We start from the raw sequence: 1153433 nt of genomic DNA, 5'->3' as shown, positions 1-1153433 counted from the left end.
TGAGAACTGAGAGAAGACTCCAGCAATTGGACTCAGGTTGCTTAAGTTAAGAAAAAGTTTGATGTCTTCAGTTTGCAAAGGGGGAATAGAGAGAGTAGATCTGAAATGTAAGACTCACTTGTGGAAGGTGACAAGGATCAATCTATCTAAGATATCTTTATTGAGAAAAAGGGTCATTACTAGAATTTATCCAATATCAAAGCAAACAGAAATATAAAACGATCTAGTACACACACATTTTTCTAGGAGAACCTCAGGGATTCCAGTGATGCTATTTGTTTCCAGGAAGGTCAGTGGACATTGAGATGACTGTACCTACATTCCCATATGCCAGACTCAAGAGATGAACTCCATATCTTCGGATAAATGGCATTTTCCAGGCAGCCAGAATCATTTTCCTAGACATTTCTTTCCTAACCTTGGTTGAATCAAAAACAGTTTCATCTCCAAGGCTTGCAACAACAGCATGCACGTGCTAAAAATATTTTCTTTAAAAAGAAAAAATCTAAGTGAAAGACAAAGTGCTATACTTCTGCTTTTCAACATAACAGAGGTATTTCTCCTTGATTTGGTTATGCATTAAGTGTCTTAAAGTTTATTGTCTCCATAGGAGGAACTTTTTTTTTCATAAGAGGAAATTTTCATTATTTTTTGTCCTCTCCACTTTACCATTAGAGACAATGATTTTTTTATTTTAAGGAGGGTAATAATAAATATCGAGCACAGGGAGTGAGCTAGACACTGGAAAATGCAATCAAGATTACTGCAAACAATACTCTTTTCTACACTAATAATTGTACTCAGACATGTGAAGATAAGGCTGGAAAATTACTGTTCCCCCCTCACCCCCAGCATGTAGCTCCCATTTCCATGTGCCAGAAAGATGTTTATCCAACTTATTGAAAGTGTATTGTGGTTTTAAGAATATATATGCCAGGATCTTTTCAAATTTCACTCCTCCCTACAGTTTGGATTTACACAGATAGACATTTCAACATGAAACTGTGGACTCTAAGGTGATTAAAAAGGGATGGTTTGCAAAGGCCAAGGTATGATCTGGAGTAAAAGGGAAGTAAAACCCTATGAAACCCTTACAGTGACTTGCAAAGAGGCATTGCTGTGCTCACTAAGCTATGATTTATTAATTTTGGCTCTTCAAATAGAATTTGAGTAATAGAGAACTCAGACTGCCTCTACGTTGTCAAATTAAAATAGATATTGAGGTCGTTATCTGTACATTTCAGGGAAAATCCTTTCTTCTCTCGTTTGCTTTCCCTGAGCTGTGGTACTCTACCCAAGTGAATTGTGAAACAAAAACAGTCCTAGAGTTGGTTTTTAAAAAGTTTGAATGTCCGGTTGACAACGGCTTATTCATCTATTTTATTCGGTTAGTATAGAAATGTATCAGGAATAGACAATTTAAAGTCTTTGATTAAAAGATATTTATAACATTTAGAAACATACAGGAAGGTGGCAGAAATCTGACCTTTTGTTTAGAATTTAGGTCAAATTGATTTTAATCATTAATTCAGTCAAAACGTGCTATTTATAAAAATTCAACCAATACAGGAATGTTTACAGGAGGAAAAGGTAAGGTTCTTCATAATTTAATCTCCAATATTAACAACTTAAAACACTGAAATTAAACACAATCTTTAATATACTGTTTGCTACCTAATAATATGACCTGTACATGCCTTACTTTTTCAAGGAGGATCTGCCTTATTTTTTTTAACAGTCATATAATATATGTACAGGACTATGAATTATCATATTGTGCTGTTCTGTATGTTAGGTAGTGAAGGTTCTATAATAATTTTCCCCCATCCAAGTACTAACCAGGCCCGACCCTGTTTAGCTTCTGAGATCAGGGCGTGTTCAGGGTGGTATGGCTGTAGACTATAATAATTTTCTAAATAGCCTCACGCTAGTGGACATTTTGAATTTATATACTCTGGGTCATGTTACATAAGTTTTGTTAGATTCTTATTAGGTTTCTTAATTCCCAAAATGTTAAGATTTACTAAACCCCATCACTTTGGTGACCTAGTGCTGAAAATGGAAATAAGAGCTGGGTTCTAAAAGTTTCATTGAGACTATTTTACATTTTGTCCAACATGATAAAACCAGTTGACAATTCCTCCCTCTACCCATTACTTACCTCATCTAGTCTCACACCCAATGGCGACATAGTAACGAATATTCAAGTATCAGTCCCAGCAATGAAATGTTATTTCCAGCACCCTTTCACTTCTATTTGTCTCCATTTTGTGTCCAATGGAACGCTACCCTTTCACATGTTTTTTTTTTTTCCCCTAAATCAAAGGCAATATAAAGCATCTCTGTCAATATTCAGCTATTTGACCTTGGACGAGTCTCATGTGTTTCTGAGCTTCAGATTTCTCATCTGCAAAATGGAAGAAATAAAAGCACCATATTCATAGGATTGTGTGTGTGTGTGTGTGAAGTTTGAATGAGATGATGGAGTATATTGTACTTGTCATGGTGCGTGAATGTAATTGACAATTACAGGTGCTATAATATGTGAACTGTAAGGAGTTTCAAAAGCTCACAATTAAAGGTGTAAGTCTGATTACTAAAGTTGATTTTAAAAATCCAAACTCTTTTAGAAAGTAGATTTTAAAGAACTGGAAACAGGCATATTCTATTACTATACAGTTCTGTCAAAAAGTCCCCCAATCAAGCAGTTATTTGGTCATTTTCTGTTATTGCTTACTGTCATTTCATTATTCATGTAATAACTGGCTTCACTAAATGCTCAGGGTAGGCAACTTAACAGAACTCTTGCTGGGTAGGAAATTCAATATATATGCCAGATTATAATGAAATAAATAGTAATCACTTATGCATATAGAACAAAATACAATCTCCTTTAAACCACTGAAAAGGTATTATCCTGTCGGCTTTGGAATTGTAAATTTCCAATTCTTTAGTGATTAATATCACCATAAATAAACAAATCCTTTTTGAGAAAATGTCTAAGACACAAGAAAACATTGTACATTTTATTTAACTAGGAACAGTTTGTTGAACGTATTTATCAGCTGGGGATAGGAAAAGTACCCTTTATCGTCAGCACATATAATGTCACCCGTGTCTCCAATGCTTTGCAGGTGACTGGGAGATTAATCACACAATCTTCAAGCTGTATTTGTAACATGACATGTAAGAATTCATTTTCCGCACAGCAACCAGGTATCTTTCAAAAGCATAAATCAGAGCATGCCACTCCTCTGTGTAAAGCTCTTCTCCAACGGTTTCCTCTTGTACTTAGTCATATTCAAACCCCTTAACCTGGCCCACAAAGATGGACGTCACCTGGATCATGGCCACTCCTTTGCTACCATCATGCCCACTTGCTTCTTTCTCTTACTAGAATAACGCCCCGCCACCCACCTTATTCCCAAGGTCTTTGGATTAACCTCCATATTGTCCATGGCCAGCTACATAAGGGAAGGTGATGTTTAGTGAAGTAAATTCTAGAGAGTGAAAAGCAATTAGTCAAGTACAGTGTCTAGGGCATTGAGGAAGGGTAGGGGACGAGGGCTACTTCCTGCTTATCCAAGCCAGTGTCCTGAACTTCTTTCTCCAGATAAATTACCCCAATTTGGACACTTTTTCAATGAAATGCAGTTTTATACAAAGTCTAGCAAGGGTTTGATAGGAAAGACTGGACTTTTTAATGAGGTCAATGACACTGATCTAGTCATAGAAGGGTCAAAAAAGTCTTTGTAAAAGAAAATGGTATTTAATTATTGGAAAGGGCTCAAAAACAAAAACAAAAACAAAATAACCAAAACAGCAAGCAATTCCTTTCACCCACAGATTAAGACCTATCTTCTACTGATAATTTTCCTCTTGATTAACAGAATATTTAAATAGAACAGAAGCTAAATTAAACTTCCTCTCCTGATGATTAAAAATCAATGTCTAAATCATGTGACTATATGCTACAAATAAGTCTTACAAGTAATTTAATATTCAATAATTTTGTTTGGCTTCCTAGAAATTCTTAATGCTTCTGACAACTCCAAATCAGAGATCCTCAAACTCTAGTTTGGAATGTCTGAAACTCTTTCGAGGGATGCATTAGATCAAAATTATTTTCATGATAACACTAAGATGTTGTTTGTCATTTTACTCTCACTTTCTCACAAGTGTATAGTGGAGTTTTACAGAAGCTAGATGATGTAAGAAGCAGCTATTATTCTGACAGTTCATGGAATGTGCATTTGCATATTTTTGTATTTAATAAATTTATTAGTTATGATTTCTAATATGATAAATATCTATGGATATAATCTACAAAAATAAAAAGCTCTTTGTGGTCCTTAATCATTTAAAAAATGTGGAGGGGTCTTGAAACCTCACATTTGAGAACTGCTGATCTAGATGATAAATTTTGACTTCCCTCAAATTACCTCATTTTACTTATGCCCACTTTTGGTAATTCAGGTAATATGGGATAGATGGCCTGATTCACCATTTTACATAGGTATTTCTTTTCACTTAGCAGGTATTTACTGAGTATCTCCTATATGCAAGTCATCACACTAAGCAATAGTTTTTATTGTCATCATCATTCAAAAAGTATATGGCAGGTGCTCTCTGTCCTCAGTGAGTACTGAATAAAATGCTCTTTTATCCAAACTAAAACTGCCTAGATATTCTCTATTCAACTGATTGTCCATGCCTGACTCAGAGAGGAGCCCTGTCTAAAGTTATAAATGCTCCTTGGTCTTTGACCATTTTACTTCTCCAGATTTCTCAGGCTAGAGGTAGGAAAATAGAGGTCAGACTTAGACAGCCCACTGGAGTGATTACTCAGTATAAACATTACCTCTCCAATCCTTTATCTCATTCCTAAAGGGAAGTCAGAGACTGAGGCTTAATATGGGGAATTTACAACACGAAATTTGCGAGCAGTGTTACTTATCTTAGTATCCCCAACGAAGGGGGCATCTGATGTTTTTGCTTACCTGTATGTATTGTTTATTTTCTGAACAGTTTCTTGCTTTTCAGGTTTGAAACTCAGAAGTAGATCTGATCAATTATCATGTTTTAGCCACTGCGCTTGAGGATCTAAGGCATGTATACTCAATTCTATGCCAAAATAATGAGGCCAATACAGAAGAAAACATGGGGATAAAGAGAGAGAACGAGATTCTAGTTTCTTACTGTGTCTCTAGCGCCCAGCACAGTGACTGGCACATTTGGTGCTCAAAATTTTTATTGATTCAGTTGACTTTCACCTAGCTTCTTTATAAGTGACTGGAGCATCTCAGATAAAACAATGGCTCATATAACTTTTATTTGGAATAAGCATCAGCTGTGGAAATACCCACTGGCACCTCAAAGTTTGATAAAATCCATTTCTTCTCTGTCTTTCCTCTTTTTGCTGCTACCTCGTGCCTCTATTTTTAGCTTGTTATTTTCATCCCAAGTGCCCTCTTGAGAAGACAGTTGTTTTATATCAGGACACTGGATACTGCATGATTGAAAAGCATTCTTTTCTGAAATTAATTTTAGTTTTGCTTTTTCTATGTTTAGCTTCTCTGGGCTCCTAAACCTTGTGAAAGAAATTTCACATGTGGGCAGCCTATGCCAATATTCATAGTCTGGATTTCAAGCCGAGGAATATGAACTAAAGAAGACTAAGTGAGTGAGTGGGAAGGGAAATAATTTTATAAAAAGAGGATTATATTAGCAGGATTTAGTACGCAATAGATTGGCTCCTTTAATGAAGAAAAAATTCACCCTAAGTTAAGATTTCCATCTTAAATCTATGTAACTATTCCAGAACTCCCCCTACTATTCAGTGGGTCTGATGGCCTGTGATAACTCAGGTCAATAGAAAGAACTGGTGCATTTTGCTGTCCCGGAGAATGACTAAGGTCAATAGATTGTAATTCTGAAACTGTGGTTGGTTGAGTCTTATAAGAAGCCATGTTAAGAAAATGAAATTTGGTTACCTAATCAAACTCCCTTCTACCATGTGCAATTAGAGGAATGTCTTCTGAGAAATTTGAGGTAAGATGTGTCTCTTGTTTATTGTCAAGACTGAGTCCAAGAGGTAAAAAAAAAAAAAAGAATTGGCAGTACACTGGCTGTCTCTTCCTTAATTCCTTAAAGCTGCCTGCCTCTGCTTGGTTTTATTCTTTCTCTCTGCGGTGGGCAAAATGGAAGTCTGACATTCGCAACTTACCAGCTCAGTAGCCCTGACTAGCAGAGGCCATCGTTCTCCCAGCTCCAAGAGAAAAACTTCAAATTAGGTCACATGTTCATCTCAAAAACAATCACCAAGGCCAGGGAAATAGATGTACTAATTGGCCAGGCTGCAGTCAGGTACTATGTATATGTGTGTGTGTGTGTGTGTGTGTGTGTGTGTTGGGGGGGGGATTGTGTGTGTGTGTGTGTGTGTGTGTGTAGGAGTGATAGGAGGTGAAATTTCACATGAACCTCACTGAATGGGTTCTTCATTAAAAAGAAGGGTTCAATACTAAAAAACGGAAATAACACATGTCTTCTGTATGTGTCTCTCCTCTAGCAAATCATGTCTGGGTCTTTTAAAAAAAATCTTGCCAAGTATGAAGTAGATGCCCAATACATATTTGTCTAGTGAACATAGAGTTATACACAATATTGTATATGCCTTACTGCATAGCAAGGGCCAACTCTGTGTATGTCCTGAGGTGGACATTTTATTGAATTCATGCCCATTATGTTACAACCATTTCCCCTTCCCTCTTTTTCCTTCCTTAACATGCAGAGGCTCGTTTCTTTTTCTGCATGTCTCCATTTTATCAATCTCAAAGTACTACTCGAGTATATTTCCTCCACGAAGCCTTCCCTGAGGATTGTATGATTCATTATTTTCCCCAACTTTGAGGACCTTGTTTTCTGCACCTTGCCCCTTCAGTAGTAAAGTGTTGCTTAGACCATGGCTCTATGTTCAGACTACTCACGTTAAAATCTCCACCACTTCCTTGCTGTGTCACATGAGCTAATTTCTTAATTTCTTTGTCTATAGAAGATGATAATTAAACACAATCTTTAATATACTGTTTGCTACCTAATAATTAAGGTGATAATAACATGACCTACTTCATAAGGTGATAATAACATGACCTACTTCATAAGGAATAAAATAATAAGGTGTCTGTAAAAAGCTTAGCACCATGCCTGGCACATAATAAGTGTTTAATAAATACTATTATTATAACTGATGAAATAAATAGCCGTACTCCTCTAGCAGACACATGTGGTAGCTCCTGTAGATATTGATATGCCTCCTACATTAAGCTCTTTTTTCTGTTTGAGGGCCTTCCTCTATCCAAGCAAATTTACTATGCTGCAAGCAGGCACAGCTGGAAGTGTGGGAAAGTTAACATTTTTGGATTCAGCCCTAAAACCCTGGAGGGTGGAAGTCAGTGGGTAGATGGCCCAGCCTCTCTGCCCTCTGTCCGGGGATTCTTGGGTGTGTTCCATACAGTTTCTCAGAGGATCCCAGCAGGACTGAGCCCCAGTTGCCCACAGTGATAACCTGCTCATTAATGCAAACTTTACTGGCTTGCTCCCTTCTCTGTCTCGCTTACCCCATGTCTTTCTTGTGCTTTCTGAAATCACCTCCTATAAAGGCTCCTTGTGCCTAGGTCTTTGTTTTAAGGTCTGCCTTAGGGAAACCCAAATTAAGATAGCTCAGAGCAGTCTCCATTTTTAAAGTTGTTACTCAGGATATTTTCACTGTGGGCAAGGACCATACCCTTCTTTTGTGGCTCTGTATTGCTTGGCATGTTTTGAGGATCTACATTCAATAACTACTTGCTGAATAACTGATGTTTTGAGGACAGTTTTAGTATTTAGATACCAGAGAAGGAAGTTCTATGATATGTCTGATGAGATTAATTTTCTATTTGCATTCCTGTTAGGTTCAAGTTTGGGACACACATGCATAAAAGCCTGAACTTCCTTTAGAAACTCGAGCCCAGGAATTAAAACTTGTGAAAATGCACCAAAAATTGGGTTTATTTATAAAAATAACTTCACACCTCCCTTCATGGATTCTACTTTGTTGTGGAATCACCCATCTATTGAATGACTAATACTAACACACAGAGATGCCAAAATATAAACTGTAAGCTACAAAGTTGTATATTTTTTTCAGTGATGCAAAAACTTCAAACTGAAACTGAAACAACAGATGTCCTGGTGCAGAGGTGAAAGCAGAAGAAGGGAAGAAAGAAAGGGCCTTTGCTTCCTTGAAACTAAGCAAATGATGAGAGCAAATCAGGAATCTAGTTAAGTGAGGCTTATTTCTTCCGAATATAGTTAGCTAGGCTCCTGTTTGTTTTTATCATTCCCAGGGATGATTTGGTTACTATAGACTATACAAACAATAAAATCATATTTAAAAAAGTAAGACATAGAAAGATATATTAATAATGTGTGAGATTCATATTGAAGATTATATCAGTTAGCTATTGCCATGATAATGCAGTGTAATTAACCACCTCCAAACTCAGTGGTTCAAAACCACCACCATCTATTCTTGCTCTTATGCTTATGGGTTGGTTGAAGTGGCTCTGCTTCATGCATGTCCATTCTAGGACTCAGGATGAAGAGGGATCCCTCCACGTGGAGGAAGCCTTCTCTTGCTGATGGTGGGGGCACAGGATGGCAAGCAGAAACATGCAATGCTTATTAAGGCCTCATGTGGGAAATGACATCCTATCACTTCTGCCCACTTTCTATTAATCAAAACAAGTCACTTACCAAGCCCAAAATCAATGGGGCAGATAAATATACTGTTTTTATGAGATCACGGCAAAGGTGGCTTTGCAAAATACTAGTTGGAGGAAGGGGAGGAAGAATTGTGACCAACAGTTCTGACTCCACCGAGAATAATATTAATTATCATCAACTGCTGTGTAATGTTCACTATATCCCAGCACTTTGGCCTCCTTCCATTCACAAAACGTATTCTCACCATTACATTAATTATTCTCTCTGCTTGAAATTATTTTCCCACATATCTCTTCTGCTATAATGTAAGCTCTGTGAAGGCAGTTGTTCAGGGTTTGTTTTGTTTACTTATAGTGGTTTCTTATCTCTAGTAGGATGCCATCAGCTTCTTAAATACTTGGATTTGTGCATCAAAAAAGCCTCACGATCAAATGTCATTGTAAATTATTAATCCTTTTTGTCTATGTGATAATCCCATTCAAATGTTTCAAACCACAGTGTGCTTAAGTGGTAGGGCAAGGAAATATTGTTTTGGAAAGACAGTAATCTGGGTTAAATTTATCCACCAGAGGCTGTATGTCCTATGGCAATAGATTCATGATTCAACTCTTAACTTTCTCAGGTTTATTGACAACCAGGGGTAGATGTCCCAAAGAAAAGTTTTAGGATCCTGTAATCTAGATGGTTAGTTGTACAAGAATATTCCACAGAGCAAGAAGAATTTCTTATTCTTCTTAGGAAGCTCAGCTTACCCTGGGTCGCTTGAGGACTGACTTAAAAGCTCACATTTAGAAGGGAAATATTTATTAATTGTAGCATGGATTTCCACAGGTAATTTGAATTCAACATATGAAAGTATTTAAGGCTGAACTCTAAGACACTTTCTGTGATTAGAATATATCCTGACATCGTAGAATCTTTCCACCAGAAGATATTATTTTGTTCATTTTTCTGCCTTTAAGCATTCATTCATTCATTTCTTCAGTAAACATTTCTAATTGCCACCAGGTGCCAGGCACTGTGCCAGACCTCAAAACACAAAGACAAATGCTTCAAGAAGCTTATACACTAATGAAAGACTGACACATAAACAGAAGATTACCATGGAGTATGATTTGTGCCAGAATAAAGATGTCTGTATGGTTCAGCTGGACCTTCAGATAAATGCAATTCAACGTTGAACTAAGGATTCAGAGAGATTTTCTAGTAGAGATAAAATCTGAGCCAACTCATGAAGGAAGAATAAGAAATTTGCAGGGCACGAAAGGGGTTGAAGTGAGATGGGAAAGTAGGTAGAAGTTTGTAGACAAAGGGTAGAGTGTGTACATAGTTATAAAAGAGTCTGAAAATGGCAAGTTTGGGGAGGTACAAGTCATTTTGCAAGTTTACCATCTCAGAGAAAGGACGACTGACCCTAATTTTTTTTTAAGTAATAGCTTTATGGAGATAAAATTAACATATCGTCACCCTTTTAAAGTGCACGTTTCAGTAAGCTATCATATATTCATAGTTTCATGTATTCACAGAGTTTTAGTATATTTACAGAGTAACCTACATACTATCTAATTTCAGAACATTTTCATTTCCCCAAAAAGAAGCCTCATACCTATTAGCAGTCGTATCCCATTCATTCATCCCTCAGCCCTGGAAATTCTAATCTACTTTGTTTCTATGTATTTGCATATTCTGAAAATTTTATAGAAACGGACTGGCATATTTTACTTAGCATGATGTTTTGAAGGTTTATCCATGTTGTTGCATGTATCAGTACTTTGTTCCTTTTATATTGCTAAATAATATTCCATTGTATAGCTATATCACCTTTAAAAAATTCATTCATCAATTGGTAGATATTTGAGTTGTTTCCATTTTGAGCTATTATAAATAAAGCTGCTAGGAACATTCACGTACAGATTTTTGTGTGGACATATATTTTCACTTCTCATAGGTGATATACTTAGGAGTGGAATTGCTAGATCATACAGTTTAGTGGTAACATAATCATATGTTTAACATTTGGAGGAACTGCCAAACTGTTTTCCAAAGTGGTTTTACAATTTTACAATCCCACTAGCAATGTAAGAGAAATTCAGTTTTTCCACAGCCTTGTCAATACTTGTTATTGTCTGTGTTTTTTATTTTAACCATCTCACGGAGGCTGAAATAGTGTAGTTTTGATTTGCATTTCCCTAATGAGTAATGATGCTGAGCACCTTTTAATGTGCTTTTTGGCTATTTGTATATCTTCTTGGATGAATGTCTACTCAAGTTCTTTGCCCATTTTAAAACTGGTCATCTTTTTATTGTTAAGTTATAAGAATTCTTCATATATTCTGGATGTAAGTTCCTTTTTGGATTTATTATTTGCATAATTTGTCTTCCATTCTGTAGATGGTTTATTCACTTTCTTGATGAATTACTTTGTAAAAGTTTTTTCATTCCTTAAATTTTTAAAATTTTTATTTTATTTTTTGTAGAGATGAGGGTTTCCTTATGTTGAGCAGGCTGGTCTCGAATTTTTGGCCTCAAGTGATTCTCCCATCTCAGCCTCCCAAAGTGCTGGGGTTACAGGCATGAACTACTGCACCTGGCTGATAGAGTCCTTTAAAATACAAATGTTTTTAAAATTTGTGATGAAATCCAGTTTATCTATTTTTTTGTGGTTGTCTATACCTTTGATACCATTATCTAAGAAATGATTGCCTAGCCCAAGGTCATAAAAATTTACTCCTATATTTTCTTCTAAGTGTTCTGTAGTTTTAGCTCTTACATGGTCTATGTTCCATTATGAGTTAATTTTTGTAAATGGTATGAGGTAGGGCGCCAACTTCATTTTTTTTTTTTTGCATGTGGATATTCAGTTGTCTCAGCACCTTTTGTTGAAAAGACTATTTTTTTCTCCATTAATATGCCTTGTACTCTTATCAAAAATCATTTGATTATAAGTGTAAAGTTTTATTTATGGACTACCAGTTCTTCTCCATTGGTCTATATGTCTATCCTTATGCCAATACTATGCTGTCTTGATTACCTAGATTTTATTTAATGTTAGAGAAATACATTCCACCATCTCTATTAATAAGGTGTTCCAGAGCAAATAGACACAAGGGTAAAAAATATTAATCAGTTCTTTTTTCTTCTGTATGTAGTCCTACTAAAACAACGGAAAATCATTTTCAGAGTCAGTAGAAGGAATCACAGGTTATTGTAGTCTATATCAAAAGGCCTTTTATGCTGATGATCTTTTTTCCTATCCACAAAAAATTTCTTGGAAGTCATATTTTTAGTATCACAATATAAATTCCTGCCTTTAATATATATTTATTGAGGAATTGTTCTTTGTAAGGATAAGTAATTTAATTACTTCAGAAAATAATTACTAAAGTAATTAACCACATCTGTAATTGTATGTATGCATGTATGCAGAGTGTATTTATTTTCCATGCAATTATTTTCTTTACTTTAATTCTGCTACTTATCAGCTGTGGAACCATAGGCAAGTTACTTAATTTGTTTGATCCCTAGTTTCCTAATACTGACAGTAACTACTCTCATTGGGTTCTGATATGATTGGCTGTTTGTCCCCTTCACTTTCATATTGTAATTTGATACCCAATGTGGCAATGTTGGGAGGTGGGCCTGGTGGAAGGTGCTGGGGTTATGGGGGTGGATTCCTTATGAATAGATTACTCATTTTCTCACCCTGGGGAGAGAGGGGATGAGTGAGTTCTCACTCTATTAGTTCCCATGAGAGCTGGTTGTTAAAAAGAGCCTGACCTTCTCCAACTTTTGCATCCTCTGTCACCACGTTACCTCATCATACACAGTGGTCCCCTTCTGCTTTCAACCGTGAGCTGGAGCAGCCTGAAGCCCTTACCAGATGCAAATGTCCAATCTTGCATTTTCTAGCCACTAGAACTGTAAGCCAAATAAACCTCTTTTCTTTATAGACTACTCAGTCTCGGCTATTCTGTTATAGCAACACTAACTGTACTGACAGGTTCTTATAAATTAAATGAGAAATGTAGGTAAAGATCTTAGCAGAGTATCTGATACACAGAAGCACTTAAAAACCTTAAATGATTAGCATTAGTAAGAGAGGTACAATAAATATCTGCTGACAAAATGTGACTTTTATGTGTTAATTTTTAAAGTGAGATATTGCAAATGAGAAAAAATGTAATTTCTAGAACTTCTACAATTTCACTAAACAAAACCAGTTTATTCATTTTTTCTTCTAGCTATAACTTGGTTCTGTACCCACATGAGAAAGCACAAAAATGTTGACAGAAATTCAGTTACCTTAATGTTCTCATCAACTCCAGTTTCAGATTTAGCCATTATTTGATGACTTCTTCTGGGATTTATTTGGTCTTTTTTTTCTATTAGAAAACATGGCTTTCTAAGCAATTTAACAAGGTAATAAAGCCCTGACATACATGAACAACATCAATGGTGGACAAGCTATTTGATAGTATTTGTCTAAATGTGTTGTACTTGAACTTCAAGTTGGATCTATTTAAATACAAGTTTCTAGGGTCACATATTTCCTACTAGCTGTAAGAGTGTTCTGGTCCTTAAAGTAGTTTTCTAATTTGGATATTTTCCAAGGGAATACTGTCATCGACAGTAGCAACATTATCAGTGCTTTGGTTGCCAAAACACTCAATCTCTCTTCTTTTGTTAATGGCACCTTGATTTCCTTTTGGGAAATCACATCTCTTGGAGAGACTGCATTTCTTTTATGGAAGGGTCTATTCGATAGCCAAGGGATGGGCATATGTCCAAACTCAGACCAACAAGGCTCTTTTTCTAGATTTTGAACCCTGAATAGCATGGCTGGTTGAGTTGAATCATGCCTATAACAATGCACGAGTTGAACTACAAATTGAAGCAATTTGTTAGTTTCCACTGTACATGTGCCTTGAGCCGCTTTGTTTCCTGTATGTTTTGGAGGCCAGTTTTCAGCCTTCCCTTTCATTATGTGAATGTCTTCACATGTTTACAATAAATCCCTTCTCTGCTTTTATTACCCCAAGGTAATTTCTGTTACTTGTAACCTTAGGACTCTTGGTGATACAAAACCTATCTCTATCCCTGATAATTCTCAGAATCTTTAAAACAAAAAGGACTAATTGAAATGAGTTTTCCATATGCACGTTTTTGTTGCTTCTTTAATCTCCCAAAAGGCTCACTCCTAAATTCCCTTGAAATTCTTCTCTTCCTTCTAAATTCCAGAATCTCTTAAGTATTCCAGAGCTCTCTTCCAAGGGATTTGATTAAGACCTTGTGTAAGAGGAGATAGTGACATTTGATAATGATAGAGGTAACCATTAAATTCTTCTTTCATTTCCATCCTTCAGTTCTTCAATAAATGTCTATTAAGGACACACCATACCCTGTCCCAGATCCTAGAAACACAAAAACCACTAGGACAGAGTCTTGTTCCTTAAAGAACCTGCAGTCTAGTAAGGGAGATAAGATCACAGAAATAACGGTAATGCCAGAGAGACTGTGCTAAGTGCTATAATTGAGGTATAGGTCAAGTGCAATGGGAACACAAAGGCGAGAGATTAATTCAATGCTGGAAGGATTGGGGAAGATTTCAGGGGAGGAGATAAAACTTCAAGTGGACTAATCCTCCTATAAGTACCCAGTGACCAATTATCTCCAGGAAATGGAGTTTGCAAAATTAATCCTGACCTGTAGAGGATAGTTTAATTTTATCTTAGCATGGTGTATTACAATTTCATTGGGCAATGGACTAAATTGCTTAGGACAAACCTGAGGACATAAGGATGTAAAACCTTGCACGTCTGTGCCTAAGCGTCTGGGACCTATTGTTTGCGTCTTATGGACGTCAGTGGGATTTAGCAGCAACTGACCATGGCCTGGATTGGGGCCAGTGTGTTTCTTAGCAGTCTTTAAATCTGGTTTAAAATTAACTACCTACTTAAACAAGCTGCTTGGGCTTATTTTCTCTAAAAGGAGACAACAGCAAGGACAGAAGCCTGCAGCTTGTTCTCAGCTGCCTCGAAAACAGATACTCATTTTATGTTCTTTTATTTCCACACCATCCCTTCTCCTGCCCACACAGTGCAGCCAACTTTCATCTTTATTTTAGCAGAGAAAGGATGCTCTGAATTAATCTGGGATGGATAATCAGTCTGACAGAGTGAGCTTAAAAAACTTATTATTGCTCATGGCAATACTTGCAGGGGTTTAGTGTGAAATGCTTCTTTCATGCTGATAACCTCTAAGACATTAGGAAGAACTGTTATTTGGAACATAAAATGTCGTGTAGCTAGGTGACAATGCCTTCACTATGGAGCCAGGGAACATACGATTGAAAGAGGGAAAGCCACTTAATTTTTGAAAGTTCCAGTTTTTCAAAGAGGATGGTTTAATTTGATAGAATAATTAGCCAATGCTCCTTTCCATTTGCCTACAAAATTCATATTTTGTTTACATTCGTCTTCTATTGAGCAAGAACAAAGGGAAAGAATGGAAGGCCACTGCTTCTCATAAAAGTTGGGGAGAAAGATATCGTAAGTCATTATTTTATTGAATCCTGCTATGTGAATGAATGCATTAGGGAGCAACCTGGTAGACTTACAGTCCCAGAAGCTCCTTGGGAATGACGTAACCTTCATATAGAAGTAGGTAAATGGAGAGAAAATTTCAATGGGATTTCTAATGCTACTCTCATTTCCCCAACACCAGTGCCCTAAGTTTACAGCTAGGTTCAGTGAAGCCCAGGATGCTCTAAAGATCTTTGTTTATTTGGGAGGAAGTAAATATGGAAAAGGTAGAGGGTCTCTGGATCCTCATTTGTTCCCAGGGCTCACTGGGCAGAGGCCACTTTTGAAGTTTATCTGATAGGGCAGAGATGATTACTTGGGCCCAATGAGTGCAAACATATTGGCTGTTGCGGACTGAATTACATCTCCCAAAAAGCTTTTGTTGAAGTCTAGACCCTCAATACTTAAGAATGTGACCTTATATGGAAGCGAGGTCATTGCAGATGTAACTAGCTTAGATGAGGTTATACTCGAGTAGGGTGGACCTCTAACCTAATGTGACAGATGTAAGAAGACAGTTATGTAAATAGACACACAGGGGGAGTATCACTTGTTAGCCGAGGTAGAGCTTGGAGTGATGGAGTTGCAAGCTAAGGAACATCAGAGATTGCTGGAATCTCTGATTCCACCCAAAACCAGGAAGAAGCAAGGAATGACTCCCCTATAAGTTTTAGAGGGAGCAGAGCCCTGCTGTTACCTTGATTTCAGACTTGTATCTTTCAGAATGATGAGACAATAAATTTCAGTTGTTTTAAACCACCCAGTTTGTGATGCTTTGTTATGGCAGCCCTAGGATACTAATACATTTGCATAAAACTACCCTGGACTGTGTTCTGTTGATACTTGTGACAGTCTTCCAGCATCGCGGTCCACTATGTGCCTGCCTCCTCCTCTTCACCACACCTTAAGCTTTGGGCTCTGTAGGGCTTTCAGCATCTCCTTAATTTCCTGCATGTTTCCCACTTCCATGAATGTTTCCCTGCTGGCACAGCCAGGACCAGAGCCCAGGAGTCAAAACCCACTCAAACTCTACTCATCATTCAAATTCAGCTCAAATGAAAACTCCCCCACAAAGCCTGGGTGAGTGACAATGAGAGAATAGCTGTCTCTTTCAAGGCAATTTGTTTATACTGGCACTCTGCTTTGCCATTTAGCTAGCTGACTACATGTCTAGTTTCTCCCCATAAAACTTATTTCTCTCCATAACTCCTTAAAACTGGAGACAGTTGTGTTCATTTTGTATCTCTGAGGGGCTTGCTTCTCAAAGTATGGTCCTGAGACCAGGAGTGTCAGGTCACAGACCATTAGTGCCCACCGCAGAGCTTCTGAATGAGAATCTGCACTAAACCAAGTTCCTGTGAGATGTGTATGTGCAGGAAAACTTGAGAAGCACCCCTAGAAGACCTTGCAATATAGCTACTATTAATGGAACGCATGCTTCCCATCTGCTACTTTGCTGAGTGTTTTTACTTACATTATTCCAAATTAGTCATCACAGCAATTCTGTTAACAATCCTGAGAGGCTGGTATTATTATTCCTCAATATACAGAAGAGAACCTTCCAGTGAAGATAGATTGGAGACTTTAGGGAGTGCTCCTACATCTCCTTCCACTTGAACACAACTCCCTAGTCAAAGGCTGGGAAGCACCATGGGCCACCCAGGAGCAGTGTCCACCCTGGCTAACACAGCCGGCCATGACTGCCAGGTTAGGTGTGCCCCCTCACCCTACAAAAAAGGCAGAATAGGCTGCGTAATTTGCTGGGCCCAGTGAAAAATAACAATATGGGAGTTCTTTGTTCAAAAAGCAGGAAAAAGAGTTTTTTTTTCCCCTTCCTTTATCTCCTTCCAGTCTCACATCTCCTAGGGTGTTTTTACTTGTTATTTAATATCCTCCCTTGGTCATGGGAATACTCACTGGCCCTCACAGGCATGGGGGTCAGGGTGCAGGGGTGGGGAGCAGCAGCCCAACAACTTTGCTGAAGTGTCCCTTCCCGCTAGCTGCTGGACTATTAGCAATGCACCATGCCAGAGTGGGGAAGTCAAGTTAGGGGTCTTCCCTTCCCACATCCCCTCATCCCTACCACTAACTAATGGTGGATGAGTGACTCCCAAAGATATTGTATCCTTTTCGCCTGAGTGTGTTAGGTACCTAAATTGGGAGCTTCAGATGTACAGGAGCCACTTGTCTTAGGCCCAGGCTGTGCCAAAAAGGGCCTCCTAGTTCATGGCCTTTAGGGACAGTTGGCTTCCAAAATCCAATCCCTTGAGTTTAAATCTTTACTTAATTCTTTTGTTATTACTTAAATCCATTTACTAATATATTCTCTTTTGAATTATCTTTTATATTTTTCCTATCTGTCAAGACATCAACTTCTATGGATTTCAATTACAGTCCAGTTGGAATTTGCATATCTCTTAACTTTTCAGGTTCAACTGTCACATTCTAGGATCATTTAGCTTCTGTGGTATGGAGCACGGGGAAGCCACAGAATCTCTGTGATTTCATTTAGTTCCAACAAACATTTTAGTACACTCAGACCTCCCTGTACCTGGGCTCCACATCTGCAGATTCAACCAACTACAAATTGAAGATATTCAGAAACACCCACCCCAATTTAGAAATAACAGTACCACAATGAAAATAACACAAATAAAAAACCCAATACATTATAACAGCTATTTACATAGCATTTACATTGCATTTACTATTATAAGTAATCTAGAGATGATTTAAAGGTTATGGGAGGATATGTGTAGGCTATATGCAAATGCTACTCCATTTTATGCTAGGGACTTGAGCATTGGAGGATTTTGGTTTCCCCAGGGGTCCCCCATGGATACTGAAGAATGACTGTCTTCCTTCTATGTGTGTGTATAAATGCGGGAAAAAAATCATACACAGACCCTAGAGTCAGGCAAGCTAGTGATCAAACTTTGTATCGCCCACTGTGGGCAAGGGGGTCAGTTTGACTGAGGATAGCTGTAAACAGGAGATTCATGAGTTCTTTAATCCAGCTTTACCTTTAACAACACAGATATTTTGGTTTCTTTTGGGTGTCAATTCTATGGATCACTTATTTCTCAAATTATTGGAGGGAGTATGATTGATACCTCTAGTCATTCAAAGGATGAAGACATCATATATTTCAGCTCTAGAGGAAACAGAATTGCACCAAACTCTGGGCAGACCTCTCTCTGTGGGTGTCTCTGGTCAAAATGGGATGAGGAAGATCGCGTAGTACTCCATCAGTGCTGAGTGGTGCTTATATGTTTGTGGGCAAAGGTGATTTCTTGTTGTGAGAATGAAGTAAAGACAAAACCCTGGCCTTAATTTTCCTATATGTATAAGTAAAAAAAAAATGCATCTTCTTACATACAAACTGGAAGAATAGTAAGTGTGAATAAACCCTGACTCAAACAACACGTTTTAGTGTTAGAAACCTAGTGGTTTTTTTAGGCAACAATGGTAACCGCCCTGGGAGTTGCAGTTTCAGGGTGACATTTGAGTGTCTGTTGCAGCCAGAGATAGGCAACTTTTTGCTAGTTTAAGTCTAGTCTCTTGAGATGCTCCATCAAAAAAGGGTTTCATGGAAAAACAGTAAATCTGGAATTGTTGCATATTGCATGGCCCTCTTGAATATTAACAGTGCAGAGTTACTTATTAAAAGCTTGGACATGACCTCAGAAAAGATACCTGCTTAACTTTGCTTAACTCAGTATTCCCTAAAGTTTATTTGACCCCAAATTGAGGTTGCATAATAGTCATTAACATTCTGTGAAACACATTTTGGTTTAAAATGAGATGTTAATGATGAGGGATGATCAAGAGGGAGACACACTTCATGGATTGCTTTTTGATTCAGAGAAAGAAAGAAAAGAGAGAGGTCATTTATCTCCTGTAGTTATCTTCCAAGTGGGATTTTTCTCAAAATCAGATATGAACATGTGGGAAGGAGGTGAGAGACCAGCAGGAGTTTTGGAACCACTGGGAAGACAGGTTCATTTCTCTATGCATTATTTAATATAATCAAGACCTCCCTAGAATATTCTGTTCCATGCTGTAACTCAAGACAAAGATCTTTGACAAAATTAAGTAGAATGTTAACTCTGATGTACATTGGGAAGATAAAGTGCCACACTACATCACACCAACTTTAAAAAATGAACACTGAAGTTATAAACTTGACACTTGGGGATACAGTATTGAAAAATAGCATAAGGCCACGCAAAGGACATTCATTACCCATCAGGGGGTTGCTGGGCTTAAACAGCAGGGGAAGGGGAAACAAGGAGGCTTATGCATTTGGCTATCAGGGGAAATCTTTTCAAGGATAGTTTTCTCTCTTGAAATAGATGAAGAGGGAAAGCGCCTTTTTGCTTGGCCTGGACTCTTGATAGTTCTAAGGGTAGATTTATTTGGATTTCTGGTGCTGATGGAGGGCAGCCCTCTGTCTGCAGAGGTGCTCAGGATTCTGGCAAAGCAATGTCACCATTTTTCAGGGGTTTTCTCAAGGACAGGCATCCCATTAATGCAAATTAGGGCAGCTACTGATTGCTGCTTGCATATTTATTACGGGAATGACAGGACAGTGCTTTCTGAATTTTTTTTTTAATGGAAAGGAAAGGGAAGACTGTGGTTGGTAATTTGGAAGTAGAGATGTCTCCTAGGATCTCCTCTCCATGAGGACATGGACACTATCATCAGAAATGCCTTTGGGATGATGCCTTGGGAATAAACAGGCAAACAGAAAGTGTTACATAAATTTTCCACTGGAGCCTATACATTCCATTCAGAATGTCCTGTGATCATTTCCCTAAATCAGTTGCTGCTACTATTCCGCCTGGGTTTGTTCTGGCTGTCCCTCAGTCTAGATTGCCTTGTCCACCATTTCTGCCTATTCAAATTGTCCCTGTTCTTCAGAGCTCTACTCAAATTTCTCTTCTTGGAAGGATTTCCTGATTGTCTCTGGGCGAACAAACACTGCTCTTCTCTGGCCTATTTGGAGCTTTATATATTTTGATTTCTACTATCGTGGTGCCCATGGCTGTCTCACCGTGAATGCTTTGAAGATGGGATTGGATTCCAAATCCCACTCACCATCTGAGCTCTGAGCACACAGCTAATGCTCAGTAAGTGCTAGTTGAATCGTACCTCAGCCAGCATCCTGATTTAGACTAGGTAGTATTCCCCTCATTTCCAGGCTTGTTCCTTGGTCTTTGTTTCCAGACCTGCTTCCTAGACTAGTGTTTCCCAAATGTCAGTCATTTACTTATCATTCCCATGAGTGATGTCACATCTATGCACCCCTTAGGCTTCTATTTACTTAGTATTTTTCTGTAAATGGATTTCCCTTTTTCCTTATACTAACTCATTTAAAAAGCAGACTATCTCTACTATAAACAGAAATCTAGTGTCGCTTGCCCTTAATAGATCATAAACATACACCTTAATACAATGAGAATAAAACATTATTAAATTCATTCATTGAACAAATATTTATTGAGCATCCAGTATGAACAAGACACTGGGCTAAGTACTGAGGATATAAGCAATGAATAAGAGGGAAATGATCCCAGTTCTCTTTGGTCTTATGCTGTAAGAGGAAAACAAAGTGAACAGGTGAACAGCTAAACAATAAATGTAAATGATATAATGCACAGAGGTGCAGAGCAAGGGGATGGAGAATACTTAGGCAACTCCAGCAAGCTGCTATTGCTGTCTGGGAAATAATGCGTTCGCTAGTGAAGAACCAAGGAAAGTCTCCTTTGACCTTTACAATGGTTCGGATGTGGTTTGACCCCAGCAAGTCTCATGTGGAAATTTGATCCCCAATGTTGGTAGTGGAGCCTTGTGGGGGCAGATCCTTCAAGAATGGCTGGTGTCATTCTCAATCTTAGTTCCTAAGAGAACTGGCTGTTGAAAAGAGCCTGGCACCTCCCCTCTCTCTGTCTTGCTTTTTCTCTTGCCATGTGCTCTCTAAGCACACTGGCTCCCTTTGCCTTCTACCATGAGTAGAAGCTGCCTGAGGCTCTCACCAGAAGCAGATGGTGATGCCATGCTTCTTGTACAGCCTGCATTTATTTAAATGGCTCATGGTTCTGCAGGCTGTACAAGAAGTGTGGCTTTTCTTTCCTAAGTCACCCAGTCTCAGGTATTACTTTATAGCAACACAAGTGGACTAAGAGAGCCTTCTAATTAGAACTTCCTCCCTGGTTCATGGCCAAACCCTTCCATCAGGCAGGCTTGTCTTCAAGAGATGGTAGAATTCCCAGAGACCTGGAGGATTCAACCATTCTCTCTGGTTCTCTAAACCATGATCCCTCTTGAACTGTGCCTAGCACATCGTAGAAATGCCTTTATGTTTTTATGGAATGAGGAAAATGTCTATTGTTTCTTCCTCCCAGATTGTCTCTGCTTTGGATCTGGCTAACTCTGTGTCCCTGTGACCCTGCTACTCACCTGATCCTACCAGAACAAGCAGGGAAGGGAAATATGGTCAGGGAAGGTGACTTCTCTTGCATCCTTTTTCTAAAGCATTTGTTCTTAGTCAAGGCTGTCCATTAGAAGTTCCTGGGGAGCATTGCAAAAATACTGAAATACCTGGGCCTCAACTGCAGAGATTTGGGGCTTAATTCACCCAAGTAAGTTCTGGGTATCTGTGGTCCAAAAGTTCCACAGCTGATTCTAATGTGAGCCAGGTGCAGAACCACTGTTTGAAGGGAAGCCTTAAAGGAAGTAAGCAGTTTTACAGAAGAAAAAAATCAGGGGTTTCAAGTTTTTAGGATCACATGAAAACTAGTATTTTGATGTGATATACATACATGGATGGGCATGGAATAGAAACATTTTGGAGGTGAAGTAGTCAATTCCTTGCATTGAGAAGGCACTATTTTTGGCCTTTTTTACTTTTGTCGCTCTCCATCATGTATTCCCAGGGTGCATTTAGTGGTGCTATCTGAATCTAGCTATGGTCACATAGACACAGCTCTCAGGTTGGAATCTGGAAGAACTATTAGTTTCTAACTTCAAAGACCCTAAAGTTACCTGTCTTGTCTCCTACGTCAGTGACACATTCAATTAAAGATGAGCTGACTTCTCTCTCTCTCTCTCTCTCTCTCTCTCACACACACACACACACATGCACACACACACACACACACACACACACTTCTATTATGATGCATTTTGAACTCCATACTTGGAATCTGCTGGGAGTAAAAAATAGCATAGCATTGGATATTGATAGTTAAAAGCAGATTTTCTTAAGGAGAAACTTCTTGGGCATTCAGAATGGTGTCTAAAAGCCTTGAACAGGCTGCAAATTGAGGATGACACCCCTCAGTGTTTGAAGATGGCTTTCCCAGACTGCTATTCAGAAGGTGGGCTAGCAAGGCATCAGGGCGAAAGGGTCATGACCATCAGTGAGCCATTGCCCAATCTATGCTCTGAGACATTGGGAGACAAAAACAGAACCCAGAATGCCACGCTTCAAATGTGTGGCCAATTGTTTAAAATATAGGATGATATGGTTTGTGTCACCCCCATCTGCGATCCTGCCAAACTTTCTCCTTCGTAGCCATCCTGAAAGACACTGAACCAGGGGATATGGGTAGCACATGCCCTGCAGACATTCTATCTTCTTAATCTTATTATTTATTTTTACAGAAGTATAGCTTGTCGGAGCTGAAGAGATTGTAGACATCATTGAGTACAGTATTTCTCAAAGTGTAGAATGTGAGATGATTTTTTTCGGTGATATTCTGCTACCTTTTTTGTATGGTTTTTGATTATTATTATTACTATTTGGTTACTTTTTATTGACAGCAAGTAATGCTGGCTTTCTACTTATGACTGATAGGAAGCTTCCTTTAGCATGAATTAACTTAGAAAGTGAGTCATTTTTTTTTTTACAGAAATGAGGTAAATATCAGGAAGGTGATGCATATGTGGATATGGTATTTTGGATGCAGTTATGGAAATTTGGGATGTGGTAGATGATGGATTAATGTGTGGGAAATGCAGTCTACTAAAAATCTTTCACTAGTCCACAGTAGAATGACATACCCTGGGTCCTTCCTCAGTGAGTGGAGGGCAGATTCCTGGTTTATGCCTGTTTATCTGGCTGTTCATCCTAACTGTTGTCACTTTAAAAGGGAAATAAAACACCTAATAGTACATTACAGACTCTGACCTGAAATCATAGTGAGCAGGGGTGATAGATTTTTTTAAATTCTAAGACTCGACATGCAAAACAAACAAACAAACAAAACCCAAAAATCAACCTTAGCAAAGATTTCTTCTTTCTGCCTGGCAGAGACACAGGTAAGATGGCTATTTCTGACATCCCCAAGAAGCATGAGTGGCCCCCATCACAGTGCTCCCTAGGAAGGCTCACATTGAGCATCAGGGAGATCTGCCCTAGTGGGATTGTCAGCGTGCATCTGTCAGGGTTCTGATGGTTACTACCTTTGGTGATTAGGGGCAAAGGGAGAGAATAATTCCTGGGATGAGGTAGGGGGTGGCCAGGGGAGACAGAGAGAGAGCTGATGGGGCTGTGACCACTTTTCAAAGAATGCAGCCAACTGGCGGTGACCCTGCTTGGAGGACCAGGAATAATCCCTTAACATCCCTCAGCAACTGCCAGTGCTACCCTTTAGCCAAAGACAACAGGAAGCCAGACGTAAACTCCTCCCACACCATAGTGCAAGGTGGAAAAGATGGAGAGTGGACTTGGAAGGGCAAAGGGAAGCATCCAGCACCCTTCTCCTTTTCTGTTCCAGTTACTCTGCCCTCAAGCCTCCAGCTCAGTCAGTGAGATGGCATTTTCAGAGGGCAGCACCGCCCCACCGTCACGTGTGCAGGGGTCCCAGGTTACTATGATTCCCCTAATTCCCACTGTTTTCCAACCTCCAAAATATATGCTGAAGGGGTCCACTTCTACTTCTCTGTTACAACCTGACTCCAAACCAAAACTATTCCTTTCTGGACTCACATCAGCCTCCTCATGCTCCCCCATATTCCACTTTCCTCACTGCAGCTAGAATGGTCTTTTAAAACACAAAACAGAGTCTGTCACTTCCCTTCTAGAGCCCTCCAAGAGCATCCTGTGCTCTTAGGGTAAAATCTGAACTCCATTGCATGGCCCACAGACCCTGCATGATCTTCTCTGCCTCCGCTCAGACCTCCCCTGGACCCCTTGCCTCCCTTTCCATGTTTCATCCGCTATGCTCCCTCTGCTGTTTTGTGCTGGGGATGCTTGGTTGACTCTCAGGACTTTGTCACTTACTCCCTTGCCTCCCATTCCACACATCCTCGAGCTTATTTGTCTTCTGTTAAGACAGTCCTTCAGCAGGGCAGGTTAGAATCACCTGGGAAACCTAAACAAAAATAACTGAAGTCTATTGCAACCTTTGGGACTGGAGCCTGGATTTGTTTAAAAGCCAATGTGCATATTTAGTGGAGCACCACAATCTTGAAAGAATGGTGATTAGTAACAATCATTATATGATGTAGTTTCATTGGCTTTGCTTTCAATAATCCCCTTAAGGAAGTTTGGTGAGATGCCTAAATATAAGAGGTCCAAAAGTGTCCAACATCAAGTTACATAATAATGGTGAATACGTAGTAGCAATAATAGTGGTAATAGTTATTGTTGTTCTTTTTCTCACAGACTAAGAAACTGAGGGTCAAAGAGAAGGAAATTCCTTGGATAAAGTGAGACATAGGAAGCAATAAAACTGGAACGATAGAGGATGGTCCTACATTTTCACGTTAGCCCTTTTTTTGAGAGCAATTGATAACAACCGCAGCAAACATTTCTGCTGTGCTCATCTGTGCTCAGCACTTTACAAGCATTATGCTATTTACTTAACTCAGTAAGTCCATGAGTTTATGTACAATTGTTATTCTTAAATTAAATTTGACAACCTTGAAACTCAGAGGTTGAGAAACATGTCCTTTGTCCCTCCAGATCTACTTGCCCCCTTCTCCTCTGCACTGTGCCTGGAGAGGCTGCCTGCTTTGGACTGCCTCAACCTGCTCTTTTGTCCTCTGGTTTCTGGTTGCCTTTGGCCAGTCGGAAGCACTGGCAGGAGGGCTTGGGGTGGTCAAGGAGCTATGGCCAATGCCAGCCCTCAGGCATGCCTCTTGAGGTTTCCCTGCACCCTGCCCACACATTTGCAGAGAATCTCTTTATTACTTATCCTCAAATTGCCCACTTGAATGTGCCAAGTGTTTCCTGCAAGGGCCCTGACTAATACCATTATGAGTTAGGAACTTAGATCCAGATTTGCCTGATCCAATGTGGGTTTCCTGAACCACTTTGCATATTGCCTCCAGAGTATTGGCTGCAGGAGCACTTTGTGAGGGATCCAAGAAAATACTCCAACGTAGTGACTAGGAGCCTGGCCTTGTGGATGTACCCTTCCCTATTGGTGTAATTTGTGCTTCTGTTTTCTTATCTGTAAAATAGAGATAATATTAGCACCAATGTCACTGGATTGCCAAGTACGCTCCCTGACTTAATATTTGTAAAAGTGCTTAGAACAGTGCCTGGTACTCAGCACGCACTCAGTAAATGTTAACAAGCTCTATTATTAACAGCATAGAGTTGGATTCTACAAAGATACTCAGGCAGTTTCCTAGAGATGAGATTTTAAACAGTGGTTCTCAAATTTTTTGATCACTTGCTGAGGTCACTTATTATATTTACCAAGAATCCATCCCAGATTCCAGCTTTATAGGTAAAAAGTGGTTCCAAGAATCTGTATTTTTAAGAACTGGGGACCTCCAAGTGATTCTGAGAGAGGTGGCACCTAAACCCACTGGAAGAAGCATTGTCTTCAAGGGGTCTAGTGCCCTAGAAAGCTGGATTATGGAGAGAGCAGACACAGCAGTAGCTGGGGAAGTTCTGCTGTGTATCACCCTCTTTTCAGGCATAACACTCTACATATCCCTTTCCTTCTAGCACCTCACTTGCTTGTTTCTTTCTCCTTTAACTGAAAATGTTTAGAGATTTCCACACAAATGGACACAAATGTGCAAACATTTGGCCTTACAAAAAACGGGGCCCCAAAGAGGCACAATGGACATCTCTAGTCAAGCTAGACTCTCACTCCCTAGAGCCTGTGAATTTTACATTCATCAGCAAAGTCATGGGCAGGCAGACCCTGCAGGGTAGACAGGGCCAAATCATGGCTTTGCTGTCAGACATGACTTGGATTCAAATTCTGGCCTCACCTCTCACTAGCTGGGTACTCCCTTTCTGCCTGTTAAATTGATGGCGATGGTGAGGATGATCACTCTGATTTTTTTTTTTTTTGAGATGGAGTCTTGCTCTGTCACCCAGGCTGGAGTGCAGTGGCACAATCTCAGCTCACTGCAACCTCCGCCTCCTGGGTTCAAGCGATTCTTCTGCCTCAACCTCCTCAGTAGCTGGGATTACAGGCGCGTGCCATCACGCCTGGCTAATTTTTGTATTTTTAGTAGAGACAGGGTTTCACCACGTTGGTCAGGCTGGTCTCGAACTCCTGACCTCGTGATCCACCCACCTCAGCCTCCCAAAGTGCTGGGATTACAGGCGTGAGCCACCGCACCCGGCCGATTACCCTGATAATGGTGTGTGCTGGTGGAGAAACAGGCTGCTGGGGTATAAGTTATACAGCTGTCCTGGAAGATGGTTAGACAATCAGGACTGAAGCCAACTGGACCCCAGAATTCCTTTCCCAGAATTCCATTTAACTTCCTTCCTGATATATCATTGCAGCATTGTTTATAATGTTAAAATACAAAAGCTACCTATTTGCTAATGAGAGAAGAAAGGGCTTAAAGTATTCATGACTTATGTGTGGGACATGCCGGGTCACATATTAAAATTATGCTGTAAAGAATATTTAATGACCTGGAAAGATGTTTGTAAGATATTCTGTGAAAAAAGCAGGTTAAAATAGAACCTACCATCTGACTCCAAATTTGGAGATTTATATGTTTAGATATATAAATTTGGAGACACATATGTGTTTATATATGTTTCTTACACACACACATATATTGTCTAAAACAATATGTTAGAAGTGGTTATCTCAGGGTGATGTGAATTATGATAATTTATACTTTCTTTTTTGGTTATCAGAGTTTTCCTAATTTTTAAAATAAATCTCATATTTCACTTTTTGTAATAAAGGTGCCATTAAAGAGCATACTTTTTCGGGGGACAAATACAATGCATTCAACTCATTATACATATTAATTGAGCATGTTACTGCTTAGCATCAGGTTTGGGGAATAGATGTAAAATACTGCCCTTGCAATGTGGTTGTACAAACCAAAAACCGCTATGATGCAGTTGGGAAATAATCTGTCAAGTGTGATTCAGTGGCAATGGGAACTCTGCCAACCTTGAGGATGTCAGAGAAGAGGCATCACTGATGCTTGGTTGAGGGTCAAGGAGGGCTTGAAAGTTGGTTATAGATTAGGTGAGCTGAGGCAACAAGGAGCACAGCTATGGGCAAGCTCTGCTCTGCTCACGAAGAAGGGAACTCAGGGAACAAAAGAAGAATTCACATTTACTGAGCACTTAATAAAAGACTTTATCTCTATTAATCCTTTTAACAATCCTATAAGGTCACTATTATTATCATATCCTATTTAGAGATGAAGAGATGAGATTAAGAAAGGATGAATGACTCTTTCATGGTTTCACAATTATATGGTGCCAGAATTAAAGTGAGGATCTGATTTCAGAGCTTAAAAACCTGTGTACTCTATGAAAAAAGAAAACTTGGGCCAATATCCCTGATGAACATCGATGCAAAAATCCTCAACAAATACTAGCAGGCCGAATCCAGCAGCACATCAAAAAACTAATCCACCACGGTCATGTAGGCTTTATTCCTGGGATGCAAGGTTAGTTCAACATATGCAAATCAATAAATGTGATACATCACATAAACAGAACTATAAACAAAAACTGCATGATTATTTCAATAGATGCAGAAAAGGCTTTTGATAAAATTCATCATCCCTTGATGTTAAAAACCCTCAACAAACTAGGTATTGAAGGACGTTTATGTTGGCTCCATATCTTTGCTATTTTGAATAGTGCTGTGATGAACATATGCGTGCATGTGTCTTAATGGTTAGAATAATTTATATTCCTTGGGTATATACTCAGTGATGGGATTTCTGAGCAGGTTGCTTGTCCCCCTGAATTTCACTATCTGATGGTAATAATAATAATAATTCCTTCTCCAGAAGGGTGTTGTGAAGGTGGGCTGAGTCCACATGTAAAGCACTCAGAACTGTGCCAGGTATAAAATCAGCAGTCAGTATGTGTTCTCTGAGTGTTCAGCAATGTTAGGTAACTTGCCCACAGCTGGCAGGTATAGGGCTATAATTGGAATTTAGGTGTGTCAAAAGGAAAATATTAAGCAGTAAAGGTCTAATGCTGGTGGAGGTAGCAATGCACTTGAAGGGAGAAATTACTCTAATTTTGTCTCCCATGCTCACTCAAGCATCATTGAATGGGCAGCCTATTTCCATAGTACCTTCTCTTTCTTGCTTGTTCCAGGCCTGGGACACAGTTAGAGCCCATAAACAAGGTTATGGGTGTGAGGGGTCAAGCATGTCTGTTTCCTTCTCTGGATATTTGCAGTCAAGAATTCAGGACTCTCAAGGCTTGGCGTGGGTAACATAGTCTTTAGAGAGTATTACAGGTGAATAAAACCTATTAAACAAAGGGTGAAGGCATGTCTCCTAACAAGTTTCCATTTAGCCCCCCTCCCCCTCTGCCTCTTCTTCATCTCATAGAGACAAGGGGGATAGACTTGGTGTGAAAGGATGTAGGTGATTGTTTGAGTTACCTCTGATCTGGGACTTTGATTTTGATATTGTGTATGGTCATATAATCTGTAAAATCTCCCAAAATTCTGACACACCCTGGGGCCACTGCTGTACTTGTGAAGTCAGCCTAAGTGGGAGTTGTTTTCATGGTGTTTGTTGCCTTCTTGCCAACCTGCATTATGAAATCATTCCTTCCGTACATGCACGTATTGTTGCCCTTGCCATACTATGCTATAATTTTATTTCCCTATTTGTCTTCCTTTCTACATTATGAATTCTTAGGGACAGAGAATGTATCCAGTAAACAGCAATGATTAGGATTCTGGCTTTGGGGTCAGGTACACTAAACTGGAGCCCTGAGTTGGCTATAGCCTCTCCCTTCTGACCTCATTCAGATAAACGAAGTGTGACCTATAACCTCTATGTTTTTGGGTAGTATTGATCTAGAATAGATGGGTTTCCCTAAAATTGAGAAATGTGGTATGAATGTGCATATTTCTTTGGAGAACGCAAAGCTTTTCTCAGATTCTTAAATGAGCGCAAGGGCAAGAATATGATTCTAAAAGGAGTAAAACATTGTTCCTGTAATTGGTTAAAATTAAGCTTATGAAGTAATTCTGGATTCTGCATGGCACTTTTTATAATAAAAAAGGGATACTATCATTGATGTCTATACTAGAAGTGTCCGTTTTTCTATCTTTTTTGTGCTTTTCAGTACAAATTCACTTAATGATACTGTTCTCTACTTCTTAAAGTATATTTTCCTCCATGATCATCCACTGAGATCAAACTGATGTGCCAAGCACTCTACTAAGCACTGGAAAACACATTAGCTCATTTAGCCGCCACAATGAATCTCAAGCATTAGTATCTCCCCATTATACAGAGAAGGAAACTGAGACAGAGTTAAGATTGGTTCTAAAGCTGCCTGCCTGTGCTTAGAACCCCTATGCTATGTTGTCCTTGTTGTTGCTAGAGTCCTCAGTTTGTGATTTTAAGTGCTTCCGTCCACTGTTTGGTTTACAAAACATCTAGGTCTAGGAATTTCAGAATTCTCCTTAAGAATTCAGCCAATATCACATGGATATAGATCACCCTGAGGCCCACAGGTTATGTTCATTTTGAATCAGAATGTTTACTTCCTGCAAAAGTAGGTATCGTTTTTATAAACAAATGTTGCAAGACAGGTTAAATAACATCACATACAACATTATTCAGAGGCTTCATGAATATATATTACATTTTTAGTTAAAGAGAAAGAATAATAATACATCAAGGATTCTAATGAAAACATGAACCACATGTAAAGCAAGAGAAAAGTTGCTTCCTAACACTTGGATAGGCGAATGCATATCAAACAGATATTTAACAAGAAGAAAAAACTAAAGATGAATAGATGCAGATTCTCCTCTGCTTTTGGAACTCTGCTCTGAAGAGTTGTATATAACTGAGTATTAGAGGGAAAGAAAGACCGTAGTCTTTGGTGTCAAATAGAGAAGTCTTTGGATCTAGGCTCTCCTATGCCTCGGCTACTTGATAGCTTAATTTGATAAACTATAAAATAAAGGTGAGACTTCATTTGTCTTACAAGGTTGTTGAGAGGTTACGATGTCTGCACTGTATAATGGTCAAGGAGCATTAATATTCTTCCTTCCTTTAGAATTTTCCTTGTAATTTTGTATAACACCAGAGTGATTGTTTTCTAGTGGCCAGTTCTTTGAACATGAAGTACTTGATCCTGAAACAACTGATTTCCAAGAGATACAGGACTTTGCTTACAAGAAGCTCCTGAGTATTCTATAGAACCTCTCTAAGAATCCAACTTTGGCATTTCCAAAGTATATCAAACCAGAAAGCCGATTGATCCAGTGTGAGTTGCCCAAGATAAGCAAAGATGGGGCAAGAGACTCCCCAAGATGGAATGTCATTTTCTAACCAAAACCATGATGGGCAGCAGGATAGTGAGCACAATGTTCTGGGTATTTTTCTAAATAGCCAGTGCTAATGGGTTGGATATGCTTATATATGATATCACATATGGATATACTTTGAACCAGTAAAACTAATGAGAAATTTGCCTTGAAAATATAATTTTTTTTGAAAATTATAATGACTGTGCATAAAGAATGTTGACTGTACCATAGTTTATATTAGCCGAATTCATTGTTGGAAATCAATAACCAGTCCCCTTCATCTATAGGGGACTGGTTAAATAAGTTATGCTCTATATGTGTAGGAGGGATCCTCATGATTGTGATAATGTAAAAAAAATAATTTAATGTTATTTAATGCTCAGCAGATTAAGCTACCTTTTTCGTGTGAAAAAACAGTAATATGACTATAGTATATATACACATACAAACAAATTTGGAAGGTAGAAACACACAACATGTCTTTTCATTCAGGTGCCTTCTGAATTATCCAAATTCTCTATAATAATTTTGTGTTGGTTTAGTAATAAAAACAGAGTCATTAAAAAAGATCCAGATCATTTACAATACACATGTCTTAACCTTCCCTGTTCTTTTTTCTCAGGCCAAAACACATGAATATACCCCAATTTCCATTAGCAGGCAACATAGGGAAAAGAACTCTGTGATATTTTGAATTTTCCACTTGAGGAAAGACTGTTTTCTTTATTCATACTGAGCTGACTAGGAGGGAGAAAAAGAATAAGAGAGAAGTAGCTGATTAGGGTGATGTGAGGCTTCAAGATAATAATTATGACAATTCCACTTAGCACCAGGATAGCACCTAGTGTCTTCAAAGTTGTCTCAGATATTATCTAATTAAGCAAAAGGAGGAAGACAATTACAAGAGTGGGAGATTTAATCTGAGAAGCATGAGGGGGACTTTAGATACTGAGGAGGTGAGAACAACAGAGGGGGAGTAGGAAGAGTAGCCACATAGAAATGTAGGGCAAAGTCTGATATATCATAAGCTCGCAGATGTTTTGAAGGCTGAAAGCAAAAAGCATAAATTGAAAAGATGGGGGGGCAGAAATAATAAAACTGACGGAAATGCAGAAAGGGAAGCTGCTGGAATATTTAACAAAACCATATTGTTTCTAGAACCCCACATCATGAATCCGTTGAACATTGCTTTGTAAATATTTCAATGTATTATAATTCCCATGACCCTGGGACTCACATAATTCCAAAAGCCTTAAACATTGAGCCTGCCACTCAGGATTACTGACAACATTTATCTCTGTAACGGAAGGAAAGCATTAAACTTACATCACAAATGTTTTTGTGGGAAACCTTAGAGGACTGCCAAGCTCCTGCCCCATGATCCAAAGTAAATGCGCCGAGAAAACAAGTACCTCAAAGGCTATCAAAAGAGCAAGTCTCAGGCATCCTAAGAGAGGAAGGTTATTCATTAAGAGCTTGGAGAAAAAGCTAAAATACAAAATGCTAATTTCAGAACCTGCAGTTCTTGGTTGATCTGATTCTTGTTAATATTGGTCTGTTTCTTCACTTTATTACTTACTCCAAATGGCCTCATTCTACAATATATATTAGTGATTCTAATTTAATAAGATCAGTCACATGTTCCCTAGTCATATGTTCTTCCTAGGGTAGAAAGAGAGAAGGCCTTGAAGGATGAAGAGACAAGCTGTTTATCTGCCTAGATGACGGGAGAGAAACCCAGGAAAGCAAATGGTGGGAGCCAACTGCTGAAGAGCCAAAAGCCAGAGATGGGATCTATGCTATGATCCAGCAGGGACAACAGGCAGAGATTTCAATGAGTTGTTCCATTTTCCATGATGTTCCATGACTTGCTCTGTCTTCTTCAGCAGGTGTAAAGATGTGCAATGGCACGTTACTCACCCTGAAGACAAGCATCTCAACACCTGCTTTTTTTTCCCAAAAAACATTCAAGCCTACAATGTAAATACAGCTGCCAATGACCAAGTATGAACTGTCTGGCCCAATGGTGACTTGCACATGTAAAAGGCCATATGAGAAAAAGTCTAATGCACCAAACACATTTGTGTGCTTTGATTATACCTACATGCCTTATTGAATTTTTTTAGTGCTTTACTGATCTAAAAGAATCAAAGAATCAGACTCCTAGCTCTCTACTTTGGATATTGCTCACTGCATTTCTAACATTTGACTTGAAGCAGCAGTGGTGGGGGTGGTGAGCATGGGAAGAAGATCGGCTTGTGTCACTGCAGTCAATGCCAGGCAAATTATGGGCACTTCCAGAAGGTTTATGAATTAAATATAAAGGGCTTCATTTTAGCAAGATGCCCTCCTGGGATTTCAAAGGCTCCTCAGTTGTCATAATAGTCTACTTTTTCTTTTCTCTCTCCCTTTCTTTTTCTCCCCTCTTTCCTTCCATCTTCCTCTCCTCATTCCTTCCATCATTTGTACATTCATTTGATTATTTACTCAGTTCTCTTATGCAAAACCACTCAAGTTCTTTGATGCTGTGATCACTGTAGGGGAATATATCTTTTGGGAGGCACAATTCAACCCACTATACCAGTTTTGGCTCTATTCTCCCTCAAATTACCTATGTTGAACAATAAATAATAAAGGTTACAGCATGTGAAGTGATATATTGAAGGACACAGACTTCTCTGTAAGCAAATATTGGAAACAACTTAAACTTCCATCAACAGGGGACTTGGCTAAATACATTTGGTTCATCTATCCTATAATACCATGCAGCTATTAAAAAGGACAAAGTGGGATCTACGTGAATTGATATGTAAATATCTTTAAAATACATTTTAAAGAGGATTAAGCAAGTCACAGAACAAAATATAAGTTACAAATTCATTTTAAAACAAACAAGATGGGAGCAATGGCACATGTCTGTAATCCTAGCTACTCAGGAGGCTGAGGTGGGAGAATCCCTCAGCCTAGTTCAAGACCAGCCTGGGCAACACAGTGAGATTTCACCTCAATAAAACAAACAAACAAAAAAACAGAAACAAATGGACAACAAATTCTCCTTATGTGTAGGAGTGTGGGGGTGGGGGGGAGGGGGGGATATGTGGAGAATTTTTATCTGCCCCCTCATGATCTTTTTCTTTGGTGTATTTCTCCTTTCCCAGGCCAGTTATACGATTCTGGGGAGGAAGACTGGCCCTCAGTCTCTTAATCCCCCTTGCCTGCAGTAAGCAGTATTCAGATCTAGACATTTGTGGTATCCTATTGTGCTAACCATAGGACTAAAATAGAGGCTGGGTTGAAAACTAACCAAGAAGCTTTCCAAGGACTTTTAAAATTTAGATTTTCAAGAGAACAATTCTTTGCCTTTTGAACCCCGTATTAGTTTTCTGTGGCTGCTTGAACAAATTAGCACAAACTTAGTGGCTTAAAAAAGCATACATTTACTATGCTATATTTTCACAGGTCAGAAATAGGACACAGGTGTCAAGCAGGGCTGTGTTTTCTTCTTGAGCCTCTGACGAGAATCCATTTTCTTGCCTTTTGCAGCTTCCAGAGGCCACCCACATTTCATGGCCTCTGGCCCCTTCCTCCAGCTTTGAATTCAGCCACAACCACTTGAATCCTCTCATGTCACATTTCTATGACCTTGTTTCCATCACCACATCTTTCTCTGACTCTAACTCTTCTACTTTCCCTCTTTCACTTTTAAGGACCTTTGTGATTACTTTGAGCTCACCCAGATAATGCAGGATAACAGCTCTATTTAATGGTCAGCTGATTAACAGCCATAATTCCATCTGCAACTTTAATTCTCTTTTGCCATGTCAGGTAACATATTTATAGATTTTAGGGATTAGGATGTGTATTTTTGTTGTTGTTGTTGTCAAGAGGATATTACATATTCTGTTCCAAATCTAGAGTAAACCCAGGGCTGCAAATAGCATAATCCATTGAGAAAGCCCACTGAGGTTGGGAAAATGAGGCAGACACACAGAAAGAGGCAGTGCCAAAAGATAACATGAGACGAGAGAGAGAAACTACCCTGTTGGGACCTGTGTATCCAGCCATTCTTGAAGGTAGTATACCTCACTTCAGAATTATTATGTAAGCAAAGAGATTCTTCCCATTTGTTTATAAAATTTTGAATTGTGTTTATCTCATTTACAATTCAAAGAGTCCTAATTACTCGCTTGTGTATGTGTGTCTGTGTCAGTAATCAGATATGTTCGTATATGTCTAGAAAAATCTAGAAAGAATAGCAGGAATAAAATTAGGGTGGCTGGTATGGGGTAACTTCATTTTTGAGTAAATACATCTGTATTCTTTGAATATTTTACAATAAGCATATGTTACTTTTATAATCTTTAAAATGAAGAAAAGAGAAGAGACTACAGCATAAAAAGTAAGCTCCTTCAGGGCTCCAAGGTCTAATTAAAGCAGCAGAAACCTCATAAGTTTCTCTTTCTTTTGGTGCTTTTAAGTAGTGCACGAGTCCACTTGAGAGCCAATAATTATAAGTTTCTTCTTAGGCCCTGAAAACATAATTTATCCGTTAAGAAAAGCTACTCAGATGGGGCCATATATGATAAAAGGCCCATGCTCAGAGAGACAAAGAACTTACTGGCTCGCCTTTGTAGGCCTGATATCTTCCGGTCCAGGTCCACATGGCAAGCCTTAAAAGCACAAGCTCGTCCTAGTTCTCTTTCTTGCCTTCTTGGATTATAAATACGTGCATTATAGGGATCCAAGTTAAAAGAAAAGAAGTAGAAACAAATGCCTGTGTTCCCTTTTGCAAAACAAGGACACAAAAGCAGCCTCGACTCCAACTGTATTAAAACATGTGAACAGAATGGTTTGTTAAAATGTCACAATGCAGAGCTCTGAAGAATTCTGCTGGACTTGGCACAGTGGGGCAAACTATGCTGGATATGAACTCCTCCTCTTTCTTACAAGGAATGTTAAACAGAGAAACTACCTACTTGGAGGGAGCATCTCAGGGTCACTTTCTTAGATGAGAACCTCTGAGCACCCCAGCCCGTGAGCAGGAGCATCAGGATTTTCATTCAGGCCTTTCTAGGCCCATGATTCCCAGTACTCAGGGTCCATGATTCCCAATACCCAAAAAGCATAAGTATCACTCAATAACCTTATTAACTACCCAGATTTTTAGGCTTCACCTACCAAAAATTCAGAATCAGGAGGCCTGGGGCTGAGTCCAGCAATTTGCATTTCAACAAGCATCCCACATAATCAGATGCAGGAGACCACATTTGCAGAACAAATGAAACACACACACACAACGTGCGCGCACACACACACACACACACAGTTGTACCTTTTGCCTTTTCATTTACTTAAAGTTTCTCAGGCCCTGAAAAGCAGAAGTCTTGGATACTTACATATTTCCAGTCTCCATTCTTTTCTTGTATCCCAGAGCATAAAGAACTGAGACTGGGAGGTATTTAAATGAGTAACTGTTACTGATCACAGGTTTAAAAAACACACAAAAAACCCCATACTCTATTACAAGGAGAGTAAACAAAATTCACACGCCTTGAGAGAGAGGTAATCAATTTTTTAATATGTTAAACTCACCAGGGTATAAATAATTATTCAAATCTCCGGGAAAGTAAGAATCTAACTTTATTGATTTAACCTTTATGGCCTCATGTCAAAAAATTGCAGTGGGTTGCATGATTTAGGAACCCTCTCTTTTCTACTGAGATGTCCTTGTTCCCACAACTGGCACGTTCATATTTCTGCTTTATTTATGTGAAGGACTGTTGGTTCAGAATGCTGTCACCTCCTTTAAACCACACATTGAAAATGGCAGTCAAGTTCAGTCATCTATGGCTCAGCTGGACTTGAGCCTGTTAAGTATCAAACAAGTAAAAACACAGCATTGTTTTAAATTTTCCATTGTTCTCTCCATTCAAAACCATCTGTTGAAACTAAAGGGTGGAAAGAATCATTATACAGTGATAGGGTGACCTGGGTTTGAATGTTCTGCTTCTTTTAACAACCTTACCTTGTGAATATCTGCTTTGCTAGTTGGAAGGCTCCCAGCTCAGCCACTCTATCACATAATCCTTTCAAATTAAGGTAATTTTTGTTCCCCCCTTATTTATTTTTGTTCCTTGCCTTCTACTGCCACATACTCACCATCAACCCCACTCTTAAATATAAGCCTCCAAATAGTACCGCTGTGTCTATAATGGCTAGAATGATATTTTCTGGTTAGTAGTCATGAGAAAGGAAGGAGGAAGAAAGGAAAAAAAGGAAGCAAAGAAGAAAGAAAGGAGGGGAAGGAGAGAAGAAAGAATTCTATCTCGCATACTAGTAATAATTAAATGAGATAGTCCATGTGAAAACTGCGTTATAATGTATGTCATTTTAAAAATGCTTAATTTTAACAAAAAACTTTCTAGAAAAGATGATTTCAAGATACCATGCTAAGTTTTTTGCTTCAGATTATGCTGTACAGTTTTCAAAATATAATAACCTTTATTGTCTGTCAAAAATAATTATCTTTCTGGGGACTATCAATTTAGTTGGAACTTAATTAGTATTAGTTTTTATTAGCATTTCTGAATGAACTGACAATTTTTCTTTAGTATAACTAAAGACGTTGAGGTTCTTCTGAGGTGTATTCTATTTTTAACTCCCCAGAGGAAAATAGCCTTAGTTAGCAACTCCAAATCAATGTGTGTACGCTGTATATCTTTATGGGCAAAAGCAAGGAATGTGCAAAGAAACTGGTAAAAAGAACAAGAAAAGGGCAGCCACACTTATTTTAAGAGATATTAGAACTTCCTTAGAAAAGATTTATTTTTAGATATGAGATGTTTTTCAGGCTATAAGAATATGTATATTCTTTTAGTTATATACATGTGTGTATATATATAAGAATATGTATATTCTTTCAGTTATATATATGTGTGTGTATATATATATACACACACATATATATAACTTTCAGCCTTAATTGTGTGTGTATGTGTGTGTATATAGATATACCCATACATATGTATATACACATACATATATATATAACTTTCAGCCTTAATTGTGTGTGTCTGTGTGTGTATATAGATATACCCATACATATATGTGTGTGTGTGTGTATATATATATATATATGCTGAAAGGTACATGAGTATTAAGGAAATACAGCTGATCTTGGAAGAACTGGGACTTTAAACTAGGACCACATAGCCAGAAGTTTTATGTTCTTTCCATTTACTTTCCTATTTGTTAAAAGTCTATAAAGTTATGAAGCAAATTGACAGGGTAAACATGGACTTTGTCTAGGAAGTCACAGAAGACTAGAGACAAGGTTCTTTTGAAATTCCAAAAACTTAGTGAATGAATATTTTTCTTCCTGCCTAGTACCTTCTTTTCTTCTGGGAATAGCTTTCCCTTTCTAAGGGATGAAGAGGGTGGGTGGGATTGTTTCTGCAACTGGTAGCTGCCATCCTTTAATTTGTACTTTTTTGATTAGTGGTTCAGGTTGGACCAATCAGAATGGTTATGTTCCACCCTTCAGGCCATGTGATTGGTCACAAAGAGGTAACATGACCCTAACCAGGCCAGTCATATTACTTTCCTGGGATTCGTCTAACTGAAGCCAGGAGGAAGTCACTTTCTGCTCTGATGGTTGAGTTAGGGAGTTTTGTCTTTCCACATTGGTCTTTGCTCCAATGTCAGCTTCTCAATGACATCACATTATTTGAGGTTGCAATTCCACCCCCAGCATATCTGAGTCACTTTACATCACCAGAGTCACCTTACATCACCTGAGTCACCTGACATCTGAGTCAGCTCTGTTTTTACTCCCCTGGCACTTATCACTTCTTACTATAATTTACTTATTTACTATAGCCACTGTTTATGTCAATCACTTCCTCTTGAGAATGAGAGCTCCAGAAAGTTAGGAATTATTGTCAGTTTTGTGCATAGAGCAATACCTGGAATATATAAATTCTTGTAGGTGAATGAATGAAGGAAGGAAGGGTGAGTCTACAGCAAGAAAGAACAAAATCCTCACAGAAGGAAGCAGAAATAGAAGATGTATAGAGTTGATAGTGGTGGAGCTATGCTATTCGAAAGAGTAGCCACTAGCCACATGTGGCTATTGAGAATTTGAAAAGTCTGAATTGAATCTGGATTTTGAAGACAGTACAAAAGAATGTTGACGATATCATTAACATTTTTATATTGATTACAATGTTAACATCTTAATACTTTGGATATATCAGGTTAAACAAAATATATTACTAAAACTAATTTTGCCATTTTCATTTCCTGTAAGTTAGCTACTAGATAACTTAAAATTATACCTGTGACTTATATCCATGGCTTGTACTATGTTTCTATAGGTCAGTGTTGTGTTGGAGTTCCTGAATCCCATCATTTTTTTTCTTTTCTTTGTTTTTCTGCTATCATTTTTTAACTTTTTATTTTGAACTAATGTTAAACAAAATTTTGCAAAAATCACGGAGGTGATATATACTCTTCCTCTAGTTTCCCCTGATTAAATGTCCCACAATATTTTTAACTGAACTACAGACTTTATTCAAGTTTCGCTGCATTTCCTAATAATGTCCTTTCTCCATTCCAGAATCTGATCCAGGATCCTACACCGCTTTTATAAAATAATATGTAGTTGCATAGTTGTTGTGTTTCCTTAGTTTCCATCAATCTGTGACAGTCCCTAATTTCCCCCAGTCTTTTATGACTGTGGCACTTCTGATAAACACTTCACAGAATGTTACTTACACGTTACTTCTCGGAACATATGAGTACTTCACAGATTGTCTGTTACTTCACAGAATATCTCTCAATATGATTTGTCTGATTTTTTTTCCCATTATTAGATTGAGGTTATGCACTTGTGACAAAAAGACTACAGAAGCAATTTTGTGACCTCAGTGCATCATACCAATTACATATTATTTTTCCTTTTGTAATTTATAAACATTTGGGGCAGATATGGTTAAAATATCCAGTTTCTCCTTAAACTTTTTATGCACCGCTTAGAGCATCTGTTGGTAAAGAGCCCAATTTCTTTTTCTTTTCTTTTTTTTTTTTATTTTTTGAGACAGAGTCTCGCTCTGTCACCCAGGCTGGAGTGCCATGGTGCGATGTCGGCTGACTGCAATCTCCGCCTCCCAGGTTCAAGTGATTCTCCCACCTCGGCCATCATTTCTGAGGCTAGTTCTTCATAGGGCTGAGTAGCAGTGGGTCTGTCTATTCATTCCTTTTGCACTGTGGTGTTTTATATCCTGTCTTCTTCATCATTTATGCTACTTGCATGGCACTATTGGTGTTTGAGTCTGCAGTCTATTTGGTATCAACTCATCACATATAAAGCCAAGGTTCTCATAGCCCAGTGCTCAGGGGCCGTCATATGTTTCAGAGGCAGCATGGAGGTTTTTAACTTTTAATTTAAAATGATCCTTTTAAGATTATACCTCCTCTTTTGCAGTTAAAATGAGAAAATTTGTTAATGTCTAACTCCGCATTTCCCAAAGTATGCCATATGAAAAACTAATTGTGTGACGTTAAAAGATCTTAACACTTTAAGAAAAGTTTCTATGATCAAATGAGTTTGGGAAATGCCAGATGAACAAAAATAAACAGATTTTTCTACTGTAGGACTTCTCAGAGCATTTACAATTTCAACGTACATCATAAAGGGGGCCAGTAAATGGTGTTTCTCAACAGCATTTAAATCCTTTCTTTGAAGAGCATTTCACAGGATTAATAGTTCTGAAAAATCACTTTGGGGATCACTGGCCTAACTCATTCACCTGGAGGAGACAAAATAAGCTTTCTCAAAATAAATGAGAAAATCCATTAGGAAAATTTTGTGGCATACAATTAATAACTATTAGCTTTTTGGGTATCATTAACTGAGAAGTAGAAAGTGCAGATTTGGAAAGAAGCATATGTACTCCATCAGTCACCTTAGGCCTTTCCCACTGTCCAATCATGGCATTGGGGCCCATGTTCAATCAATGGTTCATATTGCAAATTTGCTCTGTAAGGCTAAGTCAGGAGAAGGAAAGAAAGGAAAGAAGAAGAGAGCGGAGGAAAAGGGAAGAGAGGAAGGGAGAGAGAGAAGGAAAAAAGCAAGGAGAAAAGGAAGGAAGGAAGGAAGGGAGGAGCATCTAAGTTTGAGTGACAACAAAGTGTGGAGGAGTAATCTAGGTGCTGCCTTAATACTCAGAAAAAAATGAAATAAGTCCAGAACAACAGACAGAGCTATTTATCGGCGGGTAGAGGTTTCAGCCCAATGAGGAAATCTTAGAGGACATAAAAATACAAAAATCAATAAAAGGGTTGGCAAAGAAGGCCCTTCATAAGGCATTAATGTCATTGATTGAACTCATCTAGCTGTTAGAATATTGTTGACTAAACCATGCAGCCAATTGGAATGAAAATCACAGCCAGTTCCAATGGAATAATTTGCATAAAGATGTTAGCTGTTGATAACCAATAAAACCCTGCTTTCTTAGGGTGAAAGGAATAAAATATTTATCTTGTATATAAACACATTGCAATGTAAGCATGCTGTTGCAGGAATGGTCTTCACTTTATCAATTAACTTTTTAATACATATAAACTATTTACTGTAGACAACCTTCAAGCTGCAAAAGCAGACCCACAAATAACCCATACATTCAAATAATTAGTTCTACTCTGTTCCCTACCCTCCACTTGGCTCCAAAAAGCATTCCTTCTTTGATGGGACCATTTTCATGGCCAGAATGAGGGCTTGTCTGACTCAAGCTTCTCCCGTAAGATATTTTTACTTCTCACCAGTATTGTTGTGTGGAAGTGTGAAAAGTAGGGGAAATAACTAGTGTTTTGGAGCCAGGTATTTGAGGCATTTAAAACCTCATTCCAAAATTTACTAGCCCTGTGGCCTTCGGTAAGGTGTTAAGTTGAGGTCTTTTCACATAAAATTGTCGATATTCACCTGGTTTTGATCTATAAATGTGTCAATTTCATATGCTTCAACCTAACATTTAACCTTCTGGGCCTTGGTTTTGTCATTTATAAGTGAGACTTTCATTGTGAAAATTACATGTGTCTAAAGCGCTTGGCACAGTGCTGGCCCAGTGTGGGAGCTCAGTAAATGAGAGCTGTTAACACTGATCACTGACAGTATGCTCCATACATTCTCTTTTCTTCCTTCTGTTTCCAGTTCACTTACCATCTTTCACTCACAGACACACTCTTGATTCACCTCCCTTTTCTGACTTTCACCTCTTTCTCAGTCATCTCAGAAATCTCTCTACTCTGATTTGCTCTCTTTTTATCACTTCCCCTACATCCCTCTGTCCACGTGAGTCACACAGGACCCTACCGTGGCTAATGCATTTAAGGGTAATAAGTCTGACATTTGGAAATTCTACTAGATGCTATACAGAATCTTTGCCATTAACCTCGATAGTCTTTGAAAGTTCCCAAACCAACTTTCAGAATGGCCACAGAAGTCTCTCCCATTTTCTCTTCATTTGCTAATTAAAAACTGCCTTTTTTCAAGCATAGATCAAGACATATTTTAAAATAATATTTAATTTTGTGGCAATCTCTTTTCATTAATTATGTTGCATCTGGGTTGTTCAGTGTAAATGCATAGCATTTTAGCAATATACGGAGGTTTGGTGGGCTAGCCTTGGAACGTAATACACATTGCACTCGAAGGGGCAATGACTGACTTGTAGATAAACTTTGGAAAAGCAAATGGTTTGTAAATTTGGAGGAGGGTGGATTGTTACAAACCTGCAGAGTGAAGAAGGAAGATGGAGGTGAGTAGATTACAGAAAGAACATTTTATTTCTTCTATTCTGTGAATCACCAGTTCTAAGCTAAAGCAAGTTGGTACTTAATATCTCTTTATAAAAAATTATTTTGCGAGCTTCAGACAGTTGTTGAGATTTTCTTTGCAAGATCTTCATGAAGTAAAGCAGTTCGTGTTGACTCTTAGCTTACCAGGGCTCCTAATTTTATAATATTCCCAAAAGTCTGAACAGTCAGACCTACATGTGGATGCATAGATGTATATGATAATTTAAAACATTATCAGCATATTCTTTGGTAAAATATTTTAATTTCAACAATTAATATAAAATAACTCATTAAAAGGTTATCCTGTTATATATAGTACTTGCTAAAGATTTGGAAATGTGCGTATGAAAATAACGTAAGGTTTTCAATAAAAATCCACTAGATTCACAAATTAATATGGAATACTAAGTAGGAAATGGTAATCTTCTATAATCTGTTAATGCTGGGTATAAATGGCATTACTAAAGGCAATATCCTATTCATATAAATTAATTAAAATATTATTGATATCTAAATAATTCATTTTTTTCAGACTCATCACCTTAGCCACTGACTGTCCTTTAAGATTATACATATAATTCTAACATTATTTGTTGTGTATTTGGTATTTTGTTAGTTTGTTAGTTTTAGGAGGTACTGTTACTCTTCTATACTTTTTAATCCAGTAGAAACAACCCTTAAATGTTTTGTTAGAAAAAAATACATTTTAAATAAAATGAGATGTAAACAAATGACAAAACTGGAATAGATGACTAAACCCTACCTCCTTAAAACTGTGACTTTCTACAAAACAATAATTGGAGAAAATAGCTTTAACAAACAAAAAACAGTAAAAAAGAGTTGAGATTAAAAGTCTGAGAAGAATTTTGCTACTGTTTTCTGTTCAAAAAGGCCATTTTGATATTGTACAATTATAAGACGTGCCACAATATTTTGCCAGCACTTGAACTCTTCAATGGCCTAGATTATAAAGAGAATGAAGAAGACAAGCCATAGACTTGGAGAAAATATTTGCAAAAGATACATTTCATAAAGGACTGTTATCCAGGATACACAAAAAACTTCTAAACCTCAACAATAAGGAAACATTCTGATTAAAAAATGGGCCAAAGACCTTAACAGACACCTCACCAAAGAAGATATGCAGAGGGCAAATAAATATATGAAAAGATGTTCCACATCACGTGTCATCAGAAAAAAAATACAAATTAAAAGAATGAGATACAATTACATACCTCTTAATATTATAATGGCAAAAATCCAGAACACTGATAGCACCAAATGTTTATTTCTGGTGGGAATGCAAAATGGCTCAGCTACTTTGGAAAGCAATTTGGTGATTTCTTACACAAACTAAACATACTCTTACCATGTGACCCAGTAATTCCATTCCTTAGTATCTACCCAAAGGAATTAAAACCTTATGTCCACATGAAAATCTGCATAGAGATGTTTATAGTAGCTTCATTCATAATCCTAGAGACTCGGAAGCAACTTAGATGTCCTTTTGTAGGTGAAGGGATAAACTGCAGTACATGCAATGGAATATTATTAAGTGCTAAAAAGAAAGGAGCTACATCCAATGGAATATTATTAAGTGCTAAAAAGAAAGGAGCTACATCCAATGGAATATTATTAAGTGCTAAAAAGAAAGGAGCTACCAAGCTAAGAAAAGACATGGAGAAAACTTAAATGCATATTACTAAGTGAAATAAGCCAATCTGAAAGAGCTACATACTGTATGACTTCAACTATATGCCATTCTGGAAAAAGCAAAACTATGGAGACAGAAAAAGCATCAATGGTTGTCAGAGGTTGGAGGTGGTGAGGGTGGTGAATAAGCAGATCACAGTGGATTTTCAGAGCAGTGAAAATACTCCATATAGTACTATAGTGGTGATTATATGTCATTGTACATTTACTCAAACCCGTAGAACATACAACAACAAGAGTGAACCCTGAGGTAAACTGTGGACTTTGGATGATAATGATGTGTCAGTGTAGGTTCATCAGTTTTAACAAATGCACTACTCTGGTGGGGGATATTGATAAAGGGGGAAGGTATGCATGTGGCGGGGAAGGGGGATTATGAGAAATCTCTGTACTTTCCTCTCCATTTTGCTGTGAGCCTAAAATTCCTCTAAAAAATGAAGTCTAAAAAAGTCCTAGATCAGCACTGCCCAACAGAACTAGAATGCAAGCCACTAATGGGAACTATATGTGCAATTTTAAATTTTCTGGTAGCTACATTAAAAAAATAAAAAGAAACAGGTGAAATAAATTTTGATAACATGTCTATATAAACCAATATATCGAAAATATCACTTGCATCTATGTGTAATCAATATAAATAATTATTAATGAGACTTAAATATTATTTTCTTCATACTAAGTCTTTGAAATGTAATGTGTATTTTACACTTACAGCATACCTCCATTCAGACCAGCCACGTTTCAAGTGCATGTAGCTAGTGTATAATAGCACAGGTCTAGCTCTTTATCAATAAGAAGTTTTACTTGTTCAAATCAAACCATAGGCTAATCTCTCCTGTTCATCATGTAGTATCTTTTAGGTATCTATTACTTTCTAACATTGTGTTAAATTCTTAGAGTATTTCAAAAAATAGATAACAATGTAGTCAATTATGATTAGATACAGAATTTTCTACAACTCAAAATTCTTAAAGTCATCATATCCTACTTTATCCAAGTAAGACTTACAATAGTAGACACGGAGATAACAAAAGCTGATGATGATAGCAAAGGCTCATCATATTTATTAAGCACTTATCATGTGCCAGACCGTGTTTACATGTGATTACTTTCATTTTCTTTTCTTTTCTATTCTATTATTTTTTCTTTTTCTTTTCTTTTTTTTTTTTTTTTTTTTGGTTGGGGGAGGGTGGGGGACAGAGTAGCTCTTTGTCACCTAGGCTGGAGAGCACTAACAGAAACTCAGCTTACTGCAGCATTAACCTCCCAGGTGCAAGTGATCCTCCCATCTCAGCCCAGCAAGTAGCTGGGACTACAGGGGCATGCCACCATTCTCAGATAATTCTTGTATTTTTTGTAAAGACGAGGTTTCACCATGTTGCCCAGGCAGGTCTCCAACTTCTGAGATCAAGCAATCTGCCCACCTCAACCTCCAAAAGTGCTGAGATTACAGGCGTGAGCCACCACTCCCAGCCTCATTTAATTTTCATAATAACCCTATGAGGTGAGTATAATGACATTTAGAATTCTAGACCCCTAATACTGGTATGTCACCAGTGCGAATAATAATGCTCATCACTCTTGCAATAATAATGGCTATTTTTTTTTACAATTTGCCATGGGCCAGGCACTGTATTAAGCAATTAACTATCATTATTTCATTCAATGTCACAGAAAACTTGCAAAATAGGGATTATTAGTTTCATTTTCCAAATTAGAAAATAGGTTCAGAGAGATTAATAACTTGTACAAAGACTCAGCCCATAAATAGCACTAAATCCTTGTCTATACCACACTATGTACTATAATGTATAGTTTATTTTATAATTGTTAACTCATTTGAATGAGTTCTCTGGGGACTTTTTAATATATTTGGGAAGATGAGGCTTGCTTGCTAGAAATAATTGGAAATACCACAAAAGCAGTGAATGAGCAGTGATCAAATTGTGTGAGTGAAAACAAGTTTTGAGAAGATAAGAGCTGGAACATCCTGGGAACATAGCTTAGAGGAGAAACCATTCTTTTTGGTTTTAAAATGCCAGCATTTTCCCAAGGGACACTCATTTTAGGAAGCCACTGTATGATCATTACAGTCCACATCTACATCCATAATAAGCACTGTCATATATTCAGTACTTTTTCTTTTTTCAACCATTTTGACACACTTTGGTTTGTTTGATCTGTAATCACCTTGTAAGGTGGGCAGGGCTGATATTGTACTCATTTTATTGCGGAGATAAAAACAGACTGACTCACCCAGAATCCCACAATTGCTCGGTGAGGGAGGCAAGTCCAAAGTCAGATCTCGTAACCCTGGATTCAGCTCTTTTTTCTCTAGGACAGTGTTTCCAAGAATCTAGTACATGTAGCCTTGATGATTGAGATGACTGCGGAGGCATAGAGGACTGCTCTTTATTTTCACATTGTTTCAAGGGTATTATCGTTTAGGATGGGGTAAAGTGTGCATTTCAATTACAAAAGTGAGTTTTTACTCAAACGAAAATATTAAGTAAATAGTCCAGGTGGTATGCAGGTATGGGTAAAAACCATGCTCCAAACTGGGAAACCCTTGTCTTATTTAATACCATCTATTTCCTGCTAGAAATTGTCACACTTTCTATTACTTAATGCAGATTCCAGTGAGCAAGTTGCATATTTTTTGTTTAATTTTAAAAAAATTTAATCCCAATGGCAAATAAATAGTGTTTTAACACCTTTAGCCTTCCATTTTGACTTTACAAAACAGTTTTTGTGTGTGTGTGTGTGATTATCTTTTCTTCTTCACTGAACTGTGAATTCCTTGAGGACAATGAATTTGTCATACTAATCTTGGTGGTCCTCAGTGTGCCTGTGTATTTATTTCAAATAGGTTAGTGTATTAGAAAGAAACAGAGACCCATTTAGGTTACATCAAGAAATGAGGGTATTTTTGGAAGGATACATATGAACGGAGCTAGAAAGTAAGAAATACAGAGGCAGCTCTAGGATTAACTCACCTCCCGTCTCTGTCACAGGACATGCATCCTGCTGGTTTCTCAAGGTGTCTTTGTTCCTCTGATACTTTCCTTCACCTCTGAAGGAAGTGGCCTCCTTCTTGATTCAGAGTTTTCTGCTTCCTTATAATTTTGGCTTATATAGAGTTCTTCATTGCCTCTTTGGTCTTGACTGTACCTCATCAATGATGTGAAACTCTATCCCTCCTTTGTTCCTACTCTCTCTAGCTTCTTGGTGCAAATTCCCCAAATAAGAAATCGAGTTGGTCTGGTGCAGCTTTCTACAACAGGTCATTTCCTCATTTATTAAGAAAAAAACTATTGCATCTAATAAATATCACAGATTTACATGTCCAAAATAGAACAACCAACTGATATCCCACCAACCTCCCACCATCATCCTTCCAGTTCTTGGACCCCAAAACTTCATTCCTTCTTTGCCTAACCTTCTCGCCCATATATGCTTTCTATTAGCCAGTTCTATGGATTATACCTTTACATATATCCTAAATTATTCCAGTTTTCTCTCTCTGAACCACTAAAACCTGAATTAAGCCACCATCAACTGTTGCCTAGATTATCTGTAACCACCATTTAACTGGTCTCCTCACTGCACCAGAAAAAATTTTTTTTCACATAGCAGCTAAAATAATTATTAAAATATGTAAATCAGATCATGGCACTTGTGTAGTTTTTTTTTTTTAATTTTTTATTCTTTTTTTTTTTTTTTAGAGGTGAGGTCCCACTATGTTGCCCGGGCTGGTCTTGAACTGCTGGGCACAAGCGATCCTCCTGCTTCAGCCTCCCAAAGTGCTCAGATTACAGGTGTGAGCCACCATGGCTGGCCTACTTCTGTAGTTGTAAGTAAAAGATGCCCCTTTCATCTAGAAAAAAATTCACACGCCTTATCGGGCCCACGAGGCCATGTCTGATACTGGCTCCTCCCCGCCTCACTGCATCACACTCTGCACTTACGCACTGTGGTCTCGCCACACTAGTCTTCCTTCTATTCCTTTACCACACCAGGCCTCTTCCCGCCTTTGCTCCTGCTGTTCCATCTGTAAGAATCTCTTCTCCAGATCTTTGCAATCGTTCATCTTTCTTGCTATTCAGGTCTCTGCTCAATGTCTCCTCATAAAAGGGATCTCTTTGCCAACGTTTCCCCAATTATTCATCACATCACTCTGTTTAATTTTTGTCATGGTACCTATTTTAATCTGACACAGTCTTGGTCTCTTGCTCGTTTGCTTGTTTATTTTCTCCCTTCCTTCCTCCCACTACAACATGAAGCTCCATGAGAAGGCCCCAATCAATCTTGCTCTCCACTGGATTCCCGGCACCAAGAACAGCTCCTGGCACAGTGCAGGCATTCAAAAAATGTGCTCTATGAATGAACGAGTCTTTTTGCCAGGAACCATTTATAAATTATTGACTGGCTGATAAATTAGTGCCCACCTCCCATCCAATTAGCTAAGATGGTGGTGCCCTTAGATCGCAAACATAGCTAAAGATGGACTAGTTCTGTTGCTGAGGGCAAGCACCCTATCCTCATCTGGTTACACACTTGACACAGATGGACTGACCAAATGAGTGAATGAACGAGGGCTCAAAAGTTCAACACGTCTCTGAGTATTTCTGCTGATGTACAGTGAGACTTTGAAAGAAGAGCTGAGTGTACTTTTTTTTCTTACTCCCTGTATTTCTCTTCTAAAAAGCATTATAAAAAGCACCAGAGACACACTGTTTATCTGGCTAGCAGCATTTGGTTGAAAATTGAAGTGATTTTTAAAACTACAGAAACACATAGTCATCTGGCACCAGTGATGAGCCTGAGTTAGGGAGGAATTCACATTACATTTTCATTTAGTCTTGCACAACATAAGGAATTTACATTCATTTTCTTCTGTGCCACTGTTTGTTCCCATACGGAATATTTATGCTTTACTTTTTAAAAATCTGTATAAAGGAAACACTAAGCTTTATCAGTCTTTAAAGAATATTCACTCTGCAGAGCGACTGAATTCCATCTCTAAAGACCATGGTAATCAGAGTAGTAATTTCAGATTTGGAAATGGCAAAGTTTGTGTCAAAGATGGTGGTTCACACTGACAAGAAAAAAAAAAAAACAGCAACACCCCACAACATATATAATGGCATATTATCCATGGCATTTACTCTCTCTTGACAATTGTGATGACTTAGAAGAATATTGAAGGAACAAGTCCCTTCTCATTTTAGCAAGACATAAACTAAATCTAGAGATAAATAAGAATAAATTGTTTAAAATTAAACCTGAAGACAAACTCTTTCACCATACGTTGTATCTGTGAGGAAACAGGGACTAGAAAATGAGTTTTCTTTGTAAGTACTATGAAACAAACTCTTCTCAATGCCAACATTTAATGAGGGTTGTTAAGATGAGCACCATGATGTAAATTAATTCAATATACAAATTTTCAAAATGTTCGCTCACACTGTGTAAATATTAATTTGTTAATTTGGGTGATTTGTCATAGACTTCTTTGTCATTAGTAAAGATTAAGAGACCTTAATTCTAATTATCTGCAGTGTGACTCTGTGTGATGGTCATATTGGGTAAGGATTTCAGGAATATTTATGCAAACTCCTGTACAACCGAGGACTTGCAGTGGGTGATGGATGAGCCATGGAATTTCTCTGTGCCTTAACTTGATCAATATCAAGCTATTCTTAAAAAGGATGAAGCTCCATAAAAAAAGAGCCCATTCCCTTTTCATTTTTAAATTCCCTTCATTGCCAAGCATAGTGCCTGGTACCATACTGAAAGTGAGTTGCATCAGTTAGTAAATCAAAGGTATGCATTGAGGAATATTGACATAAAACAACTGGGGGCAGGTGGGCAAGAGATAAGGTGGGTATGCCAGTGATTAGATATAAAGAAATGTGAGCATATTCTTCTTAAATTTTTTTTGGCCAGGAATACAGATGCCTAATAATTATGTAAAAAAGTATTAATTCTCACTAAAGTAATTAAGTAAATGCATTTGTAGTATTCCATATTAGGAAGAATGGAGAAACAGGCACTTTCATATCTTCCTGATAGGCATATAAATTGTCTTTTGGAGAGGAATTTGGCAAAATCTATAAAAATTTAAGGTGTGTACACCTTTTGGCCCAGGGACTTACCTGACAGATGAGCTTACAAAATTATTTTAATTGTACCATTGTTTGTGATAGTGAAAAACCAAAATAACCTAACTGTCCACATAGGTAACTGGCATCATAAACTATGATATAGTCATACAAGAAATTATAGTATAGCTATGAGGTCCAAAAAACAGGTGGTAGAGACATAAGGGTTGACATGAAAATATATTTATAATTATTCTTTTTAATAAAAATGACTTGTAAAATAATATTTACATCAAAATTATAAAAATGAATGCATAAAAAGAAAAGTTCTGAAATAACGTACATCAAAACTTTTGTGGAGATTATCTCTGAGAAGTTACATTAAGAAGGATTTTAATATTCTAATTCATTTCTATATAATAGGATTTTTAAAAAATAAATACTTTTTTTTAAATATCAGTTTTAGGCTCACAGAAAAATTGGGAGGAAAATACAAAGAGTTCCCATATAACCCCTCTCCTCCCCAGGCACAGTCTCCCCTGTTATTGACATTCTGCACAAAGGAGGTACATCTGTTGCAATTAATCAACATATAGTGACATACCGTTATCCAAAGTCCACAGTTCATATCTGGGCTCACTCTTGATGCTGTACATTCTGTGGGCTTGGAGAAATTTATAAGGACATGTATCCATCATTATAGTATTATACAGAGTAGTTTCACTGCCTTAAAAAAATCCTGTGCTCCAATTATTCATTCCTTCCACACCCCACATCTCCCTCAACCTTTGGCCACCACTGATCTTTTTACTGTCTCCATAGTTTTGCTAAAAGGATTTTAGAACAGAAAAAAACCAAAAAAAGTGCTACTTTTTCTAATAAAAAAGGATATTTTAAAATGTGGTTATAAACAACAGAAAATTTAACTTAAACAACAGAATGCAAGACGGTGGAAGAATAGTGGAAAGTGAACCCCCTGGTGCATGTACTAAAATAAAACACGTGTACAGAGATTGTTGAGCATAATTCATAGCTAATTTCTAAAGATGCCAAAAGGTAATCAAGCATACCTTGGAAGAAGCCCCAGCTCTGTACTTAGGAAAAGTGATTCTCTGCACTTTACACTTACTTCTTATATCACAGCATTAAGCCTAAAGAGATGATAACTAAAGATCCTTCATTGCAATCAAAGATGTTCAGGTTTTTTGATTAGTATCTGGGACCCCTCAGCTCATCTCCTTCTTCCCTCCACAATCCACCCCTTGTCAGGGAAAGGAGAATCAGCTATAGCATTAAACCCTTTGGAATAGCTTTATTCTTAGAAAACCCTGTCATTTGTGTGACTCCTTAACAGTCTCTAAGTGACAGCTGCTAGTTTGGCAAAGAATCTTTCAAAATGAAAAATGAGAAATTCTACAAACTGTGTCAGCAACAACTTATTTATTTCAAATTCTAGCCAGCTGCAAAAAGGAAAAAGAACAATCATTTCAGTTCCAGCCTAGAGTTGTTCTTCCTTCACAGTTTATTCCTGGACTCAGGAAATCAACTGGAAAATTAATGCCAGTGATTCTGAGTCCCAAGGAAAACAATATCTCTGAGAACCATTTGCTAAATTCCTCTTGACCTTCCTGGTTTGGCTGGTATGAGGAATAGGCTATAAATGTAGGAATGAGGAGGAAGTCTCTGCAATTGTGGGGACTTGTCAACTCAAGGGCATCATTGCTGCTCTTTACAGTATGGTGGTGAAGGGCATGGTCTTTGATGTGAGTCAGATCCAGACATTCTAAGTATGGCCTTGCCACTTACTAGCTATGTGACCTAGGGCAAGGCATTCAATCTCAGTGAGCCATAGTTTGCTCACCTGTCAAGTGGAGTTTAGAGTAGCTATCTCATAGAGGTGTTGTTAGCGCTGATGGGTATAATATGTGTTATGTGATTTCCACTGTCCTGGTATATGGTAAACTTATCAATAGTGGCCTTTTTTGATGATAATAATGATATCGATGACAACGATGATGATGATGATCTTTGCCATATATATATATGTATATATGTATATATGTATATATGTATATATATGTATATATATGTATATATGTGTATATATGTATATATATGTGTATATATATATACGTATATATATATATACGTATATATATATATATATATATATAAGAATTAACATATCCACCCTACTTTTTGATCTCTACCTTCATTTGTATTTGGCTGAGGTGGAGAAGGCAACTAGCACTTCAGCCTTTTTTAAGGGGACATGCTCAAAAGCACATTGTTGGCGGGGGTGTGAAAGTGCTACTGTTCACCTATTACTACCACATTTAAATTACCATTTGCTTTCTTTTCAAGTTTTTTGTTTTTCTTTCTAAGAGTAATGTATGTCATAATAGAAAATTTGAAAATAACAAAAAATAAAAACATCCATTTGTTTTTTATGGTACCTAAAAATTTTTTATTGTGTTAAGTATAATAAATAAGGTAATTGTTTGCTGAAATCAAAGTGTAATCCCAAATTTAAAAAAAAAATCAATCAATGTTAAAACACAACATATCAGTCTATTGGAAATCAAAGCTCTGTCTGATTCTTTTTAGGTCAGCAGTTCTCCAATTTCCACAAGTCTAAGGCTTACTTGGGGATTATTTAAGATGCCAATCCTTGGGCTTCACCCAGATACTGATTAAATGTGTCTCTGGGGTAGGGTCTTGGAATCTCCATTTTTTTTTTTTTTTTTTTTTTGAGACAGAGTCTTGCACTGTTACCCAGGCTGGAGTGCAGTGGTGTGATCTTGGCTCACTGCAACCTCCGCCTTCTGGGTTCAAGTGATTCTCCTGCCTCAGCCTCCCAAGTAGCTGGGACTACAGGTGTGCGCCACCATGCCTGGCTAATTTTTGTATTTTCAGTAGAGATGAGGTTTCACCATGTTGGCCAGGCTAGTCTTGAAATCCTGACCTCAAGTGATCCACCTGCTTCTGCCTCCCAAAGTGCTTGGATTACAGCAAGCAGTGTACCGTGCCTGGCTGGAATCTCCATTTTAAATGAGCTTTCTACACGTTACCATGCAGGTAGGGGAGCTTTCAACCTATCATTGAGAGAGTCTAAAGTTCTGATCACATCCAGGGTCTCTGAATTCCCACAGTGGGATACTGGAAGGGGAATTAAGAATGTGAATCCTGGTTTTCCAGTTGTCACTTCATGACACTCCAAGCCCTGATGGTTTCATGTCTCGGCTCTGGCTGCCAGAGTATCTGACTAGCGAGTCAGTTTGAATACTTGCCAATCCTCTCTGTTTGAACCTCTCAGCCCTGGAGAATCTAAGTCCTCTCATGGCTCACAAAATGCCATTCTATTGGGGATGGGCTGGGGTTGGGGAAGGAGAGGGAACACAGGTCTCCACCACTCAGTTGACACCAGCTTGACCCCATAAGGTATACCGTGGGACTTCCAGCCACCTGCTTGAGGGGACGCAAAGCATGTCCTAACATTTCTTTCTTTCAGGAATAGAAGGAAGCAGAGAGGGTGGTTAATGGGACCATGGTGCAGGCACCACACATTTTCAAGGCACATGACATAACATACAGATAAGAGTGGGCTGTTTCCTTCTGCCATTCCGAGGCTGTCACTACAGCTGGATTTTTTTGTCCTTTTCTAGGCAACTCAAAGTCAGTCTCTCTATTTCTCTTTCCTATTCTAGGAAAGAAAACAGATGTAAGGAAAAAACTAGAACTTATTTTTATAACTTTGAAAACAGTAATGTTTGTGTTCTTCTAGGGTGTAAAGCTTCTCCCTGGTAATGAGGTTCTTCCCACCACACTCCCCCATGCCTGCTCTGTAAAATTACACACAGTGAGACTGAGAACTACATAAAAGGCCCACTCAGCATACAATGATTTAATCTCTGCCGCTTGTCACTTCCCTATGGGAGCTCAACAGAAACAACAGCCTTGATTACATAACCTACAATCATTTTCAGTAAGTGCCCCAATCCTGGTCTTTAAAAGACTGTTCAGATCTTACCTAAATAGAACAAGCTTCAGAGCAAGCCCTACGAGGTTCAAAGAGTCTTATATAAATTAATGCTTTGAGTCTTTACATTTCCCTCTGTTCTCCCTGGAGCAGCAGTGGCTGGGGCACTACCAGGTTCCTGGCCAAGGTCAAGTTCTACTGTTCCTCTGTATTTTCGTAGAATTAGAGGTCTAACTCTCTCTTAGGAAGCCTTAAATCCAGCTTTCTCATTTTGTAGGAAACTGAGGTTCAGCAAGGGTTTCTGTGGTAGTCATCATCTGGTTGTTCTGATCCCATGCCCTACTCCTCCTGTGCTCTGGATCTCAGTCAGGGGCCTGATCCTGTCCAACTGGCTTCCAGTTACATTCAGCCATTAGGAAGCTCTGGTGGGAGACTGGAGGGTTAGAGCAAGGGAAAATCTAGGGGATTTCACTCCTTTCTCTTGTTGCTTTGGTGAACATCTTTCATAGTAGCTGCATCTCTTCCTTGGTTCCTGAACTCACTAGACGCCTCCTCTCACCATATTCTCAGCTTCTGATAGACAGGTTCCACCTTGGGCTCTAACAAGACCACTTCCTCTTATCGTGCCTCTTGCCTAGGAGTCAATACATTTTTGAAAAAAACAAAAAAGGGCAAGAGAGTAAACACTTTAGGCTTTATGAGTCAAAAGGCAAAATTGAGGATAGTATTTTGTAAGTACTTATGTAGCATTTAAATCATACACATTTAGGCCGGGCATGGTGGTTCATGCCTGTAATCCCAGTACTTCGGGAGGCCGAGGGAGGCAGATCACTTGAGATCAGGAGTTCGAGAACAGCATGGCCAACATGGTGAAACCACGTCTCTAGTAAAAATACAAAAATTAGCCGGGCATGGTGGTGTGTGCCTGTACTCCCAACTACTCGGGAGGCTGAGGCACGAGAATCACTTGAACCCAGGAGGTGGAGATTGCAGTAAGTCCAGATTGCACCATTGCCCTCCAGCCTGGGTGACAGAGCAAGACTGTCTCAAAAAAAAATTATATATATGCATATACACATAAACCTTTAAAAGTGTAAAAGCCATTCTTCACCTGTGGGCCATATACAAACAGGTAGGGGGCCAGCCAGTTCTACTCAACAGATTTTCTTTGTCAATCCTTGCTCTACCCTTAGGGGTGTCTTCCCTCCCTTGCTCGTCTTCAGATTGCCTTAAGGACCCTTTCCAAATCATCCAAACCCTGTGTAGCTAATTGTCTACATTAACTTTTTGTAATTGAACCACCTGGCATGAGCTCTTGTTTCCTGAATGGACCCCTACCGATTTGGGCAATGACTTGTTTAAAATCATATTCCATGTAGTGGGATTATTATCTACTTCATAAATTTCTTATTGCTTTCTGGTCTTCAGAAATATGTTCCCAAACACATCTCAATGGAATTGTGTAGATTCATCATTCAAGTCAAATCCGCTGGTTGTCTTCTTGTGTTTTGACTGCTGACACGGTGATGGAAATCTAGTGGCTCCACCTGTAACCCCCTCACTTTGGAAGGCTGAGGTGGGCAGATCACCTGAGGTCAGGAGTTCAAGACCAGCCTTGCCAACATGGTGAAACCCCATCTCTACTAAAAATACAAAAATTAGCTTAGTGTGATGGTGGCTGCCTGTAATCTCAGCTACTTGGGAGGCTGAGGCATGGAGAATCACTTTAACTAGGGAGGCAGAGGTTGCAGTGAGCTGAGATTGCACCACTGCTCTCCAGCCTGGGTAACAGAGTGAGACTCCATCTCAAACAAAACAAAACAACCCAAAAAACAAAAAACCTAGTGGGTCCAAGGGGTGCCCATGAACCAAAATCAGGAACAAGAAACTTAAAATATTAAAGTTGGTCCCTAGACTGTCCAACACTACTCAACATCACTGAGAAAAGTGATGGAAAAACTAATGAACAGGACTGGACTATAGATGCACCATTGGAAGTGGGGCATGGAAGACCACGCATGGCATGCTATATACCATGCCTTCCCTCTCTGCTGCCTCCACCCTGGGCCAACCCACCACCATCTTTTCCTTGGACGGCTGCAGCCACCTCCTTACTGACCTTCTTGACTTCACCCCTTAAGTGAATTTACTTTCATTAGCCACAAGCAAGATCTTTTACAAACAAATTGTATGGCTCCTTTCCAATGCCTTCCCATTTCACTCAACATCAAATCCAGTTTCCTCCTATGAACCCACAGCACCCTACAGGATCCAGCCTCTGCCTCCTTTTTCAGCTTCATCTCCTGCAGCTCTCCTCTTCCTCATTCCAATCCAGCAAAACTGGTTTCTTTGCTGGTTCTCAGACTCTCCCCAATCTCAGATTTCAGGCCTCTGCTCTTGTCCTTTGCTCTCCCTGGAATATACCCCTCAGACATCTTTGAGGCTCTCCCTCTCCTAATTCTTTCAGGTCTGCACTCAAATTTCATTTCACCAGCAAGGTTTTCCCCCAACCAGCTGATCTAAAATAGTACAGCTTCTCTCTTTATCCCTTAACCTTCCTAATTTCCTCTCAAGACTTTTACCATTACCTGATACCTACTGGGATTGCATCCCTGCCTCTTTGGTGTCTCATGTCACTCCCCGCTCCACTTAGGAGCCTCTCTTTATTCCCCCAGATTCCAGTCTTTTCTCTCTAAAGGCCATGCCCATGCTTTTCTCTTTGCTTAGAACATTCTAAGCGATGTTCATTCTGAGTATGTATTATTTGATCCTCTCCACTCCCACTAATTCTTATTTTACTTCTCTGCACAATATTCATTTTCTTCATAGAAATTACAACTGTAAAAATATGTACATGCATATATGCATATATATGTATTTATTTATATTTCTCACTTCTTTGTCTTTCTCCCGTCTCCAACTAATTGTAAATTTTGTGAGGGAAGCAGTCGTGTCTACTTCACCAACAAATACATACCAAGTGCCTATATAATTCAGAGCCTTATACACTGCAGGTGCTTAATAAAAAATTAATAAGAATAATTAAATTATACAGAATGGGGTCATTCACAGATCTAGGAAAAATGATTGAAGGGTCTCCTTATTGTATTAGAAGCTGTTGGTTGCCCACCCGTATCTCTCTTGTTCTCACCATTTCTGTATACAATGATGGCTTTCTAATGTCAGCATTCATTAATTTGCAAGAAGACTTTCTTCAGCTGTAGGCACATGCTAGGTCTGCATGCAGTCCCAGGGAATTAACACCCCCAGGAGCAGCTTTTGGCCAGTGACCAATTGGATTGGGGGTATAATTATCCAGCCTGAACACTTGCCGGATGGATTTACTGTTGGAGCATGTCGCCCACAGTTTCCTAAAAATCTTAGGTGCCCCAGTTGCCAATGGTGGTATCTTGCCAATTAATCTACTTCTTTTTGGCTTTCTTCCCTTCCCTGTCTCATGTCCCCATTCCTCACCGGTGCTTCCAGGATCGTCTTCCAAGAAAACTACTTGCACTCAAATCCTGGTCTCAATATGTGCTTTTGCAGAAACTCAAACTAAAATATCCATTCTACCCAATTCACCATCACCACTCTCCTTTTGGGGAAGTGTTGCAACAAAAGTTTTCCAATCTTGCAATTATACAGATTGAGAGGGGAACAGTGGGGTGGAGATGGGGTAGACTAATTTGTCATTCACTAACTTTTTTCATTTAACCCTTTTCATGCCAGCAGCCATGGCACATATTTGGATCATTTTCTGTGATCCCCAAGACATTCCCTACAAATGATAGCTCCTCTCTTTACTGCAGAAACTTCCAAACAGGACTGTCATACTTGGTCTACAGCTGAATTCTGGTGCCAATTTCTTTCACTAGACTTCCTTAATAATAACAACAACAACAATGATAGCAACTCAGGGAATATTCAATGTGTGCCAGACTCTGTACTACACGACTAACTCATATTATCTAATTGAATGGTTGCAACCACACTATAAGGAAGGTACTGGTATTACTGCCTTTTTATAATAAGGAAGCTGAGGCCCAATAAGGTTATGGGCCCAGCGTGCTTCCACTGCACAATTCACTACCAGTTAGGGGGTTATGTCTTGCCCATCCACTAGGCAGCAGAGTTTGGATTTGGCTAGAGATTCACCATTATCCCTTTGGCCACACCACCTCTAAGTCTCCCAAAGTCTCTGCCCCATAACACCATCAGGTCTCATCATACACAAAATTTATTTTAAGGCAAAACATTAGAATGAGATACTGTAGTTATAAAGTTTCTGAAATTTTAGGCAAAAAGAGTGAAACCCTTTGGTAATGAGAAACAATAAATGAATACTTAAATGTAATTGCAAGTGCAGCATTTCCTGAACACAAGATATAAAAAATTGCAGCCCTTCACACTTTTATTTTCCCCAAATTGGCTATTATGGTAAAAACCGAAAAAATAAAAAATGTTTCTCATCACTGCTCTTGGCTACGCATCTTAGGGACAAAATTCTTTCTGCCTGGCAGAGCTAGCGTTACTAGATAATGGCCCAAACTCCACAGCTTTCCTGGCATCTACTTGCACCTGCCCCCGTGTTCCAAACAGGGGTGGGGGAACGACAGAGCAAGTGGCTAGAGTCATGAGCGGGGGAATGGTGCTTATTCAGCCAGTGCCCAGCTGAGCAGCACTGGCTTTCCTTTCCTTCAATGTGGAACCTCTCGTTGAATTGAATTTCACAGATTACAAAGATCAGACTAAGCCTCAGTCTCCTACTCCACCGATGCCAACCTCCCAAGGATTATGCTAGTGCCACTAAGAGTTCTCCATTCTGTCACTTTGAGGGGGAGCTTTCATTCTCCCATTAGTTAAATTTTTTTAAAAAGTCTTAATACATCCTAGGGCAACCTAAATAAACATTAAATAGTTAAAAGCACGTTAATCAAGAGACAGTTAAATATGTGCACCCTTTAATGTTTTTATATAGGCAGAGGCAGGGTTGGGGAAGATCCCATTCTGGGTAAAATATAACAAACTGGCCATTTGTTTTCTCAAGGGTAATTTTGCTAATTAACCAGAATAAATATCTTTTCTAGCACTCTAGTTGATTTTTAATTGCCCTTACTTGATAATGAAATAAAAATAGTAGCCAAAAGACAATGTATTGAATGTCAGGTCTTGTTTTAAGCATTATTTATATTTATGTCTTATTTAATATTTATAACAATACTATGAAATAGGTAACATTGTTTCTGTTTCACAGATAAGAAACAGAAGTGATAAGCAATTTTCTCAATATCATACAGCTAATAAGTAGCTGAGTGGAAGATTTGAATCTATGTAGTCTGTCTCTAGAGTCCAAGCTACACTACATTGCTTCAGCTTTAACCGTGTAAAAAAGTTTGCACAAGTGTGAAAAGAATATTTGATTGACTCATAATCTTGCCACCTAGAAATAAGTATGTTAACATTTTGACGCAGTGGTTATGACATAATCTTTATAAATATAACTAGTTTTTGTAGTTTACCCAAACCTTCGAGGAGAAAGGTTGTAAGGTTTATCACCAAATTTGGAGAATATATTTGGGATGGGCTGATCTAAAATACAAACTATGTCTAACCAGATTTCATTTCAGAGGCCCCATGCAGCACCTCCAAAATCTCAGCCATCATCTCATTTTCAGAAAATCTGAAGCTGACATTGAAGGACACCCTACTATGACTGCCAACTGGGAAAAACCTCCCATATATACTAAGATTCTTTGTATAAGACCTGAACTGAAAACCACCAGGGGAAGTATTGTGAACTGAAGTAACTGATTTCCAACCAAGCTATTTGTTTGTTTGTCTGTTTTTGAATGAGTAATACTATATAATATGATTTAGAGTGAGAAGAAGTAGGGATTTACTCTATCGATTGATCAATCAAGCAGTTGATCAATCTATCTACTCATCTATCTATCTTCTTTAAAGATGGTAATGTTCTCACACAATGCCAGTGTCTTAGGTTGGACTTCTCAGAGGCAGCCCCTGAGATCAAGATTTGAGTGCAACTCCTTAGAGGATTCAGCTCTGAAAACATCAATAAGGCAGTGGAGAAGTGAGACAGAAAAGGTAAAAAAGATAATGAAAGGTGTGTTAATGTTCCGGTTTGCACTGTGGGTGATTCTGTCCTGCTGGTGCCTCTGGGAAATGGTATAATACATGACTTAGTGTTATGCCACATGAGGGGTGAGAAAGTTGGGATTGTCATCCTCCAACTCACATTTGTCATTGGGTAAGGGCTGCTCCAGGAGACATTACTCCCCAGCATTTCTTGCCTGCTCTGCCTATAGACCAAACAGGTTCCAGCGGTGAGAGAAAGCCCTTTAACAGTCATAGGGACTTGTGGCTAGGCATGGTGGCCCACACCTGTAATTCCAGCACTTTTGGGGGCCAAGGTAGGTGGATCACTTGAGGTCAGGAGTTTGAGATAAGCCTGGCCAACATGGTGAAACCCTGTCTCTACTAAAAATACAAAAATTAGCCAGGCATGGTGGTGCACATCTGTAATCTCAGCTACTCAGAAAGCTGAGGCATGAGAATAAACAAAATTTATGAAGGACAATTTTGTTAATTATCTAGAACAGTGATTACTAATCTCATATGTAAAATAATGCTTAAAATTGACAGCAAACAATAATTTTATCTTGATGAGGTCTCAAGACATGGAAGTGACATAGCAACTACTTTATTTTTTATTGTAAATCTTCTGTTGTTCCCTATATTTAGTTGTTCTCAAATGAAGGAAGATTTTTACAAACTGAAAATCTTTTTTATTAGTTATTTGTTCAACCAAGGTCGTAAATTTATCATCATGTCATTCAATGAGCTGGTTACTTCCAAAAAACAAGAGGTGAGCACCTTCTCTATTAGAAGGTCATTAACAAACTTAGTCTCTTTCTTCACAAATATCATATTTTGAAGACTTAAGATAAGCAAATTAGGGTCCTTCAAAATTTGCATTGTATTGGTCTGTGAGAAAATATACTGAATTCTATTTTCCATTCCCCCACAGCTCGACACACTTTCTCTCCAACTGAAATGTCCCATGAAAGCTTTTAATAACCACCATTAACTATATTCGATGGCTTTTTCTTGGTTTTTCACTCCTTTCTTTCTTTGAGGTACTCAATGCTGCTGAATGGTAGCATACATAAAGTTTTCTTTTTTATATTTTATTTTATTTCTGTTTTTATTTATTTTACTTTAAATTCTGGGATACATGTGCAGAAAGTTTTCTTACCTTCTGAAAAACCTGAACTTTCTGGGTCATCCAACTTCTTTTCCATTTGGTCTTCTCCTTTTGGTGTCTTTCAGTGACCCCTTTCATTCATTTTTTTACAAGAACAGGCATCCTCCATAGTTCCCATTCTGTCTCTCTTGGTGACCTCTCTTCATCCAGATGTGACTTCATGATGATGACTCTTAAAGCTTCATTTTCAGTCTTCACCTCTCTCATCTTATATAGGGTTTAACATGAAACTCCCTGATAGAGAATTCCCCTGTGCTTCTAACAAGCATCTCAAACTCTGCATGATCAAATCCTAACTTGTACTCTCTACTTCAAAATAGATTTCCCTGTTATTTTCCTTTTGTCATCTTTAACTCCTTCTTCCTATTCAACTTATAAGGAATTCAAGGTCTTCTATAATCAGGGAAAAAAGTGGCCTTTCTAACTTTATCACTTTTGTCCTTGATAAATTTTCGTTGTATTCACCATGCTCCAAACAGTCTGAACTTTGCTTTCTTCTTGTTTTTATTCAAATCACAAAATTTTAAAAATCCAAAAGTTTAAATTTAATTTCTGTGTGATGTCAACAAAATTTTTCTCAGCCCAATCTTCTCAATCAGTAAAATAGTAGCCTCCTTCACAGAATCTGTGTAATGACTACATAATCTAATATATGTCAAGGTATCTAGCACAGTGTTTGGCACATTGTACCCTTGCAATAAGTGTTTGCAGGTCTGTTCATTCATTCATCATTCTGACCCTTCTCCATTGCCTTTGCCATGAAAATTTTTGTTCCTATAGCCCCCTAACCTCTGAACTCTGCCCTTCTCTATCTTTTATTCATGTATAAGTTCAAAAGGTTACTTGGCATTCCTAGAGTAGGCTTTCTACAAATATATTAAATACCTTAAAATGAGAAACCCTACTTTCCACTTCTATGCATAAAGGAAGTACCAAAAATATGGAATCTAGAACTACTCTCCTCCTAGTTATCAAGTAAATTTCATACCAAATTTAGTATATTATTGCAGATGAGAAAACAGTTAAGTAATAGTTGTTCATTGTAATCACAAATAATAAGGAAAATAAGGTGACAAATGGTTTATTTCTATAACAATATGATACATTGCTGCATGTCAATTATTTCTGATAGGAATCAGGAACACATACATATGGTGCTGTAAAGGAGATATGCACTTCGGCATATTTATTAGAAGAAGCACATTATTACTTTGTGAGTTATCTAGAATTTTTAACACTGACATTATCTTACATCCTAAAATATGTGTCTGATAACTGGTTAAGTAGCTTCCTTTGATGTATCATTTACAAACTAATTGTTTTTGTTCAAATGACTTGAGTTTATTGTCCTTTTGCTCTTTGCAATACACTGAATAGTTAAAAGCTACTGAATGTTCTTACCTTATTTCTAAGATTATCATCAAATCATTGGCATTGGCTTGTGACATTTTAGAAGAAAATAACTTTTTTAAGCATAAGCAATGCTTTTATAATCTCCTACTTCAAATTGCTGAGTTGTCTCAACAGCTGCTTCTTGCCATTCACCTTGAAAATACAGATTTTTTTCACCTACTTCAATCCATTTGGAATTTCAGATGGGGTTCCTGTAAGTTATTTCTCTCCAGAAGCTGTGTCTTATCATTTCATCTCACTGGAAGCCATAGGATGACTCATTTTTAAAGAGCGTTTTTAAAATTACCAAGGTATCATATGTGTATTTTAATAAATTCAAATAATACTCAAGTATGTAGAGTTAAAAGTAAATGTATGACCTCTGCAAACCAATGACACATCCTTCCCCAAAAGTAATCCCTGTTAACTGTTTGTCTGTATCCTTCCAGAATTTATATTTTACACACATATACATACACATACACACACATACATATAGGTGCATAAATTTAAAATTATATTGTGCATTTACTATTATATTTTTTCTTAACATGCTGCTACTTACTTTCTCTTTAGTAATACATTTTAAACATCTTTCTATATCTGTACATTCACTTTTAAAACTTCTGCCTAGGACATATGTAAATCATTCACTGAGCCTGCTTCCTGCTGATGGACATTCAGGTTTGTTTCAGTCTTTTATTATTAACAACACTGCAGTGCACATCATTACATGCATATTACATGCATTACATGCATATATTTGTGTATTTATATGAACATTTTTGAAGGTAGATATCTAGAAATGGTATTGCTGGATTAAATAGAATGTACATTTAAATCTTGATACCTACTTCCAGTTGTCCTCCAAAAAGGCTTTATCAATATACATTATTTCCAACCACATGTGAGAATCTACATTTCTCTCCACCCTTTATAATAGTGGATATTATCACTTTTTACTTTTTAATTATTTATATTACCAGCATCTTGCTAACCGTACTTCTTCTGAAACAAATGTCTTCATAATAGTCTGTATAAATCCTGGCTTATTACTGAGATTTTCCCCATAATGGTACAGGTTATGAATATGTACATGGATAATGGTACATGTTAAAATATACAAATGTAAAATTGAAATTGCAACCCTAGTAAATTAAGCTGTTTTGGAATGGTGTGTATATCTCCTAGATGAACATTAATGGGGGCAAAAGTACAAGACATTCTGTAAAAGGAGATTGGCTAATACTGCTTCCTTAACAGTAGACAGTAAATGTAAGATGTGGTAAGCAAAGTGGCAAACGATTTCTTGCTAAATCCTAGAACAGTGGTTTTAAAATTGTTTCTAGGAGACCTAGGGTTCCCAGGAGATCTTACAGGGGCTGTACGGTGGGGAGTGGGCAAGGTGTGTGGCAGGGAGAAGGTTGAGGAGGACTGGCTGGTGGCATTAAGCTCCCTTCTTCTCCTGCTCCAACTTTCTCAGTGACTCATGTCTATTTTATACATGGAGCTTCTGAGTGAGATAATGTTAGAAAGAAAAGCTGTGCTACTAAAAAATATAATGATTAACTATATTTGTTTCAGAACCCAGGTAAAAATCTTTTAAATGAGGGGGCTGCTATAGATGGCAATACATTTTGATCTAATTTCTCTAGTTGCCTTTCACTGGGCCAATCATTTGAATTTGTAGTCTTGGGAAGAAATTAAAGAAGCCCAGTGCAGGAAACTGTGCTTGAAGTGTCTTCTCACATTGTATCCTTAAGCAGGGATTTTATGAAATTAGATATTACCCTGCTCTCCACCGCCACACCAGCTCAGGCACTCTTCCAGTTCAGATAGGTCTCTTGATTACTCTCCTCCAGTTTGAGGAAAAGACTGAGAGTCCTGGGCTCTGGTAGTTCAATGTTTAGAGACTTGCTGACTTTTAAATCTTGAGAGATTGACTTTTAAGTTACCTGCTCCTGCCACATCTCTTAGTGGGAAATCACTGTAGAAGCCATGCCGAGCTTATGATCTCATGTATAATGTTACCAAGCATCCCAGCCCCGCTGCCCGGCCATTGGCAGTTTTCATCTCCTGTCCTAGATCCTGCATGTTAATCTGAAAGCATGCGTTGGCTTGGCCACTCTCCTCCAGAAGCCAATGGGTTGGTCCAGAGCTTTCAGAAGTCATGCACTTGCACGTCCACTTCCACCAGCACAGCACAGCACTTTGTACTAAATTTTCAGGGATTACGTGCTTAATATTTCTGAGCTTTCTACTCTTTTATTAGTTAGTTAGGAGAGTATCTACTTGAGCAAGGTATTTGCAACTTTTGTCAGCTCTACTCTTAAAAACTATTAAGAATATTGGTATCAATGCTACGTCTCTATGATGATTCATCACCTATGAACTGAGTCATCTTTGTCTTAGACTAGGAACAGTTCACTTTATATGTATACACACACACACACACACACATATATATATATATATACACTTAATATATAAATATTAAGGATGTGTTCCATAGTATACAGATCCTCTTGGATACTCAGTGAAGAAGAAGTTTCTACAGTCAAATGTATTTGGGAAACAATCTGTCATTCTTGTTGATTTCAAAATGTGCATTAGAAAGGCACAGTGCTAAAAATATTTCTTGAATTTATTTGATCGTATTTTAAAATTACTTCTCCAATCTCCCTTTCTTTTTCCCTCCCTCCTTCTCTTTGTAGCAAGTATTTTTTCTTTTTTTTTGAGGAGAGTCAGTTCTGTCTTGAAGGCACAACTCATAAATCCTCCCAGTGCCCACACTAGGTGGTGAGTGGGCACTGTGTTTGGGCATTCCGTGGGTGCAGGCAGAATACTTTCTGTTTACCCAGAAGTCCCTGGAAGACTGCATTTTTTCTGAGACAAAGCACAGAAGAAAGAAATAACCCCCTGTGAGGCTAACAAGCATGAACCACCATTCCCTACCTGAATGGGTAGGCAAACGCTATGTCGATGCTGAGGTTACTTTCTGTCTTGTTGACGCAGTCCACACTCAGCCGCAGGCCTCCAGAATAGCCACCGCATGTTGCAAATGCAAAGATTGCAAAAAGCTGTGGAGAACAATTAAACAAATAGAAGGCAGTTATTAGGATGATGTTGCTCTAATGAGATATATCAAAAGGAGCTTAATGTCTGGATTGAGGGAATTTATGGTCCTTCTGAAGAAGAGCATTGCCCTTGGTTCAGCTGGAAGATGAAGGTAGAATGGAGTGAGGACTGGGGACATGGTGTCTAAAATAATTGTCTGGCAAGTGAAAGAAATGTGGCTTGGAGAATAATTAAAGACAAAGCCAAAATAGCTGTGTTTGAGTGTGTAAAGAGCTGTCGTGTCTCAGAGGGGAGAGGCATAATCCCATAGTCAAAGGCCTGGATAGCACTACACCAACTAGTTAATAATGGATGTCTCCAGGTAGGAAGATGTGGGGGTGTATCCTTGCTTTCTTCTCTTTGTTTGTCTTTATTTTCTACCATAATATGATTTGTCTTTTGGAATAATATACATCAATATTTCAAAGTCATGGTCGGAGAATTCTAGAGCTGAGTTTGAGGAAGAGTAGGTGAGTTTCTAAGAGGTGCTATTTTAGAGCACAAGATCTCAGTATATTTCAGCTTCCAACTTTCACTGGTGGTTACATCTCTGTGTTGGTTGCTGTTTCTAAGTCAACTATTAAAAGTTTCAACAGTTAATGTCATGGTCTATCCTGGTGTAGAATGTGAATCTGTGGGGAACCAGGCACCAATAATTAGGAGCAGGGACTCTGAGAGGTCTCCTAGAAAGAAGAGACACTTGGAAGACAGGATGGCCTAAGAGGGGACATAAGCAAATGCTAAACTTTGTTCATTTCATAATTTGGCTAAGCTCAAAAGAATTTCTTGGTCATTTCTAAAGGAAGTCGATCAAATGCACCTAACACTAACATGCTGCAGTATTCCAATTTATCTTAACTTTGGAATTCAGCTTCTTACAATAGTTTGGGGTCACTACTGGAAACACCAGCTCATTTTGCATAGTGAGAGGAGTTATTGCACAGAAGTCAACTGGGGTCAAGGGCTCTGGAATGTGACCTTGGGAAAGCTGCTTAATTTCCTCATGTCTTGATTTCCTCACTGAAAAATAGCATTGATGTTAACTCTTCTGGGTCATTTTGCTATTTGCGGTGTGACACAGACAGTTGCTGTGGACAAGAAGGCTGCTGGAGCTGGCAAGATCACCAGGTCTTTCCAGAAAGTTCAGAAGGTGAAATGAATATTATCTATAACTCCTGCCACCTCAATCTTAATCAAGGGTAGAAAAAAAGCCTCAGAATTGTTTTGTCTCAATTGGCCATTTATCTTTAATAGAAAAAGACTGGCTGACGATAACAAGGCATTGTGAAACCTTCACAGGCAAAGCAATATTTTGTGAGTCACGTGTGTGTGTGTGTATGTGTGTGTGCATGTGTGTGGCAGTTTTAAGTGACTAGTTTTTAAAATCTGTATTTTTAAAATGGAAAGAACTTGACCAAAAGATATAAGGATTGTAGTAAGAGTAAAATGTGTTAATATGTGGAAAGAATTTAGAACAGGTCCTGGCACTGCGTAAGCTCTCAATCAATGTTAACGAATATTACTGTAAATAGCAGATGCTCCTTAATAAGATGTTCCAGGCCATAAAATAGGAAATTTAGGCTTAATCCCTAGCCAAATCTGTCTGGCTGTCTGCCCCAGTGAGCCAACATCCAAGCAGTCCAGAAAAACTGATCTTTTTAACTTTGTTAGCTTTCGTTGCACAGGATTTGATGAAGCATTCAGAAGCTATTCTAGGTCGCTCCACAATCTAGGGTTGAGACACAGAATGCTGAAGCTGAAGGGAACCCCATCTTTAGGCCCCTGGTGTGGACTTGCTTACTCCTCATGACCAAATGCTCTCTTCCTGTAAGCAATTAGTATTAGTAGTATTAATAGAAATAAAGAGAAGGTGATTTTAATGGTTCAATGCTTAATTCTAGTTTTCATCAGCCAACACTGGATGTCCCAACCCTTTGGGCCACGTCAAGATAGTGTCTTTGGTAAGAAAGAATGGAATGATGGAGTCGAAAGCCCCATGCCGTGGCAATGGAGCTAGCCCTTTCTGTCTCCAAGTTTCCTCATCTGTAAAACAGGGATAACCCCTATGTCTCTCTGAATCGCTGAGAAAACTAAGTGAGACGGAATATGTATTTACATGCTACCCTCTTCCAATTCATGCAGAGATTTGTGTGATATTTACATTTCTCTGGGGGCAGGAGTCATAAGTGTGTGATAGGCAATTGTGCACATAAAAGTAAGAAGGGATTGTACATTGTGACCATTTTAAAGTGCCTACTATGGGCCAAGCATTGTGTCCAGCATGTAACATACATGGTCATATTTCCTAGTGGCAACAATATTGTGAGGCATGTGTGCGTGAAGCTTAATATTCCTATAGGAAAGATATGGTAGAATAACATAATTGTTTCAAAATGCTTCATTCAAAAAAATCCTTGAGACGTTAAAATGTAACAAATTGGAATTGAAGGATATAAAAACAAATCTTGTCCATTTCAGTGCTCAACAGCTATAAAGAAACTACCTTGGCTTTTCATCTTATATTAAGTGCTTTATATACAGTAAGGTATTATTAATACCATCATATAATAAACTTAAGAAGGAATGATAGTTATGTATTTAACTAGTTCAAAATGTTAGATACGTGGAAAGGAGGTGTCATGACTATTGAAACCACATACACCACAATTTTTTCTTTTTACTTCTCTTGACCTCTGAAAACACAAGGCATTGTAATTGAGTTAAATATGATACCTATGGGCTTCCAGGTTACATTTCTCCCTTCCCCATAGTCCTCACTGCTGTAAGGTACATGGATGTACTTTGATCAACGAACAGGCTGAGGCAGACATCCAGGCCTGCATGACTTAGCAAGTTTAGAGTGCAGGCGCATACTCCACTAGTTATATACCCTATTTGTGTAAGCTCATACTTGGCTCAAAGCCGCTATTGTCTGGAAAAGGTGTAACTTCCCTGCTGACATGCTCTTGGGCCCAACATGGCTCTTGTGCAGGTGCAGGCACCCAGAGAAAAAGTGAAGCTACTGATCCCTGTAAGGGAGAATGAATATCTAGCAGATGGACAGTGGGGAGCCAGCACGTGGCTCGGCTTGCTCGTGCCCAGAAATAGAGTTAAGCTGCTAACCCTAGAGCTGGCCTTGCAGGCTGGCCATGCAGCTGTGCATGGGAGCCAGCTGCTTAGACGAGCTGAAGAGCCAGAGCAGGCAGCCGAGATAAAGGTGTGAGTAAGCTGCTGATGAGAGAGCTGCTGAATAAAGCCATGTCTCATTTACCTGCTATCTCTCAAGTGTTCTTCTAGCTCCCTGCCTCACATCCACCCACTCCCCTCTGCCCTCAGCTGGGGCAGGAACCTGACCCTGAGCATGACAACTGCTTAAAGGGAAATCATACTATATGATTGATATTAAATTCACATGGGTTTGGTGAGGATTGAACATACGATGTCTGTATAACACTGGAAGAGTCAGATCCTTCTGTATTTTGGAGCGTGAAATCAACTCCTCCAGAGAAAATCTGCCAGTGGCCTGGTCCCGTAATTGGAATACATCAAGACACAGTGAGGAGAGGGGACTGGAGGCTCTCCAGGGGCCTGAGATTCTCTAGGTGTTGCCTTGAAAGAGTGGGAGGGGACTTCAGAAATCTTCCCACTGATTCCCCTCCCAGTTACTCGCCCAACCATTCCTCCTTACATGGGGGAGCAGAGCAGTTCTGGGGTGAGGCAGACCTAAGCTTGAGCCCATTTCCTAGCTGTGTGACACCGGGCAAATCACTTCACTTCTCTAAACCTCAGTTCCCACATCTACCAAATCAAGACTAACATGCTTCAATCATTGGATGTTTAATGACAGATTTGCTATGTGCCAGCTGTTGGGGAACAGAAAAATTAAATAGTCACAGAAAAGACAAGGATAAGGAAGTTTCCCACCCACCATGGGGCTTAATGCTAGATATGGGAGACACAATCAAAAAGCACATACAAATAAAATAATCTCAAATTGTGTTTCACGTTTTGAGGGGAGTTATTCTGGACAGGAGGTTATACCTGGGGGGGTGTTACATTTAAGCTAACACCTGGAAGATGAGTGAGGGGAAGCCCCGCAAAAAATGAGAGTTGAAAGTAGGATCCTGGGTCTCTAGACTTCCCAAGTTAGGATTCTAATTAGCTCTATGGTTGGGGGAAGAATGATGTTTTTTTGCCACATCGGTAAGAGTTGATTCTCAAATGGTCCAGTCTTCTTCACCCAGAAATGCACCATGGGTGCTTTGATGACCTGAGGTTCTCCATGTTTCTCCTGAGTGTCTCAAAATCACATTATCTGGAAGCTCATTACCAAAGCAGAGTAGGTGATTTGTCCTTTTTATCTTTCTTTCCTTCCTTCTTCTCTCCCTCCCTCCCTTCCTTCCTTCTTCTCTCCCTCCTTTCCTTCCTTCCTTCCCTTCCCTTCCCTCCTTCCTTCCTTCCCTTCCTTCCCTTGCTTCCCTCCCTTCCCTTCCTTCCCTCCCTTCCCTTCCTTCCCTCCCTCCCTTCCTTCCTTCCTTCTTCTCTCCCTCCTTTCCTTCCTTCCTTCCCTTCCCTTCCCTCCTTCCTTCCTTCCCTTGCTTCCCTCCCTTCCCTTCCTTCCCTCCCTCCCTCCCTCCCTCCCTCCCTTCCTTCCTTCCTTCCTTCCTTCCTTCCTTCCTTCCTCCCCCCTCCCTTCCTCCCTCCCTCCCTTCCTCTATTCTTCCTTCCTTCCTCTCTCTCTCCTTCTCTTTCTTCCTCCCTACCTTTCTTCCACTTTTTACGCTTGGTGGGGTGGAAGAATTTAGAAGGAGGACCTTGGAAGACATAAAGAGACATGGTATTCCTTGCTTGACCACTGATGCTCGAGAGGCCATTAATGCTAGCAGCTGAGAAGGTTTGTCTTGCAGATGCTCAGTTCTGCAAAACTAAGTGCAATTCCTAATGTAGACAATTTCCCCTTTGGAGAGACAGAAAAGATAGAATAACTTTCTGTTATATAGCCAGGATGGAATGAAAACTGGGGGTGAGACCTGGAAGGCTAAGGAGTGAGAAAAGCCTGAGGGGACAGTGTGAGGGGGTTGGTGTAGAAATAAGTGAGATAGAGGAACTAGAGAGACAGATCTCCATTTGAGGATGACTCTGTAATACTATAAGCAAGTTGATGAGAGATGTAAAGACATGGTGGTGTGTGTGCGCGCTATGCTCTTCAAATTCTAGGCTCCACACATCTATCTTCAGCCAGCACAGTGCCTTCTTTCTGTTAATGTGGTGCACTAGCTCACCTTACCAGACATTGAAGGTGTAACCCAGGGGCAAAAGTCCATTTACCCATTCAAGTAGAATTATAAAACCTCTGTATTCCCATCTTTTCTTAAGCTCCTGATACTCCTCAAACAAAGCAGACACCTCACCCTCCAGCACATTCTAATATAATCAATATCATAACCACTGGCCCAATCATTCACCTCCCTTGAGTTCAGGAGACCAAAATAAATCACCTGCAATGAACTCTCATTTCACTACTGTCTTAGATGATCTACGGCTCTGTTCCTTACAAAAAATTACTCTCAAAATTGACAGGATCAGCCAACAGAGAATCCCCTTCTATGCAGCCTGATTAGAAATGCATTTAGGTGGAACAGAACAAAATTGTCCTGTGTTTTCTAGCTTAATAGTCATCCATAAACCAAAATCACCCATAGCAGTAACGATATCTTTGCAGTTAGTGACATCAAAGGTTTTCCCCTGGGAAAAGGGCAAGCAGCTCAATCCTTGTGTGCTAATAGAACCACACACGGAATATCAATGAAAGGTGATATTAATCCTTCTGGTTAATTTGCAAGTCATAGTTAAATGCAATAGGTTGGAGGAGGACAGAAAATCAGGCTGATTAATGGCACTTGTAGGGATGCTTGGTCTGCAGTGAAGTCAGGGAGGGGACATCTCCCAAGGCCTGGTACACAACCTTCATGTACCAATCCTGGAAGAAACAAGAGTCAGGAGACTGGTAGGTAAGGGGTTGGGAGATTGAAACCAAGTAGTTGGTACCACTCAGTTTGGAGACTGAGACCAAGTGGTTGGTACCACTAAGTTGAGTTTGCCAACAAACAAATCTCCCAGGAATAAAGCTGTGTTTTATAGCATTTGCCAGTTTCCACAGTGCAAGTATTTCCACCATGGCCAATTCCAAGCTATGAACATACTGCCTCTAAATTTGGACCAGGAGGAGATCTACACAACTCCATTGCCACCAAGGTACTCACTTGGGCCAGGGACCTTCATTCACTTTGGGCTTGTTTTGTTGATTCACTCCTTTTCCATTAGGTATAATCATTCATTCACTCATTCATCCACTCAATTACTTACTCACTTATTTAGTTAGTTATTATAGCAGAGGCTGTTGATGCCCTGCTGATAGCTGCAGCTTCATGGGGTCAGTCCTCATACACACCAAAGACTTCCTTCCTCACATACCTGAATTTCTCTGCCGAGGGCATTCACAGCTAGCATACGTGTGCTTGGCCTGAGACTGGAGCAAGGTAGACGTCCCCAGGAGCTAATTCCCTGGCAGCTTTCAAACAGTGTGAGAAGGAAATTGGTGGGTAAAATCTCCAATGTTCTTGCCCTTTTGGGGGACAATTTTGAGGTGTGTTCAGAGGGTGCTCATTGAGACCGAGCCCCAGTTTCCCACAGAAGCAACCTGCTCACCACACATCGTTGGCTGGCTTTCCTTCCTTCCCCATCCCACCGCCCACTTGTCATTGTGCTTCCCATCATTGCTCCCCAAATAAACTTATTGAACCAAAATTCTCGTCTCAGAATCTCCTTTTGGGAAACATGACTAAGACAGTTATCAAACAGTAACTGAGTGGGCACATTTTACTTTGCAGGCACTACAAGTACCCAGGACTATGATAACAAAGGAGTCATATTTCCCTAACCACCTGATCTCAGCTTCTAGCTTACCGCATTCTAGTCTCTCTGGCTGTCTCCAAATAAACTGAGCTCCCTCCAGCTGTAGGACCTTCATGCTGTCTGTCTCCTTCAGCTGAAACTTCTGTCCTCACATGGTTTGCACGAAGGGTTTCTTCTCATCCTTTCTTTTCTTTTTTAAGGAGGAAATCTTTGACTACACTAACTAGGCTTCCTCATTTTAGTACACACCCACCTCGGCTCCCATTATTCTATTTTTTAACACGAGCAGACTTTTAAATATAGGTATGTGTTTGGTATTATTTAATCCTTTGCTTATGCTTTGTTTTACCACTTCCCTAAGAAAAGGCAATACACTTGTTTTTGTTTATTGCTGAATCTCTACCACCTTGCACAGTGCTTGGCATGAAGTTGGTGCTCCCTAAATGCTTGTTGAACTAAAAAGAAATACAATCAATCAATCAATCAATCAATCAATATCCTTCCCCTACCTCCAGGGAACTTGCTGTCTATTTCAAGACACAGACAAGCTAATGAACAGGCACTGCAATGGTGCTTTACTGTGGTGGCAGAAATTGGAGCACGTTAGGGGAATATGTGGTATATAATTGCAGGGGAGGGAAGGGGGACATAGCTGTCTGGAGGAATGGATAGCTAAGCAGAAACCAGGAAAATGGGCCTGAGTTATCCAGGTAAGAGGGAGAAGGGTGTTTTAGGCAGAGAGGAGTAAGTCAAAGACACACAAATGAGCAAGTGTGGCACATTTGGGCTGTGCATTTGGTAAGTCTGCATATGTTGTAAGAGAAAAAGAAGAGAGTTACTCAGTTTAAGAGGCAGGCAGAAATATGTCAGGTATGGGCTACCAGGGATCCAAAAACGACAGCCCGTGGCCATATCCAGCCTCATCTCTTCATCTATTTATGGATGCTTTCATGCTCTGATGACAAAGTTGAGCACTTATAACAGACAGCCTGTGGTCTGCAAAGCCAAACATATTTACTATCTGACTCTTACAGAAATAGTTTGTCAATGTGAAGACACGTGGGTCTTGCAAGCAGAATAGGTTTTCAGCAAGGGAGAGGCATTAAAAAAATTGCAGTTTAGAAAGGCCACACTGATTACACTGGTAAGTGGATTGGCGGAAGGTGGAAGATAAGGAAGTGTCTTACTTCCCCAGACAATAGGCAAATCCTTTGCCAACAGGACCATGCTTCAGCATCTTTGTATTCCCCATTTGGGCCAAAACATTGTCGGTGGCTCACAAATTTTATTGAGTAAGCAAATATATGAAGGAATGGGCAATAGAAGGATGAAGTGCTTGAAAAGGGGCATTTTAGCACTGTGTAACTGAATAGTAACATTGTAATGATGATGATGATAGTAATAATAAAATAATTATATTTAGTTTTCTGTGTCAGTCTCCTCAGTAAGTCCATCATTACATTGGCTTATTTAATCCTCTCAACAACATCCTAAAGTAGAAATATAACCCCTCATTTTACAGATGAGGAAACAGAGGTTAAACAGCAAGTCCAAGGTCACATGATCTACTCCTAAGTGAAGCAGTCAGGTCTGCCTTTCTCTAAAGTGTCTTCCTTCTTCCCAACTCGCCCAGGAGTGTGAAAAGGGTCTCTCTCTGATGGAGCACACTGTGGAAAGACTCATACAGAAATATTGAAGATGGGCTTTCTAACTGAGGCCTTCTCTGTCACATCAATGTTCAGAAAGTCAGATGAGGGCTACATGAAGCATCTGTAAGACAAAGCCCTGATCGTCCCCATTGCTGCAGGTGGTAGCTCACGTACTGTGCCTCAGCAACACCCAAGCCTCCACTCCGCAGCATCGCAGGCTGCCGTGGGGAGGGAGTTAGTCTGGCATGATAGGAATATTTGAAAAGCCTGATGTGAGTAGGTTATGCCAATTACACTTGACAAGTTCCTCCTCCTAATTGTCAGCCACCCACAGCTAAGGGTGCCAGGTTCCTCACTTTCATGCAGCTTCACAATTCAACAGCTCATAGGTTAAAGAGGCCCAGAGCCTCCCCCTCCTCCCTGCTTTGATGTCCCCCTCTTGTCCCATCTCCTTTCATGATTTGTCTTGAACTGATGATTAGTCCTCAACACCCCCAAAGGGCATTTCTGGGAACAAAGCTGATTACCTCAATAGTAGCCATAAAAAAGCGAGGAATATGTACTGTCAGGATATTTTCCAGCGCAGAAAGGTTTTGTTAACTGCGGCCTCCCTCATGCTCCACTCCCTATACAGGAGGCCCCCAGTAGACAGATGAATGCCTCTAAAGCTTAATGTTCCATTCCTACTGATCTTTGTCTAATTCTTTCTTTTAGTTTTTCTTCTCCTACTGATAATCGTATTTTTCTAAGGAAATTGACCAGTCATTTTCTCAGCCATCAGTTTATGGTTACTGCTATGGGTGTATAATACTTTGACCCAGAAGGCTTTTGTGAATAACCTTGTAAAACCTCAGATGGGAACTTCATGTGAAGATAAAAACTGCAAGTTGTCCCTGGAAGACATGCAATTGTCTTTTATTTGGAGGCACTGAGAAGTATTGTTAAAAGGCTTTCCTCCACAGAGCTATGTGTGTTTTCCTGTCTACAATATATAACTACCTGTGCTCTTAAATGGCCCCAATGTGGTCCATCCTGCATTCCATTTCATGCTACCTGTCAAAAATTGAATACCGTGCCCTTCTAACTGCTTTGTGATTTGTGTGAAATCTTCTCAGGCAAAAGCAGCCTTACAGAATTGATACTTCATGCCATCAACTGGGGAATTCAGAATAGGCCCTACAGAAGGAAAACTCCAAGTTACTTACATGGCAAAAGAAGTTTCTGTTTTCATTTTCTGAAATGACTAGTCTGGGGACTGCACCACATGGCAGAATATTTGGCTGTAGATAACAGAAAGTCTGACCTACGGGGCCTTAAACAAATAGGGGTTTGTTTTTCACACATATCAGGAAGTCTAGAGCTAGGTGACTACTGGTATTGATGATGTCTGGGTCATTTCTTTGATTCTTACAGTCTTTGCCTCATTGTCACAAAATGGCTGCTGTGTTCCTGAACACCTTTCACTGCATAGGAGACTAGGAAGTGAATCTTCAGCTTTCCTGAGTCTTATAGGGGAGGTGGGCAAGAGGAAGAGGGTTGGGATGATTGTTGAGTCAGTTAGCCTCCACTGTCTGACACAGAAACTGATGAGAGAAAGCTGGCAGAAATAAAACAAGCTTCCAAGTCATATTATAAAGGAAACACAGCATTGTCAAGCCCATGCAAGATCCAGTCATTTCTTTTTCACTAGATACTTCCTAGACAGCCCTGTGCCTTTATGCAATGAGCTAAATTGAACTCTTGCCTATCAATTGAAATTTAAATTTCTGCTTGAATTATATTTTTCCACATGAAGCCTGATACAAATCTTTAAAATAAAACAACACATGGCAGAAATGGTAATAACAATTTGGAAGTGATTTTCATTCCTATAAAAAAATAGAGTAATTAAATTATGAGGTATCCAATCAATATTATGCAAGGGTTAAAAAGAATGAGTAGCAGTACAGAAAAGTTGGAAGTTGTTTATAATCTTTTTAAAGCAAAAAAAGTAAATACATGTATTGCATTTTTGTAAAAGAAAATATTTCTACATATACATACAGTATATACTTTTTTACAGAAATTTAAGAGGTCTAGAAACATAATGCTGAAGTGTTATTAGTTGTAACCACTAAGGAGTAGAAGTTAGAGTCAGAATCTCGGTTTTAGTTATTTTTGCATTATTGCAATGTCTTCCAATAAGCATGTATAACTTTTGTAACTAAAAACTGATTTTCTTAAAATCATAAATGTAGACAACATCTGGGTAACTTGAGAAAAGTAAATTCAGAACTGTCATTAGATGGATGTGCTGTTTTCACTTTCGTTTGGATGAAAAATGTAAAGTTAAAGAAATCCACTCCCTTTGGAATTATCTTCAATAGTACTTTCAAATTTATTATATTTACAGAGACTATAAAGTGGAAGAACATTTTTGACCTGCTTATTTAATAAAATATTTTGGCAACATCTCTCTTTAGAATCAGGGTAAAAATATTTCAAAATACACCATCAGAACATATGGCTAAAGTATAGCATCAATCATTCGTTGATTAAAAAGGGCAACTTCCATCGGGTTGAATAGGAATAATTACCTTTAAAGGAATCAACTCCAATTCTCTCATATTTGTCAAAATGGAATAATAAGATAAAATAAAAATTCAGCAGAGCTGACACCATTTCTCTGACACCTGATTAGAGAGAGTCTTCTGAATTAATTTCTTGCCTATGGTAGTGTTTTTGAACTTGGTATTTTTCTTGGGTAAATTTGTGATATGGACTTCCTGAAGTTTCTAACCTACCATAACCATATCTTAGTGCATTGAAGAAAATCAGTGATGATAGATACCTTAACTGTATACTTCTGCTTGATAGAAAAATTAGAGCATGATGAGCTCATGCACACAGCTACTGTTCTGTAGTTAAATAGCATGCATCGGATATGCTGGAATGAACTACCCCTTGCCAGAAGCTGTGCTTTCATGATAATACAGAATGACTGAATTTTTTAAAAACTGAAGATAAGTCACAACCCTCAACTTCCTCCTCCCCTTATACTTTAGAATAGGCCTCAGATTGCCATGTGCAGCGTTCTCTGAATAGGAAATAAATTCCCATCGGGATTCAGTTCTGGCTGAATTCAATACATTTGGCATGTCTTTTTTAAAATTTAAATATTTTATCAATCACAGTTGTATTTGTATCCATAGAGCAATTTAGAATACCATAGGGTTATTCTGGAAAAAAAATTGATCTATAATCAATTGGCTGTATTCAATTAATGCCTTTTCACTAGACAATAAGAGTCATTAAGCAAAGAAATGTCACTTATCCTTCCTCCTTTTTTTAAAAAAAAATGTTTATTCAGCTTTACCTTAGTGAAAGATAAGCACAGCATCCATTATCAGAATAGTAGGAGGTTTGTTTGTTTGTTTGTTTGTATGTTTTTGAGACAGAATCTCCCTCTGTCACTCAGCCTGGAGTGCAGCAGCATGTTCTTGGCTCACTGTAAATTCTGCCTGCTGGGTTCAAGCCATCCTCACGCCTCAGCCTCCCAAGTAGCTGGGATTACAAACATGCACCACCACACCCGGTTAATCTTTGTATTTTTAGTAGACATGGGGTTTCAACATGTTAGCCAGGCTGATCTCAAACTCCTGATCTCAAACGCCTGCCTCGGCCTCCCATAGTGTTGAGATTACAGGCGTGAGCCACCACGTGGCCCTTAAGCATTTGTGTGTGTGTGTGTGTGTGTGTGCTTTGCAGGTATATTAAATAGAATCCAGAGCTTACCAGCTACAGGCCACAAGTATAAATAACATCACACTTAAGCTCATAAGCTAAGAGGTAGCAACCCAGAATCATTCATAGGACCATTTATTATCAGAAGAATTTTGAAACATGCAAATAAATGTGTCTAAAGATTTAAAAACCTTTCTACATTCTACCTCCTTTGAACACCATACTGGCAAGTTGCATCTCTACACTGCTTCTACTTCGAGACATTCATGGACTCGTTTTGATTATTCTGATTCTTTTTTTTTTTTTTTTTTTTGAGATGGAGTTTTGCTCTTGTTGCCCAGGCTGGAGTGCAACGGCACCATCTCTGCTCACTGCAACCTCCACCTCCTGGGTTCAAGCAATTCTCCTGCCTCAGCCTCCCACGTAGCTGGGACGCATGTGCCACCACGCCTGGCTAATTTTGTATTTTTAGTAGAGATGGGGTTTCTCCATGTTGGTCAGGGTGGTCTCAAACTCCCAACCTCAGGTGATGTGCCCGCCTCAACCTCCCAAACTGCTGGGATTACAGGTGTGAGCCACCGTGCCCAGCCTGATTATTCTGATTCTTAACCTGAAAATTGATGTTTGAACCTCTCAGACATGATGCGTGGTCATCAAATCATCTCTCTCCAATAACAGGAACTTGTTACAATGCATTTGGATTGTGTAAAGGAGAAGAAACGAAACTAAAATAGACAGTTAAAAGGCAGCGTTGATATTGAAAAATTTTCAAAATACAAGAGCAGACATTCCAGATGAGCAGGTTTAAGCATATTGTTATGTGGTATTTTCTGCTTATAATTCTTATCACAATAACCACAACAACTGCTGCTGCTACTTAGTGAGCTTCTGTTTGTATCTGGCAATGTGCCAAGTGCTTTACAGACATCATATCATTGAAATCTCATAACTCTGTGAGGTGAGTACCATCATTATCACCATTTTAGAGCTATGTAAACCATGGCTTAGAGGGATTAAGTGATTTATCCAAGGCCACACAGATAAAGATAGTTTAAATTCATGAGTTTATAACTATACCAAAAGGAGCAAGTAACCCAAAAAATTGAATTGGTCGCTGTTAGAAAATACTAGGGAACAAATTCATTAGTTTAAAAACTGGTAAATTAAGGAATTAATCCTGTATCTTGCTCATTCTTTAAGAACACTACTGGCAGGTGACCAAAGTGTAGAAGAGAAGACATTCTCTACATAAAAGTCTTCAGCTCAGCCTGAGCAACATAGTGAGACCCCCATCTCTACAAAATAAATAAATTAAATAAAATAAAGTAAGTTAGCTCAGCTGGGTGGCATGCGCCTGTAGTCCCAACTACTTGGGAGGCTCAGGTGGGAGGATGACGTGAGCCTGAGGGGTTAAGGCTGCAGTGAGCTGTGATTGCACCACCACACTCTGGCCTAGGCAGCAGAGTGAGTCCCCATCTCAAAACAAAAATAAACAAATGAATAAATAAATAAATAAAAGTATTCAGCTAATAATGAAGAAGAAATAATAGAATATCAAGGTTTTGCAACTTGTTTTGGACTGAGTGTTTGTATCCCTCCCAAATTTGCATGTCAAAGTCCCAACCCCCAGTGTGTCTGTATTTTGAGATGGGGCCACTAAGGTAGTAATTAAAGTTAAATGAAGTCATAAGGATGAGGCCCGATTTGATAGGATTAGTGCCCTTATAAGAAGAGACACCAGAGAGCTGACACTTTCTCTGTCCCTCTCCACAGGCTGAGAGAAGAGGCCTTAGCACCTTCAGCTTGCCAGCACCTTCAGCTTGGATTCCCAGTGTTCAGAACTGCAAGAAATAAATTTCTGTTCTTTAAACCACCCAGTCTAGTATTTTGTTATAGCAGCCTGAGCTGGCTAACACACAACCTTTCATGAATTAATAAGTCTAAGCACTGATGTCTAATATCACAAAAAGAGAGGCAACCAGATGTTACATACCACTAAAGGAAGATGACCACACCAATAATGAAGTATTCTTAGCAAAAAGAAAAAAAAAAACAAATCCTGAATTTGTGCAAGCCTCTATGTCCAACAGTAAATTTATAGGGAATATAGGAGAGAGAAGAAGATGTGAAATGACACCGCAAGAATGAAATCAGCAAAACCCAGGCCCTGAGAAGTTCTCTAGGGGAAGCACCTTGTTTATTTAAGTACAACAGCAAACTACAGAAAGTCCAAAAGAGAAAAGAAAAAGAGAAAGGAGGTGAGAGAGAGAGAGAGAGAGGAACGTCTAGATTAAAAGGAGTAGGAGGCTATCGTCCTTAGCAAACTAACACAGGAACAGAAAACCAAATACTGCATGTTCTTACTTATAAGTAGGAGCTAAATGATGAGAACACATGGACACATAGAGGAGAACAACACACACTGGGTCCTTTCAGAGAGTAGAGAGTAGGAGGAGAGAGAGGATCAGGAAAAGTAACTAATGGGTACTAGGGTTAACACCTGGGTGATGAAATAATCTGTACAACAAATCCCTGTGACACAAATTTACCTATGTCACAAACTTGCACACATACCCCCGAGCTTAAAATAAAGTTAAAAAACCAAAAAGGTCTTAAGGGACGTATCAACCAATTACAATGTGTGAATTAAAAAAAAAATTTAGATTCAATAAACTATAAAAATATGAGATTAAGTGAAACATTTGGAAATGTGTAGATATTTGATGACATTGAATTATTGCCAATTTTTGTACGTGATATATTGTGGTATTTTTGTTTTAAATACCTTTGAGAGATACATAGCAATTTGTTTATGGGAGGAAAGATATATGCCTGGGGAGAATGTAAGGATGACAGTATAAAAGGAACAACATTGCCTGTGAGGTAATTATTTTTGGCTAGACAACAAAGAAGCAGAGGCTCATAATATTATTTTGTGTTTCTTTATATATGTTTGAAATTTTTCATTAAAATTTTTTAAAATTAAGATCAGATTATTAAGCAATCTATAAGTGAATATATATGTATAGACAAAATCCAATAGTTTTTTGTTCAATATATATAGTTTTCATGCTTTTTAAAGAATATTCAAAAATAGTATTAATCTAGATTCCCTAGAGGAACATTCCTTAAAGTAAGGAAATTTCACTCTCTTCTATTATTATACTATTGTAGGATGTAGAAGAAAATTTATTCTCTTTTCTTTAACAAAATTTTCTTTGTTAATAATCTTTTATTGATTGTGCTAAGGACCCATTTAGTTCTGCCTCATTATGGGAGAGTAGCTTTTTCTCATTATATTTTAATGAAATGAAGGATCACCATAGCCTAAAGGGCTTTATATTCCATGTAAAAGACATTATTTTTTAGGCAATAAGATGAAGATCCTCGCCATCTTTCAATAATGTCTTTCTATTGATTAAATCTAAGAGGCAATAAAATGTATCAAATTACTTAATGTTTAATATATTGGTTTTAGTTTCTGAGTACCAGTGATAAGTGGAGTTCACATGGAACACACTAATGAGCATAGACATAAGTATCCCATCAACTCCAGCACTGCAGAAGAGACTGCAGGGATGGAGCCATCTAGTGATTCTGTAACTAAAAGACAGAGTCACCTTTTTAAAATAATTTAGCTTTGGGCTCCCAAATTAAATGTATACTGCTTTTTAACACATCTAGCAAGGTTAAAATACTGTCAGAGACATCCTATTTGTTGATGGGAACCAAAGACAATGATGCAAAAATTAGTGACACAATTCTAAAAGAAATGATTTGCATGAGCTGGAGAAAACTGGAAGATGTGGGAAAAGAAATGTAAGTGGGAAGTGCCTTGCAAGTAGTAGTTGCCCAGAAAGTATGTGTCTGATGAAAACATGAGAGATAATTCTTTCTCTAAGAGATAAGAAGGAGGCATTGGATGGGGCTCCGAGAAGTTACGCTGAGTTGGAAAAAAGGGAAATTGAGGGTCTTATGCAAAAGGATCTTATTCTTAGTAAAGGAAGATGTGAAGATTAGGTATTTGAGGAAGTAGAAAAAAAGTGGAATACCTTCGGAAGAGGTGAAAATAAATTAAGTAAAAATGAAACAATTAAGAATTACAAAGAATGCAGGATGCAATTACATAATTTTCCTTGCCTGGTTGAAAGCCCTTTGAGGCAGGGACCATCCTTTGTTCATCTCTGCAACCCCCATACAGTGGGAGTGTTTGTAAATTAAATTCTTCAATGAGGGCCAGTAAGCCCAGAGCAAAACTCCAGTCAAATAGGCAGTAGAGGTAAGTTAAAAAGTAGGAAAAAAAATTAGAGAAAAAGTTCTTTGCAGAAAGTAAATAAAAATCAACATGACAGAACTAGCATCAGAGCAAACACAATGCACAACTCATAGCAAGCATTTAATATTAATTTGTTGAATTGGAAATGCATCCCTTCTTTACTCTAAACAGGGTGAAACTCACAAGTGTATATGAAAGTGCCTTAGTGGTACTTTGGTCTACTAGAAGTGGTTACGTAAGAGACAAAAGTAGAACTAAATGTTACGAAAAAAGGCATCTACATAAAATGTGAAGACATATAAGTGAAAGGAAGCAGAATCAACATTACAAAAAAATAGATAAATAAAATTTACAAAAATTGAATGACAAGATTCCAAGGTGTGAGATTATCTTGGAAGTTGGAATAAGATGAACTTGTTTGGGAGAAAATTTGATGGTGGTCATCTAGGAAAGTCCTGATGAGAGGAGATGAGGAGTATCTGTGGGCTGGTGTTTAAGCTTAGTTTCCCCTTTGGAAACCTCCTGAAAGCTATGGACTTACTCCATAGAAAATTTTTCATGTGTGCATATATTAAAAAATTGTCATGCGGACATGGTGGATTCAGATACTTCTCAGGATTCTCTAACAGACCAACCCAGAGATTCAAGGACCTCAGCCTAAGAACTTCTGCTCTGACAGAGAAGCACAACTTATAAGGTGACACAACTGGTGATGGACTATGGATGCCTCCTTTGAAAACCTATCCCTCACATTCATTCACAGCTACTTTTGGGGCAGCTACTATTTCCAAGGAACTTTCCAGATCTACTGTCCACTTAGGTTTCTGATTTCACACCTTCCACTTTTCTTGGATATTTACCATAAATCAGGTCCTTTAGAATCATGTCACCAGTTCCATTTTTGTTATTTCCATGTGCACCAAAACTGTATCTATTAAGAAAATCCAGGATCTGGATTTTTTGAGCCAGTCTGCTTCTTAGAAGGGAGCTGTCCTGAATGAAAATCACTTCATTGCAACGGTAAAATAAAATGTTCCACAGTAAAGTGACATAGCTGTACCTTTTTCCCTCGACTGTAAAAGAAAGTGACAGAATCCTTCTGAGAAACCCACTGGCACACATGAGACCTCAGTAACTATGGGTGGCATAGAATTTATTTCTAATGGAATAGCCTAGTCTCTGAGGACTGTGATTTGTAGTGGCCAAAACATCATATCAGTGGCAGCTGAATTGTGCATCTGCAGAGCAAAGGAGCCTGACAGGAACAGTGGAACCCAACATCCATTCACCACTCATTTCCCTGGTGGCCAGGGCCTGTATGTTCACACAAGCACCTTCCCCTTACAGGAAACTGAAAACAATGCTCAACAGGCTGGTTGAGGGCATCAAAATTTTATGGTGTTTTGACTTCCTTAGCAGAGATTGGTTGTAACTGCATATTATAATGGATGCACACTGAAGTATGCAAATAACAATTTTCCAGTCTAATGTTTTCATCTCTTCCCAGTCATAATAGATGAAGAGGATATCATCATTCCAAAGAGATAAATCTCAGCCCATTTTATATCAGTGTACAATTTAGGAGGGGCATCTTCCCATGACCTCTGTTATCAATGACTTTAGGAAGCTAGTACTCATGTCCTGGGAATAAAGTATAACTCAGCGACCTAAATTGGAGGTTAATGAATGTAAATTCACACCACTGACTTCAAGGTTTTATTTGATCTATGGCTCTTTTGGGGACAGTCTGTATCCAATTTGTTTTATCAGAGGTATGCAGACATTTTTCTTAAAATAAAAAATGAACATCTTTTCAGTGTAAATATTTATTGACTGCACACAAAGTAGGAGGCATTGTGTAGGTACTGGGTGTATGCGTATTTATTTATGTATATAGCAAGAAATGAATAGGCAAATAAAAATAAAATTGTGATAAAGGAAATTAAGGTACAAGGAGGTACAATGGTAGAGAACAACAGTGGGGTCTTCTCAGATAAGGTGAACAAGGAAGGCTTCTTTGAGGAAGGGTCTGTCTGGCCCAAAAGACAGAAAAGGAGCTAGTCTTGAAAAGAGTTAGACATAGATGAATGCAGACTCAGACAGAAAATTCTGTGAAGGGCAAGAACTTGACAGGCTTGGGGAAAGGAAAGGAAGCTACTGTGGCTGCAGTGGCCAAGAGGAAGCATAGCATGAGAGGAGGCTTGAGGCAAGACGGGATGGGTCTTCCTAAGGATTCTGGATATTTGTTATTTCTTTATAAGTCACTCTTTGGTAATTATTAATAATAAAATACTTATAATCAAAAGAACAACTAATGTTTGGGGAGCATTTACTATGTTCCAGGTCCTGAAGAAACTGCTTTACATCCATAATCTCAAACGATCTTCCCAACATACCTGCAAGATGGGTATTATCTCTGTTCTACGGCTGGGGAAACTGAGGTTCATAGCATGGTAACTTCTGTAACATCACATGCAGAATAAGTGGTAAAGCAAGGAGTTGAGCCCAGGACCACCTCTCTTGAGTTCTTAGCCAAATCCAGAGACACCCTTCTTATCTTGAACTGCATCCATACATTGAAGTAAAGACAAGCAGAGCCTGGCATAGGGTGAGAACTTGGAGGGACCTAGATTTCTTTGGATGCCACTCAGCCTCACCACTGTATTTCACAGATGCTGGGATGGGATACAAATCCCTAACAGAACCAGTGGTTTGTGGGGATAGAATTAGAAGAAATGTTTTGACACAAATTCAGAAAAAGCCCAGGACAAAGATGTAAGAAGATGTCAGACTTGCTCGAGTAAAAGGAGGCAGCTGCTGCTTGACTTTGATTCATTTATGTGTTTACGTTTCCTGGAAAGAACTGGTAGACAAATGCCAGAGGGAGTAGGAGGAGCTGGGTAATGTAGAATGTGCTTCATAGGAAGTGGATCTCTTTAATGATAATGATTATTATAATGTTCTCATTTCTTAATGCTACAAGTCCAATGAAACATTAGAAATGAATCAACAAACCCATTTATCATGTACTATGAGAATTTCTGCCTGGGTATGGCATTAGGATGTAAGGTTTAAAAAGCATCTAAAGGCTATGCTCCTTTTAGGATATTTCCTAGAAATCATGGGAATAGTCTTATTTGAGATGTGCCCAAGCGCAGCCCATGGTACCTCCCAAAGTAAAAAAAAAACAAACCTGAGAGTCATCCTGCATGTCTCTTTCCATCATCTCATTCAGTAAGTTACCTAGCTTTGTTAGTTCCACATTCATAATATTGATTATATCTGTGTACATCTCTGTATTTGCCTGCTAGTGCCTTAGTTCAGGCCACTATCATCATTTGCCCAGAGTGGTGGTCTTGTCAGCTGTACCTGCCTCCAGCCTTGCCCCCAAACATCTATATCCATGCTGCCACAAGGGCTGTCTTTCCAGAATACAAGTCTGACTGTGTCGCCTCCTTTTCCCCACTTTTCACCATTCAGTTGTCCTCCATTGCCTGCCAGATAGATTCTAAGTTCCTTAGCATGGCATTCAAGGCTTTCGGTCTTCAAGTCCTTGCTTTCCCCTCTAGCCTCCTCTCTCATTGTCTTTGCAAATAGCAAATTACTTGCAATATTGCCTTACAAACCAATCTTGGCTTTTTTTTTTTTTTTTTTTTTTTGGTCTACCAATCCTCACCTATGCTGTTGTCTTTGCCTGGATTATGTTCTTCATCTTTGGGTTTTAAGACTCAGTTCAAGTGCTAAAAACCAAAGAGGCTTTCTGGCTTCAAGGAGGTTATAGTTTGATGGAGGAGAGACATTGATTAAGTAATCAGCAAAATAATTTGAGTTGCCCAAAGGATGCATAGAAATGAATGAAGGGCAGTCAGGGTGAGAAGAGTGTTCTGGTGGAAATTACGGTACATGTAAAGACTCTGTGGGAGGATGGATCCTGGTGTATTTGAGGAACTGGGCTGCATAAAGCAGTGATGTAAGGGGCATTACAGGAAGATATAATCTGGAGAGACAGTCAATGGCTAGATGCTGCAGGGTTTTATGGATCTGCTAAGGATATGACCTTTAATCTAACAGCAATGCAAATTTACTCAAATGTGTTAAGCAGGATGAGCAGACTTGAATTCAGAAATGACCTCTCTGGTTGCTATGTGGAGAATAGCTTGGAGGAAGGTGTGAGTGGGCAGAAGAGTAGAAAACAGTGAGAACTTTTATGGGATGTTGCAGTCATCTGAGACAGACAGCGAAGTGAGAGTGGAGATGAAGAGAAGTAGACAGATTGACGGAAATTGTGGAGGGAAAATGGACAGGATTTAGTGCTGAACTGGATGACAGTGGATGAGGGAGGTGTCAAAGATGACTTTGCTGAATGACGGATGGCAGCATTTTCCTCTGTCTTGGTGTAATAGAAATCGTTTTGTCAGTATTAAGAGACTACAGAGTCTGTGTAAAGAATGTGAATCAGTTCAGAGTTTAGGGACCCATATTCCTTTCCGGGGCCCCTAAATATTGAACTTGATGAATCACATAGCTTTTCTGCTTCTTAAAATGATAGGAAAAATCATCTTCACAAAGGGGATGATTAAATGAAATTTGAGATTTAATTCAATGAAATAAGTTTTGTTGAATATCTATTTTGCCCATACCCTGTCCAGTGAGTCCTGGATAATCTAAAATGAAGATGTGATGTGTTTATTCTCAAGGAGGCCAAACTTTGCTGCAGGAGCCAATGCTAGTGCCCATGAATATTGGGATAATTTAGGATGAAACGTAATCACATGGCAAAATATGTAGTGCTGCTTAATTACCTAACAGAACAGGAAGGAGAGAAATCTCTGTGACTATTGCCTTTGGCTCTGTGCAGAAGGAAATGTGGTCTGAGTTATGGAGGTGGGTCAGAGTTTAAAAGTCAAAAAGGATGGAGAAAAACATAGTGTGAATAAAGGCATAGAAGCAATTATAGAGTGATTGAGGCCAGTGAAATGTCTCATTTCACTGAGGTATGAAAATCCAAATTGGTGAATAGTGGGAGTAAATCTGGACAGGTAATTTGGGCCAAATCAGGTAGTGTATCTGGCAGAGAAGGTTGAATTTGTCATAGTGAATTAGTGGAAAGTTTTGGAGCAGAAAAGAGAAGAGATAGGTGAGATTAATTGGGAGGGGGTGTGCTGGAAGTCTTGAATGAAAGAACAATGGGAGACAAAGAGATCAAGGAGAAACTTAAGTGACGGGAGAGGAGAGATAGAGAGATACTTCAGAAGGATTCTTATAGCATTTGGTGGTTTTGGCTATAAAGAAAGTGGGGAGAGGAGAGTGTAACATGAATACAGGACTTTCAGTTAAGAGCCTGGGAAAATGACACTTTTTACTGACAGAAATAGGTTACAAGGAAAGAGAGACAATAGTTAGGCCTGTTTTGAAGAGGTTGAAACTCAGGTAAGATTGAGATAATCAGGTGAGTGTGCTCTGGCAGTAAGGTAAGAAGATTGGACTCATAGAGATGATGACTGAGTGCTAGACAGATTGTAAAAATAATTGTAATACTTTGGAGCAACTCCTGCCAAGAAGTGGAATCTATTTCCTCAACTCTTGAATCTGGGATGGGCTTGTGACTTGCTTTGACCAACAGAATGTGCAAGTGGCATTCTCTGAGTTCCAAGCCTAAGCTGTAAGAGATCTTGCAGTTTGCTTGCTTGCTTAGAACCTGGTGATTGCCATGAGAACAAGCCCAGGCTAGTTCACTTGATGACAGGTAAGGGGTCCAATTATCCTCATTTTTCTAATCAATACATAGCTAATCCTTAGAAAGAACAACCACTTTATTAATCAGAGAATCGCCATAGATACATGAGTGGGCCCAGTCAAGATCAGCAGACATGCTACCCAGCTAAGCTCAGGCCAAATTGCTGACCCACAGAATCATGAGTTAGATAAATAATGTAGTTTTAAGCCATTAAATTTTGGGTTGTGTTGTTATGCAGCAAAAGCTAACTGATACATACACTCCAAGAGAGAGTGTCAAGATAGTGAAGCAGAGAAGAGTGCCATGAAAGTAAACTACATAAATTCAAGGAGGAATTAATTTTGCTAGCAGATTTCTGAGACTTTATTAAATGCAACAATTTAATTACCTTATCGTATATCAAAAGCAAAGTTTAGTGCCCAAGATACCCAGATTTTAATAATAGCTGAATGAATAACTGGGATTAGGAAGACAAGGTAAGAATAAAATTAAATGAGAATCTGGGAAAGAGATTAATTCAAAAGAAGAGGGTTAGAAAATTCTATCATTTCAAGTAAACAAAGGCAAAAAGAGTAAATCAGTATCAAATTTATCATGTCTGAGTTATCAGTAATATCCAAAGCATCACCCAAGATTAAGGTAATCATGTAGTCTTACACTTCTAAGGCATGAGCTCAGACAAAGCAGTAGGGTCTTCTCCCTTCCTGGACCAAAGTTCGCTAAATATTCAATGTGTCTACAATATGGTTTGAGCTCTGTGGGTCTGTATAATTTTTCAGGTGACCTTCTCCCTCTTTTGTAGGTAATACAAATTAGAATTTTTCTCCACTGAGACTTCTGATCTTTCACTAAGTACACAAATTTAATTTTCTTAAACTTCAGTTCTTTTCACTTTTTCCTGTTATCTAAATAATAAAATCAGTTTGTTAGGTGTTGCAGCACTTGAAGATCTCTTCAATCTTATTTTGATCTAATTTATTTCAGCAGATGCAAGACAAATCCTGAAGAGCTCATTAAAATGAACCTTCTGTACTTCTCAGTGCTAATGCTTATTGGTGAGACATAAATATCCTAGAAAGTTCTAGGGGAAAAAGAGTGACATCTTAAGATCGTAAGGAATAAAAAATAAAAAATAAAAAAAGGATCATTATAAGTGGAAATCTAAATTCAATAGAATGGCATGACTAGAATAAAAAGTATCAGCTGTCTGGAATTGAAAACTGTCCTTGTGGGAGGGGTAGTCAGAGTTTACTCAAAGAGAAAGCACTGAAGAGTTCATCAGGAAGTTAATTCTTATCTTGCGAGAAGGAAAACAAGAGGATTTTAAGTATGCATCGTGGCACCAGATAACTTCCCGAGAGGTACTTCAAGGCAAGCTACAAAAGGCATTCTTAGCTTGGAAGGTGATAGCCCCACTTAGGGAGAAACAGGCAAAGCTTATGACTATATACAGCGACTTCTTACCACTCAGCTAGGCCACCCACAAGACAGCCCAGGTCAGAGGCCCCGCTGCAAAGAGGAGAGCTTCTCTGGACCCACCAACTCTGATAGAAAATAAAAGGCAGTTTTTGTTGGTGTATTCGTGTTTGGTCCTCATTTGAAGTGGAACACTTCAGTTATCCCAGGATGGATTTGAGGATGAGGACTTAAAGGCATCGGAGTGGGGAGAAAACAAAAAACAATGAGAAACTAGCCAGGATGAAGAGTGGGTTCACCAGGATGGGACAAGCGGCAAGACCTCAGGGAAAGAGGCGTGATCATGAATCAGATCTGCTCCTTTCCAAAGAGTTTGTGCAGTGGTTAAGAGCATGGATGGTGGGTTTGAGCTCACCTGGGAGTAAAGTTTACACCATCACTTCCTAGTTCCACACTCTTAAACAAATTTCTAAACCCATCAAGTCTTCTGTTTCCTTCTTTGTAAAATGAGAGGGTGATCCCCTGTCTCACGGGGCTGTTGTGAGAATTCAATGATTAAATTTATTTAACATAGTCTACCTTGTGCCTGAAGGGCTCAAAAAAATGGAAACTGTAATCCTTACCCCTCCCATCCCATTCCCATATCCTTATGACCAATTTCATCAAATTATTTACTCTTCACCCAGCAAGTTGGCCTGGAGAGGCTTAAAGGTACTGATGCAACAGAATGCTCCTTGCTCGGAGTGTGAATTCTAAATGATTGTCAATTATTCAACAAATACTTAAGGGCCTACAGTATGCCAAATGCCATGTATTAGACACTAGGGAGGTGATATGATTTGGCTGTGTCCCCATCCAAATCTCATCTTGAATTCCCACAAGCTGTGGGAAGGACCCAGTGGGAAGTAATTGAATCATGGAGATAAGTCTTTCCCCTGCTGTTCTTGTGATAGTGAATAAATCTCATGATATCTGATGGTTTTAAAAAGAGGAATTCCCCTGCACGAGCTCTCTCTCTCTTTGCCTGCTGCCATCCATCTAAGATGTGACTTGCTACCCCTTGCCTTCTGCCATGATTGTGAGGCCTCCCCAGCCATGTGGAACTGATAGTCCATTAAACCTCTTTCTTTTGCAAATTGCCAAGTCTTGTGGAAGGTCTTTATCAGCAGTGTGAAAATTGACTAATATAGGAAGAAAAGAAGGGCCTTGATATTGGAGGTCTGCTTTGGAATAAACTTAACGGGAACAGGATAAAGCAGTTGACATTTGACTTTGAGAACATCTGAAGATCCACACACACACACACACACACACACACACACCCCAAACATGACTATGTACAGAAGCAAAATCAGAGAGGGAAATTGGGGACTTTTTTAGGCTTATTTAACTAATAATCTTCAACCATACTTGTCAACTAAGTTGACCCATTTCTGGGTGAACATCTGCCCTGTCAGAACTTTGGAGCCACATACGTTAGGAAATGATTTGTACTACCACTTTAGCTATTTGTATCACTATCAAGGATGGCCGAACATCCTAGGGTGTTTCTTATTCTTTCCCAAATTTCATACTCCAAACATAGTTGGGGGAAAAATGTAGCAGCATGTGTGTGAAAGAAGCAAAGGCATGACCAATTATGATAGTTTAAAATGTCATTATTTCACTGTAGAAATAATTCCAAGTAGAGTTTGAACAGTGTAATGTGAATTTTAACCTCAATAAGACTGGAAAATTAATCAGGCCATTCTAGAGTCCAGGGATGGACACTGCTCTCTTGAAGCCCAGTGGTATTCTAATTGTCCTATAAGAGTTATAATAATTAGAAATGATATTTTTGTCTCCTTTAACATATTGGCTCAAATATTTCAATTATTAAGTAATAGCATTGTTTGTGGACCAGAGAGAATAAGGAGAGAGGTAACATTTTCAAGGTACCTATTGGACACTTAGCTGGTAGAATTCACTAAACTATAACGTCAAATTAGGGCCAGTAAGAATAAAATTATTCCTAAATTAAAATCAGAAAGTATTAAAAAAGATCTTATTTGGATTGAATGTTTAAACTTTCCATTCTAAAACTTAAGTAAAGTTGAGTTTGGAAAATTCCGTTATAACCTAATATGTTTTCCACATATAAGTCTAACATTTTCTTGAAGCTGATGCTCCATGGCTCATAAATTCCATTTGCCTTTATATCATTTATTTTGTTTTTATCCTCAACACCTTCATATTTAGGCAATGGTAATAGTTTAAACCTACAATAACCTCAACCATTCCCCACCATGCAGAATAATCACATCACATCACATCACATCACATCACACAGAGATCTCTGCCACCCCAGAGCCCTCACCTTTGTTTTATGGGAGGTTTTCAAGGGATTGACAAATAAGTAGAGATCCTGTGGTAAAGTCCAAGTTGAATTTGGAGAATGAGGACCTTTGTCTGTGTCTCCCACATCCCTATTAACCAGTGGTAAAATTCTGATCCATTGGAAATGGCCTTCCTGAGCCATAGTTTCTCTCCCTTAATGGAAAACTCAATATGCAATTCACCTGTTTGTTTCATGGGGCTATTGTTAGTATCACATAAAATAACGAATGATTTTGTTAAGTATTAAGGGTCATAAACCTGCAATAGTTACACATTCTCTGGGAAGCAGAAGAAGTGGTGTTGGTTGGTCAACAAGCTTCGAATCAATTTAAAATTTTCAAATACTGAGTTTCATTTAAAAGAAAACCTAGAGAGAAAATTGGAAAACTCACAAAGGTAAACATAGTTATTTCCAAAATTTTTCTGTAAGTTTCTTCTGATAAATTTACTGTTTAATTCAATTATTAAAATATGTATTTGAAAGAACAGCCCATCCCCTTTACCTGATTTGTATTTTTCTATAGCTCTTATTCTATCTAACATTTTCTGTCCCTCATTTCACCCCTCCATATAGCATATAACACTACTGCATTCCCAGTGTTTGGGCAAGCTCCTGGTACTTAGTAGACTATTAATAAACATTTACTGAATGAATAAATTAATGAATGAAGTAACAAGAACTGTATGCTAAATTAAATTAAACATTACTTCAAAAGTTATTCTAAATAGGTTTCTATCTACTGCAATAATGATTATATCATGATAATACAGATAATTTAAAAGTAACTTTTTGTGAAATCTCTTTATGTTGAATAACCAATAATAATAGTTGTGATTTATTTATTGTAGTACTGTTTACCACATACTTATTTACGTTATAAAGAACCTCAAAAGAGCTGCTCTCTTTCCTGAATGGTGAGAATTTGCTCCTCTTTTAACAGACGAGAAAACGGAGGCTCAAAAACGTAAGTCACTCAAAAGTCACACAGGTAGTGGGTAATGGGAGCAAGGATTTGAACTTCAAGTTTGGGTGGATCCAAAGTACCCATTCCAGTGTCAGTTCCTCCCAAAAGGAGATTAATCAAATGTGAAGTTTAGATGTCATTTAATGTTTGTCTGATAATGACTTTATTGCATCCTTATCCCAGATAAACACCTTGGGAGAGATACTCAATTCTCATCTAACAGCCATTTTCTCTTGGTGTTTGAAGACATTATGACACCCTATTTTTGGCATTTATTGCCATTCTGACAGGTCTACTTTTAATCTGAACATCATTTTTAATAAACTCCCCAGATGATTTTCATGTAGGTGGTCCTTGGACTACTTAGTGAGAAACTGATTCCAGAGGTAAAAAAGAGTCTCTGAGTTTCTGTGGAATCTTCCTCCCCAGGCTCTTCTGTTGGGGGGTTCCTGACTCCTCTGTGAAGAGAGCTGAGGTCATTTCCACTGAAAAGGCAAAGAAAATCTGGGCAGGTCAAACAACTGGTCAGTTAGCATCACAACCAGGGCTGGAAGCCTATTCTTTTAACTTGTGCTAGATCTGAGCTTCTCAAACATAAGTGTGTATGCAAATCATCTGGAGATCATTAAAACGTAGATTCCAATACTCAATAGGTCGGGATGGAACCTGAGACTCTGCATTTTTAACAAGCTCCCAGGTGATGCCCACGCTGCTGGTCTTCAGCTCACCCTTTGAACAGGAAGCTGTTACATGGAAATATGCTTAAAGGTTAAGGATTCGACACTCTCAGTACATACAAAGTTCCATTTTATTTCAAGAACGATTATTGTGGCTCTAATTGAGATACACATAAAAAGATCCATTTTTTCCCTCCATTTTACCAGTATTTACCAGGACATAAACTGTATGAGGAATATTTAATGTCAACTTTTCACAGGTTAACATAATGGGTGAGAGCCTAGACTTGGGGTCAAACGCACCTAAGCTATACTCTCAGAGTCACCATATACACAATGTGTGGCTTTGGACTAGTGGCTCAGGCTCTCTACGTCTCATTTTCCCCATTCTTAAAATAATGATAGTGATCTTTCATGGTGCTGTTGTGAAGGTTCAAGTCCTGTGTATGAGGTATAGAGCATGGTGCCTGGTAAACAGAAAGTGCTACATAAATGTCATCTATGCAAACTCTTAGCATCTTGTCCTGGTGTATCATCCTCATTCCAATATTCACAAATTTACTAATGGAGTCTATGCCCTTCAGGTTTTATGGGCACTAATCCTCTCCTCTTTTAACTTCCTCAAAGCATAGTTGCGAGGCTTAAATGAATTAATATGCATAAAACACTTGGATCCGTGCCTGTCACATAATTAGTACCCAAGATGGCTTAGCTTTTATTTTTAGCACTTACTATAATGATAATTAAATCACTTTTGAGGGATTTTTAAATTGCCTGTCCCCCCGACTAGATTGCAAGTCTTACGTGAGACCATGTTTGTTTTAGTTACCTCCGTATCCCAAATCTTAACCCGGCACCCAGTGGCTGCTCAGTATTACATAGAATGCACAAATGAATGAACATACGAACAAATGAATGAGTGAGCAAATAAGAAAACATTCTTGCCTTTTTGAAGAGATCCAGAGAAAAAACGTTTGAGAAACCCTTTCTTTGAGTGTGAAGGCAGTGGGAGAAAGAGAAAAAAATTATATCAGGGAACTGGTCTGGGGGAGGAAGAAAGGAGGGTGTCTTCCAAATGCCTCAGAAGTTGAGGAGTTTATAAATACCACTCAGAGTGAAGAGGTGAGCTGAGGGAAGGAGCCTGGGAGAGGAATGCCAGCAGATAATGGTCTTCAAAAAAAATTTGAGCTAACCGAGTTTTCTGATCAAATGTATTAGGAGATGCTTTGAGGTAAATAAAACATGAGAAATGAGAAACCCTTGAATATCCTATAGTGGGGGCTAATGAGAAACCCAGAGCAGGCAAAGAGAGGCTTTCTCCGAGCATCTGTACTTGGGGAGAAAATTATGACTTGTCAATTCCCCTGAGGAGCTTCCAGGATCATGTGGAGAGGGGAGAGCGTTGAAGTCACAGTGTTAGAAACTGATGGGCAAGGTCCAGGTCCTGTAAGTCCCTGCCGCCTCTGCCCTGACTCCACAACAAATGGGTAATGGCAAGACTGATGGGGGTAACAGGGTCTTAAGAAAGTGGAAAGGAAAATTCAGGGGCACTACTAAGATGAGCTAATCATAGGGAATGGCTTTATACATATTGCATTTGGTTTTATTATAGTTATTCTTCAGTGATGATTCTCTCTTCCTGCAATTTATAATAAGGCATAAATCTCCCCTTGAGATGGAATCACCCAGCAAAGCATTTCCAGACTACTTTAAACCCATCCCATAACTGCAGTGAGTTTCCTGGTAGACTGGGGAAATGGTTCCCCTAACCTCAAGCACTCATCGAGGGCATGGAATGAAAACTGATAGCAAAATGGACTTTGACTTACAGAGGAAGAAAATAACAATGCTATTGTCCAGGCCTGCACAGTTTCAACAGTACTTTCCTATTTCATCTATGACAGCAATCTTCTTCATAACTCTGGGAAGTTACTCATTATTACTCATAATGGTACTCATTATTTCCATTTTGCAGATGAAGATACGAAGGCCCCAAGATGGCAGATGAATTGTCTAAGGCCATACATACCCCTATATCGCAGAGCCGGGATTTGGACCTATTTCCTCTCTTTGCAAGTTTGAGTGCTCTGAGGCAATGCAGGTAGAAGATAGTTTTCTTTTTGGGAATGCTGCCAGAGCAATATACTTGAAAGGCCTTTTATCTTGGCAAATGTGCCAAGGGTCTCGATAATTACAGATACCTTTTAACAGCTCATCAAAAGATCAAGGATATGGGCCCACAAACAGTGTGAGCCCCATCTCCTGGCAAAGCCCTGCATCTATCCAAGCTCAGGAGCATGTGTGACAAGCCCACTGCAAACCACCACCTGCCTTTTATGTGTTTTTCATGTCTACCAGTCTTCTAAGAGCCACCTAGGAGTACATGCTCTGCATCCTTTAGTGAGGCTGAAACTGGCTAAAATAACCCCCAAAGATGTTTGGGTACGTCCAGTTGAAAAACCAGGAACCTGTCTCAGGTACCTAGACATCTGCTTATAACCCAAAACACATACATTTCTGATTTGAGCCAGATCCATATGCCAGCCTTCCTCTGTTTAAAATGGTTCTTCAGCTCACTAGGCTGGAAGGACATTGAGCTCTTCTGTTATCTTCCTTTTGTACCAAATTCACCATAGAGCTTGGGCAATTCAACTCATCTCTTGGGGCTTCAGTTTTCTGACTTAAATAAATTAAGTTTTAATGGTGTAGAGTCACCAGCAAGAGATCAGATAGTTTGAAGGTGTTATCTGCTTCCTGCTTGGATGCTGACTCACACACCTGATCCATCCGACTTCAAAACCCGCACTCTCTCTACTGTGGTAGGCTGATCTCTAGGGCTTCTTGCAGCTTTTGCAATAATCACTCTACATTCCGTGAACTACTGGGGAGACTCTAAGAATGTATGTGGGCAGTCCAAAACCACTCAGCTAATAAATGCTGAGTAAGAAAGCCAAGCCTGTAGATCTCAAATTCCCTAACTACTGCTGTGCTGCCCTTATTGAACTGCTTCAAAGAGTAAAAGTATGCTTTAACTCTGCTTACCTTTTTCCCCATGAAATAGTATAATTGTGTAGAAAAACACTGGTTTTTAAGCCAGGACATGTGAGTGTGAATCCAGGTTCTATCCTTTATTAGCTGTAAGAATTTGGGCTTGTAACCATCTAAATGTCCATTTATTCACTTGTTGAAGGTGATAATATTTTAATATTGTCTTACTAGTTGACTGCTAGAATCAAATGAGATAATGTAAGCTACACAAATGTGGTAAAGTGTTATGCAAAGGTAAGGGATAGTAATAGTAAAAGGACTTAGAGATGCCTTACTTGTCTTTGTTGGCAAATGGCACTAGTATATTCGGGGAAAGCAACTTAAAAACCCTAGGGTAAACTGTGCAGCAGAGTATCTGAAAGAAAGAAAAGTAGAAATATGGTGGGAGGATTTGGTCAAAGGTGGTGGCAATTACTGCGTTTCCTGTACTGTTCTCAGCCAGGGGCAATTTGGCAATGTCTGGTGGTAATTTTGGTTGTCACAACCTGGGGGTTGGGTGGGGAGATTGCTACTGACACATAGTGGGTAGAAGGCAGGGATGCTGCTTAACATCTTATAATACATAAAACAGCCCCCTAACAATAATGAATTATCTGCACCAGAATGTTAATAGTACCAAGTTTGAGAAATCCTGGTCTATTAGAAGTTCCATGAATTCAGGAACTAGTGTATCTTGTTTATTTCTGTGCCCTAGCATCTAGTAGTGTACTTGGCTTAAAGAGGGTACCCAATATATAAATTTATTGAATAGATAGATGAGTGAGTGAATACCCACAAAAAACCAGATAATACAAGTTAGATCTATTTCAGATTGCCAGGGAAAATCATAGTTTCTTTAGGCACCTTCTCTGTTTATTCTTTATCTTCTTTACTTTTCTTTCCTTTCAAAGCTTTTTTCCCTTCTTTCCTCTCCCAATACTGTCCAAGAATGAGAATGGCCTATCAAATCTGAGAATGCCTCGAAGCAATAAATAATGCTTATAAGACACACACACTACAAAATCTTTTCCAGCTCCCTGCTTCCTACCACTCCATTTCAGCAGACAATAATCACATCAGTAAATAAGTGGATTCACTCTTGTTCCTTCACTGAGTGTGAACATATAGGACCAAAAGCACACATTTCCTGCAAATGCCTTACTAGAACAGTTCAATTATGCTTTTAAGAAAACACATCCTGGGCCATGAAATAGAAACTCAGTTTAGGTGAGAAAATGGAAAAATGAAGGCATTTAGTTCTGGGAATGCAGAAATTATATATATTTGTTCATCATTGTATCTCCCATGCCTAGCATGGTGCCTGGCACATGGTAGGCATCCTTAAATATTTATTAAATAAAAAAAAAGTGACATCCACATTCCAGACTTTTTCTAAAATCTTCCCCCAATTAAAAAAAAATGTTTTTCCTCTGCCATTCAATTTCATATGAAGGTAGTTTGAATGTCACAGGTTTTGGAAAATCTTATCCATTTTCCTCCCTCATGGAGATCTAAAGCCAGATAAAGATGTGTGGGTTCAACATTGAGAAGTGAATGTCAATATGGTGACTTAAGAAGTCCTTGCAATAATAATTCATATTTGACACATATATTCTGAAAGCCATATTTTACCAGAAATAAAATGAGCCCAAAATATTTGTTATATCTTTGCCAGTAAGTCTACATTGAGACAAGGTGTGGTAATTTGGGAGGATTTAAAGATTGTGTAAGGTTGGGAATGATGGCTCAGGCCTGTAATCCCAGCACTTTGGGAGACCGAGGCAGGAGGATCACCTGAGGTTATCAATTCAAGACCAGCCTGGCCAACATGGTGAAACCCCACTTCTACTAATAATACACAAATTAGCTGAGCATGGTGGCACATGCCTGTAGTCCTAGCTACTCAGGAGGCTGAGGCAGGACAATCACTTGAACCCGGGAGGCTGAGGTTGCAGTGGGCTGAGATTGCACCACTGCACTCCAGCCTGGGAGGCAGAATGAGACTCCATCTCAAAAATAAATAAATAAATAAATATTCTGTAGGCAAGGCTAAATAAGTCCCCTGGGGAATACCAGTAGAAACCTTTTATGCCCAACACATCATTTACTCCAAAAGAAAATAATGTCATGATCATCCACTTAGATTGGCCAACTCAAAGCTCCATGGTAAACTGATAGCCTGTGTTGTGAGTAAGCTTTCTAGAAACTATAAGAAAACATGTTTGGAGTTGCCCCTGAACAATTTTCCAATAGTACTTTTGGCTAGAATTTGTGTTAAAAAAAAAAAAATCACAGTAAAATATATTAATTATGCAGATCCATTAGTCTGCAGAGTGGAGAGACTGAGGTGTTTCCATTTTCAAACCCTGAATCTTTAAACATTTAAAGACACACTGATGACCAAGAGCCTCTTCTAGAAGATTTAGTGCTTCATGTGCTGATTTCAGGCTCAAAATATTCACTGACTTATTTTCTTACACAAGCATGTAACAGGACCACCAGCTCTATTTGTACACCAGCCTAGAATGTTTAACGAAAAATGCAAGATTAGTCCAAAACTAATTATGTGTTAACACCAGCTGCTTTCTCCATACTTAATAGATAATTTTTAAGTGCTTAATGATCAATATGTTTAAGTACACACATCTGTAGCCAAAGAAAGGGCAGGTTGAAACATAGGCAAGATGGAGTACAATCCTCAGTACTATTGATTTGGAATTTAGTCACCCCTCTGAAGAAAGCAGCATCTTCTAGCTAGGGACTGAAATATGATATACTTTATAAACTTGCCTATAAGATTAGTTTTTAGGGATAGTCTATATTTGATGAACACTGTGGTTGAGCACAATATATTTTATTAAAGTAAAAGTTTTCGTTTGATGGCCGTTAGTATATTTAGAACTCTCATAAATGCTGTTGGAAAAAGCAAATTGATTTGAATTTATTTATCAGTATTGGCTCTAATACCACACTTTCTGATTAAACCACCCAATTATGACTTTTTTTTTAAGAACAAGAGAAAGACATAACCCAGAATTGAGGAGTTAACCAAGCTTGCCTCTGACAAAAATGACTATCATTTTGGAAATGTATTTTATTGTGTACTGCACTCTGAACTTTTTTTAACTAACTGGGTGCCTAACCAAGAGTAGCTCAAAAGCTGTTGCTTATTAGACACAGCAGATCACACCAAGAACTCAATATTGTGTTAACCACTTCAAAACTTGACTCTTAGTTCTTCCAATTTGTGGTGGGTGGTTTTTGTTTGCTTGTTAGCGGTTTGTTTGTTTGTTTTTAAGATCCCTCTGAGTTTGGGTAAATTTAGCAAAGGTGTTGTGAGCTAGGTTCTATCTTCTAGCAACATTTTCACCACTCATAATCCTTTCTCATAATGCAGCATTTTACAGGCTCACTTTATGACTAGAATGCCCTGCTTCTCATCCAGAAGCTGCCACTTGAAGAGAAATTTCAACCTTATTGATTCTATGTCAGTTGCATTTTCCCCCTATAAAATCCATCTGAATTTTATTGGCTCAAGTGGATTTAAAATGGGGAGCCCACTGCTCAGGTGCAAAGGAATGCATTTGGGGACTCTGAATTTCGTCTTTGTCACGCTTCTCAGCATGCTTATTGACAGCTGTGTTCCTTTTTAAATTACCCAGGTGAGATAGACACTTTGCAATATTCAACCTGAAGTGCTACCTCAGCCCTTTCCAGCTAGCCAAAGAATAGAAATTAAAAAAAAAAAAAAAACATGGTGGGAGTGAGTAAAGGGAAGGTGAGAATTTTGTAAAGCTCTCCAAAAATGATTCCGTTGGAATTGCTTTTTATATTTTGCACCAATGACGAACCAGCTGCCTTGAGATATTGATATTTCTAAGCTGTCATCGCATCTTTATTTTGACTATGTCCAAAAGACTGAAGGTCAAAGGAATTGATTTACTTTGATCAATTAAAAGAACTACTACCTTGATTTATCCACTTCTGCATAAATTTTACCCTAGGTGGGCTCATTTAGTCACACTCATATCTTTGTATCTGCTCAAGTTGAGTGGAAATAAAACACATATTCTTCAGTTTCAAAGACATACTTAGCTTGGAATCATAAAGACATAGTCTGAGAGGAAGGAGACTACCTTGTATCAGAATGGGGAAAAATAGGATGTTTAACTATAGGTCCCTGGAAATCATTTCAGTCTAGGCGTTTGTTGTAGATTGTACCAATGACAGATGGGAGGTAGGAAGAGCAGGACTCTGGAATGAGCCTGCCTGGTTCCGAGACTCATCCCGCTCACTGTGTTTCCTCAAGTAAGTTACATACTTGTCCTATGTCTCCATTTTCTCATCTGTAAAATGGAGAGGTAATGTTATGGCCCTCATAGAGTGCTTGTCAAGATTAAAGGGGATAAGCCATGTAAAATGCTTAGCACAGTGCCAGGCATATAGGATGTACTTACTAAATGGAAATGACTCTTGCATTCTTCATTATGCTAAAAAGAAGAGAGGAGCTGATTATGAAATTTTAAAAATCCCTTTATTGTTTTCCCCCAAATGACAAAAGTCTTTAATGCTTGGAAGAGATTATGACAGATTTTCTGGTTATGATATTATGGACCTTTCAGAAGTGATACTTGTAAAAACTGTGCACATTGGCTCTAACTCCAACTAAGGATCCCGACCTTTTAAAGATACAGATGCCTTTTTGTTCTTCCTTTGTGGGCCTGAGTATGCTTGGAGCCCTAACACTTCTGTAAACTAACAGACTGGAGGAAAAGGCATAACTTTCACATGCAGAATGCATGCTGCCACCTCAAGTTTCATTAATTTATATTACTGAATAGCTTCAGATGATGATAAGCTCTGTCTATAGCAAATGACTTCACATACAACCTGTTACAGCCATGAAAGGAGAATGATTATATAAAATATATTATATAAAATATTAAAGGACGTTGAGGGATTGGATGTGTGTGTGTTGGGGAGGGGAAGAGGTGATGTTCCATGCTGGTGAGTTTACTTAGCAGTAATTGGCAACAGCCCAAGGATAAAAGTTTTGTTTGTGTTTTGTTTTGTTTTTTTTCCAACAAATTATCTGCTAAGATACACTTGGCTCCAGCTAAGGTTTGTCGTCTAAGACTGACACTAGGCACATGCTTATTGGGACCAGTAACAAGGCAATATAATAACTTGGGTGGGTTTGGGGGATTAGTGTATTTTTGAGGCTGAGTTAGATTGATCAAAATTCAGTCTGTTTGTCAAAATGAGTAGCTTCATTGGAGTGTGCACAGCGTGTGTGAGTCGTGGCACGTCCAAAAGGGAGTAGATATGAAGGTTAGTGCACTCCCAGACAGGCATTCTGAGCTGTCATAAGACTACTTCAAAATCTGAAAAATTGCTATCCTGAAAAAAATCTATGCCTACGAGCCCTAGGCCTGCATGATATTCCCAACTTTACTCTCGAAATCTCTGAAAAATGTATAGTCAGACCTCGTCTTGCTTCACATGCCATGGTGCCTTTAACTTTCATCACAAATCTATTCTCCAGCTCGTTTCACCATGAAAAAGACTATGCAGATTTGTTGATTGTATAACAAAAAGAGAAGATTAAAGCATCAGTTTGTTTCCATTAAAGCAATTATTTAATCATCTTCTCATCCCTGTCTAGAATAATTATATTAAAATACTTTTCCCCAGACTTCTGAATTAACAATGAAGAATTCAGAGCATCTTTTACTCTCGAACAAAAAGAACGCAGCTAACCAGGTAATGCATTTAAAAATCATTTCCAGCAACGGTGACCGGACAGTCATTTTGCAGTAGTTAAATTTAATAACAGCAACTTTTCTCCTGATTAGCTTCACATATAGAAACACAGGAGCCCGGACTGGGCATCTGACAGATGGTGGCAGAAATACACAGTGCAAAGAAAGACGAAAGAGAAGCAACAGCCACTTGTGATTGTAGCTTTTCATGGCATGCTAGGACTTCATTTAGTGATCTGAATACTTTTTCTAAATTCAGTCCTTTTAAAGGTGCATGCATCCAATCGTAGGGGAAACTCATTCTTTCTACATACTGCTATAAGACCTTATAAAACTAGCACCTTTCAGCACAACATATAATATTTGGTAGCTGTATATGGAGTTTAAGTAATTTTCACTCTGACACTGATGAAGAAACTTTAATTAAAATGGTAAGCAGGTTGCAGCACAATGAATGTATTTAGGATATTAAACACTCCAAGGAAGGAGGGGTAGGGTAGAATGACATTACAGTTTTATAAAGCAAATATAAGTTTGCTTAAATAGTTTCCTTACTATGTTCAAAGAAACCCAGCACATACTTAAACAGCTAAAGTAAGCATTTCAGTATCAACACAGCCTCTTTGGTTTAAACATACAAATTACAAGAAAGCAAAGTCAAGAAAAATAGAGATTATTACTAGAGACTTAAAAACTGATACTTGGAAAGAAAAGTGTACAATCCAAATGTGCCTATGGAGACACATACATGCACACACATATCCCCACAGCCAGCTGTAAATCAAGATAGCTGTAAACTTACCGGAGCAAATATCACCATACACATTTACAAAAGAATTGATAATCCAACTTCCCTCTCCTGAAAGAAAATAGAGGTTGTCTCATACTAAAAATAAAGCTTCTCTGTCCACAGCACCAGCCACTTGTCCCTCTTTTTATGAAGCAAAGGAGGAGAAGAAGAAAATCAATGCAGAGGGAAAGTGAGATGTTATACCAATCAGATAGCAGCTTCAGCCTCATTTGCAGAGAGATGGCAAAACGGTCATATTATTAGACAGTGACAACCCACAGCTGAGTACAGGAACCTGATACTCCCCTCTGGTGAACGCTGCCTGCTTGGTGGGGAGGTGGCTGCCACCATGGTGAGCTCCCACACTTGGCTCTTGGCTCACAACTGGAAGTGCAGGACTGCTTTGCACGAGCAGGCTGCATCACCAACAGAGGCACCATCTCCCCTTTACTCTGCCAGCCCCCTCCTCCTGCAAGCACAGTGCTTAAAAACAAACTAGGAGATTTTTTTAAAGCCAGAATTTTGTGTTTTAAGGGTATGGGGAAAAATGGTGGTTTTATAAAATCTTACGAATAGATTTGCATAGATTAAGTAAATGTTGTTATGTTTGTTAAATAAATTGCCCTCATTTTAATGTAAATGCATAGCTGTTATGCATAATCCCCATTTGGGAAACTCGTACACTGTCCATAAATAATCATTAAGGTGATGTACTGGAAGACAGGCTTTTAAGGCTCTGGCAACTGTAGAAGGGACAGATTACAACTTGGTTGCTCACTCGTCACAGGAGTGTTACTTAAAGACGTCTCCTGCAAAACCTCAAAATTAAAATGGTTTCAGAGGCTTAAGTGCGACATGGATCTGCTTTCTTCTTCAAATAAACCTCTGTAGGAAGGAGTTCAGCTCGACTACTTCGAAGGGCCGAAATCATAGCACCTTGAGGCAATGTGTGTTGGGGGCATTTGTATCAAATTCTTGGAGAGGCTGCCACAGGTGACATGTTCTCACACTGGCATCGTGGACAATGTTTCCCCAAGGCAGATACCGCAGCACAGGGAGAGGAAGTCTGTGTGCCTCTCCTTCCCGCCCCCTACTTTGGGTCCCCACTCGGTGCGGGAATGTTGAAATGCACATAGGCTGGCCACATTTTTTATAGGTATTAATTTGTTGTTAATTTGGAGTTGTCCAAAGTCTTTTTTTGAGGTCCCTCTCTCTGTCTCTCTCTCTCTCGCTTTCCTTCCTATCTCTGTCTCTTTGTATCTCTGTCTCCTTCTCTCTCTCTCTTTCATGCGTGCACACACACACACACACACACACTATCACTACCATATCATAGCCACCACCATCATCTCTCTTACTCCCTTTCTTCCTTTTCTTATACACACAGTAACAACTTGGTGGATAGGGGGAGGTTGGGGGACCAAACCAACCAACCAAAAAACCATAACGAGGAGTCAGGCAACTTGGGTTCTAGTCCTGGTCTCCCACTTACTAGTCATGTGGCCTGCGCCTGAGCCTTGGTTTCCCCTTTGTAAAATGGCTACACTTATGCCTCATAGAGCTGTGAGTGGGAAGGTGTGGGGAAGAAATGAACAACGGGCAAGGCAGTGCTTTCACCTACACTACACACCTGCAAACTGGGCTCAGGGAGTCCAGCTCCCTCTCTCCTCCATCTCTTTCGATCCGCTTGTTGCCTATGCCTGAGCTTTTGGGGTGCTTACCAATTCTTCAAACTGTACATGCCCCATGGCCCCTTTGAAATTCTGATAGGAACCTTTTCCTCCCCACTCCCCTGTGGCCACCCCTCACCTGCTTATTGACAAATCTCTGCACTTCAATGAGAGAAGTTACTCAGGGGAGTAAATTAAGCAAGTGAACACATCTGAAGCAGGGAAAAAAAGCCTTAGAATCACCCGGCATTTAAGTGAGCACTCAGTAAACATTTACAGAATAAATAAATGAAGGATTGACTGAAAGAATAGTGTCTCTGTGCTGAAGGCCACAGTTCCTCCAGGTGGCTGATAAGGGGCAGAGTCAGAGTAGGGTCAAAGAGGCAGCAGTTTCCAGCAATGCACCTGTAGGGTAGAACCATACTTAATTGTTTCTTCACGGAGCCCAGTGAGTAATTCTCATTGGCTCTGAATATTAAGAGTCCCATTGCAAGTAAAAGGAAAAAAGTTCTGTCTTCTACATAATAATAGTGAAGATTTCTTGAATATTTACTCCTTGCCAGATACTATTCTATGTGGGTGTTTTTGGTATATCATTTTATTTGAGCCTTACAAAACTACGAGTTACAATTTTTATTCCAGGGTATAGGTGAAAAAACCAAGACCCAAAGAGTTAAGTAACTTATCTGAAAGTACAGAGTCAATACCTGGTAAAGCTAAAATTTGAGCCTAATTGTATGCCATTGTCTAAGCTATTAACCACTCTGCTTTGGATGCAACGTGATGGCACTTATACTTTTGTTTATTCAGTGTACAGGGTATGACAAATCCACATTTGGATGCATGGACCCTGCAGTAACTTCTCGGCTGTCCCCATTATGCAGATTTGCACCAGAGATTGGAACTTGCTGGTGTAGAAAGAGCCCATGAAATCCACGCTCAGGCCCTGCTGGTTTCTGTATGGCCTTGGGCACTTTAACATTTGGGAAGATAGGAGGTATGAGGCTCAGTCTTGGGTTTGCTAGCGGTTTGCTCTGTGACCCTGGCTGTGTCCCAGAATTTGTCCACGTCTCTGTTTTTCTCAAGTTTAAATTGAAGGGTTTCTACTGAATTATCTCTAAAGGGCTTTCTGGGTCAACTTTCACTAAATAAGGTTCTAAGGCTAATAGGCAGATTCTAATCTGCTGGTTGGGTTAGCTCTTTCTGCCTCGTATTTTTTTCCAGATAGAGCATTAACATTTTCTAAGTCTCCCCTGCTACCACCCTTCTGTCACCTCCCTGTGGACCACTGCAACAGGCTCCCTTTAGGTCTCACTGCTTTCACTCTTACCCCTAGAAATCTCTATTACCCATGTTGAGCCATTTAAAGCATAAATTAGATCATATCACTCATCTGAGAAAAGTTCAATAGTTGTCCAGTAAGTTTACAGTAAGTAAAACCCAAACCCTTTCCCATGCATTTAAAGTGTTATGCAGTCTACCTCTCATCTATCTTTTTGTTTTATTTAATTTCAACCCTCTCCTTTCCTACTCTTCAGCCACACTCACCTTCCATGCCTTTGCGCTAGCTATTCTGCCTGCTTGGAACATTCTTTCCTCAGATCTTTTCCTGCCCTCTCTTCCTTTGCCACTCAGTTGTTAGTTCTACTTTCTGTTTCTTAGAGGGTCTTTCTTCCCCAACCACCTAACCTAAAAACATCTTTCACTTTCTCCAGTAATTCCTCTTTTTAGTTTTTGCACTTTATTGCCTGATACCTTCTTGCTTATTTATTTGTTCATTTATTATTGACTATCTCCATTTACTAAGACGTCCACAAAAGCAGGAAACTTGTTTGTTTTGCTTAATACCATATCCTTGGTGTTTCAGAGAGTACCTGCCACATAGTAGGTGTTCAATAAAGATTTGGTGGATAAATGAATGAATGATGAAATCAGTGAATCAACTTGAGAACAATTTAGGTTTGAGATGGTGGTGAAGAAACCTAATTTTTTCAAAGGAGGTTAGCCTTGAAATACAGAACAGATGAATAAGGGCAATTGATTCATTCATATTCATAGCAGATACAGATTATTTTTACCTCTTCATTCAAAGAACATTCTGGAAGGGTTGCAAATTTCAGTGTCATATTGATTTAATTGGAAGGCATGTAAAAGATGGTGGAAAGCTCCTTTTGTAAACTATATTGATCAGTTGCTTTTTTAGAAGCTTGGGTTCCCAGGGTTTTGCTTAGCTAGGCCCACATACAGTAGCTGATTTTTTGATACTTGCCCATATATTTGTCATTAGAGAAATAATCTTGTCAGCTAGCCACTTAGACTGTCCTAACCTTCCAATTTATCAGATAGCTCAGACAGTCGGCTACCACTCTCTATCATAGAATTGGAACTGACAAAAATAAAGTGATATGCCAATATTTGATAGTTCTTGTTTGAAAAATGATATTCACATTGTTGCTACTGCCTTTAAAATAACATTTATCCATTATTAGATTATCAGAAATAGAAGTACAATGTTTTCTAAGTCAAGTATTTATAGAGAAGGTTAAGTAGATTAAAATAATCTGTGATTCTCTAAAAACCTCATTAGCAATGCTAATTTCTAATATGGTCAGAGCTTCAACTGTGATCTTTCAGTTGAGCAATGGCCTTCAGACAACTTCAAAAGAATTTTTTTTTCCTCTGAATGGAAAAGCTTCTCTCCCCTTTGGTGGACACACCTTCTGGTAAATGCAACAGTTCCTTTGCCTTATAGCTTCTATTTCTAAACATCTGGCCTCTCAAAAGGGGTCCTTTCAGGCCTGTCTGCTGGCCAGTGGGAGGCCTAGCTTTCTAAGCATTTAGCAAACACAGAGAGGAAAATCCAGAGCCAGAGGATTTCTTCATTGCAGTAGGAGAAAGGAGGCAATCAAAGATAAGGCTACTTTGGCCATACTAATAAATGACCAAGAGAGTTAGCCAAGCCTCTTCCATTTTGCTTCAGGAACAATTTCAGCTCTTTCAAGCTATAGCAGTGAGAGCACTTACATCCAATTCACTTATGGAACAACCTTGAAATCTTTAATGGTGCCTTCCTTTCTCTGACTGAGCACAGCTCCTAGCATGGGTAAAATGCAATGTATTGTGATGTGAGCAGGTATATAGAATCAGAGCAGAACTTTCTAGACCTCTTATCTTTTATTTTCCTTGTAAGAGAAAGTTGTTTTCTCCAACACTGTCTCTATTCTTTTTCAAATACTAACGAGATAAAAATAATATTAATATCACTTGAAGATTTATTAGATCATTAGCTTTCCTCAGTAGGCTTCAAATCTGTCTGAAAGAATTCTAAACTGAAGCTGAGAGGTACAGTAGCTCAGGCCTGTGGTACTGGAGCATAAGGTAGGCAAGGCCGGGAGTTCGAGACCAGCCTAGGCAACATAGCAAGCACTCATCTATATGACAATAAAACATAATTTTATTAAAAAATTTCTACACTGAAGCTGAAAGTAGAGGGAAAAGTTTGTGGATGCAAGAAAAGCTAAGGAATATAGTGGAAGAAGATTGAGAAAATTAGGATTTTTGGATGGAAATGTAGTCATGCTTGGGAGATAAAATGAGAGAAAATGGTAGTTAAAATAGCAGGTAAAAATGTGCAAGACATATTTTCTGAAGACCGTGAGTCTAAGCTCTTCAAAGACACAATATCTTACTATCTCTGTATCCTCAGCCCAAAGCAAAGTGCCCAGCACAGAGCGGCCAAGCAATGACTATTTGCTGAATAAGGGATAAACAGAATTATTTGGAGACAGAATATATGTGGCTAAGCATGCTCCCCTTTAGGCAGACATTGTGCTGGAGAGCTTTTGTTTGTCCCTCTAGAGTCACTTTCTTGCCTAATCTGTGTCCCAGCAGGCTGAACTAATGGACCCCATCAATAAGCTCCCTTTCTTTGAGGCATCCTAATGGGAGGTGCTAATAATAAGAAATACTGCCAGGTAATTAGAGGGTGAGAGGAGACTGAGGTCAGGGTATTTATTCCCTTAGTCCCCGTGATGGGTTCTGAAGTTGGCTACATTCCTCTAGCGAAGGCCACAGGTGCTGTGAAGTGGCCCTCTCCATACTTACAGCTTCTTTCTCTTTCTTCTTTCTTTCCTTCTTTTTCTTTCTTTCTCTCCCTCCCTCCCTCCCTACCTCCCTTCACTTCCTTTCTTCCTTCCCTTTTTCCTTTCTTCTTTCTTTCTCTCTCTCTCTCACTCTTCTTTCTTTCTCTGTCTCTCCTCCCTTCCTTCCCTTTTCTTTTTTGCTTAAACCTTGTTTACCTCTTTTCAATTTGCCCCTTCAAAAAACTCCCCTCAATCACTCTGTGTGAGTGTGCCAGCTATTTCCTGCCTGAAACCCGACTAACACAAACAGGTGGATTCTAGTTCCAGCTCTGTATATTACTACTTGTGTGGTCTTGTCACTTGCCCTAACCGATAAAATTGGGCGCTTGTAAACGAATGCATACAAGGTGTTAAGTGCATACCAAGCATTTAACATCTAACAATAATAAGGATGAGAGTGATACCCTTTGCCAGGTTGTTTGATAGAGATAATACTACATGCTGTTTTATTTTGTCTCTAGAGGAAAGAGCTGTTCATGTTTTAGAAAGAAAACGGGCCAGGCACGGTGGCTCATGTCTAATCCCAGCACTCTGGGAGGCCGAGGTGGGCAGATAACTTGAGGTCAGGAGTTTGAGACCAGCCTGGCTAACATGATGAAACCCCATCTCTACTAAAAATACAAAAATTAGCCGGGCGTGGTGGCAGGTGCCTGTAATCCCAGCTACTCAGGAGGCTGAGGCAGGAGAATTGCTTGAACCCGGGAGGCGGAGGTTGCAGTGAGCTGAGATTGTGCCACTGCACTTCAGCCCGGGCAACAGAGCAAGACTCAGTCTCAAAAAGAAACAAAGGAAAGGAAAAGGAAAGCCCATACCCTGTAGAGAAAGATTTAACAGTCTTCCCCCGCTGGAATATCAGGGAGTATGGAAATCCGATTGAGGCACATGGCTTGAGGCAAATAAAGATTTGTTGAAACTACTGGCATTTCTGAGTATTCAGAGACTCAGTCTATGGATTGGGTCCATGAAGAGTTGCTTGTTTTTGATTCTTGCTGGAGGGCTGTCCATGGATTCCTGGATGTCCATCCACAGGCCCTGGATCTCAGGCAATAATTCCAGATCATTAAGTGCTTTCATTTCTGTCCTAAATATTTCAAGCTAATGGAGGGGCTGAGTCCCTTTAGAAACTCCCTAAATATCCCAAAAAGACTTTGACTCAGGAGACAAGGCGACTCAGGTTTTACATATCACAGCTAAAACCATCATTCTTAGCAAACTATCGCAAGGACAAAAAACCAAACACCACATGTTCTCACTCATAGGTGGGAATTGAACAATGAGAACACATGGACACAGGAAGGGGAACGTCACATACTGGGGCCTGTTGTGGGGTGGGGGGAGGGGGAAGGGATAGCATTAGGAGATATACCTAATGTTAAATGATGAGTTAATGAGTGCAGCACACCAACCTGGCACATGCATACATATGTAACAAACCTGCACATTGTGCACATCTACCCTAAAACTTAAAGTATTAAAAAAAAAAAACTCACCTGGGGGCTCACGTCCTCAATAGGAAACAACAATTCTCAAATCCATGAGAAAGTTGTTAATCTTCTAAAGTAAAAGGGCAACCATTCATTCACCTAAAAATTTCAGTTCTGCAATTGTTTATGGCGTATGTGTTATATGCCATGCACATGCCATGTACTGTATCACTCTGTGGATACAGTGGTGAAACAGGTAAACATGGTCCCTGCTGAAAGGAACTTAGAATCTTTCTGAGTTACTGTGCAAGCCAGGAACTTACGGGCCTGGTATATAAATAATTCTCAATACACATTGTTACATGAGTGAATACATAATGCTGAATTACTCTGACATATTTCTTAATTATAAAGGTAGGTATATGAACATATTGGCCTAGACTTTCAATGTTCAAAATGTAAAATACAACCATCAAATATTTTGATGAAATTTGTGTATATGTGAGAATATAGATGGTACATTCAAATAACCAAATCATCTCAGCTTACAATGTAATTACAGGCATAATATTTAATAGCTTAGTTTTTTAAGCCGAACGCCAGGAATTCCATGGAGATGCTCCAGGGCACACCATGAAGATGGGAGGGTGTGCTAGGGGCAGTCAAAGGAACCAGGGTTCCACATCCCTTCTCTGCTTCAACCAGCCCACTCCACTGTTTTCTCTGTATCCCAGGTTTCTGAACATGACTGCATTTGAACAAAATGTTTTAGATCTTAAATGAAAAACTGTGGAGAACCACTTACGTAATGGAGAAATTTGGCAGTTGTGATTTCCTACCATGGACCTTTCTAATTCCAATAATGGTGCTAATATTTGTTTCTGGGTATCAGCCTAAGCGCTGTTCATGGATTATGTCATTTGATTATCATTCAACCTGATCTACTAGAATCTATTGTTATCATCATTTTACAAACGAAAATGATAAGGTTTAGTGCGGTTCAGTAAGTTGCCAAAGTCTGCCTGGATAGTAAATATTTGAACAAAGGCTTGAACCTGGGTTGTCTGTTTCCAAAGCCCAGGTTATAAATCTCCACATTACCCAGTCTTGCGAATGTGCGCAAGTTTAGCATATACAAGGTGGGAGATGGGCATTTCCTTCCTGACAGTTGTTTAGAGATTAAAACAATGTTGTATTTCAGTTGTATAATTTCTGGTGATAGATATAATTATCTACTCTTCTGGTACAGGGGATTAAAAGTGGTCCCACCATAAACTGCTGAGCAGTAGATTCACTCTTTCTGCCGTCCTGCATAGCACACAATATTACATTGTTCATAGTAGGCACTAAATAAGTCTTTGCTTATTATTAAAGAAGAGAAAATAAATGACTTTTATGATGCCTATTTTCATAATTCTAGTCAAAAATAGCAGAGATACATCTGTTTGTTTTCCTTCTATTATTTTTTATAACAGGGAGAGCTCTATCAGCAAATTGATGGCTTAGGAGTTTGGCTGTTCCTAACACACATTTCTTAAAGCCTGGTATGGAACCAGAAGATGAATAGTTGTTGCTATGATTAAGGATTAAGACTTTATATCAGAAAGAATCCCTGAGGTCCAGTTTTTACAAGAATCTTGTTAGTACTGTAATAAGAGTGAAAGAAGAAAAACATGGAAACCATTTTCAATAATCTTGCCCAGTACACTGAGATATGAATAGTAAATTTGATCAAGAGGTACTTGACTTTTTCGCTGATCATTTCCCCATGAAGGGGGGGTGTCATAGCCAACTGAGTGTATTGATGAGACTCTCTTAGCCTTTCCAAACCTCTGTTTATTCACCTATAAAATGGGAATAAAAATGCTGAGGTATATAAATAATACACAGCTGAGGCTGATGGAAATTACAATGACACAAGTGAAATGTACTCTCTCTCCTAAAGCTACAGGCAAGATACATTTCAGAATCAAACACTTACAAAATGGCTTTCTGGTTTTTCTTTCCTTTTCAACAAATTGAGTTAAAAAAACCCTGTTAAACCACTATGCCTCCAGAACCCAGACCAAATTACAGCTCTTAATAAAATAAGGCGTGGGTAGGAAAGAGGATGAAAGTCTGTTTCTCCCCATGTAGTTTATGAAACGTAGAGTGTATAACATTTGAGTGTTTTCATGGAGCTCCAAAAAGCCTAGTCATGATCTGCTTGTTTAAGATTCCATCTGAAAGCACTCTCCCCACTCTGCTCTCAGCTCCTGACCCACCCCAGTCTTAGGGAGGTGTGTGGTGATGATGCCCTGCAGCAAAGGAATGGAGTTGGTCTAAAGGGATCTGGGGCATTATTTTAATTGGAGTGCTTATAAAATATTTGTAAAAACCTCTCTCTTTTGATGAGTATGTCTTACGCCAGAGGTGTTTCTGCATCCCTATGATATGAGGGTAATCCATTTAGCTGGCAAAATTTCTACAATTTTATTAACCAAAAAATCCCTCCTATCTGGGTGAGGCTTCTTATATTTCTAATTTACACCTTCCCGAACCCTCGGATTCAGGGCTGCAAGGGGAGGCGCTGCAGCCCTGGTATCCGATGGGGCAGTGGTGAAGCCACCACGAAGCAGCTCATGCGAAAGTACTTTGAGAACCGAAGCGTGCAGTACTAAGTACAGTTATTCTTAGTTTCTGTGTTCAGTGTCCCCTCCATAAATATAAGACAAAACTATCTTTCCTCCAATAGTTGATTATGTATTACTGCAGGCCTGTTTAGAACAGTCCAAAATGCCATGTGAACTGTTCATTCTCACGCAGAGAAAAACCAGTTTTCTTTCTTCAGCTGTGCCTCTATTTTTAAAATAGAATGTCTTACCAATGTCTTCCTTAAAATGTTAGTTCCTTCTTACACCATCCCCAAGTCTTTAAATGATACAAATTAAGAGAGTCAGTCTGAAGAACAGGACATTCTGATATTTCCAGAATGTCACTTATCTCAACTCTAGGAGCAACACTTTTCCTCTCATTTTGCTGAAAGTGTGGAGACAAAAACTCCCTGTAAGGGGCTGTAGCGCCACTTGTTCTGACATTAGTTAGAAAAGGAAAGTCAGCCTTAGACCCTATTCAGAAAAAGCTTCCACCCTTTCTGTTATAACACGCAATACTCTGTGATATGGATCCTGGGGAACAAAGCCACATAGCAATGTGGTTCTCAGATTTGGCTGCCCATCAGAATCACCCGAGCAGCTTATAAAAGAACGTGGATTATCAGTTCCAAACCCTGACCTCTCCTGAATCAGAAGCCAGGAGGGTAGAGTACTTAGAAATCTGGAATTACCAACTCCCCCAGCTCCCTTTTCCCACAGGGAACTTGACAGGGAATCTTTGTACAGCACATGAAGCTAGTGATTACATTGAATGATCATGAAGAAGGCCACCATAACTTGTCACACAAGGTGAGTTCCATGTTCAACACAAGCTCTGAGCAGGAAGGGGAGTCTCACCAAAGGTGAGAGAAGCTGCCTGCAGGCATCAGCTCCACAGTGTGGAAACAAGATCAGTGAGGCCTCAGGACCATCTCTCCCTCTCCTACCTCTTTCTTATCTGGGTCTGCCTCTTTCAGGGAGCATGCTGCCACACACCAGAACAAGAGGAGGGGCTAATCTAAAAACAATAAGAGCAATGACAATGTTGAAATGTATGCACCAGGCCCTTTCCTAAGCAATTCATAGGAATTAACTCATTTAATCCTCCTGAAGATACAATTAAATTTACAAAAATTAAAGTTCAAAAGCACATGGAAATACTCCCAGAACCACTTCTTAAAATCAGCTTCGATTCTGCTGTCTTACCTTAAACCATCCCTAATCTTTTCCATGTCAGTTCATCAACACTGCTGCCCTGTGTACCACCAGAAGGCTTAAACAATGCTGTCTTGGGGTTGCCTCTCCCCGAGAATGTCCTCCTGAGAGACAAGGACATAAATGCAAGTAGTTTATTTGGGAGATGATTCCAGAAAAGAGAGTGGGGAATTGAGACAGGGAAATGAAGGGATTTGATAAAGAATGCATCCATGAGCAGGTGCCTGTGGTAGGCAACTGGGGCTACCTCACTGGGGTGCTCTGGAAGATAGTGTGAACATGCTTCAGAGGTATTATAGGAGGTGCGGGAAGCAGGTGAATTTATCCTCCAACTCCTTTCTCTTATTGGCTCCTGCAAGCATCAAATTCCCTGCCTTTCTGGTCTATCCCTCTTCACAGCCTGAAGCCCTCAGTTAGAGAGAACTGGCCTACAGACAGAATGCTGAAGGCCTGTGTGGTGAGTTCTGCAGGTTTAGGTGCATGGCCTTAACAGTGCCTGCTGCAATGCATACAGGGGCTTTGGAAAGGTCTAAGTCACAAACAGGGAAGAAAAAAAAAAAAAGAAAAGGGAAACTATGACTTTTTTTTAATGAGGACTCCAAGGAAAGATTATGTTGGTTCTGGCTGTACTTCTCAGTGATTTTTTTTTTCTTTTCGTTTGTTGGTTTTGTTTTTAATGGGCTTGATGATTCGTGTAACAGTTCACACTTTCTTTTTCTTTCCTTTGCAGCCATGTGCTTTCAAGCCTCTGCCCTTGGTTTATGCTGTTCTCTCCACATAGAATGCTTTGCTTCTCTCCTTGGCCAACCATGACTCTACTTTTCCTTCAAAAAACCAGATAAATTACCACTTCCATCCTTTTTAGTTTTTTCTCATGTATAACCCTCATTTCATCCTGTGTCATAGTTAGCCATCTTCATGTTTGTCTGTTCTCTTAACCCAATATTTTGCAAGTGAGAGGTGATAAATATATACCCATTGAATGAATGGACAGACCTAATCTAAATAATGAGATCTCCAGCTTCTTATTTGTAACACCTGATTTAACTTCAAACCCTGCGCACTTGATTGTGGAAGAAATATTCCACTCCCCCTTGTACATGTTCAAAATTCTGCTAGGTCATTCAATGTTATTGATTTCTAGTGTTTTCTTCTCTGTCCTTCCTATCAGGGTAAATTCCACATCACTATTAGGTTGAAATGAGACCTCAAATATATCTTGTTAGTGAAGTAGCACCAGTGAGTTCATAAGTCCACTAGGTTAATGAGCCAACATTATTAAATACAGATAAGGAAATAGAGAAGTGTTGGTGGCTCTGCTGCCCAGGAAGCAACAGCTTCACAAATCATCTTCCAGTTTTAGAAGCAAATGCCCATATCTCACTCTGCTGAAAGGCCACTTTCCCTGTGGGGGATTCATGATTAGGTTTGTGAACTCCTACTCATCCTTCAAAACCCAGCTCAGTTGTCACCCACTCTGTGAAGAGGAAAAGAGGAAAGAAGCTGATACTCATGGAACACTTACTTTTCCAGCTACTGCCTGTGACACTTTACTTGTGTCATTTTATTTTATTCTTCCAACAGCACTGCAAGGTAGAAGTTATCCCCATTCTTCAGAAAGAAAAAAAAAATGGAGCTAAGCAAAAATCCAACAAATAAGTGATGAAAATAAGCTCTGAATCTAGGTCTCTCAGATAGCACAGTGTTATACTTTCTGTTAGTTTAGATTGCCTTCCACATTGTCTATATAATAAACTTTTTTGAGTACATATGACTTCACCCTGTGTCACAATAAATCCTCAGCAAAACATCTGTTAATTGGATATTACCAACCACATTTTACAGGGATGCAAAGGTCTAGGAGGTGCTTTTCTTCCTCCATCTTACGTACTTCCACACTGGCTGATCTGTTTCAGTTATACTGTTTGTCTTAAGACTTCACAATTATGTACATCTATTTCTATCTTCCAAACAAGAACACAATTTCCATGAGGATAAGGTTGTGTGTGTGTGTGTGTGTGTGTGTGTGTGTGTGTATTCTCAGTGTAGGAGTGAATGAATGAAAATATGGAATGAACAAACTCACTGATACCCTAAAATAAAATGTAAAGACGTGTTAATGCTTTGAAAAAGCCTTTAATTTATTTGAAAAACTGACCTTTGACAAAATAAGGTTATGGAATATTTAATGTCCTAAGTACAATTAGCCCACATTGGATGCATTTTATTTATTCACTCAGGTCATGCATATCTGTACTTCCTTCACATCTGGCAATGTGCCAAAGTTTCAGATTCCCAACAACCTAGCTCTTGTCTATGTTTTGATACAGGCAAGAACCAAGAAAAAAAAATCAGACGAAGGATATGTCACCAAGCCTTTCATACACTAATGACCATGTATCTTACTCAGATGAGAGGCTCCCTGGTCCTTACCTAGAGCCTAATTCCTCTTCCTTGACAAATAGTCCTAATAAGGTTGGTTTTTCTAAGTTGACAGCATATTAGAAGAAGCCAAGTAAAACAGAACAAACTGTCAGAAGAAGGCACACTTAGAGCCCCATGGGAACAAGAGAGAGCACAAAAACAATGAAGGAGCAGAAAGAAGAACTTGAAAGCATGGCATTCTCAGAATATTTTACATAAGGGCAAAGAAACCCTGCTCTGCTTCACAGGTTCTGAGGATGTCGTTGCATTCTGGCAAAGAGCAATGTTGTCAAAAAACTGTTAAAATGTTTTCCATCAACTCTATTTTAAAACACAAGGATGTCAACAAGTTATACATTTAACTAATAATTTCTATTTAAAATAGTTACAGTCTTTTTTAAAACAACTTGAAATTTTGGTTCTTAAATGACAAAACTTTGACTATCAGAAATCATGTCTATTAAGGAAGAATTGTTCCCTAGGGATTCCAAAGATGGCTAAAATGTTGCAGTCCTAAGATGGTGCCAGTCCTGGTAATACGCAGAGTGAGCAGAAGTGCTAAGAATAATTGGGTATCTCATGACTAAATTCCACTTCAGATCCACAGCCATTGGATATATTTTGGAGACCTATTTAACTTTAGTAGTTTGAGGCTCTTTCCATTGTTACCCACCTACATGCTCTACAGAGAAGAAGGCTACATTGGTTTATGATATGCAAATTATTGATACAATCCTTTCAGCATAGTAATGTAGTTGTTGATCTTATGCTTGCTCTGGCTCCTCTTACTGTTTTTTGCTCTCAAACATTGTTTGTTACACCGGCAGGATTATAACCACCTATATGAAATAACAAACATACAAAGAAAAAAGAAAAATCTTTCACAGCCCTAACTTGCCAACACATCAGTTCTCTGCATTTTCCATATGCCTTCCAGTTCTCGTTCATGTGTGTAGCATATTGATTGAACAAAATGACCCTATTATTCCTTTTCCTGTGTCCACACTCATTCTATGTGACTTTGTGGCTTTTCTTATGCAAGAAATAGAGTTGATTTTCTCACTCCTTGAATCTGGAGTCACCTCATATCTTTCTCTGGCCAACAGCATACGGCAGAAGTGAAATCGTGCACATTCTGAGCCTAGGTCTTAAGCTGCCTTGCAATCCCCAATCTCCTGGAACTTTTCCAAGTCATCATGGGAATAAGCCTAGGCTAGCCTGCTGGATGACACTGAAGAGACACATGATCTATTATCCCGTTGTTCCAGCCAATAGCCAGTTGACCACTAGACATGTCAGCAAGGCTGTCTGTCCTAGCCTAGACCAGTCAGTATCTGGCTGACCCAAATGCTGACACCCAAAAAGCCCAGCTGATCAGCAGAACCACTTGTTTTCCCATAGACAAATGAGCAATAATAAACGCCTACTGTTTTAAGCATTGAGTTTTACATGATTTATTATGCAGCAATAGTTGATAAAACATGCATACATAGAGTTGACCTAGTCATATTCATATTGTAAATCATGCTTCTAATAGCTATCTTATGTTTCATACAGTGAACATACAATAATTTATTTTAATATTTCCCCAAGTTGGGGATATTTAGTCTACAATTACTAAACAGAGGCAATAATGTGATATAAACAGCACATGTTATTGATCTTCTAAGAATGATTTCAAATCCTGAATTTTCTGATCATGAATTCTGTGGCTTTGACCAACTTAGCCTCAATACACCTGCTTTTTAAAATCTGTGAAAAGAGAATAATGACTCTTTGAGATTTCATTTTTAATACTCAAGATGATACATAACAGTCTAGTGTCTGAACACAGTGTAGTTAATCAATAAATGGAAGATATCATGTAAACAACGCTGCAATTCATTTAATTCCCAACTATGAAATTGTTGGTTCAAAGATAAGGACAATAAAAAAGATAAGGAAATTAAATGAGCAGACAGAAAATACATTTTAAAAAAAACTAGTGCTTAGAGGTAATTACTGACTTATTCAGTTTCCATTTCTGGAGTTGAGAGGCACTGAAGGAATCATTATTCTGCCACAGTACACTTGGCTTGGACCTTGGAAATCAGAAATCATCACTCTGGTGGTTATTAAACAAGAGTATGTGGTGAGAACTCAGAGAACTGTATGAGAAAGAGCTAATGAACTTGTTTAATATGCAGGTTCTCAAGCCACATATCCAGAGGTTCTGATCCAGTAGATCTGGGTTTGAGCCCAAGAATCTCTGTATGCTCTGAGCTCCCCTCTAGGGGATTAATCAGAATCTACCAGTTTGGAGAACCACTGCCTTATTTCCACCCACTCCTCCATTGTGGAGGGAGACCAAAGGCCAAGAAGGGTTAAATACGAAGCTTCTGTCTCCTCAGAGACAACCAGTGGCTGAGCTGGGGCGTGAGGGCCCTGTCCTATGGATTTCTGAGCAGTGGTTCCATGTGGCTTACCTGAGCTATCCTGAGCTCATCAAAGGACAGAAATCTGCTGAGACCCTTGTTCTAAGTATGTACTTTTCTTCCCAAGGTCAGTCTCTCTCTCATCCTAGTTGATACATACTTTATACACTGGGGAAATGATTAATGTGAATACATTATTTATTCTTTACTGAGAACTTGTCCTTTGAGCTGTAACCAAAGTAACTGACTTTCAGACAAGTTGAAATATGCCAAGAAATGGTTTGTCTTGTATATCAATATATAGCTCAGTGTTGGCTTTCAAAAAAAAAAAAAGCAGTAAATAAAATCAAGGTAACAGATCCTTTTACATTTTATTGTCTCCTTGGGGCTTTGTAATACTTTTTTTTTTTTTTAAAGATAAAGAACATGCCATTTTATATAACTCATCCTTTCAAACAAGTAGCTTGAGACCGGTTGGTCTTCCAAGTTTGAATTTTAGGAGGACACTCTTCTGTCATGTCATTTCTTGAAGAAATGCAGCTGTCAGTATGGATATACCCAAGAAGCATATTTATTCTGGTAGAACTACAAGGCTCGACATAGTTTTAGAGTTATTTTAAAATTATTTTAAATTAATTTTGAAGTTGAATTTGAATGAAAGCAACTTAAATTCTTTGCTGAGACAAAAAAAGAAATTCTGTCACCAGAACTGCCCTGCAGTGGAAAAACTTTAGCTGTTTTTTTTTCTTTTAGTCTCTTTATTGATAGGCACAACAGCTTGAAGAAACCAAATGGACTGGATGCCAAAAGCAACTTTGTGACCCCCTATCAGAGGAAGTCAAGACTGGTGAGAAATTGGTGCAGACCAAAGGAGGTGACCTCTAGTTACTTTTGAATGATTAACATATCATTATCATACTAAAATCCCCTCTGCTAAGTGAAGATCACCGCCATTTTGTGTACATGCAATGTATGGAGAAGTATGTTCATGAATTGCACCTACCACTTGGAACTCCACCCTATACGTGCCTGCATACCTCCCCCTACATTCAACTCCTTAAAACTCCCATACCCCCCATTGCCTGGGAAGAGGTACTTTTAGATCATGAGCTCCCCTTCTTTGGCCACTGAATAAAACCTGATTGCCTTTCTAATTTGACATTCTTTCTTTGTGGCTGACATAAAGTAGGGAAAGAATGCAGGTTACTGGTGACAGTTCCAGCCCAAGTCAAATGTCTGCAGAGCCTTAAGCTTCATGTGCCTAATTAGTGAAAGTAATTTGTGGTACAATGATTAAAAGAATAACGTTTGAGAAGACAAGGGTTTGAATGCTTCCCCACTTACAGGCATATAACCTTGGAAAATCACTCAGCTTCTCTAAGCCTTATCATCTTCATCCACATAATGGGCATACTTATAGCAAACTTTTGTTGAACACTTATTATATGCTAGGACATTTTTAAAAGTGTATTTCTGGCGGGGCATTGTGGCTCATGCCCGTAATTCCAGCACTTTGGGAGGTCGAGGCGGGTGGATCACAAGGTCAGGAGTTCAAGACCAGCCGGGCCAATATAGTGAAACCCCATTTCTACTAAAAATGCAAAAAAAAATTAGCTGGGCGTGGTGGCGCATGCCTGTAATCCCAGCTACTCAGGAGGCTGAGGCAGGAGAATTACTTGAACCTGGGAGGCGGAGGTTGCAGTGAGCCGAGATTGTGCCACTGCACTCCAGCCTGGGTGACAGAGTAAGACTTCATCTTACTAAAAAAAAAAAAAAAAAGTCTATTTCCATAAGTTCATTTAATATTTATAATAATTCCATGAATAAGTGTTATTTTTATCCCTGTTTCACATATCTGAATACTGCGGTTCAGAGAGATTAAGTAACCTGCCTAAGGTCACACAGATAGTAATGGATGAAGCCTGAATTTGAACCTAGGCAGGCAGATCCCAGAGCCTAAGAATTCAATGAAAATAGTCCCTGCCAAGAGCTTGGAAGTGTGCTTATAATGAGAGCTCAAAAATGGTATCTTAATATTGTTATTGGAGAAGAGCACCTTGAATCTTATTCCTACATGAGGAGTTATCTCCTGGGACTGTAAACCACCTTCATATCATTGTTTACCATTAATCATTTGTAGCATGTATACCCATAATAACAAGTTAACCTATACCTCCCCTATCTCTTTTCAGTCTCTTTAAGTAATGTCTATTATTGTCTGAAAAACACAAAAACTATACAGAATAAAGTTTACTGTATACCACCAATCAGCTGACTACTCTTTGGGTGGAGAGTTTATCCTTACAGTGTTTTCTCTTTGCACATGAATATTTGCTCATTTCCCCCCAAAATGTGAATTACTCTATAGATAGAGTTTAATCCTGCTTTTCCTCCCTGATGTTTATATCGTGAGCATTTTTCCATCTCATGCACTGTTCTGTGAAAACAGGATTTTTGTGATGGCACAATATTTCATTTTAAAGATAAAATGGAGAGAGGTAAGGGCAGCAGGAAGACCACACTTTCCCCTCCTCCCTGCTAACAGGATGGATCTAATGTGATTGGGATTGGGCACATATGCTAGGAAGAAGGATCATTGTGCTAAAAAAATTTACACACAAGGGTTGTACTTTCTCTTCCTTAATTTAGTTGAGGAAAGATTACTGTCTTTGTCTGAAGCTTTTCCTTTCTGTCCTTCCCTCTCACTGAATAGTGGTGTAATGAAGATATTTTGGTCTGAACTTATGAAGAGTGGTAAGGAAAATTCACCTAAGAATAAAGAGAATAAAGTCCAGTAAACTTACTAATAGCTCCCCTCCCTCCAAAGTGCCCCATATTATCAAAGGGATTGTCGATATTGTGTACATTTTGGTGTGTGCTAACAGAGTGATTGCAAAGCGAAGCTTGTTTATTTTTTTTAATCCGGAAGGTTTAAAGATACTATGGTTTTCTTACCTAATAATCAAAACAAACACATTTGATATATATAATAATACAATAACTACAATAAAATGGAAATAATAAGTAATTGTTATTGAGCCTTTACTATGTGCTAAATGCTTTATGCATTCCTATTTAATGTCTCAATCATTCTCCAAGGTAGAGATTGTTCTCATTTTGCAAAAGAGGAAATGGAAGCTGAAGTAGTCTCAAAGGTGTTGTGGGCATGGGTGGAGGGGCCAGGATTTCAATATAGACTGGCCTACCTTCAAAATAGTATTTTCCTACATGACACCCCACCAAGATGTTTTCTTTGAACTATAGGTGATGATTTTTTCAAAAAAATAAGCTCTTCATTTTAAAATAGCTTCAGATTTACAGAAAAGTTGCAAGAATATAACAGAGAGTTTCCATATACCTTGCACCCAGCTTCCTTTATTTTCGACATTACTAGGGTACATTTGACACAATTAATGAACTAACATTGATATGTTATTACCAACTTAAGCTCATAATTTATTCTGAGTTTCTTAGTTTTTAACCTAATGTGCCTTTTCTGTTTTAGAATCTTACTCAAGATACCACATTACATTTATTCATGATGTCTCTTTAGACTGTTTCTCAGATTTTCCTTGTTTTTAATGACCTTGACATTTTGAAGAGAACTGGCAAAGTATTTTATAGAATGTCTCTCACTTTGGATTTTTCTGATGTTATTCTCATATTTAGACAAGGGTTATTTATAGGTGATAATTTAAAAACAAAATAAAGTGAAACTTTATGTAACTGCCAAACCAGCCCAAACTGGCCCTGGCCCTATTCTGCTGGTAACAGAATGTTGCATTGGCTTATAGGCATTAACAGAGCCAAGACTGCAAGTGATACAGCCTAGGCATGTGTAACAGAAACAGCTTTGACCTCTAACAACATCCAGAACCAATGATTCCTCCTCATGGAACCAAGAAGATGGGACATGACCAGAACCTGCTGCAATATGACCGCCGGCACTCTTTCAAAGCAAGGGGTCTGTTGGCCAGGAAGATCTGGGACTAAAATCTGCGTCAACATGCCTTACTGTAAATGGTCAAATTTGAAGACCTCCAACTGGACCTTGCCAAGCCAACATTTGTAAATCCTTTCTCTTGTCATCCAACCCCTTAATACTTGCCCCAGGCCCCAAGTGAGGGAGACTGATTTGAGTCCTTCTCCTGTCTCCTCGCTGGCCAGCCTTGTAACAAAGCCTTTCTTTTCTCAAAAGCTGGTGCCATAGTATTAGTTTCTATGTGTGTGGGGCAGGGAGTCCATTTGCTGTATAACAGTCGCTCAATATCCACCACCAGCATGAACAAACACTAATGTTTTCCATACTTGCTTCTGAATCCTTTAAATGAAAAAAATAGATGATGAAACTGAGCTCCCTTTTAGGTCTGTCTCCAATTTTATTCCCTTTTCTCCCAAAGTCATGAATGTGTATTTTTTCTCATCCATGTTGTTATGTACATGTGTTACCTATATTTTTCAATAAATAGCATGCAGCAATATTTTGCACTTTTATTCCATAGATGTTATCATAATGAACAATCGATCTGCAATGTGTTTTTCTAGACATTAGATTTTTAAGATCTATGTTGATATATAAAGACCACTTTATTCATTTTTAACTCCTGAATGGTGTTTCCTTTTATGAATATGTCATGCTTATTCATTTGTCTAATGATGGACATTTAAGTTGTTTTCAATTTTTGTTATTGCAACAATATACAATGAGTATCCTTGTATTTATTCTTGGTGGAAATGGGTGAGTTTCTCTGCAATATCTATATAGCAGTGAAATTTGGGGGTATTAAAAATATAGCCATATTCGTCTTTTTTTCTAGGTAGGACCAAAACCATCTGTAGTTTATACACTCCTGCCCCGGCACTGTGTTTCCATTATGTCCCATCATTGCTTATACTTGGTACTTTTAGACTTTCAATATTTTGCCAATCTGATGGGTGAAAATGTTTTTATTTAATTTATGACTTTATTGAGGCATAACTGATGTATAACAAACTGCATATATTTAAAGGGTACAATTTGATGAATTTTAAGAAATGCTTATACCCATAAAACCAGCACCACAATTGAGATATTGAAGATTTCCGTCACCTCTAAGTTTCCTTGTGCCTCTTTGCAATTCATTTCTTTCTCAATTTTTTATTCACTCAATGCGCTGTAGACGTTGATCATCTTGTTCTTAAAATAGTATTTTTTTTTCATGTGTCTACATGATGGAACAATGAAAAAGGAAAACCAATTGACATTTCCATTGTATTAGGGAAAAGGTCCCATTTTAAAAAGAAGGGAGAACACATAGCAATGTAGAAAGTAGTTAAGAACACTGATAAAATGAGACTGCCTTATTTACATCTTTCCCTCCACTTCTGATCCTGGGTGTGGTAAACAGGAGATGGCCTCAAGTTTCCCACCCCTTGGTGTACAAACCCTGTGTAATTTCCTAACCTGAATGTGAGTGGAACCTGTAAAAATAATGATACAACACTCACTGATTAGCCTACATTATGTGGCAAAGGGGAAGAGTTCTTGCAATATGTAATGAATATCCCTAATCAGTTGACTTTAAGTTAATCAAAAGAGAGGCTATCCCAAATGGGCCTGATATAATATATGAGCTCTTTAAAAGAGGTTCTAAAAGTCAGAAACAGAAGCCACAAAGATTTGAAAAAGCAGGCAAGCTGTCCTGGTAGCCTGGAAGAACCAAACTGCCATGTGTGAAGAGGGCCCTGTGGCAGAGAAGGGCAGGGCCTGTAGGAGTGTGGGGCCTCAGTCCTCCAGCTGTAAAGAACTGAATCCTGCCAACAACCAAAGAGCTTGCAAGAGGACCTAAAGCCTCAGATGAGATTGCAGCCCTGATTTCAGTCTGAGCAGAGTGCCTGGGTAACTCTTGCCCCATGGAAACTAGGAGAAAATAAATGTGCGTTGTTTTAAGTCTCTAAGCTCAAGGTAATTTAATATGCAACAATTGGAAATGAATATACAAGGCAACAACTGATCTGTTTTCTTTTAATATAGATTAATTTTCATTTTTTAGATTTTTTAAACAAATGAAATAATATTATATATATATATTTAGTCTGAATTTTCTCACTCAGCATAATGATTTTTGAGATTCATCCATCTTTTTGTTTATCAGAGCTTAGGTTTTTTTTTTCAGTGTATGGATATACTATATTTTGTCTATATATTTATCTTTTAATTAACAGTTGGTGGTTTCCAGTTTTTTGGCTATTACAAATAAAATTGCAAATCTTTGTGTGGATGTATGTTTTTATTTCTCTTATTTTAATTTGACGTTTCCTGATTACTAGTAAAGTTAATTATCTTTTCATATTGTGTTATCTACCTGAGCATCCTCTCTTGTGAATTGCCTATTAGAAGCTGGGCATAGTGGCTCATGCCTGTAATCCCGGCAATTTCGGAGGCCAAAACCGGGGAATCACTTGAGCCCAGGAGTTTAAGACCATTCCTGGGCAACATAGGGAGACTCCATCTCTACAAGAAAATTTAAAAATTAGCTGGGCATGGTGGTATGTGCCTGTAGTTACAGCTAGTTGGAAGGCTGAGGTGGAAAGATTGCTTGAGCCTGGGAGGTTGAGGCTGCAGTGAGCCATGATCACGCCACTGCACTCCAGCCTGGGAGGCAGCAAGACCGTGACTCAAAAAATTAATTAATTAAATTAAAAAATTGCTTCTTAGTATCTTCTGCCCATTTTTCTATTTGTATTTTTTCTCACTGATTTATAAGTTCTTTAAACATTCTGAATACAACTCCTTTGCCCATTATAAATGTTGAAAGTATCTTTTCCCAGTTGACTATTGTCTTTGTTTGATATCCTTCGTCATATAAAAATTTAAAATAAAGCCTAACTTTATCTTTAAAAAAATAACATTTGCTTTTATTACTTGTTTTAAGAAATTCCTCCTAGATCTGAAATTATAAAGATATTTTCCATTTTTAAAACTATAGTTTCAGAGTTTTGTTTTTCACAATTAGGTCTTTAATTCTTTGGAGTTTATTTTTGCATAAGGGAAGGTAGGAATACAATTTTTTTTCTATAAAGAAAGATAATTTCTCAGGTCTACATATCAAGTAGTTCATTTTTGCACTGATTTGCAGTTTCAGATACAGCAATTTCCATATATGCATTTATCTATTTTCCAGCTTTTTGTTCTGATGCACTTGTGTATTTGATTACTGCTATACCAATACCTTGCTGTTTTAATTATAATATCCTTGCTATAAGCCTCATATATATTATAACATTGCCCTCTCTTTTGTCTTCTCTCTCAGAATTATCTCGGCCTTTCCTGTATTTTATGCCTTTAGATTAAGTTGAAAATAAATTTACCAGGATACCTGAAATATTTGGTACATTTTTAATTAAAATGTCATTGAATTTATAGACTAATTGGGGGAAAATTTGCATCTTTACAATATTGAATCTTCTCATCCATGATCATGTTATATCATGCCATTTTTCTTGTCTTCTTTTTCAATGCATAAATAACATTTTACATATGTTTCCTATAAAGATCTTGCACTCCCTTTGTTAGATTTACTACTAGGTAGATAAGGTCTGAACATTTTATGCAAACCATCATAGCTATTTCCCTATGAAAGTTATAATGTGAAAAAACTGGAATCTTCACCAAATAGACTACTTTCAACAAAGAAAATGAATATAGAACTAGTATTGCTTATGAGCTGATGTCTAAAATGATATGTTCTCTGTTCTGTGTTAAGAAAGAAGAGCCCTTTTTGATCCTTCACATGAGAGCTTCACATGCCTTTCATGGAAAATCACCTTCTGCAGTCTGTGCTTAAGATATCAATAGTCTCTAACTTCCCTGACCCACTTCATGGGGCAACTGCTACTCAGCTCCTGATCATATTGCAATTGGGAAATGTGGGGGACCATAGTTGCTAGATTTTTTAGTTTTTCAAGAAAAGCTGACAATCCAGATTTTTATATAAAATCTTCTTACCTTTAAATATTAGTAAATTAGAAAAAAAATAAAAAACTTTATATTTTGTGGGACAAACTAAGCAGGCCTTAGACCTGATAGGACATGAGGGCTGTCTGAGTTCAATCTTTGGGGTAGCTCTGTCACCAACAACTTCCAGTTCAGCTTCTTTCCCTTAGACCACAACCCTTTGCCCAAGAGGGACATGCTTTCCAACTCTAAGTATTTGGTATCACAGAGTGTGAGCTGTAAGGGATATTAGAGTTTGTCTGGTCCTAGTTCAGTTTTGATGGCTATAGCAGTTTTGAGGCTGGGGCAGGGAGGCAACTAGTCTGGCTTCACACAGTGACCTGAAGGCAAGGCCAGGCCTAGAACTCAGGTGGGCTGAGTCCACATCCAGGGGGCTTGCCATCACTTACACTGCCTGATTACTTTGCAAAGCCTTCAAGGAACAGGCTGTGACCCTTCCCATGATGTCTCAAATAAATAAGAGTTTGTTTGACAAGTGAGACACTATTAAGATACCGTTCTGTTTGAGGATGCCTATGGAGGAACTCTAGAAAAAGTGGAGAGAATGTACAGTCACATAAATGTTGCCCTCTAAGAGGAAGTTAAAAATTCATGAAAATTATTAAGACTCTATTAAACCAAATATTCTACTAATTCTTAGTAGCTCCTGGGCCTAAATTCTAAGCAGTTGTGACCAGACTTTCCAGATTAAAAGGTGGAAAGACTGAGTGATATGATTCAGCTGGGTCCCCACCCAAATCTTATCTAGAATTCCCACAAGTGGGAGGCACCTGGTGGGGGTAATTGAATCATGGGAGGAGGTCTTTACCATGCTGTTGTGATAGTGAATAAGTCTCACGAGATCTAATGGTTTTATAAGGGAGAGCTTGCCTGCAAAACTCTCTGCCTGCTGCCATGTTGTGTAAGACGTGGCTTGTTCCTCTTTGTTTTCCACCATAGTTGTGCGGCCTCCCCAGTCACGTGGAACTGTGAGTCCATTAAACCTCTTTTTCTTCATAAATTACCCAGTCTTGGGTATGTCTTTATCAGCAGTGTGAAAACAGAATAATACAGTAAATTAGTACTGGTAGAGAGGGGCGCTGCTGTAAAAATACCCAAAAATGTGGAAGCGACTTTGGAACTGGCTAACAGGCAGGGGTTGGAACAGTTTGGAGGGCTCAGAAGAACACAGGAAAATGTGGGACAGTTTGGAACTTCCTAGAGACTTGTTGAATGGCTTTGACCAAATTGCTGATAATGATAGGGACAATGAAATCTAGGCTGAGGTGGTCTCAGATGAAGATGAGGAACTTGTTAGGAACTGGAACAAAGGTGACTCTTGCTATGCTTTTTCAAAGAGACTGGTGGCATTTTGTCCCCACCCCAGAGATTTGTGGAACTTTGAACTTGAGAAAGATGATTTAGGAAGAAATTTCTAAGTGGCAAAGCATTCAAGAGGTGACTTGGATGCTGTTAAAGCCAGTCAGTTTCATAAGGGAAGCAGAGCATAAACGTTTGGAAAATTTGCAGCCTGACAATATGATAGAAAGAAAAATCCCATTTTCTGAGTAGAAATTCAAGCCAGCTGCAGAAATTTGCATAAGTAATGAGGAGCTGAATGTTAATCACCAAGACAGTGTAGAAAATGTCTCCAGAGTATGTCAGAGGGCTTCACAGCAGCCCCTCCCATCACAGGCCCGGAGGCCTTGGAGGAAAAAAGTGGTTTCATAGGCTGGGCCCTGGGTCCCTCTGCTGTGAGCAGTCTAGGAACTTGGTGCCCTGTGTCCCAGCCACCCCAGCCATGACTAAAAGGGGCCAAGGTAGAGTTCAGGCTGTGGCTTCAGAGGGTGCAAGCCCCAAGCCTTGGCAGCTTCCACATGGGGTTGAGCCTGCCAGTGCACAGAAGTCAAGAATTGGGGTTTGGAAACCTCCACCTAGATTTCAGAGGATGTATGGAAATGCCTGGATGTCCAGGAAAAAGCTTGCTGCAGGGGCAGGACCCTCATGGAGAAGTCTGCTAGGGAAGTGCAGAAGGGAAATGTAGGGTGGGAGCCCCCACACAGAGTCCCTACTAGGCCACTGCCTAGTGGAGCTGTGAGAAGAGGGCCACTGCCTTCCAAACCCCACAGTGGTAGATCCAATGACAGCTTGTACTGCATGCCTGGAAAAGCTGCAGACACTCATCACCAGCCCATGAAAGCAGCCAGGAGGGAGGCTGCACCCTGCAAAGCCACAGGGGCGGAGCTTCCCAAGACCATAGGAATCCACCTCTTGCAACAGTGTGACCTGGATGTGAGACATGGAGTCAAAGGAGGAGATCATTTTGGAGCTTTAAGATTTTACTGCCCTGCTGGATTTTAGACTTGCATGGGGCCTCTGGCCCCTTTCTTTGGGCCAGTTTATCCCATTTGGAATGGCTGTATTTACCCAATGCCTGTACCCCCACTGTATCTAGGAAGTAACCAATTTGATTTTGATTTTACAAGCTCATAAGTGGAAGGGACTGGCCTTGTCTCAGATGAGATTTTGGACTGTGGATTTTCGAGTTAATGCTGAAATGAGTTAAGCCTTTGGGGGACTGTTGGGAAGGCATGACTGGTTTTGAAATGTGAGGACATGAGATTTGGGAGAGGCCAGGAGTGGAATTAGATGGTTTGGCTGTGTCCCCACCTAAATCTCATCTTGAATTTCCGTGTGTTGTGGGAGGCACCTGGTGGGAGGTAATTGAATCATGGGGGCAGGTTTTTCCTGTGCTGTTCTTGTGATAGTGAATAAGTCTCATGAGATCTGATGGTTTTACAGGGGGGAATTTTCCTGCACAAGCTCTTTGCCTGCTGCCATCCACGTAAGATGTCACTTGCTCTTCCTTGTCTTCCACCATAATTTTGAGGCCTCCCCAGCCACGTGGAACTGTGACTCCATTAAACCTCTTTTTCTTTATAAATTACAGTCTTGGGTGTGTCTTTATTAGTAGCATGAAAACGGACTAATACACTGAGGAGCATAGCAATAACTTCTGTGTTTTTTTTTGGTTTTTTTTTTTTTTTTTTTTTAAGACAGAGTCTCACTCCGTCACCAAGGCTGGAGTACATTGGCACAATCTCAGCTCACTGAAACCTCCACGTCCCGGGTTCAAGCAATTCGCCCACCTCAGCCACCAGAATAGCTGGGACTACAGGCACGCACCACCACGCCTGGCTAATTTTTCTATTTCTTGGTAGAGGCAGGGTTTCACCATGTTGCCCAACCTAGTCTCAAGCTCCGAACCTCAGGTGATCCACCCTCCTTGGCCTCCCAAAGTGCTGGGATTACAGGCGTGAGCCAGAGTAGCCAGCCAAAGGCATTTTTGATCCAGATTCTGTGTATGGGTGTTTACATGTGACTGCACGTAAACACACACATATAAATAGAATGAAATACAATAAAATGCCAGCCTTCTTACTAAAAACAGTCTTGTGAACTGAAATGTAAAGTTCAGTGATTCAACAGAAGAGTCTCAGTCAAATTAAGTGTATCTTACTCCAACCAATTGGCTTCAGCTTATTTGAAAGATCATCAGTGGGTTGATGAATAAGTAGATGCCTTGTTTGTAATCATCTGTTGCTTTCTGAGAGTAACAGTATGGCTAAGTGAATCAGGCAACTTTAAAGTGCTTTAAAACCACACAACTTCATTTCACAACTGCCATTACATGATTGACCAAAGAGCATTCAGAGATGGAATTTTCCATTTAATATAACTGCAAAGTGATTCAAATTAGCTGTGTTGCAATTTGCTGCAGGGAAAGGGTATTACCTAGATCTAAATATTTATTACAATTATAATTTATTGATTAGAAGGACGCTTGCAGAACACAGACTTAATTATTTGTGTTTGCAACTTACACCACTGGTTGGAGAACTATGGCCTGTGGGCCAAGTAAGGCCCACCAGCTGTTTTTCTTGAATTTTTATTGGAAAACAGCCGCGTTGATTTGGTTACATATTGTCTATGGCTGCTTTTGTGCTACAATGGCTGAGTGGAGCAGTTGTGACAGGTTCTACAGGGCCCATGAAGCCTAATACATTTACTACCAGCCCTTTAAAGAAAAAAACTGTCACATATGATCTGTCACATATTTTTCTTTTCTTTTTTAAATAACCTTTAAAAACGTAAAAAAAAAAAAAATTCTTAATTCTCTGAGACAGGATTTGGCTTTTTGGGCCAAATTTTTGGCCAGATTTGCCAGTCTCTGGTCTAGACAATTAAAACAATAAAGCAAATTTTAATTTATGGCATTTGCCTATTTCCATGGTGTAAATGCTATCAGCATGATTGGTTTTGAGCTACCAGCATGCTGTTGTTGAATGCTGTGTTGTGAGGGGATGTATAGGAGCACACCATTTTATAGTATTTTAACCATAAAGATACGATATGCATAAAGAACTGCAAGAGCATAGATAACAGTAAAAAGTAGGAAAAGAATTCATAAATAATATATTTTCAGCATGTATGATTTTTTTGTTATAACTCATTCAATTTTAAGTTTATGTAATTTACTTTTTAATAGTGAACTTATTTAACAACTGGATCATAAAATCCTTGAAAATTTAACAGTGGGCTCTGGTGAGCCAGTAAAAGCCTGCAGTAGCACATTCCTGAGTTTAGAAAATTTTGCACTTTTAGAGATAAAACGAAAGTATACAAATGACCATACTGTAAGTTAGAAAGTGGTAAGATTCAAAATATACATATGTATATAAGGAGAAGACTTCAGCATAAACACATTGGCTGACTAACTTCATTATATGTGCAAATGATATTCATTGCAATTGGGATCTATATAGGCTGGAAAGCTTCAGTTTATATAGACAGTTGGTAATGAGACTTACATATTCTCCTCCTCCAAATAAATTTTCTTTTAGCTTTAAGAAAAATAGTCAGTAGCAGGTAGATTTGATCTTGACTGATTCAAAATATTTAGTGGAAAAAATTCCCTATCTTTTTGTTAGTGAAGGTTGTTTCTGAAAGTTTTTGCAATCAATCTGAATATTCACAATATTTCTGAATTGCAATAATGAAAAGACAAAGACAGGTTTGTTGCAGCATTGTTGACATCTCACTGTCACTGTTTTCATGCTGAAGAAGACACTTGGCCCATTTGTTGCAGGAAGTCCTATTTTACATTTCTACAAATTCAATACACTTGGAACCAAGGCTGAAGTGACACATTTGCAACCTAATAAAACTCCAAAAAGTAAGAAATCCATCAGATGTGCCCCTATTGTGTGTGAGGTTTTTTCAAAAGATATTTAATGTTTTACATTTGTAAGAAAAAAGCCCACAAAACTAATTACTGTCAACTACATTTTAAGTTTTCAGATATCTAGCCAGCAGAAAGCTGTTATTAAATCACTGTAAGCCTTTTTTGCCTTTCTTCCCACATAAGAATCATTATCTTATTCACAATATTGGCTTCAAAACAGAGGTTGTCAATCAAGATACCCAAGCTACTGCCTGAGAAAGAACAACCAGGGGCCTTTGTTTTTCAGATCTCTCCCTCTCTGTCTCTCTCTCTCTCTATATATATATATATGTATATATATTTATATATTTTTTTCCCTCTCCTCTTGGGGTTTCTTATACTCACACCCAACTGTTACTAAGAAAATAAATGGAGAAAGGCTCCTAATTTGAGGATACTTCAGCTCCTAGCTTCTAAAATATCATTTTTTTTGATAATGTTCAACTCCTCCATTATCCTTCTAGGGCAGTGGAGCCTTTCACATCTGGGCAGCATGGAAAACAGTTGGTAAGGGATCTTTCTTTCCAGTTCCTCTTCCCCAAGCAGCAATCACCATCAGCAGCTGCCAGCAACTTACATGTAACAGCAGACAATAAAACAATAGCTCATAGTGATTTCAATGGGGTAAGCCAAAAGTATGCAGAGTGTTGCTATTTAAAGTTCTAGCTTAGCATAACTGTACTCTGCCAAAGTGGTATTTGAGGCTCTATTTGTTCTAAGGGTCTTTTCTTGATTTTTGTTCTCATCACTCATTTTAATGAAGGAAAATAGCTTTTGTCTAACTAGCAGAAACTTGATTTCCTATCTCGCTTTTTATGTGGATCAAATAAGCTATTACATAAGCCTTCAGGGGTTCCTTTTTAGAATTCTTTCTCAATTATTTACTCATTATTTAACTTAAGACCAAACGAATCTTAACTTTTACGTTAATAGTCTCATTGGCCTGTTAGCCTGTAGCAAACTGTGGCAAAAAGGTAACAGACTGTTACAGTTCAAGTCAGCTATAGTCAAAACATGGTGAGTCATGGAATATGATAAAAAGCAATATGCATCAATTAAAGAGAGATTAAAGACACACTGTACCTTGTTCCAAATTTGCTTCGTGATGGAAAAATGGTTTTTTAATGAGGAAGGTTATTTTATGGTTTCTAACAAGTGAGCAAGCCAATGTCATTTTTTGATCGTTATCTAATTTAACCATAAAAAGAATAAAGTATAATAGTACACTGATTTGTGTATTTTTCAATTGTTGTGCTTCAAATGAGATAAGATAATGACGTGAACACTTGGAACCCTGAAGGCACCAATAAACATAAAATCCACCTGCTAAAAAGATGCAATAGCAGGTTCCGAATTTGAGTGACATTTCTCAGATCTCTTATTAAAGCCATCCACCACGACTCCAGCAGAGTTATCTACCTAAAACACAAATCTGATCCTATTATCCCCTTGCACGAAATGCTTCAGTGGTACCTGGTAATCTTCAGGTTCAAGTTCAAAAGGTTTATAGGATGGCTGATCCCAGCCTTCTGCCTACATCTCTGGCCTTATCTTTTAATACTGCTCAGTTTCCAACTCTCTTCCTTCATCCAAATTTAATATTGATGATTCCTCAAGAACAGTGCCTGCTTCCATGACACTAAGTCTTTGCATTACTGTCTTCCCTTCCTAGAATACAACTCATCCCTGCGCCTCAACCCTAAAATCTACCCTACAATATTTGCCTTTTAAAAGAACCTTCTACACACCTTCATTACTTACAGTTTGTCTATTGACTTTTATATGTCTCAGCTATACTATAAACTCCTCTATGTCCATGTCCTTCTCTTGATTCTGTATCTCCAGTGCTTGGTGCAAGGTAGATGCTTGACAAAACTGCATGGAATAAATAGATGAATGTTCCAAACTTGAGCTTGAGTCTGGATTTGCTCAGATTCTAGCTTCAGCAGAATCCTGCTTTTAAGATCAATAAAGAAATATTTTCAGTGCAATACTCTTCCTGAAACTTCAGACCCTCATATCTGTCTACTTATTGTCTTCTCTTGAATGCTTCAGAGACACCCCAGTCTCAGCATGTGCCAGACCTGAAGACACTATTCTCACTCTTTTGCTGCCAAATCTGATACTCTTCCAGTGGTCCTTGTATCAGTTGCCCATCAGAAAAGCCAGTCACCACCCATTCTATATCTAACTTATTGTGAAGTTCCATTGATTTGCTTCCTAACTCTATCTCCAATCTACTCTACTCCTCTTCATCTCTCCTGCCAGTTCTGTATCCTGATCTAGTAATCCACTCTTGGCCTGCACTATCACAATTGTCTCCTTAGTAACTTTTTGAATTCATTCCATTCCTCTACCCCATCCACTGTTCCTACTATGGTCAAAATGGCATTTTAGAATGCACATCTGACAATGTTATCACAGGGCTTAAAACTCTTCAATAGCCTCCTACTGATTTTAGGAAAAAGATCAAAATCCTTAATAGATCTTCAAGACTCTGCATGTTCTTCCCTGACTCCCCAGTACCACCAAAGCCAGATCTTATTCCATTCTTCCCTCTTCTCTTCACTTCAAGTTCATCAGCTTTGCAGTTCTTCAAATGTGCCATGTTTACTCTGTCTCTAGGGTCTTTGAACATGCTGTTTATGTCTCCTGGAATACTCTTCTGCTCTCTTTCACCCGCTGGCTGTCTCTTGGCCTTCAAATCTCAACTGTAAAATCACTTCCTCAGGAAGGCATCTCTGACCTCCCACACTTGGTCGTTATGTGTATATAACTTTCTTTTATTATCAGTTTGTAGTTATATATTTGTCCATTGGTATGATCAGCCTTCCCATTATATAAAACTATTAGCTAGTATGAGAGCTGAGATTATGCCTGACTTACCCATTATTATATCCACCACTGCCTAGCGTGGAGCCAGGCATGCAGTATGTGCTCTGTAAGTATTCATTGAATGACTGCACAAACAGATCTAAGAGGACATAGGCCAGCAGAAACATGCTACCCACACCAATATGTTCAAAGTAGAACTGAAGCTCACCTCCTTTTCAAGCCTTACCACCTTTGACCTCAGACTCCTCAGACTTTAACTTCCCACCCACCCACACACCATTAAGTTAGTCATTTGTTGTTCTCTTTACCCAGGATCTGGCTTGAAACTTTTCTGATTCAGTTTCCACATTGCATCGGATCAGGTTTTTACTTAAAGAAGCAGAAGCTGACTGCAGCTCATTAAGCAGAAAACAAGTTCATTAAAGAACAGTGAGTAGTTAAAAGATACTGGGAAGTTGTTTAGAGAACTGGGCTTAATGCCAAATTTCTAGGAATAATGCCCCAAATTATGCTCCAAAACTAGCCTAACAAGATGAATTCTGCTGCCCTGCCATTGGTACTATTGAACAACTTCCTGTTCACACTGCAGCCTCATAAGTCAGGCACTCAACCCAACCATCACTGTCCTCCTCAAAGTCAGGGGCTTCTGCTGCCCCTCACCAGCTAAGTAGATACCAGTGTAAGCATTTTTCCTCAGATTACTCATTTCTGAACTGAAGTCTAGTGGGGGTGAACCTGATTGGTGGAGGATGGTCACATGCATATGTTCTAGCTGCAGAGGAGGCTGGAAGTGAGTTTTTAGGTTCCTACTTTGGAAACCCATCAGTTGGAAAAATTCTGCAAACATAATAGGGTGTTTAAAAGATACAAGGCAGACACAAACATGAGGGAAAACATGACCAATGCCTACTCCATAAATCATGATCAAAATTTTGGTATCTTGCTCATCTTCCTTTTGGTAATGAGCCTATGGCAATTTGCTTTACCCATTACACCTGAACTGATAGTGCATTAGGAAATTAGCCTGCTATCTGCCTGACATAGAGCAGACCCAGACCCAGAAAGATTTTAAAAACCAATTGTAAACTCTATGAAATTTCTATTTGAGATGACAGAAAGCAGTATTTCAGTGCATAAGCTCTGGAATCTCATGACTTGAATTTGAAACTCAACTCCATCATTTAATTAAGTTCATGATTTCAGTGGACAAAATACCAGAGATGATAAAGACAATTGTCATGTCTTGTTTTTGCAGTACCTAGTCCACATCTGGCATACAGTAGACAGTTCATAATTGCCTGTTGAATGAATAAATGGATAAGTAATTGCATGAATGAGTGACTTCCATATTAATCACAATGAGCAAGGTGAAGCTGTGTTAACAAACAATGTGTAAGTCAGTGGCTTGAGACAACAAAGTGTTTTTTTTGTTCTTGTCCACTAAAGAATGGATGGGGTTCTGCTCCATGTCACCTCTTCCCAGGATGCTAGTGAATGGAGTTTCTACTCTCTGGAACGCTGTTGGGGCACAGGGAAAGAGAACACGAATTGTGCATTGGCTCAGAGCTTCCACGCTGATGTGACGTCTGTCACTTCTACTCATACTTTATTAACCAAAGCAAATTATGTAGGCACACCTAACTCCAGGTGGGTAGAGCAGTGCTCAAAAAGAGAGCTTGAAATATATAATGGACAGCAGAAATGATGGCCTTAACTTTTCTGAATCTCAGTTTACCCATCTGTAAAATAAGGACAATAATAACATCTACCTCATAGGGTTGTGAAGACAATGAATCACACATAGTAAACATTCAATACATATCTGAAGAACAATATATAAGCTTTGTGAAATTTATAAGGAGCATTATGATATAAGGAGTGTGTGAATTTTAGGAGAACTTGACCACCATGGTCCTCACTGTACATCTTCATGGTGGCAAGACAGCAGAGCCCAGGATTAATGTCAGCCAAGAGTCAAATGTAGGAATTAACCTGCTGAAACCTGAAAGTAGGACTCATAGTGAATGGATGCAGCACAGCAAGATGTGATCTGGAAGCATCAGTTTGTGTGCTTTTCTTCCCATCCTTGTTTATGACCCTGCCTCCTATCACTCAGAGGCATCACTATGCCTCAAGGAGAACTGATGTAGTTACAGCAGAAATGTAAAAAGAACAAAAAAAAATCGATGTTTAGTTTTTCTGAATCCTAAAATATGTTCTTAAAGCCCACATGAGAAACAAAAGCTTTGAAAGCCAAAGCTTTTGATATATAAGGAGACTTGTTGGGAGAAAAAAAGGGCTTTTGAGAATGAAAATAGAAGGCCCTGAGGAATGAACAAATGATATAGGGTTTATGCCATGATAACATTGGAACAAGAAGAAAGAAAGCTGCAGATGGATTGATCTTTAGGGAGTCAGGACAAGGTTCACCTGGTTTGGAGGGGTAGAAAAGGGAGGAAGAGGGTAGAAGAACTTAAGATCTTATGGAGGTTGGTAGGGTTACAGGAGAGACTCCATGAAGAAGAGTGGAGGGCAGAGTTGGCTTGGAGACTGTGAAAACACTCCGTGGGCAACTGTTAACTTTAGGTGTCAACTTGAGTGGATTAATGGATTCCCAGATAGCCGGTAGAGCATTATTTCTTGATATATCTCTGAGAGTGTTTCTAAGAAAGATTGGCATTTGAATCAGTGGACTGAATAAGGAAGATCTTTCCTTGCCCCATGTGAGCAGGCACCATCCAATCCATTGAGGGCTCAGATAAAACAAAAAGGCAGAGGAAAGGTGAATGTGTGCTCTCTCTCCTGGAGCTGGGACACCCTTCTTCTCTTGTCCTTGGGTATCAGAATTCCAGGTTCTCCAGCTTCTGGACTCCAGGACTTGTACCAGCAGGCCACAAGTTTCTCAGGCCTTCTGCCTTGGACTGAAAATTACACTATCAGCTCTCGTGGTTCTCAAGCCTTCAGACTTAGATTGAGACATACTACCAGCTTCCCTGGTTCTCCAGCTTGCAGATGGCATGCTGTGGAACTCATCAGCCTCCATGATCACATGAGCTCATCCCCATAACAAGCCTTCCTTCCTTTTCTTTCTTTCTTTCTTTCTTTCTTTCTTTCTTTCTTTCTTTCTTTCTTTCTTTCTTTCTTTCCTTCCTTCCTTCCTTCCTTCCTTCCTTCCTTCCTTCCTTCCTCTTTCTTTCTTTCTTTCTTTCTTTCTTTCTTTCTTTCTTTCTTTCTTTCCTTCCTTCCTTCCTTCCTTCCTTCCTTCCTTCCTCTTTCTTTCTTTCTTTCTTTCTTTCTTTCTTTCTTTCTTTCTTTCTTTCTTTTCTTTCTTCTATTGGTTCTGTTTATCTGGAGAATCCTGACTAATACAGCAGCCAAGGAAAAGCCAAGGCAAAGCCTGCAGATTTCCACTGCCATTAGGGAAACCACTGCATGTCACCATATTAAGGAACCATGCTAGCTAGTTTTCTAAAGATGCCCGTGAATCATTCAATAGAAAGATGGCCTTAGTATGTCCAGTATCTTTGCCAAGCCCCAACACAACTGGACATTCCAATTCCTTTCAAATGTCTCAAGGTACTGTAATCTTCAGAAGACAGGCAGTTGATATCAGCATGGTAGTGTTGAAGTGAGAGCCCTAGCATCTGTACTTGGGTGGGAAAACAGACACCCACTCTGGGTTAGTCTAACTTCTGAGAACTCTTTCTACTTAACCCACCATTTGTCTTGCTCTCCAACAAGATAAAATTGTACTCCTGGATCCACCTCTCAAGGGAATAATTTCTACGTGGTATATTTTTTTCCTTGAGCAAAGATATTGTTGAAAAAATATATATGATTACAAAGAAGGCATTTAACTTGTATGATATTAATGCTGATAAATAAGTAACAGCTAAGACATATTGAGCATTTACTCCTTGTCAAGTCCTGTTAAACACTTTAAATGGAATATCTTACAATAGCATCATCTCCATTTTACAAATAATAAAATCAAAGTCAAGAGAGAAATGTGAAACAGGAAGCTAGGATGATTTGAATCTGGATTGGCTGATTTCAGCATCCACAGATTCGACCACTATATTACATTGCTCCCTTAGTATAAAATGATAAGCTGTTCATAACTCATGTAATCCTTCACTCATTCAAGCATTTTTTGAGCTTGCTGTAAATTAAGCACTGTGTTAATAACAGGGATAAAGAAGTCAATTGGACACAGTGTTACCACTCTGGAGCCAATCCTGGTCTATGCTGTAATGGTTCATTATTACTGCTGTCCTAAACTGCTTATGTGATTTCTCCACGGAAAATCAAGATGCAATGGAAATATCTTTGTTCAAATTTCACCACCAGGTACATGTTTGATCCAGGGAAGTAAAGAAATCATTTAACTTAATTTGTTACCTGTTAGATATTTTCAATCCTCCAATTATAAGGTCCTGGGACTAGGACAAGTAGCGCATGAACTCAAAGTATTATAAAGTCCAAAAAAGTTCACAGGCGAGCTAATATTCCTTAGATTCTCGATAGTCAACATGGACCGATCTGTGGCCATCCAAAGGGCACCAAATCTATTCTATCAGCAGTAAAAATTTTTAGACTGGAACTTATGTTCTGGTCATGACTTCTCATTGTTGTGGAGTTCAGTGTGGGCCTCTGAAGTTAATAGAACTCATTCCTGCCATCAAGGAACTAGGCAACAATGTTAAGAGAAGAGACTTCTTCTGTTACTCCAGTGAGACCTCGTTGTAAGATTGCTCAGCTTCAAATTCTACATCCAATAAAGCTTTCCTTTGTCTTTTCCACTTTGGGAACTTTTGTTTCTTTCTGACCAAATGCCTACCTGCCTTGTGTGTCTCTGTCTTCTTTTCCTCTCTGACAGGCAGTAATGTGCCACGGAGAGAGAATCAGAGTCAGGCTCGGCTCTGGCCTGTCCTAACTTGGACATAAAGCAAAATCTTTCTCAGTCTAGGTTCTTAATTTAAAAAAAAAAAAATGGAATCACATCACCTACTTCCTAGAGTCCTTGGAAGATTAAAAATAATACATTCCCTAAACCTGGCACAGTGATGAATAAAAATAAAGCATGTACTGAATACCTAGCCCATGCTTAAGTGTTCATTATTTGATTTCTTCCTTCTTTTTTACATTTCTTACCCCAAGCCAATGTTTTTTTCTACAACAAAAAGAATAAATCTCACTGAAAATACAGGGATGTTGGTCCTGAAAACTATACAGGGCATAGGTGGCTTTTTTTTTTTTTAAAGCTGCATTCTAAACCCACGCACCTCAAGACTTGAATGTTATCCTCATCTCGTTGTTCTCTAACATTGATTTCCAGTGAGAACACAGGCTCTGGAGTCAGACTGCTAGTGCCCAAATCCCAGCTCTGCCACCTTCTGGTAGTGTGATTCTGGGCAAGAAACTGAACCTCTCTGATCCTCGATGTCCTCTCTACAGGACAGTAAGAATAAACTGAATATACCCATCTCCAGGTGGTGTTGTGAAGATTAAATGAGAAGCAATGACAGAGTGTCTATCATAGAGAAAATGTCCAACCAGTGCTATTATTTGCACCATTGTTACTAAGTTATTATTGCTATTGGAACCAGCATGTTGGCATGTTCTCCAGTAACACAGCATTCAAACAAGGCTTTGTGGATTCTATTATTTAATGTTCTTTTCAAATCCATTTATGCTCTTCTATCCTCTGGCACATGCCACCCCATCTCTGACTCAGAATCTTGCAATAGTCTTGTAACTGCTCTCCCAGCCTTGCTTCCTCCACATCACTGTCCACATGGCAGCCTGAAGGGTCTGTTTTAAGCATTAATATGATCATCTCACACTCTTGCTCAACACCTTTCATCTGCTTTCTACTGTTCTTAAGATTAGGTTCTTTCTTTAACACAGTCTATGGGCCCTGTGCTATCTGGGTCTCATCTCTGTCTGTAGCCTCAACACAAAACAAGGCCTTCTCCATCCTTTATGATTCAGCCAGACACAGCAATTTACACTTCCTTGAAGGAGTGGAAAGCACAGAGCCTTCTGTGCTTTGCTGTTCACTCTTGCCTTACCTCAGCATTTGGTACAAGCTTCCTGTCAGTTTGTAGAACATTTCTTTGGAGAAGGTTTCCTTAACCTGTGTTGTGTGTTTTCCTTGTGGTTTCATAGCCTCACGTATTTCTTCTGTTAGACCACTCATTGCATGGTTTACTATTTTCCCATTGAATTCTGAAGCCCCTTTCCATAGACAGCTACAGAGAGAAATTGAGTCTACCTTGTTCATCACTGCATGCAGCCATGCTTCTCACTTGAGAAAGGGGAAGGACAGAGGAGTAGCTGGAGGCAGGGAGCCAGTAAAACTGATGTCCTGTTCCTTAGGAATGTCATCAAATAATGGGATGGATTGTTGTACCTGCTTGGTTCTCATCATATATGACACACAGTAAGTACTCAACAAATGTTTGTTGAATAAGTGACCAAATAAATGATCATATGTCCACCTACACTGCTGGCTGGTAATTTCTGACTACATAGAGTTAGTGCAATGCCACTCCCTTCTGTAGACTTTTAAATTCCAGCTTGAGAGGGGAGGTTAATTTTGTCTAACCCCTGAGATTTATGTGAAACGTGTTAAATACATGAAGCAGATATTCTATTTAATAATCAGGTAGCAATTGTTTGTATTAAAAGGAGAGTACTTTCAAAATAATAATAGGATAAATATTTAACAAATAACAAATATTAATCCTATGAATTATGATTTTTACTTGAAAATAAATATAATTAAAATATCTTATAAAGTAGAATGATCATGATCATACAAGTTATTTGAAGCACAGGGGTCTCTGTAGTGAATAAAAAGCATGTAATTAAAATTTCATTGAAATGATAGTTTATAAAAATGGCAGTCTGACCCAGTTCTAAGGAAAATCAGAAAGATACAGCTTAAAATGTTCCAGTGAAACCATGAGGCAAAGCTTTAAGATAATTGATAATTGATTTTCTTTTAAATAAGGGATCTTGTCTGAAAAACATTTTTTATGATTTTCCTTCATATATACTACATAATTCATGTGAGACTATTATCATTGTTGTAGTTCTTTGTTAAGAAATCTATTTCACTATAATTCTATTCACTGTAATTTCCTTAGTAACAGGCTGCTCTCTTCTTTTAAAAACTGTTAAAACATCATTCACATCACATTCTAGATGTGGATCCAGCTATTCCCAATAGCTATTCAAAAAACGTAATCACCATAATTATTGTTGACATCTAATTAACATTCAGCTTCCTTTCTACAGCATCTACAGCTGGACAAACCATCTATTCCAGGATAAAAACGAATGCTCTGTTGCCTTCTCTTAAAAACATAAAACAAATCAGGATCCTAACACCTGGGCTCAGTGTTTTTGTTCTCTAGTAAATGGTGGTTGGAGGTAGGGCAGCTAACATGAACACCTTTCTAAATATTATCAACTGATAAATTGAACCCAGTCATATGAAATTAAATCCACCCTACATGTGATAGGAATGCTGATGTTTACATCCAAGGTAGGTGTTGTGGTCGATCAAGGATGGCTCCCAGAGCCTCTCAGTGCACAGTTTTTTGATGAGGCTTCCCTTGATCCAGCTCCTTTCTCTCTGGCTTACTTCATCATTTGCTACCCTCTTCCTTGTTCTCTCTTAGGTTACATCCTGGTCTCCTTCCAGCTCCCCCATCATGTTCTCTCTCACCTCTGTGGCTTTGACTATGCTACACCTCTGTCTTCTTTCACTATTGTGATGGTTGAGGGGTGTAGGCCCTGAGGCTAGAACCTCCAATTTCGTGTTTCAGCTCTCCATACTGCAAGTATGACCTAGAGCACATTAGCTTAGCTTCTGGGTTCCTGTGCTGTCTCATCTGTTAAATGAGGATGGTATCCAATAAATGTACCCACTTTGTGGGGTTATTGTGAGGATTAAATATGCCTCTGTCTCATCCTCTCTCTCTATGTGTGTGTGTGTGTGTGTGTGTGTGTGTATGTGTATACATACGTATGAGAATGTGTGTGTGTGTGTATATATATGTATGTACATATATATATATTTATATAAAAGCAGTAACACAGTAATGCAGTAACACAGCACTCAACCAAGGCTTCGTGGACTCTATTATTTAATGTTCTTTTCAAATCCATTTATGCAATATTTAGGCAATTCATTTAGGCAAACTCATAGTCCAGACTAGGAACTGATAACACTTTTACTTCTACCTCTTTCAATCAGCCAGAGCATGTTATATGGTTGAATACAAAGACAAGATGCAAGAAAATACGCTTTAGTGGGAGGAACTACAGAATTAATGGCAGAATGTGGATATATAATTATGTTACTCGGGAAGAAGTAAACTATTGACACAATAATATATATAAACATTCTCTCTGTTAATGTTTACTGTATGGTCTCTTCTCCTGTCCAGAGCCCCTTGGTCTCATATTTGAGATCGTTATCTCTAGAAAGGCTTCCTTAGTGTTCCAGGACATTTTCTCTAGAGAATCTTCATGTTTCAGAAAAGTTTAGTTCTCCATCCTGTGTGCCCCCACAGCACCTGGTACTTCCACACTTGCATCACCATCACACTTGCAATGACTATGTCAAGTGCGCTATGCTTTATTTATTTGTGCAACAAATATTCCTCCAGCTGCCACTCTGTACCAGGAACTGGGGATATAGCAGTAAACGAAAAGAGTTCCAGGCAGAGGGAACAGCTAAAGCAAAGGTTTGCAAGATGGGCCTGGATTAGGCCTCTGGATTCACCTCTTTTCCTCTCCTTCAGTGAATGGCCACAAAGCACACTCCCACTGCTTCCTTCATCTTGGAGTCATCCTAGCTATGCCCACTGTCACAAATAGGCTGGCCTTTTTTCCTCTTAAGTTTTTGTCATACAGAGGGGTCAATCCCGATGAAATAGCAAAAGGACAGTGTTTCCAGAATCCTTTATGGTTCTTGTCATCACAGACCCTGGATTATAAAATACTAACTTGCTTTTGGGATAAGAACTAGAATTCATATTGAATTTCTATCCTCTGATTTTTATCATTTAGAGCAGTGGTTCTCAACTGGGGGAGATTCTGCCTCTCCCCGTTCTACCCTTAGCCCCAGGCCCCAGGGACATCTGACAAAGCCTGGAGACATTTCTGATGGTCACCACTTTGCAGGGAGCGCTCCTCATGTTTAGAGGCCCGGGATGCTGCTAAACATCCCAGAGTGCACAGAACAGCCCCATAATGAAGAATTATCCAGCCCAAAATGTCAATAATGGCTGATCTAGAAAGTGTCTTCTTCAAACCTCTCCTTCCTCCTTCTGGCTGCAGGGCCTCCTTCCTCTGCAACATTGCTCTTCATTTATGAGCATGTAGGCTTGAGTATATGAAATTAAGGATGAACAGCAGGGGCCTATTTGTCTTGAGAGAGAAATGCATCTCTCTTAGGATCAGCAAACTGGAGAAGACTTTGTTCTCTAGGTGTCTCTCTGGCAGAAGACATTGCTTTCTTTATCTCCTACTGGCCTCATGTTTCTCAACTTTCAGAGATACTGAGCCCAGGGATGACAAATTGGGTTCATCCTGCACTACCACTTCATTAGATTGGTAGCAGCTGTTTGGAGCACAATTTTGATTCCCACAAGGATTCCCAAGGCCACATTCATGCTCTGCAAAAAAGTACAATCAACTAGTGATGTCCATCAAGAATACAGGCACAGTACCAGGTATATGCCATCTCTTCATGAGAGAATAGCTCTGTCTTTTTTTTCTGTCATTAACCTGATTCCATAGTTCATTTTCTGCTCTGGGCTAGACACACGACTCTAAAAAGTTCAGCTAATGCCATTCAAAACTGCACAGACCTCCCAGGGCAGCCAGTGTGCAGATAACGAAGCTTTTCTGTGTTTTCTCCCTACCTTCTCATTCTTTGTCCTTAGGAACAGCATGGGAGGGAGGTAGACATGACCACTGATGTCCTGTGATTGGAGTGGCACTTCCTAGCCACGCCTTATACAGTTCTATTTGGCAATAGACATAATGATCATCACTGTCCTTTTCTTCTTACTTCTAATTGACCATAGCAATCGCATGCTCTTAACTAAATGGCTCTCATCAAGCATTTATTTGATTCGTGGATGGCCTGAGTGCATATACACCTGCAGGCCACTCATAAGAAAATTCAGCTATCCTTTTGGGTACTTACTTTGTTGTTTCCCTTACCCACCCCTGCGCCACCAATCTGCCTGCAGACTTCCTTCTAATACCTTTATGAGTACATGAATGCCATCGTTTTATCTCTTTTCCTTTTCCCACCTGCATTATAGGCCTCAAAGATGTTTTTGTAAACCACCTCCCTCTCGAGCTGGGTCCTCTTGTTATCATCATAAAAAAAAAAACCTTTTTTGTGTATTGCATCTAATTCCTATACCCCCATGTTGCCTTTGCCATTTGTTGCTTTTGTGCCAATTTTGCTTTCCTTCTGGACACCCTCAGAGGATTTTCCATCATATGTATCAAGCCATTCTGTGTTGCTATACCTCTTCACACACTGGCCCTACTGCTATTTAATTAATTTAGATTGCTCTGCTTCCCCTTCCTACAGAATCCTTGTTTTATTTTGGGAAATTACGTCTTCCCCATTTTGTTCAATTTGATGAGTTAACCTAGTACTTGCCTGTGGTGGGTTTGACATATGTCCACAAATTCTTTGACACTCCTGTCTTTGAGTGGTGGAGCCTAATTCCCCTCCCTTTAAGTGTGGGCTCAGTTCGGTGACTCATCAATGAATAGAATGTCATGACAGCAATGGTGTATGACTTCCCAGGTTATCTCGAAAAAGGCACTGTGGCTTCCTCCTTGATCTCTCTCCTGGGAAGTTTCTTGCTGTGTAGAATATCAGCTGCCATGTTTTGAGGACATACAAGCAGCCTTGTGGAGAAAGCCAATAGACAGTGAAATAAGGCATTCTGCCAACAGGCAGCTCTGACGTGCCATTGGTGTGAGTAACCCATCTTGGAAGCAAATCACTCAGTCCTTCAGGTTACTGCAGCCGTGACTGACATCTCGATTGCAGTTTCATGCAAAAACTCATATTAGACCCTCCCAGCTAAGCTGCTTCTGGACTTCTGACCTGCAGAATCTCTGTGGGATAATAAATGTCTATTGCTGTTTTATGTCTTTATGTTTTGGGGTATTTTGTCACGCACCAATAGATAACTAACATGGCGTACCTCACTAAGAAGATAAGAAGTAGAAAAGCCCATGTATCCATTAGCTACTGCTGTGTAAGAGTCGCAAAATCTTATTTTCATACAAATATCAGCATTCTTTTCTTTGTGCATCTATAGGTCATGAGGATGGCTCTGTTAACCCTGGTTGAGCTTGCTCATCCTCTGCAGAATGGGCTGGGGACTGGTTCACTTAAGTGGCTCTGCTTCATTTGACTCTCATTTCCACTGAACAACAGTCTGTTGTAGGCGCTTTTCTTTTCATGGAAATAGGATACGCACAAAATAATGAGCAAAAAATGGGGAAGCCTTTTAAGGTCCAGACTAGGAACTGACAACACTTTTACTTCTATGTCCTTCAATCAGCCAGAGAAAGTTACGTGGTTCAATACAAAGACAAGATGCAAGAAAATATGCGTCAGTGGGAGGAGCTACAAAGTTATATGGCAGAATGTGGATGTACAATTATGCTACTTGGGAGGGAGTAAACTTGGCACAATAACCTAGTCTACCACAGGCAAGGTCCACCTGCTATGGTCTGAATGTTTGTATCCCCCCAGATTCATATATTGAAACCTAACCTCCCTTTTGGGAGGTGATTTTGTCATGAGAGAGGACCCTTATGAGTGTGATTAGTACCCTTGTACAAGAGGCCCCAAGCTCCCTTCCACCATGGAAAGACATAGCAAGAAGGTGCCATCTATGAGGAATGGGCACTCACCAGACAACAAATCTGCCAGCACCTTAATTTTGGACTTCCAGACCGCCTATAGAAATAACTAAAGTTATTTCTAAATAAAGTTATTTCCCAAGGCCACATTCAGGCTCTGCAAAAAAGTGCAATCAACTAGTGATGTCCATCAAGAATACAGGCACAGTACCAGGTATATGCCATCTCTTCATGAGAGAATATCTCTGTCTACAAGCTACTCAGTTTATGGTTATTTTGTTGTAGCAGCCAGAAGGGACTAAGACACCCTCAATGCAGCAGGCACTGGGACTAAAACTGATCTAATCAGATGGCCTCTTGCAGGAATTTGAATCTTAAATGGTGCAAAGTCCAACATTTTGCATCTCCTTCATTCTAGCCATAGGTCCTGATGTAGCTTTTCCTACCATGAGAACATTGATGTATTCCTGCCTCCTAGCCCAAGAAATGTCTTAGTTTCTGCCTATTTTTAAGCCTGAGTCTCTATCCTTCATGTCAATTCCATGAGCATCAGATACTTTTTCAGTAACTGTCCTTCTGCTTAAGTCAGTTGGAGTCAGTTCTGTAGCTGGCACCAAAAGAATCCTTAAAAACTGCAACTTCTCTTCAGATATCTGAAGCCAGCTATATCCCAGGCCTTACCTTCTTCCCAGTTCACCATCTGTGGTCCCCTCAGATATTCCTCAGGGACTGTGGTTTAGATTCTCCCACCATTTAGTTACTGTTATCTGTTATCTTCTGAATACATTCCTCTGAAAGTACACTTTTTTTTTTTTCTTTTTTGAGACGGAGTCTCGCTCTGTCTTCCAGGCTGGAGTACAGTGGTGTGATCTCAGCTCACTGCAAGCTCCGCCTCCTAGGTTCACGCCATTCTCCTTTCCTTAGCCTCCTGAGCAGCTGGGAGTACAGGTGCCCACCACTGTGCCCGGCTAATTTTTTTTTTTTTTAATATTTTTTAGTAGAGATGGGGTTTCACCATGGTCTCGATCTCCTGACCTCGTGATCTGCCCGCCTTGGCCTCCCAAAGTGCTGGGATTACAGGCGTGAGCCACCGCGCCTGGCCAAAAGTACACTGTTAAGTGGCAGATTCAAATACAGGTCTCTATGTATATTTGACATGGCAGAGAATAAAGAGTGCATATCTCTTCATTCTAGATACCATGCTTTTATTACTGGAGCCTAAGATTCCATTTGCTTTTACTTCCAACCCAAAATCAGAAAACTTAACCTTTTTTTAAGGCAGTGCTGCCAAGTGCCAGCTCTTACGCTCTATCTATGCAGTTACTTTGTCTTCTTTTGAATTGGAAACCCCTTCTTAATTTAGGAGTTGACTTCATTTACAGAAGACAAAGAAGGACAATCAAACTTGGGGTGAGCCATGTCCCCAGAAGTAAAGTATTCACTTGATCATTTTGCAGCCCAGGCTCTTCTAAAAGGTTCACCCTCTTTTCTTCACCACACCACCCTACAACAGTGACCAGCTTTTCCATCCTCTGTCCATTCCCAAGAGTAACAGGAGATTCCATTTCCCATTATATCGTGAGTATTTTACATATATCAAAATGATTTCTTTGCTAAAGCTATTTCTATACTTGTCTCAATGTCACTTTTTATTTTCTTTAAAGGCAATTCTTAGGCCCCAAAAGATAAGAGAATTAATGTCTCTTGAATGCTTTTATGAGCCATTATCGTATTTTTTGAGGAAGCTATCATCTCCATTTTTCAGATGAGATGAAGGTTTTTATAGAGAAAGTAACTGATTTGTTCAAAGTCATACAGCTAGTCAGTGGCAGGGTATAGGTTGAAACTGAATCTGCCTAATGCCAAAATTGGTAGTCTTTCTTCTGCACCATATTAGATGGTCTAGTATTGACCTGGCTTCTGATATCACAGAACTTCAGAGCGAGTAAGACCTCAGGAATTGCTGAATGTAGTGGTTTTATAACTGTCATTCTCTGGGTCCAGGAGTTTCTCAAAAGTGCCTTAGAAGCTGCTAGAAAAAGGAGAATGCAGGAGGAATTAGGGAGAAAAAAAGAAGTAAGGGAATAAGTGAAAGGGAGGCAAAGTAGGTAAAACTCTAGACCACTCAGTTCTGTTTTCATCAGATTAGCTCAATTTCTGTTTTATACCAGAGTTTCAACTAAGATTTTTTAAGTTCTCTGCATTAAACAAAGTTTAAAAACTACCAGTTTAAATCAACCCTTGCATTTTCCTGACCTATGATTCTGAAGACAAGTTAGGTGGTTGGTTCCAGATCTCAGTAAATAATAGTCCCAAGATACTTTGCATCCCAATACAGCACTTTCTCTTCTCTGCCTCCCTACAGCCTTCTTGAATTAACTCCTCCCTTCCCCATCACCATATTTTTAATGTGAATTTTTTTTTTTTTTTTTTTTTTGAGACGGAGTCTCGCTCTGTTGCCCAGGCTGGAGTGCAGTGGCGCTATCTTGGCTCACTGCAAGCTCCGCCTCCCGGGTTCACGCCATTCTCCTACCTCAGCCTCCTGAGTGGCTGAGACTACAGGTGCCTGCCACCACGCCTGGCTAATATTTTGTATTTTTAGTAGAGACGGGGTTTCACCGTGTTAGCCAGCATGGTCTCGATCTCCTGACCTCGTGATCCACCCGCCTCGGCCTTCCAAAGTGCTGGGATTACAGGCGTGAGCCACCGCGCTCGGCCAATGTTAATGTTTTTAAAGTTTTAGGCTGTTCCCTCTTATTCTGTCTAGTACTCAAGAAGCCTGAAGTTATAGGCAGAGAGTTCTCTCAGGAAATAAAACAAAAGAAAATGCAGGTATGAAATATTTAAATGCTCCAGTTTGCATCTATGTCAGATTTTAAGTATTGATGGTCCCTGAGCTGAAGGAAGACCTCGGGCCTCCATCATACATCTTTTCAAACTAAAGACCTGATAGTCCAGAGATTTATCCAGGAGTGTTCTTGACATGTTAAGAAAAAGGATGTTGTCAATCTGGCAGCTGAAGATGTTGGCTAAAAAAGAGGTGATACCTGAACTAATACTATTTCTGAAAGGGATACTGATTTAGGATGTCTTGGGAAGGAGCGACTGAAAACTTCTCCCCTCCTTCCTCCCCCTAGACATGGGATATTGACTTGCTCACAGAGTTGATTTTATAATCTTCTTCCTCAGGTTTCACTTCTACAAAACTCATTTTGTCAGAAACGGAGCTCTTGAAGTTTCATTTTTAGGCTAATAGCTTTTCCAAGAAGCAAGATCTTGAGGAACCTTGTGATATGGATGAATCACTGATTTGAAGGGCAATTAGAGAGTCCTTTTATAGTGAGGGCATACCAACTCCAGAATTAATTGTGGAGCGGATATCATACAAAAGACTATGCAATGTGCAGGGGTAATCACTCCAAGGAAATAAGTTTATAACACGTCGTAGCTGTTTTCTGTCTGGTCAAGAGTTCAACCATGGATGTTGGTTGTGCCTGTGTGGTTATTATTAGGTAATAGCTAACATGATTAGGCTGCTTTCTATGGGCTAACCATTGCTTTGAATCCTTTCCATGTTCTTATTCATTTAATCTTCAAAAGAAATGAGGAATTTGAGGTAAAGAGATTAAGTAAAATGGAATGTTTTAGAACTTTTAAATCCCTCAAAAAAGGAAAAATGTAAAATTCCAAGGAATGACTTTGTACCCACCAGATGAGAAAAAAAAAAGAACATTTAAGTATGATCCTCAATGCAGATAAAGTTACAGTGATAAAGCTACGTACACTGAAATAGCTAACATATATATAATATGTATATACGTACAATACTTGGCATATATTAAACATTCAAGGTTTGTTATCTATCATAGCTAGTTATTACTATTACCTCACATGTAATGGGAAGACAGCACTAGCACAGGTAAGGTGAGCTGTGTGACCTTAGGTATCTTACTTAGCCTCTCTGATTCTCTGAACCTCATCATGTCCATTTGAAAATATATATAATTATAGTATTTTCCTCACAGGATTGTTATGAGTTTCAGGTAGGATACTGTGTATAAAGTGCTTAGCACAGTGCCTGGCACACAGCAATTACTGAATAAACAGAAGCTAGCATTTTTGTTACTGTTATTATTACTACACGTATTTTGCCAGCCACACTGAAAATGTGTGGAACCCTTCTGGAAAATCAGTAGGATAAATTCACATAAAGAGTCATAAAAAGATTTATTTCTACTTCTCAAGATTTCTTATAAGGAATAATTCAATAGAGGCAAGAATCAATGTGTAAATTGCATTTGGTAATATTATTTCCAATAACCTTTTGGTTTAGGCAGAGAAGAATAGCTATCCAACAGCTTTCTCCCTGAAAAACATGGAAACTGGAGCCAGAAACTAGCAACTGGTAAGTTTTTTTTTCCTAAAACACTGGAATTGTTTAATGATCAGTAGTCAGGCCCTGAAGTAAGTCTGTTTTAGGGCTTTTAAACCTATTAATATCTACCCTGTGTGAGTTAAGGGAGCACGCTGCTTTTCATAGGGTGGTATATATTAGTAGATGCATAATAAGTCTATTTTGATGGATGTATCTGTTTATACTGAAGATTTCATTAGATAAATTATGCCCTATAAATATGAGATAATTGCAAACCTTATCTGATACTAATACTCAGTATTCCTTTAGTAGTTAATATTTGCTTTTAGTGAGAAAATTTTCTAAAAGAATAATTGCTTAAGGTACTTTTGCTTCTCTGAACATATTGATATTCCCTCAGAGCTAAAATTCTGGAGAAATGATTCTGAATCAAATGAGACTCAATGTTTTAGCTTTGTATGGTTATATCTTGGCAGTGTGGCCTACAGCAAGTTAGCATACTTACTGCTTAGGGATATCTGGGGAGCATTTTTTCTTTGGAAGAAAGCTGAATGACGCCTCTGATCTAGAAAAGTTGAGAGCTATTTGCTGAAAAGGTAACAGATTTTGCCATTTTGAAGGAAAAAAAAATACAGATGCAATTGCCAGATTCTTAAGAAAGCAAATACAAAATGTTAAGTACATTTAGAGTTTCATTTAATGTCTGTGCTCAGGGACCAAACCAGGACAGCCCCATTGTGAGCGGAGCTGTCTGATTTTTCTAGTAATAATCCCTTGGAAGAGCCAAAATCAGATTTAATTTACAACAATTTCTGGATTAGAGTGAGTAAGGTTAAAGTTAGGCTCTGATATCATCTTAAAAAGAAAGAATGAGCAGAAAATAGAACTAAAAAATGTATTATAGTCAAGGAAAGTTAGATTAAAAGAGGTTAAGAGACTTGTTCAAGGTCACATAGGTAAGAAAGGATAAGAGCTAAGATTTGAATTCAGGTCTGTCCTATTCCAAAGCTCATTTGGAAGTGGAGCAAATATTTATTCTGTACCTACTATATATTAGTGCTACCACCTGGTAGGGGGGAAGTATTGGCTAAAATAAATATAATTCTGACCTTGGGAGATTACATTCTGACAGGGAAAATAGATTTGAAATATATCTGCTTATAAAATATTTGTAATAAAAGTGAGTACAGCATGTAAATAACTACTACAAGTCAATAACAAAAAGAAAATGTTCAGTAGACAAAAGATATAAACAGAAATGTCTCTCCAACAACGAGGCAGCAAGAGAATACCATTTATTATTCACTAGATTAACAAACATGAAGTTTGACAAAAGTTCCATAACAATATCGAGAAACAAGCCACTGCGGCTCACACCTGTAATCCCAGTGCTTTGAGAGGCTGAGGTGGGAGGATTGCTTGAGGCACGGAGCTCAAGACCACCCTGAGCAACACAGCAAGACCCCTGTCTTTACAAAACAAAACAAACAAACAAAAGATATTGGCCAAGTGTGGTGGAGCACACCTGCAGTCCCAGCTTCTCACAAGGCTCAGGTGGGAGAATGGCTTGAGCCCAGGAGGTCAAGGCTGCAGTGAGCCATGATCACATTACTGCACTCCAGCCATGGTGACAGAGCAAGACACTGTCAAAAAAAAAAAAAAAAAAAAAGAGAAGAAAGAAAGAAGGAAGGAAGGAAAGGAAGAAAGGAAGGAAGGAAGGGAAAACAAGAAGGAAAATGAAATAGTCATTCTCCAACAGTCCAACACTAATGAAAAGAATACATACAAAATAAGCAGCTACTTTGGAGACCTATGTACTCTGTGATTCACTAATTGTACTTTTTAGTATTTACCCTAGAATAACCCTCACATACATGCACAATGAGACATGTATGAGACTGTTTTTTAAGCCTTATTTGTAATACAGGAAAAAAGTAAAATATCTTAGATATTCATCATTGGGGGAAGAGAGAAAATAAGTTTTGGTGTGTTTGATTCTGTGCAATACCATGCAACTTTTTCAATGAGTGCTTTAGGTGTGTAAGTAACAAGCACATAAAGAAAATATATTTTTCAGTGACTTATTGTTGAGTCCAAGTTGTAGAACAATTGTTAGGGAATGCTATCATGTGTGTTTGAGACTCCCATCCACACCATTTAGTTTTCCACGGCCATAGGTATGTACAGAAATGGGAAAATACATATAGAAGAATCATAATACACTACTAGAATGAGTATGTTCCTTGCCCCTGAGGAAGGCAGGCAGGTGGGAATCAGGGCATGAATTGAGAAAACTAGAGATTTACCTTTGAGCCTTCAGTGCAGTTTTTTTCCAAAAATAATTTATCCAAAAATCACTTGTATAAACAAAAGTTAACTATAATAATAATAATAAAAAAGAAAATGTGTCTTACTGAGTTATAGCATTATCCGGTAAGAAATGGAGGCCTAGCTCATTACCACCTTCTGGAAAAAAAATGACAGTTTCCCTTTGGGCTGGATATTAAGGCTGAACCACCAGGCATCTGGAGTATAACCGAATTCCAGGGACGATAATGACAATACTGCTTTCTGTGTGTTCAGCACTTTGCAGTTTTCAAAGTACCTTCCCCATACATTATCTCCCTGGATTCTCACAGCAGCCTTATGAGGATGCAGCTCTATTTCCCAGGTGATACTCAGGTGGGTGAGAAAGATAACAAAATTCCATAAAAAAATGCACACACACACTAGCTGTCAAGGATTATGAGTAGCCTTATTTTAGAGGTTCTTTTGCGTGTATGGTCATTCCTTTTTTTGGCAAATGTGGGACAGAAAATGATAATTTGAAGAGTTTGTGTACAATGGCGTAACCTGAGAATCTATTTGACTTTTGCCTCTGAAACCAGAGAGAAGTAGCATTTCTGAAAACCTCACTCTTACTGCCTGGAATTAGGCAACCTAATATTCCACTTTGAGTATACTAATGCATGACATTAAAGAAGGAAGGATATGTGGTGCCATTTCTGGGACTGATTCTCATGTTTTCTCTTTTCTATAATAAATGTATCGTTACACAAATATTAATTATTGATAATGTATTTTAGTTAGGCGGTGGAGTTGCTAGTCCTAATAGAGTTGAAGATTACTTATATACAAGCTCACACCTAGAATGCTGGCTCACTGCTCATGTCTGAGAAGAGGTTGCGCAGCTTAGGAAGGGGCAATGGGATCTGGTCATTAAGAAAGAAATCACTAGAGTAAAGCACATCTGAATTATTATTTTGCTTCTGCTGTTTACTAGCCACGAGACATCGGGTACATACAATTACTTTCATCAGCTCAGTGTCCTCTTCTGTAAAATGGGGTTAGCACAGGAGTTAAGTGAGCAGACTCCAAACCCAGTCATCTGGGTCCACCTCTCAGTCTGCCACTATCTTCCTATATGATCATAGCCAGCAAAATCTTCCTTTGTCTCAATTTTCTCATTTTTATGAGAGGTAATAATTCTGCCAATCTTATAGGGTTGTCATCAATAGGTATGTATTATACCTATGGATACTGAGTATAGTATGTATCATACCTATGACAATTGGGTCAATAGGTATGTATCATACATGTATATATTTTGTGTGTGTGGCACATAATTCTCATAGGTGTTAGCAATGATTGGTATGCAGCACACACAATATGGTAGTGGATGCTTATGGTGCTATTGACACAAATGACATTCAGAAAGATAACTTTTCCAGTTCAGACAATGGTGATTATAGATTCCTTCATCCAGGGAAAGGCACAAAGTTGATGCTCAGTGGATGCCCATTACTTGACTAAGATACGAACATCCTTTGGAAGCCAAAATAAATGGCTATATGAGACTTAGAGTCACAGAGACACATTGGTGCAAATTTTATGGACTTCCTATGTCACAGTGAGGCAGATTCTGCAGTGGTCTAGGGTGAGTGGGCCCCCAGGGAGGGACCAGGAAGGATGAGTGGTAGATAGCTCCATTCTCAAGCCTGGCTAAGGCCCTGAATAAAGATAGAGAGATTTCCAGGAAGAGCTATCCCTAGATGTCTTCCTGTATAAACAGGCCAAAGATTATTATTAAGAAGGAATTGAGTCATGATGAAACCCAGTATACCTTATTTTGATGATGACTAATTCATTCAACAAATATTGAGGACTTACTACGGCCCTGCACTATTCTTGGCATTGGGTATCCAGCTGGGATCATAGTCGGAGTGATTTCCAGCTGCATGGGGCTGATGGTCTAACAACAGATGCAAAGAAGAGCGCGGAGGGCTCTGGAGGAGTTGAGTGGGCTATGAAGGTGCAATGAATACAGGAAAGCAGAGACAACTTCCAGGAAGGAGGAGGCCTTGGCTGAGTAGCCAGAGAAGTTAGAGATGAGCATTCCAGGCCAAAGGAACAATGTGGGGGAAGGCCCCGAGGAGGGGTGCATTTTTAAGACAGTTAAAAAAAATAATCGGTTAGCCTGGAGCCAGAGCATTACTGGGAATGTGTGAAGGAATGGGGAACCCGAAGCCCTAGGAATTAAACGTTTTTCCCAAGTTCACACAACAGGATGCATATCCAGGTCTGTCTGACCATAAGATGCACAACGGGCTCTATTTCGTCTCACATGGTACTATTGGCATTGCATCCCCACAATAGCAGATGAGATGTGTGTCCTCAGGAAGCAGTTGGTGATGACACCCTATCTTCTTTTAGGGGTCAGCTCAGATCCCTTTCTGTTAGGTGTACACTCTCATTTATCTCTAACCTTTCAGTGGCTCACATCAAAAGGCATCACACTTGAATTTCACATTCATTCCTCCTTTCCTGGGTTCCCTGCCTTTGATGTACTTAACAGCCACCTGGGTACCATTTAGAGGGTGTGTTCTTGCTATTTGGGCTTGCTAAATGTACCCTGAAGAATTCTATTTCTGTTCCATCTTTGGATTAAAATTCAAAAATAGGCAACAGGCACATTTGTTTATCATGATCCTTAGAGACAGAATGATTTTCTTGTTCCCAATTTGTGTGCAGGGTAAGAATGCTGAGATTTCACGTGGTTTTCTCTTCATGGTGCTAGGATAATATTAAATATCCTGTGAAAAGGTGGAAGTCATTTGATGCTTGGTCCAATTTAAAGGCTTTCATAGGTTTCTAACTGAAGTGAATTAATACTTGTGGAAACACCAGCACAGAGCCCAGAGTGGGCTTGCTATTAACTACAATGATAGTTTTTAGTTAATGAGCACCTCCTATAGTCCAAAGAGCTTTTATTTATACATTAACAACTATCCTCACAACAATCCTGCAAAGTCAGAATCATCTGCTCCACTTTATATGTGAGAACAGTGAAAGAAAGAGAATAGAAATAACTTTCCAAATAAAAGTGGCAGAGGGAGAATTTTCACCTTGGTCTGAAAAGATAGTACATGCCAGGTGTTCTTGACATTCGTTTATCCATTTTATGGTGGCAGCATGTTGATTTTCCCTCGGGAATCACCCCTACTGGATTTTCAATCTTCGTGGTTACAAAGGGGCTGATGGGGTGTCTCAGCTTCAGGGTGGGCACATAATACCCACGTGGTCAATGCAGATACCTTACCTGCCAACCTCAGTGATTGGTTCAGGGATGGGCATAAGACTCAAGTGAGCCAATAAAAACCAAAGAGTATCAGTCTCACAGAGCTGGCTGGAATTACTGGTAAGAGAGACACCTTTCTGCTCAGAACTGAATCTGGGATGATAAGTTTGCCACTTTCCATCGTTGGGAGAGCCTGCCTGAGAATGAAGCCAATGTGACAACATCATTTTAGACTGTGCTGCAGATACGTTGACCCTAACAATTCCTTCTTTCCCCACTTTTTTGCACTTAAGGTGTTGGTTTTGGTATTTTTTATGCTTAAGGTAGATTTTGTTTACTTGATTTATTCCATCCACTCAAATATACTATTTATTTTTTATCAACTTTTAAGTTCTGGGGTACATGTGCAGGATGTGCAAGTTTGTTACAATATACTGTTACATAATGCATTACGCACAAGAGCAGGCTCATTAAAGCACATTCTTTTATTCCTAATTTATCTGACTGCAACTCCAAACGGATCACTACTTTTACTCTTGCTGATCAAAATTCGATAAAAATAAAATCCAGATGTGGCCAAAACTCTAAATCTCCTTATGCAGAGTCCAAAAAGATCTAATTTTGGAAGTCAGCATGACTGTTTTATGAAAATATAACAAAAGCCACTTTTCCCCATCTCATTTTTTTCCTGTTTATGGGAATTTGTGTTGTGTGAGCAAGTATCAATTAAGGGCTTTGGAAGCCTAATATTAACTTTCTGGGTATAAATCTAATAATTTCTGGGGCCTCATGTGGCTTGGTCTCTGCACACTCTTACTTTAAATGCACCACTTAAAAATATTGTTTAAAAAGGAACTCCAGGCTGGGCGTGGTGGCTCACGCCTATAATCCCAGGCGTTAGCAACTTTGGGAGGCTGAGGTGGGTGGATCATGAAGTCAGAAGATCAAGACCACCCTGGCCAACATGGTGAAACCCCGTCTCTACTAAAAATACACACACACACACACACACACACACACACACACACACAAATTAGCCGGGTGTGGTGGTGTGCGCCTGTAATCCCAGCTACTCAGGAGGCTTAGGCAGGAGAATCGCTTGAACCCAGGAGGTGGAGGTTGCAGTGAGCCGAGATTGCACCATGGCACTCCAGCCTGGGTGACATAGTGAAACTCTGTCTTAAAAAAAAAAAAAAAAAAAAAAAAAAGAGCTCCAAACTTTACTTGGGTTTTGAAAAATATTAAATGAGGTCCAGTTTATAATTCACAGGATAGGGGATGCTGTGATATGCCTTCCAGATATCCCTCAGGAATTCAGGAATAAAGGACATATTATCTTAGCTTCTGGTCACACTGCTTGCTGGGAATGCTCTGCCATCAGCTCCTTCAGGAGTCACCTTAGTTGAGGAGGGCTGCCTCACTCAAAGTCACTCACTCTTCCTCGGACAACCCACATTCAGTAACTGATAATGGGTACCCAAGTTCAGGCCCCTCGCCCCAGCTGGAAAGAGCTCTGAGGGTCATCCTGCCTTTAGAACTCCCTGCAGGGTCCGCTCAGCTGCTATCTTTCCTGTGACTATGCTGTGGCTCACCTTCTTCCTCTGCCCCAGCCTGCTCCCATCCCTTTGCCCTCCCCAGGTGTTGATCCAATGATCCAAGTTTTCTCTGATCCATTTCTTCAGTCTAGTCTCTAACTGAGGGTTGGCTTCCTAGGCAACCCAACCTGTGCCACATAGCAGTCGGTCTCAGTAGCTTTGTCCCTCCGCCACCCAATTCTCCCGCACTTCAAGGCTGCTTTGTAACCTCTTATCTCAAATTCCAAATACCCTCAATAGCCTCCACTACATAATGCCTTTCTTGCTATTTCCCTCACTTATTCTTTTGGCCTAGAAGGATGAATCACCAGTGGTTAAGTGGTTCAACTTGACCTCTGTAGCTATGACTGAGTGTTCCTATATTCTTTCCCACTCTGCCTTTCACTACCCATTTTCCAAATTCTGAAAGAGGATTTTTTGTTTTGGCTGCTGAAGAGATGTAAAAAACTTAGAAAAGTACATTTTAAGTTGTTTCAATCACATAGGATCATAATGGTGCTAAGGTTCTCTTTAGATAGCAGTAAACTCAAGTATCAAAAGAGGTAGGGGCTACAGAAACTAGTGGCATTTTGAGGTCATTAAGACAGACATGCCAGTGGAAAATTCTAAAGGTTAAGAGATATGAGGTCCATTTACGGACCTCACAGATTTTTACCCTCCCTTCTAAACATTGTGGAATTCTGACATAACTGTATGGTAAAACACTTACCTTTATTTAAATAGAGTGATTGAAAGAAAAATATTGAGTTATATATTTGGATATAAGAATGGATATGGTGAAAATTGTAATGGTCATATGCAAATAACTAAATTATAGAAAACTCTTATGGGGTTGTTGTGGCGATCAAGCTAGATCATTATGTGAGCATAAACATTGTATGTCAGTGGAAGACACTTTTGCTCTTTGAAACATTGTATCATCTATTAAAGGATAGTCCTGATTCAAGAGAAGGCAATTTTCCTGATAAGACTACGAAGCCAAATAACAAACTGATCCCAGAGAAATGAGATTCTTGAGAGATCACTGCCATTTGTTTTGAAATATCCTAATTATCTGGAAAGAAGAGCAGAGGCCACTCAGCAGAGTCCCCACTGTCTTGGTGAGGCTTTCCTCTGACCTGAGCCACACCATTAGCCGCTGAGGGAGGCAGCGTGCTTTCTGTGCTGACCTACAGCAGTGCCATGCTGCTCTTTGCTCTGCGAGGTGCCTGAGCAGCCTCACTGGCTCCCACCAGGCTGACCCGGGCTGGAGGCACAGCTCCTCCCCTGGAGGCTGATCTGAGGTCATTCACCCAGAACTGAGGCTCATCAAAACCTAGTGAGTCATGATCAGATTTGTGTGCTAAGGAGGGAAAATAAAGAAAGGAAGGAAGGAAGGAAGGAAGGAAGTAAATATAATCCAACTCTGCTCTTACTCTCATGGAAGATAATTACAAACAAACAAGAAAATTAAATGTCAAAGTGCCAGACTATATTACAATTAAACAAACACAAAGCAGGTTTCGGGAACATTAAGAATGCCATCTGAACAATTCCAACAAAGCTTGTTGATGAGGAAGGCAGACACCTTTTCATTACTCCAGAACTTGGCACTGCCCATGCCTTCTAAGATGGCAGGCGGCAATAGAACAGGGGAACTCCTACAGAGTAGAATACATTTATTTCTTTGTGTTTGGAGTAAGACAATAAGGCTCAGTAGCTACAGCCAAGATTGTGGGGTCAATTGAAGCAGGGTTCAAAACTCACTTGACCAGTTAGCATGTGCATTCTCTGTGCCTCCATTTCCTTTCTATAGAATAAGGATTAATTACAGACAGTTGTGAGGAGGGTGTGATGCTGACGCCCATGGACCCTCATTTGTAGTTAGCACTCTATATGTCAGCTGAGTGCTACCAAAATAATTAGCACTGACCATAGTACTTGATGCATTACTGGGACCCAGTTTGTGTTGCAGGAGATAAAATAAAGATGAATAAACATCTAGCTATTCAGAATTACCCAAATGTAATTCAACACTTTTCTAGCAAGGTCTTGACAAGACTAACACTTGGCCTTGAGTCTTAGCTTCGATAGTCTATGCAAAACTTTTAGCTCTCTGAGGTTAGAACCCCCATTTGTTTTGTCTCAATAGAGTCCACAGCACATTGGTATGTGTTACATAAAGAGCTGTTGACAGCCCCCATCATCAGAAGCGTAAACAGCATACTGTACGTGTTTCCTCACATATGTAACCAGTGATTTCTCTTCCACCTGACCTCACATAAAGTTTATATACCTTCAGTCCTCAGCTACTAAACATTTTCTAGTTAGTACTGGAAAAAAACTAAATTAGTTTTAGGAGGGAGAACAGCTAGAGGTGCTATTAATGTTACAGCCAGGTTATGGATTGATGTTTCTTTAGTCCAAAGGGAAGAGTTGCAAAAGAACTTTCCAGTTTGCTGAGTGAGTTCATATCCATTGTTTCATTAGATTTTCACAAAAATGCTCAGAGTTCAAGCCAGTGAATCTCAAATTGTGGAGCACATACTTAAAATGAGAGGTGATATTAGGTGATGTACAATATTAAATCACATTGAATCACACCATCGGAAAATTACTCCCTTATCAATTATTTTTTAAATGTTTTTTAGTACATCAAGAAGAAAGTCTCAGTTTGGTGCCACCATGTCCTTAATACCTCCGTAACACTTGCTAACCTCTGAAAGAGAAAGGAAGGAAGCAGGGCGGGAAGGAGAAGAGGGAAAATAATAGTCCTGTTCAAAGCATTGTGGAGTATTTGGGAAGAATTTAATGCTATTATCTTCATTAGACTTATTTTCAGAGCCATCTTCTTAAAGAAGGATATCTAGTGAATATTAAGTAAATAATAGTACAGGAGGTATCAATACAGTGAAAAAATTGAGAAAGTAGGGTAGATGACTGAAGTTTGTAAGCATAGTTTGTATTAGGTCATAAAACTGTAGTTGTAAGAGCTGAGGCCATGGGGTCTTCTTAAATTGGAATCTCATGGTTTTTCCACCTCAAGCATGCCTCCTAAACTATTAAATTCAAATATAGGTCTGAATAGAGGGTAAGAGCTCTTCTTTCTAGTTGGAAAAATCTAAAATTGAATCCAGCCTCAACACCATGGCTATGCTTCCTTGGACAAGTTATGTAACATCTCTACATCCCAGTTTTTATCTTTTAAAAGAGGAGGAAATAAAAACAACTAACTCATAGGATTGCTATGGTGTTTTGATGAGAAAAATCAATGTACAGCATTTAACACAGTCCCACACACATAGTACGAGCTCCATAAATGTCTGCTAAAAATATTAATGGAAAGGCTTAACATAAGAACTCTGCCAAATGTTTGTATATTCTATCATTTCAATGAATGGTCTTTTAACTATCATGAACTGGTTTATCTTAGTCAGCACATATTGTTCGTTCCTTTTCTAGGATAAAACCTAACCATGGTTAGGGAATTATAAGGCTTGTTCCTGAGACTGACCGGTTGAGATAAAAGAAACATAAAATTACACACTGTAGTCAAAGAAAGACATTATCATAAATAGCTAGACTTTGGGAAAGGGAGAGAGCTGACAAATTGTTCTTAATTGAATCTCAATAAAGGATGCTCTGTGTAGAGGTAAAAAATGATATTCGTGGAGGATATATATTAATATCTAAAAAACCTCTAAGAATGTTTATTGAGCACTCATTCCACTAGATGCTGAATATACAGCAATAAATAAGAGATTTAAGCCCTGCCTTCATAGTGTTGCAATAAAATGTTTAGGACTCTAGCCTGAGGGCACACAATCCTCTCTGCACTTGTTCAGGAAAAAGTATAGCTGGAAAGGAGCAAATGAGTAGGCATTAGATGACTGAATTTCAGATCCAGCATTGGCTGCCCTCAAATTGATGTGATACTTTGAAGAAGACATTTTGCTTCTCTGAGTATTCATATTGATACAGAGATGTCATTAGATGTTTGATCAAGGTTTCTGAAATACCGAGCCTTTAAATATACTTACAATTATTGCCATATCTATATTCCACCATATTAAGCAACACATTCATCACCACACATAGTTACCCTTTTGTGTATGTGTGTGCATATGGTGAGGACATTTAAGATCTAGTACTTAGCAAATTTCAAGTAAGCACTACAGTATTAATAACTAAAGTCACCACTGCCAGCCATTTATTAAACTATTATAGAGGAGATTTTTATGAAGCAAAGATGTTCTTCTTGGTGTCATCATAGAGAGGAGTGCTATTTCCCACTCCTGTTCTTAGCTTCATACAATAGGAGTTCCATTAGTGTAGCTCCTGGCCTCTTTTATTTTTATTTATTTATTTGGAGACAGAGTCTTGCTCTGTTGCCTAGGCTGGAGGGCAGTGGTTCTATCTCGGCTCACTGCAATCATGCCTGGCTAATTTTTTGTATTTTAGCAGAAATGGGGTTTCACTGTGTTGCCCAGGTTGGTCTTGAACTCCTGAGCTCAGGCAATCTGCCCACCTTGGCCTCCCAAAGTGGTAGGATTACAGGCATGAGCCACTGCGCCTGGTCCTGGCCTCTTTTATTCTTTTGCTATGCTGCTCCAGGAGAGGTGGAGTGACTTGTCTGCTTAATAAATATGGAAAAGATAAAGGACACTCTTGGCTCAGCTCTATTCTTTTCTCTTGGGAGGTATTGCATCTTATTTTATGCTCTTTTCCAATTTAACCCTTGACCTCCAGTGCTACTACTTCATTTTATTATCAATTTGTTCAGAACGTGTTTGGGAAAAGGGTGTGCTCTTTTATTATGGCTGAAATAAAACTGAATACAAAAACCATCAGAGAAAGTTGATGGGAAACTATGCAATGAATAAGAAAACAAATCCTTAAGTCATGTAAACCTTAAACTCCCTAGGAGTGAAATGACTAAATGTTTCGCATCTCCTAGTGTGAAGATCTCTACAACACTTTCCATAAAATAATCTTGTAAAGAATTAAACCTGAAGTAAATCAAGTCTCTAGTTCTAATGAGCAGATTGTAGTAACAGAGGAGATAGAATAATGTATTAAGTGATACAAAAGAATACAACCATCCAATCCAGAATGTTGGAAATTCTTTAAAACAAACAAAAACCAAAACCCCTCCTCTCTTCAATAAGTAAATGAGAAAAAGGCAAGAGGTGGGAAAGTAAAAAACAGCACAGAGGGAAGATGGAGTGGACATAATTTTCATTGTTTCTCCTTCTAAGTACAACTAAAAACCCTAGAAATTATATATAAAACACACATAAGACGACTCCGAAAGGAGGAGAAAAAGGCAGATTGGCCAGGGACCTTGGCACCGATGAATAGACACAGTGGTGTGTTCCCCGAGATTTCTTTTTGCCTCATACATCTCAGATATGGAGATGGAAAAGCCAGCAATCTGGAAATACCAATGAGGGCAGACAAAGTTCCAACAAAAGCCTTCTTTTTCTAGACAAAGCACCACGAAAAGAACAACCTGGCAAGGAAACTTTAAGAATATAGCTAGTCTATGCCAGTCAAACACCACTGAAAACAACTGTGGCCTTACTTCTATCTGTGCCAGCAAAGGTCAAGTGGGAAACCCAGGCTTCCAAATTCACCAGGCTGTAATGGAGAACCCTAACTACTCCCTCACTCTCACCTCCAAATCCAACCTGGGTGGTGTCAGAGAAGGGTGAGTAGAGAGCCAGAACTTTCATGCCTTTGGGCAGTAACAATGGCCCTGGGAGAATATGAAGATCACCTTGGGAGCCTGGATTTCCATCCACACTCAGCAGTAATGAGGCACCCCTCCTGCTGGAGTTGTATCAGTGGAAACCTAGTACAGTCAGATTATGGGCAAATATAATACAGTTTCCTTCCCTTCTTGAGTTTTCTAAATTATGTTTGATGGTGAAAATAATAACATTGTCTGATGTAGTTGTAAGTGTATTTAAAAGAAATGTTTAAAAAAATTATAAACTGGGGATATAAAAGAAAAGCAGGAGGTAAGTTTTCTGTACTTTACTTGAAATGGTAAAATGTTGACACTAGTAGATTTCGTTAAGTTGTGCGTAAATAAATGCCTGAAGGAACCCCTAAAAAAGCCATACAAAGATGTACACTTAAAAGCATTAGTGTAAATCAAAATGAAATTTAAAGAGATGTTTCAGTAATCCACAGGAAGGCAGGAAAAAGGAAGAAGAGAATAAACAGAGGGAGTCAGAGAAACAATACACAGAGAGAATGAACAGAAAACACGAAATAAAATGGCAGGCTTTAACAGATGGATAGTAACATTAAATGTAAATGGTCCAAATATACCAATTACAAGAAAGAGATTGGAAGAACAGATTAAAATACATTACCCAACAATATGCTATCTAAAAGAAATTCACTTCAGCTATAAAAATGTAGGCATGTTGAAAGTAAAAGAATCTTTAAAGCAGTTTTTTCCAGTTCTGTGAAGAAAGTCATTGGTAGCTTGATGGGGATGGCATTGAATCTATAAATTACCTTGGGCAGTATGGCCGTTTTCACGATATTGATTCTTCCTACCCATGAGCATGGAATGTTCTTCCATTTGTTTGTGTCCTCTTTTATTTCGTTGAGCAGTGGTTTGTAGTTCTCCTTGAAGAGGTCCTTCACATCCCTTGTAAGTTGGATTCCTAGGCATTTTATTCTCTTTGAAGCAATTGTGAATGGGAGTTCACTCATGATTTGGCTCTCTGTTTGTCTGTTATTGGTGTATAAGAATGCTTGTGATTTTTGTACATTGATTTTGTATCTTGAGACTTTGCTGAAGTTGCTTCTCAGCTTAAGGAGATTTTGGGCTGAGACAATGGGGTTTTCTAAATATACAATCTTATCATCTGCAAACAGGTACAATTTGACTTCCTCTTTTCCTAATTGAATACCCTTTATTTCTTTCTCCTGCCCGACTGCCCTGGCCAGAACTTCCAACACTATGTTGAATAGGAGTGGTGAGAGAGGGCATCCCTGTCTTGTGCCAGTGTTCAAAGGGAATGCTTCCAGTTTTTGCCCATTCAGTATGATATTGGCTGTGGGTTTGTCATAGATAGCTCTTATTATTTTGAGATATGTCCCATCAATACCTAATTTACTGAGAGTTTTTAGCATGAAGGGCTGTTGAATTTTGTCAAAGGCCTTTTCTGCATCTATTGAGATAATCATGTGGTTTTTGTCTTTGGTTCTGTGTATATGCTGGATTACGTTTATTGATTTGCATATGTTGAACCAGCCTTGCATCCCAGGGATGAAGCCCACTTGATCATGGTGGATAAGCTTTTTGATGTGCTGCTGGATTCGGTTTGCCAGTATTTTATTGAGAATTTTTGCATCAGTGTTCATCAGGGATATTGGTCTAAAATCGACTCATCTGACAAAAGGCTAATATCCAGAATCTGCAAAGAACTCAAACAAATTTACAAGAAAAAAACAAACAACACCATCAAAAAGTGGGCAAAGGATATGAACATACACTTCTCTAAAGAAGACATTTATGCAGCCAACAGACACATGAAAAAATGCTCATCATCACTGGCCATCAGAGAAGTGCAAATCAAAACCACAGTGAGATACCATCTCACACCAGTTAGAGTGGCGATCACTAAAAAGTCAGGAAACAACAGGTGCTGGAGAGGATGTGGAGAAATAGGAACACTTTTACACTGTTGGTGGGACTGTAAACTAGTTTAACCATTGTGGAAGACAGTGTGGTGATTCCTCAGGGATCTAGAACTAGAAATACCGTTTGAGCCAGCCATCCCATTACTGAGTATATACCCAAACGATTATAAATCATGCTGCTATAAAGACACATGCGGATGTATGTTTATTGAGGCACTATTCACAATAGCAAAGACTTGGAACCAACCCAAATGTCCATCAATGATAGACTGGATTAAGAAAATGTGGCACATATACACCATGGAATACTATGCAGCCATAAAAAATGATGAGTTCATGTCCTTTGCAGGGACGTGGATGAAGCTGGAAACCATCATTCTCAGCAAACTATCGCAAGGACAAAAAACCAAACACCGCAAGTTCTCACTCATAGGTGGGAATTGAACAATGAGAACACTTGGACACAGGAAGGGGAACATCACACACCGGGGCCTTTTGTGGGGTTGGGGGAGGAGGGAGGGATAGCATTAGGAGATATACCTAATGTAAATGACGAGTTAATGGGTGCAGCACACCAACATGGCACATGTATACATATGTAACAAACCTGTACCTTGTGCACATGTACCCTAAAACTTAGAGTATAATAATAAAAAAAAGAAAGCAAAAGAATCAAAAAAGATATACAAACAGTAATCAAAAGAAAGAAAGAATAGCAATATTAAAATGAGATAAAGTAAACTTCAAAGTAAAGAAAATTAACAAAGACAGAAAGAGACATTATGTAAGGCCAAAGAGTTTAATCCAAGAAGACATAGCAGTTCTAAATGTGTACATACCAAAAAACAGAGCTACAAACTTCCAGTTGAAGCAAAAACCAGTAGAACTGAAAAGAGAGAAAGGCAAATCCGCAATTGTTTTTAGGGACATTAACACCTCCTTCCAATAATTGATGAAACAAGTAGAAAGAAAAAGGGCAAGGATAATAGAATAACTCAAGAATATCACCAACCAACAGAATCTAATCAACATTATGGAACTCTTCACCAAACGACAGCAGAATACATATACTTTTCAACAGCAGGATATACATACTTTTCAAGTTCCTATGAACACATACAAAGACAGGCCATATCCAAGGCCATAAAACAAAACTCAACAAATTTAAAAGAATTAAAATTATACAGAATACTCAATGAAACCAAACTAGAAATTCAATAACAGAAATGTAACATAAAACTTCCCCCAAACACTTGGAAACTAAAAAAACACTTATGCATGCTACATTTATGATTTTCAAAAAGTCTCAAAAGAAATTTTTAAAATACATTGAATTGAATGAAAATAAAAACACATTATCACAATGTGTAAAACACATTTTGTGTATTCTTAGCACGCAGTGCTAAGAAACATACTTATAATACAAACCACTTACATTAGAGAAGATTTTTAGAATCCTAAATCAGTAATCTAAACTTTCACACTGCAACTCTTAAAATAAAGGGAGCAAAATAAACCCAAGACAAGGAAAAGGAAGCAAATAATTAAAATAAGAATATAAATAAATAACAGTAGAAAAAAAAAGGAGAGGTGGCATATATTACTAATACTAGAAATGAGACAGGGTATATATCGCTACAGACCCTGCAGACGTCAAGAGGATAAGATAATACAGGCGTATCTCCAGCAAGATTTTATGTGGAAAGGCAAAGGAATGAGAATAACTAAAACAATGTTGAAACAGAACAGAATAAAATGAGAGAAATCAGTTTACCCAATTTCAAGACTTATTACATACTCATAGTTATCAAAACTCCAATATTGGCAGAGGGGAAGACATATAAATAGAATACAGTAGAGAACCCAGAAATAGACCAAAGCAAGTATGTTCAACTGATTTTTGACAAAGTTGCAAAAGGAATTCAAAAGAAGAAGAATAGCCTTTTCAATGAATGGTGGCAGAGCAACTGGGCATCCACAGACAAAAAATGAACCCCAATCTAAACATAAACTGAATGATTAATATAGGTTGGTTTATAATTCTACTGTCTCTATTTTTCTGTGTATTTACAAAGTTCCATAATAGAGTTTAAAGAGAGAAAATGTGAAGGAAATACCTTTCCCACTGTATAATTGAATGTTATTTAATGCTATAACTCTGGACACTCAAAGTTACATTACAAAATATTATACTAGATCAATTATAAGCATTTGTGTAGTTTATAGCATTATTATACTAAATACCTATAATTTATGTACAAAAATACATATGGAATTATCCTTTGTTGAAAATATTTCACTATATTATACAATTTTCTTTCTAAAGTTTTTATGCTCTTATAATAAATGCAATATGAATTTATAGGTCAACACTAAAAATTCATAATCTGAATTTTTATTCTTTACTTTCTGAACCAATACAACTTCTTATTGAACTTGATCTATTAATATTTAATGTTTAATGTCCTGGGGAAAAAATAATCTTATGCTTAATTTATTCTTATATGCTAAATTTCCTATACTCTCCTAATTTCCATTATACTTGTTTTATTAAAGATTCAACTTGGCAGTAAGAGGAAAAATCATGAAACATAGAACATTCTGAATAACTCTACAGTGCTCTGCTAAATATAAAACCATGTAATTAATGTTTTTGTTTAATAACACAGATCCCAATTTTCTAGAGAATTGTGTCTTCATGAAGCAGGGTTTAAAAAAAAACTAAGATGTATCTCACTTGGATTGTTCCATCCTTGCTGGTTGATTCTAATTTTTTTAACCTTTTATTTGGTAGCATACTGAAAGAAAGATCTTAACTCAAAGTATGGGATTCCATAAAAGATGATAGGTTGGCATGACGTACTGAAATTTGCTATTGTCCTGAAGCTATTTTACTGTACCTTTCCAGGCTGTCAGTTCTGCTTAAACCTGATAATTATAAAATAAGGCTTCTTTTCTTATCTTAAAGTGACTTCTAACATAGGAGCAAGTACCTCTTAAACCTAGAACTGTACATTTCATCTATTTAAGCCTCAAGAGCCTGGAGAACCACTGGCTAAAAATCCAGTAATAAAATGCCACATCCTGTTAAGAAATTTTGGAAGAAAACTTTATTTCTGCTGCTTTTAAGTAAATTGAGATTTATTTCTTATGTGCTCTTTCTTGAACGTTTAAGTCATTTAGCAGCAGATATGTTTCAGAATCTATTAACATTAATCTTGGATTTTATTTTAACCTTTTTGATAAAAACTTAAAAATGAAATCATTTCCTCAACTTATACATAGCTACATCAGTTGTACTTGGGAAAAACGGGATGTTGAAGAGAGAATGCTAAGGAGAGAAATTAGTGTAAGGCATGAAACTCACTGCAATAAAAATACAATGTTGGCATGACTCTTTAAGGTTTTGTTATGCACCAGGAGCCATTTTATGCTCTAGGAATACAATAGAGAATAAAACAGGTATGGTTCTTGTAAAGCACACATTTTAGTGGGGGAAAGAGTCAATAATCAAATAAATAAAGAAAAAATATCAGACAGTAACTAGTGTCATGAATCAAACAAAAAGAAAATGATAGAGACAGGGGCTACTCCAGATGAGACAATCAATAATAATTACTCTAATAAATTAGCACCTTAACTAAACCCTGAATGAGAAGAAAGAGCCTTCTTCTCAGAAGAATCTTCTCAGATTCTTCACAGAATCATTCTGTGAAAGAATGATTCACAATCACGTGAATATCTTGGGAGAGGTGGGTGATGAACAGGTCTGAGAGTTCAGCAACTGCAAAGGCACTGGGGTAGAAGCTTTTGCCCCTTTACAGAGACAAAAAGAAGCCCAGAGTGGTGAAAGAAAAGTGACTAATGTAGAGAGAAGCCTATAGTGAGGTAGAGAGATGAGAAAGCAGTCTTATCATATACGATGTTATAGGCCAGGATAAATAGTATTTTATCCTAAGTACGAGGAAGCCATTAGAGGTTTTTGAAAGGGGATGTTAACTAATGCAAGTTATAACTTACGTTAACTAATGCAAGTTATAACTAATACAAGTTATAACAAGATCATTCTTGCATATGTGTAGAGAACAGATTTTAGAGAGGTAAAACCAGAAGTTTAAAAGCAAAATTAGAGAAGACAAAACTAGAACGACTTAGAAGATTGTAGCAGGAACCTTCTTGAGAGATGGCAATGGTTTGGGCTAGGATGAGAATAGTGAACACACAGAGAAATAGATGGATTTCAGATGGGCCCAAAAAGTTCTATTGAGAATATTTGCTGATGAATTGGGAAGACAAGGGAGAAAACAGAAGAGAAACCAAGGCTGACTCCTAGGTTTGGGGCTTGTCTAGTTGAGTGGTTGGTGGTGCTACTTACTGACAGCAGAAGAATACTGGAGGAGAAGCAGGTTTTAAGGTGGAAAGCAATACTTTCTTCTTCAACATATTAATTCCTAGATGACTTTAGACACTCAAGTGGACATGTTTGGTGGATCACTGCACACTCATAACTGGAGTTTAAAGGGCAAGTAAAGGACAGAGATAGACATTTTGGACACACTGACATCTAGACAGTAATTTTTAAAAGTAGGAGTAAATAAAGTCACTATACTAATTATTATTATTATTATTATTATACTTTAAGTTCTAGGGTACATATGCACAACGTGCAGGTTTGTTACACAGGTATACATGTGCCATGTTGGTTTGCTGCACACATCAACTCGTCATTTATATTAGGTATTTCTCCTAATGCTATCCCTCCCCCAGCCCCTACTCTATGACAGGCCCCAGTGTGTGATGTTCCTTGCCCTGTGTCCAGGTGTTCTCATTCTTCAGTTCCCACCTACGAGTGAGAACATGCGGTGTTTGGTTTCCTGTCCTTGTGATAGTTTGCTGAGAATGATGGTTTCCAGCTTCGTCCATGTCCCTGCAAAGGACATGAACTCATCCTTTTTTGTGGCTGCATAGTATTCCATGGTGTATATGTGCCATGTTTTCTTAATCCAGTCTATCATTGATGGACATTTGGGTTGGTTCCAAGTCTTTGCTGTTGTGAATAGTGCTGCAGTAAACATACGTGTGCATGTGTCTTTATAGTAGCATGATTTATAATCCTTTGAGTATATAACCAGTAATGGGATTGCTGGGTCAAATGGTATTTCTAGTTCTAGATCCTTGAGGAATCACCACACTGTCTTCCACAATGGTTAAACTAATTTACACTGCCACCAACAGTGTAAAAGTGTTCCTATTTCTCTGCATCCTCTCCAGCATCTGTTTTTCCTGACTTTTTAATGATCGCTATTCTAACTGGTGTGAGATGGTATCTCATTGTGGTTTTGATTTGCATTTCTCTGATGACCAGTGATAACCAAAACAGCATGGTACTGGTACAAAAACAGATATATAGGCCAATGGAACAGAACAGAGGCCTCAGAAATAACACCACACATCTACAACCATCTGATCTTTGACAAACCTTACAAAAACAAGCAATGGGGAAGGGATTCCCTATTTAATAAATGGTGCTGGGAAAACTGGCTATACTAATATTAAACATAATTTGAGGGAGGCTGTGTAGAGTAGAATGTAACTGTAAACTTATTAGCAAATTTGATGTTAGGCTCTTTCATTTTCAAAAACTATATCCAAAATATCATATGTATGTAACTGGAAACCCTGAAAGATTTGAAGACTTGGGATATAAAAGTGATTGATCATACAATAGAATTTGGATTATTTAAATTCTTTTTTTAACTTTTATTTTAGGTTCAGGGGTATATGTGCAGGTGTGTTATATAGGTAAACTGTGTGTCACAGGGGCTTGGTGTACAGATTATTTAATCACCCAGATAATAAGCATAGTACATGACAGGTAGTTTTTTGATCCTCTCTCTCTTCCCACACTCCACCCTCAAGTATACCATGGTGTCTGTTGTCCTCTTTGTGTCCATGAGTTCTCATTGTTTAGCTCCCATTTATAAGTGAGAATATGCAGTGAGAATAAATGTGATTCATCACATAAACAGGACTAAAAACAAAACCACATAATTATCTCAATAGATGCAGGAATGGATTTGGATAAAATTCAACATCACTTGATATTAAAAAACCCTCAACAAATTAGGCATTAAAGGAACATATTTCAAAATAATAAGAGCCATCTATGACAAACCCACAGCCAACATCATACTGAATGGGCAAAAGCTGGAAGCATTCCCCTTGAAAATTGTAGTGGCTGGTATTGGCCTTTCCTTTCCATATTTAGCACTACTTTGGAAACTTGTAAGGTAGGTCCAGTGGTAACAAATTCCCTCAGCATTTGCTTATCGGAAAAGGATCTGATTCCTCCTTCATTTATGAAGCTTTGTTTGACTGAATATTAAATTCTTGATTGGAAATTTCTCTCTTTATCAATTCTGAACATAGGCCCCCAATCTCTTCTGGATTAGACAGTTTCTGCTGAAAGGTCCACTGTTAGCCTGATGCGGTTCCCTTTGTAGGTGACCAGCCCCTTCTCTCTAGCTGCCTTTAACATTTTTTTTTCTTTCATTTCAACCTTGAAGAATCTGATGATTATGTGTCTTGGGGATGGTCTTCTTGTGTAGTATCTTGCAGGGGTTCTCTGTGTTTCCTTAATTTGAATGTTGACCTTTCCAGAGAGGTTGGGAAGTTTTCATAGATATCCTGATACATGTTTTCCAAGTTGCCTGCTTTCTTCCCATCACTTTCAACGTTACCAATGAGTCATAAATTTGATCTTTTTACGTAATCCCATCATTCTCAGAGGTTCTGTTCATTTTTTAAAATTATTTTTTCTTTATTTTTCTCTGACTGAGTTAGTCTGGAGAGCAAGTCTTCAAGCTCTGAGATTGTTTCCTCAGCTTGGTGTATTTTGCTGTTAATACTTGTGATTGCATTATGAAATTTTTGTGGTGTGTTTTTCAGCTGTATCAGATCAGTTTGGTTCTTTCTTATGATGGCTGTTTTGTCTATCAGCTTTTATATCATTTTATTGTAATCCTTAGATTCCTTGAATTAAGTTTTAACTTTCTTCTGAATATCAATAATCTTTATTCCTATCCATATTCTGCATTCTATTTCTGTCATTTCAGCCATTTCAGCCTGGCTAAGTACCCTTGCTGGGGAACTAGTGTGGTCTTTTGGGATTAGAAGACACTCTGGCTTTTTGAGCTGCCAGAGTTATTGCACTGATTCTTTCTCATCTATGGTGGGATGATTTCCTTTAACTATGGTGTAATTTGAGTAGCCAGTAGACTTCTTTTCTGGATGTTTTTAGAGGGCTGGGGGTTTTTGCAGGGGGTTTGTAGCTGAGTTCTCACCCTTGGTTTCACAAGGGAGTACATTATCAAAGGATTTTTGGTGTTGAAGTTTGGGCTGTGATCCAGTAGATAAGCTAAATGGCCAGTTGGTAGGCTCTTGTTCAGCCACATGGCTCCTCTATATTTCCTCATGAATGCAGCTGTACTCTTTCTCAGTGCTCTGAGAGTGTGGGCTCCTCTCCCACTCAAGTGCTAGCTGCAGATCTTTACTTGACTCTTCTGGGCTGCACTTTGCAGCCCTGGGGCGAGCTCAGGCTTTATGTTTTCACCCCAGCTTGGAGGCAGCAGGGGAAGGGATCTTGGCAGTGGTTGTGGCAGAGGACTTTTCACCTATCTCATGGGGCTCTATCCCAGAGAGATTCAGAGCTGCTATTAATCAGTGTGATCAGCCTGGGGTGGAACTGCTGTGCTGTGGGCCCAACCCAGGGGCAGCTGTGCCTTGTGACCAGTGAGGGTTGTGGGGGAAAGGGGGATGGGGGAAACAGACTGGCCTCTCTCCTTAGGACAACTGCAGCTTGCTGGAGTCATGGTTAAAGCACCCAGTGTCTTTGCTACTTCCCCAATCCAGGGGCAGCAAAGGCAGTATCGCTGCAGTGGCAGTGGCAGAGGGGCTTTCAGTTGCCTCTGGGAGCTCCCTCTCAGAGATACACAGAGCCATTGCTACTGGAAATGTTCAGCCAGGGATGGGGTGGCTGTGCTGCTGGCTCAAGCTGGGGCCTTCACTTGGTGAGAAGCAGGGGGTGGAAGGCTCACAGGGAGGAGTGACTGGACTCTTGTCTATGGTGACTGTGTCATGCTGGACATAGTCTTTGTTTTTATGTGTTTTTGTTTTTTCTCAGACTGAGGGCAGCAGTGGCAGAACCACTGTCGTGGCAGTGGCAGAGGGGCTGTTGGTCACTCTAAGATCCCTTTTCCAGGGAAACATAGAGCCTCTACCTGTGGATATACTCAGCCATGCATGGGATGGCTGTTCTGTGGTCCCAAGCCGGGGGCTCAGTCTGGTGAAGAGTGGGGATTGAGGGCTTGCAGGGAAGAGAGACTGGGCTCCTCTCTGCATGGTGGCTGTTGTGTGTGGGAAATGCCAGCATAGCAACCAGGTCCTTTGTTCCTTCCCCATCCTGAGGGTGGTTAGGGTGGTACTACTGCAGTTCCAGTGGCAGACGGGCTGTGGGTTGTCTCTGTGATTTCCTCCTCAGTGAAATGTAGAACCGCCTCCGACTAAAGTGTTGAGGTGGGGCCAGAGTGGTTGTGCTAGAGTCCGAGGTCCAGGGTCCCACTCAGTGAGGAGAAGTTGGAACGAGGACTCAGGTGGAAAAGAGTCTGGCCACTTCTCTGTGGGGCAGCTGTGCTGCACTGGGGAGCTGTATCAGTCTCAAATCACCACGCACCTTCTAGAACCTGAGGGCAGCAGCAATTAGGGCTGCAGGGCAGCAAAAATAGTGGCTTGCATCTCCCTCTGGGAGCTCCGTCCCAGGGAAGTCAGAGCTGCTACTGGTCTGAAAGCCCAGGCAGTAGGTGGCTGGAGTCCCAGGCCAGTGGGCCTTATCCTGCAAGGTGAAACCTGAAGTTCATCACTGCTCAGCCTCATGAAATTTGCCTCTTTCCCGGAGACGTGCAAGGGAGCCTGACCTCCCCCACTGCCAGAGCTGCAGTGGCTAATGCCAGGATGCCTGGGGATCCAAGGCTCCTAGGACTCCATGTGTGCATGAGTGACTTCTCTTACCAGACTCCACAGAGCTCTCGGTGTCAGTCTGGAGGCCCCTGTGGGGTGGGCTCACAGGGGGATCTCCTGAGCCCAGGGTTGCAAAAGTCCATGGTAGAAGTGTGGGTTCCTGGGGACTGTCACTCACTCATCATTTTTCCGAGGTATGGGGGCCTCCTCTGGCTCTATGCCATCCCAGGTGGGTGGTTGTCTTGTCTCATTCCTCTCTTTCATTCGTGGGTTGTTTCCTTGATGAATCGCAATGTGTCCACCTGAATGTTCCAGTTAAAGGTCTAGGGTTTACTCACCACTGTTTCTTCTGTCCGTGAGAGCAGTGCACGCTAGCTCCTTCTAGTCAGCCATCTTGGCTCTCCCCCATATTTAAATTCTAATTCAACAATAGGGATTAGAGGATATTTTCTGGGTTTATGAATCCACTGTGTTTATATAGGGGTCTTTCTCTAACTCAGTACTCTAAATTTTTACAAGGTTCTCACCTATGAATTCAAAGTTTAACCTGATAGCATAAAATATAAAATTACTCCTTACTGTCTCCAGCGGGTCTGGATATCTAAACAACCTCAAAATTGCAGAAGAGTAAAAGATATTATTTTGTAACCCACAAAGTGCTGAGAGATCCATCTAGAAATTATGCCCCCAGACTAAAAATTTCCAGCTATGCCCACAAATCATAGACAAAAGGCCATGTGGTATTTGTCCATTTTAAACACCACAGTATACAATTACCACAGTTAAGTTTCAGCATAATTTTTTGGGCGAGTACAAATTCCACTTTTCAGACATCTACAGAAGTAAGATTATGAAGTTCTATTAAGAGGAAGTATCCAATAGATTCTTTATTGGCACACTAGACAGCTTGTCAATGTGTTTTTTGAAAACTCACCTAAGAAACAATGAAAGGATTAAATAAATCCCAGATGGGAGCAGAGTCAATCCTTTCAGAGCAGTCTCAAGGGCCTGATTTTCTAAATGAAATCTTGCCAAGTTTAAAATATCATTGTTCCCATCTTGGGCTAGCTTTGGAAAAAAACATCTTCCACAGGGCAGAGAACTGCCTCCCCTAGGGAAGCTTTTAGAGGATAAAGGGGGATTAACATGTCCACTTCATGTGGACATCTACAAATTTCTCTCATTTACGTATCTCCTCCAGCTGTCTAGCTGCTTGCTGATTATGTGCACTATCAAAAATCAGAAAGAATGTGGATTATCTACAAGGACAGAGCCTCACAAACAGGTTTTAAATTTTATTCCCTGCTTTAGATAGTAAGATTCAAATGAAGTAACTCAAAATGGTTCATTCATGACCCTCTTTTCAAAATGGTCATGAGATAAGACGAGAACCTGAAGAAGCTCCAAGAATCTTTGGATTCCTTAGGTGAGGAAGAAAATTCTTCTTAGTCTTCATGAACTCAAATCAACCTCAGAATTCCATACAGTGTTAAGGAAACATAAAGGGAGTCTAAAAATGTTCTAAAAATATAAGCAAAATATGGTATTAGCTGATTGATTGTTGTCCCAATTACAATTAAATAAAAAATAATGACATGGAAGGCTTTGAGAGCAATGTCAAAGCCTCTCTGCTTCGCCTTCACACCAGTGGGTAGTGGTTTGTTAAGAGACAACAACACAAAGACAGCAAAATGGAAAATTGATTCCATCTTACGAAGCTTGAACACCAGGTTCCAAACTTTAAAGCATTGGATTGGTGCATCCAGTGGGAAAACACAAATATTAAAATGTTTTAGAAAAGTAAAAGATAAAGAAATATCACATAGCTTATGTTATTTGGCCATAAGCATTTAATTGTTTTAACTTTTCAATTGATTTTATGTTGTTTTTGCAGGTACATATATTCTCTGAGATCTACTTTCCCTATACTGGGTGCTCCTCTTTCCACACTTAACCCCCTCCTCCATTTTGCAGACTCTATCAGTTTGCTCAGGCTGCCAAGGCAAAATGATTTTGACAACAGAACTTTATTTTCTCAGAGTTCTGGAGGCTGGAGTCCAGGATCAAAGTGTCAGCAGAGTTGGATTCTCCTGAGGTCCCTGTCCTTAGCTTGCAGACAGCCACCCTCTTGTTGCCTCTTCACATGGCCGCCTTTTGTGCATGCATGTTCCTGGTGTCTCTTTCACTTCCTAAAAGGACACCAGTCATATTGGATTAAGTTCCCACTCTAAGGGCCTCATTTTAACTTAAACTCCTCTTTAAAGACCTTACCATTAAATACAGTGACATTCTGAGATATTGGGGGTTAAGACATCAAATTGTGAATTTTGCAGACACATGATTTAGCTCATAACACAGACCATGAGTACAGAGGATTTATTTCTCCCTATCTTGACAACAACAGCATCTTCATGTAAGGTGTCCTTCTCAACTCTAAGAAATGTCCTTGTTGAAGCTTTGTTTGAATGTCTATCAACAACACAATCACTTGTCAAATCTTCACAATCTGACTTGAAGCAACACTGTATAAATAAAATACCTCTTTCCAAAACTGTCAATAAACTTCTTCAGCCAAAATCAAAGGCCATTTTTTTCATTCTATCTTTCCTGGTTCAGTCTGTAGCACTGCACACCATCACTGCCACCTCTGATTGAAAATATGATCCTTCCTTAATGACCATGGCTTTATACTCCACAGAACTCTTTGTTATTCCTTCTCCTAATTTTGCTTCTCTGAGGTCCAGATTCACTCGTCTGGCCTGTTCCTTCCCCATTAATCTTAAGAAAATCTTGTCCCTTTAAGTAACTCAATCATCGCCTTTTTCACAAGTGACCCTGCAGTGACATCTCCAGACTTGAATTGCCTCAGAACTTGGGTCTTTTACATCCAACTTGAAGCTCTTCATCTTCAATTTTCTCAACTGGAACTCAGCATATGCAACATCACATTCCTCTTTCATTCAAACTAGCGCCCTTTCTTGCACTCTTTCTCTGCTTCCCTGTAGGACACTCAGCTCAAAGCCTGGCATTACCACTGGTCACTCATTAATGTATTATCCAAGTATTTACTGAACCTCTGCTGGGAAGCAGACAATGTGCTAACCAAGGCAGATATCTGTGAATGAAACGTGCATAGTTCTCAGCTTTGCAATTGCTCTTGGTCCAGGCAAACACCTCTCTCTTTGATGCTCCATAGCCTGTCACTAAATTCTATAAATCCTCCTTCTAAACATCATGCAGGCTCATCTCTACTTTTTAAAAATTTCTTGCTGCCAAAATCAATGTCTCGTTTCTCAATACATCAGTTTTTATCACACTGAGATTGCTGTAATAACCTCTAAACTGATCCTATGCCCCTAATTTCCATTTTACTTGATCCTTACCACCCAATCTCTGTAGAATATCACGGCAATACTAACCTTTAACTACTAGTATTATCACTGTCACTTCCTGCAGAAAATCATCAGTGATTGTGCTTGCCCTCTTAAAAATAAAATCCAAACTTCAGATCTGGGGAAATGGGAAGAAACATGTAGGTGTGAGTTATTATTTTATTACTTAAAAGCTTTATGTTCCCAGGAAAGTCACTTACCATCTCTGGGCCTGTTTCCCTAGTTGAAATATTAGTATTAAAATTGGTAACTAGCTCATGAATTATTTAAATTATAATTCAAGGCCAGATGCAATAGCTCACACCTGTAATCCTAGCACTCACTTTAGGAGGCCGAGGCAGGCAGATCACCTGAGCTCAGAAGTTTGAGACGAGGCTGGGCAACATGGTAAAACCCCATGTCTACCAAAAATCTAAAAATTAGCTGGGCATGGTGCATGTTCCTGTAGTGTCAGCTACTTTGGAAGTTGAGTTGGGAGGGTTTGAGCCTGGGAGGTGGAGGGTGCAGTAACCCGAGATCGCAGGACTGCACTCCAGCCTGGGAGATAGAGCCAGATCTTATCTAAAATTAAATAAATAAATAAATAAATAAATAAATAATTCAACAGTGATGCTTAGAGGATATTTTCCAAACTTCAGAATGTACTGTATTTATGTAGGAGTCTTTCTCTAACTCAACACTCTGAATTTTTACAAGATTCTCACTTATAAATTCAAAGTTCTACTTGGTATTATAAAATATAAAATTACTCCTTACTTTCCCCAGTGGGCCTGGATAATATCTCAACAATCTCAAATTTGCTGGGGAGTTTGTAACCCCAAAAGTGCTAGGAGATCCATCTTGAAGTTTCACATCTGGCCTAGAATTTCCAGGTATGCCCACAAATTATAGACAAAAGGCAAAATGGTATTTGTCCATTTTAAACATATAGTGTGCATAGCTCACAGGGTTGTTATGAAGGATACTGGCACACACTATTGCTACTGCCACCACCACCTGGTCTATCAGCTAATGTTTATGAAGTACCTAATATGCCAAGCACTGTGATTATTATTGCTCATTTAATCTTCAGTCTGTACACTAACTGTGTGACCTTGGGGCAAGTTTCTTAACCATTCAATGGCTCAGGTGTTTTTATTTTCAAAACTAGGTGTTATAAAGAATGAATGTGATTTATGCAAAAATTACAGTGCCTGGCACAGAGTCAGTTCTCAGAAATGGCACTATGACTCTTACTCAGGACTACTCATTGTAACTCTTTGATAGAAACTATAAAAATAAGGGTCTCACAAGTGTAGCCATCTCCTACTTTCTAAGCTGGATTGGTGACCTGTCAGCAAGAAGGAATTGTGTCTTATATTGGTTTATTTTCTTAACAGGAGCAAACAACATAGAAAACCATTCCTCAATAAATGACAAAGGATGAATCACTAGGTAAAACTGTTATCTATAAAAGTACACATACTTTATATGAAATTATGCTCCAGAAAATTTCCTAGAGTGGCTTTTCTTCTCTGGTTTATATTACACTTGGCCTTTTTCCTTACATAACATAGTGAAATTATTTAATTCTAGTCTTATTATTGTAGTGATAAAGATCATCTAAGCTTATTTAAAACCATAAATATTCCTCTTATCACCCCTCCCAAGAGAAAATTAGCATTTTAGGAGAAAAATAAACCTATAGGGAAAAAAACCCCTCGGTTTTGTTCCAAGAATGTCTTGTAAAGATTTAGATTCTACTTGAATTCAGTACATAACCAGAGATTCCATATGGGTTAATGAGTACCAGAATTAAAGCTAATTAAGATTCTGTCTCTTTTTCAGAAAATAAAATGGATTCAGCATAATTCAGTCTTCCAAATCTTTTATTGATATAATTACTAAATGCAAATATTTATGAATTGCACAGGCAGTGTTCAGTATTATTTAAAATAGCAAAGAGCTATTGCTGCAGCAAAGGAAAGAAGGGAATAGAACATCAAAAGCTTCCCACAGATCATTTGCTCACCATGTTTATGTGAGAAATAATCAGAATATGAGGTGTGCCCCTATTAATGGACTCATCACTCTGAAGTGGTTCCAAGGTCAACATGTTCACATTGCTTTTCAGCTGAATAGAAAATGTAATAAAAGAATGTTTTTGTCTATCCCATTTTACACACACACGTGCACATACGTATATATCGCCTTAGAAAAAATATATATCTTTTGAATAAATACGGGTCCTTTCTGCCCTGGATAACATTCTTTTCCTCAAATTAACGAAAAGAGAACTGAATATATTTCTTTAAAAGGGAACTGAATTTATTCCTTTCCTCTTTCAGTATCTTTCAAAGAACTATATCCTTGTGATATTTTTGTCAACAAATTATAAAGCTGAAATTCTTGTCAGTAATTCTTCAGTTTTATTTCCCCGTGTTAACTTCTAATTAACCAAATTTAAAATTAAACTTCTTATGCGAACCTCTATGTAGACACCTACAATGTAAAACAGATCATAGCAATAGTGCTCAAATCAAAGCTTCCTTTGGAGTGGGAGTGCTGAACTGTCGCTACTCTCCCCCACCACAACCCACCCCCACGTCCAGTCAGGAAGAATCCCTATGGAACCCTGGGGACCATAGAACCCCACTTAAATACCTTCAAGTTTGAAACTATATTTTTCTGGTTGTTGAACACAACCTTCAAAGTTATGATGTCATTTGGTAGAGTCTGAGAGGTAAATTACAAATTATACAGTTGAACTTCATCCCTTTGCCAATATCCTGCACTTCAGCTGACATTAGCTCTGTTGGAAAGCCACAGCCCTCTGCTGGTATGTGTGTACCCTGCAGCCAGCTAATCCTCCCTAAATAGTTTCTGTAATTACTGATCATAAGTGATCACTCCCTTTTCGTGGACTTGTGCAGGTTGTTTTTAGACTCTCCAAAGTCAACCTTTTCATTTATCTTTATTCTTAATGCCATTTATTAAACTTGGCCCCTATTTCAATTTATTCAGGTCACTTGAGACCATATTTCAGCCACCGAGGATATTCATTTACCCTGTAACCTAATTTCATTTACTAGATTGATGAGGTTAACTTCTTTAACATAGAGCACATCCCACGTCCCACATCCCATCTTATGCCTACTGAATCATAATCTCCAATGGCACATCCAAACAACTATTTTTTTACATTCTTCTCAGATGACTCAGATCCACTCCTAAATACAAACCACTTCTAGAAGTCTTAATAATACAAGTAGTTGGTGGCAGTGAATAGGTCAGGACCAAGGACAGAGACCATCAACACTCCAGTTGATTTTAATCCATAATTTATACTGGATAATTCAACCAATTAAGAATTCACTGACTCTATCCTCTTCTAACTTACTTTTACTCTTGGGTAACTTCATCTAAACTCTTACTTGCATCCAGATATAACTGTTTACAATGTTTTTGACTATTCGAAGCCAAATTTTAAAAAAAGAAATAGCAAAATTGATACTTCTAGTATGACTTCTTCTTTCTCCATGAGCTCATAAGCACTCTATCTATTTGAGTATTTGTCCTACAATTTGGCTGTGAATTGACATTAAGCTCCTGAACCTATATGTTGTTGTATCCACTTATCTCATTACCCCACCTTTTTAAAAGCATCACCAATATCTGAGCAAATTGAAAATCTCTCTTAATACCTTGCACAAAAGTGAAATTTATTCAGAATAAGATAAATGAACTGATTTATATTTCTGCCTTTCCATCTTTATGAAGCTTCAATATTTTTAGAAGTGGTATGTTTTATATTTCTAGACCAGTGGCCACTCTCTTTGACAGGATAAATAGAAAACATGAGTTTGGTGTAGGAAAGATTTTGCAGATAGTAACTCCAGTATTATTGTTAGTCAATACTATTTGTTAATATTTTCTCACCCTTCTACATCAGGGGATCTGCATCGTCAGGGGTAGCAGGGACAATAGAAGTAATAAGGTTGTGGTGATAAATTTCCTTTTCATACTTAATATTCTTCCTCATTATCATGCACAATTTTATAATTATGCAAGCAATGAATCCTTTTGGGAGGTTATAAAAAGAGTCTGGGCAGAAGGAAATGGTATTATATGAGTCTTATAGCACTTTCACTGTAACCTGAAAGTATGAACATTCTAGGGTTGTGTTCTTAGTATCTAGACAGTACCTGGCACTAGTGAGATTCGAGTAATATTTCAATGAATAACCAAATAAATTACCACATGAGTAAAGAACAGCTCATCTCATTTAATCCAAGTAATTACCCCATGAATTAGTTATCTTTCTTTATCTGACAGAGAAGAAAACGAGGATCAGAGATGTTTAGTGACTTGCCTAAGATCACACAGAGTCAATGTCAGAGCAACAACCCAAACCTACGTGTTTCAGCTGCCAGATCATGAATACATTTCCTCTTGTTCTAAACTGAGTTATCACCAGTATTGAGTTTGCTTCGTGGTTCAGCCACCTACCAGCTATAGATCTTGAGAAAGTCTCAGAAGCTCTCAGAGACAATTCTTCTCACTTAAAAGGAAGAAATATATGTTACCAGCCTTGCTGATCCTGAAAGGTGGTTTTAACATGCAAGAGAGATTATGCATAAATTGTGAAGTACAGTCAAACCTGAGGAATTATTATTATTTTTTCTGAAATCTTCCCTAGAAGAAAACAATTAATTTAAAAGGCTGATAACATTAAGAGGCTGATATTTTCTACTGAAACATATGCCGGGCAAAGTAAAAAATTTTAAAATGACAGCACCAAATAGCAATAAGGTAAGTGGTAATTATGGGAAATAATGCTGGCTTCCAATAGTAAGGTACACAAGAACATTATTCTAAATGGTACAAAACCCAAAAGTACTATTTGCTACCATGTAGATTATTTGCATAAGAATATTACAGACATTCTACTTACTACAGTTCAGTCTCCATATTCCTGCAATTGTTTGGATAATTCTAGTGGTGGTGGCAGTCTCCTTCCTCAGGAATCATTTAGATAATGGTTTTTGCTCTCCATGAAATTTTTTCTTATTATATGTCTAGTAAAAGACTGAAGGTATAGAGCAATTTTAGAATCAAGGTACTAAAAGGAACAGATTTTGGAAAGTAGGATCAACATATTGGCATCTTTGGATAGAGGCTGAGATCTCTGCTCATTATTTCAGTGTCAGCATGAAAGGCCTCTTCTCATGGAAGCCTTTCCTAATACCCACCCTAATAAAGTTAGGTTAGGCCTCCCTGTCAGCATGCAGTACTTTCACCCTATAGCATTAATCACAACTGTGATTATACAGTCATTGCTATATAATTATTCAGTGTTAGTCCACCAGACTCTAAGATCCTTGAAGATAAAGGTTACTTTACTTGCTCACTTTTCTTTTCCTAGGGCTTAGTGTTGGGCTTGGCAACATGGTAGGCTCCATTTTTTTTTCTTAATAAACCCATCCATGAAGCTAGAATAGAGAGATTATTGTACTATTTATCTTAGGAAACCTGTTTCCTAACATGGTGCCTGTCACTTAGTGGTTGCTCATATGAGAAAAAGACAGTTAAAACTTCCTGTTTGGGTCAGGATAGGCTTGAATATACTGCAGTAGCAAAACAAAAACAAAAGCAAAAACAAACAAACAACAACAACAAAACACACCAAATCTGATTAGTTTTAAAACAACAGAGGTTTATTTCTCACTCATGTTGTATGTCCATCACATGCTAGGCTAGTTTTTCTTCACGCACACATTCAGAGACACAGAGTGAGCATGGCTTCACCATCTGAACATCTCTGGTTATGGCAGGAGGGGGAAGATGGCAGGGAGATAATGCACCAGCCCTTAAATGGTCCTGTATGAAGGAGCATGTATCACTCTCACATTTTATTGGCCATAACTGGCCAATTGGCTACACCTAAAACCAAAGGGATAGAGAATGGAATTCCTTCTATAATTAATTAAATAATTGCATATGGGCAAACATTAAAAATATTTAATCTATCCTCAAAAATATTCTAATAATATTAGCTATTTTTTCAGGAGTTGCCCCATAAGGCCACCAATTTCTTATTTTACAGGACAATACAATGTTTGTGTATACTCATGCATATATATATATGTGTGTAGAAATATGTATATATATATTTGTAGAAATATTTGACTGAAGTCTTAAGTTAATTAGCACCCTATAATAACTATAACTGCAATCACAGCTATCATCTGTATGTACTATGCGGCCCATATCACCCTCACAATAATCTTATGAGGAGGTAATATAAACTGAACACCTGTTGTGTTGGCTTTATATCCCCCCCTCCTTTTTTTTTTTTTTTTTTGGAGACAGAGTCTCGCTCTGTCACCCAGGCTGGAGCGCAGTGGTGCAATCTCTGCTCACTGCAAGCTCCGCCTCCCGGGTTCACACCATTCTCTTGCCTCAGCCTCCTGAGTAGCTGCGACTACAGGAGCCCGCCACCATGCCCAGCTAATTTTTTGTATTTTTTTTTAGTAGAGATGGGGTTTCACCATGTACCTTGTTGGCCAGGATGGTCTTGATCTACTGACCTTGTGATCCACCCACCTTGGCCTCCCAAAGTGCTGGGATTACAGGCGTGAGCCACCGAGCCTGGCCTATATCCATTTTTCCTTCTCCTGGTAAGACCACTCTAAGCTACCTTCAGGGAACCACAATTCCTTCATTGCACACCATCCTGCAGGTGTAATTTTAACAGAAACTTACCTTGCCCTGATCAAGATGGGCATATAACCCAGCATAGGCCATTGAGACTCTTGGAGATTTTCAAGATTCTGAATCTCCTGGATATTTCCAAATCACTAAGAAATGAAATGTAAAAGATAGTTGCAACTGTATACCTCAGTAGTGACATTATAATATAGTCATTAATTTATTCCGATATTTATCGATTGTCCATTACGTGCAGGAAGCCATCTGGTATTTCAGCAATGTACCAAATACATGTATCTCCTGCCTTCATGGAGTTTACATTCTAATGATTAAACAGACAATAGACGCAAACACACACACATCATGGGTGATCTTGGATAGCAATAAGTGTTATGGACAAGAATGTAAGGAGTTAGAAAATATGGTGAAAAGATATATAGGGGGAATATCTTAGGTAGTGCAGTCAGTAATGCTCCTTAAGGGGGCACTCTGCATCTGAATGAAGTGAGGAAGTCAGCTATGTGAATATCAGTGGCCAGACAGTGTTCTAGGCCAAGGGGAGTTAGAAAATACCAAGACCCTAAGATGGAAATGAACTAGTATGTTCAAAGAACATCAAGGAGGTTAATGTGCCAAGCAAGGGGTGGAATGCTACGTAAGGAGTTTGGAGATGTAGCTAGTGTCCAGATGATATTGTGTCTTATAGGCCAAGATCAAGACACTGGGTTTTACTTTTAACGTAATAGAAAGTCATTAGAGGGAGCAAGAAGGCTAGACATGCTTTAATTTTATTTTTGAAATAATTCCTCTGGCTGTCATGTGCAGCACAGCTTTGAGACAGGAACAATGGTTGAAACAGGGAGAAGAGAAAATAAGTCATCACAATGGTCCAGTTAAGATAGGAGGGCTCTTGGTTGGCAGTCCATTGTGGGAGGTGAGCAGTGGTCAGAATCAGGGTATAAGTTTGAAGGGATCATGGGAAGAATTTGCTGATGGACTGAACATGGTGTGTGAGAAAAAGAGAGTGAAGATGTCTCCGAGATTTTGGGCTACAATAACTGGGTGAAAGGGTGTATGTTTACAAGAATAGAGGCTGCTGGAGTTTGGAGAGATAATTACATATTTTATTTTGTAAATATTAATCTGAGACACTTATGATCCATTTTGGTGGAGATGTCACACAGAAGTTTGATGCATAAGTCTAGATTTTCAGGAGAAAAGCAGTGGCTGTGATGTATGTTTGAGAATCAGATGAGACTGGCTATAAATCGCCTCTTGATAAACCACTAGGGCTGCTTGATTCTGATTCTTTCTGAGTCTATTTCTTTAGATTTTTATTGAACCTGCAAGCTACCCATAACTTCAAATAAATTCTTACATTTACCAAAGTTATTTTATGTTGTTTATAGCCAAAGACACTAATGAATGTTATTATTATTTCCACCATATCAATATGGAGACTGAGGTTCAGAGATGTTAGGAAACTTGACTAGAATCACAAAGATAATAAGGGGCAGAGCTGGGACTTGAGGCCAGATCTGTTTGTAAGATACCTCCTGTTTAAAGTCAGAATACTACAGAGCTGCTGCCTGCATTGTCTCCTTAACAAGAAAGCTCCAAAAGTCTGGGGCCATGGAGTACTGCTCAAAGTGACCTCACAGTGGCAAGAAAAGGCAGGAGAGAGAGGCACAGACTTCAAATGGAAAAGGGCATCTCTCTGGGAGTGCTAGCAGTTGCCAACCTTAAATTTCAGGAGGCATCTCAAAGTAACAGAGAATTTGCTTTTTATTTTCTGGTAGCACAGTGTGATTTTACACTGAGCCTTTGTTGCAATGTGCAAACAACTCAACTCTTGGTTAAGTTCTCCTAACGGTAGTGTGGTTGGGTTGATAAGGTGAGGGGAAGCTGTTATTCTGTGAGTGGTACAGAAATTTAATTCACATTCAAATTCTCTCATGCAGGTAAAGTCTCCTGTTTGGAGAATCTGGTCAGATTTATCTACATGATATCAAAAACATGGTCCTGTGAATTCCTTATTTAAGGTCAGCCTCCCCTTAGGTCCTTACCTAGAAAGAGGAAGGTGCTTCTCTTGCTCACTCCCATGCTCCCCAGAGCCCAGCACAGTTTCTGGTACTCAGTAGAAGTTTAATACACATATTTTGAAAAAATACATGGAAAATATTTAAATTTCTTAATAAAAAGTAAAACGTTTCAACAATACTTAGTATCATTAAAAAATAATGGAAGACTATTAATTGGTATTATAAGAATTTTACTCTAGAGACTCAGGGAAGAAGAGGATTTTAAAGTGGAAGAGGCGGATTTTAAAGTGCTTATGTTCAACAGTTCTAATGTCAGACTGCCTGGGTTACTATCCTAGCTCAGCCACAAACTAGCTATGCCAGTTCAGGAGAGAATCTTAACTAGGATTAGTTTCCTTATCTATAAAATGAGGACAATAGTAGAACCTACCTTAGAGTTCTGTTTTGAGGATTAAGATAATACATGTGAAATATCTAGATGAGTGCATAGAACATAGTATGTGTTAATTAAACTTCAGTTCTAATTAATGTTGCAGTCCCTCCACGCAACTGAACAATGTCCTCATTCTTAGGTTTTTTTTTTTCATGTATTATGAGGATATATAGAATAATAGCTCCCTAAAGATGTTCATGTTCTAATCCCTGAAAGCTGTGAACCTGTTACCTTACATGGCAAAACTGAGTTTGCCGATGTGATTAAGTAAAGGATCTTGAGATGAGAGATGATTCTGGCTTATCCAGGTGGACTCAATGTTATCACCTGTCCTTATTAGAAGAAGCAGGAAGTCAGAGCTAGAGAAGGGGATGTGATGACAAAAGCAGAGATTGGAGCCATGCAAGGAAGGGGCCATGAGCCAAGAAGTGCAGGCAGCCTCTAGAACCTGGAAAATGCAAAGAAATAGATTCTCCCTTAGAGTCTCCAAAAGGATCACAGCCCCGTGAACACCTGCATTTTAGGATTCTGGCCTCCAGAACTGTAAAATAATTAATTTGTGTTGTTTTAAGCCACTAAGTTTGTGGTAATTTGTTACAGCACACACAGGAAATGAATTCATCATTCAACAGCCATTTGTTGATTGCTTCCTAGGTGTAACAAGATGTGTAACACCCAGTGCCCAATCTCAAGGAGCTTACCATTGAATGTGGCACCCTATACTGCAAAAAGCTGTCATAGCACAGATTTTACGCGAATGAATCACTCCTCAACCCTCAATTCTGTTTATTTGCAAGAAAAGATTTTCCTTTTTCTTTAGTACAACTTTTTCCTACACTATAAGATGACAATTAAATGCTACTCCTTCCCGGAAAAATGTGGCTGTGTCACAAAGTGAATGGAGATGTCAGGTTGCCAATACATTCAGTCATAATGAAGTATAGGGAAGTTTTAATTCATGTAAGCATAATCTCCTTAGATGCTAATCAAAATGCAGATCCCTGGGCCTCAAATAGACTAATTGAATCTGAATTTTAGGAGTAAGGCCCAAGAATATGCATTTTATAAAGCCCACAGGTGATTCATGTACACACTTAATAGTTAAATCTCCTGAGTCTCAGAACCTAGAAAACTCCTACCTCCCTCTCCCCTGAACAGACACACAGACACCTATGCTCTGCCAATGAGAATCCAGCAGGCAGGGAATGGGGATTCTTGTGGCCTGGTAGATGAGTTAAAAGAAGGAACTCAGTGGGGAAATGCTTTATCTAGTTGTCCAAAAGACCTGATGGATAAAAGCTACATAAAAATGTGACGTCCTTAGCTACTGAGGGAAACCAAAGACTCATGGCTAGCTGAGATGGAAGAAAAGCAGCATCACTGAAGGGTAAAAACCATTCGAATGTCAGGACATTGATTATTCTTCAAAAGAGAGAAAAAAAGAGAGAGAAAGGCCATGCTCCAGGGCACAAATGGAGATTCCTGAGATGTTGGTAAGGGGACGTCTGGGGTGGGAGGGGTCTCTGGTCTCAAGCAGGGATAGTGTGAGCACCAGAGCAGCTGTGGAGCTCACCTTACACGTACAGCGATGAACAGGGATAGCAAATGGGCCCCAGGACTCTGATAAAGCTGAGAAACCCAACTCCAATTCCAGGTATGTGAGAAGCTAGGGCACTAATGTTTAGCATTAAGTAAAGGATCACAAAGAGTAACAAAGATTTGTAATAATTATTGTCATCATCTGTGGAGCATTCAGCATTTTTCATGTGAGGAATGGAAGGCTAAGAGTGGTTAAATATGTCGCCCAAGTTCATATAACTAGAAGAAACAGGCAAGATTACAGCCTGGATATTTTGCTTCTAGAGCCAGCCTGCTTAACTTCTGTATTGTAATACTGGACTTCAGATTTGCTCACATATATTGACTTATTGCTTTGTTTTATTTGCCTTCATCGTTGAGAAAAATTCTTCCTTTTCCATTTCTAAAGCTGCCTATAAGTTTGTGTCAGGGAAATATGTTTCACATTCAATAAACATTAACTGAGTACCTAGTATGTGCCAGGAACATATAGACATGGGGACCGGAAAGGTGAGTGTGACCATTTGGCTTTCTTAGTTTCATAGGAAAAGAGCAATGATGACAATAATAAATGCAATGAGTTATTTGAGGGCACAGAGAACTGAGGAGGGCACTGACCCAGTCTGGGATTCAGGGAAGACACCACTGCTGACTGACCTTGAGCAAATTGTTTAATCTGTCTCTCTGTTTTATTCCCTCATCTGTAACAGAGGTAATGACAACAGAATCTTAATAGGGTCATTGTGAGGATTAACTAAGATAGAATTTGTGAAGCACTTACCATACTGTCTAACACATAATGAGTGTTTAATAAATGCCATGATATTGGTGGACACCTTGAATAAAGGCCCAAGGAACACCATAGAAGTTGTCCAAGTAGACTGTGGTGGTTAACACATTCTTGATGCCTTCTGATCCCAGGATTATTTGGTAAGATAAGCTCCAATCAAGCTTCCTCACCCCAGGTACTGTACTAACTGCTGGAAAGTACAGCGAACATGGCCTTCATGCCAAGTTGATGGAGCTTCTGGACTTCCACAAAGGACAGACAGTGAAAAAAAATTTAAAGTATAAGTAGTAAGAGGAGAAGAATGAGCCATCTTAGGATGAACAACATGATGTCTTATTCCCTGAGGAGATGAGCTTGAGCTAAGGCCAAGGATGAGTAGGAGGGAATGTGGAATTCCAAAGACTGAAAAGGGGCAGAGAAGATCACAGGCAGAGAAACCACATCATATCTGCACTAAAGACTCTGAAGCAGATGTGAGTTTCCAAGACACTCATAATCAAACAATACCAACACAGGGTTACAGCTGTAACAAGTGCTGTTAAGAGAACGTGTGCAATGAGGAACTGATAAGTTATTTTCCAGCTCAGACATGGTGGATGAGTCAAAGTTAACTAGGTGGAGAGCAAAGGGGAGAGGGAGAGGGAGGCCCAGGCACTGGCAAAGGCTGTGTGGCAGAGAAGGGGGCTGAGCACTGGCTGGGGGGGCCAGAGTACTGAAGCACTGGGAGGTGACGGAGAATGGGAGGGCATGGAGGATGAAAACGAAAGCAGGGACCGGTGCATCAGAAGTTATAGGGAAGATTCAGAACCTTTAAGATTTCTGAAAGTGGTAGGAGTCATTTGGGATTTCATGCAGGTGAATAGTATGTTCAAAATTGCATTTTCAAAGGATAACTCTGGCTGGTGAGTGTGAAATGTGAAGTAGGACCATGAGGACGTGGAACAATCAGTGGGAAAGCCATTACCAATGGCACTTACCCTAGCTCTGGAAATCTGAATGACCTGGAAGTTGGGGTGTTGGGTCCTTCAGTAGCCTCTAGTAGATGCTGGTCTTAATCTCACTGCAGCAGACTCTGATGTCAAACATTGGGTGAAATCGAATCAATTGCCCTGGGACTTTTTTTTTTTTTTTTGACAGGGTCTCACTCTGTCACCCAGGCTGGAGTGCAGTGGCATGATCTTGGCTCACCGCAACCTCCACCTCCAAGGCTGAAGCCATTCTCTGCCCTCAGCCTCCTGAATAGCTGGGACTACAGGTGTGTGCCACCATGCCCGGCTAATTTTTGTATTTTTAGTAGAGACGGGGTTTTACCATGTTGGCCAGGCTGGTTTTGAACTCCTGACATCAAATGATCCACCTGCCTTGGCCTCCCAAAGTGCTGGGATTATAGGCATGAGCCACCATTCCTGGCCTGCTCTGGGACTTTAGGTAAGATACTCTTCATTTGTTGAACTTCTGTTTCTTTATTTGCAAAAGGCAAAGCATACGTACTCCCCAGCTTTGCTACAAAGATCAAATTAGATAATACATGTGAAAGTGCTCAACAAATTCTGATAGTGGTTACTATAAAGATGCATGTCAGTAGCTCATAAAGCAGGCTCTATTCTGCCTGAAGATGCAAATGATCATTTCTGCAGTATTTTCTACACTCAGAAGACATTTGAACAAGAATAATGATGAAAAGCAAGAGTTGATATAGTATTTACTATGTCAGGCGTCTTTGTAAGAACACAACATACATTAATATATTTAATTCTCAAAATAACCCTCTGTTACATGCACACTTCACTTCTCCCTTTATCTACTCCCTTTGCCTTGTGAGTTTGAAGTTCTTCCTACTAAGGGATCCAAGGATACTTCTCATGTGCTTCCACTTGCCCTTGTTATGTCTTTGCCATCACCATGAGAAGAGCATCTTTACTAGTCTGTTGGTTCAAAGAGGACAAGGGACTTGCAAAGCAAACTCTAACCTGCAGTTAGGTTTGACATTCATGATGAATTATAAAGGCTTTGCCCACACAGCCCTAAAGTGGAGGTTTGGAAATTAGCCAGCAGTTGGATCATGATGTGGACGGATCCACTGGATGATTCAGGAAAGCAAACCCTTACCCTGCAGTTAGGGTTTGCTTTACAGAGCCAGCCCAGCAAAGCTCAGAGTGGTCCACTGAAATCCCAGTTGCCCCTTATTTATGCAAGCAATAGCAAATGATCATTGTTTTGATGTTCTGAATTTTAAGGTGGCTTGTTATGCAGCATTTTGTGGTAATCACTAATGAATGTACTCTATAAGACAGTTATTATTATTAATGCTCATGTTATTTGTGAGGAAACTCAAGCATAGAGAGGTTCTTCAGCAACTTGTTTAAGTTCTCTGGCAGCTTAATAAGTGTCAGAGCTGGGATATGAACCCAGACAGCCAGATTTCAGAATCTGTGTTTCTCCCTTTCATACATACAGCCTCCTAAGGAAACCAAGTCCTTCACATTTAAAGCATTAGTTGATCCAAAAGCAACACAAAGCTTGAAGTGCAAATAAATGAAAAACAAGTATCTGACAGCACTATATTTTTGTGCATTAAAATTCACACAAAAATTGGATATCATCTCACAAAGAAAATGTCTGTGCATGGAATCTTATCATATCATCACTCCTAACATTAAGAAGCCTGCTTCATTTGCCTAGCTGGAGGTGTTAACAGCTGAAAACGATGTAAAACTTAAGTTTTATAAGTGGAGGGGACAGTTTGCTTAAAGTGGCACTTGCAAGAGGAGGATCGGAATCATCAGTGAGTCAGGCAGGACTGTGACTGCCTAGGACCTGAATCATCCGACTGATCTGTCCACATCACGATTCAACTACTGGCTAATTCCCGAATCTCCACTTTAGGGCTGTGTGGACAAAGCCTTTTTAATTCATCATGAATGCCCCAAAAGCCCAGAATGTGATGCTTAAAACATAGTAGGTGTCAAGCCAAAGTCAGAGTTTCCAATTTAGCAGGTGGCCTGTGGCATCACTCATTCTAGGCAGCTTCACTAGATCCCCCTCCCTGTGGAAGAAGATAAATAAGGGAGATCCATCCCATTCCTAGGAAAGACATTGTAATTACTGTGGGCTGATAGCAACCCCTTACTCCTCTGAATTCCTGTAACACTCTATTTGTGTTTTTCTTACAAAATTATCCTCTCCTGTTTATCAGTGTATCACCAGTGCCTTGCACACTGCCTGGCACTTGGCAGATGCCAAGCAACTCTGTGTTAATGAATGAGCAAGTAGTCTGTACTGAGAGACAAAGAACCTGGAATGGAGTTGCTCTCCAGATTGCAGTGTCTTGTAAAGATTCTCCACCATCTTTACATAATATATACAATTATTATTTGTCAATTAAAATAAAGTTAAAAAGACAAAGTGATATGGTTTAGCTCTGTCCCCACTCAAATCTCATGTTGAATTATGGCTCCCATAATTCCCACATGTCATGGGAGGGACCCGGTGGGAGGTAATTGAATCATGGGGGCAGGTCTTTCCGGTGCTGTTCTCATGATAGTGAATAAGTCTTAGGAGATATGATGGTTTAACAAAGGGGAGCTCCCCTACACATGCTTTCTTGTCTGCCACCATGCAAGACATCCCTTTGTTCTTCCTTTGTCTTCCCCCGTGATTGTGAAGCCTCTTCAGCCATGTGGAACTGTGAGTCAATTAAACCTCTTTCCTTTATAGATTACCCAGTCTCGGGTATTTATTTATTAGCAGCATGAAATGGACTAATACATAAAGGATTCTCCATTGTTTCTGCAAACCTAGGTGCCTGAAGTATATTTGGGTCTTGTTCATCAATGTCCCCTTTTTTCTATTTGCTTCCCAGTTGCCTTTTAACAAATTCTCTGTTTACATCAGTTAGCTGGAACTGAATTCTGTTGCTTGTAGACATAGAACCTTAACAGATAAATAAGTGTTTTCCCAAGAGGTGATCTGTGGACTACTTGCATCTGAACCATCGAGCTTTATGATACTGATCCACAGTCCTCACTATAGGCCTCTAAATCAGATTTTCCAGCCGAATCTGCCGGTTTGAAAAGCTCCTCAGGAGATTCTTTTATTCACTTCGAGAACTGGGTGAGAGGATTTTCAAGAATCCTTCCCACATTAAAATTCTAAAATTGTACAGGAAAAAAAAAGAACAGCTCCTTGCAAGCCTTCAAGTCTTGATGATCAACTCCTGCTCACCTCTTTGGCCGCATTTCCTATCCCTCTCCCCTCAGTGCACACCACACCCCAGCTTTACTGGCATTCTCTCTGTTTCCACCCCAGGACCTTTGGACTTACTGTCCTCTCAGCCTGGCACTCCCTCCAAGGTCTTCACAGGGCTGGCTTCTTCCTTTCCTTCAGGTCGGCTCCCCAGAGAGCAGGTTTCATATTTTCCATCCCACATTGCCCCACAGCACCCATGCTGCCGATCCTAGCATCTTAGCAGTTCTCACTGTATGAGTCGATTATCATTCATTCTTTAGCAGTTCTCAGTATCTGAGTCAATTATCATTCATTCTTTCACTACTTCTTTTATCTCTCCCCCACTTAGAACTTCTTAAGTTCCAGGACAGGAAGAATGGGCTTTATCTTGTCACCACTCCATCCCCGTTGCCTGGAACTTTACTTGTGACATAGCAGGCAGGTTCTTAGCAAATATTATTCAGTAAATGAAATCTATAAATCTTAGATAATCTTTGAACGTTATCCTACATATGCTATTACTATAAAAGCAGTCTGAGAGTAATAAAACCAAATGTCACATTTACCTTCAGGAATTTGTCATCTCAGATAACATTCCTCAGTGTTATCACCCACTGCTCCCAAATTTGATCTCTATTGCCTGAAAAACTAAAAAGAGCTACTGTTTTAATTTCAATTTCCTTGTCTAAGGAAAACCTGGCCTAAATTTTCTTAAAGCAACAAAGAACCAAGAATCTTTGCTTCTTGGAAACGGGAAAGCGAGCTAGAATGATTCCCTACTAGGGTGCACTCACACTTGATTTGAAAAGCACACGTACCCTCTACTGGAAGTATGCAGTATTGCAACTTGAACTCAAACTGTCAAACACATTAAGCAGGGAATGTCAAATGTCCTGTTACCCCTGAAACTGGATGAAGTAAGCAGAGGAAAAGAGCAACACAACAACAAATAAATGAGCAGTACTTATGGTGCTTATCTGTTCTGAGGGTTAAATCGGCCAAGATCAATTGGGCGGATCACTCAGAATTCTGGCTTCTGAGATGTTCAGTGCATTTCCTCCTGTAAAACCAACGAAGATCAGGGACAACTGTTCACTTTAGGACAGTCTACTACGTAAATAGGACTAACTAGAGAAAAAAAATGCAAGAAAGCATAATGTCTGATAAGGGGCACACAGTCAAGAGAGTGAGGATATGACCTAAATGGAACCCAACTGAGGGTCAGATTCCTCATTGGTAAAACAAGGAAAGGATTTAGAATAAGTAACCATAAAGGAGCTGCACCTTGAACAGAGGTCGAGAAGTCACTAACTGATGGGCTCGGGGGCCAATTCAAGCTATAGACATGATTTGGCCCAACTATTAATTGGGAGGGACAAGGGTTCTCCAGTTTGCTACAGCATGTTTGTCTGTCTCCCCTGCACATACATGTATATTTCTGATTGTGGTGTCCATAGCAAGTGCAAGTGTCATTTCCATTTAGCACACTGCTGATTTTCTAACAGCCAGCCTGCTTTATGCACTCATTTTATTTGCCTGTTCCCTGCAGGCATTTGACTTACACTTTTGCCTAGTCCCTTTGGCTGTTTTGCATAATAGTGCAGTGTCTCTTCTCTTCACTGCAAAGTGCATGTGTGCATATGCACGCACACACACACTACACACACATACACAGGCATACACACACAGCTTTAGCAATATGGCTTTTCTTTCTCCTCCTATCACGATATAGTCTGAAGTCCCACTTGCAAAAAAAATATGAAGAAGACAGAGCTGTTCATCACTTGATCTCAATCCCCAGCACAGGGCTTGTAGCAGGTCCAATGAGAGTGAGATGTTGGTGTCTGGCAGCTGCCTGGGTCTCTATGAGTCATCTTTTCTATAAAGGCTGTATATATAGGGAATAGTCTCCCCTATAGAGTTAATAATTGTGTTTGTATGTGTGTGTGTGTGTGTGTGTGTGTGTGTAGAATAATATTAACCTCTACCTGTTTTCCCTTCCCCTTAATATTTGAAAATACTGTGTATAATTATAAGTGTGAAAATGTGTTCCTATTACTAAGATTCCTTTCCTAAAATGTCGTAGATGAGACAGTATAATGTAAGATCATGATATGTTAGCTCTTCTTATCAGTTAGCTTTAGTTTAAAGAGACTGCAAAAGACCTGCATTTTAGAAATACAATGCCAGGATATTAAGAAAAGTTATATTTAAATTTTGATTACCTTAAATGTACATGGACAACTCAGTGGATTACCTTATTTTTTGCATTTGCCTTTGTTAAAAAGACAAAAATAAAAGAAAGCAAATGAAACCAAAAGACAAGAATCAAAATTAAGTTCAAAACGGCAGTCTGGTACTCAGACTAGGTACAGCTGTACCTTCTACGCTTTCGCCACCTACTGGGCAAAGGGAGTTGATGCTCAAAATGAGTAGAAGGAACTTGGATTCTCCAGATAACAGAAAACCCTAAAGACTCCTCCAAAAAACAAATTTTATAAATTCAGTAAAGTGTCAGGATGCAAAATCAACATACACAAAATCAGTGGCATTTCGATGCACCAATAACAATAAAGCTTAGAACAAAATCGAGAAGGCAGTCCCATTTACAATAGCTACAAAAACAATAAAATATCTCGGAATATATTTAATCAAGGAGGTGAAAGATCCCTACAAAGAAAATTATAAAAGAAATAATTTTAAAATGATGAAAGAAATTGTAGATGTCACAAACAAATGGCAAAACATCTCTTGATTATGGATTGAAAGAATTAATGTTGTTGGCCAGGCGCGGTGGCTCGCGCCTGTAATTCCAGGACTTTGGGAGGCCGAGGTGGGCGGATCACAAGGTCAGGAGTTAGAGACCAGCCTGACCAACATGGTGAAACCCGTCTCTACTAAAAATACAAAAATTAGCCGGGCGTGGTGGCGCGTGCCTGTAATCTCAGCTACTCAGGAGGCTGAGGCAGGATAATTGCTTGAACTCGGGAGGTGGAGGTTGCAGTGAGCCAAGATCTTGCCACTGCACTCCAGTCTGGGTGATAGAGAGAGACTCCATCTCAAAAAAAAAAAATTAATGTTGTTAAAATTATCATACTGCCCAAAGCAATCTATAGATTTAATGCAGTCCTTATCAAACTACTCAATGTCATTTTTCACAGATCTATTCATATGGAACTAAAAAGAGACCAAAAGTCAAAGCAATCCTAAGCAAAATTAACAAAGCTAGAGGCATCACATTAGCTGACCTCAAATTATACTACAATGTTACAGTAACCAAAACAGCATAGACATATAGATCAATGGAACAGAATAGAGAACCCAGAAAAGAAACTACATATCTACAGTCATCTGATTTTTGACAAAGTCACAAAAAAGACATACTGGAGAAAGAATGTCCTTTTCAATAAATGGTGCTGAGAAAAATTGGATTACCACATGCAGAAGAATAAAATTGGATATCTATCTCTCACCCTATAAAAAACGAATTGAAGATGGATCAAATACTTAAATGTAAAACCTGAAACTATAAAAGTAGAGGAAGAAAACCTAGAGAAAGCTCTTCTGGCCATTGGTCTAGGCAAAGAATTAATAAACTAAGATGTCAAAAGCACAAGTAACAAAAACAAAAAATAAAGGGGACTTAATTAAACTAAAAAGCTGCTTCACAGCAAAAGAAATAAGCAACAGAGTGAACACACAACTTGGAAAATGGGAGAAAATATTTGCAAACTATGCAACCAACAGGTAACTGATATCCAGAATTTACAAGGAACCCAAACAACTCAAAAAAAACAACAACAAATAACCCCATTAAAAAGTGGGCAAAGCATATGACTAGACATTTCTCAAAAGAAGACATGTAAATGGTCAACAAGCATATGAAAAAATGCTCAACATCAACTAATCATCAGAGAAATGAAAATTAAAACCATGGTGCGATATCATTCTTACACCAGTCAGAATGGCTATTAAAAAGTCAATAAAATAACATGTTGGTTAGGACATGGAAAAAAGGGACCACATACAATGTTGGTGGGAATGTAAATTAGTACAACCTCTATGGAAAACAGAATGGATATTTCTCAAAGAACTAAAAATAGAACCACCATTCAATCCAGCAATTGAAATCATTACATCAAAAAGATACCTGTACTCAGATACCTGTATCATGTACCAGCACTATTCACAATAGCAAAGATAGGGATTCAACTTAAGTGTCCAGCAACAGATGCTTGGATTAAGAAAATGTGATATATACATACACACACACACACACACACACACACACACACACACACACACAATGGAATACTATTCAGCCATACACACGCAGACACACACACAATGGAATACTATTCAGCCATAAAAAGAATAAAATCATGTCTTTTGCAGCAACATGAGTGGAACTGGAGGCCATTATCTTAAGTGAAACAACTCAGAAACAGTCAAATACCACGTTTTTACTTGTAATTGGAAACTATATGATGTGTACACCGGGACATAGAATGTGGAATAACAGACTTTGGAGACTTGGAAGGCTGGAAGGGTGGAGGGTGAGGGATGAGAAATTATTTAATAGGTACAATGTACACTATCCAGGTAATGGTTACCCTGAAAGCCCAGACTTCAGCACGACATAATATATCCATGTAACAAAACTGTACTTGTATACCTTAAATTTATACAAATGTTTTTAAAAGAACAAAGATTGGCATATATTTAGCAATAGTATATGAAAAAGAAAAGGATGAGTGTTGAATTCAGACAAAGAATAAACAGGTTTTTATAAACCATCTCTAATGGTTCAAAAGTAGCCTACCTCCTACTAAAAATCACATAGAAAATTCTAGAATTTATCAATAGCAACCATACGAAAATGTTTTTCAAGCACAATCTTTGCATTCGTTATTGCCAAATCACACCACTAATCTATTACCTGCAAGTCTGAATAAGAAAAGAGTAATCATCAGTTAAGAAAATAGTTGTTTAAGAAAATGGATTACTTAGGGTCATTTAGAAACTTTTAAAATAATTGATATAAACTAGGTGAAGTACTTACTCTGTCCCAAACATTGCATTAGTTACATTATCTCAGTTAATTTTTCTCAATTTTGTGAGGTAAGCCCTAGTATTATTTTTATTCTGCAGATGAGGAAACTGAAGTCTAGATAGATTTAGCACAGTATATGGCTGCACGAAAGACTGTTTCCTTCCATAAAATTATTCCTTAAATAAAAGGAAATAATCTTATACTCATATCCATAGAATATCTGTCAACTTATAGATTACTCCATCGCCCAGTGCCATTTGGGGAAGACACAATATTTCTGAAATAACCTCAATTAATCCTACTTAAATGTTTATTAAGGCAAGCCGACAGAGTTGGTAAAAAGAGAGGCAAATAAATTAGCTGGGTGTGGTGGCTCATGCCTGTAATCCCAGCACTTTGGGAGGCCGAGGTGGGTGGATCACGAGGTCAGGAGATCAAGACTGTCTTGGCTAACATGGTGAAACCCCATCTCTACTAAAAATACAAAAAATTAGCTGGGCATGGTGGTGGACACCTGTAATCCCAGCTACTCAGGAGGCTGCGGCAGAAGAATCGCTTGAACCCAGGAGGCGGAGGTTTCAGTGAGCCGAGACCACGCCACTGCACTCCAGCCTCAGTAACAGAGCAAGACTCCATCTCAAAACAAAAAAATGAAAAAATAAATGGAGTATGCATTTCATCATACTTTTCATTAGTACAACTTCTCAGTTGCAAGGAACAAATACAGTTATAAATAATCTTTAAAAATTATTTTTAGAAAGTAAAACAGCGCATACTTCAACAGTGGTTTATATAAACATAAATCTACCAAAAAAATGAAAAAAATTGTCATAATAGTATATGATTGTGTATTTGTGACTTGGGTAAAAATTCCAGTAACAGGATCACAGGAAGACTGAAAAGTTCTGCATGTAAAAAGTGAAGAGCTTTTAAAACTGTGTTAGATGACTCCAAAATGGCTCTAATGATAAAAACAAAATTGATGTATGAAGAGTTTGAATAAAATAGTTCCATGGTTGGGCACGGTGGCTCACACCTGTAATCCTAGCATTTTGGGAGGCTGAGACAGAAGGATCATTTGAGGTCAGGAGTTTGAGATCAGCCAGGCCAACATGGTGAAACCCCAACTCCACTAAAAATACAAAAATTAGCCAGACATGGTGGCGCATGCCTGTAATCCCAGCTACTTGAGAAGCTGAGGCAGGGGAATCGCTTGAACTTGGGAGATGGAGGTTGCAGTGAGCTGAGATTGCGCCACTGCACTCCAGTCTGGGCAACAGAACAAGAGTCCATCTCAAAAAAAAAAAAGTTCCAGAAAATTCAATGTTAGACGAAAGCAACATTTCAAAATTGTTATTTTAGGGTATGCATCTTTAAATATATATAAATTTGTCCCTAAAGATCCACTTCTCACCTTTCTCTCCCTCCCTTCCCCTCTCCTCAGGAAGCTGCCTGGCTTTGGCTTGGCTCTGGTTGGGGTTGGAGTCAGCCAATGCGAGACCAGCAGGAGAAGAGAGGCTAGGCGAGAGGGAGAAAGTGAGGTCCCAGCTTCTTTCCCTGCAAGGTCACCTCAGCCAGGCTCTGCCCCTCACTGGAGGTCACCCCTCTTGTCATGACAATTTTCTTCCTTCCTTGCAAGTTCCTGTGAGGGCTTCTTCTCTTCTGCAGCCCGACAGGCCCAGGGATGGAGACAGCCCTGCTGCTGCTAATGAAACTGACTATGCAAAATTATGACGGTCAGAGAAATCTAACAGAGCTGACTCCATATTGCTTCTAACCTCACAAGCTACCTTTGCTCATTCCTGGCCATAGGCCAAGTTAACTATGGAAGGAATGCTATTTATGATTTAATCTCAAAGCAAGGATGATACTAGCCCCTTCCCAAAACTACCCTCGCCTTGTTCTGAGACTAAAACCACCTTTGTAAAACTAATGAAAGGTCACGAGATTAAAATTATGTGAGAGCATGAATTCTGCTAAAACCTAGGCATAGTTAAATGATAACAAGTCATTGTTTACTGCTCAAGAGTCGCATGGGGTGGTCACAAGATTTGTAATTTGCCTAATTGTCCCTTTAGATAACATCAGTATTCTAAGACCTAAGACTAGTATTTGAGATACTTTTCAGACTTTTTCATTCTGGAAACCCAACTGACTCCACCCAGACCCATTACACATACCAAGAAACTGGCTTATCTGGTCTGGTGGCCCCTACCCAGGCAGGGAGTCAGCTCAAGAAGATAGCTTTGATCCCCTACAATTTCATGCTGAACCCAACCAATCACCATTCCCCCCATTCACCAGCCCCCTGCCCATCCTTGAAAAGCCCTAGCCTCGGAGCTCTGTGGGGAGGCTGATTTGTGCAGTAAACTCCCTTCTTTCCACTTGGCCGGCTCTGCATTTATTAAACTCTCTTCACAGTAATACTGCTGTCTCAATGAATCGACTCTATCTGTGCAGTGGGCAAAAACAACCCACCAGGCAGTTACACAAATCCCAGGTTATTGCACTACCTCTTGTTGGTTCCCTTACACACTAACTACTCTTATTAATCTGTAAAAAAAAAAAAAAAAAAAAATCTTTTTTGAATATGCACCTGTTTCTCACAGGGATTTTAATACATTAAATAAGGAATTGAATTTAATTAAATATTTTAAGTAGACATTTTACAATTTCTCCTATATTTCTAAAACTTTATAAATAGAAAACCTCTTTGTTCCTGGACCTTTATATTAAAATTAAGAAAAAAAAGCAGCACTTCTGAAATTTGTATCCAGAGCTTTCTGACTTGTGAGCTCTAGGGCTGCCTCCTTCCTAATCATAAGATAGGTAGGAGAGAAGAAGTGCAGCAGACAACTGGGTCAAATGGAAAACTGTGTATTCTGTTTGTAAAGGGCTATTGATACTTTGGGTCTTCTTTTTTTAATGCCAGGCTTATTATTATAAGCACATTCTGCTGAACACAGAGGTTTGGTTATTACCTTTTATCAAAATGTCAGGAGGGCAGATTTTAAACTGAGCTAGACAATGTGAAAGAACATTCTTCCCATCCACAGTCTTTGAAACTGATTGCAAATGAACCGCCTCTGAACAGCATATGAGCGAGGCTGAGAGCTCTCCTAATGATGTACATCTGTGAGGCTTCACTCGGGGGTTTGGCTGCATTTACATCACTATAAACTGCAATTACAGCTCAAGCCGTTTCCGGCATAGACACAGAGAATACGAATTGCAACAGCAGGTTTCCTGCCTTGGATTTCTGCCAGGAGCCTGAGTCACCGTCCCAGACATCTGTAGCACATTAAACTGTACCCTTGTTATCTCTCAGCACTTTGAATAATCGCCCAAACCTCTGACAAAACAAATGGTCAAAGCCTTCTCAAGAAACCCTTTAAAGTTAGGCAGGGAATCATGAGCCTGCAGAAAACAACTTCTAGGGTAATTTATACTGTCGAAGAAAAGCCACAATAGAGCAGAGATGGTTTTTGATAGTCTGAATGTTGTCTAAACTTCATGGACTTAGATGGTCTGAAAAAGAGGTAGCTGCGTTGGAAGCTCAACAAAAAAAGGAGGGTTGTACCCAGTCCTTACCAGGAGTTCAGTCCAGCAGGGCAAACATGGATAGAGGCAGGACCTCCAAACAATGTCCTCACTCTGCCTCCTTCTCTCCACCAGTGCCATGCCCCTGGGATGCACACCACCACCCTCTTACAGAGAACACTGCAAAAACTTCATAACATGACTTCATAATGTTATCTTCATAATATGTTCCTCGGCTCTCCTAGAATCCATTGTCCATACAGCAGCCACAGTGATCTTTTATAAATATAAATCTGTGCATGATTTTTCCTGCTTAAAACCATGAAAAGCTGTTGCAGCACACCTACAGTACCTAAGTGCCTTCCCATGACCCAAAGCTACTGCATCCCGTGGTCTCTGTCCTCCTCTCCAGATTCAATTCCTTGTTGCTCTTTCCACTCCGGCTAGTTTTCCTTCATCCTCAAATATGCCAAACTTGTCGCCTTCTCTGGGCCTTTGTACTAACTTCTCCCTCTGCCCGAAAAGCTCTTTCTCTAATGTTTTCCATGATTGATCCCTTCAGGCCTTAGCTCACATATCACCTCCTCCGGCAGGCCTTTTCTGATCATCCCCATTTTTATTTTATCAACATAATTTATCATTATTTAAAAACACATACAAAAGAATAAGGAATACTAGAAATAACTTTCAACCCATAAATTCTACAACTTAGAAGAAGTGGATCAATTCATTTAAAACAACAAACTACCCAAAATCAATCAACATGAAATAGACAATCTTGATAGTCTTGTAACCATTAAAGAAATTGAATTTATAATTAAAGAGCTCTTAATAAAGAAATCTCCAATCCCAGATGGTTTCATCAGAAATTCTACCAAACATTTAAAAAATAATTACCATCAATTTTACATAATCTCTTCCAGAAAATAGCAGAGGAGGGAACACTTTCCAACTCATTTTATGAGGCCAGCGTTACCCTGATACAAAAACAGATAAATCCATTACAAGAACAAAAATTAAAGACCAATATCTCTCATGAACTAAGACATAAAATCATCAACAAAATATTAGCAAACTGAATCCAATGATGTAAGAAAATAACTACACAACATGACCAAGTAGGATTTATTCTAGTATGCAAATGGGATTCAGCATTCAAAATACGATCAATGTAACCCATCACATCAACGGACTACAGAAAGAAAATCATATGAGCATATCAATTGGTCCAGAGAAAATATTAGACAAAATCCAGTAATGATTACAGTTTAAAACGCTAAACAAACAAGAATTAAAGAGGAACTTCTTCAACATGACAAACAATATCTACAAGAATCAAGGCAGTGTAGCATGGAGAAAGACTAGGCAAACAGATAAATGGAACAGAATATAGAGAGCCAAGAAATAGACTCACATCAGTTTAGCCTTGATCTTTGAAGAGGGAGCAAAGACAATTCAATGGAGGAAGACAGTGTTTTCAACAAATGGTGCTAAAACAACTGAACATTTATATGCAATATTTTAAAAAATGAATCTAGACACAAACTTCCTAACTTCCACAAAAATTAAAATGGATCATACATCTAAACGTAAAATGCAAAATTGTAATGCCTCTAGAAGATAATACAGGAGAAAATCTAAGTAACCTTGGATTGGGTGATGGCTTTCTAGATGCAACACCAAAAACACAATCCATGACAAAACAAAATAGGTAATTTGGACTCCATTAACATTAAAAACATTAACATTAAAAAACATCTGCTTTGTGAGAGATACTGTTAAGAGAATGAAATACAAGCCATGAAGTGGGAGAAAATATTTGCAAAACACATACCTGTTAAATGACTTGTATCCAAGATACATAAAGAACTCTTAGAACTCCATAATAAAAATAAGTAAAATTAAGCAAAAGATATGAACATTCATTTCACTAAAGAAATTATACAGATGGCAAATAAGCATATGAAAAGATGCTCAACATGAAATGTCATTAGAAAATTACAAACTAAAGGAGCAATGAGATACCACTACATAGCTATTAGAGTGGTTAAAATCCAAAACATTGACAATATCAAATGCTGATGAGAATGTGGAGTAATAGGAACTGTCATTCACTGATGGTGGAGACACAAAATGGTACAGTCACTCTGAAACACAGTCTGGTAGTTTCTTTCAAAGCCAAGCTTAGTCCACTATAGGATCGAGCAATTGTACCCCTATGTGTTTACCTAAATGAGTTGAAAACTATGTCCACACAGAAAACTGTCCACCAAACTGGAAGCAAACAAGATGTCCTTCAATAGTTGAGTGGATAAACAAACTGTGGTACATCCATACAATGGAATATTTTATAGTAATAAAAAATAAATGAGCTATCAAGTCACAGAAGACATGGAGTAACCTTAAGCGCATATTGCCAAATGAAAGAAGCCAATCTGTAAAGGCTGCAAACTGTATGATTTCAAATATATGACATTCTGGAAAAGGCAAAACTATAGAGACCATAAAAAGTCAGTGGTTGCCAGGAGTTAGTGGGGAAGAAGGAAGAGAGAGATGACTAGATAGAGCATAGAGGATTTTTAGGGGGATTAAACTATTCTGTATGACACTGTAAATGTGCATACACGACCTCATGCATTTGACAAAACCCACAGAACTGTACAACACAAAGAGTAAACCCTAATATAAACTGTGAACTTCAGCCAATAATAATGTATTGATATTGCTTATCAATTACACTAAATGTAGCACACTAATGCAAGATGTTAATAATAGGGAAATTATGTACAGAAGGAAGGGGGGATATGAGAATTCACTGTACTATTAACTTTTCTGTAAACCTAAAATTGCTTTAAAAAATAAAGTACATTGGCCGGGCGCGGTGGCTCACGCCTGTAATCCCAGCACTTTGGGAGGCCGAGGCGGGCAGATCACGAGGTCAGGAGATCGAGACCATCCCGGCTAAAACGGTGAAACCCCGTCTCTACTAAAAATACAAAAAATTAGCCGGGCGTAGTGGCGGGCGCCTGTAGTCCCAGCTACTTGGGAGGCTGAGGCAGGAGAATGGCGTGAACCCGGGAGGCGGAGCTTGCAGTGAGCCGAGATCCCGCCACTGCACTCCAGCCTGGGCAACAGAGTGAGACTCCGTCTCAAAAAAAAAAAAAAAAAATACATTTTTTTTAATTAATGGTAGAATCTAGGTGGTGAATGTGTGACTGTTCACTGAAAATTTTTCAACCTTGCTTTATGTTTAAAACATTTTATAGCAAAATATTGAGAAAAAAAATCTTATGGCCACACAAAACCTGTATATGTGCATTGATAGCAGCTTCATTCATACTAGCCATAAAATGAAAACAGCATAGATATTCTTCAATGAGTGAATGGTTAACAAACTATACACCATTCATGCCATGGACTATTACTCAGCAATATTAAAAAAATAACTTGGATAGATCTGAAGGAAATTATGCTGAGTGAAAACCTCCAGTCCCCAAGGGTTACATTATGTATAATTATATTTATATAAGATTCTTGCAATGGCAAAATCATAGAAAAGGAGGAGTGATTACTGGTTTACAGGAGTTAAGGACAAGTTAAGGAAGGGAGATGAGTGTGGTTATAAAAAGGTAGGCTTGGCATGGTGGCTCACGCCTCTAATTCCAGCACTTTGGGAGGCCGAGGCGGGCAGATCACCTGAGGTCAGGAGTTCGAGACCAGCCTGGCCAACATAGTGAAACCCTGTCTCTACTAAAAATACAAAAATTAGCTGGACATGGTGGGCATGCCTGTAATCCCAGCCACTCAGATGGCTGAGGCAGGAGAATCCTCTGAGCCCGTGAAGTGGAGGTTGACGCGAGCTGAGATCTCGCCACAGCACTCAAGCCTGGGTGACAGAGCGAAACTCCATCTCAAAAAAAAAAAAAGAACACAAGGAATTTTTATGGAGCTATTCTTTATCTTGATTATAGTGGTGAATACATGAACCTATACATTCATTAGAGTACAGAACTAAATACACACACACATGTGCACAAATTAATACAAGTAAAATTGGAGAAATCTGAAAAAGATAGGTGGATTGTGTCAAGGTCATTATCTTGGTTGTAATGTTATACTATAATTTCCCAAGACATTAACATCAGGAAAAACTGAGTTAAAAGGCACATGGGATCTTAATGTATTATTTCTTACAACTGCTTATGAATCTGTAATTATCTTAATAAAAATTCAATTAAAAATGAAAACACACCACAAAATTTGTTAATTTGCTTCCTGTCTGTCTCTTTCCAGCAGAATGCAAGTACCATGTGAGCAGAGATGTTGCCTCTCTTTGTTTACTACTTGTGCCTGGGACATAGTAGGTGCTCACTAAAAATGTGTTTAATAAAGACAACTATGACATGTCAACATGTCAAAATAACTGATATGATTAGAGATGTTATTTCATTCATTCATTTATTAAACAGCGCTTTACCAAGCAATATCAAAGCACCAGTGTATCAGGTAATAGAGGTGAATCTAAGAAAATTCACCATCTCCAAGGAATTCACAAGCAAACGCAGCAGGCAAAGATTCCTGAGGAGGAAATGTCTGCCTTACCTAAAAGCATCAGTAGTGTCTCTTTTAGGGAAAAGAAGAGGACAGTCCAATATTCGCTGACATGGTCCTTTACTTTGGCCCATGAAGGAGCTACAACATTGAGTAAGAGTTGAAGGAGACAAGGTAAACCAGAAAATGAGTAGGCATGTGTTGGGATTGCTGGATTCTGAACATGTCCCTGCTTCGGAGAAACCTGTGAACAGCATAGTGACAGTGCTCATTGGGGACAGCATGGTATTTGTCTCTAGAGTATGTGTTCAGATCGTGGGTCACTAGCTATGTGTCCTTGGACAGGCTTTTCATCTCTTGAGCTGCAGCTTTTCTTGGTTGTACAATGAAATGAATAACATGACCTAATACAATATAGTATATAATCATTCTATTAGAATCTGGTCCACAGTTCTCTATTGGCTCTTATATTTCAAGCTGTTGGCAAGGATCCACTTGGATCTGAAGCTTCTGAAAAATACTCAGAAGGGATTTGAATCCAAAGGCAGTCAGATTTCTCACTTTGAGACTTAACTCTATTGCTACCAAGTTGATTGTTTATTTGAAGATGTCCAAAGGGGAAGACAAGATGATCGAGAAAGCTAGACACTCCTCCCCAGGACTTCCATTGCTATTTTAAGGAAACTAGACACCTAGACTTCCCACTACTTTTAATTCATCTTCTCATGAACCTTCTCATGGGGTAGTGACTAGACGAGAAGCAGAACTACTTAGCCATTGTGGTCAAAGTTCAGAAGAAATTCTGCCAAGAATTTATTGGAGGCTAGATTCCTTTAAACAAATAAACTTTATTTATTAGAGCAGTTTTAGACTTACAGAAAATTTTAACAGAAAGTACAGAGAGTTCCCATATACTACCCCACTCCCATCCCAAACACACGGTTTCTCCTATTATTAACATCTTCCATTGGTTTGGTATATTTGCTACAAGTGATAAACCCATATTGGTACATTATTATTGACTGAAGTTCTTGGTTTGCATTAGAGTTCCCTGTTTGTGCTGCATGGTTCATTTGTCAAATGTATAATGTCATGCATCCACCATTACAGTATCATACAGCATAGTTTAACCATCCTAAAACTCCCCTGTGCTCCACCTATTCATCCTTCCCTTCCTTTCCATTAACCTCTGGCAACCACTGATCTTTTTTTGGTTTCTATAGTTTTGCCTTTTCCAGAATGTCATTTATTTGGAATCATACAGAATGCAGGCTTTTCAGGTTGGCTTCTTTCACTCAGTAACATGCACTTAAGATTACTCCATGTCTTCTGTGGCTTAATTGATATTTGTTTTTTATTGCTATAACATATTCCATTGTACGGACGTACCACAGTTTGTTTATCCATTCAACTATTCAAGGACATCTTGGTTGCTTCCGGTTTGGGGATATTATGAATAAAGCTGCTGTAAACATTAGTGGACAGTTTATTTGTGTGGACGTAGTTTTTAATGCATTTGGGTAAATATCTAGAAGTATTGCTCTATTATATGGTAGACAAGGTTGCACTTTGTATGAAACTGTGAAACTATCTTCTAGAGTGACTGTACCATTTTGCATTCCCACGATCAGTGAATGAAGAGTCCCTGTTACTCCACATCCTCACCAGCATTTGGCATTGTTAGTGTTTTGCATTTTAACCATTCTAATAGGTAAATAGGTATGTAGTTCTTATTGTTGTTTTAATTTGCAGTTCTATAATGACATTTTATGTTGAGCATCTTTTTTTTTTTTTTTTTTTTTTTTGGAGACAGAGTCTCACTCTGTCACCCAGGCTGGAGTACAGTGGCACAATCTTTGCTCACTGCAACCTCTGCCTCCTTGGGTCAATCAATTCTCCTGCCTCAGCCTCCCAAGTAGCTGGGATTACAAGTATGTGCCACCACACCCAGAGAATTTTTGGATTTTTAGTGGAGACAAGATTTCACCATGTTGGCCAGGCTGGTCTCGAACTCCTGACCTCAAGTGATCTGCCCACCTGGACCTTCCAAAGTGCTGGGATTACAGGTGTGAGCCACCATGCCTGACCTTTCATGGACATATCTTCTTTGGCTCTAGGTGTCTATACAGTTTTTAATTGTTGAGTATTAATAATTTTTTATATATCCTGGATACAAGTGCTTTATCACATATATGTTTTACAAATATTTTCTTGCAATCTGTGGCTTGTCTTTCATTCCCTTAACAGTGTCTTTCACAGAGCAGAAGTTTTTAATTTTAATGAAATCTAACTTAATTTTTTCCTTTCATAGATTGTGCTTTTGGTGATGTATCTAATAATCATTACCAAATCCAAGATCACTTAGATTTTTTTCTATGTTGTCTTTGAGAAGTTTTTTAATTTTGCATTTTACATTCAGGTCTCCATCTATTTTGAGTTAAATTTTGTGAAAAGGGTAAGCTATTGTATAGAGTCTTTTTTTTTTTTTTTTTTTTTTTTTTTTTTTTTTTTTTTTTTTGCATGGGAATGTCCACTTGTTCTAGTACTATTTATTCAAAAGATTATCTTTTCTCCATTGGATTGCATTGAGACTAAATTTTAAACATAAACTTTTTAGATTGTAAAATAGTGCACGTTTGTAACTACAAAGTTCATCATTGTTAACATTTTGATGAATATTTAATTAGCCTTTTATTCGTGTGTATGTGTGTTGTATATTTGAGATCCTTTTATGCATTGCATAATCTCTTCCCTGTACTATCCTGATAGTTTTTAGTTTCATCTTCAAGCAGAAATTCATAGTTGTATCCTCTAGAAAATATTATACATACTCTTTTATAATTATTTTACCTAATTAAATAATGTAAAATTTTCCAAGTAAATATTTTTTGTCACTGCATATTATTCCATGATATATTTAATCACATTCGAATGGTCAGACATTTAGGTTGTTTTTAACATTTCTATTTTCTGCTAAATGAGACATAAAAAAGGAAGCTAATGGGAGGCCGAGGCAGGCGGATCACCTGAGGTTAGGAGTTCAAGGCCAGCCTGACCAACATGGAGTAACCCCGTCTCTATTACAAATACAAAATTAGCTGGGTGTGGTGGCACATGCCTGTAACCCCAGCTACTGGGGAGGCTGAGGCAGAAGAATCGCTTGAACCTGGAAGGCAGAGGTTGCGGTGAGCTGAGATTGCACCATTGCACCACTCCAGCCTGGGCAACAAGAGCAAAACTCTGTCTCAAAAAAAAAAAAAAAAAAAAAAAAGGAAGCTAATATGGACTTGAGTGTGTTAGAAAAGTGGCCTTTAAAGACTAGGAGATAGGCAAGCAAAAGGGAGAGTGTGTAAAGGACAGTGGCCAGACAGAAGTACAAGGTCAAGAGGAACAAGGGAGTATTGTATGCCAAGCGAATACCTTGGTTAAGGCTACCAAGATCAGAGGAAGCTCTCAGGTTAACAGTTTCTCAAAGGCATGACCATTCATTCCTAGGTCATGGCTTTAATGTGCGTTAATTTGGTTAAACCAAATTCAAGGAAAATGGAAATCTCCTGGACTTTCAGGTACAGTGGCTTCAATTGGCCCTGATTTTCTTCACGTGCCAGTGCACCAAACCCAACACTTATATTATTGGCCCAAAAGTACTTGCAGTTTTTGCCATTTTTTTTTTTTTTTTTTTTTTGAGACGGAGTCTCGCTCTGTTGCCCAGGCTGGAGTGCAGTGGCGCAGTCTCGGCTCACTGCAAGCTCCGCCTCCCGGGTTCACTCCATTCTCCTGCCTCAGCCTCCCGAGTAGCTGGGACTACAGGCACCCGCCACCACGCCTGGCTAATTTTTTGTTTTTCAGTAGAGACGAGGTTTCACCGTGTTAGCCAGGATGGTCTCGATCTCCCGACCTTGTGATCCACCCGCCTCGGCCTCCCAAAGTGCTGGGATTACAGGCGTGAGCCACGGCGCCAGGCCTGCCATTTCTTTTAATGGCAAAAACCGCAATTACTTTTGCATCAACCTATTAACAGTTGTCTCTCCCTGGACTCTGTACCCCAGAGAACAGAGCTGTAGCCCAGAGACCACACAGTGCAGGGTGCATGTGAGGGGCTCATTCCTATTCTGTAATTAAGCCTTCTTCCAGTATCAGGTTTTAAAAGTATCTGCTAGTGGAACTATTAGGTTGGTGCAAAGGTTATTGCAGTTTTCGCTATTGAAAGTGATGGCAAAAACGGCAATTACCTTTGCATCAACCTAATAATTTTAGTAGCTACAAAAAAATCAAAGAAAATGCTCATCAGCAGTAAGCTGAGTCAGGAGAGGCTGTAGGAAAATATCAATCGCCAATGTACCCAAGATTCAAAAGATACCCAATAAGTTTCCAGATGTAGGAGAAGCATTTCCTTTTCAGGCAGCCAGCTTGCATTCTAAGTGCTTGTGACTAGTGAAGTGGTCTCTAATCACCATCATCTGCCTGTCCACGTGTGTCCACACACACACACACACACACACACACACACACACACACACACTTCATTGAGACAACTGCCTGGAAATTTTAGGCTGAACTTCAACAGAAGGGCTGATGAAAGACAATAATGACAATGGCTATTATTATGTGTACCTGATCTCTCTTGACTAAATCCCAAGGCAAGCAACCTTCACCTCTTGTCTCACAGGACTCTTCTTTGTAGCAACCACACCCAAGTCATACTCTCTCCAGGTGGGCCACTTGCCAAAGCCACCAAGGTTGACCTTCTGATTTTAAGTATTGAGCCAAAGCCAATTCTTGAGAGGTCTTACAAGCACATAGATTTGCCTCTACTCCCTAGTTCCTGCCTGCACTAGGCTTTTACATGCTGAAGAAAAAAAACATGTAAGAGCTATTCTGAATTCTATAGCTAAACCATTTGCAATTATATAGTCCTGCCCTGCTCATTAAAACAGCTGTGAGCCAAAAATACTTTATGGTACTTGACTGAAATAGCACAGATTATTCTAAAAAATATTAATCACCTTGTTTTAACTCTAAGAAGTATTAAATGGTCCACCACCAGGTGTCACCAATTTCTCTATTACTATAGACCATCTTTTCATTCTTAATACAGTTTGTTTAGAAACTCTCTTAGTAAGACATTTCGGCTTTTAATATATTTTCCTTTGCATTGAATGAGAATAGACATAGAGGCTGTTTCCTATTTTAATACAAATGGATAAAAAATAAATTAGATGGAAAGGAAAAAATTTGGTTGCAGATTTAATTTTAAAACTCTTTGGACTGGTGCTATGAATGAAAAAGGGAGAACCTGGTAGCAAATAAGAAATTCCTGGGCCAGGAATAGTGGCTCGTACCTGTAATCCAAGCACTTTGGAAAGCCAAGGTGAGAGGATGGCTTGAAGCCAGGAGTTTGAGACCAGCCTGGGCAACATAGGAAGACTCCCATCTCTACAAAAAAATAAAAAATAAGCTGAGCGTGGTGGTGTGTGCCTATAGTCCCAGCTACTTGAGAGGTTGAGATGGGAGGATCACTTGAGCTCAGGAGGTTGAGGGTGCGGTGAACTGTGATCACTTCACTGCACTCCAGCCTAGGTTACAGAACAAGGGTCTGTTTCAAAACAGAAAGAAATTCCCCCTGTTCAAATCTGAGCCATCGGTTTTATCCTTTCCTTCCCTTGAAATTGGGGCTCTTCTCTTTGCTTTTTTTTTTTTTAGATTCAAAGTTACAGGATCACTGGGAGATGACCCCAGAGAGGGAGCAGGAGGGGGTGTGGAAGGTGGTGAGCAGCAGGAACTCACTGTTGATTAAGGTTCTGAAAAGCCTAACTGGAGATAGAGGGCAATCAATGAAGAGTTCATCAGATTCAAAAGCTTTCTTAATTTGAATTCAGAAAAGGAAAGCTAAGATGAACTCAAAATTTAAGAAAAAAAACCTGTTTTTGAGAAAGTCTGCATTTTAATATGCTGTTTTTAGGATATGACTTATTATTCTAAGGCAGTGGTTCTCAGCCAGTGATGATTTTTGTCTCCTAGGAGACAGTATCTGGAGACATTTTTGGTTGTCCAACTGGTGGCGGAGATGGGGCAGGGGGATGTATTACTGATATCTATGAGCAGAGGCCTGGGATGCCACTGCCATCCCACAAACTCAGGGCAGCCTCCAAACCAAGGGACCAGGCAGCCCAAAATGTCAACTGTGCCAACATTGATTAACCATGCTCTTGGATAATATAGACTAAAAAGAACCTTGCAGTCACACAGACTGAATTCAGATCCTTGATGCGTCACCAAATAGCTGGGTGACTTTGGGGAAGTCACTAAACCACTCTGGGCTTCAATTCACTGTTTATAAAACAGGGATGATGGAACCTATATTCCAGGGTTGTGCTTAAGACCAAATGATCGAAGAAGCCTGAGACATCAAAAGTGTTCAATAAATGTTTCATTATTATTAAGGTTAAAACCCATCCACCCATACCTTCTCTCTTCTCTCCCTTTCTTCCCTCCTTCCTTTCTTCCATAAATATACTGAGTAAGTAGTCTGTGCAAAGTACTGACCTAAAGTCTAAGGATGCAATAGGAGAAAGGGCAGATAGGGCAGATATATTTTGGCCCTCATGGAACTTACATTCTGATGTGAGACGCAGTCATTAATTGATCAGTTACTTCCGAAGTATAAACAAGTGAGCTGTACAAAGCCATGCAAGGGTAAAGGGATCAAACCTGAGGATGGAGGGTGGCAGAGCACAGTCAGGGAACACTTTCCTGTGCAAGGGAGGTTGGATCTGAACACACAGGGTGAGCTAGGGTAGGGAGTAAAGAGGGGTGAAGAAGAGAAAGCCAAGCCCAGGGAACTACAGCCTGAAGTTTCTGAGGCAGAAAGGAGCATGTGACTTCATAAAGTCCAATTATAAAACTCAGGCATCCTCCACACTATAGGTCTTCTTCTGAAATGTTTTTTCCAGATCTATATGCTCAGCATGTTTTGAAAGGAACATGCCTCAGAAAAGATGGAAGCATTGCCCCTCAAGAACTGCCTACCAGTCGAAGACAACTTTGGGATTCATAAAGCAACTGTTTTTAATCCCATCATTTTCAATTTTTCCCATCTAGCCTACTAGAAAGTAAATGCCAGAAGAGGCATATCAACTTATGCCTCTTCCAAACCTCAGCTCCTGGCACACAGCCTGGCACATTAAAACTCAGTAGATATTTGTTGATTTGTTGTGAGAAGTCTGAGGTCCACGGTCCAATTCTGTGTGACTTTAGAAAAGTTTCTGAACCTCTCTCAGTTTCAATTTCCTCATAAAGAAAGTGGGAGAGTGTACTAACAGCAGGTTCTTACTACTGGGCTGCTAATAGCAGGTTCACATCCTGTAAATAATTTTTTTAAGTTCCTCAAGTAAAAGTGTTAGCATGGACTTATATTTAAGCCCAAGCCCCTTCTAGACTACTGGCCTTTCAGAGTGGTCTTGGTGGAATGAGCTTCAAAGCGTTAGTATAAAGATACGTGAGCATTTAAGAAGAGAGGGTTATGGTATATTACTACTCTTCCTTTTGTTATTATTAGAGGAAAAGGAACAGAACAAACCAAATGGTTTAGCAGGATGAATTGGGACACAGACAAGAGGATTCTTGAAGAATTCTAAAGACTGCACTTGCTCATGAGCATCTAATAAACTCCTGTGGTTATGCTTTATTATCTAAAAGGCATTTATTTGTGGCTGCCTTAGAAGAATTCTGAAATGATAGTCCCAGAAGTATGTTGAGAGATCCTTTAATCCTAGAACGGCAATAGGTTTCATTTTCACCTGTAAACTCTGTTCAGTTTTAAGGTTGCCTGGATCAGTGTGTTGGGAAGAATCCTGAGGCTTCATCTAGATTTAAGGGACACATAATGCAATGATCAATTAGTGATGTCTGTCCTAGGCACAGTGTGGTCATAGTGGTGGTAATGATATATGTGCTGTGTATTTTCTGACCCTCATCTAGGCCAATACCTTCCTTACAATGATGATGAAGAATCAGAGTTCAGTTACCTGTACAAGTGTGAACTAGGTCTAGAGGATAAGATTAGTAGGTCTCTCTTACTGTTAATTTTTTTTGTCTGAACAGACAGTTTCATCGTAGAAACTTTTCTTCCTTATCTAATGGGGCTATTCATTACACGATTCTATAATGAGGTGGATCATCAAGAGCATCTGTTCCATTCCTAGACTCCCATAGCTAGCTCTTCAACTGCAAGTTATACAACCTTGGACAAGTCACTTAATCTCTCTGGACCTCAACTTTCTTATCTGTAAAACAGAAATAATAATAGTAACAATAATAATAATTCCTCTTTTATAGGGCTCATACATAGATTAAAGGAATTAAAACTTATAAAGTATTAAATTGTGACCAGTATATAAGAATATTTTATAAGTGTTTATCATCTCCTCTTTTTATCCCTACTTTGGTCAGAGCTTTTATTTAAGGACTGAGATGCACACTGAGAGAGAAATAGTCTCTCTCTTTCTGCGGTCTCAAGCAGGAAGAATCACTTAAACTTGAACCCGTGGCTGCATGAGGTGAGACTCTTTCTATAAATAAAAAAAAGAGGGGAGACAGAAAGGTAGATCCCCAATTACATCATTTAAAATACTTGATCCAGCCACAGATTGAGTAGGAATTTGAACATACATTTTAAAGTTCTCTTGGTGGTAGTGTTATTTTCCTTAAGCAAGTTTGAGTAAAGCTTTTGACACTTACAATTAGAAAACTCACATGTAGAGGTCTGTCCTTGAAGTCATGTATTCCAGAAGAATGCACCAGTAGAACCTAGAGGAAACTGACCCAGTCCAGTCAACAAATAACTGATTGGATCAAGGACTACTTTTCCATAGGGTACATTTGCTGGAGAAAAGGCTCCTGAGGGCTGAGAGGCACTTCTGAGTCCAGAAAGAGTCACTGAGCTTCTTGACACCAGGCACAGGTGAGCCTACATAAGCCAGAAAACAAGTTGCTCTCAGCCCAGCCAGCCCGAGTTGATGCTAAAATACCTGCAGGGATGTCCAGACCCTGGGAACAAGGGGTTACATGCTCTCCTGTACACAACCTGATATCAGAACACTGTGCTGTGATATTTACTTTCCTCCTTTAATAAGGGGCAGATAAGAGAGGCAGCTGCTAGGCCAAGCAAAGGACCCCTTTGTGGGTAAAACCCAGAGGTACCTGGACAGCGAATTTCTAGTCTTGAGTCCTGGGTTAGATGAAAAAATTGATCTCATCCTCGAATTAGTCTCTATTCTAGCTTTACTTGAGAAAGTTTTGACATTTCTGGAAAAGGCAAATGTGTTCATAGGGTAGCCATATGATTTATTACCCAGAGACACATTCGTGAGTTGAAGGGGACTCTTTCAATTGCCTCAGGATGCAGGTGTAAAAATAGTCTTAAGACGTATGGCCAACATTACTAGTCATCAGAGAGCATAGTCCTCTCCTCAAGAAATGTATTACATTACATTTTGAGATTTTCTCTAATTCAGGGAAATTAACTGGATTAGGAACAAACTCATTCCATTTTCTCCAATTTTAATTGCTGTGTTGTGATGTCTTGGGTGAGGGTTTGCATTGCAGGTTGGTTAAAGGACTAGATTTAGATTCCGGGTTCAAATCCTGGCTCAACCACTAAACAGCTGTGCCACTTTGGGGTAGTTACCTCTCTGTGTCTCAGTTTTCCCACCCGTAAAATAGGGCTAAGAAGAGTAGCTACCCCATTAAATTGCTGTGATAATTAAACTATAATGTAGGTTAAGTGACCAGCTTTGTGACTGATACATAATAAACTCTCATAATAAAATAATGTATTAAACATAAATATTATTTTTAATATTTAAACAATGCCATGTTGTCACTTGAGAGGCAGTTTGCTGAATAGTCAAATTCTTTCATTTGTTTACGTGGAGAGAAAGTGTGTTTTTCTTGGCTCGTTGATAATAGTTATTACTTTTATACCACCTAAGAACTAGGAGACTGCTCCTATTTTTAGAACTGTGATAGCTGAGATAACTCTCAGGCTAGATTTGACTTATAGATTGTATTCAAATAATTCAAATAAACATATTGTGCGATGACTAGTGTACAGCTTTTTCAATAACTGCTGGAGATGTGGCGGTCAATTTGAGAAAACAGGTCCTGACCTCTCATGGACATTATAATCAATAAAAGGTAGAAGAAAATAAAGCCACCACTGTAATACTCGTGTTTAAACAGAAGCCACCAATAAATGTGGCAAGTTTATTTAGCCATAGTAGATTCAAGTACCAGCTCTGGGGAATTCAGAGCTGTGGCCCCCAGGTTCCTCTGAGGTCACATCAACTCTCCAATTGGATGTTTATTTTTCAGGTCCACAGTGTCCAGGCATCCACAGCTCTCCTGCTAAGCCCCAGAGCACTGCATTCTTCCCAGGGCTGCTGGCTACTATTCTTAGTCACCAGCAATTTTGCTTTTATGTTCATTGCCTTGTGCATTTACAAAACACATGATTGTGAGTCAAAGCCAGGGAGACAGGCATGTTAGGGGAACTGGGGCCTGGAGCACTCAACCCAGTGATTAAACTCCTAGATCACACTGGTACATTATGAATTCCTTCTTTTAAATATAGACCAGTCTCATTTGATATGAAATGGACTGACTCAGGCTAGCAATGCTAAACAGGTCACCTAATTGTGGGGAAATGTGCAGCCTGAATACAAGATTCTGGACATTCCCAGAAAGGGAGATGAGGCTCTGAGCTTTTGCAACCTGAGGATAAAGGGAAACCTGAGAAGGCACTCTCATTTTGTGAATATCACAGTTTTTCTGAGAGTGTGTTGAATTTTTTTTAATGGCTTAGTACTGAGCATCTTGAATTATATAACTGGTCTTGTGGTAGATGTGAGATTTGTAGAATTTCTTAAAAGTCATGTTAAAACCTAATCATGGGGACACTAAAATGTATTTTAAATTCAGCATATGTGGCATTCCTCATTTAAATAATATTTTGCAATTTATGCCCAATTAATTTGCTAACAATATTTACTTTGTCCTGCTTTTTCCATCTGTGCCTCTCCTGATCCTTTTCACACATTGCCTTTTTTAAGGTGAATTTCTTGATATATTACATACATGCAGAAAAGTGTAAAACAGCTCAATGAATTTTCAGAGGGTGAACACACCTATTACTCAATCCCTAGATCAAGAAATAATATATTATTGGAACCCCAGAAGCCCCTTCCTTAACCTCTAACCACCAAAAGTTAGCTACTGTCCTAACTTCTAATACCACAATGTGTTTTTTAAAAATATTTTTGAACACAAATTGAATTATATATTGTACTGTCTTTTGTATCTAGTTTCTTTTGCTCAGTTTTTTTGGGTGAAATTCATTCATGTTGTGTAAACTCATAGTTTGTCCATTCTCATCACTGTAAGTCAAATGCATAAATATACCAAAATGTATTTGTTCATCATGCTACTGATAAGCATTTGTGGCTTTATAAATTCTGTTATGAACACACTTATTTGTGTCTTTTGGGAAACATACCTAAGAATGGAATTGTTTGGACATAATACATTTATAATACATATAGCTAGATATAAACACACATACACAATACATAAATAGGTATTACATGTACCACATATACATGATAACATATATGTACATTTCATTTCAACATATACATATACCCACTTTAGTAGGTACTGCTGAGGTTATCCAAAGTTATATCAATTTACACTCCTACCAACAGTGTAAAAAAGTTCTAGTTGTTCTATATCCTTGCTGTCACTTGGTATTGTCCTTTTCATTTGGGTTATTTTGGTGGGATCACATTTTCTTTTATAATGTATATATTTATCTCCATTCTACTTTACACTTCCTTCATTGCCAATAACTATTTCCCCTCCCAATTTGCACTAATGATTGCAACTTTTACATAGTTAGTAATTAATATATATCTAGTCACTAACAAAATGAAACAGGAAATCTAAAAGTAAAGTGTCAGTGGTTCATTTTTTTTTTTCTATGAGGAAAGTAGTCTTTTAATGGATTGAGAAAGTATTATTATTGGCTTTGGTAAAATTTAGGAACATGGAAATGAATCTGATGGCCATTGAAATTAAGAACATTTCCAAATTACACTTCTTAAAATTTGCCCAATGTAAACTTAATTAGAAAGAGTACAAGCACAACCCTTCAATTACTTCCATGAGTTACTAAGTCTGATTCTTACCAGGAACTTGGCTTTCTTTTGAAGATTTCAAAGTTACCAGCAATCACAACTCCCTTTCTTGGTGCTGCTATTTAACAGAGAGAGAAACTGATAAATAATGCAGAAGACACTGATTTCAGGCCATCACTATGAGAAGATAGAAGACCAAGGACCAGCATCTGGCTTCTGGGCTTCTAGATAAGACTGGACACTCAGTGATCTGGAATGAACAAAGTATGATTCCAACCAGTGGCCCTCTGGAGTTCCTTTTTATATATAAGGAATGGTGATGCCCATTGCAATCTCAGTATAATCCTATTTGTTACGAAGGAGACCTTCCCAATGCAGACATGGCTTCATTATTGTCCCTAACAGCTGGTGATGGAAGAATAAAGTAGACTTATTGTAAGGTATTTTGATTCACACACAATCCCTTATATATAACCTGAGAAATGAATACTAAGTGAGGTCCTGTGGCCAGCTTCAGCCTCTGCTGTCTGTTGGGTGTTGGTTAAGAGCTCATCCTCCACAATCAGGCAGATATGTCCACACTCCTACACTGCCATTGACTTCAATGGGATCTTTAACATGTCCCTTAACTTTTCTAAGCCTCATTTTTCTCATCAATAAAGTCATCATTCCTGCTACCAAGAGGTGCTGTGAAGATCAAATAAGATCATGTGTGTGGGTATGGCAAACTTGAATTGTCAACCAATTTCTTCTTTTATTCTCCCACCTCATCCTCATTCAAGCAGAGAAACATGGGGTCACCATTTGCTCTGGGACTGGGGTTCTTCAGAAATGGACCAATGAATAAAAATGACAATTTCTCATCTTCTGGTTCTATCTTGGACATGCAGGGATGTGGAGACAGAATGAATCCACTTTTATAGCCCACGTCTCCTAGAGCCCCAGAGTGTTGTGGAGATGAGGTACCCAAAGCTTCCCTATCTTCAGCAGGAAGTGAAAGCTAGTTGAGAAGGAAAGATGCATGGGCTTGCACAGGGTCCAGTTGTGGGGACAAGGAGCTCTGTGTCAGATGTCAGCTGTGTGGATGGACAGTTTCCACCGAGAATGATGGGAGGACAGACATTACTTTCCAAGGTTACCTAAGCCAGGAGTCAAATGGGGACAAATCCAAACTGGGAATTTGCTCAGTCTCCATTTGGAGTGTGTTGAAATCTGACTAAATGAATTTACACTGAGTGTAGGAGGCCAGCAGGGGCCCTGCCAGGTCCAGATGGAGAACCAGCTAGCCACTCCCTACTGTCACCAGGTTGGCACCTCAGTAAGATCCTGGGCTTAGGATCTTTCCTGGGTAGAAAGGGGGAATAAATTGGAGAAGGTGAATATGATTACATTTTGTACCTGAGTGACTAACACATGCTGCATCGGACCTTTCCTGAGAGTGTGTAGATGATGTTCTGACCACTAGGTAGGTTGTAGGTTCAAATTATTTTATTAAAGAAACTAATGAAAATTATGTTTCTTGTGTACCCCAAGTGAGTGATGCTAAGAATTCATACCTATTACATGTGAGCAAATGCTTGGTACATGTGAATGGTCATTACTATTATCTGCAAGATCTAATTAACGTTCTGTCTCTTGTCACCTAAGAATTAAGTTGTAATTACAGTGGCTGTTCTGCCATACTATAAATAATTTCTACTAATACTATACTAGCAGAGAATTTTTCAGCTTCTAACCTGTTGGGAGAAGAGGATATAAATGCAGAAGGCTCACCAGATGGCCTCATTAAAAAACAACTCTGATTTTCATAAAGCATTCTTCACCATTCTCAACCTGAGTTAGTGTAACTGAGGCATTATGAGGGAAAAATGCCTTGAGAGAATCAGAAACTCTCAAAGAAAATTTTCTGATATGTTCATAGGAAAACATGTGCCTCTTGCTTGTGGTATTTGTTGTGCTCTCTCCTGAGGTCCGTGTAGAACAGTCAGTTACCCGTCACCATCTGGCCAGGCTAATTCTGGGTGGCTGCAGCTGCAACCCAGTGTCTGGTAATCACAGCTCCAGGTCCTCTCCATACTAAATAGCTAGCTCAACTTGCTGCCTGGTGAGCAGATTCCACTGCAGGCAGCTTCCCTTTCTAGTAGGAGATCCAGATTTCAAAGCACCAAAGAGGACTCTTGTAATTTATAAACCCAATACTATATATTTCCTTTCTCTCCTCTTAGTAGTCTATATTGGGCTTTCAAGACCACTCACCTGGACCACACATCTCACTGGATAAGTCGTCTTACATGGACTGGTGCAGTAGTCCCATAATTGGTCCCTCTGTTCTGATTTTCCATTCTATAATCTATCTTATGCTGATTCCAGATTAATCCTCCAAAAGCCCAAATCAAGCCATGTCACCTCCCAGCTCACAAACTTTCAGTGTTTCCCCGTTGGCTACAGGATAAATGCAAATTTCCTGGCTTAGCCTTCAAGGCTCTTTATTGTCTGATCCCAGTCTTGAGAAGCCATACATTGTAATGGTTAAGAGTTCAGGTTGAGGTCACTGATACTAGTTCAAAGCTCAGGTTCTCTGCTTTCTTAATATCTTTTCATCAAGGTGGCCACTCTTTCAGTTCACTCATCTTAAAATGAGATTAATAATACTTACACAACTGTTGTAGGGATTGAGTTAAATAAAAATAATTTGCCTAGTACCTTTGCACTGAAAATACTCATTAGACACAAGTGACAGTTACAATAATTGCAATTAAATTTTCAGCATCATTTTTCATTATTGGCCAATATTCCAGCTGCCATGCTTATTGAAGCAGTATACTATAGGTGGCTAAACATTAGGACTTTGTAATAAGACTGAGTTTAAATGCTGACTCTGCTACTTATTGTGCAAGTTGGGCAAGTTATTCATCATGCTGGGCTTCACTGTCCTTCTCAGTAAAATGGAAATAATAATAACTGCCTCATGGGAATGTTGTGAGTATTAAATGAGAGAATGCATGTGAAAAACAACAATTCTTGGAACAAAGTGCTAAGGAAAAGTAAATATAATTTCCTGTCCTATTATCACCTTATTTTAATATACTCTCTTTGAATGTACATTTTAAATTTTATTTGCATTTTTGCTTTTGTTTTTCTTTTCTTTGTCTATTCTAGAACCACCCTATAAACCTTACTCTTTTATTTGTAATTCTCCAGGTCCTACAGTCTTTGAACTCTGATCAAATGCTCAAGTGTTTCCTTCTCCAAAAGTCTTCCATCATGTCTCAGCAAAAAACAATGCCAAAAAAAAATTATTTGGGGAGTATAAAGAAGTACTTTCCAACACACCTGAGATTTTCTGGCCTGTGTATGTTTTATCTTATCAACTAAGTAATGAAGTTCAAGGATTTAATCTTCATATTAACTCCATAGTAGAAACTCAATAAATGCCTGTAGAATTGAATAAATTTCATCCAGTTTTCCCTCTCCCTTTTTGCCATAAGGCCCAGAAATTTAGGAATTAAAGCTGTGAAGTGGAAAGAAAGAAGGTTGGCTTTCCATTGGAAAGTGGATCAGTCCATAGCATTACCTTTGGCTCTTTCTTATTTCCTCTGGGGCCAGTTTTGAGTATTATGCCCTTATGAGAAAGGATTGTTGACTCAAAAGCGCTCAGTTGGGCAAGAAACAAACATCAAAAGCTCTTCCCCAGCAAACTCCACAGTCACTCTGCAGCTTGAGCCCTGCTATTTTCAATTTTACTGATGTGCTTAAACTAGTCCTGCTTTGTGCCTTTTCTGAATCTTGAAAAAGAGGCCTCTTGGGAGCTTAAAGTCTTATCTTCTACTCTTATCATGGCTGTGCCTACTGGAAGAAGCTCTCACTGGGCAACCCTCAATAAAAAGCCTCTCCCTGTCCCTTAAGAAAATGTCTAAGCAGGAGAAATGCCCTATAGCACAGAGAGCCCTTAGAGGCTGCTGCATTCTTGATTTTGTAGTCTCTTCCATAAAATTTTACTCTCAATGAGTGAGTGGGTCTTACATAAGAACTTACAAATTCCTTTGTATATGTTTACATTTGCCTCAATGATGAGGTTCTCAAAGGCAGAGGACTGAATGTCTTTGGCCCCACACAGACCTAAGCTCCAAAACTGGAAGGTCGAATGATTGTGAACAAGTGACTTTGTGTCTTTGTGCTTTAGTTTTTTGTTTGTAGAATGGGGACAGGACCACCTAAGTCACAGAATCATTGTGAGCATTAAAGACCTGAGACCTTTACATAAAAGCCTCCATATAATCAGAAATACTTTTAATTAATTTACATTTGTGAAGGCAGTATAGGCTAGTGGTCAAGCGTATACATTTTTGGTAGCAGGCCAACCTGGATTTAAGCCCTGACTTACTCACACTAAACTATGTGACTTCAGGAGAGCCATTCACCTTTGTGCCTTTGTTTCCTGATCTGTAAAGTGGAAATAACACCACTCCATGAACATCTATGGGAGATTAATAAGTTTGAGAAAGTAAAGTGCCTAGCACAGTACCTAGTCCACATGTGGCACTGAAATGTGTATGTCTTCCTCCTCTGTTTATATGCATTATTTCTCCAGTATCTACATTGTGCTTTACAAACTGTATGCTCATCACAAAAGTTGCAAATGAAAACTCTATATTCCTGTAGGCACTAATGCAGAACATTGCTGCACACCCTCCATCAGTGTTGGGTGTCATCCTATTCCTCCATCAGGAAGCTTTTCCTAACATTCTGGCCAAGCAGGGACATTTCAAGAGGCTGTTTCTCCTCACTTACTGTTGCAATAGACCTAATTGGGCTGGTAACAACAGTGGACTCCCTTGGTGACAGAAGAGTGGTAAACACCCAAGAGGAACAGTTACAATTTCAAACTTGTAAGAGCTGAGAACTGCTAATTTCCTGCCAGCAAGACTGACATGGCTGCTTTTTAGTTGACCTCTTCAAGGGAAACCTCAGAAGGCCCATTGGGAGCTTTATAATGTACGGTGCAAAGAGGCCCTGAACTGATTTTGTTCAAGGGGAATTTTATTTGTGTTTATATTGGCTACTCATGTGGAGAGGTGTTTGTAAACACACAGAGAACTTCTGTGCAAAGACATGAGGTTATAATTTCAGACTTTACTCCCTAAAGGAGGAACAGAGAGCATTATCTGTGTCTCTATGTGATATTGAATAATAAGCACCTGCTATGTACTAAGCAATGAATTGGGTATTCAGACTATAGAGAGAATAAAGTACAGACTCCATTTTTAAGGAACTGGCCAATTTACAGGGGATATTGACACACATGGTATTCTGTATTCAGGGGCTTAAAATTAATTGCTCTTTCTTCTGTGCCCACATATAACTTGACTTTCATAACCCGCATAATAACAGTAATCACATTATTCTATTCCAGAAATAGAGATCAGTTTTTATGGGAATATTTGACCCTCACAATTCTCAACAGAGCAAGAATAGAGAGAGAATAAAACATACTTTCTTCTTTGGACTTTTCTCCAGTATCCACATGTTCTACTATAAAAAATGTTTACTCTTATACTAAGATGATAAATAAAAAGTGCTATTGTAGTTAAAGGTCAGAAATGGACTAAGGCCCTTGAAGTCATATTTTGGCAAAATGAAAATGCTACAATAAAATATTGATATTTTCTAAAACTAAGTTTAAAAGTACGTAAGGTCCTCCCTTTATTTGAAAGAAATATCTTGGGGGTATAAACTAAAATTGTAGTCTAAATACTTAGGCTGCCCTAGGTTAAGAATGACATCCATGTCTAGCATGCTTATTCAAATGAATGCTCCTTGTTGTCCTTGATTTTTCTGGAATACATATTTTCTAGCACTGTTAAGGCTTCTGGCTTTCAAAAATTAATAGATTGACATAATCAAAGGCAGAGGAAAGAGAACAAGTTTTCGATGATAATTTATTTGAGATGGCAGTGTTTCTGAAAAACTGAGTAGTGTAACTTCATTTCACAGATAACTCAGAACATGAAGGCCACATAGTAAATCACAAAACTAAGATTAAAATTTGTATCTGCCCCTCAAAGTGGTGCCGTTTCCATGAATAAAGTCACTAAACAAATTAGGAATCACAGTTTCTGAAATGTACAAACGAACTGTTAGGGTCTGAGAGTTCTATTACCCCAATGAGTTAATAAAAGTTTATTCATTCACACAATCATTCATTAAATATTTTCAAACTTATTGCTATATGTCAGGTAATTTTCTAATTTCTGTGGACATAAGTGGGGGAACTAGAACTGGTCCCTGCCTTCCTGGTCTAGTTGCACACTGCAGAAGAAGTACTTGGATCTCAATATCAGGCTTTTTAATTTTTTACAAGGTGTGGCTTTACAATGTTCCACTAAAAAACTGAATATAGCTTTCTTCAGCTTGTTCTGCAAGTATCTACCAGAAGGAATAGGAATGTTTTCAAAAGATATGGTGGCCATAAAATGATTCTGTTCTTTCTATTTTACCTTTTTAAAGGACTAAGCCTCGTTATGCTGACTTCCCATTGATGCATCAACTTCATTTTAAGAAATTATAATCAGGAAATAGTGAAAATAAATGTAGGCCAGGCATGGTGGCTCATACCTATAATCCTAGCACTTGGGGATGCCAAGGCAGGAGGATCACTTGAGCCCAGGAGTTCTAGACCATCCTGGACAATAGAGTGAAACCCTGTCTTTACTAAAAACAGAAAAAATTAGCCAGGTATGGTGCTGCACATCTATAGTCCCACCTACTCTGGAGGCTGAGGCAGGAGAACTGCTTGAGCTCAGGAGTTTGAGGCCGCAGTGAACCATGATTATACCATTTCACTGCAGCCCGGGTGACAGGGCAAGACCCTGTCTCAATAAATGAATAAGAAAATAGATACATATCTAAATATGTTCACTATAGCCTCATTTATAAGACAGCAAAAGAAAAAGCAACCTCCATTCTTCATAATTAGAGACTGATTAAATAAAGAACAATACAACAACATGATATAGTACTTTCTAATTGGTAAAAATAATCTTTTAGACAATTTCTTTTTAAATTTTAGGATTATTTTTCCTGTCTCTGTGAGGAATGTCATTGGTATTTTGATAGGAATTGCATTGACTCTGTAGATTGTTTTAGGCAGTATGGGCATTTTAACAATTTTTTTTTCAATGCATGAACATGGACTATTTTTCCATTTTCTTATGTGTCCTCTTCAATTTCTTTCATCAATGTCTTACAGTTTTCATTGTAGATATCTTTAACTTTGTGAGTTAAGTTTATTCCTAGGTAGTTTATCTTATTAATATTAGTTGCTATTGTGAATGGGATTACTTTCTTGGTTTCTTTTTCAGATTGTTTGCTGTTAGCATGTAGAAATCCTAATGACTTTTGTAAGTTGATTTTGTGTCCTGCAACTTTACTGAAGACACAGAATAGCCAAAGCAATCCTAAGCAAAAAAACAAAGCTAGAGACATCACATTACCTGACTTCAAATTATAATACAAAGCTATAATAACCAAAATAGTCTGATATTGTCATAAAAACAGACACATAGACCAATGGAACAGAATACAGAACCCAGAAGTAAATTCATGAATTTACAGACAACTCATTGTTGACAAGGTACCAAAAACATACATTGGAGAAAGGACAGTCTCTTCAAAAACTAGTGCCATCTCCACTAGAACAAGCACTGGTATCCGTGGCTGAAAGACCCACAGATGGTTCACATCACAGGAATCTGTGCAGACACCTCCCAGTACCAGCCCAGAGCCAGGTAGACTCGCTGGGTGGCTAGACCCAGAAGAGAGACAACAATCACTGCAGTTTGGCTCACAGGAAGCCACATCCATAGGAAAGGGGGAGAGTACTACGTCAAGGGAACACCCTGTAGGACAAAAGAATCTGAACAACAGCCTTCAGCCCCAGATCTTCCCTCTGACAGAGCCTACCCAAATGAGAAGGAACCAGAAAACCAACCCCGGTAATATGACAAAACAAGCCTCTTCAACACCCCTCAAAAATCACACTAGTTCACCAGCAATGGATCCAAACCAAGAAAAAATCCCTGGTTTACCTGAAAAAGAATTCAAGAGGTTAGCTATTCAGCTAATCAGGGAAGGACTAGAGAAAGGCAAAGCCCAATGCAAAGAAATCCAAAAAAATGATACAAGAAGTGAACAGAGAAATATTCAAGGAAATAGGTAGCTTAAAGAAAAAACAATCAAAAATTCAGGAAACTTTGGGCACACTTTTAGAAATATAAAATGCTCTGGAAAGTCTCAGCAATAGAACTGAACAAACAGAAGAGAGAAATTCACAGCTCAAAGACAAGGTCTTTGAATTAACCCAATCCAATAAAGACAAAGAAAAAAGAATAAGAAAATATGAACAAAGTCTCCAAGAAGTCTGGGATTATGTTAAATGACCAAACCTAAGAATTATCAGTGTTCCTGAGGAAGAAGAGAATTCTAAAAGCTTGGAAAACATATTCAGGGGAATAATTGAGGAAAACTTCCCTGGCCTTGCTAGAGACCTAGACATCCAAATACAAGAAGCACAAAGAACCCTTGGAAATTCATCGCAAAAAGATCTTTGCCTAGGCACATTGTCATCAGGTTATCCAAAGTCAAGATGAAGGAAAGAATCTTAAAAGCTGTGAGACAGAAGCACCAGGTAACCTATAAAGGAAAACCTATCAGATTAACAGCAGATTTCTCAGCAGAAACTCTACAAGCTAGAAAGAATTGGGGCCCTATCTTCAGCTTCCTCAAACAAAACAATTTTCAGTCAATAATTTTGTATCCAGCAAAACTAAGCATCATATATGAAGGAAAGATACAGTCATTTTCAGACAAACAAATGCTGAGAGAATTCACCATTACCAAACCACCACTACAAGAACTGCTAAAAGGAGCTCTAAATCTTGAAAAAATCCTGGAAACAAATCAAAACAGAACCTCTTTAAAGCATAAATCACACAGGACTTGTAAAACAAAAATATGTGTTAAAAGCAAAAATAAAAAACAAACAAAAACCACAAAGTATACAAGTAACAAAAAGCATGATGAAAGCAATGGTACCTCACATTTCAATACTACCGTTGAATATAAATGGCCTAAATGCTCTAGTTAAAAGATACAGAACTACAGAATGAATAAGAACTCACCAACCAACTATCTGCTGCCTCCAGGAGACTCACCTAACATATAAGGACTCAAATAAACTTAAAGGGTTGGAAAAAGGCATTTTGTGCAAATGGACACCAAAAGTGAGCAGGGGGTAGCCATTCTTTTTTCAGACAAAACAAATTCTAAAGAAACAGCAGTTAAAATAAACAAAGGGACATTATATAATGGTAAAAGGCCTTGTGCAACAGGAAAATATCACAATCTTAAACATATATGCACCTAACACTGGAGCTCCCAACTTTATAAAGCAATTACCAATAGACCCAATAAATGAGATAGACAGCAACACAATAATAGTGAGGGACTTCAATACTCCACCGACAGCACTAGACAGGTCAACAAAATGGAAAGTCAACAAAGAAACAATGGATTTAAACTACACCTTGGAATAAATGTACTTAACAGATATATACAGAACATTTCATCCAACAACTGCAGAATACACATTCTATTCAACAGTGCATGGAACTTTCTCCAAGACAGATCATATGATAGGCCATAAAATGAGCCACAATACATTTAAGAAAATTAAAATTATATCAAGCACGCTGTCAGATCACAGTGGAATAAAACTGGAAATCAACTCCAAAAGGAACCTTCAGAACCATGAAAATACATGAAAATTAAATAACCTGCTCCTGAATGAGCACTGGGTCAAAAATGAAATCAAGATGGAAATTTAAAAATTATTTGAATTGAATGACAATAATGACACAACTTATCAAAACCTCTGAGATACAGCAAAGGTAGTGCTAAGAGTGAAGTTCATAGCCCTAAGCACCTATATAAAAAAGATTGAAAGAGCACAAACTGACATTCTGAGGTCACATCTCAAGGAACTAGAGAAACAAGAACAAACCAACCCCTAACCCAGCAGAATAAAGGAAATTACCAAGATCAGAGCAGAACTAAATGAAAGTGAAAGCAAAAAATACAAAAGATAAATGAAACAAAAAACTAGTTCTTTGAAAAGATGAATAAAATTGATAGACCATTAGCAAAATTAACCAGGAAAAGAAGAGAGAAAATCCAAATAACCTCACTAAGAAATGAAACAGGAAATATTACAGTTAACACCACTGAAATACAAAAGATCATTCAAGGCCACTATGAACACCTTTACGCCCATAAACTAGAAAACCTAGAAGAGATGGATAAATTCCTGGAAAAATACAGCCCTCCTAGCTTAAACCAGGAAGAATTCGATATCCTGAACAGACAAATAACAAGCATTTAAATTGAAATGGTAATTTAAAAATTACAAACAAAAAAAAGTCCAGGACCAGATGGATTCACAGCAGAATTCTACCAGACATTCAAAGAAGAATTGGCACCAATCCTTTTAACACTCTTCCACAAGATAGAGAAAGAAGGAACCCTCCCAAATTCATTTTATGAAGCCAGCATCACCCTAATACCCAAACCAGGAAAGGGCATAACCAAAAAAGAAAATTACAGATTGATACCCTTGATGAACATTGATGCTCCTTAACAAAATACTAGCTAACTGAATCCAACAACCTATCAAAAAGATAATCCACCATGATCAAGTGGGTTTCATACCAGGGATGCAGGGATGGTTTAACATATGCAAGTCAATAAATGTGATACACCACATAAACAGAATTAAAAACAAAAATAACACAATCATCTCAATAGATGCAGAAAAAGTATTCAACAAAATCCAGCATCACTTTATAATTAAAACTCTTAGCAAAATTGGCATACAAAGGACATATCTTAATGTAATAAAAGCCATTGATGACAAACCCACAGCAAACATAATACTGAATTTGGAAAAGTTAAAAGCGTTCCCTCTGAGAACTGGAATAAGACAAGGATGCCCACTCTCACCACTCCTCTTCAACATAGTACTGCAAGTCCTAGCCAGAGCAATCAGACAAGAGAAAGAAATAAAGGGCATTCAAAGCTGTAAAGAGGAAGTCATACTGTCACTATTTGCTGATGATATGATTGTTTACCTTGAAAACCCTAAGGACTCCTCCAGAAAGCTCCTAAAACTGATAAAAGAATTCAGCAAAGTTTCCAGATACAAGATTAAAGTACACAAATCAGTAGCTCTTTTATACATCAACAGCGACCAAACAGAAAATCAAATCAAGAACTCAACCCCTTTTACAATAGCTGCAAAAAATAAAATAAAATACTTAGGGATATACATAACCAAGGAATTGAAAGTCCTCTACAAGGAAAACCACAAAACACTGCTGAAAGAAATGATAGATGACACAAACAAATGGAAACACATCCCATGTTCATGGATGGGTAGAATCAATATTGTGAAAATTACCATACTGCCAAAAGCAATCTACAAATTCAATGCAATCCTCATCAAAATACCACCATCATTCTTCACAGAATTAGAAAAAACAATTCTAAAATTCATATGGAACCAAAAAAGAGCTCACATAGCCAAAGCAAGACTAAGCAAAAAGAACAAATCTGGAAGCATCACGCTACCTGATTTCAAACTATACTATAAGGCCGTAGTCACCAAAACAGCATGGTACTGGGATAAAAATAGGCACATAGACCAATGACACAGTATAGAGAAACCGGAAATAAACCCAAATACTTACAGCCAACTGAACTTTGACAAAGCAAACAAAAACAAAAAGTGGGGGAAAGGATACCCTTTTCAACAAATGGTGCTGGGATAATTGGCTAGGCACATGCAGGAGAATGAAAATGGACATTCATCTCTCACTGTATAAAAAAATCAACTCAAGCTGGATTTAGATGATTTAGGACTCAAACCTAAGACCTGAAACTATAGAAATTCTAGAGGATAAGATTGGAAAAACCCTTCTACACATTGGCTTAGGCAAGGATTTCATGACCAAGAACCCAAAAACAAATGCAATAAAAACAAAGATAAATAGCTGGGACCTAATTAAACTAAAGAGCTTTTGCACGGCAAAAGGAGCAGGCAGCAGAGTAAACAGACAACCCACAGAGTAGGAGAAAATCTTCACAATCTATTCATCTGACAAAAGGCTAATATCCAGAATCTACAATGAACTCAAACAAATCAGTAAGAAAAAATACAATCCCATCAAAAAGTGGGCAAAGGACATGAATAGACAATTCTCAGTAGAAGATATACAAATGGCCAACAAACCAACACACATATGAAAAAATGCTAAATATCACTAATGATCAGGGAAATGCAAATCAAAACTACAATGTAATACCACCTTACTCATGCAAGAATGGCCATAATCAAAAGAATCAAAAAACAGTAGATGTTGGCATGGATGCAGTGAACAGGGAACACTTCTACACTGCTGTTGGGAATGTAAACTAGTAAAGCCACTGTAGAAAACACTGTGGAGATTGCCTAAAGAACTGAACTACCATTTGGTCCAGCAGTCCCACTACTGGGTATCTACCTGGAGGAAAATCAGTCATTATTTGAAAAAGATACTTGCACAAGCATGTTTATAGTGGCACAATTCACAATAGCAAAATCGTGGGACCAACCCAAATGTCCATCAATCAATGAGTGGATAAAGAAACTGTGATATATATATATATGGATATATATATATATGGATATATATATATATGGATATATATATATATGGATATATATATATATGGATATATATATATGGATATATATATATATGGATATATATATATATGGATATATATATATGGATATATATATATATGGATATATATATATATGGATATATATATATATGGATATATATATGGATATATATATATGGATATATATATGGATATATATATATGGATATATATATGGATATATATATATGGATATATATATGGATATATATATGGATATATATATGGATATATATATATGGATATATATATATGGATATATATATGGATATATATATGGATATATATATATGGATATATATATATGGATATATATATATGGATATATATATATGGATATATATGTGTATTAATTTCTGTTAATTCCTTTTTATGGCTGCGTAGTATTTCATTGTGTGTGTATATGTGTGTGTATACACACACACACATATATGTACGCACATACACACACAATGGAATACTATGCAGCCATAAAAAGGAATGAATTAACAGCATTTGCAGTGACCTGGATGAGATTGGAGACTTATTCTAAGTGAAGTAACTCAGGAATGGAAAACCACACATTGAATGTTCTCACTTATATGAGGGAGCTAAGCTATGAGGATGCAAAGGTGTAAGAATAATACAATGGATTTTGGGGACCTGGAGGAAAGAGTGGGAGCGGGGTGAGGGATAAAAGACTACAACAGTGCAGTGTATACTGCTCGAGTGAAGGGTGCACCAAAATCTCAAAAATCACCACTACAGAACTTACTCATGTGACCAGATACCACCCGTACCCCAGTAAAAAATAATACAATAATAAAAAAAATCAGATCAACCTTTCTTCAACTGAAGTGGCCACTTGAGTTAGGAAGATACTCATTCATTTATTCATTCTTTCAATAAATGGTATCAGTATCTGGGACTCTGTGAGACCTTGAATGTATTATTAGATGAGTGATTGAAATAGAGTTTCTGCCCTTATGAAGTTGCTGTTTGTGAAGGAACCAGGCAATAACAAAGGAACAAACTAGAATCCAATAGTTTCTGTTGTGGTCAGTGCTACAAGCATGTTGCAGAGATATCCACTGAGATGGTCACAGAAGCAGTTGTAAAGGGAGGACATCTAAATGTAGATTTGGAAAAGGAGACTCATCTCACCCTGGGGAGAGTGGAGGAAAGAATATTCCAGAACAAGAGCAAGAGTCCTAAGGCAGGAGAGAGGTTGGGCTGTTTAAAAAACTGAGATGAGGCCAGTGGCCCTGGTATGGAGCAAGCTTTAGGGAGCTTAGTGCAAAAGAGTTGGGTGGGGCTGTGCCACCATGGAAGAGGCAGGGATCCCAGAACACAATGGACAGGTCATCATAAGCAGGATAAGGAGCTTATTCCATTACGTCAGGAAGGAAAGAGGAAAGCATGTGGGTAGACACAGGTAAGTCATGTAAGTGGGTCTGGCTGCAGGAAGTTGAAAGAAATGACTTTCTCTTTTTTTTCTGAAAGTAGAAAATGAGTGCATCTGCTGACAGAAGGGGAAGATGGATGTAGCTGAAGTTTAAAGAGATGTGGCAGTGTTTGAAATAGCCCCACTGAAAAACTAGGGAAAGAGAGAGAGAGGGAACATGAGCAAGAGAGAGAGCTGACTAAGGAAATAGAGATTGCTGAGCAGCACCTAGGTCCCAACTGGTAGGAGGCTGTGAATTTATAGTTTTAATAATAGAAATTTAAGTCTTTGGCCAGCAGGTTATAGAACTGCAAGTATGGTCACTCTTATTAATGTAAAATCATATGCATATATCTTGGAGCACATAGGCAAAAAGGGATGTCTAGAAGAAAATTCAACAACATGTCAAACAGTAGCTACTTAAGGGTTGAGTGTTTTTTAAATGTATACATTATTCTTTGTTGTTAGAATTATTTATTATGACTCATTTCATTGCCGGATTTATTTCATTTTTGCACATTAGAATTTGTCATATTGCTAATGGAGGGGAATTTAGATCATCACAGATTTCTAGGTTCTAAAAGGGACCATCCTGTATTACCCTCTCCTTTAAAGATGAAGAAAGTGAGGCTCAGAAGGCAGAATTTCCTTTTTTAAAGTTTTAGATGAATTAACTACAAGGATGGGTATGTCTTAGGTCTCCTAATTCCTACTCAAGGTTCTCTCCTCTATGTTTTGCTGAGTTCAATAGGGTATTAAATTTAAAATAATACATAGAAGACTATGTTTAATATGGATATTGAAAGCACTTTTTACATAATGACATAACCTGTTTGATGACAATACTTCTAAGTATTCATATATGTACTTATTATATATACACATATGTACAGAAATATACATACACACACAACTTTAAATCCAGATTGCATTCTCTGCAGCAGTGGTCCCCAACCGTTTTGGCACCAGGGACTGGTTTCATGGAAGACGATTTTTCCATGGACGGGGTGTTGGCAGGGAGATGGATGGTTTTGAGATGAGACTGTTCCACCTCAGATCATCAGGCCTTAGAGTCTTATAAAAAGCATGCAACCTAGATCCCTCACTTGCACAGTTCACAATAGGGTGAATGCTGCTGCTGATCTGATGGGAGGCAGAGCTCAAGTGGTAATGCTCATAGTGGTCTTTGGCCCGGGGGTTGGGGACCCCTGCTCTACATTATCTACTTTTATAGATAAAAGCTGGCTAAAACTTTATCTAAATTCCACATCTAGAATTTCCATGGAGAAGTTGATCTGGTTATTCCCTTACCACCGTTACCCCCATTATCAGCCAGTGGTTGTCAGGGGAACAGATAAAATTTCCCAAACTGACAATTGAGATTCACAAAATATATTACATCTCATTTGTTTTTATATTGAGATATTAAAGGGAAAATCATAGCTAATTAAAAACACCCAGAAAGCAAATAGATTATTAACCAAAACAACAACAACAAAAAAAAGCCACCACTTTCTCCTGGCATCTGTTCATTCACTAGTACACATTCAACTTGACATATCTGATTTTTTGAAAAATGTGGGAAGGATACCACATAAATGACATCTATGTGTTTTCTGAGTGGTTTTAAGTTAACAGGACACACTGAGAGTACAGGGAACAGCTCATTAATATCCCCTCTACCACATTGGGATAAGTGTTTTTAAGCCAAGCATCCAAAGCAAGATACTCTTAGGGTCTGAGCATGCACCAGGAGTCTCCTTTCTGATTTCTTTCTGGGAAGCCAGCCCTCCTGACTTTCAAGCCATGTGGTTCATATAGGGCTCCACACCTTGTTCTAGGGCTGGAATTCATATCCAGGTCTCAGCCAGCTAGTGCCCCCACAGTAACCTCAGGATTGGCTCTGTGTTGGACATGAGAGGCCATCAGAGCCACTGGGACAGCATGAATATTTTTCTGAGGCCTTGGAGCAAGGAAAGATATTCTTCCCACTGGCCTTGGATCTGAGAGGACATAGGCTGAGGCTGCCCTAGTCATCTTGACAACATCAGCAAGAATCTATATGAAATAGGAAGCTACACAGGTGAAAGCAGACCTGAAAGACTGAGAAAAAAATGATGAGGTTAAAAGTATGAGATTTCCAATTTTTAAAGATCAAAATTGCCAAATAATTTTAAATACATATGGTTCAACTCAGTCAATTTTAATGACTATGATTTGAACTTCCAACCTAAAGGCGGTTATATCCTTGGACTTCTCAATCATGTAAGCCAATAAATTCCCTCATATGTAGGGAGGTTTGCATCCTTCACTTTTTTAATTGCATAAAAACAATAAGAGTCTACTTTCCTCCTCAAAGCTGTCTTCTGAGAAGAAAACAAAACAAATAAGGAGACCAAAGGTGAGAGAGATGAGAATGACTTTGTCTCAACTATACCAATGGAAAAAAGAAGAGTATACGAGGCAGTTGGGAGGGATTCTGGGGTGGGGAGTTGGAGGCAGGAAGCTTGCAGGGCTTGGTAGGGGGTAGCTCTTCCCTAAACTGAGCTGGGTATGGGGTATCTGCTTGAGAAAATATTTACTCAGCCTGAGGGCTGAAGAGTGGGTACACAGAAGAGGGCTTTAAATACAGTCTGTTGTCATGCAAATACCGTCTCAGACACCCACAAAGCAGGCAGAAGATGGCCACTTTACTTATTTGTGTTATACACACAATGCATATGCATGTCTGGGAAACTAGAACCCCTGTAGTTTGCAGGATAGAACAAAAATGAGGATAAAGTGTGTAGCACAGAGAGAACTCTGGAGTAAGCAGTGTAGAGGGTGCTTCTTGAGTATTCAGCATAGGAGTGGTCAGCACATGCATGTGAGAAGGCTGCCCGTGTCTAGGAGAGGACCACCCAACAGATTAGATGGGGGAATATCTGATGCTCACACAGGGCTGGGGTCACCAGCCAGAATGGAAAACCTGTCACTCACAGGCATTTTGTAGAAGACCCAGAAGGGTCTTGCCTCAGAAGCAGGGAGTAATTAGCACTAGACTAAACACCTCTCTGATCCTACTTAACAAATATTAAAAGTAAGACCTGAACAAATGGAACAATTTCCAAATAATTTAACTAATTCTCAGAATAAAGCTTAATAATATTCATAGAAATTTTTTAACATCCAGAATCAAGCAAGGTAAAAATCAAAGTATCTGGCATCCAATCAAGGATGAGCAAACATGCAAACACACAGGAAAATACAACCCACAATGAGGAGAAGAATCAATTGAAATTGATCCAGAAGCAAAATAGATGTTAACATTAGCAGACAAGGACATGAAAACAGCTGTAAGTGTATTACAGATGTTCAAGAATGTGAGTAGAGACATTTGAAGATAAAAACAACCAACCAACCAAAAACCCAAATTGAACTTCTAGGGGTAAAAACTGTAATTTCTGAAGTTGAAAATAGATTTGGTAGAATTAATAACAGATTAGAAGTGTAGAAGAAAAGATTGGTGAGTTTGAAAACATAGCAAAGGAAACTATCCAAAATGAAACACAGATAGAATAAAGAATTTAAAAAATGAACAGCGCATCAGTGATCTGTGGGACCAATTCAAGAAGCCTAATTATGAGAAACTGAAGTCTATAGAAGGGGAGGGCAAAAAGGAAATTCGGAAAATAATGATCAAAACTTGATGAAAACTATAAAATTTATAATTTAATGAAAATTTATAATTCAATGAAAATTATAAAACTATAATTCTATGGATCAAGGAAGTCTAATGAATTTCCAGGCACAATAAACATGAAGAAAACCATACCAAAGTACATCATAGTTAAATTGTTCAAAGCATATGATGAAGAAGAAAATCTTAAATGCACCCAGGGAGAAAAGACACATTATGTACAGAGGAACAAAGATAAGAATTACAGAAAATTTCTTGTTAGAAGTAGTGCAAGTAACAAGACAGTGGAGCAACATCTTTAAAATACTTAAAGCAAAACCCCTTGCAATCTAGAACTTGATACCCAACAAAAATTTCTTTAGAAAACAAAGATGACATAGACTTTTTCAGACATAATAAGGCTGAAAACATATACCACCAACAGACATACACTACAAAAGATGTTATAGAAAGTCTCAAACAGAAGGCAAATTATTTCAGATGAAATGTGGATCTGTACATAGAAATGAAGAAGATTGGAAATGATAATTAAGTAATTTATTATGTCAATTATATCTCAATCGAGTTGTTAAAAAATAAAATATGTCTAAGTCAATAAAATTTGCTTAAGAGAACATCCATTGAATATCCGCTGTATGTTTGATATTTTGTGTTGATGACGTCACCATTAATTAGATATATTTCTTGTCCTAGAATATCTTATAGACCACCCACAATAAATGAGCCCACAATAAAAAGTTCCAACAATTACAAAGCAAACAAACAAAAAATAGTTAAGTTTCTTTTCATCTCTCAACTTAAATGCCAAAGCAAAATTAGGGATTTATTCAAGTATTTCTTGTATTTAATTCATACCCAGACCCTCTTCTTCCTATTCCTTTTTTTCTAATGTTACTGAAGATTATCTTCCTTTTCTCTTTGTCCTTCAAATTCCTTTACTTGGATAAAAGTCCTTATTCATTATTTTCCTCTAATGTGAGCAAGATTAAAAGCCACGAACTATGTTCTTCTCAAGTCTGATATCAGATCTCTATTAGTCCCTCAGTACCAAATGCAATTAGACGAGAGTCCATGTTTTTTTCTCTAAAGCAGCTTTCTAAATAGGCTTCCCCCTAGGAATCTTTTCAACACAGAAATTCTCACTTCATCTCAATGTGTGACCTCTTTTACGAAAACTTAATATATGAAAATCAAAATTTACAGAACTTGTAAATTGAAGGATGATTATCTGAATTAGAAAAGACTCATGAAAATTTCCTTCAACTTTAATGAAAAAATAGATTATTTGACAGAAAGGCTGAGGTGAGGGGATGGCAGGGAAAGGAAGGGTGGTGAAACTGCCTGCTACAGGCTGACAAAGCTGCTAATTAAAGAGCAAGCCAAGAGGAGAAGGAAACATTGCTGAAATTACAATGTCAGTCAATGCTAAAATATGAACGTATTATTATTACACAGCTTCTGGGGAAACATTAAGGAATGAAGGAATTAAAGTAAACTCAGCACTTTGTTAATAATAGTAGTGACCATTTTAAAAGTGATTTTTCAGGAAGACACTTGGTTTGAATAGAAACTTCTCATTTAAGAAGGTGATAAGGGTGATGGGGAACATAATATAGGAACCCCATAATATAAGAACTGGGGATGGGAAGTCAGACTGCCTGAGTTTGAGTCCTGGCTCATTCTTGTAACTTGTGTGTGACTCCAGGTGAATAACTTACCCTCTGGGTCTCTATTTCCTCATCTGTAAAATGCAGACAATAATTCTATCTCCTCTTCTGGATTATTGTGAAAACTAATTTGGACACTGTAATATCCAACACTGAATAAAGTGCCAGATTACTTTCAAGCACAGTTACATGAGTATATTGAGAAAACTCACTAACGAGAGATGTTTCACTCAGCACAGTGCCTAGCACAGACCAAGTATTCAGTATATGACAATTATTATTCTTATTGTCTCAGAAACTTCTTCCAGTTATTCTCTTTACCAAGGAGAATGTAAATTTTGTAATTTAAGAAAACAAGCACAATACAAAGATGACAGTTGAAAAAAAAGGCAAAGCCCAAACAACTCTATCCCTTCCCTAGACCAATGGATGTGCCTTCCTGAAGTCTAAGCCAGGTTGATGTCAAACTGATGATTAACTTCACCTGCCTCCCAAGTGCAAAACCTTTCATTTGTATGAACTCCATCTAAAATTGGGCAAAGAAACTTAATCCTTTTCAAGGATAAGGGAGAGAGAGCTTTGATTGATTTCTTTGCAGTTTGAAGTCATAATTAAGCATATTGAGTTCTCTGCTAACTTTGATCTTTATCATTATAATGAACTCCTTGGTAAATTTTAATGGACCATCTACAAACTAATTTTATATTGTTTTTTTTTTTAATCACTGGTAAATCTGATAGAAAGAGGCAGGGTATGTATCAGTGAAAATTCCTAGGGATCTGTCAGTAGGCTCTGCTGGTGAAAGAGCTGTCAGAAAAGAAGCCACCTGCCTTAGTACAGCTATCCTATTTATAATGACAGCCTCTTTAATCTTTCGAGAGTGAGGACCACAGGATTGCTTTAAATTCAAACATATTGAAAGGGAGCATATGGAGAACCCTCTCCAAGGAGTGATGCTTTCCTCCTTTCCCCAAAGGCTTTGTTCCTGTGGGCTGCAGTCAGCTGGTACCTGAACCTGAAGTGACACCTCGAATCAAGGAGCCTGACATACATCGATGAGATGCATAAGACAGCAGTCCTTGCCTCCTGGGACTTACAAAAGATGAAGAAGGTACAAATGTTACTCTTATAAGATGCCGTAAAAGAAAAGGTGCTTTGAGAATCCAAAGGCTCTCGGGTTAATGGAGGAGAAGCTGAAAATTTGTTGGAGATGGAGAAGTGGCATCTAAACTGGGCCTTGAAGGATGGGTTAGACACTGGTCGGTGAAAATGCAGAGATTGTGGTGGATGGGGCATTTCTGTTGCAGAGACTGGCATGGGAGGACACTGAATGACCAAATATGGTTTTAACATCTTTAGCCATTTTTCCAGGACTGAGGGATTTCTTGAGACTCAGGACTTTCCATTTTATAACGAAGGAAGTCCATGGCAATCCAGGATAAGTTATCATCCTAGGATATGCAAGAAGGGCTGGAAGGGGTTCTGAGAGTATCTAACAACTCGATTTGACAGGGGCGGAGTTTCTGAGAGGTAGTATGTCGGTAGGACACCTGCATCTCAAATACCTGGGATGCTTGTTACAAATAAAAATGCCTAGGCCCCACCCCTAATGTACTAAATCAGAATTTCTGGCGGTGAGACCGAAGTGTATATGTATTAAACAATTTCTCCAGGTTGTTATTTATCACAATGTAGTTTGAAAACTGGTAGAAAACATAAAATTTTTGTAAGGGAAAGAGTCTAAAACAAAAATCTCTTATATGCACTGCTTAAATATTCAACAAGCTTTCAATTGTTTGGAGTACAAGGAATAAACTCTTTTTCCTGTCATAATGCTTATTGGTTGTCAACTGCTGGGTAACGAATTTGTCCAAAAATTAGCTGCTTAAAACAGCAAACATTACTATTCACATAATTTCTGAAGGTCAGGGATTAAGTACTAGTTTAGCTGGATGGTTCTAGCTCAGCGTATCTCATGACATTGCAGTCAAGCTGTCAGCTTGGGCTACAGTCACCCCCAGGCTCAGATGAAGCTGGAGAATATACTTTCAAGGTCACTCATGAGATTGTACATAGGCTCATTCCCTCCCTGGCTATTGCCTGGAGGCTTTAGTCTTTTGCCTCATGAGCCTCTCCATCAGGCAGACCACCAAATCAGTGCAATGTGGGAGGGGACTGCATAAAGATTTGAATACCAGAAGGTCACTGGGATCATCTTGGAGGGTAGCTACTACATGTCATTCTCAAACTGCACACATTATATAGCTCTGGAAACTGAGGCTCCGACAGAATATAACTTTCTCCACTGTTCTATAAGTAATATGGCAAGCTAGGACTGAAATCAAGATCTGTTTGAACCTCAACTTGTAGAAAATCTTTTAGGTTTGCAGGGATACTGGTTTGTCTCATTGTCGTGTAATGTAATTATAGATTTAACATTAAGTTTAAGATTAATATTAAATAAAATTAATTAATCAAATAAAAGAACAGAAATTTAGCTTCTAAAAAGGCCAACTGTTCATGACAAATTCTTTACTTTTCTTCCAGTGAGACTGATGTTTTTACTTAAAAAAAATATTATGGTACTTATAGTCCCAAGAGAAAGAAAATTTGAGTATTCTGCATGAGTCATTCATATGATTCTCACTTGTGATATTTTTAAATCACAGAATTCTTACTGGGAGGCTCCAGGAGAAAGACAAAAATCTTTTCACAAGAAATGAAAGGTTGTAGCATACCCTGCAATTTAGAGAATAAATTCCTTTGTAGGTTATGCCATTTCTTTGGCCTGGTCTCTCTTTTGCTCATAGCAATTCAGACATTGTTAAAAGAGGAAAAATACATAAAAATGACCGGTGATTTAAAATTTCTTACACACACACACACACACACACACACACAAACACACACACACTTTCTTTTTCTTGCTTACTTAGCTCTCAAGGTGATTGAAGGTCTTACTGTTTGGGGAGCTGGACTAGAATCAGTTACGTCTTTCTTTCTCCCCTTAGTTTCCAAATGCTTTCCCTATAAGAGAACCCACTTGCAGAAAAGGATCTTCTAGCAGTCATTTACAACGCAATATAAAATTAACCCAGCTGTTGCTTTTTTCAAAAAATTTTGCCATTTAAATGTATCACTGCTGCAGAATAAACAGCTTTTTAAAACAGTCCTAGAATAAGAAAAGGAGCAAAGGCAAGCCAAAAGCACTCATAGGAGAATTCATGTGATGTCTCAAGGTAAATTTGGAGCAGGTTTTTATAACAGATCCGTTCTACAGCCCTTGGCAACAGTATGATTTTAGCCCTCAACTGCCCAGAATTATCCACTTGGAGGGTTTCATTAACTACATTATCTTGGTAGAACTCAAAAGGACCATTCCGCTCTATGGGAGAAGAACTGGCAATACCAATGATGTAGCTTTTAAGAAAATCTCACCAAAAATTGCTGGCAGAGTCTAAAAGATCATGTTTATGAAGTGATAATAAATTTTTTTTAAAAAGGGGGAATAGAAGAAACAGCCTTCTTCTAGTATTTTACACACGTTTAAATTTCATAGTCAGAATAAATCTATGAGATAAGCATTTCTATCACAGCTTTACAGATTACAATAGTTACAAATATCTGTCTTTTAGGTATAAATATTTACAGATTCAGTAACTTGATTACAGGTTAAGCTGAAACTTGAATGTGAGTCTGTCTGACCCCATAGGATAAAGTACTCTTTGTGCATATAATGAGTTATTGTTTTGTAGACATATTCATACACATGGTTCACATACTATTTGATTTTCAAAACCAGGGAAGCAGGCTGAGCAGGTACTGACGTGTTCATTTTAGAGATAATACCCTGAAGCTCAGACATGGTAGTGGTTTGCCCAGTGTCTCAACAGCTAGTAAATGGCAGAGTCAGGACCTAGATCAGGGTCTTCTGACAAACAGACTCAGGCTCCCTCCCTCTACACCACCCTGCTTGAAAGAAACATTAACAAATGAGGCACTATGAAAATAGCAGTGATATTTAGAAGTGATAAGGTCACATAAGAGCATTTTATTCTCATTTTTTTTTTTTTACCCTGAGTTCAGAATTACCAGGTAGAATATTTCCAAAGCCAGTATTTCAATACAAATGCTTTGCAAATTTTTGTAACCAACAATCTTCACCTCTTAAAACATATGTTTATGAAAATGAATTCTTCACTGTACTTGCTGTTAATTTTTTTATTTAATTTTTTTGGAGTACACTTGATAATTTAATACATTCGCATGATTTGTAAAGATTGAATCAGTATATTTGGGATATCCATCACCTTAAATATTTGTCTTTTCTTTATGCTAGAAACATTCAAATTATTCTATTCTAGCTATTTTTAAATGTACAATAGATTAATGTAAACTATAGTCACCCTACTGATTTATTGAACACTAGGTCTTATTTCTTCTATCAAACCATATATTTGTATAATTAATCAATTTTTCTAAGTTTATTATTATCCATTAGGTTTGTATTTAGAAGAAAACAAAGATTATTTTTAGAGAAACAAACATTTAAAGACATGTTAAATTGCAGCTATTTATTAAATGTGGCCATTAAATATTATTGGTGCCTTATTTCATTAATGAAAATAAATATGTAAAAATTTTAATAAAATGTATGTTTTACAGAGGACTGTGATATATCATATGCCTGGATAATTTGAAGACCATTGAATTAAAGTGAGATAGAAGAAGGCATACTGAACTTGGAGTCAGGCCTACTAATATTTAAATCCTGTTTCTGCAACTTATAATCCATGTGGCTTTAGACTTAATGGTATTTCCAAACTCAGGTTCCTAAGCTATAAAATAATAGCAACCTCACCAGGGTGAGTAGGAGACATAGAGACCTTCACATATTACCTGGCATAAGGAAAACTCTAAAGTGTTTAGTTTTCTTCCTACTTCTCTGTCTGAAGGATAATGGGAATGGATCCCTGCTGTAAAGCCTAGTTTATATCGGGAAACAATGGCACAACTCACACAAGGAGGGCAACTGCAACTCTCCTAAAGCTGGGGAAACATTTTTTTAAATTAAAAGTTCAAATAAACAGAGGAATAACTGGAGAATTTGAAATAATCCTGAAAGATGGGGTAAAATTTCAACTGGGTAGAAAATGATGAAACGAGATGCTGATGAGGAATGGTATTCAAAGTGAGAAAACAATTCATTCATTTATTCATACGTCCATTTATTTAGGAAATATTTGGGTGCCTACCATGAAGTAGGCATAGTTTTAGGTAATGGAATTGCAGAGGTGAAGTTAACAGACAAAGTCCTCATTGTCATATATTCAGTGAGGCTTGTAGTAAGATTCAATAGTAAGAGTGAAATTAATTCATTTATACAACAGGTGAACTCCTGAATCTTTTTGGCTGGAGAAGACAAGATGAGAACTTTACAAAACCCAGAAGTATGAAGAAGTGACACAAATTAGTGTCATAAGCATCCAGCTGCTAGTTACTGCTAAGCTTCTACAGAAAATTCCCTAAAACAGTTCAACTCTACTCATTAAATCATATGTATTTAAGCACAAGCTTGCTGCCATAGATTTGGAAGAACTGTACAAATTATAATATGTCATTTTCAGAAGATTCATACTTTTACTTTTGTGGAGGAATAGTATAGGAAATTTTAATTGTTCATAAATTTCAGTCCAAAATAGATTTTTCAAAATAGTGAATGTTGATGTAGACATCAACTCAATATGAGATTGTAAATAATGCCTTCTACCCATTTCTTCCATACCAATCCAACTTACAAAAATAGCTAAAGCCTTATAATGGAGTCTTTTATAAATTTTGTTCTGTAGTTTGGACTGTCTTTTAAGTTAGCCAATAGTTATAAACATCTGTCTTTTTAGGTATAAATATTTTAAAAATAGCTTCTCAAAATTCACAACACTTACTGAGGGCCCACCCTATATTAGGTACTGCGCTGAACGCATTTTATACCTAACAGTCACCCAAAATATTATCTAAATATCCAAAGTCATTTTTCCAACTTATAACGGTAATACTACTGAAACAAAATATCAGATAAGTAACAGATGATGAAGGAAAGATTAGTATTCTCATTTTTCCAATGAGGGAGCTGAAGCTCAGAAAGAGATGTAAGATGACATGACTCAAAAGTAGGGGAAGAAAGATTCAAGCCTGAATTTTCAAATCCAGTTCTCTTTTCCAAATCATATTTCATTGCATTTAATAGAACTATTTCCAACACTCTACGTCTTCCTTTGCCAATATGGTTTTTTTTAGAAAATAGGGTTAATTTTTTAAAAATACGGTAACATTTATCCTATCTTTGATCAGATTGTCTAGAAGCAAATCCTGAGACAGATTCTAGTGCTCTTAATTTATTGGGGGAGTGCTTTCCAGGAAATAATAGAGAGGGAAGAAGGATAGAGCAGGGGAAGGAGCTAAGCGAGGATATGGTTTCAGATACAGGCTAGCTTCATCCTGATTTCACCAGTTATTCTAGACTGTAAATTATACCAGAGTTGGTCCCACCCTGAGGCAAGGAAGCTAGGCTTTTGTATCCCAGTATTAGACTGTTACTGGCTATGGGCTACCCCTGGGGCAGGATATAAGCTTGGGGTGAGGTGGTTTCATTCAGCCAAAGGCAATTCTCTAGAGCAGGGACTACCTTTTGGTAGTCAACATTCACAACAGCTGTGGGAGGGAGAAAAGGCTATGCAGTAACCTAGTAAAAGGATCTGAGCAGGGGACCAACAAAGTCCCTCACAATTATTTTATCCTTAAAGCATATCTGAATGTTGGCACCAGGTTGGTGAATATCAACACTATGCTACATTCTTTTAAACAAAGTATGTGGCACTACCCTAGGATGAAGATGATTGGTAGATAGATAGATAGATAGATAGAAGCAAAGAATGTTCTAGAATTCACACTCAGAACTCAGAATATAAGCAGTATTTGAAAAGGGGACCCTGAGTAATAAATTTTATAAAAAGCCAATTGCCAAAGTATAATTTGCAAGGTAGATCTGGAGGCAGGTCATACTCCTTCCTTCCCTCCTTCCCTATCTTTTCACCCTCGCCAACTTCTCCGTGAAGAGCTCTTTTGAAACTGACAGGGAAGCTTGGAACCATTATCAAAAACATATCCAAATCACTCTTGAGTACCATAGTGAATAACACATCCCAGTTCTGTAATCAAGGACACTCATCATTTGCTGCTAATTTTAATACTAAGTACCTCTAATGATTAATGAATTCAACAATGCTAAGTTAAAAACATGGAAGTGCTTCATCCTGCTGCACAGGAGATAGTCTAAAGATTAGTATCCCCAACATACAAATGACTGTCACCACCTATAGAGATACCCCATTTGTGCTAGGTTTTCAATTATTGTGAAACTACTATCATCACTCTTCTGTGAGTTTGTGAGTCAGCATTGATTACAAACTGCCTAGGACCACATTTCCTTACAAAATTTGCATTTTCTCACATTTGAAAAAGTTAGTATCAATGTCATTTGGTTAATATCAATGAGACAGCTACCATTTTCTTTCTACCCATTGTTCCTTCTTGAAGAATCTGCCTTCCCCACAACATTGGCTAACCTCTGTGAGCTATGTTTTTCTGCCTGTCTCCCTGTATCTGGCTGTAGGATCCTAGCTGAACCACGTGATAGGTGAGGCTGAGGTAGCCATTTTCTCTCTCTTGAGAATCTGAGTCAAGAGAAACAGCACTGGGCCCTCGAACTGTGAGCTTAGAATCAGGTTTGAGACAGATACTGTCTTCCTTGAATACAAAAAACAAAACAAAACAAAAACAGAAAACAAAAAACGAAACAAAACAAAAAAACAAAAATTGTGTAAGACCTTCACAGTAAGAGTCAGAGAGATTGGGCAGAGACAAAAAGAGTAGCAAAGAACAGATATAAAAAGGGCTGGAATAATGATGCTAAAAAAAACTCTTCTCTAGTTTTCCAGCTTCCAGATCTTCTCTCCCTCTCCCTATCCCTCATGAAACCTAACTTAACTCCTTGCCTTTTGATAACTCCAATTCTTTCCAATATATCCTTTCTTTTCCTAAGCTATTTTGAGCTGATTATTGCTTCTTGCAATCCCCAACATATTGAAGGGTCAGAATAGATTTATTCTATTTTTTTAATATAAGCTCAGACAAAGCAAGGTGGAGAATGCAGCAACTATTTGAGGAATATCTGTTGTCTATGTGTGTCAGAGAGGGAGTTCCTTCCCAAAGATTTATTCTCTACCTCTTTCTTAACAAGTTTTGTTGGAGGTCTCAATATGCCAACTGAAAATTACATTTTCCTGCTTCTTTTGCAAACAGGGGCAGCCAGGTGACACAATTGTAGCCAAGGTATGTTCTACACCGGTCCCAGAGTCCCCAATGGGATTAAGAGCCAGTTGCCAACATTTTAGATCAAGTACTCACTATTGCTTTACTTCCATTCCCTGTCTCATGTCTCTACTCCCTTACCAGTGTTTCCTGGGACTACCTCCCAAATAAGGTACTTGAATCCTTACCTCAGAGTCTGTTTTTGGGGAATCCAAACTAAAACAGGAGTTAACTTCCACCAGATCACTCTTGACCCATAAGGAATGGAAGTGGAAAGCTTACTGTGTACCTTTTTGTCCCTAAGGCAGAGAATTCTGACATGCATTGCTCAAGGCTGCTCAGGAGGCCCTGTGAGTTTCAGCACACAGGGAACAACTACTCCATCATAGGCTCTTGTATTGGTTTTGTCTCATTCCCTATTACATCACGCTGGTTCTTCATTCCTATTTCCTGGGATCATTTCCTAACAAATTACCCTCATCGGTGCTTTTAACTTAGGTTTTGCTCTCAGGGAAATTCAAAGTAAGGTGATGTATATAACTAGATCACTTGGCAATCTCGAAAATTTCATTTGAAGGAGAGATGAAGATGAAACCACCTTTGCAAGAATTACAACAGTGAGATAAATCTAACCTAACTGACCCCATCTTGCTTCTAACCTCCAAGTTGCCCTTGCTCATTCCTGAGTGTAGGCCAAACCAACAATTGGAGGAATTTAGTTTATAGTTTAACTTTAAAACAAAGAACAAACTCCTTCCTAAAACTAATGATAGGCCACAAGATTAGAATTATGGGAGGGGCCTGAATTCTGCTAAAATATAGGTGTCATTAAATGATAACCAGCTATAGTTCCCTAGCCCGCTTTCCTATAATTCCTTGCTGCTTGGGAGTCATACGGCCAGAGGTCGCAAGGTCTGTAACTTTCCTGCCATTACCAAATTGTTCCTATAGATAACATAACCTAAGATTGGTCTTTTGAGATGTTTTTCAGACTTTCACATTCTGGCAACCAACTGACTCCACCTGGACCCATGACTCATGACTCAACCAGTCCTGTGGCCCCCAGCCAGACACAGATTCAGCACATGAGGTCCATTCACCCCATGATTGCATCTCCAGCCAATCAGCAGCACCCATTCCCTAGCCCCCTGCCCACCAAATTATTCATAAAAACCCTAGCCTTTGAGTGCTTGAGGAGGTACTACTTAAAGATAACCGTTAAAGTATTACCAGACTATCTTGCTAATTATAGAATAAATAAATGTCTCAATGCGCTTTTCTGATAGCTAAACCTTGATGAAACTATTTCTTTGTATCACATAACATTGCACAATCTTTGTGACTTTTAGTCTGCTTCCCAAATAAAAGTATACCATTATTAAAACATAACTATTTTTATGGGATATACTGCTAACAAATTAGCACCAATTTTGACAAATGTCATTTTGCTTCCTATCAGAGACAAATAAAAAAGGTCATTCGTTTTATATTTTTATTTTGATGTTTAAAATGATCTATAAATGCATAAAATTCATAAACATATGGAAATGCATAGAATGCATGTAAAACATAAAGAACTGGCAAAGTCTGGAAAATACAGGGTCTTATAAATTTCTAGAAGTTGCCTTGAAAAACTCACTGCCACCAATGTTGTGTGATGTGTTGAACAATAAATGTAAAAATGAATGTTTTAAATAACAGAGCCACTTCACAGTGAACATTTTCTAGCGCATAATAGCTAGTCCCTAATCTAAATTATTTGCTTAAGTTTAGCACATTCCCCTTGAAAACCAGATGCATGGGGCAATTCTCTACACTTTTGCTGTCCAATATTGTAACCACTAGCTATTTAATTTTATTATTAAAAATAAATTAAATTAAAAACTCATTCCCTAGCTTGCTTGTTCCCTAGCTTGCTTAGTCACACTAGCCTTATTTTAAGTAAAGTATAGCCATATGTAGTGAGTGGCTATGGTTTTGAACAGTGAGGATATAGAATATTTCTATGATTGCACAATGTTCTATTAGACAGCCCTCTTTATATATAAATAGAGTCATACCTCACTAGGATTCATTTATTTATTGATTATTTAAATTATAAACAACTAAACTGTACTTTTAAAGAGTAGAATTAATTATTTGAGATTCCACTGGTTGACTGAGAAACTCAGTTCTTCTCAGTACATTACATGGTACCTGAAGCTGTATTACTAACTCAACTTTTATTGCTAATATGGGCCACTGCCCCCATTTCCATTAAGGTTTGGGCCCAAGATGTACTCCCAATGTTTTTATGCTTCCTAGATGTTTATCTGAAGTCAGGCAAAGGAGACCTTTGGAGTCACTAATTCCATCATCTCAAAAACCAAGCTAAGGTTAATTTCCAAACACCAAATTTCTCATTCATCCACCAGACTAGGCTCCTGAGAACCTCTTGCGTAAGAACGGGGCCAGGTCCTTGAAGATGCAAACACAGTCCCTGGGGAAGGCAAGATGCTGTGGTGCGGAAGGAACAAGCTGGAGACTGTGGGCCACGTCCAGAATTCAGCCACATTTTGTTTATTCTGGAAAGGATGGACCTCACAATGTTTGAGAAATAGCATTTCTAACATTAAAACTTCATACTATTAGCACTAAAATCCTTGTTTCTTTTTTCTTAAGAAAAGTGGAAATATCTGGAAGCACTGGGCTTGTATTACCACTGACCAACAGCTGGCCAGGGTGGAAGCAGCTACTCCTATAGGCAAAAACCCCTATGCTGTATGCCACACCTCTTATCACTTGTGTTGCCTCATATGATGGCCCCATGCAGGTTTCCTCCTGCATTACCTGCCTGGCTCCCAACAGGCCTGGTTTGCATTCTGGCCCCAACATTTACTGGCCAGATGGCCTTGTGCATGCTACCCAGGTTCTTCAAAGGCAGGCTAACCAACCTGGGAGAGGAAACTGAATCTCTCCCAAAACAAATAAAAAAAGCAAAAGATATACAAGCTCAAGGTGCTTTGCAGTTTCATAAGTAGATGGGGGCAGGGTTAAGGAAGGCAGGGAAATTACTGATGGAGAAAAACTGTGGGAAACATCTAATCTCATGGCTCTAAGTATTTCCCATCATTTGCCTAGGCAACTGTGGTTTCGATTTATACAAATAAGATCAATTCAGATCAAATCAAGATCATCCTTTCATTTGTTGTTTTATCAAGTATATTTATAAGAAAAGAAGTTTTAAAAGTACTTGCTTTGAACTTCAGAGAAATTCTCTCTGCCTGCTCATGACAGAATTCACCACCTGATTGAGACAGGTGATAAGCAGTTTCTGTGAAACCACCACCTTGGTTGATTTTGCCCTGCCAAGTACTGGCTCTTGACAAAGGAATTGAATCTCTGGGAGCGGTTCGGAATTTTTCTTCCTGTGTTAAACTGCTAGGTTAACCACGGAGGGTCTTTTTTTGAAGCTCAGCAGACCCAGGATTAAATCTCAGCTCTGCTATTATAAACCATACACACCTAACCATTACTTGTTTTTCTAAGCCTCAGATTTCTTGCCTGAAAAGAGGGAAAATAATGATGCATACACTTTAATAGAGTTGTTAGAACTAAATGGCATAACATGTAGAAAATACTTAGCACAGGGCCTGGAGCTCATTAAATATACAATGAATGTTAACAACTGCTTTATCATTCACAGGGAGGCCGACATAGCCCAAAATAGCAATATGTGAGGCAGAGGCTAAGCGAATCCATAATGCTATCTCAGTTAATTGCAAGTGTGGTCAGGAATATGATCTGAGAAAGAGAGGAAATACCCTTGACATCAGGCAGCTTCTGGATTTATTTTATTTTATTAATAGTCTAAAAGTCAGATATGCCTCAGATTCCGCAGATGGTGCAATAACACTCTATCTATTCTGCCTTTCTATCAAAAGAATTATTAAAATTTCAAGTGCCTCAAATCCATTTCCAAAGTAGGCATGGTATAAATTTGCATATATGTGTCTCAGCCACATATATACATGAAGTGCAATTTCAGAAAAGTACTGAATATGCACTAACATTTACGAGTATTATTTAAAGTAAAATAATAATGTTTCTTAGGATACATTAATAAATAATATAAATAAGACACGCAAATGGCAAACTTATGTTATAGCATTGTTTAGCTTATGAAAGATTTATAACAACAGTAATTACCTTTGACATTCTAAAAATTACATCTATTTTTATATAATGAATTCAGAGAAAGAAAGCCTCAGTACTTGCCTCTCTGCCCAAGTCAAAGAACAACAATCTAAATAATTTCCAAGTGGTGGAGTAGTACGATGACCTAGAAAGAGATTAAGGTAACAGCTTATGTAAAAGTCCACGTGAACAGCATCATGAGTTTGGCAGCCTTGGCTATTGCTTTATGAATCCGTTCTGTTCATTAAAATATTTCCAAACGAAAATAAGAATATAAATAATTTTACCCAAAAATGTACAATCTCATTGCAAAATTAGAGTACAAAGTCAATCAAGATTTCATTTCCACTATCAAACTGTAAAAACATTTAACTGGTAATACCCAACTGATAACACCTCATTGGAGGGTAATTTGGTAATTCTTCTAAATACCTTAAAAATGTATAATCTTCTGAGCCAGCAATTCTACATCTAAGTTAATAACAATAGAGGCATAGTAATTATTTATCTTTAAAGAGGAATTCCTTGCAGGTTTTGAAAATAATATACATTTGAAAACTACCTAAGTTAGGAATTAGTTAAATAATCTCCAAGAGAGGCATACAGCATAATCACATATAGACATTAAAATTATGGGAAAAAAATATTTTATCTAATGGCATAGAAAAACAATTCACAATATATTAAGGAGAATAAAGCAGGTGACAAAACAGTGCCTCTTCTAGGAACCCATTTGTTAGGGGCTAAATTGGGTACTCCGAAGATTCATATGTTGAAGTCCTCACTTGTGGCCTTACTGTGAAAGAGGGACACTGCAGATATGATTAGTTAAGATGAGGTCATATTAGAGTGGAGTGGGCCCCTAATTCAATATGACTGGCGTCATAGAAAAAGGGAAATTTTAGGCACACACACACACACACACAGTATAACCATGTGAAGAGGAAAGCAGACATCAGGACAATACTTCTGTAAGCCAAGGAACACCAAATATTGCCAGCAAACTTCCAGAAGTTACAGAGAGGCATGAAACAAATTCTCCCTCAGGACCCTCAAAAGGAACCAACCTTGCTGGCACTTTAATCTCAGACTTCTAGTCTCCAGAACTGTGAGAAAATACATTTCTGTTGTTTAAGCTACTTAGTTTGTAAGTCTCTAGCAAATTAATACATTATGTGGTTTGCCCTAGCAAACTAATACATCATTTTTGTAGACAAAACATTCATGAACGTAAAAGATATCTAAAAGTATATTTCAAAGTATTAAGGTTATCTCTCAGTGGAAGAACACTGGGTAATTTTAATTTACTAATTTTTGCTTATTTTGTGATTGTTAATAAACATTTCACTTATGCATAAAACGGCTCTACATAGCATGTCCAAAAAAACCCTCCACCCCAAAGACAAATATTCTTATTATATTTGGCAGCAAAGCAGACATGGGAAAGGCAAGAAGTCAGATAGATATGATTTGAAACCCTGCCTTGGTCACTTACCACCTATGTGACTTGAGGCAAGTGACCTTATAAGGTCATTACAAGATCTGAATGAAAGTATGTAATGTAGGTAGCACAAACATGGTACAGCCTGGCATGTAGCAAGAACTCATTAATGTATAGCCATTGTAGTGAATTTCTACTATTGTGGGGCTTTTTTTTTCTCTGAAACAGACAATTATGTTATCCCCTTCAGAAAACAGCTTCATAAATTCATGATCCCCTTGCCAAAGCCTACAGACGGCCTGAGGCTATGGTGTGTCTGGGATGCTGATCTAGAACTTGACACTCTGGTCTAATCATTCTTTCCTTGCCAACCACACCTGCCTAATTTTACTGTCCCACTCAAATTCATTCCAGTTACGTAGAACTGCTCTTTATGACCTTTAGTACAAAGAACATATGTGTGCATGTGCATGTGTGTGTGCATGCGCACATTTAAGAGATAACTGGAGAAGCAGAAGACTCTCGTGAATTTTCCAATGCTTTCTTTGCAAAGTTTTGCAGTAAAAGAATATTTGGAGGAAAAGAAGGAAAATACCTTGTTTTAAATGTTTCCTATGTGCCACTAATCTTTGCGAATGTTATTTAATGAACACAATAATTATGCCTGCTAGTTATCATTATTTCTACTCTTATAAATATGAAAGGCCCAAAGAGGTTAAGTAATGTGTCCAAGGTCACATAGCTTGTAACTAATGGAGCTGACAGTCAAATCCAAGTATTTTTTCTATTACTAAATGAGAATATAGTGAATAAAATCAGGCATTTTTTAAAGGTAGCACTACAGGATGACTATAATAAATGACAATTTATTGTGTATTTTCAAATAGCTAGAACAGATTTTGAATGTTCCCAACACAAACAAGTGACAAATGTTTGAGGTGATGGATATGCTAATTACCATGATCTGAGCATTACATGCTATATACATGTATTGAAATATCACATTATATCCCCAAAATATGCACAATTATTACATGTCAATTAAAAATTTTTTTAAAGCACTAGCAAGTTAAAATCATGCACTGCATAATGATGTTTTGGTCAATGACCAACCACATATATGATGATGGTCCCATAAGATTATAATACTAAATTTTTACCATATCCTTCCTCTGTTTAGATACACAAATACCATTGTGTTACAGCTGCTTACAGTATTCAGTACAGTCACATGCTGTACAGGTTTTTAGCCTAGGAGCAATAGGCTGTACATGTAGCCTAGGTGTGTAGTAGGCTATCCCATTTAGGTTTGTGTAAGTACACTCTATGGTGTATGCACGATGATGAAATCACCTAATGATACATTTTTCTCCAAACCTATTCCTGTAATTAAGCAACATGTATTTATATATGCACATGAGAGAGAGAGAGAGAGAGAGAAAGAAAGAAACTACAATATTTATACTTCAAATTTACGTACTGTTGCTGGTAAACACAGCCTTTTCCCCCAGAATAGCTGGAGTTTAATGCCACTATCAATTTCACAAACATTCTTTTTTTTTCACCAATGAAGCACTTGTCTTTAAAAATAAATTTCAAATTCATCTCCTGGGTGAATGGTGGTCACATAATAATCATGCTTTGCTTTCAACTGCTTCAAAATAGAATCCATGAATCTGACAACAAAAGTTCTTACCTAAACTCTAGTTGATGATTATGACACAGAAAACATACCTCTCTCCTATCCTCACAAACCTCCAGCTGTAGATGGACATTAAAGGTAGCCCATCAGATATTTCTCATATGGGAAAGATTTCCCAGATATCTGAGCTTTAATTTTCTGGGTTTGAGGACAGTCAACCTTTACCGAGCCCTCTCTGATAAAGTGGAGGGGAACTTTCATACACATAAACTCATTTTATTTCACAACTCTGTGTTACAGTTGTTTATTCCCATTTTATAGTTCAAGAAATTGAGAGGCAGAAAGATAAAGACATTTACCCAAGGTTTCTCAGCCATTAATCCATTTTTATCATTAAAAAAACACCTTTGATGTAGGTAAAATCCCTGAGAAACTTGAGGTTCAATGATGTTGATCTGCCCATGAATATACCCAAAGTCTGTGGTTGAGACTTAGCTTGCATGGCTTCAAATCCAGTACATTCTAAATCACAATAATAATCTCTATTCATCCAGCTACCCCCTTTTCCCACTGAAATACCTCTCAGGATCTCCATGCTTCACTCAGATCATGGGTTTGTGCTCAGTAATTTTCTAATATCTCCATGCCAATCTAACTCTTCTATCTTCTCAAGTCTCAACCGGAAAGATCCTGAAAAGTGTGCCAACTGTCCATCAGGTGTAAGGTGAAGCCAGTGCATAAAAGGCCAGCCAGAAAATCTCAGAGTAGACCAGATGGATGAGTGAGAACTTCCTGTTAAAGCACACAAATGCTTCCAAATAACAGATCCAAAGAATGACGACTCACACACACACAATGGACAAAGTTTATTTACTTCTCCATCATCCATGATGGAAGCTGCCTGACTTAGGAATTTGGATGTTCATAATCTTACTAAATATCCATATCCTTCCTGAATTCTACAGATATTTTTGTTTGTATCTGCATGTTTCAACAACGTATTTCTGAATTTGAATTTTTTATACAACGGATCAGTGAATAAAGATTTTGTTAAAAAAAAAAGATACACAAGTTCAGTAAAATTTTCTCAAGGAGTGGGAGTGTTTTCGAGAAATAAAAAGGTCACTGAGAAGGTATGAACATCCTTAGTCATGAGGGCATTTAAGCTTTGCTTTGTCTATTAGTAGCATGAGGTAGCATAAAGGGAACTGAATTAGGAGTTAGAAGACATGACTTTAATAAGAAATTATGTATATTGTCCCTGCTGTTTTCAGTGGGAAATCATTTAGCTCCAAGACCTAGGAGTAATGAGTGATTACTATTAATGGAAGACAATGCAGAAAAATGGTTAAGAGCATGGAATCTGGCATCCAGTTGCCTGGGTTCAAATCCTGGCTCTCTTAACATACTAGCTATAGCTGTATGACTTTAGGCAAGTAGTGGGATCTCTTGAGGCCTTAATTTTTTCATATGTGAAAAGGAGTTTTTTTGTTTTTTGAGACGGAGTCTTGCTGTGTCACCCAGGCTGGAGTGCCATGGCGTGATCTCTGCTCACTGCAAGCTCTGCCTCCTGGGTTCACACCATTCTCCTGCCTCAGCCTCCCGAGTAGCTGGGACTACAGACACCCGCCACCACGCCCGGCTAATTTTTTGTATTTTTAGTAGAGAGGGGGTTTCACCATGTTAGCCAGGATGGTCTCGATCTCTTGACCTTGTGATCCGCCTGCCTCAGCCTCCCAAAGTGCTGGGATTACAGGCGTGAGACACCGCGCCCGGCTGAAAAGGAGTTTTTTATTAGTCTTTTGAAAGTAACATGAAATTATATGAAAAACATGTGCATAGCACTTAATAAAGCACTTGTCTCTACATACTATTTTAAACATTATTGTGTTTACTTTATGATCGTCTTATGCTATAGTTTGGATGTTTGTCTCCTCCAAATCTCAAGTTGAAATTCGATCCGTAATTTAGGAGGTGGGGCCCAATAGGAGGTGTTTGAGTCATGGGGGCAGATCCCTCTAGAATAGATTAGTGCCCTCCCTAGGGGAGGGGTGTGTGAATGAATTCTCTCTCTGTTAGTTCCTGTGAGAGCTGGCTATTAAAAAGAAACTGGCACCTTCTCCTCACCTTTTGCTTCCTTTCTCACCATGTGATCTCTGCACACACCAGCTCCTCTCTGCCTTCTGCCATGAGTGGAAGCAGCCTGAGGCCTTCACCAGAAGTGGATAGTGACACCAGGTTTCTTCTACAGCCTGCAGAGCCATGAACCAAATAAACCCATTTTCTTTGTAAATTACTCAGCCTCATGTATTCCTCTACAGCAACACAAAGCAGACTAAGACATCTCACAATCAACATTCTTCCAATGGAGAAATAATGGGAACAAAAAACAATGTAACAATGCTATATTGAAACCCTTTATGTTTATTCCAGTGCTAGAAAGTTTAGGAATGCTTGATTGTGTTTGTAGATACATCATCAACTTCAACAACCTCTTCCTCAGTTACAGTTAGAGAATCTTGGTATAGACCAGACACTGCTGGAGGTTTTACTAATATTATCTTACTTAACCATCACAACACCAAAAGACATGACTCTTATGGTCCTCATTTGATAGTTATGGACCCTGATTTATGCAATCTGCTCTGTGTTCCATGGCTGAAAAGAAGAGCAAAATTTTTGGTATAAAATGGACCCCAAAACTGATGCTTCTTTAAGTTCCAGACTGCCTTCTACATTTTTCCAGAGGTATTTGCTCATCAACAAATTCCTCTTTTTCCCCTCCTCAAAGAAACAGCACCTATCACACAAGGCAATCCAATGACTCTTCCATGAGTAATTAGTTTCCTACTACATTAGTAAACACTTACACACAAGAAATGAATATAATAATTAATGTAGTCTTCTAACATAAAGGGCCAGAGCTGAATTTACCAACAAATATGTGAATAAAAATGAAGTACATGTGGGTTTGAGGGAATACATTTTTATTCACAAATCATCTTATCATTAGGCAAAACCTAATCATTTCTCTTAAAAAGAGGTTTTCAACAAATGGACAAGATCACACAAGCTAGTGGAGGCCCATGTGCTGAAGAGCCAAAGGTGTACCTCTTTGGATAATATTATCAGTGTGAATCCACTCAGCTATCCCCTAATCAGAGAGCATTCCAAGAATACTGATGCCAAAATCTCAAAGGTGTAACATCTTGAGAAAATTACCAGTGCTACTTCAATAAAAGAAGTACTGGTTTAAAAATCATTTACTTTTAAACCAGACATGTACACTTCTCACTGGGTCTGTCCTCTTAATGACTTAAAGGATCGTCATGATCGCTGCTCCAGCTGAAAGAAGAGACAAAAGGGGAATGTTTCGAATATCATGACCCTTTTTATTCAGGCCACAAGTGACAGGATAGCAGTGGGCATTTGATCTATGGCAACCAATTTGTAGACTGGCTATTGACTTATGATATTGCCTGGGGTTGATAGTTGTGTCCAAACTAAAATAATTTTTTTGTTAGTTGAACCAATCATATTCTTTCTGTTAGGACATTAGATAAGAATAATGACAAGAATAAATGGGAAACAGAAAGGGAACACAGAGAGAGGGCAGGCAGGACAGTGACAAAGACATAATAATAGTGGCACTCTTGCTAAGGCATTCTTGCTGCTCATTGACGTGAACCCAAGATATGAGACCTGAGCCTGTTTCAGTCCTTGAACTTTTATTTCTGTAAAAGTTCTCCACCATTATCATGCAGTGGGTATCCCTATAATAGCCCTGTTTCCTTGACAGCGGTGCCTATGTGACTTACTCTCCTCCATAACCAAGCTAAACAATTGTTTCCAGGGAAAGCTTCACAATTCCACTTCACAATGAAGACCATTAAGGGGAATTTACATCTCATCCAATGTGTTACCAATAATTCATTTACATATTCTTTATTCCCTTTCTTCCCTCCTTCTTCTCTCATTTTCTTAACCAATACTTTCTAAGCACCTACTGCCTGGGTGTTTTGGTGGAGATTGCCGATGTCCCTGATGTTGGCCTTACTGTGTGTTAAGCACTGTGTTAGAAACATAAAATGCGCTGATGAGCAGGACCAACAAGATCCCTGCTCTCACACTGCATTTACTCTGATTGAGTAGCTAGAATGAAAAGTCATTAAAAAGTGTGGTCTGGGAGCCGTCAGAAGGCTGACCTTATCTAGTAAGACCTCCCTAGACAGTGGTATCTACATTGACACTGAAGGGAGAAGAAGAATTCATCAACTAAAAAAAGGTGAGCAAAAGGGAGAGGGAGCATTCTGGGCAGTGGAAGTGGCATGTACAAAAGTTCATGAGAACAGCAAGAAACCGTCACCAGGCCCCTAAAACATCAAGAAATGTGAAACGTGTACAGAGCAAGAAATTGTCTCTTGGTATGAGAGTTAAAAGGGTGAGGATGGACCACATTCCCCTCTCCTAAGGAACATTCCCCAGTAAAGTTTGGATAATTCATTACATTCGACTGGCAGCATCATCCTTTCTTGTAGGCTTCAAAGAGACCAAAGAGACTGGCATGGAAGGCAGAGGGTGATAAGTGGTTGGAAGGACTTAGTTCCTTAGGGAACAGAGATCAAGTTCTTACACTTCACACCTCACCCTGTGCTCTGTCCAGTAACTATATTACGCTGCCCAGAGTCATTTAGGTTGGAAAAAGGTATTTCTTTATCATCACCATCATCATGGTCACAATTATCATTTACTTTAGAAGGATAGTTAACAGTTTGCTAAACACTTTTTCATGCTTGATCTCACTTAAAATTTTCAACACTATAGGCAGGAGATATTGCCCCCAGTTTTCAGGTTAGGAAACTGAGGTCTTTAAAGGAGCCTAAGCTAGTACATTGAACAGGAATAATAACAAATACAACAAAAGTCAAATACATCCCCACAGAAGATGAAGACTCAAAGGAAGACCGTGGTTCTGTGCACATACTCCTTAGAGATTTTCTACTTTTCTTCTACTAGCACATGACTGTTTTTCTTCTGTCCCCATACCTCAGTCAGTGAGAGATGTGGGTCGTCTGCAGAACAAAGAACTAAGGATGGTGTTTCTACTTCAGCATAACTCCAGGGTTTTCCCCAGTTTCTATGGGGGAACACCCAAGGGCCTGGAGCACCTGGGCATTACAATGTGGTTAGTAAGTGCCTGTATCTGACCCTATAAGGACCCTCAGCACATCCTGGAGAATTCAGTTGGGGCCACTGTGTCTCTTTCAAGTGTACGAAATTGTCTATGGATTGTTATTTGAGAAAGACCAGGAAAAGTATCTCTTCACACCTCTACGACAAACCCCTGAAGGCCAAGTGCTTGCAATTCTTCCATTAGACGTTCTCGTTTAGGTTCAATACTGGCCTTGCTGGAATTTTCTTTGAAATGTGAATATTCCAAGGAGCAAGCGCCTGAAGAGTCACTCATACTATGGTAAAAATAGACTTGCCAGTTTGAGGGCCCTCCACAGTGGAATATAGAGATAGAGGGGCTAAAAAGAGGTATGAGCAAGTCTGGATACAAATTTCTACCTCAGAGTTTTGCCAAGACTTTAACTTGCAAAAAGTTATCTGTAATTTCCTAAATTATCCTTTGATGAATTTCTACTTTCTCCCTTTTCATCACCGTCATAACCGCTGGCATCGTTATCATCATCACCTTCATAATCTTTTATTGAGCACTTATCACAGTGTAGGTACTAAGCAAGGTACCTTACTTGGATAAATCATTAAATCATGATAGCATCACTTTGAAGTAGGAACTATTATTAGCCCTATCTTATAGATGAGAAAAATGAAGCCTAGTGAATTTAACTTGCCCAAGGTAACAAAGCTAGTAAAAAATAAAATCTGAATTCAAATCCATAAGAAGCATTCCTGACCCTTTTCTCTTTTTTTCTGTACTTGTGAGGCCAAATACCAGTTGTCTTAATACACTCAGGAAAGCATTAAGTGATGAATCCATCTGGACACTGAGGAGCTGCTTGTTTGTTGTGCACTTATTGATTCATACTCCAATTGCACATGATTGTTGTCACCAATTGAGAGGCTAGAAGGTTGTAATTAAACCCACATTAATATAGCTTTAAATTACATCAAACTGTCAATCGTAGATTGCTGCTCACGATTTAAATAAATTTTCTGTAAGAATTCCCCGTCTTGTTTATACACAGGAAGAAAATGAGTTCTCTGACTTATGCACACTTTTTTTAACAAAAGAGGAAAAGATAAAAAATGAGATTAAATTATTGCCTTTGTAATCGAAGTCTTTTTCTACATATTTAAAATGAAAAGTACTGGTTTTTAATTGGAATCAACTCTACCTTGATTAATTAATAACTAACAGAAAATAGAAGCCAAATATAAAAGACAGTTGATGTCTGTTGAATTCATCTCTAAATACAAATGTTCCTTGGCATTTTCAGAAAAGACCTCAAATATGTAAGTTGATGACTGAGATAAACACTGTAAAATAGGATAACATCTGCTTTTTAAAGCTTCTTTGAGGATCAGGGATAAGATATGGCAAGTGCTTGCCACATTGGAAAAAGCAGGAGTGTAGCATTTAAGAGAATGAAGTTGGGAGTGAGGCTGCTCAAATCTTGGCTTTGGCATTTCCCTCAATTTTGTCCCTGATGAGTTGGTTAACATCTTTGAGCCTCCTGGAGAAACGGGAATGTTAAAGTTACACAGATTCAACACAATGATGTAAGAAAAACACAGTAATATAGTCCCCCATATGATGCCTGCATGACAAAGGTAGCTGTTATTACTTCTCTCATTAGGAGTTTAAAATGATGGCTACTATAAAATTGTATTTATTGTATGTTATGACGACACATTTCACTTTGTTGTTATCAATAGCATAAATTATAAATGTTATTAATATTAAGAAAGCAGTATGATATTTGCTTGAAAAACGTGGCTTAGAATTTAAATTCAGGAATGAAGATTATATAAATGCTAGTGTCTCCATTTAAATCAAGTAGACCTATACCTCACATATCGACATGCTGCATCTTTGGATTCACTGGCCGCCTTGGTTAGGCAGGGAGGTAGGCTGGAAAGGGAAAATGGTGATGTGAAACCCAGGGTTATAGCAGAAGGTATTGCAAAATTAGGGATGAATGTCAAAAATAAGGATTAGAAGAATTAGGCAAATTGAGTCAGCAGTTTATTCCATAGGCACAGAATCTAGGGCTGCAGCATTGTGTTGGAGAACTATGCAAGCCACACAAATATTGTTTTGGAGAGTTTAAGTTCTTTTGATGACCTTAAGTCTGCACCAGTGTAGTTCTGAACAACATGGATGTGTGGAGTCCTCCACTTTTCATTTCACATAAATCTACAGGTACAAATTCAGTGCATTGCATATAGTAAAGAAAGAATTACTAACATCATTTTTTAGAAGAAAAGGGAAAAAAAGAGACCAAAGGTCAACTGGCAAAATACTAAAGTAGCAAAATAAGAATTACCTGTGGGTCGGGCATGGTAGCTCACGCCTGTAATCCCAGCACTTTGGGAGGCCGAGGCCGGCAGATCACGAGGTCAGGAGATCGAGACCATCCTGGCTAACACGGTGAAACCCTGTCTCTACTAAAAATACAAAAAATTAGCCAGGCGTGGTGGCAGGCGCCTGTAGTCCCAGCTACTCGGGAGGCTGAGGCAGGAGAACCCGGAAGGCAGAGCTTGCAGTGAGCTGAGTTGGCGCCATTGCGCTCCAGCCTGGGCAGCCTAGCGAGACTCCGTCTCAAAAAAAAAAAAAAAAAAAAAAAAAGGTAATTATCTGTGGAAGGACTATACCAACTTAGTTTTCCAGAGTAGTCTGAAAATGGGGTAAGTTTAATATGTACATTTTGCCATTTCCAAATGATAGTTTAAGAGATTTGCTGGACCTATTTTATCACTGCCCTCCATCGTGGGTGACAGAGTGAGACTCCGTCTCAAAAAAAAAAAAAAAAAAAGAATTATCTGTGGAAGACAGGACTATGCCAACTTAGTTTTCCAGAGTGGTCTGAAAATAGGGTAAGTTTAATATATACATTTTGCCATTTCCAAATGATGGTTTAAAAGATTTGCTGGACCTATTTTATCATCAGGGAATAAATGTAAAAGACCACCAGAGTCAGTGCTATGTCCCGACTTTTCCGTTTTGACCTAAAAGATAGTGAAAAGTACCCTGACCTCATTTAAGTAGAGATTAAGGATGTGGGAGTTTTGCCTGCAAGTCTTGAAATTGGCTAAAGCTTTCCCCTCAAGGCTGGACTTTTATATGTTATTAAGACTTTAAATCTACTGTATCCGTGAACCCTTCCTAAGGAAAGAACACGTAAATAAAGTGGATTTTTTCCCCAGGCTATAAAATCCAAAAGTAGAAGATGACATTAAAGGTAATACCAGTTCATGTGGGTAATCCATAGAAAATAATGTAAAATATGAGCTATTTTAAAGAATTTCTTGTGTGTGTGCACAACTGTAGACAGGTGATAGGCCCACAACTCTTCCTGCATACCACAGTTTACCATCAACCTCTCCCGTTCTCTACCTACTGCATCTCAAATTACACCCTTCTGAAAAAATCAATTTTAACAGTTCAGTGCTTTATATCTACACTTCCCTCTGTGTTCATACAAATTGCACACACGCACACTCACTCACATACAAAACTATATTTTTTATTTGTGCAAATACAGGACTCTGTATATTATTTTGAAATATGATTCAATAAATTATCTACATGTTTATTCAAAGGATAAATACTGGTTTTTCCATTTAGCAATTTTATCAAATACAAAGAATGAAACTTATGTTTTCTCACTTAACAATTTTATCAAATACAATGATATATTTACCTGCAGGTCAATGCATATTAATTGAATTCATTCTTTTTTTTTTTTTTTTTTCTGAGACAGTGTCTCACTTTGTCGTCCAGGATGAAGTGCAGTGAAGTGACCACAGCTCACTGTAGCCTTGACCTCGTGGGCTCAAGCGATCCTCCCACCTCAGTTTCAGAAGTAGCTGGGGCTATAGGCATGCACCACAATGCCTAATTTTTTAAATTTCTTTTCCTTTTTTACAATCTCACATTATTTTTATTTGATCATAGTACGGACAATAAAAATGTATTCCTATTCTTTTTGATACTAACAGTTTTACTAAATTTGTTTTCAGTTTCTCTCAAATAACACATAGCATATCTTGTTGATATGGAACTTCATATTCATTTAGATCCAGTATGTTCATTAGAATAATATAGCCTTCTGATTTTAAAAGCAACTGATTGCTTATAGAAAAATGATATGCATCGACATTTAGTCAGAAAAAGAAACATGAGAACATGTCTTTTATGTTTGATATCACTTAACTTACAAGATGATGTGAAAATAGTTTGGTTATAATTTTAACAAAACTAAAACTCACTTCAACTAATGAAAAAAATCAAACACTGAAGAATCAAATATCTACTGACTTAGCTGGTATTCCTGTCAAAAGACATGTCTTCTGCTGCACTGAATATTAGAATTAGAAATTCACTATATGTTAAGCCATATTTTAATTAATATGTTCCAGAATTGCACAGCTTCCCTATGTTGGCTAGGCTGGTCTTGAACTCCTGGGCTCAAGCAATCCTCCCATCTCAGCCTCCCAAAGTGCTGAGATTATAGGCATGAGCCACCATCCCTGGCTAATTCATTCTTTTTGATGGCAATATAATATTTCATAACATGATGAATCATACTTTAATTATTTTCTTATAATGGACTTACTAGTTATTTCCAGTTCTTTTCACTACAGATGATGTTGCAATAAATATTCTTGAGAATATTGCTATTATCTGAATGTTTATGCCTCCCCCCAAGTTCACATGTTGAAATATAGTTCCCAAAGTGATGGTCTTAGGGGGTGGGGCCTTTGGGAGGTGATTAGCTCATAAATGTGGAGCCCTTGTGAATGGGATTAGTGTTCTTATAAGGGACAGACGAGATCAGAGTTCTTCCCTTCTGCTATGAGAAGACACAGCAAGAAGGCTCCATCTGTGAACCAGAAAGTAGGCCCTCACTAAACAACGAATCTGATGGCACCTTGATCTTAGACTTTCCAGTATTCAGAACTATGAGAAATAAATTTCTGTTGTGTATAAGCTATCCAGTTTATGGTGTTTTGTTATAGCAACCCCCAAAACTAAGATACATATATCTTTACATGCATGTTTATTTCTACAGCATGGGGAAATTGCAGCTTAAAGACACTGTCAAGTTTAAAGCTGCTCTCCATTGCTTTGTAAAACTTTCACAGAAACAGGATAAACTGGGATATTTTAAGTGCTCTGTCATTACCGGTTTACAATTTTTGCTGATTACTTGCTGTTTAACCAAGCGCTATGAAAGGAACCAGTGAGGGAAACAGAGACAAACAGAAGAAATGTTCTACCATCTATAAGAAATCACATTTCCTGTCATTGTCAATATCTCCTACAGAAAAAGATACCTCAGAGTGCCTCCTCAAGCCATTGTGTGCACACAAAATGTATGTTCTTTCCCTCTGTTCACTACTAGCTTTTTCAGCAACTAGTACTCTCTCCTCATGTCTCTAGCTCAGCTCTTTTAAAATGTAGGTCAACCAACTAACTTATCTAACTTTTAAAATTTGCTTTGTCCATTATTCATGTTCTTTTCCACAAATGAGAGTCTAATTACTGAGGTACAAGCAAAAAGCCCTTCCTCCTTCGAGCCTTAGAATCCTGGAAGAGAGAGGGGAAGGACTGCAAATAATTTAAATGTAGTAACTTAGTAACCTTTATTCTATTTCACTCTTTCTCTCACACACACACATCACCTGTGCACACACACACACACACACACCCCTCCCCCAAGGGGGGGAGCTATAAAACGGTATTTTGCAGTGTGATAAATTCTTATGAGTGAATGAATAAAAATCTAGTGGAAGTTCAAAGAACGAGGTGAATCATTCAGCTTGGGATAGAGGAAAGAGGAAGGAATAAATACGAGAAAAGTCTTCATTGAGGAGGTAACATTTAGTTGAGGTAAAAAACAAACATTTTTTTTTTTTTTAGGCTTGGAAGGTGAGGACATTCCATACAGTGTGAATAGAAATAGCAAGGGCACTGAGGTAAAAGGGGCTTTTGAGTTTTGGAGGGATCTGGTATAGCTTAGAGTGGTGGTTCTCCAATTATAACATGGATAAGAGTTACGCAGGGAGCTCATTTAAAATGCAGATTCATGGGCACCCATCTTATCAATATTTTGATTTGGTAGCCTGAAACCTGTAATTTGAACAAGTTCATCCAGATAACAAACACCTTTTTATATAGCAGTAGAGGCTGTGTGAGGAACAATGGCACAAAATCATGTTGCCACAGTATTGGTGTGTACACGAACTAATATTTCAGATAGGTGAGCGTGTGAGACAATAAGAGATTATGTCAGAAAATGATGTCAGCTCTTTGAACTTGGTTTTGAGAGATAATAGCTTGACAATGGAGCTATTATTTTCTTCCCTAAAGGCCACTACTTCACAGGAAATATTTATTGAATGGCTGAATGAATGAATGCGGGCAGAATTCTGAGAAAGCAAACTGAAAGTTTCCAGAACTGTGAGGATTGCTTGCTTGTTTAACTTGACTGTAAGGGAAACAGTTTCAGAATAGCCAGCTCTGAACCACTAATTCAAGCCTTCCAAAAGCTGTCCTGGTGTATGCAATATTGATATACGCATACATTTTCATTCAAGTCTACAAACAAGGTAAATGTAATTATCTTGTAGATCATCCGTGTAAACAATCATCACAGTTATGTAGCCACTGCCAGATATAAGCCCTTGGAGCTAAGATCTGGGAACAGAGAACAGGCTCTTACATAATTTCCCAGCTAGTCAGTGTTAGGGACTCTGATTAATGCTACATGACAGGCTTTGAACTTTCTATTCAGATAGGTTTGCTTGCCTTTTGGAGTTCCTAGCAAGACGAAACGTGTGACCTGCAGATTTCATTCTGAATAACCATCATCCAGCCAACAACACTGACATGGCTCTGTGGCCCTGTGGGTAACCGTTTCTGTGCCTCACTCCTCTGCCCATAGACAAATTGCAATAAGAGCGTCAGGGTGGTTTCACGGAAGTGGAATACAACTTCCTAAAGCCCAGTCGCTGAAGAAAGCCATGGCAAACAGGCTGGTGGGCTCTTCTGGGTATAATCAGAAAAGCCCTAGAGGAGTGGCCAGAGAAAAGAAACTATAGTAGGGAAGGAAGGAGTTCTGCTCTCTACCCGCCGCCGTTTATAACAGTCTGTAATAGCTTCGCAGCATCTTTCCCTCCCTGAAGCTCCCGCGGAGCAGTTGAACACGCGCTTCCAGCATCCCAGTCCCGCAGAGGAGCTGTCTCAGTTCTGACCAACTTTCTGAGCTTGGCCAAGTCTTCCCGGCTCCTCCGCTCAACTATGGGTCCCTCCACCCATCCCCTCATCCCCACGAAGGTCCAGGTGAGGGGCCAGAACCCAGCGGCAGCCCTTCCATGCGCCCCCCTCCCCTATCTCCCAAGGGGGAGGTTTCTTTCCACAGCCCCTGCGCGTCTGCAAGCGGTGAGGTGAGACGACACTTGTCTAAGCCCCTGCAAAAATGCGTCCACACTCCCGCCTCCAAGCAGGGTGCCTCGATTTTGTCCTCACCACCTTGGAACGGCATCTTAGGAGGGGGCAGGATTGAAATCCCCGGCTTGAGGGTTGAATCTCCGGCTTGGAGCAGAACTGAGCAGGGAGCACCCCATCCGACCTCTCCTCACCTGATAGCTGGCTGCCTGGCGCCCCTCCCTGCACACACACTGCTACTCACCAATTCCAGGGCTCGCAGGAAGGCAAGGGGCTCCTTCAGCACCCGGAAGGTGCCCGCAGAGGCCAGCTTTGGGGGAATGAGGCGAGAGAGAGAAAGCAAAGCGTGAGGAAGGGGCTGGGGGCGCCTCTCCCAAGCCGCGGCATCCCCCGCCCCCTGCTCCCAGCCAGCCGCCCTGCCCAGTTCTGTCTCACCTGACTCACAGGGTCCATAGCTCGCCCTCGCTCGCTCTTCTCATCCACCAGTTCTTTTTAAAAATGAAGTTCGCTTGGCACCACCGTCCTCAGGGCCAGAAGCCCCTTCGGGAGCAGCCAGAGGAGCGACACCCTGGAGCAGCCCGGCGAGGGCAGGGGGCCTCGGGGAGCCCACCCGCTAACGCTGGGCTCTGCGCTCCGGGAACCCAGCGCGTCGGGGAAGCGAAGCGAGTCAGCGAGGGGTGGGCAGGGAAGAGCTGGGGCAGGGTAGATACAACAGGGGAGGGGGAAACCCATGGAGCCAGGGGAAGGCTGTCATTGGCCAGCCGCGCTCCAGAGGGGAGGGCGAGGAGGTGGGCGAGGCAGGGCCCACAGACATTGGTGCAGGCTCAGCCGTGCGCCCGGTGCCCTCTGGCTCCGGGGAAACTTTGGGTCTGTTGGTTTGGGAAAGCGGGCTTGGCACCATCAGCAAGACGGCTGTCCACCTGAAGAAGGGGTTTCCAGGTAGGAGGAAGACACCCACACTTTACCTGAGACATCTGTGTGAGTTCTGATGACTTCCAAACAGCAAAATAATAATAATGATAAATACATAAAAATAAAAAAATAACTATTTGTTGGCTCTTTCATTCATTCCTTCAAGCCTTTATGGAGCATCCTTCCTGTGGGCAGGCAGTGCTTAGGTGCTGGGGTACATCAAAAAAACAGGATAAGCATTGTCACTTCCCCCAGGGGAAGCAAAAGGGGAAAAATAACTTGCAATGTGGTCTGGACAGTGGCGCAGAGCAGAGCACAGGGGCCATGGGCACAGGGCAGGGGATCCATCTTGGCCTGTGGATGCCAGAGAGAGGACCAGGACAGAGGAAACTGCCTGGAGAGAAGAGGTGGAAACAAATTAATCTTGAATGTGGGACCATGCGCCAGTGGAAAACAGATTTAGCAAGGATGAAATGGCCAAGGTAAAACATCTCATGAAAGGCTAAACAGGGAATGAAATTTAGGTACCTTTCAAACTCATTTTATTTCTACTGAGATCTTTTGCCTGATATCTGACCCCCAAATGAACTCCCTTGTCAAACTCATAAATATAACACTGGGTCCCTCCTCCAAAGTTAGACTGTTTTCTTGAAACTTAGTGAAAGGTGGTTCACGTTGTTTACTCTTAGTGGGCTAATCTTGCTGAATATAATAAAAACAACAACAACCAAACAAGTGAGTTCTTTCTATGAGCTGAAAACTGTGCTAAGGGCTTTACAAACATTACTTCATTCAATATTCACAAACCCCCATAAGTTAATAATAATATTATTCCCATTTTAGAGATGAGGAAATTGAGGCCCATGGAAGGATAGTGGCCTGCCCAAGGTTGCCCAGCTAGCAGGTAGTGAAGTCAGAATTGATTTTTTTAAAATCAGAAAAACAAAAGAAGAAGAAGGGGAAAAAAGGAAGAGGAGGAAGAAGAAGAAGGAGAGGAGAGCTCTTAGCTACTACATCAAGTAGTGATATGTCCTCTTCCTTCTCACTCCCTTTGGACTGGATTCCATTTATGAGTGGTCTCCCAGCAACACAGATAGTCCATCTGTTTACTATAAAGATTTGCCAAAAAGGTTTGGAGTTCATGGGTGTGTATGTGTGTGTTGGTGGGGGGGGTGGGTATTTGATATGTAGAAGTAGATGAGAAATACGGAAATCAGTAATTTGCTGTCTGGGAGGGGGAGGCAGCTTCTAGTGTAAATGCCCCCTGCTCATGAATTTTGCTGCAGAAAAACTAGAAATTTAGAGAGTAGGAACTCCAGTGGACTGGTTGCACCATCTGCAGTCAGCCAGTTTTGTTCCTACTGCTCTTCCTACATGCAGATAGAGCCTAAAACAATTAGAAACAGTTGTTTCAAAAATAAGCCATTATGCAACTATGGGGGAGGGGTGGGGGGAACTAACACTATCAATTACTTAGTGTGTACCCTACCATGTATGTATATGATCTTATGGGGGAAGTTACTTAACCTCTTCAAGACCTCAGTTTGTTTCTTTGTTTTAATCTGTAAAATGGAGCCAAAATACCTATCTTAACTGTTTTTTGTGAGAACCCAATGAGATTTTGCAGATAGCCCATCTAGGGCAGTCTGCATTTCATAAGCCCTCAGCATGTATTAGTTACATATCACTTCTATAGAAGCAAAGGGGAAGACTCAGAGGTCCATATCAGAGGCAGGGTAGATTGTAGCAATGTCCTGCTGCCCTCAACAGTGCACCTCAACATCTATATATCCTTGCCCTTTTGGACCCAGCAGTAGCCATGTGTCTTGTTTTGACCAGTAAAATGTGGGCATTTTATTGGTAATGTGTGCATTTCTGGGCAGAAGTTTTAAGAACCACCAAGTGATTTGCCAACTTATTTCCTTCTACCACGATGAATATAATTTCTATATAGAGGTTACTCTGACAGCTTGGGTCCCAGTGTAAGGATGACATAGGCAGATCTGCAACCAGACCTTGATGGACATGAAGCTGAGCAAACAAAAAATGCATTTTGGGGTGTAAGCAACTGAAAAATTTAGGTCTTTTGTTACTGCAGCACAACATAACCTAAGCCGACTGATAACACAGCTAGTAAAGTAGCCGAACCAAAATTTCACCCTAGGTTCGTATGATCTCATGGTCCTTGTGTTCATCCTCTTTGCATGGTAGTCAACCAGCTTACAGGGTATGACATCTCCTCCATATGCTTAATAACGATAATTATTATTGTAATACCTATTACCAGTTTAGTTCCTGCTACCTGCCAGGCATTGTGCTAAGTGCTTTATATACATCATTTAAGTATCATAATAATTTCCCCTTTTCTAGATAGTATATCCAGCCTTAGAATGGCTATGTAACATGCCTAAGGTCATCTACATATTTATATCTCTTTATACAGGGAAAGAGACTTATTTAAAATATTGCCTACTTGCAGATTATTTGAATTGAAAACTTGGCACAGAGGAAGTGTGATTACTGAGCCTATTCCCTCAGGGCTCTCTTCACACCCAGTGTTCCTTCTGACTAATATGGTGGCATATTTTTTTCCAGTTCTCCAAACACCATGTGAAGGAAGTCAGAATTGTGGCAAATGGCAGTGTAATAGCTTAGACAACAATTGCACATTGTCAGAGGATGCTTTTCCTATTCCAGAAATGTATGAGCTTCCAACAGCTGCATCACCAAAATAACCCAGAGTTTCATATCACATTTGCAATGTTAAATATTTTGTAGACTTTGGGTTAGAACCTCTGTATTCAGACCTGGAAATAACATTGGGTTCCCTAAAGAACTAGATTAGGGGAGATAGGACAGATGATATAAACACTGCCACAATATTACTATCAGTGGTTAAGGGTGACCCATTATCTTTTGCCCCAAGATGATGAAAGATAATTTCCCTCTTACTATGATGAATCTATCATGATAGATGAAGGATAAAGTTAACTTTGGTGGGGCATAAATGATCCATTTTAGTGGCCAGTGTTGATTATGTAAATCAAATAATTTCCAAATTCTCTTTTGTTTTGAGCCAGGGACCCATAGCTATGAATACTTCCTTTGATATGCCAAGGCAATCCATTTATTTACTGCAGTCCTCTGGTTCTCAATAGAGGGTGATTTGGGCCCTTCCCGCCACTGGAAAACATGTAACAATGTTTGGAGACATTTTGATTGTCACAACGAGGTGGGGGCAGGGGATGGAGATGACACTACTGGCTTCCAGAGGGCAGAAGCAAGAGATGCTGCTCAATATCCTACAATTCAGAGGACAGTTACTCAAAACAAAGAATTATCTGGAAAATGTCAATGGTGCCAAGGTAGAGAAACTTCAGCAAGTAAGGGCTGAGTGCCTATTGTGCCCTGGTACTGTTCTAGATACTGTAAACAGCTTGCCAAGTTTCCTGTCTTCCCAAAGCTTACACTGTAGTAAGAAATACATTCAGCCCAATTTAGTAAAGCTCAACATTTGCTAAATCAGCAAATGAGAATCAAGTTACAAACCAACCATTTTGAATCTCAAAGAGGGTTAATCTTGAGTCAAACTATACAAACCAAAGTACCAATCTGCAATAGAAGAACTTGCATTATTCAGGCAAATTAAATCTTGTTCTCATAGGAAAATATACCTTGTTCGCAAATGAAAATCAAGTAACAAAACCAAGCATTTTGAATCTCAAAGAGGGTTAATCTTGAGTCAAACTATACAAACCAAACTACCAAGCTGCAATAGAAGAACTTGCATTATTCAGGCTAATTAAATCTTGTTCTCATAGGAAAATATACCTGGGTTTCATATTCCCATGTCTTTTGTGACAAAGACAAAAAACTAATTTAAAACTTTATCTGCAGCAACTTAATACAGGAGGAAACACTACCCGTATGTTATGAAATCTAAAATAATGGAAATGAGTGGAAGTCTGTCAAAATGTTGTATATTTAACTCTCTGCTCATGCTGCTAACCTGAAATTTCCAAATCTTTCCTTAGGTAAGTGAATATGAAAGCAAAGGCCAATAGCATGCCTGTGCGTTTATTTGTTTGTGTGTTTGATCTTGCATAGGGCCACTGGTACACAGGACAGGAGATTGTGTGGAAATATTTTCAAAAACTCTAATGTTAGAATAAGTATAGCATTATCTCTCAATCCAAAGATGAAATAAAGCATTTTTACTTTCTTATGTTCCTGTGTCTTAATTGGATGCAAAAAAACATGCAAGAATATGTATACATGTTTGTTTAGTTTAAAAGTTCATCACATCATAAGATTTCATAGGCTTCTTATGAAAATCTTAGCATTCAAATAGGATCATTCTTAATTAACAAATACAACTGATATAAAAATTCATATATGGATGGCCAATGTGAACTTAAATTATAAAATGCTTTTACTATTTCTGTTTCCATATTTGTTTCAAATGAAATAGATTTTTGTAAGTTATGTTAGGCTTGAATACATGCAAATCAGAGGACCAAAACTAACACCAAAGGATTGGATCCATTGACCCCAGAGAATAATAATAGCAACAGTAATTATAATAAGGGCTCTAATAATACATTAAGTATTAATATTAAGTAGATGCTGGACAGAATGCTAAGTGCCTCTATAGGCATAAATTCTTTAATTTCCTCATCAGCCTTGTAAGTATATACTACTGTTACTTCCATTATGCAGATGAGAAAACACAGTTCAAAGAGACTAAAAATCTCAACTAAGGTCTTATAGAGAGTAAACAGCAGAGTCAGGATTTTCCTCCTACTCCCGTAACTTTCCAAGAAAAAGATGATTTGCAGTTTTCATTGCAATTTTGAAAATGTCACAAGCTTTAGGCAAAAATATTTTTCTTGCCGAAACATAAACAAAATTTCTCTGTAGAACTGAAGTAAAGATGGGCACCATTTTCTACAACTACTGCTAGTATTCCAGGAACGTACTAGAACACAATTAGAAAAAAATCTCTTCCCCCTTCTCAAATGCTCAATCATTGTAATTTTTATCTTTCATCATTAGCTGTGTATTTCCAAAATGCTCATCATTTTTAACATTCTCCTGAGATCACTCCCATGTTTTTGCAGATTCATGAAGCACAACATCTTTGAGTTAGTCTCACATTGTTACCAAAACACCAGAGGTTTGGTCCAGGTCCTGCTGCTTGCCACACAAAAAGCCAATCACTGAGACAATGAGTATGCCAAGGAAGAAGGCTTTAATCTGGTGCTGCAGCCAAAGAGATGTGAGATTAGTCTCAAATCCATACCCCTGACCATTTATATAGCAGGGAAGAAACAAAGCTATGTGTGGGAAAACAGAAACCAGGGAGGGATAAGGACAGAGGAATGAAGGTATGGCATTTCATTGTCTGGATGCAGTGATCTGGTGAGTTTCAATTATTTGATACTTTTATTGAGAGGCCTGTGGATCATTTCCTGAGGAAGAAACCTAGATAAAACAAGTGTTACTTTCAAGCTTTAAGACCACAAGGGACAATTTCTATGTTTATCCAAAAAAAAAAAAAAAAATGCCCATGGAACGATTGGGTCAGTTTTAACACCAGACACTGCAATTTTTGAGTGATGTAAACAAAGCCCAAAGAATGGAGGCATCTTGCCTAGTCTTCATCCCAAGGAAACAGTCTAGCATAAAGGTGTTGACACAAGTCCTAGAGTCAGTTCAGCTGAGTTCATCATATCCTGGCTCTATCATTTCCTAGTTGTATGACCTTGGGAAGTCACCACCCTCTTGTCGTTCAGTTTCCTTATCTGTAAAACGGAGGTAATAATTTTTACCAACTCCATCACTTAGCAAAAAGGAATTAATGAGTTAATGCAAGTAAGGTACCCAGAAAAATATCTGGCAGCAGATGAGTTAATGTAGACATCTACTAAAAGTCTAAGAAATATGACCGACAGCAATGGAAAGGAGATGGTCTATGATATTAACACCCTGTGTGGTTATCAAACATCACTACTGACAACATATACTTTTAAGAAGTCATTTATTGTCTTTTCTTTCCTTCTTTCAAAATTCTCATTTCTTACTTGTTCCCCCAATTCTCTTTTCTTCCTTTCTCTTTGAACCCCTAGGCCATCAGTTGATCTGGGAATTTTCCTTGGAGGTTAGCAAGAATATTTGGTCATTCAAAACATTCTTTTGGGGGATGTACGGATACACATACACATACATTATTGGATAATCCTAAAACTATAGATTAAATATATAGATATATATAGATGCTATATAAATGAAATACATATAATCCTAGGATTATATAATACAGCATATTTTTTTATTTCCCTGATGATTATAAGTTGAGCTTTGGCAGAGTTTTTTATGCTTTTCTTAAAATGAGTTTTGCTTTGCAATATGTACAATCTCTAATAATTTTACTTCTGTTTTAGGGAAGATATATTTATATATGTAAAACATATAGATGATGAAGATAGGAAAGATCAATGGATTCTACCATATACTTAACAAAAGTATGTAATCCAAAGTATACTGCATGCATTCACTTTATTATATTCTCCAGTCTTTAGACCTTGCACTTTAATATGACAAAATAGTTTTTGCATCTGCTCTGAATGAGGTAAAAGAAAACCTTACCCTGCTCAGCAATTAAAAGGATCATTTCCTTATTCCTTCCTAACCTAAACCTTTAAGAAAAGTAAAATTCACCTTAATTTAAATATGAAGATATTAGAAAATGGACTCCTTTGGCACTCATGGTTATAATCTCTGCCTGCCTAAGTTCTTTCACATAGCTGGGCTAACGTGAGGATACTGCCTAATCCACCCACACACAGAGAAGACGCATGAATCCAATACCTAAAATTAGGTTTTTACTAAATTATATTGCACTGCAGTTTTACACCTGCTTGGCAAATAGTACTCAGAAGAAAGGTACAATTACATAGGTTCTTCGCCAGAAATAGAAAACAGATTAAAATGATAAACACTTAAAAGAGAGAAGGTAGAAAGGAAGGAAGAAAAGAAGGAAGGAAGGAAAGAAGGAAGGAAGGAAGGAAGGAAAGAAAAGGAAGGAAGGAAGGAAGGAAGAAAAGAAGGAAGGAAGGAAGGAAGAAAAGAAGGAAGGAAGGAAAGAAAGAAGGAAGGAAGGAAGGAAGGAAAGAAAAGGAAGGAAGGAAGGAAGGAAGGAAGGAAGGAAGGAAAGAAGGGAGAGAATTTTTTCTCTAAACCATGATCAAAAGATATTATCAACAGTCTCATTGTAACTCACTTTTATTCAGAATTTACTACATGCCAGGCACTGTGATAAGCTCCTTATAACACTATGAAGTAGTTATTATTATCCACATCTTATAAATAATGGAACTGAAGCATAGATAAGTTAAATTACCAGCCCACATTCATACAACTAAAAACCAAGCCAAGTATGAAGTCAATATTTCTCAAGAATTTGAACAAATTTTATACCTTCTAACTGTACAAAGTATAAAATATACATCTCTCAGATCACAACTGGAATCTGAAGATATTGATGAGGCTTTTATTTAGCTACCAGTCAGTCCCAACTGCCTAATTAAATATTAGGGAACTGGTTCACCCACATTCTCAATCGGTGTATGTCCCTTGGTTTGATTTATTTTAATCTTACTACGGATGATTTTTGCAAAATCATTTGATCTTAAGAAATGCATTGTTTTCATTTTGTTTTCAAAATATCTTAAGGAGTGCTTGTTTTATCTTAGAGCTATTCTCACTCCCTGATAGCTGGGGAGCAAGAGCAGCCACCTTGGAGCCAAAGATGAAAGTCATGTCTGGTGGTCCATAGGTTTATCTGACACTGTATTTGTAATAAGGCAGTACTTTGTTCATGCTATTATGTTTTGGAATTGGTTTTTTGGTTCCGAGAGTACTTTAGACTATCCCCTAATACAAAGCCCCTCAATGCTCAGTTCAAATGGCATCTGCTTTGTCCAGATTTCTACCTTCTTTAGTCATTTTTATCCTATGCTCTTTGTATCTGAAAATATTATTTAAGCATTTATAATCCTCTGGTTTTACTACAGTTATCTTAATTTAGTGTCTGTTTCTAATCTTAGAAGCCTTACCTAATGCTCTAGATTAAATTAGGTACCTCCAACTCCCATAAGAAATCTGGCACATAATAGGCACAGAGAAAATGTTTGTTGAATGAATAAATGATCTCCTTGAAGGTAGAAAATATGGACTACTTATATTTGCAGCCCATTAGTTGCTAAGCTCAGTGTCTGGCACATATTAGGTGGCCAATAAATGTAGAATGCAACAAACTCAGTTTGAATAAGATGAAATAGGATGAAATACAATATGGAGTGCTTAGAATATCGGTTCTGTGTAGAGCAGTAGGTAGATATTTGTGGTACAGAATGTCCTTACAAAAGGCTTACCTAGCAGTGTTTCTATGAGCAAATATTTTTAAATTCCTTTTCATCTGAGACACAATTGGTGCTAATAACAATAATCACATTAAAAGAGCCAAAGAGGAGTGGCTGTTACATAAATTCTAGGATTGGTCTTCATTTCTTTTCCTTTTTTTTTTCTCCTTTTTTGAGATGGAGTCTCACTCTGTTGCCCAGGGTAGAGTGCAGTGGCTCACTGAAACCTCTGCCTCCTGGGTTCAAGTGATTCTCCTGCCTCAGCCTCCCAAGTAGCTGGGATTATAGGTGCCTACCACCACGCCAAGCTAATTTTTGTATTTTTAGTAGAGATGGGGTTTCACCCTGTTGGCCAGGTTGGTCTTGAACTCCTGGCCTCTAGTGATCCATCCACCTTGGCCTCCCAAAGTGCTGAAATTACAGGCGTGAGCCACTGCACTTGGCCTGGTCTTCATTTCTTAGAAGCAGTTGTACACATATTTGTTTCAACTTGAACTCCCACACCCACCTTTCCATGGTCAAGCATTTGTGAGAATAATTTTTTTATTCATAAGCAAATTATATACTTATGTTATTAGGAAAATAGAATTTATGCCTATATCATAATTGAGGAAATAAATATGAGGGATACTTAAATATATAATGGTTTCTCAGTGATTTCTTACTATTGAAATTATAACAAAAGTCTCTTCACAAATATTTCCTGTGAGTAAAATTACCTAGAAATTGAAATAAATTTCTAGCATTCGCACAGTGCAAAAATGTCAAAAGATAGTACAATTGGAAAATTCACTTTCAGTGCCAAATAATTCCATAAACTTCCTTGTAATAAAATAAGTTTGATATTAAGTTTTCTAAATTTTCAAAATACAGTTGATCCTTGAGTAACATGGGTTTGAACTGTGTGAGTTATTGTACATGTGGATTTTCTTCCACCTCCACCACCCCTGAGACAGCAAGATCAACCCCTCCTCTTCCTCCTCCTCCTTCAGCTTACTCAACATGAAGAAGACAAGGATGAAAACCTTTATGATGATCCACGTCTACTTATAGTAAATGTATTTCCCTTCTTTGTGATTTTCTTAATAATATTTTCCTTTCTCTAGCTTACTTCATTGTAAGAATAGAGTATATTATATATTTAACATACAAATTTGTGTTAATAGATTGTTTATGCTGCCGGTAAGGCTTCCGGTCAACAGCAGGCTATTAGTAGTTATGTTTCAGGGAGTCAAAAGTCATACATGAGTTTTGGTGGGGGGTCAATACTCCTAACCCACATGTTATTCAAGGGTCAACTGTTTTCCATATTTTCTATAAATATTTAAATAGAAACAGAAGTTATCACAATTAAACACATATGCTGTATGTATCAACAGTGGATCAATTGATTTGATCAGCTATCCACAACATAACCTAATGATTTCCTCATGTCATCTATGACTTTCCTTTTATTGTCTGGATGGCATGTAATCAATGAATCTTTAATAAAGGCTGTCTTTGGGGACTTCCCCTCTCACTTACACCTTGGCACACAGAATCATAAGTTAAATTCTGTGCTCATTTTGCTTGCTTTTTTCCATTAAGAGCAATTATTCCACAGTGTGAAACAATGAATATTCAAGTGACTGGAAATCTGAATTTGTGAAACCATGTCTGAAGTTATGAACTGTTTTAAAATATTTCTATTTTTGCTGAAATTAGTGATACTGAACAAGTTGCTTTTTTTCAGACTTCCATAATTCTTTCAAAATTTATTTAGCAGGGGACTCAGGGAGGGAAGTTTCCTCAGGCTCCTGAAAAAAACCTCAGGCATGACTCTTGATTACTGCCTTAATAAAAAGGTGTACGGTCATTTAAAATGATCATGAATCTAAAATGTGTAATTCTCAGTCCTATATAATAATCAACATTGCAAAACTGATTGAAAGTTAAATCTTCCCCTATTCTGCAGCCAGGGCCTAATGGAGGCAAGAAGCCTGCACATAGTAGAAGATGCTGGGATTTGCTTCTTTCTCTCCTGGTGTCTCTTCCTGTCCCTCTTAACTAACAGCTTCTGATAGGAATAAAGAAGGGGTGGTGGAGCAGGAGGGCCCTTAGTTGATTGACACTGTCATAAATTGGCTCCATCCTTTCCCATCCTAAAAGATTTTCTCTTATTCAGAAAGATGCTCTCAACTTCCACTATTGGGGACCACTTACCTGCCCCTCTTTGACTTCAGCAAAGGTTATTCTGCTTCACGGTTCACTTACTCCTTCTGCAGCTGGAAGTCCCCTCAGGTTCTCTTCTTTTGAGGTCCTATTGACACTCCAGGAAAGCCCTTTAAGGCAGAACCTAAGAGGACCCAAGATGGTTCCTTGACATGTGGCCCATGGTGGTTGGTGGGAAAAACTCATGTATCCTTTTCCCCAACAAACTGAGAGAGCAAGTCACTCAGACTTTCCAACTCTCCTTTGATTAGTCCACCATTAGTTAACCTGATACATTTTCAAACATCAGCTCACTTTTTCCAACTTCTGGGGACACACATTGAGCTCCATTTTTATGCCTATAGGTTCTCAACGAGCTCAGTGCACTTCTATAACTTTGCACATCAGTTCTTAAAGCACCCAAGAAAATCCCAGGGCCACATTATGACTTTCATAAGGCCTATCTCCACAAAATTATATTAACAGTTGCATTTTTTGACTGTATTGGTAATAAAGATGAATATAACCCAAGCTGATTACATTCATTTTTTTTCCTTTGGACTTACAAAATGAAAATATCTTAATAATTCCCTAAGAGTACCATGGACTCCCGGCACCATGGCTACTGGGTCTCGTGGAGAAGCCAGCCCTGAGTGAGCCTCCATAAATATAACCAGCATGTTGACAAGTGAGACACATGCGGATGCTACAACAACACGACTTTATTTTTGTGGTTTTTTGTGTTTTTTTTTTTGAGACGGAGTTTTGCTCTTGTCGCCCAGGCTGGAGTGCAGTGGCGTGATCTCAGCTCACTGCAACCTCCACCTCCCAGGTTCAAGTGATTCTCTTGCCTCAGCTTCCCGAGTAGCTGGGATTACAGGCACGCACCACAAAGCCCGGCTAATTTTTTTTTGTATTTTTAGTAGAGATGCGGTTTCACCATGTTGGTCAGGCTGGTCTCGAACTCCTGACCTCAGGTGATTTGCCCACCTTGGCCTCCCAAATTGCTGGGATTACAGGCATGAGCCACCGCTCCCGGCCTTTATTTTTGTTTTATTCCATTAATAATTTATTGAGCACCTACAAGATACTAGGCACCATAATATTAAATACAACAAACACCTGAGTTTTCAACATTTGAATGTTCTAAGTCAAATAGGCAATGTAACAATAGTGAAAATAGTAACAGGGCAATGGTGCTAAAAAAAAAATAGAAAAAGAAATCAGAAATAATTAAACTAGTTTATAACTTCTTCTCTTTCCTGTGCCAACTTCTAGTTAGGGAACATGTGCACACTTTGGTTTGTTTCCCTTTCACATCAGCAATGAGTATTATTTTGTTCACTTGGATTGGGAGTTACCTGGTTTGGATCTTTGCAGCATCTGTGAACTTTGGCCAGGTTTGCTAGAGTCTGTGTTTCTAGAATCAATTTTTTCACTTGTAGAAAAAATTTAGGAGAGATGATGTTTAATACTCTTCCTGCTCTATAGCAAATAAGGGAAGTGAGGTAAAACGCAATATTAAATATTGATGCATCCACTTTAAATCCATTAAGTGGACATGGACTATATGTCTAAATATCATTTCTTAAAACAAATGAAAAATCTCATTCATTCAATAATGGTTTATTGAATGTCTACTCAACATAAACACTTCACTAGGTATTAGGACAACAGTGGTGATATTCACAGCCCACATGGAATGTGAAAGTCTAGTGATGAATAAATTTTCCTGCTTCCTACATTCTAGTGTATGGAACATTATGAAAGCATATATTTTTATTACTAGAAAATAAAACTTGTCCTTATATTGTTTCTTAAAGCTAAAGAAGGAGGAAAGGTTTTGTTTGTTTTTGTTAATGTATATCTTTTGTTAAAAGGTATACATTTCAAACTTAAAGAATGCCATTGACTGGGCGCAGTGGCTCACGCCTGTAATCCCAACATTTTGGGAAGTTGAGGCAGGTGGATCACTTGAGGTCAGGAATTCGAGACCAGCCTGGCCAACATGGTGAAATCCCGTCTCTACTAAAAATACAAAAATTAGCTAGGCATGGTGGCAGTTGCCTGTAATGTCAGCCACTCGGGAGGCTGAGGCAGAAGAATCACTTGAGCCTGGGAGGCGGAGTTTGCATTGAGCCAAGATTGTGCCACTGCACTCCATCCTGGGCCACAGATTGAGACTCCATCTCAGAAAAAAAAAAAAAAAAAAAAAAAAAAGAATGTCATTAGAAACCAAATTGCCACTAATACTGTATACTTAAAAACACATTTAAATTATTTCTATAGTTTTGAAAGACTCATATATCTTCTTTCTTGGAAGAAATGTGTTCAATCAAAAGCCAGTAATGTGCCTGCACGCTACAGAATTTTAAACTGTTTTTTATTTTCTTTTAGAGAGCAAGGGCTATTCTCATAGGGTAGAACTGAGTGATATGGTTCGGCTGTGTCCCCACCTAAATCTCATTTTAATCCCCATAATCCCCACGTGTCAAGGGCGGGACCAGGTGGAAGCAATTGAATCATGGCTCCCCCATGATTCTGAGAATCAGCTGTTTCCCCCATGCTGTTATCGTGATAGTGAGTCTCGGGAGATCTGACGGTTTTATAAGCGTCTGGAATTTCCCCGGCTTGCCCTCACTCCGTCCTTCCACCCTGTGAGGAAAGTGCCTGCCTCTCCTTTGCCTTCCGCTACGATTGTAAGTTTCCTGAGGCCTCCACAGCCATGCAGAACTGTGAGTCAATTGAACCTCTTTCCTTTATAAATTACCCAGTCTGGGGTATTTCCTCATAGCAGTGTGAGAACTAACTAATATACCGAATTTCTGTTGAATGTCAGGCTACCACTTACTTCACGGAAAACAAAAATATTAGGCCCTATTGAACATTTAGTTCTGGAGACACAATTTTAAAAATACACACATATGCCTGCTATGTGCTGATAGGAGTTGTTTCCGTTTATAATAAAATTGCCCTTCATATAGAGCACTTTCTCTCTTAAAAGCTCGAGGAGTTTCTCTGCATGCTTAATAGATATGTGCATCTCTATTTGAAATGATTTTTTTCAAACAGGCTTGTAAGAGTGCCTTTCAGGTATATTATTGTTTCGCTTAAATTCAGGCATCATATTCATCACCGATCTGCTAATCTTTTCACTGTTTCTTTGGCAGATTACTGAGCTTCTTCACTTTTTTTAATCTACCCAATATCAGATAGAATCTTTACCTATATTTTTCTCAATGTATGGAACCCCTGGGTTCTTTACCCTCAGGCAGCAAATCCATGCTATACATTCTGAACTATGTGGAGTTTTATATACACTAATCACAAGAAGACATAGAACAGCAGAATCACCGGAGCCTGGGCTTTGTGGAGACAGAAAGACCCAGACTTAGGCCTTAGATGACATGTAAGGGCTGTGTGACTTTGGGTAAATTACTTAGTCCCTCTCTGTGTCAGTTGCCTTGTTTGTAATATTGGGATGTATTAATAGCCAGTATTGTGATTGTTCAAAGATGTGGCAGTTTTGAAACACGGCCCCAAAATTGTATGACACTTCCCATCAGGAAGTGCAGCTGATTTCTTTTCCTATTTAATCTGGGCTCTGTGACTACTTCACCAATGGCATATCTTGGGCAGTTTCTAGGCTCTTAAGAAATGGCAGCTCCCACTTGCTATATCTTAAGATGCTTTTTCTAGGAAACCCACTGCACAGCCAGGGTAAGAAGAAGTCCTAGATGCTCATGGTGAAACCAGGAAAAGTATCTGGTGCCCTTGCCCTCAGCTGTGGCCAAGCTACTGGCTGGCAGCCAGCACCAACTCACCAACTTTGGAAGTGTGACTTCTTGGAAATGGATCCTCTATCCTTGGTAAAGCTGCCCCAACTGACACCATGTGGAACAGACGTGAGCCTCCTCTGTTGATTGCTGCCCAAAATTCATGAGCTAAATAAATGACTGTTGTTGTGTTCAGTCACTAAGTTTTAGAACGGTTCATTATGCAGCAATTTTAATTGGCATAAAGATTAAATGAGATAACCTATGTAAAGTGCTCACACAATTCCAGTACACAGTAAGCACTTAAAAAAGTATCATCTGGCAGGGAAAACCATGAAAAGGATATTACACTTTGGGGAATGTGAAGGCTAAAGAATCTTTGAGATCATCTAGGTGAGAGATGACCAACTGGTGGTCCAAGTGGCTGACAGATGTATTTTGCTTGGCTCATACAGTGTTTTCCAAAAAATTGAACAAACATTTATAAATATGGATACATCTCATGAAAATGCAGACTTCCAGCTTCTCCCCTTAAAAAGGACTGCATATTTGGCAAAACTAAGTCCGTGTTCCCATCAGGAGCTGCAGCTATGTAAGGCTGCCCTCTTCATGTAAACATTCACTCAAGTTTACTCCATCTCCAGCCTAACACATTCAGAGGTAGCCAATCCTTCAATTTGTATTTATTGTCTGGCCACTGTAAGCATTTGACTTTTCAGTCTCTTCTCTTATCCAATTTTATTAGTATGCAAATAAACAAATGGAGACCCAGAGAAAAGAGAAGGTGTATTGCAGTCAAACCTGCCTTGGGTCAGATCTTCTGACTGTGAGCCCAACATAAGTGTTACCATTGGAGTTACGGTGGTCTCTAACTCAGCTAGGCAATCCATATCATTTGTAGTGAACCTTGTGTCTGTGCTTCCTTGGATATACTTGGACCTACTTGGCTCTGGACTTTGGCTGCTTGGCCACTGTCTCCATACATTGGTGGCTGCCTCTGTCTTCTGTGGGACTAGGGCTGGGCTTTGGCACGGTCCCCATCACTCTTGCCACAGGGAGGACCACAGCACTCAGTCCACCTAAGTGGACTCACATTTCCACCACTGTTGGGCCCAGGTAACACCCTGCCCTGTGGAAAGTAGGATCTATTCTCACCATCAGTGTCCTGGAAGGATACAGTATCACAGTCTAGAAGTGCAGGGGAGTTAATGCCTTATGGAGCAAAATTTGACCAGGAAAAAAGACAAAGGAAGAAGCCACTAGATAACTTCCTCATGGTTTCTCTCCCTACCACTCCCAAGCACATTGGGCCTCAGAGCAATGATTCTTTTTGTCTCTCAAGAAAAGCCTTGCATGACCAACCAACCAGCTGTGCTTTCTGGCAAGCTGTGGCCAGCATGGTCATGTATCACTTTGTATTTGCTTTTCCACCTATTTCTTCCTCACTTCCCTTTCCCCACTGTTCCAGTCCTAAAATTGCATACCCCAATTCAGCGGTGGCATGTAAATTTTGCCTCAGGCTTTGCATTCTAGAAAACTTAGGTTGAGTAACCATCCTTGTAAAATGGTTTTTTTTTTGTCCTTAAGAAACAACTCTCTAAAAATGAAAACTGTAATGGTAAATCCCTAATAGAAGTCATGAGTTTGTTTTTTTTTTTATTATACTTAAAGTTTTAGGGTACATGTGCACAACGTGCAAGTTTGTTACATATGTATACATGTGCCATGTTGGTATGCTGCACCCATTAACTCATCATTTAACATTAGGTATATCTCCTAATGCTATCCCTCCACTCTCCCCCCACCCCACGACAGTCCCCGGTGTGTGATGTTCCCCTTCCTATGTCCTTGTGTTCTCATTGTTCAATTCCCACCTATGAGTGAGAACATGTGGTGTTTGGTTTTTTGTCCTTGCGATAGTTTGCTCAGAATGATGGTTTGTTTTACTATTATTATTATTATTATTATTATTATACTTTAAGTTTTAGGGTACATATGCACGATGTGCAGGTTAGTTACATATGTATACATGTGCCATGCTGGTGTGCTGCACCCATTAACTCGTCATTTAACATTAGGTATATCTCCTAATGCTATCCCTCCCCCCTCCCCCCACCCCATGACAGTCCCCAGAGTGTGATGTTCCCCTTCCTGTGTCCATGTGTTCTCATTGTTCAATTCCCAGCTATGAGTGAGAATATGCGGTGTTTGGTTTTTTGTTCTTGCAATAGTTTACTGAGAATGATGATTTCCAATTTCATCCATGTCCCTACAAAGGACATGAACTCATCATTTTTTATGGCTGCATAGTATCCCATGGTGTATATGTGCCACATTTTCTTAATCCTGTCTATCATTGTTGGACATTTGGCTTGGTTCCAACTCTTTGTTATTGTGAATAGTGCCGCAATAAACATACATGTGCATGTGTCTTTACAGCAGCATGGTTTATAGTCCTTTGGGTATATACCCAGTAATGGGATGGCTGGGTCAAATGGTATTTCTAGTTCTAAAGCCCTGAGGAATCACCACACTGACTTCCACAATGGTTGAACGAGTTTGCAGTCCCACCAACAGTGTAAAAGTGTTCCTATTTCTCCACATCCTCTCCAGCACCTGTTGTTTCCTGGCTTTTTAATGATCACCATTCTAAGTGGTGTGAGATGGTATCTCATTGTGGTTTTGATTTGCATTTCTCAGATGGCCAGTGATGATGAGCATTTTTTCATATGTCTTTTGGCTGCATAAATGTCTTCTTTTGAGAAGTGTCTGTTCATATCTTTCACCTACTTTTGATGGTTTTTTTTTTTCTTGTAAATTTGTTTGAGTTCATTGTAGATTCTGGATATTAGCCCTTTGTCAGATGAGTAGATTGCAAAAATTTTCTCCCATTCTGTAGGTTGCCTGTTCACTCTGATGGTAGTTTCTTTTGCTGTGCAGAAGCTCTTTAGTTTAATTAGATCCCATTTGTCAATTTTGGCTTTTGTTGCCATTGCTTTTGGTGTTTTAGACATGAAGTCTTTGCCCATGCCTATGTCCTGAATGGTATTGCCTAGGTTTTCTTCTAGGGTTTTTATGGTTTTAGATCTAACATTTAAGTCTTTAATCCATCTTGAATTACTTTTTGTATAAGGTGTAAGGAAGGGATCCAGTTTCAGCTTTCTACATAATGGCTAGCCAGTTTTCCCAGCACCATTTATTAAATAAAGAATCTTTTCCCCATTTCTTGTTTTGTCAGGTTTGTCAAAGATCAGATGGTTGTAGATATGTGGCGTTATTTCTGGGGGCTCTGTTCTGTTCCATTGGTCTATATCTCTGTTTTGGTACCAGTACCATGCTGTTTTGGTTACTGTGGCCTTGTAGTATAGTTTGATGTCAGGTAGCGTGATGCCTCCAGCTTTGTTCTTTTGGCTTAGGATTGACTTGGCGATGCGGGCTCGTTTTTGGTTCCATATGAACTTCAAAGTAGTTTTTTCCAATTCTGTGAAGAAAGTCATTGGTAGCTTGATGGAGATTGCATTGAATCTATAAATTACCTTGGGCAGTATGGCCATTTTCACAATGTTGATTCTTCCTACCCATGAGCATGGAATGTTCTTCCATTTGTTTGTATCCTCTTTTATTTCATTGAGCAGTGGTTTGTGGTTCTCCTTGAAGAGGTCCTTCGCGTCCCTTGTAAGTTGGATTCCTAGGTATTTTATTCTCTTTGAAGAAATTGTGAATGAGAGTTCACTCATGATTTGGCTCTCTGTCTGTTATTGGTGTATAAGAATGCTTGTGATTTTCACACATTGATTTTGTATCCTGAGACTTTGCTGAAGTTGTCTATCACCTTAAGGAGATTCTGGGCTGAGACGATGGGGTTTTCTAGATATACAATCATGTCATCGGCAAACAGGGACAATTTGACTTCCTCTTTTCCTAATTGAATATCCTTTATTTCCTTCTCTTGCCTGATTGCCCTGGCCAGAACTTCCAACACTATGTTGAATAGGAGTGGTGAGAGAGGGCATCCCTGTCTTGTACCAGTTTTCAAAGGGAATTCTTCCAGTTTTTGCCCATTCAGTATGACATTGGCTGTGGGTTTGTCATAGATAGCTCTTATTATTTTGAGATACGTCCCATCAATACCTAATTTATTGAGAGTTTTTAGCATGAAGGGCTGTTGAATTTTGTCAAAGGCCTTTTCTGCATCTATTGAGATAATCATGTGGTTTTTGTCTTTGGTTCTGTTTATATGCTGGATTACTGTTATTGATTCGTGTATGTTGAGCCAGCCTTGCATCCCAGGGATGAAGCCCACTTGATCATGGTGGATAAGCTTTTTGATGTGCTGCTGGATTCGGTGTGTCAGTATTTTATTGAGGATTTTTGCATCGATGTTCATCAGGGATATTGGTCTAAAATTCTCTTTTTTTTGTTGAGTCTCTGCCATGCTTTGGTATCAGGATGATGCTGGCCTCATAAAATGAGTTAGGGAGGATTCCGTCTTTTTCTGTTGGTTGGAATAGTTTCAGAAGGAATGGTATCAGCTCTTCCTTGTACCTCTGGTAGAATTCAGCTGTGAATCCATCTGGTCCTGGATTTTTTTTGTTGGTAAGATATTAATTATTGCCTCAATGTCAGAGCCTGTTATTGGTGTATTCAGAGATTCAGCTTCTTCCTGGTTTAGTCTTGGGAGGGTGTATGTGTCCAGGAATTTATCCATTTCTTCTAGATTTTCTAGTTTATTTGCATAGAGGTGTTTATAGTATTCTCTGATGGTAGTTTGTATTTCTGTGAGATCAGTGGTGATATCCCCTTTATCATTTTTTATTGCATCTATTTGATTCTTCTCTCTTTTCTTCTTTATTAGTCTTGCTAGCGGTCTATCAATTTTGATGATCTTTTCAAAAAACCAGCTCCTGGATTCATTGATTTTTTTGAAGGATGTTTTGTGTCTCTATTTCCTTCAGTTCTGCTCTGATCTTAGTTATTTCTTGCCTTCTGCTAGCTTTTGAATGTGTTTGCTCTTGCTTTTCTAGTTCTTTTAATTGTGATGTTAGGGTGTCAATTTTAGATCTTTCCTGCTTTCTCTTGTGGGCATTTACTGCTATAAATTTCCCTCTACGCACTGCTTTGAATATGCCCCAGAGATTCTGGTATGTTGTGTCTTTGTTCTCATTCGTTTCAAAGAACATCTTTATTTCTGCCTTCATTTCGGTATGTACCCAGTAGTCATTCAGGAGTAGGTTGTTCAGTTTCCATGTAGTTGAGTGGTTTTGAGTGAGTTTCTTAATCCTGAGTTCTAGTTTGATCGCACTGTGGTCTGAGAGACAGTTTGTCATAATTTCTGTTCTTTTACATTTGCTGAGGAGTGCTTTACTTCCAACTATGTGGTCAGTTTTGGAATAGGTGTGGTGTGGTGCTTAAAAGAATGTATATTCTGTTGAATTGGGGTGGAGAGTTCTGTAGATGTCTATTAGGTCCGCTTGGTGCAGAGCTGAGTTCAATTCCTGGATATCCTTGTTAACTTTCTGTCTTGTTGATCTGTCTAATGTTGACAGTGGGGTGTTAAAGTCTCCCATTATTATTGTGTGGGAGTCTAAGTCTCTTTCTAGGTCTCTAAGGACTTGCTTTATGGATCTGGGTGCTCCTGTATTGGGTGCATATATATTTAGGATAGTTAGCTCTTCTTGTTGAATTGATCCCTTTACCATTATGTAATGGCCTTCTTCGTCTCTTTTGATCTTTGTTGGTTTAAAGTATGTTTTTTATCAGAGATTAGGATTGCAACCCCTGCCTTTTTTTGTTTTCCATTTGCTTGGTAGATCTTCCTCCATCCCTTTATTTTAAGCCTATGTGTGTCTCTGCACGTGAGATGGGTTTTCTGAATACAGCACACTGATGGGTCTTGACTCTTTATCCAATTTACCAGTCTGTGTCTTTTAATTGGAGCATTTAGCCCATTTACATTTAAGGTTAATATTGTTATGTGTGAATTTGATCCTGTCATTATGATGTTAGCTGGTTATTTTGCTCATTAGTTGATGCAGTTTCTTCCTAGCCTCAATGGTCTTTACAATTTGGCATGTTTTTGCAGTGGCTGTTACTGGTTGTTCCTTTCCATGTTTAGTGCTTCCTTCAGGAGCTCTTTTAGGGCAGGCCTGGTGGTGACAAAATCTCTCAGCATTTGCTTGTCTGTAAAGGATTTTATTTCTCCTTCACTTATGAAGTTTAGTTTGGCTGGATATGAAATTCTGGGTTGAAAATTCTTTTCTTTAAGAATGTTGAATATTGGCCTCCTCTTTCGTCTGGCTTGTAGAGTTTCTGCTGAGATATCTGCTGTTAGTCTGGTAGGCTTCCCTTTGTGGGTAACCCGACCTTTCTCTCTGGCTGCCCTTAACATTTTTTCCTTCATTTCAACTTTGGTGAATCTGACAATTATGTGTCTTGGAGTTACTCTTCTCGAGGAGTATCTTTGTGGCATTCTCTATATTTCCTCAATTTGAATTTTGGCCTGCCTTGCTAGACTGGGGAAGTTCTCCTGGATAATATCCTGCAGAGTGTTTTAACTTGGTTCCATTCTCCTCATCACTTTCAGGTACACCAATCAGATATAGATTTGGTCTTTTCACATAGTCCCATATTTCTTGGAGGCCTTTGTTCATTTCTTTTTATTCTTTTTTCTCTAAAGTTTTCTTCTCACTTCATTTCATTCATTTGATCTTCCATCACTGATACCCTTTCTTCCAGTTGATCGAATTGGCTGCTGAGGCTTGTGCATTCGTCACGTAGTTCTCGTGCCGTGGTTTTCAGCTCCATCAGGTCCTTTAAGGACTTCTCTGCATTGGTTATTCTAGTTAGCCATTCGTCTAATTTTTTTTCAATGTTTTTAACTTCTTTGCCATGGGTTCGAACTTCTTCCTTTAGCTCAGAGTAGTTTGATCATCTGAAGCCTTCTTCTCTCAACTCGTCAAAGTCATTCTCTGTCCAGCTTTGTTCTGTTGCTGGTGAGGAGCTGCGTTCCTTTGGAGAAGGAGAGGTGCTCTGATTTTTAGAGTTTCCAATTTTTCTGCTCTGTTTTTTCTCCATCTTTGTGGTTTTATCTACATTTGGTCTTTGATGATGGTGACATACAGATGGGGTTTTGGTGTGGATGTCCTTTCTGTTTGTTAGTTTTCCTTCTAACAGTCAGGACCCTCAGCTGCGGGTCTGTTGGAGTTTGCTGGAGATCCACTCCAGACCCTGTTTGCCTGGGTATCAGCAGCAGAGGCTGCAGAACAGCGGATATTGGTGAACAGCAAATGTTGCTGCCTGATCCTTCCTCTGGAAGTTTTGTCTCAGAGGAGTACCCGGCCATGTGAGGTGTCAGTCTGCCCCTACTGGGGGGTGCCTCCCAGTTAGGCTACTCGGGGGTCATGGACACACTTGAGGAGGCAGTCTGTCCGTTCTGATATCTCCAGCTGCGTGCTGGGAGAACCACTGCTCTCTTCAAAGCTGTCAGACAGGGACATTTAAGTCTACAGAGGTTTCTGCTGCCTTTTGTTTCGCTATGCCCTGCCCCCAGAGGTGGAGCCTACAGAGGCAGGCAGGCTTCCTTGAGCTGCGGTGGGCTCCACCCAGTTGGAGCTTCCTGGCTGCTTTGTTTACCTACTCAAGCCTTGGCAATGGCGGGCGCCCCTCCCCCAGCCTTGCTGCTGCCTTGCAGTTTGATCTCAGACTGCTGTGCTAGCAATGAGTGAGGCTCAATGGGCGTAGGACCCTCTGAGCTAGGCGCGGCATATAGTCTCCTGGTGTGCCGTTTGCTAACACCATTGGAAAAGTGCAGTATTAGGGTGGGAGTGACCCGGTTTTCCAGGTGCCATCTGTCACCCCTTTTTTTGACTAGGAAAGGGAATTCCCTGACCCCTTGCACTTCCTGCTCACACTCGGTGCACTGCACCCACTGTCCTTCACCCACTGTCTGACACTTCCCATTGAGATGAACCTGGTACCTCAGTTGGGAATGCAGAAATCACCCATCTTCTGCGTCGCTCACACTGGGAGCTGTAGACTGGAGCTGTTCCTATTTGGCCATCTTGGCTCCTCCTCAAGTCATGAGTTATTAATCTCACCTCTGCCACTGATGGAATGAATGATAGCAAATGATTATTTAACTAAGTTACTTCACATTTTGCCCATCTAAAAAGTGAAAGGGAGTATCATAAATCAGTATTACTCAGCCTTTTTTCCTTCACAGCATACATAAAATTTGTATTTGTGTAGTACCTTGGCATAACTGGTTCAAGGCCTGACATGGCAGGCCCAGGGATACCGTCTTTCTAGGCTATTCAGGCTAAAGGATCATCAATATCTTAGTACATCTGCCACCCAATCATTATGTCCCAGAGTGTTGTGGCAGGGTTGAAAGCTGGAAATTTTCAAGTTTTTTGACAGCAACACACAATGAGAAACTCACTTAAATATTATTAGCAGTACAATCAGATATGTCTAGGTGATGGTTCTCAAGCTGGAGGTTATTTGACCGCCTCCCCAGGAGAATTTTTGGTAATGTCTGGAGAGATGTTTGTTTGTCACGACAGGGGAAGGTGTGCTACTATCACCCAGTGGGTAAAAACCAACAAGGGCTGCCATAACAAAGTACCATGGACTGGTGATCTTGAACAGAAATGTATTTTCTCGCTGTTGTGAAGGCTGCAAGTCCAAGATCAAGGTGTCTAAAGGCAGGTTTCTTTTGAGGCCTCTCTCCTTGGCCTCTTCCATGGATGGCCATCTTCTCCCTGTGTCTTCACATGATCTTCCCTCTGTTCCTGTCTGGGCCATTCTTATAAGAAGACCATTTATATTGGATTAGGGCCCACCCTAATGCTTTCATTATAACTTAATTATATGTAAATTATACATAACTTAATTACCTCTTTAAAGACTCTGTGTCCAAATACATTCCAAGGTACTAGGGATTAGGACTCCAACGTACAAATTTTGGAGGAACACAATTCGGCCCATAGTACCAAGGATGCTGCTAAACGTCCTATAATGCATATGACAGACCCCCTTCCCCACCAATCATATACACAATAAAAAATTATCTGGCTTGAAATTCCCACAATTGCAAGACCCTTGTCTAAAACCTTGGTCTAACACGTACTCAGTGCTCAATAAATTTTCACTAAATACATAATATATCATAAAATTGTTTAACTGAAACAATTTTGATAAAATAATAGTGCAGCAGCTTATGATGTAGTCTGTTATTTTCTCTTCTAATTTTTTAATGTTGGTTGCAACTACTAAATTGATCTCACGACGTACTAGTAGATCTTGACCTACAGTTTTAAAAGTGCTGATTTAAAGTATTAACCAGCTTTAAAATGTTTTTTTAATTATTATACTTTAAGTTTTAGGGTACATGTGCACAACGTACAGGTTTGTTACATATGTATACATGTGCCATGTTGTTGTGCTGCACCCATTATCTCGTCATTTAACATTAGGTATATCTCCTAATGCTATCCCTTCCCTCTCCCCCCACCCCACAACACGCCCCGGTGTGTGATGTTCCCCTTCCTGTGTCCATGTGTTCTCATTGTTCAATTCCCACCTATGAGTGAGAACATGCGGTGTTTGGTTTTTTTGTCCTTGCGATAGTTTGCTGAGAATGATGGTTTCCAGCTTCATCCATGTCCCTACAAAGGACAGGAACTCATCATTTTTTATGGCTTCATAGTATTCCATGGTGTATATGTGCCACATTTTCTTAATCCAGTCTATCATTGTTGGACATTTGGGTTGGTTCCAAGTCTTTGCTATTGTGAATAGTGCCGCAATAAACATACATATGCATGTGTCTTTACAGTAGCATGTTTTATAATCCTTTGGGTATATACTCAGTAATGAGATGGCTGGGTCAAATGGTATTTCTAGTTCTAGATCCCTGAGGAATCGCCACACTGACTTCCACAATGATTGAACTAGTTTACAGTCCCACCAACAGTGTAAAAGTGTTCTTATTTCTCCACATCCTCTCCAGCACCTGTAGTTTCCTGACTTTTTAATGATCGCCATTCTAACTGGTGTGAGATGGTATCTCATTGTGATTTTGATTTGCATTTCTCTGATGGCCAGTGATGATAAGCATTTTTTCATGTATCTTTTATTTAAAAATCTTATACATCAATATTTTTAAACAAATACAATATATAGAATGCTGCTATAAATCAGTTAGGCTTATTTTTAACAGACTAGGATTTATTCATCAAAATTATTATTTCAAGGTAGTCTTTAGGAAGGCAATGCAGTTGTCCAAATGATGCTACAGTTGTTTAAAACATTCAAGAGTTTGTTTTGGAGGATATGACATTGTTTCCTTCAGAGCTTGGAGAACAATCATGTTTTGTAGTTACTATATATGTATTTTTTTTTACTGTGAATTTATTATCCAAATTGAGTGACTTTCTTATTTACCATACTTGACTCTAAATGGCCTTTAGCTGCTATTAAAATTTAAATCCACCCTCAAATGGTGATTATTTGGCATCTGAACATTCAAAAGAATGTGCCATAAACTCTAAAAACAGTTCTATAAATGGACTTGCCAAATATTTTCAGTGGTTTAGAATAACTGAAAAAGAAAAATGGAACTATTCTTTTTTTTTTTTTTTTTCTGAGACAGAGTCTCACTCTGTCACCCAGGCTGGAGTGCAGTCACATAATCTCAGCTCACTGCAACCTCCACCTCCCCATTTCAAGCAATCCTCCCACCTCAGCCTCCCAAGTAGCTGGGACTACAGGCGAGCGCTACCATGCCTGGATAATTTTTGTATTTTTAGTAGAGACAGTTTCACCATGTTGGCCAGGCTGGTCTTGAACTCCTGACCTCAGGTGATCTGCCCTCCTCAGCCACCCAACGTGCTAAGATTACAGGCATGAGCCCCTGTGCCCAGCCTGAATGGAACCATTCTTATCTGCATATATAAATTCTGGTGATTTGCTCAGTGTCCATTAACTGCATGCATGACCATATGCTAGGGGGTATGAAAACGCAGGATTTTGTGCAGCTTTTCAAATCATGCCTCCTTGTTCTGTTATCAGCACATTTTTAGAAATGTTTTCTGTACCTTTGTGGTGAGAGAAGTTGCATGTCCACGCTTACAGGAATGATGAAGGAAAGTTTTCCTTAAAGGCGCAGTGTAACACTCTTTGTAACTGAAAAAAGAAAACGAAATTAATTCTCTCTGGCAGATTTATGCTACAGCCAAAAAATATTTAAGACACAATGTTTTCATCCTTTATTCTGAAATTATAGAAATAAATGCTTCATAAATGGAATTCAAATTCAATGTAATGGATCACTAAACATGATGTAAAGACAAGAAGGATATTTTATTATGTATTATAAAAGGAATACGTGATTTTAGTTTATAAGAAACCTTTATAAAATAATATGAAATGAAACATCTCAGTCTCTAGAGAAATTCACAGTTGACTGTGTCATTCATATCCTTGAAACATTTAGAACACATAGCATTTTTCTGCAAATAGAATACACATTATTCAAATTGTTCTTCACCTTGTCTTTTTTAATTTAAAATTTATCTTGCAGATCTTTTATATCAGAGTATATTTACTTGCCTCTTTATTTTTAATAGATACATAATACTCCATGGTACCCCCATACCATGGAGTATTATGTATCTATTAAATTGATAGAGACTATCTCATTTCACTAACTCAAGTATGGAAGACATTTAATTGCCTTTATTTTTCTTTTACTCAACCTGATTTTATCTTAGGATTCTATTCTCCTGAGTAGTCAAAACGTGATCTGTGTGAGTTCAGGGTTTTCCTTCATGGCATTTGTCTGAGTTACCTGAGGTTTATATAGAACAGAGGGTATAGGGCATGAGTATGGCATCTTCTCCTTGGTTGTTGTCTTTCCAAGCAGACGGATGCAGAGGTGTGTATTGTCCTATCTGGTCCTCGGTCACTGATTACGTAGATCTTTGCTGATCATCCCGGGATCGCATTTCAGTCCTGTCAGAACCTGCAGATCTCTTTGATATGTCTACGTTGCTCTCAGACACAGGGAATTACTCTGCCATGCTGGATTTGGGGGAAATCTTGCAAGCTCTGTCAGATTTTAGTTACACCACACAGCTCTTCCTACTCTATTCTTTCAGCATTATGTCAGGACACTGCCAAAATTGTGGATCTTGTCATTTTCCAGGCAAAAACAAGAAGCAAGTTTTCTTTTCTCTCAGACTTCATTACCTCCCACTCTTGAACCCCTGAATTCAGTCTTAAATTGAAGGCTCCTTTCTGGGGCACATATATGCTTTCCTTCTAACTCCTCTTCTCCCAACCCAGGGATTTTTTTTTTGATACCAGGATTATTTTTTTATTTAGCAATATGTCTTAGAGACTTTTTCGTGGCAGGACAATAAATCTGTCCCCATCTTTTGGGCAGCTGCTTAATATTCTATTGTGTGGAATTTCATGCATATTTATTTCTTCTTTCGTCCTTCAATTTCCTTGTTTTATTTTTGCTTTCTTTAATTTTTTTCTCTGAACGAAACAATATAGATGCAGAAAATGTACCCAGTAGTACAAAGTTCAAAATATGTGAAATAAAAAGTAAATTTTTCCTTTCTGTCCCACTCCCCAGAGACCACAACTTTTAACAGTTTCTTATTTTTGTTCTTTTGGTGGTTTCTATTGTAATTTTAAGTGTTATGCTTCTATTTACTTTTAAGTCTTTATCAAAATACTAGTTTCCATAGCTAAAAAAAAGAAAACAGCCAAAAAAATACTTATAATGAGTAACATTAATTTAATGGGTCCATAGGATGGATCAGAAGCTTAAACACATGCTCAGCACATCATCTTGAACCAAAAGTCTGAGTAGGCAGGTTGACATCATGGTTAACGTGAACTCTACAGGCAGTCTGAGTTGTAATTCTGGCTCTGTCACTTTCTGACTGTGCAGTCTTGGTCTCTGTGAGACTCATTTTCCTCATCTTTAAATTTAAGCTAAAATCATACCTAGCTTATAGAGTTTTCCTCAATTAAAGAAAATGTTTTGTGTAAAATACACCAAAATTTGGATTCCACTTATGGCACCTACTAACCACATGTTGACCATGTCACCTTAGACTTGTTCTCAGACATCATTAAAACTGGGACTCGTAAGAGCTCTCTCCCAAAAAGTTGTGTGAGGATTCCCTTAATGAAATATGGATATGTAAAAGTGCCTGGTATATAGCAGGCACTTCAGAAAGGCTAGTTTCTATTTTTCAGTCCTGTTAGGAATGAATAATTGCCCCAGGCGTGGAGATCTTGGATAATTTTATTTTTATTTTATTTTATTTTATTTATTTTCCTTGTATTTTTAGTTGACATGTAATAATTGTACATATGCATGAGATACTGACTGGTATTTTGATACATGTATATCAAACCAGAGCAATTAGCATATCCATTACCTCAAACATTTACAATTCCTTTGTGGTCTGAACATTCATAATTCTTTCTTCCAGCTTTTTTGAAAATATACAATGATTTATGGTTAGCCATATTTATCCTACAATGCTATAGAACCCTAGAACCTATTCCTCCCAGCTATATGTAATTTTGTATCTGTTAACTAACTTCTCCCTATTCTCCCCTCTTCCTTACCCTTCTGGGCCAGGGAATTTTTAATCCATGGTTGCAGGTAGGTAAGTTTCTCTTATTCACTGTTCAAGCTTCCAAATATTTTCTTGATGTCAGAGTCTAGGCTTTTGGAACTCAAAAGCCAGACATTCTCTATTTATGTGTTATTTGCATTCTGCTGTGTCATTCATCCCCCAAAGCAAGGCATGCAATCAATATACCAGCTGAAAAAAATTCAAGCAAAAAATAAAAAAGCTGACATTACAGAATGTTACCTTATTACACGTATATATGTCCTATTTATGATTCCCTACAGGAAGTCACTTATGTTGTTTCCATTTTTGTTGTAATTATTTTTCCATAAGTTATTGGGGTACAGGTGGTATTTGGTTACATGAGTAAGTTCTTCAGAGGTGATCTGTGAGATTTTGTTGTGCCCATCACCCGAGCAGTGTACACTGCACATATCTGTAGTCTTTTATCCCTCGCCCCCTCCCACTCTTTCTTCTAATTCCCCAAAGTCCATTGTATTATTCTTATACCTTTGCATCCTCATAGCTTAGCTCCAATTAACATCCTTGCCCACATAGCTTAAGAATTTATGTAAGAATATAGACAATAAAAATCCTAGCATTGGAATTCCTGGGACAAAGGGTAAGTGTTTTTAAAATATTGATGAATATCACCACATCTCCCCTTCAAAAAGACTACACTATCGCAATCTTGTATAGAAGTGCCTGTCTCTCCATAGCTTCATTTTCTAGGGTTTATCACATATTTAAACTTCTTTCACTCTGATAGCTGAAAATATGATCTCTTGGTTTTCTGATTTTCCATGTCTTTAGTTATACGAGTGATTGAACATATTCTCACAGATATTCTGGCCTTTTGCGTCTTACATTCCCTGAACTCCTTACTGATGTGCAAAATGTTTTGTTACATAATCTTAAAGTGCATTAAATAGAATTTTAAAAATCATATATTTATTTACTTTTGTTTGGGAAGGCAAATTACACAGAATTTAAGGCAACTACTTCCCAGTTTCTCCTTCATTTGACAGCAACTGAATATTATATAGGGATAGGTAAAAAAAACAAAACTGAGGATGAAAAACTGAGTCACTAACACAGAGCTAACAATTATGCGTTGACAATGTTATCATATCTTCACACTGCAAATGCAGAGCTAATTCTCATCAAAATGGGATTTGTTCTAATACTCACATGATAGCAGCCATGAGAGACAGCTAACGTAATCAGTGAATGTCCCTTGAGCATGTGTAATTATGCCAAGATTCCAATAACTAATTAGCACAATGGATTTTGGTTTCAATTCAAATGTTGCAGAGCATCTATTTCACATATCTTATGTTGTCACTGTCTCAAACAGTTTCCACAACAATCGATAGAACTCCACAAAGAGAAGCTAAAAGAACACACATATAAACTTCAGAATGAACAAATGAGTACTGATTACCAACTGCATGATTAATTTTTTCTCAACACCTCGATTCTGTAGCATCTAAAATATCTGATTTCTCACTCTTTCAACCTTCTCTGTGTCCATTTATTATATTTTGTAATTCATACTTATGCATCTCTTACCCAAATTAGCATACTGTCTTCCAGCTAGAAGGCACCTTAAAATCTGAGAAACACTTAGGTTCCCTGCAACCACCACACTTCACCCGTATCTTCATCACAATTGCTACCATGTCCTGAAGCCATACCAAGTGCCAGGCAATACTGCGAGGTATTTATTGCAAGTCCTATTTTATAAATGGAGCCTCATGTTCAGAGAGGTTAAAAAAACTTGCCCAAAGTCAGCATTTGGTAAGTTGCAGAATCAGCATTAACAGGTTTTGGGGGTCTGATGAATTCTGCAGGGAACAAGGAGGGAGTTTTTAATACAAGCTGTGGCATTTCTTGGAACAGACCTTTCTGGAACTGCTACTTAATAGCTCTCAATCCCAAGGCCCCTCTGTGCATCACCTTTCCCCTGGGCAGTTAGGTATCCCTTCAGTGCTCTGGCCAGCTCTGTTTAATCCTACTTACATTGTAAGGTGGGTGAGGCAGCTTGTGTTAAATAATTCAAACACCAAGGAAGACACCATATGAGGCATCACCTGGGTTCCTGATTCTCTGCCCCATGTTTTGGCCACATTCTCTTCATGATGGAAATGGCCCTAGATGGACTCCTTTCTCTGCAGCTGCTCCTTCTTCGTCAGAAACTGCACTTCCCAGTGTTCTGACCCTTCACCTCACGGTATTTAGGCTGACTCGCTGAGAGAGCGGGTAAAATGCCTTTCCCTTAAGAGGCAGAAAGGGAAGAAATGAGGTTTGGGAAAGAAGGATTGGAAGGAGAATTAATCCAGTGGAAACAGACCAGTGGTCATCCAAGTGTTAGAGCTGGATGACGGAGCCCTTTGAAAATATCTCAAGCCAACAATTTGGGGAAAGCAACACTCTCAGGTATACATACACTGGGCGACCTTTTGGGATAGTGCCTTGCCCAGCTCAGCACACTCCATAGGCAGAGACGCCCTAACCACTGAACTTTATGCTTCATAATTCAGCTCTAAGCAAGCCTGATAGTTGAGTTCTTCCTTATCCTTACCAGAAGTAAGTCTAAAATTTCACCCAGGGATTTTAAAACATGGGGAGTAGCTGTCATCCTACTTGGAGGCTTTAGATTGAACATCCCTGATTTTATTTAATTTCCTAATTTGCAAAACCTAAGGTTCATAGAGGAAAAGCAAGTTGTGCAGGACCAGACAGGAAAAAAAAAACATTTCTTATGTAATAATAGTCAAATAGTATTTAGAAGACTGAATTTGGATCCATTTTAACATTAATGATCTATTTTATGTCTAAATGTTGCAGAAAATTTGTTTCTTAGAGAGGCATTTTTCCCCTAAAAATAGCTAACATTTATTGAACTCAGCACAATGTCAGGTATTATGCTAAACTTTTTTTTTTCCAACTTCTAAGTTCAGGGGTACATGTGCAGGATGTGTAGTTTTGCTACATAGGTAAACATGTGCCATGGTGATTTGCTGCACAGATCATCCCATCACCCAAGTATGAAGCCCATATGCTAAACTTTTTGCCTATACTATGTCATTTAATGTTTACGATAATGCTGGGAAGAAGAAAATTGTATAAATCAATATTGTGTAGGTGATAAAATAAAGGCTCAGAGATTACAAATCATTTGTAAATTGGTAATATATAAAATCTTATCCAAGTTTTGAATTCCAAAGCTCAAGCAAGTTCTCAACTACTGTGACATCCTGAGGCCCCGTACAGCATTTCAAGTATTTACAGCAAATAAAGGGCCCTGCTTCAGAGGGTTTGCATATGCTATTCCTTCCACCTGGAATGCTCTTCCTCCAAATACCTACAAGGTTTAAACTCTCACTTCAGGTCTGTGCTCAAATGTCACTTTATCAATGAGAACTTTTCTGACCACTTGGTATAAAATACCTACCCCCTGCATCTAGATTAGGAGATTCTTATCTCCTTCACTCTGTCTCATATTTCTATATAGAATTTATGATCATATCACTAGAAATAAAATCTCCATGAGGTCAGGAACCTGAATCTGTTCACTGCACCTCCAGTGCCAGAAGAGTGCCTGCTACACAGTAGGTGCTCACTAAATATTTCTAGAATGAATGTAGGGATGAATGAGTAAATAAATGGATCAAACAAGTACAATCACACCTCCAACATCAGCTCTATAAGATGTCAATAAAAGGAGTATCTGGGGGACTCCAGGGAGTTTGATTTAAAAGGTATTTGATTTTGTAAAGAAATCTAATTTAACAAAAGAATATTTAATTATGTCAGTGCCTGCTATTAAAGCATGCAAGGGGATACATTTTTTCTTTGAGCCTAGACAGCTGGGAGAAGAATGTACCAGTCTGTTCTCCTTGTCTGCCCTTGTGTTCCTTCTTTCTTGCATAGCTCTGTATATTTAAAAGTCATTGGAGGCACTTATCCTAAGAAATGTAGAAAAAGCACTTTTTTCCTTTTCATAAGCCAAACACTTATTCCCAGTGGGTAACATTTAGCAATGAAATGTTTTTGACTCCAGCACTTATCAGTGTTTCTGAAATATACAGGATAATTAAATTACTCAGAGGTCGTGCTTTAATCAGGAGCAAATTTAATGAATATTCAGACTGTTCATTGTTAGAAAATGGGAAAAGATTGTCAGAATATTCCCATTACAGAATCAAAAGTCACCCAGAAGAGGGTGCTAATGTTCTTTATAAAATATACCACACACACACACACACACACACACATACACACACACACACACACACACACACACACTCTCTCTCTCTCTCTCTCTCTCTCTCTCTCACTTGACAAAGCTTTCTTAGGTAACTGATCAATTGGCACTAACTATGTACTGAGCATTAAGTAGAAAATATAAACACAAGCAATTCAGAAAGTCAAAATCATTGCCCACTGATAGCACTAAAGTTCTTAAAAATTAGGGCAGTTTATAAAATTTACCCCAATTCTGGACAGGTTAGTTAACTGTATCACCACTGAAAATAATATATTTTCTATCACCAAAAATGCCCACCAGAGTTAATGTTGTAATATTTCATTAAAATACAAACCTTTATCAAAGCTAAGAGAAGATGAACCAAATATAAACATTTTGGCTAACATTTATTATTATAGTCAATGACAGATTTTAAATAAAAATAACATTTCTTTCATTTGATTAATTGCATATTCTTTATTCAAAGGTGTTTCTTTTGAGGGTAAATAAAGTTGATTACCAAATATTGCTTTATTGTGATTCAGGAAAAATCATATTCTAGATTCTGGTTATGTACTCCAAATGAAAACAGAGATTTGACACTGGCATCTTTTCTAGTTCACACGGTCAAAAATAAAATTTTGGAAAGAATAAAGCTTCTGCAAACCAAGTAATTCTCAAAATCCCTTTCCTTATGCTTTGGAGATGTAAGTTGAAGATAGCCATGGCAGAAAACGTCTTTCTTTTATGTTTAAAATGTATCCTAATGTCTTTTCCTTATCCTAGTTTTTCCGAGCTCCTGTTTTTATAGTTCAAGCAATTTGTATTTTGATTATTTCTTTGAAGCAGACCAGTCATGTGAACTGTACATTTTCTGTAGGCAAAATGAATGCAAATAAGAAGAGCTTTCTATGTCTGCCTAAGTGATTTTACTTAGAATACAAATAAGAAAAGCCGTGCAGACAGCGAAAGCTATTTTTACATTCCACTATTAGCTTCTAGGCATAGCAGATTTAAGAGGACATCTGTATTCCAAAAAGCTCAATAGATTGATAGTCCTAAATGAAGTTGCCATCTTGCAGAGCTTGTGGAACAGGGCTATCATTGGAAAGAAGCAGTGCCTTTGCATGAAAAGAGTCAGCTTAGTCATTCACACACAAAATGCATGCGCCATTTTCAAGCCAACACTGACTACCAAGCTCAAGTGGAGAAACACAGGCAGTTGGATGAGTTAAAGAATAGAGCAGGGATTGAACAGGCCTGTGACACCAAACAAGTCTGTCCTTAGACTAAAAGCCATTACAGCATCTCTACTCAATTCACAGATTGCAGTGAGTTGTCATCACTCGACTGTTCTCAGATCCATTCTCTGTCCTTCTCTAACTGGTTGTGTATTGCAGGAAACTACATTTTCCAGCCTCTGTTGCCTTCTGATTCCAGATGGGTTTAGCTAAGGGAAGACTCTAATGGAAGTGGGGAGAGCAGGGGAAGGATAAGATCCAGCATATCTACCCCACCTCAATCCATATTAGATACATTATCTGTGTGGCTCCAGTTCCTTCAGGTTGGTCTCTACCTCCATGGCCTCAGTTCCCACCATGCAAGCCCATCAGGTGACCTTGCCCCCTGAGCTCTGATGCTTTTCTCACTCCATTCCTAGGTTGGTGGTGGCTTCTTTGCTTTCACTAAATTCAGGGTTGCCTCATAATGCTACATGGTTCCTTAGCTATTCTATTACCTTTGTAAGCAAGTCCTTGTATTAGATTCCTTTGGTTTGAAATACTTAAAGGGCTCTTTTCCCTGATATAAGAATCTATAGTTTGTGTTATAAGAATATTTTGAAAGGACTCACCTTCCTAGCTTAGCCTGTTTTTTTGTTTTGTTTTTGTTTTTGTTTTTTTTATTCCACAGCTCCTTTAACTCAATCTGGGTGGGCAGTAAAAAACAAAAGAAAAATTGGTTAAAAACATAGCTTTTCCAGCACTTTCTATCCTTTTCATTGCACACACAAAATGACCATATACGTAATTCTGAGGAAGTTATGACAATATAATACTCCTTACATGGTTACACTGAATGCATATTTTGCATTATTATTTAAAACTCTTTAAATGGACTATCAAATGTATCAGTCAGGAAAGAAACAACCAACCTCCAAGCTACATGCTTGATAAAAGTTTGGCAGGAGTTAGCATTATTGGAAGAATCATTTATGACTCACCACTTTCAATACACTATTCCATTGTCTTTTTCCCATTGTTCTATATCTATCTGAAATAGGAATAGCAGAAGTATCTCCCTCATTAGATTGTTGAGAACACTAAATAAGACATGCTTACAATAATGTCTTGTCCACAGCAATTACTCAACAAATATTAGTTATTATTGTTGACTCTGTCTTTTGTCAGTTTAACAATCATTCTTTTGTAGAAATATGTCTTTTAATTTTGGTAGCCTTAAAATTTTTTACCTGTTTCTGATATTCTGCAGTTTAACTATGATGATTCTTCTATATGTAAGCTTGTTTTTCTTTGTGCTATTTAGAGTTTAGGGTGCTCCTTGAATCTTAGAATTGATTACTTTTGTCAATTCTGGACAATTCTTGATTATTTTCTCTTCTAACATTAGATATCATATATTCACTTTACTCTCTCTCCCTAGAATTTCCATTAGACATATATTAGATGCTGTCTTCCTATTTTCTGCCTTAACTTCCCTTGCTTTTTCTTCTCTTCCATATTCTAGGTCATTACCTTGGATCTATATTCTAATATGTACATTTTTCCTCATGGGTATATGCGCTATTGTTCAACCAGTTAGCTGATCTTTTCTTTCAGTGAGTTATAATTTTTATTTTCAGATTTCCATTTCATTCTTTCCCATTTTTCAAACCTGTACTATTCATACTGTTTTGTGCTTGTTTTATCTTTTCTATTTCCTTTTTTACCTATTTAAACATCTTAAAAATAAAGTCTTTTTCAGATAATTCTATTTGTTCTTATTAGTGTGCAAATTCTTCCTTTTGGTTGCAGCATTTCACTCCTCATCCAGCAATTCACTTCCTTTCATGTTTTGAATCTCCAACCAGGGGCTCATCTTTAGCTGAGACTGATTTCTGTGTGTAGTCTGGGTTTTGGAGATATGAAGTATCTCTACTGGGTGACTTTGTCTCTTCTGAGGGTCTGTGAGTTTCACTCATTTGAAGTCAGTTGATTTTTCCACCAGGAGTTTCTGTTCCATACTAGTGGTGTTAATTCACACCTGTTCATTCACATAGTGATGGGTTCACATTTCCAAGGTTAATTTTTTCTAGCCTCAACCCTGGATATATAGCAAGTTTTCTTGCTGCTTCCCCTAGCTGGTCGGGGCAGAGTTTTCCCAGTCCCTAGGAGTCCTGGTTTGTTGCAAGTATCTCAGCTCTAGTTCCCTGTATAAATAGGACCTGTGTCCTGGGGTACCCTCTCGGTACAGGCATGCCAACTCCCATATCCAGCCATTAGGGCCTGTACCTGCTTCTCATAGCACTCTGATATTTTTAAGCAAAGCTCTGCTCATGTCTTTGATTTTTGAGTTTGCTTTCCATTTCTGGAAATGGGTATTTCTGTCTTTTGGTTTTGAATTTGAATTCACATTATCTTTTATTTTCTTATCTATTTTATGCATTCAGATTCTAATTAGAAGGGGTTCTTTCCTCGCTTTTATTCCTCATATTAATCATGTTGAAAGAAAAAGTATGCTTATAATTACAGAAAGATTCTTCCACAATGTATAGTTTCTGTAATTTCTGAAACATGTGAAAGGGGGTGTAGCTATAGTCCATTACCAGGAAGAAAATAATATAACTTTTAGCTGATTATGAATCCACAAGGAGTCTGTGACATGATCCAAAAACTTTTTAAATTTTCCATCAGATTATTGATTCTCTTGGTATGCTTTTGGCTGGATATAACAAAAAACCCAACTAAAATTGGCTTAAAAATAAAAAAGATAAATTTTCTTATCTAACGAAAAGCTAAAAATAGGATCATTTCAGGATTGGTTAACTGAGTGGCTCGTTATTGCCTGAGTTTAAATTCTTCATAAATCTCTTAGCTTTCCTCTTACACTTATGAGATGATTGTAGCAGTTCCAGGCGTAACAACTTTAATGTATATCAAGATATAGGAAAGGAAGGAAAATAGTTTATTTATTCTTTAGGTCTCTTTTTTTAAGTGAAAGGAAGAATTTCCAGAATTCCTGGTGGTCTTACCCCCAAATCTCATTGATTAAAAGTGCATCATATACCCATTCTCAAACCAATTAATGGCAAGAGAAATAGAATTACCATAAATGGCAAAGATCAAATTAGTCTCATTCTGGGGTTGGTAAGAAGTCCAGGCTTCCCTGAAGCACAAGGCTGCCCAACAACTGAACAATATCAGGAACCTGTTACCTTGGTAAAGAGGAAATAGCTGTTGGGTAAAGAGCCAATAATATTTGCCATTTTCACCTTTCACCTTACTCAGAGTCAGTGTTAGGGGAGAATACGGAGGTCCATTCTCTGGTCTCCTTGACCTCTCCATTTGCCATCCCTCTTTCCTCCTTTGACCTTTCCAACGCAAGCTCCTGCTAATGCTCTTGAGCAAGGTGGGAGACTGCAATTGTTTCTGTCTCTGTCCTGTAACGGTGAAGGTGGATCCTGATAGTGGGTACCTTCTTACAGCCTGTGCAAAGCATGGATTTTTTTTTTAATGTCTTCAGACTGAATTACCTATAAGATAAATAAGGGTCATTTTACTATCCTGCTTTAGAACTTGGTCTTTCTGATGTTCCATGGCGCTGTCAAAAGATGCATGCATGGGTGTGGTCAATGGGGAGAATACAAAGTCTCATGGCACAGTGGGATTCTACCACAGGGCAATTAGCTGGTGATGTGCTGGCATGAATGGAGCAGAGTTTCCTCCTTGTATAGACTGGAGTCCCAGCTAGGACAGGCTGCATGACTTGTATTATGAAAAATGGGATATTCTCACTCACACAAAGAGTATGCGTGTAACTGGCAATGACTCCAGCACAGTGCAGGTCATGGCCCTTGCAATAATGTCCTTCGCAATGATGGATATCTCCCTTCATTCACAGTGCATGTTATGAGTTACAGGACAATAGCTTCTTGGATAAGTCCCCTTGGGTGAAGTAATTGTCATTTATCAATCCTCTCGCTTACTCCCCCACCTCCAGACATATTGCCACACCTTATTCATTGCTCCACACAAAAGACCGGTCTCCTCTTTCATTTCCTTCTAGACTTCGGAGGCCCCCATAGCAAGAGCACAGATCATTAGCCACAGGAAAAAGCCTCTCCCTTCTCATGAGTGTAGGGAATGCTGTAACATTTTCCAGATGGTGAGAGAAAACATTTGCTTTTTTTCCTAGAATGCCGTCTATGAAGGCAAGTGCCCTGTTAAAATGGGATGGGTGCTTCTGATGCAGGAAAAAAGTAAAACATATAATAATATAATTAACTTTACAAGTTAAAGCAGATTGAATGTTTTTATCCTGTTAAATAAACCAATTTATTGTCAGTTTGAACTCTCTGTTTCTGTCTCATCAGTTTGTACTGCTTTGCATGTTAAGTCTCTAATGTGTTTTATATTTTCAAAAACTAACAAAACTCATGAGGAGTAAGGAGATAAGATACAAAGGGAAGAAAGGGATGCAGTAGATCAAATAACCTCCCCTGTCTCACATATAATCCCAGGCTAATTAAGCTGAATTACTTAGCCTTATAGAGATAAGAAGAGATAAGTAAGATTATCAAGGCCTTAAATCCATCTGATAATCTATTTCCATCTTATAAATCTTTTCATTGTTAAACAGTTGCTTGACAATGGTATGATGGGTGACAATGGTAGGATGGGTGCATGACACACTTGACAATGGTGGGATAGATGACAATGGTAAGGTGGGTGTGTGACACATTTGACAATGTTAGGATGGGTGTGTGACATACTTGACAATGGTAGGATGAGGGTATGATACACTTGACAATAAAAAGAGGGGTGACAATGGTAGGTTGGGGGCATAACACATTTCACAATGGTGAGATAGATGACAATGGTAAGGTGGGTGTGTTACACATGACAATGGTAGGATGGGTGTGTGATACACTTGACAATGATAGTATGGGTGACAATGGTAGAATGGGCACATGACACACCTGACAACGGTAGGATTGGTGACAATGGTAGGATGGGTGCCTGACACACCTGATATCCTACCATTGTTACCCATTCTACCATTGTCAGGTGTGTCATGTGCCCATTCTACCATGCACTCATGGTAAGGTGTGTGTACATGACACACTGGGCAATGGTAGGATTGGTGACAATGGTAGGGTGGGTGCATAACACACTTGACAATGATAGGATGGGTGACAATGGTAGGATGGGTGCATGACACACCTGACAATGGTAGGATGGGTGACAATGGTAGTATGGGTGCATGACACACTTGACAATGGTAGGATGTGTGTGTGACACATGTCACACTTTACTAGTCAAGGGTCAAGAAATGTAAATTTTGAAGAAACTGTGCCAGAGTGTTAGATGAAAATGTCAGCAAAGACATATGTTGAATCCACATCTATAATGAGAGTGCTAAAACAGATATCACAGCTCAGTCTCAGTTGAGAGGAGCCTGTGCACATACAACCTAATTAATGGTCAGCTCCATAGGAAGATGAAGTTTGCGTCATTTCATTATCCAAAATAATATTGCTCAATCTTGGTTGTGTTTAAACCAAAAAATCTTACTAATTCCTTTATTTTTTAAATTAAACAATACAATATTATGACTTAAAGTGTAATACAGCAATGACAATTTTAGAATCCATTCTTTAAAGATAACACAGCCTCCTCCAAGATACAGTTATACCGAATTACCCTACTACCACACATCAAAATCACTGTTATGAAATAACATCCTCACTTACTAGCTCTCTGAAATTATGCCTTCAGGGCTCTATTTTGTTTCACTTTGATCTGTATTAAATACAAATAACCACAAGAATGTCAAAACATATAAGCTCCATTAGTCATTAAAATTAAGTGAATGAATGTCAGATCTCTTCTTATTTTATATCACAGAATTAATTTAGTAGCACTAAGAAAACCGTGAAAATTTGCTTCCTATTTACAGCTCCATTTGTGTTTAACCTAACAAGAAGGTTCTCCTGTTCTGTGTTTCTGCATTCCCTACCACTAGTTTTTCATGTCTAAAAGTCATTCCAAAATTATATCTCAGCAGATGGGAGAGGGAAGGGGGACGCGGAGAGTAGAGGGTGGAGGGGAAAATAAAGGAAATGCTGAGGAGAAAAGAAAGCCCGAACCAATCAGACCCTCTTCTCTCTGGCAGGTAGAAACTGAATCACAGAAAAAAAAAATTGAATGATTTGTTCAAACTGAGTTTCTTTCTTTCATTAAAATGAAATAGGTTCATTTCTGTCAGGATAAAATGACAAAGAGTTTCTCCCTGCTCCTCTCCAACTGTGCACAACTATAAACCCTGGAAATGGCACAAGGGACAACCAAAGGTGAATGCTGAGAGATAGTAAGCAGGAGGCAAGACAGCTTCAGACCTCAGGACTTAAGGAACTACATAGTACCAGGGTGTCATGCCCCTCACTCAACTTAAGAAGCTGACCCACACATCATATCCCAACCCCTGACCTAACAAGATAAAGCATCTCAGGTTGGCTGATTTTTCCCCTAGACCAAGAAGGAGTCCCACCAACAACATCAAGCAAGTCCAGTGGCATAGGTGGGGAGGAGCAATTGAGAATTCTACCAAATATTAGCATCTGGGAGCAGCACTCTCCTTCTCTGCCAAGCCTTAGATGCTCCAACCCTCCCAGAGACACCTGAGGCCAGGCCTGGAGAAATCCCTACCAGGTCCTCAGGAAACACCAACCAGAACCAGTGGGAGCTTCTCAGGCACCATTTAAACCAAGCAGACCAAAACATCACCTCAAAAGCTCTGAAAATTAAGCTGTCATTGACATCACAGCCGACAAAACGAGGCCAAGATCTCTGTATTAAACTTAAATGTGATAAAATGAAGATTTAACTAGGACCTTGAGTCCCCTAACATAATAGACAAAATGTTCACAGTAGGATTGAAAGTCATCCGTCATACTAAGAACCAAGAACATCGCAACTTGAAGGAGAGAAGACAACCAGCCGATGCCAACGCCCACCGCGATAAATCAGGTGTTAGAATTAAATGACAAGGATTTTAAAGCAGTCATCATAAGAACGCTGTAACAACAAATTATACATTCTCTTGACGCACATGAAAATTTCAGCAAAGAAATAAAATTGTCAATTAAAAAGAACAAAATGGAAATCACAGAACTCAAAAATACAAACACACGAACAACACTCACTGGTTGGCCTCGGTGGTAGAGTGGAGATGACAGAGGATAGAATCAGTAAACTTGAGGACACAGAAATAGAATTTCACTCAATTTGAATGAGAGAGAAAATAGGCTGAAAAAATATGAACAGAATATCAGGGACCTGTAAGACAAGAACAAAATACCCTGTATATACAACATTGCCATATCAACAAGTCAAATCATGATCGTATGAATTGACATAGAAAAAGCATTTGACAAGCATCTGACCCATTTATAATAAATGTATAATAAACCCCAAAAACCTAACCCATTTATAATAAACACTGTTACCAAGTTGGGAGTAAAGGGGAATTGCCTTGATAAAGAGCATCTGTGAAAAATCTACAGCTAACATCATACTTATGGTGAAGCACTGAATGTGTTCCTCCTAACATCAGAAGTAAAGTAAGAATGTCCACTCTCACCACTCTTCTTCAACATAGTATTGGAAATTCTAGCCTCTGAAATGAGGCAAGAAAAAGAAATGAAAGGCATACAGATTGGAAAGGAAGAATTAAAACTGTTCATATTAGTGGATGACAGAATTATCTACATAAAACTCCCAAATAACCTACAAAAATACTCCTAGAACTGGAAAGTGAGTATAACAAGCTTGCAGGATATAAGATTAACACACAAAAATCACAGACATTTTTATATACTCACAATGAACACAGGAAAATCAGAATTTAAAACAATACCTCTAAAATCAAATACAATGAAATACTTAGGTGTATACTTAATATGTACAGGATGTGTATACTGAATATTACAACATGTTAACCTAGGAAATCAAAGAAGACCTAATTAAATGGAGAGGCATACCATATTTGTGTAATAAAAGATTGAACATAATAAATACATCAATTCTCCCCAAATTGAACTATAGGCTTAACACAGTCTCTGTCACAATCCCAGCAAGGTTTTTGTAGATACAGACAAACTTATGCTAATATATATGTAGGAAAACATAGGCCCTAAAATGGTTGAAAGTATCTTGATCAAAAAAAATATAGTGGGAGGAATTACTCTTCCCAATATTAAAGATTACTAGATAGCCACAGTAATCTGAACAGTGTGATATTGGTAGAGAGACTGATGTATAGATCTATGGAAAAGAATAGAGAACCCAGATCTATACCCGTACAAAAGACCCAACAAATTTTTGACAGAGGCAAAAAAGCAATGCATTGAAGGAAGAACAGACTTTTCAACAAATGGAACAAATGGTGCCAAACTAATTGGGCATCCATAAAGAAAAAAAAAAAAGAAACCTCAGCTTAATATGGCTTGTACAAAAATTAACTGAAAATGGATCATGGAGTTACATGTAAAACACAAACTATAAAACTTTTTGGAAAAAAATATAAGAAAATCTTCAGTATCCAGGGCTAGGTAAAATGTTCCTAGACTTAAAACAAAAAGCATGATTAATAAAAGAAAAATTGATAGATTGGACTTCATCAAAATGAAAAACTTTTGATCTGTTAAAAGACAAGCCCATGTGATGAGAATGAAAAGAAAGTTTACTAGACTGTGAGAAAATATTTGCAAACCTCATATCCAACAAAGGGCTAATATTTAAAATATAAAGACCTCTCAAAATAAAATTTTAGAAATGAGACCAAATAAGTGGTCGCTAAAGGTTAGGTACAGAAGGGAGTCCATGGGGGAAGGAGAGAGGTAGGAGTTATTAAAATTTTGTTTAAATCATCTCAATGCGTGGTTCAAAGACTTAGGGCCTTGCAACTAAGTGGTTAAACACACAGCTTCCTGGAGTCCCCTCAAGACCAAATCAACCATGCTATTCAAGAGTGGGGCCCAAAAATCTGTATGGTTAACAGACAATCCAGCAGATTCGTAAGCCCAGTGGAATTTGAAACCACTGTTCTAGCTCCCTAGAAGATATAGTATGGATGTGGGCATTATCATAAATCTAGTAAATTCAAGTTCTCTTTTCTTCAGCTCAAGGTTTAAAATAGGTGGACAGTAAATTCTCTAATTGTTCCGTATGAACTTCAGGATAAGGATTATGTTCCTTAGCATAGCACACAAGGCCCTCCATGGCCCAGACCCTACATCTCCAGCCAACAGGCCTGTTTCCTGTTATATTATAAACAGGAAATATGAAAGATCCTCACTGTGTTGGTGCTATTCAGTATCTCAACTGTGGTGATGCTAAATGTTGTTTTGCTTTGATCTACCCAGGTGGTAACATTGTAAAAAACTTAGTACACACACATACACACACAGATGAGTACAAATAAAAACAGGGAAAATCTTGATAAGTAGATGGTATCAATATCAGTGTCCTGAATGTGATGTTATGCTATAGTTTGCAAACGTCCTCCATTGGGGGGAGATTGTAGACAAATTGTAAAAGGATTTTTTGTATTGTTGGTGACAGTTGCACATGAATCTATACTTATCCCAATAAAAATGTCATTTAAAATATGATAGAGCCTCTCATTATTTCCTTAATACATTTTCCCCACTGCGTTAAACTATGTCATATCCTGTTAACAAATACAAAACAGCATCTTTTATGAGAAACAGCAGATTGGCACAGGCCCACTGGCCCCGAGCAGAACATGCTACTTTCTAGTAACAAAAACTCTGACTACAGGCAAGCCTTCATTTCAATAGATATTGAAAAATACATTTTGGAGCTTAGAAAGTCTACTTCTTTCATTTTTCATTTCCACACAGGGGCAGCACACCAGAATTTCTGTATAGCTGAGATTTGCTACGGACAATTCTTGTTCATTTTCTAAACTGGGGAGAATTAACCTACTGAAAGGGTATACAGCATTAGAATATGATTCATTTTCTTCCATCTTGACCCCAAAACAATGAAGGCAGCATTTCTGGGTTGGTGTGCCTGCTATGTAGTTATAAACCTTTCCTCCAGTGGGAACCCAAAGATCCAGTGGTTGTGGAAGAATGCAATCCCATTGATATGATTTGGCTGTGTCCCCACCCAAATCTCATCTTGAATTCCCACGTGTGGTGGGAGAGACCTGGTGGGAGGTAATTGAATCATGTGAGCAAGTCTTTCCCGTGCTGTTTTTGTGATAGAATAAGTCTCATGAGATTTGATGTTTTTATAAGGAGGAGTTCCCATTCACAAGCTCTCTCTCTTTGTCTGCTGCCATCCATGTAAGACGTGACTTGCTCCTCCTTGCCTTCCACCATGATTATGAGGCCTCCCCAGCCATGTGGAAATGGAAGTCCATTAAACCTCTTTCTTTTGTAAATTTCCCAGTCTCAGGTATGCCTTTATCAGCAGTGTGAAAACGGACTAATACACCCATTTCACCACACACCTAATGTATGTGCTCCAGAACAGGCTCTTGTCAGAAATAAAGTTGACATTTTAATCTTTGTTTATCTTTCTCCTGTGTCTGTCTCCTCAGTCATTTCTAAACTTAGGTAAAGAAGGAAGGGACTTTGGGTCAGGCATATAATTGGAAGGGGAAAAGGCCAATGGCAACATTTCCTAAGGCTATCTCATAACATACATACTGTTTTATTTGGATTGCATATCTATACAGGATGACTTGAGGAAAGTGGCTTATAGAGATGGAATAGGCTAAACACAGCCTGGGAGACAACTCTTAGCTCTGTCATTTATCTCAAGTTTACGTAGTATTATTCTTTTCAGTTTTACTGATAATTACTAAAAATAATGTGATGTTTCTAATCAAACTTAGGTTGAGTGCAGACATATTCCATGCAGAGTAAAAGAGCCTCTTCAAAAATGCAGAATCAATTGCATAGAATCTTTTAGGAATTCTAGAGTTCCACATGGAATTTAGTAATGGCAGTGGTATCCATATGTGGTAAAGTCAGAGTAATGGGAGTATCAAGGCCTGTTGGCTGGAGATGTAGGGTCTGGGCCATGGAGGGCCTTGTGTGCCATGCTAAGGAACATGATCCTTATCTTGAAGTTGACAAGAAACAATTAGAAAATTTACTGTCCACCTGTTTTAAACCTTGAGGTGAAGAAAAGAGAATTTGAATTTACTAGATTTATAATAATGCCCCTATCTGTACTATATCTTCCAGGGAGCTAGAACAGTGGTTTCAAATTCCATTCGGCTTAAGAATCTGCTGGGCTGTCTGTTAACCATACAGATATTTGGGCTCCACTCTCAAATAGCATGGTTGATTTGGTCTTGAGGGGACTCTGGGAGGCTGTGTGTTTAACCACTTAGTTCCAAGGCCCAAAGTCTTTGAACCACATTTTGAGATGATTAAAATTTAAACAGAACTCTCCTTACTTCTGTCCTGTGAACAAAAGATCTGAATGCACTTTCAGATGAAATTAGTAAAGTAAGTTCTAGTCACCACTAGAGGGTAGCATATCAAAATTTTTAGTTTTGAACAATTCTTTTATAAGAATCACAGTTTAAAACATTTTTAATACGATTTTTTAAAACATGGAAGTATTCAAACAAAAAGCATTCTTTGGAAAACTCTTCCGCATCTTTGTTTTTTTCTAGTTTAATCAAATGACTATATCAAATTAAAATATTTCTTCAGTTACTAACACATCCTCATTCTGGGTGATGACAGCAATTATAGGATGTTAAAGATAACTGAGCCCATTCCCGTTTTACAGACTAGGGACATGAGCTCTGAGAGGTAGCTAGCTCAAGGACTCTACACTTCACAGCACAGTTGGGCCTAGATTCCAGGTGCCCTATCAATTCAATAGTATTTCCTACAAGCCATCCTAAAAACATTAGATAATTTTGGAGGTGCTGAAGATGGAGAAAATAATTCTGCATTATCACATTTTAGTTCTTTTAATATACTCAGAATCTGGGGCAGGGCACGGTGTGGCTCACGCCAGTAATCCCAGCACTTTGGGAGGCCAAGGAAGGCGGATCACTTGAGGTCAAGAGCTCGAGACCAGCCTGGCCAACATGGCAAAAACGCTGTCTCTACTAAAAATACAAAAATTCACCGGGCCTGGTGGTGCATACCTGTAATCCCAGCTACCTGGGAGGCTGAGGCACGAGAATCATTTGAACCTGGGACGGGGAGGTTGCAGTGAGCCAAGATCACGCCATTGCACTCCAGCCTGGACAACAGAACAAGACTCTGTCTCAAAAAAAAAAAAAAAAAAAAAAAAAAAGTCAGAATCTGAAATACTCACTTGAGACAGCCCTTGAGAACTTTATGAAGTAACTCTATTTAACATCTTTCTAAATCCCATATATCCTCCTGCAGATGAAGTACCTCATATCTCCTGTGCTTTTTTCCACTGTATTAGACCAGCTCTGAGTTATAACTCTTTGATTTCTGCCTTTTCATCTTGATCACAGGTTTGTTTTTAATGGTAGAAATATAGCTTCTCAAGTAAGGACAAAACAAATCAGGATTAAAAAGAACAACAGCGGGGTTCACTGATCTTGTTAAAATAAGGGAAACTGCTGTAAATGCTCCAGTAAATCAGCCAGTTTATATTTTAAGTGAGCTTGGCTTTGATAAGAAAAATCTGTGCAAAAGGGTTGAACTTTTTCTTCTTTTGTTCCTGACATGTGGCATTTGTTTCACTGAATGGCTTAGCTTCTGGTGAACCATGTGCTTTTTTGGCAGCTTCTCTCCTTCGAGTGCTGCTAAAATTTAAAAAAATGGCCTTTTCTTAGAAGGATGCTGACTGCTTTTGACCTGGGGCCTAGAAGTTGGAAGGCCCAGCAATGGTGCTAGCCCTGTGAGAAGAAGCAGTAACATTACTTATTTATCATTATGGAAGTAATTTCCTGAGATGGAAGACTTAAGAATTTAATTGGGGAATAAGGGGCAGTCACTAAGCAGTAGTTGAATATTTCCCCCTTTTTAAACTTTTATTTCAATGGTTTTTGGGGTACAGGTGGTTTTTGGTGTACAGATGAGTTCTTTAGTGGTGAATTCTGAGATTTTGGTGCACCCATCACCTGAGCAGCATACATTGTATCCAATATGTAGTCTTTTAGCCCTCATTCCCCTCCCAACCTCCTCCCACCAGTCCCCAGAGTCGATTATATCATTTATGCCTTTCCATTCTCATAGCTTAGCTCCCACTTATAAGTGGTTTTACATTCCTGAGTTACTTCACTTAGAATAATGGCTTCCAGCTCCATCCAAGTAGCTGCAAAAAACATTATTTTGTTCCTTTTTATGGCTGAGTACTATTCCATGGTATACATATACCACATTTCCTTTATCCACTTGTTGGTCGATGGGCACTTAGGTTGGTTCCATATCTTTGTAATTGCTAATTGTACTGCTACAAACATGTGTGCATGTGTCTTTTTTATATGATGACTTTGTTTCCTTTGGGTAGGTACCTAGTAGTGCATTTCTCTCTTTTTAAGGGGAAACTATGAGTCATTCCATGCCTTTTAAAAAGGAGTCTCTTGACATCCTCCTTATATATAATATAGGCTATGAAATTCCAAATTTCCAAGGTACAAGCCAGACTTACAGTTATAATAGTCACTAAATTTGCCAATCTCCCAATAAGTTTCAGGGACTGAGATAAGAGATTTATCCGTAAAATCTTATTTATCCTTCACAGCAACCCTATGAGGTAGTTGCTGTTATTATCCCCATTTTATAGATGATGAAATTGAGGCTCAGGTGAGGTCATTAGTTAATATTACAAACTAGAGGTAGAAGTCTTTACTCAAATCCCGGTAGGCAAAGTCCAAGTGCTGGCTCTTAACCACTCTGCTCCACCATGCTTAATTTATATACAGCCCCTGCCAAGGCAACTCAGAAAGAAATGTATTCAGCAAACGCTATGTGGATAACCTCATTTAGTCTTGGATAGTCACATAATATGCATCTATCTTCTCTTTAAGGTTAAGGTGCTGTGAGAAGGTGAAAAGGGTCAATTATTAGCCACACCTTAGCTAGTGAAACTAAGCCTTTAAATCTGAGGTAGGGTTAATGTCTAGGAAAAAATTCAAGCCAGACCTGATTTTCATGCTCTATTTACTGTAGCAGATCAGAATCCTTCCTTCAGAATCTCTGTAAACAGAAAGAATAAATAGCAAATATCTAAAAAGGACCAGGACCTAGACATGCTGTGCCTATTCACATTAGAGACAAAAGTGTTATTTCAGATATATATTAAATTTCATTTCTGGGACATCAAAACCTATGCCTCCATTCACAACAGTTTAAAGCTCCAACTTTACCAGATTATCCTGAGCACCCATTGAAACATGCAAGAGGGAAAACAAAACCACTAGAAGGAAAGAAAAACATTAAAATTTCTACTCAAGGGAGCAAGGAGGTACAGGGCTGGGTTATGTAATGCATGGTCCATATACCACTGGTGGTATCTGAGTTGATTCTAGGTAGTACATGAAAACATTTTTATAAAGAAAATTTAATAGTTGTAAATTAATGTAATGGGTATTAAAGCAAAAAAGCTAGACTTTAAAACTAGTGATTTCATGGATATTACTAGGTTGGTGCAAAAGTAATTGCAGTGTTCACCATTAAAAGTAATGGCCAAAACCATTACTTTTGAACCAACATAATAGTTCTTAGAACAAGGCTAAGTGTTAAGAAGTGAGTAAATTTGAATTTAATTTGAACACAAGTATTGAGTGAATAATAATAATACTGATAAATATGGACAAAAATTTGGAGATATACACAAAAGATTAGAGTCTCATAAACTTCAGTATGGCAGAATCAGTAAATGATAAAGGCATAAGACATTTGAATCCAATTTCTGGTTCTGAATGGACTAGCCAGCTATTAACACAGTTTACACTTCCAAACCATACAAAAATGCAACTGTGTACATTGCAAAAGGGTGTCCCAAAGGATCATGAATAGAAGATAATTAGCTCCCTTGTTTCATGAGAGTGATGTGGGGTAAAATATTCTCATTTGATCTGTTTTCCTGACCTAGAATATCTGTACACAGAAGAGCCACAATCATCCTAACGGTCTCATGCATCCAAAAAAGTAAATTTGTCGACAATAGTTTTTGATGAAAATTATATTAATAATAACAATGATAATGTGAATTGCTCTCATTTAACACACAGGATGTGTGTGTACATCAGATGCTATGCCCAGTACTTTAAATGTCTCTTTCAATCTTTCCAAAAATTAAGTATGAATATCTCTAATTTGTAGTTGATGGAACTGAAGGTTAGGGAAGTCAAGTTTTTTGCCCAAGGCTATAAATCTATCAGTGGTCATATCAGGATTTAAATGCAGTAAAATGCCAACCTATTTCTACTATGCTACCTTGCTTTTTGATATAATAAAAACTGAGTATTCTGAACAGAGGCATAGGAGAAAGAATTGTAAGTAGGAAGTTCTGCAGAATGCTCTTTAGAGAACATCTAAATGTTTTTTTCTGTTTGTTTGTTTGTTTGTTTGTTTTGGAGAAGCGCATGAAATAGCATCATTTCAAGATGGCGGCCATCAATAGTTTCCGGTTTTCTGCCCGGGTCTCAGATGGCGTGAAAGCAAAACTAGAAGTTTGATTGTTTTTTCCCATGCACTTTCTGAAGTAGCCTCTTGGTGGTGCCAGATGGTTAATTCTATTTTTGTTGACACAGAGTAAAACACCCGTAAATGAGTATTTTTCTCTACATAAGGCTACCAGGAAATTCTCTCTTTCTTTGTTCTTTAAAATTATTTTCAGCATAGGTTTAACCCATGAAAAAGGGGGTGGGTCTAGAAATCTTGAGAGTGTGGTAAACTGAAGAGAAAATAAATGAAGAAGAATACAGCTAAGGAGAAAGGTAGAAACTATCTGAATAGAGGAAAGAAACAAATACAATACCCAGAAAAGTTTCACAAATGTGAAGTTGTGCTGTAATCAGATTCAGAAGCAAACTCAATTAATTGTCTTTACTTATAAGTTAAAGGAGTGGCACAGCTGCTTGCAGCTTCAACTGTTTGCTATGTAAAATGAAGATAATTCCTTACCTGCCTGAGTAAGAATGACATGATCATTTAGACTAGCTTCCTTCTCCAAGGCCACTGAATCTGTTTAAGGACTGATCCAATTGATACTACATTTACATATCAGTATCCTCTCCTCCCATGTGGTAGATAGATTCTTAAGCAGCATGGGTTTATCTAGCCAAGCTGGCAGTCACATGTTAAAGCTCAGGTAGTCTTCATAAACCCCACAGACACTGCTATCCCAGTCATCAAAGGCAATTTTTCTTTGTTGGCCTCCTACCGGGCCTCCCTTCTTTTTCTGTATAATCCATTCTGCTTCCAGCTGCCTGAATAGATTAAATCAAATCACCCTCTTCCTTAAAACCCTTCAATGACCATTCATTGCATTTAAAATAAAATCCAAACTTCTTCCTGTGGATGGCATACCCTGGCCTGTGGCAGATGCTGCTGGTTGACTGTCCAATATCATATCAATTTTCCTTCCTCCTTAGGAACAGAATTCCACTTGTGTGTGACAGCACGAGCTCAGTTACAAACTCAGCTCTTCTAACTCTTGGAGTTAGAAGTAGCCATGTGACCTATTTCTAGCTAATGGAATATAAGTGGAAGACTACTGCTGGAATCCTGGAAATGCTATTTAAAAAAGAAATCATTTTAGAATAGGACAGACTCAGCTTGCATGCGCATTTTACCCTTCACCTTTCCTCTCCCTGCCTCGAATGGTAATGAAATACCTGTAGATAGAGCAGTTATTTCATAACAATGAGGACAAAGCCTACATGCCAAATATAGAGAAGCAGAAAGATGAAAGGATCTTGAGACCCTGATAACATGGAATGTGATGCCAGCTTGGACTGCCTACCCTCTACATTTTTTTCCAGTGTGAGAAAAATATACCTATTTTAGATTAAGTGACCGTAGTTTGGTTTCTGTTTCAAATCGCCAACAGTAATCTTCTGTAATATACTCTCTCTCTGATTTTATCTCCTACATTTTCCCCTTACTCATCCTACTTGTTGTAGATGGGCTGTGTTGTGTATCCCAGATCCTCTATTTAAAACAGAAAGATCTATTTTCCCAGATTCTGGGAAGATTGTTTACTGACAGATCTTAGCTCTTAGACTTTTTGGGGCATTGCCTCACACGAAGACAGCCATCTTGCTCAAAGGAGCGCTCTCTGTCTGGAGCAATCCATATGTAATCACTAACAGACTGTGGGATATATGTGCCCGGCCCTAGCCCCTCCCAAAAGTGGATAATTATGAAGGACTATCCCAGTTTTGAAGTCCCTATGGGGTGAATGAGGCCTTTGTTGAGATGTATTATAGTTCAACTGTTCTCTTTTTCCAATCCTGCTTTTTTAAATACATTTTATTTTATTTTGATTTTTTCTTTTATTGATACATAATATTTTACATATTTATGAAGTACATGTGAGTATTTTTTACATGCATAGGATGTGTGATGATCAAGTCAGATCAGGGTATTCAAGGAATACATTATCTTGAGTATTTATCATTTCTATATGTTGGTAACATTCCAAGTCCTGTCTTCTGGCTGTTCTGAAGTATACAGTATTTTTTTGTTAACTATAGTTACCCTTGTCTGCTATTGAACTTTAGAGCTTATTTCTTCTATCTAACTGTACATTTGTACCCATTCACCAATCTCTCTTCCTTTCCCCCTCCTACTCTCCCAGCATTCCCCAACTCTGGTATGTATCATTCTATTCTCTGTCTCCATGAGATCAAGTTTTTTATCTCCCACATATGAGTGAGAACATGAGGTATTTGTCTTTCTGTACCCAGCTTGTCTCACTTAATATAATGACCTCCAATACCATCCATGTTTCTGCAAATGACATGATTTCATTCTTTTTATGGCTGAATAGTATTCCATTGTGTATATATACTACATTTTCTTTATTCATTGGTCTGTTGATGGACCCTTAGGTTGATTCCATATCTTTGCTATTGTGAATAGTGCTGCAATAAACATGCAAGTGCCGGTATTCCTTTTTTGTACTGATTTCTTTTCCTTTGGATACATACCCAGTAGTGGTATTGCCAGGTTGTATGATAGTTCTATTTTTAGTTTATTGATAAATCACTATACTGTTTTTCCATATTGGTAGTACTAATTTACATTCCCACTAACAATGTATAAGAGTTCCCTTTTTTCCACATCTTTTCCAGCATCTGTTGTTTTTTGTCTTTTAAATGGTAGCCATTCTAACTGGGGTTAGATTGACTAACCCCATTTCATCGTGATTTGGATTTGCATTTCCCTAATTATCAGGGATGTTGAACATTTATCCGTTGGCCATTTGTATGTCTTCTTTTGAGAAATCTTTATTCTTGTGTTTGCCTTCTTTTAATTTTTTATATTTTTCCTTACAGAAGTGATCAAGTTATTTTGCCTACTTTTTACTGGGATTTTTTTTTTCCTGTTGAGTTTTTGGGTACCTTGTATATTCTTGATGTTAGTCCCTTGTCATATTAATAGTTTGCAAATATTTTCTGCCATTCATAAGTTGTCTCTTCACTCTGTCAATTGTTTCCTTTGCTGTGCAGAAGCTTTTTAGTTTAACATAGTCCCACCTGTATATGTGTGCTTTAATCGTCTATGCTTTTGAGGTCTTTGCTATAAAATCTTTGCCTAGACCAATGTCCAATAGGAATTGTTTTCTCTGTGTTTTCTTCTAGTAGTTTTATAGTTTCAAGCCTTACATTTAGTCTTTAATCCATCTTGAGTTGGTTTTTGTATATGATGGGAGATGGGTTCCAGTTTACAATCCTACTTCTTTCCCTTCCCTTCCCTTCTGCTCCCTTTCCTTTCAAAGTTTTTGATCCTAAAAGTGCTCCCTAATAAGCTTCCTGCTTGCCAGTCTCTATCTCAGGGCCTTCTTCTGAGGGACTTTAGCTTTCAAGAGTTGATGCCAGGGTGGTTTGGAAAAGAGATGTTGAAATGAGATTCTGTAATTGGATTCCCTGCCAGCCAGATAGCAGTGAGAATCTCTCCACTGTTGGTAAATGCAGCACAGATTGCCCATTGGTCATATCACATGATGTGCCATCCAGAAGCTGGTAGCTCCACAGAGCAATGGAATGAATGGCCTGCAACTCAGAGACCATCCTCCAAGTCACAGTGTATATACTAAACCAATGACACTTATTGATGCTGTGTCAATAACACACATAGAATACATTAAGTCCCTGCTTCCGTCACTCCCTGTGACACACTTGGGAACATTTTATCTCACATCCCTGCAATTGTGGGTTTTGTGGGCTCAGAGGTCCTGGCTCCCACAGGTGAAACTTCTGCCAGGGGACATAGCGAGAGTCTCCTTAAGCAAAAGTTATGGCTGCAATCTGGGAACTTCAGAATCCTCATGCCAAGGGATCAATAGCAAGAACATAGCAGGACAGGCTATCACTGTCCTGGCAGGACGATCCACCCTGTTCATCAGGGAGATCTGGGGCTGTTACACAATGAGCACAAGAGGGAATATGCTATGTCGTCCAGGCAATCTACCTTGATGACCTCTTGAGACTCTGTTGCTCAAAATGCTGTCAAGGACAATTGTAGTAGGCATAGCCTGAGGAGGGCATGACAGCCAGGGTCTCAGACACCTGGTTCATGCCACCCTGTTATCCTTCTCTCCTCAATTTCTCCAGCTTCTTCCCAGCTTAGAGAATAAAGCCCAAACTCCTCTGCATAATTTTCAAGGAACCGCATAGTCTTGTTCCTGATTAGGTCCCAGGCACAGACTCTGTGCTATGGCCACTCTGGACAAACTGAAGTTTATTAAACTTTCCAAGAGGTTTCATGCCTCCTTTAAAAAATGTAGGTTGTCCCTTTATTTCACCTTTTTCTGCCTAAGAAAATGTTAATTAGTTCAACTGTGCTGTATTAGACTTTATTTTTCCTTACTTCCCTCTCCTGGTAAAAATTAGTCATGTCTTCTATCACAGTGGTCCCCAATAATTTGGCATCAGGGACTGGTTTCACAGAAGACAATTTTTCCATGGACAGGGATGAGGGGGTGGATGGCTTTGGAATAAAACTGTTCCACCTCAGATCATCAGGCATTAGTTAGATTCTCATAAGGAGCCTGCAACCTAGATCTCTCACATGCATAGCTCACAATAGGGTCCGCAATCCTATGAGAATCTAATGCTGCAGCTGATCTGACAGGAGGCAAAGCTCAGGCGATAATGCTGGCTTGCCTGCCACTCACCTCCTGCTGTGTGGCCCAGCTCCTAACAGGCCATGGATCAGTACTGGTCCATTCTGTTATACTCCTTCAACAGAAAATTCTCATTTCTTTCCATTTTGAACCATAAACAATTTGCAAGTCTAGCTTCACTAATAGACTGTAAACTTTTTAAGGGCAAGGACTATATCTTATTCACTTTTTGAAGTAAATAAATTTTATTTATGCAACAAGAAGATACATGGAGCCTCTACCACAAGCAAAGCACTATGATACATGCATCATGAAGTGGGGAAAAAAAGAATTCAGACACAAATTCTGCTCTCAAGGAACTAAACCTAGAGTCTAGTGGAGGAAAACCATTGTATACACAAAACACCACAATAGAAAGTAGAAAAAGTTAAATGACATAGTGAGAGAAAATATGGTGCTATGGGAATATAGAAGAGGGGGGCAGTCCTTTTAACTAGATAGTCTCTATCTGCATAGCACATATAACATGGCGATGCTAGTCAGGTTCTTGGATGTAAGCAACAGAAACCAGCTCTAAATGATTTATGTTTTAAAAAGGAATTTCTTGAAAGGATCGTGGCTGGCTGACAAAATGGACAGGAAAAAATGGGGGGCAGAACCTTAGCTAAAACCATGGCGATAGTCTGTTAAGAACACCATTGTGGCTGCCACAAATCATGAGATGTCTCAGCTGGTACCAAGCCCGTCTCCCACCAGGTCTCATCAGGTGGAAAACTCAAAAACGTGGGAAAGCATTCAAGAGGCTAAGCAACCAAAATCTTACCACTACCAGGGAAAAACCTGGAGGAGCTTTGCAATGAATGTCACATACATCAACAAAGAATAGGATTTCTATACTGGAGATTGATGTCCAAAAACCTCAGGGTCTTTGGTAGACATTATGAGGGCTTGCTCCTATCACTGAGCTCTTTCCTGTTTGGGCCAGAGAAGAGTAAACTTTGTAATCACTGGGTATTTAAACAGGGCAATGTGACTGATTCTGCCAATGAAATGGAGTGGACAGGATGAGAATCCCTTCCAGGCCCAAGCAGTAAAACCTCCTTGCACAATTCTTGACTCTCTCTTCCTCCTCTGTGAGTAGCGTGGAGCCCATGTGCTGAGATGACAGTTTCATAAGATCACTTAGGTGACCCCATGGAACACAGCAGCCTGGGAGAGTGCCTGATCTACAGCAGATTTTGAGGAATTGAGATATACATTTTTATATGTTAAACCATTGAGATTTGGGGGGTGTTACAAATGCCTAAATCTAGCCTAACTTGCCAAGTACAAGATTCTGGCAACAAACACAACAAACACTTGCTGGCACTTATTTTTAAAATGTGTGTTTTTCTCAGACAGGGCACGGTGGCTCATGCTTGTAATCCCAGTACTTTGAGAGGCCAAGGCAGGTGGATCAACTGAGATCAGGAGTTTGAGACCAGCATGGCCAACATGGTGAAATCCCATCTTTACTAAAAATACATAAATTAGTTGGGCATGGTGGCACACACCTGTAATCCCAGCTAGTCAGGAGGCTGAGGCAGGAGAATCATTTAAACCTGGGAGGCGAAAGTTGCAGTGAGCTGAGATCACACCACAGCACTCCACCCTGAGTGACAGCAAGACCCTGTCTCAAAAAACAAACAAACAAACAAAAAACTGGTTGTCTCATCAAGGAAGGGAAAAATAATGGTACTATCCTCTCTTAAGCCACCCCATATACTCCCCATTACACTTTGAGTGAGAAATCAAGGAAGTAGGCATGTTTTAAAAGATAAAAATAATTTTAAAATTTGAAATAAGACTCTTTTACTCAAACTCAAGGCATAATGCCCATTCTTGCCTCTTCTGGATCAGTTTATCTAAATTTTCATATGATTCTATTCTTAGGTTCTGTCATTTATCACCTTTATATCAGGGTTTTGCTGAGCCATGAATCATTTGGATGCTTTGCAGTACACTGTATCATGAGCTGACCTCTTTTGTCCAAGGTTAGGCTTACAGTTGCTCAATTCTATTCTATCAGGAAGAATGTGTTGCTTAAAGGGTCTTCTCAAAACTATCAGGGACCTGACACATCACTTGCCGTTAAACCTGAAGTTTATGTTAAACCACTCTCTACTCAGCATTTCACAAAAAAAAAAAAAAAAAAAAAAAAATTGAGCATGGCCTCTTGCACAGAGACATGTAAGATAATCTTCTACTGCTGCTTTGATTGCTACAACTACTATCATCAGCCACCATTTATGGATCATCAACAACGTATTTGGTTCTATGCTAAACCCTTTAGAGATATTTAATTTAGTTATCCCTATAGCTCCTTGTGGTATAAATTTTTGTACCTAGTTTTACAAGCAAGGAAACTGAGGCTCAGAAAAGGTAAACTTTCCTGAGGTTATACAGCTAGACAGTGTTAATACCAGGATTCAAACCTGGTGTTGCTGACTAAAGAGTCCATGCATTTAGTCACAGAACTCTGCTGGCTTCCAGTTGTGAACCTGGGAGAGTCACAGGCACAGCGCTGAAATATTCTTCCTCTCAGCCAGGTCTGCATATTTCCTGGCTGTGTACTACTTTTCTTAAGGTCATAGAAGGTACAGCATAGGAGACACCTGGGCCAAATATACGCTTTCTATTCTTTGCTGGGAGTTCTACTCCAACTCCCTGCTTGTTCTCTATGCGAGTGAGCTGAGGTGCACACTCTTGCACTTTATCCTCAAAGATTACATCAGTATTTCCTAACATGTATTAGGAAACATGTTTTCCCATAACAATTATTGATGTATAATGAATCATGTATAATGAATATAAGCATATTGAATGCTCAACCCTAGAGCCCCCTTTTCTTCTCTCTCTAGATGAAATCCCTTTTAATCTCTTTATATATTCTTTCCCTAGGTGAAATCATTCCACCCTGTGACTTTACTTACCATCTAAATTCTTGAATATAATATTATTTATTATATTTCAAGTTCAACCCTCCACTTAGAACACTAAAGTCATTTACCCAAGCGCCTGTTTGACATCTCTACTTGTTATCACAGGCCTCTCAAATGTAAGATGTTCATATCCAAATTCTTCATTTCTTCCCTTGTACTTGATCTGCATCTCTCTGACTTTCCCATGCTCCTATCAATCAAATCAGAACCCTAGTGCATTGATCAGGGTCCAACTGGGAAAGAGAAGACACATCAGTTACTTGAATCTAAAGAGTTTAATATAAAGAATTGCATATTGGTTATAAAACTGTTAACTAAGTTAACAGAAAAGACCAAATAACACTAAGTTATGACAGAAGAAGCAGTTGAAGGAACAGCAACCAGCTCTAGGCCTGGAGAACAAGGGGAAAAGGCCAGAGTTTATTAAAACATAAAGCTTAAATGGGTGGGACCTGCAGAGCTGAAATTCAGGTATCTGAAGAGGGTGGACAGCTGGTGCTGGTGTCTCTGAGAGGAATGCAATGAGGCTGGTTCTATGAGTACTGGAAAGCTGAAAACTGGATTTATTCTGACATGGGAAAGAAGTGCATCTGCTGGAGTGAAGAAGAGGGAGGCTGGGGTGACTTTCACGGCACCAGAAATCCCACAGAAAGTGACCAGGAAAGAGCAAGTCTTCTCTCCTTCTTTCTGCTATTCAGTCTCTTTTACACACCCCTACAGTGACAGAGCCTAACAGGGAGCAGCTGGCAAAGGAAAAATGTGATTTTCAAACCCCCAGCCCCAGCATCACATAGCAGAGTGCAGGAGGGAAGACTTCAAGGACAGCCCCAGGAATCTAGTAACCAGCCTATCAGTTATTAACCATCTCATAACTGAATTATCCTTAGTCCTTTCTCCTTGCTTAGTTCCAACATAAGATCCATCAGAAAGTCCTGATATCACTATCTGCAAAATAGTTTTTAATTTTGTTGACTGTTTTTCTTTCTTTCTGACCATAAATTTGAGTCCTATGTTTTGTCACCTCTAACCTGGATTACAGCAGTATCTGTCTCACTAGACTTCTTAATTTCACCTTGCTCACCTCCACTTATACATTTGTACAATAAATGTTTATTGAGCACTTGCTCTGTGCCAGGCACTGATTCAGGCACTTGGGTTACAACAGTGAACAAAATGGACAAAGTGCTATGTTGAAGCTTGAAGAGCTTCAATTGTGGCCACTCACATTGACACAAAGCAGAAAGGTGGCTTTTTAAAAAATACAGTTGACCTTTGTACAACACAGTTCTGAACTGTATGGATCCACTTATATGCAGATGTTTTGCAATAAAATTTATACCAAGTGTGCCTACCTCCCTTGCCTCCCCTTCCACATCCTTCACCTCCACCTCTGCCACCCCTGGAAAAGAAAGACAAACGCCTGCCCTTCCTCCTCCTCCTCAGTCTACTCAACGTGAAGACAATGAGAATGAAGACCTTCATTATGATCTACTTTCACTTAATGAATAGTAAATATATTTTCCTTATGAATTTTAAATAATATTTTCTTTTCTCTAGCTTACTTTATTGCGATAATACAGTATATATAATCCATATACCATACATAAAATGCATTAATCAAGTTTATGTTATTGGTAAGACATCTGGTCAGCAGTAGGCTATTAGTTAAGTTTTGGGGGAGTCAAAAGCTATACTTGGATTTTTGGGTGTGGGAGGTTAGCACTCCTAACTCCATTTTGTTAAAAGGTCAACTGTATATTTCTGTTTGTACTTACTTAAAACTCTTCAAAGGTTTCCCATATCAAATAGAAGAAAAGCCAAACTCTCCATGATGTATAAAGCACAGCATAACCTGATGACAGCTGCCCCACCTTGCTACATAGTAGTGTCCTCCGCCTCCTCTGTACTCTGGACGCACTGGCCAACTTTCCGTTTCTTGGACGTGCCAAAATCTTTTCCTGCTCGCAGACTTACAACATTGTTTTTCCTCTGGCTAGAAAGATCTTCCACTCACGCTTGGCACGTCTCCATCCCACTACTCAGGTTTGGGCTAAAATGTCAATACCCATTTCTGACTACTATACATGTACAAGAAGTCCTCTCCCTCATTAGTCTCTGCCACTTCTTTCTCTTCAATTCCTTCATAGAACTTATCTTGACTTAAAATTTTAGGCAAATATCTTATTTGGTTATTTTCTTGGTAAGCAGATGTCTCTCTCACTAGACTCTAAGCAAGAACTGCTGTAAGAGCAGGGATCATGTCTGTATTCCTGCATATAGCATCATACCTAGTGCTCCATAAATATTTGCAAAATGAATTAACCAATTAAAAGCTCCAAGGAGTCAGGTTAGAGTTGTTTAACCCAGCAATACTCACACTTGTTTAGCCGCAGAACCAATCTTAACATAATATCTTTCAGCCCTCCCGGAGAGCTCATGTCCTGTTAATATAATTTGGGGAACACAGACTTTCAGTTGGCATTCTCTCTGGCCCTTTGTATCGCTTTATGAAAAAACACCTTTCAGGCAGAAGGCACACACCTGTAATCCCAGGACTTTTGGAGGCTGAGGCGGGACGGATCACGAAGTCAGGAGACAGAAGCTTTACTTTCTTAAGAGGCAAAAAGCAAAGAGTTTACAGGTATTTCACTTTATAGCCTGAGAGGCATCCTAGGTTAGAGGCAAAGGTAGGATTTCAGAATTATAAAGAGATTGGATTTCAATTCTAACTCTCTCCTATAAAATAAAGATCATAATTCCAACATTTCAGGAATGTTTGGAGGACACAAAGAAGTAGAACATACAGAGAACTGGGTGCAATGTGAGGCACATAGTGGATTCTCAATAAATGTTCCTCCCATACCTTAACTACTCCCTTCATCCCTCTATTGGAGAAATATATTTCTAGCAACTTTTAGAGAACAATGGGGAAACAGCAAAACGCTGGTGTGGATTATATTGACTGCCAGTGAACAGGGTTATCAACTAATATATCATTTATAATTTTTCATTTCTAGTATTTGCTCCACCCTCCTGTAAATATTAGACATAGCCTTGCCCTTGAGGATATTTTATTTTATTATTTATTAATGTATTTTTGGGACAAGGTCTTGCTCTGTTACTCAGGCTGGTGTGCAATGGCACAATCTTGGGTCACTGCAACCTCCACCTCCCGTTGCCCTTGAGAATTTTAAAACTTAGCTGTGGAAGAACAATCAACCCCAAAGAAATAGCTAGAGAGAAATAACAGTAGTCAATAAGTGTTGTAAGAAATCCTTATAGACATAAGGATTGAAGTATCTAAGGTTTCTCTTATTAAGGATACTGGAGAGCATGGATTTGCAATTCCTCTTAAGTGGGCCCAAATACTAAATAGTTTACCAAATGCTTTTGGGTGGAGTTGGAGAACTCTACCCAAAATTTAATGAACTTCTCATTTAACAATGTGCCCTTCTAGGACCACAACACATTTTAAGGAATCTGTCCTCATAAATCCCCAACTAAAGAAAGATTCAAGGAATAGGAACAGCTCCGGTCTACAGCTCCCAGCGTGAGCGACGCAGAAGACGGGTGATTTCTGCATTTCCATCTGAGGTACCAGGTTCATCTCACTAGGGAGTGCCAGACAGTGGGCGCAGGCCAGTGTGTGCGCGCACCGTGCGCGAGCCGAAGCAGGGCGAGGCATTGCCTCACCTGGGAAGCGCAAGGGGTCAGGGAGTTCCCTTTCAGAGTCAAAGAAAGGGGTGACTGACGCACCTGGAAAATCGGGTCACTCCCACCCAAATATTTCGCTTTTCAGACCGGCTTAAAAAACGGTGCACCACGAGACTATATCCCACACCTGGCTCGGAGGGTCCTACGCCCACGGAATCTCGCTGATTGCTAGCACAGCAGTCTGAGATCAAACTGCAAGGCGGCAACGAGGCTGGGGGAGGGGCGCCCGCCATTGCCCAGGCTTGCTTAGGTAAACAAAGCAGCCGGGAAGCTCGAACTGGGTGGAGCCCACCACAGCTCAAGGAGGCCTGCCTGCCTCTGTAGGCTCCACCTCTGGGGGCAGGGCACAGACAAACAAAAAGACAGCAGTAACCTCTGCAGACTTAAGTGTCCCTGTCTGACAGCTTTGAAGAGAGCAGTGGTTCTCCCAGCACGCAGCTGGAGATCTGAGAACAGGCAGACTGCCTCCTCAAGTGGGTCCCTGACCCCTGACCCCCGAGCAGCCTAACTGGGAGGCACCCCCCAGCAGGGGCACACTGACACCTCACACGGCAGGGTATTCCAACAGACCTGCAGCTGAGGGTCCTGTCTGTTAGAAGGAAAACTAACAACCAGAAAGGACATCTACACCGAAAACCCATCTGTACATCACCATCATCTAAGACCAAAAGCAGATAAAACCACAAAGATGGGGAAAAAACAGAACAGAAAAACTGGAAACTCTAAAACGCAGAGCACCTCTCCTCCTCCAAAGGAACGCAGTTCCTCACCAGCAACGGAACAAAGCTGGATGGAGAATGATTTTGACGAGTTGAGAGAAGAAGGCTTCAGACGATCAAATTACTCTGAGCTACGGGAGGACATTCAAACCAAAGGCAAAGAAGTTGAAAACTTTGAAAAAAATTTAGAAGAATGTATAACTAGAATAACCAATACAGAGAAGTGCTTAAAGGAGCTGATGGAGCTGAAAACCAAGGCTCGAGAACTACGTGAAGAATGCAGAAGCCTCAGGAGCCGATGCGATCAACTGGAAGAAAGGGTATCAGCAATGGAAGATGAAATGAATGAAATGAAGCGAGAAGGGAAGTTTAGAGAAAAAAGAATAAAAAGAAATGAGCAAAGCCTCCAAGAAATATGGGACTATGTGAAAAGACCAAATCTACGTCTGATTGGTGTACCTGAAAGTGATGTGGAGAATGGAACCAAGTTGGAAAACACTCTGCAGGATATTATCCAGGAGAACTTCCCCAATCTAGCAAGGCAGGCCAACGTTCAGATTCAGGAAATACAGAGAACGCCACAAAGATACTCCTCGAGAAGAGCAACTCCAAGACACATAATTGTCAGATTCACCAAAGTTGAAATGAAGGAAAAAATGTTAAGGGCAGCCAGAGAGAAAGGTCGGGTTACCCTCAAAGGGAAGCCCATCAGACTAACAGCGGATCTCTCGGCAGAAACCCTACAAGCCAGAAGAGAGTGGGGGCCAATATTCAACATTCTTAAAGAAAAGAATTTTCAACCCAGAATTTCATATCCAGCCAAACTAAACTTCATAAGTGAAGGAGAAATAAAATACTTTATAGACAAGCAAATGCTGAGAGATTTTGTCACCACCAGGCCTGCCCTAAAAGAGCTCCTGAAGGAAGCGCTAAACATGGAAAGGAACAACCGGTACCAGCCGCTGCAAAATCATGCCAAAATGTAAAGACCATCGAGACTAGGAAGAAACTGCATCAACTAACGAGCAAAATCACCAGCTAACATCATAATGACAGGATCAAATTCACACATAACAATATTAACTTTAAATATAAATGGACTAAATTCTGCAATTAAAAGACACAGACTGGCAAGTTGGATAAAGAGTCAAGACCCATCAGTGTGCTGTATTCAGGAAACCCATCTTACGTGCAGAGACACACATAGGCTCAAAATAAAAGGATGGAGGAAGATCTACCAAGCAAATGGAAAACAAAAAAAGGCAGGGGTTGCAATCCTAGTCTCTGATAAAACAGACTTTAAACCAACAAAGATCAAAAGAGACAAAGAAGGCCATTACATAATGGTAAAGGGATCAATTCAACAAGAGGAGCTAACTATCCTAAATATTTATGCACCCAATACAGGAGCACCCAGATTCATAAAGCAAGTCCTGAGTGACCTACAAAGAGACTTAGACTCCCACACATTAATAATGGGAGACTTTAACACCCCACTGTCAACATTAGACAGATCAACGAGACAGAAAGTCAACAAGGATACCCAGGAATTGAACTCAGCTCTGCACCAAGCGGACCTAATAGACATCTACAGAACTCTCCACCCCAAATCAACAGAATATACATTTTTTTCAGCACCACACCACACCTATTCCAAAGTTGACCACATACTTGGAAGTAAAGCTCTCCTCAGCAAATGTAAAAGAACAGAAATTATAACAAACTATCTCTCAGGCCACAGTGCAATCAAACTAGAACTCAGGATTAAGAATCTCACTCAAAGCCGCTCAACTACATGGAAACTGAACAACCTGCTCCTGAATGACTACTGGGTACATAACGAAATGAAGGCAGAAATAAAGATGTTCTTTGAAACCAACGAGAACAAAGACACCACATACCAGAATCTCTGGGACGCATTCAAAGCAGTGTGTAGAGGGAAATTTATAGCACTAAATGCCTACAAGAGAAAGCAGGAAAGATCCAAAATTGACACCCTAACATCATAATTAAAAGAACTAGAAAAGCAAGAGCAAACACATTCAAAAGCTAGCAGAAGGCAAGAAATAACTAAAATCAGAGCAGAACTGAAGGAAATAGAGACACAAAAAACCCTTCAAAAAATCAATGAATCCAGGAGCTGGTTTTTTGAAAGGATCAACAAAATTGATAGACCGCTAGCAAGACTAATAAAGAAAAAAGAGAGAAGAATCAAATAGACACAATAAAAAATGATAAAGGGGATATCACCACCGATCCCACAGAAATACAAACTACCATCAGAGAATACTACAAACACCTCTACGCAAATAAACTAGAAAATCTAGAAGAAATGGATACATTCCTCGACACATACACTCTCCCAAGACTAAACCAGGAAGAAGTTGAATCTCTGAATAGACCAATAACAGGCTCTGAAATTGTGGCAATAATCAATAGTTTACCAACCAAAAAGAGTCCAGAACCAGATGGATTCACAGCCGAATTCTACCAGAGGTACAAGGAGGAACTGGTACCATTCCTTCTGAAACTATTCCAATCAATAGAAAAAGAGGGAATCCTCCCTAACTCATTTTATGAGGCCAGCATCATTCTGATACCAAAGCCGGGCAGAGACACAACCAAAAAAGAGAATTGTAGACCAATATCCTTGATGAACATTGATGCAAAAATCCTCAATAAAATACTGGCAAACCAAATCCAGCAGCACATCAAAAAGCTTATCCACCATGATCAAGTGGGCTTCATCCCTGGATGCAAGGCTGGTTCAATATACGCAAATCAATAAATGTAATCCAGCATATAAACACAGCCAAAGACAAAAACCACATGATTATCTCAATAGATGCAGAAAAAGCCTTTGACAAAATTCAACAACCCTTCATGCTAAAAACTCTCAATAAATTAGGTATTGATGGGACGTATTTCAAAATAATAAGAGCTATCTATGACAAACCCACAGCCAATATCATACTGAATGGGCAAAAACTGGAAGCATTCCCTTTGAAAACTGGCACAAGACAGGGATGCCCTCTCTCACCACTCCTATTCAACATAGTGTTGGAAGTTCTGGCCAGGGCAATCAGGCAGGAGAAGGAAATAAAGGGTATTCAATTAGGAAAAGAGGAAGTCAAATTGTCCCTGTTTGCAGACGACATGATTGTTTATCTAGAAAACCCCATCGTCTCAGCCCAAAATCTCCTTAAGCTGATAAGCAACTTCAGCAAAGTCTCAGGATACAAAATCAATGTACAAAAATCACAAGCATTCTTATACACCAACAGACAAACAGAGAGCCAAATCATGAGTGAACTCCCATTCACAATTGCTTCAAAGAGAATAAAATACCTAGGAATCCAACTTACAAGGGATGTGAAGGACCTCTTCAAGGAGAACTACAAACCACTGCTCAAGGAAATAAAAGAGGACACAAACAAATGGAAGAACATTCCATGCTCATGGGTAGGAAGAATCAATATCGTGAAAATGGCCATACTGCCCAAGGTAATTTACAGATTCAATGCCATCCCCATCAAGCTACCAATGACTTTCTTCACAGAATTGGAAAAAACTACTTTAAAGTTCATATGGAACCAAAAAAGAGCCCGCATCGCCAAGTCAATCCTAAGCCAAAAGAACAAAGCTGGAGGCATCACACTACCTGACTTCAAACTATACTACAAGGCTACAGTAACCAAAACAGCATGGTACTGGTACCAAAACAGAGATATAGATCAATGGAACAGAACAGAGCCCTCAGAAATAACGCTGCATACCTACAACTATCTGATCTTTGACAAACCTGAGAAAAACAAGCAATGGGGAAAGGATTCCCTATTTAATAAATGGTGCTGGGAAAACTGGCTAGCCATATGTAGAAAGCTGAAACTGGATCCCTTCCTTACACCTTATACAAAAATCAATTCAAGATGGATTAAAGATTTAAACGGTAGACCTAAAACCATAAAAACCCTAGAAGAAAACCTAGGCATTACCATTCAGGACATAGGCGTGGGCAAGGACTTCATGTCCAAAACACCAAAAGCAATGGCAACAAAAGCCAAAATTGACAAATGGGATCTAATTAAACTAAAGAGCTTCTGCACAGCAAAAGAAACTACCATCAGAGTGAACAGGCAACCTACAACATGGGAGAAAATTTTTGCAACCTACTCATCTGACAAAGGGCTAATATCCAGAATCTACAATGAACTCAAACAAATTTACAAGAAAAAAACAAACAACCCCATCAAAAAGTGGGCGAAGGACATGAGCAGACACTTCTCAAAAGAAGACATTTATGCAGCCAAAAAACACATGAAAAAATGCTCATCATCACTGGCCATCAGAGAAATGCAAATCAAAACCACTATGAGATATCATCTCACACCAGTTAGAATGGCGATCATTAAAAAGTCAGGAAACAACAGGTGCTGGAGAGGATGTGGAGAAATAGGAACACTTTTACACTGTTGGTGGGACTGTAAACTAGTTCAACCATTGTGGAAGTCAGTGTGGCGATTCCTCAGGGATCTAGAACTGGAAATACCATTTGACCCAGCCATCCCATTACTGGGTATATACCCAAAGGACTATAAATCATGCTGCTATAAAGACACATGCACACGTATGTTTATTGCGGCACTATTCACAATAGCAAAGACTTGGAACCAACCCAAATGTCCAACAATGGTAGACTGGATTAAGAAAATGTGGCACATATACACCATGGAATACTATGCAGCCATAAAAAATGAAGAGTTCATGTCCTTTGTAGGGACATGGATGAAATTGGAAATCATCATTCTCAGTAAACTATCGCAAGAACAAAAAACCAAACACCGCATATTCTCACTCATAGGTGGGAATTGAACAATGAGATCACATGGACACAGGAAGGGGAATATCACACTCTGGGGACTGTGGTGGGGTCGGGGGAGGGGGGAGGGATAGCATTGGGAGATATACCTAATGCTAGATGATGCGTTAGTGGGTGCAGCGCACCAGCATGGCACATGTATACATATGTAACTAACCTGCACAATGTGCACATGTACCCTAAAACTTAAAGTATAATAAAAAAAAAAAAAGAAAGATTCAAGCTTCTTCTTAAAACCTGATTTCTCAGCAGAGTGCTTCATTACAGACCCTGGGAAGCTGATATGGCAGGCTAATTTTTCTCCTTCCTTAAAATTGAAAACAGCTTGAGCTCTCTAAAGTCCTTGTCATCTACCGAGGCAGATGGAAACTAGAGGAGAGAACAACTTTATAACAAAATAATAGCAGGATTAGCCTATAGAGAGATAGTGAGCACTTGCAAAGATTCAACAGAATACTATTGCTGCAAAAAACTGTAAACTTGAATCTCCTTGCTCTTGTGCCATGGCATCATTCTAAAGCATGAAGAAAAATTTGAAGTAAAAGAAGGTCTTGGCCGGGCACGGTGGCTCATGCCTGTAATCCCAGCAGTTTGGGAGGCTGAGGCAGGTTGATCATTTGAGGTCAGGAGTTCAAGACCAGCCTGGCCAACATGGTGAAACCCATCTCTACTAAAAATATAAAAATTAGCCAGGTGTGGTGGCGGGTGCCTGTAATCCCTGCTACTCAGGAGGCTGAGGCAGGGAACTGCTTGAACCCAGGAGGTGGAGGTTGCAGTGAGCCAAGATCGCGCCACTGCACTCCAGGCTGGGTGACAAAGTGAGACTCCATTTCAGAAAAAAAGAAGGTCTTATGGTACCTTTCCCAACAGCCTAATTTATAGAAACAAATCTAGTTAGATTAGCAGAATCTGGAGAAGAGGCTAATAGTGGCAGCAAGCGTTTATTTGTTGAATATTAAATTTGAAGAACCAGTAAAGGATGTGTGAAGGTGTCAGGTATGAAGGTGAATTGCCCAAAGTGATATTCAACTACAATTAGTATACAATTAGTTTAGTAGTTTTTAAAAAGGAAGTGAGGAGAACAAGAGAGGAAGGAAAGGAAGGAAGGAAGGAAGGAAGGAAGGGAGGAAAATGGGAAGATGGGAGGGAGGGAGAAAAAGGAAAGAAAGGGAAAGATAGTTTGAAACAACTTATAGAAGATAAATATGGATGGCATAATTTTTGTTTAACAGTTACCAGGTGTTTTTACTTCTTCTCTTCATCATTCCTATTCTTCAGCCACTCTTTTGCTCAGTTTTCTGGACAGGAGCATCAAAAGTTAGGAGTGGTGATTGTGAGAATAACTAAGAAGGGAAAGAAAACGGAAAACAAGTAAGGTTTGTAGGAAACCAGACCAACCAACCAAATCAACTTTGCTTGCAGCAAACATTATTTAAAGCAACTAATAATCCTCAGATAAAGAGGAAAAAGAATCAAAAAGGAGAGTCCTGTGTAAAATCACTTTTGTCCACAATCTATTTCAGTTAGATGGAATCAAATTTCTTTTAGGCTCTGATTGGTTCTAACTCCAGTGAAGACTCTGCTGGCTTTCTGCTGTGTTACCTACTCCTTGAGGAAAGAAACCACTAAAATTAGCTTTTCCTCCATTCTCAGCACCCAGCATACAGTAGGCCCTGCATCTAAATTAAGGGAATGTAGTTAACAACTAATACTGGCCAAGATATATAAGTAAAGAATTATTCTCATTAATGAATTAGAGCTATATAGTGAATTGAATCTCTCTAATTACACAAAACTAACACTCTTAATTTAGTTAAATACTCCAGTAGTTTCCACAATTATATTCACTTGACTGTTCTCTTAGTAAGAACAATGTCCTGTTTGGAAAAAAAAAAATTTTAGCTAATATGGACTCTGTGAGGTTTTCTAAACCTCATTTAATTACAAAATACAGTCTAAATTCATCCAACAAATATTTCTCAAGCACCCATCCAGCATACAATTATAGGGAGCACTGAGCAAGACCAACACCTTCCATGTTTCATGGAGCTTCCAATCTTTAGAGGAGACAGATGCTAAGCAACTAATTGCCTAATTAGCTATTTGACTAAAATTGTGATGAATGCCAATATGTCAAAGTTTAGGATGCTATGAGCGTGTGTAAGTTAGAGACATGGGAACTCTTCCTTGAAAAAGAAATTATGCTTGAACCCATATGTGAGGGTTAAGGAAAAATTAACGAGGTAAATAGGGAGAGGGAGAATAGTTTTATAAGCAGCTTATTTAAAGACTTTAAAGTGAGAAGGAGCCAGAACATGCTGGTAAAACCAAAGAAAGGCAATACGGCTAAACCCTAATCATGAGGATTAACTTAAAGGATGGCACAGACCTATAGGTTTTTGAAGGCTGATAATGACTGTACTTTGTTGTTTAAATTAACCCCCCCAGACTGTTCAGAAAATCTTTAGTAAGCTCTGGACTGTATATGAAAATCATCAAAGACTTGAATTTGTGACATGGCTGATTCTGGGATATAAGGACTTGTTCATTTTAATTCTTTCACTCACTGTTTACTGTTTCCCAACCTTTTTTTTTTTTTTTTTTGAGACGGAGTCTCGCTGTCACCCAAGCTGGAGTGCAGTGGCGCGATCTCTGCTCGCTGCAGGCTCCGCCCCCCGGGTTCATGCCATTCTCCTGCCTCAACCTTATGAGCAGCTGGGACTACAGGCGACCCCCACCTCGCCCGGCTAGTTTTTTGTATTTTTAGTAGAGACGGGGTTTCACTGTGTTAGCCAGGATGGTTTAAAACATAAAAGGATGCCTATATTTCCAGATGAGTGATATGTTTTTAATGATGATGAGTTTATACATTTTTTTTCATTCTTTTCATCAAGGAATAAGGTAAACGTTAGAGGAGAATGGAGTGACAATGACCTGGGAATTGTATCCTGTGGATACTATAAAAGTGTCACCTTAAAAAACAAAAGATTTCTATAGTCAAACCTTTGAGGGAAGTAGTACATTGTAAAAGGTAAATAGATTTCTTTATTGAGGGATTTCTCAGAGCCTTTAGTATTCTACCAAATCAATGTTTCTTACTAACCGGCTATGCCAATCTTGTGCCGAGCCCAGGAATATAGGATGACTTTGAAAGACATGGTCTCTGACTTCACGGAGCTTACAGTCTCTGCAACAAGGGTTGTGATCCCCCAAGAGAGAAACAGAGTTTGCAGGCCTTCCCAAACCTATTTGAGTACAGAATTCTCTTTCAGCACAGCATCTCCTGGAACAGTATTTGAGAAACCCTTGCTAGTCCTATCTAGAAGAATCAATACCAGACATCTCCAAAACATTTAGATTGAGTTCTGTGGGAAAGTACTTTTAAAAATGCCAGACACGGCTTTGTTTCCTAGAGGACAAACCAGATGACTGTGGTAGGATGGCCTTTTAAAATAAATGAAGCATCAGCAACATTAGAAGACCATATGTGCCCCAGAGTGAGAAATGCTCACTCATTCTGTGCCAGATTTGACAGCAGCATCAGGGAGTTCTCAGGAGGAGCAGCAGAAGCCCACATCTTTCCTCATACCCCAATTCAGGAGGCAGAGCAGTTAATCTTTCCCAAACAATTTAAACCTCACTCCAGTCATAAAATAACTGGGTCTTGTAGTAGTATCTATGCTGATGAAGTTTTAATTCAAAGAAGGGCATCACTCTAAGTGAGAGGCTAATTAACACAACCATCTCTTTACTATGGAAGAGATGTATATTCTGGAAGTTACTGACTTTCAGAAGTATATTCTGGAAGTTACTGACTTTCGGAAGTATATTCTGGAAGTTATTGACTCTGTGAGTGTGTGTGTGTGTGTGTGTTTGTGTGTGTGTTTGCACGTAGAATTAATGAAAAATTTATTATTTATTTATTTCTGACCATCTCAAAACCAAGATCTTCTTTGAAGTACTCTTCTAGGAGGATGAATACCAAATTGGCTTTTCTCAAATAACTGGAGAGAATGGACATCTTACTAGAGCTGAGCAGTGAAGAAGCCTCTTGGGTTTTATATTATTTTAGGTTCATTAAAGTGCAACATGCTTGATTCTGAGATTTACATCAAAATATTTTCTTTCATTTTTTTTAAAAAAATGCAGCAGATGGTAACTGGACAGGAGATTTTCTGTTATTGGGGTTAGAAAGACGAGAAGATGACTTTCCTTTTCATTCTAGTATCTCAGAGTTTTCCTTTCTAATGAAATATTTGACTTTCAAGAGTTCTGTTCCTTGTAGAGCCTCATGATTCATATTATACTGAGTTATGACTATTGTGTTGTGATTTTGTTTAGAAGGATACAGAAGATGACTTATTTTAGATAAGTCCATATAAAGAAGTTGTTCTTAGTACATAAAATGTACTCATGAATACTTACCAAATTGTTCAATCATGTTAGTGACAAATGTTTCCTATGAGTCATTTTCCCTTTGGTGACAATACCTTCATGAGCTAGTCAAACCAAAGATTAAATCCACCTGCTCTGGTTCTTGATTTCAAATCTACTTGTAAGAGAATTAGCATTATCAGATAAAATGACAGGAGAAATCATGCCAGAATGCTTTATAGAGGAAAATTAATATTGAGTCAGAACATCTGAGTATGTGTCAAGCTGACGTGGGTCCCAGCACACGTCACTGAATGTAAACACTCAGTGAAATTTGTTGATCCTCCAGCCTTCCCACCTCATTCATCACCCATTAAATTCTGCACTTTTACTAGCTATAACTTGGGTTAAAAGAATGACAAGAATACAAGAACTAAGTATAATTCCTTTACCAGAAAATACTGCACATTGCCAATAGGACCTGAAACATCAGGAACCAAACTTCCTCTCTCCTTCTCCCTGAGAGCCTGGTGCTTCTCTTTATGCATGCACGTCAACTTCATTCTGTTCTGTTTCTGCAGAACCATTTTCTCTACTTTAGGCAATTAGAGCAAGATAATAGCCATAACAACAACTCCAGGCACAGCCCCAGATTCTCATAACCCTAATTTCTGCTCTTGACCTAATTTCAATCTTCTAGAATAGAGAATTTGATTGGCCCAGCTCAGGTGTCTACTTCTAGTACCATTAGCTATGGCTAGGATCAATGGCCCATGTGTTATGCTGTCCACACAAGGAGAGGCAAGGAATGCTAAGTGACTGACATGTCCATTATACTTTTCATGCCTTTTCACATCTAAATTTGAATACATCTCTATGTCACATTCAAAAAGCTTTATGTCATATAATGCAAAATTTAAATTAATAGAATGAATCACATAAAACCTAAATATTGTGTGATTTTTCTTTTCTTTTCTTTTTTTTTGAGACACAGTCTCACTCTGTCACCCAGGCTGGAGTGCAGTGGTGTGATCTCAGCTCACTGCAACCTCCGCCTCCTGGGCTCAAGCCATTCTCCTGCCCCAGCCTCCCAAGTAGCTGGGACTACAGGCACCATGTTGGACAGGCTGGTCTCTAACTCCTCACCACAAGTGACCTGCCCACTTCGGCCTCCCAAAGTGCTGGGATTACAGGTGTAAGCCACTGTGCCCAGCCTATATTGTGTGATTTTTCTATTGGGATATGTTCACAAATGTCCCCTGGAGAAATCTTTTTCAGAGCCTTTCCCCCCCTAAACTGGTAATTCTAAGCAAGTGGTTCTTAAATTTTAGGGCACCTAAGAATCCCCCATAGATCTTATTAAAAATGAGAATTTTCCCGTCTCAGAAAGCCTAAGTAAGTCTGAGGAGAACTTCAGTTGTAAGTGGGTCACAGTTTGAGAAACACAGGACTAGATTGCATACAAGCAAAAAAGGAACAGGGGCTACAAATTTGACAGAGGGTCTTCTATAGAGGGGAAAACAGAAGAAAACCAGCATCGTTTCTGAGGAATCCTTTCCTTGCTATAAACTTCCTGAACCAACAGAACTGTCAAAACTTCATCCTGGAAAAAAAACTTCTTCAGTAGATTTTCACCGCTGTATTTAACATGCTCTGGGGATTCATGGCCAGAAATGTCCAGTTATTTCCATAAAAAGATGTGCAACATCATATTTCAGATGAGGGTATTTTCTAACTGAGGCAAGTAATACTTTGCATACTCCTATCAGCAGGTAACAAAGTAGAGAGCGCTATCGTGCGTACAGGTTATGAAAATATGAAGCCAGTTTCACAAACAGAGCTCAGTTATTCTCAGAGATCAGCTGAATAATACAGGTTTTCTTTCCAAGTGCCTGTCAAGGGAAGAATATAGACATTCTACAAAGGGCTATGTCAATGAGCTTTCACTCAGCAGCAGAGCAGTGTGACGATGATTTCATTGTTTGGCGAGAGCCAACTTTAACAGTGACAGGGGTTTAACAGCAACTCCAAAATTTCAGAGGCACCCTTCTCCCTATAAGTGATGGGGAATATATCATACAAAGGGAGTTTTTGTTTGCTTCACTTTAGGCACTAGGCTAAGTATTACATGAAAAGGTAGAATTGGTGTTACATGAAAATGGTAGAAGAGAATATTTTGGACAGGTAGGGACATCTGCTTGGAAAAGTTCTGAAATTTATTGATTTGTTTGCATATTCAAAAATGTTACTGCAAAAAATATTAAGGGATCATTTTCATTAAGCTTTCCCAGGTACTGTCTGCTAAGTGTTAGGGATACAATAGAATGCAAAAACTGACATGGCCCCTGTCTGTGAAAAAGGAAGGTGAGAAAGATAAACACAAAAACAATAATCACACACATAGTATAAAATTACAAGTCTGGCAAGGTCTGTTGAATAAATTTGGGGGATGCTACAAAATATATAAAGTAGGGAAATGACCCCGTTATAGAGGTCAGAAAAGGATGGTGAAACAGAGGTGAGGGAACAGTCAGAGTCAACAGATAAAGAATTACTCTGGCTGGGCGTAGTGGCTCATGCCTGTAATCTCAGCACTTTGGGAGGCTGAGGTGGGCAGATCACCTGAGGTCAGGAGTTTGAAACCAGCCTGGCCATGATGGCAAAACCTCATCTCTACTAAAAATACAAAAATTAGCCGGGCATGGTGGCGCATGCCTGTAGTCCCAGCTACTCAGGAGGCTGAGTGAGGCAGGAGAATCAGTTGAACCTAGGAGGTGGAGGTTGCAGTGAGTCTAGACTGTGCCACTGCACTCCAGCCTGGGTGACAGAGCGAGACTGTCTCAAAAAAAAGAAAAAAAAAATCACTCGAGGAGTATTTGCAAAGATCTTAGGTGAGGCTGTGGTAGCGAAGAATCTAGGTAATTCAAGAAGTCGATGAAGACTTCTACTAAAGGAGAGAGCAAATGTGTTGTTACTAGTTGAACTGTATCCCTCTAAAAAGATAGTTGAAGTCCTAACCCCCAGTACCTCAAAATGTGACCTTATATGGAAATAGTGTCATTACAGATAGAACTGATTAAGATGAGATCATGCTGGAGTAGGGTGGGCCTTTAATCCAATAAGACCAGTGCCTTTATAAGAAAAGGAGGTAGAGACACACAGAGGAAATATGGCCACATGAAGATGTAGGGAGAGGTCTGAGTTGTGCTTCCACAAGCAAGGAATGCCTGGGGATGCTGGAAGAGGCAAAGAAGGACCCCAACCCTAGAGTCTTCGGAGGGAACATGGCCCTCCCAACATCTTGATTTTGGACTTGTAGTCTTTACAATTGTGAGGAAATACATTTGTGTTGTTTTTTATCCACCTGGTTTGTGGCAATTTGTTATAGTAGCCCCAGGAAAGTAACATGGGGGTGAGGTAGGCTGATGTTAAACCAGGTTGGAGAGTAGAGCAGGCCAGGCCCCACAAGGTCTTGATGATCTTATTAAAGGTGATTCTCTTAAGAGCAATAGCCAGCCAGCAAACTTTTTTTTGTTTTTGTTTTTGAGATGGAGTTTTGCTCTTGTTGCCCCAGGATGGAATGCCATGGCGCCATCTTGGCTTACTGCAACCTCTGCCTTCCAGGTTCAAGCAATTATCCTGCCTCAGCCTCTGGAGCAGCTGGGATTACAGGCATCCACCACCACTTCCAGCTAATTTTTTGTATTATTTAGTAGAGATAGGGTTTCACCAGATTGGCCTGGCTGGTCTCAAACTCCTGACCTCAGGTGATCCGCCCACCTTGGCCTCCTAAAGTGCTGGGATTACAGGCATAAGCCACAGCACCCGGCCCAAAGAACACTTTTAAGCAATGAGGCAGTAGTGTCTAGGTAGCATGTGAGAGGATCAGATTCACCTTTAGAAAAGGTCACCTGGACTTCTTTAGTGAATGAATTGGAAGGAGGCAAGAATGATAGGCCACCAACATTCCAAATCATTGATGTCTCAAAATAGTCACCCAGCTTCCGGTTCCCAGCGTTGACTGCGACCGGGGTTCAGCACTCGGGTGAGGAATCTGTGGCATTGGCAGATTCAAGGTGATTTGAGCTTTAGCTAGGATGATGGAGGTTGTTTGCAACAACTGTCTGGGCTTCAGGTCCATGTTAAATGCAACATAGATGACGCCACTGGAGACCTTAAGAGACCGTAAGAAGCTGATTGCAGCCCAAGCTGTCACCCATTGTAAAAAGATTATCCTGAAGAAATGGTACATGATTTTTAGGGACCACACGATACTGGGGGACCATGAAATCCATGATGGGATGGACCTGGAGCTTTATTTTCAATAGATTAGAATCCTAATATTTCTGCTGCCCCACTGTCCTCTCTCATCCTCACATCCTCACCCCCAACACTGGTATAGATGCTTGTTTTTAAAAACTCACCCAAGACTTAAACGTGGCAAATATATATATATATATATATATATATATATATACACATACATATATATATGTATTTATATTTATAATTAAAAATTGAAAAAAACAAAGAACCAAAATAGCTACCCAATTAGATCACATTTTTCTTTCCAGCTACCATAGATTAAAGAAATCAAATTTTCTGTATTCATTAATACTGGACAGCTAAAACAAAGTTTCCCAAACTGTGTTCCAAGAAACCCAAGTTCTGAGAAGTCTGTTTTGGAAAACATTCCATGGTCAAGTAAATTTTGGAAGTTCTAAGTCCCTTGGGAGCTTTCTTCTTTCTTGGGGAGTCAAAACATGTTTTAACATGTTAAAATCTCTAGGAAGTCCTGCGATAAAGAAAGAGCATAGCTCCAATGCTCAAATGTGTTTGATTATGAAATATCCTTGGGCCAAACCCAAACCAAACATAGTTGGGATTACCTGTTAACATTCTAAAGAATTCACTTTTGAAAATTCAGGGCAGAGAGGTTTTTTAAAAATAATCTTTTCATATCCTCAACCCACTTTTGGAGCCAGGAAATTCTACCCAATATTTAGTTTAAAGTTTGCTCTGCAATTTTCCTCTTGCCTGTGTTCACGGCCCACTGAGGGATAACTGCTGACAATCTGTGAAGTGATGGTTATTTTGAAGCTCAAATCTCCCTTCCCCTTCTCTTCTCCCATCTGGGCATCATTTGAGAGATCTTCCCTGAAGCAATTCTGCAAGCAGGGTGTGGAGAAAATATTTATGAACCATTTTTAAAACACCACTTTAAAAAACATGGCATATTCAAATGTGATGTGAAACATATATCCCCAAACTTCAAAATGTTGGTCATTATCACCAATACAGAGAATGTTATACCTGGAAAGGAATCTAGGAGTCATTTGGTTTAAAATGCTCATTTTGCTCATAAATAAAACTAAGGTCCAGATAGCCAAAGAGAACGGGCCAAAACCACACAGCTGATCCTATCACACAGCTGGAAGGAGATCAGAGGTGTTCAATCCCAGGCCCACTTTCTTTTGAATATATATTCTGGGGTTTTTAAAAAACTTACTGAACTCCTGGCAGCATTTGAATCTAGATATTAATAGTTAATATAAAGATTATCAAAAAGGCATTCTAACTAATTCAAGAATCTCAACCAGTACATACCTCTTTTTGTGAGTGAAAGTAACCAATTCAGTAGAAAAAAAGGGGGGAAGGGTAAATTTGTAAATAGTAAAAATAGTAGCCTATAATTCAAGTTTTATGTTCTGGTTATCTCTGTTCCACATATATAATTTTCTTGAAATTATCAAAAAATAATTCCTCTTGACACTTTCATGTATTTATTGTAAATTCTTTATTTTTGGTGTAATTTTTTTTCTTTTAAATAACAAAACATTTTAAAATGTTTTAAACAGTAAGATTTTTTTAAATGACTCTGAAAAATATCTCCCTTGGCTTTTGTTTTTTATTCTATCTCCTTCCCTTCCATCAAGTATCTGTAAATATAAAGCAGGTAGAAAGATATCTCCCAATCAGTACCACACATTTAAGGCAGGAAAATCATGTTTTGCTGTCTCCACTCTTTATAGTGTTATCCTACTAGTGATCCTTATTAATGCATTTATGGAAGTAGATTTCAGCTTGCCTTGTCATTGCTGTCTGTCCCACAGAGACACATATTTTGCAGACATGATTCTGTACCTAAGCAGCAGCCTTTCAGACAATGTGATAGGTAAAGGCAGAAAGAAAGATGGCACCAGTACAGATGACTTTGCCCAGAATGACTTTGAGCTAGCAGAACTAAATATGATGCCTTTGCTGGTGAACACATCTTGCAGACACTTCAAGAAAGGTAATGTTCATGCAACATGGCCCCTTCCCTCAAGACATATTCTTTATCTTATAATCAACTGAAGAAAAAGTGATCTGTTACAATATTGAAGCATAAACAGGCTAAGGAGAATCTTGAGACAGTTGTTCAGTCCTTATTTCTCTTTTTTAGGGAAGTTTAAAGGATAATTTTGGCTCTATGCTATATTCTACTTAGTAGCTAATTTCAGAACCTAATCCATACAAAATACATTTCCAGGTGTAATTTCCAGATTAAACAGGAATGGCACTGCCTGGGTACATCTAGATTTACCTCTCCCCACGAAGCTCTTCTCTGCCCATTTTGCTTCTTTTGTTGAGACAGCCCATTGATATCATTACACTTGGGCTAAACTAAAAACACATCCAGCTCCCAGTATTCTCTCATCTCAGAAAAGAGATAAATCTTTTAGAATGCTTAGGGAGCTGGCTTCAAAATGCTGCCACTCCTTTCATGATAGTATCACAAAGAAGTTAGAGTCAATATCCTTTCTCTAATTCAGGAAACAGCTTGATGTAGGGAAAGATTGAGAAATTAAAAAGAGAAACACCAGTCTATATCATGATCTCACCATGTATTTGCAGAGAAACTTTGGATGAGTTTCTTTGTTTTCATGAGTTTCCGTTTCCTCACCTGTAAAATAGGATTGATAAAATGTACTGAAAATGTTGAGAAGAGCAAGTGAAGTTTTACAAAATATCCTTCATGGTTTCTGGCACATCAAAGCTCTCAGCCTATACACTTTACCTTCGCTTTTCTGGCTCCTTTTGAAATCAGCATTCAATCCATGGTAACTTCAGAAATCAAATGCCAGCTGTGTGTCTAAAAGAAAGTTCTTTGTGACGATTTAACCTAAAAGAATCTCTCAACCAGAATCTATTTAATATCTAGGGTTCAATGAAATGCCTTTAAAGCAAAGCGTTTGGGGGAAAATACAGAATAGAAAAGAAGTGCACTCCATAGAATGTCATAGTAGGGGCTATGTCCATGCATAAGGACATAAGATAAAATCAAAATATTCAGTCCAGCAAGTAGGTCACATCAATTCCACTGTTACCTACAGACAAGAAAGTCATGGGGATACTGGACAGACTTGACAGGCAATAAAATGTGATGGTTAACAGCAAGTCAAATACAATTATTTCCAGTTCTGGCTCTGAAATATACTAGCTGCACCATCTTAAGTAAGCCATTGTATTTGTGAGCTTCAATTTTCTCATCTGTGTAAGAAGGATAATAGTATCTAATTTATGGGGTTGGTGTTGTGAGTAATAAATATTCTAATTAATACATAGTGCTCTGCACAACATCAGGCAAGGAGCAAATGTTGAATAGATGGAATCAATTATCATTGTTCTTTTTTTTTTTTCTAAACACTTAAGGTCAAGTCTGAGTCACTTCTAATCAGAGTTTCTGCCCTCCGACACTCAAAAATGCCTAACAGGAACCCAATGATTAGGTACAGAAACAAACAAAAGAAGAAGAAAATCCTTATCTCTGATGAATCCTCCCCCTCCATTAAGCAGTCAGGAAATAATGCGCTGAGTACTGGTAGGGTGGGACAAATCCAAGGAAATATTTCCAGCTGTCAAGACATCCACAGTCTATGCCCTGTGGTCTTCACACATGAGATGTGAATTTTGTAAAGTATGCTTATTTCAGCTCAATTGCCGATTTTTCTTCTAGAGCAAAACTAAAGATACTTAGGCCTCTGACCAGTGGGGAAGCTTTTGTCTTCATCCTAACCAACTGGCTGGCCTGACAATAATAGCACTTTTCAATGTCATTCTTTTTGGATATCTAGAAAAGATAGGAATCCGGGATTTGTGTTCAGTGAAAAGTACTTAAAGTGAAATCTACCAGATGTACCAATAGTTTCCTGGGTAAAACATAAAGTACTTTTTTCTGAGGGTCCTCTAGTTTTTCTTTACTCCACTGGAACATCAACAAAAAGCTGTAAATCATCAAGATTGAACATCTCAGCTCTCAGTCTAGAGCAGCACAGGGGTTAGCAAATAAGATGAATGTGATATGGAATGAAACAAAAGGGAAGCATTTATAATATTACTGGTTTGTGTGAATATCAGTTGGGAAAGGAATATTTGAGGAAAAAAAATCTAATGAATGAGCTAAAAACCCCAAATGGTTAGCTGTTGCTGATCCTGGACTAGATGTTATAAAATCAATGATGAAAAATATTTTAATCTTTTTACATATTTTTAGCAGGTGTATATGGGTATGCATGTTATTTACATATGTGTGCATGTGTATTTATATACATATATACATATATACATAATACATATATATACATATATATACATATATACATATATACATATACATATATACATATATACATATACATATATACATATATACATATACATATATATACATATATACATATATACATATACATATATACATATATACATATATACATATACATATATATACATATATACATATATACACACATATATACATATATACATATATATACATATATACATATATATACATATATACATATATATACATATATACATATATATACATATATATACATATATACATATATATACATATATACATATATATATATGTATATATATAATTTGACACATTGGGGAGGCCAGTATAACATGTAATTGAAGTGTTGTGGAAATACAGAATTGATTAAATTAAAATTAGAATGCTTCTGGGTTTTGTACACAAATGTTTACTACAGCTTTATTTGTGATTGTCAAAAACTGGAAGCAATCCAAACATATTTCAGCTAGTGATAAAGAAAAGTGGGAAATCCATACAGTGAAATACTAGCCAGCAATAAAAAGAACAAATTAGTAATACCCACAACAACATGAATAAATCTTAAAAGCATTAGGCTGTGTGAAAAATGCCTTGAGTCAAAAGGCTGCACACTCTACGAATCCATTCATAGAACTTTCTGGAATAGGCAAAGCTGCAGGGATAGAAAATTGATTGGTGATTTCCAAGGATCAGGAGTGGGAGTAGGAGATTGTCCATAAAGGGGCATGAGAATTTGGGAGGAGGTGTTACATATAGAACACCATAGAACTGTATACTAAAATGAACTTCACTGTATATAAATTATATTTCAGTAAAAATAATGCCTCTGGGCTCAACACAATTCCTTGAAGGAATGCAGCTTTAAAGAGCTGAGGTCCCTATCTGAGGCAACCTCATTGGCTAAGTGAGGCCTTATTGAGTTGCTGGCCTACCAGGCCTTAATCGCCTCCATGTGGCCTCAGCATACAGCCATGAACATCATTGAAAGCTGCAGCAATACCCTCCTGAAACAGCAACTTTCTCTCACCTTCCACGTTGAGTTCCCCTCTTACCCACCCAGGCCCAAATGAGCACTTCTTGTCTCCATGTCACAGCTTCTTCCCAGCCTCAACAGGTGAGTGATGCAGTTCAGATGCTGCCCTGGTTTCTGGGCACTTTCCTCCTTGAGACTTCTCTTAGTCTTTGTATTTCAAAAGCACTGGCAGGAGAAACCAATGCTCCACAATTGCAAACATTTCTAGGACCCTGCCAGGCCTTAGACTCAGCAATTGTTGCCAAAGATCAGCTTCTTTGCCAGAATAAATCACAGGAAGAAAATAAGAGCAGAGTTAAGGATCAGGTTTACAAGAAAGATGAATTCCCAAGGCCACTCAATGAAAAATGTACTAACTAAGACTTAGTGTTAAGTAACAGACATCAGTTTGAGGTGGAGAGGTAATATTATATCTCAGCACCTTAGTCCATGCTTTTTATATATTCCATTCTCCTTCTAGAATTCCCAGGCAATCATCTTCTTTCTCCTACTCCATACAGAAGCAAAATCAAAGACTGAAAAATGCCCCTGGCCTAGCCATGAGGCAGAACTACCTGAAGGCATGTTTTCATCCTCAACAGTGGCTAGTCCAGATTGAGAGGTGCTGTAAATGGAAAAAATACAAACTGTATTTTGAAGACTTGGCACAAACAATGTAAAATATCTCAATTTTATATTGATTTTCATATTGAAATGCTAATCTTTTGGTTATATTGAGTTAAAATATTTTAAAAATTAATTTCACCTTTAAAAAATACTTTTTAATGTGGCCCTAAAAAATTTAAAATTGGCTGGGTGCGGTGGCTCATGCCTGTAATCCCAACACTTTGGGAGGCTGAGGCAGGTGGATCATCTGAGGTCGAGAGTTCAAGACCAGCCTGACCAACATGGAGAAACCCCGTCTCTACTAAAAATACAAAATTAGCCAGGCGTGGTGGTGCATGCCTGTAATCCCAGCTACTCAGGAAGGCTGAGGCAGGAGAATCACTTGAACCCGGGAGGCAGAGGTTGAGGTGAGTTGAGATTGTGCCTCTGTGCTCCAGCCTGGGCAACAAGAGAAAAACTTGGTCTCAAAAAAAAAAAAAAAAAAAAAAAAAAAAAAAAAAAATTAAAGCGTCCCAGTGCAGTGGTTCATGCCTGTAATCCCAGCACTTTGGGAGGCAGAAATTGGGGAGATTCATGAACTCAGGAGTTTGAGACCAGCCTGGGACAACATGGAGAAACTCATCTCTACAAAAAATAAAAAAATGAGCCGGGCTTGGTGGCAAACAGCTGTGATCTCAGCTACTTTGGGGGCTGAAGTGGGAGGATCACTTGAGCCTGGGAAATGGAAGTTGCAGTGAGCTGAGATTGTGCCAATGCACTCTAGCCTGGGTGACAGAGTGAAACCCTGTCTCAAAAGGATTAAAATAAATTTAAAATTACCTGTGTGACTCACGTTGTATTTATGTTGGGCACCACAACTCCATAACCTTGGCAAATTACCAAAGTTCAGTTTTCTTCATTAGTAAATGAAAGTTAAGAACTTAACATAGTGTCTGGATCATAGGGGAGTTTCAGAAATGGTTGAGATTAATATAATTAACACAAAACTATACATTTAAGTAATCATTTATATGCTGCTCAGGGCATTCAAAAAATTACAAATTATTAAATGCCCATCATATAGAGAAGTGAGTTTAGTTAGAGTAGAGCTAGATTATGTAGTCCAATTACCTGGTTTTATAATTCATTAAAAAGCTTATTCCTTCAAGAGGTCTTATGGGCAAGAGTGAGTTATCATCCAAAGAGCATAGTGGTCACAGTGGTTTACATGGATATATGGAATGACTTTATTTGAGGAAGAAAGTCAATACTCCAGAGTTTGGGCAAATTGGGTATTGAATGGGTATAGGAATGGTAGGGACCTGCAGCCCACTCCTCTGAACCATCCACATGTTACAAAATCCTGAAAGAGGAAAGCTACAGAAATCTATGTCCCAAGGAGACTGGTTCTAGATCATGGAGCTTGAAGTCCTCAAGAGCCTCATGCCAAAGCTTGGCATAAAAGGTGGAGCTCAAGAGGACACAACAAGGAGAGGTACACTGATGGAACCAGGCATGCTTCCCCTTTCTCCTGGACAAAATAAATCCAAACATTTTTGTATGATTTCAGGGTAGAAAAAGAAAGTCTCAGCTGGGTGTAGTGCTTCACACCTGTAATCCCAGCATTTTCAGAGGCCAAGGCAGGAGTGACACTTGAGGCTAGGAGTTCAAGACCTGCTTGGGCAACAAAGTGAGTCCTCTTCTCTACAAAACGCTAAAAAAAAAAAAAAAAAATTAGCTACGCATGGTGGCATGCGCCCATAGTCCCAGATACTCAGGAGGCTGAGGCAGGAGAATCACATGAGCCGAGGAGATGGAGGCTGCAGTGAGCTCTAATCACACCACCACATTCCAACCTGGGTAACAGAATGATACCCCGTTTAAAAAAAAAGGAGAAAAATAAAACTTCCCCAACTTATCACCTTCCCACCTACCCCCCACCTCCTCCAAGGAATGACATCAAAATACCCAAGACCAGATATTGTATCAACCCTGACAAGTGGCCGAATTGGGTTAGAAAAATAAAGGAATGTGATATTTCTTGCACCTTAGGTTTTGTACTATAATTCATGGTAAATTCCAACTTATAATTTGGTATACTCATGGGAAATTATTTTGGAATGATATACTTGTAAGTGTTTGGTGGTTGTCTCTTGCAATGGGATAGAAATTAGGAAGGGCTTCAATTAGTATTGTGTTACTTTTCCATAGGATTTGAGAAAAGTGCAAATATGCATTGCTTTTGTAATAATAATATCTTATCATTGGGGAAAAATGATAAACCCACAGAAATAGCTCTTTCTATTTAAGTTGTCAGTAATCCTTCAACAACCTCCCAGACTTGAATAAGAGCCCGTTTGTTATTCTCCTGATGGTTCTAGGACTATGTCTCCAGGTATACTGGAGCTACTGATGAGTCGGTAGCTGCTGCCTATGAAAATTGCCCCTGTCTCTGGCCCCCTCCTAAGTGGCCCCACCCATCAGAGCATTACCTTTTCAAGAGCTAGCCTGAAATGGAGCAGCGGGGCTCTCAGCTTCACAAGCTCTTCCTCAAAGCACAAAAGAAATATGCTTTCACAGGCAGTTGTTCAGGTAGCTCAGGTGTCAATTTTTGGGTCATCTGTCCAGAAAGTCTTTCCAGGAATTGTCTGAGGAGTAAGCTCCATGTTTCTGCTATATCACCCTGTACCTCTGGCCATATCTGCTCAGGACCTGACACCTAACTCAAGGCAAACTGATTTTGTCTACCAGGAATTTGTAATTGAAATGAAAAGAGTGGGCCCCAGTGGTCTCAGACCTGCAGACTTAGAATTGGAGGCACCGGAGAAAACTTGAAAGCAGAAAAAGAAGACAGCAGCCAGGCAGAGGAAAGCTGAGTGAGAAATAGCAGGGATTGGAATATTAGTCTTTATGGCAAATGGTGCCAAATTCCATTGTTTGCCCAAGGCCCACGGTCTTTGGGTTCTGTGAGGAACCCCTGTGCTTTGTAATAATTTCCTTTATTTTGCTCAAGTGAAGTCTAGTTGTTTTCAGTTGCTTATAATCAAAAGATCCTTAAAAATGTGGGTAAAATGTTCACCTACCCATGGTTTAAGTAATCAAGGAATTCTCACTTAGAAGGGTCTATAAATGGAAAAAATTGGTCTCAGCTTTCTCACATGTAATAATGGTATCCTAATACTCTTCTTCCCTGCCATATTATGAATTTATAGAAAAAAACCTAAGGCTATTAAGATATTTGCCAGAGACAATGAGCAGTATGATTGTTGTGGTGGTCTGACAACCCTGTGTAGACCATTTCGGTCACCCCCTGTCCTTAGGCTCCCTGGCCAGCCAGAGTTGATGCTACACTATCCCACCTTAATACATCTCCTACAAAGAATAACGGCATTAGACTTCCCAGACTAAAATAAAAATAAACTACACTGTTACTGTCAGGAAACAGAAGGGGGCACCCTAAGAATATTTAGTAGTTGCAAACGGCAGCTCTAAAGTCTTTAAATACAATGAATGCTTTCTCTCAAGCATAGAAAGCAAAGCATGGTCAATTTTACAGGTAAAATTTTTCTATGGAGCCACATGACTAAGGGATAAAGATTAAGAGTGCCTAAGTCAATCTCTGAGAAAAAGGTAAAAATTAAAATGAAGCTTCCTATCTCACGTGACAGATAGTATGATAATAGAAACAAAATATTCCTCCAAACATAACCTAATTTGATTGTCACAATGGTTTAGAGAAAAAGAGTGATCAGAAACTATTGCTTCTATTGACTGAATATGAAGAGAGCGTCAGAGAAGGAAATAATAAAACTAACTTTTATGGAGCAATTTCTATATGCCAAACACATGCTTTATGAACATGATTTTATGTTCTATAACAACCTAAAAAGTAGGTACTCAAAATTTTCCTCAAACCTCCAGTAACTAAGCAATTCTCTCTCCCAGTCATTTTTAACTAGCAGTTAATCCAGATGGTTTTCTTAGTATTAATAGACCTGAAATAAACAGGAAAGTCATTTAAGAAATCATTATTAAATTAAGCAGATGGAATAAAAAAGGAGGCAGGAAAGATGAAGGTAAAATAAGGAATAATATGGGGAAGGATAGAGGAAATGGAGGAAGGAGGGGTGATATGGTTTGGCTGTCTACCCACCCAAATCTCACCTTGAATTGTAATAATCACCACGTTTCAAGGGCAGGGCTAGGTGAAGATAACTGAATCATGGGGACGGTTTCCCCATACTGTTCTCATGGTAGTGAATAAGTCTCACAAGATCTGATGGTTTTATAAATAGTAGTTCCCCTGCACAAACCATTTTGCCTGCCTCCATGTAAGATGTCCCTTTGCTCTTCCTTAGTCTTCCGCCATGACTGTGAGGCCTCCCCAACCATGTGGAAATGTGAGTCCATTAAAGCTCTTTCCTTCATAAACTACCCAGTCTCAGGTATGTTTTTCTTAGCAGTGTGAGAGCAGACTAACGCAAGGGGGAAAGGGAGGAATGGAGAAGAATGAGGGGACAGAACAGAGCATCAAAGAAAAAGGGATCGGAAGCAGAGGAGTGGGATTGGAAAAAAAACAAAAAAACAAACAAACAAAAAAACTTCTCCTGAGCTGTCTTTAAAAAACCCTTCATGAATCTGAGTGACCAACCTTTTCTCTATTTTTATACACTCCAACAGTCCAAATATACATATTTCAGAAGCCGCAAAATGGCATCAGACAATGTCAACATAGGCTACAGTATCCACTTCTAGGAGTGAATGTTTAGGAGGGAAGCAAATGCTGCTGTGAGATAGGAGAACAATCGAAGGAGGGATATTGACTTAGCAAGCTCTGAAACCAGCCTTCACTGAAAGGTTTTACTGTCTACAGCTGTTCATTAGTTAATGAATATGAAATATTGACTCACGGGTGGCCCCACAGGTAGTTAGGAAAGCAATCTCTTTTCAAACCTGTCAATTGAACAGAGACAGATGGGAGGGTGGGTGGGTGGGGGAGGGAGATGGCCCTTTATCCCTTCCTTTACTTCCAACCACAGCCTTAGACTAAAGTAGATTTTTGGATATAGATTCTTCCCCCTACTAGGTGGGGCAGGTCCTGAAATAAAGACAAGGTGGATTGGGGGGTGAGGGCATCTGTTTCCCTGCTTTCTAAACACTTCAGAACAGGAATAAATTTAATCCCAAGGTTTGCTAACCATGGTAGATAAAATATTTTTTAAATGAACTCATGAATTTATTTTAAAGTATATTTGGAGAAAAATTAACTTGCTTATAAAGCCCTCAATTTTGCAAATACTAGAATGAAGCCAAAAGAGACATTTATATTTTTAAAAGTAAAATAGATACGTGAAAGTTAAAAGAAGGCAAAAGCATGCAGAAATAACTATAAATATTGAAGCTAGAGTATGAATGGCTGAAGTCTGAGAAACTATGATTTAGGATATAGCACAGTTAAGCCAAGTAATCATGCTTGATAAAAAATAATTGGTGAATGGATGAGTAAATTAATGGTTGGTTGAGTGAGTGTGTAGATAAATTAGGAGTGTTGAAGTAATGAGGGAATGGGTAGACAAATATATTGGCAGGTGTGTAGATGAATTGGAAGTGTTGAATAGATGGATGAGAATATGAATGGATGGTTGAATAAATGGATGGTTGGGCATTTAAATGGTGAAATGTGTCATAAATCAGGAGTGTCCATGTGAGATATACCCTTAAGTTAATTATTTGCTAGTGCAAACTGGGTGCCATTGGGTTGAAGGAAAATGGAAGTAGAAATGAGCCTGTCTGGTTCTCAACTAGTGCACCTCAATAGTAGGTACAGGGAAATCGCTTCACAGGTGAGCTGGCAACCTATGATTAACTGAAAAGTTTATTTTGCCAATGATCTTAGGATTTCAGCAAAATTGTTAAGAGTGCTGCTTCTGGAGTTATATTTTCCATGTTAAAGTTCCAATTCTTCTATTTACTTGCTGTTGACCTTGGGCAAGTTGCCTTGCCTACTCATCCTCAGTGCCCTCAGTTGTAGAATGAGACCAATCAGAACCTGCTCTGAAAGGTAATAGAAAGATATTTGCATATTTTAAGTTTCACTTGTCAGTTTGAATCTTTCAATTTCAGATTAGCATTATTATTCTGTTATTTTTACATTTTAATAATGAAGTTATTTTTAACTCTAATCACTTTTTAATGAACCATTCAATTGAATCATGAACTCCAAAGTGTAATGTTAAATTTTTTAAATAGTTGTCTGATAAAAAACTTATTTTGACTTACATACTTGTTTAAAAACTTTTTTTTTTAGGCAGGCTCTAAAAACAAAACAAAATAAAACAAAACAAAACAAAACAAAAAAAAAACATTTTTTTTTAGGCAGGCTCTAAAATTGTTACCAGTCACCCATCCTTGTACTCATGCCTTTGTATAATCCCTTTTCCTTGGATATAGGTTGGACTCAATGACTCAGATCTAATGAGATGTCGCTTCCATGATTAGATTATCAAAAGATTCTGGTTTGCTTCTTGCGCATGTGTTCGTTCTCTCTCTCTCTTTCTCTCTCTCTTTCTCTCTCCCTTTCTCTCTCCCTCCCTCCCTCCCTCCCTCTTTCTCCTTCTCTCTTTTTGGTTCTTAGAGTCCTTGCTCTTAGGAAAGTAAGTTGCCATGTCCTTGAGCAGCCCTGTGGAGAGGTTCACATGGCAAGAAACTGGTATCTCTGGCCAAGAGCCCATAGGACTGAAGACTATCAAAGTGAGTGAGACTGTGGAAATGGACCCTTCCGCAGTCAATAAACTGGGAAAAGTCAAACAACCAGAAAATAATTAAAACAACAGAAGTAAATCCTTGCCTATCAATAATGTCTGATGTAAACCATTTAAATTCTCCAAATAAAAGATATAGACTGACTGAATGGATTTTTTTAAGACCCAACTATATGTTGCCTGCAAGAAACCCACTTTGCCTATAAAGACACACCTAGACTAAAAGTGAAAGGATGCAAAATTATATTCCATGTAAACAGAAACCAAAAGCAAGCAGGAGTAGCTATATCAGACAAAATAGATTTTAAGTAAAAATAAAAAGGTAAAAGGAGACAAATAAGATTATTATATAATGATAAAGATATCAATTCAGCAAAAGGGTAGAACAATTGCTAATTCTGTGTACGCAATGGAACACCTATATATACAAAGCAAATATTATTAGAGCTAAAGAGATTGCAATACAGTAATTGTTGGGGACTTCAACACCCTACTCACAGCATTGGACAGATCATCTAGACAGAAAATAAACAAGAAGCATCAGACAAACCACACTATAGACCAAATGGACCTAACATTTACAGAACATTTCATCCAACAGCTACAGAATACACATTCTTCTCAGTGGCAGATGGAACATTCTCCAAGAGAGACCATGTGGTAGGCTACCAAATGAGTCTCCACAAATTTTTAAATATTGAAATCATATCAAATACCTCTCACACCAAAATAGATTAAAAGTAGAAGTCATTAACAAGAGGAGCTTTGAAAACTGAACAAATAACATGGAAATTAAACAACATGCTCCTGAACAATCAATGGTCAATGAAGAAATTAAGAAGGAAATGTTTAAAAATATATAGAAACAAATTTAAAAAACACAATATACCAAAATCTAAAAGCAGTGCTAATGGAAAATTTTATAGCAATAAACATATAAATCAAAAAAATAGATTTCAAACAAACAACCTAATGGTGCACCTCAAGGAAGTAGAAAAGGAAGAACTAGAAAAGGAAGAATAAAACATACCTGAAATTAGTAGAAGAAAAGCAGTAGTAAAGATCAGAGCAGAAGTAAATGAAATGGAGACAAACACACACAAACACACACACACACACACACACACAAAGATCAACAAAATGAAAGTTTTTTTTTAAAGAGAAACAAAACCAAGAAACTATTAGGTAGACTAAGAAAAAAAGTGAGAAGAACCAAATAAAATCAGAAACAAAAAAAAAAGGAGACATTACAACTGGTGCAACAAAAATACAAAGGATTTTTAGAGATTTCTATGAACAACAATATGCCAACAAATTGGGAAATATAAAGGAAATGAATAAATTCCTGGACACATATAACCAATCAAGACTGAACCAAGTAAAAATAGAAAACCTGAACAAACTAATAATGAGTAACAAGATTGAATCAATAATAAAAGTTTCCCAAAAAAGAAAATCCCAGGACAGGATGGCTGCTGAATTCATTTAAACTTTTAAAGAAGAACTTAAACCAATTATTCTCAAACTATTCTAAAAATATAAAATATAAGATCTTGTCCTTCTAGCCTTTCTTAAAAGAAAATAGAAGAGGAGGGAATTCTTCCTAACTCATTCTATGAGGCCAGCATTAGCATTATCCTGATTCCAAAACAAGGTAAAGACACAGAAAAAAAAAAAAAGAAAACTACAGGTCAATATCCCTTATGAATATAGATGCAAAAATTATTAATAAAATACTAGCAAACCAAATCTAACACATCAAAAAGATAACACCCCATACTCAAGTGGCATTTATCCCAGGGATGCAAGGATGGTTCATCATATGCTAGTCAAAAAACTTGATACATCATATCAACGGAATAAAAGGACAAAAACCAAATGATCATTTCAATAGATGCAGAGAAAGCATTTGATAAAATTCAACAGCACTTTGTGATAAAAAACTCTTAACAAAGTAGGTATACAAAGAACATTTTCAGCACATTGAAGGTCTAAAATGACAAGTCCACAGCCAACATCATAGTGAACAAGGAAAAGATAAAAGCTTTCCCTCTAAGATCCAGAACAAGACGCCCCATTCTTATTACATAGTACTTATACATAGTATTGGAAGTCTTAGCGAGAGCAATAAGGCAAGAGAACAAAATAAAAGGCATCCAAACTGAGAAAGAGGAAGTCAAATTATCCTTCTTTGCAGACAGTATGATCTTATATACAGAAAAACCTAAAGACTCAACCAAAAAAACTATCAGAACTGATAAATGCATTCAGTAAAGTTGCAAGACACAAAATCAACATACAAAATTAGTAGCATTTCTATATTCCAATAAAGAACTAGATGAAATAGATATTAAGAAAGCAATCCAATTTACAATAGCTACAGAAAAGTAAATACATAGGAATAAATTTAACCAATGAATGGAAAAACTTCCACAATGAAAACTACAAAAAACAGAGTAAAGAAATTGACTAAGACACAAAAAATGGAAAGACATCTCATTTTCATAGACTGGAAGAATTAATATTGTTAAAATGACTGTACTACCCATAGCAGTCTACAGACTCAGTGAAATCACTATCAAAATGCCAATTACATTCTTTACAGAAATAAAAATACAATTCTAAAATCTGTATGGAACTACAAAAGACCCTGAATAGCCAAAGCAATACTGAAAATAAAGAACAAAGCTGAAAGCATCACACTACCTGACTTCAAAATATACTACAAGAAATGATAATCAAAACAATGTGGTATTGGTATAAAAATAGACACATGTACCACTGAAACAGAATGGAGAATATATCAATAAATCCACTCATTTTTAGTCAATTGATTTTTGGAAAAGGTGCCAAGATTATACACTGGGGAAAGGATCACCCCTTCAGTAAATGGTTCTGGTAGAACTGGGTATCTATATGAAGAAGAATGGAACTAGACCCTTATATCTTGCTATAGACAAAAGTCTACTCATAATGGATTAAAGACTTAAATGTAACACACAAAACTATAAAATTACTGGTAGAAAACCTAGAGGAAATGTTTCAGGATATTGGTCTAGGCAGGATTTTATGGAAAAGACTTCAAAAGCACAGGCTACAAAAACAAAACTGGACAAATGGGACTACAACAAAGGAAAAAAGTTCTACTTAGCAAAGGAAACAATAAACAGTGTGAGGAGGTAACCTGTGGAAGAATGGGAGAAAATATTTGCAAACTATTCATTTGATGAAAGCACTAATATCCAGAATATATGCAAGGAACTCAACAGCAAAACAAATAAAACAAATAATTTGATTTTAAAATGGACAAATAACCTGAATAAATATTTCTCAAAAGAATACATACAAATGACCAACAAGCATGTGAAAAAAATGTTCAACATCACTAATCATCATGGAAATGCACATAAAAACCATCATTTGATATCATCTCACCCCCATTAGAATGGTTATTATCAAAAAGAAAGAAAAAACAATGCCGGTGGGAAAGTTGAATAAAGGAAACCCTTATACAACATTGGTGGGAATGTGAATTAGTATAACCACTATGGAAAATAGCATGGAGCTTCCTCAAAAAACTAAAAATAGAATTACCATATGATCCTGCAATCCCACGACTGAGTATTTATACAAAGGAAATGAATCAGTACATTGAAACAGTATTTGTACTCTCATGTTTATTGTAGCACCATTCACAATAGCCAAGATATGAAATCGACCTAAGTGTCTACCAATAGATGAATTAATCAAGAATATATGGTATATATACAGAATGGAATACTATTCAGCCATTAAAAAAGAATGAAATCCTGTCATTCACAACAACATAAATGAGCCTGGAGGACATTATGTTAAGTGACATAAGTCAGGCACAGAGACATAAAAATACCACATTGTCATTTATATGTGGTTGCCAAAAAGTTGAGTGGATAGGAGTAGAGAGTAGAATTATGTCTATTAGTAGCTAAGAAACGTAGTGGGGAGGGAGGATAGAGACAGGTTGGTTAATCGGTTCAAAATTATAGCTAGATACAAGGAATATGTCCTAGATTCTATAGCACTGTAGGGTGACTATAGTTAATAATTTATTTTATATTTTCTGCTAGAAGAAGATTTTGAATGTTTCTAACAGAAAGAAATGTTAAATATTTATGGTGATAATATGCTATTACCCTGATCTTTATACATTATATATGTATCAAAATATCACTCTTTATCTCATAAGTATGTATTAATTATTATGTGTCAACTAAAAGTAAATGAAAATAAAATGAAGATATCATCTTCATATTCAAGTTAAGATTTTTCTGGTTTTCTTAGAGTTCAGATTGTTTATGGTTGAAGGGCACCGGATGGGAGGCAATAAAGAATTGTAGAAATCATTGCAAAATCTCTAGCCCCAGAAGCTTTAGAAAGTGAGAGATGAGTCCAGGTGCGATGGCTCACACCTATAGTTCCAGCAATTTGGGAGGCCGAGGCGGGCGGATCACCTGAGGTCGGGAGTTTGATACCAGCCTGACCAACATGGAGAAACCCCGTCTCTACTAAAAGTATAAAAAGTTAGCCGGGTGTGGCGGCACATATCTAGCTACTGGGGAGTCTGAGGCAGAAGAATCGCCTGAACCCGGGAGGCAGAGGTTGTGGTGAGCCGAGATCTCGTCACTGCACTCCAGCCTGGGTAACAAGAGCAAAACTCCGTCTCAAAAAAAAAAAGAAAAGAAAAGAAAAAAGAAAGAAAGTGAGAGATGAAGTAAAACATTTGAGGTTCTTCTACCTGCTAGCAACACCCTTTGAAACATTCACATTTCAAAGGGGCAGTTACCTTGTTCTCCCTGTCATTGTTATTATTCACTTAGGAAATAGACCCATTACTGGCTCATGGGTGACTAAACACAAACTTTCAAAACCTTCTACTGAGAGTACAAGAGCCTAAGTTCTGAAATTATTTGGACAGCATTAATTGCCTTCTACTAAATTTCCATTTATTCTTCTACTAGAATACATTGTGTGTGTGTGTGTGTGTGTGTGTGTGTGTGTGTGAGTGAAGGTTCAGAAACTGTAAAAGAATGAAAGGAAATGTGCATGTATTCACACTTTTTAAATTTAAGTACCACACACCATAGTTAAAACGTATTTTCATGTAACATTCTGGGAAAAGTGCACCACTTATTTCACTTCATTTGCAGCTCTGAAAGGATAACATATAGTCACATTAAATTGCTTTAGAAAGATGGTTTAAAAATAAACTCAGTTTTTTAATATATACATATTTCCTTCTTTAGTTAAAAAAGTAACGTATACTACACACCTTTTTATTGTAGTTTAAGTTATGGGATGCAAGTGCAGAAAGTGCAAGTTTGTTACATAGATATACATGTGCCATGGCGGTTTGCTGCACCCATCAACCCGTCATCTACATTAGATATTTCTCCTAATCCTATCCTTCCCCTTGCCCGCCCGCTCCCAGACAGGCCCTGGTGTGTGATGTTCCCCTCCCTGTGCCCATATGTTCTCATTGTTCAACTTCCACTTATGAGTGAGAATATGCGGTATTTGGTTTTCTGTTCCTGTGTTAGTTTGCTGAGAATGATGGTTTCCAGCTTCATCCATGTCCCTGAAGAGGACATGAACTCATTCTTTCTTATGGCTGCATAGTATTCTGTGGTGTATATTTGCCACATTTTCTTTATCCAGTCTAACATTGATGGACATTTGGGTTGGTTCCAAATCTTTGCTAATGTGAATAGTGCTGCAATAAACATACGTGTGCATGGGTCTTTATAATAGAATGACTTATAATCCTTTGGGTATATACCCGGTAATGGGATTGCTGGGTTAAACGGTATTTCTGGTTCTAGTTCCTTGAGGAATCACCACACTGTCTTCCACAATAGTTGAACTAATTTACACTCCCACCAACAGTGTAAAAGCATTCCTATTTCTGCACATTCTCTCCAGCCTCTGTTGTTTCCTGACTTTTTAATGATCGCCATTCTAACTGGCATGAGATGGTATCTCATTGTGGTTTTGATTTGCATTTCTCTAATGACCAGTGATGATGAGCTTTTTTTCATGTGTTTGTTGTCCACATAAATGTCTTCTTTTGAGAAGTGTCTCTTCATATCCTTCGCCCACTTTTTGATGGAGTTGTTTGTTTTTTTTCTTGCAAATCCGTTTAACTTCCTTGTAGATTCTGGATATTAGCCCTTTGTTAGAGGGATAGATTGCAAAAATTTTCTCCCATTCTGTAGGTTGCCTGTTCACTCTGATGATAGTTTCTTTTGCTGTGCAGAAGCTCTTTAGTTTAATTAGATCACATTTGTCAATTTTGGTTTTTGTTGCTATTGCTTTTGGTGTTTTAGTCATGAAGTCTTTGCCCATGCCTATGTCCTGAATGGTATTGCCTAGGTTTTCTTCCAGTGTTTTTATGGTTTTAGGTCTTATGTTTAAATCTTTAATCCATCGTGAGTTAATTTTTGTATAAGGTGTAAGGAAGGGGCCCAGTTTCAGTTTTCTACATATGGCTAGCTAGTTTTCCTAACACCATTTATTAAATAGGGAATCCTTTTCCCATTGCTTGTTTTTGTCAGGTTTGTCAAAGATCAGATGGTTGTAGATGTGTGGTGTTATTTCTGAGGCCTCTGTCCTGTTCCACTGGTCTAATATCTGTTTTGGTACAGGTACCATGCTGTTTTGATTACTGTAGCCTTGTAGTATAGTTTGAAGTCAGGTAGTGTGATGCCTCCAGCTTTGTTGTTTTTGCTTAGGATTGTCTTGGCTATGTGGGCTCTGTGTTGGTTCCATGTGAAATTTAAAGTAGTTTTTTTCTAATAGGAAGAGAGGAAGTCAAATTATCTCTGTTTGCAGATGACATGATTGTATATTTAGAAAACCCCATCGTCTCAGCCCAAAAACTCCTTAAGCTGATAAACAACTTCAGCAAAGTCTCAGGATACAAAATCAATGTGCAAAAATCACAAGCATTCCTATACACCAGTAATAGACAGACAAACAGCCAAATCATAAGCAAACTCCCATTCACAATTGCTACAAAGAGAATAAAATGCCTAGGAATACAATTTACAAGGGATGTTAAGGACCTCTTCAAGGAGAACTACAAACCACTGCTCAAGGAAATAAGAGCGAACACAAACAAATGGAAAAACATTCCACGCTCTTGAATAGGAAGAATCAGTATCGTGAAAATGGCCATACTGCCCAAAGTAATTTACAGATTCAATGCTATTCACATCAAGCTACCATTGACTTTCTTCACAGATCTTCTTAATCTCAGAAACTTAACCAAGACTTTAGTCTTAAAAGTCTAGCCTTTTCATTTGTTTTAACTTCTAAAGTAAACATTACAAGAAAAAATTAATTTCAAGTTTTCATAGAGGTAGGAAAAAGCGGGGAGAATCTGTTTTCCTTCTTACTTAATCCTTCTTCCCTCAGGCATGATGCTGGAGCTAAATAGAGATGATATGTTTCAAATTGCCAATCACATTAGTCTCTGTGTGGGCTCCTTAAAACATGCAAATGGTTCTGAAAAAAAAATGTCTCTCATTCTACAAAGATAAATGAAGGTGCACATCACCATCAATTGCAATGGAAGTCAAAGGAAGACAGAAAGCATTGATAAACGAGGAAACTTTGCCTTTCCTCATAGACAAACATCCTGTAAGGAAACACAAGTATTGATGGATTACATTGGCCTCCTGACTGCATGCACCCTGTAGCCTTCACTGCAACCTATCCTCCCTAGCACTGCCAGACAAATATTCCTTCTAAACATTGTTCACTTCACTTCTAAGCTCAAACACCTTCAATGACTTTCTATTAAGTAAATGATAAAGCCCTCTCTCTTCACCTCAGAGTTCAAGGCACCAATCAAAGTTGCCAACCTTATTTCCCAGAACTTCTCAACCTGTTTCTTATATCCAGGCAATGTCAACTACAAGAGATTCTTATTACTGAGTATTTATTATCAAAAATTGTCGATAATAATGAGTCCTTTCTGATAACAATAAAAGTGATCATACTGCAAAAAGAAGTCGAAGCTATAACTGTCGATAAAGACTTACCAATGAAGAAAACATTTATAACTTAGGACCTCCTCTAACATCTCTGCACATTGAGTCAATCTCTTGGTTTCTCCATGATTGTTTCTCCATGATTATCAGTTCCTTCAGCTTTTCACAATACAGAGTCCGTACAATATGAACTGATTGCAAATGGAATTGTCAACATTGCCAAAGATGTGATATTTTATGAGGTTGATAAAAAGTGGTGTAGAAGAAGTTATTCTAGCTTTCAAAATATTTTTGTAAGTGTCATCACTTCATGGTGATCCATTAAAGTCAAGTAAGAAGTGAAAGAGGTCATCTCATGTTACTGCACAGTTGTATCAAAAGTATTTTACTCACATGGGTGCATGCACACACACAAACACACACACACACACACACCCCACCCTTGATTCATTGTTTAAGATTAGGTTGATGCAAAAGTAATTGCATTTTTACCATTACTTTTAATGGCAAAACACAGTTACTTTTGCCACAGCCTAATAACATATAGCGATGATTATAACTGACAAGTAGTAAAATATAATTTAAACTTATTTTTGTTTTTGTTTTATTTTGAGATAAATTTTCAATTAAATCTCATTTCATTACTTACTATGAAATTTTAGTCCCCATTTAAGTGAATTCTCTTTAATGAGATAGCACTTTTCTTTGGTCCTTGTTTATGTCTCAAAATATTCTGTAGTTTTCTGCTGATTTGCACATCATCCTGTTGTGATTCTCCTTATCCTACCAGGTGCAATTCAAATTCTACTTCTTCTAAATATTTTTCATCACCTTCTTTTATAAAAAGGGAATAATGTTTCTTTCCCCTCAAAATTTATATGTTAAAACCAAATCCAAAGATAATGGTATTTGGAAGTGTGGCCTTTAGGAGGTGATGGGGTCATGAGGGTGGAGCCCTCATGAATGGGATTAGTGCCTTTATAAAAGGGACCCCAGCGAGCTTCCTCACCACTTCTGCCATATGAAGATGCAGCAAAAAGGTGTTGTTTATGAACCAGGAAGCAAGCTCTCACCAGACACCAAATCTGCCAGTGCCTTAATCTTGGACTTCCCAGACTCCAGAAGTGTAAGAAATAAATTTCTGTTGTTTATAAGCCACCCAGTCTGTGGTATTCTGGTATAGCAGCCTGAATAGTCTAAGATAAACCTCTTCATGAACAACCTGTAAAAGTCAAGTATAAAGTGAAAGAGGTCATCTCATGTTACCATAAAATTGTATCAAAAGAGTTTCTCTCTCTGTCTCTCTCACATGCACACACACACACACCCCATCCTTGATTCACGTGTTTTAATATTTAGAATATACCTGTGATTATAATTGAAAAGTTGTAAAACATAAACTTTAAAAAAAGTTTTTGTTTTATTTATGAGATAAATTTCCAACCAGATTTTTCTGCATTACCTACTATGAAATTTTGGTCCTTGCTTTAAGTGGATTCCCTTTAATGAGATAGCAGTTTCCTTTGGTCCTTGTTTACATCTTAAAATATTCTGTACTACTCTATTCCTGCTGATTTGCATATCTTCTTTTGTGACTTTCCTTATCCTTCCAGGTGCAGCTCAAATACCACTTCCTGCGAAAATTATTCTCAACCTTCTCTAGTGAAAAGGAATATTTTTCCTCCAAAGATGTGGCAGATTTTGTTTGTAGCAACTATGAAACATTTCAGATAAGCAGCCTTGAGGAATAGCTGCTTGAGTACATAGGCTAGACAGGGAAGATTCTATATAGTTCTCATTCATTCATTCAGCTAATATTTGTTGAGATTTTTTAGGTATGAATTAATGTTCTGGGATCAGTAGGGAGACAATGTTGCCACTATAAACCATGTTTATATTGAATTCTATTTATTGAACAAAGAGCAAACAAGAAAATGAAGATTTACATTTCCTTTCTATGGACTCTCCAAAAGGGAAAGTAAAAATGACAAAGTTTTATGTTACTTAAATAAGGGGAGATGTATTACTTTCCATGTGGACCTCTGTGCAAAAGGAGTAAGTTTCACATGGGAGATGATGGCTGCCCCCTTGCAGGGGACTAGCACTCTGGATGGCTCTCTCTGCCTCCCTCTTGTCTTACTTCTGCTGTGCAATTGTTGATGATCCACTGCTCAACCTCTGTGGCTAAAAAAAGAACCAGGCAGCTGGTACTCTGATGAGGTGATGTCAAATGGAGCTACAGGCCCTGTCCCTGGTGAATCTCAGAATTTGTTTGGGTTAGTATCTATAAAATCGGAAATCTGTTCTCAGAGTCACATTGGCCAATAATTCACAAGCTGGTCCAAGCCTGTGTCCACACTTCTTCAAGGATAGAGAAGTTGGCTCTTAGCTGGAATCTCTGCAACACTGATTAGTGTTACATGTCAACCGTTGCAGAGAAGCCAGAGTTAAAAATACCATGGCCTTGCACAGTGGCTCATGCCTATCATCCCGGCACTTAGGGAGGCAGAGGAGGGAGGATAGTTTGAGCCTAGGAGTTCAAGACAGGTCTGGGCAACATAGTGAGATCCCGTTCTCCACAAAAAGGGAAAAAGAAGCCAAATCACCCCCACAAGTTTGAAAAATACCAAGAAACAGAGAGTTTGGTGGTCATCAACCAGACACTCAACGACAGTTGAGGCTAAGCATGTCACACAAATGCTTCAAGTGGCCTGGGGGTAGTAGTGAGGACTGTGATGGGATGGGATGGAGACTGCACACCTCCTTTAAAGGGATTTAAATTCAATTTTTTTGTAAATATTGTGTGTGCTTACCATAATACATTTTGGGCTTGATGTGGCATAGGAATGCCAGTTTGCAAGTCTTCATTTAGGGGAGCAATGAATCTCCACTTTACAACAATTTTCAGTTTATTTCATTAATTCATATTGCTATTGAGCCATCTTTCCAATATTTCTTTGTACTAACACGAGTGCAATTGTTCCTTATGACAAAGATCCAATTATTCTACTGAAGCAAAGGGCAAAGTGGATATGTTATCCTGGAGTTTGAAATGTTGAATTCCAAGCTTGTTTGTGCACTTGGGACCAGTTTGGGGACTATGAAATGACTCTTGTAAATCTAACATAATAGGGAATTTGTAAATCAATGTGGCTGTAAACCTAATGGCAGGCTAAGGCCTGAAACTTAGCTGGACTCCCCAGGACATGTCTTTAGCTACCTTTGGGGAGGGGACTATTAAGAGGATAAGCCTGGCTCATTTTCTAGCTCTTATCCATGATAAGGGTGGCTTCTAAAGTGGGAGGGCTTTGGTAAAACTGCACTCCTCTTTCCCAGGATATAAGTTGGCTGAAAATTTAAGCAGTTATTCACTGAAGGGCTCCAGATATTGTTTCAAAGCTCTACTGATAGGGCAGGATAATGGAATGAGAAAAGAAATACTCAATGCTATGACCTAATTACACCCCTTCCTTGTACTGCACAAGGGGTGAGTTCTCACTGTTAAATGTCTTTAATCAGGTTCCCAAACTTGGCTGCATATCGGAGTCATCTAGGGAACTTTAAAAAAATGCACCTGATGACTGGGTTTTAACTCCCAGAGACTATGATTTAATGGGCTTGATAGAGACACAGATCAGAATGTTTAAGATTATTTCTTTTTTTTAATATATATATTTTTATTATACTTTAAGTTCTAGGGTACATGTGTACAACGTGCAGGTTTGTTACTTATGTATACATGGGCCGTGTTGGTGTGCTGCAACCATTAACTTGTCATTTACATTAGGTGTATCTCCTAATGCTATCCCTCCCCACTCCCCCCACCCCACAACAGGCCCCGGTGTGTGATGTTCCCTTTCCTGTGTCCAAGTATTCTCATTGTTCAACGAAATACCACATGTTCTCACTCATAGGTGGGAATTGATCAGAATGTTTAAGATTATTTCAAGGTGCAGATAAGATTGAGAACAACTAGCCTAGATCTTTAGACGTGTGTGTATGATAGAATGGGGGTGGGGTGGGGGAGGTCTCTGTAAATGCTCAATCTATCCCGTAATTCATTTTTTCCCCTTATTTCCCAGTGTATTTTCTTTGACTCTTTTGCATTTTCTTTCTGGTTCATGTCCCCTCATCCTACATAGATAAATAAAATCTGGCTTCCTTTTTAGAGCTTTCTATTATATGTAGCAAACTCAGCAGCTTTAGGCATCCCTTGAGTGTTAAAGCTTTTGCCTCAGCATTAGACTGTGCAGTATTTTCTCCCTTGCCAGTAAATATTTGTCATAAATGTAATTGTAATGACTGTAATATGTGAGCATGTGTATACATTATCATTTATTAAAACAGTTCCTTACAGTTATACCTTTTTGGTTATTTTCCATTTTGTGATATTGTAAATGAAATAACTACATTTAAATATTAATATGTGTCCACTTCTCTGATTATTTCTTTAGAGGACCTACCTAGCAGTGAAAATTATTGGTGCAAAGATAAATATTTTTCAGGCCCTTGGCACATATGGCCAAGCCACTTTTCACAGCTGCTACACTGATTTATGAAACCAACTGGGATAATATAGTTAATTATCTCTAAGTTGCAGTGATGGGTGCATTTCAATTTTCTGGTATAATTTAAACAGACTTTGATTAAGGCCTGTGTTTTAGGCTGTAACTTTCAATAGCAAGTATCAAACATGCTGTAATAATAATAATTATTTATTGTATATTCCAACAAGAGCTGTATTTTTATTACATCACTCTACCCTTCAAGTCTGTAAATGCCTTAATTTATTTTCATCTTGTGTAATTTTCTTTACAACTATGGCAAGCTAGAATATACTTGTACGTTATAAACCAGGTCTGTGGACATACTGCAGAAGAATCATCTGAGCAAGACAGGTTTCTGGATTCCTTCCATAGGAGACTCGCATTTATTAGATTTGATCTAGAGGCTGAGAATCTGTATTTTAGCAGAGGTTGCCCAGATGAGTCCAGTCTGTGATCAGGCCTGGGTACCACTGTAATGTGTAATTGTGAGACTGTCTTTATGACTCTCACGTACACACCTATCAGCATCTTTCTTAAACTTTGCATCTCTGATTTGTAGCCAACAATTCAAGATTTGACCATAGAACTCCTAAAATGAAAATGAATTGCTGTAGCATCAAATGCTTATAAAACATAATTCATAATAATATTAAAATGTTCTTGCAGATAAAGTCATTATGGCAAGAAACTATTATCATTTGCTCATTCTGTTAATATATAGTAAATGTTAAGTGACATCACAAATATGTTAAAATGTAAAGCAACATAACATAATAGAGATCAGTAGGATGGGATACCAGTCTAGAGTGAGCTAGGAAGTATGTCTCAAGCATCAATTTACAGACTAATATCATGCATTGGTGAATTGGGTGCAGCCTCTCATTATTTTATTTTATTTTATTTTTGCTGTTCTTGGAAATAGCCTAACATTTTACATGTCAGTTTCCTCTATTTATTATGAAATATATATGCTTATATGTGTGCATGCATGCATATTAGAAAAACTTTGAAGGAAATAATTCTATAAGTTTATTTTTTAAATTTTATTTTAATTGTAAGTTGACAAATTATGGTTGTACATACCTGTAGAATGCAAATTAATGTTACTATTTATGAATACAACATGAAAAAGTTGAACCAAGATAATATATTCATCATCTCCAATATTTATTAATTTTATGGTTAGAATATATAAAATTTATTCTCCTACCAATTTTGAAATGAACAATGCATTATTCTTTACTATATTCACTACACTGTACAATATTGAAGAAAAAATTATTCTTCCTGTCTGAGATTTTGTACCCTTTGACCACCATCTTTTCACTTCTATTCTGTTCCATTGGTTGATGAGTCTATTTTCATGCTGGTGCCATGGTCTTTTAATTACTACTGCTTTGTAGTATAATTTGAAATGATGCAGTGTGATGCCTCCAGCTTTGTTATTTTTGCTCATAATTGCATTGACTATTTCAGGTCTTTGTGGTTCCATATGAAATTTGGAATTGTTTTTACTATTTCTGTCAAAAAATTAACTTTGATATTTTGATAGAAATTACATTGAACCTGTAGTTAGCTTTATATAGTACGGAAATTTTAAAATATTACTTTTTCTAACCCAAGAACACAAGATAATCTTTCTACTTAATTGTATTTTCTTCAGATCTTTCATTAACATTTATAGTTTTCAGGGTATAGGTCTTTCACTTCCTTATTTAAATTTATTCCTAAATAATTTATTTTTCTAGCTATTGTAAATGGGATTGTTCTTTTGATTTCTTTTTCAGATAGTTCATTGATGGTGTATAGAAACTACTGATTTTTGTGTGTTTTTTTTTTAATCTTACAACTTTACTGTATTCATTTCTTAATTCTAGCAGTTTCTTGGTAGAACATTAAGGGTTTTTAATGTATAAGATTATATTGTCGCAAAGAGTGACAGTTTCACTTCTTTATTTATCTGTTTGCGTGCATTTTACTTTTTTTTCTTTTGCCCAGTTAGTCTGGCAAAGCCTTCCAATACAATGTTGAATAGAAGTGGTGCAAGTGAGTGTCCTTGTCTTGTTATGGATTATGGAAGAAAGGATTTCAATTTTTCACCATTAAGTATAATGTTAGCATTGAGCTTATTATATATGACCTTTATTGTGTTGATGTACACTTCTTCTATACCTGATTTGTTGAGTGCTTTTCTCATGAAAAGATGGTGAATTTTACCAAATGCTTTCTCTGCATCTAATGAGATGACAACATGTTTTTGTTTTTCATTTTGTTAGTGTGATGTACCACATTTCTTGATTTGTGTATGTTGAACCATCCTTGCCTTTCAGGGATAAATCCCACATAATCATGGTGAATGATCCTTTTAATGTGTTGTTGAATTCTGTTTCCTAGTATTTTGCTTAGGATTTTAGCATCTGTATTCATAAGGGATACTGAGCAGTAGTTTTCTTTCTTGTTATGTCCTTGTTTGGCTTTGATATCAGGATAATGCTGGTCTTAGAGTTTAGAAGTGTTCTCTCCTCCTCGATATTGTGGAAAAGTCTGTGAAGGATTGGTATTAGTTCTTTCAATGTTTGGTAGAATTCAGCCATGAAGTCATTAAGTCCTGTGCTTTTCTTTGATGAAAGTGTTTTTATTACTGATTCAATCTCATTACCCGTTGTTGGTCTGTTCAGATTTTCTATTTCTTCATGATTCAGTCTTGGTAGGTTGTGTGTATCTAGGAATTTATCCGTATTTTCTAGGTTATCCAATGTCTTGGTATATAATTGTTTATAATAGTCTCTAATGATTCTTTGTACTTCTGTGGTATCAGTTTTAATGTATTCACTTTCATTTCTGATTTTTTTTTTTTATATGGAGGCTTATTCTGTCACTCAGCCTGGAGTGCAGTGATGTGATCTCGGCTTACTGTAACCTCCGCCTTCCAGGCTCAAGTGATTCTCCTACCTCACAAGCCTCCTGAATAGCTGGGACCACAGATGTGCACCACCAAGCTCTGGCTAATTTTTTGTATTTTTTGGTAGAGCATTTCTGATTTTATATATTTGAATCATTTCTCATTTTTTCTCAGTCTAGCTAGAAGTTTGTCAATTTTGTTTATCTTTTCAGAAAAAATTTAAATTTAAATTTATTGATGTTTTGTATTGTTTCTCTAATCTCTATTTCATTTATTTCTGCTCTGAACTTGTTTATCTTTTTTCTGCCTCTGACATTGAGCTTACTTTGTTCCTCTTTTTCTATTTTAGTGAGATATAATATTATTTGAGATTTTTTTTTGCATATACTTTGTTTCTGTCTTCCTCTCTTGCTGTCTTCCAAAGTGGTTTGAGGGCTTTCTGTTATATGCTTTGAATTGTTCCTATTTTCATTTCATGCATCTATTATGCATTTTTGCTTTGTGGTTACTGTGAGGCTTACATAAAACATCCTATACTGATACTACTTAATATCAACCAGATAACAACTTAGCTTCAATTGCATATAACTCTATACTTTTATTCCCTTCCTCCATGTTATGTTTTGGATATCAGAATTTACACCATTTTATAATATGTATCCCTTGACAATTTATTTTAGCTATAGCCGTTGTTAGTAGTTCTGTCTTTTAACCTTTGTACTAGGGATAACATTGCTTCATACAATGCTATTATGAATTTCCTGCCTTCATCACTTTTATTTTATTAAATAACAGCCTTTTATTTCAGCTTATAGGACTCCTTTTAGCAATTTCTGCAAGGCAGTCCTAGTAGTGACAAACTCCTTTGGCTTTTGTTTATCTGGGAAAGTTTTTATTTTTCCCTCATTTCAGAAAGACTAATTGGCTGGGTAGAGTATTCTTAGTTGGTAGGTGTATTTTTTCTTTCAGCACTCTGAATATTGCATTCCATTCCCTCCTGGCTTTAAGACTTCTACTGAGAAATCCACTGATAATTATATTGGAATCCTTTTGTATGTGATGTGTTTCTTACATTTTGCTGCTCTAATAATTTTTTCTTTGTCTTTATTTTTAACAGTTTGATCATTATGTGTCTTTGTGAACATTTTGGGTTGAGTGTGATTGGAGACTTTCAAACTTCCTGTGGCTGGATGTTGGCATCTTTCTCCAGATTAGGGAAGTTTTGAGCTATTATTTTTTAAAATATTCTTTCTGGCCCTTTATCTCTTCTCCTTCTTTAATTCCCAGTATGTGTAGATTAAATCTCTTGATAGTGTTCCATAATTCCCATAGGCTTTATTATTTTTCTTTTTTCTGTATTTAAAAAAATTGATATAGCTGTACATAATTTGGGGATACATAGATATTTGATACATGTATACAATGTGTAATGATCAAATAATTTATCTTTTCATTGTGTTGGAAAATTACAATTGTTCTCTTCAACCTATTTTGAAATATACAATAAATTATTTTTAACTATCATTGCTTTTTCATTCTTTTTTCTTTTTGTTCCTCTGTTAATGTAATTTCAAATGTTCTGTCTTCAAGCTCACTGATATTTTTCTTCAGCTTGATCATGCCTGCTTTTGAAGTTTTCTATTGCATTTTTAGTTTAGTCATTGTATTCTTTTTTTTTTTTTGACAGAGTTTCACTCTTGTTGCCCAGGCTGGAGTGCAATGGTGCAATCTTGGCTCATTGCAACCTCTGTCTCCCAGATTCAAGTGCTTCTCCTGCCTCAGCCTCCCAAGTAGCCGGGATTACAGACATGTGCAACCATGCCTGGCTAATTTTTGTATTATTAGTAGAGATGGGGTTTCACCATGTTGGCCAGGCTGGTCTCAAACTCCTGACCTCAGGTGATCCGCCCACCTCGGCCTTCCAAAGTGTTGGGACTACAGGCGTGAGCCACCGCGCCCAGCGTAGTCATTATATTCTTAATCTCTAGGATTTCTTTTCATTTTTTTCTTTTTTAAGATGGAGTCTCACTCTGTCTCCAGACTTGAGTGCAGTGGCTTGATCTTGGCTCACTGCAACCTCCATCTCCCGGGTTCAAGTGATCCTCTTGCCTCAGCCTCCCGAGGATTTCTTTTTTAAAATTGTATCTACTTCTTTGTCAAACTCTTAGTTGTGTTCATGTTTTGTTCAAAATTTCATTTTATTTTTTGTCCATATATTCTGTAGTTCAGTGAACATCTTTCAGAAGGTTATTCTGAATTCTTCACCTGTCATTTCCTAGGTCCTATTGTTGGAGCTTTGTTAGTTTCTTTTGAAGGTGTAATGGTTTCCTGAATCTTTGCAATTCTTGCATCTTTGCATTGGTATCTGTGCATTAAAGGAAACAGCCACCTTTCCCAGCTTTTATAGATGTGCTCTGGCAGGGATACACTTGCATTATTTAGTCTAGTCTATGATTCAAAGTGGGCCAGTTGGTGACAGTCCTGAGGAGCTAGAACTTGCTTTCAGGTTCTCTAGATGCCTGGACTGCTGCCTTTGCTCTGAGTTCATATGGAGAAGCTACCTAGGCTCTGCTATCCAGCGAGACAACTGGCTGAATTCTGCAATCAGTCTGAGCTTCTGGGTAGGCACTGCAATTACCTCAGATTGGACCAAACCACAGGAAGATCATTCCTTGGCCAGGTAGTATTACTATGTGAGTTCAGCAGTTGATCTGGGTTGTAGGAGGGTGTCTGAAATTAGGTGGAGATGTTGATTGGGGTGAACAGAACCAGCTGCTTTGCACAGTGGAAATGCACAGTTCAGCTGTGTCTCCTTGCTTATGAGAGGATTTGGGGTGGACTTTGAGTCCAGGCTGAGCACTGCTTTAACTCCTAGGTGTGGCACAATTAGCCACTGCCCTTTGCTGAATCTTTCTAATACTGTGATCTTTCAGCAGAACATCCAGCAACAGTACAGAGAGCACTAGTTCTGAGAAACACAACTGGGAAATGCTGACTGTCTTAATTAGGATATATACTATTACAAATGGAAATATATTCAAGCTAACTAATGCAAGAAAGAAGTTTAAGGGAAAAATACACGAATATCTCCCATGAATCAAGAACAGAAATCACAGCCAGACTTTAGCAGGCCTGACAGTCAGGCCACCTCCATGTATGATAATCTCTAGTCTGCCTTCTTTGACATCCAGCAATTAACTCATTTTGTATCTCCCTTAACATGTTACCTCCCAGGACAGTCCCTGCTGTGCATCATGACTAGCACATAGTAGGCCCTTTCTCATTGTCTGTCATTGAGACCGTGAATGCATCTGTCTAAAGACCTGAAGTTGAATGTGTCAAGCTGCCTAAGGTTTCAGAACTGCAATCTATTTCATAAGTGAGACAAGCAAGTGGACTCCAAGACTCTAAGTGAAATGAAGTCTGATGCATTGGCCTAATAAATGGGAACAGCATTTGGAAGATTATTAAAACCCATAAGAGTCAGATAATTAAAGCGGCAAACAAAGATTTTATATGATTTTTGAATTCAGACACACACACAATGCCTCATGGCAGTGCGCCCTGTTTTTCTTTTAGACCTAATTGTTTGGATACAATTGGGAAAAAAAGAAAACAACTTCTGTTAATAGAAGTACTTACTAATAAATAATTCAGCCATGATCAAACAGTTCTTTACAACTTTGAGGTTTTTATTCCTAAAAGGACATGGCATAATTTTTTCTGTGATAATCAATGATTATTATAAAAAGTGTCAATAACCTAGTGAAAATCTCTCACATTCCAAATCGACCACTCTCAGAAATAACTACTATTAATAGTTTGACATATGTATCAAATACTTTCAATATATTCTGTGTTTTTCACTTGACATATTATTGACACCATTCATATCAATACACAGATATGGCTTGGGCACTTTCCATCATATGGATGAATAATAATTTGTTTGACTACCAGCCTTTTCATAGGCATTGATTTTCCTTTTAACTTTTTGCTGTTATAAATATCTGTGCCGTCAATTCCAAAGCATAATACTTATTATTTTCTTGGATAATTCCCAAAAGTGGAATTTCAGGGTTGCTCTCCAATTAGTTTGTTCCAGCATCCATGTGGTGTGCAGAATTATGTGCAAAGATGTTCACGTCCTAATTCCTAGAACTTTAGAAAATAATAGGTTACATGGCAAAGAGAAATTAAAGTTGCTAAATCAGATAAATAAAAAAGAGTGAGAATATCTTGGATTATATGGGTGGGCCCAGTGCAATCTCATGGGTTTTAAAAGTAGACTAGAGAGGAAAAAGAGAATCAGTGGAAGACATAACTACAGAAGAAAGGCACAGAGATATGTGAGATTGTTGGCTTAAAGATGCCAGAAAGGGCCGTGAACCAACAAAGGTGGGCAGCCTGTAGAACTGGGAAGGGCAAAGAAATGAATTCTCCCTAGAGCTTCCAGAAAGGAACACAGTCTTGCCAACATCTTGACTTTAGCCTAGTGAGATCTGTGTCAGACTTCCAAATTACAGAACTGTAAAATGATAAATTTGTGTTGTTTTAAGCCACTGAGTTTGTGGTAATTTATTGTGGTGACAATGGAAAGCTAATACAGTTTACTCTCAGATTAATATAGTGAGAGTCAGCATCAGTTCTCTATTTGTTTAAGCTACTGTTAGCTATTTGTTCTATAATTTGCAGCCAAAGCAGTTCTAATAGAATCTCCCTTTAGTCCTTACTCATGTCCTATCCACTTTCTCTCCTCTATTCTAATCCTATCCATCCTAGTTGAAATCCTTCATGAGGCTTCCTTCACTGTTGCAGCTAGCCCCTCCAGCATGCATCCAATCAAATCGGTTGCTACTTTTATGTTGTATATTCCTCTGACTGTTTAATGTTTGTCAGCCCTGGCTGCTCACTAGAATGACATTGTCCAGTAGAACTCTCTGTAGTGAAGAGAATTTCTTTTCTTTTTTTTTTAATCTTCTAAAGGCTTTGTTATTTTGCCTCTAATACTCAGACTCATAATCCTAGACTTTTTTTTTTTTTAATGGAATGAGGTAAATGTCTATATTACTTTTTATCGTAAGGATAACCAGTTGTCCCAGTACCTTTTATTTTTTATTTTTATTTTATTTTATTTTTTATATTATTATACTTTAAGTTCTAGGGTACATGTGCACAACATGCAGGTTTGTTACATATGCACACATGTGCCATGTTGGTGTGCTGCATCCATTAACTAGTGAAGAGAATTTCTATATCTGTTCCCAACATGGTCATCACTAGCCACATGTAGCCACTGAGCCCTTGAAATGTGGCTTGTGTAACTAAGGAACTGCAATTTTAATTCTATTTAATTTCATTTTAAATAACCACATTTGGCAAGTGGCTAAAATGTTGGTAAACACAGCACTAGAATTTTAGTCTTTTTTTTGTTTTGTTTTGTTTTGAGACGGAGTCTCGCTCTGTTGCCAGGCTGGAGTGCAATGGCGCGATCTCGGCTCACTGCAACCTCCACCTCCTGGGTTCAAGCGATTCTCCTGCCTCAGCCCCTGGGGTAGCTGGGACTACAGATGCACGCTGCCACACTCAGCTAATTTTTGTATTTTTAATAGAGATGGGGATTCACCATGTTGGCCAGGATGGTCTTGATCTCCTGACCTTGGCTTCCCAAAGTGCTGGGATATACAGGTGTGAGCCACCCCTCCAAGGCCCGAATTTTAGTTTATTAAAGAAAACAGTAATGAGTAAAGTTCTTTGCCTCTAGTAGAGGGGTAGGTAGTAACTACATAATAATTCATTCTTAGATGGCCTTTAATGACTCCATATTGCCCACAGCAGTCACTGGCAATTCATACACCTACAGGAAATGGACAGGTAATATAAATGAGGGAAGTTTCCTGAGCACAACAATAGGGAAGGGTGGGAACTGCAGTAAGCTATCTAAAGGGGCAGTGGCTTTTCAGCCCCAGATGATGTTGCCATATTGAAGAGAGGATCAATATGGCCAAATAGTTCCATTTTTTAAAGAAATGCCAGAAATTGGGTATTTAGATAAAAACATCATATTTTAAAATGTTGATAATTCAAAATTTTTTATAAAAGAACTCTGGATAGTACAAACAAAAGATATATGTTGGCCAGATGTGATCAAAGGCTCACCAATTTGAGGCCTGTGACCCACAAGATAAATTTCAGATTTTTTTCCAATCTAGCCCCAGGAGGTCTGCAGATAGCCCAGGCTGGCCTCCTGCAGTTCCTCTCTAGTGTACTCTGCTCTAGCAACCTGGGACCGCGTGCAGTTCTCCAAACACATCCTGCACTCTTTTGCCTTTATGCCTTTGCTTCTACCATTCTTGCTGCCTCTACACCTTCACCCTACACAAACCTTGACCCTCTTGTCTTCATAGGAAAATCCTAATTATTTTTCAGTGCTCAGCTCAGATGTCCTTTCTTCTATAATGTCTTCTCTGAATCTCTACAAAATCAAAAGACTAACATTTTGCACAGAAGACTATTTCTCATGTGGTATTAGAATAAGTTGCTTTCCAACTAGCTTCATTAATAATTACTGCTGGTTTCTGAGCACTCAGCTAAATGACTTGTGTAACTAACTGTGCTTAGAGACTTATTTAACCTACTACCTGTTCACCCCAGGGATAGGCAAATAAACCCTGGCTGCTACTTCCTTCTCTGCATAGGATGAGTAATGACAATAACCACCTTCTGGCATGGTGAAGAGTAAAAGAGATATAACATGTAAAGTGCTTAGTACAGTGTTTGGAGCACAGTAAATGCTCAGTGTGTGTTTGCCCTTATAGTCACTTCTCACCCTTGGAAATGCCATGGAGAGAGGCCCATATGCCAGGCAATATAATCACAAATCAATGTCTGCTTTTAGGAGAGTTTGCCCTGGAGAATTTTAGGTGGTGGGGTGGGGATGGGGTTCATATTTGATACTACACAGTTGGGTTTTGCCGTTGCTGTTTTCTGTTTTTGCATTATGCAAACTCACAAGGTATGTCCCTAAGCTCAGCAGGCACATGCACCTTTTATTCCTCAATATCAGATGGTTGGGCAGATGATGACTTTTCTCTCCTAGTTGCTCCTTAGTACTTCCCAAAATGAATCTTGCATATGCCATATAGCTTACATTTTAAATCAGACCATCTAACTAACAGACCATCCAAATTGTGTGGAAAATCCATGCAACTGTTACAACTTGAAATAGCAAGGAGACAAAGCATTTTGTTTATATAGGATTTTTCTTTACAACAATGCTGTGACTTAGCATTATGAATTTTATAATACATATTTTAAAAACTGAAACAGGCTGAGGAGTCAGCCCAAAGTCACATGAGTGTTAGAGCAAAGATTGACACTCTGATCTGTTTAAAGTTGAAGCTCAATGATGCCAAAGCACAGCCCAGCCCAGAAGAGGGGCCGACCCCGAGTCTCCAGGTGGGGAAAGTAACTGAAGCCAGGACTGGCTATGTGATGTGCAAGGGTTACACTGCCAGTGCAGGGACCCAAGTCGAAGTCTCTTGACTCCAGGGGCTTCTTCTGTTCTAGGTGACTGCCTCTCCCTGCACGAAGAAACAGTTTGCATCCAAGACACACTAAAGAAGGGATGAAGCAGACCAGTGCTAGTGGCAGCTCATGAAAGGGTCTTTGAGGCAGCCTGGGCATTTCCTCAAGACACAGTCATTGGGGATCACAGCTGGAGCAGACCCAAGGAGCATCTGCACAACACTCAGACCACAGGGGAGGATCGCTGGAGGGCACAGCTTCCCGTCATGACAACCAGGCCAGACTAGCCTTTTTCAAAGACGACCAGCAAGGCTCTCAGGAATCTCAACCCAACTCTTCTGTGTTTCTTCACAGGCCTTTGAAAACCTAGACTATCCAGAAAGATACATTTCATCTACAAAATAGCAGGCCCTGTGCCTCCCTGAGGAATACCTGCATTTCTTGGAAGAATAGTTTTTGCCATACTGTGAGGCCCATGGCTTTTGAGAATTCCTTAGAGTGGTAGAAAGTCATAATTAATCCTTCTTTTTTTTGTTTCATTTCTCTGGGGAAAAATGGATTTAAATAAACTCATAATGTGATAACACAAAACATATGTTGATGTGTACATTCTGAAATGTAATGTTCCTACTGCAATACCTCCATATCTTAGAAAAATAGTCGCAGTTTTCTGACTAAAAATGTCTTACCGACACAGTCGCTGGAAAACACTGAGGATGTACACACCAGCACAGAGGAAGATGTAAGTCAGCTACCATCCCAGCACTCAGAGCCAGCCAGGCTTAATTTCTTGGTGCTTACATGTCCTGTTTGTTTTTAAAAATACATATAATACTATTTTCTTAGTTGATTTTTTTTCCTTTAAATATTCTGAATACCTTGTGATAGAGCTGTCCTGTATTTTGACTGTGATGGTGGCCACACAAATCTACACATGTGACAAAGTTGGTCAGAACTCAACACACACACACACACACACACACACACACACACACAAGTGAGTGCATGTAACAATGGTGAAACTTGAATAAGGTTGGTAGACTGTATCAGTGTAAATTTCTGTAATATTGTACTATAGCTATGCAAGATGTTACCATTAGGGAAAACCGGAAAAAGAGTACACAGGACCCCTCTATATTGTTTCTTACAACTACACGTGAATCTAAATTATCTCAAAATTAAAAGTTTAAAAATAACTTGAAACATATGATGACGTCCTTCCTTATCAACATTGCTATACAATATCATTTTCAATAGCTATTTAATTTTAAACTCCATGGATATATCCTGATTGAGTTAACCGATTCTCTAATAAATTCTGGTCTTAGGGACCAGAAAAGCTACTCATTGCAGACATTAACCTAAGTTATGAATTTATCAAATCAGAAAAGATCTTATTAATCATCTAATTCTAACAGATCATTTTATAGAAGGGAAAATTAAGGCCCAGATAGGCAAAGTATTTTGTTCAAGATCAGAGAGGCAGTAAATGAGAAAGTGTAGCCTAGATCCTGGGCCTCCAGACACTCAAGCCTTAGTGTACCACCTGTGAAGAAGACAAAAACTTAGTTTAATGGATGACAGACTAATATGCAGCCACCAGATATAGTTAAGTTATGTAGCTTAAATATGAACTGACATAGCAAAATGATCTGAGTAATTCCAGAGTTGCACTCAAAGACAGTTAATGCAAATGGGTGAAGCGGCATGAATGGATTACAGTACAGTGGGATGAGAAGTATGAAAAACTCAAGTGACAGCAGTTACTTACTTCCAGTTAATCGTTGCTACCTCAGAATGCCAGCTGTGTTGCCACAAGGAAATTTGGATCTTTATGTAATAATATTGTAATTTATAAAATATTCGCACCAAATTCTTTAAAATGAACCAAAAAAATCCCAAAGAACTATATAAGCCAAGCACATATTTGTGGGGGTGAATCAATTTGTAAGCTCTATGTGTAAACAGTTTGTAACTGCTCAGGTATAATTCAATTTGTATTATTAAAAAAATATATACAGTTGACCCTTGAACAACATACAAGTTAGGGGTGCTGACCCATCACACAGTTGAAAATCCATGTATAATTTTTGACTCCCCCAAATCTTAATTATTACCTTCTGTTGACTGGAAGCCTTACCAATAACATAAATAGCCAGTTAACACGTATTTTGTTTGTTATATGGATTATATACTGTATTCTTATAATAAGCTAGATAAAAGAAAATATTATTAAGAAAATCATAAGAAAGAGAAAATATATGTACTATTCATAAAGTGGAAGTGGATAATCATAAAAGTCTTCATCCTTGTCTTCACATTGAGTAGGCTGAGGAGGAGGAGGAAGAGGAAGGGTCAGTCTTTCTGTCTTGGGTACAGAGGCAGAAGAGATGGACTAGGTGGCAGAAGAGGCAGGAGACGCAGGCACACTTAGTTTAATTTTTATTGACAAAAAATCTGCATGTAACTGGGCCCACACAGTTCAAACCCATGTTGTACAAATGTTAACTGTACATAAGAAAGTAAATCTGGGTGAATAAACAGATAGCATCCATTGCCACTGAAACATGGGTGTTTTGAACGCTTGCCTTTCTCCTTCTTCATCATCTTCTTTTTAATTTATTTTTTCTTTTTGGCTGCCCAGCACCTATGATCCATTATTGTGATTGGGAAAAATCATCCTCCTTCCCCATGGCAGAGTCTTTACCAAAGGTATCTGAAAATGCCAGTTACTGGCTTTCCTAGCCTTCCTTGGAGCTGGGACATAAGCACATGACTTAGATCCCACCAGTCAGATGTGATACCCCAGACTCAGAATCTTGGTACTATGTGGAAGAACTGCTCTGACACCTTCCCAGGAAGGTATTGTAGTTGTGGTAGCCATTACCATTTGCTGGAGGCCTCAGTGACAAAGGTAGAGGCAGTGTCCAATGGTACAAGTTCTGGGGTGTCCATGAGACGAGGATGTGTTTGCGGCTAGTAGGGGCAACTGCAACACCTTGTGGGATCAATTCCTATTTCGATTCCCGATTAGTTTTCTTCCAACTTTTATTTTAGGTTCAGGGGTACATGTGCAGGTTTGTTACATGGGTAAATTGCGTATATCTTGGATTTGGTATAAAAATGATTTCATCACCCAGGTAGTGAGCATGTTACCTGATAGGTAGTTTTCCAATCCTCATCCTCCTTCTACCCTCTACCCTCAAATAGACCCCAGGGTCTATTGTTCCCCTCTTTGTGTTCACATATACTCAATGTTTAGCGCACACTTATAAGTGAGAACATGCAGTATTTGGTTTCCTGTTCCTGTGTTAATTCACTGAGGATAATGGCCTCCAGCTGCATCCATGTTGCTGCAAAGGACATGGTTTCATTCCTTTTTATGGATGCATAGTATTCCATGGTGTATATGAACCACATTTTCTTTACTCAGTCCACCATTGATGGATATCTAGGTTGATTCCATGTCTTTGCTATTGTGAAAAGTGCTGCAATGAACATATGCGTGCACGTGTCTTTGTGGTAGAATAATTTATATTCCCTTGGGTATATACCCAGTAATGGGATTGATGGGTCAAATGGTATTTCTGTATTTAGATCTTTGAGAAATCTCCAAATGGCTTCCACAATGGCTGAATTAATTTAGCCCATTAGCTAAATTAATTAATTAATTCCCATCAGCTGTGTATAAGCATTCCGTTTTCTCCACAACCTTGCCAGGATCTGTTATATTTTGACTTTTTAATAACAGTCATTCTGACAGGTATGAGATGATATTTCATCATGGTTTTGATTTGCACTTCCATAATGATTAGTGATGTTGAGCATTTTTTCATATGCTTTTTGGCCGCATCTATGTCTTTTGAGAAGTGTCTGTTCATGTCATTTGCCCATTTGTTAATGTGGTTGTTCGTTTTCTGCTTGTTGATTTTGAGCATTATTCCTGAGCATTAGTATGCAAGCCTGGTTCTCTTGGTGATGATCTGAACTTTTCAGTATCATTTAACAAATTCTAATTTTGCTGAAGTTAGCCAGAACTGCTTTACACTGCATAAAATGGGGACCCTGACTGATACAATGAAATTGGGTTGGTATATTTTTATGTATATACTGTTGTGTTTACATTTTCACATCAATTTATATTAACTAAACAGACAAGGGCTCAAACATTTACTGTACAAGTAGACAGTAATCAAGAGAAAGAGATATGGAGTATAATCTTGCAATGAATTGTTCTCACCCTATCCTTTTGCTCCCTCAAACATATACTACCCTAAACAACCATTTTATTTTGCTTATAGTGGAAAGACTCTGCTATATATCAGCTGAGTGGCTGGGGCAGGGAGGATCCATTTCCAAGATGACTTCTTTACTTACATGTCTGGTGTCTTGGGGTTCCTTGCTGTCTCTCTCCACATGGCTTCTCATCCTCCATGACCTCTCCACATGTCTTAGTGCCCTACACTTTTGCTTATGCCAGTTCCTCTACCTGGAATGCCTTTTCTCCTTTTTATCTACACAAATCCTATTACCTTCTTAGGATATGAACAGACACTTCTCAAAAGAAGACATTTATGCTGCCAACAAACATATGAAAAAAAGCTCATCATCACTGGTCATTGGAGAAATGCAAATCAAAACCACAATGAGATACCATCTCATGCCAGTTAGAATGGCAATCATTAAAAAGTCAGGAAACAACAGGTGCTGGAGAGGATGTGGAGAAATAGGAATGCTTTTACACTGTTGGTGGGACTGTAAATTAATTCAACCATTGTGGAAGACAGTGTAGCGATTCCTCAAGGATCTAGGACTAGAAATACCATCTGACCCAGCAATCCCATTACTGGGTATATACCCAAAGGATTATAAATCATTCTACTATAAAGACACATGCACACGTATGTTTATTGCAGCACTACTCACAACAGCAAAGACTTGGAACCAACCCAAATGCCCATCAATGATAGACTGGATAAAGAAAATGTGGCATATATACACTATGGAATACTATGCAGCCATAAAAAAGAATGAGTTCATGTCCTTTGCAGGGACACAGATGAAGCTGGAAACTATCATTCTCAGCAAACTAACACAGGAACAGAAAACCAAACACCGCATGTCCTCACTCATAAGTGGGAATTGAAAAATGAGAACAAATGTACACAGGGAGGGGAACATCACACACTGGGGCCTGTCAGCGGGTAGGGGGCAAGGGCAGGGAGAGCATTAGGACAAATATCTAATGCATGCGGGACTTAAAACCTAGATGATGGGTTGATGGGTGCACCAAGCCACCATGGCACATGTATACCTGCACGTTCTGCACATGTATCCCAGAACGAGTATATATATAAATCCTATCACCTTCTTAGTCTAGAAGCTTAAATGCTCTCCTGAATCCCAAATCCACAAATGCCCATCAGCAGTCTACCACCAACACCACCATTATTTTCCCATAAAGGTCCCATCTGGGCTTCAGGAACAGGATTAATAGAAATGAAAAGTGAAGGAAGGAGATCAAGAGAGAAGACAGACATCCCTGTCCCAACTCCAGACTAATGTTCATGTGTTTGCCAGTCTATCTTTTCTTTGTCTACATTCCTGCTTCTCCAGCATCTAGAAGAGTACCTAGAATATACAAGGTACTCAATGGATGCTTGCATAATGAATAAAGAAACCATTTCAAGGGAGGGCCAGGAATTAAAGATGCCTTCACACTGCCAGCGTCTCCACTCTTTTTTCCTCTTTATTTTTATGCCTTCCACCAAATGCCCAGATGAATCTGAGTATAATCACAAGAACACTTAGATAATTTGGCCATTTCCAGGTAAAACAATTTACAGTCTCCCCTTCATCACATTGGGTTCTCCTGCTGACAGCCTCTTAAAGGAGAAAGCTGTATACCATTCTGTACTTTGGTGAAGCATCTCTGGTGCAGTTAACAGCTGGAAAAGAAATGCCAAGACCCCCTACTCAGAGGGCCAAGTGATTTCAAAGATCTGCCCTGAGAGATGAGAAAAGGTAACCACAGTCCTTCAGAGATGAAAATCTTTTGCTAAAAGTCAGAAAAGCCATTCCTTAGAGGAGCAGACATTTGACAGGAGCTGCAAAGTTGGCAAATCTAATTTCAGAACTACCTAGAAAATAAAAATAGGATCTTGAGTTCAGCTGGAACAGTTTTGCGGAGGATTCAGAGGGCCTGGCAAGCTCAAGTGTTTATGGGAGTTGTGACCAGTCAGGCAGCTCCTTCCTAGTCTAGCCCAGAACTTGAGGGGCCTCTCTTGCCTCCACTGGGAATCACAGCACATCAGAACTAATGGGAACTCAGACTGTCACATCTAACCCCCTCATTTTACAGACAAGCAAGCAAAGGACAGGAGAGAAACCACTTTACAAAGAAGATGCAGCAAGATCCATTACCAGACAAGAACATCTGCCTGACAGCTAATGGGTACCTTTGTTTCCCCAAAAGTGACATTGGGTTGTACAATTCTGCTTCTCTGGCTTTTGGTGAGGCCACAATGCTGTTGACATAGGAACGTGAACGCTACAAATATATAAAATGGCCCAACTTTCAAAAAGTCTGATCAGCTTTCCCAAGGAAGAATCATTCCACATGAAGTGCTAAATTTCTGTATGGTATCGCTCATCAAGAAATCTTGATCAACCAACATTAGTTTAAGAATATTAATTCATCCATTAATATTCACTCAGACACTGTGATTAGAGGGAGTGGGCATCTTTTAGCTTATGTATTAAAGTCGCAGAGATATCCTTTCTCTGAGACATAGTCCTCCCCACAACCCATAGGGCTGCCATACCCCTCCTCTGCAGGCACATTTGTATCCTGTGAATGTTTTCCTGATCACACTTTTTTTTTCTATTTGGACAGGGTCTCATTCTGTTACCCAGGCTGGAGTGCAATGGTGAGATCATGGCTCACCACAGCCACGGCCTCCTAGGCTTAGGTGATCCTCCCACCATAGCCTCCGAAGTAGCTAGGACTACAGGCACATGCCACCATGCCTGGCTAAATTTGTTTGTACTTTTTGTAGAGGTGGGTTTTGCCATGTTGCCCAGGCTGGTCTCAAACTCCTGGGGCAATGCAATCCACCCACCTCAGCCTCCCAAAGTGCTAGGATTACAGGCGAGAGCCACCACGCTAAGCCCCTGCTCACATTTGACTGGACCAGGGGTGATACCTAGGTCAAACTGGAACAATCAGATCCCCTTCTATGGATTTTGAAATCTGAGAGACTTGGGGACTTAGGGAACTAACCAATTATCTGAGCTGGTCTCTTAAATGGAGGAAATATAATCTGAAGAATTGTGAGGAAGGCTTTACATGAATAAGAAAAAGCAAATACAGCCAGTGGAAAGGATAATGAAAAAGAAGGAGAGAATGAGAGAGATAAGACAGAGAGAGTGGCCAACAAAGGGAAAAACTGGCATATGGGGAGGAAGGAGAGGAATAGAGGAAGAAACAGAGAGAAGTAACAGACAGAACCAGAGGCCAAGATTAAGGGAGAGGTAGGGGCAGGGAGGAGCAAGACTGAGAGACTGAAAACTGCCTGAGTTTCAAATGTCTGTTTCAAATCATTTGAGACGCCCAGCTGCTTTGGGGTTTCATGCATAACACAGTGTTCTTCGGTAATTCTCCCTCTTATAATTTGAGTTTCATTGTTTTCTATTAACTACAAGTAAGAGTTTTTAACTATAAACAGCTTGATACTCATTCAAAAAGCAATGTTAGTTAAAAAGCCAAAAGAAAAAGACTATAAGCCAAAAAGTGACACATGATGGATTTTGACATATTTAGAGACTGCCTATACTTCCACATATCTATTCAAACACTGGCTAATTATCTTTGGTTAATAAAACCTTCACAACTAAAAGCAATTTAACTCAGCTCTGCAACTGGGAGAGTCAACTAAAAATTATTTTGTTATAACCATATGACGGGTAGAGCAAATAATTAATATATCCAGGTTTGAAGGAAATAGAACAGAGATTGCCAAGGAGAACTGCAGGCTTAGTCAATGCACTAAAACCCAGCCAATGGTGCTGAGACTTTCTTGATAAAGTGCCTTTGGAAAATGAGGTGGCATTGGGGAAGGTGGGTGGGGCCCTGTCAGGTGGAAGGAGATGAGCAGGAACTGACACATTGTATCATAGCTATAGATTGTATGTGCTGGCATCACCTTGCCATGCTACATACTGTTCACAGTTACTCTCCTCAACTCACTCCTGGCTTCATCACTGCCTAAACACATCATACACTTTCATGCATCCCTCCCTCCGTTTCTACCTTTCCCTTTGCCTGCAATGCTCTTGCCTTACTCCTCCACAAAGTGTTGTGCCTCTTCCAAGTCCCTACTTGAAACATTGTTTCCTCTGGTTCCTTCTCCAGCCCACCCTGGACGAATCTGCTTACTTCTTCCCCTGTGGCCTCCATTGCATTTGGCACTAATACTTATTATATTATGTATTCTAGGACCATTCTAGGTACTGGAAACAATAGGCAAAAATCTTTGCTTCATTGGCCTTTTCTTTCTACTTTGGGAGACAGATGGTAGGCAAATAAGCAAACATGTACACACACACACACACACACACACACACGATTTTCAGTACTGATGAGTCCTATGTAAAAAATTATTCTTTATAAGATAGCAATTGATAGGGAAGGGAATGGGATCTTATTCTAGTAGTTTTTATATGCTAGATCTAATAATCTCTATGTTTGTTCACCAAGCTATGAGCTCTGAGAAACATCTTTGGCACATAGCAAGTGACCAATAAATTTATAATAAAAGTAGAACATATAAGAACCACAGGTTTCAGTATTTCACAGCCAACAGAATGCTCTTCTAGATTTTATAGAAAGCAGGTGAACTAGAGTTAACTGATTTCCCAGTGAATGACTGAAAATTATTTTGTTCCCTGAAAAATGTAAGTATCATATTTTTCTCTGAATTCACCCAGGAATGTAATTAACCAGAAAGCTCTCAGTTCTGGTACAAAACATCAATATTCCATTTCTCAGTTTCATAAATAGCTGTGTGGACTTGGCCCCACATTCCACTTTCACTGGCTTCAATTATTTAATGCCATGCTTTTCTGTCCAAAATCTGCTGTTTATTATCTGTGTGTCTCATATTATTTTTCCAGCCACACCAGCCCAGCGAGGTTGTAATTTTTAATCCAGTGCACTGGGGTTTGTTGTCTGACTTCCATTCCAAATACTGGTTAATTTGGTTATGAGGAATCTTGGGAGACTGAGCTACTTGGCTGGAATAGGATGCATTTTGTTGCGCAAGCATATTCAACTCATTTCTGATTACAGGCATGAGGGTAGAGGTATAGAAAATGCTCAGTAAGTGGGAGAATTGCATTGAAGAAAACAGGGTCTTGAATTTGGAAGGCAGCGAAGAACATAGACATTGGAACCAGCTTGAGATTAGTTTGAATTGCTGTTCTGATATTTATTATTAAGGGGTTCTAGAACAAATCAATCCTGAGTTTCTCCTCTGAAAATAAATAAAATAATACCTACTTTGCAATGTTGCTGCAACAATCAAATACATTGTCTGCAAAACACCTAGCAGAGGATCTCACGCACAGCAGGCATCTACCAGATACATTCTTAAGACCTACTTTGATCAAAGCTGTCTATATCGTTAGAAGGAAATTTATATTCAATAGACTTTTCCTCTAGATCAATTATTTCAAAACTGTGTCTGGACACAATGTGATATAATTCACTGTTCCCCACACTTTGCATCCAAGTAGAGATTTGTGTTGAAGAACAAAATGTGGAACCAGATAGCCTGTGTCTGAAACCTGCTTAACCTCTTCTAGTTATTTAAATGTGCAGCGCCTGTCTGATCTGCAAAATGGAAATAGTGCTTATTTCACAGGATTACTGTCAGGTTAATTGAGTTAATATATCCAATTTACTAAGGTTTGTTTTGGGTATAGTGTTTGTTATTTTTTGCTTAATACTTTCCTTTAAATTAAATTGACCTTTTTTAAAAAAGCTTAGATACATTCATCTTAAAAGGAGACTTTATACCATGTCTATAAATGAAAAACCATAACTGTTAAAAATAAACACAAAATCAAAGCAATGTTATAAAAATTCAGCTAAATGCGATTACATGCTGAAGACAATAAGCTTGAGACCTGCCTTATATTTTGTTCAAAGGGATTTTTTTCTTTTTTTTTTTTTCAGAAATAATCTTATTCTTTAATTTTTATATTTGCCAGCCTTTAAAAATCATTATGTAAACCTAAGTTTGAGCTCTGGCTCTTAAAATTCTTTTTTTTAATTACTATTTTACTTCAAGTTCTGGGATACAAGAGCAGAATGTGTAGGTTTGTTACATAGGTATACATGTGCCATGGTGGTTTGCTGCACCTATCAACACATCATCTAGGTTTTAAGCCCCTCATGCATGAGCTATTTGTCCTAATGTCGTCCCTCCTCTCTCCCCTAAGCCCCCTGACTGGCCCCCGTGTGTGTTGTTCCCTTCCCCGTGTCCATGTGTTCTCATTGTTCAACTCCGACTTATGAAAGAACATGTAGAGTTTGATTTTCTGTTCCTGTGATAGTTTGCTGAGGATGAAGGCTTCCAGCTTCATCCATGTCCCTGCCAAGGACATGATCTTATTCCTTTCTATGGCTGCATAGTATTCCATGGTGCATATGTACCACGTTTTCTTTATCCAGTGTATCATTGATGGGCATTTGGGTTGGTTCCATGTCTTTGCTATTGTGAATAGTGCTGCAGTAAACATATGTGTGCATGTGTCGAAGAGAATTTTTCAAGTACCCAAGAAAGGTTCAAAGAGATCTAGAACTAGACGGAGACTTTCTTCATAGAATCGGAACAATGCTTTCACTTTGTGATTCAGTCTTAGGTCTATGTACTTCCTAAAAGCAGCTCTTCTACATCTAGAGGAGAGCACTGGAGAAATGGAATTAAGAACACCAGGCTCTGGCCACACGGACACTATTAATTAGAGACTGGCCATTAGACAAGGTTACTTAGCTTCCCTGGACCTTGGTGTTTCCTGTGTGAAATGAAGAAACTGGGCTCTAAAGATCCCTTTTATCTCTGGAATGCAAGGATTCTGATACTGCTCGAGATATAATATTTTATTGTGTTTCTGTTGAGCACTGTCACAGAATGGGTCACAGTGACCCATTCATTCTTTGTGGAATTGAACTGACCACTTTGGACTACTCAAGATTTCCTGGTTGGGTAATGTTTTCATCTCAGCTAGGTGGACAGTTACATAAGGGCAGGGAGAGTGCTCATTTTGTATATCCTCCAGTGCCAGGCTATGAAAAGACTTGATGATTTTATCTTCTTGATCTAAATAGGATGCTCAACTGTATTTACTTCCTGTTAGAACAGTGGGGGACAGAATGAATGGGCATCATTGACAGAAGTAAAATCTTTTCACTATAGAAGAATAGACTCTGAGACCCTCACATAACCCCCGGTTCACAACAAGAAATGGTGGGCACAGACTTCAAAATTTCCAACATGAAAAGCTCAAGTTTCCTAGGATTAAACTAGACCACAAATAAACCTCATTTTAACATTTTTTCAGCTTTTTTAAAGAAAACATTTTATTTATTTATTTATTTATTTTTTTTTCCTGGGTGGGCATATCTTTTTTTTTTTTTAATTATACTTTAAGTTTTAGGGTACATGTGCACATTGTGCAGGTTAGTTACATATGTATACATGTGCCATGCTGGTGTGCTGCACCCACTAACGCGTCATCTAGCATTAGGTATATCTCCCAATGCTATCCCTCCCCCCTCCCCCCACCCCACCACAGTCCCCAGAGTGTGATATTCCCCTTCCTGTGTCCATGTGATCTCATTGTTCAATTCCCACCTATGAGTGAGAATATGCGGTGTTTGGTTTTTTGTTCTTGCGATAGTTTACTGAGAATGATGGTTTCCAATTTCATCCATGTCCCTACAAAGGACATGAACTCATCATTTTTTATGGCTGCATAGTATTCCATGGTGTATATGTGCCACATTTTCTTAATCCAGTCTATCATTGTTGGACATTTGGGTTGGTTCCAAGTCTTTGCTATTGTGAATAGTGCCGCAATAAACATACGTGTGCATGTGTCTTTATAGCAGCATGATTTATAGTCCTTTGGGTATATACCCAGTAATGGGATGGCTGGGTCAAATGGTATTTCTAGTTCTAGATCCCTGAGGAATCGCCACACTGACTTCCACAATGGTTGAACTAGTTTACAGTCCCACCAACAGTGTAAAAGTGTTCCTATTTCTCCACATCCTCTCCAGCACCTGTTGTTTCCTGACTTCTTAATGATCGCCATTCTAACTGGTGTGAGATGATATCTCATAGTGGTTTTGATTTGCATTTCTCTGATGGCCAGTGATGATGAGCATTTTTTCATGTGTTTTTTGGCTGCATAAATGTCTTCTTTTGAGAAGTGTCTGTTCATGTCCTTCGCCCACTTTTTGATGGGGTTGTTTGTTTTTTTCTTGTAAATTTGTTTGAGTTCATTGTAGATTCTGGATATTAGCCCTTTGTCAGATGAGTAGGTTGCAAAAATTTTCTCCCATGTTGTAGGTTGCCTGTTCACTCTGATGGTAGTTTCTTTTGCTGTGCAGAAGCTCTTTAGTTTAATTAGATCCCATTTGTCAATTTTGGCTTTTGTTGCCATTGCTTTTGGTGTTTTGGACATGAAGTCCTTGCCCACGCCTATGTCCTGAATGGTAATGCCTAGGTTTTCTTCTAGGGTTTTTATGGTTTTAGGTCTACCGTTTAAATCTTTAATCCATCTTGAATTGATTTTTGTATAAGGTGTAAGGAAGGGATCCAGTTTCAGCTTTCTACATATGGCTAGCCAGTTTTCCCAGCACCATTTATTAAATAGGGAATCCTTTCCCCATTGCTTGTTTTTCTCAGGTTTGTCAAAGATCAGATAGTTGTAGGTATGCAGCGTTATTTCTGAGGGCTCTGTTCTGTTCCATTGATCTATATCTCTGTTTTGGTACCAGTACCATGCTGTTTTGGTTACTGTAGCCTTGTAGTATAGTTTGAAGTCAGGTAGTGTGATGCCTCCAGCTTTGTTCCTTTGGCTTAGGATTGACTTGGCGATGCGGGCTCTTTTTTGGTTCCATATGAACTTTAAAGTAGTTTTTTCCAATTCTGTGAAGAAAGTCATTGGTAGCTTGATGGGGATGGCATTGAATCTGTAAATTACCTTGGGCAGTATGGCCATTTTCACGATATTGATTCTTCCTACCCATGAGCATGGAATGTTCTTCCATTTCTTTGTATCCTCTTTTATTTCCTTGAGCAGTGGTTTGTAGTTCTCCTTGAAGAGGTCCTTCACATCCCTTGTAAGTTGGATTCCTAGGTATTTTATTCTCTTTGAAGCAATTGTTAATGGGAGTTCATTCATGATTTGGCTCTCTGTTTGTCTGTTGTTGGTGTATAAGAATGCTTGTGATTTTTGTACATTGATTTTGTATCCTGAGACTTTGCTGAAGTTGCTTCTCAGCTTAAGGAGATTTTGGGCTGAGATGATGGGGTTTTCTAGATAAATAATCATGTCGTCTGCAAACAGGGACAATTTGACTTCCTCTTTTCCTAATTGAATACCCTTTATTTCCTTCTCCTGCCTGATTGCCCTGGCCAGAACTTCCAACACTATGTTGAATAGGAGTGGTGAGAGAGGGCATCCCTGTCTTGTGCCAGTTTTCAAAGGGAATGCTTCCAGTTTTTGCCCATTCAGTATGATATTGGCTGTGGGTTTGTCATAGATAGCTCTTATTATTTTGAAATACGTCCCATCAATACCTAATTTATTGAGAGTTTTTAGCATGAAGGGTTGTTGAATTTTGTCAAAGGCTTTTTCTGCATCTATTGAGATAATCATGTGGTTTTTGTCTTTGGCTGTGTTTATATGCTGGATTACATTTATTGATTTGCATATATTGAACCAGCCTTGCATCCCAGGGATGAAGCCCACTTGATCATGGTGGATAAGCTTTTTGATGTGCTGCTGGATTCGGTTTGCCAGTATTTTATTGAGGATTTTTGCATCAATGTTCATCAAGGATATTGGTCTACAATTCTCTTTTTTGGTTGTGTCTCTGCCCGGCTTTGGTATCAGAATGATGCTGGCCTCATAAAATGAGTTAGGGAGGATTCCCTCTTTTTCTATTGATTGGAATAGTTTCAGAAGGAATGGTACCAGTTCCTCCTTGTACCTCTGGTAGAATTCGGCTGTGAATCCATCTGGTCCTGGACTCTTTTTGGTTGGTAAACTATTGATTATTGCCACAATTTCAGAGCCTGTTATTGGTCTATTCAGAGATTCAACTTCTTCCTGGTTTAGTCTTGGGAGAGTGTACGTGTTGAGGAATGTATCCATTTAAAGAAAACATTTTAAATCTCTCTCTTGATCATTTAAAAATCCCTTTGAAAAACTAATTAAAACAGTGTTATAAGCTCACCATTTTTTATTTCATTTTAAAGGGCTAATTCAAATCATAGAATTGAGCCACTGCCAAATTCAACTTTGTATTTTTTAATTTATCCTAAACATCTGTCTGAGGACCATCTTCTTTTCTGTAGACTCTTCATGTCATCATCTTTACTTACATCACTAAGCCTATTTATTTTTCCTAAGACACTGTTTTATCAACTGCTTCCCAAATGTTATCCCAAATGCTGGTGGGAAGCAAAAAGATTAAGCTTCACTGGTATGTGGATGTTAGGTACTCAGCTAGATTCACTCATTAGCCAAGAGGCTCACTCTGTATCAGTTAGAGTCCTTTGGTGGCAAGCAGCAGAAATTAATTCTGACAACATTGAATAGTAAAAGAAATTTGCTTAAAAAATAAATGCGGAGCACACAAAAAGGAAGAGTTGAAAAACTAGACTCAGGAAAGAGCAGGAATTGATATAGCTCTGAGGCTCTAGGTTTCCAAACTGTGACCCAAGGGCAAATCTAGCCTGCCATCTGTTTTTATAAATAAAATTTCCGTGGAGTATAGGCTTACCCACTTGTTTGCACATTGTCTGTGGCTGCTCTCACTTTACAATAGCAGAGCCAAATTATTGAGGCAGGGACCTTATGGCCACAAAGCCTAAAATATTTACTATGTGGCCCTTCACAGAAAAGGCTTGGCAGTCTGTGTTCTGTGTAACGGGAATGAATAGACAGCACTTTCACGGTATCATGGCAGGGCTAGATCTTCCCCAGTCATTTTTCAACCCACATGTCTCTATTTTCAAGTTTCTAATTCTTTGGAGAGACAGTCTGACTGACTAAACTTGGGTTACATGGCCAGACTCTTCCCAGGGGAGGGCCAGGTCCCTTAACTGACACTCCCACTGCTTAGGTAGCAGCCAATGGGTGAGAAACAGCAAAGCAAACCCAAAGAGCTCTTACTGAAGAATGGAGAATTGGTGCCAGGCAGGGAAAAACAACAGCTGTGCCATACACACTCCCACACAGCAGCCTTGCATCAATTCAGATGTGTGCTTCAGCAAAATTAAAATAAACACACACACACACATACACACACAAGTCATGGAGCTTCAAGTTGTTCATAAGTAGTCAAAAACTCAAATGATAACTTTGAATCCCCATAGTGTACTATATTCCATTCCTGCTAGTCCCAAAGGCATTAGAAATGGTACTGAGAGTAAAAACAAAATGATGGTACTGAACAGACATGACACTGATAAGCAAGTCGTGTCACTTCCTGAGACTCAGTTTCCCCAACCTGCCCTGCCTACTAACAAAACTGTGGTGAGGTGCAGATTTAAGTATAGAATAGGTGCTCATTTAATGTTTGTAAGATAATTAAGGATTTCATGTGAATAAAAAGTCATTATGAAGGGAAAATCCTTAAACAAAAAGAAGGGGTGATGAAAAATTTAAATAGTGAACAGGGAGTGGGGAGATGTTGTTCCATTGGTACAAAATTTCAGTTAGACAGGGGGAATAAGTTCTGGTGTTCTACTGCACAGCAAGGTGACTGTACTGAATAATAATGTATTATATATTCCAAAATAGCTACAAGAGAGGATTTTAGATGTTCTCGCTAGAAAGAAATGACAAATATTTGAGGTGATGGATATGCTAATTACCCTGATTTGATAATTCCACAATGTATACATGGGTTGAAATATCACATTGTAGCCCATAAATATACACAATTATTATTTGTCAATTAAAATAAAATTTAAAATATCCAAATTGTTTTTTATAGCAGATTATGGCCATTTCTAACTTCAATATGCTATAGATCATAAGGAACTCTTTGCTTGTCTGTCATTTCTTTTCATAGCTTACTAGTGTTATGGGTCTTCTTTCTTCCTCCCTGTGGTTACCAGGGTAACATGGTAAACTTGCATACCAATCCGATTTGGAGGATCCTAGGAGACAGTACTAGCTTCAAGATGCCAACTGCCTTCTTGGGAGTAGGCAATGCTTTAGTTCATTGGAGAAAGTTCTCAAAAACTATACAGATTAGACTTTTCTGATTATCACAACCTCTTTCACTATGCCCTCCCAAGTCAGCCTCGTTCCCATCACCGTAGCAACCTACTTCACATTATTCACTGATGGCTGTTAACCTGATGATTTTGTGCTCCTTACCAGAGTTTCTAATATCCTGAAATATGCAGCCCCAGAACTAATCACTCTCTTAGGTTCCATCTAATGATAATAACCATGAACTCCTAACACTGTGCTAAACATCATGCGAAGACCATGTATATTTCATTTCTTTGGTGCAAGGTACTTAGCACCATTTCACAAATGGGAAAACTAAGGCCCAGACATACTATACAACAAAGTGCTTGAGCTTTGATCCAGACCAAGAGTGACTCACATAGGAGTTTTGTCAAGGACAAAGCTTTGTCATTTAAGTCCTCAGCAGTATGCTATAAAGAAAAGCACCAATGTTAACTGGATCAGGAAAAAAACAAATATGGGAAACAATCAAGTGCTCCCATTCAAATCAATTTTCTTCAACTCAATCATAAAATAAGATTAGCAAAAGAAATGCAGACCATCACCAAGTGGTACCTATGCACAGATAAATACAGAAGGCTATAATTATTTTCTACCCCAACATACAGACTCAGAGAATGGGTAAAACATGTTTGAAATTTGTATAGCATGCGTCTGCCTTTACACTCAGTGTCCAATAGAGCTTACTCTTGGCCTTTATAATCAGCCACCATTTTTATTACTTCTTAACCCAGTGCCCTTGGGTTCAGAAAAAAACAGATGGAGAAGTTCCACCATTTGCCTGTTCCACAAACAGAGCAATGCTACACTTACCTAAAACCTATGCCCTACCCTGATGTCAATGGTATATGAATAGAGGTGGCAACTTGGATAGCGACATTTGAAAGTAAATGAAAAAGGCTTGATCCTGGCCTGAAAAGAAAACCACTTACTCGGCCAATCATGCATGGCATGTCTAAGCTTGGCAGCCTAAAGTGACATGGGTTGATGGCTTTTCACCCAATCTAGGCCAGTGGGCAGTTGGAAGAATGAATCTGTACTGTCATGACTCTCATATTTCTTTAGCTCATTCTTTGATTGCCTAGCTAACTGCGTTGTTGATAGTTTCATTTGGATGTCAAAATTTAACATGCCATAAAGGTATATTTTTATTTCCCTTAGAAACATGTTCCAGCTTCCCCATTTCTGTAAATAGCAGAATCCCCCTCCTAGTTGCTCAAGCTAGAAACCTTAGAATTACCTTTTTCTCCTTCCCAATTATTATTATTCTATCAACAAATCCTCTTAATTCCACCTCCAACATGTGTCTTGAACCTAATTCCTACTATTTCTACTGCTTATGAGAGAATTATTTCTAGTTCTCTTACACCTCAATGCCTCGACTCTTCTGTACAAGTGGTTAATTGTTATTAACAAAGAAATTAAAATACATTGAAATGCAAGAAAAGGCATACGTTCTATTTAGACTTAGTTTATTAGCATTGCTTATCTTATCAGGGAACAAGCAAGAAGGCTCTAGTTTCTGTCTAGTTTTACTAGACAGAAAACTAGACAGAAAAGCCTGTCCCTTAATCTAAGCCATCATCATCACTCTCCTGGTCCTCTGCAGTAGCTTCCTCTTTCCATTCTTGACCCTCACAATCAAAGAGTAAAAATGAATTTTCTAAAGCATAATTCTAAATCCCGTCACTCTCCTGCTTAAAAGCCTTCAGTGGCTTTCCTTGCACTTAGAATCAAAGTCAAACCCCTTTCATAGCTTACATGTCTGCTATCACAGGTTTCTGTTAAGTGCTCTTGCCACACTTGTCATCCTTGAGTTGTTTTTGCTTTGGACATTCCTGCATACCCCTTTATTTGCTGGTCTAACTCCATCCCACCCTCCAGGCTTAGTTTCCTCAGCCAGAAAAATTTACTGTGTTGGTTTTCCTTGTTTCTTTCTCTCTTAGTGTCCTGCTTCTTTTCTCCATAGCACTTTTTATAGGGATATTAACTGTTTGCTTACATGTGTAACTTATGTCTCTCCTGTCTGGCAGCAAGATGTGGTGAGTTGTGGGAGCTCATCTGTCTTGTTCATCACTAATCTCCCGCCCTGAGTATGGTACCTACCACATACAAGCTACTCAATAAATATTACAAGAGTAAATTAATGAATGTCCAAACCTACCTTTGGTTCTTTATGTTTATTTTTATTGTTTCATCAATAAATTTATTGTTTCATCAATTCCTTTCCTCCCATCTGTTTAGAGATTTATAGTTTACAAATCCTTTTCATTTTCTTTCTCTCATCTGTGAAGAAAGCAGAGAATCTGAGCTCATCCCTTTTACACAACTGAAGAAAATAAGGTTCAGGGAGTTTAAGAGACCTGCCTAAGGCTGAGGAACAGCTAGAAAGTAGCAGAAACAAACTAAGAACCCAAGATTTCAGATATTTTCTCTAGTTCTCTTAAGCCACAATCAATGCCTTGACTCTTCTGTCCAAGTGGTTAATTGTTATTAACAAATAATTTAAAATATATTGAAATGCAAAAAAGGATATTCAAATAAAAATAGGAAATGGCATAAGTTCTATTACTTATTTTATTTGCATCATTTGTCTTACCAGGTAACAAGCCAGTAAGGCTCATTTATGCATTCAGCTCCAAGCAAAGCTAGGCAGAAAAGCCTGTTGCTAGAATTTTAGAATTGGAAACTCTTTTTAGGTTTTATAAAGATTTATTACAAGCAAGGCATTATAGTGGGTAATGAAGCTGCTTCATTGACTGCAGCAATGATGGAAAGTAATTAAAAAGCTGCGTCCATACTATATTTTATTTTATTTTATTTTGAGATGGAGTTTCATTCTTGTTGCCCAGGCTGGAGTACAGTGACGTGATCTTGGCTCACTGCCACCTCCTCCTCCAGGGTTCAAGCAATTCTTCTGCCTCAGCCTCCTGAGTAGCTGGGATTACAGGTGCGCACCACCATGTGCAGCTAATTTTTGTATTTTTAACAGAGACAGGTTTCACCATGTTGGCCAGGCTGGTCTCAAACTCCTGATCTCAAATGATCCACCTGCCTCGGCCTCCCAGAGTGCTGGGATTACGGGCGTGAGCCACCACACCCAGCCCATACTAGATTCAAATTAGTGTAATAGACATGTCTAAAATGCAGGTATAGCCATTCATTATTCCGTTAGAGTTCCATATTTTCTAAAATATTAATGTGCAAAAGTATGTCCCCGGACAGACTGGCTGAATATTATGGATTATTTTAAACATACACATTATTTTAAATTTTGGCTGAAGACAGTTAATATTTTCAGAAATCTCATTTAGGTAATTTTCAGTGAAAAGTTTCTTCTATCCTAGAGCCACATTAGTTGCTTCTTTCTCCATTAGCTTTCTACAGGAGCAAATCATCTTATAATTTGCAGAAAAGTGCATCAGCACCATGGCTAAGCATCGCTCATAAAATATCATGATTCATTGATTGATTTTTATCTTTGAAGTTAAAATACAATAACAATTTCTACAAAACAAGGTGCCTCCGCCTCAATCACACTGCTTGACTTACATAGTGATAATCTAATAATGTAATCCACAAAAATAAATATTTTAGTTCAAACATTTAAGATTGAAATTATCTGATTAAGCTACACAATTGAATTATCAAAATTAGATTGTCAGGATGGATGCAACAAGAGCTGCCATCCTTGAATGCACATTTCTCTCCTCCCACCAGGAGCTGAAAACTATTATTCTCTCCCTTGAATCTGGGCTGGCCTTGTGAGTTGCTTGGATCAACAGAGTGCAACAGAAACGACACTATACATTCTCAAATGAGACCTTAAGAATCTTAGCAGCTTTTTGTTGTTGTTCTCTTGGGATCCCATGTGAAGGAACTCAGGCAATATAACTAACTGATGGGGGACCACATGAACCCTTATGGACAGGGAGATGGGGCCAACCAGCCTGTGCCATTCCTGCCATCCCAGCTGAGGTGCCAGACACGTGTGTGAAACTATTGCAGATGTTCCAGCTCTCGCTGAATTCTCAGCTCAGTGAATCCACATGTGTGGCCCCAGCCAACACCACATAAAGCAGTGACAAGCTGTACCCACTTGCCATGCCCAGATTTCAGAATCATAAGAAAATGAGTGGTTACTGTTCGTATTAGTTGAGGTTCTCTGGAGAGACAGAACCAACAGGAGATACATAGAGGTAGATAGATGAGAGAAGATTAAGGAAATAGGCTTACATAATTATGAAGACTGAAAAGTCCCATAATAGGCCATCTGCAGACTGGAGAACCATGGATGCTGGATGCTGGTAGTGTGGCTCAGTCCATTTGAGGTCTTCAGAACCTGGGAAGAGAATGCTGTACTTCTCAGTTTTGAAGCCAACGACTTGAGAAACCAGCTGGCTACTAGTGCAAGTTTTACAGTTGAAATGCCACAGAGCCTAGAATTCTGATGTCCACAGGCAGGAGAAACAGGGTGTCCAGCTCCAGGATAAAAAGAAAATTCACCTTTCCTCTGCCTTTTCATTCGATCCAAGCTTTCAGCCGATTAGATGTTGCCCGGCCACGCTGAGGGCAGCTCTTCCTTATTCAGTCCTGTGATTCAAGTATCTTCCAGAGACACCCTCACAGACATACCCAGAAATAATGCTTTATCACTTATCTGGATATTCCTGAATCCAGTCAAGCTGACACCTAAAATTAACCATCACACTGTTTTAAGCTACTATATTTAGGGGTGGTTTTTCTGCAGCAATAGATAACTGAAATACCAACATAATCACATTCATCTTTGCTGTGTATACACAAGTTAAGTTGTTCAGTTTAATACACACTTATTGAGGAACAACTACAGGTGCTGGGGGTACGAAGATGATTGTTTCACAGTTCTAGTCTTTAAGAAGTTTTTTTTGTCTAAAGGAAAATACAAAAGTAGAATTGCAAAATTATAATGCAATGTTTTAAGTGCTAACACTGAGAGTTAAGGCGAATTTACTAAATCAGAGAAGGCTGAGGGAGGGGACAATTCAGCTAAGTCTGGAAAAATAAGTAAGAATTGTCTATATGTAAAAAAGAACAGTGGTTATAAAAAGCATGGTGATGGTGAGAGTGGGGGAGGATATAATGGGGATAAGAGCAGGAATGGGAGCAGGGTCAGGGAACTGAAAGAAGTTCATTGTGGCTGGAGTGTGACATGAGATTAGGAATGATGGGAGGTAAGCCAGGGGAGGATGCCAGAATATGGCTAACCTCATGCCATAATAAGGATCTTGGTCTACACAGTATGTAGAACAGACTGTGCATTAGGCATGGATCAGGACTAACGTTTTAAATAGAATTGTCAGGATAGATACATCAATGGGCTCCACATCGATCATTGCAATAGCTTGGGCTCTTAATTATAATGGAATTTTAATTCAAAGTGGATTAAGTGGAAAAGAATATTTTAGGAATCATCAGGGAAGAAACTGAGGCAGCTCACAGAATTAGGAGAAGAGCTTCAGAAACCTGGGACTCAAAGAAGAGAACCAGAAACCCCAAATCACCAAGACATACTCAACACTCTCAAGTCACATTTACTTATTATCTCTTGATCTCCTAGGGGCAATGACTTTAAACCCTTTAGCTGTTTCTTCTGGTCATTACCTTATATTTCTTTTTACAAAAATTCTGACACTGTTTTCTTGAATGCACAAATTTAGACATTGTCTACTGACTTCTTTTTAGGGAGATGAAGATTTTAGTTCTTTTACATTCCATTTTCCTTGTCTCTACCGTTTCAATCATATTCTATCACAATTTTTGATTACATATCAGTGTTTTTATTATTATGACTCTATAAATATCTCTCAATGCTCAGTCAAATGGTGTACCATCATTACATTTAATTTCTAATACCACTTTTATTTCACCTGGAGTTAAAATTGACTTCTCAATTTTTATTGCTCAGTTTTATGTAAATCAATAAACTCTTTCCATACCTTCCAACAACTCTTCAATTCAACTTTTCCAATGTCAAACTTGTAGTGTGTTGGTTTCAATCTTTTCTTGAAGGCATTTCTTCTTGAGCCCACTATTCTGCACTAATCTGGAACACCATCTCTGTAACATGACTTGAACCCCAGGTTTTGTCTCAGCCACCATTTTGGAAATTCCTTTAATCTGGATTGGAGTCCTCCTTTTCTGGATTTTCTTCCTCTGTTTTAGTCCATTCTTTCTTTTTACTAGAACAAAGAAAAAGTCTGCATCAAAGGTAATTATTTTGAAATATGAAAGTCTAAAAAACTCTTTTTTTTCTTATCCTCATGCTTGATTGTTTGGAAGGCATAAATTTCTAGGCTGAAAATAATTTTCCCCAGAATTTTGAAGCTCTTGTTTCATTGTCCCAGCTTTCAATGTCATCATTGAGAATCCTATGTCATTCTGATCCCAAATAAATACATACATATGTATTGTGTGTGTGTGTGTGTGTGTGTGTGTGTGTGTGTGTGTGTGTGTGAAATGTCTCTGCATTCACTCTGGAGAACTCCATTCTCTTCTTTTTATCTCTGGTGTCCTGAAATTTTATGATAGTGACAACCTAAATAATAAACAGAGAGAGGCTCTGTTTGGATTGTAATGGAATTAAAATTCCATTATAATCTATTTTTTTAATAAATTTAATTTATTTAATCTACTTAATTTAATAAATGTATTTAATAAATTTAATTCTAATCCTTAGGATTAGAATTAAATGAGAGTCTCTAAATATATATATATATATATTTAATTGTAATGGAATTTTAATTCTAATCCTTAGAAATTAAATAGAATTAAATATATATACATATTTAGAGAGCTTCTCTCTGTTGTTTATATGTATTTGTTATATATGTATTATATATGTTATATGTATGTTATATATGTATTATATGTATTATATATTATATATTATATATATATTCTGTATTATATATAATTATAATCTCTTTGTTATATATATATGTATTTAGGATTAGAACATTGCAATGGGAATACACATGCCATGGTAAACTTACTAGAGAAGTATAGGAAAACAAAGGTTTTTAAAGGAAAAACCTAGGAGGACTACACAATTGTCTTGAAATAATTATCCTTAGCTATAAAAATGGTGATGCCAGTCTGAGGTTGAACAGGCGGTTGCTGGGTAGACGTCCTTGCAAAAGTATTTTTGTCCTTATATCAAAAGTATTTTTGCTGTAAGTTTGCAATGGCCTTTGTGCAAGGTGGTGCTTTTTGCAGTCTTTCATGATAGTTTGTTATCAGGCAAACAAGCATGGGAACCCTCTCTTTGTAGCCTTCCCTGGCTCTATGTGTTAGAGTTTTCTTAACATTAGTGACTCCATTTGGATTCTGAAAACTTTCACCATGGTATATCTCAGCGAAGGTCTGTTTACCTCTGTTGTGATGTGTACTTAGTGAATTCTTTAAATCATGTTTTCACAAGACCTTGAAAATTTCCTCACATTATTCTTTGATAATTTTTTGTAGCAGGTAGTATTTCCCTGTTTATACCACCTCAGCATCATCACCTCCATGCAAAAGGCGACTATAGTGAGTTTAATAGTATTCTCTCAAAATACATGTTCACTTGAAACCTAAGAAGGTGACCTTATTTGGAAATAGAGTCTTTGCAGATGCAATTAGTGAAGGATCAAGATGAGATCATACTGAATTAGGATGGGCCCTCAATCCAATGACTGCGGTCCTTATAAGAAAAGGAGAGGGCACACAGAGATACAGAGACACACAGAGAAGGCAATGTGACTCTGGAGGCAGAGACTAAAGTGATGTATCTACAAAGCCAAGGAATGCCTAAGAGTGCCAAGAACCACTAGAAGCAAGGACAGAGACATGGAATGATTTCTCCCTCAGAGCTTTTAGATGGAACCAACCATGCTGACATACTGATTTTAAACTTCTGGCCTCCTGAACTGTGAGAAAATAAATTTCAGTTGTTTTAAGTCACCTAGTGTGTGGTAATTTGTTACAGAAGACCTAAGAAACTTATCTATTTGCTGATTTTGGACTCCTGTAACTCTGCATGCACAAGGGATTTTTTCCCCTACTGGCCATGGGGAGCATATTCCACCTGCCTAAGAATGAGCCAAATATCCCTGCGAGCTTCCCTCAAACAGTGGCATAAAAGAAGTGGTGGATTAATGCCACACCTTCCTTATCTTTTGTTTTGACAACTCTCATGTTGTTCCAAACTCTCCTAACTCGATTGAGCTCCAGTTGCCTATTGTAATAATTGGCTTTATAGCTTTCTTTCCTTCCCAATTGGCTTTATTAGCTTTCTTTCCTTCCTGTCTCACTGTCTTACAATCCTACTGTCGTTCCTGGGATCGTGTCCCAAAAATGACTTGAACTCAAACCCATAATTAAGAGTCAGTTTCCAAGGGAACCCAAACCAAGTGTCTTTCTACTATATCTTCAATTCTCTTCTTCTAGAATTTTAATTAATCAACTAATGGGGCTACTGAATAGGGCTTCTAATTTTCTTATTGTTTACCCCCAGATGTCCACTTTTATTGTTTGTTGCAATTGTTATTGGTTTTGGAGGGAGAGATTTCCTGTCTCTATATTGTAACCCTTTAACTATTTTTTTCCCCATCATAGATTTTATTTCTGAAGAAATGTTCTTTTTTTTTTTTTTTTAATTATACTTTAAGTTTTAGGGTACATGTGCACATTGTGCAGGTTAGTTACATATGTATACATGTGCCATGCTGGTGCGCTGCACCCACTAACTCGTCATCTAGCATTAGGTATATCTCCCAATGCTATCCCTCCCCCCTCCCCCCACCCCACCACAGTCCCCAGAGTGTGATATTCCCCTTCCTGTGTCCATGTGATCTCATTGTTCAGTTCCCACCTATGAGTGAGAATATGCGGTGTTTGGTTTTTTGTTCTTGCGATAGTTTACTGAGAATGATGGTTTCCACTTTCATCCATGTCCCTACAAAGGACATGAACTCATCATTTTTTATGGCTGCATAGTATTCCATGGTGTATATGTGCCACATTTTCTTAATCCAGTCTATCATTGTTGGACATTTGGGTTGGTTCCAAGTCTTTGCTATTGTGAATAGTGCCGCAATAAACATACGTGTGCATGTGTCTTTATAGCAGCATGATTTATAGTCCTTTGGGTATATACCCAGTAATGGGATGGCTGGGTCAAATGGTATTTCTAGTTCTAGATCCCTGAGGAATCGCCACACTGACTTCCACAATGGTTGAACTAGTTTACAGTCCCACCAACAGTGTAAAAGTGTTCCTATTTCTCCACATCCTCTCCAGCACCTGTTGTTTCCTGACTTTTTAATGATCGCCATTCTAACTGGTGTGAGATGATATCTCATAGTGGTTTTGATTTGCATTTCTCTGATGGCCAGTGATGATGAGCATTTTTTCATGTGTTTTTTGGCTGCATAAATGTCTTCTTTTGAGAAGTGTCTGTTCATGTCCTTCGCCCACTTTTTGATGGGGTTGTTTGTTTTTTTCTTGTAAATTTGTTTGAGTTCATTGTAGATTCTGGATATTAGCCCTTTGTCAGATGAGTAGGTTGCGAAAATTTTCTCCCATGTTGTAGGTTGCCTGTTCACTCTGATGGTAGTTTCTTTTGCTGTGCAGAAGCTCTTTAGTTTAATTAGATCCCATTTGTCAATTTTGGCTTTTGTTGCCATTGCTTTTGGTGTTTTGGACATGAAGTCCTTGCCCACGCCTATGTCCTGAATGGTAATGCCTAGGTTTTCTTCTAGGGTTTTTATGGTTTTAGGTCTACCGTTTAAATCTTTAATCCATCTTGAATTGATTTTTGTATAAGGTGTAAGGAAGGGATCCAGTTTCAGCTTTCTACATATGGCTAGCCAGTTTTCCCAGCACCATTTATTAAATAGGGAATCCTTTCCCCATTGCTTGTTTTTCTCAGGTTTGTCAAAGATCAGATAGTTGTAGGTATGCAGCGTTATTTCTGAGGGCTCTGTTCTGTTCCATTGATCTATATCTCTGTTTTGGTACCAGTACCATGCTGTTTTGGTTACTGTAGCCTTGTAGTATAGTTTGAAGTCAGGTAGTGTGATGCCTCCAGCTTTGTTCCTTTGGCTTAGGATTGACTTGGCGATGCGGGCTCTTTTTTGGTTCCATATGAACTTTAAAGTAGTTTTTTCCAATTCTGTGAAGAAAGTCATTGGTAGCTTGATGGGGATGGCATTGAATCTGTAAATTACCTTGGGCAGTATGGCCATTTTCACGATATTGATTCTTCCTACCCATGAGCATGGAATGTTCTTCCATTTGTTTGTGTCCTCTTTTATTTCCTTGAGCAGTGGTTTGTAGTTCTCCTTGAAGAGGTCCTTCACATCCCTTGTAAGTTGGATTCCTAGGTATTTTATTCTCTTTGAAGCAATTGTTAATGGGAGTTCATTCATGATTTGGCTCTCTGTTTGTCTGTTGTTGGTGTATAAGAATGCTTGTGATTTTTGTACATTGATTTTGTATCCTGAGACTTTGCTGAAGTTGCTTATCAGCTTAAGGAGATTTTGGGCTGAGATGATGGGGTTTTCTAGATAAACAATCATGTCGTCTGCAAACAGGGACAATTTGACTTCCTCTTTTCCTAATTGAATACCCTTTATTTCCTTCTCCTGCCTGATTGCCCTGGCCAGAACTTCCAACACTATGTTGAATAGGAGTGGTGAGAGAGGGCATCCCTGTCTTGTGCCAGTTTTCAAAGGGAATGCTTCCAGTTTTTGCCCATTCAGTATGATATTGGCTGTGGGTTTGTCATAGATAGCTCTTATTATTTTGAAATATGTCCCATCAATACCTAATTTATTGAGAGTTTTTAGCATGAAGGGTTGTTGAATTTTGTCAAAGGCTTTTTCTGCATCTATTGAGATAATCATGTGGTTTTTGTCTTTGGCTGTGTTTATATGCTGGATTACATTTATTGATTTGCGTATATTGAACCAGCCTTGCATCCCAGGGATGAAGGCCACTTGATCATGGTGGATAAGCTTTTTGATGTGCTGCTGGATTCGGTTTGCCAGTATTTTATTGAGGATTTTTGCATCAATGTTCATCAAGGATATTGGTCTACAATTCTCTTTTTTGGTTGTGTCTCTGCCCGGCTTTGGTATCAGAATGATGCTGGCCTCATAAAATGAGTTAGGGAGGATTCCCTCTTTTTCTATTGATTGGAATAGTTTCAGAAGGAATGGTACCAGTTCCTCCTTGTACCTCTGGTAGAATTCGGCTGTGAATCCATCTGGTCCTGGACTCTTTTTGGTTGGTAAACTATTGATTATTGCCACAATTTCAGAGCCTGTTATTGGTCTATTCAGAGATTCAACTTCTTCCTGGTTTAGTCTTGGGAGAGTGTATGTGTCGAGGAATATATCCATTTCTTCTAGATTTTCTAGTTTATTTGCGTAGAGGTGTTTATAGTATTATCTGATGGTAGTTTGTATGTCTGTGGGATCGGTGGTGATATCGCCTTTATCATTTTTTATCGTGTCTATTTGATTCTTCTCTCTTTTTTTCTTTATTAGTCTTGCTAGCGGTCTATCAATTTTGTTGATCCTTTCAAAAAACCAGCTCCTGGATTCATTCATTTTTTGAAGGGTTTTTTGTGTCTCTATTTCCTTCAGTTCTGCTCTGATTTTAGTTATTTCTTGCCTTCTGCTAGCTTTTGAATGTGTTTGCTCTTGCTTTTCTAGTTCTTTTAATTGTGATGTTAGGGTGTCAATTTTGGATCTTTCCTGCTTTCTCTTGTAGGCATTTAGTGCTATAAATTTCCCTCTACACACTGCTTTGAATGCGTCCCAGAGATTCTGGTATGTTGTGTCTTTGTTCTCGTTGGTTTCAAAGAACATCTTTATTTCTGCCTTCATTTCGTTATGTACCCAGTAGTCATTCAGGAGCAGGTTGTTCAGTTTCCATGTAGTTGAGCGGCTTTGAGTGAGATTCTTAATCCTGAGTTCTAGTTTGATTGCACTGTGGTCTGAGAGATAGTTTGTTATAATTTCTGTTCTTTTACATTTGCTGAGGAGAGCTTTACTTCCAACTATGTGGTCAATTTTGGAATAGGTGTGGTGTGGTGCTGAAAAAAATGTATATTCTGTTGATTTGGGGTGGAGAGTTCTGTAGGTGTCTATTAGGTCCACTTGGTGCAGAGCTGAGTTCAATTCCTGGGTATCCTTGTTGACTTTCTGTCTCGTTGATCTGTCTAATGTTGACAGTGGGGTGTTAAAGTCTCCCATTATTAATGTGTGGGAGTCTAAGTCTCTTTGTAGGTCACTCAGGACTTGCTGTATGAATCTGGGTGCTCCTGTATTGGGTGCATATATATTTAGGATAGTTAGCTCCTCTTGTCGAATTGATCCCTTTACCATTATGTAATGGCCTTCTTTGTCTCTTTTGATCTTTGTTGGTTTAAAGTCTGTTTTATCAGAGACTAGGATTGCAACCCCTGCCTTTTTTTTGTTTTCCATTGGCTTGGTAGATCTTCCTCCATCCTTTTATTTTGAGCCTGTGTGTGTCTCTGCACGTGAGATGGGTTTCCTGAATACAGCACACTGATGGGTCTTGACTCTTTATCCAACTTGCCAGTCTGTGTCTTTTAATTGCAGAATTTAGTCCATTTACATTTAAAGTTAATATTGTTATGTGTGAATTTGATCCTGTCATTATGATGTTAGCTGGTGATTTTGCTCGTTAGTTGATGCAGTTTCTTCCTAGTCTCCATGGTCTTTACATTTTGGCATGATTTTGCAGCGGCTGGTACCGGTTGTTCCTTTCCATGTTTAGCGCTTCCTTCAGGAGCTCTTTTAGGGCAGGCCTGGTGGTGACAAAATCTCTCAGCATTTGCTTGTCTGTAAAGGATTTTATTTCTCCTTCACTTATGAAGCTTAGTTTGGCTGGATATGAAATTCTGGGTTGAAAATTCTTTTCTTAAAGAATGTTGAATATTGGCCCCCACTCTCTTCTGGCTTGTAGGGTTTCTGCTGAGAGATCCGCTGTTAGTCTGATGGGCTTCCCTTTGAGGGTAACCCGACCTTTCTCTCTGGCTGCCCTTAACACTTGTTCCTTCATTTCAACTTTGGTGAATCTGACAATTATGTGTCTTGGAGTTGCTCTTCTCGAGGAGTATCTTTGTGGCATTCTCTGTATTTCCTGAATCTGAACGTTGGCCTGCCTTGCTAGATTGGGGAAGTTCTCCTGGATAATATCCTGCAGAGTGTTTTCCAACTTGGTTCCATTCTCCTCATCACTTTCAGGTACACCAATCAGACGTAGATTTGGTCTTTTCACATAGTCCCATATTTCTTGGAGGCTTTGCTCATTTCTTTTTATTCTTTTTTCTCTAAACTTCCCTTCTCGCTTCATTTCATTCATTTCATCTTCCATTGCTGATACCCTTTCTTCCAGTTGATCGCATCGGCTCCTGAGGCTTCTGCATTCTTCACGTAGTTCTCGAGCCTTGGTTTTCAGCTCCATCAGCTCCTTTAAGCACTTCTCTGTATTGGTTATTCTAGTTATACATTCTTCTAAATTTTTTTCAAAGTTTTCAACTTCTTTGCCTTTGGTTTGAATGTCCTCCCGTAGCTCAGAGTAATTTGATCGTCTGAAACCTTCTTCTCTCAGCTCGTCAAAGTCATTCTCCATCCAGCTTTGTTCCGTTGCTGGTGAGGAACTGCGTTCCTTTGGAGGAGGAGAGGCGCTCTGCGTTTTAGAGTTTCCAGTTTTTCTGTTCTGTTTTTTCCCCATCTTTGTGGTTTTATCTGCTTTTGGTCTTTGATGATGGTGATGTACAGATGGGTTTTCGGTGTGGATGTCCTTTCTGTTTGTTAGTTTTCCTTCTAACAGACAGGACCCTCAGCTGCAGGTCTGTTGGAATACCCTGCCGTGTGAGGTGTCAGTGTGCCCCTGCTGGGGGGTGCCTCCCAGTTAGGCTGCTCGGGGGTCAGGGGTCAGGGACCCACTTGAGGAGGCAGTCTGCCCGTTCTCAGATCTCCAGCTGCGTGCTGGGAGAACCACTGCTCTCTTCAAAGCTGTCAGACAGGGACACTTAAGTCTGCAGAGGTTACTGCTGTCTTTTTGTTTGTCTGTGCCCTGCCCCCAGAGGTGGAGCCTACAGAGGCAGGCAGGCCTCCTTGAGCTGTGGTGGGCTCCACCCAGTTCGAGCTTCCCGGCTGCTTTGTTTACCTAAGCAAGCCTGGGCAATGGCGGGCGCCCCTCCCCCAGCCTCGCTGCCGCCTTGCAGTTTGATCTCAGACTGCTGTGCTAGCAATCAGCGAGATTCCGTGGGCGTAGGACCCTCCAAGCCAGGTGTGGGATATAGTCTCGTGGTGCGCCGTTTTTTAAGCCGGTCTGAAAAGCGCAATATTCGGGTGGGAGTGACCCGATTTTCCAGGTGCCTCCGTCACCCCTTTCTTTGCCTCGGAAAGGGAACTCCCTGACCCCTTGCACTTCCCAGGTGAGGCAATGCCTCGCCCTGCTTCGGCTCGCGCACATTGCGCGCACACACTGGCCTGCGCCCACTGTCTGGCACTCCCTAGTGAGATGAACCCGGTACCTCAGATGCAAATGCAGAAATCACCCGTCTTCTGCGTCGCTCACACTGGGAGCTGTAGACCGGAGCTGTTCCTATTCGGCCATCTTGGCTCCTCCTCCGAAATGTTCTCTTTTTTATAGGTATTTCTTCTTGTTTCATAGATGCACTGTCTTATCTATTTGAAGATTTTTTTAAAGTTTCTTTTAAGTCCTATTTGTTTGCATTGTCTTTGTTTATTCTAATATTTGTTAGTTTATCTTTCCCTCTCTTTCATAAATTAACAGCTTCTCTTGAATATGTGGTGATCCTTGACTTTCTTTTTCCTTCTTTTTTAGTTAAGTGCTAAAAAAAGTGAAGAGAAATGTTGTGTGCATGGTTGAAACTTATCATCTGGTGGGCTAATTTTAGATTTCATGGCCAGCTGAATATTTCATTTGGGATTCCCCCAAGCAAATCCTTCTAGGGGGTCATTCAGTTTCTCCAGATAAGGAATCCTCAGTTTTATGTGTGGGGCTAAGGGTATAAGACTGCTTGTAATAGCTTTGAATTAGACAGAGGTATGGGGCTGTGAAGCTTATTGTAAAAGGCAGGCTTTCACTTAGCTCTCTATTTTCCATTTACACCTCCCCTCTACCCTCTTTTGTCCCTGGGATTCCAAGTCTAAAGCCTCTGTGGTTTAATTCTATCAGGGGCCATTCTTTCCATCTTGTGAGGGGGTCATGAAGGCAGGAGTCTAGAGAACTACAGGCACAATTGCTCCTCCCACTGACTTTCAAAATACCTCCCTATTTTTAGCCACCACTTGACTACCACCATCTGAAAAATCAGATTCCTTTAATTCCTGAGCCTTTATGAGGCTCTTCAGGGCAATCTGACACCTGAGTAAATGACTACTGTACTCTGCTTAGTCATTTACCATTCCTACATCTGCCTTCTGTCTTCATACATTATACTTTAGGAGTTATATATTTAATTTAATGGAAGATGATTTGATATGAGATGGAATTTGTATTGCTGTATTCCATGATGTTCTGGGAGTGATTTTCAAAAGGAGGAGGTTGATTTTACATAATTACCTTAAGGCTAGAAGTTCAGAAAATAGACTTTAAGTGGCAAAGGCAATTGATTTCCAAGCAGGTAATTCTTAATTTTTACATTTATTATAAATATATCTAAACTAAAAATAGGAAGATTTAAATTATCGTATTCCCCTCATTACTTTTTGCATGTACCCTTACAATCATAAGGTCTTTGAGGGCAGGGAACAAAAACACCCCTTATTATTTTCCACACTATCTTTAGCATAATGCTGGGTATAAGAAATGTTTGATAAGTACCATCTAAAGTTAATTGAGAATGAATTTTTAAAAATCATACCTGCCCACAATTTTCCTTAAGGATTAAATATTCCCAGACCATCATTCACATTCACAACCTTTGCAAATTCATTTTTCCTATTCTTTCTTCTGTGGTTTGAAAGAGGGAGAGCATAACTGATCTCCTTTTTCAGACCTAAGCTGTATGTCTCCTAAGAAAACAGACAACCACTGCCTCGTATGTTAAGTACAAACTATCAGTGACTCAATTCTCTATAAAAAGCAATTCACACTTCCTTCTATCCCTCTTAGAGACGACAAACATGAAGTTTGGGGAAAGAGAAAAAACTTCATGGCCTGTTAAAAGATGATCAGGCAGGCAATACATAAGCAGAATACAAGAGCTCTGCTTCATCAGAGAGAACAGACAAGTTAGCATGCAGAGAAGGGCAGAATTTCCCAAAGACATGGCCAGTAGAGAAAGCATCCCATGTCAGATACATTTGGCAATCACTGAATAAGTGTCCCCTTTTTGGAGATTCACAGAGTCCACTATCATATTGAAGGCTCTGAAAAGTACTGCAACCAGCTCAACTTATTTTTTATCCTAGCTTTACTGAGTTATGATTAACAAATGAAAATTTTATATACTATAGGTATATGATGTGATTTTTTGTTATACATATACATTGTGAAGAGATTACCATAATGAAGCCATTAAATAATTAACATATTCATCACCTCACATAGTTACCATTTGTGTGTGTGTGTGTGTGTGTGTGTGTGTGTGTGGTAATACTTAAGATCTCTCTTAGCAAATTTCAAATATACAATGTATTATTATCAATGACAGTACCCATGCTAAGCATTAGATTTCTAGAATTTATTCATCTTATAATTGAATGTTTATACCCTTTGATCAGCATCTCCCCATGTCCCCTTTTCCCCCAGACCCTGGTAACCACTCTTCCACTCTCTGCTCCTTTGATGTTAGCTTTTTAAAATTCTGCATATAAGTGAGATTATGCAGTATTTTTCTTTCTGTGTCTGAATTATTTTATCTATTTTTGTGAAAAAATGCCATTGTAATTCTGATAGAGATTGCCTTAAACCTGTAGCTTGCTCTCTGTAGTGTGGACATTTTGATTATATTAATTATTCGAAACCACGAATATGGGATATCACTCCATTTATTTTTGTCTTGTTCAATTTCTCTCATCAGTGTTTTACAGTATTCAGTATACAGATCTTTTACCTCCTTAAATTTATTCCTAAGTATTTTGTTTTTGATAGTATTGTAAGTGGGGTTGTTTTTAATTTTTTTCAATAGTGAATTGTTAGTATAAAGAAACAGCTGATTTTTTAATATTGATTTTATATCCTGCAACTTTACTGAATTAACTTATTAGTTACAACAGTTTTTTGGTGGAGTCTTATCTGTGCTCTCTTGTACCGCTTTTCATTATCCTATTTGTACAGAAGGAGGAACAACCTCAGAATTGGTTTAGGATTTCCCCCAGGTCGTATTAAGTAATACAGCTAGCTGAACACATTTAAAACAATTATTTTGAATTATTTTCAGTCAGTTTGTAGATCTCCATTTCTTTGGTGTCAGTTACTGAAGCATTATTAGTTTCCTTCTGTGTTTTCATGTTTGCCTGATTCTTCATGATCTGTGTGGCCTTATGTTGATGTCTATGCATCTCAAGGAGCAAACATCTCTTCTTATCTTTACAGATGGTTTTAATAGGTAAAAATGTTCTTATGCCAGGTCCCCAGACGAGTGGAACTGCTTCTGGGATCACATTTAAGTGGGGCTGGAGCCAGGGCATGGGGCTGTTGCCAGGTCTGAGTTGGTAGGCCTGTTACTGGAGTCATAAATGGGCATGGTTTCTCCTGAATCCCCGTGTGGACAGGACTGACCCTGGGACCTGGGTAGAGCAAGGCTGGAACCAAGTCTTTGGGCCACTTCAGGGTTCACAGCTAAGGCTGCATTCAGCATTCACAGTTGGAACTGAAGTCAGTCAGTCTGTTACTAGAGGCAGAGATGCGTTTCTCTAGGTCCCTGGGTGGGCAGGACAAAGAGCAAGGCTAGAGCTGCTCACAGGGCGACTTCAGTATCTGTGGTTACGTCTGCCACGAGTGGCCCTGTAACAGGTAATGGACAGGCATGGTTTTTCCAGAGCCCTTTGGTAGATGGGACTGGTTTTAGGACTACAATCAAATGGAGGGGATGGGACTGCTTTCAGTCTGTTGTTAGGACCATGTTTGGCAAGCCTGATACCAGGGTTACGTGTCCCCATTCTCAAATCAGCTCTTCTCAGTTTGGGGCTTCATCAGGGTTTCACAACCTTTACCCTAGATCCAAAAGCTCCCACAAAGGCACTCTTGCTTGTGAATGGCTGCCAGATTGTTGTCTGTGTGGGAGATGTGAGCAAGAGACCAACTATTCTATCATGCTGACATCCAAGTCTCAACTTGGTTTAATTAAATTGGTCCAAAACATATTTGAGAATGTAACTTACTTTTCTCAGATGAATAATTACTCCAAGACTTGTTTTTTTCTTTTATAAAATGAAGATAAAAGCATCTACTTCAAAAGAGCATTTTAAGTATTTAATGAGATAGTCCATTTAAATCATTTAACCAGTGCCTAGCTTATGATAAACCCTCTGTAAATTTGGATTGTGGAGTTTAATTGTAGTTTAATTGTGGCAGTTGTAGTTTTTGTTGTCATTAATAATTATAGTATTTTATGGGATATACCTTAGAAAATGCTATGTGGAAAATGTCAATGGTTGCACACTACAACCAATGAAACCTGGCAAGTGGGAAATTCTAAGATTATTACAAGGCTTACAGTACATCAAAAGTTTTAATATGTTCCCTAAACTTATCTAGTTTAATGGTTTAAGCATGTTATTTATAGAATTTAATCCTATTAGTGTCTGAGTTAACCTGGGTCTCAGAAGAGTCATGATATAATCAAACTGGAATTTCAGGAATATAATATAGATGAGTGGAAAGAGCATCAACTTTGGAGCCAGAACACGTCCTAGGTCTACTCTTTGCTCTCTGTGTGATTGTAGATAGTCTACTTAACCTCTCTGGGCCTCAGTTTTCTCTGCTAGAAAATGAGGAAAATGATTTCTAGTTGGGAAGATTAAGTGGGGTTATATTTGGGGAAAGTAAATGATGTAGTACCAGACACATAGGCAGTTATTCCTGGTAGTTCCTTGTGTATCCAGGCCTTTATGTTACTTGTGCTGATGTAGCCCCTGCTCTACTGCTAGAATCCAGAAATTTACTCCTGCCTGTTACAGAAGAGGACATCAATTGTTCACTTTACCCTCTCCCTGCACTTCTGTCACTTCCTCACCTGTGTCTATGGAGCTCAACCACATGAAGCATTATCCAGGAGACTTTAAGTGCTAGAATTTCACCACCTTAACACAAGTCAGTGGTGAATGTGCCAGCCAGTGAGGCAGGGTACTAGGAGAGAGAAATGGGGACAACAGGGCCTTTTGGTACAAGTAGGAAAATTTATATTCCAATTTACTCAAAACATAAGACTTTTACATCCAAGCATTGCCTAATCTGACACACAACAGCCTCATAAAGTAGTACTTTTCATTTATCCTATTTGTACAGGAGGAGGAACAACCTCAGAATTGGTTTAGGATTTCCCCCAGGTCATATTAAGTAATACAGCCGGTACTAGAATCAAGCCTTTTTATCCCAAATAATTCATACCAGTAATACATAACTACTGCTATGCCAAGTACTCCTGGTAATGTGCAAGCCCCTCACCTGTGTATCACATTTAATCCTGAAAAGATCTCTGGAAGGTGGGTAACATTACTTCCCTTTCATGGACAGGAGGATGGGCAGTTGGAAAGTAGCAGAGTGAAGATATGAACTGAGGTCTGTGTGACTCCAAAGCCCCTGCCCTGCCCACTAAATTACGCACACCCTGATAGAACCCTTGAATCCTCTTAGCAGCATGAAGACATTAGTAAAACACTAGCACCCGGGGCTGCAAATGAATTTTAATAATTACTTACTACACACAAACACATAGTTGGCCTTTTTTAAACACAGGTTTTGATATGCCTGGAAAGAATGGCAGAGGGAGCAACCCTTTCATAAGGATTGAGTCAGCCACGTTGCAAAGATTTGCCAGCACCGAAGTCGGTATTTGCCTACTCCCCTTCATTTTCTGGGTTTCACTGTCAGCCTCTTACTATCCTGCTGTGCCCATTCTCTCACAGGACATTTAGCATGCTGGGTTGCTTTCATTGTTTCCTTCTTAATTTCCTTTTCTAATCCTTCAGATTAGAAGTGGGCAATAGCAAAATAGTTAATATTTCTGGAGAATTTACCATGAGGCAGGCATCATGAAAAACCCTTTACTTTCATTATTTTGTTTAATTTCCCTCCATCTTCAGGGAGGTTTTCTAAGCAGCCCAAATTTATCAGTGGGAAAACATTATTGGGGATGCTATGTAACTTGCACAAGGTCACACAGCTTGTAAGTGTTGGGGGCACAATTTCATCCTGGTCAGTTGAATTTCAAATTGCACCCCTTTTGCTATTTTGCTACACTTCCTCTCCTTTAGAGAAAATGGGAAAAATGCCACATTTCAAACTACCTCACAAGAAACACCAGCTGCCTTTGTCATTTATTCTCAAACATTGATCGCAGTTAACCTAGACAGGGGAGCCAAGAGTGGTTTAGATGGCTTTGGAAGTATACGTTAGAAGTGAAATGGGTGAAGATTTTACCAACTTTGTTTATTTATTTATTATTATTTTGAGGCAGAGTCTCACTCTGTCACCCAGGCTGTAGTGCAGTGGCACGATCTTGGCTCACTGCAACCTCCGCCTCCTGGGTTCAAGCGATTCTCCTGCCTCAGCCTCCTGAGTAACTGGGACTACAGGCCTGTGCCACCACGCCCAGTTAATTTTTTGTATTTTTAATAGAGACAGAGTTTCACCATGTTAGCCAGGATGGTCTCAATCTCTTGACCTCGTGATCCGCCCGCCTTGGCCTCCCAAAGTGCTGGGATTACAGGCGTGAGCCATCTCGCCAGGCCTTATTTATTTATTTTTGAGACGGAGTCTTACTCTGTCACCCAGGCTGGAGTCCAGTGGCATGATCTAGGCTCACTGCAGCTTCCGCCTCCTGGGTTCAAGTGATTCTTCTGCCTCAGCCTCCTGAGTAGCTGGGACTACAGACACTTGCCACCACGCCTGGCTAATTTTGTATTTTTAGTAGAGACTGGGTTTCACCATGTTGGCCTGGCTAGTCTCGAACTCCTGACCTCAGGTGATCTGCCCACCTTGGCCTCCCAAAGTGCTGGGATTACAGGGATGAGCCACCATGCCCAGCCAGATTTTATCAACCTTTACCTTCAAAGAGGTCTTCCTGACTTCCTATGGATCACAATAGCCTATAAGAGATTCTGGAGATGCATCCATTAAGCATCATGCCTTCCGTTCTTAAACAGCTCATTCCCAGGCTCCTCAGAGAAGCATGAGTAAATACTCCATCTCCCGATGAGTGATTGCTTCACTTCCCATGACAATCCTACATATATTTCTTGTGGATTATTTTGATTAGAGAGTGTATTAGTTTTCTGTTGCTGCTATCACAAATCATTACAAAGTTGGTGACTAAAAATGACTCAAATTTATTATCTTACATTTCTGGAGTTCAGAAGTCTGCAATGGGTTTCAGTGAGCTAAAATTAAGGTGTCGCCAGAGTTATGTTTCTTCTGTAGGCTGTAGAGGAGATTCCACTTCTTTGCCATTTCCAGTTCTAGAGATTGCCTGCGTTCCTTGGCCGTGACCCCTTCCTCCACCATCAGAGCCAGCAATGGTCAGTCACATATCTCTCACGCCACATCACTCTGACATCGACTCTTCCACCTCTCTCTTCCACGTTTAAGGACCCTTGTTAACGTCAGCTGATTACCAACTTTAATTCCATCCGCAACTTTAATTCTCCTTTGCCAAGTAACATAATCACAGGTTTTAGGGATTAGGACATGGACATTTGTGAGGGATAATATTTTTCCTGCCATACAGAGTTATTTGTAAATTTGCAGTCTATGGATGGAATCCTTCAGAAGTGTCCATAATTAAAAAAACATAAATGAAAACCTAAGCTATAGAGGTATTGATTTCAAAGAGGTAGACTTTTTAAAATTGATCATTACCAGAATCCATTGTATTCAAAAACCTTTCAGCATTCAAAGCATCAATGCATGTTAACTCATTAATTTACACTGCAAAACTCTAAGGGGCTCACTACCCAACCTATTTTAAGGATGAGAGGAACCAAGGCCGAGAGGTGACACAAGAGTTAGTGACAGAGCTGGGTGCAAACCTAAGACTTCTGGCTCTGTGATCTGCATCCTGTCTATCACCTACAGCTACTCTAAAGACAGGTTCCCACTTCAGAAGGTTCATGTATTGACAAAGGCCACCACCTGCTGGGACTGAAAGTGCTGATTAACTAAAGCATGTCTTCTAGGCGCAGGAAATTTGGGAACAGATGTTCAGGGCATCTTCATCACTGGAACACCCCCAGGTTCAACCTTTTAAGCGTATCCTGTAGATGAGCTATTAAGGAAGCCAGGCTTCTCTGGGTTTCTTGCCTTTCCCAAATCCTAAAAGGAGGTCTGTTCTCTCTCTTGATTGGGTGGGAAGCGGTCTCTGGCCCCTAATTCCCTTTTTAAAATATCTGCCAACAACGGACAAATGTTCTAGTCTCCTTCCATTTGCCACTGCCTGTGGGAGGTGGGGTGAACAGCTTACCTTTCAGTTTTAAAACTGGAAAGGTCCTGGGAAAACTGAGATAAGTTGGTTATCCTAATAGGAAATATTTTAAAAACCCATTTTGAACTGGATCCCAATGTTCTTTCTAAAATAGCCACAGACTCTATTAGTTGAATCATGACTGGAATTCAAGCAAATATTTGTGGACTCTTGTCAGATATATCTGGGTCAAAACTATTCTGACCGTCAGGTTCCTCATCTGTGAAATGAGCATGGTAATATTTCCATCCTAAAGTCAACGTGAGGATTGAGTGCGACAATGCATATAAGTTTCGCAGAAGACCAGGGTCTGAGTAATTGGTAGTAATCACTACTCTTACCTAAATAATTGGATCAGTAGGTTTTTGAAAATTCCCCAATAAATATGGGCAAGGCGGCACAGTGATGAGAGTGGCTTCCTAGTCACACAAGACTTGATTCTCATTCCAACTTATCTATTCCTTAGAAGGATGATTGATGACAAGTGTCTCACCCTCAGTGAACCTCATCTTTAAAAAAGAATAATAGTATCTCCCTCAAAATGTTAAGAAATAAATAAGATGGTATTAAGGTCTTAGCACATGTCCTAATATATAATAAAAAGAGAGAGATATTATTACTTGTAATTGTATATTTGAATTTTTATTGCCACTAAAATAATCAAATTAGGAATTTTATTGGCTTATGGCTTAAAAACTCCAGCAATAGAGCAGGCCTGAGTCATGTTAGATTTTCTAGGTGTGATTAATGATACCACCAAGACACACCCACTCTTTTTCTGTCACTCTGTCTTTTTCTCTCTGTCTGTCTCTTTCCCTTTCCCCGTTTCTTGGTGCCATTTCTCCTCTGTGCTGACTTCATTATCAGGCAAACCCTCCTAATACGATAGAAGGAACATAAGAAACCCTACAGAAAGAAAACTGCTCCCAATAGTTCCAACACAACTTTAATTGAACCCATGTAGTTTCTATGCCTGTCCCAGTATTAACCACTATGGCCAGGGTAATGGAATATGCTCATTTGTCAGGCCTGGCTCACATGTACATCTTAGGAACTGAATGAAGTGGATTCAAATAATCAGTTCCATATAGATTAAGAGAAGTGAATGGAGGTTCCCCAAGGTAAAATTGGCAGAAAGGAATGGATCCCAAGAAGGCAAAAACTGCAGGTGTCACCTACCATTGCATTATTTCTATGGTATTGTCTGAATTTTTTAAGAAACCAAGAAATAAAGAGACCTGTAAACTGCTATCTAATGTGACACCTGCATAAACTTCTTAGGCAGTGAAGTTTTTCTAGCCTGGTTCACTCTTCTGGCTTGAATTTCCTGGGGGAGAAAAGCACTTCCCACCCTTAATATGGAAATTTTTAGCCACCCAAAGAGCAGAGCTGTGGTCATTTTAACACAGTTCAGAAATTTTTTGATATTATTCCTTTCAAGATTTGGAGCTTTATTCTACTCCTCTTGAATATGTGTTGGACTTAGCAAATCATTGCTAATGAATAGAATATGGAGAAAGTGCTGATGTGTGATTCTGAGCCAGGTCATAAAGGGCACTACAGCTTTCTTCTCGTTCTTCCTCTTGAATTGCTCATTTTTGGGGAGATCAATTGCCATGTTGAGAGCACACTTGAGCAGTCCTATGGAGATTCCTCTGGACAGTGAGAAATAAAGGCCTTCGGTCAACAACCAAGAGAGTATGCCATCTTGAAAGAGGATCCTTTAGTTCTAGGCAAACCTTCACAGCTGCAGCCCCAGACAACATCTGCTTATAACCCCTTGAGAGACCTGGAGTCGGAACCACTCAGGTTAAGCCTCTCTTCGACCCCCTAGAAGGTGTGTGAAATTGTAAATGTTGGTTATTGTAAGCAACTCGGTTGTAAGGTAATTTATTATGTAGTGATTGATAGATAACAATACAAGAACCTCAGGCCAAAAGGAATCGAGTAGTAGTATAGGAAAAGCACTAGAAGAGATGGGAGGAAATCTGAGTCTGTGACCTGGATCTTACATTAAGTGGCAATATTTTCACACTAATAACTTGATTTCTCTGAGCCTTGGCTTATCCAAATGTAAATTGGGGAAACAGTACATCATTACATATTTCACAGGGGACTAAAGATAATCCAACTATGCAATCTAGGTATACCTTAAGGTAATAAAACTAATTTTGCAATTACCTTATTAATGTCATATCATGATGTCAAAATTAATGTGGAAAAATACTTTAAAATTATTAATTCTATAAAAAATTTGGAATCTTAAAATTGGAAGGCACTTCAACATTTAGTTCATTTCCTTGCTTGTTCGGCATCTTTTGGTCACAAGGTCCAAAAAATTAAATAAATATTTCAAGGTCACACAGAAGCAAAGTGGATCCTAAAATGCAGCCTCTCTGTGCCTCAGTTTCTTTACCTATAAAATGAGAATAATAACACGTGATGTGAAGGTTGTTATAATTGTAATCCTGTTGCAACCATGGCCCATATAGCCTGAGTTAAGAATAATGTCATGGTCCAAGAACACAGTCCAGCAATTGAAAAGTAATTTTAAAACAAATCATGGGAGGCCGAGGCGGGCGGATCACGAGGTCAGGAGATCGAGACCATCCTGGCTAACACGGTGAAACCCCGTCTCTACTAAAAATACAAAAAATTAGCCGGGCGCGGTGGTGGGCGCCTGTAGTCCCAGCTACTCGGGAGGCTGAGGCAGGAGAATGGTGTGAACCCAGGAGGTGGAGCTTGCAGTGAGCCAAGATAGCGCCACTGCACTCCAGCCTGGGTGACAGAGCGAGACTCTGTCTCAAAAAAAAAACCAAAAAAACAAAAAAAAACCAAAAAAACACAAATCACCTACTTGTTTTTTAAGTCACTATAGCAATACAATACATGATGGAGAAACAGTCACTTCCTGCACCCTCCAGGTAGTCTTCAGTCACCTAGCACTAGGCCTGCAGTGCCCCAAATGTTTTCACCCCTCTCTCTTCCCAACTCTTCTTTTTTGTGTCTGTGGTAGTGGAGGGACCATCTCCAAAGAGTGAAGAAAGAGAAGAAACTGAGTGGGCAAGTCCAAGACCCTTTTTAGTGGTAAATGGAAAGTAAGGCAGGGAAAAGTGATGTCCTTTGTTTTTATCTGTTATCACTGTCACAGGTTGGGTTCTCCTTGAAGCAGACATCGAGACAGAGTTTAACCTGTTACATGTTTATTAAGGCAAGTGCTTGGAACAGACACCGTGGAAGGAAAGGGAAGAAAGAAGAAGTGGGTAGAAGGAGAGGTTGGGCTGCATGTAGGTCTAATGGCTCAACAAAGCTGTCCTAAATTGGGCTGAAATGATACGGGCTTTATGGATTCTTCTGGATCAGCCATTGGTTGTGAGTCCCCAGGGAAGGGTGTGATCTTGGGGAAGGCAGCTCTCTGCAACTGAGGCAAGTCCTGAAGGGGCTGATGAGAGAAGGCTGTCTGCCAATAGGACTTCCATCAGCTGCAGCAGCAGCTTGAAGGGGATCCGGGTGGCTCACTGCAATCACATATGGTCTAATATGTGCGCCTGGCACCTCACAGGCAATTAATAAATAATAACCACTAGCTGGCTCTGACTTCAGGCCTCTTTCCATAGCATTCCTATGATCTCTCCCCCTATAACCATGGGAGAACTTCACTGTCTGCATCCTCAAAGTGCAGAGAACTCAGACTGAAACCAGTGGACACAGACTGAATGAGCCTCAGGAAACCAAGACAATCAGATGAGACCCTGCTCTTTTAATGTTCTAATGTTTTCTGGGCAGCGAGTTTTGCCCTTAATGGGCTATTTCCAGGAGCCCTAGATCATGCAGAGATATTGCTGCAGTGCCTGGGATCTGGCCCAGGGCAGGAAACACCTGAAGAAGGATGTGCTGCCTGGCACTCTGCTTCCTCACTCAGCTATTCTTCCTTAGTGTTCACAGCTAGTGCAGAGCTCTGGTACTGGCTGCATCTGACTTCGCCAGTGACAAGGCAACTCTCTACACCCTGAGCCAATAAACTGGGTTAGTGTTCATGCTGAAAGTAGGGCTTTCTGTAAGGAAAGTCTCAGCCATCCCCCCAAATGCAGGCAAGGGCAAGTCTGCTACTCGTCAGTTGCAACACTGTGCAGGAGAAATCAGGTCAGATGAGTATCATAGGCAGCCTAGAAGAAAAAGAGAAATGATCAGAGCTGAGCCTCAGGGACACACAAAGGGAGAAAGAACAGCTTGATTTACTTTCCCTGGGAATGAAGAATTTATGGGCTGATGATGCTTATAAGCTCATTATTTCTCTATTTTCTCTGCCTTTCTCAGGCATTGCTAGGAATGTATGGATAGAATTGGAGCTATAGTCATTTCACAACAGCCAACAGGCAGATTTGGGTACACCAATAGCAGTAACATTCATTCATTCATGCACCAAATATTTGTTGTAGTGCCAGGTGCTGTTCTTGGCCTGGGGGTACAACAGTAAAGAAACAAGAGCCCCTATTCTCAGTTGCCAGACTACAATATTATTGGTCATATGTCTAGCAATTGGAATTTGGACCCCAAGTTAAGAGCATTCACCTAAAGTCTGTAACCTTAACCACCATACCACACCATCTACCCCTCCCTACCTCCCATCATACATCCCCTGTCCTCTCACCATTGTATTTATTTTTTATTGTTTATAACATTTAAATCCTGAAGATTTAATGGATGTAAAATTCAGTGTAGGAAGACAGGCAACTTTAAAATTTCCTAGAAATTAAAATAGCTTCATTGGATATTTGTTGGAATAATGGAATTACAGACCTTTAGCACTGGAAGAGACCTGATATGCCATATGCTTGTCTTTCTTCCCTCCTTCCATCCTATCTCATGCTTCATTTCTTGAATGAATGCTCTTTTCAAGGGTCTTCCAGCTTCTGCTTACACAACCTTGGTCATCAGAAACCAAATCCATTTTAGGGCAGATCCGTATGATAGAACTGTATTATTCACACTCAGCTAAAATTGATTTGCTCTAGCATGTCCTACCTCCATGGTCTGGCTCCTGCTTCATTCTAAACTCTTCTGTAAGTGTTCTTCATGCTACTTAAGCTACCTACTGCTTCCTTCCACGTCCTGGAATATGCCCAGTTTGTTTCCACCTTTCCTGTTCCCTCTGCTTGGAATGCTTATCTTCTCTTTTCATCTGGCTAACGACAGAAGCCATCCTTCAGGTCTCAGTTTAAATGTGATTTCTAAAGGAAAGCCTTTAATGAACCCCCAAATCATATTAAACTACTGATTATCCTGATTGCCTACTTTTCTTTTACAATTTGTTGGGTGTCTGTATGGGTAGATAGGTAGGTGGATGGCATGGGTAAAATGATTTCTACTCATTGCTTTTGACTCCACTCTTCAGGCTTTACCAAAGAGGCTTAGTTCCACTTTTCACGAGATCCCATTCATTACCTACATAATGAATTTAGAACACATCGAACTCTCTTGTAATCCACACAACTTCAGTTCCTTTTGTGTTCCTTGAGCATGGCCTCTGTATTGTCCAAAAGGCACCTCCTATAGTTATATTTGATTCAGGTTGATTCTGAATGGAATAGAAATTAATGCATAGAAGGAAGAGAACCCCTGATAGAGGCCAGCTGTGAATGAAAGCAGCAGTGAATGAAAACAAAGACAGGAAATCAATACAGTAATATTGCCAGAAGCAGCTAAATATAGAAGAACCCACATTTATGTTATTTGTACCATCCTTGCAAATACCTGTGGACATGTTACCAGCCAGCCCATTCCCCAGGAGGGCCAAAGTTCATCCTGATATGGGGGTGAATCTATATGTAAGGCTAACTTACTCTTTAAAAAAGTGGCTTAGAGCCATTTTCATCTTCTTTACTATTAGTATTTGTAAAAGTGTTGAAATCCTAATGCCATGACCTACCTTTCTTAGGTCTCAAACCTTGCTTGGATGAGTCATTTTCTCTCTCTGAGACTCAGCTTCTTGTCTGTTAAAAAGAGGATGATAGCACCTGCCTTACTTGACCCTCAGAATCAAATTACATGTAGCAAAAGTGCTTTGTAAGCTGTGAAGCACTATACAAATATAAGGTGTGTTTAGAGAGATGACTTTACTTAGGGAATAAGAGGGAGTGTGTTTTAAATGAACCATGGAATACATCTCTGGGATGAGTTTATTGTAAACTCCAAGCAGGTCACATTTTACCAATGGGATATTAAGAGAGATCTCAAGGGATATTGAGATACATTTTCTTGTCATAAAAAAGAAGTCTATGGTTCATTTTCAGGAGGCAGCCCATCTGTGGTAAGATCAGCAACAAATACCTGTGGATGGTGAATTCTGTTTTATGGAGGCAGGCATTTATACCGGAAGTATGGCTTTTCCCAATGCATACAGAATCAGATTTGGGCAGAGGAATGCTTTTAAAAGTTATATTTTGTACATGTTGACATGAAAACTCTCTTTTCTATAGTTCAAGAAAAAACAAAGGTGAAAAATGATCTTTGGGCAACATATCTTAGCGTTTCAAAACAAACGAGCTTTGAAATCAAGTAAACATGGGTTTGAATCCTAGATTTGTATCATATAAGTGGAAGGATCTTGAGCATGTTCTGAATTGTTTAAGGCTAATTTTTCTTACCCAAAAAGGATCTCTCTCTCTCTCTATTAGTTACTCTATTGGTATGTGTAGAAGTGTAGTATTTGTAAATACCATCATTACAACTTGTTACAAATATTTAAGAAGGACACAAAGTACTGTGAGAGAGAGTAATGGGATTGGGAACTATTTTAGGTGGGGTTGTCAGGGAAAGCCTCATTAAAGCGGGGGGTATTTAAATAGCTGAATGCCTATCAAACATATAACATAGTACCTGGCATATAGTATCAGCTCAGTAAATCACAGTGGTTGTAGTGTGTTTGAGGCATAGAGTTAAGAAAATTTAACCAGCAGTTACAAATATTGAAATGTTAAGTGATATTTAAATAATTGAAATTTTAAAAATTAACAAAAATAAAACAATGGGAGGCATTTCAAATCTGTAATATGAACTCATAAGTATTGTTTATTAAAGCTGCCCTCAAATACACTCTGAAAAAGATGCCTTATTAGATTGTAACCCTAGAGCAACCCTAGCTGTTGCTCTTGAAGCCACTGAACTCTACTGAAAAATGTTATTAGAAATATTTCATGTCCTCTCCTTCTGTCTGGGCCATCTACCCAACACCAGATCTCAGGATTGAGCCTGCTAACTGGTCTCTCCACTTCTCCTCTTCTTTTCCCTCAATCCATTCCATACACAGTAGCCAAAGTGATACCATTAAAGCATAGGTTAGCTTATGTCACCTCCACCCTCACCAGCGTCACCATATTGCTTATGATCCTGCCATGCCTTTTCCTTTCGTTTAAAATAGAATTCAGGCTCCTTGCCATGGCCCACAGGATCTCCATGACCTTTCCACCTCTCCAAAATTATTCTATGCTTGGATTCCTCTCACTCCGTGTGCTCCAGCACACCAGGTACTTAGAAAAAACTGAAGATGCCTAGAAAAAAGTTAGAAAAAACTGAGGACTTCCCTCCACCTGGGATACTCCTTTTTCTCCTCCCTATCCTCCCTTAATCCCCAAAATTCAGCTATTTAAGTACCCCCCACTTTAATGAGGCTTTCCCTGACAACCGTACCTAAAATAGTTCCCAATCCCGTTACTCTCTATCATAGTACTTTGTGTCCTTCTTAAATATTTGTAACAAGTTGTAATGATTGTATTTATTTATACATTCACTGGCTTTTGATCTATCACACCTCATTAAAATTCAGGCTCCATGAGAACAAGAACCAGGTCTTGTATCCTGAAAACTGGGCATTGCATAGTGCTTGGCACATAGAAAAGCACTTAAGGAAAATCGTTGTATAACTAACAAAATGAAGAAGCCCAAATTTCACCTGTTTTCCTAAATGGTAGGTCCCTAAAGACAACAGGCTGGCAGATTGATGACAGCCTTGGTGGTGTTTATTCACTCAGTGTTTATTCACTTGAGAGAAAACACTTTTGCATCACAGCCAAGCTTTCTCAGTGAATTTTAAAAGGAAAGAGAACGCTGTGCATGTGTCATGTGTCCCATGAATTGTTACTGAAAATTCTCAAAGTTAACCCTGGTGGCTGTCAGATTAATTCCCTCTCTCCCCAACTCAGTTATGAATTCAGAGGAGGGATGGATCCAGGTTTGAGGTATGAACTTAATATATAAATGGGGGGTGTGGTGACCATGGAGGTGTGTCACTCAGATCTCTTCTTGAGAGAAACTGGCATGGGATCCAGGGTGTATTAATAGCCTCCAGCTGCAGCACCTTCGCACCCTACCCACCCGCATCCCCAGTGACATCCACTGAGCAGTGATGCTTCCTCTGGTTATTTCAGCCACTGACTGAGCAGAGGAAAGGTTTCAAAGCTCAATCATTTGCTTTTCTTTCTTTTCTTCTTCTTTTTTTTTTTTATTTTTTATTTTTTTTGAGAAAGGGTATCACTCTGTCAACCCGACTGGAGTTCAGTAGCATGATCTTAGCTCACTGTGGCCTCGACCTCCCTGGGCTCAAGCTCTCCTCCCACCTCAGCCTCCAGAGTAGCTGGGACCACAGGTGCATGCCCATCATGCCTGGCTAATTTTTTAGAATTTTTTGTAGAAACAAAGTTTTACCATATTGTCCAGGCTGGTCTTGAACTCCTGAGCTCAAGCAATCCTCCTGCCTTGGCCTCCCAAAATGCTGGGATTACAGGTGTGAGACATAACATATTGCTTATCATTTGTCCTTGATACAGCACTCCTGTGGTGACTACTGTTGTTCGTGGACTCCCCTTTGGCCAGGCCAAGACCTTCTAAAAACTTCTCTGGAGTCTGAGGCTCTTCCTACCCAACACTGACTCCCATTCCTTCTTTCTCTCCTTTCACAGAAGCCAGACTGGTACCACAATCTAAATGCTCTCCCCCACCTACTCCTGCTGTCTCTCTCCTTCATCCTCCCTTCAATGAATATGTTATATACCTAATTTCATCTTGGTGTCTACTTCTCAGAAAACCCAAACTGACACAAGGGGCCTGGCTTGAGAAAAATAAATCACAATTCCGGCTACAAATTTAAATATTGGTCCTTGTACATAACCCATGCAATATGAAGATCCCTGAGGCTGAAGCTTCATTAGCATCACAGTAAATCCACATGTAGCAGAAGCTCTACATCCACGGATTCCCACCCTTGGATGCACACGGGGAGATTTACAAAGTACTGATGATTGCTTCTACCTGAGTATGGAGTGTGACTTGAGCATCAGGATTTTCAAAAGCTCCCAGGATGATTCTGATATTAGCCAGGATTCAGAACCATAGCTCTTCATAGATGGCTGGAGAGGCAGCTGACCTTCAGAAGCATTTCTGATTCCTGGCCTTCACTTGTTTTGAAGATATTACAAGTTCTGCTTCAGTGTTTCTCCAGCAACCAGCTACGTGATGCCCATCAATTACTATCTCCAAGGTTTTCTATCCAGGTCTGGAAAATAGAGTTTTCATGACCTGTTTGAAACTCTTTGAGATTGCTTTCCGGTTATTAACAACGGTTACCCGGTGTGGACCTTGCCAGATACAGAAGTCTTTACAAGTATGGTGTGGAAGTAAGGATCTTTAGTAGAGATCTATAAAACACCCTGATCACTTAAATCATTGAGACTATAACCTCTTAGAAGGCAGGGACCATCTTACCTTGTCTGTGTGTTTGGTGCTATTGATTAGTAACAGGCAATTACTTACATTATAAGAAGGCAATTCATTTTTGCCAAAATGAGCTAGACTGGTATTTCTCAATTCTCATGGATATTTCAAATGTGTCACAATCTCTTGGAGGTGCTGGTTAAAAATGCAATTGTCTTAGCCCCAAGTAAGCCCAGTAAGGATGAGGTAAGGTGAGGGATAGGTAAAATGTCTGCATTTTTAATAATTATTCCAGACAATTCTTATGCAAACCAAGGTGCCTCCTCATCTCTGGTGTGCTATACAGAGCACAGTTTTTCTCTGAGCACAGTTTGGAGCTACAATTTGTCCGCAGTTAAAATGACAATGCTCCATATCCCTGTGAATACTTTCTTTCATCATAAACCTGTCTTAGCACTGAATTCAGCCCACTTGAAACTACCACTTGATTGCAAATTATTTGATCAAGAGTAGATTTTGCAGGTCAAAATGAAAATAATTTTAAATGGGCTTTAAGAATGCAGTAGATATAAAAGTAGACACTCAGCAAACATATTGCGCTATTAAAGAAGACAATTTTAAAGTTCTCCATTATTCTGCAGCACAAATCCAGACAGAAGCAGGAAAGGAAGAATACTCCTTACTGTTCCCTAGCACTACACACTCAAGTTCACATATAGTGAGTCTAATTCCTGCCTTCCTCAGTTCTCATGTGGATCTTGAAATAGCTTCCTAACTGGTCTTCTGCCTTAATGCTTCCTCACATCCTATGCCTAATATGACCATCCCACTATATTGGGAGATCATTCTGCAGTGCCATTTTATTCCCTGCTTAATAGCCTACAATGCCCCATTGCTTAAAGGCTTGTTACTCAAAGTGTGGTGATCTATGTACCAGTAGCATTGCCACTATTACAGAGCTTGTTAGAAATGCAAAATGCTAGTTCTATCCTGGACATACTGAATCAGAATCAGTATGTTAGCAAGTTCCCAAGATGCTTCATATATTATGTTGACTGAAGAATTGCCAGATTCATAAATTTGGAAAGGAGAGCTTTATTTATCCTAAAGGGTTGCAGCATGCAGGCTGGTCATCCCACAGGCTGGGAAGTGTACTCTTGAACTCTTGAGCAAAAGCCAAGAGCAAGCATTTCTAGGAAGGGAAAAATGAAATAGGAATTTATGCCTAATGGGGTGGCCAGGTATACATATTTAATAAGCTATAGGAGTCATGAATATTTATGAAAGGAGAAGCATGCATATGTGCAATTGAGCTTCATGCCTCTTCATGGGTGGTGTGTTCAAAAACGACAACATTAGCATGATCCGAGGGTGGAGTTCTTGACCCTCTGACATCAAAAGGTGAAGCAGAGGACATGAAAACCGTCACTGCACATCCTTCAAGAGTTGGCCAAAACTGGCCCAGAGATGGAGGTCAGTCTTTAGGAAGGGATGCATTGTGAAGTGATGAGCTGTCACCTGGAAACTGTAAAGAGGGAGGGAGAATCTGGTCACAGCCTCAGATGATTGGCTAAAGGTGACAAAGGAATAAGTCATCTGTTTCTTGTTTTCTAGAGCTGGTTTCTGTGTACCCCTTAGGAAAGAATTCTGGTTAAAGGTTAATAAGGAGGAGTGATGTGGTTTGGTTCTGTATCCCCACCCAAATTTTATCTTGTAACTCCCATAATTCCCATGTATTGTGGGAGGGATTGAATCATGGGGGCAGGTCTTTCCCCTGCTGTTCTCACAGTAGTGAATAAGCCTCAAGCAATCTGATGGTTTTAAAAATAGGAGTTTCCCTGCACAAGTCCTCTTCTCTCTTTGCCTGCCACCTTCCTTGTAACGCATGACTTTCTCCTCCTTGCCTTCCACCATGATTGTGAGGCCTTCCCAGCCATGTGGAGCTGTAAGTAAGTCCATTAAACCTCTTTTTCTTCCCAGTTTTGGGTATGTCTTTATCAGCAGTGTGAAAACAGACTAATACAAGGGGCATGTTAAGGAGTGCCCTACCTCCTATCCAGTCATTACTGGGAACTCAATTTTTAAGGTCCCCTTGACCAAAAGGGGGCTTGTTCAGTCAGATGTGGAGCTTAGGATTTTGTTTTTATTACTCAGTTATCACAATGTGAAAAGCTTTAGTTTACTGCATAATGTACAAGCTCTTTAGCCTGGTATGCAAAGCTTCTTGTGATTTTGCCCCTGCTCTTTTATTTATTACCTCTTTCCACCTTCTGCAACTGCAAACCATCCACATTTCTGGAAACATACTATGCTATTCCACTTATACTATTTTTTTTTTTTTTGAGATGGAGTCTCACTCTGTCACCAAGGTTGGAGTGCAATGGCGTGATCTCAGCTCATTGCAACCTCTGCCTCCCAGGTTCAAGTGATTATCCTGCCTCAGCCTCCCAAGTAGCTGGGACTACAGGCATGCACCACTACACCTGGCTAATTTCTTTGTATTTTTAGTAGAGATGGGGTTTCATTCTCTATGTTGGCCAGACTCGTCTTGAACTTCTGACCTCGGGTGCTCCACCTGCCTCAGCCTCCCACATTTACTCATACATTTATACATGCTGTTCCTACTACCTGGAATTTGCTTAGGCATTGCTTCTCTGTGAAGCCTCCCCTGATACTTCCTGAGGAAGTTATTGTATTTATGTTCCCCTCTGAAATGCTTCTTTGTCGTCTATATCACATTATGTTGTGATTGTTTTTTTGTTGGTCTGCTTTCCTAGACTGTGACCATGTGGAGAGTAGGGCCTGTTTTTATTTTTAATCTTTGCATCCTATAACTAGTACAATCTCTAGAATAGAATTTATTAAGTAGAATAGGTACTCAATCAATATTTGATGAATTAAGCACTCAGGAAATATATTGCTCAAAAACTCAATGACCATACAAGTCAGGACTGCATGTGGTTATATAATGCAATCAGTGATATGACTGGCACTCCCCAGTGTTATGCAGTGTACAACTGTACATGACAACTCTGGTAAAGATTGTTCAGTTTATGTATCACTTAAGTGTCAGTGATGACAAGTAACAAAAATCAACTCAGGCTAGCTTATGGCAAGAATGGGAATTTTTTATAAGAATAAAGGAATGACTTGGGGAATGACTTGTAACCAGAATTTATGAAAACAGACTAGAGCCAGAAATCCAAACATTTTCATGACTTTCTCTTCATTTCTTATGGCTGTTTCCCTTTGCACATCAGTATTTGTCTTTCCAGATACAGACAGGCTTTCTTTGCTCCTTGACACATACACATTAAAGGCTATCCCATTGCCCTCAAGTTTAGGTATTACTGGTTTAACCACTTGCAAGAACAGAGGTAAAACATCTGAGAATCCCAGGGGAAACAATCTGGTTGGCTTGGCTTGGGTAGTCTTAACCTATTGACTAACCAGCCATGGCCCATAGGGCTATGCAGTTCAAACATGACTTCTAGGGCCTATTTCTGTAGATATGAAGACAACAGTATCCCCCAAAAGACAGGGTTATCAGCTGGTGACTGGAGCCATACCTCAGATAAATGGAGATCATTATACTTTAATTAGGTACCAGACTGGCTTCGCCTACTTAATACTAACAAACAGTACTAATGAGATAGAGGCCATAGGTTCTATCCCTATGCTGGTCAGGAAAACTTGCTTGGTATTTTGCCAAATAGCAAAGAAACTGAGTTCTAAATAGTTATGTCAATAATTCTTTGGGTAAGACTTGCTTTCCATTACTTTCCTGGTCCAACTTCCATAAACTGTAGTGAGGAAATGAAGAATAGAGTCATACATGCAAAGAAAATAAGGACTAGCATCGCCTAATAGACTGTGACTTCATTGAGGGCAAAAAGTGCTTCTTTTTATTTTTGTCTTCTTTTCCCTCCCCAGAAACTAAAACATTTCGTGGGCCATGTGAATCTTCTAGTGGATTGAATTAAAATGGACTGGAACATTTTTAATTCTCGGCACAGAGGCTTATTAGAACAGTGTCAGAAGTAATGTATAAACAAGATGTTGTGAGTTGCTGAAGATGCAGCAGTTATATTATAAACTTTTAGTGGCTTCCAAATGAATGGAATCTTAATTTATGATGAAGGTAATGGTGTTACAGAGCTATGTCTCTAAGGCAAATTATTTAACCCACCCAAACCTCATTTTCCATGTTGGTAAAAGGGAAATGATGATAACATCTACCTTATAGAATACTTGCATAGCTTAAGTGGGAAAATGTGTATCAAACATTTGGCACACTGCTTAGCACATAGTGAACACTCAGTAATTGTTAACTATTATTATTATTTATGGATTTATTTCAAACACTGGCTAGCTAACTAAGGGGGACTTTGCCAAGACTCTAGGCACCAACATGAGGGAGTTAATATTTCTGGGTTACATCATAATCCCAAAACAAACACAATGGCTTGGATGCCATAATAACTTCTTAGACCTAGCTAATTTGCCACTAGGGAGCTTAGAAAGATAATGGTTAATGAGAAAATATACAACCAATCTATATATGTTATTTCTAGAGCCTGTCCAATTCCCAGGGGACAAAAAGTTCAACTCAAAGTGTTTTGGGGAGATAAAAAAATTGCTGAGTAAAAGATAATGGGAGAATAACCCATTTTCTGCCTTTAATATGGCCCAAGCATCCACCTCTCTTTCTAACCTCCTCTAAATCACCTTGACTAAAACGTTGCCACTGTTTGGGTCAATAGGAAATAAATACCATTTTTGTTGTTGTGATTAGAAACTCAGGTATTGCAGAAATCTTCACCAATCTTGGCTTCTTTGTCAGCTTCTATCAGCCAGAAGGTCCTCAGTACATTCTTCAGTCTTTTCAATTACATCTCCAAAATAGATGTCCCAATTGCCAGTGGGGATGTCTAAAACCAGGAAGCTGCAGTCTGAATGATTTTCTTAATAAAGAATGAGGAGGCAAAAGACAAAATTCACTGAACTGAAAGAAATCCCACTGACAACTGGCTGTCCAATATTCTATAAGAAAATTCTGTCAAAAGATGCAGAGTAAAATTGCTTGGGTCATTTTACTGAAGGTATACAAAATACCAACTAGTCCACAACATAAACTAGAGGGCTTCCAGTTGATTCACCCATCCATTTTCATTTGTTTGGGTATGATTTGTCAGTTTCCTCCAAAAGACTGTAAGCTCCACAGGACCAAAACCACAGGTGTATCACTTTACTGTTGTAATCCCACTACCTAGTACAGTGTCTGTCTGGCATAGAGTAGGCACTCAAAAATGTAAAGAATAAGCATGGATTCTTTTATGTTATGGGAACATAAGTCTCTATTATAGATTATGTGCCCCAAAAGGAGATGCTGAGTAAGATTTGAGGTGCAGACCCTACACAGCCTTGGCCAACCTGACGGGAAATCTTTAGAGCAAGTTTAGACTTTCAAAGTGTTTTATTAAACCAAACTAGTTGTCCTTTTATGTCTCCACTTAGCTCAATACAATCCAATGGATACAGGCTTCTTCAGGAAAGGCATGACTTTGGGCAGGGAGGCTCTGCAGCTGATGGCAACCTTGAAGGAGCTGACACCTAGATGCTGTCTGCTGACCCTGTTCTCATAGGGCTGAGCAGCATGTCCTTCCTTGAAGGGGTCACAGGATGCTGTATTTTGTGGAATTATATTACTTTGCTCCCTGGTAGAGATGAGACAAAGGGTAAGACCTGGAGAAGAAGGTTCTCTGTTGGCTGAGGACAGTGATGAATATCTGAATGTGCAAAGAGACCTCAAAGTGAGTTTAGAGGTGATCAAGAGAGAGATGAACTGCCTTCATAATACAATAGGAGAGGTTCTTTTGTTTGTTTTTAATTTGCTGGAGGATGGTGGTGAGGGTCAAGAAATTGAGCTAAAGACTTATGCCTGAGGCCTAAATTACCACACATTATAAGATTTTTTAAGCCCTGAGAGACAATTATTTATCTGCTTGTAAACCTACAGCATCACTTCCCACCTCTAGTGCCTATTACTCTGTACCCTTAGTAAATATATGCTTCATATCTGCATGTATCTATGTTGTCCATTGGAGTACATTCTTAAAGTCAAGCTCTACACAAATTAACTTAAGCAAACACACAATGCACTTAGTGTTAAGAATGTGGAAAAGAGACCTAACCAGAAATATTAAAAAAGTACTCAACAAACCTAGAGGAGCTTACAAGTCTATGGATGTAAGCAAATGAAATGGTCCAGGCACAGGGGCTCACGCCTGTAATCCTAACACTTTGGGAGGCCAAGGTGGGTGGATTGCCTGAATTCAGGAGTTTGAGACCAGACTCGGCAATATGGCAAAAACTTGTCTCTACCAAAAAAAGAAAAAAAAATTAGCCAAGCATAGTGGCCAAGTGCCTGTAGTCCCAGCTACTGGGGGGCTGAGATGGGAGGATTGCTTGGGCCTGAGAGGTCGAGGCTGTAGTGAGTTGTGTTCATGCTGCTGCACTCCAATCTGAGTAGCAGAGTGAGACCCTGTCTCTGAAAAAAAAAAAAAGAGAGAAAGAAAAAGAAGAAAGAAAGAAGGAAAGAAAGAAAGAGAGGATCTTTTTAAGTGAGCAAAACTAGAGCATACCTAACTAAACCTGGTAATTATCCAATCTGACCAGTCTACATTCTACTCTCCCTTCCAGTTTGTGAAGCCCAGGGGATATTAGTCAATGTGATAGTCTCACCTGGACCAAATCAGATAACAAAGATTCATACCCAACAATGATAGAATACATGGTAAGCACACATACCTTGTTTCTATCCTTTATTACTCAATTCTCAGCCTTTTGGCTAAGATCAAATGTCTTTCCTTTCTTGACTGCCCTTTGTAGGGTTGCTCTCCATGCCTGCTCCACCCTCAAAAGTGATTTCATGGAAATCAGAAAATGAGAACAGAGTGTCATGTGGGTTACACAGAACAGAGAGAAAGACACACATCAAAGTTAAACATGCATTGGGAATAGAAACTTTGAGCACAAGCCCATTAGAAACCATGCCAAGAAGTTCTGGGGATAATACGGAATGTGGGTTTTGAGATGACATTTATGTTATGATATTCTGCAAAGCAAGAATCCAGAGTCTATTCACTTAAGGAGCAGTATCTCAAGGATAATCTCCTTGATTATGGACATTTTCTGCTAAGAGAAACTTTTTGAATCTGTTAATCTTAGTAATATATACCAATGCTTGAACACGTACAGGATCCATTAAATATTTATAATGCCGGGTCCAAAAGCACAGGTCAAACCAGTTGAAACTCTAGAGCCGTGTTTGTTGACTATGAGTGATTTTTGCTCCCAGGGGACATTTGGCAATATCGAAGACCCCTTTTGGTTGCCACAACTAAGGGGCTGGGCTGATTGATATCTAGAAAGTAGAGGCCCAGGATGCGGTTGAAGCCTACAAGACACAGGACAACCCTCTACAACAAAAAATTATCTGACCCCAAATATCAACAATGCTGAAGTGGAAAAACACCTCTCTAGAGTGAATTTATTGGGACATGTGTATCTGACAAGTCCTGAGTCAGGTGAGCTTGATCCAGCAGCTTCAAGGAATCCACCAGGCCTTGAGTTCTGCCTGCCTTTTTGTCTTGCTTATTGTGGTGTTGGCTTAGTCCTCAGGATCTTGCCTCTCACCTGCCAGCTCCAGACACTCCCCTTGTGGTACCAAAACAGCTGTGGAACTTCCATCTTCACACCACACTACTCAAGAGAATTATTTTCTGCCAGCTCCCACACAAATCCTCAATTACTTTTGGTCATTTGTACAATAGGTTAAGGACCAACACTGTGGTCAGTCAATCAGCTACTCTCTTAATCCAGTGGTTCTCAACTTCAGCTCTCATCAGAATCACTGGGAGGGTTTGTTAAAATATACACTGCTAGGGTGTACTTCAGTAGGTCTTGGATGTTTTTTTCTATGAAGGATCAGATGGTATTATTTTAGGCATTGCAGGCCAAATAAGCTCTGTTTTCCTTCTAGTCTTCCTCCTTTTCTTCTCATTTGTGGCCCCCTCCTCCTTCTCTTCCTCCTCCTCCTCATTCTTTAAGCAATTCTTTACAAATGTAAAAACACATTCTTAGAACATAAGCTGCACAAACGCCACTGGCTGCATTTGTCCCTAGACTGTATTTTCATTGACTCTGAGCTTCCCCCCGTTTAACTCACTACATTGTTTACAAGAAAAGTTTGCAGAATCCAAGTAAAAAATGATAATTATGACAGAACTCTAAATGGTAGCAGAGCTGAGGGAGAGTATCCAAAAGAGGACAAACTTGGAAGGGGGGGCCACCTTCCCAAGGCTGGGATTCAGACCTGATTAGAGAAGGCTGCAACTCACTAGGTGGTAGAGAAATGTGCTGTTTTGCTAGGTCAGAGCCAGTCCGCAGTTGCTGGACAAGCCGGAAGTAAACCTTGGGGCATAGGTGTGATATGGCTGGTAACTGGACATGCAGGCTTGCAGAGGGTGTTGGATAGGTGTGGGAAGAAAGCTTGAATGTGCAGTGCCCCATTGGAAAGACCATGGACAGGTGAGACTAACTGGGGCTGCTGAGTCATGGAGGGACTCATGCTCTGGCTTCATGATAAGGGCAGAGCCCCACCACATGTCTTCCCCTCCACACCAATGACTGTCAGTGCAGCTTCTGGACAAGAGAGTCCCTTTTCTCCTCTGATGTGCATCCAGTGCCTGCTACTAAGAAAGCTTAACATCGTGCTTATAGTAAAGGAGAAATGCTTAAAGTCCACCATTATTACAGAGCAGGTATCGAAGGGTAAATTTGGAGATGAAAAGCAAAAAAATGATAACTGGTACACATGTAATTTTGTATAATCCTTATAATAACCCTATGAGGAAGGAATAAAAGTTACTCACATTTTATAGCCCAGGAAGCTGAGATTCACATAGGCTATATTGTCTTCCCTAAGTTCCATACATAGTGACTGGGAGAGCCAGAATTCAAACCCCAGGAGACTGATTCCAAAATATAGCAAGTACAATCTACACCCAGCCAACCAGATTAGCACTGGGCTCTATTATCCATGGCTCCTCTCCTTTCCTTATGTGTTTGATATAGGCAGGGACAGTGAAATTTCAGGAAATAGTTAGAGACCAGAATTGAAGATCACATCATCATTCTTTTTTCCTCTTTGATATTCAAGAAAGTTAAATTGTTTCATCAAAAACATTGAGATGCTTAACATAAAATGTATAACCTCTTTGAAAAGCTTTATCCTACTAGAGTTCCAAGGGGAAATAATGAAAGAATGCATTATAAATTCTGGCCACAAACACATCTATATTTTTATTCAATTTTGTCACTGTCAAAAATATTGAAAGTATTGGGGAACATTTGATGGATTTTCTGGAGATTTTAGCATCTTTGAGCTTTGGTCAAAAAACTAATTTATCATTATTACTTGGCCCTTGGACATTTGTATTCTGTTTTGCAAACCTCACAAAATGATCATTTCCTTGCTTCCTAAGTACCCTTTCCTCATGAATCCTGTTTTATAATTACCAATAGAACCTGAAAGAGGCCCTTGGGAAATACCATTTACATGGGATAAAGTGATTGTCAAGGCCCCACAATTCCCATGGCCACTTTTTTGTTCTGACATTTGTATTAAATAGACATTTGCAGAAAGTTTCTGTTTCTGAATTTGGTGGGATTGGGTCCTCCTATTTACTTCTACTTTAACAAAATCAATGTTTTAAATAAAAACTGAACATGTTAAGATATATTAATAAATGCAATGTATGCACATTGCAGAAAATTTAGACAATACAGAAAAGCCCAAAAAGTAAATCCAGCCACATTTCCACCACCCAGAAGCAGTCATGGTTTGGAATGTTTCCTTTCAGGCTTGTTCTTTCTACATGTATAGCACATTTGCAATAGGTTTGTCAATACAATTCATATACTGCCTTTCTACAAATGACTCATTTTTTAAACACCTCTGAATCTTTTATACTGGCTATAACAACAGACACAGACAAGCGCTCAGCTCCTAAGTATACGAGCTTGTGAATTTCCACAAACTGAACATGCCTATTCAACCAGCCTCCAGATCAGAAACAGAACATCACCAACTCCTGGGAGTGCACCTCCCCAACCCCTACCCCTGTGCCCGGCAGTCACTATCCTGCCCCAACAGCAACCACGGTCTGGTCTTAACGTCCATCTCCATAGATCTTGATTTTTAAAACTTTATATAAATGGAGGCATGAAGTATGCTTTGTTTTTCTCATGCAACACTTGGCATGTGAGATTCATCACTATGTGTAGTAGTAGTTTCTTCATTTTCCTGGCTGACTACAAAACTTTTTGAAACTATATGGGATTAGAAGAGTGAATTTCATATATACCCTAGTTCAGGAAACTGATCTCTGCCATCTCCTAGTGAGGAAACGTTATTCAGAATTACTTCTCTGATGAGAATTGTAGTGATTTTTAAAAATCTCAGTGGAGGGTTAAGGGGAAAATTATGTAAGTGGCTTCTATAATAGCCTCCAAAGTTATATATGTATCCAGGACTACTGCGAGTCCCTCTAAATGCAAGTGTCCCAAGTCAGAAAGGGTTTTCTTTCTTAGGAAGATGTGTTAAAAACAGAATGAGCAAAATATTGGGATTAGACAAAGCAAATAAATGAGCTCACAGGAACTTCTTTTATTCTGATTATTTATGGAGTATAGCTACAATTCAAAGGGATTTCTTAATTCATGAGAACATTAACTTCTTGATTGCTTAGAGCAAGCAGTACTACTCAAAGTAGCAAGGACCAAGTAGCTTTGGACCTTGGACTAACAGCATCAGTTTCACAAAAGAGCTTGTTAGAAATGCACATTCTCAGCCTTATTCCTGGGCCTACAGAATCAATATTTCTGAATATAGGGCCCAAATATCTTGGTTTCAATGAGCCCTGCAAGTGATTCTGATGCTGACTGAAATTTGAGAAACCTTGTTTAGGAGCAAGAGATGGTAGTGGTAAAAAGCTTGAGGGGGAAGGTGAGGGAGCTGAGAGCAGTGGCTCACGCCTGTAATCCCAGTGCTTTGGGAGGCCTAGGCAGGAGGATCACTTGAGGCCAAGAGTTCAAGACCAGCCTGGGCAACAGAGCAAGACCACATCTCTACAAAAAATAAAATATTGAAACAAAAATTTAGCTTGTTGTGGTGACAAACGCCTGTAGCCCTAGCTACTCAGGAGGTTGAGGCTGGAGGATCATTTGAGCATAGGAGTTTGAGATTGCAGTGAGCTATGATTGTACCACTGCACTCCAGCCTGAGCAACAGAGTGAGACCCTGTCTCTAAAAGAAATAAAAGTCAGTGTATGATCCTGGGCAAATTACTTAACTGTTTGAGACTCTGCTTTGTTACATAGAAAATTAGACTGTAATAGCAACCTCATAGGATTTCTATGAACTTTAGACAAAGACAATGCCCATGAAGTGCTCACCACAATGCTACCTAAGGAGTTCTTTTTTCTTGGGGGTCCACATTTGGCCTTTAGGATTTCCAAGAAATTCCTGATTAAACCATAGGTAGATAAAATGGGCCCAACTGGGCTGATCAGAGACTCTTTCCTAGGAGCTTGAAGAAAAAGATGTGAGAGTTTTAGTCTTCACTCCCCGCTTGACATGTGAATGTCAAGGGCATGTGAATAAGGAAGCCAGGGGCAGCTGTCTTCTGCCATATGGGCAGAGATGGAGATTCAGCAGGAGTGTTGAAAATCAAGAGAAGAATGAAGCGGAGGTGCAAAACTGAAGGAAAATGAGAGACCATATGGCCTCAGAGAGAGAGAGAGGAGAGACAGAGAATAGATACTCAATTTTTCAACCCAGACTCTTCAGAGGTCAGACTACAATTAACACCCCCTAAAATGCTCCTGTATCCTTATAGCCTCTTAATATTTCAGCTCATTTGAGGAGACACATGATAATTGTAACAAAAAACAAACCTTGACTAAGACAAAGTACAGCTTCAACATTGTCCCAGCAAAAGTCCCATTGCTACCACTGTCTAAACCAAGACCCTGGCAGCCAGGACAGTCTTACCCCATGCAGTGTTTCTGATGCTTTTATCTTCCTGTATCCACATCTTTAAAATAAAGCATCTTTGGGCAGCTGCAGTAATACTCACAGCAGGGAGAATATTTACATCTTCAACATAACCACCTGGAAGAATGAAAATGAAGATAAGATTGTCTTATAGCTCTTGGAGAAAAAGCTCATAATTTCCCTTTTTATGATAATAAGAGACATTTACTCCCTGGAGTCTAATAACAGCAAAGTGGCAGAAAAGCCTCATCATTAGGCTATCTTTTGATGAATTCATTTTGGTAGTATCAGGAAAAAAAATTCTTAAAGTTGCAGATCACATATAAAAGTAACAAGTATTCTTCATGAATCTATCTCCTATGTCTCCTTCATGCCCTCCCTACTCTGATTGACAGCTGGGGGAACAGAACACTTGAGCTCCTGGCTGGGCTTTGCAGAAGCTGGTTTTTAGCCAAACTTACAGGTAGATATTGATTACAACTATTTATCATGCATTGAAGGGATAATGGAGAGCACTCCCTCTCCACACCCCACCACCTGTGGGTTCCTTGAGAAAAAGGCTTAAGGCTCTATCGTTAGAATTCAGAAGAGTGTCTGGGTTATTCAAGAAGACCTGCTGACATCCAATGTTACTTCCTATCTCCTTGCAGTGATGGAAATAAAATATGAGTATTAAACTCTATAGGCACCACCAAAGAAGTTTAATTATACACATAAAAAGAAAGAATCTATATGATATTTGTAGAATCTCTCTAATAATGTTCTCTTTGTTTATGCTTATTTGCTGTTTAATGTTTATATTCAGAGAGGAACTTGCCCAGGAGCCTCAAATGAGATCCAAGAGTTATGATTGAATACCCACATTGCCTCACATTTCTGTTTCTGAGAAAGTCATTAAAAAGAGGGTGGGTGGGCCGTTAACCCTCTGTGCCCACCTGTTTATCCAAGTTACTCATAACTTAGGGTAGTAGTAGTGAGGAGAGAGGGCTTCTAAGAGTGCTCAGGCATTCAAAACAACAAGTTCATCAGAGGGCAGAGGTAGTGGCCATAGTATATCAATGATGATTTGCATTGTCTGGGAGCCAGGATAGATAAGCAATTTAAATAATTTTTTTGAAGTTTGATTGGTGTCTATCTTGTCTGTTTTTGTATGTCTCAAAATTGTGTTTAAAAGGATGAAAGTAAGGCTCATCCGTAAAGTGAAATTTAGTTTTATTAAGTTTTAAGGCATTTATTTATCTTCACATTCACTTGTCATACTATTTCAATAAAAAGCGTGTAGTTCAACATCTTCATTAATAATATAAATTAACAAATTGAGGTCAAGGAAGGTAAAGCAGCCTTGTCCAAACTAGCAAATGGCAGACCCAAACCCAGTCCTCTTCATCCTCAAGCTAATGTGCTTTATCCCTGGGTCAAAGTTTTACTTCAGAATACCCCCCGTTTTCTCCAAGATATGAGTAATACAGTTTTTAAAAATCCTGCAAATAGGATTTTTTAAGGGATTGAAATGCTCAGCAAGGGCTAAGATATTATAACACCAGGTACTTTCTTCATTATATCTGAATCATTCTCTAGATATAGGTTAAGCCCTGGAACAGCAAGTTTCCTTACTTCCAACACAGAAACAGGGCCATGCATCAGGAAGAAAAGCTGGAGGTAGCCCCAAGGGCCTTGATCATTACCCATCGGTCTGAAGCTACATTCATTAAAGGAATCATTAAAGGAATCATTTTATATCAAGCGGGTACCTATTTCTAAACTTTTTAGAAAAATTGCATATGTTTTAAAGTTAAATTTTTGCCCTTGGGAAAGGGTTTGTTCTGTTTCAAACAGGCAGTGTATACTCTTTTCATACATGTTTTTGTTTGTCTTTCTGGTTTCTCGGCATCCTTTGAGAATTTGACCCTGACTCTGACCCTGTGTGTTCTGGAGGGACGTCAATCATGGAATCCAGAGTCCCTGACCACAGCTTAGGTAAAGGACTGAAGATTTGACTTGATGACAATCAGAATCTCCCTCCAGAATTTTGAATCTTGGGGAGTCACATACATGAGGTGGCTGAGGATGAAAGACCTGATTGCAGAATCATGGAGAGACTACTTGTGAGTTCCTGCCATCAAGACCCCTCAGGATGCTTATCCATGTCTTTTCCAAAACCTAAACCTTAAGCTCTACCTTCAATTCCACAAATTGTCTAGTATCTTCTTACTTGTCTGTTGATTTATCTGCCTATTGCTTAAGTTACTGCAATGCATAGCTGTTGCTTGCAATCAAAGAACTCTAGCGTTACTCAATTACTGAGTAGGGATGTAATCCTGAGCAAGCAAGTTCCTTCCCCTCTTTGAACATCAATATTCTTATCTGCATAATGAGCATGATAAATTAGGTTGGATGTCTCTGTACGTAAATAGATGTGAGAATATAAAGGAGATGATCAACACATTTTTTTGAAAGAATCAGTATGTTAAGCTTTGTGCTAAGCCCAGGGAACCACAAAGATAAGTGAGACAGTGTGTTAAGATTCCATTCTGTTGTTCTGGGCATCTAACTTTTTATATAATTAGGATAGCAGCCAGTAATTGAAAACTTTCTCTATTGAAATAAGAAATTTTACCCTACAGTTGGACAGAAATGGTGGGAGACCACAAAAGGGCTCATAAAGGGAGATGTCTTGACTGTGAGTATCTGCTGCAAGCAAGCCCCTTGGCACCTATGAGCACCCTCTGACATCCCTGATGAAAGGATGAGCACATTGTTGCTGGCTTGCTGACTCTATAGTCAGTGATTCTTTTTCCCAAGAACAGCTCCTAGCACATATCTCAAAGCCTTGAGCCTTGACTGATCAATGCTTGGCTAAGCCAGGGCAGTCACTGGTGGTTTGGCACAGTTTTATTCTTGGCACTGACACCAATGATACCTTGCAGATTTCAAAGCTCTTACACACAGCTAGATACTTAGCCTGAATTCAGAAAATAAAGTAAGAAATGCTCCCTCATCACCTTTTCTATTCTTCTATGCAGACCCCAGGTAATAACCACTGTGAGTGTATAGTTGAAAATGTGGTTTATGGCCCAGAATCACCTCACCTGACATCCAGTTCTTTATGCACCGTCAGCCTTAAGAGGGGGAATATATAAGACTGAGCTTTTCTTCTGAATTAAAAAGAAAAATTAAGCTATATTGAACATCATATTTTACATACCTTTTCTTCTTTTAACTCACAAGAACCCAGTAATGTAAGCATTATTACTACAGTGTTTCAGTTGGGGAAACTGAGGCCTAGGATGTACAAAGAGGCAATACAAAGATTCAAATCCAGATTCCCTGATGCCAGCCTCTTGGCTTATCTTAACCATCACACACTCTGCCTCTTGCCTCTCTTCTTGGTAATGGGAAGGGGGTAAGGAGATAGCTAAATAATCTGATACAATATTAATAACTGTTCTTTTGTGCTGTTTGGCATCATTATGCAGGATCTGTAACTCATGACCCTGATAACATTCTCACCTGAGTATAGGCATAGAAATAATGTCCCCCTTAGCCTTCCATTTTCTATACCTTCCGATATTCAGCTGTCAGTTACCTACAATAACATTTTGAATTCCAGATGGTCTCACTCTAATATTTGGGGAATGTTGGAGCCGAATTTCTCTTGGATCCGATTTTCTCTCTTCCTCCTTTCATGCTAGGGTAGAAACTCCATTTAATATTGAACTGTGCAGGACCTAAATAGAATATCAAACCAGACACTCAGGCTAAATCTTATGCATTATAAAGTTGAACATATTTTGAGCAACTAATTCTCTGCTAGTCAGTTGTACTGGCAGAAAATATTCAATCACACCTCCAGGCTAGAATAAAATGAGTGTACAACTGAAGAAAGTCCACGAGAGTTATTATGATACTAGCTATTGAGTTTTCTTGAAGCCTTCTAATTTCCTCCTATTATAATAATTACCACTTAGAACCAACTATGTGCCAGGCACTGTGCAAAATTCTATACAAATACCATTGTACATATTCAAAAGAACAACAAGAGATAAATAATAGATACCTCTATTACCCTGAGAAAATTAGGACATAGAAATTTGCCCAAACAAATGGTGCAATCAGGACTTAAACCCAGGTGACTCCAAAGCCTATATTTCTAAGCACTGATCTAGATGACTTCTACTCTCCCAAGAAAGGAAGCATTACTAGTTTCATAAATCATTCCACCTATGTGCTCAGTGTCATGCACTTTACAAATATTCAGATAAATTCCACCTCCCTCACTCCCACTTATCAGTCAATAGAGGAAATGTATAAAAATATCCAGCCACATTTGTCAAACATGATCTGTTTTTCACCAACACAGTAGAGACTCAGTAGATTTCCACTGATATCAGCTGAGAAAATAATCAATTCTGCTGCAAACTCACCTTGCACATAATGTCATTCATTTGCCCTTGTAAATGATTTAATAGACTTTCTGGGGACTGAACTATTCATCCTATAAAAGGCCAACATTAAGAAATGTGAGAAAGTGCTAGAAAGGTTAGACTTTTCAAAAGTAAGTAGAATCTCCTTATGCCTGTGTGAAGTGGATGATTTAATTAATAGAGCAGGAATACTGGGAGCTTAAGTTAGACCTAGAATCCTCAGGGGCATGAATTCTTGAGTCAGCAAGAGAGAGTCAGTGCCTCAAGGCTGAGATATCAGTCAAACCTCTGTCCTCCACTTTTCTGGGGTATAAAGTGTTTGTTTGTTTTTTTTTTCTCTTTTCCCTATGCAACAACGCAGCAGCAGATCCAAAATAACTATCCCTAGTGTAGAGACCCATCAGCGATGCTAACTCCACTCATGACGTAGCTGCTCGATATTTGGTCAAAATTAGCTCTTTTTCATAGAATGTAGCTTAGATTTTCCTCCTATGCATTCGCTAAAAGCAAAAGTAACCACCTTAACACCTGTCATATAAAGAAGACATTTTATTTGCCTCAAACAAAATAATACTTATAATAGAAAAAAACAATCATAACAAAAATAAAGCAGCCAAAACCCAATAAGAGCAAAACCACTATGTGCTTTAGCCATGCTGGGTCCTGACTAGGATTGCTTTAAGCAAGTGTTGGTATCTCACCTTACATCATCCCCTTTTTCCTGTTAGTTGCTGTGTTGCTGAGTCTATTATTCAACTATCAAAAAGCCAAAAAGAGAAGTTATGAGGCAGTTTCTGATTACACAAATATCTAATGTCCGCATTGTCTCTGTTTATTCAGATTGCCAATGACTTTAGAATTTAGAAGCTATCATTCAAAATGACCTAGGATTAGGGCCTAGAAGACCATCATTTCCAAAGTATCCCTAAGAAGGGTACACTGGATAAGCTACAGAAGTCTGAGGGTGCAAGGAAAACTAAAAAGCTAAATTCCAGAAAATGGTAAGACCTTCCTAACAGAGGAAAACAATTACTTTAACCCTGGTAGTATTGGGGGAGGAAGGAAAATCTAGTAAAATGCTAATGAAGATAAACTAGGCTAACTTTCAATAAATTTTTAATGACTGGATGCAAGCATCATGAGAGATTATAATCCCAAGAAGCCTCAAACACAGAGAAACTTTGCACCGATTCTCCATTTCTTTCCCAGAGGCTTTTTCTGGGTGCTCGAGTGTGTTATTCTGATGAATAACAGCAGTGCAGGAGAACTAAGAGAAAGTCATCCAGGTGATCTCAGGTTTTCAACAAGTTGGTTCTCCAACTTTCAGTGGTGCTCCAAAGGCTGAATGTGGGGCAGGAGGACTAAGAGAAATTCCATAAAGTTTATGCTTTAATCAAGCATAAACATTTCCTTTTATTTTTCAACTCTCTCTCTATTATGTATATACATAAAACACTAAACTGTATATTACATATTTTACATAACATATATATTATCATATACAACTTAAAAAGTCCTGGCTGATAAGGAAGATATTTTTAAGACATGTGAATGTGGTAGGAAATAAATTTCTAAACAGCACCCAAATTCAAAATGCCAGGAGAGGCTCTGAGACAGAGATCCCAGAAGTCTTACCAGTACTCACATCTCAAGTCCTTGTGAAGTTAAAATTTTTCAGGTGAACTGAATCAAACTAATGCTTCATCAAAGCTAAAACTAGATTAGATTGACTCAGCTCCCAACACATTAGCCTCACAGAATAAGGAACATGTCATTTTCTGGAGGCAAATATTGCTTACTTATGTCTCACCTGATCTTTTGCACGTAGTACATAAGACACAGTAAAAAAAAAAAAAAGAGAGAGAGAGAGACACTGAAGAAGGAAGAACATGTGACCCATGGTCAATATAAGAAATAATCAATAGAGACATACAGTAGTATAACATAGAAAATTTAAAGAATGATAAAATGTAGGTTAAAAACTAGAATAAATGACGGACAAGATGTGTGAACAGATGGGGAATTTCAGCAAAGTAATAGAAACAATAAAAAAAATTCAATTTCTTCGTCTTTCAAATGAAGATGCCCAAAGTTATTAAGTAATTTGCCTGAGGTCACATAACTAATCAGAAATATAACCAAAACTTTAAAAAAATCCATTTTTCCCAGATGATCTGCCTCCTCTCACACCTCAGCCTCCTGTTTTTCCATCTGTATTTTCTTTCAAGACCTTGTTTCTTCCTATAATAGGGAGCAGAACCCATCCAATCATCTTTTGGAGAGATGAAGAAACTGGGCTTTCCTGAAGCCATCTGACCTACTGTACCTGTTCATTTCAGCTGAGGAGCTGTCACACTACTAAGTTCTGAAATGGAAATCATGCTGTAGGTCATATACCAAGGTTTACATAGGAAAAGTCTCATTTCCTTTATCTCTACTAATTTTATTAATGATAAGGCTACTGGTGACCTAGAATAGGAAGCATGAGTCTTTACTCCCGTTCCAGGCTCAAAACCCAGCATAGCAGGTCCAAGCTGTGATGGAAAAATCTGTAGGCCCATGACTCATTTGCTCTTCAGAGGGGAGCCCCCAATTTTCCTCTGAAAAATCTCCCTTATCCTACTTACAGTCCAAAATGTTTATATAGTATTGGTTTCATCTCAACTCCAGCTTCTATGGGGGACAAGTTATTAATTTGGCTTGTGTGAGCATTTCATTGCCTCCTTACTCACCCAACTACTACGGTTGGATCAAGAATGAGTCCATACCCAATATGAGCCTTTGAGACACAATCTGGGTTTTATTACTAGGACTTGTGTATTTTGTTGAAAAATAGAGGCATAGTTCCTCTTTTTGCTAAACCTGGACACGTAGAAATATAAGGTCTCAGTTTCCATGAGCTGTATGTAGAAGAATTTTACTTGAGAGTGATACTAACAGAAAGGGAAGATAAGGCTAGAGGAAAAGAAAGAAAGTCCCTGTTACTTGGTAGCACTGCTGAATCAAGCATAAACATTTCCTTTTATTTTTAAACTCTCTCTCTATATATAATATATATATATATAAAAAACATTAAACTATGTTACTTATTATTTTTTTACATAAAGTGTATATTGTATACAGTTTAAAAAGTCCCAGCTAAGCAAGCCACATGTAGACGAATGAAACTGGGTCCCCATCCCTCACCTTATAGAAAAATCAACTCAAGATGGATAAAAGACTTAAATCTAAGACCTGAAACCATAAAAATTCTAGAAGATAACATTGGAAAAACTCTTCTAGGCATTGACTTAGGCAAAGAATTCATGATTAAGAACGCAAAAGCAAATGCAACAAAAACAAAAATAAATAGATGGGACGTAATTAAACTAAAAAGCTTCTGCACAGCAAAAGAGATAACCAACAGAGGAGTTAACAGAGAACTCCGGAGTGGGAGAAAATATTCTCAAACTATGCATCTGAAAAAGAACTAATATCCATAATCTACAGGTAACTCAAACAATTCAGAAGGCGAAGACAAATAATTCTATCAAAAAGTGGGCAAAGGAATGAATAGACAATTTTCAAAATAAGATATATAAACAACCAAAAAACATATGAAAAAAATGCTCAATATCACTAATGATCAGGAAAATGCAAATTAAAACCACAATGAGATACGACCTTACTCCTGCAAGAGTGACCATAATTAAAAAGTGAAAAAACAATAGATGCTGGCATGAATTTGTTGAAAAGGGAACACTTTTACACTGCTGGTGGGAATGTAAATTAGTACAACCACTATGGAAAACAGTATGGAGATTCCTTAAAGAACTAAAAGTAGAACTACCATTCAATGTAGCAGTCCCACTACTAGATATCTACCCAAAGGAAAAGAAGTCATTATATGAAAAAGACACATGCACACACGTTTATAGTGGCACAATTTGCAATTGTATAAATGTGGAACCAATCTAAGTTCCCATCGGCCAAGTGGATAAAGAAAATGTTGTATATATACACCATGGAATACTACTCAGCCATAAAAAGAAATGGAATAATGTCTTTTGCAGCAACTTGGATGGAGCTGGAGGCCATTATTCTAAGTGAAGTAACTCAGGAATAAAAAACTAAATACCATATGTTCTAAGTGGGAGGTAAGCTATAAGGATGCAAAGGCATAAGAATGTTATAATGGACTTTGAGGACTTAAGGGGGAAGGGTAGGAGGTAGGTGAGGGATAAAAGACTACATATTGGAGCAAGAAGCAGCTTCTCCACTCCTACTGGAATTTCTGCCTGGTTCAGCCCGCTCAGCTCCTCGAACTTCTCTTAAGTGGGCAGCAGCAGCTTCCGAGGTGGCCTGGGTGGAGGCTATGGTGGGACCAGCGGTGTGGGAGGCATCACCACCGTCCCGGTCAACCAAAGCCTGCTGAGCCCCCTTAACCTGGAGGTGGACCCCAATATCCAGGCCATGCGCACCCAGGAGGAGCAGATCAAGACCCTCAACAAGTTTGCCTCCTTCGTCGACAAGGTAAGGTCCCTAGAGCAGCAGAACAAGATGCTGGAGACCAAGTGGAGCCTCCTGCAGCAGCAGCAGACGGCTCGGAGCAACATGGACAACATGTTTGAGAGCTACGTCAACAACCTTAGGTGGCAGCTGGAGACTGGGCCAGGAGAAGCTGAAGCTGGAGGCGGAGCTTGGCAACATGCAGCCGCTGGTGGAGGACTTCAAGAACAAGTATGAGGATGAGATCAATAAGCGTACAGAGATGGAGAATGAATTTGTCCTCATCAAGAAGGATGCAGATGAAGCTTCCATGAACAAGGTAGAGCTAGGGTCTCGCCTGGAAGGGCTGACTGACGAGATCAACTTCCTCATGCAGCTATATGAAGAGGAGATCCGGGAGCTGCAGTCCCAGATCTCAGACACGTCTGTGGTGCTGTCCATGGACAACAGCTGCTCCCTGGACATGGACAGCATCATTGCTGAGGTCAAGGCACAGTAGGAGGAGATCGCCAACTGCAGCCGGGCTGAGGCCGAGAGCATGTACCAGATCAAGTATGAGGAGCTGCAGACGCTGGCTGGGAAGCACGGGGATGACCGGCGGCGCACAGACTGAGATCTCCTAGATATACGGGAACATCAGCCAGCTCCAGGCTCATGTTGACCAGAGGGCTTCCCTGGAGGCCGCCATCACAGATGCCGAGCTGCACGGGGATTTGGTGGTTAAGGATGCCAACGCCAAGCTGTCCGAGCTGGAGGCCGCCCTGCAGCGGGCCAAGCAGGACATGGCGTGGCAGCTGCGTGAATACCAGGAGCTGATGAACGTCAAGCTGGCCCTGGACATAGAGATCGCCACCTACAGGAAGCTGCTGGAGGGCAAGGAGAGCCGGCTGGAGTCTGGGATGCAGAACAGGAGTATCCATAGAAGACCACCAGTGGCGGTGGAGGTGTGCTGAGCTCAGCCTATGGGGGTCTCACAAGCCCGGTCTCAGCTATGGCCTGGGCTCTAGCTTTGGCTCTGGCGCGGGGTCCCCCTCCTTCAGCCGCACCAGTTCCGCCAGGGCCGTGGTCGTGAAGATGATTGAGACCTGCGATGGGAAGCTGGTGTCCGAGTCCTCTGACATCCAGCCAAAGTGAAAAGCTGTGGCAGCCCCTCTCAGCCTGCCCCTCCTGCGGCTGCCCCATAGCCCATAAGGGAGGCTGCTGTGCAGGGGAGCACAGGGAACAGAAGACCCACCTCAGGCTCAGCCCCAGCCCTCAGCCCAGTCAATGCATACACAGGCTTCCCAGTAACCTAGGCTGGCCCCCGAAAAGGAGCTGGACTAACTGGATTCTTGCTCTTGATAATTTGAATTTTAAAACTCATAAGAAATGAGGTGATTGGCAACAGGAACTGAAGCTTAAAGTATTAAATAGATTTTTTTAAAATATGAGAGTATGAGATAGATTTAATCTTCTGAGACAGAGTTAAGATGCAAGAGGTCATGGCAATCCCAAGTTATGAAGAAGCAGAGTCCATAAGGAAGAAGAAGTCATAGTCTGAATAGAAAACTTTCAGGGAAGAAGGAGGGAATAGGCAAGTCAAGAGTGAGAGAAGAGAAGAAAATTAGTAAAAGCAATAGAAGACCGTGTGTGGGCCATGAGACAGAAAGAAAGACTGAAAAAGAAATAAGGTCTGAGATAATACTAAGCATCTCACTAGATCTAGCTTGTCTCCAGCAGCTCATGTTTTTGGGTTCTGGTAGTGGCTAACGGCACTGGCTTTTATATCTGTAGTTCTATAATTCCATCTCAGTTCCTTTACCTACTAGCTATATAATCTTGAGCTGGACATTTACTAAAATTGCTATTTTTCTCACCTGTAAAAATGGGATAATACTACTAGCTTCATTGGACTATTAGGAGGATAAACTGATCTATGTAAGGGTCTTGGCATCATGATTGGCACATGGTGTGCACTCAATAAATGGTAGCTATTTTTATTCATACTATTGTTTTTATTATTCATTTAAATATATGTTAACATTTTCATTCACGATGATGAATGAAAACAAAACCTCTGCATCATGGAAGCAAAACAAAGCATCTTATCCATGGAGGTTACGTGTAATCTTTCCTATTGCATTTATTACCTTCACAAAAATCCTTATGACAGCTTGCTATTCACTTTATTTGAATTGTCTTAATTAAGACTCTATTTCTCATATCCAAAAATGCATAGTCAAAGCCAGCAGCCTGGTAGAGTGGAGAAGATAAAGAATTCAGAGTCATGCCTTTGAATCTAAAGTGTCTTCTTTTGACTTACATGCAGCCAATAAGCATATGAATAAAAAAAAAGCTCGCATCACTGATCATTAGGGAAATGCAAATAAAAAGCACAATGAGATACTATCTCACACAAGTCAAAATGGCTATTATTAAAAAGTCAAAAAATAAGAGATGCAGGCGAGGTTGCAGGCAAAAAGGAACACTTATACACTGTTAGTGGGAGTGTAAATTACTTCAACCCTTGTGGAAAACAGTGTGGTGATTTCTCAAAGACCTAAAAACAGAAATACCATTTGACTCAGCAATCCCATTACTGGGTGTACACCCAAAGGAACATAAATCATTCTATCAAAAATACACATGCATACATATGTTCATGACCACACTATTCACAATAGCAAAGACATGAAATCAATCTAAATGCCCATCAATGGTGGACTGAATAAAGAAAATGTGGTAAAGATAGCCATGGAATACTAAGCAGCCACACCAAAGAATAAGATCATGTCTTTTGTGGGAATATGGATGAAGCTGGAGGCTTTTGTCCTTAGCAAACTAACGCAGAAACAGAAAAGCAAATACAGCATGGTCTCACTTATAAGTGGGAGCTAAATGATGAGAGCACATGGACACATTGGGGGTGGTAACAACACACAGTGGGGCCTACTGGAGGGTGGAGGGTGGAAGGAGGGAGAGGATCAGGAAAAATAACTAATGGGTACTAGGCTTAATACATGGATGACAAAATAATCTGTACAACGAACCCCAATGACATGAGGTTACCTATATAACAAACATGCACATGTACCCCCCTGAACTTAAAAGTTAAATAAATTAATTGATTATCTTCTTTTGAAACATTTCTCAAACTTTCCATGCCACAATTTGCACACCTGGGAAATAAATAAAGTACATGAAAAATAACATAGATTATGGAAATCTTTTTTGAGATCATTAGAAGAAAAATACTAAATGGAGTCATCAAGGCATTATATTTATTTGTTCATAACACTATGAGCATTATTTCTATCATCCATGATTAAAAATTCTAAAGCATTCATATTTAAGAAAATATGTATACCATAGTGGTGGGGCTGAGAATTCAAAAATATTACTTTTACTAATAACCTCAGTTAAGAAGTCAGACAGCCAGGCATTGAGCCATCAGCAGAATATATTCCAAGTTAGGTATTTAGACAAAGAAATCTGATGTTCCATGTACTCAAAATTTATTTTCCTCTTATTATTTTTGATGAGCTGATGAAAATAAAAGGTTGTGTCCCTGCCATTTTTCAGTCATTGAAAAATTGTGACTCAGAGATCTTAAGATCCAAAGAGAATTGTGCATATGGTGATCTTTCAGCCTTCTATTCCATTTCATTAATTTATGTCTGGAAAAAAATGAATGAGAAATCAATGGCAAAGTCTAGACTGAATTCCAACAGCAGTCATAATTGTGAAAAATAATGGGCTGGGCTATTACTGTTTTATAACCATACATCAACAAAGCTCAGTAAAGAAGCATGTCAGTCATGAAGTTCACTACACGGAAGAGCCTCTGAGACTTAAAGGGAGCCCCCAATGCCCACATACTCAATAGACTACAAGGCATCGTTTCCCAGTGGAGACAAGCATCAGACGTGGGATCAGAAGAACTCAGTTTGATTCTTGGTGTTACCCTTTCTCTTCCTGATTTTATAAAATTCACATCACCCACTGAACCTCCACCTTTTCATATAGGGTGAAGATAGGGATACCTTCCTTGCTGTGAGGTTCAAAATCAAAATGAGAATGTAAACATGTCTGAAAAACAGTAATTATGTAATGAGTATATGTTGAATGAACTAGGCTGTAAATGAATTGGAAAATACTATTAAAAATATTTGAGAGAGCTGAAATTTCAATAAGAGATTTCAAAAATAGAGCTAAAACATCTATATTTCAGCCATGGTATTAATTACCTATTGGGATTGATACAAATTCCCTAACTACTGTGCCTCGATTTCCCATATGAACAACAGGAAGAAATGACAGGCCCTGGTTATATTGTAACACACAGATACACAGACACACACGATAACCAAATTAGTGCTAAATTTCATTTAAAATTCCCATATTCAGTCATTCAGTCAGCCATTCAACAAATATTTCTCTATCTTCTACTACATAGTTATCTTCTACTATGTGCCCAGCACTGTGCTAGTCACAAAGGGCAAAGCAAAGCACAAGACTCAATGTCTGCTTCTCTTAGAGTTTACATTGCAGTGTATTTGAACAAATAATTTGAAGACCACCTGATAAGTGGTGACTAGGAAAGTACATGAGTTGTGCGTTATTGCACAGAGAACCCTCACCCTCCTATTTATATTACCATGAGAATCCCACAAACCTAAACATTTCAGTGCTTTGGCTTTTGTAGGTAAGAGTTAAACCTATTGTGAGAGCCTAGCGGTCTCCTTGAGCTGAGTTGTCTGCGGGGAATGAGAGTCAGAAGTGACATCTGTCAACGCAGATGACACTGGCTGTCAGAAACAATTGCATCTTTAAGAAAGGATGAAGAAAATTCTCCTGCATGCTCCCAAGTGGGTGTGCCAGGTGTAATTGTTATGCAAGAGGGGACTTTTCAAATCAGCAGCTAAACCAGAGCTCAGAACAGCCTGGAAAGAAGCAACCCATCGTCAGGTGGCTGGCAAGCCTCCCTTTTGGAAGCATGCATATTCCTCCCCAGAAAGGAAATGCACCTTATTTGTATCCAGTAGTGCATAGATCTTTTTAAAAAATGTATGTATAGAATTCTGTTTTTTTTTTTTCCTGCCTACAATTTATCAACCCCATCTTTAGTAAAAGTACTCCAACTGTCTCTAGGAAATCCCTTTCCTCATACTAGCACGATGTGATTTTGCAAGAAATGGGGCACAGTCCTGGCTTCTGGAACACCCCATCCTCTTGACTCCATGAATGCTTATAGGGATGTAACAGAGACCAAGACAATTGATTCAATCAAACTTAACCCTAGTACTGTACCTTGAAAAACTAAGAAATAAGGTATTCCAATTCTGAACTTAAAACTGAATCTAAGACTGAACTCATTTGCAACCATCCTGACATCCCATTAGGACAATCATCTAAGAATGGAGCTAACAAAGAACAAAAGGCAGTCAAGAGATAAAGGCAGGTTGCTGGATCCTGATGAAATAAATTTTAGCTTGGAGCTAGCTCATGATGCTTAAAGCTGAACCAATTTTTTTTTTTTTCAAATGAGTTTGAATTGGATTTTCTGTTACATACATTTGTGAAAATTTTGATAGCTACTTATGGCACATATCTAATCATGACTAGGGCAAATGCTTTGGATTACTGGATAGCTTGAATTGTTTTATTCATCTCCTTTCTATATCATCACCATTTATGAAATAGCAGAATTCATACCTAGAGTGGTATAATTCTACAGCCCGGATATGTAACCATTCTGTTAAACTTGCCTTCCCGTAAACTAACTTCATTAGTCATTCCACCCAAGGACATTTGAGTTTTAAAAGATGACATTTAGTTAGGAATTAAATATCCCAATGCATTCTCTTAACATTATTTGTCAGATGATTGAAATGTCTTCCTTTTCTCTCTTCTTGTTTATTGCTAAATTGAAATATATTTGAACAATCTTAAGAGAAACATTATAAAATGGTTTTCTAAATTGTACTACAGCCAGAACTTCTCTTCTCCTCTTGTACTTCAGGCCAAATATTTACAAAAAGGCTAGATTTTTGACAGTTTAATAATCATATTACTAATTGACCATTCACTTCTACTTTAACGTGAATGGATTTTCATAAAAGCAGGTAGTGCTAAAATACCTAGGGGGTTGAAGAAGTCTCTGACTCTACTTGGGACTGGCTGGAGCCCTCTATCTCTATGCCAGTCAAAAAATTGATCAGTGAGAGCTTTCGGACTGCCCATAATGGCTATAGCATGACATATGGTTTAAACACAGAGACTTTGAGGTTAGACCGTCCTTAGCTCAAATACCTGCTCAGAAAACTAATAATAATAGAACCTGGACAAGTTACTTAACCCTCCTAAGCTTCAATGTCCTCATCAGTAAAATAGTGATAATCATAGGGGCTATCACATGGGATGTTGGGAAGATAAAATGAGAAAATATAGGTAAAGAGCTTAGGAACAAAGGAAGGGCTCAATGAAACTTTAACCAACATTAAAATACACAAGAGGCTGCCCTCTTAGTGTAGCCAGCAGTGCATCAGTCTCATAAGACATGTAATCTATGCTTACGGCCTTTAAAGAGTCTCACTTCACCACAGTCACACATTTCATCACATGTGATTATTTTGAAAAGATAAGAAGGCTCTAAGCCCTGACTTCGATGGCCCATTTGCTGTGAATCTGAGACTGGAACCTTTATCTCTGAGCTCAGAGTTTATCATCTGTCTCTGTGCTGTAGCAGCTCCACAACAGGACTCTTTTACAGTCAGAGAAAGTGCAGACTCCTCCAATATTTTCATATGTAAAAATATAAGAAATGCCAATGTATAATTTTAAGTAGTGATGTGCATATGAGTATGTATAATTTTTAGATTAACAATTCACAGTGTACTTCGGGCTATGTGGTTCAGTGCTGGGACAACTAGCGCAAAATTGATAAATGAGCCTCCCTTTTGATCTTGAAACTGTACGTCTGTGACTATAAGATAACCTTAGTTCCACACAATCTCAAATGACCAAGTTTCAGATCCTTCATGAACGTGAACCCCAGGTACCATGGCTTTTCCCCCAACTTCACTTCCCTTACCCACCCCATGCTAGTTCCATATCACCAGAAACAGAAATTTGGGTAAAGGAAAGATATTGTTGCATCACAAATTAACTGTTTATTAACCAAATATACAAAACCCTATATTTTTTCTCTTTTCTTCCTTTAAAAACTGTTGTGTTATGTAACATTCAAAATAGAGCAAAAGGTATGAAATATAAAACACAAAGAAAACTGTATACTTATCCTTTGGCATAAGAAATAAAACATCACTAATATACTCGAAGCTTCCTTTCATTACATTTTCTTCAAGTGGGTCTACCTGAGTTGTGGAGAAACAGAAGGCATAGTAGGGGGGCATTTCATTCATTCCTTCAAAATTATTTAATCCACAGAGAAAACATCTGCATATGAAGAGAGATAAAGGTTTTGTCTAATACTGCTGGGGCCCCCAAGGCTTCCTGGCTCTACAAATCACACTGTCTTCTCCAGATCTCCCTCTTTTCCCTGTGGCTGAGTAAACACCCAGAGCTGCCTTCCACCCCCACTCAGAGAATGCAGCCTGAAACACTGCAGTACGAAGTATTGATCCTATGGCAATCATCTCTCAAGCTGAGACAGATCCTAGTAGGACTGCCTGAAAATGACAAATCATCAAATAATAGGACTGGAACTAGAGTTTAGGTGCCATCTAGATCCAAAATTCTATCCATAAATCCCTTAAGTTCCTTTCAGGTTTTTCAAAAATCCCAGTGTGTCAGCTACTATTACAAAAACAACTTTAGCCTGGGAGATTAACCTGAAAAAGCATATCTTCGGGCTGGATTCATCATGATCCCCATCTCTGGCTATCAGGAATGACTATAATTCATTAGATATTGAAGTTGCCTGACAAGTCCTTAGTCACACTCTTAAGCTTTTGTCTCAGCTGGTGGATGAGAAATGAGTACAAACCTAGGGTTCAGGGTGAGTGCTTAAATCAGTGTAACCATAGCATTTTTTTGTTCTTTTTTTTTTTTTTTTTTTTTGAGATGCCACTCTGCGGTTTCTAGGTCCTGGTGGGTGGACAACCTTATTTACCGAGAACCCACTAAGAACAGTTTACTCAGTGCTATCTGACATACCAAAATAAATGGAGAACTTTGTTAATCTTTTTTTTAAATTTGTAGCCACAGAGTTTTAAGCCTCTTCAGTTGGCCTTGGAAATTGTGCAATAACATCTGTGAAATCAGTTTATGGACTCAATGTGTCTATGCTAATGCAAGGGATTTTCCCTGTTATCGAAGGCCATTTTTGTTGACTTCTGTGTAACAAATCCTCTCTGATCATGCTATGCAAACATCCTGTGGCCAAAAAAAGTAGGAGAGTGGTCAGATTTGTGAGCCCTGGGGAAGCCAATGAAGCGAAAATGTGTCTCCCAGGATATAAGTTTCCGAAAAGGCCACCTAAAGTACAATTATCAAGTGTGCCTGTGCCTTGCTGAAAGTATCTAAGGGCAGTATATATCGCAAAAAGAAATAGTAAACTCCTTTTGTGATGATTTGCCTATGAATTCATTTCTTTTTAGTAAACAACTGGCTCTTTGTAAAGATGCTTAAGACTATCACACTTCATTAACATCTGGCCCCTTCAATTTGACATTTGTTTAACACCTACTATGTCCCTATCATGACGCTAGGCACTACAGGCAACGCAGCTATGAAACACACATTTCTCAAAGTCAAAGAAACAAGTTACACTCTAATAGTTACATCCTAAACCAAGAATACAAATGCCTATAATTCAAAAAGGGATGTCCCAAATGCGATTAGGGGTTCAAAAGATGAAGAGATAGATCATGCAGTTGATGGCTTCAGGGGAAAATTTAAAAAGCTTAATGAAGGACCTTTATGTAACATAGACTTTGAAGGATGGATAGAATATTGACAGACGAGGAAGAGAGACATTCTAATCAGAGCAAAAACCATGAGCAAGATGCAGAGATTTGACATGTGGGATACTTCCAAGAAAAAGCAAATAATCCATTTTAATTAAATCACAGGCTATTCACTGGGAAGAAATGGAAAATAATGACAACATCAAGAAAACAACAGTAATAGAATAATAATGACAGGAATCACTGTAGCTAACATTTATTGTGTGAGGCATGGTTTTAAGTTCTTTTTATTTAGTAATACATAATCATAGAATATATGAGAAAATAAGTACATTTGTAAATTGTGTAGATGTAGATGTGTCCTTTCTTGGTGTCAATTTGTCAGTATGAATAGACAAAAAACTCCCACATTCATATATGCATTTAGACCCACCAGTCCCACGTAAAGAAATTTGCTCTAAGGTAATAGTCATCCAAGTGCAGAGAGATATATATACAAGAATGTTCACTATGATATTGTGTATAAAATAAAAAAATTGTAATCCTAATTGCCCAACAATAGACAATGGTGACATCAAACTTCAAAAACTTTCAAAATATATGGTTGAGTCAAACAGAAGATTTATTCATCTGTTTGTTTAACATAATACCAAGTTATAAAACATATTTCCTATTTGTATATCAAATGGGAAAAAATTCTGGAGGAAAATAAGCAATAATTCTAAAACAATTATATATGGGTATTTTATATAAGTTGGATATTTTGTTCATCTTTATTTTCTCATTTTTCTTCAGTAATTGTGTATTGCTTTTCTAACAAAATAAGATTAAAAGTATGTAAAGAAAATAACTAGATAAAATATGAACTTAGGCTATTGAGCAGCTAGATCTCACTCTGTATGTTTCCCTGAAATCACTAGTAGCTTATCCAAATGATCTTAGGGCTTCATTGGATTTGTGGACCTGGATGGCAAGGGACAAGGAGCACTTAGACTTTTAACTTAATAGCAGGGAACCTGAACCAATACATCAGGTGAACTACAGCCTTTGGCATTCTTGAAACTCTGTGAGTTCCATGTGTAGGTGATGCAAAGATTCGATGGGAGGTGTAGGGGGATGGTCACCAAATAATTTTGATAAAATCTGAAAACTGAGAAGAATTTTGGAAGGATGGTAGATTAACAAAAAGACTTTCAGATTGGTGAGAAAATGGTAATCTACAGAAGAAAAAACATGTAAGGACCTGGGGGTGCTCATTGTTTGACATGGACTGTTTTCATTTATTTCTTACCCAAACTGAATGAACTAGATACTATTATCCCAATCTTGGAGGTGAGAAAACTGACTTTGATTATATCACGTTCCCAAGGTCACCCAACAGTAGGCATTGACGTTTGCGAAGGATCCTGGCAAGAAGAAATGTCAGAGAAACAGACTGCAGTTCTGTATAGGGAAGAACAAGTACGAAATGGGTCTCTGCTGTGCATAGCGAGCTCCACACCATTGGAGGCAAGCAAGCACAGCTTAGGTGCCTAGCAGGCAGTGATTCAGAGGAGACCATGTCACTGCTGGTGGTTGCATCATTTGAACATACAGTGCCGTACAACCCTAAGAATCCTATATAGCCTTCTAGCCAGGAAATAAAACTAGGTCTTCTCATCTTAACATTCAGGCAAAAAGAATTCAGAACCTCCCTCAGGGGCCTGAGAGTCTTAGAACTGACAAAGGAACATTTTCCACAAATTTCCCCTTTATCCCCACTACTGTAATCTTCTTTCTCTTTCTTTTTCTTTTCCCTTATTGTCCCTTGTCCAAATTGCTTTATTTCATATCTGATTATCTTACTCTCCTCCCACTGCTGTGTCTCTTGTTCTGCAAGAGACATACTCTAAGATGATTTCATTTTTCTCTTCTCACTAGTCTTTTGAGATACTTTTAACCAATACATATTAGCAAGGATACAGAAAACAGTATACAATGGAAGAAATAATGTCATAAAACACTATTAGAATCTGTTCAGAGCTTTTTTTTTTCATAGGACTCAAAGCCGAGTTCTGTTATTTTCTCCCAGCCAACGTCCTGGAAGCCATTTTGCAACACTATAGCAGGAATGGTAATCAGAGGCCTAATGTGATCTTACAGATTAAAAAAAAGACTAATGGGTAACTGGGACCCATGAAGAAGTACAGCAACTCACAATCTTCTCTCAGATCTTCTCCATAGAAACAAGAGTTCAGGGTGGTCCTACTCCATTTGTTCATTTATTCATTAAGCATCACATGGCCATCTATCATGTATGTAGCAGATTCTCTGCCAAAGAAACAGAGATAAGTAAGACTTGGAAGAACAAAACTGAACAGAGAGGTTGGAGAAGAATGGCCTCCAGTAATAAATTTATAAATGAATAAATCTCACAAGTAGAAAAGTTGGAGTTTGTGGCAAATTTTGAACAGTCATAACATGAATGTGTTCAATCCTTCCAGTGATCCAAGGAAAATATTAATCCCCATTTACAGATGAATTAAGTGAGATTCCAAGAGGTAAAAAAAAAAAAAAAACAATCACAAGGCCACACATCCCAGAAGCACAAGGACCTAGATTAGAATCTATCCCCAAATTCTAGGCTGTTTACACTACAGGTGAGATGAAATGAAAGAGAATTTCCTTCACACTTAAGGGAAATTTGTTTTCTTTTCATCGCTTCAGAAAGGTATATTTTATTAGTAATGCCCCATTTGATGCCTTGAGTAAGCAGAAAAGCAAGATGAGAAATAAAGGGCCATACACAGTGGCTCACACCTTTAATCCCAGCACTTTGGGAGGTTGAGGCGGAGGATTGCTTGAGGCTAGGAGTTTGAGACCAGCCTGGGCAACATTGTGAGGCTCCATCTCGACAACAACAACAACAACAAAATACATTAAATATTAGCAATGAGCAGTGGCTGGGAATAGCCTATAGTTTCAGCTACTTGGAAGGCTGAGGCAGGAGGATCACTTGAGTCCAGGAGTTTGAGGCTGCAGTAAGCCATGATCACGCCACTGCACTCCAGCCTAGGTGACAGAGTGAGACCCTGCCTCTGAAAAAAAAAAAAAAAAAAAGAAAGAAAGAAAAAATACTTAAAGAAAAAAAGAGAGAACTAAAGACAGGATGGAGAGTCAAACAGAAAGTGAAGAGAGCATGAATCGCTCCTGTTTTCGTTTTCCCAAACCCTTCCACCGTGTGCAGTGCTACACGGTGGCACTCCATGCTCATGGTCTCTCTGCTCATGTTGTCTTTTTTATCTTCCTAGAATATTCTTCCTATGCATTTTCATCCTGTTAATGGAGGAAAATCCTGATTAAAACTCTGATTTTAGTCAAATCATCACTTAGATTATACCCGATTGTTTTAGTTCATAGTGACACTATTTTCTGAACCAAAGTTCTAGTACACGCTGTTCAATCCTGCCATTCAAACCACCTTAAACTTATACACAAACATAGCATGTCTCAACTCAATCTGAATAACTCAGAAAATAGACACCTTGGTTTTTCATGTTTTTAATTATTTCCCATTTTGTAGCAAAGTCCTGGGCAAAGTGATTTGTAATATCTATATCTATATCTATCTACTATCTATCTATCCAGTTGCAGGCTTGTTCAACCAAAGTTTGTCTCCAAAGGCACTTGCTATGATTGGTTTCAGGAAACAAACTATTCCCTTTGCACTAGTTAGTTTTTTCTCATTATGTTGAGATAATTTTCATTATAGTACTTATGAAAGTCTAACATTATAGCATTTATTTTGTACTTTATTGTCGGTTCCCCACAAGCCAATAGAACAGACATTCAAGACAGTGGGAAACTTGCCATTTTTTACTGTTGTATTTCCAGTGCCTGGAACTGCCTCTGGCACCATAGTACATGCTCAATAAATATTTACCAGATGCTGAATACAAAATATGTAACATCTGCCAATTTCAAATAAGCTAATAGAATCTGGTATAAGGAAGTAACTGGCATTTCACAGGCGGAAAAATTTTGAGGCCAATAAAAAGGTAATCAATCTCAACTGGAATGAAGAAAATGTCTGTATTACTAGTACTATACACCCTGTCCCTACTCTGCTCATAGATGGGGACTATTTCTCACCACATCTCCCCATCTGAAGATGGAGCTTGTTCTAAAAGAGTGATCCTCCCATGTGAGAGTTCTTAAGAGAATCTGACTCAGGAGGCCCAGGAAAGTATGTTTTAACAAGCACCTTAGATGACTCTGGCTCTGGCCATTCAAGGATCTCTCTTTGGGAAGCACAGTTAACTGACATACTGCTCTTAACTATAACTAAGCATATTAATTGGGCAGGGTCAGAGGAAAGGTACTTGTTAAAAACAGAGATTCCTGACTACTGTTGCTTCTTGTCATAGGTGCTCATTAAAGATCTTTTTTCCCATGAGCTTTTTAAGGATCAATTTTATAATGATTTTTTTTTCCGCCTAGGGAAGCCAAAAGTCTAGTGAGATTATAAGAAAACAGCTCTAGTTAGCAAACCTTCCTGCTTCATCTTCACAAACATAAATACTACTTAAATACTGCAAATAAAATTAAATACCTAGGAATTAACCAAAGAAGTGAAAGATTTGTGTAATGAAAACTATAGAACACTGATGAAAGAAATTGAAGAGGACACTAAGAAATGGAAAAATATTCTATGTTCATGGATTGGAAAAATCAATATTGTTAAAATGTCCATACTACCAAAGCAACCTACAGATTCAGTGAAATCCCTATCAAAATACCAATGACATTCTTCATAGAATTAGAAAAGAACAATCCTAAAATTTATATGGAATCATAAAAGACCCAGAATAGCAAAAGCTATTCTGAGCAAAAAGAACAAAACTGGAGGAATCACATTACCTGGCTTCAAATTATACTAGAGAGCTATAATAACCAAAACAGCATGGTACTGGCATAAAAACAGATACATAGACCAATGGAACATAATAGAGAACCTAGAAACAAATTCACACACCTACAGTGAACTCATTTTTTACAAAGGTGCCAAGAACGTAAACTGGGGAAAAGACAGTCTCTTCAATAAATGGTTCTGGGAAAACTGAATATCCATAGGCAGAAGAATGAAACTAGACCCCTACCTATCACAATATACAAAAATAAAATCAAAATGTACTGAAGACTTATATCTAGTATCTCAAACTATAAAACTACTACAAGAAAATATTGGGGAAAATCTCCAGGACATTGGTCTTGGGCAAAGATTCTTGAGCAAAACCCCACAAGCACAGGCAACCAAAGCAAAAATAGACAAATGGGATCATATTAAGTTAAAAAGCTTCTGCACAACAAAGGATACAATCAACAAAGTGAAGAGACAACCCACAGAACAGGAGAAAATATTTGCAAATTATCCATCTGGCAAGGGATTAAAAACCAGAATATATAAGGAGCTCAGACAACTCTACAGGTAAAAAAAATCTAATAATCCAATCAAAAAACAGGCAAAAGATTTGAATAGACATTTCTCAAAAGAAGACATACAAATGGCAAACAGACAGAAGAAAAATTGCTGAATATCATTGATCGTCAGAGAAATGCGAATCAAAACTACAATGTAATATCATCTCACCCCAGTTAAAATGCCTTATATCCAAAAGACAGGCAATAACAAATGCTATCGAGGATATGGAGAAAAGGGAACCATTGTACACTGTTTGTGAGAATGTAAATTAGTACAAACTACTATGAAAAATAGTTTGGAGGCTCCTCAAAAAAACTAGAAATAGAGCTACTGTATGATCCAGCAGTTCCAATGCTGGGTATACACCCAAAAGAAAGAAACTCAGTATATCAAAGAGATACCTGTACTGCCATATTTATTGCAGCTCTGTTCACAATAGCCAAAAATTGGAAGCAACCTAAGTGTTCATCAACAGATGAATGGATAAAGAAAATTTGGTACTTATGCACAGTAGAGCATTATTCAGCCATGAAAAATGAGATTCAGTCATTTGCAACAACATAGATAGAACTGGAGGTCATTATGCTAAGTGAAATAAGCCAGGCACAGAAAGACAAACATTGTATGTTCTCACTTATTTGTGGGATTTAAAAATCAAAACAATCGAACTCATGGAGATAAAGAGTAGAAAGATGATTACTAGAGGCTGGAGAGGGTAGTAGGGGGATGGGAGGGAGTGGGGATAGTTAATGGGTACAAAAAAATAGGAAGAATGAGTCAGGCCTACTATTTAATTGCACAACAGGGTGACTACAGTCAATAACTATTTGTACATTTTAAAATAAAGAAAAGTAAAATTGGATTGTTCATAACACAAAGGATAAATACTTGGGATAGATACCCCATCTTCCATGATGTGATTATCACATATTGCATGCCTGTATCTAAACATCTCATGTACCCCATAAATATATACACCTACTATGTACCCACAAAAATTAAAAACAATTTTAAAAGAGAGTGAGCTTAATGAACTGAAGAATTATAAAGTCGTGTGTGTTAAATATATGTTTCAGATTGTTCACCATTTACAGTGACCTTTTCCATTATCTCTTTTAAAATGTCTACACATTAAACACACAAATATGTCTTTAGCTTTGTATAGATAGTTGACTATAACTGTTGTGAGCACAGACTGCCTGGGGTTAAATCCTAGCTCTGCCTATAGCCGGCTGTGTTGATCTTGAGCATGAGCCTCACGCTCCCCACAGGGTTGTTGTGAGGATTAAGTAAGTCAATATATGTAAAGTCTTTAGAATATTAATGAGTCTCCTACTAGTGTTTCTGTTATATCATTAACCCTGAAGGTAGTCATAGCCCCAGAAATACATATCCTCAGAGGAAATAAAAAGGCAGATATTGAAAAAGACAAACCGATGATTTTTAAAAATTGTACCAATGCATATCAGCATCTGTACTAGCTAGATCTTGCTCACATAATAGTGACTGATATTTAGCATTTGCATAGTCCACATGATGTGTTACCTAGGTTCTCAGTTCCTCTCCAAAATAAAAAGATACTCTTCAAGCCATCCAGTGAGATGAACTTTGGGTGATTTTTTTATCACTCTGGAACAAGTAAAGAAAATTTCAAGTGGCAACCAGCACTATCTTTCAAATGACTTCTCAGAAATGGAAGAAATTACACCATTTCCATTTCAAATCATTCTCTAGTGAAGTGAAGCCAATTCTAAAAATAAAACCAGGGTCACTAGGAGAAACATTCTAAAAGCCATATATATGACACTTCCATGATCATCCTAAAGATAATTGATCCAATTCTCCCACATTCCTCCAAAGCTGCAGAGTTTTGATAATTCAGTTTCTAAAGTAAAATTGCAATATGGCTTATCCTAAACAATATTTTTGGCTGCACACAGGTTTTATATTTTATATAAATGGAATCATACAGATATATTTCTGCTACTAGTTTTCTTACCCAAAATTATATTTTTGAGATTCAATCTTGTTGATTCATATAATTGTAGTTTATATCACTCGTGCCTAGTTTTCCTTTGTATGAATTGACTACAACTTACTAGTTATTTTCGTTTTGGTGGACATTTATATTATGTCTAGCTTTTTATTATTTCAAGCTATACTGGTAAAATCTTTCCTGTACATACAAGTGTTAAAATTATTTTTAAACAAGAGAATGAAAACCACAAAATTCAGAATAGTGTTTTCTCTTGGAGGTGAGGAAGGGAAACTGGCATCAGGGAGAAGGATGCAGACCCATTAGAGGTATAATGACACTACTTTCTTAAGACAACTGCGTAAATGGGGTTTACTTAATATGCATGTATTGTGTGTATACATACAGATATACATAAATAGACATGTATATAACACATATATACTTTTATTTGGAGATAATTCAAAATAATTCATATGCAGTTGTAAAAAGTAATCCAGAGATTCCTTCCCCAATTTTCCTCCAATGGTAACATCTTATGTTTCTATGTAGTACAATAACACAACCAGGAAATTGATATTGATATAATTAATACATCTGATTCTGATTTCACCAGTTTTACACATACTCATTTATGTATGTGGATGTATATTTTCTTCTATGCAATTTTATCATCTGTGTTGATTTCATATAACTACTGCCACAGTCAAGATACAGAAGAGTTTTACTGTAAAGATCCTTCACGCTACCTCTTGCACAGCCATAGCCACCCCCCTCCCTTCCCATCTTCCTAACACCTGGCAACCACTAATATATTCTCCATCTCTATACTTTTGCCATTTTAAGAATGCTAAACACATGAAATCATACAATACGTAACTTTTTCAGACTGACTTTTAAAACTCAGCATTATTTCCTTGAGATCCATCCAAGCTGTGCGCATTAGCAGTCAGTTCCTTTCTTATTGCCAAGTAGTATTCCATACACATACTTTTAAATATACTGTTATAAAAAAAGGCAAATGTGATCCTTGCATCAGAGGGTAGAGTTAAAAGAGTGAGATATACCAATGAAAGAGAAGCTTCTCAACCATACTTGCTTTTTAAATCACCTATTTTAAAGCAAGAAAAAAATGTGTAATTGGTTGCCTGGGGACCAGTGTGAACTGAGAAGAATTTCACATAGCTCAGCAGTCTAATAATTTCATGTCTATTAATATATGATCAGGTCACTATTACTAAGAATTGTTCACCACTGTGATCTGGAAAATAAAAACAGGTTTTTCAAAGAAAGCAAAGGATAGTGTTCATTATCTGGATTCTCTAGGAAGGTGAGGTGGTAAAGTATATGGGCTAGTAACTTTAACACAATTTGGAAGTCTTGATGACAAGCTTTAGCAAAGGGGGGAAAAAGTGCTCTAAGGCTTCTGCCATCCCATCATTTGTATTCATTCATTCATACAAGAATTTGTCCATTCATTCATTTGGCAAACATGTCTAAAGTGCCAGCTATTTACCAGCGTACGATCTAGTTCTTGCCACCAGGTAGCTAAGGAGCTAATAAAGGAGAAGGACTAAAACAGTTTCAATTCTCTTACCAAGCCATATGCTCTTTGCCAATACCAGTATTTCTCTCTAGTTTACAGATGAGAAAACCAAGTCACAAAGAAGGGAAGCTATTCATCCAGGGTCACATAGACGGAAATTATAGGTAACTTAAATTACCAATGCAATATAATATTTGCAATGATAACCTTTTCATAGAAAAGTGGTTTTAGAGAAGTGTTCCTCAGACCGAAGCCTCAGAAACCTTTAGACACTTGTTAAAATGGAATTTCTGGGGAAAGCCGAGACTTTTATTTTGTCATGCTTTTTAGGAGATTCTCATGCACATAAGTTTGGGCACTGCCTCTGGAGAGTTTCTACTGCTATTCCGTTGTTGGAAATGAATTTCCTTTAGCAGTATATGAGAACATTAGCTCTGGTTATGTTTTTATTTAAAGGAAGAAATGAAAAAGCCAATGTGAACCTACATGGGCCTTCCCTTACTCCATTTTCTCCCTTTTTATTTCATCTCTTTCTCAAGAAGACAATGAAAACGGCTTCCATTCATTTCTTTCTTTTGGCATTGCATCCATACAGCCCGATTTCTCACTACATGAACATCTTGAGAAGGAAAAATAGAGGGCATCGCACAAATGTAAAAGGAAGAAATCTTAACCAGGTTGCCTAGGACAACACCTCAGTATTTTAGGGATTGGGGTGTGGATCTCTGTCATCTGCTCCTATCTAAAATTCCTATAGGAATATTTATCCAGGATAATAGCTATTGCCCCACCCAGAACAGCATAGTCTACCCAGACTGCCTACAGAAGAGGTTTTGTGTTTGTTTTTGTAAAATCTCCTCTGAATCTCTTGGGTGGCACAGTACCAACTGTCATGGTGCCCACATCAAGCCCATGCAGGCAGAGCTAAAAGAACCAGACCACTTGCTCTGTAATTCAGTCAGTTGCAAAGTACCAAACCACAGAATGAGAAGGCTCATCTCTTTTGTGCTTTCTTGGTCAGAATTCTGTCTGTCTTAGTTATATAGTTTTTTTTTTAACCAACACCAGTATTTCTTCAGTTATAGATGAAAATATCAAAGCACAAAAAGAATAAGCAATTTATCCAGGGTCACTGTCAGATGGAGATGATTAATCATTTAAAATACAAGGAGTTTAGCACCTGGGAATGTAAGCCAGAAAATGAAAGCAGCATCTAATCCAGCACTTTTATATTAAAGACGAGGAAACTGCAGCCCAGAAAGAGTAAGAATATTGTCCAAGGTTGATTTGGATGGAGACTGGAAGCCCTGGTCCTGAACAGACAGTACTTTTCCCACAAGACCAATGACTGTCAACTATGGCTACACATTACAATTACCAGGGGGAGCTTAAAAATTAAAAAAAAAAACAAACCCTAAAGACATTGATTATCTTGGTCCAACACCAGGGATTCTGATCAGCTGGTCTGAAATAAGTTCTGAAGATCAGTGTTTTTTAAAGCTACCCCAGGTGATTCTAATGTAAAGCCAACGTTGAGAAACATTGAAGGACACCAGTGGTTCTCAAACTTTAGCATATTTCAGAATTGCTCGGAGCTGGATCCTGCCCTCAGAATTTCTAATTCAATATGTTTGAGGCAAGACTCAAGAATTCACAGTTCCAATACCAGGAGATGCTGATGCTTCTGGTCTCAGGACAACAATTTGAGACCGCACTGCACTGGATGAGAATGTAATAGTACATATGGTCAAAACTGCCTGAATTAAAACCTAATTCTCTTGTTTTCTAGCTGAGAGAAGATGGAGAAGCTACTTATCCTTTATAACAGTGGTTCTCTAACAGAGTGAGGAATGAGGTTTACTACCCCCCTTTCCCCTACTGTCAGGAAACATTTGGTAATATCTGGAGACATTTTTTGTTTTCACAGCTGACAGTCTGACACAATCTAGCATCTTGTGGGTAGAGGCCAGAGATGCTGCTAAACATCCTACAATCCACAAGACAGCCTCCACAGCAAATAATCATCCAGTCTAAAATGTCAATATTGCCAAGGTTGGAAAAATCCTGCTTTATAGCCTCAGTTTCCTCATCTGTAAAATGGGGATTATGAGTTATCTGCCTCATAAAATTTATGTGAGGATTAAATGAAATATAGCATTTAAAGAAACTGACACCATGCCTGGCACATAGAAAATGTTTAGTGAGTGTTAGTTATTGAAGTAATTTTTTATGCATAGTCACCAGCCTATAATTTAAAGGCCAAAGATTTTGATGATAAATGTGGAGAAAACAACTTCTTTAAATGGAGAAATGGTCCTGATGGACCTAGTGTTGGGGGGCTGGGGGAAACAGGTGCAGACTGCCCAGGTGCTGGCACTAAGAGGGTGTGTTGCCTGTGAGCAATTTAAAAACAATAATGAACTGGACTAAAATCAGCCTATTTGTTATCATCGAGCATCAGAAATTCTAAACAGTGTTATCAATCAAATACTTCTCTCCACCCCTGGGCCATATCACATCCACAGCCTCTCCCACCCGTATGCCACTGCGTGTGATAGCTTGTTAAGAACCAGGCACTTGCATAAATGCTTTACATATATTAACTCGTTTACTCATTTTAGCAACAAACTATGAGGAAGGTATTAATGTTACTCCCATTTGATAGATAAGAAAACCGAGAACCAAAGAAGTTTATAAACGGACAGGCAATCACACAGCTAGTAAGTGGTAGTGCTAGTGCTGAGACCAGAACCCAGGAGTCATGCTCCAGAGTCTGTGATCATAGCCACAAAACCAGATGGCTTTCAGTAATATGCCACTTGCCATCCCAAATTACAGCTAAGAAAACCTTTTGAGGAACCATATCTCAATTCTTCTAAGGCACTAGGCTTCTTTCAATCAGCAAATAGAGCAACTCCAATGTTGAGTAGATTTCTTTGTAATGCTAACACTGGGAAACTTTTACAGTGTGGTAATTGGCAACCCAGTCTCATAGGCCTATAGGTCAGAGCCATGATTCGGTTGACCAGATGTCTATCTCCAGCCTCAGACACAGAGTAGATAGCTGAATAAATATTTGTTGACTGAATTAGTGTTTGCTGATTTCAAGCAGAGAAATGCTCAAAGGTCTGGCTCTTGCAGATGTGTTTGTTATTTGTAGGCACAAAGCAACATCTGTCAGCCAGATCCCTGGGATTTTCCCAGATATTGTGGGGGACTTTTATCCGGGGTTAGTTTATCTCAATGTGAGCAAATATGTGCTCCGGCTTCTTATGCGATAAATAATGGCTTCATGGAGTCTAATTTTACAGAAAAAGAGCAATATTGATCATTCTATTTTAGAATTTGGTATAGAGGTATTGGGGCAGAAATTGGTGAAATGCAGCTCCAGGGAAAAATAATTCAGTTTCCCATGGAAATATTCTGCTTCCAAATTTGCTTCTGAAGACAACGTAGGGAAATCAAATGAATGAGTCAGGCAAGATCATAACCATTAAGTCGAAACCATCTAAATGACAAATAAGGCTATAAAGAAAAGGGTTAAATCTGGGACACTCACTCTTCAAGAGATGACTTCAGATGTCCTCCCTCCACCTCCTACACACACACACACACACACACACACACACAATAGAGCTGTGCAGGTGGTATTTAATAGCATTTTCTCATAAAGTGTAATAGAATGAGACAGGTTTGAAAGGGCTTACCTCTTTACCCAATGAGAGGTGGTAAATGAAAATACCATTTGTCTAATATTTCCAGGAGATGAGCAATACCATTTTAGTGTATTTTTCAGAGAGCAGAAAAGCCAAAATTCTACCTTAGTTATTCTTTTTGAAAATTCTTTGAAATATGTTACTCATTTTTCTGCCATCTTTGAAAAAAGCACACAGCATTTTGTTTTTGGTGCTAATATGAAGCTTAAATACTGATAACTACATATGAAACTGTGTGTAATAAAATAATCCTCTCCAATTTTATGTCCCTGATGCATTTTGCTCCTACGCTTACACTAAATGGCCCCAGCCTTCTATTTTTTAAGCTCTTTTGTCTTTGCTGTTTCTGTCACAGGTGCTTTTCTGAAGTTTATGGGTTTATCTCTGGTGGTCTTGCTTTTATACTATTCTTCTTTCCCTTTCTATTATGTTGAAGTCTGGAAATTCTGATAACCAAGCTAGCTAGAATTGTTTAGAACATAAGCATAAACAGGGCCTATGAAACATAGGAGGGGCTGCTTATGAGTAAGGGAAAAAGTCACATAGTCTTGATGACTGCTATTTTTACTCTTCAGAGTTTTGAGGCCTCAGGCTAATGTGATCAAATCAAATTAGTTCAGTTTTACCATATTTTATAAATAAAGTTAATTTTGCCATCTACCATTAAAAATAAAGCATCTAGGTCAAATTATAATGCTTCTGAGTTTTACATTCAGCATCAAATTAAAAGCAGAATATTCTTGAACTGGTGAGGCAGATAATCTTATTGCATGTTTTTAAATAATAAAATGATAGCTCCAAGGGTCAACTGATTTGCCTAAGCAGGCAAAAAGATACATCTACAATAGAAGTGCTCAAAACTTGGCTGTGTATTACAATACTAAAGCTAATTATATAAGAATCTCTAGACCACATGGCATAAGCATTGGCATTTTTAAAAAGCAACCCAGGTACCATTTAGTAGCATCAAATGTATCAAATACCAAAGAATAAATCTAACAAAAGCTACACAAGACTGTTTACCACTAAAAACTATAAAACATTATACAAGAAAACCTAAGTAAATATGCCATGTATATGAATACAAAGAAGACAAAATTCCAAGTTGTCAGTTCTCCCAAACTGATCTATATATTCAATGTAATCCCAATTAAAAATCTCAGTATGTTGTTTTTGGCATAAACTGACAAGATGATGATAAAATCAAAATGAAATGCAAAGATCTAAGCATAACCAAGACAGTCTTGAAGAAGAACAAATCTGTAGGACTTACACTTACTTATATAACAAAACCTATTATCAATCTATAATAGTTAAGCCAGTGTGGTAGGTACTGGTGCAAGGATATACGAAATGAAAGATGGAACAGAATACAGACTCCAGAAACAAACCCACACATAATTAGTCACCTGATTTTTGATGAAAAAATACTACAGTACAGTTGGGAAAGATAAATGAAGCTAGGTCAACTGGACATCCCCGTGGAAAATATAACTGTATCTTGACTCCAACTTGATACTATAAACAAATGCTAGTCCCAAATGTATTGCATATCTAAATAAAGAAGGTAGAATAATAAAGCTTTGGGGAAAAAAAGGTAAGATCATATATCTATGACCTTAGAATAGGTAAAAATTTCATGAATATACACTAAAAGCTCTACCAGAAAGGAAAAATCTGATGAAGAAGATTATATTAAACTTAAGAAGGTCTTTTCGTCATAATATAGCATTAAGTGAAAAAACAAGTCTTAGAGTGAGAGAGGAGATTTACAATACATATATCCAACAAAGACTTATATTCACAATGTATTAAGAACTCCTACAAATCAAGAAGAAAAAGACAAAAATCTCAAAGGAATATTGGACAAAAGACTAGAGTAATGATTTTAAAACAGTGGTTAAACAAATGATCAATAGGCACAGGAAAAGGTACTCAACTTCATTAATCATCAAGCAAATGCACCTTAAAACTACCAAGTAATACTAGTAACACACCTACCAAAATGATGGCAATGACAGACATGCAAAACCAAGTATGAACAAGATATGGAACAAGTGAAACTCTTACACACCAGAAGTACACATGTACTGTGGTTATAACCACTTTGGAAAAGTAACTGCCAATATATGTTAAAGCCGAACACATACATGCCCTGTGACCTAGAAATTCCACTCCCAACAGAAATACATCCCCAATACAAATGTCCCTATGCACACCAAAAGACATGCCCAAAAATATTCACCATAGTACTATTCGAAACAGTCAAAAATGAAAAAGGAACCAATTCCCTGCCTATCAAGAGTAGAATGGATATGTTTTATACTCACACATAGGAACACTATAAACAATGAGAATAAACATGCTAATATACATACAACAAAACGAAAAAATCTCAAACAAAATGTCGAGTGAAAGAAGCCAGACATCGAAGAATATATTCTGTATTACGGCAGTGACATAAATTTCAAAAACAGCCAAAACTCATATGTAGTGTTGGAATTCCAGAGAGTAGTTATCCTTTACTTGGGGTAGTGACTGGAAAGGGACACATGAGGAGCTTCTGAGATGCCAGTGGTGTTCTGTTTCTTGTGATGTGTCAATCAAGCTGCACACTGACAATGTGGGTACTTCTGTTTGTGTGTGTTACACTCTAAAACCTAAAACAGAAAACTCCCTAGGTGATTCTAATATGTAGCTAGAATTGAGAACCACTGGTCTAGAGCTCAGATCAGCTTTCTTTCCTCCCTTTCTTCCTTCCTTCCTTTTCTTCCTCCTTCTTCACCCTGCCCACCATGCTTTCCTCTTCCAAATTCTCTGCCTCCAAATTCTCTGCCTCCAAAGTGCCAACCAGTGTTCTGGGTGCAAAAGGCACAGAAAATAAAAAGCTATCATCCTTGCCTTCAAGAAGCTAAACATTTTCTTGTGAATTAACTTCAGCCTGTCTCCTGACCATAACACTCAGCTGTCTACACTGCAGTGGTTAGAAGATTATCCCTAATTATGAAGTTATCACTAATTGTAAGTGCAAACAAATAGTCACATAACCTTCTTGAATAATTGTAGTACTGGTGCACAGGACATGACCATATTATGGTCAAACTCTATTGTAACAGGTATTAATTGCCTAGAATTATATTGGGTTCCATTTGACCCCAGGAAAAACAGAGTGTGTACAATAATGAGCTGAGTTACTGGCACCAGGATTCTAGAACCTGCACAATGCTTCAGTTGAATCTGACATAATTACCATTCCACTTCCAGTCCTATTCTCTGTCAACACCACATGCTTTCCTGAGCATAATTATTATAATCTTTTTTCAAGTCTGTCTTTCGACAGAAGTATGAGAAAATTAGGCTTTCTTCCCTCCCCTTTATTATTTCCTCTGCCTCTCTTAACACTCTTGCTCTGAAGTAAATAAATAAAGCAAGATCTCTGCAGAATCTAGACTTTGTGGATTTGCAGAACAGGTCTGTATGCTCATATCTTTGTCCCCAGGCACCTTCGATAACCAAGGCGCCGGCTGACATAGAAAGTCAAAGCAAATCATCTTTATCTTTCACAGCACACTCTGTCCCTTAAAAATGTGGCTATTGATTATTTGACCATGGTCATTATGCCAAGGTTGCCTTTATAAACAAACAAAAGATGCACTAACCTTGGCCCGCATCCTGCCTTTAGTTCTCACTCCCTCTGACTGCTGTAACCAGAAAAATCTAAAAGCTCAGATGGCAAACTTTGCCTTTGCCTCAAATTCCTTTCTGCCTATACCTTCCTTCTAACCCAGATAAGCCATCCTGATGAGAACACTTATAATGTTTCAAATAAAAGGACATTGATTAGTTCACTGATTCCAACTCATCCTTCAGGTCCCAGACTAAATATTCCTCAGGGTAGCCTCTCTAACCCTTCCAGAATAGCTTACTTCCCCATATTACAAAACTTCACAGGACCATTTAATATTCCTTTATAGGATTTTGTCTAATTCCAACTAATCATTTTTTGTGGTTGTCTTTTTCACCAATGTATCTCCATCACCTGGCACAATGCCTGGAACGTAGTGGATGCTCACTAAATATTGTTAATGTGTAAATAAAATAATGAATGAATGAATAGGTGAGCCTCATAAACAGCCTGTTACTTTTTTCATTGTTGGAAGATATTTTTTTTTTCTTCTCTAAGAAGTTTTCTCTTACAGTACATAAAACACATCACCACTTACTTTGTCCTCAGTAGAAATGTATGACAAACAGATGGCTAGAAGCTTCAATGTCAGAGCCCTTTATTTAACCATAAATCATGATCAAAATGCTTATTTTGAAAATCTTGCTGAATTTCTCTAAAAAGGCTTAGGTCACAGTGTCAAACTCCAAAAGCAAGGAGGGGTAAGAAATAAAGTTGTCTACATCCTCTGTTCATTGGCATTAGACTAGTACTGGGGACCCTGATGTGTCTGATGATTTTGTTTATATCTTAACCAAGTCCTTCCGGCTCTCTGCTCTTTTGTCTCCTCTCTACAAATCATGAAACCGGATGGACCAAACAGAGAGTACTCAACATATCTGTAACTCCGTGTCTTTCTTTATTAATTCATTCAGCATAAATAGTTTTGAGAGCATAGATTGAGCCCAGTCTTTTGCTAGGCACTGGAGACCCAGCAATGACCTGGAGAAAAAGGTCTTGCCTTCAAGAGATTCAATTAGAATTGGAGAGAAGAGGATGGTTAGGGGATTCTTTCTGGCATAAGAGTTGCCTAGATCAGTGATTTAATATGCATCATAATCAATTGCAGGGCTTGTTAAAACACAGATTGCAAAACCCCACTGTAGATTCTGATAGTCTTGGGTGAGTCTGAGTTTCTGCATTTTTAACAAGTTCTCAGGTAATGTCGATGCTACTGGTCTGAGGACCATACTTGAAAAACCACTGACCTGGAGGAAGTAGAATATTAAACAAGAACACAGTTCATAGAGCTTAATAAATATTGGTTGGATGGATAAAAGAATGGATCAGCCAATTCGTACAAATTTATCATCACATCAATCACATAAAACCATTATAAAAGGAGGCCATAAAGATGGATTTTACAAAGGTTTATTTATTGCTTAGCTATAAAAGATGCTACCTCTTCTTTCTCTGTGGTCACTAACATAACTCATCATTAACAAAAATGGTACGGCTAAAATTAATCAATCTCCTTTTCCCTATGTATGTCTTGCTCTATCTGGAGTTGCAATGGGCATTGCCTCCTCTGGAGTGTAATTCAGGCTGACTCATTTTCCAATTCACTGACAAAAAGGTCAGCTTTGTTCCAATTCACCACTGAAGGCATATCAGGAGCTAATGATCAGGAGTTGCACATCAGAGAGATTAACCCACTTTATCTGGGTTTTCTTGACCCCCTTGCCAAGGATTTGGCAGGTCAGTTGGAGTAAAGGTTGAAAACTCAGGTTGGCATACGTCTATGGATTAAATAGGCAGTCAGCAGCATAGAGAATTATAACACTGGCCCAATAGAGAGTGCTTAAGTGCATTAGCTTTGTTTGCACTCAGCAGAGGTGGGGGTAAGCCCTGATTCTGTCACCTGATTCTGAGTTACATGATCAGTGCCTCTAGTCCTCAGTTCTTTCATCTTGAAAACAGGCACGACAGTAATAAATAATTCTTAGAGTTGTTGCACATAATGCACATAGTGCATTTAGAACAACACTGACATCATATTAACCAGTCAACACATTTTAGCTAGCTTTGTTATTCATTAGCTTCTCAAACTTTTTTCATCACATTTATTAATGTTTTGTACATTATTTTTTGTAAATCATATACCTAGAGTTGGCATGTACCCACCAGTTACCTTTAGCTGGGTCAGTAGGAGGAATTTTACTGCTTGGATTTTTAATTCTGAGCCAGAGAATGTAGTGACTCATACGCAGCTAACTTCCCTTTGCCACACAGTATAAAGATTTGCACATCATGCCAAAATTCATTCCCTGTTAAAGGTACCAAGAGGAGAGCTGTAGAGGAAGACAGTTGTCTTCTTAAAAATCAGCTTTAAAAATTAAGTGTAATACTTCCAGTTCCTCCCCTCCCCAGGCTCCAAATCTTTTTTTTTTTTTTTTTTTTTTAAATCTGGAAGTCTTGGCTGGGATATGAAAGCTGAATGAGGAATGTTTTATATCAGCTCAGGGGTCAAACACATCTGGTTTCCAGTCCTGAAGTTACCATTATAAGCTGTGTGATCTTAGAAAAGGCACTTAAATTTTTTATGTTTCTGTTTAATCATTCTTATAATAATTACTTATTAATGGAATTATTGTGAAGATGTAATCAGTCAATTCATTTTCCAGTATCTGAAAAATGCTAAGTGCTGCATGTCAGCCATGTGAACTCTTAGCATCTTATCCTATTGTGTGACCCTTATTATAATATTCCTACATTTGTTAAAGGAACCCATGCCCTTTAGGATTGGAAAGGTTTCAATTACATTCCCTTTCAACCTCTATTTTTTTTTAAATATAAAACCCATAATCCTTTTAGAAAATCTACATTTCTTTCATCCTTCAAAATGTTGTAGTCACCTGGCAACTTCTCCTAAAGCTACTTCTTCAATCTTTCTGGCAACACTTAATAAGACCTTTTTAAGATAGCCCTTTCATCTACATTGCCAAGTACAGGGCCTTGTCCATAATAGGCACTCAATAAATATTTGCTGAATAGATGAATGAATAAATGCAGCCAAGACATGCAAAAGTATTCATAGCATTAAGCTAAAAACAAGGCAGCTTTGATTCTCTGTAGACATGAGTTGGGGCTCAATTACCACATCCCTTTCAAAGAATTGTTCCAAATCAGTCACTCATAAGGAATTATATAAAGACCTATTTATCATAATGCTATTAGAAAACACAAGGGTGGGAAAGGGGACTGTCGCCTCTGCATTGAGTGTCTTTTGGTTCTTACTCTGGCCAAAAATCCATGTCATCTAGACAGAGCCAAGATCAAAGGGGAAACACCTAGGCACTCATCTCCAGGTGCCTTTGTTGGCTGAAAATTGGCAGCAACTCAAGTGTTTAGAACTGCTTAGTGAGCCCTTAAAAGTCAATTAGATCATTTTACTCCCTGTTTAAAACTACCCAATGATATTCTGTGACACTTAAAACCCAAACTCCTCACCATAACTTAAAAGGTCCTATTTGATCTGAGTCCTGACTACCTTTCTACTCAGCTATTGTTTTCTCAAAGAGCCATCCCCTTTCACTTCCCCATCCCCAGTGGATGCTCTTTATCCCTTAAGACAGAGGTCTGCAAACTTTTTCTGTGAAGAGCCAGATAGTCAATATGTTAGGCTTTGAGGGCCATACTATCTCTGCCACAACTACTCAGCTCTGCCATTGTTGTATGAAAGCAGTTATAGACAATGTGTAAATACATGATTTCCGATTGGCTGTGTTCTAATAAAATTGTATTTACAGAAACAGGAGACCAACTGTAAATGGCCTGTGGACCATAATTTGCCAACTCCTTCCCAAAGATAAGACTCCTCCCATCACTCTCTATCTTCATATCCTACTTTAGTTGCTGTAGAATATTTTCACATTTGTTACTTACCTGGTTCAGCTACTAGGATGTAGCCATCATGAGGACAGGATCTTCGTTTTGTTGACTGCAATATATTCAGCACCGAGGACAGCTCCTAGTGCATAATGTCTGTTTGGTTAAGTGTTGAATTGAATGACTTCAATTTCTATTACTTCTGCTCTCATTCACTACCCAGACCTCCTTTCAGTTCTCTAGACACTTCAGGCTCATTCTTGCCTCTTAGGCTTTGCATCCTCTTCCCTTATATTTAGGGAATGAAATTCAGATCTCAGATCAAATGATATCTCTTAGCCCTTCCTGATAATTCTAAACAAACCTTCCCAGAAGCCTTAGCCTGTTTTATTTTCTCCATAACATTTATTAACAACTGGAATTTTTTTTTACCTGATTCTTGTACACCCTCCCCTATGATTTCAGAAAGATTCTTGGCCTCCTCAAAAATCTCGAAAAGTATATGACACATGGAAGGTTTTCAATAAATATTTGTCTAGAACATTGCTTTTCAAAGCTTAGTGGGTATCAGATTCACCTAAAGATACTGTTTAAATGCAAATTCTGAGTCAGTAGGTCTGGGGCGGGACCTTGAAACTCTGCATGTCTTACAAGCTCTCCAGAAATGCTGATGTTGCTGGCCCATGGACTACACTTTGAGCAGTGAGGGTCTAGTGAATATTTTTGACTGCCAGAAAAATGTACTCACCTCCAGGACAGAAAGTGGAATGTACACTGAGGATCCTTCAAAAGCCATCTGAGGCAGCCTGAGCCAAAGATCAAAGTGAGAGACCAATTCCATCCTTAACAGGCACATCCAATGCAAAATGATAAGGACAAATTTTCCTGACTCACTTAAGTGATTTTGGCCTCAGGCACCAGGGCTTCAATGAAACGGAATTGGCAACATTCTCCATATTAAATTCACCTTGAAAATGCTGAATCACTCATGGGGAACCAAAATAAATCTGTCTTCATTCCATGTTCAGTCATGTCTTTCTTTCAACCATTCTATTACATATATTAGGAGAGTTACCTGCTCTACACCTCAATGTGATAACTCTGAAAGACCTTATATTTCTGCAGGGCCACGAACCATACTGCTAGTGTTATATGGTGCTGACTTGACCTGAAAGAGGACTCCGTACCTCACAACTGAAAGGGAACGTATCCAACAGGGAAACACAATATGGCAGAGTAATTAAGAGGTATTGCTCTGGAGTCTGATTACTACTTAATCTTTATGTGACCTTCACCATAGTACCTACAGTTTTAATGCTTCAGTTTCTTCCTTTTAAATGGGATAATAATGAAACCTGACACTTAAGGTTGTTGTGATGATTAAGGGAGGTAATCCCTCTAAAGAACATAGCCCAGTGCATGGCAAATGTGCATATTAATGAATATTAGCTGGGATTCTTATTCTGCTCCATCATAGAATATTGTTGTCTTATTTATTGAAAGTTATCTCACATTCTAGAGTTTGCAATGTGGCTTTGAATACAATGATTAACACAATTATTTTAACATAATAATTAAAATATAGAATGCTTACTGTGCATCAGGCAATATATTAAGTGCTAATTTGTCTCATCTAATCCTGAAATTAAATCTATAAAGTGAATATTGGTGTCTAAATTTTGCAGATGGGGAAACTGTGGTTTAGGATAGTGAAGAGAGTTTTTAAAGATCATTCAGTTAATGCGGTTAAAGACCTGAGCCCAGGTCTGGCTGATCTTCAAGCTCCAGCTCTTAACCACTATGCTCTACTACCTTGCTTGTTATTTTATACATATCAATATAGATTTATATGTCCTGGCTCCAAAACAGTATCTATTTCCCTCACAGCACCAACTCTTTGGGTGTTTTTCTCTCCTGTTAGAGAGAGAGTTCTGACCAGTGGCCATTAAACATACTTCCAGTTCTGGCAACCAGATTTCCAGTTCTATTCTGATTGTTCTGATGGTTTTTGTTAGTTTGTTTTCTATTTGTTTGTTTAACTCTTGCCTTTATAAAAAAAAAAGTCCTGTTTGATAGCACTTGGGTCCCATGAACATCATGACTTCCATTCCTAAGGATGCTTTTTGATGGCCATGTTGTCTCTTGTGTTGCAGTTTTCTGTTGACAATTATCAACCATTCCAAAATTTAGTGGTGTAAAATGACAGTAGATTCTGTGTGTCAGGAATTCTGAAAAGGCAAAGTAGGCACAGCTGTTCTCTGCCTACAACATCTAGGACCCCAGTTACAAATACTTGGGATTAAGGGACAACTCTAACATCTAGGAGCTGGAGTGGTTTAGCAGCATCTCCAATCATGCCTGGCACATGAACAAGGATGAATCAAAAGCTGAACTGAGCTAGGAGTGTGGACCAGAGCACATACATGCAGGCTTTCCACTTGGCTTGGTCTCCTCAGAACGTGGCAGCTGGGTTCTGAAAGGTGATATCCCAAGGTGGATGAGCTGAAGAACAAGCATTCTCAGACTCGGCAATCATATGGTGTCACTTTTGTTTTGTATTCTATGGTACAAGTAAATCACTAAGAAATGGCTAGATTCAAGAAAAGAGAATTAGATGCTATCTCTTGATGGGGGAAGTAAGATCACAGTGTTGAAGAGCATGTGTGATCGGAGGTATTTTTACGGAAATCTTTGAAATATATAATTTGCTACAACCTTCAACTCTACACTTTCCCCATTTCATCATATTTCATCATATTGAACATCAAATGCCTTGCAATAGACTTTCCTGCCAGCCTCGAATTTCTAGAAATGAGGAGAAAAAGAACTTACCTAATGTCTTGAACACCCCTCGGAAAAAAAATACACTTGAAGGTAGCATGCCTTCAAGACATGACCCATAGTATTTAATAGAGATTTTTGGAATTTCTAAGAGGTCTTTCTTAGATAAAACCAAGGAAGTCCTGACATCTAAAAGAGCCTTACTGAATAACTACCACATATGAGTACCTATAAGGCTACTCTTGACATGTATAGAATTCTCACAAGCCAATGGATTCAATTATATTCAAAGTTCTTTATAATAATGAGAAAATTGAGGATTAGAGACCCTAGGTAGCAGGTCAAGTTTCATTCAGATAAAAAGTGGTAGAGCAAGGATTCTGGTCCAACTTTTTCAGACAACCATAGCCATTCAGTGATAATCTTCCTTGGAGATCAGTTAGTTTCAAACTCATTTTATCAGTCAGGACTGTTGGCTTCGGGTGACAAAATAAACAACCAAAGTTGGTTCATGTAAGTGGCAAGTCATGGATAGATCCAGAAGCTCCAATGATATCATTATAAATTTTTCTCCATCTCTTATTCTTCTTTTTCTTTTGGTTTTATTCTTAAACAGGCACTCCTCATCTGATAGAGATGGTCACAACCAGCTACAGGCTTATATTCTACCACTTAAGCAAAATCAACATACATTCATCTTCCTTTCCCTATAAATTTGAGGAAGTGTCTCTTTTATGTCTTATCTGGATTAAACTCTAATTGTTCTCAGTTGGCTTACAGCCCATTTCATTCACACCAATCTCATGGTGAGGAGGGAGATAAAATAAAGTGGTTGGCCAGGCCTGAGTCAGGCCTTCAGAAGCAATGCAGACTGCATAGAGGAGAAGCTTCCCAAAAGAACACCAGAGTGAAGTATCCAATGGCAAAGTAGTGGACACTAGGCAGGAAAAACATCAGGTGCTGACTACATCCTCATTTTGCAGATGGATAAGCTTGTAGCTGGCAAGACTGATTCTCATTCCATTTTTATCTGTTCCTTCCCTCTGGCTCCCAGTGTTCTATTATTGCATCTGTTCCTCTTTCCTTAGAGGAAAAGAGTTGACAAATTTATTCACACTAAAGTGTGAGTCACTCAATCACCAAGAATCCTTGCATTCTAGTTTCTATAATGAGAATTCACTCATTTGACTCATATCTATTAAGCATGCACTATTTGGCAGGCTCGTGCTAGGAAACCACAGAAGATACAGAGGTGAAATAAGACAGGCATTTAAGGGGTACCAACATGCAGTTAGCTAGAAGAAGTAAGTTCTAGTATTTGATAGTACAGTAGATAAATATAGTAAAACCAGTTTATTGTATATTTCAAAATTGCTAGAATAAAAGAATTGTAATGTTCCCAATGCAAAGAAAAGACAAATATTTGAAGTGCTGGATATCCCAATTACTCTGATTTGATTATCACATGTTGTATACAGGTATCAAAATATCACCCCCAAAATATGTACAACTATTATACATCAATAAAAATATAAATAAAAAATAAAGCAATGCCTTAAAAAGGCATATTTTACAAATGTATTAATATTGTAATAGAAAAAAACAAGCTATATTTTCATTTAAAAAATGTTAAGGTCATCAGGGAGGGGGAAAACATGTCAGTATTTTCACACTTAAGGAGTTCATTAAAATTGCTTGGAGCTGATTTCTGTCACCTCACTCCAAATCCAGAGTTCTATTTCAACAGGTCTGAAGAAAAATCCAGGAACCTGAATTTTATGAAGCATTCCGAGGTGATTTTGATGAAGATGGTCAGAGGATCTTACTGTGAGTTCCTCTGGCTTAACCCAAAATGATTATTCTCTAGAGGCTACATTTCTGGAACCATTGAGTCTCTCCTAAAAAAGGCAAATCTTGGAGCAATACCTTACCCTTCAAAACATACTGCATAAGCAACATGGAATCCTGCCTCTTCATAAAGCACCCACTTCCTCCAAGTTGGGATTTGCAAGGTGGATGAATGATTCCTTATGGGCATGTGACATATTACAGCAGATGCTCCTGGTGCCCTGCCCACATCCCTGTAGTATCAATCTCTTCACAATGGGGAGTGTTACTGTGAACACATGTGCCTCTCTGCCTGAGGGTTTTTTCCTGGCCATGCGAGCACATTTGGCCCATACAGGTCCAGGTGAAAGGCTGGACCGTGAATGCTCCTAGGATAGCCTTCAACCAATGCCTACGATTTTCCTTTCCTTTGAGAGATGGGAGAAATGTTCTCCATGGTCTCTGAGTTACCCAAAGGTGTTAAGCTTCAGCTGCCCACAGTGGAAACTGGCTTGTGAGGTTCCCTTCACTGGCTTTCTTCCCTACCTCATCTCACATTCCACTCTTCTCCTAGTGTTTCTTGTCATCACTTCCTGTGTAACTGACCAGCACCTTAATCCTTGTCTCAGGGTCATCTTTGGAAGACCAAAGTGAACACCCTTCAATATCTAATTGTAAAAGTCATGTGGTTATGTGCTGTGTTTAACATAGTTCTTAGAAAGATTAAGTGCTGACAATTGCCCTCAGATTACATAACCAAAGAATTCCTTCCAGTCAAGTATCTAAAGAATCAAGCCAAGGCTTAAATTAGAATAGATTCCTCAATATCTCTAACACACAAACAAGCACACATGCCATCAGCTATCAAGCAGAAGCTGAAGACCTTATTACCATTGCAATTATTATTATTACCATTAACTCTGGAAAAAGTACTCAGCCCAAATCATGCTAAGCAGTTATTCCAAAAAGGAAGTGGGGAAGAAACAAACTAATATTAAAATGTTGTTGTACATTTTAATAGTCATAGAAAGTGCAAAGAGTGGGTTTATTATGCAGAATGCATTCAAACATGATTAGCTGTTTGGCAGTATAGCAAGAAGAAAAAAGTGGAAAAATCCCAGCAAAGAACAGCCAGACCCAAAGATGTACTTAAAGAATAGATAGAAAACTGCTTCTTGGGATTTAGATGTTGAGGCAGAACTGCATCTCCCTTCTTTATCTACTTTCAAATGGTAACAAATCATTCTGATGATAATTGCAGAATGTGTCTATTTATGGAAATCTGATAGCCATGGAGATCATCCCATTTTGCATTCTATTGATTACCTTCCAAAATGATTAATGGGTTTTCAGAAGAACTCAGAGAATAAATAGTAACTTCAATGCTTTGTCCCCTGATATGAAGAGAAAAAGAAAATAAAAATACTTGTTGAATGAATACATAAGGAAGAAGACAAAATTAGTATTCAGAGAAGGAGGTTGGAGGATAAGTGTGTGTGTGTGCGCATGTGTGCGTGTGTGTGTGTGTGTGTGTAGGAGAGCTGTTTCAGACAAACACTCAGAATTTCTGTTTTCGCTTCCTGCTGTAACTTCCAGGGAGAGATCAGTTTAGAAATTTGTTTTCAGTTCAACAATACAGACCTCAGTTGGGCTGGAAAAAAAAACACATAGTTGCAAAGTTTGTAATAACAACCTGCTGTGGTTTTTTTTTTTTTTCCTGAATTTCAGATAGGTGCTACTCTTCTGAAATCATTTATTAGATATTTTCAAAAATATATCACTAAATCCATTCTTTGACATCTCATTGTAACAAAACCAACTGTTTCCATTAGGATCCTTGGTTTTCAAACAACAGAAATATTGATGAGTCGGGCTAATTTAAGCACAAAGTAATTCATTGGCAGGACTGGGGGAAACTCAGAATTAAGGGAAAAACTGAAGAACTGTACGGAAGTCTACCAGAGGCCAGTGATACTCTGGGAATGCTGAAAACAGGAACAGATTGAAAAACTCATCAGCCACCACTGCTGGGACGAACCAGTTCCACTGCTTTTGCTGCCCTCCCTCATGCCACTTCATTAAAGATGAGGAATACCAGGAAATAATCACCTGTCCAGCTTCGGTCACAAGCCACCTCTTTGGCAAAGGGACAGCAGGGTATCTGGAATGTGAGTTACCAAGACGGTATGCAATGGGGGAGGAATTCTCCAGAAGAAAATTAGGTACAGGAGCCAGAAGAAGGGGAACCATAGAGCAGAGCCTCGGGACCAGGCTAGAGGTATTGCAAAATGATTAATGATTACTGAGTAACAGGTTTTTTAAAAGGGTACCACCAGCCTTCGACCACTTCATGTCACTATCTCATGGTCTTGCTGCTTTTCTGTCTTGTCTAAAATATTTTCTTTAATGCCATAATAGCCATCATGCCAACATTAAAATGTTTGCAGAAGGGCATCATTTTGGGAAATATGATTCCTCATCCCCCTGTCACCACTAACTGTCTTCTGCCCCCCGAAACCTGAAGCTCTGCTTTCCCTTCCTGTTTATCCCTCCAAACTCTAAACACAGGAGCAGCCCTGCCAACCTGCTCTGCCTCTACTGTTGCATATGGTGGCTAAAGACTTGGGTTTGAAGATCAAATTGCGACTCTCTGAGTTCTAATACAACACCAATTGTTACATGCTAAGAATCTGATGTTATATTCTCCATGTTAGGTATTTTACATCTATAGTCACCTCTGTGCAGGTAAGCCCAACAGTTTAAAACTAAAAATAATAATGGTAATACAACAGTCCTTGGCGTCCAGTTGGATATATTCCAAGGCCTTTGTAAACCATCAAACTATCAAATATATCTCTTCAAATTATATCTTCCCCACAAAAAGCAAAAAAACCATCACTGGTAAAATGTAAATAACCCCCTCAGTCTTTAATGATTCTGTAAATATGGGACTAAAGTAATTGATAAAGCCATTAAAATAAATCCTGGCTGGAACACTCACTGAAGCAATTTCACAGATTACTTTTTCTTGTTTTCATAATAGTGTAGAGATCTGACTCACTGCTGAATATAACATTCCCTTCTTTGATGTCTCCAGTACATGTAATGTCCACATAAGAACTCCCAATTTTGCAAACCTTTTCAAGTCCCCCACCAGTGCTGGAGGGTATATGGGCGGGGAGTAGATAATGAGCTGGGCTTTGGAGTCAGACTTCCCAGATTCAAATCCTGGCTCCGACACTCAGTACTGCATGAACTTGAGAAGACCTCACTTTCATAAGCCTTCTTTATATGACTTCCCTCATCTGTAAAATGGGGTAATGACAATATTTTTGTGTGCTAATTCATTTAAAACACTTAATAAACTGGTATTTCATAAATGCTTAATACATATTACATATTACTTTTTTTCAAAAAACTCTTGAAAATAATTACATTAGGAAATTATTTTTTTCTCAAAGGTGTATAGAGAACAGCAAAGTACCTTGAAATATATACACTGTACTGAGTATTCAGCGAGGCTCCCTTACTAACTAGGTGGATCCTTCCCCAACACAATGCATATTTGTGTCTTAGCAAAATTAAAAATTTCTTTATGGCATCAGCCTTCCCAGTCACTTACAAATAAACAACTGAAATGCTAAATCCATATGCACCAAGGATCTAACACAGACTTGACAAAAAACTGGGGAGTCAGATAGTAAACTTTTAGAAGGAATGTTCCTGAAATAGAACCTTGCTTTGTGACAAAGATAAAACAAGCATATTAAAGTTTACAGCAAAGTAATTCAAACATAACTGAGCTACAGAATGCTGTACATGAAACTATGTAATCCTCTGACTGACTTAAAACTTCAGGGTCAATACAAGACCAATTAGTTCAATTCACTGAAGCGATCATTCCACAATGACGATGTAGAGTTTCCCAGGAAACACATTGAAGCTGCAGAAATGGAGGTAGTGCATAAAAAATAAATAATAGTCTCATGATTTCCTGTTCTCATCAGATGGTTGGATTTAAAGTATGGAAAACACATTCATGGTAAAGTCTATATTACTACTAATAAATTAACACAATAGTATCATAAAAACACTAACTGATAACAGCTATTTGGTGGCAGGATTTCCCATTCATTTTCATGGGAAATACTCCCCCAAGTTCATAATGGGAAGTTACAAATGCTAACTCAAACTCAGAGCCTGCTTATATATGAACGTGCATTCAGTAGAAATGTGGTACAGTTTATAAATGGACTCAGGGAAGATATGTGACTCCAATTAAATAAGGAAGCAAAAGATGTCAAATAAATATTCCTCTCAAGGACTCTTCTCAGCCCAAGAGGCCCTGGAGATTTAGCGAGAGGGAAATTTACTAGTAAGCATTTTACCTCTTTGGCAACACTATAGAGGAGTATCTTTCTATCGGTGGAGATGTACTTGATCTACTACTGAGCCCTTCCACATGGCCTTGGGTTTTATTAATTAGGATGATGATCAAAAGATCTCTCTGCCTCTACACTCAGGTATTATAGCACCAAAACATAGCAGCATTACTCATTCAGTCCTTGAAGTTACCCATTCTCCTTGCATTAGATCTTTATTTAAAATACAACTACCCCTGGGAAGAGGAAACACATTATTACCATTGCATTATGAGTTAATTCAAGGCAACCAAAAGCCATTAACACATGGGGAAAATATATAGAAATACATATATCTGTGGTATTGAGGGGAGGGGTGGTGACACTGTAAAGCAAAAAGAAATGTAGTTGAGATAGTTGAGTGGATACAAAATATTGTTACACTTGGATGGCACATTTTCAAATTATGATAAATGAGACTATTTTCAGCAAATATTTTCATCCTTCCTCTCACCCCACTTTAAGTGGAACACTTCCCTGTCCCAGCGACTTTGGACCTGACCGTGTAACTGACTTCTCCAATAAAATGTGGTGGTGACAGAAGTAGAGGCCTCCCTGATGTTTTCGTGTGTTGGCTTGCTGTCTTGGTCTCCCGCCATTCATCAGGAGAGGAACATTCCCAGGTAGGCACTGACCCAAAGACTGTGAGCAGAACTGAACCAAACCCACAACCTTGAGTGAACCAAGCCCAGCCAGTGCACAGCAGGATACAGAGCCATCTCTCCTTACCCTTAGGCCCTGGAAAAGTAAACTAAATGTTTATTATTGCAAGCCACTGAGTTGTGGGGTGACTTGTTATGCTGCCTTATTGAACAATAATTGTTAATAATTAAACATAAATTGACAGATGAATAACAACAGCCTATGCCAGTTGAGCCCTGACCTTGTGCAAGGCACTAGACTAAGGACTTGAGATTCGTGATTTGTTTCGATTCTTACACAGTTTGGAGGGGTGGGTTCTGTTTTCCTATTTTAAAAGTTAGATGACCGGCCTAAAGTGACACTATTAGCAGGTGGTGAAATTGAGATTTAAATCCAGGGCAATCTGATTCTAATACCCATTTTCCAACCTACTACACTGCCTTCCTGAGTTCTCATTTATGTCAGTGTGGAAGGGTTAGGTCCCATTCTTCTACTCATCTTGACTTCTTTTGTATTACATTAATAACTATTTATTGAGTACTTACTACATCGCATGCATTGAATCTGACATACAGTAAACATCCATTGCTTAAATGTAAGTTAGCTACTATTATGAGTTTTACTATGTGGATATGTGAAAAAATTTTAAACAGACAATGAGATATTAAAACAAAAATGGAGAAAAATAATGTGGTCCTACGAATAATATATTTTATGTAACTAAAGAAAGACATCACCCATAATTGTTCATGTTACATAATTGATTGCCAACAAATAAAATCTCAGAGGTTTAATTTTGTTTTCAGAGCAAGGAAATTAATTTAAAACCTAGGAAACATTTTACCATCTTTCTCACTGACATCTTTTATATTCCAAATTACCTCTTGAACCCTAAGCTTGTTTTAAAAACAAAACCAAAGAACTCCCCCAAACATAACATATAATCCTCTCTTTCTCTCTTGTTCTCTCTGCTTCTAATCCTTCTAACCTGAGAAATTAAATGGAGAGCAGAAAGTTTTTGGATAGAGAAAAATTCCTATATGCTAAAATAATATTCTAGAGTATACAAGGAAAACATTCTTTTTCATAAATAATTTTTGAAGGTTTTAACAATAAAAAGGGACAAAGTATCTAGATACCAACCACTAATTGCCTAGTTCTAGGAATCTTAACATCATACATTTAAGTAAATCACAGAAAGTGTTTGCAATGTCCCTGGTTACACAGCTAGTAATGTTCAATGGAGACTTAGAATCAAGGTTCTCCTGACCCAACAAATTGGGCATCTTGTTTTGCTGGCATCAGGTCAGAATTAGGAAAGTGATCAAGTTATTCTGGGTCTACAGTCATAAACAAAAACACCTACAAAGGTCATTAAGGTGAGGTAAATTAGTGGAGGTGGCTGTGATCAGACCACAGGGAGTGGAGAGGACCATGGGGAAATGGAGAGGCAATTGCTGTGGCAGGCACCATTGACTGCCCATCCACAAGTTATTCCTGACTTGCTAACACAGACCTGATTTTATTCAGGTGATAGTGTTCCCAACCCCAGGGAATAGATCAGCACTAGTGTAAACAAATCATGGGTAATCCCATTATGTTTTGCTGATAGCTAGAGGTGGCCATCTGACTTAGCTCTGGCCAGTGAGAACAAAGGAAAGACCATACCTTAGTTCTAGGGAAAATTTCTCTTCCTGAAAAATAAAAGAATAGATGGGCAAGGAGCACCCCCACGTTTTATTTGTTCTTTTTTTTTTTTTTTTGCCAAGGTCTTAACTCTGTCACCCAGTCGAGACTGCAGTGGCGTGATCACAGCTCACTACAGCCTTTACTTCTCTGGCTCAAGCAATTCTCCCACCTCAGCTTCCCAAGTAGCTGGGACTACAGGTGTACACTAAACTTTAGCCCATCTAAAGGTTTTTGGGGTTTTTTTGTGTGTGTATTTTTGGTAGAGACAAGATTTCACCATGTTGCCCAGGCTGGTCTTGAACTCCTGAGCTCAAGCCATCCACCCCTGCTTCAGCCTCCCAAAGTGCTGGGATTACAGGCATGAGCCACTGGGCTTGGCCAGAGCACTCCTGCAGCACTCCCTTGAATGACCTCTTTTCCTCTTTACTGATGTGGTAAGAGATTAACCAAAAAAAAAAACAAAAAAACAAACCAATAAACAAAAAAACATTGAGGATGGCAGCAAATGATTGATAGAAGATACCACTGTTAAGCTCTTGAATGAAAACTGGACAAACCCTATCTCCAGAGTCTTTGTTGAACAAGCAATGAATATCCCTGTGGTTTAAACCTCTATTACTTGCAGCAGAATATATTCCTAACTGCTCTGTTTCCCAACAAAAATAGGTTTCTCTGACTATTGAATGTGGAAACGCAGGCCCAGAGTTGCCACATTTTCTAATAAGCTTAAAGTCTGGATTTTTTTTAACATGTAAAATCACCTGTTTTAAAAATACTGGCAACTAAATCAAATTAGTAAAATATTGTGCATACCCCACAAAAGATACCATCAGGCCAAAGAGCTGTAATTCTTGAGGGCTGTGCATATCAAGTTTGTAAACTCTGCCCTAATTTAATCACCCTGTTTGTTGGTTGGTCTTACAGCAACCTCACAGAAAAAAAAAACAATCAAAAAGCAATTATTATGAGCGCTGAATCCTGCAGATATAATAATCCAGATTTGCCTTCCTAGACTCAAGAAGAAAAGGAATGGCTTCTCCATAAAACTAGGCTTGGATTTAAAAAGAAAGTTGAATTATTCAGTCATAGAGAAGATTGAATCTGTTCAGACATTTCAGTGGGTCTCTTTTCCAAATTGATTTGTCATTCTTTTGATAGGATCTCAGAAACTGATTACAGAGCTACTTGGAACTCAGGGTTCATGCAACTCTCATCAAAACAGGAAGGATAGAAGGCTCTTTATATGTCAATAATCAAACCAGAGACCTCCTGCTACTGCCAGGTTTATTGTGTGGCTTCAGATACTGCCCTTGAGTGGAATAAAAATAGCAGCAATGATAGCAACAGCAAATAATAACAACAATGACCTCCATCCAATCAAAGTATTGAAATGTATCTCTGTTGATTTTATACTGGGGGACTGCCCTCTCCTGCTCCATTTGGTACTGATGAAACTGTAAATCCCAAGGACTTGCCTATCTTCTACACGCAGGGGAAAGCACATGACCCAGGTCTGGCCAATTATCTTCCTGTGTGATTGGTTGGAGAGATGCACATATAGAAAGATGGGCATGGTCAAAGAGATGGGCACATGGGAAAATCAGAGTCCCTTTTATGAGCATCATTGTATGAACAGAGAAGCATAATCTCTTGCCTCCTCTATCATCTTAAACTGTGAAGAAGAGTGCTGTGCAACACCAGACACCACGTAACCATCACATGCATAAGACGTGTCTTAAAAAAAGAAAAGCCAAGTGATTTGTGTGTAGCCTAGAGTTAGGGACAGAGCCAAAGCCCAGATGACAGCACTTAAATTCCTGGATCTAACTGTGCCTGAAAGAAGCTTACCTCTTGGATGTTTCAATTAAGTAAGCCAATGAATTGCTGGAGAAATATTGCTAGAGAATGGTAACAAAAGGTAATGATTAAGCAACTGAATGTAAACCATAATTAATGGCATAGAATGGTAGAAAAACCATTTTAATCTATATGCCTGCTAGACAACACTCAAGAAAAGGACAAGGAGTGTTTTTAGGAGCTACAACCAAAAGAAATAAGTAATGCAGTACATAGAGATGATACATGATAATTAAAGAAACTCAAATACCCCTGCTTCATATTTTTAACAAGTGACCCTATCTTGAACTATCTGTCTTCTTTCTACTCTTCTTTCCCCCCTCTACCTCCAAGTAAGATGTGTATTTTGCAGACACAAGGATATGACCTCCAGTGGGTGAGCTCCATGAACAGGCATCTTACAAGCCAGAAAAACCTTGACTCTTTCTTAAGTCTTGTTCCTTGTTCATTGTTAACAAATTATATTATTTCACTGGCAAGGAGGAACAAACATTTTATCCATTCTGAACACAGGCTTTAGGGTCAGGTAGATTTTGTTTGGCTCTGTACATAACTAGCTATGATACTCAGATAAGTTACTTAAAACCCTAGGATCCTCAGTTTTCTCGGAAGCAATACATGTTCTGGTGAGTATTCCACAAGGTACTGTGTGTAAAAGTGTGCAGCACAATGCCACGCATATTCTACAAGCTCAGTCAAGAGGTGTTCAGCACTTAGTCCCCTTTTCCTCTATTATCTCCTCTTTGTTCTCAGGTTGTTTCTTAATCTCTTGATTTGCATTTCTAGTTATTCCCTCCTTTATCAAAGTTTTGTCTGACCTTATTTTGTGTTCCATAGATATAGTGTTTATTTTCTTTTAATTTTTATGTATTTATTTATTTTTATAGTCTGTCTCTGTCACCCGAGCTGGAATGCAGTGGTGTGATCTTGGCTCACTGCAGCCTCCACCTCCTGGGGTCAAGCGATTCTCCTGCCTCAGCCTCCTGAGTAGCTTGGCTTACAGGTGCCTGACACCATGCCCAGATAATTTTTTCGTATTTTTAGTAGGGAAGGGGTTTCATCATGCTGGCCAGGCTGTTCTCAAACTCCTGACCTCGAGTGATCCACCCTCCTTGGCCTCCCAAATTGCTGGGATTCCAGGTATGAGCCATCGCTCCCGGCCTCCCATAATATATTATAGCATGCTGGAGAACACATGCTTGATGGAGTGGTGTTCACAAAATCCTCTTCCAAGACTTATGCCTTGAGCTCCCAAATTGTATCTCCAGCTGCTGCTTTCAAATTTACACTTAGATGTCCACTATGCATATCAAATTTAACACAAAAGAAATAGATCTCTCAATTTTCTCCGTATCCTTGATCCCATTATTTCCTTGGTCTTCTCCATGTGAGAAAATGGCACCAAAGTCTACCCCGTGTCCAACGTATTTTCTCCTCTATTCATTTCCCATAACCATCCAAGTCATCAGCACTTTTCCTAAATATATTATGTACCCCATATTCTTTTCTTACTGCCAATGTCATTATCCTAGTTCAAGCCACCATCACGTCTTACTTGGTCTCCTAAAGTCTCAACTAGTCTATTATGGAGTTCAGAGTTGGCCGAAAGTGGTTACCATGAGTTCTTTCTGATATCAACAGGACTGACCTCTAACATCATGACTGTTTTTTCTTTTTATTGCACACCTTCAAGATTATATTCAACCAAGGAAAATTTGCTGCAAGCTAGAAAAGTCAAAGCACTATGTCATGAATTTTCTTAATGCAGGAAAATTTCTACTATCAAAAATCCGAGCGTCATGCTGGAAAAGCGTGGGCTGACATCACATGGCACCAGGTCACATATTCTTCCAACTTTAGCCATTCTTTCTAATGTTATTTTCCCACTCCTGCAACACCAGGAGGGAGACCAGCTTCTTAAGCTTATGAGAAGTTTAGGGGAACATGGTGAATTAATTAGACTCTTGTGAAGTTCAATCAATCACTGCTGAAAGCCCTGAAAGGAAAGGCAGCAATCAATCTCAGGTTTCTACAGCTCAAACAAAAGAAAAGCATCTAGGCTACTGGGTTACTAGATATAGAATTTTGAAGACAATAATTCTACCCTCTAGGAACAATAATATTCAATAGTAATTTCTATTATATAACCTATGAATAACTACTAATGTTTATTCATTATTTACTATGTGTTAGGAATTATAAAATGCCTGGCATGCATTATATGAAAGTGTTCAGCAAAATTAAACAGATTAATAATTGCTGGTAATAATTACAATAACTAATAATGTGTCACACAATCCCACAACAATCCTACAGAGCATTATGATCCCATTTTATAGACTAGGAAACTGAGTGAGACACGCTAAGTAACTTGCCCAGATCCAAACTACTAGTAAATGGCAGAGTCAGAAATAGCTTCAGGTCTCTCAGAATCTAAATACCACAAGTTTTTGCTTTATCGAGTGCCTACTATGTACTGGCACTTAGAATACATGATTTTTAGCTTTCACAAAAGTGCACAAAAAGTAAAATGTATGCACATTTTAAAAAGGAGGAAATTGAGTCTCCAAGAGGTTAAGTGGCCTAAAGCCAGACAAAACATAGTTCAGCTGTGATTTAAACGTAGCGCAGTCTGATTCCACAGCACTTTTTTTAGTAGATTATATGTCTATGTATACACAGTAGCTTTATTTTTTCAGTAGATATATATGTATACACATGCATGTGTATGTGTAGTTTGTTAAAACTATTCAGCTGAATTTATTAAAAAGAACCCTATTTTCTTTGACTGCTGGAGACCACAGGATTTGTATCATTCTCCCGAGAGTACAATGTCTATGCTAATTAACATGGAGCTCAGGAGTGAAAACCAGAACGCTGAGCCCCAAATTTGTGCTGGATAAAAGTGCTGCTGACCTGCTTCCTGTTCCCCAGTGAACTTCCAAGCCCTTCACTCTCCCGGTGAAACCTTCCTCCTCCTCCCACCTCCCCTCTGGGAACCAATGCCAGCAATGTGTGTGGAATGACTCACTGAAACGTTGTAAAATGAACAGATCTTTCTGAGGCTGTCAGCCAATACTGAGAAATTTGGTACAGACCATCAACCAAATGGAACTTGATTCATTTATATTAGGATGACGGGAATGAGTCAACTCTCAGGAGCCTCAAATCTTTTATTTCAATTAGTTCAAATAATGTAAAGCAAATGCTTTTAAACCACTAAAATTCAACAAGCTGCCCACGTCTTCCCATAAATACACCACCCCATCCCTCTTTGCCTTTTCACAGACACAGGAAATTGCTGAGGTCCAAGGATAGCCTTTGACTGGGATCATCTTCCTACTAATAGGGGAACTGACGCCTACAGTTGCCAATATTCTCACTCTGTTAGCCACAATCTTTTTCATAAGACTACCCCAGGTGAAGATCTCAGAAAATTAAAATTAGAAATCACCTCTAGAATGGAAAACAATGTGGTTTGGAGTAATTCTTGCATCCTGGAAAAAGCCATGAAATTCCAAATATTTATTATTCATTACATGAAGAGTTTTGCTCCATTTTATTAATTATAATGTAGAGGTTAAGAACACAAATACTAAAATCAGACAGACTTGGGTTCAAGTCCTGGGTCTACCATTTACTAGCTGTGTAGACAGAGTTTTCTTCAAAACATCTCACATGATTTCTCTCACTTATAAAGTGGGACTAACATTAGTTCTTAGTTCATAGGCTTTTTTAAGATTAAATGCGATACATAGCTTGTTAAGCGCTTAGAACAACATCTGGCACATTATGAGTGCTCAACAAGTGTTATGTATTGTCCTTGTGATCATCCAGGTATATGACAATAATCTCTTTGCTGTAAACAAGAGAATCCAGCATAAACAGAATTAAGCAAAAAATAAAAATAATAAAATAGAATTTGGTGACATTGATTTACAGGTCTAGAAAATTACCAGGTTCAATGACAGCTGGACTCAGAAGCTCAATCTATATCATCAAAAATCTGAGTACTCAATTAGCAGCTCACATTTATCCTTGGAAAGAGAATCGTCATTTTCTAACAGTTTCAGTAAAATCCAGAGGCCTATCACATCCTGGGCTAAAAGTCTTACCTAACCATCCTCTACTAATCGTTGTGGCTCTTACTGACCAGGCCTGGATAATCTCACAGTGGGATAGAACAAACTCCACTTGAACTCTATGGTCTGAGAGTAGGAGAGAAATGCATCCCCAAAACAAAATTAAGATGCCACTACCAGGAGAAGTGGGGGACAGAAACGCAAAGTTAGCAGATGTTCACTCAAGTCCCCAGTAGTCAAAACCGGCTTGAGATGTAGAGTGTAAGACGGGTAAGTGATTCATCATGTAGAAATCAGAAAACTTTAAAGATGACAGGAAGTGTCTCCTTTTTCTAAAAGCCACTCTCCGTTCTGAATTCATTCGTAATACACTGAGTCAAGTAAGTCATCTTTAGACTATTTTAAATTATTTTCAAGGCCGCTGCTATAATATGGCTGGCCACATACAGGATGGCATTTCACAGTTCAGTTAAACTCACTTCTAAATGTATAAAAGTCTGAAGAGACAGTTCCCCTGTGGAAAGAAAGGTTACAGCCTACATCTCTGTGCACATTCTTTATTTAATTCTCAACCCTGAAAAGAGTAGGTATTATTACAGGCTGAGTATGTCTTATGAAATACTTGGGACCAGAAATGTTTCAGAGCTCAGATTTTTCCATATTTTGGAATACTTGCATTATACTTACCGGTTGAGCATCTCTAATCCAAAAATCTGAAATTTGAAATGCTCCAATGAGCATGCTCAACCTGTATCACCATTTTACAGATGAGGAAACAGAGGCTTGGCAAATTTAAGTGAATTACTAAAGCCATGGAAGTGTGAATGTGGTCCATTGTGTTTCTCATCCAAACCTGTCTGACTCCAAAATTTATACTTTTCCTACAACAGTTGGCCATCACGTTTCTCAGCAAGAGCCATGAGTAGTTTTCTCCCTTTTTTTCTTCCTTTTCCCATATTTGGAGTGCTTTGTAAAGGAGGTAGAATGGTTCTGAGTGAATCTGAGTCTCCACACATGGAATCATTTGTAATGACACCAAGTACAGGTGAAAAAGCAATTTCACAATTGCTGAGGCTCTGCCACTTTTAGCAAGCAACCACCCTCTTGGAATTGGAATGTCTACCTCTCCATCTCAGGTCAAGGCTGGGTGCTTTTAAAACAGCTGAAGAAAATTCTGCCATTTTGAGTTAAGCAAGTGTGAGAAATCCAACATCGTCCATTCACAAAGAGCCTGTATGATGTGTGTGAGGTGGCATAAAGACACACACACACATACACACAGTGTATCAGCTAGCTACACTGCAAAATTAGAAGTAATAGCAAATATGATATTTTCAGCCTACAGAGTTTTCTCTCAAGCCTACAACCAACACAAGAAGTAACAATGAATAAAAATTCCCATTCTTTCCTCATTTTAAAGCAGTCCATGAAGTGCAGAAATTGGCTTTGTAAAACGTTTGGTGTCCAGTGCATAGTAGTATATATACATATAGCACTTGCTCAATAAATAATTGTTCAGTGAGAGAAAGAACAACTTATACAGCTATGCAATTCCTTAGAGTTAGGCAATTTCTTCTAATATTGCTGTCATGTGTAAGTAATGTTTAATGTTTAATTTCTTAGTTTCCTCATAAGCAGTTCATGAGACAAGGATTAGAATTAAGTAGCTGGAGAGGCAATTTCAGGCAGCACCAAATAAAAAGAGAGAGTAAGTAAAATATGGCAGGCAGAAAGCTAATAAATGGTGCTTTTGTGCACAAGTGACCACTGTGGGCAGGTGGAGTTAGATGCCCCCAGGAACACTGAGGAGCAGTGCAGACCCTAGAGATTCATCTCCTCCCATCCTTCCTTGCTTGAGACCTGTTCCTGGAGGTGTGGCATTCACTGTCCAGCACTTGCAGTCTGTCCTATGCATGAGCCTGGCACACTCCTGTGGCCAGAGAAAGCCCTCGGGCAGTTGCAGGTTCCCGAGATAGGATGCCATCACTTGTACCAGAATGTATGCATGTTTGCTATAGCTTCCAAAATGACCCCAACAGTGTCTCCATCTCCCGGTGTTCACCCTCTTGTATGATCTTCTCACCTTGACTGTGGGTTAAACTGAGTGACCTGCTTCTAAGGAATAGAATACGGCAAAGTGATGCAATGTCACTTCTGGGATTAGGCTACAAGAAGACTGTGTACTCACTCTTGATCACTCTCCCAGGCTGGGAAAAGCTAGCTGCTTTGTTATGAGCTGCCCTATGGAGAGGACCATGTGACATGGTGAAAAACCAAGGCTCTCAGACTAACAGCCTGGAGAGACTAAAGCCTGTCAACCACCATTCAAGTGAGCTTGAAAGTGAATGCTGTCAGCATCAGGACAGTCTCAAGATGACTGAAGCCCAGGCTAACAGCTTGGAGGCAGCCTGTGAAGTATTCTTAGCTAGGGGCACCATGCAAAAGCACACCCAGTTTCCTGACCTACAGGAACTATGAGATCATAAATATTTGTTGGCTCAGGCTGTTAAGTTTGAGGGTAATTTGATACACAGGAGTGTATTACTAATATAGCTGCACTATGACAACCAAAACTTTGATCATTTTCTGATGATGAAGTAAGAGTTTCAGAAGAGGTCTTGGCTTGTCTATACTATCAAGGCACACTGTCTATAGTTTTTGTAAGATTTTCTTTTTTCATTTCGTTTTGGTTTGTGTTTGAGGCAGCGTCTCACTCTACCACTCAGGCTGGAGTGCGGTGGTGCAATCTCAACTCACTGGGCTCAACCTCCCTGGGCTCAGGTGATCCTCCCACCTCAGCCTCCTGAGTGCTGGAACTACAGGCATGTGCCACCATGCCTGGCTTATTTTTGTATTTTTTGTAGAGGCAGGGTTTTGCCTCTTTGCGCAGGCTGGTCTTGAACTCCTGGGATCAAGCAATCCACCTACCTCAGCCTCCCAAAGTGCTGGGATTACAATGCATGAGCCACCATTCTCTGCCTGTAAGACTTTCAGAGAAGAAATTTAAGCAAGTCAGTGGAGATCTTGCTCAAATTTCTGTATTTTTTATTGATTTAATTGGGTCTAACTTACCATCTAGAACAATGACTTGTGTACTGGTCACAGTAACTGAAGTTATAACCTGGACAAAAATATTTGAACTAAAATGTGTTACAGCCAAATGAGAATCAATTAACTTTACACAATTGATTCCTGACTCTTAGTGTTTAGTATGTGCTTGTCAAAGCTATTGAGTAAAACCTTTAGTCCTGCTACTTTTATTTCTGAAATAATTAAAGCTAGGCAGTCATTAAATGACACGAAGTCTGGATGTTTACAGTACTGAAATACAGTTTGAGAAGTTACAAGTTTGAGGCCAGAGAGATTTGTTTCTTAACGAAGCACAGAGTCACCCTTATGTCAAGCTTGAACATACTACCCTGTGCTGAAAGGGTATATTTAGTAAGCCAGTATTATGGAATGTACCTACTTTGATTGCCTTCTCTTCACTTTGTTACTGAGGGAGGGATTCCCATCTTAGGGTTATGGGGATGGTCAAACAGACGTCGCTTGACACTGGACAGGTGAGATTGACAGCAGTTTACTAGTGGTATATACTCACAGCCCAGGGGAGGGGGACACCATAGGCCACACAGGGCCACATGGGCTACACTTGAGAACAGAGTGAACAACTAGGGGCTGTGGAAGGCAGGCTTTGTAGTTTCAAGAGGGTGGGGTGACCCTTGGTTCCTGTGGGAGGGTGGGAGGGTGTGGTTAGCTTGTTTGAATATTTCCATGCACTGCAAGGAACTGAAACCTGATACTCAGTGATAAGCAGGAACTGCATTTGGTCCATTTAACAAGAAGGATTGTTTGGCCAAGGGACTTTACCTGCAAGAGAAGAGTGCGGAGTATAACTTGCATTGAGGCCATTTGAGGCCTTCCTGATTTTACCAGATGTCAAGAGAGCACATAATGTTAATTTTAGGCTTTGCCTTGTAATATCCTTGGGAAATTTCCACTCAAAGTTCCCAGGAGTCTCTGTTCACAGTTCCTCTTGAGACGTCATGGGATAAACAGACCCTATAAGCTGTTATATTTAAGTAAGCCATAATAAAATTTACATACCCTTTACTTGAAGTTAGGTCAAATACCTACAAAAGGATACACACGTTGCTATTACAAATTCCCTGCTTAAAGTCCTTCTTGGTTTAGAAAATCCACTTGCTCAGTTTTTATGACTTTACAGAGGAAAGTCAAAGTCACATAGTCATCCCTCAAGGTTGTAAAAGATAGTAAAAATTGTGGTTTCAGTGCATGCAGGCCCACAATTTCCGCCCTGAAGGAACCTGAAAGGGAGTTGGGATAGCTCCTCTGCATTTACCTGGTCTTGTTCGCAGTCACAACTGCAGAGTGAAAGGCAACCCTACGTTTCCCACTCCCCACATTGAGACCACTCTGCCTGCCCTAGTGCCCAAGACCAACTGAGAACATGAACAATTTAGAAAAAAACAGCTTTAGAAAATTTCTAGATATTGCTGAGCACTGGATTTGATAGGGAATAAAGGTATAGCAAATACCTTTTGGCAAGTCTCTGTTCCTTCTTAATGCTTTTGAGTACAATAAACAAACTGTCACGTACAATATTGCTCCAAGAGAGGAGACATCCTTAGTTGGGATAAAGGACACCTTGATTATATAGTCAAGGAAACAGAAACCCGGAAGGGCAAAGTATTGCTCAAAGATCCCACAGCTGATTAGTGGCTTTAAAAAGGTTCTATTCCCTAGGACACTTGGCAATGTGCTCAGAAGAACAAGGTGTCAATGTTGGAGTAAATTTAATCTGAATTCTAATCTTAGCTCTCCTATCCACCAAGAGTGACACACAGAGCAAGTGATTTGAAGTCTCTGAGCCTCAGTGTCTTCCTCTGTATGAAAGACTCAACAAAATACTTCTCCTGACATATGATATAGAATATATGTGTATACACATATATTCACACTTACATCTATATTTTTTACTTTTATCGAGGTAAAATTAGAAACAGTAAAATGCCCAAGATCAACATAGTTGAGCCATAATTTGATGGCTAGATGTGCGCGACTCCAAATTCATGATGCACGTAGTTTCTCGTTTAAGGGCAACCACCCTACAAATATAACCTTTTGGAATGTTTTAGTACCTACACAATCACAGATAGAGATATATCATTAGAAAAACATACTAGCAATATATTAGGAATTAGAAATTAATAAATTTTCACCAGTAACACTGACAGTGTCTTTATAGAATTTTAAAAATTAAATCTTTTATAGAATTTTAAAAATTTATTTAACAAATAATTGCTACATGTCTATTATGCCTACCATGTGCCAAGCACTGTTCTAGGTGCCAAGAATACAGCATAAACATAAAGAAACAAACAAAAAGACAAAATGCCCTACCCTCACTCAGCTTAAATCTCAATGGACAGGGAGAGATGCTATAATAAATAAGAAAATAAATTCTATTAAAACACAGATGGTGGATAGGAAGTGCTACGGTTAAAAAGCAGGGAAAGAAGATAAGGGTTGCTGAAGGGGGGTACAATTTAAAATATGGAGATTTAAGAAGAATTGTCTGAGAAAGTGACATTTAAGAAAAGACCTGAAAAAGTTAAGAGATCAAGGTGTTCCAGGCATAGCCTACAGTAAGTGCAAAGGCCCTGGACCAGAAGCAAAGCTCTGATGTTATGACCCAGGAAGAACAAAGAGATCAACGTGGCTGAGGGATATTAGCAGAAGAGAGTAATAGAAGAGGCCAGAAATGTATGGCAGGTGCAGATTGTGAGGGATTTGCAGGCAATGGTGAAGGCAATGGCTCCTAGTCCAAGTGAGATGGGAAAGCTAGAAAAGAGAAGTGGTATGGTCTGAAGTATGTGTTAAAAGATCATTCTGTCATTCTGGTTGCTGGGTTGAGAATAGATGGGGGGATGTGGGATAGAAAAAGGGAGAACCAGGTGGAGAGCTACTGCAGAATCCGAGTGAGAGATAATGTTGGCTTATCCCACAGTGGTAATAGTGGAGCTAGTGAGAATTATGAAAAAATTTTGAAGGTAGAACCAACAAGACATGATTAGTTGGGAGGAGTAAAAGAAAGGGAAGGGTTGAGGGTGACTCCAAGTTTTTGGCTGGAGCAACTAGAAGGAGGGAGCAACACATATAAGTACTATGAGAGGGGCAGATTTGCATGAGCCAGGTAATATGGTTTGGCTGTGTCCCCACCCAAATCTCATCTTGAATTGTAGTGCCCATAATTCCCATGTGTCATGGGAGGGAACCAGTGGGAGGTAATTGAATCATGGGGAAGGTCTTCCCCATGCTGTTCTCATGATAGTGAATAAGTCTCACAAGATCTGAAGGTTTTATAAAGGGCAGTTCCCCTGCACAAGCTCTCTTGCCTGCCGCCATATAAGATGTGCCTTTGCTCCACAATTGCCTTCCACCATGATTGTGAGGCCTCCCCAGCCATGTGAAACTGTGAGTCTGTTAAACCTCTTTCCTATATAAATTATCCAGTCTCAGGTATATCTTTATTAGCAGCATGAGAACAAACTAATATACCCGGGATGGGAAGTTAAGAGTTTTCAGATACATTAAATTTAAAATTCTTATTAGTCAACCAAGTGTAGGTTTCAAAGATGCAGTTGTGTAGGAGTCTGAATTTTAGGGCAGTGGGCCAGACAAGAGATTTAAATGTGAGGAGCAGGACTTGAGCTCTGGGGCTTTCACTGTTAATGGCAAAATGAGAAGGAACCAGCTCTAACAGCCTCATTTGTCTCTTCTTTATGATCTACAGAGATCTTAGACTTTGTATTCTCCCCAAAGTGTGTTCTCTTCTGAACTGTTTCTCTGTAGGGTTGAGGAAAGGCCCAGATGGAAAGCCTGGCTCTTGAAGAATGGTTCTTGGGCAAGACAGAGGCAAAATAGCAGACACCTATGTTAGTTTTCTGTAGCCCAAGTCCAAGCTGCCACTGACTTAGTGCCCCTTAACTTCAGGCACAATGGAGGGAAAATGACTTGTTTATTTAGGTGTGGGGGACAAAAAGAAAGCAGCACCAGTCACCCAAGTGCCCATTCTCCCACTCCCGTACTCAGGACTTATGCTAAAGCCCTGTTTTTTTCCACTAGAGAACTGCTTATAGTGGATGCAGTGAAAAAAACTCCTCCTTGAGGATGACTCAGCTTCTCTGGTCTTCTGCCAAGCTCCTGTTGAAGAGGGAGTTGGAGGAGGCTCCAGACAGTGAGGACAGAGCACCTGCACAGGAAGGTTCTGTGATCAGGACTTCCACCTTTAGCAGTTTTTTTTCCCCCAGTTCACCTACATACTAATGGCTCATCTTTCTCCAGCATGCATTGTGCATCACATACACAAAGTGCCATCTTATAGCTGAGAAAAGAAGCCATAGAGCTGTCAGGTAATGCATTCAAGGCTGTTCTGAGCTTGTGCTCTTAACCACTACAGGTTGTTACAACTTTGGCCTTTCTGATCAGAAACAGATTCTTCCTGGTGCCTCCAAGAAAGAAGGTCTTTACAGTAAAAACTCAAGGCTCGCTCTCTCTCGCGCGCGCTCTCTCTCTGCCTTTCTTCCTCCTTAGACCTTTTCAGAGAAGAAGGATAATGGCTTAGCTGCCCACTCTTTTCTAAGGAGACAAGTTCAAGGGGGCAAAGGGCAAAGGATAGTTTTAGACAAATTGTTTGCCCTTTATAAACCTACCTTTGATATAGAGTTGGGAGCTGCAAACTTGCTTGTATTTTGAACCCAAACCGTGGTTAGTATGAATTTGCTTCTTTTCTTAGGAGAGAAAAACCAGTGTTATCCAGATTTAAAAATCCCTATGCTGAGCCCGATACATATTTCACCATTTCGTCTCAGCTCCCCAGTGTATATAATTGCTGTTGGAAAGATACAGATTCTCCCAGGTGAGAGCATCTGCGTTGGAAGCTACAGGAATGCAGGGGCCTCCTAGCTATGAATCCCCACCTTCTCTGTCACCACCAGGGCCCTGAGTCATACTCTTCCCACATCCAGAGTAAAGAATGATTTTTTACCCCCAAAGGAACAATGTTTCTGTATTTATAAATCCAAGAGATTCAGACACATCTGCTCTTATTTACACAAATTCTGTTGTGGCTGTTAAATTGCATATGCTATTTTCATGAAACTTTATCTTAATTTCATTACCAGCCTGAGTAATCATGTGATAATTGCCTGATTTCCAAGTAACTGGGCAAAAATGTTATTTAGCTTTTTCTTTTAACTTTTTTCTAAGACTCATGATTTTAATAAAATATTGTGCATCTACTCTCCTAAATGAAAGCCAAAGTAATATATTTGCAAGCTACTTAGGTGTCTATGTTTGAAGAGAAAATGGTTGACTTTACCTTACAGAGAGGGTTATTAATGGTCATGGGTGATGGTCAAATTCAGGCATAGAGAGTCACATGAAAGTACATTCGAAGTTAAGAAAGACGCCCTGGAAGAAAGAGCTCAGGATTTGGCATCAGACAGACTTGAGTTGGCAGCCAACTGCCTTCATGAACTAGCTAGTTGCATTATCTTCTCTGAGCCTTACTCCTCTCATCTAGAAAATGTGTTTAAACAACAACAAAAAATCAATCTTCTATAAATCTCAGAGGTGAGTGCTAGGGATGGTGTCTAGCACATAGTATGTGCTTGATGAATGGCAGCTCTTATCATTTGTATTAGCTTCCAAACCAGTGCATACTGTGTTACATTCAAACTACTTGAAGAAAATGGGCTGTGGGCTATTTTCGTTGTTGTGAGAGATTTCATTCAATTCCTCTGACTGGGACAATGTTCTATGTTTTTGATTGCACTACAATTCCCTTGTTGGAAGAGGAAACCAGAGCCATTGTGTTGCACATCAGCATTCCAGAATATGCAGTTCCCATCATAGTCTATAGGAAGCACCTCCCTTGAAAGTAACTGGGAGGAACTTACCCTCAACTCAGTAACCTACATAGACCTCAATAGTCTCTGTCTTATTTTCCAGGCTGACACCATTCTAAACACCCAGTTACTGGCAGGATTTGGGACCACCTGGAATCTTGATGCTGTCACCCTATGGCTCCAAGAAGTCACAGCCTGAAATTCTACTATTGTCATACGCTACTCACCAGGCTTAACCTCCTTAGATATGACCTCGGTTTAAATTATCCTGAGTCTGTTATGACCCATTGAAGATCTTCCTTGAAATTGTCACTGGGAATGACAAGTCCTACATCCTACAATCTGATTGGCTGCTGTCTAGCCCCAGCTCTGCGAAGCCTGTCCTACTTTTGAGATCCAAATGTCCACCACAGGCTATATGTGCATGACACTTCCTTTGGTTTCTGTTTCTACTTTGAATTGAGAAGTAAGCAATGGATTTCTAGTCCTAGGTCTTCTACAAACAAAATGTGTGATTTTGGACAAGTGCTATACATGGCAAAATGATCATAAAGTCCTCTCATTTCTGTTTCCATACTCATTTGTAATGTGATGTTATCACATCAAGAGGTGTAAATCTATTTCTCCTAAGCATCATGTCATGGTTCAATCAATGGAACATTAGCAAAACAATGCAAATAGAGGCTTGAAAAGTGCTTGCCCATTGGACTCTGCTCCCTCTGGCTGCTGAGACCCATTCTGCCATGTATGAGCAATTCAGACTAGCCTGCTGGATGATGCTGAATTTAAACCTATAGCCAGACTGAGTGAATGATGCCCAATGGACCATCCATTCTTCCAACTGCCAAGAATGTGAATGAAGCTATTCTAGATGACACAGCCCAAGTCAAGCCAACCGAGGTCACAAAATTTACCCAGACAACCCATAAAATTATAGGTAAATAGAAGGTGGTTGTTTTAACCCAATAATGTTGGAATAGTTTGTTAAGTTGCTAAAGCCAACTAAGAGAGTAAGTCAGGTTTTTCCCCCTCTGATTCTCTTCCTACATCTTGAAACTGTGGGTATTGAACTAGATCTGTACTGGTAAGTACAGGACACAGGTACCATCATCCTCCTAACAAAGACCATATGAAGCATTAATAACAGATTACAGTACACTTTCTCATTGAACCCAGAAACCTGATAGAATGCTTCTCATTCCAACACACTGGGGGCTACCCTTAATCCATAGTGTTGGAAGTGGGATGACACCATTTGCCAACTGTTTTAAACTAGCAATTCCCAACCCTGACTAATTATTAGAATCACCCAGGGAGAGGTGTAGAACTTCATGTTGCCTGGTTCTTGAAAATCACATTCAGTAAATTTGGATCAGCCTAGAAATCTGTATTGGTTGAAAGCTTTCCAGGTGACTCTTACGTTGAGACAGGTTTGGAAACAGTAGACTGAGTGATTTCTGAGGTGATTTCCAACTGTATCCCATGATTATTTTGAGTGAAGCATTGTCCTTAATCTTTTACTGGATTAGATAATGACAATATGTTCTATCCATAAGTATTCCCATGTGAACATGCATGTGAATCTTCAGATGAATCACCCACACCACTTAGAGTAATCTAGGTTTCTCTGTTTATATTCTCCTATTAGTATGCAATAAGTAAGCCAGAAAAAGAAGATTCTCTTAGGCATTCAGAGTAAATAAAGGAGAGAGGTGAAGGATTCCAGATTCAGGGAAAGGTAATTTAACTGGTATATTCCCTGGGGCATAAGCCATGGATCCTGTTCTGAAAGACTTTGCAGCATTATTAAAACAATACATCCATACAGTCATCTGCAAACCAAAGCTCCTAGATTAAAATATTGAAAGATAACCATGGATCACCAATAGTAATGATGACAACTAATACTTATTAAGTGCCTACTATGTGTCAGGCAATGTGCCAAGGTGTTCCTGCATTATCTCACTGATACATCATAATAACCCCATGAGATAAGCACTGATATTATCCCCATTTAATGGATGAAGAAGGTAGGTTCCAGAGGTGTTAAGTAACTTCTCAGGGATCACATAGCTAGTGAGTGTCAGAACCAGTCGGGGTCCACGTAGATCAGACTCCAAATCCCCCACCCCACACTAGTGTGCCATATAACCTCTTGGCGAGGCATTATTAACACAAAGGAAAGATAAGCAAATTCCAGAAAGACATTCTTCTAAGAAACAGCAACTATGACACAGTGTTAAATCAAATTTAAAACCACGCCAAAAAAAAAAAAAAAGAAAAGAAAAAGAAAGAAACATTGGTTCTTTCTCCTTACATTTTTTCATCAAAACTCACAATCCCATTATGCTTATTGCTCCTCTTGTTCCAGTTCCTTCATAAACAGAAGTTTCAATTGCCAGCTTCTTGGAAGTCACTGTAATTAGATTTACTTATCTTCTCTTTAATCGTTTTATATTTTTCCTCTCTCAACTTTTCTATACAAAGGAAGAAAAGTATCACTTTTCTTTTACTGTTTATTTCTTTTTCAGGAAGCCTTAGAAAGTTTTATATGATTTGTCTTTACTTTCTCAAATTCCACCTTTTCCAGAAAAAAATATAGCATATTCAAGAGGAAGAAAAGCAGGGGAGTTTGGCTTCAATTATTTGTCTTTTAAATGAGACTGGAGAAGATATCACTGAAGGTGGAAGAATATTCCCATTCATTCATGCATTAAACACATATGATCACAAAGCTCTTGGTCCTTTGATAGGTTTATTGAAGCATTCAGTCTAATGGAGGAGAAACATCAGTCAGGTAATCATGTCAATGAATGTATAGTTGCATTGAGAGTTGTGGGGAGGAGATTTTCAGGGTTCAGTAAAAAAATCATAAGCTCTGATGAATCATAAAGGTCAAGGGGGCTTTTCTGAGAAAGGGACATGAGCTAATTTAACTAGAAGAAGGGGGAGAGGACAGGGTCAAGAATGTACTGGGCAGTGAGATCAGCACATGCAATGGCCCTATGGGGAGGATTTATAAGAAGACAGATATGGCTAGGGCAGAAAATGAGGAGTATGCTATGACTAAAGCAGGAGACAGGGACTGGGCCATGCCTGACCATCCAGGCCAGGATGTGGATTTTGGATTTTTATCTCCAAAACAATGCACACACTGAAGGATATGGATCAAGAAGATAGGTCACAAAGATTAGGGTTGTGAAAGGATCGTTGCAGTGGTTATGATTTACAAAAAATAATTCCCCATAGAAAGACTTTGTTCATCATCTTGGCTTTTGACACTACTCAGCAAGACTCAAACAAATTTTTTCCAGTAGGTGGAGAAGATGTTCGCTTCAGTGGCATGATTTCAGGAACCCTAGCCCCTAAAGTCCTTGCCATTGAATTGTGCAGTGAAGGAATCTCCCCAAATACTATGTCATTAGCAGAGAAGTCAGTGAACAGACAACCTACAGAATAGGAGAAAATATTTACAAATTATACAACCAACAGAGGACTAATATCTAGAATCTACAAATAACTCAAACAACACAACAATAGCAACAAAAAAACCAATAACCCCATTAAAAAGTGGGCAAAGGATATGAATAGACATTTTTCAAAAGAAGATGTATAAATGGACATCAAGCATATGAAAAAAATGCTCAACATTACTAATTATCAAAGAAATGCAAATTAAAACCACAATGAGATACCATCTTACACCAGTCAGAGTGACTATTATTAAAAAGTCAAAAAACAACAGAAGTTGGTGAGGATGTGGAGAAAAGGAAACATTTGTACACTGTTGGTGGCAATGTAAATTAGTACAACATCTATGGGAAAATAGAATTAATATTTCTCAAAGAACTGAAAACAAAACTAACATTTGATCAAGCAATCACCTTATTGTGTATCTACCCAAAGGAAAATCATTATGTTAAAAAGATATCTGCCCTCATATGTTTATTGCAGCCCTATTCACAATAGCAAAAACATGGAATCAACCTAAATGTCCATCAACAGATGACTGGATAAAGAAAATATATAAACACAATGGAATGCTCTTTAGCCATAAAAAAGAATGAAATTATGTCTTTTGCAGCAACATGGATGGAACTGGAGGGCCATTATCTTAAGTGAAACAACTCAGAAACAAAAAGTGAAGTGCCTCATGTTCTCCCTTAAAGTGGGAGCTAAATAATGTGCACACATGGACATGGAGTGTGGAATGATAGACATTGGAGACTCCAAAGGGTGGTAGGGCGGGAGGTAAGTGAGAGATGAAAAATTAATTAATGGGTACAATGTACATTATTTAGGTGATGGATATTCGAAAAGGCCAGACTTACAACTATGTAATATATCCATGTAACAAAACTGCACTTGCACCCCTTAAATTTATACAAATAAAAAAACAGGTATGGTATCCTAAGCTCCCAAGACCTAAGAATACTTTAGCATGAATTCATTTCTCAATCTTTTGTAGTGAACAAAACCCTTTGGGAACCATCATGATCAGCAGCAGTGGCATCTCTACATTTAAATAGGTCTTCCAGAATTTATGAAACACATTCATAAACATTATTTGAAGTTAATAATAATAGTAATTACTTGCAAATGCTAGCCAAGTACTCGTGATTTCTCTAATTTGATCTTTACCACATTCTGTAGATAGGTAAAGAACAATTATCTCATTTTAGAGATGAAGAATCTGAAACGCAGAGAGATCCAGTGAATTACTGAAGGTAATTCGCAAGTGACCAATCTGGGGCCTGAACCCAAGAGTGCTGAATTCTAGTCTGGTATTTCACAACTGCATACTTGGGCAGCTTAGCAAATGACTGCCTGGATTTAATTATTGGCTTCACCACTTACTAACCATGTGAACTTGGACGAGTTTTTGACTTTTCTGAGGCTCAGTTTCCTGATCTATAAATATGAATAGTAATAGAACTACTTAAAAGAATAGTAAAAATTAAGTCAGTACTTTTAATATGCTTAGAACAGCCTAATACATTGTAAAGGCTCAATAAATGTTAGGCATTATTATTACATTATTTTTATATGCTCCACTATACTGTGAAGTTTGGGGTAGGCCAGGGAAATGCTTAAAAATAATAACACTTTTAGATGAAGAGCTAAAATTTATCAGGCAGATATTCTTAGTGTTTTAGATATTTTACAATAAAGTAGGGATTATTATTATTTCCTTTTTTTTTTTTTTTTTTTTTTTTTTTTTTTTTTTTACTGACAAAGACATTGAAGCATGGTATATTAGTCCATTCTCATACTGCTATAAAGAAATAGCTGAGACTGGGTAATTTCTAAAAGAAAAAAGTTTAATTGACTCACAGTTCTGCATTGCTGGAGAGGCCTCAGAAAACTTACAGTTATGGTGGAAGGCACAGGAGAAGCAGATCTTACAAGAAGGCAGGCAAGAATGAGCATGTGTCAGTGCAGGAAAATCTACCATTTATAAAACCATCAGATCTCATGAGAATTCACTCACTATCAGGAGAACAGCAATGGGGGAAACTGCCCCTATAATCTAACCACTTCCCAGCAGGTCTCTTCCTAAACACCTGGGGATTACAATTTAAGATGAGATTTGGGTGGGGACACAAAGCCTAACCATATCACATGGAGATTAAAGTGACTTGTTCAAAGTCCCCAAACTAAAATGTGGCAGTGCCAATGTTTGAAGCCAGGTTAATCTGATCTGTAAGGCAGCATGCCTGGGAGCCTTGCTGACTTGCTTGAAATCATTGGAACTTATTGAGAAGCCCCAGGTGGCAAAGGTAACAGGAAGGTACCAGGAATTTAGGGTTGGAGATAAAGAAGATAATTGGAAACAGATATTCTTTCTGGCTAGTTGAGTAGACTGACAAAGTTTTTAAGGACTGAGAATTTAAAAGACACATACATACACATCTGCAGAGAAAGAAGAAGGTGTTAGTGGAAGCATAAAGTATCTTTGTCAGTGACATGCTGGACATCTTTAGATGAAAGTATTACAGGGTAAAGCTTAGAAACTAAGATCTATAAGGCGGCCCAGCCAAGAAAAACAAAAACAAAAAACAAAACAGATTGTGTTTCAGTTGAAGAGATTATCCAATGATTTAGTATAGAATTTATTTTATTTCCAATAAATATTTTCCATATCTTTATTTCTTAAAACCATTTCTGACCAGGTGCAGTGGCTTGCACCTGTAATCGCAGCATTTTGGGAGGCCGATGTGGGTGGATCATCTGAGGTCAGGAGTTCGAGACCAGCCTGACCAACATGGAGAAACCCTGTCTTTACTAAAAATACAAAATTAACCAGGAATGGTGGCGCATGCCTGTAATCCCAGCTACTCAGGAGGCTGAGGCAGAGAATTGCTTGAACCTGGGAGGCGGAGGTTGCAGTGAGCCGCAATTACACCACTGCACTCCAGCCTGGGCAACAAGAGTGAAACTCCATCTCAAAAAAAAAAAAAAAAAGTTTCTTGCTATTCATCCTGGTTCATCCATGCCTCGAGTGAAAGGGTTAATTATTAATGTTCAGGGAAACTACTTTTGTACCCAAGTTTAAGGGTATCCGATAATACTAGTCCAATCTTTTAAATGAATAGGTAATATAAAATATGTTCAAGGAGCAAACAGCATATTCATTTGATTCAAGAATAAAATTTGGTCTGTCAAACTGAGGCTTGTGTGTTCTCTATTTGGCAATCCAAAGCTGAGATCATCTTGTGGAATTCCTGTCCATGCTCCTCAATTTTAGAAGTATTTCCATCTTCCATCTGCATGATGCCACCAAATTTAAGATTTTTGTTTCAGACATGTGAGCTTCTCTTTATGGTGAGAAATGATCACCAATACCAGGTAAAATAATTAGATTAGAATAAAATGGAAAACAAAGAGCTCTGTTACCAAAATAAAAAAAGAGTCCTTATAAATTTTATGCAGCATTCCCATGTGGTCAAGATTTGTTTATTTAAAAACGATATTGGGATTAGAAATCAAATAAATATTGCATATTGTACCATTCAGAGCTTTCACAAGACCATATTATATGCTGGCAATAGCAATAGTATCATACCCTGTGTATTTATTTGATTATCATAATCATATTGTCACCTTGAAATCCTACCCTACCTTACTGTGAAGTATAAATGACTAATAAATAAGGAGGCATTTCATAAAACAACCCAAATAATTCTAAATTATGCCATTAATGTAGCAGGGAATGCTTGACTCAGAAAGATCATACTGTACATGTCCATGTCTGATTCCATTTACCATTCATTTGATCTGGCACCACAGCTCTGTGATAGAATGCAGGACCATCTCAACCTCACCTAAAGTAGATAGTCTTTCCTAAATAAAGACAAAGCTAAAGACCCATTATTGTAACCAATACATGTGTATTGAATGTTTTTTCATTAGTAGTTATAGATCACAAAAATGTATTTAAATTATTAAATTAGTTTAAGCTTTCTGAAAAGGACTTGAACTGCCATGACAATTGTTTGGTTTTCAAGATGGCAAGCCAAGGTTATGGAGGTAGTGAGGGGTCACGAAGGCTTAGTCTTTGTCCACGTGGATCTTACTAACCATTCAAAATGTCAAATTCAAGTTTCAGCCACATCAGAATTTATTAGCTGAGAAAGATAATTCTGTAGGCCCTTCTTGCAATCTAAGAAAAATCCTAGATATCTCTCATTCTACCCGGTCATTACCAGTTGCTAAGTTGGGTTGTATGTATGTAAAAATAAAAAAGGACTGAATTTGAGTGAGGCTAAATATAGAAGCCCAAATCCAGATTCTATTGTATTAGAATTCCACATGACTCAACCAATTCCCATAGGCTGACAAGCAGTCTAATTTTAAATCTGGAGGACTTTATAAAGTAAAAAAAATTTCCTAATTAGGTAAGGCATTTACTTGTCATTCTTCACTTTTGGTAGTTATCAGTAAAAAGTCATTTACATTTTGAACTCAACATTTTCAGAGTTTCCAATTTTACTCCAAGCCCCATTTGACTTCCAAGAAATGAACTAATTATCTTAGATGGGGTACAATCACCAAACGACTGTGGTAACTGAGCTGGAATTTCAGTAAGCAGAGCTTTAGCTACAGTGACGAGACTTAACTGTCACTCACACTGACCAAATCTCAAAGGCAAGATAAATGATAGAACCTCATTTAATTACCATTTATTCTTCATGAGAGTAGAAATTATTATAAATTATGCAGATAAGTAATTCATCATGGGGAATATGCCAAAAACACTATGTCTATGATATTAAATAACGTTGACTCAAGGCTTCAAGAAAATTAAAATTGTAAAGCAACAGGATAAAGTTTGCCCTAATACTTAGTACAAATGAAGTCTCCCTTCTTGTTTGAATATTTGTAGTCCTACCTATCCTACCTATTCTTTGATCATTGTTCAATTATGCAGTGCAAAAAGATACTAAAAACTTTATTAAAATTTATTTCAAACCAGTTCATTAGGTATTTATTCTGTGATTACTATGCACACAGCCTTGCTAGTTCACAGGGCCATTTTGGTGTCACTGGAATTCAAGGTTGTATTCCCAGTCCATTTTTTAAAATAGTGAAAATAGTAAATGAGTCATTCCTTTATCCCAACACTACTCTCCTAAATTCTTGAAACTTCAGGTTTCCAAATTCATAAGAATTTGTTTTTTTTTTTTTTTTTTGTCTTATCAAAATCTGAAGTTCCGGCTTGTGTGCTGATGAATGAGATGACAGCCTCTTCTAAAATTGTACAAGTAGAATTGATAAGGTCAACCCTATGACACAGAGCTAGCCATGAGATAAACAAGCTTTGATAAGGGGTTACAGAGGTTTGTGAGAGGGAGGGGGGTTTAGATGAAGCACTGTAATAGGGAGTACAGAGCCACCATCAGAAGAAGCAATGTGGGGGCACTGGGATCCTAAAGAGCTGGGAGACTCCTTCAAGAAAAAGAGAGAAAAAAAATGATGACAGAAATGACTAGTTCTACAGTCATGTGTTATTTCATGATGGGGATACTTTCTGAGGAATGCATCATTAGGCAATTTTATCATTGTGCAAACACCATAGGATATACTTACACTAACCTAGAGTGTATAGCCTGCTACATACCTAGGCTATATTGTGTAGCCTCTTGCTCCTAGGCTACAAACCCAAACTGAATACTACAAGTAACTATAACACAATGAGTAGTATTTGTTTATCTAAATATATCAAAACATTGAAAAGGTACAGTAAAAATACAGTACAAAAGATAAAAAATGTTCTACTTACCTGGGGCGCATAATGTGACTGGAGCTTACACAAATGCAAGTTACTCTGGGTGAGTCAGTGAGTGAGTGGGTGCATGAAGGTGAAGGCCTAGGACATTACTGTACACTACTGTAGACTTTATAAACACTGCACACTTAGGTACACTGAATTTATAATCTTATGGGACCATTGCTGTATATGTGGTCCATCCTTGATGAAAACATTGTTATGTGGCAAATGACTATACTATACTACCATTTTTGAATGCATAATGTCCCAGGAAACACACTAAGCACTTTACATACATTAGCTCACTAAATCCTCATCATAATAACCATTCTGTACTGCTCCTCAGGTTTTAGCTGAAAAAACTGAGCCATGGAGAAGTTGACTTTCCCAAAGGCACATAAAGCTGGGAAGTGGCAGAGCCACGAAATGAAACAAGAGCTACATTCTAGTCCCTCACAAAAACAGATTTCACAAATCTGAGGGTTGATACTGCTTGGATCATGACAGCACAGGTGTGTGGAGTTAGTTTCCATTCAGTAAATAGCAGCTCAATTGGCTAGAGACAAAACCCTAGGAGTAATCCCTAAGTGACCCTTTCTTCAGCCTCCAGTCCATCTTGTCAGTTCTACCCACAAAGTGTACCCCAAATCTGATACCATTCTCCAACTCCACTGCTTTGCCCTGGCTCCAAGAAGCCATCATCTCTTACCTAGACTATTACAATAGTCTCCAGATGGTCTCCTTGCTTTCACTCTTGACCTCTTACTCATTCTCCACTTAGCAGCCAGAGTGACAATTTTTTAAAGTACATCTGATTATGACACTACCCTGTTTGGAACATTCCAAGAGCTTCCCATCACTTTTAGAATAAAATCCAATATCTTTTCCACAGCCTACCAGGTCCTTCAGCATCTGTTCTGTCTACCTCTTCAAATTCATCTGCAATAACTCTTCTTTTTTTTTTTTTTTTTTTTGAGACAGGATCTTGTTCTGTCACCCAGGATGGAGTGCAATGGCAGGATCATGGCTCGGCTCACTGTGGCCTCAACCTCCTGGACTCAGGTGATCCTCTCACTGCAGCCTCCCAAGTAGCTGGGACTATAGGCACATACCACCATGCCCAGCTGTATGTTTTTGTATTTTTTTGGAAAGATGGGGTTTCATCATGTTGCCCAGGTTGATCTCGAACTCCTGAGCTCAAGTGATCTACCCACCTTGGCCTCCCAAAGTGCTGGGATTACAGGTGTGAACCACTGTGCCCTGCCCATCTGCAGTAGCTCTTATCCCGTCACACTTTCATTTGTTTATACTGGCCCTCCTCTTCCTTGAATAACCCAAGAATTTCTCCATCCTGGGGCCACTGCTCCCCCCTGCTGCTGGGAGTGCTTTTCATTCAGGTCTTCTCAACATGGTCTCTGCTTTTTTACCCAGGTTCCACTTAAAACATCTTTTCTTCCATGAACCCTTCTTTGAACCCTTAATCACATTGGCCCCATCCCCTCTAGCCACCCTGTTTTTGTTCTTCATAACACTTGTCACTATCTGATAGTCTAACATCTATTACTTACTTATTATCTGCCTCTCCCTATCTCCAATATAATTTCCAGCTGTCTTTTCCCTTCATTTCCCAGCATTATGAACATGACCTGGAGCATATTAGTTTACTCACAAAATATTGATGATTGTATGACTGAATGAATAAAGATTGAACAAAGTGAGGCTCAGAGAAATTATATGGAACTTAATCTGTGGCTTCTGTGGCTAGTTCAACATGAAGTCAGCATCAGTAAGCAAGATCCAGGAAGTGCTGAAATCTCTAAGTGTTGGGGAACACAGATGAGTACAGCTCAAGGAGTCAAAGGAGAGCTGGTATTTGAGCTAAGTCTTAAAAAGGGTAGGATGCAGACACGAAGGTGAGGGCAATCAAAGCAGGGTACAGCGTGGGCAAAGGCAGAGAGGTGGAGACATTCAGGGCAGGCGTGCTCCCCTACACGAACAAAATATCAAATTGGCAGAGATAAGCAAAGAAGAGAAAAGCGTTGACACATCAGCTTCCCACTCTGCAGCCTTCAAGACTGTGGGAGAGTTTTTGCAACTGACACTAGAGTTAAGGGATTCTTAATTGTACCTTTTTTATTTTTTAGCTCGGCTGCTGCAATGCCTAGCCTATTTCTACTCTGCTTCCATTATGAAGTTCTCACACAGCTCAAATTTAATTACTTTTATCTGACTTATACTCTAAGAACACAGCTACAGTAGTACCTGGTGGTGGGTGGGAAGTAGTGGGGATCAGGAGGTTAGGCTTTTAACTCACCTTGCGACCTTGGACCTGTAATACAAGTGTGCTTGGGAGGACATTTTTATTTCCCCCCTGCCCCTCTCCCTCCCCTCCCCCTCCCCTCCCCTTCCTCTTCCTCCTCTTCTTGTTCTTTTGTGATACGGTGTCTCTATCTCTGTGGTCCAGTGGCATGATCAGAGCTCACTGCAGCAGCCTTAACCTCCTGGCTAATTATTTATTTATTTATTTTTGAGACAAACTCTCACTATGTTGTCCAGGCTGGTATCAAACTCCTGGCTTCAAGCTATTATTTTGCTTCAGCCTCCCCAAGTACTGGGATTACAGGCATAAGCCACCTTGCCTGGCCAGTTTTCAATTCTTTTATAGCTCAGTTTACCCACCTGGTAATATCTCACCACAACACTACATTTCTAGAATTCTGTGGTTTGACCCAGAGAATTGATTGTCACTCACTGAGTCCTCAAGCAATTCACTCTATTGTTCAGTCATGCAGTGTTTATTGGTTGTCTGTTTAATGTGCCAAAAACTGTGTGGCTTAAAAACAACAGGATGCAGCCATAAAAAAGAATGAGATTATGTCTTTTGTAGGAACGTGGATGGAGCTGGAGGCTATTATCCTTAGCAAACTAATGCAAGAACAGAAAACCAAATACTACATGTTCTCACTTATAAATGAGAGCTAAATGATAAGAACTTACAAACACAAAGAAGGAAACAATAGACCCTGGAGCCTAATTAAGGAAGGAGAGTAGGAGGAGGGAGAGGAGCAAAAAAGATAACCACTGGGTACTGGGCTTAATACTTGGGTGATGAAATAATCTGTACAACAAACCCCCATGACACAAATTTACCTATATAACAAACTTTCACATGAACCCCCGAACCTAAAATAAAAGTTAAAAAAAATCAGGAATTTATTGTCTCACAGTTCTGGAGGCCAGAAGTCCGAAATCAGGCTGTTGACAGGGACACACTTCCTTCAAAGGCTGTAAAGGGGAAGAATTTTTCCACGCCTCTTCCAGCTTCTGATAGCCCCAGGCATTCCTTGGCTTGTGGTAGCATAACTCTGATCTCTGGCTCTGTCTTCACAGGCCTTTTTCTCTGTCTCTCTTTTTATAAAAATACCAGTCATTGGATTTAGAATCCACCCTAAGTCCAGGATGATTTCATCTTAAGATCTGTATTTAATTACATCTGCAAAGGCCCTATTTCCAAATAAGCTCACAGTCATAAGTACTGGAGTTTAGGACTTGAATATGTATCTTTTGGGGGGGCCTCAATGCAACCCACTACAGTGAGCTGTAAAGAGTTCAGGTCCTGAGTCAAAAAGCCTTGACTCAAAATCCACTTCCACCACTTCCTCAATGTTGACTTTGAACAATGTACTAAAGGTAATCATCTAGCATTGTCCAGAGGATTAAATAAAAACATATATGGCACCCTGGAATATGACTGGCACACAGACAGTGATATGGTTTGGGTCTGTGTCCCCACTCAAATCTCATCTCAAATTGTAATCCCCCCATGTCAAGAGAGGGACATAGTGGGAGGTGATTAAATCATGGGGACAGTTTTCCTCATGCTGTTCTCACCCTTGTGAGTTCTCACACAATCTGATGGTTTAAAAGCGTGTGGCTTCCAGTATCACCCTAATACCAAAATCATGAAAAGACATAACAAAACAATAAAACTACAGGCCAATATCCCTGATGAATATAGATGCAAAAATCCTTAACAAAATACTAGTTAACCAAATTGAACAGTATAGCAAAAATATAACCTGTTCAAGTGGGTTTCATACCAGGGTTGCAGGGATGGCTTACCATACGCAAGTCAATAAATGTGATGCACCATATAAATAGAATTAAAAACAAAAATCGCATGGTCATCTAAATAGACACAGAAAAAGCATTTCACAAAATCCAACAACAGTTTTTGATTAAAATCCTCAGCAAATTGGCATAGAAGAGATATACCTTAATGCAATAAAAGGCATCTATGACAAACCCACAGCCAACCTAATACTGAACAGGGAAAAGTTAAAAACATTCCCCCTGAGAAGTGGAACAAGACAAGGACACTCAACCTCACCACTTCTATTCAACATAGTACTGGAAGCCACAGCCAGAGCAATCAGACAAAAGAAAGAAAGAAAGGGCATCCAAATCAGTAAAGAGGAAGTCAAACTGCCGCTGTCTGTTGTTGATATGATTGTATACCTAGAAAACCCTAAAGACTTGTCCTAAAAGCTGCTAGAACTGATAAATTCAGAAAAGTTTCAGGATACAAAATTAATGTACACAAATCAGTAGCTCTGCTATATCCCAACAGTGCTGATAATGAAATCAAGAACTCAACCCCTTTGGCAATAGCTGCAAAAATAATAATAATAAAATACTTACGACAATACCTAACCAAGGAGGTGAAAGACCTCTACATGGAAAACTACAAAACACTGCTGGAAGAAAGCACAGATGATACAGACAAATAGAAACACATCCCATGCTCATGGATGGGTAGAATCAATATTGTGAAAGTTACCATACTGCCAAAAGCAATCTACAAATTCAATGCAATTCCCATCAAAATACCACCATCATTCTTCATAGAACTTGAAAAAAAACAATCCTAAAAGTCATATGGAACCAAAAAAGAGTCTCACTGTTGTTGCCCAGGCTAGAGTGCAGTAGCGCAATGTCGGCTCACTGCAACTTCCGCCTCCCAGGTTCAACTGATTCTTCTGCCTCAGCCTCCCGAGTAGCTGGGACTACAGATGCATGCCACCACACTTGGCTAATTTTTGTATTTTTTGTAGAGACAGGGTTTCACCATCTTGGCCAGGCTGGTCTCACACTCCTGACCTCAGGTGATCCACCCGCCTCGGCCTCCCAAAGTGCTAGGATCACAGGCATGAGCCACTGCACCTGGCCAGTATTCTTTATAGTAGTGTGAAAATGGATTAATACAGAAAATTGGTACTAGGAGAGTAGGACACTTCTACAAAGATACCTGAAAATGTGGAAGTGACTTTGGAACTTGGTAATAGGCAGAGATTGGAGGAGATTGGAGGGCCTAGAAGAAGACAGGAAGATGAGTGTAAGTTTGGAACTTCCTAGAGACTTACTGAATGATTTTGACCAAAATGCTAATAGTGATATGGACGATGAAGCCCAGGCTGAAGTGGTCTCAGATGGAGATGAGGAACTTATTAACAATGGTGTAAAGGCACTCTTGCTATGCTATAGCAAAGAGACAGACAGCATTTTACTCCTGCCCTAGAGATCTGTGAAACTTTGAACTTCAGAGAGATGATTTAGGGTATCTGGCAGAAGAAATTTCTAAGCAGCAGAGCATTTAAGATGTCACCTGACTTTTCTAAAAGTGTACACTCGTGTGAAGAAAGAGATGGCCTGAAATTGGAACTTACATTTAAAAGGGAAGCAGAGCATAAAAGTGTGGAAAATTTGCAGCCTGACCAGCAGTAGAAATGAAACACCCTTTTTCTGGAGAGAAATTCAAAGCCAGCTGCAGAAATTTGCATAAGCAATGAGGAGCCAAATGTTAATCATCAAGACAATTGGGAAAATGTCTCTAGGTCATGTCAGAGATATTCACAGCAGCCCTTCCCGTTACAGGCCCAGAGGCCTAGGAGGAAAAATGCTTTCAGGGGCTGGGCCCAGGGCCCTGCTTGTGCTCTGTGCAGCTTCGGGACTTGCAGCCCTTTGTGCCAGCTGCTCCAGCCCCACCAGTGGCTAGAAGGGGCCAAGGGACAGTTTGGGCCATTGCCTCAGAGGGTGCAAGCCCTAAACCTTGGTGGGTTCCATGTGGTGTTGCACTCGCAAGTGTACAGAAGGCAAGAATTGAGGTTTGGGAACCTCCACCTGTATTTCAGGGAATGTATGAAAAAGCCTGAACGTCCAGGCAGAGGGTCTGCTGCAGGGGCATGGCCCTCATGAAAAGCCTCTACTACAGCAGTACGGAGGGGAAATCTAGGGTTGGAGCCCCCACACAGAGTCCCCACTGGAGTACTGCCTATTGGAGTTGTGAGAAGAGAGCCACTGTCCTCCACATCTCAGAATGGTAGATCCACCAGTAGTTTGCACTGTGCACCTGGAAAAGCTGCAGGCACTCAATGCCAGCCCACGAAAGCAGCCAAAGGGGGTGTACCCTGCAGAGCCACAGGGGTGGAGCTGCCCAAGGCTGTGGGAGCCCACTCCTTGCATCAGTGTGCTCTGGATATGAAATATGGAATCAAAGGAGATTTTGAAGCTTTAAGATTTAATGGCTTTCCTGCTGGGTTTTGGACTTGCACAAGGCCTCTAGCCCCTTTTTTGGCCAATTTCTCCCTTTTGCAATGGGAGCATCTACCCAGTGCCTGTACCCCCACTGTACTTGGAAGTAACTAATTTGCTTTTTATTTTACAGGCTCATAGGTAGAAGGGAATTGCCTTGTCTCAGATGGGACTTTGGACTTGAACTTTTGGATTAATGCTGGAATGAGTTAAGACTTTAGGGGACTGTTGGAAAGGCATGACTGCGTTTTGAAATGTTAAAAGAATATGAGATTTGGGAGGGGCCAGGGGCAGAATGATATGGTTTGGCTCTGTGTCCCCACCCAAATTTCATCTCCAATTGTAATCCCCATGTGTAAAGAGAGGGACCTTGTGAGAGGTGATTGGATCATTGGGGCAGTTTCTCCCATGCTGTTGTCAGGATAATGAGTTCTCAAGAGATCTGATGGTTTAAAAGTGGCAGCTTCCTCTATGTGCTCTCTCTCTCTCCTGCCACCCTGTAAGACGTGCCTTGCTTCCCCTTCACCTTCTGCCACGATTGGAAGTTTCCTGAGGCCTCCCCAGTCATGCAGAACTATGAGTCAATTAAACTTTCTTTATAAATTACTCAGTCTCAGGTAGTTCTTTATAGGAGTGTGAAAACAGATTAATACAGCCGGTTTTAATAAATGTTATGCTTATTGTAACTATTGTTCTCTTTAGCAAAGTATTTCCAATGATGGAATTGTCTGTTCATCAAGAAAACAAATTTGTGTCCATAGCAAATCACTACAGGGGAGAGTGGAGGTAGTTAACTGGAAAATGAAAACCTAAAAAACCTACCATAGAAAACATGGGCTTTAGGGCCAGGCCTGTTGCTCATACCTGGAATTCCAGTGTTTGGGAGGCCATGGCAGATGTATCACTTGAGGCCAAAAGTTTAAGGCTGCAATGAGTGGTGATGATACCACTACACTCCAGCCTGGGGAACACAGGGACAGAGCAAGACCCTAGTTCTAAAAAAAAGAGGGAGAGAGAAAAAAAAAACATGGGCCTGAAGTACCAAAACTGACTCTCTGCATTGATTGCATTATCCAGATAAATGTTCAGTTGCCATCTTAATGGGATCTAAATAGACAAAAGCTGGATTTAAGGTTGATTCAGTATATTTTTACTTTCTAATGGGCAATTTCAGGTTCAACCTGCACTCTTGGAAAGATGGCTAATTCAGTAGATTTCTTGGTGTAAGAAGCCTATTACACTTAAAAGGATCATTTTTACTTCTTGAAATCTTGACATTAGAAACAGGAATGCAATTTGCAGATATTTTTGTCCTTAAGTTTCCATGGCTTATATACCTCAAAGAATGCATACTCTTATTGCAATGGCCTGAGGCTTTCCACTCTGCTGCAACACTGCAGTCTTCTTCTAAGATGCATGATCTGTTTTCTGCTTGCTTTCTGAGCTTCATTATTCATGCATTCATTCCATAAATATTCTGAAGCAACAAGGATCATCTACTATGTGCCACACATTATTTTAGATATTGAGTGCACTTCCAGTAATTCATCAGGTTTATATTAAATGTAAGAGTTGTTTAGATCTGGCACAAGATCCCAAGGAGGCTGACCTTGGCCTGTTTATGATATTAAAGAGCAAATTATGGACTCTCAGGGTACGGGGAAAATGTGACAGCAATGATCTCTTTCTGCAAAATTATATGTTTACGATGTTGCATTAAGAGTGGATTGGGATTGCTGAGAGTAGAATGGATGAAGCTGTTGTTCTGAAGCTTCTCAGTTCTCTCTGGTATTTCAGATTTGTTCTGTGTCACTGTCTATGTTGTATACCCTAAGATTCTGTCTTAATTTTATCCCATGACTAGAACTAGGTTAGAACAAGGCCAAGGTTAGAACTAGGCTGTGGTACTAATCTATCGAGTTCATTTGACTGGAACTTTCATAATGATAGCTGCAACTGTGTCTGTCATTGTATGTCTGCCTGCTGGGATACAGTAAGTGGGCAATAAGTAGGTGTCAGAAGAAGAGAGGAAGGGAGGGAGGGAGGGAGGGAGGGAGGGAGGGAGGGATGAATTCATCATAGTATATGAGATACTTGTGACTGAACTACATTCCTTGTTCAACTGCACCTTGCTAACTCTCTGTCTTGTTGATATTGTCTTTATCTTATAGCTCATGCTTAGCATGGTTTTAAATCAATCCCTCCCAGCTATAGCTTACCATGTTCTAACCATATTAGGACTTCTATATTCAACCTTTCACCCTGACTCCAACTAATTGCCGCCTTCTGTCTCCCAGTTTAAACTCCCAAGAGATTTTTAAAAAAATTTATTAAATGTTTTAAATTTTGCCCCACCCCTACCCCACTTTTTTTTTTTTTTTTTTTTTTTTTTAGAGATAGGGTATTGCTCTGTCACCCAGGGTGGAGTGAGTGGCACGATCATACCTTACTTTAGCCTCAAACTCCTGGACTCAAGGGATCTTCTCACCTTAGCTTCCCTAGTAGCTGCAACTACAGGTGTGCACCACCACGCCTGGCTAATTGTGTTGTTGTCGTTGTTGTTGAAGAGACAGGGTCTCATTTTTTTTTGCCCAGGCTAGTCGTGAACTCCTGACTTCAAGCAATCTTCCTGTCTTGGCCTCCAAAAGTGCTTGGATTACAGGCATGAGCCACCATACATGGCTTAGATTTATCTGTCTTTTAAAAATATATTGGCCAATGGCTTCTGATGCTTATTTGGAAATGTCTATAGCCAATGTGGTAATGAGCTGTTGGTGCTAAAAAATTGGTATGCCATTGGCAAAAGGGACGAAAGCAGGAGGATCACTTGAGGCCAGGAGTTCCAGGATGTACTGAGCTATGATCATGCACACTGCACTTCAGCCTGGGTGATCAAGTGAGACCCTGGCTTTACCAAAAAAAAAAAAAAAAAAAAAGATACATCTGAGACCAAAATCATCTTATTAGAATGACAGTGAAGCCAATAAAATACATCATCCATATAGCTTAGAAGACCAAACCTGACTCATTTCAGGAAAACTGTCTCAATGGGAGTGTCTATAAAATCCTCCCTGTTCCTCCACTCTCCACTCTGCATTATCTCCATGTCAGTGAATTATTTTTGCACAATAAAAGCATTCATATAGAACATATTTCTAGATGTAAATATGCTCAGTTCCATTTGAAGAGACATTATTTGCTTCATTATTTCACAGAGTGCAATTTGCACCATTCTCCCTGTTGCTCCAGCACCAGTGGAAAGAAGCAGGAATGAACTAACTTGTCATTTTCCAAAGAGATCACTGTCCTGTGCTAAGGTGATTAAAAGGCCTTGTGTGTTGGGCCAAAATCGCGGGGGAAACGAGTTCTTTCTAATCTTTTGACATCAGAATATATGTTTAAGTGGAGAATTTCTGATATTAAGGGATCAACAAAGTTGAAATGTTGCAATGACTATGTTCTTTTTGTAATAATACTAGAGTCAGTTCTCAGCACACCACTGAATCTAACTCTCCAAGCCTCCCTTAAGCTTACAAATGATATTCCATTTATTTTAAATCAATCAAGTGTCCTTAGAGGATTTCACCAGAAACCCAAATATAATTACATAAACACACAGGCTTCCTAACTATGTGTGTGTTTTGCCAACAGAAAAATATGTTTTCTGTGCAATGCAGACAGAGTGAATGAAGGTTTATAAAATACATTTTAATGTCTTAAGAACAACAATATTAGACCTAGAACTGGGCACATATACCTTACCAAGAAGAAAAAATAAACACAGAAGATGTGATTAGGGCCTTACTGTGGTTGAAATTACCCCACAGTAGCCTCTCCTCATTTAAATGAAGTTTACTCTGTTTCATAGTCTACATTTCAGTAATATACTTATTCAAATCCTAGAAAATTGCTAACTTCATCAGCACTAGGCAACACAAGGACCTGAGGGTATGAGCTAGTCTTTTATTTATTCATTAGATTTCTATAACATCTCTTTTCCAAAGAGCCCCAGGCACTGCAGAGAATGTTCAACTGATGTTAGACCAAGGATTCATGGAAATGAGAAGTGGAACTTTGTCTAAGGAGACGTGACAGAAGAAAGGAAACCAGGAGGCAGAGTAAAACGAAGTGGAGAAGAGTCTGACAGGGAGAAGACATATGCAGCCTTTAAAATGCCAAAATAAAAATGTGAAGTCTCAGCACCAGGCCTCTGTCTTTAGTCCAGGTAATATGATTACAGAGGACATGCTTCTGAGAAGGAATACTGTTCGCAACCTCTTAGAATTACACATGTCAGGAAAGCTCCTAAAAATCTCATTTTTAACAGATATGTTGAATTGACATGCTACAGGCTGACAAAATTTAATGTTCAAATTAAAAGATATTTATTTTAACACATTTTAATATGCTCTTATTTAATAAAGCTCCCTCTCATTCCACCTGTGTCTGATGTAACCACATTTTTGTTATTATTTATTTTTTTTCATAGTCCACACCATTTGGAAAGTACTGAAAGTCATAGAGGAAGATGGGTAAAAGGCAGTGGGGTTTCTATTTATCAGATTGCAGTATTGTGTAGTTAGCTCTAAAGGCTACTGTGGCAGGCTCTCCACTCTTGCCAGGCCCTCCACTCTTGCCAGGCCAAGGAAAGATGGGAGAGATCCGGAGGACAAGTTCTTCAGACATAACAATTGGCCATCTCTACAAAACACACTGAATAGTGGATCCTACCAGCTTCATGCCGATTTTAACACTAAGAATAAAAAAGTAAGAGAGTGAATTGTAATGAGATCATGGACAATACATGACATTTTTGAAATTTTATTTTGGAGGCTGAGGTGGGTGGATCATGAGGTCAGGAGATTAAGACCATCCGGGCTAACACGGTGAAACCACGTCTCTACTAAAAATACAAAAAAATTAGCCGGGTGTGCTGGCATGCACCTGTAGTCCCAACTACTTGGGAGGCTGAGGCAAGAAAATCGCTTGAACCTGGGAGGCAGAGGCTGCAGTGAGCCGAGATCGCACCACTGCACTCCAGCCTGGGCAAACAGAGCAAGACTCCATCTCAAAAAAAAAAAAAAAGAAAAAAGAAAAAGAAAAAGAAAAACAGGGGGTCGAATAGCTTAAACATTTTACTCCTTTGTTGGTATTAAACATTATTATGTATCAAATCACTAATCATCACTAGCTTTAAAACTTAAACACTGACATTCCAACAAATTACTTATAAATAATTAAGTCTAGTGCTGATGGAGGGGAATCAGAAGGGATAATCCTGAATTTTTACTTTAACTCTGAGAGCCTGGTGTTGGACAAGGAGCAAGTGGCAAGTTACATTTGATCCCAAACGAACGTTTCTTTCAGAACTGCTTTGAGGAACCACAGAAAGACAGTATTTTCTCTTGGTTCAGCATTTTAGGGTCAATTCAATTCAATTTAGGACAATTTACTATTTGTTGGACAGCAAGCAGTGTTGTGCTTGAAGCTAAAACATGTCTCCAGCCTCATATTGCCTACAATTGCATGAGTGGTGCTAGATAGAAGCTTGAAGCTGTCATGCTATATTATTTCTTTCTTTCTTTTTGTTGTATTTTCTTTTTCTTTCTTTTTTCTTTCTTTCCTTCTTTCTCTCTTTCCCTCTTTCCCTCTCTTCCCATTTCATTTCTTTCTCTTTCTTTCCCTCTCTCCCTCCCTCCCTTCTTTCTCTCTTTCATTTTTTCTTTATTTTCTTTCCTTCTTTCTCTCTCTTTCCCTCTCTCCTCCCTTTTCTTTCACTTTCTGTCCTCCCTCCCTCCTTTCTTTCTCTCTCTTCTCTCTTTTTCTTTCTTTCATCTTTCTTTATCTTTCTTTTTGTTTGGCTCTGTTACGCAGACTGAAGTGCAGTCGTGCAGTCATAGCTTACTGCAGCCTCAAACTTCCGGGCTCAAGTGATCTTCCCACCTTAGCCTCCCAAGTAGCTGTGTCTTGCTAATGTTTTTTATTTTTATTTTTTTTTTAAGAGATGGTGTCTTGCTTTGTTGCTTAGACTAGTCTCAAACTCCTGGCTTTAAGTAATCCTCCCACTATTTTTTTTTTTTTGGTATTTTCAAATCAGCTCTTTTAATAGAAGATTACGTGAAACCAGTGAAACATGATTTTTTGCCATCCATAATCATTTGAAAAAAGTGGTTAAAAAAACTATAAAGAATGACATTTTTATTCCTATTCTTTTGGAGAACGATTTTATCTTTAGTGACTGGCAAAAACTCTTACTTCTAACATCAATAACTGAATTCTAATTCAGGAGAATTAATTAGTAATGGATTATTTATTATCATTGAACACACACATTTCCAGTTCATTATCTGCAAACTTATTGATCCAACAAAATAAATGTTTAAGCATATTGATGGCAAATAAAAGGCAACTGAAACAAAATAAAAGGCAACTGAAACAAAAGTACGAATCTTTAGCTCTTGCCTTTAAAAAGAAGAACTTAATAGAGTCCTTATAACCAAAAGAATCAATTAGAAAGTTGGACTAGGCTGAACAGTTATGTTACTTAAACTCAGGCATTTGGACTTCCTGTCCAGTTTAAAGCTTGAGTAAGTGACAAAAAAAGCAGAAGGAATGATTGATGGTGACTCAGTCCAGGAAAGGTTCTGTGACAGACTGTCCCTGCCTTACAATGAGGCACCCTGAGTCCTGGCTCTCTGGAATTGCCTTAGAGCAAGCTTGTCCAACCCACGGCCTGCAGGCCACATGTGGCCCAGGACAGCTTTGAATGTGGCCCAACACAAATTCATAAACTTTCTTAAAACATAAAAATTTCTGATTTTTTTTTTTTTTAGCTCATCATCTATCATTAGTGTTAGTTTTTTTTATGTGTAGCCCAGGACAATTCTTCTTCTTCCAATGTTGCCCAGGGAAGCCAAAAGATTGGACACTCCTGCCTTAGAGCCTCCTCAAGCCACAGATCAGTTCTGCAAACTTGCAGAATTTTCATGAACCTCTGATGACCCTCCAATACATCTCCTTCTTTTGGACATCTCATTATTTGGAAGCCATTTAAGCCTTCATTGAGATCCACTGGATTCTGTGGAAGCCAAATAATGAGATGACTAAAATAAAGGATCCTCTTTTGTTTATGGGCTTCCCTATCGTGTTTTGGGGGAACTTTTTTTTTTTACCTAGGGTTGGGTGAGTCAGGAGAAAAAGGGGTCTTATGTCTTTACTGACAAGTGTTATTCTGGAGAATGGTCTTTGAAAGAGACAAGAAAACTTTAGGATGTCACCCAACCACCATTCTCCTTGTTTGGGATTGCTGGTACACCTGTCTCTTGCAGTCCATCCTGCTTTCAGGACACTGAAGCAAATGATTATTGTTTAAAGAGATCAAAACTTACTGCTCAAAGCCATTTATTCAGAAAAGCCTAAATCCAGGTTATGCTGGATAGGTTGAAAATTAAGGAACAACCCTTCATGCTAAAAACTCTCAATAAATTGGTATTGATGGGACGTATCTAAAAATAATAAGAGCTATCTATGACAAACCCACAGCCAATATCATACTGAATGGGAAAAAACTGGAAGCATTCCCTTTGAAAACTGGCACAAGACAGGGATGCCCTCTCTCACCACTCCTATTCAACATAGTGTTGGAAGTTCTGGCCAGGGCAATCAGGCAGGAGAAGGAAATAAAGGGCATTCAATTAGGAAAAGAGGAAGTCAAATTGTTCCTGTTTGCAGATGACATGATTGTATATCTAGAAAACCCCATCGTCTCAGCCCAAAATCTCCTTAAGCTGATAGGCAACTTCAGCAAAGTCTCAGGATACAAAATCAATGTGCAAAAATCACAAGCATTCTTATACACAAATAACACACAAGCAGAGAGCCAAAGCATGAGTGAACTCCCATTCACAATTGCTTCAAAGAGAATAATAAAATACCTAGGAATCCAACTTACAAGGGACTTGAAGGACCTCTTCAAGGAGAACTACAAACCAATGCTCAATGAAATAAAAGAGGATACAAACAAATGGAAGAACATTCCATGCTCATGGGTAGGAAGAATCAATATCATGAAAATGGCCATACTGCCCAAGGTAATTTATAGATTCAATGCCATTCCCATCAAGCTACCAGTGACTTTCTTCACAGAATTGGAAAAAACTACTTTAAAGTTCATATGGAACCAAAAAAGAGCCCGCATCGCCAAGTCAATCCTAAGCCAAAAGAACAAAGCTGGAGACATCACGCTACCTGACTTCAAACTATACCACAAGGCTACAGTAACCAAAACAGCATGGTACTGGTACCAAAACAGAGATATAGACCAATGGAACAGAACAGAGCCCTCAGAAATAATGCCACATATCTACAACTATCTGATCTTTGACAAACCTGACAAAAACAAGCAATGGGGAAAGGATTCCCTATTTAATAAATGGTGCTGGGAAAACTGGCTAGCCATATGTAGAAAGCTGAAACTGGATCTCTTCCTTACACCTTCTACAAAAATTAATTCAAGATGGATTAAAGACTTAAATGTTAGACCTGAAAGCATAAAAACCCTAGAAGAAAACTTGGCAATACCATTCAGGACATAGGCATAGGCAAGGACTTCATGTCTAAAACACCAAAAGCAATGGCACCAAAAGCCAAAATTGACAAATGGGATCTAATTAAACTAAAGAGCTTCTGCACAGCAAAAGAAACTACCATCACAGTGAACCGGCAACCTACAGAATGGGAGAAATTTTTTGCAATCTGCTCATCTGACAAAGGGCTAATATCCAGAATCTACAATGAACTCAAACAAATTTACAAGAAAAAAACAACTCTATAATGAACTCAAACAAATTTACAAGAAAAAAACAAACAACCCCATCAAAAAGTGGGTAAAGGATATGAACAGACACTTCTCAAAAGAAGACATTTATGTAGCCAAAAGACACATGAAAAAATGCTCATCATCACTGGCCATCAGAGAAATGCAAATCAAAACCACAATGAGATACCATCTCACGCCAGTTAGAATGGTGATCATTAAAAAGTCAGGAAACAACAGGTGCTGGAGAGGATGTGGAGAAATAGGAACACTTTTACACTGTTGGTGGGACTGTAAACTAGTTCAACCATTGTGGAAGTCACTGTGGCGATTCCTCAGGGGTCTAGAACTAGAAATACCATCTGACCCAGCCATCCCATTACTGGGTATATACCCAAAGGACTACAAATCATGCTGCTATAAAGACACATGCACATGTATGTTTATTGAGGCACTATTCACAATAGCAAAGACTTGGAACCAAGTCAAATGTCCAACAATGATAGACTGGATTAAGAAAATGTGGCACATATACACCATGGAATACTATGCAGCCATAAAAAATGATGAGTTCAAGTCCTTTGTAGGGACATGGATGAAGCTGGAAACCATCATTCTCAGCAAACTATCGCAAGGACAAAACACCAAACACCGCATGTTCTCACTCATAGGTGGGAATTGAACAATGAGAACACACGGACACAGGAAGGGGAACATCACACACCAGGGCCAGTTGTGGGGTGGGGGTAGGGGGGAGGGACAGCATTAGGAGACATACCTAATGTTAAATGACGAGTTAATGGGTGCAGCACACCAACATGGCACATGTATACATATGTAACTAATCTGCACGTTGTGCACATGTGCCCTAAAACTTAAAATTAGAAAAAAAAAAAGAAAGAAAACTAAGGAACGGAGCTTCCTAATTTTGCCCATCAAATTCTCAAAAAAAGAGAGAAGTGACAAAATGGTAGGCCTGAAATATAAGTATGATGCTTCTGTGTTTCTTGACAGTTAAAATTGTGTCATTTTACACTCTTGTTATGTCTGAAAAAAACATAATGTCAAATTACATAAGAAATATTTAATTCTGGTAAGATAGTTGGTGTGTCTCCGGGGTATTTAAGGACATTTTTACACACGTGTCTTTAAAAAGCAATCCGGGGCTGACTACAAGCAGTGGCGATCTTAGGTGCCCATTGAAAAGTATCACAATAGCATGTGAATCCTGCACTGGCAACCGAGCTATCCAGGTTCTCTCATCAGAACTGACTAGGCAGCTGGCGTGATCTAAGGAGAGGAAGGAAGAGCAGTGTGGTGTGGAGGCCCACCTGAGAGCCACATGGGGGAGAGGAGCTCCTACCCCCCAGCCAAGGGAGGTGTGAGTGAGCGTGCTACACAGCAGGAGAAACTGCTTTTCGCATGGAACCATGCAACCCACAGATTGGGGTGAATTCACACCACCGGGGCCTAAGGTCCCAACCCCAAAGCCACGCAGATTCTCAACAGTCTCTCAGCTAAAATGTGCTTAAGGCTGCCTGGTTCCCTGGGGGAGGGGTGACCAGCACCACAGCTGTGACTGCCTATTGTCTAAGCTGTTTGAGGTCCTTGGGGGAGGGGCAGCAGCCATCACTGGGACTAACAGCTGCCTAACACGCTAAGCTGCATGGGTGGGGGAAGGGTGGCAGCCATCTTTAGCTGTAGGCTGCTGTTTTCCCCTGCTGGAGCCAGGGAGGCTGGACAGCTTGGTCCCAAGAGGTGTCCCCTGCTGGCGGACTGCAGCCAGAGTGCCTCTTCAGGCCTCACCCTGACCCATCCTTCCTCAGCGGGCAGGGCCTCCCTGCAGGAACTCCAACTCCAGCCACGGGCTCAAGGACAGAACTCTGATCTCCCTGGGCCTGAGCTCCCAGGGGGAGGGATGGCCACAGTCTCTGTGGACCAGCAGACTTAGCCTTTCCTCCTGTTAGTTCTGAAGAATCCAGGCAGCCCAGACAAGTCGGTTTCCCCCCAGCAAAGAACACCCCCTCCACCAAGGGACAGTCAAACTGCTTCATTAAATGGGTCCTGCTCCCTGTGCCACCCGACTGGGTGAGACCCTCTAACAGGGTTTGTCAGACACCCTATACAGGGGCAATCCTACACATCAGGTTGGTGCCCTCAAGGTCAGAGATTTCAGAGAAAGGAGCAGGCACCCATCTTTGCTGTTCTCCAGCCTCCTTGAGTGACAACTCCAGGCACAGGAACAAACCAGACAAATAGGGCCTGAAGTGAACCCCCAGCAAACCGAAAGCAGCCCTGCAGAAGAGGGACCTGATCATTGAAAAAGAAACAAACAAACAAAAAACAATAAAAACAGCATCAACAACATCAAAAAGGCCCCACAAAAATCCCATCCAAGGGTCAGCAGCCTCAAAGATAAAAAATAGACAAACTCTTGAAGATGAGAAAGAATCAACAGAAACATGCTAAAAACCAAAAAGACCAGAGCGCCTCTTCTCCAAATGATCGCAACACCTCTCTAGCAAGGGCATAGAACTGGATGGAGGATGAGATGGATGAATTGACAGAAGTCAGCTTCAGAAGGTGGGTAATAACAAATTCTGCTGAGCTAAAGGAGCATGTTCTAAACCAATGCAAAGAAGCTAAGAACCTTGATAAAAAGTTAAAGGAGCTGCTAACTAGAATAACCAGTTTAGAGAGGAACATAAATAACCTGATGGAGCTGGAAATGAACAAAACACCTGAGAAATATGGGACTATGTAAAAAGACCAAATCTGTGATTAATTAGACCTGAAGGACATGGGGAGAATGGAACCAAGCCGGAAAACACAATTCAGGATATTATAAAAAAGGACTTCCCCAAAATTTCAGGAAATACAGAGAACACCGCTAAGATACTCCATGAGAAGTTCAACCCCGAGGCATAATCATCAGATTCTCCAAGGTCAAAATGAAGAGAAAAAAAGTTAATGGCAGCCAGAGAGAAAGGCCAGGTCACCTACAAAGGGGAGCCCATCAGACTAACAGAGGACCTCTCAGCAGAAACCCTATAAGCCAGAAGAGAGCAGGAGCCAATATTCAACATTATTAAAGAAAAGCATTTTCAACCCAGAATTTTACATCCAGCCAAACTAAGCTTCGTAAGCAAAGGAGAAATAAAATCTTTTCCAGACAAGCAAATGCTGAGGGATTTCATCACCACCAGGCCTGCCTTGCAAGAGCTCCTGAAGGAAGCATTAAATATGGAAAGGAAAAACCAGTACCACCCACTACAAAAACAAACCGAAATATAAAGACCAACGACACTATGAAGAAACTGCATCAACTAGTGTGCAAAATAATCAGATAGCATCATGATGACAGGATCAAATTCACACATAACAATATTAACCTTAAATGTAAATGAGCTAACTGTGCCCAATTAAAAGAAGACTGGCAAATTGGATACGGAGGATACAGAGTCAAGACCCATTGGTGTCCTATATTCAGGAGACCCATCTCAAGTGCAAAAACACACATAGGCTCAAAATAAAGGGATGGAGCAAAATTTACCAAGCAAGTGGAAAGCAAAAAAAAGCAGGGGTTGCAGTTCTTGTCTCTGACAAAACAGGTTTTAAACCAACAAAGATCAAAAAAGACAAAGGCATTACATAATAGTAAAGGCATCAATTCAATGATAAGAGCTAACTATCCTAAAGATATATGCATGCAATACAGGAGCACCCAGATTCATAAAACAAGTTCAGAGAGACCTACAAAGAGAATTAGACTCCCACACAATAACAGTGGGAGACTTTAACACCCCACTGTCAATATTAGACAGATCAATGAGACAGAAAACAAGGATATTCAAGACTTGAACTCAGCTCTGGATCAAATGGATCCACAGAACTCTCCAGCCCAAATCAGCAATATATACATTCTTCTTAGTGTCACATGGCACTTATTCTAAAATTGACCACATAATTGGAAATAAAACACTCCTCAGCAAATGCAAAAGAACTGAAAACATAACAGTCTCTGAGACCACAGTTCAATCAAATTGGAACTCAGGATTAAGAAACTCTCTCAAAATCACACAATTAGATGGACATTGAACAATCTGCTCCTGAATGACTCCTGGGTAAATAATGGAATTAAGGCAGAAATGAAGAAGTTCTTTGAAACCAATGAGAACAAAGAGGCAATGTACCAGAATCTCTGGGACACAGCTAAAGCAGTATTAAGAGGGAGAATTATAACATTAAATGCCCACATCAGAAACCTAGAAAGATCTCAAATCAACAACCTAACATCACAATTAAAAGAGCTATAGAAGCAAGAGCAAACAAATCCAAAAGCTAGCAGAAGACAAGAAATAACTAAGAACAGAGCTGAATTGAAGGAAATAGAGACACAAAATACCCTCCAAAACATCAATGAATCCAGGAGCTAGTATTTTGAAAAAAATTAACAAAACAGATAGACTGCTAGCTAGACTAATAAAGAAGAGAAGAGAGAAGAATAAAATAAACACAATAAAAAAATTATAAAGGGGATATTACCACTGACCCCACAGAAATACAAACTACCATCAGAATATACTATAAACACCTCTGTGCAAATAAACTAGAAAATCTACAAGAAATGGATAAATTCCTGGACAAATACACCCTCCCAAGACTAAACCAGGAAGAAGTCGAATCCCTGAATAGACCGTAAGAAGTTCTGAAATTGAGGCAGTAATAGCCTACCACCCAAAAAAAGCCCAGGACCAGATTCACAGCCGAAATTTACTACAGTTACAAAGAGGAGCTGGTATCATTCCTTCCAAAATTATTCCAAACAATTGAAAAGGAGGGACTCCTCCTTAATTCATTTCATGAGGCCAGCATCATCCTGATGCCAAAACCCGTCAGAGACACAACAAAAAAAGAAAACTTCAGGCGAACATTACTGAGGAACATTGGTACAAAAATCCTCAATAAAATACTGGCAAACCAAATCCAGCAGCACATCAAAAAGCTTATTCACCACGTTCAAGTTGGCTTCATCCCTGGGATGCAAGGCTGGTTCAACATGGGCAAATCAATAAACGTAATCCATCACATAAACAGAACCAAAGACAAAAACCACACAATTATCTCAATAGATCCAGAAAAAGCCTTTGATAAAATTAAACATCGATTCATGTTAAAAACTCTCAGTAAACTAGGTAGTTGATGGATCATATCTCAAAATAATAAGAGCTACTTATGACAAACCCACAGCCAATATCATATTGAATGGTCAAAAGCTGGAAAGATTCCCTTTGAAAACCAGCACAAGATAAGGATGCCCTCTCTCACCACTCCTATTCAACATAGTATTGGAAGTTCTGGCCAGGGAAATCAGGCAAGAGAAAGAAATAAAGGGTATTTAAATAGGAAGAGAGGAGGTCAAATTGTCTCTGTTTGCAGATGGCATGATTGTATATTTACAAAACCCCATCGTCTCAGCCCAAAAACTCCTTAAGCTCATAAGCAACTTCAGCAAAGTATCAAGAAACAAAATCATTGTGCAAAAATCAAAGCACTCCTATACACCAACAAAAGACAAGCAGAGAGCCAAATCATGAATGAACTCCCATTCACTATGCTACAAGGAGAATAAAATACCTAGGAATACAGCTAACAAGGGATGTGAAGGACCTTAGAGAACTAAAAACTGCTGATCAAGGAAATAAGAGAGGACACAAACAAATGGAAAAACATTCCATCCTCATGGATAGGAAGAATCAATATCATGAAAATGCCTATAGTGCCCAAAGTAATTTATAGATTCAATGCTATTCCCACCAAACTACCATTGACATTCTTCACAGAACTAGAAAAAAACTACTTTAAATTTCTTATGGAATGAAAGAAGAGCCCATATAGCTAAGACAATTCTAAGCAAAAAAAAAAAAAAAAAAAAAAAAAAAAGCTGGAGGCATCCTGCTACCTGACTTTGTACTACAAGGCTACAGCAACCAAAACAGCATAATCCTGGTACCAAAACAGACATGTAGACCAATGGAACAGGACAGAGTCCTCAGAAATAACACCACACATCTACAACCATCTGATCTTCAACAAACTTGACAAAAACAAGCAATGGGAAAAGGATTTCCTATTCAACAAATGGTGCTGGGACAACTGGCTAACCATATGCAGAAAACTGAATCTGGACCCCTTCCTTACACCTTATAGAAAAATTAACTCAAGATGGATTAAAGACTTGTGTAAAACCCAAAACCATAAAAACCCTAGAAGAAAACCTAAGCAATACCATTCAGGACATAGGCATGGGCAAAGACTTCATGACTAAAACACCAAAAGCAATAGCAACAAAAGCCAAAATTGACAAATGGGATCTAATTAAACTAAAGAGCTTCTGCACAGCAAAAGAAACCATCATCAGAGTGAACAGGCAACCTAGAGAATGGGAGAAAATTTGTATAATCTATCCACCTGACAAAGGTCTAATGTCCAGACTCTACAAGGAACTTAAACAAATTTACAAGAAAAAAACAAACAACCCCATCAAAAAGTACATGAAGGATATGAACAGACACTTTTAAAAGAAGTCATTTATGTGGCCAATAAACATATGAAAAAAAAGCTCAACATCACTGATCACTAGAGAAATGCAAATCAAAATCACAATGAGGTACCATCTCAACCAGTCAGAATGGCGATTATTAAAAAGTGAATAAACAACAGATGCTGACGAGGCTGTGGAGAAATAAGAATGCTTTTACACTGTTGGTGGGAATGTAAATTAGTTCCACCATTGTGGAAGACAGTGTGGCAATTCCTAAAAGATCTAGAACCAGAGATACCATTTGACCCAGCAATTCCATTACTGGGGAATCCCATTACCAAAAGGAATAGAAGTCATTCTATCATAAAGACATATACACATGTATGTTTACTGCAGCACTATTTACAATAGCAAAGACATGTAACCAATCCAAATGCCCATCAATGGGCATTTACTGGATAAAGAAAATTTGGTACATATACACCATTGAATAGTATACAGCCATAAAAAGGAATGAGAGCATGTCCTTTGCACAGACACTGATGAAGCTGGAAGTCATCATCCTCAGCAAACTAACACAGAAACAGAAAACCAAACACTGCATATTCTCACTCATAAGTGGAAGTTGAGCAATGAGAACATATGGACACAAAGGAGAACAACACACACAGGAGCCTGTTGGAGGGTAAGGGGTGAGGGGAGGGAACCTAAATGACAGGTCAATAGGTGCATCAAACCACCATGGCACATGTATACCTATGAAACAAACCTGCACATTCTGCACATGTATCCTGAAACTTAAAGTAAAATAAAAATACAAAGCAATCCTGAGAGTATTTTCAGATTGCGTGGTAATACAACTGTTTGAACAGGTAATGAATTCTATTTTTAATTTTGATGGCTTTTACTTTTCCCAGTGATTTCCTTTTTAATTTGCTGGAGGCTTGTTTTTGTCTTACCTATAATTATTTCTAGACTTTCTATACTTTTTTTTGAACAGAATCAAATTCAAAGGCGAATAGCATTTCATATTCCTGGATTGTTCTTCATTGCCTCTTACCTGCAATGGATCTCAGTAAAGGCTTAATTAGCCATTAACAAGCCAACATGTTAAGATTTCTAATTAATAGTGGCTTGCCTATCAAGTTAATGTCCTTGCAAATTATCTCCTTCTAGAGATTATTACAATTCACAGATGCAAATCCATTATTTATGTAGGGGGCTTAGTAGACTCTAAATTTAAACATAATGCAGGGGTGTCCCTTACCCTGAGAGACTGTGCTTCCAAAGTAAGTGCATAAGATGAAAAATATGCATAGTCAAAATTAGCCCCTTGACAAGTCCTTAAATGACACTGCATTAGAGACTGACACATTGAAGTCCATTAGTCCTGCACAGCTTTCCAGATGACCCTTTCTTCAGTTGAGTACCAGATCCTTGGCATTTTGGGGCATGGTAAATTAAAAATAATGACTTTTAAACACTAGAATTACATTATGCATGGCCATGTGCCCACAGTGTGAAATAAACATGAAAACAGTAGATACCCATCATATGTCAAGATCACCCTCAAGCAGACACTGTGATGGAACATGGCCTGAACTTCCTGCATTGTTTAAATTGCTCACTCTCTCTGTGGTCTCTTTCCCACCCACCCCACTTTTGTCTCTCTTTGCCAAACATATATGCAGGTAAATTTAGGTAAGTTAACACAGTACATGATATGACTGCACTATCTTTTTAAGCAACAATAATATTGATAGTTTCATAACCTAATTCTAGCTTTCAGTTGTTTCCATATTTTTATATTTTCATTGTTTCTTGCATTGAAAAAAAATCCATACCCCAATTTCAAATTCCCTGGCAAGACCCTTTATGTCGAAGTTTCCAAAGAAACCAAAGAACTTTACTTGAAATCAATCGGGATGGACACCCAGTGGATTGCTCAAGATCTGAGGTCTGGTTAATACTCACCCAGGGTTCATCTAGCAAATTCTTTTTGAGACTGTAAGTCATCTGCATCTGGAAATGTTTCCTTCATCTTTTCATTCTTCCATTCCCAAGATCTAGAAGATACTGGCATTGTGTAGGTTCTTAGAAAATCCTTGTTGAATGAAAAAGGAGAAAAGGGAGAAGGTGAGGGAAAGAAGCAGGGATGAAAGAAGGAGAAAGAGTATGAGGGAGAAAAGTAAGGGAGAGAAAGAAAGGAGGAAGGAAAGGACAAGGGAGGAAGGGAGGGAGGGAAAGGAGCTGATAGGACGCAAAAGCATGAGTTTGGCTGGTTCAATGCACTTGGAACTCTGACCTTGAGCAAATTACATTTCCGGTAAGATCATCAGTTTCCTCAGCTCAGTGTAGACACGGGAATAAAATATCTGCCATGTAGCGATTCAAAAAAAAAAGGGAGCTATACCGGCTAAGCAGTTATCACTGGGCAAAATTTGGCATTCTGACTGTTTTGAATCATCACATATATCTGCACTGTTCTTAAAAAGTAAATATATAAATGTTTATGTCTGGAGACTAAGGAGTTGGCTAGTAAGTAGTCATGTTGTGAACAGTCTGCCCACAAGGACCATCACAAAGCAGGCAAAATCTTCTGAAAGGCCTTCAGCAGATGCTGTTCTCACAGGCAAAAGCAAATAACAAGGAAACAATGATGAAACAAAGATCCGAGGTTTGTTAAATTATGATTAAGAAGGCTGCCTCTTTCTCCTGTGTGCCATGCATTTACTATGCACAGTAGGCATCCTCACATCATCTGAGTTAGGAAAATGTTTCTATTCTCATTTTTCAGATAAGAAAATGGAGTTCGGAGAAGTGAAGTAATTTGCCTAAAGTCACACAGGTCTTAAGCACACTGGGCCTGGATTCAATCTCACCCCTACTTGACTATACGACATCCAGGCTTTTTATTTTTCTTTTTTTTTTAATACTACCCTCATGCTCATTACTGTAAGCCAGCTGATTAACTCTATAGGAAGTGTCCAAAGTCATCTGAAGTAAACTGTCTATTGGTGTAGGAACAAACTAGTAAAATATACTCAGTGTAGATTTAAGTGCTGAAAGAGGGACATCCATGTGAGACAAAGGGCATTCACTACCAGATATTCCTCAGGGACTTTTCTGTATTGTATGATATGAAGCCCTGGCAAGTAATAGCAAAGAACGCTGTACAAATGGGGTCTTTGAATACATATTATGTGTCAGGCACTGTTCTGAGCACTTTTAGAAGTGCTTAAAAGTGATTAATTTCATCTGTACCGTAGCAGCTCCTTGGGGCAGGCACTAAGCCCCAGAGAATTTAATATAACCCGTAAGTAAGAACTGGAGTTGGTATTGGAACAAATGCAGTCTGGCTCCAATGACTTAGCTCTAAACAGCTACACAGGTTGGTCTGATGTTTGTTTTTCCCATTCTGGGCTTGACTTAAAGGACCTGTAGGGAGATGGAAGAGCACAATATGGGTAGTGAAGCTTAGAGGTGAGTCAGGACTTCCTGAGTAGGCTGATGTGGAGCTCAGAAAATCTGGGACCTGCCCTCCTTCCCTTCTCTAAGCCTTAATTTCTTCATTGTAAGGTATGGCTGATGATGCCTGAGTAAATAGCTTCAATGAGGATGATCTTGCTTATGAATAACTCAGTTTAAAAAATAGAAACAATGGTGGCATGCACCTGTAATCCCAGGTATGTGGGAGGTTGAGGCAGGAGAATTGCTTGAACCCAGGAGGTGGAGGTTGCAATGAGCCGAGATTGTGCCACTGCACTCCAGCCTGGGCAACAGAGCAAGACTCTCTCTCAAAAAAAAAAAAAAAAAAAAAGAAAAAGAAAAAAAGAAAAAAGATAATAACAGTATCTACCGCACAGGGCTATTGACAGCATTATACACTCGGTGGCTGTGGAATAGGAGGAAACATCTAGTAATATGGACTACCATCACCATCCTGTGCACTATGAAGGATGTATACATTTAGAAATGGAGCTCCATCATTATTTCATATATAATTCAAACTTAGATCTGCAGTGTAGGCATCCCCTATTGCTACCTCATGATGAGTAGCTTTTTCCAAAAGCATCTGAAGATAACAGAATTGAAAGAAAGAACACAAGGACAAACATAGTATATGAAGATCTTTCAAAGGTGGATCTTTCATCTGCTCTCTGCTTTGTTGCCTGAAGGAAAATAGTTTCAAATATATGCTCTGCCTGTCGGTGTTGGCAGTCATGAAAACCAAGTCTATGTCTTGTCTGGCTTATGTTAACACGTTTGCAGTGTCTCCCTTGATGGTACAATGAAGTGATAGCAGCCTCTGGGTTCCCCCAACACATGAGTTATTAGGAACTCATTTGTAGTGTGAGAGCAGAATGACATCACAAGGAAAGAGGGAGAAAAGGGAAAAGAAACTTCCAAATAAAGTAATACAATCTTTCCCTCTTTATTTAGAAATAGCATCCCAAATTTGTTCAGCAAATTATCTCCTTCCCCACTGGCCATCAATATGGTATAAGTAAAGCTGACATGATTTATCACTTCTTCCCTGTTTGAGAAGTGGGAATAGACCCCGGGCTAACCAAGGAGCACTTTTTATTCCATGGTGACAAAGATTGGTTCATAAATGGGCACTTGAGCACGGTCAGGCCAAGGAGAATCAACTCTGGGTCATTTGTTGATGGAATTAGCAAAGAGAGGTTTTCATTTCTACTGAGGCCATTAGCTGTGTGGAGTAGAAATGTGGAATGTTTGGCAGTCATTATGGCACCATTTTAGAAGCAACCTCATTGAAAATAAAACCAAGAGGGAAGTGAAGCTTAGTGACAGAGCAAGTGAGATGACATCATTTGAACCCCTATAGCAAACCATACCTGAGCCAGACCCACCTCTGGAATTATCAGTCACAGGATAAGTAAATCCTTTGTTGCTCTCTGTCTCTGTCTCTTCCTCTCTCCTACTTTCTCACTCTCTTTCTCTCCCTCTCTTGGTTCTGTCGACAATTCTTGTCATAGTGCTGTGTATTTTCAATTTCACCTTATGTCTGGCTCCAAGCTTCCCCAAATTATAGAAACGCTGCATCTTTCTGTAGGCCCCATAGGCCTATTCAACAAATCCAAGCATAAGTCTTCAGAACTATTGAAAGACAAGCTGAACACTCAAGCAGAATCTCATTTGCCTGGGGGAATTGGCTCTCTAAATTAATAAAAAATATCTGTGTCTACATTGTGGAACACAAACTCATTTTCCCAGGTTTATAAACCTCCCAATAGATACCTGACTCTATTAAAATGTTGATGGCTCTTATGAAGCTATTCTAAAAAAGGGAGAAATCGATGCCTCTCTAAGTGATAAGCTCATGTGGCCCATGGGTCCCATTGTCATACTGGAGGTAACACAAGGAACATTGAGGGAGTCAGAGAAGTGAAAGGTACAATGAAGGTTCTTTACAAATCAGTTCACTGTTCAAACAGAAACAGGAAAACAATAAGCCAAGTCTTCATTGTGTCCAGCCTGCCTTTCAGATGGAAAATACAAACCAAATTAGATTTGGAAAATGGTCTATTATCCTGCCCTCATTGGGGAGAGAAGAGATTACAGTACATGGGGCTTCCTGGGAGTCAATTATTTCCTAATGAAATAATCATAGCTGCTGGGTAACTTCATTGTGACTTTTATAGAAGTTCAGTACTATTACTTCTCTCTGTAGATTTTTTAAATTCTAGATAAATTAAAAACTGAAAGTAAGAAGTAAAAAAGGAGAAAGGTTAAACTTGGAAAATTTTGTAATTTAGGGTTCCCTCTTCAGTTTGCTGTCAGACCAAGGAACAACAAACAGAAGGCTCCAGGTTTGGGGAACAAAAATACAGGATGCCCAGTTTAATCTGAATTTCAGAGAAACAACAAACAGTTTTTCTATATCCCAGGTAACAAACAGCTTTTTAAATCTAGCAACTCTAAAAGTAGAAAGGCTCAGAAGTAGGACAAAGCTTGGTGTAGTTGAGGAGAAGCAGGAATGGCACCGCTGGAGTTTGGGGGCGGGAGGAACATGGGGATACGGGACTTGAAAATAGAGGCAATCAAGTGAGAGGTTGAAGATTGAGTGTTAATGTGACGGGAAGCCATTGAAGGACTTTATCCACTGGAATGGGCTAATCTGACTTGCAGATTTAAGTGGTAGCTCAGTGGGCTGCAGGAAGCCACGTGAGAGTATAGAGCCAGACAAGGTGAGATCATGGAGCCGGAGCCAGAGCCAGGCAGAGGCTATTGCACTGGTCCAGTCATGAGATGATGGGAATTCACTCCATGGTGACACCAGCAGAGGAGAAGAGAAGCAGCCTGGGTCTGCTGGGTTTTTAGTTGCAAGTACCAGAAACCAACTCTGTCTTCATCTGTCTATTTTTAGCACAAACAGGATTTTTTTGTAAGTACAAGCATACTCAATTTCATTATGCTTCACTTCATTGTGCTGCTCAGATACTGTGTTGTTTTTTTTTTTTAAACTGAAGGTTTGTGGCAGCCCTGTGTTGAGCAAGTCTATTGGCACCATTTTTTTCAATAACGTGGTCACTTAATGTGCCTGTGTCACATCTTAGTAATTCTTTCAATGTTTAAAACTTTGTCATCATTATTGTATCTGTTATGATAATCTGTGATCTGTGATCTTTGGTGTTACTATTGTAATTGTTTTTGAGCACCACAAACCAGGCTCTTATAAAAGGGCAACTTAATAGCTAAATGTTGTGTGTGTTCTGACGGTTCCACTGACCAGCCATGCTCCCATCTCTCTTTTTCCTCTCCAGCCTCCCTATTCCCTGAGACACAACAATATTGAAATTAGGCCAATCAATAACTCTGCAATGGCCTCTAAGTATTCAAGTAAAATAGAGTCACCTGTCTCTCAATTAAAATCAAAAGCTAGAAATTACGAAGTTTAGTGAAGAAGACATGTTAAAAGCTGAGATGGGTAAAAAGGCCTCTTACACCAAACAGTTGTACATACAAAGAAAAAGTTCTTGAAGAAAATTATAAGTGCTACTCCAGTGAACACATAAATGCTAAGAAAGTGAAACAACCTTATTGCTAATATGGAGAAAATGTTATTGGTCTGGATAGAAGATCAAACCAGCCACAACATTCCCTTAAGCCAAAGCCCAATCCAGAACAAGACCCTAACTGTCTTAAGTTCTGTGAAGGCTGAAAGAGATGAGGAAGCTTCAGAAGAAAAGTTTGAAGCTATCAGAATTTGGTTCATGAGGTTCAAGGAGAGAAGCCATCTTCATAAAATAAAAGTGCAAGGTGAAGCAGCAAGTGCTGATATAGAAGCTGTAGCAAGTTATCCAGAAAATCTAGCTAATATCATTGATGAAGGTGGCTACACTCAACAACAGATTTTCAATGTAGACAAGACAGCCTTATACTGGAATAAGATGCCATCCAGGACTTTCATAGGTACGGAGAAGTCAATGTTTGGCTTTGAGGCTTCAAAGGACAGGCTGTCTTATTAGGGGCTAATGCAGTTAGTGACTTTAAGTTGAAGCCATTGCTCATTAACTAACCCGTAATCCTAGGGCCCTTGCGAATTATGCTAAATCTCTGCTGCTTGTGCACTGTGAATGGCACAAAAAAGCCTGGAAGATAGCACATCTGTTGATAGCATGATTTGCTGGATTTTTTAAGCCCACTGTTGAGACCTACTGCTCAGAAAAAAGATTTCTTTCAAAATATTACTGCTTGATTACAATGCACCTGGTCACCCAAGAGTTCAGATGGAGATGAATAAGAGATGAAAGTTATTTTCATGTCTGCTAATACAACATCCATTCTTAGCCCATGGGCCAAGGAGTAATTTTGATTTTCAAGTCATATTACTTAAGAAATGCATTTCATAAGGTTATAGATGCCATTGACAGTGATTCCTCTGATGGATCTGTGCAAAGTAAATTGAAAACATTCTGTAAAGATTCACCATTCTAGATGTTATTAAGAACATTTATGATTCATGAAAGAAGGTCAAAATATCAGCATGAACATGAGTTTGAAAGAAGTTGATTCCAAACCTTATGAATAACTTTGAGAAGTTCAAGATCTCAGCAGAAGAAGTAACTGCAGATGTTGTGGAAATAGCAAAATAACTAGAATTAGAAGTGGAGCCTGAAGATGTGATGAGTTGCTACAATTTCATGATAAAACTTAAATGGAAGGGGAGCTGCTTTTATGGATGGATGAGCAAACAAGATGGAAACTGCTCCTGGCGAAGATGCTGTGAACATTGTTGAAATGACAGCAAAGGATTTGCAGTGGCAGGGCTTGAGAGGATTGACTCCAGTTTTGGAAGGAGTTCCACTGTGGGTGAAGTGCTATCAAACAGCGTGACATGCTGCAGAGAAATCTTTTGTAAAAGAAAGACTCCATCAGTGTGCCAAAATTCATTGTTTTCTTATTTTAAGAAATTGCCACAGTCATCCCAAACTTCAGCAACCACCATCCTAATCAACAATGAGGCAAGACCCTTCAAGTCAGCAAAAAGTTTATGACTTTGCTGAAGGCTCAGATGATCATTAACACTTTTTTAGCAATAAAGTATTTTTTAATTACATTATGTATAATATATTGGGTTTTTTATACACAATGCTATTGCATACTCAATAGACAACTGTACAGTGTAAACATAAATTTTATATGAACAGGAACAAAACAATTTTTGTGACTCATTCTATTGTGATATCAGCTTCATTGCAGTGGTCTGGAACCAAATCCACATACCTCCAAGGTATGCCTGTATACATGAAGGCTGAAGAAAAATCTCTGAAGATGATCAGGGATGAAAAGGTCATAGGCAGCAGGAATCATCCAAGATCACGTCTTGACCCAGCACAGGTGCCAGCCATATAACTTGGTCCTTCAAAGCTGCATTCTCCATGGTACTACCTTCCTGTGAATATGTGCGCACTGAACCTGAGATTCCACATCATTCCCTTAAAGGTCAAAGCCCTCAGCAGGATCATCTGAACCGCCAGTGCAGTCAAAGGCCCACAGTTGTACCTCAGCTGCCAGCAAGCAGGGAGAGGGACTCCACGCCTCCCTTGGGTTTTGTAGTAAGAGGCTGAGGAGCCAAGAAGTATTCATCCCAAGGAGGAATCATGTTCAAACTGAGTAATTCAAAAAATAGTCAATAACCCCTTCATGCTTATTTGCTCTTTAGGATTAGGGATGCGACCTGATAAAACTTTGTAATTCTTGGGACTGTCTATAATTCATTGAAGAACAAAAATTAGAACAATTAGACGGATACTCTTAACTAAGATATAATTCCAGCACTTATATCCAAAAACTTCACCTGTGTCCATAGAGCAAGAAGAAAATAAAACTTATCAGTTTCATGTGTTATGAAGGCTGAGGGTTTTAATGGCTTGTAAACATAATCTGAATTAACAGTGAGCTGTGGCTGATCAAACAGCATAGCTCCCCATAGAAACAAAAACAAAAGGGATTAGAAGAAGGAACTGAGGGGAGAAAATATACCTGAGGCTCTCTGCTGGACTTGAAGTAGACTCAGGTATTTTTCCAGGGTTTATTTTTTATGGATGACATAAATGATCATAACGTTCTGACCATCGCTAAGCCCCTACCTTTTCTGACATTATGAAGTTATGTTGTTGCCATGAAGCTAAAAATGAGTTGAAACCCTTGCAAGGAGGTTAAAGGTACTACAGTAAACAGACCTAGATAGGGTAAGAAATTCATCCTAAGTTTTAGGTTAAAGTAAGAGGAAAATTAACCAGACTGATATAGTTATGGCAATAATTAAATGAGGTAATATATGGAAATTAATAGCTGATGACTAGCATGTGGTAAGTGATCAATAAATGTTAGCAATTGCCTTCACAAAAAAGGTTTCACAGCTTCTAAGAGTAGCCAGTTGTGTCTCAGAATTGGGCATGACAAGTCAATTAATAGACACTCATTGAGTTGAAATAATGGCTTAAAATTGGCCCATAGAAAGAAAATAAGGCTTTAAAACACATACACAGGAAATACACAGGAAACACATACACAGGAAATACATACACATACATAGGAAACACATACACAGGAAATAATCTGAATAACCCAATGCAATTCATTTCTCATCTCAGTACAGAAGAATCTTTTCTCATTAACAGGACACTGTTAATGTCCTGTTACACAAACAGAAAATTTGAAACCCAAAATCTGTTTCTGATTCTACTGAAATCAGTAGAAGCTACATAAACAGTTAAACTGGATGTAGCCATTATCAACGTGGATGTTGGACCGCAGCATTGAGCAAGTCTCTGGTCACACTCCATCTATTTTTTATCCACTCACTACCTGACCTTTTAACCAGTTACCTAGAAGTCTAGAACCAAATAATCATAAATAAAATTCACTATCTTCCCCTACATGTTCTGCTGAGACCTCATTTTATGAGTATATTAGAAAAAAAATGAAAAGGTGGTTGTTAAAAATTTTATGCAACAAGGAATATTTTATAGAAGGGAAATACACCCCTGTTACATCAAAACCAGAATATTGATGCCATACTTTATCATATTTATTTACTGTCATGTGTATGGTTTATATATTCTGCTTGATACTCTATAAAATATGTCAAACAAATCCTTAACTTTATAAGAATTAAACAATACTTGTCTTATTCATCTTATATTTTAATTTTTCATAAAAGCGAAAAAATAATCAGTAGAGCAACTGGAGAGGAAGTCAGTAGACAAGCTTTGCAAGCTTGGGAGCAGCAGACATTCACAGGCGAGATAAAAACAACATGCTTTAAATTCTAGGCCAGAGCTCTGTGAAGTATGTATGTTTTCTTGGAAAAAAAAATTGTCTTTAATAAGCCATAAATAAGGGCATGCTTGACTTGGCTATCTTTCTGTGGACTATCAAGTAAGCCACCTTTACTATCAAGCTTATTTTTTATCTCCTACATTCAGCCAGGGCTTCTACTCCTCTCTGCAGGGCACTTTGATGGAGCCAATGAATTCAATTTTCAGCATTAGTAAGGAGCAATCAGAAATCAGATCCAAGAAAGACTGTATCTCTATTCAGTTCTAAGTCAGAGAGCTAGCAGGAAGCAGTTTAGTTTTGCTTTGTTTGGTTTGTTTTAATGTGGTTTCTAGTGGATGATAAGGCAGTTTACCTGAGTTCAGCTTATTTATTCCTGAAATAGTTTTCCTCCATGTTATTGTGGCCTTCTGAATGATGACCTCTTTGTCCAAAATAGAATGATTTCTTTATTCAGTCATTTATTTATTAAATATACTTAAGAATATGATTATGATGAGGGCTATGATGTATTCTGGACAGGTATGGAATAGGCTATGCCCTCCAGGAATTCTAGAAAGTAGATTTTTAGTAAATTGAAAACTATGGTCCTGATTTCATCGTCATGACCTGACCTACTGAAAATTATTCTAATTGCTTTAGCCCAAAGTTACAATTGAGGCAGAGTAGAAGAAGCAGTTAGAGCGGCACTGGGTAACCATGAGAACTGGGAGTCTAAACTTTGTTTCAAGTGCCAGCTCTGATATCAGCTTCTCCTAGGACCTTAGACAAATACTTGATGCTACTCAGGCTTCAAGTATCTTTATCTCTAAAATAAGTAGGTAGGACAAGATGGTCTCTAAATTCTCTCTATTAAACTTCAAATCAGTTTGTGTCTCTGATGCAAGTATTTTTCTTATAGATGAGGACTTGTCCAAGTCCTCCCCAGCTAGTAAAAGCAAAGTAGAAATTGAAACCTAAGCCTTCTGCCAGTGGTTGCCAAGCCAGAAGCAACATCCTACTAGGGAGCTGATTAAATACAGCCCACAGACAAGAACTTTTAGCGAGGAAATCATTCTGTTTGCTTGTTAGTTCATTTAGTTGAATTAGTTGACAATATTCCAACATAGGGAGATCTCGTAATACACATGGATTCATAACTCCTCTTACAAAATAAGATTTTGAGAAGGTAATACTGTGTTATATTCTCATGTGTCAATAATTGGCTGGAGATCATTAGGGGCCACCCTTTCCAGTGAGCTGCTTAGCCAAGTTTGCCACAGTCCTCACTACTCCCTATTGTCTTATACAGAGCTTTCTCTCTTCCTTTTTATTACTTGCTTTGTCCTTCAAGGCAATGAGTTTGCAAACCCTATACTAAACCATAAATACATAGATGAGTTTGTGTGTGTGCAGGAGTGCGTGGGAGTGGAGAGGAAGAGGATACATTTTTATATAGAATTTACAAGTGTGTCTAAAATAAGAAAAGAACTGGACAAAAACCACTGGTATGTTTTATTGCCACTTAATAAGTAATTAAATTTTTGGACTTAATCTCTACTTATGTCATTAAATGGGCAAAACAAATTGAAATGCCATTCGCAACTTAGTTATCATTTAAATTACTCATCAACATTAGCTTTGCAGATATTCTTCTTCCTTTGTTTTTGTCCAATCCGATAACAACGATATGTATAGAGACTTTCAGATGAAACACACACCACAAGGGTAGAAAGCTTGGTCATGAGAAATGATATTATTTTCTTTAATGCCTGTGTAAAAAAGATCACACAGCTAAATTGAATCATTTTCAATCTTTTTAAATACTTTAAACTCAGCTTATCTTGCTGCCAGCTCAGGTTGGTTAAAGAAGAAAAAGAAAATGTCTTTGTCTTGTTTTAGTTACGCAGTTCTTTTAAAGTGCAAGCCATTTGCTTTATATATTTATTTAGTATTTTACTTCTGGATGATTTCAGCATGATTTAGTATTATTTTCCTTCATTTTTAATTTTTCCTTTGCTTAGTGGAAGATAAAATAGTTAATTATGTGTTCGTATGAAAGGTTGAAAATGTGTTTGAGAAGAAACAACTTTCTTCTCATTTGAATTCTCTCCATTCTAATCATTTTTCTTCATTGTTCAAATGAAAAAGCAACCATTCATGTCAGCTTATTCCTCCTTACTTATATACATTTTTCTTTCTCCAAGGAAAACTACATCCGCCACTCTCAATTTCCCAATGGTGTTTAGCCTTTACTGTGCTTCAGCTGACTAAAGGAGTTAAGATCAAAAGAAATTAAAATATCATCAGTTTACCAGGCTTTTTATTAACAAGTTGTCAAAGCAAAGAACCTAGAAAAGGCATAACTTGAGCAGAATTATTTTCTATCCAAGAAAGTTTTTTCTTTAAGATAAAGATACTCTTCTAGCTATGTAAAAGTCAGTCATTTGAATTCAGTGCAATCTTTCTCAAGATGACGATTTCTGCTTTGACGCTGAGAATTTTTACAAATGTTATGCAAGGTCTTAAATGTCCCCTGTCTTTCCTCTGACAGCTTGTTGTTCTGCAGCATTTACTGCTTTCAAACCATGATTTTTAAAGAGATGGTGGTTTTGCTGAGAAAAAGTGACAGTATATATAAGACATTTCCCCCTCATCTATAGATAAGAAAGGTGTAATTTTGAGATTGAGTTTCTTTCCTCTAGCTTCTGAAAGATGAGTTGCTCACAATATGCAATTATGTGGCTCAAGACAAATAATTTCACAGATATAGCAGTTACAGACTGACTGGAGGAGACATTGGTGACATTTTATGAAGATGTACATGATACATAATTCAAGAAATATAAGGACATTGGAAAGAATTTTAGAAAGTACGACTGTTTCTATTCAACTGTAGTCAATGTTTCTGTCCCTACCTATCGATTTGTTTGCTCTTCCCTCCATCATCATAAAGAATTTCTGGAGCAGATCAAGATCCACTGGTAATGGGGGAAAAATGTGTTTTCAGATTTTGGAACAGTATTCATTTCTGTTCATTCTTGTATTTTAATTCAAGGAATATTTATTTTCAAGGCAGAAGAAAAAAAAAGGAGCATAGTACCAAAAAAAAAAAAAAAAGGAAGAAGAAAATGATAGTAAGTTGATATAAATACAATGCTTAACAAAAATAAACAAAAAATAAATAAATAAATAAAATAAATGTGATTTCCAAAACTAGGATTCTAGAGTTTTATTTGCTGTAAAGGGCCTATGTTCCATTCTTTTGTGAAAATAATTTTAAAATAATTTGTATATGGTATTGTTTCTAATTATTTAATGGTATTCACTTTTTTCCTGTATTATTCAAGTTAGATTACACATGTGAATATTTATTAAAATTATTTTTTATTTAAATTCTACTATCCCTATTGATTTTATTTCTAAAACCATAAAATGTTTATGATTTTAATGAGTACATATGGGCACATATTTTATGTAGATTTTTTTTTTGTCCAGAAATGAGCATTTGGAAACAATCTTTGGATTTTAATTGATGAAGACTATCAATCCATATTACTGATAACCTGCTCTGGCTGTCTGTGTGGATCAGACATGCTGACAAATGAGCAAGGCTTCTGTGCATTTACTGCCAATTTTTCTGATTTTATCATCCCTCTGAGTTGTACTATGTCCCTCTGCCTGCCTTCTTTCCTCCCTCCCTCTGTCTGTCCGTCCGTCCGTCCCTTCCTCCCTTCCTTGCAAAGAATACTTATCAAGCACCTGCTATGGGCCAAGATAGGAACAACAAAAAAAATCCTCATATGTATGCAGTTCACAGCCCAGTAAGAGAGAGATACAAAAAATGAATACTTGTATCATGCTAGGTTAAAAGTGCGTGTTTGTTTTTTTTTTTTTGAAAAAAGCAGAGTTTGGTGATAAAGAATGATAGGGGCTACACTTCTAATAAGTTACAGAAAATATCATGTTGTCCCAAGGGAAAAAAAAGGAAAAGAAAAATAAGGATACCAGGAAAATTTTTTAAATGAGGGGTACTATTTACACACAAAAATCAAAAATAAAAAAGGGACAAAAACTTTCGTCAGTTATATGAAAAGTTCAGATGAATGAGAATGTTATATCCTAAACAGTATTCTTGAAAGTACCTCAAAGCATCTTTTTCATGATTATACATGCAGGCAAAATTATTATATAAGTGGTATATATTCCAATAATCATTTTAAAGAGCTTCCTTTGTGTTGGGCGCAGATCAAGGCTTTGGAAACACAGCAGTGAATAAACCAAGCCCTTTGCTTGATTGCAGGCTTACCTCATATGGCTGCTCAGGCTGTGCACTGCACAATAATTTTCAGGAGCACATTCACATAAACTATTATGTGCACCCTCTAGGGTTGTACAATACGGTAGCTCTGCTCTAACTGCAGCATGCATTCCAGTGAAGGGAAGACAGATCATAAACAAATAAGAATATCTCATGGAAGTGCTTTGGGGAAAAATAAAGCAAAATGAAAGAAATAAGAGTTAGGACAGCAACTTCAGATTTTGTGGTCAGAGCAAATGTCCCTGATAGGGTAATATTGTGTGACTTTATCTGACTCTTGTTTTGTCAGAGTCATTCTAGCTTCTGTTTTAACAATAGACTGCAGAGGGCCAAGGAAGAAACAAGGAGACTATGACAATAGGAGACCATTGCAAAATTTGGGTGAGAGATGACCCTAGCTGTGACCAGGTGATAGCAGGAGAGATGCTAATGTATTTAGAAGGCACAGCAGGATTTGCTAATGGATTAGAGATGGAACATGAGAGAAAGGGAGGAGTCCGGAATGACTAAGAATTTTGTCCTGAGCAAATGAAAGAATGGAATGCTGTTTACTGAGACATGGGAGGAGCAGTGTGCGAGTTCTGATTTAAACACGTCAAGTTTCAGATGCCAATTACAAATTCAAGTGGAAATGCCAAATAAGGGGTTGGAGACCCAAATATGAAATTCAGGGGAGAAATGGGGACTAGAGATATAAGCTGGAAGCTGTTAAGATATAGTTTATAGAAAGCCTTGAGAGTAGACAAAAATCACCTACAGTAATAGTTCTGAATCCTGGCTGTACATTGTAATCACCTGGGAAACTTTCAGAAAGTACTGAGGACTGAGCCCTATGCCAGACCAATTAAATCGAAACTTCTGGGGGTGACACCAAGGCAGTGATATTTTAAAAAAGCATCCCAACCGATTCTTCAGAGCAGCTGGGGTTGAGAACCCCTGACCTAAGGAATCAATGAAGAGATGACGAATGTCTAAGAACTAAGCCCTAGTAGATGGTAGTGTTCACAAATCAGGAAGATGGGGCAGAATCAGCAAAGGAGACAGTGAGATGTAGAGCAGTGGTCCAAAATCTTTATTTATAAAGGGAAAGAGAGTAAAGATGGTGGTTTTGTGGACCGTATGGACTCTGCTGCCACTACTGAACTGTGCTTTTGTGGCATGAAGGCAGCCTTAGACAATATGTAAATGAATGGATGTGGCTATGTTTCAATCAAACTTTACTTACAAACACAGGTCATGGGCCAAATCTGGCCTGTGGACTGTTGTTTGCCAACCTCTGCTGTAGAGCATCACAGGAATGGCTTTGGTGGCCTCCTAAGTCAGATTACAATGGTGAGCCTGGGAGGTAGGAATAAACAAGGAGCCCATGGAGCAGGAGTTCTCTCTTCAGTGACAGTCATGAAGATATCAAAGCCATTGGAGGGTCGCTAGACCAGGTGGGCAGTCCTTACTTATGTAAACATTTTTAAACTTTCTAATTGAATCTGTTGTGCCTAATAATACCTATAGATAGGGATTCTCTAATAGACATAGCTTTCTACAATTTCACAAAAGCATTTTTCAAATAAAATACAATGAAATGAGTAAAATACAGTTCAAAATGAATCCATAAACAAATTGGTTATTGTTTTTCCCTGAGTATACTGCTGCTTTCAACATAGGGTAACAGGGGTTTGTTAGTCTCAAGAGCCCTCATCTGGGGTTTCCCTGAAGAATTTAATTATTCTTTTCACTGCACGTAAAAATGAGGCAGAATGTGTTTTACCTTATGAGTTATCCGTGTCACACATGTGTAGAAGAGTATTACTGATGTTAAAAGCAGAAGCCTCTAGAAATTGTAAAGGACCTATTGAAAGTGCAACATTCTACGCAAGAAAAAAATTACAAAAACAATTTTTGAAGACCCAGACTGTTGCTTTTATTTGGTTAGCAGCTAAATAATAGCAATAATTATGACAATTTACAGTTTTATAGGACCTCTAACTCAGACACCTCAAAGGGTTTTGAAAATCCAAATTCTATTATTCCTTGGTTGCAACAAAGCATGAAGTTTATGAAAACTCAAACAACAACAACAACAAAAAACAGCAACAAGTGAAAATAAACGATTGCTCTAAAAAGTCAGAAAAGGTAGAAACAAATTCCAGGATCAGAAATCCAGAAACTTGGCCAACCCTAGAATAACTGAGGTGCCATGCCTATTTGGGTACTAGGATTCAATACTTAGCCTAGAGACTTCTGCTCAAAATTGTGAGAAGAATTCTACTGTAGAGAAGAGCTTCAATGGAAAATGGCAAATTCAAAGAAGATAACCAAGTTCCAACCCTTCAACAATGTGTAGATGGGTCTAACTGACCAAGACTTAGATTCCAGATCAACCAGCATTTACTGAGCACCTACTATGTGCCAGCTCTCCGTTGGGTTATGTTATTCAATGTTGATATGAAAACAGAATGGAGAAGACTTCCGGTTGTGGAGAAGATGGAGTAGTCCCACTCTATTCAGGTTTTCCCTCATACAACTAAAAATTCCTGGACATAGCATAATAAACAGCAAGGGAATGCTCTGAAAAATGGAGAGAAGAAGGAATACAGCCTACGAACTTTGGGCATTGAGGAATGACACAGTGGTGAGGTCCCTGGGCTTCTTTGTTACCTCTTTTCTATCTAGGACAGGGTGCTGCAGAAGCCTCTGCTCTGAACCACCAACTAGCATAGACAAAGAAGCTCCAACAAAAGCCCATTTTTCCTAACCAAAGGACCAGGAAAAGAGTAAACTAACAACAGAAAACCTTTCTGGTAATGCACAGCCTACGCTAGCCAAACACCAACAGAGCCACTGCACCCTCCCCAAGCCTAACCTCACCCCCACCCCAGGGTTACCAGGGTCAACCAGAGAGCTATGCTTACACTCCAAGGAAACAAGCCAACCTCTCATTCTCCCACCCAGTGGTGGTAATGGGGCCACAGGAAAAAGCTCAATTTCCATCCCTCAGCTGGCCCAATGGAAGCAGGAAGTACTCAAATCTTCGTTGGGGTGTGTCTTCAGGCCAACAGGGAAGCTTGGTTCTGATTACTATCACCATGGACTAGTTTTACCTGTTCTTGTACCTCTGCTAAATGAAACCATACAGTATGTATCCTTTTGTAGCTGCCTTCCTTTGTGTAACATAACATTTTTGATATTTATCCAACTAGTTGTATGTATCAACAGTTAGCTCTTTTTTATTAGTTAGTGCTATTCCATTGTGTGGATATACACAATGTGCTTATTCACTCTCCTTTTGATGGGCATTTGCACTGTTTCCAGTTTGGAACTATTCTTAGTAAAGCTTCTGTGAATATTCTTGTACAATCTTTGTATGGACATAATTGATTTTGACTTTATTATATAGAAAACATTTCATATATATATATCAATCTCTTGAGTATAATATATTCATCTATTTTAGCCATCTTCTCTTACTCAATTTATCAGATAATTGTTACATTTTATCTCATTTCATGCTGTTTAAGATCAGCCTCAATAACAAGGAAAAGAATGGGGAAATTGTGTGGTATGAATCCCGAGTGTTTAAAAGATGATAGTTTAGATTAATTGGATCAAGTAGAGGTTTATATTTCATTTATTCAACCCACTTATGGAATCTAAGTAGCAACACTGAAGATGAATAGAATGCCGTCCTTGCTGCTGATGTGCTCACAGCCAAGTTGGTTGATAGTATAAAAGTTAAACCATTTAACTTGAGGGAGTTTTGGGATGAGTGGAAACCTTATTGAATTCTCAGTCTTTGAATATTACCTCTGTATGACACTTTTCTGAGATTGGAAGTGATGAAACTGCATGCTGAGCAAAGCAATTGATAAACTTCCACAAACCAAAGGAAATAAGAATTTAAATGGTCTCCATTCCTAGGAAAGCACAAGATGATGTTTTGTGATGGACAGAATGCCAATTCATCTTCATTTTCAGAAGATTTCTAAGATGTTCTATTCTCTCCCCCATTAAAGAAAAAGAGGTGGTAGGTGAGTCATTTTTGAAACAGACCCAATGATGGAGAATCCATTCTTCCTAACATTTTAGAAAGCTACTGTACCTTGTCATAATTTAACCAGTGCCACCCATTGCAGTTAGATGAGAAATTGGAAAGCTAAGTTATTTCAAGCTGAAAATGCAAGCCAATACTTGCAAGAATGTATTTTGAAGTAGAAGTTAAAATAACACAGAGCCTATGATCCCCCCCACCACCAAAAAAGCTCTTAAATAAAAACCTATTAGGAAAGTGAATACCCTTTGTAGTCTCATTCCAATTTCTATCTTCATCCATAACTTTCAGTTTTATCTCTGCACCCTCACCTCTTCCCTGGGGCCCCGCTAAGCTTTCAGTGTTTCTAATGTACTAGGTTCAGAGTTTACCTGGCATTTCTCTGGAAGGCTCAGTAAATATCTCATCTATGGTGGTGATGAAGGTGGTGCAGAAGAGACAAAGGGCCCCCTATTAGATGCTGCTAAGTGCTTCTCATTTTTACTGAGAGACACGGTTCAGCTGTAAGAGTCCTAAGTAAAGGAGCCTAAACACAATGGGCCGCATTTCTAAAGCCTTTAGACTGATTAGGCAGATTCTCAAGGGAACACTAAGGGAAGAACTTAAATTATCTTGTTTCTGAGAAACTCTGGGGACTCAAGTCCTCATTTCCTTTATTCTGAGCTTCACAATATGCTTTTCTATTGATATTATGAATCTTTGTGTTGTAAGTTCACTTGAACTACAATAACGTCTTGATCAACTAAATTAAAAATGAGCTTGCTTCCCTCTCATGCATTCTACAAGTTGCTTTTTTCCCATTAGCTAGTAATGGTTTCCCTTTCAATGTGCATGACTTGACAGTTTTCAGGATCTCTCTGAGCCCTCCCTGGCACCCTACTTCTATATTCTGTTTTTGGTCTGTCACCTCCACATTGTTTTCTTTGTTGTTGTTTGTTTGCTAGGAAAGATAAATCTGCAGTTGTCACAGCTGAAAGATTATCCCATGTCAGGCAAGAATATGGACACCATTTACTTCCTGTGTAAAACCATCACATACCACTCAGCCTCAACATCCTCGAAGCATACAGTTCATTATAGTCATTTAACTCAACCATCAAGGAATGGCATGATAGTGAGTTCCCTGGGCTCCCATGCTGGTCACAAATGCTATAACTGATTCTCTCTTTGAAACTTCATGTATCTATGATATTTCAAGTTCCTAATAAGATATCTCTTAAACCTCTTTTCTAAGCCCCTGGAGTTTAAAGGTCACTAGCTTCACTGTTATCTCCAAATGCCAGAGTCAGCTGCAGCCATTCCAGCCTAACAGAACTGCTACTTACACGTAACATCTAACAATGAATAGACTGGTACATACTTGAAGATAAATCTAGAATTCAGAGGGCCCCACTGTATTGCTGTCTTATTCTGCCCAGAGCTGAGTTTGAGCCCAGGACGTGCATGGCTACCGAAGCTTAACTCATGGGTACCAGGTTTCCCGAGCAGGCCTGAATTGATGACTAGTTCTGCCATACCCACTGCTTCCCAAAATAGAAATGCATTCCTTCATTTGAGTTCTACCATGTATCAATTACTAGAGAGTGATTAACAAAATAAACAAGATCCCTACTCAAACAGAGCTTGCATTCTGGAGGAAGAAAAATACTATAAACAGATAAACAACAAATGAACAATATACCTCTAGACTTTAATAAGTGTTATAAGGAAAATAAACAGGATGAAATAGTGGAAGATCATGGCAGGGTCCCTACTATGGATAAAGTAGCCAGAGAAGAGCATGGGTTGTTTTGAGGAGAAAAGGAACGGCAAAAGCTGTATAAACAGAAGGTGTTTTATTGTTATTTTAATGTCATAGTCAGATCTTGGAGCATTTGTGAAACAGAATTACTAGGAAACACTTAGGTGAGGGTATTGGGGAGAGTATAATGAGGGACTACAAAGTTGTGAGCAGAATTCATGATTTAAATGATTCGTGATTCAAACCAAAATGAGTTTGTGACTATCCCTTTACCACATCTAGTCATGAAGGCACAAAAAGAGGGAGGAGTTTCTGGAACTTGGAGAGGGTTTCTATAGTTGTAAGAGAGATGCTCAAAAGTACCTGTGGCTTTAACAAGAAACCACAACTGGATCATGTTCTAGCAAAGTATGAGCCAGGGTAACAAAGACCCCAAACTCACTCTCCTCTTGTTTTTCATCCTCCCTCAGTGCCCCTTAATTAGTGAAACCCAGCCAGAAGCCAAGAACCAAGGGACCTTAGATGTTTAAGTCCACAGAGATCAGCCTCCCAGGGCACAAAGGTAAGTAGTGAGGGTAGAGACGTATTTGGAGGGCCAACAGAGACTAACCATCATGAAACAGAATGAGTCAGGTTCTGACAATGCTATGTGGTTCACCATTGCTGAAACAGCAATTACTACAAATATTCAACTGAAGATTGAAGAAAATCAATACACGACTAATGCCTCACCGTAAAACCGTCCTGGGACAGCCAGTTCATGGGGTAGGACCACCAAGACTGTATGCTTTACAAGAAGATACAATTGTCTTTGTAACTCAGCAATCAAAGTCTTTTTTATGAAGTGTCATTCAACAGAAAATCCTGTAATAATGAGATTGTAATTTTAGAAAAATCAAGACAGCATGACAATTGTAATAAACATGCTAAACAAGAGTGCACCAACAATTTGAGTGACTATTGGAGACATTCAAGATGACAGGCTTTGGGAGCTTAAGCTCTGGTTTATCCTGGATAAAATGAAAATTGCCTTCTGGCTGATCTTGCATAAATTTGGATTCCAGGTAATAAGTGACAAGATGAAATTTCCTTTCTAATCAAGTCACTTGTCACCCTTCAGTCCACCTTCAATTACTTGTGCTATCTTTAGCATTCAAGATACATTTCTATATATACACCAAATTGTAGGCAACTATGTAAGGGCAATAAAGCAATTTTCTTTTTCTGGTATGTGGTATCCCCTCAATTTCGAAGTCATACAGTATTGGTTTATTTTAATTCAAATCAACTCCACAACTTAGTAAACGTTTATCAAATGCCTATTGTGTGCCAGGGTCAGACATAAATTGCATATAATAAAATCACCTTTAAAACAATCCTAATGTACCATTGTGTGCCATACTGTATGTACGACTCTTGTGTTTAGAGCCCTGTATCAGTTTATCTATCTCTTTCTTGATCAGCATTACTCTATGACTCACAATTAATACCCGAATGTCTTTCCTTGAAGATATTGATATAGCATCACCACCTATTCACATGGCCACTAGACCAATATGCTTTACCTCCGGCCACTAGGTAGAACACCTCAGCCTGTTTTGACAAATGCATTGACTGGCAGGCTTACTTGCATCTGCTGACTGTTTAAAGCAGGAAATATGATGGTGGCATTACAAGCTGGCGCAGTTAAGATCCTGGAAGTCAGGTTTGCCTATGTTGTAACTGCACTATGCTGTGCCATGCACCGTAGAGACACAAAGAGGAGCCTTGTGCAGTTCACAGACTCAAGGAGATCCCCATCTTCTGTGGAAGAAACATGGTACAGAATAACTAATGCGTGGGTAGAAGGCAGTGTGTGTCTGCAGCATAGCAGAGAAAGGGGTTAAATTGGAGGGCTGAGGGAGGAGATGGCTTTGAGCAGGAATTGAAAAGACAGGTAGAATTTCAAAGAGCATAAATGAAGGGAAAAGAGGACCCGAACAGAATAAACATAAGCAAACTGAGAGCCATGAAAGAGCGGACGTGTTCAGTCAAAATGAAAATGCTCAAGGTCGTGACTGCTAAAGTAAGGAGACAGGGGGCGGGTGTTACAGTGGCAAGACTAAGACCAATACTAGGATGACACAAATCTAGATGCGAATCCCAACTCTGCCCGCATGTGACCTTGGGCATGTCATTCAACCTTGCTAAGACTCAGTGGCCTCATTTTTGAATAGGAAAACAGCGCTATCTCATAAGATAGTTGTGAGGATTAAAGGAGCTGAGGTATTCCTTTAATGCTAATACCCTTCTTCCACATATTATTCTTCTGAAAACATTGTACCTCCAAAGAAAGCAAAAGAAGAATTTGAATACTAATTTTTTTCACTTATAATAACAGTTAACACCTACTGAATGTTCAGTAAATGCCAGACACCAGGCTAAGTATTCTGTATGCATCTTCTCCATGAATCATGTTCTTTGAGTATACCCATTTTGCAGATGAGGAAACTGAGGCTTACGGAGGTGAAGTAAATGTCCCAAAACTATCTAGTGGTAGAGCAGAAATTCTGAGAGAGGCAGGCTGATTCCATGGCCCAGGTTCTTAAACACTATACTAAATTATGCCCTGGATAAATGGATGAAATTCATACATTTATTTGACACAAATTTTTTGAGCACATTGGATGTGCCAGGCACTGTCAATAAACCAAAGAGGAAAAATATCTCTGGCCCCATAAACCTTACATTCTGTACAGGAAGAAGGCCAATAAATAAACAAATAAGTAACTTGTATATAATAATTTGAAAGATGATGAGTACTATGGTGCAAAAAAAAAATGTTGGAACAGACAGTGGAGAGCATAGAAGGGTGTTACCGCATTTAAATATGGCCATCAGTGAAGGTTGCATAGTAAAAGCAACATAGGATGAAGACTTGAAGGAAGTGAGGGAGAGACCCGTGAGGATATCTGGGGTAAGAGCTTCCTGGAGGGAAGGACTGCAAATAAAAGGACCCTGAGGTGGGAGCAGGTGGAATCTGTTGTGGAAGCAGCAAGGTGGTCAGTGGGGCTGGGGCAGAGTGGGCTAGGAGGAGAGGAGCCAGGCATGAGAGCAGGGAAGTAATAAAGGCCATGCCTTACACCTTGTATAATGTGCCCAGTAAGGGCTTTGGCCTGTCTAAGAGTGAGCTGGGAGCCATGGGTAGATTTTGAACAAAAGAATGACATGATCTCTTATTATAACAGCATCCCTCTACTTGTGCTTTTGAGGAAGAGGGATCCGTTTGCAGGCTACTGCTGCCACCCAGGCAAAACAAAGATGGCTTAGATGGTGGCTGTATTCTGGATGTATGTTGAAGGTGGGGCCAATAGGGTTTTCTGATAAATTAAATATGGGATAAGAGAACAAAGTAGAGTTGATAATGAGGCCAAGGGATTTTGGTAACCTCCATAACAAGATTGTGCTGTGGTACTCCATTCATTTTCTTCCCCACTAACCAGCTTACTAGATCAAGAGAGGGAAAACTTCTCTTCTAGGACTCTCACATTTGCAGAAATAACCTGGGAACAGTAGAAATAAGGAGCAAAGGATTACAGGAGTACCAGTGTAGAATGCCAGCACTGACAGTAGGGAATTTCTGCTGCTATATTGGCCCAAATAGAACAATAGACTTTTTTCAGGCTCCCAGACACATGCAAAGCTGTTCAGTCTGAGAGGGAAGTGGGAGCCACTGATAGAACGTGGAATATCTATCTTGGGAGTTTTGCTACCAGTTTTGCTTTAATTACTCTACATTTTTTAAGCTGCAGAAAATATAAAAGCTTACCCACTCAGCCTAGATTTTCCTCTATGTCTGGGAAAAAGCCATTTCCTCCTCCTAATCTCTCCCTCTCCCTCTCTACAAAAATGCATGCATTTTCTCCTTAAGGGGAATCCTGGGTTTCTGTATGCATGAGCATGTGGCTACATATTCAAGGGGATCCCTAGTACCCACCACAACTCAAAGAAGGAGTGATCCAATTTGGGGCCAGGTGCTTTCACACAGATCATTAAATGAGGGTGTGTGTGTGTCTGTTTGTGTGTGTGTGTGTGTGTATGCTCTCCCAAGTACCTGCTGTGTGACCTAGGCCAACTTATTGAACCTGGCAAATCTTCTTTCCTTATCTGTATCATGGGGGACACATTAATAAGACCAATCTCTTAGAGTGATTGGAAAGTGAATATGAAGAGTGAAATAAAGCATGTAAATCCTTGAACTAAGGACCTGGCACGTAAGAAGTGCTCAATAAACATTGTTTGCCAATTTATTATGATTATGGTTAAGTCTGTGATTAGCCTTATCAATAAGCTTAATTAAGTGCATAGAATAAAGTAGATGCCCAATATTGTTCATCTGTTGCCCTCCTCTCTCAACAAAACTGGCTTCAGAATCTTTCAAAACTGGAGCAAATTATAATGATGCTTGGGAGGGAAGTACACAGTTGTATACGACAGCATGAGAAGTTTCAAGTGGTGAAGATAACCAGGTTAGGTGAGTGGCAGGGACAGTGATGAGAAGGGAATGAATTAGAGATATTCATCCAGGATATAGGATGAGTAAGACCTGGTGATTGATTAGAAATGGAAAGTGAGCACACATCCCCTACTCTTCCTGCCAAATAAAGCTGTTCTGCACTTTGCATCATTATCTAATGCTATAATAATGTACCACAACAAACAGCCAAAAAACCTCAGTGGCATATAATACATTAATTTTTGCTCATGATGTTGTTTGTCCATTGGCTAGCACTGCTGACCTGGGCCAGACTCAGGTAACCCAGCTGGGCTCACTTACGCATGTCCAGTCAGTTGGCAGGTCTTCTGGGACCTACCTGGGGGAAGATAACTGCATGTTACCTGGAGCAATGAAGTGACTGGCCCACTCTCTCTCTCATCACTCAGCAGATTCACTGGGCTTATTCACAAAGGGTAAGCAGAGTCCTGAGGGAAAAAGCAGAAGCAGGTAAGCCTAAGCCTCTTGAGGCCAGATTTGGGGCTGACACACATTCCCTTCTACCATATTCTATTGGCCAGAGCAAATCATTGACAACAATTGGCCATGCAATAGGTGTCGCTACAGGGAAAAGGCAGATGAGAACGGAGGTTATTTTTGCAATCAATCTACCACACACATCAATTTATGGAAGTCGAAGTTTGCGTGGGGAGGAAAGGGTATCAGCCCATAACCCCAATCTCCTCTTGTCCTCAGATGAATCTCCCTGCTACAAATTTATGACAGACTGACTGCCCACCATCAGTTATTTATATCCCCTCTAATGACTGAAAAATTGAGTGTTCAGCTTTTTGGATGCAGGGTCCCTGTCTAACCTTCACCACAATATCAGAGATCCCCGCTTTGCAGAGGCAATCTGTAAAAATTTCGTGCAGATTTGTAAACCAATCCTATTTCCCCAGAGACTTATTATTTTTGTTATCATTTTTGATTGACCTTGGCAAGATCTATGAGTCTGCTATCCTCTAACCCTTAGCTTCCAAATTTCTCTGATCCCAGCCTCTCTGACAAGCTGATTTGTAAACAAATACTTCCATTTATTGGCAGTGCTTATTTGTAAGGCAATTCAGTGACCAATCCTTTCTTAAGTCTGTTGTCTATGTTGGAAAGTTAGATTTTAAAAAACGGAGGCTCCCCTGGACATAGTCACTGGTGGACATGGAAATCAGAATAACAGTTTGAACAGTGTTTCCACTGAGGCTTTTAGCTAGCGTAATAAAAAATGCCACCCTTAAATAAACAAACTATTGCTCAGTGATTAAGCAACTGATTGAACAGTTCCTTAAGTGATTGTGCAGAAACCACCTTCCAAGTTGACTAACTAGGCAGTCTTCTTACAAGCTGTAATTTTAGGGCTGCGGAAAACACATCTATCCATCTGCTCAGTGATAGCTGAAATTGACAGTGTACGAAGTGTCTTATCACATAATTAAAATTAAGGGTAAAATTGCAAATATTTCTGTTGGCTCTAACACAAGGATTTGCATTCATGTGAATATGATTAGACAGGAAGATAGAGATTTGATCATTTATTGATTCATTCATTCATTCATTTATTTTTTAGAGACAGGGCCTCCCTCTATCACCCAGTCTGGAATGCAGTGGTACAATCATAGTTCACCGCAGCCTCGAACTCCTGGGCTCAAGAGATCCTCCCATCTCAGCTTCCCAGTAGCTAAGACTAATTTTTTTTGACTTTTTTTTGTGGAGACTGGGTCTCGCTAAGTTGCCCGGGCTGGTCTCCACCTCGTAGCCTTAAGCAATTCTCCTGCCTTGGCCTCCCAAAATGCTGGGTTTAGTTGTGAGCCACTGTGCCTGGCCTGTTTATTTATTTATTCATCCATTCATCAAATATATTCTGGGAACTTACCTGAGCTTTGTTCCTTTCTTTCCACTACCTTTTATCCTTTTAAAAAATATTCTTTCTTTGCTTTTCCTTTTCTTTAGTTCTTTCATCTTTCTTTAAATTTTACTTTTCAATATAAAGTAGTATTATGATGCTAGCTACAAACCTCAATGCAGAACTCTTAGCAGTTGGAAAGGACCAAGAAAAGGTGTCATCTGCTGAGTTAGTTGGGCCTAATATATTAAGCAAAGTTTTTTATTCTGATGTCTTCACATCTCGGGGCCTTTCTGACACTAGAAGGGACTGCCCCTCCCAGAGCTAGCTAATTCCTAGAGACAGCAGACAGCTGGCCCCAGGGAGGGCACCTTTCATATGCAAACCAACCAATCCAAAGCCCATACTTTCCAGTCTTCTTTATGGAGCTCTTACGTTCTGGGCTAATATTCACCTTCTATAATCACCCCAGGGCAAGGTACCAGACAACTAGGAACAGCTCCCAGGCCCAGAGCCCACTGAAAGTACCCCAACTAGCCAGTTCTAACCCTGTTTACCCCACCTGTCACATTTCTTCCTGCAGAAACCACAATAAGGGTGCTTGCCTTGCCATGTTCCTTCCTTACTCTGCCTCCTCCTGACCCTACGGCTTCCTCATGTGGCCCTATGTGGAATGCTGGGCTTCCTGTTTCTAGGTATCTGAATACGTACAGTCTTCCTGCCATTTCCACATCTGCATGTATCTCCATGCTTGATTAAAACAAATCCCAGTTAGATTTTAAAACACCTAAATACTTGGAATTAAACAAGAGATGAGAGGTGTCCATTTGTCCAGATCCCCTTCCCACACATGAGTCAGAGCTGACCACTCTGATATGAAGAAAAGTGAATCCAAAGGATACCTATCAGTGACAAGGAAAATAACAAAAGCAAGAGATGGGTTAAAAATCCTTCATGCTCAGCCCCTGAGCTGCCCAATCTTCCTGCCCTGAGAGAGGAATCAAGATCCTGAACCTCCAGGCATGGCAGCAGCAAGCAGGGACCTGCTGAGTGTCAGATTCTGTTCTCTCTTCAGTAAATGGTTTAGAGATAGAAAGTTGAACAAAATGTGTCCTTGCTCTGAAAAGGACTACCTGCTAGTGAGGGGGAGATACAGTACATGAATAACTGCTTTGAACATATTAAAGTTCTCCACTCAGCTCTCAAAGAAGTCTTTAGGTACCGGTGACATTTGCGCTGAATCTTGAAGAATGAGCAGAAGTTTACTTAAAGAAGGTCAGGTTGTGGGTCTTTGATAGAGGAACACGATTCTCTGCATGAATAAAAGGTGTGTGGAAGGGTATGTTGAGCTTATGTTTAGAAACTTGATCATGTTTCCATGGTTTTGAATTTTTCCTGCTTTGGTATCTTTTCCATCAGTAACTGTACCTAGTCAGCAAATTCCAAGACTAGAGCAGAGCTGCAGAGTTGTGCTGTCAGGATAAATCATCCCTGGGGATTGCCAATTTGAAGGCAAGGGGACAGAGCCTTCTCTCTCCTCTTCAGAAACCAGATCATCTGAGAGCCAGGCAAAGGACAAAGCACTATAGTTTGCAAGCATGGGCCTTTTAAGCACCATTTGGAGTAATATCAGGGAGAGAAAAAAATGAGCTGATGAGTAGAATTTTTAGCAGCAGATTTATATACTACATCACTGCACTTTATTCCTTAGCAAACTGTTATGTGCCCAACCGAAAACATTGAAAAATGAGGGTGGGAGCACAGGGGCTACCATTCTCAAGATGCCAGCTACTAAGCATGGCAATCTTATTATTACGGTGGCCCAGATCCTTGGCAGTTATTGATGCTCACCAGTTCCCAAACTTCAAAGGTTTGCAAAATGTAGCCCTCTTTAAAAACTTAAGGCACTCCATTAACTTCAAATTGCTCTACTCTGCCCAAACCCAAACTGTACTTGTTTTCAAAGGAAACGACTCCTGAGAATCTGAACAGCCTCAGTTATTCTAAATCACTCTGCAAGAAAAGCACAAAATTAATCGGGCCTCCAGTATGTGTGTGTTTGGCAGCAGAAATGCGGCAGAGAATGCCATAAATAAAAACACCAAGTTCGGCTGTTGTCCAAAACCTCAGGAAAGTCTGTTTTCAATTGGGCAAAATAAAGCTTCACCAACCTGTTTAACACATTATACTGTGTGGGAGGAAAAACTGGAAAATGTCTCAAATAAATAAAGCCCTGATGAGCAGGGAGGTGCTTCTTTACTATTAACCTATTAGCAGAGACATTTGCTTATTTTCTTAAAATGTTAAAATAATTATCCTTATTTCCTGGTAGGGGGTCAGTACTGTTTCCAGCTAGACAATATTCAAGGTTTTCATGCACATGACCCCTGTAGGAGCTAAAAAGTTCTTTCCTAGTTTGCTTCCGCTTGTTCTATGTTTTAGAATCCAAGGATGCTATAAATGGAAGAAATCTTAGAGTTTCCTTTGTAGAGGAGATCAACATAAAACAAAACATTCTAAAGATAAATCATCATTATCATCATCCTGAGCACTTACCAAGCATTCAGCATGTGTGAGCCGCTATGATAAAAGCTTCATATGATAACTCTTGAATTCTCACAACTCTGAGAAAAGGCCTTTTATTGGCATCATTTTTGATATGGGAAACCCAGAGAGACTAGGTAAACTGTCCAGGATGACACCGCTGAGAAGCGGAGCAGGGATTAAAACCAAGTTCTACTGGACTGCAGACCCTGCCCTCCAGGCACAAGGCTGGACCACAATGCAGGTGGGGCCAGAATGAAGACTCAGTTCTTCAAACTCCCTTTAGTTATCCTCATACAGAATGTTGGCTGACAGAGTCACGGGAAAAGAACATAAGTACCTTTCAGCCCATTCCAAGATGATGAGTTTCTTAGGGAAGACACTATGTTTCTTCCTATTGTATACCCAACACTGACTACAGTCAGGCCTTAGGTTATTGATCAATTGATGTTACTGGATAAGGGAATGAATGAGTTTGACTCAAAGTCATGTTCCCATAGACAGTTTTCAAATTTGAAGTAAACAACACAATGCTACCAATTTCTAGATATATCAAAAGTTCCCAAGACAATTTGGCTTCCAAAAATATCCATGCATTCACTTAAAAGGAAGAGTCATTCCAAATTGTCATTCACATTTCACCCATCCTAACATGTACATCAGGCAACAAGTGGACAAAAGGAGTTCAAGGTAATTTTAAGGTTGTCCTGGACAAAACACTTGAACTTAAAGAGATTCCTGCCCACTAATAACAGCTTCCCAGCCTTTTTCTTAGACATAATCCAGTTAAGGGATAACGAGGAGAGCTGCAGCTGAAAATACTTACTAAAATAACAAGAGAAAATTGTGTAAAGTGACTGAGGCCAGTAATCCCAACATTTTTGGGGGCTGAGTGGGTGGATCACTTGAGCCCAGGAGTTCGAGACCAGCCTGGGCAACATGGAGAAACCGCAACTCTAAAGAAAACACAAAAATTAGCTAGGTGTGGTGGCACCTGCCCGTAGTCCCAGCTCCTTGGGAGGCTGGGGTGGGAGGATCACCTGAACCTGGGGAGGTAGAGCCTGCAGTGAGCTGTGATCGCACCACTGTATTCCAGGCTGGGTGACAGAGCAAGAGACCCTGAAAAGAGAGAAGAGGGGAGAGACGGGGAGAGACGGGGAGGGGAGGGGAAGGCAGGACAAGACAAAGAATGAGGCAACAAAAATCAGACTGCCTGAGTCCAGATCTTTGCTTTGTCATTTAACAACTATGGGACTCAGGCAAATTATTTTGTATCTTTGTGCCTTGTTTTCCTTAATGGTAAAACGGAGATAAAAATAAGAAATCTGAAGAACCAGAGGGATGCTCTAAAGACTGAATGAAATGGTACATACAGAGCATATAAAACAGTGCCTGGCTCATGGTAAATACTTAAGAAAGGTTAGATATTATTAATTTTTATTTCCAATTTATCCATGTCTTTAAATCTCACTTGGAAAAATGTGAGTTAAAGAGGGTCTACCATTCAAAGGATAGCCTTGGTAATGAAGCTGTCACCTTATTTGCCAATTTGATCTCTTAAAGATGCAGGTTCTATTTCCACAGCCCGGATAAGATGCTATTACTATACTCTCAATATAAATGTACTCAAGTTGCTTGAGATAAAACTGAATAAAACAAACCAAAAAATTTTACCTATATAGCCTTAAATATAAAAATAGGTGGTGATCAATTATGATTAACCTACTATGTATTGGCACTTCATGTAATTTTTAATGTTCACCACCTTAAAAGAACATTATTATCCTATTTCATAAATGTGAACCCAAAGGCTCTGGGAGATTAAGTAATCTTCACCAGGTTACACAGCTAGAAAGTGACTGAGATAGGTTTTGAATCCTGCTTTCTGAACAAAAGCCCATCTTATATATCATTTCTTCCATTGACAATGGTTCTCAGTCCTGACAGAACATTAGAACCACATGGAAAGCTTTTTAAGCTATCAGTACCCACAATCCATTCAGAACAACTGAATCATAACCTCTAGGGATGGAGGCAGGCCCAGTCACCTGTAATTTGTAAAGCATTCCCGTCAGGGCTGAGAACACTCGTCTAGACCCTGCTATCTCTCCAAAATGTCTAAAATAAAGGTTAACTTAAAGGTTAATTCACCTTTCACACTATCTATTCCATTAATTAGTTGAAAGTAGCTTAAATGAAAACTCATTTGCATCATTTACTCAATAAACTGAAGTTCCTTTCTTAGCCATCCATCCAAATTTTAATGAAGGACTCTACATCACTTAACTTGTTTCTAGATGATGAGCCATAGATTTTTTTCTAGTGATTTCCTATTTTCTTTCAAATAGTATTTTTGAGAGCCCCTCTTTGTGTCCTTATTGTGAGTTATCGGAGATATAAAGAAAAATAAGCCACCGTTCTCCTCAAGGAGCTTGCGATTATTATTGCAAGAAATATCTATTGAGCATTTTATTAATGCTGGACACCATATAAACCATTGGGTATATAGTGGCAAACGATGAACACGTAAGTCCTGCCCTTTGGGACTTATAATCGAGTAGAGAGACAGTTGATCAGCATATAAATCAATAAATTAATCGATAATTACAAATTATAGTAAGTGTTATGAAAAAATACATCATTTTTAAAAATATTTTTTCTTCCCCATTTATGTTTATATTTCTTATTATTGAAATATCCGGAATCTTGTCAAGTAAGAATAGTGGATATCCTTTGAGATCCTTGGGATATTCTTATATTTTACAAATTTCAAAGAAATTATTCTACAGGTTTCTGTTAAGTATGACATTGGCTACTGGGTTCAGAGAGATCATCTTACTCACAAGAGTTAGTGAGATATTCTTCTACATCTACTAATATATTTATATATTTTAAAATCAACAGTGACATCCATCTAGTCTTTAGAACATCTACTAAGATGGTCAAATCTACTTTTCCTTAGACTTTTTCACATATTGTAAATATATTCTTTAATACTAAAACATTCTTGGATTCCTGAAATTATCCTTTATCATATTATAGTTTATTATATTATCATTTAATCCTTTCAATATAATGCTGAGTATCCACTTGTGAACATTTATTTGGTGTTATTATTCTGTTTAAAAAATTGTGAGGCTTTTCTAAAAGTAATGTTTTATATCTTAATTATTTTTCTTATTGTAAAAGTGCTACTTTAGTATGGGAAAGATTGAAATAAGGCACATAAAAAGAAAAAAAAAAACTGGAATTCTCCCATGATCCTCCAACTCCTCCTGTGGAAATCATTACTATTAATTCTTCAGCTTATTTTGAATTTAACTAGTCCCCCATTGTAACATAAAAATATTACAATATTCATTCCAATATTGTTTGTAATAGCAAAAAGCCTGCAAGTTTTTTGCTATTATAAACAATATTGCAATGAATAATGTTCTATATTTACATATCTTTGCATACATGTAGGGATATTCCTTTTAAAGGAATTCCTGGATGTAGATGTGTTATATTTTAATAAATATTGCTAAATTGTCACTTTAAAGTATTGCACCAATATAAGCTGCCACTAAGTAATAATGCGTAAAAGAGTAATTGTCTCTCCACATTTTGGCACACTGGTATTATCAATATTTTAATCATTGACAATGTGATAGTTACAAAAGCTATTGCATTGTTTTAATTTGTATTGCTTTAATCAATGGGAATAAAGATCCTTTCATATATTTATCAGTAAAAAAAAAAAAAAAGAAAAAGAAAAAATAGAGTCTCCTTTAGATTGTATGGCCAAGGATAATTTCTCACAAACCAGCTTCAAAATTATGAGACTATTTGATAGTTGTCTGGTTTATTCAGTTATTAATTACATAACAATGAACATACCCAATGTATAATCTTTAGTGTCTGACTTTGTTCTCAGCATGTTCTTGAGATGCATCTATGTTGTTGCATGTATTAATAGTGCATTCCTTATTATTTCTAAGCAGAATTTCATTGTATGAATATAGCTTTAGTGGCTTATATGCCATATACATTCATTGTACTTTCCAAAGCTTAGTCCCAGTTTTGAAATATATGGCATGTTGTAGGTATTTAATACACATTAGCTGATTGGGTGAATTTTGATGTTCATAGATAACACCTGTTGTTCTATCTTCAATGTCCCTTCCCACAACATTTATGTGATTTTTTAAAAATTTAAACTAGGCATTAATATGAGCCAACAGGAGACAGCAGTGAGTAAGTATTTCCATGCAAGGCAAATAATTTATTTGGGACAGGGGAAAGAAATCATATCAACAGCACTATACCAATGTAGTCTCAGGATCCTTTAAAATCAAATGTGTCTAATGAGCAGACATTGCCCTAATTGTAAACATGTCCATGGCTGGATATTACTCTTAGCACTAATGTTAATTAATACCAAAAACTCAGATACATGAAGAGCTGAGGATACTACTACTGTCACTTCCTAGGAAAACTTGGCTTAGGTTTATTCATCTCTGCCTCCACTGTAGCCTGGGTCACAGCACTTAGAAGCTAGTAGGTGCTCAATAAACATTCCCAAAATTGAACTGAATGTAGATAAATTACTTTAATACCAGATATGAATGTTTACAATGTGCAGTTGGGAACAGTTAAGTGAAACCCTTACCCAGCCTGCATTTTTATGCAGGGCACATTTCTGAGCTGAGATTGACGTTCTCCTTAGTGTCTCCCATGAAACCAGACCAGCATTTAAAACAGTTAGTATGCCAGGAGGAGTCTGGGAAATGTCAGTGTGGTTTGCGATTACAAGCTGGTCTAAGTGAAGAAAACAAGCTCCCCTTAATAAACCGAGCTTTGTACAGGCTGCAGAAACCTATTAAAATGAAGGGAGACTGACTTCACTAAAATACTTAGACATATTATTGCCTATTAAAATGTATTCATTAATTAGAGGATAAAGCCATCAAAAGTGATTCCATTTTGATGGGAGGCAGTTAAAAGATAGTTATCGAGCTTTCAGGTTCTGGAGTCAGATAGAATTAAGTCTGACATTTCCTACCTGAGACCTATGGTAATCCACCTAACCTCTCCGAGACTTAGTTTCTTAGTTATAAAGAGGTAATAATACTCATAACCTTATTGAATTGCACTCTGATTACATTATATATTATAGTGTCTTGCCAGACAAACTGTGGTTGAAGTCCAGCTGGACTTCAACAGAGTATGTTGGGTGGGGGACAACAATGCTTTCCTCGTGACTTTTTCTCTCCCTGCATCAAACACTTGTGTGTGTTGTCTGAAAACCTCTAAGAGAAATAAGTAGTTGAGCATTTGGCCTTGACAATTCTCCATCTCCCTTGGGTAGAAAGCTGGGAGCATAGGAAAAGCAATGCATTCTTTATGAGCTTCAAATAGAAAGTTCAAAATGTGGAAATTTTTCAGAGCAGCATGCTGGCCCCAGAGCAAATGGACTGAAGATGGTGTCAGGCTGTAAAAAAGTTAATTTACTGGAGTCTCTTCTAAGAACCATCGAGTTATTTTAAATTCTAATGCAACATTTCTATCCTTCTACAACCATACCTGAACTGAAGGAGAAGAAATAGGAGGCATTTACAATGGAAGGTCTTAAAGGTGGAATCAGAAATTTGCCCTCCTGTTTGTGTGCTGACCTGAGTTGTTATTTCTCTCTGCCTCCATTGATCATGCTTTCTAGTCTCCTAAGAATTGTACCAAACTACTACATGGCGATCAGGTCTCCCTGCACATTTGTACATCATTTGGATAATGTTATCTGACATCAAATTGAGAAGGCACAACTTATCTTCAGTGACCGTTCCCTACCCTACACACACACACACACACACACACACACACACACACACACACACACACACACATTCTTCCTTCTTGGGCTGTTTAGACCCATACTTAACAAACTTACCTTCATAGGGCCCTCAAGGTTCCATGAGCCTCTCTTATTATAGAAGATAAATGTAATAAATCAACTCACATTACAATATTAGTGTCTGATATCACTTTTCTATTTTTTAACTTACTATGAGATGTTGAAGGTATATACAATTGACACAAAGGTAAAGACGTTTCTACAATATCCTCAAAAGACTTCCTATCTCATAGAGAATAAAATCCAAATTCCTGACACTGGCCTTGCAATCTTACATGAAATGCTGTCCCTACCCCCTAACCACTCTCCTCCTGGCACACCTGTGTCCCTGTGTCAGCCCCACAGCATTGGTGCTCGACGCTCCCTTTGTCTTCAGTACTCTGCTCCTAATTATCTGTTTGACTCCTTCCCCCAGTTTCTTTGGGTCTCTCTGAAATGTCGTATCAGAAAGGCCTTTTTCCTGGCAACCCTGAGTGAAATAGTTATCTGCCTCCCACTCTGGTCTCAGCATTTCATCTCCCCTTAACTGTCTTTGTTTTTCTCCATAGAACTAACCACAACTTTATAGAGCATAATTTGTTGTGTGTTTATTTATTATCTGGTCACCCTAACTAAATATTAGTTACATGAAGTCAGGAATTCTGTTTTTTTCCTTGTTACAGCCCCAGAACCTAGAGAACAGTCTGAGACTGGGCAGGGGCTTAATCGATAACTGTAATGAATGAATGAGTTCAACCTTTTCTGTGTTCACCATCCAGCTTAACAAAAATATAAAAAACACATCTAAAATAAATAAAAGATTATACAAAATTATGTATGTGTGTGTCCTGAAGTCACCCACGTATCCTTCCTGTATTCAGTACCCTCCCTCTCTCCCAGAAGTACTCACTATCCTGAATTTGGTGCTTATGATTTCCATGTATTGCTTTACATTACAAACATATGTATTCTCAAGCAATATGTAACATTGAAATAGTTGTACACTTTATTATAGCACAGCATTGCATAGTATAGTATGATAGTATAGTTTAATGGTATAGTAGAGAACAGTGATTCTCAAACTTTGATACATATCAGAATCACCAGGGGAGCTTTAAAAAATTCCAGTGTCCGGGCCCCATTAGAATTTCATCTGAACATCTCTGGAGATGGGACCCCAACATTGTTTCTTTAAAGCTCCCAGGTTCTTCCAATGGGCAGCCAGGTTTGAGAACCAGTAGATATTACCCATGATAGAATGTAGTGGTCTTGAATCAGCCTCACAAACCTGCTGGGATCTGAATCCTGTTTCCAAATCTATAGAGTCTCTAGGTGTTCCCCAGACACAAGACTCGGCCACCCAGGATGAATAGCACACAGAAGTTCTTCTCAGATATAATGCTACCTCTTCAGTCAGTATGTCTCCCGAGATATTGATCAGAACACAATGCTACCTCTTCAATTAGCCTAATCTAAGGTGGGCATTTTTTTCTGAAATATATTTCACTTAGTTACTTTAATATAACCTTCCATTTGCCTGTGACGATGTCCAAATAAATGGTAATTCCTTGCTTCATTAATTTGTCTTAATTTGTAAAACTTCATTGAAGTGCAATATATATATATAGAGGAATGCACAAATCATAATTGTGCAGCAGAATGAATTTTTACAAACTGAGCACACCCCTGTAACAAGCACTTAGATCAAGAAACAGAACATCACCAGCCCCCCAGAAGCCTCTCTCAGTCTCTTACACTCTTTGCCCTCCACAAAGCTAACTACTCACTTGACATCTAAGTTAATAGGTTAATTTTGCCTGCTTTTCAACTTTACATAAATAAAATGCTAGAATATATAATCTTTCATCTGGCTACTTTATTTGATGTAATACAAAATACCTTACTTACATTGTTTATGTTTTTTAAAAGCATTAAAAGAAAAACCATGCGGAAAAGAAGCCAAAAGGCACTAATTATAAATAATGTATTTGATTCACTACATAGGAAAGTCAAAAAAAATGTAAAATGTTCTATAATTTATTTTTTTAAAGACAGTTACCCATTTCTCTTCAAAGAATAGAGAAACTTTTAGATTGCCTATTTTACCAACTCATTCACACACCTGTCAGTGTGCTTTTGCATAATGCATATTTCTCAGAAAACAACATGAATATAGATTATTTGTAAAGGCATTGTTGCAAAGGCAGGTGAGGCCAACTCTTTGTGCCTTACTAGTAAATTACATAGTCCAAAATCTAAAATTCATTTTTATTTCAACTGGGGGTGTATGGTTTAAGGACTAAACGTGAACTCACAGTGATAATTTTAGGCTAATATTAATCTAAAATACTTTGTGATTCATTTATTCAACAAATTTTGAGTTCTAGGAACGTAATGTTGAGCAGTGCCAAATTCGGTCTCTGCCCTAATAGATCTTATAGTCTGGTGCGAGATAGACACTAATCAAATAATGCAAATAAATTTAAATTTAATGCTAAGGGCTGAGCAGAGGTAGGTACATTCCTATTGAGAGCATATCAAGAGGAGAACTAACTTGCTTGGAATAGTCAGAGAGGGTCTCCCCAAGGAAGTGACGGTAGAGTCCATGACTAAAAGCAAGATAACAAATGAATGATGGTGAGATTAAAAACAACCTCAAAACATTACAAACTACATATACAGCAACTGAGTGCAACACCTCAGGGTTCCATTCGTCTGTAATATTCTCCACCATTTACACTATTATCCACCACACACATATACACACATACACACACACATGTACTTTGCTGTATAGCTGTTATGCAACCTTCAGATGTCAGCTGAAATTTCTTTTCTTAAGGAAGAAGTCCCTAGATATTCTCCATGCATCAAAAGTAGGTCAAGGCTCTCCATTATATGCTATTATATCATTCCTCATATCTTCTTCATTGCATTTGTAGATGTTTCCCCTTTTGGTAAAGACACCATTAAGATGATGTAAACCATGAGCTTCACACAATGCCTTGCACATAAGTATGCAATACACATTAGCTCTTAATGCATGTAAGGTGTATAATCATTTTCTCTTGTTTTAAGTCTGTCTCTACAAAACGGTCTTCATGCTATGAAAGCAGGGACCCTATGTCACATTTTACCCAGTAACCCCAGCACTGGACATGGTGCTTGTCCTCAGTAGGCCACCATAGTACAGTGTTAAGTCCACCGGAGTTGGACTGTCTGTGTTTGAATGCAGTGCTAGTGGTGAGACCTTGGCCAGGTTGTCTAAACCCTCTGCCTACACGTCTCATCAGAAAGTAGACACTGTGACAAAACTTATCTGAGGGTTATGAGTGTCAAATAAGTAATGTTTGTAAACCAAAAGGAACAGCGTTTAGTTCATGGCAAGAGATTTATGCATTAACTATCATTATTATTTAGGGATTCAATAACTACTACTATTCTACCATGTCTCCTTTAAGAACATCTTAGTGCCATGAGGCCGTCTCTATAGAATCCAGGACAATGAGAACAAAATGTTATGACGTGGTTCCCACAAAGCCCCTTCATGCATCTGGAGTCCTTCTTAGTTGAGTTAACTGAGCCTTGGGGTAGGTTCATGAACCTCAGCAGGACTCATCAGAAAAAGTCCTAGATTGAGAGCCTGTTTGAAGAAACTTGCACTATTAAACACTGAGCTCTGATTTTCCTCTTCCCACTTTACCAACTGGGTTTCTCTCTAACTATATATAGCTCCATGCTCCTCAATTTCAAAGAAATTTCAGGACTTAATATCTGAAAAGAAATTTAATAATTATTCAGCACAACATCAGTGACATATATAAAGAAACTGAGGTGCAGAGACAAAAGGTGAGTGAAACAAGGTCGCACTGTGAGACTAAAGCAGAGGAGGGATGCATGGAAAGTATCTAGGGATACTCTTCCTTAAGAGGCACATGCCTGGCCAGGCGCAATGGCTTCCGCCTGTAATCCCAGCACTTTAGGAGGCCGAGGTGGGTGGATCACAAGGTCAGGAGTTCGAGACCAGCCTGACCAATGTGGTAAAACCCCATCTCCACTAAAAATACAAAAATTAGCTGGGCGTGGTGGTGCGTGCTTGTAATCCCAGCTACTCAGGAGGCCCAGGAGGCAGAGGTTGCAGTGAGCTGAGATGGCGACACTGCACTACAGCCTGGGCGACAGAGCGACACCGTCTCCCCCGACAAAAAAAAAAAAAAAAGAAAAAACAAGAGGCACATGCCTTGACTTGACTCCAAGAACAGTATTCTTTCAAACACACCATTCTATTTCCTAATTGCTTGAATTAATATTGTATTGGTCTTCATTTTTGAAGAAAACCACAGGAATGTGGCCCCACAATGGAATTAAAAATATGGTAACAGTATCTTTGTATTTCCTCAAATGAAAGCTGTGGCATAGATTTTTAAAAATATGCAATGCAATAAATTTTATACAAACTAAATACATTCAGAGCTAATATTTAATGCATGTTATGTTCTATTAGGCATTGTGTGAAGCACACGGTATATATTATCTCACATTAGCTCTTAAAAAATAGAGAGCAAAGAATGAACATTGCTATTATAAATAGGTCTCACACAGCCCAGAGCATTTAAATGATTTGCCAAAGGCTACACAGCTTATAAGACGTAAGATTTGAACTCAATGGTCCTATTCTAGAGCAGTTCTGTCCAATAGAAATGTGTTTGGAGCCACACATGCAGTTTTTAATTTTTTAGTAGCCACATTTAAAAAGTAAAAACAAATAGATGAAATTAATTTTACCAATATTTGTTATTTAACCCAATATCTAAAATATTATCATTTTAATATATAATCAAGGTAAAGATTAATAAAGTATTTAACATTTCTTTTATCATATTAAGTGTACCTTTCACACTTGCAGCACATATCCATTTGAATGCTAAATATTCAACAGGAATACTTATTAGATTTGATAAAATTTATAGCTGGAAAAGATTTCAGTTATTCTAAGCATACCTAAAAGCTTTCCAATTGCTGAACTCAGTATTCATTTTTTAATTTTAATTTTAATTAATATTAAATGAAATTTAAAATTCAGTTTCTCAGTTTCAGCAGCCACATTTCAAGTTTTCAGTAATTGCATGTGACTTGTAGCTAGCCCATCAGAGAGCATAGCTCTTGAGCCCAGGTCCTAGCCACTTTGCCTCTTTCGATATTACACTAACATAAGCACTGTGCTGCAAAGTCAAGTCTATAGAATCTAGGAAAATAAGAACTAGATTCTATGATATGGTTCACCCAGGGCCACTTCATGCATCCTAGGTTCTCCCTAACTGAGCCTTGGGATATTCCCATGAAACTCAGGGGACTCATTTGGAAAGGGTTTAAACTGAGAACTCAGTGAAGTCAGTTAAGGATAGAACCTCAGTAGAAACAAAGAAGATGTGCTATTGAAATGAATTGTTTTACAAAGATACTAATATCTGGGACTTCTGAAGCAGATAACAGAACTTACTAGACAAAAGAGAGGCCACGATTTTCTCTAGAGTTAAGGAAAATGATGGGTCACTTTTCACCTTTGAGTCAAGAGAATGTTTAGATAGAAATTTCATGTAAAAATGCCAACATGAAGTAGGGATGGGGGCAAATGGAAACACAGATGTTACCCATAGAGCATTTAATTCATCACACGAATTGTCCAAAACTTTAGATAATTCCTTCTGTAATTCATTTATTCAAGTACTCTTTTTTTCTTATTCAATAAACATTTACTGAGAAGCTACTATGTGTTATATACTTTACACTTACTATTTCATGAGCATCGTTATAATAACCCTATGGGGAACTTGCTCTTATTAATCCCGATTTACAGATAAAACTGCAGCTGTATTTCTCTAGATCTGAAGATATGCTATACAGATGTGTACAAAGAATATGTAGTGCTTTTCTTCTTACAAAGCGCATAGGTAAGAAAAAAGCACAGCACAATGCATTGGAGGAATCCAAAGAAACTGAGCATCCCCAGAAGGAAAGTATATATGAATATGTGGCAGAAGCTGAAAATAAGAAATAAAGATCATATCTTGTGCTTACTTAAGCAAATACTTTGAATTTATCCTGAGAAAAATGTAAAGTTATTAGGGGACATTTGAACAGGAGACTGACATAATGTTATTGGTGCTTTATAGTATATTAAGAATTAATTTTTGGGAAAAAAAGAAAACCAAATTCAACTGCAGACATTAACGAATATGTGTTGGCTCATGTAATCAAAAGTCCAGCGTGCTACAAGTAAGTTTTGACATAGGTGCTCAAAAAGTGTTATCAGAATTCAGTTTTTCTTTCCATTCCTCACTACTGGATCTGTTGTCTGCAGGCTTTCTCTACATACTCCCAAGGTAAGTATCAGCAGTTTTGAGAATACATGATTCTTTGTTTATGTCCAGCGGAAAAGAGAGAGCTTGCTTCTCTGGAAGCGTATAAGGCAGGCCTTATTTTAACCTCTGCTTGATTTGGTAATACATCCATTTTCGAATTTATAGGCCAGAGAAATGAAATCTATTAACTGACTTAGGCCTGAATTATAAGATCAACACCTAGAGCTGGGGGTAAAGTCAACTTCACTATGAAGCACTCAACTGAAATTGGAGAGAAGTCTCAAAGAAAACTGAGAATCCTGGCCTAATGAGACATTTTTCTCTTAAAGAAATCTAAAGTTACTCTATACTCCCGGACAATACCAGGCTAGGCGTGTATCTTTGCCTCCAGATACCAGATGCCAAAGCTTTTAAGTTTTAATGTGACTTAAAAGGAGAATTTTCAGAAGTAGTAAGTGTTCCACATGATACTGGGGTTGATGAGTCAATGGCTAAACAAAGGGCAGAGGAAAGGCATAAGTGGTAGAAAACAAAGGGAGAATTATGCTGGATGCAATTTATCATAGATACTAGTCAGAAGAAGAAATTCATTAATCTTTCCTCAAAATTGTAGCCATGGTCAAAGGAGACATTCCACCATTTTCCATCCCCGTAATTGGTTGGCCCTTTTCTATACTGACAGTAAAAATCTCTGTGTTGGGAACTTATAGCAAAATGAACTGCCATTCTCTGCTCTTATAAGTAGCAATAAATTTCAACAGGACAAAAATAAGGTTATTTCTGTAAAACAAAACCAGCAAACATTTCCAATTAGGGAAGTTAGCTCTGAAAAAAAAAAAAAAAAACACAGGAATTAAAATTTGAATTTCAGGCTATGAATTACATCTTTTATTTTCTATTATTGATTTTTGCTAATTAGAATGAGTCCTATGAGTCCTTATTAAATAAAACATTTCCACCAAGCAATACCATAAATCTTTACTGTGCCTTTTTATCTTTCTCCACAAATAAATTGTATTTCCTTGTGGTACTGCTTTTACTTTTAGTTCCTAATATTTTTCATAGCAAACGCTTTTATAAACTGGTAGTTAATAAAACAGATTAAAAAGAAATAATCTAAGAACAGTTTCTAGTAGGATCTAAATTTCACTGGATTGAGAAATTTAAAATTAAAGTTTAAAAATACAACTTTTCACAGTTTTGACCTGATATTTTAGTCTCTGCGCTTATGCAAAGTAAAACTTCTTGTAGGTTACTCTGCCTTCTTTCTTCTCCCTGCCTTCATTCTTTCACTTGCTTATGTCTGTAAGGGTAAAATTAACAGATTACACCACATCTTATTTCACCTTGATGTTAAGAACATCTGCTTGATGAGCCTGTATAATTCATATTTAAATCCCTCTAGGCTAGAACATTAGCTCAATGAGGACAGGGGTGGTTCTGCTTATTTCCATTGTATCCATGTCTCTCCCATGTAAGAGTTTAAGAAATTTGTTGAACAAATAAATTTAGGGTGAGAAAACTGATGTTCTAAGGGTCAAGTGAGTATGCAAGTCTTAAAGCTATGAGCAGATCAAAATTATAGCATGGGTCTTCTGATTTACCCTTACCCAGTGTTCTATTATTTAATTAGAATGAGAATAATCAAGGATAACATCCCTGGACATATTGCTTCCATCTCTAGCATCATTTCCCCTCAGCTATCCCATCAGCTCCTAGTTTTCATTGGAGATCCACAGAATCTTAAAAATGTTGACACCATGTTCAACTCCAGGGGCACATGGCCTGAGTTATGTCAATATTTGCATTCTACCTTCTGGTTGAAGTGATTGGTGCAGGGTAGGTATGTGTCCTAAGCTAATACAATGTGACTGACCCTCAAAACCTCTACAAGTGATATGGTTTAGATTTGTGTCCCCACCCCACCCAAATCTCATGTTGAAGTGTAATCCCCAATGTTGGATGAGGGGCTGGATAAGAGGTGGCTGGATCATGGGGACAGATTTCCCCTTGCTGTTCTCATGATACTGAGTGAGTTCTCATGAGATCTTGTTGATTAAAAGTGTGTAGCACCTCCCCCTTTGCTCTCTTCCTTCTGCAGAACTGTTAGCCAATTAAGCCTCTTTCCTTTATAAATTATCCAGTCTCAGGTAGTTCTTTATAGCAGTGTCAGAACAGACTAATACAACAAGAACTGCTCTTATATATGCTTTCTTTCTCTGGATAGAATGGAGTGTGGGCGTGAGGCCTGGAACACCTGCAGGGGCACACAGACTAAGGCCTGTGGCAGCTGAAGCCATCTTTGTCCTTATGTGTGGAGCCAGTCCAATGAAATACAGATTCACCTAGAGGATATAACTGAGAGAAGAAGGGAATGAGAGCCAGAGCCATAAATGCCTGGATCAAGCCACCCCGAAAAGTTTAACTCACCCTAGAATGTTCTGACACATGAAACAGCACATTTTCTTTATGGTCTGAGTTGGGTTTTTTGGAGAAAAAGAGTCATTACAAACCCAATAACATATGTAGGGCTTCTATCATGTGCAAGTATGGTGATAACACACAAGATTTTCTTTAATTTTTACCACATCCATGTGAGGTAGTAATTATACTATCCCATTTTACAGGTTAAGAAACTGAGGCTCTGAAGGGTTAAATGATGCACCCAAGATTATAAAACTATTAAGTGATAGATTCTGCCTCTAGAGCACACAAAATTAGCTAATGTATTATAACCCCTAAGATCACATGTCTCCTTTCAGATCCTCTAACACAACAGGCCCTTTCCCACTCGGAGCCTTTTAACTTGAATGTCCCTATGCCTAAAAAGGTTCTTCATATCATTCGTGTCTCAGGCCAATTAGCACTTCTTAAATGGCCTCCTCTGCCCACCTTATCTAAAGTAGGCACTCACAGAAACACTTTATCCCATCACCCTGTTTATTTTCTACATGATACTCTTCTCATTCTGTATTTATTCCCCACTAGAACGTAAATTCCATGAGGGCAGAAACCTTGAACTTGGTTCACTCCTACGTTTTCAGTACCTAGCCTAGAGTTTGACATAGGCAGGCTCTCAATAAACATTTGAAATTTTTGAATGAAAGAATGCCTCAATTAATTAGAAATGATTATGATTATTTAGATCGTAATCTCACTCCCATTAAGTGTATTAATGAAATAAAGTAGGGATGGAGAGAAATGGAGAGACAAAGATACTTTAGAGCTCTTGCAAGCCATGATCACTGATGGCTTTGTTTTGCTGGCACCTAAGCAATTTGATGAGTCAGCAGGTCTGCATTCATCTGTGAAGAGCCAACTTATCATTTTAAATGTCCGCTGGATCCAGTCACATGCATGGCTACCCAGACAGCTATTTAAGGGAACAGAAGAAGTTGACTTCAGGTTCTGTGATTCATGGGCACAAGAAGACCAGGGGGAGAGGAAGTGGAATGAAAATGAGGGCTGAGTAAGAGACCAGTCCTTGGCCAGGCCTGCATAGATTCAGAGGGCCTCCATAGCATGCCCCTTCCCCAATCTCAATTCTGCTGGAGCATTCTTGGCAGAACTCTCAACCCACATCTGTGCCCTGAGCCCACCTAATTTCAGAACTGCAGAGATGGACACTTCTATGTACATTGCCAATGTTCCACCTCAAGAGCAAACCTGGGGAAGTTTACCCACTTTTCTGCCTCAGAAGACAACTCAGCCCTAAAATGTGGAGTAACTAATGTTCCAGGGGCAAACCCCAGCCAATGGAGGACAGAAGTCAGTGACTAAGTGCCCCAATCCCCCGTTCTTTGATTGACAATTTATCCAAACTTTCCTCAGAGGGGCCCCAGCAAGACTGAGCTCTAGCTGCTCACAGTGGGAATCCACTTAATGTAAACTTTATTGGCTTTTTCCCCCTCTGTCTCACTCTGTCTTATTTTTCACTTTGCTTTCTGGTAACTCCTTCCTGCACCCAAGTCCTTGTCTCAGGATTTGCTTTCAGAGGTACCTTTGAGCAAATTACCCAAAGATCCTCAGAGATGTGTGAATGCAAAGAGGAATCCTCTCTGGTGGAAAAGTTAAAGAAAAAAGGCACTTCTTTCTTTGTGCTGCCATAGGCCCTCCTCAACAAGCATAACCTGTATTTCATTCAGCCCATGTCTCCTGCTGTCTAGCCCAGGTGATTCTGTGCAGCCCAGAAGTACACGGCCTTTCTGCCCTAGCCCCTAGGCACAGAAAGTGTCTAATGTAACAAAGACATTTCTAAGGTTTACCAAACATGTCAAATCCTAAAGCAACCTATCCCCCAAAAGTCAATTTTCTCCCATAGTAGTGGGAACATTTCTGTAAACCTCTTATACACAACCACAATGATCATAGTAAAGGGTACATATGTTTAAGTTTTGTTTCCAATATCATACATTACCTCACAGGTTTCTCACAGGTAGATACTATTCCCATTGGACCGATGAGAAAACTGAGGCTCAGAGAGGATAAGTAACTTGCCTGAAGCAAAACTAGCTATTAAACTAGGATGTGATTAATCCAATATTTAAACGCAGGTCTCATAATTCCAATTCTTAAAATCTTTTCAAAGGCGTGGTGCAGTGGCTCATGTCTGTAACCCTAGCACTTGGGGAGGCTGAGGCGGGAGGATCATTTGAGCCCAGGAGGATGAGACTGCATCGAGCTATGACGGAGCCTGGACAACAGAGCAAGACACTGTCTCAAAAACAAAACAAAACAAAAAACAAAACCAAAAGCCTTTTCACCAGCCCAAGCACCCTTGTAAGCAGCCCATGAGACAGACATTTTAGAAACCTAAATAGTCTTTCTCTTACTTTATTGAGTTCTATAAATTTCCTACTGATTTGCAAAGTAATTTAGAGGAATAAATGCATGGCATATATAACTCAATATATCTTTTTTCACTGAATGGATGAATAACTGAAAGGATGAGTAAGGAGAAAATGGAATTGCTTCTTTATTGATTCCCTAATACTGCTAATTAAAACCAAAATGACTAACTTATGACAACCACCACCATTTTACCAAAGAGACTCAGTTAGAGTAAAGAAATAGTGGGTTTCAAGTCAGACCAAGGACTGGAATCTTGCCACTTATTAACCTTGAGACCTTGAACATCTCATCTCACAGGGTTGTTTAGAGGATCAAATGAAAAAATATTTTTTTTAGTACCAGGGACAATTTCAGAAACATAGACTTTCAATAAAGAGTTGTTTTATTAATTAACTAATTAACATATACAGATGGTTCTCAACTTATGATGGGGCTACATCCCAATAAATCCATTGTAAATTGGAAACACCATAAGTCAAAAACGCATTTAATACACCTAACCTACCAAACATGACAGGTTAGCCTAGCCCACCTTAGACACACTCAGAACACTTACAATTAGCCTACAGTTGGGCAAAATCATCTAGCACAAAACCTATTTTATAATAAGATGCTGAATAGCTCATGTAATTTATTAAATACTGTATTGAAAGTAAAAAAACAGAATGGTTGTATGGATACTCGAAGTACAGTTTCTACTGAATTCATATAGCTTTTACATCATCATAAACGCAAAATTGTTCAGTCGCACTATTGTAAGTTGGAGACTGTGTTAAGTGCCTGCTCTATGTCAGTCACTGTACAAGCAACAAGGCAGGGAGGGACCCAATAAAAGATAGTGCCTGGTCTCAAAAAGCCCCAGCCTGTGGGGGAGATAGATTTATAAATCACAGGGTAGATTTGAAATGCTCTTGAGTTCTGACTGTCCCCTGGCCATGGGTTACAGTGACCCTCATTGCCTTGCCACTCTCCTATGAGTTCCAGGAAAATCACTTAGCCACGGCTTTGTTTAGGGTAATATGTGAATCATGGTCTGTGCTGAGTTTCTCTGTCCCTCTCTCATTTTGGATCAATCTGCATTTATCAAAGCCAAGTGATTCAGTAAAGTGCTGGAACACAGAATCAAATAGGCAGAAAATTTCCCACACTTCTAAGCTGTGGACTCTCACAAGAAGAATGTAGGCTAAGTGGACAGAGCCAGATATCCAGAGTTTTAACTAGTTCCTGTCCTGTGGCTAAGGCAGCAAATATGACTCTCAGTTCATGAACTTAGATGTACAAAAAATAAATAAAATAAAAACCTATATTTCTTTATCTTCTTTAAAGCCAAATTGGTTCCATCTCAGAGTCCACACCTTCTGGCTGACTGGTAGTAGCATTGGTTATTTGGGATTCTTTGAGATAACCAACACGCTGGAGGCTGTGAGCATTACATCCTCAGAGAAGCCTCTCTGGTCATTGACTTTAATCTTGCCCTGGTTACCACCAAGAGCCCACAGTGCCTCCAGTCTACATAGACCCCCATTTCTGGTGGCAATGCTGCTTCAGGGCCATGCTTAGGACCTGCGACCCTTGAAATGCTGGAACCTCTACTGTCTCCAGGGAATCCACACATTCCTTCCCCTTGGAGGTCTGGACATCTCTCCAGGGCTCTTCCGTGGAGGACAGAGGGAATCTCTGCTGCTTAGGGCACACACACACACCCCTGTCTCTCTTCAAGCTCCAAAAGTCCCTTTATCCTTCAAAATATTTTTTTTTCCTGCTTTCTACTCTTGTTCTTTTGTCCCCCCATCCCCTTCTCTCCTGTCTCTGCCGGAAGTCCAACATCGTCTACTAAATCCAAAACCCAAAAGGGAACTGTCCCCTCTGCTTTCTAGTTTGCTGCTAATCTGCCCTGAGGCAAGAGAGCAATCCTTGCTGCCTGCTTGAGTGAGGGAAAGGAAAAGAAAAATACTTGGGGAAAAAAACATGCAAATTAACATGTCTGTAAGTGATTCCACCACAGCTCTGGGCTACCTGAGTTTCAAATGCAGTAAGCTGGTAGTCAAGTAAGGCTTTGACTAGCTAAACGTCTGATATCATATATCAAACGATGACCTCCATTTCATAAAGGCATGTGTTTATAGATAATTAGAAGTTAGACATAAAGGGATATTGCTGCTGCAATGTTCATATTTGAGCAGAATTTATTATGATGAGATGCGAGAAAGACAAGGCTGCAAGAAGTATCACAGGCCATCCAAGCCTTTCTCAGGAGTGCCTGCATTGGCATCAAACAGCACAGGAGAAACAAAGAAACTGAGTAGTTGCCATTCATGGGGCATTTACTACATGCCGATAACTTTATTATATGATATTTAAACTTCACAAAAAGGTGGAATGTGAGCTATTCAAGGGAAGAGATTTTGTTTCTTTCACTGCTGCATTCCACAGCCATGAACAGTTCCTGGCACATTGCAGGTGCTCTACACATATTTGTCTGAAAAATGAATATGTTGGGGGAAAAGGATATCATAGTGGCAAAGGAATATGGGAATTGTATTTTTTAGCTTCCTTAACCTGAGAGCTCTTACTATGCTAATGTATGCTATCCGTTTCCAAAAAATGGAATACAGTCGTCCCTGATGCATGGGTTTCAGGACCCTCTCCCCCACCTAAGGATACCAAAATCCACAGAAGCTCAGGTCCTGTATATAAAATGGGGCAGTATTTGCATATAACATATGCACATCCTCCCATATACTTTAAATCATCTCTAGATTACTTATAATACCTAACACAATGTAAATGCTATGTGAGTAGTTATCAGTATAACTATACAGCATTTATTTATATTATTTAGTATTTTTTAATTTTTGAATATTTTCAATATGTGGTTGGTTGACCCTGCCAATGCAGAACCCAGGGATATGGAGGGCCAACAGTATAGGGCATAGCAATTTCTGAACATAATTACTTATCGACCCCTATTTTCAGCGAGCATCTTGAATGAAGGCCTAGAACTAAAACTCTGGCTTCCAATTTCCGACTCTGTAACACAAACCTTATCTCTATAGAAGAAAATAACGTTCCATACTCAGGTGTTTAACATAGCTATCTTCTAAGAATTTAATCATACTCACAAATGATATTTGATACTGAGTTGCAGTAAAAGGTAATTTTAACTTTTAAATAAATGTATGGTTTAAAGATGACTTTATAACAATTATGTGTGCTTTTTTAAAAGAAGGAATGAAAAAATGATCAGAATAAAATGTCTTCAGAATTTTTTTAAGTAATGGGCCAATTGAATTATCTTCATTTTCCAAATTAAAAACTAAGGTTTGAGAAGGCAATTACACAGTAGAAGAGATATAACTTTGACCTAGATCAGCTTAGTGCCAAAGATCATACTTTTTCTAACCTAAATCCTGGGAACTGACCAAAAAAAAAAAGAGAAACAGAGAAGACAAATTATGAAAGTCAGGAATGAAAGAGGAGTATCTCTATGCATCTTACAGAAATAAGAAGGATTGCAAAGAAGAGCTATAAAAAATTTTCCTCCAATAAATTGCATGACAGATGAAATGGACAAATTCCTGGAAAGTCACAAACTGGTGGAACTGACTCACTCAAAAAGAAATGAAAATTTTAAATAGACCTATAACAAAGAGATTGAGTTACTAATTTTAAACCTTCACATGAAAAGAAGCCCAAGCCAAGATGGCTTCACTGGTGAATGTTCCTAAATAGTTAAAGAAGAATTAATAACAATTCTCCATAAAATTCCAAAGAATAAAAAGAATGGAGCAGTGTGCAACTCATTCTATGAGGCAAATTCTACCCTGATACTAAATCCAGACAGAGACTACACAAGAAAAGAAAATTCTTTTGTAAAAATAATTTCAATCTTTACTTTAGATTCCAGGGGTCCAGGTTCAGGTTTGTTACCTGGGGTATGTTATGTGATGCTGAAGTTTGGGGTATGATTGATGCAGTCACGCAGGTACTGAGAATAATACCCAAAGGAAAAGAAAATTATAGGCCAACATTCTTATGCCTATAGAGACAAAAATCCTTAACAAACAATTAGCTAACTGAATCTAGCCAAAATTGCTTTAAATAATGATTGACCATGATCAAGTGGGATTTATCCCAAATGTGCAAAAACTGAGTTAGCATTCAAAAATCAATGTAATATAGCAATACAGTAAAAAAACAAAAAACATAATTATCTCCATAAATACACAAAAAGCATGACTCCAATCCCCTTTCATAATAAAAATACGCAACAATCTAGGAATGAAAGGACACTTCCTCAACCCGACAAAGTATATCTATGAAAAACTCACGGCTAACATTGTACTTAATGATGGAAGTTGAATGTGTCCCTCAAGATCAGGAACAAGACAAAGAAATCCATTTTCACTACTTCTATTCAACATTGTATTGGAGGTTCTAGCCAGGCTAATTAGGCAAAAGGATGAAATAAAAAGACGTCCAGGTTGTAAAGGAGTAAGTAAAACTATTTCTATTTCCAGATTAGCATGATTTTGTGTATAGACAATCCTAAGTATTCCACTAAAAAATGATTAGACAAAAAAGAACAACTCATCAAGGTTGCAGTGTACAAGATGAATATACAAAAACCAATTGTATTCCTATACACTAGTGTTATGGACTAAGTGTTTGTGTCCTCTCAAAATTCATATGTGAACACACTAACCTCCAATGTGTTTGGAGGTGAGAATTTTGAGAGGTAGTTATTTTTAGATGAGGCCATGAGGGTGGGATCCTCATGATAGGATTAGTGCCCTTATAAAAAGAGACCAGAGAGCATGTGCTCACTTTCTTTCTCTGTCATGTGAGGCTACAGCAAGAAGGCAGCTGTCTGCAAGCCAGAAAATGGGTCCTCACTAGAACCCTACCATGTTGGCACCCTGATCTGACTTCCCAGCCTCCAGAACTGTGAGAAATAAGTGACTTATTTAAACCACCTGGTCTTAGTTTGTTATACTAAACTAAGAGAACTAGCAATGAACAATCAAAAATGAAATTAAAAAATCAACTTATTTTAAAATAGCATCCAAATGAATAAAATACTTAGCAATAAATTTAACAAGCAGGGAAAAACATATGCTCTGAAACTATAAAACATTGTTGAAAGAAATTAAAGAAAACAACATAAATTCATGGTCATGAATCAGGAAACAACATGGTTAAGATGGCAATATTCTCCAAAATGATCTATAATTCCACATAATCCCTATAAAAATCTCAGCTGTCTTTTTCTGTGGAATTAACAAGCTGACTTTAAAATTCATAAAAATTTAAGGAACCCTAATAGAAAAGACATTCTTAAAAAAGAAGAACAAAGTTGAAGACTCGTGATTCTCAATTTCAAAATTTAGTACAAGGCCACAGTAATAAAATAGTATAGTACTGACATAGGAGAAACATATAGATGGAATAGAATTGAAAGTCTAGAAATAAATCCTTACATTTACAGTTCATTAATTTTTGACAAAAATGCTGATACAGTTCATTGACAGAGAAGAGTTATCTTTTCAACAAATGGTGCTGGGAGAACTGGACATACACACACAAAAGAGTGAAGTTGGATCAGCTTCTCATGCCATACACAATACTTAACTCAGAGTGGTCATAGACTTAAATATAGGAGCTAAAACCGTAAGACTTTTAGAGAAGATATAAGAGTAAATCTTTGTGACCTTGGGCTAGATAAAGCCTTATTGAATATAAAACTCTCCGTGGTTCCATGTGGTGGAGCAAGACTCTGTAAACATTTCCCTTCTTCAAGTTTGGTCCATGTTGATGTATCTCAGCCTCTGTTCCACTTGGTACTGCTCAAGTTTTAGCTCCAGCTCTTCTTGGGACCCTTGTACTTCTTCTCCTAGGCTAAGTGTCCTACCCCCAACACACACACACACACACACACACACACACACATATACATGATAGCCATTCCTGTATGCTGTATACTCGATTTCATAGAATTCAAGCTACTCATTCACACAGCCTTCAAGCTAGTTCAATCTCCAGGAAAATGAAAACGGTGGTGAGATTTTATGATCTGTATTACAGAAGATGTGGTTTCTAAACACAGACCACCCACTCAGCCAACTCATCATGGTCCAAGAGGATGTAACTAAGACTGTAGAAATCTGAATATCAGGATTTGGATGGCAAGAGTAGCAGATTTTAGGTTTCTATCTGCCCCATGTTCATCACAGGTGATCTACTGTGATGCATAATAAATCAAGCCTCCAACAGATCCATAATAGAATCCTACAGCACCAAATATTGGTGAGAGTAGAGCAGATTCCAAAAGAAATGAAAAGTGAAAAGTCATGAAACTAAATGACTGAAGTATGAGAATCACTTCCAAATTTAAATCATGCATGCCTGGTGGTCCAGGGCAGAGAATCTTAGAAGCCTATGGTAGAGGCAAAGTATTGCGAGAGTGGGAAAGCTGAGAAGATACAGTATCGTGAACACTAATGCACTGCCAGGATCCCTCTTCAGTGAAGGACTCATTGCCTGAGCTGCTAGGGCACACCAGCCTCAGCTGCTAGGAGTGCTGTCAGAAGGTGGCCTTCAGCTGTTAGCTCCTTCAAGATAGCCTCAGCTATAGGAATATCACCTGACCTTCCTGGGGAAACCTATATCCAATGGCCAGGTGTACTAAATACCTGGCCGTCTTAAACCAGAGGCACAGTGGCTCAAGCCTGTAGCCCCAGCACTGCGGAAGGCTGAGGCGGGTGAATGGCTTGACTGCAGAAGTTTGAGACTAGCCTGGGCAACATGGTGAAACACTGTCTCTGCAAAAATACAAAAAACTAGCTGGGCATGGTGGTGCATGTCTATGGTCCCAGCTACTCAGGAAGCTGAGATGGGAGGGTCACCACCCGAGCCCAGCAGGTCGAAGCTGCAGTGAGCCATGATCACACCACTGCACTCTAGCCTGGGTGACAGAATGAAGCCATGTCTAAAAAAATAAAAATAAGATAAAATAAAATAAAAATGCCTGGCCATCTTAGCCCCTTAGCCCCACTTGGGGCAGCTAAGTACTGCCTTTCTAGTTTCTGAGCTCCTTGTAGAGTTGGCCAGAACTGTTGTCAGGCCTATATTGCAGCTCAGTTTCTCTATCTGTTCAATCCTGCTACATTTTCCTTCCTTCCACAAGTGTTGATCCCAAGGGCACTCCTTAGATAATCCTCGAATGATAAACTCTATCTCAGCAAATACTTCCCAGAGAACTCAACACTTGACACACAGATATTCAAAATTCCTGTCTTTGATACACAAGCCCTGATCACTTTTGCACCACGTCCTCCTATATTATCTGTTGGCTGTCATCTCTAATGTCAAATATAACATCAAGTATGACATTTTACTTAGGAAAAAATACATAGTTGACTTGGGGAACTGTGAGGAATTAGAACTTCAATTTATTTGTTTCATTAGGGTGTCAGCTTCTTCCTCTTCTACCTAGAGCATCAGAGTAATTTATTCTTTCTCTTCAAAATCTCTATATAATGAAACATTCTGTCATTCATTTCTCCACTGATGATTAAATTTACTTAAACTGCAACCCTGTCACACATGCAGCCCTCCCTCCCTGTAATTGATTTGCATGTTTAGATTCATCCAGAATATGACAACACTTAATAAGCACCTTGTTGTACAAATGTCAGGCACTGGAAGTAGAAACAGCTAAACAATCCAGACATTCTCAGGGCCCTGTGTATGTATACCTCTTGCCTTACCAATTCAGTGTCCTCTGGCTTCCTCTAATGGATAATAGCTGCTTCCCTTCAGTCAGAAACGCCAGCAAACCAACACACACCCTACCATGAATCTTTAACCATCCAATGAGGGATAGGAGTTGGTATATAAAAACTCCCACACCCTCAGCGGGATAATTCTGAGGTTTGTTGTCCACACCATTCCCCAGTCCCACGGCAGGAACAACCAAGAATACTCTAGGGGTAACTAGATGTTACCTATCTAAGGATAATACACGTGAATTTCACTACCTTACCTTCCCTATCTTGTTTTTTCCACTGCCCTGCTCGTTACTGCACCTCTCAAACTATGTACACTTGAACCTTTGCTTCAAGATCTGCTTCTTAGTGATCAAAATTAACGCATATGTCATTCCTGACTGTGAAGACTGTATAAACTATTAAAGATCAATATAGACACAAAATGACAAAAATACATGCAAGCTTCTGTGATCCAAACAGAATGTTCTATTTCTGTCTTTGAGTAAATAATGAATTAAAATTTTACCTCAGTTGTTTTTTCCACTGCCCTGCTAGTTACTTCACCTCTCAAACAAACTAGGTACACCTGAACCTTTGCTTCCAGATCTGCTTCTTAGGGATCAAAATTAAGGCATATGTCATTCCGGACTATGACGACTGTATAAACTATTAAAGATCGATATAGACACAAAATGACATAAAAATACATGCAAGTTTCAGTGATCCAAACAGAATGTTCTATTTCTTTGTCTTTCTTTGAAATTGAGTAAATAATCAATTAAAATTTTACCTCAGTTGTTTAGCATAATGGCTGTCTGTGGTTACCATAGAGAGTTGTTCGTTAATCCTATCAAAGGCTGTCCTCTTGCTGAAAGAATAGCCACCCCTCCCATCCTCTACACCCTTCCCCACCAGGGGCCAGATCACCATTAGCACCTCCCTGACTGCAGATTAAACAACTAGAGAAACACAGAAAGACTCATTTTGGGAACCAAGAACACTGTTCCGCTTTGGTTTCAGAATCAAAGAGACGTTTCAATGTCAGAAGCTTTGATTAAATTATTAAAGCTTTAACGTTGAAGGAAAAGTCACTTTCAGCTCTAGTTCTTTCTGAATAGCCAGGGAGGAAATATACACATACACAACACGTAGAAAGCTAACAAGTGTCAAAAAAAAAATTGTTCGTTGTCCAGAAATCTTTAGAGTAAGAAAATAACAAGAATAATGTACTAACATCTAACTTTTCTTGAATATTTTCTGGGTGCCTAGCACTCTGCTCACAAGAATCTGCTAAATTTAGCCCAAAGCTGCCTCCTTACATTTAAGAACAGCCCAAAGGTTTCTCTGTATATAGTGAACTGCAACCTAACTGGATGTGTAAACAGACAGCAACCCAGTCTTGGAACAAGTAGTCCAGTCTCAGCCAATCACAGTGGCCGTACTTCAAGCACTCATAGGCAGCCAACTATTCAAAGCAAGTTCAAATAAGGCAAACCACTGAGCTGTAACCCATATGGCTGTTTCTGTACCTCACTTCTGTTTTCTGTCCACAAATCTTCTCTAACCATGCTCAGCTGCTCCAGAGTTGCTTTGAACCTATTCTGATTCAAGAATCATTCTTTGCTGAATTAAACTCTGTTAAATTTGTCTTAAGTTTTTCTTTTAACATACACTAAGAGTTAGGTATTTTTAAGCCCCATTTTATGGATGAGTAAACGGAGACTTACAAAATGCAGTTGCCCAGATACTGAGGGAGCAAACAAATATAAGCTCCATGAGAGTAGAAATTATATCTTGTTCACAACTGTATTCTCTTAGTACAATGTGCAGTGCAAAGTAAGTGTTAGATAAATGTTTTTCTTTCTTATTTTTTGTGACAGTCTCACTCTGTCACCCAGTCTGGAGTGCAGTGGCACAATCTTGGCTCACTGCAACCTCTGCCTCCTGGGTTAAAGCAATTCTCCTGCCTCAGCCTCCAGGAGTAGCTGAGATTACAGGTATGTGCCACCATACCAGGCTAATTTTTTGTTTGTATTTTTAGTAGAGATGAGGTTTCACCATGTTGGTCAGGCTGGTCTCTAACTCCTGACTTCAAATGAGCTACCCACCTTGGCCTCCTCAAGTGCTGGGATTACAGGAGTGAGCCACTGCATCCAGCCAGATAAATGTTTTTTCAATGTTGGATGAATGTTGAAAGTCTATCTTGAGTAGCAAGTATTCAAAATCAAAGGAGTCATCTAGGGCAGCTGCAGCAAACATTTTCTGTAAAGGACTAGATAGTACATATTTTAGGCTTTGCATGCCATAAGGTATTTGTTACAACTATTTGGCTCTGCCATTGCAGTGGAAAGCAGTCACAGGCAATACATAAGCAAATAGACATGGCTATTGTTCCAATAAAACTTTTCATGTATAAAATTGGCAGAAAGCAGGTTTTGGCTCACTGACCGTAGTTCGTTGACCTCTGATGTAGGAGCTTGTTACCCAAAGTGGTGTCTGGGAGCCAACAGCATCAGCATCACCTGGGGTGGAAATGCAGCCTCTCAGCCCCATCCCTGACCAGTTAAATTTAAACCTACCTTTTTATAAGAGACCCAGGGATTTATATTCCCAAAAATATCAGGCAAGCACTGTTCAAGGAGACTTGGATAGTGCTGTCTGTCAATTAGAATCGTTATATGACTTTTTAAATAAACTGTTACGTATTTCCATTCAAAATATCAGGTATGTGATGGCAAAATTTGCTGGGTTTCATGTGATTATTCAGGTCTGCACTGGTTATTGTTCCTCACTGGTGAAGAAGAGAATAGGAAGAGCTGAGGAGGATTCATTCAAAGTCTACAAAATTAGAACAGACCACCAAATCTGAACAGTCCAATTTAGTACAACTTACAGGTAATCACACTATACCAGAGAACCAAGAAGTCCCCAGGCCTTCCTTTCCTTTCCCAACTCAGTAGAAATAGCTTCTATTGAACCAAACCCAAACCAATCAACCCTGAATCTGATTGGTCAGATGTGTGCACAAATAATTTAGATGTCTTTGCCATCACAGGTCATTAAATACCCACAAAGTGCAGGGCTGTTTCCATAAACATCCGGCTCAAAGCCTTGAAAAAAAATAAATGGCTGTCTCCAAAGACTGAAATATCTGATTATTAAACTCACTGATCATTTTGTGTTTCATCAAAGATAAATCTATAGCAGAAAGAACCAAGAGGAGACAGTGCGGGGTTGAGAGTACTGCCCTAGAGTGAGAAAGCGTTGCCAACTCGCTCTTCCTCTTATTAACCATGGGAGCCAGAGCAAGTCAGTTGAGTCCACAAAACCACAGTATTCTCATCCAGAATATGGGGATTAAAAACATGGGATCCTCCCAGCAATTTGGGAGACCACGGCGGGCAGATTACGCGAGGTCAGGAGTCTGAGACCAGCCTGGCCAACATGGTGAAACCCTGTTTCTACTAAAAATACAAAACTTAGCCAGGTGTGGTGGTAGGCACCTGTAATCCCAGCTACTCAGGAGGCTGAGGCAGGGGAATCACTTGAACCTGGGAGGTAGAAGTTGCAGTGAGCTGAGATGGTGCCATTGCATTCCAGCCTGGGTGACAAGAGCAAAACTCCCTGTCTGAAACAAACAACAACAACAAAAAATTGGCTCCTAATTTTTCAGCACCTATCAAAATTTTACTGGCTGATTGTATTAGTCCGTTTTCACACTGCTGATAAAGACTTTCCTAAGACTGGGAAGATAAAGAGCTTTTAATAGACTCACAGTTCCATGTGGTTGGGGAGGCCTCACAATCATGGCGGAAGGCAAGGAGGAGCAAGTCACATCTTATGTGGATGGTGGCAGGCAAAGAGAGAGAACTTGTGCAGTGGAACTCCTCTTTACAAAACCATCAGATCTCGTGAGGCTTATTCACTGTCATGAGAACAGCATGGGAAAGACCTATCCCCATGATTTGATTACCTCCCACTGGGTCTCCTCCACAACACATAGAAATTGTGGGAACTACAATTCAAGATGAGATTTGGGTGGGGACACAGCCAAACCATATCATTCCACCCCTGGCCCCTCACAAATCTCATGTCCTCATATTTCAAAACCAAGCATGCCTTCCCAACACTCCCCACACTCTTACCTAATATCAGCATTAACTCAAAAGTCCACAGTCCAAAGTTTCATCTGAGACAAGGCAAGTCTCTTATGCCTATAAGCCTGTAAAATCAAAAGCAAGTTAGTTACTTCCTAGATACAATGGGGGTACAGACATTGGGTAAATACAGCCATTCCAAATGGGAAACATTGGCCAAAACAAAGGGGTTACAGGCTCCATGCAAGTCCAAAATCCAGCAGGGCAGTCAAATCTTAAAGCTCCAAAATGATCTCCTTTGACTCCCTGTTTCACATCCAGGTCACACTGATGCAAGAGGTGGATTCCCATGGCTTTGGGCAGCTCTGCCCCTGTGGCTTTGCAGAGTTCAGCCTCCCTCCTGGCTGCTTTTACAAATTGGTGTTCATTGTCTGCAGCTTTTCCAGGCAGACAGGGCAAGCTGTTGGTGGATCTACCATTCTGGGGTCTGGAGGATGGATGGTGGCCCTCTTCTCACAACTCCACTAGGCAGCACCCCGGTGGGGACCTGTGTTGGGGCTCCTACCCCACATTTCCCTTCCATACTGCCCTAATAGAGGTTTTCCATGAGGATACTGCCCCTGTAGCAAACTTCTTCCAGAACATCCAGGCATTTCCATACGTCCTCTGAAATCAAGGCAGAGGTTCCCAAACCTCAATTCTTCACTTCTGTGCACTGGCAGGCTCAACACCACAGTGAAGCTGCCATGGCTTGGGGCTTGCACCCCCTGAAGCCACAGCCCAAGCTGTACCTTGGCCCCTTTTAGCCATGGCTGGAGCAGCTGGGACACAGGGCACCAAGTCCCTAGGCTGCACACAGCAGGGGGGCCCTGAGCCCAGCCTACAAACCCATGTTTCCTCCTAGGCCTCTGGACCTGTGATGGGAGGGGGCTGCCTTAAAGGTCTCTGGCATGCCCTAGAGACATTTTCCCCATTGTCTTGTTGATTAACATTTGGCCCCTCATTACTTATGCAAATTTCTGCAGCCAGCTTGAATTTCTCCTCGGAAAATGGGATTTTTCTTTTCTACCACATCGTCAGGCTGCAAGTTTTCCAAACTTTTATACTGTTTCCCTTTTAAAACTAAATGCTCTAAACAGCACCCAAGTCACCTCTTGAATGCTTTGCTGCTCAGGAATTTCTGCTGCCAAATACCCTAAATTATCTCCCTCAAGTTCAAAGTTCCACAAATCTCTAGGGCAGGGGCAAAATGCTACCAGTCTCTAAAACATAGCAAGCATCACCTTTACTCTAGTTCCCAACAAGTTCCTTATCTCCATCTGAGACCACCTCAGCCTGGATTTCATTGTCCATATCATTACCAGCATTTTAGTCAAAGCCAAACAAGTCTCTAGGAAGTTCCAAAATTTCCCACATTTTCCTGTCTTCTTCTGAGGCCTCCAAACTGTTCCAACCCCTGCCTGCTACCCAGTTCCAAAGTTGCTTCCACATTTTCGGGTATCTACAACAGTGCCCCACTCTACCAATACCAATTTATTGTATTAGTCCGTTTTATCACTGCTAATAAAGACATACCCAAGACTGAGAAGATAAAGAGGTTTTAATGGACTCACATTTCCGTGTGGCTGAGGAGGCCTCACAATTATGGCAGAAGGCAAGGAGCAGCAAGTCACATATCACGTGGATGGCAGCAGGCAAAGACAGAAGTGGTGTAGGGAACTTCTCTTTATATAACCTTCAGATCTTGTGAGACTTATTCACTATCGTGAGAACAGCATGAGAAAGACCCACCCCCATGATTCAATTACCTCCCACTGGGTCCCTCCTACAGCACATGGGAATTGTGGGAGCTGCAATTCAAGATGAGATTCAGGTGGGGACACAGCCAAACCATATCACTTATGGTCTTTAACCCTTAGGTATGCTTTTAAGAATATGTTTTCTATAATTTTCACATATGTATGCAAAGGGTTATACTGACATATGTGCATTCAATGCTTCTTTAATAGTAAATCTGGAAGCAAACTAAATGTTCAACAATATGAGAATAGCTAAATAAATTATGAGACAACTGACTATAATAGCCAGTAGTTTAAAAACAGGTGGAACTATTTGCCCTGAAGTGAAAATATATCTGTGCTGTTCCATTAAACAAAAACAAAAGATGGCATGGTGGCACACACCTGTAGTCCCAGCTACTAGAGGATCACTGGAGCCCAGGAGTTCTAGGCTGCAGTGAGCTGTGATTATGTCACTGCACTCCAGCCTGGATGACAGACAGAGACCCTATCTCAAAAAAAAAAAAAAGAAAAGAAACCAACAACAATAAAAAAAAAAGCTGCCATATTTCATCGATTTCAAGATGTTTATTTTGCACATTTTCACATTATTATGAGTTCTATAATTGCTATTGTCTTACAATTTTTATTGGCCAGGCAATAGTCTTGATGCTGTACATAAAATAATGTCACATTGTACAATCAGTGGTATCTTATATTTAATATATTTGTGCAAAAAGAACCACATATATATGTGAATAGATGTGTTCATATGTTTCTTTACACTGTGTATGTCTATGCTTAGAAACATACACACATGTATAAGTGTACATATGAGAGCACTGAGAAATATCTAGGAGTGTGCATACCAAATAAGCCATAATCAGTTCCAAAGAGAAAAATTAAGTAAATAGGGTTGGAGACTGAAATAGGAAGAGTAGTTTTGGTTTTTAGGTTTTATATTTTTTACACTTTTTGTATAGTAGTGACAGAAAATATGTTTTAATTTCAAACTAAAAAAAAAAAGAATTATGTCTTTATCCCTAATCTCACAAGATTAAGGTGAAAAAAATGCTATCATCCACATGTAAGTGCTATAGAGCTGGGTGACAAATCTACTTACTTTTTTTAGCTACAGAGACTATGCATAAGACACAGAAACCGGAGACATTTAGGGCTGCCACCTTTTTTTATTTTCCCTCAAGTGCAACATTTATTCTGTGAGAAAATGAGACAGGATGCCCCATGGCAACAGGAGAAGCCAATCTTTGGCTCATTGGGGTATTACTTCCGATCAGGAAAGTATCACCAGGCACTCATTCATGAGGCAAATCAGCAAGGAAATGTCAAAACATCGGCAAATTGTGAGTAAATAGACTCAGACGCTTTGGTGCAAACTTGCTGAGAACAGAGACTGTGGTTTCCATATGCCCCAACAAACTCCACTGGGTAGAAGGCCTCATGAATATTAACTAATCATACATTTCAGGGTGAATAACAGTGGCACAACCTAGCATGCCAGCCTCACTCCTGGAGAAGAGCCTGGCCCTGGGGCAAGGGATGCCGGGGACAGTGCAGGGGGTGCGCAGAGCACTGAAAGGAGGACAGTCCGGTTTGGTACCACAAAGGCTTTCTCTGGGGGCTAGAAATATGATGTTCTGAGCAAAGCAGTTTTCTCAAAAAGGGACATTCAATCATGTTTGATGAAAGACATGACTGTGGCTTGTAGACCATACAGCACCCTGTTCATTCTTACTTTGTAGGTGTATAAGTAAATTTCATGGCAATGTCTACATTTTCAGCTCCTTGAACTCAGTTCCTTCTATTAACCATGCGCTTTAGGGTAAACAGAGTTTAGCCCACTCCAACATGCACAAGGCACATTTTTTTTCAGACCAAATTAACACAGATTCTGAGCCTCCTTGAAAGTACTGGAATATTTCATCTTTATTCCTGAGGATCTGCAGGGTGAGTTATCCTCAAATGGTCTATAGACGGAGAAGTCCACATGGAAAATTAGAGCAAGTGGACATGAGAAAAAAATGGATGGGGTTATCAACGAAACAAAATTGATGTGTGTTACTAATTATTGAAGCTGAGTGATGGGTGCATAGAGGTTCATGGTGCTTTTTCCTCTACTGGTGGGTAAGTTTGAATTTTCCATAATAAAAAGTTAACTAAAGTAGAAATTAGTAGGAGACTCTTAAGAAGGATTGCTGAATTTCTGTATCAGGAGGGAGAGGCTAGTATGTCAGCAAAATTCCTGTTATTATATTCTCAGTTCCTCTATTCTAAAAAATAGAGATAATACCAACTCACTGGATTGTGACAATTAAAGGAAGCACTGTGCCCAAAAGCGTGCTACTGTTACTAAGATAAAAATACATTTAAAATGCCAACATATTAACAATAATTGAATGGTGGAATTATTTGTACTTGTTTTCTTTTAACTCTATTTTTCTCATTTTCTATATGGAGCATGTATATCATTTACGATTTGGAACAAATAAAATAATCTTTATTTGAAATCTTTATTGACATTAATGTTGGCTCATTTTTATCCATACATGGAGGAGTCTGAAAAACTTGGACCTCAAAAAGATTTAAAAACATTCCTAATGATTTAACTTTAATTCCTCCCAGCCTGAAGTTAAAGGATTTTGGAATATTATCTTCGGTTTGATGTTCCCTTGAAGAGCAATTAAAAAGAAAACAAGCCAAATTACAATATACTGATCTCTTCTACCTGTTAGTTCCAACAGTGTTTAAATTAGCTGTTGGCCATGCCTGTGTAAAGTTAGTTTGTGATTTTATTTGACAAGTGATGGGTTACAGTAATTCACCCTGCAGTTCCCTCAGGGATAAACATGAAGTATTCTACTACTGTCAAAGAATCTAGATTGCTATTGTTTTTTGTTTTTTTGTTTTTTGCCTAAAAAGCATGTATCATGTGCCCGTTGCCTCTGCTTTTATTAGGAACATAAAATAAATAGAAGCCATTGACTCCCAGGAGTTTTTGATGTTGATGCTGCTATGAAATGGTCACATCTGCTGTATCAGTGATTAATTGTCACAATGATGCTATGTAACTAGGCAAAATTGACATAGCAACATAGATTCCTTGTTAACTATTCCTTGAAATAATAAAATATTTTTTGTTTTTCCCCCAGGCTACTGCAAGGTCAGCTACTGCAACCCTCAAGCTATCTGTAGGTAGAGGAAATCCTCATGGAAAACTCAGTAGCCTACAATAATAAGCATTGGTTTAGTTTATGAGTCTGCAGGGTGCAGTTGATTAGGCTGGAGTTGGCTGATCAGGATTGGACTAACTCTTGCTCACAAGCCCAGGGAGTCACTGGCTGTGGTTCCTTCGGTAGTGGTGTTGGCTGAAATAAAGGGGCCAGGGGCTTGGCTCTGCTCTGCTTTTCATGTTTCTCACCCTGCAGCAGGGTATCCTAGATATAGTTTCCTGATGGGAGAAGAGCAAGTACAAGCAAAAATGCCCAAGTGCTTTTTTGTTTCCTCATATTTTGCTCAAAATGCATCTTACATTTTCCCCTCATTTTTTTTTTCCAAGGGCCTTGTTAAATTTCTGTTTGTGCCCTATCTGCTAATATCCTATTAGCCAAAGCAAGTAATTAAGGCATCCCAGATTCAGGATGAGGAAGTAGACTCTGCCTGTTTAGCGAAAGGGACTTCAAGATTACACAGCGAAAATTGGAGTTACAAGAGAGGATAAAGAATTGAGGCCATTAAAGCAAACACTATGCCTTATAAACTTAAGTAATAAGAACTAATATTTCTCTGTGATGTTGTGCCATTTGCAAAGCATTGTCATACATCTTCATATGTCTAAATACATCCCTAAGGACTGAAGAAAGTTAGTCCTTTCACTAGGACAGCTGTTTCAATGCTGAAATTTAATTTTATTTCTAGTATCTTGTCCCCTAATTTGAACATATATGTTATCATAGTTTGAAGTTAAATTTCAGAGATCAGTGAATAAAACTGAATAAAACCCATCTTTCAAGTTCCATCTATTATGTCACCTTTTCCAGGAAGCCTCTTCGGTCTCTCTAGATAAAATTAATCACGCCCTTTTCTGATTTACCTCTGTGCCGTATACCTAATTCTGCTTTCACTCTTCTCTGTTTGTTTAAGCTAGGATCTGCCTCTCCAGAGTCTCAACCCACTGAGAGGAGTAAAGAGCATAGGTTTGGAAATCATTTGCCAATGTCCAAATCCCAGGTCTGCCATTTACTGCATGTGCAACCTTCAACAAGTTATTCATCTTAGACTCTAGGTGCCTCCATTTTCTCATCTGTGTAATGGGAGCAATAATTGCACTTTCTTAAAAGGCATATTGAGAGAATTAGGTGAGCAATAAAAATGTATAAAACACTGGACACAGAGTATTCTAAATTAGCTACTTGCAATTATAGTTTTATTATCTTTAATTTTATTTAGATGACTTTATACCACCTTGAAGTAACTTTATAACATAAGGTCTACACTGAAAAAAAAAAAACCCCACATAGATCTTTACATTCTAACCAGGTCCTTTCAAGTCCATTGCTTAGATTCAAAATATTAATGATATTGCAACCAAGACCTAAACGAGAAGGGGGCAAAATATTAATAGCAGGGCAGTAGAACAAGCCTCCATAGATAACCTCATTCTGACCCTGATACATAATTCCCTGAGGATAAAGAAAATACAGGAGGATCAAAATGTACCCAAATAATATTCATCTTCATATATCTCACTTCTAGGTCTTGTATTTCTGTGCCTCTGAGCACAAGATTCACTTAAATCATTTCAATAAGTTCAAATAAGACAATGTGAGGACAATGGGAAATAAAATGAAATGGAATAACCCATTCCCGAGGCTAGAAGAGGTAATGAAATAGAATTACATAAGCTCCCTCTAAGTCCTCAATTTGAATGATTAATTTACTTTGAGATGTCTCATCTTCAAAATGGGTGAACTGAGGATTAGAGGAATTGAGCAGATGGCACCTTGATAAATGGAATTAATACTCTGAAAATGAGGGAGGAGAAATTGTATATAAAAATCAGAAAGTATTAAAAGTAGTATCAAGTGTATACTATTAATATATTTTGAAGCATCTGAACATTAATTTTAATATTTGTGTCATCACCATTATTTTAGCACATTTTGAAGGAAAAGAATCTTAACAAATGGAAAGATATACTACAGCGTTTATGTACTACCAAATATTAAATTCAAAAGATGAACTTGTTATATGGATATAAACATGTCGATGTTGTCTTTGGCCAGGGATAGTGGCTCATGCCTGTAATTCCAGCAGTTTGGGAGGCCGAGGCAAGAGGATTGTTTGAGGCCAGCAGTTTAAGACCAGACACTTGGCAATGTAGCAAGACTCTGTCTCTGAAAACAAACAAAGTGTCTTCCTAGAAACATACAATTGGGATTTTTAATAGGTGAAACACACACATAAAAATTTAAAACTCAAAACTCAAATAGTACAAAACAATACATAGTGAAAACTGAGTCTCCCTCCCAATTCTAAGTCCTCATTCCTCAAGTGAAACACATTACCACTTTCTTATATATTCTTTCTTTTCTTGTATGTGCTTATACACTTATAATTGTATACAGCTTGGGAGTACTAAAGTTTTTTTTTAGATTTTTACCCTTATTTTGCATATACCTTTTGAAAAATGAAAACATTGCAGCCTAGAGAATTTACATGATTTGGGCAGGTGCTCAGTGAATCAATTAGGATTAGTTTGGTTTTAGGTGACTTAAAAAAAAAGAAAACTGTTTTAATCCTATATATGCTCATGGGAAAATCTCCAGGGCATAGATGTGATAGCTTCAAACTCAGCTTGAGTTTGCAGAATGACAAAATAGTTGTCATCAGGTCTTGCCCCACCTTCCTCCTAGTTTCAAATCCAGCAAAATGAAAAAGGACTCCTCTAGCTATTTAACAAAAGTCTGAAAATTAATTCTTACTGTTCTAAATTGTCTCATTCCCATCCAAAAACCAATCACTGTGCTAAGAGGAATGTTCTCCTGCTCTCACCCTCCAACTCCCAAAGTATGTGGTCAAACAGGGAGGGAAGTTGTATCACCCAGAGGAAAATCGGGGTGCTATTATCAGAAGAAGGATAAATCGTAGGCAGATGGGAATCACAGAAGTTCACTGCACTCATCTAATTAGGAGAAAGATGGGAGTCATTATCTCTTGCTGCACAGTAGAAACTAGTCATGCCTAAGATTGGGGAAACTATGTCCTCTATAACAACACACAGTTGTTTATTTTCAAATCTTATTTCTTATTACAGGATAAACCTCAGTCAGACGTGGTGTATAAGTTATCTATCTAAAAGCCAGTTCAATGTTTTTGCTTTCTACAATACTGACTTGAATTCAATAGTACAATAATTTAGATTTTGGTCTTTTTCCAATTGCTTTTCAAAATCATTCCCAGCAAACACATGGTGATAGCTTTATATTTTTCACCCTTTCAGAAAGCCCATTACTGGAATGCTGTTAGCCACTAAACTAGCAGCTAAATTTTCCCATCACCCAGATAACATGTATCCTAAACCCTATCAGATGACTTCCATCAAATTAGAGAAATAAGAGGTAAGACTCAAATAGAAGATGTAAACTAAAAGGTTATACAAGGCAAAACATCTCTTCCTTAAGATGAAAATTCCAAGCGACATATTCATACATATATATTCACTAACTGTATTGACTAACATTGAAAATATATTCTTTTTAATTGACATTAAAAGTGAATATATATATTCACTATATTGACTAATACTGAAAATATATTCTTTTTAATGTCAATATTACGGTAGATGCAGACTGAAATAAAGATCACCTAGTCTAGTCATGTGGATATGTGATGGACCAGATCATTGGGAATAGAGTCAAATTAAATGCTGGCTTAAAATGCAAACTGCTGGCCATAACCTGGATCTAACGATCTAATGACCTGCAGGTGGGATTTGAAAACCCGTATATGAATTAGCTCAGGTGGTAATGCTTTTGCAGACTAAACTTGAAAAAGGTGGATGATCCAACCCCCTTATTTTATAAACAGGGCTGTTGAAGCATAGAAAAGGGAAATTATTTGCCAATAAATGGCAGAACTGGGATTAAATTTGCACTTAAAACCATACTGATTGTTAGACTTTCTTACCTCTTCTCTTGCTTTCCACCTTTCTGTGTACCCATTTCTGTAGGGTTATTGAGAATGAATCTGGCTGACAATCAAAACTGGTATGAAATTCTATTAGAAACATGTCTGGTTGTCAAATTACCATATCAGTGGGCTTTAACTGTTCCTTAGAGAATTCATTTTTTTCTGGCCATACAAAGCATCTGTTTGGTTTAATGCTTAGTCAGTTGGTTCTCAAACAAAAGCATCCCAGATAAGGAATAGTGATTCCCTTAGTCAAAGAGCAATATTCAGAAGATCAAAATCCATCAACTCTTGAACTTTCCAGTTCAGGAAACACTGGACCTGAAATGGTCTACTTCATAGCACAATTCTTTCTTATTGTGTTCTCTACAATAAAAGCAGAGAAGAGACAGGAGATTATCATACTGAAACCTTCCAGATTATACATTTTTGCGGGTATCTTAGGTCTTCTTTTGCCATACATACAATTGTACCTGGATAATTTATTTGAAGTGATGCTTTACATTTGAATTATTCAGCCTCCAAAATCTTTCAATTTCCAGTGGGTGAGCTTTCCTCTTCCTTATTTCCACTGTGACTGATTCAACTTTGCATCTTCTGCATTCAGCATGAGGCCTGTACATAACATCACAGTATTTGTGGAATTTATATGCCTTGGTAGTCAAGACACAGGGTCACTGGTATGCTGCTAAGTGTTTAACAACCGACTCTTTAGGGCACAGAAAGTCTCTATTTGTAGTACTTGCCAATCTCCATGGTGAAAACAGTCAACCGTGGCCAATTTCAAACTAGCAGCATGGTGTCACTGAATGCAGAGTTGTAAAGAGATACGTCATAGCCTGCCATTCTATAATAATTCTGTCATTAAGATTCAGAAGACAGAAATAACCTCAAGATATGGATAAAGTAGAATGGTATAAAATAACTCCAAAGTGATCATTTTAAGTATTTATTATTTTGTTTTTAATGTAGTTTAATCAAAATTTGTATAATTTAATTTACGATAAGGACTATATTTAACAAACCAATACTCAAAATTCCTGAACATTTAACAATTGGTTTCTTGTAAGCCAGTATGACATGACTTCAGTTGCTACTGGAAAGGGGTATAGAGTCAAAAAGATTTGGATTTGAGTTGTGTCTTCTCCAACTACTAGCTTTGAGATTGAGCAAATCTACTTCACCTCGTGCCTCATTTTCCTTACCTATATAAGGAATAATAGTGTCTCACTGGTTACATGAAAAATGAATGAGAGAGTACAATAAAATTAGTTGTACTTGGAAATTAGTGATTTTTTTTTAGAGTTCAATGAATGTTAGCTTTTAGTAATAATAATAATAAATGTCAACTCAGTGATAGATGATGAGTGAATAAATGTGTAGATACATGGATGAATGAACAAACACAGGGGTGCTTTTAAAGTGAGAGGGGAAAAAGCTTTTTTGATTGCAAAAACATAATAATAATAAAAATGATCTGTGTTTACCCCAAAAAATGTCTGAAGAAGATATAAAATCCTCCATTCCAAAATGCTGGGTGGATTTAAGCAACCTCTCTGCTTTCTGTGGACTTCGGTGGCTTAGCATTACATAGTAAGAGACACAACATGACTTGCAATTAGTGGTGTCAGCAGACACTGAAAAAGCAGGGAACAAGCAGTGCCTGTTACTCACTCCTAAATACAGTAGCCTTCCCTTGGGAGCACAAGTGTTAAATCCCCTCTTTCAGACATTATTTTTGTGTGCTCACAGCCTCTTTTCTTTGGAAAAGGGCTGAGTCAGTCTTTTTCAGAATCACACCTCAGCTAATATCAAGTGTCATTGTGTTCCCTCCAGCTACTTGCTTCTGAGGTCCTAAGACCTCCGAAGGAAACATCTCTTTCCTGCTCACAATAGCTTGATCCCAGTACGCTTAGCAGTGCCTTGTGGGATTGCCTCTCGCCCAGAAGGAAAGTCTGACATTTTGGTAACTGTGCTTCCTCTCAGAACGAATGGAGCCCTCTCTTTCAGAACTGCCTCTTCCTCCTGAATCCAGTTAGGGCTTTAGTTTGCTTTTATGTGCCAGGAGAGAGGAGGGAAAAAAGATCTCCTGGCAACTGAGGGTCCAGGATATGCTGTGCAATCACGTCGCTGGGAAAAACTAGCTTTCTGAATAATTCAAACAAATCCCCAAAGGGTGATGCAACCAACGTGAAAATAGGTGACTCACAAAGAGGTCTTTGGAAGAGTCTGTGTCAGTGTCTCAAGAAGAGAATACTGGGCCCCAATATTCAGTTTCGTATTCAAAGTAAGTCTATAACATTTTTCAATTAAACTCTGCTGCCTTTTTTTCATGGGGTGGGGAGAGTTCTTGACACATAAATAATGTGCTTATTTTTGCTTAGTTCATAAGCTAAACGCTAAGAGTATTTATGTGTCTGAGGGTACAAATCTACCTAGTTCTTTTATCCTAAACACTTTAAAATGAAGTAAAAGTATTTTTAAAATCTCTGACAATACTGGTAAACAAAGAAAAAGGAAAAGTTTCTTCAAAAGACAACAACAGAAAATGAATGGAGACTTGGAATAGAAGGAACACCTTAACTTGGTAAAGGATACCTACCAAAAGCCTAGAGAAAGTCCAAACTTAGTGGTGAAGTATTCCTCTTAAAATCAAAAGAAACACTAGGTAATTCACTCTGATCGTTTCTATTACCCTAGAGGTGTCAGTGATTACAGCAAGATAAGAAAAAGAAAGCAAAAGTATAAGGATTAGAAAGGAAAGAATGAAATTGTCATTCAAAAATACAAAAAAGCTCAAAATAATCTTCAAATAATTAGAAATAATGAGAGTTAAAGAAAGGTTATTAGATATCAAATCAAAGCATTAAAAATAAATCTATACGCCAGCATCAAACATTTAGCAAATTTATTTTAAAAGTCTCCACCTATAACATTTTTATGGTACTGGGGAATAAAGCTAAGAAGTGCCACTGTTAGCAGCAGGGAAGCTGTATGGGTCTGCAGCAACTTATTTCTTGCCTCCATGAAGGAAAGCATTCACTCGAGGAGCATAAGGCAAAGTGAGAGACTGAGGCAAGTTTTTGAGCAGGAGTGAAAATTGATTAAAAAGCTTTACCACAGGAACAAAAGGAAGTAAAGTACACTTGGAAGAGGGCCAAGCCGGCAACTTGAGAGATCCAAGTACGGTGTTCGACCTTTGACTTGGGTTTTATAGGTTGGCATAGTTCTGGGATTTGCATCTCTTCTTCCCTTAGGGTGGGCTGTCTGCATGTGCGGTGGCCTGCTAGCACTCAGGAAGCGCTACACGTGCAGTGTGTTTACTGAAGTTGTGCGCATGCTCACTGGAGGTGTTTTTTTTTTTTTTTCCCTTACTGGTCCAGTGTTCCTAGAGGAAGGTCACATATCAGTTAAATTCTTCCATTTTGCCTCTTAGTGCACATGCTTGGGCCCACTAGCCCAACTCCTGAGATTTTATCAGGAAGCTGCTCATCACCAGTTTCAGGTGTTTTCTATCTATTGAGCAACTGCCTTTTCCTGGTGCCGGCTGTGACCAGTTATTATTTTAGAGAGACAATTTAGCAACCACCTTAGCATCACCTGATGGTCGTCTGACAATCATAGGCTAGAGGGGAGCCTCTCCTGCCCCGTTTATGTCTGCCTAGCTATTTACTCTAACACTACCATGTTAATGGATAGGAAGATTCTACACCATAAATCCATCAATTCTCTCTAAAACGACTGATAAGTACAATTCCAATCTAAGCTCCTGTAGGGTTTTTTAAAAAGTATTTTAAAAGCTGATTCTAAAATGTATATAAAAGAGGACAAAGATAAGCCATGACACTTTCGAAGAAACCAGAGTTGGGAGAGAGATGTCGTCTAGATATCAAGACGTAGTATTAATCTACAGTCATTATGACAGTGTAGTTTGTCTTAGTTATAGACAAAAAACATAACAGAATAGCAAAACTAGAAACACCTGGGAATCGTTGTGGGTTGAATTGTGTCCCCGAGAAAGATATGTTCAAATCCAAACCCCTGACACCCGTAACTAACTTTATTTTATAAATAGGGTCTTTACGGATGTAATCAAGCTAAAATGAGTTCATACTAGATTAGGGTGGGCACTAGACTAGTTACTGGTGTCCTTATAAGAAGAGACACAGAGGCACAGAGAGAAAGAGAGACATGCAAGGGAGAGGGCAGAGATGGAATTATGCTGATACAAACCAAGGACTGTCAAGGCTTGCCAGCAACCACCAGAAAGAAAAAAGCAAGGAAAGATTCTTTCTCAGATCCCTCAGAGGAAATATGGCCCTGCTGACACTGTGATTTCAGACTTCTAGACTCCGGAACTTCGAGAGAATAAAGTCCTATTGTTTTAAGGCACCCAGTTTATGATCCATTGCTATGGCAGCCCTAGGGAATGAATACAGGGCTATATACAAACAAAACCCTAAAGTAACAAGCCATAAAGAGAAATGTCAACAAATGTTCTTAATGACTTTAAAATGAAAAACAATTTTTTAAATATTTTGGAAAAAACTAGAAAGGCATATCTCTGTTTCCTCTTATAGGAATTCTTTATGTATTTTGAATACTAATCCATTATCAGATCTATGCATCTGTTTTATTGTTCCCAACCCCCTTTTGGTCAATGATTCATCATCTACTCAATTATTTAAGTCCCAAATCTAGGAGATTTTTTTAATTCTTCTGTTTGTCTTGCACTGATATTCAATCCTTCAGCAAGTCCTTTTGATTCTCCCACCATATATATCCAAATCTGATGCTGTCTCACCATTTTTGCTGCTATCTCTCCAGTCAAAGCTACTATTCATCTCTAGGCCACTGTTTTAACTCAGCTCCCTGCCACTGCTCTCCAACCCCCACTCATCCTGAACAGATAATTCTCCAGCAAGCTACTTGCTGTGGACTGAATGTTTGCACCTGTCTCCCCATTCACATGCTACAGCCCTGATCCTCAACGTGGTGGTATTTGGATGTGGGATTCTCATGATGAGATTAGTGCTCTTGTAAGAGACCAGAATTTGGTTGTTTCTCTCTCTGTCTCTCTCTCTTTGTCTCTCCCCTCTCCACCACCCCAGTAAGAAAGAGAGTAGGAAACAGCAAGAAAGCAGCTATCTGCAAGCCAGAAAAGGAGTGTTCACCAGAACCAACCATGGTGGCACCTTGATCTCAGACTTCCAGCCTGTAGAACTGTGCAAAAATTAATTCCTGTTAAGTCACCTAGTCTGTAGTATTGTGTTACAGCAACCTAAGCTGACTCAAGATACTACATAAGTAATCTAAAAAAATTAAAAATAATAATAGAGGTTATCACACCCATGCTTACAATCCTGCAGTGACTTCTAGAGGGCTTAGAATAACATCTAAGCTTCTTAACACATCCTATAAGACATTATGTGGCCTTTGGCTCCCTGGCTACTCCTCCTACTGCCCCCTAAGGTTACACAGAACCATCCCAAACAGTCTTCCACATCGTAGCTCTGTAATAGATGTATCTAGAAGCTAATGCCACCTATTCATTTGTGCCTCTCATCTTCACATTAAACATCCAAGTTTTGTCAAAAGTATCTCATGGGACAAGGTTATATGCCCCTTAATCTTGTAATTGTTTAAAATTTTTATTTATTTCTTTATTATCCAAATAACACATCAATTCTTATTATTTTTAAAATTCAAGCAATGTGTTAAGTATATAGAATACAACTTGAATGTCTCTTTTCATATTCCTTAATCTAACTTCTCTCCCAGGCAGTATCAACTACAAATAATTTGGCATGTTCTTTCAGATTTTTATCCCTTTATTTATCTACTTATATAAACACATGTTACAGTAGGTAGCTAGTAAAACATGAGCAGGGCAGGAGAGTGCCCACCCTCCCCCCAACTAGGAATGCCAGGCAACCATCAGGTGATGGTCAGACGGCTGTTAAACTGTCTCTTTAAAATAATAATTAGTTGCAGTTAGCACCAGGGAAAGGCTGTCTCCCACTAGATAGAAACACCTGAAGCTGGTGATCAGCAGTTTCCCAGTAAGACCTCAGGAGTCGGGCGAGTGGGCTTGAGCATGCGCACTAAGAAGCAAAATTGTATATGTGAGTGGTGTGTGGCCTTCCTCTAGGAACACTGGAGTGGTAAGGGAAAAACACCTCAAATGAGTGTGCATACAACTTCAGTAAACACACTGCACATGTGGCCCCTCCCAAGTGCTGGTAGGCCACTGCACATGCATACAGCCTACCCCAAGGGAAGAATCAGGGGAGATGGGTTGCAACCACCCAGAAGCATGCCAACATGTAAAGCCTCAAGTCAAAGGTCAAACAGCACACTTGATCTCTCAAGTCACCTGCTTGGCCCTCTTCCAAGTATACTTGGCTTCATTTCATTCCTGCTCTAAAACTTTTTAATAAATTTTCACTCCTGTTCCAAAACTTGCCTCAGTCTCTCACTCTGCCTTATACCCCTCAGTCGAATTCTTTCTTCTGAGGAGTGAAGAATTGAGGTTGCTGCAGACCTATATGGATTCACTGCTGCTAACACACATACGCAGTTTTTTAAAAAACAAGTAGAATTACATTATTCCGATTATCATACAACTTAATTTTCCCCTTCTCTGATATCTTCAGGACTTTCCATGTAGTACATATGAATGTATTTTATTTTTTAATATTTCATAGGATGAATATACCAACATTCCCACTATATACCAAAATGTAGTTAATGTTTCACCTATTAAAGGAATTTAATTTTCTTTTCTTTTTGCAACAGCACATAATGCTGCAATGAACATCTGTGCACACACAATTTTGTGCAAATGTAGGAGCATCTCCTATGGAGGTATCATAACATACACATCAATACTTAATTCAAGTCTGATAAGAGAAGTTATATTGGTGAAACCCTATAATATGGTCCAGAAAATTCACGATGTAAAATCACAAGATCTCTGAAGATTCTCTAAACACTGGAAGCAAGTGTTTGTCAAATAATCATGTTTTCATGATAATTTTGTCCTCTTGTTTTAATCTTTTATTAAAATCACTTACTGTTTGAAAGGAAAAGTCTGTATCAGGAAGCAGAAGCAGAAACTCTCAGGAGGGCAGTAAAGTGATAAGGAGAATGAGCTTTGGAGTAAAAACAAACTTGCTTTGTGTCCTAGGGCCAGTGAGTTAAACTCTGTCTCTGTTTTCTTGTCAGTAAACTGGGAAAAATAGTAACTACTTGTAGATTTGAGTGTAGGTAGGAGTAGGGAGAAGAATAACATTATGAATGCAGAGTACTAGCCTAGTGCCTAGGCTATAGTGAGGACTTATAAATAATAACTGAGAATCTATTCATAGTATTTTATTTATTATTAATGATGTAATTATTATCATGAAGTGACTCCATTTGACACCAATCATTCTACACACATAGTTTTATTTAATCTACCCAACAGCTATCCAAGTGCTTGTCATACAACAGTCTAAGCAGCCTTTGTGCTGTGTGTACTAGGAAACATGTGGTTTGTATACAGGAAAGAGAGAACACATTCAAATTTGAGGAGAAATTAAGAAAGATATCATTAACAAAGGTAAAGTAAGCCCAGAGTAACAAGAGGAAGGAAATGGTCATCAGAACCTGGAAAGAAGGAGAGAGTGAACTAAGAGGAGCTATAGCCTTCCTTAGAGGTGGCCAGAAGGGAGGCAGCTAGAGAAATAAACACTCTGACCTCATGCTCCTCTCACCTTCAGGTCTGCTGGTGCTTCCACTGGACAAGCAGAATTCAGAGGGTGAGGGAGCCCATTGAGATAGTCTGTATAAGTCAGTCTTGCAGGTTGAAAAGGGGGAAGAGCGGGTCTGAGGGGGAGTGGTTCTATTTTGCACACGTAGCTGATTTTATAACCTTTGCCACAATTCTAGGGGATGTTTAGAACTCTTCTCCCATTTTCAGAGGAGGAAACTGAAGCTTAGAATCGTTATGCCAATTGTCATGGGCTCTGAGTCTAGACAGTCCCAGTCATAAGCTATGGAGTTCACTTCAAACGTAAAGATGACACCTCTCCTAAAGGTAGAGACTAAGTCTTTTTGGTTTTTTTTTTTTTTTTTTTTTGGAGTTGGCGTCTCGCTCTGTTGTCCAGGCTGGAGTAGTGCAGTGGTGCCAAATTGGCTTACTGCAACCTTCACCTCCCAGGTTCAAGCAATTCTCCTGCCTCAGCCTCCCAAATAGCTGGGATTACAGAAGTGTGCCACCACGCCCAGCTAATTTTTGTATTTCTTAGTAGAGGTGGGGTATCACCATGTTGACCAGGCTGGACACGAACTCCTGACCTCAATGATCCACCCCCCTCGGCCTCCCAAAGTGCTGGGATTACAGGCGTGAGCCACCACCCCCAGCTGAGACTAAGTCTTAATCAGGTAAAAAGCCTGACCAATCCCAAAAGAAAGGACTAGCATTTCCCAGTTCTGCCATATGAGCACCCATGACATAGGAATCCACGAAGAGCAAACACTTGATATTTTTCCTCATAATAACAAATGACGACCCCAATAGTACTAATTGAACTACTCAACTGGTTATCACCTGAAGTAGGGGAGCAGACATCTTTAGAAATTGTGGAAAATCATCATAGTGGCACAGAAAATAGCAAGGAGAAGACTAGTGTTTGCCAACCTGCATTTTATAACTACCTGGGGGTGCCTAGAGATATTCTGAGGGTTTATGTTGTTATAGATGTTGAGGTTTTGCTTTCATATTTTATTTATTTTATTTTATTTTTTTGAGATGGAGTCCTACTCTTGTTGCCCAGGCTGGAGTGCAATGATGCCATCTCAGCTCACTGCAGCCTCCGCCTCCTGAGTTCAAGTGATTCTCCTGCCTCAGCTTCCCAAGTAGCTGGGATTACAGGCATGAACCACCATGCCGGCTACAGTTTTGTATCTTTAGTAGAGACAGGGGTTTCACTATGTAGGCCAGGCTGGTCTCGAAATCCTGACTTCATGATCCACCCGCCTTAGCCTCCCCAAGTGCTGGGATTACAGGCATGAGCCATCACGCCCGGCCTCATTTTGATTTTTTTGAAAGACAAAATAATTAGGTAAAGCTTTTTGTGTTTAAAAAAAAAAAAAAGAACAGTTTGAACACTTGCAGCTCTTATCATTGGTAATTTTAAGGTATGTAGTTGTTTTTCACTGAGCTAAATGGTGTTGACCAACAGTTACACAGTTTCGATTGGCTTCACTTATTTTTTATTCACATATTGCATAAGTTATACTCTAACAAAACAGAATAAAGATAGGAAGCATGAGAAAAGCGGGAAATTAATGGCCATGAAAAGGACAAGCTTCTTAGAGCCTAAAAGATTGATGCCTTCTAGATTCATACATTGATCTACTTGATCAAATTCATATCTTCTAGATTCATGCATTGATCTATCTGATCATAATTTTTAAAGAACTCATTGGGGTGTCTCTACTGCATCCACTCCCACTGCTCAATAAAGGAAATTCTGTGGTGATTTAGTTAACTTGGCTTTTGATTTATTAGAGATAATAAGAACTATCCATATAATGAGTTATTTGCAGAAATATGTTGCAAATAGAAGCCCTGAATTTTTTTTATTAACTTGTTGTTTGGAAAAAACCACAAAACCATTAAAAACAAAACTGCTAGCTTTATTTAAAGTGAAAAAATTCAAGCATTCCAAACAACCGAGTCATGAAGCCGTCTTAGAAAATCTATTCTGATGCTGGAACACCTGTTAAATTCTAATCTCTGTTTTAATAACTATACAATCCCCAAACAAAATAAGATCTGATATCCTTTTACAATGTAGTTTGCTACAGAATTAATTCAAAGTCAACTAACTAGTGTTTCTGCCCTTTTCTAAAGGAGAAAAAATGGTGTTTCTTTTTTGCTTATAACATGATTACTATTGATCACTTTGAAATTATTTTATTATATACGATAGATCTAAATCTTTTTAAAAAATAAAATCACTTTTTATGATATGCCATGAGGAAATAATGACGTTATTTATTAACCTGACAAAGGATTTATGACACATTGCTGTATGTAGTAGAAGTTTATTGTTTTTGTCCATTATTCATCAACATTGTTTTCTCTCTTTCTGGCTGCACTGGCTGGAGTTTCCTCTGTTTACTACCCTTTCCCAATTATAGTCCCATATGGCTTAAGTGAAGCCGGACCGACTTTGCCTTATTGATGGGGCACCCTGACCTAGACCAAGAAAATCTGGACATGGAATGCCCTGACCCCAGTGGTTGGTTCAGAACTAGACCATGACCTACACTGGGCTAATGACTTTTACTGCAACCGGTAGAATAAAGAAGCTCACTTTTGGCTGGAGCCACCAACATGGAAAGACATAAGACTGGAATTACCTTAGCACTGCATAAGAAGAGCTGCCTGAGAAGAAAGCAACACAGAGAAAACTAGAGCCAGGTGATGGATAGATATAGATTACTGATGACATGTTTGAGCACCTGGATCCAGCTGTTACTGAACTCTGTTGGATTTCACTGCTGGAATTCTCAATTATGTCAAGCAATAACTTGATAGATGACTTTGAGTCAATTATTTTCTCTGAATTTCAATACTCTTATCAGCCAAAGTAACGAATAGAGAGAAGCTCTCTAAAAGAAAAAGATGTTTACTTGGAATAGAGCATTGCAATGGGAATACTTGTTCCGTAGTAAAGGATTTGCATATTCAGAGGAAGACAGAGGTTTTTAAAGGAAAAAAAAATGAAGAGGATTACATAATTGTTTTGAAATAATTATACTTCACTACAAACATCAATAATAAGGATGATGCCAGTCTGAGGTTGGACAGGGAGTTGGTGAGCAAATGTCCTCGCAGAAGTATTCTTTCGTATTAGGTTGCAATGGCCTTCATGCAAAGTTGTGGGTTTTGTAGAGCCTTTTTATTATCAGGCATACAAGCGTGAGAACCCTCTTTTCATGGCTTTCCCTGGCTCTATATGTCAAGAGTATTTTTTAACACTAATGACTCCATTTTGATTCTGACAACTGTTACATCCTCATCTATAAAATGAAGGCATGAGATAAGATGACTGCCTAAGATCTGTTTCAAGTCTCACATTTTTTGATATTGTAATTGACCATTCATTAGTGTTTATGTTCATCAGTGCCTGTTCCTTTTCCTCCTGGCACACAGACTATATATATATTTCCCTGCCTCCTTTGCATCTGGATGTAGACATATGACTGACTTCTCTCTGGTGAAATGTGAGAAGTGGATTTGTGTCATTTTCAGACCAAAGTAGTTAAGTCGTGAGTGTGCCTTCCCTGTGGCTCCATTCTGCCCAGCTGAATGGAGAGGACACTGAGCATTTAGAGGAAGAAGGAACCACAAAATGGAAAGTAGAAGGCTGCCTGGTCAGGAGTACTCTTACTGGGCTGTGATGGGAGTGAGAAGTAACCTTGATATTTTTACACCATTGCAATGTTAGGGTTACCCGTTAATGCCTCTAACTCAACCTGAAAGGCTATGTAAGTTGATGGTGGGTAGAGAGAGAAGATAGAGCAAAGTAAAGTTGGATTCCAATTTAGGGAGCTCTCTGCCACCTACATGGATATGTGTTTCTCAACCTGCAGGTGAAAGTCGTAATCCCTTGACTTATTCCCTCTTCCTGGAATCCCCATTGATCCATACTAATTTCCATCAGAGTTTTAAAAAGTCCTGGTTTTCACGGTTTTCTTTCTCCCCATATGACTTAATTTCTTTTTCCACTTCATCCTAAAGCAGAAGGAACTTGGAAATCGAGTCATATTTTTAAAATCTGCCTTTTGGAATTTGTCCAAAATCTTTGATTAGCCTGAACCCATGCTATCACCTCTCAAGCTCTCTTTTGTTATAAGTCATATCTTGCACTTTTAGAAGTGAATATTTTCCCTCCATGCCCACAAATTTTGGTGCTAGACAAGAATAAAATATGGTAATTTCCTGACATTGAGTTTGTTAAATTATGCACTGATGAGGCTTCATATTTCTTCTTCTAATTAGAGGGTAAGATTTGAGTAATAGCAACTAAATTGCTGCAACATGTCTAAACGTATTATTTTATTTTGAATGACACGCTAGTAGTAAAAAGAACTAGTTTCACAACAAATCCTTTTTCTTTAAAGGTCAAAATATTATATATTTTTGAAAGCTTTCCTACCTGTGAAACATATTCTGGGAAATTTAATACCCTGCCTTACGGGGAAAATAATTAGCAAGGGATATGGATGCTGTCTATCAAAGGATTATTAAAATAGGAAGGATTACATAAAAGAACTTTTTCTTTGCATTTACTAAATTGTACAAGTAGAATTTCATCAAATACATGGGAAACTGAAGTAGATAACTACCAGGGTAATTCATCAAATAAGGGCAAGAATACTTAGGATCATGATATAGGTTGCCAGTGACATCTTTGATTAAGTTAACATGAACATTTGCCTTTGAGTTCCATAAAAATGAGGATGCTATGTATAAAACAATCTTTGTAAATTTTTTGTTTAGGGTCAGAGACTCAGGAGGATGATTAGATGATCTCTCAATACCCCTTCAATTATGACTAAATTAAGATTCACTCTTCGTTATCTATAAAGAGAGCAAAGATGTTCAGTGCTATTTATTTTGTCAACCGAAATTGGGTCCCTTTAAAAATTCTATATATGGTGTGGGGTGCAGTGGCTCATGCCTGTAACCCTGGCACTTTGGGAAGCTGAGGTGGGAGGATAGTTTGAGCCCAGGAGTTCAAGATCGGCCTGGGTAACATAGGAAGACTCCATTTTTATTTAAAAAAAATTTTTTTTCCAATTCCCTAAATTGGAATCCAAGTTTGCTTTGCTCTGTCATCTCTCTCTACTCACCATCAACTTAATATAGCCTCTTAGGCTTAGTCAGAGGCATTAACGGGTAACCCTAACATTGCAGTGGTATAACAAAATGAAGGTTATTTCTCACTCCCATCACAGTACAATAAGAGTACTCCTGGCCAGGCAGCCTTCTACTTTCCATTTTGTGGCTCTTCTTTCCTCTAGATCCTCAGATTCCTCTCCATTCAGCTGGGCAGAATAGAGCCACAGGGAAGGCACACCTATGACTTAACTACTTTGCCCTGGAAATGACACAAATCCACTTCTCACATTTTACCAGACAAAAGTCAGTCATATGTCTACATTGAGATGCAAAGGAGGCAGGGAAATATATATAGTCTGTGTGCCAGGAGGAAAAGGAACAGGCACTGAATAACATGTTATATAGACTCTGCTGCACTGCCTCTCTCTCTTTCTCTCCTTCTACTATCCTTACAGAAGCAATATTGCAGAAATGTTAAGATGCAGAGTTAAGTATGCTCTAGCATCAGACTTCCAGAATTGAAATTCAGGATCTGCTCTTAGTAGCTGTGCGATCTCAGGCAACCGTGTGAGCTTTCTGTGTATGCTTCTCTGTAAAACAGGAATAATGCAAGTACCTTCTCATAGCATTTTTGTGAACAGTAAATAAATGAATGCCCATAAGGAACTTAGAATATGCCTGAAACTTAAGTTACTTCTCAATATCTGTATCAGTGAGAATTCTGGGTTGCAACAGAAACAATTTTGTTGACTTAAGCAAAAAAGAGTTTATGAAGAAATAGGCTTAGAGGCCGGGCCCGGTGGCTCATGCCTGTAATCCCAGCTCTTTGGGAGGCCAAGGCAGGCGGATCACGAGGTCAGGAGATCGAGACCATCCTGGCTAACATGGTGAAACCCCGTCTCTACTAAATATACAAAAAATTAGCCGGGCGTGGTGGCGGGCGCCTGTAGTCCCAGCTACTCGGGAGGCTGAGGCAAGAGAATGGTGTGAACCCGGGAGGCGGAGCTTGCAGTGAGCCGAGATCGCGCCACTGCACTCCAGCCTGGGCGACAGAGCGAGACTCCGTCTCAAAAAAAAAAAAAAAAAAAAAAAAAAAAAATATATATATATATATATATATATATATATATATATATATATATATATATGCTTAGAAAACAGGCAAAAAGCGAGCAACCTCTAGAGGGCCAAGCCTCAGGAACCAGAGCAATTCTCCCAGCAGACCAGATCCATTTATAGATTCACAGGTCACTTCCGCTGCTGCCTTCCTCCAGTTGCCACCACACCCTGGAACACTTATTCAGATTCTAACAGGAGACTGTCTCATTAGCCAAGCTGAAGTCGATTCCCTGCCCCTGAACTAGAGAAAATGAATTTGGTTCCACTTGCTTGCCAGGTCCTAGGAATGCACACAATGGCACACTTCTAACGTGAGAAGAAGTTTTAATTGTCATGGTACCTTGTCATGATTGGATACTGGATAACCAAAATAATAATAGTAATAATAACTATTCATTATATGATCCATCTCCCCATCCATGCACCTTCCCCCCCATCCATCTATTCATCCATTCATCCTTCCACTCACACATACATACATACATATTTGCCAATAAACACACATCACCAGATTTCAATCATGTTCTTTATATCCAAGAGCCCATAAAAAATGAGACTTTCAGAGACAGCTTTTATGGACCTAATTTTCCCCAAGGCTTATGTCTCCCTGAGCAGTAGATAAAAAACATTGCAGCCTGAAAAGAATTGACTTGAAAGAATTAGAGCCCCTGCCTAAATGCCTAACATAATACAAAGGAGTTGACTCCAGCCCCAGGGTGAATGGGATCTTACGTTTTATAAAGCAAGATATCTGTTATGATAACAGGACAAAATGGCTTTGGTCAAATCTCAAATCTACTGCATCTAAAGCAAGAATGTCACTCTCAAATTCAGATTAAAAATTCATACAAAATGCAAACAGTGTGTACAAATTCTGTTTAAAATTCTCTTTACAGAACCAAATGAGTTGCCATTGCTACTAAGCTCCTGTTCTACCTGAGATGTATTTAACACTTTGAGCAGAGTTTAAGTCTTTCTTCTGGAACTAATAACCTCACTTAATTTGTAATTTCCATATGAGAACTGACTCAAATTTTTTTCTTAAATCACATTATAATTCAGTAAAATTCCAAATTGGCCCTTGGGATCCCCTATTATGACAGCCTCCACAAAAGATTCTGTATTTTAAAGGAGTTCATAGTTTTGGCATTTTAATGTCATGTTTTTCAGGAATCAAAATTCAGTCACCAAAATGTGCTATAATGCAGTTATAACAGACACACTCTTGCATCTACCTCCCACCCCTGACTGTTTAGGTGCAAGGCACCATACTAAGATATTTACATAAATCAGTTCATTCAGTCCTCACAACAACTATGACATAGGCTTTTTTTTTTCTTTTCCATTTTATACATGGGAAAATTGAGACTTGCAACATAAGCTATTTACCTAACTTTACACATATAAATGATGATACGGGAAATCAAACCCAGTAGTCCTAGTCTAGAATATATGCTCAACCACTCTACAGCCTTGCAGATCCATTTTTCTGTCTCTCTTTAACAGAGTTGGTTCATTGGCAGCCATGACTGGTATATTTGTCCTCATTATCTTGATTAATATTATCAAGGTTGGATGCCTCATCCAAGGACCAACTGGGGTAGTTCTACTGGAAATCTGGAATTGAGATTAACAGATTGCTGTTTAGTCTGTGTTATCTTCAAAACATGGATGAGGTATAATCTGAGAAGTGTTTGGGTAGACATAGTCTCCACATGATATGGGGCTGAGTAATAGGAAAATCTGAATGGCAGACAGCAAAAGAATTAACAAGACATGCCAAGAAGAGCTTTGCATATTTCTTACACCATTTTTTAATTTGTTTAATTAACAGTTGGTAAAACAAGTATTTAATGGCAACCTCAATGATAATAGCAATATTAGAGACACCCCATCCCAGATTTTCATAGGTACAACCATTTCAGTACACAAGAAAATCTGTAGAATCCAATAAATTAGACAACACTACCGGAGCATATAACTGTTATTTGCTTTGCTATCGTGCTTCTAATTGACATTTTAAAGCACTTTACTTAATTCATGTTAGCAGCCCCAGAAGTATCTTACTTGTAGGTTATTATTCTGAATAAAGTGCTGGTACTTAATTGATTATTTTTAAGGGTGTCCTTTTAAAATAAGGTGCATTTTTCTATATGATAGAACTTTGTAAGTGGCTTCCAATTTTTTTTAAGTTTTTTTTTTGCCTGTAAGTTTATTCAATGCAAAATAATCCTCTCTGATTTTACTGAGGTAGCTGACCACATCCATGACCAAATCTGCCTCTAAACTGGAATTTGGTTGCTGACCCAGCCCCAGCCTCAGCTTTCTCATCGGCACCAGGGGGCACAGCACTCCGTCTGTAGGAATGCTATGGCACAGGAAGCTGTCGGCTTCCCCTCTTGTGAGTCTTACAGGTCGCTCACCCTCCAGACCTTTAGGCTGAGGCCTGCCATTCTCTGGATGGCTGCAGCATAGAGTAACAGGCACAGTCTCCAGGGGCAGATGAAGGTAATCATGGAGATACTGGATACCCTCATTGGTAAGGTACCAGTAGAAATGCCTCCAGGCAAAATGTTCTGTGTTGTAGCCTCGGGACTTGAGAGACTGCATGGCCTTCATGACATGAAGGTTGGGCACATTCTTGTCTGCCAGCTCCAGGTGCTTAGGCATGTGGACATCCTTCTTGGCCACCACGACTCCTTCCTTAAAAAGGAGTTCATAAACGACAATGTGGTTCTTCTTAGGCACCAACATCTCAGTGGCTGTAGGGTCCAGGGCCGGGTTTTTTATAATTACGTTTAAGTATTATAAACATTAAGTTAAGAAAATACTACCCATGCTGTTGTTGGGTTTTCAGCAGTTCAAATCCCTCATAAACCTGGTTGCATTTCTTCCTTTGAGTCCTAGAATTTGTCCCTGTACCTGTACAATGTATTTCCCACTGTGTTTAAGATCACTGGAATTGCTTGCTTTTCTTTCTTTCCTTCTTTCTTTCTTCCTTCCTTCCTTCCTTTCTTTCTTTCTTTTTCTTTCTTTCTTTCTTCTTTCTTTCTCTCTTTCTTTCTAATTTTTATATTTTTGAGACAGGGTCTCACTCTGTTGCCCAGCCTGGAGCGCATTGGTGTGACCACAGTTCACTGCAGACTTGACCTCCCAAGCTCAAGCAGTTCTCCTGCCTCAGCTTCCTGAGTAGCTGAGACCATAGGTGCATACCACCATGCCTGGTTAATTTTTATATTTTTTGTAGAGATGGGGTCTCACGACGTTGCATACACTGATCTCAAACTCTTGGGCTCAAGCAATCCTCCTGCCTCGCCAGCCTGGAATTGCTTTCTATTGCTTGCAACCCAAAATGTTCTATAAGAAAGAGAGGACAGATTTTGTATATATTAAATGTTAACTACCTGGTAGGATATTTAATTTTGTTAATTTAATTCTCATGACATTCTTCCCTGGAAGTATCAAGTTCAAAGTGTTTAAGCGATTTGGAGAAGTCAGGATTTCAGCTCTGGTCTCCTGAACTCCAGAGCCCAAGCTCTCTCTCTTACTAAAAATCAAGAGAAAGAAACTGTCAATTGTCAGAAACTCAGAAATATTGCTCAAAAGCTAAACTTTGACATCTGTAAATTATAAAGGTACAAACAAAATATGACAGTTGCTTGCTTCTAAAATTTATCTCTGTCTCCTCTAAAGCATTGAATAATAAATGCCTATTTTTTTTAAGACCCTGCGTATCAGGATTCTAAGAACCTATACAGTTACTGTCATACCTCGCACAAAGCGAGTTCTCTGTGCAAGTTACGACATTGTTCTTACAAGGCTCATTGTTCTTACAAGGCCCATCATTTGGAAAATAGAGGCAACAAAGAAGAAATGAACGAAGAATAAAGGAAAGAATAGTGCATGCAAAACTACGTTTATATTTGGTGCTCGCTTTACTTTAGCTTTTTGTCCACAAGGAAGATACTCAAATTAAGACAGGAAAGTTTATGGTTATTCAGGGAAACAGGGATCACAGAACAGAAACCTAAGTATGAATGGGCATCAGAGAGTCAAGAGCAGAAGCCAAAATGACACAAGAGAGCTTGGCAGTGGGTTTGGCAGTTATTCCCACCTATGCTCCACCCAAAAGGGGACCTGGGTACTCTTTGTTCCTTCTTTGTATGTTTGTGCTTCTCCTCTTACCGCCAGCCAGCTTCCCTGCCCACTAATCTATGTTTTTCTCTACCTCATAGCTTGTTGCTCATGGTTTCTGCTTCTCACAACTTCTGCATACAGTGCTCATAGCTTCTCCTACACACTTATGGACCCCATGACTCCAGCTCCTCTTAATAGTACCTTTCCACTTCACCTTGGACTCTTAGCAGCCTGGCTGACTTCATACTTTCCAATTCAAAGCCCTGGAGCTACAGTCTGACTTCCTGAGCTCATCTTTACTTGGACAGAGCCTTGTTTATTTGTTTGTGGGTTTGTTGGCCAGTCCCTGTCAGTCAGAGCTGCCCAGGGGACCAGCTGCCCCTGGGTCAGATGCTCATCCCTGATCCATACACTTCTAGGTATTGTGTGTGTGTGTATTGGGGGGCTTGTAGGGAGAGTGGTAGAGACAAAACACACATTATAGAACTCACCACAGCCATCAGGGGCAGAGGTGGGCTGGTTTACCTTAGGAAAAGCTGTGGTAGCCCCCAGAATGGACATGTTTAGTTCAGGTTTTACCTTAAGTCTCTGTGTATTAATAAAATAATAGCTATCATGTGCCAGCCCCCTACTATGCGCTTAATACTATTCTAAAGGCTTTAACATACATAGTTCTGCACACTGCTACATAATACCTTTATCACATAGGCCCCCATTTTGAGGTGCTTTATGAAGTAGGCAGCCATTATGGAGTATTATTTCAATTTTGGAGTTGAAGAAACTGAGGCACAGACAATCTTCACTCTTAACCATGACATACATTAGAAGTAGAAAAGGGTTGGGGTTGTGGAGTTTGTTAAAGGAAGAAGGAAAGATATCATTCAGAAAGAGGAACTGGGGGAAGTTATTGTTTCTCTTTGGAATTTCTGATCCCTGATAAACTAAATATTTTTCAAGCTCCTAAACAAACAAACAAACAGCCAAGGATGGAGGGTGTTCCCCATTAAAACTAAGTGGCAGCACAATATTCAAGATGAAATTAAAGTGTCTGACCCTGGAGATACTCTAAAGAAGTCTTCTTTAGAGTCTTCTTTCCAAATGGAGGTTGGGAAAATAAACTCTCCACAAAGCGATGAAGGAGTACATTGACAAAAACAATACAGCCTCTCTCTTGCAATCTGGGTGCTTAATTGTCAAAGGGGAACAGCAAAGGCCAATCCAGATTTCATCTGATATTAAGATGTGAAAAATTCCCCTCCTCCAAGAAGATGTCCTTGATCATTTCAGGATCTCTCTTACCCAAGAACTCTTGAACTCCCATTGCATTTATTTTGTGGCTCACACCAGAATGCTGTCTGCAAAAGAGAAAAAGAAGGAATGAAGGAAGGAAGGAAGGAAGGAAGGAAGGATGGAAGGAGGGAAGGAAGAGAGAGGGAGGGAGCGGGAAGGAAAGGAAGGAAGGAAGGAAGGAGAAAGAAGGAAGGAAAAAAGAAGAAGAAATAATTGTGGTCCAATATCTAAGCCACTTTCTTGCAGCTATCTGAGCCACTTTCTTGCAGCTTCAACTGTGCAAGCAGCAGAGGCAACAGCAGCTGCCAAAATATTAGCATGAGTAACTTGTACAGATGCTAAAATCTAAAAGCAGACGTGCATCTGGGGGCCTTTAAAAATCCTTGCTGTGGGTGGTTGCCATGACCTCTTCCTTCTAGTGCTTTAATCTCTTTGCTCTTTGGAGGGTTTGTTCCCAGGTTCTGAGGAAGCTGGTGTATCTTTATGGCGTGGTCAAAGGCCATTATGTGTGGGTGAGTCCACTCAGTGATCAGAGGGAAGGGAGGGTAAACACAGTGAGGAAACAAGCTGCCAAATGAACTAAAACAAAACAGAATGGCATAGAGACCTCCTTGGTGACTATGCATTTGAATATCTCCACCTAACACAAACTGAAGAGTTCAAGGTGACTGTCTCCCTCTCAACCTCAGCAAAGCCCTTCTGTGGCGCATGGTGCTGTCTCTTGCTCTCTGCCTTGGTAAGAAGAAATGTGCAAATATGTTCCAAATCCATCCCCCATCCTCCTGTCTTTCCCTGCCAGAAAATAGTTACTACACTATTTCTATCACTATTTCTAACTGCAATTCTTCTATAAGGGAAATGCATAAGGGCTTTTTCTTTGTTTCTCTCAAACTCCAGCATATTCTTTTTATGTTTGTGTGCATAGGTTTTCAGGGAACAAATTCCCTGCAGAAGCAGGGTCACACACTGTATTAGTCAGGGTTCTCTAGAAGGATAGAACTAATAGGATAGATGTATATTTGAGGAGGAGTTTTTTAGGAGAATTGATTCACATGATCACTAAATGAAGTCCCACAATAGGCCATCTGTAAGCTGAGGAGCCAGGAAGCCAGTCCTAGTCCCAAAACCGCAAAAGTTTGGGTTTACAAAGGAAGTGGTTTCAGAAGAGGCACAAGCCATATCTGATTGAGAAACTTAAAGAAGATGATTCAGAAGGTATAATCAAAGTTGAGTCTTGAAAGGGAAGGCAATAGTGCAGCCTTCATCTGTGGCCAAAGGTTTGAGAGACCTTGGCAAATCACTGATGTAAGTCCAAGAATCCAAAAGCTGAAGAACTTGGAATCCGATGTTCAAAGACAGGAAGCATCCAGCATGGGAGAATGATAAAGGCCAGAAGACTTAGCCAGTCTAGTTCTTCCACATTCCTCTGCCTGCTTTAATCCTAGCCACGCTGGCAGCTGATCAGATGGTGCCCATCCAGATTGAGCATGGGTCTGCCTTTCCCAGTCCACTGACACAAATGTTAATCTCCTTTGGCAACACCCTCACAGACACACCCAGGAACAATACTTTGCATCCTTCAATCCAATCAAGTTGACACTTAATATTAACCATCATACATACTTTATCAGATCTGTGTTGAATTCTCCCCTATCAGTTATAGAATCGGAAAATGTAGACTTGAATGTTAGAGCCACTCTGTGTGTATTTGTGTGTGTGTGTGTGTTTTATTAAGGCCAAATTCTTTGTTAGCCAGAATTTGACTGTCTTTTAGAAAAAGAAAAACAACACTGATTCAGTAAGTTTTGCTTTTTTAATAGCACAGTGGTTTTCTCTTTGGGGGAATTTCTTTCTTGGGTGGGGTCTTCAAAAAATAGACACACATATATTTTCTTCACCTAGCCCAGGGTTTCTCAGCCTCAGCATACTGACATTTTGGGCCTACATTAGTCCGTTTTCACACTGCTGTAAAGATACTACCTGAGACTGGGTAATTTATAGACAGAAGAGGTTTAATTGACTCACAGTTCCATATGGCTGGAGAGGCCCCAGGAAACTTACAGTCGTGGCAGAAGGCAAAGGGGAAGTAAGGCACGTCTTACATGGCGCAGGAGAAGGATTGAGTGCAGGGGAAACTGCCACATTTAAACCATGAGATTTCGTGAGAACTCCCTCACTATTACAAGAACAGCATGAGGGAACCACCTCCATGATCCAATCACCTCTCACCAGGACCCTCCCTCGACAAGTGGGGAGTACAGTTCAAGATGAGATTTGGGTAGGGAGACAGAGCCAAACCATATCAAGGCTGGATAATTTTTTGTTGTGAATGACTGTGTTGTGCATTGCATATACATATACACATACTTGTTTAAGACAGAGTCTCACTCTGTCACCAAGGCTGGAGTACAGTGGCATGATCACAGCTCACTGCAGCCTTGACCCTCCTATGCTCAAGTAATCCTACCACCTAAGCCTCCTGAGTGGCTAGTACTACAGGCATGTGCCATCACACCAGGCTAATTTTTTAATTTTTTATAGAGACAAGGTCTCACTATGTTGACCAGCCTCAAGCAATCCTCCCACCTCAGCCTCCCAAAATGCTGGGATTAGAGGCATGAGCCACCACACCCAGCCTTCATTGAAGGATATTTAACAGCATTTGGGACTCTACCCAGTAGATGTCAATTCACTCTCACCCCAATATATAACAACCAAAAAGTATCCCCAAAGGTTGCCAAACATCCCCTGCAGGGAGTGGGACAAAAGCAACCCCAGTTGAGACATAGAGAAGAGACACAGGGCTCTCACACAGTAAGTACTCAATCTGTGGGTTTAAGTGTGAACAAACAAAAGTGTTTCCCACTGCTCTTGAGGATAAGGCACAGCATCTAATCTTGGGCTTTATCACTAATATGGTCTGGCCACAGCTTGCCAGGTAATTTGGATTTCAATCCATCCATCCCCTGCTTCTTTCTCTCCATCCACACTCACTGCTCTTATGGGGTTTAGCAGCAGTTAGTGCCTCTCTATATTATGACCTTCTTTCCTTTCTTGCAGGAACCTAGTTCCTGTTTATCCTTCACAGCTCACTCAAGTGACACATCCTCAGGGAAATGACAGTGAGATCCTCCCTTTATGGGTTTCACCCTCTGTTACAGCCACTCTTCATACTTTGTCTCTCCTTAGCTCATCTTGGTTGAAAGTTTGTATATGGCTGTGGATTTTTGATAAACGTCTCTCTTCCCCACTAGGCCGTCTGTTCCTTGAGGACAGGGACCACGACCAGCTTTATTTTGCTCTTCGATTCTCATTTTTCCCAACTGTTGCCCAGCATCCAGCACAGTTCCTGGATCACCCTGGATACAAGTATTTGAATAAATGAATATATGAATAAATGACTCAAAGGGCTGTTTCCTAGCAGACTATTTTAAATATCCTACTCCCTTGTTCCAGTAGGTAAAGACATTTGAATTCAGATAGTTGCTTACAATCAACAAGATGTCCTTTTATTTTAAAATCTTGACTTAGCTTTGTCCATTCAATCGATCCCTCAAAGATGTAGAAATAGCAATAATTTACAAGTGATAATTTGAATTAAAATCACCTAAATCAGAACACCCCAGAACAGTGGTTCTCAAAGATGAGTGCATTGAAATCACCAGGAGTGCTTGTAGGACTAAGGTGAGCCCGCCTCCAGAGTTTCTAAAAGTAGGCCTGGGATGTGGCTCAAGAATTTGCATCTCTATTCGGTTCCCAGGTGATGCTGATAACCCTGGTTGGGGCACCACATTTTGAGAACTTCTGTCCTAGAACAAGCAGAATCACAGAAAGCCTGTGGGGGTCTGAGCATCTCTCAGTTGTAGCTTTTTTGCAAAAAACAAACAAACAAACAAACAAACAAAAACTCTTCTAACTATTCTTATAACCCTTTTACTGAAAATTGAGGTTCAGAATGGTAAATCAGAATTAAAGTGGCATAACCACCCAGCTATCCAGTAAACAGCAGAGTCAAGAAAGGGATCCAGCCCTGATTACAAAGCCTGTGCCCTTTAGCTGTTCCTCTAACTTGCCAAATGGGAAGAATTGCTGAAGGCATTTGTTAATTGTACAGGCAAGTCTCCTGATGAACTGGGTTTGAAAAACCATGCACTGGCTTTACTTACCCAGAGACACAATTGCTGTGACTGGGACTACCCCTGGCCCCATCTTTTGCCTGAGCTACCCCGAGGCTGTTCCATCACTGAACTATGACACAAACCAACTTACCTGGTACTTCTTCTACTGGGATCTCTCCAGAGATGAGCAATAGTGTGCTGCAGTTATGCAAAGTTGCAGAGCAAAAAGGGCCCTTTTGATTTTTTTCCTTTTTTTTTTTTTGAGCATCAAGTTTTATTCCTTGGTGAGCAATTTAAGACACTTTTTAATTAAAAACAGGGCTATTATAGACTGTGTGTGTGTGTGAGAGAGAGAGAGAGAGAGAGAGAGAGTGTGTGTGTGTGTGTGTGTGTGTGTGGTGTGTTTAAGGTAAAACACAGACTTCAGCCGAGCCTCATGCTTGAGATAAATGAATCATTCCTCACCATCATACAACTCCAACCAGAAGTATTACAATATCTTTTCTACTGTTGGGGTAATTTGGTGACAAGTTTAAAAGCTTGTTTGAATCAATACATGAGAAAGTTCTAATATCAGTCAGGGAAACAGTAAGAACATCAAAGGATAATCTACTTTTTATCAGGGGTGTGAAGGTCAATTTCATTCCTGAATGGCAGATAAAAAGGTGAGTCAGACATCATTCGTACCTAACTTCATGAAATCACAATCCTTTGGGGCTAGGGTTGCCAGATAAACTACAGAATGCCTAGTTAAATTTGAATAACAGATAAGAATATTCCATGCAACACTTGGGATTATACCTATACTAAAAAAGTTATTTATTATTTATCTGAAATTCAAATTTAACTAGGTGTCCTGTTTTCTCTCCACCTAAGTCCAACAATCCTAAATGGGGCAGTAAGCGAGTATCTATGCGGTTATAATGCATTTCTGATACTGGTTGGACAATGAGAATTACTTCAAGAGAATTACAAAGGAAGTGGTTTCAGAAGAGGCAGAAGCCATATCTGATGGAGAAACTTAAAGAAGATGATTCAGGAGGTATAATCAAAGTTGAGTCTTGAAAGGGAAGCAAGATTTAGAAGAAGCAAGATCTGGGAGAGTGTTCCTGTCTTGAAAGCAAAGGTACAAAGACAGGAAAATATATAGTAGATTTAGTTAAAGGGAGTATAGATTTTGCATCAAGGACATAACGCTGGAAAGGGGTGATGAAGCCAGGGTACAGAGGTCACAGTGAGCTAAGGCACTTAAGGTTAATCAGTTCCATAGGGACTGGGGAAACTCTGATGGTTTCATTGGATCTGGGCTTCAAGGAAGGTTAATCTAGCAAGAGTTTACAGAATGGATTAGAAGGGCAAGATCAATTAGATGGCTATTTCCTGGTCTATGTCAGTGTTTTTCCAAATATGGGTTACAGCTTATTTAGCAAGTTGTAAAATCAAATAAATTGGTTGTGGCCAGCATTAAAAACACACAGGCTTAATAAAACATAAAAAAATTAGTGTATATCAGCAATCATCGCAGTTTAGTGTTGCTTTTAAAAACACTTGTTTGTTTCATGAAGGGGTGGGTGGTAAGTGATAGATTGTGATATAAAATGTGCTTCTTATGGAGTTGGGGTCCAAAATATTTGAAGGCCATTGGTGTATGCTGTGGATGCGTCAGTTGGTTTCTTTGCTTCGTCCATGCTACCTTCTCAAGGAATCAGTTCTCTCCCACTGATTTTGGCAGTGGCAGCTCAATGTGCTCTATGATCCCAGCTCAACCGAAGACACCTAGATAAGGGTGAACATCTAACCCAAGAGAAAGGAATATATGAACAACCTGAGCCAATCATCCCATCCTGAGGAGAGGTCCAAAAGACATCCCCTGAGGTTATGTGCAATTGTGGGCTGCAGCTGTAAGAACATAAGAAGCACTAGCCAGTCCCCAAGAGATGGAGAGAAGCCCAGTGAAGCTGTTTATGCGCAAAGAGAGTGATTTTGAGTTCTAAATTTCCAACTCTAGTCCTTATGTGGCCAGGCTCTTATTGCTGACCCGTGGATATGTGAGAGATTGCCTGCAGTGTCTGTGTTTTTATTTGCAATAAATTTCTTAAGCATGCTGGAGTAGGTTCAGTTCCTTGTTACCAACTGCTCTCTCACCAAGGCAGACTCTTGGGGAGTGATAATATCAACAAGTAAATATTTATTGTGTAAATATATAATGATAACTATTTGGTGCCTCTGTGTGCCCAGAAACCATAGGCATGACAATCCACTGGTCATGGCCACCGTAAATGTGAATTCTACCAATATCCTATAGGTTCTATATCTTCAGAAATACAATCACTAAGTCACTAAGAGATTAGGCAAATAGCCTTGGGTCACCTGACTACTAAGTGACAGCAGGGACTTGCCTAGGCTCATCATCCTCCACAATCAGTACTTTTGCCACCATATCATTTGATGTGGTGAGTAAAGAGCAAAGACAAGGCCAAGATGGCAAGATCGCAGCCCCTTGACTATGAAAGCTGTTTAAACTCAAGCCCTGTTGTTCTTTCCCTTTAAGTTTCTCCCTTCAACTTTATATTCTGACAGCAGTCAATCCATCCTGCAGCATGAGACTATTTCCATAAAACCCCAAATGAAGTGGAAATGACTATAATACAGTTAATTTGACCAACAGGCAAACCACACAATAATTCAGATTTTAAAAACAAACAAACACTTAGCCCAAAATCTCATTAAGCTGATAAGCAACTTCAGCAAAGTCTCAGGATACAAAATCAATGTGCAAAAATCACAAGCATTCTTATACACAAATAACAGACAAACAGGGAGCCAAATCATGAGTGAACTCCCATTCACAATTGCCAGTAAGAGAATAAAATGCCTACGAATCCAACTTACAAAGGAAGTGAAGGACCTCTTCAAGGAGAACTACAAACAACTGCTCAGTGAATTAAAAGAGGATACAAACAAATGGAAGACATTCCATACTCATGGATAGGAAGAATCAATATCGTGAAAATGGCCATACTGCCCAAGGTAATTTATAGATTCAATGCCATTCCCATCAAACTACCAATGACTTTCTTCACAGAATTGGAAAAGACTACTCTAAAGTTCATATGGAATCAAAAAATAGCCCACATTGCCAAGGCAATCCTAAGCAAAAGGAACAAAGCTAGAGGCATCTCGCTACCTGACTTCAAACTATACTACAAGGCTGCAGTAACCAAAACAACATGGTACTCATACCAAAACAGAGATATAGACCAATGGAACAGAATAGAAGCCTCAGAAATAACACTACACATCAACACTACACATCTACAACCATCTGATCTTTCACAAACCTGACAAAAACAAGAAATGGGGAAAGGATTCCCTATTTAATAAATGGTGCTGGGAAAACTGGCTAGCCATATGTAGAAAGCTGAAACTTGATCCCTTCCTTACACCTCATACAAAAATTAATTCAAAATGGATTAAAGACTTAAATGTTAGACCTAAAACCATAAAAGCCCTGGAAGAAAACCTAGGCAATACCATTCAGGACATAGGCATGGGCAAGGACTTCATGACTAAAACACCAAAAGCAATGGCAACAAAGTCAAAATAGACAAATGGGATCTAATTAAACTAAAGAGCTTCTGCACAGAAAAATAAACTTCCATCATAGTGAACAGGCAACCTACAGAATGGGAGAAAATTTTTGCAATCTACCCATCTGACAAAGGGCTAATATCCAGAATCTACAAAGAACTTAAACAAATTTACAAGAAAAAATTAAACAACCCCATCAAAAAGTGGGTAAAGGATATGAACAGACACTTCTCAAAAGAAGACATTTATGCAGCCAACAGACACATGAAAAAATGCTCATCATCACTGGTCATTAGAGAAATGCAAATCAAAACCACAATGAGATATCATCTCACACCAGTTAGAATGGTGATCATTAAAAAGTCAGGAAACAACAGGTGCTGGAGAGGATGTGGAGAAATAGGAATGTTTTTGCACTGTTGGTGGGAGTGTAAACTAGTTCAACCATTGTGGAAGACAGTGTGGCGATTCCTCAAGGATCTAGAACTAGAAATACCATTTGACCCAGCAATCCCGTTACTGAGTGTATAACCAAAAGATTATAAAACAAGCTACTATAAAGACACATGCACACGTATGTTTACTCTGACACTATTCACAATAGCAAAGACTTGGAACCAATCCAAATGTCCATCAATGATAGACTGGACTAAGAAAATGTGGCACATATACACGATGGAATACTATGCAGCCATAAAACAGGATGAGTTCATGTCTTTTGTAGGGACATGGATGAAGCTGGAAACCATCATTCTGAGCAAACTATCGCAAGGACAGAAAACCAAACACCACATGTTCTCACTCATAGGTGGGAATTGAACAATGAGAACACCTGGACACAGGGCAGGGAACATCACACACTGGGGCCTGTCATGGGGTGGGGGGCAGAGGAAGTGATAGCATTAGGAGAAATACCTAATGTAAATGACAAGTTAATGGGTGCAGCAGACCAACACAGCACATGTATACATATGTAATAAACCTGCACGTTGTTCACATGTACCCTAGAACTTAAAGTATAATAAAAACAAAAAACCAAAACAAAACAAACAAACAAATAAACCAAAAAACCTTCTTTAGAAATGGTTTGTCTTCCCTAATTGCTGGTTCCAGTTCAATACTGGCTGCATGTGTAAGACCAGCAAGACCCTGGGGAGGCCATCAACAGGTGCAGAATGGCAGGACCCTTCAATCCTCACCTATTCCCTTGGTCCCTTTAGTACTGTGTCCACCTTTCTTCCTTCCTCCCATGTGGATTGAGGGTGACCCAAGGCTGCTGTGTGCTATCTTCCTGCTCTAAACCATTAATGGTTCTATTTCCTTCAGGACACAATTCACATTATGATATTCAGGACCCTCCAGAACCTGGACCTGACCTGAAATAGAAGAACTCCCAACTTACATTCCACAGCTCATTCTTACATTCATGCATGCATTTATTTGTGCATGTATTTGTACAAAGAACGTTTGTGTTTTTACCTTGTTCCAGATCTGTTTTAGCTTATTGGACACTCAAAAATTTAATAATAATAAAATGAACATTTATCATGTGCCAGACATGGGCCAAGTTCTAGGCTAAGCGATTTATCTGCACTAACCTATGTTGTCTTCATCACAAATATAGGACATGAGTAACATTGTCTTCCATTTTACATTTGATGAAACCAAGGCATAAATAAGGTGTTTACCTTCCTTATTGTTCCCACTGCATCTCTAGAATGAGACCTACCTAGCTCCTGTCCATAAGCAGCTCATTGTCTAGAAGGAGAAACAGATGTGAAAACACAATTAAATGCAAATGGAGAGTATTATAAAGAAAGTATGAAAAAAAGGGTCAATCTCATCATATCAGTTTACGTATTATACCCCAAGCACCAGTAGCAAATTTCTACCCTTTGCCTTTGCTCACAGATCGCCCTTGACTGGGGTCCACTTCCTACCTACCTAGTTTGTCTAACCTCATTGCTACATTAGGACATATGCACCTTAGAACCCTTTTCAGAATGCTTATCTCAGAATCCTTCTCAGCACTACCCTCAAGGCAGCTGCTATCAATCACAGAAGTCCACCTTTCTCCATGGTTTCATTTTCCTTGGTTTCAGTTACCCACAGTCAACTGTAGTTCAAAAATATTAAATAAAAAATTCCAGAAATAAAAAAAATTAAGTTTTAAACTGTGCACCTTTCTGAGTAATGTGCTGAAATCTAATGCCATCCCACTTCGTCCACCCAGGGTGTGAATCATTCCCTTGTCCAGCAGCTCTAGGCTGTCTATGCTACCCACCCATAGTCACCTAATGGTTATCAGATTGATTGTGAAAGTGTTAAAGTGCTTGTGTTCAGGGAATCCTTATTTTACCTTTGTTTCAGTGTATTATAATTGTTTTATTTTATGATTAGTTATTGTTAATCACTTGCTATGCCTAATTTGTAAATTAAATTTTATCATAGATACGTATGTATAGGAAAAAAAACAGTACACATAGGTTTCAGTCCTATCGGCAGTTTCAATAATCCACTGGGGGAGTCTTGAATCGGTTCCCCTGCAGATAAGGAGAAACTACTGTAACTGGAATTGGCACATAATATAAACGTATTTTGTCTCTCAGAGTTAAACTACCTTGACTCATTTTATAATTGAGAAAGTTGAGGCTTGGAGAGCTTGAATAACCAGTCTAAGTTCACACAGTGAGTTAGACAGACCCAGACCCAGAAACAAGCGCTCTTCCCTGCCACTCCAGGGCTCTTTCTCTTGCCTCACATCCTCCCATTCTTAGCCTGCCCATGTCATCTATTGCCAATCATAAGAAATGATGGTAAATGAAATCCAAGTAAGCCAAGAAGGAGAAGGGAAGTAAAATGCCAATTACTCAGTCCTGACAGACTGGGCGCCCGCTTGCAAGCTGCAGAGGGATACACCTACAGAAAATGTCTTTAATTAGAGACAGATTCTCATGAAAGGTTGGCAGTGTCTCTGAAATCCTTGTTTTCATTTAAATGCATGGAACACTATTCATTTATATCATTTCCATGCCATATTTGAGTTGAGGAATATTAAATATTTATTCCCCATCAGTTTCTGAGTAACATGCTGCTCAACTTTCCTATTTACTAACACTACTGATGTATTTAGTCCATCGCTACATTTCCAGTTGCATATTTAAAATATTACTTTAAGTCAATTCTTAGGTATTTAAAGAAAATTTAAATTTACAAACAAAAGCATAGGAATTATACACCTGTAAGATAAAGTACTAGGCTTCTCATGGTCATTAAGTTCCATGGTGTAGTGGAAAGGGCCTTTAGAACCAAGACTGGAGTTTTCATCAAAACTCTGTTTTTGCCTGCTGTGTGGCCTTGACAAGTTAATTAACCCCTCTGAGCCTGGTTGCTCATCTCTCTCAGAGATGCAAGGTTGGTATTTGACAAGAAGAACTATATTATGTCTGATTCCAAAAATGGTAGCTATTGTTATTCTTCATCCCACCCTCCACATCTTTGCTTATGCTATGCTACGCTTGGAAAGCCCTCCTGGATGCTTAAATTTTCCACATCCAGCAGGTCTATTACAAGTCCCTCTTCAGTAAAGCTTACCTTGTCCAGTCCCACCCACGATGATCACTCCCTCCTCTGAATTGCAAGACTGCTTATAATTTTAGCCAGTCATTTGGATAACTGATATATATTTCCTTAGATTGTTATTTAACTTACAATGTGTATTTCTGCTTTCATGCTAAAAATGTTGTCTTTTTTGTCTACTTTATGCTAAGATCATAATAGCAAATAGTTAGTAAGCACTTACCCCATTGCCAGCTATATGGGCCTCTTTGTGTGGTCGCTGCACATGTGTGAGTTTGGGCTTTCTCACTGAATGGTGGTGGAGTCCCAAGGACAAGTATCTTGGCGGAGTTAGAGCGCCAGGCCCTGATCCCTCACCTGGAACTTACATGGCATCACTTCCACTATGCTCTATTGGTTGGTGCAGTCACAAGCTCATCCAGGAACAAGAGGAGAGGCAACAGACTCCACTTTAGATTGGGGAGTGACAAGGTAGTAAAAAAACATGAGAGACCAGAAATATTGCTGTAACTATATGGGGGAAATACAGTATGCCACAGAATATAAGTGCCATCAGGGCAAGAAATTCTGTCTGTTTGGTTCTCTAGTTGGTTCCCTTGTCTAGGGCAGAACTAACCCCCAGTATACACAGTTCATTTTTGTTGGATGAATGAAAGAATACCAGTTTGCCAGACCTGTGACTCATCAAATGCCTTGACCCCCTGAAGAGAATGGATCTGTCTGAAGACAGAGCTAAGACTAAACCTGGAATTGCTGCTTCCAATCTCACATTCTTTCCACACCCCAAATTCTGAGTCTCTTGGATGAAGTTACTGGGAAAAGCCAAGAGTAAAAACTACATTTTGATTTGTTTTGAAGCTCCCAGAGAGCTCCTACAAGTAACAACCCTTCTCCCAACAAAATATCAGTACTATAAATTGCTAGTTGTTAAGAAACTTGTAGGAGTGCGCTATAGTCATGGAAATAGCCGAGGCCTAGAGAACAATTATCACAGAATTGATTGCCTATGACTCAATCCAATGAGATTTGGATTGTCCTGTGTTATGAGGTGGCAATGAACCCAGTGCTGTAATATTTTGGAAGGACAATTCATTGCCCTCTAAATAGGATTTCAAGCAATTTAAGCCAAAAGAACTTCTGCATGGGACTTCTGATGGAATTTTGTGCAGCTCCTTTGCAATGTATGTTTAGAAAGTAACTGCGAGGCTGGTTGCAATGTGTTAGTGTTCTGGTTTCAGAACATTGTGTAGTGTTTATATCATCTAATTAAACCAATTTGTTAGCAAGTTAGTATTAGATGATACTGTTAAACATCATCTAGAGCAGACAGAGAATAAATCAAAGGTCAGAGCAAAGCCTGCAACATTTCCCAGTTAGAATACTGATAAGATGAAGGAAAGACAAGACAAAGCTTGAGAGCAACAATAGATCCAAGTGGTTAGAAACATTAACTTTGCCACCAGGTTCTCTGATTCAGACAGCCCCTCCATCATCTATTACCTGTTAAGACTTTGCAAATGATTCAAGCTTCCTATCCCACAGTCTCCAAAATGAAGATAATCATGTACCCATGGCTTTGTTTGAAGCTCATGAAAATTCTCAAATATAAAGCATTTAGAAGAGTGTTTTGGACATGACAATGCTATATACGTATTAGCTGTGGTTATTCTTATGCAAGAGATTCATCCACTAAACATTGGTGCATCCCTCAGCAAAGAATTATTTGCATCAATAGCCATGAACCTCTGCTTCTAGAGCAGAAACACAAACTCCAAAGCCATATACCCAGCCTCTATGCCTTGACATCTCCATCATGAAGGCTCTTTATTTTCCCTTTTCTAAGCACTGCATTTGCAGTTATCGTTAGCTGAAGGAGCCACCCAGAATCTGCTTTGACAAACCATTTTCCTACAGACACTGGAGGAGGAGGAGAAGCAAAAGCTGAACTTCCACTATAAGAACCACGGTCTAAAGCGTACTGAGCTGGGTAGTTTCCCTGCAATGAGGCTGTAGGGAGAGAGATGACAAGGAAGCAGCCCAAAGGATGCCCAGACTTGGAAAAAGTAAAGCTTGGCAAAAAGCATGAACTATCCTCCCGCTCTTTAAGAAAGGAGAAGGCTCACTACTCCTGCTCCCATCCCTCACCATGGCTGGCTTGATGATTTCCTCTATGTTTGCCCCATAATGTTCATCTAGACAGACAGAGGCCCTTTTTCCCTGACTTCTCTGCTAGATCTTTTTTATATAGGGTAGCTATAGAAAGCCAAGTGAAACCCCTTGTCTCTTCCCACAGAACTACTTCCAGATGTGGGTGACATTAGGGTGACATCAAGCCTTGACATTGTCTGAGCAGAAATCTGAGTTGTTGGACCCCTGCTGCTTTACACAAAATGTTACTGAGCTCCCCTACCTGCTAAGTGTTCTGTCAAATCCTCACCACAACCCTATGAAGTAGGTGCTATGACTGTACCTATTTCCTAGATGAGAAAACAATGGCTCAGAGAAATTAAATAACTTATCCAAGGTAGCATAGGAAGATCAAAGCTGAGATTCAGACTAAGACCTACCTGGTTTTAAAACCTATGCTATCAAGATTTGTGGGAAACTGGGTGCATACTCCAGAATCCTGGTGGCTGCCTGCAGGGCCTAGGTTGTTCTGGCCTCTGGTTTCCTCTCTAAACCCTTCTCTCTCCCTCCCTCATGCAATTTCGACCACACTGGCCTCCTCAATATTCCTTAAAGATGCCAGGCATGGCCTTGCCTTAGGCCATTTTTCTAGATATTTTCTAAGCATGGAACATTTCAGCCAAAAATATCCCTCGAATCACTGTCTTACTTCAAGATTTTGCTCACATTTCACCTTTTATTGTTTTTTAAAATAGCAATGGATCAGATTACTGTATTCCTGTTGAATCTAAAAATTTTTTAAAGGGGGACTTGACCTTATATATCTTTTAAAATTCTATGTTCCTTTTTTAAAAAAAAACTTTTAGGTTCAGGGGTACATGTGCATGTTTGTAATATAGGTAAACTCATGTATGGGAGTTTGGTGTACAGATGATTTCATCACCCAGGTACTAAGCCTAGGACCCAATAGTTATTTTTTGTGATCCTCTCCCTCCTCCCACGTCCACCCTCAAGTAGGCCCCACTGTCTGTTGTTCTTCTCTTTGTGTCCATGTGTTCTCATCATTTAGCTCCCACGTATAAGTGAGAACATACAGCATTTGCTTTTCTGTACCTGCATTAAGTTGCTAAGGATAATAGCCTTCAGCTCCATCCATGTTCCTGCAGAAGACATGATCTCATTCTTTTTTATGGCTGCAACATCTCAGCTCTTCAATCAAACATATTCTGACCTCTTCAATACTACAAACTGCCTCCCTTCCTCCACTCACCCTAATCTCTTCAACCAGGTTGACTTTCTTTCTTTCTTTCTTTCTTTCTTTCTTTCTTTCTTTTAATTTTTTTTTAAATTATACTTTAAGTTCTCAGGTACATGTGTACAACGTGCAGGTTTGTTACATATGTATACATGTGCCGTGTTGGTTTGCTGCACCCATTAACTAGTCATTTACATTTGGTATTTCTCCTAATGCTATCCCTTCCCCATCCCCCCCCAACCCCACAACAGGCCCCGGTGTGTGATGTTCCCCACCCTGAGTCCAAGTGTTCTCATTGTTCAGTCTCCACCTATGAGTGAGAACATGCGGTGTTTGGTTTTCTGTCCTTGCGATAGTTTGCTCAGAATGATGGTTTCCAGCTTCATCCATGTCCCTACAAAGGACATGAACTCATCGTTTTTTATGGCTGCATAGCATTCCATGGTGTACATGTGCCACATTTTCTTAGTCCAGTCCATCATTGATGGACATTTGGGTTGGTTCCAAGTCTTTGCTATTGTGAATAGTGTCACAGTAAACATACGTGTGCATGTGTCTTTATAGTAGCATGATTTACAATCTTTTGGTTATACACTCAGTAACGGGATTGCTGGGTCAAATGGTATTTCTAGTTCTAGATCCTTGAGGAATCGCCACACTGTCTTCCTTTTATCTTTTTCTTTTTCTTTTTTTTTTTTTCCCATGATCTTGGCTCACTACAACCTCTGCCTGGCTCAAGCCATCCTCCTACCTCAGCCTCCTGAGTAGCTGGGACTACAGGCACGCACCAAGCCCGGCTAATTTTTTTTCTTTCTTTTTTCTTTTTTTTCTTTCGGAGAGACAGGGTCTCACAATGTTGCTCAGGCTGGTCTCAAACTCCTGGGCTCAAGGGATCCTCCAGTCACAACCTCTCAAAGTGCTGAGATTATAGGTGTCAGCCACCAAGCCCAGCCGACCTTTCTTTCTTCTCTATTCTTATGCTTGCAGGTTTTCACACGCCTGAATCATGTTTCACAAAAATCTTTCCAATATCTCTCAGTATTTATTTAGAATTTGACGATATTATATTTACATTCAGCATTTTTCTCCACAATCTTTAAGATTTCCTTCCTTCCTTCCAAGATGTGATGAGCCACCTACTACAAGCCTGGCACTCTACCAGTTTCTGGCAATGAAATGATGAAAAATGTACCATCTTTGACCTCTAAAAGATCATGTCTTCGAAGAAGATGCCCAGTCCTAGGTTCATTTGCTAGTGATTTCTTCAGCCCTCCTGGAAGAAAATCAGGAAAGGATTTGGAAAATCAGGACAGTGGGTGGAACAAATTCAATCAAAGATGCTATTTTTGGCAAAATCTCAGCCTAGAACTGATCCTGTCAAGGAGGTCCGGAGTCTAATTTGCCTCTGAGAATGTGTCCTACCTACAGGCCAAGGAGCTGGGCTTTCCTATCCTCAGCCCAGTCAGTCCTGAGCTAAGCACTGCCCTGGAATTGAAATAAACCCCCAGGCACTTCCACCTCTGTACCTGAAGTAGCTCTAGAAGCCCCAGGCCAAAGAGAGCTGCAGGTGCTGGCCATTAGGAGCAGCAGCACAGGAAGATGACCTTGGGGGATGCAGTAAAGGAGAGTCTATGGGACTTGGGTGGGGCATAGATAGTGTCCCCTCTGCTTAACTCACTTCAGGAATCAGTTTGGAACTTGATTGTTTTCTATTTTTTGTTATGTTTCTCCCACTCCCACCCCCACCCCTGTGTCTTCCACATTTCTTCCTCCCTACAGGTGTGTTTGCTGAGTACCTGTACTGGACCAAACACTGTGCCAGGGGCTGAACACTCATCCTCTGTTCTCACTGAGTCGCCTGCTGCCGCTCACTGAAACACACCATGCACCTTTACTACATGGATGTTTGTAGCATAAATAACTCTCATTTCCCATTTATTCTATTGAATATTTACTTAAACCAATTGGAGGATTCCCCATTACCTTTCTTTAAAATGTATTTGATTTCCTCTTCCCAGGTACTCAGCATCTATAAGGTGTTTAGAGAATTCCTCCCAGTTTTGTGCAACCCATGAATCTAGTCAGTAACAAGTCACCCACAGAATCATACTAAAGATATGTCTAGAGATAAATGTCTAGATTGGCACAGGTACAACTGACCAGTACTTCTGGAAATGTGTGCTTAGTCAGTTCCAACAGGCTTTACTCTCTGGATTATTTTTTTTCCCTTTTGGGATTTCATAGAAGATTCTGTCACATTCATTTAACATAATCCAGTCATGCCATATCTGTGGCATTCTCCTGAATTGCCTAGAGCTTCACGGAAGGAATGCCTTGGAGTCAGAATACTTAGTTCAAATCCTTGATTCATCACATCTCACATGTTACCTGGGGCAAAACACATTAAATCTCAGGTGTTTTGTTGTTCTTGTTATTGTTGTTGTTTTTGGGGTTTTGTTTGTTCATAAAATGGGGGAAATAGACTATCTCATAAAAATATTCTGAGTAACTGTTACATACCCAAAAAAGTGGTCAATAACTTGAACCTGGGAGGTGGAGCTTGCAGTGAGCCGAGATTGCGCCACTGCACTCCAGCCTGGGTGACAGAGCAAGACTCCATCTCAAAAAAAAAAAAAAAAAAAAAAGTCAATAAATTGTGGCCATTTCTTACACTTTTCTCATTAAAAAAAAGAAAAAAAACTACAGTTTTGCATCTTTGTCCATGAGGAACAATACTATCTCAGTTATCTGTTGCCACAATCATAGTGAATACCAAACAACCCCCAAACCTCAATGGTATACAACAATTAACATTTATTTGTGCTCATAAGTCTATGGGTCAACTGGGTGATTCTGTGGATCTAGACTGTGCTTGGCTGATCTAATTTGGTCTCCCTCACATGTCTGAGGTCACTGGTAAATTCACTGGGTTTGACTGGTCTAGGATGGCCTCCTCTGGCCCAGCTGGTCTCGCCTCCATATGATCTCTTCTCCTTCAGCAGCCTAGCCTGAGCTGGTTCTCATGGCATGGTAGGAGGACAAGAGAGACAACAGAAACTTGGAAAGTGTCTTGAGAGGCCCAGACTCGGAAATAGCATACCATCAGTTCTGCCATATACATTGGCCAAAGCAAGCTAAAGGACTGCCAATACTCAAGGGAGTGGGTGTACCTGGCTTCATCTCTTGATAAGAGATGCTGCACAGTCACATCACAAGGCAGTAGACACAAGAAAGCCATTAATCAGGGTCAAAATGTAATCGACCTACTACAAATACATTTATTTTTCCTTCTTCATACATGTCCTTATGCAAAGCCTTTGCTACTCTGTCTTAATCTTGCTGATCTGATGCCACTTGCCTTTATTCCCCAACATGTGCCTTCTATCTTGGCTAGCTCAGGCTCCAGCCTTTGCCTCTGTGGCCTCAGCATCTTAGCTCTCAGGAACAGTGCAGTCTTTCTCTCTCTCACCATTCAAGCCCTACTGATCCTTCCAATCTTAGCTTAAGTCTTATCTCCTTCCTGTATCCATCCCAGACTTCTCCTGAGTCTTCTGAAACACTTATTAACACTGGCTAGTAAATGCAAGTAATTCAGGTTAAGTATGTTTCTAAATCTAGGGGTTACATAAAAGTTAGAAGGTATTAGGAATTGTTTTTAATTGACTGGCTACCCCTAGGAGAAGATTGCAGAGAGGAAAGACCACAGAGGGAGGTAGTATAGAATACTTAGGCAAAGTCCTGGCAGTCAGACCAACTCACCCATTCACAAGCTGTGTGACTGGATAAGTCACTCCAGCCCTCTGAATCTAAAATGTATAATCTGTTAAATAAAATACTATCTCATAGAGCTTTCTTGGGGATTAAATACAATAATGTACATAAGGCATGCAGTACAGTGCCTAGCACATAATATTCAGTAAATGTTAGCTACAGCTATAGCTGCCACTAGGAATCATATTCCATGATAATAGTAATTTATTCATTCTTCCCTCCTCTCCCCAATGTCTCTGGCTGAATGAGGTAAGTCAAATTCACCAACCCATTCTTTGGCTTTTTTACTTGGACTACACAGGTGAGTTACTCTAGAAAGAACCCTTTGCTTATATGATGAAAGTGTTATCCAAAATGTCAAGGTTTACTATTTAGAAATGGATAAATCAAATGTGTTTTTGTAATGAGTATTATATTTAGTCTTCTTGGCTTACTTAATCATATTTAACTTGGCTCTTATCTCCAGTCTAACCTTAGCTATTTGGAAATCTGAGCCATGATGGCTGCCCACTTCCTGGGAGTTGAATCTTCCATTTATCTCATAACCTGAGCAATACTTTCCTGATATAATTTGTTTCTTTCCAAAATATTGCCACCTTCAGATGCTTAGAAGCTCATTAGTGTTCTGAATCAAAAAAAGTTGTTAAAAACTGTACAATGTGCAACAGGTTTAGCTTAAACCCAGGAAATTACAAAATGGTACACAAAATTTCTCATCAAAAAGAACTGGATTGGATTGTATGCTCCGAAGGCACCAGGACCATGATCACATCATTAACAAATATATACACAACATCACAGTGCCTGGCACACAGTAGGCCATCAATAAATATGTGTGGGATGAATGAATGAATGCACTAGATTACAACGAATTTCAAATTTTCTAGTGAAAAAAATATTGCAGGTCTTAAGCCAGTTTGAATTTGTGAAGGATCAAAGCAGGATATTAATTCATTTACTAAAATCCCCAGTTTGCCAGTCTAGTGGCTCTCTCAAGAAAAGGAAATCAGATTAGATTACAAATAATTACCTTAACGATTTTCCTCTGGGGATATTTTTTCTCTCTAATCTATACTACAAATTGCCTCCAAATTAATCTTCTTGAAATTTAATCTTTTATTAATTTATTCCTAGCATCAACTATCATATCTTTTTCTCTCTCACTTCTTAGAGTCATTCATCAAGTATTTTAATTAAACAATAATAACATTCTTTTAAAGTCTAATATTTCCATTTCAATGGGTGTAGGTAACTGTTGTGATTTCTATGCCTAAGGTAGAAATGTCTTAGAAATATGCTATTTCACCAGAAAGAAAAATGTCCCTCTCAAGCCATATATATTTCACTCTTTTTTTATTACAAGTTATTTAAACAATCAGGAGGAGAATGGGGATCCCAGGGGCAAATAGCATCATTCAGCCTGTTGAGATCCTTCTCTGGCATGTGGCGGCAAAATGCATATATGCAGCTATTTTGAAAAAAGAACATTTAGACTAAGATAACTACCTTGGAGAGCTAAACTTTTACACAACCCTCTTAGAGAAGCTTGTTCTACTCTTAAGACCTTATGAAATTGGTAACCATTTTCCAGAATATAATATTTATAATAATGATAATATACCTACTATTTATACAGTACTTATTTGTATGTGCGCCACAATGCTAAAGGTTGTACATGATCTATTTATTTACTCTTCACCTCTCTATAAAGTACTTACTGTTGTAATCCCAATTTCATAGATGAGGAACCTGAAACTTAAAATGTTAATTAACTTGCCCAAGGTCACCCACGTAGCAAAAAGCAGACTGGGATTCAAGCAGCCAGCTGACATGACCACCTGCTCTTTTAATCCCTGGTTATACTGACCCTATATATTTTCTCTAAATGGCAGAAGGGTGGAAAGAAATGTTTGTTTGTTTTTTTACTGTTTGCTTAGCATGAGTCTTTCAATATTTCTTCTTTGATTCATTCTATAGGTATTGCAAGCCTCTGCACTGGACACTGTTAAGAACTCTGACTGATAGATTAATGAAAGTTGACAATGTTGGAGAAGGGGAGTGAATACAAAAAAAAATTAGCATCGAACATGTAACAAGTGCTGTAGTACATGTTTCCATAATTATTTCTTTGAATCAACACACCAGCACCACCCCCGACAGAGTGCCTACCACAGAGTAAGTACTGCCAATCTGAAATAATTGAAAGGATCAGAATCTAGTTTTAAAGGGTTTATTCAAGAGAAAAACTGTGCTTGGCCCTCTAGGAAACACAAACTTTAGAGAAATGGAGTCAGTGCTCCAAAGTTAAAAGTTAAGGTCTTGCTTATATAAGCAGAAAACAAAGAAATCTAGTAGGATTATCACATTTTCTATACAAGGTTGGTTTATGAGTTACACAAATTTAATTAGTTACAGTTTGTTTCCTTTTTCATACCTCTTGTTTTCTTTTCTTTACAGTTTGTTTTCATTTCCTTTCCAATTTAAAAGAGTGTACTTAATGTTCCATCTTAGACAACATGATAGTCATGAAGATTTTGCGTGAGAAAGGTAAGAAGGAACTTTATCTATAATGAAGATCAATAATGAAGAAGGAAGAGGTCTTCCTTGGCTCTCTTTAGTCACTTACAACATTTTACCAAATAATGTGTGTAAGCAAAAGGCTAATCTAATCAGAGAAAAAAACTTTACATCTGCCTAGGTTACAATTGCCTGTCATGTGACTGGGATCTCATAATCACATTCCCTTAAGACTCAAAACATTTTAAAGTTCCAACAGCTTGGATTTTTAATTTCTTATTTTCACAGTACCCCATAAATATATGTTGAATCAAACAGTCAAACTCCTTCTGCAAAGTAGGGAGCATAAGGTGACAGATCTGGGGATGTATTAGTCGGGGTTCTCTGGAGGGACAGAACTGGGAGTTTATTAAGAATTGACTCTAACAATCAAGGTGGAGTCGCACGATTGGCTGTCTGCAAGTTGAGAAACAAAGAAGCCAGTAGTGGCTCAGTCCAAGTCCCAAAACCTCAAAAGTAAGGAAGACGACAGTGCAGCCTTCAGTCTGTGGCCAAGGCCTGGAGAGCCCCTCACAAACCACTGGTGTTAAGTCCAAGAGTCTAAAAGCCAAAGAACATGGAGCCTGATGTTCCAGGCAGGAGGCATCCAGCACGGAAAAAGATGAAGGCCGGAAGACTCAGCAAGTCAGCTCCTTTCACCTTCTTCTGCCTGCCTTTTCTAGCTGCACTGGCAGCTGATTGGATGGTGCCCACTCAAATTGTGGGTGGGTCTTCCTGAGGATGGGTCATCCTCTCTTAGTCCACTGACTCAAATGTTCATCTCCTCTGGCAACACCAGATACACCCAGAAACAATACTTTGCATCCTTCGATCCAATCAAGTTGACACTTAATATTAACCATCATGGGGGCTACCCAAAGGACCCACTTTTTGCAAAATTTGTAATGACTCAACCTCCCAATCAGGAGAGCTGTGAAAATGGATTCATGAACATGAATTTTTCAATAGAAAGACAATAATGTAAAAATGTGAACATGTTTTTCAGACTAGATATAGCTGAAGTTTACTTCTATAAACCACCAGAAATAATGGCCAAGAATGTGTTAGTTAAAATATTACACATAAGCGGGATCTGAGACAGGGTCTTGAGTCAAATTTTATAGGTTATTTATCAAGATAAGGGTCCCAAAGTACAGAGAAGATGGTGGGAGTAGTCCCGTGGACACAAAGAGATAAAGGGAGAGAATCCAGAGACCAGACTTATCATAGATAAAAACTTAAAGCAGGATTCTGCCAGATGGAGCAGATCTGCTAACATTTCCCTTAAAATTTAATGTAGAATGCCCCTCACATCTGCCTACCAGCAGTCCCAATACCTTTCCAGATATCCTTTCAAAGCCATCCTTTGCAAACACTTGGCTAACAGTTTCACATCCCTCTTGCTTCTGGTGTTTTGGAGGGTTGTGGGAGGAGATAGAAAGCCAGAAACATCAATCTCTACTTTTAGATTGCTTCTTTTCTGCTAACCTTGGGGTAATAGCAAATGGCTAGAAAGGGAAAAACTCCAGAAAACATTAAGGGCTTTGAAAATCAGATCCAGGAGAGAAGCTGTCTCTTCCCTTTCGCTTAGGAGGAAAGGAGACTGGGAGAAGATAAGTAATTTGCCTGAGGTCCTATAGTGGGTGGTAGGTCTGGAATTTGAGCTCAGATCTCTCTGCCTCCAAAGCATGTACCCATACTCAAAATGAAGAGGATAAAACTGAAAGCTTTCCAAAATAAGTATTCAAATTAGAATTCAGGACAAATCTTATGGAGACATGGTAACAAAAATCAAGCAGCAAGATTGACTACGGACATTCTGCTTCAGCAAAGTCTTGGGCTCTTAAACAGCAGGGAACTAAAACAACAGATTGGGGTGTAGAGTTTGTGGTGGGGCACGGAACAGATTGTTTAAAGAACCTTGTTAAAAGAAACTACTATCTATTTTTAGAGTGCCAAAAGGTGGAGAGAAGGGAAAAACTATTTTACACAATATGTCATGGTGGTGCAAAACTGTTTGAATATTTTGGAATTGGAAATTTAAGTTATTCGTAAAATTTATTAAGTCAGAACTGAGATTATACATTTAGCAAAAGGAAAATGTTACCTGCTAGAAACATTCCCTTCTTAGTGGTCATGACCTCCTAGAGTTAAAGAATTAATATGAAGAGGACAAAAACCAAAATATTATTTGTGGAGTTATAAGAGTTCTGAGAGATATTTTGTCTTCATAAGAGCCTCTAAAAATACGAAGGAAGGTAGTCATGCAACAAATCCAAACCCAGTTCAAAGGAGTAGACTTTGATACATTTTTGTGTGGGTTAAAACCTTTCTAAAACAAAGGAAGAATCAGAAACTGTCACAGGATGCAGAAGATTTGAAAATATAGAGACTTAGGAAGCATAATAATTAAAACCAACATAGTTCCCTAAATTGGAGCCTGCAACGGAAAGAAGACATTAATGGAAAAACTGGTGAAATTCAAATAAAGCCAGAGCTTAGTCCTTAGTTGGTTCAGTAATGTACCAATGTCAGTTTCTTAGTTTTGACAAGGATACCATGGTAATGTACCATACAAGAAACTGGGTGAGGAATGTACAGGAACTCTCTGTACTATCTTTGCAACTTTTCTGTAAATGTTAAATGATTGTAAAAATAAAAAGTCACTGTAAAATACCCTTTATAGCCCACTACAATATTTTTGCAATGTTCATCTAATTCAGTGTTTTCTTCCCTTATCACCATAGTAACCTGCATCCTATAACATGTGGTGGGGTTCCAAGAGAGGAGGAAGAGGCAAATGTGACCTTGATTCACAATCAGGAGACATTGTCCATAAAGGGCTCCTCCAGCAACTTTGTCCTTGTATTGTCAGTACTTGTCACCTTGGGGGATATGTAACACCCACCCATGAACATGGGAAATATTCCAGTTAGTGTTCCTGATTTTCTTGGCATTTAAGGATATTTCTTAGTCCATAAGCATTGTGCCTGGTTTCAAGAATCTACAACCATAAAAATATTCAGAATACATAAATGTACATATCCTGTAGGGAGGAAGAAGGCCAAACTTTCTGAAAAATAAAAATAACATCCTAAGCACCCCAACTGATTGAATGGACTCCTCTTGGCCAAGGAGACGCCAGAAACACCTTAAAAACTGAATTCCCAGCCATGGTAGGACAGGAGTTCAGACATGCTTCAGTATGCCCCTTCTTTATTAACCTTTGTCCAGAATTCTTTCCTAAGGAGTAGGCAGAAACCAGTTCTAGAAAACAAGAAATGAACAACTCATTCCTTTAATAACATTTAGCCAGTCATCTGAGGCTGCAGTCAGACTCCCCACCTCTCTTTGCAATTTCCAGTGACAGCTCAGCAGTTTCACAATGCACCCTCTCCTGATAAGAGATTGACAACCCTGAAGCCCTTCTGGATAGTCTATGAGGATGTGAGGATGTACAGAGAGGGCTTTCATGTCCTCTGCTTTATCTTTTGATATCAGAGAGCAGAAAACTCCACCCTCAGATCATGCTCACACTGCTTTTTTTTTTCTCTCTCTCTCTTTCACTCTCTGTTTCCCAGGCTAGAGAGTATAGTGGGAAAATCTCAGCTCCCCTTTGAACTCCTGGGCTCAAGTGATCCTCCCACCATAATCTTCCAGGTAGCTGGGACCACAGGTAAGCACCACCACACTGGACTTTTTTTTTTTTTTTTTTTTTGGTAGGACTAGAGTATCACTATATTACCCAGGCTGGTCTCAAGCTCCTGGGCTTAAAGGATACTCCTGCCTCAGCCTTCCAAAGTACAAGGATTACAGGCATGAGCCACCACCCTTAGCATAATGCTGCCATTTTTTGAACAGGCAACCCATGAAGAGGCATGATACTCAATTGTACATATGCATGTTTCTCCTGTCATAATTATTCATGACTCCTTCTATAGCTTATTGAATATGTATACTTAGTTAACGTGTTCAGCATACATCCATATCTTATCTTTCCTACCCTCGAAGTGTCTGTCTCAGACTTCTGGCAGGAGGCTATGCTTCCCAGCCTACAGAATGGCTATTCTGAAGACTGCAATTCTTTATGAGAAATAAAGCTCTCCTTTCTAAACTTATGAACCTTGTGATTCCTCAGTTGAGATTTCTAAGAAAAAGCTACTATGGAAAGGCCCTAACCATAAACATGGAGATCTCAGAAGGTAGAAAACTGTTATGGCACTAACTTAGAGATCAAAGAGAAAAACAAATTACTGACCAAATTCTAACTCTCTTTGGGAGACAGGAAAAAAGACACAAAAAGATCCCACGATTGGGAAAAATCCAAAAAGCATTTAGAACATTGGATGTTGTTTTCTGAAATTTTTATTATTTAGCATCGATCAGTTACTTATTAAATCTCTACCATGTGCTAATCAGAGTTGTGTATATACAACATTCCTTCACCTAAAGAGCGATTAACACTTTTGTAAAAGTACCTATAATAAACTGCCCAACAGAGACACCAAAATTGCTGAAATATATGTAATTCCCCCAAACATGAGCTGAAGCAAAAAAATCATGATGCAAGCTGAATTCAGCATAAACTGAGGAAAGTAAGTTCTAGCATATGATAGAAATGTAAAACAACTTTTGATTTTAAAGGTATGATACAGAATATTCTGTGGCTCCCTTTGTAGTATGTCTGTGATAGACAGGGTAAATACTCTTCATCATTATGTGAATATATATACATTATAATTCTTACAACAAATCAATGAAGAAGATAATTTAAAAGACTAAACCACTTAATTCTTCACCTGCAAGCCAGAGAATTAAGTCCATTAGTTTAACATTGTCTCAGTTTGAAACATCAAGTAAAGAAAATAATTTTCTTTAAAAGAAAGAAGAAAAGAAAACAAAAAAGAGAGACAGAAACAGAGAAGGAGGAATAAGGCAAGGGAGAAAGGGAGGAGAGAAGGAAGGACGAAGAGAGGGAAGAACAGGTCTGCTAAAGACAGATAGTGCCAGGGGCTTGGTTTAATATGCCAGCATTTTTTCTCTCACTCAAAATGCTTAAGACTGTGTTCCTTTTCCAGAAATACTGAGTTTAGGAAACATTCCCATAGTTACATGATGCTTTCTAAGAGGAAAAAAAATAATAGATTTGTCTATTTGGTCTTTATTAAACAGTAACCATTCTACTGGCTCCTTAATGAAAATGCCATCATAAAGGAGAGCTTTGGAAGAAAACATCTAGTCTCTTCCCTTTTCTTGGGGTTTGTTATTATTTTTATTGATAAGATGTTGATTCTAAAGATCAGAAGAATCTCAGCAGTACCTGTGATAGCCTACCAGATAATTCTGTCTGGGAGCAACATACAAGCACAGTCTGCCTTAAAGCCCTCCCTTGCCACTGCCCTTATTATTGTGTTTATTTTGGGAGTGGGATTTTTCTTAGGTATAAATGTAAAATGTATTTATCACAATAAGCCAAACAAAAGTTAATAATATTCCCTTTCCTCCAAGCATCCTTCCCTACATCCTCCAGATCATCAATCCAATGTTAATAGTTTAATGGATACTGTTCCACATGGTTATCTATGCTCATTCAAGCATATAAAGACATAAATTCTCATAAATAGGTTTTGACACAATATTTTATAAGAATGGGATCATATCCATCACTCTACCCTGCAACTTGCTTTTTTATTTGACAATTATATCATAAATATCCCTCTAGGCCAATACATACACATCTAACTTATGTTTTTCATGTATGCACAGTGCTATAATACATCATGGTATAAATGTGTCATAATTTAATCAATCTTCCCTCTATTGGTGGGCTTTTTTCTAGTATTGCTTTTCACTACAACAATGTTACAAGAAATATCTGTATCCATCTATGTATATTTATATATGAAAAGCCTACATTTTTATATACACAGATGTGCATAGATGCATTATTTCTAGGAGAGATACCCCAAAGTGAGAGAACTAGCTCAAGGAGAAAACCCAATTTGCAATCCAGATGTAGAGGCAATTAGAAGTATTATAACTAAAAACTCTATTTTTTTCTTCTTTTCATATTTGAGAACCCCCAATAAGAGTCATACAGTCACATAAAGACTGATTAAATCCAAATTAATTTTATTGGCATAAAACACTAACCGTGTCACAGGATCAAAGTCTCCAACTAAACTTGATGAGCTTTTCACAGGATTTTATAACCAAAGTGTGATGGTAACTCCACTAGGTCCTTTCATGGCCCACTCTCATCACCATGACAACTTCTTAGTAAAAGGGGATAGGAAAAAAGGTTTCTAATTGTACTGAGGTAGGAGGCAGGCAGGACTCAACTCTGGAGGCAGGACTTGGACACTGGACCAAATTGAGGATAGCTAAAACAGGGATGAGGTGAAAGCACCGCCCTTTAAGACATACCTACCAGTGTGCCGTGTCAGTCTACCATTGCCATAGCAACAACCAGAAATTACCACCCCTCTCTCTGACAATGGTCCAATAACCTAGAATAGTTGGAAGCTACCACCCTATTTCTGGAAATGTCTGCATAATCCACACCTTAATTTGTGTATAATTAAAGGTCAGTATGAATATGACTGCAGGACTGCTTCTGAGCCACTACTCTGGGCACACTGCCTGTGAGGTAGCCCTACTCCACAAGATGCCATACCTCTGCTGCTGCTGTACACTGCTGCTTCAGTAAAATTTGCTGCCTAACACCACCAGCTTGCTCGTGAATTCTTTCCTGGTGAAGCCAAGTACCCTCCTGGGCTAAGCCCCAATTTGGGGGCTCAGCTGTCCTGTATCAGTATCTTAACCAGGGTGCATATCTCCTCCTTTGAAATGCTAAGATTTACCATCACTAATGATACTTATCTTGAAGAATCAAGGTACCTATATTAAAAAAAAAAAAAAAAAAGTAAGGCTAAACCTTTCTTTTTTTATGGGTAGGGATAGCTTTTAGAACTAGTAATTTCCTAAACAATTAGTTGGAGGCAATTCAAATAATAAAATTTATGATAATAAACTTTATCTGCACAGCTATGTAGTACTCTTTAACTTCCAGAAGCCTTGCTAGGGAAAGGGGAGATTATTCTCTTAAATTGGAGCTCAACAGAGATTTCTAATAATAAATGTCAATTTCTATATGATTATTAATGTTACACCTCAACAGAAGCCTTGGCACAGAGATGGCTATGAAAACAGATCAGCCCTCTAAGGGCTTTTCAAATGCCCAGTGGAGAGGAATTTGTATTATGAAAGCCCTAGTTGGAATCCTAGCTCAGCCGCTTGCTGCTCAATGGAAACCACTTTGGACTAGAAGTCAGGAGACCTAGGTAACATTGAGCCAGCTATGTAAACTCTCGGAGCTTCCATTTCCTTGTCTTCAAAATAGGACTAATACTTCCTCTGCTCTCTTTCTCTCACATTGACCAGTAAAATAACATGCCTGGAAGAACTGAAGCCAACACAAGGATACAGGTTGAGAACTCAGACTCTAAGTCAAACCAAACTCAGATCATGGCTTTACTGGTTACTACCTGGATAATCTTGATCATGTTACTCACCCTCTGAACTATAGCTTCCCAAAAGGGGATAATATACAGTAATAGCCACCCCCGAGCTCCCTTATCTGAGGTTTCACTTTCCAAAGTTTCAGTCACCCACTGTCAACTGAGATAGGAAAATGAAATCAACCCAACTGTCTCATGTAACCAATAGTTAGGGTTTTTTGAATAAACATAAAAATTGACCCTTTCCCTGGGCACGGTGGCCCATGCCTGTAATACCACTTTGGGAGGCGGAGGAGGTGAAACACTTCAGGTCAGGAGTTCGAGACTAGCCTGGCTAACATGGCAAAACCCCATCTCTACTAAAAATATAAAAAATTAGCTTGGCATAGTGGCAGGCGCCTGTAATCCCAGCTATTTGGAAGGCTGAGGAAGGAGAATTGCTTGAACCTGGGAGGCAGACGTTGCAGTGAGCTGAGATCACACCATTGCACTCCAGCCTGGGCGACAGAGCAAGACTCTGTCTCAAAAAAAGAAAAAAGAAAAAAAGAAATTGACCCTCTGTGGTCATAAAACTTGAGGCAAAAACATTTGCCTCATCTGAGTTCCTTCCTCAGGAAATCATCCCTCAGGCAAGGAACTGAAACTCATTAGATCACTGCATCCAGACAATGAGATGCCAGACCTCTCATCCATCATGATTCCTTCCATACTCTTCCCCAAATCCTATTTTCCTGCCTTCCCTGTTCTATAATCCCCCAATTTCAGCTGGTCAAGGAAATGGATTTGAGACTTTATCTTCCATTCTCCTTGGCTGCAGCACCCAATGAAAGCCTTCTTCCCTGTCAATATCCATTGTCTCAGTGATTGGCTTTCTGTGCAATGAGCAGCAGGACCTAGACTTAATCCCTGGCATGTCAGTAACAAAAATATGAAATAAAAAATTTCAGAAATAATCAATTCATAAGTTTTAAATTACATGCCATTTTGAGTAGCAGGATGAAGTCCCCTATAGTCCTACTTCTTCCCACCCAAGATGTGAATTACCCCTTTGTCCAGTGGATCCACACTGTCTACACTACCCTCCCATTAATCATTTAGTAATCAGCTCAGTTATCAGATCACTGTCGTGGGACTGCAGTGCTTGTGTTCAGGGAACCCTTATTTTACTTAATAACAGCCTCAAACCACAAGAGTCATGATGCTGATGTATTGTTATAATTTTATTTTATTATTAGTTATGGTTGCTCAGCACTTACTGTGCCTATTTTATTTTATTATTTAATTTTATTTTTTGAGAAAGGGTCTCACTCTGTCACCCATCCTCAACCATCCAGGCTCAAACAATCTTCCCACCTCAGCCTCCTGGGTAGCTAGGACTACCTATTCACTCCACCATACCTGGCTAAATTTTTTCTAGTTTTTATAGAGATGGGGCCTCACTTTGTTGCCCAGGCTGGTCTTGAACTCCTAGGCTCAAGTGATCCTACCAATGTACTGAAATTACAGGCATGAGCCACATGCCTGGCCTAATTTATAAGTTAATCTTTAATGTAGATATGTATGTATAGAAAAAAACATAGTATATACAGGGTTTGGTACTATTCAAAGTTTTGGGCACCCACTGAGGGTCTTGTAATGTATCCTCCATGGATAAGGGGGACCACTATATCTACTTTTGTGACTGATTTAAGAATGAGATGGGATCATGCCTTCAAATGTGCTAGCATGGTGCCTGGCACATAGTGAGACCTAATAAATGAGAACTATTGTTTGTAAAGTGCCACTCGAATGTGATAATTTCTTCAGGAAGCTCTAGCTTTTCTCACTAAAAGGTCACTTAAGCTTTTTCTTCCACTGGGTAGCTGTAGTTTTTCCCTCTCCAGTGCCCACTGTTCTTGCTAAGGCCCATTTGTCCTTTCTCTGAGAGATAAATAGGGGCCTCAGTGCTAGAATCAAGGATGCAGAAACGTGTTGATAATAGGAGATCCAGCTTGCGGTCTGAATGGAAGCCAAGTACTCAGGAGCCCCCAGGCACCTTCCACCTTTTCAGGTCACAGCATGAATGCATTAACTTCTAATTGCACTGCATCCCAGGACAGACCAAGAAGTCAAAGAGCAGCATATAGGACTGGATACAGGTAGAGAAATTTCTTCAGTTCACTTTGAGATAAAGTGTGTGAGTTTAGGGAGGTTAAGGAATCAGCAAAATATACTCCCTTGCCTTGGCCTTTCATCAGCTACATGCCATCTTGCTTTCTACCCATTGCCCTTAAGATTCAGAAGTAGAAGTTATTTGTCCAAATCAGTCATCCCAGTGCAAGAATGGGGGCCGGTTTGTATTTAGCTGGTTTGGGACAGGATCATTCTACACTGGCTCTGGAGTAAGAGACAGTTCTAGCTTTAGATCATGCATAAGAAGATCATGGTCAAAATAATTTTCATATGAGAGAGGTGGGATGGCCCATGTAACATGGTGATAGACCAGAAAGCTGGGAGACCTCTCTAGAGATGCTCATGTACGGGCTCTACATTTAGTAATAGTTACTATCCAATATTACATTTTCTTTTCTGCTTTGTAATCCCCTTAACTCCAAGCCTCCAGTTAAGTCTGTTAAATACCACAACCTGGCTGTCATTGTGCTTTGAAGCACTAAGGGAAGGGTTTGTGGTGGTGCTTGAAAGGAAGAAAACATTACTAATGAATAAATATTGCAAGATAACAAATTTGATCCATGTTGTTATGAAGTTGTAGTCCAGAGTAAAGTGAAATTTTGGGGGTGCCATGAAGACTCCAAAATAGATTTCAGTGTGTTCCAGAAATCATCTATAGGGAGAAGACAATGGTCTACTGAGAGTTGGCTCAGGATATTGTCATGACAGTTTTAAACAAAAGGGTGACCCCCAAAAGCTGGAGAACTACAAGCCATTTGACTTACGTCATCATCATAATAGTGACCTCAGCAGCTGCCAATTCTTAGCCAGCAGGCACTATGCCAAGGACATATGCTGATATGAGGTACGTGGAGTTGACCCCATTTTCAGGTAAGGCTCAGTCTTGAGCCTGTCCTGTCATTAGTATGTGGTGATCTGGGATTCAGACCTCAGGTCTATATATTTCCAAAGACTGGGCTGCTTACCACACAGATAGTATCTTTTAGGATATCAAACCCAGAGTTGTGTTTCCAACCCCTCTTTTGCCAGGGTTTCCCACCAATCATGCAACCAGATTTTCTGCCGTAAAACTTCTAGTAGGGGCGGGGCGTGGTGGCTCTCACTTGTAATCCCAGCACTTTGGGAGGCCAAAGGGGGCGGGATCACTTGAGACCAGGAGTTCAAGACCTGCCTGGCTAACATGGTGAAACCCCATCTCTACTAAAACCACAAAAAAAATTAGCGGGGTGTGGTGCTGCATGCCTGTAATCACAGCTACTCGGGAGGCTGAGGCAGGAGAATCACTTGAACCTGGGAGGCGGAGGTTGCAGTGAACAGATACTGCGCCATTGCACTTCAGCCTGGGAGACAAGAGCAAAATTCTGTCTCAAAAATAAATAAATAAATAAAAAATAAACTTCAAGCAGGACTTGAGGGGGTAACAGTTATGAGCTTTTAACTCCCACCTGGCATGACTAGAGAGGTGCCCCAAGCAGAAGTGTATAAAGCGGGGAGGCACAGAAGGGCACGGGTTGTGTGTTGTGATGATGGAATAGGGTGCACATAGGCAAGGGCAGCCAGCGTGCTGGGCAAGGTGGGCTTGACTGGGGATGCCCCCATAGAAAACGGTAATTCCTACTCCCCATATCAAGATTGAAAATGACATTTGGAATTCAGCTCCCACTGCTATCCAAAAGAATTTTCTGGGAGAAGAGACTTGTATATCCGCAAGCCACATGTGTTTACTGAGCACTTGAAATGTGGCTAGTGTAACTGAGGAATGAACTTTCAATTTTATTTATTTATTTTTTTATTATTTTTTTGAGACCAAGTCTTGCTCTGTTGCCCAGGCTGGAATGCAGTGGCACCATCTCGGCTCACTGCAACCTCTGCCTCCTGGGTTCAACCTCAGCCTCCTGAGTAGCTGGGATTACAGGTGCCTGCCACCAAACCCGGCTACTTTTGTTTTTCTAGTAGAGATGGGTGATATGATTTGGCTGTGTCCCCACCCAAATCTTATCTTGAATTGTACTCCCATAATTCCCACATGTTGTGGGAGGGACCTGGTAGGAGATAATTGAATCATGGAGGCAGTTTCCTCCATACCGTTCTCATGGTAGTGAATAAGTCCCACGAGATCTGATGGGTTTATCAGAGGTTTCCACTTTTGCATCTTCCTCATTATCTTTTTGCCTGCTGTCATCCATGTAAGACAGGACTTGCTCCTCCTTGCCTTCAGCCATGATTGCGAGGCTTCCCCAGCCACATGGAACTGTAAGTCCAATTAAACCTCTTTCTTTGTAAATCGCCTAGTCTTGGGTATGTCTTTATCAGCAGCGTGAAAATGGACTAATACAATGGGGTTTTGCCATGTTGGCCAGGCTGCTCTAGAACTCCTGATCTCAGGTGATCTGTCTGCCTTGGCCTCCCAAAGTGCTGGGATTAGAGGCATGAGCCACCACGCCTGGCTTCAGTTTTATTTCATTGTAATTAATTTTATTTTAAATAACCACATGTGGCCAGTGACATATTGGGCAGTGTAGGTATGGACCATCCTTCTGCCCCGTGCGGATTTGCCAAACCTTGAGTGACAGAGCTAGATCCCTACTTCCACATTTACATGGATGAGAATTAGTATATTCTCTAGGAGTATATCAGTATACTCACACTGCCTGGGCTTGAGTGCTGGCTTTTCTATTTCCTGCCTGTGTAACCTCTCTTTGCCTCAGTTTCCTTGTTTGTAAAACAGAGATTAAAAACTACAACCACTTCACTGGGTTGTGGTAAGGATGAAATGAATTAAGAGTTAAAAAGTACTTTACATAGTGTCCAGAATATAGTAAAAACCAAATGGATGTTAGTCAGGCATGCATTAATTCAGTCAACATTTGAGACTCTCTTACTGGCCAGACCCTGTGCTCAGTTAAATAATATGGATAACGGAAATGAACAAGATATATTTCCTTCTCTCAAAAGCTTTTTTAAAATCACTGCATCCCCTTTATCATTTTTACTTCTTCGACTTCCTCTAATCCCAATGAGTCTAAATGGTATGCCTAGACCAGCAATATCTGTCAGTGGGGAGGCAGCAGCACGAAGCATCGCACTTGTACATGGTAGGCATGCACTAAATAATTGCATTTTTTTCTCTTGAATGAAATTATATGATGTGCACAGCTAGAATGGACTGAACTTTTGCTGTATTCTCAGCCTCCTGCACACTGGACTCTTGGGCAGGACAAGCAGGTGGTATCATGATAGGGTTAGCTTTTCTACTTCTCTTCCTCTGGTCATATTTCAGAGGCTTCCTGAGATTTGAGGGTGTGAGGGTCCTGGGGATAGTGGCTGTCCCCCCAAATCCAGCAAGGCACTCATAATTATTATTTGTCCTATCTAATCAAGTAATACACAATAAGTTTTTTATTTTTTCCCCAACATCCACTGATATTTTTTGTGAGGATGAAACCCATATTTTCCTTGAAAAACAATTTATTCCCCATCTCAGTTCATGTCCTTCAGGGAGGTGACTGTGACTGTAAGATTGGCATGGGATTTTGGATTGACTAATCAGAGCACTGCATGCCATTAGTCAAGGTGATCGAGCAAAAGTGGCACTTGGCCCAAATAAGTCCAATGAGTTTCAAATCAAAATTTTGGGAGATCTAGAGAAGAGATAATATTTCTTTGCAAAGCACTTAAACGAAAGAACATTGTCTGGAGTTGCCAGGTTACATGAAGAAGGCCTGACCTGGAATAAGATCTACATGAAGTAAAGCAGAACTGAAGGGAAAGGGTGACTTGGGGACATGTCTTGAGCCCTGGACCAGACCGTGCCTGAAATGCTATTGCTGTACTTTGGTTATAGGAGCCAAAACATTGCCTTACTTGATTTGGCCAGTTTGAGTTGAAATTCTGTTTTTCATAACCAAAGCAGGATGCTCCCTCTGCCATTTCCTTGCTGCTACTAGGGCTGTGCCCAGCAACTCTCTAGGAATAGTAGAGAGGCCAGATGACCTGCACTCTCCTTCTCAAAATAGCAGCCTCTGGAGCCCTCATCACAAAAAACTAAATGGTAAAAGCTTCTCACATGCTCATGGTAGCAATTTTAAGGATGTCCTGTGTGGGACTGACCCTAAGAAGGGATTCTAAAAAGAGCCTCGCTTATGTAATTTAAATTCTTAAAATAACTACAGATTGAATCTGAGAATCCCACAGGGGCTCATGACTGCCTAACCTGGGATGGAGAGGTCAGAGCTTCTCAGTAAATGAAAAATAGGCTAAGAACAAAACCATCTCTTATCCTCAGCAGAGGGTAAGAGTGGGTCACGACTCCAAGCAGCAAATTAGTGACTGCATTTATTTAACGACTTCTCAAAAATACCTTCAGCTGTGCAGGAGGAAAGCTGACCCATTTTTAAGTATGGAATCAATAGACTAATAAAAGTAATTCTTAAAAATAGCTTTCTCTTCTTAAAATATATTTCCCATTGAGCAGCAACCAGAAGAAAATTTTTATGTGAGCGGATTAAAACAAGAGTGAGAATGAAGCCTTGGTGTAGTGGGTGATATTCACCTGAATGCTGTGGTGCCTAGGAGTTCCCACTCCTGAGCTATGCTCCAGTCCAGGTTTGCCAGCTGTCCTTGATGAACAGCTTTTCCTTCCTCAGGTGGGGATAGAGAGCAAGGCTATAGAGGCTCCCAGACATCACTTCTCTTCTGGTGTTCACGTTCCGTTTCCATCAAACTGAAACCCAGAACCTTAGAGTAAGAAGCAGGATCAGGAGTGCTGATAGTGAGAACTTGGAGCAGAGCAGGAATTCCTCTGGGAGGAGTAGTACTTAGGTTATTCCATAGCTGAGCAGAGAAAAGAGAGGGAGGAAACCAATTCTTCAGAAAAAGGGAAACCCTTCAGGATTGGATGTGATTTGACCTGTGTGGACAATGTCATTTTCTTGGGCTTGGATATTTCCTCATTTTAAGTTCCTCAGAATGCCACTGTCATTAAGATTCCATTTTTTTTTCCCATGGATTTTCTTTTCCTACTTATGTAGAGGAAAATATCTTTCTTCCAGGTTCTGTTCAGCACTTGCTGCACCAGGAATAATTTGAAGTCTATGTCCCTTCTCCTCCATCATGTCTCATGGGAATGAAAATTCCCTAAGGAACATTTCTTAAACTGGGGACATAGCCATAGGAACAAATTTCCCCTAAGGTAAAAATGCATATTCCAGAAACCTATCTCAGACCTACTGCATCAAAATCTTAGGGAATAGAGACCAGAAATTTCCATGTTTAAGACAGTTCTCAGGCATCCTTTATGCACACTAAAATTTGAAAACCATAGTCCAGTAGTTACAGCAGATAATGTCTTGAGTTGCCATGGGCAGATGGCAAAGTAAAACCTCCAGCCAACATATGCCCTGTGATCTCCAAGGGAAGGCTCCACATAAACAGCTGTGCTGTTCAAACTTGATTGAGGCGGGAAATAAGAAAGGACAGAAGTAGCTGGAATCCTATATTTTCTCTCCCACTTCTTTGTCCAAGCAATAGGTCCTGGTTCCCCTAGTTCATGGAGAGAGACTTACCTTGAAAATCTTAGAGACTCCAAGCTCCTTTCTAAACTCAACTCCATCAGTTTCATGGAATCTTTTGTTTATGTTGTTTTATGGGCTTGGGAGTTTCGGCTGTCCCTCAGGCCACCAGGGATGGTAGTGTGTTGTGAAAATTATTTTCCTATTGACCATCATCTGCATCTTAGGTGATGGGAACAATGGTTACTTTGAAGCTATGCCTTTTGAGCTCTGAAACTAAATAATGCCCATGGAATAATGCCTTTAATGATGACCTTTATAATGAAAGGAATTCAAATTTCAAGCTAGAAGTACTCTTAAAATCTCATTTGTCCTACAGTATGCTGAGGTGGCCAAGAGCACAGGTTCAAATCAAGACCATGAATTGAGCCAAGTGCAGTGGTGAGTATCAGTAGTCCCAGCTACTTGGAAGGCTGAGGTGGGAGGGTCCCTTGACCAGGAGTTTGAGGTCAGCCTGGGCAACATAGCAAGACTCCATCTTTAAAAAAAAAATCAAGACTATGGGAAATTTGTTAGAGAAAAATGAGAGAAAATATTTAAAGCACGGTATTAGTCAGGGTTCTCCAGAGGAAAAGAACCAATAGGAGATTATATATTTAACTATATATATCTATGTTTATATCCATACAAAAGAAAGACATTTATTATCAGGAGTTAGCTCAGGTGATTACGAAGGCTGAGAAGTCCCAAGATCTGCAATTGACAACCTGCAGTCCCAGAAGAGCCAAAGGTATAAGTTCTAGTTGGAGGGCGGGAAAAGACCAATGTCTCAGCTTAAGCCGTCAGGCAGGTGCCGTTCCCTCCAGCCAGCCCTTTTATTTTACTTAGGTCTTCAATAGATAGGATGAGGGCCACCCACATTAGGGAGGACAATCTGCTTTGCACATTCTATCAATTCTAATACTAATCTCATCCAAAAGCAGCCTCACAGATACACCCAGAATAATGTTTAACCAAATGTCTGGGCACCCCATGGCCTAGTCAAGATGATACATAAAATTAACCATCACAAGCTCTTAGTGTCTGCATAGACTAAGCAAATACTTTATACATGAACATTGTGTATATTGTTCTCTTTTTTATTATCATCAGTATTTTTCATTATTATGACTATAATTATTCTCCAAATAATGGCAAATCTTAAAGGTTACTTAATCTCAGAGTTTGCTAAAGCTAGTAATAAAAATCTAAATTAAAAGTAGCACGATAGCAAAGCAGATTGTTAAGTAGATTCACCTGCTGTAGAAAATTTCTACATGATTCGATGGTAGCTAAAGAGTGACAGTCAGGATTTGAACCCAAACCTATCTGGTTTCAGTATCTGAGCCTACCCTTTTATGTACATACTGTTCTTTGCCCCTGAGCCTCTGTTCCCAGGGTTCTCCCTGCCTAGAAAACTCCCCCCTACCCCCGTCCTTCTTCAGGAAATATATCACTTTAAAATGTTCCTGGCACTATCATAGAGACATGTTTCAACTGGACAGAGATTCTCCCCAGATCACGTTCTTTGATACAATTTCCATCGTTCATACATATTTCACAGATATTGGCCATTGTCAACACCTCTTCTCTATTTCCTCATGATGTTTCACATACCAACTCCAAGTACTCTTCCTCAGTGATCAGGTAACCCCCAAGACATAGCTTTATCCTTGGACATTCCAGAAAACATTATCATTTTTCCTTTTATTGTCTGTATTCGCAACTACACTGTGAGCTCCTTGGAAGCAGAAAACTTGGCCTGTTTCACTTTGTATTCCTGGGATCTAGCACAGAAGCTGGTATAGAATAGGGGCTCAATGTGTATTAAGTCAATGGAAAAATAATTGAACTCTAAAGGCAAGAGTCATTTAACAAGTCCCCATATACCTGCCATAAATAAGGATTATCAGAGCCTCTGCTCACAAAATCTAACTTAAATGACAGTGATGCTATTTCCAGTTGCTAAAAACATATCTACATTTTCAATTAGTAGAATCGAAATGCCTCTGAGGTCCTGGAATGCACTTTCAGGGTATATACACCAGAACTCTTGGCTCACTGTATGATTTCACATAGAATTCTTGTCACTTAGCATCCTCAGGCATGAAAATTGGCGCATGCTGAAAGGAATCTCTGGGGTAGGAGAAAATCCTGATTCCCCTATATGTTCCAACAGGGACAGAAGGATTGCAGCTTCATTTCCTGCCAATTTTAAAATTATGAATATTTTGGTATGATTATAAGTAAGCAAGACAAGCCTACCAGAAAATCAAATAATCCCAGAACATGAAAACATAGATTATTGTTTTCCTTCCCTCTTCCTTTCAAGTTTATTTGTTTTGCCTTTGCAAAAGAAAATAAGGTCAGGTGGCAGGAAAATTACACTGAGAAATTTAAACCTACAAAATCATAGCAAAAGAAAATCTGTTCTCTTTTACTGAAGCAAACCACTCAAATGCACAGCTCTCCTCTGGTCTTCTTGAAATTATAAAAAAAATTATTTGACTAATTCAGGCCTTCCTTTCTGTTAAAAATAATCACCCTGTTTGACCCTCCAAATACCTCTCCAGGTTAGGAAAACTCTTTAGTAACCATGTCTTTGAAATATTCATAGTAAAATATCAACCGTTCAAAAAGAATTTCTAATTCAGAACAATAATAGAGGTGAGAGCAGACTTTCTTTCAAGTTTCTGGAGTGAAATTTAAAAAGCTTAGGTTTTATGGCATATTTCTGAGGCAATCTGAAGCCCATTTTTTGTTATGTTAATGAAACACACACTACTATTTGAGGACTCACTATATTTTCCTTTTATAATAAAGCACTTTCGAAATCCAGACAGATTAGTTTAGACCAAGACTACCTTTCCCATCACCACTTTATAAACAAATCTTCCAACATCCAGCATATGTTAGTTGAATTAATGAGAGCAATAAACAAAGAAACCAAGATTAGCAATGAACACACTCATTGGAAAACTTCATCTTACTCCAAAATTGTCTCTCTTTTTTTGTCATTTGAATGTCATTGCTAAATATAAGATGAGAGTGCTTTCTTGTATACTTCCCTTTATCTTTCAGTCTCGTTCAAACTTTCTGACTCACCCCTATTCATGATCAAACACAAATTTCACAAAAGGTTTAATTGCATCTAGACTTTAGTAAATATTCTACTGGGGATCTGCAAATAAGACTATAGGAAGGTGGAGGAATCTTTTTGTTATGCAAATACAAGCTAGTGGAAGCTCTTTCTGAAAGCTATTTAGCTGAGCCCTCAAAAAGCAATGTTTGAATGGCCTTTTCTTTCTTTTTTCTTTCAGGAATGTCAACCTCATTACAAGTCTGTTTGTAACATCTTATTTCATGGCCATGTGGCAAATAAGTTCTTCCTGAGATGAATTTTGATAAAATACATAATGATAACTTCATGTATTTTTATAAGCTATCAAATGCAGCTCTTTGTTCAGGGATAGAAGGTTAAGTTCTTGATAACAAAGTAGAATTTTTGCAGAGGCCTTTCCAACAGGACTTGACTTCTCTGCAGAAGGCAAATGCTGGACATATCTCTTCTTGTAGTTATCCTAGTCAGTGGGACACAAGTTCAAGCATAATATTGATAATGGCCTCTATTTCCTGAATATGCACCAGACATTGTGTTTAGCATTTTATTTGTTTTTTTTTCTCTGTTCTAGTGTGCAAAGAGCTTCAATGTGCCAAGCATTTTAGATGCATTAACTTGATTCATCTTCACAAAACCCCTATGCATCGTTGATATTTTATTGCCAATTTCAAGATTGAAGAACTGAGAATCAAAGAATCAGCTCTCTTTTCCAAGGTCACACAGCTAATAAAGTCAGGATTTGAACTCAGGCCGGCCTGATTACAGTGGCACAATTTGTACTATTTTGCAATATTGAGTGTTTTAGAGTCTTGGGTCAAGTGACCTTTTCCTTTCTAGAGACAATTAAGTGAATAAAACAGGAGGTACCTGGACAGGTTTTATCCAGGGAGCTTTGTCTACAAGAATTAAAAATCAAGAAACAAAGCATGGTAATAACAAGGGTAATTATGGGGACAAAGAGACCAGATAGTCGATGTTGGGACTGTAGTGATCATTATGGAATATAAAGGTGATCATGGGGATGTCAAAAGTTTGTCTTTATTATCTAGATGACACCCAACCTGGAAAAATTTAGGGGGAAAAACCCTTATCAGGTTACAATACCTGTGTATTTTTGATCTAGTTACCCCTAAGGGAAATTACTTTTAAAGTCACATACTTTGTGTCATGAATTTGGGTACAGTTTGAACATTCATCAGTTTTTATCACCCAACCAGTAAAATGTCAGCAAGGAACTGAAGACAGTTACCTGCAATAGCCCTGAATACGTAATTGAACCGTAGGATGAAGTTACTCCATGATGAGGTCATTTCCACTGCCTATGAAGTCACCAGAGGTTATGCATATGCATGGGTGGGAAAGAAAGTGATTACTTCATTTTATGTGATTACTCAATCTACTGTCTGAAGGCATCAACACACACATAAAGTTTTCCCTTTCCACACATTTTCTGAAGTAATCAAATGGATTAAGGATACTGCGTGGTAAATGTGCTGCTTAAATACTTGGCAATACAAGTGACCTGGTGACTCAGAGGGCTCTCATTTTGTTGGGCAGTATAAATAATAAGGCAAGGAAAGATAAGGCCATATGGTTTAGAACTAACTTTCTGCAGCCTCTTCGCTGAGTTGACTTTGGGTACAGGATATTCTTTAAACATTTATTGCCTTTCCTATGATAAGTTGATTTAAATGGAGATTGATTTTCACCAGTCCAAGGAAAGTCTGCATACTGGTCTTTACATGGCATGAAATAATGCCCTGCAAGCAAAAGGCAGAAAAGTATCTCCATGGCAGTTGATGTACCTCCTCAGACACACTCCAATGGCTTCCCCTTAGAGTCCTGTTCAAGTCTTCCAGCCTAACTAGTTGTCACTTTCATTCACTTAAATCTCTTCCTTATGCTGGTCCCTTCTAAAAATGTAAAAGTAGTCTAGGATATCAGAATGGATAAAGAAGAAGATATTAAATCTGTCCTGAAAGAACACATCACCCACTCCCTCTAAGATCTGTGTTGCAGCCCTGGTGTTGACCCTCATAGCCTACTGCATGTTGTAAGTCCTAGGTGGCCTCCCTTTTACGGGGCAAAAGGTTTCTCACTGACCTTAGTAAATTCAGCCCCTCTCCTTTCCAAAAAATAAGAGTCAGCCTTGTTATCTGAAATAAAAGATAGTATTCAACAGTATCACCATCTCCACTGGCATTTATCAGAAATTTACTATGTGCTATACATTGTTCTAAGCAAATGCATGCATTAGCTTATTATCTCCTTCAAAGATATTGTCAAGCATAGGGCCAAAATTCCAAATAAATACAGCTAATGAGAAACCCATTCTTTCTTGTTTGCAGAATAATCAGAAGTCCAAGAGACTAACCCACTTAGTGAAAAGTAGCAGCTTTGGTTATGATTTTTTTTTTTTTGAGATTGAGTCTCACTCTGTCACCCAGGCTGGAGGTTCACTGCAGCCTCCACCTCCTGGGCTCAAGTGATCCTCCTACCTTAGCCTCCCAAGTAGCTAGGACTACAGGCGCATACCACCATTTCCCAAAATAGAGTTCAGAACACGTTACCCCAGAATATGGCACCTTGGCTTTTGAGAAACAGCAGAGGCAGAAGCAGGAAGGTCAATTTCACCTTCCCACACCCTTTTTCCCTAAAGCAAGCCATAAAACTTGGAAAGAATCCTTTGAACTTCCTTTAAAGCAGGTGATAAGATCCTCATGTGAAAGGACCCATCGTATATTCATAGGAAATGGATGTCCTTATCTTTGAAAATGCAGTGAAATAGAGAAGAATATGAACCAACAGGTTTTCTAAGTCCTTCTCGGTTTACTACCATTCAATAATACTCCCTTTGTCCAGTTATACTTCTCTATGACTATCCACTCTTAATCAAAACTAAGCATAAAAATGTACAGGTTTCCCTGTTTTTTGGGCCCTCATTTCTTTTCCTTATTTATTTATTTATTTATTTATTTATTTATTTATTTATTTGAGACAGTCTTGCTCTGTTGCCCAGGCTGGAGTGCAGTTGTGTGATCTCAGCTCACTGCAACCTCTACCTCCCAGGTTCAAGTGATTCTGCTGCCTCAGACTCTGAAGTAGCTGGGATTACAGGCATGTACCACCATGCCTGGCTAATTTTTGTATTTTTGGTAGAGACAGGGTTTTGCCATGTTGGCCAGGCTGGTCTCCAACTCCTGGCCTCAGGTGATCCACCTCCCTTGGCTTCCCAAAGTGCTGGAATTACAGTCATGAGCCACTGCACCCGGCCTGAGTCCTCATTTCTGAAGGCTCCTGTGTCATGTAAAATGTGTATTAAATAAACTTGTATGCTTTTCTCTTGTTAATCTGTCCTTTATTAGAGGGGCCTCAGCCATGAGCCTAGTAATAGGTGAGGAAAAAAGAAATATTTTCCTCCCGTTCAAAAGCAAACTCTTGATTCTCTGTCAGCCTGTTTTTCTATCCTCTTCTATCTCCTCCTCAAGAAGAGGGAATATAAATTAGATTTATTAGGTGACATGTGCCAGTTGAGGCATGTCTGCTAGTGGGTAGGACTCTGTTCATTAAGGAGGTATGTCATCCATGTTTGTCACCCCATGTGACTGGGGTGAGTGGATTCAAGACCTGCAATCTTGGGGCAGACCCTTCAATTTCTCTCTTTTTGCAGGCATTGCCTTACTGAACTGTTATTTCCACTTCCTGTACCTTGTCACTGAACAGAGGATAATAAAACATGAAGATATGAATTCTGGCCAATGAAGGTAGAGATTCTGCTTAGATATAAAGCCAAAAATACATGACTCACTTTCAAATTATCAGAGTTCTGTGTTGGGGGAGTTTTGAGCCCCATCCCAGTTATCATAATTCCATTATGATTTTTATATGCAATTGTTCTTTGTATATCTCTCTCAAGACCCACATGGGATAACAGACAATAAAAGAATAGGATTGGTACACTCATAAGTGCCTGGTTGGAATATATGAAACTTTATCATAATGCGACTCCAAGTTCTTTTAGAAGTCCCTTGATTCTCATGGTAAATCATTAGGTACAACTTCTGAGTGAAAAATAACAGCATGTCAGCATCTCCACAAATGTTATTTTGGAAAAGACTGGGACAGAAAGCTCTTACAGATGAAAGAAACAAGAGAAGACTGATGGAGTTCTTATGAAAATGGGCTGGAATAGTGGACTCTAAAATGGAAGGTCAGTGTCACTCTAAAAAGAAGAAGGAGAAGAAGAAGTACACTCCTATGAGCAGGGCTCAGGCCTTAATCAATGAAGTTCCCTTTTGTTAGTTTAGTTTGGCACCTAGGTGACCAGGGCTGGTTTAGAGAATTTCCCCCAGTATATTTGCCCTTAATGTCCCCTAACCCAGATGACAGTATCTACTCTTTGATCAGGACTCATCCTTACATTTTTCTTACTTTCCCTTTACTCATGAAGCCTCTCTCAATCTCCTTTTCTTATTTATTTTCTTTCTCCAAAAAATTGGGTAAGACCCCTGTGTTTTAGGGCAGCCTAAAAAAAGGAACTCTCCATTTCAGATATTTAAAACTGAAAACAAACTGATTATTATGAAAATACCCTAATTTCAGTTATTCCTATTTACAATCTGAAGAAAGCCTCCAGACTAAAGCCATTGTAGTCTGTGAAAATAACTATAACCCAGACAATCAGCTCAGAAAATTCTTTTCAGAAGGTGAAGATGTAATGTTAGCATTTATCAAGGCAAACCTAATTGGTGAGTTAGGCTACTTAGGCAGATTATCTACGTAATATTTTATGATGTGGAAACAGCCACTTGGGTACTTTTTTTCCCTTTTATTTGATGGTATGTCACTGTATTTCAGAGTCAATGCAAAATGACAAAACCCTCCATCTTGTCCATGTAAATACCAGTATAAACTGCATTTCAATCCATACCACATCTAGTTCTCACTTCTATTAAAAGAAATTGTGTACACAAGAAACATGATTACTCTTGTGAATAGTTGGCTTTCAGAATTTGACTTAAATATTTATTGTAAAATGTGTTGTCCCACTTTTCTTTTTCATCTTCTTAAGTAATGAGAGTGATTTTCCAAGACCAATTCTTGCAAGTAATATTATTTATCATTCCAAAACATGTTTTGTTGCCTAGAGTGAAAGATACTTTGGTGTGGCTCGATTTTTATTATTTTTAGCCTTATGATGATCCTTTAATTTCATCCTAACCTGCTTCATTTTACTTTAGTAAGAATCATCATATGATATAAAGAGTAATGATGAAAAGTAGGTTTCTCAAACAAAATAGACCATTTCTAATCCCTGACAATACTATCTAAAACCAGACAGGCATCAAGTAAACAAATAAGCAACTCTTCTATTTTTCAGGATCTAGTTCTGAATTATTTGATTTCTTTTATGTTCGTTTCCTTCTAATTATTTGTGTCCAATTTCTTGTCATCTCATTTATGGCACATCCCTCTCAGATCACTGGAAAAAAAATGTAAAGCTAAAATTGGTTGAAAATTGCTTTTTATATATCATCTATTTTTGTTGTCATTCCAGGGGAAGTGAGTACTATTATCCCCCATTTTACAGATGAGGATACTGAATGTGAATCATTAGTTCGTTCAGGATAGCTCTACTATTAAGTGGTAGAGGCAGAACTGTCTGGGTTGAGAGGCCAAGCATTTAACTTGACCTAAGGCACACTGTAAGATCAAATTAACCCATTTTTGGAGCTTGCAAGCTAGTCTTATAATTTAAACAAAATTAAATATTGATTAGATGAGATGATCACATCTAGATAATATGAAGTTTATTGAGATTTTTTAAATATTTAACTTAGCTAAATTATTTTTTAGTAACAAACCCACAAAAGCATCAAAGTGGGCATTAAACTTAGTTATATTTGATGGAAATGTGTTTTATGTGTGACATAAAGAAGAGGTTTGTTTTTACTAAACTATCAATTGCCAGCGAGTCAGATATTTCCTCATACTTGTGGCCTTTGACACATCGAGGCAAACACTTCATAGAAGGATGGAGATCATCTAGGTTTAGATTAGGAAATCCTGGCTTAGTGTCTCAGTCATTTCCATTTTCTGCAGACTTTGCTTTTGGGGGTAGGATTACAAAATTCAACGGTATAGCTTCTACTTTCATGATATGGTCTCCAGATAGTTGATTAAAATGTATTCCATCATCTTGAGGTTATCCAAGTTTTCTACAGAGCAGAACTGGATGTGGGGCAAACATGCAAGCACATAAAATAGCTTAAGGACATAAATTCTTAGGTGTATAAGAATCTATGGTGGAATTCTACTTTTAAAAATAAGAACACAAATATTTACAAGAGGTAGACAAAAGTTAAGAGACTTTGCATGTGTTCTGTGGTCATCTTTTCCCCTGTTTATCAAAATGTACATTTAGGGAAGTCACAATCCCTACTTCAGATGCCTCATAAGTTCTGGTTGGCATATCTTATCTTCAATACTAACAAATATTTAGAATATCTCCAAGTTGACTTTCGGCTAAGGTAAGAGATGTCTTCGAAAGGGTGTATATTTTGAAAGACAGCAATGTTCACCATTTGAAAAAAATATGGAAATATTTTTGGTAAAATCTATGTAAGCCTCTTTGATTGAATACTCTTGGGGGGGATTGAGAAGATTGTTAGATTTATGTAAGCAATGTTATGTTTAACACCCAAATCATAGGTTTATGTAATTTACAAAAGGTGGATATTAAGTTTCTATATTAATGACTATACCTGGAAAAAACCCACATAATCCCAAAGGAGTTTGTAAAAATATGAAACAAAACTTTATTACAGCAATTGTGAAATTCCAAGTGTTTTTGTAGATGGAATTCATGGCCACTTTGCCACCAATGTCTGATGTGACAGTATTTAAATGCCTAAAGAGACCTTAGAAGAAATATTTAATCTGTGAATGACCTGTTTCTGGCCTTCAACAGCATCTCCTCCCCAAATCATCACATACTCCTTAATTTGTGTCCTAAACATGGTCCCTTTATTTCGCCAAATGGATTATAATTTCAGCTCTTTCCTCCTCCTGTCACCTACCCATACCCTGTTTCCATAACACTCTTTAACCTTACTTGATCCCTTGCCCTATTACTCTGGCATTGCAAACCACTTATTCCACTTGCAATACCTTCTCTTTTCACCACCCATGTATATGGTATGTTCCCTTAAGATTTTATTCTCTTCTTTGAGAAATATATGATTCCCTTCACTTCAAGTTGCTTCATTCACGCAAGCTTTTTGCAGTTTACTGACCTGGATTTGTTGATATGTTGCCTCAGAATAAGTGCTGTCAATCTTTTTCACATGTTTATGTTGTAGCTCCCAAAGGAGATTATAGACTCTTTAAGAGAATGCCTTCTAAAAATTCTATCTATCCCAAGCACCTAGAACAATGTGTTACTTCATTAAAAGGTGCTGGATAAAGGTTGTTGATCAATTGATTGGCTTACTATATTTTCTGTTCCAGGAAAACCAATACCACATGATTTGAACATCCTTTACTTCTTGAGAAGAATTAAAAAGTGAGGCTGCAAAACTGTCACAATCCCCGCACTGCTCAATTTTTTTTAAATTTTGTGTTGTTACCAAATGTGTGATGGCCACAAAAGTTGTGTCCTTGAGGTATGGTGGTGAAGTCAAATATAAGCCATCCAAGTACTTAACTCAAAAGATCAAACAGAATTGTTGAGGTTAATGTGAAACCAGTTGTTCTGAGTTCATCTGCAGGTCTCAAACAGGTCACTTTACTATCAAAGCTAGTAAAACTCATGGTAAATTATAAAATACGTAAAGACAAAAGTGATTTAAACTTTAAACTCATGCTACACTATTAAAATCACTCCCACGAGTATCTACAGATAATTAGAGAACTAGAAAATACATAAATATAGGCGATGAAGTGGAGAGGTCTCTAGATAGCCTAAGTTCTGAAGGTGGCTGGCTGGTGGTTTGTTTTCATCCATCTGCGTGCGGGTCGCAGGTTACATTCAGCACGTTGGCCAGCTCCCTCGTTTACCAGGTTTACTGGCCTAAGTGAAAGGAGCACGGGGAAGGCAGGCACCATCTGCTGCTTTGTATTAATAGTTTACCCGAGAGGCAGGGGTGAACAGAGTGCGACAGTCGACGCATTAGATGTTGACGCCGCTGAGTTCTTAGGGTGTCTTTGTCTGATCGCGGGGTCCCCAAGCCTCCACCGAGCCAGAATGGAGGGAGGGTTAAGCAACCAGAAACCCTTCTATTTTTCTGGTAGGCTCACCTCAGCAGAAAGCATTCCCAGGTCTTGGGAACTGAAGAAGATTCATCATAGATTTTGGGGGTGGGGGTAGGCAAGGTCGGGGGCGCTACATAAATGGTTGAGTTGCCTGGTCGAAACACCAATCCATTCAAAATTTGATTCACTTTTATTTTAATTAGACTGGGCGCATGCGGAATAAGTTGCTGGAATCAGAGTTTACACAGGTGGGACAAACACGCTGCCCAGCCCCCACGCCCCCCACGCCCCAGGTGTAAAGAAGCCTGGGGAAAGGAGATGGACCCTTTCTTTCCCGTATAAGATCTCACGGACTTCCTCCTCCTAAGTAAGACCTCTCGATTTAGCGTCTCCAAACAGCCCGCTCGGCTGGTTTCTGGATTTCTCCCTCCCCCAAGAACTTTTTGTCCGCGGGAGGGGAAAAGGGGTTGAGGCAATGAGAGCCAGATATCAACAAAAAAATTATCCACGAAGCCGGCAGGGGAGGAGGGTGGCAAGGTATTGGGGTCAGAAGTACTGAGGCTCTGAGGACGCTCCGCGCTCTCCCCCCTCCAGCCCTCTGCAGCAGCCCTTTACGCCGCGGACACGGGAGAGTTAAGCCAATAAACACGTAAGCGCCGCTCCCTCCCCAATCGGCAAGATGCCTCTTCGGCTCTTGGCTGCATCGACAGCTTGCAACACTCGGCATCTTTTCTGGAGGCGCCTCCTTCAGCAGCCGCAGATGGCATCCGGCTGCGGGCTCGGGGCTCGCAATTGATTCTCCCCCTTGCCCACCTCGAGTCCACGGACGCACCTCTCCCTTCCCCTCCTCCCTTCGCGCTTCTGGGTCTGAGCCCAGCTCGCGACCGCCGGGCAGAGGATCAGTCGCGGCGGCCGAGGCTGAGCAGCAGCGCTCTCGCTCCCTGACCTGGGGAGAAGCGCCCACCCGGGAGAGCTGATCCCCGGCTGCCTCCAGCGCCCCCCACCTTTTGCACTCCAAGCCGGGGGCTCCAGAGACCCCGCTCCCCAGGCGCCACTATGCTGGACCCTTCGTCCAGCGAAGAAGAATCGGATGAGATCGTGGAGGAGGAGAGCGGCAAGGAGGTGCTCGGCTCGGCCCCGTCCGGCGCGCGCCTGTCTCCCAGCCGTACCAGCGAGGGCTCGGCCGGCAGCGCCGGGCTGGGGGGCGGCGGCGCCGGCGCCGGAGCCGGGGTGGGTGCAGGCGGCGGCGGGGGCAGCGGCGCGAGCAGCGGCGGCGGGGCCGGGGGGCTGCAACCCAGCAGCCGCGCTGGCGGCGGCCGGCCCTCCAGCCCCAGCCCGTCGGTGGTGAGCGAGAAGGAGAAGGAAGAGTTGGAGCGGCTGCAGAAAGAGGAGGAGGAGAGGAAGAAGAGGCTGCAGCTGTATGTGTTCGTGATGCGCTGCATCGCCTACCCCTTTAATGCCAAGCAGCCCACCGACATGGCTCGCCGGCAGCAGAAGGTAGGTGCGCCTGGGAGGCCCAGGGAGCAGCACCCGGACGTCGCCAGGCGGGCGGGGTGAACAATGGGAGCTGGCGGCGCAGCTGGCGAGGAGGAGCAGGAGAGGTGGAGACCGCGCCCTGGGGAAAGGGCTACGAGGCCCCCTCCCAGCGGCCGGGCTCGCCCAGGCCCAGCCCAACCCAGCCTGGAGCGCTCCTGGAGCTGACTGGGACCGGCGAGGGCCGCGGAGCGCAGCGCCGCTTGCTCGAGCCCCCCCAGCCCGGGAGCGTTGGTGAGCGAGGCAGGCAGGTCCCGCTTTGTGGACCGAGAGGCTCGGGGAGTGATTTGCTGCCCGCGGCGCCCAGAGAGGCCTTGCTCGCTTGCAGGGCTCCCAGCGCTCTCCAGCGGCGGGCGGCTGCGCTCAACTCCGGGCCCGCCCTCCTGGGCGTGCGTTCGGCGGGCGGGGGCAACGGCAGGTGGGGGCGCCGAGGTGGAGGGAGAAGAGCGTCTTGGAGCAGCGCTCCGCTCGCTGGGGCAGAGAGCAACCGCAGGGGCAGGCGGGAGAAAGCAAGCCCAGAAGGCGAAGCTTCCCGTGACTCTGCGAAGGGCACCCTCCTCTCCCTGCCCGGGTCAGCTGATCACCGACTAGCGTCGCCAAAGTGTCCTCGGGCACTGCTTCCTTATGGCTGGAGTTCTCACCAGTCCCCCTGACCCTTCCTCACTGACCCCAGAGCAGGGGCACGCCCTCTGGTCCTTCCGTCCGGGTCAGCCCCTCCGCCGTCCTGTCTTTGACCCTATTCTCCTCTTCCCAAGGTGACTTCGCCGCCACCTTCTGGCTCGCCTGGGTCCTCCAAGCCCTGCCACTGCTGCCTTGATAAAGTACAGCTGCAAAAAGCTTCGCAATCTGAGGCATCAAAAGCTTTTTCTGTCTGAGGCTGGGGCAAGGCTGACATAGCTCTGGGCTGCCTTTGATGTTAAAAAAAAAAAAAAAAAGGCGCCTATTTCTATCAGCTGTTCTTTAGCTGGAGAAAGGGATGAGGGGTACTGCAAGATGAGGGGCAGTGGCGGGGGGTGGGGACAGAAGAAAAGCAGGCAGGAACCCAGCTGGAGTGAGTTAGTGAAGAAAGTCAGCGTTCTGTTCTCTTTTAAATAAATTTGCAGCACTTGAGCTATCAAAAAAGCCAGTCAAGCCCCACACAGAGGCAGTGTGAGGCCAGTCCTAACCCCATCAAGACTGTGAGACTAGTGTCTGAAAATAGTGAATCTTTCAGTTGCTGCCATTTAAGAACAAATTACATGTTGCTGTAGTAGCATTAGGTTTTCCGTATTTATCCACCCTTACCTTGAGTTAGCACAGATTTCTCTGTTTGTTTTGCTTACATGTGTACACACACCACCCAGCACTGATGATTTATTTCAGCCATCACGAGCTTGGATATCAGTTTCATTAAAAGATAAAACTGATTTCCAGGGTGAGAGACAGGAGGTGGGTTACACACAAGACTCTCCATCTTTATCTGTGGCCCCTTGTTTTTTCAATTCGTATTTTTGACTGCAGTAGAGCAAAAGTATCCTCAGAGAAGTAAAAGTTTTTGGGATATTATTTTAAGGCTGGATGTTGAGTCCACGGGGCCTAATAGTTCACATTTCAGTTTGGAATTCCTATTGTAATTGTGCCTTTACAGCATAGGAACTTCAACCTCCAAAATCTATCCCAGTAATAACAGCACCAGCCAAAAATATTCCATTCCTTTGACAATGAAAACTGTGACTTTAAGTGTTAGGTCGAAAGGGGTGGGGGAGATGTCTAGAGACATTTATCAAAGTCTCTAGAGGTCTGTCCTTTAAATAGTTGCTTAAGTCCAGAGCTAGCATGGAGAAAGAAATCCCACAGAGACACAGTTCTTCTAAACAGAAACTTCAGTTACTTTAGAGATTATTATAAGGCCAGATTTTTCTGATCTGATTGTATGCTTTACCTGAATCCACTCAAAGCTGTGGTTTTGAGGGGCATGCTGTTTGCATTTTTACACGGGAGCTTAACCTCAGAGAGACTCCAGGACAGATTGATAACACTGACATTTGGTCAAACTATTCTTAGTTATCACAGCAAACTGTTGCTAAATACATATCCCAGTGAAGCTATCCCAGAGCTTTTGGCTATACTGGGAAGCTAAATTTAAACAACAACAAAATATATATATATATCTCCTTATTACAAAAAGAAGCTTTTTCACTGCTATATCTGTAAGTTTTTAATGCCTTTCTAGAGGTGTGTTTTGCTCCTTCAAGTAGAAAGCTTAGAACTCTGATTTTTTAAAAATAAGCAATGATTGAGAGTAATTAAAAGGTTTGCATAATCACTGTGGTAAAGTTTAAAGCCAACAAATAGTTGATGAGCTAAAGTTAGTCTTGGAGAAAGATAAACTAGTTGTAAACTAAACATGAGTTTGCAGTAGAATAGAAAAGGATGAACTAGAAAAAGAGGAAAAATGTAGAGAAAGGGATAGGATGATATGGAGGTCAGAGAGAGAGAGAACGAGATCTATGAAAAGGAATTGCTGAATTGTGGAGAAAAGACCATATTGTACAGAGTATAATGCACCATATGAAACCAAATAATCTATATCACAATACTCACACCACTTTTTCAAGTATCTACTATGTGCACGGCACATAGATCATTTTTTGAAGAATAGATTTTATCTTTCTGAACAGCTTTCAATTCACTGAAAAATTGATATACGGTACAGAGAGTTCCTATATACTCCATATCTAATTTCCCTTCTTAATATCTTACAGTAGTATGGGACATGGGTTACAATGAACTAATATTGATACATTATTATTAACTAAAGTCTGTAGTTTATTCAGATTTCCTTAGTTTTTAGCCAAAGTTATTTTTTTCTGTTCTTAAATCATTTTTTAAATCTCCTAACTCTAACAATGTACAAATTGCCATCCTCGTTTTTAAAAAACTGAGACTTGGAAATTTTGTTATTTGCCTAAAGCACCACGTAGATGGGTAAAAGATGGCAATTGAAGTGTGAAACATTCTGATTCCAAATCCTATCTTTTTAATATGAGATACTGGCTAGAAATAGTCTAGGATAAAAAGAGCCCTAGAATCCTAACAACATGTCAGGTGTACTTCTTTACCCAGAGTTATTTCTCTCTGAATTGAGAGAGGTCCTCCTTTCTTCCCCTGTACACCCATCAAATATAGTCACTATGGGCAAAGTGGATGCTTAAGTATAACTTCTTAAAGAATATGAAGGAGAGGGATGGGCTTTTAGTGGGTAAATTTAACACTAGACTGTATCAACTTTACTATGTCGTTTAAACTGAAAGGAAAAAGATTTTAGCTCGGAAGAACACTTCCGAAGGAACAGAAGGAGACAGTACCATCATTTGGATAATTTTGGTAATTACTTTGGTTTCACTTTTACTGAGAAAAAGAGCATTCCAACAATCTTCCTAATTAAAGAGGGGACTTTAAACAGACTATCTGAAAAAACATTTTATTATTTACCGATATATTATGTTACATTACTGTGAATTGAAATATAACATGGCGAAATAATTTATGACCAAAACAAAAATCTCCCCACCAGAATGTAACAATGTATGTTTCAGTAGCTCAGAAATGACAGTTTGGAAAGCAGTTCTTTGCTTTTTCTTCTTCTTTTGTCAGAATGGTAAAGTGAATACCTAGAAGTTGGCATGGCAAAGCTATACCATATGTTTCTAAACTATGTAGTAACGGTGATGGGTGGCTACCTTGTGTGAACTAGCTACTTATAGTGAGGGAATGTAAAAGCAGGCACTGTTAGCAATTCATGTAATATTTAGATTGACATGACCATTTTTTAAATGATGTAGGAATTATTCTAATAGTTTAAAATGAGCATTGTGTCTACATACATAGGTATAGTGTACATGTGTGTCTGTGCATGATGGGGGAAAAGGGTAATCCTTAAAACTGTCTATTACACAGCAATTCCTATTTCATTCAAGAGGACAAATGTCTTGTAAGTTCAAGCTACTCATTTCTGTATGATTCAGCTTGTATCTGCCCATGAAATGATGGCTAATGTTGAGTCATAGCCATAGAAATTCTTTCCTTATTCATTTACTTGGGCTTATTTGGGCAAGACTAAAAAGCCATACCTTACATAAAAAGACCTAGTGCTAGCTAACTATATATGTGTGTGAGAGAGAGCGCAAGTATGTGTGTGTTTTGAATCAATAATAAAGTTGTCTACTCAGATATATTTTGAGGCACTTTGGTCTACTCAAAATTCTTAAGGTTTGCTTTGTTAGTGCAATATATGACTTGCAGTCTAAAAAAAAATTCTACCTTTTGAGAGAACAAAGTGACGATTAAACCAATTTTTCTTTAAACAGAATTGTTTCTCTTCATCAGGGGAAGAACTGAATTATTTAAATGGGCTTGTTGGCATTCTCCCCTCCCCATTTTCCTTGGTACATTGGGAAGCCGCTGTTATGCACTGATAGCAGAGACTTTCTGAAGATGCGGAATACCATGAAAGGTTCTTGCCTCATTACACCCCTAGCATAGGCTTATGATTCCCTAAAACTGGACCGAAGAACAAAGGAAATTAAATGTTTCATTCCTGAAGAATTGCACTGAGTAAAATGATAAAAGTCAAATGACTTAGGGATCTTCCCACTGCAAAAGCAAATTTAATAAACAATCGTAAGCTATCATGTTGAAATATAACCAGCATCTGTGATTTGGGGACAGGTGTCTATAAAACTTAAGCTGGAATGATGAGAGTTCTAACCTAGAAATAAGTTCTAAATAACTGACCAGTTACTCATTGCACCAAGCGCTCACCCAGGCTTGATGGCAGAAGAAATTGGTACTTGTGAGATGTGGTTCCTGAACTGGGGGAGCTTCTAGTTTGGAAGATAACATATATGTCAAATAAGCTGAATAAGAAAGTTTTAGTTGTAAGACGCTGATTAGAAGTACTAAAGTGGGGAAGGAAGAAAGAAGAGTGCATGCACACACAGGATTGGATACAGTAGTAGAAAAAAATCTTCATAGAGAAAGTAGACTAGGGTTAGGTCTTTAAAAGTTAATTTCATTTGAGTAAGCATAGGAAAAACAGGTATTGCAGTCTGGAGAAGAACACTAGGTAGCAGAAATGTGGAAAAGAGTCACTGTTAGGCAATGTCAGTCAGATTCTGTTGGTTCTAAGTGACAGAAACCCAGCACAAGTGGCTAAATCAAAAAAGAGGTTGAGTGACTTACTGGTTCATGTAAGTGAAGAGACTGGTACAGAAGTGACTGCAGGAATGGCTGGATCTAGGAGGCTAAATGACTTCCATATCAGAATGAAAAAAGCTAGATGATGAAGGGAAAGGATATACAGATTTAGCTTCCATAATCCAAAAACATAATATCTGAAATGCTCTAAAATCTTTTTGATCATGACATGATGCTCAATAGAAATGCTCATTGAAGCACTTTGGATTTCAGATTTTTGGATTAGGGATGCTCAACCAGTATGACATAAATATTCTAAAATCCTTTAAAAATTCAAAACACTTCTGCTCTCAAGCACTGAGGATAAGGAATACTCAACCTATATTTTGAAACCTGTGTTTTAGCTCAAACCCTGCCACTAATGAACAACTGATTGTAGGCAAGACTCTGGGATAATTTCTAAATCTCTCATGTGGAGATGGGGATGGACAAGCTTTGGATAATTTCTAATGTCCTCTCCAGATATAGGAGTTGATAGTTCTTTCTGGACAATGAGATTACTTTTTACCAAGACTTACAAATTCATTCAAAGTTGTATTTGGTATGTTTTTACATTACAAAATAAGACAGTGTCTTAAAGAATCCAAGATGGTTAGAGATGAAGTTAGATTTCATTAGTCCAGCTCTCTAAATCTTCACATAAGGTGAAATTTCAAAAGGTTATAAGACAGCAGACTACATGAGAGATTGCAAACTGTGGCCTGTGGGCTGAAACTGATCTACGAATGCATTTTGTCCACAAAGCGCTTTTCAAATTGTGAATTAGTTCTCAACATTTAAAACTATCAAAATATTTCACATAAAAAATCTGGATTTCTGGCTTCTCTTACAAGTGGAAGATATGACAACACTGGGCCTGAGTTTTTATGGATTTGCAAAAAGGGATGGAAATAAGACTACCCAACCATCATTTAAATAATAGAATGTTAATCACTTTTAACTAAATTGGTCCAAGATACCCATCCACCATATAAATCTGGATGGTAGGATATAAGCTGTCTGGTTCTTGCCAACACCATCTCCTTTTACAATTGCTTAACAAGTATCACTGATCTGACCCTGGCCCCTGTAAAGCATCCAAGAGAAGGACCTGAAATTTAGAACTGTGTGTTCCCTGTCTTTGGCAACTGCAGTACTTTTCTTGTTTTATAGTTTTTGCCAAATTGGAGGGCCGATGATCAAAATTATTACTTTTTCATTTGTCAGTCTAGGCATGTGATATGATTTCTGTTTTTAACAGATGAGGAAAGGGGGATGAATTCAGCCAATGCATTGAGTCTAGCCCTTGCTATTGATATATTGATGGACAGTGAAGGACAGTGGTTAAGGGTATACACTGTGAAATTAGAATGCCTGGGTTTGCTTTCTTGCTGTACCCTTATCTCGCTCTGTGATCTTAGACAATTAACCTCTCTGAGGCTCAGTTTACTCATGAATGAAATGGGAATTGTAGTGGTACCTTGATCATTGGGTTTTTGTGAAAATTAATTGAGATAATATAGTAAAGCTGTTAAAATAATATCTGGAATGTGTAAGTGCAATACAAGTGTCAGCTCTTGTTATTGCTAAGTTGATATGTGCAGTGTTTTTATCTGAAAGGACTGGGCAAGTTAATATATATGAAGTACTAGCCATCACAAGCCTTATATTCATTATTGCTATTATCATCATGAAACAGTATGGAGGAGTTTGGTGAACTAAAATGCAAGAATACCAGAAGGCAGGTAGTTATCATTAGAGTGTTACCTATAAACCAGATGGGGGTCCAGGCTACAATACATCTCTGTTCTTTCACTTTTGTTGAGACATTTCACTTGTATTTCTTTGAACAAAAAACAGGGACCCATTTGTCTGGCTTCAAAAGCTCACTTTGAACAAAAGTAACATGGATAGAATTCATAGGAGATATTTTAAATGGCTAATGCCAAGCACATGTACATGGGAAGATTTGCCACAAGCTTATCAGAAGACTCAGATAAAGGGGTCTTGGGTCACTCAATTGGTAAATGATGGGATCCTCAGAGTTCCTTATTTTCTTCATAGCCACTATGAGGAAAGGCACTATGCTCGTTATCATTGAATAGGTCACCTGCCTTTTTCAAGTCCTAATATTTTTGTCCTCAATCCAAATAGCTCTTTTAAAAATGTTGGTTTACACTAATGATACTGACTATGATATTGACTATTACCATATTGATTGTTACCATTAAAAATGAACTCATAAAATGCTTTTATGTTTGTGTAGAGAGTAAATTCTAAGCATATATATATATGTTCAAAACTTTATATATCTAGATAGAGTAAGACTCGCATAAGTAGGTAATATGCAATAGCGTACAGAGACTAAGACCTCTAACTCTGTGGACTATCAGTCCCTGGTTCAAATTCCTGGTCAGCTCTGTGACATGTTGACTTTGTGACCCTGGGGACATTATCCATGTCTTTACTTCTTAGTTTCCTGATCTGTAAAATGGGGAAAAATTATTAAGCATTGTAAGAGAAAAAACATGTTAGTTGCTTAAAATCTTTAATATGGGGTACATGGACAAATATTATCAGTAACAGTAAAAATAGTATTCTTGCATTTTAGTTCACCAAACTCCTCCACAGTATTTCAGACTACAATATCTTTGCTCATACTGTTTCTTATTGCAAAATGTCGTCCTCACCTTTCTTCATGCGATTCACTCTTGTTCATCCTTTAATTATTATAACTCAAGTGTTATCTCCTTTAGGAAACCTTACTCAAAGCTTTGTAGTGGGCTAAGTATTGCCATAAGTCCTTAGTCAATCTTTTCTTTTACCTCCTGTAGTTTATATTTAAATTACCCTTTTTACACATGCCTATCACTCACTAGACTGTAAGATTCCCATCTCCCAAAACAGTACCTGACATGTAGTAGGTGTTCAGTAAGTGTTCTACTGTTGAGACTTCACACTGATGCTTTATTTCCTAGAGAGCTTCTAAAGAGAGGAAATAGTCTAAAATACAGTCACCTTTATTACAGAGACGTTGTCTCTATAATTTTTACTTTTATAAAAGCTTCTCAGAGTGAACCAATTACCAAATGGCTTCAAAATAAGTTATGTTACAGAAACATGCTATCTATTACCTTTGACTTTGTTTGTTAATACCAAAAAGTGACAAATTTCTAGATCCATTGTAGAGAAAAGCCTTCTTTATGAATCCCTTGCAATGGGTGAATCCTAGTTGAACTTGAATCACCATAGTGTGTGTTTAAGTGATCAAACATTAAAATCAGCAGAAGCCAAAGAAATAAGTTTTCATATTGGGTGTGCATTTTTTAGTGCATTTCATTTGGGTTAGTGAAAATTAGGCTGTTTAATTTACCATCAGCCACAATGTTGCCAAAGTTGTATCACAGAACCTGTAAGTTCTACATATTTTAGGCATAAATAAATGTGCTCATTTTCTCTACTTTTATTCTCTTACAGGATTTTGGCATTATTTTCTGTTATTTTATTGTAAGCTGCCTAAAGTCCTTTCTGGGTGTAGTTAAGGTATAAATAAATAATAACTACAGAGCTACTGCATATTGGATATGGTAATAAGAATATGCTATGTAGAAAACATCAATAAAAAGTAAAACTGCTTCTTAGATATGGACTTTTCTGATACATTTCACTAGTCAAAGAAAATTATTTTTGCTGTGTTATTCCTTTTATTTTAACAAGTGGGAAAAAGGTTTGAAAATAAATTGAATTATCAAGCCCTCAAGTGTTCCCATCTGCTGTCTGCCATTCTAAAATTGAGAGATATGAAATAAATTGATAATATATTGATGTCTTTTCAACAGCCCATGGGAGGAAAATATTAATTCATCACGTGCTTCTCAGAATTACTTCTGTGCAGTAAAAAAGTTCTGGGATAATTAGAAGTTAACTTTTTTTTTTTTTTTTTTTTTTTTAATCCTTAAGTGTTCCAGGAGCACATGCTAAGTTACAAACCCTAAGGAAGTGGTGATGCTTTTAAAAAGACAATGGGATTTTGGCAAACATGCCAAGTGGTCCAGAGAATCTACTATGCCTCTTAAGAAAGCAAAGGGAAAATACTGAAAATTCCTGCAAATAATTATGCCTTCTGTTGCCCATGTAGAAAAACAGCTTTTTGGTGAGGATGGTAGGCATAGAGTTGTTTAAGCAAATGAGTTGAAGTATATCCTGAACATCTACATTGGCGATTTTTCTGACAAGTATAGCAACTGTTGTCTATAAGGCAGTGTGTCATAACATACTGTGTTCAAAACATTTCTTGGGGGTTCTTCCATATTCAAGTTTTGTTTGTTATACATCATCAGACAATGTTGTTTGAGCCACTTCTATGTATGAGAAACTCACTAGATCCTGTAGAAAAAGTATGTAAAGTCATTTTAGATGGCCTTCCTGATCTCTAGGAACCTAGCAATCTGGTTGAGAAGTTGAGATACACTGACGTAGACTAAGTCAGGATAGTGTGAGTGTCTGAATTGTAAATATTGGTGTTTTCTAGATTTCCATTCTTGGCTCTTGTTATGGGTTTATTATGTTCCCCCCAAATTTATATGTCAAATTCCTAACCCCCACTGCCTCAGAATATGACTTTATTTGGAAGATTAAGATGAGGTCATTAGGGTGGGCTATAATCCATTATGACTGATGTCCTTATAAAATGGGGAAATCTGGACCCAGAGATATGCACACACGGAGAAGGCCACGTGAAAAGGAAGACAGATTGGGGTGATGCTTCTACAAGCAAGGAACACCAAAGATTGTCAGCAAATTACCAGAAACTAGGGGAGAGGCATGGAACAGATTCTTACGCCTCAGAAGGAGCCTACTCTGATGACACCTTGATCATCACCTAGCCTCTGACAATATCTGTTGCTCAAGCTACCCAGTTGGTGATTCTTGGTTATTGCAGTCCTAACAAAGACAGCCCTCTTCTTCTGTCCATACCATCTGTCTCAGCAACTTCATCCCTAATCATGACTTTAGCTACTAACATCTCTACACTTAAAATTTGCAAATCTTTTGTCTCCAGCATAGGCCTCTTGCCAGACTGCCAGACCCATACATTTAGCCATTTGCATCAGTGCTGCTAAAGGTGTGGCCACAGACAGGTGCAGGTCAGTGAATGCTTTGTAAAGAGCTTGGACTAGAATGTAAATCAACTCATTACCTTCTTCTGCTAGGAAAGTCTTCCTATAAAAGTTGTCAGCTGTATTGAGTAGTATGCATAGTGACTAAATTGATGTAATTTCTGGTATAAGCACTTTATCTCAGTGAGGGCCAATAAGAAGTAGTTCACAGATGACACAGGTCTACAGAGCACACTTGGAGGAGCATTGACCTCCATGGCATCTCCTTTCAATGTCCTCACACCATTCAATGATACAATTTTTCTTCTCATCCAGATTCTTTCCCCTTATTTTCTAACTCTGTGAATGGCCACCCAGTGGCGCTACCATATAACTGAGCTGGCCAAGGCACAAATGTGCAACTCATCTTAAAATCTTTTATTGTTCATCCTCACCACCAAAGAATGCATGTGTTTGCAAGTTGTTTGATACCATTGTTTCAAACAATGGCTGAGAATTCTTCTGTAGCTTTCTGTTGCCTGCACAGGATAAAATCGAAACTTACTTCCATGGCGTAAGTAGATCTTTGCTCCCCATCCATGCTTAACTACTTCAGTTTTCCTGCACACACCCTTCACTTCAGCCCATTAAGCCACTTAACATCCCTGTGCTGTCCATTGCTCTTTGTGAGCCTCAGTGTCATTGCACTCCTGCTTGAAAAGCCCTCCCTTGCCTTTCATTACTTTCCTAGGTAGAAGGTAACACTCAGTTATAAAGTATAGGAATAAATAGTTAGCATTCATTGGCCCTTTACCCTGTGTAGTCACTGTTCTATATATTTACAAGCCTTATCTCATTTAATCTTTATAACAACCTTATAAGATAGGTGCTAATCATCCCAATCCTACAGAAGAGGAAACCAAGAGGAAAAGCAGATAAGAAATTTGTCTTAGGTCACAGATATAGCACATGGGTTGGGGCCAAGGCAGTCTGACTCCAGCCTTCACACTTAACCATGTGCTATGTTAACTACATTGAGGCATTCATCACACCTTACTTCAATGTATAACTGTTCTTTTTCTTTCTCCTGACTGCAGAGATCATTTAGTCTCCCCAGGTGTCTGACAGATTGTATGTATATATAATAGGTGTTCAATAAATAGGTGATACATGAGTTCATGATTGTTGGTTCATAACTATTCAGAATAGTAATATATATTCTCTACAATTTGTAGCCTATCCACTGAGATTATCTCATTGCTTCATTAAAACAGCCCTTTGAGTATATGTGAGACGAGTTATAAATTCCTGTTTTGTAACAAGTAAAAGTTAGGTCCAGAGAAGTCCCACTGGTTGGAATGGGCTACAGAGCACCAACCTGGGCCACTTAACTGCAACTAGGGCTTCCTCCCATTGCACTGTCAGACTTGAATTTACAGTAAGAATGGCCTGGGCCATTTTAGACTTTTTAAAAAATTGCTTCATTTTATGTAATCTTTATTTTATTGCAGAATTGTGAAAGTCATAGTGATTCACGCTTTTAGAGGGTCCACCCCACCTCATAAAACATTTAAATGTATGTCACATTTCACATCTACTTGGTTATTGAAAAAACTGGAATGTATGTTTTTCAATCTTGCTTTTGAAGCTATTTGTCTATATAATAAATGACTATGATTTCTCAGGAATCATGGTGCATTCAGAGGAATCCCTGAAAACTTAAACCTTGGCAGGGCACAGTGGCTCACACCTGTAATCCCAGGTCTTTGGGAGGCCGAGGTGAGTAGATCACAAGAGATTGAGACCATCCTGGCCAACGTGGTGAAACCCTGTCTCTACTAAAAATATAAAAATTAGCTGGACATGGTGGTGCGTGCCTGTAACCCCAGCTACTCGGGAAGTTGAGGCAGAAGAATCACTTGAACCCGGGAGGCGGAGGTTGCAGTGAGCCGAGATAGCATCACAGCACCCCAGACTGGCGACAGAGCAAGACTCTGTCTAAAAAAAAAAAAAAAAAAACCACTGTTTTCAATGCTATCAATATTTTTATGAGGACTAAATTTAACAATTAATGGAGTCAATATGTGTTTGGAAGTCACTTAATTGAATATTTAGATTTTTCATGTTTATTCCTACATTTTGAAGACTATATTTAGGATCTTGGATTTTTTTTTTTAGCGCCTTGGAGAGTTCCAAGGCTCCAGTCCCTATGTCTCTCCTGCCTAATGAATGAAATAGCCTTTGGCCAGGCTGGGTGGAAGAAGTGGTATTTGAACTAAGCCTCAAGCTGACTGAGATCAAGTGATAGCAGTGTGATACATTTTGAGAGGAGGGAAGGATACTTTCAACTCTCTTTAGAGATGAGATAATGCAAAGCAAGTTTGAGGACATATGAACAGACAAATATAATTGTATAAGATTCCAGTATTGGATAGAAAATAAGAACAAAGGTTGGTTCATGATGGTAGATGCCCTTCACCAAGGTAAGGGGATTAAGGAGTGGGAGACTTCACACTGTAGGCAATGGAGAACTGCTGAAGAATTCTGAGCAGGACAACGACATGACCATTGTAGCATTTTAAGAAGATTAAGTGAAATGTGTGGAAGCTATGGGGAAAGGAGAGAAAAGAAGAATATAAATGTCTTCACACTGTGAGAAAAGGTCATGAATTAGGCTTGAATGTTTTATCCAGCACAGATCAGTTTTATAATTTTGTGGGGAGATTTGTACAAAAATCTTAGAAAATCAATGCCTATATGTAGAAGTATCTTGAATCAATAGTTCAAAGGCATTTCCCTACAGCAATTGTTGATCTTTGTCTTCATTTTATTAGAGTAACTTTATGTACTTGTCACAATGTGTGGGCTATGAATGTTCATTTTTTTTTACAAATTCTAAAAATGTAAAGCAAGGTGCCTGCCCTTTAAGTTATATTTAATTTCAGTGACCGATATTCTGATATGCCCCTGCAGGTGCAAAAACTCTTCTGCATAACATTGTGAACCACATAATGACACTTGGACAAAGCTCATATGGTTGAACCTAGCATAATTTCAGAAAATGTACATGTGATTCCATCTGGCTTCCAGCTGACCTAAAGGATGCAGATGGAGTTTAATTTAGCCCCAAGAAAGCATAAACCCCACAATAAACCCAGGTTTATGTCAAGCCCATAGAAGGAGAGAGGAGGAGGCATGACTTCTGGTGTTGGTTTGGAATCTGGGGAGAAAACTTTCAGTGTGCCCAAGCACACTAAAATAGAATCTTGGATTTGTCCTTTCTCCAACATGATTTCATCCCCCAAACCAACCTAAATTTGCATAGGCACCCAGAGAATAAGGAACGTTCAAGCTCCCTGCCCTTTCTCACTCCTCCCCAAGTGGAAAGAGTCTTATCTTAGTGGTAAGATTACAGAAAAGTTATTGTATGGACCACATGTAGTGGTTAGAGTTATTTGCATAAATAGGAAGCATAAGATTCCTGATCCTCTGTCTCTTCTTGCACATTCTTTGGTACCATCTTTTCTATCTTTTATGTGTTAATAGAGGTGGTAAGATTTGGATCTGGGCATAGGAGTAGAGAAAGGCTCCAGCCCAGTCTTTGAAAGTTTTAATATAGTGATTTTACAGCTGGCCCTTGACCAACGTGGGTTTGAACTGTGCAAGTCCAAGGATTGAAAATATAATATTAGCAGGATGTGAAACCCACACATAGGGAGGGCTGACTTCCTATGCAGGTTCCACAGGGCCAACGGTGAGACTTGAGCATATGCAGATTTGGAGATTTTAGTGTATGCCAGAACGGGATGGTCCTAGAACCAATCTCCTGCAGATACTGAGGGATGATGGTATTTTCCATTTGTCATCATCATCTGTCATTATAGCTCTCTTAAGAGAATAGGAGATTTTGGTTTACGGTAAGATTCAGATATTCCTGGGTCACCAGGTCATTACATCATCTGAAAGGCTTCAGAACACTACACTGTTTACCAAAGGCTTACAGCCTGCTTCCTGGAGGAGGCTGCATTTGCAGCTGAGGAACAAATAGGATTTGAACCTGGGTAGGAAGGAAAACAGATATGCTAGGGACAGCATGAGCAAAGACAGAAGCCAAGCAAAACTACAGTAAAAAGCATATAAAAGCCACATGATCGGAAAGGTAGCTTAGGATCAGGTAGCGGTAAACACTGAATGTTACTAGACTGTCAGTTGTCCTTTATTTGGTAGGCAGTGGGGAGCCTTTGAAAATGATCTGTACCTCTGAGTAGCTCCAGTGGAAATAACACTAAACCAAGGCAGAGGGCCCATCAAAGATAATGTAGACTTCTGGGTGATTGGCAAATAGAGAGTGATTGGCCTTGACCTTGTCTTGAAGTGATGTGTTTTCCTATAAGGCACTTTGAGGCTTTATTTTCTGAAGAATATTGTCAACACAAACCAATATCTCATTTGCAAAGGACATGATTTGCTCCAGCATTTTTCCATGGCCAGATTAGAAACAACTCCCTATGAGTTTTGACAAAAGCCCCACATAATTTGTCAGCCTTCCTGTTTGCCTGGCAGTGGAGAAAAGAAAAGGATTTCTTTCTACTGTCTTCTTTCCACAGGCAGCCTATGTACTGCTGTTATTATGATTCAGCAGTATAGACCTTCAAAGTAAACAGACACTGGTTAAGATGTGCACTTGTTTCAATTAATCAGAAGCACGTCTCCCCCCGAAGCAGCAGTTCTAGACAATTGTAGATTTGCCATTTAGTCCAAAGAGCTTTTCAGTTTTCTTTCTATGTGGAGAGCCCAAAGCTATCTTTCAGTCAATATTCAATTAGTATTTGAGTCGGAAGGCCATGCTGAGCTCTTAAAGAGGGGCGTAATGTGTCACTTGTTCCCGCCTCCATTTGCTTGTGTGTGGAAAACAATCCATTACTTATCACTAAAGAAATACAAGTCTGCTGCAGCATAAGTTAAATATTAGACCAAATTAATAATATGTGTTTACTTCCTTATGACCTGGCAATAAATAAATTATAGTGTAAGAATCACTGGAAAGGACAAACCAAATTCAACATTATATATATTGTATATGCCCAAATTTAGGGAGATTTGTGATGCAGAACATTTACCCTTTCCCTAATCGCAGCAAGAACTCTGTGCATTTCTGTCTTGTGTACTCATCCAAATGCTTTTATATAAAGCTTTCTCTAATTACTATCCTTTGGCATAGTCTTTTGTTTCCAGCACAATCTACTACTCAATACTATCTTTGTCATTGAGCTATGGTTTCAGAACAATAAAAATTCACTCCTAAGTTTTTTTAAAAATCCAAACATTTTCTATAAATATGATAGCAACAAAGGTATCTAGAATACAGTAATTTTTTTATTTGCAAATTAACCTGCCTATCATAAAGCAGATTTTTAAGGAAAATAGTGATATGAGACATTTACGTTGGATGAGAATTTACACTTGTTTCATAACCTTGAACTCAAGCAACACATATCATTAAAGTAATGTGGATAAACTACAAATTTACGCAGTGTGTTTAATCAGCATGAACAGCCAATTGAAGTTCAAATGAAGCTTTTGATTGTACATTTTAAATATAATATCTACATATCCCATTTTTAGTAGACACAATTGGTTACCTAATTGTTATTCATTCCCCAATTCCAAACAGACTTGTAATTTTTTCAGGTATGAAAAATTATACCCCATTCCCAGCTTTAGAAGTAGATACAGCTGAGTTCAGACCCATCAACACACAGCACTATACTGGAATACAGCTGGCTCACAGGTGCCCAGGTGATCCAAGTTGATCCAATCAGACCAAAGTGGAGGACTTGTATTCCATGCTTAGGGGAGAAGTTTTGGGGCTCCTCTCCTGATGGACTATGGAAGGAAGCATGTATCATAATTGGTACTGGCAGCCATCTTAGAACCATGAGGAGACTCAATTTAGGCTGAAGCCAAGGCTGAATATAGTGAAGTTGCTGAACTATGGAAATAATTTGAGTTCCTGATGACAATAATGGGCCACATACACCATTAAGCCAGATCTGGAGCCCACCTTTCATCTGGACTTCCAATAAAATAGTAAATTTTCTTGTTGTGTAAGTCAATTTGAGCTGTAGTTTTTCTTATTTACAGTAAAAATTTGTTGACCTCCTGCTGTATTTCTCTTTAGAACAGGAATTCTGGGATTTATTAATCTTAACTCTTTATTTTGAATATGTTTAGACAAAAGTGGAAATCATATTTGTAGGAAGCAGCTTCTTATTTCTTCCTAACTCCCTAGATATAATTTAGTTAAAACCAAAAAGCAAAAACTTCATTGTAGATGTAAATCATGTTTTAGCATAAAGTAACTTTTATTATAACTGAAGAGATAAGCAAAATGAATTCATTAAAATATTAAATTTTACAGTTTCTATAAACAAAAATAAACATTTTTATAGAAAAGTATATGGAAATACATAAAATAAAAATTTTAAAAAGTCACCTAATTTTACCACCCAAAGACATCCATTATGCACATAATATATATTTATACATCTGCATGGATATATAGAGGTTAATATTATATATGCTTTTATATAAAAGTAATATTTCTACATATATTGCTTTGCAACCTACTTTTTTGCACAACATTATATATAGGAAATGTTTCCATGTCAGTAAATATGAAAAACCATGTCATTCTTCTAAATGACTTTGTAGCAATCCATTTTATGGATGTAACATTATTTAACTGGTTGTATTGATTTCTCTTTCTTTTTTTACTACTCTATACATTCTGCAGTAAGCATCTTTGTGTACTTACCTTTCTACACTTCTTCAAATATATGTGTCTTTAATATTAAGAATATATAAATTTAAAATGCTGTTACCAATTTCCAAAGCATCTGTAGAAATTTACACTCCCACTAGTGGAGCATGAGTGAGTCTCATTTCCCATGTTAAAACTAGACATTATTTTCTGCTTTGCCAACTCGATGCGTTATTTTTAAAATTCTGTATTTGCATTTCTTTTTTACATATTTATTGTCTCTTTATATTCTTTGTTTCACAAATTCTGTTACCTTCCATCCATTGTTATGCTTATTTGTTTTTAAGAGCTATTTCTATTTTAGTGGTATTAACATTGTCATATTTGTGAAATTTAAGTTTTGTCATTTGTGATGGACCGTTTTTATGTTTGTTATGTTGTTCGACATATTTATGTCTAGCTGAACAGAATTTTTGAATGCAGTAAAATCTATCTACTTTTCCTCTTTATAATTCCTGGGTTTCATGCAATGAAAGACCTTCTCTATCCAAAGATTATAAAACTGCTCATACCTATCTTCTTCTACTACTTATAGTGTTTTTTTTTTTTACCTTTATATTTTTTACTCATTTGAAATTTGTATTGGTGTAATGAATGACGTATGAATGACCTTTCAGTTGACTAGCCAGTTCAATATCATAGATTAAATCTATTTGCTCTCTAGTTGTGTTAAATGCATAATGCAAATGTCAAATGCACTAAATTTTTATTGTATTAATATTATTAATATTTGAATTTATTTTTGAGCTCCTGGTAGAAAGCCATTGATCTAATTTTCTCTTCCTGTACCATAACTATGGTGATTCAATCATTGTAGGTTTATGACAGTTTGGCTACATTGATAAAGTTCCTTTTATTATACTTTTCAGAATATCCATGACTCTTCTTGCATTTTTTTATTCTTTGGAAAAATAATTTTTAATGATTTTATCAGTTTTAAAATAAAAGATTGCTTGGATTTTCACCTAAATTCCATGGTCTCTGTAGATTAACATAAAGAAAGCTGATATCTTTATGACATTGAAACCCCATCCAGGAACTAGGAATATCTCTGCATTGATTCAAAAGGTTTTGATGTGCCTCAATTTATTTTTGTAGTTTTCAACATACATGGCCTATACATTTATTGTTAAATTTATTCCTAAGTAAATTGTAACATTTACTAGTTGATCTTCCTTCACTGACTTCTTGCATTAACCAAAGCTCTCTATTCCCTCTGCAAAACATGGGAGCTCAGGGCTAATGGACTACTCTCTAATACACCTGAGCACTTCTGTCCCTATCAGCTGAGGTATATGCTCACCAAGAATAATTATACTTTCCAAGTGTGTTCCAGCTAGTTTCTGTTTCTGTTGTTACTGAAATTCCATAATTAAATATTATATAACTTAATGACATATTATTGTGAAAACAAAGAATAGTCTTTGTTTATATTAAATAAGTTGATTACTTTGGGAAGATTCAATTCTGTCTAAAAATATATTAAATTGCAGTTGGGCAAAACTACAATAAAATTTTTAGGGAAAAAGTATAAAAATCTAAAGGAGTTTTTTATCATATTGCCCCTTAAGCACCTTAATTTTTTTCTCTTCTTTTAAGAAACAAAAACTGGAAATCATAGCCAGATATGCTGTGTGTTAAGGAGGATATGAAACTTCAATCAGCGAACCCATGCATAAAGGCAAAGTTGAAATCCTATACCCCCAAAATCGGCAAATAATTATAAATTATAAGCAAAACTAGACATTTGACAACTTACGTTTTGTGACTTGCTACTTCAGCTAAATATTTTTAAGTTAACCATAATTTTAAAAAATATTTATTGCTTGGCATTCTAAATAGTTTTAAGCTACTCTTGGTGCTTCCTGATAATCATTTATGGTAAATGAAATTAATAACTTTGCTTGGTTTCTAATATGTTTTTACCTTTTCTTCTAATTCCTTTGGCTAATATTTACTTGTCTATTACTACTAATCATGGCATGATAACATAGTACGTAAACTTTAAAAAATTTAAAATCAGGATAATTTTATTATGGGGTGTTTTAAAAAATAATCAGAACTTACATTTAGTGAAAATCAAGGATGTCTTAAGAGAGAGGAATCCAACTTCCATGCTGAGATATATATTTTGTTTTGAATAGAGCTCATTCTAAATAATCCATTTTAGGCCAAGCACAGTGCCTCATGCCTGTAATCCCAGCACTTTGGGAGGCCGAAGTGGGCAGATTGCCTGAGGTCAGGAGTTCCAGATCAGCCTGGGCAACATGGTGAAATGGTGAAACCCCATCTCTACTAAAAGACAAAAAAAAAAAAAAAAAATTAGCCGGGCATGATGGCACGTGCCTGTAGTCCCAGCTACTGGGGAGGCTGAGGCATGGGAATTGCTTGAACCCAGGAGGTGGAGGTTGTAGTGAGCCAAGATCATGCCACTGTACTCCAGCCTGGGTGACAGTGAGACTCTGTTTCCAAAAATAAATAACACATCTCAGACTAAAATATTTTGTATTGAATACATATTTCCATGTTTGAGTCTTTGAAATAAAAATATATGAAATATAAAGGACAGTCAACTTTTTAAAAAAGTTTAGAAAACTAGCACTCCATCTCTATTTTAATTTTACTCTTTGCCTTTTTAAATAAAGAATTTATCAAGTACAAACAGGAAATATTTTTCAGGCTCAATGTAGATGTTTTACATTGGGAAGAAGATCAGAAAAATAGAACTTCTTGTTACTTACGACTACACAATCCCAGCCAACCAGAAGATAACATGCAATCTTTTGCAACCTAGATTTTTCTCCACCCAGTGATAGTTCTCACCCACATCACATAGGAAAGCAACTATAAAGCCCTTAAGATAGGCATTAGTACTTTCCTCATTGTAATATGGAGATATTCCTTGACAGCAGAGAATACCCAATCCTATAGTCATTTCCCAACATTGTTTTGTCTTTAATAGGAGTGTCTTTCTTCAGAGAAGTGATTTGAAGCTTAAAATTACACTCTTTATATTTGAAACGATAGAGCAAAATTGACTGCACCAAAAAAGATGAATGTTCCTGCCACCAGATACATTGATTGCTTGCCATGACCTTCACAAAGCAAAACTACGAAAGGAATGCATAGAGAGAAAGTTACTTTTTTAACGGGGAGGTTCATAATTTTAGTCTATCAATTCCAACCACACAAATTCTCTCTTAATTTATATAACTTAGCAAGTGTTAAGCTTGTGAGTTGGAGTTGATGGCAAGCAAATAACTTTAAAAACCTTCTGAGGTGACATTTCTGCATTTTAGTTCATTCCAAATATATATTTTTTAATGGCCTTGAAAATGCTCAGATGTAGGGAATGGAGCGGCAGTAGGTTCAGCATGAAATGACACCAACATGAGAGAATTCAATCTTTCTTTTTACTTACTTTGTCATGTATTATTTATTTATTTATTTATTTTAATGTGACAGGCTTACTGTCTGTCGCCCAGGCTGGAGTGCTGTGGAAAGATCACAGGTCACTGGAGCCTCAACCTCCCAGGCTGAAGCGATCCTCCCACCTCAGCCCCCCAAGTAACTGGGAATACAGGCACGCACCACCACACCTGGCTAAGTACTTTTTGTAGAGACAGGGTTTTGCCATGTTGCCCAGGCTGGTCTCAAACTCCTGGGTTCAAGTGATCTGCCTGCCTCAGGCTCCCAAAGGGCTGGGATTATAGGCGTGAGCCACTGGGCCTGGCTGTCATGTATGTTTTAGATGCTTTCTTTTCTTTTCTTTTCTTTTTTTTTTTTTTTTAGTGGAGTTTTGCTCTGGTTGCTCAGGCTGGAGTGCAATGACACGATGCGGGCTCACTGCAACCTCCGCCTCAAAGGTTCAAGTGATTCCCCTGCCTCAGCCTCCCGAGTAGCTGGGATTACAGGCACCTGCCACCATGCCCACCTAATTCTTTGTATTTTTAGTAGAGAGGGGTTTCACCATGTTGGCCAGGCTTGTCTTGAACTCTTGACCTCAGGTGACCCATCCACCTCAGCCTCCCAAAGTGCTGGGATTACAGGTGTGAGCCACCACACCTGGCCCTAGATGGTTTCTCACAAGAATATCACTATATTCTTGACCATAGGCCATAAAGACTGAAAACAATGTGATTAAATATGATAGAACTCATTCTGACTTGACCTGGTAGAATTATATTTTATTTTCTGGAAGTTCTTTCTTTTTCTTTTCTTCTGCTTCCAGAAAGACATGATAAAAGTGGTATTGATCACAGTGACATTTCCTGTTTGTCCTACTGTTCACTTAGGAATTCAGCTCATTTTCTTTGTGCAATATTAATATGTCAAGTGCAAGATAAAGCATTTGAGCCACTGCTTAGATGGGCTTTCTAGGGGCTGTAGCTCATTTACATCTCACTGGAGAATTGGGAAACAGTGCCAGAAAATGTTATTAGTCAAGTATCTTTTAAACATTTTTTAAAATAAAGGAGTAATTGAATATTGGAAATAACAGTAACATATCTCTGATCTGAGTTATTTTATGTTTCTAGTTATTCATTCAATGCTACATAGACATGTAAATAGATAACTCAGATATGAAGTGTTGAGGGAAAAATGTCAGAAGAAAAAAGCAAACAAGGATGGTTCATGGCCTGTAAAACTCCTGGAGGGAGGTGGCTTTTGAACTGAGGCCTGATAATGTTCCTGGAATTTTCAGAAGTGGAAATTATGGATCATCTTCAACAAAGTCATGAAGGTAGAGACAGGTGTCAGGAAATTCAGAGTAAACTGGGGACCACCTGGGCCAGCTTTTTTTTTTTTCTTTTTTTGATAAGTCTCTCTGGTGTGGGTAAGGAGAAAAGATTTTAAAAGGGGACCAAGTAAAGGAGGAACTGTTAACAGTCTCATGATGGGGCCATTATGAATTGAACTTGACACCGGGCAAAGGAAAATGAAAGAAGAGACGGATGCAAAAGTAATCTCAAAGAAAATGCTGATGGGGGAGGAGCCAAGATGGCCGAATAGGAACAGCTCCGGTCTACAGCTCCCAGTGTGAGCGACACAGAAGACGGGTGATTTCTGCATTTCCATCTGAGGAACGCAGTTCCTCACCAGCAACGGAACAAAGCTGGATGGAGAATGATTTTGACGAGCTGAGAGAAGAAGGCTTCAGACGATCAAATTACTCTGAGCTACGGGAGGACATTCAAATCAAAGGCAAAGAAGTTGAAAACTTTGAAAAAAATTTAGAAGAATGTATAACTAGAATAACCAATACAGAGAAGTGCTTAAAGGAGCTGATGGAGCTGAAAACCAAGGCTCGAGAACTACGTGAAGAATGCAGAAGCCTCAGGAGCCGATGCGATCAACTGGAAGAAAGGGTATCAGCAATGGAAGATGAAATGAATGAAATGAAGCGAGAAGGGAAGTTTAGAGAAAAAAGAATAAAAAGAAATGAGCAAAGCCTCCAAGAAATATGGAACTATGTGAAAAGACCAAATCTACGTCTGATTTGTGTACCTGAAAGTGATGCGGAGAATGGAACCAAGTTGGAAAACACTCTGCAGGATGTTATCCAGGAGAACTTCCCCAATCTAGCAAGGCAGGCCAACGTTCAGATTCAGGAAATACAGAGAATGCCACAAAGATACTCCTCGAGAAGAACAACTCCAAGACACATAATTGTCAGATTCACCAAAGTTGAAATGAAGGAAAAAATGTTAAGGGCAGCCAGAGAGAAAGGTCGGGTTACCCTCAAAGGGAAGCCCATCAGACTAACAGCGGATCTCTCGGCAGAAACCCTACAAGCCAGAAGAGAGTGGGGGCCAATATTCAACATTCTTAAAGAAAAGAATTTTCAACCCAGAATTTCATATCCAGCCAAACTAAGCTTCATAAGTGAAGGAGAAATAAAATACTTTACAGACAAGCAAAGGCTGAGAGATTTTGTCACCACAAGGCCTGCCCTAAAAGAGCTCCTGAAGGAAGCGCTAAACATGGAAAGGAACAACCAGTACCAGCCGCTGCAAAATCATGCCAAAATGTAACGACCATCGAGACTAGGAAGAAACTGCATCAACTAACGAGCAAAATCACCAGCTAACATCATAATGACAGGATCAAATTCACACATAACAATATTAACTTTAAATGTAAATGGACTAAATTCTCCAATTAAAAGACACAGACTGGCAAGTTGGATAAAGAGTCAAGACCCATCAATGTGCTGTATTCAGGAAACCCATCTCACGTGCAGAGACACACATAGGCTCAAAATAAAAGGATGGAGGAAGATCTACCAAGCAAATGGAAAACAAAAAAAGGCAGGGGTTGCAATCCTAGTCTCTGATAAAACAGACTTTAAACCAACAAAGATCAAAAGAGACAAAGAAGGCCATTACATAATGGTAAAGGGATCAATTCAACAAGAGGAGCTAACTATCCTAAATATATATGCACCCAATACAGGAGCACCCAGATTCATAAAGCAAGTCCTGAGTGACCTCCAAAGAGACTTAGACTCCCACACATTAATAATGGGAGACTGTAACACCCCACTGTCAACATTAGACAGATCAACGAGACAGAAAGTCAACAAGGATACCCAGGAATTGAACTCAGCTCTGCACCAAGAGGACCTAATAGACATCTACAGAACTCTCCACCCCAAATCAACAGAATATACATTTTTTTCAGCACCACACCACACCTATTCCAAAATTGACCACATAGTTGGAAGTTAAACTCTCCTCAGCAAATGTAAAAGAACAGAAATTATAACAAACTATCTCTCAGACCACAGTGCAATCAAACTAGAACTCAGGATTAAGAATCTCACTCAAAGCCGCTCAACTACATAGAAACTGAACAACCTGCTCCTGAATGACTACTGGGTACATAACGAAATGAAGGCAGAAATAAAGATGTTCTTTGAAACCAACGAGAACAAAGACACAACATACCAGAATCTCTGGGACGCATTCAAAGCAGTGTGTAGAGGGAAATTTATAGCACTAAATGCCCACAAGAGAAAGCAGGAAAGATCCAAAATTGACACCCTAACATCACAATTAAAAGAACTAGAAAAGCAAGAGCAAACACATTCAAAAGCTAGCAGAAGGCAAGAAATAACTAAAATCAGAGCAGAACTGAAGGAAATAGAGACACAAAAAACCCTTCAAAAAATGAATGAATCCAGGAGCTGGTTTTTTGAAAGGATCAACAAAATTGATAGACCGCTAGCAAGACTAATAAAAAAAGAGAGAAGAATCAAATAGACACGATAAAAAATGATAAAGGGGATACCACCACCGATCCCACAGAAATACAAACTACCATCAGAGAATACTACAAACACCTCTACACAAATAAACTAGAAAATCTAGAAGAAATGGATACATTCCTCGACACATACACTCTCCCAAGACTAAACCAGGAAGAAGTTGAATCTCTGAATAGACCAATAACAGGAGCTGAAATTGTGGCAATAATCAATAGTTTACCAACCAAAAAGAGTCCAGGACCAGATGGATTCACAGCCGAATTCTACCAGAGGTACAAGGAGGAACTGGTACCATTCCTTCTGAAACTATTCCAATCAATAGAAAAAGAGGGAATCCTCCCTAACTCATTTTATGAGGCCAGCATCATTCTGATACCAAAGCCGGGCAGAGACACAGCCAAAAAAGAGAATTGTAGACCAATATCCTTGATGAACATTGATGCAAAAATCCTCAATAAAATACTGGCAAACCGAATCCAGCAGCACATCAAAAAGCTTATCCACCATGATCAAGTGGCCTTCATCCCTGGGATGCAAGGCTGGTTCAATATACGCAAATCAATAAATGTAATCCAGCATATAAACACAGCCAAAGACAAAAACCACATGATTATCTCAATAGATGCAGAAAAAGCCTTTGATAAAATTCAACAACCCTTCATGCTAAAAACTCTCAATAAATTAGGTATTGATGGGACGTATTTCAAAATAATAAGAGCTATCTATGACAAACCCACAGCCAATATCATACTGAATGGGCAAAAACTGGAAGCATTCCCTTTGAAAACTGGCACAAGACAGGGATGCCCTCTCTCACCACTCCTATTCAACATAGTGTTGGAAGTTCTGGCCAGGGCAATCAGGCAGGAGAAGGAAATAAAGGGCATTCAATTAGGAAAAGAGGAAGTCAAATTGTCTCTGTTTGCAGACGACATGATTGTTTATCTAGAAAACCCCATTGTCTCAGCCCAAAATCTCCTTAAGCTGATAAGCAACTTCAGCAAAGTCTCAGGATACAAAATCAATGTACAGAAATCACAAGCATTCTTATACACCAACAACAGACAAACAGCCAAATCATGAGTGAACTCCCATTCACAATTGCTTCAAAGAGAATAAAATACCTAGGAATCCAACTTACAAGGGATGTGAAGGACCTCTTCAAGGAGAACTACAAACCACTGCTCAAGGAAATAAAAGAGGATACAAAGAAATGGAAGAACATTCCATGCTCATGGGTAGGAAGAATCAATATCGTGAAAATGGCCATACTGCCCAAGGTAATTTACAGATTCAATGCCATCCCCATCAAGCTACCAATGACTTTCTTCACAGAATTGGAAAAAACTACTTTAAAGTTCATATGGAACCAAAAAAGAGCCCGCATTGCCAAGTCAATCCTAAGCCAAAAGAACAAAGCTGGAGGCATCACACTACCTGACTTCAAACTATACTACAAGGCTACAGTAACCAAAACAGCATGGTACTGGTACCAAAACAGAGATATAGATCAATGGAACAGAACAGAGCCCTCAGAAATAACGCTGCATACCTACAACTATCTGATCTTTGACAAACCTGAGAAAAACAAGCAATGGGGAAAGGATTCCCTATTTAATAAATGGTGCTTGGAAAACTGGCTAGCCATATGTAGAAAGCTGAAACTGGATCCCTTCCTTACACCTTATACAAAAATCAATTCAAGATGGATTAAAGATTTAAACGTTAGACCTAAAACCATAAAAACCCTAGAAGAAAACCTAGGCATTACCATTCAGGACATAGGCGTGGGCAAGGACTTCATGTCCAAAACACCAAAAGCAATGGCAACAAAAGCCAAAATTGACAAATGGGATCTAATTAAACTAAAGAGCTTCTGCACAGCAAAAGAAACTACCATCAGAGTGAACAGGCAACCTACAACATGGGAGAAAATTTTCGCAACTTACTCATCTGACAAAGGGCTAATATCCAGAATCTACAATGAACTCAAACAAATTTACAAGAAAAAAACGAACAACCCCATCAAAAAGTGGGCGAAGGACATGAACAGACACTTCTCTAAAGAAGACATTTATGCAGCCAAAAAACACATGAAAAAATGCTCATCATCACTGGCCATCAGAGAAATGCAAATCAAAACCACTATGAGATATCATCTCACACCAGTTAGAATGGCGATCATTAAAAAGTCAGGAAACAACAGGTGCTGGAGAGGATGTGGAGAAATAGGAACACTTTTACACTGTTGGTGGGACTGTAAACTAGTTCAACCATTGTGGAAGTCAGTGTGGCGATTCCTCAGGGATCTAGAACTAGAAATACCATTTGACCCAGCCATCCCATTACTGGGTATATACCCAAAGGACTATAAATCATGCTGCTATAAAGACACATGCACACGTATGTTTATTGCGGCATTATTCACAATAGCAAAGACTTGGAACCAACCCAAATGTCCAACAATGATAGACTGGATTAAGAAAATGTGGCACATATACACCATGGAATACTATGCAGCCATAAAAAATGATGAGTTCATGTCCTTTGTAGGGACATGGATGAAATTGGAAACCATCATTCTCAGTAAACTATCGCAAGAACAAAAAACCAAACACCGCATATTCTCACTCATAGGTGGGAATTGAACAATGAGATCACATGGACACAGGAAGGGGAATATCACACTCTGGGGACTGTGGTGGGGTGGGGGGAGGGGGGAGGGATAGCATTGGGAGATATACCTAATGCTAGATGACGAGTTAGTGGGTGCAGCGCACCAGCATGGCACATGTATACATATGTAACTAACCTGCACAATGTGCACATGTACCCTAAAACTTAAAGTATAAAAAAAAAAAAGTTAAAAAAAAAAAAAAAAAGAAAATGCTGCTGGGATTTGGTAACTGGAGGTGGCGGGTAAGAACATTTTGGCATGTCAAAAAGCAAAGTTTATTCTCTCAGGTTGATAAGAAAAAAGTCAAAAAATTAACAAAGTCATCAAAACTACTAACGTCCTGTCAAAAGGACTTAGGAGGCTACTAGAAAAGGCTCTCACTGCCCAAAGAAGGCACAGACAGTTTGAGCATTAGTCAGGATAATGACTAAAGTGGTTTAAAACACATCAAATATATTCAAATTCAAATGTTTTTAATACTAACTAAAAGACCCACCTCCAGCCGGGCGAGTGGCTCATGCCTGTAATCCCAGCACTTTGGGAGGCCGAGGCAGGTGGATCACTTGAGGTCAGGAGTTTGAGAATAGCCTGACCAACATGGCGAAACCCTGTCTCTACTAAAAATACAAAAATTTTTAGTAGAGGCGTGGTGGCAGTCACCTGTAATACCAGCTACTCTGGAGGCTGAATCAAAAGAATTGCTCGAACTCTGGAGGTGGAAGTTGTAATGAACCAAGATCGTGCCACTGCACTCCTAGGTGACACAGCAAGACTCCGTCTCAAAAAACAAAAAGCAAAACAAAAAAATACCAAAAAACAAACAAAAAAAGACCCAATCTTTGGTCACTTTTGGAGAATGACAGAAAACCAACATATTTTGCAAATTGATTAATCACGGGAAAGAATCAAGCGTTTATCATGTATTTCCTCATGACTGTACTTCAGACCAACCAGATAAGGAGAAGTTTCTTCTTGTAAGAGCACTTCAAGTAACACATGAAGAAGGAATGATAGAATTGGAATATTACCATTTGCAAGCCCTAAAGAACGAATAGGTCTAGGCAACGATTATAATCAGTGACATCATAAAAAGAGAAATAACTAAACATTATACATTTATACATTACACATGGAAGCACAACACGTTGCTTATGGAGTAGTCTTCCCAGAAAATTGAACCTGAATCTGATCACTTACTGTATTAGTCCGTTCTCACACTGCTATAAATAACTACCTGAGACTGGGTAATTTATTTTTAAAAGAGGCTGAAGTGACTCACAGTTCCACGGGTTGTACAGGAGGCAAGGCTGGGGAGGCTGCAGGAAACTTACAATCATGGTAGAAGGGAGAATGGGAAGCAAAAATGTCTTCACATGGTGGCAGGAGAGAGAGAGAGAGAGAGAGAGAGAGAGCAAAGGGGGAAATGATATACACTTTCAAACGGCCAGATCTTGTGAGAACTCACTATCATGAGAACAGGAAGGGGGAAATCTACCCCCCTAAACCAATCACCTCCCACTAGGTCCCTCCTTCAACATTAGGGATTACAATTCAACATCAGATTTAGGTGGGGACACAGAGTGAAACCATATCACTCATCTAGATATAACTATCAAAGCACAGGAAATACAGGGAGAGAAGCATGCCACATGTCAAATGGGGAAGAAATCAATAAAATCTTGGCTATCGGAAATTGTTCAAAATAAAATACCAGGTTTCTTCAACAATAACAATATCACAGGAAGAGATAGATGATAGTGGGAGGTGGGAGGGGAACAGAAAGATAAATTGATAGATTAAAAGAAATTTAAGGGACATATCAACAAATCACATGCCAAAACCTTCAGGGCAACAGAGAATAAATGGAATTTGGAATTTAATCCAAATCCTCCAAATCCCCTCTATAATTATGATAAAGGCTCTTTCTTCACAACTGCACTTTAGGCCAATATATTGAATACTTGCTGTGGGCCTCATAACTTTATTTATATAATCTTATTTCATCTTCAAAATGACCTAATGAGAGATGTATTATCCCCTTTTTAGAGGTAGTGGAACTGAGACACAGAGTTAAAGTAACTTGTTCAAATCACACATCTGGTAAGTGGTAGATTCTATGTGAAGGGCTCCATTTTTGGCTGTTCAACACCTTAACACTTCTATCTGGGGAAAATCGTGATGATGTGAGCCTTGGGATATGCAGCTCGGTCTTCCAATACAGAAGCTCAAGAAGCCAAGTTCTTGTTCTCTCAGACTCTGACAGAGCCTGAAAATCTGACCTAAAATTGGCCAACCTGACAGATATGTCCTTCTGAGATGAAAAGTGTGGAATAGTTGAAACAAAGGAGCAGGAACCACTTAGAACTTATTCTACCCACAGTGATAGCATCCTGTGTCCAGTGGAGCTAAAGGTAGAGCTAAAAGTACCACCCTGTGATGACGAGTTTCCGTGACAGTTTCTAGTTATAATATGGCTCTTAGCAGCCTAGCTTTGGTTCCTGGCTGCTTTCCAAACCTTTCTGCCTTCTTGAAGACCCTGTGGTCTAGCCAATATTTTTTCAACAAGCTCCTTTTCCTGTTTAATTAACCAGAATTAGTTTCTCTTGTTTGGAACCAAGAACCCTAATTAGCTTAGCCAGAGTTTGACCACAACTTTCTCTGAAAATGGGCCTGTCACTTTGTCTCACCATTAAAAAAGTAGTGACTGCTTTCTCTAGTTTACACATTATACTAAGAATCGATTTTCCCAATCGCATTAGTGTGTTGAATAACCTACTGCACTGAGATCTTTAAGTCTCTAGTTTTGGTCTTCAAATAGTTCACAGGTCATGATAACTATAGACCCCGATACCTACGCTTAAATTTGCATTCAAGCTTAGATTATTTGTTTTTCCTCACCAAGCTTGGATGTTGTGTGTCCTTGGCTTTCACAGGCATTCATGAGGGTTGGGGAGTGGTGGTTTGCTCCTCAGTAAAGTGTAAAAGGAAAGGAAGAAAGAACAGCAGAATGTACATGTGAGTTGATCATGAAAAAATGTGAACTAAGCCATGGGAACAGGCAATTATGTCAAAAAGTAGGTGTGTCAACCTCAGATTTTCCTTTGGTTGTTTATTCCAGCCTGAATTCTTGTTCTCAACCAGATGGTTTTACTGTTTCCCATTTCCCCTTCCCTTAGAGTTTAGTCAAGTCTAAGATTTCTGCTGTTTGTCAGCTCGATGTTGTAAACTAAATGAACTAGTTTGTGCTGATGGGAGATGTTGATGCCGGTAAACTTCACCAGAAGAGCTCTTACCTTACAACTGTGATTTGTCTCTGCTTTTTCCCCCATCCTTTCCTAGACATTGGTGGTAGAGGCTCAACAAAAGACCATTTTTAAACAGCATAACAATAATAATCACTCCTCTAGAGAAAAGCCTATCTTTAGTTCTGGATTATGCAATTTGGATTAAGGTTTCAAATTTTATATACTTGCCAAGGGACTAGATTTTGGGGTAAGGATACCTACAGAGCCTTAGGGTAATGTCTCACTTTAAAGTATTGATCTTTTTACATTTTTAAGCCCTGGTAGTCTTTTAATTGCTTTCTAATGATTCATTTTCCTCTTCTTTTTACTGATTTTTTTTTTTAAGCTGGCAAAACTTCAGTCCTACTCTTGTAGTTGGATATTGCATTGGGACTAGGTTCTGGTCAATGGGATAAAGCAGAAGTATCTGAGTGACTTCCAGGAAATGTCATTTAAGGAAGTGGCCTCTGCCTCCTTCCTCCTTCTAGCTGGCTAGAAAGCAGGACTGACTGGCTGGAGCTTCAGTGGCTGTCTTGTACTATAAGGCAGGAGTTTTGTTTTGAAAATGGAGCAACATAATGGAAGTAACTTGGCACCCAGATGAGGTTGAGTCCAACGTTATGCTGCTTTCCTCCAGCTTTAGTTTTCATGTGTACACACATAGACACACACACACACACACACACACACCCCAACTGCCATCTTGTATATATCACTATTATTTGGGGGTATTTTGTAATTCAGTTATATTTCTATTACAAAAACACACAAGATAATTGTCTTTAACATAGAAATCTCAGATATTTCTGTTTCATAGCCTCGAATCTTCAATATTTAGTAACTTCACTAATAATGCAGAAATACTTGTGGCTTTAGTTATAAACAAAGAATAAGAAAATATCATTAAATCTTGTTTCTGTTTAATATTATTAACCTTCACTGAAATGTTTGAATATTTGCCTACAGTATTTGGAAGATTATTTCATTTTGACTTTAAACTGCATCATTTCTGTCATAGGGAAGATCATTCTTCATAAAATCACCTGTTAATGTTTTCACAGGTCAGGAAAAAAATTGGAAGTTAATTATCCAGTGAAACATACATGAAAAAAAATTATACCAGAGCTTGATAGTGCCACTAAATTTGATAATGAATCATCATTTTTATTTTAAACACATTTGTTATGTGCTTTACAAAATACCATGCTTTCCAGAGACTAGAAAGAAAATGAACTCTCAATTATGTTCAGGGTTAGGTCTGTGAACCTTCAGGGAAAACCTTGGTTACGCAGTACAGATATGTTTGCATAAGTACCATTAATCATATATATCATGAAAATGATTATAAAACTTTTATCATAATTTGAAGCATCATTCAGCATGTCTAGAGAGTGAGATAGGGGCAGTGCATTCTAATCAGAGGGCATGGGTCATAAAGCCCGGATTCTGGCTCTCTATCACCTTGTATTTGACTTTAGGAAAGACAATAAAACTTCCTCTCTGCCTCAATTCTTCTCTCTGCAAATTTCTGCCTTCATGGAATTTTTAAGGGATTCAGCTAAATGAGATGATCAAGGCAATGTGCCTATTATAGTGCAAGGCACATCACTGACATGCAATAAAAACACTTTGATTATCGTTATTGTTAATATGGTGATTAAATGGATAATTGAGGCAATCATGAAGAAAATTAAACACATAGTCTTGCTGTGAAATTGAAAACAAGATTATCTTGATTGGCTGCATATTGGACAGATTACTGAAGAAAATCCTCACTCCATAATGGTTAGGGGTACAGATTCTGGAACTTGACAACCTGAATTCCAATCCTATCCCTACCATTTATCATCTATGTGACTTTGGATGAGTTACTTAACTTCCCTTTACCTCAGTTTCCTCATCTGAAAAACAGGGATGATAGCGCCTACCTCACTGGGTTCTTCTGAAAATTAGATGAGATAATATACGTAAAGCGTTGGCACTGGTAACTGTTGTTAGAGTTCTTGTTCTTGCCAAATGGATACATGAGCACTCTACCCTCTTGACCCATAATGAATGAGGTCCATGTAGATTTGTCTTCTGTATAAAACTTCCCAAATATCTTGGTTTATTTCAAATAGAATTATTTGCTGCTTAGATGTGGTTTCAATAATTTTTAATGTTTAGTTTTAGTTTGAGGATGTATGTGGCTAAATCTACATTCGTGTCTAAGATCCACAAATAGAACTGTCATGGAAACATTTTCAGTATGTGAACAATAGCTTTCACTTGAAGAAAATCTTCTTTTTAACCCTCATTTTTTAGCGAGAGAGAACCATAAGCCAGAGGGAAATAATATATTGACAAATTTGGCAAACAGAATTGTAGTTGGCAGACATAGTTCCAAGGTGCCTTCTTAGGGAGGTACCAGTATTACAAGGGGATGTCATGTGGCCATAGGATTTTCCATCTTATTCCCTCTTGATATGAAATACATATTTTTGAGACAGGTTCTCACTTTGTCACCCAGGCTGAAGTGCAGTGGTGCCATCAGGGCTCGCTGCAGCCTCGACCTCTTCCTGCCTCACCCTCCTGAGCGGCTGGGACTACAGGCACATGCCACCACGCCCAGCTAATTTTTGTATTTTTTTGTAGAGACAAGGTTTTGCCATGTTGCCTAGACTGGTCTTGAACTCCTGGCCTCAAATGATCCACCCACCTTAGCCTCCCAAAGTGCTGGGATTACAGGCATGAGCCATCATGCCCAGCTTTAATATGAAATACTTTGTATTTTGCAGACTCAAGTGCCAAAATAAGTACCTGATAGTAAAGAATTTTTCCCTCTCTAAGGGGAAAATACCCATGCACTGTGTGAATGTGCACATGTCCTCTGCACATATCACTGTGAGGAATATACAGTGAGAATCTGACCTAGTGGACTTCTGTTGTTTGTTTTAGACTAAAGAGTTTTCTTCTCTTACTTACTAGTCAGTAATTTTTCTCTCAACATTTCTAGCTCTGGTTGGTGTCTAACAATGGATTTAGATGAGACTCAGAGGACATATTTGCCAATGATGAGGACTGTTAAAGAATAAAACGTGTTACAGGGAGAAATTTAGGAATCTCTGCCTGGAAATGGGGAATGGAGTAAATGAGGTCCCATTTGCTCTAACAAAAATGGACTTTTAGATGAATGAATACAAGAACTGTCTGATTTTTGGAGGCACCAAGATTATTAGTACGACAAGACAGGATTCCAACTAACTGTTTCTATTGTGATTTCCTAATCGGTATATCACAAGAGATTAGCAGTAATTCAAAAAATTAGATATGCAAACAAGAATCTGTATCATTTGGGACCCAAATGGATTTCTCCAAATAATTTGAATAATTGTCAGTGCTTAATTATGATTTTTGATTATTTCCTATGACACAGTTCTGCTGCTCCAGGATATCAATGGTTTATATTAAAGTCTGAAAACATTTTATAAAAAGTATTACTGCCTCAGCTTTATTATAGCAACCAACTCCAGGGACTCAGGCTTTTGACTAAATTGTTTATTTCCCATCTGTACATATGAAAGTTTGCACAATTTTAAGCCCAAACACACACACTTTTTTATATATACATATATAAAAAAGTATACACATACAAAAATATACACAACATTTTGTCTTCTGGAAAAGAGTCCTCAAAAATAGACATATGTCAGTTCAAAAAACTAAGTTTTCATTTATATGATTGAAAGTATCATGGTGATCTGGTTCTTGTGTTAAACCATGTATTTCAGAGCTATAACTGTCTTCTCATTATTAAACATTGTGTAAATCATTGTTGTAAACTGTCTCATCTCTTTGAATTTAATGCCGTTTAATAGTATGATGTCGGATTTGTATATCTTTCCCAGAAAGAATGTGATGTTTCATAGACAATTTCATTTTATATCCATGCATACTTATGAATTAGAATTGGAAAGTGATTATTATCCCCATTGAAGTAGATGGAAAATTTAAGGGTGAGAGAGGTTAAATAAGAACTTGCGAGGCCCATACTGTAAGCTAATGGCAATAATAATGAAGATAATTAGCTTTTTTGTAGTTTATGAAGCAGTCCATGAACATGATCAAATTTAATCTTTGTTAGAGACATATTCTGGATTCATTCAATATGTCTTACTCAGTTTAATTCAACTCAGTATGTCCCCGACTGAGCTCATCATTCCCTGCCCATCCCCTAAACACACACTTCAGCTCTCCCTCCCAGATGGTGAAATCACCATGCATCTGGTCATCCAAGCTAGAGATCTCAGCAATTCTATTTGAATGTGTCTCCCTCTCATCTCATGTTTAATCAATCACCAAGTCATTCCATGTTTATCTCTTAACTGTTTGATGCATCTGCCTTCCTTCTTGGAATGAACCCTGAGCCATGAATCCAGTTGATGCTTTGGCCCTGGTTCTTGCCGTTTTCCATCCTCTATTTGTCGACTTCACAGATCTCACTCAATTAGTTTCCTTCCCTCCCATCCTGGCCTTCGCCAACCCATTCTTCACACTCTCTGCCAGAGTCATTCCTCTACGTAAACCCTACAGGTGAGTCTTAGCTCCTCACCAAGGCATTCAGGCCCTTCGTGGTCTAGCCTCACCCTACTGCTCACTTCTCACCACTCCTGATCCCATATTCTGAACTCCAGTGACAGGGATCCACTATGGCCCTTCACACTTACAGGGGTGTTTCACGTCTCTTGACCTTTGCATATACTTTCTGCTTGAAAGTCCCTGACCATGGAGTTCAAGACCAGCCTGGCCAAATGGTGAAACCCCGTTTCTACTAAAAATACAAAAAATAGCCAGGCGTGGTGGCTTGCATCTGTAGTCCCAGCTACTCTCCTGAGGCAGGATAATCGCTTAAACCCGGGAGGCAGAGGTTGCAGTGAGCTAAGATGGTGCCACTGCACTCCAACCTGGGTGACCGAGCAAGACTCTGTCTCAAAAAAACAACAACAAAATAGTCCCTGACCATTTCCTCCCCTAGAAATACAACTTAAAGCAAAGCTTTTCTGGACAAATGTTGAAGGTCATCATCCCCACAACTGAATAAGCATCTTCATGTGTATCCCCATAATCCTCTGAATAAATCTGTCATTGGACTTACCAGTTAATTATAATTATCTGTGTTTATTTTACACTTATCTGCCTGACCCAGGCCATGAGTTCCTTCAGGGAAAGAACATTCTCTTATTCACCTTTATCTTTAGAAGGACTGCCCAGAGCCTGGAGCAAAGCAGTGTTCAAATGTATTTGAGCTGGGAGGCATTTCATTTTATATATTGGACATCTGATGCTCAGATTCCTCAAATGATTTGCTCATTAATTTTAGGGCAAGATTTGTCCAGCATCCAGTAATCTGGGACCTAAGCAATTCCTTCTATATTCAAGATTATAATGATTATTAATAAACACTGACTATATCTCAGGTACTTTTCTAAGTGCCTTAGAAATATTAACTCATTTATCATTACAGTCGTATGGAATACGTTTTACTATTTTTTCCAGAGAGGTTACAAACTAACAATTACACAGTTAGAAATTAGCAAAGTCAGGATTTGAATTTGGAATCTGTGTTCTTAACCCTTTTGAAAATCTAGAGAAGTAGAGTTTCTGCCCCAAAACCACACATACCCACATACTGTTTCACACAGTTTTAGGGATTTCACAGATTCCCTAAAAACTGTGTAAGAATCCTTTGAGAACTCCAGCTAAATGACCTCAACGCTAGATTTTCCTACCTCTGTCTTAGAGTTCTTTGACCTTGAGAATATCATATGGCTTATACTCATTCCCTCCTGCCTCCTGACTTTGACTGCTAAAGTTACCTTCTATAAATCAAGTGTTGTCTCTCCATAACACTTTCAATTGTGTAGCCCACCTGTCAAATCAGGAGACATGCATTTCTGACCTATCTCCAAGCCTCATCATGTCATTACCCATTCATTAGTGAGGTCAGTAATATATGCGCCGAATGAAATCAGCCCCTGGGCTGATCTTGGGGGTGCCCCACAAGTAGCCACATCTTTTCCAGTGTGGACACATGTAGAGATCTCAGAATTCACTCCTGATGGCATACTTGAAGAGCGTATGGATGGATTTCTTGCCTGTATCAGAGAATGACATTTGTTTTCCTAAAAGCTAACCCATTCATGTAAAGCCAGTTCCCTCTGTCAGCATGTGCATTTTGAGGGCTGTTTCACTAATGCTTAATTAATCCATCTTTAATCACATTAGAGAAGGAAATTCTATATTTGTTGAGGGCTCATTGTGTGGCAGTACTTGGACTTGCATGCATTATGTCTTATAGTTACAATTTTCCTTCATTTTTACAGAAGAAGAAACAATCAGAATGGGTAAATCTTTTACCCCAAGTCAACTCAGCTAGTAAGTGATGCAACAGAGATTTAAATCTGTATTGACTTACAGTTCATACTCTTTGCTCTATGATAGGATGTGCTGTGACCTTCTAATGTTGATATCTATTGCTTGGCAATATCTTCATATACTGGCACAGGGTCACCAGATAATTCATTGTGAAACATGACATAGGGCAGCACTGTATCAAAACGAAACAGCTGTAGAAAGAGGGGAGGGAGGAACACTGAGTGCCCCAGCCATGAATCAGGGGCCATTCACCATTGCTTCTGGAAGAGGTGCCCAGTCCACGGCTATGCTTTCTCCATCTTTCTTTTTTGGACTGACTTTCGTAGGGCTATTAAGTGCCCTGGCACATTGCTGATGCTGTAGTTCTCTCAACTTAACCCGTCCTGTGAGGTCAGTGGGAGCAAAGGGTGTTCTCCATGCGGGTTGGGGAACTGAGCAGTGTAAGATGAAAGAGCCCTAACTTTGCAGTCAGATAGGAGCTTTCATCACAGCTCAGTCACATACAAGCTGTGCGATTTTGGGGAAGTTACTTGACTTCACTGAGCTTCAGTTTCCTTATGTAAGATGGGAATACAAACATCACCTTAACAAAAGTTAGTGTAAGGATTAAGTGTATGTTAATTCCTTGGCACATAGAATGTGATAGAAGTTATCAATATTAACATATTTATTAACGTATTATTACTATTATTACCTGCAAGAGGAGCTTTAATGTCTTTCAGTTACTAAGAAAAGGTGTAAAGCCTCTCCCTTCATTGGGAAGAGTTACCTACAAAAATATTGAATAAATTCAGGCTGAGCAAGCAAGGCATCTATATTGGTAGAAAGATGGGCTGAGGGAGCTATATTCCAGAAAACTTAATTACTATAGACATCCTGGCAGAGAGGAATGTGTTCCTGATTCTTTCTTTTATCAAAAGAAGATTCCAGTCACTTTTCTGATGACAACGGGGGGTGGGCGAAAGGAAAGTTCCAGGATTGGTCTCAAAGCCCAATCTTATTGGTTTAAAATTCTTCAGAAGCTTCTCCACAGCCTTCAGGATGAAGCTTCACCTCCCAGGCATGGTACAGTGTACTTTAAAAATAACCTGTATCTACCTTCTCCAGCTTAGCTTCCAAAGACACCTTTTACTACAGCCCCATTGATTAACCTGTGGCTCAAGAGATGCACATGCTTTCTCACCTTTATGCTTTTGTAGAGACACACACACACGGGTTAACTTCAACTCAACCTTGAAAATTTCCATCTCACATTACCTCCTTAGGGGCACTTTTCCCTTAACTTGCATCCTGGCTGGCCAAGGAGCCTTCCTTTTGTGGTCCTTTTGCATCTAGTGCGTATTTTTCTCCCTGTCTTATTTTTATTGCCTGGTCCTCACCAGACCAAGTGCTATTGGAGGACAGGGACACTGTCTTGGTTGCCTCTTTTTCTGGCTTAGAATAGAAGGAAGGCAGAAATGGTTCCAGGAATATTTTAGCTTAGGTTTTTGTTTATTTGGGTCTGGATTAGTTTGATAATTTAAAAAGTTCCCTGAGAACAAGAGAGATGCCTTATTTCTCTTCAAAGTTCATATTAGACCAGTGAGTCTCAACCTTAGCTGCATGTCGGATTCACTCAGGGGCTCTAAAAGCCCAGGCATCAGTAAGGGTTAACATTTTTCCCAAGTGATTTCAACATGCACATCCAAGGTTAGGAAACACTGGATTAACCAGAGGGTGCTCAACAAAACTAGTGATTCAGTCATTTGATCAATACATCTCACTTGGGCAATATGCCTAAACACATGCAGTTGTAGATAAATAAGGGAAGGAGAAGCTTGAAGAGAAAAAGAGAAGGGAGCTGCATTAGCTTTAGATGAAGTCATCTAATGTGTTTGACTCCCCCAGTAACAAAAATATTTTTCAAAAATAATTTAATGTAAACAGTTTCAGTTTCTGTTTTCTCTTTCAATTCTGCTGGGCATTGTCAAGTCTGGGCTCAGAATAGGGAAGCTGTGTTTCCCTGAAATGTTGTGAGTATATCTTAAGAAACATCACAGTATACAGGAGAATGTCTGACACTTTTTCCTGGCAATACTACGCAGCTCAATTTTTGCCCCTTCTGTGATTTGCCACGTCCCCTCTTTGAGGTTCATGTAGCTGCTCTCTCTCTCATAATAAGACAGCCAGTACTGGCCTGCATAATTCATGATTACAAGGTGTATACACATGATGATAAAGGGAACTGATGTTTAATTTACAAGGCCCCATGTTTTCTCATAAAAGAGCTAAGCACACCCAATCACAGGCTCAATTATGAAAAATAACAAGAATGTGTTTGAGTATCATTTTGCAGACACATCGTGAAAGAGAATTGAATTTGAAGATTATATGAATACCTGGATGAAAATAGGTTTTTTGATAATTTGACTGAAGTGTGGCACTTTACAAGAATTTTCTAGATTTAACCCACCAATCTCCCTGTTGTTCCCTGATTGTTTTAATTTGCTGCAAGGTAGCCTGCAATATCAGTTCTTTATTTTTTATTTTGAGATACTACTTAATGGGAAAAGGTAATTTTATCTTATACATCTTCATTTATTTGCATGAAACTAAAAAAAGTGATCTAATTTACATTTTTCCAATTCAAAAGCTATTACTGGGACAGTTTCTTCATAAAGTGAATTTATATTTTGCAAAGATTTAGAAAATTTTCCATTTAAATTATATTAAAGTCTGTTTTCTTATACTTCATATTCCAAACAATGAATCTGCTCCTTTAAATATTATCCCATCTTCCAAACCCATGGAAAATGGAAGTAAAATTCCATATTTGAACTCTGATAACAGGCCAGATTATGATACTACTCAATGTTACCAGTGCATATTTGTGTAAGAATTGTAATTGGGAGAACATTACAGTTTCTTGCCTTAGTTTTCCCAAAAGCCAAGTAAGTCCTTTACTGTAGCATTAGATCATCCTCTTCACTTGGCTGGACCTAGAATTAAATACAATTTTGATGCCTCCAGGGAAAGCAGACAGAAAGGAGGAGCAAATAAAATTTGATAATGATAATAATACTTATACTACTGAATACTTGGTGAGCCTGGACTAGGTCCATCATATGTTAGCAGACATATGTAGGAATATTGTATCTAAGCCTCACAGGAACTCTCTACAGTAATAGTATGACCTTGATGTTTCTGATGAGGAAGGATAAGGTGTGGAGAGAGTAAGTGACTTACCCATGGTTCAGCTGGTTAGGGTAAGGCTCTGTCTAACAAACGTCTAAATCCAAAGTTGATGTCCTTACCACTACGTTCTTGCCTCAGTTTATCACTGATGAAGTGCTAGTACCCACTTGATTTACAGGAACTCAGAGGACCAAGGGTCTAGTTCTAATTTTCTATAAGCAGTGAGGAGTTCCCCATCTAGTTGGAAATGAAGGTCAGTCATTCTAGGGATGGTAGATGGGGCCAGTTGAAAGCCACCAGCTTGTCCCACTTATGGAAATGTAAGCTTGGAGGTGCCCCAAAGCAGGTGCTTCCAGGCCTGAAGTAGGGTATTATCCTCAACTGGCATGTCTAGAAGAGCACCTCTTCATGTTGTATGGGGTCTGAACAGCACCCCACCTTTACTTCACTGAGGAGTTCTCAAAGGTCCACATTTGTTGAAAACATGACTTTTACTGATACGCATGATTTTCTTTTTCTTACAAAGACCCATGACAGAGAACTTACAAAATACAAATGTGCAAAACAGCAAAAATATGAATCATTATAATCACATCAGGAAGAGATCATTTGGTGCACATGTTTCTAGTGCCCCTTTTTCTGTGTGTTATAAATGCACATGTATGTGTACCTATTTTGAAAAATGAGATTGTACTATACACATGGTTTATAATTTGATTTTTCCCAATTAGTATTTTTTAGTAACCAGAGTAGTTTTCTCAAAAACAATCTTGTACAGAACCCCAGCAGATAAACAGATAAAGATGGAGACACTCTGTTTTGGGGCAAGGGGTGTGGAGGGAGAGCAGTGAGCCCAGGTTCAGCACCAGCTTCTCTGTCTCCCTCATGCCCCCTAATGGAGGATTTGAAAGCACTGCAGTATTTTGCAGAAACCCAGTTTGAAAACTCTTGTTCTTTAATATCAGTTAAGATCCCATTCTATATTATACCAGTGTAAACCCCAGAACATTGATAATGAATGTCTCCTCCAGGATAAAAATAGTATTAAAAGGTACCAGTAGCCATAAGAGTTGAAACTATCATTTGTTAAAAATCTAAGAATAAGCTGGCCGTGCCTCAGCTTCATCCTCCTCCCTCCTCAGCCTCCCAAAGTGGCTTCCACCTGTAATCCTAGCACTTTGGGAGGCTGAGGCAGGAGGATTGCTTGAGGCCAGGAATTCAAGACCAGCCTGGGCAACATAGTCAGACCTCATCTCTATTACAATTTTTTTAAAAAATAAGTTAGCCAGGCATGGTGCTGTGTGCTGTTGTCCCAACTATTCAAGAGGCTAAGGTTGGAGGATCCTGGGGAGGTTGAGGCTGCAGTAAGCTATGATCATGCCACTGTAATCCAGCCCGGGCAATAGAGCAAAATCTTGTCTCAAATCAATCAATCAAAGAATAGTAGAAAAGTATGTGCCATATAGTCTCCCAGTCTAGAAAAGTGGACTGGACTTTCTCTAAAGCCAGTCATTAAAAGAGAACTGGGGCCAAAAAGAAGGCACCGTGTGGCTTTCTTACCCTTTCCTAATTTCAGACATACAACTGTGTTTAAAACATTCCATACCTAGAGGAGGCAATTCCTCCAAAAATGAACAAGAAGTTGTTGGTTGTTGTTGTTTTCTAAAGGAGTGGAGGGGTTCTTCATTCCATCCAAGCGGAGCCAAATCTGTAGCCAGCATGAAGCAGATGGCCCCCTTCTTCTCTGCCTTTTAGTTTTATGACTGCGAGATTGGGAGATTTTTCAGCAGTTGCAATAGTTGGCTTCATCCATCACGTGAGGCAACGCCTCAGCGGCAGCAGCTTGTGTTCTTACATTTAGGATCTATAGATATGGACTAAGCAAAGCTTTGTGTTTTCACATCAGAAGCTGATGATGAGCAATGTGAGGAGAGGCAGCGTTAAATAGATTCTTCTCTGCTCTCCGTTTCTTAGTCCTACTGGTAACAAGTGTGCATCAAGCTGAAATTTATGGTGCTAGGTGAAAACTCTGCTCCACAGGTCAAATGTATTCTCTACAATTTCCTCTGGTGGAATGAAACTACCTTCCTGGTCACGTTTTATGCTGTCTAATGCAGTGGTAGTGTCTTTATCTCACAAATGTTCCCTAAGATCTAGGCATAAGATTTCTGGATTCTACTTTAACTTTGACATTATTATTCTGTGTGGCCTTGGGGCAAGCCCTTTAAGCTCTCTATTCCTCTGAGATCATAATGCCACTTTATCCCTTAAAGCTTAACATAAACACTTCTCAAAGAGATTTGCATGGATTGGTGGCTCTCAACCTTAACTGTACAATAGGATCACCTGGAGTATTTTTAAAACTAGTAGTACCAAGCCCCAGTGATTCTAAAATGCAGCCAAGATTTAGAAACACCAGCCCTGACAAACCCATTCAGAATTACTCTCACCCTCCTGTGTTGGTTCTGTTTTTCTTGTATAACTCTTAACCCAATAGGTCTCAGTTTGTTATTTCCATGCATGCTTACCTATCAACAATGAAATGTAAGCTTCTTAAGGAAAGAGACAGATACATAATTTATCTTTGTCTGCTTAGCATCTTGACCAGAGGGAAGCTGGGTTCAAAAATTAGCTTTGATACTTGTTAGCCAAGAGATCTTGGTCAAGACTCTTAACTAGTCTGTATCCCTGTTTTCTCACCTGTTCCAAATGAGCAAGAATTCAAATACATTGCGTGGTGTGGTACTACGGTTTAATACAAAGATTTAGTTAGGCTTATAGCACTGTGTAAGTGGTCAATTCAGATCAGCTGTGCAAGTTTTGCTGAATTTACTGCTTTTTATGTAGTGATTTTTCCTTTGTTGGATCACTCATTTATTCAGCAAATATTTTTTAGCACTTCCTACTATAGTTTTAGGTATGTAGGATACTGTAGAGAATATACTGATGGAATTTACATTCTAAAATGCTACATCTGTGACTCTATTTAATTTTTACAAATACCTGTGTTTCGTTATACTGAATCAAATGAGATCCTGAAGGTTAAAAAGAGATTGAGTGATTTAGCCAAGACCTCGCAGTAATTTGGTAATGGAACCATGCCAGCAGTCCAGGTTTTAGTGCTCATTCCAGAGGACAAACCCATCATCCTGATTCCCTAATCAGTGACTGTGACAATGGAACTGTTGTTACAGAAGCAGCCTCATGCAGGGGATAAAAGCACGGTTTCTGAAGTTGGTCTGCCTAGATATGATAGTGTCTCTGCCAGTTATTAGCTGTATGACTTTGGAAAAGTTATTTCACCTCTCTCTATTAGTTTCCTCATCTGGAAAATGAAGATAATGTTTACTTCGAAGAGTTTTCATGAGATTAAGTATATGTAAAGTGTTGCACAGCAACTGGCATACAGCACACAAGAGATGTTAGCTATTATAATACTTATCTATGGTTAGAAGTGAGTAGTCTGTTTTAAGACTTCCCAGGACTTTAAAGAGGTCCATGCACTCCTCCCCTTAAAGTGGTGGTGATTTATTATCAAGCAAATTTCCTGGGTTATAATCTTTGAAATGTACATATTTGTCTATAACTCTATGTCTAGGAAATGGAATAATTTTGACATTTGTGAGTATGATGGAATAAATCCTCCCCAGCAGATTGGAATTGTTCCATGGCTGACAGTTGGCAAAGTCCACAATTTGCATGAGGATATGTGAGGATGTTACATATCCACTTGTAAAAAGACTGACTGGATAATAGAAATATCCTATAGTGTCTGTAGCCCAGAATTTGATGAGAAGGTAAGAATAATCTAATCAAGTCTCCACAAAACGTATCAGGTCTTAGAAATGTCTGGGCCCAGCACACCCCATCAGTCAGTGTGACAGTTTTAACATCATTGAAAAGGCCGTGTATTGAAAGATTTCTTAAGTCAGGTCTGTACAGCTAGCTATAAAGCTCCAATTTTCTGTAGGGAGACTTTGTTTATGACTGAGTGGCATTGTGGGGTTTCTAATTACTTTAGCTTCTAGCACCTGTAGCCATTATCCCCTCAACTTGCTTTTCTTGTATTTATTCTTCTAGAGAAAAACAAGGAGAACAAAGACACAGCACAAGTATTTTCAGCATTTTTCTCACCTGGTGTACCAATTTGGCTGATAAGTATATCCAAGAGGGAAAAAGATTGTCAGCAGCTGATTGCTATTAAAGTGGACTAGGAGAAAGCTTTTAACTCAGATGGGGGTAAATTTTCTCTTTAATGTTGAAGAAGATCCTGATTTGTAAAAATGTCAAAACCCGGAAAAGCAACTTTGATTACTTGCTTTGCTGTGGGCTAGGGGAGGGGGAGAATTATTTTCAAAGATGAGCACTAGTTGGATCTTTCAACAGATTTCAAAGGTGAAGATCCACTAGGCGCCAGACCTCCATCTAAGACATATATTACCTGAAGATGCTTGTGTTCTCCTGTAATGGAACAATTTCAAAATGAGGTGATAGGAGTCTTCATAGAGCTAAGCACAGGATGGCATGGGCAGTGGGGGTGGAAACCAATCACCCACTGAGCCACCCACCTAACTACCCACCCACTTACCCACATGGTGGTGGTAGACAGAAGACAGGGAAGAAATCTCAGCAGAAGAGATGCCCCTGTTTATTGACAACAAGTTGGCTGTTGGTCAGGGATAGGTCCTGAATGTTACAGTCAAGTAGGAGGTGGAAATGCAGCATATCCTCTGACTTCTCTTGTCTCCATTTTGCATTCTTCTCAGTAGTTCCTTCTCAGTAGGAACTATTTTTTGGCTCTGTATCAAAGTGATGGCTGTCAGAAATGAGTATTCATTAACATTGAATATAAAGCCAGAGAGCCAATAATAGCCCAACAAAAGCTTGACCTGTTTATTATTTTTGGCCCAGAACCCAGAGAGTGTCTAGTAAATGGTAGATCATTGGTGGGTAGGGTGAATGCTGCACTTTGATACTACACCTGGAAGAGTGTCTAGTAAATGGTAGGAACCATGAATAGGTAGACAAATGCTGTGCGTTGAGCTTTATCAGGATGTTTTTACCTTTATTCATACAATATTCACTATAACCTGTGACATAGATGAAATTATAGTCATCTCTTGGTATCCATGGAGGATATAGCTTCCAGGACCCTCCGCAGATACTAAAATCTATAAATGCTCAAGTCTCTTATATAAAATGGCATAGTATTTGCATGTATCCTACACATAGCCTCTCATATAATTTAAATTATTTCTAGATTACTTATAATACCTAATACAGTGTCAATGCTATATAAATAGTTGTTACACTCTATTTTTAAATTTTGTATTTTTGATTGTTATGTTTTATTTTTAAAAATATTTTTGATCCATGGTTGGTTGAATCTGCAAATGCAGATTCCACCAATACAAAGGCCCAACTCCATGAGCCTCATTTTTTATGCTGGGAAACCAAGGTGTCAGAAGGTGAAAAGCTGGCATGCTTTTAAACCATTAGTCATCAGGTCCCTAAGATGTTGATATGCCACCATTTTTATTAATCCTGAAACTTCTTTTCTTGGATAATTAGCCCTAGACTAAGCATGTCCACAGGCCATCAAATTCAGTACAGGGACTACCCATGTAAGGTAAGAGTAAGGTACACTGAATGTAACACAGTTGGAAGTGGTATGAAATGGAGTGTGCTTATGTCCACTAAAGAAAACCAAAATCAAATTATTAAAGAGAAAACACAGGTAGGCCAAAGTAAGCATCCCATTTATTGGTAGAATTGGGTCCATAAGCAGTCAATTTGCAACTTCATAAGCAAAATTGAAATTTAAAATAAGTCCTAAGCAGAATAAGTCGAAGATAATTTTTTTAAATCTGCTGGTATATATTTACATGTTATTAAAAGCATATTTAAATAAGTATGCTTTTTTTAAATAAGTATGCTTTTGATAACATCAAATTTGGCCCTCAACTGTGAATATATAATTAAATAGAATATTAAAATGTTCTGATGTGCAAGATAAACCTAGGCATAACCCTTGTGTTATACAAGGCTCTTCTGTGTTTGTTTGCCCTTTGGTGCAGATTCTGGTAACATGTTTTTTTCTTTTTCAAGCCGTTATGGCAAAAGCTATTATCTCAGTTACTAATTGGCCATTTGCCCAGTTCCTTGTCAGTAGTTCCACGTTTTTGCCCAATTACTTTAAAAGAATTTCTCTGATGATTGAAACAATGGGAACAGTTTTGTGAAGACCACCCCAACCCTGGTTAGGCTACTGCACATTTGATAGCTTAAAATAGTGCCATGGTGGGAAGAGTGCTGGAATTGCCATCTGGAGCCCTGGCTCCACGACTTAGAAGAAGCGTGACACCCAAACCCTCTTACCTGCACCATGTGTCAGTAGATCTCCATGGGGAATGGAGGGTTTAACTCCCAGAGGGCACAATTATTAAAAATGTTGAATGACCATGACTGGGCAGAGCTCTTGGCATTTAATGGTTGGGAACCCACCATTGCTACCGACCCCACAAGGCATAGGACAGTCCCACACAATGAAGCAGTGTCCTGGCCAAAATACAGAAGTTCTCTTTCTGAGACACAGTGCTGTAGGCAATTTATTTGCCTTCTGTGAACCACATTTTCCTTATTTGTAAAATGTTCTACTGAGTTTATAGGATCATGATGAAGATCAAATGATATATGTGAAAGTGCTTTGTAAGCCCTAAAACACTGTATGCATGGGAGGTATTACAATGATTACACTAAGTGGCAAAGAGAGACAAAGCTCTTTACAACAAATTGTGAACTGTACAGATCTGTAATCTCCCTCTTTTAAAAAAAATATGGCTTAATCTGGACCATCTGTAACAAGATGGTTGTTTTGATTCATTAAGGGCTTCTGGTTCTCCCAACTCTGGAAACCCCTCAGTGTATGTGATTGTATATCAAAGCTATTTGAAAGATCAGTTTCCTGATTATTCATAGAGTCTTAGAAATCTAGGCTTGGAAAATCTGCAGAACATACACAGCATAACTGCTAGGAGTATGAATTTAGAGACCAAAGGCATCTCATTTGAAACCTGACTTCACCCCTTCCTTACTGGCTTTGGGACCCTGGGCAAATTAATTAACTTTTCAAATCCTCAGTTATCTATGAAATGGGTATTAAAGTATGTGCCTCATGGGGGTTATAAGGGTTAAATGATAGTCTTTGGCATAGTGAGTGTTCTCAATGAAAATACACTTTCATCTTGTTCATCCCCCATAAGGTATTAGGTGTCCCCCAGTATCCAACCATCTTTACAACTTTTGCTTGAAAAGTGGCCATCCTGACTTGTTTTTCACACTTCACTACCAATGGAAACATCCCATTTTCAGACTTCTTGGAAAGATCTAGTTAGGGATTATATTGTATTTCCAGCTATGGGATAGATTTCTTTACACACCTGGGTGGGGGGAATCAAGAAATAGCACCCCCACACCCTCTGCAGTACATTGTCTGATCTTGTCTGCAATCAAATTATCTACTGGGATGTGGTGTTTCATATCAAGCCTTCCATCAAAACCATTAACAGGCAGTTAACAGTTGATGTGAAATTCTTGGCTCCCAGCAGCAGCTTAGGTGTATTTTTAAATATTCCGTCTGGCAGCTCAGAAGGGGAAAAAAAGCTAAAAAGGCAGCAACCAGCAGATTTTCTTCCAACAAAGATCTTTTCCCCACAACCTGTCCACCCCTTTCAAGGAAGGAATAGGTTAGAGATGCTGCACCTAAATAGCAGAGTGACCATGTTACCTAGCAACCAAACCTAAGGATGGGTGCTAGACCTGCCCACTAATTACCAGAGCAAGGAGACCCTCCCTCAGAGTGTCACTTAAACTGTAAGAGCGTTATGTTCCAGTGACTTCCATGAAAGGTTAAGAATGATGTGAAAGCCCCCTGTGTCATGAGTTTCCTTTCAGTTGCTCAGGAGCTATGGAGACTTGAAGACCCATCAAGGATGATATTTAAAGATATGAAATAGCAAGGTTACAAGTTACTTTTCCCAGACCACTTTCTGCCCTTCTTACCATCACACCAACTTCTAAAAAACCTTTTATTTTGAAATAAATGTACATTTACATACAGTTGTAAGACATAAGACAGAGATCCTATATCCCCTTTCCCCATTTTTCCCCAACAATAACATGTTGCATAGCTATCATACAATATCACAACCAGGAAATGGACATTGATACAGTCCATCAACCTGATTCAGAGTGTGCCAGTTTTATGTGTAGCATGACACCAATTTTCAGGAAAACATAATCTCCTGATCTCTACTGAAACAAACCCCTCTCCTAACTTCTAGGAGGATCTCCTTTCTCTTTTTGATAAGTCTGATCAACTGAATAGATGACCAAAGCAAAAGTCCTTATGTCTCAGAAATTCTCAATAGTTCCACAAGAAACTGACTGTCATCTGCCTCCACTGCATCTTCTACCACCTGCCTCAGAATTCTTGGGATAAGGCAAAAGCTATGTCCCAAGGTCACATTAGGATTTAGGATCAGGCACAGCAGCCCATTTTTCAGTTATTTATAAGTCCATGGCCTGTGCATAGAAAGACTGGCAAAGTCTACATTCTTTGAGGTCAAGGAATTTGAAGATCTTATTGTCACCCTCGCTTCTCCCCTGATGCCTTAAGTGCTGCGAAAATCTCCCAGCTCAAGTGTGTGATTCCGTGTCTCAGAATGAATGATGGCTGAGGGTAGGAGAGAAAGCTTGACTTGGAGGTGTAGTCAGAGGAAGGACTATTGTACCTCCATGCATAGGAAGCTGCTTTGCTTTCGGACAAGGCTATGAAGAGCTGTTTTCAAAGTTTAAAGTTATTTTCTATGGCCAGCAGTGATGATATGAAAGGTTGCATGGAAAAGGGCTTAAGGCTAGAAGCCGGAACAATTGGAGTTTAAATCTCAGCCCCATTATTTACCATCTATGTGACAAATGGCCTTACCTTTTGAGCCTCACTTTCCTCACCAACAAGGGATTGGAGATGGAGATAACAGTGCCTACTCCATAAGGTATTCTGAGGTTTACCTGATAGAAGACGGTGGTTTTCAAACTTGAGCATGCATTGGAATTACCTGGGGGGCTTGCTGTACCTCCACGCCCGGAGTTTCAGAGTTAGTAGGTCTGATGTAAGGCCTGATCATTTGCCTTTCTGACAAGCTCCCAGGTGCTGCATTGTAGCTGCTGGTTTGCATACCACACTTTGAGAGCCTTTGGGATCCCGTTTATGATTACACTTTGGGAACCCCTAAAATAAGGACATTAAGTGCCTAATAACATATCTGACTTTGGGTATTCACCCAAGGGAAGCTAGTTCCCCTCCAAGCTAATAAGGAAAAGGTGCCCCTCCCACCCATAAAATAAACTGAGTTCTCTGACTTTCTAGAAACTGACGGAACTTCCTGGTTGACAGAAAGCCATGTCTAAACAAGCAATGTAGAACAAAAGGCTGTGAAATTATCAAGCATATATGACAAGTGTCCATAGCCAATTTTCTTATTTCCCAGTATGACAGTGATTTTCTTTTACAAAATAAAGCAAATTTAGGGTTAGGGGCTTTGTCCTGGATATACGTGCCTGTGTATGTGTGTGTTGGTATGTAAAGCTGACTTCATCTCTGACACGTAATATTTTAACCAAGCAGAAATGTAATACACAGTTTTGTAGCATGTGTATGTGGGAGAGAATGTGGGAGAAGGAAGCTTGGGAAAACAAGCGTTCTTAGAAGAACTGCAAAGAACCTCTCATTAGAGAGGCAAATTAAAATATTTCAGTCCCTGGGCTATTCTTTTTAAATACACCAAATTACACAGCAGTTCGTAATGGAAGAATAAACTGCAGACTTTATAGAATTACCTTTTTTTTAAAAAGTGGTGATATGCTTCACTTGTGCTGTGAGCAATATAAAGAAAATTACTCAAAATATTTTCTTTACCACTGTGGATTTTTGTTTGTTTGTTTTGTTTTTGTAAGGGTGGATCCCCAGGTATAAACCTGAAGGATTATTTTAATAATTTCTGGTGCCCTAAATTTCTTGACACTGCATGCAACCCTTGATTTCTTTTTATTAGTTCGCTCCCCTGCAGTCTCCTTACATTCTCTGACTTCTAACATTGGAGGGAATACTCTCACAACTGATGATAAAGCTTACATTTGTTCCCATAGCCTAAAACATGACTTCCAGATTCAAGGTGCTATTAAATCTGTTGCTGCCACAAAGTTTAATTGACTCCATTTTTTAGCTGATGATAACTGTTGAATATTCTTACATCAAACAAACATCACTAACTCTAATTTTCTATCAAATATCTGGGCTGTGCTTTGAAATGTGTCTATGAAGACATTCTTTTTCTTTCTTTCTTTCTTTTTTCTTTTTTTTTTTTTTTTGAAGTTATAGCAACAGGTACCAAAACACAAGCTGAGAAGTATTTCAGAAGAGTAGTTGAATGACAGTGGCAATCTCAGCCTTGGATTATCAATTTGAATTTGTTTTTTTGTCCAAATCCTCTTGATGTGAGATTATTTCAGGCTGTTTTTCCCCTTGCACATTATGTAATGCCTGCAAAGAGGAGAAGTCAGATGGAGGATCAGAGCAGGAGCCGTGGCAGAAAAACATGGGCCGTGTTAACTTAGGCTGTCATGCAACTTGTAAACCTGCAGCCCCCTAAGGTCCAGCAAGATGCAACTGACAGGACTTCTGATCCCCAGTCAGTTTATTCCCAGGAAAGGCAACCAGCAGGAATTGAAATAGTAATTGCTTTCCTTTATTCAAAGACATCATGGATGAGACGATTAAAGAGATTAAGGCTTACCTCATTCAGTGCACCGGAATAAATGTAGTCTGCTTTTCTGATAGGACTGTAACTGTCAATCAAAGGATTAGGCCTTTGGGAGGTAGAAAAAGGAGGTGGCCTTAAAATGTATTTGAATTTGCAAACTACAGCTGTGTATTTTAATCCTGGAGATACGCATTGATCTTTCCCCCTCTTTGAAGTCTGCTGTTAGCTACAGGCTCTCTGGCCCCAACCACTTTTCTTATATTTTTTTAAAAAGAATATTTTAAAAACTCATTTAAAAATCGTACTGCATTGAATCACCCAAAGGGAAAATATAATTAAAGTAACCATTTGTATTGCCCTCAATGAGGAAAAACTTTGGAAGTGTGCTTAACTTTGGAATATACAAGTCTGATTGTTTCATCAGAAATTGCAGCACTGTATGCCTAAAAATATATTTTTCCAGCAGGTTTGGGATTTTGTACTTATAAGGAGGCTGTTTATCCATTTAGCAATTTAGCTGAGGGCCTAGTATAGGTTTTTAATCTTAGCAGCACAAGTATTCCTGTTGGTTTAAGTCTTACCACCTGAGTTAGTGCTGCCACAACACACACATTCTGTTTTCTCATTAGCTGTCACACAATTGTCTGCATCTATTAATTTTTGAAAAGATAATAGATATTCTTGGAGAAACCAAGACAAAGTGGCAGAATAAATGGCAGGTCATTTCTCATGTGGTGGCAGAACTTAAGCATTTGCAATTTTCTGACTATTGTCAGTCAAGGTTCTGGGTTCATTATCTCAACCTTGACATCTAGGTTCCTTATCTGCAAACTCAATTTCTTTCCATCATTTCCCTGCCTGAAATGTCCGATCAGCCAAGACGTGTCTCTTTTATTTTTTTAATTTAATTTTAATTTTTATTTTTATTTTTTTGAGATGGAGTCTCACTCTGTCGCACAGGCTGGAATGCAGTGGTGCGATCTTGGCTCACTGCAACCTCCACCTCCCAGGTTCAAGCCGTTCTCCTACTTCAGCCTCTTCAGTAGCAGGGATTACAGGCATGCGCTACCACGCCCAGCTAATTTTTGTATTTTCAGTAGAGATGGGGTTTCACCGTGTAGGCCAGGCTGGTCTCGAACTCCTGACCTCAAGTGATCCACCCGTCTCGGCCTCCCAAAGTGTTGGGATTACAGGCGTGAGCCACTATGCCTGGCTGACCTTGTCTCTTAATGTTTCTATATCAAATGAGCAAGCTAATAGGTCTGTTAGAATATTTAGGAGAAATCCATCCGTTTTCCCATCTATTCATCCATCCATCCATTGATTCATTTATTCAGGTGCCTACTCTGCCTCATGCCTGGTGCTCAAGACACCAGCTGTGAATAACATGCATTTATTCTCTACCCTCATGGAGTGTATAATCTAACATGGAAAGAAAATGTTTAATAAGTAATTAGGCATTTGAGGGAAGGTGAAAAAGATCAAGGGTGATGTGGTAGGCAGAATTATAAGAATGCCCGCAGTGACACTTGCCCTTAAATAATCCCCTCTGCTTTGTGTGTGAGTAGAACCTGTTAATATGATAGCATTCCCTTGATAATGCTAAGTTCTATGGCAAAAGGGAAATTATCTCAGTTGTCCTAATCTAATTATAGGATCCCTTTCAAAGAAGAGCATTTTCTCCAGCCTTTAGCTGAGAGAAAGAGAGACTCCAAGAATGGGAAGGATTTGATGCACCAACACTGGCTTGAGGATGGATGGTCATGAGATGAAGCATGTTGATGGCCTTTAGAAGCTTAGAGCAGCCGCCAGCTGACAGCCAGCAAGGAGGCAGAGACCTCATTCCTAGAACCACAGAGAACTAAACTCTGCTAACAAACTGAGTTTGGGAATGAATTCTTCACTACAGCTTCCACATAAGAGTCCAGGTCTTATGATACCTTGAGTTCAGCCTTGGGAGACTGTTATGGGTTGAATTGTGTCCAGCAAAAATTGAACTGTGTCACCCAGTGTTTATGTTGAAACCCTAACCCCTGATACCTATGACTGTGTCATCATTTGGAGACAGGGTCTTTGTAGAGTTAATCAAGTTAAGATGAGATCATTAGGGTGGACCTTAATCCAGCATGACTCTGACTGGTGTCTTTATCAGATGAGGTAAATTTTGACACAGACACAGAAACACAGGAAGAATGCCATGTAAAGACACAGACATAGAGGGAAGACAGCCATGAGAAGATGGAGGCAGAGACTGGAGATGTGCTACTGCAAGCCAAGAAATTCTTGGAGCTACCAAAAGCTGAAAGAGGCAAAGAACATTCTTCCCTAGAGCCTTTGGAGGAAGCTTGTACCTGCCAAGACCTTGAGTCTGGATTTCTAGACTCCAGAATTGCAAAATAATATATTTCTGTTGTTTTAAGCCACCCAGTTTGTGATATTTTGTTAAGGCAGCCTAGAAAACCAACACAGAGACTCTAAAGCAGAGAACCCAGGTGAGCCTGCCCAGACTTTTGACCTACAGAACTATGAGTATAATAAGTGGTGTTTTAAGCCCCTAAATTTGAAGCTATTTGTTATGTAACAATAGCAAACAAATACAGACTAGTATGAAAAGAGTGTCTAATCTACCTAATCTGAGGGTGGTTTTCCAAGAGGGATGTTTAAGATGAGGAAGAAGGCCAGGCATAGTGGCTTACGCCTGTAATCCCAGCACTTTGGGCGGCCAAGGTGGGTAGATCAGAAGGTCAAGAGATTGAGATTAGCCTGGCCAACATGGTGAAACCCCATCTGTACTAAAAATACAAAAATTAGCTGGGCATGGTGGCACGTGCCTGTAGTCCCAGCTACTCAGGAGGCTGAGGCAGGAGAATGGCTTGAACCTGGGAGGCAGAGGTCACAGTGAGCCAAGATCGCACCACTGCACTCCAGCCTGGTGACAGAGCAAGACTCTGACTCGAAAAGACAGAAAAAAAAAAAAAACCAAAAAAAAGAGGAAGAAAGAGTAAGTAGGAATTGTCTAGTAAAGAGGAGAAAGGGAAGATTGGTCCAAACAAAGGGAATGGTATATGCAAATGCCTTGAAGCTGAAAAGTGCCAGCTGCATTCAAGGAACTCAACTGTTCAGGCTTTCACCCTTCAGATAGTATTGTTATTAATGCCAGGCCTAAACTAGGTGCTAGAGACAAAATAAGGACCTGCAACTTCTTCCTTGTCCTTACCGAGCTCATATTTCAGTAAGAGAGGTTAAAAACACATAACCAGCCTAAGAAATAATAATTCCACTTCATACAGTAGGCTCTGAAGGATAAAATATAGGACTGAGGGAGAAAACCCCAGAGTATTGGATATAATATTGAAAATGAGAGGGAGAGTCATGTACCATGAATCTGGAGGGGTAGGCAATTCCAGATCAAGGAGGGTGTTGTGAATGTCTGTTTCTCTATTTGTGGAATATTTCAGAAAAGTGCTATCTCCCTTACTGAAAATTCACAGTAGCTATCCTGCTGTGATCATCTCGGCACCTTGTATGGTATACACCTGTACATTTTCAGATTGAGCCCAGTGTACCAAATTCTAGACCATTCCCCTAACCCAACACAGGATTATACCCCTGGGGTTGAAATTATGGCTTGTTCAGGATCATTGGGCTTTTATGAAAACTCACTGCTCCCATTTGCATTGCATCTTTTTATGGCTTCTTTAATTTCAATTTATTTGTATCGTGTGTGCATGTGTGTGTGTGTGTGCACACATGCATATGTGTGAGGTCCCCAACTATCCTCAGTTCAATGATGCACTAGAAAGACTCAAAGATATCAGAAAAGCTGTTATACTCATGGTTACAGTTTATTTCAGAAGAGATACAGATTAAAATCAGCAAAGGAAAAAGTGCACAGGGCAGAGTTCATGGGAGACCAGGCACAAGCTTCCAGTTTTCCTCTCCAAGTGAGATCACAGGACAGTACTTATTGTTCCCAGGAACAATGTATGACAACGTGTACAGAATGCTGCCAACCAGGGAAGCTCACTCAAGACTTGATGTCCAGGATTTTTAAAATTAGGAATTGGTTACGTAGGGATGGAGTGCCCATATGACTGACCTTAGTTACATAGTCTCCAACCCAAGAACCCCATCGTTAATCACATCATTAGCATAAACCATCTGCCATGGCCCAATGCCCCAGGTATACAAAGACACTGTTATCAGGCAGGATATTCCAAGAGTTTAGAAGTTATCTCTCATAAGCGGATGAAGGGGGGGCCATGCCTTTCTTTGGAATGTGTAGAATTTGGACATCATAGACCTGCTGAATCCACCCTTTACTGTAATACACACACACACACACACACACACACACACACACACACGCACACAGATTGTCATTGCTTTAAACCTTACCCCAAAATTTGGTCTTCCAACATGTTGTGAGCATCATCACTAAAACCTTGGGATTGTAGCAAAAAATAAAAATCATTTTGCAGTGTTTTTTTAATATTCCTTGATGTAGTGGTTTACAAACATAGATTCACATTGTAAATATGTAACTATGCTTGGGGACATTTTTTCATTTAATTTTACTTTATTGAAGAATAATTTACATCCATTCAAACAAACAGATCTTAAGTGTACAGTTCACTGAGTTTTGACAAATACACACATAACCCACACTTCTTTTAAAATATTGACCATTTTCATCACTCTAGAAAGTTCCCTCATGCCCCCTACAGTCAATCCCTGCCCACCCACCTCCACCACCATCCCCTGGAGCCAGTAACTGTTCTTATCTCTTACTAAACATTAGTTTTGCCTATTATCATAAAAGTGGAAACATACAATGTATGATCTTTTGTGTTTGGGTTTTTTTCCCACTCAGAATAATACTACTGAAGTTCAACTATGTTGTGTGTATCAGTAGATTGTCCGTTTTAACTGCTGGGTACTTTTACATTGTTTGGCTATAACACAATTTACGTATCTATTCTCCTTTTGATGGACATTTTGGCTGTCTCCAGTTTTTAGCTATTAGGAATAAAATTGCTATGCTCATTCTCATATACGTTTTTCTGTGCACATATGTTTCCATGTCTCAGGTAAATAGCTAGCAGAGAAGTTGCCATCTTGTAGGTATATGTTTATCTCATCTGCCAAACCGTTATGCAAAGTAAAGTGGTTGTGCTATTTACACATCTCCCAGCAATGCATGAGAGTTACGGTTGCTTCACATCCTTTCCAACACTGGTCTGTCTTTTTAATTTTAGCTGTTCAAACAGGTGTGGAGTGGTATCTTATGGTAGTTTCATTTGCATTTTCCTGATACCTATTGATGTGGAGCACTTTTTCATGTGCTTATTAGCCACTCGTGCACCTGCCTTTCTGAGGTGTCTGGTCAAGTCTTTTGTCTATTTTACAAATTCGGTGATTGGACTTTTTGCTATTGAGTTGTAGGAACGCTGTCCCTGATTTTGCCTCCCCTGAGATTTTGATACAGTAGATGTAGTGTGGGTCCCTGAAGGACTCTGACATACAGATAAGTTTAAGGACTAATGGATTAATGGGTCTGATGTCAGTTTGCTAAGACTTCAACTGTATCTGGCAGCCATAACTTGAAATTTCCCCATCCAAAGACTTGCTTGGTGATTATTATAAATTGTTAAGGAAGCATTAAAAAAACAATTCTCAGTAGGTGGTTTCTGTCTCACTCTGGACTTGGCGCTGAATTTTAACATCAACCTAAAGCTAGAAAATTCCTAGAATTGGAGAAAGTCACTTAAACCAAATGTGGGCTCCACACAGGTATTACTATAATTATTAAAGGGCCCTTGAGTTGATTTGTAGCAGCATCCTAAACCACATCCTGTTTTTCTTCCCTCAAAGGGAAATGTGGTAATATAGACATTTGAACTTGGAAGGCCACATGCAATCTGCATTCTTTTCTAAATAAAATTGATTTGGAAACTACTTGAACCTTGTGTTAATGTTCACATTGTACCAATTTATCTAGCAGACAACCTCCCTGACCCAAAATGTTGGCTTCTTTCTACTAGGTAATTTCTTGAATTTTCATACTGATTTACACAGTACACCGAATAAGCTACCTGCTTAAAGACAGAAGAGATTAAACAAATAATTTTATCCAATTACTGAGTAAACCATGGACGTTTTCTCTTTAAAGGAAACTCCAGATTTGGAAGTTGTTTTGACTCATAGCTCATGGTTCTAAGGGATTAAAGGAATAAAAAATCAGAGAATTAAAGAATCAAAAAGTTTCTACAAACTTAAACATCCAAACTGTGCAGTAGATTTTTTCCTTTTCCAGGGAGCCCTGCTGCCTTAATTAAGGCAATACAAAGATGGCATGTAGATTGTATCTCATATGACAGTGTTGAATGGTGTGACAACCTGAAAAATCATGCAGAGACCCTTCCCTCTTCCTCAGGAAAGTGTGCTGAAATTGATTTGCGATGCTCACCATCATTCAGCAAAAATATACCTTTCTCAATACTGTGTATCTGACCTTTCAAGATATGAGGTTCTGAAGTTAGCCAGAGAGTAAACTCAAACAAATGGTGCAGTGTCTATCAAATATTCTGTTATCGTGATGTTTACAAAGGCTCTTCAGTCAACTTTTGATTCTTCATGTAATAGAGAGGAGATATTTTAAATCCTAGTGATGTAAGGTGTTCAAATCCTTAGAGACTCCAGGTAACCTCTGCTCTAGGGACTTCATATGCCTTTGCTCTTACTTCCTGGCCTTGGACTATTTTATCTGATTCCTCCTAGGTTGAGGTGGAGAAAGGCCAAAAAAAATTTTAACTAGATCCTTCACTTCATTCACAACTCTGGTTAGAACATTTTGATGAGGAGGAGGAGGAAAACCTGGGCTTCAGCGTAGCTTCTGGATCACTAGTAGATCTTTGTCACTGTGGACTAAAGAGATTTGAAAACTAGGGGGATTAGCACAAGATACTGAAATGTGAAAAGAGTGATGACTACATGTCAGCTCTGTTTGGTTTGCTCTAAGAGAAATTGCATTTTTAAAGCTCTCCTGTGAAAAATGTGAGGCTTTCTGAATACACAACTTCTTACAGTTCTGCACTAAGGTAGGTTCCTGCAAAGGTAGTGAGGTCATGTTTATCTAGTAGTGCTGGGAAGGCTTCATTTAGCCATGGCTGCTTTAAATATATACATAGATATTTAAAGTTACCATCAAGGGGAAATTTTCTTCCTTTTTCTCACCATGGAGTAATGTGTTTTCTCTAAATGGCTGTCCTAAGCTGCACATTGATTTTTTTGTTGTTGTTAAGTCATCTCCTGTAATTTCTCTATGATATTTGCAAATGAAGTTGTTTTAACACAAGTTACTTTCCTGGGTGGGGGAGAATAATAACATACCCACCTTTGTAAACAAATTTATTTGAGGATCAGTGGGGGTGGTGAGTGAGAGACAACCTCTAAGCCCACAAGTAGTCAATTCCTTGGGGACTGCCTCCAAAGCCTTCAGTTAGCTAAACCTTTTCCTAAAGAGACACCAGTTCAGAAACAGTTAAAATGGGAAAGGATTTTTTCCCATTACATATAGGCTTTGGTATGCATAACACATTCTGTCTTCCTTTTGGCCATAACAATATTTCTTATAAATATGCTAAGTATTCATAGCAAGAGCAGGTCAGAGTATCATGAAACTGTTAATTTAAAGCTTTACTAAAATATATGCATCCCCCACAGCCATACTCTACAGGAATTTGATCTCTCTTACAGCACAAATTGGAGAATGAAATGAGAAATCAACAATAAATATTTTAACCATTCAAGTTCTTCATATCATCATAAAAAGAACAATTTGAAGATTTCAGATATATCCCCAAGCTGTTCTAATCCAATCAGAAAAGTATAGTTATTACTCATCTTTCCTTCTTTTAAGTAAATTTGCTTGAAGAAGAGAAAGACCTGGACCTAGGGAGTGCAGGAAGGCATGGGAAAGAGAAGGGAGAGTGAGAGAGAAGGAAAGACACACACACAGAGAAAAACATGCCTTTTACTTAAAAGCCCTATCAGTTGTTTTGCCTTGATTTAGTTAGAAACTCAAAAAGGTAGAAGCAGGAAGCAGCACAATATGACCAATTTTTAACAGAAACACATGGGGCAGGAGTGTATGATAGCAAGCTTCTGCCTTTCTCATGTGTCTGATTATTTTTATGGAAGTGGTATTGAAGCATAATGAATGTCAGAGAATTCTATAAATCCTACATGCACACACCCATGTAATCTGCACCCAGATCAAGGAACAGAATGTTATCTGTCCCCCAGGAGACCCATCCTGCCCCCTGCCAGTCACTTCTCCCCCACCCCTGGTCACCATTATCCTGATTTCTCGGACCATAGATTAATTTTTCCTAGTTTTGAACTTTATATAAATGAAATCATTGTGTGATGTCTAGGGGACTGGCCTCTTCACTCACTAATTTGTGAGTTTTTTTTTTTATGTAGCAGTAGATGATGTTCATTATGTGTAGAATTCCATTGACTATCACACAATATTTCACCCATTCTACTGCTGATGGGCATTTTGGTTGTTTCCAGTACAGGGCTATTATAATCTGTATTGCCATGATTAATCTTGAACTTACCTTGTTAGTGAATATTTACCTACATATTTTATCTTCATTTATTTTAAGAACAGCAGTCTCTCAGAATACTAAGAAGTTGACATTTAATTTGTTTTACAAAACTATATACATGTAAAAAGGACAGAACAATTTCAAAAGAATTGACTAGCTCTGTTAAGAGAGGGACCAAAAAGAAGACGGAAGTCCCGCAAAACCTGTCCTGTGAAGTTTGTGTCAAAATGGAGTTAACTTTTAAAATGTTATAGTTTGTTTAGTGATTCATTTCATTGACTAATTGCTTTGATCTTTAACGTAATAAAAACAGCTGAAAGAGGAAAAGAGTGGGTACTCCCTGTGCTTAACAATTAAGTTTCATGGAGGTAATTCGTAAGGATGGCGGAGCATAAAGCATACCCTAGCTTCATTTGAAACATGGTCTTGCAGCAACAAATTTGTGTTATATTTTCAGAATATGGCTTGACAGTTTTTAAGGAATTGTAAGTTTGAGAACCACTATAATCCAGGTTCTCTCATAGAGTAACTTCTTCCCAGGATTGAATTAGAGGTGTGGAAATTTATAAACCCATACCAAGATGCACCGTACATGTGAAACACACAGATTTAGAAGAGATTATATATTAAAAAAGTAAAATATCGCATGAATAGGTAAAAGAAATTTTTATATGAACCGCTTCACGAATTTATGTCATCCTTGCCTAGGGGCTATGTTAATCTTCTTTGTAATCTTTCCAATTTTAGTATATGTGCTGCCCAAGTGAGCGAGCATGTGTACTGATTATGTTTTTAAATGATAATGTTGTGGCTATATTGAGTTAAACATATTATGAAAATTTCACCTGTTTTTATTTTATTAAGGGAGCTATAAAAATTTAAAGTTACATGTGTGGCTTCTGTTACATTTTTACTGTGTTTTTAGATCTTCACATCACCTTTCAAAGACTGGTGGTTTGGCCCAGAAAACAATGAGTTTGACAGGATTGGGGAAATGAGTTTCTCAGGTGATATATTACAAGTGCTTACTTTCAGCATCTACCAATAGATTTCAGGGCCTATGTAGATTTAGTGCAGTTGCAACTATCTTTTACCTTATTATTTCGAAGTTTCTATGGTATCATTAATATACATTTAGTAAGTGCTGTGTGCAGAGATAAGAGAGATATATGGCCACTGTCTGTCGTTGAAAAGTTCCACATATTTCATTCATTCATTTGTTCGTTCAATAAAAATTTATTGAGCTTCTACTCTGTGTTGGAAACAAGGCAAACATGTGAGATTTGGTAGTAAATAAAGCACAGCCTCTGCTGTTTGTTGGCCACTTGTATGTTTTCTTTTGAGAAGTGTCTGTTCATGTCCTTTGCCCACTTTTCAAGGGGGTTATTTGTTTTTTGCTTGCTCAATTGCTTAAGTTCCTTATAGATTCTGGACGTTAGACCTTTGTCAAATGAGTAGTTCACAAATACCTTATCTTATTCTGTAGGTTGTTTGTTGATAGTTTTCTTTGCTATGCAGAAGCTCTTTAGTTTAATTAGGTCCCATTACCAATTTTTTTTTCTTGTAGCAAGTGCTTTTGAGGACTTAGTCATAAATTATTTCCCAAGGCTGATGTTCAGAATGGTATTTCCTAGGTTTTCTTCTATGATTTTAATAATTTTAGGACTTACAGTTAAGTCTTTAATACATCTCGAGTTTATTTTTATATATGTAAAATGTAGGGGTCCAGTTTGGTTCTTCTGCATATGGTTAGCCAGCTATCTCAGCACCACTTATTGTACAAGGAGTCCTTTCCCCATTGCTTATTTTTGTCAACTTTGTTGAAGATCAGATGCTTGTAGGTGTGTGGCTTTATTTCTGGGTCCTCTATTCTGTTCTACTGGATTATGTGTCTGTGTTTGTAGCAGTACCATGCTGTTTAGGTTACTGTGGGCTTGTAGTATAGTGTGAGGTCAGGTAATGTGATTCATCCAAATTTACTCTTTTTGCTTAGTATTGCTTTGGCTATTTGGGCCCTTTTTTGATTCCAAATAGATTTTAAAATAGTTTTTTTTTAATTCTGTAAAAAATGGCTTTGGTAATTTGATAGAAATAGCATTGAGTCTGTAGATTGTTGTGGGCAATATGACCATTTTAATGATATTCTTCTAATCCGTGAGTATGGAATATTTTTCCATTTGTGTTTAAACGTTTTTGTCCAGTGCCCTTCTACTCCTGTGCTTTATCCATCAACCGCCATCCACAGCCTCAGAAAACAGCTCATTTAATTTCCACCAGAAAGTCAGAGAATCAGGAGGGTCACTAACTAAAAGGGTCTTACACATATATAAATAAATCATTTGCCTGGAGAGGCATGCCCTTGGTCTGATGCTCTCTCTTATGGAGAGATGCATAATCCACTCACTTGTAATTCAGAAAGGGGTCCAACATCAATTTCCTAAAAGAGCTTTCTTTCAGAAGATAGAGAGGATGCATTTTGAACCATTTAATTGCTCCTATGAGTGACTTGCATAATGCCTGTAGAACTATCTAGACAGCACATGTTGCCTGAAGCAGCACATGCCAGTTGTTTTCTTTGCTGCCTTTAAAATGAAATTGCATGCACATCTGAAGCTGAATGACTCTTGATGTGTGATTGTACCTTTACCCCGATTCTAAATAGAAAAGATGGCTTTTTTATTAACTCATTTTCTAGCAGGAAGGGATCATTTCTAAGGAATGACAGTTTCTGTTTTCAGATTTCAGCTCTAGTACTCACTAACTGATGAAACTTGGACATATTAGCTAGACAGCTTGACCAGTGTCACCTCACTTGAAGGCCACCTTATGTATTAAGGCAAAAGGACTTTTTAAAAAGTGGCATTTTCTTGATTATATAGTAAAATTATGCACATTGTATAAAATGTACACATGCAGGAAAGTATATAAAAGTAACTTAACAATCACCTGTCTTTCCACCACCAAAAATAAATATCATATGTTAATATTTTTGTGTATCTCCTTCCAGTTGTTTTTGAATATTTTTAATAGTGGAAGCCATACCGTATATAATTATGTATTTTGCCTCTTTTACTTGGCATTACTGTGTAAATACTTTGCCTCATAATGAAAATCTTTTTAATGTAATTTGATTTTATATATACCATTACATAAGATAAACATATTATTTAGTCTTAGGAGGAAATATACATAGATAAAAGACATTTAAGCCATTAAAAAACACTGAGGTAGATAAAAGCAGTCTTACCATATTAAAGCCAAATAAATACTAGTATCTGTAAAGTTTAATTCATACTCCCACATAATGTCCTTTTTGTTGTTTTAAGTTTATAAATTAATTTGCTTAAATTACGACATTTAGAGACAATGGATGTCCTCATTTTGAGAAGATACTTTCTAACAAAAATCAGCTGATGAGGATTTAATACGCACCAGCCCTTGCCCTGTATGAAAGAATTGTGAATTACCAATTACAGCATTGATGCCATTGTTCAGCTGCCTGAGCAAAACATTAGGTGGCACACCTGTCAGAGAAGGAAGAGAAGTAACTGCTGGAGAAGGTCTTAGGAAGCCTTAAGCTGGGCTTTGAATGATGGGATAGGATTGAGATAAGACTTTATAATGCACGGCTTTTAACAGTCATATGCCATATTCCTTAATCTACAAATGGTAGGTTTGCAATTATTTCTAAACAACAAATATAAATCCATAGTGCCCAATGCATGCATTTTCTTGAGGCTTCTGGTGTGGATGGTGTGTGCTTCTGAGAGATGGAAATGACAAGCAGATAACTCTAGAGGTGATTATGCAATGAGCAGCTCTGAAGGAGTGCAGGAGAATGTTGGCTTACAGATTTTTTTTTTTATAAGATTGGCTGGTAGGAGGAGTGGGTGGAATATGTGGAAAAAAGAGGAGAGAGCAATTAAGTAAAAATGTTAGGCTACTCTCTTAGTTAAATATTAACAATCTTGTGGAGCATTTGACTTGATTTATTCAAATGTGCTTTCCCTCCAACTCCTTTTGCAATTTACATCACTGATTCAGCTTTTGTTGGGGCATCAACCTCTAAGAAAGCTTGATGAAAGCTAAGAACCACGGGTCCCAGTTTAAGAAGGGCTGGTTTATAAACAGAGTCTGGTTCCATAAACTACTATTCCTCTATTCTGGGTTTGTTTCCCCACCACCAGTACCAGTTCCTTTGGATTTTGTATCAGGTTCATTTGAATTGGAAGGGGAAAAGAAAGCTCAGCTTAACTGATAGCCTCCTTTGTGCTTTGTGCACAGCTCTGTGCTAGGCACCAAACACACGTAAGAGCCCTGCGCCCTCACAATCGCCCTAATGGGCAGCATTTCTACTTGTGGACCGGGAGTGGAAAAGCAAAGAAATGACAGTGGGATATTCAGCAGAGGAGGCTCACAGGGAACAAAGACACTCAAGAGTGAAGCTATGGTTTTAGGATACAGCTATTCAGTTTTCTATGACTTAGCATGCAAAGACATGGATTAATTCTGCTACAGAACTGTATGTTAACTGGATAATGGAAGTCATTTTGTTCTCTCAATGATTATCAGAAATTCATGCTCTGGAAAAGAACAGACAACAGACCATTTGTAAAAACAAATCCGAGTAATAAAGAAATTAATCAGATACTTTCATGAGAATTTCCCCAATGATTTTAATATTTAGTGGGCATGTACTTGAAAAGCTGCTTCTCAGAAATTGATACTCATGAATGATGATGATGATTATATTAATAATAATAATATATGACCACTACTACTAATATGCTTTGAGTGCTCATTATAAACTGGTAGTTATATTGGGTGATTATGTGAATAAAATTGCTCATTTATTTGGCCATAGATAACATTATCGTCTTTACCTTTTAGAGGAAAAACTGAGGCCCATGTTCTCCTACACAGAAAATAGTTTTTAGTTCAAGTCCATCTGGTACCAAAACCATGCTTTTGAGGACTACTCTCCATTGCTTGTTTAGAGCTGAAAGGGATCTTAGGGAAGGTCATTTCCCAGATTAGGGGCCCGTAATGGTAGTGGCTTGACCAGCATCACATAGGTCCTTAGCAGCAGAGTTAGAATTGCATCCTGGCCTGTGGTTCTAATTAGATTCAGAAAATATGCAGGCCAGTGTGGACCACTTGAAAATAATCCTGGTATTCAAAGATTATTTGTGAGTGATATGGCTATATTGTGGCAATTGCAGCAAAATTAAAAGGCAATGTTTTATGTTAAGACGTAATTGTATGTGTTCAGAATGATGGGGGTGAGAGTCTATTAAATAAACACCTACAGTGTCTTTATATTCTGATGTGTATGGTATTACCATACACATATTCATTTCATGGATATTATGCATCATCTACTGTATGACAGGCACTGTGCCAGAGGATGAAAATACAGCAATAGGCAAGACAAACCTCATCCCTCCTCTTGTGGACCTGACGTTCTAGTGGAATAAGACAGAAGACTGTTCAAGTAATTAATAAGAAAACCACCAGAGAGTGATAAGTGCTTTGTATAATGTTAAAGCTGGGTGATGCAACAGAGACTTCCTGGGAGCTACTTTAGACTGGGCAGTCTGGGGAGATGACAATTAGGCTGAAACCTGAACAACAAAAGGAAACAGTCACATGAGATAAGAGGAATGAGTATTCCTGGCAAATGTAAGGATGATTGCTGTGGAAAAGCTCTGAGAAAGGACAAACCCTGAGATTGGCTTGCTTGAGGAAGAGAAAGAAGGCCTGTGGCACTGGCATCCAGTAAAAGAGGGCAAAGGTAGTGACATCACAGAGGTGCCCAGGGGTTTGCTCTTGTGGGTATTTTTGAGCCAGAGGAAACAGTTTGAATGCTATTCTAAGTGCAATGGAAAGCCATTGGAAGTTTCAGGCAGGAGGAGCAACGTGATTCAATATATTTTTTTTTAAAGATCACTAACATCTAGAAAGTATGAAAAGCAACAGTGGGAGCTGGGATTTCAATGAGGAAACATGACAATTGATCAGCAAAGGACTGTGGCAAGGATTCAAGTGGCAGCAGTGCAGATGTACAGAGGTAGTAGGATCTGAGCTATATCTGGCAATAGACTCAACAGAACTTGACGATGGATTAAGTGAAGGAAAAAGAAAGAAAAAGCTAAATCAAGAATAATGTCTACAATTTTTGGTTTGTGCAGTTGAGTACATGGTGGTATTGTTTATTGAGTTGGAGGAGGAAGAGTTGGAGGAGGAAGAGGTTTAGGATGGAAAAGTCCAGAATTCTGTTTGGGTTGTGTTAGGTTTGAAATGCATATTGTACTCCACCATCCAGGTAGAGGCATCCGTTAAGCATTGGATCTAAGAGTCTAGTGCTTAGTGGAAGGTCAAGGCTAGAGATACAGTTTTGAGTGGTATTTGCATAGAAGGTGGCACTGAAGGCCACCTTTTAGATGATAACATCGAAAGAGAAAGGACACTGAGGAAAGGACACCCAGGACAGGGCCCTGGCACTCCCCAACATTTGACATCAAACAGAGGAGGAGGAATAAACCATGGATTCTGGGAAGGAAGGTCAGGGAGTCAGAAGGAAAACCAGGAGAATGGTACCTTGCAACCTAAGAGAAATTATACAAATAAGATACAGCTGGGTGCCACTAAGGAAAATAAAGAATGATGATGACAAATAGCAATCAACCTGGGCCTGAAGCAGGACTTTTTGACCGCACCCTTTGACCCTGAAGACTTTAAGAATAGGTAACCAGACCACCAGGAGAGCTTCAGGCTCTCTCTCTTTGTCCACTTTTACTTTTTTTCTCCCATTCTCTGCCTCTTGACCTCTCTAAGTCTCATTTTTCTGGAGAGTCAGACTCAAAATCTTGTACCTCAGTTTTCTCATAAGGCTAGCAATCTTTTATTATTTTTATTCCATTTAGATATATTCAGCATTTCATTCCATTTAGAAACATTCAGCGTTTAGAAATATCAAATTGAGGCTGGGTGCAGTGGCTCATACCTGTAATCCCAGCACTTTGGGAGGCTGAGGCTGGCGGATCATGAGGTCAGGAGTTCAAGACCAGTCTGGCCAACATAGTGAAACCCCATCTCTACTAAAAATACAAAAAATTAGCTGGGTGTGGTGATGTGCGCCCGTAGTCCCAGCTACTCGGGAGGCTGAGGCAGGAGAATCGCGTGAACCCGGGAGGTGGAGTTTGCAGTTAGCTGAGATTACACCATTGCACTCCAACCTGGGCAACAGTGCAAGACTCTGTCTCAAAAAAAAGAAAGAAAGAAAGAAAAAAGAAATACCAAGTTGGTAGTACCTAAAAATTGATGGGAAATAGCACCCTCTTGACAAAATCTAGATATATAACAGTTGACCCAGGAAAATGAACCTCAGTAGAAATAATGGCCAATGAAAAAAATCACTGTGGCAATATATATTTGAAATCATTGTGAATAAAAACTGGCAGATGAAGTAAATATGTATTAAAGATTTTCAAAAGAAATGAGCTCACCCCTATGAAAATAATTGATAAAATAAAAATATTGAAAAATTGGAAATGAGTTTATCGTGTTGGATAGAAACTTGATTGAAGAATCATGGCCAGGCTCGGTGGCTCATACCTGTAATCCCAGCACTTTGGGAGGCCGAGGCAGGTGAAGTACTTGAACTCCTGAGTGTGAGACCAGCTTGGCCAACATGATGAAACCTCATCTCTACTAAAAATGCAAAAATTAGCTGGGTGTAATGGTGGGCACCTGTAATCCCAGCTACTTGGGAATCTGAGGCAGGAGAATCACTTGTACCCAGGAGGCGGAGGTTGCAGTGAGCTGAGATCACGCCAGTGCCCTCCAGCCTGGGCGACAAGAGCAAAACTACGTCTCAAAAAAAAAAAAAAAGGAAATTTGATGAAAGAATTAAATTGGCTTACTGATATTTGTCCAAGAAACAACTGCCTTGATGAAGATTCCCCAGTGTTGATTTAAGTCTGATTAATGTTTGTAATCAAGACATTTAGACATTTGTGGCATTGAAATGGCAGGGTCAAACCCTTGGGTCAAAATGTCTTATTCCCTGATAGACCCGTTTTGTGCAATAATATATCATGAAAACAAACTATCTTTAAAATACAGGAATTAAAGACTCATTGAAGTCATCTTTAATTTCAAAGCCCTTGATTTTAAAAAGCGATCTCTTTTGGACTGTAGCCTTCACTGTCCCAAGACTATAAATGTTAGAGAGGAAATAATTATTCCAGAATCTTATTCAGGAAGAGTTGCAGATTCCTTGCCTGAGCAAGGACAATTTCTAAATTAGTGTCATTTGAATTAGTGCCTTTTCAACTGCAGACAGTTCTTTCAAAAATACTTGCTTGTTCTTATGCTTGTTTCCTTTTTTAAAAAAATCACATTGGTTTGCAATTGAGGTTAATATTAGTTAAACTCTACTTTGATCATTAAATTCAGTAACATACTCTGCCAATTACTAGCTGTATGTCCTTAAATACGTTACCTAATTTCTCTAATCCTGTTTCCTCAACCATAAAGGGGACCAGTAACACACACCCCACAGGGTTATTGTCAGGACTAAGTGAGAGAAAGACTTTAATGCCCTGTTTCTTTTTATTTATTTGGAGACAGGGTTTTGCTCTGTTGTCCAGACTGGAGTGCAGTGGAGATCACAGCTCTCTGCAGCCTTGATCTCCCATACTCAAGCAATCTTCCTGCCTCAGCCTTCTGAGTAACTAGGAATACAGTTGCATGCCACCACACCCGGCTAATTTTTTTTTTTTTTTTTTTTTAACTAAAGACGAGGTCTTGCTATGTTGCCCAGGCTGAATGCCCTGGTTTAAAGTAGATGTTCAATGAAAGTCTTTACTATTGCTACTATTGTTAGTATACTGTACATTTTCTATGTACACAACGTAATTACTTTAGCTATTTGGTCTGAACAATTTGTCTCCCAAATAGTTTGAAAATTTTCCCAGGGAAGGGTTAGGCTCTCATCCTTTATTAGTGTCTTTCATTCCTCTGTATCAGTCATAGCAGAACACAGCTGGCAGAACACAGCTGCCTCGCCCAGACTGGGTAATTGAGGGGTACATTATGAAGGGATTATTTAAAGAAGGTTGGACAGAGCAAGGAAAAGCCATAAGGGATGGAGAAACACCCTAGGGCTAGCAACAGCAGGGAGCCCATAGTTTGCAGAGGCAGGGGAGGAGGTTACTGGTGACAGCTTGGGGCACAAAAGACAGGCCACTGAACAAGAACTGTGGTTTTAGATAGAGAAGTGCCAAAATGCTCTCTGGGAGGAAGGAGCCAGTATATTAAATACTCCAACCTCTCTCTCTTCCCACCCTGATCTCCTGCTGGTGCCTCTCATTAGCTGAGCTCAACAGAAAAGCATCAGGCAAGGAAGCTGGTTACAGCAGTCTATAGAAATCAGCATCCCTGAACACAGAGCAGAGGGGAAAAGGGAAGAGAATGGATCTAGGGAAGTAAAATGAGATTAGGCAGCAGAGCCTCTCCAGCCTTCAGTTAGCACAGCTGCTTTACATATAGTTAGTGCTGATACATGTTTGTGGAAGGAAGGGAAAGGAAAATTGATTGAAGGCAGTTCATAAACTATAGATGACTCATCTTTAAATGAAGATTGAGAAAAACACTACGTAATAGCATAGTAGTTTCGAGGTAAGATTTGAAGTCAGACCAACCCCAGTGTGAAATCAGACCAATCCCTTAGTGCTTCCTAATGGAGTGATCAAAGGCAGTTACTAAATGACTTAGCTTCAGTTTCTTCCTCAGACAAAGGGAGATAAGGTTAATACCTACTTCATAGGTTGCCTTTGAGGCGTAACTGAGAGGATGGATACAGTACACTGGGCACAGAAAGCAGCGCTTGAGAAATGTTAGCAAATGAATTCTCAATAACAGTGAGCGGTTCTCAACTGGGGGCAATTTTGACCCCTAACCCCATTCCAGGGAACATTCTGCAGTGTCAGGAGGTATTTTTGGTTGTAACAACTGGGGAGTGCTATAGGCATGTAGTTAGTAGAAGCCATGAATCCTACTTAAATATCCCACCATGCCTAGGACTGCCACCCACAACAAAGAATTATCTGGTCCTAAATGTCAATAGCTCCGAGGTGAGAAATCCTTCCCTGTACTGATTTCATCTCTGTGATTCCATCCTTGGGCCTCTATATTTCTTGATATTGGTTCTTAAAATCCTTGATTATTTATACTTTGTTCACTCTCAGTAAATTTGAGATTTTTGTCCTCCTCTTCCCATTATAAGGTCAGGACATACTGTGTCTATGGCACTTCAACACTATGTGATTTTGTCTTTTCACCATTTGAAGTAAATAAACAAATATATAAATAAATAAAGATAAAATATAAATCACTGTGATACGTTGTAATCTGAACTACAGCCTCCCAATATTAAAGCACTTATGTCAAATACGTGCTATAGATTTGCAAGGCAACAACAATACACAATACAGAGCTATTTCTCGGGGTGTTTCAAATCGCCAGGGAGCAACATATTGAAACATGTTGTTACTGCAGCTCTCATCTCTGATGAACCTCTTCCCAAAAGAAAAAAAACAAGCCAAAAATAAATTCATAAAGCTAGTGAGTCTAAACTAGGTCAGTGGAATTAAACATTAATATAAATAAGGGCTGTCCTTCAACATAATGGGAATGTATTTCCTCTCTCTCTCAGTCACTCACCCCTCTCACCCAACTCAGCCCTATTCTACCCAGAATCGCCCCTGGCAACAGTGGCCTTTCCTCTTGAGAAAGCTATTAAAATAGAATACCCTTGGCCTCAAGATGGCTCTGAGTCCTCACTATGTGTTTCATCTCCTCCAGCCTCAAAGGGGGAGTGGTTTTCCCAGCTCCCCAGTTTCTTCATTTATCTGTCCATTCATTCATCCGTCAAGTATTTATTGTGGTCCTTGAATTAAGCAGTACAGACATAATGGTCCCTGTCCACATGTAGCATGTAATCAACTGGGGGATGGAGACATTCATCAAGTAAGCAAGCAAATTAATACGTCCTGATTGTGACCAGGGCTGTTCAAGGAGCAGGGAGGCACCAGAGAAAATAAAATCAGAGTCCTACTGAGGCAGTGTGGTCAGGAAAGGTCCTTTTGAGGTAATGACGTTTCCAGTGACATTAGAAGGCCTTCCAAAAGAAATGTGGGAAAGGGTACCTAGGAAGAAGGACCAGCCTGTGCAAAGGCCCCACGGAGGGAAAAGTGGGATCTGTTGAGGGACTAGAAATTGGCAAATGAGGCTTCACTGGTGAGAGGATGTAGGACAAGATCAGCAGGAGAAGAACTTGAAGTTACCCTGAAAATTATCCTCTCGTATCCTGGGAAAACGAGAGGATTTTTAAGCTACACGGTGACTTACTATCTGTTAACATTTAGAGTGCTTTTTCTATGGGCCAAAAACACTTTACAGATGACAATGCTAACACTCACATTCACCTTGTGAGATAAGAATGATTGTTATACCCACTTTTACAGATGAAAAGTGGAGGCACAAGGAGGGTAAGGAACCCAGGATCATATAGTTATATATCAGGGTTTCTCATCTCCCCACTGTTGACACGTGGGGCAAGGGCCATCACGTTCATTTTGAGATGTTAGGCAGCAACACAGCCTTCTACCCACTAGATGCCAGTAGCAGTCTCCCCCTCACCTCCAGTTGTGACAGCTAAAAAATATGTCCAGACTTTTCCAAATAGCCCTGAGGAAGAGGTGAGCAAAATCCTCTCTGGTTGAGAATCCCTGCTATATAGAAAAAAAAAAAAAAAAAAGGAAGCATCTCAAATGCCATTATTCAGTAATGCCCCTACCTTAATGTCTTACAGGCTCTTTAATAAGCTTTCTCTGTGTTTTCAAGGATCATTCGTCTCAGATCAAGGCTTCTCTCCTTCCCCAGCTAGTGGATACTTGATCTTGTGGATCTACCCACTCAGTAAATCACCCAGCAGGTGTAGCAATGTGGAGTTGCATGGTTCAGCTCTCCTATGCATTAAAACACATCTTGAAGGCAGAATAGTGGAGGTTGCTAAGAGGAGGCAAAGCATAGAAGAGGCCAGTGTTCTGTGCCTCAGCCCTGTCCTTTCCTAAGTGTTCTTCTTGCTCATCTCAGAAGCCTACTCAGCACTACTAGGTGACTGCCTTCTAAGTCTGAAAACTAGTGCCTCTTAACAGTGTGGACGTATTGCTGGAAATGACCTATTTGGGGACACAGAAAAATGCCTCTTTTCTCTGGATCAACATTCTGAACCAGACCAGAGAATAGTAGGAAAGAGCAGGATGGCTGGGAATTGCTTAGTTGACCCTTGGGAAAGATTGTACACCATAATGAACTAACTTCAGTTTCCTGATTTGAAAAACTATGAAGGTGTCAAGCATTATGAATGTCCACTGGATAAGTAATCTATCAGTGTTTGTTTATTCATTCAATTCATTCAATACCTGGGATTTTAAAGGTAGATTTTGAGCTCTTTTCACTTTGAAACCACCACCTTCATCCAGGGTCTCTAAATCGACCCTCATCGAAATCCATCAGCCAGAGATTCACTGATTCATTCAATTAAAATGTTTTAGGTGCCTATCACTTTGAAGATGCTGGGCACCTGTTAGAGAGATTAGGAGAGGTTGACCTAATCTTGAAGAGGGGTGAGTGGGAGGTGGCTCAGTGAATATGAAGGCTGTTTAGAGATTTGAAGAATGAGTAGAAGTGAATTAGGTAAAGAAAGTGGTAAGAAGGAAAACATTCCGGGCAAAGAGTACAACATTTACAAAGAGCCAGCAGACAAGCTGGTTTTGTAGGTGCAGAATTTTTGGACAATATTTCAAGAAACTCATGAGAGTGTGTTTTACAGGTATGTAGGTTTGTGTGTGTGCACATGTGTGCATGTGTGTCTTAATTTGGCATCATTATGCACTGTCCACACTCCATAATACTAGGTTATAGTCAAAATTTGGCTTGGCCTTATGTGTCCTGTGGCTTAATCATGTTCCACTGATATATATTATTTGCTTACACAGAACAGACTTTTGCTGTGTAGGTCAGCTTTGGGAGGCAAAGCTGCCAATCTGAATCTTTCTCCTCACAAAGACTTCACTGGATAGAAACCACAAAGCAATGTTTAAAACAAGCAAAGTGTGCTAAAACAAAGAGTGATGTCTGCACAATTGTGTCCAACAAAATAACTATAAAGAAAAAAATTAAGATTCAGGAAAATCTAGACAGGCTCAATGATTACAACAGTAGAAAGAACATACATTTTGAGGTCAGAACCACCTGGGTGTAAATCTCACCTTCACCTCCCTCATGTGTGACCCTGAACAAAGTAGCTTCACTCAGCTGGGCCTTTTTTTTTAATCCGTAAAACGGGGTAATGACACCTGCTTCACAGGTCAATTTAGGAGTAGAGATGATTTGTGAACAACACCTGGCACATATTGGCGTTAAATAAGTGGTAGCTACTATTATGGTTATTAATATCAAATTAAAATCAAACATTAATATCTAATTTGCTGGATTTAAAACATGGAACCACAGATTTCATTTACAGCTTCCTGATAGCCACAGCACAACAGGAAAGTCACATATTTTTCCTGAATAAAAGCATAAAAATTCCTTAAGGAAAGACAAGATTATCTGGGACCTTATGCATGAAATAATGTTTTTCCTGGGTTTTCATTGAGGTCTCACTGAGAAACATAGGAGATGATATCTTTAACATCATCCCTATGGCAAATAAATATAAATTCTATGTGCTTATTTCTTTTTTTAATCTTTCAGAGTAAGCCAAAGTCATAAAACCAAAGAACAGTTGTGGGGCAGAGATTATTTCTAATTCAACTTTAAATCTGCCAAAAAATTCTTGCATCAATGGCATTTATGGAGTAGATCATCTGTTCTTTCTTTTCTTATATTATAAGCACATATTTCACTAGTGTTCTTGAAGCACTATCTGTTAGTTAAGCCTCTCAGTAATTCTTCAAGGTTTGTGGTATAATGCCCACTCTACAGATGAAGAAACAGGTTCACAGTCCAAGGTTAGTCACCACACTAGCAAGTGGGGAAACCAGGACTTAAATCAAGATCCATTTGACTGACTTGACTCTACTCTTACCATCTACCCCAGCCTACCACCTTAACAAATGTAGCTAAGCTCTGTTTTCCCCTGATGGGAAAATAAGGGTTTTGTATAAAAATAGAAAGAAGGAAAATTAAACTGGGGGCTCTAGGTGTAAAATTGTTTTATTACTAAGACATCGAGAACGAATGTTTTGTAAACGCGTTTTCTGGGAAAGATGTTTTAATCTTTTTGTTGTTGTTTTGGTTTATTCCAAACCATTTAACTAAAATGACATAGATAAAAAGCATATTAAGAAACACATTTAACAAAATCATGGCACTACAATATACATACCAAATTGCATGGGTGGCTCTGATTTTGAATTCTGTGCCTTCAAAACCCAGCAGAAATAAATGAACATGTTTATATTAACAAGGATAACGCAAATCTGTAATCTGTAATTTAAACATATTTCTATATTTAATAAGTCATGTTAACTCACATTCAGTAAACACACAGTAAACTCACATTTAAAATATCTTCCCAGTAAATTTAGTTTTCATTTTTTCTACATGATTCTGGAAAAGCATATAATAAATTAGTCATAGTCTGTATATAAAAGTCAAATGATTAGTACCTTCAAAGGGAGTGGTACCCCTGAATCATAAAAGGAGTTTCACTTAGGATGATGACCTTAATATTTGCTTTCAACATTTTTTTCACCCAAAAGAATGATGATGATGATGATGATGGTGATAATGATGATGACTATCATTTTAAAGAACTGAGAAGGGTGTACAATTTTACTCCACTGAGCTTCCTAAATGCTGGCAGATGACACGAAACTCCTGTGAAAGTGACAAAGGACTGTCCTACTCACAGCACAGCAGAGGGCATGTGCTTTCTGTTGGCACCCATTTCCCCTGTTCCCCAAGTCCTGGGGGGTAATTTGGAGGAGCCCAGGCAGATCCCACAAACAGTGTGGGTCTATGTGACAGCTAAGGAACCCTGAGCTTAGGAAAGCCCAATCTTATAAGGTACTGCTAGCAAACCTGCTCAGGAGAGAAACATTATCCTTATTATCCTAGTCAGGAAACAAATCTTCCCTCTGCCCTGCAGAGAAGCTCTATCTCTACTTTCCAAGACTGTTTGACATGTAAATATCCTTGAAAGGACAGCCAAGAATGAAAGTGGTCAAAGAAATGTAGAAATATCATGGATAATCACTTTCCAACTGTGATGGTGGTGGTGGTGGTAACAGTGGCTAACATTTATTGAGCTCCCATTTCCCAGGCATAATCAAGCCCTTTGCATACATAATCTCATTCAACCCCATTATAAACCCCAAATTATACAGTTTGTCTACACTTATACATTAAAAATAGCTGAGGCTCAGAGAGGTTAAGCAACTGCCCCAGGGTCACATACACAGAAACTGGAAGAGCCAACACTTGAGTGCAGGTTGATTTGACTCTAGAATTTGTGCCTGTAATCCTAACATTATCTTGCTGCTTGACAAAATGTATTTAGACCTGAATGTATTCCATAGAGGAAACAAGTTATTTAAAAATAGAGATAAATTTAGGATCAGTCTGTGAAGGTATAATTTTTCTCACCAAGATATCAAGGAAGAGTGTTTCATAGGTGAACTTGTTGAGCAAGTAGGTGACAGAGCCGATTTGAATCTAGGTAGTCTGCCTCCAGAGTTAGAGCACACCAACAGGCTACATGGCTAACACTGGACAGAGGCACCCTCGGCTACAAAAGCCAGAATCTAGAGTTAGCTCTGAACCAGTAACCCCCTCATTTGGGTCTTAACCCTTTTGTTTAAGAAATGCACAGTTCCTCAGAGCACCCAAGTAAAGTGCTGTCAACAGTGGTGGACAATCTGTGAAGCACAGTCTGTGAAGCATTACTCTTCTCCTGGAGAACATGGGCAAGTTAGGCACACATGACACACATATGCTGTCTAGAGGAGGGTCACCACAACAGGGTGCTAGAGGATGACCATCAGGTAAAGCTTGGACAAGCAGCTCTATAGGGTAATACTAGGAATGGCTGCTGAAGTTCATGCCAAAATATCTGCTGATGTCTAGAGAGACTCATGGCAGTGGGTTCTCCATCAGTACTTGGGAGCTTCTGTTGCTTTAAGAGCCAATACAGGTCATTCATTCTTTACTCAACAATTTCTTAATGAATGTCTCCTATATGTGAGATCCTTGTTCATAATCTGGTATGAATACTGACAAGCCTGTTACTGGGATACAAAGTGAAACATTGTGTAAAGAAGCTATGTGGAAAGATTAATGAGAGGAAGCAGGAAAAAGTACCTAACACATCCTAGGGATATTGAGGGAAGCTTCACAGGGGTAACATTTGGGCTGAACTTTAAAAGATGAGTAGAAAATTCATCTCCCTGTTTGTATTAGTATTCTCTAGAGGGACAGAACTAATAGGATAGATGTGAATCTGAAGGGGAGTTTATTAAGGATTATTGACTCACACAATCACAAGGTGAAGTCCTACAATAGGCCATCTGCAAGCTGAGGAGAAAGGAAGCCAGTCCAAGTCCCAAAAACCTCAAAAGTAGATAAGCCAACAGTGCAGGCTTCACTGGTGTAAGCCCAAGAGTCCAAAAGCTGAATAATTTAGAGTCTGATGTTCAAGAGCAGGAAGCATACAGCTTCCTGCTGGAAGGAGGATGAAGGCTGGAAGATTCAGCAAATCAAGTCCTTCCACGTTCTTCTGCCTGCTTTATCTTAGCCACACTGGCAGCTGATTAGATGGTGCCCACCCAGATTAAGGATGGGTCTGTCTCTCCCAGTCGACTGACTCCAGTGTTAATCTCCTTTGGCACCACCCTCACAGACACACCCAGGAGCAATCCAATCAAGTTGACACTCAGTATTAGCCATCACATTGTTTATCTGCTTCATTGCGTTTATCTCAGTCTGGAATGTTTATTTAATGCTTACTTGTATATTGTCTGTCTGCCATGTCTTTCATACTCACTTTTGTATCCACAGCTCCAAATGTAGTGCCTAGAACACAGCAGATGCTCAGTATTTGTTGAACGAATGAATGAATGAATGTCAAACATTAAGTTTTGCATTTATTAGTTTTCATGGTCGTTTCTAAAAAATATATATGTTACATTTTTCAGTCTCAAAAGATTTTTTTGTTATAGATTACTTTCAGGAAACCTTTTATTTTTCTTTTTTTCTTTTTTTAACTTTTCAGTTCAGGGGTGCAAGTGCAGGTTTGTTACATAGGTAAGCTTGTGTCCTGGGGGTCAGTTACACAGATTATTTTATCTCCTAGGTATGAAGCCTAGTACCCGTTAGTTATTTTTCCTGATCCTCTCTCTCCTCCCACCTTTCACCCTCCAACAGGCCCCATTGTGTGTTGTTCTTCTCTATGTGTCCATGTGTTCTCATCATTTAGCTCCCACTTATAAGTGAGAACATGTGGTGTTTGGTTTTCTGCTCCTGCATTCGTTTGCTAAGGCTAATGGCCTCCAGCTCCATCCATGTCTCTGCAAAGGACATGATCAGGAAACCTTTTAAATTTGCCTTTCTGGAAATATCTATCTTCTCTATCAAACAGGAGATGAAGTGGAGTGAGAGTTGATTGGATAATTCGTTCATTATTCATTAAATATTTTATGGGCGTCTACTGCATGCAAAGTGCTGGGAGGGGAGCAGTCACACAGAAGGCAAGACTTGATCTCTACCCATGAGGAAACCAAACACCGTCACAGGACACAATTTATGGGCCCCCTATATAAGAAAGAACAAAACAAAGAAATGTAACTGCCATTCCTCAAGAAAAGAATGGGGTTAAAGGGCTATTTCATGGACACTCCCTGAGGAAAAAAAACAAAAAACAAAAACCATACAGTAACTCAAACTGATTTTCCAGGAGAAAACTTTTGGGTTGGATAATACAGGTTAACTCTGTGCATTAATTTCTCCAGACTGTCTCAATGCATCTCACTTCTCTTTTTCTCTTAGAATAAAGGAAAAAATATGCAGTTGGTAAAATTGTAAATATAAGCATGCTTACAGTTTTAAGAAAAATAAGGACTTAAGCTTCGCAATATTCTAGCATTTATTTAATTAGTAGGTGATTACTAAATACTAAATTATGGGAAGCAGTGTTTTCATAGCAATGATTTGTTTACCCAAAGAATTTCTGTCACACATTTTTTGATTCCAACATTTCCTACAATTATTCAATTTTTTTCCTCTCTGCAGCGCTAAAACACACATTTTATTAAGTAGTCTGGCTTATCTGCAAATATGCTGATCCTGAATGGTTATAAAATATTTATGCAGGTCATTTAAGTTGAATCAGAAATGGTTTCCAATCAGAGTGAAATCATCTCTTAGTTTAAGCAAATGATGCCCATATAAATAAGAGTTGCAATTATGCCCATGCCTAGACTCTCTCTGCTATAGGCCTTCTCCAGAAAAATTTTTAATGTCTTTTTAAGACATCATTTGTCTTCTTATGTAACTCCTTCACGGATTTCATCATCCTTTTTCTTAACTTGACCAGGTGCAAATTGCTGCCATTCATGAGCTCAAGAAAAGGAAGTTGTAAGCATGCTTCTTAAAAATTCAAATAAGCCACAGCATGGTAGCTTGTGACTGTGGTCCAAACTACTCCAGAGGCTAAGGCAGGAGTATCACTTGAGCCCAAGATCTCTGGGCTGTAGTGCACTATGCCAGTTGGTGTCTGTGCTGAATCCAGCATCAATGTGGTTATCTCCTGCTAGCAGGGACCACCAGGTTGCCTAAGGAGGGATGAATTGACCCAGATCAGAAACAGAACAGGTCAAACTCTTATGCTGTTCATAATGGAACTGCACCTGTGAATAGCCACTGCACTCCAGCCTGGGCAATGTAGTGAGACCCTGTCTCTTACGAAAAAATCCAATGACATAATACCTTCATTTTCCTGAATAAAACCTTCATAGCTCCTGGTTCTTACAGGATCAAATTCAAGCTTTTTAGCACATGATTCAAGACTTTCCATGACCTGGCCCATGCCATCCCTTCCTCACACTTAAACATCTAACATTTAATCATGTAGAGTGTCCCCACCATCATGATTTCTGTACCCCTGTTGATGTTGTTCCCTCCACCTGGAATATGGTCCCAGTCTTCTCTACTCTGTTACCTCCCATTGATCCTTCAGCAATCAGCTCCTTTTTCATGTCTTGCAGGAGGCCTTCCCCTACTATCCAAGTCTGGTTAGGAGCCCTTCTGTGGTCCATAATACCAGTAGTAGACAGAAGGTTCTGTGGAAATCATCTGTCCACATGTGGCTTGCCCAAGAGACTCAAAGTTCTTCAAGGGCCAGAATGTGTTTTATTCCTCTTTGACCTCCAATGTCTGGCACTTTGTGGGCACTCAATGAATATTTATTGAGTGAATGAATGAATGAGGGCCTATGAAGAAGAACCTGAAACAGAAAGTTGGTAAAGCGAGATGGACCTTAAAAATACAAGCCTTAGTAAACAAGAACGGTCTGAAGAATCCAGCTAATGTAAGGAGAAGCAAATTTATGTATTTGTTGATTTAATGTTTATTGAGTGTCACATGCTAAGATAGAATGTGCAGTGACGAACAAGAAAAACAAGGGCCCTACCTCATGGAGCTTACATCTAGGGCATATGCTAACAAGAGTATTTTTTTAATGGTAAGTACTCTGGGGAAATAGAAAATGTGAGGGTGATGAAAGGGTTGTAGTGGAAGAGATTTAGATTAGGAAGAGCAAGCCTCTTAGAGATGGTGATTTCAAAAATGATACCAGAAGGGTGAGGTTTTGCCAAGAGCTGGTGGGAGAGTATTCTAGTGTGTGCAAAGGCCCTGCAGTGAGACAAGAGATCAAGATTTTGAGGAAGAGGAAGTCTATTCGTATATAGAGATCTTTAATTATATGGCCATTTTCCGTCAAGAGAGATGGAGAGTCTGAGTTCTTAGGAAGATGTCAGTAAACATGAGTGGCTTGTGGGTAGCTCTGAGACCAAAAGCACTCAGCAGCCTGCAGAGAAAGGCCCCCTGAGAACCCATAGCGCTCTGGCAAAGAGACAGTGATCTGAATGAGAGCCCGCCACAGGATAATTACTGGCATCCACATTCTCCAAACTGATGTGCAAGACAAGGGAGAAATTAGATTTTTAAAAATTCTTTACCTAGACTACTGAGACCAGAATATTCATCAGGAAGAGCTCTTGCATTTTTTTTTTTTTTTTTTTTTTTTTACCACCTTGCGTCTGTCTTGTAAACATGAACAACAGATTCTCTAGCCCACAGAAACGTATCCGCGGGGCCCTCCCATCCTTAGGGAAAAAAGATGATGGAATGAGGGACATTAGCAATAGTTTTTGTTATAGTTTTCATTACCATCTACCATAAATACAATAACAAGAATAGCTAATATTTACTGATTATGATTATTTACTAAATACCTGTAACTATATCAAACATCTTATGCAGAATGGTTTACATGTGGGCTCTGGAGTCTGGCCTCCTGAGTTCGAACACTACCTGCTCCACTTACCAGCTCTGTTGTTTTTCTGCAAGTTACTAAATATATGTGTATTTATATCCTCATCTGTATAGTGGAGACAGGGAGCAGATAACTGCACATCCTGTGGACCACTGTGAGGAGTAACTAGGGAATATACAAAAAGTGCTTAAAGGAGCAGTTCATACATGCTGATGTAAATACAAGCTTCCATCACTACTTACTTAATTATTATAACAAATGTATCTAGTTGACACAGTTGTTATCCGCATTCTACACACAGGGAAACTTCAGAGGCTTTATATCATGTGCCAAGGTTTCATGGTTAGTAGTCACTGGCAGAGCTGGGAACTGAACCCAGACTGATTTTAGAGCCCAAGCTGTTACTCATCATTCCATCATATTTTTTATTTAAATTAGAGTTATCGCTGGATTCCACTAGTCCATTTATTCACATGTGTATCTTGGCAGATTTTGAGTGTATATTTTATTTGCTTGTTCATTTGAGAGGGTGAGGGATAATTGAGTTGGAAGCCCAAGGATCTTTAGTTTTGCCTGGACTTCTTGGCTCTAGGACACCCCAGGGAGTTCCACAGACCCCAACAACAAATTGGATGTTAATTGGAACTCTTTCTCTTCTAGGGATTTTCCACAGTGTTATCTGTAATTTATAACAATGATTTTGAGGAACAAAATCATCAAACAAATATGCATGCACGCACACATGTGCACGCACGTACACACACGCACGTGCGCACACACACATTCATACCATATGCTCAGGATGGTTTCAATTTTTAAAAAAATTGTATGTGAAAGTCCATGAATCTAACTATTAGCTCTCTTAAAAAACAGATTAATTACCCTCCAAAAGTAAGCCCATCCCTAATCAATATGAGATAACTGGTTTTCTGTAGCTGGGGTCAGGATGAGTCAGAGGAAAGAACCCAGTTACTTGGTACAGTCATTTTCCAGCAGTGGTTTATATCAAAAGGTCCACATTCTGGTTTAACTGTGATGCGGCAAAATGAGAAATGATGCTTAATGGAGTGATCTGCTGCACATATTAGCTCAAATGCTGAACGTCTTCCTCCAAACTCTTCTATAATTTTTAATTCAATTCATGGATAAATTTGGTCAACAGCACCGCTGAAACTGATTGTGTATAATTCAGGTCTGTTTTGGATTCCTTTGAAGAAGACCCAGTTACAAAGAATACCAAAAGGACCATATTTTAAATAAATAGTGATGCCACATTCTACACCATATTAAATTTTGTTTGTTAATGTTTCACAAGCATTATAAATACTTGTTGTCACTTGGCATTCATAAGTTCTTGCAGCATTTGGTCTGAAAGCTGAGCAAAGTAGGGGTAGTACTAATTTGTGAAGAAAAGTACTTCCAAACACTTCTTATGCTGACAAGTTTTAGGCAGTTTTTTAAACGGTCATTCATTACTGTAGTTTTCCCATTTTACAGATGAAGATATTAAGGTACAGAAAAGATTTAAAATGTGCTGCTAGGTGGCAGAACTGGGCTTCTGATCCAAGTAGTCTGACTGCAGAATCCATCCTTAAACCTTCTCCCAAAACTAAGTTATCAATAAATATTTGTTAGCTGTGTGCAGTGACTTATGCCTGTAATCCCAGTACTTTGGGAAGTTAAGGTAGGAGGATCACCTGAGGCCAGGAGTTTGAGGCCAGCCTGAGAAACATAGTGAGACCCTGTCCCTACAAAAAATAAAAAACAAATTGCCAAGCATGATGGCATGCATTTGTAGTGCTAGCTACTTGGGAAGCTAATGCAGGGGGATTGTTTGAGCCTAGGAGTTCAAGGTTGTAGTGAGCTATGATTTTGCCACTGCACTCCAGCCTAGGTGACAGAGTGTGACTTTGTCTCTAAAAAATAAAAAATAAGTTTTTTAAGTAAATTAATTATAATGCGAGCTTTCATTCAGAAAATATACCAAGATCCTGTGGCAGAGGACATGACATTTAAAAGTTAAACAAGGCTGGGCACAATGGCTCATATCTGTAATCCCAACACTGTGGGAGGCTGAGGCGGGAGCATTACCTGAGCCCAGGAGTTTGAGACTAGCCTGGCAACTTAGTAAGACCCTGTCTCTACAAAATAATTTAAAAATTAGCCAGGCATGGGGGTGCATGCCTGTAGTCCAAGCTGCTCAGGAGGCTAAGGTGAGAGGATCACTTGAGCCTGAGAGGTCAAGGTCAAGGTTGCAGTGAGCTGTGATCACACCATTGCACTCCAGCCTGGGCAACAGAGCAAGACCCTATCTCAAAAAAAAAAAAAAAGTTAAACACCTTCATTAGTCACATGAATTGACTCTCTTTTGACATTTTATATAATGAACAATATGTCCGTACTGAAGTGTTTTATCTTCCTACATGCTGATATTGATTAGAGTGGTGCATTCTTGGAGAATGAAGCCACATAAGATTCAGCATCTTTTCAGCATGGGCTGTAGTTAATACCCACATGTTCCACAAAGGTCCAGGTGGTTTAAGGATGTGAATCTCCTGCAGCTTCATTATAAGAGCCTTGATAAGTAAAACAACAGCAAAATGACAATTTATTGGGTACATGCTATATGCCAGGCATGTGCTAAGCACTTAAAGTACATTATCTAATTTAATCTTCACAAACTGTTTCTGTTTAAAGGATGGGGAAACAGAGAGGTAAACTATCTTGCTTAACGTGACACATTTAGGAAAGGGCATTGCCAGAACAGTTTGAAAGGTAATTATCTGCCATGCTGTACTGCATAGTGCACATTCCTATATCTTTTCCGTTTTCCTGCCGTGACTTATCCGGTGCCTGGTGCCATGAGCAGATACTGGTACCTGCTGACTTATTGAGAGATCATTTGGTTGCTTGATTGACTGATGCAATGAAATGGAAAGTTGAGCAATTTTCTCTAGAGCAATGCTTCTCATACATGAGTTTTCATATGAATCAACCTGGAGATCTTGTTAAAATGCAGATTCTGATTCAGTAGGTTACAATAGGGAATGAGATTCTGCATTTCTAACAATTCTGCATTTCTAGTAATTCCCAGATAATGCTGATGCTGCTGGTCCATGAGACATATTCTATATAGCAAGGCTGTAACCTGAGCTGCACAATATGGTAGTCACTAGCCACAGGTAGCTATTTCAATTAATTGAAATTAAATTCAGTTCTTCATTCACACTAGTCATATTGCAAGCACTAACTAACCACATGTAGCTATTGTCTACCATATTGTACAGTGCAGATATAGAGCACTTCTACCATTCCAAAAAGTCCCATTGCACTATACTGCTATAGAATATTCAGTGTGTATAGGAAAAGAATCTGCTTTAAGATTCCCAGTTACATTCATATCTCATTTAATGGACCTGGAATTTTGTCTCCCCTCTTGTTTTGTCCTAGTCATATGTAAGTCACTTGAACATTTGATGGGAAACAGAAATATTGCACAAAGAATACTGATAAATACGTATTTTTTTTTTTACTTAGGAGCCAACACATGTGCTTGAGGATAAAAAAAAAAGTCACCATTTTTAAAATAACACAGAATTATCATGACGGTAACAAAAGCATCAGAACTTTATTGAAAATATTCTAATTAGACTCAGAAAATATATGAGGGTGTATCTGCAAATAGACACTCTCTGGTCCCTTTGAATCACAATGTGACTTTTCTCCATGTGTAGCTTTGTTAAGAGCTGGACTTCCATGAATGCCCAAAGGTCTAGAAGCCATAGTCGTTGTCAATAGAGCAAGGAAAATAACTTTTGATCATTGACAATATCCTTAAAAATCACTTTTTCCAATCCTTTCATTTTATAGATGGGTAAAGGAAGGCTCAAACAGGAGATGTAATCTGAAGTTCTTGGTAGTTAGAACTGGTCCTAGGTGCAAAATGATATTTGCTGAACTAGTATGAATCTAGTTCTGTGACTCCCCACTGTACTATTTGCCTCTAAATGACAGTAATCACTGAAATATAGCACTGTTTACTTCCATTTCTTATACTCTTTCAAAATATATATGGAGACATTAGATTCAGAAACAAATATACATGGAGACATAAGATTCAGAACAAATGGTCTGGAATAGAAATGAATAGGGCTACAATATTTATAAAGTAATTTCTCTTGTATCAGTAGTACTTATTCATCATAGGAATTTAGAAAAAACAAATAAAAATGCATAAAATGTAAATCACCCACAATCCAGTTATTCAGAGATACTACTATAAAGTTGGTGATTATGTAGCCTTCTTATTTTTTCTGTGTCCATAATTTATAAAAATATATGTTGCATACTCTTTATGAACATTTTCCTGCATCATTTCATAAAATTCTAAATCATTTCTAGTGTCTGAAGTATTATTTCATTATATGATAATATCAAAAATCACATATTTTAAAGAATTTTAAGCCTTCTGATGAAAATTTGCAAATTTTCCTCCAAAAAGCTTGTATTCATGTACCTAAAAGACAATATATAAAAGTAAACTCCCTGAGAGCATGGACTATGGCTATTTTTTTCAAGGCTCTATTTCACAGAGTTTAGAATAGGACCAAACACATAGTGGGCCCTCAATAAAAGTTTGTTGAAGGGAGTGAGAGCAGGAAAAACTATGTTAAGGGCTTGGCTGAGAGCCTAGCACATAATAAGGCTTGATACACGTTAATTATAATTATTACTTTCTTTGGAGTTATTATTCACATTCTCACTGCACTGCAATATTTTGATAGGTTTATTTGAAACTGTGTCTAAGAATAAACATAAAACTTCTGAAAGACTCCAGCTACTCCCTTTGTTTTCTCATATGGATTACTTCTGTTGTTGAATATCTCTGGAACGTGTTCAGTGTGAAGCTGGCTTCTGCACCCCTCCCAGCTTCTTTGCCAGCCTATTGGTAAAACTTCTTCCTTGCTGTCAATTGATAGTTACTGAGTCTCAAAGAACAACATACTGGGGCAAAGTAGCCTGAGCAAAATACTGTTAAATTTATGAAAAACAAGGAAAATGCTAACAGGCCTGCCATTTTCAATAAAATGCTTTAAGTGTGCTGATTAGACTCACATACTCCTACTCCCCTTTTGGGGTGACTATATAATGGGTTTATTAAGAACATTGGCTTTAGGTTGGAACTTGGAGTCTTACTCCATTCTGGCTGTGTGACTTTGGATATGTTCCTCAGTCTCCTTAAGTCTTGGTTTCCTCACTTGTAATAGCAGTGCTTATTTCTCAGTATTGTCAAGAAGAACCCCCAGGATAGTACATATAAAGCTCTTGGCACCAACTCTAGCTCAGATAGTGGCCATTGATACTAGAACTTCATAAACACCAGTGATTGAGAATGAATATGTGTCAGTTTTATGTTGCCACAGTTCTGCTCAGTGCTTTGAACCACCACAATCTGGCCAATAAAATCAATCATTCAGAAACTAATATCTGCTCTCAGCAAAAGTCAGGGAGAACATATTTTTGTGATCATTGAATGAATGTCTTCGAAATCACCAGCATTGAATATGGAGCCAGATTAATATTGGAGCCTCAACTCTGTTTCCTATTTGCAGTCCTACTTAAGACGAGTCACAGGTACCCTAAGCCCTTAGTACTTCAAATTTAAAGTTCAGTGGAGTTTATTTTTAAAATCCTCTTGGAAAAATATATGGGCAAAATCCTGCTTTCCTTCATAAGGAGAGATTTATTTTGCCCATATTTGTTAGCTCTCTGGTAGAGTACAAAAAGAGGGGCAAGACAGCAGTTTATTCAAACAGAAGTCAACTGATTGAAAATACACTAATAATTCCATTATTTAAGAAAGACCCTGTCTGCAGGAAATCCCTACCAACAAGGAATATCATCACATCAAAAGCTAAAACAGGACTAAAGTACACATACAATAGCTTTGCAAATTTTACAAATACAGCTGTGTCGGGTCCCAAGATCATTCTGATACGTCTTCAAAACACATGGATTGAAGGCGTGGATCTTGTTTAAGATCATTTAAGACCTTATTTACGATCTTGTTTAAGATCTAGACATTGAGAAGTGTGTAGCTTTCCATGGGTCACCGACTTCGTGGTGAAGTGCGTGCTTTTCTCAACCTCTTCTTAACTCAGTTGGTTTTTATCTGAGAAAACCTAGGGATTCAGCCACACAAGCAGAACTCTAGAGGAAATTGAAGTAACAATACGTATGGTTATAAGTACTTGGCGTATGTCCTGCCCGATTTCTTCCAAGACCCTCTTATTTTTCATTCATGCACTTTGTAAATAATTAAGGGAGGTATCTAATGAGAAAAGGTATTGCATTCACTGCCTGTCCTTCAGTTATTTCAGATTTAACTGTGTGGTGTGTTCATATCACATCATTCAAGCGGGCCTTGAGGGACATCTGACCTAGTTGAGCAGCTGTACCTTTAATAAAACTGCCAAAATAAGTATGACATTTTTTATACAACTGTGAGAAACACATTAAAGACACATTGAAGATTACTTATATTTTATTATTATATTTAGAACATGAATGACTGTGACTAGACAGCTTGATTTCATGATGAGGATGATGATGACAAGGATGAGGGCAATGATAATGATTATCGTAATAGTACCTAACATTTTGGCATACTTACCATGTGCCAAAGACAGAGCTACAACATCACATATTATCTCATTTAATCTTTATAATAGTCATGCAGTTACTATTAGTATACTTGTCTTACAGACAAACTGAGGCTTAGACAAGCCAAGCTATTGTCCAAAGTTCACAATAGATTCAAAATTCAAACTTAAGCAGTCTGATTCCAAAATGAAGACCCTTAATCACTATATCCATGGTTTCCAAGCTATTTTGAACACACATCCTATCAGTAAAACATTTTGAGGATACCCTCTTCTTTGTACTCATTTATTAATAATTAGTATTATGCTAATATACTATGGAAAATATAGATAAAAGTGTACATTTAAAAGGGCGAGTCATAGATAAAATAATGTTTTGGTTGTATTTATCAATGGTATGATAAATACATTGATTTATTTATGTTTTCACTCATGAAAATAAAGTAAAATAATATTTTAATCAAAAATATGCTTGAATATGCTTCAGTATTTTTGAAAATTTTTGTTTCACGCTTTCTGAATTAGTAACTTAAAGGAAAAGTTCTGGGGCTTTTGGTTTTTTGCATGTGTGTGTGAGACAGGATCTTGCTCTGTCACCCAGGCTGGAGTGCAGTGGTGCGATCTTGGCTCACTACAACCTCCGCCTCCTGGACTCAAGTGATCCTCCTGCCTCAGCCTCCCACGTAGGTGGGACCACAGGTGCATGCAACCATGCCCGGCTAATTTTTTATATTTTTGGTAGAGACAGGTTTTCGCCATATTGCTCAGACTAGTCTCTAACTCCGGAGATCAAGCGATCCTCCTGCCTCAGCCTCCCAAAGTGTTGAGATTACAGACATGAGCCACTATGCCCGGCTTGAGGTTTTTTAAAAAAATACTTGATCATAACTGAAAAAGATGCCTCAGAAATATCCTTAGATTCAAATGAAAGACAGGCATTGCTTGGCTGCACCAAGATATCTGTGTTTCAATTCTACCCACCAACTACTCCAGGATTTTTTAAAAATCTGCTAGCAAATTGCTGTCTTTTCTAGTGTCGATCTCTTGTTATTATTCAATAAATGTTTCATCTTTACATTTTTTTGAAAATTTCTTTAAAACTTACTAAAATTCTTAGTTCAAAACCTCTGAGAGCAGATTAATTAAGTTTATAAGATGATTTACAATACTTTAGGAAGATGTTTGTGTGTGTGTGTGCACATGTGCATGTGTGTGTGTTTGGTAGGGACAGGTTCTCACTCTGTCACCCAGGCTGAAGTGCAGTGGCATGATCATAGCTCACTTTAACCTCGAACTCCTGAGTTCAAGCTCTTATCCTACTTTAGCCTCCTACTTCAGTAGCTGGGACTACAGGCATGTGACACCATACCTAGCTAATGTATTTATTTTTTTAGAGATAGGGTCTTGCTATGTTGCCCTGGCTGCTCTTGAACTCCTGACCTTAAGCAATCTCCCTGCCTCAGCCTCCCAAAATGCTGGAATTACCATTAGAGATTTTTATAAGCATGTCAAATATATGGGTACATCCTCACATCACACACTAGAAGAGTCATTTCCAAAAAGAGTTTCTACTTTTAAATTGCTTTCTGCATAACATCCTTTTTTTCACTGATTAACAAGAAAATAACTTTATTTTTATTTATTTTTATTTTATTTTGAGCAGAGTCTTGCTCTGTCCCCCAGGCTGGAATGCAGTGGCACAATCTCGGCTCACTGCAACCTCTGCCTCCCACGTTCAAGCGATTCTTGTGCCTCAGCCTCCTGAGTAGCTGGGAATACAGGCATGCACCACCATGCCCAGCTAATTTTTGTATTTTTAGTAGAGACGGGGTTTCACCACGATGGCCAGTCTGGTTTTGAACTCCTGGCCTCAAATGATCCGCCTGTCTCAGCCTCCCAAAATGCTGGAATTACAGGCTTGAGTCACCATTCCTGGCCCTTTTTTTTTTTTTTTCTTTTTGAAAAGAGTTTTTCTTTGTGTCCTAGATGCTTGGTTTTTTATGTCTTACTAATTATGATGGTTTCAAGCTATCATTAGCTAACATCTCAAGACACAGTATGCACAGGTCATGGTTCAGTGTTGATAAAGATCCATATATCAAATATTTTTCCTATTTGCACTGGGAAAGGCTGATCTTGAGAGATTTGAAGAACTCATCTGTTGTAACCTCCTAATATGGCCAGTGAGAAATAAGCAGTGTTGATTCTGCCATTTTGCTACTCACTGTGCTTACTTTCTTATCATCAGCTTACTCACCTTGAGCAGGTATGGGAGCAGGGAAGCTGATGGGTCTTTAACAGTATCACATTACATTCTTTCAGTCTTGGGAATGACCAGAGATCTCACCATTATGTACTGGGTGAGTAATGCAGTTCTATAAGAAGGTTACTTTGGTATCAACAACAACAACAAAAACGATGGATGGCAAAGCAAGGCTCAAGGTGTATGACATTCAAAAAGCAGCTTTTCAAAATGTTTGCAGTGTGGCACAAACAAATGAAACTCTCACAGTGCTAGGAGGTTGAGATGAAACATGATCATGGTGGGAAAGTTACATTGCTATAAATAGACCTGGTCACTGGCATTCCCTGCCTTTGACCCCGCCACCACTCCCACCAGAGTTATATCACTCACTAACTTTTAAAAACACTCTAAATTATGAAAATATCAAACATATATACATATAAACAGGTAGAGAGGTTAGTTTAACTAACCCTCTTGTACCCATCATCCAACTTGTTAATGATCACTTCATGGTTAATCTCTTTCATGTGTGCTCCCTATGCTCCTGAAATGAATTATTTTAAAGCATGTTCCAGGCATAACATTATATTTATAGATATTATAATATGAATCTCCAAAATATAAAGATCTGTTTTTCAAACATAACCCACCGTACCATTATTACACCTGAAACCCTAACAGTAACTCTTTAATATCCTCAAATATTCAGTCAGTTTACAACTTCCTTAAAGATCTCACAAATATTTTCTAGTTCACTCATTCAAATCAGGTTCCAAATGAGCTGCATACATTGCAATGGATTGATATGGCCCTTGTGTATCTTTTAATCTATAGAATTTCTCTCTCCCTATTTTTTTTTTTTGTTTTTGCTTGCATTCTTTACTTGAAGATACTAGATCATTTTTCTTGGAGAGTTTCCCACAATGTGGATTTTGCTGGTTACACCCGTTGGTATTATTTAACATAGTTCTCTCCATTCCCCATAAATTGGTAATAGGATCCAGTGATTATCACATTAATATTTGATTCTTCTACAAGAATACTTCAGAGGCAGTATTTGTACTTCCATCAGTAGACACATAATAAATAGTTCTCTCTCTTTGGGGACTGTTAATATCCATCAGTGACAATTGCCTACATCTGTTATTTTATTGGGAGTTGCAACAGGGTGAAGAGTATCATTCTATTTTTCATGTATTAGCTGGAAAAAGCCTATAAAGAGAAAATTTTTCTCATGAATTATTTATTTAGTCTGAGATGCAATTCATATGGTATGCACAAACACACACAAAAAGCTTGATACTTATGTTATCAAAATAATGTATTGGTACCTTAACATCCTTGGAAGGTGATCATTTATATATTTGGTTTTATGAGTAATGTTACGATTTAAATAATTTGACATCACATACTGTGTAGCCATTATTTTTACACATTCTTAAACCATCTATGGCCAGTGAGAGCCTCCTTTAATTGGTTTCTGTGTCCTTTTTAAATAGAATCCCAGCAGTCTTTGATAGCTTCCTTAATTTCCGGTAAGATAAGCGTCATCATGTACATTTCATGCTTAAGACAGGAAATCAGCCATTGCTCCAAGGAACCCTGGTTAAGTTTCATAGGAAATGGTATTCAGAGGTCACACTCTAGACATCATTTCATTTTAAGCTTTGCTTTGTTTTCCATTTTTGTAATGTAAGTGTGCATGTGTGCATTCACACGTGTATGCATTTGTGTGTATTTCTCTCCTTCTCTCAGATAAATAATACCATGCTATACATGTGTTTCTCCACCTCATATTTTTAAATTAACAATATCCAATGGAGTTCATTCTATAACAGTATCTAAAGCTATTCTCAACTCCTTTTATACTTGTACAGTACTTGAGCGTGTGGAGACAAAATTGTTATTTAACCAGTCCCCAGTAACAGACATTTGCTATTATAAGTAATACTTTAACAAACAGTCTTACATATATATCTTTTTTAACTTGCCTCCCCTAACTTTATAATTGTGTCTAACAGGTTAAGAAAATTGCTTAAGGTCTCACAACTAATAAATGCTGAGCCGGAATTCAAGTCCCACATAGTTGTCTAGCTCCAGACCCCAGGAACCCCAATATATATTTGCTGTCTTTCAATTTTCCCAGGACCGCTAACACATCAGACCTGGAATTAGTTCAGTGTAGAGGTACTGCTAACCTGAGGCTCAGATTAATAAAAATAAGAAATAGTCTTGGTTTACCATTACTTGATAAATACAGAGTTTTAGGAAGTTGTCTTTCAGAACTTGGGTCTGTAGAAGGAAACAATAGCAGTTCTTAGTGGTTCAAAAAAAAAAAAAAGTTGAGGTGCACCATTCCCACCTGTGCTTGAAACTAGAGTTTGCCGTTTACTAGGAAACAGAGAGAACACACATCACTGACATTGCTTGCCCAGGTCTCAGACTGATGACTTAGGTCACCTTTGTGCGAGTAAAGCCACACATTTTTAGCGTTTGTTTTCTTTTTGGAACCATAACAATTTTCTGGAGGAATGTAAGATGCTATATTAAAAAATGCTAGACTAGGCCAGGTGCAATGGCTCACGCCTGTAATCCCAGCACTTTCGGAAGCTGAGGCAGGTGGATAACCTGAGGTCAGGAGTTTGAGACCAGCCTGGCCAACATGGCAAAACCCCATCTCTACTAAAAATACAAAAATTAGCCAGGCATGGTGGCGGGCACCTGTAATCCCAGCTACTTGAGAGGCTAAGGTAGGAGAATCGTTTGAACCCAGGAGGCAGAGGTTGCAGTGAGATGAGATCGGGTCACTGCACTCCAGCCTGGGCAACAGAGCAAGACTCCGTCTCAAAAAAAAAAAAAAAAGAAAGAAATGCTACACTATATGCAAAACTCCTAAAATCCCATGCTTATGCACCAAAGATAATTTTCGAGGCCACTTTTCTCTGATCCAGGGTTTAGCCCCCATGTAATCTAATATTTCTGCTCTTTCAATGCTGTACATCTTTTTAGAGAAAGAAATGTGACCATCATTCATGGCCAAATCTGACTCATGAAGCCATTTTGCCCTTTGGTGTCTTCATGAAAAAATGTGAGTCCAAATTTACCTCTTTTAATGACACATTAAGTAAAGTGTTGGGCGTGAACTCATGTCATCCATTGGGCCTCATGATCGTCAACTAGAATGGTAGCTCCAAAAGGGCAAGATCGTTTGCTTTTTAAATTATTACTGACTTTTCAATGCCTAGAACAGTGCTTGGCACATAGTGATGCTTAATAAATAGTTGAACAGGTGGGTGGATGTGTGCATGAGTGGCTCGCTGGCTGGCTGGCTGGATGGATGAATTAGGCCTTCTGAAATTTGAACAGTAAGTCCTGATGTTAAACTTTAGAGAGGCTTCATTAATGCCCACCTTGTACAAAAATTACCAGAAGGGGGAAATGTCTTTTTTCCCCCCTGGTATTTCTTTTCTGTCTCCCACCTTTGAATATCTTCTCCTTTCCACATATGTTTTTAACCAACATTCCAGAATGATGCGTCTGTCCTTCCAAACCTTCACCAAAAATCCAGATCTCTCAGGAGAGCAGATGTCAACTGAGTGTGGTAAAGGGAGACATTAGGAAATGAGTGACTAGAAATTGATATTTAGCTTTTCATAGAAGCTTCTTAGAACTCAAAAGTCTCAGTCAAATTGTGAGGGCTCTGGGGACCAAATACAAATGAAGAATTTCAGTGAAGCGAAGGCTGTAAGGCCTGCTGTGGTCCTTTATTTTTATTTTTATTTTTTCATAATCAAAGAGACAAGCTTCCAAAGGTGGTCTTTGAGGTGCAAAGACTTGGAATGTGCAGCTTTTGTATCTCCCCTACCATCTTGCCGTCTGCTTGGCTTTGAGTACTGGCTTCCATGGGGCGTCTCAGATCACCTCAGCTGCCATGTGCCCCCACACACAATCGTGGGTGTGTTCTCGCTCCCAGGATTAGTTTTCTCTCTAGCCCTTTGGCCCCTCCCAACAGAACGTAACTTGCTCTTTTCAGAATACTTGTCCCACATTGCTCCCCTGTCCATTTCTGCTTCTGGAGTCTTGGCTGCCCATGCTGGGAGTCACGTGTGTCATTGTCCCTTCTCTGCTGATGTGTCAGAGGCCCAGGAGGCTGATTCAGCGTATCTACTCTTCTCTGGGCTTCACACCCAACTTCAAATCCACTTACTCTTTGAAAGGAGAGGTTTGAAAGGAGGAGTGACTTTTGTATTTCTAAATGGGAGTGTATCCATGGAGTATGCATTCTGACATGGCCTCAAGTTCTTCCTGCTAGTAGATTCACTGCTCTTATATTTGGCAGCAGCCAACTCAGCTGCTAAAGGGCTGGTGGCTTTGTCTGCTGTATGCCTTCAGGGTAGCAAACATTCCTGAGAGAGATTGTGGAGTCTGCCCTAGGACAAGTCTCCTGGTTATGTTTTATGTGAATATAGCAGTACGTGTCCTCTTACCCCAGAAAAACACACCTCCTGCAACACAAGTTTGGTTGCTTATCTGAGTATATCTCATTCATATTAGCAGACAGAATCACAGATAATGAAGCAAATTGTACCCTAATAGTATCAGCCCTAATAGTATCTTTTTAAAAAATAAATGTACGAGTCCTAAGATATAGATAACGACTAACATTTATTGGATAGCACTTTACTGCCAAGCCCTATGATAAGTCCCTTATATATTGTCAAAGTATATTTTTCACAAAGTTAAAAACATGACTCATATAAATATCTAATGAGCTGTTATCAAAGATTTATTTAACTGATTAATGAAGGAACTAGCAAGATGGAAAAGCTGGTTCAAAGAGCAATAAATGATGAGAGATTTTTATAGGCAGCCAGCAAAGGAATGGAAAAATAAGTTTGCTGAGTTATATTCAAAATTGGTTAATGTTCATTAGATCAATAATGCTATAATTTGGGGGATCATCTTTTTTCCACTAGACAGAAATCATTTGCAACTTATCAGTATTCTACAAGTTAATGAATGTCTAGCTTCATAGAGTCTGGACCTAATCAGTAGAAAAAAGTAATTCAAACAAACTTAAGAGTTTTTCTGGAGAATGAGAGGACCTCATTCTCCAAGCTTGTTACACAATGCTCTTCATCACAAACTAGGTGACACATTTATCTTTTATTTTTATTTTCAAGTTTAATTTATAATTTTATTTATTTTTTTGAAATGTGTCTCTGTCACCCAGGCTGGAGTTCAGTGGTGCTGTCATAGGTCACTGCAGCCTCAAGCTTCTGGGCTCAAACAATTCTCCCATCTCAGCCTCCGAAGTAGCTGGGACCACAGTCATGCACCACTATGCCTGGCTAATTTTTTGAAAAAGTTTTGAGGTATGGGATCTTGCTATGTTGCCCAGGCTGTATTTTCAAGTTTTAGATCATTTTTCTATTTGGAAAATACCCCTGAGGCCAGGCACAGTGGCTCACGCCTGTAATCCCAGCATTTTGGGAGGCCAAGGTGGAAACATTGCCTGAGCCCAGGAGTTTGAGACCAGCCTGGAAGAAAAAAAAACCCTATGAAATAAAGTACCATAAACTCTATGTACAAGGGGCTGTGGTAGCCACTAGCCCTCAGTTCAATGATGAATCCCTTCTAAACAAGCAAATACTCTCAATGATGAGAAACTGCATCAAATGACAACCTAATTCATTTTTAAAGAGTTCCAAATAACAGAACTTTATCCTTATGTTATCCCTAAATCTGCTTCACTGTACCATCTACTGTCTCCCAGTTTAGTCTTCTAAAACTGCATTGAAAAATCTAGTTTCCTTCTCACTGAATGCCACTGACATTGTGTTGAGGAGCTTCGTGGAGGTTGGCCAGGTAACCTACATCTTCCTTGGACCTTAGGCTGGAAAACTGGTCACAACTGTAGATGTTATTGATCAGAATGGGGCTTTGGTCGGTGGACCTTGCACTCAGGTAAGGAGACAGCCTATGCCTTTAAAATGCATGCAGCTCACTGATTTCATCCTCAAGTTTCCACACAGTGCCCAGCAGAATTATGTCCCATAAGCCTGGCAGAGGGCAGACAATACAAAATGGGCAGCCACATGATGGGCCAAGAAGATTGAAGCCAGAGAAGGGAAAGCCAAGATGGCAGATTTTGATCATTTTAAAGTCATGAAGGCAAAATGAGGAACAGAATAATCAAGAATGAAATTAAGAAGCTTCAAAAGGCAGCTCTCCTGAAAGTGTCTCCCAAAAAAGCACCTGCTATTAAGAGTGCTGCTGCTAAAGTTCCAGAAAAAAAGATGACCACTGCGGGAAAGAAGGCTGCAACCCAGAAGTTTCCTGCCCAGAAAGCAAAAGGCCAGAAGGCAGTACCTCCTTTGGAAGCTCAGAAGGGTCAAAACACTCCAGCCCAAAAAGCACCAGCTCCAAAGGCATCTAGCAAGAAAGCATAAGAGGTTATTATAATCCCAGCACTTTGGGGGCCGAGGTAGGCGGATCACCTGAGGTCAGAAGTTTGAGACGAGGCTGGCCAACATGGCGAAACCCCATCTCTACTAAAAATATAAACATTAGCCAGGCATGGTGGCATGTGCTTGTAATCCCAGCTACTCAAGAGGCTGAGACAGAATTGCTTGAACCCGGCAGGTGGAGGTTGCAGTGAGCTGAGATCGTGCCACTGGGTGACAGAGCAAGACTCCATCTTAAAAAAAAAAAAAGTAAATGTTCTTTCTGGAAAAGAAAAATCTAGTTTCCATTTCACATGCAGTTACAGAATATTTAACTCATACTAAAGAGAATAGGAAATACCTTTCATCCTTTATAAAAATATACCATAGTTGAGTTCGTTCAGCAAGTGTTTCTTGCAATGGCTCTTAACTTTGGCTTATGTCAGAAATGCTCGTGAAGTTTCTAAACTTGTACATACCTGGGTTTCTATTCCCAGCCATTCTGAGTGAGTGGGTCTGTGGTGGGTGTATAGGCATCAATATTTTCTGTAAGCTTCATGGGTAATGCTGATGCAAGACAGACATTAAAGTTCATGCTGTATATCAATCATATAATAAATACCAAGAGTCAGGGATGAGGGAGTTCAGACTAAAGAGGTATCATTCAGAGGCTGGAAGGAGCCATCAGAGAGAAGTGATCTGAAGTAGCATTTTAATAGACAAATAAGATTTTGCCAAGTGAAGAAAGTGAAGGGAAAATGCAGAAAGGCTTTTAAATAGCATTAATAGCTTAAAAATGCATCAGCGGAGTTACTAAAAAATAGACTTACTAAAAAATGAAATTTGAACAATTGTTAACTAACCACAGGGACAATGATCTCGACATTTCTTGCAACAAAATATTATAAGGGGAAAAAGGAGCTATCTCCAAAGTGATTGCAGTAGTATTCCATGGAGTATCCCCATGTGTTTACCAATACGTGAAATATATAGTTTGTCCATTGATAAGACAAGTGGCGTCACTCAACCTGAGGAAAGTTCAACCTCTCCACTGCTTCCAAAAGGAACCAAAGCTATTTCTCTGTCAGATGGAGCAAGAGTCATTAAATCACTGATGCCTTTAAATTATCAATAATATAAAGTCACAGAGGGAGAATCGAGCCAATGATAAATAGCATTGTAATAAGCCAGAACTCATTTGTGAGTGGAGAAAAGTCTCTGAAACCTCAGTACAATTCAGCCGGCTCATATTGCCGTAAGACATGAGATGATGAAACTCAGAAATACTGATGGCTTTTTACTCTTTCCTGCTTCTGAATATCAGGACAGGCTTGAGTGATAGAATTTTCTGTTCTTCCCTGGGCATGCTTAGGCCTGCATCATGTGTGCTGCTGTATTCGGATCCCTTTGTAGAAGGTCTCCATGTGCACATGTGTGTGTCTCTTTAACTAATACACTTTATTTTTTAGAGGAGTTTTAGGTTTATAAAAAAATTGAGCAGAAAATACAGAAGAGTTCCCGTATACTCCGTATCCCCCTACCTCCAACAGTTTCCCCCATCATTCACATCTTGCATTAGCATGCTCTATTTGTTACAGTTGATGAGCCAATACAGATACATTATTATTAACTAAAGTTCCTAGTTTGCATTAGGGTGTGCACTTGTGTTTTTCATATTTCCTAATTTCAGATCACCTTCACTCTTTGTCCTGTTTTTTCTCTCTGCTATTCTGGATCCTGAATGGCGATTGTTAGAACAACCAGCCAAGGTCTCCACATTCCTCCACATCCCCCAGCAGCCTGAAAAGCGACTGCCAATCACTTGTACCTTCTCTCTCTATTCATGCTGACAGGATAATGTTCTTATCTAAATCAATTTCAGTGAAGCTCATGGTCACAGTTTGTGAATGTTACATTAGCGTCACATATAACCTGTACATAGACTGCATTCAGATATTTTCAGCTTTTTCTCTGGAAATAATTGCTACTGATGAGTTCACTATTAAACCTTATAAGACCCAAGATGGTGTGTGGTGATTTAGTGATTTCATATGTTGCTGTGCTAGTATTTTAATCTGAGCTCCAGCCAAATGGAACAATCTGTCGTTTCATTTTTAATAGTTGTGACTTTGTTTTTGGACTCCTCTGTTGTGCATACTCACACAGCCGCCCCTAATCCTTGTTTTTTGAGTCGGCAGGGTCTAGATTGTAACTGACAAAAGAGATTCTTGCTGTGTCCTCCAAGAAGGTCCCACAGTTTCTCATCTTGTCTTTCCTCACCCATTTTGTACCCTCAACCTGGAATGCCCTCCTCATCTCTCTCTCGCCTTTTCTCCCTACGGCCTTCCTCTTTTCCCAGCTATCCCTGCCTCTGCAAACTGAGATTCTAGATACTATTCAGGGCCCTCCTCTCTTCAAATATCACAGCAAGCCTGAAACATTCTCCTGATTCTATGCTAACCCCCAGAACTCATTCCTATTCCCTGATTCTGCATGCTTTTGTTGTTGTTGTTGTTGTTGTTTTGAGATGGAGTCTCTCTCTGTTGTCCATGCTGGAGTGCAGTGGCGCAATCTCCACTCACTGCAAGCTCCGCCTCCCGGGTTCACGCCATTCTCCTGCCTCAGCCTCCCAAGTAGCTGAGACTACAGGCGCCCGCCACCATGCCCGGCTAATTTTTTGTATTTTTAGTAGAGACGGGGTTTCACCGTGTTAGCCAGGATGGTCTTGATCTCCTGACCTCGTGATCCGCCTGCTTCGGCCCGCCGAAGTGCTGGGATTACAGGCATGAGCCACCGTGCCCGGCCAATTCTGCATGTTCTTAAACCATGTCACTCTCCTATGCAAAACATTTCAATGCTTTCCCACCATTCTTTGAATTAAAGCCCAACTCTTCAGTTTGGCATGCAAGCCCCTGTACTGTGTTCTGTTCTCTGCCTATTATATTCTCATGCTATATTCTCCAAGACTATACCCTAGCACTCTCCTCCTGACTACTACCTTGCTGGTAGTAGATTCACTACTAGCAGATTCATTGATTCACTACAGCAGTGGTTCTGGAAGCATAGTCCACATGACCCTGGAAGTCTGCAAGGTGATTTTCCTAGTAATGCCAAGACATTATATGCTTTTTTCTCACTATGTTAACATTATCAATAATGATGCAAAAGCAATGATGAGGAAGACTGCTGGTACTTTCGCACAAACCAAGGCAGTGGTGCCAAACTGTACTAGTAATCATTATATCTGTCATGGCCATGTACTTCCTGCTTAAAAACGGCCAACTTCACGGAATACTTTCCTTGATGAAACCATAGAAAGTGTTAATTTTATTAAATGTTGATCCTTGGGCACACACCTTTTTAATATTCTATACAGTGAAATGGTAACTATGCATAAAGCACTCAGGCAGCACGAGGAAGGACAACAGTTGTCTCATGGGAAGGGACTTGTCTGATTGAGTTGCCAACTTAACAAGGCTTTTTAAAAAATGGAATATCATTTTTACTTGGAAAAACAATCAACAGACAAATGTAGGTATTTCATAGATGTTTTCTAGAAAGTAAATGGAGGGAGCCTGTTACTTCAAGAAAAACAACTGACAATATTTTTTGCTAATAATAAAATTTGAGATTTCAATCACCACCATAATCTGGACAGTTTCTTAATACCTAAAGATTTTTTTGATATCAGTGGCAATATTAAGTCATATGATTTTTTATGTATTGTGTGATGAAATGTGTGAACATTTGGAAAATTAACATAACTCACTGAATTCATTTTTGATATGACCAATGTATGATTTTTAAAAAATAAAACCACTTACGGGCCAGGCGCAGTGGCTAATGCCTGTAATCCCAGCACTCTCAGAGGCCGAGGCAGGCAGATTGTTTGAGGCCAGGAGTTTGAAACCAGCCTGGCCAACATGGTGAAAACCCATCTCTACTAAAAAAAAAAAATACAAAAATACAAAAATTGGCTGGGCTTGGTGGTGCATGCCTGTAATCCCAGCTACTTGGGAGGCTAAAGTATGAGAATCGCTTGAACCTGGGAGGCAGAGGTTGCAGTGAGCCAAGATCACACCTATGCACTCCAGCCTGAGTGACAGAGTGAGAGACTCTGTCTCAAAAACAAAACAAAACAAAAATTAAAAAAAAAACACTTATGGGTAAAAGATTCATTCAAATAGCAAGACAGATCAATGGGTTTTAATGTAATTGAGTATAAAAAGCTCACTGACATGGTGTCTGATTTTACAGTGCATCTAACTTTCAAGAAAATACCACCACTTGGGCTTTGGTATAGTATCAGGAAGACTATCCCATTTGTCTGAAAAGGCTATTACAATATCTCTCAGTTTTCCAACAACCTATCTGTAGGAGGCCAGATTCTCTTCATATACTTCAACCAAAACGGCATTTCACAACAGATTGAATGCAGAAAAAGAAATGAGGATCTAACTGTCCTCTACTCATCTCTAAAAGATATTTCTTCACTATTATTTTGTTTTGGAAAATATTATTTTCATAAAAGGGTATTATTTCAGTTTAACATATGATGGGTTTGTTATTTTTAATGAGTTAATATTTTAAACTCCTCAGTTTTAGTATCACTATAGTATTTGTTAATAGCTGTAAAACAACTTACATAAACAAAACCTCCTTGCAGTCCTCAGTGATTTTTAAGAGGGGAAAGAGACTTGACATTAAAAAGTATGAGAATGATGGCAACTAGCCAACTAACTCTTAATGAGATCTTTGGCTCTAGAAGTCCTTATTTGACCACATGCCAGAAGAATCCATGTGAGTACTGCCTGAGTACCTCCAAGTTGGAAAAGTACGTTTTTTTTTTTAACTGAGTGCCTCCAAGTTGGAAAAATGTTCTTTTTTTTTAATGTTATCGGGTTCAAGGGTGGAACATTTGTCCTACTAAAGAACACCTTTTAAGAGCTTTGTGGCCGGAAGGGTGAAAAGTAGACCTCCTTCTCCTTCTCTTCTTTTCGTCCCCTTTGATCCTTTTCCTCTTCTCTTTTGATCTTCAATCCAATCTTTAGCCCCAACTCACCTTCTAGATGCATTTTTCCTATTTTTTTCCTCTTCTGCTAGATAATTGTTGGTTGGGACAATCCCATCTTAATCAATGTTCAAATTATGTCTCCATGTTCATTTCCCTGTAGGTCATAGAACTCTTTGTTAGAGTATCATGTGGCCAATTTATAGGTCTTTATTCTTTCTCTTCTGCCCAAAAATAGATCTTTAGGAATAGCATGCTGATTGGTCTATTATTAAATAATTTTAAAATTGACCTCATTTTTTAAAAGTAGTAATTAACTTATATTCAGCTGCTACCCTAAATTTTTTAAAAATGAGCAAGAATTGTTATATATAGAAGAATTTTACATTTTTTCTAAAGAAACACTTTGTAAAATGTGGTAGAGGTATGCAAGAGGATAGAACATATCTAATTTAACAATAGCTACTACATAAAACTACATAAAGCTTATGGTTTTGGATATTATTGCTTAGAAGAAAGTGATTTGATGTAAGTTTAATGCAAAAACAAAAAGTAAATAGTACAGTTAGTACATGGGGAGGACATACTCATGGGAGTATTACTTAAATAATTGAATTATTATTTGAGTAGTTGAATTTTGGGAAACCATGTTCCAAAGGGAAGTCTAGGATAACAGCCTCATCGTAATTCTCCCCACCTTCAATATGTTTTTCCCCCTTCAACTTGCATTTCAGAATTACTCATTTATATTTTGCCGTGATAAAGTCTGTCAGATTTTTTCTTCAAGCTAAATAAAAGTCACTTAAAATGCCTTTTTCAGAGTATGTTACATAAATATACATATATAATATAAAAGGTGAGAAGAACTTTATGTAAATAAGTAAATATTTGGTTAAGATGATGTGATTTCTAAATTTTCTAAAAGCAGGACTTCCTTTAGAGTAGAAAATATTTAGTCTGGTTGTAGAAAGGGCATATTTTATTTATTAATAAAATTCATGGCCCAATATAAATTTTTGAAGTCTTCAAAAAAAAGAAATTAAATAAACATTGCCCTAATCTCTCTAGATTAGCTGATGATTTTTAAACACTTGTTGAGTTGACTTTTTTTCCAGTTATCTATAATAAAGAAAAGCTTTAAAAACCTGTCCCTTTTTTCCCAGATAATGATTTCTTTTTTAAAAAGAAAAAGCATGGCTTATATTAAAAATTGCAATATACAATGCTGACATTATACTTTAAGTAGAAAAGGACCTAATTTATGTGTATAACTGGAACATCTCTATACACCCAAAGATATTTTTCTACTCACTGCTGCCTATGCTTAGAATGCTGCTATTTGAGGTTCCTTCTTTTACAATAAGCATTGCTTCTCCCTTCTTTCTGATACAGTTGCTGTTGCAATAGGACACATATTAACCAATAAGCATCTTAGTAAGTATGCCTTCTTCCATGACTATTGTAAACCAAGTGTATCCATTAGGAATGCATCTGGCTGCCAGTAAGAGAAAACATACAGTGACTTGAACAAGTAGAAATATATTTATTTTTTCTCACATAATGAAAAAACCAGAGATGGGTGTTTACAAACATTTGTTCAGCCACCCAAAAAATGTAAGGACCACATTTCTGCGATGCTCTTAGCCTTTCCTGGATGGTCATGAGATAGATACCATGGCTATAGACAATAGATTTGTATTCTCAGCAGAAGAAGGGGCAGCAGGAAAGAAAAGGATTATACCACCAAGTATGTTCATTTTCATGAGGATTTCGAATATTTCTCCAGAAGATGCCCCCAGTAGTTTTCTGCATCTGTTACATGGCCACCCATAATAGCAAGCGAAACTGGGAAGGGAGTAATTGGCTTTCCAGCCTCTAAACTAGAAGGGCCAAGAAAGAATGAGGTAAGGAATACCACATCAGTGATACCTTCAAAAGGCTGAGTAAATAAAAAAAGCATTGAAAGAAGATAAAAGATAAATGATAGGGAAAAAAATAATACTTCCTGTATTGTTTTTATTATTGAGTCCTTACTCTATGCCAGATACTATGCTATATATTATTACATGTATTATAAATATATATATTATACGTATATTATCCCACCTAGTTTTCACAAAGACTCTGTAAAGTAGATATTGCTTTCCCCTATTTACAGAGGAAAAACCCAAAACCAGTTACTTGACCAAGGTCTCATAGCAAAGCTAGCATGTGACTTGAGCTTGCTCTGACTTCAGCATTGCCTCTCCTGAGACCGACACTTAGAACATGCCGTTTTCTCCTCACTGCAGATCACATTTCACACTTCTCCAGAATGCTTCAGTAAATTACAAACTGCCTGAAATGCAGTGGGAATTTTCAGGCCTTGGTTAATGAGGTAGACGGAACCAAGAATGCTTGAATAGTTCTAGCAAACGCTGCTGCAGCACTGTCTTCTACAATAATCACCTTCCATCTTTTCAGGTTTTCTGCTTGGAATTCATTACTGCAATTCTGAATTCTGACCTTGATGTACAAGTGGTTTCTATGCATATTAAATGCTTTTAGATGGACTTCTATTTTAGGAGGATTCTCTCTCTAAGCGGCTCATCAAAGCCCATTTGTTTGTTTAGAGTTGTACTGTCAGCTACTCTGGGCCAATTATTTCAGTTTATTCGTGCAAGGTCACCTTTTGGGTTCAATCCTATATAAGTCAGTTAACTTTTAACCAGATACAAACTCTGTCCCACAGTTGATTCTTAGACTGGCTTTTGCAAGCTTCTAAGTAAGATTTTCATTCACTCATGCAGTTGGCAAAGGGTGTTAAGAAGTCAAAGATGAGTATGCGATTTCTGACTCAATTGTGAGAAATTCGAGAGCTAAGATTGTGCCTTGATACTGTTATATCGCCAGAGCCTAACACTGTGCCTGGTATACATTAAGCCCTTAATAGGCTCATGTATTCACTCAGCAAACATTCGTTGAGAGCTCACTGTGTGCACAGCAGCAAATGAGACATATGTGTATAGCTATAAACAAGAAGTACAACAGTAAACAAGACAGATATGGTCCTTGTACTTGTGAAACATATATTCTTGTAGAGAGATAGATAATGAAAAGTAGGTATAATTTTAAAATAAAGAAGGCCCTAATATGCATCATAGGAAAATGGATAAATTGTGGTATACCTGTAAAATGGGATACTACCCAGCAGTGAGAAGGGACCAGCTATTGCTACTCCTAACCACAGGGATGAATCTCATCATGTATGATCGTATTGACACCAAGTTCAAAAACAGGCAACACTCATCTGTGATAATAGAAGTCAGGCTGGTGGTCACTTTTGGAGGGAGCAATGACTTTGGGAATATCCAGGAGCTTCTGGGGTCTGGGTAATGTTGTTTATCTTGATACGAAAGTTTGTTATCTGGAAAAGTTTAGTTTGTGAGAATCTCTTATACCGATTGGGCATGACGGCTCACGCTTATAATCCCAGCACTTTGGGAGGCCAAGGCAGGTGGATCACTTGAGGCCAGGAGTTCAAGACCAGCCTGATCAACATGGCAAAACCCCATCTTTACTAAAAATACAAAAATTAGCTGGGCGTGCTGGTGCTTGCCTGTAATCCCAGCTACTCAGGAGGCTGAGACAGGAGAATCACTTGAACCTAGGAGGCGGAGTTTGCAGTGGGCTGACATGGCACCACTGCACTCCAGCCTGGGCAACAGAGCAAGACTCTGTCTCAAAAAACAAACAAACAAACAAAAAAGGAATTCCTCATATTCTGTGCTGATAAAGTATATTTTTCTGGGTACATGTTATAATTAAATAATTTTACCTTAGAGAAGATAAGGGCTAACTGTGATAATGACTGTGCAGGAAATGCTCAGGTTGCAGGGCACTGTGACAGAGATTATCTGGGAGAACTTTACTGTAGATGGAATGGTCAGGGAAGAGCTTCCCAGGAGATGCTGGCTTGGCTGAATCCTAAGGGGCCAACCATGGGGAAAACCAGAAGAGCATCCCTGGTAAAGGGAACAGCAAGAGCAAAGGCTCTCAGGCAAGAAAAGTCGGGGCACAGCTGAGAAGTAAAAAAGACACCAGTGTGCTGGAGACCAGAGTAAGTAAAGAGCAAAGTGGAGCAAGTCAAAGTCAGGGTACGTCATGCAGAGCCTTGGAGCCCATTGAGTTTATCATTTGGCTCTTTTATGCCAGGCCATGTGCTAAGATCTTGAGGTATGTTACCCCATTTCCTTTTCATCTTTTTAGCAACTTTGGGAAGTCAGTTTTATCATCCAAATTTTTTAATGAGGAACCAAGGCTTAGGGAAAGTAGGTTGCCTAAGGTCATGCAGCCTGGAAGTGAGTGGTATCACCAGGACTTGAACCTGTGTCTCTTGGACCCCAAGCCTGTGCGCTCAACTCCTGACTCATGATTCTGCCCCTGAGCACTTGAGTTTAAATAAATAACTACTTCGCCACATAAAACATGCACCCATAGGACTGTGAACAAAATGCTGAGAAAACAGCGACCTCCACCTGGGGAGTCTGGAAGGGAGCACATGCACTAAATTTAAAGATGTGTACATGTGAAATGTCCCCAGAGGCAGGCATTCTCAAGGGAATAGTATGTGCAAACACTCAAAGATGAGAATTAGGGTGGCCACAGTGGTTCACGCCTGTAATTCCAGCACTTTGGGAGGCCGAGGCAGGTGGATCACCTGAAGTCAGGAGTTCGAGACCAGCCTGGCCAACATGGTGAAACCTCATCTCTACTAAAAATACAAAAATTAGCCAGCTGTAGAGGCACACACCCATAGTCCCAGCTACTTGGGAAGCTGAGGCACGAGAATCACTTGAACCCAGGAGGTGGAGGTTGCAGTGAGCCGAGATCACACCACTGCACTCCAGCCTGGGCAACAGTGAGACTCTGTTTTTTTGTTTGTTTTAAAAAAAAAAAAAGATGAGAATTAATCATCACAGTAGCTAAGATGTATTGAGCATTCATCCTGTGCTAAGTTCTGCAGTGAGTATTTTGCTTATCTTAATCCTCACAACAACCCTATGAGGTCAGTATTGGCCCCATTTTACAAATGAGAAAACTGAGCTTTAGAGAGGTTAGTCATTTGCCCAGGGAGACATGGCTAGTGAGTTGAGTAAATAAACACTAGGCTTGTTGAATTAGCGGTGAGAAAAGTAGTGAATTGTAAACCAGTAGGTGGCAAAACCCAGACATAAGCAAAGTTCTGCCGCTGAAGTCCATGCCCCCAACTCTCCTTCTGAGAGCTTAATGTGACTAGGAAAGCAAGGGATGCTTTGTGTGGCTTTGCGGTGTGTGTTCTCTGAACTTGATTAAAATTAATGTTCCTGAAGTTCCTTAGCTCCTTTCTCCTTTGAGAGTTTTATATTCTGTAATTTCTCTTCTCTGAAATCCTGAATCATAATTTAATGTGCTTTTTTGTTTGCCTTTTCCTCTCCACCTAGACTATAAGATCCCTGAAGAAAAGCCCTTATTTCTTTTGATTCCTTAGTGCCCAGCCCTAAGAAGTAACAGGTGAGATCAGGGGTTGAGTGTGTTGACCACTGAACCCGTAGTGTCTGGTGCAGGGCTGGGCAGAGTGTGGGTGATCTATAAATATTTCTTAACTAAATGAGCACCATGCTTATTTAAGGAAAGGTTAGACAGATAATAGATTTGGCCTGGGTCAACAATCAATCTTGATCATTCATATGGTATGTGCATAATTTTATTTCAATTAATCATTTAAGACAAAAGCGAGGTCTATAGGCCTCCATTCCTCTCCTGCCCCATCATCCCACCCCACTCCCAAAATCACGCAAAGCTGGTATTCACACTGTTTTAGAAGGAATTCTGAGCAAGAAATCCTGTGAGATGCCTTGGTTGGTCCTATACTGTTAGGATTTGTGAACTAGATTAAAGCTGGCCTGCTTAAAATAAATGTATGTTACGGGTATCATTTTTATGAGCAAATCAACTGCTACCTAATATTTCAGTTCAAATGGTTTCAAGCACATAAAAAATAACTGTGATTTTCTCTTCAATTTCACATATCAATATGTGCTCTGCTCCATGGGTCAGAGCAGGAAAGCTTAAGCAACTTAGAAGTGAGTTTATTCCATGCTTTAGGTCTGAACTGGTCCAGTGCAATAGCCACTAGCCACATGTGGCTGTTGAACTCCTGCAGTTTGGTTACTCTGAATTGAGATATGTTGTACGGGTAAACTACACCAGATTCCAAAGGCATAGCATTTTTTAAACGTAAACTGTCTCATTAATAATTTAAATACTGATTACATGTTGAAACGTTATTTTGGCTATATTGGGTTAAGTAAAGTATATCAAAATTCATTTCACTTGTTTCTATTTTTTTAATGTGGCTACTATAAAACTTAAAATTATACATGTGGCTAACATTGAATAGTGGTGCCCTAGAATGTAACAAATATGAGTCTGATAAATTTCTAACCCCTTTTAATCTACCCTTGACTTCACTATTCCCCAACTTCTTCCAAAGATACAAAAATTAATGAAAGCACCCAGCTTCCATCTGTGTCACAAACAAAATTCTGTTTTGTTTTTGTTTCTTGACTGAGTCAAAACTCATGCTGGCTTTGTGTCTCCTAAAGCTTTAAACTTTATTTTCTAATTATATTGACTCTAACAGTAAAATCACTTGGATTTATATAAAAACTTTTAATTTTTTAAAAGAACTCGTTATGTTATTGAATAGCTATAACTATCCCAGGACAATGGGTAATTAGAATTACCACCATTTTCCAAGTGAGAAAACTAAGGACGAGATAAAATTTATTTAAACCCAGCCCTGATCCAGAAAGGCTGGCTCTTCACTCTCAGGTCAATGCAGAATATAAGTCGCTTTTTCCAGATGACACAGTGGCCAACAGAACTGCTACTGGACTGGTCTTACTTTTTCCACTAGAACAGTGGTTCACAGAGGTAGTTTCTCATGATCTATTATAAAGCATAACTTTTTACAAAAAGTTTAACTTTTCACAAAAATTTAACTTTTTTAAGTTAAAAGTTTTTAACTTTTAAAACAGCAAAGTTTTGGCTGACTTGTTAATATACATATTTTATATAAATTAGAACCAATGAAAAGATACCTGAAAATAACATGTCTTGCATACACTCCATTCATTCATTCATGTAATCAGCCCTGAGTGTCTGGCACATATAAGGCAGTTAGCTATGCCCTGGGAAAACTTCGATGAATAAGATAGCAAGAAAAGACACCGCATGTAACAAATTTAATCATCATCAAGCAGTTAAACAAACACTGTGCTGTGGAATCACATAGCAGGAAGACCTGCCCCTAACCTAGGGGCTGGGAAGGACTTCATAAATTAGTGCTGCCTGCATTGATACCTGATGGATGGCATGATAGAGCCAGATAAGGGGTGAGGAGGAAGAATGAGTAGGAATCTTTTAGGAAAGTTTTCCTAAGAAAGAAAGGTGGGATTGATAGGCAAGGAATTGTACATAACCTAGTACCCAAATTCTCTATGCCACATCCCAGAAGTATATCCTGTACCCAAACATCATCTGTCATGTGATCATGGATGTACCAACAACAATAAAGTTTGAAAACCCCTGCATATGGTCATACTGCATTCATCAAGGTATTTCAGACCACCAGAGGGGCATGTGCAGTGCTGTGTTTGCTGTTACATGTTTAACAACCATTTCTCAGGAGGGGAAAAAAAAACTGTTTTGTAGCATTTGCCAATTTCCATGGTCTAAATATTCCCACCTTGGCTGACATGAAGCTGCCACTGAGACAACACTGAATGTGGAGCTGGGAAGAGATGGGTGGTAGCACTCCCTTATATAGAATTTCCCTCATGCAAATACCATAGGTGTAAGTAACCTCAAAAGCACTGATGAAAGTGAAATGTGGTAAAATAACTAGGAGGCAATGAATTTTAAGTATTAAAAGTGTATTAACTTTGTTTTTAATATAATTTATTTATATATTATTTTAAAATAATGGCTGTGTTTAACACTGGCTCACAGAAGTTTCCACAGATTCACTAATCAGCTGTCACACACCTATACAAGCCAGCTCCAATACACCAATGGGTCTGGCATCTTCAGCATAAAGTATCCATGATCCTTGTCTAGGACAAGTTCTCACATTTCCCTCTTTTTCTGTTTCTTACAGATCAGCAAACAGCAGCTGCAGACAGTCAAGGACCGGTTTCAGGCTTTCCTCAATGGGGAAACCCAGATCATGGCTGACGAAGCCTTCATGAACGCTGTGCAGAGTTACTATGAGGTGAGAATCACTGTTCAGAAGAATGCCAAGACCACTCAAGCCCTATGCCTGGGGAGTCTGAGCTGCAGGGCAATGGGGACAGTCGTTTTGGTTTACTACAGTATCATCCTTCCTAAGGCAAATGGGTTGGTGATTCGTTACAATGTTAAGAAATAACAGTATTTTGTTTTAGGGAAAACTAAATGTAAGCTACTATTTAACAACGGAATTTTATACCAGGCAATATACTGAGTGTTTTTCATACAACATATAACAGTCTTATGAATTAGGTCTGATTGTATTTCCATTTTACTGATGAAGAGGCTGAGGCTCAGATAGGTTAAATTAATTACTCAAGGTCACACAGCTATGAAAAATCACAACCTGTGACTTTGAGTCAGGAGCATTTTTCTCACCACTTACACCATTTTAAAAGGATGTTAGCACCTCCCAAGGATGGTGGCTTCATGAACTTCCTTATTCTTTTTTTAAAAATGCTGCTTTCTTTTCTGGAGCTGGAACCACTGTCCAAAATGCAGTGCTGTTCTCTAGAGAAAATCTACAAAAGAGAGAATATGTTCTGAGTATGTATTACAGGTAAATTTTCACCACCAGACCTCAGAAGCTTATCAGTAAAGTGGATTTGTATTTCTGCAAATATTTTTAAATTTTGTTAAGTGTTCTATCTCAGTGTGCATATTGGCTATTATTTCTACATGATTATGAAGTGGACATGCCATACCTTCCTATTGGCAATGCTTTCCTCATATGCACATTTTCAAATATGATTATTTGGTCACTGAGTGACATTTTACTTTATATTAATCTATTTTAATGTGAACCAGGTAAATACTCTCTGTGTTTGGAATCCTATGCCCCAAATGTCTTATGCATTGTCAAGGTTAGATGACAACCATTAGAGACCAGCTCCTAGGCACTGAAAGCTTATGATATGCTGCTATATACAATTCACAGTAATAATGGTAAACTTGAAGATAGGTATAAGAAAAATGTAACAAAATCTGATTTTCCCCTGGGATTGTTTCATTGATTTCCTTCCTTCCTTGTTTCCTTTATTTATTAGATAGAAAATTATTTCAAAACAAAAATGTTGGTGTGCCTGCTTTGCTGGTGCTCTAAGCACGTACTTAGTCTGCCCATCTGATTCAGCCCACAACAGATGCTTTCAATATGTTAATTGATTGAAGCCTCGGTAGAGGCAAAATCCTGATATGGCAAAACTCTTCTTCCCACTTGCTAAAGCACTTGACTCCTTCCTTCATGGAGAGAGTAAGACTGCAATTAGATCTTGTGAAAATATTATTGATTGGTTTGCTAATTAGCATTTAATAGTAAACAATCTTTGTGATGTTCGCTGGGACCAACCACAGACTCCTTTTACACCATTTTCTTCAAGAAATTTTTATTTGGATCTATTTTAGAAGTCAAATTTGTTTTTATAGTTGTCCAAATTTAAATCTTTTAAAATTTTACAAGTATCATTCATTATCGCCAATGAGTGTCAAACTTGCTGCTTTATCTTATGTGGTACAGTTTTTTGGCTGAATTTCATGGGGAGTAGAAATGAGATTTGGAATCACAGTGATATATGATAGTGAATAACTTGAATATATTTAACTAAGGTTTTGTTTAGAAACTGCCTGGGAATGAAATTAATTTTCCCTCTTTGTTCAAGTTCTGGAAGCCAATGGGAGAGTAATGGCAGAACCCTTGTCAGGCCAAGCAGACCCCTATCCATAGTTCTCCATATTTAGAGTCATTCACCAGAGTTTATAAATTTATAGGTTGCAAATCTTAATTAGAAAGCTCATTTGACTAATGGCATAAATTAAAAGAAAGTGTCATTTCTATCTATTAATTAAATGTGAAAATTAATAGTCATCAAGGTGCTAATGAGTCTCTGGAAATTACCATTACATCTACAGTGATCCCAATGTTTTCCTCTGTAGTGGCTAGTTTATTGGAAACAGTTTCATTTTTTGTCTGGTAAGAATACAGGCATTGAGAAATTACTGAATATTTAATGTTAGCATTTGAGTAACATAAGAAAGGATGTGGGGTATTAATGATCTAACTGCTGTCTTCATTAGTAAATACTTTGGAGAGTCTTAGATTCACTTTTCCAGGGAAGTCTAATCCTCTAAAGTGAAGTTTCTGTATCAGGAGATCAGGGTTAACACTTTACTTGGGAGCTCTCCAAGTTGATTACACCTTCCTTTCTCCTTTCCCCTTCATCCTTGGGCTATGGAGAAGCTGATGTCTCTTCCTGTACCCAACTCTGGGTTCCAATTGCTTCTCTGTTGGCCCCTGTCTTAGTCAGGACTCTATGGATTATAAGTGACCGATACCTAGGTCATACTGGATAACCCTAAAAAAGAGATTTATTTCCTCAATTAACTTAAAAGTCCAGGAGTAGGCCTGGCTTCAGCCATGGCTGGATCCAGAGGCTCCAAAGTTACCAGCGGGATGGGTATCTTCCCCCCACCTCTCGACTGTACTCATCCCTGTGTTGACTTCCTTCTTGGTCAGCTTCTCTCCATGTGGAAGACCTTGACAGCCCCAGGGCACATCCTACCAGTTTAGCACCTCCAGGAGCAAAGAGAACACCCCTGCTGAGCTCCCTAGCAAAGACATGGGGTGACTTTGTTGGACTGACATGGATCATATGTCCCTTCTTGAGTCAGTCACAGTGGATGGGGGTGAAATAGACTGGGGGGTTAAGGCTTAGGACAGCCACCATCTCTGGCACCTGAGTACAGGCTCAGCTGCACTGGAACCATTTTCAGGAAGAATGTAATGGTTTCTTAATAAACCGTTAGGCTGCTTTTTACCAAAACGGGGAATATATGCTCAGCAGACAAAACCAACAGATATCCTCCTTCCAAATTCCCTCTCTTTCACATTCACACACACTCCACCCTACCATGCCACAACTTCACACTCCAGTTTACCAACAGCAATAACGTTAAAAAATAGTGTAACAGCAATAATCTCAAAATGTTCTGGGATTTCTGTACTTTAAAAAGTCAGTTTTAGATATCGGTCTTGTTTTGCTAATGCATATATTCATTACTCAGTATCCGCAGAGCATTAGTTCCAGGGCTTCCTCAAATACAAAATCCTCAGACGCTCAAGTCCCTGATATAAAATAGCATAGTGTTTGCATATAACCTATGCACATCCTCCCATATACCTTTTTTTTTTTTTTTTTTTTGAGTCCGGGTTTCCTTTCTGTTACCCAGGCTGGAGTGCAGTCATATAATCACAGCTCACTGCAGCCTCAACCTCCCTGGCTAAAGTGATCCTCCCTCCTCAGCCTCCCATATAGTTGGACTGCAGGTGCATGCCACCATGCCAGACTAATTTTTGTATTTTTTGTAGAGAGAGGGTTTTGCTATGTTGCCCAGGCTGCTCTTGAACTCCTGGGCTCAAGTGATCCACCCGCATTGGCCCCCCAAAATGCTGGGATTACCAGCATGAGCCACCACACCTGGCCTTCTCCCATATACATTAAATCATCTCTAGATTACTCATAAAAACTAATACAATGTAAATGTTATGTTAATTGTTGTCATACTATATTGGTTTTATTTATATTACTTTTTATTGTTATTTCTTATTTTTTATATTTTGTATCTGTAGTTGGCTGAATGCATGAATGTGGAACCTGTGGATACAGAGGGCCAACTGCTGAATTGATCTCTCAGCATGCTAGAGTAGTAAAGATCATCTTTTAATAAATGAAAGGAGAGAGGAGGTGCTATTCCTTTTCCATCTGTGCCCATCCAGCCCAGTCTGAACCAAGCTAGTCACCATTAACAACAAGTTGGTGAGGCCTGGGCCATGAGTGGGGATGGGAGAAAGGAGACCAAGGTCCCCATGGTTCTCAAGAGCACACAGGTTTATTTTTGTCCTTTCCTGATGGCCCTGATTGTCAGAGCGGATCAAGCAGGGCAACAGATTAATCCATTAATCTCTTCAATTCTGGCTTTCAGGGCCAAGGGCTGGGGGCTGGGATGGGTGCTCTGAGATCTGGCCCAGCAATTCTGTCTGGTTCTCACACCCCTGGTCCTGAGATATGGCATCAGAGAGCCATTTCTCTGTGTTCCTCACACCTTTTCTAACTATTTTTAAGAAAAATGTCCAAAATATAAGCCCTCCCTTGCTCTCTCCCTCCCTCCTCACACTCACCTCCTCATGCTCACCTCCTCACCTCCCTGCTTGATTTTAGTTTCTTCACATGCTGGTCCTGGCATCAGAGAAAATAGGTGGATAAAAAAGTTTTACAAAACTCAAATTCTTCCTGGAAGTGAACATGGGGGTATTTGCAAGAAAATGGGAGTGTCATATGTGGCAGAAGACATAAAAATTCATTTCAGAACACTGCATCTGATGTCTGAACTTCAGCCAGTGAAGCTCCTATAATTGAGCTTTGTTTGGGGTGTGTGAGTGTTGTTTTTTTGTTGTTGTTGTTATTTTTTTGTTTGTTTGTATTGTTTTGGTTTTGTTTTTTAATAAATGCCTAGTTCATTTTTGTCACACTAGCTTTGAATGTTGCAACAGACAGACTTCTTTAGTTGCTAGCAACAGAAACCGACTGTGATTAAATTAAGCCCTAATCATCATCATCATCATAACAACAGCAGAAGCAACAACAACAACAATAGTTTGCTGTTGTTGCCAGTATTGTTGTTGTTATCAGAAGAAACAGCTAAGCTTCAGAAAAGAAGGAAACCAGACCAGTTTAACTTCAGGAAGCCAGATAGTAAGATATAACAGACACTTAATAATTGGGATAAACCTACTCTAGCCCAGTCCATTCTCATGCCAACCCACTCGGAATGTGAACTCAAGAAGTGGCAGTCTTACTGACCAAGCTCAGATCCCAACCCACCACTTGGCTAAAGAAGGACAAAGTCCTACAATTGACAATCCCACTGCAACTATGTAATGAGAAAGGGGTTCTTGGAAGAAAGACTGAGGTACTATTATCAGAAGAGGAAGAACAGTTGGCAGGCTAAAACTGCAGGTTTCATCTATGCAAGAAGACGTTTAGTTATTATGGTTGAACTTTTTTTATTTAAGAGGAGTATAAATCAGGTCACACTGGCTATTTTTCTAAAATGAAGCAATATATTTTCTAATAAGTAGAATGGCTACAACTATTCCATGGTACCTGAGATACCATGATAAACAGGTACATCCATAGGGGAAGAATAACTACCCACTCTAAAGCATTGATTCTTGCAGGGAAAGCCCAGCAAGGAGGAGGCAGGAGGTGGCAGGCAGAGTGATTAAGAGGATGAGTTTAGTGTCCAAGGCCAGGTGCAGTTCACATCTGTAATCCCAGTACTTTATGAGGCTGAGGAACCTCAGCCTCTTGGGGCCAGAGGTTCAAGGCTGCAGTGAGCTGCACCACTGCACTCCAGCCTGGGTGACAGAATGAGACCCTGTCTCTAAATAAATTAAAAATAAAAATTGTGTCCGACAGAGGTGGGTTGAGTTCTAGTCCTGTTACACACTGACTCTGGGACCTCAGCTATGTCTGAGCCTTAGTTGCTTCATCTTTAATAGGACCTTCCTTGCCTAATTGCTCTCAAGACTAAATGAGAATATATATACCTGGACAGTTCCATTATTAATATATTAAGGTTAGAATATATTAATATATTAAGGTTAGAAATGAGCATGGTGGTATGGTGTCCATATGCTGCATAGAAATAGAAGAAGAGAGTTGAAAGTTGATAGAATCAATTCACTCCCTGGGCATGGAGGAAGGGAGGTGCAAGATGGAGCAGGGGAAAAGGGCATAGAAAAGAAAAGGGAAAGTACTTTTGCTCCTAATCTAGCACCACCTACCACAAGGTCATGGCCCAAGATCTGCTTCTGAAACTTTGCCCAGAATCCTTTACTTTTTGGTGAAGAAGATTTTTAAGATTTGAAAATACATTTTATTTTAGAAATGAAAATGCACCTTGCCTCAAAGAAGGTAAAATTTGTATTTTTCCAGGTAGAAAAGATGTGTTTCAAATGACCGTGAAAGTAAAACATGCCCACTATAAAAATAAAACAGACAATGTAGAAAAATCTCTGCATTTACATGGTTAAAAAATACTTGCAATCCCATCATCCTAGATAACCAAAATTAAACTTTGGTTTCTATCTTTCCAGGTACTTTCAATGTATCTATGCATGTCAAGATAACTATTTGGCTTGCATATTAAGGTGGGAAATTACCACAAACTATTAAGGACCCACTTCTTTTATTTAACACAGTTGTTTTCAGTCTCCTTCCTACCTTTCCAAAGGTCACACAAATGGCATACTCTCATCAGTAAACTGTCTTATTTCCTATGGTATTCTAAATCCAGAGCCATGTTCCTATCCTCCAATCCCACCTCACCCCTGCCATTGGAAGGCTCTGGTCCATTATAACCATATATCATGGACATCTTTGGATGGTAATGAAAAAATATATATCTTTTTTCATGGCTGCATGATATTCTATTTAAAAATAACAGCTAACTTGTATTACATTCTTAGCCGAATAGTAGGCAACAGGCTAACCAACTTGCAGGCATAATATCACTGAATCAGGATTCAGGGATCACCAAAATCCTACAAAGGAAGGTTGTTATAACTCCCATCTTAAAGGTGAGGAAATTAAAGCCCAGGAAGATTAAGTAACTTGCTCAGGTGGCAAAGCTAGCAAGCAACAGAGCCAGGATTTGAACCCAGGTGTTCTAATACCAGGGCCCATCCTCCTAACCATGATGTCTACCCCTTTCATTATTTATGTGCCCATTTATTAATAGCAACGAGGTGTGTGTTTCTTGCAAACCTTACTTACTCCAACATCTAGATGTTTTTCTTATTTATATTGAAAGGATATGCTTTTTCAGAACAGGAATGAATCTGCTGTGGCTTCTCAGCTTATCAGCTAGCAAATGGGAGCTAGGCCAACCTCATCTGTAATGTGAACAGTCACTAAGTACTGATGTGTTTGTATGTTTCTAAAATGACCTTGAGGTTGCTTGGCTCTGGTGATGGAGGGAAGGACTGATGGATGAGGTCGAGTTGCTGAATTGACTGTCCTTCACAATTCCATATTTATTTGTTTATCTTCCATCTCTCATTATGACCTGTCTGGAAGTTGGCAGAAAAGCAGGGAGGATTTATGGATGTGCCCAGATAGAACTGGGCTTGGGGTTAAAGTCTCTTGTGGCAGCCACTAAAAAGCAAAAACAGAAACAAACACGGATACAAAATACAGACAGAGCTCCCAGCACAATTGAGTTTGAATAGTTGTTTTAGAGACACACAGGCACATCAGTACTTAGTGTTTGTATTCATTATAGGGTGAGGCTGGCCCAGGCCCCACTTCCTCTTTGTCAGACTGAGAAGCCAAGACAGATGATGTGCCTGTAGAAATAGTTTCCTGCTGCCACCTTCTCTCCTCATGGCTGTCTTGTCTCCATTGGGCAATTCATCTTTACTGTCTCCCCAGTCTTTGGCCTCTTTCCTCCATGTTCTTATCATTCCACTCATCTCTCCTCTTTCTGGGATCTGGCAGTTGTATCTTAACACAGGACAGATAGATCCCTCCACTTTTCAAAGTCTTCTCAGTTTGATCCTCAGCAAAGAAGAAAGGCTGGATTCCTTCATTGTTTACCATGAAGGAGAGTGAGACTGATGGAGGTTAGGTGACTTGTCTTCCACTGGTAATTCAGAAGTATTTATTGAGTAGCTACTATGTACAAAGGAAGGGGCTAGTGAAGCAGATGCTATGCCCAGGATTCAGGGTTCACCTGATATGGTTTGGCTTTGTCCCCACTCAAATCTCATCTTGAATTGTAGCTCCCATAATTCCCACGTGTCATGGGGGTACCCAGTGAGAGGTAATTGAATCATGGGAGCAGGTCTTTCCCATGCTGTTCTCTTGATAGTGAATAAGTCTCAAGATATCTGATGGTTTTATAAAGGCGAGTTCCCATGCACATGCTCTCTTGCCTGCTGCCATGCCACATAAGACGTGCCTTTGCTCCTCCCTTGACTTCCACCATGATTGTGAGGCCTCCCCAGCCATGTGGAACTGTGAATCCATTAAATCTCTTTCCTTCACAAATTACCCAGTCTTGGGTATGTCTTTATTAGCTGCGTGAGAACAGACTAATACATCACTCAACCAGTTACACCAGCTGGGACCCAAGTGCCAACATCTTTATTTCTTACCCCTTGTTATCAGGCCCCATGGAAAATCTAGCCTAAGTCTCTTGTTTTAAGAGACCAATATACCGTGTGCTGGTTTCCCGTTGACCTTCTCGCCCCAATCCAGACATAGTCTCGCTCCATATTTTTCCTGCTAGAGGAGTCTGCTTTGCTCTTATAGTTCATTCACTCATTCCACAAATATTTACTGAGCACCAGCTACATGCCAGGCACTGTCTCAGGCACTAAGAAGCAGTAATAGAAACAAACAACGACTACCCTGCCTCCCTGGAACTTATAGTCTAGCTGGAGATCAGATATTTACCAAACAGTCACAAAAACAGTGGCAGATGGCAGCTGTGGAAGGGCTTTAGGAAAAAAGAATCTGGGGCTGAGAGCTTATAACTGAGGCCCATTTCGGGTTTGTGGGATACTAATGTGCATAGATGTAGAGGAGAATATAGCTTCATTGTTGATTGAATGTTTTCAAGTCACCCCTTATGTTTATTAGCACTGACAACAAAGGCTTAACCCCTTAGTGTCCCCACTGCCATCACACTCACCCGGTCTCGTACAAGCACCTCTCAACTGGCCTCCCTGCCTATTTTCTTGGCTCCCTTCATCAGTCTCTTTTCCACATTAAAGCCAAAGAATGTGAACTGGTTTGTGCCGTGTCCCAGCTTAAAACTTTCAATGGCTTTCCAATGCCCTTAAAATGAAGACCAACAACCCTAATCCCCTCCTCCTCCTGAATACCTCCTCCTTCTCAATGCCTCCCTGGACTCTCTGGCCCCTCCCTGCCCATCTTACATCTGTCACCCCCAGCCCTCATTGCCACAGCCACACTGACTCCTCCTTATTTCTTCAGGCACTTGGGGTCTTCACACGTATTGTTCCTTCTCTCTAAAATAAATTACAGCTCTCCATTCACCTATCCATCTTTCATGCATCATCTCAAAGGTGTTTTCTTTCAGGAAGGCTTTCTTGACCACATATTAGAATAGATTCCTAGCTATAGGTTCTTGTGGACCCTTGTCTTGATAGCACTTGTTCCAGATCGTAATCATATTTGCATGGCATTATTAGGATTATGTCAGTTGGACTCCATGAGAGCTAAATCTGTGTCTTCCTCACCGTTGTATTCCTGACACCTGGTACAGTGTCTTCCACCTAGAGAGTAACCAAAGAAAGGATGAATGGGTTCATGGAAAAGTTTATAATCATTACAGTTAAAAGGATAGCCCCAAACCTTATTGTTCAATTCCTTTGGTGTATGGATAAGAAATTGGAGAATCAGGCCAGGCATGGTGGCTCACGCCTGTAATCCCAACTCTTTGGGAAGCCCAGGCGGGTGTATCACTTGAGGTCAGGAATTGGAGACCAGCCTGGCCTACATGGAGAAACCCCGTCACTACTACTAAAAACATAATAATGATACAAAAATTAGCTGGGGATGGTGGCAGATGCCTGTAATCCCATCTACTTGGGAGTCTGAGGCAGGAGAATCGCTTGAACCCAGGAGGCAGAGGTTGAGTGAGCCAAGATCGCACCACTGTACTTCAGCCTGGGCAACAAAGTGAGATTCTGTCTCAAAAAAAAAAAAAAGAAAAAGAAAAAGAAATTAGAGAATCAGAGAGGGGAGATGATTTACTCAAGGTCACACAGCAAGTTAGAGGCAGACCTGGCCTGAGATCATGAGTTACAGCTCCTGCCACAATGCTCCATTGCCTTTCCAGAGACTTCCTCCACTAGCCTCAAAACACTGGTATTTGAGATCTATAATGTGTTGGTTAGATGGAGAAACCATCCCCATTAAGTGTTACAGGTTTGCAGATGAATTATTTAGCTCATTAAGGCTCATAAGGCCTGAGGATTCATTTGAAACTATTTTGTCTATAATTAATTTTCAAATTAACTCTAAGGTCTCATCTGAGTACCAGTTCCCACTCATAAGGAAGCAGGCCATGGCCTCTACCCTGTGAGGCAAACCCTCAGCCATCCTTTCTAAATTAGTTCATTAAAGTCAACAATAAACCGGAGCCTTTTTAAAAAAAAACATCTCTCCACCCCAGAAACGCTTTGTGATGAAGCATGAGGCAATGAGATGCCCCCAGGCAGTGCTGTCTCATGGCCAACAAGTGCATTTCCTGAAATCTGACAGGGGAATGAACATTTGCTCTGCCTCTTGAAGGATATTTATGCACCTTCTGAAGTGTGACCAGGACGCAGCTCAAACGTGTCAGATGCTTCCTCTCCGTGAATATGAAGCGGCGGCTTCACTGCCTTGTATTACACCCCAGAACCATGTAGCTCATGTAAGCTTCCGAATGGTGGGCAGTGGAGCAAAAATAAGACTTTCTTAATAGAAGAAGTCTTGGTCCCAGGACTCAACCAGGTAGCACCAGCAGACCAACCAGGGATTTTCCACCAGGGGGGAGAGGTTTTCATCAAGCAGGAGAACCCTGCAGGGAAGGAAGGAACCCGGGTGAAGTAAAAAGACTACCCATTGGTAGTCAGACAATTTGAGCTACCAAAAGGAAGTCCCTTCCCCTCTCTGAAGTCTCAGTTTTTCATCTACAAAATAAACTTAACCTAACACCTATATTCATTGTTAATTCACTTTTAAAGTGTCAGGTGCTGAAGACATTCTAGGACCTGAAGACATTGTGAGGAACAAGAAGGACACGTTCCTTGCCCAAGTAGAGTTTACATTTCAGGAAGGAAGAGAGAAAATTAAATATATGTTTACCTGATACTTGTATACTTTCAATTAAAAGTATCATTGAAGGGATAAAAGGAGGTACAAATAGTGGTTAATGTTTAATGCTATGTGCCTGATATCATGCCAGGCACTTTACATATAATAATAATAACAGCAACAAGTGTAACATGGGCCAGGCACTATTTTATGTGTGTTTTACACATTAACACATTTAATCCTCATTTTAAAATACATACTGGCCTAGGCAACACAGCAAGACCCTGTCTCTACAAAAAGTTTAAAAAATTATCGAGGCATATTGGCACACACCTATAGTCCCAGTTACTTGAGGGGCTGAGGCAGGAGGATGGCTTGAGCCCAGGAGTTTGAGGCTGCAGTGCATCGTGATCACTACTGAAGTCTGGCTTACATAACAGAGCAAAGTCCTGCCTCTATTTAAAATAAAAAATTAAATTCTGGGTGCATTGACTCATGCCTGTAATCCCAGCACTTTTGGAGGCCGAGGTGGATGGGTTGCTTGAGCCCAAGAGTTTGAGACCAGCCTGGGCAACATGGTGAAACCCTGTATGTACCAAAAATACAAAATAAATAAATAAATAAATAAATAGCCAGGTGTGGTGGCATGCACTTAGTCCCAGCTACTCAGGAGGCTGAAGCTGGAGGTCGCTTGAGCCTGGGAGGTGGAGGTTACAGTGAGCTGTGATTGTCACTATAGTCCAGCCTAGGTGACAGAGCAAGACTATCTCAAAAAGAAATTAAACATTAAATAAATACTATTATCCCCATTTTATAAATGGAAACACTGAGGTACAAAGAGGTTAACTTGCCCAAAGTCCCACAGCCACTAAGGGGCAGAGAACCTATGCAGCCCGGGCACAGGTCTGTATACCATGTGCTGCCTCTCATGATAGTATCATCTCATTTAATCCTTGCACCAACCTGGTAAGTACAATTGTTATTCTCATCTTACAGATGTGGACACAGAAGCAGAATGTGTAAGAGACTACTCTGAGTTTGCACAGCCAGGAGGTGGTGGGGCAGGGTGAGACCCACAGTGGTTCCTCCTGGGATGCACGTGAGGTGGACTGGCCCAGTGTCCAGCCCCAGGGAACTGGTACCTCTGTGGTAAACTCTCCTACTGTCTTTCCTGGCCTTGTTCTTGCTCAGGTGTTCCTGAAGAGCGACCGTGTGGCCCGCATGGTTCAGAGTGGAGGCTGTTCCGCCAACGACTCCCGGGAGGTCTTCAAGAAGCACATTGAGAAGAGAGTGCGCAGCCTGCCTGAGATTGACGGCCTCAGCAAGGAGACTGTGCTGAGCTCCTGGATGGCCAAATTTGATGCCATCTACCGTGGAGAAGAGGACCCGCGGAAGCAGCAGGCCCGGATGACAGCCAGCGCAGCCTCCGAGCTGATTCTGAGCAAGGAGCAACTCTATGAGATGTTCCAGAACATTCTTGGGATCAAGAAGTTCGAACATCAGCTCCTTTACAATGCCTGCCAGGTAAGGTGTTTCTCGCCTGGGCCTAGAGCTGTGGGTAAGCAGAGCTGCATTCCAACTTCTATGAGATACTTCTTGATTTTTTTAAAAAAAGGATTAAAACTTATATTTTATTACTCTACTGGTAAAAAGTTGAATACAGTTTAGGCTGGAGTATATTCATGCTTTTCTTCTGATTTAAAAAATAAATAAATAAAACATTTTTATGAGCCCTTAAAAGTCTCAGGGGCCCTAGGCATTGAGCTCATTGTGTCTAATGGGTAAGTTGGCCCTATGAGTAAGGCTTGTTTTCCACGTGTCAAAAGTGCTAAAAATCAATTTTTTAAAAAATATGGTTCTGCCTTTGGTGTTTGCCAGTTGAAGGGCTTGTGCTTCCTCAGCTGGGAAGACTACTGAACTTAGCACCTGCCTGTCAAGAATAATTTTTTAAAATGGAAAGCTTGCAAAAGGCCCGATACCTGTATATTAGTCACATCATGAATTTCTGAGTGGTTCTGATGGCGAGAGCTGAGGCTCTGCTTGGGTCCACCCCAAAATGGGCTTGTATTTCCTCTAGATGGAGGATTAGGGAAGCGAGGTATCTCATATCTTGATATCCTGCCTAAGCTTAGCATTATATTCATTTATTCAACAAATATTTATTACGTGCCTATTTTGCAGTCTGAAATTCTTACTGGATGTCTCTTAGGAGCAATTTAAAAATGCACATTCCCAGCTGCTAGCCCTAGAGATTCTCATTCTGCAGCCTCAGAGCATGGCCCAGGAATCTGCATTTTAAACAAGGACCTTCCTTCCTGGTAATTATGTTGCCCTTCACCTTCAAAGAACTATCAGAGAGATTCATCTTTGCCTTGTTTGCTAATATTCCCAGTATATAAAATCTTGGCACAGAGTGAATGCTCAGTAAATGTTTATCGAATTAATAAATGGATAATGGAAAATTATTTTAACTAGTAGGTAGGGTCTTATCAACTATGATATATCACCTTGAATTTTCTGGATGTTTTAGTAAGAGTCTGTTTAGCATTTCATAATACAACACATGCATCACATTCAAAGATATTGCTGGTATCTACTTTCATCTCATCCAACTTTAATTGAAAACATTGATTACAAATCTGGAGATGAAAGGTTTTTTGTGATGGGTCAAAAAGTATTTTGAAATTTCACATATCAATATAAAATTAAATTTAATCATTATTTTATTTAAAATATTACTACATCCCACCATGTAGCAGTTTTAGAATGGGATAAGCAGGTGGCGTTAGCCTCCACCACCACTATCACCTCCACCAGCATTTCCACCACAAGAAGGTGTCATAGCTTCAATATTGAAAAATCATCCACCTGAGTTATAAGCAAGATTCAGAATTACAGAGAGAGTCAAGTGTTCCTAAACCTTCTAGGTACAAAATTATTCTAGGGATTAATTTTTCTTCTTATTGCAACAGCTTATGCATATTTTCTGTGCTTGCTCAAACTCAGCTTCATTGGAGTGAATCCATTGTTATGCCATTTCTTGTCTTATCTCAGTGTTTTTGCACTTGTTGAATTGAGTGGCAGGATCATATTTTACTGTTTTCTCCTAAAAAATGAATTAATCCGACTCATTTTACCCTCAAAATCTTTTTTGCGAAATAGAAAAAAGTACAGTAATATTAAAGAATATCTTCTCTCTCCAGAATAAAGATTGTACTCTTAGCCAAAAAAGAATTACAAGATAGGCCAGGCACGGTGGCTCATGCCTGTAATCTCAGCACTTTGGGAGGCTAAGACGGGTGGATTACCTGAGGTCAGGAGTTCAAGACCAGCCTGGCCAACATGGTGAAACTGTCTCTACTAAAAATACAAAAATTAGCCAGGCATGATGGAGGATGCCTGTAATCCCAGCTACTAGGGAGGCTGAGGCAGGAGAATTGCTTGAACCTGAGATCACACCACTGCATTCCACCCTGGGCAACAGAACGAGACTCCATCTCCAACAAAAAAAAATTACAAGATAAAGTACTTCTTCTTGGGACAGGGATACTTAAGACATTTAGTATTTTACTCTCTATTCATATCTAAATCTGATTATTGTTTCAGGGTTTCATATCAATAGAAATTAGGGCAAAAGAACATATGAAAGTAATTTATACATACAAAAATACACATGAATTCTAAATATATGGTTTTTTGATTTCTATGTCTTTAGTAATCTAAGTTTCAGGAGTGTATTGGCAAACAAAAGTATTTTAAAAGAAAGAAAATATTGGTCATGATAATATTTCACAACATATAATACCCATTTCTATGACAATATAGAGATGGCTATTCTCTAAACTTACTGTGGCAATAAATTCTTAGTGTAGCCTTTCTGCAATCTGTTAGTTTGCAGCAGAAAACCTTCATAATGGGAAAACCTTTTGACCTAGGAGCTCTACCTTTAGGAATTCATTACAAGTAGATACGCAGAAGTGTGTGCAAGAGTGTTAAGTCCAAAGATGTTCACTGCAGCCTTTTATATGATAGTGAAAAAATGGAAGCATGCTTAATTCCCAGCAGTATAGGATTAATTAATTAGATTTTGATTTAACCATACAAGGGAATTTTCTTTATCCAATAGAACAGCAATAAAAGAGTTGTTAAAGAAGAAGGCTTGCCATGTGGGAAAATGTTCCTTAGATATTGCTAAGTGGAGAATCTGGCTATGAAGCACAATATGCAGGCACAGTCCCATTTCTATGGGAACAAAGGATGGAAAAAGGTACTGGACAGGCAAAGAACAAAATGTTAACTGTGCTTATCTCTAAAGGATAGGATTATGGTTGATTTTTATGATTTTCATTTGTGCTTTTTTATGTCTCCAAATTTCTACCTTAAACACAGTTATTCTGTAAATGAAAACAAATACCAAAAGTCTCAACAAAGAAACCATCAAAACAATGGGATATGAAGAAAGTTATCTTCTGAATTGTTTTCTAGACTTCAGGCGTTAACATACCACCTTCATAATCTTTGCCATTTCCGAGTACTACCTGGATGATTATTTAATGTTTCTTATTAAACTAACTCTCAAATTCACCTTTTTTTTTTTTTTTTTTTTTTTTTGGAGCTTAAGAGTCTCACTCTGTCACTCAGGGTAGAGTGCAGTGGCACAAGCTTAGCTCACTGCAACCTCCACCTCCCAGGTTCAAGCAATTCTCATGCCTCAGCCTCCTGAGTAGCTGGGATTACAGGCACGTGCCACCATGCCTGGCTAATTTTTGTATTTTTAGTAGAGGTGGGTTTTTCCATGTTGGCCAGGCTGGTTTCAAACTCTGGACCTCAGGTGACCCACCCACCTCGGCCTCCCAAAGTGCTGGGATTATAGGCATGAGCCACCGTGCCTGGCCCCAAGTTCACTTTTTAAACCTGTCTTTATCTTAGGTAATGTACATAAAATCACAGCTTTGATATATTCTTTTTACAAAAAAATAATATGCATTAAAGTGAAACCCAACTATTAAAATAGAAACTCTTCATTGGCTGGCCCTCTTAGATCATCTCACACCACAGTGATGCAGAAGACACGGTGGCAGTAGACAGTGCCCTGACGCACTGAGGCTGGTGGGACAGAGCTCTCTGACTCCATCCCTGAAAATAGCCTCAGACTGACCACAGCAGCTTTCATATGAAGTCTGCATAGGCAGGTAGCAAAGCAGAGATTTAATTTACCTCCCTCCTCTTTCCTTGCTGGCAGGCTGTATGTAGACAGGCAGCAAAGATAGTATACCTGTCATGCCTTACCATCAGGTGTCTGAAATTATACATTTACTCACTTTCTGGCAGACTACACTCAGCTCTGCACAACTCTTATCAACTCACAGTAGCAAGAATACAGAAATGATATTGTATCACTTTCATCCTCACTCTGCTGAAATTGTTTCCTGTTTAATTTTGTATTTTCTGGACCTTCTTCTCCTTACCAAACAAAGCAATTTCTAGGTGCTTCCCAAACCCAAAATGTGCTTAATGTTTTCCTCTTACGCATATCGTATCCTAGGGGAAGCTGTAATCTGATTTCTGCTGCTGCTTTGTGAAAGTTCCCATGCTCTCTCTTTATGAGGTTCTGCCAGTAACTGCCATTTTTATCTCAAATGAGAAATGACATTTATCAAAGAGCGATTATGTCAGTTACATATCAGTTATCTGTTGTAACATGAACCATGTCTATCAAAAGATAAGAGAAAAGCAAGAGAGTTTAACAAATGTCTCTGAATTTGCCCACGGAGTTTCTTAACATCTATTCTGTTTGTTTGAGAATTAGTGGATAAATCTCATAGAAGAAATTCATACTCAACATAATATCCAAAGTAAAATGGCAAATTTTATTATGAATCAGTGTTGGTTTTATTTTTCATAGACCCTTGGGAAGATGCAGTCAATTATGTAGCTATTTGAGTTGAATTCTAAAGGTAACTCAAAAAAAGTAAGGTAGGCTGAGCACACAGCTCCATTCCAGCACTTTGGGACACCAAGATGGGAAGGTCATGTGAGTCCAAGGGTTTTAGACCAGCCTAGGCTCCATCTCTACAAGAAATTTAAAAACTAGCTGGGTGTGGTGGCATGCACCCATAGTCCCAGCTACTCAGGAGGCTGAGGTGGGAGGATCACTTGAGCCTGGGAAGTCAGGGCTACAGTGAGCCATGATCTCACCACTGCACCCTAGCCTGGGTGACAGAGTGAGACTCTGTCTCAAAAAAAATTTTTAAGTGAGATAATTTGAGAATAGGTTTTATTATCTGAGAAATGAGGCTAAGACAGACCTGCTTTCCATCTTCATGAAATGCAAAGCTGACAGCGATGATGATGATGACGATATGATATTTAAAAACATTTTCAAGATGCACCATCTCTCCCCTTTCCCTTTAGTAACCTTCAAATTTGGCGTAAATTTGATTCTCAGTTGTACCAGCTGTCTGCTACTTTCTACTCCTCTGCTTAACTTTATAAGTTATCCTTAACTATCTCATTCAAAACTGTGCGGATATTTTCCCTTGAAAAATACCTCAAATGTGCATTTTAGAAGGAGTAAGGTCTACATCTTAATTTTTTTTTTTTTTTTTTTTTTTTTTTTTGAGACGGAGTCTCGCTTCTCGCCCAGGCTGGAGTGCAGTGGCGCAATCTCGGCTCACTGCAAGCTCCGCCTCCCGGGTTCACGCCATTCTCCTGCCTCAGCCTCCTGAGTAGCTGGGACTACAGGTGCCTGCCACCATGCCCGGCTAATTTTTTTTTTTTTTTTTTTTTTTTTTTTGTAATTTTAGTAGAGACGGGGTTTCACCGAGTTAGCCAGGATGGATGGTCTCAATCTCCTGACCTTGTGATCCGCCCGCCTCAGCCTCCCAAAGTACTGGGATTACAGGTGTAAGCCGCCACGCCCGGCCATCTTCATGTATTTTTAAAGGCAAATAGACTCTTCTTAGTGAAGCAATCCAGCTAATTTTGAAGATGTGGTGAATATGAGCTAAGGATGTCAGTTGTATCTCGATGTTTCCATTCTGCTCTTTGAAAATGCCATTTCTGGTTTTTCTCTTACTGATCACACTCTTCCCTTCTAAACTAAGTGCAGCATGACTCTAAACTTCTCCTTGGCCATTACATGTGCCCAACTGGCAGCAGGGATAACATCCACACTCCAACTAATAGGATAAGACGATAATCTGTTCATTTATTCTCTCTGAATTTCTAGAGGTTTTTCAGATAAGTCTGGAAGGAAGAAGAAAGAAATCAGGAAACTTGATTTCTCAATTTATAAACACCTTTGCATTTTCAATATTGGATTCTCTATCATTATTGAACTGCTAATTTTCTTAACATTCAATTTCCTTTCCTCCAAACCATCATCAGCATGGCCTTTGATGATGTGGTTATCTTATTACAGCACTATCTTCCTTGAACTTGATGAACACATGGCAGCTTTTCAGATAGTTTATTAGACTCTGAAGAGAAACCTCAAATTATCAGGCCTTCAGCTGTGACCCAGATTGCTGGGTTGTATCCATACCTCATTACAGAGCCCTTAATCTCCATATAACTACATAGCTTTTTCCTTGTCCAGAAGTTTCCGGTAGGTCTGTTGACTGAACATTTGCTTTGGGGGCCAGACTCTATTTCTTCATCTCTTTTCTTGATCCTGTAACAACAATATAGTTCTTCGCATGAGTGATCTTTCACTGAATATCTACAGAAGAAATGTTTTAAAATCTGGAGATGGGAAGTAGTGACGGAAGGCTAATATTAAACCCTTTTATTTAGAAGCATACTTTCATCATTCATTCAACAGATTTTAGCATCTACTTTGCACTAGGCATCATGTGTTGTATGCTGAGGATACAGCCTAAACTTTCTTACTTTGTCATACAATGGCCCATGATGTGGCTCCTGACTAATTGTCCTCTTTGTTCACTACACACCTCTCAATGACTTTATAGTTGTCCTGCTTAGATTATTGTTTTTGTTGTCTTGGCCGTGTAACAGATTGCCACAAATTTAGCAGCTTAAAAGAATGCCCACTTATTATCTCAATTTTTCTAGGTCAGAAGTCCAGGCATGACTTAGCCAGGTCGTCTGTTAAGGGTCTCACAAAGCTGGAATTAAGGTGCTGGCGAGGCTGTGCTCACATCTGGAGGCTCAACAGGGAAGGATCCACTTCTAAGCTCCTTCATGTTGTTGGCAAAACTCCTTTCCTTGCAGCTGTAGAATCTCCAGATCCAGCAACAGGGAGAGAGAGAGTCTCTGGTGCATCAAATTTTTTATTTATAGATGCACTGTTAAAAGGATCACCTGGTTGGGCACAGTGGCTCACATCTGAAATCCCAACACTTTGGGAAACTGTGGAGGGAGGATTGCTTGAGGCCAGAAGTTCGAGAACAGCCTGAGAAACATAGGGAGACTCTATCTCTACAAAACATTTAAAAAATTAGCCAGGCATGGTGGCATGTACCTGTGGTCCCAGCTTACTTGAGGGGCCAAGGTGGGAGAATCGCTTGAGACCAGGAGGTGAAGGCTGAAGTGAGCCATGAAAACACCCACCACTGCACTCCAGCCTGGCTGAGAGAGCGAGACTCTGTCTCAATCAATCAATCAATGGATTGCCTGATTAAGTCTGGCCCATGAAGTTAGTCTCCCTTTAGATTAATTTAGAGTCAACTGATTAAGAATTTTACATCTGTAAAATCTCCTCATTCTTGTCATATACTATTGATTAGAAGTGTATACTCTTGATAGAAGTTATACACTATTGATTAGGTTCCTCCCACACTCAAGGGTGGGACCAAAGTAGGGCATAACTCACTGTGGGAGGCATCCAAACATTGTTTGCCCACAGGCTTTCATAAGGCTGGCTCCTTCAGGTATCATTTTAAATGTAACCTTTGTAGAGAAGTTCTCCCTTACCATTCTGCCTAAAATGGGCTCCTCAGTGTTTGCTGTTTTCCTTCCTGAAACAATACCCTGTTTATACAGCACTTAATGCAGTCTGAAATTGCTTTGCACACTTATTTTCTATTATTGTCTATCTCTTCTTCTAGATTTCATTGAGCAAAGAGTGATGTCTATTGCGTTCACCACTATACAGCCAACACTTAGCACAATGCTCAGCACAAAATAGATGCACAATTAAATATTGACTAAATCAGTAAATGCAGAGTCCAAGGCAGTTATGGCCTCAAGGAGCTTAAATGCCCACATTACACAAGGTGCATGTTTGGTCATTTTTTTCTGGTTCAACAAAGTGCAGCAGTGTCACAGGTCTTCAGTATTCAGCCTGAATTCATCTGCTGGTACTCCTGTTTTATAATGTGGATGTTACCTGAGGGTCACAGTAATCTTCCAGGCATAAACTTTCCTTCTGACCACACTCAATCTGTCTGTTCCAAGACAAGGTTGATCAAAGAGGGACAGAAATTAACCATGTCTTTTCAAAGTCATACACTGCCCCTAGAAGTCATTAGATATTCAAGGGACTGCCAGTTTTAAGTGACTTTGCTTGCCAGATGTACCTTAATTTCAGCAATCTTCCAATGTGAAAATACATCAATACATATATACTGGCCAGATGTAGTGGCTCACGTCTGTAATGCCAGCACTTTGGGAGCCTGAGGAGTGTGGATCACTTGAGACGAGGAGTTCAAGACCAGGCTGGGCAACATGGTGAAATGCCGTCTCTACAAAAAATAATACAAAATAATTTAGCTGGGCGTGGTAGCTCACACTTGGGAGGCTGGGATGGGAGGATTACTTGAGCCTGGGAAGCCAAGGCTGCAGTGAGCTGTAATTGTGCCACTGCACTCCAGCCTGGGTGACAGAGCAAGACCCTGTCTCAAAAAAAAAGAAAGCAAAAAGATGCATATACTCAGTTACTAGGGACAAATTTAGAGGCATTAAAGATGTGGTTGGTACAGGGCCAGAGGGCAATATTTAATTTCCCAGAGCCATAATTTTCTGAAGACCCCATCGTGGTTTTTCTTACTTCTCTATCACTTGTTTCTAGAACACATGGCCAGATATTTCTATCTGACTGCACCTGCTGTTACCAAGATGCTAACAGCAATGGAAAGTAGAAATTGAGAGACAGTGGGTATCCTGCATCTAAGGAGCAGGGAATTGGGCATTTTCTATGCAGCCTTCAAAACTGCTATAGACATTTCAGCAATCTCTTTCCTTTGTTGCCAAAATGGATTCATAAGTATGCTCATTTATTCAAAGTCTTTTCATATGCATTGAGCCACAAAATTGTAATCAGAGATGTTAAAGAGGTATACTTTCAGAAAGATACATACAAAAATAATATTTTCTGCTTTTTTCTACCTTTTGCCAAACAACAAAATCTATGATAAGCCATCTAGCACAGCCTTGCAAATAGAGATATTTTACTAACCTTTGAACACGTTTCACCAGTCCAGATTCCCCATGCTAATAATTTGAATTTTTCTTCTTCCAACATGCAGCCTTTTTGTTTCCTCAGTGATTCAGACCTAAAATTAGCAGAAGCTTGGGTAGTGGAGTATAGTGTATTGATTAAATTTTGTTGTTAGCCCTTTGTGTTTCAATCCTTTTTTTTTTTGAAAATATGAATAAAATACATTAATTCCCTTTCCTTGATGGCTAGTGAATGATTCTACATCATTCTTTTAGAGTGAACTGTTAGTGGAGGCTTCATAATTTACGTCCTGACCTCCAGTTTGGACATCAATTATACCTACCAAGTATTAAATACTTACTATGTGCCAGACAGTAAGCCTAATACTTTATATGCATCATCAAATTTAATCCTCATAACAAGCCTTTAAAGCAGACATTTGTACCTACATTTTAGTAAAGAAGCTAAAAGGGGGGTTGTACAATTTTTTTCCAAGGTCATACAGCCAGTCAGCAACAAAGCTTGGATTTGAACTCAACATTTCAAGACTTCAAAGCAAGCTCCTAAGTAGTCATCTTTTCCATAGAGAAGATTTTGGAGATTAAGTAGAAAGTTTATTGATCCTGTCTAGACTCTAGGAAGGTGGTAGATATGTATGTATTTTGCTAAGTCTTTTATGAATCTCTTTTATTTGGTCTGCTCTTTTTTCCCCTAAAATTTGTTGGAGGAAAAGAAAGCTTAGTTGAAGACTCAATTCTGTATATTGGCTAAGAATTATTTTAATGGACGCATCTATTCAATGGAGACTACTTAGGTTTGTTTGCTTCGCTCATTTACGTTCTATTGTAGCAATCCAAGTGTTTCCTGATTTAATTTTTAAAAACATAGTTAACAAAGCCCTGCAGTCTTCAGAGGATGGTTGAAGGATAGGGAATGCTTGTTTTTCTTATCTTGTCATGCTTTTGTGTGATCTGGCCAATTGGATGACCTGAAAAGTGTAGCTATTTCATGTTGTTTCCTAGCTGGGCAAAATTTTTAAAAAGTTGTTCTTTGGAGGAAGAACATACAACATCATACATAAAATTCCAAATTGCAAAGCTTTTCAGTTAATAAATAAACTAGGAGTTGGTAAATATTTTAGGCTTTGTGAACCCTGTGGTCTTTGTAACAACTGCTTAATTCTGTCATTGTAGCGAAAGCAGCCACATATAATACATAAGGTATATGGGCATGGCTGTGTTCTTGTTAAACTTTATTTACAAAAGCAGGCAGCTGGCGTATTTGACTCAAGGGCTGCAGTTTGTTAACCCCTAAATTAAATAATTATCACATCATAACAGCAATAATTATTTACTTTCAAAAAATTATTCCATGGATGTAAGATGTTACCTTTTCCACCCAAAAGCATTCCTTTTTCTTAACAGCCTTTCCAACATCTGTTATTTTTTGACTTTTTAATAATAGCCGTTATGACTCGTGTGAGATGGTATCTCATTGTGGTTTTGATTTCCATTTCTGTAATGATCGGTGATGTTGAGCTTTTCTTCATATGATTGTTGGCTGCATGTATGTCTTCTTTTGAGAAGTGTTCATGTCCTTTGCCTACTTTTTAATTGGGTTGTTTGTTTCTTATAAATTTGTTTAAGTTCCTTATAGATGCATGATATTAGACCTTGTCAGATGCATAGTTTGCAAAAATTCTCCCCATTCTGTCGGTTTTCTGTTTTCTCTTTTCTCTGTTGATAGTTTGTTTTGCTATGCAGAAGCTTTTTAGTTTAATTAGATCCCATTTGTCAATTTTTGCTTTTGTTGCAATTGCTTTTGGTGTCTTCATCATGAAATCTTTGCCGTGCCTATGTCCTGAATGGTATTGCCTAGGTTGTCTTCCAGGGTTTTTATAGTTTTGAGTTTTATATTTAAGTCTTTAATCTATCTTGAGTTAATTTTTGTGTATGGTGTAAGGAAGGTGTCCAGTTTCAATCTTCTGCATATGGCTAGCCAGTTATCCCAGCACCATTTGTTGAATAGGGAATCCTTTGCCATTGCTTCTTTTTGTCGGGTTTGTGGAAGATCAGATATTTGTAGGTGTAAAGTCTTATTTTTGGGTTCTCTATTCTGTTCCATTCATCTTTGTGTCTGTTTTTCTACAAGTACAATGCTGTTTTGGTTACTGTAGCCCTGTAGTATAGTTTGAAGTCAGGTAGAATGATGCCTTCAGCTTTGTTCTTTTTTTGGTAGGATTTCCTTGGCTATCCAGGCTCTTTTTTGATTCCGTATGAATTTTTTAATATTTTTTTCTAGTTCTGTGAAAAATCTCAATGATAGTTTAATAGGAATAGCATTGAATCTATAAATTGCTTTGGGCAGTATGACCATTTTAACAATATTGATTCTTTCTATCCATGAGCATTGGATGTTTTTCCATTTGTTTGTGTCATCTCTGATTTCTTTGAGCAGTGATTTGTGGTTCTCCTTGTAGAGATCTTTCACCCCCTAGTTAGCTATATTCCTGGGTATTTTATTCTTTTTTGTGGCAATTGTGAATGGGAATTCTTTCCTGATTTGGCTGTCACCTTCACTGTTGTTGTTGTAAGAAATGCTAGTGATTTTTGCACATTGATTTTTGTATCCTGAGACTTTGCTGAAGTTGTTTACCAGCTTAAGAAACTTCTGGGCTGAGACTGTGTGGGATTTATAGATATAGGATCATGTCATCTGCAAACAGGGATAGTTTGACTTCCTCTCTTCCTATTTGGATGCTCTTTTTTTCTTTCTCTTGCTTCATTGCCCTGGCCAAGACTTCCGATACAGTGTTGGATAGAAGTGGCGAGAGAGGGCATCCTTGTCTTGTACTGGTTTTCAAGGGGAATGCCTCCAGCTTTTGCCTGTTCAGTATGATGTTGGCTGTGGGTTTGTCATAGACAGCTCTTATTATTTTGAGGTATGTTCCTTCAATACCTAGTTTATTGAGAGTTTTTAACATGAATGGATGTTGGATTTTATTAAAAGCCTTTTCTGCATCTATTGAGATAGTCATGTGGTTTTTGCCTTTAATTCTGCTTATGTGATGAATCACATTTATCGATTTGTATATGTTGAACCAAACTTGCATCCCAGGTTGAAGTCCTACTTGATCATAATGGATTAGCTTTTTGATGTGCTGCTGGACTCAGTTTGCCAGTATTTTGCTGAGGATTTTACATCAACGTTCATCAAGAAAATTGGCCTGAAGTTTTCTTTTTTTGCTACATCTCTGCTAGGTTTTGGTGTCAAGATGATGCTGGCCTTATAAAATCAGTTAGGCAGGAGTCCCTCCTCCTCAATTTTTTGGAATAGTTTCAGTAGAAATGGTACCAGCTCTTCCTTGTACAGCTGGGATAGTACCCATTTAATAAGGTGGTTGGTGCTAGTTATTATTAGCTACCATTAATTAATCAAATTCTCACATCTTAAGAAAGTTCCTTTCTAATGAATAATGAAGTATAGGGTGGGCTGGTTCTCTGGAATCAGTTATTGCAACAATTCATCAAATTGTGCCAGGGAACAATCTGAAGAAGTGCCTTCAATAAGTATACAATGCAATTTGAAGGAATAAAATCCATCCACAATAAATTCTAACTGTTAAAAAGTCAATATGTAAAATAGTAGACAATTGTAATATATAGTGGCAGTGTGAATCCAGGCTTAGCTATTTATTATCGATGTAACCTTTAGCAAGTTAATTAACTTTTCTATAAAACAGATATTAATAACTATCAGATAGAAATAAGGTATGTAAGGAGCCCATCACATGATAGGAACTCAGTAAATGATAGCCTGGGTTGGTGATGGTAGTTAGTGGCATGGTGATAGGGGTAGTAGGGGGCATGGCAGAGTGGTATAAGTTTCAACAGCTGGAGCACTTTAGAGCTATCAGATAACAATGGGGTTTGATTGGTCAGCTGCTGCTTCACAGAGAAGGTATTAGGTGAGCTGGGTTTGAATGATGAAGAAATTGTTTAGGCTGAGTAAAGAGAGATGATCTGAGATGTCTGGTATCTTCTTTTACCCAATTATAGACCAAAGTAGAGACAAATTTGTATCATAAGTGTAATGTGGTTGAATGAAATAATTGCCTCAATTCTTTGCTACTGTGTATTAAAATTAAACACCCTACCATGGCTCATGGGGCATTAAGTGAGCTTCTCAACCCCTTAACTTTGGTACCAGCCATCATGCTTGCTTTGTGAGTGGGCCGTCAGCAGACTAAATGAGCAGAGGTCTTGAGATGTGCTTGTGCACATGGTTTTGCTGCCATTGCACTTTGGGGATCTTCCAAGAGAAGACCATGCCCTATGCAGTTGTTACTCCTGTAGCCTGGGCCTCTGCGTGATACAAATGAAACAAATCTAACTGAACTCACAACCTGGAGCCAAGCCCAGCTAAGCCAACTCCGAAGCAACCCATAGTCTAAAACCTACAGCCATGCTCAGTCTAGGTCAACAGAACCCCAATCAGTTCACAGACCCATGAACATGGCAATCAACATATATTAGTGTAAGTCACTGATTTCAAGGGTTGTTGGCTATCCAGCATTATTGTGTAAAATAGCTTATGAACACAAACAGCATTTAAAATAAGTAAGCATTATGAGTAGTAGATGACTAGTAAGATACAGGCATAACTACAGTGGGGTTCTAGTATTAACTACCAACCTCTCTTTACTGTGGCAACTGTCCTAATCGGAAATCTCTTCCTTTGTCTCTTTCATTCACTGTTTTCAACCTAAATTGTCCACTTTTCTAAACTATACTGGTGTGTTTGCTTTCTGGCATCAATGCTGATATGCTAGCTTTAAAAGACTGCTTCTTTGAAATTGGAAGTGAGGAGATGATAAGTTGGCTGAGGTAAAGGAACTCAAGCTAAGTAGAGTTCCTCATTATTCAAGAGTAAGGGTGGAATCTGAGTAGATTTTGGAGCTGGACAAGAGATAAGAAGTGTGAAATCCTTATGTATAGGGAGGCCAAAAAGATTTAACAAGGATCATTAGAAAGCGGCAAAGCCCTTACCTTTATAAGGGATGTGTTTATTTTACTATTGTGAGAATACCTGTATGGGTTAGCTGTTGCTGCATAACAAACAATCCTTAAACTCAATTGCTTAAAACAAGAAACATGTGTTATTGCTAACAAGCCTATACATGAGCTGGGTAGTTCTTATGGTCTTGGCTGGGCTCACTTATTGAGTTTGTTGTGTTTGTTGTCAGCTGTGGGTTTGGTAGGAAGCTTTGTTCTATTAGAAGGCCAGATGACTATGGATTGATCTAGGATAACTTCAGTTGGAATGATTCCACACCCTGGACTTTTTCACATGGCCATTGGACAGGGTTTTAAGTAAAAGTGTGAAAGTACAAGGACTCTGGAAGTCTTAGTTCAGAACTGTCATACTGTTGCTTCCACTGTATTCTATTGGCAAAGGAAGTCACAAGGCCAGCTAAAATTCAAGCGAGGAGAAACAGACTCCATCTCTTGATGGGAGGAGCTATAAATTCATATTGCAAAAGGTGTCGTTATAATCAGAGTGGAAGGTTATGGCCACTTTTGAATCTACCATAATTTCTCAAACTATGATTATTGCTGACATGCCCTGGCATAAAATTGTTTAAAGCCAATATATGCCCAACTTATTTTACCAATTTATTTTAGTAAACAGTCAATGTTTTATTATAAAATAATGTTTTCTATTGCTACAGTAAATAAAACCACTACATATAACATGGAATTAAGACCTGAAGGTAATTGACCTCTCCTAATGAAAAAGCAATCATTTTTTAAAATTTTATTTTATTTTATTTTTTGAGACGGAGTTTCACTCTTGTTGCCCAGGCTAGAGTGCAATGCTACAATCTTGGCTCACTGCAACCTCCGCCTCCCAGTTTCAAGCAATTCTCCTGCCTCAGGCTCCCAAGTAGCTAGGATTACAGGTCCCTGCCACCACGCTCAGTTAATTTTTTTGTACTTTTAGTAGAGACGGGGTTTCACCATGTTGGCCAGGCTGATCTTGATCTCCTGACCTCAGATGATCCACCTGCCTCGGCCTCCCAAAGTGCTGGGATTACAGGCATGAGACACCACACAATGCATCAATTTTTTTTTAATGTGTAAGTATTTTTGTTGTTCAGAGATTGTTAGCAAAAGTAGAAACATAAGTCCAATCATGCTTTTAATTGGCAGTTTTGAGAGTCACTAGTTTGTTATTTCACATATCTTTCAGAGGAAAGAACATATTTTCTCTCTGATCCTTTTGTCATCAAGAAGTACTAGCTACTTCATTATGTCACTCTGAAATGGGCAGGCACTGCTTTTCCATCTTAAAATGTTGTTTTGATTACCATAAAATCAGCAAAACCTCATAGAAACGTGAGTTGAGAGTGAAAATAGGTGTGTAAGACTGGATGCACCATTAATGATAAAACAACATTCAATTGTGCACTTATTCAATGTGAATTGAGTGTCTATCATACACCAGACACTGTTCCAGGAACTGAGGATATAGCAGCAAATGTAACAGATGAGATTTCTGCTCTCAAAAAACTGATGTTTAATGGGCAAAACAAGAAAAAAAAAGTATATTATGTCATATAAACAGAGATATGGGCTATAAAGAAAAACAAATCAGAATGAGGAGACAGAGGATAATGGTGGTATTTGAGATTATGTAGACAGAGAAGTCTCTGTAGGGTTTGTGACCCTTCAGCAGAGGCCTGATGGAAATGAAGGAACAGCCTGGGGAAGATCATACCTGGAAAAGGAAGTGCTTTTGATGAAACAAAGCAATAAGCTTGGTTCAAAGGATACCAAGACATAAGATCAGTGTGGATGGAGCACAGAGACCAAACAGAAACGGAAAGGAAGTACATTCAGAAGGCTGGGCTATCTTAGGCCATACCTCAGAGCTTGGATTTACTCCAAGGATTATAAGAAGCTCTTAGGTGTTTACGAGTGAGAGACTGACAGATCTGATTTGCCCAGTGGAAGGAAAGATGAGAATCTATAGAATCTTGATATGACTCTTCTGTTTACGTTTTCTTTTTTTTGCTTTTTTTTTTTGCTGTAAGAGACAGGGTCTCACTCTGTTGCCCAGGCTAGATTACAGTGGTGCAATCTCAGCTCACTGCAGCCTCTACCTCCTGGGCTCAGCAATCCTCCTGCCTCAGCCTCCTGAGTAGCTGGGACTACAGGCATGTGCCACCACACCTGGCTACTATGTTTTTGTTTTTGTTTTTGTTTTTAATTTTTGTAGACAGTGGATGGCACTATGTTACCCAGGCTGGTCTCGAACTCCTGGCCTCAAGTGATCTTCCCACCTTGGCTTCCTGTATGACTGATTTACTTAGATTGTGGGGGTTATTTTTGTGTGTGTGTTTGTTTGTTTTGTTTATTTTTTTAGATGGAGTCTCTCTCTGTTGCCCAGGCTGGAGTGCAGTGGCGTGATCTTGGCTCACTGCAACCTCTGCCTCCAGGGTTCAAGTGATTCTTTTGCCTCAGCCTCCCGAGTAGCTGGGACTACAGCACGTGCCACCATGCCCAGCTAATTTTTTTTGTATTTTAATAGAGATGGGGTTTCATCATGTTGGCCACGCTGCTCTTGATCTCCTAACCTCGCAATTAACCTGCCTCAGCCTCCCAAAGCACTGGGATTACAGGCGTGAGCCACTGTGCCCAGCTACTTAGATTTTTTAAGTTTAATAAATCTGTAGTTCGGAAATAGAATTGTTCGCCATGGTATCTGGATTTCTGCAAGTTGTACATGTATGCAGGATATAGTAAGAAATCCACTAGAAAGAAATAAGGACTTCTTTTCATATTCTAGCATTGTTTCCTCAGTCTTTCTATCTAATTCAGTCTAACTTCTTTTAAAGAAACAACCAACATAAAGGTGGAAATTTAATTTTTCCTATATAATGACTCAACACTTTCCTTAGGTTTATTCTAAGTATTTGTTTCTTTCTGGAGTAAGATAGAAAGTTGTAGAATTTATGGGTCAAGAATGTTTATGCAAGAAATTATAAAAAATGCTTATTTAAAAATTTGCCTACTAGGAGAATTGCATGCAAACTGCCCCAGATGATTGTTTAAGTGTCCAAGATTTGCTCTGTGGATGTCTCACCTATAAATCATATTTTAAATAATATGTTCATGTGGTTAATTCTTTATGAACCTACTGGAATTAACTGAGTTTTTAATTTGTTTAAAAAATAATGTTTTGGGGAAATGGTATCAGGTCGTGCAGTATCTTTCTCTTCATGCTAATTTAGATTTTATACCAAGTTAGGCAGTTGGCATTATTTTATTTGGTCTTCACAGCTCTACAACAAAGCAAGGAGAACATCTTCCTATTTCCCCTTAAAGATGAGGAAAATGATACCTGGACAGGTGAAGGACTGGCTCAAGGTAACACAGGTATCCTTGGAACTTGAACCCAACCTGTCAACCTCCACATGTGAATCTTTGCAGTCTTGTGGTACTTCTCATGCCTCATCTCTAAAACTGATTCCCCCTTATGGTAATCAGGGAGATCAGTTGTATCAGTTAGATCCCACTGGTCTAGCTGACTGTATTATAATAGCTGGATATAGTATAAACTGCTATAACCTAAGAGACCCGGAGAGCTTTATTCTTCTGTGATGTAAAAGCCTGAGCTAGTAGTTCTTCAATTTCATTACACTATCATCTCCTACAGTATCATCTGTGTGCATGCAACCAAAGCTGTCTCACCACCAACACATTCATATTCAGCCCAAAGAAAAGAAAAGGTGGTAGGGATAGGCAAGATGCTTCCTTTTAAGGATATAACCCAGAGGCTGCACTCACCTCTGCTCAGATCCCATTGGCAAGAGCTCAGTCACATGACCGCATTTCTTTACAACAAACCTGAGAAGTGTAGTTCTAGCTGGGCAGCTATGTACTGGGTTGAACTCTTGTAGGGGTTGAGGGATTCAAGCATTGAAAAGGGAGTTAAAATGGATACTAGCACAGGCTTAGCAGTCTCCACCACTTTCTGGATTCCTTATTATTATATAATATTTAAGACATGCAAAATGATACCTAATATAGTATCAATACCTGTGTACCTGTTACACAGGTTAATGAATAAATGTAGTGGTGCAGTTGAAGTCTCCTTCCCTCAATCTCCCCCAAGCGCAGAGTAACATTTATTGCTTTGCTGTTAATCCCTTTCTTACATTTCTTAATACTTTCATTACTGAAATACATACACTTAACAGATCTATAGTAGTGTTTTGACTATTTTAAATCTTTATATACATCATATTGAACTGCAATTTTCTGCCACTGCTTTTTTGACTCATCATTAAAGTGGAGAGATTGATTTATATTTATGCATGTAGCTCTATTTTTCTGGGTGATATCTCAATATGAATATACCGTCATTTACTTAATGAAATAAGTATTTTTTTGCTATTACAAAAAAATGCGTTATAAATACTTCTTGTGCACATATATAAGAATTTCTCCAGGGAACATACCTAGAAGTATAATTACTGGGACATAAGGTAATTGCATCTTAGTTATTGGATATTATCCATAATGTTTCAATTAGTTGTACATTCCCTTGAATAGAATATAAGTAACTATTTTACTCTTTACAAATAGCCATGTTTCAAATGTAAAATTTTATTACAATGAAGCAACTGGATGTTTTCTACATTGCTATGGGGAGGATAAAGCTCAGTAGTTCCATCTCTTGGTAAATACCCAAGAGAAATGAGCGTATTTGACCACCAAAAGATATGCACAAGAATATTTGTAGCAGTTTTATTTCTAAAGTTAGAATAAAACTAAATATCTATCAGTAGTAGAATGGACAAACTATGGCATAGCCATACAATAGAATACAGTAACAATAAATTTTAAAAAGAAGGACAGCTGCTGCCACATTCAACAGAAAAGATAAATCTCATAGACATTGTATTGAGAGTAAATGTCCAAACCCAAGGAGTATGTATTCTATTATTTCATTTATATAAAACTCAAGATCAGGAAAAACTAATCTATGGCAATAGAAATCAGAATAGTGGCTACTTCAGAGGGAAAAGGAGGGGGCACTGGGTAAGTACTGATTTAAAAGTACACCAGGGAGCTTCTGAGATGATGGAAATGTTCTATGTCTGTAATGTCCAAAATGGTAGCGACTACCTCAGTAAATAAATTTCAAATTCAGTTTTTCAATCACACTAGCCACATATCTACTACTCAGGAGCCACATGTGACTTGCGGCTGCTAAAATGGACAGCACAGACATAGAACATTTCCACCATCACAGAAAGCTCTTTTGTGCAGCATTGGTCTATATCTGCAGTTGGGTGGTATTTATGAATGGGTACATAGGTAAAAATTCGTCAAACTGTGCCCATAAAGCTCGCCCTTTTAGGAGTCATTATATGAAAAAGACACATGCATATGCATATTTATAGCAGCAAAATTCACAACTGCAAAAATTATGGAACCAACCTAAATGTCCATCAACCAACAAGTAGATAAAGAAAATGTTGTACATATACACCATGGAATACTACTCACCGTAAAACGGAATGAAAGAAGTAACTCAGGAATGGAAAACTATTACATGTTTTCACTTTTACGTGGGAGTTAAGCTGTGAGGATGCAAAGGCATAAAAATGATATAATGAGCTTTGGGGACTCTGGAGGAAGGGTAGGAGTTGGGGTAAGGGACCAAAGACTACATATTGGGTATCGCGTATACTGCTCGGGTGACAGGAGCACCAGCATCTCAGAAATCACCACTAAAGGACTTATCCACGTAACCAAAAACCACCTTTTCCTCAAAAACTACCCAAATTAAAATGTAAAAATTAAAAAAATTTTGCCTCATATGTATGCCTCATAAACAAAATATGCTTCACAATAAATATGCCTCATAAAATGGGAAGGAAACTAAGACAAGAAAGATAAAAAAGGAAAGGAATAAAACAAAATATTTCAGTGCCTTTTAAATTTGAAGTTTGAATGTAATATATTTCATGACCTCAGGAGAAAAATGTACAAGAGCTCTGTACAAAAGTATCAATTATTAAGACTTTTAAAATGGAGATTATTTCTCATTAACTTTAATTAGACTCCTTCTAGGTTTGCAGATTTGGCAAATTATTAAAACAAAATGAAAACATTAGGCTCATCTCTCAGGCAAGTTTCTTCAAATTCTGAAGCATCCATAGACGCTCTTCTGGCATCTTTGCCTTCATTACATTTCTATGTAACTAATTTCTGTTGCTAATTTGATTCCATCATGAGGTATCATTTCAATCATTTTCTCTCCGACACCAGCATATTTGCCTGTGTAGAGATGGGTGACCCCAACTGTGATCAAACGCATACAGAGTAATGAGTTAGGTTAGAGTGGCCTGATTTCTGGTTTATGAAAGTTAATTGGAAGTATGCTTAATCTTTGTCACAGAACTCTGATTAACCCATTGCCTAGTTTACATTTGCAAGAAATAATGCATTTCAGCATATAGTCTCTAGATTATCAGGGAGCATAAGAGAAAAGCCATCGACTATTGTAGGTCAAAATAGTCTTGCACTGGAAATAGACACACACCCTCCATCACAACTGAACAGAGCAGAATGTGTCGGAGGAGCTCGGTGACCCTTGGCAACTTCTTACCCTCTCTGAACCTCAGTCTCCTCACTTCCTGCCTTCTCTGACTGCCTGACAGAGTATTATCTCCCTTATATTTGTTTCCACCATAAGACATTACAACCACAGGAAAAGTACAGAGTACACATGTCCTGTCATTTAGTACCAGGTGCAGCATTCCCTCTATGAGTTTATGAGAGTGCAAGGTGCATGTTTATTTCCTTAGGCCATTGCCTGGCCTGCAGGAAATTGCAAAAGAGGTTTGTTGAATAAGTGAATCAGTGAATAAGTGCATGAATGCTATATTGTCTCTTGTCGTGTAACTTTCCCTTGAAACATAGTGGTTTGAAACAACACATGTTTCTTATCTTACAATTTTTGAGGGTCAGGAATCTGGGCGCAGCTTAGCTGAGTCCACTTCTTCAGGGTCTCTCACAGGCTGCAACGAAGGTGTTGGCTGGAGTCACTGTCCTCCCAACTAGGGCTGGATCTATAGCCAAGCTCTCTCAGTGGTTGTTGGAAGGATTCAGTTCCTTGTGGGCTGTTGGACTGAGGTCTTCACTTCCTTGCCATGTGACACTTTCCAGCTTGACAGCTTGTACCAGCAAGAGAGAGTCTGTTTGCAGTACAGCAGTCACAGGCTTTTCTAACCTAATCACTGAAGTGACATTCCACGGCTTTTGCTGTATCTGATTTGTTAGGAGCAAGTCACTAGGTCCAGACCTCATGCAAGAAGAAGAGGTTACACAAGGGCATGAATACCAAGGCAGAGAAAATTAGGAGCCTGTTAGAAGCTACCTACCACAAATGCCTACTTCACAAGACTATGAGGAAGTTCAAAATGAGACAATGTTTGTGAAAGTTCTGATAGGTCTGCCGTTTGCTCTTTCTAGATTGTTCTTTCCCCCTTGAATGCACTGCCCCTACATCCTTCTCATCTGTTATGTTTCAGCTTACATGGCTCCACCTCTAAGGGGCCTTCATGATCCCGGAGCCATGCTTTTAGCCCAGCGCCCTTTTGTTTTCAGCACGAATTACCCTTTCTTTCCTTTCTTTCCTTTCTTCCTTCTTTACTTTTTTTTTTTTTTTTTTTTTTTTTGCATATGATCAGTTTCTTTCACCAGGAAGTCAGCTCCATGAGGGCAGGAGCTAGCCTGTCTGATTCACTCCTCATTCACCAGTGCCTTACATATAATACACCTCAAGAAATATGTGTTGGCAAATTGTATTCCTACCTCACATTGCAATTTATTTGCTTTGTAAAATTATTGCCAGTTGGAGAGCTAGTACTTGTGATGGCTTTTCAGAAGTTTAGAACCAGAGCTGCACCAGTATAGGGGACTCTTTCTTGTTCTGGGATTAGAGAGTATACATGCCAACAAAGCAAACTAATTTGGGGTACAAGTTATTAACCACAATGACAAATGTGGACTACCTCAGTTTGGAAGGTGAGACACCATTCACACACATGATACTGAATTTGAGATTTTTGCCATCTCCTTACCTTGCCTTCTCCAGACTTCTTTATACCTCCAAAGTAGGCAGCAGCCTTACACCTCTATGCCATCCCTCTCAGCTCCACCCTCCACTGCAGAAGTAAGGACTAAATTTCACAATGCTGTAATAGCCACCATTTAGTGAGTGACAGCTACATGCCAGGCATTGACTAAAGATTTTATACATGTCCTTCACAATTCTCATCACAACTTTTATACAGGAGACTGAAATACAGATAAAGTAAAATCAAAACTTCAGGGCCATCAGAATTGGAAGGCCAAACTAATTCCTCTATGCACTGTATTTAACACCCACTCACCAAGACCTCTCTCCTCTCCAACATAGATTTACAAAGACTAAAGATGAGGGAATGAGCATGTCTTGTTTCTGGTCATAGTTATATCTCTAATCATGTCACCTTGGACATGTCATTTTTAAACCTGTGCTAATCAATGTCTTTGAAAGAGGTCTATTAGAATTTCAACTCAAACTGCTAACAGTTATTGGACTGTCAGAAGCCTGGGCCCAAATGGCCATCTCATACATATGCCAAATTCCTCTTCCATTCCAAGCCTTCACACTAAAATGTTTCATGATCTAGAATATGGTCTTTGTGCAATTTTGCCAGAAGACGTCAGGAAAGTATGCAACTCATTGGCAAAAGTAACAGCTTTGCAATGGAAGAACAGAAAGAGACTTCTGCAGGAGAAAGCAGTTTTATTTCTCCTGCAGTGTCTGGTCTCCCAGTCTGGTGCAACCCTGAAGGTACCCTTTGAAGGAGTGGCCTGCAGAATATTCATGGCAGAATGTTTATTGGCCCCATCTTAGCTCACAGTGACCCAAGTCACCAAGCTTAGAAGCTTAGTAAGAAATGAGCATGTCCCTGCAGTGTACCTGCCACTCCAGCTATATTATCCAAACATAGGAAGTGAGATAGGGTGAGGAGTATGAGGGGCTGAGAGGAGCTCAGTATTTGACTAGAATACTACCCAAATCTTTCAGCTGGATAATTCGATGTTTTAGGGGCTGTGCTGTGCATTGTAGGATGTTTGGCAGCATCCCTAACTTCTACTCACTAGATACCAGTAGCATAACCTTCTATTGGTGACAACCAAAATGTCCCCAGGCATTGTCACACATCCCCAGGAGATGTGGGAGGGGCTAAATCACCACCAGTTGGGAAGCACTGGACCGGGGTAGGAATGTGACGTCAGTCAGGATAGGCCAGATATGCCATAGCAACAACCCCATCATCTCAATGGCTACAAAGAAGACCGTCATGAAGTGACAGAAGGACTCTACTTCACGGATACTTCACAGATTCACAGTCTACTTCAGAGACTCTGGCTGATAGAGCAGCCAATGTATCCAATATCATGAATTGCCATGCCAGAGGGAATAGAGTGCTCTGAAAGGTCTCAAACCAGAAATTAAATGCTTTATGCCAAAAGTTTGGTATCACTTGCTCTCACAACCCACTGGCCAGAACTAGACTCACTCAATACAAGGAGAGCTGAGAGTATAGCCTTACCACATGCCCAGCAGAGACGAGAACCAGAAATACTTGGCAGGCAGCACTAATGGCCACCACAGATGCAAAGAAGGTCTCCCTTCCTTGTTGATGTAGAATGAGAAAGTGTTAAAGGCAGGATATACAAGGTTACCCAGCACTTGGCAGAAAACAACAACAATAATAACATTGAGGTGATAGTGACTACAATTTGGATTATGCTTATTATGTATCAGACAACTTAATTCTCACTCAACAACCCAATAAGGTAAATACTTTTATTCTTTTCATTTTAAAGATTGTGAAATTGAGATGCAAAATGCTTAAGTAACTTGCCTAAAACCACTCTAGTGAGTAGCAGACCTGAGATTTCATCCAAGGTCTCTCTGATATTAAAGACTGAGCTCTTAGACCCCACTTTATAAATCAGTTTGGCTGGTGTGCAAACCACCTTCTCTCATTATGGGGCTGAATTAGCAAGTCATCTCCCCTCTAACCTGCTCTGCACCTTTGTGGTTTCAGTTAAGGGCATTTGCAAATGCCTTCTATCCTTCCACTCCCTGACAATTTTTCTTAATGGATTCCACCATTCCTGGAGCATTTGGAAGAAGCCCTTAGTCATTCCATTATGAGGGTGATCATGCTCAGAGAAACAAGTAAAATCTGTCTGCAAACATTGAGAGAGAGCAATGGCTCCGCATCAATTTGGGTCCTAAGAAAACTGACACACTAAATCAGGTAGTGGAGTCAGCAATGTGAACCTTTTGGATGCTGTCACCACCCCACTTGAAGTAGATCCAGATGCTAAGGCCAAGGGGTTAAATACAAAAGCATGTAATGATAGAAAGGATTAGCATTTATGCCAGGTATTAGTATAAGTGTGCATAATCTTAAGTAGATAGTGTTAATACCACCATTTTATAGATGAGAAAAGTTGTGAAAAGTGAACTAATGAAGGTCACCCAGCAGGTTTTTTGAGGGATTCCGGATTTCATTCCAAATTGCAAGCAGTTATCCACCCTAGTGGACACAAGAAGCTGCTTAAGGTTTTAAACACACTTGCTCATCTCTTTCTAGTTTTCCGCCGCCCCCAAGTCAAGCTTACAATATTTATTTTAAAGATAATAGAGAATAAAACACAGATATGTTTCACTTTCTTCTTCCTTTGGTTGAAGGGGTTATCTGAGAATATTAAACACAAGCAGTCAGGCTTTGCCAAGAAGCCTCCAGAATGAGATAACTCAGTCACTTATGTTATTATCATTAAGAGAACATTTACATTTGGAAATGAAACAACAATGAATCCAAAATCTCCCTCAAGCTCCAGCTCTAGTTTTCAATGCCATATTTGAGGTGGGTGCTGAAGACCTTTGGTAACAATTATTTGTGAAGGGGAAAGTTAAGGAAATGAAGATATAGTCAGAAAAAGGAAAACTGAGATTTGGCTCAGTATCTTCCAGAAAAATTAAATGAATTTATTTTAGGAAAAAGTGAGGTGAGTGTTAGATATAGAAAAAATTTTCCTAATTAGGTTGTAAACAGATTGTTAAAGGTAGTAAGGAACATATAACATCCACCTCCCTGCAGATGTTCGAGAGGAGGACAATCTTTGCTGGGAGAAACAGCCCAGATGGTAGAAAGAACATGGACTTTGCAAACAGACCCTTTTGGATTTGAGTTTCAGCTCTGTCATTTATTAGATTGGTGCAAAAGTAATTGCGGTTTTGCCCTTATAATTGCAAAAACCGCAATTACTTTTGCAGCAGCCTAAATATTAGCTGTTTGACCTGGGACAGCGACTTCGTGTTGATAAGCCTCAATTTCCCCACTTGAAAAATAACAGTACCATATGCTCTATTGGCCTTGTAGAGTTATAAACATAATCAAAGGGTGCAATGTATATATGGCCATTTCTAATCTGATAAGAGCTAAGCAAACACAAGTAGAACCAAAATTGAGTTTGTGTCATTTCTTAAAACCTACTCTTGCTCCTGAACTTACAGAAAAAGAACAAGACTATCAGCCAGAACATTTTCATTTTAGTGTCACTCTGGGTATAAGTGAGCTAAGTATTTGAGGGGAAGCTTCATCAGAATTTCCATTTCCTTTATCCAATTCCCATCAGATGAATCACAAACTCTCAGAATGGAAATGTTAGCTTCTAAGTGAATGGTAGTTCTGTCCCTCAAGACAATGGTTATAAGAGGCCTCCCATGGTTTTCTCATCTAGTGTTGTATTAGTATTATTGTTTGCAAAATAATTCCTCTAAATGAGGAAAAGCCCTACATCTCCGCAGGTGCCTCCTTAAAAGGGCATTGCACACTTTCACAGACAGCTGTTGAGAATGACAGTTTTTTTTGTTGAAGAGGCTACCCATTTTAGAGTCTGTGACTATTGCTATGGAGACAACTGCAAAATCAGAGAAAAGGTGGGTATTGGGCCTGTAAAATCAACAATGCTCCACAGATTTCTCACCAACTAAACCTGTTCTTACAAATTAGTTTTGCCTATTTTGAACTTCATATAAATGAAATTGTAAAATATCTACCCTCTTGTGTCTGCCTTCTCTTGATTGACTTCACATCTATGAGCTTTATTTATATTGTTGCAGGTAACAGTAGTTTGTTCTCCTTCACTGCTGTGCAGTATTCTGGTTTGTAGTTTGAAGCTTCTAGTTTGAAGCTACTATGAATAAAGTTGTTCTGAAATACTCCTATACATGCTCTTCGGTGTATGCTAGCACTCAATTCTCTTTCTTTTGGGTAGAAGCACAGGAATGGAATTCTGGAGATAGATATCTAGATATCTATAAATAGATACTCAGCTTTAGTAAATAGTGCCAAGAAGTTTTCCAAGGTGTTTTTACTAATAAGCACAGCTACCAGCAATCTAAGACAGTCTAGGTGCTTCCTGTTTTCACTTCCAAAATACACCTTACCCGTGTGATCTTAAAGCAATGACTTCTTTTTAAAGAGATGCGTGCAAAAACCTGTACAAGTCCATGTAACTCCCAAATGCCTACCAATACCAGATGGAAACTTGAATAGAGCAAGAACTTGACTCTGTTGTGGAAAGTTTTACTAGTCTTACTGTGCCATTAAGAAAGAAGAATTTTTGTCTGAGGGTTTATTGGTTGGTAGGAAGCAGAAGGGTTAATTACTTTTGGTAAATAGTGTTTTTGCTTCCTTTGGCTGGAATCCTTTATTATTATTAGCAATTGATCAATACACTTAATGGGTCACTCAAAGCTATCGCATATCCCCTGCATAACCAGACACTGAGCAATCTTGGATTCCTGTAATTAAAGATAAAGCAAATTAGGTTTCCTAGTAGAGATAATTCCATGTCTCCTCTAGTGAGGACTGAGTCCATGGCCCCTGACAGAAGGAGGTAGATACTCAATCCACCTGATATTTGTGGCTAAGGCCTGATCTACTGAGGAACTCAGGGTTGTTTTCATTCAGTCCAAGGGGTATGACTCTTTAGTCTGGAACCAAAGTTTTATTACAAATTTGAATATAGGAAAGTCAAGGAGGTACAAATCCATTACTTATGCTATGAGGAGAAATGAAGGAAATTCTTCCAACCAGATGAATTCAAAAGCTCTTCCATGGACCTAAAGTGGACATCTTTGTGCCTGTCATCCTTCCCAAGGTGGATTTATGCCAGGCCAGAGTTACCAACAATAGCTGCAGACAGTGACTGCCCAGAGGCTACTCATCCCTCCATCCTTCAATTACCCAAGGATGGAGCTTCAAAAATATCTACTGTGTTCCTCCTTCACCCTGTTGATCCCCTCATCTTTTCCTTCTATGCTCTGCCTTTGGTCAGAGTAGCATTCTTAACCATAGGCCGTCAGCCTCCTCCCTTCTCAGTGGTCAGGGAGCAGGCGGTTTGCCACCATGTGATGAGCCTAGTGTCCAAAGCCAGACTCTGGCAGGTTCTAGCAATGTGACCTTGGGCAAACTGCTTATGACTCAATGCCTCAGTTACCCTGTGTTTGAAATGGAGAGTGGTGATAATGCCTGCTAGTAAGGCACTGAGTGTCAACTGTGATCCTGTAGAATGCCATGATAAATGTTTCCCTTGGCCACTGCTGCCATGAGTTAGGGTGACTCCTCTAAAACATTGATTTAGGAGCAAGACCTAACATATTTTTCTTCAGCGGTTAGTACAGACTTGCTTGTGAGCTTCCCATATAGTATGAACTAAGTAAATAATAATAATAGCAAATGTACCGGTGTTTCCTGTATACCAGCAATGTCTAAATATTTTGCACATAATAATTCATTTTATCATCATACGACCCCATGAGGTGGGTGCTATTATCATTCTTGCTTCAATGGTTGAGGAAACTGAGTTGTTAAATAAACTGTTCACAATCACAGAGCTAATTCGTGCAAGAGCCAGGGTTCAAACCCAGAGGGTCTAGCCCTGCTATACTAACTTTTCCTTTGAACATTTATGGGATAATTGATCCGGGCTGAAGACTATTGTTAGGATTTAAATGTACAGAGAAATGTCTAAACCTGCACTGTCCAGTACCATAATCATTAGTCATGTGTCACTAATCCAACTTTAATTAAAATTTACTCAAAATAGAAAGTAATTCCTCTATCACACTGGCCACATTTCAGATGCTCACTAGCTGCTTAGGGCTGTTAACTACCATCTTGGACAGTGCAGGTGTGGACTATTCCCATCATTCGAGACAGTTCTACTAGATTTTAGATTTTTGATAAAGGAAGCAAGAGAGAGAAGTTGAGGTTGGGTTTTGAGGAGAAGATTGGGAATTCCGAGGCTGGTAGTCCAGAAGTATGGGAAAGAAGCAAAGGCAGAAAACTGGAAGTCTTCCAACAGGCAGACAGGCTGGCCAGGCCACCTGGGGAGCCTGGGGCTCACTGGCACAGAGCACTCTCACTACAGTCAGACATGCCTGGGGTTCAAACCCAGGCTCTGTCAAGAATTAGCCGTGAAATTCAAGCAGATCATTTTGCATCTATTTCCCCAAGTGTGTTTAAGCTTATCCTGAGAATAGCTGAGGGGCCATTGGAGGGTTTTCAGCAGTGGAGAGGTATGATCAGATTTGTCTTTTTCGGAAGCTATCTTTTGAAGGTTTCGTGGAGAGCAACAGAGAAATATGAGTTGGGGAAATGAGGATGCTGGTTCTCATGTGTGGGCCCTTGGGCTGGTGACAGTTCTTGGCAGAGTTTTCACTGATGCATTGCTAAATGAGGAAGGTAAAGACTGTGTGTGTGTGACGCATAACACCACATATATGAGAATACCAACAGTCCCAGTTGTACTTTCTTGAGAATGCTTTATTATTTGGAAACTACCGCTTTTCTACTTTTTTTTGGCACTAAAATTCCTTTTGTTTATGAAATAATGTTCACAGTAGGATAGTAAATAGTAGGAATTTTTTTATGTCATTACCAGACAAAATTAAATGTATGTCTGTGCCTTGATTCATTTGTTTTTAAACTGTTATTGTTTCTTAGTCCATGAAATCCCCAAACCTGGGAACTTCTGAGCTGCATGCCATTGCAATTGTGCTCAGGTGAGAGCTGATGAGTTCATCAGTAAAAGGGAGGCAGGTTTGAGAGTGACTGAGATAAAAGCTCGTAGACATGTGGATGAGGAAAAAATCAGGGAGGAGGGAATACAGGAAAGGTGGTGGTCTCCAAAGAGCCCATGGTGAATGAAAGTGCAGCAGAGGCAGTCAGTGAGGACCTTGAGCCCTGCTGCAGCATCATCCCTGTTTCTATTTTGCACCTGTTTTGGAGGAGCTCCTGAGCATTCTTCCTGAGTGCAGATACATCAAGGTTAAGTGCTTGCAGGGAAACAGCTGGCGCCCATCTCACTGCACCAGCAAGCCACAAGTGCAGCTCCCTTGGACACAGAAGTGCCCACATAAGGCCACCTGAACTGTGACACCCTCCACCCAGTGCTCTTCCTCCACCCTGCCTTGGGCATGTGGCCCTGAGACAAAGCCTCTCCAAGGCCTCCCACTGAATTCTGACCTCTCTGAGAACGTGGCTACCTCAGTGCCTCTCCAGACAGAGCCCGCAGAGGCAGGAGAGGAAGCCAGCAAAGTGTCAGCGTGCAGGGAGCTGCCAGGCTCAGAGCAGCAGGCTTCTCGCATTTTAAGCAGCATATGCAAATTAAATTAGCAAGGGTTCCACTTCATCTCCTGAGCGGCTCAGACACACTCCCCAATAATTCCCAAGCCAAACTGACCCAGTTTGAAATTAAAATCAGGTTTATTTTTAGAGGGATATATTTCCCCTTGCCTCAGTCTCAGTGGATTTTTTTTTCCTATTTAGCCTGATAAACATCTGAGTACATTATTCCCAGACCTGTGTAGTCCTCTGACAGCTACTTGATAGATCAAATGCATAGTAGAGTCTAGCTCATGTATATTCAGACAGCAGAGGTGAGCCCCACATGCCCTCTTACGTGAAAGGAAGGCTGTCTACACTGTGTCCATTTTCCTCTACCCGTCTGCAACCTTAAGGCTGGCATCAGGGTCCGCTGAACTGGAAAAGCTTTAGAGTTTAAGATGATTTAGAGCCTGGTCACACTCGGGTTCAGCAGTATCTACTGGCGTTCATCGGAGACCTACAACATCTTCTCTTGACAAAAATCTAGTCGATTTGAATTACCTCCTCGCAGCTGGGTTTAAGAATGTTTTTCATCTTAGCTAAAGGCACTGTACTTTTCCCTTGTAGCACTTTCTACAAGAAGTTATTCCCATAATTGTGTGGTTAACATCTGCTCCTTTTTCTTAAAACTGGGAGCTTTCTGATGGCCCCAGCTTGCACCCTTTACCATCCTCAAAGCCTAGTACTATATTAAGTCCTCAACTAATGAATAAAATTAGCTGCTAGATCAGTGGTTCTCAACTGGGGGCAATTTTGACACCACCACCTTCCTCTCCCAGACATGTGTGAGTTTTTTATTCAGCTGGGGGTAAGGGGGTTTTTCTACTGGCATCTAGTAGAGGCCAAAGGCCAGCATGCTGCAAAATGTCTCACAGAGCACAGGACCCTCACGGCCCCCACCACGCACACAGACACACCCCCACAAAAAACAATTACCCAACCTCAAATGTCAGTAGTGATGAGGTCGAGAAACTATACGCTGGATCAATCTGTTCATGTGTGGTTATGCCTAAGCAGGGCAGGTTTGCTCTTTCAATTATGGAAACTATTGGGTCATACTTTTTTGGTCATGGTTGGAGAGACAATTGCCAGAAAAGAAGCTGTTTATCTTAGATTTTCCTCAGTGGAGCAAAGATAGAAGTTGATTTACTCAAAGGCAAATGAGCCTGTGAAAGCATTGCAGCAACTCACTTTCTGGCTCCAGCCTCCACCTGTGTGACACAGGATCTCAGCCAGTCCCTGAGTCTCCCTTAGTTACTTCTGAGATGTTCATGAGATGTTCATGAGATGTTCACTTGGGCTTATATCCTTGTTTATGAAGCCACTTGAGGGTGGTCTTCACCACACCACTGTGGCCACTGTCCTCCATAAAGGTTCTGGCTCCCTTCCGGGATCCTGTCTGAAGGGACTTCCAAAGCTGCAAAGCCTTGAGGTGCCCTGCAGCCTTTGCCTCACCAAGTCGGCATGGCCGTCTTCCACAGAGAGGTAGGAAGAAGCCCCTCTCCCTAATTCTGTGTGAAATCTTTGCTCAACACAGGCCACAGTGAGCATTCTAGAGCCAGACAACCTAAGTGAAAATTCAGAGGCTGCCCCTTGCTGCTTCTGTGATTTTGCACAAGATACTTAACTCTTCCAAGCCTGCATTTCCTCAACTATAATGACAGTGCCAACCCCATCAGGTGGTTATGAGCACTGAATGAGGAGATGCATGCATCCTTAGTGGAGTTTCTAGCACCTGACAGCTAATATTTGTTGCGTGCTTTCTATTACTGTGGTGATGTTCTTATGTGGTTGTCATTAGCATCATGTTTTGAACCCAGACTGGGATTCACAACCAGGATCTGACACTAGTGGCTGCATGACTTGGGCGATTACTTAAACTTCCCCTACCTCTGTTTCCTCATTTGCAAAATGCGGATTTAAAATAGTACCTACTTCACAAGGTTGATGTGAACATTAAATAAATTAAATTAAATAATGTGCATAAAGCCTTTAGCATAGTGCCTGGCAATAGTAATAATAATTATTGTCATATAAATTATTTAAATGATTATTAACTGAAAATAGTTAATGTTTTGTTTGGCTTTTTTGTTGAATCTAAGTTGGAAAGATCTGTCAAACTAGATACTGACAATGTTGTAAAGCAGCAGAATAGTCTGGAAGTTGTCTGTTTCAGGAAGCGTCACAGCAGTCCAATTAAAGTGTTTTCTGAATCTCTTAGAAGGCGGTGATACGGTGGTCTCCAAATCTGTGTGCTTACCTACCCACAGCTTAGAGCACTGAACTTCAATTTTCCAACTTTCCTACTGTTGTCTGGGTTCAAGGACAAACTCTCCTCCACGGTAAAGTAATTTCCTCCATAAAATCTGCTCCTGAGTAAACCTGGCTAAAATGCCCCCCTGGTGAACAGTATTGTTAGGCACATGCAGTTAGGGGTCCTGGCGGTTTTCTCACCAACAAAAATCTCTTGTGGGAGAATGGTCCCACTATCCTGAGATCCCAGCCGCTCTGATGAGCAGAAGCACTTTATGCCTTCTTTCCTCACACAGAGACCTGAATGTCTATTTTTACTTTTTCTTTTTTCTTCTTTTTTTTTTTAAAAAAAAAAAAAAAACCTGCCGGGCACGGTGGCTCACACCTGTAATTTCAGCACTTTGGGAGGCCAAGGTAGGCAGATCACGAGGTCAGGAGATTGATACCATCCTGGCTAATGCAGTGAAACCCCGTCTCTACTAAAAATACAAAAAATTAGCCGGGCGTGGTGGTGGACACCTGTAGTCCCAGCTACTCAGGAGGCTGAGGCAGGAGAATGGGGTGAACCTGGGAGGCGGAGCTTGCAGTGAGCCAAGATCGCACCATGGCACTCCAGTCTGGGTGACAGAGCGAGACTCTGCCTCAAAAAGAAAAAAAAAAAAAAAAACTAACAATATAATGGACAATATGGAAAGAATGGTGATTAACAATATGTGGGCTTTGAAGTAAAGCAGAATCAGGCCCCATCTCTTACAAACAAGCTGATTTTGCATAATTTGCTTGGCTTCCTTGAGCCTAATTTCTCCATCTGTATACTGAAATTAAAAATGTTTTTCCCTAGGGCCAGGTGCAGTGGCTCATGCCTGTAATCCCAGCACTTTGGGAGGCTGAGGCAGGAGGGTCACTTGAGGCCAGGTGTTTGAGACCAGACTGGACAACATAACAAGACCCCATTTCTACAAAAAATAATTTTCTAAAAATTAGCTGAGTGTGGTACATGCATGTCTGTAGTCCTAGCTACTCAGGAGACTAAAGTGGGAGGATTGCTTGAGGCTAGAAGTCCCAGGAGTTCAATGTTATGATCTTACCACTGCACTGCAGTCTGAGTGACAGAGCGATACCGTGTTTCAAAAAAAAACAAACAAACAAACAAACAAAAGCAAAAATGCCCCCCTGATACCATTCCTGCATTCTTGTGAAGTTGAAATGAAATAGATAATTCCTATAAAGCCTATGTCTGACACATGTTAACTTTTCAACAAGTTTTTATGATTGTTATTATTGTTGTTGCTATCTATGGTTACTTTTTGATTAAGGAAGTTTGGATTCAGCTCTTCCATGAGTCAGGGTAAGCTACATTGTACTGTGGTTACAGTTCAAACTCTCAGTACCTTAAAAGAGAAGTGTTTATTTCTTTGTTGTGTTTTGTGTCCATCATCAGTTGACAGAGACTCTGTTATCCTATGTCCCAGGCTGATGGTGCAGCCCCGTTTTCAAATGATGCTCCCGCTGTGCCAGAGCAAAAGAAAGCTCTGGAGGGTCTTTCACCAGAAAATACAGCTTTCAGCCTAAAAGGGACACAGAGCACTTCTGTTCACAACTCATAGGCCAGAAGTAGTCGTGTAACCCCACCAAATCCCAAGGTTAAAAGTAGTCAAATCCTACCGTGCTCCCAGAAGGTGGAGAGCTGGAAATGTTTTCCTAACAACTGAATGATGAATGACCATCACGGCCATTTAGTTGGTGTAATGGTAGGATGAGCCTTTCCTTAGGCAATGGCTACATTTTTCAGGATGTATATTTTCCAGGGATGCATTACCCTTATTTGCAGATTACCCAATTATTTATATGTAACAAATCCTTGCTAAAGGTGGGCACTGTGCTTGGCACTGAGAATCTAATGGTAAGCAAACACAGGTAAAGTCCTTGCACTGCATACCATACAGATCATTGAGGAAGACACAAGTTAATTTAAATATCACACCAGGGAGTTTATAGTTGTACACTGAGATTAAAACTCTGAAGGAAAGAAACAGAGCTCTGTGACGGAATCTGATATAGTCTGTGGGGTCAGGGGTACTTTCTCCTAATTGGTGCTTGAGTATGGTATGTAAAGGATGAGTAGGTTTTCACTAAGTGAAGTAGGGAGGGCAGGAGAAACATTTAGGACAGAAGGAACAGCATGTGCCAAGGCCCTGGGCCAGGAGAGTGTCTAGATGTCACAGGGGTTGAAAGAAAGTCTGTATGGCTAGAACAGGGCCCAGGAGGGCTATGATAAAAGACAGTGCCAGAAAGGCAGGCAGGGGCTAGGCCATGCAGATCCCAGCTTAGGTCTCTTCAGGATCTGAGTCATTATCTCTACTGATCTGAAGCCTTTGAGGGACTCAGCTCATTTAAGGGATTGATATATAAACCCAGACGGCATCACCAGGACCTCTGAATGCACAAAGGAGTCCCTGTGTTTGGAAGGCCTTCTGATTCCTTCCCCTCACGAAAAATGTTCTATAGTCACAGGTCCATACTTTACCTGTGACATTTTAAAGCAAATATCTTCAGCCTGTCTCCAAACCCAAAGCCCGGAGCCAGCTTCTGTACAACAAATGTGTCCCTCTCTGTTTGCACTTCTCACATTCAAGGAGGCCTCCCACGGACTCTGGGAAGGAAATGTGATATCCACGCACAGCAGTGCCACTGCCTGCAGAGAGCAAAATGCTCCTGATGCGGCTGACAATATGTTCCCTCCTGGGAATGTGGGTTGCACTCTGTCTTTCAGAAATGTAGGATTAGAATGTGTCATCTCCTTAACCTTAGAGGACTGGAGTTTATAGATCTGCTGCCAAACTGACTCAACCTACTGAGCCCACCCCAGTCTCATGTCTACACATGAATGAGAATAACTGAGCAATAGTTACTCAACTAGGAAACATCTAGGATTCTCCAACTGGCATTCTAGGAATACCACCTGGCTATGCTACAGAAGACAAGAAGCTTAGATTTTGCCCTTTGGACCTGTACAGAAAAACAGCAAGTTCTCTGGTCATTTCTCTTTGAGTTCAAAGATAACAGTCTAGAAACTCTTTACAGGTAGAAATTGTTTGACCTACGTAGCTTCAGAAGAAAGTTCCTGGTTCATAGTGGTCTCTCAAACATTTACATGAGTAGATTTTTTTAAAAAAATGTATTCATTCATTCATTCATTCACCAAGACATCATGTACTGAGCACCTACAATGAGTCAGACATGGTGCTGGAAAGGTGATAAATGGGTTCTTGGCACTAGGGAGCTTTCATTCTGCTAAGAAAGCACAGATAATAAACATGTGACTAATGAAATAAGATTGCAGATGGTAGTAAGGGCTATGAAATAAGTAAAAGAAGACAATAGATAGAATGTCAAGAAAAGGGAGGAGTGATTTCTTTAGCTAGAGTGGTCAAGAGAAAAAAAAAATTACTCTAAGATGTGACTTATGGCCCAAGAAATAAACATTGAGAAGGAGGCAGCCGTGAGCTAGATGGGAAATAAGTTTCCAGGTAGAGGGAACAGCAAGAAGAAACTGAGTGTGATGTGTTGTGGGAACACATGCGACAGGGAGGATGGTGGTAAATGATGAAGTCAGAAAGGTGAGTAGGATCTAATGGGGTCAATCAGGTAGTTAATGATGGTGAGTTTGGATGCAACAGGACACCATTGGTGAATTTTAGGCAGAATGGTAATAGGATTTCATTTATGCCTTGAGAAGATCACCCTGGCTATTTTAAGGAAACTGGTCTGAAATGTGGATGTAGGGAGACCAGGTAGGAATCTGATGCAGTGAGAGATGATGGTGTCTTGTGATATTGAGAAGCTGTCAAATTCAGCAGAACAATATGGAAACAAGGCCAATAAGAATGCTCAACTAGATATGGAATGTGAGGGGAAAAAGGAAATAAGCATGATTCCCAGGTTTTTAAATATAAGCAATGGGTTGAATGTAGGTGTTATTTTCGAAGATGAGAAAGGAACCGGTTTGGAGGAGGGCGGAGTCAAAATTTCTCTTTTGTGCAAGTTATCTTTGATATTTTGATTAGATATCTAAGTGGACAATTAAATATACACGGAGCTCAGGACCAAAGATATGATTGGGTTATTGGGTTGTGTAATAAATGCTAAACACCACAGGACTCATTTGTGTTGTTACCAGACCATTTGGCATTTATCTTTCATTCAACAAAGATGTGTTTAATACAACAGCATGTGATTCTGTACTGAGCCCTAGCAGATGTGATTTCATCTTGGCTGGTGATGAGCTAGTAATCCAACTCTTTGTTGGTTGTTTTATCTGTCTAGTCTTCAATGTAGTGGGTGTAGTGAGTGAGAGGTGAATGATATGGAGATATTTGCATATAGAGGAAAATTACAAAATCAATCTATTCCAGTATGTAGATTTTCTGTGGCTGTTGCTGACAGAGAAAACTGCCCTGCCACCAAGAAGTTATGAAATAACCAAAAATTAAAAGGGTGGCTTGAATGGTCTACATCGTGAGCTTCACTAGTCTTTTAATTATCTCTGCCTTCCTAACGTTGATCTTATGAACCATTAACATTTGGAGAATCTGCAGGTGTACCACCAGGAAAGTAGAAAAACTGTTCCATTTGGGATAGGAACACTAGCTTTTCAAGATCTTGTGATGTCTCCAAAGTATCTACTAATTCAACCAAAAAAAATCAGTCAAACTACATGATAGGCGTTAGTCACAATGAGCAGATGATGGAGGACCGATATACTCTTCAGTTAATTGGTCTGATACCCCATAAATGTGATGTAAGGACAAAGATCATGTCATTGCTCTGTCCCAATTCTGTCATTTTTTTAAAGGTTTGGTTTTGATATAGACAGTAAAGTCATCTTGTTTGGGTGACAGTATCTAATGTAATGCCACCTTCAGAAAAGGGCAAAGTGCTTTGATCTGTCAGACCATGTAGCAAGCAAATGATATGGAACATTCTGAGTTTGCATAAAGGTCTGACTTTACATTTTTAAAAACAAAACCAAGCCAAAACTATCATTTAGGTCTGAACCCTAAGCTTTCTAGATTTTTCCAGAAACTTTTCTACCATTCTCTACTAAATCTAGATTTATTATCATAGGCCAGGCACAATGGCTCACACGTGTAATCTCAGCACTTTGGGAGGCCGAGATGGACGGATCACTTGAGGCCAGGAGTTTGAGACCAACCTGGCCAACGTGGCGAAACCTTGTGTCTACCAAAAATACAGAAATTAGCTGGTGGCAAGTGCCTGTAGTCCCAGCTACTTGGGAGGCTGATGCACGAGAATCACTTGAACCCAAGAGGCAAAGGTTGCAATGAGCCAAGATCATGCCACTACATTCCAGCCTGGACGACAGAGCAAAACTCTGTCTCAAAAAAAAAGTGTTTTTTAAAAAATAGATTTATGGTCGGATGCAGTGGCTCACTCCTGTGATCCCAGCACTTTGGGAGGCTGAGGCGGGTGGATCATGAGGTCAGGAGATCGAGACCATCCTGGCTAACATGATGAAACCCCGTCTCTTCTAAAAATACAAAAAATTAGCCAGGTGTGGTGGCGGGTGCCTGTAGTTCCAGCTACTCAGGAGGCTGAGGCATGAACCCGGGAGGCGGAGCTTGCAGTGAGCTGAGATCGCGCCACTGCACTCCAGCCTGGGCGACACAGCAAGACTCCATCTCAAAAAAAAAAAAAAAAAAAAAGATTTATAATCATTATAAATTGAAATGTGGTACCACATATTACAATCTATTATTTTCTTGTCCACAAGCAAGGGATAAACGTGAATTAGCATAGTCTGATGGTATTCCAAATGTCATATGTGGTATTTTAAATAACTAAGGGAAATGTCTTAAATATTATTTAAGGACTTTATCTGCAAGTATTATAGTATTTATGATATTTAATGTGCATATGTTAATATGTGGCAATGTTTTCTAAGGTTCATGTAAAACATTTTTTACCAAAATATGGTATCTTTTGTGACTCAAGCAAATGTAATATAATGTTTAATTCCCCAGCAAAAATATATATAAATATATATTTATATATAATACAGATAGATAGATAGATAGATAGATAGGTAGATAGATAGATAGATAGGGCTGGCCAACATGGCAAAACCTCATCTCTACCGGAAATATAAAATTAGCTGGGAGTGGTGGTGGGCACCTCTAGTCCTGGCTAAATACCTCACATGTGCTAAAATAAAGAGAATAGTATAATAAGCCCCATGTAGGTATCATCCAGCTTTTATCACCTAACAAGTCATGGTCATTCTTGTTTCATCTTTGCACCCCCCATTCTTCCATCCTCAGATGATTTTGAAGCAGATTTCAAACATCATGTCATCTGTATTTATTTCAGCATGTATCTTGAAAAGACAGCACTTTTACAAGAACAACCACCCATAGTCATAGGCAGGAAACCGTTATGATGCCTATAACAAATTTACAAACATTTCTTATCATCTGCTATCAAATATGGTCACATTTCCATGTTTTTGTATATATCTGGAAATTTTTTGAAACTTTGTTTAAATTTAAATTGTTCTCTGAATGAGCTTCATACATAGTGAATTGGGTACTATCTCTCTCGAGCCTCTTTTAGTCTATAGGTAGAAACTTAATTTTTTTTAAATAAAACTTTTACTGACCCCAGAAAAAATTTGTGTCATATGTGGCAGGAGATCATCATCAATAATATTAAAATGACAGTAATATTTTGCTCCTAGGCATCTTTTCTTTAGGAGTCTAACCCAATCATATTTTGTTTATATCTGTGAATTTTGCCAAATAGTGTTTCTTGTTTAGCTAACTTTTTCTGCCCTTCTAAGTGAGTACCTTATGTTTTGAACCACCTGATACTTTGCAGGCAGGCTTCTTTCTATGTCTTGCTTTACACCAAATGACCTTCCTCCCTTCACCCACACTGCTCCCCACCCTCATGTCTTCCCTTTGCCTTTGGAATCACAGCCGTGTGGTAATTGGCTTTCCCATGATCTTTCTGGCCTCCATTTACCAAAGCTAAACAGCAGTTCCAAAACAGTAAGTGGAAGGGAAGAGTATTCTTCTAATGTGATCTCTCCACATTAGAAACATGTACAGTACCCAGTCACAAAAATGAAGAAAATGAGCAATGAATTAACCATGATGCAAAGTTATGTAATGTATATATAATTCCTTTATTATGAAAATGACTTTTTAATTCAACTGCTTTGTAACAGAGAAATTAATAGAAACTACCAACATGTTTTGCTTGCTTGTCTGCTTGCTTGCTTTTCTTTTGTACCAACTAGCTGTGACCTTGTTTACATTACCTGCATTTAAGAGTTTCTTGGTATTGAACAGATGTTTTGTAGTTCCCAGCTCCTTAATTTATAAGTTGGATGAGCCTCAATGGCCTCATCTATAAAATGGGGCTAATAATACTATATAAATACTGAGGTTGATTGAACCAAAGGTCGAGGTATTGGAATAATATAAAGAATATAGAGAAATTTTTTTAAAAAGCTGCATATGAGGTTCAGAAAAGGCAGAAATTCAGGTGGCTATAAGGCTATAAGTAGCAGGAATGAATGATCTCAGGGCACAACCCCTGAGAAACATCAGCTCCAACAGGAAAGATTCCAAGTCCCTGGAGAGTGACACTGACCAGGGCTGGGTTACAGTATCACTCCTTGACAAGGCTCCTTAATGGACAGGTCCCACTGATGCAGGGCAGGCGAGCCCCAAAACTGAGGCTTAGCCCAGGAGGGGTCTTGGCTTCACCCAGAAAAGAATTCAATGGCAAGCCAGTGGTGTTAAACAGCAACTTTAATGGAAGCGGCAGGGTACAGCAGCAGCAGAGCAGGGCTAACGCACAGGCAGTATGCCCAGAATAGCAGCCCAGGGGCAGTTCTGCAGTCATATTTACACCTACTTTTAATTACGTGCCAAATAAGGTGTGGATCATGCAGAGATTTCTAGAAAAAGTTGGCCACTTCCAGGTCATTGCCCTGAAAAGGGGTGATAACTGCCAGGTGTTGTCATGGCAATGGTAAATTGACAAGGCCTTGGTGGGCATGTCTTATGGAGAGGTGGTTTTGTCTCTTCCTTGTTTCAGCCAGTCTTCAATCTGGTCTGGACCCTGAGCCCCACCTCCTACCTCACCGACACAAATAAATACAGTGAGGAAGAGGTCATCCCCCTGAAAGAAATGGTAGTCCTTTACCAGGAGAAGGAGAAATGGTCTGGGCAACAAAAAAACCAAACCAAAACAAACTCCCATCACATTATCTCACAGAGTTTTAATGAGGATTAAAGAAGTTAATACATAATGTTCACAATATCTGGCATTTGGTAAAAGCTCAGCAAATTGTAGTCAGTATTATTATTACAGTATAAAAGAGAAAATGAGCAACAATTCAGCCATGCTGCAAGGCTATATAATCATTAGCAATTCCTTCACCATGAGAAAGTCCTGATGTGGTTACTCTAGAATTCTCAGAATTGGCCAGGTTTGAGGCTGGCTCATTTGCATCCATTAACTATATGGCCTTCAGTCTTAACCTTTCTGGCCTGTTCCTCCTCTCACAAAAGGTGGTAATAATACCAAGCTAAGTCAGAGGACTGCCCTAGAGCACAATTTATGACCAGTTGTCAAAGTCTCAGGGAAATCCACAGATTTTAGTGCCAAACATCTCCAGTGGAATCAAAGGGAAGAACTGAGGCAAGTTACACACAACCATGTTTCACATATTTTTAAAAGTGCATTTTATTTATAACCCTGCCTCATTCCAAAAGGATTTTTGGCTGCTCATATTTTATATAAATAGCAAATGTTTCAACTCTTAGCTAATTAAATTAAGGATGCAAGCTGGAGAAACGACATTAAGAGGTGAACAACAAGGCTTCATTTTTAATTCATCATTTAAGAAACGCATCTATAACCTAAATAGAAAATGAGCAAAGGGCATAAACATTGAATAAGTACAAACATGCAACAAGCATATGAAAAAAGTTTCAACATTGTGAGTACACAAAGAAATGAATATTTGACAGCAGTATCAGATTTTTCGCCTTATTGGAAGGATTTAAAATAAAGACTACCAATATCCGTGTTAGCAAGGGTGCAGGGGACTTGTACCCTCACACCTTGCTGGGGGGAATAGAAACAGGCAGTCTTTCTGGAGAACAAATAAGATGGGATCTATCAAAATTAAATTAAAAAATACCATTTGACCCAAGAATTTCACTTCTAGTAGTCTTCTTTAAAGAAATATTCATATGTGTGATCAAAGAAATATATACACAAATATACATTATTTTTAATAGCAAAAAAATTTAAAACAATTAAAATGCCATCAATTAAGTTGTTTAAAATTTTCATACAATACCGTTGAAATTTTGTGTAGTCATTAAAGAAGTGTATATATCTCCTGAAATAGAAAGATGTCAAAATATATATTTTAAAGTGTAAATACTAAGTTGCAGAAAATTGGCAGTATGATCCCATTTTATAAATATGTATTTCTAGATGTTTTAGAAGGACTGAAAAGCTTTTACTCAGGATTGTGTTGGTTTTTTAAGTTGCTGTTGAGTAGCCACGATGGGATTAGTGAGGTAACAGAAGGATACTAAATTGTTCAGTCATGCATATAGCTCTTAGAATATAAAGCAATACCATAGATGAATGAATCAATAAACAAACAAATGAAATGAGCAAACCTGCTACAACCCAAAAGATCAGATCATAACCAAGCTGCTAGGAGTGTTGACCTGAGGGGAGACTTGGGATTCAGTTTTACCTACCAGTTTCAGCTACCAGTGGACAATCACTTCAGCCTTCCTATCTCAGCTCCCTTGCAGGGAAAATCACCAAGCTGGCCAAGCTAATCACTCTCACTAGCTAAGGCTCATAATCCAGAAAAATAGCAATTAGACAAGAACTTGAAACTATCTTACACAAAGAATTCAGGGGTATTTTGGAGGAGTCTATGAATTATATTTAGGAGGTCCATGAATTCAACTGAAAATCAAATTGCATCTTTATTTTTACTAACCTTTACCTGAAATGTAACATTTCATTCAGTTATGAATGTAGGCAACAAACCAAAATAATACTAGCAGAAACATTTATATCGTGTTAACAATTGCTGCTGATACCTTGAAACACTGTTTACACTTATCACTATACCAGATTACCATAGATATTAGGTTTGTTGCTAGATCTTGTAATTTAATGAATAAATAAATACCTATTATTAAAAATGATGTTTAAAATTATTCTGATATATGTATATCAATAGAATTGGATGCCTTTATAATATCATATATTTTATGCATTTTAAAACCTTACACTGAAAAGAGGTCTATAAGCTAAATAGGACTGTACTGAGGAATTCTTGGCCCCAAAGAAATTACAAATCCCAATGCTTTGCTTTTTATTGTTTGCTTTCCTGTTACAGAAGCAACAGTGACTGGCTTCTGGGGGAGGGGCACAAACCTCACAAAGGTAGCAATTCACTGGGGGATCCTGAAGGAATAGGCACAGAGGAAGTCATAAGACAGGAATTAAAAGAAATGATAAGCACGGGGAGGAGGCAGCGATAATAAGCTCCGGTTAGCCTGAGTGTTTAATTTCCTCTTTGCTCTGATAATTAATTTAATTAAGATTAATCTTACTATTTCCTATTCTTTATCACCTCATGAAGAAATTGCCCAAAGACAAGTTCACAAATGTGGTGGGAGGTGGCAGAGGTGGGAAGTCCAATGTTCTAGAATCTAAATTGGTGACTCGGAGCCCTAGCTGTGCATCAGAATCACCTGGGGAGTTTTTAAAACTCTCTCAGTGGGAGGGAATAGGGATAATGTATATTACTGACTGAGAGAGGCATGAGGGGGCCTTCTAGAAGGCTGAACATATTACACATCTTGATCTGGCCTGTGGTTAAATGTGTGGATCCATATATAAAAATTCATTGACCTATATATTTAAGATTTGAGCTTATGAGGAACGTGAAGCATGGAGAGGTTCGGTAACTTTCCCAAGGTTTATCTCAGATTTTTTTTTTAATTATATCTCAACTTTTTAAAAAAATAGCAGTTTTCTGGCCCCACCTCTGAAGAGTCTAATTTAATTGTCTGGGCCAGGGCCCAGGAATCAGTATTTGTTTAAAAACACCTGCCCCTCCCCCACCCCAGTTGAGGCCAGCGTGCATCCAGGATTGAGAACCACCTAGACGCTTCATGAGATGGAATCATTCACTCAGTCAACAAGTTCACGGAGATTTCAGTGCTAAGTAGTGAGGACAGAGAGAAAAATAATCTCTGTTCTCAAGACTTTTAATTAACGGAATAAAGTAATAATTACTTTATTAGATATTAACATAGATATTAACATAGAACCTGGCCAGGCACGGTGACTCATGCCTGTAATCCCAGCAATTTGGGAGGCCGAGGTGGGCAGATCACTTGAGTTCAAGTGATCCAGTCTGGCCAACATGGTGAAACCCTGTCTCTACTAAAATACAAAAAAAATTAGCCAGGTGTGGTGGCAGGCACCTGTAATCCCAGCCACTCGGGAGGCTGAGGGATGAGAATTGCTTGAACCCAGGAGGTGGAGGTTGCAGTGAGCCGAGATTACACCACTGCACTCCAGCCTGGGTGACAGAATGAGACTCTGTCTCAAAAAAAATAATAAATACATAAATAAAATAAAAATAAAACCCAGTGGTCCTCCATCTTCAGTGTCCATCCTCAGAATCACTTGGGGAGCGTGTTGAAATTATGGCTTCCAGGCTCCACCCAGAGATTCTGATTCAATAGGTCTGGACTGAGGCCTCAGGAATCTGCTTAAGGGAACAGTAAATAAGCTAGGTCGGGCATATGCCTAACGCATAGTAGGAGAGCAACAAATAGCTACTGAAGGTAGGAGTTGCTGGGCCAAGTGCTTTGTATACAGTATCTAAGTGAATGATAAACAACAACCCAATAAGGGTATGTACTAAAGAAAACTCACAGGAGGAAACTGTAGATTGGAGACATTAAACAAAACAAAACAAAAATATTGTCCAAGGTCCAACAGTTAATAAAATCAGGGAGTGGAGATTTAAGCACATGTCTCTTTAATTCTCCAAAAGTAAAGCCCTGCACCCTGAACCAGAGCTTTGCCACACATTTTCTACAATTCTAAGAGTCTACATAAACTTTTCAAAGTCTGATCACGCATGAAGAAACGTGGTTTTGTTCTGCTTGACCCTGAGGAAAGTTAGTGTTAGGGGAAGAGAAGAGGGAGTGACCCAATTTGTCAGATTATTGCTTGCCACACCCTTTGTTTGAGCCAGAGCTGGAGGTACCCTAAATGAAGCCAGTATTAACTGTCAGATGTTGGGACAGGGAATCTAGAAGCTGTTGTTAGAATTAGGCTCTTATAAGTACCTTCAAATGCCTTTGCAGTGAAAAGGAAGGTGTTCCAGCATGGGAGCTCATTTTTTCACATTGCACAGAGCCTCCTCCCAGGGTGGAGCCCTTGCAAAGAGAGAGGCTCCAGTAGCTAATTGTGTTCTGTGTCTGCACTTGCTTTCTGCTTGACTTCCAGTCCCAAGGCTTCCCTGAAAGTCGAAATGCTCTTACTCCGCCCCTACCCCTTTCTTTATCCTGTTCAGCTACTGCAGATGTCACAGCTGCTCAGCATTTGGCTTCCTCATTGATCCCACAGTGGAGGCAATTATAGCAGGGTCACAAGCGACTTGGCTCAGCTTCTTTGTTATGTCTGCTTTGGCTCTCTCCTAATAAAGACTGGGAAGGAGATAGGATTCTCCTACAGATTTCTACATTCCCCAACTCAGCCCATCTTCGTGTTTTACCCTCTCCACAGAGATAGCTCTCTCATGAAAATGAAGCAGGGCGTGTAGGAGAGGGCTCAGGGGACAGGATGCCTGAGTTTTCATCTCTACATATAGTAACCTTGGGCAAGTTACCCAACCTCTTGGTGTTTCACTTTTCTCATCTGTGAAATGAGGATAAGAATAATAATATTAACACATCAGATCATAAAAATTAAGGGTTTGCATATACTTAGCACAATGTTGGATATGTACTAAAATATATATCCACACATATATATACATCAACAGTACTATATACACGTGCATACTGTTACACACACAAATACATATAATACATATACAAATAACATCATTGTTATTTCCTGGCTTTTTTTTCTCTCCACTTTAACACTTCCTTGTGCTAGACCAGGCACAGTGGCTCATGCCTGTCATCCCAGCACTTTGAGAGGCTGAGGCAAGCAGATCACTTGAGCTCAGGAGTTCAAGACCAGCCTGGGTAACAGGTGAGACTTCACCTCTAGAGACAATTTAGAAATTAGCTGGCCATGGTGTTAGTGCCTATGGTCCCAGATACTCAGAAGGCTGAGGTGGGAGGATTACTTGAGCCCAGGGGGCAGAGGTTGAAGTGAGCCAAGATCATGCCACTGCACTCCAGTCTGGACAATAGAGTAGAGACTCTGTCTCCAAACAAAAACAAAAACAAAAACAGTACTGTGTCTGTGCTCCAAACTCTCCTTATACCAACACTGTTCAATACAAATATAATGCAAGCCATACATGTCATTTTAAATTTCCTAGTAGCTCCATTAGAGAAAAAAATAAGCAGGTAAAATTAATTTTAGTAACATATTTAACATATCTAAAATATTACTTCAAATGGTCAGTAGAAAAATTAAGAAATTTTATATTGTGTTTTCTTATGTTGATGTTTTTTAAAGTCTAAACTCTGGTATATATTTTGCAATAACAACTCAACTTAGATTAGCCATATTTCAAGTGCTCAGTAGCTACAGTGAACCATTGACTACATAATGGAAAACACAACCTTATTCTATCACCCAACTTTATGAAAACTTGCCAATCCAGTATTTTCCCTTCAGGTCCCACTATCAGCTTTTGATTCATTCATTCAGAAAGGGTTTATTCAGTACTTACTATGTGTTAGGCATCGTGTTGAGTGTTATGGATATAATGGTGATGTAGTCCTATGAATTTTGTCCCCCTAAAACAGTGCTCCCCAACCTTTTTGGGATCACGGACTGGTTTTGTGGAAGACAATGTTTTCACAGACCCGGGGTTGCAGGGGATGGCTTTGGGATGAAACTGCTTCACCCCAGATCATCAGGCATTAGTTAGATTCTCATAAGGAGCATACAATGGAGATCCCTCACATGTGCAGTTCACAATAGGGTTCGCGCTCCTATAAGAATGTAATGTCACCACTGATCTGTTGGGAGGTGGAGCTCAGGAGGTAATGCTCAGTCACTGCTGCAGCCCGGTTTCTAACAGGCCAAGGACCGGTAGTGGGTCCGTGGCCAGAGGGTTGGGGACCTCTGCTCTAAAATTCATATGTTGAAGTCCTAACTTCCGGTAATAGAATATAACTTTACTTGGAGATAGAATCCTTTTTTTGTATAAATGTAAGGGGTAGAAATGCAGTTTTGTTACATGGATATATTACATAGTGAGGAAGTCTGGGCTTTTAGTGTAGCCATTTCCTGAGTGGTGTACATTGTACCCATTAAGTAGTTTCTCATCCCTCACCCCGCTTCCACCCTTCTGAGTCCCCAGTAATTATTCCACTCTTGGATATTGTCTTTTCAGAGGTAAACAAGTTAAATGAGGCCAGTAGGGTCAGCCCTAATCCATTATGATGATATTCTTATAAAAAGGGGAAATCTGGATACAGACACACAGAGAAATCACCATATGAAGACAGAGGCAAAGATGAGGGTGTTAATTCTGCAAGCCAAGTAACACCAAGGGTGGCTGCCAAAGCATCAGAAGCTAGGGAGAGGCCCAGAACAGACTCTCCCTTGTGGCCTCAGAGGCAACCCTGCCAACACCTTGATCTTGGACTTCCAGCCCAGTATTGGGAGACAATACATTTCTGCTGTTTAAGCCACCCGGTCAGTGGTACTTGTGACAGCAGTTTCAGCAAACCCATATAGTTCTTTTCTCTCCTATTTCAAGATAGGGAGGCCTCCACCTTCACGAGTGGTAAAGGGCCCTACTGCAAAGTCCGTGATCAAATTAATGAGGAAAGTAAAGGTAATTGCAAGCTAATAGGGACAAAGGCAATACATGTGTAAAGAAAGAAATATACAATCACAAATTATGTTAATAAGGTGTAGTGACTGAGAATAATATTGGGGTGGCAGAAAATTTACTATGATGAGGACATCATGGTAGGCTTCATTAGAGAGGTGCCATTCAAGTCTTTATCTAAAGGAAGCAATGTTCTGGGGAATCCCAAGCAAAAGGAATGCCTACCAAAGTCCCTAAAGTGGAAAAGCAGCTGCCACACTCTGGAAGCTGTCAGAAGCCATGTAACCCCGAGGGTGGCAGCCCAGATAGTGACAACATTACTTGAGGGTGGGTGAGAAGCCAGGAGCCACAAAGCAGGGCCTTGGACGCCATCACTAACCATGTGGGTTTTATTAAGTGCAGCAGAATAGCTTTAAAGGAGGCAAATGACATGATGTGATATATGTTTTCAAAAGACCACCATGGCTGCTGAGAGCAGAAAGGAATGGAGGAGAATCCCAGTGTATTAGTCAGTGTTCTCTAGAGGGACAGAACTAATAGGATAGATGTATATATAAAAGGGAGTTTATTAAGGAGTATTGACTCACACAATCACAAAGGTGAGGTCCCACAATAGGCCATCTGCAAGCTGAGGAAGAAGGAAGCCAGTCTGAGTCCCAAAGCTGAAGAACTTAGGGTCCAAAGTTTGAGGCCAGGAAGCATTCAGCACAGGAGAAAGATGTAGGCTTGGAGATTAAGCCAGTCTAGTTTTTCTATGTTCTTCTGCCTGCTTTTATTCTGGCTGCACTGGCAGCTGATTCTATTGTGCCCACCCAGATTGCATGTGGGTCTGCCTTTCCCAGCCCACTGACTCAAATGTTAATCTCCTTTGGCAACACCCTCACAGACACACCCAGGAACAATACTTTGCATCCTTCAGTCCAATCAAGTTGACACTCAATATTAACCATCGCACCTGGGATATCCCTTGTTATGCCTGTCTGCTAGGAAATGAGGAGCAACTGAGGAAAGATGCTGGAAGAGATGGATATCTGTGGGCAAAGGAGGATTCCTCAGTTTGTCTTTTGTGGGAGCTACCTATAGGATAAGGACACTTACTGCCTCGAAAGGGAGAGAAGAATCTCAAATGACCTCACCCCAGACACTGTTTGGTTTCTTCAATTAGAGCACAGGACACAAATGGTGAGAGAGTTACTCAAAGTCTATCATCAAGTGAGGGCACAGCAAATGAAACCAGTTCCATTAGTGTCTCCCAGAGCCCCTCCTCTGTCTTACTTGAAGGAATGTTACTTTTAACCCAGGTTACTTTTAAGGCTAAGCTGGAATCCCAAGCATCATCAAGGTGCAGGTATGGTGGGCTTGGTTCACTGATGAGGGGTGTTCCTGTGCACTTGATCTTTCCACTTTGTTGACTCCATTGGGGGCATTCTCCCATATGGTGCTTTCCAGGTGTGATACAACAAAGAGAGGGAAAGAGATCTTTCCATGCTGTGATTCGTTAATTGATTTGGAAAGTTGTCAGAAAATAGTCTACACAATGCCTACGAATTCTGAAAAAGCAGAAATTATCAGGTGCTGTTTGATACTGGATCCTTCCATACCTGATAAAATTTGATGGCACCTTTTTATACTTCCAGTAATGCTATGGCTGACTGATGTTATTTACCTTATACAAGAGGAATAAACCATCCCAAATAATCCCTAGCATTTGTCAGTGATGATAACTTCAACTTCAGTGTAGCAAATCCATCATCATGACAAAGTCCAATGCAGAGTGGGCAGAAGAAAGGAAGCCAGCCAGGTAAAAGGTAGACCAAATTAGGGATTCTAGTTGGGGGCACAAAAAGTAAATAAATAAAATGGTAGTTGAAGTAAATAGAGCCCCATTGGATACCACCAAATTTCCTTAGATATCATTAAATCGTATGTGAGCAACAGGGTGAATCAAATCAAAGTCAAATTTATACTCACATGATTATAGCACAGACAAGCATCTCACAGCTATAATTTACCAGGAGTGATTGGTGGAACAGATTCAGAGAGCAGGGAAGGAATATTCTGTGAGGGTAATGAAGAATGAAGTTACCTTCTGTCATTCAGGCCAGGAGAAATGCCCCTGTGCAATTAAACTACTGTCTCAAACCCTATTTTATTTTCTGCAACACAAGTGTAATTATCTGAAATTTTCTTCTTGGTCTAATGTTCTTGTTTATTGCCTTTTTCCCCCTACTAGAATGTAAGCTCCAAGTAAGCACAGACCTTGTTTGACGCATTCATTGCTATGTCCCCAGTACCTAAAATCTTGCCTGACATGGAGTACTTAATATCCCTGGTGGTAGGAAGGAATGAAGTCAGAGTTAAGTCCTGCAGCATGGTGAGTTGACATTGCTTGACTAAAAATTCCCTACATTCCAGGAATTCATTTGTGGACACCCTATTACAGATGAGGGAACTTTCAGAGGAACATGCTTTGCTATGAAGATAAGTCAACTGGATTGAACATTGTTTTTTATGTGCCGACTGCTGCATTGGGGATCTTTACTCTTCTTTCAAAATTACACCTTTTTCAACTAAAGGAAAATACAACCAGGCATTTCATCTCAGCATGATTTGCCTTCTTTTCATCCTGAAGTAACACATCATGTGACCTTTGCTGGTCTCCTGTAGCTGTGCCACATTACCCTAGGAGCCACTGGTTCAAATCTATTTTAGAGCTCATGATTCATTCTAACTCCCTCCTCAGGGCATGTCACTTCTAAGATTTTTCTCTTCAACTTGCCACTAATCCCACTGAAGAAAAAACTGGCGTTAGAATTCAATTTTAGCTTCCTGGCAGGACAGGCCAAATGTCAGCAATATTTGAGGACTGTAGACAGACGTTCCCAGAAGCATTCTCAAATCCACACAACAGAGTCCCTGGCTGTGAGCTCTAATGCCAATTCCCTACACTAGAAGTCAAAAAATACCCACTGATTTTCCTTAAATTAACTAAGGACCATTCTCCATTCCTACCAAGAGCTCCCTCCCTGGATTAAGTGACTTCTGGTAGAAAAGCATCTGGAGTTCCCAGAATTTATTCATTCATTGGGTCGTTCAGCTAGAGATGTGAATTGTCTCAAGTAAATGTTCATAGATTTCTCAAAGAGTTGAAGGGCGTACACACATGAATTTATTTAAAGAGTAAACTGCATTAATAGCTTGTAAATAATTCTAGTTCCAAAATCTCACAAGTTTTTAATAATATATTTGTTTTATAATGGTGCTTATATCTGTAAAAAGATGCTTATGAACAGAATTCTGACATAATTATGAAACAGTCGAGAACATGGGCTCCGGCACCAGGATATCTCAGCTAAAATCCCACTTACTGGCTATGTCATCCTGGGCAAGAGACTTCACCTCTCTGTGCCTCAGCTTCCTCTTCCATGAAATGGGGCTAATGGTGATACCTAACTGCATGGGATCATTGTGAGGATTAAATGAAGTAATTCATGTAAAGTGCTTAACTATAGAACTCTGCTGTCCAACATGGTAGCCCCTACCCATACAGAACTGATTTAAACTTAAATTAATTAAAATTATATGCAAGTTTAATTCCTCAGTTGCACTAGCCACATTTCAACTGTTCCATAGTCATGTGTGACTAGTAGCTGTCATAATGAAGAAGGCAGATAAAACATGTCTACCATTGCAGAAAGTTCTACTGGACAGAGATTGCCAGAACAGACTTAAAACCATCCCAGTAACTCCAACATTTCCTTTGTTTCCATGCAGTCAGTGACCCGGTACTATCGAGTCCTTAACATTTCACGTTTGTTCCCTTGTCTGTGTTCCCATCATCACCAATCTATTTATTCCTTGATGATACTGCTCAACTGGTCTTCTGACATCTCTCCTCCTCTGTGGCACCCTGCAGAGTCTCCCAGGCCTGAACTCCACTATCATTCTTCCCCCGACAGGCTCAGTTCCTAGAATTGGAACTGGCAGCTTAAGCCTTGGTCTTCATGCTCCTTGAAGGCAGAGGCCACATTTTATTTATATCTGTATCTCCCACAATCTTTGGCTTATAATAAGCATTCAAATGTTTGCATGCATCAATGAATCTGTAAAGCAAAAGTATCTGAGACAGGCCTGAATTTATTTAGAAGTTTATTTGGCCAAGGTTAAGGACATGCCCTGGAAGAGGTTTGTGACTTTCTCCAAAGATGATTTTGAGGGCTTCAGTATTTAAAAGGGAAAAGCAGACTAGAGGGGAAAAGGCGAGGATATGGTAGCATTACTGAATCCTCATGTTGCAGGATAAAAGAAGCAGGTAGGGAAATAGTCAATTAGGTATACATCTGGCACTCGGTAAATAAGCATTTTACATAAGGTAAGCTGAACATAGAGTAGCTACCTGTGGAGATATTTAACTTTTAATCTATAGCTATCTGCTTAGGAATAAAAGGAAAAGCAGTTTCTTGCATGACTCAACATTCAGCTTAACCTTTTCCTTTTGACATAGTGAGTTGGGGTCCTGAGTTTTTGTTTTCCTTTCACAGATCTATGGATAAATGAGCAAACCATGCTCTTCCAGGGAATAGAAGGCTCTACCTGGTTCATAGTCATTCTACAAGGCATCTTTCTCTGAACCACATCTGTGCCCTGAGGCAGTGCCTACAGGTGTGAGCCTGCAGGTGCTTTGAAATCAGAGGGCAAACAGGGCATCTTTTCTTTTCTTTTCCTTTCTTTCTTTCTTTTTTTTTTTTTTTTAGACTGAGTCTTGTTCTGTCACCAGGCTGGAGTGCAGTTGTGCAATCTCGGCTCACTGCAACCTCTGCCTCCCGTGTTCAAACAATTCTCCTGCCTCAGCCTCCCGAGTAGCTGGGACTACAGGGCATCTTTTCTAAGCATCACTTTGCCCTTGGGCTTTGGAAAGAGACTCCTCAGTGGTCACAGAGTTCCCTGTCATAGTCCAGAAGCAGTGCTCTTATCCACATTCCATTCATACCTGTACCTTAAGTGGGGTGGCTTTCAGCCCATGTATTGGGATCTTCAGTCCTGCAGCCCCAATCCCCACAACCACTGACATCAGCAGTAATGATGGTTCCCCAAAATTGCTTCCCTCTTTTTCTTGTCCTAAAAGAGTAATGTGGGTGTAACGGCAGTTTCTGGGATCCAACTAAGGGTTTCTGTTTTAGACTGAATGTTTGTGTCCCTCCCCCCAAATTCATATGTTGAAATCGTAACGTTCAGCGTGATAGTATTATGAGGTGGGGCCTTTGGGAGATAATTAGGTCATAAGAATAGAGCCCTCATGAATGGGATTGGTGCCCTTCTGAGAGACCCCAGAGAGCAGAGAGCTCTCTTGCTCTTTCCACCATCTTGTGAAGATAAAAGAACTTGGCCATCTGCAAGCCTGAAGGGGGCACTCACCAGATCCTGACCATGCTGGCAGCCTGGGCTGAGACTTCCAGCCTCCACAACTGTGAGAAATAAATTTCTGTTGTTTATAAGCCACCCAGGCTATGGTATTTTGTGATAGCAGCCCAAACTGACTGAGACAGTTCCCATGCTGCTTCTACTACTAACTGTGCAGCCTTGAGTTCAGTTAAAAATCCTGTGCTCAGTTTTCCCAGCCCTAAACTGAGCATAAGAATGGGATGTCCTTCATAGAGTCGCTGTGACAATTAAGGGAGACAAAGCACGTGAAGTGCAAGTGCATTTCTTGAGGTATGGCAAGAGGTAAACAGAGGTTAGGGTGTCAGCTCTAGAGTTCTCACTTTAATGTCACCAATGAGTCATAAGATTAGGTCCCCAATTCCTCCCTATAAAATGTACATATCATCTCTAGTAGGATGACTCACTATTAGGGATTTTGTTAAGACCATTGTAATAATGAGAACTAAGATTTTACTTAAGGAACACTTACTATTACCAAACACAATGCTAAATGTCCGACCTGCATTATCTAACTTAATAACCTGAGTAATCCAAGAGATAGCTACCAAGATGAAAACCAAAATGCCTCTTTATGACCAAGTTTTCAGTGTCACAAACCATCACTTCTGCTGAAGAATTACAATCCTTAGAAGCATGTCGCCAGGTCCAGCCCATACTAAGAAGAATTAAGCTCCACCTCTTGAAGGGAAGACCATCAAAGACTTTGTAGACATGTGTTTTAAACCACTACAGATGTAAGATATATTTCTTACCATAGGTCTTAGCCTAAAAAGTTTGAAAGCCACTCCTCTGGGTGGTTTATATTATTTAATTTATCAGATAGGAATCTTAGATCCATAGCATGGTAGAGATAGAGGACCCATAGAGTTCATACAGACTTGTAGAATAGGGGTTGGCAAACATTTTCTGTAAAGGAGCAATTAGTGAATATTTGAGGCTTTGCAGGCCACGTGGTCTGTGTTGCAACTACTCAGCTCTGCTTTTATAGCACAAAAGCAGCCATAGACAATATGTAAACAAATAGGTGTGTCTGTGTTCCGATACAACTTTACAAAAACAGGCCAGGCACGGTGTACTCCCAGCACTTTGGGAGGCCGACGTGGGTGAATCACTTGAGGCCAGGAGTTTGAGATCAGCCTGGTCAACGTAGCAAAACCCCATTTCTACTAAAAATACAAAAATTAGCCGGGTGTGGTGGCAGATGCCTGTAATCCCAGCTACTCAGGAAGCTGAGGCAGGAAAATCACTAGAACCTGGAAGGCGGAGGATGTAGTAAGCCAAGATGGCACCACTGCACTCCAGCCTGGGCAACAAAGCAAATCTCTGTCTCAGAACAAAACAACTTTACAAAAACAGGTCATCAGCCAGATTTGACCCAGGGGCACATTGATGAACAATGTTTATTAATTCTGACTTTACAGTAGACTCCAAGGGTTTTTTACTTAATGACCACGTCTAGGTCACACCTCAGTTCACTTAGATTAGAATCTCTGGGGGTGAGAACCCAAATATCAATATTTGTTTTAAAGAAAGTTCCTTAGTGATACTAAAGTGCAGCCAGAGCTAAGAAGAACCACGGACACCAGGCACAGTGGCTCACGCCGGTAATCCCAGCACTTTGGGAGACTGAGGCAGGAGGATCAATTGAGCCCAGGGGTTCAAGATCAGCCTGGGCAACATAGTGAGACCCTGACTCTACAAAACAGATTTTTAAAAAGTTAGCTGGGGAAGCTAAGCTATGAGGATGCAAAGGCATGAGAATGATACGATGGACTTTGGGGACTCGGGATAGGGTGGGAGAGGGGTGAGGGATAAAAGACTACACATCCGGTACAGTGTACAATGCTTGGGTGATGGGTGTGCCAAAATTTCAGAAATCCCCATGAAAGAACTTGTTATTCATGTAACCAAACACCACCTGTTCCCCAAAAACCTACTGAAGTAAAAATAAAGTGCTTGAGCCGTAGTGACAAAAAACAAAATTATTATCAGTCAGAAATTTTAAAAAAAATAGCTGGGCATGGTGGTATGTGACTGTAGTCCCAGCTACATGGGAGGCTGAGGCAGGAGGATTGCTTGAGCCCAGAAGGCCAAGGCTGCAGTGAGCAATGATCATACTACTGCACTCCAGCCTGGGTGACAAAGCAAGACCCTGTCTGAAAAAAAAAAAAAAAAAAAAAAAAAAGGAAGTGGGGAGGAAAGGAAAGGAGAGGAAGAAGGAGAAGAAGGTGAAGGAGAAGGAGGAGGAGGAAAAGAATAAGAAAGAGAAGAAGGAGAAGGAGAAGAACAAGAACAAGAATAAGAACCACCACTAATGTGGGAGATGATGACTCTACTTAAGGAAATTGAGGTCCCACAGGGCAAAAGACGAGCCCTGAGTCACACCCACATTGGTGTGCCTGGACCAGCTGATGTTTACCAGAAAGATGCACCTGAGCAGGTATTTGCAGACAGAAACTAAGTGTAAAGTGTTGCCTACACAAAACATCGTACCTGGGCAGGCCAGGGTCCTGCACCCCTCATAGAGGGGCTTCCAGAAGAACTGTGTCACACATGAAACAGTGGGAAGTAACTTGAGTGCAAAGAGACAAGTGCAAGTCCTGGATGCCTCATGTAGTAACTTTGGGCAAGTATATTCAGCTCTTCAGTTCCCTCTTTTCTCATTCATGAAACAGTAGCAAACATTTTAGAGCATTTATTGCATGAGGCAATATGCTAAGTGCTTTATGATCTCTCTCTGAATGATACTTTCTGTCTCTCAACCATTACAAGAGACCTAAGGTGGGTGATGCTACAGCATCCATTTTAAAGAAGAGGAAAGTAAGGATCAAAATATTTAAGTAAAAGGAATAGTCAGCAGAGTAAACAGACAGCCCACAGAGAGGGAGAAAATCTTTACCATCTATACATCTGACAAAGGACTAATATCCAGAATCTACAAGGAACTCAAATTAGCAAGAAAGAAACAACCCCATCAAAAAGTGGGCTAAGGATATGAATAGACATTTCTCAAAAGAAGATATACAAATGGCCAACAAACATGAAAAAATACTCGACATCACTAATGATTAGAGAAATGCAAATCAAAACCACAATGTGATACCACCTTATTGCTGCAAGAATGGCCATAATTTAAAAATTAAAAAAATAGATGTTGGCATGGATGTGGTGAAAAGAGAAGACTTCTACACTACTGGTAGGAATGTAAACTAGTGCAACCACTACGGAAGCCAGTGTGCAGATTCCTTAAAGAACTAAAAGTAGATTTAGCATTTGATCCAGCAATCCCATTCCTGGATATCTATCCAGAGGAAAAGAAACCATTATACAAAAAAGACGCTTGCACACGTATGTTTATAGCAGCATGATCCACAACTGCAAAAATATGGAACCAGCCCAAAAGTCCATCAATCAACAAGTGGATAAATAAATTGTGGTATATATACGATAGAATGCTACTCAGCCATAAAAAAGAATGAATTAATGGCATTCTCAGTAACCAGGATGGAACTGGAGACTAAGTTACTGAAGTAACTTAGGAATGGAAAACCAAACATCATATGCTCTCACTCATAAGTGGGAGCTAAGCTGTGAGGATGCAAAGGCATAAGAATTACACAATGGATTTTGGGGACTCAGGGGAAAGGATGGGGAGGGGGTGAGGGATAAAAGATTATGAATTGGGTTCAGAGTATACTACTCGGCTGAAGGGTACACCAAAATTTTACAAATCACCACTAAAGAACTTACTCATGTAAACAAACACCACGTGTTCCCCAAAACCTATGGAAATAGGAAATGTAAAAACTATATTTAAGTAATTTGCCCAAGATCCCATGAGTGGGTTGATTGAGGCAAGATTTGCACTCAAGTCTTTGTGTCTCCAAAGCGGATATATTTGACTGCCTTGCTACATCTCTCAGGGTTCTTCTAAGGATTGATTCAGATAATTTGTGAATATGTGTTATAAATATTAGGGTACTGTACATATGTCAGCCTTTATCACAGAAGGTCAATTTTCACATTCCAGGATATCAAGGAGGGGTGCTCTAGATATGCTATTGATCAGAACATCCTCATGTGCAAATGATCCTATTCTGGTCAGCCAATCCTGTGTCCCCTAATTGATGAGGATGCCTTACTGGATCAGTAAGGGCCAGTCAAGAAACAGAAGCCAGTCTGTTATGTGAACAGAGGATCGAACATCAAGAATTGTTAGCAATATATAAAGTAGTTAACTGGGTAACTACAAAGGTAAAAGGATAACTTTAAGATATCATATAGGCAGCAATGACGGGCAGCAGCCCCCATCCCCTAGAGTTGAGGAAACAAAGGGAATAGGTTGGAATTATTTAAACTTAGTTTAAGGGAGGGTAGAGGCACACAAAGAAAAACCAGCCCTCAGAGGAGAGATGCTGGGCACTGATGCTGGTGCCTCTGAGCTCAGAGGCAGGGCCCTATGGGTCTAATATGCAGACTTCTGAGGCAGGGATGCAATGAGGTGCAAAGAGGGTGTATCTGCAAGTATTGACAGTGTGGCAAACTGGAGTTCACTGCTGCTGGGGAAGGCACTGTGGCTGCCAGTGGCAGGGGGTTTGCAGGAATGTAAAAGAAGAAACCAGGAAGGAGCAAGTACCTGTTCCCTCTCCCACCCTGCAGCTTTCCCCATAGCATCACTAATTGGCAGAACCCAGCAAGGAGCAGCTGGCAGAGCAGAAGCCTGGTTTGCAGAGTCCTGGCCCCAATGTCACCCAGCCAAATACAGGGTTTGTAGCTGAGGGAGAGTAACTTAATTAGTGGCCCAGGTCACCTCTTTGACTACTGGGCATCCAGACCTACACTTTTATATGTAGGGGTCAAGGCCCTTGGCCCCCTGAAGTTTCCCTGATAACTGACAAAAGGCAGATTAATCGAAGAAAAGACATACAAATTTATTTAACGTGTATACGTGGGAGCGTTCAGAATAAAGACCCAACCCCCTAAAAGAGGTTCAGAAGCTTATATACTAACTTGAAGTTGCAGAAATAATATGGGCTCAGAGCATGGCCAAAAACAGGTTTGGGGGCCAGGCTGGTGGCTCATGCCTATAGTCACAGTGGCTCATGCCTATAGTCCCAGCTACTGGAGAGGTTGAGGCAGGATCATTGGAGCCCAGGAGGTCAAGGATGTGGTGAGCCATGATCATGCCACTGCATTCCAGCCTGGGTGATAGAGTGAGACCCTGTCTCAAAAACAAAACAAAACAAAAAAGCAACCAAAACAGTTATGGTGGCAAATTAGGTTTTAGTGACAAGACAACTTACAGGAAGGAGAAAGGAGGAGGCTTGGCTAGCAAAGGTATTCTTGTTATGTATCATAGCTGAAATTTCACAGGTACCAACCCTTAGAGAGGATAGTCAGGTAAATGTTTCTTTCAGATCTTTAAGGTGTCAGACTCAGTTTATCTTTCCTAGATATGGATAAAGCCTGGCCGTATTAATGCAGATTCTCTATAGATGCAAATTTCCCCTACAACAGACAGCTTTGCAGGGCCACTTCTGTTTGCTGGCTCTCTGTCAGCGATCTCAAAATATGTCAAATAAATATATTTGGGGGTAAAATATTTTTATTTCCTTCATATGCATATTTGAATTTCCATACAACAGCAAAACAACTGTCTTCTCCTTGTAAGATGCAACTATCCTTTGTACAATTGAGAAAACATTCTTTCCCTAATCCCAAAATCAGGTCAAAAAATCTCAGCAATCATCACATCTATCTTTGTGTTCTGTTAATTCCTTAAAAGCTGAGTTTTCTGTTATCTAAAGACTAAACTGTAAATTTAATCTCCAATAAAACTCATATAATATAATGAGTGGAAGGAAAAACTAAGATGTGGAAACCAGCAGAGCTCAAAGTTGCAGGATGGGAAGACAATATTCTGTGAATGTCTTAACAGTGAGAGCAGACCTTCCCACTTCCACCCTTGATTGCTGGGCCCGTGAATTCTGTGGTGCTGGAGAAAACAGCACCATATAATTATCTGATTGATGGCATCTACTTCATTCTGTAAGACAGAGTCCCATTTTTTTAGGGTGGTGTCTCCTAACCAGCAATATAACTGAGTCTTCAGTAAACCATTCTACCTTTAAGTTGGGCCATTTCCTTTCAGATACTGGGGTATGGGTAAGGACCTGTTAATTCTATGGGCAGAAGCCTGTTGCTGCACTTACTTTGCTGTGAAATAAGTTCCTGGATCAGACATAATGCTGTCAAAATGCTTTGTCAGTGGATCAGGCATTCTGTGAGTCCATAAGGTAGTGCTGGTAGAAGCATTGTACACCAAGAAGGCAAATTCATTTCCAGAATATTACAATGAGGACTGATTTCTGTCCCTTCTATGATGGAAGGGGTCTAATGTAATTGATCTTCCCCCAGGTAACTGGCTACTCCTCCAGGGTATGGTGCCATATTAAGGACTCAGTGTTGGTCTCTGGGTTTGCCTAACTGTGCTAACTGAAGTACAAAGACAATTAAAAAGTTTAAAGTAAACAACATTGACAGTGATAGAATTAGTTAGGACACCCTTAAATAAATGCACCAATAAGATAAATACCTTAGAGCATGATCAAACCAATTATGGCACAGAATTCAGTTAAACATAGATTTATCTATGACCTGATCCAATGGACTTTGATAATCAAAATAATGTTATTTTCACCAGGTTATTGTTATCTTAATATTATTGCCATAGAGATTTTCTAAGAGTGTCACTAGGCAGTCAGCAGTGGCCTTAGCTAGGCCAGCCTTCGTGAGAGGAAGTCTGGGTTAAGCCCATGTGTAGCTTCTATCCCTGCCACCATGGCCACTGAGTACCTAGGCCCATTGAGCGAGCACTGGGGTGACCAGATAAAGAGGCTTATTGACATCAACAGAACATGTCACTTTGTCCTCCTATCTTGTGATATCCTTTGTGACTGTGGTTGTCCTTTGGTGAGCCTTCATGCAGAACACAAATGAAATGGGTTAGAACTGATGAACATAAACTTAGCAGATAGGATCATGAAACAGAAAGTGAAGAAACTCAGAGTTTTTATTGTTAGCTCATCCTGGTGATAGACATGAAGGAAAATAGAATTTTTTTTTTTTTTTTAAGATGGAGTCCCATTCTGTCACCCAGGCTGTAGTGCAGTGATGCAATCTCGGCTCACTACAACCTCTGCCTCCTGGGTTCAAGTGATCCTCCTGCCTCAGCCTCCTGAGTAGCTGGGACTACGGGCATGCGCCAGCATGCTTGGCTAATTTTTTTTGTATTTTTGGTACAGACAGAGTTTCACCATATTGCCCAGGTTGGTCTCGAACTCCTGACCTCAAGTGATCCGCCTGTCTCAGCCTCCCAAATTACAGATGTGAGCCACTGCTGGGATTACAGATGTGAGCCACTGCACCTGGCAAAAACAAAATTTAAAATATGTTCCCATCAATTTATTCATCAAATATGTATCGAGAACCTGCTCTGTGTCTGGCTTGAGGCTGGGTTCTGTATACACAATTGATAAGCATGACAGATGCTGTCCCTGTCCTTGTCATGTGTAGCTTACAATCCAGGGTGAGAAGCAGGCCATTTAAAAGTGAAAAAGTGAATACACAAAATAATCGTGGCTCATCAGAAGGACTGTGAAGGAAATGAACAGAGGGAGTTACAAAGAGCAATGAGGTGGGGGTGATGAGCACTTCTGGGGATGAAATGGTCAGGGAGGACCCCTCTAAGAAAGTGGACTGAAGCAGAGGCCTGAAGGGAGGGGCAGGAACTTGAGTGGAAATTGGGAGGGACCGAATGTTCCTGAGAGAGGGACGAGAAATTGTAAGCAGGGCTCTGGGATGGGGAAAAACTTGATGGCCAAGAAATTGGTAAACGATTGAAGAAAAAACAACCAGTGAAGGAGAGAGTGCCTCAAGATGAGAGGTGATATTAGCGAGCTTTGTAGAGGTCACATCATCTACTAAGAGGCCATGATCATTCTAGATACAGATGAGAAGAGACCTGGATGGTTTTGAAGTATGGGCATGACATGACCTTCTTTACATAACAAAGATGTCAGCTGTCCCTAAATTAATCTAAAATTCAAACTGATCCTAATTTAAAAGCACCAGCAGTTTCTATTTCATTGCTTTAAAAACCTAATTTGGGCTGTGTATTACAGGAGTGAAGCATCAAAGCAGAGAGACCAGGTAGATGGTATTGTTACCATCTTGGCAGGTAATGATGGTAGCTTGGACTAGGTTGATGGCAGTGAGAGTTGAAAGGAATGGCATCTTTCTAAAATATGGCTATAGCGGCAGATTTATGTTTGTGATAGGCCAGTGAGATGTAGGTTTATGGATTTCCAAAAGACTGGAATAATATATGCATAAGTTTTATCTCCTGGGCCAACAAATAGGTTTACCTCCTAAGCCAAATGTCTTCAAATGGTAGTTGTGGTGAGCAATTCTGAGGTTCATGGGAAAGAATGCAGATGAATTAGTGATGTCTGCTGCTATTCAGGAAAAAACCGTACTCATAAGTGTGCAAGGCATTTGCTTTCTCTGGACTAAATGGTTCCTTTCACCTCAGTGATTCTTATCCTTTGTTGAGCAGAAGAATTACCTTGGAAGTGGGGTTAAAATGCAGGGACTGGCACTTCATCCTTTTGAAATTTTAATCAAAAGCTTTGGGGTGAGTTCTGGGTAGCTATATATATCTATATATATGTATATAGATATATTTTTTTAAACAAACTCCAAGGCAGTTCAGATGTTGACCAGTTTGAGGACTGATCTAAAATACCATCATCCATATTTCAAGAGTTTTTGTAAAGACAGTGGTGTTGAAAATTTCAGATGATGGATGCTAAGTGACAATGTTTCTGTAAGAAAATCACATGCATCTGGAGTTATAAATTTATTTCATAAGATAAGACCATATTATTATCAAAAAATCCTATCTTTTTTTTCTTCAACTTTTATTTTTAGTTCAGGGGTACATGTGCAGGATGTGCAGGTTTGTTCCACAGGTAAATGTGTGCCATGGTAATTTGCTGCACATCAACCCATCACCAAGGTATTAAGCCCAGCATCTTTTAGCTATTCTTTCTGGTACTCTTCCTCCCCTGACCATACACCGACAGGCCCCAGTGTGTGTTGCCCTGCTATGTGTCCATGTGTTCTCATCATTCAGCTCCTGCTTATGAGTAAGAACATGCAATGTTTGGTTTTCTGTTCCTGCTTTAGTTTGCTGAGGATAATGGCTTCCAACTCCATCCATGTCCCTGCAAATGACATGATCTAGTTCCTTTTTATGGCTGCCTACTATCTCTTTATTCACTATTTTAACTCAGGAACCTCCAGGAAAGGAAGCACCATTACTGACTGCTGTTGAAAGAATTTTTTTTTAAGTAAACCTTATTTTTCAGAGAAGTTTTAGGCTACAGCAAAATTGAGCAGAAAGTAGAGATCTTCTATATTCCTCCTTCCCCTACACAGACACAGCCTCCCCTACTACCAACATCCCCCAACAGAATGATGCATTTGTAACAGTTGATGAGCCTACACTGATATATCATTATCCCCCAAAGTCCATGGTTTACATTAGGGTTCGCTCTTGGTTTACATTAGGGTTCTGTAGGTTTTGGCAAATACATAATGACATGTCTCTACCATCATGACATGATATAGAGCAGTTTCGCTGTCCTAAAAAATCCTCTGTTCTCTGCCTTTTCATCACTCCCTCCCCCTCAACCACTGACAACCACCGATCTTTTCAGTCTCCATAGGTGCACTTTCCAGAGTGTCATATAGTTGAAATTACACAGTGTGTAGCCTTTTCAGATTGGCTTTCCTCACTCAGCAACATGTAACTAAGCTTCCTCGACATCTTTTCAAGGTTTGATAGCTCACTTCTTTTTCATGCTGAATAATATTCTATTGTCTAAATGTACCACAGTTTGTCCATTCTCCTACTAAGGAATGTCTTGTTTGCTTCTAAGTTTTAGCAATTACAAATAAAGCTGCTATGAATATCTGTGTACAGGTTTGTGTGTGGACATAAGCTTTGACTCCTTTGGGTAAATACCAAGGAGTAAAAGGAAACATTGTTGACATGTGTTTTCCTTTGTGTACAGGTGGATGGACCTTTAAGAAATTCTGTGAGTAGGCAGGTGGGTTCTCTCCCTCACCCCTCTGTTAGACTCATACAGTAATCCAGCTTAAGCATTAATTTAGGTTTCTGGACAGCAATCTTAAGATCCAGGACCCAGCAAGGTTGGTGGGTACCAAGCAGAATTTGGTGGGCAGGAGTGTGCTTCCTACCATGCCGCATGGACACAGGGACAGTCCGGGTTCTCTTTTTAACTTAACACAGATGAGAATGGACCTGCTGCATTGTATTGACAAGTCAGGCACTGACTTCCCTGTGGCCTTGGAAAGTTACTTAGCCTTTCCCTATCTAGAGCAGGGCTCATGATCTCTAATGCTGAAAAAGTTCACACAAACGAGTGAAGTGAACTTGATATAAGAAAAGTCAACTGTATTTTCCGTGACCTACAGCATAAGAACAAAACAATATGACCATGCATCATCTTGGAGATTATGATACTCTGTCATAAGAAAAACTTGACAATAAGTCACAACTTTTGTTCTCCCTCTCAGTATATTGGGAATGGTGGGGACTATGGCCAACTGGACAGTTAACATCCCACTTAACAGGGGCAGCTGCCAATCAGCTCCAGCTCCAGCATTGTTGACAGATCTTCCAGAAAGGGAAGAGAAGCCAAAAATTTCCATTAAAAAAAATGTAGATTGCCCAGTACAGTCAAACACACCTTTACTCCAAACATGGTTGACATGGTAGCTGCTTGGGACTCTAGTCCAGAGAAGAATCAGTACCTCTCCTAGCTAAAATGCTTATTACTCCTTTCCAGCTTTGCCCAGTGTCCAACCCAAACTAGTAATCATTCTGCTGAACTTGCCATGGGATCTCCTCGAACATACTTTGCTTTTCCTGTTTTCTCCTGCTAGAACGCCGCCCCCCCTCATCTCTCATTGTCACCTTTTGAAATCTTACCCATCCTCCCATCTCAGGAGCTACTTCTTTCTAGAAGCTTTTCCACTTGCCTCAAGGAGCTATTAACACATTGTGTGAATTGATTTAACAACCAGAAGGAAAACCTAAGGCTTTGAAAGATTAGGACAAGGGTCTGATAAATTTCGGTTACTTGGCAGGAAGAAATTCTATAATGTCAGGTACATTTGCGTCCAAAGGGTTATACAAACATGTCATCCAAATACAATCTAATTTTTTATGCCCTACAACCCCCCTCCAGAGAATGGTATAAAAAAAGACTACATTTTATAAAGCAGTGATTCAGTTATCATTCGGGGAGCCCCAGGACACTGGCATTCAAGTGAAAGTCTTGGCTAACACCCAGCCTGTATTTCTAGACATCAGTTTGCTTCTCCTTGCACACTTTTACAGCAGTTGGAGGTCATAACCTCAAGATGGCATCCTATTCTCTTGGCATTATCTCTTGATTATGTTTACATTACAATTTTAAAGTTCATTGTGTATGGTCTCTTTAGATTCACATTTCCTCTTATAAGGAAAATGTTTATAAGCCACCTAAGGTCATAACAGGAAAATAAATGGAATGGAGGAATGCATTTTTTTTTTCAGCTCAGGTACAGCATGGAAAAATTAATTGTGCTGTTCTGCCTAGAGAAAAACACTTTAGTGCTTGAAGGAAATCAAATGTCAGCCATTCCTTATTCAACATGTGTTCACTGTTAGAACTAAGAAATTTTTCTACGAATAAATATCACTAAAACTCTTGAAAGCTGTCAAATCACAGCCTAGTAACAAAGGAAGTGAAAAGAAACATCATTTATCACACTGTTATTCCTATTCACACGCTGGAAAGATTTTTTTTCTGGGACTCATCTGGAGAAAATTGCTGTCAATGTCAACTTGAATTGTCCTCTTCCTCCCTTCCCACATTACCCATTGCTGTACCATGGATGCCCTGTGGAAAGTGGGTTACAGTCTTCTGAATCCCTTCTGCCACCCAGACACTCTGAGGGCTTTATGATCCATTGTGAGGGTTATTAGTGAGAAGGGAGAGCAAGGTGACACTGAGTGTCTGAGGATGGCAAGTTCTTAGAGGTCAGCCTGAGAAAAGCCTTTTCAAAACTTGAACATTTCCTTATAACTTTGGCAACAAGAGATGATGACAGACTAGGACAGGAAGGTATTTAAAGATGGCAAGAGCAAGAATAAAATGAGGCTCTTAACTAGCTGGGTGCCTTAGAAGAGTTGGCAACTGGCAGAGCAGATGGAACACTCTATGTGGAAGTTAAGACCTGAGTTTAAAGCCTGAGTCTTCCTCCACCTTCCTGTTTGCAGTGGCACATAGTAGGCACCTTAAAAATATCTGATGACCTGGGTAGTAATAGCAAAACAGTAACAACATCTCCTACTTATTGACCACTTCCAGACAATTCACTAGCTATAACAATGCTATTAGAGACTGCTATTCCCATCTTAGAGATGAGTAACAAAGGCTCACAAAACTCACTTAGCTCCATGGTTCTCAATAGAGAATATTTTGCCCCTAGGGGACATTTGCCAATGTCTAGGAATATTTTTGGTTTTTTTGGTTAGCATGACAGGGGAAAGAAAGCTACTGGTTTACATTGGGTAGTGGCCAAGTAGGCTGCTAAACATCCTACAATGAATAGGACAGGCCCTGCAACGCAGAACTATTCATTCCAAAATGCTAGTAGTGCTGCAATGGAAAAAGCTTGATTCTCGATTAACTGATGGAAGCATATTCTTCTAACCACAGTGCCTTACCACCTGACCAGTATAATATGATTGAGCACCTAGCAAAGCACATGCTCAATAAATACTTGTTGAATAAATGATGAAAGGGATTTGAAGAATTGTTTTACTTTAGGAATTTTTCTTTACCTTTCTGGGTCTCAATTTCCTCAGCTGTAAAATGGGTTAGTGACTTTTTTCACTTGCACCTGCTTCACAGTATTATTACGCAGTTTAGGTGGTCTAATATATTTGAAAGTTCTTTATTAGTTGTAGAAAAAGACTGCATAATAAGAGCTTTTTACCATAGAAGCAAGCGTTAAGATAGAAGCAAAAAAAAAAAAAAAAAATGCGAAGGGAACCCCGGAAGTAGCAATGAAAACTCAATACACAATGTTGAAATTTAAGGATAAGATTTCAGTATACACAATAGATAATATTAGCAGAAAGAAAAAGTACTCATGATAATCACCCCTGAAAACTGAAAATCTTCAAGCCAATTCATCCTGGCCCTAAGTCCCTGGTACCCTGGGGTCTCACAACCTTCCCTTTCTGATTATTTACTTCCTAGTCATTTAATTAAAAACAACAAAGTCCTTTCATTGGCAGCAGTTAAGTGCTTTTTCTTAGGTCTTATTAACGTTCACTCAATAAAATGCCCCTGGCTGTTGATAGAAATTATTTCTACTTGAATCAAATGGCATTTTGCAGTATTTCTTGCCCCATTTGGGACTGTTTCACAAATTCCCTGAGGTGGTCATCGTGAACTTACAAACCTATGATCTGATGTTGAAGGCAGTTTTCTTTCCTTGATTCGAGTGGTGAATTTTAGCCATTTTAAATTGCTGAGTGACATCAGCCCTCCAGAAAAACAAGAACAGATGGGAGGGATTTGCCACCCCCGTGTTGGGCCCCCTCAACCCTGATCTAAGCAAACAAGACTGTTGATCCCTCTTGTCTTCCATAACAAATCTCCTTTCGGTGTTTTGCCCTTGGCCATAAAGGAAGAAACCCATGCTTGTGGCTGTTCCCAGGCTGTTGCTACAGCTGCTGCAGATGTGCTACTTGGTGGCAGCCCACAGCTGTCACCATCATTGCAATCATTTTAGTAAGAACTAGCATGAGGCCAGCACCTTTTGAGCATTACTATGTGGGGAGGAACAAAGGATACATGTAATAATGACAAATTCTCTAGTCCCTGATGGCTTAAAATACATTTCTGCCTAACTACCCAATGCATTCTGGGAAGGCTCTGTAAGCAAAAGATGCTATCAAAATGCATAATGTTAAATAAAAGGTCATTTTAAAATCCTACTGAAATAAAAATGAGTTGGGCTTTACTTATTATGAGTCACCAATACAAGACAGACAAGGTACATTACGAAATATATTCCATAAACAGGACATTCAAAAAGGCAAAATCAGAAAGAATGGGAATGACACACCCTTAAGTACATGCTATTATGAAATATGGGGATTATGTTAGCCTTTGCTTGTCTGCAGATCTGCAGATTGACAATATTTTTATCTTATATCATCACTTGTAGTGTACATTAGCTCCATTTCTCCCCTCTAGCCACAGGACAAAAAAGAGAAAAACTTCAGAAATTCAAGGAAAATAACTTTCTAGTTCACATTTAGCATTTAAATGTATTTCTATTATTTGGGGGCCAAAGACGCCTTTCTGTCCACTGATGTCAGCTGACCCATTGACTTCCTCCCCTACCTGACTTTCTGAAAGAACTTTAAATAGATGGGGTTTTTAAATTGTTGTTTTCCCTCTGCAGGAAGACATAGATATTTTATGCCTCTGAAGTGTTATAATACATAGAGAAAACGAAAATGTTCTTCTGTTTGCTAAAACATGCAGGGTTTTTTGTTTGTTTGTTTGCTCACTGGAATATAGTTAACTTATTTTCTTAGCCTCATTCTTCGTAATTGTCTTGCTTAAAAATTTGTTTAATTGACACATAATAATCGTACATATTTATGGGTTACATAGTGATGTTTTGATATATGCAATGTATGGTGGTCAGATCAAGGTAATTAGTATGTCCATCATCTCAGATTTTATTTCTTTGTGTTGGGAAACATTTAATATCCTCCTCCTAGCTATTTGAAACTATATAATATATTGTTAATTATAGCCATCCTATAGTGCTATAAAACAGGGGTCCCTAACCCCCAGGCCACAGTCAGGTACCAGGCATTACTGCCTGAGCTCCACCTCCTGTCAGATCAGTGGCAGAATTAGATTCTCATAGGAGCGCAAACCCTACTGTGAACCGCACATGCGAGGGATCTAGGTTGTGTGTTCCTTATGAGAATCTAATGCCTGATGATGTGAGGTGAAAAGAGTTTCATCCCGAAACCATCCCCCCAACCAATCCCCCCACCCCCCCGATGAAAAAATTATCTTCCACGAAGTTTGGTCCCTGGTGCCAAAAATGTTGGGGACCGCTGCTATAAAACACTAGAAGTTATTTCTCCTATCTAGCTGTAATTTTGTATCCTTTTTTTCTTGACTCCACCACTTTCTAGCTATATAAATAAGTCACTTCACATTCTGGACTTCAGTTTATTAAACTCCAAACTGAAACGTTAGGATTAGTCTGTTTTTAAGGTCCCTCTCTCTTCTAAACATTAACATTATTATCACCAGTTTTTTTATTTATATGGCACGTTTATACTTCACCAAACACTTCCATATAAACTCTACGCATTGTTTCTTTGATTATAGATTCCTTAATCTTGATCACTTGTGTCAGGAATGTCTACCTGTTTGTGTGCCTTAGTGGGTGTTACCAGGCCAGCTAGGAACTCAAAATTTTGTTTTTGCTCAATTTCAGTAAGTTTCCTTAGTTGAAGTTTTTGAGTGAAATCACCACTCCGTTTTCATCTAATTCAGAGATCTGTTGCACTGTGCCTTGTTTGCTTTTGTGGAAGCAAAGTAGGTGTGTTGTGAATTACAAAAGTTATCAAATGGGTGAATCCCTTACTATCTTTCATTGATAGCGACTTTTCAACTCTATGAAATCAAAGTAGTAAAATCAGTCTACTTTGATTGTGAGCTATAAGTTCAGGGACAGAGTTTCCCTCAAAATGAGCTGCATAATCTTAACCTGCCATAGGGTTTTCTTACAGTTCCTTTCACTTCTATCAAGAAGAGAGAATTCTCCTCCAGCATCTTTCTCAGAAGAGTCTGAAAGCCCCTTTCCCAGAAACTGTCTAGTAAATGTCGTCTTGCATCTGATTGGTGCATGTACTTTGTACTAAAGTATCCTGTCCCTAATTCCATTACTCTGACCAGGTGCATAGAATCTGCTGAATGTCTTAAACCAGGGAAGACACTCACCTAGAACTGAGGATGGGTTGAGCTTTCCCCAAAGTGTGTAGACCACTGAGGAAATGGTGGATGTGGATTGAAATTTAGGATATTTTTACAAAGGAAAATGAAGAGAAGGATGTTTAGTTGAATCTTGGGTATGCCCTTTACTCGGGCAAGTCACTTAAACTCCCTAACCATTAATGTTCTCATCTGAATTGAGGATAAAAATCTTTCTTTCCCCAGTAACAGTGAGTACATCCAGTGTCCACATCTTAGTTTGCAATATCCTTCTCCCATAAAAAGAGCCAGGGCTCCTTGTTTGAAATGGCTGATTCTACGGCTGGGGTAGGCAATACACAAGCTGAGCCTGGATCATCATTAGAGCCAAAAAGTTGAAAAGTGCTCCAAAAAATCCCCCCAAATGATGGACATATGTCAAGGGGAACTGGGAGCCAACAGAAAGAATTTTCAATGCCCAAATTTGAGCAAGAAATTAAATAATATACTGAGTTATAACTCAAAATATAAAATAAACTTTCCTAAGTCCATACTGTAATAAATAATTGGATGAATTAATAAATTAGGAAGGAGACAGAAATGGAAAACATATTTCCCATCCAAAAGAATTCCAAATAACTTAAATAGATACACCCCAAAGACGTGGAGCAAAACTTGCCCTGTAAGTTTGGACTCCATGTAGTAACTTACTTCAAAGAAAGCAGTATAGAGTGGGAGGAGAGAAAAAGTAACTGTACAGTAAAGAAATCTGGAAACCTTTGCCTTAGCCAGGTGATCAGGTTTGCTATCAGTGAGAAGTCATGTTGACAGCATATACCTTTGATATGACATATTGAGAATGGCTCTTCGCTTCTGTAGTCTTCATCCCCCAAACCCATAAATAAACCTATCCATGAGAAAAACTCTAGACAAACCCAAATCAAGGGACATTCCACAAAATACCTGACCAGTACTCAAAACTGTCAAGGTCATCAAATGCAAAGAAAGTCTGAGAAAATGTCACAGCCCAAGGAGTCTGAGACCTGATAGCAAAATGTAATGTAGTGTCCTTAATGGGATACTGGAACAGAGAAAGGATGCTGGGAAAAAATCTAATGAGGTCCAAATAAATTAAGAACTTTAGTTAATAATGAAGTATCAATGTTTGTTCATATGTTTTGACAAATGTGCCATGGTAACATGAGATGTTAACAAGAAGGGTTGCTGGGTGTGGGATAGACAGGAACATTCTGTACTATCTTTGCTACTTTTCTGTAAATCTAAAATGATTCCAAAACAGCTGATTTAATACAAAAAAGAACCTTTCTTACAGAATTGTAATCACAAACGAGCCTTTGTATGCTATAAAGTGCCTAGCCTATGCATGGTAGGCACTTGGTATATTTAGTCGGTTTGGCCACCATTGGCAATAGCTGTATTCACCCTTAACCCTTCCAATCCATCCTCTGTGTGAGCCAGAATGATGTTTATGTAATGCTCATCTGAACTTCTCATCCCTCCTCCCAATATGTCTCACCCTAATCTCTAGCTTTAAATTTTTCAATGACGTCTTATTGCTTCTAGCATGTTCATAGAGACGCTTAGCTTTCCCATGATCTACAAGACCCCACACACAACTTGGCCCTGCCTGCCTTCCCAGACCATCCCCATTTTACTCTCCTCCTCACCCTTACTCCAGCCACACTGACCTGCTTCCAACATTTCCTCTGGCCACAGGCCATTGAGACATGCTATTTCTGTCTGAAATGCTCTTCACTTCTCTTTGCCTGGTTAACTTCTACTTATCTTTAGTTCCTAATTCAAGAGCTGCTAGGCCAGAGTTCTTTCACATAATCTTGTTTTCATCCTTTGCAGCAGTTATCTCTTGGTAAGTTTACATTAATGTACATGGTTATTTGATTAATGTTTGCATTCCTCCCTAGATTATCAGTTCCATGAGGAAAAAACAGTTTCTTTATACTCTTCATTGTATTCTTAGGACCTGTACCTTTTCTGGAGCAGTCTATGCTTAATAAACATTTGGAGAAAAAAGGGAAAGGAGAAGGAAGGAAAGAAGAAACTGCCTCTGGTACCATCCTTTTTAGAAACTGGTTATTTTCCAGAGATCCAGATCTCTTAAATAAGGATTTTGCAATGTTAAACTAGTTTCCTAACCTCTCAGCTTTCAATTCTGTTCAGTAGCAAAGTGAGAGAAAGTATTCAAATGGACTAGTTTGAAAATCCTGTCACTCACTGAACACTAGCGATTTCACAGATGATTTCTGAAGCACTCAAATTTAGAGTGGGAAGAAAGTCCTTGCAGAAGGTGTACACAAGGCAGTCATGAGTAGTTAGCATCTCTAGTGCTTTTTGGGCTTCCTTGCAAGAACTCCCAATTAAGCTCCAGTCCATTCTGGCATTTTCTGGTCATTTAGTGATTCACTGCTTCCTAGGGGTGTAGATTCCCTGTGCTAAAGTAGAATAAACAGTGAAAAAAATAGCTCCTGCACTTATCCTTAATTTCCAAAAAAAGTGGAGTTCTTTCTTTGATTCCAGAAATACTTGTATTGTGGTACAGCCACAAAATCTGTGAACTGTGAAGTAGGATTCCAATTACTTAAGAAGGAAGGCTCTACCTTTCCAAATTGTCTCTGTCCCTTGTGCTGCCAAAAATTGCTCACTAGCATTTCCTCTGATTATTTTCTTACTGCCTTTGAATTTCTTAGTTAATAAGACAGCCCGACAATAAATACTTCGTAATGCATCAACAGATACAGACACAATGTCTCTTCTGCCATGATTTTCCTCCAAATGAGGTCCTCTGGAGAACAAAAGGCCTGAATTGCCATTTTTCTCCCTCAGTTTTCATCCACACCCAGCACCCTTTATTTTCCCCTACCTGTTACAGAAGTCAGTCTGAAATGAAATGTAGAATAAAGTGGAGGAATCTTGGGGATGATGTAGATGTGTTATAGTCATCGAGTCAGTGACTGGAGAACCTGAGCTTTTCAAAATGACACTCTGTAACAAGGCCCCTGAGGGACTGCATTACATGGGAATCCAGTGTAGGTTTTTGTTCATGTAGACGTGTCAAACAACAAAAATCTTGCCCACCATTTATTTCATTCTTCAGGGCCTATGAAGATCAGGAGAGAAGCCAGCTATAGTTTCTGCCCTCAGAAGTTTCTAGTCTTGTAGGAGGATTAGATGTGTACGCAAATAATAACATCAAGATAGAACAAAGTGAGGGCCAGTGGAAGGGCAATAGAAGGAAGATCCATTTTCTTCTTTCTTTCCACTAATACTGTTTATTGAAACTTTAACACAGGCCAGGCCCTGTGCCAGTCTCTAAGGTTATGATGTTGAGCAAAAGCCATGGAACTCATACCCTAATGGAGAAACAGAGGTCAGTCAGGTGACCACACCAACAGATATACAATTACAAACTAACCTGGGTTCTGTGATGGAGAGGGCATAGTTTTTTCAAAGTCTTTGAGAAGAGTCTTTGAGAGACAGGCTGTGGTGAAAAACCTGCCCTAGGGCAGAAGGATGGCAGGTGCTAACTTAGGGAAGAGTAGGGGAGGAGTCTGTTAGACAGGGCAACAGCACATCTGAGGTGGGTTCTGAAGCCAGGAGATCCTAGTCATGCACAGATGTGTTCCCAGCCAAGAAAACTGTGTCAGCAAAGACAGGGAAGGGAAATGCATGGAGCAGGGTCGGGGAATCACCAAATGGTCAATTCAGCAGGATCACAGGGAACATGGCGGGAGTGGAGGCTGGAAAGGTGGGCACTGAGCCCAGACCATGAAGAACCAGGATATGTCCTCATCATTTCTAAAGATTGCCTCATGGAATCCACATGGTTTCAGAACCTCTCAGGGCTGTAGTGTAGGAATGAGCCTCTAAACTCCCAGCACAAGCACCACCAATATTGTCACTATTTCTCACAGAGAAATTCTTGGTTTCATAGTTTTGTATTATGAGCATCTGGGTGGTACTTTCATTTTTAAAAGAGCTACACTGATTTTTTAAAAATTGAAAATCATCTTCATGGACAGTGGGAGACAGGACCAGATGTGTGCTTTAGATCAATCTGCGGCAGCGGAAGATAGAGAGGAGGGAGGGAGACAAGTTGAGCCACTATCACAGCAGTCCAGGGGAGACATGTCAAGGTGCTGAAGTAAGGAAGAAATAGGTAATGAAGAGAAAGACACAAACGTATGGAGAGCTGCCAGACAGAGGAGGACAGGAGAGCATTTGGCAAATGATTAGATGTGTGTGACAATGAGAGAATAAAGTCAAGGAGATGCTGAGGTTTCAGGCCTAAATGCCTGGAAGAGCCAAAGCCATTTATAACAATAGATAATTCTGCTTGAGGACAGCTTGGGGTAGGGTGGGCCAATGTGTTCACTTCATCTGTATGGTTTCACTGATTCCTCATACCAGCCCAAAGAGGAAGACGCTGTGCTTATCCCCATTTTTCAGAAAAGGAAATTAGGCTTATAGACATGAAGCCACTCTTTCAATCTCAGAATTTCCAAATGGCTGACTCAACTTGGCTCTTAGCCACTGTGCATTATGTCTCACCTGGACAATTTCTGCAGCTGCTCCACCTTTTTTTCCTTGCCTACTCTCCGTCTTCCACTGCCCCAAGAGTAATCCAGAACACAAACCTGATTACGGTGCTCCCTTCCTAAGTAACCTTTAGTGGCTCCCCATAGCCTGTAGAGGTAGTTTTCTTTTTTAAAAGTTGTGTAACAGTTTTTTTAGAAGGAAAGTTTATGGAAGGATCTTTATATAAATTATAATTAATTTATCAATGATTCTGCATCCAGTGGAGGACAAATATGACACAGCTTTATTTTTTTCCAGTTTTTACCTTCAGCATTGCTGTGCCAGAACTCCCTCTTCCATCTAATGACTCCTTGTATAGACTTCTTAGCTTTCCAGTCGCTTTCAAAAACCCAGTCTCATTTACAATGTCAATTTTATATCCAACTTAAAGCTCATAACCTCCCTGCCTCTTCTGTGACTAGCTTTTCCAGGGTCAATGCAGGGAGTTGAAAAGTCTTGGGCAGTGCTGACGGGGAAAGGCAAAGTTCATTTTACTTAGTTGGGCTGGTGAGTGCAATCTCCTCTCCAGTTATTTCACTATCTCTCCATTGGTCCCACTGTGTGGTGGCAGCTAAGTGCTGGTGCTCTCATGAGAGACATGGATGAGTTACTTGGGAGCCCATCAGTGGGAGCTGCTACTCTTAGGGAGATCTTCATCAGCTTCCTGTCTTCCAACCACACATAAGCTCCCATCTCTGGGACTTCATCCTAGAGCTTCCTATAGCCGGGACTATAGGAAGTATCTGGACCAGCATCTGGACCAGCATCTCTCTGGACCAGCATCCACCTCTAGGATGAAGCTCCAGTAAGATGGCCCTAGTTCACCTATAATACCTTCCTCAGTGTGCGTTTAACCTGTAAGAAACCCACACAACTTTGACACATCAAATAGTGGCAGTAGAAATATAGCCACAAGTACCCCACTCCAGCGGGCTGTCTCCCTCCAATTCTTTGTGTTTTAGATCTGCTCAACTAGACACAAGGCAGGTCAACCAGCTGGCTGCAAAGCAGACTTTCAACAGAACCATGAAAACAAGATGCTCACTTTTTTTCAGGAATTCCAATCTCTAAAGGTTATTTTCTTGGTGGAAAGCAGCAGGAAGCACCACAGGTGGGGTAAAGAAAAGCTACAGCAATCTCTTTTCTCAGGCTAATGCCTTGGGAACCCTGAGGGGTTTCTTTTTCTTTCTAACCAGTCCCTCGCCTCTCCTTTCGCTGTTTTCTTCTCATATACAACTGGTGAGGAAAGTCATTGGAATGATGACTGGGGATAGTAGGGCTAGGTTGGACACCTTTTAATAAGCCCTGGAGGGTATGAATGTTCCACCAATATTTATGTCTCCAATTCCTGAACACCAGGAAGAATCCCATTCAACACTCTGCTGCAGAAGTTTCCTTAGGTCAACATGGTTTCTCTTTTGCAGTTTTGTTCATGTAAAACTTGTATGTAATAATAGGCATGCATTTAGGCTTAAAACATTTTTAGCAGGGAAAGAATGCTATAAATCTGGGGCCCAGAAATCTCAACTTCTCCCTCACTTATCAGGGAAGAGAAACTGGCTTAAGATGTTCTTCTGTAAAATGAATTCATTGCAGTTTCTTCCTTCTGTACAAGATAAGTGTGGTTTCTCATTCCAGTGGAAAAAAAAAATTCCTGAGAAACACAGATGTTAGAATCAAGCATTAATTTTTTCTTCCTTATGAAATAGTGACATTAGCAAACCTAAAAACTTAACTAAAAATGGAATTTAGTGAGAAAGGAGGGCAATATATTTTGCCTTACTGGAAAAAGAATGGGGATTTTCTACTTTTATCTTAAAGTGAAGTAAATAATGAGATAGTATGATTGCCTTCTAGAAACCTCCTCATTGTGCCTATTTCTACCCCACCCCCAGATTTTCTGCATCTCTTATTCTGATTCGGCTCTGTGCAGCATCTCAGGCTTTTAAATCAAGGAGAGGGGATTGTGTGTTTGCATGACCCTTTCCCTGCAAGCAACAGGTTGAAGGTGTGGTTTGTGAGTGTGTCAGGATCAGCAGCCTTGTGACAGAGTGTTAGAAGATAGTGAATGCTTCCAGTCACTCTATTGCAGCTGTCTCCTGGAACAAGGAGGCTTGCAACATAAATATGCATACAACACAGGGGTCAGCAAGACCCCAGTTGTTTAACCCCTGTGTAAGATATTACACACCTCAGTGAGAAAAAACCCCAAAGCACTCCAAAGCAGAATTCCGGAAATACCTGTCTGGATTGTTCTTGCAAACCTGGTGCCTTCTTGAACAAATTTTTTCACCACATATGAACTGTCAAAATTCTCATTCTTATCTCTTTTCTTCCTCAAATTATTTTAGATCTTAGCCCAGCTGGTAATACTGGGAAGGGTTTAACAGTTAGAGGATTAACATTATGAAGTTAAGCCTCCATTGTCAGTTTAATAATATTCTCTTTGCCCCCATAATCAAATGTTGTCAGGGCAAACATCTTACTTTCCTGAGATCAGCATTTACAGCAGGGTTTCTCAGCCTCAGCACCAATGACATTTTAAGCTGGATAATTCCTTGTTGCAGGGGCTGTCTTGTGCATTGTATGGTGTTGAACAGCACCCCAGGCCTCTACCCACTATTGGCAGTGGCACCTCTCACCCTCCATTGTGACAACGAAAAATGTCTCTAGACTTTACCAAACATTTCCTAGGGACAAAATTGCTCCCCCTTCCCTATCCAAGTAATAACTACTGAGAACTTATAGAGATCATAGAATTTTGTCAGAAAAATCCCAATCTGAGCTAGTGTCAAATCTAAACCTTTGTGGGTTTTTCTGGTTTTTTGGTTTTTTTGCTGTTGTTGTTGTTTTGGTTTTTTGTTTTTGGTGCTAGTGGTGAGGAGGAAGGTGAAGAGACTGGTTGGGGGAGACTTGACCCTTTTGTCTTATAAATTGTGATGGCTAATGTCACAGTTTATGAAGACTATTTCCTGAATTTCTGCAGCTTTGCTTCTCTGATAATAAACTGAAGGTTGCCATGAAATTAATCACTCTAGAGGGGTTTGCAGAGGGAGGTATAGCTCCAACCCTTGGCTGTTCTCCCGTGTTGGCCAGTATAAATTGCCAGTGCCTGTTGGTTTAGAGATTAATTATTAATGATAAGGAAGCTTATGAATTTTTCAGAATTTTCTCCTCTTAGGGTGCATGTCTGACTTCCTATCAGGAGCATAAGATCCCTTCCATCCTTCCTGCATCAAAGCCCCAGGCTGTCACCCAGGGCGCTATCTTGTTCCATGCAGGCTGGCTGCATGTGTTGACTCTAAATTTTTTAATCAGCCATTTTCCAACACAACTGCACATGTCAGGCTGTAGAGACAGAATCTATTAAGCACGGTCAGAAACCAGCAGGGGCCTTGTGGCATCATGATTTGATATCTCTATGGCAGAATTTCACAATAAAAAATTCACAGGAGTACACAGTTTGCTGAAATGTCACCAAAACGCCTGCAGGACTTAAAAGGAGGTGAAACACCATCAACACCGACAATAATAATCTCTGAACAGTCCTTTCAACTTCTGGAAGAATTTTCACAACTATTTAGGTATCTGATTTTCCCCAAACCCTGTACTTTTAGATCACCCACTTATTTTTATGAAATAAAATGAATAGGTAGCTGATCCTGTCATCCTTAATCAACTGAGTCGATAATGATGACCATTACAGGTTGAATGATAAAAGCATAGATAATTTTTCAATTTTAAAAAATCGCATAGACCATGTTAGGATATTGACAGTTCCCTGTTACATGGAGGATGAAATATTTATAGACAATCACTCAACAAATATATATTGAACACCTCTTTTGTGTCAGGAACTTGCTGAGATATTAACCTGAAAATCATTTGGGTTTCACTTCATCTTAAAGCCATTTCTTAAAAATGTATTTTTCCACTCTCTTACCTTACAATACAACAAGCATCTTGTTGAAAGGCATCATTTTACAAATCAATTCTGTGTCTAGGAATGTTAGCATAAAAGGGCAGAGTATTGATCTGATATATATATTTGGTATTGCTTTTTAAAAACACAATTGCCATCATTGTACATTTACTTTTTTGTGAAAGTAAGTTCCTTTTGTAAAAGTGGTTACTTAAGGTTCCTGCATACGTTTTTGTTCCTTCTGAGATTTTACAGTAATTGGGGAGGATTTTACAGTAATTGGGGAGGAGAGGAGGGATTTGCCATAATCACTACAGAATGTTTTCTCTGAAGACCCTAAAAAGCATTTTCTTAGCTTTTGCAAATATGAAAGGGCAACATAAGCAGGTGAACTACCTAATCTTAAAAACAGTTTCACAGAGGATTAGCCTGGTGTCTGGATTACAAATACAATTTCAAGAGATAAGAAGTCATCTGTCTTCATGGTGGTTTACCATTTAAAGTGTTTCTCAGGCTGGGAACTTGTAGGTACATTAGAAGTAAATTAGATTACGAGACCCTAGGGCCATCTTAATTTGAACTTCCCAGTGCTGAATTTGTGTATTGCAGCCAATATTGTTTTAATTTATACTGGTTAAAATACTGCTTATTTGCAGGTTTCTCTCTCAGAGGAGATTACTACTTTCTTCTATTTCCCTCCTCTAAGCCAAGGTCATATTTGCCTTTCACAATGCAAATTAAATTATGTTACACCATGTTCACTTGAGTTAATTTAAACTCAAGCTAAGTTTAAATTAGTTGTAGAAGTGTCCACATAGGCCAGGTAAACTAGAGAATCAAGCAATTTCTAGATATTCAAATAGAGTCTATATTTTAAGCACTTTAACCAAAATCTACAATCTTTTTTGAGGCAGACACACTAATGCTTATAAAATATTTTATGTATTTTTTTTTTCATTTTCTAACTTTCTTTGCAGCTAGGTTAGGGCCACAAGATTAGTTTCAGCAAACTGGCTTTCAGTCCTCCATGTTCTATTTTCCCTGTCACACTGAGCCTGAAAGCTACATGTTGAGGTAGCAGAGTCACAAAATGGTGGTGCTTCCATGTGCTTGGATCCCTGAGTAATTCTGTGGAAGAGAGTCCCCCATAATTGGCACTGGGTAAGTAGAGTAAGCAAGAAATAAATGGTTATTGTGTTAAGCAACTGAGATTTCAAGGTTAACTTCTTACCATGGAATAAATTAACCTATCCTAATTAATTTTCCTTTTTAAATTTATTTTTCAATATTTATTTTGTTTTCAGTACAACACATGATTATCCTTGCTTATGATTGACATGGGATTATGGACCTCAGCTTCACCAAACATACAAAATCTACTTCCAACTTCTTGAATATAGTGAGAGTAGGCATCTATATAGTCCAACAAATAAGAACTGTCTCATGTGTTAAAGTAGATGATACCCCTGATACCTTTGTGCATTTGCACACAATGCAGTATATTATAAGCAGGACATACTTGATAAATGCCAATAATGTAATTTTGGGTTTTTTAGTTCGTTCTTTTTCTCCCATCTGTTGGAGAATTTGGCCGCTTACTCTTTTTAATACCACCTCCTCTTCTTAGGCACAGTTACTTTTAAAAGAACTAATAAAAAAAACTACTTGGTTATGGATTTGATACTGGGAACAAACTGTTTCTTTGACAGGTCTTAATCAAGATGAAACTCACCCTTTTAAAATATTTTTGACTTTGAACAATGGCAACCCCATGGTAGACAAACTCTTCAGAGCAGGCAAAATGAGATAATGATACATGTAGGTAGACTTATGAATAGACCCAGTTTCCACCAGGTACTGTTTAATGATCAGCCTGGGACTGGAAATTAAGCACATCTTATATTTGTGACATGTTGCTCAAAGGAAACAGTGGTGCATGTGACAGTTCTCAAGTACCCTGGAAAGGTTTTAATTTAATTAATTCACCTCAGTTTTAATTGACATGGGCAGCTCTGTGATTTACAGATCTGAATGTTTTTTACTACTTGAGCTTTCTTACACACGTGCACATATATACACACCACTCACATGCATGCACGTACACATTCACAAAAGCCACAATTGCAGAAGCTGGAAAACTCAATTTCCTTTTGACCTTGTGAATAATTTTATACCATGCTATCAGTGTTTGAAAATGAGGTTCACTTCTTCTTAAAATAAAGAGCAGGTATTTTTTAGCAAAAGCATTCGATTTGATTAGAGGTATTTTAAACATCACTGGATGTTTTTCTGGACTTCCTGTTGAGCTCATTATTTTGCCATTTATAAAATGCTTTTTACCATGACTTGATGCTGCTTAAAGAGCAAGATTATTTAACAGTACAAAAAGGCATTTCATTTCCCATAATGTTTATGTCAAAATCTCCAGAGAATATAATCACCTCTGGCTTGTTTTGAAAAAGTGACCATTTCCCATCAAATCAGCTGCCCAAACTAAATTTCAGAAATTAGTAAAAACTAAATTGAAAAACGAATGGCAATGAAAATAATTATTTAAATATATGCAATGTTTTACTAGTTTTGAAAAATATAACTCTTCTTTTTGTTGAAATAATTCTGAAAGTTATCAAGTTATGTATTTATCCTGCTCTCACAGTTCATAACATAATGCCTGAAACAAGGCAAGTGTTTAGTGAATATTTTTAAATGGTTAGTTGAATACTAATATTTCTAATTTCCAGATGAGGAAGCAGAGACTCCCAGAGTTTAATTGGTTCACACCTCTATTATTCCCACCACTTTAGTCAGTTATTCTCTGTCCTTTCTGCACTTAAATACTCACTTTCATTTACTCATTCAACAGAATTTAATAAGTTTAAACCATTTGCATTCAGATTTCTATTTAGGTCATGATTTGAGCACCTATTAAGTGTCAGACACCACACTAAGTGCCTGGAAAAACATCACCTTAACTCCTCAAAACATCCCTGCCACATAGATGTTATTATCTCTATCTCAAATTTAACTCTGCAAATATTTCTTACTCCCTTACCATACATCAGTCATTGGCTATTTTTATAATGAACAAGACAGACAAGGTCTTTGCCAAAGGCACTTACAGTCTTGCACAGAACATGCCAAGAAGCAAATCACACAAATGTGATGGGAGTGATAAAAGAGGAGGTTCAGGATGTTAGGGTGGCCTAGAAGAGGTGACCTTGGCTGAGACCAAGAAGGCCCCTAAGGTAGCAATATTGATACTAGGCTTTGGGTTAATGATTTACTGTTAACCAGACAAAGATGACAGAGGGCCAGGTGCAGTGGCTCACATCTGTAATCCCAGCCCTCTAGGAGGCCCCTGTGGGAGTTTGAGGCTAGGGGTTCAAGACCAGCCTGGGCAACGTAGCATGACCCCGTCTCTACGAAAAATACAAAAATCAGCTGGGCATGATGATGCCTGTAGTCCCAGCTAGTCAGGAGGCTGTGGTGGAAGAATCACTTCAGCCCAGGAGGTCAAGGCTGCAGTGAGCTATGATCTCAACATTGCATTCCAGCCTAGACAACAAAGAAAGACCCTGTCTCAGGGGGAAAAGAATGATGACAGAAGAGGAAAGAGAATTCACATTGACCAGGGGCCAAGCAAGAGTATGTCATGTTCGTGAACCTAGAAGTACAGAATGGTCTGAGCGTAGAGAACAAGACAGAGTGGTGGGAGATGAGGCTGGAAAGCTGTGCAGGAGCCAGATGGCAACAGCTCTCAACGCCTTGATAAGGGTCTCAGGCTCTTACTACCAAGGGAAGTGGAACGTTATTGACAGGTCTTAAGCAGGAGAGTAACATGAGCAAATGCACGTTCCAAAAAGATGAGCAGCCTGCCTTGCAAAGCCTGAGTTAAATTCGTACTTCATGGCGTGTGGTTTTGCAGCATCAGCACCACCCAGGAGATGTTTAGAAGGATGAATTCTTGGTTGTCACCTCAAGCCTGCTGAATCAAAACTGTCCCAGGGTGAGGCCCGGACTCTGTGTTTTAACAAGTTCTCTGGTTGATTTTTATGGGCACCAAAGTTTGAGAACCACTGGATTTTAATAGAGGTTTTCAATCCTGGCTGCACGTTGGAATCACTCGGAGGGTTTTAAAAAAATTGGCTGGGTGTGGTGGCTCACACCTGTAATCCCAGCACTTTGAGAGGCTGAGGTGGGTGGATCACGAGGTCAAGAGATCGAGACCATCCGGGCCAACATGGTGAAACCCCGTCTCTACTAAAAATAAAAAAAATTAAAATAAATTAAAAAATTAGTCAGGCGTGGTGGCATGCACCTGTAGTCCCAGCTTCTTGGGAGGCTGAGGCAGGATAATCACTTTAACTTGGGAGGTGGAGGTTGCAGTTAGCTGAGATCACGCCACTGGCACTCCAGCCTGGCGACAGAGCAAGACTCTGTCTCAAAAAACAAACAAACAGAAAATACTGCTGCCTGAGCCCCAACCCGGAATATCATATTTATTTGGTCCAGGTGCAGCCTCAACATTAGGATTGCCTTTTATCTCTCTCTGGGGATTCAAATATGCAGCCAGGAGGGAGAACTGCTTTGTATCAGAGGGAAGCAAGAGAGGATGAATATGAAATCGGTGGTTGAGGATGGAGATGATGGGAGCCTGGCTTAGGGAAGTGGATACACAGCATAGAAGGATTCAAGAGATATTTAGGAGGTGACTGCACAGCTAGCAAGGGATAGACCAGGCCTAGTCCCCTGTATTTTTCTTCACAAAACCGCCTGCTTCCTCTATACCCTTGGTTTTGGCTGCCACACTTACACAGAAAGACAACACCCACTCTCTTCTTTGAATGGCTTCAGTTCCTTGTGTCTTCAGGATAGTGCAGGTGAATTGGACAGTCTCCCAGCCCCAGATATAAAGATTATTAAGATAATCCATTAAAAAAAAAACACAGCTGTATCCTCTATGCTGGATAAAAAACATAGTCTCTGGCCTCAATAGTAATACATTATGGCCTTAACCTTGCAACCCCTCATATTTGGGACATGATGCTAAGTGCTTTATGAGTACCATCTTCTTTCGTTTTCATAACAAGCCTCTGCTGTTGGCATTGTTACTGTTAGGACTCCCACTTTGCAAATAAGGGCACAGACAGAGGCAGCTTAGTAGATTGTCCAATGTCAGGGAGCTGGAAAGTGGCAGAGCAAGGATGTGAAGCCAGATCTGACTGTTTCCAGCTCCTGGGTCTCTGACTACCATGCGCTATGACTGCTCTGGGGTGGAAGAGAGAGCTAAGGCACAGGGCACATAGAAAGCTTGCTAGCAATTCCTATAAAAGTGGGTTGATGCCTGGCTAAAGTAATCAAGGAGGGCTTCTTGAAGAAAGGCCTGAAGCCAAATTCTGAATGACACATCAGACTTGAAATGGTAGAAAGGAAAAGAAGAGGGGAGGTCATTTCAGGACTGCGGGGAAGATGGGGAAAGACTGGTTGAGCACTACAGGATCATAAAGAACTGGATTGGTTTTCTGTTTGGGTTTTTTTTTAATGTATTTATTGGCTGCTTGTTCAGAAAATTGCTGCATTTGGAGCTCTTGGGTTATATTTACTGCATTGCCAGAAGCCAGCAAAGACATAAAACTGGTGACTCAAATACAGCAGGGTTCTCATTGGCTGGCAAAACCTGGGAGCTAAACCCTGCATTTTGCAATCAAGAAGTACATCATTCAGAATGGAAACTTTGACCTACCCAAGGTCTTCTCTTGCAAAGGAAATAAGGCATGATAAAGAAAGACACAAATGATCTTATTTTAACTCTTCCACAGATTAGGTAGTATCATCTCCTTGGATGATTTTTTGTAACAACAGAATGTAATTGACTGCATGGGAGACCGAACTCCATGTTCTTTCTACAAATAACCCTGAAACAGAGCCCTTAGTGAAGACTCGGATGGATGGCAAGGCTGCAGATTTCATCAGAGTCTCTTCCAGTAATAATAGTAGAGTTATATACACCTACAATGTGTTGAACCCCTGCTGTCTGAGAATATTTATTGTCATCATTACAATAGTCCTTTGAGGTTATTTTAGTGCAGCAGCTGTAGATGCTCCGAGAGGTTAAGCATCTGGCCCTGATCATACAGTGAATATGTGTCACAGGCAGCATTAGATCTCAAGGTTTTCTGATTCCGAAATCCATGATTTTTTTCCTAAGGATTATTCCCTCTATCTCGAGCTAATTATCTCTGAAACTACAGGCAAACTACTTAACCTTTTAAAGCTTGGTTTCTTACCCAAAAGGGGAGGAAATCTGCTATACTACTTTAAGTGCTGCAGAATCAGAACTTCTGTAAGGGAGAATATATGCAGGCTATGGAATGCCAAGGACTAATGGCTGCTAAGATTTACTGAACGTGACTGCATGCCAAGCACTTTGCTAATTGTCATATGCATCCATCTTATTTAATCTCTTATCGATCCTATGAGGTAGGTATTATCATTATTGTTCCCAATTTAGAGTTAAAAGAGTTGAAAAAAATAAAAGCTAGGGCTCAGAGAGGTCCAATCACTTTCCTAGGATTGCTCAGCTTTAAAGTGGAAAGGCAAAGATTTGAACTTGGACAGTGGAGTGGGGGCACCTGCTGACCGTGTTCTACAGGCTCTACATTTAAGGTGGACACACAAGAGACAGGCTTTAGGAAATGAGAGGAAGGAATTTGGAGGCAGTAACCAGGTCTTGAATGCGGCAAAAACAGCCACAGTTCAAACCCCAGTGCAGTCTTGTGGCAGGAGCTTGGGCACCCCCATCTCCTGGTTGGGAACTGACACTGTCCCAGCTGTAACTTTCCAGACTGCAGTGCACCAGGAAGGCAGCATTTGCTGGAGCAGCTTGTCTCTGAAGGAGGATAAAAAAACATGGGGCTGTGGAGGAAAGGAGGGCCCTGCCAGCTGATGGGAGTGCTTTATGGGGAGGTGCCTCCACCCTCCTCTGCAGTGGCTCTTGGCAGCCTCCATCTCAGACACTAATCTCTGGGAACCCAGGGGGCACACTGGGAAGTAGAGAGAAAGCAAAGTAGCGAGAAAACAAGCTAAACCCAGGTCAGCAGGTGGCTTGCACTGCAGCTGCTTATAGAGACCCCTGTCTCCATCCCCAATTCCCAGAATAAGGAACGCTTTAATCAGGAAAGAGACTGATTATAGGCCAGCAAAGTTCAGTCTTTACCGATTTCTGCAGAGAATGGCACTTGCTGGAACACAGCCACTAGGCAGCAAGACAGAGCAAACTAGAAGTTAGCTGATTGGGAATTTGGTCCCAGCCCTCACTGATCGTTGTGCGACTGTGGGTAGGTCATTCCTTTTTGGGTCACAGCTGATTAACTCAGTCCTGTAGCTAGTCAGGCAGTCATTTTATTCATCTGCCAGGCATTTACCCAGAGCCCACTCTGTATTTGCCGCTGTAATGTACAAGTAGCACCTACGTAAGTAGGTGCCAGGGATCCAGAGATAAGCAAAATAACACACATCCCTGCCCTTATGGAGCTTACAGCCTAGTAGGCAAACACCAAATCACATAAGTACCTGTAAATTAATGGTGATATATGTTAGTAAGGGAAAGGAAAGGTGCATCATTATAAGGAGAGACAGGAGAAATTCACAAATCTGGAGAACAGAGCAGAGTTGCTGCAAAGCTGAAGGATGAAGGATAAGAAAGGGTTACCAGTCAAGGGAGAGATAAGGAAGAGTGCTCCAGGCATGAGGAACAGCCTGTGCAAAAACCTGGCAGCAGGAGAAAGCTAGCCCTCCCAAAAGCCTGAGTGAAGTATCCAGTGGAGCATACTGGGGGAGGATGTGGTGCCCGACAAGGCTGCAGAGCTCAGCAGGGGGCCACACCATTAGTCTGAGGTTACTACATTATCCCTGAAACTCCTTCCAGCCAGTCTGGATCACTATCACTTTAGTCCTGAGGCTGAAGTTGGTTCATTTACTCTGAAGCTCAGAACCATAGGTTTTTCCAGAAAGCAGAACAATTATTCAAATAATGCATAAAGTAATCTGCCTATTTCTGTTTACATTTTCTGTGTATTTGAATCACATCCTCTCTTTGGTTGACTGAAGGCTGCCTCTTGGCAGCGACACTGATGACTTTGGAAGAGTCTAGGGTTGAAGTTGCCTCCTTATCATCGTTAGTGCATGAGCACCAGAAAATTCAGGCATGCCCAGGGGTAGCTGGTACCCAAGGGTGTCTCCCAGGCGCACTGTCAAGGCCAATTCTCCAAGGCCTCTGAAGCTAATAAGGAGGCTCCAGGCCCAGGCCCTTTGACAATTTCTTCATCCCCCTAGAGGTCAGACAGGGCATTCCCAGGTGTGAATCATTTTGCTGATACGTAGACCTATTTGCATAGTGGGATTGCTTCCTCCCTGTCTCCCCCCACCCCCAAAATTCTGTCTGCAGACGTGAGAAAAATGAAGCACACAGGAAAATTGCCTAGGTGAGCACATCCCAGAATGTGTTCCTGGGAACACATGATCAGGTACATTTGGGAATGTGGGGCTGCATGAGGTTGCCTTGGTGTAGGATTTCTTGCTCATGTGTGTTGTGTGTCTCCAGAAATGGGATAGAGTGAGTTTCCAGACTTTATTTGATCACAGAATCCTTTCCCATCGAGGATCTAGAGAACCTGCAGGACTGATATTCCCTAGAATATAACTTTGGGAAATACCAGTCTAGGCTTTTCAGATAATCCTGAAACACAATAGCTGAAATCTTGTCATTTCTCTCAGATGAAGGGACTGTGCACCGAGAGGTCACGACTTTGGCTCAAGATCCCACAGCTAAAGGCAAACTAAGGATCAGAACACAGGTTCCTAACATTCATTCCAGGGTCCCAGGGTTCCCCACCCTGGTCTGATTTCTTTCATATATCCTAAAGGCAGGGAGGAGAATTAACATCTGGTGACTCCCCATTCTAAAATAGGGGATAACTCTATAAACTTTGCTAAACTATAGGACCTCTATGTGCCAACACCTACCTCACTGGGTGCTTTGAATGTATATCATCTGACTTAATCCTCATAACATGCCAGGGTAGGTATCTTATCCCAGTTTTACAGATAAGGAAACTGAGGTTCAGAAAGATTCGATTGCTTGTTCACTCTGTGTCAGTAAGGAAATGGCAAAAAAAAAAAAAAAAACAAGATTGGAACCAAGTCGGTCTGACTTCCCTTGGACAATGCAGCACATTTTGTCATTTTGTCCTTTCAAATAGCTATGCAAGATAAAATGATGTCCACTCTGCAGATGCAGAAACTGAGGCATGGTGAGGTTAAGAAACTTGACAAGGTTGCAAGGGTGCAACTCCACCCTGCTATATCTCAAGCCTGTGTTTAAATTGGCCCTACAGTAACAGGACAGAGTTTTCATCTCTGCATTGACGGAAAGAGTACCACCCATGAGCTAGAGACAATTGTCTCTGGTGGACTTGAACTGATGGCTCAGGCAATACCTGTCTACACTTACACAGTGCTGGGCTTAGTTCTCCATCACTTTAAAGGAAAAGCCCAAGGAATTATTTTCCTCTACTTGACTGACAAGTCAAAACAACCACACAGCCTCTGCTTGACCTCTTCTAGTAGGAAGATTATTTGTCTAATTAGGTAAAGAGCCTTTATGCGCATGTACATTTTTGAACCCTAATGATCTGCCAACGTGAAAGGCTTGCCCTTGGCTTGGTTCTCCAGCTGATCTTTCCTTTCCTCAGTGGAAAAGACCAGCGCAATAAACAGAACCTTGTTTCCATGGAAGCTCACTCTCTTGCTTTTTCTTTCCAGCCCTTGAAAAGGTAATTACTTGATTTCTCTTTATATTTTGGGATTTCATAGAGTGGAGCTGTCAAGCTCCTCACGCGAGGATGGCCTTCTCTATCATGCCAAGCTATTTTAGGGAGCTTCAGTTGCATTTCCCTTTTCATCCTCTCTTCAGATCATTAGCTGTCAGGCAGCAGTGGCCGCCTTCTGGTCACTCCCGCTAATTAAAGTCTAACAGAGCAAGGGGACTCGACCCCAGAGAAAGTGGGAGACAGAAAAGCCAGGGAAATTTGTCAAGAGATGGGAGCCTCTGATCACATCATTTCTGCTGCACAGACTGTCAGACCGACACCCTACATTCACGCCAGTGAGGGACACTGTCCCATCTGGTGCCTTCTCTTCTGAACCTTTGACGCCCCACTGTGGCCCATGTCAGAAATGCAGCCAACATGGACTGCTCTAAAATAACAACACAAGGAGCAGCAGCCACCATTCATGAGGGTTTGCTGCATGCCAAGCCATGGACTAAGCCCTTTATATCCGTTGTCTCCGTTGATTCTCATGACAACCTCAGGTCTCATTAACCTGATTATTTAGATGAGAAGAGCTGGAGCACAGAGAGGTTAAGTAACTTGCCCAAGGTCACACAGCTACTAAGTGGCACAACCAGGATAAGGACACACCCATTGCTATTATTTCTTAGGGAGGAATCCAGCACTGCTACAGCCTCCCCAAAAGAAATCAGTCATGACAAGTGACAGAGGGTTGACATTTCTCTGTCCCCAGTGGTGGCTCTATGGATCAAACTGGCCCGTGTCTACAAGGAACAAAGTGAGGTTGCTGAGCTAGTTAACTGTCAGGATCAATTAGAAAACCAAACAAGGCACTTAAGTATGAAGCCAACATAATGCAGAGCAAAAGAGTTCCAGTTTGAGGCAGAGCAGACTTGGTTTCAGGTGACTAGTACCACTTTACCAGAAGTGTGATTTGGGGCATGTTCCTCTACCTTACCAAGACTCAGTTTCCACATCCGTCAAATGGGGATAATGATACCAACCTTACAAAGTTGTTTCACATGTGGAATTTTCCAAACTGCTCTGTGATTTTTGGTGGAATAATTGTGTAAAAGACAAGGTTAAATGCAGTTAAAAACAATTATTTACTCTAGAATTTCTCCAAGTCTTGATTATGTTGACATATTACAAATTTTCAAGAGGAATCATCAATTCCTCACCCCAGAATCCTTTTTCCTGTGTGAATGCACATTAGCCTCTGTTTCTTGGGACCCTTTAGAAAAGGCTGTAAAACAGGTCATAGGGTATTTGGTGTTTGGTACAGGCATCAATAAATGCTAATCCTTTCTTCTTTATGCCCAAATCATGCCTGTTCTTGCTGGATTTAAGCTCCATGGAGTCAGGGACTTGTTCCTTTCTTATTCCAATATCTTGACATATCAAGATATTCCATAAAAATTTAATGAATGAATGAGTAAATTAGTGAAGTAATGAATAAAAGAATAAATTAAGCTTAATGTAGACCTTGCCTACTCATCTTCATTGCCAGCATTTTCTGCTGTTTCCAGTTGCCTTCTATGAAGCCAGTGGGAGAACCCAAATGCCTCTGGAAAATTTAGTAATGGAGCTGGTTCTGTTGGGCTGTATTTTCCCACTTCTGTTTTAACCTGTACGAGCACCATATCTTCCGACGAAATTCTCCTAACCAAATCATTTGGCTCTTAACCAACTTTAGACAATAACCAAATCATTTTGCTGCTTCCCAGTGAAGTAGTTGAATGTTTCATTTGCATATGTATTTTGAACAAGACATTTCTGAGTGTTCCCAGTGGATTTGCACTTAGAGCTGAAGAACTTTTGGGCTTCCCAAGGGAATAAAAAGAAAAGCAGCTCATTGGAACCTAAAAACAGCACTGAGGACACTGTATTTCCCACGTGTGTGTGCCTGTCAACAAGTGGTTATTGGGATGGACGACTGGTCAGTCATGTGACTGCTTTTGGGTGGTGTGCTTTACGTTTGTTTAGAAGAGAGTTTCCAACTCATGTTCTATGAGTATTATGCAAAAAATAAAAATTCTAGCTTCAGTTTAAAAATGGTTGTGTTGGGGCCAGGCATGGTGGCTCACGCCTGTAATCCTAGTACTTTGGGAGGCCAAGGCAGGCGTATCACGAGGTCAGGAGTTCGCAGACCAGTCTGGCCAACCTGGTGAAACCCCATCTCTACTAAAAATACAAAAATTAGCTGGGCACAATGGCATGCGCCTGTAATCCCAGCTACTCAGGAGGCTGAGGCAGGGGAATTGCTTAAATCCAGGGGCGGAGGTTGCAGTGAGCCGAGATCACACCACTGCACTCCGGCCTGGGCAAGACAGCAAGACCTCATCTCGGGGGAAAAAAAATAAATAGTTGAGTTGGTCAAAATCTAACAAATTTTCTTACTGCAGAGCTTCTCGAAGACTTTGTAACAGAACACCCTTTGGAAAATACTGCCTTAGAATACCTAGCCAAATGTTGCAATCCAGTTTTCATGATCTAAGGAAAAGTCCTTCTCCCAAACTGTGGAAAGGGGAAGATAAAGTGATGCTGGTTCCTGAATTGAACAGGGTGATTAAAATGTACAGCATAAAGCCAGATGGATTTTCAATGTGTTTTGTAAAATAAACCAAAGAAGGTTAATTGTGATGCTTCAAAAGTATGACCATATATTTTCCAGTGTTATTGTTTATATCATAATCCAAATAACTTATTTGCTATATCATTTCACAGCATAGGTGAGAATCTTTTTTTTTTTTTTTTTTTTGGAGGCAGGGAGCTTTAAACTTTCTTCTAAAATTGATTTTAGAAGAAAGGGACTTAGAAAACTCACATATTTCTTATGCTACTTTTTGTTTTGAATTAATATATACTAAAAAGAGGAATAAAAACCATTTTATTTAAATGCCACTGCTCCTTAGTAAACTTTTCTGTGAATAAAATATAACTTTCTGAATAAGCAGACTCAATACAGCTTGAAAGGAAATGCTGGGGTTGCTTGGAAATAATAGTTTCAACTCATAAAATGGAAATGAGCAACTATGGCCTGCCACCTGTTGTAAATAAAATTCTATTAGAATATAGTGGGTCTCATTCACCTACAGCCCTTACATTCACTTATATATTATCTATACTTACATATTGTTTAGTGCTGTCTTCACCTGCAAGGGAGGAGTGGATTTATTGCAACAGAGATCTTATGGCCCTCAAAGCCTAAAGTTTTGAATATAGGTCCCTTTACAGAAATGTCTGCTACTCCTTTCAAAGAGTCACAGAAATTTGTAAAAGGGATGAAGACTACATAACTGACCCCTTTTTCTTTAGATAGAAAAAACTGAAAACAGAGAAGTTAGGGAATTGTCCAGGCTTATTTATGCCTGGGTGCTCTGATCTTTATATCCAAATAGTTCTCTTTATCAGGGAAGACAGGGATAGATTTCAACTTAGATATCAACACCAGCTGATTGGAAGTAGCCATCTGGAGGGCTGGTACAGGTCTCAGCGTTCAAAGAGAAGGAACGCAATGACTTATTAATCCTCCATGGTCCAGAGGTGGAGAGCGGCTGGACCCGTGCCATGTGTGCACTGGGGATATGCACTATGTCTGCTCCTGACATTTCTAATAGTTATATTGCCGTCTCCTTCCTTGTACATCTGCCGTGTAAGCACTTTGGTCACTGGGCCAAAAAGAAGTGTGCATTGGTCCTCATTAGAAACACTGCTGCCCAACAGTTCAGAAGAGATTGATGATTCTTTTGCAAGGTCGTTCAAATGCCTGTCTTAGCAGCTGCCTACCATATCACGCTCTGTCTAGAAGAATTAACTTGGAATTTCACTCAGACTGGATTTGTCGGTTATAAGAATTTTTTTTTAACTGAAATATGTCCATGGAGCACAGTGCAAGGGGGTATAAAATGGAATGTCCTGAGTTTATTGGCACTTGTGACCCAAACTAAAAGTCTCAATGTCTGTGCTTTTGTGCAGCTGGACAATCCAGATGAGCAAGCAGCCCAGATCAGACGAGAGCTGGATGGACGTCTACAAATGGCAGACCAAATAGCCAGGGTAAGGAAACATTGTGGTTGTTTGCTGGGGTCCAGGCCAAAGTCCCACTCAGGAAGCACATTGATTATTGACAGCCTCTAAAGGATAAAGCTGAGAAGCAGAGAGGAGGGAAGATGAGGACAATCACCCTCATTGGGCCCTCAGCCCTCCTTTCTCAAGGCAAGCTCTCCCAGAGATACCTCATGCATTTCCTATGCTCCAGTGAATACCCAAGCTCAGACCTCCAACATTCCTTCTGAGTTCCAGACACATAGCTCCAACAGTCTACTGAACATTTCCACTTAAACATTTTCCTGGCATTTCAGGTTGAATGCCTTCAAAATCTAGCTCCTTGTCTTCCTCCCACCCCACACACATAACTATATTTACTCCTCTTCTCTTGTTCTATATCCAATCACTGTGGATGAAACCTCCTAGCCATTGTCAGTTTCTCCTTTCTCCCTGCAATGTTCCACACTCAGTCAGCCACCCTGCCTCCAGTGACTGCCTCTTAAATGTGGGTCAGATCTCTTGACTGTTTTCCAGCCCTACTACTGGTGCTTTGATCCAGGCCCTCATCTTCAGCACCTGGATGTTACAATAGCCTCCCAATGGGTATCCCTGGCTGCAGTTCCCCCATTTTCTATCCATCCTGCACACAGTTGCCCGGATAAAACTCATATACAAACATCTCAAAACAGAGCCTCAAAATCCTTCAATAGATTCCCTCATTGCTCCCAGGACAAAATCTAACCTCTTTAGAATGATAATCAAGACTCTTAACCAACAGACTCTACCCTTTCATTTTAGCCTCACCTTGCACAACTTTCCCACCGGAACTCCCGAGTCCAACTACAGAGAATGTCTCCCTCCAAATATACCAGGCCCTTTCCAGGCTTGGTGTCTTTATACCCACTGGTGTCTCAACCTGGAGTAACCATGTTTCTCCCCTCACTTAGCAAACTCACCTACTCAGCCTTCAGTACCTGACTTAAAACACCTTCTCTAAGAGCTTAGCAGTTAGTCCTTTCCACCTTTGTGTTCCCGTCAGATCGCATATCAACCTTTATTATAGCAGCTCATCGAATGGTGATCATTTATTTACATGTCTGAGTCTCCCAGTATATAGAACTCCTCAAGGGTTGAGGTTATGTCTTACTGTTGATGACTACAGCTAAGTGTTATCTACCATTATTGCTATCCCTGCCATCTCTGATATTATTAATAGTAGTCATGCCAGTCATATTAGTTGAGTGCTGATTCTGTGTCTAGCATGCTAAATGCTTCACATGTACCAACTCAGTCAATCCTCAAAACAGCCCTCCAAGGATATTTCAGTTATCATTCTTGGTTTAGAGATGGGGAAGTCCAGGTTGAACCTGCTGGGCACCAGCAAAGAGATTGTGGCACACCCTCAGCTCAGGTCTGTCTAAATATCAGGGCTGGCACCGGGCTTATGTCAGGCACAAAATTTAAACGGGCCTCCGTTAATCAAAATAAACTATTTTAGTAAAGTATTTTTCAATTACAATTAATACCAAAAAAATCCATGAAGAATAAAATATAAAAATTGTAAATAGCATCAGGCTCCTGATGATTCCTACTGTATTCACAGGCCCTGTGGGCATATGAGGGTGGGGGTTATTAGAAACAGCAGGGAGGGTGGGCACAGGGTAGAGCTTTTCACTTTATGGAAAGAGGTGTCTCCAGACTTGGAGGTATGGAAAAGAATCCTACTGGAGGAGAAGCCAGAGAGATTCCAAGAAGCATCAAAATCCCCCTGTGCTTAAGCAGTTTTACTGAAATGTTTTGCATCTTGTTTTTGGACACCTTTAAAGTTTATAATCAAGTCAGCCTGGTGGCTAAAAATAGTATGCGCTTATGGATTTGGCTAAAGGTATTATAAAAGGTTACGCTTTAAAATCCCACTTAATGTGACAGTAAACATTAATAAAGCTTTAGAATTTACTTCTCCTGTAAAAATGTTTCCTACTGGTGGATTATCCAGAAAATGGAGGTCATTTGGTCCATTCATCTGCATTTTAGACAACGAGTATATTCCCAACTAAAAAGTATTCATCCCATCTAAATAAAAATCACACACACCTCAAAAACAAGCTCATGGCACCTTTAATTTACTTGCTTTGTTTACTTTAAGGCTTAACATGATAATTTAAGAAACTGGTGTTAGGCTAATTTTAATTTTTAATAGAACCTGGATGAGCCAAGATGCTCATCTCTGAATAGTAAATCAAAGAACTCTCTCCCCCAACCCCCACCACTAAATATTCTGAAGCTAAATGAGATATTATTAACAACTTAGACCTAAGCATTCTTAGACAATGAAGTAGGCAATTAAAGTGGATCTTGATTATTATTTACAGAGCACGGAAAATGATTTCAGTATATATGGAGGGTCCCTGTCTAGGGTATTGAGGGTTTCTATGAGATAGAGTGCCCTCTACTGTCTCCTGTTCTTTCAGAAATTGACTGTCTTCTGCAATGTTCGTTCATGCCAGTGGCCCCCTTGCTATATAGCTAACTGGTCCTGGAGTGAGCTCTTCTTCACCCAGGTGGAAGCAGTCAGTTTCCAGCCTGCCCTGGCCACACGTGATTGGTCCAGAAATGGAAACTTGATGCAAACTAAACCAATGAATTCCTTCGTAGGGCCTGTGGACTGTGGGTCAGCAAGGCTGTTGTCTTCCAGTGGTAGAAAGATACCTGTAGCAATGTGCACTTCTTCCATATAGGGAAAAGATGATGAGAAAATAAAGCCAACACATAGAAACAGAGACAGAGTCTACACTGAGATGTCAAGGAGCCCACAATCCTGAGGACATCCGTTTAAGTCCCCGATTGTAATTATTCTTAAGCTTCAGCCATGTACCTGCTTTTCCCTCAGCTTAGTTGGATCCCAAGAAAAATAAATTCTCCCCTTGCCTAAACCAGCCTGGCTAATACTGATGAAAATTGTGAAATATCTCCTCCACTAAATATTAAATAAAATATCAAGATCTCGGATATTGGCTAGTTCATGAAGAGATATTAAGACAAATCACCTCTGCTTATCTTCTTTTTAGCATGCCCCGATTTTTCTATTTCCAGCATCACAGTGAATTTTCGTGAGGATGTGCAATTCAACCCATATGGCTGAATGTCAGCTCCTGTAAATATCATAACCAGAAATTCCTGGATATAGATGTCATCCATCATATGTAACTCACTCCGTTCTCTGAATTAAAAGATGGGTAGAGCACTTTTGATTGCAAATAAGAGGCACCAACTCAAGCAAGCTTATGTAAAAGAGGAGATCGGAGACGGAGGACTACTTCACAGAACCTGCAGAGAAACTGCAGCCAGAACCCAAGAAAGAACAACCAGGGCCTGCAGAGTGATCAGGACTCTCCCTGCATCTCCCATCTCCATGTGTCACATTCATTATCATTTCTTTCTTATCCCCTGCAAATTCACAATGCTAAGAATCAGAACTCTCACTGGCCCAACTTGGTTCAAGGGCCAACCCCTGGTGCAGTTAACCAATCTACAATGGAAAAAGGGGTGAAAGTCTCGTTGAATACATGGATGCTGGGGATATATCATTTAGGGTGAGGGTGGGAAGAAGTGGGGCTGTGGGTGGAGTGGACATTATGAATTGGGAAGCACTCCAGATGTACCCAATAGTAATAACTATCACTTACCTAGTGTTTTCCTATGTGCCAGATACTCTTTTAAGCATTTTACATCTGAGAATCTAACCCTCCAACAACCTAATGAGAAAGATGCTATTATTATCCCCATTTCACAGATGAGGAGGCTAAAGCAGAGACATTAGAGAATCTGACCAAGGTTCTCTAATGAGTCTGCACTCTTAACCAGTATGCATACTATCATTGCAAAATATATTCCCAGATATAGGCCCTCACTTTCCCCCTCATACCAATCCAAGGATCCATTATGCCCTTTACTCAGGCTTTTACCTTGCCTCATCCTGAACTCTCTCTCTGCTAATCAGTCCTTTATTAAATGTGTCAGTCAGACACTGGCTGTGCAATTCACATAAAATCTCATTTAGACCCGTGATGAACAATCTTTGGCGTTACATTAATTCTCCCAAGTATAGGCAAATCAAGAAGTGTACACATGTTCAAGTGCACACAACTACTATGCAGAAAACTGAGTTGTCTAATTCCACGTTTCATGCTATTTCTTTAGAATACTCAGAAGAAAGGCAGGAAGTTACTCCAGGACAGGACTCCCCCAATTCTTCACTCCCTGCTGGTTCCCCCTCCTGGAAACTGCTTTCTTTTCTCCACTAGAAGTTGCTGTGTGTTCCCTGCAGCTTATCCAGAAGCCCATATGAAGCAGCAGCATTAGGCAGATTTGGCTCCTAGAATTCAGAATCCTCTCTATTTTGATTTTTTTAGAATCTGGAAAAGATATTGTAGGGACCCTGGTTATTTTGCCAGCAGCATTCTCATCATCACATATTTCCACTGAAAGACATGTCTGTCCTCTCTTCCTAGGAGGGAAGGGAGGCAAAAGCAAGCTGACTTTTCCTTACCCACAACCTTGCAGTGTAATCTGTCAGTTCAATCGCACCAGCATCTCACGAATCATCAGACAGAGACGGCTGCACAAGAACATCAGACAGAGATGGTCTCACTGTGAACATCAGTCATGCTGCCTTAAAAGTTCCAGAAAGAAATATGAATGCATTTTTTAAAATCTGGTAGAAAAGACTTGGTAATCCCTGCTCAAACATTTTCCCAAATCCTCTCATGTTGATATTAAAGTGTTCCCAAATTTCACCCAGGAATTAAGTCTAAGTTATTTAAATTGTGTGATCAAAAGTTGACATTTGAGCTTAAGCAGACAGATTGTGGCATTAGTGCTGCTGTGATATTTGCCAGTTCTTTTGGCCGAATTTTAGTGTAAAATTCCAAAATTATTGAGCTAATTATTTAAGACAAATCATACAGCTTTTGTAGTGTCAGTGGCAGAGGTCTGGGAGTAAAACACCATTGGTTCTTCAAGCCGTCGTTTTAAATATGAAAATGCCACTTAGACCCGTATTCTACACAGAGCACAATTAGTAGCTCATATCCTGGCCCTATTGCAAATATCAGTAAGAAATAATATCCAAATATTTATCTGATGGAAAAGTTCTGTTCCACACATTGCCATAAACCAGATACAAATGGAATCCTCTCCTACCAGAGAAAGATACTAACCCCCAACTTTCAAACTAATGTTGGACATGGCACCCATGCTGTGTTATGAAGTAACATAAGTGTCCAGCACATAGTAGGAACTTCTTTCAACTTGTTGCCTGAACAGTTAAACAAAATGTGTGTGCAGGGATCCCCTCTCTGACTCTGGCCTTTGTCAATAGCTAAAAATCCTGGGAAATCTGAGCTCACGGAAAAATATAAATGCCAGGGGGGTCCTCTGAAGCTTGTTCAAGTGGAAGGAAGTCCATCTAGTTCATAAAAGCTGAGGAAGTAAGACCAATTGGGTAAATAAGCTGGCCTAGAAAACTATAATGCCTGAGCCCAAAGTGCCTTTTAATGTCTGCAATGCCTATTTTGACAAATTAATACCAAGACCTCTTTCTCTCATTTAACCTGCTGACCCCATCCTCATTACTCCCTGTGCTTAATCCTACAGAGTGCACATTGTCTGGGTAATGGTGGAATGGCCATTGCTGTGGAGGGCTCAGCCATCACCAGCCTTCTGCTGACCAGGATGAAAGGAGATGATGCATACAGGATGCACCATGCAGAGAGAACCCCCAGAGTTGCCTCAGCTCTATAGACATTTGGAGCCAGATAGTTCTGCCTTATCCTATCATAGCTAAGAACAAAAACTCTGCTAGGTTTCAAGTTTAACTCTAGTAACTATTGCTTAACACTTCTGCCTCATTTTCTTCCAAAAAATAGGGATAAATAGAAGCATGTGCATCAGTGGGTTGTTGGAAGGATTAGATAAGGTAAAATAAAGCATGTAAAGTTTTCACCTAGTGTCCAGCACATAGTTAGTACTCAGTAAGTGCCAACTAACATTATTATCTTTACTATAGGCACCATCATTATTAGTACTATTGTTGTTTGTAGTGGTGGTGGTAGGAGCATAGTGCTTGCAAGGGGTGTATGTGTGTAAAGAGAGGCTGTGTGTGTCAGTGATCAAAACATATTCATGTTATGATCTCTACTTTTCACAATAATTCTGTGAGGTTTATTATCCTCATTTCAAATGTGGGAACCAAAATTCAGATGGGTGAAGAAATCTGTCCAAACTTACAAAGCTAGTAAGCAGCAGACCCAGCATTCAGGGTCGAGTCCGTTTCACTGTCATGGACTGGATGAGTTCCTTGATGCCCTCTTTGTACTCTGCACGCCTCTGTTGCTTCATGTGTCACTAACTGGTCACTTTCTGGCATGTCCCCCCATACCATCACCTCTCGGCTGGTTTTCTCATCTCCAGTGACAGCCATACCAACCTGACACATGACAGAAGCCCAGGAAGTGTCTGAGAGATTGGATTAAATAGCTGCAGCACTGTCAGTGAGCTCCAGTGTCTAGCACCGGCCCTTCTGTCACATTCCTCCTTCTGATCACCCACCAACTTTGTCATTTGAGTCTTTGGGGTCTAGGGAACCTCACTCTGAAGGGGGGCAGCCTTGTCATCATTTATACATACCCCATTCATCCTCTCTGGGTAAAAATCCAAAACCAGAAAAGAAAAGCCAGCAGCCAAGGGAGGCATTAGAACTTTCAAATGCTATTTTTAAAGATGTTCCAAAATCCCTCAGAGCATAAATAACCCTAGTGGGAATTGTCCTTGGGAGGCTGTCTCCACTGAGGAATGTTATCAGCCCAAAACAAAAATAAATGGCCAACAGAGATTTTTTTGGAGGACTTTGCCCACCCATACGCTATGTTTCTCATAAAGCAATATGAATAAACAATTCTTCTGTCAAGGCTGATCTATTTTTGTGCTTGAAAAAGTAGCAATGGAGATGGACGACTGCATTTTCCTTATTTTGGCACAAGTTCAGCTTTGAAATGTGTTTGCAATGGGTCTGCCACTGAAAAACTCCACTCAAGAAACTCAGCCTGGATTGACAGTATGCTATTTCTTCCCAAGGCTTAAGTCCTTGCACCAGAAAAATGTCCTTGTTTTCCTTGCAGACTTCAGTTTTTATGAGCCTCTTTTTATGATGTCATTAGGAACTGTCCAAGTTCTGGGAGGAGTGATCATTCTTTGGATTTTCCCAATATTTTGCTAGATAGAATTTGGTGGAGCTAACCCTCAGTCAGCATGGTGGCATCTGTAACCACCGGGCCTCCTAAAAAAATCTCAGGACTGTGGAGTTAAAAGGCACTGAGTGAGTCCCTAAGATAAGTTGTGATAGAAGGAACCGCACTTGACAAGACAGTCTCTCAAAATTGATTAGCAAGAACCCACTTCACAAACGCTAGCTATTTTCTTCATCCTCCTGGCAACTACCAAGCCAGCAACTGGCATTAAAATCAGAAATTCCCCACTTACCAAGTTCCCCCACCCACACCAAATACCATGTAGTTCACTGAGGTTTTGGCCCCAGTATGAGGAGGCAAGATACAGGTCAGTGTAATGAGTTTCAGGCTCTTGGGATGTAACCTTTGTTCCGTGACAGCCTTTAATGGGGCCTAAGGACTACTCTCAGACCATGAGTTAACCTACCTCACTCTTCCCTTCACTCTCCAGAGAGGCCATATTCCAAGAAATATGAGGAAATATTGTGTGGCTATGTAAAGTTGTATACACCTTCTTGGATTCATGGTTGCCTACAGTATTTTCCATGGGAAGGAGAAAAGAGCAGTGGCCCTATCTCAGCCAACTCAACCTGGTGGCAAACTCTTCTTTATCCATCAGACCCTCATCCCAAAGGTCACCACCTCTGGGAAGCCACCCTTGATTCTCTCAGGAAGGATTTGCATCACATTATACTTCCATTACAGTACCTACCTTGATGTTCTGTTATAGATCTTTCTCCCCAGTAGCTGTAAGCTCAAGGAAGACAGTTTACATCCTCTCAACATGATCCCCCTAGTGCCTAACTCTGTACCATATACAGTGTTTGTGGCAGTAAATGTTTTCCAAGTGATGGGGACCCAGCAGCCAAGTCCTCGCATCTTGACGGTTTTTCATAAAAGAAATCCAAGTTCTGAGGTTCACACTTGTCCCTGATCAAGTCCAAGAATGACAAAATTTCAAGGCCACTGTGCAGGAAGTTTTAGAGAAATACAACGTTTGAGATTCTTTTGTGATGAATCATTAGTAGCTCTTGTCAAGATCATCAGCCTGTCATCTCATTTCAGAAGCATCCATCCTGCTCTTTCCCTCACATTCATGCACAGCGTGTTTAGAAAGCACCACACAGTGAGCTTAGCCCAGTCTTAAAAGCAGGACGTGATTATACTAAGAAGTTCCAGAAGGAACTGGTACTGTGACGTTGCGGAGTGGATTTCAGACCCCCATATTTTATTCACATGGAAAAGCAGAATCTCGGTGTTCTTTCAGAACTTAATTTATCATCTATCTACCTCCTCCTCACAGCTGAATTTTAGCTACATTGATATTTAATATGGGCATTTTTGACAAGTCATTGATCTATTCACTCAATTCATATGTATTGAATACTTATTATGTGCCAAACTTTATGCTAGACACAGAAAATTCAACAGGAGTATTAAGATAGATATGGTCCTGAATCATTGCCCAGCAGGAAAGACAGAAATTAAACAAATTCCACAATTGATTGATTAATTATAATTATAACAAGTGTCTTAGTCTATTCAGGCTGCTATAACAGAATGCCATAGTTGACATAAACAAGAGAAATTTGTTTCTCACAGTTCTGGAGGCTGGGAAGTTCAAAATCAAGCCACCATCAGATTCAGTGTCTGATGAGGGCCCACTTTCTGGTTCATAGGCAGCTGTCTTTTTACCAGGTCCTCACATGCTGGCAGGAACAAATGAGCAGCTCTCCGAGGCCTCCTTTATACAGGCACTAGTTCCATCATGAGGGCCCTCATGATCTAATCATCTTCCCAAGGCCCATCTTCAAATACCATAACATTGAGGGTTAGATTTCAACATATAAATTAGGCAAGGACACAAACATTCAATCCATTTCAATAAATGCTACCAAGAAGGTAAGTTAGCAAATACAACAGGAGGACCCAACCCAGGGAAGTGAAATTTTGAAGCTGAAATATGGAAGATGAAAACAAGGCTGTTAGTTATGCAGGGAGATAGGGAGAGAGGGGAACAAGACTTATGACAGCCTTCATGTAGGAAGGAGACTGGCACTGGACCAGCACAAAGACATCTCCAAGCTCTATGGAGAAGAAGCACTCTCCGTATTTGACTGAAGCTGTGAGATGGCAAGGAAGAAAAACCCTTTTAACTAACAGTGGGTGGGGGAATTACTGAAAGAAAAATAAATTCTTAAGGAACAAAATTACAGGAGAAATAACTAGTCCTGTGGAAATTAGAAAATGATAAAAGTCAGAGTTCCTTTCTGTAACTCTAGAAAGCATCTTTCTTTTCTTTTCTTTTCTTTTCTCTCCTCTCCCTTTTCCTCCCTCCTTCAGTCCCTGCCTCCCTTACTTCTTCTCTCTCTTTGTCTCTACCTCTTTCTCTCTCTTCTTTGTTAAGTGTCTTATTCTGCTTTGACCTGATCCAGTGTGGCAGCCAACCCTGAGTCTGTAAGATGTTACTGTTTCAGTTCTACCAGCCAATTGCAGTCTCAATGTCTCTCAGTCTAGTTCAACTGCTTGACAGAGTAAATCTGATTGATGACAGGGCACTAATAAAATTAGTTGGTTCATCTTGACTCAGATGCCCATATGTTACACAGCTTATTTTTTTTTTTTTTTTTTTTTTTTGGCCACACAGAATTGGCATACCAATTCATGTTCCATGGGATCTAGGTGGGGTTCTACTCCCAGCCACAAGGACAGAGGACATAAGCTATGCCTATGCACATCAGCACAGCATATTACTGGCCATAGAAATTGGCCAGTAATATGGCCAATTGGACATGTACTTAAGTTAGACTTTGGGTGAGAATTTGGGGATGAAAGACTGTCTCCATCTTCCTTGCATATTACAAGAGGAAATATTCACTTTTCCGTTAGATAGCATGATGTGATGTTGTGCAGTCCACATCTTTAGCAACATTTCTGTGAAGATAGGGGAGCCAAACTGAGCATGAAGCCACCCCAGAGGAACCAAAGCCAAGATTTTAACAAAAATCTCAGTTGTGGTGATATCACCTGAGCCCTGATTCCAGCCTTTCCTGAAGCTGGGTCTACCCCAGGATATTTTCTTTTGTTGTTTTAAGCCAGTTTGAGGTGGATTTTTCTGTCACTTGCAAAAAAAAATAAAAATGTCAAACTGACTTGGCTTGCTTCTCACTCCATCAGTTATGGAATAGGGCTTGGGGAGGGCAAGTTTATGTTTCAAGTGGTAAATGACTGTTTGGGAAGGTGATTGATCCAAAGCACATTCCAGGTGACTTAGAAGTATGAAGAAACAAATAGCATGGTTAGCACGTGTTGCAATTACAACTAAATGTATAAGCAAGAAAGGAAAAAATAGAGGTCAGTTATGATACCAAATTGCTCTATCTTCTAAAGAATTTTAATCACATTTTTCATCACTTCATTAATTTGGTTCAATTTTTCTTGAAAACAGTAACTATTATTCTTAGAAATAGACACAGACTATGTTTGAAACCTCTCAAATGAGCTCCTTTTGAATTATTCATGTGAGAAAATCTCTGTAGATATCCAGAAATAGGGTCTCTTTCTGTTTCCCTCACTTAAAAACAAATGACTGCATTTTACTAAAAAGAAAAACTAAACTGAAACCATATTTGAAAAATAACACCCCATTTTTCTTCCTACAAATCAAATTTGCTGAAGGAAACTGGGGAAAAATAGAACTGTAATAAAGCATTTCAATGTTTCTTACTATATGTTTATGTACGTGTTTCTTACCTGTTACAATGTATAAATAACTAGCAGGCAGGCAGCTGTCTACTCAAATAGGCTGAACATTTTTCTAGCACAAGGCCATGAGATCTGGGTGAATTTCACTAGTAGTAGATGTGATTCTAACTCTGGGCCATGGGACAAAGACCTTCTTTATAAATCAGCTTTCTATTTTCTCCTCTGCTCATACTTTTCTTTTTCTTCCCAAGGAACGCAAATTTCCCAAGTTTGTATCCAAAGAAATGGAAAACATGTACATTGAGGAGCTGAAGTCATCTGTCAACCTGCTCATGGCCAACTTGGAGAGCATGCCGGTATCCAAAGGCGGGGAGTTCAAGCTCCAGAAACTCAAACGCAGCCACAATGCTTCCATCATCGACATGGGCGAGGAGAGTGAGAACCAGCTCTCCAAGTCAGATGTCGTGCTGTCTTTCTCATTGGAGGTAAAAAGCCCTGAGCCCTTGAAAGTTTCTTGGCACAGCAAGTAGGACATGGGCGATTAGATGCGTCACAATCAGCTTGTTTTTTCTGTTGCACCCCAGGAGCAGTTATTAAAATAACAGCATGCTAAGCTTAGGTCAGCTAATCAGCAAGTGATTCCCCATCTCCAGGAGCCCACATTTTTCTTAAGGAAATGCAATCTGAAAACCACCTACTAAATTTAATCTTGCATTACTTTCTGTCTTAAAACAGTGCTCAAGGATTTTATAAAGACCTTATATAATTTAGAAAGTTAAAAATTTTGGCAGCCAGTTTTACAGTTATAAGAGAGGCAAGCTAGCATCATATTGTGGTGAGCTGTAAATTTTCTTTCCCATCATCCTTCCTGTTGGCTACAAGGTAGAGAGTCCCTTGTGGTGGAGGCTTTTTTAGTTTATCTCAGCTCCCAAAGTAAGTACCCATTCAGGCTAGTATTGTGGCAAAATGCTCAACATGTCAATAAGTTTCTCTATAATTTCTCTTCACACATTTTCTTTTCATATGTATATAATCTAAGGAGTAGTTCTGATCTACCTATGTCAGAATTACATGGGAAGGTAGTTCACTATGCAGATTCCTGGGTACCACCCAGATCTACTGAGCTAGGATCTCGAGGGGATGGGAATATAAAATTGTGCAGCCATTTTGGAAAATAGGTTAGCATTTTCTGAAAAAGTTAAACATAAAACTACCATATGATCTAGCAACTCCACTGTCAGATACCCAATAAAAATGAAAACACATGTCTGCACAAAGATTTGACTGTAAATATTTATGGCAGCATTATTTATAATAGCCCAAAATGGAAACAACGTAAATGTTAACCAACTGGTGAATGGATCGACAAAATGGGGTATACCCGTACAATGGAATATGATTCAGCAATTAAAAGGAACAACCCACTGATACATGCCATGACATGGATGAACCTCAAAAATACGCCTGGTGAAAAAAGCCAGGCTTGGCATGGCGGCTCATGTCTATAATCCCAGGACTTTGAGAGGCTGAGGTGGGAGGATTGCTTGAGCTCAGGAGTTTAAGACCAGCCTGGGCAACATAGTGAGACATCTCTACAAAAAAAAAATTTTTTTTAATTAGCTGAGTGTGATGGTGTGCAGCTCCTTGGGAGGCTGAGGTGGGAGGATCAATTTAGCTAGGGAGATCAAGGCTGCAGTGAGCCATAATCATGCCACTGCACTCCAGCCTGGGTGACAAAGAGAGACCCTGTCTTTAAAAAAAAAAAAAAAAAAAAAAAAAAAAAAAAAAGACCACATATTGTATGATTCCCTTGATATAAAAGGTCCGAAAGGCAAATCTACAGAAATAGGAAGTGGATTAATGTTCCCTGGGGCAAGGGGTGAAAAAGGGCATAAGAAATCTTGTTAGGAAAACTAAAAATATTCTAAAACTAATTTATGATGATGGTCATGCAACTTAGTAAATGTACCAAAATCACTGAATTGTGCATCTAAAATGGGTTTATTATATGATATGTAAAACATGCCACAATCAAGTTGTCAGAAAAAAAATTCTAGACAGGATGCAGCCCTGGACTGTATACTTTAACCAGCCCCTACATGCTTCTTATCCACTCCAAAATTTGAGAACCACTTGTAACTTACTAAAGTTCAAAACCCCACAAGGGTTTTATGATAACCCTAGATTTGGGGAGACCAAGAGAAGAGATCAAATTTCTGTGCAGTTGATTAGAATATGTAAAAACTAAATTAATTTTCTAAAACATCATTAAAGCCTGCTGTGAATTAACTGCAGGTAATTTGTTTTTCTGTGCTAAGTTTGGATGGAGATACTCACATTAGTGTTTTCAACATGTATTGTGCAGTTGGAAGAGGCAGTATTCAATTAAATATAGAGTACTTAGTGTGTGAAAAAATCATCCGTGTAATTTCACAGAAACTTTCTTTTTTAAAAAACAATACTGCCACCTGAGGTACTGAATGTATTTTCTTAGGTGTCTGAATTTGATTATTGCCAATTAAAGGTGTCAATTTATTCCCTACTGCCTCTTGTCTTCCTACAGAAACGGGGGGAAAGTGGTTTATTGATTTTCATGAGTATTTTAAATCTGTAATTTTCTTTCCTCTTTTTTTTTTTTTTGACACAACGTCTCACTCTGTTGCCCAGGCTAGAGTGCAGTGGTGCAGGTGCAGTCTTGGCTAACTGCAGCCTCAACTTCCTGGACTCAAGTGATCTTCCCACCTCAGCCAGCCTCCCAAGTAGCTGGGACTACAGGTGCACACCACCAAACCCAGCTAATCTTTGTATTTTTTGTAGAGATGGGGTTTTGCCATGTTGTTCAGGCTGGTCTTCAACTCCTGGACTCATGCCATCTATCCACCTAAGCCCCCCAAAATGCTGGGATTGTAGATGTGCACCACCATGCCCTGCTAAATCTGTAATTTTCTAATTCTTTGTCAGTACTCGATATTACACAGCTGATTATCTGAAATATAGATGTAGACAAGTCCGTACTCCTATGTGTACCTGATTCAGATGGTTTGACTTGTAATTGAAAGTACAGAAAGAAATGTCCTAGGATCCCCAAATACTTTTTAAATAGAACACTGAATTGCACATCATAGAAAACTGCCAGCAAAAACCATTGCACATCTGTTTGTGAATGTGTTTTGGTGGGCACAATGAGGGCAGGCAAGAAGAGGGAGAAAGGATTGTCATCTCATCAGGGCAGACTAGGATTTGAATTTGCAGCTTGGTGCAAGTCATATTTTACATAATTATACACTTGCATGGCTGGAGGGGCCACCAGGTAGTAAATAACTTTGCAGTGAGGGAAGGAAGGTCCAGGGTGCCCAGTAGCCAGGCCTTGGGCAAAGGACAAAGGGCAAAGGGCATGTGCTAACAGAAAGCAACAGGTGTTTGTAGAATGCCACTGTGGGCCAGGTGCTTTTTCATCATAACACAGTGAATCCTCACAATAGTCTTTTCAGGTATTTGCAGGTGTAGTAACTAAGCCTCAGAGAGGTTGAGAAACCTGCACGTGATTACACAGCTTGTGAAAATGCATAATCAGGATGTGAAGTCAGATATTTTAAATTCCAAAATTTGTGCTCTTTCACTGTGCCTTCCATTTCTTTCTATTTATATGGTTCTTCCCAATGTAAAAATGTTCACTTATGTGCATCGTCTCATTTGATCCTCACACAACAGCCACGGGATACATATTTTTATTCCCACTTTACAGATCAGGAAACAGGCCCTGGAGATTTGAAAGAAAAATGAAGTGACTTCAACATCAAATCATTTGCCCAACATCACGCGAGTAGTACAATGGTTTTGAAAGTATGGCTTCTGGGTCAGCAGCATCAGCATCACCAGGAAAATTGTTAGAAAAAGAAAGTCCTGGGCTCCAACCCAGGCCTACTGATTAGAAACTCTGGAGATCATAGAGCCTAGCAATCTCTAGTTTAACAAGCCCTATAAATGATTCTGATTCACATTAAGTTTGAGAACCAGTAGCAAAACTGTGACTTGTGGAATCCTGGTTCAATGCTAACCCTATTGTACTTTCTTGAATCTGATCCACTAAGGAAGTATTCATTTTTTGCGCACTCACATTCTTCTTCTTGTGTAATACCATTACCTGTTTTGGAGTACAACTGAATGATTTTTTCATGTATAAGGACTAATTGTATATCTCTGATGTGAGTCATTTGTTTCAGATTTTTAAATTGATCTCTTTCTTCTCTGCTTTCTGCATTCTTCTCCCTCCCCGGTCTCTTGTGACAAGCCATACTGTTAAATATCAGAATAGTAGGTGATTACGTGGAGTTTGGGGAGGTGGTAGGAAGTGCCAGAAACTGTAAATGATACATCTTGATCCATCATGACACCGGCTTTTTCTCTCAGTCTGGACCAAAGACTATGCAGCTGCAGACATGTTTTTGTTTTGACTCAATAATATTGGCCTGTACAGAGTTTGTGTATTTTATTTCTCCCTATTTGAATTATTGTCAGCATTTCAAAATCAGCTTTCTCACTGTGACTCTGATTCAGTTTTTCATTTTCTGGAAGGCAAAATTGGAGTATCTGGTAACTCTAAAGTGAGAAAAGACAAGGCAACAACGGGTTGTAACTGGCAGCTGCTCCCTTCAGAAGGAGCATGTGCTCTCCAGTTTGTCATAGTCCCTGCTAATCCCTGTTGCATCTCTGAATCTAATGCTGAATAGTACTTGCCCTTTATTTTAGTATTTGCACTATTACTTATCTTATTGTGAAGCAAAAAGTGAATTTATGAGCCTGTGGCTCTTTAAAGTGCTGAACCAAAAGCCAGACTATTTTTAAAGAAAATAAGAGCCTGGCCGCGCGTGGTGGCTCACGCCTGTAATCCCAGCACTTCAGGAGGCTGAGGCGGGCGTAGTGCCTGAGGTCAGGAGTTCGAGACCAGTCTAGACAGAGTGATAAAACTCTGTCTCTACTAAAAATACAAAAAAAAAAAATTAGCTGGGCATGGTGGCGTGCACCTGTAATCCCAGCTACTCAGGAGGCCGACGCAGGAGAATTGCTTGAACCAGGGAGGTGGAGGTTGCAGTGAGCCGAGATCACGCCATTGCACCACTCCAGCCTGGGTGACAGAGCGAGACTCCATCTCAAAAAAAAAAAAAAAAAAGAGCCAATTCCTTGGTAGAAATGAAAAACTGATCTTATTTGCTTAACACAGAAAGAGTAGCCCATTTTATATGCCTGTCTGGCCCCTGTGAGCATTTGAATTGGTGAGCCTTGTCTTTCTATCTGGCAGGCAATCAGCTACACTATGAGGAATTGCATCTTCGTGCTAGACTGGTCCCAGCATGACTGGTACAAACCTAACAGAAGCCATCAGATACCTGTTGGTTTTCTCTGTAGCTTCTCATTTGTGTATTTTCCTCTGGGCGATGCTGCCAGGGGCCTTGCCAATAACCTCCATTATGTGGAATTCTCTTTTCAGGTGGTAATTATGGAAGTCCAAGGCCTCAAATCTTTGGCTCCAAATCGCATCGTATATTGCACAATGGAGGTGGAAGGAGGAGAGAAACTACAGACTGATCAGGCCGAGGCTTCTAAACCAACGTAAGTTATGTTTCTCCAGGGTCCATCTTATAGAGGGTTGCTGCCATTAGTTCCATTTTGGCCAACTCCAAGGTAAAGATCTGGTTTCCCCAGAAGATACGAGAAGACATAAACCTTGTTTATTTTTCAAACAAGATGACTTGCCTACATTTTTATTTGGCAGCCACAGCAAAGATTCTAGTTCCTTCAAAGCAGAGAACTGAAGAAAATTAAAGAAACAGTGTCCTTTCTAGTGGTTTTAAGTATTCACCCTCGAGAGATTAGTCACAACTTCCATTCATCAATATAATGTGCAGGAAAGTTTGATATAAGTTTACTTTTATTAAATTTTCTAAATATTTGGTTTTCAGTATAAGACATAAAAATGTTTTCATTTCCATATATTTTTGGGGAACAGGTGGTAATTTGGTTATATTACTAAGTTCTTCAGTGGTGATTTGGGAGATCTTGGTGTCATCACCCGAGCAATATATACTGAACCCAGTTTGTAGTCTGTTATCCGTTACCCCCTTCCCACTCTTTCCCCTGAGTCCCCAAAGTCCATTGTATCATTCTTATTCCTTTGAATCCTTATAGCTTTGGTCCCACTTATTAGTGAGAACATATGATATTTGGGTTTTTGTCTAATTTTTTCCTGTATGTCATAGTTCTGAATGTATTAGCAAGGTAGTATGTTACATAATACATTAATTCATTGGGTCAATACAATTTAGTCAAATGTGTGTGTACAAGGTATTATTGTATGGTGGAAAGGAAAGTAGTCACTGCTGTAGCCCTCCACAGCTCACAGTTTCATGGGGACATCAGAAAGTAATGGCACAAATATATAATTATAAATAGTTATAAATGCTGACAAAGAATGCTTTGAGAGGAGATAGTGGGAGGCACCTGAACCAGTTTGTGAGGACAGATGCAGAATAGGCCTTCCTTAGGACATATGAGGCATTTGAACTAATATTATTAAAGTTGAGCAATGGGAGTGGGGATGGGTGGAGAGCATTCTAGGCAGAGTAAACAGCTTGTGCAAAGGTCCTGTGGTTAGCAAAGGCCCTGGGCAAGGAGAAATTCAAAAGAGGCCAGCAGGGCTGGAGTTTGGAGAATAAGGGGTGGATAAGCTGCCAGAGAGGCAGGCAGGGCCATACCATGAGGAAGTTGTTAGGCCTTGGTGAGGAAAGTATGCATTGGAGATGTATTTTGAAAAGATGACTCTCGCTGCAGTGGATGGGGAGTGGGTGGGCAGGGTTGTGCAGGAGGTCAGTTAGGGTACTGTTTCAGCGGTCCACAGGAGCAATAATGGGTTCATTCATTAGGGTCAGTAGACTCTCAGGCCTCAAAGATTCTTGAGAGATCATTGCTCCCTTCCCTCCCTACCCACTACTTTCCTCTCCCTTCCTTTTCTATCTCAGTTAAGCCCATCTAGACTAATGAGCATCTTTTTGTGTTGGTGTTAATTCATAAGAGAGTCATCAAAAGAGAAACCCTGAACAGCAGCTCACTGCCTCTCCTCCCCCAGAGCATTATGAGCTGTTTGGCAGAACATGAATAATTTGCCAGGATGTTCAAACAAAATAGTTCAAAGAAAGCACGGAATGTTTCCTGGACTAGAGAAAATCTCAGGGCATTGTATACCTTCAAGTGGCTCTTTGCATGAATAGGCAAAAGCCTCAGATGCTCAGAAGCTGGGAGAAATTAATGAGTGTGTACAAGAGGAAATGGAAACCAATGCACCTTGTCACACGTCACCCTTCCTCCCTTTTTTTACAACCAAGTTTCAAACTGACAATAAATGTGGTTTCTTTTTTACTGCCATTGATGAAATCCCAGTTATTCCTCAAATGGTCTGATCGTTTTCCATGCTCTTATGTTATACTGCACTATTTGTGCTTTTTTAAAATGTGTGATACATGGGGGAAGAACAACCTATTTCGTGTTTCTGGCAACCTTTTAAGATGCTGGGCCCAATATGGCGTTATAAGATTGAGAAGGAAGAAGAAAGTTCTGATTATTCTAACAGACTGTTGTTTCATATGAGCTATTATAATTCAAAACATAGTTTGTAACATTCGATCAGATGCAACGGTTTCAGTTACCAGGGTAAATCATGAGTTGATTTTCCTGTGTTTGTAAATGGTTAAAACAGAATTTCAGATTACAAATAATTACAGAATGATTGGGTCTACCTGCATGAAATATTCATGTTTTATACACATACTTACTCATAACTATACATGTGGCTTATGATGTCTATGTACAGAAACAGCTCACATTGAAACATTTTGCTTTTCCAGTAAGAAGTATACATTTTTGATTCCTCTTCAGTCAGTAGGTTGGTTGATTTGTAATACCTTAAGGATTCAGGTTTCATGACCAGGGTCAAGTGAAATCAGTCAGTGGTAGCTACCTGAAGTGCTGTATTGAGAAGGGTTCGAGGCCAAATCCATACTCAGAGGAAAATAGTGCCAAGGTCAACTTGTAACATCTGCCGTGGAAGAGGAAGGAGTACAAGTGCCCTGTATTTGCCATTTCTATAGTATCCCAAAGGGATATACGTGGAGCTTGAAATATACAACACTCGTGTGTCTTCCTCTCTTCCTTTATCCTTTACATGTAGACTCTCCTATATCCTTTACTTATTTTCCTTCTAAATCCACAATTCTGTACTCAATACTCTTTTTAACCATTTTTCTTTGTCACAGTTCACTTCTAGTAGTTTTTCTCTACCTCCAAGTGGTTTTGTTTTGTTTTGTTTTGAGGTTTGGGTTTTGTTTTGTTTTGTTTTGTTTTGTTTTGTTTTGTTTTGTTTTGTCTTTTGAGATAGGGTCTTACTCTGTCACCCAGGCTGGAGTACAGTGGTGCAATCACAGCTCACTGCAGCCTTGGCCAACCTGGGCTCAGGTGATCCTCCCACCTCAGTCTCCTGAGTAGCTGGGACTACAGGCATACACTACCACGCCCAGCTAATTTTTGTATGTTTTTGTAGAGATGGGGTTTCACCATGTTGCTGAGGCTGGTCTCGAACTCTTGGGCTCAAGTGACCTGCCCCCGCCTCATCCTCCCAAAGTACAAGGATTCAGGCATGGGCCACTGCACCTGGCTTGCCTCCAGTTTTATCTGGTAGCATGAACGAGCCTGTTTGTGCAGTTCCATTTTCTTCCTGCCTCCCTAGTTTTAACTTACTCAGAAGCCTCTTCATCATCTCTTTTCTTTGAAGCTTTATTTCTTCTCCTTTTCTCCACCCCTCCCACTTACACTTTCTCCTATTACTAATCTCCAACTGTCATCTCTGCTACTTGATTTTTATTATTCCAGAAATTTTCCTTTCGGGGATTATCTTTAATTTGTCCTAATAACTCCACTTCATCCTCTGACAAGCTTAGCCCTTTTCCTGCCCTATTCATCTTCTGAATCTTGTCTTTGACTATTTTTACAGCCAGCTGGTGCCCATGCTTTATTTATATATTCTAAAACCAAAACTCCATTCAAGCATGTTTTGTTTATTACTCAAATTCCATGGTTGCTGCTACCAAGTACTACACCCCATAACTGGAACCCTAACATTGTGCCATAGCACATGTCTACAAGGAATTTGGCTGTTGTCTTTTTTTTTTTTTCAAGTATAGCCAAAAATTTAGGAGTACATAACATAACCCAATTTGTCTAAGAGTATGTTATTTGGAATCCTCATGTATTGAATTGACATTACACATCCTTCACCTCCTTTTATCAGTGCCATCTCTTCACTTATGGCCAGGACCCTGCTCAGCATCGTCATATTGGATCAGTTGTATAATATAATAACACTGCGTTCATTAGTTAAATATATTAATACTTTGTGGTTGGAAAAAATGGTGTGTGTGGTGAAGGCCGGCAGCCTCTTATACTCTCAGCTAAATTGTGGCCCATACTTATCCTTCAGTTGATCAATCTGTTTGCTACCTGTGGGTTGTTTCCAAGCAGACTATATCCTCTCATTTCTGTTGTCCTCCTCTCCTGCGTTTTTAACATAGAAAGCCAGGAGAATATACGATCAAGTTTTCATGAGACGTACTTATTTTACAATATTGTCTCCATTTGCAATAGGTTGTTTTTGCTTCTGATGGGAAACCAATGGGGATACTTAGGCAGAAGTGCTTGAAATCCTGCCATTAGATCAGCAGCCTCAGGAAGGCAGGGAGATGGAGAAGGAAATGCTTTGGGGATTCCAAAGCATTTGGAATATATTTTCCCACTCTCTTTGAAATAGAGCAGAGGGCTGTTCTTGCTCTAAGGTGATATATTTCAAAGGGTGGCACTCTTACCTTTACTAAGAACAGAGATTATGTTAAGTAATACCAGAAAATGGCATTGAGTGAGATGAAATTATGTGAAAAAGAAGGCACTCCTTTACCATTTATTTTTCAATTCTTCTGATCAGGTCAAGGAGAACATTTTAATTCGATGCTAGTAGGTCATTAACACCTCCACAGGTCTCAGTCTCAGAGCCTTCTGCAGGCAACAGCATCCAGTTAAGATTTCATAGCCTTGTTTAGATCCCATTACGCTTACCTTCCATTCATGGCTGGTGGTGCTGTTTTGTCTTTTGTAGCAATGACATAAGATTTCCTTTTTAAAGAAATACATTAACATTTAAAAAGTGAATCAATTTAAATAAAATATATTAAGTAAATAATAGCACAGGTGGTACCTGGATACAATGAAAAGTAATCATGAAAGTATCTTGGTATACGGAAATGGCAGAGATTGGGAAGATGGTAGGCAAATAAAGTAAATTTGAAAAAAAAATGATGTAAAGAAACCTGACATATTCCCTGAGTAGAAAATATATTCCAAAATTATATTTATTGGTAGTTTTGTATAATGTAAGTTGTCCTCTGTAATAACCATGCCCCAAGGATTAAATACTGGAACACTTAAATAATTTTGCTGAAAAGAAAGGAAATTTGAATTAGCAACCCAGTATTGTGCTAATGTATCTGAAATTATATTCTACTGAATTGAAACCAAAGATGCCACTTGGCATTTGATTATTTAACAAGTTCATTACTCCCTGACAGGCCATGGGCTTCGTGACATATGAATTTCATTATTGCCAGGGATTAGAAAGCACAACCAAACTTGGAAAATTGGTATTTTCCAAGGGAATGAGAAAATAAAATGCCCTAACTGGGATCTTGCCACGGCCCTAGGGTTCTTCAATGACATCTCATCTGATGAGACAAAAGACAAAACCAAAATACAACAACTTCCTGTAACATTTTTCTTCTGTGAAATATATTACTCATCCTAATGGTAGAGTGTAGAATGGGCCAGGCTTATTATACCCAAATTATTCATAGAAATGGAGTTCTATTAAATTGTTCCCACATTAAGTCAGTTACAAAGTCAGAAAAGGAAGTTGTTCCCTCCAGTTGCTTGCCTCATGTATTATCTTCTTAATGGTGCTTCCTTTTTCAATTTAAGCAAAATGTTTTCTGTGTACTGGGCCTTGGAATGGTTTACATCAAGGCAGAATATCTTTCCTGAATGGCTTCTTTGATATTCAAATGTGATACGATGATATGAAAGGGTAGATACTTGCATTCCTTCAGCAAGTGTACACAGGATGCTTTCCTTATGTCCAACCAGTGCTGGGGCTACAGCTGTGAATAACATATCTCAAACCTTGGCCTGTGGATCAAACATTCAAGTAAGGGACATAGGCAATAAACAAATGAACAAATGAATATATAAGGGTAACAACAGATTATAATTTGTGTTCTGAAAGAAATGAGCAGGCTGCTGTGATAGAAAGTAGTGGGGGCATAGGGAAGAGGAAACAGCAAGTGCAAGGCTTTGAGGTAGGGAGGGGCTTGATGTGTCCTGGACCAGAAGGGGGAACAATGTGCCTAGAAATTAGTCATTGAGGGAGAGTGTTTACAGGGAGAGTGCAGAGAGCAGGGCAGGGCCGACAACTTACAGGTCTTAGGGGCCACGCAAAGGGTTTAAACTTTATTCCAAGACCCTGGAGAAGCTATTGGCGGAGTTTAAGCCAGGGAAAATATGATTGTATTTCCATCTTGAAACCTGAAATATCTTTAAGGACTGGAGTAAACTTGGAACCATATATTGGTAAACTAGTATTTATTGAGCACACACTATTTGCCAGGCTTTAGTATTAGAGTGGGGAATAACACAGATACGACCTTTGAAGTTGTGCACCCATGGAGGAGAGTTGATTGGAAAAATCTGAGCGCCTGAGCATGGTCTATATTCCAGGAGCCTCAGTAGCTTTTGAGAACTTCAAAGGCCACTGAATGGGAAAGGGAATGAGGCTTCCTGAGAATCAGCTCCTTTCCTGTCTTGACACTCCATGCTCAAGTTCACAGTCCAGGAGATATTTACGTAGAGACATTATGTAGCGAGAACGTGGAGCTTGGATACTATTTCTTCTGTTTTTTCCTTCCAGAAAAAGGTTTAATTTCTTTCTAAGTTAATTAAATCATAAATGGTAAAAGTCAACACTGACCCAGAAATTAAATTTTGCTAGGCTCCCAGAAGATACGTAGGTTGGGAGAAAGTAAAATTATAATCACACTTTGGGATGCTCAGACACTGTACTGCCTCTCAGACCAGAATGCTTGGTCCAGAATTCCCAATGTTTATTTAAGACCAGTTTGTGTGTGTTTGTGAGCTGGAGGGTGAAGGTGGGCAGACTGCTAGGACAACAGACAGTAGGATAGACAGTGGGAAGGAAGCAAGGTGCTAGGGAACAAGTTTTGGAGAGAGAGCTCCTAATTCTTCTCCAAGCTCCATCATAAATTTGCCAACCTGTGTTATGTAAGCCACCAAGCTTTCCAACTTCTCCAAGTCCTGAAAAGTGGAATCCAAGGTCCCTTCTACCTCAACAATTCTATAATTATTTCATCCAACTAACTGGTCCAGAGAAGAACCATAATGGCAGAACTTAAGACAGAGGTTTCAGGAATTGCAACTGACTCTGAGTTGGTGAAATTTCTGAAATTAGTTGGAATTTCAGAATGGGATGATCAAGTAGTGGCTGGAGTTTGTCAGTTAGACGTTGATACTCCATCTAAACGTGAAAAATCTATAAAAGTTCTGATTTCATGAGTAGTCTAATCTTGTGTAGCTATGAAACAAGGCTGTACTCTTTTTAAAAAAACCCTTAAGGACTAAGTGACTGTAGGTCATTTCCTTTCTGATTCAGCTTCTCTATTACCTTGCCAGAGAAGATTACTTGCCACTTACATCTGGAGTAAATCTAAGAACTGGACTGTTTTTCTATCACTGTTCAGTAGAAATCAAATTTAATACATTTCTCTCCAAATGTGAAAAGCCACTGTATTTTTTATTTAGTGATCAGGGAGAACATAGGAAAGAATGTCATAGAGTTATTTCCCTGTAATGATAGAATGAGGGGGAAATTCTAAATCCTCACTAATAAGAAAATAACAGATACTTGATTTAGATTCATCAGTGTTCACAAGCAGTATGGTGTCATGGACAAGAGTACAAAATTGAGAGCCAGAGCACTGCGTTCCTATTTCCGCTGTGTGAGTGGGCAGGCTGCTTAACTCTTTGTGCCTCCATTTCCATATTCTTATGAAAATTAATTGCTATATATATATACATATATATATATATATAATGCTTAAAACAATGCTTGGGCAGATAGTAGTCCTATTGACTATTGTAATCATGGCTTTATTCTTGTTTAGATGGACGAAGGGGACATGGGGGAAAACAAGGTGGCCTGAGTCTAAAACAGTGATCATTAACGTTGATTCAGTATTTTCTATGGACCAGGTGCCATGCTAGGTATTTCACAGTCATCATTTTATTTAATGCCCTACCATAACCTATGAGATAGGTACTATTGTTATTCTCATTTTACTAATGGAAATATTGAAATCCAGAGAGGTGAAGTTATTTAGTCAAGTTGCAGATACAATAGCTAAGCCAAAAGCCAAACCCAAAGCCTGTACTTTTCATCCATTCTGCCACCCTACCTTTCTAAAAGAAATTAGATCTCTAAAACAGAGTAACTTAATTAGCATTGAATATTCAACAAAACTATCTAAAAGCGTGCATTTCCTTTCCATAAATTCGGTTGTTTTGTGGATTAAAACCCAGCCTATATTTAAAGGGAGATGAACGTGCTGGCGCACACACCAGCACAGGTGTTCCACATTAGTGTACACACTCAGCAGGCATAATTCGACCCACATACATCAGCACTGTGAGGTGTAACACGTGAGTCTAAAAAGAGGCTCTCTGCCCTTGAGGCATTTACACAATCCCAGGAGAGACACTAATGATAATGATCATCATCCTCAAGGGAATCATTATCAATAACAACTGCCCCTACCATTTATTGAAATCTAAGTACCAGGCACTGAACTAGCTGGAACCATATGGCTAAGAGTCAGATGGAGCTGGGTTTAAATCACAGTTTCACCGTTCACCAGCTGGGTAACCTTGACCAAGTAGCTTCTCCCCATTAAGCCTCAGTTTCCCTAAATTTGAAAGAGAGACAAGACACAACTGCCCCATCGGGTTGTTGTTGAAAATCAATCTGATCTATGTTAAGGGCTGAGTTCAGTGACCAGCATATTGTAACCTCTCAGGAAATAGTATTAATAGCCTAAAACTCACTATAATGTCACTGAACTCCACATGGTACTGTTAAGAAATAGAAGGAAAAAAGAGAAGCTCAGAGAAATTAGGAAGCCTGCCCCCAAATCCTACAACTCCACACACCCAGGCTTCAAACACCTGGAAATCAATTGGCCAAGGGTGCCAAAGTAGAAGGGAGTACCATTGCCAAAATGCTTTCCAGAGCCAGAGGACATATTCTGAGGGTGGACTGCCTTCGATTTGATGATAAAAGAACTAGTTCTCAAAGGCAAGAGGAATCCAAAAGGCAACATCCTCCATGAGTCGTCTTCCAGAGGCACAGCCCTCTACAGCCTGGGTATCCACAAGCCTGTTATTCTGGCTTCTTTCTGGATCAGGGCCATTGTTCCAGAGGCTAGAGTGCAGCTAAGATAATACTTTCTATGTGTTTATCAGTTACTTATTTGTCTTCCAGCAACGCCCCTGTGCTGTGATATGGAACTCACTTCACTATAAAGGTGCAGATGGATGTGAGCCCTCGGGGAGGACACAGCATCTTGGCATGATGCCAATTATCAGGGGGTTTGGAAATTTCTAGAGCTCTGGTGTTTAAACTCTGGAGTCCTTCAGAGTCACCTGGGTTCCTTGGTAAGGATTCAGAAGCTTTCATGCCAGCCCGTAGCTGCTAGTTTAGATGGTTTGGGATGAGGCAGCTATTTCAGGCAGTCTTTAACAGCTGCAGTCTGGGTGGAAACATTTCAGTGATTATATGAAAAATAAAGGTTCAGCATGGGCATAAGAGCAAAAGCTTTGGGGTGATACAACCCCTACTTTGAATCTCACCTGTGCCACTGTCATTGTTATGGTAGGTGAGCTACTAAATCCTTCTGAACCTCAGTTTCTTCACTTACAAAATAATACTGATGATACCTACACCATAGGCTGCTTAATAACATTTCAAATTTAACATATGCAAAGAACTTGGCACAAATGTAAGAGATGTTATTCTTATTTTAATCATTATTGCTGTCAGTGGACCCAGGGTAAAAAAGGAAAACAGCACAGACCATCAAAGTCAGTTGGTGTGAACTAAAGAAGCTAAAGACGCTTTATCTCTCAGATGCCTTTTTTAGTTTCCTTTGGAATGTGTTCATTTATATGTAGATCCCTTACTTGTACTTGGAAAAAAACTATATAGCAAGCTAGTTTTCTTATAATGCTTACATGTAAAGATGATTAATAAATGTTGGTTGATTCAGAGCTAAACCTTAGCAGCAAGTGGTAAAGGGTTATGGAAAAGCTGAGAAGGGGCCCAATGTGATGGGCTTGAAAACCTCTTCAGAGTACTGATGACCATAAAGATAATTATAGTGCAGATCTCTCCATCTAGATGAGGCTCCATACCTAAAAGAACAGAAGATGGCTGCAAAATATCTGGGGAGGGGAAAAAAAAAAAAAAAAACAGAGAAAGCCCGAAAAGTAAAATGAACCCATTGTATGAGTGCTTGACACCAAATCACTGTCATTTACTAAGTAATGAATAAAATACATACACACACATAAAAATATATGCACCAAGGAATTGCTAGGTCCAACACAAGTAAATCTCTGTAAATTTGACTTTTAGCAAGTAGCACACTATACAATCTAATAATGACAGGGTGTTGTTTTTTGGATGTTCTTCTTCTGTAAATTTACTAGAGAGGGAAGGAATGAAAAGAGGGCTCTTGTCTCCCATGACTTTATACATGCAGTAGTACAGTAGAGTTGCAGGATCAATCATTGAGGACTATTAGAGGCAGAAGGCTCTGGGTGTGTTGTCCCAGTTCTGCCCTGCCATGTGATGTCACCTTGTTTTTCTCCCTGCTGTGTCAAATCACTCAACCTATTTCTACCCCAAGAGCAGAATTAGGTGATTTTCTGTTGAGCCAAATGTAGCGGGACTTGGAACCTAGAAAATGTTTCTCTTTTTCACCTGCCTGCTTTAAACAGACCTCAAATGAAATGAATCTCAAAAACAACCTGGTCTCTAGAAATAGCAGCCTCTGGAAGAACTTAGTGTGTAATTTTTGTCATTTGTAATCAGAACCAAGCGTCCAATGCAGATCTCACAAATACTTAAAAATCAGGGGGAGAATCAAATCACAGAGAGAAGTGCATAAGATGCTATTGGCCAGACTCCTAGGTTCATTTGGTCAGCCCTTCCTTCATCTCACTTATCTGGGTGGCTGCTGTGTGCTATAAACACTGTGCCTTTGAGGCACTGGGGCTACAACAGGGAACAAAAGCAGAAATGTAGCTGTTATGTCACCCACAATCTAATGGCACAAACAATAGACAAGGCACATTTAAGTCATTGGGTAGAGATACCTTCAAGTTTGGCTTTGGCCTTATTATTCAGTTAAAATATTTTATATACCTTTGGCTTCAACTTGCCTTTAGGAGACCAAATAGTCAAGTGTTATTTCAAAGTCATTTCTGAAATTTCTGGACTTGCGCATGCTCAGTGATCTTGGAAACACATAGATAATCATCATACCCAATCAATGTGACAATGTCTGTAATACAAGCAATGCATATCATTCTGACTTATTGTTAAAATCTGAATATTCATTTTTAAAATAGGTGAGCATTCCAAATGCACGATGGAGTAAAAAATCTTCATATGTGCTCTATATGTTGAATTCTATTAGTGGAACTACAAAAATATGTACAAATATGTATTAACATGTTAACATGTAAAAATTGTTCATTAAAACTATTTTATATGAATAAACAAATGACTAAGAAGATAAATAGTACAACAGTACAACTCGATATCTTTAAGAAGAACATTATATCACTTCTGAGCCAAGAAATCTTCAAAAAAATTAAATAATGATGCAAAGCAGAAAAGTAAAGATGAGGCTATATCATAACGGTAATTTCTCTAGACCTGTTTGAGGCACTAGCATTCATCATATTAAATGAAATAAGATAAGGCTTACCTTAATTCTTTCCTATCCGGAAGGAGAAAAAGCTTAACAACCCGCTGTCAATGTCGCTGTCAACGATTGGCCATACTGAAAGAGCTGGCCCCAAAATATTTCACTTCCCACTAACCTCAAGTCAAAGTAAATATCCATTTGCCGTCTGTCCTAAGTGTGTTGTATAGAGGCAGCAGGGGGAAGTAAAAAAAAGTTTAAATTTTAGCTAATTAAGTTTTTAATAGCAACATTGTAAAAATAACTGAAGTGTTAATTTCGATTGTTCTTGTACCCTCAGAAGTTTATTCAGTGACATCTATATTTGGCTTTGGCCAAATGTTCATTTTTAATCCTCAGCCCATTTAGCATTCAGCCAAAATGTGGGTTCAGGGCCCCTGCACCACTGCTGTGAAGCAAAGATGTAGGGTGGTGATTTGGTGGAGATTTACCAAGTTGGGGAGAAGCTGTTTTAATTAGAGGGGTCACAAAATATCCCCAAGAGGTGGCATTTGCACTTAAACCTAAGCAAGAGGGAACCAGTTATGTAAAGAGCATGGTAAGCAGAGAGAATTGCCAAGTCCTGAGACTCTACGGCAAGAAGGCACCTGTGAGGGGCAAGAAGAAGACCTGAGGGTGGAGCACAGGGAGAGGGAAGAGAGAAGACAGCAAGTCAGCAAGGCTGGCGGGGCCAGATCTCACGGGACCTGGAGGTCAAGGCAGGAGGCTTGGGTTTTATGTCCCAAAGTAACCTGGTTGGATTTATGTATTTAACAGATCAGTGTGGCTGCTATATGGAGAAGGACCGCATGAGGCATGAGCAGCAATGGGAGTGGGGACACCAGTTGGGAGGCTGTGGCTGTCATCATGTAAGACAGGGTGGTGGTCGATGATGGCAGAGGAAAGCAAGTGAGAGGGACAGGTTCAAGACACATTGGGACATAGAGCCCAAACTCTCTCCTTTTCATTCCCATTGTCCGCTCTTTTTCCAAGGGTGGTACTATGCCCTCTGGAGGTTGCATTCTAGCAGCAGACAACACTTGGCTCTTCTCTCCGGAGTTTGCAATTGTTTATTACCACCAGATGCTGCTCTGCACACACTGCTTGTCAATTTGTAAGTTGTAGTGCTAGCGTCTCGGTGAATGACCTTGAGTGAGTTAAAGTCACCTGGCATCTCTCACAACCATGTGGGTAGTGGATGTACAGATGTGAACTGGGGCAGTGAGTTCTCAAGCTGGCCGTTTTATTCCCATAAGGATTATTCTACAGCTGTACCAAATTTGTTCTTTTTCCACTTTAGCAGAGACGTGTCTTTTACAGAATGTTACATGCTGACATTAGGGTGACATTGACACCTAACCAAAAAAAATAAACGCATTCCCTTCCCCTTCTAGATTTCATTTCCTGCTTGGTTTATAAGTCAGATTGCACTGTGCTTGTGGTCGTGCTTGCTGCTAGGTAGGGAGGTATTATTAACGGGAAACTATTTTGAGAAATAACCTACAGTGAGTCCAGTCCCACTGAGCAAGTGAGCTGTTCTCTGTAGATAATGTCAGTGTTGGGTACTTGAAGTCTTTCATGAGGATAATGTTTAATTACATGTAAATAAATCAGGCTTGACTCCAACTCTACGGTGGAATCTTGGACCCAGGACCCTTCCCAACAGATAAAACCGCTAAAAAGTCTGGAGGAAAAATGCATACTTTGTGCATACACTTCAAATAATATTTATTTGGTAACTATTTTGTATAAGGCAGTGTGGTTGGTCTTATTATTGGCTACATTTTTAAAATAATATTTTATGTTTTTCTGACCAAAAAGTTATAATCCTTGTTGTAGAAAATTGAGGGAAAGTATAAGGAAAAATTAAATATTACTCATGATCCCTATATCCAGCAATAATCACTGTATATGTTTTGGCGTTGTTTTCCAGTTTTTCTGTATCTGTGGGTGTGTCCACACCCATCCAGAGATATATGCATATGATAGATAACCTCGTATGAAAATCTGTATACTCATATATGATTGTTCCTTTTGCATCAATTCCTAGGAAATGGTGTTATTAGTTCACAGCTAGTTATGTCCTGTATGTTGGTGAATAGGGTGACCAAATCATTCTAGTTTACCCAGGACTTTTCATTATTGGCATTGCCCCATCCTGGGGCAAACAGACAGTTGGTCACCTTGTTTTAGTGAATACATCACATCTGCTCAACCTCCATCATCCTATATACCGAGAGAAAGTGAATGGCTGAAGGTCACTTGCTATATTTGTTTTTGGGAGACCTCTATCTCTTCGGCTTCTACCATTAGGAAGCTGTCTCTCTCTTGCAGCCTCAGAGAATTCATTGCAGCTTTTAAATATGAGCCTGGAATTAAGATATGGTTCAGCTGTTTGTATACAAACAGCAAGCAAATCATTGTGCTCAAATGAAGGTCACTGCCTGGTCTCACTGAGCAATCTCAATTTGCTCCATTTGTCTGGATATATAAAAAGCTGCACAATTAGAGTTATTGTATAAACAGCAGAGTGATACTTCATGTAACTAAGCAAGCAGATTCCACTGTGGTGTTTGTACATGGAACTGAGGGCAATTAATGTCTTAGTTATATTTGTGCAGGATCTTGCGTGGAAGCATCAGGAGAAAACAAAGCCATGGATTAAAATATTCAGAGAAATGCACATGAAACAAACACAATCATTGTGGGAATTTTCCAGGTCTTTCACAGGAACTAGTAACAGTATAAGTCCTTTTGTAAATAGAGTGTTTTGTTACTTTCTTCCTAATTTTTAAAAATCCATCCGTGATCAGGGCACCAAAGCCATATTGTACATGTTAAGTTTAAGTGACAATGGGTCTGCCAAGCAAGTATTAAAACCAAGGTTAATACAATTAGTTTTAATTACAGTAAACTCAGATTAACTACCAACTTCATTACCTACCACCTAAATTTTTCCAGGCTCTAGGAAAAAGTATTACATATAGAAAAAATAAGTGTGTGTGTATATTTGTGTGTGTGTGTGTGTGTGTGTGTATTATACAGATAAAGTTTTTAAAGTATGCATTTATAATTTGAGGAAAGAAGTCTCTTTTCATTTCAGCTTTTATTGTCTCTTTTTAAAAATAAACTAAAAAAAAAATATTTGACCCATATTTAAAATGGAAAATTTAGGCACTTGGGAAATAAGATGAGAAACCTACATAACCTTGAGGACACTCAAAATAGAAAGGCAGTTAATAGGACTTAATTCTAAACCTTGGTTGTCAGGGTGACTGAAACCACAAGTCTCTTAAAATTTACATCAAGCACCTTGTTAAAAAGTGGGAGTAAATCACACAAAACTCCAAGTCAGCATTATAACATGTTATTTGCACTGATTTTTTTATGCCCAAAGTACAAATCACAGGTACATACTCTCTCTGTATGAAGTTAAACCAATCAAGGGACAAGTGATTATATTTTCTTCATAGGAATACTTACTTTAAAAAGAAACTGCATGGTGGCTCACGGCTGTAATCCCAGCACTTTGGGAGGTCCAGGTGTGTGGGTCGCTTGAAGCCAGTTCAAAGACCAGCCTGGCCAACATGGTGAAACCCCATCTCTACCAAAAATTTAAAAATTAAAAAAAAAGCTGGGTGTGGTGGTGCATGCCTGCAATCCCAGCTACTCAGGAGGCTAAGGCACAAGAATGCAAGAATGGCTTGAAGCTGAGAGGTGGGAGTTGCAGTGAACAGAGATCTCACCACTGCACTCCAGCTTGGGTGATAGTGTGAGACTCTATTTCCAAGAAAATAAAATAAAAGAGGCTGGGGCAAAATACAGATTCGGATTCAAATATATTATCAATTCAACCAAATTAAAGACTGTAGTTTGATGTGGGTTTGCTGTTTATGTGTTTTAACTCTCCAGATTCACTTTGCATTCTGATTTAGCCTGTTACCTGTTTCCTTATTCATTCAATACATGCTTACAAAAAAATATGTATTAGACACTGCTTTAGACACAAGGGATACACCAATTAGCAAGACAGACACAGTCTCCACCCTCAGCAACCCTATATTCTAGTGGGTGGAGACCAAAAAAAAGTATGTAAACAAATGAAATAATTTAAGACACCAATGAATTCTATGAAAAAAATTAAACAGAGTAGTGTGATGGGAAATCACTGGTGTGATGGGAAAAACTCCCTTGAGATTAGCTTCAAATTACCTCCTTATAGAGGAGCTATTTGAGTTGACACTTCAATGTCAAAGATCCACTCACCTGAAGATCAAGTGGAAGAACAGTCAAGGAAGAAAAAAAGCAAGTTTAAAGTCCCCAAGATGGGAAAAAGCTTGTAATATTCAAGGGACAGGAAAAAAACAAACAAACAAACAAAAAAAAAACTGTACCAGAGTCTGTGAGCAAGAGGTAAAGTAAAAAGAGACATAGGCAAGGACCACATCATGGAGGCCTTGTAGGACACGAAAGGTCTTTGATTTCCGTTTTAACTGTAACAGGAAGCCCTCAGAGAGTCTTATACAAAGAATGGCCATGGTGGTGGTTACTTTGTGGGAACTGGATTGCAGGGAAATGCAGGGTACTTAATAGCTTTGTAATATTCTAGTTCAAAGTTGAGTGATGGCGTCCCAGATTTTTAACTATCATTTAGAAATTACATCTATGGGTGTACTGTTTAGCAATAAAAAGGATTGAAGTCCTCATACATGCTCCAACATTGATAAGCCTCCAAAAAATTATGCAGAGTAAAAGCCAGAGGCAAAAGACCACATATTATCTGATTCCATTTATAAGGAAAATGCAAATCTATGGAGGCAGAAAGTAGATTAGTGGTTGCCTAGGATTGTGGGTGGGAGTGTGGTTGACTACAAACAGACACAAAGGATCTTTTTGGGGTTGTTGGTTATATTCTAAAATTGGAGTACAGCAATAGTGGCACAATGCTATAAATTTACAAAAACAGTCATTGAATTATACACTTAAAACATGAATTTTATGATATGTAAATGATCTCTCACTAAAGCTTTTATTTAAAAAAATCATCAGGAGAGAAAATTTTATCCATGTTACATATGTTCTTTTCTTAAGAGAGTAGACATAAGGAGAGAAGTGGGGGGCCTATTGCAGTCCTCCAAGCAAGAGACAATGGTGGCTTAGGCTGGATTGACAGTGAAGAAAAATAGATGTTTTACAGAATGATACAAAAAGGCTCATGGTTGGCCAGGCGTGGTGGTTCATGACTGTAATCCCAGCACTTTGGGAGGCTGAGGCGGGTGAATCACGAGGTCAAGAGATCAAGACAATACTGACCAACATGGTGAAACCCCATTTCTACTAAAAATACGAAAATTGGCCAGGTGTAGTGGCGGGCACCTGTGGTCCCAGCTATTCGGGAGGCTGAGGCAGGGGAATCACTTGAACCCAGGAGGCAGAAGTTGCAGTGAGCCAAGATTGCACTACTGCACTACAGCCTGGTGACAGAGCGAGACTCTGTCTCAAGAAAAAAGAAAAAAAAAAGGCTCATGGTTGAATGGAGAGAGAGAGAGTGTGTGTGTGTGTGTAAAGGAGTAGAAGCAGTAGGGGCAAAACAGGAATCAAGGATAGCATCTAGGTTTGGAGGCTGAGCAACCAGACAGTTGCAAAAGAGCAGGTTATTAATTTGTCACCCCACCTGGGAAGTCACTATCAGTACAAAGCATATTACTAGATTTTGCTGACATTCAAAAAAATTCATTAAATATAGAAAATTCAGTTATCTCTATATTAAGATCTCTGTAATTCTCTTGTACTTTTATAAGCTTTTTTTCTGAGCCCAGAAGAAAATGATTGCATGATGGCTAACATGTACAAAGAATTTCATCTCATCTGCATTCTCCCATATCTGTGTCAAGGCCCCCAGCCAGTGACTGCAGCTAAGGAAGTGTTCACTGTTGCAGTAATACAAACTGGTATAATGCCTTACTCCTCTGCACGTGTCAGGGAGTGTTTCTCTCCAATCTGGATATGCTTACGGGAGCAAGTCACACAGCAGAACGCCTTCCTACTTTGTTTCTTCCTAAACTGTGAATCTGAACAGAGGAGGAACACTCTACTTCACCCACAATAGAAAAGAGCTAGGTGTTTAGATATGACTACTATGAAAATTTCACCTGCTAAAATTTCCTTAGGGGAAGGGATGGATTGACTGATTTATGAACACATTGCTTACCATGAGGATCCTCGATTAGAATTTCACATGACAGTTTGAGGTTGAATATACTTGAGACCTCAAATATAATGGCTTTTTGAGGAAAGGGGAATCCTGTTTCTTCCCATTGGTTTTGGAAGCATCAGTAATGACACAATCCAGATGAGGGAGGGAGGGGAACAAAGGCAGACTCGAGCGAGCATGATGATCAAAACTCAATTACCAGAACTTCACAGGTTAGGGTCTTCTGAATATATAGATTCTTAACAGCTTAGGAGGTGAGCATAAGTAATGTGGATATATACATTTTTTTAATTCTGTATTACCATATAATTTAAAAGAAAAGCATCAAATAGTGGTCTGTTTTAAAGATTCTCAGATTATCCTGAAAGAATTAGTCTGTGTAGTTATTTCTATACTTACAACACCAATATAGTTGATGTCTCTTAAATCCCTGCATTTGAAATTTCCGTTTTAGTAAACAGGCCATAAAGTAGGTCTTATTTGCTTTCTAACAAAGAAGGCAGAACAGCTTGCCCATGGGGATTTAAATCATAATTTACATTATGTTTATTTTTATAGACAGGCCATAAGTACAATTTGCAAAGCTGGGTAAAACTAAAGCACTAGAAAATTAAAAAGAGAGATTTATTTTTTCCTTTAAAATTGAGCTCAGTTATAATTTAAAACTAACTGCTTTAATTATACTGAATAATTGGATTAGGTGGAGGTTTGCATAATTTCTCAGAATCAGAATATGACAATTAATGTTTGCTCTTCTGTTAACTCAGGATACACACACACACACACACACACACACACACAACTGGAAAGTAAAATGTAACATGGAAATGATTCAGAGGAGTTAAGAACTTAAGATTAAGAATAAATCCTCATATACACATATTAATGATGAGGTTTCATAGGAAAATCTATTCCAAATATGGCTTTGAAAAGAATTAGGACATATATCTACTTGTAAGACACCCTCCCTTTTTCAAATCTGACACATATCTTTAACATTCACTGCAATTAAATATACAAGGTAAGGTACTAGCTACATTTTTCTAAAACTTCAGTCATTTCTGTCTACCCCTCACAACATATCAGCATATCATTGATACTATTATTTGTTTTATATTTTTCTTTAAATCTATTTTCACTTTTTAACTTAGATTTTAAAAGGCATCTTGTTCTGTCTGATTGTAAATATAGAGTAGCCATAAAAATAACTTCAGTAAAAACCATGTTAGTAAATTCTAGATTGATTCTGTTCCCTGCAGAAGGAACTCCAAACGTCAACAAAATTGCCTTCTTTGTACAACAAAAAAGGCTTAGCAAATTTAAGACGTTCTTCCTTCACACTGAGAACTTCTTCCTAGGGTAATCAGGAGAAACAGAAGAGAACAACTGCCTCACAGTGCCATTTGATGTCCCGTCTTTGTGCCATGTCAAATCATCTCCAGGGGTACAAGATTTGTGCTTGAAGAGTCACAGTACCCAATCTCTGTTTACTGAATAATTTCACTATAGTCTGTGTATTTCCCTGGTTTACACTCATCCTTTTGGGTGTTTTTCCTAGAGCATTCCATGGTTTCTTTTCTGTTTAGTAAATCCGTGCCAGCTTGCAAAGTGACGTGAATGAGAAAGATGGAATTAGTAATGTTGTTGAATGTGAACACTCAAGACAAAAGAAAGAAAACATTTTCCCCCTTAGCTGGCTTTGTCTTCTCAATGACCGGAATGAAATGTCAAGTGAACGTGTTAATTCTTAATGGGGATACCAATGAAAGCTTCAGGGGAAGAGAACATTTAACAGAGGCTCTCACTTTTCTCTGAATTTTATTTGGATAGACATTAGCATTTTATTACAGCCTTGGAAAAGATGAGATGACAATTATTGACAAGGTTCCCAGGACACAAATAAATAAAATGAATAAATTGTTTATTTGATAAATTTCAATTATCTACAAGGTGTAAAACACTATAGATGCGAATGATTAAAAAATAAAGAGCAAAGACCCTGTTTTCAGGATGCAGCATACTTACAGGGAAATAAATCATGTACATTTAGTAGTGAATATAAAAAAGTAAAGATTCCATTCTGGGGAAAACTGCAGATTGCTTCTGTTGAGAAAACCAAAGAATGGTCCTGGAGAAGATGGCTCTTGAAAATGGCCCTTGAATTTGGCTAGAAAGCATTTGCAAGTACAGAAAGGGTGGCAAGGGCATTCCAGCAAAACGAAGTGGTATCCGCCAACACCTATAGTCTCAGAAGTGCTGTACTGTGTAGGGAACGTAGGTTCTAAAAAGGAGGTATAAAAGGAGGAAGAGAAAAGAAAGAAATCTATAAATATAGGCTGAGTCAAGGTATAAAAGAGCTTTGCGGACGAAACTAAGAGGAAGAGAGCTTAAAGAAACAAGTACATTTAGCAGGGATAGGATAAACACTGGGGACAGAGAGCTCCTGAACCAGTGTGACCCGGCTCCAGTGGTGTCCTGTTTCTGTGCCTCTCCATTCATGTGAACATGTGTGTGCATGTGTGTGCGTGTGTGTGTGTGTGTGTGTGTGTGAAAAACTTTTATGACAAAATTGAAATGACATTGTTAGTCATACATTTTGACATTGAATTTTACAATGTTTATGCATCTAAGCTTGCAGCCGTTATACTTGGATAATCTATGTCTTTGTTTCTGCTATAAAACCATGTTTTCTCTTGGTGTGGGAATTGACTAGTTTTTTTTTTAATGTGTGTAGTCTTTAAAAAAAATTATTAACTTTTATTTAAAATTCAGGTGTACATGTGCAGTTTTGTTACATAGGTAAACTTGTCATGGGGCCTCAGACTAACAAAGGAGCAAAGACCCTAAGTGCCTTACCCACACCTCCAACAAGCTGTAGTCAACCCAAGAAGAGGGGACCACTCTGTCTCCCATGGATCCCACACACCCTCTCTGCTCATCACCAGACAAAATAAGACTCTCCATTGTAAGTTTCAAATTTCAGAATGAGGCAATGATTGGCTCGTCCTGGGTCAGGTGCTCATACCTGGATCAAGCAGCTGTGGCCAGGAGGGCAAGATCATGTACCACAGACATGGCTCCTGGAGGTCCAAGCCAGGGCATGGAGGTGGGGCCATAGAGAAAGGATAACCCTGATCTACACACCCCACCTCAGAACAATTCTGTGAAGTAGATATTATCATTCCCACTTTACAAATAGAGAAAACCAAGACTTAGTACCATCAGGTAGCTTGCCCTATGGAAGGAGAAGAAACTTGAAAGTACAAGCAAAGAAGATAAGCAAATCTGTGTTTGGGAATTTCCAGATTCTCAGTAAAACAGGAAGCAAGTTCATCTGAAAAAAGATGGGCAACTTAATCTCTTAACCAGAGATTTTTTTTTTTCCAGTGATTCTTTAAGAGACTGGAGACATTTTGGAATAGGTTTTTTTAAAAAAAATATATTACCAGCCCTAGTTTAAATGGTTCTTTGCAAAGCTGTATACTTAACAGAGAACAATTCATTTGCATTTTTGGCATCTTTTTTTCTGAAACATATGGATGGTCTGATGCAACTCACCAACAGCTGGAACTGGGAAGGGTTTGCAAATACACTGGGATGGGAATGAGGAGAAGAGATTCAGAAGGACAGAGATTTAGGGCCCAAACATTGTATTCTACCAAAGCAGTCAGATACAAACAACCCCATCATTCCTTCAAGGACCTGTGCAACTCTTAGAACTACCTAAAATTTCCCTACTACTGGATGAAGGTGAAAGATTTGGCCAAGGTTTCTCAGCCTCAGCACTGTTGACGTTTCAGGCCAGTTAATTCTTGGTTCCAGGGGGCAGTCCTGGACGTTGTATTGAGGCTTAGCAGCATCTCTGGACTTTAAAACGTTCTAGAAGGCTCTCAAATGGCATAAAAGGACTAGAGAAGAAAGAAATCTATAACTATAAACTGAGTAGATGCCAGGAGCACCCCCACCCTCGTGGTGACAACCAGAAAAAAAAAATTGTCAACAGATACTCTCAAATGTCCCCAGGGAGTGGAAGGGCAAAATCACCCCCAATTGAGAATCATCTCTTTTAGCCAAGAATTCTTTTTATTTATGATATCAAAGCATTTTAATTTATTTTTATTGACTGAAACAGTGGTTTAAGAGAATGATTGTTCAGCCGTGGGAAGTTACAATTTATGTTCATTGTTCTTGTTGGCAACATTTTCATGAAAGACAGTGCTGAAAAGTCTGGTTACCTAAGGGTTAGCTCAGAAAAATCATCCTTCCAGGATCTAACACTCCTCACACTATTGACAAATAGGGACCAAGGTACAGCTAGCATGCAGAAGGACTAGGAATTTATTGTAAATCAATTTAGGGCTTGATTCTTGGGTCATATTATCTTCTTATATGCCAAAAATAAATAGAAATCCATTCCGGTGTAGTATATTTCCTGATGGTGTCCAGGGATAGGACTTGATTTTAATGATTCAATCAGAGGAAATGGAGGGATTGTGTATCAGTACTAATTAAATCAGGAGGAGTTATCAACCACCAATAAAGAATAATCCAGTGGAGCTTTCCATTCCAAAAAGTCAACTCCCTGTCTCTCTGTCTCCTTGATCTAAGTTTCTTATTCTCTAAAGAATAAGACCTGGAATGACTCTGTGTTGACCTTGTGTCTCTCTCTCTTCTTGGTCAGCTCTCTCTTCTGGATCAGCTCTGGGGAGAGCCACAGGGGCTAGATGTAAACCCAGGAGCCCATCTTCACCTCACATGTGGGACTTACTCCCAGAGAAAGAAAATGGAATTTTCTTGAGATACACTTACCTTCCATATCACCGTAATACTGTATCCATATCATTGTTATAAAACAGAATCAAAGTTTGTTTAAAAATAAATAACAAAGGTGCATTTCAAAATTACATTTGAATATTAGCCATAATTACAATTCCTCTTTATTAGTTGATTAACTCTACTTGGTTGAATTTAAAAAGTAGTTAAGAATGCAAAGGACTTAGTGTGTTCATGAACATTTCCAAATGAGCTGAAATATTTCTGCAACAAATGGAAATGTACTTGGAAGCGCAGGATTAAAAATGCGCTGTGGCTGAATTTTAGCGCAGGCCTTTGAAGTTGGCTATTGTCAAACTTTAGGGAACATTTACAGCCTGGGATTGCCATCTAGTGGCTAAATTCTATCATGACTTTTTTTTTCCTCCTGGGTTTCAGCAACCTTTTATATCTCAGTGTCTTATCAGGGAACAAACCATCAAGTGGACCAGTGTACCCATGCAGCTCAGCTCAGGGATAAACAACATAGAATTATAAAAGAAGGAACCAGGATCCCTAAAAATACTAGTAGTTAATGTGTCTTTGGCCCCTTCCGTTTCTAAGACTTTTTAAAAATATTTCTTATTTCATCAAGGTTAGCTCCCTACCTTTAAAATCATAGCTAAAATTGGAAAGCCTACAATTGCCATGTCTGGAAAATAAATCAGATGTGTGTATGCATATGGGCCTGATTGTTCAGCTTTAGGAAGAAGTTTCAGTGGCCCGGAAAAAACTAAAAGGCCTGGGAAACAAGTAACAATGCTATGTTGGTCTTGTTCCCTGCGGAATCCCCAGCACCAAGCCCCGGACATCGTAGAAATTCAATAAACATTTGTGGTTGAGAGCGAGAAGTATCCAAAAGTCAGAGACATTGAACTCCATCCCATCTCCTTTTTACACCTCAGACCCTCTGAGATACCAGGAGGGCCCACTCAGCATACAGCTCGGGGCTGATTCTCTGGAGATACAGACCAGCTGCGGGCCAAACCAACCCAGGAAACCAGTGAAAGGCAGCTGAGAAATAAAATATGCATGAGAAGTTTGAATGCAAGAGGAGATGAGCAAGGGCTGGATTTATCCAGAAAGGTGCACAGAGGACGTGAAACTTGTAGGAGGATGGGTGGGATGAGTGGGATTTACATAAGAAGGAAGTGAAGAGCCATTACTGCTGGAGAAGGCAGGCTCCAGATGAAATAAAAACTCTAAATTTAAAAAAAAAAAAGAAGTAAGTAGGACTGCCTTTATCTTCAGCAAACTAACACAGGAACAGAAAAACAAATACCTCATGTTCTCACTTGTAAGTGGGAGCTAAATGATGGGAACTCACGGAGGTATAGAGGGGAATAACGCACACTGGGGCCTATCGGAGGGTAGAGGGTGCAAGGAAGGAGAGGATCAGAAAAAATAACTAAAGGGTACTAGGCTTAATATCTGGGTGATGAAATAAACTGCACAAGAAACCCCCACGAAGCATGTTTACCTGTGTAAGTAACCTGAACATATACCCCTGAACTTAATAAAAACAAAAACACCCAAAAATCACCTGAAAATTGTAATTATGTATATTTCTGTTAAAAACTATACCCCATAAATATGTATACATATACCACATTAAGTTTTAAAATTACAAAATAATATATATTTCTTAAAAGAAGTGAATAGGACTTTGGGGCTTGTGGTGGAATGAAGTCACCATTAGGAGTGAGTAAAGGAGAGCTTTGCTCACTGGGATTCTGCCAACCCACTAAACATTCCCATTCCTTGAAGGTGGATGTTCTGATCTGCCACAGGGACACACGCAACTCAACTTCCTCCAAGCAGCTTCACGGACCAGCATTCTCTTTCTGCTCCTCTCCCCCATCCTCCGTACTTCCCTCTAGGTAATAGTCCTCTGGACATGGGAATGGCACCAAGTTTCCAAGAATACAGCAATCAAAGTTCACTTCACAGAGCAATCTGCGGTGCCCCCATATCCAGAGATTTGTCTTTTAATTCACAGAAGTTTTACAGGAAAACCTATGACACTTTGGATACAGATTAAATAACAGAAACAAAGATGCTGGATCCAGAAGAGAGTGTTGAGTTTGTCCTGTCCAACCTTCTCACTTTACAGATGAAATGACTGCCAGAGCATTACACAAGACTGGAGAGGGGCTAGAACCTGGGCTTCCAAACTCTCAGTCCAGTGCTCCTTTTAATCATCATCCTGCATCCTGACAGAGGCAAAGGGAGGCTGAGTTTGTCTCCCACTGTGGAATTCCTGCTTGAAGTGAGGAATCCCTTCCAGGCCCTCAGTCACAGGTACCAGGCTGTCACAGGTGGTGGAGGCCAGCTCTAATGGGAGAGCAAGGGTGTTGGTTTCAAAGGGTGCTGCATTTGCTGAATGCCAGTTCCACTCCTAAGAAGCAAGGACAGCTATACTAGCACAGGTTTTTCAAAAAGGACTCTGAAGTCAAACTGGGCTTGAATGTTAGTTTCACTCCTCACTGATCTGGTGACCTGGAGCAGGATCTCTGACTTCTTTGGACATCAGTGTCTTGTTCTAAAGCATGGAAGCAGTAGTAGTACCTGCTCTATAAGGTTGTTGTGGCAATTAAACAAGACACTGTGTTTGAAGTGTTTCATACAGTGCCTAGTATATTAAGTGTTCAGTAAATGTTAAATTATAATTGTTATTGTTTTCATTGTTGCTTGGTTGAGTGACCTTGCTCAAGTTACTTAGAGACTCTAAATTTCAATGTCTTCATCTGTAAGATGGGAGTAAAAACTCCACCTTGCTGTGATTGTGGTGCTCAGTCAATGAGATCCTGCAGCAAAAGCACTTAGCACAGCACCAAACACATAATAGGCTCTCAGTCAATGTCTTTAATGAGTGAACTGGAAGAGATCCCTAAATGACAGCAGTCTCTCAGCCCTGCCTGCCATCCCTATTCCAACAACAGAAAAGCTGGCTCTGTCTAATTAAGTGATTCTCTTTCCAATACGGTTAAATGAAACCTAATGATATGAACAGATCCCTGTTTCCCAAGAGTTAAAAAAAAAAATCAATAGCACCCAATAAATAATGAATGTCCTTTTGTGCATCAATAACAAATGCAATGCTCCAACCACACAGAGCAGTCTTTCTACTACCAAGCATGCCAAACAAAGGCAACAAAATAATCCATAATCGTCACCTCAAACCAAGAGATGTGTCCTGAAGCAGCCTCTGTCCACAAATAATAATATATTGATGGTCTCCAACAAAGCACCTCAAAGAGCAGTCACTAGGGGAAAGGAAAGAAAACACAGTACATTGAATAATATCAGAATGTCTCCTCTCATTAGGAAAACTGTAACACTTCAAAAACCTAAACAAATAGTACAACAAAAACTTTTCTCTGTCCCTTGTAATTTCCAAGTATTCCAAAGAGGCGGATGGGACATACTGAGGCCAAAAATTACCTGGAAACAATGGTCTTTCCTGATTGCTATTGTCTCTCTAATGGGAGGCAGAGGGGTTGCAGGGACTAGAGAAAGCCTCCTCTCCTCTAAGCCACAGTGTGAAAAGTCTCACATTAGAAACATGTTATTTCTAATTCATGCCATGTTTTTTCAAGCTGGAACCTGAGGTCATAGAGTTCAACAGAGAGCATCTTCTTGTCATATCAATGTATTGATAAAATCTGAAACATTTTTGTATTGAAACAAGCAATCATGTTATGGGGTAGAATGCAGCACGTGTAGGGCTTTTAAAACCAGAATATTTCAAATAGGTGTGCTTGTTGTGTGGGATTTCACATAGTACCACCAAGTTCCTGAGGGTTCAAGTTTACCTTTTATTTACCCTCACCATTTAGAAGCACTGAACTAAGACACTAGATATCTTGGGATCTCATTTATGCTGCAGGTACCACTGTAGGGAAACAAATTAGACCAGTAGTCACCAGACTTTTCTATAAGGGCAAAATAGCAAATACTTCAACTTTGCAAGCCATACAATCTTAGTTGCAACTGTTGAACTCTACCAGTGTAGTATGAAATTAGCCACAGAGGTTCTGTAAGTAAATGGGCATGGATGTGCTCCAATTAGACTTTATTTACAAAACCAGGCAATAGGCCAGAATTGGCCCAAGGGCCTTAGTTTGCCTTTTCCTATATTAGACCATCCCTAGTCATCAATACCTAATTAAGATAAGATTATTATACAACAATCCAGACTGTTAGCTCTGTGAGAGCAGGGATCTTTTTTATCTAGTACTTGAAATGTCTAGCATAATGCCTAGGCCTTCTAGGTGCCAACAAATGAATACATACATAAAGGAAATTTTAGTTTTCAAACTACTCTATGTTCTATTAAAAGCCTGAAGGAATGGAACTCAAGAGAGGTGAGGTTTGATTAATAGTTCTTAAGAAAGTTTCAAATAATGCAGTAGTGCCAGCCCAGTGGGAAGAACAAAATATCAGCCTCTGAGAATGAAACAGTTGGCATCTGAAAGGAAGGAAAGCATGGAACATGGAAGATGGGAAGAAGCAAATGAAAAATCAGGAGTCAGGTGAAGAAATACGGATAGGCGGGGCTCTGCTTTACTAGTTTTCCTCTGGTGCAATTAACAGAACTCCAATTCTTTATTTTAACTTTTATTATAAAGGGAACATGTGCAGATTTGTTACATGGGTAAATTGCATGATGCTGAGGCTTGCAGTCCCAATGATACCATCACTCAGGCCATAAACATCGTACCCAACAGGTGCAGAACCCCATTTCTGATTGGCTTAAACTGAGACAGGATTTCATTAGTCCATATAAATGAAGAGTTTAGGGCTATAGGCATGACTGGATCCAGATGCTCAAACGATGACATTAAGAATTTCTCTCTCTCCTTCCCTCAGCTGTTTTCCTCTGGGTGGTCTTTAGTCTTAGGTAGCCTTTCTCCTCATGGAGGCAAGCTGGTTGCTACCAGTAACTCATGGCTTGCATTCTGCAGTGGAGTAACTCCAATGGGAATAGCTTTCCCTTCCCTGGGGTTTCAGCCTAAATTTTGTGGCTGACTCTTATTGAGTCATTTGAGTCAGATATCCACCCATGAACCAGTCCATGGCCCAGGAAATGCAGTGTCAAGAACGACCACCTGTCAATTCAGGGGTGGGGTCACCTTCACCCAAACCATGTGTACCAAGTTCAAGGAGAGGTAGTCCCAAAGAAGAATTTGAATGCTGTGACCAAAAGCAGGGGCAAGGACGTTGAGCAGGCAAAAACAACAGATGTTCACGAACTTTGCCTACTTCACCAATTTTCCCAACTCTGCCTACCCTCACATAGTTCATTCATCCTACCCAACCTACAGGTTTCTACCCTTTCTTCAGCAACCTAAGTAAGCCACCCTCCATAACCACCAGCACTTCTCTGTGAAAGGAAAGAACTGACACCATGTGTGTTAGGTGTCCTTACAGGGATACTGAACAGCCTTCCCCTCTCTCATCCCCAAATTAAATAAGCTCCCACATTATATGATCCTTAGCCCCTCAACTTTCACCTTCATAAATCTCATCACACATGTCTTGTTCATTTTGGGGTTTCTCCACCAGCCTATGAGCCCCCTTGAAAGTGGGAACCATGTCCACACTAACTCTAAGCACAGGGGATACTTGATATTTACTGATTGAAGAAATAAACACAGACTTAGAAATTTATCTTGAAAGCAAAAGGAAAATACTTCAGGATGCTCAGTAACAATTGCTTTCAACTTCCCATCTCCAATATACTTACTCTGTTCATCCATATATTTTTTTTCCATTCTTAAGACCCATTCCAGCTGCCCCTTACCCCCAGTAATGGGTTCCCAAATCCCTGCTACCACATCAATCTCGTTCTCCTCTGAACCACAGTGTTCATTAGCACTATTTTTCATTTATTGGCTCATTGTGTTCTCACTTGGGACATTTCTTGAACTATACCAAACTGTTTAGTTCCTCTGTGTAGCTCTCTAACTGTTCAGGTAATTACTCAGTTCTTCAAATGAACTAAGACAAACCAGGAGCTAGACATCTTTGCAGCACTCCAATATTTAACATTGTGATATACAAAGAGTAGATTATCAATTAATGTTTATTGAGAGACTGATCATACATCTTTTCCCAAAATGCCAGGGTAAAATAAAATTACAAAATCTAAGATGTCTGTTTTTGTCTGCAGGATATTTTTTACAGGGCTAAAGGGACATTTGATTAAAACAAATTATTTCTGAGAAAGAACATGTCTAAGTTAATGCAAACTTTTAACATTTGGGGCATAATAACAATATATAGATAATATGATAAGTATCTGTAGCATTAGACGAAAACTTTCCTCAGCCTTGGTGAGTCTCTTTGACACCTCATATGTAAAATGGAAGTAATCATATCCCGATCACAGGACTGTTGCACATATACCATATGCTATATGTACAGTGCTGAGCATTATATTGAGGATATAGTAAACATTTAATACATGTTACTGTTGTTAATATACAAAAATGTGGGGTTGCAAACTAGATGTGCTGTAACGTGATTACAGATAAAACATTGACCCAGCCGGGGTCCCTGGACATGACCAGCAAATTACAATTTAACTCCACATGGTAAGATCTGAATGTAAGTCCCTGAACACCACTGCTGTAGGAAGAGCTAAATTATGTATCAGTCACTCATTGTGTCATGTATCTGATTTTTTTTGGCATTTTCTCTCACTTCCCAGGAACGTAACTTTGTTTTTTGTCACCCTCCACAGAGAAGAGAAAGTTTCAACACACTAAACATAACCAATATACGTGCCTGACACAAGACAGAAGGAGAAAAAAAAAGTCTGTCTAATCCAAACAGCTCTGAATTTTCATGTTGGACACATGTCAAATTTTTAATGATGCAAATAATTCATAAAAATTTACAAGCAATCAGAATGGAAAATGAAATTATCATTCTGTGCTTAAAGTGATGAAATTAATGACTACAATTCTGTGAATTTTCTTCGATGATTGATGGAGGGAATAAACTGGATTTTATTGTGCTCATAATGAACTGTCAGAGCCTAAGCTACTGATAGAAAAGGGGAAAAACATTTGTAGGCAAAGGAAAAAAAACACATAGACATCTTTAGAGAGGGATGGAGACTGGAGTTTAGCTGTAAAGTGATGCAGTATCGAATCTGTTCTTCTCCATCATGAGAAGGGAGGTGAAGCTATATGACACCACTCAGAAGGTTGCAGGGTTGTCTTATTATTCCTATAAATCTGAAAGCTATAAGAGGAGAGTTCAAAACATGAATAGTCACAGAATTCTGATTGTCAACAAATTTACTTATCATAATGTTTTACTCTAGGACAAATGCATTTTTCTTCCACTTTCTCATTCTCTTCTCTCATTCCTCTGTGGGTGTGGGTGGGTGTGTATTGGGGGTGTGGTTGACCTTGTATCCATCGGGTACTTGATATTCCCACAATATTGTGAGACAGTCACTGTTAGCCAAAGCGTTCTCTGCTCATGCAGCTGTTTTTCAGAAACTGAGTGTAAACCGGGGTCCCAGACGTGCTTCATGAATCAAGTCTTCTTGACTGTGGCTGACCTTGTGAGACATAATAATCAACATTCATTCAACTCAGGTTCAATTATTAATTTACTGAATGAGATTATCCATGTAAAAGCACTTAACACAGTCGCTGATTCAGAGTAAGCACTCAGCTGATGCTTTGTTACTGTCATCATCATTTGCTGGGAAGTGGGAGAGTCATTAGCATAACTCCCAACTAAGAGTCACTCTTGTAGTAACCCTTTCAAAGCTGCCATTCCAATAGTCACTGTTCCAATGTGCCCATTGATGGCTACAAATTAGAGAAGGTGGTTTGCCTGGGGTCAGCATCTCAATAAAACTGAGTAATTACTCTTTCCTTCCTTCATGACTGGGAGACCAAGACCTGTCTTGCACAGTATTTATGGAATGGAGCCTGAAAATCTCTTTCAATACCACATCCATCATCCCTGCAAACCATTATTCTCAGACCATTCTCTTGTCCCACCTAAACTATTACATGCTGCCAGCCTCTCCTCACTCTGAGGTCCTGTATCCTTGACAAATTTTCATCCTAAATCACATATTGCTAACATTTATTGAGAGCTCTCAATGGTATCTGACACTTTGCTGAGCTCTTAAAGAACATGCACTGTCCCATTTAATTCTCACTGCCCTAAGAGACACATATGTTATGTTCCCATTTACAGACAAGAAAAGAGAGGCTGAGAAGGGTGAGGGTACTTATCCAAGATCACATAGCTAGTTAGTGATCTGCATATATCTGGTTTTGCCACACCTGTATAGACACCAATGCCTGGCACAGGAAACCCAGGTGTGTCTGATTCCAGAGTTCCAGCTTCAAAATATTACATAATAATTACATCATTATGTACACATTATATGCATATACATCATGCACATATCTACACAGTAATCATTATATCACTCCCCTGCCAAAGACACCTTATTCCCTTCAACAGGGATCACAAACGTAAATGTTTACAAGAGCCAGACAACAAATACAGAATACAGATGCCTGAAACTGAGGCAAGGGACAAGATAAAGGAGCTACGCTTTTAGTGTGTAAGCTTCCTGCTTGCCCAGGTGTGATGCCTTTTCAAACATAGTGGCCAGGTCCTTGCCTCTCTGCCTTCAGAAAATCATCATTAAAATGCTCAACAAGGATCATTGACTGAAGTAAGCCACCCTGTGATCCTGCAGTGGATTCATCAGAGTAAAGTGGATAAGAGTGGGACTTGAACATAAGATGGGGACAGGGGGAGGGTCACATATACTTAGCAAACATGTGACTTTTGTCAAATTATTTATTCCTAAGCTTCAGTTCCCTCATCTGTAAAACAGGGCTAACAGCTCTCACCACCCCATAGCATCACTGTGAGGATTAAATAAAATAATATGTGGAAACCTCTTGAAACATTGCCTGGCCCATAGTAAGTGCTCAATAAATAGGAGCTGTTAGGCTGAATTGATGATGATGGTAGTGATTAATAATTAAAATATTATCTTACTCAGCCTTGAGTTTAACAATCTGAGATTTTCCCAGGCCCTCCCCTGTAGCAGGCAGGGAGTTGGAGGTGGGAGCACTCTCTCAGGGTCATGCAGATTGGCAGTCACTCGGGGAGCACAGAGGGGAGTAGGGAAAGAAGCATAGAGAGAGATCTCTCCTCTTCCTTTCTCTGCATCTCCCAGATAAATCCCACCAGTGACTCCACCCACAGCAAATTGAATGGCTGCCCTCCTTTCTTCTAACCAAGCCTCTTAATTGGTCTGATTATTGTCTCCTTCATTTCAGCTATCGGTTTTACCCGATTTCATCAAGACACCAATATATGTCTAGGAGATGATACCCCTGGTCTCAACATCCCTTTGAGATTATCTTGGTTATCTAAAACTGATTATTAGCCAATAAGAAATTCTTTGGTACATTTGTCAAACTCTTTCAGGTTTGTCAAGGTATCCTCCACCAAACACTAACCATTCATGATGCTCTTTGGAAAAAGGGTTCTATAGTCACAAAAATTTGGGAAATATTATGTGCTGTGGCCCCTCTTGAAAATCTGGAATGCACATTAACATAATAAAGGCTCTGAGAAATCCTACATAAAGGAACTGATCTTTGTTCAAGCCAACGTTTTCTGAACTTATGAAGAAGAGTCTTATGAGGACGACCCTTCTTCCTCATAAACACCTGTATTGCCTGCTAACTAAACTGCCAATGCTTAGGTATTACCACCTAGGAACTCTGGAGCTGAGCCACAGAGAGAGATTATCAATCAAATGGATTTAGACACTCAAAAAATACTTTTAGGATGCTGGGCTCCAGAGACAAAGTGAAGAACAGGGGTTTAAGTAGATCGCTTCCTTCTGTTGAGTTTGAAGCTGTGCTTCCACACCCTGTTATCCCTTTAGTACACTAAGAGGGAACAGAGAAGGAGGAGCAGCTTGATGGGGACCCCTCCTCCATCTGGTCTCAGCTCAAGCACCATGTCTTCAGGCAGGATGTCCCCTGATTACCCCATCTAATGTGGTCCTGCCTCAGTCATTCTCTGTGTCCTGACTCTGTTCTACTGTATTCACAACTCCTGTCATTCTTGTTTGTTTATTTGATTATTGTCTGTCTTGCCCAAACACTATGAACTCCTTTCTGAGTGCAAGGATTTTCTGTCTTATTCATTTGAGTCTTGCCAGCGCCCAGAACAGTGCCTTGGGTGCTCACTATGGATTGGAGAGGTGGGTGAATGGATGAATGGATGAACATCAACAAATGGGAACAAAGGAGGCTAAATCAGTAAACTTGCCCCCATTCACTGGAAAACTCAGAGGATACAGCAAGGACAGCTGTCCAATCAATTCCCTCTTGTCTCCCATTCTCTATCACTGCTCCAGCTCTCATCTTGTGCTCCTCACAAGCCCAGAGTAGAAGTCATTTGGTTGGTACCTGGTGACTCATCTCCATTATAGACATAACTATTGACTTCAGCAATGAGTCCCTTACTCAATTAATTTATTTGGATTAAAATAAGTGGAATCAGAAGGTTCAGAAGCCTGTGAGACCCTGGAACTAGCCTGGAAAGTCCCACAAGGGATGAATGGGGAAGGGGCAAGTGGCAACACTCTGGTAGAGTCCATTGAGGTTGGGCAGCTGGAGAGGAAATTCTTAGTGTGCTCCTGTACAGACTAGAGAAAATCCCTATGTGTAGCACCATTTAATATCACTGTGGCAGTTATTAGTTATTCAGTGCTTTGTATGCGTCCAATGCTTTATGTGTTTTATTTCATTTAACCTCATGACACCTTAATATGTGATTTTATTGAACTTCATAAGAACTCTGATAACTTTTCAGGTGAGGAAACTGAAGCCCAAATAATTTAAGTAGCTTCTCATAGTTATATAGCATTTAAGTGGCAAAGAAGAGATTCCCATTTGGAGTATTCTATACATAATGAATGAAAGTCATTCTGACATTGTAACTCTTCAGTAGAACTATTTCAAAATTGATGATTCACTCAAAAATATTTGTTAAGTGTCTGCAGTGTGTCTGACATTGACCTAGACACAGATAGAACAGAGAACAAAGCAAGCAAGAGTCCTTGTCCTCCACAGAGCTTGGCTTCTAGTTGGGGGAGACAGGCAATAAGCAAACAAAAACAGAAATAAAACATATGTCGGGTGGCAATAAGTGATAAGGAGAAAAAAGAGCAGGGAAGAAGAGTAAGGAGTGCTAGGGAAGACTTTGCCTTCCTAGATCATCCTGCGTAAAGTAATATCCCCAGCACTCCTGGAACAAGCTGAGTGATTCATGCAGGGAGCTGAGGGAAGAGCAGATTGTGCGTAGGGAACAGTAAGTATGAAGATCCTGAATGGAAAGCATGCTTGGCATTTTTGAAGAACAGCTATAACAGATTGATGTAGGTGAAGCTAAATGAACCAGAATGAGAGGGGTAGGAGATAAGGTCAGAGACAGTGAAGGTTCAACTCATCAAAGGCCTTGTAGGCCATGGTGAAAACACTGTCATTCATTCTGAGTGAAAAGAATGCATTGAGGGGTTTGAACAGAAAAGTAGTGAGAGCTGACTTACATTTTAAAGGATTACTCTGGCTTCTGGGGACTGAGGAAAACAGGGCAAATGTAGAAAAGCAAGTTAGAAGGCCATTGCAATAAATCAGGGAGGAAATGATGGAAAGTTGGTCCAGGGTGGAATGAGTGTAAGTGGTGGGAAGTGGTCAGATTCTACCTACATTTTGAAGATCAGACCAACAGGTTTGCTGAGGCATTAGGTGTGGGATGTAGGCAACAAAACGGAGTCCTGGATGACTCTACACTTTGGGCCTAAGCAACTGGAAGGATGGAGCTGCCAACTGCTGACCTGAGGAAGCCTTCAGAAAAGCCAGTGTAGGTTTGGGATGGGGAAGATCAGAAGCCGAGTGTTATGTGGGGTGCCTATGAGACAGTGGGGTGGTCAGTGCTGACCAGGATTTCTCAGCTTCAGTGCTACTGACATTTTGGGCTGGATAATTATTTGCTGTGGGGACTGCCCTGTAGGATGTTTAGCAGTATCCCCAGCCTCCACTCACTAGATGCCAGTAGTAGTCCTACTCTCTCCCCCACACCCCTGTGTGACAGCCGAAAAATGAGTCTCTAGACACTGCAAATGTATTCTGGAGAGCAAAATCAGCCCCCCACACCCCCCTCCCAATTAAGAACCATTGGTGTAGACAGAAAAGAAGAGGCCTAAGGTCGGCTAAGTGTGCTAAGGTTTAGAGAGGAGATGAGGAAAATCAGCAAAGGGGACTGAGGAGGCCTGGCTAGTGAGACAGGGGAGAGCCAGAAGAGGGGGTCTCACACTCCCCTTGCTATTCAAATGATTCTAAGTAGTTATCTTGATAAAGACCTCTACAAGCAAGTCCATCATGGAGCATAGAATTTAATGGTAAGCTGATTATGACTGATACTGAACAACCCAGCTGTACCAAAGAAAGGTGTTTTTAAGTTTAGTTATGGCCTTCCTCAACAAAATCTCTGGCCAGGCATGGTGGCTCATGCCTGTAATCCTAACACTTTGGGAGGCCGAGGTGGGTGGATCACTTGAGGTCAGGAGTTCAACACCAGCCTGGCCAACCCGGTGAAACCCTGTCTCTAGTAAAAATACAAAAATGATCCAGGCCTGTTGGTGGGTGCCTGTAATCCCAGCTACTGGGAAGGCTGAGGCAGGAGAATTTCTTGAACCTGGGAAGCGAAGGTTGCAGTGAGCTGAGATTGTGCCACTGTACTCCAGCTGGGGTGACAGAGTAAGACTCCAAAAAGGAAGAAAGAAAGAAAAGAAAGAAAAGAAAAGGAAGAAAAAGAAAAGAAAGAAAGAAGGGAAAGGAAAGGAAAAGAAAGGAAGGAAAAAAAGAAAAGGCTCCAAATTCAACCACTTGGGGTTTTTTGTTTTTGTTTGTTTTTTGTTGTTTTTTTTTCTGGTGTGTTTTTGTTTGTTTTTCCAGAAAGGGTCTCACTCTGTCACCCAGGCTGAAATGCAGTGGCTCAGTCTTGACTCTCTACAGCCTCGACCCCCTGGGCTCAAGCGATTCTCCCACCTCAGCTCCCCAAGTAGTTGGGACTATAGGCACGGACCACCACTCCCGGCTAATTTTTAGTATTTTTTGTAGAGATTGGATTTCACCATGCCCAGGCTGTTCTCTTAACTCCTGAGCTCAAGGGATCCACCTGCCTCAGCCTCCCAAAGTTCTAGGATTACAGGTGTGAGCCACTGTACCCAGCCCCTCTACTTGGGTTTTTAAAGGGCCTTTTAAACTTCTGTCACTTCTAGGACATTGTTAATAAAAGTAGCTACATTTATTCATTCAAGCCATACCATGTGTTCATGTGTTAATGCTTTGCCTGAATTATCTAATTCGATCTTTACTAACAACCATGAGGTAGGTGCTTTGCTTATTCCTATTGTACAGATGAGGAAACTGATGCTCAGAGAGGTTATATCTCCTGGCCACAATCACCCAGCTCCTAGTAAGTGAAACCAAGACTCAAATGAGGCCATCTAACTACAAAGTCCACATTTATAACCACAGCATCTCTAGATTTCCCCACTGGCTATGCCTGGCTTTACTCTCTGCCACTTAATTTTCCAAAGTCCTGAGCCTCACTCAATGTGGTGGAAACCTTAAAAGGTAAAACAGAGCACCTGACAAACAGAGCAGTGGGAATGCAGAGGTACCTAGAAGCTGGCAGGCTCCACATGGACTTAACTGTATACCGTGAATCTATCTCTAACATGAGAAAGGAGAGAGGAGGATGCAGGAAAGAAGGAAGCAGGCAGGCTGGAAGTGTCACAAAAAAGAAAAAAAAAAAGAGGGTCCACTGAAAAAAGATCAACTAACATTTGTAAGAACCTTAGAAGCATTAAGGTTCATAACTTGCTGCTTTGTCTACCCCAGGGGTTAAAGAAAGCAAGTTTTGTTATTGTCAAATGCATTGAAAGAAAAGTTCCAGGGGTGAGCGATTGGTTCTTTTATTGGGTATTTCAGACAGTCTTGGTTGAACCTACCCTCGCTTACGTCTATGTCTCCTTGGGACTGAGATAAAGGAGAGTATGAATACCTTTTAGGAGAAAATGCATGGCAGAAATATTTGCTCTCTTACTTTACCTGGGCAAAGGACATGAAGATAATTTTTGTTGGAAGGAGGCGTACAAGTTGGCATTCAAGGAAATTAAAGTTAATTCTGGCCCTTATCAGTTGGTAAGCCTTCAAATTTATTATTTCAGAGGAAAAATTGAGTACTGGTCATCAAATTTTAGTTATGTCTGGGATTAAGACATTTGGCCTGTGGGGCCCAAATGCTTTTCAAGAGCTTAGGAAGCTACATTTTAAAAGGAACTGTATAAACTCCAAAATATATAAAGATAACTATAAAATCAAAAATCATATTTAATTATACGTCTTTTAAATTTAACCTATATCAGCTAGTTAATTACAACTCAATTCAACTTTCAGCTGGGTGCAGTGGCTCATGCCTGTAATCCCAGCACTTTGGGAGGCCGAGGTGGGTGAATCACTTGAGCCCAGGAGTTTGCACCCTGGGCAACATGGCAAAACCCCATGTCTACTATAAATACAAAAATTCGCCTGGCATGGTGGCACATGCCTGTGGTCCCAGCTACTCAGGAGTTTGAGGTGAGAGGATCACGTGAGCCCGGGAGGTGGAGGTTGACGTGAGCCGAGATTGTGCCAATATGCTCCAATATGGGTGACACAGCAAGATCCTGTCTCAAAAAAAAAAAAAGCAACAACAACAAACAACTTTCATACAGTTTTTTGGTATTTTTTTTTCAAAGATAGTTTTTAGTATGTTTGTTATTTTGTGGGTGTGGGGTCCCACAGTAAGAGTGACTAGGCCTTGTGGTGAACTTAACATAGCCCCAGTGGTCAGTGTAAGGAGCCCCAGATGCAACTGGGAACTCAGGTAGTATTTTCACTCTGCTGTGATAGTGTCAATATACCAGGGTCCAGTTATTTCTCTACAACTGAGATTCATCACTTTTCAAGAACAACTCTCTGGCTCCAGGTTGAGCCTATGTCATGCACTTGGCCTCCAGAGCCATTTCCCCAATTCTTTAAGACAACACCTCAGTCCTTACTGAAGGGCATTTAGCCAGCTGGCCTCATTCATCATTTCCTTTTGAGATTCCTGGCATTCATGGCCACTCCTAGTGGTTTCTCATAAGTGTTGAAAAGAGAAAATAAAGACCAAACCCACAAGCCAGTCCCTGGGGAAAGAGACAAGCATGGCTCACAGTGTCCTCAGGGGTCCCCTTCAGTAGGATGATGGGAACCCAGCCCATGAAAGCAGCCAACCCCCGCCCCAATGCAAACCAACAACAGCTTCCGTAATCCCCTCTATCAAAGGCAACCGGGAGGTCTCACGGGATGGGGCTGGCTGCTTGGAGGGCAGCCAAAGCCCTGAATGGCTATCCCTGAGCACCCCTAAGCGCTGCTTCTGTGTACCCACCACAATTTGGGTCCCCATTCAGAGACACAAATGTTGGGGACACTCAAGTGCTACTGAGGTTGGCTTTGTTGTCATTGCTTCCATGTGGGAGGCTCGATCGGGAGTGCCTTTGATGTGGTTAGGGCTTTTCCTGGGAGCACTTGAGCGTTCGTGATTTGAGAGACATTGGCTGCCTGCCTTAGCCCTGGGAGGTGTTAACACACTTGCTTATTCGGGAACCTAGACAGTGCCTGTGGCAGGCTTGGCCAGCATAGCCAGGCCTCAGTGCAGCTCTCACACCGTGGGTAGATCCTGCTTAATTTGACACTGGCAAAACAGAGCTGTCATTTTCAAGTCACTAAAGTCATTAGGCAGGTGTTTATTGAGTGACTGCCATGGACTTTATATAATATGCAAGGGCTATAAAATATCTCTGGGCACTGCATAATGTGATATTCTAACTAAGGACTGCAGACAGACCAACAGAACATAGAGTAGAAACAGGATGATGTGATTAACAGATAAAGAGGTTGTATCAGTTCACTGTTGCTGTGTAACAAACCACCCCGAAACTCAGTGGCTTAAAGCCATAGTCATTTATTCTCATTTGTCATCTGAAAATCAGTTGAAGGTTGGCTGATCCATGCCAGGCTCAGCTGAATGGCTCTGCTTTCAGTTCTGGATCTGGCTGGCCTTCGATTCTCACTGTGGGTTTGGCTTAGGTCTACTCCACATAGTTCATTCTGGGATCCAGGCTGAAAGGATAGCAGCTACCTGGAGGAGGCTTTGCTCACATTGGTGACAAAGACACAGGAGAAAAAGCTCAACCACTCAAGCACCATTTTAAGCCTGTGCTTGCATCACATTTGCCAATGCCCCGTTGGCCGAAGAAAGTCACATGGGTAATTTTAAAGTCAAGCTGCAAGGATGTATAGTCTGCCTAGGAGACTGTCTTGGTCTATTTTCTGGTGTTTATTACAGAATACCTGAAACTGGATAATTTATAAAGAAAAGGAATTTATTTCTTACAGTCATGGAGGCTGAGAAGTCCAAGGTCAAGGGGCTGAATCTGGTGAGGGACTTTTGCTGGTGGGGACTCTCTGCAGAGTCCTAAGGTGGCACAAGTCATCCCATGGCAAAAGGGCTGAGCATGCTAGGTCAGGTCTCTTTTCCTCTTTTTATAAAGCCACAAGTCTCAGTTCTTTGATAACCCATTAATCTGTTAACCCATTAATCCATAAATAGATTAATCTATTGATGTGGGCAGAGTCCTCATGACCCAATCACCTCTTAAAAGCCCCACTCCTCAATACTGTCATATTGGAGATTACATTTTACAATGTGTTTTTGAAGGGACAATATTCAAACCATAGCAGAGGCCAAAAGGAGTAATCGCATGAACAAATCCAACATCAAGTGGGCAGGAGGAAGACTCCTCTCTTAGAGAGGGCAGGAGAGTGTGAATCCCATTGAACAATAATCTCATCTATCCCCTGGGGTCAGGAAGGGCCAGTGAAGGAAGATAAGAGGATTGGGAGTGAGAGGAAGTGTTCCAGGCACTCAGAGAAGGAAGTCAGAAAAATGAGAACAAGTCCTTTTGCCATAGCTGCCAAAAAAAAATCAGACCCAAATTCAAGCCCCGATTTTATGTTTCTCAGACTGAGAAAACACAAAAGCCATTGCTCAGATGGTTTGGAAAACATTTGCAAGGTCAGCTCATTTCATGATGTTTGATTCCAGTACTGGCACTTGGATTACTTGTGCATCTTTGAGATGTCACTGAATAATTATCACCACACTTTTAGGATTTATTGAGAATCAGGCTAGGACGTATTTCCTCACCTCACAAAAGAAAGCTAGGAGAAAAGCACTATAGACATCTCCATTTTACAAGTAAGAAAATAGAGTCTGCAGGAGAGTCAGCTGTTCAGCATCACTCAGGTAGAAAGTGGCACAGCTGGATGTAGAAGCTAGGCTGCCAGATTCCAGAGCCTGCACTCTTAATCCTGTGCTGCCCAGATAACGCTGACTGCTTTGTATTAAGAACTTACATTCTCCCACTTAATTGGGAGCAAGGCAGATTAGAAACCCTATAAGGTAGATGCTATTCATGTGACCACTTTACAGACATGAAGACTGAAACCTGAGAGGCTAATAAATGTGTCTGAGATCATAAAGCTGTTAGATGATAGATATAGAAGAGTCTTACTCCAAAATTCCTCCCCACTGCACCAGCTTCTTCATTTATAAATGAGGGGCATAGCCAAAGTTGTCTTCAGGACTTCTTCAGCTCAGAGGCTGTTGTTCTGTCTCTCCCAGTTTTTTTTTTTTTGTTTTTCCCCTCATTTGGCTCCTGTTTTCAGAGAAGCTGGTTGGAATGCAAAGGGGTGTGCAATGCATTTTACAATTCCCCTGGCCCAAGCCTGTCAGTGGCTTTTGCCTAGCTGGCTGTAGTGTAGGTTTTGTAAACTTTTGAGTCTTCTGGAGCCTGTAAGGTGTCTTAAGGCAGATTCAAGTTCCAAAGACACAATTAGCCAGAGTCTCCCAGTTATTTATGGGAACCACAGTTGCAACCATAACAAACAGCTCAGGTTACAAAAGTAATTATAGGGAAACACCCAGTGTTGGAAATTAAATAGGAGTTGGTTAGCAGAATTGCTGAGAGGAGGGAATAAATGAATGCTTTCCCTATAACTTCATAGGAGCTCCTTTTTATGTCTGCCATGCGGTGAGCAGTTCATTTTCTCTAAAGATACTCAGGAACTAAGAATAAACAGATGTCTAGAAGAAGGCAGCTGGGTGATGGAGATGGGGCAGAAGAGCCTTAGACTGGGAAGACAGAGCCAACATTTCGAAGGACAAAAATCTCACCTCCTTTTACAACAAAGGGGGAGATCCTTGGGATGCCCCATGAGCTCCATTTCAGAGAAGGCAACACTGACATTCAAATCAGGTGATCTCTCTAATTTAGCCTTTGACAGTTCCTCACTATGCCATCCTGTTGCTTAGCTCCAACCTTGGAAAATGTAGACTTTACTGTTGCCCAACTCTGTATTTTCTTATGAGTCAACCTTCAATGAATAATGCAATCTAAGCTTTCACAGCTGAATAGGATTTCAAAATAATACAGGCTCAGCCGGACTTCCAGTCCCCAGTCCTGCATGTGAAGAGCTTGGAAGTCATTGTTCCTGTCCTCACCACAAGAAAAACGCTGAACAAACTGAAAATCAGCATCTCTTCTTAGATCCATCAGAAATGAGGTTACAGGGCAAACCACTGCCCCCAAAATTGGAGAGACAGGCAGGCAGATCCAGAGAATCACACCTTACTGGAGCAGAAGCCCAAGAGCAGAAATGGCCACTGAAGTCAGTGCAGGGTTTCTTTTACTCAGTGCATCAACAAAAATTTGCTTTCAATAAAAATTGGAAATCATACTTGAAAAAACGTATAGCAGGCCGGGTGAGGTGGCTCACACCTGTAATCCCAGCACTTTGGGAGGCTGAGGCGGGCTGATCACGAGGTCAGGAGATCGAGACCATCCTGGCTAACACAGTGAAACCCCGTCTCCACTAAAAATAAAAAAAAAAAATTAGCCGGGCGTGGTGGTGAGTGCCTGTAGTCCCAGATACTCAGGAAGCTGAGGCAGGAGAATGGCATGAACCCGGGAGGTGGAGCTTGCAGTGAGCCGAGATCACGCCACTGCACTCCAGCCTGGGTGACAGAGCGAGACTCTGTCTCAAAAAAAAAACACAGCATACAGATAGCAAGCATCAGAACCAGATTCAGATACGGCAGAGATGTTGGAATTATCAGACCAAGAATGTATAAAAACTATGATCAATATGCTTAGAGTTCTAATGGAAAAAGTGCAAGAAGAGGTGGGTAATATAAGCAAAGAGATGGAAGCTCTAAGAAAGAATCAAAAGGAAATGCTAAAAATCAAATACCAGGCTCTTGGTTTTAGGACAGAAAAAAAATCAGCCCATTATACAGGTATGCAAACAGACTCTGCCAATGACTTGGCCAAGGTTACACAGTTAGTGAGAAAATAAGCACTGAGATGCAGGTCTTCTATATGTGCATAAAGTGTGGTATACATTATTCCCTCCAGCCTTGATTCGATAGGCATTTATTGAAAGTTTCCTCTGTACTGAGCACTGAGCTAAACAACTGGAATATAACAATAAGTAAGATGGACTTGGTCTCTGTCCTTATGAAGTTTATAGCATGGAATTTTCCTCACTTCCTCTTGAACCATACCAAATAATGTCCATGGATAATCAAGCATTGTTAAATTTCATTTTCAACTTGAATTTCATCTCCACACATTTGTGTGTGTGGAGGAACTCAGAGTTTCTTGAAATCATTTTTTCAGCAAATGCCTATTGAGTGTGCTCATGTGCTTTGCACTGTGCTAGAAGCCAGGGGCATAGAACCCTGTCCTGTGAGTTTACATTCTGGCCAGAGACAAAGCAGCCAACAAAACAGATAAAGGAGTGCATCGTACAGGTGACAATTGCTTCGTGGTGAAGTTTTCATGTTCCACCCTATTTAAATATTGCCCCCGCCTGCTTCCTGGTACTTCCAAATGCCATTTTCTGCTTTCTTTTTCTCCATAGCAAAAATCAGATTTGTGATATACGTAGGGGATTTGAAAGATCCGGTGACAAGACGGACATGTGGCAAAGAGAGGCAAATAAGAATGATGTCTGGGTGGCTGGCAGTTCCTTTAACTAAGCCGGGGAAGCCTTAGAGGAACAGATGTGAGGGAGAAGAGATCAAGCTGAGGTTTGGACACATTTGATCTCAGACTCCTGGAGAGGAGACGTTCCAGTGGAAATGTCAAGGAGGCAAACCAAAGCCTTCATCTCTGCCTCCCAGACAGCCCAATTTCTACAAAGCAAACGCCTCACTTATGTAGATGAGAGGTAGCTTAGCTTTTCTAGTACACTAAAGAACCCAAAGCCCAGCCTATCAATTAGTTTGCATGAGACACACTGCGATGGCACAATTGATTCCCTTGGAGTGGAATATCATGCAGTCCACCTCAAAGGCAGGCCACAAGATTTTAATGCAGCTGTCTCCAGGCAATTATTAACTTTCCTTCTTAGCAACAGGACCACGGCACTTTCATTCCTTGAAATGACACTTCTCTCTTGTTAAAGCCCACAGTTAATTTTATGAACCGCACCAATTTAACACCCAGTTCACATGAGCCGTATACCTTGAATAAATGCAAATCCAGTCTCCGAGACATGAATTATGGCCTTATGCTGAGCATCACCATGGCAACTAATGACATCCCCCCACCCCCGACCCCAGCACCAACCTGCACAAAATCCAATTCTCCAAGGGTCCTTATTTGCCTAACGTAGATGTGTTCTTGGCTTACTCACATATGCATTCGTAAATATCACTCTGTTGTCAAAGGTTTGCAGTGGATGTTTACTGTCATTTTGGGAGGTATATTCCCTATGTGGCAAATGTTGTTTTTTGTTCATGGGGGGAAAAATTCTAATGAAAATTACTGTGTGTATTTGATTAGCAACATTTGTTGATAACATATGGTCTGAGGAGGCTTCCGCAAATAAGAGGCTTTAAATAGTAAACAGAGATGCGACTGTGATCAAGCAGATGCTCCCCAAACACAGAGAACAAGGTTGTTTTACCCATAGATTTTTCTGAGCTCCACTCTCCCAAAAGCATATTCTTCTCCCTCATTTTCTCCCCCAGATCAAAGTGTTCACTTTCAAAGTGGTGGTACTGTGGAACAGGTTTGGAGAAATAATGTGCTGTGACTTTAAAAGTCATCCCCATCCCCCTAAATATGAATCATCTGCTACTCATGTTTATTATTTGATATTAATAATGATGTAGTGTGACTAAATGAGTCAGCCAGCTCAAGTGGATCAGGAAGCAGCATTTGGGCACCACGTGTCTGAAATGCTATGATACACAAGCCCCAATTTTCTAATAAACTAAGAGTGCTAGAAAGAGCTCCATGAAGAATTTAGAGCAGCAAATTGGATCCCCATGGGGTCAGCTGTCTTTGTGAGTGCATGTTTATAGTTCGTCTTTGTGGGTATGCCCAGATGAGCATTCTGCTAATCTGCTAATGAAAATAAAAGTATTTCCATTAGGCCAAGTCAGCAATTTAACTGTTTGTAACAGAGATCGGCAAACTTTTTCTATAAAGGACCAGAAAGTAAAAATTTTCGGTTTGTTGGCCCTATATTCTCTGTCATAACTACTCAATTCTGCCATTGCTGCACAAAAGAAGCCATAGACAAAACAAAAATGAGTAAGCTAACTATGTTCTAATAAAACGTTATTGATGGGCATCAAAATTTGAATTTCATATAATATTCATGTGTTGCAAATATTCCTTTGATTATTTTCAGCCATTTGAAAATACAAAGCCCTTATTAGCTTATGAGCCATACATAAGCAGACCCATACCCATGGCCATAGTTTAACAACCCCTGGTCTATAATCCTAAAATGAAGACTTACATTTTTTAGTGCTTTCTATGTGCCACGTATTGAGGTAAACACCACATATCCAATAGCTTATGTCCTACATATCCTTCCGTCAAGGACTCCATCCTCTGGGTCAGTTCTATTTTTTTAAGAGACTGGGTATCACTATGTTGCCCAGGCTGGCCTCATACTCCTGAGCTCAAGCAATCCACCCACCTCAACCTCCTGAGTAGCTGGGACTACAGGTGCAGACCACTATTCCCATCTGGCTATATTTATAATAAAACTAAATATTCTTATCCCCAATTTATAGATGTGAAAGCTGAGACACTCTCACACGTTATAAGTGTTATTTCTGCACGGGGCATCTCCCCCAAAATAATGTAATATCCATGGGGGCAAAACTTACATCTCACTCACCTTTGGATCCATAGCAGTGCCTATCATAGTGATTTGCACACAGTAGACATTCAGGAAGTGTTTCCTAAATGGAGCACTATTTGGAGATAGAATCCCTAAGCAGTGAAAGTTAGAGCCTCATCTGATGCCAATATGGCGCTTTTAGATTAGTCAGTTACACTGTTCATCTATTTATTTGCCACCCTCTTACAGGAAGTATTTGGTTTGGAATAGACACACATGTCCCAATACACATTCCTTCATCTTTGGAGGTGCCTCTATGGGTGATGGCATTTCTACAGTCTCTGCTTATGTGCTTGTGGCTGAAAAGACCAAAAGTAATAATAGCAGCTTATTATATAGCTTGGTGGCACTTTCCATCACTATACCGTTGGCAGCCACATTGCTGCCAGCCCTTGGAGAGCCATTCCTCAGCCTTCATGGATTGACGCCTTGCTCCCAAGAGAGCTGTTGCATGCTGAGTATCCTCTGCATGCTGCCAGCTGCTGTGTGCACTTCAGAGAGTTTGTCTGCTCAAAAAAAAAAAAAAGAAAGAAATCAACTCCTCAAAGAGATAAAAGCCCTCAGTTGAAAGGGGCAGTCACACCTTTGGTTATTTCATGTGTCTCACCTCTCTACAATCCCCTGAATTTAGTGACATGGTTATTCTGAATTTGTTGCTTTCCTAGTTACTAAGCAAATATTTACTGTGTTCCAGGCCCTGTGTTGGGTGCCATGTATATCATTATATATCGTACATTATATATATTATATATATAATATATTGTATATTATATATAATATGGTATATATAATATATATATATTATATATTATTATATATTATATATATTATATATATATAATATATTATATATATAATATATAATATATTATTTATTATATATTATATATATTATATATAATATATATATTATATATACAATATATATAATAGATTATATATATTATATATACTATATATATTATATATTATATAATATATATATTATAATATTATATAATATTGTATATATAATATATATTATATTATATATTATATATTATATTTATTATATTATATATTATATATAATATAATAAATATATAATATATTTATATAATTTGTATAATTTATATAATTATATAATTTATATTATATATAATATATATAATATATATGTAATATATATATAATATATATAAAATATATATATAATAAAAGAAACCACAGTAAAGCACTCTCATTTAATGCATGGGCTTTGAGGTCAGAAACTCTGAGTTTGAAGCCCAATTCTGTGATTTGTCAGAAATATTAATTGAGATAATTCATTAGAAGCACTAAGCCCAGGGCCTGGCAAATCATAAGTACTCAATAATTGGTGGCTATTTTTAACGTTTATGTAAGCTAGTCATACAGTGTGAGTACAGTGGAGGAAAGGATGGGATCACAGAATAGGGACACCTAACCCATTTTACATTATCTACTTCATCTTCAGAGAGAAGTTAGTCAGTTAACCTTTCCAACTTCTGCTTGCAATAAATATTATCCACCTCTGGTCTTTTCAAATCAAAATGCAATTGTATTTCAGTTCTGGGACACTTTAAAGAGGTATTCATCTTAATAGCCACAATCAGTTGCACAGCAAGGGCAAAGAAATGAGCAGAGAACAAAATAGATTCATTTTTGGGTGTGTGGCCCCACCAAAAGGCCAAGGTTTTTGATGCTTCCTCCACTGGCTAATTTGTCTGTCTGGGATATAGTGCTCTGTGAAGTATATTGAACACGTGAAATAAATTCAAAGTAAAAAGCCAGAGTGGCCCAACGTCCCACCAGTCTTGAAACAGAACTTCCCTTTTCAGTTACAGAGGTAACTCATGTTGATTTAATCAAGACATAAAGCAGTGAATGATGGAATGAGCAAGGGAGGCAACATGGTGGCCTGATTAGGAGTTTGAATTCTGAGGTCACTAACTGCCATTTACTCCTTGTGTGTGACCCTGAACATATTACCCAGCCTCTCTGTGACTCATTTATAACTCTGGAGGTGATAATTGTAGGCATTTCACAGGATGTCCAAGAGGCTTTCAAATGATCAAATGCATGTATGGCTGTGTCCCACTTTTGAGATAGGAATTTGTGCCTAGCACATAGTAATCTGAATAACTATTAGCTATTTCTATTACAAATATAGCCAGATCTCTCCGTGGCTACAAAAGGACAAAGAATGAATATTTTTCATGACATTTTTTCCTACAGAGGAAAGGAAGATAAGGAAGGGTGCAAATATTTAAACCTTCTTGATTCTACTAAGAGTAGGAAGCATTGACAAAAAAAGGCCAGAATTCCCACAGAATCCAATGACTGTGGCTAAGACCAAAAGTTTCATGTCAACAGCCAGTGTCAGCCAACATCCACTTCTCAGTCCAGGCTAACCAGACTGGGGTGACATTGGATCAGAGCCAGCTTGAGGGGCATGTGACCTGTATAGCTGCACATCTTCTACATTCAGAAGGGGCCCCCATTTGATTTAATGCTCTTTTGTTGCCATCTCGAAATTCTTAATAATTTTATCTTCGAGCTTGTGTTTGTGACATCCCATGGAACGATGGACTGTGGATTTGAGGAGAGGAAATACTCAAGAAAATGAAAATGCTTTATATTTTAGTACCTTGAATGGCACTTTTTGTGTGTGTTTTGTTTTGGAGTTTTGGAGTTTGCTGTTTTTTTAACAAGGAGATCTGCATTTTTTATTTGCACTGGGCCCTGAAAATTGCACAGCCAGTCCTGATTAGATGAGAGAACTTCTCTTTTGGCCTGCTTCACTGGACCAGGTTACCATTTTGAAATCTGATAGTTAAATAGTTAAACTGGGATTCATTAGTGACCTGACAGCTTGAGGTGAGCCAAGGGTCATGGTGGGAAGCACAGCTGCAGGCCTGGTGGAAGGGAAAAGAAACTCTGTGTCCAATAGGATGGGGGTTGTCAGGGCAGCCTCCAGCGGCCTGAATTCCGTCCAGCTGATGGGTTCTCGGAAGCACTGACTGCCCCACAGTCAGACTCTTGTTACACGCCTTATGAGCTGAGCATCTTTGGGTAGCAGCAGGGGTTCAGGCATCCTGGGTTGGTACCCACTGAACATGCCAAGAAATCCATCCACACTGAGGACAGTAGCATGGAAACATACAGTGGGGTATCTCCAGGACACTGGGCTCAAGTTCTCTTTGTGGCTTAGTGTTAAAGCTTCTCATTTCAGAACTCTTTTGGTTTCCAGCAGAAATCTTTCTCTTCCCCATGACCAAGTATAATGAATGCCCAAAGAGGTATCTTTTATTTTATTTTTATTTATTTTCTTTTAGAGACAAGGTCTCGCTCTGTCACCCAAGCTGGAGTACAGTGGCGTGATCATAGCTCACAGTAACCTCAAAGTCCTGGGCTCAAAGTGATCTTTAGGCCTTGGCCTCCCAAGTAGCTAGGACTTCAGGCATGCACCACCATATGCAGCTAATTATTTTACTTTGTTTTTTGTAGAAAAAATAAAAAGCCTGGGTCTTTCTATGTTGCCCAGGCTACTCTCAAATTCCTGGCCTCCAAAAGCACTAGGATTACAGGAGTGAGGCACCACACCCAGCCATGCAAAGAGATTAATAGTACAATTAATCATAAGTAAATTAATGGTCACATTTTTTCCAGTGTTGCTAATCACTAATAATGCTTATTACTGATAATTTTTACAATAATAACAGCAACAGCTTTAAAATGAGATTTTGGGTTCTGGTCCAGCTTGGTCATAATTCCCTGGAATAAAATAGGCAAGATCTTTGAGTGTCTCTTCAGTTTTCTCATCTGTGAAATGGCAATGATAATAGCTATTTTACCATTCATCTGTGTAGTAGAAAGGGCAGTGTCAATCTTGCTTCCTTTACACAGGGTCAGTTACTTAGTAAGTGCTTGATAAATATGTGTTGGGTAGAAGCCACAAAGGATACAAAAGTACAGCAAGATAAGGGGACTGATTTCTAGTGTTCTCTAGTACTACAGGGTGAATATAGTTAACAATAATTAATAGCATATTTTCAAATAGCTAGAGAGGATTTTGAATGTTTCCAACACATACAAAAAATGATAAATATTTGAGGTGATGGATATGCTAATTACTCTGACTTGATTATTACACATTGTATACATGTAGCAAAATAGCACTCTGGGCCAGGTGTGGTGGCTCATGCCTGTAATCCTAGCACTTTGGGAGGCCAAGGTGGGTGGATCACTTGAGGTCAGGAGTTCGCAACCAGCCTGGCTAACATGGTGAAACCCCGTCTCTACTAAAAATACAAAAAAATTAGCTGGGCACGGTGGCGGGCACCTGTAATCCCAGCTACTTGGGAGGCTGAGGCAGGAGAATCACTTGTACCCGGGAGGCAGAGGTTGCAGTGAGCCAAGATCATGCCACTGCACTCCAGCCTGGGCAACAGAACGACACTCTGTCAAAAAAAAAAAAAAATAGCACTCTGTACCCCATTGTATTAGGGTTCTCCAGAGGGACAAAACTAATAGGATATGTGTGTGTGTGTGTGTGTGTGTGTGTGTGTGTGTGTGTGTGTGTGTGTGTGTGTATACATATATATAAAAACGGGAGTTAATTAAGTATTAACTTACACCATCACAAGGTCCCACAATAGGCTGTCTGCAAGCTGAGGAGCAAGAAGAGCCAGTCTGAGTCCCAAAACTAAAGAACTTGGAGTCCAATGTTTGAGGGCAAGAAGCATCCAGCATGGGAGAAAGATATAGGCTGCTGGAAGGCTAAGCCAGTCTCTCCTCTTCACGTTTTTCTGCCTGCTTTATATTCGCTGGAAGCTGCTTAGATTGTGTCCACCAGATTAAGGGTGGATCTGCCTTTGCCAGCCCACTGACTCAAATGTTAATCTCTTTTGGCAACACCCACACAAACACACCCAGGATTAGTACTTTGTATCCTTCAATCCAATCAAGTTGACACTCAGTATTAACCATCATAGCTATAAATATGTACAATTATTACATGTCATCTAATCATTAAATAAATAAATATAAATAGATAAGCAATAATCACTATTACTAGAATACATCTCCTTACCTTGGGAAGGGAAAGTAGCCAAAATTTGTTGGGTTCTCAACCTGTTCCAAACTTGCAGCTGTTTGTTCTTTACAACTAGTCTGTGAAATTAGCTTATTTTATAGCTGAGGAAATTGACAGGGACATTAATTCCTTGCCCCAAATTTCATAGTTTGCAAGTGACTAAGCCAGAATTTGAACTAAAGATATCTGGTTCAAAACCCTTGCCATTGCTAAGACAAAGATTTCCCTATCTCGGGGTCTTGCTGCAGTTGCTGACAACCACTTAGGAGCTTCTATCTGTACCTCAAACGTTTTGCTAATGTGTTTGAAACCTGTCACTTTTTGTCCTATCTCATGGCCTCCTCCATGTCCTCTCTGTCTCTACTATGACTGTTGTGCTTTCTCAGTGGTTTCATGCACTGAGATCCCCATGGATCTGGTTTCCCCTCATCTCAATTTTTCTGGTCTTCTTTTGTCAACTCTCACTAGATTCCCTGTGTCTTTGAGTTAATAGGATTTATTTGATTGAAGGCAACACTGAGACTAGGATGCAGGTTTCCATAATTTACAAAAGAAGAATGCAAGCAGCCAACAAACAGGGTAAAATGTTCAAGCCCACTAGTAGTCAAGAAAATATCCATGAAAACAACAATGATAAAATAGGCCAGAAGAAAAAGTGAATAGTGATACTCAGAACAGGCAAGAAGGAAGCCCTGTGATTTGAACTCTCGTTCCCAAATGGTGGCAGGATAGTCACTGCCTTTGTGGAAAGCATTTTGGGAATAGGCATCTCAAGCCTTGAAAGTGTGCATTGAGGAACACAGCTCCTGCAACAGTGTAAGATCTCTAAATTTTTGTTGATGGAAGAAGTGATCTCCCAGCTAGGTCTCTATCCCAAGGAAACAATCAGAGATGAAATCAAAAATTAATATCTAACTCCTAGCTACTCAGGAGACTGAGGTGGAAGGATTGCTTGAGCCCGGGAGTTTGAGACCAGCTTGGACAACAGAGTCAGACCCCCACCTCAAAAAACAAAACAAAACAAAATTAATGTTCAATTCTATTTCAATAATAGAACAATGGCTAAATAAATTATGGTACATATAGAAAGTGTAATATTATAGAATCATTAAAAATCATAATGAGGGCCGGGCGCGGTGGCTCACGCCTGTAATCCCAGCACTTTGGGAGGCCGAGGCGGGCGGATCACGAGGTCAGGAGATCGAGACCATCCCGGCTAAAACGGTGAAACCGCGTCTCTACTAAAAATACAAAAAATTAGCCGGGCATAGTGGCGGGCGCCTGTAGTCCCAGCTACTTGGGAGGCTGAGGCAGGAGAATGGCGTGAACCCGGGAGGCGGAGCTTGCAGTGAGCCGAGATCCCGCCACTGCACTCCAGCCTGGGCGACAGAGCGAGACTCTGTCTCAAAAAATAAATAAATAAATAAAAAAAATAAAAAAAATAAATAAAAAAAATAAAAAAAATCATAATGAGCATTTTAAAGTATGGAAGTTGGTCATTGTATAAAGTAAAATGAAAAAGTTCTCTAAATGAAATTGTATCTATGCTGTTTTCTAGTGCTGTAAAAGACATTATATTTGGCATCTTTCATTTATTCAACAAATATTTGTTAAGTTCCTTCTATATGTCTAGCACTGTGCTAAGTTCTGGGTATGCAACATAAAAACACAGTCCCTGTGCTCATGGAGCTTACAGAATATTAGGGGATTCTGCTATAAAACAATGACACAAATCAATAACTTAAATCCAGTGATTGCTAAGATGCAAAATTAAATAGTATGCTAAAGAGAGGTTAATACCAGAACCCAGTTTAGATTGGGAGATCAAAGGACAGTGGTTTTAAGCTGAGCCCCAAAAGACATAGCCCAGTGAATGGGTGGGGAGAAACATTGCCAACAGAGGAAACATACATGTAACAGGTCTGAGATGGCAGAGTCAGGAGGCTTGTGAGATTGGAGCAGATGAGTGGCAGTCCATAGGTAGGGGTCCAGATTGCCCCCTGAGTGCAATGGAACAGGTGCCCTGGACCTGGGGCTCAGTGCAATCCAGTTAACACTTCTGGAAGATCACTCTGCTTGCAGGCACAGAATGGATAGAGATGAATTCTCTGTAAGAATAATAATGAGTGAATGAAGAGGCTGCATTTGAAGGGCACATCAAGGGCTCATGTGAGCCGCACCTGGTGCTCTACCCAGATTTTGGGTAAGCCAGGCTCCCGTGTGTGGAAAACTGAGACTCCGATATCCACAAACTATGAGCAGGGAATGGCATTTCCCACATCCTCATCCTTCTCCCTTCCAATCTCTCTTTGACCTTAACAGGGTGGAGCTCCATAATCTCCTTATTCAACTCATCTTTGAATGCCAGTGAAAATGGGGCTCCCCACCTCCCCACCACTATTGTTGAAGTCTCATTTGAAAGTCAGGTGTTGGCTTGAACCAAATGAAGCCCCATCCCAAGATGTACAACTGCAGTTTCCATGAATGAGGAAGTCAAAGGATGCAATGAAATATTAGTGATTTCCCTGGAATCGTTTGTAGATACAGCAAATGCATGGGAACAAGTTCTCACCAACATGAGTTTATGCTAATTTCAAGTCATTCCTTATAGTGCTCTGTGAAGACCATGGCAACTTTCTGAGCATCTGTCTTTCATTTGCCTAACAAGTTAATTAACACGTTTGTTACTCTGGCAGCTTTGAAGGGGAGGAGAAGAGGATGTGACAGCTAATGCTGCCTTGGGTTAACCCTGCATTCACCTGACCTGGGAACAATGGAATAGTTTAGACTCATCAAGGCAGATATGTCTACAATGACCTCTTTGATTCTGTCTGCAGCTGGGGCACCCAGGGTGACTTCTCCACAACCCATGCACTGCCAGCTGTGAAGGTGAAGCTGTTCACAGAGAGCACAGGCGTCCTGGCGTTGGAGGACAAGGAGCTTGGGCGGGTAAGCACTTCTTATCACAAGGGGAACTCCACAGAGAGGATTTCCCCAGCTAGGTCTCCAGTGCACAGGTCACCAAGAGGCAGCATTGCCAAGTGCTGAGAGGCTCAGTTTTGAACATTAAGTCCTGGACTCCACTCTACATTGGCTGGGTGACCTTAAGCAAGTTCCTCAACCTCTCTGAGCCTCAGATTCTCTTCTACAAAGCTGGACTAACAAGAGTGTGCCCTACAGGAGATAGAGCAGGAGTTCTCAATACTATCAGACCCAAACATCCTTTAGAGTTAAGATTTGTAATGTCTTTTACTGTCTTAAAGTGGAGTTCTTAGATGATTTAACTGCCTGCCCACCTGACAATGTTAAAGTCAACACAATGACATAAGAGAGAAACAAAAGGAAGTAAATTAATAATAAAAAACTTCAAAATGTACATACTCAAAGATCTAATAGAGGAGTGCTTTGCTTGCTCCCATATGAAGAGTCACTGTGAAGGTGACAGCTACAAAATCCACTGTGGGGTGTGGATGTATGCTGTAGTGGTGACTCCTAAGCCTGAGGATCAGTAAACCGATTTACTGACATATTAAGCAATACTTGTAAAGTTTCCTTGATTTCCTTAGAAATGTGCCAAAAAGACTTTGATTTGAAATGTAAGACAAGAGTTAAGATCTCCACGTAGTTCATTATAAACAGATTTTTTCACCTCCACCAATATCCCATGGGAATATTCAAAAGTCAGATGGGATGCAGGAAGATGCCTCACTAAGGAGCATCATGTCATTCCTTGCAGGATGTTTAGCATCCCTGGACCCACCCACTCAGTGCCAACAGGGACTGGCACCAATTATTTTGTCAATCAAAACATCATGAAAATTTCTGAGACATCCCTGAGAGGTGGTACCAACCCCCTTAAAAACCACAGAGATAATAGTGAAATTTCTGTTTGCATCTGAACCATTGACTCTGCACCAAGAAGCCAGTAATATTTTCACAAGTTGATTTTGCCAATAACCCCACCTGCTTGTGGTAAAATCTGAACTCGTTTAATTTGGCTTCTGCTCACCTCTTCACCCCCATCTGCTGCCACATTCCTCCCCGCCTACTATACCCCAGCATCATTGGCCAAATTTCAATCCCTCATATAAACCAAATTCTCTCCCTCCTCAGGGGACTTTCTATCTGTTGTCATTTCCCCACCTCCCAACCCTTCAAAAAGCATAAATGCATTCTCTGCATAAATGCCACCTCCTTGGAGAGTCCTTTCCTGACAGCTCAGTCCCCTTCATTTGCTATCTTAGCTCCTTGTTCACATATACTACTAAAGTGATCACCAATGAGAGAAAGAAACAGAATTGACAGACATTCAGGCTTCTGTCTGCCCCACTGGACTGTAAAATCTCCACGGAGACAGAAACCTAAACTATTTTGTTCACTACCTTATACCCAGAGCCCAGCACATAGACTTTCAATAAATTTTATTTCAGCCAGGCGCGGTGGCTCACGCCTGTAACCCCAGCACATTAGGAGGCCGAGGCGGGTGGATCGCCTGAGGTCAGGAGTTCGAGACCAGCCTGGCCAACATGGTGAAACCCCATCTCTACTAAAAATACCAAAAAAATTAGCCGGGCGTGGTGGCAGGCACCTGTAATCCTAGCTACTCAGGAGGCTGAGGCAGGAGAATCACTTGAACCCGGGAGGCAGAAGTTGCAATGAGCCAAGATCGCTCCATTGCACTCTAGCCTGGGCAACAGGAGTGAAACTCCATCTCAAAAATAATAATAATAAAATAAATAAATAAATATAAATTTTATTTCATTCTGGTTTAATGTGTAATCACTCCTGAAAGCTACGTGATCTCAGCCCAGAGAATCTCTCTGAGCCTCTGATATAACATCTATAGCATAATGAGAGACCACCCCAGACAAGCACACAGGCACACACACCTAACGATGCCAGCAAGAATTCATCTCCTGTGCTTCCTTTTTTTCTTCCTTTCTTTCACCCATTTTTCCAATCTGGCTTTCATCTATAGAATCAACCTGGAGTCATATTACTGCAGCATAGACTACAGATGGAGATAAAACGAAAAGTAAATAAAGCTAACAGCAAAAACAAAAAAACAGTGTCCCTACCCAGAAAAGTGGGAGGAAAGGGGATGATGAAAGAAAATAAAAGGTTTAGCTGTTTTCTTTGAGAAACGATACTCATTTCTGTCCCTAGGGAAAGAGAGACACACATAGAGTGGAAGAATTATCCTGCCTTTCATTTTTCTTCAAATTTCTCCTTTTCCAGTAAGGCAGATGTTAAGAATCACGAGTCTCAGAGATCCTGAATATTAGTGTTAGAAGGAACAAGTGTAACTGACCAGCGCAGGATGCTCAACCTGGGTCCACAATGAGCCTCCGAAGACCCAGGATCCAGGATGCCCTGGAATTTTTTTTTTTTTTTCTTTAGCTGGAGTCTCTCTCTGTTGCCCAAGCTGGAGTACAGTGGCGTGATCTCGGCTTGCTGCAACCTCCACCTCCCAGGTTCATGTGATTCTCATGCCTCAGCCTCCCAAGTAGCTGGTATTACAGGTGCCTACCACCACATCTGGCTAATTTTTGTATTTTTAGTAGAGACAGGGTTTTACCATGTTGGTCAGGCTGGTCTGAACTGCTAACCTGAAGTGATCCGCCCGCCTCGGCCTCCCAAAGTGCTAGGATTAGAGGCATGAGCTACTGCACCCAGCCTGGAAATAGTTTACAGATGTGTTTGTGCCTGGGCCTATATGCATTTTTCTGGACTGGCTACCAAAGCATTCACTGACTTCTCAAAGCCATTTCTACTCAGAAAAGTTAAGGCCACTGACATATTGAAATCCTTTGTTTTATAGATGAGAAAACTTGCTCCCATGGAAAGCGGGAGACCTCTCCAGAGCGATCAAGCCAGTCAGGGACCCATGCATGGGCCAGGCCACTGTCCCAAAGACTTTGTGCACAGCCCCTCAGTGCTCTCTCAAGACAACCCTACTGAGGCAGCCACAGTCATCACCTCTCTTGTACAGAAGAGCATGCTGACGCCCAGAGGGTTCAGTTACTTCAGGAATCATGTTGCCTCATCTCCAGGGCTATTTGCACTACACTGTGTTGTCCCTACACAAAAATAAAACCCTGGGCTGTGCTGTGGTGGTGAAGACCATGGGCTTGCCACAGCCCCACACACACTCATTTCATAATGGTTCATTCTCTTCTTCAGGCCCCTCATACATTCCCCCAGATGCTAGTTTACCCCTCCTTTGTGCCAAAGAAACTTTCTGCCAATTGCAGCGGAGCTGGCCTGCCTGGCTCTTGTGCTGGCTGGACACCCTCTGCTGGCAGCATCTTCATGGGCAGCAGCTGGGTGACCTAAGAGTGCAGTGAAGCCACACTTGGACCTCACGAGAGAGTGTTTCTATGCTCGAATTCTTCCCACACTTAGCAGACCTGTGTTTAGAATCCTGGCGTTACATTTACTTATTCAACCACTTTTTGGTTTGTTTCTTTAGGGTTATGTTTTGTTTTTAATAACCTTTTTAATTAAAAAAAAATTCATGCACATTGTGAAAACAAGTTAAAATTGATATATAGTGAAAATTAATTTTTCTCTTCTATCTCACCCTCGTATCCCTTCCCAGAGAAAGATTTTGTTTTCAATTTATGGTATCCTTCCCCAGATAGTCTCTGCATGTACCAACATAGCGTATATAAGCACATATGTATATATTCCCCCTCTTTTAAAAAAAGCACAGTTGGAAGCTACTATATACACACTTCTCTACATGGTGCCTGAAATCATTATATTTGGTGATTAGTTTTCATATGACCCTAGACTGACCTGTCTCCTTTTTACATAGCTACATTGTATTCCATTATGTAGATATATTTTATTTAACAAATCCTCTATGGATGAATTTTTAGATTATTTCATCTTTGGCTATATAAACAATGCTTCAGTGAATAGCCTTGAATTTATTTATTTGTATATGTGTGGGTATCTATAGAATAAATTTTCAAAAAATATTTTGCTGACTGAAATTTGAAATTTGACAGCTACTGCCAAATTGTCCCCTAAAGTGCATGCACCAATTGATCCTTCCACAAAAGGCATAAGAGAATGCCTGTTTTCCTGCATCCTTCCCAACCCTGCAATATTATAGGATTGTAGGCCCTCTGTGTCCAATCATTTGTCCTGTGCACAGAGCAAATAGGAATAATGACTGGTAAAAAACCCTTAACCTCACAAAGCATAAGGGACACAGACATAAAAACAGAAATTATAGTGCAATGTGGGAAGTGTTCTGCTAGGAAAAAAAAAAAAAAAAGAAAGACCTGGAAATGAAGCACCTAGCAAGAAGGCAGAATCCAGTCATACAGTCTCAGGGACAGGGATTCTTTCCTGGGGTATGCAAGAGGTACTGAAGAGATATAGGCTAAGTCGAGGAGGGGATCTGTCAGGTAAAGGCTGAGGGTAAAGCAGCCCCCTAGCAGGCCCTGCCTGTGTGCCCAGGCAACTAGGAGAAGCCACGGCTGGCTGGAGTGCAGCTACTTCAGGGGGTGGGTCGTGGCGGCCACATCAGCATCCCCACATCAAAGTGCAGCACACATGGTCCTCGGCTGAATTGACAAAGTGCTTGATTAGCAGCCTGGAATGTCCAGATGAGGTGTCTGGTCTGCTTGGGATTCATGTGCACCCAGAAGGACCCTCATAATTCAGCAGTGCTGACACATACAAATGAGTCATCAGCCTGTCAGAGGCATGGCAGGGTGGGGGCAAAGACAGAAGAGAGCTGTGGTCACTTCATCTCTCCATCCACCCTGGAAAAGAGGGCTCCCCAGCAAGCAGTTGCACAGGGGACAAAGTCTTTGTGGCATAGCCGGTAATGAGCTGCGGCTATTGCGTCACGAATGGACACCATATTGCCAGTGGGAAGCACGCCCAGAATCCATATGGCGAAAGGCCTGTTAATGAGCTGCGGGTGCCCAGAGCACTGCTCCCTCTGTGATTTTGCCAAACAGGCAGGAGCAGACAGAAGCCCAGGGCCTTTCTTACTTACCGCGGTTCTGGCCCTGGATGGGGTGTCTCTTACCAGCACCTCCCTTTCTGGCTTCCCAGCACATCTCACCCCTACCTCTCTCAGGCCAGACCAGCTCAGGATGGAGGGTCAGCTTCACTGAAATCAGCAGCTCCCACAAAGTGTCAGGCCTCGGGATGTGGTACATGATACAGGGTGACGTGTAAGAACAGGCAGTTCCTGGAGAAAAGGGAGAGGTCTCCACAACCCAGCAGTGCCCTATCTCACTCATTTCCTCCCAGCATCTGTCCTATGATATGTTGCAGTTCTCTGGTGCCAGTTAAGTGAATTTATACATTTTATGCTGGAGCTTTAACTAAATCAACCTTTACAAAATAAGCGACCTCAGAAGATAACTGCACAAAAGCTCTGATTTGGAGGTAGTACTAGCAATGCAAGCCTGGCAAACAAGAAAATGGTGGAGCCAACACCTGACCTACTGGCAAACACTCTGTCACTCATATCATGAGATAAAAACAATGCCAATGTAATCAGATGGGACAAGATGTCAGTCAAGACATGACGAAATTATTGAGAAGACAACTCAAACTACAGATTTATAACCAATGTCATCAACAATGTACCTTGCCCTAAATATATGTGGTACCTTAAAGATAGCTAATAACACCACAGCCACCACAATTAGCAAGTTATTCCAAAATGTAGATTTTTAAATCTTTAGCCCATCTTTGATTTTTGTATATTTTATGATATATGTGATAAGGTAATATATTAATACAAAGTAAACTTATGTAATATAAAATGTTAGTATACAGATACTGGGCTAATTGCTCAACAACATTGTACTAAAGTAGGGCATGATCAAAAAACATTGACAGCCTCTGTTCTGAAAAATCAGGCTTTTCTGTATTTCAATCATGTCATAAGACAGTGGGAAGACTTGAAATTTGTGGTTAGCAAGAATGTATATTTCATCAGAGACAGGGAACTTAATGAAGAAAAAGGGTCAGGCCCAGAAAGAGAAGGGCTGAGAAATCGGCATAAATGAAGCACATCTAAGTGGGCTGATTTTTTTTTCTGCCATGGCCTCCTCCTCCTCCTCTCAGCAGTCTTGTTTCACAATCACACAGGGAGCCATATGTGTCTGCCCTTCAAGCATGGGCCAAGCTTGCATGACTAGTGAAGCTGATACAGCATCTAGAAGGCCAGAGTGTCCACCCATAAGACCATGAGCCCCTCACGGCCACCTCCAGAGGTGAAAGAAGCCCAGGAAAGGGGCCTGCCATCCTTGCACCTAGAGAAAATAAATACTTTGAAAACAGCCAAAACAATGTGCCACAAACCAGGGCGTGCTGCCATCACAGAAGCAAATCTTAGCAAGCCCAGCTTTTGTTGTGCCTATATTTAGTTCATGTTCCCTTAGTTTCAAGGATTTTCCAAATATTCAATTCCTCCCTAAATGCATATTCCCCAGATCCCATGTGTCTCCTGAGAACTCCGTGATCACAAAGCGAAAAGTGGATTTAGTGAGTTACTCACTTCCTGTTTCACTCTCAGAATTCCAGACAATAAGAATGGATGCAGAAGACCCAAATCAAACTGCCATCTCTGAAGCACACTGATGAAAGGCATTTCCTAAGAAATGGTCCTTCTTCAAGTCATGTGTGCTTTCCTCCATGCCCGGGCAAAGTTGGATGTTGTGTGATAAGATTTCCAGGCCAGGTGAAATCAGGTTGAAATGTGTGACTCCAATCAAGTCCCTTTCCTTCCCTGAGTCTCACATTTCTCATCCATCTAATAAGGTTCCTTCCATTTTCCCCTGGGGGCCTTGAGGAATTTCTCCTCTTGAAAAGTGAAAGAAATCCTAAAGAATGGAGAAAAAGAGTGGACTAAAAGGACTGTCTAATATATAAGCATATTTCTTCCTTTTATGCATCCATCTTCTTATACAAAGATGTAGAGAATAATGTGTGGACAATATTCTCCATTCTGGGTTTGTTTAGTACGTCTGAACATTAGAAAAGTCAAAGCAGAATCACAGAGATCATGATTTTCATGACAGAATCATCACAGAATTACAGAAATCTTTACTTTTACAAAATTAGCCAGGAAGGATCAAAAGAATGTGTTTCTATCCCCAGGTATGGCTGCTCCACAGTGGGAATTGTTCAAGTCACTCCACTACTCAGAATCAAAGTTTCTAATCTATAAAAACATAATGGTGCTTCTCTTTTCTAGTTGCTTGTCCTTTTTCCCCTACAGGTTATTCTCCATCCCACCCCGAACAGCCCCAAACAGTCAGAGTGGCACAAAATGACAGTCTCCAAAAACTGCCCCGACCAAGATCTCAAAATCAAACTTGCTGTCCGAATGGATAAGCCTCAAAACATGAAGCATTCTGGGTAAGTGTTTCTTCCCCAACTAGCAGTTTTGGACACACGTCTGTTCATTTCTCAAAATGAAAACAAAAATAAACACAAGATCTTCAGAGAACTATGTAGAAGGAAATATAAAGAATTCATATTAAAATATTCGACTTTGATATTTACTGTAAACTTCCTCAATTCTTAGGATGACTGTATTTGCATTTTTGCTGTCAAAATAGAAAAATGTCCTTCTCTTTCTCTAATACGGTTTCTAGGACAATTCAAAACTTTCCTAGCAGCATGCTAGGTGATTCTAGTTTGGAGAGGTCTTACAGGCTCCGCGTACCTTGTCGGAGGCATCCAGATCATTCAAACTCTGCATATGACTCACTTGCACCTCAATCAGCAACCCACATCTTTGAGGTGTGAGCAGCAGGGAGAGGCCACCTTCAATCAACTCACATTTAATATATTTTAGTATTTAGTGCAGCATTTAAATGAATGAGAAAAAAATAGAAAATTTGTGATCATCTTCATTTTCTTAAGGTTTGAGAAAAATGACCAATTAATTTCAAGTAAAGCAAAAAGAATAGGTAAGATGCCAAATAAGACCAGTGATTTTTCTAGCAAATGTTTGTTGGTGACTGAGTATATGCTGAGCCATGACCTATTAAACTAAATCACATGGATGTCATTATCTCAGAAAACATGATAATCGTGTAACTCTGAAAAGGGAAAGTTTAGTAGAAGGGAATGGAGTGTTTGGCGGGTATTCTGCAGGTACGCTGCCAACTGGCTATCATTCTGCTTAGCCCCTCTGGGCCCTAGAGAGGTCTCGTTAATTCTTTTTTGGGTATATGTATATTGATGATAAAGCTCAAAGTACTAAAAGTGCCATTAAAAATGAGGGTTACGGCTGGGCACAGTGGCTCATGCCTGTAATCCCAGCACTTTGGGAGGCCGAGACGGGAGGATCACCTGAGGTCAGGAGTTTGAGACCAGCCTGACCAACATGATGAAACTCCATCTCTACTAAAAATACAAAAAAATTAGCTGGGCATGGTGGTGGGCACCTGTAATCCTAGCTATTCAGGAGGCTGAGGCTGGAGAATCACTTGAACTCAGGAGGCAGAGGTTGCTGTGAGCCAAGATTGCACCACTGCACTCCAGCCTGGGCAACAGAATGAGACTCCATCTCAAAAAAAAAAAAAAAAAGAGGATTGGGTAGATGTACTAGAGGTTTGGGGAATTCACAAACCCAATTTCAGGGCCTAGCCGTGATTAAGACAGGTCTAAACAGAAGCCCACATGAAGTCCAGGAGGGCGTGACCAGGACAGGAATTGAACTTCCCAGTAGATGAGCAGACCACAGCAGCATGCAGTCAGATAGTAAAGAACAGGAGCCTAGCCATGGTGCCTCAGAGTTCTAGGAAGCAAAAAAAGCCCAAGGTTCCAGAGAAAAACAAAGACCTACCAGTCAGGGCACCAGAGAGGTTCAGGTATGAAGGGTTCCAGAGGAAGCAAAGGTCACCTGTGAGCTGGAGACCAGTGACTCAACCCAAGGTTTGGTTTGGATTTAGAGAATTTGCTTTGCATTGTCTTGAGGCCAAATTATGCCAAGCCTGAGCTGGGATTATGGCAAAGCTCTTCTGCCTGGGGTGTGAAAAAGCCACAGGAGCATGTGCAGGGCCCTAAGGACACACTCAGTCCTTTGTCAAGTGTCCAGGATGAAGTACAACCAGGTTTTCTTCGATTAAATTAGAATGCCGTGAAACATTGCTGAGGTCTACCGTTCTTCCTTCTTATCATGCTCCTGGTATATATTCTGACAATATTCGTGGAATTTCTCCCTAATATGTCTTCCCCCTCTGTGATGAACATCCTACTTTCAAGACAAAGGAGTTGATAATTCAGTTAGGTTTCTGTAGTACACAAGAGAAGATCTTCATCTTTAGCAAAATCCTGCCTCATAAATACTCCATAAATATTTGCTAAAGGAACCAGCACATGAGTGAGCAGAACAGACGTAGAAAGAGAGAGAGAGAGAGAGAGAGAGAGAGAGAGACAAAGAGGGTAGGGCAGATCAAAGAGAGAAAATAAAGAACAGAATATGAATGAATGTATCTGTCCTCTAAAGTGCTTTTTTTAAACTTCCTTTAAAAAAATGATCAGTGCCTCAACCTACATTCGAGTTCTCTCTGAAGCACTGTACTAGGAGTTTTATTGTGTCACTTACTCTCCACAGCAACCACTTGACACAGGTATTATTTTCCCTATTGGATGAATGCCCATTTCCCACATTCTCTTCATTCACTCTGCTAGAAACTGAACTACCTGATTTGGATTGGGGAATTTTTGTGTTGACTTGTTTGTAAAATTATTAACATATTTCAGGCTACCTTGACCCTACAGATGACAGAAGAAATATGTAGCTCACTTCTGACAGGTTTCATAGCTATTTCATATTGCTGGACTTCCATTTTAAAATTACCCCTGCCAGGAGATACACCAAGAGAGCTTAAAATAGCTCTGAAAAGTGAACGGTGAGTGCCTTAATAACACCATCGGACCCAACGTGGCCTAAATCAGGGATGAGCAACCTTAGTTGCCTAAGGGACTATTCAGAGAAAATAAAAATGTTTATGGAGTACATTTTTTTTCCATTTAAACTTAAAATAGTTTTACTGAGCCCAGTTGTGTAAAGGAGGGTAGAAATATGAGAGCAATGTCACAGCTTGGAAAATGGGAGAAAAAAAGGAAAAGAAAAATTTTTTTGAGATGGGGTGGGGCTCTGTCACTCAGGCTGGAGTGCAGCGGTGTGATCTCTGCTCACTGCAGCCTCTGCCTCCCAGGCTCAAGCCATCCTCCCACCTCAGCTTCCCAAGTAGCTGGGACCACAGGTGTGCACCACCACACCCAGCTAATTTTTGTGCTTTTGGTAGAGATGAGGTTTTGCCAGGTTGGCCAGGCTGGTCTCAAACTCCTGGACTCAAGCAATCTGCCTGCCTTGGCTTCCCAAAGCTCTGGGATTACAGGCATGAGCCACCGCGCCCTGCCGAAAAAGCAATTTTTAAGAAGCATAGCTGAGGTTATAAATTGTTCCCATGTTAAGGTTTTTTCTAACATAAAAGGAACATAAGAATCACTGGGAATTATGAATATTGGTGTGCACTGTGGTTCTTTGAATGAGCCACTGGGCCATTCAGAATAACTTTATTGAATAGAAATGTGTCAATGGGAAAAATCAACACTGCTTCTTGACCTTAAAATGTTAGTATCTGGGCATATTTGAGAATCAGCAACTCCTAGATGCCTTTCTAATTTTCATCTTTTATATCTGCATGGTGTTTTCAAGTTCAGGAAGTGCATTCACATCCATTCTCTCATTTTATCACTGAAACCACCTCACAAGGATTAGGTATTATCATTCTCCCATCTTAATAAATGCCCCCCCGACACCCAGATACCCAGACCAAAAACCTTGAAGTAATCCTTGACATTTTTCTTTCTCATCCACCATCAATTTTTGTTTTTCTTTTTGAGACAGGGTCTTGCTCTGTGACCCAGACTGGAGTGCAAAGGTGCTATCATAGCTTACTGCAGCCTTGACCTCTTGGGCTCAGGCAGTCCTCCCACCTCAGCCTCCCAAGTAGCTGGGACTACAGCCATGTACCACCACGCCCAGCTAAGTTTTTTTAAAAAAATTTGTAGAGGTGGGATCTCACTATGTTGTCTTGGCTGGTCTCGAACTCCTTTTTTTTTTTTTTTTTTAATTTTCTAACCAGGTTCAAAATTTAATGTCCTTATTTTAATTATCCAAACAGACAATTTCAGTTAAAATTTATTTTTTTCTTGTGAAAAGACATAATAGAAGAAAAATAAGTTACAATTTGAGATGAAAATAATTATGGTTTTAGGGGAAGGTAGCATCAGAAAATGGGAATGCCAGCAGAATGAGCAAGAAAGTAGGAATGAGAGGAAAACAAATGCCTATCAGATTTGGCGGTTAGCTTCATATATATTATTTAATTCTTACAACAGCTCTACAAGATATTAGAGTTACCATTTTTACTAACTATAACAACTAGAAATGCAAGAAACTTCTTCTTTACACCAGTTAAATAGGCAGATAGTGATGAATGAGGATTCCAGTGCTTATCTCTCTAGCTCCATGATCACTCTTTACTGTACCTCTTTGTGCTATTGGACTGTAATTCAAATGACCCACATAAAATTACTTCTAAAGCACATTCAAATGCAGATTCTTGAAACCCATGCCAAATCCAGCATAAGATTTTCTAAGGTTGTAGTCCAAATATCTGCATTTTAAATAAGAACATCAGGGAAATTTTATGTCTATTTAGGTCAGAGATCCATTGAATACTACTAAACTAACTGATTTAGAGAAATAAAACTTAGGCTTAATTTCTATTTCTAATCTTTTATAGATTCATTACTTTAAGCAAGGCACACATTCTCTTACCCTTAGTCTTTAGCATTTGTAATATGTCTTCCCACTGCCTTATGGCCTTCATTGTTCCTGATGAGATATTAGCAGTTAATCTTATTGGATTTCTCTCATATACAGTCAGTGGTTTTTTTCTTGCCTCTTTCTTTTTTTTTTTATTTTTTTTTATTATACTTTAAGTTTTATGGTACATGTGCACAATGTGCAGGTTAGTTACATATGTATACATGTGCCATGCTGGTGTGCTGCACCATTAACTCGTCATTTAGCATTAGGTATATCTCCTAATGCTATCCCTCCCCACTCCCCCGACCCCACAACAGTCCCCAGAGTGTGATGTTCCCTTTCCTGTGTCCATGTGTTCTTATTGTTCAATTCCGATCTATGAGTGAGAACATGTGGTGTTTGGTTTTTTGTCCTTGCGATAGTTTACTGAGAATGATGATTTCCAGTTTCATCCATGTCCCTACAAAGGACATGAGCTCATCCTTTTTTATGGCTGCATAGTATTCCATGGTGTATATGTGCCACATTTTCTTAATCCAGTCTATCATTGTTGGACATTTGGGTTGGTTCCAAGTCTTTGCTATTGTGAATAGTGCCACAGTAAACATACGTGTGCATGTGTCTTTATGGCAGCATGATTTATAGTCCTTTGGTCTCGAACTCTTAGCCTCAGGCAGTCCTCCCACCTCAGCCTCTCAAAGGGCTGGGATTACAGGCATGAGCCACCAAACCTGGCCGTCATCAAATTCTTTTCACTCCATCTTCAAGATAAATCTAGAATTCAACCTTTCACCCCTGCTTCCATCTCACCATTGGCTTCCAAGCCTCCATTGCTGCTCCCCTTCACTTGCTGCTCCTGCCTCGTAAGCAGTACCCTGCTTCTGCCCCTGCCTCCCAGTAGCCTATTTCCTACTGTGAAGCAATTTTTTTTAAAAAACACAAGTCAGATCCTGCCACTCGAATGCAGGAAAACCTCCAATGATTCCCCATCTCATTCAGAGTAAAAGCCAGTGTTGTTACCATGACTACAAGACCCTACGTACCTGGTCTTGATCACTGTTCCAGCCACACTGGCCTCCTTGCTTTTCCTCCTAGGCACAAAGTACACCCCCATCTCAAGACCCTTGTCCTGGCTGTTTCCTTTCCCTTTCACCCAGATCTCCAACATTTCTATACCTTATCAGAAAGCCTTACCTGGCCCCGCTGTGTCCTCCCTCTCTCTCTTACTCTGTTTTGTTTTCACCAGAGCTCTTATCATGTATATCATATACTTCTTTATTTATTAGTTTGTTGTCTGTCTTCCCCACTAGACTGTGAGTTCCTTGTCAGAAGGGAAATTTGTTTCCTTTTTTCATAGGACCTTCATACAGAGACTGACATGTAGCAAAAGTCCAGTGAATTATTTATTGTTTAGATGAATAAGTGAATAAATGAACCCCCATTTACACTTAGAGAAATTGGAGCTTAAAGTGGTTAAAAGACTTGCCCAAGTCAGAGTAAGCATTAGAGCTCGGTCCACAGTTATTGCTTTCGATCCAACCTTAACTGAGGACCTGAAGCTTGACTAAAATAGAGAGCTCCTCATGACTCCACATTTAATTCATTCAATGAACCACAGTCCACCAACCGGGAGTAATTTGCAGCAATTCTGATTTTCCTTTTATATTTAACAAACTTCAAAAGGAATACAGTTTGTAACACTTGGCTATCTTCTTAAAATCTCTTTTCCCCTTCCATTTCTGTAGCTGTACCACTGTTCTAGACCTCTTTTTCTTCAAAATCATCACACTTCTCTCCTCCTCATAGGTCTCCAAGACACCATGCTTTTTGGTACAGACTCTGAAACCAGGGTACTGGACTAGACTAATCAAATATCTTTAGTGTTTCATTTTATCTCCCTTGTTGACTTCTTATCAATAAACGTCAATTAGATCAAGTCAGTTTATAGTGTTGTTCAAAGAATCTATATCCTTACTGATTTTCATTTATTTAGAGGAAGCTCTCAAGCTCTTACTAGAATTTTAAATTTGTTTCTCCTTGTAGTTCTGTCTGGTTTTGCTTCATATATTCTGAAGCTTTGTTATTAGATGCAGAAGCATTTAAGATTGTTAAGTCTTTTTTTTTTTTTTATTTTTTTGAGACGGAGTCTTGCTCTGTCACCCAGGCTGGAGTGCAGTGGCATGATCTCGGCTCACTGCAAGCTCCGCCTCCCGGGTTCACTCCATTCTCCTGCCTCAGCCTCCCAAGCAGCTGGGACTACAGGTGCCCGCCACCATGCCCAGCTAATTTTTTGTATTTTTAGTACAGACAGGGTTTCACCGTGCTAGCCAGAATTGTCTCGATCTCCTGACCTCATGATCTGCCTGCCTCAGCCTCCCAAAGTGCTGGGATTACAGGCGTGAGCCACCACACCCGGCTGTTATGTCTTCTTGATTGACTTACTCCTTTTACATTATGAAATAATCTTCTTGATCCCCAGCAGTATTCTTCACCTGCAATTTACTTTGTGTGACAGTGATATAGCCCCTCCAGCCTTTTTTGTAAAAAAAAAAAAAAAAAGTGTTAGCATGGTAAATCTTTTTTTTTCTATCTTTTTATTTTTAACCTATTCGTGTCTTTAAAAAGTGCATTTCTTATAGGCAGCATAGAGTGAGGTCTAACTTTTTAACTCAAATTTGAAGATCCTTGCCTTTTAGTTGAGATATTTAGCCTATTTGCATTTAATGTTATTATTGATAGGTTTAAACTTATTTTGTTGTTTGTCATCCTTGCTTTTTATTTTCTGTTTGTCCTATCTGATCTTTGTTACCTTTTTCCTATTTTTCTGCTTTCTTTGGAATTAGCTGAATATCTTTGTGATTCTACTTTGTCTTCTTTATTGTATTGTTATCCCTAAATGCCAATTAGATCAAATCGCCTAGAATGCAATTCCTGCCACAACCACTTACTAGCTGTAGGCAAGTTTCTTAACCCCTCTGGACTTCATTTTGCTCAACGTAAAGCAGAAATAACAACAGTGTTTGTCTTGTAGGGTTGTTGTGAGGACTAAGTGAGCTAATACATGTGCAGTATTTAGAACAAGGTCTCATACATGGTTAATAGCTACAGCTATAGAAGAGTTATTGTTGTTAGTCGTGTTGGTTGTAATCATCATTGTTATTTGCTTTCATTTATTCTTTGTACTTTTTTCCAGCCCATGCTTCTTCTTGCTGGGCTGCTATAAGATAGCTGAGGTACCTGGAGTCTCCCTGCTCTCCATCTTCTCCTTGACACCCAAGAAGAGGACAAAAGCATCCCTGTAGGAATCATGGTTCTTGTCTCACTGCAACTTCTGTTCTTATAAGAAATTTTTATGAAGAATTTCTGACAAGGAGGAATAAGTTCAAGAGACCTATTGTGCAATATGGTGACTATGATTAATAACAATACATTGTATACTTGAAAATTCCAAGAGTAGATATTTAATAAAAAGAGCCATGTTACTAATTCACGTTAAATTCACAAATACCATATGAGAGAAGACTGCCTCATTTTTTTATTCAAATGAAAAGTTACAAGCATTGCCATGGGTGCTACCCTACCAAGTAGTCCCAGAGCAGAGGGACACTGAGGCCAGAGGGGTCTTCCAGGATTCAGCAATTTTGGGGGATTCCTGGAACTAAAGTTGAACACAGATGAATCTTCCTCTTCTTTTTTTAATCCTTTGTAGCTCGCTCACTCTGGTCTCTCATATAACTAAAACGTCCCCAGTGAATAACAGAGATGTCAGTGACCCAGTAGCAAGAATTTTACAAAAATATCATAAGAGAGGATACATTCAAATCATGATACAAAATATGGCCTGGAGCTCCAAACCCAGACATGTGTACCTCACTTTCCTTCCCAACAGATGTGCACCCAAAATTATTTACTCTTTCTACTAGGACTGCTTTTTTTTTTTTTTTTTTTTTTTTTTTTTAGACAGAGTCTTGCTCTGTCACCCAGGCTGAAGTGCAGTGGTGTGATCTCAGCTCACTGCAACCTCCGTTTCCAGGTTCAACTGATTCTCGTACCTCAGCCTCCCGAGTAGCTGGGACTACAGATGCATACCACCATGCCCAGCTAATTTTTTTTTTTTCAGTAGAAATGGGTCTTCACCATGTTGGCCAGGCTGGTCTCAATCTTCTAACCTCAACTGATCTGTGCACCTCAGCCTCCCAAAGTGCTAGGAGTACAGGTGTGAGCCACCGTGAGGACTGCTATTTTTAATACTACAAATAGTAGCACACATAACAACAATAACAATAATACTTATCCAGCCCTTACCACGTGCCAGTGAGCGTGCTAAGCTCTTGACACATATCACCCCCATGAGTTCTCACAAGAACTCTATAAAGTAACTGTTAGGTTATCCCCATCTTACAGCTAAGGAAACTGAGGCACAGGGCAGCTAAGCCAAAGGAAAGTTAATGACAGGGCCAGAATTCCCACTTAGGTGTTTCTCCTTTAGTCTGAGATATAACCACTCGTCTAAACTGCCACTGACTACATTAGAATACTGCTTTGTCTATTGGTAAATCCAGATTTCCACATACCCGGACAGCTTGAAAACAGAGAGTTCAGGGCCACTAATGCCCACACAAATAGATCTGCCTGTAGTGTGAGGAGCTAGGAGGGAAGCCACCTGTATGTCTGCAATAACAGAACTTCCATCTGCTCCAGGTACTGTGTATCCTATTTAATGAGCATGTTTCCACCCAAGAAAACGCAGAGCCGGAGCTGACTAGACAGAAACAGTACATCTCAGCCCTCAGTTTTTCTTGGTTTTGACACCTTCTGGTATGTGCCAAATTAGCAATAAATTCCGAGGAAAACCTCAGAGGGAAAGCCCCTCCCTCAAGCAGACTTTCCAAAGGAAAATTGTTACTTTTTCTCTGATCCCACCAGCTTTCCCATTCGGAAGCCTTTAACCAGAAATCCCCTCTGTTCAATTAGAATCGTGACTCATGTTCTTACTTCAAAAAAAGAAACCAAAGTTTGTCATCTAGAAGGAAGGAGGAAGAGTGTGAAGAAGAGGGTGCTTTAGAGTTAGGCTGTTTTGAGTTTAATTTCTGGCTGTGTCCTTCATCAGCTGTGGAACCTAGGAAAGTTACTTAAACTTTCTCAGCCTCAGCTCCCTCAACTGTAAAATAGGAATAATAGTATATAATGATATATCTAATAGCAAGTATTTACTTTAAGCTAGCTATTGTTCTAAGCACTTTATATTTCTACTTTAATCCTCACAACCCTTGAGGTAGGTACCATTATTATTATCCCCATTGTAAAGATGAGAAAACTGAAGTAGAGATAACTCTAGTAATTTATTTGCCCAAGTTTGCACATGAATCTGGGTAACATATCTCCAGATTTAAGCACTTAACTCTTCCAGATGAGTGTAATAAATTCACATAAAGTGACTGGCACAGCACAGAAAACTTGTAACACTTCACTAAGTAGTAGCTATTGTTTTTATTATGAAGAAATAGTTAATGATTCAATATGAATTACACTCTATGGGTTCTATGAACTTCTTTTTCTACTTTTATTCTCATGTCTTATGATTATATACACAATAGATATTGTAGCTATATTCGTTTTTGCAAATCTCTTTCTATGGATGCAAAGTAAAGGGAAATGGTTAGTAGCTGCCAGATATAATTCCAGAAAAGTGTGAGGCTGTTACAATCTTGCTAGTCATTACTAAAACAACTACAAAATTTCTTGCCCACTTCCTGAATTTGATCTTTGAAGTCATCTACTTCCCTTTGTACCTAAGTCCAAGATTTCCTTTCACATATTTAAGTTATTGTTTGCTGCTAAAATGATACATTTTCTCTGTCCGTACAGAGATTTTGTAATAAAGCTGACATTTATTGTACACCTACTTCCTGACATGCCTCATGCTTATACTTCACAAGCACTGTCTCGTTTAATCCTCACAACAGCCCTGTGAGTTAGGAACCATTACTGACCTGTCTTACAGAGCACCAAGAGGTTAAGCATCTTGACCAACATTTCACAGTAACTGGTAGAACTGGAACTGGAAGATTATACTCTTAACTGTTACAAGCCAATAATCTGTCTCCTTAGCCCTGGCTGAACCTCCCTCTTATGTCTATTTACTGCATGAAAACATTAATATATTATTTTAAGCACTGACCAGGACAGCTAGATGATCTATGTAACCCCAGAGCTGTTTGTGCTGGCCTCATCAGCAGCACAAGGTTGATAAACTTATCAGTCATCCGGTCGATGCTCCCTGGCTCAGCTTTGGTCCAGCCATCACCTCTCTTGCCTGAGCCCCTGTGACCAGCTCTTCACTAATCTCTTTGCTTTCTCTCTTGCCCCGCTTCCTCCTACAGTGTATTCTCTATCCAGCAGCCAGTGAGATCTTCTTAAATAGAAATATGATGGTGTCACCCCTCCTGCATTCTTAAAACCCTGCCATAGTTTCCCATTCATATTTAGAATCAGCATACTGGCGATCTGATTTACCCATTTAAGAGGTCAGTCTAGCTACCATGGGATGAATGGAGCATAGAGATGAGAAGGAAAGTAGGGAGGCCAGTTAGCGGACTCCTGTCATGGTCCAGGTGGTGTTGATGGTGACTTGACTGGGGAGTTGCAGTGGGGATGGAATGAGATGGGATACATTTGGGAAGGAAAGCTTGAAGAACTTGGCAATGGATTACATGTTTTTATGCAGTGTTTTAAAATCTCATCAGAAATCTTTAAAAAGATCGCTCTGATCTCGCAAGAGCATGGCACTTAAAACCAACTGAACTATAACAAATGTCTATTGACCAGTTACCATCTATCAGGAACTGAAAGGAATTCAGAAAGAAGAACATGTTTCTATGCTAAGTATTTAGAAAGCAGGACCAGGGTTCCTTCCCTCCAGAAACTCACAGTTCAGTAGGAACAATAAATATAACCACAAATAAATTAAAGCTGTGTGATAACTGTAACAGCAGAATTATCTACAAGGCCTAGGAGATGATGACATCAAAGTAAAGGTTTAAACTGAGGGAGAATATGAGTTTTCCCATGAGGAGCAGGGAGAAGGCATCCCAGGCAGCATAGGTTGTACCAAGTTACAGAGGTGTGAATTTTTATGGTGTGGTCAGGAATTACAGATACACAATGTAGATAATACAATGGGCAGAAGCCAAGTCAAGGGGGTAAGCAGAGATGGAAAATTAAAAGTTTTTTAGGCTAGGTCAAGATGCTGGACTTTGTCCCTATAGGCTAAAGTTTTCCCAAGTGCATTCATGGCACTGATAGTGCACAAGATGGTTTTAATGATATATAGACGAGCATGGATCAAATACAATTGGCCTTCCCCATCCACAAGTTCTACATCTGAGAAATCAACAAACCATGGATGGAAAATATGTGGGGGGAGAAAAGCAAGGAAAAATAAAAATACCGTAATAAAAAATAATGTGAATAAAAAATAATACAGTAGAGCAACTATTTACATAGTATTTACATTGTACAAAGTATTATAGGTACTCTAGGGAAGATTTAATGTATATGGGAGGGGCCAGGCGAGGTACCTCACGCCTGTAAGCCCAGCACTTTGGGAGGCCGAGGCAGCCAGATCACCTGAGGTCAAGAGTTCGAGACCAGCCTAGTCAACATGGTGAAACCCCATCTCTACTAAAAATACAAAAATTAGCCGGACATGGTGGTGCACATCTGTAATCCTAGCTACTCAGGAGGCTGAGGGAGGAGACTCGCTTGAACCCAGGAGGTGGAGGTTGCAGTGAGCTGAAATCATGCCATTGCACTCCAGCCTGGGTGACGGAGTGCAACTCCATCTCAAAGAAAGAAAAAAAAAGTATATGTGAGGATGTGCTTAGGTTACATGCAAATACTACACCACTTTATGTAAGGGTGGTGGATTTTGGTGTCTGTGGATTTTGATGTCTTCAGGGGTCCTGGAACCAATTCCCTGTAGATACTGAGGGACAAGTGTAATCATTTATGTATTTTAATATGTGCTACATAATGTATAATTGGTATATCAAGCCTATAATATAGTTTACTTTTCAAAATAGATTTATTCATGTTAAGTAAGTTAATTTAAAGAAAAATGTCAAGTAAATCATAGAATAGGTGAACAGATGTGGGACCAATGATGAAATGTAAGAGGCCAAAGTTTGAGGCACTTTTCATATAAATGGTGGGGGTAGGGGGGAGGCACTGAAGGAATTTTAGCTTGGAAAAGGCATGATAAGATTTGCAGGTGGTAAGCTCTGTCTCGTTTCCAGGAATAGGATGAAAATCATTCTCGTGTCCCTGAAACCAATTAAGAGGTTCCTCTATAATTGTCCATGGAAGCAAAAAATGTGGGTGGGGACTGAAATAGTGGAAGTGGGAAGAGGGAAGACAGAGCCGTGAGGAACTCCCCAGGAGGTAAAAACTCAACTGCACTTGGCGACTGAGGAATAAGGATGAGGAAACAGAAGGACCCAGGATGACTCCTGGGTTTCTGGCTTGAAGATCTGAATAGATTTTGGCTGCCAGCCACTCTTAAGGGCCCCTGAAATTTGTCAGGCAGGAAAAATTTTAATTAGGTGCATTCTTCATTATGTTCCAAAGCAGAAATTCTGTCTGATTTGAGGTAAAGTGAGGATTTGGAAGTTTTCCAGTGGGTGTTGATGACAGTAGACAGGTAAAGCCAGTTTTAGAACTCGGTATTTGAATGTATTTCGGTATGACCAGATCTCTCCTTTCTTAGTTGGATAGAGCCTGAAAAATGCCAGGCCTGGATTCCTAGATCGGTGCCAGTTCAATATGTAACAATCCACAATGCAGATAGGATAATACATGAATTGATTAGTAATATTGACCTTACGCCAGGCACGGTGGCTCACGCCTGTAATCCCAGCACTTTGGGAGGCCAAGGCGGGTGGATCAACTGAGGTTGGGAGTTCGAGACCAGCCTGACCAACATGGTGAAACCCCATCTCTATCAAAAATACAAAATTAGCCAAGCATGGTGGCGCATGCTTGTAATTCCAGCTACTTGGGAGGCTGAGGCAGGAGAATCACTTGAACCCAGGAGGAGGAGGTTGCGGTGAGCTGAGATCACACCATTGCACTCCCGCCTGGGCAACAAGAGTGAAACTCTGTCCCAAAAAAAAAAAAAAGTAATATTTATCTTAACATGTCCGGACGGCTTTGAGCTCTGCCTCTGTAGTTCTCAACCCTCCGTTTTATTTTATTTTTCTGTATAAAAAAATTAATTTCTTTCAACAGAAGAGCTTTTGGAGAAGGAGGAAGGAAGTGGGGAGACCTTCCTATGTTGACTTGGAATTTGCTCCCTGTAATGTACCTGCATTCCTCCCTGTAATACACCTGCAATACAGCAAAAGAAAACAAGGGAAGGTTTTCCTGAGTGAAACTTGACAAGATGCAAAAGAGTTGTGAGATTTAGCACCCTCTTTTTTCTTTCCTGTGCAATGTCTTTCAGGAGTTCCCCTACCTAAAAGACTTTTAGCACATACACAAATTAAGTTGCAGCGTCACATTTTCCAAGGTGCTTTCTGGAATCAGTCAAGGAGTCTAAGTCTCATGATAGGCCTCAATTCCTCCTGTAAGTGGAAGTGAAAAGTGCTTGCTGTTGTTTATGCTCAACCACAGAGCTCCAAAATCTGCGCCCCGTTCCTGAGCCATGTGCGTTTCCTTGTTTATAAGTACCAAGCTTCACGGCAAAGTGTGTTCAACAATTCACTCACTCAAGCATTAATGCAGCTCTGGTCTTTCTCCTTTCCCTTAGGTATTTATGGGCCATCGGTAAGAATGTCTGGAAGAGATGGAAGAAAAGGTTTTTTGTATTGGTGCAGGTAACTAACTCTTCAACTCTTAAGAGACATCAGTATTAAAGATTTGCTAGAATGAATGAATGCTTTTTAACTGAGGTATAACTTAAATACACAGAGCTCATGCATTTAGCTTAATGAATTTTTACATATATCCATGTAACCACCATTCAGAGGAGGATACAGAACATTTCCAATACCCAAAGGGCTCCCTTGTGCTCTATTCTCTATTTTTATATCACTTTTAAATTTTAAAAAATTAATGAATACTCATAATTTTTTAATTCGAACAATACAGTAGTATGTGAGATAAGTCGGGGAGAGTAGACTCCCACCCCTGCCCAGTCTCCTGCCAGGGATGGAGGATTCCAGAAGGGAGCAAGCTCATGCCAAGTGAGGGCTATAGGGACATTAACTTTGGCTGAAAACAATGTAGTATTTTGAAAAGAACTGAGATAGGCATTATGAGTAAAGTCAGAATTTAGTTGGACTTTTTGCCTCTATTTTATTATTTAGTGTGTTTGAATTTGAATTATCTGTGTGGGAGTGCTCTACTCTTCTTGGTGCCTGGTGCTTCCAAAAGTCTTAGCCAACGTCCCATAACTATGTTTAATATCTAGGATAAATTTTTCTATTAAACTTCTTTTTTTTTTTTTTAACTGAAACAAACCAAATTCTTCAAGTTGTTCTGCAAGTTGCTTTTTCCACACAAGTTATTTAGATACCTTTCAATGTTTACATATATAGCTCTGGCTCTCATATCTGTAAACTTTTCCCTTTTGGATAGACTTCTGGACTTTCCCAATTTGGGCTATTCTTAACAAGGCTGCAGGGAATATCTGTGTATATGGATACAAATGTAGATGCGGATATTGATGTTAATACATTAGTCATATATAAATAACACCTTTACTCTTGAGCATTTCTTAAATTTTTTTCCAGAAATAGTAATACCTGTCCTTGAAAGACCCCATCTTTTTGGTAGGGGAGGGTGTTTATTTTTTGCATCAGGATTTTTCAGTTTACAAAGTTTTCCAGTGCCTGTTTTTAATTTTCAGACTCCACCAGAGCATTTAAACTATAATTCAATTTGCAGAAATCTAATTTATGCTATACTCTGAAAGATTTCACAAAGTGAGTCAACTTGGAACTGAGTGACAAAGGTTCTTACTGGGTTACTTGACTAGGATTAATATTTAGAGTGCTACCAATATTTAGAGTGCTTTATACTCAGAGACCTGACTACAAAGCAACTCCCTTTTAGGTCTAAATGACCTTGAGGGTTTCACCAACTCTGAACTTCTAAGACTAGACTGTCTATAGATCTACTTAAGTCTCTGCTGTGCCGCTAAGGCAAAATACAGCTCTCTGGCTCTAATAAGCAAGAGGTCATCTTTGCTTTCAGTATTGTTGTAGGGTAGAACAAAACCTTAAAGTGATTTAGCCGCAAAGAACATTTTGGAATGATGCCCGTCCCTCAGAATAACCCACGGCTGCCCAGCACGGTGGCTCACGCCTGTAATCCCAGCACTTTGGGAAGCCGAGACGGGTGGATCACCTGAGATCAGGAGTTCAAGACTAGCCTGGCCAACATGGTGAAACCCTGTCTCTACTAATAGTACAAAAAATTAGCCGGGTATGGTGGTGCATGCTTGTAATCTCAGCTACTAGGGAGGCTGAGGCAGAAGAATCACTTGAACCAGGGAGGTGGAGGTTGCAGTGAGCTGAGATTGTGCCATTGCACTCCAGCCTGGGCAACAAGAGCAAAACTCCGTCTCCAAAAAAAATAAATAATTAAAATAACCCATGGCTAAGCAATTGAGGCTATTTTAGCTTGTGGTACATTTCCTCAGACTATTAACTGACCAGTATTTATTGAGCACCTACTTTGTGTGGAGTGCATTGAGAGGACATGGAGAACTATCAGGTCTGGTATTTAGCTCCCAGAAAGGAATCTGTTAGAGTTCTACATATGCAAACAGCAGAAGTAGACTCAAGCTAATTAAGGTTTAAAAAATGAATATATGGAAGGCTTTGGAGTTAACTCATAGAATTGTGAAAAAGGCTGAATTACCCATCCATGTTAAGAACAGGGCCAGCATAGTTCCAGAAATCCAAGTTGTATTAGGTTTCTCCAGAGAGACAGAACCAATAGGATATATGTATATAAGAAAGGGCATTTATTAGGGAGAACTGGCTCACATGATTACAAGGCAAAGCCACACAATAGGCTGTCTGCAAGCTGGGGAAGAAAGAAGCTGATAGTGGCTTATTCTGAGTCCGAAAGCCTCAAAACAAAGGAAGCCAACAGTACAGCCTTCAGTCTGAGGCCAAAGACCTGAGAGCCCCCAGCAAGTCACTGGTACAAGTCCCAGTGTATAAAGGCCAAAGAACCTGGAGTCTGATGCCCAAGGGCATTAGGAACAGAAGGAACCATGTAGCAGGGAAGAAAGACGAAAGCCTGAAGACTCGGCAAGCAGTCTTATCCCACCTCCTTCCACCTGCTTCGTTCTAGCTGCACTGGCAGCTGATTGGATGGTGTCCATTCACACTGCGTGTGGGTCTTCCTCTCCTAGGCCACCAACTCAACTGTCAGTCTTCTCTGGCAACACCCTCACAGACACACCCAGAAACAGTACTCCACCAGCCATCTAGGCATCCTTCAATCCAATCAAGTGGACACCTAATATTAACCATCACAAGTCCTGGAACCATGGCCAGTGCTGCTAGTGTGGTCATGAGACAGACTGGCTCTGACCACTTTCCATCCTTGCATCTCTCCTTGAGGGTCAAATTTCATAAAGGGAGAATTGGTTTAGTCTAACCTGGTTCACTCCCAACTTTTAGCAGGAAGAAGGGATGGCACTTGGATTGACAGTCCCACTGGATTGTCTTTCATGCAAAATCAGGATGCCATTACCAGAAGGAGAAATGGATACTGGGAAGGTAAAAATAACTGGTATCCACTTTAAAGAGCATACAATGTAAATGGGAAGACAAGACACATCAAGAGGCAGTGCTGTCCAGGAGCAGTGGCTGACGCCTGTAATCCCAGCACTTTGAGAAGCTGAGGAGGGCGGATCACATGGGTTCAGGAGTTTGAGAGCAGCCTGGGCAACATGGTGAAAACCCATCTCTACTAAAAATACAAAAACTAGCCAGGCATGCTGGCTCGCACCTGTAATCACAGCTACAGGGAACGCGGAGGCAGGAGAATTGCTTGAACCCAGGAGGCGGAGGCTGCAGTGAGCTGAGATTGCGCCACTGCATTCCAGCCTGGGAGACAGAGTGAGACTCTAAAAAAAAAAAAAAAAAAAAAAAAAAAAAAAAAGCAGTGCTTAGTCATGGATGGTTCTCGCCCCTCAGTGCTTCTCATTGCACTTGGCACAGCAGTCTCTCTTGGAATCACTTGGGAGCATGCCTGGCCTCCCCGATAGACTGTGCACTGTTTCAGGGCCAGTTTTGTTTCTGATTCTTTTTTGTGTCTTTCCCTCTTTCCTCCACCACACGCATACACAGTCCCTAGCCCAGTGTCTGGCAAAGAAAAGAAAAAGGAAGAGAGAGGAGAAAAGCTCAGGCAATACCTTGGGTGGTGCTGAAAAAGGAGAGATCATGTGCTCCGAGAAGTGGCTGGTGACAACCATTCTCAGATTTCTGAGAACTTTTGATATGATGAAGTACTTAGGAGAAGTAGATGACCTCTTATTTTGGGAGAGGAAACTCTGCAGGAAAAACAAGAGGAAATATGTGGAAAACATCAGTAAAGCCATGTCTGTACAGTAAGTACAGGGAGAACCAAAAGGGAGAGAATGATTTTTTCAGGCAACGGGAACACAGGTGTTTAGAGCCTTCACACTGAGCCTTCTAATAAGAGAAGATGAAAGTCACACAGCAGCTAAAAAGCAAGCTCTGTGCTCACTTCTGAGAATCATAAAAGGGCACTTCTCATCTAAAGCTCAGTATCTTTCCTAGAAAGGCAGGAGAAAATAAGTTCAGAATTCTGTGAAATTTTTCATGTACATATGATTCTCATTAACTTTAAAGAGCTGTCAAGGTATGTTGGGGACATCCATCCCCCCAAAAAAATCTGTTTCAGCCTGAATCAGATTTCTCCCTTAACAACCTCTGTGACACACAGAGGTGACGTGAGAGTCCCATCATCACAAAGATAATGGGGGAGCCAGGATGACAACTCAGGTCTTCTCTTTCAATTCTTGTCCTATTCACCACAACAATATCTAAAAGCAATTTGCTGGCATACCCAGAAAATACTGCATTATTTTTAAATTCTTTCCATTTTTTCTTCTCCCCTATTTAAGTGATCACATTTAGAAGCACTTTATCAATATCATAAAGAAAAAAACACACTCCCTTTGAAACAACCCCAATGCCATCAGAGCTGCAGGAGGAAAGTTCAAGGCCACCAGTGCTGGTCCAATTCAGAGGAAGCTAAAATGTCTCAGGTTGCTGAAGGAAAGGATGTCAATCCAAGCGGTGGCAATTGGCCCCCAACAGCTGCATGCAATGTTGAATTCAGTCATATGTACAAACGATTTTCAGTTTCTCTTTAGCCACCAAACCCTTACTTTGAAACTCAAAATGCAAACATGAAACCCGGAGAACCACCCTGGTTCAATTTGCAGAAGCGTGAGAGTTCTGGGGAAGGGAGAAGATTCCCCTAACCCCGCCCCTGCTCCCAGGCAGCCTTGGAGGGAACTCCCTGGAAAACAGTGTGGAAACCACCAAACAGAAAGTATATCTACCCAAGTGACTTACGGAATCTTTGTGTCTTTCAATTCAGATGTTAGATCTTATGGAATGTGTTTATGTAGAGAGCTAGCAGCACACAATTTCCAACACAATTATGATTTAATACATTAGATTTAAAACAACGAAAATTGTCTGAAAAAACAAAGATGAAGAGAGGACATCCAACATTAGTCTCCTCAAAATTCATCTCCTGCTCTACACATACACACAGAGTCTACTTTTTTGCTTATAACGTGTAACAATTAAAATTCTCCCTGACTGAGATTTCCTATTAGTACTACTGTCTTGGGGAACCAAATTTTAGACTATAAACGGACTTCCTACTAGCCAGGGATAAAGGATATACTCAGAGGAGTGCTGGACCAAAGTAGCAATTCCCATTTCTTAAGGATCAGAGCTAAAATTACTATAGATGTGGCTAGAGTCTACCCTACCAACTGTGAAGGGAATGAAGCAGTTGCGAGGAGCTTCTGTGACAGAGATTCAAGCATTCCTGTGCAATGAGAGAGTGTCTGTAAATGGGGGCCTGGACCATCTGCATTAGGTGTTGTTTAAAATGCAGACCCCAAGGTGCCATCCAGAAGACTCTGATACAGTAAGTCTGGGGTGGGGCCCAGTATTCCGTACTTATAAAAGGCACCCCAGGAGATACTGATGCAGGTGGTCCAAAGGCCACCCTTGGAGAAACACTGCCTTGGAGGTCATTATCCCGCTTAAAGTGAAGGGTCTCATTCCCTTCAGATGACACCATCTTAGAGTTTATGTTCTCTATGGAACCGAGCATCAGAGTAGCTAAATAGATGACTATATTCAAATGGCACAATAAAGCCTCCTCTCGCCATCTTCCTTGAAATTCCAATATATGTCCTATAAACTTGGCTGGCTGCAAACCCTAACCCAGAGATCAAGGGGAAATGGGCCTTCAGCACCCTGAGTCAAGAAATTACTGGGGCCTCATTCTAAACCCTCGGGTCCATGGTGAGAACCAAACACATTGATTACTACTGTTAGTAACTCTAATGTGACCAAATCAACACTAATGATAAAGGTGCCAATTCCATAGAGCACTGCTGGATAGCCAGAACGCCCCACCCCGTGTGTGTGTGTAAGGAGAACAGTGAAAACAGGCCAACTTATCACCCATATCAGGTTAGAAAGTCTTAACGCTTTCATCTTTTTATTTAAAAAATATTTTTATTCTGTGATCAAAAGATTTCTGGTGCCCAGACATGGTGGCTCATGCCTGTAATCCCAGCCCCTTGGGAGGCTGAGTCAGGTGGATTACAAGGTCAGGAGTTCGAGACCAGCCTGGCCAATATGGTGAAACCCCATCTCTACTAAAAATACAAAAATTACCTGGGCATGGTGGCATGTGCCTGTAGTCCTAGCTGCTCAGGTGGCTGAGACAGGAGAATCGCTTAAACCTAGGAGGCGGAAGTTGCAGTGAGCCAAGATCATGCCACTGCACTCCAGCCTGGGTGACAGAGCAAGATTCTGTCTCAAAAAAAAAAAAAAAAAGATTTCTGGTTAAAATCTACTTTTTTGATTGGTGTTCAAATAATTTCTGAGACATTTCTCCCCATTTTAGCACTGTACAAACTGTAATATTCTGTGGTTCCTCTAATAATGTGGACAATCACTTATATTTATATGGTTTCTTAGAGTTTACAAAGTGTTCGTCAAGCTGGTCTTCACAACCTTTCTGTACTACAGTGAGGACAAGGCTTTTCGCAACTTCACATTAGAGGAAACTAAGGCTCAGAGTGGATAAGTGGCCTGCCCAAGGTCAATGGCTTGTAAGCAGCCAAATATGAAACCTAACACAGGCCAGGCACGGTGGTTCACGCCTGTAATCCCAGCAGTTTGGGAGGCTGAGGCGGGTGGATCATGAGGTCAGGGAATCTAGACCATCCTGGCTAACATGGTGAAACCCCATCTCTTCTAAAAATACAAAAAATTAGGCAAGCGTGGTGGCGGGCACCTGTAGTCCCAGCTACTTGGGAGGCTGAGGCAGGAGAGTGGCATGAACCTGGGAGGTGGAGTTTGCAGTGAGCCGAGATCATGCCACTGCACTCCAGCCTGGGTGACAGAGCGAGAATTTGTCTCAAAAAAAAAGAAACCTAACACAGGTCTTTTGATTGCAAGTGCCTTCAATAACTCCTAGCACTTAGACAGGACTGGCACCTGAAGAGATTGATGCATACAGAATGTTATATATATATGATGGAATACTACTCATCCATAAAAAGGAATGAATTAATGGCATTCACAGCAATTTGGATGGGATTGGAGACTATTATTCTAAGTGAAGTAACTCAGGAATGGAAAACCAAACATCATATGTTCTCATTCATAAGTGGGGGCTAAACTATGAGGATGCAAAGACATAACAATAATACGATGGACTTTGGGGACTCAGGGGGAAAGGGTGGGAAGAGAGTGAGGGATAAAAGACCACAAATTGGGTTCATTGTATACTGATTGGGAGATGGGTTCACCAAAATCTCATAAATCACCACTAAAGAACTTACTCATGTAACTGAATATCACCTGTTCCCCAAAAACTTATGGAAATAAAACATTTTTTAAATAAAGCATTGTGTTAAAAGAATGTTCTAGAACTGAATTACTCAGATAGAACCAACATGGCTCCTCTGTTTCTGATTCCCAACTGAGAATGTTACCAAAAATTATGTTCCAGCTTTCAGAAAAATCACTAAATCAGAATAAGATAAAATATTGTTAGATAATATATAATGCCTTGGAATACAATAGTAGTCACCTGGGAATACAATATTAAAATGAGTTAACCACAAAAATGAATTGTAAGACATATGAGTAGTTGAAGGATTTGTAACTCCAAATGTTTGTTTTTGCCACTCCACAATTGCTCTATAAGACATTTATATTTATATTCTGGTTATCAGATATCTGGTTATCAGATATAGTCTGGTTATCAGATATCAACCCAAACAGACTTAAGTTTTAAAAGGGCAAGAATTGTATTGGTTAACTAATTAAACTAGTAATTAGCTGGAGGGTCTTCTGTCATGACTAGATCCAGGACTCAAGCAATATTATCAAGCCTCTGTCTCTCAATATATTTAATCTTTTGGCTCTGCTTTCCGCTGAATTGACTTCACCCTCAGGCATGATCTCTGGCAGCTCAAGCCTTACAAAAGTTTACCAGCCCCAGAGAAAACTTTTCTTTAACAATTGTTCCAGTACAGGCCCTCAGTTAGCTTTCTTTGGCCCAGTGTGGTGCCAAATCCTTGCACCAGTCACTGCAACCAAGGAGATACTATGTTGATTGGCCAGGCATGGGCCAAGTGTTTTACTCACCCTACTTCCAGCTAGATGTGCAGTTACTCCCACACAAACCACTTGCCCTGAAAGTTGAAAAGAGAGTGGTTCCCAAAGGAAGACCAGGATTCAGTTGTGGGAGGGCAATGAATGGCCTGCATGCACACATAAGAAATGCCCCCACAGAAGGCCAGGTGCAGTGGCTTATATCTATAATCCCAGCACTTTGGGAGACTGAGCTGGGACGATCACCTGAGGCTAGGAGTCTGAGACTAGCCTGGGCAACACAGTGAGACTCCATGTCTACAAGAAATAAATTCTTTTTTAATTATCAAAAAAAGAAATGTCCCACAGATGTTATCATCATCCCCATTTAAAGATCACAAAACCATGTCCCAGAAAAGTTAACTGAACTGCCTTGGTTCACATAGAAAATAATGGATCTGAAAACCAAATCCAGTTCTGCATGACTCTAAAATCTATTCTCCTTCTCCTCCACCAAATGGCCTTCACTTCAGTGCCAATCAGGAGTCTGGGATTTAGACACTGTGATCCTTCATTCGCAACTACATCACATTAAAAATAGTCCTTAGTCTCCAGGAACTGTGATTCACACCATAAAAATTTTCTCCATGCTCAGATTTTGGCTCAATCCGTCAATGCTTCCTCAGGAATTCCTTGCCCAACCACCCATCTAGACCAAATCTCCAAGCTCTTACAGTACCATATACCTCTCTTTTTAATATTTGCCACTATTAAAATAACACATTTGTGAAATCATGGGATTAATGTCTACCTTCATGCTAGACATGAGGGCAGGAATCACATCTGGTTTTTTGCATGTTTATAGTCCTCGAACCAAACACACTACCTACGTATTTGTTGAAAGAATGAATGTATCTATTATAAACAACTCTTTTCTAAATTATGTATATGAATTTTGGACAAGGGCTGGTGACCAGAGTTCAGTAAAAATAACAGCTGATTAATTTTCAAAGAATGATGGTAAAAGCAAGGAAAGAAGATTTAGACAAAATACATTCTACTGTTGTATGTCCAAGTATTTTAGTCTCCCATAGGTGATAAGAAGGGGAGAGGAGAGTTGGGGACAGAAAAGTCTAACCTTTTCATCTCATGACTGGAATCTACTTGCTAACTATAATTGAAACTCAAGGGCAATCTTAGAGGTTATGGACAGTTCCTATATATTAAAACCGTGGTTCTCAGATTTTAACATGTATTAAGAGATATCTGGCCAGGTGTGGTGGCTCATGCCTGTAATCCCAGCACTTTGGGAGACCAAAATGCGAAGATCACTTGAGCCCAGGAGTTCAAACCAGCCTAGGTAACATAGTGAGACATCCCCCCCACCATCTCTACCAAAAAATTAAAAAAAAAAAAAAATAGCCAGGCATGGTGGTACATGCCTCTAGTCCCAGCTACTGGGGAGGCTGAAGCAGGAAGATCACTTAAGCCCAGGAGGTCAAGGATGTAGTGAGCCATGTTTGTGTCACTGCACTTCAGCCTGAGCGACAGCAAGACCCTATTTTGAGAAAGAGAGAGAGAATCTGAGACAGTTATGAAAAATGTATAATCCTAAGGCCCACTCTGACCTGAGATTCTGATTCTGGTCTGACTTAAAGAATCTACATATTTACAGCCTAATCCACCCCCTCACCCCCCACACACTATCTAATAATAAAGGCAGCTGTCGCCATCCACTCTTTTTTTTTTTTTTTTTTTTGAGATGGAGTTTCGCTCTTTCTCCCAGGCTGGAGTGCAGTGGTGCGATCTCAGCTCACTGCAACCTCTGCCTTCCCATTTCCAGCAATTCTCCTGCCTCAGCCTCCGGAGTAGCTGAGATTACAGGAGTCTGCCGCCACGTCCAGCTAATTTTTGTATTTTTAGTAGAGAGGGGGTTTCACCATGTTAGCCAGGCTGGTCTCAAACTCCTGACCTCATAATCTACCCATCTCAGCCTCCCAAAGTGCTGGGATTACAGGCGTAAGCCACTGCGCCCAGCCCACCATCCACTCTTTAAGGAACATTACTTCAAAGCATTCTGTAGTTTAAGCACGTGACTGGAAATGAGCTAAGGATTTTTAAAGGTGTGTCTGAGGTGCAGCCAGCTTTAAAATAAAACCTCGCTGACTGTTCCCTCAGAAGTCCCAACGGCCTGTCCTGTGATTCCATGAGAAGGTACCTACCCTATGAAAATCCCAAGGATGTGAAAGACAGAGTTCTTTAAGCCCTTCTCTGCAAAGTGCACTTTCAGATGTCTGCTGATCATTTGAGATCACTAGATTTTTATGCTTTCTGTTGTAGGCCAGGCTGTCTGACAAGGGTGGCTGACTTTCTCACTTCTAACATGCATTCCAGGCTCTGCCATGCCTTTATTACAACAGTGCTCACTGCCTCATTAATTTTTCATCAACAAAATACAGTTTTAAAAGAATTCTACTACGACAGAGGAACATGCATTTCATGGGAAATGGCTTTTACTTAGTGTGGTCTTGTGGAAGTTTAAAAAATAAATGTAAGGCTTTCCAAATCTTTGCAATTCTCCCACCATTCAATCAGTCTATAAAAAGTGAGATTCCCCCCAAAATTTCCAATAATTAGAATCATTCAAAGAGAAATCATTCTTTCTCCCCTCCTTTATTTCCTAAAGTACATTGCAAAATCCTAAATCAAGATGCTCCCAATAAACCAACTCAATTTGGTTTACCAACTCAAAGCAATTCAGTTTGTGGAGAGTGACTTCAGCAATATAACCAGAAGAGGGCATCAGCATACAGCTCTCCAAGAAGGAAGCCACTGAAATAGAAAAGGAAAAAAAAAAAAAAATTAAAAAGCCCAAACCATGTAGTAATAGTAAATGCATAAATCTTGAAATAACACCCTTCTGTTGTGATTTTTTTTTTAAATCTTAAGTGAGTGTCGGCAACTCTCTGTTTGGCCAATCACATTAACAAACTATGTCATCTTTCATGTTGTCAGATGAGAAATGCCAGGTTAAAAAAAAATCCGGCTGGGCATGGTGGCTCACGCCTGTAATCCCAGCACTTTGGGAGGCTGAGGCGGGCAGATCACCTGAAGTCGGGAGTTCAAGACCAGCTTGACCAACATAGAGAAACCCTGTCTCTACTAAAAATACAAAATTAGCCAGACATGGTGGCGCATGCCTGTAATCCCAGCTACTCAGGAGGCTGAGGCAGGAAAATCACTTGAACCCAGGAAGCGGAGGTTGCCGTGAGCCAAGATCATGCCATTGCACCCCAGTCTGGGCAACAAGAAGAAAACTCCATCTAAAAAAAAAAAAAATTCCCCATGGGACCGTTCCAGCAGTATCTATGATCATTGTCATGCAGAGGGTCACAGGAAATCTGTTATCCCTAGGATCAATAATAACAAGTTGGAAAGGCCTGGTACTGTACTTGGAATCCCCTGTAAATTTGGGGGGTAAAACCTCTTTATTGGATTGTATGTACTCAACTTTCTAGAACCAATCAGATTCAACTAGTGAATGCCCATTATATGGCAGATTTTGCTTATGAGACTGAAAATACAATCAAGACATATGACTCCCTAGACCTGTCTTCAATGAATTTATAATCCAGTAGGTAAATCCACCTATTAAGCTATACTATATTAGAAAGTGTGTCAAATGCAAGGAAGGGGCCTGTATAAATGCATGTGTATATGAAGTGTTCGCTCTATGGGTATCACACATGGTATGTAAAACTCAATTAATTCTCTAGCAACAATAAGATGCAGGTAAATACAGATGAAGACTCTGAGGCTTACAGAACGGACAGCTTATCAGAGCTGGGATGGGACCCCAGGCCCATGGAACCCTCAGCCTACACTCTTAACCTTCCATTTTAGAAGAGTGTGCTATTGATTACTTTGTTTATTACAAAAAATTAATATGTGTTCCTTTATGAAAATACTCTCAGTGACCCAGCCTTAGGTTTCCCCTGGCATTGTGATATAAGGAAGAAGTTCTGCAAACCCTATACATTATAAAGAAACCCAAGTGGGGCGGTAAAGTTTCCATCAGGAGCCAACAGAGGGCAGCAACAGACAAACCAACTACCAAAAACATCCTCCTGCGGACACCCTTCATCTCTCCACTGGGACCCTCAAGCCTCGGACAGTGCGGGAGATGCATGTAGCACTCGAGAGCGTCAATTTCTTATCACCATTAAAACAACAAAAACAAATCTCACTATAGAAGAGACTAAAAATGTCCCCCACTGGGATCAAAGTTCACTTAGAAAGTGTCTCTTTTAATAAAGGAAACTAAGGGATGAGGGATGTGGCACTCCTTCTCTAAGACATTTGACATCCGTGGATAGTAAATATGCCTGAGAGCATTTAGCCCAAAGCTAGGAGGATGCTTGCTTTCCCACGGGCTACTTGCAGACAAGCCAGATGTAGAAATGCTAAGTATATGTGCTGGATCTGGATGCACTAGAGTGACAGGGTCCTGAAGGCGGGCCTGCAGCTGTGAGCACCCGCCCTGCACTGGCATGGTTTGTGTTGGTAGAGTGAGGGCTGCCATTAGGGCACAAGTGACAACAGCCACGCCATTGTGGGGGCTGAGGATTGCTCTACTGTGACTGGCACCTAGCGATCAAGCGCTCATTGCTTGTGACAGCATGTCACTCCTGCACTTGTCTGAGATAAGAAGAAGACTTCAAAGCAACCAAAGTACTCCTTCAGCAGGAAGAAGGGGACAAAACATGTAGTTTGATGCTGATCAAAATGCTGCAAAAAATAAAATACTGAAATAAAAAGGCATGAATAAATGAATGTCTAGCCTCTAACTTCTGACCAAAAGGCCCATGTTGTATCTGCGAGCATGGCAGTCTCAGCCAAGGCCACAGTCACATTAGGTAGAACATACAAAATTGCTGTCGTTTAACCACTTTTGACCTACAAAAATGGCAGTCACATGTAGCTTAACCCAATTATATTAAAAGCAATAATGATAATAGCTAACCTTCATCAAGTACTTACTAAGTGCCAGGAACAGACTGTAAGTGCATTCCCCACGTGAACTCATTCAGTCTTCACAGTAAGCCAATGAGGTAGGTTCTAAGATTGTATCCAGTCTACAGATGAGGTTATGAAGGACCAGAGAGGTTAAGTAACATGCTCAACGTCACACAGCCAGGAGGTAGCAAAACTCAGTTTGAACCCAGCCACTCAGTCCAGATCCTCAGAGGAGAGAACATGGGGGAGGGTTTTTTGGAGAAGACAGGCTCCAGGGGTCAACCTCACAATCTGCTTTTCCTTAACAGGTCAGTCAGTACACGTTTGCCATGTGCAGTTATCGGGAGAAGAAAGCGGAGCCTCAGGAACTTCTACAATTGGATGGCTACACTGTGGATTACACCGACCCCCAGCCAGGTACCCACCGACCCTCAAGGCCACGAGCCCACAAACCCTCAACCTTCCCAAATCAATGGTCAACTAATAATTGCTGGGCACTTACTCCATGCTAGGCACTAAGTCAATTCACTAAGGGTTTCAGCTGTGTGCATGACAGTCACAATCCCTGATATTATGCCGTTTCCATCCCGGTTGGTTAAATGCCATCCTAACCTAGTGCTTTGGTTTTACTCAAGGGATTCTCTAATTTAAACCCAAAAAGTAAGAGCATTTTTCTTTTACCTGCCTGTATCCACATCAAATATGGACTCCACCATACAATGCTAAAAAAAAAATTCTGAAAAAGAAGTAGTCCCACATGTACACCAAGGAGTGTGTGTGTGTGTGTGTGTGTGTGTGTGTGTGTGTGTGTGTGTGTGTGTGTGTGTTGTTTTTCACCAGTGATGTGTGGGCTTGGCAGGTTTCAGTGACCAAGGGAGCCTGCCCAATATATCCATTTTCCCTAGCTACAATTCAAGAGATCATAAGGTTAGCTGGTAGCACTTGAAAACCCTCCCTAAATGTCTTTTTCCCTAAGAAGACACCAATCCACAAGCAGAGACAATGAAGCCCTTAAGCCTTATGTAGCTAAGAAAACTACACGAGCGGTAGTATTTCTTAAAAGTTCTACACCGCATAAGTTCTACATCCTGCCCCCTCGCACCTCTCCCCCCACCCATTTTATCTTTTTCCCAGAAAAAAAAAATGAATAGAAATCAGCCTCAAAGAACCTTCAAAATGGGAGGGGGGTGCGAAATCATTTCAGCATATTAATGAACAACAAGCACCAACAGCCCTCTCCCGGAGAAGTTTATTTTTATGCCAAATCTGCACAAGGAAAGCATTTCCAACCATACTGCATTATTTGGCCCAAAACCTTTTTTTCTACTCCCATATTGCTCTTCCACATGCAACAAAATACACATAAAAGAAAAACAGAGTTTGAGAGAAGATGGGGTGCTAACCTGAAAAGGTGTGGCAGGGAAGGCCTTGGGCCCAGCCCACTTAGTAAAATTAGCACCTGCAGAATCTCAACCGAGTGACTGGGCCCAGCGCCACCCCTTCGGTCTTTCATATGTTATTTGCTACTTGCCAGAGCAGAATGCAGAGCTGACCACATAAGGCATGAATTAAATGCTCTGCCTGGAAATCCTTCATGAGCAGAACCAACGAGTTTGAAACAAACAATTTCATGCAACTTCTCATGGAAAGGATGGGGCTCCTGCCTTAGGAAACCAGTCCTTAGGACATTCTGTGATGGTTTGTGTTCTTCTTAAGCCATTGTGTATCCTTCAAAAAAATAGATTCAGTCCTCCTTAGGACTTTTATTTTTAAGTAGAAGGCTAGGGTGAGGAGTGGTGGCTCACATCTGCAATCCCAAGGCGAGAGGATCGCTTGAGACCAAAGTTCACGACAAGCCTGGGCAACAAAGCCAGACATCATCTATACAAAAAAATTAAAAAATAACCAGGGCATGGAGGCACACACCTGTAGGTGTGTGCTACAGGGAGGCTACTAGGGAGGCTAAGGTGGGAGGATTGCTTGAGCCTAGGAGTTGGAGGCAGCAATAAGCTATGATTGCACTGCTGCACTCCATCCTGGGTGACAGAAATAGACCCCAACTCAAAAAATAGAATTGTAAAGAATAATAAATTTTTAAACATAAAATGGGACGCTAAAGGGCCAATATGAGAAGGGAAATCAATACCACCTTATGACAATAATTGCTTTTAAGCCAGTTCATTTTCCTTTCCCCCCATGTGATTGTATTTAGCCCTCAGGGTAATCCCACAAAGTGGATAAGACCAGGATCATTACCCCATTTTGTAAATGAAGAAACTGAGATTCTGAGATATCAAAGGCTATTGTTTAAGACTGCCTGGTGGCTGAGCTGGGACTCCGGGTCTAACCCATGTCACGCTTTGGCACTTGCAGTAAAGCATAGCTGCATGAACAGCTATAGCAAAGCTATGGTTGTTACTTTATCAGATGAAAGCAAAATTATCTTCACTCAGTGGGGAGGGCAGGAGTGGAGAGAGCTATTCTATCTACATGTGTAAGGAGTAACTGTGCACATATATTTTTAAAGCTTATTTCTTTTTACATCGATCCCATGGGATATAATTTATAAATTTCTATACGAAAGATGTAAATGGAAAGATGTAAAATGTAAATCAATTATGTTCTTGAGAATAATAAGCAGCTTCTTCTATCTTTCCATGTGCTAAGTCCTATTTATTCCCCAAGTAATGTCTGATTGAAAACGGAGACTTAAATTCTCTCAGTTGTCATGGGAAAGTCTAACTCAGAATTTTTTAAAGAGTGATTATTGGCCAGGCGCGGTGCCTCACGCCTGTAATCCCAGCACTTTGGGAGGCTGAGGTGGGCAGATCACTTGAGGTCAGGGGTTCGAGACCAGCCTGGCCAACATGGTGAAACCCCATCTCTACTAAAAATACAAAAATTAGCCGCACGTGGTGGCACGCACCTGTAATCCGAGCTACTCGGGAGGCTGAAGCAGGAGAATCGCTTGAACCTGGGAGGCAGAGGTTGCAGTGAGCCAAGACTGCGCCACTGCACTCCAGCCTGGGCAACAGAGAGAGACTCTGTCTCAAACAAACAACAAAAAAGTAATTATTAAAAATAAATGTTCCTGGGCCCCATTTCTAACCTGTGAACCAGAAGTAGGGAGAGGTCAGAATCTTTGTATTTAAATAAGCACTGCAGGGGATTCCTGAACACAGTAACATTTGCCAGCTGGAGAGCCAAGTAATGCACATTTTAACCAATGTCCTCAGATTTGAGGAGTCTCCTCAACTGCTCCCTGAAAGGTGAGTGTGCAAATGGGGAGGACTTCAGACTCTACCTCTCTCCCTCTTTCTCTTGGTTTTATCCAAATTGTCAGTGGATCCACCTGGTGGCGATTTTGTGTGCTAAGAACCCTTGTGGCCTGTTGCTCTCTGCCATAGAAGGGAGGGATGCAATTAATATTGTTGCCTTAGTACCAGCCTACAATCTACGTGGTTCCCCCAGACACAAGCATTTCCACTAAATAAACTCTACCTGTTTGGGTCCTTGACGTGTTCATTTGGTGAACTGGCAAATTATGTAAGTTTCACTTACAAGCTACTCCTTTTAAGCTAAAAATAAAAATGCATCACTTTACCTTTCCCTGTGTATGGTTTGGAAAGTTTGAAATAATCTCAATTTCTATCCGATTAGATAATTAAGCCTTCAAATAAAAGAATATTAATCCAGAATAATTCAATGCCACAGTTTATCAAACAACTGAATTATTCTTATACGACTCATAAAGACCTTTTTTACCCTCATAAATGGACTTTGGCCATGCAAGTTGTTGGAAGTGCAATTCCTTTCCCCTAGAGAGCTGGCCAGCATTCCTTTGCCTGGTCTGCCTCCATCTATTCCCAGACGTGTCTTTTTGTCTTTGAATTGTGGGACTGTGCCCCTCGTTCTCCAAGGAGAGCCCATTTGAGGTCACACATCACATTCTTCAGATTCAGTCCCCAGGAATTGTTGCTTTTTCTAAGACTGATGGCCTTGTGGTTATGACATGTGGATCTTCACTTTGTGGATGTTCACTTTGCTTTCTCCTCTCTTGGTTCTCTTTCATCTGTCGCTCTTCTATCTCCTTCTTGCTTTCCTTGGTGTGTCCTCAGCCTCTGGTGCTTTCTGAAAAAGCCCTGTTGCTCTCTGCTGCTGTGCTTGTCATTGCTGCCATTTCTTTAGATGTTTCTCTTTGCCCTTACCCACTCCAAAATTAGGCTTCATTTTATTGTTAATAATGACTCTTAAGAGAGCTGTTAGTGAGGGCCCAGCCCTGGATTCATGCTTTGGTGCAGTAAAGCACAGTGGTTATAGTCATCAGCTGTGGAGACAAACAGCCAAGGTCAAAAGCCAGCTCTGACACATACAACCCAGCTTTGTGTCCATGGGCTAGTTACCACCTTCCCCATGACTTAGTTTCCTCATCTGTAAAATGGAATAATAGTACTTACATCATAAGGCTGTTGGGAGGATTGATTAAAAATATAAAAACTTCCTGGTGTCTTTCCATCTCTACCTCTAAATAACTGCACAGTGGAGAGGGCTGTCCACTTCCCCAAAGTAACTCCATGAACTGACTTTCTGACGGTAGCTCCAGAAATACAGTATCTCTACCCCAGCAGCAGGCCCTGGGTGAGGGGGAGGCCTTGGGGCTAGTAAAAGTGATACCTGATCGTGTTTGTCCTGGCATTCCCTGACTGTAGCAAAACAGCTTATTCCTAAGGATACCACGAGACTAGGCTACAGGTCTATTGACCTGCTCTTCCTTTTTTAACTCTTTATTGCTCACTTTTCAGGCTTAAAACAACTCTCAGAGCTCTTCTTCCTCCTCCTTCCCCTTTCAGAATTTTCCTTTTTATTGTGCTATTCATTAGGTTCATCAGATTTTCCCAGCTTGCTAACTACACATCATCCTACTCAAATTAGGTATTTTAAAACTTTCCATATGAAATTAAGCAAAATAGTCCCTTATAATAAAAACCACCAAAAATCTTTTAGTAAAGCTTTATTGGTGTGATATTATCAGACCCTCCATATAAAGAAGTAGCTATTTATTGTCCTAAATCCCTGGCCATTCCAAGTGCAAAACTATCAATACACACCCACGCTTGCAGCATAGACACCTCAATAAATTGCATCGGCACAATGAAGAAGTCTTAATGTTACCAGAAATCTTTTCCAATGACAAATGTCAAACAGATTACTGGCTGGACCTCACTGGAAATTTGGGGATGCTAATAACTCATTCATTCTCCTCTTAGTTTTTAATAATTGAGGAGGCGACGAGGAACCTGATGAAGATATGAAGTATTATTTCCAGCTAGAGAATGCTGAGTAATCTAAAATACAGGTTTCTAGAATATGTTGATGGACACAATGTAGCTTTGGCCTGAACCCAAAGAGAAGTTTCCACCTACTTCTCACTAATTTTTTATTTTTTATACTTTAAGTTTTAGGGTACATGTGCACAACGTGCAGGTTTGTTACATATGTATACATGTGCCATGTTGGTGTGCTGCACCCATTAACTCGTCATTTAACATTAGGTATATCTCCTAATGCTATCCCTCCCCCCTCCCCCCACCCCACAACAGGTCCCGGTGTGTGATGTTCCCCTTCCTGTGTCCATGTGTTCTCATTGTTCAATTCCCACCTATGAGTGAGAACATGCACTTCTCGCTAAATTTTAACCTTGAGAACTGCCCATGGAAAAAGATGGATCTAGAGCATATTCATTTATTCAACAAATATTTGTGCACCCACTATGTGCCATGCACTATTCTAGGCTCCAGGGATACAGCAGTAAGCAAAATAGACAAAAACTACCTGCACTTATGAAGCAAAGTAAATTATATAGTTTGCTAAAAAGTAATAGGAGCAAAAAAGAAAAATTAAGCAAGATAAGAGATAGGTCACAAGAAGGGAGGTCAGGGAAGGTCTCAACAGGAATGTGATGTTTAGGAAAAGATACAAAGGAGATAAGAGTGTGAATCATGCAGATACCTGAAAAAAGAGTGCTCCAGGCACAGAGAAAAGCAATTGCAAAGGTACTGAGGTGAGCACATGCCTGGGGTGTTCAAGGAAGAGCAAGAGGCCAGTGTGGCTGCAATGAAGTGAGTACATGTGTGCATAGAGGGAGAGAGAGAGTATTAGGAGAGGAGGTTAGAGGTGGCAGAGGACCAATTCATGGGAGGCTTTCAGGCCTTGTCAGAACCAACGCTTTTCCTCTGAGTGGAACGTGGAACTGCTGGCAGGTTTTGAGCAGAAGAGTGACAGGACCTGACTCTAGTGCTAAATCAGGGACTCTGGCTGCCTTGTGAGCATCAACTATAGAGAATGAGGATGGAGGCAGACAGGTCAGATAGGAGGCTATTAAAATAATCCAGGGATGATCCTGGCTACATTTATGATGGCCGCAACTGGAGATGGAAGAAGTGATCAAATTCTGGTAATGTCCTAACGGTGGAACCATCAGAATTTCATGATTCATTGGAAGTGGGTAGTGAAAGAAAGTAAAGAGTCAGAATTGACCCCAAGACTGGGGACTTGAGTGGCAAGAGAGATGGGCTCAGCTTTGCTGAGGAGGTCAGGGAGAAAGACCAGGAGTTCATTGTTGGGTTTCACAAGCTTGGGATGTCTATCAGATATCCCTGGGGAAAAGTCAAGAAAGATATTCAAGTCTGGAGTCCAGGGGAGAGGTCCAGGTTGGAGAGAGAAGTGTGAAGGCCATCAGCATACTCATGGTACTTAAAGGCTGGTTGGCATCACCATGAGAGAGGGTGCTTCTAAGGAAGAGAAGAAGGGCAAGGACAGAAGCCCAGCATTTAAAAATCAGGAAGAGGAGGAGGAGGAGCCACCAGACAAGACTAAGGAGCAGCAGCCAGGATGGTAGGAGGAAAGTCAGGGTTTCCTCCTGAAAGCTAAGTAAAGAAAGCATCTTGAAGAGAAGGGAGTGCAAATGCTGCTGATAGGTGGGTGGGCCCAATAAAATGAGGGCTTTTAATCAGTCATTGGATTCAGCAATGTGGAGGTCACTGGTTATTCAGCAATGTGTCCACTGAAACCTGGACAAGTTTCAGTGGGGCAGCAGCCTGATTGGAGGGGTTGTAAGGCAGAAAAGGAGGGGAGAGACCCTTGCTACTCAACATGTGGTCCTCACACCAGCGCCATCTGAATCATCTGGGAGCTTGTTAGAAATGCTGCACCTCAAGCTCTGTTCCGGACGTACTGAATCAGAAGCTGCATTTTAACAACATGCCCAGGGGGTTCGTATGGGTACTAAAATTGGAAAAGCCTTGGTAGAGATTTCCCTTTCGTTGTAAAGAGAAGAACAATAGGACAGTAGCTGAAGGGAGAGATGTGGTAAAGAGAGGTTTTTGTTGTTGTTTTGTTTGTGTTTAAAGATGAGGGAGAAAATAGTATGTTTATAGGCAGATGTTTATCCCCCAAGCAGGCAGCCTGCTTGGCAGTTCTATCCCCAGCAGGACACAAAAAGATAAGATCCAGGCTCAGAAATACTTCTTCAACATCACGGTCCCACTCTGTGGACAAGTGAATCTCAGACTTCCCATCCTAAGTTAATCACTACCCCCCTCTTCTGTCCCAAGGAAAAGCAGCAGAAACTGCTTTTTCAAAGGCTGAGTCCAGTTGAGAACATCACAGCTCAGCTTAGTAGAAGTTGTTACTCCCTTTTCTTCCAGGTTTGGAGGGTGGCCGAGCCTTCTTCAATGCTGTCAAGGAGGGAGACACCGTGATATTTGCCAGTGACGATGAACAAGACCGCATCCTGTGGGTCCAGGCCATGTATCGGGCCACGGGGCAGTCACACAAGCCTGTGCCCCCGACCCAAGTCCAGAAACTCAACGCCAAGGGAGGAAATGTACCTCAGCTGGATGCCCCTATCTCTCAATTTTGTAAGTAAATATGCCGTTTTACAAAAATAGCTCTGTAGAGTAAAGTAAACCTTCCAAAGTTGAATTAGAAAACCTAGTTGCTTTTATACTTAAAATTTATAAAATCATGTTTGCTGAAAACATATAGTGAATTCAGGGGGAAAGTTGGGGCAAATGTTAGATGAAAGTAATTTTAAAGTGCAATACTTGACCTTCTCCCACAAGCACTAAATGAAGGAAAGTGTATTTTAGGTGGATTTTTATCTCTGTTTTGGTGAGAGTACAGAATTCACAGCCAAACATGTATTTGTTTGAGTCCTTCAAATATAGTAGATTATGTATGTCCTTGCTTCATTTCTTCCTATTAAAAGTAATTTAAAAATAGGGTTGATTTGAAATCAACTTAAATCTGCAATTTAGAACCATTTAAAAATAAATGATGACATTATCACATGCAGCGAAAAAAAAAAAAAAAACACAAAACATGGTACCTAAAATCCCATTCCGAGCTAAAATACCGAAGACCCAAAAATGAAACTGTCTCCTTAAACAGCCCCAGTTCATATTCGAGTTTTTTCTCCTCTTACCTCTGCATACATTTAATTTCTTGCCCCTTTTCCATGTCTTCTTGCTACCTAAAATGGCTTTTATCTATCAATACTTCTGATACACAGGGTGAGGTGAAAGCCAGTACATGTTTGGAAATATTTATTAAAACAAAGAAAATGGAGAAATAAAGTAATTCATTTTCGTTCCAAACATTCATTCTAAATAGAGTCTTTTGCTTTACCCTGAATATCAAGTCAATCAGAGATGACACAGGTACAAGTCATTTTTAGCAATAATCATGATGATTTATTACTTTAGTATGGAATTCACTGATTCATTCTAGGTCATTGAGCAACTGTCTAGAAATAAGACATGCTAATGAGAAGGACAGACAAGGTACCAGCTCTTATAATACCTGCATCCCAGTGGGGAAGCCTAGATAGTAAACAAGTGAACAGATAAATAAGAGAGCTTCAGACACTGGTAAATACCATGAAGAATGTCATTTAGTGGTGACTGAGTGAGAAGGAGAGACATTAGACAAACAAAGAAGCTTTCCCTGAGTTTAGGTTCAAAGGATAGGTAGTCAGCCCCACAGATATTTGAGGAAAGAGAATTGCAGCTGAAGGAAAACAAATGCAAATGCAGAGACTTAACCTCTAACACAGTGCTTGCACGATCTCTCCTCTGTTGCTCTTAAACAGAATATGGATGTGGGTGGAATAATTTTGCAGCTGTAACTACTAAATAGAGGTAAACTTGTATTTCAGTGAATTCTACTGCCATGTCCATTTCTGTCCAACAAGACTATATTCTTACACCTTGCAACACCCTTGTTGATCAGGAAATACAACTTCTTTTGGATCACAAATTCTGTCTATCAGATGCTCCCAGGAATTCCTGTCCAGTACTGATGGTGATGCATGCCCTTGTGGAACAGTGTAAATAATCATATAATGGCTGTGAGTTTCCACACAGAAAATCATGAAAGAATAAGAAAGAGATTGCCCACACCTACCACCAAGTTCTCCACTCTTGTATTCTCTAACATCTTCCTGCACTTAGGTTTACTTGAGAGCAGTAAAGAGAGTAATAGTTATTAGTCAAGATAAATCATACCCAGTATTTGTTTAATTGTTGTGTGTTTTTTTTAAAGTATGACAAAAATCCCTCCTTTCACCTTGGGCAACATGCTCCTTTGTAATTCATTTGGAAACAACACATCCTATCGTAACCTCTTGAAAAGAAGTTACCCCCTGTATCAGAAAAAAATTCTAACTATAATCACCATTCAAATCAACCTCATAAAGCATGTATCTCAGGTGATATTTGGAAAATACTGGTCTTATTTCCAAATAATCTTCATTTCTTCTAAAGTCATTTCACCTTACATTCAGTGTCTCTGTTCTATCATCTGCCCAGATTAAGAAACTGCTACATGGTTTGCTATTGACCCCACTTTTTCCTCACTAGTATAAGATGAAGGACATTCAGGAGTAAAATTAGAGACAAGAAATCGATTAAAAAAGAAAACCTGTGATGGAAGCTGCTGAAGAAGAGATGTCTCTTCATGGAAATGCATGGGGGCTCTTGATTTAGATTTCTGTCTGTGGATAGGATTCATTTAGTTGTGAAATTAGAACACTAGTTGTTAGGCATCAGCAGAAAGACTCAATTGAATACACACAGCTTGATGTGTATCACTACTCTAGTTGAAATAAGGAACTTTTGTTAAATGGAGCATCCAAAGCAAACTCCTAAGAGTTAGAATTTGCGGGGGGGGGGGGGCGTAAATGATATCATCCCTAGGGAATATGTAAAGTAGGCTGAGAAATGAGTGAGAAAACCAGATCATGCATGCCATTGGGATTTATCAGTACCTAGTGGTAGATTTACCTTCTTCTGTACTGTCTCCTTTATTACTGCCGAGGAACGGGAGTTCTTCAGAGAGCATGAGGCCCTGCTACATCTACCAGGTTCTAAAAGAACAAGCCACTACAATCAGCTATGGAGACTGTGTAATACAGGAAACACCTTGCACATACACAAAAATATGAATGGCACCCATTGAGTTCTGCAGTGCCAAATCTGCACAACTGTACACAGTGGCCATGTAATAAATGGCAGCCCTTACCCAGAACTTCAGTCTAATAGTGTGGATCCCAGCCGTCCCATGGTTACTTTATTATCCCTGCAACAGAGCTTCAACACTGCTCCAAATTCTATCTATTGCTAGTTTAAGCACTTAATAAAAACTGCAGCCAGAGTACCAGCCAGTGTGGCTTCTGTTCCTATAATTTACAAGCCATCAGAGACAACCAGTTAGGATTTAATCAACCCAACCTTTATGCCTGAGCATCTACAAAAAGATCAAGAAAGGAACCAGGAATTTTACATTCCATGGTATCATTGGGTAGTTATGCACAGCAACCAAAAGAGAAAAAAGTGTCTAGATATGAGGGAATACAGTCTTCCCTCAGTATCCATGGGAAATTGGTTCCAGGACCCCCTGCAGATACCAAAATCCATGAATTTTCAAATCCCCTTTATAAAATGGCATGGTATTTTCATATAAATTATAAACATCCTCCCATGTAATTTGAAACATCTCTAGATTACTTATAATACTGGATATAATGCAAATGCTCTGTAAATAGTTATTACACTGTATTGTTCAGGGAATAATGACCAAAAAAAGGTCTGTACATGTTCAGTATGGATGTAATTTTTTTCTGAATATTTTCAATCCACCGCTGGTTGAATCCATGGATGCAGAACCCTTGGATACTGAAGAGCTGACTGCATAATTGTTAGTGGAGTAAGCCACAGAATGGTGGTTAGTTCATAATTACTTCACAGCTGCTGTAATTTGTAAAATTCAAACCGTCAGTACTAAATAGATCAAGCCTTACACATGGGTAACTCAGTCAAACCCACAGTGTTGATTCATACTTACCGTGACCAAGTCATCTTAGTTTGCCCAGGACGTCTCTCCTTTTAGCACTGAAAATCCTGTGTCCCAGGAAACGCTTCAATCCTGAGCAAAGTAGGACGGATTGGTCACCAGGTACTACCACGCAAGAAAGATGAAAAACAGTCATAACATAGTTGTAAAGAACAAATTTTCATTCTTCACTTACATTTGGTTGCCAATCTATACACTGATTTATTTTAATCAAGTCACATCACAAAAATTAAGTCAATCACAGATTCTCTAGCTAACAAAAAATGTAAAAAAAAAAAAAAATCAAGTATTGCATTTTAAAAAGGTTTCCTTGACTTCCAAAAAGGTAAGGGTCATTGTTAAGTACTTAACTCTGCACACATCTCATTAAATCTTGTTTTTGAATATTTGTTCAAAGTACTTGCCTTTCTTGCTAGTGAATAATTTTTAAGAACAACAATCTTTCAGTGACTTAACTCTATAATCGCTTTATTAGTATTTACAAGACAAAAGGAAGCTACGTAGAAATGGAAAAATACATAGAGAAGGGAAGCAATATAGAAATATTTTTGGGGTAGAGAAAAAGAAACACTCCAGTCTTGTCATGTCACTGTCTGTTTAAGGGAAACTTAAGAATGGACCATTTTTATAGTTTGGAAAACTTGGGAGTAATTGTGAGTTTATTTGGGTCTTTCTAAATTCAGTTTAACAGTTTTTATTTTTTGCAATTTCAAAAGCTCAGTTTTAAAATGAAAAGACACTTCGAGAAGAGTGGAGTGGGGTATTTATGTGGAACTGTAAAAACTGAAAAAAATAGATCCTGCTATTCATTAGTTTGTGTGTGACTCTACAGAGATTTTTGGGAGGGTTTCACCAACCTTTAAAACTTTTTTGTTCTTTTGTAGTTTTTTTGTGTGTGTCATTGTTGATTTAATTTTTTTCTTTTTTGTTAAAATTTAACAAAATTAAGTCAGCACCTAGCTATACAATGTTTTTAAACAAATTCTTGCAATTCCCCGATTTTTAAGGCCAATGCTGCTTACCTTGGAAATGATGTCAATCTGTAGCTGAGTGTTCCACGATTTATTATGCTGAGTGGCCTCTCATTGAGATACCTTATCCCCTGTCCATTATGTGTTAGTGGAACAGTAAAAATTAGTACCTCAATTCTCATTTGGATTAGGGTGGGGTGGGGGAAGAGGGTATTTTAAGCTTTGACATTTGATCAATGGTTATTTAATATATCACTTGCAATGAGTCATTTTAATGTCTGTTTCTCAACTAATAACTGTTAATCACATCATAGAACCCCAAAGCTGGGTATTTTTGAGAACTGTTCTATTTTTGCTACCACCTGAACGTCTTCAACAGTTAGGGGGATTTGGGTTACTGTTGGTTTGGGGGAGGTTGATTTTGTTTTTTGTTTTGTTTTGTTTAAGTTTTCTTGTTCAATCTTTGCTCGAACCCAAGAACTTAGGCTGCTAGGTTAGAACTCCTGTCTGCTTTCCTGAGCCTTGTTGCTAGTCTTTATGTTATTCTGGTTTGTTCCTTCTTACCCTGCTAACTTCTAGCTGGACTGAAGGGTAAGTGCTCCCCTATAGCTAGCACAGCTCAGATAATCAGATTAGATTATCTGACACCTGCAATGTGCTTCCCTCCCCCTTAAATCTTCCTCATGTCTAGAATTTGTAGTACAACTTTTCATGTTATTTTCCTGACCTTAGGTTTGAAATGTAAGCTTCCATACTGAAACTAGGATGCATGTGATGTGTGCATAATTGCCTCCTCTCCTTGGCTTTCATATTGGCATCAAATGATCCTCTGAGTAAAGCCAACCATTAACGTCTAATTTTTTTTCATTCCAAGAATATTAATTAACATCACAACAAAATGGCAAATAATGCCTTTGTTTCATGTAATTCACAGCTACCTGACTGCTTAATGCCTGAAAACAGATCATTTTGCACTCTGATAATGTGCTGTTGTTGTTGTTGTTGTTGTTGTTTTTCCTTTCCCATTCCAAAGATTCGAATGGTCAGAGTACCAGTGGTGTGGTAACCATGGATACCTTAAAAAATAAGTGGGGTAGGAAACCCAGAGTTGTTAACTGAGCAAGACTAGAAGAAATTGCAAAATACAATTAAGAAAGCAAATGCATTATTTGAACACTAAAGAGTTCATTCTAGCTGGCTTAAGGGTGTGCTCTAATGTAAGACCCAATAGAGGATTAATTTTGAAAGGAGAGCTACAATACATGGAACTAGCACACACAAAAACAGGAAATTAAGGACAAGACTGAATCCATGTCACTCATTTACAAATGCTTTGGATTCACAGTCTTACAATGCCAAGGTATTAACCTTGGTATCAAGGTTGACATTTAACCTCTGGTATCAAATGTCATTCTGCTACTCCCCCAAGAACAATGACAACAATAACTTTTTTGACATCATTTGTATTTGTATTAATTTTTCTAAAAATACCCATGTAAGAGAAAAAGGAGACATTAAAACTTTAGAAAAATATTTCTCTTAACTATTCGAGTTATTAATAAAAAAGAACACATACTTCCTTAATTTATATAGGAAAAAACTATCAACCAAAAATGTGTTGAGGAAAGACTTGACGTTAGACGGAGTTAGAAAAATTGGTCAAGAGAGCAGGCAACTATGTATTTGAGTATTCTGAATGCTAATTTAGAAGAACTAGGTCATATCATTTCTCCTGACCATTTAATGATAGTCTTTTCTTCAAATTTTTTTTGTTTCCTTCTTTAATTTGCTTTTTCCTCCCTTTCTTTCTTTTTTCTTTTATTTTGCATAAATGTACCCCTGGCTAGCAGACAGACGTTTTTCACCACTTCAAGCAGATACTTAATTTGACTTTACTTTTCTTGAATGTCTGATGAGGCATTTTAAAAGGCTTATCATAGAATGTAAACTTAGTGGGAATTTAGGATTTTGCTATACTTTTTTTAAAGAATGAAAGAAAGGATGGATGAATAGTTAACTGAATGAATTCTGTTCTAAACAAGTTTACATGTATTTGCACAACAACGCATTGCTATCCTAGTAGATTTTTAAACAATTGTTTGCCTTAATTCCTTTCTGTAGTTTTATCTCATAAAATTTTGCTATATCTTCTTATATTGTCAACTTGCAGTTGCTACGTTGCAGGAATGCAATATCAAATAATTAATTCAATATTAACATAATTTGTTTGACCCAAAACCATACTGTAAATCATGTCCCTTTTCACTGTAAAAGTAAATCACTTTTTAAAAGAATATGTTCCCACAATCAGGTCTAAAATTTTCCAAACACCATGATTTGATCTAAACAGACCATATTAAATGAAGGTTTACCTCACTGTTAACTACGTAAGACATATTTAACATATTATTCACTAGTTAATTGAGTATTTTCATGCCATATAGTGAGTTATAGTAAGATTATTAATCAGGTATAGAAAATTTATTTTTGCTCATGTTGGAGTGAGTGCAAAAACATCGAGTACTCTGTAAGTTAATATAACTACAGCAGGAGAAAACTAAAATCATTTATTTATTTTGCTTGAGATCTTTGACAAAATCTCTGTTATGATTTTTACTCAAAGCAATTGTCTGACAAATAATTATAGAAATTAACATTGAAATAAACATCACACACTTATCCTTTTGGGGGTATTGCCATAGTAGTTTTAAATTCAAGATTTCTGCATGATGCAATGTGAGCCTTGAGAGCTTCCAAAGAAGCCATCCTCTTTTGGCCATTCATATTACCCCAGTTTAGCTAAAGGGACCACGAAGCAATTAAGTTGTTTCTCAATTAAGTGGTCCATTTGTGCCTCTGGGCAGCAGGCATGTGAGGACCAGTCTTTTGCTTGCTGTGCAGAGCTCAGGCAGGGCACAACATCCCCTGGTTACTTGACTATTCCAAGGAAAGCTCTTCTAGAAAAATCCATAAACAACCAGCTGCCATCAGTCATTGTCATTTCTTTATTTCATGTCTTCTGATGAGGCTGACTACTGTCATTGTTCGTTATTGTCCAAACCATACATTCACTCTTGTACTGTCAAGCAGATATGACAAGCACACATTTTCCGTATAAGAGAAATACAAAGTCACCTTTTAATTTGCAGTTTGGGTTCACAGATGACTTTAGAGTTGCATTAGCTATTCTCTTGCCTCTAGCATCCATCAGGAGTAGCAACAGCCATAACTGTGCTCTAAATTCCAATGTTAAAACAGCTACCTCTAGCTTATTACAAAAGGGATTCATGAGAGAGAAGAGCCTCTTTCAGACAATTTGTTAGTAATATAATCATAATTATTTTCAACAGTGAATTTTTCACTAGCCCAGAAAAATTTCCAAAATGTAATATCACAGAATAAAAAGGTAGATTTGACCTTTTATCTTCAATCCCTAAGCTGTTAGTATAATAGGAAAATTTCAATAAAATAAAAATTTGAAAACTACATTATTCTTCCAGGAAAATTACATTTATTTGCTAGACATTATTGCAAGTCTATCTAAAAATATATATGTTAGAAACAAGATCATATAAGTGTGCTTGATACTGAGATAATAGATCATGAAAAATAGTATATGGTTTTCATTTGTGAGGGAGGAAAAAAGGAAAAGACTATCAAACATGAAATGAACCCAAATATCATGATCAAAGAACAACATAGATGACAGAGTAGTCAATTAGGGACCATACCACTTGAATTTTAATAAAGTAGATTAAATGAGATGAGAGTATAAAACCCACATAATAGTATCACTTTAGGAACCAGTGTTTTCCCAACATTCCTTAAATGTCAAGCCAAAATTACTTCCAAGCAAACTTGGGGCAAGGTTTAGACTAGTTTCCGCTTGAAAGTGCACCTGCTCTCCGTAAGTCTGTATGTTCATCAACCTGCATCTATGTCATAGAAACCATTGACAGTGCTTGAAATTTCTTAATGTCAGTACCAATAGCAGCGTTATCCATCCAAGCTTAGTTTGAAGTCAGTCTCCTATGCCCATGTCATAAAGGACTGAAAAATCCTTATGCAATTAAACCCCCGAAGTGAAACAGGTAGCAATGTTTGCAAGGTGTGTTGAATTATGCCCTAGCTGCAGAGCCTATAAAATCATATAGCTCACTGTCAGTACATCAGTACATCTGGAGCCCTTGAAGACCAAGCAGGACTTAGGAACTACTTCCTAAGACTAGGTCTGACACAGGTAAAGATGATTGAAATTGGTTCTTAAAATGTCAATCGTTGATTTCTAGAAAAATACGGTTAATGAAAAAGAGCATTAGGATGCATCTCCCAAAGCAAGAGATCATCCAAACATCACTGGGGTTTTAAGCAGCCACTTTACCCTCCTAATTCCTTTTTGCTTAACCCGATGTTCAAATTCATTTTCATTCTCTTGACACATGCCAAATATTGGCAAAGGAAGTGATCCCAGAATGTCCTGAATTCAGGAATTGACTCTTTCATACTGCTTGCTCTGGGCTGTTTTCCCTCTGCTAATGTCAACATTGGAGTTTTCTTTTTCTTTAATCAACCAATTCCAACTGTTTGTACAGGGAAAAAATGGAGTTGCAAGGAGCATTTATTTTTTTATGTTTGACACTGTGGAAGAACAGACCGGGACAGTGCAAGAATGACTGTATGGTGTTGCTTGGGAAGCGCCCACAAGTTCTTTGAAACAGAATTTGGAACAGCTGGACCACTGCAGTGTTTTATTTTAAAATAGACAACATATGTAATGCATATGGTCCTAGACATGTATGGAGACACAGGCAGACAATCTGAATGGTATCCAAAGACACCTGCACCTAGAATTCTGTTTCCTTCTATAAGATTTTTTTCCCCTAAGAGCACATGTTCCTACTTTTGGATTTGCAAGATACCATCTGAATCCCCATGTGTGTGACTCCTTAATAAAGTCAATGAGAAGTTTACTGGGATGAAGGTGTCAGAGTAAGCCAGTTAATAACCCCTCCTGAGGACCTGGCTCCTCTAAGAGCTGGCAGGGGAAATAACAGATTAGAAACTTGCCCTCACAGAACATGTTATCTACCAAGGGATTCAATTTTATGTATGTGTCTTGACCACAGAGAAACTGGAAAATAACCCAATGAAAACACAGAAACAGGACATAGGAATTGGTTATACAGGGGCAGAAAAGAAAAATAAAGCAGAGAGATAGGGAAGGACTCCCAGCTTCCTAGAAATGATAAGGTTTAAGAAGCAAAGAAGGAATAGAACATTAGCTATAAATGCAGAGACATCCTTGGCTCACTAACTACTTGAAACAAACTGGCTTTTCAAACACTAAAGATCCTGTTTGTTTACTCCTAGCTAATGTTTATTGAGCCCTTAATATATGCCAGGGCCCTAGGTACTTTCCAGGTACTTCTCTTCAGATCCTCTCAACAGTCCTCTGAAGGTGGACTTGAATTTAACTTCATTTTACAAATGAGGCCAAGGAGGCCCAGAGGCATTAAGCAACCTGCCTCATATCATATACCTAGTGGTGGCAGAGCTAGTCTCAAATCTAGTGTTTGTGACCTGCCTATGCCCAGCCACTTAACCACTTGCTATGCTAGCTCCCATTAAATAAGCCGTTTCCAATCAATGTAGTATATAAATATGCCATAAAATCAAGAAAGAAAAATATTTGTTAATAGAGTGAGTTTCTGTATTTATTCTGAGAAGATAAACTTATGATTTTAACTAATATGTGCTTAGTGCCTACTACGTGCCAGGTACTATTCTAGGGCTGGGAATGTAGCACAAACAAAAAATACCGAAACCCCTGCTTGGATGAGCTTAAACATCAGATTTTTTTCATTAGCACCTTGAAACAGCACTCCTGGCTTACTCCTCCTTCTTTTTTTTTTTATAACATAATAAGCTCAGTAAATATAATAAGCTCAATGAAACTCAAAGATTTTGTGGGAGCCAGCCACCCTTGTAAGCGCTCTTGAGTTGTGGGAACCATTAGAATAATGAGCCCAATTTTGAGTAAATGATAATTTGGGGCAAGTAAAATCCAGAGGTGGCTCGCTTTACTTGCTGGAAATTCCCACTGCATTAAGCTCCATTCCACACATAGTGTGCAAGGGATCTTAAGGATCATTAAATTACAGCCTATAACGGCAGGAAGGGAACTGAAAATTCAGCTCCTCTTACACAGAAGGCAACTGATGCTCAGAGATAAACAATTCAGCCAGCATCCTACAGTTTTTTAAAAACAGAGCTCAACCTAAAATCTAGACCTCCTAGATCCAGTCCTAGGCTCATGCTACAAGTGGATGGGGAGAAAGAAGAAAGAAAGGAAGAAGGGAAAAGGAAGTTTTATTTTGACAAGGTTACTTTTTGAAAATGAAAGCAGGCTGATTTTAGGCTTTTCTGTAAGCTTGCTTTAAAACGTTAGTAAAAAATGAAATTGTTCTTTAGACTTCGACTAGAATTAGCACCACAAAGCTGCATTCATTGAGCCATTGTGATGGACTGAGGGGTGGGGAGTGGGTCTGAATCCAGGTCTCCATAAAGGAGCCAAGTCGCCTTTTCAGATCCATTTCCTGAGTGGCCAGCAAAGTGAAATAGGTCATCAGCAAAGTTTTCAAGAGTTTCAACAAACAAACAAAGAGAAAGAGACTTGAAACATGTGCCATATTTTTTTAACAGCTACAAAAGAGCCCCCTTCTCTCTGAGCTAAATGACCAGTTGTACCATCATAATTGAAGGCAATAAAATAGCCAAGCCAAACTGGCAGAGTAAGGCCCCGGCCGGTTTGTCAGTTTGCAGCCTTTTCTGAGAAACCCGAGAGCAAGAAGCTGCTGCTAGCCAAAATGCCTGATCTATCTGTTAAAATTGGGAGGCGAGGGATGGATGAGGCTTTTTATGAGGATGAAACAGCATGAGCAATTCGTGTGTACCCCATGCTTAGTTTCTCCTGAGTTAAATTGATCTGGGACTGACAGGTTGGAGGTGAGAGGGCAGAGTCTATCAAAGGCGATAGAGAAATGTCACCTGGATTGCAGGAGTGTCATTATGCCAGGGGAGACTACAGTTGGAGCAGGTTTAAGACACTTGCCTTGGGCCAGAGGAGTCACACACATGCCCTAGAAGCAGCTAGCTTTCCCAGGAGCAACAACTTCCTGGCCATCCTAAGTCAAAGAAGAAATGTAGTTTGGAGACCAAACAACCGAACTGAAAGAAGCCTCCTAGATGAAGCAGCCAACCTCAAGTTGAAAGCACTTTCCTGAGGATAAATCTGAGGCAGTTAATGCAGCAAGGAGGATTCTCTCAGATTCTCTAATATAATTCCTGCACATGTGATATCCTTTCCAAAAGCTGTGTTTTATTATTCTAATGGAGCGATTTGGCTGTTAAAATACACATTCTTCAACTTGCCTTCTGGAAACCGTTGCTTCTGCGAGTCTTGGGCATAAACGCCACATCTCGTTCAAACAAGGACCACTTGCTGCTTCTATGAAAAATGACAACGTTTTTTTAAAAAAGTCAAACAATAAGGAGGTATAAATCTGACCATACCATGGATTTAGGTTTGAATGATTTATTAATACAATATCAATAATAATAGGAGAAATCATCATCTGGAAGTGACACTGCTAACCATAACCCAAGCTTACAGCCATACCCCAAGCATGGGAGAGGAAAAAAAAAAAGCTGCCTGGGACTGAGGCCACACATGAAAATGTTATCCAAACTACTCCCAAGTCAGAAATCGATTTTTCCCGTGTCCTGACAGCATCGCTAGTTCCTGGCAGGTCCCCGTATTCCAGTAAGATGTTTCATGAAAAAGGATGAATAAAATCTTTTGCTAGATTTGATAGAAGATTCTTTTTCTCCAAAGTCTGCGTATCAGGAGAGTCAGTAAAGATGAGGTGGAGTGAGCCAATTTCTTTAATGGAGAGCACCTTCATTTCTACCTCTTTAGGATTTGCCTGGACACACACGAGTTGAATTCTCTGAGTTATTTTGCCTGTTGAGTATAGTGTATTTTAGTTACACATGTTGAGATTAATTAGTTAGCCCTTAGGAGGTTTTGCCTACAGCCTTCACCCCGTAAGGAAAAGTGTGAATACATTGAGACTATTAATTCACAATAAATGGCAGATCATAGCCCTTGCTGAGTAAATTTGTTTGTCTCTTTCCTAAGCTTTGCTAACTGAGTAAGCACACTATAAGGAAATGTCCTTTATTTTCACAAACTAAATTCCCATTTAACTTAATCTCCAGGTTTCAATGAAAATCGTTTTTTTTATTTTTAATTTTGCAGGGTGGGGACTCAAACCTTTTATGAAACCAAATTGGCAATGGGGATTTGGAAGAAGACGATATAAATATTGTCACTTTGCTGAAAATCAGCATAACCCTTTTTCCAGATAATCCCAATAATTGCAGAGAAATTGCTGTAGACATAACCACTGGAATGGCAGAATCTATTAAAAACCAGCAAAGCTAAATAGGCTATCTTAAGCAAAGATCCGATCTGCTTTCAGTGTTTGGTGAAATGCAGGCGAAGTTACGGTCTTATGCTTAGTTTTTAAAGAACAACATAAATGCACTGGAAATGTGATCATTTGATAAACATGTTGATGCCAATATCTTCTTGCCTAAATGCAATAAACTCACCAGTAAGTGATGCAAGTTGACAATGGGAGGTAAAAAGAATATCTTGGGGATGTTGGTGGGAGGCAACGGGGAAACAGCTAACGTTCATAATGTCTAGTGAATTCCTGTGTATTTGAAATGTCAAAGAAAATGTGATGTGTTTCTCTAAATTGTGTCTCTCTCTACATGTATAAATGAACAGACGCAGATAGAGCTCAAAAACATGGCATGGATGAATTTATCTCTTCCAACCCCTGTAACTTTGACCACGCTTCCCTCTTTGAGATGGTACAACGCCTTACTTTGGATCACAGACTTAATGATTCCTATTCTTGCCTGGCAAGTATATTCTTTGGTCTACAGCAATTTAAACATAACATTTTTTTTCATTTAAATATTTCTCTACCTTTATGTCAGAAGCTCTTTTCTCCATTACAGAATCCCTTTAACAATTATAAATGTGTTCCCGATTTCCTGGGTTGAGATAGTTTTACTTACCAAAGAAACAAGACTGAGCGGGAGGAAGTTATCAGTAGAAACAGATCCAATTCCCCAGCCTCCCTATCTTAGCTTCCCCCTTTTCAGCTGCTACATGAGAAATATTCCCAAGAGGGTAATCGAGTTTGGCACCTGCTTGTGGAGAACTTGTAAAAATTGCCTCAGTAGCTTAGAGTTTAAGATGCCCTTCCCTCCCCATCCCAGATCTGGTAATCCTATCTCATTACATGAATGTATTCTCTTTGTGTATTTTCTTAAAGGTTAAAATGATTTGTAAATAAACTTTATTTTTCATAAGCTAAATTGATTTGGGTTTGTTTGTTTGTTTGGATGGCTTTTTTTTTTCTTCACAATATTCACAGCATTTTTTCACCCTTTCAGGGAATTTTTTATGGTGCTTTAGTTATTTGGAAATTCAGCTATCTATCCAGCAGGAGTATCAATATTTCCTGAAATCCTATTTTAAAGCTAGATTTAAATGATTTAAATTCAAGGGAGTGCTATTATATTTTTACTGGATTTCTGAAGATACATTTTTGGCTTTAAACTATCAAATTCAAACGCCTAAAAAAAGACCCAATTTACTTCTTCCTCAAGCCATAAATTGTTATTTCATTTCTTAAAAGTAAATGCTATTAATCCCACTTTATAGATGGGAAAGATGAGGGAAAATGATGAAATGTCTTTATATAGAGGAAAATTCTCATCCCTGATTCTAAACACTAAAGTTGAGAAGAATATCTCTATGTAATATTTATACTATATAATAAGTAGGGTTAAGATATTATTGATACTAATATGTATAATGACAATCTTTCTTTTTTCTAATTTTTATTTTAAATTTCTTTTTTTGTACCAAAAGCCAAGATATAAAAAATTGTAGATAAAATAGTCTTAAACACAGAAACAGAATTATGTGGAATAATTTATTAATCTGTATCTCATGAAAGATTCATTGATTATCTCAGGTTTAGAATTCCTTCATCAAAAGGATCTGAACTTTGCCAAATTGGAAAGGAACACATCACTTTGACTTAAAAAAAAAAAAAGAAAAAGAAAAAGAAAAAAGCTTACCTTGCATTGCAAGGCAATTTTTCTCAAATGTGTTTTGTACAATTATGTGATTGTTCACATAATTATAAATGGCATTCATTAAACTTGTAAGAATGTGCCTCTGAACTTAAATCATTCCCTTTTATATATAATTACTATTCCCTTAAGGAATTTTTTTGAGGTATATTATTTCCAAGACTTTTTCACATTATCATTTTTTAAAACAATTTTCTTTGTTTTGAGATTCACTGTGAAGGAGAGTTTATAAATGCTCTCTAAAAAAATTAAACCAGAAATGAAATATTAAAACTTGCTTTCCATTAATTACTTATAGGCTTAAAATTATGGTCCAGAATCTAAAATTAATTATGAATAGCATAAAATAGCTTCCTTCCCCATTTGTATACCTGTGTATATTAGTCATTATTCCAAAATTTCAGAAAATAACAGAAATTAAAAAGGACCTTATCTCCTGCCTCTGTATATTCCATTTTCTCATTATTACAATCTTTTTTTCAGTTAGTTTTGGAGACCGACCAGCAGGGATACATAAATTTTTCTGTGTCTTCGACTGAGTTCCTAATTGATATTTCTTCAACTCTTTTCAAAGCAGCTATTTTGGCATCTACAAAAGACTTGGTGTCATCTGAGTCGTAGAAAATATATTTTAATCTTTCACAGCAGTGTTGTTTCTAAGATTTAGCATTTGGGGTAGCAGATGGAGTGGCAAAGAAGTTGCCTATAGGGGCAGCCCACTGCCTCGACTACTCTCCGCCCTCTGCAGTAACTTATAATTTGAAACAGGAAAGATGCCGTCTTTCGTTGGATGCATCACTGAGCTGCATGTTGTCAATTGAAGATTCCCAGATCCCTAATACAAGATTAGAGTGTTGCAAAGGCCTCTCTCGCTGTACTTCTGTGGCCTCTACCTGCCCCCTAGTCACTTTCTCTTTTTGCCTTTTCTCTCCCAAGATGGAGCAATATTCAAAAGATGACTCAGAGAAGACCCTCAAAGTAAAATTAAGTTTATATTTAAAATAGCCCCAAATTTCCAGCTTAGAAAGTATCACCTAAATTGGTTTATTTCTTGCTTTGAACAGACACTGAAACCAGAAAACACAATTTTATTTCAGGCTCTGCTTAAGGGTGACCTTGAGTGGCAACTCACTTGGCCTTTCTGAGCACCTGTTTTCTTAAGTGCGTAATGGGGCTAGCAATTTCCATCCCATCATGCCACCAAACCTGCTCTAATTTGCAGATCTGAATTCCCATTGTCTTGTATAGCAGAGTTTGGACTGGTCCCATAGCAAGCAAATAAATAATAAGAATACAAACAATTACCAGAAGAGAAAATAAAACTCTAAACCAGGACACAAGAAGTTCCTCTCAGTTTAATGGAATTACATCTGATTCACAACTTGAAAACTAAGCCATGCTGTTCTCTTTGGAGAGTTGCGTTATTACCTTCATTTGAAAAATTTAAAAAACACTCTTTCCAAAGTGAAAGGATTTATGAAGTCCTGGCATGTATGTAGATCAACCCTAAAATTTCTTCATGCTCTAGAGTAGAGAAAACAAGAAGACTTGGAATATGACAGAGCTGGATTTGAGTCCTGCCTCTGTTTTGTATTATCTGTGTGAGTCACTTAACGACCAGGATTTCCATTTTCTTGTCTTTAAAATAAACCTTCTCTGTCTACCTTACAGAGTTGCTATAGGGCTCAACTGAAAGTTCTCTGTTAAGTGTAAAGCTCTATATCAATGTAGAGCATTAATGTTATGATTTCCTCTTATCAGTAACCACGACTTTGCCACATCCCCACCCCAATACTCCTTTAACGTGTATGGTTCCGTGTTCAAGCAGTAGGTGAGACACTGTTTCTGGAACCAAGCTGTCTGCTAATCCCCCTCCATCACTCACTAGAAAATTTTATGCCCTTCTTGAACTCAATCTTTCCATCTTTATAACAGGGATAACAGAATGTACCTCATAGGTTCCACTGTGAGGACTAAACCGCAATATGCTGTGCACAGTGGCTGGCACATAATAGGCAATCAAGGAGTGTTAGCTCTGGCTATTTTTCAGTCCCCTTCTCTAGCCACTCCCAACTCTAGCAGCTCTCCAGAAAACAACCTGTATTTAAAAGAAAGTCTCTCCTTTATTCTTTATATAGGGCTGGTTCAGTCCTGGCCAGGTGTTTGTACTAGACGAGTATTGCGCCCGAAATGGAGTCCGGGGGTGTCACCGACATCTCTGCTACCTCAGAGACTTGCTTGAACGGGCAGAAAATGGCGCCATGATCGACCCCACCCTTCTTCACTACAGCTTTGCCTTCTGTGCATCCCATGTCCATGGGAACAGGTAAGTGTGTGTTCGTGTGTCTAGAGGTGATCCTTAAGAAATGGCACTGGCAATGGTTTATGGCTAGTCTTGCTTTTAGGATCTGCCTGTCTTCATTCCTTCGGTGGTATGTGCACACGTACACACACACACACACACACACACACACACACAAAGGGCACTAACTTTCTTCTCCTTTCAAGAAACTTAAAATAAATGGCAAGCAGGGCTTCTAGGGCAAGCTCGGAAGTTAGGCCAATCTAGGTTCAAATCATAGTTCTTCCATTTACTAGCAATAACCCTGGTTGGTAATTAAGCCCTTTGTGCCACGGTTTTCTCGTCTGTAAAATGGGATGATTGTATACCCCTGGGGTTGTTGAGAGAATGCAAGTACCTATAAAGGGCTCAACATAGTGCCTGAAACATGGCAAAAACAATAAATATTTGCCTTTGTTTTTGTTATTTATTTCATAATTGCTTAATAATTACTTCCTTAGTGTCAGTCACTCTGATACACATTTAGTATGTGTGGTGAGTAAAAGCCAGACATCAAACAAGGGCAGAGTTACATTCAGATTGATGCTCTGACTCTGAGGAAAGGGAATAAAATTCCATGACAAAATTTAATAAAGAAACATGACTCAGATGGAATGGCAAGATGGCAAGGAGGACCTCCCTGAGGAAGTGATGCTGGAGCTGAGAACTAAAGCATGTGTAGGAGTTGAGTGGTTCCAGGCAAAAGGAACAGCATGTACAAATGTCCTGCAGAAGGAGGAAGCCAAGTACATTTCCAGAGCTGAAGCAAGCTAGGTGAAGCTGGAAGGCAAAGATGATGATAACACTTTTAATTTAACCATAGAGCCTGGAAGAACTTTTGAGATCACAGTCTAATCAACCCCCTCATTTTGTAGGTTTTATATACAAGCCCAGAACGTCAAGTCTCCTGACTCTGTACTAAGTACTCTCTTTCTTTAGACCTTGCCCAGCTCCTGGAGGAAAAGATCCATGTTCTGAATAATGCAAAGCAGCAAATAATTTAAGAACATTGCCATTTGGCTCTGGAGACATGGAATAAATTTCCACACTGCCACAGCCAGTTTACTATCTCAATGTATGTAGCCTTGCATTAGTATAAAGACAAGCCTATATTATCCCAAAGCTCCCCAACCAACAGCCAGTGAAGCCACACCCAGGAAACACTAGGTGGCTTCAGAAACCCAGCCTCAGATGCAAAAGTCGCTGCTCTGGAGAAATCCACATGTGGGAGAATCCAGAATTGACTACATTTATTTTAAATCAGAACTGTGTCAGTCGTCTTCATCTTTGCAAGCTATACAACTAAAATCTCTGTAGGATTTTTTCTGTGCTTTTCCTCCTTCTAGCACTGATGTATTTTTACGAAATGCAACTTCAACATTTAGAGCTAGATAACAATAGCATCATAGGTTTGAATATTTAACAGGCAACAAGGTTATCATCACCTCCCATTGTTATGAGGTTTGCTAGCCCAGCACGTGACCTTTTATTTGCATAAAAGATACTCATGAAAACTCTGATACCTGGGGGGTATCTGTGCATAATTCTGCTTTTTATAAATATGTACACTTTGATGACTATCTGTTACAGCCTCTTGGACTGAATTTTTTAAAGAGAGAGAGAGAGAGAGAGAAGTTGCATTATATTCTCTGGGTTGTCACACTGTATTCTACATATGTTACTGAATAAGAAAGTGTTATAAAATAATGAAGTGTTTTTGTAAACTCCCTGGTAAACATCATCATGAATTATGATACACATTGTCTGGATTTCATATTGTAAGACTGCCACTTGATTCACAGTTAGGTTTATACATCTTGTCATGGAAACAGTTTTGGATTTCTTATTTTCTTTTCAGTTCTGATTTTCCTTATGCAAGTTTGCATCTTTTTTTCTTATTATTTTAGTTTGAATGCATTTGCGCCTGCTTTTTCATGCACCCTTCTTTTTCTTTCTTTTGTTTGTGCATGTGCGTGTGCTCTTGATTCTCCTATGGCTGGCCACACTCTGTGCATGCCTCATGCGACCACCCCCTCTCCAAAGTCAACAAATGCATGTGTACCTTAGTGGGCTGCCACCAAATACAGACCCTGAAGGGAGCAAAACTCCCTCCCCACCTGAACCAGAAGCTAAAAAAGATACCAAAAAGGAATCCAAAAAAAGAAAAGATTCCAAAACCCAGGCAAATCAAGAGCTGAAAAGGTAAGAAGTTATGTGTGTATTGGCTTGTGTTTGTAATATCTTTACCCTTTCCCCAAGCCTCCATCCATGCCATCACTTCCACTTTTGCAAGCTTTGAGTATTCCTAAAGTCTCTCTTTAAGCATTTTCAAAGGTGCAATTTTAAAAAAAAATTCTAGCAATGGGCAAAAATACCGTGTATTGGGACTAAATTTGAGTCAGGTGTTCAGTGACTTTTAAAACGTGTTCATATTGAAAAGACTAATTGAGCAATATGTAAACAGAATTGTGAGTCAGATTGCTTTTTTAGTGGCATCTAGTTAGGGGCCTGGTACCTTACCAAGTCATTCATAATAAGCAACCCATGCTTTATAATTTTGAAATTATGTTTAAGGAGCAAATAAAATAGATTGGCATAAGATAGGCCTATGCATTTATAGTAGTGCCATCATTTTCAGCAAATACCTATTAGTTCTACATTCATCTCATAAAAAGAAATTCATCTCAAATAATGATTTATAATAATGTCATAAGATAAATTCTATTACCAAATTAATGCTTCTTAGTAGAATCACTTATATACTGAGGTCACCTTTAAGGCACTTTTAACTTCTAAAATTTTGTTTATCCTGTCCTGTTTCCTATGTCCTTTCTTTGCGGGTTTATAAATTGGCGAATTGGTGAACTTTTTCCCTTTTAAATTAGGTTTACTAATTATTTCCAGTTTTATTCTGTGCCCTTCTTCACCTTTTATACCGTCACCCAAAATTAACACTGACATTTTAAAGTTTTTTGTTTGGTTTTAGAACTGATGACTCTGATCCTGGCATTGCCAAGCTACCCAAAATTCTCAAGCGTGTATGCTGTATGCTTCATCATTATAAATTTATTCACTGAATATTTCTAAGTCCTGAAATGTATACCGTTCACTTGTAGACAGGCCAAATGAAAATGCAAACTTTTGCTTTCTAGAGAATGTGGCAGGCTGTCAATCAGTATATGCGGGTCCAATAGGGAAGGTCAAAGAAAACCCTGATTCCATGTGGCCATCCATCTCCTTCACCGCAATATGTAAGGATAGAGGTGAAATGCAATTTCTGTTTGTGTTTCACTGTAAAAGTTAGATTGCAAGGCAACAGTAACTTGCAATTAGGAAGAAAGTGCATGCAGAATGTTGTAGGTGCCTGAAGGTGAGGTCTGACGGAATGACAAGGCTTCGGAGAGGAAGCCTTCCTGGCTGCTGTCCAAGGTGCTGCTTTTGGAAGGATCAACATCCAAGTGGAGCAGAGAACAAATGGCCAGTGTTGAAAGGCACACTTGCTTGAACCTGATCTATTTCTTAGGCCACGAAAAACTAACTAAAGGGATCTTGACTGGTCCTATTGAGGCTTATGTGTGTGTTTCAGAATCTTTGTTTGCATTGCATTTTTTTAATAAAGAAGAAATCATAATATTAAGTAGCAATTGTGTAACATTCTACAGTTTACAAAGTGCTTTTTTGTTTTTGTTTTTTTGAGATGAAGTCTCGCTCTTGTGCCCCATGCTGGAGTGCAATGGCATGATCTCAGCTCACTGCAACCTCCGCCTCATGAGCTCAAGCGATTCTCCTGCCTCAGCCTCATGAGTAGCTGGGATTACAGGTGACTGCCACCACGCCCCGCTAATTTTTTTGTATTTTTAGTAGAGAGAGGGTTTCACCATGTTGGCCAGGCTGGTCTCGAACTCCTGACCTCAGGTAATCTGCCCGACTCAGCCTCCTAAAGTGCTGGGATTACAGGCATGAGCCACCGCGCCCAGCCACAAAGTGCTTCCAAACATTTGCTATAAAATATTCAGATTAGCTATTTTTATGTTCATTTTGCAGATGATAAAGTCAAACATCTGTAAATTTAAGTAGCAAACCTAGATGTTCTAAGTCCAAAGCTCTTTCCTTTTGCACTACATCAGGACTGTACTTATATGCTGAAGACCTGAATGTTAGAACCTATTCTGCATAAATCTAGGAGTATCAGATCCCGTTTCTGTGCCTCAGTTTTCTCATTTCTGTAAAATGAGCAGACTGAATCATAGTATCTGTAATATCCCTTTAACATCTAAAATTATCTTCTATGGATTACAATAACAAGTGAAATAGTCCATCGTCAGGTTTCATAAATAAAAATGTTTTCGAAGGTGCAATTTAAATAATCATAAATAAAGTTTAATTAAAATAAGGATAATCACTACCATTTAATAATTACTTGCTATATTCCAGGCACTAAGTGAAGTGCTGTTGATATATGTTATCTCATTTTATCCTTATTACATTCATGTGAGATAAATATCGTTATTACCCTCACCCAATAGATGAGTGCTTGAGGCTCGCATAAATTCAGTCACTTGCCTGAAACTCATAACAAATAACTGTCTGAGCCTGATTCAAACATGGATATTCTGACTTTGGTGCTTGCATTTGTAACCACTCTACCTTCCTACCTGTCCAAGATTAGCACTTGTATATGGTGTGAGATGGCAAACCTGGCCGTTTGATATTTGTTTCAACATTTCCAGGTGAGATGCTACAGCAGTCATCTGAATTAAAGAGAAGCCTGAAGATGGCCAAAACTAATATGGCCTACCTGGAGATTTTAGCTTTGTGGGGAAAACCAGAATTTATCTGGAGTTTTATACCACCTAAGGGGAGAGTCTCCTATGAACACTAATTAATTGCCTTTGGGATTGGGGAAACCACATTCCAAACCTTTCACCAGCATGACCAGCATTTGGATGTGGAGATGTTATCTATTCTTTGTTCCAGATTTAAAAGCAATTCATGACTCATGAAAGCAATGGCCCTTTAACTGCCTTTAACTGAATAGAGCCCATTTCCACTGAGATCTCACAACCAGATTCGGATTAGGTAAAAAGATGTTTTTTACCTATTATTAACTCAGCATTTCCACCGGCAGAGGCAGAACCTTGCCCTGCTGCAGCTGGAAATCATTAATGACCACTGACGTGGCAGTGACCAAGTTTCTCCCAACTGCTCTGGAAACTTGTGCACCATCTCCGTGAAAAACTATGCTCTGTGAATCACAGTTACTGTAGTCAAGTGTAGACACATCTGGTCAATCAGGAAGGTGTTTGCTGTTCATAATTTCAAACACTGGGATGTATGGAACCATCCACATGTTTGGCATTTTTAGAATTACTGGGGGTAATCCCCACTCCCCCACCCCCCACCCCCAGCACACACAGAACATTTGGTAATATCTGGAGATATTTTTGATTGCCACAGCTGGGGTGGAGTGGTGCCATTTTTGTCTAGTAAGTAGAGGCTAGGGATATTATTAAACATCCTATAATACACAGGAGAGCCTCCTGAAAGCAAAGCCAAAAATGTTAATAGTGCCAAGGTCAAGAAACCCTGTTTTAAACCAAACTCCCTGGTGATGAGCTGCATTTTTCCTTTACATGGATTTGTTGTTTCTTTTACACAAGACTTACCCTATGTCTAAAAGCCTAACAGGTACCACCACTGATTTTCAGTTTGTACAGTGGTTCTCACACTTCATTGTGCACATAAATCATGTGGGGATTTTATAAAATGCAGAGTACTAGGTGGCATCCTCAAATAATTTCATTTGGCAAGTCTTAAATGGAGCTGGGAATCTGCACTTTTACTAAGCACCCCTCTCAACCATGAATCTAAAGCATTTGGTCTTTAGATCATACATATTTAGGATTTTGGTTGTCAAACTAGGCTGCCCACTAGAATCACTTGGAGAGGGTAAAAATGCTAATGCCTGGGCTCCACCTGCAGAGATTCTAATTAATCTGGAATGTGGCCCAAACTTCATGAGTTAAAAATCTCAAGTGATTTAAATATATAGCAAAGTTCAAGACCCACTGATTGAGGGAACATTAGTTTGAACTAACTTTTTAAAACTGAACCCATTTTCTGAAAAGAGAGACAGGAGAAAAAGGAAAATGTGAGTATGCTCAGCTGGTTGCATTTGGCGATCATAAAATCCACAGATGTAAATTGCTACATCTTCTAATTTTTAAATCAGCTTCTAAGGTTGCAGTACTTAATTCTCACCATAATATTTTTAGTATTCTTTCTAGATGACATTTAGATTAGCATCACTTTGGTCACTATCCCACAGTGACAAGGCAATCAAACAGCTCTGATGATTGCAAGTTGCGTCAATGTTCCTTGGATCCCTTTATTATTGGGATTGGAAATTTTTCTCATTTACATTATTATTTAACATTTCTTGAATGCCAGTGCTGCTCTTCACATATGGCCTGTGTAGAAAGTACATTGTATCAGCAATTAACAAATCTATAATGCCAACCGCCGCAATCCAAAGTAAGCTGCATAGATTAATGAGTAAAGCAGATGTAAGAGGGTATGAATCTTAAAAATCTCTGGCAGTGTGCTCTAAAGATTTCTTTTGGGCGATGTATTTGGAGCCAAGGTGCTGCCCATGTTCAGAGACCATGTGATCCCTTGTAGATTAAGATTTGAGTAACCAAACAATCAAATGGAACTCACTTTTCTCCTGTTACTCTGCCAGGATTCCTAAGTAAGTGGTTTCATCCTCCCGGTTGCCCAAGATAGAACCTCAAGAGCCATCCTTGACTTCTCTTTCTCCCCAGTGTGTCACAACAATTCAATTTCTATATCCTGACAATGCCCTTAAGTATCTCTCAAGTCCACCATTTCTCCCTCTCTTCAATGCCACTACCATAGTTTAGGTCTCTATCTTCTCTCCTCTGGACCACAATGATTGCCCTATTGACTGTGCCCTTGCCTCCAATGTTGGGTGGCCGTTTCAATCCATGTCACATAATGGTTCCTTTTATTTCTTTTTGGTGAATGCCTTCCTAGTAGTAAATGAGTAACACATTTTTTTCTTTCACTCTAACTCCGTCCTCTCTCTTTCTCATACCCGTGCATACACAGACACACAGACACACACACATACACACACACACACACACACACACATAATGACATTACATCCGGTGCTTCTCAACCCTTTTTCCCACAAAGATAAAGGGCAAAAACTGTGTAGTGGGGATAGCTCTGTTTTACTAACCTCTGCATGTAGCACTTTATATAGCAGGCAGGCACTGATGCGGTATAAAAAACACCTCCACATTCTTGGTCTCATGTTACACACTGAACACAAAGATTATTGCACTTGTGAACATGAGCATGTTGCTGGCTGGCCTTCCAATTCTGAGCAAGTACAGGCCTTGCACATGGCTGAGTCATGCTCTCTAAATTCTAAGGAGCCAGCTTTACTTAATAGGAAGTACTTGGAAGAGAAAGTGGGAAAAATTTTCAAACAAATTTTACGTATAAGTAGGCATCCCAGATGTCCAAGGAGAAATTCACTTTGGAACTTGTTTCCTTTTAACCCACGTGACTCTCTTTCTGACTTTCCCCATGAGAACAGCAGATTCTCCCATCGAGACATGAAATCTTGTGAAATATGCTAAATTACCTATTCCATTGGTGCAATCTTTCTGGCCCATAGCAAACCATCAGATAATGTGTTTTTCCTCTTAAAATTCCAACAATGTGTCTTTATCCCATAGTCATTGAATTAACTGGTACAAAAACATATTTTCAGATGTTACACTCCTTTTAGAGTGGATGTGATATCAAAAAGCCACACATACTACTGGTCTGACCACTCAGAATTTTGTATATGGTGTCTTCAGAAAGGAATCTAAAGATTAGTTGTCTGTATTTGTCTAGAAATAAAGAAACACATCCCTTATTCCTCAAAGGGAAAAATCTATGCAGTGCCAATTTTTAAAATTGGTCCTCTTGGGGGTAAAATGCATGCTTTCCTGCATTTTATACAATTTCTCTAATCATCTGATGTGTTCTTGCTTCATTCAGTACCTGGACTGAGCCTGAGCCACTTTGACTAATGTCCTTGTGCCCATAGCATCCATATTCTTTGTGACTGTTCAGTAGAGAGAGACTTCTCCACGACTTTCATCCTTTAATAGAGTTAATGACACCTTCTGATACTGTTAGGTTATAACCACATATTTAGGAGAACTGTAAATAAGTCAAGACAGTCCTCACTGGTGTATTTTTGCCCCTTCCAAGCCTTGTTTGGAGATTAATTATTAGCCCCAGGAAGCTACAATGCACACTTGTAATATTGTAGAAACTGCTTATTGTTGCTTCCTATCTTATTCTTTGTGATACAAACACTTTGATATATTTGTTTTAGCAGCGTGTCTGAGCCCCAGGGCATCAGGGCATAATTAGAAAAGGGCATGGGCTGGAAGGAAAGGAGAGGAAGGGGTGAGGCTGGCTTTCATAATGAAGCAGTAACTATGAGATGTGAGGGCCCTAATTATAATTTATAATTAACATAGGATTGTACAAACCATATAGATGAGCAAGCAGGGATATCTCCTTTTGAGAAGATAATGCTTTGGTGCTATCTTGAATTTGTGGTTATTAATCACTTGAAAGAGACAAAGGAAAACTTTCCATGCAAGGATTAAATTCAAAGGTATCATTCTAAAACTAGAAGTAATAAAGAGTTAGTTTCTGGGAGAACTCTTTTTCTTTTTAAGTCAGTGGTTAAAAGAGGATGTTTGGTCTAAATGTCCTATTTAGGGAGCACTGCAAAGAACATCTACTAAGATATTCTGTCCCTCTCTGGCCCTTTAAGCTCTCATGTTTCTGGGCTGGAACAATTTCGTAGCAAGTAGGATTCAGTTATCATGCTTGTTTAAGGACATTTTCATGGATCCATCATGCGGTCTGCAGGCATGCATCCATTTGGAGAGAGAGAATATATCATGTTTACGGTGCCTGCACCAGCATATGTGGACATTTGCATTTGGAGATGAAAGTATATTCCCTCTTCAGCTGGAGTTTTACCCCTTGTTGGTAGTGACTGGAGCCTGAAAGCTGGTTATATGCGGAGCAGTGGACCAGACACTGTTTCCTCTTCTGTGGAATTCATACATTTCTTTTTACACCTGGATTCTGCCCTTAATCACCAAATAGATGCAATATCAGAACATATAGATCATTGTAAGCTTTGAATTAATTTAGCATTCTGACCCTCTTGAAGAGACATCTTACCTTTCAAAAGAAGGTTTTTGTGGCCCAGCTTTTAACATAATATGGAGAACCATTCTAGAAAGATAATGAACTGCTAAAAGTCTGTGTGCTCACCTGGGTGTGTAGTGACAATTTAACAACACTAAAGAGGTAAATTCATTTCACAAAACACATTGAATCTTGAATTCTTTGACTACACTGTTCACACTTAATTTCAAATATTAAAATGTTTCACATTAAAAACTCAGTACTTCATTATATTAATCCTATAATAGATATTAGTTAATAAACTCCAGGTCAGAAGCATTTGGGAAAAAGAGAACAATTTGCATAACTAGTCACTCAAAGGTTGGGCAGCTGGGTTATGGTAGTTTCAATTTGACAAAAAAAAAGAAAAATGCAACTCTAGATGTATTATTATTTGTGACATGGCTCAAGATGGGAGACTGTGAGGAGAGTGAAGATGACAGAACTGGTGCTAACCACTGTGACAAGAACTTGAAGAGCAGCCGACATGACATCTTTCCTATCATGCTGCCGAAAATGTCAACTTTGTGAAGGACAGTGAGAAAATGGTTTGCCGAAAACTTGAAAGGTGGATTCCGGAGATGCCCGCCGTGTCAGATGCGATATAGTCTGCTGTGGCTGGAGAGACTCATTTCTGGCTCCAGTGATGGCCCGCAGGTGGGAGAGCTTCCAGGCTTCAGCACGGCTCCAAAAATGACTGCGCTTGACCTGCATATTGTCTCAAGTTTGCAGGATCATGATATAAAAGAAGCGAGTTGTTAGCCAGTGTGCAGTTAGGTGGAACCAGAGACCAGGGGCTATGTTCGCATGTGTATGTGCTCATGTGTGTATGTGTTTCTAAAGCTAAGTTCAAAGACATCATCTATTAAAATTTGGAACGTTGTGAAGGAAGAGATATGTGCTTTATGAACTTATATCGAGTTCAATATAAGTAACAAAAACTAACTCTGGGTAATCTAAGCAAAGGAGAGTTTATTAGGATGATGCTGGGGGCCTCAAAGACGGGGAAAGGAATGCTGGAATCAAGTGAGCTATGGAAGAGTAGAAAGCAGGACTGACACAGTGGTTCTTACTGTATGTTAGAGTAACACGGGAAACCTTAAAAATGCCAGTGTCAGGCTGGGTCCAGTGGCTCATGCCTGTAATGCCAGCATTTTGCAAGGCTGAGGTGGGAGGATCCCTTGAGCCCAGGAGTTAGAGACCAGCCTGGGCAACATAATGAGACCTTGTGTCTGAAGAAAATTAAAACAAAATTAAAAGATATGGTGGCATGCTTCTGCAGTCCCAGCCTCTCAGGAGGCTGCAGTAGGAGGATCGCTTGAGCTTGAGATGTCAATGCTGCAGTGAACAGAGATTGCGCCACTGCACTCCACCTTAGGCTGAATGAGACCCTGTCTCAATAGTTAGATAGATAGATAGATAGATAGATAGATAGATAGATAGATAGATAGATAGATAGAGCTTTGAGGATGCGACCTTTCACAATTCTAAGAAACAGACAAGATCAAAAACTACTGACCTGTAAGGACAGTCTGGTCAAGGCACAGCTGCTGGAACAAGCAAATTCCGTCTGTTTATTCTAGCCTTGTATCATTTATTCAACGTAAGGATTCCAGAGGAGGGTGTCCTGGTAGCTGAACTGAGGTCATAGTCCAGCTTAGATATGGAGTGGCTGTGAAAGGGAGGGGCTGGCCTCTAGGAAGCCCTTCGGCTTTAATAGTAGGGGAATAGGCACCTCGATTTACCCTCACACGAGAGTGGCCAGAATGTGGCTGAGGCCACTCCTCCAAATCCAGGGGTTAGAAATTGGCAATGGATGCTAAAAAGCCTGAAAGCAAGAAGACCAGAATATTCACAGTCAGGACACGAGAGCGTGAGAGAGTCAGGCTTCTAGGCAGGTGTTCTGTGTAGACACATCTCAGCCTGGAATTTTCTAGCTAGCAGTTTAAAATCCAGCTTCACCCCTCCTCTTCTCTCACTCTTTGTGTCTCCTTTAGTGATTTAGCATTGAGAAAGGAACAAGATGCAGAGCTAGTTTTAAGACAGTTGTAGAATCACCCCCAAATATTTTCAGAAAGACAAAACAAAAGCATGGCGTCTGAAAGATACCAATATAGCTCTACTATTTATTTTGCAACCAGCACTACTTGGAATGGCACCTTGTAAACAATACAAATGCCACTTTTGGAAGGGATTCATAGTTAAATAATACCATGTATCTCTTGCAGAATATCTTGGGTTCCAAATCCACTCCAACCTAAGAGAAATCAGGAACCCTGAATCAAATATACCCTCTCTGCCACTGGAAGAACCACCCACCTAATATTTTTTTTCTCTAGAACAGTGGCACTTAGAGTGTGGTCCTCGAACCAGCAGCACTAGCAGCACCAGTAAACTTGTTAGAAATGCAAGTTCTCAACCCCTACCCCCCAGCTCTACTGAATCAGCAACTTTAGGGGACCAACCAATCCAGGTTGTCACCAGGTGATGCTGAGGCTCATTCAAGTTTGAGAACCACTGCTCTAGAAAAAGTATGCTGTTGCTTCTGTGGAAAAAACAGTACTCTCCAAAGCATGTAACCTGAATTTTTCAGTTAATAGTTCTATAGAGATCTATCTAAACCTGTATAGCTAACATTGCCAAATTATAGGGGTCGATGAACAAGAAATTGATGTTTGACAGAATTTTCGAAAACAATGAAGTGAAATCAAACAAAAAAGGGATCCTTTTGCTTTTTAACTGACCTGGTTACAACCTATGATCTTTGACAAGTTGTTATTCCTGCATGTCTTTTCCTCACTTTGTAAAGCAGCATCTCCTGTTACCAATACCATTTCAGAGCAATTCTGGCAGTTACAAATTTACATTTTATGTCAAAATCATTCGACATCAAATTGTTTTATCACCTGTTTTTATTGGTGAACTCTGTACTTGTACCTTACAGACTTAGTAAAGTTAGTTTGTTTTATTTAAAATAAAAGTTGTCGCGCTGACATAGGTGATCAAGAAGCAAATTTAAGAGACAACACTACTTTTCAGTTGTTTACTTTTATTGGAATAGTGAGATTAATAGTGTTCAGAAAGTAGTACGAGGAGAGGTTATCAGCGAAGCAGAAGCTGCTATCTGATACTTTTAATAATTACAAATGGGAATCATCAGAACAAAAGGAAAAAACATAATCCATTGTTAGGTTTGTAATAATATCTTTTATAGTGAGAATTAACTGAGAAGGCCAAGCATACACTAAATGTTCAGTTTTTATCATCTCAGACACAAAGCAGAAAGCTGCCTTCTAATTGCCTAATTGCCTTAGAAGGCTTGTAGGGTAATGAATGAATGGTTTTATTCACAGAGATATTTATCTCCTAATAATGACCACAAATATCCTGGCTCTTCATGTTAAATAGTCTCCATACTTTTTGCTGTGATCAGTAAACCTTTTCTGAACTGTAAAATTATATTTAACAGCATTTTTCTCTGGGTTAATTCTCCACTAAAAAACAAATGCTTTAAATTGCTCCATTTTTCCCCCAGTTGAGTGTGTGCATGCACATGCTGATTACATAAACAAATGTGTGTTCAGTTCATTAACAAGCTGAAGGTTGTTTAAAGAAATTTAAAAACCACAGCTTAAGGAAGTTGTAGGTTGTAGCATATACACGAAAAGTTACAAACAAAAGCATCACATGTTTTGTGGAGGCCAGTAAATTCATCCTGTTATCTAACTGTAGATTCACGGACGTTTCATGTAAAAAAAAAAAATTTGTTTTTGTTAAGCATGGTAGCTTGCACCCATAATCCCAGCTACTCAAGAGGCTGAGGCAGAAGAATCACTTGAGGCCAGGAGTTCAAGGCCACAGTGAGCTATGATCACACTGCTGCACCCCAGCCTGGACAACAGAACAAGACCCTGTCTCTTAAAAAATTTTTTAATAAACTTTGTAAATTAACATTTGAGATTTACCAGAGAATTTGAAGGCAACCTACCTGTTGTTTATCATTTTGCCTTTCTTTGGAAGAGTATGAAGAAATGGACTGAACAGGATTTTACTGTTTGGGGGTATTTTTTATAAAGTGGGGAAGAGGAAATTTTCGCATATTTCAAATAGGGCATTTTTATTATCAAAAAAGAAGGAAAGCTGACTGATTAACCCGTAACAGGAGGTACATTGCTGTCATTTGCCAAGTCTTTTGTGCAGTCAGACTGGTCTAGTATAAAGGATTTTCCCAACTTATGCTGGATCCTTGAGAAGGCCTATAAATAAGACCATTTGTTTGGTCTCAAGATGACTTGCATTTGCAAACTGAAGAATGTTCCAATAGAAGTTTTATGGTGACACACCAATCTGCAAACTGGCTCAGCCAGTAGTCAAAACAAGTCACTATGAGATCTGGGAAGCTGAAGGCTTTGAATGGGTCAGATTATCCTGCATTTAGTTTGGAACAGATAAATTTGGGCTATAAATATGTATCCTCCCTTTATATTTTCAACTTGAATGGTCCATAACAAATAGAGTATATATGTATGCACCTAAAGATGACACAGAACCATGAGAATATGATGATCAAACTGAAATCATTTATTTAAGCTGGGGTCCTTTTTATTACAATGAGTAACAGTTTGCTAAAATTGGAAAACATGTGGTTTGTTCTTCAACGAATACATGAGCACTTAAATAAATCTGAACATCGGTAGTTATAGGCAAGAAATTGAGCCATTTAAGACGTCTGACACCGGGAAAGACAAACACTTACAAGTCACCTGATTTTCATAGGAATTTTTGTGCATAATTCAGGGACCCCAAACCCAAGTGCCTACAAGAGAGATAGGTAATACAATTTAGCAATGTGGACCAGGTGAGTGCCTGTCCCAGGTAAGGAAGAAGCTGTTAGCCACCAATTAATAATGCTAACTGTTCCAAATTTTCAAGAAAACAGAAATCAGAATCGTATTCTCAAACTTCCCTAATTTAAAAAAATGTTGGCAACTGGTTCAAATTTCTTAAGACGCTGTGAGCCAAACAGAACAAGTTCAGGGGCTGGACTTAACCTTCAAGCCACCAGTTTGTACATTTTACCATTTCACAAGAAAAGAGCTACAGCTCTGCACATGTTTCCAAAATGATAACCCAAACACAACCCAACGCCTTTGGAAGCTAGCCCTGAATAGCTGGGCTTCTCCTGAGCTCACATCGATCACTGTAGTTGTTTCTTCTAAAATGGACAGTTTCCTCCTGCTAGAGATTTGATTTGATGGTGTCAGCATATGAGGTTCCCGTCATTTCATGACATGTCTTCTTTCAGGCCTGATGGAATTGGAACTGTGACTGTTGAAGAAAAGGAACGTTTTGAAGAAATCAAAGAGAGGCTCCGAGTTCTGCTAGAAAATCAGATTACACATTTTAGGTAAGGATCTGGGGCTGGAGAGCTTTAATTAGGAGATGAGAGTGGGAAGGGAAAACTAAAGGACTTAATTTTCCAAAACTGTAAATCTACCAGAGGATACATTGGATATTTAGAAATAACTGAGTAGAACAAGCAAATCAATCAGATATGGTTCCGCAATAACCAGGAAACTTTGCATTCTTAAGTTCATGTTATTTCCACTTAAAGAACAAATTCTTCCATGTTTGAGCTGACCCTGGTCAACAATCTATTACAAAAAGTTGAATTTGAAGCTTCTTCAAGGTTCCTAAGTAAAAATGAATAAATAAAAAATCTTGTGAATCAGAACATGGTGAACAAGGAAGGAAGGCAGTGATACTCCTAGGAGAGTCTCCACTTTTTCCACTACCGCAGAAACAGCACTGGCTGGCAACACAGGGAAAGAATGAACCTTGCATCAGCCTGGGTGGATTGAATCTCCCCTGCATACTCAAGAGAGCCAGCAGATTCTGTGCTTGAGCCTTACATCACATAGCCCACTTCTCCCTTGGAGCACATTAGGTGTTTTTAGTGCTGTCCTGGTGGTTCTGGACCAGAGATCCTGAAATAGTAACTGAAAAATAATAATAGCATTTGTAATTGTTCCTATTTATTAAATACTTCCTATATACCAGATATAGAACTGGAGGCTGGAGAAGTATTAACTCGTGGCATAACAACTTTGTAAGGTAGTTATCATAATCCCCATTTAAACCAGGAACAAAGTGAGGCTGAGAGAGGTTAAGGAACTTGCCCAAGGCAATCCAGCTGGCAAGTGGAAGAAGTGGGATGCTTACATAAGATAGTCCAGGTTTAAGCAGCCATGCTAGTCTCTCTGTCCCATGCACAGTGTTCTGACGGGCCAGTGACAACCTGAAACCAGTCACTGGAACTTGTAGTGGTACCTGACATAGTTTTTTTCTGTGCCATCAAAATCCTCCTGGATAAATCTTTATTGATCATACACACTATATGTAAAATGCATTACCGGTAGCAGACGGTCCATAACAATAGGAAACCGCAAGCAGGGAAGGATAGCTAGCAGAATCATGAATTTGCTCTAAATCCACTTTTCTATTCCATATATTGATCTTTTGGGGACTTAAGTAAGTGTATTTGAATTTCAGCCTGTTCCAACTAATACTTTTTTAACGCCAGTCTCGATAATAACATATAAGGTCACATTTGAGCTAACAAATAGTTCTCCTTCACAATAGAAATCTAAACAGAGCCTTATGTCACCACTCTGAATATTCTTTTCTGCTGCAGACATTTGCAGAGTCCCTCTTTAGTCATTATTCACACATACACATATATACATTATATACACACATATATGGTGTGAATTCAGATTAACATAACACAACGTGACAAAATAAAAAGCATTTTCCATTCCTCAGAGAGAGTTGCTATAGGAATCAAATTGCAGCATATTTCATGCTAAAATGTAATAATTTAGGCAACCTGAAGAATTTTGTCTTTTTTAGGTATTGCTTTCCATTTGGTCGACCTGAAGGTGCTTTGAAAGCTACTCTCTCACTCTTGGAAAGGGTAAGAATGAAAGTAAAAGATAGATCACATATATATAAAAAGACATAAGCATAATTGTAATGAAATGTTTTGGTTGAATGACCTAGTTGTAATTTTTATAGGATTTGTTTACCATTCATCAAATATCAGAATAGAAGCGAGGAAACTGCCAAAACTCTTGATATTTTATCTTCAAACTCCCAAATAGGATATACAGAAGATATGTTCCTAGCCCTTCCCTGACTCATGGACGGCCTTTGCCAATGCTTTGCAATTCTGGTGCTTTCTCTTTAAGCATGGCTCTCAATCTTATTAAGTCACAAAGAACTGATTTTAAACTTTCACGCTTCTAAGAAGTATGGATGAGTGACACATTTGCTTGAACCTTCTTAATAATCCCTCTTTTTCCTACTTGAAGGTTTTGATGAAAGATATTGTTACCCCAGTGCCACAAGAGGAGGTAAAAACAGTTATCCGTAAATGTCTGGAACAGGCTGCGTTAGTCAACTATTCTCGGCTCTCAGAGTATGCCAAAATCGAAGGTAAGGCTCCCTTCTGCCCCCAGTTTTGAATTTAAATTTTGATATGCCTCCCTGGGGAAGTCTTTCTCTTTTCTCAAGGGCACCTGAAAACAGTGGTCCGTCTGAGTATATTAAGCTGAAACCTGGAAGCACCTGAAATGTCGAAGTTTCCTTGGCTGTGGCCAAGTAAATGAATTAAAAGACATTACAGGGGCTTTGTAATTACAGTTCCCTTTGTAAGGGAACAATATTGAAAACAGGATGTTATCAGATAACTAAATTCCTTCTGAGAGTCTGTGTTGGCCCTAAGTATCGGCTCTGTGGCTGATGTTTTCCTATGAAGGAGTTCTGTAGAATTGCCCCCTTCTTTAAACAGAGGAAAATAAAGCAGTCTGTTGTCCGCTGCTGATAGCATTGGAAGCAATACAAGAACTGAAAAGAGCAAGATCAAGGTTTTGCTCTTTCTTGCCCCCAAAAGTACCTTGTCTTTTGGTAGTGCTTCAAGCTCGATGGCAGGTTAGTGCTGAGCCATCTGTGATGGCTCCAAGTTGGCTTTAGATCTCATTCATTCTTGTTACTCCAGACCTTAAATGCTTGTTACCACTGCCCTCTCAAGTTTTAGGGAAGTGGTCACTGATGACCCAGTAATCACCAAAGGTGCTTTGAGTAAACTCTACTTGAGAAGATATGGTTCTTTGGGACCTATTCATCCACGAAGGTATTAATCACTTTTCATTGTTACCCTGTTGGCTGCTATAGGGTGATTTGAAAGCCACACCCAACTTGACCAGTGGTGTAAGTGTATAAATGTGGAAGTTCTGTGTGCAAAACTCGATGTGTCCGCATTCTGGAATCTGATGTTCTCTCACACGTGAAACATGACACCTGACTAAAACTAGCAAATGCGCATTGTCTGCCTCAAGACAACTGGGGGGAAAAGAAACTAACCAATCACTCAGACCCCATCACTTACTCTGCCAAAATCCTTGTTTCCTTAGAGAATTAGGTTAAGATTATGTCAAATTCACAGTGTTCTGTACATTACGTGTCCTCCCTCTCTCAATTTTGTCTGTCTGACAATGCAAATTGTGTACCAGTGGTAATGAATTCACTGTTATGCATCCAGGGAGAAACACTTAAGAATTGGGCACCAAAAGGATGTTTATCAACTCTTGACTTGGTAATGAGTGACAAAAATAGAGGAACAAGAGGTCGTTAAAGGGCTATATTAGCAAATAATTGTTCCAGCATTTACTGTCCCAGGACGTAATGATTGGTTGTATTTGGTAAAGTCAGCCAGGTACCTAACAATTCTAGGCAAGTCCAGAGATGGGATGGGATCAAGAAACGTTCTGTTGCCATGGCTGCTGCCTCATAGGTCTTGGTCTAGCTATTACTACTAGTCTTTTGGTAAGATCTGCTCTCTTCTTTCAGATAAATCTATCCAAAAACAAACTTTAAGATCTGTAAGTAAAAATGCATTCATTTCCAAAGTAGATCAGCTGGTCTGTAATTTCCTTTTGTGCCTCAATTCTTCTTGGTTGTGTTAATTATCTTTTGCACTGTGACTTTTAGGTCTGGGGATTCTTTGAAGAAACCAATTCTTTTTTTTCAACTCTCTTTTCAGAGAAGTACCTCATTCCACACTACCTGCTCTCTTCCGCTTCTCTCCTTCCTTGTCCGTGATTGGCTCAGCCACTTTAATGTGACCTCTGCAAAAGTGGCTGAGACACCAATTTCAAAGCATGCTGGGATTGTTAATTCAGACAACCCAACATCCTCTGGCTGCATGTATCAGGTTTTCTTTCATGAACATAGTCCACCATAGGCTGAGACATTGCAGCCTGAAAGATATTACTACCAGACAACTTTCTTTTACAAGGCTCTGATCCTACCCTCAGAGAAGAAATCTTTCATTTTTTACATTTGAGCCCCTCTGTGAGAATTAACAGCTTTGTTATCTGAGAATTCTGGAAAGAAGTTGTAGTAATATTGCTGGAGACTATGTTTATGAAGAAATACCTCAAGAGCCTTAGATACTAAAGTCTTAAATCCTTAGTATCTTGGAGCCTTAAATCAATGAAATTTTGTTTCCCTTTACTCATGATGTTTTGGTCATTGTATTCTTGCAAACAGCTCTAAAGAGACGTGTAAAATCATGGTCACAATCTCTCTCGTGACTCACGGCATGCTGAATGGTTAATCCAGTAGATCTCCAATTTTGAAGCTCCTTTTTCTTTTATCCTGTGTTTATCCCAAAATACTCTGTGGCTATTTTCCTTTGAGCTAATGTAACGTTTTCCTCTAACCTATGACCTTTAACCTCTTTACCTCTGACCTAAGCCTCTTGCATGCCCAAATCCTCTTTTATAGGGAAAAAGAGAGAAATGTATGAGCATCCTGTCTTCTGCTTGGCCTCCCAAGTGATGGATTTAACCATTCGTGAGTACCTACCACCTCCTCACCATGCTGTCTTCACTCTTTCTGTTTTCATTATTTCAAGAAAATCCAGATCCAAACCAACTCACTCTCCTTGCTTCAAGTTTTTTAGCATTGGCTTGTCTGTTGGTTCTGTCTGTGAAACCCAGTGTGAGAAGTCCAGTCACTTTTTATCAGCCTAAAACAGGTTAGACAATTAAGCCATTTGTTTGTGATAAACTCAGATTTGTCTGTAAGTTTTTCAGTTATTCTCTGTCTGTGACCTGAATGCATTTTTACTTTGCTTGTGTGTAACCCTAATTTGTAAAGTGCTTGTCACTGGTACACAATCAAAAGGTAGCAGCTAGGCTGGGGAGCAATGCGTTAGGTGTCAGATAAAGGATATTTGGGGCAAAATCATGCCTTCTTTTCCATGTTTAAGATGCCAAACTATTATGGGTATGAGACCACACCAGGTGGTCCATTCTCTGTAAAAATTAGATCTTATATGCCTCCTGTCTGTTCTCTATCAAGCTGGGAAGCTTTTCCTTGTTCCCTCTAGAGATTTTGACTTGTCCTTGTCCTCTAAACTTTGCCTAGAACATATGACTTAATTGTCACTTGGAGAGTTCATGTATGTTTCATAGCTTGATTTCACATTAAACTTAATTTTACTAATTTTCTATTTGTGCAGCATTTTCCACCTCTGTGAAGGAGCCTTTTTTGCTGGCCCCCAAACTTTGGGGCGGTGGGAACCCAAGGGCAACCTTTTCTTTCCAATATCATGTATCACACATAAGTGGGGGGCATTTTGGTCCACTTGCTCATTAATTCTGCATATGTGTTCTTGTTTCTCTCTCTTCTCTCCTTGTTGTGCTCTCTCTTTCAAATAGAGAATCAAAAGGATGCAGGTGAACCAATTGTATATGCATTATAAATTATCAGGACTGTTGAGTTACATTCAGTTTTTGTTTTTGTTTTTCAATGGCTCCTTAAGGTTTGTACTCCCAGAGAGCCATGTGGAGTTGCAATAATACTTAAGGAGTTAATTTGTGCTGTCTAAATACATCTCATGCCCATTTGATGTTGACCTTTATAGAGCAGAATTTCTGAAAAGGCATAAGCTTTAAAGGAATAGAATTCTGGTTTGCTGCAGAGCTTCATTTCATCCTTGGTTATAGGATTCCAGTGATTTGGCCTCATGTGCATTTTTTAAAAAGTTGTTTAACCAAATGAATCTTCCTCTTTGTTTTTCATTTCTTTTTTCTGTTTTCTGCCCTATTGAGAAGTTTGTGTTCTTTGATGAATGTTTATCAGCCAAGACAGAGAGAAGTTGTATCCATGTTGTTCTTGTATGTATCGCATGATAAAGCAGGAAGCATGGACAGGATGACCGAACAGGGGCTGTTGCTGGAAGTTGTATTAGAGGAAAGCTCTTGGAAAGTTCTGGCTTCGGAAATTTTCTTCTTGTTTGGTCCCAAAACTTCTGATCTTATTTTGAGGAGAAGTCTGACTTAAAACTTTAATAAATTAGAATAGGGATCATCATTTTTGTAGTCTAAAGGGTTGTCAAAAATAACTATCAGTTAATCCAAATTAACAGTTGAGCACATTTCAAAACATTTCAGAAAGCATTCCTGAGCACATTCCAAGCATAGGGCTGCAATAAGTATTTGAAGACTCATAAACCTGTGTTCAAGACACATGAACCTTTCTCTCTGGTAGGGAAGATATTTATTCAGTCATTTATTCACTCATTCATTCATTTATTAGACAAATGGTTAGTGGGAGCCTACCCTGTAGCAGGTACAGTGTTAAAAGCCAGAGACTATGTAAACAAGAGGGAAACGGCTATTAGCCTCATGGAGTATACATGCAAATGGGTCTATATATGTAAATCACTATATTGCAAGGCCTATTGGTAGAGTTATGTGTAAAAGGGATGGGGCATTGTCAGAAAACCATGGAAGTCTTCACGAGATGGTAAGGATTGAACTGCATCTTGAGAGATGAATTAGAATAAGCAAAGGGGAGCTAGGATTGGGAATGGAAAGTCATCCTACATCAAGAGAATAATATGTGCAAATATGTAAAGCCAGATAGCTAATAAAAAATAATGAATGCTTATTTAATGCATATCATGTTCCAGGTATGATTCTAAGCATATTATTAACTTATTTCTCCTCAAAATCCCTTATAAGAGGGAACTATTATTATTCCCATAGTAGAGATGAGCAAACGGAGGCACAGAACTTAAAAAAACACACATCCAGAAGTATAAGTGGTATAGCTGGAGTCAGCCCAGGCAGAAGCCACACTTTTAACTACTCTGTAATTAATTCAACGTAGCTGCAAAACAGAGTGAAATGATAGTAGTGGATGGGTGCTGATGATGGCAAGGTAGGCAGGGACAGGACTTCAAAGGTCTTTCTATGCCATAATAATGCTGAGTTCAGACTATATCTCATGGTTCAAAATTTCTTAACTTGAAAATCATGCCAACCTTGGCATGCATATGGATTTTTTCAGAAGAAAGATTCCACAGGTCTCAACTGCAAAGGTGATGAAGAGTCATTGAAGGCTGTTTATGCAAAGGGATGGGTTGGCGGTTTACACTGCAGAAAAATCACGCTAGCAGGAATTAAGAGAAAGGACTGAAGAGAGGGAATAGGGTAGAACTGGACTTAAAAGTTGAGGTTAAAGCAGAGATGGGTTTGAAGCTTGGTATAGTGAAGCTTTTTCTAAGTATATCAGGTCTCAATTGCAATCTTAATCATAATTACTTCTTTCCTGGCCTTTAAATGTTTTTTCTTTCTTACCCCTTCCCTCCCTTTTCAATTTTCTTAATGAGAATAGAGCACAAATTCATGGATAGGTCTACATAACCAACTGTATGGAGGTGGTAGGGCACCACCGGAGTTACAGGTGCAAATTGTAGGGAAGTGGGTAGAATACTGGGGACTGAAATATGGACAGCTGCTGAGTCCTTTAGTCAGACTATGCTTTAAGAATCTACAGGGCTATGCAGATGGCATTTTGGTGGACTTATGCTTTATGTTTGGTGGCATTATTAGAAATTAAATGTTCAATTTAATTACAGTACCTCCAAAAAAAGATGCAAAAGCCTGCTAGTCTATGAAAGAAAAGCTGTGACTCCTGCAAATGAATTCTATTATTTTAAATACATTTCCATGTAAACCGTCACACATTCTGAACCCAGCAAGCTCTGAGAAAGTCTACACTACTATTGCTGTTTTGCCTCAGTTCTTGGCTAAATACTTGCATAATTTTCTGAGCATCATAACGATTCCACTGGAATTTGAAATAAAACAACTTTTTCCTCCAAATATGGCAAGGATTTGCAAAATCAGACAGATGATGATTTGTAGACAGACAGCAGATAGATATAGACAGAAATAATTAGGTAGGCAGGCAGATAGATAGATAGATAGATAGATAGATAGATAGATGCAGAAATAGGTAGGTGGGAGGAAAGGAGAGGAGAGAGGAGAGGAAAGGAGAGGAGAGTAGGTAGATAGGTGGGTGGGTGGATGGATGAATGATGGGTAGGTGGGGAGAGAAAGAGAGAAGAGAGCAGCCACCTATGAACCTATGGGCCTTGGCCCTGTGCTAAGGGCTTCTGATTCAATCTTAACCTTAGACTCATAAAGAAGTCTTTATTTTTGCACCCTTTACAGATGAAGGAGCTGTGATTCAGTGAGGATAAGTAACTTTCTGAAGCAGGATTTGAACTCAGGTCTGTCTAAATTTAAATACCATGCATTTTTGTCTCTTTCTACCATGTAGACTTTTTGCCTGATGTGGTGAGCACTTAGACAATATCCATTCATTCAGTGGATAAGGTCAAGTATAATACCTACCACTTTTTACATAGGAAGACTACAAATTAACAGAGCAGTCCTTTCTGGAACTGGATCATTGACAAAATCTTTACATTGTAAATTCTTCCCGAGGGCAGTTGAGATTCCCCAAGGTTGTCCAAGAACTGAGGACTTTTCTTCTCTCCAATTGACAGAAACCTTCTAGATCAGGTCAAATCTATCCAAAGGACTTCCAGGAAGATTGTGTGATGTTGAGGTTTTGTATCTTTCTCTGTCTCCAGGCAAATTTCCTACAGATCTAAGGCTTGTTGAAAGAGAGAAAGAGAACCAAGCTGGCAAAACTCACCAACACATAGAGCCAAGCCACCACCCCACTGTCTTCCACAAGGGACCAATAATAGTGAATCTCATCCCCACAGGATGGCCATTCTGAGATGAGGACCATCTCATGCTTCATGTCTTATACATGAGGGACTAAGTGGTTCTCTTTTATTTCTTTCTTTCTTTCTTTCTTTTTTTTTTTTTTTTGAGACAGAGTCTTGCTTTAGAGTACAGTGATAGGATCCTGGCTCACCACAACATCTACTTCCTGGGTTCAAACAATACTTTTGTCTCAGCATCCGAAGTGGCTGGGACTACAGGCACACACCACCATGCCCAGCTAATTTTTTGTATTTTTAGTAGAGATGGGGTTTTACCATGTTGGCCAGGTTGGTCTTGAACTCCTGGCCTCAAGTGATCCACCCACCTCGGCCTCCTAAAGTGCTGAGATTACAGGCATGAGCCACCACACCCAGCCTTTCCATCCTTTTTGTTTCAGTGGTGCATAAATCAGGGTTTCCAAGCCCAGATTATTCTGTGGACTAGCACCTCATCTATACTTTACCATAAGTGGGGAGGACAAAGAGAAACATGTTTTAAACACTGTCACCAAGAAAGATTTTGGGAAAAAAAAGGATGTGTTAAAATATGCTGTGAACCCACAAATATGAAACCAGTGTCTCTCTCTTCTATCAGAAAAAAAGATGTGATGCTGCAGATTATGATAAAAATTGTTGTTTATTGAGAATTTAGTATGTGCTAAGTAGTTATACATATCTCATTTAATTCTCACCATGACCCTGTGAGATAAGTGTTTTATTACCATATTTCATTGAATCTAAAGGGCCATCAATTATAAGCTGCGCCATTCATATACTGTATTGTGACATGCTATCAAACATAAGATGCATCCGGATTTCAGAAATGTTACGATGTGCCTCTTACTTCAATGAAATAAGAACTTATGCATTCATGCATGGAAATCCTGAAGTAGAAACATGTTAAGTCACTCCCCCAAGGTTAAACATCTGGTTAGTTGTAGAGTCAAAATTTGAACATGACCCTGTTTAATTCCAAAGTCCCCATTTTCAACTTCTACACTATAAAGTGCTTGTGATTTGTTAGCAATGAAACTGTATAACACAAAAGAGGTTTCTTGGTCATTGACAGCTAGAAAAATCAAGGCCTGGAGAAAAGAAGCCAGGTTCAAAAAAAATGAGTAGTCAGTGACTCTCCAGTCTCTTGTCCTATGTGCTATTCAAGAGCCATCACCACCCCACCAGGCTGCCTTACCTTTCAGCCAAGATATAACGGCCCTATCCACAATCCATTAACTGGTCTGAGCTTCCAGTAGGACATTTGATGACATCTAGCATCCACATGTTAGAGTCATATACGTGCAGCTCTAAGAAAACACTACCTCAAGCCCAGCCTGAGCACTCAATGATTTGTTATACCCCAAATTCAAATCCTTATCTTGCCTCCACTGGGCTTTCTAACCTCTGTAACCTCACTTTTATTTTCTATAAAAGGTGCTAATAATGGTTCCTCCCCCAGAGAATTATTGCAAAGATTAAAATACATATTCTAAATAAATCGGTTAGCACAAATGCCTGGCACATAGTAAGTGCTCATTATATATATTAATTTATTATTTGTTTGAAAGTATTTAAAAGGATGTTCTTCCAAGTTGAAATGTATAGTATAATGATATCATTTGATTTCAGAAATGAATCATAAAACAGTGCTTCTTCAACTTTAATGTCCATCTGAATCACTGGGGATCTTGTTGAAATGTAGGTTCTGATTCAGCAGGTCTGGGGTGGAGCCTGGGAATATGCATTCTTAACAAGCTTCCAGGTGATGCTGAAGCTGCTGATCCAGGGATGGTACTTTGAGAGCCAAGGGAATATAAGAGGTATTCAAATTGTCTTTTATTATAAATTTCAAATACAACATTGCAATCTCCATATATATTTGTTAAATATCCACTAGGTTCCAGGAGCTATGCCAGACACCAGGGGAGTGTGTGATGAGCAAAAGCAGTCATGCTCCCTACCCTTGTTGAGCTTACCAAAAAAAAAAAGAAAACAGAGACATGAAACAAGCAATCACAATCTGATGATGATAGTAAAGGGAACAAGCAAGGTGTCACAGGAGTGCAGCACAAGGGAATTTTACCCAGGCCAGGGTCTTTGATGAATTGCAGAGCAGGGGATAGTGCCAGAGAAGGGCATGATGTAGGTCAAAGACTGGACCCCTAAGAAGAACTGACTGGGGTGTTCCCTAGCCTTGTTTCAGTGTTTGCCTCTATTCATCATCCCTCCAGATGCTCCAAGCTCCCGCCCAAGACAGCTTGTGGCAATGTACATAAAAGTTTATTTGGGGACTAAGTGGGTACTTAGTAGTACTACTGAATCAGAGAAAAAAAAGAACTCAAATAGCCTAAGCAAGAAAAGAGAATTTTTTGGTTCATGTAGCTAGGAAATCCATGAAGGAGTTGGTCTCAGAAATGAAAAATGTTCATGTGTTTTCATATCTCCAGCTGCTGACAGGCTTCTTTAATGTGACTGGAGCTAATGGTTGAAGTTTGGGAAGCAATATGGCCACAAATAGCACCAGCCTTTTATCCTAGCTAATGACTCTAGAAGAAAAAGAGCATTCCTCTCCAAGCAACTGTATACAATTCCAGAGAAGGGCCACAGTGGCCCAGCTTGGGTCACATGCTAACCCCAGAGCCAGTCATAGTACCCATGATGGTATGAGGTACTATGGTTGGCCAGGTGTAGCTCATGTGGCTTCCCCTGAAGGATACTTTCCTTGGAAGTCCCACCAAAATAACATGGAGTAGAGAAGGTAACTCCCCTAAGCAAGGTTCTTGCACATACAAGGACAGATTTCCAACACAATGTCCATGCAGAATTAAGCTCACTTTTCTTATATGCAACAGCTCAGCCCGAGGAACAAAGCCTGAGTTGGCATACAATACCAAATTAGAGAAGAAAAACCATTACAAGAGTGTTATATTTCTTTCTTTAATTTAAATTAATTTGTATTAAGTTAAATAAAATTATTTTTAATTGTCTTAAATAGTTTTTGTTTTTGTTTTTTGAGACGGAGTCTTGCTCTGTCACCCAGGCTGGAGTGCAGTGGGGTGATCTCGGCTCACTGCAACCTCCGCCTCCCGGGTCCAAGAGATTCTCCTGCCTCAGCCTCCTGAGTAGCTGGGAATACAGGTGCACACCACCATGCCCAGCTAACTTTTGTATTTTTAATAGAGACGAGGTTTCACCATGTTGGCCAGGATGGTCTGGAACTCCTGACCTCGTGATCCTCCTGCCTCAGCCTCCCAAAGTGCCGGGATTACAGGTGTGAGCCACCGCGCACAGCTGTCTTAAATAGTATTTAATTGCATTAAGAAACCTGATGTTATTCTCTGGCTTGGAAGTTTAAGTTATGATGTTTACTATTCAGAATTCAGCCTAGTACATTTGTTAAGTAACCAGAGACTTTGGATAAGAGATAAGAATTCCTGTGTAGTTTGTATGTATACTGAAAACACAGAGCATTTTATTTTTCATGAAAGCACTGCATTGGACAGGATCCACTGAGAATTCCCTTCTACCAATATTTGATGACCTACCCTGGCCCCAGCACTGCTCTAAGCCCTAGAAATACAGAATTCCCTGGCAGACAGGGAGATAGACAAATGTATATAATTTCCTATTATCCAGGGCCAGAAGTGCTCAAGTAGAAGCATCGACAGAGGAGCTGAAGCTTTGCTATGATGGCACTCTCTTGTTATGGCATATGAAGGCATAACCCTTGTCATGAAGGGAAGCTCTCAAAGGTTTTTAAGCAGGAGCATGACAAGTTCAGATGTGTGCTTAACAGAGATCACTCTGACTGCTGCATGGCAGAGAATGAACTGCAGAAGAGAAAAGGGACTGAAGGCTGCCTTGGAGGCTTTAGCAACAGTTGAGGTGGAAATGATGAGACCTGAGTCATATGCCCACCCCCTCGGCAAGAGTGTGGATAAGCACGTGATCTAGTACGGTGTGAGATAAGAGACATTTTGGAGGTAGACTGGACAAGCTATACCACCTAAGTCCTTACAGGGAAAAGACAACGATGGCTCCAATGAAAAGCATGGGAAAAATCCATGATCCATCCAACAGCCTGTATTAACACATACTTTAGACTGACCTAGAGCTGGAACCTTTTGAAAGGGAGTGGATATTGGAGAATCAAGGGGATCAAGTATACATAACAGACAGTCCCACTAAATAAATTGTATTAGATTTCAACCTTGCATGTTTTTGGCCTATGTAGCCATCATTTTAGGGAAGCTGGGTATTCAGGATAGTATGATGTGGCTATCTGCTAAGCTTTCTGTTGCTACTTGAGCTTTTATCTACCCCCACCCCCAGATCATAGCAAATTGCTACAGGCTAGTTATTTTCTGTAATTGCATAATACAAATACTAGCATCTTCAGCAACACATCAATAGGCTGGAACTTGGTAATAAGTGAGTTTCCATCAATCATATTCATCTCTCATATGATATTTCAGGGACTGGCAATTCACTAGCTAGAGCCAGAGTTGGTCAGGTTATTTAAGGGCTAATTGGAGTGTCTCTTGCTCCTGGATGCATCTCTTCCTTGGCTTAGATAAGCCTGCTGCGGAATTCTCTTTTTGTTTTTCTGCAGTCACATTTAACTCTCTCTCTGGAAGCCAAGCAGATTTAATTGTGTAAACATGAGCAATGGTAATTGGGTAAATGAAGTTGGAAACCAAGGTATGATGTTTTTGTTTTGCTCTTTGAGGAAAAAAAAATAGGGAGCTTGTTTTTCTATGGTGGCAAACCTCACTGTCAGAATTCTGGACAGACAGTTGGCAGGAGGAAATCCCTTTATGAATTTCTCATCAAGACCCATTTAGCTGAAATATGTATCTGCTGCCTCATGGGTGACAGATCAACCCAGAGGCGCCTTATTGTTTTATTCACCACCAGATCAAGTCTTTCTCTACCCAGGTTCAGTTAACTGGGTGAGAATGAGTCAGGAATTTCTGTGAGAACTGCACATGCAGGTAACATGCATTCACTGAAAGAGCCATGAGGATGGATTACCAGAAATGCTCTTAACTTTAGGCAGTGCTGTCAGTGGAAAACCAGATTTTAACAAAATATACAATATGGAGTACTATTTTTTATGATGAAAGGATTAGTAGTTGCCTCCTTTTAAATGGTTATCATTTAAAACTGAGTCTTCCAAATTCTATTTACACACATTTTTTTCCCAAACAATTTCAATAAGAGGAAACTGTTAATTTTTTTGTCCTGTATTCTAAACACTGAAATGGTCCAGCAAGAAGAGGATCTCATGCTTTTAATAGATGATTTTTGCCAGAATATTATATTTTATCCATATTTTTCAATCTTTTTTATTAATGTCACTAGAATTCCATTTCCTACATGCCTGCAGTAAAATTCATTTTCCCAGTTGAAAATTCAAGCAAACCAAGAAGGAAACTTGGCAATGGAGTATGTCCCTCTCACCATACAGATTGCTTTATAAACCAGAACTATTAGAAAGGAGCAGGTCCAAGGTTAATGAGACACTCATTAAAGAGAGAGAATTGCAGAAGCTGATAGTGCTCTGTGCCTGTACTGAAGGAGAGGCTATTGTTATAGGATGTTTGCTGTGCTGATATTGTAAACCACATGACAGATGGGTCAAGTGCTGATTACAGTATTCTAACATTTGGAATAGCAAGTAACATATTTGATAAGCTGGCAAGTTTTTATATATGATTCAACCCACAATATAAAAGCCACGAGAATTCCAAATTGAAAATAATTAAATGAGCTGGAAACAATCAGATACCACACATTTTCCCCCAAAATGACAGATTTTGACATGTTGAAATTCCACAAAGGGAGCAAGAATATTTCCTAGCTCACTTGAACTAATAACGGCCCTTCATCTGCTTTTGCAAAGCAATTAATTGCAGCCTTCTCACAATGTGGAGGTAGCAATAAACATGTGTAGGCATCTTGAGCTTTACAGAGATCAGTCCCATAGATTGCTTTCTTTGCTCTTATCAGCAGCCCTGTAACATATACAAGAAAAGATACTCTCAATTTATAGATGAGGAAACTAAAGCACAGAGAGGTTCAAGTAGCAGATGCAAGGTTACGTAGAAAGTAAGTAACATATGGGGGATGACAAGCCAGATCTTCCAACTATTAATATATCAAGTCCTATTTCTGGTCATCTGTAAAAAAGAAGCAGCTATTAATGTATAGGTGTTCTTCATTGTACGAAGTGTATCTTTTTTTGGTCAGTGCTGCTGCTGCCATCATTCATGTGTATCCATCTGGATAAAGCATCTGGTATTTGCATTCAGCCTCTGAGTGTCTCGGTGGTGGTGGTGGGTGGGGGTTGCTGGTGACACTGGTAAGAGTCCTTGTCAAACAATGTCACACCTCTGTAGTGTTGAAGAATTGCCAAGAAAGCAGCAGCTCTCCATTTGTGTTTTATCATTTTTGCTTATTTGGTTGTTCTTTTCAGAGTTTGTCATCTTACTTGTCACCCTTTGTTAAAGTCACTTTGTCTTTACTTTTTTACTGTCTCTCTTCACCTACCCAAGCAGCTCCCCTGCCACATCCTGGGCCTCCTCCTCCACCCACCCAAACACAGACCAGCATGTTATATCAGAGGCTCAAAGGCATGCCTAGGCCAAAATCAAGTACCGTAAACTTTCATCATTCCTCTACTTGGCAGCTTTCTAGTTTAGTTTGCTTTTCTGTTCACCTTTCTTCTTGAAATTTTGTTTCAGTTTGGAACACTAAGCTGAGACTCGGGCTCTCAAGTATAATTTTATAGGTTTTGAGATACTCAAAAGAGAGCATTTATTTCCAAATGTCCACATATTTTTTGTCTAGCTATGTCTGACATATGCAACATTTTCAAATCTCAATGTCAGCACAAAATAACATTGTTGTTGCGTAACATTTTGCATGACAATTTTTTCTGTGTTATGAGCTTCAATTCTATTGTATGAAATGGTTCTTAAGTATACTATATTTTTAGTTCCATTTTATCAGTGCTCCAGCTAGCGCAAGCTTGGGGGATAGGAATATTGTAATTCATCTGAAGACAGCGTTAAGTGGCCAAAAAAAAAAAAAATCACTTCTAAGCACAAATTTCTCCTTGACCTCTGTTGGGGAGAGGGAAGAAGTGCTAAAGGATTTTGCACAATATTTTCTTTAAAGACAACATCTTAGGGAATTTACTTTTAGTTCCATTTTGCCATTTAGCTAGTAGTACAGCAGCTATGCAAACAAACAGGAAAATAGTGCAGTGTCTCACTAATGTGGCTTGATCTACAGATGATGGAATCACAGCTAATTAATAGTAAATGAAAGACTGGCTACATGGGTTAATTGGCAGATCAAGTGTTCTAGATTAAAGGATCCTTAACCTGCTTACTTTAATGGTTTTATGTTCAAGTAAAATTGCAAAGGGTTTTATTAAACATACTGTCTGTATATATACATCAGGCATACACATATCTGCGTACATGTGCACACACTCATAGAATGGCTGCATGCACATGCACAATTTATGTGTATCTATTGATATCTATTGTAGTCAATCTAAGAGTACTGCCTATTAAAACAAATCTTCAGGTGGTCCTAGCTTCAACATCTTGGATTTTTCCAAACATAAAAATTATTGACTTTTTTTTAAAAAGTGCATAAAAATATTGGTATGAATTATTTATTTATCCTATGTCATAAACAGCCAGAATTCCCCTAGATTTGGGGAGTGTTTCACCCAAAAGGACAAAGCTCTCTATTTTTAAAGCAAGAGATTTCAAAGATGTGCCCCAAGTGGGATTTCCTGAAGATTTGTATTAATGTGCAGGCTTGTCTGTTACTAGAAAATGTATGTAAGTGTGTGATGTGTGTATGTGGGTGTATGTGTCGAATGGGTAATAAGCATAGGATGAGGAATTTGCAAATTGATGTGTAAATGTGAATATCAACGAACAAAAAATAGTAGCCTGTGCATATTTACTATCAAAATGCAAATACCTCACTCTACACATATTACCCAAAAATATATACACAGTATGTTTGTAGAAATGCCTGAAAGTCTACGAATGAAATTATGATAGTCTATTTATCAAATTACTAACAGGTCAGATGCCCCAAAAGCACAGAAGTCAATCTTGTCATACACTCTTTCTCTAAATATATGTTGCTCTAGACCAGGCAATGGGCTCTCAGCACCTAAGCTCCCACATCTACTTATTCTGAGTGTTGGTTGTTCTCTGCCTAATCCACATGTTTATGTTTCCCACAGCCCCACCTTCAGGCTCTAACCAGATCCAGCCACATTTCCATCTGGGTTTGGCAGAGATAATGGAGCTTTCCATTGACTTGAATCCAGGAAGCCCATTTTCACACTAGCCCTCAGGCCCTGTTAGACTGAGACTTTCAACACCTGGCTAGTCTTACCCTGTCCCACTAATCACCTTACATCCCATTTGCTAGAACACTCTTCTTGCATAGTGTCTCGCTGAATTTATTTTTCATTATTAAATCCTAAATTACTAATGACCTGATATGTTCATTACGTAAGAAATGCATAAAAGAATATTAAGAACCTTTTTTTTTGTAAATTAGCAATCTCTTATGATTTTAAGTCTGCCTACTTCCTCCCACCCACTGCTGCCTGCCAGAAACCTTCCTATTTAGTAATAGGTAATTCTTTCTAGCAAGAAACATCCTGAAGCCAAAATATACCTGTTTCAGATGAAGAGATGAAAAGAAATTTTGCCAGTTCTTTTGCAAATGTATGTACCTACTTGGGGAATTCTACTAAATGATGTTTATTTCACTATATCCCATGTGCTCTGACTCTGAGACTTCAAGGTTTGAAGGGGGCTAAACATGAAATACAAGTTCCCCTGGAATTCAGACTGGTTGAATCCAAGCAGTTTCACTGGCCAAGAAAACCTTTATGTTTTGGCCGGGCACAGTGGTTCACGCCTGTAATGCCAGCACTTTGGAAGGCTGAGGCGGGCGGATCTCCTGAGGTAAGGAGTTTGAGACCATCCTGGCCAGCAAGGTGAAACTCTGTCTCTACTAAAAATACAAAAATCAGCCCGGCGTGGTGGCGGGTGCCTGTAATCCCAGCTACTCAGGAGGCTGAGGCAGGAGGATCACTTGAACCCAGGAGGCAGAGGTTGCAGTGAGCTGAGATCGCACCACTGCCCTCCAGCCTGGGCAACAGAATAAATGAGACTCCGTCTCCAAAAAAAACAAGAAAAAGAAAAGAAAGAAAGAAAACCTCCTTTATGTTTTAAATATTACTGTTTTCCCAAAGGAAAAAAGTTTGTAATTTTTGGAACATAATGACATTGTCAAACTCATGAACTCAGCTCTAAAAAGAAGGCAACATAAGCCAGGGTTCAGATTCTTCTTGAGCTGGGTAAAAATACAACACTTTCAGTTTAAGAGAAACTAAAAACAAAGAAAACAATTAAGTACATTGTTTCAGTTTAACTGATAAAATTTCAATTGTAACAACCAGTAGCACAAACTATCACAACCCATTCAATAATCTACTCCTAACACCCTTTTAAGAATTATTATTCCTGACTAATGGCCCAGGCATATCCAATTTTTCTTTTCTATCTCCTCCCTGGACAACTTGAAGCAGACATTTGAATCTGCATTTTCAAAATGAGCGTTCCAACATACGCGAGCCTGCAATGAAAAATTACGCTGTAGCATTTAATAACTAATCTAAAAAACAAATGTAACAGCAATCAATATTAAACTTCTGTTAATCTTCCCACTTCAGGTAGCATAATTACAATCTAGAGAGTGGTATAGTACATTTATGCTGTCTTTAAAGAACATGTGTACAAAATGTCACTAAATTTGATATGGGCTGTCATAGACTTAATATAGCTTCATATGCAAATTTGAAGCTGGAGCACTGCTTTTTTCTAATATATATTATAATAATGGTGATAATAATAAAATGGCTTTATGGTTTGCTCACTACTAATTACATGGCACTTAACATTTGCATGAATTTTTTTTAAAAAACTGATAACTATTCTCAATTTCTTATCCACTAGTTCTAATGGCCATAAAAGTAGCCTGCCACTTTCGCTGAATTTTAACACAAACTCTTGTACTACAGAAAATGTAGGCCGGTTAATCACTCCTGCCAAAAAGCTTGAAGATACAATACGTCTTGCTGAACTAGTCATTGAAGTTCTTCAGCAAAATGAGGAGCACCACGCAGAGGTGAGCAGGCTTGGTGGGAAGTGTATCTTACTGTCCCTTAGCTGAGCTTGCAGAGCTGATTTTCCCAGCCAGATTGTGAATAAGATGCCTTAACACCCATTTTCTTTTAACTGGGATTGCAAAGGGAATGAAAGTGGAAGTTTTGCAAGAAGTCTTTGGAAGGTTATTTTAACCAACCAAAAAGTGGTTGCATGTTGTATGTTTCGGCCTAAGTTTTCAGATGTTTCTAGCGATGAACAAATGAGGTGAGTGCTTTTTAAAGTTAATCATTCAAGCAGCATCTGGTTACCATTGTCCAGAACACAAAATATTTTTTGGTTTTTTGTGGTTGTTTTTGTTGCCACCACTGTTGTTTTTATTAGTTATTTGGTATGAGAACCACAGACCTTCTTTCTCAATTTATCTCGGTAACTTACTCTGCTTGTACTACAGTCTTCATTTTTTTTTTCATCTTAGATTGCCTGGGTTGTTAAACACAGTGACAGAAGCAAATTATTCTGTGTCGTTCAACTTGTCGATTCTCCAACATACATCTAAATAAATATAGCTTACTTTTTTTAAGAAACCACTGTCAAAATGATCCTTTTGATAATAATTATAAACCAAGGGATTTCAAGGCTAACTAAATCCCAAACCTATAAGGACTTAAACAACCTAACACTTCCAAAAAAATTCCAAAATTTCATGATGGTTAAATGGTTATATCAATGCTCATCTCAAAAGTGAGATTTAAAATCATCTCTCTTAAAATAATCTTTTTGAAAATTGCATAATTCTCCCCCTTTCTCTACATTCAGATTTACAGCAAAGGGGAAAAATGACATTTCCTAAAAGTAATTTCTCAAGTACCTAAAATGGTCATTCCATGACTAAATGGAAATTGCCAGTATAGTTAAATAATATATAATACGCCATAAATCCAGCCGTCCCGACTAATGCCTGATTGCATATTTAAATTTCCTCCCTGTTTTTCTACTATTTTATTCAATCTTGGCTGATCATGGCAGGGGAAAGAGGTATGTGACTAAACCGAATGAACCAGCCACCTGCTGTCATACTTTGTGCATGCCCTTCCAGTACCATGTCTTCTAATGGGACTTTTCCTGGTGCTCCTGCTTTCTAACACTGACCCAAGGAATGTAACAGCAACTTCCAGTGGACTGCTTGTGGAATGGGTGACCCTCCACGGCAGGGTCAATGTGGGTGATTCTCTTGTGCGTGCATGAAGCAATTGATATACTTAACAACGACTGCAGTTACATCCCAACACAACGCCTCCTACCTGCCTTGATTCTGTCCTTAGCCTGGTGTAGTTTCCTATGTCTGTCTGTACTTACCTTTATTACAGCAGATGAGTATCAAACTTAGTAACCAGTAGCTCACCGGAGTGATACTAATCTTCCTCAACAACCGTCTCTATGTGAATCATATATACAGTATTTATATATAGAGAGAGTACTGAAGAATTTTTTTCCCTGAAAACCCTTAAAGAATGGGGGTAAGACCCCTTGAGGCAGGTAGAACTAATTCATGCAGCATCTATCCGCAACGCACAGCCATGAGTGATAGGGAAAAGCAAATCGATAACCTCCAAACATGTAAACAATTAAGTGGGTTAGAATATTTTTCCTACGCTATCCTATAGGATGTTCTTTTCAGATTGCAGGCATCTGGGGTTCCGGCGATGGTAAGTGTGTTCTTCCCACGTGTCTACAAAGTCATCTCCAGAGGCATGGAGGGGCTCCAGCCTGCCCTCCTCTGATCTGAGTGGTTGAGGCTCTTCCCATGATGCTGGGCCAAACCCACACATTCTTGAAGACATAAATACAAAGAGCACAGTTTTCTCAGTCACAATTGTGCTTTTAAGTGAATCAGAGGAGAAGAAAAATGACAGATATACTTGATTTATAATCAAGTTATTTTTGGAGGCTGCTACGGGCTAAGAAAGGATGTATATTTTTCTAAATTGCTCAAAAGAAACACCAAAGGAGGGCTTATATGCTAAACAAGGCACGTTTCACTTTTCCAAAAAGCCCTTTCTCGCTGTGTTAATCCTTATCCTAAACTGCCCTAATAACCATCATCACAAAATATTTTAATCTTGTATATTCAAAAGCCATTCAAATTAAATAGAGTAGACATCAACTCAATTCCCATTACCAACTTTAAAACTTAGTAATGAAAACTTCAGCATACTTTGAAGTGCCTGAGACCAAATTTTCTTTTAGATAAATGTACAGGATTCTTTCCAAAATTAAAAATTTTACCCAATCACAAAATCTTCTCCATCAATCAAAAGCTACCTATTGAGCGTCTTCCATCTTCTGAGCACTGAGGCAACTACCTTGGTGCTTTTTGAAAGACAACTAGGCATAGGACAGCCTGTCCTTCAAGCAATAGAACGCAGGGTGTCCAGGAGTTTAGGCTCTGTGCCAGAGAAGTTTGGCTTTGAATCCTAGCTTTGCCTCTTCTCTTCCAGTATAACTTCTCTCATCCTGTAAAGTGGAGATAACAATAGATGGTCATTGTTAGAGTGGAAGGCCACATTCATTAAAGCATCTGGTGTTATGCCTGGCACAAAGTGAGCACTCCACAAAGCTTGGCTCTTTTGTTATGAGGAACAAATTGCTAAGGAAACAAAATATAAGAATATCTGATTATCAAAGTGACAAAACCTGTGTGGAAAGTACCAAATGAACAGAATAAACAGAACGTGTTGAGAGCAGATTCATTTCAAGGTACAGTGGGCCAGAAAGGCACTACCACCTGTTCTCAACTTTTACTTACAGATTGCAATCACGTGGACAGCTCTTGAAAATTCAGATCTCCAGGTCTTGTCCCAGCTCAATTTATTGAAATCTTCCAGGGAGGTGCTGAGCATGGGTAATTTTTAAAAGCTGCCCAGGTGATTCCAGTGTACAACCAGGGTCAAGACTGGCTGGAGTACAGTGGAAGAGGTAGCCTTACTGCTGGCACACTAAACATAGGGTTTTTCTTCCCCAAAAGAAAAAGTAAGACAATTATGTTCTACTGATCAGTACTCACTACCATGTTCTCTGGGTGCTCAGTATATTAAAAAAAAAAAAAAGAAAAGAAAAGAAAAACAAAAGACTAAATCCTAAGCTTGGATCTTGGCTGTGTGGCCATGCTGTTTGGTGGTACCACTCAAATCAAAGTGACTAGTAGGCTTGCCTCCTCCACCTAAAATAAAAACAATAATCCTTAAAGGCATTTTAAATTCCAAGATAAAGTAATTAAATGTCCCAAGAAAAGAAATCTCACCAGCTAAGAGTACATCATATGCACACACATGCGGTATATGGTAGCAGTGGTCACAGTTATCTCTTAATTGCAGCTAAACTCTGTTTCCAGAGTCTAATCTATTCACAAACATACACACACGAATTATGCCTTCATGTATGGTTGCTACACCTTCCCAATCTCTCTCTATGTATACGTATGTATATGTATATATGTATTGTGGTATATAGAGGAGTACATATATACATGTTAGTTTGTGTGCAAAATATACAGTGTGTTTGATGTAGACTGTACCCCTAAAGCACACATCTTTGTCTTTGAATAACGAAAAGCTCTGGGTAAGTATTTAGTAGCCGAAGTATAACTCCTTATTCTCCTTATTGTCTTTGGAAAAGGTTTATAAGACTTTAGATGCCCATGAACATTGTGAGTTAGCTCAAGTACAAAAATAGCATTCACCTGTATGAGCAAGCATAAAATAAATATTTTTAAAGCCTGGCCTTTCCCAACCCGGTCACACAGATTCTGTTCATTTAATTGGAATTACACTTTTGCTTTCTGGTTGTTACTGCCCTTGCTAGAATCATTTTGTTCTTCTTGGAGAGTCAGGTTTGATTATAAGGTTTTGAAAAGAATTCCCTTGAATGTACAAAAATAGCTCTGGTCCTCACTTACTCTACAGTCCCCAAATTTAAATTCTCTTGGTTCACTAGATCCCTAAACTGTTCTACCAGACTCCAATAGCAATGATTCATGCCACAGTAGTCATCGTTCTTTGCAGGGCTATTAATATCTAAATGATTATTAATGCAAGGATGGTAAATATTTGCTCAATAATATATTAAATTACAATGAGGGATGAAGTTCTCTATAGATCGTAGAAGTGGCACTTCTTATGACCTCTGGTTTGCAACTTTTAAGCTAAAAAGCTGGTAAGAGGCCAGGTGTGGTGGCTCATGCCTGTAATCCCAGCACTTTGGGAGGCCGAGGCAGGTGGACCAGCTGAGGCCAGGAGTTTGAGACCAGCCTGGCCAACATGATGCAACCCCGTCTCTACTGAAAATACAAAAACAAACAAACAACAAAAAAAAATTAGCCAGGTATGGTGGCAGGCGCCTGTAATTCCAGCTAGTCAGGAGGCTGAGGCAGGGGCTGCAGTGAGCCAAGATCGCACCATTGCACTCCAGCCTGGGTAACAAGAGCAAAACTCCGTCCAAAAAAAAAAAAAAAATTGCTGGTAAGAGCCAGGTATGAGGTTGGGTTAATAAACTTTTAATTGCAAACATTTGAGCTTGGTTTTTTTGTTTTGTTTTGTTTTGTTTTTTCCTGTCATTCTAGGGCAAATTATATCTGGGGAGGCAACTCAGTCTTCCCAATAACTTTTCTTGGACTCATCCTGAAGATGTAAAGTTAGTTGAATAACTAAAGAATAAGTACTAGCCAACATTTAGTGTACCTTTGTGAATTTTTCAAATGTCTGGAATCAGGATTGATGAGAGTCAGCCTTCCACACAGGGGTGGAGATGGAACTTCATCCAGCAAGTTCCAGGGTTTAGATGGTCTCTGCCTAAAAGGCTGGTGTCTGGGAAAGTTCTGGGGGTGGCATGGAGGGTTTCTCTATCTACTGGACTTAGCTAGGTAGTCAGTGGAGTAAGCCCTAAACCCCAGGGCTCTCATCTGCAGGTGGTGAAACTACAATAAAACCTCATCGGTTCAGACCCAAATATTGGAATCTGTGAAAATTCAATTGCAGATGTGACTCTTTCTCTTATGTAATATATTTAACTTGATCTCAACTTTCTCAGGAAATTCTAAAGACTCTTCTTACAAGTTAGAGGAATCCAATACCCTTTTTTCCATCCTAGGATCTATGAAATTAAATCTACTGTTTCTTTGACTTCAATTTATAAGTCATCTTATCTATAATTATTACATGCTTAAAAAACGTTTACACTTATGTTGCATTAATAACTAATGTAAACTTAATGAATACTTTTTACTTTAGTGTCCAATTATAGGCTACATTCAAAAACAGTAAAAGGATACCTCTTTTTAGAAAGTCCAATAAGTTAGGCTTTTTTTTGCTGACAGGCCAGCATCTCCCCTCTCCCATTAATCTGAATCAGTGAGGTTTTACTGTAAATTAAAATGGAAACAGCAGGTGTCTATTTCCAGCCAAGCCAACCTTGCAGAATGGTCCATGACTTGATTTTTTTCATTTAATTTGCAAACCAGCCACATGTTGATAAAGGAGAAGTAAGTAAAGTGAAATCTCGTGAAAGAAGAGAGGTGGACCCCTATTCTGCCTCCTAGTGGCTGTTAGAATATCCCTCTAATAACTAATAGATCACAGAAGAGCTTGGCCATTGAACAAACCCTTTCATTTATGGAATTTTTCCATAATCATCTTTCATATTTTCAAATGCCTTCCCATCTTTTTTTGGTGAATGCTCCGGAAAGTGTTTCCAATGTAAATACTTTGCGGCATTGAATGGGGATGTGGGGGACCAGAAGAGGCTGGCAATTTGTTTTTGTTTTTCTGCTCTCTTTGAAATCGGCAAAACAGGGCCTGTTGACACTGCCACTCATTCTGCATGCTCCCTGCCAGAAATGATTAGTCAACATGCATGCATGCCTTTGAATTGAATTCACATCTGGCCCAGTCTGATGTGAATGTCACCCCCTGAGACCCTGCACAATGATTTCCAAGGGCCCATGTGCATGAAAATGAGTTACTTCACTGATATTTTTTGGTTTTCAATGTACATATGTGTCCAACCCCCAGAAAAGTAACTCCTGATCTTACTCAGTGTTTTCTAGCCTAAGCCTGATCTTTCCTCCAGACTGGATACAAAACCAAAGCCTCCTTGCTTAAAAAGATTACAACTCAAAAGTTTTGTGACAATTGCAACAATGGTTTTCTTTGACTTAGTATGAAATAGGAGTAACATTTCCAATGTGTAGGGAAACATGAGTTCTTGAGTTTTTGTATGAGACCATAGACAAGCCCCAGATATGTAGATATAAGTGAACAATAATTACAAATTTTCAAGTTAGACCAGCAGAAAACCCATAAACACAGTGAAGAAACTCCCAGATTTTAATACCTTAGAGCAAGAACTAGCCAACAACAATGACAAAGAGCATGACTCAAAATGTACTGAGTTATTGTAAATTGAACAGAAGTTCCACGTCTGTCATTTCTACTGCAGCATCCTCTGACCCATAGGTCAGAATAAAGGCTCTCTATGGCAGGCCTGGAATAACGCAAAGCACTGCCTTAAACACTTAACACCCCAATTGTATCAAAAATTCTGTTCTCTTTACAATAAAATTACCAAACCCTGCTGGATGCACCATTAATTTTGAACAGTGAGGGCTGGAATTCACGTCTTATGTCCGAGAAAGAAGCTCATCACTTCTTTGTCTATTGTTTTTCTGCCAAATTTTAAAGGCCTTTGCGTGGTGGTCAGATTTAATGGTGGAGCATGCGGAGACGTTCCTGTCACTCTTTGCAGTAGACATGGATGCAGCCTTAGAGGTGCAACCTCCAGACACATGGGACAGTTTTCCACTATTTCAGCTGCTGAATGATTTTCTCCGTACTGACTGTATGTATTACCTTTGACTGTTTGACTTTCCTAAGTAGTGTGCAGATAAACAGATCACTAAGATGTCTTTATCCCAAGCAGACTACAGGCTTGACATAGCTCTTCATGGTTTTATTATGATTAACCCCACCCCCCAAAAAGAAACATACAGCTGAAGGGTATTCCCTTTCTTCCAAAAAGTATCCTGTTCTAGGGACGCTCTCTCTTAACTAGACAGAATAACCTGAGAGTAATGTGAGAAGAGGTATCCATTTTTTGTGTGTTTGATTGTCTCTCAAATTAATTAACCTCTTCATATTTTGCAATTTTTATCAAAAGATGCTTTCTAGATGAAAAAAAAATTTCCAGCTGACTAACATGTCAAGCATTTCAGAGTATGTTATAGTGACAACAGCCATAAAATAGACCTTCCTCCCCAGGGAGGGTGATGAAGGAGGGCAGAGTATGAAGAATGTTCTTTCTTCCTAGGAACTTAATGGGAAGAAGGGAAGTGGGTGCAAGAAAAACAGAAAAAAAAATAGTGTGGATTGTTGTTTCTGTTGTTTCTTAAAGTAGCATGATCGTTTTTCCTTTTAGAAGATCAATACCAAGGGGTAAAGTGTTTTTGAATTCCATTTCAATGCTTTTTATGTACTTTTTTCCTTCTCTTCTCTTTTTGGCTTCCTTAGAAGCAGTATATTTAATGTAGAAGACAATCAATCATCTGTGTGTGTGTGTGTGTGTGTGTGTGTTTGTGTGTGTGTGTGTGTGTGTTGTACGTTGATAAAGTAGCTGTGGGTTCTTAACAAGCTTTTGCTTATCTGTTCTAGATAATTTGTGCAATGGAAAATTTCACAAACACCTGCAAGACCTGTTTGCCCCACTTGTTGTTAGATATGTGGATCTGATGGAGTCCTCAATTGCACAATCCATTCACAGGGGCTTTGAGCGGGAGTCATGGGAACCAGTCAAGTAAGGAAACCTTTTTTGATACCATCGGAGTTTGGGTACAAATGGCTGGAGAGTAATACAGAAATGGATTAATGATGTCATATGGGTTTCACTGTTATTGTGGACAGAGAGAAACACCATACATTTCTTCTACTATGATGCTCATAGCTTCTTTGCCCAAATGGCAGGAGGGTCGGGGATGGAGGAGGTGGGTAGGGTAGGGGAAGAGGCTGAAAAAACGTTTCATGAAATGAAATCTCTTATTGCACAAGATAAATAAGGAAGAAGGAATATAAACTCGGCTGTGATATTTGTGTGGTATGTCTTACTCCAATGGTGTTATCTCTAGGATTCAGTGTTTCCCAAAGTGTGTTCGGTGGGGTTCTAGGCAGGGAGGTCAGCAAACTTTTTCTATAAAAGGCCATATACTATATACTTAGGCTTTTGGAGCCACATAATCTCTGTCACAACTCAACTCTGTCATTGTAGCATGAAAGCAGTCATAGACAGTATGTAAATGAACGAGTGTAGCTGTGTTCCAATGAAACTTTGTTAACAAAACAGGTCCATAGTTTGCCATTGCCTGGTCTAGGCCTTTTAGATGCACCTTTTTAAAAAAAACCTTTATGGCCAAGTATGTTTAGGAAACAATACCTACCCCACTGACCTAGAATTTTGTGTAACTCTGTTTAACCCGGATTTTCCTAAATGTATTTGACAACCGTGTGCTTTTTTTAAAATGGGACATATACCCTGCAGGATAAATTATGGGAAATCTTGTGGGTTGCAAGTTTGTCAATTTCCACAAATGTTTGGCAAATTTTAGGTCTTATTTGAAAATGTTTGGCAGGCTTGGTGCCATCTCCATTCCCCAAATGGGAAGAGGGCTTGACTTGAGGCTCCAGAGGGTCAGTCTCAGACTCCCCTTTCTGAAAAAATAGAGACTCCTATATGGAGAGTTTGATGGTTATGGTTTGATGGTTTGAAAAGCTCCAGTAAAGCCTACTGCTGGATTTGCCTTGTTAGTTTCTTTCTTTCTTTCTTTCTTTCTTTTTTTAAGGAAATCATTTCGTTCATGCTAGTATTTTACATCTTTGGGATGCAGCAAACAGTATGGAGCAAAGTAGAGGGATGTTACAAGCACATTTTAGGAACTCCAGAACAAATATTCATGAGGCCTTTCCTCAGTTTGGAAGCCTTGACTTGCAGCCTATTTTTAAGCAGTTTTCTGAACTGAGACCCTCCTCTAATGTTATACTGTATAAGGCTCTCACTGATAAATTAATGCAAAATAGGCTTTTCTGCCCCCCTTCCACATCTGAGCCACAAGAGGAGTTTCCCTATTGCAGGGAGGTTAATAACCAGTAGCTCCTCCTTTGCAAATACCAAGAAATTTAAATTTTAGTTTGTTATTCTCCAGTTTATAACAGTCTCTTAATATGGCCCTACTGACTTTTCACTCATGAGGGTAGAACTGGATCCCTTGATGGTAAATTATTGAGAGCCTCTATTTTTTTTCAATGTTCAATACAATGAAGACAGTTGTGCTGGAGAATAGCTATTAAGAGGAAAAGGTTAAAATGAGTAATATTTACGTTTTAAAATAACAATGGTCTTGAAATAACATTTACTTACTTGCACTTAAATACGGAGACTACTACTACCAACACACATGGAAGAGAATAATTGGTATCCTTCACTATTCCTTGAAGAGCCCTAGATTTAGTGCCCATTTACTAGCCAGAAGTCAAGGGTTCAAACCTCTATGAACTTGTTTGCTCCCCTGCAAAACTGAAGTTTTAAAAATGTGCCTGTCCAGTGTCTGAGAATTGTCATGGAACTTCGTGATAATGTCACTAAGTCATTTTATAATCTGTTAAATTTCTTAAAAGTCAAACACGGCCGGGTGCGGCGGCTCACGCCAGTAATCCCAGCACTTTGGGAGGCCGAGGCGGGTGGATCACAAGGTCAGGGGATCGAGAACATCCTGGCTAACACGGTGAAACCCCGTCTCTACTAAAAATACAAAAAATTAGCTGGGCGTGGTGGTGGGCACCTGTAGTCCCAGCTACTCGGGAGGCTGAGGCAGGAGAATGGTGTGAACCCAGGAGGTGGAGCTTGCAGTGAGCCGAGATCGCTCCACTGCACTCCAGCCTGGGTGACAGACCGAGATGCCGTCTCAAAAAAAAAAATAATAAAAGTTTAACACATGACTGCTACTTCTTTGGGGGCATTAAATATTCTTAATACCATCAGAAATAAAGATAGACTCAAAAATCATCTTCATACCTGGAAATCTTAGTCTAGGGATGTTTTCTTGGGAATATTTTTACCAATTAAAAAAAAATTTGAACTCTTGCATGGGCAATTTAAAGGTCTGCAAATTGTGAATAAAGGAATAATAGTTGCGAATAATAACCTGAGAATTATGCAGATACGTGTGTGTTTTTTAGTAGCTTTTTGCTATCTAAAATTATGCTGTTAGTGAATATGATTGTGGTTTGTTCAATTCATACTAAATAGTATATGCCTTTCAGAGTCTGTGGAGATCTTTAAAAGTGCCAACTAAGGGCTGGGTGTGGTTGTTCACACTTGTAATCCCAACACTTTGGGGGGCCAAGGCGAGAGGATCACCTGAGGCCAGGAGTTCAAGACCAGTCTGGGCAACATAACCAGACTCCATCTCTACAAAATAAAAAAAGTAGCCAGGCATGGTGGCACAGCATGTAGTCCAAACTACTCAGGAGGCTGAGGTGGGAGGATTGCTTGAGCCCAGGAGTTCAAGGTTACAGTGAGCCATGATCCTGCCACTGTACTCCAGCCTGGGGTGACAGAGTGAGTCCCTATTAAAAAATAATAATAATAAATAAATAAATAAATAAATAAATAATAAAAACAGTGCTAACTAAAATACAAGCTACCACACACACTGTATCAGCCGATTTTTAAACAGAGTGTGGATGCCACGGGGCAGCTTTGCAGAATGGAATAAAATGGAGTGTAAAAAAGAGCTTGGAGACATGTTATGTGCTAAGAGGAGTGACTCTCTCCATGTTTCCTACAACGTGAATAGAAATAAAGTGTGAACTTCCATCTGACTACTTATTGGTGGGTTGATGAAGAAGCAGATTCATTTCTCTTCTTAGATTTTTTTTCCAAGTGAAGAATGATCTTTTTGGCATACTTCTCATCAAGCTCACCCCAAAACAAGAAACTAACTTAGGTAAATAGATTTAGTTTGCTCAGTCTTTTCCATTTTTGCCACAGAATCTTCCAATACATACATACACACACACAGCCTTTCTTTCAAACAATTGTTATCCTCAAGTAGTTCTGTTCTTCTTCTTTTCAAAATTTATAAGCACCTCGTTATAAGTAAAATGAGAAATGCATTGTAATGAAATGCAATGTAATGTTCAAAATAATTAGCATGCAAAATGCTGAAGAAAAATAGCAATCTGACAAGAAAATGCTACCAATGTATTGAGTTTGCTAAAAAGAGAATGAAAAATATCCTTTATTCTTCAGATTTTCTTATTTCAAAATATGGCCCTGTAAAAGAAAATAGATATCATCATTTAGGCTTGATACAATTAAGGTTATTTAAGATGAACAACAAAAACAACAACAACAAAAATAATTGAAGTTATTTGACGGAAAGGGTAAAATGGCTGAGTCCTATGGCAGCCTTTCCCTAGAAAGACAGTCTTCCATCTCTTCGAAAAGAGAAAAGGGAAGCTACATCTCTGTTTCCGTTAAGCCAGACACAGTCATGGTTAGAATCTCTATGAATTGGTGGACAATGTCATCTCTTTGCTTCTAACCATAGCTAAAGATAGTCAGCTTCTCAAAGACAGTCCCAAGTTGTCAATAAAATCTGGAGCCCATGGCCCTCTCATGGGTTTCCATCAGGACATGTAGTAGGGTCACCACTCACAGTTGGGCAGGTTGCCCACAATCCTTCTGGCAGCTGTGAATATGAGGTTTTGGTCCTAACAAGAAATGGACAACATTTCCATCAGCTCTTCAGTGTTAGCTCATTGGTAATAAGCCATGGTGGCCTTCAATATGAAAGAAAACCTAGAAAACAACTCATTCAAAGTCTTACCAAGTCTAGTAGCTCCACCACCCTTGCCTACTACCTTTTCCCTGACAGATGGTCACTCAATCTTTACTTAAACACCTCCAGGCATGGGGAATCCTTGGCTGCATGGTTGCCCACTTCAAGTTAGGACTGTTCTGAGGCAAGAGCCAGAACTTAACTCTGGAGGTGGGGTTCAGAAACCAGACCAAATTGGGAACTAGCTAAAACAAGGATGGGGCAAAAGTGGCTTTCCATAAGACATTCCCACCAGTGTGCCCTGTCAGTTTACCATTGCCATGGAGTTACCACTCATTTCCATGTCAATGACCTGATGACCCAGATGTTACTACCCTTTGCCTAGAAATATCTTGCATAAACCTCTCCTTAATCTACATGTAATTAAAAGCATGTATAAATATGACTGCAAAACTGCCCTGAGCTGCTTGCTACTCCAAGCACACTGCCTGTGGGAAAGCCCTGCTCTGCAGGAGCAGTCACAGCACTGTAACACCACCAGAGATTTTACACTACCACTTCAATAAAGCATTTTTCTTCCACTTTACCATCGGCTCACCCTTGAATTCTTTCCTGGGTGAAGCCAAGAACCCTCATGGGCTAAGCCCTACTTTGGGGCTCTCTTGCCCTGCATCAGCTCTGAATGGTAGAACTAAACACTGCTTCTTAATATATGCACACTGTAAAATCTGGGATTCTCATTTCTCAAAATGCACTTTCTCACTCTGCCTCAGATATGCATATAAAAAGTATTTTTTAATGTCACTTTCCAAATAGTCATAGATATCAATATCTTTTTTTTTTTTTTTTTTTTTTGAGACGGAGTCTTGCTCTGTCGCCCAGGCTGGAGTGCAGTGGTGCTGTCTTGGCTCACTGCAAGCTCCGCCTCCTGGGTTCAAGCGATTCTCCTGCCTCAGCCTCCCAAGTAGCTGGGACTACAGGTGCCTGCCACCACGCCCAGCTAATTTTTTGTGTTTTTAGTGGGGCAGGGTTTCACCGTGTTAGCCAGGATGGTCTCGATCTCCTGACCTCGTGATCCACCAGCCTTGGCCTCCCAAAGTGCTGGGATCACAGGCGTGAGCCACTGCACCTGGCCATCAATATCTTTTTTGAAAATAGGTTTTATTGTATATATTTAAGATATAAAACATAATGCCATAAGATACATGTGAAGTAAAATTGTTACTATGGTGGAACATATTAGCATATCAACCATCAGACCAAAGACACCTTAGCAATATGCAGGTGGCCTGGTGTCAAATAGACAAGTAATGTACTTGGTGTCAGATCTCATGATTCTGCCAATAATTTGCTGGGTGACCTTGGGCCACCAAGTGTCCTGAGTTGAGATCCTCCCTCAGTTCACCTCCCTGAGGCTCAGTATCCTACCTTGTCAAACAAGGACTTTGAATAACCAAAGCTTTTCCAATGCTAACATTCTTGAAGATATCACTGTCCATATTCAGACACATATACACATTTGATCATCGCTGCCTCCCTAACACCTATAACAGGGCCTGGAACATAACAGGTGCTCAATAAATGTTTGTTGATTAATTGCCATATTTGTTAAAGAACCCACACAGGCTGAAAATGATAAGGATGTAATGGGAAAACTATGGGGATGTTTCCCCAGATGAGGGTTTCAATCTAGTTGGGTCTGAGCAACATACACACAAGAAAAATGACTTTATGAAATGTCAAAATTATCATGAAAAAGGAAAAACGACTCTATTTGCCAATGTAAAATCTGTAATTTACAAATAACATAAGGAAAAGTTATGAGGACATAAGAATAGAGGGAAATCAATTTCCACTAAGGGGTCATGAAAAACGTAGCTTGAGAGCAGGATTTCAAAAGGGGTAGGGATGCTGGGAAAGATGATGTACAAAGGTAGAAATACAAGGGAGGGAGAGCATGCAAACGCTGAGTTTTCGCCAGCATGGATTATAACAAAGGCAAGCCATAAAGTTGGAGAGATGTTTGGGAGGTTCTAAAGTCCCACAAAGTTTGGAATTTTTTTTTTTTCTGTAGATGATACATTCTCAATGGGGGCTTTACAGCTCATAAGTTGAGAAAATTGACTCAGGTGGGAGGGTGGCGCTTAAAAACGTCTTACTCTTTTTATATATATAGCACAGATCTACATATAATACATAAACAGATATTCTATATATCTGTTGTATTAAATTTTCATGGAGAAGGAAGTTGTGGGGCAGGGTGATAATGAGTAAAAGATTGTAAAATACTGCTCTAGATTCTAGGAAGATATTAGAGAATGCCCCTGCCCCAAAGTAGGGATTAGACCTAAGAACAAACACTGACAGAGGCTTCAGTGCTCAAAGCACTAAGAAAAGACAAGATGTGCTACATATATGCATGCAACAACTGATTCATAAAAGTAGAAGGCATTTTGTATCTTAAATACAACCCCATCCATAAATCTAAAGCCAAAATCTTTGAGAAAGGTACAACTCTATCCCTTCTGCATGGAGTCAGTGTCTTGATTAGAGTCAATTCTAGAAGCAGGAATGACTTCACCTCCACTCATTTCTATCCATAGAAATGATGAGACGTGCACACATCTGTGACATTCATCCATGTAAGAGTGAGTAGATGAGAATGTTTCTAAACCATCCACGGATGGGCACTTTGGCCTAAATGGAAGCTATTCTTTTTCAAGAGTCCCCAAAATGAATGAAAGAGTGTAAATTTTAATGCATATAAGTTGTTAGGATTGCAATTCATACTTCTTGTACTATCCAGAGATATCCAATTATGATTCTCTCAGAGATGCATAACTAACTTGTTTTAAGGTAGCTGCTAAAAAGGCCCTCTTCAAAGTAATAATTCATTATAGTCATCAGCAGTTCCAGGAGCCTGATTGGAACTAAGTGCTACTTAAAAATTCCCCCTTTTCACATGTATATTAGTAAAATATTATGCTTAGAATTACCTCCTTGATTCTTTATGTTATTAATATCCAAATGAAATATTAGTAACACTAGTAATACACTACATTATTTTTCTAAAAGCAGAAATATCAAGCATGTTTCATCCTTTTAAAAGTAGAGCATTATAAAATTTGAAAGCAGAGCATTAAAAAAAGAGAAGGAAATGTTTCTATGAGTCCAGTGCAGTAGTCTAGCTGAAATGTCATATTTTACAAATACAATATGTTTTGATTAATAGAAGTATTTTTTTTATTTTTGTGTGCAAAATGAAGCTTGCTTCTAATTTGTGTACCCGCCACCCGCTAATATGTTTAAATTAAATTGCTTTTGCATACATTTGTATGTTATGCACTCCTAGCTACTTTTAATTTGCTCAGAATTGACATTTTAACTTTCCGGGCTGCCATCTCTAAGATCTTCTAATTCCTTGATCATTATTCAGTGTGTGTATCATTTAATGATCACATTTGCTTATATAGGCTTACACATGTCTCAGTGGAAATCGCCAACGGTTTTGTTACATGGCAGTGTTTAAGACTAAGAGCCACCAGGGACTGAATTCAAAGGCAAATTCCCCATTTAAACAGAGACACATAAAAGGAAAAGTTCCATTTTCCCTTCTGTTTAATAGTCATATAGTTAATCTTTTCTTGACCATTCCCACAAGAGCACCCTTTAGTTCCAAGTAGAGATGTATAATTGGCTTTCCCAAAATGTGAGGTGTAAAGGACAAATTTATGAGACACCTGTTTCCCTTACAGAAGAGAATGCCAGGTAGACAATTTTGCATTCTAGGTTTTTCAGTCTATGAGCTGGGGCTATATTGCCATTGTGAAAGAATAATCTGTTTCTAGAGGGAGACAGGTATCCAGGTGATCTTCAAGGTCCAGAATTTCTGACTTAGCAGAAGGCATGTACCCACCTCCACCCCCCCACCCCCTAACTTCCCCCTTCCCTAACTCCCCCACTCCCCCACTCCCCTACTCCCCTACTCCCCCACTTCCCCACCCAAGCAAGCCCAGAGGCAGCTCCAGCTCTTGCAGGAGTCCTGTTAGTCAAACACAGCTTGCCCAGGGCAGAGCTGCTTTGGCAAAACTTGCTCTTCTCCTGCAAGATCCAAAAAGAGAACCTCAAGTCCTTTGCCAAAGTGCTGTCAACTTCACTTAAACAGGAAGGCTCCTCTCAGATGCAGAGTTAGGCTGGGCTCTACCGTGCCAGTGACTTTGGCTGGATGGAACACCCTTAAAATGCCACTACTGAGACACACGGTGCCAGCTTGAGGAGCCGTGTATGACACCGTCCTTCCAAAGAAATACAGTTGATTCAAGTTGGGGGTTTTGTTTTGTTTTATTTTCTCCCTCTACTTATAAAACCATCCATCTCTCTTCCATCACGTCAGTTGATCCATCTTTGTCCAAAAACAAAAGGCTGGTATGAGGTAACATTTTTAACTTTTTAGTCACTTATTTTAACTTTTTACAGAAAAATACAGAGCTTGATTAATTTTCACAAATTGAACACACACCCATGTAAGCCATCACACAGATCAAAAAGTAGAATCTCCCCAGAAGTCCCTTTCATGCTTTCTCCCAGTGTCTGTCCCACTTCCAAGGGTAACTATTATGATATGAAGCCACATTTTAAATCCACTTTTGGTCAAAGAGTCTAATACAAGAGCTGAATTGGGGATTGTTTTCATTTCCTTGGTGTCTGTTTCTGTGTGTAAACATTTCTGCATTTTTGTTGAACTTAGTTTGAGAGAGAAAGTTTCTATTTTCTTTAAATGTTCTATAAAATTATTCAAATCTGATCTTTCTTCTTGATACAATTTCATAATTTCACCATCAACTGACATGCCATTGCCCATACACCTGTCTTTAGAAGCAGCAGTTAGAAAGAGCTTGGTTTCTGTACATCACCATTAGGTGTGCCTCCAAGTGGGTGAACTTCCTACTCTATTTGGTGTCTAACGTCTGATTGAGAAATATGCCTCCATCAACAGTAATTTGTTTTAAAAATAAGAAAATTGAAGTGCTCCACCATTTCTATCAATCCCAGTGACTTCACAGCAACCCCAGCCCCAGCCACACCAAGAATTCCAGGAACTTCAAGTTCTTAGCATGAGAAAAGTTCTAGACTCTTATGGCAATGGATATGGAAACCAAAGGCCCCTCCCAAAGGCATGTGATCATTGTGTATGGGTGCACTTTTAAGTCACTGTGTGGTTAATTTTTCCATTAACTTTTGTCATTTCTCTGGATACAGAGCCACACCACAGCTTCCCATCTGTAAGCTGCTTTCTGAAGTGTGTCGCTTGAGTTTTTGCTGTTGTCTTGCTGTGGACTTGGTCAATTTATTTACAATTGTCGTGTGCTTCTGCCACATCTGCATTGTCACTGTGATGGTATTTTTTCTTTCTGTCTGTTTCTTCCACAGGAGTTTAACCAGTAACCTACCCAATGTGAACCTACCCAATGTGAACCTTCCCAAAGTACCAAATCTACCAGTTAACATCCCTCTAGGCATCCCACAAATGCCTACTTTTTCGGCACCGTCATGGATGGCTGCTATATATGATGCGGAGTGTGTATTCAGTTCACATTAGATCTCATTTAAATTTAAGTGATCTTGGCATGGATATGTATTGTTTATTTCTATACATCCTATATAACAGAGATGGAGATGGATAATTAGACATATTTTGCTGATCATACAGAGACAATATTGTTTATTTCTGGCATGCATCATGTTTGTAAGATGTTTGCTATATATACAGCACTAACAATTTGTCTTACGCCCACTGAATGCTGGAGGACTATGTTTCACTTCCTGAATTCTTTTGCAAAAGGATTCTACCCTTTTTGGCAGGTGACATGACTTTAGGAGCTAGACATCCAAAAATAGTGGAGGAAACCTCTTTGGTGGGCTGGCCAGTCATCTCTGGCCTGATCCAAATCTAAGAAGGAAGCACACCTACCTAGAATCTGGGGTGTTTTCTTTAAATAAAAATAAAAAATTCCTAGAGAATGTTTAAACCATAAAGCATATTTCTGGTGTCAGCAAATGGCAGGATATAGTAACAGTATGTTCAGGGCTAAATGAAAATTTCTGAATGGATCAAGCCTTAGTCACATAAATGTTATGTAAAAAAATATATTATGTACTTTCCAAGGTCACAGTACAATATGGTGCTTTGAGAGCTAGGTAATGAGAAGTTCAATAATTCTCGAAACACAAGATTCAAACAATAAATAATTAAATTTGTGGTAGCCATATCATCTGAATATAGGGCTATGCTTTATACTCATCCACATGAATGTCAGAGTTGCATGGGCCACTTCTTGAAAGCCAGCAGTTTGGGGGAGTGAGGGTTGAGAAGCCATTTCTTCTAGCTTCAAAAATGAATCTTCTCTCCTTTTTTAGTTAGCAAGAAGATCGAGCACCCCTAAATTCTACCTCAGGGAAATTAGAACCACGTGCATGATTTAATAAGTGAAATAAGGTTTAGCGATTCTGTACCCTTCTTTGATCCTTTTCTTAGACCACAGCTAATTACGGACCAGATAAGCTTTTTCTTGAAAGAATAAATTGGCACGTTTTCAAAGGGAAGTGTTATTATCAAAGGAATAAAAAATGGTCTGAAACTGGCAGTGATGTTTTGAAATCTTAGAATCACATTCATCAAGACGGCCCTCAGCATTTTTATTCTTGCAGTAATCCAGGTGGAGGACAGACCATTAAAATGACTGCTCTAGCTGGCTCCTCCAAAGCTGCCTGATATTTCTACAACCTACAATTGCTCACAAGTTCACACTAAAATCATATGGTCAATGTGTCTGATTCTCTTTTAAAGGCAAATTACAACCTCCAAAAATTTATATCTGAAAAAAAGCTTCTAAAAAAGAACACAAATCATATTCATGCTAAGATGACTATATGAAAAAATTAGATTAGGTAGTATCTGTGAAAAATTTAAAAATATCAGAAAGCTTCTCTTATCTTCCTCTGTGCATGCTCTGTGACACTGTTTTTGAAAAGATATGAATCAAGACATTGTAATAAAGCAGATAATGGTCTCCGTTCAATTAATTAAGGCATGAGTGGGAACACATTTTGGTAACTGCTCAGCAATCAAAATAATCTTGGTGCTATTGCCTTAACATTAACAGTTTATCTTAAAAATAAAAAGAAAATATTCTTTTCCTCATGTCAAAACTTAATAATAAGCTCTTCAAAGAAAAAAAAAACCCTACAAGAATTTTTTGAAACTCTGAAACCAGATGGGTGTCAAAATGTTGTTGTAATAAATACCAATTATTGCATTCATATGTACTTAATGATTTAAAACATACAACCATGCAGTTCCAAAACGGGGCTTAGACTAGACAAAGTTGGGGTTTCTTTTTCCCAAGCATAGGTTGGGGCAGGGGGAAGGCTGAACTTTCACGGAGAAACAACGCATTCCCCCACTTTTGAACAATGCTCACGGCAGTATCTGAAAAGAAGGCGTGGATTCTCAATCACCCACCAGGAAATGCCTGATTCTATATCTTTTCATAATTCCAGTTTCTTCCTTTGCCACCTTTCATTTTAAGGGCGTGTTTATATGTTACCTGCTCCATCGTGTCAGATACGTCTACGTACTGACCTCAGACTGGTCTGTCCTTGAAAACATTACCCTGTTGGTCCAGGCCGTAGGCTCCCTCTCAGCATGCTTGGGCGTGTGCCCCCTCCCCGCCCTGCAGTAGCTGTGTATGCATTTATGCACTAGCTATATTTCTCTCTGAAGCATTAATTCAATGCAGCTGGCATCTGTCACAATAGAAACACCCACTCTCATCTGTTTCTATAGACGATGTCAGAACAAGTGGTAATGCATGGTGTGTTGGACATTTTATAAATTACTGTGTTAGCATTAGTGGTATGCGAGGAAGTGGGTGGGGGGGAGGACACCCCTCAGAGCTCCAAATGGGATTGTTACAAAAAAGACAGCCAGCCAGAAAAGGGCAGGAGGATGAGAGATGGAGCATTTTTCATACACAGGCTTTTTGTAGATGCCCCAGGTAAAAGTTTCTTAGACGTCATCGTATAGAAAGGCATCAAAACCAATTTCCCCAACTGCACACAGGACTGGGTAAGATGGTGCAATGGTAAAAGAGCTCAGGTTTTGAGCCCTAAAGCATTGACAATATCCCTTGTCCACTAACTTCCACTGTCTCGACTCACCTCATCCTGGTGAGGACCCTGCCTATGCAATGGGCTGGTCTATGAAAATTGGAACAGTAACCAAACTGAACTAGAATTTTGGAATCAAGGTATCCAGGTGTACCCCTCTTGATCTGAGTCACCCTAATTTCTTTCCAGCTCTTCAAGAGAGAAAGCAGGTCCTCGCTCACCACTTTGTTAGCACTGTCCTTTGAAAACGAAAAGTCTTGTGCAATCTCCAAGAGGTCTCCACTCTGGAGGGGAGCTGGGGAAATGCATGAAACCCTGAAGTTTAATAACTGCATGTTGCCATGTAGTTATTATCTGTTGAGACTATTTCTCCCCCTGGTTCGTGGCCTTCATCTGAATCATCACATGTGTTAATGTGGTTATTAAAAGAAGGCTGATTTTTACCATACACCATTCTCCTGGTTGTTATGGGGCAACACCTTCCCCAGACTTCTCACTGGTCTGGGGTAATTGGCTGAGCAAAGCACACTAAGTCATGTATGGTAAAACTCAAAATCTGCCGGTGGAGACTCGCCCCCGCCTCCACCGCCAACACACGTTGTTTTGTATGTTGAAGCTGCTGTTTGCCTTCTAGCCCCCAGTTGTCTCTGTGTTAGTTTTTGTAGAGCCTGAGGCCAGTGGGTGACTCTCATTTTCTAATTTTTGTCCTGCCAGTAATGGGTCAGGCACCTCAGAAGATCTGTTTTGGAAACTTGACGCCCTTCAGACCTTCATTCGGGACCTGCACTGGCCTGAAGAAGAGTTTGGAAAGCACCTGGAACAACGGCTGAAGTTGATGGCAAGTGACATGATCGAATCTTGTGTCAAAAGGTAAGTATAGGTGGCTGGACAGGTTCTGCACACCCTCCCCACCATACACAGACTCAGGGAAGGGTAGATGGCTGCTCTTTCAATTGGCTGTAGTTTGAAACTAATTGGAGAAGGGGATTGCTTGTCAAAGTCAGCTGGAGTAGTGGCTGTCAACGTCTAACTTCCATTCACCTGCCCTCCATCTGTCCCAAACCCAAAATAATCTGGCTGCCAATTTTTTCATGGTTGTTGGCTTTAAGAGGAAAAGATCCCTGTCCATTCTTTTTTGTATCCCTGATATCTAGCAGTGTCTGGCACAAAATACTTAACTAGTAAGTATTTGTTAAATGTATGAATGTGTGCCTGAGTGGACAATTAGAAGGGAAAAAAAGAAGAATATGCAATTCTGGAGCTGGCGTATCCAGTATGGCTAGCAGAAATCTAATGGTTTTCTAACAATGTGGATAGGGCCTTAGCATCATCATTCACTCCGTATATAAAAGATGAGCATATATGTGGGCCAACTTGTAGTTGTCTTGTTGAAAATCTAGCTGGATTTCAACAGCGGGGCATGAGACATGGAACATTACATTTTGCCTGCACATAGATTCCCTGTTTTGTCACTGTGGCTTTTAGGACTAGGTTAGGAATGCTGTACTTGAAGTTCCCAGGCAGACTGTTCTGAGAAGGTGAGGGAAAAAAATGAGGACAACATTCATCCATTCAGCAAACATCATTTGAGCTCCTCCCATATGCCAGGCACAGGGCTAAGTTCTTGGCATACAATGAAGAATGAGAGTAGTAGAATCCCTTTCCTCATGGAGTGTCTCCATATCAAATATAGAAATAAAATTCCACTGAGGGGACATCATCATCATCACTCTGTCTACCCCCAGATACACATCCAAGTTCCTTTTCTAGTTCATAACTGTTGCATTATTTTTCCTCATTCAAAAAAAAAAAAAAACCCAGATTGCAAGCAGCACAGGCTACTCCAAATCTCCAGATGTTGTGTAGCTTGGTTGATGGATCAATTGTGGGTGATGGGGGCCGGGTTTGTCTGGAAGTTCTTTGAATTTATTATTTCATATCTTGGAAGAGGAAAGGTGAAGTAATATCATCAGAACTGGAAAGCAAAGAAGCAAAAGAACAATGCAATCTCAGGTAGGTGAACAGCATCTCAGCAGGAATTGAGAAAGGAACTATGCACTATGGAGAATCTGGGCAGGTGTTTGAGGCCACTTCCAGAAGCTTAAAGTTGTAGTGATCCAGATTTTTTAGTATTGCTCTTTTATTCTCTCTCTTAGAACTGAAGGCAGGCCTACTTCTCAAACTCAAGATCAAAATATTTCCTTAGGGTCTTGAATTCCACGATCTCCTAGATAGTCTATATCAATTTTAGGAAAAGCAATGCTTTTCCAATGGCCAAACCATTCCATAAAAAAACTTTTTGCGTGATCTGTCCTAGGGGTGAAATGCATTACAGTAAAGGCTTACCAGTTCCTAAACTGTGCACATAATTGTACAGAAAGACATGCATGTCCTTCATGGAGAGGCCAGTCTGGGTAGGGAGCAAGAAATGGGAAGATGCTCAGAGAAAATGGACAGATATGAGGATGTCACAGGTGGATAGGGACTCTTATCCCTTACCATGCTGTAATCATGTCTTCACGGTTCAGACACCTAAAGAGGGTGAGCTGCACAGAGCCAGGGAGTGGATCTTTTTCATTTGGCGTTCCTTACCCTCCCCAGGTCTCAGCACCATGCTTGGCACACAGTAGCTGTTAAGCAACCTTTTACTGACAGAAGTTGCTCCACTGCACATGTATGGCTGGCCTGGACACTTAAATTTCCTGATGTCCCTTTTAAATCAGCCCAAAAGCAGACAAGAGCAAAAATGGGTGGAAATACCCCCGGACCTACAGATTCAGAGGACAGAGCATGGACGAGTTTTTGAATGTTTTAATACATAGAATCTACATTAGAAGAGCCTAGAACCGTTGTTCTCCTTGGTAGAACAGATTCTGTGTCCCTTGTTCTAAGCCAACATAGCAAGGACATTGTTTCATAGGTATAAATATGCCATGACAAAAAGTCAATAAGGCACTCCTCATGTTTCAGTGCTCCAGAAATTTAATTCATCAATTTGACAGACATTTACAGAGCCTCTAGTCTAGTCTATATCAGGTTACTTGTGCTGAACACAAAACAAGGCATGCTGTCTTTTGCCCTCAAGGAGTCAGTTGAGTTAAATGACCTCTCCTTTTCTGGCGTTTTGGTCCTACAGAGCCCTCTCAGTCATATTAATTTTGCATTCAGCTTCCTCTTTTCACAGCCCTGCACTCCAAGGGCTATGAACAGTTCTCCTGTGAAAACTGAAGACGATTACTTCATTGGAAGGGAGCAATTTAGCATTTCCATTTCTCAAATTGGGCCGGAACTGGCACACAAGCCTCAGAAGATCAGCACAGGGACCTGTCCAACTCAGTCCTCATCAGGCCTCCTTTTCACAAAACCGGCAAATGATGTATTTTCAGCGTAGCTTAAAATGATCATCATGATTAGAAAGCTACTTGAGTGCACTGAATCTTCAGAAGCCAAGATACATTTATCTTTAACATGATCATATAATATATAGGGGTGTTTTAAGGGTTTGGGATTTTTAGGTGTTTTTTTTTTTTTTTTTTTTTTTTTTTTCTTAAGAACTGGGCTCCCAACCTTAGAAATTATACTTGGCTTCTCTGCATGCACTCAGGGTGTGTTAGCAAGCTGGCATCCTTTCCTGAGCTAACTAGCTGTGTGGTCCTCCTATGCACTGTTAGAAAACTGCTACAAATTCCTCTTAAAGTAATGCTTTCCTGGTGGCTGTATGATCTCCAGAACTTGACAGTGAACAATGCCAAAAAGATGCATCAGGCAAATGGGGCCTTAATAAAGCCACTTACTAACCAGGTGCTTTTCTTTAAAGACATTTGATGATATCACCCACTTCCCTGAAACCTTTTAAAATATAACTAGGCCCCTTTTACAATGCTGATGTCAAGGATAAGATCTCCCACCTGTATTACCAGCTGGCCATGTCAGGCTAGGCTTTTTCTATGAGTTGTTAGCACATTGCTGAGATCCTAATTTGACCAATGTCAGAATTATGTTACTTTCAGATTCCACCATCACACAATTCTTGAATTTGTATATGTATATTAAGCGTACATATAAAATAGTTGTATATTATGACATTTTAAATCATAAAATAATGTATTTTATTGCAAAATAATACATTGACATTGAAAACAAAACATAGTGGAAGTCCCCCAATACCACACCTCCTAATTTCCCTCCCCTCCTCAAAGGTAGCCATCTTTAACAGCTTGATGTATTACCTTTTTATGTCCTTTAACAAGCAAAATAAATTTTGTAGTCTTTAAAGCAATGTAATACACTTGCTGGATTTTAAATTTTTGTCTCTTTCAAAACCAGAAAGGGGAAAATAAAAACCCACAGCAATAAACATCATTTAAGATTTTTTTCCCCACCACGAGGTTTTGAAGATTAAAAACTGCTTTGGTTTTTGTTTGTTTTGTTTTATTAATGAAGTAATTCAAGGTAGGCAGTTGCCAATGTGAGAGAACTTACATATGCTATACTGCTATAATCGAGTTTTTGTGAATTCATTCATTCTCCTGCAATTAAGGTTCTCCATAGCATGTAAACTATAGAGAGAAATACGCCAAGCTACAAGTGTTCCGGGTACTGCCGGAAAGGAAGGGTGTGCATGTCTGTCTCCGTGAATAGGCCTTCCTTAGTTGGGAAAGTCATTTAAAAGGGAACACATGTGAAGTCATTGTTGACTGAAACTGATTACAGCCTTCAATTTTCTTTTTCACTGACCTCTCAGAAAATATCTCCTCCACCTGCTGCCATCTGAACGCTGAATTGGTCTTTTCCTACTTTGTTTTAATAGAACCAGGATTGCATTTGAAGTTAAGCTGCAAAAAACCAGTCGATCAACAGATTTTCGAGTCCCACAGTCAATATGCACCATGTTTAATGTTATGGTTGATGCCAAAGCTCAATCAACAAAACTTTGCAGCATGGAAATGGGCCAAGAGGTAAAAAAAAAAAAAAAAATACAGATTTTTTTTTCCCTCTTCATTGATCATGTAGAAGAAAACTTCACAAATTCCTTCCATCTACCCTAGTCTGCTAGTTTCAGAAATACACTCTAACATTTGTGGATTAAGCCATGGATGAGTGTTCAGTATCTGTTTGTCAAGTAGATTTCTAAGGCATGTGCTGATGAGAATGTCAGTCACTTGGAAGTGATTCTTGGCTGGAGTTGGGGTGGCCATATAGTTCTCTAAGCTAAATGAAGTTTGACGACCTTATTTATTAGGCTGGTGTCTCGAACAGATCTGTGTTTGCCAGAATGAAAGTCATTTTCACATTTGAAGTGCATTTTATCACTTTGAACATCTGGACAGCAAGAGAGGCCTTTCTTGCATCAAACAACTTCCAGGATGTATAATGTTAGATCACCCTGCTACCCAATCCCCAGCCAGCAGGTTCTGAATTTCCAAAAAAAAAAAAGAAAAAAAAAATTGCAGACTTTCAATTTTCCTTAGACTGAATTGATCATGAATCTTTCCTGACCAAAAGTTTAGTCCTTTGCTAAGTTTGCAATTCCAAAGCAGTATTTAAAATGTAAAGGAGAAGGAAACAGCAACTTGGGCTTGATTAAAGACTATCATGATCATTTTTCTCTGATGGCCTTAAGCCAGCTAGATATTCATATACCAATTTAGAATTAATTCAGAAGCATTTCTGGCAACTCTATGTTGTTGCCAATTGGCATAAATTGCTCCTAAATCAGATCTTTCGATACCAGCCTTACATGTTCAGAATTTTTACTAAATTATATTTGCTCCTTATTCGTTATTTATTTTCTCTTTCAGCACCTTCCATTTTTAAATGTGGGTTGGTGGTATTCTCTTCCTGGCAAGATCATCTTCAACCTTGTTTCCCCTACAAGTCAGCTTCCTCAGCCCCCACCCCCACCCTGGTTAACTCTGTTCCTGACTAATTTTCTTGTCGAGGACCTTTTCCTGGGGATTAAGTTCTAAGCACTGGAGTCAAATTCAGGGTGCCCTTGGTTCTCTGTCCCAGCATCGTGTGCTCATATGAATGATCTGGGGCAGTGGTTCTCATGTTTCAGTGTACGTTAAACTCACCCAGAGAGCATCTGAACACCCAGATCATTGAGTCTCACCCAAGAATTTCAGATAGGTCTGCGGTGTGGTCTAAGAATTGGCATTTCTGACAAGTTCCGTGGCGATGCTAATGCTGCTGGCTGTTCCAGAGACCACACTATGAGAACCACTGATCTGGATACTCAGTATGTAAACCTGACTTCAGGGGAAGGACTCAGGTAGGAAGGATAGCCCCCCTTGGGGAAGACCTGGGTTCGGTGTTCAGAAACCTAGATTCTTCCCCTGGCTGAGCTGAAAGCTGGAGTTTGACAAATCACTCAGCTTCTTTGGGCCTCAGTTTCCTCATCTGTAAAATGGTAGCACTATTCTAGTTTTATTCAGGGTGTTTTTAGTGGCACAATCTGTTTTTCAAAGCAAATCAAGAAGGCCAGCATGTGACACAAATAAAAGTACAGCTGCTCTGGATGGAGAGGGGAGGAGGGGGCCTAGAGTCCAAGCTGCCAGGTGGCCCTCTGCTCTGCACCTCTTCACTGCCCACCACCCACCTAAGCTGCTCTGGAATATTTAAACAATCTCTTAGGCTTCATCAAGCCCACTTTAAAGGCCCTGTTTTTGGTGATCTCAAAAGTTCATTGAGATCCCTTTGAGTTCATATTTTCCAGAATCCTGTTCCTCCTTAATTTTTCTCCCCTTGGAGCTACTGTTTTTAAAATTGAGATATAATTCACATACCCATAAAATTCACCAGTTTAACATGTACAATTTTGTAGTTTTAGTGTATTCACAAAGTTATGCAGTCATCACCACGGTCAATTTTAGGACATTTTTATCACCTGAAAAACTGAGTACCCATTAATTCTCACACCCCTCCCTTCTTCACAGCCCTAGGTAATCACCAAAATACTTTCTATCTCTAAGGATTTAACTATTCTGAACATTTCATATAAACAAAATCATACAATATGTGGCCGTTTGTGTCTGGCTTCTTTCACTCAGCACAGTGTTTTCAAGATTTATCCATGCTGTAGCATGTATTGTTCGCTCCTTTTTATGTATTTATTGACCATTGTATATTTTCTTTAAAGAAATGCCTATTCAAAATCTTTTGCCCATTTAAAAAATTGGGTTATTTGTCTTTTTATTATTGAGTTGTAAGAGTTCTTTATATGTTCTGGATACTTGACCATTATCATATATACGATTTGCAACTATTTTCTCCCATTCTGTGGGTTTTCTTTTTCATCTTCTCGATGGGATCCTTTAAAACATAACAGGTTTCTTTTAAATTAAATGCAGTGCAGTTGACCTATTTCCCCTTAAATCTTCTTGAGATGTACATTTTAACTGAGTTTTCTAAGGATGGTGCTAGGCCAGGGTGCAGAAGGGTTGATACAACAGGACTGGTCTTGCCTTCTCCTCAGCAGCTTTTGCAGTCCCTCCCCAGCTTGATTCAATGACGGCCATGTTTCAAAAGCTCCCACATACCTGGTCAGATGGTTAAACAATTCTTCCAAACAAGCCAAGTCACTTTGATCTGGGCTGTTTTGCTTTTGAGCTGGGGGTTTAGGGAGAGTAGTGGGAGCGTGGGAGTTGCTGTCACAAACTTCACTGAGAATATAAAAAAAGGTATGGAGCCATTTCTCAGGGGAAAAAAATACTTTCATATATTATTACTCTACAATTTCAGACGACCTGGGGACCTTCTTGACCAAACCATAGACCCCAGTTGGAGACAGAGGATGAGAAAGACCAAGTTGACTTTTATCACAATGGCGGACCCTTCTTTTCTCTTTACCACTAATTGCTTCTGGGCCAAGGTAGAATGACCTTAGCTTGACCTGGGAGTCTGGTTTTATAGAAGAATAAGTTGCCTTTTGGTTTAATCATGACATCGTATGGACTCCATACCTTAGCTGCCAAACGATGTGTCATCATTTGCTGAATGAAGAACATAGCATGCAACACACAACCTTTGGGAAGTATGTGGTTTGTTAAAATTGGGTATTAAATAAAGTCCCCTAATTCTGGATATAAAATCAGAAAGTTGTCTTGGACTTGCAGTAACATTTTTGACATGAAACAGCAGTGTCTATTTCTTTCTAGACATTGTTCTATTTGATAAAGTAGAAAAGACTACCCATACTCTCCCCATGTGACTCAACATAATTTTTTTAATGAAAACAAATAACCGAGGCTTGTAAACATTTCTTGTTTCTCCCAAAATAGCGCGCACACACACACACACATCTAGACTGAATATCTTTATTAAGGGCCCATCCAATAATGCATCCTAGTCTATGATTCTTATTGTAAGACTGTTGGTTTTTTTCCCAAGCCATCTTAGAGAGATCTTTCGTGACATTTTTCCTTAGTATAATTGAATCTGAGACACTTAAATGACCAGCTGTGGGAAATGAGGCTTCTTTGAATGCCAAGTGGCTGAGAACAGGTGAGAATAAAGCTAGCTTGACTTAATTGTCTGTAAATATGTACTTCTTCTAAGTGGTCTAGCACAGTGGCTGTAACCTTAATCAGAACTTCAATGGAAAGTCATATGGAAATGTTTCCTCCTTGATTTTTCTCACTTTGTAGAATGGGAATATTCATCTCCAAAGTAAAGCTGAGTTGCTAAAATGAGATTTAACAAGAATATCTGGAAACATCCTGGAACTGGGATAAGAATAGATGAAAGTCCAATGTTTTTATGTAGTTTGTATTTCTGAGTATGGGATATGAAGCCCATATTATAGACCTAGCTACTAATACCAGCCTCCACCTGGGTCCCAACTCCCTCAACCTGCTTTAGATTAGATACTGGCCAGGTGATGAAATCTCCATTTTTAAGATCGCATCCTGGATTTCATCATTGGGTAATATCACATGTAAAGGCAGCTGCTGAAACATTTGTTAAGCATAGTTTTCCATCTTAAGTATTTATTTTTTTCATTAAAATTTGTGAAGTACCAATAGAAGGGAAATTGCGTATTAAATAGTTTCTCACTTGGTCTAGTGTGTTTTCATCTCATTTCCAAGGTCAGATGGTCTTAACAGAAAGACAACATACACACAATCTGTTCTATGACAAGGCAAAACGTGTAGCACAGGAAGTCAAGTGGAATGATTTTCACACAGTAATTGTGAATTTGCACCTCAGCCCATCAGAAGCAAAAGTGAACTGACCAAACTTTCCAGGCCATTGAATATTAGTAGTTCCCTCAGGATATAATTTTGGAGTATAGGGCAAGTTAATCCAAGAAGGCCAGTAGAGGCCGGACGTGGTGGCTCACACCTGTAATCCCAGCACTTTGGGAGGCCAAGGTGGGCGGATCACGAGGTCAAGAGATCGGGACCACCTTGGCCAACGTGGTGAAACCCTGTTTCTACTAAAAATACAAAAAAATGAGCTGGGCGTGGTGGCGCACACCTGTAGTCCTAGCTACTCGGGAGGCTGAGGCAGGAGAATCACTTGAACCCGGCAGGTGGACGTTGCAGTGAGCCGAGTGCTGCTGCACTCCAGCCTGGCGACAGAGCAAGACTCCATCTCAAAAAAAAAAGGCCAGCAGAGAGGACTGGAAAATGGGAAAATGGTAAAGCTCCCTCTTTGTACCGTATCTGGATAGTCGATCAGACTGCAAGGCATTTTATAACAAAATTGTCTAGTAGGAATGTTTGTTAATTAAAAGTTGCCCCACTGATATATATATACCCCTTCATGGAGCTTCACATCTGCACAGAACAATATATCTCCCAAGAAAGATCAAGGAGTGAAAGCAGAGTACTCACTATTACTCCAGAAAGCAAGTTAATCCAATAAGTCTCATATATCAGGGAAAACTAGCAAAAGGGATTCACGTATTCTGTAATTACTTGAATAGGAATAGGGGCTGCTTTGATATTTACCTCTTTGCTACATGATAAACAGAGTAATTATTACCCTGCTCTGCTATCTTCCACAAAGAAGCTTATATTTAAATTGAGGCATAATTTACATACAACAAAATATAGAGATTTTAGGTGAGTTTAGAGAAATGTATATACACATGCAACCACTATGTTAATCTATTAATCATAGTAGTAGTAGTAATACTGCCACATAGCACCTCTCAGTTTCTAAACCACGTTTCCATGCATTGTTTCATTATTTGGTTAAGTGAATATGATGTCTATATTCACAAGTTATAATTCTAGCCCCACTGCAAAAATGAGGAAATAGACCAACAGAGATTGACATGATAAAGTTTCCCCTGGATGGGAGAGACAGAATAATCATATCAAAATACTTTGTTTTATAAGCAGAAAAAAAGCAACGTTCATTATAACAGAAGAGGAATGGAGATGATCATATTTGTATGGAGTGAAAGGGAGAGATAGTGGGACTGCCTGGAGAAAAATTAAGGCGAAGTTTGGCATGGAAAAATTGAAATGGGAAGAGGTTCCCATAAATCATCATATTTCCATAAGCCACGATGTCTCAACCATGTCTCCTTATGAAAGGGTTTGAAGTTTCTAGCTCCTGAAGAGAAAGCTTGTTTCTCTTGGGAGAAAGAATGACATCATTAACTCCTCAGAGTAAGACCCTAAATCTTTGTTGGTGTGTGGAGAACAATTACTCTAGTCTCTATTTGCCACTTCAGCCCAGTTTTTCAAGAGAGTGTTTTGTTTCTCAATGATGTTCTTCTTTGCTTGGTATATTTCATATTATTTTGCACACAGCTAGCTTTTCTGATTTAGTTTACTCCCATAATTAATAAATGTGAATCATTTATAGCAATGCAAAGAAAACCTAGACGAGTGAGGCAGTCATATGAGGAGGAAAAGTAAGCATGTGATTCTGGATCTTATCTCAAGACCTAAAAATGAATTTGGAGCCCTGTCAATTTTCCTGAATTCTTTTGCTCTGACATCTTTCTTTGTGTTTCTAGCAAAGAATTCTGCAGATAAATTTTTTGCATTTAGCTTCAGGTTTATGCCACTTAGGAGTAAATTCCTTTTTGAATCTAGCAGTATAGCCAACATGGGTTCTGATTCAACGGGACTACAACATACAAGCCATTAGCTGTATTATTTTTCCTCTAATCAATTAAAATGAAACTGGAGGAGATGACTAAGTGATAAGACTGTCTCTCTCTACCCTTATCTAATACTTGATGAACTTGAACAACTAACAATATTTGAGTCACGATGACAGTTGACAAAATATTTTCACATCTAGACTCTCACTTGATCTCCCAAACAGAGACTTATGAGTCTGAAGGCATGACTACAGGAAAGGACTCGGGCACTGGTTTTTAAAATAATAATACTAGCATAGACCCGCTAAAAATCTTTATACAGGGTTGGCTTTGTTCCCGTTCCAAAATCAGAGTTTCATACTGGTTTCTCCCTTCTCATTGGTCCAGGATGATAGTATTATTATCTCTTTTGTTTGTTTTTTACAGATAAGGAAACTGAGTTAAATTTTCATAGGTAACATGACTTCCCAACTTTGCACTGGGACTTTATCCAGGTCTTCCAATTACAAACAAACCTCGCCTATGATTCTAAATGGATTTACCTAATTCACATCCCTTTCCTCACTCTCAATAATTCTGATTGCCAGTTATCAGAATATTAAACCACATTACTATGGCTTATTTCCATATGTTTACATAGACTTTTGAATATTTTATTTAATTTTTATTTTCTCATGTGTCCTTTTGTCCTAATTTGTATTTGCACTGTTCCTTTTTTTTTCTGTTCCTAATTAATCATCCTTCTGAAAGTTTGCTAAAATGTGGGTAAGTGCATTTTCCTTTTCAAATAACAATGTCTTGCATTGTTATTTTTTGTTAGGGAAATATGGGATAATTCAAATGGATACTAAAATGATCTAATAAATGTCAAGGAGCTGGCATATAATATTTTGTGTTAAAATCACTTTTCCTTTTTCCCTGGCATTTACAGCAGATTTTTATTTGTGTGGGGGTTTGTCTTCACATTACTATTTAAATGTAATTGACAGGCACAGTTAGAGAAATTTAAAAACTTAGCAGTGGTCTCAGTGTAGGCTCTCATACTGGGTCTGTTTATCCATGTATGGAGGAAATGAGTGGCTTGCCACAAGAGTTCAGAAAGAGACACTTTGCCTTTATACTGAGTCAAGACTTGGAGACAAAATGAGGAGTTCTGAGGTATTAACCCAAAGAACCTGAGGGTTTCAGAACAGTTTTTGCAAAATTAGTCACAGTGTCTTCATCAAATTCCCTTTGGAAAGGGAATCTACTACCTAAGCCACAACCCCCAGCAGTTTTCCAAAGATAATTTTTAATCTCCTGTGTTAAATTATTACAGTATCCTGCTTTGTAAGATCCAAATCAACACACTGCTGGGTCATTAAGTCATTCATGTGTGCTATTTGTAAAAGTGTTTAAGTGTCTACACACATTAGAAGCATCGAAAGCCTTGAGTAAGGAACAATGAACTTGGTAATATTTTTAAGAGCTTCAGATCTCTCTCTATCAAAGAACTGGAGTCAGGATCTTATAAATATTTCTGGGACTAAGGAAATAAACGGGGTCCGCAGGCCAGGCTTTATTTATAAATTAAGTTGTCTAAAAATTACTGACGGATGCAGTGCCATCACCTCCCAAACATGCTAATATTTGTCTTTCTGTGTTCTTAGCATCAATACCATTCAAAAATAGACGAACTAATTGAAGAAACTGTTAAAGAAATGATAACACTCTTGGTTGCAAAGGTAACCTCCAGCTTCAGGTGAAATGTTTCATTGTGAACACTGCTTTGTTATGTCTCCATTTCCATTAAAATGTAACACATTAAAAAGTTGAGCTGGATACTTGTGTCTCTCAGGAAACAAGATTGTACATCACCCAGCCTCAGCTCTAAATGATTTTCCGATGATCTCGAGCCGTGTGAAGATAAATTGATGAAGTGGCATATGTTAACTTAATAAGAATTTGTCCCCAAACGTTGCGCTAGGTTATATGAGAAATGTTTGTTTTGTTTTTCAGCTCTGACAAAGTTAGATTTTTAAATACAGAAAGTTAAACGGTAATAAGGAATTCTGCCATCATGAAAACCCCTTTTCCTCTAGTTTCACATGCAGTGAGAGTCATAATAAAACATAAAAGTCAGATAAAGCTATTTCAGTCACCCTCATGAATTATAGAATTTTAACTAAGTAATGCTGAATGGGAAGACATTTATATTTGCCAGTGCTAAACTTCTGTTTCCCCCAAATTACTGATAAAATACAAATAAAAATAGATTGGATTAAATGTAGTGCTAATATGTAACGTAGAAACTGCTTTGCGCAGTTTTGGATTTTAAAAAGTGCATTTAATATTATCGCATGCTATATGCAACTCAATAATATTTTGTCACTTTGCACTTCTGTAACACTCTATATTTGCAATCACATAATAATGAAGAGAAAGCCGGATAAGTCAAATATTTCTATGTAAAGGCAGTCTATTCCTTTCTCCGAAGGCGGGAATCAAATAATAGACTGCAGAAATGAACGGAGGGCTCGATCCCAGCCTTTATGTGGTGGGGAAATGATGTGCTTTATGGTGAACAATTATAGTTTGAAATAACATTTTTTTCTTTTTTGCTGTTTTTCTAGTTCGTTACTATCTTGGAAGGAGTGCTGGCAAAATTATCCAGATATGACGAAGGGACTTTGTTTTCTTCTTTTCTGTCATTTACCGTAAGTAAAGAGCTTCTTTATTTCCTGGCTTTTGTTTTAATTTTTGGTTTCGGCTTGGGAGAGGAGTTATGTTGTGTCATTTTGTTTTGGGATGGGTGTGTGTGTTAATTATAGTCAACTATTGTATAATATTAACACTATGTGAAAAGCCAAACATTTAATAACAGCAGGTAATCCAACATCATTTCTATTTCATTTGTAAAGGTACAATATGTGTGTATTTTTTATGAACACACACACACATTGCTATTTGTATGCATCCAGAGATTTGCCTACCTAAGCCCACCTTAGCTAGCTCTGGCAAATGACTTAATGTGGGCCACCATTTCCTCATCTGTAAATAAGAAAAATTAATTTTAGAGTTTTAAATGAAGACCTGCACTCAGTCCTGGAAATATGTTTTATATGGTCCTCACTGTGTCAAGTATGTTCTTCTTAACTGAATTGCCTACATTTAAAAATCAGGAGAATTCACAGAAAATTCTGTATTTCTGGGGGTGCCTGCATAGCATTCTAGGTGCACAGCAACTCTGCTGGAGCTGTGTCTTGGGGGTCTTAGACTGGACATGTGTTTGCAGTTTGCTGTAACCCCCTCCTGGCTGTTTCACTCATTCACATACCTACCTGGGCTTAGGAGCCATTTAAGTTTACAACTTCTGGGACATATGATCTAATTATTTGCAAATTCCAAGAGGCCCTGATTCTGTGCCAGAATTAGGCAAGGCCATAGAAATGAGGTAGCTAAGTCTGGGCAGAAACCAGCCTTATTTTCTATGGATAAATGATCAATGAAGATGGTTGCTATAAATGGACTGCTTCGGGGGCCCAGTTCTCCCACTCTTCCTGATGCTAGGCAGACACCACAGCTGCATGCTTCCCTGCCATTTCTGACAGCAGGTTCCTGCTGGCTCTGAGACTAGCTGTTTTCCTCTGACAACACCATAGGAAAGGGAATCAATTTAGGACCCACTGCCTGTGGGTCTTTAAAACAGCCTCACTGTATGAAGAATCTCCCAGATAGTGACTGAATGCCAAGACAAGGCCCAGCACAGGGTAGTGGATGGCACATTATTGTCCTTGGAATCCAACAGATCCAGGCTCAAATCCCATTGCCAATGTTAACAGCTGTCTGATCTTAAGCAAATGTCCCATCCCCTCAGAACCTCAGTTTTCTCATTTGTAAGGGAGTGCAGGGCAGATAATATGTTCCCTAATGAGCTATCATGAAGATAATAACGTAGGCAAAAGAGCTTAGCATAGGCCTAGCTCATAATAGAGTTCAATAAATGGCAACTATTATTTTTAAAAAGTAACTAATATGATTATTGTAAAATGCAGACATACATGCACACAACTTCTTTCCAAATATGCCCTACTTTGATCTTTCCCCAACCCATACATTAATCTTCCTGGGAACTAAGGGAAATATAAACAGAACATTTAAAACAGTTTCTTCTGATATGCAGTTCTGACCTTCCCAGGTACGAGGATTGAATTCAATCCCAGAGGTGCGATGGCCCCTATCCCTGGAGCTTATTGGCAAAGGTGAGGTGGGAAGGGGATAATGACAGTAGGAATTCCATCCAATTTCACTTATGGAACATTCCTATAATGTGTCACAGCTGAAAGGAAACCTATCCAACCCACTCCTTTGACAAAGCAATGAAGGCCCAGAGAGGGGAGTGATTTGTCTGAGGTCACACAGCAATGGGCAGAGTGGGGACAGGAACCAGTGTGTCCTGCCAGCTTTCCCCCACCACTGAATGGCTTCCTGGAGAGAGTGGGATTCAGCTGGCAATTGCCTGGCACTGGAAGGCAGATGGGCAAATGAGTGGGGAAGATTCATAAAGAAGGATTCAGGGCACATGAGTGGGAAATATTAGACAATGTTTCATTCCTCAGTGAAGTCCTGGAAATGGTGAAAAGAAACAGAATTCAGTGCAACATTTCTGGAAAATGTTTCCCTGACACCCGTAGAAGACATTGCTTTCTTTGTGTCTTCACTTTGAGCAACTGTTTTTGTTGCATTGGACTTGAACCTGTGAAACTCAGGAAAGCTCCTCTACTCTTTACTGAGCAGAATTCAATCCACCAAGGGCCCCACCCTAATTACTGGCCTACCAAGAGGACTATGGGAAGGTGGTCCAGGGGCAGCGATATCAAGAACAGGGCACCAGAGAGTCTCACAGGAAGATTAGAAACAGGACACCCAGAGCATCCTATGCAGAAGTGTTCAAACTGAAATTCCCATCCTCTCATCTCCCTTTTCAGAGACATTTTGCAGCCTCACAGCATGCCTAGCAAAGGCAGTGTAATGCAGAACACTTCGGTGCCTGTTGCTGGGCCCGTAACTTCCCTCCTTAGTGACACTTCTCCCACACACTTGGCCACCCCAGGCCAAAAGCACCCACTTATCATTTGCAGCCCGTGTTCTCATCTCCTGCCAGTATTCCAGTATTAGAGAAAGTGAACTGTGTTTAGAGGTGGCAGGAATATCTCCACACATGGATTCTGAGTTCCTGCCCAAATTCCAAATGGCCTTTGATGGCTTCCTTCGGCCCAATTGTGTTAATTCCCCAGGAGTGGAGTGGAAGTAAAAAGGATGAGCAGAGGCAGCAGGTATTGTGCAAAGAGCTTGAAACCTGTGAAAGAACCAGCTGTGCGTCCTAGGACCCTGTGCAGAGGCATAGAGATAGTGCCGACGCTCTGGCATGAGTTTCTTAACTCCACTCCCATTTCTGATTCAATTCCTTAAGTATTACTGTGCACTTACCACGTCCCCACCTCAGCAGAGCTGCCAAGGATGAGCCATGTGCTCTGCCCCCCAGAAAGCTGACGAGTATCGACAAATATGCCACCCTTTCCCCCTCTTTCTCCCGCTGAGCGCCTCCTTTCCTGGGTGGGCTTGTTTCATGGTCCAAGCCAGACATTTTGGAAAACGTCTGCAGTGGCACGGAGCAGGCAGGAATATTTATTTCTCGTCTCCATCTGCATTGCTTCCTCTCTTGGAGAGGAGCTGGAGGGAGGAGGGAGGATGAGATGTGGCTTCTTCGTGCCAGCCCGAGAGGCGCCCAAGCGCACCCTCCTCTCCTCCCTCACCAGCTTCAGCAGCAGTAGCAGCCTGGGATTTATGGAGGCAGGCGCCTTTCGAACTTTTGAAAGATCAGCCCAGTTGGAAGACGCAATTAGCAACTATCTGCCCATTTCCCTTGACTACAAGATGTGCTTTTGCGTGGGATGCCTGTTTGGAAGGGTCCCTGTCTTGTGGGTAGCCACTCGCTGTTCTTTTAGGAGGCCAAGAAGAGGGCAAGCAGGTACCCAGGTTCCTCCCACAGAAAGTGACAATGCTTTCCTCTGTCCTCTGCAAGTGTTAACAAATATGCTGGTTCTGGAATTCATTCATTCATTTACTCAACTTCTATTTACTGAGCACCTATGTGTCATGTTCTGTGCTAGGTGCTAGGGACACAGCAACGAGCTAGAAAGGTGTGTTCTCGGCCCTTTTGGGAGCTTACATTTAGTAAAGGAGACAGGCAATTAAAAATGAAAGAAAATTATCCGGTGGGAGAAGCATTTCCACAGGACATAAACTGGAGAGCAAGAGAAAGCGGGGAGGTGATATTACTTTAGTCAGGATGCTCAGGCAAGGTCTCTCTGCAGAGGACATGAGCGACTTAAGCTCTCAAGCTTGAAGGAGTCAGCGATGGATACAGAAGAGGGGAGAATCTTCTGGACAAAATAGCAGCTGCATTAGCCAGGAGGCAGGAAAGCAGGAGGCACTTCTGTGGATATTTTGGAGGCCACATAAACACGGTTTAGGGATTAAGTGAATGTTGGGGGTGGAGACTTGACTGGAGAGGGCAAAGGTGGAAAGCCCGAGAACTATGATATACCGGAGAGCTCAGCTGAGCTAGGAGTCCTGAGAGTCCATGGAGTACAGTAAAAAAGACAGCACAGGGTAGGGAGACTGGGATGGTAACCCAGCTCTGCCCCTTACCAAGGAGCTGTGTGACCTGGAACAAGGTACCACATCTTGGCTTTTAATCTCCTTCAGTGTAATATGATGATGGTTATATTAGATGAATTCAGAAGTCTAAAATAACTATAAGAGCTACAGCTCCTATTCCTTAAACACTTGCTAAGTGCCTGGCACAAAGCTATGTGCTTTAAATGTATTTTTCCTGCTGAATCCTCAGAACAATCCCATTCCAACAACACTCTTCTGCAGATGTTGAAACTAAGGCTTGGAAAGGTTAAGCTCCCCCCAGCTCACGTGAATTCTTCCTTCACTAAACCCTGGGGCCCCTGCAGAGGAATAAAGATGTAGGAGTAGCCCAGGCCCCATCTCAAAGCAGACAGAACCTTATCAAGTTCTGTCTGAACTTTATATCAAGTCTTCTCAAGTCCCCTAGAATTCAGACATCCTCCTCCGATCAAATAAATCCATTTGAGGTGGTCACAACACAACATGGAAGCCACTCACAACAGGAAGAATAAAGCCTATCTTAGGGCTGTCAAGGGCCTGAAACCTACCGTATGTCCAGTCTTCTTTGTCTTAAGTTACTCTCATTCACCCTGTTTTCCTTTTGCCAGCATTTTGATTGTCTTGCCACCTGGAAATGAAACAAAACAGATATGTTTCTCCCCACTAGAATTTGCGAGACGTTTGTGTAAATCAGTAGCATTGACTGCTTTTGTGCAGAGCTCTTGATGCCATGCCTTAGAACGAGAATGCCACCTGGGTCTAAAGCCCAAACTGAATCAATGACATTCACTTCTGTTCACAGAACATTTTTGTTAAGAGGCAGTCTGAATTCTAGAGTGGGGTGAATATTCCTCAGAGTTTGTTAGTATTTTCTCTGATGGCATTTCACTTATGCTTTGGCTTCAGGGAATGTCCAGGGTAGGAGAGACGGCTTTTTACAGTGTGGGTTGATGATGAGTGATGCAGACAGAGGTTTTGGTTCACCCTCCAGAGGGTAACATCACCAGATTATTCACTGCCAAATACATGTAATTTTTAAGTCAATTGGCTTCTATATTTCAGAGTGGAGGTGTCTGCCTTGGACAGAAGCACCAACTGTGGTAGTAGTAGCTGGCGTTTATTGAACACATACTATGTGCCGGACACTGTGCTAAGTGTATGCATGCATTTTCTCATTTGATCCTCACAATCAGTCTATGCAACTGATTTAATTAGCATCCCCATTTTATAGATAAGTGATGGTGAGTGATTTGTCAAAGTCGCATAGTTATTAAGACTCTACCCTAAATTGCTCCTTTATTATTACAAAAATGTTATTCCCCATATATACACAGAAATCTGTAGGTGAAGTCAATTAGTGACTTTTCCAGAAACTATCCACTAGCTGATACTACTTCTAAGGGAAAGAGTCATCTATTTTTCATATATTACCAGCAAAAATAATTTATAAAGATTTTACTCACCAGCCAGCTATTTTACCGTAGTACTGAAGTAATAGACATTCAAAATTCTCCACTTCCTTTGTGCTGTCCAGATAATCATTCATTTTACATTAGTCCTTCATTCTATACCTGTTTATGGAGTGCCTACTATGTGCTAGACACTGGGGGGGTTAGCAATGGATAAGATGGACAATGCTGTTTATTGGACATTTGCATGAGGGAGATACATATTCTCAACGGGTAGTTTACAAGCATGGTGATTACTCAGAAAGAGAGAGTAGCCAGTGCAGTGTAACTATGGACCAAAGGGACCCAACCTCATCTGGGAGACCATTGAAGGAAATGACATTTGGGCTGAGACCTAAAAAATAAGTAGAGTTTTGCTTGGCAAAGGAGAGAACAAAGAGTATTCCAAGATAGAAAGACCTGGAGGTGAAAGGGAAGATCTAGTAAATTTTAGGAACTAGACGTTCCTTGTGAAAGGCCAGGCCAGAAGGAGAAAAATGACAGGCATGGAGTTAAAGAGCAATCAGTGCAGGAGCCTGATCATGAAGGAGCTTGCCTATGGTACAGACTTCCAGCGTTTTCAGCAGGGAATTTAGCAAAATCAATTCAGCTGGAGAAGTTAAGCGAGGTCACAGAGAGACCAGCTCCCTGTTATAAGCCAGCTGGGTTTGTGGTCTTCTGATGCTGGAGCTGAGGGCCACCTTCCAATGGAAGCCACCATTTATTTTTTCTAATGTATTTTGTTCATATGGGCCAACCAAAAAACACCGCGCTTTAAAAAGTTAGAGAAGTCTTAAACACTGATCTGCTATATCTTCTATCAGTTTCTTTCATCAGCCACTCCCTAGTGTTTCAGAATTTGACATCCCCTTTGGGGTCTGTGACAGATCATTTTATTGCCTACTAGGACATCCTTATTTCCAGTTGATGCCATGAAAATGGAGTTAACAATTAACACACTTGCTGTCTGAAGCAACCCTTCAGAAGCTTTACAGAAGAGAAAAGATAAGTATCCAAAGTTAACTATTTCACTTAATATTGTGTAGTGAACAGCTGAATATCATTCAAAGCAAACATAAGACACACACAGTATTTTCTCCAGACTGTGTGGTCTAAGTGACCAGGTCACAGAAATGCTAGCTACAAAAGAAATACCTAAAGAATATGGGTATTTCCCAGCACTTTGGGAGGCAGAGATGAGTGGATCACCTGAGGTCAGGAATTTGAGACCAGCCTGGCCAACATGGTGAAACTCCATCTCTACTAAAAATACAAAAATTAGCCAGGCATGGTGGCAGGTGCCTGTAATCCCAACTGCTTGAGAGGCTGAGCCAGGAGAATTGCTTGAACTCGGGAGGCGGAGGTTGTAGTGAGCTGAAATCGTGCCACTTCACTCCAGCCTGGGTGATAGAGCCAGACTCCGTCTCAAAAAAGAAAAAGAAAAAAGAAATACCTAATGAATAGGTACATGGCTTCAAACAGGAAATAGTTGTCATGAAATTAATTATAGATTCTATCCTGACCTCCAAATCACATGCAGTGGGAAGTTTATCGCCAGAAAGTTAGAGAGTGATTAAGATAAAGGTGTGACTGTGAAGCCCAGACTAACAGAAACGTAGGCAGGCTATTGACCGTTTCTGAGCCTTGGTTTCTTCATCTATACAGTGGGAATGCTGATAGCTGCCTCAGAGAGCCACTGGGCTAATAAGAGATAAACAGTAGCCCTTTCATAACACCTGGTATATAGTTAGTAGGTGCTCCATAAATAGCCATTCTTAGCCTTACTGTCAAATTATTCAAAACTGTAAGAAAGTTTACATGACCCTGGTGCTTTTTTAAAAATTTTTTTTTAAATTATACTTCAAGTTCTGGGATACATGTGCAGAATGTGCGGGTTTGTTACATAGGTATACATGTGCCATGGTGGTTTGCTGCACCCATCAACCCGTCATCTACATTAGGTATTTCTTCTAATGCTATCCCTCCCCTAGTCCCCCACCCTTCAACAGGCCCCAGTGTGTGATGTTTCCCTCCCTGTGTCCATGTGTTCTCATTGTTCAACTCCCACTTATGAGAAAACGCGGTGTTTGGTTTTCTGTTCTTGTGTTAGTTTGCTGAGAATTATGGATTCCAGCTTCATCCATGTCCCTGCAAAGGACATGAACTCATCCTTTTTTATGGCTGTGTAGTATTCTATAGTGTATATGTGCCACATTTTCTTTATCCACTCTATCATTGATGGACATTTGGGTTGGTTCCATTTTCTCACCAGTTCAGTCTTAGCATACCAATCATTTCTCCTGTAAGCAATCCAAACTATTACCCATGACAAGGTCAATCAAAACTCTTGTGACTTATATTTTAGCATATTCTTTCATGCAAAAATTTGATTCATCAAAGTCATATTCCATTATGTTTAGTGTATTTTAGCATTTTGTGTTTTATTTTAATGCCAAAAGAATTTTTCGTTTTTACATAGTCTCTAAAACACCTCTTTATTAATCAAAATGTTTGCTTAACTAGAATTGAATATCTCATTCTCCAAGCATATTTTGGTTTGAATCAGGTTTATTTCAGTGTGCACTGGGGTTTCTTATTTTTCCAGTTCTGCCACTTCCTAAAGTATAATCTTAGACAGATTGATTAATCTCTGACCTTAGTTGCCTAATCTGTAAAATGGGAACAATAAGACCTACATTATGTGGTGTGGGTAGAATTAAATGAGAAAATGGTGGATTGGAGTAAGTATTTGACACTTGTTAGACATTGTTATTATTGTAATTATTAGTGTAGTTCTATCACTGAGCACAAATGTTAGCATCAGCTACTCAATCAGCCACTGCTGTATGTAAATTGCTGAACTAAGAGTGGTAGAGATAGGTTTAAAAAAAAAATCTTACTCTACTGTCTGGAAGTTAGTGTCTAGAGTGCATTCAATCGAAGGAACTTTCTAGACTTTCTGGTTCAATGTTTCCACTGATATGCTAGAGTCTGCTTGGCTCCTACCTGCTGGTGAGAGCCGATCTCCATTTCTCTTCCTATGTTCGAAGTTAGGGATGTCACATTGGTAGCCTAAAACTGACCACAGCAGGAGCATTTTACTGAAATTGGCAAACACTATCTTACTTATATTTCAGTATATTATTATATTGGGTTTTTTTTTTTTTTTTAGACAGTGATAGATAAAGAGAAAGGGAAGAGAGAGAGTGTGAGCTTTTCAGAAACCAGCATACCACTGAGTATATCCCAAGTGCAGGATATGTACCACATGGGACCTCAGATGCTACTGGTGTTAGATGCTCCAAAAACTCATCATTAAACAAGACCAATCACATTGTGAGAGGGTTATTATTTTTCTAATTCTCTTTTCATCTTTATCCTTATGTCAAGAAGAAAGTTTCCATTTGGTGCTTGTTTGTCTTTCACACTTTTCTAAAAATCTCAAATTTTCATTTGTAACAGAGGACGGGGAGGCTTCAGGCTCAGGACCCTTAGCAGGCAACCATGTCTACCCAGAATTTACTACCATTATTTTAGTTATATTGTATTTATTTTCACCCTGGCTTTTTTCTTATTGAGAGTGATATTGCTTTTTCATTTATAGTAGAAACATGTTTCCCTTTATAATTAAGTATTTTTAAAGTGAGCTAGTTTAAGGAGGAATAATAAGTAACTATAATACAGATGGTTCATGGGTTGCAGCCAAAATCAGGAAGGTGTATTGATGCTGGAAGTCTGGGAAGTACTGATACTTTCTAGCCACTCCATTTTGCAGTTGCGGAAACTGAAACCAGAGAAGGAAAATGACTTGCACAGCTAGTTTAATAGAACTCAGACCTCTTAACTCATCCCTTGAGCCTTGCAAAAATCCTCCCTGGGATTGCTTGTTTTCTTCACTCTTTACCTGAGAAAATGAAAACAAAAAAGAGAGAGAGAGAGAAACCAAACCACTGTGTTACAAACCCAGGCTATGATAGATAAGTTGTCACTGGCAGCAGTGACATAAATTATACCTTCAAATTCAGGCTAAAGCAGCCTGCAGGAAAAGTCAAGGACACCAGAGGTCACAAGTGACCCCTTCGTGCAGAAGCATTACTATTCAGTAACAACAATATAGCCCTCACTTGCTCAGCACCAAAGCCATGTGGAAGCCAGGGACACAAGTAAGACATGGCCCTTGTCCTCTTCAAGCTTGCATTCTGTCACCCTTCTTAGTGTTGAGAGATGTTCAAAAGGCAAACAAAACACAAAAATGCCAGAAGGGGGCAGGGGCCCCCACTTAAAATCCGCAAAAATAAGCTTACATGTCTGCTTGGAGATTTTACAAAATTAAAACTTTCCAATTTGCACTTCCAAGTTTCTCTTAAAATAAGATCATGTCACAAAAATCAACAAAATGGAAAAGCATACAATGTGGCCATTAGGAGGGCAAACCCTGGAGTCCAAGGAAACCATGCTTCAAATACCAGCTCCATAATGTCACTAGTTGTGGATCTTTTCAAAAGTCGATTAACCTCTCTGAGCCTCAGTTTCCTCATCTGTAAGCAATGAGAATTTCACGCCCACCATTGTGAGGGTGAATTCCTTATAAATTGCTTAACCTTGTGCTAGGCAAAGAGTAAGCATGCAACCATTGTTAAGTATCAGCAGTGTTAAGAGGCTGGGTCTGAGGGAGCCCTTGAGCCTTGGAAAAATCCTCTCTGGGAATGAGGGATTGGGACAGAAATGAGGAAAAGGAAAACTGGAAGGAAAAACAGGTCTACTTCAATCAGGCATCTGTTCAGAAGCCCCAGGGGGTGGGGGGTGGGGGGAGATGAGAACATACACTTCCTGGATCTAGTCTCGGAGCACAGTACCCTGAACAACAGGAGATGAGAACAATTCTCATCGTTAATGAGGCTGCGGCTCCTAATCAGAGCATGGAATAGAATGCGTTTGCTTAATAGAGATCATTTCCTTGCCTCTTGCCCAACTCCCCAGCAGTGCCAGCAGCCCTTTGTTTAATAAAAGGTAGGGACTTTGAGGAGTATGGTGGGATGGGCTGTAGGAGGCATTACTACCCTCATTACTATGATAATAGTTTAATCACAATCAATATTTATGAACATGCACAGAAGCCGTACAATCAACCAGTAGCCCTGCAACTCAGTTTTCATGTTCTTGCCTAAGGATGCTTTGCAGGAAAACCTCGGCTCTCTCCCACTTTCCCATGGCCCTCTGTGAAGCTCTGCAGTGGTTCACAGAGGTCATTTCAGAATATTATCCTTGATGGTTACAGTTTTATATATGAGGTCTTATTTGCGGTCAGTTAATATTATAATACATTTTGTTGTTCAAAATACTTCCACAGTCATGGTAGGACTTTTCCCTTCAAACTTTGTTAAATTGTCTTGTGAAAAGGCAGTGTAGGGACAACCTGATACAGTACAGAATCCTTTGAAGTCAGGCCCACCCATTAGGGTTCAAATCCTAGCTCTGCTACTTCTTGACTGTGTGCCCTGAGGACAGCAACTTAACCTCTCTGAGCCCAGTTTCCTCATTCATAAAGGAAGAAGACAAGTCCTTAGAAGACGTGAATAAGATACTGTAAATTAGGTGTTCAATCATTGGTAAATGCATCCTGATTTTATATATGACTATCAGTTATTAAATATTTCTGTATTGTTCATGAGAAATCTGAGTAGTTCATTGCTTTTCCCAAGGTCACATAGACACTAATTGAGAAAGTAGGAGTAAGAGTCAAGACTTGGTCAGTATTCTCTTTTCCATTATCTGAAATGGTTCCATTTATAGGCAACTTAGAGAAACCTTATTTTTTAAACATCTCAAACTTTAACTCTTTTCTTTCAAATGGGAATCAAATTTTGAAAGCCAGTGATCATTTTTCAAGCAATGGACATCTGGTGAGCTACTTATGAGAAATTTTTGGTGTCACAGTTCCCACCTCTGTAAAAATGGCATTTACAAACTCTGGCCCTCTTATAAAAGGAAGCAACGGACAATGGCCTCATGATGTATATGCATCCATGTAGCATTTGACCCAGTGCTCACATGGAAATAGTGCCTCCCAACTGGCCCAGCACAGTACTGACGTTCGGTAAGCAAAGAAGACATTTCAGGCCCTCTGGTGACAGAGCCCTGGGAATCCATCATGCTGTCTATGATTCCAGATATACTTTAAGGGTTGTGTTTTTCTCCAGTCCTCAGAAAGTATTGGAAGGGGCTTTCACCGTAATTGTCACTTGGCCCCAGGCAGAAGCCACTGAGGTTTGCTCAACTGCTCACCCGCACACGCAGTCCCAGTACATCCGCCCACTCACACATTCTGTCTCACCCAAGCAGTCAGTCCCTCAGTTGGCACTTAAAATTTATTCATCTTCCCAAGATGCACTTAGAGCATCCAGATTATGTATTGAGTGTTGGTTCTGTTAGGTTTTGGTTTTGCCTTTATAGAGGACATACCTCTAAACCATGACTTCATCAACCAAACACCTTGAGAAGGTCACCCTGAGAAAGATATATTCTTCCTGCAAAATCCCTTTCTCCACTAGAATTGAAAATTGAAAATTCTATCACTTTTGTTCCTTTTTTCAATAATTTTTAATGAAAGTCATATCGGCACATGGCTAAAAAAAATGAAACAGTACAGAAACATTCATAATTTTTTTTAAAAAAACACAGCTCTCTGTCCTAGTCCTTTCTGCTCTCAATCCCTTCCTTCAAAATGAAACTTTTTAACAATTTTTTAACCCCTGGAGTGCTAAGTACTATTATTATATTGTTTATTATTCTTATTATTTAGAGATAGGGTCTCACTCTGTCTCCCAGGCTGGAGTGCAGTGGCATGATCACAGCTCACCGCAGCTTCGAACTCCTGGGTTCAAGTGATCCTCCTGCCTCAGCCTCCTGAGTAGCTGGGAATATAGGTGCACACAACCACACCTGGCTAATTTTTTGTTTGTTTGTTTGTTTGTTTGTTTTTGTAGAAACTGAGGTCTCCCTATTTTGCCCAGGCTGGTCTTGAACTCCTGGTTTCAAGCAATCCTCCTGCCTCAGCCTCCCTGAGTGCTAGGTTTATAAGCATGAACCACTGCACCCAGCCTTTGTTGTCATTTCTTGATTGGTCAATCTTAGTGATTATTTGACTCCCTACTGTAATAGATAGAGCTTCAGCTCACTTTACATCATCCACTTCTCCTCCACTCTCCTTCTGTTACAGTTATTACAGTATTGTTCTTCCTGTCTTGGTACCATTATAACTTTAAGCTGTACCCATCCACCTTTATTTCCTGTTTCACCCACAAAATGAGACTATGACACCCATATCTTTTTTCTTCTCCTGCTTCCTCCTCCAATTAATTTCATTTTCTAACATAGAAATTCTTAATTCATATCACTTAAAAATGCAATAACCTATATTTATGAATGTCCCTTGCGTCTAGACCAGCACTGTCCAATAGAACTGTCTAAAGTGATGGCAGTATTCTGTATCTGAGCTGTCCAAAATAGTCACTAGCCTTATGTAGCTCTCAAGTACTCTCAACTGCGACTAGTGCAACTAAAAAGTTGAATGTTACTTGTATTTTCTTTTAATTTATTTAAATTTAAAGAGCCACATGTGTAGGGTCAGACCAACCTTAATATACAAGTGCAATTCACTAAAACAACCTGACTTTCCAGCAGAAATGACAATGATTTCTGGCACATAGTTCTTACTATGCCCAGGGACTATGCCTTTTGAACTGATCATGCCTAGTGGTACTTTCTTAGTTGTCCTATAAGAGTGCTACAGCTCAAACACCTACTGTAAGAAAGTGCTAGAAACCTCTAACCTCTGCCCTGGGTACTGAGTAAAGAGTGCCATTCTCTAAAGTTCATTCATTCAATATATTTTTATTGAGCCACTACTATATACCAGGTAGTGTAGACACTAAGGAAAGAGAGCACCTACATTCTAGATATGAGGCTGGTGAGAGATGAAAAATCAAACCAACAGGAGACGAAATGATTTTAGGCATGGCACTGAGTAACATTTTTACATACTGAATTGCCTTGACACACAAAAAAATCTACATTTCTAAATTGCTTGGGTTAGGGAAGTGGAAAAGGGAGCAAAACAGCATCATTAACCTTGCAGCAGAAATTTCAAAGGCCAAACATTGAAGTAAATTTTGCTAGCCCTTTGACGTGGTGGTGTGGTCTGCAGTATCTAGGCAAAGGACAAAAAAAATTAACTCAGAGCTCTTGTGAAGTCAAACAGGCGGGGGTGGAGTCAGCTCATGGAGAGAATAAATCATTTCCTTGATTGTTTTTTTCCTTTTTTTTTGTGAGAGATCATGGGGCGCTCGGGCAGTCACTAATGCGGTGGTATCTGTTCAGACTTCTTTCTTCTTCCATCTTTGAGTCTTACCCACCAGACTTCTGTTTGCAAAAAGGGCCTAATCCACTTTTTTTTTTTGTCTGTGCATTGATTTAATAGTATCAAACCCTGAGGTCCTCGTGGTCTGCACCTGGGTTGCTTTTTCCCCTAATGAAGCAAAAGAAGTGGTTTAAGCCCCTGCCGCGCTCCCTATCAAAGCTGCACAATGATTAACTCAGGTCCCCTTTTTAGGGCCAGGCAGAAGAAAATCCCTTAGTCATCAGCATTGTGAAAACCCCAGAATGGTGAGTGCTCAATGAAAAGATTACCTTGGGCACCTGAAAAATAATGGAAGAGCTCAATAGAGAAACCATTAAGCCTGTCTACACTGGCTAAGTGAGGTGGAGGGTCGAGGTAATTAGCTGGGACATTCAAGCCAGAGAAACTATTTTGGACCTTCTGCACTGACTCAAATGTATTCAAGTCCCTCATACATTTTTTTTTTGAGAAGCCATTTAAGGTTACAAGAAAAAATTAAGACTTAAATATAGCTAATTAATAAAAGTGGTTTCATAGTTTTTTTAAAAAAAGAAACTAAATAATAGGATGATAGGCAGCTTAGGGAATGGGAGGTCCAAAGCTGTAACTTATTAGTCATGTGCCTTCAAGCCAAGTTGCTTATCTCTTTTAGCCTTGGTTTCTTCAACTGTAAAATGGGAATATTAATAGGATCCCCCTCAAAAGGTTGTTGAGGCAGAAATCATGGAGCAAGCACGTTCATCCTACAGCTCCTAATGTGGTACCTGTACATAGTAAATGTTCTTTGTTTCAGGCACAGGAAAACATGAACAATTGCTCACTGACAGCGGCTCTTCCCAATTTTATCCTTAGCCTCCGTCAGCCTCTCTGGATTTGTGTCTCTTTTTCTAAGCTTTTTCCAGAACTGGCTCTATCTGGAGAGTCGGGGACAAGAGGGTTCATGAATGCTGCTAGAGAAAAGATATGGGTTGTCCTACCAGAGGGGATGGTCAGAAAGCAGGGAGTCCCAGGAGATGAAGTTCTGCTGAAGTCACAGTTCTTGCCTCCCTTTGAGGGCAGTTGAGAACCTGCTCAGGAGGGATGCCAGACCAGGTATCTGGGGCAAGCCCTACCCCCTCCCCTTTGTCTCCTGTGCCCTAGGGTACATGGCTATGGCTTGGTCCTGGAGAGTAATAGATTGTGTTGTTGATTATAACCCAGGGCACTGGCCTGGGGAACTGCCCTCTCACTTATGCCCACACTCAGTCATACTTAGCAAAGAGAACAGGTCTTTGCTGTCAGCCTCAACATTTAGAGGGTGAGTTCTCAGTGCATAGGGTGTCACAGAATTGGCAGAAAGTATGCCAGACTGAGAATCAGCTCAGATACCTGTTGGTAACCTGGGGAGATTCCAGAATCTTTTTTATAGCAAGAAATTGCCCGTGGGCCAGAGGTGGGGAGTGAAACTGACTATCACCACCAGGCTGAGGAGCATGTGCTTTGTCTACACCGGTAAGCCAATATTACCAGTAATGATGATAAGCACAGCTACATTTAGTTGAACCCTTTGAGTAGCGTTATTACTGTCCCATTTACAAAGGAAGCTCAGAGAAGTTAAGTAATGGCTAGTCACCAAGCTAAAAAATGGCAAAGCCAGAGTTTTAACCTAGCTAATCCTGAACCCATTCTGTAAGCCACTTCTCTAGATTTAAAGTTAAAAAAGAAAAGAAAATTACACACACACACACACACACACACTCTTTTAACAACCATTGATGGAAAAAAATACACAAAGACAAAAAGCTACTATATTATATAGTGCTTTTAAAGAAATTTGCGTTTTGTTCATCAAAACAATATCTTATTATAATGTAAAATAGCCTTGTGTAGATGGTAAGGGCTGTTGGTTATTTGATCTAGATACAGTGCCTGGTGCATGCTTGGATTTTCTGGCAATAATTCCAAAACTCTAGTGGGTTGGGAGGATCTGATCATTCCCTTCTACCTAGAGTATAGCTGGCAAAAAGACATATTCCTATGGATATGGATATGGATAACTTAAGAAAAGGTGATCCTTAAAAAGGGAGCACTGCTGACATTGTACAGGAAAAGATTCTCATCCTGGTTCTGTCAATTTCTCCGCTCTGCTACATTTATCTACTGTAAAGAATGTAACTGGTGACAACTTCCTACCTCTAAGGGGACTTGAATCAGAGAATGAAAAGCAGCCCTAGAGATAAACTCTCATGTAGGTAAAGAAACAAATCCAAAGAAAAGAAAAGAAAAGAAAAACACGTCCAGAGCCTTCTACCTAGCCTCTGTTTGAGCTTCTCCAGTGAGGTGGAGGTCTCTATCACCAGAAATGGCCAGTTCCTGGCTGGAGTGTGATAGCTGTTTAGACCTTTTTCTAGGGCCCTGTAATTTTACACATTCATTCTGATTCTATACTCTGGAACCATTGTGAACAAATTCAAACCTGCACTGAAGCTCCTTAATTAACTACATGAATATTATGGTTTTCTTTGCAATTAGCCCATCTTTTTCTAGGCAAGATGCCTTTTCTTTCACTTTCCTTATAGAATATACTGCCAGAATCCCCCTTTTCCTCATCATCAATGTCCTTCTTAAAGTTCAATATCCAGCGGCCGGGCATGGTGGCTCACGCCTGTAATCCCAGCAGTTTGGGAGGCCGAGGCAGGCAGATCACCTGAGGTCACAAGTTTGAGACCAGCCTGGTCAACATGGTGAAACCCCATCTCTACTAAAAATACAAAAATTAGCTGGGTGTGGTGGTGGGTGCCTGTAATCCCAGCTACTCAGGAGGCTGAGGCAGTAGAATTGCTTCAACTCGGGAGGCAGAGGTTGCAGTGGGCCGAGATCGCGCCACTGCACTCCAGCCTGGGTGACACAGTGAGACTCCATACCACCCCCCCCCAAAAAAGTTCAATATCCCGAACCAAAAATGATACACACATGTCTCTAAATAATAATAGACCACAATTTACCCTGGGTTATTTTTTCCTGTTATTATGGGATGGGAGGAGGATCAATAAGACTAAGTGCAAGTCATCATTTATTAAATAAAAGAACAATCCTAACAAACCGAGGGCTGGTGCATGAGGGAGAGTGGATGATTTTCATTTGTGACAGAAACTTGCCTCATCTTCCCAAACTGCCTGTAAAGGAATAGAATTTGGTGTCATTCTCCGGATTGTAACTGCATGTTAGTAGTAAATGGTAAATGGTGTGTTTAAAGGTTGCTCATTTCAGCTGTAACAAAACCCCTACCAACTGCTAAGCATCAACATCACAGAGTACAGGAGGCAATTTCTAGCTGAGAAGAATTGTTCTGCTAGCACCTGCTCTGACCACCGATGCTTGAATTCCTCATACTTTTCTACCAATATTGAGGAGATCAAGAGTTCCAAGGGAGAAAGTTGGGCTCAGATGACCGCATAGGAGTCTTGGCTTCTCTGCCTCCTGTCTGTGATCATGAGCAAATAAATTCCTTAAATTCTATGGGTTTTACGTTCTCGATTGTAAACGGATCTGATTGAATCACCCCCTTTTTGCAGGGTGGCTTAAAGAAGAAACTGTTTGTGGAAGTGTTTTGCAAATGAAAAATATCACAGAAATGTTAGATAATAGTATACATGGGGGAGACATGAAAAAAAAAGGCAAGCCACCTTCTTTCCTGAACTAAGTTCTAGCATAGCAATGGCGAGGAAAGATTTGGGGTTTAGAATCTTTTAGTAGAAATGATAATTGTGCAAAATCTGGAGAGCCTGCCTCAAATCCCTTTAAGGACTAAGAGTATTCTCCTTTACCCACCAGCCTCTGCAGGCAGTCACCTTTCTATACAACTATGTTGGTTTTCAGACTGATCAGTGACGTGGCTCCTTGATGCAATCTTGCCTCTGCTTACTTCTCAATCATCCTGAGGCCAGAACTGGTCATTAGCTTTCTCTCATTGCTTCCCTCTATAAATTTTCCCTGAGTTTCCTTTCTAAGCTGGTACCAGGTGAATCAATGAGGAGACAGCCATGAGCAAGACCAAGATAGCCTTTGCTCTCATGACATTATATGGGAGGTAGACATTGCACAAAAAAAAATTTCGGCTGAATTGCAATCAATGCTGCAAGAACAAGTGTAAGGTTCTAAGAGAATCTGTAACAGGAGACTCCAGGAATCGTCTTGGGGGCTGGCAATGATTCAAGAAGATAGAATGCATTGCCCTCTCGATAATTACCTAATTGATGTGTGTTCCTTGCTTTAAAGTTTACAAAGCACTTTCTCATGCGTTTTCTCATTTCACCAAGCTTTCAGCCCTGCAAAGTACACAGTATTGTCACCTTGGTCTAGAAATCTGGAAACCAAGGCTAAGGAACTTGGCATGATTTCCCCAGGGTCAACGAGTTCTGGCACTGAAAGAACTTTTGACTCTATATTCTGGGCTCTTTCCACCCCACCCTATTGGTTCATTGGCTGTTTTCTCTTGAGAGCTGACATTTTGGAAACTAGCATTGAGAAAAGAGCAACAGAGGAAATCACTCCCCTGGGTACTTTTCTGGGAGACATTTGGGTGAAGCTTGATTCCTAATATTGATCTCAGCCAAATTGCAGGAGGAAGCCTGGCTGAGATGTGAAAAGACATCCTAACTGCTTTTTGTGCATTGCAGTCTTTGTAGTTCCCAGTAAAAACAGGAAACCCTCTCTGACCCCAAATGTAGCTCCTTAGTCTTAATTGTGCCTAGAGAAACATGTGTGACCTGAGTCAAAATGAAACACACAGAATATTAAACATACTCCCATAGGCTTTATTTCTCAAACCCAGCTGTTCATTGACTTTTCACAGTACTCAGAACTCACCCACATTTGCTTATGAATTCATCGTCTTAGCTGCCATTTGTTCTGTATTTACATCCTGGGGCTAAGTGTGAATTCACCCTTATCAACCTGCGGAAATAAGCACTATTACTAATAATAACTCCATTTTGCAGATGAGGTAACAGAGGCTCAGAGAGATGAAGCAACTTGCCCAAGGTCACACAGCTTGTAAGTGGTAGAGTTGGGATTCGAACTGAGATCTGACTCCAAACTTCATGCTCTCAAACATAACACTCTAGCACGCTACCATACTCCCTCCCCACAAAACTAAAAATTTTATAACCACTTCCTGCACTTCCCATCTGGAATTTTTAGCACGTAAAAGCAGGAGACATAACGGCAGCCTTTGGGCAGTTTTGAAAGGTTCTCATCCCCCTACCCGCAGACACCATCTCCCTCTGGGTTGAGGATGTCCATCTTCCTCTTAAAAACCTGAGTTAATGAAAGCTGAGAACTGAGGTTTTTAGTTATTTAGTTAGGACAACCTGCAGCCAAATTACACAAAGACCCAAGGTACCAGAAGTAACAGCAATCTTAGTTGCTTCTCTAGACTGGTAAGCCCCGGACTAATCCATGTGGGTTTAGCTAGTCACTTTACTTTTTTTCAGAGGGAGGGAGGAAAATGTAAAGCTCCCGCTCCAGCAACAGAATCTGAATCAGTAAATTTGCGTGTGCATTCTCTCTTTCTGCAAAGCAGTGGCTATGGCTTGAAAAAATAGCAAACAGATTTTATTTTCTAGTACCTTTCTGTTTTTCCTGGTCAGCTCCATGTGCCAGCATGTTGTTTTGATTCTGATGGGGATACAGCATTGAGCAGTGAACAATTAAACATAAACACCAGCCTCACTTCCATCCTCTTCTTTCCTCTTTAGGTGAAGGCAGCTTCCAAATATGTGGATGTACCTGTGAGTATTTGAAAATTGTTTCTCATGGGGTTTTTTTGTTTTTTTTTTTTTTCATTTTTACTTTTTGTTTTCATGAGAATTTTGATAGTGCTACTCATATTAATTGCTGCTAGCTAAACTGTGTGTTGCTGACTTGGATCATCAGAAAGAAGCCAAGAATATTTTGTAGTAGAATTTTTTTTTCAGATAAGAAGACGGTATGGTTTCTTTCATCAGGAAGAAAGGTCCTGTTTGAGGGTAAACCCACTTCACTTTCACTTTCATTTTCATTGGTTTCTCTGTTGTTTCATTCTGTTTTCATCATGTTCACCAACCCTCCTGTGTGCACACCTTCAGAGGAAAGCCATGAAGCTAGAAACTTGCACAAGGGTGATAGTATTTTTTGTTAGGTTGATGAAAAACTTAATTGTGGTTTTGCAATTAAAAATGTGGAAAACATAATTTCTTTGCACCAACCTAATAAAAAAAACAAATAAATTCTAAATTTGTTCATTTTGGGGTCAATTCTGCAATTGTTTTAAGGAAACCTCATAAAACTGCTTATAATTTAGTGCAGGCCTCATTAATGAAGAGAGCTCTCAAAGTTCACAGATAAAGCACTCGAAGTTTCCCAAAATTTACATTTAAATTGAGGTTAAGTACAACACATGAATGCTAAAGTGTGGGATTACCTGTGATAAATCAGGATACATTTATGGACAGACTTTGCCCTGCCTATTAGCAAAATAAAATTGGAGAGATTTTAATATATTCCAGTAAAGTGAAAAAGAAAATGATTTTGTTTCTCCATTTCTAACAAAAGAGGTGTGAGTCTATTATAAAATATTAAATTTAGAGAGCTTATCTCAACAGCCACCAAGGGTCTTGTACTAAGCATTTCTCATTCTGAACGTGGTTAAGTACCCCCCTTGTTCAAATACTTATTTGTTAAAATTTGTTTTTTTCTAAAAGGATTTGTATTAACATTTAAATTCATTTCCCCAGGAAGCTAAGTGTGTAATGGTTTACTGGCTTATTTCTCAAAGGAAGACAAAATAGAAAATTGGAGTGAATTTAGCATTAGCATATATTGTGTTTGTTTAATGAAAGAATGTACAATCAATAATTATGCTTTGAATTTATATGATACTTCCTATCCACAAACCTCAGATTCCTTCAGGTAGACAGTTCTTATAATGGAGAATAGAAAAAGCTCACATAACTGCAGCAGGGAGAGAACTTAAGTAATTTACTTTCTCAAGCCTCCAAAGTATAAACTTTCCCTTCGTGGGGAGCTAACTACTCAAATTTTCTGGCCCTGTTTCTCCATCTTTAAAATGGAGATGACGATAATACCTAAGTCATGGGTTTGCTGTGCAAATTAAATGACACAACATACATAGAACATCCAGCACCATACCTGGCACTTATTAGGAATTTCAGTCCAGGAGAAGGACACACGTGGTGGTGGTAGTGTGATGTCCACACTCTATTGCATATAGATGGATGGGGGATGAATTTGCAGACATCAGCGTTGGGCTCCACTGGTCTTCAACAGTGATAGAAATTGAAATTCTCGGCTTTCGACCCAAAGATTTGGTAGCTGTGGTCTATTCTCTGTAGGATCCAGAGCAGAGGGGGTATCTCAGCCAGGTTTGAACAGGTGGCCTGTAGACAAGGCCCAAACACCTAGAGAAACTTGATCCAGCCATTGGTACTAACATCAGGTTATGTTAGATTGAACCACATGAAATTGGCATATTGGTGAGGTCAAAGAAGTCAAATATCAGCCATTTCATATGATTCGATCTAATAATTCCTGCAAGCTAGGTTCAGATTTATTATAAAGATGGGAGGGCAGTAAGTGGACTCTATATCAAAATGCAGGGTGCCCTGATCTGTACTCATTAAGTGTTTATGGATTAATTATGCTAAATTAGAAGACTCGTTAGGTGCATTAGTCCATTTTCATGCTACTATGAAGACATACCAGAGACTGGATAATTTATAAAGGAAAGAGGTTTAATTCACTCACAGTTCGGCATGCCTGGGGAGGCCTCAGGAAACTTACAATCATGGCGGAAGGGGAAGCAAACACGTCCTTCTTCACAAGACAGCAGAGGTAAGAAGAATGAGTGAAAGGAAAAAAGCCCCCGTAAAACCATGACATCTCCTGAGAACTCACTCAGTATCACAAGAACAGCCTGGAGGTAACCACCCCCATGATTCAATTACCTCCTACTGGGTCCCTCCCATGATACTTGGGGATTGTGGGAGCTATAATTCAAGATGAGATTTGGGTGGGGACACAGCCAAACCATATGTCATTAGGCTATGAGGAAACAAATTGAATTAGTAGAGTTTTCACACTCTGGAGGGCAGAAGAAGTTGATGCAGCATGTTCCAAAATGTGGTACATTTACCACTGATTATACAAAATATAATAACTACTATTACTGCTACTACAACCAAGCGTTATAAAGTACTCACTAGAACAGTTTACATTTTATCTTCACAATAACCTCACTTTAAATATGAGGAAACTAAGGCACAGAGAAGTTAATTTGCTCAGGATCCCACATCGGGTTAGTAGAAGAGCTGAGATTTAAGCCAATGCCCTTACAAATTCTGCCATACTGCAAGATAATTCCAGTTAGTGCATAAACAAACACCTTGATTTGGATAGTGGTAATTATTTTAGTGCATATTAGAAAAAGTATTTTTTTACCAGCTATTAATGACTTAGGACAAAGCTAAATGTTAAGTTGATTAACATACGCTTTAATAGCTAATAATATTATAGTAAACCTTTTAGTAAATAAATAACAATTTTATAGAAAACAATAGTACATAATACACGTATATTCTATATGTACATTGTTTATATATGGTAGATAATAGTAATCATTTGCTTCTGAAATCAATCCTAGGAGGGGTTAATATTATCATTCTGTTTTATAGCTGAGGAAACTGAGGCACAAAGAGGTTAATTAGCATGCCCAAGGTCACCTGGTGAATAAGCAGAGTGTGACTATCAGGTGCTGTCAGTTGGACCATAAAGCCTGCACTTCCAGGGGTGTGGTAGAGTAGCTAGCACTGGTTCCCAAGGTCAATTATGTGCATCTCTCTCCAACTCCGCCTTCAATGAGAGCACATTGGTAGCTCAAAATTAGCCTTGATGGGAGTATTTACACCATGCAAATTGGTAAACACTACAAATCAGGGTGTTTTGTTTTGTTTTGTTGTTGGTTTTGAAGAGTCAGTTTATGCCGGGCGAAGCAGCTCACGCCTATAATACCAGCACTTTGGGAGGCCAAGGTGGGTGGATCACCTGAGTTCAGGAGTTCAAGACCAGCCTGGCCAACATAGTGAAACTCCGCCTCTACTAAAAATACAAAATATTAGCCGGGTGTGGTGGCGTGCACCTGTAATCCCAGCTACCTCCTCCAGAGAGGCTGAGGCAGGAGAATCACTTGAACCTGGGAGGCAGAGATTGCAGTGAGCCGAGATTGTGCCATTGTACTCCAGCCTGGGCAACAAGAGCGAAACTCCATCTCAAAAAAAAAAAAAGAGTCAGTTTACCAGCATACCACTAACTATTACCTATTAAGTCAGCAGTCCCCAAACTAGAATGTACAGCAGCAATACTTGGCAAAAAAAAAAAAAATTTCTGGTTTGTTTTTGTTTTTTATTAATTAATATATTCAGCTTTTATTATTATTTTTTAATGGGCACATAATTGTTTTTGTTTTGTTAATACAGAGTCCCAGGCCCTCACCTCCAGAGATTCTGATTCAGTCATTCTGGGGTGGAGCCTGGATATTGCTTTCCATTAAGTTCTTCACATAATTCTGATAAGTAGTACAAGTTGGGAAACCAATGGACTAAATCAGTGATTCTTGACCTTGGCTACATATTGGAAACTAGGGAGCTTTTGCAAGCATTAATGCCCAGGTCACTTGCCAGACAAAATTGAAACAGCATCTTTGGGGTTCAGGGCCCAGACATCAGTATTTTTAAAGCTCCCCAGGTCCTTCAGATTTGCAGCCAGGCTTAAGAACCATCAGATAAAATCATTTCTCAACTCATTTCTATCTCTGAAGCCTCTGAGATCACCTGTGTTTCCCTGTGAGGTTTTTGTTAGAACATTTAATGGTTTAGTTCCATGTGGGCACTAGCAGTTAGTCACCTTTGAGATTTGTCTCTTAACTATCCACACTACTGGAGGGAAGTTCTAGTACCAGTCACCTAAAACATTACATGATCCCCAAAGCATATGTCTTTGTTTTAGATGTAGTTTTTGACCCATTGGTATATGTAGGAGATTTGCATTCATAAGTAGGGCTGACTTAGGATGCTGGAAGTTTGAGCTCATTTTTCTCAAGCTCAGAAGTATTCCGGTAGGGGCAAGTTCAGATTAAAATGTTCTTCTTTTTCTGAGCCACAGGGTAGCTTATTCACAAATTATGTCTTCCACACATGGATGCAGTTAACTATACAGATATTTGTTTAAGTGTTTTCTAAAATCTGTGTCATATTCAATCAGTCTGTCCAAGCCACATTTAAAATACACAATGTCATTATGAGATATTAAAAAACATCTAAAAGTTTGTCCCAGTGTGTGCGGGTAGCACAATGATATAAAAGCATAATTTAATAGTATCAGCTGTCTGGTCAAGTATATTTTCCAGCTATAACTAAGGGTTAGCTTGTTTGTGAACAGTTTTTCTTTTAATTGTTTTGATTGGAAATCTACTTGAAATGCATTACACAACCTTCTTGCCTTTTTAAACAGGGTACTGACTATAATCTTTTCTCAATGACTCAGGATCACCATTGTGACCATGTCTTTCCCCAGTGGCTGCATAGTGACCCACTCCCCTCCAGGGCCTCCCAAGATATAGGGGAGGCTTGCCCCTGCCCTCGATAGTCCCAAACCCCAGCGGTTGGTGAGTCTGCATGTCTGGTGTTGCAGTTGGGCAGCCTCCTCCCTCACCGTCAGGCATAAGGAAAAATGATAGCTCTCTCTTATCTGCACAGTTTTTTCAAACAATCCCCCTCTTCCCTATTTCTGCTCCATCAAGGGATGGAAACCAAACTTGTTGGAATTGGTTGGGAGTGGGAGCTTGAGGACTCCATTATGAGAAAACTACACATGTTTTGTGCTGAGGCTTTATCATTTTTATTTTGACGTTGGCTCCTCTGAGGCCCCCTTTTCTTCTTGGTTCTAGAGTAGATTCTAAAGGTAGGTAAGGCTGTGGAATGGTATAATATTATGGGGGGGGGGGGGAATCATAGTAATTCATGTTTGTATTACAATATATGGCTTTCAAAACATTTTTACATACATTATTCTAGCTGATGACCATAACAGTCCGTGGAGGTAAGTAGGGGAGCTGTTAGTAATCCCATTTTATAGATAGCATAACTAAGGCCCAGAGAAGTTTTTTTTTAACTCTTCTTTTACAGAAAAGTTTAAGTGATATTCACAAATTCCAATTTGTGGGAGATCCAGTAAAAATCCATGCAGTGTGACTGAAGAGCTTGAAAAAGGAGGAGATGGAGAAAGGATTTGCTCATTCATTCTTGAATTTGTCCATTCAGCAAATATTTACTGGGCCCCTACTATATGCTAGGTACCATTTTGTATGCTGGGGATGCAATAGAAAACAGGCCAAACAAAGTTCCTGGGTTCATGGAGCTTATGTTCTAGTGGGATAAGAGAGAAAACAAATAGTGTATAATACAACATCAGCTATTGGTAAGTGCTATTGGAAAAAGAAGAGTCAAAAGGGAGCAAATCATGGAGTTTCTTAACTACATGGGTAAGATGAACCACACTGATTTTTTAAAATACCAGAGTTTTTAAAACTTGAATGAAGTGCCCCTTTGAAGACAGTGAAACTTCGTGAAAAGAGAAGGAGTGGTGCAAATACGCATCATTGTAGATTACTGTTTCTTCTAACATTTTGGGTTACTGATAGATCTGCCGCACTTGACTTTGTACCTTAGCTCTAAGATGGTTGCATGCGCCCAGGAAAAGGCCATATTGCCACAAGCATCACCAGGGGAGAAATAGAAACAATAATAAGTTTCTCAAGTCCCCCAGGTAGAGATCCCCATCCCTACTGAGAATGCCCTTTGATGCACAGTTGCCAAACGGAGAGAAGGAGAGAGGTGCCTGCTTAGAACTGATAGCTATCACTTACATCTCATTGGAGAACCTCTATTGTTTTGTATCATAAAACTGCAACAATTATAGGACCATCATGGAACCTGCTCAATCCATTCGCTGAAAATTGTTTGAAAGTGTAACACTTGACTACTGTGGCTTTGGGTTGTCCTCATTGTTTTTCAAATTAATACCTTGTCATTGTTTCAGCAGGTGTTAAGAAATGTTACTAGCATCCCAGGGGCCAAGCATTGGCCCTTTGCATGATAATTGTTTGCTTTGTATCAGGAAAAAAAAATACAGTCCTACTGTTTCTAAACCTTCCTCATTTTCACCCTGGAAATTACACAGAAGTGTTAACTAACTTCAATTTACAGTGCCTGACAGTCACGTCTAGTAGAGAAATGATACTTTGTGATCTAAGGTAAATCACAGTAATGAAAACTAATCTTTTTAGTTATTAGCAGACATATATATCTACTGTGGAAATTTGAGGGGTTTGTGGCCACTCTCCTAATGACCTATATTACAGTGTTTTAATAGGTTTCTTTGGAGATAACTTTGATTGTGACATCTCAAGCAGAGTGCTTTCTGAGTTTCTTTTTTTTTTTACTTCCCTACAATAAGTCATTTCCTAACTGCAGGATGAACCACCAGCTTACCTTTCCAGAAAATCTGATTTATTTAAAAATCAAATCCTCTCCTCCTTCCCCTGCCTTTTGTTTCTTCTCTTCTTCTTCTTCTTTTTAATCCTTGGACTTTAAGGCTGCACTGGAAGCAAAGACAAATGGTTTAGTGTCTCCTCTGAGTGAACTAATTAATTAGCAAATACTATATCCACTCAGGTTAAGCTATACACACACACACACACACACACACACACACACACACACACACAATGAGACTTGGGTAGGAAGAGGTATAGATTGAAACACAATTTTTTTTACTTAGTACTTTCTCAATATTTTAAAAGAGGAAAAAGGAATGGGAAGTTCCATCACCCGTCTGATAATATATTAAGGACAGTGGAAAACAGTATGTTTGGATATTCTTTAATGCAGGTTTCAATCCAAGGCAAAGTCAGAGAACATCTATGGGTTATGCAGTAAAGATTTATCCATTAGATAAATTTGCCAGGAAAAAATTTATCATAGAAAAACTATTTATAAAATCCTACAATCTCAATGCCCTTCTTAGCCAGGCTTGATTTCTGGAAAGAGGAAGCAGTTCTAATATCAATTCCTACCAGCCCAGGCTGTGGACAGCAATCCCATGCCTACAAAGCTGATCCAGCAGAAGCATCTCAGGGTGTGTGAGGGCAAGTAGAGGGTACAAGTGAATGGTAAACAAGGAAGAGTGGCTGTCTGAAAATTCGTTTTCATGTTTTCCTGTTTCTTTACAGAAACCCGGGATGGACGTGGCCGACGCCTACGTGACTTTCGTCCGCCATTCTCAGGATGTCCTGCGTGATAAGGTCAATGAGGAGATGTACATAGAAAGGTTATTTGATGTAAGTAAATGCCTTCTCCTCCTTGAAAACCAAGGAGGAGACCCTCCAAAATGTGACAAAATAAGAGACAGGAGGATAAGTCACATTTTGAGAAAATGGATTGGTTCTGATTCAGACTAAATCTTTTCCTCTCCCTCTGCCTTAGGCTCTTATCTGTCTTGTGTCTGTTCTGAACCCACTCTGGTGTGGCAGTGTCTCAGTCCCAATCTGTGTGATACGTAGGACGGCACACAGCCTCTCGGCAAGCAGGCTCATTCCTGCACGAAGCTTGCAAGGCAGCTCTCTCTAACTGGCAAAGACCTTTCTTGGTCATGGTTTTCCTCCTTGCAATCTGGCCTCACTTTAGGGAGATATTCTCATCAGGGAGGCTGAGACCAACTCCCTCTCCTGGGGGTGGCGCCTCCCTGACACCAGCTGTGGTGTGCAGATGTGCAGTAAATGTCGCATCGTTATCACTTCAAAGATAATTTCATTCCTGGAAGACTGGAAATCCTTACCCTGGGTTTTGGCAAACACTTACATTAGAGTTGCTCAGTCAGTTGCAGCTTTAAACCATGGCGCCCCCTGCCCACCCAGCCAGCTGATAATTTATGAGAAACAGGTGTACAAAGAATGAGTACATTGGGCTGCGGACCCAGATCAAACTTCAGAAAATGCAGATTACCAAGGGTTAATCATTTTTGAGCAATCTTATTTCCACTGAGACTGCATCTGCACAGCAAAGCAAGCCACTGAGGCAAAAAGAAAAAAAAAAAAAAAAAAAGGAACCTGCTTCAGTCTCAAATTGCCTATCTCTTTTAGGCCAAAGCAGATGAGGCTACCTAATTTAGCCAGATATTTCATCTCGGGTTTCCACCGAATTTGCCAGTGTAGACCCGGCCAGAGTGCATGGAAGCTGATGTTCTTGTCTCCCTGTGGCTCTGAGTGTGCAGCCTACTTCTGTCTTGTGAAACGTGAGCTCCTCCTGTCCAGGTTTCCATATTTTTAGTGCCAATGCGAACATTAATGTTTTGGTCTACTATGGAATCCATGTTTCTATTTTTTTTTTTCTGTGATTGTGTTCAGCAATTTACATTGAGTTTGTGTGTGTGTGTATGTGTGTGTGTTTTTGTTCCACAGCTAAGTGAGCTCATTGTTGGCACCGCTTTCTGATTCTGCGGCTTCTGACTTTTATATGCTTTGACTTCCAGCTCATTTGCTTTCCTCGTGTGTAGAAAGGCTCCTTTCTTTTTTTTTCTTTTCTTTTCCAATCGTCCCCTTTCTGTGCTTGATACCCCTCTTTCCCCTGCATCACCTTTCCTCGACAAAACCCTTCTTACTTTTTAATTCCCACCCATCCTCTCTCAGATAAAAATGGAACTTATCTCTCATGTCAAATGTTTTATCACATTATATCAAGTGGCATGAATTAGAATCAAATAATCTTCCTGTGTACATCTTCTAGCATGACCCACATCCACTGAGAATGCCTCATACATGCATAAAGCTCACCAGCGGGTCCTCCCCCTTCTCTGCATGCATGCCTTATATGAAAGTACTGAGCCTAGAATGTCCGGGGCACAATCACCATCCAATAGGCATTGAAAACAGAGACAGGCAGGACCCTCGGGTCTGCAGTTAGGAGTGTGGACACTCTGCCCATCTCCATTGAATTAAATTCCAAACCACAAATATTCAAGAAGCCTGTGGGTTGTCCTTTTCAATGCCTAGGTTGCCTTTCTTTTTCCTTTGATCAGTATCTTCCGATTCTCAGTTTTATGTGGCCCGTGTGTACGTGTGTGTGTGTTATTGTGTGAGTGTGTGTGAATAACCAATAACCTTGTGTTCTCTAAAACTTAAATCTAGTACTGAATTTGATGTTTAATCTGCAGTTTAGCTTGTTACTTAATTGACAAATAATCCACCCTTGCCTCTCTTTTTTTGAAATTAGAAGTACAAGCAAGGTAGCCTTGCTGAACGCAGCAAGGCACATTATCTCTTTTGTGGCTCTTCTTAAAGGAAAGTGCAACCAAATCTTCATTTAAAAAGGAAAAGTGCAGCCTTGGCTAGTACAGGTGGTAAAACTGGACTTGCCTGACTGTTGAAGACCACAGGCAAAATTCAAGCCCTCCAGCCTTTAATTAATTAATTAATTAATTAATAGTAAATTAATAGTAAAAAGAAATATTACTGAGAATATTTTTTTCCGAAAGCAAGTTATAGTTAGGGACATTCAAAAATTCACAAGTAACTCCAGTCCCTTGTTGAATTCCACTGACCAGCATAAAATAGCATCAGTAACATTGTGGAAACCCCCACAATTTAGTCTGATGTTGTCCCAATTTGGTTTTCCCAACGGAGTCTTAGTTATACCCTCCTGAGTATATCTGATGGTAAAGGCTTAACTATTACAATCACTCACTGCACATCACTCCCGGCCCCGTGGAAAAAAAAAAATTTTTCAGGAGCTTATTTAGAGATAACAAGTTTCTTTGCCATTTACTTTCTTACTTTCTAAATAACCTGATCTCCTACTTTACAGAATATTGGTGCTAGGCAACCTAACTGATGTAGTGCAAAAAAAGTTATTGAATCTGTCATGGATTTAAAACATTTGTCATTTTAAAAACCCAGAGCTTCTCGAAAAGCTTCATTACCATGCAGCCTTAGTAATTTAATTCAGTACTTACTGTTTTTCTATAATCTAGCAGCAAAACATCAGATTACCAACATGTTTGATTATTTTCGGCTTCTGTTTCCTCAAGCATGGTGTTTATTTCTTTGTGTACATGCTCTGCAAATCTCTTGTGTCCACCAAGCTAAACAAGGGAATAGGAATATCAAGGCAGAAGGGTCTGTGAAAGCTGCCACTCTAAATTTCTTGCTGCAAATGAACTTATTCTTTAAATCCCATTCCTTAATGATAGGGGTCCTGGGGCAAGTTTCTAAACAATTGGCAGAAACCTATTGAGAAAGACTTGTTGCTCTGTGAGATTTTTCTTCCAAATCGTTGCATTTTGATAAATGGCAAAAATGAATAATAGCAAATTAACATTTTGAATGAAGAAAAAAATATATATCTCCGAGATTGTTTGCTGTTTGGGGGTTGTTGATTCTGACTGTTGTGTCATTCTCTGGTTTTTAGTTCCTGCTGGCATCTGTCATTCAGAGGCATGTTCTAAGAGTTCCTGTTGTGTTTTTAACTGTGTTTCAAGTCTCAGTTTTATTTACCTGATAAGTCCTTTAAGTTGTTGCTGTTTGGTATTGTTCCTGTTTTTGCCCTTCTGAGTGTGCCCTTGTAGAAAAGGCTGGATGGTTTTAGTGTGTGTTTGTATTTGAGAATATTTGGATTAATAGCTGGTCATTTAACGGTGCATTTTCTGCTTTAACTAGGCCCCTACCCAGTGCTCTCTGAGCTAGTTTTCTCTCTGCCACGTCATTGTACTTTTGGCTGGAAGTGGGTGCTTGTGGGAGATTATCGGCATAGCATTTGGGACTCTATATTTGATGTTCTGCATTTTTATCTATTTTATTACGTAACTTAAGAACAGGCTTTCCAAATTCATCCTCACCGATTTTTTTTGTTTTAACCAAGCATTCTCTAGGTTTATTGGAGAAATACATTTGGACATAATGTTGCCTAACTGGGTTGCTTTTGCCATTAAGATTCCTTTGTTTATTAATATAATTGATTTACCTAGTCTTTCTATAAAATACTAATGACTTTTTTGATAACGCACCTAAGAAAAAAACTAACCAATCCAAGACAAAGTGCTGATCAGAAAAGAATCGGCAAACTGTTTCCCATAATATTTCAGATGTGCAGCTGGACATTTTTTATCTGCGTTTTTATATTTTTTCATAAAAAATGAAGTGTAATTGTATATTGTTTTCAGTTGCTGCAGAATAACAGTTTATAACATTTTGAAACAAAACAAACTGAGATTTAAAGTAAGAGAATATTCCAATATACACAAAAACAATGAATTCAAGTAGATTAAAGATGCTGAATTTTTAAAAGAAGATCAGACTGCTGTGAGACTCAAGTGGAAGCTTAGCCTTCTTGAAAATTATTGCTGACATTCAAAGAAAATATAAAACATGGATATGAAATAATCTCCATATTCCTAAAGCAGCAGCTACAGAGGAAAGCACAAGCTCAAGAAATAACTTGAAGACAGTGATTTAAAGTTGGAGTATCCATAAATCATGCAGATGGCTTTTCCCTCCTTCTCTAGTGATTAATTCAACATCTTCCCCAAAATAAAAACATGCTTTTTGAAATTAGAGATCAGATCATCAAGAGACGCACCTAAGATTTCAAGGTCTAAACAAAAATTAATTTTCTTTCTTCCTTGTACTTCTTGAAGACACAGACTGAGAAGAAAATCGGGATTAAAAGAGATGTGCTTAGGGTGAATTCATCTGCTTAAACCTCACAGGCTCGGAGATGAGTGATTAAAAAGCCATCTCGAACTTGGATGGAATCCACATTGGTAGTAATGCCGCATCCGCACTGGCTTTCTTCAGGCCCCGTGTCATTGGGAACCAGGCCCAGGGAACATTTGACTGGAGATGATACATGGATTATATAGGTCAATTATACACTTAATCTGCCTTCTGGAGGATTAAGTATTTGCAGATTGACTCTGCATTTGGCTTCTCCGTGGCAGTTATCAGATCAGGAAAGGGCCTCTTACCAAACCACCTCGTAAGAACTTAATCAAGCAGTGTGGTCAGCTTCGGAAGGGGCTGCTACTCAGTATTCTTTGCCTCGCACGGATTTTAATTTGCTGTTCCATTTTCAAATCGTGTATTTGTCCAGTTTGTGTGGCAGAACAATAATTGAGTGTGACTAGTTCCCTTGAAAAGGGTAATTTGAAACATGAAACCTTTGCCTGTTAAAATATATTTGCTATATTTATATATGAAACCACAGATACCCTTATTTTAACAACCTTATTAAATTACTAAAGCACCATACATGTGAGCATATATCAATCAAAGTAGGAATCATCCTGCTGGAGGATGAAAGTACCAAATAATAGGCTACAAGGAGGACATGACGCTATATCTGTAAGGTATATCACCAGCTGTCCAGGTAAGGGAAACCACTTCCAAAAATATGAAGTGGGGAGAGGTGCATAGGATTCACTAACACAATAAGTTGCACTTCTAAGGGGCTGATTAAAGAAATTCAAGGCATATGGCATTCTAGACACTGAGACAGTGAGTTATCTCCTCTCTAAGCAATAAGCAGACGTGAGTGCCCTGAATGGGACTTACTGTGCAGTGATCATGGGCCCTGCCTCTGGAACCTTCAGACCTGATCCTTACTAGCTGGGTGACCTTGAACAAGGCATTTAATCTCTAAGAGCCTCAGCTGATTCATCTATATAACAGGGATGATAATCGTGGAGTTATTATGAGGGTGAAATGCCATATGAATCTGCAGCATCGAGCTCTGAGGAAGCATTGGTAAGTGTTAGCCACCACCATCATCATCATCACTATCATCATCATCATCAAAATGGAAATGCTTTTCCCAGCCTTCTTTTTTTCCTTGTTAAGCAAAGTTTCATATTCATGTTAAGGTGCTATGAGTCTCCCCATCACTTTAAGACATTAACCCCAAGCTTGCTTAGAATTGCTTGATGTAGAGCAGCCTGGTACCTTTTTTACTTTTGGTAAAACATCTTCCTGAAACAGGCAAAATAGTGATGGTCAGGAGTGGGGCTTTGAAGTAAGACAGACAGAAGGAGGAAACTTGGTTCTGCCACTTTTGAGCTTTCTAACCTGGGGTCAATTATTTCACTTCCCTAAGCCTCAATTTCCCCATCTGTAAAGAAACTGGCTTCTTACAGTTTTCGTGAGGACTAAATGATATAATGAATGTAGACAGACGTAGTTAAAAATTCAATGAGTCTCTTATCATCATCATCCTTATCATCTCATAGAACTACTTGTTCCTTCAAGTGATTTTGAAATAGCCTAGCTCTACCCCCTCAACAAAACTACACTGCATTGCCAAATAAATCAGAATTAACCTTCGGAACTTCAGGGTTTTGGGGGGTGGGGGCAGAGAGAGGGAGGGAGTAATTAATACCCTTTACTATTAAGATGCAGTATATGTATATTGTAGACATTTAGAAAATATGGCTAACCAAAAAATAAGAAGATTAAAATGTTGTGTTCCCAGCACCCACATATCATTATCAGTGGTGTTTTTTTTAATCTTTTTCTATATAATTATATATATATATAATGTACTCTTTTTCTAAAATGAGTAAGCAAAAAAATTGCTTTTTAAAGTTAATGGTCACTATTTCCCATGCCAGTAAATTTTCCTCTCATACACTGTATTCAAAATTACCCACTTGTCCCCAAAATATTCTTTACAGCTGGTTTGTGCAAACCAGGATTTGATGCAGGGCAAGGTTGTGATGCCCCTTAAATTTATTTTGAACCAGCACTGGCCCTTTTTTCATGATCTTGACTTGTTATAGGGACTGCCGTGCCAATTGTTCTGCAGACTGGAGGAGTTTATTACTATCTAAACATAGAACTGATTTGCTGAGAAAAAAAAAAAAAATCAAGCTGAATTCAACCAAGTAGTTCTTTTAAACATAATTAGTAACTTAGCAGAATTCAACCGGGGTTTTTTATTTAAGCTGTTCTCTGTATGTAAGGAAAACTTCTGAAGCTAGTTTAAAAAAAAAAGATTGAGGGGGGGCTAAACTGTAAAAAACTCACAGAGGCCAGAGTACAAGGTGGCCATGTGAAGACATACAGAGATTTTAACTACTGGAATAAGGCACAGCTATCTGAGCTGGGTGGGTAAATCAGAGGGTCACAGTCCAGCATTTCTTGTGTCACTGTAACTGCTTTGAAGTCTTAGACTGGTGACTTTGACACACACATACCCATACTATTGGGAAGGGTCCTTTGTTAATTCTACCGGGATTTTCCCCGAGGTTATCAATCTGAAATTAAGCCCTCCAAATCAGTCTGAAGCTGAGCTTTTCCATACTCTTTAGATCAAATTTTAATTGAACTGTGACCTCATCTCTATCCTCAATTATGAAGCTAAAGAGCATGTCAGCCAGGCTACTAGGACATCCCTTAGAATCTGTGAGATTATGTGTATTGAAACCAGAAAGCTAATCCAAATGAACTGGGAAAGGCAGTTACAGGAAGAAGAGACAGTTGATTCTTTCATCTATTTTCGAGCCCCAAAGTAAACTCTGGCAATTAAGTCATACCCTAGGCCATGCATTACAGCTGTAGAGTGTCATTTCCCAAAAAGAATACAGAAACTGGAGACAAGTTGGAGGGAAATGAGAAACCCATCACTCACCTTGATTGGTAACATTACCTACTAAATATTGTTACGTAACGGGTATCTATATATATATGATATATATATTTTAAAATAGGGTGTGTGTGTATGTGTATGTATGTATGTAAGATATATACCTTATTAGGGAGTTAAGTTTCCTTGGCAGAGGAAAACCATGTATTCAGTCCCAATCTAAGCTCTGTTTGGATTCTTGGAAGTGAACCTCAGGATACTTCCAAGCTAAAATTAAAAAACAATCCAAGTTCGTTTTCATGACTTATGCCCTCCAGGGCCACTCGAATTCCCAGTGTCTTCATGCTTTCTCTAACTCCCACCATCCAAATCTGCTTTTAACAGTTTTGATAATTCCTCTTCTATTAGGATGAGAGGAGATGAACCGAGTGTTTTGGTGCTTTTCTGATGCCCTATTGCAGTGAATAGTATTCAAATGTCAATCCCCTCTTCCCCCATGGGCTTCACAATTACAAGTAAGTGATAACAATTAATTACTTTGCTTTTGGAGTCTTAGGTATAGAAACACATTTCCATTCCACATGGACTTGGGAATGCTTCACTCCATGCCTGGGTATTTTGAACTTTCAGCAATCCTGCATACAAAAAAAGATAAGGGGCATTAACAGATTTGGATTAATCATGTTAAATGGGTTATTACTATCCAAAAGAAACTGAGGGGTTTTTTGTTGGTATTCTCACAGATTTACATTTCTGTAACATATCTTCAAGTAGTTTTCTAATCTAGCTATTTCCTTCCAAAGCCATTCATAGAAATAGAACTCTCTTACCTTCAGGCAAACCTTACATAAAGCCAGTCTTGAATTTTCTCTGGAGCTTGTAGGCAATGAAGAGTTTTGCTAAGTGTCTTTATCAGAACAGCTTTCTGTGTTCCAGAAGACATTTGGTGAAGACAGTTAATTTGTTTTCCTTTCCAGAGGAGAATGTTCCATTAATCATTCTAAGAAGCCAAGCTGATTGCTCTGTTACGTTAAGGTCACAGTATTCTTGTTAACATGACCCACACAATACTTCTGTGTCTTAGAACAGGGGTTTTTTTTTTTCTTATGGCAGACTTAACGGCATGGAAGCAGTAAGTGACAGACTCAAACACAGTACACATGTACAAGTACGCGTGTGCACACACACACACACACACAAACACACAGAGTAGCCAAAGCACATTTTGTGGAAGAAATATTATCACATTGCATTGCAGGAGACGAGCTGTGTTAAATCCTCAAATACTTCTCATTTATTAAACAAGTAACTATTTCTCTCCCTGCTGGGCTCCAGATAGGCTATCAAAAGATTTCACGATCAATACCTAGATACATAGTTACTGCTCTAATTATTTTAATGAGTGAATTTAAATCTTGCATAGGTTCTTTTTATTCAAAATGTGATCCACAGGCCCTCAGCATCAGCATCATCTGGAAGTTTGTAAGAGATATATAGTCTCAGCCCTAACCCCAGACCAAATGAATCAGAATCTGCATTTTAACAAGAGTCTCTTTGATTCAAGTGCACATAAAAGTTTGGCACATAGTGGGCAAGATCAATTACTTCAAACTTATTTGCCCCAACTCACAATGAGAAAGAAATTTTACATTGCAACCCAGTGTGCGTGTACACACACACGAAACAAAAGTTTATAAAACAATATTTATGTGATGCAGTCTGATAGTTCCTGATATTACCACTGAATTTCAAAAATTTCAGTGGTAACAGGTAAAATGATTCTACTACACACAAATAAGTTTACAATCCTCAGTTTCAAAAATACTTCTAAAGCAAAGTTTCTCGTCTTTGGCACCACTGACATTTTGAGTCAGATAATTCTTTGTTGTAGAGTGCTAGTCTGTGTATTAAAGGATGTTGAGCAGCATCCCTGGTTTCTACTCTAGACACCAGTAGCAGCCACTGTCCTTCTCAAAATGAAGAAAATGTCTCCAGATATGGCCAAATTTCCCCTGGGGGGCAAAATCATCCCCATTTGAGAACCACTGATCTGCACGAACTAGAAAAGAGGTTACCACTAAAAGTATACAGGTAGCCCTTCCTCTCTGGATGTAATACAGCCCCCTGCCACTGCCATCATCACACAAAAACGCGATGAGTATGATGTAGCAACAACAAAGTCGAGCTTAGGAATTGTTAAAATGATTACTCAAGAAGTCCATGTGTCCATCTGGGAGTTAGCTTGGGAGCCTTTGCCAGTCTCTGAAGGAGATTATGTTTGGAGGACTCCATGCAATGATGGGAAAAGCTTGTTAGACATCCAGGACCCTCTTCTCCCCTGACTGTATCCAGAGTAGTCCCACTTAGAGCCAAAAGAAGGAACTGGAACAGCACGTTAGATCAGCAATACAGCTTCCCACTTTGGCCTCCCTTGATTACTTCTCTTTCCTTTCCTTTTTATAGTTCCACCCGGACCTCAATTTAAAAAAAAAAAAAAAAAAAAAAAAAAAAAAAAAGTCTTGCTTCCACCAGGTGGCTGCAAGTTATTTTTGTGTGTCCAAAAACCTGAAAAGAAGGCTCAACTTAAATACTTCATTCATTCCAAATTCCCAGTTCAGAAGAGAACAGTTAACAGCCTCCTGTTCTTCTGTTAAACTCCTGCTGAGTTGACTAAAAATCCAGTTAATAGAGTCTAGTGATTTGCCTCCAGTGTGAATATTCCTGTATCAAAAGGCTTACAATGATAGTGTCACTTGCCATATTGGGCTGCCTTGACTGCCTTTGGCAGAATTTTCCATTCTGACCATCCCTGGACTAAAGCCAGTTATACCAACAAAGCTCCAGGTCTTGCCCAGGATGGGAGTATTATTAATTAACAGATCTGTATGCCAACCAAGGTATAAAGCCCCTCTCATTATTTGTGTAGAAAAAAAGATTTTTTTTTTAGAAAAGAACAAATAATATGTAAAGTAAGCAAAGTTAAATGCATGAGTTGCTTTCTAGTGAAATTTCTTTAAAATCATCTTTTAAGGAAGAGAAATATCACTCCCTTTTGTTCAGAAAATTCATTCTTTGCCCTAGGAAATCATCCTGTTAAAGAGAAAAGACTCAGTTATTAGGTGCTTCATTAGTTTGGGGAACTCTGAGTTAGTGCTTCTACCGGGGGGTGATTTTTGTCCCACAGAGGACTTTTAACCATGTCTGGAGACATTCCTGGTTGCTACAACTCGGGGGTTGGGGGCATGTTACTGGCATCTAGCAAGCAGAGGCCAGTGCTGAACCTCCTGTAGTGCACAGGACAGCCCCTACAGTAAAGGATGATCCAGCTCAAAATAGCAATAGTGTAGAGAGATTGAAAAACCATGCTCTAGATGATACTTCCACTGACACAAATCATTTGTCTTTAGTGAATGGATTATTTGAGTTTAAATCATGAGCATGATCTGTGGGACTCCAGTGACTGTCTCTAAAGGATATTCTACCTGGTAGATATCTCGGGAACTCGTCTCAGAAATCCTTTTGACAAGCTTCATCCAAAAACATGTTTTTAGGAGCTAAAAAATAAAAAGCAATTATTAACACCTAATTTTGCCAACTTGAACTTAACACTCACCCATCTATAGTTCCCATGGAGCATTAATGCTTCAACAAAAACTCAGATCTTGTCAGTTCAATGAGTCACTACAGCCTCCTTCTACTGAAAGGTGCCCTGTCAACTTTTCTTTTTTTTTTTTTTTTGATACGGAGTCTCGCTCTGTCACCCAGGCTGGAGTGTAGTGGCGCAATCTCTGCTCACCACAAGCTCTGCCTCCTGTGTTCACGCCATTCTCCTGCCTCAGCCTCCCTAGTAGCTGGGACTATAGGCGCCTGCCACCATGCCCAGCTAATTTTTTTTTTTTTTGTATTTTTAGTAGAGACAGGGTTTCATCGTGTTAGCCAGTATGGTCTCGATCTCCTGACCTCATGATCTGCCCCCCTCGGCCTCCCAAAGTGCTGGGATTACAGGAGTGAGCCACCATGCCTGACCGCCCTGTCAACTTTTCAAGGGACTTGTTTCTTTATATCGAGCAGATGTTAGGAGCATAGGCTTTGCAGTCAGACATTTCTAAGTTTAATTCCTGGGTCTGCCACTTACTAGCTGTGTGACATCGGGTAAGCTACTTTACCCTCTCCAAGACTCAATTTTCTTTTCTGTAAAAAAAGTGGATAAAAACAGTAGGTAGCTTTTTGAATTAGGAGGACTAAATGAGGCGATGCCTCTAAAGCACAAACCACAGTGCATGGCACATAGAAATGACTCCATGAATATCTCTTCTTATTGTTGTCGTCATCAGTAGTGGTAGTGGTGTAAAAAACCAACACACGGCCGGGCGCGGTGGCTCACGCCTGTAATCCCAGCACTTTGGGAGGCCAAGGCGGGTGGATCACGAGATCAGGAGATTGAGACCATCCTGGCCAACATGGTGAAACCTCATCTCTACTAAAAATACAAAAATTAGCTGAGCATGGCAGCGCATGCCTGTAATCCCAGCTACTCCAGAGGCTGAAGCAGGAGAATTGCTTGAACCTGGGAGGTGGAGGTTGCAGTAAGCCGAGATCGTGCCACTGTACTCCAGCCTGGCGACAAAGCTAGACTCTATCTAAAAAAATAAATAAATAAAAAACAACACACACCCCACACCCTTTCCTAATACTAAGGTAGGCTTTGCAGCGGAGAGAAAAGTAGCGATACATTCCACACCAACAGGGATCTTTACCAGTGATGAAATGATCAGAAAACATGATAGCAAGTAGCAGAGAGCTCAGTTGTGCCACAGTATCGCTAAAGGAAATCTTTCTTAGACTAAAGTAATATCCCAGTGAGATGGAAGCCTCAAAGAAGGTGCCCCAGGAGGCAGGACTGGGCTTAATCTACAGATGTCCAGGATTTGGGGAGGCGAAAGAGGCAGGAGTCTATGCTTAGGCACTAAGCAAGGAAACATTATTGCTTCCTTTGGGAGTGTCCCTGACTTACCAACACTGTATCTTCATTAGCCTTAACAGAGCTTCTCCTTGGAAATATTCTTTCAGAAATTACACTATTCACTTTTAAACAAAGGATGGCTTCAACCCAGTTATGATGACTCCAATCTAGGCATGTAGGTACCTGCTTTGTAGGCATTCGCTGCTCGAGAAACTTGAGGGCTAAATTCTTTTTATATGCGTGTAATTTTGTCTTTTAATGTTTGCTTCTTAACCAGGGGTATGCATCAGAACTACATATGTACTTTTTTATTTTAAAAATGTACTCATTCCAGTTGTACATTAAATATTCTGATTCAGTAGATCTAAGGTAGGGATTAGACATCTGTTTTTAAAATAAGTTCCGAGAGTTTAATCTGGTCAAGAACCACTAATTTAGAGCAGTGGTTCTCCATTGTGGGTGATTTTGTCCCCTACAGCACATTTGGAAATGTCTGGAGACATTTTTGATTGGTGGCGGGAGGGTGCTACTGGCATCTAATGGATAGGCGGTGAACATACTACCATGAACAAGACAGCCCCCCCATAACAAATAATTATCTGCAAAAATGTCAATAGTGCTGAGGTGGCTGAACCCTGACTCTAAGGATAAAAGATACTGAAATACATGTTTATTTCTGTTAATACCCTTCCTACTTTGTATCTTACAAGACTTCATAACTTTATTTATTCTGTAGCAACACTGTGGAGAGATGGGAAGAGATAGTATTATTTTCATTTTAAGACAGGAAACCTGAGGTCCAAAATGAACTTGCCCAGATCCTCAGGGCCCTTTCTTCTGAAACTATGGTATTTTCATCCCCACCTCTGAGAGCACTGTTATTGTCTACCTAATTCACCACTAGTGTCCGGCATATGTAAGCCTTCAATAACCATTTGTTAAATAGGTATTGATGACTTCCTAGCCCTGATAGTATCTTGTGTAGTTTGTCAGGTATATTTTCGGTTTCCAATTCTAACTCAAAAACATGAATTAAGTCCTTAAAGAATCTCACTGTGGATTTTTGCAATTGTCAGTTGATTTTTTGTAAGCCTTGAAAATATAGTATTCTGGTTCATGTAATGGGTAATGAATCGCTTTGGCCCATTTGATTTTTTGGTGAATTTGAAGATTCATTGGAAAACCTTTTCTGTTTCGACAACTTTTGAAACAATTTTGTAAATGTTTTAGTTCTGTTTTCCACCTTATTGAGCATCTGAAGCCAAGTCTAATGCTCTGGGTCAAGACACTTTAGAACTCTTGCTTCACACTACTTAACCCCAGGTGTCACTATCCAGTCTCAAAGATGTTAAAAGAGTGAATTATCAGGCCAGGCGCGGTGGCTCATGCCTGTAGTACCAGCACTTTGGGAGGCCGAGGCAGGCAAATCACGAGGTCAGGAGATCGAGACCATCCTGGCTAACACGGTAAAACCCCATCTCTACTAAAAATACAAAAAGTTAGCTGGGAGTGATGGCACACACCTGTAGCCCCACCTACTCGGGAGGCTGAGGCAGGAGAATCACTTGAACCCAGGAGGCGGAGGTTGCAGTGAGCTGAGATCGTGCCACTGCACTCCAACCTGGGTGACAGAGTGAGACTCCGTCTCAAAAAAAAAAAGTGAATTATCCAGAATTGCACTGCGAGTAAGTTCCCCAACTCTGGATACAGTGCTCTTTCTGCCATACTCTGTGCCTCTAGAAGATGGGGCTACAGTGTTTGTCAGCCCAAAGCACATTCTGAAAGCTGCTCTTTTGATACAAATCCCAAAGAGGGCTTTTAGGGAGAGAAAAAAAGGCAGCATTCTCCTAAGAGGAAAACACGAGGAAAGATTCCAATTAATTGAAGTTTCTAATAAATGGCTGTTTAATAATAACAATTATAACATTTATTTAGAGTTTTCTAAATGTATATTTTCCTGACTGTACATTAGAGATAGCAGCACCATCTTGTTAAATGTGTTATTTCTTTTAAATCCTCTTAGCAGCCCTAGGATATAGGAACCTTCGTGATCTCCATGTTACAGGTATTGAGGCCAATGAGAGCCAATATTCACTGGGCACTATGTACCAGGTACTGTTCTAGGCACTTAAGTGTAATAATGCATGTAATTTTCATGATCTCCTTGTGAGGTAGGTTTTTATAGATGAAGAAATTGGTTTACTGAGTGGCAAACTGACTTCGGCAAATTCAGAAGCCTGGAAAATAGTCCTAGATCCAACCTCTTTCTTTCTGACCACAAGAATAGCCATGTAACTATAATATCTTAGGCAAAAACTTTACACTATTCAAATATGTGCTTCCTACCCCTAAAAGCCCCCACTATACTGAGTGCTATGTGTCCCAAATTCATCCACTGGGGTTCTTACTGTAATCACTATTTCCCTCATGGATCACCGCAGGATATAAGACAGAAATTGTGATTCTATGACCCTCTAGCTAGAACGTGGCTTATTAGTCACAGCTTGTCCACTAACAATGATGGGTGTTGCATAGCTAATCAGAGAGACCCCTTAATGAAAATTCAACCCCATTAGGGCAGGTCTTTTCGTGAATGTGGGGACATTGTCACTGGACTCAAGCTCTATGAATACCAGCAGACCCTGGTCCTAAAATGATCCCAGAAAGCACTTCTGTAACCCACTTCAGGGTGATACCCCATCCTCAGCTGAAAGAGACTACAGCGCAGTAGGGAATCTTGCATACCATATATGCTTCAAAATCCACTTCTACCTAGGCCTAACTAAGGGGTAGGTCTCAGCTTTCAGTCTATCTCTCCCTCTGTGTTCTAAGATCTTTTATCCCATAAGAATAAAGTTTTGTGGTTTATTTGGGGGGTAAAATGTTGGTAACACAATAGCATTACATCCCAGACAGTTAATAAATGGTTTAGGGTAGCAGCTTAAGTTCCTTAAGCAAAGCTTGACACAGTGGTATTATTAAATAACAATGCTCAAGATTTTCCAATGAGGTACTGTTGACTCTTTTAACCTACCTACATAGCTAAGTTTTCAATGGCACTATGAGGTTTCACAGATTAGCAATACTTTATGGAAAGGGGAGGTGAGTAATCGACAGTTATAGAATAACATGGTTATACAATCTGTGCATAATACAAATGGAGTTGCAACTAAATCATTACGTGGTCATTATCCAATAATGCCTAAGATGTCAGCAATGTGAAAATTTGAGATCAGGTATCACCAAAGTCCTTTCTTGATTTATTTCTAACCAAAGCTTACACTAAACAATGTGACAAGGTGATGAAAGAGAAAAAAAGTAAGGAAGGAAAAGAAAAGAGGAAAGAAAGAAAAGAAAGAGAAAGGAAGGAAGAAAGGAGAAAAGAAAAAAAGGGAGTTGTTTTTTCTCTTGAAACTTTAAAGAGCTTTCCCGATAGATCGTCAGCTGTTAGCCAACTCTTGAAAGTGGCAAATCCCTTGGCCATTGGAAAGTGGCCTATATGCATTGTTTCTAAAGAGTTTGTTTATTCAAAATATGTCTGGTTTTGGCATTCAGGTTGGGGGCTCAGGGGCAGTGGCTGAGGTCAGCACTGCGTACCGTTTAATGAAGCTCACTCTTGCCTGTGGTTTCTGAACACCATCAAATAGTGGTAACTGAGGCAGAAGGGTAAGTGGATGTGGACGTGAGGGAATTCTTGTAAAGGCTCCCCACTTGGCTTACACAGAATTAGAGAAATGGAGGCCTGCTTGCATTTGTTGGTGCACATTAGAAATAAATTTGGGCATTCAACTTAAAGAACTCGCTAACGACAAGATGCACAAAGAAATGCTATTATGTATTTAGCACAGTCTTTGTAAGCTTAGCCAGGCAAGGAGGCTTATCAAAAGAAATATGTAAATAACACAACCTGCTTTACAAAGGAAAAAAGAATAAAATTAATCCAAGACATTCGTGGCGTAATACTATTTTCTGCCCTCGGCTTTTCTTTTTATAACTTGAGACATGCAGCCTAACAGTCCAGCACAAACAATAGCACACTCCAAAAAAACCCAGACCCGGGGCATCCCTCCATCCCTAGGAAAGAACTCCAAATGCGTCTCCAGCCTCACACACAATATTATTATGAAATCTGACATTGTCATAGCCAAATCCTTGGCTTGGGCAAAGTCCCCCCTTCCCCCTCCTTTGGGGGGAAAAGGGGGAAGCGTCAGGAGGGGTGGGGGAACGAAGCCAATCAAAGTTAAAATAAAGTCTCTTTCTAGCAAGACTACTGTCTATAACATGTTGTTCCTTATAGAAAGTGGGATATGGTGGCATTTGCTTGATTAACTTGCTCGACAAAAGTGACAGCTGCTGTGGGTGCATGCGGATAAGCTGCACGGCGCAGTTCCGCCTTTGTACATCTGTCAGCAAAAAGGGAAGAATAAAGAGTGAAAAGAGACAAATTGGTCCCAAAAGACACTCCATTCAACTTAGGAGGTTTGCCCCATTCAGGCGCTCGCTGTGCGCCTCAAGTACTGAGAGCTTATTCAATTTCATTCACTCTTTCGAATGAACCCACAAGTGTTTAATTTCTTATTCTGTCACCTCAAAAGGGTGGGGGGTGTGGGGAGGAAGGGGGAGGGAGCCTTGTGGACGAGAAGCATTGACGGCAAGGCAGAGTGATCCGGGCCTCACGTATTAACTCATGGCTAATTTATGATTTAACTCTCTGTGCTCAGGCCCTAGACCCATCTGAACACTTCAATGGGGGACCTGACGCAGACTTCTTACCTCCTGGCTGGTGGATCCCAAACCATCTGTAGCTGTCGAGGGCACCCAGCATGTTGAATGTGTATCTTGTATAAGGACAATGGTCTGAGGTTTGTGCCTTTTACAGAAATGAGATGGCTGGCTCCCCAGGGTAAGGTTTGGGTAAGTGATCTGGCAAGTGTGTGTGTGTGTGCCTGTGTGTGTGTGTGTGTGTGTGTGTGTGTGTGTGTGTGTGTTCGTTCTCCCTCCCATAAAGAGAAAAAAAATAGAGTCATATGCAGTGAGAAGTAGAAAGAGGAGAATACGGTTTCCTGAGAGTAAAAATAAAGCAAGAGGAAAGGGCGCCATTGGAGGCAGAACCCAGCTGTACATGGTGAAAACACATGTTAACTTTTAAAAAGCAGCACTTTGTCTTTATTTTCCTCATTCCTGGGCCCCAGGCATCAGAACCTGTTTTCTAGACTCCCTTAATTGGGCAGTTGCTATGGACACCCAAATATTCCCTCCTAGGAGATCAAGATGCCCTCTCCATCCACCTGTGCTGCCTGCCATGCTCTCCCCAATCTGCTGCCATCTTCCCTCCTCCAGCCTTCATGCCACTCTGCCTTCTCTTCTGAAACCCAACACCCCTCCCAGCTCCTGGACCACCATCTGAATATTGTCCCTGCACCCAGTCCTTGTATGTTGACTGCTTTTTGGAAACCACTCAATGCCATATCCAGCTCCTAAAAAGATCATGTTCTTCCCTTATGAGAAATCATTCCCCAAAGAGCTCATGTTCATTGAATTGAAATAGATCTAGTTTCAAAACTGTCTAGAGGACTTTGGAAAGTGTTCTTAACCCAGTTAGAGTTGTTGGGTCTTATTGTCTTCAAATTCTAGGATTCCAGACAGTACCTTTTAGATGGTATATTTGTGTCCTTTCACTATCTGCTTGGAAACCAGCTGTGTGGTTTAATGTAAAGCATTCCATTTACCTATTCACCTGAATTTTTTTCCATGTAATAGCCTGGAAATTATGTACATACATAGACCATGCTTTTGTATGTTGAGAGTAATGATGAAAACCACCTCAGCCCGGGAAAGCAACTCCCTAAAGTCAATTTGAATTTTCCTAAGTAAGAACTTCAACTTTGGCTCACAAAACTCTAATGATTCATGACTCTAGAAAGTTTAATGTGTGCAAATTATGAAATTAGCCCTAATATGATTAGCCAACCCTGTTTTAAGACGGCAGAGTTGGCACTCCACTTTATCTTTCCGTTCTGTACATGAGTTACTATCCTTATTTTAGAGTATGATTTCTATAATCATTTCTATATGGTATGCAAATTTCTTATTCAGTTGCTTACGTCAATCTGCTTGCGAATTAATGCAGTTCACTCTAAATGCAGTTCCCATACCTAAGAAGCGATCAGGGGAGTGGGCAGATGCTGTTCGTGAACAATCTGAATTCAGTTCATACGCTGAATCCTTCTCCTACATCTTAAGTTCTTGTATGCATATCAGAGAATAGTTTTCAGATAAATTATTCGCACTGCTCACAAGGATAATGGGTGGTAGGATGTGCCACCAAAACTGGAATTTTCTTTTTGACATAATCAAGCTTTAAAAGATTGAGACGACTTGAAAGTGCAAATTCAGATTGTAACTATACATTTTCTCAAAACAGTAAGTTCCTTTGAGAGGATGGAGGCTAAAGGCATGGGGGTCCATTTTCTCAGTGCACAGGGAGGCCTATGAATAAATCCCCCAACATATCCAGAGAAAAATAGGCCCTAGGAAAAAGGTATTGTTAACAGTGGTCAGTTTGTTAATGCCCAAACTGCACACCTGCCCTGGGAGACACAGGTGGCAGACAAGGCCTGGTTAGAAGCTGATTGGGGCTTAATCACATTGGGCTCATTATTTATGTATCTTGAAGAAAGAAATGGTCGGAACTGAGAAATTCAGGTACATAAGAGAGCCATTCCTTTTCTCTTACATATCACAGTTTCCCGGTTTGCTTGCAGAAAGTAAGGTGTCAGCTTCTGATGTTTGCTACAAAAATTTTCTATGTAAGTGTCACAAAATCGAGTTTTCCTGATTTTGCTGTGATATGTCCTGCTGTTGAGCCAGGGGTATTAGAGCAGCTGGTGTCTGGCCCATGTTCCATTTTTCATTCAGGGTTTGACCATTGGTTACATTTTTATTTAATTTCTTAGACATTCCGCAGTTTCAGAAGTTCTGTTGTGCACAGGCAAGCACAGATCTAATTTTGACATCTAAGTTAGATTCTTTCTTTCAAGGCAGGAGGGCCTTGGAGGCTAATCAAAAGAGATAGAGGGGGGAAGGTATATTTTGATATTTGGGCACCTTGAGTTCAAAGGTGGGAGGGTTTTGAAGGTTTTTGCCTTGCTCTTCATTTAAGTTGATATTAATAGGGCATTCATGTAGTTATAGAAAACATTATTTATCAGCCGGGCTTGGTGGCTCACACCTATAATGCCAGCACTTTGGGAGGCTGAGGCTGGTGGATCACTTGAGCTCAGAAGTTTGAGACCAGACTGGGCAATATGGCGAAATCCCATCTCTACAAAAAAATACCAAAAAAAAAAAAAAAAAAAAAAATAGGGCATGGTGTTGCATACCTGTAGTCCCAACTACTTGGGGTGCTGAGGCAGGAGGATCACTTAAGCCTGGGAGGTTGAGGCTGCTTTAAGCTGAGATTGCCACTGCACTCCAGCCTGGGTGACAAAGTAAGACCCTGTCTCAAAAAAAAAAAAAAAAAAAAGAGAGAAAAAAGAAAAGAAAAAGAAAACATGTAACCCATGGGCTTCCCAATCTCTGAAGGCTCAGAAACAGGAAAAATACAATAAAAATTAAAAGCCAATTTATTACATATGAAATTACATTTCCTTTTCTTCCTTTTTCATAGAGAACAAATTCATATAAATATTATATACTATAGAAATGTAAAATAGGATTTAACAAGTCATTACTTCTTAAGGTTGTTAGGAGAAGTAAATGAGTTTAAGTCATATACACTGCTTAGAATAGTGCCCGATATATAATAAGTGCTCACTAAATATTTTCTTTTCTTTTCTTTTCTTTTTTTAAGATACTAGGATCTCACTTGTTGCCCAGGCTGGCCTTAAATTCCTGGGTTCTAGTGATCCTCCCGCCTCAAACTCCCAAGTAGCTGAGACTATAGGCACATGTCATTGTTCTCTGCCTACTTTTATTATTATTATTGCTAGGTTTTTTTTTGTTTGTTTGTTTGTTTTAGAGACAGTTTCACTTCGTCACCCAGGCTGGAGTGCAGTGGTGCAATCATAGCTCACCTCAGCCTTGGAACTCCTGACCTATAGTGATCCTCCTGCCTCAGCCTCCCAAAGTGCTGGGATTACAGCTGTGAGTCATTGCAATATTATTAATGTCACTATAGAACTTTTTTCCAAATCAGATTCAATGAGACATAAACATCCTGAGAGAATTTAATGGGTGGCTCATGAAGAATAGTTCTTCTGTTCTGGCCAGGTGCAGTGGCTCACGCCTTTAATCCCAACACTTTGGGAGGCCGAGGCAGGTGGATCACTTGAGACCAGGAGTTCAAGACCAGCCTGGCCAACATAGCAAAACCCCATCTCTACTAAAAATACAAAAATTAGCCAGGTGGGGTGGCACACACCTGTAATCCCAGCAACTCAGGAGGCTGAAGCCTGAGAATCGCTTGAACCTGGGAGGCAGAGGCTGCAGTGAGCCGAGATTGCACCACTGCACTCCACCCTGGGCGTCAGAGCAAGACAGTCTCAAAAAAAAAAAAAAAAAAAAAAAAAAAAGAGTAAAAGAAAAATAGTTATTGTGTTAAGTACATTTGGAAAAACACAAAGTTAAACGGACTTCTCTACTACAGAACTTCTCAGAGCGTTTAATATGCTAATGTGGCACAACAAATCAGAATCACCAATAGTGTTCAGACAGAGTACAGCATAGAGTATGCACACATGTATTCACATATACATTCACAGGCCAGTGAAAAATGCGAAGCTAGAAAAATGTATGCTTAGCTGGGCACGGTGGTGCACGCCTGTAGTCCCAGCTACTTGGGAGGCTGAGGTGGGAGGATCACCTGAGCCCAGGGAGGTTGAGGCTGCAGTGAGCCGTGATCGCGCCACTCCACTCCAGCCTGGGTAACAGCAGCCTGGGTGATGACAGAGTAAGACCCTGTCTCAGAAAAAAAAAAAAAGTATATTAATGTCACCTTTAATTCCTTTTTAAAACTTAGAGTTAAATCCCTCTGAGTAGTCATTTTGTCCTGTCTGTGTTTAGCCCACTGAAATGATAAAATAGCAATGGTCCCCCAGGAAGAACCTCCAGTTTTCCTCCTACCAATCTTTGAGAGACCATAGCTGGAGACCTGAGTGGGAAACATAACTTTTCCTGCAGCTGGGAGGCTGCTGGTCTCTGATGTACACATGTTCTTTTCTTTTTATTGGGCATTGTTCGGTGTCTTCATGTTTTTGAAGGCGTTTCACAGCCTCAAATCCATAAACTTCAGAACCACCTCAGATTCAAAAGGTGAAAAGGCCCTTACTCAAAATTTCAAAACAAGTTCTTATTCTAGACAAAGAGAGGAGTCGACTCTATTTGGAGCTTTCCAGTCCAAGTATATGTCACCGTTTAAATAAATAAAAAGACACAAACTGTCTGGATTGGTTTAGCTGGGCTGGGAGCCCTGTGATAAGAGGTCACTGGTGTGAGTTACTATGGTAATTGAGTAGTATCAGCAATAGTTTTGCTCTCATGAGCATTAAAGCACATAATAATAGGCAAACAACAGTGGTTAAAGCAAGCAGGTAGGATTACTATGTTCTTTTGTCAGAAGTATATAATGTCTTGTAGTCAGTTTTAAAGACTTCTCAACCCCCAAATCCACCCCACCGTCACCTGCTGAGTAATTTTGTGTGCTTAATCTCCTGCCCTCAACTCCAAGCTCTCTGCTAATTTGAGGCAAATGGGTATTTCTGACATTAAATAGGGCAGCAAGGAAGCTCTGACCTAGAAAACCCGCATTCTGAAGCACTGAGAAAAATATTCTTTCAAACAATTTTGTTAAGACTCTTTTGAATGACGAGGGAAAAAGAAAAATAGCTTTCACTGAAACAGGAGGTTGCAGCCTCCCAAGGAAGGGTATTTTGCAGAACAAGAAAAAAGGAAAGAAAAAAGAAAGAAAGAGAAACTTGCAGAGCATCCCCACTCCCAACTTCCCCCATAAAACTTGTCACTTCGCATTGCCATCCGCTACCCCAACAATAATCACTCCGTGCCTATTGCTAATTGCAAGCACAGCTGAGGCCCAGCGGGGAACCCTTGCACAGTCTCAGGCCTTTATACGAGGCTCAATCTGTTGTATGGCACTTGTTCACACACAAAAAAACTACCAGCAAAGGCAGAAAGAGGCAGAGTCACAGGTTTCTTGTAATCCCTCTGCCTCCCCGCTGACAGCCCAGCCCTAGAAGCATTCCTGGTTTTGTCCTCCTCTTTACAAAATCTGAAGTGACCTTAAGCTACGAGCATGTCAGCTTTTGAATGTCGAGTTGCCGGCTTCTTCAGGTGCATTAAGGAGTTGGGGGGGTGGGGGCTACATCTGGCTTCTGCGTGTCTGTTTGCAGCACCCCTGGGGCGAGCTGTGGCTTCCTGTAACATGTAAAATATGAGTGTGAACTCAGGGTTCATGGCAAGGAACAGGAGGTCATGCCTCCATTCAGTTCTAAGTAAAGAAACTGGGAGTTTGCAGATGTTTTTCTGTATGTGTAATGACACCAACCCCCTCCCCAGCCACCGAGCAACCGAGCGCCGTTTTTTGATAAAATGTGCCACAATCAGTGTGCTACTTGCAGATTTATTCATATCAATTTTTGCAATTTATATATTCAGAGACAAGATTGCTATTTCGGCAACTTTATGTTGGATGTCGTACGTGTGCGTGTAGAGAAAGAGGGAAAGAAGTATGGGGCGGGGAGGGTGGGCAGAGAAAGAAAAGAAATTAAGCCTGTGCCTCGGGCCACCAGCTGGGGTGTTGTCAAGGAGACAAAGCATCAGACGGGAGGGTCTGTGTCCCGCTTTTGCCCAGCGGTCACTTCCTGCCCAGACTTGGAGCTGGGATATCTATTGCTTCTGGCCCAGAGGAAGGCCCATGAATGGCTACTTTGAGGGGAGAGTGGGTTTGGGGGGGTTGGGAACAATCCCCCAGTAGACAAGGCCCAGGCCACTTGAAGAAAGGCCTTCCCGTCCTCCCTGGAGGTCAAGAACAGGTAGGCCCGAGAAGAGTTTTGATGTGGCCTCTATTTGGGCCTAGTGGGGGGCTCCCAGCCCTTCCTTCCCACCTTGCCACCCTCTGAGATGAGAAGGGAATTAAGCCTCCTGCAAAATTCCCACTTGCAGAAATTTCTATTCCCAGACCCCAAAGCCTCACACTGTATTTTCACCAACAGAAGACATTGGTTGGGCGAACAGGGAGATTAATCCTCCCAAGCCTGGAGAATAAATGCTCCTCAGTGGGGCAGTGTTAATTGCTGAGCTTGGTGCAAAGATCATTTTGAGGCATTTAAGAAATACATGATTTTTATTAGTATAACTGTTCCACGTAGGAGTTATTTTTCAGCAAAGGGCAAAAGCTTTGCCTGCCTTGCATTATTAGCCTAATTCTACTTAATTGTTTCCTAAAATAAGGGCTTCCTGAACACACATTCCAAACCTTAATAAGTCTGTTGTGGTGGGAGTGATTCTGGATGGAGAGCTGTTGCCCTTTTGGGCAACTGGGGTCTCAGGGCTGAGTATTGCTTGAGCAGATCTGGCTTGAAAAATTGGAGCGGGGGCTGGTGGATAAGGGACAGGGGAGTCTCTGTGAAAACATATGAGGTGATGTGGTTCACGGTGTAAAAAAATGCATCCTTTTCTTGTTGTTTGGATCCAGTCCTCTATGAGGATTCTCAGTTCTCATCTCTGGGCTTCATTTAATTCTATTTCACAGATTTAGAAATGTTGGCCCCGTGGCATGTTTTAAATAAACCAAATAAATGACTGAGCAAATGCTACCAGATTTGTTCTTTGTTCTTCATAATCTCAAAATTCTGTGGAGCCTTGAGAGCTTGAGAAATTGCCTCAGTCCTGGGATTAAATGAAATGACTACACTCATCTTACAAAGATTTTTTTTTTTTTTTTTAAAGTATGTTTGGGTGTGCCAGATTAGAATATGTACATTGCTACATATCTGTTCTTTCTTAGGCAAAGTTTCGTTTTAAGTATGGGAAGTGATTTTTATTTCCCATCTTTCTTTTAATTGTCATAAAATCACATAACAAAAAATGTACTGTCTTAACCATCTCTAAGTGTACAGTTCAATAGTATTATATAGATTCACAGTGTTATGCAACCGATCTGTAGACGTCGTTTCATCTTGCAAAACTGAAACTCTCACCCATTAAACAACTCCCATTTACCCCTCCCCTTAGCCCCTGGTAACACTGTTCTACTTTCTGACTGTTCTAGATACCTCATATAAGTGGAATCATACAGTTTTTATCTTTTCGTGACTGACTTATTTCATTTAGCATAATATCTTCAAGGGTTATCTATATTGTAGCATGTGACAGGATTTCCTTCCTTTTTAAGGCTGAATAATATTCCATTGTATGTATATACCCCATTTTGTTTACCCACTCATCCTCTGATGGACACTTGGGTTGCTTCTACCTTCCAGCTATTGTGAATAAAGCTGCTATGAACATCAATGTGGGCGTATCTCTTCTAGATCCTACTTTCAATGTTTTTGCATCTATACTCAAAAGTTCCACTTTTGAGTAAGTATAATGGTACTTACTCAGGTTGTGGAAACCGGAAAAGTGGTATTTGCTTTTGGGTTGGAGGTAGTATTCCTAACTGAAAATTCACATCAGTGCCTCTGCTTTCCCATCTTGTGCCTTCGTGTCTTTAAGTTGGTATCAATGAGTTGAACTTTGGCTTAGTTTTCTCCTTTGAAGATGGTACACCATTTCCAGCAATATCTTATGATTATTAGGAAAGATAGCCTTTCTGAGACCATCACACCTCCTCACTGATGACCACCCGCCATATTGAAAAGTGGGATTGGGTAGGATAAAGGGGGATTTTGTGACTTGTTGGGTTTTAGACAATCAGATTGATTCAGAAGCAACATACTTACTTGTATTCTGGCTTTGGCTAGCTAAAAATTCCCCACTAGATGTGTCTTCCAGAGAGAGACCCCTAGATAGTTCATATAAGCTAAGCTTTGGATTAAACTCCCCTGCTTGATTTGCTTTTAGAAAGGATCCTTCTGGACTCTTGCCTCCCCTTGAAATTTCCCCCATGCAACAGGACTGACTTGGGTTAGAAGGCTGAAATGCATTAAGTCGGGAGTCTACTTGTGGATTCATCCCTTTAATCATTCGTTAGAAATTTTGATGCTAAAGAATTACTTATTACACATTTTACAGAGTTGGAATTTGGTCATTAATAGATAACTGCTTATCTTAATAAAAAATCAAGATATTTGGGACCTTCCTAAGGGAGTTGAAATAATGCTCCCAAATGTTAAATCCCTTATACCTTCCCACAGAAGCAGCAAATATTTTAAGCAGTAATAATTTAAATATATCTTTTAAATTATTATGTCTTTTGCATTATCTCTTCCTAATGAGAAAAGGCTAAAGGCAAAAGAGGAGCTGAATTCTCTCAGCAGCAGGTTATAGAAAGCCATAGTCTCTGAAACTGGTTGTAGCACGTTGTCTCAGACTCCTCCGTCAGTGAGTCCTCAGGGAGCTGCCGTCCAAACTTTAGGACCCGGCCATCCTGAAAAGCCACAGCACTGATAGCTTTGTAAAGACTTCAGTGGCATGGGTTTTCAGGTATCCAAAGAATTACGGACGTTAAAAAAAAAAAAAAAAAATCCTACCCTCAACTAAAAATGACACTTAGGGCAGCTGAGAAGGTCATTCTGATTATCTGTACCCTCTGATTTTGGTGTCTGTTTAGAGCTTCGGTGTCTGATTATAGCTTTGGTGTCTGATTATAGCTTTGTGCTGTTAGCTGCGCGTCCTGAAGCTGTGACTGGGAAATACCCATTTCTAAGAGCAGTTGTTTTGAAGGGTGAATCCTGAATTATAGCAACACTCAAGTAAGGCAGAAGATTGTATCTTTCAACGGCATACTGGTTCTTGAACGCATTTGGAGGATATGCCCTTTTAGAAAGTATTTGTTCAGCCCTTGGGAAGCTTTGACAAATCTGGAAACTTGCTATGAACTGCGTGCCGTCCTTTAGTGCTTTGCCCACTTGGCATAGACGGCTTGAACGTGCCAGGGTTTCTTTGTCAGACCCTCTGTGAATCTTTGATTAGAACACCAAATACAACCAGATCCCCGGTAATCGTTAGACCTGAGAGACCCAGGGGGCTGTGGAATTTTGGCTTAGGCTAATGAAGCTACAGGGACTTTGGTGGAAGTGTAAAGAAACCCTGAATGATGCTTTTCCCATGTTCTTAAATTACCCAAATTGTAAGGAAGAAATACGCATTGAAAGCTTCAAACATAAAATATTTCATTACAGTATTTCAATATAGCAATTGAAATAGGTTGTAGGGGTTTTTTCCCTTAAATAATAGTTCACTTTTGTCACCAAAAACAAAATGAAGAACTTAGTCACATGGGCGTGGTCAAAGTATTATCTTCCTCTTTGACTCCTTGCCAACAAACAAAATGTTATTTCATTAGCCCCTCTAGGCAAGATGCTGTGCCAGTTTCTCTGAGGTGTGGCTGTGTTGGGTTAGAGAAAGGGAACTTTCCAGAGAAAATATAAAAATCCTCCAGCATTCAGTTCAAAAACACCGATTGGTTACCAAACAGTTACCAAATTGCCTGCTTGCTCAGGCATTTTTAGAAAAACAGAAGCTGCTCAAAAAGGTGGGGTTTGTTTGTTTGTTTGTTTGTTTTTTCAGAGACAGGGGTTTGCTCTGTTCCCCAGGCTGGAGTACAGTGGCACAATCATAGCACTGGAACCCCAAACCCCTGGGCTCAAGCAACCCTCCCACCTCAGCCTCCTGAGTAGCTAGGACTACAGGCACACACCACCATACTTGGCTAATTTTTAAATTTTTTGTAGAGACGGTGTCTCACTGTGTTGCTCAGGCTGGTCTCAAACTCCTGGCTTCAGGTGATCCTCCCACTTTAGCCTCCCAAAGTGCTGGGATTACAGGCACTGTGAGCCACTGTGCTTGGCCTGCTGCTCAGAAAGTTTTGTACAACCCTGAGTAGTTCACACTCAAGGAGTTGTGATTTCTTATTTGGGAAGCAGGTTAGGACAACATGGCTCAGATAATAATACCCAGTACTTAGGATGTGCCTGGCACTGTTATAAGCACTCAGCACCTAAATAACTCATTTAATCCTAAGTAGGTTTTATTATTATCTCCACTTACCAGATGAAAAAACTGAGGCACAGCGGTGTTAGGAATTTGTCAGGATCCAAACACAAGTGGTCTGAGTCACGTGCATTTTCTTAGCCACAGGTTGCACTGCCTCTCAGAATTTTAAGTCGATGTTCCATCTCTTGCTAGCTGCTAGACCACTTTACTTCTGAGTCTCAGTTTCCTCATCTGTGAAGTGAAACTATGGATGATGATAAAGATTCAGCCACAGCACTGTTTAGAATTTAGACATGAACTGCCCAGGCATTTAATGCTTTGCTTTCCTAATATAGATGGCTTGAACATGCCAGTTTCAAAGGAATACATGTTTAGAAAAGAACTAACAATAGAACTCAGTTCCTAGTGGATTTCAACTATCACTCAGGATGGAGATATATTGGACTGAGTCACAAGTTTTCAATCAAAGAAGGTGTGTGAAGGTGTGTGTTTCTGCATGGTATGGTTATTTGTTCTTAGGCCATTATTTTTTTAAAGAGCTCATTTTTATGATATTGGGTGAAATATTTCCCTCACTTACAGGCATGGGGTAACATATCTTGTTGGGAGTATGTGTGTGTGTATATATGTATGTGTGTGTGTTGCTAAAAGTGATTTACTACAGTATGTGTGTTATACTTCAATAAAATTTTCCTGTGAAGAAAAAAGCAACACAGGAAGAACCGAGTTTGGATTAGACTATTTTCACTGGATTTGTGACTTTGCCTAAAATTCTTCTCTTCTAGTGCTTCCTGATGACATCTTTAATTTCACATGAGACAGTTTTTTCCCCTGACATGAAAAGGCTCTACCATTTTGCTCTCCTTATTCACTAAAAATTGTAAAGCCTATGATATGTAATTTTTCAGAAATTTTGATCAACGTTATAGCTTTTGTATCTCTAAAACTCTGTTAGGAATATTCAATCATTGTGATGAAGGAAACTTTTCTAGTTTCTTCCACTAGCAATTGATGAGTTACCAACCTAAAATAGAAGAGGAGGTAGGATGATAGGGGACAAGAAAAATTATGTCAATGCTAGTCAAGAAATGGTAGCCTTCGGACTCATTCACCTTTTTCTTATCATTTCCCTTAAGAGTCAGCAATGATTGTCTCTCATCCATCAGTTCTTAAGGCTGTTGAGTGGTTTTCCATGGGGATGCCCCCGAGTCCCCACACTCTGCTTAGCAACTTTCTATCTTCATAAAATGTAGAATCTTTCCGACACCAAGCCAAGCTCAGGCTCTAAGAGAAACAGTTTCAACAGCGTTGTCCTACCCACACACTTCTTTGAGAACTTCAAAGCTGAATGAATTTGCTTTAGGGACACCTAGGACTAGAGCTGTTTCTGTGTAACCAATCCATTACTTCTATAAAGTACCAAGTTGAATGCAAACAACTTTTATACAGATTTAGTGGTAAATAACCAACTTGAAACTTGTCCCACCACTTACTAGTTGTGTGACCATAGGCTGCTTATGTAACCTATCTATGCCCTTTTCTCTCATCTACAAAGCAAGACTGTTAATAGTATCAACATCTTGAGTTCAAGTCAATGATTAAACTATATAATGCTTGTAGTATATTTCGTGTAGTGCCTGAACATTATAAGGGCTCCATGTTCAATGAGTAGGCAACTATTCTTATGAATTGTACATGCACGTGAGTGCATATGGGTGTATATTAGGAATCCTGTACAAAATAGTACTTTGCTGAAAACAGTAGACTCTAAAGTCCTACGGAGTTGTCTGGTCTGACAGGGGTTTGTGTAAGTTAAAGGGATAAATTACTCTTGTGACAATTGAGTATGAAAATACAGTCAGTGGTTCTATCTCCTCTCAGCCACTACTCCTTGTTTCCACTGCCACTCATCTGTGATATATGGCTTGTTCTGAAAACAAATGTACCATTAACAGTAATGTCTTTGTAGGATATCAAATTAACATCAAGATGTTGGGGGTCAGGAATTAAGACTCATGTAAATGAGAGTGGCTATCATGACAGAAGACATAACCGCAGTAGCAATCATTGTAGCAACACTCTATATAGCTGATTAGATAGTATCCAGAGTTAAATGAAAGCCCATTTTCTGTGAATCCTATAATGTCCAGTAAGGTGTTAATTACCCATCTTCTGTCTCAAGCCTAATCCCTTCCAGGGGGTAAAGTTTCCAGGGGAACAGTGAACCCAAGAGCAGGGCTAGGAAGAGGTAAGTGAGCAACTTTTCTATCACAAAATTTAAGGGAGAACCAAAAAATATAGTAACCAAGATAAATAACATTTTAATACAACATTTTTATAAAATCAAAATTAGTGCAAAAAATCCATGATGACTGAAATATCAAAATTTTCATTAAAGACAAGATCTGATCCTGCACTTGTACAACCCTGCCCTACTCCCTCACCCTAATCCTGGCCTTGGTGAACCCGAATGTTAGAGAATAAATATTTTATGTTTAAGGATTTCTCTACATGAAGTCAGTATGTTTGCAGGGCAGAATGGGTGACCCAAGTGTATCTGCATATTAATGATCTAAGCTTCTTACTAGAAAGGGAGGATCAAAAAAATGTCTTTCTGTCACATATTGAAAGTATGTCCATGGGCCAGGGGCAGTGGCTCACACCTGTAATCCCAGCACTTTGGGAAGCCAAGATGGGCAGATCACCTGAGGTCAGGGGTTCAAGACCAGCCTGGCCAACATGGCAAAACCCCATCTCTAGTAAAAGTACAAAAAATTAGCCGGACATGGTGGCTTGTACCTGTAGTCCCAGCTACTCAGGAGGCTGAGGCAGGAGAATCACTTGAACCTGGGAGACAGAGGTTGCAGTGAGCCAAGATCATGCCACTGCACTCCAGCCTGAACACAGAGCAAGACTCTGTCTCAAAAAAAGAAAAACAAACAAAAAGAAAGTATATCCATGATGTTTCTGAGAGGAATAACAACAGTGGGTAAATTTTATTGAGTCCTTACTATGTGACACTCACTCTGCTAGGCCCTCCACATACATGATTTCTTTTAATGCTCACAGTAATCCCATGAAGAGAGTACTGGTATTAACCCCAAAAGGAGACTGAGGATCAGAGAATTAAGTAATTTCCTTGAGGTTACCCAGCTAATAAGTAGCCAGTGTAAGGTGAAGCTGTAACTCACCCCACAGGGTTTGAGAAATCACTCATTCTGTGTCTGAATCTTTTTAATTCAAGACGTAAATCTAGGTCAATATAGTTTAAAATGTGCTTTATGAACCCAAAGTTTGGGTGATGATCTACCAGAAAAAACTTTACAACACAATTGCATGGTTAAGGGGCTACTTGTGTGTCCTATAAGGCATGCATACAATTCCAGAAATATTCCAATGGGAATAATTTTCTTCACCACCACATGACTTTCCCTGGTAACGTGTTCCACTTTCTCCCTTGTTTTTGGGAATCTTTTAGGTTGAGAGAGGGAGAGAAAAAAGAGAAGAAAGATGATGATGATGATGATGATGATGATGATGTTGATTGCAGTGGTGGAGGTGGTGGTAGCTAACATTTATTGAGGCCTTATCATGTGCCAAATGCTGTTGTGAGTGCTTTATGAGCATGATTTCATTTACCCATCAGAAAAAGCCTATAAAAGGCTAGTTAGTCCCCATTTTCATCAGGAAACCGAGTCTCTGAGAACATAAGTAACTTGCCCAAGATCACAAACCCAGGTGGATGTTAGAGCCTGTGCTCTTAACCACTACACTGTAGAAAGAAGAATTAAGTGGCAAATTTTTAGATAAGCCTTCCAGCTTCTTTTAAATAGAGCCTTCAGATCCAGTTCAGCTGCTGAAGAAGTTCCCACCTTTCCAAGGGCCCTGTTGTCTATGATGGGCATCCTTTTGGGTGACAAGTTCAAAACCTTCACAGAATTTTCCCCAGAGGGCATATTTTAAAGGTGCCCAGGCTGTTGGGGGCTTTATTTCTTTAGTGCTGTGTTTTAGGATTAAAGTAGCTTTATTTAGCAAGTTTCAAATTAATATATTTGAATTAAAGGGAGGCAGTAAAGGAGTAGAAATTATACTTAAATACTTAGTACATGTCGTCAGCCCACAATTCTTATTTCTACAGACTTAGAGTATATTTTACCGAAAAGTTAGTGCCCAGGTGTTAGGGTAGCTCTGGAAAAGGCATATCTGAACCAAGGACTAAACAAAATAGGGAGCACTTAAAATATTTTATTAATTTCCTCCTTTGAAGATCATAACAAATCTGCTGCATTCCCATCCATCTCAAATAAAGCAAACCCGATTAATAAGCACTGTGAGCCCCGTGAGGAAGAGCAGAACAACCCAGACACCAAGGATTGTGCTGATAAATGTTTAATGACTGGCTTTCTGGGAGGGAGAAAGCCCTGGTTTGTGGCATTTGCCAATTCCCATGATGAAAAAATCCCCCACGAAGGCCTATTTCTAGCTATCAATGTGATATCCCTGAACGCGGATTCGGGAAGAGATGTGCAAGATCGGCTGTCATGACCGGCAAACACACTGCTCCATCCCTTAGGGAGGAGGAACGGAAGACAGTCCGCTCTTTCAATGCTGTGGCTATCTTGGAGAGCTGCTGCTTCCGGAGGCACTCACTGTGTGACATTGGCAAGTCACTTCACCTCTCTGGGCCTTTGTTTCCTCCTCTACAACAGATAACGTGGAAGATCCCCTGTACCTCTAACATTTTAAAGTTCTAGAAGGCATTGCCTCCTGTTTTTTCCGACATCCAAATGCCTTGAAGCGCCTTTCTGGAAAACCAAGTTAGCACTGTGCTGCATCCAAAAGTGCCTCCAATTTCATCTCCTGAGCATAAGGTTTGGAAAGGAGTGACTTACTCCCTTTTGCCTCTTTAAATGTGTAGCCAATGGGGCATCATACATTTTTTACACTTCTTTTGCTAGATGTGAGATCCAGGAAGGAAAGCATGGATGTTCCAGGGCTTTCTTGTTCTCCTGGGGTGGGAGGCTGCGTGTGATGCACTGATTCATTGCTGTATGCAATTTCTACCTCCCTATCCTTTCGGCAGCCGAGCAAGATTGTTGATAGTCTCCTACCTTTTTATTTTTATTTTTATTTTTTACTACTAGAAGCCATTTACAAGAGTGGGAACTGCTTACATAAAATGGAGGGGCGGCAGGGGGTTGCGTTATTTTATTTTTTTTTTTTTTTTCCTGAAAGGTGGCACGTCTCTCAGCAAAGAGAAAAAGGCATGTTGCACAAGGCTTGCTGGCAGTGATATAAGCCAGCGCCGGTTTGCCTGTTGTCACAGCCAAAGCAAAATGCCACCTCTGCCTAGAAGCCAGAGTGCCACACTCCTCTTTTGTGTCCCTGAGATGTACCCCTCATGAGGCCCTGGAATTGTAGGTTTGGCCAGGAGTTTGCCAGGATTGCTCGAAGGTCATCTTCCAATCCCAGGAGGCTGGGGGTAAGGGGAGGTTCATCATAGTTCTCAAAATAGATCTGTTGAGCCCCCCCCCCCCCCAGATTACATGTCAGCTACAACCAGTAAATGTGGAATTTGAGGCCTGGGGTTAGCACAAGAGAGCCCTCCAGTTGCCAGGAGTAAGGTAGGGCTGCCAGAATACCAGTGACCCAGTGATCACCCTGTCCCTGGGCCCCTTCTTAACAAGCCCAGATGCAGTGACAGCAAAAGCTCCAGAATCCCAAGGCAGGAGGTGCCAAAAACACCCCCCAACAACCATTAACAAAAAAAATTTTCAGTAAAATGTTCTCACCCCTAGAGGGGAAAACCTGTCCATGCCTGAAGCAGCTTGACCCCAGCAAACACCCTGCCTCCATGGAGTGAACTGCAAATCTCCAAAAAAAAAAAAAAAAAAAAAAAATCTACTTCCTACCCCTCCTGCTCCCTGGGGAGGGACAGAAGGTTCCTAAAACTGACAGTTTCGCCTCCATGATCTTTAAAAGAGCAGAAGCTGGCTGTGAGGCTGCAGTGCTGCCTCGATTGGGGTAGTGTGGTCTCTGTTGCGGCTGGGCTCCAAGGAGAGCCACAATTGGCTCTGATGAGGAAGGAGCCTAGAAATGAAAGATTGCAAAGAGGGCTTCTGTACGCCATGGCTGAGACTGTGTCGTTTCTTGCAAGGTGAAACTTGGCAGTTCTACCTTGCAAGTAAAAACCTAAATTAATTTTTTTAAAAGAAATTAAGTCAGAAACAAGGCTTCGGAAAAACTGTGAGTGTTAGGCATAAACTGATTTTGGATGATCTTTAGGTGAGAAAGGGTGGAGTTACCATCAGAAACATGTTTTTATTTATGCTTTTCGAATCCCCACTGGTGTGCGATGTGTGTGTGCGCGCGCGTGCATGTGCGTGTGTATTGGTTAGCGTGAGAGTATGCATCATCTCAATTCTCTAACCATTTCTTTCTTTTTTGCATCTTTTCTGTGCACAGTTCATATAGATCCCCTATAAATAAATATATAGGTCCATCCACACCTTTTCATTTTATTTGTAAATTGTTTGGTATAAGCGGCAGAGCGTAATGAAACCTGGTGAAGTTTAAAAGATTAGATTTTTTTTTATACTGACACTTCATAACACTGTTCATATGTCTCCGAGTGAGATTTATGAATATATGAGCAGTACTGCAAAATTATACTGCACCAGAGACTTCCTGCACCACAGGGGTGGCAGTCTAAAGTGACACAGCTTCAAGCATTTTTCACAGACAAGAAGCAAAATTTAACCCCCTTAAGGGGAAGTATGATTTCAACAGCTTGAAATGAGCTCATTTGTAGATGGTTTTTTTTTCTCTCATCTTCCATAATTTTTTGGTGTTAAGATTAAAACAGATTGCACAGCCAATATAAGGGCACATAAGCTGCCCAGAGTACAGTTTGGCCCTTAAAGAGAAATTTTCATTCATTGTCTTTATCAGCACTCCTCAATCAGGTAAATGAAGATAAACTTGCCCCTAAATTCCTAAGGCTCTCAGCCCAATTTCCAGTATTGTACTTAGCAGACAGGGTGTGGAATTTTCAAACGGTAAGTGGCAAGGAACATCAATTAATCCAGTGGAGAAGCCCTCATCTCTCTGGCACCAAAGACAGTGACATTAGGAAATAATTAATGTATTGAATATAAATGGTGTAAAATTAACCAATAAAAAAGAGAATCAGAAGAGCAAAAGATGGTCTGTATGAATTGAAACATAGGAAATGTCTGTCGTGGAAGAGTTCAATTAGATTCGAAGTCCTAACTGTCTTAGATTGTCTGTCTTGGATTGGTCCAGTACCCAGTACCTTGCAATTTTGTATAAACTAACTAACGTTCATTAAACTCTATGCTCTCAAATTCTCTTTAACCATTTTGTTTCCTCCTGGAACAGAGTGGGGTACTCAAACATTGCCTGCTCTCTCTCTGCCCTATAAATGCTCCATGATGTGTTGGCTGGAGAACTTTTGTCTCTTTTTTCAGCAATGGTACAACAGCTCCATGAACGTGATCTGCACCTGGTTGACGGACCGGATGGACTTACAGCTTCATATTTATCAGTTGAAAACACTAATTAGGATGGTAAAGGTAAAAGAAAAGATTATTATTCTTCTTTGCAAATAGCTTACTGAAATATATTTCACTGGCAAGCTGCAAAGCTTGCTTAACACAAAGAATATTAGTTTACATATAAAATAGTATCTCATACAAGAAAAACCTATGCAATTGTTTTGTGATGCATGATAAATGTGTTACTCAGACAGCAAAGGGAAATTTAATACAAATGAATTTGATATCTTTTTCCAGAGAGGAAAAATACTTGGTTTTGCCATACAAAAATACGGCAGAGGCCATCGTGTCCTTTGCATTAGACTTTCAAAAACTGGCTTTTGGTGTCATTATGTTAATCACATCCATTACCAATTTCATTTATAGTTTAATTAAATAAAATGTTGCCGCTATTAATTTAATAGAAATATTTACCCCCAGCTATTTCTAAATATGTCCTGTGATCATTATCAGAATGCAAATCAATATTGTTCTCATAGTTAATTGAAGTAGTTCGTCTTACAATGCGTGTATACAATCAAATGTAAAGGATCACAAAGGTGAGATAACATACCCTGAAAGTAGCTTTTTCCCTTGTTCTTGTGTGTGCACCTTGGACTAATGATAATTATTTCAGCGTGAAATCTCAGTGGTTTACATGAAATAATAAGATCACAGAAGGGGGTAAATACATTTTTGATCATTTCAGTTTCTATTTGATGCTTCACCATAGAGGGTTTTAAAACATTTGTATGCAAAAATCTCATTCAAAGCACAAAGTCCTTTAAAATATTTTAACAATAAATGTAGCTGAATGTCTATTTCTTAACAGTTTGCCAAAAGTCCCTGCAACACCCACTCCTGGGCACCCCCCCCCCCCGCCCCCACCCCGTTTCTTAGTCTCTTTTGGATCAGCACCATTTCACTTTACCCCAGTGCTGACTTACAACCAACTGCTGTTCCGTTGTGTGTAATTAAGGAGAATTATTATTATCTGCATTTGATCTCACAAAGCATCCACCCGGGAAAGGTTATAGACAGCAGTGTATTACAGCTCTTAAAAAACGAATGTATACACTTAGACTATGGACCCAGCCTCATTTTCACATTTTTTTACTTCAGTTCCTTAGGACCAGCTCAATCGTCAAGTGGTCGCCTGACCACTTGAATTCCATTTTCTGTGCATAAATGCACTTTGGGGAAATTGTCTGTTTGACCCTTATTGGGTAGACATGAAAAGAAGATATAATTGTCATACTTAAAAATTATCTTCCCATTATTTCTATTTCCAGATTGGTGTTGGAAATTAACAATATTTTATGAAGGAAAAATATAAGTCAGAGGGGAGGTTTAATCTTAGCCTTTTGCCAAAACAAAAAAAAAAAAATGTGGTATGAGCCACAGAGAAGGGATATAGAAAAGTCACTGCCAAAGGAACCCCTTCACTTTAGCAAAAAGTGGGTTCAGCTTAACTAATGCCACAACTCAGAGCTATGAAGCAGAATTCACAAACTTTAAACCAAGAACATCACCCAGAGGCCTCCTCCTCCAGGGCAAATTTCCAAGGATAATTGGCTTTCTTTCTTGCATCAACAGCCACTTCATTTATTCACCCATTCATTTATTATTCAGCAAGCATTTATTTATTCATTCAACATTGGATAAATATTAGGTGGGCCTCTACTTGTATATTACCAGATGGAGGATTCAGAAATGACTAGATGTGGTCTCTGCACTTAGGCATTGAGAGTCTAGTTGGTATACACGTTGCTATGGAATTTGAATAAAAGGGAGAATGCTCAAATGCTTTTTACCTTTATTTTCCCCCATCATATTCTGGCAACAATTATGTTATTCTAAGTGGCAACAGAACAAATGATTGAAAAGTACAAAAATTTAAGTTAATTGTGTAGATATCTGGCCCACACCATGCCTAACATTTATTCAGTCTCTTACCCGTCCCCATCAAAGTGAAAACACAGTTCAGGTAGCTGTCTAGCTTCCTCCTCTCAGCAAGACTTGCAGGTTGATGCATGATTGAGGATAACCTTATAATTTAATGTCAAACCAGATTACTTTTTTGTTATTGGACTTCAGTAAGCTGAACTGGGTTCACTCATTAACTCTGTAGTCATTACAACATGTGACCTTCAAGAGGGGTTGACATTGTGATTGTTGCTATCATGACCGCATTAGATGGACTATTAAAAATAGAAATAATGGGCCGGGCACGATGGCTCACGCCCGTAATCTCAGCACTTTGGGAGGCCAAGGCGGGTGGATCACAAGGTCAGGAGATCAAGACCATCCTGGCCAACATGGTGAAACCCTGTCTCTACTAAAAATACAAAAATTAGTTGGGCATGGTGGCGGGCACCTATAATCCCAGCTACTCAGGAGGCTGAGGCAGGAGAATCGTTTGAACCCAGGGGGTGGAGGTTGCAGTGAGCCGAGATCGATCTGCTGCACTCCAGCCTGGGTGACAGAGCAAGATGCCATCTTGAAAAAAAAAAAAAAAGAAAAAAAAAAAGAAAGAATGATGGGAGTGGTGTTGACGTATGTTAGCATTCCTTGTCTTGCCCCTTTAGCAAGTTTCCTATATCAATAGGAGAAACAAACAGCAGAATCAGTAGCTGAAATGATATGCAGTGTGATGAGGAGAGTTGTAGTTAGAGACCTTTTAAAAAAACAAAAAAAAAATTACAAAGTAGACAACAGCCAGATGCTTCTGGTCATATTCAATTAACACTGAAGGATTTCTAGAAAAACAGTCCTTGAGATACCTAAGGAAATCTGAGAGAAACTGCCTGAAGGAACAAAGAAAGAACTTGTGGTGCAGTAATACCAAGCCATTGTTCTTGAAAAAGAGCCAAATTTCTTCCCTGAGACCATAAAGTTGTGAACAGAATAGATACAGTTCTTTCCCAAGGAGAGAAGAAATGAGTCACATGTCTGCAACATATTGATGAGGCATTAGCGCTCCATCTTTCTCATAATTGCCACTGCCTGTAATAGGTTTCATATACCAACATACATATGTCTGTCTTATGAATGAGACAGAGGGATATCAGTACAGCTTATGCAGTTACAAGACTCAAAAATACTAAAACAAGACTGCAACAGAAATCACAAAATACCATAATCACTCAATCCATTATTTATATATTATAGCCCCTTCCTGTGTCTATCATATTACATTACACTAACCTAAGAGAAAGAACCAGTCCACAAAAAGGAACCAAAACAATTATGGAACATTTCCCTTTATGGAACTGAATAAACACAAGCTTATGTTCTTTGCTTTGTCTCATCTAATATAGTTTATCCTGTCACTATTTCTCATTTTCTGTCATTCAAAGGATCTCAGTTTTCAATACAAGTGAAATCTAAGCACAGTGGCTTTTTATTTGACAATGCATAAAGTGTGATATTTAGCTGAAGGTCAGTGCTCTCCCACCCACACCTGCTTTTACCTTCTCCCTCCCCATCATGGAGATGAGATCTCTCTTATCACTGTATCTTTTCCTTCCTTAGAAAACCTACAGAGATTTCCGATTGCAAGGGGTCCTGGACTCCACCTTAAACAGCAAGACCTATGAAACGATCCGGAACCGTCTCACTGTGGAGGAAGCCACAGCATCAGTGAGTGAAGGTGGGGGACTGCAGGGCATCAGCATGAAGGACAGCGATGAGGAAGACGAAGAAGACGATTAGACCATTTGGTCCTAGAGTCTGCTGGGACAGAGTCCTGTAATCAGTGCATGTCCTTAGTCTGTTAGTTAAACCCATTAGGAATTTTCTGTCAACTACCATGCCCATGAGATGTTTATCAATACAACTGCCATTTTAGCTATGTGGTACCAAGATTAGCAAATGACCTTCATATCCACTGATTTCCTGATGTCCATGTCTATATGTTTACAAGCAATATGGAGCACCATTCTTTAAATACTGTTCATGGAGAATACATAGTCTAACCACTAGGCGTGTCCCTGTTATCAGCAAAGATCAATGATGCTTCATTCATGTACTATGTATGCATTGGTGGTAAATGGATGTGAGGGCAAGTACATCAAGTACATTCACTCTGTTTCACGTATGTGGATGCCAGTTAATTAAATGAGTACGTAAATAAATTAATTAAAACACATAGATCTGCTTTGTGTTTTTATTTTTATTTTTTGAAAAACAAAAGGCAAGTCTCCAACAATTAACTTTTGATGCTTTCTGTTCCCCTAAAACCAAAAAATGAACCCCTTGTGTCGTTGTTAACCCATCCTTTCATTTACTCATATAATTAGCCAAAAAAAAAAGGATGGCTACATACCAATGGATTGATTCTCTTAATTGCCACGGCAAGGGGGCGATCCTATCATGACTTAACATCAAGCGCGCAGTTCAAAACTACTGTCTTCTGTCAAAGTTTTCTCCTCTTAAATGTTATTTTGCTTTTACGTCTCAACTGTGTATGTAAAAAAAATGAATATTTAAATTACAACCCTAGACTAAAAATGTGTTTATAATAAGATGTGGATATTTCCTTCAGTAGATTGTAACCATAATTTAAATTATTTTGTTCCACACTGTTTTTTATATCTGTCATGTACATTGCATTTTGATCTGTAACTGCACAACCCTGGGGTTTGCTGCAGAGCTATTTCTTTCCATGTAAAGTAGTGGATCCATCTTGCTTTTGCCTTATATAAAGCCTACAGTTATGGAAGTGTGGAAAACTGTGGCTTCTCAATAAATATTCAGATGTCCTAAGAATATACGTTTGGGTCTGTCTTCCTCTGTCTACTTTGAATGCCAGAACTGAAACACAACAAGAAGAAATAGGAAAGGGGAGGGAAGAGGTAATTTTTGTAGAGTGTTCTTGAAACTGTTGGAGTGGGTCGTTTTCAAATGCTCGTAGTTCTCCATGAGAGACTGCCTAAAATTCCGTTAATTCAGACTCCACTAATTCAGAACCCGTGGGCATTTGGACATGTTGGACAGATTACACTTGCATTATAGGATAAATAAGGGTTTGCTAAGCAAGTAAGTAGTGTAAACGAGAGAAATGTTTCTCCTGTACGAAGAGAAGGCCAACAAACTGTTTTTAAGCACCACTTTAACAGCAGTGTTTGCATTCAAACAAAGTGTGTGCCAATTATATATGATTCTTATATATTTGTTAAAGCATTTTAAAAGATTCCCTAAGATATGGAGTAGTCTACTTGCTCCTCAGGCCCTGTCAGCAATATAATCACCTAGGTTTGTAAGAAATTAAACATTTTGTAGCCTTGTTTGCTTTATTTGCATCTGTCACTAAACCAGGCTGATCTTTCCTGGAAGCTGACTGAGGCTTTAGGGAAACAGCTACTTTTCCAATAGGACCAGGTAGAACGGTCGCCAGTTGTCCTCTACAAAACAACCACTTTAGACAACATGTCTTGCTCTGCTTACTTGAGGCCTGCAGGTACAAGGCAACAGTACTTTCTGCCTTTGTGGGCTTACAAAAAGAGGTCCTATTTATTGAGCAACTATGCTATGCCAGGCATTCTGCATGTATTACCTCATTTAAATCTCACAACCACCATAAGAGGAGAGAACTATTGTTATCCTCATTATAGATTAGGAAATTAAGTTCAAAAGGGTTGCGCTAACTTGCCCAATAGTTAACTCTATGCAGAAGCATTAATCCAGAAATTAGAGAATAAAACTATTAATACAAATGGTGGGGATATGTCTTTCAGGTATGACAAAACTTTGATTGCCCAGGGATAGACAGTTAAGTCAGAATGGCACAGCCAAGATTTTTTAAAACATATTTTTATTATATTTTGAGTTGCAAAATGAAATCATATATCTTGTAACAATTAAAATTTTTTTATCTTTTTTTTTTTTTTTTGAGATGGAGTCTCTCTCTGTCGCCAGGCTAGAGTGCAGTGGCGCGATCTCCACTCACCGCAACCTCCACCTCCCAGGTTCAAGCGATTATCTTGCCTCAGCCTCCCAAGTAGCTGGAACTACAGGTGTGTGCCACCATGCCCAGCTAATTTGTGTATTTTTAGTAGAGACGGGGTTTCACTATGTTAGCCAGACTGGTCTCAAACTCCTGACCTTGTGATCAGCCCACATCGGCCCCAAAGTGCTGAGATTATAGGTGTGAGCCACCGCACCCGGCCTACAATTTTAAAACATGCAAAGTAAAGAGGGAATGTCTGTCTAGTGTGTGAAAGTTAGCAAAAGAACGAAAATGTTCAGGAGCCCTGGAGGAAGGCTAAGTGAATGGGTTAGATAACTAACCAAAGGGCACGATGTAAAAGTCATGAGGAAAACTAAGCCAGAAAAGACTTTGTCTCCAAAACCAAGGTTAAATTTAAAAATTCCTTCAAAAAAAGATTCCACTGCCTTGCACTGAGGATCCTGTAAAATAGTACCCCCAGCAACCCTAGGAAAGGGGTTATGGGTAAGGAAATGACATCAGAACACATCAGAAAGCACCGACCATGTTATCCTTGACCACTGCTGGCCTCAGTTTATTCTGACCACAAATGCAAAGTCAAGAAGACAGCTTTGATGTTCCTTTTTGTTTCTTTGGGATGGTATCTTGAGTGATCGTCTTTTTTCTTTTTTAGTTTTTTATTATACATACAGAAAAGTGCATGAATTCTAAGCCTACAGCTCAATGATTTATCCTAAAGTGAACACACTCATGGAACAACTACCTAGCTGAGAAATAGAACATACTGAAGACCCCCGAGGACCCTATGTCCATGCCCTTTCCCAAACTCTACCCACTCCTTACACCCCAAAGGTAACCACCATCTGATTTCTAATGGCATAGAATACCAACTTGCCTATTTTAACCTTTTTGTCATTGCAATCACAGTACATATTCTTTCGTGTCTGGATTCTTTTACGCTACATTACATTGTTGGTGTAATTTTGGTTCATTTATTTTCATTGCTGTATAGTAGTCCAAGGTATAAATAGACCATAATTGATTTATCCATATAAAAATGTTGTTTTACATTTTCGACTATTATGAATAATGCTGCCATGAATTTCCTTGTACATATGTTTTGGTGCAATTGCTGGGTCCTGGAGTAAAGGTATTTTCCTTTTCAGAAGATGTGGCCAGTTTTCCACAGAGGATGAACAAAGTTATGCTCACACCAGCAGCAAGTTAAAGTCTCCGTTGTTCCACATTTTTGACAACATTAAGTGTTGTCACTCTAATTTTTGCCATTCTGGTAAGTGCTGTGGTGGTTTATAATTGTAGTTCACTAGTTACCAAATGAAGTTGATTGCCTTTGAACATGTGTATTGGTAATTTAGCTAGCCTCTTTTGTGAAGTGCCAGTTTAAGTCTTTTTAAAACATGCAAAGTAAAAGAGGGAGCATCTGTCCAGTGTATAAAAGTTAGCACAAGTAGGAAAATGTTCAGGAGCCCTGGAGGAGAGCTAAGTACATTTTTTATTTAGATAGCCTCTTTTGTGAAGTGCCTGTTTAAGTCTTTTTTTTTCTTTTTTTTTTTTTTTTAATAAGTGGAAAAATTTAGAGCTATTTGAAGGCTGATAAGGAAGAGACCACAGGAAAAAGTGCCAGTTAGATGTAGGAACTATCAAGGAAATTGTGAACCTGATAGGCGTTCACTTTATGAACAATTGGTCCACAAATACTTGAGTACATACTGGTCAGGCAGGCACTGTGCTAGGAACACCTGGATTCTTTCTATTCCATTTCCCTTCATTAGCCAGAGAGACCTTTCTAAAGGCAAGTGTGATCCCGTTCCTCCTCTAATTAAAAGCCTCCAATTGTTCTCCTCTCCTTAGAATGAAACCCAAATTCCTTAAGGTGGCATTCAAGGCCATGAACAATCCAACCCTTGCCTACTTCTCCAGCCTCTTCTGTTAACTCTACTCCTCTTATTCCCAGGGTTCATCCACACCCACCACCTTCAACTTCCTGCTGTGCACCGTAGTTCTTCCCACCTGGGGCCCACCTCCGAACAACCTCATCTCATCCATCAAATCCCCACTAAACTGGATCTCCCCAAGGAAGCCTTTCCAAACACCACCCTCAGTTCAGCATCTATTTCCTTAGTATATATCCTCATAACAGTATCTACTTCTCCTTCTTAGCATTCACACTACTCCTGAATGGGTTATGTACACTGTTACATGTTTCATATATCTTTTCTCTACTTCAGGAGGGTACAGGCTATACCAGCTTCCCCACTCTGTCCCCAAGGTACTCAATAAATATATGACTAATAATGAAGGCTGAAAGTACAAGGATGGAGATGATCTGTTGCTATTCTCGTAGAACTTATAGTATAGGTAGTATGAATCTTCCAAAGACACAAACTAAATATTATAAGACTCAGAGGAGGGAGAAGGAAAGGAAGGCTTCCTTGAGGAGATGGGCCTTAAAGAGCCCATAAAGAGGATTGGGAAGGACAAGAACAAGACCATGGGGAGGCCAGGGGATGTGCCACTTGGCTGGAACATAGAAATGGGAAACTATTCTCTTCTCTGGTGGATTCCCAGTGCATATAGTAAACACTCAACATATACATGTTAACTTAAGACATTAATGAATATGCCCAGTGTGTTAAGAGAGCCTGCTTCGTGGGAAGGCTTAGGCAAGAGGTTGGGAGAGATTGTCATGGGAAGAGTAGATTGAAGTGTCAAAGGAGGACATTTAGTTCCACTTAGTTTGGGTTTGTTGGTCTGCATAGCCAAGAACTAACTACTATTTTTAATTTTTTCAAAACATTTAAAGAAATTTTTTAAGTTAAAAAAAATCAAATAGAACAGAATTATATGAAACAAAACGTTCAAGCCTCCCCCCCCCAACACCCATTTCCCCAAAGTAGCCATTGCTAACAGATGGGCATATATTCTTCCAAATATGTTCAAATCATATACAAGTATATTGGAGATTTTATATATATATAAATGATCCCAATATATAAATGAGAATCATCCTGAGCCTACTATTTGGCAAATCACATTTTCCATTTATCAGTATAGATAGGATCATTTGTACCTCTGCACATATAGACTTTCCATATAGACCATATAGACCACATATAGACCAGTACTTTGGTAATGGGTGTAATGTATTTAAGGAGATTTTCTGGTCAAAGAAGAAACAGGAGCAAAATAAGATAAACTGAAAATCTAGGATGAAATTAGGATGGATCAAAACATAATGGAGG

The 1153433-nt window shown here is 39.3% G+C and overlaps 2 protein-coding genes, 2 long non-coding RNA genes and 7 pseudogenes across 57 annotated transcripts in view, besides 22 other annotated features; 6 read left to right on the top strand and 5 right to left on the bottom strand.

The window, feature by feature from the left end:
• Positions 1–123744, top strand: part of SYNPR-AS1 (SYNPR antisense RNA 1) — a 126456-nt gene extending 2712 nt beyond the window's left edge. Inside the window, exons 2-5 of the long non-coding RNA NR_046677.1 lie at positions 103001–103069; positions 119757–119907; positions 120534–120627; positions 123575–123744. This is a non-coding gene — a long non-coding RNA (SYNPR antisense RNA 1). The remainder of the gene's footprint in view (positions 1–103000; positions 103070–119756; positions 119908–120533; positions 120628–123574) is intronic.
• The window catches only part of SYNPR (synaptoporin), a 416321-nt gene extending 69585 nt beyond the window's left edge, over positions 1–346736 (bottom strand). For 2 of the 4 annotated variants that reach the window (NM_001130003.2, XM_017005732.3), the window contains exons 1-3: positions 268789–269032; positions 268598–268663; positions 66384–66508 (exon numbers count right to left, since the gene is read on the bottom strand). In NM_001130003.2, coding sequence (NP_001123475.1) covers positions 66384–66508; positions 268598–268663; positions 268789–268806 — 209 coding nt within the window. In that variant the 5' untranslated portion in view covers positions 268807–269032. Of the gene's footprint in view, positions 1–66383; positions 66509–103870; positions 104029–268597; positions 268664–268788; positions 269033–294753; positions 294842–346678 lie in introns of those variants that run through there. The other 2 variants (XM_017005731.1, NM_144642.5) reach the window with 2 other exon arrangements.
• RNA5SP134 (RNA, 5S ribosomal pseudogene 134) lies at positions 1820–1900 on the bottom strand (annotated as a pseudogene).
• Positions 102602–103146: an enhancer, noted in NCBI's record as "NANOG hESC enhancer chr3:63429870-63430414 (GRCh37/hg19 assembly coordinates)". NCBI's record gives its function as "activates a minimal SCP1, AML or CMV promoter by ChIP-STARR-seq in primed H9 embryonic stem cells {active_cell/tissue: H9 hESC(primed)}" and the evidence as "EXISTENCE:reporter gene assay evidence [ECO:0000049][PMID:30033119]".
• Positions 203097–203739: an enhancer, noted in NCBI's record as "OCT4-NANOG-H3K27ac hESC enhancer chr3:63329277-63329919 (GRCh37/hg19 assembly coordinates)". NCBI's record gives its function as "activates a minimal SCP1, AML or CMV promoter by ChIP-STARR-seq in primed H9 embryonic stem cells {active_cell/tissue: H9 hESC(primed)}" and the evidence as "EXISTENCE:reporter gene assay evidence [ECO:0000049][PMID:30033119]".
• Positions 203253–203547: a silencer, noted in NCBI's record as "tiled region #419; HepG2 Repressive non-DNase unmatched - State 9:DNaseU". NCBI's record gives its function as "represses a minimal TATA promoter and a strong SV40 promoter by Sharpr-MPRA in HepG2 cells {active_cell/tissue: HepG2}" and the evidence as "EXISTENCE:reporter gene assay evidence [ECO:0000049][PMID:27701403]".
• UBL5P3 (ubiquitin like 5 pseudogene 3) lies at positions 343795–344219 on the top strand (annotated as a pseudogene).
• Positions 379761–380292: an enhancer, noted in NCBI's record as "NANOG hESC enhancer chr3:63152724-63153255 (GRCh37/hg19 assembly coordinates)". NCBI's record gives its function as "activates a minimal SCP1, AML or CMV promoter by ChIP-STARR-seq in naive H9 embryonic stem cells {active_cell/tissue: H9 hESC(naive)}" and the evidence as "EXISTENCE:reporter gene assay evidence [ECO:0000049][PMID:30033119]".
• Positions 410788–411393: an enhancer, noted in NCBI's record as "OCT4-NANOG-H3K27ac-H3K4me1 hESC enhancer chr3:63121623-63122228 (GRCh37/hg19 assembly coordinates)". NCBI's record gives its function as "activates a minimal SCP1, AML or CMV promoter by ChIP-STARR-seq in primed H9 embryonic stem cells {active_cell/tissue: H9 hESC(primed)}" and the evidence as "EXISTENCE:reporter gene assay evidence [ECO:0000049][PMID:30033119]".
• LINC00698 (long intergenic non-protein coding RNA 698) lies at positions 422278–444652 on the bottom strand. The gene is made up of 7 exons (NR_027104.1): positions 444541–444652; positions 440918–441037; positions 433574–433763; positions 428398–428641; positions 425021–425084; positions 423892–424017; positions 422278–423257 (listed from the first exon to the last, which is right to left on the bottom strand). It is a non-coding gene; the product is annotated as a long intergenic non-protein coding RNA 698 (long non-coding RNA).
• Positions 449585–451094, top strand: KRT8P35 (keratin 8 pseudogene 35; annotated as a pseudogene).
• Positions 449768–450268: an enhancer, noted in NCBI's record as "H3K4me1 hESC enhancer chr3:63082748-63083248 (GRCh37/hg19 assembly coordinates)". NCBI's record gives its function as "activates a minimal SCP1, AML or CMV promoter by ChIP-STARR-seq in naive H9 embryonic stem cells {active_cell/tissue: H9 hESC(naive)}" and the evidence as "EXISTENCE:reporter gene assay evidence [ECO:0000049][PMID:30033119]".
• Positions 450316–450815: an enhancer, noted in NCBI's record as "H3K4me1 hESC enhancer chr3:63082201-63082700 (GRCh37/hg19 assembly coordinates)". NCBI's record gives its function as "activates a minimal SCP1, AML or CMV promoter by ChIP-STARR-seq in naive H9 embryonic stem cells {active_cell/tissue: H9 hESC(naive)}" and the evidence as "EXISTENCE:reporter gene assay evidence [ECO:0000049][PMID:30033119]".
• Positions 479020–479220: a silencer, noted in NCBI's record as "peak4679 fragment used in MPRA reporter construct". NCBI's record gives its function as "represses an SCP1 promoter by STARR-seq MPRAs in K562 erythroleukemia cells {active_cell/tissue: K562}" and the evidence as "EXISTENCE:reporter gene assay evidence [ECO:0000049][PMID:32103011]".
• Positions 530853–531583: an enhancer, noted in NCBI's record as "OCT4-NANOG-H3K27ac-H3K4me1 hESC enhancer chr3:63001433-63002163 (GRCh37/hg19 assembly coordinates)". NCBI's record gives its function as "activates a minimal SCP1, AML or CMV promoter by ChIP-STARR-seq in naive and primed H9 embryonic stem cells {active_cell/tissue: H9 hESC(naive and primed)}" and the evidence as "EXISTENCE:reporter gene assay evidence [ECO:0000049][PMID:30033119]".
• Positions 591784–592291: an enhancer, noted in NCBI's record as "NANOG hESC enhancer chr3:62940724-62941231 (GRCh37/hg19 assembly coordinates)". NCBI's record gives its function as "activates a minimal SCP1, AML or CMV promoter by ChIP-STARR-seq in primed H9 embryonic stem cells {active_cell/tissue: H9 hESC(primed)}" and the evidence as "EXISTENCE:reporter gene assay evidence [ECO:0000049][PMID:30033119]".
• Positions 595859–596481: an enhancer, noted in NCBI's record as "OCT4-NANOG-H3K27ac-H3K4me1 hESC enhancer chr3:62936534-62937156 (GRCh37/hg19 assembly coordinates)". NCBI's record gives its function as "activates a minimal SCP1, AML or CMV promoter by ChIP-STARR-seq in primed H9 embryonic stem cells {active_cell/tissue: H9 hESC(primed)}" and the evidence as "EXISTENCE:reporter gene assay evidence [ECO:0000049][PMID:30033119]".
• Positions 596733–597234: an enhancer, noted in NCBI's record as "NANOG hESC enhancer chr3:62935781-62936282 (GRCh37/hg19 assembly coordinates)". NCBI's record gives its function as "activates a minimal SCP1, AML or CMV promoter by ChIP-STARR-seq in naive H9 embryonic stem cells {active_cell/tissue: H9 hESC(naive)}" and the evidence as "EXISTENCE:reporter gene assay evidence [ECO:0000049][PMID:30033119]".
• Positions 620403–620997, bottom strand: RPS10P10 (ribosomal protein S10 pseudogene 10; annotated as a pseudogene).
• CADPS (calcium dependent secretion activator) lies at positions 671924–1148992 on the top strand. Of its 51 annotated transcripts, none has more exons than XM_047449098.1 (34): positions 671924–672751; positions 781356–781469; positions 793567–793899; positions 884946–885026; positions 896260–896493; positions 901497–901618; positions 954592–954703; positions 962016–962155; positions 976402–976468; positions 989827–989935; positions 997225–997437; positions 1002481–1002492; positions 1010759–1010895; positions 1014282–1014469; positions 1016528–1016686; positions 1029090–1029191; positions 1030697–1030760; positions 1031158–1031281; positions 1034572–1034589; positions 1048072–1048178; positions 1049186–1049194; positions 1053675–1053695; positions 1054894–1055050; positions 1055860–1056001; positions 1065471–1065617; positions 1068924–1069079; positions 1073020–1073167; positions 1080028–1080042; positions 1080927–1081001; positions 1081890–1081973; positions 1101543–1101575; positions 1109129–1109236; positions 1144155–1144259; positions 1147755–1148992. In XM_047449098.1, the coding sequence occupies exons 1-34, from the start codon at positions 672311–672313 to the stop codon at positions 1147932–1147934; spliced, it is 4257 nt and encodes a 1418-aa protein (XP_047305054.1). In that variant the 5' UTR covers positions 671924–672310; the 3' UTR covers positions 1147935–1148992. The 51 variants fall into 51 exon arrangements, with proteins under 51 accessions (XP_047305054.1, XP_047305049.1, XP_047305055.1 ...); XM_047449093.1 differs by lacking the exon at positions 1034572–1034589 and adding an exon at positions 1033634–1033702; XM_047449099.1 differs by lacking the exon at positions 1034572–1034589.
• RNU6-139P (RNA, U6 small nuclear 139, pseudogene) lies at positions 732849–732958 on the bottom strand (annotated as a pseudogene).
• On the top strand, positions 750931–751216 carry RN7SL863P (RNA, 7SL, cytoplasmic 863, pseudogene; annotated as a pseudogene).
• On the top strand, positions 767530–768181 carry RPL14P2 (ribosomal protein L14 pseudogene 2; annotated as a pseudogene).
• Positions 877556–878056: an enhancer, noted in NCBI's record as "H3K27ac hESC enhancer chr3:62654959-62655459 (GRCh37/hg19 assembly coordinates)". NCBI's record gives its function as "activates a minimal SCP1, AML or CMV promoter by ChIP-STARR-seq in naive H9 embryonic stem cells {active_cell/tissue: H9 hESC(naive)}" and the evidence as "EXISTENCE:reporter gene assay evidence [ECO:0000049][PMID:30033119]".
• Positions 878057–878557: an enhancer, noted in NCBI's record as "H3K27ac hESC enhancer chr3:62654458-62654958 (GRCh37/hg19 assembly coordinates)". NCBI's record gives its function as "activates a minimal SCP1, AML or CMV promoter by ChIP-STARR-seq in naive H9 embryonic stem cells {active_cell/tissue: H9 hESC(naive)}" and the evidence as "EXISTENCE:reporter gene assay evidence [ECO:0000049][PMID:30033119]".
• Positions 954605–954734: an enhancer, noted in NCBI's record as "active region_20030". NCBI's record gives its function as "activates an Ori minimal core promoter by ATAC-STARR-seq in GM12878 lymphoblastoid cells {active_cell/tissue: GM12878}" and the evidence as "EXISTENCE:reporter gene assay evidence [ECO:0000049][PMID:35858748]".
• Positions 954745–954844: an enhancer, noted in NCBI's record as "active region_20029". NCBI's record gives its function as "activates an Ori minimal core promoter by ATAC-STARR-seq in GM12878 lymphoblastoid cells {active_cell/tissue: GM12878}" and the evidence as "EXISTENCE:reporter gene assay evidence [ECO:0000049][PMID:35858748]".
• Positions 959812–960106: a silencer, noted in NCBI's record as "tiled region #14545; K562 Repressive non-DNase unmatched - State 24:Quies". NCBI's record gives its function as "represses a minimal TATA promoter and a strong SV40 promoter by Sharpr-MPRA in K562 cells {active_cell/tissue: K562}" and the evidence as "EXISTENCE:reporter gene assay evidence [ECO:0000049][PMID:27701403]".
• Positions 1008332–1008626: a silencer, noted in NCBI's record as "tiled region #8400; K562 Repressive non-DNase unmatched - State 24:Quies". NCBI's record gives its function as "represses a minimal TATA promoter and a strong SV40 promoter by Sharpr-MPRA in K562 cells {active_cell/tissue: K562}" and the evidence as "EXISTENCE:reporter gene assay evidence [ECO:0000049][PMID:27701403]".
• Positions 1008879–1009589: an enhancer, noted in NCBI's record as "H3K27ac-H3K4me1 hESC enhancer chr3:62523426-62524136 (GRCh37/hg19 assembly coordinates)". NCBI's record gives its function as "activates a minimal SCP1, AML or CMV promoter by ChIP-STARR-seq in naive H9 embryonic stem cells {active_cell/tissue: H9 hESC(naive)}" and the evidence as "EXISTENCE:reporter gene assay evidence [ECO:0000049][PMID:30033119]".
• Positions 1124916–1127198: an enhancer, noted in NCBI's record as "VISTA enhancer hs1316". NCBI's record gives its function as "enhancer in: forebrain[11/11]" and the evidence as "EXISTENCE:transgenic organism evidence [ECO:0001131][PMID:17130149]".
• Positions 1130864–1131686: an enhancer, noted in NCBI's record as "OCT4-NANOG-H3K27ac hESC enhancer chr3:62401329-62402151 (GRCh37/hg19 assembly coordinates)". NCBI's record gives its function as "activates a minimal SCP1, AML or CMV promoter by ChIP-STARR-seq in naive and primed H9 embryonic stem cells {active_cell/tissue: H9 hESC(naive and primed)}" and the evidence as "EXISTENCE:reporter gene assay evidence [ECO:0000049][PMID:30033119]".
• Positions 1131687–1132509: an enhancer, noted in NCBI's record as "OCT4-NANOG-H3K27ac hESC enhancer chr3:62400506-62401328 (GRCh37/hg19 assembly coordinates)". NCBI's record gives its function as "activates a minimal SCP1, AML or CMV promoter by ChIP-STARR-seq in naive and primed H9 embryonic stem cells {active_cell/tissue: H9 hESC(naive and primed)}" and the evidence as "EXISTENCE:reporter gene assay evidence [ECO:0000049][PMID:30033119]".

Source organism: Homo sapiens, chromosome 3 (assembly GCF_000001405.40).
Source record: "Homo sapiens chromosome 3, GRCh38.p14 Primary Assembly".
In the NCBI taxonomy this organism is placed as follows: domain Eukaryota; kingdom Metazoa; phylum Chordata; class Mammalia; order Primates; family Hominidae; genus Homo; species Homo sapiens.
Note: the sequence above shows the minus strand (reverse complement) of the source record. Positions and strands in the feature narration are given on the sequence as shown.

What these genes read in the sequence shown, in the direction of transcription:
- CADPS (XM_047449093.1), top strand. Translation starts at nt 672,311, where the DNA reads ATGCTGGACCCTTCGTCCAGCGAAGAAGAATCGGATGAGATCGTGGAG. An exon ending in TTACACCGACCCCCAGCCAG is followed by an intron (nt 989,936 to 997,224) that starts GTACCCACCGAC and finishes CTTTTCTTCCAG; the next exon opens with GTTTGGAGGGTGGCCGAGCC. An exon ending in ATCGAATCTTGTGTCAAAAG is followed by an intron (nt 1,069,080 to 1,073,019) that starts GTAAGTATAGGT and finishes TTGTTTTAATAG; the next exon opens with AACCAGGATTGCATTTGAAG.